At 40.4% G+C, this 939,056-nt stretch overlaps 22 protein-coding genes, 7 long non-coding RNA genes and 1 pseudogene across 46 annotated transcripts; 14 read left to right on the top strand and 16 right to left on the bottom strand.

The window, feature by feature from the left end:
• Nucleotides 1-36,287: 36,287 nt before the first annotated feature.
• LOC306999148 (uncharacterized protein) lies at nt 36,288-37,572 on the top strand. The gene is made up of 4 exons (XM_079613629.1): nt 36,288-36,479; nt 36,564-36,674; nt 36,804-36,929; nt 37,234-37,572. Exons 1-4 carry the CDS (start codon nt 36,431-36,433, stop codon nt 37,299-37,301), a joined length of 354 nt encoding a protein of 117 aa, XP_079469755.1. The 5' UTR covers nt 36,288-36,430; the 3' UTR covers nt 37,302-37,572.
• Nucleotides 37,573-48,434: 10,862 nt separating this feature from the next.
• LOC306999435 (uncharacterized protein) lies at nt 48,435-55,479 on the top strand. Of its 3 annotated transcripts, none has more exons than XM_079614106.1 (6): nt 48,435-48,565; nt 48,768-49,152; nt 51,483-51,536; nt 51,628-51,854; nt 51,981-52,165; nt 55,027-55,479. In XM_079614106.1, exons 1-2 carry the CDS (start codon nt 48,506-48,508, stop codon nt 49,074-49,076), a joined length of 369 nt encoding a protein of 122 aa, XP_079470232.1. In that variant the 5' UTR covers nt 48,435-48,505; the 3' UTR covers nt 49,077-49,152; nt 51,483-51,536; nt 51,628-51,854; nt 51,981-52,165; nt 55,027-55,479. The 3 variants fall into 3 exon arrangements, with proteins under 3 accessions (XP_079470232.1, XP_079470233.1, XP_079470231.1); XM_079614107.1 differs by having other exon boundaries at nt 51,628-51,706; nt 55,027-55,448; XM_079614105.1 differs by having other exon boundaries at nt 51,628-52,165.
• Nucleotides 52,209-795,768, bottom strand: LOC306999438. The gene is made up of 3 exons (XR_013797854.1): nt 794,401-795,768; nt 791,101-793,121; nt 52,209-53,210 (listed from the first exon to the last, which is right to left on the bottom strand). It is a non-coding gene; the product is annotated as an uncharacterized lncRNA (long non-coding RNA).
• On the top strand, nt 71,902-72,669 carry LOC306998559 (uncharacterized protein). The gene is made up of 3 exons (XM_079612750.1): nt 71,902-72,036; nt 72,167-72,411; nt 72,541-72,669. Exons 1-3 carry the CDS (start codon nt 71,912-71,914, stop codon nt 72,573-72,575), a joined length of 405 nt encoding a protein of 134 aa, XP_079468876.1. The 5' UTR covers nt 71,902-71,911; the 3' UTR covers nt 72,576-72,669.
• LOC306999156 lies at nt 84,811-86,146 on the bottom strand. The gene is made up of 2 exons (XR_013797751.1): nt 85,914-86,146; nt 84,811-84,914 (listed from the first exon to the last, which is right to left on the bottom strand). It is a non-coding gene; the product is annotated as an uncharacterized lncRNA (long non-coding RNA).
• LOC306999436 lies at nt 94,538-108,300 on the top strand. 4 transcript variants are annotated; one of them, XR_013797850.1, is made up of 6 exons: nt 94,538-94,725; nt 94,922-94,988; nt 95,100-95,555; nt 95,884-95,928; nt 96,156-96,263; nt 107,961-108,300. It is a non-coding gene; the product is annotated as an uncharacterized lncRNA (long non-coding RNA). The 4 variants fall into 4 exon arrangements; XR_013797851.1 differs by having other exon boundaries at nt 94,922-95,246; nt 95,338-95,555; XR_013797852.1 differs by having other exon boundaries at nt 94,922-95,246; nt 95,332-95,555.
• LOC306999429 (uncharacterized protein) lies at nt 114,638-121,057 on the top strand. Its single transcript, XM_079614092.1, has 17 exons — nt 114,638-115,452; nt 115,546-115,685; nt 115,781-115,985; nt 116,064-116,168; nt 116,295-116,488; nt 116,915-117,056; nt 117,163-117,921; nt 118,020-118,093; nt 118,176-118,295; nt 118,378-118,425; nt 118,527-118,610; nt 118,716-118,781; nt 119,826-119,886; nt 120,002-120,052; nt 120,134-120,178; nt 120,278-120,342; nt 120,425-121,057. Exons 1-13 carry the CDS (start codon nt 114,735-114,737, stop codon nt 119,826-119,828), a joined length of 2,658 nt encoding a protein of 885 aa, XP_079470218.1. The 5' UTR covers nt 114,638-114,734; the 3' UTR covers nt 119,829-119,886; nt 120,002-120,052; nt 120,134-120,178; nt 120,278-120,342; nt 120,425-121,057.
• Nucleotides 202,023-203,112, bottom strand: LOC306999256. Its single transcript, XR_013797796.1, has 3 exons — nt 202,616-203,112; nt 202,253-202,311; nt 202,023-202,182 (listed from the first exon to the last, which is right to left on the bottom strand). It is a non-coding gene; the product is annotated as an uncharacterized lncRNA (long non-coding RNA).
• Nucleotides 207,746-210,098, bottom strand: LOC306999034 (prostate stem cell antigen-like). The gene is made up of 4 exons (XM_079613432.1): nt 209,965-210,098; nt 209,768-209,884; nt 209,520-209,642; nt 207,746-208,491 (listed from the first exon to the last, which is right to left on the bottom strand). Exons 1-4 carry the CDS (start codon nt 210,011-210,013, stop codon nt 208,424-208,426), a joined length of 357 nt encoding a protein of 118 aa, XP_079469558.1. The 5' UTR covers nt 210,014-210,098; the 3' UTR covers nt 207,746-208,423.
• On the bottom strand, nt 286,447-288,187 carry LOC306999283 (lymphocyte antigen 6B-like). Its single transcript, XM_079613817.1, has 4 exons — nt 288,099-288,187; nt 287,907-288,014; nt 287,655-287,777; nt 286,447-286,645 (listed from the first exon to the last, which is right to left on the bottom strand). The coding sequence occupies exons 1-4, from the start codon at nt 288,145-288,147 to the stop codon at nt 286,578-286,580; spliced, it is 348 nt and encodes a 115-aa protein (XP_079469943.1). The 5' UTR covers nt 288,148-288,187; the 3' UTR covers nt 286,447-286,577.
• LOC306999015 (uncharacterized protein) lies at nt 329,885-334,706 on the bottom strand. Its single transcript, XM_079613411.1, has 2 exons — nt 333,495-334,706; nt 329,885-333,392 (listed from the first exon to the last, which is right to left on the bottom strand). The coding sequence occupies exons 1-2, from the start codon at nt 334,217-334,219 to the stop codon at nt 333,305-333,307; spliced, it is 813 nt and encodes a 270-aa protein (XP_079469537.1). The 5' UTR covers nt 334,220-334,706; the 3' UTR covers nt 329,885-333,304.
• LOC306998844 (uncharacterized protein) lies at nt 347,263-349,178 on the top strand. The gene is made up of 2 exons (XM_079613192.1): nt 347,263-348,261; nt 348,359-349,178. Exons 1-2 carry the CDS (start codon nt 347,320-347,322, stop codon nt 349,115-349,117), a joined length of 1,701 nt encoding a protein of 566 aa, XP_079469318.1. The 5' UTR covers nt 347,263-347,319; the 3' UTR covers nt 349,118-349,178.
• LOC306999155 (lymphocyte antigen 6B-like) lies at nt 377,752-379,654 on the bottom strand. Its single transcript, XM_079613634.1, has 4 exons — nt 379,541-379,654; nt 379,349-379,456; nt 379,097-379,219; nt 377,752-378,086 (listed from the first exon to the last, which is right to left on the bottom strand). Exons 1-4 carry the CDS (start codon nt 379,587-379,589, stop codon nt 378,019-378,021), a joined length of 348 nt encoding a protein of 115 aa, XP_079469760.1. The 5' UTR covers nt 379,590-379,654; the 3' UTR covers nt 377,752-378,018.
• LOC306998919 (lymphocyte antigen 6B-like) lies at nt 396,604-398,835 on the bottom strand. The gene is made up of 4 exons (XM_079613317.1): nt 398,755-398,835; nt 398,563-398,670; nt 398,311-398,433; nt 396,604-397,305 (listed from the first exon to the last, which is right to left on the bottom strand). Exons 1-4 carry the CDS (start codon nt 398,801-398,803, stop codon nt 397,238-397,240), a joined length of 348 nt encoding a protein of 115 aa, XP_079469443.1. The 5' UTR covers nt 398,804-398,835; the 3' UTR covers nt 396,604-397,237.
• LOC306999605 lies at nt 417,718-419,366 on the bottom strand. The gene is made up of 3 exons (XR_013797881.1): nt 419,122-419,366; nt 418,429-418,507; nt 417,718-418,238 (listed from the first exon to the last, which is right to left on the bottom strand). It is a non-coding gene; the product is annotated as an uncharacterized lncRNA (long non-coding RNA).
• Nucleotides 523,652-693,499, bottom strand: LOC306999434 (uncharacterized protein). Of its 3 annotated transcripts, none has more exons than XM_079614104.1 (4): nt 693,408-693,499; nt 693,183-693,285; nt 530,240-531,117; nt 523,652-523,803 (listed from the first exon to the last, which is right to left on the bottom strand). In XM_079614104.1, exons 2-3 carry the CDS (start codon nt 693,283-693,285, stop codon nt 530,243-530,245), a joined length of 978 nt encoding a protein of 325 aa, XP_079470230.1. In that variant the 5' UTR covers nt 693,408-693,499; the 3' UTR covers nt 523,652-523,803; nt 530,240-530,242. The 3 variants fall into 3 exon arrangements, with proteins under 3 accessions (XP_079470230.1, XP_079470229.1, XP_079470228.1); XM_079614103.1 differs by lacking the exon at nt 523,652-523,803 and adding an exon at nt 526,899-527,086; XM_079614102.1 differs by lacking the exon at nt 523,652-523,803 and having other exon boundaries at nt 529,438-531,117.
• On the bottom strand, nt 541,469-559,632 carry LOC306998840. Its single transcript, XR_013797679.1, has 5 exons — nt 559,505-559,632; nt 544,554-544,639; nt 544,336-544,390; nt 543,290-543,382; nt 541,469-542,576 (listed from the first exon to the last, which is right to left on the bottom strand). It is a non-coding gene; the product is annotated as an uncharacterized lncRNA (long non-coding RNA).
• LOC306999485 (uncharacterized protein) lies at nt 552,972-555,183 on the bottom strand. The gene is made up of 4 exons (XM_079614188.1): nt 555,062-555,183; nt 554,687-554,780; nt 554,512-554,599; nt 552,972-554,071 (listed from the first exon to the last, which is right to left on the bottom strand). Exons 1-4 carry the CDS (start codon nt 555,084-555,086, stop codon nt 553,895-553,897), a joined length of 384 nt encoding a protein of 127 aa, XP_079470314.1. The 5' UTR covers nt 555,087-555,183; the 3' UTR covers nt 552,972-553,894.
• Nucleotides 564,183-590,813, top strand: LOC306999159 (uncharacterized protein). Of its 4 annotated transcripts, none has more exons than XM_079613637.1 (4): nt 564,183-564,302; nt 566,571-566,811; nt 573,550-575,461; nt 590,320-590,813. In XM_079613637.1, the coding sequence occupies exons 3-4, from the start codon at nt 573,555-573,557 to the stop codon at nt 590,408-590,410; spliced, it is 1,998 nt and encodes a 665-aa protein (XP_079469763.1). In that variant the 5' UTR covers nt 564,183-564,302; nt 566,571-566,811; nt 573,550-573,554; the 3' UTR covers nt 590,411-590,813. The 4 variants fall into 4 exon arrangements, with proteins under 4 accessions (XP_079469763.1, XP_079469762.1, XP_079469764.1 ...); XM_079613636.1 differs by having other exon boundaries at nt 564,250-564,302; nt 566,576-566,811; nt 590,320-590,640; XM_079613638.1 differs by having other exon boundaries at nt 564,300-564,475; nt 590,320-590,640.
• Nucleotides 604,749-664,039, top strand: LOC306999428 (sucrase-isomaltase, intestinal-like). 3 transcript variants are annotated; one of them, XM_079614089.1, is made up of 27 exons: nt 608,690-609,092; nt 609,302-609,398; nt 609,502-609,583; nt 611,608-611,699; nt 611,779-611,899; nt 612,036-612,145; nt 612,231-612,382; nt 620,528-620,699; nt 625,447-625,546; nt 625,801-625,913; nt 627,033-627,158; nt 628,312-628,443; nt 628,603-628,719; nt 629,190-629,303; nt 632,517-632,601; nt 632,695-632,812; nt 642,067-642,238; nt 642,467-642,583; nt 644,386-644,540; nt 646,290-646,374; nt 646,749-646,805; nt 646,954-647,078; nt 647,728-647,816; nt 654,454-654,503; nt 654,654-654,827; nt 662,899-663,050; nt 663,806-664,039. In XM_079614089.1, the coding sequence occupies exons 3-26, from the start codon at nt 609,526-609,528 to the stop codon at nt 663,043-663,045; spliced, it is 2,781 nt and encodes a 926-aa protein (XP_079470215.1). In that variant the 5' UTR covers nt 608,690-609,092; nt 609,302-609,398; nt 609,502-609,525; the 3' UTR covers nt 663,046-663,050; nt 663,806-664,039. The 3 variants fall into 3 exon arrangements, with proteins under 3 accessions (XP_079470216.1, XP_079470215.1, XP_079470217.1); XM_079614090.1 differs by lacking the exons at nt 608,690-609,092; nt 609,302-609,398 and adding an exon at nt 604,749-604,854; XM_079614091.1 differs by lacking the exons at nt 647,728-647,816; nt 662,899-663,050; nt 663,806-664,039 and having other exon boundaries at nt 654,654-654,786.
• LOC306998578 lies at nt 726,856-727,872 on the bottom strand. The gene is made up of 3 exons (XR_013797598.1): nt 727,478-727,872; nt 727,286-727,338; nt 726,856-727,185 (listed from the first exon to the last, which is right to left on the bottom strand). It is a non-coding gene; the product is annotated as an uncharacterized lncRNA (long non-coding RNA).
• Nucleotides 745,399-751,101, top strand: LOC306998263 (uncharacterized protein). 2 transcript variants are annotated; one of them, XM_079612185.1, is made up of 9 exons: nt 745,399-745,445; nt 747,165-747,277; nt 747,844-748,087; nt 748,419-748,793; nt 749,072-749,342; nt 749,494-749,628; nt 749,814-750,023; nt 750,126-750,338; nt 750,510-751,101. In XM_079612185.1, exons 3-6 carry the CDS (start codon nt 747,992-747,994, stop codon nt 749,547-749,549), a joined length of 798 nt encoding a protein of 265 aa, XP_079468311.1. In that variant the 5' UTR covers nt 745,399-745,445; nt 747,165-747,277; nt 747,844-747,991; the 3' UTR covers nt 749,550-749,628; nt 749,814-750,023; nt 750,126-750,338; nt 750,510-751,101. The 2 variants fall into 2 exon arrangements, with proteins under 2 accessions (XP_079468311.1, XP_079468312.1); XM_079612186.1 differs by having other exon boundaries at nt 747,165-747,570.
• LOC306998548 (uncharacterized protein) lies at nt 754,150-756,192 on the top strand. The gene is made up of 5 exons (XM_079612735.1): nt 754,150-754,427; nt 754,579-754,713; nt 754,899-755,108; nt 755,211-755,423; nt 755,595-756,192. Exons 2-5 carry the CDS (start codon nt 754,702-754,704, stop codon nt 755,730-755,732), a joined length of 573 nt encoding a protein of 190 aa, XP_079468861.1. The 5' UTR covers nt 754,150-754,427; nt 754,579-754,701; the 3' UTR covers nt 755,733-756,192.
• LOC306999602 (uncharacterized protein) lies at nt 759,235-761,275 on the top strand. The gene is made up of 5 exons (XM_079614430.1): nt 759,235-759,512; nt 759,664-759,798; nt 759,984-760,193; nt 760,296-760,508; nt 760,680-761,275. Exons 2-5 carry the CDS (start codon nt 759,787-759,789, stop codon nt 760,815-760,817), a joined length of 573 nt encoding a protein of 190 aa, XP_079470556.1. The 5' UTR covers nt 759,235-759,512; nt 759,664-759,786; the 3' UTR covers nt 760,818-761,275.
• On the top strand, nt 768,990-771,242 carry LOC306999036 (putative ATP-dependent DNA helicase RecS). 2 transcript variants are annotated; one of them, XM_079613433.1, is made up of 4 exons: nt 768,990-769,998; nt 770,144-770,223; nt 770,493-770,629; nt 770,842-771,242. In XM_079613433.1, the coding sequence occupies exons 1-4, from the start codon at nt 769,925-769,927 to the stop codon at nt 770,950-770,952; spliced, it is 402 nt and encodes a 133-aa protein (XP_079469559.1). In that variant the 5' UTR covers nt 768,990-769,924; the 3' UTR covers nt 770,953-771,242. The 2 variants fall into 2 exon arrangements, 1 of the variants encoding a protein (XP_079469559.1); XR_013797707.1 differs by lacking the exon at nt 770,144-770,223 and having other exon boundaries at nt 770,493-771,242.
• On the bottom strand, nt 773,697-777,313 carry LOC306998546 (uncharacterized protein). Of its 3 annotated transcripts, none has more exons than XM_079612734.1 (9): nt 776,999-777,313; nt 776,080-776,716; nt 775,509-775,988; nt 775,319-775,395; nt 774,949-775,136; nt 774,702-774,778; nt 774,510-774,581; nt 774,240-774,364; nt 773,697-774,144 (listed from the first exon to the last, which is right to left on the bottom strand). In XM_079612734.1, exons 1-3 carry the CDS (start codon nt 777,185-777,187, stop codon nt 775,762-775,764), a joined length of 1,053 nt encoding a protein of 350 aa, XP_079468860.1. In that variant the 5' UTR covers nt 777,188-777,313; the 3' UTR covers nt 773,697-774,144; nt 774,240-774,364; nt 774,510-774,581; nt 774,702-774,778; nt 774,949-775,136; nt 775,319-775,395; nt 775,509-775,761. The 3 variants fall into 3 exon arrangements, with proteins under 3 accessions (XP_079468860.1, XP_079468859.1, XP_079468858.1); XM_079612733.1 differs by having other exon boundaries at nt 774,949-775,126; XM_079612732.1 differs by lacking the exon at nt 774,949-775,136.
• Nucleotides 795,769-800,967: 5,199 nt separating the features above from the next.
• LOC306998338 (uncharacterized protein) lies at nt 800,968-804,175 on the bottom strand (the record flags this gene model as incomplete). The annotated part of the gene is made up of 12 exons (XM_079612303.1): nt 800,968-801,132; nt 801,239-801,295; nt 801,387-801,630; nt 801,719-801,883; nt 802,027-802,220; nt 802,295-802,399; nt 802,486-802,577; nt 802,870-803,079; nt 803,159-803,182; nt 803,280-803,565; nt 803,677-804,001; nt 804,093-804,175. The coding sequence occupies 11 exons, from the start codon at nt 804,173-804,175 to the stop codon at nt 801,284-801,286; spliced, it is 1,740 nt and encodes a 579-aa protein (XP_079468429.1). The 3' UTR covers nt 800,968-801,132; nt 801,239-801,283.
• A 2,683-nt stretch (nt 804,176-806,858) lies between these two features.
• Nucleotides 806,859-808,776, top strand: LOC306998337 (uncharacterized protein; the record flags this gene model as incomplete). Its single annotated transcript, XM_079612302.1, has 4 exons — nt 806,859-807,063; nt 807,247-807,342; nt 807,987-808,203; nt 808,584-808,776. The coding sequence occupies 4 exons, from the start codon at nt 806,859-806,861 to the stop codon at nt 808,774-808,776; spliced, it is 711 nt and encodes a 236-aa protein (XP_079468428.1).
• Nucleotides 808,777-871,998: 63,222 nt separating this feature from the next.
• LOC306998309 lies at nt 871,999-878,363 on the bottom strand (annotated as a pseudogene). The gene is made up of 4 exons (XR_013800684.1): nt 878,138-878,363; nt 874,952-875,034; nt 873,716-873,842; nt 871,999-872,803 (listed from the first exon to the last, which is right to left on the bottom strand). The product of XR_013800684.1 is annotated as an uncharacterized misc_RNA (transcript).
• Nucleotides 878,364-898,445: 20,082 nt separating this feature from the next.
• Nucleotides 898,446-899,989, top strand: LOC306999603 (uncharacterized protein). The gene is made up of 4 exons (XM_079614431.1): nt 898,446-898,561; nt 898,644-898,754; nt 898,880-898,999; nt 899,322-899,989. The coding sequence occupies exons 1-4, from the start codon at nt 898,513-898,515 to the stop codon at nt 899,387-899,389; spliced, it is 348 nt and encodes a 115-aa protein (XP_079470557.1). The 5' UTR covers nt 898,446-898,512; the 3' UTR covers nt 899,390-899,989.
• Nucleotides 899,990-939,056: the final 39,067 nt, after the last annotated feature.

Raw genomic sequence — 939,056 nt, 5'->3', positions numbered from 1 at the left:
ATTTACCTTTTATGTAGTGTGTAACATAGATCTAAGTGAACAAAAACATCCTGCAAAGTTTGAAATATGAAAGTGCACCGTATATACAGGGCTCTACGCTAACTTTTTTCCCAAGGAGTACATGTGCTCCTAAATGAAAAAATTTAGGAGCACACAAAGAAATTTAGGAGCACAGTACAAAAAAGTTAACCGCCTTTTAGCCACACTCCTAAAAATATCTTCTTTTGTGTTCAGCACAAGAAATACATTAATACAGGTATTTAACAACATTAGAGTGAGAGTAAATAATGACAGAATTTTTATTTTTGGGTAACTGTCCCTTTAAGGACAAGCGGCAGCATGTTTATACTATTAGGGCTACTGTCACTTTAAGATCTGCGCGCAACGAGTCTACACACATTTTACAACCAGATTTTTTTCTTAATTTTTTTCTACTGTTCTTTCACTTAAGACATAACCAACTTTGTTTATGTAAACCTTGTGTGTATTTGACAGTATTAGCGCAATACGACTCGAAAGATAACTTAGTCCAGTATCTCTGTTAACAGGCTTTTAGTGCATGTGCGCGTCGGGTGTATTGCGCTCGTTAGAACAGCGCATCAGCAGCAAATGACATGTTTAACCGGGAAGGCTTTAAAGCACATGCAAATAATTAATTTTTATGAACTACAGTGTCCCGTTCCTCTGCATTTCATGTGAATATACGTCGTGCTGTACAGTATGTTGAGACGGAGGCGCCAGAACTGCAAACTGATAGAATGCACGATCCTACGATGTTTCTTCAAAAGCAGATCGTGGAGACATTTATCATCCACGATCAAGAGATATCGCACAGCCCTACTTCAAGTTCTAATCAGCAACAAACCTTTAACTTAATAAACAGTTGTTTGTGCCATGTAGAGGATGACACATCACCTAATAGTTTTAGTTTTTTTATTTAACATCACCTAACCGCGCGTTTCGCAAAATATGTGACATCACCTCACCTGTATGCGGCGTTCTGATCTCACTGACCGACTACGCCGTTGTTTTTTATTAAAAGGCTAATGGGGAGGAAAATAAATATATTCATGCATACTTTTTGGAGTCAAAATTCTTTGGACAAAGCTTGAACAAAATTTAATACCTCATAAAATCGGGATTAAGACTTTTTAATACCTTTTAAGGGCCTTAATTTTCCTAAAATGGATTTATCAACTTTTAATACTTTTTAAGACCCCGCGGACACCCTGTTCCATATCCCCCTCACCTGATTCCTCTTTCTCCTCATCTCTTTTTCGCTTAAAATAAAAACTTATGTTCTTCATTTTTAACTATTGTACCAATATTTTCTTTCCAGTTTTTACCTCACTTGACTCTCTCACTTAAAATCCAGCAGTTCCCGCACATTCCCACACTATTTCAGTGATCGGCTCATTGGTTGCGAATCGTCGCTCTCATTTGCATAAAGTTAAGCGCCTCATCATGCTATTTTCACACATACTGTCTATGTGTTCACATCGCGCAGCGACGCTATCACGTCCTCTTGCTCTTTTATATACTGTCTATGTTGCTCAGTTCCATGTGAAATCAATGGGATGCTTTGCTTCATCACGCTGTTGTTCAGTGTATTGAGAACAGCCCGTCACTCGCACACTGTGCTCGTAAATTATTTTTCAAGTTCGCACATAACTATTTTTAGGCGCAAATGCGAGTGAAACACTCGCACTGTAGAGCCCTGATATAAAGTTATTGTCTTTCAAAAGTAAGAGTCGACTCTGAGTCATTTTTATGAATCATTAGAAGACCGAAGCTTTTTCTCTGACTAGATGACGTCAACTTGTCAAGTTATTTGAATACGATACGCCCACTTATTGCGCTCCAAGGCCAGGGAAAACATCATGGCGACGAGACGCTGTGTTCTGAAGTGCAACTCAAAAGCCAACTTTTTTCATCTGCCCAACTTGGAAGGAGCATTTGAAGACTAAGTGGCTACAATTCATATAACTATACCACAGAAGTATAGTCCGAGCCTTGTGCTTTGTTCGCGCCATTTTGAAGACGATTGCTTTTAAATGCAATCAAGCTTGGATTTGCGAGCCGGCTGATATTGAAGGAAGGTTCAGTTCCAAGTGTATTTGCATCAGCTTCCTCCTCCATATCACAACCTGTAAGTTTTATGTAGCATGCTTAATAATTATTTTGTTTGTTGTGTAAGCACCGTTTAGCTTCTAGGTCTTCAATGACAATTGTATTGAGATATGTGAAGTGTTTGTCGTTGTTTTCGGAGTTGTCTTAAAGAATAGAGTAATACCTCGTAGTAACGTAACTGCATTTTTTTTTTTTTGTAAAAACGTTATGTTTATGCATCGGGCTAACGCAAACAAAGACTGATTGTGCTTTACAATATGAACTCTGGGCTATGCTCGCTAACATAACATTAAATTCTTTATCTTATTTTTAGTTTTTTACTACAAACTACAAAGCAGTGGACTATAATCATTATTATAACACAATTTAATTGATAAAAGCATCATTGTACTCCGTGTTAAACAATAAGTATTATCTCTGTAAACACTGCTGGGTCATCTGACCAATCAACGCAGATTAGCGTCGCGCAAAGGAGGGGTTTGGAAAAATGAGTCGTTGAACGATTCATTTGGGAGTCGGTGAGCAAATCAGGTAAAAATAAATGCATATTATACGACAACAAAAGTGTTTTTTGTCATTGCATGCATGTAAAACTGTTGTTGGGGACTCCCAAAACAACATTAGGAACATTTTAAATGTCATAATAGGTGCCCTTTAATATGTTTGGAAGAAGGCTGCATTTATTTGATCAAAAATACAGAAACAACAGTAATATTGTGAAATATTATGACAATTTAAAATAATGATTTTCTATTTTAATATACTTTAAAATATAATTTATTTCTTTGATCAAAGCTGAATTTTCAGCATCCTTACTCCAGTCTTCAGTGTCACATGATCCTTCAGAAATCATTCTAATATCATTTGATAATCAGGTATTATCAATGTTGGAAACCGTTGTGCTGCTTAATATTTTTTTATAACCAGTGATACTTTTTTCAGGATTCACTGATTAAAAAGAAAAGCATTTATTCAAAATAGAAATCTTTCCCAACAATATAACTTAACACATCCTTTCAAAAAAAGAAAGAAAGGTAGTGTATACTGTTACAAACAGACTCATGGGCGAATGTGAGTCAACAGAGCTCAGTTGCGGTCCAGTTTCCCGTGCGGGCAGGAATCGCGCAGTCTGTGCAACCATGTCAACATCAGTCTCGGTTTTCCATGACAGGGTGGATTTGGACCTGTTGCTTGTTTGCCGTGGCTCTCTTCGGGACAGGTGCTTGGACATGTTCATTGTCACATCTGTTGATAACACAATCAAAGAAACTGTATTATCATTATCAATCACTAATGGCCATGGGTTAAAAAAAAGACAACAGTTTTTGTAATTTCACACAAGAATAGGTAGGCTCTACTTGTATATTATGTCGATGTAAACACAATTATATTTCATCAGTAAAATATTACGTCTGTGCACTTCCTATCATTCTCGATTGAGAACTGAACGACACCTGCGCGCCCCTCTGCAGTGCTGGACAAGGAGAGCGTGATGCAGACACATTCCTAAAAAAATAAAAACAACTGTTAGCATACATTATCCAAAGATGGGCGATTAATGGGTATGGACGCACAATGCATGTAGTCTATATATGTGTTAATGGGCCATAGGACGGAGAAATATCTATTTATGGGCCATAGATCGCGTCACCGCGAGTGTTGATGGCCATATAGACCGCACGCATTTACAGCATTTCAAACATTTACACCTGTATTCACAATCATCTGTGGCAATATTTTAGCAAGATAAGTGTCATAGGCTAATCAAAACCGAACATTTATATATACAAATATAATGTCTAGTATTTAGACAGTAGCCTATCACATTTTACCGGAGGCTGAAATATATTTGCACAAAATCATATTTACACCTAAGCAGATATTCGCAAATAAGCTACATTACGCAAAAGTCAGTATTTTTAGCATGATAATCAGTGTCATAAGCTAATCAAAACGGAGTGAAATATATATATGTGGCAGAATTAGGTAAGTGACTGACAGTCCTGGTGTCCTATCAGGAAAGAGTACGGTCTATTTAACGCTGGTTGGCTGCGTCATGTCTTGTCCTCCCCCTCCTGCGTCATCCACTATCGCCTCAGGTATGTGCTGGTAGCGGGTGGTTTAAATCGCAACTGATATGTTATCTTTTTAATTGTAGCGTTTCATTTAAGCACTTGTCCGACGGTGCATTTCATCAGCTCAGAATAGGTGTTTGCCCACCCTTCAGGTATGTAAACTGTCCCTGTATTGAGTGGTGGTTATGATGGCGTGTGGTATACTGAGTCGCTATGTCACTGTTAATGCGTTGCTTCCTGTACCCCAGTTAATCAGTGGTTGTGATGATCGCGGTAAACAGTGGCCTGTGGGGATTACATGTGGGGTAATGTCGTCTTTTGGTAAGTGTCATGTAAGATGTTTGGAAGGTTGTAGTGGAAAGAGAGGCACTAACATCCCGCTGCTTCTCTTTAAGGCGTTCGTGAGGCGCAGGTCCTCCCTTTCATCCTCAGGACCATTGTGCTGGTTCTCTGCACAATCTCCCTCTCGTTCTTCCGTGTTCCTATGAACTATGAGTCCACCTGGATAACCACGGTGCTTGCGCTGCCCTCCGTGTCGCGCTGATTGTGCCGGCAGGGAATTCATGAGGGCACAGGATTTATACCGTCTACTTCCTTTCGTTTTTAGTGTGATAGAAAAGTTGATTAATAATAATTGACTGTTATTTGTACGAGAACCAGTGTGTGTGTGTGCACACGCGCGTGTATGTGTGTGTGTGCTGCACCAGCTCTATCTGTTGTGATTCTTTTCTGTTTCTTTAGTTCAGCTGTGTTTATTTTGTTTAGATTTTGTTTCTGTAACTACTGTTGTGTGTTGTTGTGGACCTTGATTATTATATTTTATTTTGGGGTTTTACAAATTCAGCTGTTTATCTTGTTTTCTCCCAGGAACTGAGGTGACCAGGCGGGAGGACCCTCGAGTGCATTTGTGGTGGTGGTAGTGTTGCAGTGGGTGACACCTTTGAAGTGCTTGCGTGTATGATCCAAGTGCACGGTGACGTGTGTGAGTAGAATTACGCTTTTGGAAAAGCCATTAAGTGGTCCTTCCGCCGGTAGGCTCAGCCTGGTTGTTTTGTTTAATTTTTGTTTGACAAACTCCTCCTACCCTCGTGGGTAGAGGATTATGTCGGTGTGTGCCACTCATATTGCCCCCTTGTGAGCACCTGTTTTTTTGTGCCTTGACATTTGTATATTGAGCGTTGAGCGCCTTTGTTTTAAAAGAAGATACTGTTTTTAACTTCAATAAAAGACCTTTTTGTAATTATGTTGTACTCTTGTCTCTAACCTCCCTGACACACACGAACCTGTGTGACCTAATGCTAACTGCTGGGTTATTTAGATATTCCCTGATTTATTCAGGGTGGCGTAGTCGACAATTATCACCATAAGCAAAGTAACTTATTGAAATCCTTTACCGCTCCGTCACATATACAAATATGTTTAGAGAGTAATATCACATTGAAACAACCATATACACGAATGTTAGGGATATCGTAAGGCAATCTTTCCTGTAAGATGTCAAAAGCTAACCAAAACTAAGCAAAATATAGTCTGAAAATTCACATGAGTTCTATATAATCAGAAAAATAATGATATAACACTAAACAACTTACTCAAACTTGTGTCCTCGGCGGGATCAATTCGCTTTTGAAAATGCAGCCGTTCTTCGTCTGAGATGCAACAGTTTCTCTGAGGAAAAGGTGAACTCTTCCTCGCTGTCCAGAAGAATCATCTGAAGAGAGACTTTACCGGAGAAGCGTGCCATCCTCAAAACGCAATGAACTATCCGTAAATATGACGAGAAACTGCGTGTTTTCATGGCATTGATCGGAGGGCGTGTGCGAGACATAGATCACCTAAACTATTAGCATGTGAATAGCGCCGGGGGGCGTGGCGGCCTCAACTCATTAAAAATAATGAATGGAGAACAAAAAAACTGTGCCTCTCCTTGGTTTCAAACGGATTACATAAACTAAGAATATGTGTTTTTTAATATAAATTACTTCATTTAAAAGAAGAGAATTCTAGCTTCATAAAGACAAATCTCTCGTTCCTGAGTGACAAGTATTCGCTGAGTTACAGTTCATTTTCGGACGCGTTTCAGAATGGACTTCACTGACAGAGAGAAGGCAGAACTCGCATCATGTTTATTTTTCTTTATTTGGCGAAAGACACAACACTTTGTTTTTATTGTGAGTATACACAAAAAATATAGAAACTCGACTGGATCGAATGATGTAAAACACTTAAATGTAAGATCAAAACCAACAGAGTATTTTGAATCTCTTTTGCACTGATAAGAAAAAAAGTGAGCAGATCACGCCGGCTGACCCCAGAGGGTTAACCCCTGAGATCCCAGACCTTTGACCCGATTTCCTCCACTGGTAAGGCCTCAGCACTGCCGTGCAAAGGCAAAAGACCTTAACTTCAATTTTGGTCAAAATGAGTTATTGCCTTTTTTGGGACAATGGACATCAGTTTTATCATGTGGAAAAATATCTTAAGTAAATTTTGTTATTTTCTGCTGAAAATAAGATGTTGTTTTTGCCATAACTTCCAAAAGCAGAGCGAAAGCTAAGGTAGAATCCCTTAACCCTCAGGGGTCTGAGGTGTTTTCTGGGTCCTGGAGGTGTTCTGACATGCTCTAACATTTGTGCTTATTTCTGTTACTTGTGACATTTTCATGGCTAAAATCTTATTACACTGCATTCAGCACAAACTCTGCTACAATAATATGTCAGCAGCATGTATGTAAAAGTTAATCGTTTTGAGATAATAACATTTATGCGTGGTTTGTGAAAATGACAAAAAAAAAGTCACTGAAATGAGGTCATGAAACCCAAACTGATTATTTCTGCACAAGACTTTTGAAAATTGTATCACGTAGCCTAGAATATTTGCTCCAAATCTATGTGAAAATCATCCTGAATACTCATTCAGTTAAGACAATATATTGATTTAAAATTTGTAAGACATGTCTTGTGTAAGAAAGCTTTATGCGAGTAGGCGTTAACCACCCATGAATTTTGAGTGTTTCACACCTGAGAGAGACAAAGAGCCTCCCATAATGGCCCTATTAGGAGCTCTCAGGTCCTATGAGCAACTTTGAACAAAGAATGAGGAGATTTTAAAAAGAATGGCTTTTTGATTGTTTGGATTTATTTACAACACAACAATCCAAAGATACACAACAAATGGCAAAAAAACACATTATTTAACACTGAACTAAAGACAGAGACTTAACCAGTCACACACATTTGTGCCATTCCTGAAACATAGTGCATACCTGTCATTTCCCAGGTGTTTGATTTTTCACTTTACCTCCTCATGCTCATGTTGAAGTCAGCAGGACTATACCTAAAAAAAAAGAAAAAAGAAAACCTGTGAACATGCTAATATCAAGAGAAACGATTTTGGAAATACATTTTAGATTTGTTCTGGTTAAAATTGCTTTTAAAAATGTATAAAATACACACACACATATATATATATATATATATATATATATATATATATATATATATACCTATATATATATATACCTATATATAAAATGAACACCAGGTTTGTTGTGCCTTGTAGGCATACATGCAGGGCTGCATAAAATAATAACAATAGTAGGCTATAGCAGGCATCGTTAAAAAGGAACACTTCAGTAACACTACACTAGAGAAAAATATATTTATTATCATATGTTACTTCAAATGTTTACATCGATATGACGCGTTTCGTTGTCACGGCTACATAAACAAATTTCCGAATATTTTACATGTATTTTAATCACAAAAACGAACGTTTGCATCAAGTGAAAGCATCAGGCACATTGGCTACCTACATAATAAGCTGTTTTAAAAGTAAAATGTTCAATGCCGCGCTGATGTGGGCTCGTATATCCATCCTCTATTTCAAACACACATCGCGACTGAGAACATTCACTGAAGCATCGAGCAACAGTTCGACTGCAATGTGAAGTGTAGGCCTATGCAATAACACTAACTAATATAATTCAGAATTATTTCTTACCTTAAAATCTTTCTTGTCTTCAAATCGCGTTCTTCTTCTTATGATGTAAATCCTCACAGCGTGTCTTCCAAACTCGACGATTGCAGGACTGATAAAGTTAGCCGCTTTGTTGTTGAGGTAATGGGCGCGTTTGCGTGCACACATGGACGATTTGCATCTCTATATGTTTTGCGCGTGTGGGTGTGGTCACATTAAAACTAATGAGCAAAGGTTAGAGAACCTGGATATCTTGTTGGTTTTATACAAATTACTTAAACAGAGAATATTTGTTTTCGTTTTGAATCAGATCATTTAAAACTACACACTTAAATTATAATAAAGATATAGAGCTCATAAATGTGTGACAAGTATTCGCTGAGTTTTGTTTATGTTTAGAGACGTGCTCAAGAAAAAAAAAGTTCACGAAGCACACCCTGTTTAATTTCTTTATTTTACTAAAGCACGTTTTGTTTTGATTGTAAGTGGACACATACAAAAGTAGACATCTCCCAGATTATTTTTTCATATTTATTAAGTCTGTATGACCACAAATGACGGAGCATTTTAAATCTATTCAGCTGCAATGTGAAAAAAATCGCGCAAATCACGCCGGCGTGATTGCCGACCCCAGAGGGTTAACATCAGTTACAGTCTTTTGGCTTTGTTCCGCTGCACTCTAGAACGCTGGAATTCAGTTACGCTGAAGTTAAGGCACTCTGCCTTTGTTTTACCAACGTTAAGATTTTTGCTGCACTGAAGTTACGGTCTTATGCACAAATGTATTGAAGCACTTTTGACACACCCATTAACTTAAATAAAGTGAAGTTTTTTTTTTGTTTTTTTTTTTGATAAAATCTACTTCAGATTTTGTGCAATTCAGCTAGGATACTGGTTAGTTAGCTAGCGATGCAAACTTGGGCTAAGATAGGCTACTTGACACAAACTGTTCCTAATCCACAAATAGACTACATGATAATGGTGTGCCAGTTGTAAAACACAATAAATCAAAGCCTGGATACTATCCAGCCAATCTGACAGAAAACAGCGCGAGTGGGTTGGGGACGCCTCACGACACACCTCCCCTGGCGAGGAGAAAACATTACACACAGACCAACCCAGCAGATATAACTTAGATCGCAGCTTACCTTTTTTTATTAAACATGGTCAAAATCCATCATGTGCCGGCAGGCTAGCCTAATCTATCAAAGTGCAAAGTTGTCCGGAGGTTGACATAGACATAGAAGTCAACCACTATGAAATTGTCCCGGCTAAGGGACCGTTCGGTATTTATGGAATGGGCCACCGGAGGAAAATAGGGGAGGGTCATGCCTTTTTATTCTTTGTTGAGGGGAGGGTCATCCAACTTTTTTTAGTCTAGGGGGAGGGTCACCCAACTTTTGTATTCATGAAAACAACAAACTTTCAAAGTGGCTTGTTTTGTGCATATTTTTCCATGTAGCTCTCTCAGTCTCGGTCCCCCCATTGCTAGCAGATGGGTCTGACCCAACAAAAATCAGACGCGAAAGATGGAAAGATCAAGTCCAGTTTGGCGCTGTTTGACAGTGCGCACGCGCTCAGAAAAAGTGCATCATGTCAGAACAGAACGCCAATGAAATGTTTACCACGAGCAAATAATAAACTTTTGTGATTGCGAATCACAAGCAGTGTCCTGTGAGTGTAACTCTACCGCTGCATGTGATATGTAGCCTACGTCGAGTTTGGGACTGAGGCGCCAGAACTGCAGTTGATAGAATGTGCGCTGTAGCACGATAGGCTACCATATTTCTTCAAAAGCAGATCGTGGAGATATTACATCATCCACGATTAAAAATTGTGATATCGCATAAGCACAAGTATAAAACGACCGTTAGGCTATCATGTCTGAAAACAAACACAAATGACGCGTGCTACATTGGGGCTGTTTACACCTGGCCACTTCATGCGTTTTCTCAGATCGGATAGCTATCTGATTTATCAAAACGATTCCATTTACACCTGGTGTGGTCGCATAAATGCGTTTTTGCAAAACGGATTTTAAATCCTATCTTCAATTCTTCAAATAGTTTGCACGTTGGCTCTGCAGTGATGCGTGTTGCAGTAGCGTCGTCATGTCTGGCTATAACATGACATATAGCCTATAACACGCTCTCAGGTTTATTTTATTTTATTGCATTTTTTGGGAGGAGTACAATTTACATATGTGGTTTCCACAACTAGATGCATTTACACATGTCCAGTTTTGTCGGGAATGTGGCCCAGACCTCCCCTGAAGTGGTTTGAGCGATCGGATTCAAATCCGTCTCGAATGCGTTTCGGAGGGCATTTATACCTGGTCTGTTCACGATCGGATAGCTATCCCATCACAGAACACGCATGAAGTGGCCAGGTGTAAACAGCCCCTTATTCATCGCAAGACAGAGGCGAACCAACACTGAGTGGGGGCCCCAGGCAAAATTAACCAATGAGGACCTTTTTTTTATTTTATACAGCCTAGGCTATGTTTTATATATAATATATAAGATTTTTTTGTTAATATATCTTCATTAGATATATTAAATACACAATTCAAAAAGTAGTAAACACAGAACATCTAACAGAACATTTTAACAACCTTATGTGCTCATTTTTTTAATTAACGAAATGTCAATCTTTATAACAGAAGATACAACACAATACAACAATCTTCAAGATACAGTAAATCTTCAAATGTGAAGATGTGAAAACAGATTGTCACCTTAAAAACAGTCATTTGCGTGGTGGAACAAGTCATGCTAAATAGAATTATAGTTAGCATCTTAACTTGTTCTATTATTTTATTAGTTCATTAACTAGCCTAATTGTTAACTCAAAAAATGTAATGTAAAGAGCTGGATACTTACTAATTAAATAATGTCAAATATAGTAAATGTATTGTTGCCATATACTAAATATTTGACTAGTCCGCACGTTAATTTCTGCTTAAATACTGCATGGGATATAGCATCTGCGCTCAAGCACATGTATAATCTTGACGCAAAAGCAGGCTAATGATAATAAATATATATTTAAAAATAACGATGCATTTTAATTGTTTATTAATAAACTCTTTTTTTCTAAATCAGTGTCCGCTGCAAACATGTCTCCATACATCTCCGCTGTAAAGTGCGCCTTTAAGAGAAATGCATCTTACATAATCAAATGATATTTGCTTTCGATTAGATTTTTTTCGTTTAAAAGTGGACATATCAAGCTTTATATAGATATTTTTTCATATATTTGAGGCTAGTATGCTATATAGGCTACGATATGTTTCTGCTTTTTTATTTTATTTTACGCGCTCCAGTTCACGGAGACCATGAAAGCGCGCCCTGATTGTTTTATTTTATTTTACGAAAGCAAAACGTTTTCTTGTTATTATGAGTTTACACAAATAAAAGTATTGCGACTGATGCATTGTTCTTTTCTGTATGGCCAGAAATAGAGTATTTTAAGTTGTTTCCACTGTTGATAGGAAAATGCAAATCGCATCGGCGCCTCCATGTCATGCAGTGCGCGCTACACACTCCGCACACACACTTGGTTATGCCCCTAAGAACAGCGAACAATTATCTAGATTAACGTTAGAGTGAGCGGCGATGCCAGTCGGATAATCCTCATGTTTAACAAATCAAATCATGCAGTTTCTACCTATCACGAGTCAGCGCTGCGCCAGTTTGAAAAAGGCGGGTGTGCAGGAGTCTTTTAATGAACGTTTGGTGTAGGTCTAGGCATAGAGATATCTGAACATCTTTGCCAAGCGCAAACCAGTACAGAAGTAATCAATAAATGATCGGGGAGGGTCATGCCTTTTTTCACAATCATTTTGGAGGGTCATAGAAAAATGTATTGCTGGCGAAGGGAGGGTCAAGTCTTTTTTGACTATAGATCTCAAAACTCCTCCGGTGGCCCCTTAAATAAATAACGAACAGTCCCTAAACAGTTAAAATGCTGACAGCTAAACTGTGTAAAAGTGTGACTGTATTGTAGAGGATTCCAACAGCGGGACGCACAACTGCCGCTAAAGCTACTGTATGGGCTAAAAGACACAAACTAGCTAGCACTTGGTCACTCACTGCTGTTGTCGATAAAACAACACAGACGTGGCACGTGAATAAAGGTTGCGTTTACTTAAAACTGGTTAAACTCGTGGTGCATTTATAGTTGTTGTAAAATACCCCTTTTACATATTTATTTCATCGTATTTAACATATGTTAAACGACAAAATATTTTTTTTAATAAAATACATAAATATTAAAATAATAAAAATTTAATTAATTAAAATAATTAATATGATATGATATATCATAGCTTTTAAAAAAATAGTGAGAATTATTCCATATAAATTATTTTGAATAATTAATGTTTTATAAGTCAAACTAACATTGCTCCAGTATTAAATGTTACTAAAAATAAGACAATGAACAGAGGGTAGGCCTACAAATTGTTTCGGTAACACTTTACAATAAGGTTCAGTGGCTAAGAAGACGGAGATCCTAAACAATCTTGTTCCCTTCATGCCTCCTACCAGGAGGTTTTTCTGGAGCTCCTTGTTGGTCAGAAACCTCAATGAGGTTGAAGAATAGGGATAAATTAAGCTCCTCTGTGGACTGATTTCCAGAATCTTGTGATTCTCTATCTCTCTCTCACGCACACACGCACACACGCACACACACACACACACAACCAAAATACATCAACATTTTTCATTTTATTCACCTCTTAACATTCTTTCGTTTCATTTTCTTGTTAATTTAATCAATTTCTTGAAATCAGTTTGTTGTTGTAACTTCTTTGTAAACTGTCATAAACTGACTATATCAAGACAATCAATCCCAATCACATCAAATGTGTGAGCAAGAACTGTAGTCTGTACATGCATGTGGTACTAAATACATTTTCCATTCTGTCCAGGAAAATGTATTAATACAGAGTTTTTCATTAATTCTGGAAAACATACACACAATGTCATCAGATAGCACATTCCTATACATTTTGTCAGAAAAGGGTAAATGGTATTGAGAAAGGGCATATATTACTGGCATAGCATAGCCAAATCAAACCTTTCAAATGTAAGAAATATTTGTGGAAGGTTACTTTATTAACCTCTTAATTAGGTTATTTTACTTAAATTACTTTACATACAATTGGCTGGACAACAAAAAAACTTTAAAGTCATTTAGTTTCACACTCTGGTGAGTTAAGGTCTTTTGCCTTTGTAGGGCAGAGCACTCCCCTTTTCTTTCTTTTCTTTTCTTTATTTAGTGTGGATGATGCTCTATATTTCATGTTTATTTTAATGATATAAATAAAATTGTGTTTTTACTGGAACTACGTCTCTGGCTTCATGCATGAATCGAACTTGTGTGCTTTTTTTGTGTAAATTTGGAGGTTTAAATCTTGAATTAGCCTAATTCTATTTCCCAGGGTGAAAGTCCCTGGGTGGCGTAGTCGGTGTTTTATTAAAGTTTAAGACAGTTGTGTCATGGGCGAACAAAACAGGAAACAATAGCAGGTGCTCGAAGTGTTTATTAAGATAAATAGTCAAGAATCCAACAGAAGGTAAGGGCGGCGACTCAGGCTCGTGCAGGGACTAGATGGTCAGAAGTGCGCTGGTGCAGTGAGAGTGACGAATCCCATCCGGAGCTGGAGTGTGGTGAACCCAGTGACGAAGACACGAACGGCAGGAAGACAAGGCAAGGCGAACATAGACACGGCAACTCCACGGGAACAGACACGGCAACAGACTGGACCTCAACAAACAATCCGACACTGGAACAGAGAATGGAGTGAGCATATATAGGGCACGGAAATGAACAGCAGCTGTGAACGGTGAGCATGATGATGATAATGATTATCAGCTGGAGCGCTGACGGACACGTGAGCAGGACAACGCCCACTCACACATAAACAAACATAGACACGAGACAAGAAGGAAACAATGTCTCCAACAACCGTGACAAGTTGGACAGGTTAAACGGTGTACCACGCCCCCAAGGGTGAGTGAGAAGAAGAGAGAAAGTCCCACTCGCCACACTACCATTTTAGTTTCGAGTCATTTCAAGTCCTCTTACCACAGAAATAAAATGTATACAAATCATGTAAGTCTATAAGATTTGTATTTATTTAAACCTCTTTTTATACAATGACATTAATCAAATACAGTAAAAAACAGTAAAAGAGTTACTGTTACAAATTACTAAAACAGTTACAAATACAGTAAAAAAAGAATTAAATTTTTACTAAAAAGCTTTATTTCAACAGCATATTGCACTAGAACAATGTACAGCAGCTTCAGTCCTGTATTGTATTGACCTAAATAAAATCCTCACTCCTCAAAATGATCACTTCTGAAAAACTGGACCAACCTGATAATATATGAGAGAGAGAGAGACTTTTTTGACTTTTAACCCCCCTTTATTACAAATATTCAGGGTTTAACTAAACCTTACATAGATTTAATAAATAATTTAAAACACAAACATACAATAATAAATAGCACAAGAACAAGAAGACAATAGCACAATTTAATATAAATTTGCAAAGCACCATCAAAATCAGATTCACATATGCACTGGTTTACTCCCCAAATGTGATTGAAAGTTTCCAGGTCTTTAACCAAATTATAGTAAATAAAATTAACATTGCATCAGTTGACCCAACAAGAATTTCATTTAACAGTCTTTGTGTTCGACGAATCTTATTCCAATCTTGGAGGCTAGCATTTCAGGATGTTCACTGGAAAATCCTAAATAAACTGCATTCACCAGGATCTTGGTCCCGTTCTGGTTTTTGTCACCCCGTGACACACCCCCCTGCCAAACCATTCTAGTCCCTAGAACGGGATCCGGACACCCAGTCTCCATACCTGGCTGGGGGTTGCCCCCGGTTCTCCCGTTGGGATCGCCTTGGCGGGGAGTTAGGTTCCTCTGGCCTTGGTGGGGAGTTAGGTTCCTCTGGCCTTGGCCCTATATCCAACCTCCGGGGGGCCACAGCCCATCCCACCACGGGAGGCATCCACGCTGGTTCAGTCGGTGGTCTCTCTACAGCTGGTTTGGGGTAATTTGAACAAGGGCGTATCAGGTTTCGGTGGAGCACCTGCTCTGGACCTTCTCTCCCTTCGGGACGGATGGCATACACCGGCTGATCGAGATGCGGCTGTCGTTGGACCACATACGGCTGGGGCTCCCACCGATCACTGAGTTTTCCCTTTCCTTGTCGCCGGTTATCTCGCACCAGAACTCTTTCGCCAGGCAGTAGCGGTGCACTTCGAGCCGTACGGTCATACAACCTTTTGTTCTTGACTGCGGCTTGCTTAATTTGGTCCGAGACCCGTTCGTATGCGTTGATGGTGTCTGGCCACCCACTCCGTTACACCGCCTCCCTCTTCAGCGGCCGCAGTCCCCAGCAGTAGGTCAACTGGTAGTCTCACATGTCTTCCGAACATCAGGTAGGTCGGTGCATACCCGGTCGTGCTGTGTATGCTGTTGTTATACGCCTGGACCATCGCCGGGAGGTTGTCAGCCCAATGCCCCTGTTGGTCGTTTTCCAAGGTCCCCAAGAGACCGAGCAGCGTCTGGTTAAACCTCTCGCACCCTCCGTTCCCCTGAGAATGATAGGGCGTCGTATGGGTCTTCTTACATCCGTACAGTTGGCACAACTCATGTACTACCCTGGATTCAAAATTTGGCCCTTGATCAGAATGGAACACTTCGGGACACCCGAAGGGCTGGATGACGTGCCTCCACAGGGCATTAGCGGTGGTAATGGCGGTTTGGTCCAGAGTTGGGATGGCCCAGGCATATTTAATGAACAGGTCAGTGATCACTAGGAGGTTTTGAATGCGATCGACCGGCCGACCCAGCGTCAGATAGTCCATAGCGAGGATATGCATCGGTGCTTTGGCTCGAATTGGGACCAATGGAGCTCGTGTCTCTTTCCTGGCTTTGAACAAGGTGCAGCGCGGGCAGCCCTGCAGGTAAGTCCTCGTGGTCCCCTCCATCCCAGGCCAGTAAAAGTGGCGTCGCAAGAGTGCCGTCGTCCTCTCCCGCCCTTGATGACCAAGCTTGGTGTGATAAGCCTCCAGCAGAGCGTGACATCTTCCCTCGGGGACCACCACTTGACAGACCGGGTCACCCGAGCGTGAGTCCTGGAGGGACCGACAAATCACCCCGTCCTTCAGGTGGAGCCTCTCCTTCTGGCCCAGCAGGCCCCTCACGATTCGGGTTTGAGCCCGGCGTCCCGCACCCTCCGGCCACTTGTCCTGTTCTAGCCAGACCCGGACCAGTGACAGGTCCTCATCCTCGCCCTGCAACATCCTCCAGCGCTGTGGGTCCCATCCCCAACTTGCGGGCGGTTCCTCCGAAGGTGGTCCCGGTGCCTCCACAATGCCCACCATCATTCCCTCGTTGCGGTCCACCTCAAGCATGGGTCCCGGACCCTCCAGCCCTCCTTCGGGCCACCTAGACAGTGCGTCAGCGTTGGTATGTTCCCTTCCTGGCCGGTACTGAAGCTGGTACTCAAAGTTGGCCAATTGTGCCACCCACCTCTGTTCCACCGCCCCCAGCTTGGCGGTTTGCAGGTGTACCAGTGGATTGTTATCAGTCACCACGGTCACCTTTGCTCCCCATAGGTAGTCTTTGAACTTCTCACTGAGCGCCCACTTCATGGCCAGTAACTCAAGCTTGAAGGAGCTATAGTTGGCATCGTTCTTCTCCGCGGGGTGTAGACTCCGGCTCGCATAGGCAATAACTCTTTCTTCCTCCTGTTGTTTCTGAGCTAAGACAGCCTTCAAGCCCAAGTGGCTGGCGTCAGTGTAGAGGATAAAGGGCTGGGTGAAGTCGGCGTATGCCAGAATGGGTGCTTGTAACAACTCCTGCTTGAGCCTCTGGAAGGCGGTCTCGCATGCCGGATCCCACTGAATCGCTAGGGACCCTCGGCCCTTGGTGTGTCCCGTTCCACCCAGCAGCTGGTTCATGGGTTTAGCGATCTTAGAGAAATCTTTAATGACTCGCCTGTAGTACCCTACAAAGCCGAGGAAGGATCGAACCTGGCGCACGGTCTTCGGGGCAGTCCACCCCTGTACAGCCGACACCTTCTCTGGGTCCACAGCGATTCCTGCAGCGCTCACGATATGGCCCAGGAACTTTACCTCCTTCCGGAAAAGCTGACATTTATCCGGTTGGAGCTTCAGCCCGTACTTCTCGAGGGAGCAGAACACCTGCTCAAGGTGCTGAAGGTGAGACTCAAAGTCAGGGGAATAGATAATCACGTCGTCCAGGTACACAAGAGTGGTATCCATTAGCTGGCCCCCTAGACAGCGCTGCATTAGCCGTTGGAACGTGGCGGGGGCGTTGCAGAAGCCGAACGGCATCCGGTCCCACTCATATAGCCCAAAGGGAGTCGTGAAGGCCGTCTTCTCCCGGTCCCGCTCGTCCACCTGTATCTGCCAGTATCCACTCACCAAGTCTAGTGTGGAATACCAGGCCGCCCGTGTGAGACATGTGAGGGAATCCTCGACTCGAGGCAAAGGAAAAGCATCCCGCTTCGTCACTCGGTTCAACCTCCGATAATCCACACAGAATCTCCATGCGCCTGTTTTCTTCCTCACCAGAACAATGGGGCCGCCCAAGGGCTACTGCTCTCGCGGATGATCCCTCTATCCAGCATCCCCCGCAGAAGAGCCCGAACCTCAGAATATAATGTTGGGGGTACCGGTCGGTAGCGCTCTCTACTAGGCGTGGCTTCTCCAGCGGGAATTTGATGCTGAACGATGTTAGTACACCCGTAGTCCTCGTCATGGGTGGAGAACAACTGTGGCCATTTTGATAGAAAAGCCTTGAGCCGTCTTGTTTGATCCTCCTCCAGCCCTTCTCCCCGTAGGGACTCACCTCCGAGGTGGGCCGGCAGTCCTTCTCCAGCCTCTCTTCTGTGCGTCCCCGTCTGCGCCAACGCAACCTCCACTACGGTCGGGCCCACTTGACTGAACTTGACTCCTCCTGGATCTTGCACCTGCTGGGGTAACACTGAGGTAACTCGGGCTAGACACTGATGACGATGCAGTTGGATCGGGAAAGGGTTCGTGTTCCGGACTCTCACCCGGACTCGGCTGCCTTGGGCGGATGCCAGTCCTCTGGCCACTTCCACCTTAGGACCATCGTTGTGCGGTTCCACCAGCACCCACTCTTCCGGGTGGTAAAGTCTAGGTCTAGGGGGTCTAGGGGGCACCCGGACCCAAACCATCGCCTCGCTTCGAGCCGGGATGGACAACGCATAGCGGCAAGCCACTCTTCCAGTGCTCTTCCGATCCCCCTGCTGTTCGGCCAGGCAAACTCGGCGACAGTCAGCTCTAATGCGATCCCATTCTCTGCCCTCAGGCGTCGCAGTTGCTCGGGCCGGCCCGCTCTGGAATAGCCCCTCCCAGCATTCGGAAATGACATTCAAGCCCAACAGGGCGCGATGAGACCCCAGGCAGGCGTCGCGAACCACCACCACTCCCTTCTGGGGTACGACCATGCCATGAATTTCTAGGTCTGTCACTACGTATCCCACGTACGGGATGTCGAGACCATTGGCCCCTCGCAGAGTTAACCAGGGGGCTTCAGTCGTCGGCCGGCCCTGGGTACCGAATAGTTCCTGGACTAGGCTCTCCACGAACAGAGTGACTTGCGACCCCGTGTCCAACAGACACTGCACCTTCTGGCCATTGACTTGAACCATGATGACCGGACAACGGCCCACCAGGCGTTTCATAGACAGTTTGGAAGACGAGGGGTCTTAAAAGGGGGTCCCGACCACTTGACCCACAGTGGCCGGAGACTCTAAAAACCCCCCTGCGAAGCGCGTCTGGAGGGGCACTGACGAACGTAATGTCCGGCTTCCCCACAACCGTTGCAGATAGGACGCCCCTGTTCGTCCCACTGGAATCGGGGACCCGTGGATCGAGTGAAGTGACGTTCTGGAGGGCGACTCCCGTCGGAGTAGGCTCGCTCCCGCGGTGAGGGTAATGAATGGAGGCGTTCTCGGCGGAGTTCTTCGACTACAGACTTAGACAGTTCAGACATTTGCTCACGGATATCCCTTTTTAATTCTTCCCGGAGGGCATGCTTCCAATCGGAAGTATCAGGGGCCGAAGGCCCACTGACAGCGTTCGCAGCCAGACAGCTGGGGGGATCCATACCTTCGGTGTGGTCACGTTCGAGGGCTAGAGTTCCGCCTCAGTTGCACCCGCAGACTCTGACGCACGGGGCCCTCCCATAATCCCAACAGAAACTGATCTCGCAATAGGGTTTCCTCGTCCCCCAGGCCGTGATCCTGTCTTCTCCTTAGCCTGGTAAACTGTTCCCTCAGTTGCAACGCGAATGGCCGAACAGTTTGTCAAGGCCCTTGCCTACAATTAAAGAATTGTGTTCTCAGGACAGCTACCGGGGTGGTGTCTCCGTATTGCCCCGTGAGAAAATCAAAGATGGCTTGGACTGTGATGCGGGTTGCTTCCGGCGCTGCCTGTACTTCTCTTCTTGCTTCTCCCTCCAACGAATTTAACACAAACTGTACCTTCTGAGGGGCGCTTAGCCCTTGGAGCCCTGCCAGGTATTCAACCTGGGTCTTCCATGCTGACAGGCTCAATTCTGACCCCGGACCTCCGTACTTCTGGGCCCACGGGGCCCCCATAAAGAAAGGCATAACTGGCTGTCGGGCCACTGGCTCTTCATCTTCTGCCATCTAGGTCCTTGATCGCTCCACTCGAGGTGGTAACCCTGCCGACTTACGCCAAGTTCTGTCACAGGTCGGGGCGGGCCAAGCCAGACTGCACCAACCCCTGAAAACCGGGAACCACCTCAAGGAACGTGTCAAGGACCAGACAGACAAGGGAATAAAATAATAACAGTTTATTTATTATGTTAAAAAATGGTAAATTGGATAAGTCCTAATTAAAATCTTCTTCTTGCCGCCAGGGCAGTTCAATAGTCTCTGGACCTCCTGGGACAGGAGGGGAGGAACGATCGTGGCGGGCCGGAGGCTCGTTGAAGGGGAATCAGGGGGAATCCTCGCGCCGTCCAGGTGGGTCACTGGGTAAGTACTCCTCTACGGGACTCAAGAGGGGAGGTCGTGGTCATACGAACCCCATTCAGACTGAAACCAGGTAGGTATGCAGATGCGGGGGCGAAGCGAGTCACTGGTGTTACTCCGGAGGTAGGTACTCAGATGTGGGGGCAAGCGAGTCACTGGAACGATACAGCTAGGTTTAACTGTTCAACAGTATATGGCACATTCAACTGATATATACCTCTCTCTTCTTCTGAACAGGACAAAGGCTTCAAGGAGGCGTATGGAGACCACCAGGCGGGGAGGACACTTTGGGCGAAACGCTCCACTTCGGCTGAGCACTGGAACAGTACAGCAAGGTCTTAACGATTCAACAGTACATGAAACTTTCAACTGATATACCTCTCTCTTCTTCTGAACAGGACAAAGGCTTCAAGGAGGTGTATGGAAACCACCAGATGGGGAGGACACTTTGGGCGAAACGCTCCACTTCGGCTAAGCACTGGAACAGTACAGCAAGGTCTTAACAGTTCAACGATATATGAAGCACTCAGCATTAACGGAGCCGGGTCTTCTCAAAGCAGGAAGTTGGGCGCTTGCTTTATCAAAACCCTTCTTTAGAGACAGCGGGTGGAAGACTGTAGGAGGAGAGTGCACGGCAGACTTCTATTACTTCTCCACACAACAATTTCACTTCACAGCACAAACCGTGTGAATCGTCACTTCAGGCACTGTAATTCCACTCACACACCGTGCATTCGGGCCAGCACTCACCCACCGGTCTTTCTCCCACCAGATCGGATCTTGTCCTTGATCAGGGCTTGACTTCGCTCCCGGAAAAGCAAAAGAACGGTGCAGCGATTATCACATTCGGCAAGGAGAGGACAGAAGTTGGAGACAGATCAACAATTCATTCGGTGTAATAGTTCACTCGTGCCACACACTTTCCAAACTCTCAACACCACTTCAGTGTTAGGGTATATAAACAACGGATCCAATACTCATCACTTCCGTCCTTCCCACTGCTGACGATATTCCTTAGGTCTTCGCTGACAAATCCTTCACTCCTTTCTTTCTACTTCTCAGCTTTAATCTTTACCCACTCCACAGCCCAGCCTCAGTAAAAAGAACAACCCCTGACAAACACAGCATCACACGGGAGGAGAACCACACCTCAGTCTCCTTTCTCTCTGTTTTTAAAGCCCCATCTGAATATGTGTCCCTCTCACAGCGTTCCCTGTAATTGCCCCACACCTGCTGTCACTCAGGCAATTGGCCTCGCTGCCATGACAACAGATTCGCAGTGCATAGAAACGGATGTTCACTGGAAAATCCTAAATAAACTGCATTCACCAGGATCTTGGTCCCGTTCTGGTTTTTGTCACCCCGTGACATTACCATTATTGATGTTGATGATACTGTGCAAGACTGAATTTTTTTATTATTGTTAAAGTCAGATTAATATGACATTAGATCCTAGATCAGATTAAGATCAAATTATTTAACGTTGCATTTAAGTTGCATTGCAAGTCAATAATATTTACCTTTAACTCGTTGTGCCACCTCTGCCTTGATGTCACGGTTGACCAGCATATGGGGCTCAATCCACAGCAGACAAAAGGCTGGATCCAAGGCAGCTGCTTTCAGGTAGACTGTGTCTGAAAAGGGGGTAGTGATCCCTTCTTGAGACTGAACCATTTTCACATTAATGAAGATCCCAAGAAATCTTTTTTTCAGGGATGCCAGCAGACCTCTGACCAGGCCGCTCAGGAAACGAACTTGAGGCTTCAGCTTCTCAAGATGGTTATTGAGGGACAAGACGGATGGAACAACTGCACTAATTGTAATGACTTTCTCCCCGTGTCAAATCAGTTGCTTCTCCGAACGGTTTCAAAATGTCCACCAACTCCTTCAGCAGATTCCACTCTCGTGGTGTGAATGACAGTTCTTTATGCCCGGCCTTCTCAAGAACTGCGCAGAGCTTTTGCTGATCACAATGAAGGACTGCTTTCACCTGCCGCAGTGTGGAATTCCACCTTGTGCTCACTGCAGCAGGGATGCCTCTGTGCTCCCCAAATTCACCATCGAAGATGTCTTTAAACGTTGTGCTTGTGTAGAGCAGGGAGCTAAGTTTAGATAACTTGGAGAGAGAAGGACATGCCGCTTTTGTTTCTTTCAAACCGTCTCCCACAACCAGCTGCAATGTGTGTGCAAAACACTGCAGGCGCTGTTTCTTTGCCATTGCAGCATCGACGGTTTGCTGGTCTTCTAGGGTTAAGTCATGCCATAGCTCAGGATCATCAAGATTATCTCCAGCATCATCACCTTCCTCTTGTTTGTTGGGGAAGCAGACCGTAAATGCCTTGCGCATGTTAGCAGCATTGTCACTAATGATATAGTCCAATTTAGCTTTGATGTTGTATTCATCACATATTGCCTCAAATTGGTCACAGATGTGCTCCGCTGTGTGAGAGCCTTTAAAGCGGTTGCAGGCCAAGAGATTAGTCTTTAGCTGTACCCTCTCTGCATCGCTCTCCATCCAGTGCACAGTGACACCAAGGAATCCCCTCATCTTTCGATCAGACCAAATGTCCACAGTGACTGAAACATGGTCAGTGTTGCTCAATTGAGTTTTTAACTTTGAACGTCTCTCCTCAGCAAGGCTCTCTGTTTTTGTGGTCAGCGTTCGGTGACAGACTGGGGTATACTTGCTGTCCAGCAGAGCCAGAAAGTGACGAAAGCTCTTATTTTCCACAATAGACAGAGGAAAATTGCAATCAATAATCAAGTCAGACAGTATCGCATTGGAGATGGCTTTCTGCTGTGGGTGGCTCATGCTGTAATGCCCTACACGAGTGTCCAGGAATTGTGAGATTGAAGGCTGTTGTGATTCATCTACGATGCTTTTGTTCATCTGGTATTCTTGATATCTGTAACAGAGAAGAATATGAAACAGATGTCAGAAAATCCCTTATAGCCACGTTGTATTTGAAACTACTCTTTACTCATATCAATGTTGTTGTGTTAATATTCATTGTCTATTGTACACTAATACGGTATACGATAATACATTTCAGTTTAACTAGAGATGAAATGGCACGAACATTTCATGATTATAGTTACAAAAATGATCACGTTTATCACAGAATCCTGTTCAAAAAGTACTACACAATGAAATCAATTCACAAAGTTTTATGTCGAAAACCAGCAAATAACAAATAAAATTTGCATCAATATGCACCTTTTGTTTACATAAACATTAAAATAATAACATTAAAAATTATGGCCAGATTTAAAAAGAGTGTCTTGCTGTCACGGATTCAATCATCAATAGCTGCGTTTACATGGCTCAATCCGAATGAAATCAATCCGATTAAAGAATCCGAACAAGGTGTTTACATGGACGACAAATAAAGTAATCGGGTTGATGTGCGCGTTTACATGTCACAAGCTTTACATCTGATTTGATCGTTTTATACATGCGCAGTTACGCACAATCAGTGCACTAGACAATTCCCGCCGCCGTTCCACGATGCGCATAACAGCCACCCCCTTTCCAGTGGTTTTTTATTTGCTCGACTGACCTGTTAATTCCAGCTTCTTTAAGTTTTTCAAAAACCTGCTTGAACAAGTCATTATTGCGTGACTTGCGACCGTCTAATCTTTCAACAATTTTTTCATCCTTCAAAATATTCAGCAACAACGTGGTCTCTGCTACAGACCAATTTTGCTTACCGCACGCCATCTTCCCTTCAAAAACAACAGTGCGTCATACGTCATTACGTCATTTCTACGTCATTGCACATGCGCATTCATTTGAGATTTGGTATTCAGTCCGATTAAGTGTTTACATGTTCTCTTGATCGGATTACAAAAGGAATAAACCACCCCTTTCAATTCGATCGAAAATTTCAATCGGATCGAGCTCAATCGGATCAATTAAGGTGTTTACATGAAGGTTTTTCAATCCGATTGAGCCTTCAATCCGATTATAAGGGTCCATGTAAACGCAGCTAGTGACACCACTCCATCAATCTCAACTCAGCGCACCTGGTCCCGCTCGTCATCCCCGGAATTCTAATCTCTCCCACCTGCTCTTCATCACCACTCACCTTGATGCACGCTGTTCATAAGCCTCAGTCAACCTTCGATACGTCGATACGTCTCGTCTTTCGATACCTGTGACTCACTGGTTCCTTGAGCTCGTTGTCTGGTTCCAGATATTGCCTTTCTTTAAGTGGTTTACACATTTACCTAACGTCCTGTTTATATCTCCTCTGCAGCGTCCGTGAAGTGGGTTTCCAGAGATTCACGATCACCTTCCTGTGTTTCTCCTGCACTGATCTCAGACACTTCAAGTATCCTACAGTAAGATCCAGCTGATCCATTCAAGCTCTTCCTGTATCACTCCTGTTCACGGATTCCCTGGGACCTTGGATTTCCCTGTGACATCACGAGCCTTCAAGTATTGTGAAGTTGCTTATGCCTGTTAAATAAACATTGTCACTCTACCTTTGTGTCTTCGTCCCTCAGTACAAACGTGACACTTGCAACATGTTATCGTTACTAACATGTATACATGTTCAAATAAAGTTTTGACAAATAATAGGTTTTATAAAACGATAAACCTCACATATTTCAGCCTTTGAATCGTTTTTTAATAAAAATAATGATTCAAAAAAGATAAACTACTGACAGTTACAATGCACATTTATATATTTTTTTTATAGTAAAATTCGGTCTGATTTTCCCGCAGTTTTTTTAAACTGGAAGGCCTGTTTTTGTCTCATGTGTGTTGGAGAGACTGAGATATACATTTGTGTTTATCCGTCTAGCAGCAAGGTAGAAATAGTACTTTAAAACGGACGTTGACATGATGTTGGTGAGGTTTTCCATCTGAGTGTGCTACACTCATATAATCCGGATTCAAAAATCCCTATTTTTGTTAGCATGAACCAGCAAGGGAGACGTGCGTTTACTGTCTCGTTGATACAGTAAATATGCAGCAGCTATAACTTTCTATAACTAGTAGTAGGTTACGTTACATCCGATAAGGTGCTTAAAGAAAACTTACCTTTCTTTGTGCAACTTGAGGTGTCGAACAAAGTTGGACGTTGTGGCAGCTCCGTCTGTGATCTTCGACCCGCATATTTTGCAAATTGCAACTTTTTTTGTTGAGTACCTCGTAATTTTTATATCCAAACAAACTTATCTTCGGCGTCATTTTGTCAACTGGCGCGTTGTTGCGCTTCATTGGTTGTCTAGTTGCAATGTACCTGCTTAGATGCTGTCGAATCAAAACGTGGGACTATAGTGATTGGATGTCATGCAGGCAGCGCGCGTGCTCTCTGCATGCATACGTGGTGCACAATTTTTCTTTCACAAATGCAGATAAACTGAGAGCGGCGCGGCCGTGTGACCATTCCAACAGCAAAACCTTTTTGATTCAATGTGACAAGAACACCATAATGGAAGTTACAAATGTGAATTTTCCACATAAATCTCCAATTGAATCCCAGCTGATGTATATTGAACAGATCAAATTGTTGGGTCCAAAGCAGCATGTAAGTTTTCACTTAGTTTAATCCGTTCAAATAAGTGTGTGTTTTAAAACATGGTTTTACAGGCAAGATTTAAGCCTAGGACTATAACAAAATACATGTTTGAGCTGCCTTTACTAGTAAAGAGTAATTTGCACTCCAAAACATGTCAGTTCCATTTTCTCACAAGATGCTTGTCTATGAAACTAATTATACATCTCTTTTATTTCAGGTAAACATACTTCAGGCAACTGTAGTGAAGGTAAACCCACAAACAACTGTAAATGCCTGGGACTCAACATTTGAAATTAAAGAAGTTTTCCTGAGAGACAAAACAGGTCAGATTATGCTTATCTTATGGACAAATTTGTGACTTTGGTGGAACTAAATGAGACATATGAGTTTGAAAACCTACAAACTAGATCCTTCAGGAGCATCTCAACATTAACCACTTCAAGGAACACCATGATCAAAACAATTGCTCAAAGTAAAGTGTTTCCAGCTGGTCAAGAACCAAAAGTCACAGAATAATAATAATAATAATAATAATTCGTTACATTTATATAGCGCTTTATCTGAGACCTCAAAGCGCTTTACATAGAAGGGGGGGAATCTCCTCAACCACCACCAATGTGCAGCATCCACTTGGATGATGCGACGGCAGCCATATTGCGCCAGAACGCCCACCACACACCAGCTTACTGGTGGAGAGGAGACAGAGTGATGAAGCCAATCAGTATATGAGGATGATTAGGAGGCCATGATAGACAGCGGCCAAGGGGCAAATTTGGCCAGGATGCCGGGGTTACACCCCTACTCTTTTTCGAAGGACATCCTGGGATTTTTAATGACCACAGAGAGTCAGGACCTCGGTTTAACGTCTCATCCGAAGGACGGCGCTCTTTTGGCAGTATAGTGTCCCCGTCACTACACTGGGGCGTTAGGACCCACACAGACCACAGGGTGAGCGCCCCCTGCTGGCCTCACTAACACCTCTACCAGCAGCAACCTGTTTTTTCCCAGGAGGTCTCCCATCCAGGTACTAACCAGGCTCAGCCCCGCTTAGCTTCAGTGGGCAACCAGTCTTGGGCTACAGGGTGATATGGCTGCTGGGCGAAGACCTTGACCAGAAGACCTTGACATCCACACTACAAAACTAATTTCAAAAACACAGGGGGCGAAAATCCAAATCAACAAACTTTATCCAAAATGTCATCAGTCACAGCAAAACTTCAATCCAAAACAGCAATTGCGTAGATGTCCCACATGTAAAGTTCTCAGACAGAGAAACAATTACCTAACAAAGTGCTCTGGAATCATTGAAATCATGAAAAATGATCAGATCCTTTCTCTTACGATATCAAATTCAGTTTTGTCCAAATTCATTCGAGCTGAAATGGACTTGTCAACAACTGATGCACAAGACATTGAGGAAATGCTTTTGTCAAGTGACAACCTTTTCTTTACATATGTGGCGTGTAACACGAGGGCAGTGTACGGGGGTTTCTTAAAGAATTATAATTAATAAGATTGTATCATTCACACTCCGACTACGCCACTCTGGGAATTTCACCCAAAGAATTAGAATAAGCCCAACAAAAGGCACACACAGGTTCGTATCACCTAATGAGGTCAGAGACATGGGTCATGGTACAAAACAACTTTTATTGACAATTCTAATAAGGGAACAATAAAAAAGGATATCAGGCACTTCGTTCAAATTCAATGAACCCCTAAAGGTTTAGAACCTGGTCGAGGCAGGGACAAGAGGCACCGAGGCAGAGAGTCGTAGCATGCCACCCGCAGACGCAGGACCACTGCACTTCACTGTGCGCGCACACACACACACGTGTTAATATCAAGCACTGCACACGGTGAGAAAGATACCATAGTCGATGTAGAATGTATTCCCATATAGTAAGATTGAATATAACTGATAAAAGGGTTTTTTATTTTTCATCCATTAGATGGATGCATGACATTAGATGTCAGAAGATTTTTTTTTGTAACAAGAGTTGAAGTAGCAAGCAGCAATAAGGCTGTCTTTGTGAAGGATTGAGATATGAGTAAAATTATATTTTGGTTTCTGTAAAAACAGTAAGTAGGATAAGTGGGACAAAGACAGTAATGATAATACTTGTTGAATCTGCAGACTAACCATTTTGAGAAGAAAACAACTGTAGAAAATGTATGTTATGAAAATAACATTTCTGATCAAATTTATGGAACTATTTATGAACGCCTGTTAAGTCAGATTAAGAAATGGTATGTAAAGTGAGGTTCAGATTTAAAATAATAATAATAAGGTATTAAGTATGATTAACAGGGATTAACATGATATAAACATAATGAATGTTTCATTAAGCAAAATGGGGAACAATTCTATATTTTAGTGGTAAAATAATGAGTGAAATTATGTTTATTTTTAGTTTGATAACCATTATCTTTTGAACCTAAAGACTCCAGCTATGCTGGGAGTACAGCAACAGCGCGTGCTTATTCAGCCCGGCTTCCGGAGTGTAGGCCTATAGTACGCTGTGTTATCCTGATTAAATTTATGACTTCACGTCTGTGAGCGTTACGCACAGCTGCGTGTGGCCGCTCCAATTTAACTTCAATGAAATCTGTCAAAACGCGTCAAAAGAGCCAATGCATTTACGCAGAGCAGGGTCATAAACTGAACTGACTCGTGACGTCCGTAACATTGTTTTGTCCTCATAAATGCGAACAGGAAAAATAAGATGCAATTATGTATTATGACTCCATCCCGATTGGCATTCCCTCTCAGTGGAAGCCCCTGGCGCCCCAAGAATCTTACTGTTTTTTAACGCTGCAAATCTCTGGGTTGCATCTAAATGAGTTTTAGATTTCTCGTGGTCTCTGATCTTCTCTGTTACTTTTTTCCAATTTGAAAATCCCTTATCTTTTAAAAACAAACTATCGGTGGTAGTTGGGCACAGCAGTTTACTTTTGACAGCCGATCTGCACACCCCACACACGATGCCATCACTGTCCGAAATATATTCCAGCCACTTCCACTCTTGGAACCAGGATGCCCTACAGCTGCGTGCGAAGCTCTCCCCACTTTTTTTTTTTACTGGAAAATTATAATCAGCCGGAGGCCTGAAGGACTGTGACATATTTTTGACTATCCGGGTGTGGCGACGGGGATGGATGAGGGTGACTCGTGAGGGTGGTGGGTTCAGGTTCACTCACTTGGGTCAGCTGCCGCTGCTCATCCCGGACCCGGCGGCTTTCTTCCGCTGGTGCTACACTTAACAATGAATCCAGTGATGCTGCCCCGCCTTCTCTTATTCGCTTTGCTGTGGTGGGAGCTTTTGAAAAGAAATTTGATATCCGTTTTTGTGTCATTGTGTTGCTTTCTTCAGATGCTAACCAGATTAAAACAACCGTTATTATTTTACCGTTATTTAGAATGAGTTTCTTTTTGGTTTCCATGGTGACGCGTCATTGCATGGTCATGTGACACCGCAGCAGCAACAGCAACAGCGCTGAATGAATGATGATCTGCTTTTATTCTTGTATTTTTTTATTCATAGCTGATAAGAGAAAAACGCCCCGTGGATTGAGCACGCAGCGGGACAGACGCGCGAACTGGCCGAGCGCATCCTTGCACGCGCGTTCTCTCTCGTCAGATAACGTTAATAATAATAAGCTACATGCCTCGTTTTATTTTCTTTGCCATTGACATCCGACTGAAACAACAAACTTTCCACTGATGTCTGTTTAAAGGCATGTGGCTTTATCAGCTCGTGCGTCTGTGCCGCTGCGCGCTCAATCCACTGCGCGTTTTTCTCTCATCAGCTCGCGCACCACAGCTATGTGTCATGGGCCTTTCACACAGGATGCGGAATGCGCGCCGCTGTGCTATAAAACCCATTAATTTCAATTGTTTGCGCCGCGTAAGGACGTTTTGTTGCTGCGTCGAAAAGCGCAAGTGAAAGCCAAAGTTCAAAATAGTTCAACTTTTGCCGCTGCGAATTGTGACGATTGCCAACGCGGCCAATAGAATTGGGGAATCCAAACAAGGGGACATCGTCAGGAAAGCTGTGTCATGAAGACATCTCAATTCAAGTTGGCATGTCATGTGTGTTTTAAATCAGGTAAGTTAGCCTGTTGTAGATAGATGGTAACCGGGAGGGGACGTTTGGTTTACTTAGTTTTGTCGTGGCCACGAGACACTTCGTGGGAACGTGATAAATCGTGGCGACGAGATAATTTTGACCACGCGGTGTTAAGTAACCAAGTCACAGCAGTTGAAGATAGAGATGACTGATAAAACAAATTTTTTTTAACTTTAAATTACAAATGTCAAATAAAGATATATTGCGGTCTCTGCCATTAAAGGAGAACTCCGGCGCAAAATGAACCTTTGGTCTAATTACACATTGTTACCTAGTCAACCGTTATCTGAGATTTGTTTTCATGATTATCGAATGTAAATAGTTTTATCTCTAAAAACAGTTTAGCCTATAACGCTAGTATAACGCTAGTATATTGGGCATAGAGTAATGACAAATAAAAATCGCTTGTTAATACCACTAACTAGGCTCAAAATAGCCCCACACTAACACGGTAGCATAATGAGGGTCCCTACCTTCAAACCGAAGCATTGAGAACTTTGTCAGTGTCCAGACAGTTTAATAAGAAGATATTTTATACATACAGTCAACTTTGCGTATATAAGCAGAATCCATCTTTGAAAAGCAGTCACTACTAGTCGATCTACGAACGCCGATCCAAGTGCGCTGAACTGTGTAGAATCTCATATGATCCGTTGTTTCCGGAAGGATATGTACACGTAGCCTACTGTTTGCGCTCACCTTATCACAACTTATAGCTCGTTCACATCTCACCAGCGCACTTGGATCGGCGTTCGTAGATCGACTGGTAGAGACTGTTTTTCAAAGATGGCTTCTGCCTCTATACGCGAAGTTGACTGTATGTATAAAATATCTTCTTATTAAACTGTCTGGACACTTACACAGTTCTCAATTCTTCGGTTTGAAGGTAGGGACCCTCATTATGCTACCGTGTTATTGTGGGGCTATTTTGAGCCTTGTTAGTGGTATTAACATTTTTATTTGTCATTACTCTATGCCCAATATACTAGCGTTATAGGCTAAACTGTTTTTAGAGATAAAACTATTTACATTCGATAATCATGAAAACAAATCTCAGATAACGGTTGACTAGGTAACAATGTGTAATTAGACCAAAGGTTCATTTTGCGCCGGAGTTCTCCTTTAAGACATGGGTACGTTATAAGTGAAAGACACCTGAAGCGCGTTTCGTCTCAAATTTGCTGGTTTGAATGAGCCGAAAGCCAGCACGCAAAGGGAGCGCGTGCAGCGTGTTAAAAGCTGTATCGCCCCAGTTTCTACACATCAAACGTTAGCTCCTTTTATCAGGAACAACGGGGTCTCTCTTTTCAAAGAACAACAATGGTGAGTACAGAATCCAGCAGTTAATAACTGAGTCTTCTCTTACCACAGGACAGCAACAGCGGAATACAGATCTTCACAACGACACAGAGCAAAGCTCAAGTTGAATTTAAAGGTGCATTTAAAATATTTGTGTTCCTTTTGAACGCGTCCAGAAATGTAGAAAAAGATAGAAAACTTCTATGTTTCTACTTTTTTCTCTAAAGAAAAAAAATTCTTCTAAATAATGTTTTATTAAAGTTCGGGAGGAGCACGTTCAGATAATTAACATGGGTGGAGAGGTGTATAGATTCAGCAGTCTCACCTCAATCCATTGCCAGTTTAGCAGCATCCCTCTGCCACCCCTTCTCCACACTTATAGTCCTAACTACTTACATACGGAGGGAGTACTCTGTGTTTGGGCCGAACTCTGAGCTTGGAGCCCTCCCCCCGGACAGCACGCCATATACCCATTAATCTTTACCCCCTCTAATTGTAAGTGTGAACTCGTGAAACATGAAACATGTACTTGGATCACACCCTCATGGACCTGTGTCACCTTTAAACACATTAGCCACGTTTCCACTGTCGGGTCAGGGTCGAGCCAGGCTAGTGCGTGCCAGGGCCAGTCGCGTTTCCACTGTCACTTCCGAGGCTATTAGCCCGGCACGACCCGTTTAAAGCCCTGGCCCGACAGTGGAAACGCGGCTAATGTCAAACCAGTGAGATTGTCGCTCACAGACAGAATCTTACCACTGCTTCAATAGAATATTTGCAATAATCATGGACAATCAATAAACCTAATGGCACCATTCATATTAAATAAGAAAACTCACCACTCTCTGTCGAGCTGGGCCATTTGATGGTTCTTTTAAAAAGATTTCGAATGCCTCCACTGCCTCCAATTGTTCCAGGGGAAACTGGATATTTTCAGGCATCTCGACATCTGGCCCCGGGGTGCTGTTCAGCCTGCTGGTGAGGTAGTTCACCTTTGCCACAAGCTGGTCCTGTTGTTGTTTGATTGTTTCCAGCAGGCTAAGGATGTGGACCTCAGCCGCTGTTGACAAACATGAAATATAGCTAAAATGTAGTATATTAAAATATATCATGTTTCAGTGTTTATCCTCATTACTCATAATACTGATATTAGTTAATGACAAAAGTTATTGTCAAAGTTTGAATAAAATATGTGATGGCTGTGGGAGTTTTTTCCAAAATCTTTGGCACAGAATGACCCTCTATAATTTGTCAGTTATTGCTCACCAGAACAGGGAATGGTATCAGCCATTCTTCCCCCTCGCCATGTTGGTCTATATGTCAGGCTTGGACAGGCTTCCTCTGTTGGCCGCATGTTGAGGGCTGGTGCGGGGGGTGGATGGAGTTGTGGAGGGACTGCCGTTCTTGATCCATATTGAGGTGAGCGGTGTGTGAGAGGGGGACATTTTTTATTAAATGGTAGTAATCTGTTAAAGGATAATTCCGGTATTTAACACCTTGAGTCTATATTGTAGTTTGTTTTGGATGAACAAGAGTGGTGGACAACATTTTTTTTGACAATGGTTCCTCTCTCGAGTTTTTGACTATAATAGAATTGGCCATGGACCCATTTAACATTGGAGTCAATGGGCATGTCCGAAAATGTCATTAAAACAGCCAATAATGTTCGTTTACAAAACTGTTAAACTCACCGAGTGGTTAGTGGTGTTCGTTGATGATTATAAACAATATATCGTCGCTATATATGATTCCAATCCGTTTATTTAGCTATAGTGGAACTATTTTTTCAACAATGGGATTTTACAAAATGACGAATAAAACACGACAGAAACTGTATTTCGCAACACTTTTTGGTTCTGGAACATCAACTAACATCACTAATCACTCGGTGAGTTTAACAGTTTTGTAAACGAACATTATTGGCTGTTTTAATGACATATACATACGTATATACCGGCAACAGGTTGAGTTGCAGGCACACATGCAGTTTAAAGGTGTCCTGCCACGGACATTTTTTTGCCAACTGAGTTGATGCTGGTCGTCTTCTCCTGTAACAAGTAAGCATCAGTAGCCACGAGTCGCATTGGTGTGACGTCAACTCCCCTCTTCGATTGATTGGCTAGAGGAGTAGCTGTCAATCTACTATTAGTACTTTTGTCTAACCCAATCCAGGGGCCTGTTTCAATAAGGAGGTTCAACCAACTCTGAGTTCAAACTTGAACTCTGAGTTGACTTACCCTGAGATGGGAAACTCTGAGTTTTCGGTTACAGATCAGCTGAAATGAGTTAGTTCAATCAACTCTAAGTTGACTGACTCTGAGTTGAGCGCGTGCACCACAACTATAGAAAGCCATTATCAATGGAGCACAGATACTATGAGTAACCATGGCAACAGCGCCAGACAAAAAGAGGAATTACTGTTAAACAGTGTTGGGTGTAATTAATTACCAAGTAATCTAAATATTGTAATTTAATCAAAGGGATTACTCTTAATTCTACTGTCATTTAAAATAAAATCTGATGTAATTACATTAAATAGGCTACTGCATACAAGGGAACTGAACAATTCTGTGTAAAACAAAAATAGTGGATTTAACATACATTTTTAAAAGGTATATTTTTAATGTAGCCTTCTCCCTCTACACACTTTGGTCAATTCAAGAATAATTCATGCAATTGAATTGTGTTCATTTGAAAGCATTACAAGTGCAATTTCTTGTCTCTCCTTGTGTTTTTCAAGTGGTTGAGGTTGATATGGGATTTAGTAATTAATAATAGTAGATCAATACTTTCTAAAGATAGTAATTATTACATTAATCGAATTACACTGTTGAAGATGTAATTTGCAGCTAGTAATTAATAACTATTAAGTAACTGTTATAATATCAGAGGTGAAACTGGAAGAACAGTTATTCAACCTAATTTTAATTTTCATGAAGGCTAGGTGAAATCCTGCAGGCATTAAAATAATGTGGCAGCAGCTGAAAATAAAAAATATAAAAACATAATTCAATCAGGTAAGGCTTGAGCATATCATGGGTGTAGGCTACCTGACTTTACAAACATTTGACATAACATAACTAAATAGCATCCAGTGTGTAGCAGTGCAGCAGCATTTTTGGCTGAGGGAATTCCTTCATCAGAGCCAGTCACTCCCGGAGATCCAAGGGCCTTCATAAAATGTAAGAGGTCTACATGTGTTATTTTTTTTATATAGGGCATTTTAAATATTTCCATTTATTTGACTTTGGGTTGGGTTTTTCGGTGGTCCCAAAAGATTCCCAAAAGATGGTAATATCTGTCTTTTGGAGCCTCCTGTCCCAACAGAACCACAGGCAGTTGTAAGTAGCCTACTCAATACACCAGAAATTATGACAAATAGTAGGCCTATTATAAAGTGTACTCGACCAAATGCTCATCTTCACCGGACGATGGGGATGAAACAGTTTCTGCTGCCATAGAGAGGTCTACAGAGGTAATGTTAATATTATGTGTCTACAGATCAGACAATCTACTCATTCACATTTGTATGTGGAGTATAGAATCTAAGTTTATATCTATAGTATAAACAGACATTCTTATATTTCCCCCCAGTGTGTGGAAGAACAGCAGGAGGACGGTCCATCAACTTCTGGTGCACAGATGAACACACTTCAGTGATTTTCAGTAAATGCCACAGTTTAATTCTGTAGAATTTGTTTAGAACTACATGATGTGACTAATCTACTGTATTTTCAGTTGCCAGTTAAGGAGTTATGTAGACTTCATCTTATTAATAAAAAATATAAAAAAAACAGCGGTAAAAACAGCAATAAATAAATGTACAGAAAGAATGAATGAGGTGTTTAAACACCGCTTCCTCTTTAAAAAAGGGGAGGAGGCCGCAAGAAACTCTGGGTTTACCGAAGAAAACCTGCTCCAGACCAGGTTAGGTTCACAGAGTAAGTTGCCATGGTAACTGACTCTGAGTATAAGTTACCTCTCTTTCAGAAACGGGCTTGACTTACTCTGCTTTCTCGGGTTTGATTTACCTCCCATTCTGAAACGGAAAACCCAGAGTTTCCCTCATTTCAGGGTTAACATACTCAGAGTTTTCACTTAACCTCCTTTCTGAAACAGGCCCCTGAAGTTTATGCAAGCTAGCTTTGCTGAAACTAGACCACAAGTGGGCATTGTAGAGAGGAGTGCAGTAAGTGTCATGATACACGAGCGGAAGCAAAGATGCAAGTAAAACTCTTTATTAGTAGTAATGAAAAATACAAAATAAAGTTCAGTATCACGGGTGGGCTAGTGGGACCAGATGATCAGCGTGATGGTGAAGGGTGGTGATGGTGAATCCAGTGCAGGTGAACATCCAGACGAGACAAATCCACAAAGACACCGAACAGGAACTCGAACCGAAACTAGGACCAGGACTGCACACAGGAACACGATGAACACACACAGAGGACACCACTCAAAGAGAGAAGAGTGCGATGAGTCTTATATACGAGTGAATTGACAGCAGCTGGTGCGGGGAATGAAATCAGCTGGCGCGCTGACGATCCGAATGAGCGGTAACGCCCACTCACACACACCCATACACACAGAACAACAAATACACGAGACACGAAGGAAACAGTGAATTCATGAACCGTGACAGTAAGCTCTGAATTTCTCTGTATTATTTAATTAGTTGGTCAAATGGTGTTTTCATGACAGTGTATGAATAAAAAAATTATAATGCAAAAAATTGTAAATCCACACAAAATTACGCAAGGCAAAACGTTTCTGCTGCACTGCTCTCTTGGGGTGAAATTATTGGAGAGTTGTTAATAATGATAATTTATATTTTAACATATCCATTGAAGAGCTGTTATGATCAAGATATCATTAAATGCTAATAATTTTTCAACGTTGATTTAGAAGTGTTTTTGTTAACCTTTTTCAACCATTTAGCATTAAACGTTATATCAACATTGAAACAACAACTGACATTATTTCAACGTTGAAGGTCGGTCATGTGCTGGCTAGGAATGATTGCGTTATCATCGAAATGCTTCTGGAGAAGTACTGGGAGGGAGACAAAGCGCTTTTCCAAATGAGCCCCAACCTGTTTAAGTTTTCCTTCTACACAAAGAGTCCTAAACCCAACCCTTTCTGAACAGACATAAAAGAAACTGAAGCATTACTTCTGTATAGTCCTTCAGCTCCTGACACAAGATGAATCTGCAGCTCTCCGTCGTTCTTCTTTTCATTTCTCTCACTGGAGGTACAGAAAACAGCAAGTATTGAAATGAATTATTTGCTAATCATACTGTACAGCACTAACTCAATGTCTCTCTCTGTCTGTAAGGTTATGCTCTCAAGTGTTACTCCTGCACATCTCTGACGGGTTCCTGTGCAGGAACAGAGGAGATATGTACAGCTGGAATTACTAAATGTTTTAAGATTGAAACATCCACCGGTAAGTCCAGTATAATGTGGAAATCTGCTGTAGAAGTGATACCGCTGGAGATAAAGTATACTTGTTAACTGCTAATCTTGGAATTGTTTTATTATCTTATTATATTATACATTTATGTATTTTTTACAGATTCCTCTAAGGCTCCCACCACATCTAAAGGGTGCGCAGCTGAATGTAAATCAGGGACACTACATCTACCAACCGGAGCGACAGAGACTACGAGCTGCTGTGACACTGATCTTTGCAGTGCAGCAGGTATTGGCCTTTATTGGATCATGCGCTAGCAGTTTGATTTCATCCACAGTAACTTAAAATGAGGAAATTATACAAACAATAATTCAATATGAACAAGTGATTGTTAATAAGCATCACAATATCAAATGTAGTCACAAATAGTGTAATGCTGTAGCAGCGTGAAAAGAAGAAGCTTATGAATTAGTCTAGTACTTTTTAGAGTTTTTATTATTGAACATGCTATTATTATAAACTATTATTATTATCAATATTATTATTAGCAGTGGAGTGTTAATAATCCTAATGTCCTTCCTGTGTTGGTTAGATGGAGTGTATAAGGGAAGCTTCCTCTTGCTCGTGTCTCCTCTGCTCTTCTACTTCCTGTTTCAGTGAGTCCAGCTGAACTTCAGATTCTACAGCAAACACCATCAAACAAACGCAATATGATACACAATATGAATAAAGCTTGTTTGTTGCTCTGCTGTTCTTTGGTTTAAGGAACTGAAAATGTACTTTTTTAACATAAAAAATTACTGCATTTAAACTACCATATTTATTCAAATCAAAATTATCAATCAAAATTATTATAGAATGTAATAAATAATTGAAGAAAAACTTTGCCTTTAATTGTGATGAATGACTAATAAAATATTTACTTATGTGTAATAAACATCTCAGTGAGTGACTGGAAATTTGTTTAACTTTTAAGTGTCACGGGTGGTAGTATAAGTAGAGCACGAAGACAAAGACTGCAAGAACACAAGCCCTGTGGTCGAAATTGCCCCATATACCCTTAACCCTCTGGGGTCGGCAATCACGCCGGTGTGATCTGCTCGCTTTTTTTCTTATCAGTGCAAAACAGACTCAAAATACTCTGTTGATTTTGATCTTACATATAAGTGTTACACATCATTCAAAACTGTTAAATGTCTTCTTTTATTTGTGTACACTCATAATAAGAACGAAATGTTGTCAGGGTTCTTGCAGGTTTCAGTAAGTCAAATTTAAGACATTTTTAAGACATTTTAAGACCATAAAGGGCATAGCAACTAAATCACCTATGTTGAAGGTAAGGTTTAGGTTAACATTACATTAGCCAAACAAGCTATCCAGCTACCTCTGCCTTGCTGATTGAAATACATGTTTATCCAATTTAATTTTTGTAAACACATGTAAGACATTTCATGTGAGCATGCAATGCACTTCATATTGTAAGCCGCGCTATAATGGTCCAATGAGGGTTTCCAATAGCACGGGAAGGTTTCTTGCGCGTTCCGTCTTTCCAGCATCTCAAAGTAATTTGGGTTAAATGCAATACATTTCTCATATGTATTTACTCATTATTTCATCTGACTCCATAAATGAAAGGTTTTAATAATATCTATGCATCACTAAAAGTGAGCGAATGTTTGATTATTACTTTTAGACTTATTAAATGAACAAGGTCAAAATCAGTTTGAATAATCAAATGTAACAATTTATTAAATCAGGTATCAGGTCAATTGTATAATCAATTCAAAGATAATCAATATAAAGCATGAATAAAAAGAACCCAACCTGAATAAATTACATTAGGCTGGAAGTCTCGGTCACTTCCAGCATCACGGGCCAGTCTAGATACAGAAAGCGCCTCGATTCATTTCATTTCATTTCATTTCATTTATTAGTTTATTTTACAGGGACAGTGCTCATTGATTAACAGTAAAATAACTGTAAATGAGCCAGAGTTAGCTCAACAGGCTAATTTTCATCTGTTGTCCCTGGCCAGTTATTAAAAGGCAACCTAAAATCAGAATATAAAAAACATCAAATGACTTTTTACAGTCCACAAGTAATAACATCATAGAAAAATAATAATAAAGCAAATACAACACACCACAATAAGTAACAAGCAACGTCAGCACACAATATAGCCTAAAACTTAATGAGAGATTTCAAAGTCTGACACAAGACAATCTGCTAACAAGCAACAATTCTCAGTAGACAGTCAGTAGTCTAATGTGCACATATCTGATTATCAATTAGCCAGTTCTTAAGCTGACCAGTGAAAGACCGATAAGTGTCTTTTTCTCTTATCATCCTTGGCAATAGATTCCACTGTTTAGTTGCGGTGACTATAGTTGTTTTTGGCGGCCTGTTTTAATTTTAGTTTTAGTCTAGTCTTTGTGTCAAGCTGTCATTTTAGTTTTTATTAGTTTTAGTCACATTCATACTCTTTTTAGTCTAGTCTAGTTTTAGTCGACGAAAAGTCTGAGCATTTTAGTCTAGTTTTAGTCGACGAAAACTAATGACATTTAGTCTAATTTTAGTCAATGAAAATAGTATTTTAGTCTCTTTTTAGTAATGCAATGCAGTTCTATTTAACCCAGTCAATATAGTATAAGTAGACTAGCCTTCGTAGTAATGTAGACGAAACAAATTTTGTTTTAGCCAAACTCATTTCAAACAATGTTATCTTATTATATTGTTACCTTATAGACTAGACACGGAAAACGCTCTGATTTGAATTTACAACATAGGCCCTATTTATTTTACAAAGAATATAGCCTATAGACACATAAATGTCCCTTTCTCTAACTCACCGCAGCGGCATCTTCTAAATCAGGGGTCGGGAACCTTTTTTTTGACCAAAGAGCCATTTTTTTTATTTTTTTTTGGTTAATGCACTTTCCAAAAGAGCCACAGTAAAAAAGAGAATAATATTATTATTAAAGACGTGCTTTTTTCTCATTAAAATTAAACAGTAGGCTAATAATTAGGTCCATAGACAACTAAAAACAAACAAATATTCAGCAAACAATAAATAAGTTGCAAAATAGAATTAATTGGGCATGGCTTTCACTGTGAGGTTGAGTTACCAACTGATGACTTTTGAGCATAAATCCTCTTCGAGAGAGAGAGAGAGAGAGAGAGAGAGAGAGAGAGAGAGAGAGAGAGAGAGAGAATGCACATGCAGTAGCTACTTACATCTACTGTGTTTACGTGAATACTCGACTTGGCATTTTTTAAAATATATTTCTGTGTTTATTTGGCCGTTTAGGCGCGCAACCGAAGACAGGCTATGCGTGTGCGTGTTGCGCTTGAAGCGCGCGCAGCTTCCTATCCTATCAGTAGAATTCAGTTCTCTTTCGCGACTTATCGGGCTTTTAATATATATTTTCAATATAAAAAGCACATCCTGCTATTTTCTTTCTCATTCATTCATGTTTTGTTATTAGTAACATTCAACAGTATGTATCGTAAACTGAGCTGCGACACGTTATAGGACATAATTGTCTCTGCGGCAAAAGTGAAAGTAGCCTATTACCAGCGGTTGAAATGTTTCGAAGTGTCTCTTTGCACAGCAAAGCACCCGTTTCAATAAAAGGATATATTAAAGTTTATATAGCCTACTTTTACAGTTTCGCCGCTGTTCTAAAAGTTTTTTTTTTGCCATTACCTTAAGCAAGCTGCAGCTGCTCGAATCCCAGTGCAAGGAGACTAACATTTGTCTTGTTTTGGTCAATGAAAATGAGGAGACATTTTAGCATAGTTTTTATTTAGTAAACCACTTTTAGTCTCGTTTTTATTCGTCAACAATATTGCATTATACATTTAGTTATAGTCATCGTCACATGACCAGCATTTACGTCTCGTCTCGTCTCGTTTTCGTCACGTGATAAAGGTTCGTTGACGACGATATTTAGTCATAATTTTCGTTAACGAAAGCAACACTAGCGGTGACAGAGAACGCTGACTGACTAAAGGCAGCTAAAGTGGATTCCTCCACTGCATTCCATTAAATAGCCAAAACCTCTTTCATATGTTAACAATGGGAATTTACATTCAGAGTTGACACCTTTTAGGGGTAGGAGACCATTTGCCTAGAGACAACCTTCCTTTGTGTGCCAGTTTCTCTAAACTTCTCAAAACCTGATTGCTTTTTGTTTAAACTAGTTGGAAATGAGACATTTGTACCACTCACTCTGAGACATTAAAAATGATACTAAACATAATAATCATTCACATTAAACCACATATATATTCTTGTGTGAGTCTTTAGGTGTGAGAGGGAGTGAGACTGTATGGGGGAGGTCAGATGTAATTTCCAGCAAGGTCCTTTGTTTTAGACCAGTCTATCTCTCCAACCAGTTTCTCCAGCCTTACAATATATATATATATATATATATATATATATATATATATATATATATATATTAAACACAGTTCCAATGCAGCAATTTACATAAGATTTTCACATAAAATTTTGATCAGACATCAATTTTAACATCATAAGACATCATAATTTCACAATCCATAAAAAAAGTTATGTGTTGACATTCTGGAATCCACTGCTGTTTCAAAATATATATCTAATGAGTGATTATTATCAAGGTATTAATCAATATTTTTCCTTCAAGAGCTGTACGATTCTGGATAAATTGAGAATCACAACATTTTTGTTTAAAATAAAAATCATGATTCTGAATAGATAAACAAAATAACATGTTAATTTACTAGAGTTTTTAACAATTAATACAGTAGCTGCAGTTTATATATTTTTTTATTTTTTATTTTTATCAGTTTGAAATAATGATTCATTAGTGTTTATATCCAAAGTTGTATCCCTGAAAATCTGTGATCATTTGAATTATTGTAAAACAGAAATATGTGTTTGAAAAGACTACCTGACAACTGCTCTCTCTGGGTTAGATTTGAATGTTTGCAGCCGACACAGATTTAAATATTCGCTGTTATTGTACTTTTTTACTCAAATGTCAATGTGAAGTGAAGGGAAAGGAGCAGGAACTCAATTGCAGGAACGAAGGGCTTTTATTAATAATACAAAAATAAAACAAAATACAAACATAAAACGGTAACACTTTATTTTGATGGTCCCTTTTGAACATTCTGTTAACTATAAGTAACTGTGCAACTACATGTCAACTAACTCTCATTAGAGTATTAGTAGACTGTCTGCTTAATATCTGCAAACTCTTTATTGTGATGCTCCTCCAACAGACACTCTACTGACTATAAGTAACTTTGCAACTACATGCCAACAAGACGCACGGACTTCTTTAACTAATCCTACAATGAATCATACAATGACTAACCAGAACAGGATCGCAAACACAAGGAAAATAATTAGGACAGCGAACAAGGCAGGTAACGAGGGAGGACAGGTGGGGCAAATGAGTCAATAAAAAGGTAATAAGATGGGTGAGTTACACTGTACAAAATGAAGTTGCCAATAAAGTCGTGTACAAATGTTGTTCATTTCTGTAAAATGTACTACAGTATAGTTGTGTACAGTAAAATTGTAGTTTTTTAAAAGGCGTTTTAAGCCATATTCTGAGTAGAACATAATACAAATACAAAATGAAGGTAAATCAACAGAATTTGTGGCATTTTGGTACCAAACAAAAAATTATGTTGACACCTGTCTTTCTTTTTTTTAAAGAAAATGATTAAAATTAAATGCTAGCAAATTATGCCACAAATTCAGTGGTTTGAGCTTATCTTCTATTAAACTAAGAATATTCCATCTAAAGACAAGTTAATATACACTTAAAGTCCATTAACATTATTCTGAGATGAGCACACGTGAGGAGCACACGCACACTGACGTGAGCACACGCACACTCTCTTATCCACTTGTTTTGCCTCTATGCTTGATGTATCAGTTTTGGCTCCAGTGAGTGTTGTGATTCCAACAAAACATCTGTACAAAAAATACAAACAGAAGCTTTAGAATAATGCTCAGAATTTAATGAAACTAGCTCAATAAAATAAAAGTTAAAATGCCACTTAGAAAATACAATCAGCATTTGTTGCACTTCAAATGTATGGGTTAGTTCACCAAATTCAGTCATTAAAAAGTCACCCTCATGTCGTTCCAAACCCGTAGACTTTCGTTCAACTTTGGAACACAAATGGAGATATTTTTTATGAAATCTGAGAGCTTTCTGTCCCTCCATTGACAGTCTACGCAACTACCACTTACAAGCCCCAAAGGTTAAAGGTTGTAAAGACATTATTAGTAATCCATGTGACTCCAGTGGTTTAACCTAGATTTTATGAAGTGATGTGAGTGCTTTGTTTGCACAAAAAATATATAATATACCACATTATTTTAAAAATATTTATCTCTAACACGCATACATAAAACCAAACTAGACTGAGGTGCCGGGATCCGAACACCACGCACAGCACACAAGACAACTCACATGGACTGAAGAGCGCACGGCTCGAGCAAAAAGACAAGACAATAAGGGAAAGTCAGGGCTCTGTCATAAAACCAAGAATAAACTAGACCGAAGTGACAGAACCCTGACAGTCAAAGGTTTACAGTGGTTCTCAACCTGGGGTACGCGAAGTGAGGGGGTACGTGAAGAAAATACTGAAATGTACCGTTCATTTAATTATATCATACTCTTAAAGGAGTCATGAACTGAGAAATCTAAATTGTACTGTAAAAACAGCCTGTAAGTTTCAGAATCAAAACTTCTTGTTTTTCTAAAAACAGCTTATATTGAAGCCAATCTGCCAAAACCCTGTAAAAAATATGGACGTAGTGTCCATGCCGTCACATGTAGGTTTCTAAAGAGCATTTTTTAAGCTAAAAGTGGGCGGAGCCGGCCGTTGCCATCTTGGCAGCGTGTCACTCCCGGATAGGGTTGGATACCGAAACGCGGTGCCAATAGGGAACTGGTTCCGACGTAAACGGTAGTAACGAGACCGAATAAGAATGAAAATTTCGGTGCCTGACTTTTTTTACTGCCCCCTGTAAAACATCTAGAATGTTCCAATACATATAAATAAAACATCTCCAGTTAACCAGCAGAGCATTTATTTAGTTTGTTTGTTAAATAAGAGACGATCTAGCGCTGAAATGTGTTTTTTAAATCAAGTGATCAAAGTGCTCGTTGCCGCTGCGATCAGTGGCGCGGATACAGTGTTTTCTCTTGTGGCTCGCGCACACCGCACTGTCTTCACTCGGACGTGCGCTTCAATCCGTTGCGGGGACTATATTCGTTCCGGTGAAATCACAAAATATAATGCACACAAACGTGTCCCTGCTTGATATATAACCACTGATGAGCATAATCGGTTTGGATGAGAAAACTGTACGAATGCGGATTAGGACCCAGAACCTCTGACACGCTTGACAAAAGTTAAAGTTCAGCAGGCTGCCAGTGTGGTGGTGGACATCACAGATGATGATAACAGCAGCCTTTCCTCTTCGGGTAAGTCTAGTAGGCCTATTTTAATGCCAACTGCAAATCTTGTATATCAAGCAGGCTAGTAAACACCGTTGCCATTCAACAGCGAGTGTGACAATGTGTGCAAAATGTTTTAACAAAGTTCCAAAACTTCTTTATACGAGGCTATACTGTGTGTGTTAAATATTTCTGCTCACTGAGTGTCACACAGATGCCGGTCATTAAACATCCACTTCTATGGCAAGATGTCTTAAAATGGATATATTTTTCTAACGTTTAAACTTAGGCCACATTATTAGATTACCATTTGACTTTATGAATACACATATATGACAGCTTAATGATTTTTTATATATTTTGTGTATTTGTTTAAAGACCACATATACACCATTTTTTTTGTCACTGGTGTTACCTTACTTATTTGGCAATATTAACGTTTTTTTATTTTTTAGTGACTTTAAAAAGTGAATCAAGTTTTAAAAAATTATATTTAATTTATAATTGCTTTTTGAACTTTCTTATTCACAAAATATAAAGCAGAACGACTGTTTGGCTAATATTAAAATAGACCACAGCCATTTTATTACATTTATGCATTTGGCAGACGAAAAGTGTGCTTGAATGAGGTTAATTTTTAGTTTAGTTTAGTTTATTTAAAAGTTTGACAAGGCAGGATATTGAAGGACAAAACCCTGAAATGTATCAAACAGAACACATACTCAGAACAACCTTATGTACCTAATTCAAAATGTAAAAATTAAAATAGAAGTAACAATCAGGAGGAGCAAAACAGGTGCATAGAAAAAACAGAAATTCATCAGGCTTCATACAAAGAGAACCTGTAAGTTATTTATAAAACAGTTTAAGAGCATGTGGAATAAAAGAAAGTTCATGTATTTTTGATTTGCTTCTGGGCACAACAAATTCCCTACGCTGCCGTAGTAGGTAAGTAGGTGTTGGAGCCACAGACAGGAAACAATGCAGTGGTGATGAACTGTCCTTTAGTAGTTTTGTAAAGGTACGTATAGTGGCCTCATCGCGCCTCTCACTCAGTGATGGGAGAGAAGAAGTTGGAACACCTATTATCCGACAGCAACGTTTTTGGACCCTCTCTAACTCATCAGAGAGACCTTTGGGTAGCCCACCCCATACTGGACTAGCGTACTCAAGAACTGGCCGTATAAATGTCAAATATATTTTCATTAAAACATCACATGGGAGACCTGCATTTTTAGCAACACAGAGATAGTGGATTCTAGGACGCACCTTCGAAATCATGTACTTAATGTGTGCGCCCCACGACAGATCAGAAGAAATTTGAACTCCAAGCAGTTTAAAGGTGGAAACTCTGCTAATTACATGTCCTGATATTACAGGAGAGGAAGGGCAGGGAATGTTTTCGTCTTTCCTGGCGCTAATGACCATGTCCACTGTCTTACCTCCATTCATTGCCAATGAAAATTCGTGTCCCCATTCCGCCACTGAATCCAAGGCCTTCTGTGTTAACCCTGGTAAGGATCCCATTAAAAGTTCAGTGATTGTTAGGTCATCTGCATATTTCACCGGAATTACTGAAGGAGGCAGGCGGGAATCCAAGCTGTTTATGGTGATGACAAAAAGCAGAGGGGATAGAAGTCCCCCCTGCGGAACACCAGCTGAAATTGGATAGGAGTTAGACACACAGGAGCCCCACTTCACCTTTTGCTCTCTGTTACTCAGATAGCTCCTTACACTGAGCCAAAGTGGACGTCTGACATTCATGTCAGCTAATGCATAAAGCAGTTGACAATGATCAACTGTGTCAAAAGCTCGAGTAAAATCAACAAAAACAGCATGAATGTCCAATTTAGGATTGCTGTTGAGTGCTTCATGCCAGTGTTGCAGAATTTGAATCAGTGCAGTGTCAGTTGATCTATTCGCCATGAAGCCATGTTGTGATGGTTGAATTTTAGCAACTGTATCCTCCAGAATGGCATCTCTGAGGATTCCTTCATACACTTTTCCAACACAGCTAAGTAATGAAATTCTGTGAACATTATCTTCTACACATTAACTGAAGCGCAAAAACTTAGGAGGGTAGTTCATTTGCGCAACCATGTATTTGCTATAGGCTAACGATGAACATATTTGAACACCAGTTAAAATCAAGTAATGATGCAATCCTTTAAATCTTAACTTTTGAGTGTAGCAGAATTAAATGGATGTAAAATTTAAAATAATTTTACAATATGTAATTTTACAAATAACATATTGTTTTGTTTTAAAATGTAAAGAAATTGTAACCCTAAGGTGTCTTTTAAGTGTAATATTTCTGTAAAGGCTAGGGGCAGAAAAATGGATATATGGATGACCCAGTAGTAGATTGCCCTGGAGTGGTCGCTTTCCATTTAATATTATATTATAATAATTATAATGTAAATGCATGGGTAAGATGTCACCTAATAGATGTAGCCTACATGCAGAGGTCGCCTAATTTGTTTTCTATATCAGTTTACTCTTTATTTTTTTGTGCAGCTGTGGTGCTTTTGAGGTGAGAATTCTTCATTTGTCCTTTAACCCTCATTGTGTTGCCTTTCAATTAAAATATTTTGTTATCGGTGTGCAGTACGTGCTTGTTGTTAATTTGTCTCAAAAGTATCATAAGATTTGTTTGTCAGCGGCGCATTTAGCTGTTAGTGTTGTTGATATCAGTCAACATTTTGAATCATCGTCAAATCAGGAATACAATAAGACATCAAAAGATGTTTAAAATTATTTATAAAAAAAATAAAATATAAAAATAAATAAAAATAAAGCCCAATTCCAAAACGATATATTAGAGCTTGCTCCACACTTTAGTTGAGGTGGGAAGAATAATTGATAGAACGATTAGAGTAAATAGGGGTTAAGTGGCGCAAACAGCGGCCGGTGAAGAACACAAGTTAACTAACAACAACAGAGAATTGCAGAAAAAAAGAGAAGCGAGAAGAATGGCGGAAAACAATAAAAAACTAATCAAAGACCCACCCGCTAGTTTCCACTCTAAAGTGTGGAGACACTTCGGGTTTTACGAGACAGTCGACGGAAAGGCACTGGATAAAGACTATGCAATCTGCAAGAACTGCTTTGCAAAGATAAAATATAACAGCAACACTACGAATCTGCAAATGCACCTTGTTCGCTATCACGGTGAACTACTCTCAGGTGATAATGAGGGCAAACCAAGTCAGCCGACAATCACTACTGAGTTCAAAGCAAAGCTCCCCTTTGGGTCGCCGAGGGCACAGAGTATCACTAAGTCCATCGGCAAATTTATTTGCAAGGACCTTACAGCGTGGTCGAGAATGATGGATTTTGCAGAATGTTGACAACACTGGAACCGAGATACGAGATACCGAGTTGTCGGCACTTTACAGACAAAGTCATCCCTGCATTGTATGCAGATACCAGAGCCAAAGTGGAGGGTGCGCTCCGGTCTGCTAAACGAGTTGCACTAACCTGTGATGGTTGGACGTCAAGGGCCTTCGTAACTATTACTGCCCCCACTTCATAGACGACAACTGGGATGCCCAAAGCTACGTCCTTCAGACTCGGGCTATGAATGACAGTCATACTGGCGCTCACATGGCAGAGGTGCTTAAGAAGGCTGTAGACGAGTGGAAGCTCACCGAGAAAGAGCCAGCAGTGGTGACTGACAACGCAGCGAATATGTCCGTAGCTGTTGAGATTGCTGGATATCCGCACGTTCGCTGTTTCGCTCATGTTTTGAATCTCGTGGTGCAGCGTTAGCCTGGTAATACCAGACTTTGCTACTTCACTTTGCTTCGTAGACAGAGTCTGGAATGGCATAATAGAGAAGTGTTTTCTCTCTCGCTAGGGGGCGATTGTCTGAAGTTTAAAACCATTGGTTACCCGTAAGCCAATCAGATAAGTTTAGTTAGGATGTATGTTATGCGCCTGTACAGCCGCATCGAACCACAGACATCATGCATCGAACTCAAATCTATGATCGAACTTACACTGTAAACACATGATGAGCGAAATACCGGAGTGAACATGGCTGTAAACGACTTTTGCAGATTATGCGTCGTTAATCTACGCATCCACGGTACAATCACGGCCTCTAAACTTATTTTTGACAGAGTGAAACAAGAAAATATTTGTAGCCAACTCTCAAATTTAGGATTAGATATTTTAAACACAGCCAGTGCCGCTGCTAGCCATTTCGGTGCCCTAAGCATAATTCCTTTATGATGCCCTCTACCCCGTGAAGCTTCATGAGGCACACACGCCTCTCTTGCTCTCTCTCCCTCTCTGCCGTGCACGCGCTACGCGGTTTGGAGCACAGTCTCTGTCTCGCGGGTGCGATAACTGATAACTGATGTTGTTGTCCGCTGGAACAGTGCCTATGAGATGATCAGCCGGTTTCTTGAGCAACAGCCAGCTGTTACTGCTGCCCTCTTATCTCCAGAGGTAAGGCGTTTATTGTTTTTTTACTGAATTGCATATGATAACTGTAATGTGTTATATATCATGTTAACAATAATATTTTATATTTTGTTCCTTAGTGTAAAGTGCTTTTTCCTGACTTCTTGGTCTGGATTAATAAGGAATATGTGCATTATAAAGTTTAAACTTTTGACTTCATTCTGTTCTTTTCCTTCCTTCTTTAAAGGTCAGAAAGAATACCACTGACATCTCTACCCTGACTGATGGAGACATCAAGAATACAGAAGAGGTTGTGAAAGCCCTCCATCCAATGCTGGTAGCAACAAAGAACATGTGTGAGGAGAAAAGTCCAACTGTTTCCATCATTGCTCCTCTTCACGCCCAACTTCTGAGCGACACACTCAGCACAATTGAGGATGCCCCTCTCGTCAAGGGCATAAAGTGTGCCATCCATGGAGACCTATTAAAGCGCTACATGTCTGCAGAGGAGAAAAACTTCCTCTACGTTGCCTCCGCCTTAGACCCTGTCGATTAAGTCGATGCTCTTCTTGTCGCCTTCAGAAGTGCAGGAGACGTATGCCATGGTTGTGTCCAAGGCTGCTGCCCTGATGGTAATTACAACTTGTAAAAACTGAACAGCAGTTACTTAGGTCATTGAAATTCTCATTGTATTTGTACCTTTTAAACTTTCAACTCTTGCACTGCTGGTAGAAAAATGTCATCCACACATCTAAAAAAAAATGACATACATGCTGCTGACATATTATTGTAGCGGAGTTTGTGCTGAATACAGTGTAATAACACTTAAGCCATGAAAATGTCACAAGTAACAGAAATAAGCACAAATGTTAGAGCATGTCAGAACACCTCCAGGACCCAGAAAACACCTCAGACCCCAGAGGGTTAAGGGAATTTTGTTATATTTGGTTCTTTAAAGGACCTTTTCAACGTAATTGCGCATTACGTGGCTTCACGAACGCACATCACAGAACAGCGCAAGGCGAGCATTTGTGCTTATAAAACTTAAACTTTTTTATTTATTTTTGAAATGACCGAATGTTTCGCTAGATAAGACCCTTATTCATCGTCTGGTATCGTTTAAAGCCCTTTGAAGCTGCACTGAAACTGTCATTTGGACCTTGAACTGTCATTTGGCCCATTGATGTCCATTACATGGAGAAATGTTTTCATCAAAAACCTTAATTTCTTTTTCCCTCAGAGGTCCCTCTGACAGCGCTTCAGTAGTGAGGGTGAGTGAACCGCATGCTACGGTTGACACCGATATACTGACAGCAATGCATCTGAAGCCAAAACAACATCTCACCATTACCAGCAATTCGCAGAAAGACCATCAAAGAGGCGTACAATTTATGAGAAAAATATATTTATTTGCTTTACATACAGTGCTATGCATAAGTGTAGACACCCATGCTAAAGTTGCCTAAAAACAGGAATTAAAAAATCATCTTTTGGAAATTGATCTTAATGCCTTAATTTAAAAAATGAGGAAATATCCAACCTTTAAGGACACCAATTTTCATTGTGAATGAATAATGTATTGTAAATAAATAAATGTTCTTCCTTAAAATACTGGGTGCATAAGTCAGGACACCCCTATGTTAAATTCCCATAGAGGCAGGCAGATTTATTTTTTTAAAGGCCAGTTATTTCATGGATCCAGGATACTATGATCCTGATAAAAGTTCCATTGGCCTCTGGAATTAAAATAGCTGCACATCATCACACACCCTTCACCATACCTAGGTATTTCCTTACCCATCTTTTCCAGAAGAGATCTGATGATTATTGTACATGTCTCCATTGTTTCTTGATGTACAAATCTTCTTCATCGAAAACTCCAGGAATCCTTAGTGGTTTCGATTTTAGAAGGAGAATATATGATTAGGCGTAAGTGCCTCAAGTTCGTTCACATCGTCAGAGGCTTTTGTAATAGGACGGGCGTTAAGGATTGCTTCTATCTCACACAAAAGAGTTTGAAAGCTTTCATCATCCATAGATTGTTGTCTAAGGGTTGAGTTCAACACTTTTTCACAAGCCAAATAAGCCTCTCCCAAATTCCACCGATGTGAGACCCGGCAGGAGGGTTGAATATCCACTTAAGTCCCCTTGATGACAATGCATGCTGGATCTTGTTACGGTCTAACCCAGCTACTGCTTCCCTCAGCTCCCGCTCAGCATTGACAAAATTTGTACCATTATCTGATCTCAACTGGGCAACTTGACCACGACAACACAGAAACCGGCGAATGGCATTATTACAGGAGTCTGTATTTAAGGTATAGGCCATCCCAAGATCAAGACAGAGCTGCTTGCCATGCAGGTGAAAATTACCCCATAACGTTTAAAGTATCCTTTAATTAAAACGTTAAAATTATAAATCATTTCATATTTAAATATTGAATAGCTTTATTTATGCAATTGTAAATGAAGTGTAAATATAGTAGGCTAGTGCACTGCAAGGCATTTAATTTAATGATTTAATTTGACATTGATACTGTGTTATTCTAATATAATTTAATTTGAATGTTAGAATTTGACATAAAAGCATCACCTCTAAATACGTTTAGAAACAATGTCCATATATAGGTGAAAATGCCCCTGGAAATCAATTTAAGGTGGCAAATATTGCCCTTTAATACAAATTTTAATTTCGGTCACTACTGTGAACTGACCACTGCATAGAATATAAGAAATATGAATATCGTGAGTCTGCTGTCAACAACAGGCCTAAACCAGCCAGGGTACCAGTACTAAAACACAATCAGTAAAATATCATTAATTATTATCAACAAAATGTGACGAATGGGAACCTTAAGAAGTGGAACGAGTTCCCTCTCGTCTTCTCGACGAGAGGGGGGGGTCTTCTCTTCTCTTCTCACAGGACAGCATCAGATCACTGAGTGTCACCTCTCTTTCACAGGACGACGGGGATGGACCAAAGAACCAGGACTTCTTCGGCAGAGAGCAGCAAATAGTAGGTGGCAGTTAGCAGTTTCTCTTTGTTCACAGAACAGCGATGGTGAGTTTAGAATCCAGCAATTAACAACTGAGTCTTCTTCCCACAGGACAGCAATGGCAGCATACAGTGGCGGATAGCAGTTTTATTTTTTAAAGAGGACTGGACTGGAAAGAAGGATATAAACAGTATGTGACGTGATAATGGACAGCAGATGGCAGTAATGTAACTTTTTGGATACCAACTGCCATAAAAACCCAAGGAAGAAGAAGTCCTGTGCTGGATCATTTGTCCATGTTACTTGTTCCCTTCCTGCTTGCTCACAGTGCTTTTTGAGTTTGTACCTTATCTACCTGTCATTAATAAATTTACTCTGCATTTGAATCCTCGTCTCAGTTCTGACTATCCCGTGACACAAGGGTGAATTGTTATAATGAACTTTTACTTTTCCTTATTTCCCAGTTTCCTAGAAGAGGAAACGAAAGACAAAATTGAAGAGCTGTTGTTTGCAGCAGAGGAGCTGCCAGCAATTTCACAAGCCTTGCGGGACCTGGGACAATATGCCAGGGGCAGAGTATCAACTGTGGCCTTGACAGAGGCACAAATCACCTCTGCATATGACGCACTGGAATGTGTCCCTGACAGAAGTAAGCTACATGATAACTCTCTCACTGTTTGCAAATACACTTTTTCATATGTTTTAAGGCTGGTAACAGACTGAACAAACAACTCCCTGGTTCTGCACATAAAGGACAAAAGCCACAGCATGCGTGTCTTCTCCAACATCCATGCCATGGCGTTGGAAGTGACAGTGAGTAGCTGGAGAAAGAGCTGTGCAATTTATCTAATTTTAATGACGATTTCTACACTGTGTGCAAAATTATTAGGCGAGTTGTATTTTTGAGGATTACTTTTATTATTGAACAACCACAGTTCTCTTAGTCAATCCAAATTGTTAATAAACCTCAAACCTGAATATTTTAGGAAATAAAAATTATGTTTTGGCTTTTTATGACAATATCTATGTGTGCACAATTATTAGGCAACTTTTGGTGTGCAGAACTATTATGCAGCAAAATGAAAAATTAACATTTTCCCATCTCACTTGTTTATTTTCATCTGTTAAAGTGAGAATAAAAAACAAACAACTAAATTTACAAATAAACATTTCTGACATTTAAAAAAAAAATTCAGTGACCAATATAGCCACCCTTCTTTTCAATAACAGTTATAAGCCTTCCATTCATGGAGTCTGTCAGTTTCTTGATCTGTTGATGATCAACATTTTGTGCAGAAGCCACCACAGCCTCCCATACACTGTTCAGAGAGGTGTACTGTTTTCTTTCACTGTAAATCTCCCGTTTAAGAAGGGCCCACAAGTTCTCAATAGGGTTTAGATCAGGTGAGGAAGGGGGCCATGTCATTATTCTTTCATCTTTAAGGCCTTTACTGGCTAGCCAGGCACTGGAGTACTGCGATGCATGCGATGGAGCATTGTCCTGCATAAAAATCATGGTCTTCTTGAAAGATGCAGACTTTTTCCTGTACCACTGCTTGAAGAAAGTATCTTCTAAAAACTGGCAGTAGGTTTGGGAGTTCATTTTGAGTCCATCTTCAACCCGAAAAGGTCCAACTAGCTCGTCTTTAATAATACCAGCCCATACCATTACCCCACCTCCACCTTGCTGTCGTCTGAGTCGAAGTGGAGCTCTGTGCCCATTACTTATCCAGCCACGGGCCCATCCATCTGGTCCGTCAAGAGTCACTCTCGTCTCATCAGTCCATAAAACCTTTGAAAAATCTGTCTTTAGATATTTCCTGGCCCAGTCTTAACATTTCAACTTATGTTTCTTGTTCAGTGGTGGTCGGATTTCAGCCTTCCTTACCTTGGCCATGTCTCTGAGCACTGAACACCTTGTACTTCTGGGCACTCCAGGTAGGTTACAGTTCTGGAATATGACAGCACTTGAGGATAATGGGTTCCTGGTAGCTTCACGTTTGATTCTTCTCAAACTTTTGGCAGTTGATTTTCATTTTTTTTTTTTCTCAACACGTTTCTTGCGACTCTGTTGAGTATTTGCTACAAAATGTTTGATGGTTCTGTGATCACGCCCCAATATCTTAGCAATTTCAAGAGTGCTGCATCCCTCTGAAAGACTTTTTACAATTTTTGACTTTTCAGAGTCAGTTAAATCTCTTTTTCGTCCCATTTTGCCTGAGGAAAAGAAGCTGCCTAATAATTATGCACACCTTGATATAGGGTATTGATCTCCTTAGGCCACACCCTCCCTCATTACACAAAAACACATCACCTGAAATGCTAAAATCCAATTGGCATTCAAGTTTTTACAGCTTGGAGTTAGAACAAATGCATAAAAATGATGATATGGTCAAAATACTCACTTGCCTAATAATTGTGCACACAGTGTATTTTGTCTTCCAACGATTATAAAAACAAGTTAAACGAGATGAAACAATTAGTGTGGCGCATGCTATTTCGCAGTAACACTCATTTTGTATTGTGTTGTAAATCCAGCGCACCATTTCCTTTAGAGTGGCATTCCCCACTCTTGCCTAAAAGCCCAAACTAGGGCTGTAACGATTAATCGCGATTAATCGAAATCCAAAATAAAAGTTTGTGTTTACATAATAAATGTGTGTGTGTATTGTGTATAATTATTTTGTATATAAATATATATATAAATACACACACATGCATGTATATATTTAATAAAAATGTGTTATTTATATATAAAATAGTTCTATTTATATATAATATAAATCATATAAAAATATATATGCAGTATATAAATGCAAATATATACATGCATGTGTGTGTGTTTATATATACAAAATAATTATACACAATACACACACATATATTATGTAAACACAAACTTTTATTTTGGATTTCGATTAATTGTTACAGCCCTAGCCCAAACTCCCTCTCATCCAGGCGGAGATGTTTACTTCAGCTGGAGCCAACCCAGCAAACAATATGACGTGACGACGTCACGTGCTGGCGTAATTTTTAGTCACGCTTACGTTAGCATATGACGTCGCCACAACCGTCAAAGTGAAACCCAAAAAGAGGTCGCTACGACCGACATCGTGACAACGTCTTCAGTACGTTAAGTTAAACGTTAGTTAATTTTGATTTGATGAATACAATGACTCAACAAAACATGCAAGTATGTGTTGTATAATAAAAATGCTGATATGCAAAAGATATTGAACACCAATTTAAGGCTACTCATAAGCAAATTATTACTCAATCATCATCCTAAGCTTAGCTTTGTGCATATAATGTGTTATATTGAAATATGATTTTCATATCTCAATGTTCATACCAAATCAGTTTCCACACCTTACTTGCAAGAACAAAATACAATATCTTACTACATTAATTCTGTAGCAAAGCCAGGTTTGATATAACTTTAATTTTGTGTTTTCTGTATGAGGACAGCTCAGTGATCACATTGTTCTTCTATTATTATGAATCTTGCAGATGCCATGAGCAACCCCGTGGCGACCCCATGCTGCCGCAGCATTATTGGATGCCAACGCTGCATTCAACAATGGCTAGTTAATGAGTCCAGCTGCCCGAAATGTAGGGATGGCAGTTTTGCCGAGGTTCATTTTAAAGTGACAGGGATGGGAGATGTCATTAACATTTTAAGGGACACAATTCGGGATTAAGTTTTGAAATTACTTTTTTTAGGTTTTTGTTTTGTTCATACTTATTTAGAAATTGGTAACCTGTTTTAAGTAATGTTCAGCTATTTGTATGTATTTCTACCAGTTTTGGAGTTGGGTGGGGAATGATTTGATTAAAAATGGTTTGTGATAATACATGTTGGGATGAAAGGTACTGGATTGAGTTTATGTTCATGTTTATTTGGTTTGTTGTATACGTGTTCATTGTTAAAATGTGACTTTGATGTTCACATAAAATAACCCCAAAAAGTGTTTGTCTACTTTTGGTCCTTGAGAAAAAAGTTTTGTTTATTACAGATGGCAGCAGGCTTTTAATGGTATACCTCTCTGTATGTTGCAATGGTATATAATATAGCTGCTTAATAACACTGAGACACATAAGGATTAAAAGATGGTTTCAGTTTGATAAGGCTGTTTTTATAGATGATCAGGGACCTGTTCTTCGTACGTCGCCAACTCAGTTAGCTGGATTTGATTGTTGACGTTTTGGCATGATCTTGGATTATTTGGTTCTTCGACGCTTATCCTGGACTTGCTCTCATAGCAACAGGTGCTCAAGCTTAAACCTGCTTGGGAGCAGGCTTGTTTAATGTAAACAGGATTAGACTGCGGCTTCATAAGCGGAGCTGATACAGGTAGTTCAGCGCAGCGCGATAGTGCACTTTCTGAGATAGATATATTTTATCGATTAAACTTTTTATTTTTTAATCGATTGACAGCCCTAGATTATGTGATGGGGCTATAGAGGTACCTTTGAACTGCTTTTGACTACGCCACTCCAATTTTACTTGGGTAGGAGATCCCAAATGACTAGAGGGTTTCCAGCTTGGCTATCCAAATAAATGAATAAACTTAAGGCAAAAAGTATTATACAATCAAAGAATCACTTTTATTAAATACCAAATATTGGAGTCTGGTCTCAGTTGATTTCACTCAACAGCTGGCTCAATTTACAGTGATAGTACGAGCAACTATGGGGGGTAACAACACTTAAGAAAAAGAAAATACACACAAAATAAATAAATACAAAATCCCCCCAAAATAATGAAATAAATTTCTTACACAGCACACTAAATGCACAAACACACACCAAAAACTCTTTCCACACCACACTTGTATGACTCAAAGTGAATATCTTCCCCCCCTAGTTACAATTTTGAGAGCTGTAGGTAATGATCCAGCTTTAGTTCACAAAATAACCCATAAGAAAAAGAAATCACAACTGATAAGTTTCTGGGCCTACAAACAAACAAAACAAATTAATGATGAATCTCAAACCCATAAATGATGAATCTCAAACCCATAGACTATTTAAGAGACAAAACTAAAGGCAGGGAAAACAGTGGTCAGTTGCGCAGGACCACTCGAACTCTACAAAGAAAAGACAATAGTAAATAAAGCAAAAATACACATAATCAACCCGTACAAAAACCACAGTTTCATTAAGACGACTGTAATTATTATTAATACATCTAAACTAACATCACATTGTAACAGTCATTTAAACCAGAAACCACTGTCCATATACTTATAATCTACAATGTTAAAATATGATAGCTATTCCTGTATTAAGTGCCAATAGATACCTTAGTTGCCTTTTGGCTGATTTCTGAAGCCACATGAAGTACAACAGCTGTTAGCATCTATCCACCACTCTTCCAGCTTGACATAGCCAAGGTGAGGGCCTTTAAAGCAACTTCTCTACAAAAGAGGCATTGTCTCAATACATAAATACAAATCTTTATTCATACGATAAAACATCTTGACAGTGTAAACACTCACGTGCAGTATGCTGTAATGGTAATTCAATGTCCACCACTCAGCCAAACCTTGTCAGCATTTAGGACATTTAGACCACACGTCTGGAAAAACATTAGAGACAGGTTTGTCAAAGCCAAGAAAAAAGTCCATGGAAGAAGCGGTGACCCAGGTTAGAGCCCGACCGATATATCGGCCGATATTAGGCATTTTCCAAACTATCGGTATCGGCATTTATAATGGCCGATAAATTAATATAAAAAAAAAAAAAAAAAAAATTCAGGGATATTACAGGCACACACGCGCCGGTCTCTTGCTCTCTCTCCCTCTCTGCTCTGCCGTGCACGCGCTACACGGTTTGGAAGCACAGTCTCGCGGGCGCGCTCGCTCTAGATTCCGGAGATTTTAACTAATTCGCGGGCATCAGTGAGCCACTATCAATATGCGGGAGAGTCCCGGAACTTCCGGGAGGCTATTTTTTTGGTGCTCCCTCAGCTCTTGATGCCTTACGGACAGCGCGTGATGCGCGTGGTGGGAGCTGCGGCACTGGTTAAGTGAGTTCATGGTGAGTTGGTCACGAAACATATACATTCATTGCTTGAATAACAATTAAAATAACATCCCCATCAGTTGTCTTAACTCAAATAAGCATTACAAAATTTGTGACTATCATGTCCAGTTTTGCTGCTGTTAAATAAGCCGAGAGTGAAGCGGAATTAGCTAGTAACGTTACGTTGTTACAGTGTAGTTGACTGACTGTCCTTTAAACTTTTGACAATGTGACTGAAGAATTTCTTTAATAGCGTGACAGTTATAGCAATGAGACGTATCATCTCTCCTTGGTCTGTTATATTGAAAATGTATGTTTTACAATTTGCAGTATGACGTTATCCATTGCTAAATTATGGCACATCATAGACTAGCTAATGCCACTATCAGTGGAAGACCGCTAACGTTACGAGCTTGGAAACCACAACGAACTTATTCTGCCTAAATAAAGTAATGATTACTGTATTTATAACTAGCATATCTCTAGTTAGAGGCCCTGCATTGTAAAATGTAAGTTAGACTTGTGAGGAGTGAACATTTAGACATAGAGAAAAAGTATCAAACGTAGCTTGTGCATAAAAGTTAGCTTTTCTTTTACACGTGTGTGAAATCCAATGACGCCAAGTGTGCGTTGCAGACTGTCATTCAGCCGCAGCATTAACGAGTCACATAATGGATTTAGATCGCTAAATAGTAGGTTTTAGAAGGCAGGCAGCAACTGATGATTGAAAATAGTTTGATGTAGCTTGATGGAAAGAATTTAAAAAGTGCAGGTAAAGGGATAAGCAAGCTGACATTGTAGTATACCGGAATATAAGACAAGGTTTTTTTGTCCTAAAAATAGGTTGAAAAATGTTTGTTTTTTAGGTTGATAAAAACCTTTATCTTGTTTAATGATAATATAAAAGTCATGATGATAGTAATAATGTCATTTTTATTTATTTTTTTGTAATTATTACTTTCAATAGTAATAATAATAATAATGCTGGTAGTAATAGTTGTGGCTGTAGCAGCAATCATTTTATTTGTATGTTTATTACTACAAATAACTAATGTGTCACGGGACGGGGGAATCAAAGACGGCAGGCAGAGTTGAAGGATCCAAATGCAGGGAGATTTAATAAAGATAAAACAAGAAACAAACAAACCAACAAAGGAAATCAGAACTTAATCCAACACGGAACAGGGCAGGACAGGCATAGACACACGTAACATGTACAACGAACCAGCACAGGACAGCAAACACAGGAAGACTAAAAAGGGAGGCAAACAAGGAGGGTAACGAGCAGGACAGGTGGGACAACTAAACCAATAATCAGATAACAAGGGGGAGGGACCAGACAATGACAAGAGCACATGGCCCCAAAATAACAAAACACCCATGTGCATCACAAGACAGGACAGACATGTGACATTACCCCCTCCCTACGGAGCGGCTACCAGACGCTCCATAAGACCAGGGCGGGGCGGGAGGGACAGACCAGGGCGGGACGGGAGGGACAGGCGAAGCGGACAGTTCATCAGGCGGCCAGGGCGGGACGGGAGGGACAGACCAGGGCGGGACGGGAGGGACAGGCGAAGCGGACAGTTCATCAGGTGGCCAGGGCGAAGCGGACAGTTCATCAGGCGGCCAGGGCGGTGAAGACCCCTCGGGCGGCCAGGGCGGTGAAGACCCCTCGGGCGGCCAGGGCGGTGAAGACCCCTCGGGCGGCCAGGGCGGTGAAGACCCCTCGGGCGGCCAGGGCGGTGAAGACCCCTCGGGCGGCCAGGGCGGTGAAGACCCCTCGGGCGGCCAGGGCGGTGAAGACCCCTCGGGCGGCCAGGGCGGTGAAGACCCCTCGGGCGGCCAGGGCGGTGAAGACCCCTCGGGCGGCCAGGGCGGTGAAGACCAAGGCGGAACAGTCACAGACACCACCGGCTCAGGAACTGCAACAGCAACAGACACCACCGGCTCAGGAACTGCAACAGCAACAGACACCACCGGCTCAGGAACAGCAACAGCAACCGGCTCCACCGGCTCAGGAACTGGAACGGGCACCACCGGCTCAGGCACTGGAACGGGCACCACCGGCTCTGGATCAGCTGTGCAGGCGACCGGCTCTGGATCAGCTGTGCAGGCGACCGGCTCTGGATCAGCTGTGCAGGCGACCGGCTCTGGATCAGCTGTGCAGGCGACCGGCTCTGGATCAGCTGTGCAGGCGACCGGCTCTGGATCAGCTGTGCAGGCGACCGGCTCTGGATCAGCTGTGCAGGCGACCGGCTCTGGATCAGCTGTGCAGGCGACCGGCTCTGGATCAGCTGTGCAGGCGACCGGCTCTGGATCAGCTGTGCAGGCGACCGGCTCTGGATCAGCTGTGCAGGCGACCGGCTCTGGATCAGCTGTGCAGGCGACCGGCTCAGGCACTGGAACGGGCACCACCGGCTCTGGATCAGCTGTGCAGGCGACCGGCTCTGGATCAGCTGTGCAGGCGACCAGCTCAGGCACTGGAACGGGCACTACCGGCTCTGGATCAGCTGTGCAGGCGACCGGCTTTGGATCAGCTGTGCAGGCGACCGGCTCTGGATCAGCTGTGCAGGCGACCGGCTCTGGATCAGCTGTGCAGGCGACCGGCTCTGGATCAGCTGTGCAGGCGACCGGCTCTGGATCAGCTGTGCAGGCGACCGGCTCTGGATCAGCTGTGCAGGCGACCGGCTCTGGATCAGCTGTGCAGGCGACCGGCTCTGGATCAGCTGTGCAGGCGACCGGCTCTGGATCAGCTGTGCAGGCGACCGGCTCTGGATCGGCTGACGTGACGTGCACGGGCTCTGGATCGGCTGACGTGACGTGCACGGGCTCTGGATCGGCTGACGTGACGTGCACGGGCTCTGGATCGGCAGACGTGACGTGCACGGGCTCTGGATCGGCAGACGTGACGTGCACGGGCTCTGGATCGGCAGACGTGACGTGCACGGGCTCTGGATCGGCAGACGTGACGTGCACGGGCTCTGGATCGGCAGACGTGACGTGCACGGGCTCTGGATCGGCAGACGTGACGTGAACGGTCTCTGGATCGGCAGCCGTGACGAAGTGAACGGTCTCAGACTCTGGAACGCCGGCGGCCACCCTGTCTGAAACCCCCAGACTTGACCCCACCGCAGAGAAGCCAGCTGCTCGCACCGAACAAAGTGCAGTGTCTTCCAGGCTCGACGCCAGTCTCAAATACCCATGGACCACCCTAATGTCCTCACCGTCCATAATCATGGCTACTGGGAACTCTGACTTGGTGGCCATGACAGCTGGAAGTTCTTGCCTGGCTGCCATGACAGGACGAGACTCTGGGGTGAGCTCTGCTGTGGGAATGTCGTGTTCCTCCTCCGTGACTCCCACAGTAAGTGCAGAGCCGCTCAACTGCAGTGCAAGATAGATGTAATACTCCAGTGTCCAGTTAAGATCCCAAAATGGCATGAGTGAGCTGAGCGGTTCAGACAGCCCTCCCCGAAAGAATATCATGAGGCATTCCTTGCTCATGTTGCTCAAATTAGCCAACTCAATAAAATCCAGAGCATAATCCTCAACACAGCGATCTCCTTGACGAAGACGCGTAATTCCCCCTGCTGGATCCATTATGGCTGGTTCGTTCTGTCACGGGGCGGGGGAATCAAAGACGGCAGGCAGAGTTGAAGGATCCAAATGCAGGGAGATTTAATAAAGATAAAACAAGAAACAAACAAACCAACAAAGGAAATCAGAACTTAATCCAACACGGAACAGGGCAGGACAGGCATAGACACACGTAACATGTACAACGAACCAGCACAGGACAGCAAACACAGGAAGACTAAAAAGGGAGGCAAACAAGGAGGGTAACGAGCAGGACAGGTGGGACAACTAAACCAATAATCAGATAACAAGGGGGAGGGACCAGACAATGACAAGAGCACATGGCCCCAAAATAACAAAACACCCATGTGCATCACAAGACAGGACAGACATGTGACATAATGTTAGGGAAATCTGTTAATGTTTTGTTGCGCGTTTCTGAATTATTATTTTTTTTTAAAATATCGGCCGATATATCGGAATATCGGATTTTAAAACCAACAAATATTTGTATCGGTATCGGCCTTCAAAATCCTTTATCGGTCGGGCTCTAACCCAGGTGGATATAAGAACAATCCGCCGATATTAAACGAACTTGGTTGGCTGTTCCAGTTTGTAAAGCACCGTGAAACCAATTCCAATATGGAAGTTGAGGTGAGCAATATTTTTTAATTACTTTTTCTCTTTTAAAAGTAAAGCAAGGTTAACTCGTATTTTTAATGTCATTTAATTTCAGTTTGTTCTGACGTAATTGTATGATAGGCCTACGTTGTATAACATGTTTGAAAGAATTAAAAGATAAGTTGTATGTTTAATTAAAAAAAAGTTATTTGCAAAGTAACACCTTTACTGTGTAGAACATGTACGTATCTGGTAATGTGCCTGAGGAACTTGAGTACATTGTGTTTATACATATGCATTCTATATTTTTGTAGCATTGTATTTTTTCAAAGACTGTTTTTATTTATTTTTTACTTATTGCTTTTTTAAGGAGGAAGATAACACCAGGGAAGATCAGATCTCCATGGCCACACAGTCACCTGGAACATCTTCATAATCTACTTCACCACCAGAGACAACAACCTCGGACGGCTCCTCACCAGCTACGCCATCACCACCTCCCATCTCTCCACTTCCTGTAACATTGCATATTCCACCATCTCCTACTCCATCTTTGCCCTCCCTACAAACACCATCTCCGAGAGGCAATCCACAGCATCCTTTCCAGTCGCCGTGTACTTCATACCGTAAAAGGAAACGGAACACTGAAGATGCCCTGCTAAAAAGATTGGAGAGGCTGGACGAAGAGAGACAAAGTGCCATGCAGCAGGACAATGAGGACTACAGATTTGCATTGATTATGACTGACATGTGAAGGATAACAAATTTATTAAATGTTTAATGTAGGAAACTGCAAAAGTGAAGAGACTAAATGTTTAGATCAGCTGCGAAACTTCCAGCAAGAGAGTCCGGTCAGTCCTGTTTTCTGTATTTGTTAGATTACTGGACACTGGCTCTTGGAGCTCCAGTTTCAGCAAGAGAATCCTGCCAGCCCTGTTCGCGTTTGAATAGTTATGCTAACTGGGTCTAGGGCAGGTTCCAAAACCTGTAATACTTCATTTATCATCATAATGTAAATCCTTGCCCCTAAAAGTATATAAATTGAAAGTACACTGTTACAGTTTAGACTGATTTTGGACGAACTTGCAGCCGCGCTCAAAAAAGAAGAACTTCTGAACGCGATCCTAACTGTCTCACTGGTCTCTGCTTCGATCAAAGAAAACTTTACAACAAATGCTTGCAAAAGTGGACCCAAGGAAGAAGCTTGATTTAAAGTTCAAGCTGAATTAGGTCCTTTTTGAGGCACTGAGAGACAACGATGCATAGACTTTTTTGCCTTTTCTCTTTACAACCTTTTAAGTACTTTGTTTGTAATGTGTGTAAAGTTTTTTATGTTGTTTTTCTATGTATCGTGTATTATTTAAAATTGTATTTCATTTACAAAAGAGATTTGTATTTATAGTTTGCTGTGAAATAAAAACAAAAACTAAAGATTTTATTTTGTGTACCATTCATAAGTGTCTTCACAAATAAACAGAATCGCTGCAGTACACTGACGGTGACAGACAGTGATTAACCTCATTCTTTTGTCTCTATACACATAGAGACATTTGCGATGATGGGCGACCATTAAAGCCTCTCATGTTGTGAATAGGAACACATTTGCAATAAGCACCCAGTTTGCACTTGTCTAAAGTAACTACATTTACAAAATAAGCCTACAATAGCAGAAGTAAGCCCTGCTGGTGAAATTAAGGTTTAAACACTCTTCAATAAGGCTTCAGTTGTTTAACTAGTTTACATGCAGTGAAAGTACAATAAACCTACTGCATTTATTACTCTTTTTTTAAATGAATTTCAGCAATTAATAATACAAACTATGTTACTGTAAACTAATATTAACAAAAAATAGAAACCTATATTTTCATTAATATTGCCAAAGAGTAAAAATGTAATGCATGTTTTGCTGTTAGTTCATGCGTCATTTTACATCAATTCACCTTATTAACGGATCGGTAACAATTTACAATGCACTTTCATTTGTTGACAACAATGTACAGTAGTCAACATTTGAAGTGGATCTTAAAAGTTTATCAAAGTTGTCCTAAGACAACAATGGGATCATTCAAAATGAATGTATAACTCTGATGAAAGGTTTTGATCCACTTCAAATGTTGACTACTGTACATTGTTGTCAACAAATGAAAGTGCATTGTAAATTGTTACCGATCCGTTAATAAGGTGAATTGATGTTAAATTACATTACATTTATGAGATGTTAAATATCAATAGTTTTATGTATATCTTCTCACCACCATATATTTTGTTCTCATTTTAAATCGATCAGTGATTGGTACATGAGCATTTTGATACTTTTTATATAACAAGAATGAAAACAACATGTGCGTTACATATTATTGCTTTATTACAAATGTTGTAATTACATATACATGAAAATAAGTACCGTAAAGGACAAAACAAACACAAGACAACAACACTGTTCAATTACTGTTTTGCTAGGTTGCAACTTTACTGTAGACAACCCCTTCTGACGACAGATTCCTGCCAAGGTACAAGTCCCTGTTGTGTCTGAAAAAATGACTTCAGGTAATTTCTCACTGCGACTGCAGCCCGGGATGCTCGTGCAGTTGACATTCTTCCAGCAGCAAGCAAGTTGTTGTCCCCAGACACAATTCTTCTCCATTCTCCTGGCATCTGTTCCCCGATTGCTGTTGTACCATCTGCAAAATTTGGAGGAATGTACTTGGATGCAGGAGATGTTGCAGCATCAGTGAGGGTTAACATATTGTGAAGAGCCACACAAGCCTTCACAACATCCACAGCTTTGTCAGGATGAAACTCCATTGGCCGTCCAAGAATCCTCCAGCGTGCAGCAAGGATACCAAACGTGTTCTCGATGACTCGCCTGGCCCGCGAGTGTCTATAATTGTTTCACTTTACGGGCATCATCCAAGTTGGCACCTGTAAAACAAACAAGTGAGCAGATTTAAGATAATGTTCTTTCTTACATTCTTCACATCAAATACATGTTATATTAGTTAATGTGGCACAATTAGTTTTTACCTGGATATGGGCGCATCATGTTTACATGGAGTGGAAACGCAGCATCTCCCAGGAACACATGTGGCAGTTTGATGTTGGTGCCTGGCAGGTTTTCAGGCTGTGGGAGTTCAAGAGTGCTATTAAGGAGTCTGGAACCAAAAATACTGTCTTTGAAAATCCCACCATCACTTTCACGTCCATACGAGCCAATGTCCACCATAGTGAAACAATACTTGGCATCACAGACTGCCATTAGAACAATGGAGTGGGTTCCTTTATAGTTAAAGAAGTCACTTCCAGCATTTGGGGGTGCCTTGATTAGGATGTGTTTCCCATCCACACACCCCAAACAGTTGGGAAAGTTCCACACCCTCCAAAATTCATGCTTGATGTCAAGCCACTCCTTTTGGTGGAGAGACAAAATTGCATTTTAAAGCAGTCCATATTGCTTGGCAGACCTCACTCACTATCACTGAGACTGTGGTTGATCCCAATTTGTAGCTGGAGGCAACACATTTTTGGGCACTTCCAGATGCAAGTATGCGCAGCGTGACAGCCAGTCTATCTTGCATACTTACTGGGCTGGTGTGGGTTCTTTTATGCTCCAAATAAGGTGTGATGCGATGTAGCAAGTCGTCGAACCGCTGAGCAGACATTCGAAAGTAGCAAAAGTACATTTGCTCGTCCACTGCACACATTTCTTTGATAAGAACACTGTACTCTCCATCTCGTTGCCGGGTGGTGTTTAATGGGCGGACATACCATCTTCTTCTCCTTCGTCTTTTAGTTAACCCTAACAAACACAACAACTCTTCTTCAGTATTCAGCATGTCCACGCGAGACGCCATGTTTTCGCTACTGTTGTTCCGGCAAACTACTTCTTCACTGCTGATTCCTGGTGGTTTAGAGGAGAATTACTCTGAGTCGCCCCCTGTCGTTTCACAGAATAGCACAACGGCGAGCGCGTCAATTATAAACACCTCGTCCGTTTGGGGAGGTGCGCGCGCAGTCAGCAGAGACTCGTGCGGACGCGTCGAGTATAAACAAGGCTTAATGCACACACTATGTGTGTGCGGGCTGCTGGAGAATAAAACGATTAAATAGAAATATGAATAAAACATATAAAACTAATAAATTGTTATTCACATGTTGCAGAAAAGCAACAAGAACAAAAACAAAATAGAAACGATTTACAGGCCAGAGTTTCTATTTGTAACATGTTTGCAGCGTTGAGCGATGTAGCCAATCACAGACATATATGTTGATTTCTGGACCGCAATGGCCAATCAGAAGCATTTAAGATGGAATCCCCTCACGGCTCAAAACTGACTTTTTGTTCAGTGATGAATTCTGCATGCTGGCAAATCCTCGGATTATAAAAGATATTATGAAAGATTCGTAATGCAGTCACCTTCACTGATAATAACAGAGATGTATGAGATCGAGATGAACTCATGTCAGCTTTTTAAGAATTATTAAGAGAGCGCGCATTTGCGCGCATTCATGTCAAACCATACACGCAGCCTGCTTGCTTTTATGTTAAATTAACAGTGCATTGTGCATGTTAATGCTTTAATAACATAATTTATCAGGAGCATTTATGTGTATGGCGACACGTAGGCTAACACAAAGTTAAGTTACACAAAGTTATCCGCTGATTGTTTAAGGTCTATGCAATGTAAGGCGCTGCTGCCGCGAGGCTAGAAAGCTCCTGGCTGTTCTAGAAAGGAGACTGATCCAATGCAGCAAAGATATTTAACGGCTAAAGTCCGTATATAGCCTATTGGCTCTGTTGTATCCCCAGAATTCTGATCGGCGCACATTGACAAAAATAAATAAATATTTTCAATATCAATAAAGTCTTCTCTACGAAATGCAATGCAAGAGATCGCACGGGCGCCTCCGTGTCCTGATTATGTCTGCTATATTTGCTTCTTATTTATTAATTCCAGGCAATTGGTTGATGAAACATTGATTAAAATTAAGATACAATTTATACAAAATGAAATTCGATTTAAAGAAAGGCTTTTTACAAAACAAATCTTAATAAAGTGGTCAAAATAATCTCTGACCCATCTTATGATCCTACTCATGCTGTTCACTTTTCATATACCGGTAATCAACATAGATTAAATAAAAAAATAATAAAATAACATTATATTATGTAAACATAAATATGAAATATAATTTAATTACTCCCTGATGAAAATTTGACTATTTCAACCGCTATTTAAAGCGGTTTATTTATATACCGGGGGAATTTCTTGCTTTTCAACCACGGTAAGAAAAAATCAATACCAGCCCTAGTAGACCGTAATGTTTTCTCTTGGTTCACTCAGTCAGTATGAATTAATTTTGATATATAAGTCGCACCTGACTATAAGTCGCAGGACCAGCAAAACTATGAAAAAAAGTGCGACTTATAGTCCGGAAAATACGGTATTTGGTTTTTCGTTTTGAAACAAAAAAACGAATTACGGATTATCCACCACGTGACTTCCGTTTTTGGTTTATAAACGAAAAACGAATTGACTGAAGTTCAAAGACTCTCTTCATTCTTTGTTCAAAAAGGAATAACGATAAAATGATCGCCAAAAACGAAAAACGGCCCGTTTTTAATTGGTTTTTCGTTTTTTGATTCGGACACCAAAAAACGGTTATTTGGTTTTTCGTTTTGAAACAAAAAAAAAAAAAACGGTATTTTCGTTTTATAATTACAAACGAATTACGGATTATCCAGAGATCCCCTGACCATATGGACAGACTTCTATTATTAAATGTTCTATTTTGTAAATGTTTTTGTTATGTTAAAGCTACACTGTGTAACTTTTTTAGTTTATTCTTAGCTAAAAACACTTAGTTCTTTCAAAAATATATGTGCTCATTAATGTATATTTACTTCGTTCAAGTAATAAAGTATTCTCGTGAGTGTATAATATGCCATTGAAAATACATACGGGTGAGGGGTTTGAATGTCGGTCGCCATGTTGCCCCTCCATCTTGAAAGTACATTGGCCAAAGAGGGACATACCCGTAATTCAAGCTTCGCCTTTCGCGTTTTAACACCCGAGGGCACCGGCGCGAATGTGAAGAGGGGGATTGCTTGATTGAAAGTCTGTTGCTGATGGAGGATCACTCTTATTCTCGAGGATATGTATCAGAGTCGCCAAGGAAGCGAAAAAGAGAATTAAGACGGCAATGCAACAGGCAAATCAAAAAGACAAAAGTGAATATTGGAGTGGCATTTCCAAGATGGAAAGAGCTCATGACGAGCAACGATTTAAAAAAGGACGCGGACGTTGCCTGCTTTCTTCTCGACAGGTAACGTTAATTAAGCCTATTTGTGTATATTGGAAGTTTTATTGTTGCTTGGCTAATTATATCATGGTGTGCTGTGCATAACGCTAGATGTTTCATGCATCTAGGATAACGTAGTTTTCCTCGCGTCAATGATGAAAAGTATTGTTTACCTTGTAACATAAATCCGTGTTCTATGACGGATAACATGTGATTAATATTATAATGGCGCTGTAATTTGTAGGCTATAAATGTAGGCACTTTATGTACTTTTTATTTATTTTACTTTAATACACAATTCGTCTAATGTGATAATGCAGTTGTAATGCTATAATTAATGTAGTCTCATGTGATAATGCAGTTGTAATGCTGCGTTGAAGACAACCTGTAACCCGTGTTTTTACAATATGTAGCCTAACTGGGAGTAACGTTACATCGATCTAGTAAGAGTTCACGGGTGGGAAAGTCAAGGGTTTGACTGCCGTTCCAGTGCACTTTCACGGGTAAGTCAGCCTATAAGGTTGGAAAAACACGGGTTACAGGCTGCCTGGAACGCAGCATTAGTGAGCTGTTTCTAAGCGAGACTTTCACCTTCACTTTCACATCTGTCCTGTAATCTTATTCATTTAAGACGTATTATTGTACGATGTAAATATTTTTCACACTATGAAACCTTACTATGATTAGCCTAGACTTCAGTATGACTGGGTCACTGGTGGGTCAGTAGACCTAATTATAGAGGAAGGGTAGACCAGTACATTGAGAATGATCATAAGTAATTATCAATTACAATTATAAAATACAGACAGAACTGTTTTCATTGAACTATAGGTAAATTATATACTGCTTAGGAGATGCTTCTACCAAAAATACATATTTTCTTCATTGTCATAAAAAGGAATGCAGTTTATTGTTTGTGGTTTTGTCTGCCATTCTAACATGTACTGCTCTTGTTTGTCCAGCTATGAGAGAGAACTGAGAGCAGTCACATCAACTCCAATGAAGGGAAAACCCTCTCAAGTACTAACTGCTCCAGCAGTGTCCAGCATTTCTAGTGAGACAGACAGGTAACTGATTGAATGAAAAATATTTTGTGTATTCTATGTGATATTATTGTTTGATAAGTTAAAATGTATATATATATAATTTTTTATAAAATGGTGTTTATGCTTTTATCTACATATGTCTATTGTGTTTTGGAACACTCTTGTTATTCATTTCAGGGATGAGTATCTTTGTACAATTGCTGAAGCCCCTGAAATAGCAAGCCTTCAACATAGGTAACTCATCAATACTCATAGTCATAATATATATATAACTTAACCTTACACGTGTTATCTATTGTCTGTTTTTATGATATAAATATTAATATAATTTTTAACACAGTCTACATGATATGAGCATTTGTGAGGAGGATGTGGACGAAAAAGAGTTCAATGACCCAATGACCAGTGTGTAAGTATTATAATAACCCTATAGACATCTTAGTATTTTGTATTGTGTGGAAGTTATTGTTTTCTCAATATTTGATTTCTTACAGAATTGACTGGATAGATGAAAGATCGGCATTACATCAAAGAGATGATGGAGAGAGGGATGACAGCTCGGATGAAGAGTATCTTCCACCAATATCTATACGGTGTGTATCTGTTGTTACTTTGTTTTATTATTTGCTGTGTTTTTGCATAAATTTTTAAATTGTGCCTGTGTGTTCTGGCTCCACAGAATGGGTGGATCATTAAAGACAGCGCAGTCTGTTGACCATCTTCCTGTCATTGGGCTTGATGAAACTGTGCATGACCTTTCTGCCCATGAAGACCCCACTGACGAGCCCTTGCCCAATCTTGAGTTGCCCAATTCCCCAGACCCTTTGAAGGTCCAATGTGTAGATGACATCATCAGTGTCCGAGCAGCAGTGTTGTATGAGACCTGCTTGAGGCAGCTTCTCTCGATAATGAAGCTGCCGGAGGACAGATGTACAGGTGTTCTCAGGACTGGTCTGGTGTGTGACAGTGTTGCCCCCTTTCACATTAACATCACTTCTAAGGGCACAGCAATGAGTGCTGAATGGGTAAGTCTTTGAAGTAACAACATAATACCAATGCAAATTTCTTGTTACAACCAGTGTTGCATATTTCAAATCCATTTATCCATCTTCTATGATTTTTAGATTTGTTCAAACTGACATAGCCTGTGGAAATGGAATTCCCAGCCTGTAATGAAGTTTGGGATGCAAGCTGGGGATTTCCTTCTATCAACCAACATTTTGTTGTCGGCGAATAACTATGGGAAGGTTTCACTCTTATTTAAATTCATGAACATGGGCATGGTGAACCAAAACACATTTTTCACAATCCAGAACACATACTGTGTTGACGCAGTAAAGGAATACTGGGAAGAAAGGAATTCCGAGTCCATCTGTCGCCTTCGTTGTGTTGCTAGGTTTGTATTGTAAAATTGTACATGGCACATGTACAAATTATTTGCAGCAATTACATATTTTATAAAAATAATAACCATGTGTTTTACAGGGGATGGCAGAAATGATTCACCAGGACATTGTGCCCAGTTCTGCAGCTACACCACAATGGAGCTCGACACCAAGGAGATAATTCATGTAGCTACAATAGACAAGCGACAGACATCGTGGAACTCCAACATCATGGAGAAGGAGGCATTTATCCAGACTGTGGACAAGCTTTCCAGAGAGCTAAAGCTGGTGGAGATCTGCACAGATGCTCATATACAGATTGGAGCCCTTATGAGTAAGTTCTACTCTGATAAAATGTTTGAATACTAATAGGGCAACAAGAGATGTTTGGAAATGTAATGATTTCCAACTCCACAGACCCAGACAAAGGCCGATACAAGGACCTTGGGATTCATCACAGTCTGGACATGTGGCACGGTGCCAAGAATCTGGCTAAAAAAATTGCTGCTGTAAGTTTAAGAGGTTAATTTTTCCTGTGTATATATTTTCTGTAAATAGATAATACATTAGGGGTCGTATTAACACTATTTAATTGTTCAATAATAATTGTTATCTTTACTATCATAAATTTGAAACTTCAGTTCCGTAGACTCACGGAAATCAATAGCTGTAGTCTATTATTGAGATAAAATAAGCATTTTTATAACTCTACATGGACAATGTATGAAACGGAATACCTCAGTAATTTGTTTTTATTTTCAAAAGGCAGCAAAGGTGAAGGGACAGTCCATCCTCCTACACTGGTTGAAGGACATCGTCAATCATTTTTGGTGGTGTTGCAAGACGGCTGACACCAAAGACCATTTTCTTGTAAGCATTATTTTGATTTTAGAAAAGATTGTAGCTGCTAGCTTATACTATATCTGTCTTTTAAAAAAAATATGAATATATATGTGTGTATGTGTACTATGTTGACTCTTATTTATTAAATATTTTGTAATTTGTATATATATATATATATAATAATAATTATTATTATAATATATATATATATATATATATATATATAAAAAATATATATATTTTTTTTCCACAGGCACTTTGGATAGGCATTTGTCACCATGTTTGCAACATCCACACATGGGAAATGGGAAGCTGCCAACACAGCGATCTGGGTGAAGGGCTTGGGAAGCAGTGGATCCAGAGAGATTCCAAGTCGCACAAAGCATTAGTGGACATCGTTTTCAACAAACGTTGGCTAAAGGATGTCCACAAATACCTGCGTTTTAGGTAAGACACACACGCATATATAGACAAATATATATTTGTCTATGTGTTAATATATATATTTATTTATTTATACTAATGTGTGTGTGACTTCTTTTATATCCAACCAGATCAACAGCAGACCTGGAGTCATTCCAGAATCATATACTGATGTATGCCAGCAAGCGCTTTGCTTTCACTCCACCAGTCTATGAGGCAAGAGTTCTGCTGGCAGCTCTTGATTACAATTTTCACCGCAACAGACCAACAAGTACTACGTGTGAGGGCAAACAAATGTAAGTTTAATATATGCAGTATTGTAAACACACAGGCACACAGTGGTTTGGGATTGATAAGTGTTATCAAGTTTGTCAGTTGTAGTAATGAGTAATTGACTTTTAATAGTTGACCATTGTTCCATTACAGTTTACGACGACTATACAACAAACATGCAAGAAGATACAGCTTGTACGCCCTGAAATCGGAAAAAACGTACAAATACATATCGGAACTGCAGGCGAAAATTTTAAACCAGAGACTCACCAGTGGAGTTGGGATGCCTCGAAGGAGGAGCCTTCGGCCCAATGACCCAAGAACACGTGGTGTCGTTCCCCCTGTACCTCCACCACCCATATCAGAGCTGATGCAGACACAAGTCAGCAGAGGTCTCGGTATGTGATGCACATGTGCATGCCATAAATTTTAATCTCATTACCTTTGTCTGTAATTTAGTCGAGGTGGAATGATTTTTGAACAATAAAATAGTGTGCATTTAAAATGACACTGCATTTTTTCCACAGGATCAGCTTTCCTGGAGGCTGCCAATTTTGAATGATATTGCTGATCTAGACTGTTACTTCAAAATCAGCATGAAAATGTTTTGGTTTGTGTGTAAATAGCATTAATGATAAATACTGTAAATAATAAAGATATTTCAAATAACATTATTGACCATGGCACTGTCAATTTGAGTTTCATAATCAAAAAATTGCTACAGCACAATTTTTTTTAATACGTTTATGAATTTATGTAATGTATAAGAAAGACAGCATAAACAATTTCTTATCAATTATAAATAACTGTTTATTTTTATTAATTACATTATGAAAGGTGGAATTTTTTTTTTAATTTAAACAATTAAATACAAGAACACCAATAAATAACTATTTACAATAACATATTTTAGGTAGATGATTTAAATTCCAGGGTAGAAACCGGTGTACTGTCCCTGAGGGTCAGGGAATTTATCCCTTATTTTACACACACAGCAACTAGGGATCACTCTTCTATTACCCTGCCCTAGAGACCCATGCTGCCAGAAGATGAAATGCCTGTAGGCAGCATATCGGAATTCACGATTGTCATCGCCTGGCTCTCTTAAATGGCCCAATGCTGTGATGTCCTCCCTGTACTGCCTATGAATCCGGAGAACACCTTCATCAAGGCAGTACTGATTGAATTGTAATAGTAGGCTCACACAGTTGGCTGGGTTTTGTCCACAGCATTTTTTTTCACGATCAGTTGGCATGTCCCGGCAATGTTTACAGGTACACCATGGTATATCTTGCACAGGAGGGGGGAGGCCATGTCTGCGCTGATGCATCATCAATGCATCAAACACCAGACCTGGCTGTCTTTGTAATAGCTGTATGGTGAGGTCCCTGTGCTCTTGCAGACTCATTTCAGCTACAAGTCTCTAAAGAAATAAAACACAAGAAATGTGATAAATATGATAGGCTCGTTTATGGTTACAATGTTTTATTTTTAGCAAAGTAGTAATAGATTAATAGTATAGATTAATACAATAAGTTGTCAAGTGTTTACACAAAATGATGAAGAATATGTGTACAGACAATGAAAATTAGAAATGTGGTTGTGTGACTACAGTCCATCAAATAATCATATGTATCGTGATTTATCTGGCAGACAACTCATGTCATGCAGTTGTAATAGCCTACGTACAGAACAGCGGCGTGTAAAACGATGTAGATACCAAGAGATCATTTTATTTTTATTTTCATTGACATTGTTCATACTGTTCAGATAAATATAATATAAACACAAACCTCCGTTGCTTCTTTGCTTTCTGTTTGAAGGGCTTCCACTCTCTCCTCATCATCTTTGGAAAGTGCTTTTCTTTGCCTTGGTGGATGTCTCCGCAATTCACTGGCACCGGCCCTGTTTTTATTTTTTCCTTTACCTCTACCTCGACCTCTCCCTCTCCCTCGCACCTCCGTCACATCAACTGATCTCTGCTCACGGAGAAAATGATATAGCCTACAATGTAAACTTTGCCTTAAGCTAGTGATGTCGTACAATATACAGATTAACGATAGCACTGACAAAAGTTACTTTACTAAGATTAGCTTGCATTCGTCTGGGAACCTGATAGCTGATGTTAGCAATGAAATGGTAAAAAAATAACGAAAACATAAAACTATTATTCAATTTACATAGATGTCATAACCTGTTAACTGACAAATTATATATGTTAACTGCCAAATTAAATTACTGCAAATTATAATAGTTTTCTAAAGTAACCTCATCACTTGAAGGAACACTCATGGACGAGGTCGAACTGGAAGCCATGTTAATCTTGGACTACATTGGCCACCGTAGGAGTTAAAACGAAATCGGAATTGAGAGGAACAGAAACTAATATTCACTGGATGGTCATATACCTTTTCACCGCTAGATGGGAGTAAAAATCACACAGTGTAGCTTTAATGTTTTTGGAGATTACCGTTGTGGTGAAGTGTAGAGTTTGTGCTTGGGTTGACGACCTAATAACAACAATTGCCTTTTTTATATAATGAAGCAACTACTAAGGTAGTCCTTTAGATCAAACCAGTGTCATTTCTAAACTGCCAACACTGATCATCATATGTGTAAATAGTTACGTTAGTTTGTTGCTATGTAAAGGACAAAACAAAATCCTTAATAATCATATGATTATTATATATATAGAATTAATTTATTAAAAAATATTTTGCTTGCTTTAAAATAAATATCTGGTTTAGGTATGTTTTTATATTGGAGTCTGCAATTGTTTTCCTTGGATTTGCTTCTCAGTTCCCTGCAATTTTAAGCTTTTCTTGGTTCATTCTATGTTTTCTAGGCAACCTCTCTCATGCGAATTCAGATTAGCACAGTTGGTTTAAAAGGGCACCTATTATGACATTTAAAATGTTCCTAATGTTGTTTTGGGAGTCCCCAACAACAGTTTTACATGCATGCAATGACAAAAAACACTTTTGTTGTCGTATAATACGCATTTATTTTTACCTGATTTGCTCACCGACTCCCAAATGATTTGTTCAAGGACTCATTTTTCCAAACCCCTCCTTTGCGCAACGCTAATCTGCGTTGATTGGTCAGATGACCCAGTCATTTGTGATTGGTATAGGCCTACTTATTGTTTAACACGGAGTACAATGATGCTTTTATAAATTAAATTGTGTTATAATAATGATTATAGTCCACTGCTTTGTAGTTTGTAGTAAAAATCTAAAAATAATATAAAGAATTTAATGTTATGTTAGCGAGCATAGCCCAGAGTTCATATTGTAAAAGCACAATCAGTCTTTGTTTGCGTTAGCCCGATGCATAAACAAAACGTTTTTACAAAAAAAAAAAATGCAGTTACGTTACTACGAGGTATTACTCTATTCTTTATCTAATAAACCTATTGGGGAGGTCAAATTGTTACAGCTAGAGGACTCCACTCTACAAAGCAAACAGGACCATAGAAGTAGAAACAATAATCTTTATTTAGTATAATTCATGCAGTTACCAAACATGTCAGACTGGGTCAGGTTCTTGAAGTCCCAAACACAAATGCTAATCTGCCTGGGCGAACAACACCACGATGGAGCATGCTACACAGAAAACACTGCAATAAATAAGCCCTACCAAAACTAACAACCACGCAATAAATATAATAAAAAGCTAGAGCACACACCTCACCCCCAGAGGGCACTGCACCCATTCACAATGCACGTGAACTTCACACTCAAGACGCCCTCAGACTACTACAGAAGAATTCAGTTCATCAGAACCCTCCCACCCCGTCATGAAATGGATATACTGCCAGATTTAGAAGCACACACACACACACACACACAAAGTTAAACACTTAACTCTCCCAGGATGCGAGACCCTCCCCCGGGGTCTAGGCTTTGGCGCTGGTTGGCAATGGGAGAAGGCAGACACCAGTCCAGCGCTCGTGAGGCCTCCGAACTGTAGCGGAAACAGAGCACCCCTTACTGAGAAGCCGCGTCGCCCACGCACTCCTATACCCACGTTAATCTACAGGTTAGCCCGCTACGCTATCTTCGCCGCCGGCAGCCCTAAATAGCATACGATCGGCACCCACCCCCCAACCTTGAGTGCAGCTCGGCGTTATCAACAACACACCGCTTCTCAGCCTCGCTCCCCTTCACTGAGCTCGTCTTTTTATTCTCGCCCTCTCCTCCAAATTCACGCTCATCAGACATCAGGTGCGAACACTCACGTAACTCAACCCACTCTTCCACAAATCCCTCCCCCCCCACACACACGGCAGTCATAACAATACATTTATCCAACGTCACTTCATTACATTTAAGACAACTCCGAAAACAACGACAAACACTTCACACATCTCAATACAATTTTCATTGAAGACCTAGAAGCTAAACAAACAAAATAATTATTAAGCATGCTACATAAAACATAAAAGCAACAATTATTAATAACACTTACAGGTTGTGATACGGAGGAGGAAGCTGATGCAAATACACTTGGAACTGAGCCTTCCTTCAATATCAGCCGGCTCGCGAATCCAAGTTTGATTGCATTTAAAAAGCAATCGTTTTTAAAATGGCGCGAACAAAGGCTCGGACTATACTTCTGTGGTATAGTTATATATATGAATTGTAGCCACTTAGTCTTCAAATGCTCCTCCTTGGGCAGATGAAAAAAGTTGGCTTTTGAGTCGCACTTCAGAACACAGCGTCTCGTCGCCCTGATGTTTGCAAGTTTTCCCTGCTGGCCTTGGAGCGCAATAAGTGGGCGTATCGTATTCAAATAACTTGACAAGTTGACGTCATCTAGTCAGAGAAAAAGCTTCGGTCTTCTAACGATTCATAAAAATGACTCAGAGTCGACTCTTACTTTTGAAAGACAATAACTTTATATACGGTGCACTTTCATATTTCAAACTGTGCAGGATGTTTTTGTTCACTTAGATCTATGTTACACACTACATGAAAGGTAAATTTCAAAATTCCATAATAGGTGCCCTTCAATCTAATTAAAATTAATCTAATTTATTTTAATTCAGGACACCATAGTCCAGGTTTTAGTAATCTGTACTTAATCTGTGTTTCAGAAAGCCATTTTTTAAACCACAATTAACTATTCTGGATTAAGGCCTATCCTGTTTTAATTTAAACCCTTTCTGGGAAACCACTCCCAAGAACCTGATAATGTGCTATAATCTGAACAGAATTCACAACGGAATGCAAACAATACTGTAGTAAAATCGATTTAACACCAAACCTTCTTTTTGATCCAGCTTTCACTTATGTCCTTTTCTAATTTACCTCCGAGTGGTCAGCATCTTCAGATAATTTAACTGTACGCCTTCCCATTCCAGCAAGGAAAAGTGTAAAATCATCTGATGGTTTTGGTGTCTTTTCCACATTCTTATTGACTAAATAAAACTGCATGGAAAGAGTCCTGCTGCTGGTGTTGACCACTTAACATGGAGATCAAAACCTTTTTCGTCCCTTTTGAGATCACTTTAAAAAATACCCTGGGAATGATCTGCAAAATTCAAAACATTGTATATAGTTTACTCATTAAATAATATCATGTGGTTTTACTAGCCTAATAACACAAAAGACTAACAGATATGAATTTATACATGATAAATTGAGTGATTACATATCAGTTGTCAACTGACCATTTAACTAAACAAAACACATTCATACGCTAGCTAAACTAGAGATTAGAAGACAAATTACAATCATTCCTAAACATAAATAACCTGGTCATTTCTCTCTGCACTGATGTCTGCTGCTGCTGAGCAGTTGTTTGAATCTGCCCTGTCTGTAGCTGGCTGCCTGATCTTATCAATGTTATGAGATGACAAGATGCTTCATCGATGATGGCAGACTGGAATAGTAATACAGTATACATTTTATAATTTTAAACCATAACATTTTATCTGGTAGATCAATCTTTCTAGTTAGGTTACAGAAATTAATGTTTCCATTAAGGGTTTTAGCTTTGTAAGGCACTGTATCCGTGTTTTTTCTTTTTTGTTCAATACAAATAACCTGGTACTTAAATCAATCTCAATATATGTTACCAATCAACATTAACAAAAGCCACCTTAACACTACAAAATGTGTAACCTACATCATTTATGATATTTATTGATGATTAATCATTTATAAAATAAAGAAAGAAACTTTAGTTTACTACATTCAGAATTCATTTAGTAAACAACTAAAGCGTTCTCCATGGTGTCACGGTGTAGTGCGGGTTGAAGAAGGACTCCAAGTCAAAAGGCTCCAATACAAACAATTTACTAATATGTGACCCGATCTGGCGAAAATGAGTCGGAAGTCGCAACGTTCCATTTTAAGATACGGGCCGATAATGTGAAAAAACAATAATAATTTTTTTGTTGTTGTTTGTTGCTAATTTCAAAGAAAAGACATTCAAAAATAATCTTCCAAAGTTTCGTGGTCCAGATAATTGAGCAAATGTATTTAAATGACTATTAAACTTGACAAAGTTTTACTAAATTCGTTGGAAATGAATATTGCTTTTCTCAAATCCTCTCGTCACTTCTGAGCATTTCCCGGGTATCCCCTGAAACGTCACTATCTCTGCTCTCCAAATGGTGTTACACGTATTGAGCCAATCAAAAAGTTTAGAAATGTACACAAACGCTGATCATTTGTCAATGGGAAGCCCCGCGGCACGCGATTGACAGGAGGATGGCTGGACCAGACTCGCAGCGCTCTGTGTAAACCCAATATTTAACTGTTGGTATCTCCGTTATTAATTTGTTACACTGTTATTGTCAACTAGCCTACACACACACACACACGCACAAACACACACACACACACACACTCTTTCTCTCTCTAGCTAAAATGTAGCACTTCTGTTCAATCTTTCTGATTTGTGTAAATCTTTGTAAAAGTGCCTTTTAAAATATTTATTCAAATAAATACTTTACAATAATTTGATCTTCAGCCTGGTTTACTGTAGTAGCATTTATATATATTAATATCTTTGGTCAAATTACGCTGTAAAAAAAATAGTTTATCCCTTTAAATGCAATGGATTTTGAAAGATATCTACAAAAATACGGGCAAAAAACTTTAAAAGCTATTTTCTCAGGTTTCCAGTTGGAAAAAGAGGGCAGACGACCATAATTCAAATGTGTATATCTTTAAAACCATTCAAGGTATGACTTTGACTAGGATATCATTTGAAAGCTTATGATCTCCTCTTTCCATTGATATCAAAATCTCAATTTTGAAATTTGGGTCACTGTGACTCATTTTGCTGGATCAGGTCACATATTATCACAGGTAGGTTCAGGCAGGCAGATAACGCACACTAAACACGACTATACAAGACTAAATACAACAGCCCACCAGGGGCCTGTACCATGAAGGTAGCTGAACAAACTCGGGGTTACAGGATTAGTTTTGAGTTGACAAAACCAAACCGATGCAATCAGGCTTTGTTGGTACCATGACACAGCTCATCAACTTTCTCTGTCAACTCAGGCTTTGATCTTAAGTTATGATTAATCCACGAGCGCGTGCACATACCAAAGTGACGTTGGCACCGAACAACCAATCGCGTTCGATATAGAGAGAGCGAGAGAGATATTTTTTCCGCGGAGGAGCAAGAGATAATCATTCAGAATTACGATTAATTTAAATATGTATTACAAGCTCGAAACAATACGGTCTCTGCTGCCAAAGCAAGAGAAGACAGTTGGAGAAAGATTGCTGATTGCGTTAATGTGTAAGCTAAACAAATAGGCTACGTTCTATATTAATGTAAAATTATGTAGGCTATATATGTAGGCTATGAATGTATGTGTGTGTGAAATATGGCCTATATTTTTATAATATATAAAAATGTGCATGTATATAGCTACTAATAAAGATCAATATTCATTGATTTTTAGATGCAACTCCAAACGTTCTTGGCAGCAGATAAAGACAAAATATAAAAATATAATTCAAAGTAGTAAGTATTTACACATAACCTTTTATTATTTTTTGTAAACATTTGATCACAAACACTTCTAGTTCTAGAAAAAAGAGTGAAATTCAGAAAACCAGTGGAGGGCCACTCCTCCAGAATACACTGAGTTGCTCTGATAGGAATAAGGGACGGCCGATTATGGATGGGATTACAGGTGCTGTACAATCTGACCCTGTGCTGGCTCCTCAGCAAGTAACACTGGGTACGTGTGCGATACATTACTATTTTAAGTTTTAGATATGGCTGACTGTATGTTCTGCAGTCGAGGGAAATGCAGTGTCCCTGTTGAATCCAGCACACACACACACACACACACAGTCTCCCACACAGAGGTCAGTGTGCAGCAGACAGAACACCAGAAACATAACCTGCTTTATAACAGTTATGTGTTATATTAGCCTACTTTTATTTATTAGGGTGGAGGAAATGATGAGACAGTTGCTGAGGTGAATGCACTGGGCTTTTTATTAAGGCAAACATTTGAATGTGTGGCATAAAACAGGGACTGGCCCTTACACATCTCTTTTATTGTAGTATTTTTCACAACCTGTCCCAGAAACTGAAGCCTCTACCTCAATAGGTTTCAGAAGAAATGTGAACAAGTTAAGGATTTAAAACCATTGACATAAATTACAGGTGTTTGTCAAGGAACTTTTTGTGAGTTGATTAGCCTCCAGAAAACTTGTAATGATCGTGGTGTAAACTTGTTTGTGGTGGAATTATGTTTCAGGTGGAAACAGACTCAGTCAGGGCCCTTTACAAAAGGAGCCTAGAGCTAGACTGCACACTAAATGAGCCTATAGAGACTGCACACTAAAGGAGCCTGACTGTGAGCTGAGGAGGCTCCACGTTTAAATAATAAATAAATTGGAGATCAAACAGCTGGATTAAACTGATCTCAGTATGTGAACTTATTAACCAAGTAACACTTTAGCATGAATATTTATTAATGCAACTTCATCTTGTCTCTTTCTCCTCCCCATCCCACAATACCAATAAAAAGTTTGAGACCTATCTGCAGTTTCAATGTGCTTTTATTAAGTGTAATATTGCATGGTGATTGCATCTACATCTGCACTGGGTGGTCAAGTGGCCCTGTCGGTCATCATGATGGTTATTTTGTAGGTTGCAAATTAACAGTGTTTTGTACTGTACCAAATTTAACTTGCTTTCCTCAAAGTGCTGACACAACACAGACTCACAGAAAGTAGATCCTTGTTATATCTGTTAATGTTACTATTAATTTAAAGATTCATCTCACAGAAAATAATAATTTCACATGTTCACATCATCTCTACCTGAACATTAAGGCTGTGAAAGGACTTTCTATTAACATAATCTGCCTAATGTTCTCTTAGAGAAGTGGAGATTGCAACATGTGTGCAGGCTATTGCTCCAATGACTCTAGGGAATCCATAAGATTAACCGAATAATAATACAAAATATTTAAAATAATTATTATGTACTGTAGTAGCCTACATTTGTGAAATTAGCTTTAAAAAAAAAAAAAAAAAATTGTTCATGTGATGTCACCTTATCAATATATCTTACCCGCAATTTTATAAAAGCCCTTTTTATGGACATGGTCGATATGTCCGGGGAACATTATTAATGAAACTATCACTCCTGCAGAGCGAGGACCACCTTGCGAATAGTTCGACAAACCCCTAGATTCTGTGCATCACCGATCGTGCAAGTACCACTTGCAAAAAAACGCAACACAATACCATTTGCGGTACAGTAATGAATTCGACGTGTTAAATTCTTTGTGCGGCGCAAGAAGTTCGCAAAGATGATATTCCTTCCGCAGAAAATCTGTATCTTTCATACAAACTATCAGGAAAGGCAAGGGGATTTTGTCTGGCTAAAAACTCTTTCTCTACGATGTGCTCGTCTAACAATTTGCGCTGAGATGTCGAAAGGATTTGGAAGAAAATGTAAAGCCATTGCAACAGACACTGGGAATTAGTTACGTCACCTATATGTTTCTTTGCTCACAGCTGATTGGTCAAACTTCAGTCTGAGATCTCGAATCCAGAACTTAACCTGCCCCGGAGCAGGCTAGCCGTGCAGCGTAAGATACCATGGCAACGAACACCGATTAAAGCCGAGCTACTTTCATAGTACCTAAAACCCAGGGTTGGCGGAAACTAAGCTGAAACATAGCTGGCTAGCCACCTAAACCGGCTTCATGGTACAGGCCCCAGGACAGACTGAACAGAGCAAACTAAATACAGACACAAATCACAGAGAATGAGGTGAGCACAGGTGACACCGATGAACAAGACGATAAACAGGTGGGTAATGAGGAAGTGAGTTCAGGTGTGAAGACACAAGGGATTATGGGAAGTGTAGTGCAGACTTAGACAGACAGGTGCAGACGAAGACTGTGACACATGGTGAGTAACCCCTGCTGAAAAATCCAGCTAAAACCAGCCTAAGATGGTCAGGCTGGTTTTGGCTGGTCTCCCAGCCTGGTCATAGCTGGTTTATCAGGCTGGTTTTAGAGGGGTTTTGAACATTTTTTTAGCTGGTCAGGCTGGTCTTAGCTGGTCAGCCTGGCTGGTCTTAGCTGGCCAGGCTGGTCTTAGCTGGTCATTGTTGGTCTTAGCTGGTCAAGCTGGTCTTGGTCAGGCTGGGTTTAGCTGGTCATTGTTGGTTTTAGCTGGTCATTGTTGGTCTTAGCTGGTCATTGTTGGTTTTAGCTGGTCAGGCTGGTCTGAGCTGGACAGGCTGGTCTGAGCTGGTTATTGCTGGTCTGAGCTGGTTATTGCTGGTCTGAGCTGGTTATTGTTGGTCTTAGCTGGTTTTAGCTGGACAGGCTGGTCTTAGCTGGTTATTGTTGGTCTTAGCTGGTCTGGCTGGCTGACTCTATGTCTTCCATATTTTTCCTGCCAATGGGTGTTGTGACAAATAATGTAAACAATTCCAAGTACACTTGAAATAATCTTCAGGAGCACAGGCAACCATTCAAACTAATTCATTTTATTTAATATTACAGTCCCTTCAAACAACCCATATATATGCTAAAATTGTACAAAATTATTAATTGAAATGATTAAAAAAAACTATATACAGAATAGTAGATAATAGACAATAATAGAATTACAGAGATACATTTTTATTTTTATTTTTTTATGATATCCTGTATTTTTTGGGATATGTAATACCCCACTTGCTTCTCCCTCTTCTCTCTCTCTCTCTCTCCTTTTTCAGGTTCTCTTTCTTTGAGCCAGTCACTGAAGCAAACTTGAAAGAGAAATCATTGAGATTATTAATTTGTCACTTTTCAACTAGTAAAATTTAGAAAGGCAAACTATAGTGTCACAAATTTGCCTACAGTTGTCTCTGATTTGTTCCTTGTATTTATTGCTAATATAAAGAGAGAGTGTATGTAAAGTCAAATGTATACGCCAATGAAATTAAATATACATATGAAGGTGTTTTTATTATGTTCTAGATATTTTATTGACCAATAGGTGAGTATAAATAGATTACTATAAATTAGGATATCTAAACATTGACAGTTTTACAAACATTAAAAATATCGTTAAACCATTTTTACTAAATTAGCTAAGTACATGAATGAATGAATGAATGAATGAATGAATGAAATAATAGATTACCTCTCAAAACTTGCAGTTTGGAGGGTGTCAGGGGAGGCTTTGCAGAAAGTTTATTTGTGGGACACTCCTTTCCTGACACACTTCTGCTCTTTAAACTGTGTGTCCCCCACAGTGCCACAGCCATCTCTTTAACAGAGCGAATCTTTTGTAGAGGAATTAATTTTTTTCCACGCCTCTTCTCTGATCCAAACATTTTTCCCTATGTGGATCTTCAAGACAAAACATAAATGAGCTTCAATTGTATGAAAAAAAAAACACTCTTCAAAATATCTTCTTTTATGTTCTACAGAAAAAAAATAATTTATACAGAATATATTCCAGTTGGTAGCTATAAATGTTGGGCCGTTACTTTAAGTACGTTGGCTACCATATAAGAGCTGCATTAAAAATAAGAAGCTGTAATTTTTTCCTACAAAGATATCTAGTAATTTCAGTGAGATCTCAATTTGTGTGGAACCTTTCAGCATGTGTCAAGCAACGTTAGTCTGCCTAGATGCCATATTTAATTCCAAGTGAATCAAAAATGAGGCTGTGTGGGATATGCATACAGTCAGTTCAAATGGTTGTACCATCTAAACGTGCTGGATCTTTTTACTTCATCACCACCCATGTTTTCTAAAATAGATTTTTTTTAAATATATATTTCATCAATATAAAAGTACATATTTTACAGACAGTGTTAGCTGTAGCTTTGATTTCGAATTAAAGGCACACTGATTTTAAGATTTTTAGATTAAAATATCCAAAAACCACTAAATCAGTGTTATTCAACTGACATTTATTTGTATAGCGCTTTTCACAATACACATTGTTTCAAAGCTGCTTTACAGAAAATGCATGAATCCAGATTTCAATTTAGAATGATATTTTATCAGAGGAGACTGTGTCCAAGTTATGTATTTCAGAAATGTACATAAATCACACAGTTAGCTAATAATGAAATAATTTAAAGCTAAAATAATGAGGTCATTGAAGTAATGAATACATGTATGTTAACAAATTATGTTGGTGACTTGTGTACTTGCGTACATTATCCCAAATGTTTCCAACCATTTTTAAATCCAGAGAAATCAGCACTTTTAGTGCAACCAAAGTTGTGTAAAAAGGATTGACACAAATGTACCTTTCCATCCTTTATTTCATAAAGGCTCAGATGTGATTCAGAGGTGGGTTGTTGCCCTCTGAACTATTGGGCAGCTCAACTGGTCTTCTGTCAGGTGTGCTCTCAACAGGTGTGGACGTTTCATTAAGAAAAGATGGACCTGCAACCAAACAAACAATGATAGGGGCAAATGTATTAAGGCCTTCAAATAAAAGGTGAAGTCCTATTCTAGTTAAATATAATACACTCTAAAAATAATTAATCCTTTCAACCTAAAAATTGAGGCAGCAATTTTTGTTCAGCAGGTTTTTTGTTAAATCTTATTTATATTAAGTTTTTGTAACTCTACATTTGATAGATAGATATTAGATAGATTTTAGATAGATAGATAGATATAGATAGATAGATAGATATAGATTTTAGATATAGATTTTTAGATAGATAGATGGATATAGATTTTAGATAGATAGATATAGATTTTTAGATAGATATAGATTTTAGATAGATAGATAGATATAGATTTTTAGATAGATAGATATAGATTTTAGATAGATAGATAGATATAGATTTTAGATAGATAGATAGATATAGATTTTAGATAGATATAGATTTTAGATAGATAGATATAGATTTTAGATAGATAGATAGATAGATATAGATTTTAGATAGATAGATAGATATAGATTTTAGATAGATGGATAGATATAGATTTTAGATAGATATAGATTTTTAGAGAGATAGATATAGATTTTTAGATAGATACAGTAGATAGATTTTAAAGCATTTTAGCATAAATAGCAACGAAAATGTGAACAAATTAATCTCTGAATACATATCTAAATATTCTGAATGTGCTTTAGATGATTTGGAACAATACTTGTTTCCGAGAAGGCTCTTTGTAGCACGTTGTTTATGTTGTGCTGCAGTGTGATGTTGAGGCTTCTGTATGTAGCCAGCTCTGCAACAAGATCCTCCTTCTCCTTTCCTAATTCAGCACATCTTTAATGTTAGAACAAGAAACAGAGATGAAATAAAAAAAATCTCACCAGATTCTCATATTCTAAGATTCTGAAATTGATCACTAAACTTTCATTATTAAGAATCTCTTATTATAGGCTATGTTTGTAAATAAGAAAGCATTTATTATTCAAACTCTTACTTATGTTTGCATTCTTCAAGCTCTTCTTCCACATCATGTTTTTGTTTCTTTATGTAACGGTATCGTCTTTGCAAATGCTCATATATTTTTTGCGGTACAACTCTTCCATCTTCGCTGTCAGAAGAACACTCCTCTCTCTTTTTCTTTGGGTCTGTCTCAAAAAGTGGGGCCTCTCTCTTCTTTGCCTTTCTTTCTTCAAGAACTTTCAACAGGTTTTTTCTTTTTTCAGAAGCCTCAACTGTCTTCAGCGTTTTCTGTAAAGCATTATTATTATATATTATCAAAACAAATTAACAATGATGTTGAATCTACAAAATTGATAATAAATCACCAGCTTTCTGCAGTCAAACATTTAAAGGTTCAGCCAAAATACTGCTATATTATATTTGGATGTAACGGACTGATGGACTTGGTCACCATTTGCTTTTTTTTTATGATGTCGACTGAGGCTAAAAGAAATAGTCATACAGGTTTGGAACAATGAGAGTGAGTAAATTATTACAGAAGTTTGAGCTATAGACCTATCCCTTTAATACCTTTTTTCGAGAACTTAAAACGATATCAAGGTTATTTATAATGTCTTATAATACACAGTGGATTATATTCTCATGAAATACTTTTACTATAATGCTTTATATTGCCACATACTACGCATGGTAAAGTAGCCACTAGTCAAAAACATAAGACATCAAATTGGGTGAAGTTATTGGATAATGGGTTTTAATACTTTAATAAGTTATAACTGTAAATAGCAAATACAAGTAAGATTTAGAATGCATAAGTGTTTACAATTATAATATTAATAATAATGAGGAATGTATTACAATTATTTCAAATAACAGGGGCTGAGCCTGGTTAGTACTTGGATGGGAGACCTCCTGAGAAAACCAGGTTGCTGCTGGTAGAGGTGTTAGTGTGGCCAGCAGGGGGCGCTCACCCTGTGGTCTGTGTGGGTCCTAACGCCCCAGTGTAGTGACGGGGACACTATACTGACAAAGAGCGCCGTCCTTCGGATGAGACGCTAAACCGAGGTCCTGACTCTCTGTGGTCATTAAAAGTCCCAGGATGTCTTTCGAAAGAGTAGGGGTGTAACCCCGGCATCCTGGCCAAATTTGCCCAGTGGCCTCTGTCCATCATGGCCTCCTAATCATCCTCCTATATATACTAATTGGCTTCATCACTGTCTCCTCTCCACCAGTAAGCTGGTGTGTGGTGGGCGTTCTGGCGCAATATGGCTGCCGTCGCATCATCAGGTGGATGCTGCACACTGGTGGTGGTTGAGGAGATTCCCCCCTTCTATGTAAAGCGCTTTGAGTGTCCAGAAAAGCGCTATATGAATGTAATGAATTATTATTATTTAAATATTACGAATAATTAATACAATTAGCATTAATAATATATTCATTGGGTCTCATTCATGAAACACGAGCAGAACGAATTCTTGTGTAAATCGTGTGTAAAGTGGTTCTGGCGTAAATTTTCGGATTCATTAAAATGTTCGTATTTTCCAAATGTTAGTTGGTACGAAAGAAATCTACACCTGCTCCCAGCCACGCGTAAATAGTGCGTTTAACATCCGAACGTTTGCTCATTAATAAGGCTGCAATTCACCTTAATCGGGTATTTACAAAGCATTTTGAAAATTATGATATATAGTAATTACATTCGGTTTTTCTTTTTACTTTTATTATGAGAGCCAGTATCTGCAAACGGAACACTTTAATCAAATAATTAATTGCTTTTAATAGGGCTGGGCTATATTTTTCCGAAGTGAACCAATTCGTTTTTTGCAGTCGAGCTTCATGTCGAACCATTTTCTTTTCACTTCTGGAACTGTTCGATTAACAGATGAAACGTGATATGCTGCCAAGCTTCCTTTTTTTAGGACCTGTACGCTTGAAAATAAAATGTGACGTTTTGAATGAACTTCTGATAATAAAATATTATCTGATAATGAGAATTTTTTCTTTTCATTCGCTTTTGTGAAGACATGTTAAAATCCTTCGTTTGGTGTAATATGATGCCCATATATGGTTGTCAGTCGGATTTAATGGGCGGGATTTATGGTAATTGAGAATGAGCGTGCACTGAATTCATTAACACACACACACACACACACATTTCACTATCACATCTGACGTTTACAAAGTATTTGTGAATCAGGAGAAGAGTTTTCGGGAAGGTCTCTTTACGCGCAAATCACTCACATATTTACTCGTATATTTACGAATGTTTCATGAATGAGACCCATTAAAAACAAACTGATGTATGATCCCGATTGAGTTCGAAAGAACCGATTTGCGACATGATTCTTCATGAATCATTTCGAGTTCAATCATTTGAAAGAGATTTTTTTTTCCGAACCGGAAGTTACTAAACAGTGAACGCGAAGACAAGTCAAGTTCATCCATCCATCAGGTAAGTCATGTTCTCAGGTTTAGAGATCAAAGAAAGCTTTTAAAAACATACGGTTCTCTTCTTCAGTTCTCCTTTTTCTTTTGTAGTTGCCGTCTCGTCCTCTTCGTCATCCTGGTTTATGATTTTTGCGGTTCTGATCCGTTTGGATGGTTTGGCCAATGCGTCCTCCATCTCTTTACGGGTATCTGGAGGTGGTAAATTGAACCACAATTAATGTAAGTAACGTTAGCAGTTACATTTTTAGCTTAGTTATCATTAGCTCAAACAGACATTTCAATTAAGCTAATTTTACTTTTATCTAAACGTTAACCTTACCTTTTACGAGAAGTACCTGAGCTTGATAATATGTATTCTCCCAGCGAACAAGATATAAAAAATCCTGTTTATAATTTTTAGGGTCAAATTTTTTTATGTCCTCTATGGGAACAATATGTTTGTGTCCGTCCGAGTATCGCACATAGGCAAACATGTCTGAGGTAAAATGTCGTTGTTTTGAAAAAAAAAAAAAACGTTGACGTGAGAGCGCATCTTATATGCCCAAGTTAGCTCTCGCACGGTTAAAAATCAGCCAATCCCGTTTCAGAATCTTAATATATATATCACAAACACACTCTTTGTTGTTCTCTTTGTGGGGACTCTCCATAAACGTAGCTAAGTTAATGGTTTTTATACTGTCCAAACGGTATCTGTCCCAACACACACACACACACACCAAACACACACACTAACACGACCCCTGAACTTAACCATCACACACACTAACCTGACTCCTAAACCTACCCATCACACACACACACAGACACTCACTCACACATATATACACACACACACAGACATACTCACTCACTTACACACAGATTACACACACTAACCCGACCCCTGAACTCAACCATCACACACAACTTTCTGCATTTTTACATTATCAAAAAAAACTCAATAAAAATGTTTGGTATGACAATTCTGTATGATTTATAAGCTTGTGTGCATTCAGGTTTAAGTCCCCACCAGGATAGAAAAACATGTGCCTACACACACACAAAAACATTTTTTGAAAAGTATTTGTATTACATACAAAGTATTTAGTAAATATATTAAAAAAATAAGTATTAAAATCTATTTTATTTTGCATACAAGGTTACTTATTTGAATTTCTCTGTATAGATGGCGAAACGAAAATATAAAACATACCTGGAGCCTGGCAGTGTGTCCATGATACCAGTCACAACCAGTCAGAGGCTTGAGAAGAAGGCTGCTTTAGAGGTAGCTATATTTTGCTATTATTTATCACCTTAAATCACCTACCACCAGTGATGCCGGTAACGCGTTACTTAGTAACGCGTTACTCTAATCTGACCACTTTTTTCAGTAACGAGTAATCTAACGTGTTACTATTTCCAATCCAGTAATCAGATTAAAGTTACTTATCCAAGTCACTGTGCGTTACTATTTTTGCCATTTTCCTCAGTAAAAATTAGGGCTGTAATGCGATATGAAACCGAAATCGCGACACTCAGATCCACGAACCTGTGTCGCGGTGAAGGCAGAATCGCGACACACCCCTTCCAACTCCCAGAGCTATCCTTACCGTCCAGATCCAATGCTACCACATCTTTAAATTACTATTAGTATTATTTGAAGTCAACATTATAAAATAAGTAGACCTACACCACAAAACTAGTTAATATAATATAATGAAATATAAATTATCAGAAAATGCATTTAATACCAATATATTGAAACGTCTGTATATATATCCATACTCCCTTAATAAAGGAGTCCATTTACATTAGAAAAATATCAGTCTACACACATGTGTTTTATATTTAATATGAGAGAAATACACACTGCGCAAACCAAAAGTAATACTACCCACCTGATGAAAAAGGGTTGGCTCTCCAGAGAACATAAAATATCCATTTTATTTTATTCTTCGTGTTCGCATTTATGAGGAAAAAACAATGTTACGGACGCGACAGTTCTCCGTTGGACGTGACCGCTCTGAAATCGGCACTAAAATAGGCTACTGCTTTTTCACAGAGACCTCAAACAGAAGGCACAAAGCATTTCTTTAAAGTGAATTTCGTTTTGTATTAATTGTATCTTAATTTTAGTCAATGTTTCATCGACCAATTGCCTGGATGGATTTAATAAATAAGAAGTAGGCTATAGCAGACAATATAATCATGACACGGAGGCTATTTTTATATTCAAATGTCTACTTTTAAACAGAACAATTCGAAACGAAAACAGACTGCTCTCTGCTTATGTAATCCGTATGAAATGCGCATTTCTCTCTGGTGCGTTCACTAGGCCTACTTAGCTACTGCGAAGATGGCGAGTCAGCATCGTCAACTTCATCTTTGCAGCCGACAATGACAAAACACTTATTTATTAATAAACAATTAAAATGTCTTCTTGCTATATTTGACATATTCATAATCATTACTTTTGCCGGTTCTTTGTGAGCTTGTAAGTGCTTTATTGGCTACGCCACCCTTAGGCCGGTGACACACTGGATGCGTGGCGTGAGCGTGGCGTTTCTGTTGCGTGTCAGCTGCGTGGCGGATGCGTCGCGTTTTCTGTGTCTTTACACACCAGAACCGTGCTTGACGCGGCGCTGGCGCGCTGCTGTTGCTATAGGTGACAGAGGGAGGCCGCCGACAGACCAGGCACTTGTCTTCACAACAACAGTTTCAACTTTTTTCACACACCTAACGTTACACCTTCCAAAATCAGATTTTCAAAAATAGACTGTTTGACAGGTGCAATATTTGAAAATCGATAAAAAAAATAAAAAAAAATTAAATTACATTTATATCTGAATTTATGTCAACCTATAGACTTTCAAACATTAAAATGTCATTAATTAATATGTAATTGTGTACAAAATGACATATAAACATATTTTCCTATTCTATTTTGCCTGGAAACGCTTGCGTGTCGCGTGAAAAATAGGCGTTGGTTCTATTTCTAGCATGCACGCGTTTTCCGCGCGTCTCACGCAGGCTGTCTGCAAGCTCTAACCTGTTAACATGGGAGCCGAATTTAAAACGGACACGCCACGCATCCAGTGTGTCACCGGCCTTACATGTTACATGAATGCGTCACCACCGCATCGCCGTCACCATTTTCAGTTTGTGTCAGCTAAAGATGACAATATTAAGGTTCGTTGTACAATCTGGTGGCGACAAAGTGCTATCTAGCTACAAAAAAACACTATAACAAATTTGAAGAAACATTTGGAGTCGGGTCAAGAAAGACTGTCATTACATAATTAAAAAAACAAACATGTATTTTTTCCAGGAAATACTTTTTAAGTTCAACTTAAAATGTCAGGAGATACATGTTGACATTACTGTTAAAAATGCACTTCCAATAAAGTGAGCGTTGGCAAAACCGGTTGTCATTTTTATGTTGAGTCGTCGGGGGTGTCGTCGGCAGCTGCTGAATGTAACTAATAAAGTAACTTGTAATCTAACTTAGTTACTTTTAAAATCAAGTAATCTGTAAAGTAACTAAGTTACTTTTTAAAGGAGTAATCAGTAATCAGATTACTTTTTCAAAGTAACTGTGGCAACACTGATGATTGTGGTGTCCATGAAGATGTGAAAAAATAGGCATAAATCTAGCTTACACATTTATCTGACATAGTGGTACCCTTCTGAAGCTTCTTTGCTCCCAGGTGAGTTGACTTTAAATTCAGAGATAGCTTCTTTGGGGGGTGGGGGGCTGGTCCTGTTACTGTACGTTCACACCGCGAGCTCCGGCGAGGGCGGCGCGTCTTGGACGGCAAGAGCGGCGAGAAGAGTTGAAATTTGTCAACTTTATGGTAATAAGCTATGACGCGGTTCGGCGGCAACCAATCGGAATGTAGAAGTGCTCCGCCTGAGAGGATACCAGAGAACACAATCCTGTAAACTTTGGTTCCGACCACATTAGTTCCTAAGCAAAATGGAGGAAAAGTTCATTATTTCTGTTGCGGGTTTCCCGTTACTGTACGACGTGTCCCTGTTTACATACATGGACATTAATAAAAAGAACGACGAATGGAAAAAGGTGTCTGAAATTGTTGGTGTTTTGTTACTTTCACATTTAAAAGATTTTAATAGGTTAACTTATACCCTACGTGTGGCCAGTATGCACAAAATAGGAGACTGATCTATGTTCAGTTCTTATTTGCTTTGCGGCTCCTTTAAATAAAGTTTTTAAAAAATCATGCATTCTAAAATCTACGTCAGAGCGCCAGAGCGTCCCCGAATCTCACGGCGTCGATGGCGGGGGCGGCGAGAGCGAATTTTGCCGCTCTCGCCGGCGGCGGTGTGAACGTACAGTTACAGTCAGCCATATACAATTAGCCAAATGATCAGCCATCAAACCATTTTAAGAAGCATTGTGAACATTATGAATGTAGATTTTGCATATTGTCCATGATTTTTATTTTTTTTAGGTAGAAGGCATTACAGGCAGAAACAATGCCGTTTTGCTTGTGTAACCGGCAGAGTAACTGCCGTATCAAGTTTGTCCTCGTTTTCCCACCGTAGCCCTCTTCCCCTCAGCCACGCCCTCTAGTTAGCTTGTAAGTGGCTAGTCATGCATTAGCGTCAATGGTATTTTGTATAAAACCGGCACATCGGGTGGAAGACTAAGTAATCCCTCGGCTCGTACATCTTCTTTACACTGTGTTCGCTGTGCTGTCGCCTATGAAAGGTATGTGTCAACACTCCATTTTTATTAGTGATGGGCAGATCGAGGCTTCGTGAAGCAATGAAACAGTTGAACCAAATGGTTCATATTGTTTCGAGGCTTCGAATCAATCCGACACCCGTCTCCACGGTGACACCTAGTGGTCACTTGCAGGTGTTGATCCTGAAACAACCTTGACGAGCCATTAAAAAAAATGTGTTGTTTTTTTATTATTGTATTTTTCTAATATGTGAAGCTTGTAACCTAGGCTCCTCACTGTGCATAATGTTATTTTGGTCCTGCAAAATGAATATTAATAAAATAAATCAAGCCACAATGTCTCACTTTTTTAGATATTTTTATTCAAAAATATTAATTTCTCTGCTGTGGAAGGACTTAGCCTACTTCTTTTTTTACAGATAATTTCTCCAGCCTTTGAAAAAATCCTCACAAGAGACACTTGTTGCTGGTATGCAAAGATATTTTTTAGCCATGACATACAAATGAGGAAAGATTACTGCTCTCTCTTTCCAGTAAGTTAGTGGATCATGAGTTCTGGGCAAATACGCATCGTTGATGTATTTTTTCACTTCCACTGTGGCATCAGCTCCTCAAATGGCGCATCATGGATGATGTATTGTTGCAGTAGGCAAGCTGCCGATCACAATACACACATCTCACTTTATTTGGGGTTTCTAAATGGAAATGCTCCCACACCACAGATGTACGGCATCTCTTCTGGGGAGCCTCCATTTTATCTATCTATCCAAATCTATCTAGATATGTATCTCTAATCTATCTATGTAATTAGATATATGTATCTACAATCTATCTATGTATTTAGATATATAATATGTATCTACAATCTATCTATGTATTTAGATATATAATATGTATCTATAATCTATGTATTTATATATGTAGCCTATCTTTAATCTATCTATAGATAGGGTTTTAAATATTTTAGGGTTAAAATAACCCACAGTTGGGAAGGTGCTATACTAACCCACAGTTGGGTTATTCGTTGGGTTATTTTTAACCCAACATTAAGTGAGTATATATGTATCTATCTATCTATTAATCTAGCTGTCTATATTTATATCTATGTATCTATTAATGTGTCACTATATGTATACTCTGTGCCTCTAGCCTATCAGTCAATGTGTTGTGTAAATTTAAATGTAAGCCTAAATATAACTAAACAAATCGCACTATAAATGTCACTATATCACCAAAAATCCGCTATCTCAAAATCAAACTCCTCTCACAAAAACCCACGAGGTCAATATGCGTTGATTTCACTTTTATACAGATGTGCGCTTGTGTGGTCTGTTCCCGACCCTGTCAATCAAACGCTGATTCGGCGGATCACACCTGATGAAACACTTGTGAAACACTTCGAGGCTTCGTTTGGCCGTAGTCACGTGACATGGGTGTTTTGAATCACGCTTCGGATCAGTGTTTCGAATCATCTGCGCTTCGGGATCTCGCAAAGCTTCGGAACGACTGTTTCGCGTCAGCCATCCCTAATTTTTATTGCAAACGTGTTATTCTAGCTAGCTGTGTGTGAAGTGGAACTGTTTGACAACAATAACAATGTTTGACTGTGTACCAGAAGCTTCCGGGTAGCATATTGTTGGTCTACCGAAGGTCTTGGGTGGAAGACGCTGTGCGCGCGTGGTCTGTCATGTCTATTGGAAGACGTGTGGAGGTAACATTGGCCGTATGGCTCACAGCAATAGAGCAATGCTCGCCATGTAACGTGTTTATATATGTATGTTTACAGAAGTTGATCTACGATAAATATGACTTTCACTGTAAATCCTTGGGAATGTGACCAATCAACAGCCTTAATGTATGATGAGCTATTTTGTATGTGAACTATGCTTGTGTGTGTTTTCATGTAGGTTCGCATACGGGGGAGGTAACCAGGGAGCCCCATTTCCGTTTGTGTTCAGTGTTGTATTCCTAGAGGTAAAAAGAAATCCTGGTTATTGTAACTGTATCATTTATCATTGACTGATACGGGTTTAGGTTGTATTTTCTGTACACAATGGATTTTAATTGTGTTTGTTCTCCCTTCAGAAAGATTGTCACTGCTGCTTTGCCTCCTGTAAATTTAATGTGATTGTAGCTTTTGCTTTATTTTGGTTCTTTTTATTTTATTTGTTTTTGTGCGTGTCTGTAATAGGTGTGGTATTGGCTGCCCCAGTAGCTTGCTGTGGTATGGTGGTAAGGCTAACAGTTAGCTTTGCTTATTCCGGATCTAGCCAGTTAGTTTGATAGTAACACCAATCTTTCCTTCTCTTCTCCGGAGAACCAGTGTTGGAGCTGTTCGTGGGGCAGGTCGCTGGATTTGAGTCCTCCTCTCCTCGCATTGCACACAGTATTTGTAGTGGTAACGTGCACCTCACTATTTGCAGTGATCACTCTTTGTAGTTCCTGTGCCTATGAGTGTGTGTGTGTGTGCGTGTCTGTGTGAATAGGCAACAGAACCAGCAGCACGGGTGGTGTGTCGGTTTCACTTCTCTTCCAGGACAGGTAACCTCTCCTGAACAGCTGCTCCATTTTAAACCATTATTTGTTTGTATTTTGATATTCCTGGTGGCAGCCACTACCCTCCTCTGGTTGGCCTATGGGGCCTAAGCTGTATCGCCTCGCACTATTTTGAGAAATAAACTCCAGACTGTTTTTTACTGAATTATTTAATAATAAATATTTTCATACTTTTATACTGAAATACCACGTCTCTGTCATTACTTTAGTATCTGTGTGTGAGAGCCCTCTTGTCTAAATCAAGGTGCTGGAGGTCTAGTTAAAAAGACATCTTGGCGTGAAAGGCAATACCTTTGTCATTTGATCTCCGTAGGTCACACTTGCAGACCAGACCTGTTCAGACGAGTCCTCATTGGAGGTAAGTAAATTATCTTCTGGTTCAGTGGTAGCTATGCTATATAGAGGAACAACCGCAATAATTATGTACGCCAACAAAAATGTAATAAACAGCATATTTTTTTAGGTTTTGCGTATTGCAAATATTTATATATAGTGTAACTTAAGTGTTAAACTACTTTTCAGACATACATAAAGAAAATCACATTGTAACAAGTTAAAATGTGTGTTTACATATTTTTTTTTAAGGTGGAAAGTGTTAAGGAGACAAACAAGGCCCTTTTGCTTACAGACCAGACCTGTTCAGATACAGATGAGTCCTTTTTGGACATAAATGAGTTCTCTTCAGATTCAGAGGTAGTTCAAATATATCCCACTGTTCTTTTATGATTGGATTTCTCATAGAATTATAAATTGCCAGCCAGTGGTGAAACCACAAAAGTGATTGAGTGACCATATTGAAATTTCGCTGCATCTGTTGTTCCTAGGATAATGTTTATGATCAAGTGAAATATAGGTAAGGAATAATTGACGACAGGCCGTTTAATTATTAGAAAAATAATGCACACCCGAGGTGGTAATGCAGTCATGACGCAAAGCGGAGTTACACCTCGGGTGTGCATTATTTTTCTAATTCAACGGCCTGGAGTCAATTATTCCGCTTATACTACAGTTACCACACCTCGAAATATTGTTCAGATGATGTTTAAGACGTTTGTAAAGTTTTTGTCATTAAAACACGCTTGTATGTAGGACTAATTCCTTGCGCATCTATACCAATGCTCCGTTGCTGATTCCAAAACGTCATTGTAGAGTTAGCGGAGGTTTGAGCCGCTGATAGCAGAGTAATGCTGGACACACTTAACGACTGACACATTCTCTGACTGTGAATGCAGCAGATTTTAATTTTTAATTAGTGAGAGCATGGGTGGGTGTAGGGGATGTTAGTGAGAGCATGGGTGGGTGTAGGGGATGTTAGTGAGAGCATGGGTGGGAGTAGGGGATGTTAGTGAGAGCATGGGTGGGTGTAGGGGATGTTAGTGAGAGCATGGGTGGGAGTAGGGGATGTTAGTGAGAGCATGGGTGGGTGTAGGGGATGTTAGTGAGAGCATGGGTGGGAGTAGGGGATGTTAGTGAGAGCATGGGTGGGAGTAGGGGATGTTAGTGAGAGCATGGGTGGGTGTAGGGGATGTTAGTGAGAGCATGGGTGGGTGTAGGGGATGTTAGTGAGAGCATGGGTGGGTGTAGGGGATGTTAGTGAGAGCATGGGTGGGAGTAGGGGATGTTAGTGAGAGCATGGGTGGGTGTAGGGGATGTTAGTGAGAGCATGGGTGGGTGTAGGGGATGTTAGTGAGAGCATGGGTGGGTGTAGGGGATGTTAGTGAGAGCATGGGTGGGTGTAGGGGATGTTAGTGAGAGCATGGGTGGGAGTAGGGGATGTTAGTGAGAGCATGGGTGGGTGTAGGGGATGTTAGTGAGAGCATGGGTGGGTGTAGGGGATGTTAGTGAGAGCATGGGTGGGAGTAGGGGATGTTAGTGAGAGCATGGGTGGGAGTAGGGGATGTTAGTGAGAGCATGGGTGGGTGTAGGGGATGTTAGTGAGAGCATGGGTGGGAGTAGGGGATGTTAGTGAGAGCATGGGTGGGTGTAGGGGATGTTAGTGAGAGCATGGGTGGGTGTAGGGGATGTTAGTGAGAGCATGGGTGGGTGTAGGGGATGTTAGTGAGAGCATGGGTGGGTGTAGGGGATGTTAGTGAGAGCATGGGTGGGTGTAGGGGATGTTAGTGAGAGCATGGGTGGGTGTAGGGGATGTTAGCGAGTCTCCCAGACTCACTACACCCACCAATGCACTCACTAACATCCCATACACCCACCCATAACATTGTTAGTGGGTGAAGGGAGAGAGTGTGGGGTACAGATGGGTATACCAGTGTGGAAAGAATGGGTTTGGTTGAGGGGTAATTGATGGGAGGGGTGTGTAGGGGTGTGGATGGTTGTGGGGGGTATGGAGGCTGTATGGGTGTGAGTTGGGTGAGGAAAGTGTGGTGGCATGAATGGGTTTGTGGGCTGGTGGGTGTATGGTTGTAGAAGGTTTGGGGAAGGGGGTGTCGATGAGGAAGAGGGAGAATGTAAATGTAGGTGTGCCACAGTGCAGATGTTTTGGTGTAGTGCTGCTGTGTTTGTCTAACTGTCAGTTGTTCTCCCCTCACTGTCCCACACACAACCCACACTTTCAGATCCTTACTACTATCGTTAAACATGTCCTTTCCTATTGAGGGTGAAATGTATTTTGTGTAATATATATATATATATATATATATAGTGCAATCTCTATGTCTCCATCCCCTCTATAACTGAACAATGGAAGTAGCTGACTTATAATTATTTTAGATCAGAAACTTGCCAGGATTCAACGACGCATACGGTATTGTCTTAACTGTAAAATTGCCAGAGCAGAGAACAGATGTTGATGAAACATAAATGTGATTTTTTTTTTACTTTATTGCAAGTGTTTAAAGGAACACTTCACCCATTTGCATTAGACTTTGTATCTTTAGAAACCCAGTCACATTTTCGAGTGGTCATGGTTTATTCCCTTATTTTCCCCTTAGATGGGAGAAATAAGGATTTAAGTGTTCCACTTCCTGCTTTTTATGACGCAAAAATCGTCAATTTGCGTCATAAAAAGCAGGAAGTCAAATTTCTTTGAATAAGGGTAAGACTACAAACACTAGCTCATCATTTATCCAGTAGAAGGCGCTGTTCCGCATGTTTTCAACCCGCCCATAGAGAGATCTCACTCACAGAATGTACATATAGTGTCAGCCATTCTTTATTTGGAAGCTAAGCTAACAGTTTCTTATTCTGTGGAGAAAGCTGAGTAGTAGCGGTGACCATCCTCTTTTTCCCGGACATGTCCGGCCGTCGAGATGGTCCAAATTGTCCGGGATTCGGCTTTTGCTTTCTGCAGTCGCATTCATAGTTTACATGCACACCTTTCGTTTCAATCTAACTGAATTAATCCCGATTGGTGAATCTGAATGTAGTGTTTACATGAACGCTAAACAAGTGATCGTTTGATGTGCGTTTTAACATTGCTAGGAAAATTCCCGCTCCTCCGTGAGAGATACGAGACCGGTGCGTCTCACAGGCGCCGGCGCCACTCATCAGTAATCACGCCACTGGGCTCGCATCGTTCTCCGCGGCCGTCAGTCTCGTTCCTGCTCGTCACAGTAAACATGAGGAATGGCGACTGAAGAACGCAAAAGCCGAATCCTGGACATTTTGGGGCGACATCAAAATACTGGGCAGACTCACGGAGACTCACTAGTAGCATAGCCTTGTTGTTTACTGCGATCTCTTACCGGTAGGCGTGGCCTCCTAGGGCAGCGAAGCAAGTGCATTCTGGGAGTTGTTGTCTTTCATCCCCATAAGCCAAAAATACATTTTCTGGCTTTTCTCAGTCTAGAAGGCTCCAAATTAAAAAATAATTTCACATTTCTTCTACATAAATGACCCATTTTAAATACACATTCATCTTTCCAGAGGTGAAGTGTTCCTTTAATAGATATACAAACTTCAACTACACATAATTGATTTTGAAGCTTTCATGCTTGTTTAGTTTTGAGGGAATGTGTCCTTGGAAATAGCTAGAGTATATGTAACTTAATAGAACAAAGTGTAAAACAAAAATAATAAAACAAAGAAGTCAAACAAAATGTTATACTGTACATACTAAATCAGTTTTATGTTTGTGTCATTTCTGAATGGGACTTAAAAGTAAAATCAACCTGTATCAGATTATGTGTTTTGTGTCTTAAGATATTGTACAGTTTATCTAGTTTTGCGATTACATATGACATTAAATTGGTAATTGTATAGAGACATTGTTTCACTTGTAATTTCTAAAGTCTATTCACAACTGAAACACTTAATAAAATTAAAAAAAGCTTACTATATTTGATCAGACAACCATGGTGAATGTGTTTGTTCAAACGATATTTGAAATTGAGTCTGTGCATGCTACAGATTAATGCTGTAATCTATTAGTGTAACTACTTAAAAAAATGTTTTAATACTGTTCAGATATATTATTTTATTAACAACTATAATAATTTAGCCTGTACTATCTAGCCAGCCTAACGATGATGCGAAAGTACCCTGCTATTTAACCTTAGCAGGTAATCTGGTTATTTGTAATTGGGTAAGATGTTCATAAGCTTGGCCAGGCTGGGAGACCGGCTGGAAGACCAGCTAAGCCAGGGTGGGAGACCAGCTGAACACCAGCTAAAACCAGCTAAGTCAGGCTGGGAGACTAGCTTGACCAGCTAAGTCAGGTTGGAAGACCAGCTAAGTCAGGCTGGGAGACCAACTAAAACCAGCTACCTCCAGCTTAAACAAAATCAAAAATGCTTCTGATTGGCCAAACTGCATTAATTAAGCTCAAAAGAAAAAGTGCGTGATTGATTGTAACACTCAACGCTGCAATCCATGATAAAGAAAATCTATTGCAGATGACACTTTTCATTAATTTCACATCACTTCATTTGTGACAGCCATAATAGATATAGCATAATTTTACTGGGGCATTTTGCCCCCTTATCTTAGATTCTCCCCAAATATTTGTTCAGATTTGAATTTTGCAGTTGATCTCGCTACGTACTTAATGGTTAATAACTGGTGTGATTGCACGAGACAATGTGTTAATTATCAGACATAAAATATTATTTTTGCCTTTTGGAATCGGCTTTCAAATCTATTTGGCTCAAAAATCTCACTTTCAATGGGCATGGCACCTGTAGTGTGAACAATGTGGTTGACAGTCTAGGTCATTTATATGTAAAATAATCCAATCGCCCTCTTCCCAGACATTTCTAAGATACATTTGACATATTTAACATCAAAACAAATAAAACTGGTTACCTGAGATCGTCGATTCGGCGGATCCATCTCGGCTCGTCTTGATTGAACTTAAGTGAACTTATTCCATGTGCGGTTCAATATCAACCAATAAGATTCCATGTACGATGTCGCGTTTTCATTGGTCAGTCGTTGAAGCCTATTTCTGATTGGTTGTTGCCGTTTTGACAGCGTTTATGCCAAGAGCAAAGAGAGAAAGAAATGGAAGAGAAGAGTAGGCTACTTAGGAATGCGCGAACGCACAGGTCACAGTCTAAGCACATACACGCTTACTTTAAGCGAAGAGGAGAGATTCGTGATGGCACTGAACACGTTTTAAGTGCAGGCATATTTTCTGAGCGAGCCCAGAGAAAATTCTTACTAGAGCAGCGTGTATCTGAGATCGCGAGCAGAGAGATTCGCGCTCGCTCATAATATTAATGTACTTTCGCGCTACAATAATACGCTCTCGACATTTGACAGGAAAATAACGGCATAATTACTAGGATAATGAGCCAGAAGACTGAAAGCAAAGGTTGAAATAATAAGATAGAATGTTTTCTCTGTATGCAGGTTTGCCTATAGAAATAGGCATAATAACTAGGGGTTTAACAATACATCGATATTAATCGATGTATCGATCAAACTTCTAACGATACGATGCATCGATGCCACACATAAAATATCGATATACGGTACCTTTATTTTGACACTCTCCACATCCTCACGTAACTTTTCTCAGCTGAAATAGACGTCTGACCAGATTGACTGAACCCTTTGTCACAAAAGCCGGTATTTTCCACTGTCAAGGCATCACAAGTTCATGTTTAACAGCAGAAACGACAAGCACCCTAGCGGTTTGTGAACACAACCCAAAAAGTCTGTTTTAGCAAATCAGTGCGCAGTATGCAGGTCAGGTGACAAGGCTGCTAGTCACTTTGAAAAGAGTGACTAGCGTAGCGTGACTAGAGTGAGTATCTGAGAGGAGTTTCGTCAAAGCTGACTAAAAGTGATCGAGGATGGAGTTCAACCAAGGGGGTAATCCATCCGTCGGAAACTGAAGCCTCCCCGGGAGCCGCCATTGTAGCAGAACATCACCTGCTGTTAGCATTCAATTGACTCCCATTCATTTTGGCGTCACTTTGACAGCGAATAACTTTAAACCGATAACTTATAACCGATTATTTAACCGATATTTTTTTAAATGGATACTGGATTTAAAACAAACATAACACTCAGTGCTGTAAACTCAGTAAAACAGTTCTGAACTGAAATGTGCTAAATTAAATAAATATATAAATATTAATATAACAAAATGAGAAGCTCTACAGAACGAACTCTACAGAAAATAATTTAAACATTAAAATATTACAGGTCAAATGTGTTTCTTTAACCTAGAAACATGAACATTTCGTAGGTAACACTTTGCAAGTCTTATTTGTTAATAGAGAACTCCGGGCAATTTTTAAGTTAATCTTGATCGTTATACCTTTGTGAGTTCTGTCTATAGAAAAAACGAACCGGATTGGTGCTTGAACACGGAGCTGCTACCGCTAATCCCCAGAGCTCCACTCAACTAAAACGGCAGTTATGGGGGCATATTAATAAAGAGTGTTTTTGTGCCTCTTAACAGGCACAAAATGCAATTAAAATGTCTGTCCAACATGAACAGGGTCCTTACATGACAACAAGATGCGTTTAGCAACTTAGCCATTGTTTAAATTCACCTAAATAGTGTTTTAGCCGGCTAGCTGTAGTCTCGAGCTGAAGTCACGTGGGAACTCGCGTTGTAGCCGGAAAAGGTAAATAGAAGTGTGCAGGTGGGAGGAGCGTCGTTTTTTATCCTTTATTCAAACCCGAGTATACAGACAAAGAACAAGAGTCATGCTTAAAGCTTAAAGATGGCCATATATAAATATCTGCAAAGGCCAGAACATTAAACCTACATAAATGTAGACCTAGGCTATATTACATGTATAATCTCTCCCTTTATTTGCTTCTATTTTAGAACACTTGATGAGTATCTAATCAAAATAACAATATGAATTGTAGAGATTAAAAAAAGAACTGAAATCGAATGCGTTTCTGATTTGTTTATTTTTCTGTCGGCTGCATGAACATATCAATGTTGAGAAATCACGTCACTAGCTTTAAATATGCAACTTTGCCGGGTTATGAATGGATAAAAGTGTCCAACTGGATATAAACTAATGGAAATAGATGGTAACAATTGCGACATAAAACATTTGGGTCAGGTTTGCGTGTGTTTTTGTCACATTGCTTTAATCGCTTGAGGTAGCCGCTACTAATGTTATTCCTCTCAGACTCGACGCCGGCAAACATACTTCTGTTCTTTCTCTGCTAATGCAGCATCTAGTGAACAAATTAATTACTTTATTATGATATGGCAACATGTACTTTAGTGTTCTGTGTTCATACCGTTTCGCTGTTCGCTGTTTTAAATGCTCGTCTTAAGTGTCAGCGCACTCCGTGAAGCGGGTTCTCTCTGTGCCGCGCGCAGCCTCACGTGTTAACGTAAACAACTCAGCAAGTGATAGTTTGTTATTTGTCCTCTAGAGGCCGCTCTCGCTCTGTATAATGCCAGCAGTCTCTTCTCAGCGCTCTCGTGCTGTGTAATGACAGCGCTTCTCAGCCACTCCAGAAACGGACACAACCCTGAAAAACTATCGGTGGGGATTTTTATCCGATAACGATAGTTCCACCAATCAACTATTGGCACTGATATATCGACAAAACCGATGAATCGGTCAACCTCTAGTCCAAAGACTACATTTGTCTATTATTTATTTCTAAAGAAACACGACAGTGTATAAAAGGCTCCATTACTTTGTATCTTACGTTATGGCCCCGTAGAAGCCGTTTTTTGAATACATCTCATATTCCCTAACACAATCTAATTTAACATGTTTAGCACCGATGTTATCACACAATTTGATCATCATTGTCCAATCACAAGTGTTAGGATATTGTTTATTAAACACGCATAACTGTTAGTTTCCCCATAGCGAATAGCTACACAATACTCATTCTCTTATCTCAGGGAACCGAGTCGTTTATATGACGTTTTCAGACAAAATCCTATTCAAATCACATATCAGGACCATCAGCTTCAGTCTGAAGCTCTGATCGGATTTCGCATGTTATGTGACTCTCACGCCACGTAAAATGTAAACGTCAGACGTTCTTAAGGAAACATGCTGAAAGTCGCTGCCAAAACAATGCTGTGTTGTTGTGAAGTGCCGGACGAGCAGAACATTTTTATTTTTGAAACCGGCGTAGACAAGAGCGCGGAAAAAAGCTGTGAATTTTCACTTTTTCTCTGAATTTGCATTTTACTAAATATTTACTAGGCCTACTACTTCAAAAATTAAACATTGAATAACTTGTAACATTTACAACTGAAATAAACAAGATTGTTTACTTTTTCTTCCCCGTCTTCCCTGAATATTACACATTCTGTGGACGGACTGATACTTGCAGTTCTTTTTCCACACTTCCTTCAACAGACTCTTCTTTGCTCATACAATCAATTATGTTGCCTTTTCCAGTCTCATCAACCTTCTCAGTCTTCTTTTCATTTACACTATCCAAGGAATGCAAATCTTCACCACTTTAACTCCAAAAAAGTTCCTCCAACATGACACTATCTTCCAAAGACTCCTGAGAGATGTTGCAACTTGCAGGCGGGACTGAATCTTGTGCCTGATCCATCTCCTTCATGGCCTTAGTAAGTGGAGGCCGAAATGCAGCTGTGCTAATACGATTACCTCTGCCCTTCAACTGGATTCTGTCCTCCATGAGCAGCTTTGGCACCAGAAGATCAGTTTCAAAGAACCTCTCACGTCCTATATTAAGCAGTTGGCGGAGCAAATAATCATCAATGGCAAATTCAGTCATTTTTCCAGTAGAATCTTTAAATCACTGTTCCGAGTTCACACATACACATCATGGTTTAAGAGGACCATGTTTGTAAAGGTTATAAAAAAGGTAGGAAGTGTCATAACAGTGAAATAGAAACATTAATTAACAAAAGTAGTAATGTAGAAATCATACAAGCATTAATATTTTTTTAAAGTATTAGTCAGTAATTATTACAATTAAAATTTTCCGAATTACGAGACCACTAATAGTGGTCTCATAAACCAACTGGTCTTGTAATGCTGGTATTTAAACCTGAAAATTGGTCTCATAAACCACATATGCCAACACACACACACACACACACATATATACATGCATACATACATGCAGTGATATCAAAAGCACATAGAGCAGACACATAGGGACCCAAGACAAAAGCGCACACCAGGTACAATGATTGGTAAATTATGTTGTTAATCTAAATTAGATAAAAGAAATTGAATGCAAACAAAATAAAAAGAAAACCACAGCACACAGACAGAGCACAAAACATGCAGCATGCAGAACCCCTTGTAAAACCACATGGAGCACACAGAGTAGGCACAATAGCGGCAAGGTCCCACCACCAGCTACAATTAATGGTTCTTACAAAGACAAAAAAGGAATGATCTTGTGCTTGAGGCTGATGGCCTCCTCCTTAGGAATTTGTTCGAATGATTTGGCGATGGGGCGGGTGCACAGGCTGACAGATTGGCGCTAACCTCTTGAAGAGCCTTTGGTGATTGTGTGTAGCTCTGCTGAAGGGCCTCGATTAATGATGTTGCATAACCTGCAGACATAATAATGATAAAATACTGTATAAAGATTGCTGTCACTGATCAGATGTCTCATTCGCCATGTCAAAATATGATACAACTGCATGGCACTACTTACAATATGAGGCCTTCTCTTTGATGGGACGCACTACATAGGCACCTTTTCTAAACCGTGGGTATCGCACGCAAAACTTCTCCGCTCCATCGCTTCTTCGTGCTGTCTCTCTGTTTGCATTGAAGTTATAATGTAGTGCCGCTAAGAGAAGCCTACAGAATAACAAATTTGAAAACACCTTTGTAACAAAAATCTTGTTTATGTATGATAAAATACTGCATTATGTATTCCATTGCACAGCACTGACCTGCTATACATGCCCAGGTATGAAAATCCAGTGTGCTTGGGAGCGAAGTGTAGGATGAGGGAGTGGAAAGCTTCAAGGGAGAAAGTCTGGTGCTGTGGAGACAGCTGTCTCACATCCTTCAGTAAGGACGTCTTTGTGACAATGCTTTCCAGTTTTATTGCTCCCATTGAGCCTGCAAAGACCAAGATATGTAGGCAGACAGACACACAGACATATTTTTGTTTTCAATGGAAACACACATGAGATTATCCTGCATAGGAATTATAGAGCATGCATAATACTACATACTGTGTACTGTACCTGGTTCCAGCCACTCTTTATCACGTTGATCCCCCTCCAGAGGGGGATGAGCGCAACTGGAAAAGGCAGGGGTGTCATGGTCATGGCAGGGGTAAAGGCAGGGGTGTCATGGTCATGGATTCATTCATTGCTATAGGAGAGGAAGAATTTTGCAAACTCGTCAAATCATCTAAATCGACAACGTGCATGTTAGACCCTATACCAACTAAGCTACTGAAAGAGATGCTTCCAGATGTCATAGATCCTCTTCTTAATATCATTAATTTATCTTTGTCTCTAGGATACGTATCAAAAACCTTTAAGCTAGCTATGATTAAACCGCTTGTTAAAAAACAGCAACTTGATCCTACAAAACTAGTCAATTAAAGGCCGATCTCTAATCTGCCATTTCTGTCAAAGATATTAGAAAAAGCAGTATCCTCACAACTGTGTTCCTTTCTTGAAATAAATGATATCTGCGAGGATTTTCAGTCTGGATTTAGACCGTACCATAGTACCGAGACAGCTCTCATCATCCAATCGTGGTTGTATCTCTCTATTAGTATTACTTGATCTTAGTGCTGCATTTGACACCATTGACCACAACATCCTTTTAAATAGACTCGAACATTATGTTGGCATTAGTGGAATTGCACTAGCATGGTTTAAATCCATACTTATCTGACCGTTATTAGTTTGTAGCAGTAAATGAAGAGATGTCTTATCAATCACAAGTTAAGTATGGCGTACCACAAGGCTCAGTACTAGGACCGCTGCTGTTCACTCTGTATATGCTACCATTAGGAGATATCATTAGGAAACATGGAATTAGCTTTCACTGTTATGCCGACAATACTCAGCTGTATATTTCTTCGAAACCTACCAATTCACAAAATTAACGGAATGCATAGCTGATATAAATTTTTTTTAAAAAAATTGGATGACTAGTAATTTCCTACTACTAAATTCAGAAAAAACAGAGATTCTAATTATTGGACAAAAAACTTCCACACGTAATAACCTAGAGTACTGTCTAACACTTGATGGCTGCTCTGTTAAGTCTTCGTCGTCGGTTAGGAACCTGGGTGTGCTCTTTGATACCAATCTTTCATTTGAAAGTCATGTGTCTAGTATCTGTAAAACCGCTTTCTTCCATCTTAAAAATATATCTAAATTACGTCATATGCTCTCAATGAATAATGCAGAACAATTAGTTCATGCGTTTATGACCTCAAGGCTAGATTATTGTAATGCTCTACTGGGTGGCTGCCCTGCACGCTTAATAAACAAACTACAGCTGGTCCAAAACGCAGCAGCTCGAGTTCTTACCAGAACCAGGAAGTATGACCATATTAGCCCCGTTCTGTCAACACTGCATTGGCTGCCTATTAAACATCGTATACATTTTAAAATATTGCTGATCACTTACAAAGCACTAAATGGTTTAGCTCCGCAGTACTTGAGCGAGCTCTTAACGCATTATAGTCCTTCACGTCTATTGCGATCTCAAAATACCTAGAATATCAAAATCGACTGCTGGCGGTAGATCCTTTTCCTATTTAGCACCAAAACTTTGGAACAGTCTTCCTAACATTGTCCGGGAAGCAGACACACTCTGTCAGTTCAAAACTAGACTAAAAACACATCTCTTCGGCCTAGCATACACATAACACATTATAGACTTCTATAATTCAATGTTAGGCTGCATAGTTTAGAACAGCCGGGACCGGGAACACTTCCCGTAAATCCTGATGTACTTGGTGCATCATAAGAAGGATGGCGTCTACGCTAATATTAGTCTCTCTGTCTATCCCGAGGTTTACCGCTGTCCACCGGAACCAGGCCGTATCCAGATCTGATGAAGGACCAGCGCCAGGACATGACGACGCCGCTGACCTGAAGTGTCAACCAGTCTCTCCTCCTCTCCACTCCGACTTCAACCAACCGGAACTGGACAAATACTCTGATTCATTCTGAACTTCATACACTGTTCACTCATTGGCCAGAGGAGAACTGGCCCCTGACTGAGCCTGGGTTCTCCCAAGGTTTTTTTCTCCATTCTGTCACCTGATGGAGTTTTGGTTCCTTGCCGCTGTTGCCTTACCTTCTGGCTTGCTTAGTTGGGGACATTTAATATTCAACAATATTATAGATCTGCCTTAAAGGTGGACGATGATGAAATTGTTTTTTGTATTATTTTCATGTTATCACTGTGAAGCTGCTTTGATACAATCTGTGTTGTAAAAAGCGCTATATAAATAAAGGTGACTTGAATTGACTTGATGTCCTGGATATGATCGACCAAGCTTCTCCATTTGGCCAGCATCACAGCTGGGTTGCCATCTGGGGTTAAGGCTGCAGTCCAGTAAAGATGGTTTACTATAGCTGGCCTCCACAACTGCAGCTGGTCACACTGTCTTTTGAGGCTGTATATATCCAAGGCCTTCCCCAGACCTGGTTTAGACAAATGGTATTAATTGAAATGCAATAACAAAAACTGCTTCAAGGTTCCAACAATGGATACATATGTCACAGGTCGGAGCAGACCGCGTGAGTACCGCTCCTCCTCAGAGGTCGGAGCGGACCGCGTGAGTACCGCTCCTCCCTTAGTTTCCACCTCGGGGAGGTTCCCAGGGATACCCCAGACGACCAGGCACAACGAGGACACTGGAATGGAATTTTAAAATACAACTCTTTATTCATTTACTTAAAATAGGGGAGGGGGAAGTGAAGGGGCTAAAATCCAGGGGGACTGGAGGGTGAGGACGCCGCCTCGGAGCCCGCTGTCTCCGTCACAGGAGAACCTCAGATAAGTCGTCTCGTTCTTTGACTTAATGTCTGGCTCTGATGTCCTTCTGTGTGCTTACTCGCCTCTCTTTCCTAGGTCGAACCTTCTGGGCGTCCACGCCACGGCTCACTCCTTCTCCCGGGCACAGGGGAACCTCAGATGAGTTGTCTCGTTCTTGGACTCAATGTTTGGCCTCAATGTCCTTCTATTTGCTTACTCGTTTCTCCTTCTCTTGCCCAGGTCGCACTCCTTGCCTCAGGCGTGGTTCGGCGGCTCCCTTGAGGGATGGGTCAGCGGTCCGGCGGTATAAAGGTAAGCGCCTCCAGGACATTCACGCCACGGCGCGCTCCTTCTCCTGGGCACAGAGATATAGCAAAGAAGTACTGGGGTCAGGGGTGACAGGATTACCTCTTGTCATCGGGCGTGGTTCGGCGGCTTCCTTGAGGGATGGGTCAGCGGTCCGGCGGTATAAAGGTAAACACCTCCAGGGCATCCGCTGGATCTGGGTCAACACTGGGACTTTCGTTTGGTATACAGGTAAGTATAACTTCGCTCAATGGATATCACTCACAGACTTCGTAGGCACGGTACGTCCGTTTCTCTCCTCGTCTCGGGCTCTGTGATAGCGATGGCTCAGGGGCTCGAACACGGCGGTGATGCTGGATCGAGCGCTTCTCCAGGCGACTCCACACAGGTAAGTGCAGGTAAGTATATCCGCCCGGGACGCGTTTGCTCAGAGCGTGCGGGAGCGTTTCCCTCCTCTCCACTCAGGCACTGCACACACACAACTTCCTCCAACACAGCCACGTATCAATACAGGTACTCAAGGGGTTCTTACTTGGCTCCGATCGTCCAATCGTCGTAGAGACAGAGGGTAGGGTGATGTTCACAGCATAAATCTATGGGCTAGTGGCTCCGCCAGCTTCGGGATCTTATCCTCCCCAGAGGGTGGGTCGGCCTGGAAAGTGGTCTTTGTGACAACACGCACACAACACAGCACAACACGGCAAATTCCAAGTGTACACTCTCACAGTCAAGACACTGACTCACCCACGGCACTCCACACACAGTCCAGGTGCACTTAAGGTCCAGAGACCACTTTGTTCATCACGCTGTTCATTGGTGCACCTGCCGCCGATTAACCCTGATTTTGGAGCCGGGAAGGGAACCGGAAGTGGTGGTGTTTGATCCGGGCGGAACCAATCTCCGCCACTATGGTTCCGCCCCAGGACAAAGTCACCCCGTGACACATACTTTTCCCAACGTGCCACACATCAAAATAATGCCGTGTTCCCTCAGGGCACAGCTCTTCTATCACCCATTCGGCAAACTAAAGAGTAGAAAGCAAACTTTGTGGTTGCTTGCACTGTCTGGCCATCAGTGCATCAGCAAAAGTACAAACATCCAACCTCAGTGCAATTCATAAATCTACATTCTACATCTATATTGTATTTACCTGGCGATGTCTGTCTGTGATAAGGGTTGACAAATGCAGACAAATGCTGCCTCCTCAGCAAGCTGATGCTGCGCTTGAGCCCCTCAAGCTCACACCAAGAGCTGTTGGGGACCTCTGAGCTCTGCAACATGACATAACAGTGTAAGTGTAGAATGTTTGTGGTGGTGAAGGAGGCGTGAAGGAACCAGATGGTTGCTGGTCCAAACATTATAATACACTATACAGGATTCAAAGTTAGGAAAGATACATGATAAAGCCCTATGCATGGTTGTACTAGTGGAAAAGTGCTATATAAGTTGCAGTCCACAGACTTAATTTATTTGTCGTATAACATCAGGCTTACCTGAACAAGTTGCACATCCACCACCTTGTTCACTCTCTCCTCTATCAACGAGTATGAGCCGTACTTTGCAGAGTGCCCTGGAGAATCTGACCTGGGGATAATTACAAATTTGAATTATGTTTCAAGTTTTTATTAACCAGTGTCTGTAAAGACAATCCACCATGCCAAGTTCAATATAGAATCCAGGTTGTATGTAAAATTAAGTAATGCCATAGAATAAACAATTCTGCTTTACCAGCAGTCACCAGCAACAACTAGGCCTCCATCCATTGCCCTGAGGTCACTCAGATTCTTGGCCTGATCGTTCTGCCAGGCCTGAATGATGACAGGGATTGTGTAATGGCGCTGATGACGAAAGTAGGTGCTCACGCTGATGCACTGAAGTCCAAACAGGGTCATCATTCGCAATGTCTGGGAGGCCAAACATCCAGTAAAATTAATGGCCCCACTTAAAAGGAGCTTGCAGGCTGGCATATTCCTGTGTAGGATCGGCTGGTTTTGCCAGAAACGCTGGTAACCACATGATGCACAGACCTAGATATGTAAAAAATCAACAGTACATCAGGATTCAATATAGAGTAAGTACTGTGTACACTACTGGTTAAACGTTTCTTGTTTTCAATGGAAACACACATGAGATTACCCTGCATAGGAAATATAGGAAGCAGAACATGATGACATTGTCAGAGTAAGAAATAATGATTTTAATCTAAATTTGTGAAAACAAAACCCTACCTGCTCTATTTTAATGAATGTTCCTCCCTGCTGCACGATTCTACTATCACACTTCTCACATCAGGCCGGGCAGATAAAACTCATTCAAACTACCAGATACACAAAAAAAGGAAAATTCAAAGTTGGTTTATGTTGGTTTTAAATTTTGGTGGGAGTGACAAGTTTGAGATGGCTCCTCCTCACACAATTCCTCCTCATCCTCGTCAGACATCTGGTCTTCTGGCACCCATGATGAATCACTGATGATGACAGAGGGATCCTCTTCTTCATCAGTTTGTTCAGGACTAGTAAGGGGGGTGGACGTTTGCATCCTGAAAGTCGTTTGAGTCCCCACACTGACCATCTTGGGCTTTAGGTTCACCTGCACAGCTGTGGCAGAGGCAGTAAACATAACCACACATATGACAATCATGGCAAATCCAAGAGGTTATGTTTTGGTGTAGGCTATGTTTTAATTTCATCAATGTGTATGGAAATGTCCTGCATGCATAGAATTTGGCAACGTATGTTTTAGACAGCATATCAACCACTCAAATATTGAATCATCCCAGAAATACCCAAGATTTAACATGAGACATTCCAGGGGGCTTCAAATTACATTGTGTCCCTGTGTCACAAGTGGAGGAGGAGGGCAAGGGGTCATCTATCGTAGCACCGACACTGTCCGCGGTCTCCTGCGTCGAGGCATCTGTCAACATCTTGCGCAAAGAAATCCAAAATGGTCAGCAACACGATCACGGTTAAATACATATGAAAGAAAACCGTAATAGTCAATTTCCATCCACTTTAAATCAAGCAGCTAAATCAAACACACACACACACACACACACACACACTGTTGTGAAAGTCGCTTGATTATCACCAGTGATCCAAACACTAACCAAGGTAGTTTAGCCAAGGTGCTATCTAGCTAAATATCTAGGCGCTAACTAGCTAAATATGACAAGCTTCTGGACATTGCACTTTTATTTTGGTTCATATTCATGAATCACGAAATGTGCTTTTCTGATCTCCGACTGATCATGACTGTAGTGGAGGGGCCACTCCACAACAGCCTTTCCAAAAGAAAACATTACCATCTACTAGGGCTGGGAAAGTATGGATTTTTTCTTACCGTGGTTGAAAAGCAAGAAATTCCCCCGGTTATAGAAATAAACTGCTTTAAATCCCCCCAACAACAGAATTTCACTCAAACACCAGCGAACACACCAGAGGCTAAGGCAATTAAACATAATAAGGAACATGTTTATTGAGGAGGGTCCGATTGCGGCATGGGCGTTCCAGACTAGCCACAGAAACTCCCCAATAAGCATTCCTGTATCGTTTTATCAACCAATCAGAAATAGTTTCCCACTGCCTTCTGGGAAAGGCGTAATTTCCGCTTTTTGGGAATATGGTAAAAGTCTTTACGAATCTTTCTATGGTGGAAGCTAAGTTACTTCAAAGAGTTAGCGTATTTGGTTCATGAGAAGTTATGTCCGTAAGTATAATTTATTTGTACAGTTTGAGCAATTCCAGCGTCATTTTAGAATGTGGTCGGACTTTCTTCAGTGACAACGAAAGCAAGCAAACAAGCAAGTTAGTTAACGATGTAATGGCATGGCATGGGTAACGTTATAATTGAGGCTCGACGTAAGCCGTAGTTCTATGTTCAGCTAGCCAGAACGGAGTTAAGATTGTTTGATTTTATATACAATATGATTGCTTAGGTAAGTTAAATACTGATAATAAATCTAGTAATCGTGTTTTTGTGGCAACGTTAAAAACGTGTCAGCAACGCACATTGTTTCTTTCCATCTAAACGTCATTCAAAGTAAAGATGTAAAAAAAACATTATGCATCCGTGTTGCTTGTTTGTTGAACACGTTAGACAACGCAGCAAGTTCAAGCAGCAGCAAGATGATATGATAATACAATTTGAGTTTGGTTAATGTTCTCCATATGTCTTCCTTTCACTGTAGTTACACTCTTCAGTACTGTACAGCGGTCAGAAGCCGCAATACCAAAGATGCCCAGACCCAGGCTGCACACTGCTCCACTGCCCTTTCTGTCCTCAGTACAAGGGGGACTATGCCAGGGTGGAAACCCACATGCAGAGCCATCTAAAGACGGTGGTGCATCATAGAGGTATGTTTTAGATAGATAGTTAAGCCTTTGTTATCTCCAGAGTGGAGAAATTCATCTTTGGGAAGTGAGAGTCTGGCACGGGTACACAAAATCATGTTTACACAATATAAACAAAACACACACCCACACATAGACATGCACACGGAGAGATTCCCCTCCCTATTACAAGTACATATCATATAAAATAGCCCTATGATAAGTATTCAAGGAACGCACAGTCCACAATCTGCATCACAATCTTCTATTGCACACTGCCTTATTACCTCATGTATTGCACACAGCCTACAACATGTATTGCATCCTACTCTATATCATGGCCTTCTTTAAATATTGTCCCATCAGTATAGTAAATAAACAAATTAATGCAGACACTCATACACACACACACACAGACCACATACCCCTCCACCAATTACGCATCATAAGATTCTCCCCATCTATGTTATGCACAATCCACAAATCTGCATCACTTAATGAGAAGATCATAAAGTTATAAAAAGTGTTTGTCCTATATTGCACACTGACTCATGTATTGTACACAGCCTGTCGCATATATTGCACTATGCCCTGTATCATGGCCTTCTATGAAATCTTCTATTAATTGGTTATAAAATTACAAAAATAATGTTATTAGTGATGAAGTTACTGATGGTCAGCTGTCTTTGCCATATTTGCCAAGCCATTGTTTCACGTTACGTGGGCCAACTATTTGATTTTTTTTTTTTTTTCAGAATTTTTGATGTACATATGCAATTTGGGCTGCAGAAAGGGCAGTCACTACCACTGCTGTGGTTGTGGCCTCACATTTCCGAGGAGGAATAATTTATTGAGACACCTCAGCACCTGCCAATCACAGAATTCACAGGGGGCAAACCAGAGGCCAGAGCACCAGCCCCAGGCTCACCCTGTGCTGGATGAAGTGACACCAACATCAACAACGACAACAGTTGACAACAGATCTTCTCAAGTGAGACGGGTGCAGTGCACAATTTGTGCACTTGTGTTGAATAAAAAAAATCTTAAACAACACATGAGGAGACGACACACGATTGTCAAAGAAGATATAAGAGTGGATCGCCATTTAGCGTGCGAATGTCTGGACACTGATATTGGGAATATATGCTGTTTTAAAGTCAGAGGTAATGCACAGGAGTGGTTTCGTTACATATGACTGTGCCCATATTCAGTCATTGAAGTACTGTCCACCACCCCTCACCTCTAAGATCCAGCTTGAGGAAGATGTCCTCAGAGAAATTGTGAGCAGCAAGTGGTTCAGTGAAGAGAAAAAAAAGATATGTCTCCAGAAACAAGCAGCAGCAAGTGAGGAAGGTATCCCTTTCAGTATTGAGGTTCAAGTTGGAAGCTCTTCCACAAGGAAATTTTTGTCTGTTTATGAGCCACACCTCTCCTACTGCAACCAGTTTGGCAGAATGATGGTAATGTTTGACTTAGTCAAAAACACATGGCACTGTCATTGTGCTACAGGAAAACAGGCTTGTATTCACAAGTGCATTGCCAAGTGGCACCTATTCCAATCAATGAAGGAGCATTTTGAAAATGCAAATGATGAGGCTGAAGAAGAAGAAGAAGAAGAGCCTGAAACGAAACCCTGCTTTCTTGAATACAGGTACCCTCCTCAAAAAGAAAACTTAAAAAGAATAGTGAAATACATACACAGGGAAAAAAAGCTTCCTGCGGACTTGCCCTCAGAGTTTTGTGGCTTGGCGAGTGAGGCTGAACTTCCAATGCATCTGATCCCAAAGGAACAACTTTGTCCAGAATGTCCCAATGTTCCTCTCAGTAAACCCTTCATAATAACCAAATCAGCAAAAATAATCTCACTGAAGGGAGTCGTTGAGGGTAAGTGTCATGTAAAATTTACATTGAGTTGTATTTATTTATTATTCCAAGTTTTAGGTGATACTACTGTAATGATTTCTTAATGTAATACAGGTGTGACAACTTATTCCAAAAAATGCAGTTCATGTGGTATGATGATTCGCTATCAAGAATGGGAGGATGGTGTACACAATTTCAATGACAGAGTCATTCTTACTCTCCATTTTTGTATTTACCTTCGAAACTGCCTTCAGGTAATTGTACATTTTTCAAGATGAAAATGGATGAAATTGGATATTGCATACCTGTGCATTTCATATAATTTATTATTGAAGATCTCTTATTTCAGACACACACAGCTCTAGGTCGAGCTATTGAAACATGTGAGCTGACCTCAGGACAAAAATATCCCAATAAAAACACTCTGATACATGGGTACCTTCATTTTGAAGCGTTAACAGATCATAATTATGATTTTGCCTGTGTTCGCTGTGGACATCACCCACCTATTGCCGTCATGGATCTCCACAAGAACTGTGTTTTTAGCATGGCAGGTACAGTCCGGGTTTTATTCTAGAAAATGCCACCCCCCATTTATTGTCAACTATATTAATATTTCTTATTACTTATAGTCAGTGAACTAGAGAATCCACCTGATGGTTTTGATGGAAAGGTGGACATTGAGGACTTCTGGGACTCTGTATGCCTAGAGAGAATCGCAAGGGCTTTTGTTCCAAGTAAGTGACTGTAATCTTAAATAATTGCCATGTAATGTTACCCACTGAAATACAATTCTCCACTACACTCTGTCCCTGTCTATCTACTGCCCTTACAAACCCTAAGTGCAGACTGTTTTCTTTCAGGTGACAGGCAAAATCCTTTCCAAGTTCAACCCACATACAACCACTGGGCCCCTTGGATTGGCTCTCATACTCGTAAGTCGAACATGGTGCTCAATACAGAGCATGAGAAGGTCCACATGTCCATGCAGCCGAATGAAAGCAGGGAGATGGACATAACAGAGGATCGGTTACTGGACGAAATATCCAATTTGAAGGTGAGCTTATCTACATTTCCTGAACATGATCTGAACCTTAAACTCATACTATACTGACTTTGCACACATTCACTCTTCATCACTTATGAACACATACAAACACATTGCACACACGCACACACACACACACCTGACTTTCAGCACTTTTTTCTCCCTCTATTTCATGGACCAGTCTTACATCTCTCCACGCATAATATTCCTCTCTACCCTAAATACCCTATATCCCCTGCCATTATAAGTAAGACCTCTCACACCCTCCCTCCTCACACACACCAGCACACTGCTTCACCTCCCCAGTCACCAGTAACCTACATACACACAGCACACTATGCATGTGACATAAACGTTGTGTCTCTTTTTTTATTATTCTGTTCAAACAATACAGCAGTTGGCAATTACACTTTTTTTTTATTTAATACATTACAGGTCCATGCCATTCGCAAACTCTGTAAGGAGTGTGGCATTGATTCCAGGGGCTCAAAAATGGAATTAATTTTGCGTCTAAGAGAAGAGATGGCCACTAGAAGCAAGTACGATAAAGTATTTCAGAAGGTTTGGGGTGCATCTGGTAAGTTAAAATAACTGGCTCAACACAAGTGTTTATCACGTTAATCTTTTGGACTGTCTACTGGTAATGTAGTTGGACATCATTGAGTACTTTCTTTCTACCACAGGTGGTTGGGCTGTTGTCATGTGCCCCTGTGGACAAGTTGTTTCTTTAAAATGCAACATCAGGGCAGAAAGTCCGCGAGACTTCACAGACTTGTTGCTCTCGTGGAAACACATGCCAAATATAAGCATTTACGATTTTGCCAGAGGGCTTGCAGTACATGCTAACCTGAGAGAACCTGAGGTGGTCCCTTTCAGCCCTCATGAGGGTCGACTGCTGGACCCCAGCCCTGAAAACCTGCAGTGGGCATCCAAAGGTGGCACAGTCAGTTTACCCTGGCTCAAAACCAAGAAAACTTTCCCGGACCCGAATGGCCATCCTTTGACTGGGTCGAAAGAACACTATTGTCTCTATGACACCTTCCACGAGAGAAATACAAAAGATCCAAGAGATATCCTCCGGAAGTTAGGGCTGGTACCAGAGCTTGCCGGAAGAATAAACAGCCAAGTAGCTGAACAGCTCTTCTCCATCATGAAGAAAAACAATTACTTCATGAACATGCTCTCTCCTTCTGCACATGTCTTCACAATGCGAAATATCATTCATCACTACAATCAACGGAAAAACAAGACAGTCATGGAGGAGTTAAGGAAGCTTGTGAGCCCTGACATTCCACTGACTCTCAATGAGTATGGACAGGCAGAATTCTGTCTCTTGCCCTCTTCTCAGACAAATGAATGTGATCTTCACCCAGACACACATGTTGTCATGGACACTTCACAGACAACAGAATTAGACCCAAATTTCCCACCACAATGTCAGCGTAAGAGACATTTTCACGCTGTTTTCACTAGTGATTGTATACAGTACATACAGCATATATGTTTCCAATAATACATTCTATTTTTTGTTTCTCTTCAGCTGTTCACCCCACTAATCTTGACTCCACAGTTGCAAATTGGAAAGAAACACCACATGCAAGACTCTCTCAATTAGTAAGGTTTAATAGTAGTATTTCTCTATCAGCATCTTCAATCTTGCATGCATGTATATCATTTTATGCATATTTCCCCATAGCTAGACTATGTGTTGGACATTAATGGCAACCCACATGAGCCAATTGTCCTAGCCAACTCCCCGATCCTCAGAAGGTCAGACTTTTGGACACTTGGCCTAGAAAGAGATGTAGAAGCAACGGTAAGTATAAACTTAGTGTCTTTCCTTTGATCTGTATTTACTTGTGGGGTACAGTATGAATAATCTTATTGTTTCCTTTTAGATTGCAAATTATTGTTTCACCATTGTAGCAAACACTGCAAATGCACATGTAAGTCCGTGGTTTATTTATTTTACGAAATGACCTTGCCCTCTGATTTTGTTTTTAACAGTTGAATTTGATTTTTTTTTTTTTATTGTTTTTAATTAAAGGGCATAGCAACCATTGCTGTGGATGCCTATGTGGTAGTGACGTGGCTTCCTCCATTATCAGCTTGCCCTGCTGATTCCATGATTGTGAGTATTGATGTAAAATAATTTGTATCTACCTTGTCTATCTACCTATTTGTATTTACCTCATATCCTTCAAGTTCCTCTTTGAAAAGTTTTTGTTTTCTCCAGTGTGACTTTGCATCCAAGGATGTTGTGCTTCTCCCAGCCTGGGAGCCAGGACACTGGACTTTGTGTGTGAGTAATCTCACCTTGGCATATTGTTCTTTGAAATACTATACTATTTTTATACAAACATTATCCTTACTTTGGATATGATACAGTACATCGCAACATTGTCATCGGCACTGGGGCTGGGAATTGATTCTGAAGAATACAAAATGATTCTATTCCTGGAATTTGTTTCAGGAATGTTTATTCTAATATGAAATTGCCACAAAATACAGAAAATGCTAATATAATATATTTAAAAGCATATTTCTTTCATCAGTTTCCTTGCCTAGGGTAAGTCAAGTGCTCAGTCTACGAGACAAATAAAACATCTATGATATGGGGTCGATAAGCGCAGGAGGTAGATAATGGCTGAGTGAGAAACATCAGCTGTAAAGTGCTTTATGGTTGGAATTGGGTCCTTAACCAATTGGGTCTTGCTGTTCCATGAAATTAAACTTTTAACAGGTTCTCAAACCAAGACAGAGGACTATGCACTTTTTTGACTCCATGGATCCTAATGGCTTTGGAGATGGCTGCTACCTAGATGTCTTCAGGTTTTTCCTAGAAATCTGATTGCTGGTTCTTTGTTCATGGAAAACTCAGAGGGTCTTGAAGCATTGTTCATTACTATGTCTAAACCTTTAAGAGAATAGTTGTGTAGTTTTTTTTTGATTAAAATGAAGACAGTTGGTCATTTATTCACTGGAAACATCAGAGTCTTTACTTGTTAGAAATATTATGTGGGCTTTCAAACCACTGCTTCAAGAACAGAGTGTTTTTTTATGGAAGTATAGTAGTTCTGTTTTAGACTATAACTTCCTTTTTTTTTCAGATAAATTGTTTTCCCTGTTCATACATGTTCATATATGTTCCTAAATCTCTATTAGGAATTGCTATTAGGCCAGTTACTAGTACGGGTATAGTGTAGACTTTATTCAGTACAATTATAAGCTGTGCTCTCAAGGTGGGTATGTGTAGTCAAGGCAGAGTATTGGCAATTCCTTATTAGGGCTCAATGTTCCATTTAAAAGAGCATTGCAACTAAAATGTCTTCAAAATTATTTTCAGTAACCTCGCACATATGGTGTCCAGTGAAGAGTGGAACATCCTTTTCTTGTCAGACTATGAGGTAAAACATAGGCATGTGTGGAAAGAAAGGGGCTTATATGCAATTTGATTTAGAGAGTGAATGCAAATATGTACGGATCATTGTCATTTACCATGCTCTGTTATGATTTCTCTAGGGTGCATCTCTTCAGCATCTCAGCAATAATTGTGGGGTGTTCATGCTGATGGTGAGTTGTAGCCTAATGTTTTCTGTAACGTCTTTTATTGACTTATTCTGAATTAGTAACTTTGTTTAATCTTAATTTCAGTATGCTTTGTATGCTACCCTCCAAAAACCATTTGACTTCAATGAGGTGGGTTTTTTATCTTAAAATCTTAATCAGATAATATTAAATATTATATGTTCAGTCATTTACTTGTCCTATTTGGAAGTTGACCACAATACTTTTCAGGCGGACATGACAATTATCAGAAGGTGGTGGTGTGCGCAAGTGTTGCAGAAATTTACTGTTGAAAGGTATCACATTGTATTCTTAGTTTGTGATTTTACCTACATTTGAAGATGTAGGCCAATATGCTAAACTCTCTCCATCTCTCAGCAACACTGAAGGACCAGTGGTCACACCTGCTGCAACAGAAAGGGACCAGGACCAGTCATACCTCCCTCCAGAGATTTTGCAGAAGATCATTGGAATTACCCTTAGAATGGACATGACCATGCTGGAATCATTTAATAACACATCTAAATTGTTTCGAGATCTTTCGAGGCCTTTTCATCCAATGATCAGCATTAATGATAGCGTGGCTAAGGATCTTGAAATTGAAAGTGATCCGCTGCATATTAGCATAGGCAAAATCTGCAAGGTGGCAGGCTGTGGCAGTGGCCTTGTGCTACGACTAGCACATTTGTTTTCTTCCAAAAAAAATTGGATGAAGGCATGCTTGGTGCTTAGACACACAGGCTATGGAAGGTACTTGGTAGAGGATGTACAGTTTGCAGAGTAGGTCAAAGCATGCAACAAACAACACACCACACAAACAACACAAACACACAACACAGCACACCACAAACACAACAAACAACACACCACACAAACAACACAAACACACAACACAGCACACCACACACACACCACACAAACAACACAACAAACACACCACACAGACATACCACACAACACAAACAACACAACAAACAACACACCACACAAACACACACACAAACACACCACACAAACACAGAACACACCACAAACACACACACACACACACACTGTAAGGGTGTAGCCAAGAACAGGCAGGACAGGCAGTGAATGGATTGATTTATTTCTTCCAAACAATAAATTATATACAGGGGCAAATATAATGAAAGTAATTTCAAAAATAAAGTCCATATAAAAATTTAAAACTGAAGCTGGAAGTTAACTGAAACTAACAAAAATAAATCTCCCCTGTTAACAAAATAACAAACAAAAATACTAAAGGTCAGCAGATCATGATGTTACTGGGTCTGGACTGATCTGACCTCTAATACTTCCACCACTGCTAGATATACCCCTTAGTCTCTACCAAACAAAAATAGAGGTAATCATCAAAAGAAAACGTTCCCCAATTAATAATAATATTTACAACAAAATATACACTGTATCGTACCTAACAAAATACCATCAAGTACTTAAAGCACAATACACAACCTACTCCAAACAAACAAAACAAAATGAAACTAAATGAAATCAAATAAAAGATCCCCCTCCGATTTGGATTACGATGGTACAGTCCAATTTCCTCTGGAGCAATACAAGTTTGGAGGCTGATGCCCCGCCTCTCCCTTTGCTGACACATGGAATGCGGCCGTTCACTCCATGGACCAGAGGAATCTAGGACTCAGGTAGAGTTTAACAGCAAAGAATATTAGAAGTGTGCACCCTTCTATATATTCAAACTTTAATAAACTGTTAACTTGATAAGTTGTCCTGTGTTTATTTCTTATACTAGGGGAATTAATAAAATAAAACAACAAACCATATTAAATTAAACTTCAAAATAACCAATTTAAATCATGGTAGAGTTAAATATGTGAGGTGAGCTACGCACCCGTCACACACACACACACACACACCACAAACAACACAACACAACACAAACAACACACCACACATACACAAACACAGAACACACCACAAACACAACACCAACACACACACAAAAACAACAACAACACACACCACACAAACACACACATACACAAACACACCACATAAACACAGAACACACCACAAACACAACACAAACAACACACACAAAAACAACAACAACACAAACAACACAACACACACACAAAAACAACAACACAACACAACAAACAACACACCACACAAACCCACACATACACAAACACACCACATACACACCACACAAACAGAACACACCACAAACACAACACACACACAAAAACAACAACACAAACACACACCACACAAACCCACACATACACAAACACACCACATACACACCACACAAACACAGAACACACCACAAACACAACACACACACAAAAACAACAACACAAACACACACCACACAAACAACACACACTATAACAAGACATTGTTATACCAAGACAGTTATGTTTTTTTTTGTTTTGTTTTTTTACATTGTATTTTTATACTGCATGGCAATAAAGTTTTCTTAAGTTTGCTACGTAAAATAAATGGTCTTTGTGTGTTTATTGAAAATATCCATATTCAGCCAAGTATTTGTGTGTAAATAAGGGAACCCTTGTGAACTATGCTGTCTGATTGTAAATAAATGCTCCTTGTATCTTAAACAAATTTGCTCAATGTCCAGGTGATATTAAAATCCATACTTCAGTTTGGCCATTTTTGTTGGGATATACACAGGGAATATTATGAATATTATAAAAAATTATATTACTGATGTGGTTTGGTGTATTGTGGAGATTAATATAAGTCCTTCTGAATGCAAAGCAGTATCAGATCCACGGATAGTGTGGTATCCGATTGGGGTTATGAGACAGTTTTGCTTTCCCTGCTGATTTGTTAGACTGAAAAAAGTGTGACAGGAAAACAGTACTGCAGTATTTTCGTGTCCAAAATATTGCATTGTGCAGTAGCCTAAGGCCCAATCCCAATTCTACCCCTTTCCCCTTCGTCTACCCCTAACCCTTCGCCTTCCCCTTCCCCTTGACCCTTGAAACAGAGTGGCAAGGCGTAGGGGTGAAAATATTCCCCTAAGAAATGGGACACCACTACTACACCGTTACACGTCATTATACGTCGTCGCCTACGTCACTGGAGATGCGCCGATGTTTATCACAAACTTCCAAGATGCACAGGACTTGTTTTCTGTGGTGTTGTATTAACACGTTGGAGGTACAGACCTATGTTTGTCCTATTTTGACCTATTTATTTATTTACTGTGTGAAACTGTGTGAAATACGACATTGTGTGGCGTTCATGTGCGTTCAACTCATAAATACGATCTTTACGAGATGACTTGAACGCACCAATAGCTTGTGTGCTTTGTTCGGGGGAGAAGAGATTTTTTTACAAACGTTTCTTTGAAGGGACTGACCGTAAATATGAACACAAGATTGAATGTAACATAAAGCAAATCATTATTTGTCGTTAAAATACTTATTAAAGTCAACAATTCTTACATTTATGGTCAAATTTTTTGCTTGGGCAGCCATTTTGCGTCTGTAGCCGGTGTATGCAGTGACACTTCTCATACCCCTTCGTTTGAAGTGTGGTCCCGAAAAATCTTCGTTTGAAGGGCTATCTGGCCCTTCCCCCTAGCCCTTCCCCTCCAACCAAAAGAGAATTGAGACAGCCCTACCCCTCCACGTGCACGAGCAAAACAGAGGGGAAGGGGTAAGTGAAGGGGTAAGGGGTAGAATTGGGATTGGCCCTAAGTATACAGTGGTAACACTGTAGTAGTATTTGTTATGAATGCAGTTTTTTCGTATCCAAATTATTGCACTTGCTACACAGTACTACAACTGTTGAGGTGCAGTAGCCTATTCTGCAGTAACGTTAATTACTGTAGGAAATACTGGTTTGATACTGCAGTACAATACTTTTTTATGTCATTTTATTTTTTTATAATCGTAAGCTTTTTGACAAGTAGAACAATGCACTGCACAACCAAACATTTTCAACTGCTACTGCGACGTTCGGTAAGTTCTAAACGTAAGTTCCTGCTTTCCTATGTTTGGTTCAATGATAACGTCAATGTACAACCTTTATTTTGACATAATATAGACCGGATGTTGACAGTTCCTCGTAGAAGGAGAAGAAGAAAAGGGGGGTGTTCCCGTTTAGGGAAAAAACGCCCATTTATGTTCCGCAGACCGATGATATTCTGTTTATTAGGGCCCAAGCCCTGAAAGGGCGCAGAGCCCTATTGTTCTTCTAAGGGTTTTTTGTTGTTGTTGTTCTTCTTCTTCTTTATAATAAATTTTTTTTCAAGGTTTTTGCCACTTTTGGGGGCCTTAACGTGCTGAAAAAATCTTGAAACTTTGCACACTGGTCAGAACCCGCGGCCATTAGAGCCGGACTGAAGCTGGTACCCGGGCGTGGCAGGGGGGCTCGACAGCGCCCCCTGGAACGGGGTCCGAAAACTTGGTCCATAAATCAAACACGCTTGCATGAAATAATATGAAACTCGGTACACTTATAGATCTCATCGGTTCATATATCCTTCATGCTCTGACTTTTTACCCCAGCCCAACAGGAAGTCGGCTATTTGGCGTAGTTTAAAAAAACACATGCAATGGAATTTAAAATACTCCTCCTAGACGATTCAACCAATCACCACGAAACTCGGTGTGCATGAACTCAAGACATTGAGGATGAAAAATTGCGAGGGGATTTTTGATATCTCGAACGGTTTGGCCGTGGTGAGGAAACGAATTTATGGCGAATATTGGAAACAGGAAGTGTGTTATAACATCCTCATACATTAATTGATCTTGATGAAACTTCAGCAGTGTGTTTGTTGTAAGAGGCCAATCACATGGATGTGACTATTGTGAGTCAAAGTTATAGCGCCACCAACTGGCAGCAGGAAGTGTGTCACTTTCGAAATGCTTTGAAATCACCCTCTTATTTTTACCCGATTTGCTTCAAACTTCATCTGTATAATGTAAACACACGACAGATGTAGACCTGTGAAAGGATTATTGATATCTTTAATTACATTTATTATTTCACATTTAGAAAAGAAATGGAATGTCTAAATAAAGTGCTTGCAAAACGAAAAATATAGGCTAGCCTATGGTTTACATTTTTTGCTAGACAGACTTAAATGAGTTAAATGTTGTTACCTCAGAAAAAAAACAAGCACACTTTGAAATAGTCAAATTTTCCTCAGGCAGTAATTCAATTATATTCCATATTTATGTTTACATAATATAATGTTATTTTATTATTTTAATTTAATCTATGTTGATTACCGGTATATGACAAGTGAACAGCATGAGTAGGATCATAAAATGGGTCAGAGATTATTTTGACCACTTTATTAAGTTTTGTTTTGTAAAAAGCCTATCTTTAAATTGAATTTCGTTTTGTATAAATTGTATCTTAATTTTAATCAATGTTTCATCAACCAATTGCCTGGAATTAATAAATAAGAAGCAAATATAGCTGTCACAGAACGTCCGACAACACCACCTTCTGGCGTCATTCGATCCCTCTCTCCTGAGTATTAAGACTTCATCTCCCATCTCCCCTTTCTGCACTCATCACCGTCCAGCCCTGTCGAATTCCCTTGTCATCTTCATCATTATCACCTGTGCATCCTTACCCTCCCTTTATATGGACTGCTCTTTCTTTTGTTCTCTGTGAAGTATTGATTTGCCGATGTCACACGTTTCCCTGTTATCTCTGAACCCTCGATCTCGACCCTGGACTCTGATATTTTCATGCACCTTTGCCGCCTGCCCTGACCTTTGCCTGTGTTTCACTTTGATTACTGGACTGTCCTTCTATTAATGCCAGCCGGAGTATTCCTCTGATGTCTGCCTGAGTTTCTGTTTATCATCAGCCTGAGTTTATGTCAGCATTCCTCGTTTTTGTATCCTGTATTAATAAACTTCTGCAAATGGATCTAACTGCCTCCGCTTCTACATCACAATAGCAGACATATAATCATGACGTTGAGGCGCACGTGCGATCTCTTGCATTGCATTTCGTAGAGATGACTTTACTCTGTGAAAATATTTATTTATTTTTGTCCCTGTGCGCCGATCGGAATTGGGGATACAACATAGCCAATAGGCTATACTACGGACTTTAGCCGTTAAATATATTTGCTGCATTGGATCAGTCTTATTTAACAATTAACATTCACAATCCTCTGTTAATTTAACATAAAAGCAAGCAGGCTGTGTGCATGGTTTGTCTGACTGAATGCGCGCTCTCTTAATAATTCTTAAAAAGCTGACATCAGTTCATCGCGATCTCATACATCTTATTATCAATGAAGGTGACTGCATAATTAATTTTTCATAATATATTTTATAATCCGAGGATTTGCCAGCATGCAGAATTCAGCACTGAACAAAAAGTCAGTTTTGAGTGATGAGGGGATTCTATCTTAAATGCTTCTGATTGGCCATTGCGTTCAAGAAATCAACACATATGTCTGTGATTGGCTACATCGCTCAACGCTACAAACATGTTACAAATAGAAACTCTGGCCTGTAAATCGTTTCTATTTTGTTTTAGTTGTTCTTGTTGCTTTTCTGCAACAGATGAATAACAATTTATCAGTTTTTAAATGTTTTATTCTCCCGCTGCCCGCACACAGAGTAAGTGCATTAGGCTACCGCCCGTGCTCGCACTCGGCCATTCAATCTAGTCCCGCGGCACGTCTCTAGATAATTTCATGCGACTTATAGTCCGGAAAATACGGTATTTATAAGCGTCTATACACTCTTTTAATCGGCGATTGCTCGTGTGAAGCACATGGCGTCGATAACATTTTATTCTAACGTTAATCTATTTAAGAATTTTAAATCATCTTAGTATTTTGTTACTTAAAGTTTGTCTCGACAAACTTTTTAGTCTAGATCTTAGTATATTGTTATAGCTAGAAATACTGCTCATATAAAGCCATGTGGCGGATTAATTTACCATAAATAAACACAATTCTGCCAATTTGGTGAATTATTGAACGCATTTAATTATTACAAAAGAGAACAAATTTCCCCACATAAAATTGATAATTAACATATAAAAAAAAACAGAATGAACACAAATAACATTAAATTAACCCATTAAAGGTGCTGTATGGAGTTTTTCTACTAAAATGAATCCATTTTGTATTACCTGTGTGTGAAGGGGTTGTAATCTCACAATAAAATGATCCACTTGGCGGGTTTTGCTATTACCTCTGAAAGCAAGTATTCCTATTTCTATGTGAAGTGTCCGGGTCGGATTTGCTGCGAAATCCAGTGACGTGACTGAGACCTACATGCGCGCTCGTCTCGCCTCTCGCCTCATCTACTGACTTTGCACTCAACAGCGACGACACTGCAACTTTATGACATGGAGTCTGCTAATACTAGGAAACGACTAGCACAACACAGACTCCAACAAAAACTCCACATAATAATAAAAAACAAAAGAAAGCACGCGCACGAGCACTCGCTTGTAAACGTATTGGTTGCCATCTAAAACATCACCGCTAGATGCCGCTGAAAACTCCATACAGCACCTTTAACACATAACTTAAGCGTATTGGTAAACATTTTTACTTTTATATTGACTGAAATGCCTTATCAAAAATACAGAATAATCACAATGTAAACGGATTACATAATCCTATAAAAAGAAGTAAAGTAATCGCCAAAGTGAAAAGGGAAAAACAAGACATAATTTTCTGGCAAGAAACATATCTTTCGAATATTGAACATGAAAAGTTGCGGGAAATGGGTTTCAAAAACTCATATTACTCCTCCTACGAAAGAGAAAGTGCAAGGGGGGTTGGTATACTAATTTCAAATAATGTCAATTTCCAGTTCTCCTCACAAATTATTAAAAAAGAAGGGCGATACATAATGGTCAAAGGCTTTATCGACCACAAAGAAGTTACATTAATGAATGTTTATAGACCACCAGGACATGATAAACAGCTGATCAAGAAAGTTTTTAATATGATCTCTACGGAAACATCAGCTGTATTGATTTGTGGGGGGGACTGGAATATCCAGTTACAGCCATCCCTGGACTCCTCAAATAGAACAAAAAATATAAGACCTGAAGCGCTATATGTAAAAAAAATGCTTAGAGAAACTGGAATGATAGACATATGGAGGGAACTGCACCCAAATGATAAACAATTTACTTTTTTTTCCCACCCTCACTCCGCATACTCAAGAATTTATTATTTTTTTATGCTAAATTTAGATTTTATGCTAAATTTTAGACATAAAATTCTGGACTCAGTTGCTCAAAGACTGGAATGGCATTTCTTTCTTTTACAACGATGCTTTCGAATCATCTGCAGACCTACATTTATTTACCGATGCCGCCCCATCTATTGGATTTGGTGTTTTTTTCCAAGGGCAATGGTTTGCAGAGAAATGGCCACTCGAATTTCCTAAGACAAAATCAGGCTCCGTTTCTTCTGCGCTCTACGAGATTTATCCTCTAGTCTTAGCCAGCGTCATTTGGGGTTCAGCGTGGTCAAGGAAACGGATCTTAATGTTTTGCGATAACGAAGCCACTGTTGCCATAATCAATAAAGGCAGATCATCGTGCCCGACGATCATGCCTTTTTTGAGACGCCTAATCTGGCAATCAGTTACTTTCAATTTCATTATCAAGGCTGCTCATATACCAGGGCACTGCAACGTTATTGCTGACGCGCTCTCCCGCTTTCGTTTACAGAGGTTCAGACGGCTTTGCCCTTCAGCCAATACGGAACCAACATCCCGGCCCTCCCCTATCAGCAACAATGTTAAATTAGATGACTTGCAAAGATCAGCTAGACATTACATGTCTAAAGGAGTAGCTCCTTCCACTTTTAAAGCCTACACTTCTGCTTGGTCTTCTTTTTTAACGTTCTGTTTTTCCTTTCCGATTCCATTATTTCCTATTCTGATTATGACTGTTTGCTCTTTTATTGTTTTTAATTTCGAAAATCGCAATTAAAAAATTTCCTCCATCCGCAGATTGCTCGCCGGCATTCAATTTTATGCAAAATATTTTAATCCGATTTTCCAAGTCTCTTCACAGCTTCTTCTGTTTGATTACTGCTCAAAGGCATAGCTAAATCCTCTACGAATTCCCCAGATAAAAGGTTGCATTTTACTTTGCCTTTATTGCATAGATTAATCCTTTCCCTACGTAATGGCCTTTTTTCCTCATACTCTAATATTCTGCTAGAAGCAGTGTTTCTAACGGCTTTCTATGGATTTATGCGCCCAGGGGAATTTACTTCAGCATCCAAACAATTTGATCCAGTCTGCGGCCTTTCCTTCTCTGACTTACACTTCTCTCCTAATTTCTTTACACTTTTTCTCAAACACTCTAAAAGTGACTCTCTAGGTTCGGGTGTCTCTATTACAGTTTCTAAAATTAGCAATAATTTTTGCCCCTTCTCATCTATGATTAGATTCCTTAAAATCCGCCCCAGATCCTCAGATCATTCACCCCTATTCTCACTTTCTAACGGAGCTCCTCTTTCCAAAAACTGGTTCAGATCTCATCTAGTTTCTGTCCTCAAAAACTGCAGTCTATCCCCTTCCCAGTATACCGGACACTCATTTAGGATTGGAGCTGCTACCACAGCAGCTGAACGTGGCGTTCCTACCGCCGCTATCAAGATTCTGGGCAGATGGTCTTCCTCTGCGTTCGAGTCCTATATAAGACCCGATCTCAAGATCATCCTCGAAGCTCAGCAAGCTCTGCAGTAACATTCAGGTAATTCTTATGCAACTACTGGTGGTGGTACCTCGCTCTATCTATCTGTCGATTGTTCAGCTCGTCTCTGTGGTCTACAAGGCCGTGTGGCTCAGCGTGGCCTCGTCTCTGTGTGGCTCAGCGTGGCCTCGTCTCCGTGTGGCTCAGCGTGGCCTCGTCTCTGTGTGGCTCAGCGTGGCCTCGTCTCTGTGTGGCTCAGCGCGGCCTCGTCTCAGTGCGGCTCAGCCCGGCCTTGTCTCCATGCGGCTCAGCGTGGCCCTGTCTCTATGTGGCTCAGCGTGGCCTCGTCTCCGTGTGGCTCAGCGTGGCCTCGTCTCTGTGTGGCTCAGCGTGGCCTCGTCTCTGTGTGGCTCAGCGTGGCCTCGTCTCTGTGTGGCTCAGCGTGGCCTCGTCTCTGTGTGGCTCAGCGCGGCCTTGTCTCTGTGTGGCTCAGCGTGGCCTTGTCTCTGTGTGGCTCAGCGCGGCCTCGTCTCAGTGCGGCTCAGCGCGGCCTTGTCTCCATGCGGCTCAGCGTGGCCCTGTCTCTATGTGGCTCAGCGTGGCCTCGTCTCAGTGCGGCTCAGCGCGGCCTCGTCTCAGTGCGGCTCAGCGCGGCCTCATCTCAATGCGCCTCAGCGCGGCCTCGTCTCAGTGCGGCTCAGCGCAGCCTCGTCTCCGTGCGGCTCAGCGCGGCCTCGTCTCTGTGTGGCTCAGCGCGGCCTTGTCTCTGTGTGGCTCAGCGTGGCCTTGTCTCCTTGTGGCTCAGCGTGGCCTCGTCTCTGTGTGGCTCAGCGTGGCCTCGTCTCTGTGTGGCTCAGCGGGGCCTTGTCTCTGTGTGGCTCAGCGCGGCCTCGTCTCCTTGTGGCTCAGCGGGGCCTTGTCTCCGTGTGGCTCAGCGTGGCCTCGTCTCTGTGTGGCTCAGCGGGGCCTCGTCTCCGTGTGTCTCAGCGTGGCCTTGTCTCCGTGTGGCTCAGCATGGCCTCGTCTCTGTGTGGCTCAGCGCGGCCTCGTCTCTGTGTGGCTCAGTGGGGCCTCGTCTCTATGTGGCTCAGAGTGGCCTCGTTCATGCGCGGCATACATATATACTTATAAACATATAAATGCATACTTCACACTCTTTTATAGATCTACTGTCCCCGAAGATAAAGGGAATTATATTATAAGCATCGACTATGAGGATTGATATGTTCCATATTTGTTGTCAGCTTACTAAACTTCATTTTCTATCTATTTTAGGATCTACATGACACACGGCTGGTGGGTATACTTTCCTTACCGTTCTTTGGGGGTGGGCCCCGTCCAGTGGAATTGTTCTTCCACCCATTTTTGGGAGTCAGCTGCGCCCCCGCCATCTTCAGGCCGGAAATGCTGAATCCGTACCCTCGGATTGCGAGTTACGGACGGGGCCTACGCCAAAGAACTTATTGCATGTGGCTTGCTGGGCTGTTAATAAATGAATACTTAAAGTATCTATTCTCCGAGTCTTTCTGGTAGAACTCAGGAGATAACAGACGATGACATAAACAAGGCAATATCAAGATTAAAAACAAATAAAATGCCAGGTGCAGATGGGTACCCATCAGAATGGTATAAAACCATCAGGGAAACAATAACACCAATGCTAAAGGATTGTTTTAACTATGTTCTTGGAGGTGGTGAGACCCCATTGTCCTAGAGACAAGCAGTAAACTCAGTGATTCCTAAAATGGGTAAAGATAAATCAGACTGCAGCTCCTATAGACCTATATCAGTTTTAAACAGATTATATGCGTCAATAATTGCAAAACGACTGGAAAACATAATCCCGGATTTAATAGAGACAGACCAGACTGGCTTTGTAAAAAATAGGCAAACCCAGGACAATGTGAGACAGGCTCTCCACCTCATTGACCATATGAGAAACAGTGATATGGAAACTGTAGTTATAAGTCTTAATGCCGAAAAGGCGTTTGACTCTGTCTGATGGGAATATTTGTATTTGGTCCTAAGCCGCTTTGGTTTTAATGACCAGGTAGTTAGATGTTTGAATTCCCTATACTCCTCTCCTATGGCTAGAATTAAAATAAATGGGGACCTATCCAAAACAATATTTCTTGAAAGGGGATGTCGACAGGGATGCCCCCATCAGTCCCACTCTTTTCACCCTCTTCATAGAGCCTCTGGCACAGGCAATTAGAGAAGACAATGATATAACGGGGGTAGTAATAGGAGACACACAACATAAGATATGTGCATATGCGGATGACATACTTGTGACACTCACCAGTCCTAATGCAAGTTTGCCTAAATTATTATCTCTTCTTAAAGAATTTGGTTCATATTCCGGCTATAAACATATTCCTGCATAAAACTCAAACGCTTACTTTCAACTACGAATCTGTCAATTTAAATGGAAAGGTAATACAATTAAATATTTAGGGGTACAAATACCTAAAGAGGTCTCGGCCATTTATGACCACAATTACATTCCTATAACAGCTGATAATAAAGCAGACTTAAACCGTTGGTCATTATTAGGGGCCAAGCACTGAAAGTGCGGAGGCACCTATTGTTTTTGTTGGCGTTCTTATTATTATTAGGGGCCAAGCACTGAAGGTGCGGGCACCTATTGTATCTGTTCTGGTTCTTATTCTTCTTTTTCTTTTTCTTCCGACTGGGCGTCTATGGCAGCCCATAGAAGCGTATGCGAGAAAGTTGTTTTGGTTTGACATTCTGATAGAGGACATTCCCAACATCAAATACACCAATTTTGGTGTTTCTAACTCATTCCCTCTAGCGCCACCACCTGTCCAAAGTTTCAGAAATTGTATGCTAATAACTTTTGAACCGTAAGGCCTATCAACAAAATTCTTTTTTCCTCTGATTCCTGAGCTCACGACGATTCGACTGAACCCTATGACGTCATTTTCCGTCATAATAGTTTTCCCGCCATTTTGAATTTTCCGAAAAACCTACTTTTGCGAACTCCTCCTAGACGGTTTGTCCGATTCTCACCAAAATTGCACCAGATCATCTTCAGGCAGTGCCAACAAAAAGTTATGGAATTCAAGTTGATTCGCTTAACCGTTTTTGATAAACGTACAAACAAATTTTACATAGCACTTGCGAAAACAGACGTAAGGCTGTATCTCCGCAACGCTTTATTGTATTCAGACCAAACTTGGTACATGTCATCATAAGCATGACCTGAGGCTACATGCTGCGTTTCGGCCTAGCGCCACCTACTGGTCCGGAGATATGAAGAATTTATATTTTTGCTTATAACTTCTGAACGGTTTGTCCAAAAATCACAAAAGTGGTCTCGTTAGATTCAGGGCGTCATATTGAGTTGATTGATATCCAATTTTCCCATATCAGCCATTTTGGCTGTCGGCCATTTTGAATTATGTGCTAAAATGCTGTATTTTATGAACGCATGAACGTATCGTTACGAAACTCAGTATGGGTCATCAGTACAAGGCCCTAAAGGTACTCAAAAGATTATGAGACAGCGCCACCTTTTGGTCAAAAGTTATAATGAAATTTCCAAAAACGCTAATAACTTTTGAATAAATTTGCCTATAGTAATGACACTGATCTCAATATATTCCTTGGGTTATGCTGAAAACATAGATACCAATTTCGCCATAGTCAGTCAAACTTCCTGTCCGCCATCTTTATTTTCTTTTAAAACCTACTTTTTCAAACTCCTCCTAGACCGAATGTCCGATTTTCACCAAAATCGGATCGTGTCATCTCCAGACCGTGCCGAGTAAAAGTTAAGGATTTGGTGTCGATAGACGAAACCGTTTTCGTATACCGCAGTGTCAAAGTTGAGGCATGATGGGAAAGTTATGAAATTTGGCACACATATAGAGGACAGTCTGAACTATCACCATAGCAAATTTGGAGTCTCCAAATCAATCCCTCTAGCGCCACCAACTGTCCAAAGTTGCACTCATGTTTATGCTAATAACTTTTGAACCATAAGGGTTCATTTTCCGTCATAATAGTTTTCCCGCCATTTAGAATTTTCCGAAAAACCTACTTTTTCGAACTCCTCATAGGCCGTTGGTCCAAATTTCACGAAAATTGAACCAGATCATCTCGAGACTATGCCGACAAAAAGTTATGGAAATCAAGTTGATTCGAATAACCGTTCTTGAATACCGCGCAAATAAATTGTATGTAGCACTTGCAAAAACAGGCTCAATGCTGTATCTCCACAACGCTTTATCAGATTCAGACCAAATTTTGTACATGTCATCACAAGCATACCCTGAGGCTACATGCTGCGTTTCGGCGCAGCGCCACCTACTGATCCGGAGATATGAATAATTTATGTTTTTGCTTATAACTTCTGAACGGTTTGTCCAAAAATCACAAAAGTGGTCTCGTTAGATTCAGGGCGTCATGTTGAGTCGACTGATATCCAATTTTCCCATATCGGCCATTTTGGCTATCGGCCATTTTGAATTATGTGCTAAAATGCTGTATTTTATGAACGCATGAACGTATCGATACCAAACTCAGTATGGGTCATCAGTACAAGGCCCTAAAGGTACTCAAAATATTATGAGACAGCGCCACCTTTTGGTCAAAAGTTGTAACAAAATTTCCCAAAATGCTAATAACTTTTGCATACATTTGCCTATAGTAATGACACTGGTCTTAATAGATTCCTTGGGTTATGCTGAAAACATAGATACCAATTTATTCATAGTCAGCCAAACTTCCTGTCCGCCATCTTTATTTTCTTTTAAAATGTACTTTTTCAAACTCCTCCTAGACCGACTGTCCGATTTTCACCAAAATCGGATCTTGTCATCTCCAGACCGTGCCAAGTAAAAGTTATGGATTTCGTGTCAATAGAAAAAACCATGGTCGTATACCGCAGATACAAAGTTGAGGCATAATGCCAAAATGACTATTCAGGCTTTATATCTGCAATGCCTTGACATATTGACACCAAACTTTGTATGTGTCGTCGTCACTTCACTCTGACCACATCACAACAGTTTTGTAACTGCGCCACCTATTGGTCGAAAGTGATAATCTATTAGATCATATTTTTAAGTTAATGCATGTGATTTTTCAACCATTTTGCCAAAATTCATCTTTAAATGTCTTCAATTGCTCCTTGCTGCAGTTGATCTCTCACTCCCAGCCACTTTGGCACGTCTTGTCGTCTTGCTTGCGCTTGGCCCCGGTGATTGCTGCTTGCAGCTATATTTAGGGGCCAAGCACTGAAGGTGCGGGCACCTATTGTATCTGTTCCCGTTCTTATTCTTCTTTTTCTTTTTCTTTTTCTTTTTTTTCTTTTTCTTCCGACTGGGCGTCTATGGCAGCCTATAGAACCGTTTGCGGGAAACTTATACAAATTGGCACAGTGATAGAGGACAGCCTGAACTATCACCATAGCAAATTTGGAGTCTCCAACTCATTCCCTCTAGCGCCACCAGCTGTCCAAAGTTTCACTCATGTTTATGCTAATAACTTTTGAACCACAAGGGCTAGAAACAACATTCTTTTTTCCTCTGATTCCTGAGCTCACGACGATTCGACTGCACCCTATGACGTCATTTTCCGTCATAATAGTTTTCCCGCCATTTTGAATTTTCCGAAAAACCTACTTTTTCGAACTCCTCCTAGGCCGTTGCTCCGAATTTCACGAAAAATGAACCAGATCATCTCCAGACTATGACGACCAAAAGTTATGGAATTCAAGTTGATTCGAATTACCGTTCTCGAATACCGCGCAAATAAATTTTACGTAGCGCTTGCAAAAACAGACGTAAGGCCGTATCTCCACAACGCTTTATCGGATTCAGACCAAATTTGGTACATGTCGTCACAAGCATTACCTGAGGTTACTTGCTGCGTTTCGGCGCAGCGCCACCTACTGGTCCGGAGATATGAATAATTTATGTTTTTGCTTATAACTTCTGAACGGTTTGTCCAAAAATCACAAAAGTGGTCTCGTTAGATTCAGGGCGTCGTGCTGAGTTGACTGATATTCAATTTTCCCATATCGGCCATTTTGGCTGTCGGCCATTTTGAATTATGTGCTAAAATGCTGTATTTTATGAACGCATGAACGTATCGTTACGAAACTCAGTATGGGTCATCAGTACAACGCCCTAAAAGTACTCAAAAATTTATGAGACAGCGCCACCTTTTGGTCAAAAGTTATAATGAAATTTCCAAAAATGCTAATAACTTTTGAATAAATTTGCCTATAGTAATGACACTGATCTCAATAGATTCCTTGGGTTATGCTGAAAACATAGATACCAATTTTGCCATAGTCAATCAAAGTTCCTGTCCGCCATCTTTATTTTCTTTTAAAACCTACTTTTTCGAACTCCTCCTAGACCGAACGTCCGATTTTCACCAAAATCGGATCGTGTCATCTCCAGACTGTGCCAAGTAAAAGTTATGGATTTCGTGTCGATAGACAAAACCGTTTTCGTATACCGCAGTGGCAAAGTTGAGGCATGATGCCAAAATGACTATTCAGGCTTTATATCTGCAATGCCTTGACATATTGACACCAAACTTTGTATGTGTCATTGTCACTTCACTCTGACCACATCACATCAGTTTCGTAACTGCGCCACCTATTGGTCGAAAGTGATAATCATATTTTTAGTTATTGTATGTGATTTTTCAACCATTTTGCCAAAATTCATCTTCAAATGTCTTTAATTGCTCCTTGCTGCAGTGGGTCTCACACTCCCAGCCACTTTGGCATGTCTTGTCGTCTTGCTTGCGCTTGGCCCCGGTGATTGCTGCTTGCAGCTATATTTATTCTTCCGTTTCTTCCGCCATTGAAGTCTATGGCAGCCCTATGAACCGCTTGCGGGAAAGTTGATTTTATTTGACATTCTGATAGAGGACAGTCCCAACATTAAATACACCAATTTTGGTGTCTCCAACTCATTCCCTCTAGCGCCACCAACAGTCCAAAGTTTCACTCATGTCTATGCTGATAACTTTTGAACCGTAAGGGCTAGAATCAAAATTCTTTTTTCCTCTGATTCCTGAGCTCACGACAATTCGATTGCACCCTATGACGTCATTTTCCGTCATAATAGTTTTCCCGCCATTTTGAATTTTCCAAAAAAACTACTTTTTCGAACTCCTCCTAGGCCGTTGCTCCGAATTTCACGAAAATTGAACCAGATCAACTCCAGACCATGACGACAAAAAGTTATGGAATTCAAGTTGATTCGAATTACCGTTCTCGAATACCGCGCAAATAAATTTTACGTAGCGCTTGCAAAAACAGACGTAAGGCCGTATCTCCACAACGCTTTATCGGATTCAGACCAAATTTGGTACATGTCATCACAAGCATGACCTGAGGCTACATGCTGCGTTTCGGCGCAGCGCCACCTACTGGTCCGGAGATATGAAGAATTTATATTTTTGCTTATAACTTCTGAACGGTTTGTCCAAAAATCACAAAAGTGGTCTCGTTAGATTCAGGGCATCGTGCTGAGTCGATTGATATCCAATTTTCCCATATCGGCCATTTTGGCTGTCGGCCATTTTGAATTATGTGCTAAAATGCTGTATTTTATGAACGCATGAACGTATCGTTACGAAACTCAGTATGGGTCATCAGTACAACGCCCTAAAAGTACTCAAAAATTTATGAGACAGCGCCACCTTTTGGTCAAAAGTTATAATGAAATTTCCAAAAATGCTAATAACTTTTGAATAAATTTGCCTATAGTAATGACACTGATCTCAATAGATTCCTTGGGTTATGCTGAAAACATAGATACCAATTTTGCCATAGTCAATCAAAGTTCCTGTCCGCCATCTTTATTTTCTTTTAAAACCTACTTTTTCGAACTCCTCCTAGACCGAACGTCCGATTTTCACCAAAATCGGATCGTGTCATCTCCAGACTGTGCCGAGTAAAAGTTATGGATTTCGTGTCGATAGACAAAACCGTTTTCGTATACCGCAGTGGCAAAGTTGAGGCATGATGCCAAAATGACTATTCAGGCTTTATATCTGCAATGCCTTGACATATTGACACCAAACTTTGTATGTGTCATTGTCACTTCACTCTGACCACATCACATCAGTTTCGTAACTGCGCCACCTATTGGTCGAAAGTGATAATCATATTTTTAGTTATTGTATGTGATTTTTCAACCATTTTGCCAAAATTCATCTTCAAATGTCTTTAATTGCTCCTTGCTGCAGTGGGTCTCACACTCCCAGCCACTTTGGCATGTCTTGTCGTCTTGCTTGCGCTTGGCCCCGGTGATTGCTGCTTGCAGCTATATTTACCAATGAATTTATACAAGAAAATCGATGCTATAAAGATGAATATACTACCCAGGCTGCTTTTTCTTTTTCAATCATTGCCTGTTGAAGTGCCTCCCAAGCCATTCAGTGATTGGAATATAACTATCTCATCTTTTATTTGGGGAAAACAAAAACCAAGGATTAGATTTCAAACATTACAACTCCCCAAGGACAAAGGTGGTATGGCTCTACCGTGCTTGGAAGATTATTATAGAGCAGCACAGTTACGTTCCCTGGTCTGTTGCTATGACCCCGTGTGTGATGCAAAATGGAAGGAACTAGAGCAAAGTCAAATAAGCATACCTCTCCAATCTATACTGGGTGAAAAAACTCTCCTGAAAAAGCATCTGGGAAAATTAAGTCAATGGATGACAGTCCCTCTTAACTACTTAAAAATAAGGAATTTGAAAGAAATGTACGAATATTACGTTGGGTAAAATATGATACAGAATTCGCAACAGCTAGACTGGACGGTAGATTCAAACACTGGACTAATTCAGGTATCACTTCATACTGTATTATATCCTCCACTGGCGGTTTGGATACTTTCAAAAAACTCATAGAGACATACTATTTAGGGAAGGAAGATTTTTCCAGATGAGACACCACTTTGATACACATTAAAACTACTGGAGAAAAGGGAAAGGACCTGATTAGAGTATTCATTGATGCATATAAGTATATATATCCTAATACTAACAGGAAACTGATTTCCAGGTTATATTCATGTTTACAGTTGGACAGGAGACTTTCAACAATGTATGTAAAAAAGAGGTGGGAAAAAGAAGCGAAAAATAAAGATAAGCGAAAATGAATGGTCGAATATATGCAGGACACAATCTACCACTTCTAGCTCAGGCCAGTGGAGGGAATTCACCTGGAAAAACACTTTTAAGATTCTTTATAACCCCCAATACAAAAAAGTCACAGAGTAATAATCCTGATCATGGTCAGTGTTGGAGAATGTGTGGTAATATGTCTGCTGGTCACTTTCATATCTTTTGGGAAAGCCCTATTATTTCTTTGTATTGGATAGAGGTGGTGAAGGCAATTAGGTCAATAGTCGCCTCAGAGCTCGAGTTTAATTTCAGTGTTATATATTTAGGAAATCTACCAACAGGGCTGAGAAAGACAGATAGATATTTGTTACAAATACTTTTAGCAGGTAGCAAGAAAGCAATAACTAGGAAATGGCTAAGTAAAGATTCCCCAACAATTGCTAAATGTGTCATGATCCGGTTCTCTTCTTCTTCTTCTTTTTTGTTTTTAACGGCGGTTGGCAACCAGCTTTCGGTGCATTACCGCCACCTTCTGCTCCGGAGTGTGAATCAGACGATAGGTTTACAATCTAGGTCCCAAAAAAAAAAAAAAAAATTCTAATCACACACAGTCAATCATTACCCAACTCACTTTTCCATATCTATCTCTATTCTTATAACCTATCAAATAAACCCGTTTCCCTTAAAAAAGTTATCAATATTCTAACCTGTGCTCTGTCATCTGTATTCAACAACCCTTTTAATGTTAATTCCTGTACCCCTACTTCCCTCAACTGATTCTTCATTATCTCTCTCTGTACCTCATACTTTCTACATCTTATAATTATGTGCTCCACTGACTCCTCCTCCTGACACCACTCACACAGACCAGTCTCGTGTTTACCTATCATTTTCAGTGATTTGTTAAGAGCACAGTGCCCCAGCCTTAACCTAGTTATTACAGTTTCCTCTCTCCTGTACCCACCACCTAACCTAGTTACTTTTACACTCTTTTGAATTTGATATAAATGCCTTCCTTTCTCCTCTCTATCCCACCCTTCCTGCCACATTTTGTTAGTTTTTTCCCAAATAATACTTTTGACCTCTGCTTTACTTATTTTAATTTGAATTTCTATATTACCTTTTTTTAATGCCCTCTTTGCCAGTTCATCCACCACCTCATTCCCTTTCACCCCTACATGTGCTGGAACCCACATAAATTCAACCTGTCCTCCTTGATTCGTTATCCTTGTTACTGACTGAAGGATTTCATACAACACATCCTGACGGCTTTTTGAGTGAAATTACCTTAAACTCATAAGGACTGAGGATGAATCGTTGTTTTTTCCACCCACCTTAATGCAACTAACACTGCCACCATTTCCACTGTATACACTCCTAAAAAATCTGATGTTCTTCTATTAATTCCTGTTCCTTTAACAGGTATTGCCACCCCGTATCCTGTCACTCCTGTCTCAGGATTCTTAGAACCATCTGTATATACATGCACAAAATCCTTATACTTTGTATTTAAGTGGTAATTGAATGCATTAACCAAACCTGTTTGATTATTTCCTTTCCTTTTTAACTCTAACAAATACCAGTCAATTTCAGGCCAAACAAGTACCCAAGGAGCTGATCCGGTTCTCTCTCTCTCTGTTTTCCTATCTGTAGTTCACTCACCCACACACACACACACACACCCAGCTGTTTCTCATCTAATCAGCGATCGCGCTGCGTCCACACTCTCTTACTCCCATTCATGTTTCTCTCTCTGTCACACTACCCGCAGCTGTTCCTCATTTTAATCAGCACTTACGCTGATCCCTTCTCACCTGTTCCTTCTTTCCTCTAATTCTCTCCACTACTTCTAGTCTCTGTTTTCTCTGCTTCCTTGTCAGATTATTGTTGAATGTACGAGCTAGTGCGTTGACTCTTCGTTGACTGTTGCCTGTGCTTCCTTTCCGTGAAGATTGTTTTGTCCTGTCCCGTCTAGTCGTGAGTTATTGTTTTGGACCTTTAACATTGACTACGTTTACAAGCTGTTAAAATTCGGGTTATGGTCGGGTTAAGGTCACTATTCGGGTTTCTGAAACATTCGGGATAACCCGTTTACATGCGTGAGCAGAGAGAGTTACTCCTGTATACATGGAATGTGTAATCAGTCGCCAATATCCCGATGTAAACGGCGACGCACGGTTAGCGTCTGGACGTACGGACAACCTTAAGACGCAATATGCGTCATTTCCGATTCTTCTTCCTGTATCCAAAAAGTTTGGGGCAGATAGCGATAGTCTTTGTTTGCGTTTTGGCGCTGGTACTGATCCACCAGCAGCACTTGACACTACTGTGCCTCATGGTCTTTATTAATAGAAGGAGAGAAATTGAGCAAGAGATGGGAAATGTAGCTGGAGCTGTGCCACACATGTAAAGAAATTGGTCTCCTTCTCGCTCCAAAAGTGTGGTTCTGTCTGTGCTGCGTCTCGCCATGTTAACCTCGACTTGTTTACTTCCGCTATACTGCACGCGGGTTATTTTTATGCGCCGTCTCTACTCAAAAGACCAAGATTCCTTGCGAATAGAACATGCGCTGAACACACATTTTGATGGGGATATGCCGAATATCTAAGACCAAATATTCGGGTTAGAAAAGGGGTACCCCAGGTATAATATCCAGGTTTTTAAAAACTGGGATATGAGCATATTCGGGTTTTTGCTGGTGTTTACATGGCCGTGCGCGACCGGGTTATTGCTAATATCCCGGTTTTGAACGGGTTATTGGCTGCATGTAAACGTAGTCACTGTTCTCTGCCCAGCTATCCTGCTGTTCATCCTCGTTGCTCGAGGACAGACCTTTTTTGGCGCTCGCCTATTTTCCTCTGTGCTGGATTCTCTGCATCGGCAGTTCTCCTGTCAAGCCACATTGTTTTGTGTTCACTACAGATCTGTGTCTTCCATTGAAGACAGTCTCCTGTGTTACAGTTTTCTGAGAATAAACTCTATTATTGCATTCACCTCTGCATTTGGGTCCTCTGTATATCGCACCTGACAGAATAATCTGACCAAGATGGACCCAGCAGAGGAAGCACCTTTTCGCGTTGCGCTTGAAGTGCAGGGAGTTATGCTGGGAAAACACGATGAGGAGATTTCGGAGGCTCGATGTGCCGTGGAGAGTTTGGCCGCCCAGGTGACTGATTTATCTTCTCGCCTTCTTCATTACCATCAATGCTTCCGAGCCCAGGATCAACAATCCTCCGTGTTACGCCGGTGAGCCTACAGAATGCCGATCTTTTCCTACGAAATGCAAGGTTGTGTTTTCCCTGCAGCCTACCACTTATGCTCGGGACCGAGCACGCATTGCCTACGTGATATCCTTGCTGACCGGAAGGGCACGCGAGTGGGGAACCGCCGTCTGGGAGATGGAATCAGACCTTACTGACCGTTATGATATGTTCAAAGAGGAGATGGTCAAGGTTTTCGATCGCTCCGTTCATGGTCAAGAGGCTTCCCGTTTACTCGCTGTGCTTCGCCAGGGGAGGCGCACTGTGACTGACTACGCAATCGAATTCCGCACCCTGGCTACCACATGTGGGTGGAATGAGCCAGCCCTGGTTGCACGCTTCATGGAGGGACTTAACTCTGATCTTAAGGATGAGGTCTATGCTCGCGAGATTCCTACCCAGTTTGATCGGTTGGTGGAGCTGGCGATTCGTCTCGATAAGCGCTTTGAGTTGTGCCGTCATGCTCGGGGTATGAAGACCGAGCAACAAGTCACTCCGCCCACTTTCCCTGGCTCTTTCCCGGGCAACCTAGAGGCTGAGCCCATGCAGCTAAGAGGTCTCCGCATCTCGACTGCTGAACGCCAACGACGCATACTGAATCGTCTATGCCTCTATTGTGGCTCTGCCAGTCATTTTGTTTCGGCTTGTCCAGTAAAAGCCAGAGCTCGCCAGTAGACAGGGGAATACTGGCGAGCGCAACTACTCTCTCCCCATCGCCTAAATCCAGGCCTCGCACCACCTTTCCTGTCACCCTCCGCTGGTCTGCCTCCTCAGTCTCTTGTATGGCTGTTATTGACTCTGGGGCCGAGGGCAGCTTTATTGACGAGAGGTGGGTGCTCGAACATGGTCTCCCGCTCACAAACTTAGAGGATTCCACCCCTGTGTTCGCCCTGGATGGCAGCGTCATCTCTAAAGTTCATCGTACCTCCCTTCCGGTGAGTCCCATCATATCGGGAAACCATCGAGAGACCATTTCTTTTTTAAATTTTCAATCCCCTTTTACCCCCGTTGTTTTAGGCCAGAGATCTCCTCAATCCCGCCGTCACGTCTTCCATGGAGGAAGCAGAGGCTGAGGTCTCAGAGGTGGACTCGTCCATCACCCAAGCTGAAGTCACCGGGGTAGTCAAAAAACTCCTCGGTGGCAAGGCCCCGGGGGTGGATGAGATCCGCCCTGAGTACCTCAAGTCTCTGGATGTTGCGGGGCTGTCTTGGCTGACACGCCTCTGCAGCATCGCGTGGCAGTCGGGGACAGTGCCTCTGGGATGGCAGACCGGGGTGGTGGTCCCTCTTTTTAAGAAGGGGGACCGGAGGGTGTCTTCCAACTACAGGGGGATCACACTTCTCAGCCTCCCTGGGAAAGTCTATGCCAGGGTACTGGAGAGGAAAATACGGCCGATAGTAGAACCTCGGATTCAGCAGGAACAGTGCGGTTTTCGTCCGGGCCGTGGAACACTGGACCAGCTCTATACCCTCTACAGGGTGCTGGAGGATTCATGGGAGTTTGCCCAACCAATCCACATGTGCTTTGTGGATTTGGAGAAGGTATTCAACTGTGTCCCTCGTGGCGGCCTGTGGAGGGTGCTCCGGGAGTATGGGGTCCGGGGTCCTTTGCTAAGGGCTGTCTGGTCCCTGTACGATCGAAGCAGGAGCTTGGTTCGCATTGCCGGCAGTAAGTCAGACTTCTTCCCGGTGCATGTTGGACTCCGGCAGGGCTGCCCTTTGTCGCCGGTTCTGTTCATAATTTTTATGGACAGAATTTCTAGGCGCAGCCAGGGGCCGGAGGGTGTCTGGTTTGGGAACAACACGATTTCGTCTCTGCTCTTTGCGAAGAGTGAAGCGGCTGGGATGAGAATCAGCACCTCCAAATCCGAGGCCATGGTTCTCAGTCGGAAAATCGCAATCGCTTCGTGGAAAACCATGTGAGAAAGTTAAGCAAAAATATCACAATGAGTACATAAAATTTGGATTTTCCTGGACTGGGGATCTTGAGGATCCTAGACCTAACTGTGTTTTGTGTTATGAAATATTGGCTAATGAAGCAATTAAACCATCTAAACTCAAGCGTCACTTTGAGTCTAAGCACAAAGATTGTACAGATAAACCAGTGTCATTTTTTGAGAGAAAACGTGATGAGCTTGAGCGACACATGAGTAAAAACACCTCACAGTTTTTTATGCCCGGTGAAAATGCAAAGGCTACTGAGGCATCATACAAAGTGTCTCTACTCATTGCAAAAACGGGAAAACGCCATTCAATTGGAGAGACTCTAGTTAAGCCTGCTGCAGAAGTTATGGCAAACGTAATGCTAGGGAAGAAAGCTAGTGATGACATGCACAAAGTACCTCTGTCCAATGACACTGTCCAGCGACGCATAACTTCAATGTCCGAAAATGTCCAAGAGCAGCTGATCACACGATTACACCAGAGTTCCTTCTTTTCTCTTCAGCTGGACGAGTCCATGGACATTGGTAACGAGGCAAATCTTCTGTGTTTTGTGAGATACATAAATGCGCGCTCAGTCCACAAGAATTTTCTCTTCTGTAAATCCCTTCCAACGAACACCACAGGAGAAGCGATCTTTGATGCACTAAATGCCTTCATTGTGCATAATAACATTGACTGGAAATGTTGTGTTGGAGTTTGCACTGATGGTGCAACTGCGATGACAGCTAAACACAAGAGCCTGGTAACGCGTCTGCGTAATGTTGCTCCATCCGCTGTGTCAACTCATTGCTGCATTCACAGAGAACAGCTCGGTGAAAAAGATGCCAAATTGCCTCAAAACTGTTTTGGATGAGGCAGTTAAAATAGTCAACTCAATCAAAGGCCCTCAACTCGCGTATTTTTAAAGTCCTGTGTGAAGAAATGGGGAGTGAGCACACAAAACTTCTGTTCCACACTGAAGTGTGCTGGTTATCCCGTGTAGAGTGCGGATCGGGCCGACTTTTTCAGTCCGAGCCCGGCCCGCGTCCGACAGAGCAGTAACCGAACCCGACCCGAGCCCGACAGGCATAAAGATATTTATGTTCGAGCCCGACCCGAGCCCGACAGTTAAAATCCCATTTTTTTTCTCATACTAATGACATTTTTTTTTTTTATCATGTTTTTTTATTTTTATTATTAGAACACAATTTTTTGCAAAACCCAAATATTAATGACACATGTACGTTTGTTTTTGTAGAAAGCCCGCTTTTATTAATAATCTGGAAGGCATTCAGAAAATACAGATGTGCAATCTGCACATTAGCGCGCCGCACATGGCCAACAAAGCGCACGTTAACACGCACAAACAAAATAGTCATTTGAAATAAAATGAACAAAGCCTAACAAAAATGGTCCAAGTTAACAGGACAAAACATTAACGAAACACAAATGCAGCTTATTGAAAAGAAAATCACTCTTACCATTTTTTTCTCCAAAACTTTATGGCTAATAATACTGGAACATAATCCATCCTTCAATGAATGTTTAGGCTAATCCAGGTTCTTATGCAGAAAAAGAATTGCATCAACGGTGGATGGCTTCAAGGCTGTCCTCCTCTGCTCAATGGTTCTGCCAGCAGCGCTGAAGTTGCGCTCACTGCTACTGCTGCTGGCTGGAATAGCAAGGATGCCGCGGGCAAGGACACTTAGCTTTGGGTAGTTGAGTTGATGATCGCTCCACCAGCCCAAAACATCTCTGTCGTCTTGCATTGTATGATTTTGAGTCGAGTACATCTCGACTTCGTCCATGACGTCTGCCACAGGTACATTTTCCCACTCCTTAAAGTCAACTGCAGCTTTCTTGGGTGCGGGTCCTTCAGTGGCGGTCTCCTCAGTGCGGTCACATTGACAGGTCACTGAGCTGTCTCCGAATCTCCTGGTGAAGGTCGTCTCTCTCTGAGGAGGACAACATTCGGAGCTGGCTATATTTAGGCCAAAGGAAGGTTGCAATTTTTTGGAGTTCTTGGATCTCCACTTTACGCAAAATCCAACAGAGATGCCGCTCGCGGATGATGGCTTGATAGGGGCTGTCAGTTGTTTTTCTGTGGCAGTGACGCTTCAGTCGCTCAAACCACAGAAACACCAGGTTTATGGTTGGGTACTGGTCCCCTTCAAGTTCACGCTGGGCATCATAAAATGGTTGCAGGAACTCGATAAGAAAGTCAAGGACATCTGGAGATATGGCATCAATCCGCCTGGCCTCTGCGCGTTCATTTAGTTTTTCGCGTAGTTCTTGATAAACCGAGCGGACAGAATTTAAGGTCAGATAGACCGCGCTAAACCTCGTGTCTGCCATTTGGATGACTGTTTTTGACAGCAAAGCTGCCATGCCTGATTTTTTACATATTTGACCAGTGCCTTGGTAGCTTGCAGAGTGTCTGCAACAGTTGGAGCATCTAGGGCCAGCTGTGTGGGGTCCAGGGCGTGTCGCATCACTGTATTATAAACGTGATCTTGGCAGTCAAGTCTGCGATATGGTCTGAGGGCACTGATGATGTTTGAGCCTTGGTCTGTCACCCACACCACTTTATTCAGCAAACTCATATCCAGGCCATACTCCGTTAGAAGTCGGATGATTTCTCTCCTTATATTCTCCCCTGTCTTAGCCTCTTCCAGCGGGAATGCGACTGTTGTTAATACGGTGCTTATCATTTTAAATGATCGTGTCACGAAATGGCATGTGATGGTCAAGTAGCTTAATTTGTGGTAGTCCTCCGTCCAGATATCAGTTGTCATTCCGATCGAATTCACCTCAGTCAGAGTGTAATTTAGCTGCTCGATCAGCTTTGTACGTTTCTCTATTGCCAGCTCACGGCACCGTTTTGACACAGTGGTGGGGTCAGGCAGTATATCCTGCGCTGTCACTGAACCATATGTAGCACCGATTTGAATAAGCTGCTGGGCCAGCTCAATGAAACCTGCCCCTTCAATGGAACGAAATGGCCTTATGTCTTTACAGCAATACTCAACGCATTTCTCAGTTAGTTTTTGTTTGGCGTGCTGAGGAATTTTTCTTGAGGTACTTGCAAAGGCATTAATGCTCGGCTGCTGTAGCCCAGGTGACTTACAAGCTCTATCCACATGACGTTGCAGGGCGGAATTCCCGGTCCTCTTGCTGTCATATTTCATGAGTAATCCGCAACTTACATTTAACATAACCAACAGGTTCATCACTATCGGCCTTGACAACTATGTAGAAATGGTTCCACACAGTAGACTTTCCTTCGTTTTCACTGGTTTTAAAATCTCCCGAGGCCAGCTTCTTTTTAACGTCTTCCATCGTTGCACTAAGCCACATGTAGCCTAATATGCAATATGCGCAATTGCGCATGCCACATGCACGTGTTGCGCGAATGCGCGTTGTCACAGCAATATAAATAATTTCCACACACATGATGAATGTTAGGGTAATATTTATTATAATCACAATACAAATATATATGCATCCAGTACTAGTTAAACATATTATAATAAGCTGTTTTAAATGGCAAATATTTAACGTTATCGCACCGCCGACGTGACCGAACCCGACCCGAACCCGAACATAATTTCTAAATATGTGTCCGAAACCGACCCGACCCGTCGGGTACCGTCGGGTACCGCCGGGTCCCGTCGGGCTCGGTTCGGGTATCCATCCTCTAATCCCGTGGCAAGGTCCTGTCTCGTTTCTTTAAACTGCGCGATGAAGTAAAATTCTTTCTGCACCAAGCTGATGAACTGTATGATTGTAACGTAAATGACTCGGACTCTGGGTCCATGCGAATTAGCTCAATAGGGAATTTTGGGAAATATTAATAATCATAACTCATGGTCATAATTCATAAATCGCATATACATTTACTTTATCAATTTTCGGTATTTACCTCTTAACTGGCCGGTTCTCGTTTATCAAATCAGTCACTTGTCCACCAAGTGTACATAAGATAGCTTATCACAGATCAGCAAAAGGGTATTACCGTGTTTACAAACTCCACGAAAGTTTATCTTCTGGCCACGAACATAAAACTTTCTGAGTTTATGAATTAAAACTACTCAAAGTAGTCTAATATCGAGCGTGTAGCTTAATTAGATCTTTGGCATTTCAGTGACTTCATAAAATGGGTTTTTCAAACACAGAGAGTCAAAGTATGAATGTCAAAACTAGAGATTACATGAGCTAGGCTACAACTATAACCGTACGTAAAAATGCAAACAAGAAAACAAACAAAAATTTAAACAAAACAAGAACATAAGAAATAGCGTGATGAAATGAAAGGGGGAAAATAAGAAGAGAGAAAGAGAATAGCTGGTAATAATTACAGACAGAAACCTAATTTCAAAGACACCTGGACTCAGCTTCAGAGCGGTCAATACTTGCGAGTTTTGTTCTCTGTTCGGTGTATGCTGAGAGGCAGGGAGCGCGGACGGTGTCCTGTTTCTGCTGCGTCTTCCGGTGTCGCGGGAAACTTAAAAGGCTCACTGAATGTAACGTTTACCGGAAAATAAGATTCATCTCCCGTGAAGGAACAGGCAAATAACTTAGTTGCATAGAACGGCAGCTACGACTCGAACATGTGGTGTCCGAGGGAGATGGCCGGAGGTGAGCAGCGCGCGTAAGAGCGCGGAAGAGGTATTTCTTCAAGAGCTGGAGAGTTGGAAAAGTTGGATAGCCAAAAGTCAAAAGTAGAAAGGGAGAAAATAGCTTTTAAAGACATGTTTACGCCTTCTTTTTGGGACAACAGCAAATAGGATCTTCTGATCTGGAGCAGGAAAGATGTTTCTTTGTTTTATGAAGAAACGCCTACTTTGACTATGTCATGTGAGATATCAAGTTTTAACATTCATATCTAGAAATATGGTATTTCCTAGAATAAATGCATATTATTGTATTTTGGAGTCAAGATTCGACTCCGACATGTTTTTCCCATTACAATGACACCTCGAATTACGTTTTTTTACATGAAAGAAATACAGGGTTACATAATTTCCTCATACTCACTAGCGTAGTGATTTTGATTAACCTAATACCGTTGCATAGATACTTCAGACATTATCTTGACCAATTATACACAAAAATATATATATCAAAAACATTGCTATTGGATCATACGTGGACATTTCAGTTTTCAGAGTCCATGAGTGTGTGTGTGTGTGTAATATAGTCAATGTCTTCAAGGCATCACGTGATCTTGGTGTTGAGTCATTCAAAGTTCGGACCCCGTGACGATAATCATATCAGTAGACAATGTCAGTTTGTGTCCTGAATAGCGCTTTTGTGGGTCACTTTTGACGTAAAACAGGGTACTCTTTGAAACTTAAAGAACAGGGCTGTGTTCTGAGTGTTATTCATTAACTTAATCAAGTGCTTAAGGTAATTTCTTAGTCTCTTTGGGGAGCCTTTCAGTCAATGAAGGGAGTGTTTTGCGAGAATCAGGATTCACCAAAGGAAAAGCAGCTGACCGGATGTCATCTACATGACCGGATGTCGCTACATGATCGACTTCATGACTTTATGTGGCTTTCAAAACTAGCCTATCTTGTTTTCAGCATGCTCAATATGCTCAACTTAACACTGCAAGGAAAAGCGGTCACAGTCTTCACTGTACAGGACAAAATTAAAGGGGCCCGCACCAAATTAAAGCTCTGGTGCGCACGTATCGATCGCTGTGAATTTGATTGTTTCCCCACTCTAGCGGACTTTTTTCTCGAAACTGAAGAGACCCTGGGTGACGACACCGTCACAGCCATAAAGGAACATCTACAAGGCCTTCACATGCAGCTGGGAAAATACTTTCCAGAGCTAGATGTAGACTTTGAGTGGATCAGAAATTCGTTTGGCGACATCATTGAGCAATGATCTCAAAATTCCGGCCAGTTAATAATACCTAGAATATCAAAATCGACTGCTGGCGGTAGATCATTTTCCTATTTAGCACCTAAACTTTGGAACAGTCTTCCTACTGTGGCAGAATTAGGTAAGTGAGTGACAGTCCTGGAGTCCTATCAGGAAAGAGTACGGTCTATTTAACGCTGGTTGGCTGTACTCTGAGATGTGTCATGTCTTGTCCTCCCCCTCCTGCGTCATCCACTATCGCCTCAGGTATGTGCTGGTAGCGGGTGGTTTAAATCGTGTGTTTAGAACGCCACTGATATGTGTTATCTTTTAATTGTAGCGTTTCATTTAAGCACTTGTTCGACGGTGCATTTTCATCAGCTCAGAATAGGTGTTTGCCCACCCTTCAGGTATGTAAACTGTCCCTGTATTGAGTGGTGGTTATGATGGCGTGTGGTATACTGAGTCGCTATGTCACTGTTAATGCATTGCTTCCTGTACCCCAGTTAATCAGTGGTTGTGATGATCGCGGTAAACAGTGGCCTGTGGGGATTACATGTGGGGTAATGTCGTCTTTTGGTAAGTGTCATGTAAGATGTTTGGAAGGTTGTAGTGGAAAGAGAGGCACTAACATCCCGCTGCTTCTCTTTAACCCTCTGGAGTCTAAGGTGTTTTTGGGGTCCTTGAGATGTTTTGACATGACCTGATATTTGTATTTTTTTCAGTTGCTTATAAACATATTATTGGCAAAGGTGTAATTACACTCTATTTAGCACGAACATGGCTATCATAATATGTGAGCAATATGTATGTACATGTTTGCTTTTTTGAGAGAATATTATTTATGCGTGGTTATTCAAAAAACTCAATCTTAAATTGTCTGATATAAGACCACAAACGGCCAACTTCACATATTCCCACAATACTTTTGACTAATGGATGTTGTCGGCTAAAGTGTTTACTTTAATGATCTGAAAATCATCCGGGCTAATCGTTCACATTAAACAATAGATTGATTTAAATTTTGTAAGACACTTTTTGTTTGGAAAGGCAATATGCAGGTAGGCGTGAATGATCCAACAAGGTCATGAATAATGTCCTCATTCACACCTGAGGAGACAAAGACCCACTAATGCTGCATACTAATGAGCCTTTCACTGAGTGTGTCACTGAGCCACAAGATAGAATGCAAAGACAACACACACACACACATACACACACACACACACACACATATATATATACATACACACACACACATATATATATATATACACACACACACATACATGCATACATACATATATATAAATAACTACAGAATTGGTTCAGAGTTGGAAACATCTTGACAAAAAGTGAATTTTTCCACAAACTGTATGCTTGCAAATTGTATAATATCCAAGGTAAACATTTCTAGTAATTGTGCAGTTAATTCTCATTTGTATTTTCAGAAAGTTTTGGATGTAGGCTATCCTCTCCCCAAATTTGTCACTAATAAAAAACAAAAATAATTTAAAGAGAAGGCTTATATTGATCTTTTAAGATTTTGTTTGCACCTTGTAAATTAGGTTTTGATGTGGCAGTAAAAACTTTATAATCTATCCAAAACTAAATGTTGTCTTTCATATTTCGTCTGTAACATATTGTCTTTTATAGGCTAATATATTAGGGCATAAATGTTAATTTGAAGTTTAATATGTTGCTTATACAAAGACATTTTATTTCAACGTATTCAGTCGATTTTTACTCATCTCAGTAGGCAATATAGATAGTTTCATTCACACACAGACACGCGCGAGCTGTAGTAGCTAAACAACAACATGCGTCTGTGCCGTTCATTCATTCAAACACAGAAACGCTGGAGTAAACAACAGCATGTGCCGTTCATTCAAACACAGAAACGCGCGAGCTGGAGTAAACAGCATGTGCCGTTCACTCATTCAAACACAGAAACGCGCGAGCTGGAGTTACAACAGCATGTGCCGTTCATTCATTCAAACACAGAAACGCGATTCAAATTTAAACAGTCTTTTGCGGTTTACAGACACCATTTCATATCGCGATTAGAACAAAGCACTTACTGATGATTTGCAGCTGGATCCGTTGTTAGGCTACTCCAGCACGTTTGAGGTAAAATTTCCAGGATTATCACGATATTATTATTCCTCACAGCGAGTGTGTTGTCCAGCTGTTGTGGGCGTTGACTGGTTTGCATGTGTTGCTTCAGATAATCTGCGTTTGAATAGCAGCGCGCTCTCGATGGGCGTGTCACATTAGCGGAGTAATGAGCTGCCAGAACGATAATGAGAACGGATGATCTCTCGCTCTTTATATATGGATTACATAAACAGAGAATATTTGTTTTAGTTTTGAATTAGATAATTTAGAACTACACACTTAAATGATTACAGAGATATATAGCTTATGTCTGAGTGAATAGTATTCGCTGAGTTTTGTTTGAGTTTAGAGATGTGCTTCAGAAAAAAAGTTCAAGGAGACGGAGAGGCAGAAAGCACTCCCTGTTTACTTTCTTTATTTTACAAAAGCACAATGTTTTATTTCGATTGTAAGTGGACACATAAAAAAGTAGACATTTAACAGCTTATTTTTTCATATTTCTTAAGGCTGTATGACCAAAACTGACGGAGTATTTTAGGTCTATTTGGCTGCTATGTAAAAAAAAACGAGCAAAACGCGCCCGCGCGTTTGCCGACCTCAGGGGGTTAAGGCGTTTGTGAGGCGCAGGTCCTCCCTTTCGTCCTCAGGACCATTGTGCTGGTTCTCTGCACAATCTCCCTCTCGTTCTTCCGTGTTCCTATGAACTTGAGTCCACCTGGATAACTACGGTGCTTGCACTGCCCTCCGTGCCGCGCTGATCGTGCCGGCGGGAATTCATAAGGGCACAGGATTTTTACCATCTACTTCCTTTCGTTTTTAGTGTGATAGAAAAGTTATGATTAATAATAATTGACTGTTATTTGTACGAGAACGTGTGTGTGTGTGTGTGTGCGCTGCACCAGCTCTATCTGCTGTGATTCTTTTCTGTTTCTTTAGTTCAGCTGTGTTTATTTTGTTTAGATTTTGTTTCTGTAACTACTGTTGTGTGTTGTTGTGGACCTTGATTATTATAATTTATTTTGGGGTTTTACAAATTCAGCTGTTTATCTTGTTTTCTCCTAGGAACTGAGGTGACCAGGCGGGAGGACCTTCTAGTGCATTTGTGGTGGTAGTGTTGCAGTGGGTGACACCTTTAGAGTGCTTGCGTGTATGATCCAAGTGCACGGTGACGTGTGTGTGTGAGTAGAATGACGCTTTTGGAAAAGCCATTAAGTGGTCCTTCCGCCGGTAGGCTCAGCCTGGTTGTTTTGTTTTATTTTTTTGATTGACAAACTCCTCCTACCCTCGTGGGTAGAGGACTATGTTGGTGTGTGCCACTCATATTGCCCCCCTTGTGAGCACCTGTTTTTGTGCCTTGACATTTGTATATTGAGCGCTGAGCGCCTTTGTTTTAAAAGAAGATACTGTTTTTAACTATTTTTGTATGTCAATAAAATACCTTTTTGTAATTGTTGTTACAATTCTTGTCTCTAACCTCCCTGACACACACGAACCTGTGTGACCTAATGCTAACTGCTGGGTTATTTAGATATTCCCTGATTTATTCAGGGTGGCGTAGTCGACAATTATCACCATAAGCAAAGTAACTTATTGAAATCCTTTACCGCTCTGTCACATCCATTGTCCGGGAAGCAGACACACTCTGTCAGTTCAAATCTAGACTAAAAACACATCTCTTCGGCCTAGCATACACATTATAGACTTCTATAATTCAATGTTAGGCTGCATAGTTTAGAACAGCCGGGACCGGGAACACTTCCCGTAAATCCTGATGTACTTGGTACATCATAAGAAGGATGGCGTCTACGCTAATATTAGTCTCTCTGTCTATCCCGAGGTTTACCGCTGTCCACCGGAACCAGGCCGTATCCAGATCTGATGAAGGACCAGCGCCAGGACATGACGACGACGCTGACCTGAAGTGTCAACCAGTCTCTCCTCCTCTCCACTCCGACTTCAACCAACCGGAACTGGACAAATACTCTGATTCATTCTGAACTTCTGACCTGTAATGCTCCTGAATCATAATCATACACTGTTCACTCATTGGCCAGAGGAGAACCCAAGTTTTTTTTTCTCCATTCTGTCACCTGATGGAGTTTTGGTTCCTTGCCGCTGTTGCCTTGCCTTCTGGCTTGCTTAGTTGGGGACATTTAATATTCAACAATATTATAGATCTGCCTTAAAGGTGGACGACGATGAAATAGTTTTTTGTATTATTTTCATGTTATCACTGTGAAGCTGCTTTGATACAATCTGTATTGTAAAAAGCGCTATATAAATAAAGGTGACTTGACTTGACTTGACAATGTACCAAGCTCTCAATACAAGAAGGCAATAGTCTTGTGGACATTGCATCAGATGGAGGTCTCAAAATGTCATTCAAACAACTTAACAGACTTCTGGGCTCAGCTCCTTCCTGAACATCCAAAGCTTGCAGAATCTGCCCTCAAAGTGCTCATGCCCTTCCCAACTTACATACAACTGTGAAGTTGGGTTTTCCACACTGGTTGGTTTGAAAACAAAACAGCGCAACAGACTAAACATGGAGCCTAGTATGAGACTGAAACTCTCCTCTTCGGAGCCAGACATTCAGAAACTGATGTGTGATAAGCAGCACCACTCGCCTCATTAATATTCACGTTAAGTTTTAGATGGAAATCTCAAAATCTAAAATCCACAGATCTATTCGTTTTGTAACGTACTAGTTTTTGTTTCATGTGTAAAATCCCAGTAATTTCAGTGATATTGGAAATTAAGGGGAAAATTTTTTTCAGCATTTTATTGTTACCATAGTTACAACCATAGACTTCCTATACCCACCACCTCATTTTTAAACTAATGGCTCTTTGGAATGACATTAAGTGGGACCTAGGCTATTACAGTATGTTTAATTGCAGTTTTTTTTCACATGTGCAGTTTGTTGTTCATATTAACCCTGTGGGGTCGGCAAACGCGCGGGCGCGTTTTGCTCGTTTTTTTTTTACATAGCAGCAAAATAGACCTAAAATACTCCGTCAGTTTTGGTCATACAGACTTAAGAAATATGAAAAAATAAGCTGTTAAATGTCTACTTTTTTATTTGCCCACTTACAATCGGAAGAAAACTTTGTGCTTTTGTAAAATAAAGAAAATATACAGGGTGTGCTTTCTGCCTCTCCGTCTCCGTGAACTTTTTTTTCTGAAGCACGTCTCTAAACTTAAACAAAACTCAGTGAATACTATTCACTCAGACATGAGATATATATCTCTATAATCATGTAAGTGTGTAGTTTTAAATTATCTAATTCAAAACTAAAATAAATATTCTCTGTTTATGTAATCTATATAAAAAGAGAGAGAGAGATCAGCCGTTCTCATTATCGTTCTGGCACCTCATTACTCTGCTAATTTGACACGCCCACGGAGAGCGCGCTGCTATTCAAACGCAGATGATCTGAGCAACACATGCAAACCAGTCAGCGCCCACAACAGCTGGATAACACACTGTAGTGAGGAATAATAATATTGTGATAATCCTGGAAATTTTACCTCAAACGTGCTGGAGTAGCCTAACAACGCATCCAGCTGCAGACCAGTAAGTGCTTTGTTCTAATCGCGATATGAAATGTTGTCTGTAAACCGCAAGACTGTTTCAATTTGAATCGCGTTTCTGTGTTTGAATGAATGAACGGCACATATGCATGCTGTTGTTGTTTACTACAGCTCACGCCTGTGTGTGTGTGTGTGTGTGAATTAAGCTTTTAGCAAACTATCTATATTGCCTACTGAGATGAGTAAAAATCGACTGAATACGTTGAAATAAAAGGTCTTTGTATAAGCAACATATTAAACTACAAATTAACATTTATGCCCTAATATATATTATAAAAGACGATATGTTACAGACGAAATATGAAAGACAACATTTAGTTTTGGATAGATTATAAAGTTTTTACTGCCACATCAAAACCTAATTTACAAGGTGCAAACAAAATCTTAAAAGGTCAATATAAGCCTTCTCTTTAAATAATTTTTGTGTTTTATTAGTGACAAATTTGGGTAGAGGATAGCCTACATATTCCAAAACTTTCTGAAAATACGAATAAGAATTACCTGCACAATTACTAGAAATGTTTACCTTGGATATTATACAATTTGCAAGCATACACAGTTTGTGGAAAAATAAACTTTTTTTCAAGATGTTTCCAACTCTGAACCAATTCTGTAGTAATATATATATATATGTGTGTGTGTGTGTGTGTGTATATATATATATATATATATATATATATATATATATGTGTGTGTGTGTTGTCTTTGCATTCTTTCTTGTGGCTCAGTGACACCTGAATGAAATGCTCATTAGTATGCAGCATTAGCAGGTCTTTGTCTCCTCAGGTGTGAATTAGGACATTATTCATGACCTTGTTGGATCATTCACGCCCATCTGCATATTGCCTTTCCAAACAAAAAGTGTCTTACAAAATTTAAATAAATCTATTGTTTAATGTGAACGATTAGCCTGGATGATTTTCAGATCATTTTGAAGTTAAAACTCTAGCCGACAACATCCATTAGTCAAAAGTATCGCCCCACCAGGATGCAGCGCATCCACCGCCCCACCAGGACGCAGAGCATCCACCGCCATCTGCGCATCTAGAGCATCGTTTCATGCCTGGGCCCTTCCCATGCTGATGCCGTACTTTCTGCTGGCGGCTGCTCTCTCTGCGAGGGAATGCCTGTTTCGGTGCTGCGGACACGGCATGCTCTCTCGGAAAATGGCGATACCGCACCTCCCGCTCTTCTGTTTCCCGTGCTGCTTCCTCCGAGGAAGAAGAAGCGTCTCAGCCAGCGGCAGCCCGAGGGTATGGAAGTGAGCAAGCCCACGCCGGCCACTACCCCGCGAACCTCGCTTTCTCCTGCTCGAACACGTGGCGGGCCAGGTTTCATTCGGTGCGTCAGACTACGAACACGACGAAAGGCTCGGGTTGGGCTCTGTCGACCCCAACTTTGTCTCTCAGTCGGGGACCAGCATCTCAGCCACCAGGACTAACTCTGACGCGGAGATGCTGAGAACCCTTGCCGCGGCTGTCGCAGAACCATCTCGAAGTCGGCTAGACGGCTGTCTTTTGCCGGGGCGCCAGCAGGCCCCTCGTCACAAGCCGGCACCGTTCTTCCCCGAAGTTCACCAAGAACTCACAAAGACATGGCGCGCTCCCTACTCTGCACGCACAAGCTCTTCCATGTCCGCAATGCTATCCTCCGTGGATGGCACGGCGAAAAGGGGTACAAGTCGCTGCCACCCCTCGAAGAGGCCGTGGCCGCTCACCTTTACCCGAACACTGCTGCTAGCTGGAAAGCTACCCACCCGAGTAAGCCGTGTTGGAACACCTCACCGCTCGCAGGAAGTGCTTTTGCTGCCTCTGGTCAAGCTGCTTCAGCCCTGCACATGATGGCCGTGCTGCAGGTTAACCAGGACCGGTGGACCCATAGCCCCCCTCCAACATGTTCTTGGGCTGCTCTATGGGTTTAAGGGCAGGAGAAGACTCAGGAACAGGTTTAGGAACAGACTCATGTTCAAACTCAGGAACAGGTTTAGGAAAAGGCTCAGCCTCAGGAACAGCAGACGTGGTGGCGACCATCTGGTCCAAGGGCTCAAGCGACATGGCGGCGGCCATCTTGTCCAGAGACACTGGCTCTGCGGCTGCCATCTTGTCCGGAGACACTGGCTCGGCGCACGTGGTGTGAACAGTCTCTGGATCGGCAGACGTGACGTGAACAATCTCTGGATCGGCTGAACTGACGTGAAGCTCTGGATCGGCAGGACTGACGTGAAGCTCTGGCTCGGCAGGACTGACGTGAAGAAGCTCAGGCTGAGGGGATAATGTGAGCTTGAGGGGCTCCTAATTCGTAAAGCCCACAGTAAATGATGAACCGCTCCAAAAAAGGCCAAAGTCAATAAATCCTGCTAGCGAGCCTGGAAGACCTTCACGAACAAGTTTTGAGTGGTAATATTTATTGAGCCCCTAACAATAAAAATCAATGAGTGCATAATCTGGAAAGTCGATGAGGTGTGAAAGGTCTAGGAAATCTTGGGTGTGGTCCTCGAGTCGTTGGTTACCTTGACGGAGTTGAAGGATGCGTACTGCTGAATCCATAATTTGGTGGGTTCTTCTTAGTGATGTTACAAATGACACTGAAGCTTTGATGTGCGTATCGCGTATACGACACAATTTCTAGTGAAGCCCCGTATCGGAGTGTGTTTTGTTTTCCCAGAGTCACGTGATCGATGACAAATGAAGCCTCACTTTCTGTCCAATCACGTGCGCGTTTCGCTTTGGGTGTCAGAAGGCTCGAACCCCAGATCTCATTTAACGAGTCATTGTTGGCTCAGTCTGGTTGATGGGTTTGTGAGGAGAGTGCTGTACTTTGGAACTTAATCAATATATTACATTTAAATAACCTACATTTATTTTTCACTACTTAGTCTATTCCTTTTTGTTGTGTCTTTTTGTTTTTGTAAAATATTTGCACTTTTGGTGATTTGAGGTTAATTTGGTGTTGGTATTTGGGTTTAGGGTGGGATTAGGGGAGAGGGGATAGGGTGTTTGGTGTTTGGTGAAGGGTTTGTATTTAGAGCAATGGCAACAGCCAAAAAAAGGAAGACTTCCCATATCTGGGAATATTTTGAGTTTATAGCTTACAATGTAGGTATGCATTTCTATATGTATATATATATTTAACATTTTACTTATTTTAATGTTCCCAGCCATCAGCAGCAGACAATTCTGGATCCTCCATCATCTGTCCAAAATGCTTATGCAGGCCATTTTGCAGGCCTCTGATGAGTGGTGTGCAGGTCTTGCTTGATGTCTCTAGCTTGTTGATTTTGGATAGAAGCTGGTGGATTACTGGCAGCAGCCATCCCATGTAAACACTGGTCTCTGACTGGAGGATGTTTGAAGCTTTCATCAGTGGCTTCATGGTGATGCTATACTCCCGGAGGAATGCAACTTCTGCAGGACTCAACCTGGAAGATAAAACATGTTTATGACAAACAACTAAGCCACATCATGACTATAGGAAAAGACTGCATACATGGTAACTAATATTACTCACATTTTCACCTTGAGTTCGTCACATACACCCCTAATGGAATCTTCACCTTTCTCATCAATGATGCGTATAATTCTTTCAGTGGCAAGACAGGTGGAATTCCACCGTGTTGCATTGGGGCGAATGATCTGTAGCCCTCACTTGTCCTCTACCACTTCACTAGCCAAATGAGATCGCCCAGTTTTGTTCCAAATGGCCTGGCATTTTGCAAATGTTGAACGGAAAAGCCTCTTGTAGGTGTCATTCATGGCCTCTGCAAGGGAAGCATCAGTTGTTGCCACAAGATTTAGCAAATGACATGCACATCGTTGATGAGGGCGTATTTGATATTCAAATCATATTACATTTAAATAACCTAAATTTATTTTTCACTACTTAGTCTATTCCTTTTTGTTGTGTCTTTTTGTTTTTGTAAAATATTTGCACTTTTGGTGATTTGAGGTTAATTTGGTGTTGGTATTTGGGTTTAGGGTGGGATTAGGGGAGAGGGCATAGGGTGTTTGGTGAAGGGTTTGTATTTAGAGCAATGGCAACAGCCAAAAAAAGGAAGACTTCCCATATCTGGGAATATTTTGAGTTTATAGCTTACAATGTAGGTATGCATTTATATATATATATATTTAACATTTTACTTATTTTAATGTTGTATGTAGTTTCTTACTTTCATATAACTTTTTTTTTAGAAGGTGAGATGCTTGGTGTGTGACAAAGAGCTTGTCTAAACAAGAACAACACATCATCCTTGCTAAGGCATTTCAGAGCTTTACATGAGACTGCACAGCCCCAGAACAATTCAAGCACACAAAGGACTGTTGCTTCATGATTTGTATTCATAATTGTGAGTGCATTATCATGATTTCAATTAATATATGTATAATATTACTTATTTCATTATAGCATCTCGCAAGCAAATGGTTGATGAGGCATTGGTCAACATGGTCATAAAAGACTCGCAGCCATTTACAGTGGTTGAGGATGAGGGTTTCAAGCAGAGGTGGAAAGAGTACTGAAAATGTTTTGTTTCAAACCTTTTGTTCAGTTTCAGCAGAAGCTGATTTTCAAAGTTCACAGAGTCTATCCGGCTTCGTTTGGATGTGAAAAGTAGACCAGCACAGCTAAACAGCCGTTCACATGCAGCAGAGGCAGGCAGAGCTGTGTTTAACCCTCTGGAGTCTAAGGTGTTTTTGGGGTCCTTGAGATGTTTTGACATGACCTGATATTTGTATTTTTTTCAGTTGCTTATAAACATATTAATGGCAAAGGTGTAATTACACTCTATTTAGCACGAACATGTCTATCATAATATGTGAGCAACATGCATGTACATGTTTGCATTTTTGAGAGAATATTATTTATGCGTGGTTATTCAAAAAACTAAAACTTAAATTGTCTGATATAAGACCACAAACGACAAACTTCACATATTCCCACAATACTTTTGACTAATGGGTGCTGTCGGCTAAAGTGTTTACTTTAAAATGATCTGAAAATCATCCGGGCTAATCGTTCACATTAAACAATAGATTGATTTAAATTTTGTAAGACACTTTTTGTTTGGAAAGGCAATATGCAGGTGGGCGTGAATGATCCAACAAGGTCATGAATAATGTCCTCATTCCCACCTGGAGAAGACAAAGAGCTGCTAATGCTGCATACTAATGAGCAATTCATAGGTGTCACTGAGCCACAAGATGCAAAGACAACACACACACACATATACACACATATATATATATATATATATATATATATAGCCTATATATATATATATATACATACATACACACACACACACACACATATATATATATATATATATACACACACACACACATACACATACATATATATATATATATATATATATATATATATATATATATATATATATATAACTACAGAATTGGTTCAGAGTTGGAAACATCTTGAAAAAAGTGTATTTTTCCACAAACTGTGTATGCTTGCAAATTGTATAATATCCAAGGTAAACATTTCTAGTAATTGTGCAGTTAATTCTCATTCGTATTTTCAGAAAGTTTTGGATGTAGGCTATCCTCTCCCCAAATTTGTCACTAATAAAACACAAAAATAATTTAAAGACAAGGCTTATATTGATATTTTAAGATTTTGTTTGCACCTTGTAAATTAGGTCTTGATGTGGCAGTAAAAACTTTATAATATATCCAAAACGAAATGTTGTCTTTCATATTCTGTAACATATTGTCTTTTATAGGCTAATATATATTAGGGCATAAATGTTAATTTGCAGTTTAATATGTTGCTTATCCAAAGACATTTTATTTCAACGTATTCAGTCGATTTTTACTCATCTCAGTAGGCAATATAGATAGTTTCATTCACACACAGACACGCGCGATCTGTAGCAGCTAAACAACAACATGCACATGTGCCGTTCATTCATTCAAACACAGAAACGCGATTCAAATTTAAACAGCCTTTTGCGGTTTACAGACACCATTTCATATCGCGATTAGAACAAAGCACTTACTGATGATCTGCAGCTGGACCCGTTGTTCGGCTACTCCAGCACGTTTGAGGTAAAATTTCCAGGATTATCACGATATTATTATTCCTCACAGCGAGTGTGTTATCCAGCTGTTGTGGGCGTTGACTGGTTTGCATGTGTTGCTTCAGATAATCTGCGTTTGAATAGCAGCGCGCTCTCGATGGGCGTGTCACATTAGCAGAGTAATGAGCTGCCAGAACGATAATGAGACCGGCTGATCTCTCGCTCTTTATATATAGATTACATAAACAGATAATGTTTGTTTTAGTTTTGAATTAGATAATTTAAAACTACACACTTAAATGATTACAGAGATATATAGCTCATGTCTGAGTGAATAGTATTCGCTGAGTTTTGTTTTGAGTTTAGAGAAGTGCTTCAGAAAAAAAGTTCACGGAGACGGAGAGGCAGAAAGCACTCCCTGTTTACTTTCTTTATTTTACAAAAGCACAATGTTTTATTTTGATTGTAAGTGGACACATAAAAAAGTAGACATTTAACAGCTTATTTTTTCATATTTCTTAAGGCTGTATGACCAAAACTGACGGAGTATTTTAGGTCTATTTTGCTGCTATGTAAAAAAAACCGAGCAAAACGCGCCCACGCGTTTGCCGACCTCAGGGGGTTAACTTCAGAGACAGCTTCTTGATGGCTGGGAATGAGTGAAGCAGCTCCATGTTGTCTGAGGCACAGGCAAGGTAACCATCAAGCTCAAATGGACTTTGCAACATTTTGGAGAGTGGTCTGGAGAAGAAATCGTCGTCATCAGATGACTCCCTTTGAAGTTCACCCTCATTCTCTGTAGTTTCAAGATGTTGTTTCAAGTATGTCAAGGCTGTAATTTGACAACAATTACTTCAATTTATGGGAGCATTTATTTGTAAACCCACACTTATATTATTTAAATCACAACAAATGATACTTTAATAACAACCTTTTAGGCCTGCCATGACAGAGATGTTATAAAAGTATACATGCTTATACAGGCGTGCAGTTATAGACACAAATTAGATCATATAAATTTGAAATTACCAGCTTCTATAACATCTGCTCTGTCAGTCCAGGAGGTCTTGAACTTGGGTAAGAGGACTGCAGCAGCAGCCAATTCTGGATCCTCCATCATCTGTCCAAAATGCTTATGCAGGCCATTTTGCAGGCCTCTGATGAGTGGTGTGCAGGTCTTGCTTGATGTCTCTAGCTTGTTGAGTTTGGATAGAAGCTGGTGGATTACTGGCAGCAGCCATCCCATGTAAACACTGGACTCTGACTGGAGGATGTTTGAAGCTTTCATCAGTGGCTTCATGGTGATGCTATACTCCCGGAGGAATGCAACTTCTGCAGGACTCAACCTGGAAGATAAAACATGTTTATGACAAACAACTAAGCCACATCATGACTATAGGAAAAGACTGCATACATGGTAACTAATATTACTCACATTTTCACCTTGAGTTCGTCACATACACCCCTAATGGAATCTTCACCTTTCTCATCAATGATGCGTATAATTCTTTCAGTGGCAAGACAGGTGGAATTCCACCGTGTTGCATTGGGGCGAATGATCTGTAGCCCTCACTTGTCCTCTACCACTTCACTACCCAAATGAGATCGCCCAGTTTTGTACCAAATGGCCTGGCATTTTGCAAATGTTGAACGGAAAAGCCTCTTGTAGGTGTCATTCATGGCCTCTGCTAGGGAAGCATCAGTTGTTGCCACAAGATTTAGCAAATGACATGCACATCGTTGATGAGGGGGTATTTGATATTCCATACCAGAGTCTTCATCAAGGATTGTACTTGCATCATGATACTCAATATGGTCACTTACGTCAAGAGCATCCATGTCTTCTTCATCGTCATCTACCTCTGCATCTTTCTGCATTCCAAACACATGGAAAGCTTTGAGGAAGTTGGATCCACTATCGGTTGTGGTCCTTACAACTTTGTCTCTAATCTTGTATTGACAATGGACATCATCAAGAGCACCAGCAATCACGTCAAATGTGTGAGACCCCCTTAATCTTTTGCATGCTAGTGCTGCAGATCTTCTTTCTAAGGTCTCCTCATCAATCCAGTGACAAGTTACACTAAGGTAACTTTTCTGATGAGCTGAACAACAATCTGTGGTGGTTGCAACAAATTTGGCTTTACCCAATTCTGCAGTCAAAGTCTTCTTCATGTCATCAGCAGCATCACAGATTCTGGTACGGACGGTGGATCTGGAGATGACTTTGGCTTGAGGTTGCAGTGTGGTAATTAATTATTTGAAAGCTGGCTGTTCACTGTAAATGGCTGTACACTTTCACATATACAATTGATGACGTTGACTACGTGCTGCTGCTGTCACAATGTCATGGTACTGATAAATTTTTGATGGATGTTTCCACTGCAAAGATAACAGGAAGTATACAAATGAAATTATATATTATTTCTTCATATAATTTTTAATATGGGAATCAAGTTATTAGCTTGTCAACAGTTGTTTGAGGGACACGTTTGCTTGTAGCTGCCAACATCAAATCTGGTAACTTGGCTTGCTTACTTGATGAGAGCTTGTTTGGTGTGGCTGTGGTCTTATAAAAATGGTCTATTATTATTATTATTAATGAATTATAATGCAACATAAATAAGCTTGTTGGGTTATTTTATTTATAAACATAAAAAAAATGTACATAAAAAAAAATCTGACTGGACAAGAAAGCTTTCCAAAAGTACCCTAATATTTCAAAAGTTAGGCCTATCAGCATTTAGCACTGACACATGCGCAATCTAGACAGGCTGTCAATCAGTGCAGTTACACTGTTACGCCAGTGGGTCGCGGCAAGAGACTGTTTTTATGAAATAGTCATTATTAGACCGTTTATTATGAGCTTAAAACACGAATTAAATATGAATAAAACAATTTGTTGACAATGACATACAATTTTACTTTGAGCACCACTTTACAATGCTAAAACTTTTTTCACGGTCTATGTGCTTGTCACCTGGGTAACGCTGAAGCTCATCTTTCAAGTGATGTTTTTAGTCAAATTATCGTGAGGTATACCCAACATTAAAACCGAAAACAACTATCACATAAATATAAGTCTTCTTACCAGAATGTGTTTTTTGAGATTAGAGGCTGAAGTCTTGTAAGCCGAAATCACTGCAGATGGCAAACAAAGTTTGCATTGCATTTGTACGCTGTCTCCTTTCCTTCCTCTGTATGTGAACAAGGTGCGGCCATGGGCACTCGTCATTCGGTATTTCTTCGGGATTTTCAATGAATTCAGCATCTCGAATCTCCATGTCCATAACGCCAAAGATATAAGTTCTTTGATAACACTAAAATACACCTTCAAAATGAAGGACGCACGAGGACGAATAGCTCTCCAGAAACCGGGTTTTTTTCCCGGTTTGGGCACCCCTGTAAATTGTCATGATTTTCTTTTATAAATCATTGGTTGTCTGGGTAAGAAATTTCTATTAAATATATCATATAGGAGACAAACACATTGATATTTGAGAAGTGAAATAAAGTTTATATGATTTATGGAAAGTGTGCAAGAATTATTTAAACTAAATTAGGCATGTGCATAAATTTAGGCACCACCAAATAATAAGTAACTCAATATTTTGTGCATCCTCCTTTTGCATAAATAACAGCCTCTAAACGCTTTCTATAGCTTCCAATTAGAGTCTGGATTCTGGCGGAAGGTATTTTGGACCATTCTTCTTTACAAAACATCTCCAGTTCAGTCAGGTTTGATGGTTTACGAGCATGGACAGCCCGCTTTAAATCATAGCACACATTTTCAATAATATTCAGGTCTGGGGACTGAGATGGCCATTCCAGAACGTTGTACTTGTTCCTCTGCATGAATGCCTTAGTAGAAGAATGCTAGCCCATGTGTAAACTGTAAAGATACAGTGAAGAATACAGACTACAGTAAAGATATGTAATAAAACTGTGCTGCACAAATGCAAGCAACATTGCCAGTCTTTTTTTGTTGTTGTTGGTCTTCTTTTAAAGTTACGCAGTGTAGTCAGTCAGGGCTGGGTTTATGTATTAACTTTATATTACCTGAAAATCTAAATGTCATTCTTAAATTTCTTAATACTTTTGATGTCACTGTTCTCATGCAAATCGTTTTCTGTAGTTTAGGTACTTAAATTTGTTATAAAATGTAGGCCTTTTTATTAATTGAACATCTGTGTTGAATATAAACAATGCAAACTGACAATGTTTACTGACTGCCATCTCTTTTATAGTAAATGCATGGTACAATGAGAGAACACCACGAGAGCGAGGCCCTTCCTTCTGGGAAACAGAGGTGCTCCAGAATTTTCAAGATAATGATTGGTACCTCAACTTCAGAATGCCCAAAGAGGCCTTCAATCTCCTTTGTGACCAGCTGCACCCATATATCAACCCCCAAACTACCAACATGTTGGATCCAGTACCTCTAAAGAAGAGGGTAGCAGTTACCATCTACAAGCTTGCCAGTAATGTTGAGTTCCACGATGTTGCCAACCTGTTTGGTATTGGAACCAGCACCGCCTGTAACATATTCTGGGAGGTGTGTGAGGCACTGAGCAAACTTCGGAGGGTTTTTGTGAAGAGGCCAAAAACTGTCCCTGAAGTCCAAGCCATCATCTCAGGATTTGAGAGGAAGACAGGATTCCCCATGTGTGCTGGGGCTTTGGATGGCACACACATCCCAATCATTGCCCCAGCGAGCTATCCCACTGACTATTACAACAGAAAAGGATGGTACAGTGTTCTTCTTTAAGGACTTGTAGACCACACTTACAGCTTCCTTGATTTTGATGTTGGCTGGCCTGGGAAGTGCCACGATGCGTACGTTTTTGAATATTCCCGTCTGTGCCACAAGCTAGAGGATGGTACATTTTTCCCTCCAGTCAGCAGGAACATCCAGTACCTGTCCTGATTGTGGCCGATTCTACCTACAGCTTGACTAGCAACATAATGAAGCCATTCCCGGAAGGTACAGCGAGGGGACCCAAGGCGGCCCACAACGCCTCCTTGAGCCGTGATACGAGCACGACCACGTTGAACACGCATTTGGTCGCCTTAAGGGCCGTTGGAGATGCATTATGAAAAGAAATGACAGTCAAACCCAAAATGTGAAGTATGTTGTGTCTGCTTGCGTAGTTGCACAACTTCTGTGAAATTCAGAAAGTTGCTTACCAGGACCCCCAGGAAGATGTTGGATCAGCCAGAGGCAGGACCAGAGCAGCATGATGTATCTGCTCTCTCCCCAGCAGAGCACATCCGGGTGGCTTTAGTAGCTCATATTAATACAAGTCAATAAAGTGCAGAGAAGCTTTGGAATCTCATATCCAAGCTCTCATATCTCATATCCCTCCGCATTGGAAGCGGTGATGTGAATTCTGCGCGTGTCTGTGAGGAAATATCTGGAACACCCTTTCAACCTCGACGACCATCGCTCTTCAGATAGAGATCCCAGGGTGAGTGCTGGCCTTATTTGCACCTTGGAAAGTGGATTTGCCGTGCCTAAATTGACGTTTCCCCTCACGTTGCATGTTTTGGAGTTGGATTGCCGTGTGTTGTGTGGAAGATTTATCTTTTATTCGCCGTGCACTCCCCATGTGTCATGCTGGCCTACTGTCTGTAACTAGAGCTTAATAATGTTGATCGGCTCTATCTGAGGAATATCAGAAGGGACAACTTCCGTGAGTTAAACTGTTTACCTCTGCTTGAAGTGTTGATTCGTCTGGCTTAAAAGTAGCTCTGTTCAACCTGGTGACCTCGAGTTTGCTGCAGCTCTGAAGCCCACCTGCATGGCGTGAAGTGTCTGTCCCCTGCAACATATATGAGAGCTGTTTACTTCTGTTTGAAGCTTTGATTCTGTCTGCCCCAGCGAAAGTCCCGTTCAGCTTGTAACCTTGAGTCTGCGGTAGCTCTGAAGCCCACCTGCATAGCGTGAAGTGTCTGTCCCGGCAACACCGGTGAGAACTGTTTACTGCTGCGTAAGCTTTGATTCTGTCTGCCCCAGCGGAAGTCCCGTTCAGCTTGTAACCTTGAGTCTGCGGTAGTTCTGAACTACAGAACCAACTTTACACTGAACTACAGTTAATATATTTTAATAACTTTTTTATTTCATTTAGCACACTGAAAAACAAGATTCTAGCCAAGGATCAGAAACATCTTCTGAAAATAATGGTCCAGCTGATTAGCCTGGGTTTCCCCATACTGCCTTTGCGCAGCGCGATTTTATTCTCGCTGAAAGGCAGTCTGGAAACCATGGACCTGATTTTCGCCTCGTTTAGGGAACCAATCACAGAACGGGGAGGGAGCAGCAAGACGATGACGACATCTATGCGACACAACTAAGCAGTTTGTTTATGGATTCAACATGGCAGCAGACGCGAAGCTACCTTTTGATGCAGCCTTAGATATTGTTCTAAGTAGTTTAGAACGCAAGTTTATTTCGAAAAAAGAGCAGTTTTTGGCGTCAGCTTTTGGCGTCTCTACATACGTCATCTGGTATAATGGAAACGATTGGTTATGAGCTACGTACAGGCGCATTTGATAGACATTCTTAGCACCCAATAAACGGCGCCGGGCATTCGTAAACCACGCCTCAAATACGAGAAAATGCGCATGTGGTTCCCAGACCCAAGTCTCAACGAGAATTGGGTCTGGCGTTAGCCAGGCTACCAGCTGATAGCCTCTATCTCGCATAACTACCGACAGGCCCATGTTTTTTATTAATGGACACTAAGGAGTGGAGCGACCTGAGGAAACGACAGGTTGGACACAAGTTCAAGATCTGCATTGGACAAATATAATCTCAAAGGGAGAACAATGTCCATTCCATTCTGCAGCATTGCTTTTAAAAATCACACCGTGAAACATAAATTGTCCAAAAGAAAAGGGCCTTTAATTAATTGCCTGGGATACCGCAAATGTTCAGATTGCCCAGTTTGTGTAGAGGTCACTGTGAAGGATGAGAGTACCCTCAAGGCCTGGTTGACTTTTCAGGGAGAGAAGGTCTGTCACAGTATGGAAGAATTAAAAAGAAGATATGGATGGGCTGATAACAGAGACATTCTTTGAAAACAACTTGAATCAGTGCTTCCAAGGGCCTTAAATTTGCGGTGTCTGGACAAAATCCAACCTAAAGTCTTTGAATCAGGATGCAGAGACCAGGCACCTACAGCTGCAGTCCTCAAAAACATAGCCTACATGATACGAAAGAAATGCAGAAGGCATGACAACGAAATATCAATTCTTCTCAAAATGGTGAAGGACAAAACGGATGAAGACAATGAAGTTCTTCCAAATGAGTCATGTCTTGGTCGAAAAATGCAATCAGACTGTTCCATCAACGATGCAGAGATGATATTGTGTATATTGACGACACAGAAAGCATTGTGTGAATGTGTGTGTTATTACACACACCAATTACACTCAAGATAAATATTCAAATCTGCATGTGTCTCAATCCTGCTCTATGGCTGCGAGAGCTGGATCCTTAGCAGCAAACTTAGAGACCAACTCAACAGCTTTGCTACAAACTGTTACAGAATCATGCTTGGCATAAAACGTCTGGACAAGAAAAGCAATAAAGAGGTTTATGAAAGAGTCGGCCGCAACCAACTTGTCCTTCAAGTACAACAGAGGCAGCTAAGATTCGTCGGGCACTCCCTAAGAAGACATGAGAGTGACCTGATCAACAAGTACGTCTTGTACGCGCCACAACAGCGGCATGGCAAAAGAAGTCAAGGCAGAGCTCGAAAGCTATACCACCAATACATCGGCGAACTAATAAACAAGGTCGTACCAGCAACAATGAGCAAACTACGAAAAGTTGCCAAAAATCGTATGGAATGGACAAAATTAGTGACCGACTGTCAACCTACCCTGTTTACAGCCGATTGATGATGATGAAAGCATTGTGTAAAAAGCGCAAGGGAAATCAGAACTGTCAACTGAAGAATTAAAAAGAAGATATGGACGGGCTGATAACAGAGACATTTTTTGAAAACAACTTGAATCAGTGCTTCCAAGGGCCTTAAATTTGCGGTGTCTGGACAAAATCCAACCTAAAGTCTTTGAATCAGGATGCTGAGACCAGTCACCTACAGCTGCAGTCCTCAAAAACATAGCCTACATGACACGAAAGAAATGCAGAAGGCATGACAACGAAAAATTAAGTCTTCTCAAAATGGTGGAGGACAAAACGGATGAAGACAATGAAGTTCTTCCAAAAGGAGTCATGTCTTGGTCCAAAAACGCAATCAGACTGTTCCATCAACGATGCAAGGATGATATTGTGTATATATTGATGCCACAGAAAGCATTGTGTAAAAAGCGCAAGGGAAATCAGAACTGTCAACACACCTCTGCATCAGTGTTATTTTTTATGGAGTCATTTCAAACTGATTACTACAAGTTGTTTGGAAGAATCTGTGAGGAGACTTGTGATGATTATGTGTGATGGGTCCCTTGTTCTGATGCAAGTTGTTGCTTACACTTTTTGTAAACTTCATTTGGAAAGCTTGCTCAGTGTGTACTATGACATTGTCACTGGACAGTTGAAAGAGGTCATGAACATGCCAATTCTTCATTGCTGGCTAAGCCACATCATGAAGAATGCAAAAGTGTTCTGCATGAAACAGTAAGTTTATTATATATGTATGTGTGTATATATATATATATATATATTTAATTTTGTGTTGTCACATGGGTTTGTTTGGGGGGGGGGGGGGGGGTCTTATCAGGGTTCCTACGGGGTTTGGAAAAGTATGGAATTTGATTTAAGTAATTTCCAGGTCTGGAAAAGTATGGAAAAAAGAAAGCAGAGTATGGAAAAATATTTGCATTTCCAGACTATTGCCCCTGTTTAGTTTTCAATTATAGAAAATCTAATGAATTTAAAATAATAATAATTAATAAATGCTGTGCATTCACGAGTTAACACATACATGAAATCAGATATAGTAATTTATCCCCCCTTTGACTGGGATAGAAAACCAGCTAAGAGTGAGCTGATGGGGTGGTGGAGGGATGCTGTGAAACTGTCATGATGGGACAGGTGATACCGGCTTAAATCCACTTTTTGGGGTGAAAATACTGACATGCCTAAGACTTTTGCACAGTAGTGTATGTAATAAACTTTTTTGCGCCATCGAGAAACTATTCACATGTGCACGTGAATTGTTTTGCATGCTTGCACATTACAATTTATAGTTTTATATATAACCTATGTCTACTGACACTACAGCAGAATATATACATAACTGGCTACAATTTTTGCGGGGTGAAAATCCTAATTTTGCTTTGGAGGTTTCCCTACAAAAAACGCTTTCATTTTCTCATAATATACATTGCACGCAGGTTCGATGATTCAGTCTCTTTAAATCCCTCCTTGTCACGAGCCTACTCTGCTGTGATTGGTCTACCACTTACAGTGCTCATCGGAAGCCCACACCACTACTAAACCGACCCATGGGTATCCTATGCACCTAAAAACGAATTCTCGCATATAAATTGCACAGTAAAAACACAATAGGTGCTAGGGACGCATTTAGTGTGACCGGCTTGGTTACCCAGTGACGTGTAGCCGTCACGGAAGTGGGATTCAAATTCCTGATGACTCTTTTTAAGTGGTTCAAAGTCGATTCTTTCTTTTTAGAAACAATAACTTAATTTATTGCGTGCTCTTTCATTTTCATACCTTTGCAGAGAGCTACATTACACATTGCATGCAAGGGAATATTTGAAAAAGCAGAATAGGGGCACTTTTAATATGGTCTGAAAATCTATAGAGAAGATTTGAAATTTGAGTCTGGAAAAGTATGGAATTTTGAAATGGAAAATGTGTAGGAACCCTGTCTTATATTCGGGTATATACGGTAGTAGCCTTAACTAGACCATGCGCGTTAGCTTCAGGATCGGTTGCAAATATCTACACAGATTCCAGGTATGCTTTTGGGGTAATTCATGATTTTGGTGTCATTTGGCGAAACAGACAGTCTAACTTCTGCTGGATCCCAGATTAAGGCTTTTGATCCCGGATGTTGCCTTTGGCTTGCTCAGTTGGGGATATTCTATTAATTAATCAATGAATAATACTATTGATTAGCATTACCAAACATGGACGTTTTATTATTATTTTAATTTAATACTGTGAAGCTGCTTTGATACAATCTGTATTGTGAAAAGCGCTATACAAATATTTTTGACTTGACTAAGGCGAGACACGGCAGGCAAAAACATCGGTTTTTTTCACTGGTCAATTTTGAGATTTTGGGCTATATGTCTTCAATAACATGTCTTCTTTCAGACTTGTGGTGAAAAAAAGTCCGAAATACACATTTAGGTCTTTATTTGACTAACTCTGTCTGTTTGCATCTGTAGATTTCGTCTAAATTCATCAAAAGTTGGCGTTCTAAATAATCCCACTGCTCCGCGATGGCTCTCTGCTCCCTATCATCACAAACACCACTGTAAAGCTCTCTCTTTCCTTTGCAATGCTGTCGGATCCAAATTTGGTCATTTCCTGTTGATCAGCAACCAATCATGAAAGTAAAACGGGTGATTTAACTCGAAATGTGCAATCTCATTGGCTGATGCCAATTTCTGACAACGTGATTCGTTCAGAATCGTCACGTGACTCGCTCTGACATTTCCGTGCCGGTAGTTAAAAATGTCGAAAGATATGCGTGTAAAATTATCTCAGAAAAAAATAAAACAGTTGTCATTAGCAAGAAGACACAAGGGATTACCAACGAAAATGCCATCACAGTGCGTCGATGCGTAAACTGTCGTTTGGAAAATAGGAGTGTTCAGACAGCGGAGGTAATCAAAGCGCCACACAGCAGTGGCTGATCGTTCATGTAGCGCGTTTGAATGAACTGATCGGTGGTTTAATTTGCCCTAATTGCGCAGGGACAGGGCTGAAAGTTAACATCGATCCGAAGAATCATGGTGCAGTCTCTGCAAGGAAGATAGGTACAGGCAAAGTGTCTATACATCTATGTGTCTACAAGACGCATCCAGGAACGATGTGGCGTTTGATGTGAATGTGCGAATGGTGCTGTTAGCTCATGAGTTAGGCTTGGGATATGCAGCTCTAAAAAAAAATCAGCAAAGTGTTGGGGATTCCTGGTCTTCATGTTAAAACGTATCAGAGACACCAAAAGACAGTAACAGGTATAGAAAAATCTCTCTCTCTCTCTCTCTGTGTCAAAGCAGTTAACAGAAATTCATAGCTACACGTCATATATTAACTATATAGGTGTCACATATAGCATCGCTGTCCGATGAAAACCGCGTATGTCCATTTGGCAGATTTTTATACGGATAGAATGTCCAGGTTCATTTCCGTTTACAGTATGCTTCACATATCTAAATGACCAATGAAAAGTTGTGAAATCATGTCATCTGATTTTCACGTATATCCATTTGGTGTCATCACGCCGCGTATCTCCCACCCTGTGGCATCTCGCCGCGCCGGTCTCGTGAAGTTTCATCTTAAACCGGTAATTTATAGGTGAGTTATAGGCTAATGATAATAAATGTGTCTGAAAAAATAGGAGGCATTTTAATTGTTTATTAATAAACTGTTGTTTTCTAAATCAGTGTCGGCTAAAAGCATATCTCCGCTGTTAAGGATGCGCCTTTAGAGAGAAATCCACCTTTCATACGGATTACATAATCAGAAGGTATTAGCTTTTGATTCGAATTTGTTCGTTTTAAAGTGGACATTTCAAGCTTTAGCCTATATAGGCTATATTTTGTTTCAGTTCTTGCGCTACAGTTCACGGAGATCATGAAAGCGCACCTTTTTTTTATTTAACCTTTATTTATCCAGGTAAACTGTTTGAGAACATCTTATCATTTACAAACATGACCTGGCCAAGAGGCTACAGGAATAAATAGAAACATACTGTACATAATCATTCACATAACACATAGAACAGGCAATAAAAAATAAAAAGTAGACAGCAGAGAGAGAGAGAGAGAGAGAGAGAGAGAGAGAGAGAGAGAGAGAGAGAGAGAGAGAGAGAGAGAGAGAGAGAGAGAGAGAGAGAAAGAAAGAAAGAAAATAAAAAAGAATATAGTGCTTAAGTATGTGTGTATAAATATGGTTCAGTATTATCAGCAGGAACAAGAGTCAACTATGTTGTTTTGGAGGTTCTGCTTAAAGGTGGAGATTGGGATCAGAGACGTAAGTTTCAGAGTATTTTGTAGTATGTTCCAGTCATATACTTCTGCAAAGCGGAAAGCATTACGTCCAAAGGTAGTAGAAATAGGAGGGGTACTAAATTTAATAAGATTGCACCTGATTTGTTTTTTTATTTTACAAAAGCACAACGTTTTCTTGTTATTGTGAGTTTACACAAATACAAGTAGTTGCAAATAATGTATTATTATTTTCTGTATGACCAGAAATGATAAAGTATTTTAAGTTGTTTCCACTGTTGATATAGCCTGGCTAACGCCAGACCCAATTCTCGTTGAGACTTGGGTCTGGGAACCACATGCGCATTTTCTCGTATTTGAGGCGTGGTTTACGAATGCCCGGCGCCGTTTATTGGGTGCTAAGAATGTCTATCAAATGCGCCTGTACGTAGCTCATAACCAATCGTTTCCATTATACCAGATGACGTATGTAGAGACGCCAAAAGCTGACGCCAAAAACTGCTCTTTTTTCGAAATAAACTTGCGTTCTAAACTACTTAGAACAATATCTAAGGCTGCATCAAAAGGTAGCTTCGCGTCTGCTGCCATGTTGAATCCATAAACAAACTGCTTAGTTGTGTCGCATAGATGTCGTCATCGTCTTGCTGCTCCCTCCCTGTTCTGTGATTGGTTCCCTAAACGAGGCGAAAATCAGGTCCATGGTTTCCAGACTGCCTTTCAGCGAGAATAAAATCACGCTGCGCAAAGGCAGTATGGGGAAACCCAGGCTACTGTTGATAGGAAAATGCAAGTGTTCGCGTCCGCGCCTCCGTGCCATGCAGTGCGCGTCAAAATCTTGTTTATTTGTGATAATCTTAGCCCTGTATTATTATTGTCTAAACTGTATTATGAATGACATTTATTCTGTTCTGACCAATTGCGTAGCTTGAGCAAAGGCTTAACAGATAGCGTACAACTTGAAAAAGGAACTCCAGAAAGCAGTCTTCGTAACTTTAGTGACTTTACTGGTGATTAGCTTCTCAATATTTCTTTTGTAAAACTACAAACAAGAAGAAAAAATATGTATGAACATCATGTTCACATTTACATACACATATCCAGCTTAACATTACGGTTTGATTTGTACATAGTTCCTTTTACATCATTTTAAGTAATATACACAGATAAATTATATTCAAATGAGATTATTTACAAACAGAAGAGAAATTAGCATGTCAGTATGCTAAACCATAGCACGTTACCAATAACACGAATCAAGTGTGCTTATAACAAAAATATAGCAATAAACTCAATCTAAATAGTTCTTAAACACTTTAAATCACTATTTAGTGTAAAATATTGCACTTACAGACATATATTTCCAAGGTTCAAACGAAGGAATCAATAGCCGATTGAAAACTGTGTGCACGTCGTTCTTAACCGCGTTCTCTGAGAGAAACCGAAAGTAAATTATATAAACATAGTGCAGTACCTTAAATGTCCAGTAGGAGGCGGAAAAGAAACATAGCTAGACATAAGCAACAGAACAACATTTGACAAATTGCTTTGTTAATTTTTTGGATAAAAGCGTCTTCTAAATATGTAGCCTAATAAATGTTAAAATAATGATGATAATTATTATTATTTGCGTACACGGACCCCAAAAGTCAGGTGACTGTAAATGTGCAAAAATTGCAGTTTTGCGAAATATTCACTTTCTGGCAGGTGAAATACTGCATTATAATGGTTGTATTGGCATTCTAAAGGTATTTTAAGAGGTAAAAAGTAGACATTTAATAAACTGAGCGTATTTAATAAACTGAGACGTAGGCTATTTAATAAACTGAGCGTAGCCTATTCATCTGTCAAAATGAAACGCGACTTGGCCATTCTAATTAATGATCGGAAGAACACGTATCGACCACCGTTACTGTAAAATATGCACGTATGCCCATTTAAACTCAATTTTGTTCAAATGTGGATTATATCATTACAATGGCAAGAATATGGTTACATTTAAAGATACCGTACCACGTATGACAACGCTACGTTCAACTACTTTTGAAATTACGGTGTTTTTTTCACTTCCTGAAAAGTAACCGTTTTGGACATACGTGAGTTTTATCGGGCAGCGACGATATACTATACACACTATATATACAAAACAATTACATTAGACAACACTTTTCAGGTTTTGTATAATATAATTACTATCTGTACAAATATGTAATTGTGGGATCCTAAAGTGGTTGTGAGTCCCTCAGGCAGACACATATTTAGCTCTCAGTGGAGCTGCTGTCCCCTCTCCTAGGAGAACTTACACTTATTCTTTTGGAAGTTTTATTCTTTTGGCTATTTTTCCAAGGTGTAAATATCTTAGTGAAGATACTTTTTCCCAGAATGGAAAAACTTATTTTTGCAGTAATGGGAAACGTTCCATCTCTCGTCTTACATCTAGCCTCTCTCGAATCGAAACGCATAACAGCCAAACTACTTGAAAAATGGAAGTCAGCACTTACGTCAGAAGAAGTTAAACTGCTGGAAGATTATACTGAAGGGTTAATTACTCCAGATTGTAATGACCCTTTTCCTGATTTGTATCTGTTGATTGATTTTGAAGAATGTGAAGGTGTTTTTTTTACAACCCAACTTGTTGATGAATGGGTCCTAATCCAGTGTCTGGAAAGATTTTGTACAAAAACTGTCAAAACTCTGAATAAGAAGTCTTATTGCCTTGAGAGTTGATATGCCTTGGCGTTCTGCCCTCCATCTAGGGGAGGATGTCAAGCCAGAATGGCGAGCATTATACAAGTCACCTTTGCCAAAAAAAGTGGGTGATTTACAAAGGAGGATCCTTCATGGATCGATTGCTGTGAATGCCCTTGTTTCAGTCATAAACCATGATACTAGCGATGAATGCCCTTTTTGCTTTCAGAAAGAGAACATATTTCATGCTTTTGTGTATTGTAACAGGCTTTTACCATTGTTTCAGGTTTTAATGAGTTTATTTGGTCGTTTTGATGAGATTTTTGTGTTTGTGTTTGAAGCTCCGTCGACTTGATTCATAAATCGTTGATTTTGTTCTTTACACTAATTTAGAAACGAGCATTTTCTATTTTTCCAGCGTGTGAACATATCTCCGATACTACTCTCTATAAAAAACAATCGGATTGCTTTGATATCGCTAGTTATATCCAACTTTCCGAACTTCCGTTACTATCTCTAACGATAGCCCGCTAGCATTGCTCGCGTGGCCTCGCCTATCGACCGTCTTATTTACACTCGAATCACTGAAATCGCTCTGTTTGTGTTGGAGTTTGTGTTTGTGCTTGTGCTTCGAATCGCTTGTTGTGTTTGAAGTTTGTGTTTGTGCTTGTGCTTCTAATCGCTTGTTGTGTTTGAAGTTTGTGTTTGTGCTTGTGCTTCGAATCGCTTGTTGTGTTTGAAGTTTGTGTTTGTGGTCGAACCGCTTTGGTTGTGTTTGGAGTTTGTGTTGTGCTTGTGCTTCGAATCGCTTGTTTGTGTTTGAAGTTTGTGTCTGTGGTCGAACCGCTTTGGTTGTGTTTGGAGTTTGTGTTCGAATCGCTTAACTGTTAACGTTAGTTTGTGAGCGTGTGAACATATCTCCGATACTACTCTCTATAAAAAAAAAACAATCGGATTGCTTTGATATCGCTAGTTATATCCAACTTTCCGAACTTCCGTTACTATCTCTAACGATAGCCCGCTAGCATTGCACGCGTGGCCTCGCCTATCGACCGTATTATTTACACTCGAATCACTGAAATCGCTCTGTTTGTGTTTGAAGTTTGTGTCTGTGTTCGAACCGCTTTGGTTGTGTTTGGAGTTTGTGTTTCGAATCGCTTAACTGTTAGTTTGTGAGCATGTGAACATATCTCCGATACTAACGTTACTCTCTATAAAAAACAATCGGATTGCTTTGATATCGCTGGTTATATCCAACTTTCCGAACTTCCGTTACTATCTCTAACGTTAAGTTAGCCCGCTAGCATTTGCACGCGTGGTCTCGCCTATCGACCGTCTTATTTACACTCGAATCACTGGAAGGATACGGGTTCTATCCATGATTTCAGTCCTAAATTAGTAGTGATATTGGTAGCATCACTGCTAATTTATTGTTCATCTGTCATAATGGCGAATACATCGGATGTGTGTCTACCTCTGAGTGCAGGTGAGGACACGTTTGAGCTGCATTCGGTGCGGTTGGAGCTGGAGTCCGTGGAGAAGCAGATCCGTGATCTGCTGGGGAGGCAGGCCGAGCTGCGAGACCGACGATCAGCGCTTGAAGCATCACGCGCCGATGCTCACAAGTCAGTGGTTAGTAACTTTTCGACTCCGGCCTCCTCTACTCCGTGTATTTCTCTGCACAGGACCCGAGCACCCCTGGTTTCGTTTACCCCGACACCGACACAGCACCATGGACCCTGGATGATGCCACAGCGGAAGACACGAGCCAGGACCAGAGCAAGGACCTCTCCGCCCCTCCCGGTCTTCGAGATCTCCACCCGGAACCGCTTCTCCCCTCTTCGCGAGACGGAACGCGACGACGCTGTGATCATCGGCAGTTCCATGGTCCGGCATGTCCGCGCTACCTCAGGTAAAGGTATGGTGCGCACTCACTGCTTTCCTGGTGCTCGTGTTCTCGATGTCGCTGCGCAGGTCCCCGAGATCCTGAACGGTGACGAGCGCGTCGGAGCTGTCGTGCTGCACGCGGGGGTGAACGACATCAGGCTGCGGCAGACGGAGGTTCTGAAGAGGGACTACAGGAGCCTGATCGAGACGGTACGCAGAACATCGCCTGAAGCAAAGATCGTCGTGTCTGGACCGCTTCCCACGTACCGACAAGGACAAGAAAGGTTCAGTAGATTGTTTGCACTAAATGAATGGTTGATGTCATGGTGTAATGAACAGAGACTGCTCTTTGTAAATAATTGGAATCTGTTTTGGGAGCGACCTAGGCTCTACCGTGCTGATGGCCTGCACCCCAGCAGAATCGGAGCGGCTGTTCTGTCGGACAACATCTCCAAGACGTTACACACCATATGACTAGTAAGTCAAAGTCCAAATCACATTCTTTGCTGTCCCAAATTAATTGATATAAGTACCAGTGTAGAACACTATATAGAAACTGTGTCTATTCCTCGTTTAGTGAGGCCAAACAATAAATCTACTGCAGGATCTAAGAAAAATCTAATTGTGATTAAACCAGAAAATCTCAATATTAGTGAACAAAAACAATTTCTAAAGCTAGGTCTTCTAAACATTAGGTCGCTTACACCTAAGGCGGTTATTGTAAATGAATTGGTCACAGATAATAACTTCGATGTACTTTGTCTTACTGAAACCTGGCTTAAACCAAATGATTATTTCGGTCTTAATGAGTCCACTCCACCAGGATACGGTTATAAGCATGAGCCCCGTCTGATTGGTCGTGGCGGCGGTGTTGCAACAATCTATAGAGATATTCTTAATGTTACTCAGAAAACAGGCCACAGGTTTAATTCGTTTGAAGTACTTGTTCTAAATGTAACGCTCCTAGATGTAAGAAAGAAATCCCTATTATCTCTAGCCTTGGCTACCGTATATAGACCGCCAGGGCCTTACGCTGATTTCCTAAAAGAGTTTGCAGATTTTCTCTCAGATCTATTGGTCAATGCCGATAAGGCAATAATTGTTGGAGATTTCAACATACACGTTGATAACACAAATGATGCGTTAGGAGCTGCGTTTACAGATTTATTAAACTCCTTTGGGGTCAAGCAAAACGTTAGTGGTCCCACTCATCGTCTTAATCATACTCTAGATTTAATTATATCATATGGAACCGATCCAACCGATATAGATATTATACCGCAAAGTGATGATGTCACTGATCATTACATGGTAACTTGCATACTACGTACGGCTGAAATGTGTCATGTTGCGCCACGTTATCGACCAGGCAGAACAATCCTTCCAACCACTATAGATAGATTCTTGAATAGCTTACCTGATCTATCTCCGCTCCTCAGTGAACCCAAACAAACAGAGGAACTAGAGGAAATGACTAGCAGTATGAGCACCATTTTCTCTAGTACATTAGAAACTGTTGCACCAATTAGATTAAAAAAGGTTAGAGAGAAAACTAAAGCACCATGGTACAACAGTGCTACGCATGTTATCAAGAGAGAAACTCGTAACTTAGAGCGCAAATGGAAACAAACTAATTTAGAGGTCTTTAGAATCGCGTGGAAAGACAGTATGTCACGTTATAAAAAGGCTCTAAAAGCAGCCAGGTCTGAGCATCTACGCAAACTAATAGAAAATAACCAAAACAATCCAAGGTTTTTATTTAACACCGTGGCTAGATTAACAAATAAACAGACATCACCTGAACAAAATATTCCGTTACATTTTAATAGTAATGATTTCATGAATTTCTTCACTGAGAAAATAGAAAGCATCAGAAACACAATTGTAAATGTACAATCTTTGACAGCGTCTTATGATTCAGCCTCAATTATCGCCCCTCAAGAACAACTACAGCGCTTTACAACTATAGGACAGGAAGAGCTAAATAAACTTATCACTGCATCTAAACCAACAACATGTTTATTAGATCCAATACCCACTAAACTACTGAAAGAAGTGTTACCTGTAGTAGAAGAGCCTCTTCTCAATATTATTAACTCGTCTCTATCTTTAGGACATGTTCCAAAAACATTCAAGCTGGCAGTTATAAAACCTCTTATTAAGAAACCACAATTAGATCCAAATAACCTAGCAAATTACAGACCCATTTCAAATCTTCCATTTATGTCTAAAATACTAGAAAAAGTTGTGTCCGCTCAATTGTGCTCTTTCTTGCAAGAAAACGATATCTATGAAAAGTTTCAGTCAGGATTCAGGCCACATCATAGCACAGAAACTGCGCTGGTTAAAATTACAAATGATTTACTTTTAGCTTCTGACCAAGGCTGTATCTCAATACTAGTTTTACTCGATCTTAGTGCTGCGTTTGACACTATAGATCATAAAATACTCTTAGATCGACTTCAAAATTACACTGGTGTTCAGGGACAGGCATTAAGCTGGTTTAGATCGTACCTATCAGACCGTTACCATTTTGTCCATTTAAATGGGGAAAAATCAAAGATAACGTCAGTAAATTATGGAGTGCCGCAGGGATCTGTATTAGGCCCCCTGCTATTCTCAATTTATATGCTGCCACTTGGTAATATTATAAGAAAACATGGAATAAGTTTCCACTCTTATGCTGATGACACTCAATTATATATTTCATCTAGACCAGATGATAACACTAAATTATCTAAAATGACAGAGTGTGTTAAAGATATAAAATATTGGATGACGTGTAATTTTCTTCTATTAAATTCAGATAAAACGGAGGTATTACTGATTGGTCCAAAAAACTGCCCACAAAACCTCTTACAATACAACCTTAATCTAGATGGACGTCCTGTTACTTTATCCTCTACAGTAAAAGACCTGGGTGTTATACTAGACCGCAACTTGTCTTTTGAAAATCATATTTCAAATGTCACAAGAACAGCCTTTTTCCACCTTAGAAACATTGCTAAGCTACGTAATATGCTTACAGTTTCTGATGCAGAAAAGTTAGTTCATGCATTCATGACCTCGAGACTAGATTACTGTAATGCTCTATTAGCTGGTTGTCCTGCATCCTCAGTAAACAAGCTACAGTTAGTCCAAAATGCAGCCGCTAGAGTTCTTACTAGGTCAAGAAAATATGATCATATAACACCAATTTTATCATCTCTACACTGGTTACCTATTAAGTTCCGTATCAATTACAAAGTATTGTTACTGACCTATAAAGCCCTAAATGGTTTAGCTCCTGGGTATTTAAGAGATCTTCTATCGCCATATATTCCATCGCGCTCTTTAAGATCGCTAAATTCGAGGCTTCTGGTCGTACCTAGGATATCTAAGTCCACTAAAGGAGGGAGGGCGTTTTCACATCTAGCTCCTAAACTCTGGAATAGCCTTCCTGATACTGTCCGAGGCTCAGACTCTCTCTCCCAGTTTAAAACTAGATTAAAGACGCATCTCTTTAGCCAAGCATTCACATGATGCATCTCATACCTTTTATACTACAGTTAAATCAGATCAAATGCATTCATATTAAGAACAGCAGCTACGCTAATTATTTCCCATCTGCCTTTTTTGTTGTTATCTCGGGACGCCTGTCCCGAGATAACTCAAATAGAGTTTGTCAGCTCCAGTTAGTATCCAGCCTCTCATGGAGACTTCAGATGCCCCAACGCCTGTGATGAGACGACTCGACGCCTGTGAAGAGACGACCCAACGCCGGCGATATGTTATGCCCTAAATTTCATGATTAACTAACTGTATTTTTGTATGTATATTTTTGAAATGCATTTTCTGTAAAGCTGCTTTGAAACAATGTGTATTGTGAAAAGCGCTATACAAATAAACTTGAATTGAATTGAATTGAATTGAATTTTTTCTTTGGAAATGTTTATATGTGTATTTAAATACATCTGGAGACGTCGATAATTAGCAAATTGTGTTTCTTAACCTAGTAAAATCCAGAATTTTTATTGACTTTCGGTATTACAAGGCTATGGGGGATCTTATGTCTTTTGAATTGATTTGGTGTAATAAGGGGGCTCTGTGTGAAATAATTAATGAGAGTTTACAGTTTGCACATGGAAACATTTTTATGGTTATTTATTTGTATATTTGATATATTGAATGTGTTTTTTTTTTTGTACTCTTAGGTAGGAACTGCATGTATTAGTTTAGGTTATTTGTAATAAAGGTGTGTTAAAATTAAATTAAATTCTCTCTCTCTCTCTGTAACATTTGTGGCATTATAGATTATGACCTCCATCTATTTGTGTTTTATAATATGGATGAACAGTTAGTAATAAGCTATAAATTTAATTTCAGTCGCTGAAATTGAGAGAGGCTTGGAGTCACTGCAGAGAAATGAAAGCTTTAGCGTAAGTTCTGCCAGGAAGACTCAATCAGCGCGCCACGTAATACTTCACTTCTAACCAATCATGTGCTAATACTCGCAGTATAAAAGATCGGTAATTACATTCGTCTGAGTTCGCAGATGCTGACGGTGCCAATTACCTCCATCCTCCCCAACCACCACCAAGATGGTACCTTCCCCAACCACCACCAAGATGGTACCTTCCCCTTCATCCTCCCCACCACCACCAGGATGGTCCCTTCCTTAACCTCCAGGGGGTCGGCTGCGCCCCTGCCTTCGTCTTCAGGCAGGATATGCAGATTCCGCTACCCTCGCATTGCTCTCTAAGGACGGGGCCTACGCCAAAGAACTTTATAAATTCATGCTTGCTGGGCTGTTAATAAATATACGCTGTTATATCAATTTATCTCCCGAGTCTTTCTGGTAGAACCAGGGATCAGATCAGGCAGGCATATGCAGATATTGACCCTGATGTGGCTGAGATAGTAAGGGAGGATGAGGATGCCATGATAAATATCAGTGTGTCTTTTGGGCCCCGTTTACACATACATGGTTATTTTGGAAAAACATTTCCCTTCGGTTGTGCCCCTCGTTTACACGCAAACGGAGAATTCTCCTCTGAAACCGATTCTTTCTAAAAACTTGAGCATCTCGTTACACTGCCACCTATAGATTTGGCATGCTCTTGACGGCATATACACGGGTTCGTGTAAACGAACACTTTTCTGAAAACGGAGAGGGGTGAAATGTCCGTTTATGAAAATAACCGGCCACGTGTAAACGTAGCCTTGATGGCACCTGGCAGAAGAGAGGCTTCACGTCCCACGACGGCATTGGTGTGTGCATCGACATCCTCACTGGGCTGGTAGTGGACTTTGAGGTGCTATCCTCCTACTGCCAAGCTTGTACCCTGAGAGAGTGTGCTAGGCGAGGTGGTAAGATTACGCAGGAGGAATTTGAAAGCTGGAAGGAGAGTCATGTAGACTGTGCAAAACATTTCTCAGGGTCAAGTAAGGCCATGGAGCAGGAGGCGGCCAAGAGGATGTGGGCCAGGTCTGTGTCTCTGCATCAGCTGCGCTACATAGAGATGCTGTCAGATGGGGACAGTGATGTGATTAGCAATTCAAGGAGGTGGTTGCGCTCAACCCATACCCTGGACATGAAATTGTTAAGCTTGAGTGCATAAATCACGCTCACAAGCGTATGGGCACAGCACTTAGGAAACTGAGTGCTGAGTGTAAGTTAGGGGGCAAAGGTCAGGGTAAGCTCACTGCCAAGAAATGTAAAGCCTTGCAGAATTATTACAGGGGGGCTATTCACTGGATCAAATGAAGGCAGAAATATGGGTGGGTCTCCTCTACTCCATGTCTAGTGATAAAAGTCCTACACACACTAGGTGTAATCAATCCTGGTGTTGGTACAGGATAGCAGAGGAGAATGGAAAAAAGCCAGAGAGCCATAGTCTTCACACAGGAAACTTTTTATCACGGGAGGTGGGTCAGAAGCTCCAGTGACAGCCTGCTCAAGCGCATGCAGCATGGAGGCACTCAGAATGCCAACGAATGCCTCAACTCGGTCATTTGGGCTCGATGTCCAAAAACAGTCTTTGTGGGGAAAAGCAGAGTTGAGGCTGCAGCCAGTATAGCTATTTCTATATTTAATGAGGGTGCCTCTGCCATGCTGGCTGTGATGGAAAAACTGTGGCTTCAGAGCACAGTCGTAACTTGTCAATGCAATGAAGGATGACGACATGGTTAGGATTTCAAAAGCCAAAAGTGTCCATTCCGCTAGTGCAAAACGGAGCCGTAAAAGTGTAAGCACAGCCAAAAAAGTGAAAAGACACCAGCAGGAGATGGAGGAGGGCCCTACATATGATGCTGGCATGGATATGCAGACTGTAAATGAACTAGGTGTAAAGGTTGTGTTCTGTCAGTTTGAAGTTTGTGATGTAATGGTCTTCAGTTGAAGGCCATGTTGATGTGTTAATACAAACAAGTTAATTTAGCCTACTATTTGTATTTATAATAAAAAAAAGGTTTAAAGTTTGTTGTCATACCTTGACAGTTTCGACTGCTGACTCTGCAGTCATCTTCAGAAGCATCACGTGATGTTGCTGTGGGTGTGATATATTTTGTTTTTGTCACACCTGTGTGATGGACTGTTGATGTGTTGTTTTGTATGTTATGATCAGTGATGGATGAAGCAAGAATGAGTTTTGGATGTTATACAGTGTGATACATGGATTTTACTTGGAACTAAAGCATATTTTGTCTGTAATTAATGGCTTTCAATAGAAATTAGTAGAATTTTGCCATAAAAATCTTTAAAGGCTGTTTTCTCAAAATTAGTTTTTTAATATATCACCAAAATGCTAAAATAATTTTGAACCTTGTTTTTTTTCAAATGGTCAGATTCGTCACTTCAAAATATATGCAAATGGAATATTTAATTAGATATAGCCTGATTATCATATTTAAACATAAAATTACAGAGAACTTGCAATACATCTTTTTTTCCTATTCATGCGAGTAATCAACTGGTAAAGTTTCATGGTGATATTTTTAAGTTAAAATGTTTACCCTATTCACCTGTAGTGTCTCGCCTTAAGCATGCTGGATTAGTGAAAGATATAATATTTGCAATGAAACTTCCAAAGAAATTAGCAGTGATTAAAGTGAAAGCACATCTCACAGCTAATACTACGGAAGCTAAAGGTAATGCTCTTGCTGATGTAGCGGCTAAACAGGCTTGTTCCTATGAGACTGTGCAAGTGTGTTCAGCTACTGCAGCAAAGAAGACAATTCTGCCTCCTGAATCAATCATTGATCTGTACGAAGACGTTCCTCTATATGAAGCATGGACATGGTTAGACAAAGGAGCCACCGTGGATTCGTCCGGCTGCTGGACCAAAGGGGGAAAGTATGTTGCTCTCCGAATACACAATTTGGGTCACAGTGGTCCAGCAACGATGAATCACAGGTTCTCGAATCAATAGTGGAAAACAAAATTCAGAAAGGTAGCCACCGAAACAGTCAAAAGATACGTTACATGTCAGAAAATAATGTGCCAGCAGCAACACATACCCCAGCTCCACCAGGACCATTTCGTCACCTGCAAGTTGATTACATATCGTTGCCTCGTTGTAAGGGAAAAACAGATGTTTTGGTAGTAATAGACAAGTTCTCAAGATGGATAGAAGCTTATCCAACAGGGCGTGCTACAGCTGCACATACTGCTAAATGTCTTGTCAGATTGCATTACCAGATTGCAAGGTACACACTTCACAGGACAGGTAGTCAAGGAAGTGACTAGAATGTTGAAGATTAAGTGGAATCTTCCCTGCCCATACAGGCCACAAGCATCAGGACAGGTTGAACGATCGAACAGAACAATCAAAACCAGGCTAAGAAAATGCATCAGGAAGGAGTATCATGGGTTGAAGCGCTGCCATCTGTACTGTGTAGTATGAGAGCGTCACCTAAAAGAGCAGTAGGACTGAGCCCTCATGAGATTATTACTGTACGCCCAATGCAGATGCCAGGTGTGATTGATCCTAGAAATGCTGATGTACACTAGGGCTGCAACGATTAGTCGACATAGTCGACAACGTCGACAATAAAAAATTGTCGACAAATATCTTTGTTGTCGAGTAGTCGTTTGATCTCACGTGACCAATGTATGGGCCTGCAATATCGCATTTTGACCGCTACGACGCTGTAGCGCTAGAGTGTAATGCAGCCGTTAAATGCTTTTGCGGTAGAAGAAAAAACAGCGCGAATTACATAGACAGTAAATAAACGGTGAATTATGGCGGAGTGTAAACGAGTTCGGACCAGTAAGGTGTGGGAAAGTTTCACAAAACTGCCAACTAAAAATGCTGTCATGTGCAATACATGCAAGGCTGAGCTTGCGTTTCACGGGAGCACAACATATGTTGGAGCACTTAAGGCGAGACACGGCAGGCAAAAACATCGTTTTTTTTTCACTGGTCAATTTTGAGATTTTGGCCTATTTGTCTTCAATACCATGTTTTCTTTCAGACTTGTGCTGAAAAAAAGTCCAAAATACACATTTAGGTCTTTATTTTACTACACTTTGTCTATTTGCGTCAGTAGATTTCTCTGAAATTCAACAAAAGTTGCCGTTCTAAATCAACGCGCTGCTCCGCGATCTCTGTGTTCTTCCTTTAATCACGCACATGTCTGGAAAGCTCTCTCTCTTCTGTACAATGCTGTCGGGTCCAAATATGGTCATTTCCTTTTAATCAGTAACCAATCGTGAAAGTAAAATGGGCATTTAACCCTAAAAGCGAAATCTCATTGGCTGATGTCAATTTCTGACAACCTGATTGGTTCAGAAGCATCACGTGACGCGCTCTGAAACTCAGATGTGTGTTTTTGACTGTTTTTCTGCTCAGTTAAAGGCCATAAATGCGGTGTTTATAAGTTTTGATGTGATTTAGGTCGTTTGTATTGTTGTTGCTAATTATTTGATAAGATATTGTGTCAGTAAATAGTTGTTTCCACTAAAAAAGTATGATTTTTTACATTACAAATCTTTAAATGCCTTTTTCTCAAAATGACTTTTCTCTCATACTCCAAGTCCGAAATCTCCTCTTCAGTAGCACCTATACACACCAAACTTTCCAGTCTTGTACCTAGTTATATTATGAAGACAATTACAGAGGGATTTGTAAATATATTATTCCTAGCCTGATTTATATAACATTTTATTCCAAAAAACATGGCGAAAATACATTTTTTAAGGCTATTGACAGTATATTCTGTTTTACAGGATAACAAAAGTAGATATCCATAAATCCCTCTGTAATTTTTTCCCCATCTAATATGTGAACACAATGAAAAAAGAATTTTGAACCTGGCTTTATCCAATTCTGAGATTTCGTTTTTTTAAATATAGACAAATTAGCGCATATTTAATTAGATAATGCCTAATTTGTATATTTAAACAATAAATTACAGAAAACTTGTAATACATTTTTTTCTCATCTTAATGTAGGTAATCAACTGGGAAAGTTTCATGGTGATATCTGCTAGTTACAAATATTTCCCTATTCACCTGTAGTGTCTCGCCTTAAGAGAAAGCATCCCGGATCAAAAGGAGCCGGTGAGAGGTGAGTGTTCAATCTCCAGGTGAAGCTAACTAAATAGTTGTAAATCTCTTTATTAGAGAATGCAATACTACCATTAATAAAAGTGATAATATTAAAAATTATAATATAAATACAGTAATGTGATTATTTATTTTGCATAGAATAAAGCTTGATCGAGCTTAGGAGTCAGGGCTGTTTTTATTATTGTAACACTAGGTAAATAGCTATTACATTAATATAAACACAATTAACTAACATGAACAAAAATGTTAACAAAAATTAATAATGTTACAAATGTGCTGCTCATATTAGTTAGTTCATGTTAGTAAATACATTAATGTTTACAAATTAAACTGTTACCTTAGTGTGAATTGCTTCTAGATTTCAAACTAAACACCCAGTAAAGATGATGACTAAACAACAGTTTAATCACTAAGAGAGTTAAAATAAAATGTTTTTTCTTTGCAAAAAAGATCTTTTCTTTGCATTCCTGCAACATCCACTCCAGCAGAACGGATCTTCTCAGCTGCAGGAAACATTTGCTCACAAAAAAGAGCAAGCTTGTCACATGAACATGTTGATATGCTGACCTTCCTTCATTTTAATTCAGCACTTATTTGAAAATCCAAAAAAGCCAGTGCAGAAAGGACACAAGTTACTTACTGCTTTTCATTAAACTGAACACTTGGTTTTAGAAATAAAGCTCTTAATACTGCTGCCAAGAGATATTTACATTCAAACATATTTTTGTCTGCAATGCAGCTGATTTATTTTTGTTGACCTGTTTAGTTGGAGGTTCATTAAAGTTAATTAAAACACCATTTCAAAAGCTGAAGTGATTTTTTTTTTTTTTAAGATTATAATATGTATAACTCAATGTTTTAACTTATTGAAAAGGCTGAATAATCATTCCAAACTTACTGATTAGTCGTCAATATAATCGACGATTAGTCGATTAATCGGTCCAATAATCGTTAGATTAATCGATTATCAAAATAATCGTTTGTTGCAGCCCTAACACATTGCCTCAGATGCCCTGATTGCTTACTGTGAACACCTTACAAAGGCAGTACAGAGTGCCAAAGAGAGATTTGAGTCGTGTTGGCCGACTCCACCAGAAGGTGGACACACAATCATACCAGGTCAATGGGTCATGATAAAGTCATTCAGAAACAAGCCATTAGAGCCTAAGTGGTACGGACCACATCAAGTGATGTTGATTACAGCAGCTGCAGTGTTGTGTCAGGGAAGGAAAACCTGGATTCACGTGTCACACTGTAAAGTTGTTCCCCCACCTACAGGGATAGGATAAGGCAGACACATGGACCAGTGAGGAGCCCAGGGAAGAACCAAATGCAACAGGCTTCGGGGGCCAACCCTGCGGTGAAGACTCCATCATAGGCCTTTCCCATCCACTAGTCCATCAACAATAGCAGACCCTGAAAAGGATACAACCCTAGTGTTTGAACAAATATTGCTCAACTGTCTTTTGTTTTCTTTCTTACTCTGTGCAGATACCACTTGATTGCCATCCAGAGACCCATATGCACCGACCTCCTCACCTGCGTATGAAGCCACAACCTTCCAGAAAACAACTAGACCCACTGCCGAGCCACCTATCACAAAAAAACAAAACACACACAACGCAGAGACTCAAAAACAGAAACTTCAGGCATCCATCAACATGATCAAGATTGCCGTACCAGTAACCATCATGGACATCGCTGTTACGACCCTTGGGATAGGGAAGCAACAAAAACAAGGGACACACGAAACCAAATTATAGGCTCAAAAGTAATATTTATTTAATTACAAAATAAGGCAACACTAAATAATAAAAGGAAAACAATTAAAGAAGATAACAATGTTTCTGAAGTCATCAGCAAGATCAGTGTGTAGAGCATGATGCATGGTTGAAATGTAATGGAATGTTGAAGTACAAATGTAAATGCAAATGAAAAATTAGGATGTTATCTTTCAAATGAGACCATTTCCCAGTTTCTGTGAGCTTTTATTGGTAATAAAAACCTTTTCGAATGAACTGAGATCATAGCATCATATCTCCAGGAGGCACGCCGGTGATGCACAACACTGGTGACAAAAATGATGCACATATAATGAATGATATAAATCTGGAGGATATGGATCCTGTTCTGGATTGTAATATACCACACAGATTTTATAATTTGTAAAATTATAAGTCTTGTATCTTCTGAAATAATAAAACTGATCATCAATAAAATCATAAACCGCGTTTTATTTTTTATTTTATTATAGCACAGACAACATATATTATAATATTTATCAGATTGAGCAGTGTTTTATGTAATTCAAAAGGGTTTTCTGTAAAATGAAACTTTGGAATATTGCATGTATCCTCTGTATATGGGTCTGGGGAGAGATTTAGATTTGGGTAGGTTGGAAGTTACATAAAAAAAGGTCAAATTCCTCCCTTCAGATCAATTTGAACATCTTTTTCATTTTTTATTATACAGAAAAAAATATTTTTTCCAGTGTTTGCTGGCATCTAGAGGAAACCGCCATAACTGTGTGCATGGTCCTAGAGCCCACAGGGTCTGAGTTATACACTTTTAAAAATTATTTAAAATAAAAAAGCGCCTCTTTTTTTTGTTTATTAGAACTCAGACAACATATACTTAAATGTTTATCACTCTTAACACAGTTTCATTAAACTTCAAATGACACCAAAATTGTCCATTTTGACAAAACTATGTTGAAATGGTAAGCTTTTCAATTTGGGTATGCAAATCCAGGCGGAAATCCCCCAAAATGGTCTCGGATCTTAAGGAGCATTTCCAAAAGCCTGGACCAAATATTACAAAGCCTTACAAAATTTGCTAAACCTGGGGCCAATATAAGGGACTACAGTGTTTACAATGAAGCTGATTTATGGGGAGATGTCTGCAAAGACTTGGAAGTGCCGAATACATCAGCGAATTGGCTAACATTTCGTAAAGCCACTGCACATCTTTGGAAGGTATTTTCTCTTCTGTAAAATGAAAATATTTAAATCCATTAAAATGCCATTTAGTTTTTATCATGGGTTTTCTTTTTGTTGCAAAATATTATATATTTTTACAAAACAGCTCGGTTTCTGCTTCAGTATTAATGACAAAGTTAAGAGTTTCTAAACTCTTTAATGTACTTTAAAGTTTTTATGCATATACCTTCTAAAATGTAAAATAACAATATTTTAGTCATGATAATATTGAAAAGTTGCCATGAAGTTATTTTTAACTTTCTCTTTTATCAGGAAACTTCAGGAGCGGCTCAAAAGTGAGATATGATGATGATGTTGAGGAGATAGCTTGTGGAGAGCACAATTCCTCCGCTGATCGATAAAATAACTCTATGGGCAGTATGTAAGTCCCATAATATTCATCCGTCCAGGCCGAGTTTTTTCACCCTGGCTGTGTGGAACACTATTTTATTGTTTGCTCCTTATAGGATGCTACTTATTACGGGAATGATGCTGTTTGAGCCCCTCTTCCCGGACTCTCTGCGAGTCCCTGGTGATCATGCACTATATGAGCCCCAGGCACCTGCCCTTGGGACTTTGGTGTTGGATCTCAGCACGCACAGCATTTCACACTGTGTTCTCCCAGCGTAAGATACTACGCAGTACGAGAGTACTCTCATAAGAGAACGTACTCGGTTACTAACGTAACCTCGGTTCTCTCTAGAGAGGGAACAAGTACTGCGTATCTTGCCTTGCCTGCAACGCGCTCTGGTTCACTTCGGCGATGAAAATCAGAGTATATCAGCCTGTCGAGCTATATTTGTAGGCCCAAGCCACGCCTGTTTCGGCGGGACGTTACGTAGTTGGCGCGAAGCATCCCCATTGGATCTGACATCACGAGAGGCCTCTCTCGATAGGCTGCTGCTGTTGCCGCAGGACAGCCAATAGGCGCACGAGCCGTCTTGCCTCTGTCTGCATGCTGCCGCAACGCGTTTTGCATTATTTCAAAATTAAGGATAATTTTTGGCTTCAATATCTCGTGGAAAAGAGTTTTTCCCCTAGCGTAAGATATTACGCAGTACTTGTTCCCTCTCTTGAGAGAACCGAGGTTATGTTAGTAACCGAGTACGTTTTACTTTCAGATCCAATTGAAATGCGTAAGAGAGCAGTTCGTTTTTATGAAAAGTTGTATAAAAATTAGTCTAAAGAAGATCAGTGTATAGAACAATGTCCAAATTTTAATCTTAACCGTTCTATTTCATCAGAAACGATCTGAAAACAGGGCTTTAAGTGTAAAATACCGAACTTGTCTTTAATAAACCCATGACATTAGAGGAGTTGTATAAGAATCTTCAAAACATAGAATGTGGTTGAGTTCCTGGAATGGATGGAATTCCAATTGAGTTTTATAAGTCTTGGAATATAATTGGAGAGGATTTATTGGAAGTTTTGAATAATAGTTTAATCGAAGGATGTCTACTTTTAATCACCAAAAAAAGGTGATTTAACTCAAATAACAAGTTGGCGACCTGTTTCTTTGTTATGTTGTTATTTTAAAATACTTTCAAAAGTGTTAGCAACAAGACTTAGAAAGGTTTTAGAAGAGGTTATACATCCAGATCAGTCTTATTGCATCCCTGGCAGGTCAATATTTGATAATGTTTGAGGGATTTTGAAGCATACGTAATTGGCTTTTCCTTCTGGAGAAGCACAGCGCCTGGGCCGCCTTTTGACACATCGACCTGCAGGTGGAGCTCTTTACTACACTGAAAAAAAAGTTTTTTCACAGAGATATACTGTATTATTTTACAGATAGTTTCGATTTTTTTAACATTACGTGTAAATGCCATTAAAATACAGAAATTTTTTTTTATTAAAAACAGTAACCATAAAATAAAAGTAATAATCTGTAAATTCATATAATGAGAAATTATATATATTTTTTACAGGATTAATCTTTTTTTTTAATTGGCTTGAATGTTAAATTACATTAAATTCTATGTAAAAAAAAAAAAAATGAAGGTAAATACATGTAAAAAAACAATCGTAAAAAAACGGTAAAAAGTCTGGCAGCAAAGTTGCCAAACACTTACCGTGAAATTAAAGTAAAAAAAAACTTAAGTTATTCTACGGAATAATTCTGTTTCTTAAATACAGATATTTACTGTAAACATTTTCTGTATTTTTACAGTTCCACTGCTGAAGAATGAAAAGAAAATCTCATTAAAAAATGTCTGTAGAATGTTAAAACAAATGAATAATTATGCATATAAACTGGAAATTATTGCATAAATACCTTAAAATTAAACAATTAAATGAAGTATTCTGTTTTTACACAGTATTCTTTGGTAAATTCATAACATTATCAATTACATCCACAATAACTCCCCGTCAAAGTACAGATTTTTAGATGTAAAACACACAAAAAATTACATAACATTACTTAAAATACCGTATTTTAAAAGCTTTAGTCTTTTATTTTATGGAATTTTCAAATCTATTAATATAAAATTCCTGAAAATAAGATCACATTATAATAAGCCATATTTTTTTATAGTCATTACTTCATATAAACAATATTTGACAGAACTTTACAAGCATTTATCTAATATATCTACGTAATTTCCCCATTAATGTATGGGGTTTATTTTGAATAAACATACTTTTATAGTAATTAAAACCAACTATCCAATATATCTACAGACTTTCCCTATTAATGTATGGGGTTTACTTTGAATGAACATACTTTTATAGTAATTACAAGCAATGATCAAATATATTTACGTACTTTTCCCATTAATGTATAGGTTTACTTTGAATAAACTTACTTTTATAGTAATTAAACGCAACTATCCAATATATCTACATACTTTTCCTATTAATTCAAGGAGTTCACTTTATATAAACATTGTTTTATAGTAAATAAAAGCAACTATCCAATATATCTACATTACTTTACCATTAATGTATAGGGTTTATTTTATATAAACATTGTTTTATAATACTTAAAAGCAACTATCCAATATATCTAAATACTGTTTCAATTAATTCAGGGAGTTCACTTTATATAACAAATGTTTATAGTAATTAAAAGCAATTATCCAATACATTTACAAACCTTTCCCATTAATTCATGGAGTTCACTTATATAAACTTTGTTTTAATTTAAAGCAGCTATCCGATATATCTACATTCTTTTCCTATTAATGTATGGAGTTTACATTGTTTTATAGTAAATAAAAGAAACCTTTCCAATATATCTACAGACCATTAATGTATGAGGTATACTTTCCAAAAGCATTTTTGACAGTAATTAAAATTAACGATCCAAGATATACATGTCAGACACTCTTCAGAGTAATATTTGTTCTTGCAGTGTATACATAGGTTCATTTCAGCTTATTCAATTTGGTCTCATATGTGCTGTGTGTTGGTGCTGTAATTGCTGTCAAACTATCTCCGAATGCAAATTCTAGAACCAAGTCTTGTATTTAGCTTGTAATTTGCAGTTATTTGAAGAGGGCTTAACAAAAGGCACCGAGACAGGTAAAACCAGTTTATACTTATTGAAGCACTGTATGAGGCTAAACCAGAGTTTTCCTGTTCAGTTGGCCCAATATTATTCTAATAGAACTGCAATATGTAAGTTTATTGTAACAACAATAATATTCCCATTGTGTGAAAAAGATTCTGAATTTTTACAGAATTTATTTTAATAGGCACAGCAAACATTTTCTCATAAAAGTAAGTGCCTTTTTCACATGAAGAATAATAACAAATACCCTGCTCTTCTGAACTACAACAACTGTGGACTCATTTCGTTTTAAAATATTTTTCCCAAAACAGAGGTTCTGTGAGAGTCCTGGATAATTTTAACCCAAACCTCAAATTAGCCTACTTCTTAATACCGAAGTTCCAATCATTATTAAGGCTTTTAAAAAACAATAGTAAAGAATTATCAAACCGTTAAAACTTGTTAGCACCAGTGTTGGGCAAGTTACTTTTAAAAAGTAATTAGTTACAGTTACTAGTTACTTCTTCCAAAAAGTAACTAAATTAGTTACTCAGTTACACATTTTAAAAGTAACTAGTTACTTAAAGTAACTATTGCATTACTTTCAAGTAAAATTTAATTTTAAATGCTCAAATGTGACCCCACCTCTACCCCTCTTTAACGAAACTTAAATACATGTGCATGTTCAATTATTTATGATAAATCTGAATATTATAATGAAATTGACACTTAATACAATACATTATTAACAGAAACATGAAACATTGTACACACATCTAAAAAAAAAAAAAAGTGAGACTAGCCTCCAATCAAATGCCATGTGTATGTATATTATGTTTATATAGTGGATCGATGCAAATAACACAATAGATGTTTTTACATTAGTTCCTTTAATTTCTTGAAGGAAAAAGTAATGTCTATACTTCCATTTAGAGATAAGGCTACTTTTGGATAATTTGGGCTCGTCGCCATACCCGTCTCTTGTTGACTGACAGGCTTGTGTTGTTCCTTGTGTGTCCTGTCCTGTCCGGCTATGCGTTATGATGGGTCGTTCGCAATTCATGAGCATTAGTGATGATGGGTCGTTCGCGAATGAGCGTTAGTGATGATGGATCGACTCGTTCGCGAATGAGCTTTTGATGGGTTGTTCGCGATTCGCGAATGAGCCGGCTCTTTTAGGTGAACGTCGGGAGCTGGCTCGCATATCTGAAGAGCCGACAAATTTAGCCTATAGAAATTAAATAATTATGTAATAAAAATTGAAATATTATAGTCAAAGTCATTTAAAGAGCCGTTTGTGAGCCAAAAGAGCCGGCTCTTTTCAGTGAGCTGAGTCAAAAGAGCCGAATGCCCGTCACTACTATGCGTGCTTTCGAACACCCGCCCAACTCTACCTCTGATTGGCTTACAGTGAAATTTTACTCTACCTCAGCCAATCGTCAGCATGTATGCGCTTATCTCGTGCTCTGCCCACTAACCAAGGAAGAACAGTAAAAAAAAGTATTTGCCTCTCGCTCAGAGATCTAATTGGTCTGATGAAAAAAAACCCAGCTTCATCAGTTATAGTAACGCGCCGCATTTTTTGGCAGTAACGGTAACGGCGTTATTAAGAGGAGAAGAGTAATCAATTAGATTACTCGTTACTGGAAAAAGTAATTCCGTTAGTAACGCCGTTATTTATAACGCCGTTATTCCCATCACTGGTTAGCACACAGCTTAAAAACCTCAAAAGCGAACCGAATGTGTGCAATTATTAACATTTTACATATTAACAAATTATTTACATTGGTAATCATGAAACTGACATATTGACCACACTTTCTTCCTGTTTTCACAAATCCTCCAGTCCTGCTGTACCTGGATTCTCTATAATTTACAAAAACAGAAAGATAAGGCACACAGTACCTTAGCAAAAAATATAAATAAAAGACAAATTGAGCAATGGCTTGTTACCTTGACAACTAAAGTCATCATTATAAACAGAGCTACTGTAAAGAGTAAGTGCAATTAGGTGTGTAAAACGTAAAGCTTAGCTAGTGTTATGAAAAAAAAGCATAACAGCATTTGCTAATCTAATGAAGTTCACAAAATGCTCACACAGATAAATAGATATCACAGAAAATTTGAATATCGTGGTCACACACACACACACACACACACACATATACATACATATATATATATATATATATATATATAGGGCTGGGCGATAAAACGATAACGATAATTATCGCAATATAATTTTTCTCGATAAAATGATATCAAGAGTTCGATAAATGTTCGATAATGTTTTTGCGCCAAAAGCGGAACGAATCTCATTTGAACCGCGCGCCACACGGACCGTTTATCCGCTCGACTCAAAGTCCGAACGGCAGCGCAGCGCAAGTTCACTAGAGCAGACGCATTTCTGATCGGTCTCGGTCAGGAGATCCAGTGAGAAGCGCTTGAATTCAGCGAGGAACACAAATGTCTCAGTGATTTAAACCAGTTTAAAGGCAGATGAGACTGCGCTGACGAACAGGAGAAACACTGTGTGCGCAACGATACAGTCAGAAGGCTTTTCCTTCGACACATTCCCATCATTTACCACGGATTTAAAGTTACTGTAACGTTAGCCTAGTAATATTAACTGCACCATGAAATGTGGGATATATATATTGAATTGTATAATATTATTAATGTAGACAATGTATTAAAGGACTAATGGAATATAATTACAGTTTTTAATAGACTAATGGAATATAATTACAGTTTTTAATAATGTATTTAGGCTACTGGTTTTCATAAATACCATAGAAACCATAAAGTTACATTTTATCTGTGGTTATCATGATCTAAATGCACGATGCTGGATGACCAATGGTTAATTTTAATAAAACTAAAGAATATTACATTTTACCAAATAAAAATAATGTTGTTACTTTTTTTTAACAGATGTTACTGTTTTTGTTAATGAACATAAATTGTATATAGTTAAATCTGCATCCTAACTCAAGCTAATACTACTGAAATAAAGATATTTATTTTGTTAAGGAAAAATGACAAATGTTTGAATGTTCTACCTCGGATTTGTGAATGTTCACCTCAATCACCTGTGAACACATGTGTTTGTCATGATATGTTCTGACAATAAAGAGTAGTTTAAAAACACAACGCTCTGGTTTCTACAGCTTTCACTTAGGAGTAAAAATCTGTCTTTAAACTTGAAATAAATAAAGATTTGACATTTATCGATAATTATCGATATCGACTGATATAAAAAAAAATATCGTGATATTTTTTTTTGCCCATATCGCCCAGCCCTATATATATATATATAAATAGCATTCCTAGAAAATATTCCCAAAAACAATGACATTTACTTTTACTTACCACACACCACTATGCATGGGGTTGTGGGGAGATTTTGAGTGTTCACTTCTGTCGAAATACAAGTATCCTCGACACTGAAGGACATCTTGTCCTGATCTTCCTTGAAGTGGGCTAACAGCATTAACACAGCCCCACAGTAATCTTGAGCTGTAGCCTCTATTAGAGGAAGTAGTTTGGCAGCAAGACTTCCTCTTTCTGGGCGCAGACTCTTGAAGTATCCCAGGACCTTTCTGAACTTTTTATTCATGGCCTCTTAAAATTTTTCATCTATGTGGACCAGTGTTGGGAACGTTACTTTAAAAAAGTAATTAGTTACTCACTACTTGTTCCAAAAAGTAACTGAGTTAGTAACTGAATTACTCTATAATAAAAGTAACTCGTTACCAGGGAAAGTAGCTATTTGCGATACTGTTAAAAAAAAAAAGTTGCTATAATCCAAAGAATTTGGATTTTTGTGAGCAGTTTTCACAAGTCAGATTAAATGAGTAGAACAGACGGTGTTTGTACATAACTTTCGATATTTATTGCACGTCGACAGACAGCAAGAGGTTTATCCTGCACTTCAAGTATTATCTTTGTAAGAAAAGTAAACAGTTACACCATATAAAGTGCATTTAACTCTAGCAAATTAAATGAAACTCTCTCAACCTGAGACAATGGTCAAGAAAACAACCTGGCGAACTAGCATCTGTGGTGGAGGTATCCGTGTTTTTTGCCACTAGCTTTGTAGATGCGTGTGTCAATGTGAGATGCTTCATTAAATTAGAGTTGCTTACAACGGATGTCGACAAAGTCTTCGCTCCTGGACATAATGTACATGCACGTTCTTGCCTTTGACCACAATGAATTTGAAGTAGTGCTTATATCTCCACCTTGAAAATGCCAACTTTTCATCGGATTGCTCCTGACTCGCCATCTCTGCTGCTCCGTCGAATCTGTTTAGCGGTTGTGTGTGTGTGTGTGTGGCGCCTGAGGTGTATTCCAGAAAGCAGGTTATGTGACATACCCGGGTATGTTTAAGAGTAATAAGTAAGCGGATAATCTCAAACTTTCGGTTCCAAAAACGGAGGTAACTTTCAGGGTATGTTAGTAGTCATAGCAACTCAGTCTCTGAACTTAAAGGGGTGGTTCAGGATTTTGGACATCGGATCTCATTTTCAAGTTAGCCTAGTTGTTATTCATCAGTGGGGACAGTTTTCAAAAATTTTCATCCAGTCCCTCCAGTTACATAGTTCGCCGATGCTAGGCTAGCGCTAGTCAACAGTATCTGCTAGCCTGCCATTAAAAACTGTTTTACCCACTCCACAGTACACCACAAGCAAATAAATTATAACGGCAGACTGTCGATGTAAATGTCTGTTGAGAGAATAATGTTAGAAATCAAACTACCCTTTCATTGCATTGCAATAGTTACACTTTGTTCCCTGTATTTATTAGCACAGTCTACAGCAGCGGCGGACTGATATTAAGTTACCTAGGCAACCGACAGAGTCTCCACATGACGCAAGTGTATTTACCTGCCGCTGACACTCATCACTACAGAAGCAGAGTATATTTCACTAAGAAATCAACATAGGACTATGGCCACGTTTGAAAGCCATGCCAATGTTTCAGACTTTGGAGACGAGGAATGTGTTTTAATCAACGAACCGTACATGTGTGAGCCGGAATACACAGACGAAGACTAGCTTCATAGATAGCTATAGTAGCCTAACAAAAGTTATTATCTGTTCATCTGCTGTTGGTGCATATGGAAAGACGGCTGGAACTGCATTCCTTGTCAGTGACTTATGAACGTTTCGATTATGGGGTTTTTCAAAGTCGTCTGGTCTAAAATTATCACTACAAATTCGCAACTTTAGTAGACTCTCTGCCGGTGTCTCGTTGTCCAAGCCAGCAGAAAGAAGCCACAGTTGGTTCCTTTCTGGATCTCTCAATGGAAATTTGTGGAAACTTTTTGCATGACCATCTATTTGGTTTATTTTTACAATTTCGAAATGCACAACGAATCACCATGTTGCCAATTCCTTAGTTTACAATCGAATGTGTTTCAATATCGTTGTTCAAGGCTACTACTAGCTAGCTAGACGTCCCGTCTGTAGTGCGCGCGCTTCTTTTCTGTGTTTACTTTTCGGCGCAGTACTACTAACCGGAGCAAAGTAAAATTCCGCCGCTGCTGAGAAACTAGTTCCTGTAAATGTAATGCGATCATTGAGATGTAAGAGTACCGGTACTTTGATTTCTAACATTATTCTCTCAATAGACATTTACATCGACAGTCTGGCGTTGTAATTTATTTGCTTTTGGTGTACTGTGGAGTGGGTAAAACTGCTTTTAATGGCAGGCTAGCACAGATACCATTGACTCGCGCTAGCCTAGCATCGGCGAACTATGCAACTGGAAGGACTGGATGAATTTTTTTTAAAACTGTCTCCACTGATGAATAACAACCAGGCTAACTTGAAAATGAGGTCCGATGTCCAAAATCCTGAACCACCCCTTTAACCTGCTCCGGAGCAGGTTATGTTCCAGGGTTAGTTTGTTTCAGAGAGGTGACGGAGCATGGCGTGCCCTTTTGAAGACGATCCAGTGGATGTGGAAGCACAGATAATACGAAATCTTTTCCGCCGTGAGAGGGTGATATGACCACGTATCGATGTGTTTTCGTATCCAAATAAATATTTTCGGGAGCGTTACCGTTTTTCAAAAGAATCTTTATTTTATTTAACAAAGATTTCGAAACCACACATAGCAAACGTGACACATCGCGGATTAGCGCTGAACACGGAGCACATTTTGTGCATTGCCCTTCACTTTTTTGCGACGGGGAGTTTTTTGTATACAGTAGGCGTTGCAGAGCATGTGGGAAAGTCAACTGTGTGTAGGGCTGTTCGTACAGTATGCATTGCACTCAAACGGTTCCTTCACACTTTTGTGCAGTTCCCTGGCCATAAACCACTGAGGGTCATTAAAGAGGAATTCCACAGAGTGGCGGCTTTGTCCGTTCTATGATATTCTATGACAGACCATTTACTTAATCTATTCATACTGTGTAGTCATTTTAAATGTTTCTAATTATATAACTTTCAATTTCAGGGTTCCCAAATGTGATTGGGTGCATTGATGGAACCCACATTCCCATTAAAGCTCCTTCAGTCAATGAAGGAGACTATGTTAATAGGAAGTCAATCCATAGCATCAATGTGCAGGTGACAATAGTTTTTTTGGGTGCTAAATGTTTGGGTGTTTAAACCATTAAATCACCCTCATTACTGGTCCCCACTAACTAGATAATATGTGATGCAACCCACCTCATCACTAATGTTGAAGCCAAATGGCCAGGGTCTGTACATGATGCCAGAATGTTTAGGGATCCATCATTGTGCCACAAATTTCAACAGGGTATGTTTTGCCTTTTTATGCAATTATACACTTTAACTACCTTTATAGGACACTTCAATGGTTACTTGCTGGGGGACAGAGGGTACCCTTGTCTGCCCTATATGATGACATCCTACCCTGAACCTGAGCCTGGACCACAGGCACAATTCAACCTGGCCCACAGCAGAACACGGGTCAAGGTGGAAATGACCATAGGCATCCTGAAGGCAAGGTTTCAGTGCCTGCGTGGGCTCAGGGTCAGCCCAGAAAGGTCATGTGACATCACAGCGCTTGTGTTGTTCTTCACAACATTGCCACACTGAGAGGTGAGAGGGCCCCCCCTTCTCTTGATGAAGATGGCCAAGAGGAACCCCCAGTGAACCCAGTAGACCAAAGAGATGGCAGGGTGGTACGAGACATGATTTGCCAAAATCACTTTAATTAAAAACCAGTTAACAGTCAAGTGTTGTTCATTGTTTCTTTATTTCCTGTAACAAAAGACATTTGTATTTATTGCTTTAGATTTCATTCAACAACAAATGACAGATTGATGTTCACACACTGTTTCCCACCTTAAGCTGGTGCTCCAGCAATTCAATTTCAAGTCTGGCCTTTTTCAGGTTAAGCCTTTTCTCCTCCATTTGAAGCTGTAGAAGGTCCATCTCCATGTCACTTTTTCTGATTTGCTTTTGAAGGTGGACCTTATATAGCTCTTTGGCAGGCAACTAGAAAGACAGAATAATTAAACGACTGAAAAGTCTGTAATACAAACACAGACCAAATATTTAAATGAGGAAGGAGAACTGCAGAACATTTCTTACACTGCTAAGATTCTGTGTGGAGGTAGATGGACCCTCAACTGTATTAAAATCTCCTGCCATATTCTGTAAAATGAAAATTACAATTTATTTATTCTCTTATGTAAAAAAGGGGGGAATGCATTCTATGCATCATACCTCTATGGGCCTCCCGACATTTTCTGTTTCTGTCACAGCAGAAGTGGTCTCTTCATCGTCATCCTGCAGTGAAAATAAGGAAGGATGCTTGGTCTAGCTAGCAAACAGAAACCTAAAGACAATAATCACTTACAACTGTGACAGAGTGTGGTGTTGCAGGAGGATCCAATAATACAATGTGGCCATCAGCAACTGCAAGATAATTAAACCAATAAGATAATCATGCATATTCAATACTCAATGTATATCTTAAACAAATACAACTAATAAAGAAGGACATTAGGAACATCTAAGAGTACTAGTAATAAGATTACAGTATACAGCTGCAGTTAAAGCAGCATGCATACTGCACAAGTGAATCAATGACTGTAAAATGCATTCAAAATGCCTTTTTAAAATGGTGACAGTGTTGATGATTTTCTTTATTAAAATACTGACCAAAAAAAAAACCAGTGAAAACATCAATAAATCATAAGTATTAATATGGTACACCTACATTTTACTAAGCCACTTGTCTTGGTAGCTGAGTCTGACGAACTGCCCCCTGGAATCCCATCGACCACATGTCGCCCTTTATTAAGGGACAGTGCCAGCTCCTCAGCTGGGGTGAGTGGAGGTGGAGGTGGACCCCCACCTGTTTTACGGGCCTCAGCCTTCTTTCTATTGGCTACATAGAAAACTAAATTACATTAAATACTAAATTACATGGCGTCAGTAACAAGTTTAGTAAGTTTAGAAAATATTACCGGAGAATGTTTTTGTGTTTCATTTTGACTTGGCTCACACTTCTTCTGGCTCCAGAAGGATTACACCTGATAAAACAAGCCAACATATAACTAGCCAATTATGTGCATTACTAGTGTAATATTAAGAAATGTATGGAGGCCAACAAGTAATTACTTGAATATTTTTACATGCCCCAAATAATTTTTGCCTAATGAAAGGGGAACATAGCCCATTTATAATTTTCTAAACTCACGCATTTACTCTGTCCGTTATTTTTTGCCAAGCCAACTCTCTTTCTTTTGCTGATGCAGCAGTATTGCTTTTTTTAGTTATAATGGGATTATAATCTTCATACGCAAGCATTAAAACCTCCAACTCAGCTTCACCGAAGTATGCAGCTCGCTTTTTTTCTCCCTTGGTTTCCATGGTGACTCCTGAAATCGGCCATCCATTGAAAATGTCTTTATGTACTCGGCGTGCACGCGCATTAACTCTAGGTTACCAATAGGAGGTTGATTAAACTAACTCCTCACAGGTGTTTTGGAACCGACATACCCAGAGTAAGCAAGTTTGGGGTTAATCAACCAAGAGTTCAAGGTTTATCTGACGGTAGGTTAACCTTGCTTTCTGAAATACACCCCTGGCGCGGGTGCTGGTATGTGTGTAAAAACACTGGCTCTGATTGGCTACCATGAAACATGACTCTGCCTTAGCCAATCATAATCGCTTACCTCGTTATTAACCCACCTCCTCACTAGCTGTGAGCCAGGGGTGCGTTCGGAATCGGATTACAGTTTATTCAATCAATGCATATAACGCACCGCATTTAAAGTCCAGTAACGTTAACGGCGTTGTAACGACGGGAAAAGTAATTAGTTAGATTACCCCGTTACTGAAAAAATAACGTTGTTACCTAACCAAACACTGATGTGGACACCGGTTAGTTGCCAGAAATGAAAAGACAGGGCCATTCTTCTTTCAAGGTATGTGTCTCTTTTTCATTTAGAACATCTCTTCTCTGGGAGGCAAATGTGTTGATCATCAATGTCTCTATTTTCTTCTCGTCTTTCTCATTTTCATCAAAAATGTTGTGTAGTTCCTCTTTAATCTTCCTTTGCTCTTCAAGATTCCCAGGCAGTTGTGGATCTGCGTTAACACATCCATATGCATCCTTCCTTTGTCTCTTCTTTCTGTTGTCATCACTGGTGGGCTGAGTCATCTTGGGTGGCTCCAACCTTTTGTAATTGTCCACTCTGCTTTGTAACTGTTTTGTGATAGAATCGTAGCCGATCTGGACATATAATTGACCATAACTACAACGTTTCCTGTTCTGACTTATTCTTTGGAGGGCTCATGTCTCTTATTGTGCTGACTTTTTCTTTCGTTTGATGCCTTCTTGCGTTAGCTTGTGCCAGAAATAACTAACCTCAGGGATGCTTATCACACTTTTGTCTGGGTTGTGGCGTACTCCTTTTTCACGGATCCTCGTTAGCACAGTGCGCAAGTTTGCATCATGTTCCTCTTTTGTTTTCCCAAAGACGAGTATGTCGTCTACAATGGCTGCAACACCATCAATCCCTTCGTAAGTCTCCTCTATATTTCTCTGAAACTCGTCTTGAGCAGTGATCAGTCCAAAAGGTAGATGGAAAAATCTGTACCTTCCCACTACAGTATTGAATGTTGTCAATTTTGACAATGACTCTGACAGCTTGATTGACCAATATCCAGATTTTGCATCAAGCACACTAAAGAATTGTGCTCCAGCGAGTTTCGGGGTGATATCGCCCAGAGTCGGCAGGTATCAGCCCCAGGTCCAGACATGCTCTCAAACCAAGTACGGGAGGTGCATGTGTACTCACAATGTAAAATTCCATTCTTTGTATCTACAGTTAAGCTGACATGTCCCTTTTACATCCAGTGGCTCTTCGCCATAGCCTGTAAGACGGCACATTGTGGACTTCAGTTCTGTTTTTAAAAATTTTAAACTTAGATTTTTAAATCTACCGGCTGGAATAATGTTTACCTGGGCCCAATATCCAATTTGAATCTAACTTTGCTTGCTTGATATCCTAATTCAAGTTCCACAAAAGCCTAGCTGTTTGTCGTTGAGACGCTGCAGGGAAACCAATACGAGTGGGTAGTTACAAAACCCGAATGGGATAGAAGCCTGTTTGTGCCTGGACAATTTTTGAACAGATTTTAGGTTTTGTTTTTCTTCTTCCCTGTCTAACCAAAAAAAGCCAATTTTGAAACACTTGAAATTGTGCATCTTGTGAATATACATATTTGAATGCAATTATATGTCATGTCATATTGAATGGTTTGCGTTCTATTTAAGAGTTTAATTATTATGGGTATTATTATTACATATATTATGTATTGATTACTGGTGGAAATCCTTATCTCATTAAGTGACAGGTTTTGTGAAAGAAATCAGACCACACAAGATCTTTGTACGTTTTCTTTAACTGAAACTTAAATTAAAGTCCCTGTAAAGTCCCAAAAATGATTAATACAGACCAAACGGGTTTTATCAAGAACAGACAAGGTGCAGATCATGTAAGGCGACTATTTCATATTATAGAGCACACAAAAAAAACATGACCACCCTGCCGTGATCATCTCTATGGACGCTGAGAAGGCGTTCGACAGAATAGAACCAAGCTTTCTTCTTGAGACCATGAGGGCCATGAATTTTAGTGAAAATTTTCTGTGTTTCATTAGGACCCTATTTGACGCCCCAAGATCGCAGATCCTAACAAATGGGGTTCTGTCGGACGCCTTCTCCTCATCACGTGGTTGTCGTCAGGGCTGCCCTTCCTCTCCCGCGCTCTTCTCAATTGCAATAGAACCATTGGCTCTTGCCCTGCGATCAGACATATCCATCACCGGCATAAAAATCGGAGCGGAAGAGCATAAACTTGCACTCTATGCAGACGACTTATTAGTATTTGTATCTCAACCTATCACTTCATTTCCCTCGTTATTGACTAATCTTAAAAAAATACAGTGCTGTATCGGGATACAAAATCAATTACTCTAAAAGTGAAGCATTTCCAATGAACATGACAAACTATTACATAAGTTTGCTACCAGTTCAATTTAAAATTGAAATGGTGTACGGAGGGCTTCAAATACCTGGGAATCACTATCTGTAGCACTTATGACAAAATATATGAAGAAAATTACACCTCTTTGCTTACTAAAACTAAAAAAGAGTTAACGAAATGGATGGACCTCCCCTTATCACTGATTGGCAGGATTAATACAATAAAAATGAATATATTACCCAAATGTATTTATTTATTTCAGTGTATACCACTGAAGGTTCCTATATTATTTTTCAAGGAATTAGATAAATCACTTACTTCCTTCCTGTGGCATAACAAAACACAGAGTCAAACTCCTTACATTACAGGCACCTTATTCCAAAGCTGGCTTGAATCTCCCAAATTTTAAATTGTATTATTTGGCTGCACAACTTCGAGCTCTGTGGATGTGGTTTCACTGCAGAGCAGATGAAGTCAAATGGATGTCAATCGAACGACATGAACTACAGGATAATCTATTAACAATCGTACCATTTTTGGAATCTAAAAAGAAACTAAAGAAAATCACTCAAAACCCAATAATTTATGCTACAGTTAACGCCTGGCAGCAATTACACGTATCAGTTGGACAAAACACAGAGCAGCCTTCTAACACCTAACGCATTTTTTGCAGTGAGGGGCGCCTTTTTTCTATAGTTTTCCTATGGCCGTGAGCGTTCTGCGCGCTGTTTATGCGCCTGCTGCGCCTCGCGTTTTTGAAGTTGAAAAAAAATCAACTCTGAGCGGAAAAAGCACCCGACGTCATCGCATTTTTCCACTCACCAATCGAATTAATGGAGAGGCGGCCTTCCGTTGTGGTCGTGGCGGAAGTTTACAGTTGCTTCAACGTCCACAGACTATGATGGAGGAGAAACTTGTGGTGGCTGTTTCGGGTTACCCGGAGCTCTACGATTTTACAATGTGACAGTTTACTTGACAACAAACCAAAGTTTTTTGCACGCACGCGCGCTATTAGACTGATAGCTGACTCGGTGGTTGCTTAGCCAGTACTGTCAGTACTTTCATAGAATATTTTATACCTACAGACTTGCGTGCTTAAGTGTGTGTGTGTGTGTGTGTGTGTGTGTGTGTGTGTATGGTACTCCTGGATTTATAAACACAGGTTGGGCAACCAGTTAAAGAAGTCCAACTTAGTTTGTATTGCCTCCTATTTCTCTTCATCAAAATGCGCTCCAGGTGGCAGTCATTTCTTGATTTTACAAATGTTTTTTGTTTAAATTGATTTATCAAGTTACAATTGATGTGTGATCAATTGTATGTGAATTGCTGCATTGGAACTGTGTTTAATGCAATTCATGCAATGCACTCACACCTTACATGCGTTTACAAAAATGAAATTGGATAAACATGTATTTCAATCAGCAAGGCATAGGGAGCTGGCTAGCTTGTTTGGCTAATGTAACGTTAATGTTAACCTAAACCTTACCTTTAACATAGGTGATTTAGACCTTTATCAAGTTGCTGTGCCTTTTCAGCTCAAGAGTTTCGACATCGTTCCATGGCCCACATCTAAGGGGGCTTTTACACTGGGCTCGTTTGCTGCGGCCCGAGCGTGATTGTTCCCAGTGTGGTTTCACACTCAACTTGATTCTATCGAACCCTGGTGCAATATATAAGCACAATATATTGTGTTTTTTATTAATTTGGTGCTATTATGCGCAGCTGAGTGAACAAAGGTTTACTGTGTGTGGTCACTCTGGTGGTCTTCTGCTGCTTGCATCTGTTTAATGAATATGTTAGTGTAGATATTTCACTCTTGATGGCAGCAGTGGAATCACTTAAAACGGAATATGATTAAATTGTTTTTAATGATGAATGCATCATTGTGTGTTCAATGAGTAAGGTTAAATGTAAATATTGCAAGACATCTAGTGTCATTCACTAATGTTTGTGACAGTTGCTGGTGTCAAATTTATGAACAATTTTACATTGCCCTTTACATCTTTCTTCTAATCTACAGCATGTTTGATTTAGTTTACCACGAAATGTTAATTGATACATTAATTAACAAGCATGTACTAACGTGTAGTTAAGATGGTATATTCATGCAGGAATTCATATGACTCATGTCGTAGTTAAGGTTAGTTCCTCATTAGTACATGTCTTAACTCATCATTAGTTCATAGTAAAGTAATTTTTAATTCAGGTATTAGTACATGATTATTCATGTACTGTTATTGTAAAGTGTTACCAAAATTTTATTACAGATGTTCACCACACTTTTTTAAAAAGGCAAAGTTTTTCTTCAATTCTTTATTACATTCTATAATAACTTTTCCTTTATGCAAATAAAATTCATGTGGTAGGTTTAATGCAGTAATTTTCTAATGTTAAAATGGTACAAAGGGTACATATTTTCAGTTCCTTAACCAAAGAACAGCAGAGCAACAAACAAGCTTTATTCATATTGTGTATCATATTGCGTTTGTTTGATGGTGTTTGCTGTAGAATCTGAAGTTCAGCTGGACTCACTGAAACAGGAAGTAGAAGAGCAGAGGAGACACGAGCAAGAGGAAGCTTCCCTTATACACTCCATCTAATCAACACAGGAAGGACATTAGTATTATTAACACTCCACTACTAATACTTATAACAATATTGATAATAGTAATGAAAACTGCAAGTTCATTGTTGATCAATTTCTCACTTTTTTTTTTTAAAAACTATGCAAACTCTGAAAGTACTTGACTGATTCATAAGCTTCTCCTTATAGCTACATTTATAGCTTTACACTTTTTTTTACTACTTCTGATATTGTGCTGCTTATTAACAATCACTTAACAATTTATCTGAAGTTATAACGGTATGAATGTAATCTGACACCAAACCCCTGCGATCAGGACAGGTATCTGACGTTATTACGGTATGAATGTAATTATTACAGTATTAATGTAATCTGACACCAAACCCCTGCGATCAGGACAGGTATCTGACGTTATTACGGTATGAATGTAATTATTACAGTATTAATGTAATCTGACACCAAACCCCTGCGATCTTGTTACACTGTATTGAAATCCATGGAAATAAGTGCTAGCCCCTTCAAGAGAGAGTGAGAAATAAATCTATCATGTAGCTTATCACATCATACGAAGTTTAAAACATTTAAATAGACATATCAAGTAGTAATTAATGTATATGAAGCTTAGTTGATTATAGTCTATTAGAGCTGGTTTGGTTGCTGAGAGCGTGCCGTGCTGTGCCATTCGTTCGAGTATCATATTGTACACGGCTTAAATCATTTAAATATAGCCTATACATACAATAATATACGATATCATATCGTAGAACATGTATATGATGTAGTAGCCTATGAGTTGATTTCTGAGAGATGCACACATGGACGGATTTGCGCTCGTTTCATTTTTACTCTCACTCATCACTTCACTCATTATTGCATAGAGATTTTAGATGAGGGATTTGGCTTCGGGAACACCCCTAATCTACTCCAGTAAAAAAAATCTGATGCCCATTATATTGAATTATTATTTGTACCATTTCCTAATTTTAAGTTACTGTGGATGAAATCAAACTGCTAGCGCATGATCAAACAAAGGCCAATACCTGCTGCATTGCAAAGATCAGTGTCACAGCAGCGGCTAGTCGTTGTCACTCCATTTACCGTTACAGCCCCTGATTTACATTCAGCTGCGCACCCTTTATTTGTGATGGACGACTTAGGGGGACCTGAAAAATATATATAAATGTCCATATAATAAGATAAAACAATTTCAAGATTAGCAATTAACAAGTATACTTTCTCTCCAGCGGCATCACTTATACAGCAGATTTCCACATTTAACTGGACTTACCGGTGTTGTCCACTATAATGCTTGAACATTTAGTAAGTAGAAGTCCACATGTCTCCTCTTTTCCTGCGCAGGAACCTGACGAATCAGGTGTGCAGGAGTAACACTTGAGAGCATAACCTTACAGACAGAGAGAGACATTGAGTTAGCGCTCTACAGTATGATTAGCAAATAATACATTTTAATACTGTTTTCTGTACCTCCAGTGAGAGAAATGAAAAGAAGAACGACGGAGACCTGCAGATTCATCTTGTGTCAGGAGCTGAATGAATATACAGAAGTAATGCTTCAGTTTCTTTTATGTCTGTTCAGAAAGGGGCGGGTTTAGGACTCTTTGTGACGTCCCCAATGCACTATCTATGACAGTAGCGAAGAAAAGGGAATCTGAAACTGCAGAGGCGTAGACACGGTGTGCCGGTGCCACCCACAGTGGGACACCTGAAAATAGATGCAAAGAGGCGCAAAAACATCTGTATGCAGTGCACAGCGACGCTGGATGGGAGGGGGGTGCCATTGTGTCAAAATAATTATTTAAAAATCTCCTTTAATAAAACTTTATAAATAATCCAAAATTGTTTGTTTAAAAATTATGAAAGGAAACTTTTTTATTTAACTTTTGTTTTGTTAAGCATTTTAATGGATTATTTTATTATTTCAATATCAACCGACTTCTTTAAAGGAATACTCCACCGTTTTTTCATATTAAACTATGTTATTCCCTTAACTAAGACAAGTTGATACATACCTCTCTAGTCTCAGTGCGTGACACTTTGATAGCACTTAGCTTAGCCCAGTTCATTCATAGGGACCAAACAGAGATGAAGTTAGAAGCAACCAAACACCTCCACGTTTTCCCTATTTAAATACAGTTACACGAGTAGTTACACAACCAAGTATGGTGACACAAAATAAAACGTGGCGCTTTTCTAGGCGGGTAAAATGGATAACTATAATGTATGGCGGAATAGCACTTGGGAGCAGCAGGATGTGGCTTTCTGATTCCCCTTGAGTCAGAATAAATTCTCGAATTATGTTGTACTTTAAAATCTTGAATTAATGATATCTGCATACATTCATGTTGGTTCTGTTCTGTTTACCCCAAGGGTGTATTTTTTTTCCCTCATACACGTATTATCATGACCAGCAGACGGGAATTCAAATCAACCTTTAATGTTCACGCCTTTTAACAATACAAACAACTGAAACAATAAACTTTAAATATATAAATAGGCTATATAAATATGCAGTCTAAATAAAAATCTTCACACAATAATAAATAAAAAAACATGTACCCAGCCAGCGGGCGGGCTGTACATAACCTGTAGAATTTCCATCAGAATCCAGGACCACTCCAAACACTTTCCAGACCTCTGATTTTCCCACTCCTGTAGTAGCAACGGTGAATTCACCTGCGGCAAGTTTACTTTTCACCAACTCCATCTTCTTCTCCAGGCTAAAGTCAGGTCTGCCCCCTCCCCTCTCCATGATGCACGCCACGTTACACGCAGCAGCCAGACTTTCTTTACGGTGAACAGCAGCGATGATTAATACAAATACTATTATTTTTTTCACTGAGCGGAAAAGATTAAGCCCGAGGTCCGACGGTTTGTCGGGCTGACCCGACCCATTGAGAACTCTAATGTGCAGGGAGTTCTCGCCCAGAACAGAATACCGCCAATCCAAACTGTATGCTAATTGTCAATCGTATTCGATGATAGTGGTCCTGCCAGAACAGCTTGTTTTGTGAACTATTAGGGTGTACGAAATCTGAATCCAGTCCCCTAACATGCAGAATACAAGGGACATAAACTACACTTGGACAAAAATGAGAAGCTGGTGATGTTTGGACTGATGCAGGCAATAGATGCTTCAGCAGCCAAATAGTGGCTTATAACACCATGCCTGTTCAAAACAACTTAACAGTCTATCAGAAAGTTTACAGGTATATAGAAGTCCCATTAACATTTATTATTTTTGTGTCAATTCCTGACCTGACTGATCACAACACTGCACTTTTCAAATGTCATAGACTGTAACAATTTTTGACTCACTGACAGTATATTGCTTTGGGCCCCCAACCCATTTGAAATACAGTATTACATTACTTTGGCCCTTATGAACAATTTGAAATAGGTGTTAATTCAGCATGTTTTGAACATTTAAACTGCACTGTCACAGTTTTGAAGCCAGGATTTTCTCTCAGAGAAGCAGTGATAAAAACGGCATGTGGGATCAAATCCGGGTTGACCACGGAATAGTTATTTATGTGCCTGTATATGCAAGAGCTGCTGTCCAGACACAGATACAATATAAACAGGCAACCGCATGTCCAAACACAATCATCAAAGGTAAGTTTTTACTACCACATTAAAAACTTTACCTGAAGTCCATAATTTCTTTGCACAATACAATATTATAATACTGTATCCACAGAAGCTCAAAGTTGAGCGAATATGGCCAGAAATAAATAACAGTACACTATCCCCTGAAAGAACTTCAAGACCAAGAGATCATCAACATGGAGGACAATACAACTACATGTTGTGTATCCAATCTCACTTGTCAGGTTTCCTCAGTTGGGTTTGAAGGAACTGTGCTATCATGGAATGCACATTGGATTGCAGGTATTTCTAAACATGCATGAATGCAGGCTATTTTCTTTTTTTGGTTGTAACAATGTAAACGTACAAAATTTACACATCGTTATTTTTTATATAATTGCACCATTGTGTCAATTACGTGTAACGTGTAGATTTGGTAGGTCCTTTCTATGATATACCTCACAGCCGTTTCATGCTTGAGTTGGCTTTTCTTTGAAAATGTAGACATTGCCTCTTGTTTATATATTGTGGTATTGCTGCTGTAGGAAAAGGGAAACCAAACATCTTGGCTGAAGGCGGGTGTCCAGCAAACATTTCTGAGGAACTCCTTCCAGAGGCATCTGTGGTTGCAGACATGTACCAGCAAGACGCAGGGTCCTGTCTGACAAGAACATCAACATTTGGCACGGATCCCTTTTCTTGTGAGGAAGACAGAACACCCGAGCAGAGGAAGATTTTGCAGATCATTACCCAGACATTAGACTGTGCTTTGGTCAGGCTGTACATTATGACTTCACACCATTTAAAGAAGCCATATTACACCTCATAAATGTGACAAGACTTTATTCATGAAGATTTCTTTAAAAATAACAGGAACAAACCATTATAAAACTTAACATTTATTACAAATGTCTGTGAACAATAATTTTATTTTGGAGTTTTATTTTATAACCATGTAAACTAATTAAAACGGTGCAGATTATACCGATAGGCTACAGAGATCATCCTAATGCTGAAATGTATATTTAATTTATAAACAAACTATATTATGCTCGAAAACACTCGATCTCACTCGCGCACTGTCGCTTCTGTCCAGTCTGGCGCCTCATAAACACACACACACCAGAGAAAAAAACGGAGTATGCCCGATCCGATGAAAACCACTTCATTGAGCTCAATTATAGTAACGGCGCATTTCATTGTCAGTAACTGTAACGGCGTTGTAATGGAGGAAACAGTAATTAGTTAAAGAAAAATGGATTTTGGCGTGACATTTCTTGCGTGTGCGTGAGAGCGTGAGATTGATGCTGAGTGTCAACCCAGATGTGGTGTTTTCTGGGTGTTTTCCCTGGAGTCCTCTGCTTTGCATTTCACACAGGTGTTTGCATTTCGCTGACACAGTCTCATTGCATGCAAACTGTGAATGGACCAATGACAGCAAACTGCAAAAACAGGATTTTAGTACAGTTTAATTCACGAAATACTACTCTGGATGTTAACAAACCGTTGCAAATTATGTAAGCAAATGACTTTTTGATTGCTGCACGTTCTTCATCTGTGAAATTAATAAACCGTCTGCATGCCAAAGTCAGCTCCAATAATCCTCTGTTGGCCTGTGCAACCTCTTGGGCAGTTCTTGGGATGCCAACACCACCTCTTCAATTCTGTCCAAGACCTCAGGTAGCTGGCTGTCATCATCCCGTTGATCCCGAAATTACAATGATACACAACATGTTTTTCATATTATGTTTAAGTCTGTTACTTGTCAGTAACCATAACATGCTCAAAATATCAGCTATTTTACCTTACTCTTCTCCTTTTGGATCTCATTTCCAAGAACTGCTGTTCAGGCACTGTAAAAACCTTCCTAGAATTTTGTTTCCAGTAAGTTGACCCTGGGGAAATCTAATGTGCTTTTTGCCCTCTATCAAGGCTACATCATAATCCAAACCTGATGACCCTCTTTTTTTAATGGTCAGAAAAAGTCAAGTAGTTTTTGAGAGAATTAAAGTTTCACAAAACATGTTTATATTGTTTAGGTGTATAGAATTCAGAGATGCTCAAAGTCTCTGAGCTAGAGTCCAAGTCAAGTCTCAAGTCTCTTGTGGTTAAATAAGTGTTGCATCACGTACAGCGACCCATCCAGGCTGCTTAGAACACTGCATAGCTATATATAGAATCAAAGTAATATGCAGTGTTGGGAGTAACGCGTTACAAAAGTAATGCATTACAGTAACATTACTTTTTGCTGTAACGCAGTAGTGTAAGCCGTCATTACTAATCAATTTTCAGTAATATTTTACTCGGTACATGTTCAGTAACACCTGCGTTACAACACACTTTAAGTTTTACTTGTTAAAAAAAAAAAAAAAAAACGAGACATTAACGAATGAAGAATGCAAGTAGGCAAAGTTACCTGTTCGGTAAGTTACCTGTAGATCCACCCCTTGTTTCTGGAAAACCATAGAAGAAATTGGTCATGTGACCACATAATTTTAAAAAGCCATCCATTTTACTCATCCTCTAAAGAAGAGAGACACATGGCATGAGAGGAAAGCACATTTTATCTAAAAAAACTGTTTTGTTTTTTCCTTTCAAAGTAACATTTCTATGATTAAAGTTTTTTTTATTGTAGTGTCTGAACAATTAATCAATCAAGTTTGAAAACATGTCACACATGCTTTCAGGGCTCTCAGGGCGGGGGCGGGGGCAGGGGGGGGTCTGGGTGGTTCACGGGAATGGGGGTGTTTTATTATTAATATTATTATTAGTGTTTTTGTTATTATTAATAATTGCTCAGACTTGCAGAAGGAAATCTTTGACACATGGCACTGACAATTCAACCAAATACAAAGTATGCTTTTTACCTGACATATTTGAAAGACAGATGCAATGATTAATGCATCCATGGCCAGGATATAATTATAAAATATGACATGATTTCAAAAGTGACTTATAACAACGACTATGCAATACACTTTAATTTATTTAGAGCTAATACAATTATTAAGCCTATTTGGAGAGAGAGATGTTTATAACAATATGTCAGTCATCGTGTGATAATGAAAATATGACTAGGCCTAGACTACTTGTTCTGAGCAGGTGTTGTCAGTGAACAGGCTGTAAAACTGTTGGCTAAGTTACAGTAACTCATGAAAATTAATTATCTAATTATCTGGGAAACATTCTCTAACAGCAGTCAAGTTGTCATTGTTTGTGTCAAACAAGTTGTGAATTTGTTGTAACATTAAAACAGGAGATCATGAGGAGATCCAGTGTTTTCCTCTGTGGGTGAACAAAACTTTCGGAAGATCACGTGAACAATTCCAGGATATAATAATAATAATAACTTTATTTTGTATAGCGCTTTTAAAAGTCAATTCTCAGAGCGCTTTACAATAGATAAAATAAGCATGAAATACAAACTATTACAGTGCATGCATGCAAACAATATTATAAATCTAAAAACAATTTAAAATCAATAAACAAAACATAAGTTATAACAAAACCATAAAATAGATTACATGGAGAACCACAACAATTACGTTATACCCAAAAGCTTCTTTAAAATAATACGTTTTAAGGGATGACTTAAACAATTTCAGAGATGGAGCACTTCTAATTTGTGAGGGCAGTGATATGCTTTTTCCCCCATTGGTTGTTACGTTAAATCTTACCCAGATACAATAGTGCTATTTTATGATTGGCTAATGTGTAGCCCCTTTCTTTTTTTTTGATTGGCTGTTAAGTGGCAGGCAGGCTCAACTAAGAACTCCAGGGGAGACGCGGCGACACGCTTGTTTCCTGCCGGTTCCATAGTGACAGCGGCGCGGCCAGATACATTTTGGGCACTGCGGCATATTAAATATATTATAAATAGTTTTTCCGCGTGAGAAATACAATGTGTGGCGGGAGTGCGTGACAAAAGGCCGAAATGAGTGACTGTCACGCTCAATGCGTGACACTTGAGAGCCCTGTGCTTTAGTGCTTTAGAAGGCTACACAATGAGTTAGTATGATGTTAGCTCTTAACTACTGGATCATGCTAGTTTTTCAAACTTGTGGGTCTGGGGTGATTTGTGCCAAAGGGCCTGGGTTAAGTTGTGCCATCCCCATGATTATGATTATTTTCACATTTAAAGAAAATGATGGAGTCATCCCTAGAGGATATGTGCTCAAGAAACTACACTGCAAAAAATGCTTTTCTTACTTAGTATTTTTGTTTTGTTTCCAGTCCAAATATCTAAAAAATATTAAATCAAGAAGCATTTACTAGAGAAGTAAAATGACATAAGAAATTCTATTTTGTTTTAAGATAAAAAGAAAGTAATTTAAGTAATTTTTGCTTAAAACAAGCAAAATTATCTGCCAATGGGGTAAGAAAAAAAATCTGAATTAGAATGGAAAACAAGAAAAAAAATCTTAATTCAAATGGAAACCAAGAATTTTTTTCTTACCCCATTGGCAGATAATTTTGCTTGTTTTAAGCAAAAATTACTTAAATTACTTTCTTTTTATCTTAAAACAAAATAGAATTTCTTATGTCATTTTACTTCTCTAGTAAACGCTTCTTGGTTTAAGAATTTTTAGATATTTGGACTGGAAACAAAAAAAAAATACTAACTAAGAAAGTATTTTTTGCAGTGTACCCACATCCCAAAAACTTGGTGGTACAGCCAGAAGGGAGCTGAAGTTTATATTCCCCTGCAGCATTGGCAAGTGATATTAAGTAGTAGGCCAGATCCAGACCACCTAGACCTACAGTACATACTTACAGGAGATAATCTGGAGAAGTGAGGAGAAACACTTCATCAGTGTTTGACTTAGGCCTACCTGCCCATTGTTTAATTTAGCTAACACTGATTTCAGTTTTGAGTTTGCACTGTCATTAAAGATAAGGTTTTTTTTAAGTCACAATAAGATGTTTAGAAATTAGCCTAGTCACTTTATTCTTATATGTTACAAAATTATGTTAAAATATCTAAATAAACCTTAAGGCGAGACACTACAGGTGAATAGGGTACAATTGTAAAATAATAGATATCACCATGAAACTTCCTCAGTTGATTACTTACACAAGTTCATAAAAAAAATGTATTACAAGTTTTTGAAATTTGTATGTTTAATTATGCAAATTAGGCATTTTCTCATTAAATATGCGCAATTTTGCATATATTTTCGGTAGATAGATCTGAACATATGATAAAGCCAGGTGCAAAATTATTTTTTCATTTTGATTACACACAAGATGAAAGAAGATGTTCAGAAGGATTTCAGGATATATGCTTTAATTACCTAGGAAATCAAAATATACTGTCCATAGCCTTAAAAATTGATTTTCGCCATATTTTTTTGATTAAAAGGTCACATAAATCAGGCCAGGAATGATTTATTAACAAATCCCTCTGAACATATCTTCAGAATACTGCTAAGTGTATAACTGGAAAGTTTGGTGTACATCGGTGCTACATAGGCTGAGATGTTTCTACTGGAGAATGACAAAAAACTCATTTTGAGAAAAAGGCATTTAAAGATTTGTAATGTAAAAAATCATACTTTTTTAGTGGAAACAACTATTTACTGACACAATATCTTATCAAATAATTAGCAACAACAATACAAACCACCTAAATCACATCAAAACTTATAAACACAGCATTTATGGCCTTTAACTGAGCAGAAAAACAGCCAAAAACACACATCTAAATGTCAGAGCGCGTCACGTGATGCATCTGAACGAATCACGCTGTCAGAAATTGATATCAGCCAATGAGATTTCGCTTTTAGGGTTAAATGCCCATTGTACTTTCACGATTGGTTGCTGATTAAAAGGAAATTACCATATTTGGATCCGACAGCATTGTACAGGAGAGAGAGCTTTCCAACGATGTGTGAGATTAAAGGAAGCAGAGAGAGATCGCGGAGCAGCGCGTTGATTAAGAACGCCAACTTTTGTTGAATTTCGGAGAAATCTACTGACGCAAATAGACAAAGTGTAGTAAAATAAAGACCTAAATGTGTATTTTGGACTTTTTTTCACCACAAGTCTGAAAGAAGACATGTTATTGAAGACAAATATCCCAAAATCTTAAAATTGACCAGTGAAAAAAAAAACTATGTTTTTGCCTGCCGTGTCTCGCCTTAAATGAGTAATTTTGTATTGAATTTGTCTTGGTTTCATATAGCATTAGGCTACAGTTCATAACATTAAAATGTTCTGTTTTACTTCAGAAATCACTGGCACAATTTACCCCAACGTATTCCCCCAAAGGCACAACTTACCCCGCACCAGGGCTAAGTCAGAGTAAAAAAAAGTGAGTAGAACGAAATTATAAAATTTATGAAAATACAGAGTTACCAGTCTGAGGCATTCTGGACTTTTTCTCAGTTTTTCTTTCATTCAAAGTCAGTTAGATGTCATTGACTTGGCCCTACGGGTAGATGCCCGCATCAGTCGTCTGGAGCAGCACACTCGCCCCAATCGCACCCCCGGAGGCGTTGGGGTTCAAGGCAGCATTAATGTGAACACGGATGGTCCCGTCGTCGATCACAAGCCCATGCAGGTGGGTAGAGCTCGGCTTTACCGGGAGGAGAGAGAAAGGCGGAGGTCCCAAGGACTCTGCCTTTACTGTGGTGGTGCTGGGCACTTTCTGCACTCTTGCCTGGTAAAAGAGTAAGCCCGGAAGTAAGAATGAGGCTACTATCCGGTGGGATCTCTGCCGAGAAGTCCTCACCGTCTACTCTCCTTCTGGTAAGACTGAGATGGGCCAACAACAACACGTACACCTGTCAGGCACTTCTGGACTCCGGAGCTGAGGGTAACTTCATGGACCTACATTTTGCGCAGAAGTTACACCTCCCCATCACGTCTCTCTCCCACCAGATCTCTGTCAGTGTGCTTAATCGTCAAGAACTCCCCAACATCTCCCCTACCACTGGTCCTATAACCCTCATCACCTCCGGCAACCACACAGAAACCATCCCTTTCCTCCTCATGGACTCCCCCTAGTTGCACCTATTGTTTTGGGCCACCTATGGCTAGTTAACCCTCTGGGGTCTGAGGTGTTTTCTGGGTTCTGAGGTGTTCTGACATGCTCTAACATTTGTGCTTATTTCTGTTACTTGTGAAATTTTCATGGCTAAAGTCTTATTACACTGCATTCAGCACAAACTCTGCTACAATAATATGTCAGCAGCATGTATGTAAAATGTTGTAGTTTTGAGATAATAACATTTATGCGTGGTTTGTGAAAATGACAAGAAAAGTGTCACTGAAATAAGGTCATGAAACCCAAACTGATTATTTCTTCACTAGACTTGAAAATTGTATCACTTAGCCTAGAATATTTGCTCCAAAACTATGTGAAAATTACCCTGACTACTCATTCAGATAAAACAATACTGATTTAAAATTTGTAAGACAGGTCTTGTGTAAGAAAGCTTTATGCGAGTATGCGTAAACCACCCATGAATATTGAGTGTTTCACACCTGAGAAAGACAAAGAGCCTCCCATAATGGCCCTATTAGGAGCTCTCAGGCACTATCATTACATTACCTTACACAAAGAATGAGGAGATTTAAAAATAATGGGTTTTTTATTATTTGGATTTATTTACAACACAACAATCCAAAGATACACAACAAATGGCAAAAAAGCACATTATTTAACACACTGAATGTAATGGCATTTTTAATCTTTCCTAATGATTTAACAGATTAATGCTGTATGTTCTCTGTCTGTATTCTGAGTTTCCTGATGTAACGTTGGTTCAGCTGGAGGGGGGTGTGAGCCCGAGAATGATCTGTGTCTTAAGTTCCCATGCTGGGGGAAGCTGTTCCTGCTTGTGTAAACGGTGGGGGTGATGGATTCCCCTTGCATTATAAAGTAGCAGGCCAATCTCTCTGGGCAGAAGGAGGACAGGAGTGGCAGTCTGTCTCTGACTCTGGCCTGCAGCCTGGCTGCAAGGCTGGAGTCAGGAAACCATTTTCTTGCATGAATAAATTACTTTTCTTTTTAAATACAATTTGGATCTTGACGTCTCTTTGCCTGGGAATGCTGAGTTTAGTAATTGTTTTTTGCCACAACAATTTGGTGTCAGAAGTGGGATTCCGTGAGGCAAATTCTTCTCCTGGTCCTGAGACGGATTTGACGGAGTGAATCGCCCCGGTACCAGGTTACTGGTCTTATACCTCGACGGTTTGAGAGAGAGAGCTCAACAGGTTACGAGAGAGAGAGCAAACTCCTGATTTCAGGGCCAGAGAAGAATCCTCACCGGGATCAGAAAGAATCCATGGCAGTGCGTCTCAGGTAAAAAAGACAGCCAAATTATTATTTTTCTTCTCTTTTGTTGGGTGTAGATTGATATAGGCTAACTGTGAGTGAACCATATTGGCTGAGACTGTTTCTTTGGTGTGCGAGTAGAGTTTTTAAGCGGGAAATTGACCTGAGGAAGTTAAGTCAATTTTCTGAAAACTAGCTCGTAGGTGGACGGAAGAGCCACAGCTGATAAAGTAAGTGAACGGAAGAGTCACAGCTGAATACAGAGCATATTTGCTAAAACCCGTCTGATTTTGGGTTAAAAGTCAGATCTGTCGAAGACGTTCAACAGATTAATAAGACGCGCGTCGAAAATAAAAATCCAAGAGAGGAGATTCAGCAAAAAATGGGATCATCTGACAGTGAGCTAGATCATTTTTACACACCAGTTTTTGTTAAAAAGAAGAAATTATGGCCAGAAATCCATGCAAGAGATTGGGAGAACAGATATTTGTTTAACAAAATGCTTTTTATATGTGTTCAGCATCTGTGTAAAACTATGAATAGACAGATCATTGTTGAAATGTAGGGATAGAAAATAGAATGTTTGTTTTTTCTGATGGAAATTACAAAAGAGTGAGTTATTGAACTGAATTGTTGGATTGCAGATAAAGAGAACAGATGTAGAAAGAAACTGAAATGTACGGATAGAAAATAAAATGTTGTTGAGAGTTGTTGAACTGAATTGTTGGATTGCAGATAAAGAGAACAGATGTAAGAAGGAAACTGAAATGTAGGGAAAGATTGAAGATAGAAGGAACATGGAATGTAGGGATTGATAAAATTCATGGGACTATTTATGAACGCCTGTTAAGTCAAATTAAGTTGAAATGGTATGAAAAGTGAGTTTTTTAAGATAAAAATAAGGCATTGAGTATGATTAACAGGGATTAACATGAGGAATGTTTCATTAAGCAGAATGGGCAAAATTCTATATGTCAGTGTTAATTATGATGTGAATGTGCTTTATTGTATTAATGTTAGGAAAACAAGGGCATTGAAGAATAGATTTCCATATGTTTATAACAGAGTTTATAAAAGATTTGAAGGTGCAAGCGGCTATGGTAGCTGTCTGTAATTTAGGGACTGAGGAATAATGATGCTATTAAGTTGAGCAGTCTGCAGATTAACCATTTGATAAAAGAAAAAAGCTTCCAAACAGTGTTAATGAAATTGATGACATGCTAAATGTCTGTATACTGTATGAACAGTTCTGATAAATAATAGTGAGACAAAAGAGAGCAAATGCTATAAGCAGCTGAAGCTCTAACTGATGTGCAAATGATGGTTTTGTAAAAGTTTGATTCTAATTGTAAAGAAACAATCACAGACATGCCAAAATGATACAAATTTGAAGAAAGCTTCTGTGTTAACATGGATTAGAAAAATAGATTAATGTTACTATGATTTGGCATTTGGCTATTATAATTCAATTTGCAACAGATTGCATTAGTAGCTCTGTTTGCATTAGTGAATGGGGGATGCTTTTGAAAGCAGATAGTAAACAGAACAGTGTGACAGACAAAGTGAAACAAATAGTTAAAAAGAGCCTTTGAACTTTTAGTGTAGGTAATTATCTTCAGGAAAGATAGAGATTATTTAGCCACAAACAAAGAATTTTCAACCTCAGGGAAGTGAGGACAGTAAAAGCCCGAGGGGGAATTTAGAAGACTCAGGGGAATTTAGAATTTTATTCTATTTTACTCCAGTTAGATCTAGTTTACGGGAACTGAGATTGTAAAAGAATACAGAGAATACTATTTTGATTGAAGTTGCAACTGAGAGATTGTATTGCTGTTTGCTTTCCTGAATGGGATAGAACTGCAAGTGGGGGTGAATTCGGAGGCTGGTCGTGATCAAACGACAAAGTGTTTTATTGTGGTCAGCAGTAGGTTACATCTAAATGATGTGAGAGTGACGTGTATTAATGTAGTGTTAATGAAACAAAAAACTTGTCTTAACTTCTTCAGACATTGTGTGGTGTTAAGCATGTTTATCTTCTGGAATGTATGTCTGTTTTCTCAAGGCTCGCTCATAGCAAAAACACATGCTACTGGGGAACTTCTAACACCTTAAGCCACGGGAAACTTTTCAGTCAGGAAGGCACGGAAGGTCATTTAACCATAAATGAAGACCCCTAGGTGTGAAAGACAATTTGGCCTAGGAGGGGAGGGTTAGAGATGGTCGTATTAGAATAAACAGAAAATTACAGAGGGAAGATCTGAAGAAGGCTATAAAATGATTGTCTTTTAATGAAACGCTTAAAAAAGGTTCTAGATGATCATAATTGCAGATTGACAAACTCATAGAAGAGAAAATATGGAAGTAAGATATTAAAACTATGGTAATTTGAGAACATGACAACTAAAATTTAGATGAAATTTGAAACGTTATTGAGACTGAATAATAATTATTTGATTTCTAAAGATCAAATAAGCTAAGTAGAAGCAGTGTTGAGGGAGTAACAGCTGCTAAATGTAAAATGTGTAAAAGGCATTTGAGCTGGTTCGTGTTGACCATGAAAGAAAAGATGATGTGTTAATTTTAAAAGATAAGCTTATGATTTGGTTGAAAACAATTTGATTATCCGAATTTGATGTGCTGAAACAGTTTCAGTGCAACAGACACTCAGTCTGAGTAGAAATTTATAATGTCTTAATTCCCTATATGGGCAAAAGAAACCTATAAAAATCATGCTTGAATTGAAAATGCATTTAATTTATGGAAAAGATAACGCAAGCTATAGGCTAGAGTTAACAAATGATAGATGAAGTCTTAAGTTAGTTTATGAAAGTGAAAATATTAGTCAGGAATGGCTCAAAAGTCTCTTCTCATTCAAAATGTCAGCTAAAAGCTGTTATCTGAGCATGTGTTGTAAATGTTAATGAGCTATTTATGGTAAAGCACAGTGTTTCAGTTGAAAAAACCATAGACAGAGATGTTAAAAGAAATAATGTTACAGGATCTTATACAATTAGGGCAAATTGTAAATGTTTCAGAAATAAAACTGAATGACTTTAAAAGAAGTCTTTAAAATAATACTGTTTTTGATTTGTTGATTTTGAACTAATGTGTCTATAAGATAGTTTTAACTCCTGAAGGTCGTTAGTACATGGTGAAACAAATTAATGATAACAAATTAAAACCACACAGCTGGCTTTTATAAAATAAATTTTTATAAAGACATGTTTTGAAAATGGTTAAGAGACCATGTAAAAATTAGGTAAAAGCTACAGCAAAATGTAAGTTTAAAATTTTGATTTAAAATGTAAATCTTTTTGGAGAAAAGATAAGAAATACGAACGGTTAATAGTCAGGTGTGTGTGTAACGGTGACTGCAGTTTATGTCTTGATAAGTGTGAGTTTAGGGATTAGGTAGTGGAAGCTATTCATAGTCTGAATAGTGTGCATAGATGTGTCATTAAATTTGAGAGAAGTTGATAATTCTGAATCGATTTGGTCATTTATGATAAAACAATAGATGACTTGTTTATAGATTGAAATGTTTATAAATGACTGAGAATTGAAACTGAGTTGAGAGTGAGGGCCATTTGCGTTTCGGGTACTTTGATGGGAGGACGAGATTGTGGCTTGGAGTGAAGAATGCAACGTTTTGTTTGGGAGGCAGAGAAAGATGTCTGGAGGACAGTGTTTGGTTTAGTGAATCAAAACACAATTATGTTAATTTGATGCACAAGTAAGATGGTGCATCAAAAATGGGGAATGGTTTGTGATGGTTTGGGATTTCCCAAAGCCATCTGTGTTCCCAAAGCCATCGCACAGGTGGAGCAATGGATGTTGAGATTGAGTAAATCTCAGAATGGTTTAATTGAGTAAAGCCCTGCAAGAAGTCATTCTTCTCCCTAACAAAAAGTCTGTAAAGTGTGCTAATAACAAGAAATGTTTCAACAGGAAACGCCTAGGGCGGATACAGCAGCACAGCGGACACACAGAACACATGTGACAATAACCTTAACATTTGTTTTTTCTTTACAGAGAATGCAGACTTTTGGGCACATGGCATGAGCAAAGAAACACACACACACACACACACACACACACACACACACACACACGAACAAATGATCAGATAAGAGCCTTTCAAAACCCAGGGGGGCCAGAAGGACCATTTGTTTTAAAACCAGCTTGATCTTGTCATACAGGAGTGAACGAACAGGGCAGACTGTGCCCAATGAAATAATGGCTATGGATGAATTTGGCTAGCTATCCTGGCTTATTATTGTGACAGAAAGGTGCGACACCTGCGCAGCGCATAACTTAAAAATTTTCTTTTGCAGAATGTCAGGATGGATTGGATCAAACAGAATTGATTCTGTTCCAAATGTATAAATGTTATTTTGTTAACATGAGCAAAGTGGGTTGAGTGTGTTTCAGGGGAAAAGGACTCTGAGAATGACAAGAAATTATCTGGTGATAATATGTTTCAGGTTGCTGATTTCACAGGTCACATCAAGAGGGACGACCGACTAGACAAGCAGTCACTAACAAAATCACTTAAGGTCTTCGTTCGCAGGTGACAGCAGAAAGTAAATGTTTTATTCCAGTGGGGGTACGGTCATGATCTAAGGGAAAATCTTGTTAGAATCAGAAAATGATTGGAGAGTGTGAGACCTGAGTCCAAACTTCTCACCTTAGACTAAACGAACAAACACATGCCAACGCGAAGAATAAAGTGAGGGATAAAAGGCTTGTGTTAGTAACAGCCTCCATTACGTACGAGGGAGAAAGACGATTTGACCAACTAATGGTTTAGCAGAAGAATCTGTTTTGTGATGATGTTGATGATTTTATTTGATTGATTCAAACTAGGTATTGATTTGATTGGTGAAAATGTAGAAAATCTATTAATTGATGTGTAATAAGCAAAAAAGACGGTCCATAATGGAAATATTAGAGTCAATTTTGAAAAACTACATTGGTTAGAAGGATGAACAAAATTATGCAGACGATTCGAGTAGCGGAAGTTACAGTGAAATGTATTAATTGAGTTAAGATATGTTTTTGTTTTGTTTTGTTTTTCTTTGTTTTTCTTTGATTTTCTTATGTTTTTCTTTCTGAAGACGATGAAAAAAGGGTTAAAAGCAGCAATCATGCGTGTTACTAGATGACGTACAAGGACAGGATTTGAAATGAGGGGTTTTGTTATAATTTTTATTATTTTGTATGTTTATTCAAATCAACCAGGGGTGTTGAATTGATATGGTTTTCATACTATGACAATCTATACAATTTCTTGTTTATACTGGAGTGAATGCGGGTCCGAATTCGGGAATGCGGTGACAGAGCTTACCCATTTAGCCCTGCTTCAGTTAATATTTAATTGCTTGATACTTCAACAAGGTTCAAGTGATCAGTTATACGGACAATTGTTTGTTTTGTTTTTCTTTGGATTTACTTTATCAATTAAGTAATGATTTGTCTGACCAAGTTATTTTAAAATGTATGTCAGTATTTCTCATTTTAACCGAAGTATAACTATTTGTATTCTCATTGATGATTTTGAAACTTTTCTGAAACTTATTTGATTTTTGTTTATTTGTATTTTGTCCATTTGACTTGCAACAATATTTTTGGACATCAATTGAATTGAATCTCTGTGTTTGGTTACACTGAATATTTTGCTGATACTCTTCATGAAATGATGTTTTAAACTAGCAGTTGTTGTTCTGTTGTAATGAAATTTATTTGAGTGTTTCCTGAAACAGTGTAAGAACTTGTAAGATCTTTTGTCATTCCTTGACCATATTTTTTAAGTACATCAATTTAAGGGCTTTTTGCCGGAAGACTAATTTCAATCTGACCATATCAATCCTCTGACCAATGACAAATGAGATATGTCTGCTTTTGTGTCGTTGTGCTAGATGTTCTTTTAGAATCACAGGATCCCTGCAACCCAAGTTCACATTCTGTGTCCTCCTCGGAACCGGCGTTTGTTCCAAGATTCAGTGACTGTTCTTGTGAAGTGTGTGATGGATGAATTGCACATCTATGAACGGTGAAAGACCATTTGATGGAGTCTCCTCATGCAGGGCTGGATGGTGAATAAAGACTGAACAACTGACAAACTGTTATTGCTACAAAGCTTGGACGAAAAGTCTGAAGATGCAACTGTACAAAACAGAAAGATGAACTGTGTCACCTTTGGACTCCATGTGTGTGGCCAACGGGACCAATGGGAAATTGTAGGATTGAAAATAATCCAAGATATTTGAAATGAACAAAGACATCTGCTTTACTGTTTTTGACAACCTATTTCCATAATGACAATTTGGAGTCTGTAAAGGCACCGAGGTGCTGATAGTTATCAAGGCCTGTAGGCCTAAGATGTATGTATTTTGGGGGTATGAAATTGTCCCACCTTTGGTACAATGGGGAAGTTGTAATTATCTGATTGGTCAGTTTTGAATGTCTCACATTTGGGTTTTAGTCACATGGTCACGGAAGGGATAAAAGGAAGATTGAAATGAAAGGTATAAATATGATGAAATGACTTAAAATTGTTGCGTTTATTTGGTTATCAGATAATGATAAAAAGGGAGAATTTGTAATGGCATTTTTAATCTTTCCTAATGATTTAACAGATTAATGCTGTATGTTCTTTGTCTGTATTCTGAGTTTCCTGATGTAACGTTGGTTCAGCTGGAGGGGGGTGTGAGCCCGAGAATGATCTGTGTCTTAAGTTCCCATGCTGGGGGAAGCTGTTCCTGCTTGTGTAAACGGTGGGGGTGATGGATTCCCCTTGCATTATAAAGTAGCAGGGCAGGAGGACAGGAGGGAGAGTGTCTGTCGGTCTCTGACTCTGGCCTGCAGCCTGGCTGCAAGGCTGGAGTCAGGAAACCATTTTCTTGCATGAATAAATTACTTTTCTTTTTAAATACAATTTGGATCTTGACGTCTCTTTGCCTGGGAATGCTGAGTTTAGTAATTATTTTTTGCCACAACACTGAACTAAAGACTTAACCAGTCCCACACCTTTGTGCCATTCCTGAAACATAGTGCATACCTGTCATTTCCAAGGTGTTTGATTTTTCACCTTACCTCCTCATGTTCATGTTGAAGTCAGCAGGACTGGTACCTAAAAAAAAAAGAAAAGCTGTGAACATGCTGATATCAAGAGAAACTAGAGCTGCATGATTTTGGGAATAGCCTACATTTTAATTTTTTTCTGGTTAAAATTGCTTTTTAAAATTGACAAAATACACACACACACATATATATATATATATATGGGCCATTCTACAGAATTGGCGCAAACTGCTGTCCCTCATCCAAAAAACACTTTTTGAAAATCATTTAATTATTAAAATCTTAGATGTTTACTAAGATCCTTCAATTATCTATTGAAACCCACAATAATATTTAAGATATCATTAAAGGGATACTTCACCTCTGGAAAGATGAATGTGTATTTAAAATGGGTCATTTATGTAGAAGAAATGTGAAATTATTTTTGAATTTGGAGCCTTCTAGACTGAGAAAAGCCAGAACATTTATTTTTGGCTTATGGGGATGAAAGACAACAACTCCCAGAATGCACTTGCTTCGCTGCCCTAGGAGGCTACGCCTACCGGTAAGAGATCGCAGTAAACAACAAGGCTATGCTACAAGTGAGTCTCCGTGAGTCTGCCCGTTATTTTGATGTCGCCCAAAATGTCCAGGATTCGGCTTTTGCATTCTACAGTCGCCATTCATTATGTTTACTGTGACGAGCAGGAACGAGACTGACGGCGCGGGAGAACGATGCGAGCCCGGTGGCGTGATTACTGATGAGTGGCGCCGGCGCCTGTGAGATGCACCGGTCTCGTATCTCTCACGGAGGAGCGGGAATTTTCTTAGCAATGTTAAAACGCACATCAACCGATCACTTGTTTAGCGTTCATGTAAACACTACATTCAGATTCACCGATCGGGATGAACAAAAGGTGTGCATGTAAACAATGAATGCGACTGCAGAAAGCAAAAGCCGAATCCCGGACATTTTGGACGATCTCGACGGCCGGACATGTCCGGGAAAAAGAGGATGGTAACCCCTACTACTCAGCTTTCTCCTAAGCCCACTTCAAAGCTAAACATTGAGCTGATACAGAAACATGAATACGTGGCAAGTTTCCGTGCGCGTATGGAGGGCCTTTACTTCAGAGTTGACGCCACTCCTGAAAACACCTGGGTCGAGCTAAGAGGTTCCATGACGGAGGCTGCATCTGAGATCTTTGGCCTTTGTAGAAGGAAACAAGGAAACCGGATTGGTTCCTTGCAAGCTCTGCAATTCTGCTCCCGGCCCTAGCTGACAAGCGTGCTGCCCGTCTCAGTGCTCTCCAAGACAGAAATTACTCCACCATCGCCCACTATCATAAGGCCAGGAATGACGTCAAGCTTACTTGCCAGGCATACTAGCAGTACTGGCAGGACCTCAGTGAGAAGGTAGAACGGTGTGCAAGTACTGGGGATATACGCGGCATGTACAGCGGCATCAATGATGCACTGGGTCCTACAGTGAAAAAAACTGCATCTTTGCGAGCCACCGATGGCTCCGTCGTTAACGACCTCCCAGGCCAGCTTGGTAGATGGGTGGAGCATTACAGCATGCTGCGGAGATCTCCACAATGGAAATTGAGCGTGCGATTGCAGCTCTGAAGAATAACAAGTCACCTGGCAGCGATGGAATTCCAGCGGAGCTACTGAAGTGTGGCGGGGCAGTACTGGTCAGGCGGCTTCACTGTTTGTTTCGATGCTGTTGGCAAAACAAATGCATCCCTAGCGAACTCAAGAATGCGAACATCGTCCCTCTTTATAAAAATAAGGGTGACAGGCAGGACTGTAACAACTACCGAGGCATCTCGCTCCTTAGCCTTCCGGGAAAATGACTCGCCCGTGTAATCCTCCCAAGACTGCAGCGCGTTGCTGACCAGGTGCTGCCGGAGAGTCAGTGCGGCTTCCGTGCTGGTCGTTCGACCTTGGACATGATTTTCTCGGTAAGCCAGCTTCAGGAAAAGTGTGCGGAACAGCAACGCCCATTGTACATGGTGTTTGTCGATCTGACTAAGGCTTTTGATTATGATGTGAGTCGCTCTGGTCTCTTCCACGTTCTGCAGCGACTCGGTTGTCTGGCAACTCTTTTGGCAATACTCCAAGGCTTTCATGATGGGATGCGGGCAACCGTACAGTTCAACGATGCCCTTTCAGGGAACTACACTGCGACCAAAATGGTCGCATATGCGACCTTTTGAAATGCCATTGCGACCCTAATTTTTAATGGGTCGCAAATGTATCACTGATTATTTTTGTACCTACCTTATGTTTTAGGCAATATGCTATGATTTACTATGAGCATTTATTAAAACAGAAATGTGTATTTTAAGAACACATTTTATAACGTGCTCTGAGCATTCAACACAAAGTTGGCTTCAGCCCCGCGACTTATAAAGTAATCGGGTTGATGAGCGCGTTTATGTCACACGTTTCCCGCTGTTCGCGCATAACTATTCTCTATTGGTTCTTTATTTGTTTTAAACAGCAGACGTAATATTAATCCGTCTCTGGTCATGATTTGGAGACAATGAGCATTGAACCGTTTTGCCGTGCTGCTTATATTTATCACGCAGTAAAAATGCCCCTCCCCGCGGCCAAAACCAGTCGTCTGTGGATGAGAATCCAAAACAATTAGTGGGACGTTGTCCTGCTTCACTTCACAGGCGCTGAGTGAAATGAGAATTTTAGAATGACGGGACACTCATTTATATGACACTTTATTCAACAGGAAGAACAGCTCGTTCCGCACGTCATTGTACATGCGCAGTCCTTTCAGTTTCGGTTTTCAATCCGATCAAGTGTTGACATGTTCTCTCGATCACATTACAAATGGAATAAACAAACCCTTTCAATCCGATCGAAATTGCATTCGGATCGAGCTCAATCCGATCGATTAAGGTGTTTACATGATCTTTTTAGTCCGATTATAAGTGTCCATGTAAATTGAAGCTTCACAATGACAGTATGAACCACGCGAAATGTATAGACAGGTACATATCCCGTGACGCAGCAGCACTCCCCACTGCATTTCGGCGTCAAGCAAACAGAGCAAGTGAGGAATCTGAATTGATAATTAAGTTCAATGTAGCTTATAATATAGCCTTATTTGTGGCTTATTATATTTCACTTAATTGTGAAGTGGACATGCATTGTTTGTTTTTTTTTGTATCTCTAATACCGAATAGTCAATACTGAAAATCTATTATTATATTATTTTATGGATTATATTTATTTTATTTTAAGAGTTCAGGAGTCTGTGCCAACCATAGCATGTTGAAATCCAAAAGAAATTCATTTTGTACATTATTGTGTACTGTATTTTCTATTGCAGTAAATCTATCCCAACCAATGTTAAAGAAAACAAGGCGGCATGTGGTTTAAAAGATGGAAAGTAAAATAAAAAGCACATCTGTATGCAATACAGTTCCATTATTGTTCATTATTACCCAGAGCGGCTTACTATAAATAATTTGTGCGACCAAATCATGTTTTGCGCCAGTAACTGAAAAAGTTAGTAGCGCAAGTGCCACCAGTGGAAAAGGTTAGTGTAGTTCCCTGCCTTTCAAATGAGTTTGATGTCTGCTGCGGAGTAAAGCAGGGGTGTGTCCTCGCTCCCACCTTGTTTGGCATCTATTTCTCGGCTGTGCTGCAACGGGCGTTTCCTGATCCGGTTGGGGTTTTGCTGCACACCAGGTATGATGGCAACTTCTTGAGCTTGGCTCGTCTGAGGGCTAGAACCAGGGTGAAACGCGTCCTTGTGCGCAAGTTGCTCTACGCAGACGACGCTGCCTTCGTGGCTCACACTGAAAAAGAAATTCAGGAGATGTACAATTCTTTTGCCACTGCCTGCACAGAGTTCAGACTAACCATAAGCCTCAAGAAGACAGTGGTGATGGTTCAGAACGTTCCTGCTTCCCCTCACGTCACCATCAATGGCACAGTACTGTCGGTTGTTGAGAAATTCATTTATCTCGGCTCAACCTTGACAGCAAACAACAGCCTTGATGCTGAACTAAATACCAGGATCGGTTGTGCCTCAACAACCTTTGGGCGGCTTCAGTCTCGCATCTGGAACAACAGCCACCTTTCTCTCAAAGTAAAGGTGCGCGTATATGAGTCCTGTGTTCTTTCCGTTCTGCTATATGGAAGCGAAATGTGGCCTACATACCGGCGGCAGGTGGTAATGCTTTTAATGCTTCTCACTTCCGCTGCCTACGACAGATCCTTGGCCTGTCATGGCAGGTTCGGGTCCCGAACACCACCGTGCTGAAGCTCACTAACAGCAGTGACATGTACGGCCATGTACGTCGTATGCCACGTCGTATGCCAGATGAACGTCTCCCAAAGTCCATCTTCCATGGGGAGTTAGCTGTGGGACACCGCCCTCGTGGCCGACCCAAGCTCCGCTTTAAGGATGTCGTCAAGCGGGACATGAATGTCTTTAACATCAACCCTGAGCGATGGCATCACGTTGCGGAAGACTGGGCAGCTTGGCGGACTGCGCTGACAGAGGGCACGACTCTGTCCTGCTATGCTTACACCAGCTTTTGCACTGAAAGACGGCATGTTAGACACCGTTCAGATCAGCGCTTGCGCTGTAAAAGGCCTTGATGATAATATACCATTATGAATAATACCATTATTAAAAAATATATTTATAATATATAATATACCCCCCAGGGTCCATCAACTTCTGGTGCACAGATGAACACACTTCAGTGACTTTCAGTAAATGCCACAGTTTAATTCTGTAGAATTTGTTTAGAACTACATGATGTAACTCTAATCTATTGTATTTTCAGTTGCTAGTTAAGGAGTTATATAGACTTCTTATAAAAAAAAAAAAATATCTATCAGCATATAAAAAAAATGTCAGAACGTCATCTCTCAGTTGCTGAATGTCGTGTAACAACGTTGCTACAGCCCTGACACGTCTTACAATTCTACGTTGTTACAATGTTGCGAGAACGTAGACCGCAACATTGCCATAGCAGAAATGCAACGTGCCAGAGACGTTGCCACAATGTAAATGTGTTTGCTGGGTTTATATTGTCTCTTTATTTTGTTGTCTATCGTATGCTTTTTTTTCTTTGGTCTGCTTTTCCTTTTCCTCACTATCACTTCATTAGGTGTACTGTTGGAGTGACGGTGTGGAACTGACTACTGTAGTTCCAGGGACTGAATACTTTTATTGTTTAATGTTATTTTTTAGTATTATTTTTCTTTATTAATTTTCATAATAATTTGTATAATGTATTTTGTGAAGTCAGAGTGTGTTGCTGAGGAGAGATATGGGATGAGCTATATTTTGCATTGAATTATGTATGCAAAGCAAAATATGTCACTGATGCAAAGGTTTTCCAATGAGGATGTGTTCATCAACAATTGGCTATTCTTTATAATGAAAGGAATGTTTCCAGTGATGCAAATGTATTGAAGGACAGTTTTCTTAATATGTAAAGTGGATTGTGCCATGTGTAAGCATGAGGTATACGTTCCATTTTAAACATAAGCAACATGTTTTGCTACCTTACAAGGAAGTTGTAAGTCCCGCAGTGGTGAATATAAACTCAATCCTTATAGTGTAGCACCCTAGAGAAACACATACAGCGGGCATGAGGGGGTGAGAGGAGGGCGAGAGGAGAGAAGACAGAGAAATGGGAACAGAGAAATCTGGAATGAAGACCACCTCGTCTGTAACCTTCCTCTTCCTCGTATGTCTGACACATACGATCTCTTGGCAAAATAACTGGTGTAGCTTCTGTGATTCAACCATAATGGGGAAAAGCTTAAAGGGACACTTCACCCATTTGCTTTAAGCTTTGTATTGTTAGAAAACCAGTCATATATTATAATGGTCGTGGTTTTCCTTTATTTTTCCCTGAGATGGGAGAAATAAGGATTTAAGTGTTTCACTTCCTGCTAATAATGACGTAAAAATGGTCATTTTGCGTCATTATAAGCAGGAGGTCACATTTCATTAACCCTCTGGGGTCTGAGGTTTTTTTGGGGCCCTTGAGATGTTTTGACATGCCCTGACATTTGTGCTTATCTCAGCTACTTACAACATACCTGTGGCCAACTCCTAATTCTGCTGTATTCAGCACAAACTCTGCTACAATAATATGTGAGCAAAATAAAAGTTACATGTTTGCATTTTATAGAAAAAAAATATTATGCATGGTTAGTAAGTTTTGGGGGGAAAATTCCACTGCAATGAGCTCATATAACTCATACTGAATAGTTTGGCACAAGACTTTTGAGTTACCATTATTGTACGATAGAATGTTTACTACAAAATGATGTGAAAATCATTCTGATCACTCTTTCACAAAACAACAATATAATGATTTAAACTTTGTAAGTCAGTTTTTGTGCCAGCACTGCTATATGCGTAGGGGTGTTGATGTCCATGAATATGAATGAGGGGAGACAATAGACACTCCCCCATCCATGGCTAATGCCCCATCACGGTGCTGTGAGGCAGAGAGGAGAATCTGAGAATGAGAGGAGATTCAAAGGTTTTGTTTTTCAATCTGTTTTATTGTAATTTCTCTATGTGGAGGAACTAGATGTTGTGCCTCACAAGACCACAGTGCTACCGTACATATATAAACATATAGTACCAGTCAAACGTTTGGACACATTACCACTTTTAATATTTTTGGAAGAAGGCTGCATTTATTTGATGGCAAAAATCACGCAGTCTGTGCAACCATGTCAACATCAGTCTCGGTTTTCCATGACAGGGTGGACTTGGACCTGTTGCTTGTTTGCCTTGGCTCTCTTCGGGACAGGTGATTGGACATGTTCATTGTCACATCTGTTGATAACACAATCAAATAAACTGTATTATTATCATTATCAATCACTTATGGCCATGGATTTAAAAAAAAGACAGCCGTTTTTGTAATTTCACACAAGAATAGGTAGGCCCTACTTGTATTTTATGACGATGTAAACACAATTACATTTCATCAGTAAAATATTACGTCTGTGCACTTACTATCATTCTCAATTGAGAACTGAACGACACCTGCGTGCCCCTCTGCGGTGCTGGAGAAGGAGAGCGTGATGCAGACACGTTCCTAAAATAATAAAAACAACTGTTAACATACATTATCCAAAGATGGGCAATTAATGGGTATGGACGCACAATGCATGTAGCCTATATATCTGTTAATGGGCCATAGGACGGAGAAATATCTATTTATGGGCCATAGATCGTGTCACCGCCAGCTGTTGATGGGCCATATAGACCGCACGCATTTAGAGCATTTCAAACATTTATACCTATATTCACAATCATCTGTGGCAATATTTTAGCAAGATAAGTGTCATAGGCTAACCAAAACCGAACATTTATATATACAAATATAATGTCTACTGTCTAGTATTTAGACAGTATCACATTTTACTGGAGGCTGAAATATATTTGCACTAAATCATATTTAACGTTACACCTAAGCAGATATTCGCAAATAAGCTACATTACGCATAAGGCAGTATTTTTAGCATGATAATCTGTCATAAGCTAATAAAAACGGAGTGAAATATAATACAAATATGTTTAGAGAGTAATATCACATTGAAACAGTTTACACGACCATATTAGAGTTCTCAACGGGCCTGAAAATTACAACTCGACCCGACCCGGCCCGTGGCTTTTAAAGCCCGGACCCGAACTAACCCGACACATCAACATGAATTATCTGCCCGAACCCGGCCCGCGGCCCGACGGCCGTGTATTTTTTTTCTCATACACGTATTGACCAGCAGACGGGAATTCAAATCAACCTTTAATGTTTACGCCTTTTAACAATACAAACAACTGAAACAATAAACTTTAAATATATAAATAGGCTATATAAATATGCCTTAGTCTAAATAAAAATCTTCACACAATAATAAATAAAAAGAACTCAAACATGTACCCAGCCAGTGGGCGGGCTGTACATAACCTGTAGAATTTCCATCAGAATCCAGCACCAGTCCAAACACTTTCCAGACCTCTGATTTCCCACTCCTGTAGTAGCGATGGTGAATTCACCTGCGGCAAGTTTACTTTTCACCAACTCCATCTTCTTCTCCCGGCTAAAGGAGACGCAGCGCGCACGCAGGCGTCAGGTCTGCCCGCACCCCTCTCCATGATGCACGCCACGTTACACGCACACGCAGCAGCCAGACTTTTTACGGTGAACAGCAGCGATGATTAATAAATGTTTTTTTTTTTTCACTGAGCGGAAAAGATTAAGCCCGAGGTCCGACCGGACCAGAGTCATTTGCTTATATTTTCGACCCGAACCCGGCCCAACCCCGCGGGTTCCGTCGGGTTTGTCGGGCCGACCCGACCCGTTGAGAACTCTAGACCATATACACGAATGTTAGGGATATTGTAAGGCAATCTTTCCTGTAAGATGTGTTACACCCCGTCTAGGGGGAAAGGGGCAACATGACAGAGACAGATATTTGCAAGGATTTAAAACAAAAAGTTATTTATTTTCTTAATTTGGGACTTATGATTCAGGAGCTGACCAAGCCGAAATAACAAACAAAATAAACTTGTCTTTAAACCTCTTTCCTAAACCCTAACCCAAAAGAAAAGAAAATGGAGATACAATTTGTAAACCTAACTCCCTTACCAAAAACAGAGTTTAAACATTTTACAATAAAAAAAAGGAATGGCGTCAAACTCCCTACTTTCCCAAAATCAATATTTACAATATATTTATAATCAGGCAAACAAACTGAAAAGGGCAGTCCAAATCAGTGTCAGTAACCAAGCAAAGGGTCAAATATACCAATGGGGTAGTTGGATACAAACAGTTCACAAATCAAACAAACAAACGGTACTCACAGTCTCAATTCTCATAACACTCATATACTCTTAACAGTCTCAAATCACTGAACACTCAAATACTCTTAACAGTCTCAAATCACAAGCTCTCTGTCTGTTCAAACACAAAACCCAATCTGTCTGTAGAGGAAATGATGACGTGTCTTTTAAAACACTCTGCACCAACCAGGATAGAGCATCAATCACGGTGCAGGAACCAATCAGATGACGTTCCTAGACGTTCCTAGGGACTCACCAAAACAACAGAGAAATAACAAAATACAAACCATAGGGACGTAACACCCCCACATATATGAGTAAACATGGTTACAAGTTTACAAATAACATCTGGACAAAGAGTCTGCAATAACATTGTCAACACCTTTCTTGTACTTAATGTGCAAATTAAAACTCTGACAAATGAGTGCCCAACGCATAAGTCTCTGGTTTTTGTTACACATACGCTGCAAAAAGACTAGTGGATTATGATCCGTGTATACATCAACGGGTTGCGAACTGGAACCAACATAAACTTCGAAATGTTGCAGAGCTAACAAAAGAGGTAATGCTTCTTTTTCTATGGTACTGTAATTGAGTTGATGGCGATTACATTTCTTTGAATAGAAACATATCGGATGGTCAATTCTTTGGTCATCTTCCTGCAGAAGAACAGCATCGGCACCCGTACCACTAGCATCTACTTCCAGTTTAAAAGGTTTAGAGAAGTCTGGGGCAGCCAAAATAGGAGCATTGCACAACAAATTTTTCAAAGACTCAAAGGCTAGTTTACATTTAGAATTCCAGTCAAAAGACACAGCTTTAAGAAGGTTGTCTGAGCGGTTTTACAACGTCAGAAAAGTTTTTACAGAAATTTCTGTAGTAGCCAGCCATTCCGAGGAACCGTCTGAGATCTCTCTTAGATTTGGGCACAGGAAACTCAACAATGGACTGAACTTTAGCCTCTAAAGGGGCGGACAGAACCATGACCAACCTTTTTTCCTAGGTATGTGACAGTGGCATGACAGAACTCACATTTTGCCAAATTAAGTGTAAGATTAGCAGCTTGCAACCTTAAGAACACTTCTTCTAAGGTTTGTAAATGACTACTCCATGTATCGGAGTAACACACTACATCATCGAGGTAAGCCTCACAATTGTTCACATTGGCTAAAACTTTATGCATTAAACGTTGGAAGGTAGCTGGAGCGTTTTTGAGGCCGAAAGCTAAAACGTTATATTGCAGAAAGGCGTCTGGGGTGGCAAAGGCTGAGATCTCAGAAGCACGCTCGGTAAGCGGCACCTGCCAATACCCTTTAAGCAAGTCCAACTTAGTTACAAACTTAGCGCGTCCAATGCGATCAATACAATCCTCTATTCTGGGAAGAGGGTAAGAATCTGACTTCGTTAACGGATTAATTTTCCGGTAATCAGTACAAAAACGTGATGTCCCATCAGGTTTTGGAACTAATAAACAAGGAGAACACCATGGACTGGAGCTTGGCGCAGCTAGACCATTTTCAATGAGATAGTGGGTTTCTTGTTTCATTATTTCACGCTTTACAGGATTGACACGATAAGCGTTTTGCTTAACTGGATGATGATCACCAACATCGATGTAATGTTTCAACACAGTCACAGTAGGCACATCTGAGAAAAGTGTAGAGTATCTATCAATTAACTGTATCAGTTCACTTTGGGAAGATCTGGATAAATGTGAAAGTTTAGAACTGAGACTTACAAGAGATTCCGAATTCTGTAAACGAGCACCAGAAAGGCAAGCACTTCCTAAGTGAAGATCATCCATAGAAGGAGAATATTCAGAAGGAACCACATCCACAGAAGTTACAACAGCAGGAGTAGACAATGGAGAATCGGCAGAATCTTTAGAGTTAGGTCGAGAGACATACAGTTTAAGCATGTTTATGTGGCACACGCGAGTCTTTCGCTTTCTTTTGGGAGTTCGTAATACATAGTCAGTGTAAAAGCCGGCTATTCGTCCCAACTTCCAGTCTCCAAATAGCCGGTAAAGGACGCGCGTGTTCAAGTCTTTCCGACGTCTCAAAGGAATTTTGGTTAAATAAGACACATGTTCTCATATGCAATTATCTCGTTTTAATCTGACTCCATGAATTAAAAAAGGTTCAATGTTTCAATAAGGTTATATTTACACTTAAAAGAGTTACAACATGATGCAATGATAGTTTAAACCATTTGTACCCAGCATAAATGTAAAATATTACCAGAGAGAGAGAGAGAGAGAGAGAGAGAGAGACTCTCTCAACACCAGCTCAGCATCCAGAGAAAAGAGACAGAAGAACATTTGCAGTCTGTTTTGTCGTTTCTCCCCCGACTATGTCACTAGCACCCAGGTGTGAGACATTCAAACTGAGTAAATGGGAATAGGAGCGGGCTTCACTCAATAACAATCAGTTAAACATTTTTGAATTTTAATAGCAGGTCTGCCTCTGCTTTAGAATTTGCATTATCAATTTGTGACTGTAGCCATTCATGTGTACGTTATAGTGTTTTTCCATGAGTTGGTAGTGTGTACTGTCATCATGGGATCAGCTTTGCCACCCTATGTGTGTGAAGCTGTCTGGATCTGTTAGTGTGATGATGTACAATAGATCATTAGTGAAGTGTCACTTTTGGTCTCTATGCCATCTTTATCTTCTTATGTGTAGTGTTCAGCGGTAATGGAGGTGTGTGTTCAGTGTTCATGTCTAGGAGATGGGTGTAATCTAATCTATAACAATTGTGTTGCAAATTTAGTTCCAGTTCTAAACTGGGAGGCCATATTTATACAGTGATGTAATATTGTGAGTGTGAATGGCCTCTTGAAGTGTCTTTTCACCCATCTCCCGAGGTTATGTTCTAACAATTCCGCTTTCCTGGCCTTGAACCAGGTGGGGTCCGGCCCATCCTGGCGTCCGTCCTTCGAGGAATTTGCAGAAGTAAACCTGAGACATAAAACAGAGGAGAGCGAACCACAGACAGATAATTCCAATATTTCAAAAACATTAAATTCAGACGTGTGGAATTCTTTTACTTGTTCCATTATCATGTCAATTGCAATTTTAATTCCAGATGTCGCATGAAACCGAGTTTCATTGACCACGTCTGAATTGTTGCTGTTGTCTCAGTGTGTTGTGACCCAAGCTGCTTTTCCAGTTCAGCCTTCAGTCCGCTGCATGTGCAATTATTGCGTTCACACATTTTAGTTAGTGCAGATATTTTTTGACCTGCAAGAAACTGTGGTACCCATCTGCTGTTTAGCATTTCACACCCTCCTCGTAAATTTACTTCTCTAATCAGATTCGGTTTTATTTGGCTGTTAAATTGTGCCACACTTATTTGCAAAAATAAAAGCACATCCTCCGTCCTTTTGGCACTGGTTAACAGGCCAATAGAATCTAATTAACACAATGTATATTAGAATTCGAGTTATAATATAATTATGTTATATTTAAAAGAATGTAAGGTAAATAATATTATTTCTGGTCTCTGAAGAGTCTCTGGAACAACTTTGTTGTCAAAGTATTCGTTTTTTCAAAAGGCGATTCTTTTTATCCAGCCCTTTCTCTGTTCGTTCTCGTGTCAATACATTTGATTATGAAAAGATCTTTGGTTCAGGCAGGCTGACAAAATATATATGTTCACCGTTTCTCTTTTTATATTTCAAATGCCTATTCTTTCATTTTTAGTCTCTTTGAGGACTATGTGAAGGCAAAATTACTATTTTAATATTTAATTATTCTCTTTTGACTCTTTAATAATATTTTACCCGCTCAGACTAGGAAACTATGTCGCTTTGAGGTCCTTACCCAGTAGGTCTCCGACACAAGTGATCAGTCCTGAAGATCAGGAGCAGAGGCAATGGCTACATATCTAGGATTTTGCCGTAACCCCCACACGCAACAATCAAGATATATTCAGTAGCCCTCAAGGTTGCCCTTCAGGAACTTAATTCAACCGTTTTACTTTAGTAGGTTTTGGCCACCATTAAAGACGTCAGTAGATTAACTTTACTTCTCTTTAATGACTTTGTATTGGCCAAGCCCGTGATGGTTCACGTGCACTTACTTACAGTAACATTAAATTAGAACAGAAGTCATCGGAAGCGTCCGAGCTAGATTAATCGACCAGCCTCTAACTGGTCCTAGACGGACTCACTCATCCTCCCACCCAAGCAGCCTGCAAACTGTCCTGATATCAGTTTTTAGCCGTCGCTAAACTCTGAAGCAGCCTTGTGGTAACATACGAATCCGTCAATCTTATTTGGGAAAAACAATCTCGGAGTCATTTAGAATGAATTCAAACGTAAAAATGCATACATTTTGTTAAAGATTCAGAGTTACTGAACCCTAATGCGCGACGTTCTCTGGAACTTTGAATATGAGTGTTTTGTTGTTTCAGGATTAATAAGATGCGCGTTCGCTGTTTCTGATTTTTCAAATTCATTGTGAATCACATTATGGCCATTCTATGCTCCTTCGCGTGGAGTTTTTCTTTCTTTCCACCGAGGATCCAAACAAATTCACGTCTTACGCAAAATTTCAAATTTGAAAATTGACAGAATTATTGCATGCTTTTTAATCTCATCCGTGTTAAAGTTCGAACTTTCAAATGTAATAGAGTTTTTCAAAATTAGTTTAGGTTTAGAATAGGATATTAATGCTTTCAATGTAGTTTTGGGCCTACCGTTTTGAGCCTAGATCTGATTTCTAGCCTGTGTAAATCATATCATCCTGTTTTTCCAAACTGTCTTTGCTTTTCATAAACAATTCATCGACCTGCCTTTTTATTTATAAAATCACGCGTTTTTCGATCGTTTACAAACTTAGATTGTTATTTTTGTTGTTTGCTCATTCTCTTTGTGTTGCTGGTTTGTTTACAAGCCAATACAACAAATGGTAAAAACATGCGGCTGATTTTTTTTTTTTTAACTTTCAGGCTTTATTTTTTCAGTTCTTCGTCGAGTTATTCATTATTTGGAAGATGTTATTCCAATTGTAGGTTTCGTTTCTTGTTGCTTAGGCAAATAAGGATATCTTTAAAATCTAGAAACAGAGGTTTGAACATCTTCTCTTTCTTCCGCCGCTGTGGTAAGTCAACTTTTTCTGCCCTTTTTAGAAGTGTTGAGAAAATGTTTGCATTATTCGGGTCGGAAGGCTCTTTGTCTAGAAACACGCGTGGGGACGTGATTAGATTAGCAGCAGCAGCGCATCAGATGTAGAATGAAAACACTTGAATATTCAAGTCATTCAACACATCATTTTCTGATGCACAAGGTACATCAGTGACCTCGGGGAGACAAGAAACTTTACTTCCGGCTAAATCATTCCCAAGAATAAGAGATTCATTTCACTGGTAACGGAGTACGTACGGCCACTTTAACTGGACCAGTCACAATTTTAGAACTTAAATACACAGAATGCAAGGGAACTCTGACCACACCAAGTTCAATTCCCTGAACTAAAACATCTGAGTTACAGCTGGAGTATGAAGAAAACGGGAGCACATTTGCCAGGATAAATGACTGTGCGGCACCCGTATCTCGCCAAATACGTACTGGCTTGGGTTCTGAGTCCAATTCAGAAAATGACACTGTTCCTCCACACACAAAAGGTTCAAACGAGGGATCAATAGATAGCAAAGAATCGGAAGAGTGAGCACACACAAAAGCTACGCCTTTTCTCTGGTTTTTCCGCTGCAGCACAGGACAAGCAGCAATCAAATGACCCTTCTCATGACAATAAAAACATTCCCGCAACATCATTGAAGAATCAGAAGTCTGATCTTTTTGAGCAGCCACTGCATTTTTAGAACTGTGATGGCGATCTACAGTAGTGTGATGTGAAGAAAGTGGGGGCGGAAAATAAACTTTGTGCGTGAGCACAAACTCATCAGCAAAGACTGCAGCCTCTGATAGTGACACAACTTTCTGTTCATTCAAATAAACGACTATCTTTTCCGAAATGCAGTTTTTGAATTCTTCCATTAAAATTAGCTCTTTCAATTGCTCAAAAGTTATAATTTTACAGGCAGCACACCATTTTTCAAAAAGTGTGGTTTTCTCACGTGCAAATTCAACAAATGTTTGACTGTGGGTTTTCACATTTTTTCTAAACTTCTGTCGATAAGCCTCCGGAACTAGTTCATACGCTCTTAACACGGCCGATTTAACTGCGCCATAATCCAAGCTTTGCTCAAGCATCAATGCAGAACACACTTCTTGTGCTTTACCAACAAGTTTGCATTGTAACAATAAAGGCCAAATATTACTAGGACACTTTAATGTGGCTGCGATGCGCTCAAAAACAGTGAAATATGTATCAACTTCACTTTCTCTAAATATAGGAACTAGTGAAATTTGCCTACTAACATCGAATTCAGGACTTACCGGCGACGCCGTAGGGAGAGGAGAGGAGATGCCTGCTGGACTCTGCACAGGAGTATTTCCCCGAAACTCAGAAGGTGGATGCCGAGCCAGCTCGAACTTTAGTTCAAGCTCCAGCTCTTTCAGCCGGATGTCTCGTTTTGTCTCGAGCTCAACAGCTCGGACATGTAACAACTGACTTTGATATTGCTGTTTGCTTAATTCCACTTCCAGTTCTTTCAACCGGATTGCCAACAATCGATCCTTCGGTGCAGGAGGATTAATGGGATCCATGCGAGCGCTATCGTCAAATTTGAACTCCGCCTCGACAGTATCCAAATCCTCAGACAGTGCGGGAGCCGCAACACCCGTAACCTCACTTTCAACACCAGGCAAGATCTTTTGCTTTACAAGCTCCATGTGCAGTGCGTCCTTAATCTTTCTCTTAAGCGCATTTCGCGGTACAACTATATCAAAGAAATCCGCAATCAACAACAAATCTTTACGACATTTTTCAAACTCCTCATCCGTAGGAGCGATCGTGAAATTATCAAGTTCGAATTTTGATGCCATGCCAATCTCTATATTTCCTCCCACACAAAAAGAAAACCTCCAGGCAAACACTAGCAAAACAAATTCGGCTAATATAACATTTCTAGCCAAGGGACGAGCCCCCAATTTCATGTTACACCCCATCTAGGGGGAAAGGGGCAACATGAAAGAGACAGAGATTTGCAAGGATTTAAAACAAAAAGTTATTTATTTTCTTAATTTGGGACTTATGATTCAGGAGCTGACCAAGCCAAAATAACAAACAAAACAACCTTGTCTTTAAACCTCTTTCCTAAACCCTAACCCAAAAGAAAAGAAAATGAAGATACAATTTGTAAACCTAACTCCCTTACCAAAAACAGAGTTTAAACATTTTACAATAAAAAAAAGAATGGCGTCAAACTCCCTACTTTCCCAAAATCAATATTTACAATATATTTATAATCAGGCAAACAAACTGAAAAGGGCAGTCCAAATCAGTGTCAGTAACCAAGCAAAGGGTCAAATATACCAATGTGGTAGTTAGATACAAACAGTTCACAAATCAAACAAACAAACGGTACTCATAGTCTCAATTCTCTTAACACTCATATACTCTTAACAGTCTCAAATCACTTAACACTCAAATACTCTTAACAGTCTCAAATCACAAGCTCTCTGTCTGTTCAAACACAAAACCCAGTCTGTCTGTAGAGGAAATGATGACGTGTCTTTTAAAACACTCTGCACCAACCAGGATAGAGCATCAATCACGGTGCAGGAACCAATCAGATGACGTTCCAAGACAGACATACAGAGAGACTCACAAAACAACAGAGAAATAACAAAATACAAACCATAGGGGGCCTATACCATGAAGCCGGTTTAGGTGGCTAGCCAGCTATGTTTCGGCTTAGTTTCCGCCAACCCTGGGTTTTAGGTACTATGAAAGCAGCTCGGCTTTAATCGGTGTTCGTTGCCATGGTATCTTACGCTGCACGGCTAGCCTGCTCCGGGGCAGGTTAAGTTCTGGATTCGAGATCTCAGACTGAAGTTTGACCAATCAGCTGTGAGCAAAGAAACATATAGGTGACGTACCGTAATTCCCAGTGTTTGTTGCAATGGCTTTACATTTTCTTCCAAATCCTGTGGACATCTCAGCGCAAATTGTTAGACGAGCACATCGTAGAGAAAGAGTTTTTAGCCAGACAAAATCCCCTTGCGTTTCCTGATAGTTTGTATGAAAGATACAGATTTTCTGCGGAAGGAATATCTTATCTTTGCGAACTTCTTGAGCCGCACATAAAGAATTTAACACGTCGAATTCATTACTGTACCGCAAATGGTATTGTGTTGCGTTTTAGAACCGCCACCAAACCAGCTTCTCCCCGATGAAATTGACCCGATCACACTCGACCACCCAGCTGGTGCAGATGTAGATGCAATCACCATACAATATATTGAAACTGCAGATAGGTCTCAAACTGTTTTATTGGTTTTGTGGGATGGGGGGGAGAAAGAGAGCAAGATAAAGTTGCATTAATAAATATTCATGCTAAAGTGTTACTTGGTTAAATAAGTTCACATACTGAGATCAGTTTAATCCAGCTGTTTGATCTCCAATTAATTTCTATTTTAATTTGGAGCCTCCTCAGCTCACAGTCAGGCTCCTTTAGTGTGCAGTCTCTATGTCTATAGGCTCCTTTAGTGTGCAGTCTAGCTCTATAGGCTCCTTTAGTGTGCAGTCTAGTACAGGCTCCTTTAGTGTGCAGTAGCTCTATAGGCTCCTTTTGTAAAGGGTCCTGAAACATAATTCCACCACAAACATGATCATTACAAGTTTTCTGGAGGCTAATCAAATCACAAAAAGTTCCTTGACAAACACCTGTAATTTATGTCAAGGGTTTTAAATCCTTACCTTGTTCACATTTCTTCTGAATCCTGTTGAGGTAGAGGCTTCAGTTTCTGGGACAGGTTGTGAAAAATCCTACAATAAAAGAGATGTGTAAGGGCCAGTCCCTGTTTTATGCCACACATTCAAATGTTTGCCTTAATAAAAAGCCCAGTGCATTCACCTCTGTCTCAGAACACAGAGTGTCTTCATCATTTCCTCCACCCTAATAAATAAAAGTATAGGCCAATATAAAGCATAACTGTTATAAAGCAGGTTATGTGGTGTTCTGTCTGCTGCATGACCTCTGTGTGGGAGACTGTGTGTGCTGGCTTCAACAGGGACACTGCATTTCCCTCGACTGTAGAACATACAGTCAGCCATATTTCAAACTTAAAATAGTAATGTATCGCACACGTACCCAGTGTTACTTGCTTAGAGGAGCCAGCACAGGGTCAGATTGTACAGCACCTGTAATCCCATCCATAATCAGCCGTCCCTTATTCCTATCAGAGCCAACTCAGTAGCTGCGTTTACATGGACCCTTATAATCGGATTGAAGGCTCAATCGGATTGAAAAACCTTCATGTAAACACCTTAATTGATCCGATTGAGCTCGATCCGATTGAAATTTCGATCCGATTGAAAGGGGTGGTTTATTCCTTTTGTAATCCGATCAAGAGAACATGTAAACACTTAATCGGACTGAAAACCAAATCTGAAAGGAATGCGCATGTGCAATGACAGCTACCGAGTTTATACAGTACGATTGCGACTCGCATTGTCAATGGTATTGGTGCTCTCACCCATGGGCGTCAGTTTGGTTTGAAATGTGCTGGGGACAGAGACGCATTAATTTTTTTCTTTAAACACTTGCATTTTCCTATCTACAGTGGAAACAACTTTAAATACTCAATATTTTCTGGTCATACAGAAAGGAATAATGCATCAGTCGCAAGTACTTTTATTTGGGTAAACTAACAATAACAAGAAAACGTTGTGCTTTTGTAAAATAAAATAAAACAAACAGGGCGCGCTATAATTATCTCCATTCCGTGAACTGGAGCGTGTTTCAATAATGAACTGAAGTACAGTGTATAGCCTCAAAAATATGATGAATATTTCTATATAAAGCTCGAAATGTCCACTTTTAAACAAAAAAATGTGAATCGAAAGCAAATACCGGCTGATTAGGCTGTAATCCATATGAAAGGTGCATTTCTCTCTAAAGGCGCATCCACTTTACAGCGGAGATGTATATAGATATGTTTGGAGCCGACACTGATTTAGAAATATATATTTTATTAATAAACAATAAAAATGCCTCATTATTTTTTCAGACATATTATCATTAGTCTGCTTTTGCCGGTGCTTTGCGGCAAGATTTGTGCTTGAGCGCGGAATAGCCTAGGCAATATTCCTCCATGCACTCAGTATTTAAGCAGAAATTAATATAAACGTGAGAAAAAATAAAACGAGCTCCACAGAACATAAAATATTCATTTTATTTTATTTTTCGTGTTCGCACACTGCAAAAAATACTTTCTTAGTTAGTATTTTTGTTTTGTTTCCAGTCCAAATATCTAAAAATTCTTAAACCAAGAAGCGTTTACTAGAGAAGTAAAATGACATAAGAAATTCTATTTTGTTTTAAGATAAAAAGAAAGTAATTTAAGTAATTTTTGCTTAAAACGAGCAAAATTATCTGCCAATGGGGTAAGCAAAAAATTCTTGGTTTCCATTCGAATTAAGATTTTTTTTTTCTTGTTTTCCATTCGAATTAAGATTTTTTTGCTTACCCCATTGGCAGATAATTTTGCTTGTTTTAAAGGTGCCATGTGTAAAAATTGAGGTAAAAATATCCAAAAAATTAGCTACACGCATCAAAAGAATGAGAAGAAATAAGGGCAATGATGTCATTAAAAAAATGTCAAGTTATAGTGCTGCAGAGATATCAACCTTAATTAGCATTAGCATAACTAGCCACGGCCCGACAGGTGTCGTAATACCAGTTTCGGCCATGGGAGGCGGTATGCGGGGCACATAATCACCAGCCAACCTGCAATACACGAATAACTCGCACGGCTTGTGGGCGTACTTGAACCTGATGTCAATCGTGTGGAAAGTACAGCCCACTACTTCATTTCAATTCAGGGAAGAGAGCGGAAGGATGGCTGAAGCCTTTGGCAAGAGAAGCACAAATCAAATCGGATAAGAAAAGGACCGCTCGTCACGGTCCGGGCTCGAAAGCGCGGGGGACGGCGAGCGAACTGCAGCGCATAGCCCTGTTTTACAACGTTCAGCACCCATTCTGACACGCCCGGGATCGCTCCCCATGCTTTCGCACGCATAGCTAGGGGCAGAATGGTCTCCGTGTTCTGACCGCCGCACTGCGCGGGTTCGAGAAACTGAAACGGAGGTATCAACACGGCGCGCGCGCCCTCGTTGTCTGAAGAGTGCTGCTCTCTGATGACAGCAGCCGCTGTTTCACATTCAATGACTCGGTCGCTAAGGACGGAGAACAATTTGTGGCGCGAACAGGTCATTTGTAGCCTACTGTATCTTTCAACAGTGTTCGTGTTTTTTTTTACTATAGTAGAGATGATCGGTTCACGTGCGCTGTCTGATGTTTACTGCATCACTCGAAATGGAGAGGTTGGGTAAAGTAATAATTACAAGAGCTTCACGGTTATCAGATACGAGCATTCAACGGCCCTGTAGTATATATATATATATATATAAATATAGGTTATTTGTGTTTGCGCACGTGATATCAGGAAAGCAATGTAATAACGTTACCTGTAATGCACACATGATGGCGATGCGCAAATCGAGTGTGTGTGTCACAAATCATTATTGTTTCTTCAACTTATTAAAATATCTTACTTTACGGCAACTATCTGTTTCTGCTTCTTTATCATATTTATAGTGTGTGATTTATAAAATACCATATCCTACATCACATATTTTGATATGTGAGGTATACTGCCCCCATCTGGTATGGAATGTGGAGTATGACTTGATTTTTTTTGCCAGACAATTACACATGGCACCTTTAAGCAAAAATTACTTAAATTACTTTCTTTTTATCTTAAAACAAAATAGAATTTCTTATGTCATTTTACTTCTCTAGTAAATGCTTCTTGAATTAATAATTTTTAGATATTTGGACTGGAAACAAAACAAAAATACTAAGTAAGAAAAGCATTTTTTGCAGTGCATTTATGAGGAAAAAACAATGTAACGGACGTGACAGTTCTCGGTTACGGACGCGACCGCTCTGAAATCGGCACTAAAAGATGCTTTAAAACATTCACAGACCTCAATCAGAAAGCACAAAGCCTTTCTTTAAAGTGAATTTCGTTTTGTATTAATTGTATCTTAATTTTAATCAATGTTTCATCAACCAATTGCCTGGATTTAATAAATAATAAGTAAAGCAAATATATCTATATCGCGCTCGTCGTCTCCTAATTAGCAGCTGGAGTGCGTAAATGTTAAATCTGATAAAAAAAATAAAATAAAAAAAAAGCAATGGTAAGAGGGTGGCTGTTATGCGCATCATGGAACGGCGGCGGGAATCGTCTTGTGCACTGATTGTGCGTAACTGCGCATGTCTAAAACGATCAAATCAGATGTAAAGCTTGTGACATGTAAACGCGCACATCAACCCGATTACTTTATTTGTCGTCCATGTAAACACTTTGTTCGGATTATTTAATCGGATTGATTTCATTCGGATTGAGGCCACATTTACACATAGCCGGGTATTTAGAGAAACGAATATTTCTCCCCCTCCGTTTTCAATAATAACATCGTGCACACAACCCGCATAAATACGCCGTCGAGCGCCTTTATAACTATGCTAAACCTATGGGCGGCAGTGTAGGGAGAAGGATAAAGCCATGCAAGCCAATCAGAATCCTCAGAATTGACAAGAGAGAACCTAAAACCCCGTTTCTCCCAGTTGACACGACAACATATAACCGGCGTTTTCAGAAATCTCCACTTTGGCCGGAGTTTTTAGAAATGATCGTTTTCTGGGATAAAAACGGCGTTTTCGTGTAAATGACAGGCCAAAACGCAGAGAAATATCTGCGTTTTCCCATCGTGTAAACGGGGCCTGAGCCATGTAAACGCAGTCACTGTATTCTTGAGGAGTGGCCCTCCACTGGTTTTCTGAATTTCACTCTTTTTTCTAGAACTAGAAGTGTTTGTTATCAAATGTTTACAAAAATAATAATAGGTTGTGTGTAATACTACTTTGAATTATATTTTTATATTTTGTCTTTATCTGCTGCCAAGAACGTTTGGAGTTGCATCTAAAAATCAATGAATATTAATCTTTATTAGTAGCTATATACATGCAAATTTTTATATATTATAAAAATATAGGCTATATTACACACACACACACACACACACACACACACACACACACACACACACACACACACACACACACACACACACACACATACAGCCTACATAATTTTACATTAATATAGAACGTATTTGTTTAGCGTACACATTAACGCAATCAGCAATATTTCTCCAACAGTCTTCTCTTGCTTTGGCAGCAGAGACCGTATTGTTTCGAGCTTATAATACATATTTAAATTCATCGTAATTCTGAATGATTATCTCTTGCTCCTCCGCGGGGAAAAATTTTTTTTGCTCCCGCTCTATCCATATCGAACGCGATTGGTTGTTCGGTGCCAACGTCACTTTGGTATGTGCACACGCTCGTGGAATTATCATAGCTTAAGATCAAAGCCTGAGTTGACAGAGAAAGTTGATGAGCTGCGTCATGGTACCAATAAAGCCTGATTGCATCGGTTCGGTTTTGTCAACTCAAAACTTATCCTGTAACCCCGAGTTTGTTCAGCTACCTTTATGGTACAGGCCCAGGGTCGTAACAGATGTCAAAAGCTAACCAAAACTAAGCAAAATATACTCTGAAAATTCATATGAGTTCTATATAATCAAAAAAGAATTATATAACACTAAACAAGGGCGTGGCGGCCTCAGCTCATTAAAAATAATGAAGGGAGAACGAAAAACTGTGCCTCTCCTTGGTTTCAAACGGATTACATAAACTAAGAATATGTGTTTTTTTATATAAATTACTTAATTTAAAAGAAGAGAATTCTAGCTTCATAAAGACAAATCTCTCGTTCCTGAGTGACAAGTATTCGCTGAGTTACAGTTCATTTTCGGACGCGTTTCAGAATGGACTTCCCTGACAGAGAGAAGGCAGAACTCGCATCATGTTTATTTTTCTTTATTTGGCGAAAGACACAACACTTTGTTTTTATTGTGAGTATACACAAAAAAATAGAAACTTAACTGGATCGAATGATGTAAAACACTTAAATGTAAGATCAAAACCAACAGAGTATTTTGAATCTCTTTTGCACTGATAAGAAAAAAAGCGAGCAGATCACGCTGGCGTGATTGCCGACCCCAGAGGGTTAAACTGGATCATCAAAAGCACTTATTGTTAATTATAAGATTACAGCCCATAACCTAGATGTCCTGTGTTTAACAGAAACCTGGCAAAAACTAAACAATTACATTACTTTAAATGAGTCAACCCCCCAAGATTACGGTTATAAACATGAACCTAGTCTGAAAGGCAAAGGGGGAGGGGTTGCTGTAATTTTTAGTAACATTTTCAGAATTACTAAGAAGTCTAGTTTAAAATATAATTATTTTGAAGTGTTGGACTATTTTAATGATGTTTTTACCAACTTTACTAACTAACTTTCAATTACACATAAGCCTATGGAGGAGTGAGACAGCTCTCAGATTTACTTAATATAACAATATCTAGTGTAAATGATAAATCATGTTTGAGATTTGTACTGGCTACTGTATACAGGCCACCAGGGTACCATACAGACTTCGTCAAAGAATTTGCAGATTTTCTTTCAGAATTAGTTTTGGCTGCAGATAAAGTACTAATTGTTGGTGATTTTAATATACACATAGATAATGAAAAAGATGCATTGGGATTGGCATTTAAAGACATTGTAAACTCAATTGGAGTTAGACAACACGTGTCAGGACCTACTCATTGCCGTAATCATACTCTAGATCTAATACTATCACATGGAATAGATGTTGATGCCGTTGAAATACTGCAGCAGAGCGATGACATCTCAGATCATTATCTAGTCTCGTGTAAATTACATTTAGCCAAGGCTGCAAAGCCGACTCCGTGTTACAAATATGTTAGACCGATCACTTCTGCCACTAAAGATTGCTTTATCAATAATCTTCCTAATCAGTTTAATCATCTCAACATCCCAGATAGCTTAGAATAACTTGATATTGCAATAGAAACTTTTAACTCTCTCTTTTCCAGCACTTTAGACACAGTTGCTCCGTTGCGCTTAAAGAAGATTAAAGAAAATAGTCCAACGCCGTGGTACAACTCAGATCCTTAAGAGAGCAGCCAGAAAAATGGAGCGCAACTGGAAGAAAACAAAACTAGAGGTATTTCACGTTGCATGGAAAGAGAGCGTGATTGCTTACAGAGAGGCTTTAAAAGCTGCTAGATCTGCTTATTTTTCAACCCTATTAGAAGAAAATAAACATAATCCTAGGTATTTATTTGAAACAGTGGCTAAACTAACGAAAAAGAAAGCTTCAAGCCCAGAAGTTTCCAAGCAACACAGCAGTATTGACTTATAAACTTCTTCACTTATAAGATTGATAATATCAGGGACAAAATTATAACTATGCAACCGTCTACTACAGTAGTATCGCATCAGGGAGTGCATTGTAGTCTCCCTGAGGAAATTTTTTATTAATTTATTGCTATAGGAGAGGAAGAATTTTCTAAACTCGTTAATTCATCTAAATCGACAACTTTTCACGGTTGATGAATTAATTCACTCTTCCTTGCGCTGTGTGTATGTCTGGGTTTGCAGGGATGTGTGTGGGCGTGGTCACTGATTGTCCGCCGGGAGAATCAGCGCTAGGTGTTTCACATTTCCTGTGCCTATTTATACTCACCTCATGCGTCTTGTGTTTGTCAGATCATTGTTTGTGGATGTTTCCCTGTCAGTTCCTGTTCCTCCTCGGCTCCCCGTGTTTCCCCCACTCCTCCCGCACCCAACCGCCAACACGAGCCACGTTTACCGACGCCAGAAAGTTATTTGGTTGAGCCAGACTATTGTAGAGCGTTCTTGACCAAATGCTCTGTTTTTCGCTCTCCAGCCCCAGACGTTTCACGCTGCTGTCTGGGCGTGCGGCTCTGTGGGGGACGCCGGTGTGGGAGAACCAACGAACATGCTGTTCCTCGTTCGCGGCACTCTCAGAGGAGATGAGAAGGGTGTTCGACCGGACGATCGCGGGTAAGGAAGCACCTCGCCAGCTCGCGGACATCCGGCAGGGAGAGAGACCCGTCGCCGACTATTCTATCGAGTTCCGCACCCTCGCCGCTGGAACGAGGAGGCGCAGTGGGACGTCTTCCTGCATGGGCTGGCTGACCGCATCCAATGCGAGATCTACACCCTGGATCTACCTCCGAATCTCAACGGTCTCATTGAACTGGCCCTGCGAGTGGACGCTTGACTACATCGCCTGGAGCAGCGCACCCGTATGGCTCCGGTTCATAGAGAGTTTGGAAGACCCCAGACCGGCAGACGTGATGCGGTCAGCCCCGTCGACGATCACGAGCCCATGCAGGTGGGTCGAGCCCGGCTCTCCCGGGAGGAGAGGGAGAGAAGGAGGTCCCGGGGATTGTGTCTGTACTGTGGGGGCACGGGTCACTTTCTCAATAACTGTCCCGTAAAAGAGCGAGCCCGGCAGTAGAGAGGAGGATTCTGTCGGGCGGGGTTTCCATCCAAAAACCCTCTTCCACCTTCCTTCCGGTGAGATTGCAGTGGGCAACTCGTTGTCATCACTGTCAAGCTCTTCTCGATTCTGGAGCGGAAGGTAATTTTATGGACTGGACTCTAGCACGTAAGCTCCAGATACCCACCATACCACTCACCAACAAGATTTCTGTCAACGCACTCAATGGTCAAGAGCTACCCACTATTTCTTATTCCACCATTCAGTTAACTATCATCACTTCTGGCAATCATTCTGAAGAACTGTCTTTTCTCCTTCTGGACTTCCCTCACATCCCCATTGTCCTCAGTCATCCCTGGCTCACGCAGCATAACCCCAGGGTTGACTGGGGACATAACTCCATTTCTGCCTGGAGCACTGAATGTTATGCGTCTTGTTTAATGTCTGCTGGTTCATCTCTGTCCAGTTCTGTCTTGCAGGAGGAGTCGATGAATTTGTCAAACGTGCCGGCAGAGTACCTCGACCTGAAGGAAGTGTTCAGTAAGTCCAGAGCTGCTTCTCTTCCTCCGCATCGTCCCTATGACCGTGCTATAGATCTTCGGCCAGGTACGTCTCCGCCCAAGGGCAAGTTATACTCTCTCTCCACTCCCGAGAGGGAGGCTATGGAGAAATACATTTCTGATTCTCTGGCATCCAAATTCATCCGGCCTTCCTCTTCTCCAGCGGGGGCGGGGTTCTTTTTTGTGGGGAAGAAGGATGGTTCCCTGCGACCGGGCATTGATTACCGAGGGCTGAACAACATCATGGTAAAGAATACCTATCCTTTGCCGTTGATGTCTCCAGCCTTCGAGCGGTTGCAGGGAGCCTCCGTCTTCACAAAGTTGGACTTACGTAATGCTTATCAATTGGTTCGCATCAGGAAGGAGGATGAATGGAAAACCACATTTAACACTGTACAAAGTTCTGTTGAAACGTTCGCACTGGCCATTTCCAGCTGGGTGGTATGGGGTAGTGCGCGACTTTTCAACTCCATATAAGCAACAAAGCTGTTGAATGAGAGCTGACTCAAAATTACGGCCTTGGTCTGAATGGATCCGACCAGGCACCCCAAATTTGCAAAACCCTTCGACTACAGTCTCAGCTTGTTGGTCCCTAGTGGGTACAGCCAAGGTGTACTTGGTGAAAATATCAAGCCTGTTAACTAAACCTCTCACTGTCGGCCGCAGATATCCACCGTGTTTTGCAGTTTTTTAACACTTTTTAGTTGTGTAGTTTGTAGTTCCTCCTCCCAAGCGCAATGGGTTGTGGGCAATATTAGCCTTAGATTATTAGCCAATATTAGGACGGATACACACTTTCAAAATTCACCGGAAATACTAGACCATCCGGGGACTTCTGGCATACTCATTTCAACATACTATGCTTTGGGACACACTTATTTTAATCTCACATACTGTTTAGGATGAATAGTATGGACATTGAGACGCAGGGCCATTGTCTAATTACTGAATTAAGGTGTTTTTGAACAAATCTTTTAAATCAATGATCCAGTGGCAAGTACATTTTTAAGAATCCCTCGTCGCCACCTGGTGGCTAACGATATAATTAACTAACACAATCTTCTGTTGAAGTGTCAAGTTACTTTCAAAAGGTGATTCGTTCTATTTTAGTTGCTTCCATAGACATTAGAGTTTATATCCAAAGTTTAAACTTTTATCCTAGTCCTTCTGTGATATAAATTTTAATTACAGAAATGACGATACTGTGTGTTTGAAAAGACTGTTTATGAAGCTGTTTCACACACGTACAGGACAACTGGTTTGACTGGGTCAGTGGCAGCATGAACACATATCTGAATGTTCCTGTCACAGTGTCTGGTTTGTGTATTCCTGGTGTCCACTAGAGGTCCTCTCCCCCACGGTGTCATCCACATTATGAACTGCATTCCCCACAATCCTTGTCTGTACCAATCACTGTTCATTGCACTCAGCTGTTTCCCGTCATCATTGTTCCCAGCTGTTCCCTCTTTCATGGTTAGTTCTGTGTGTATATATCCCTGGTTGTTTCAGTGTTTGTCACGGAGTCCTTGTCTATTATCACGCCACTTCTGTTCCCTGTGTTTTCTGTTTGTGTTCTTGTTTTTGGATGGATTTATGATAACGACTTATTGTCTGGACTGGATTTATGCTTTTGGAATTCCCCAATAAATATATTACTGCACTTGGGTCTTCCCTTTTCCTGTTCCTTCGTGTGTGGATCGTGACAGTTCCAGTGTGACTTTGTCAAAGGTTTAATAGACAGCTGTATCATGGTCATTTAGGAATGCGATCGTGTGAGTTTTAATCGATATGGTTATTTTTAACGATTAAGCGTGCAGCTCTTTATATATAGATATATATATCATATTATATTAACAAATTATTATTAGTAATTGTAGTTCAATAAAATAAATGCTGATGTAAAAGCCGGCTATTCGGCCCAACTTCCGGTCTCCAAATAGCCGGTATAGGACGCGCGTGTTCAAGTCTTTCCAGCGTCTCAAAGGAATTTTGGTTAAATAAGACACATGTTCTCATATGCAATTATCTCGTTTTAATCTGACTCCATGAATTAAAAAAGGTTCAATGTGCAATAAGGTTATGTTTACACTTAAAATAGTTACAACATGATGCAATGATAATTTAAACCATTTGTACCCAGCATAAATGTAAAATATTACCAGAGAGAGAGAGAGAGAAAGGCAGAGAGCCTTTCTCTCAACACCAGCCCAGCATCCAGAGAAAAGAGACCGAAGAACATTTGCAGGCCTGTTTTGTCATTTCCTCCCCCGACCATGTGCCCAACACCCAGGTTAAACATTCAAACTGACCAATCAGATGATCACAAATGTATTTGTTGCTTTGATTATTTCCAACCTTACACTCATAATTTTCTTTTTTTTTCCACGTGTTCATCATTGCAATTAGCGCTCGCGCTGCTTCTCTGTTACACCTGTTCTCACTTTAGTCTCAAGGTGCGTTCAAGTCCTCCTAGGAAGTTCGTACGCACGATGTGGGAAGTCGTGTTTACGATGGCCGGTGCGTTCAAGTCACTTTCGTCGGAGTAAGATGGCGGTGTACTTTCTCTTAATTAATTACACAAAAATACAGTAAGGTTCTTAAACTCTCGTACTAGAAATTGAAGAACAAAGATTTGCATAAGGTGTGCTTTGATTTTTTTAATGCTTTTAGTTAATTTATGAAGCAACTTCAAACTTCATCGTTACATATTACATTGTTATTTTATAATGCTATCATATTCTGTGCAGGCGATTAGCTTACTGCGCTGTAAATAGAAAAACCTGACAATATTACTGATAAATACCTTTAAGTATTGTGGTGTTTCTCAGTGACATGCCCACAACTCGTAAAGATCGGGGCTTAGAGAAAATCCCGAGCTCCCCACTCGTATTTACGACATTGTGGTGGCGTTCATGTGCGTTCAACTCGTAAATATTATCTATTCGAGTTGACTTGAACGTACCATCATTACTTTCTCTCTACTTCTAGCATTTGTTTCCCCTTATTCTTTGTCTGATTATTTTGTGTGTACGTGAGTCATGCCTGTGTGATATGTAATCTACATGAATCCAAAGACCTTGTCTTGTCAAATCTAGAGTTGTGCTCGTCTTGTGTGCTCTCTCTGCTCTGTCATCCTGCTGCTTGTGACCACTTACAAGGACTGTGTTTCTGCCCTACGTGAAGCTCCAGCTCTGCAGTCTATCCTCAAGACAGGAGTCTTCCTTTACTGAAAAGTATATCTACTTTGTGTTTGTTCCAGTTCTGTGTCTTTGCACTACAGACTGCCTGTGTTTCTATCTTCATTAAAGACTATTACAAGAACTTGCCTTCGCACCTGGATCCTGTGTTTCACCTGACAATAGCTTGTTATTGTGAAAATATAGGCAATAGAAGGAACTAATTTTGTTAATGTTGTTAATGCATTATTGTACAGTTGACAAGTTAATTGAGAGCATATTAATTGGTATTTGGTTACTGCCTACTTATGAGACAAACAATTTAGGTATCAGTGTATTTTTGTGAATGTAAACACATTTGTTAATACCACTCATAATAAGGGTCACACACTTGATCTGGTGTGTTCTTTAGAGGTGGACATTGACCAGCTAGACAGCAGTGACTTGTGTATCAGCGATCATAAGGTTCTCACTTTTAACTTAAATTTTCCATCTTAAAGAAATGCTCAAAAGAGGGTCATTAGTTTTAGAAATGTCAAGAATATACATTGTGACAGTCTTTCTTGTATGATATCAGAGCACTCAACAGTTGAAACTGTTGATCACTATAACTCTCATCTGGTTTGGACATGGTAGCTCCTAGGAGAGAACGTGTTGTTTCATTTGTTAAATCATCTCCTTGGTATACACCTGAGCTCAGGGCTCTTAAGGTGAAAAGCAGACAGCTTGAACGCCAATATAAAAAATCTGGTTTAACTGTCCATAAGTTAATGTACGATTATTTTTTATGTCAATATGCTGAAGCACTTAAAACAGCAAGAACAGAGTACTACCCGTCTGTCATTAGGGATGGTGCTGCAAATCCAAACAAGATTTTTAAGACGGTCAACAAAATGCTTGCACCAATTAAGCCATCAATCTGTTCTTCTGTGCAGGGGTGTAACAAATTTCTCATGTTTTTGTTTTTTAACAAATCAAGCATCTACAAGTCTATCAGTCTGCTACCTTGCTCTGCAATTCCTGAGACCTATCCAGTTAATTTTCCTAAATCTGCATTCTCCAATTTTAACATAGTCACTACTGATTATATTTCAAAATTGGTTGTGATAAGTCAGACCTATCAAACTACAGGCCTATCTCAAATCTTAGAAAGGAACACAGTACAGAGACGGCCTTGGTTCGTGTTATGAATGACCTGCTTGTCTCAGCTGACTCTGGAGCCTCTACCATCTTGGTCTTGTTAGATCTGAGTGCAGCTTTTGACACAGTGTGCCATTCTATCCTGCTAAATAGGCTGGAGAGCTGGCTTGGTATTACTGGTACTGTACTAAACTGGTTCAAATCTTACTTCACTGATTGTTCCCAGTTTGTTGTCTTGGGAAACAACAAATCCGATACTGGACAAGTCCATTCTGGCGTTCCTCAGGGATCTGTCTTGGGGCCCATTTTGTTTAGTGTTTATATGCTTCCTTTGGGGCAAATAATTAGGAAATATGGTCTGGGGTATCATTTTTATGCTGATGATACTCAAATTTACATCAGCTCTAAATATGATCCTACTGTCACCTCCAAAATTATCTCAGAATGTGTGCAGGAAATAAAAACGTGGATGCATCATAATTTTTTAAAATTGAACTCCTCTAAGACAGAGATTCTACTCATTGGCACACCTGCAGCTACTCACAAAGGGAGACATTTTAAATTTGTTCATGGATGATAGTGTTTTACCTTGGTGTGATTTTTGATGCCCACCTAACACTAGACTCTCATATTAAGAGTATTACAAAATCTGCATTCCATTATCTAAGAAACATTGCAAGAATTAGGCCCTGTCTTACTCTACCTGATGCTGAAAGGCTTATTCATGCATTTGTTACTTCCAGGATTGAATATTGTAATGCACTTTTTGTTGGTTTACCTGCTAAATCTATAAAACGCCTGCAGTACATTCAGAATTCAGCAGCACGTGTGCTCACATACACTTCACCCCGTCAGCACGTTACAGGTGTGCTTTATAGCTTGCATTGGCTTCCTGTCCAGTCACGTATTGCTTTTAAAACTCTCACACTAACATACACTATGCATGAAATAGCTCCTTCTTATATCTGTGACTTAGTCAGCCTGTATGCGCCCTCTCATTCCCTTCGGTCTACGGATTCTCTTACTCTTCAGCAGCCTCCCTGTAGATTAAAATCTATGGGGGAGAGAGCTTTCTCTGTTGCGGCACCCAGGTTATGGAATGCACTTCCTCTTACTGTTAGAGATGCTCCTACATTAGCCAGTTTCAAGAAGTTGTTAAAAAAAAACAATTGCTTACATAGACTGTCATGATTAGTATTTTTACTGGGTTGCACTGTAATGATTATTCTGTATTACTCTTTTACTTCTGTATTTTACTTGTTTTATTGACTGTAGCGCTTTGGGTGTTAGAAAAGCGCATTATAAATAAAATGTGTTATTTGTAATATGTTCAGGAGAACATTTTTGGTTAAAAAAATACAAAAATAAAAATGTACAAACGGTTAAGAGCACAAATAATTTATTTGATAAAGTTTTTGCTCATATGAAGTTATGAATGTTATATAAAACATTACAGGCTATTGAGTAAAATTAAATGTAGTAAGCAAACACTGTACTAAACTGGTTTGTCTCGCTGTGTTTTTATGTAATAGATGGCATGCGGAAAGGGTTTCCATCGGTACCAGGCGGCCAAGAGGAGGAATGCTGAGCATCATTCGCTCAGTTCCTTCATGGAGTTGGTTGAGGTTGAGCCTACTCTTTAACCCTTTCACACGTAAGTTTAAAATATTCTAACTGACCCCCCAGCGTGAGTTTTTTAAGGCGACCGTTATTTAGAACCTGTCACTTTATCGTTTCCATGGTGATGCGTCATTGCTTGTCACGTGACACAGCGCAAACACAACACAGCACTGAATGAATGATGATCTGCTTTTATGTAATTTTCTCTTTTTGAATCAAAATATTCAAAAATATGTTAGATATAGCATGAAACACAGATATTCCGATTGTCAAATATGTGCATGTGGATGTGTTTGGTTGTTTAAACACTTTTATAACGATCGCGTTAGTTGAGCTGCATGCGCGATGGGCGGCGCCATGTTAGTTTGTGCTGGATTTACAACACGTCAATTCCTCCACTTCTCACGAAATACATGAAAGTAAGTGGCAGGTTAACTGGGAGAAGAATAGGGTAAAATGTAAACCTACTTACACATTGTGTATCTGATATGAATAAAACATGTCGTCTTATTATAATGGAAATGATTATTATTGGTGCTTCCATAGACATCTGTGTGTATTTTACAAACTCAAATTCATTGGTTTGCTAGTACTTATGTGATTTTAAATGCCTGAAACCTAAAATAAACATTATGTGGTTGAAAACACTGAAACGCTCCAGGGAGTAGCCAAGACTGATCACACCGGTGTGATCGGTTGTCCAGGGAGCAGCCAAGACTGATCACACCGGTGTGATCGTACGTGTGAAAGGGTTAAAAAGAGGCAGCTCCCGAAACTTGTCAAACTGGTCGCAAGGCGGTTGAAACTTTTCAAACTGGCCGCAAGGCTTCTGAAACTTGTCAAACTGACCACAAGGCTGCTCAAACTTGTCAAACTGGCCGCAAAGCTTCTGAATCTTGTCAAACTGGATTTGCTAGATCTTTGCATGTCAATAACTCTGATTATTTTCCACAGAAAGTCATACAAGGTTCATTCCATTAGGGTGATTCCTGATCTTAAACAGCGTCACAGCAGTCATTATGAGTGTGCTGACCTGGACAACAGAGGACCTGAATGCTGTTCTTTTGCATGGAGATGAGCTGATGCATGTTTGTTAAACATTCATGGCTACATTTGTGCAGTTATAAAGGTGGGGTCAACATTTGCTGTTGTCGATTTCCCATGCACGTGATGGTAAAGGTATGGCTGGATGTAGTACAGGCACAAGTGTAGTACACTGTAAAAAATGACCGTAGAATTAACACCAAAAAGTTGTAAAATTGCAACATAAAAAACCTGTAAATGAAAATGCAATGCAAAGTTGTTTATTTGAAAAGATGTTTGTGTTGACAGATCAAATATAGCTGTAGATTTTACAGGAAGAGTATGTTAACAAAACTAGATTTGTATGTATTTCTATTTTTTTGAGAAAATAAAACTGTAAATTGAAAAACAATGTGGTGCTGTTTAAATTGCAAGACTACAGTATAATGTTGAAATAACAGCCTAGTCTCATACCATTTTTTTTTTTACTAGGCTAAAATTGCCTAGGTGATTAAAGATGCTATCCTTCATCTCATAGACAGTCTAATGTCGCCTAAGAGGACTAAGTGTAGTGGCTATTGCCATATTGTCAGGGAAGCTTTAGGCCTAGTTAACACGGGTATTAGTGATTAGTGATGAGATTGAGAATGGAAAACACAGCTCTGGAACCAGTCAAATGAATCTGGAAGAGGACTTTTACTTTGAACCCATTGGAATTTCTCATGGATTTCTCATACAACACTACAATAATCTTATTGGTAATTAAACACTGTTTTTAGCCTTGCTATGCAGGCAAATTTACTTTACAAATACTTTGCAAGCAAATATGTCAAATTATTTTGGTTCAAACACAGCTCCGCCCATTCACCGTCTGTAGTTCAGTGGTGTGCTTCAACGTCACCCACATCTAGTCCCCACACCAGAAAGTTTGAGCGCGATATCCTGTTGGTTGCTGATGCTGAACACCGTCGTCAAAGAGAAAAGGTAATTTAGTCAAAAGAAACTGTGTCTTTTTGTAATTTCACGTAAAAGGTATAGTTGAAGAGCGGGTGTTTATAAACCCTATGTTTCTGCATTTCATGTTGATTTTTTCATTATCTGTCTCCCCCGCCATTTTAGGTTAAAAAGTTAGCTAAGCTAATTAAGTGCACTAGCAGCTAAATAAATATCACTGAAGCATAGGCCTATTCAACTGTCAGGTTAAGTCGAAAAGATACGTTTTAGTTAAAAGAAACAACACGTGTTTTTACTTATTTCACTAATTGATAGGCGGACAACCGTTCAGTTTATGTTGCTGCATTTACTGCTGGATGATAGTAGCTAATGTTTTTTTTTTGTTTTTTTACATCTGTTTTAAGCTCCCCATGTGGACTTGCCCCAACATGCTTGCATAGTCTACAGATGTGGTAGCATCAGTTAAACATTGTGGTCTTAGATGATAAGAAGGTCGTTTTGAACATGAATGATTGTCGTTTTTGCGGCAGAACATTGCAAACGTTGAGGGGTTATGTGTTGCACTGTAGGATTCATAGAAACGAACCACGCTGTGTTTTTAAGTGTGAGAGCACTGATTGCAGGCAGACATTTTGCACATATACAGCATTTAAGGGTCACTTCTGCCAGCGCCGTCTGTTAGTGCTAACACTGACACAACCATTGTATCAAATTTTATTTGCGCCATGTCGCTGTGTTCAGACCGTGCAGGAACTTCTTGTACACTTAAAAAGACATTTAGTAGAGGGAAGATCTGTGACATGTCCAGTGGCCGGATGTCAAAGCACATTTACTTTGAAGTCATCATTTACTGCTCACTTTTCTAGGAAACATCCGTAAATGTTATTTACAGAAAAATCACACCCCAGTGCTCTGCCACTGTGAAGAGGATTCCCAGACTTTAGATGGTGCAACAGAAGGTGGTACTGAATTGCCACCGAATTTCAATGAAACATTTCTTAGGAATGTTTGCTTGTTCTATCTAAAACGTTAGGGCAGCTCCTACTTCCAGCTTCAACAATACAGATAATTGTTGAAGAGATTCAAAATGTACATGAATTAGGCATTGATTAAACTTTGAGCAAATTACACTCACTCTTGAAAGATGAGTTCAATCTAACTGATGATGTGATGGGAAAAGTCTGTGATTGTATTAAGGATTCTGATCTGTTCTCTTAATCTCAAAAAGGCCCAATGAGAACAACCTATGCAAAAGCTCAGACATTCAAACGCATGTTTTAATATGTAGAGCCCAAAGTAGTTAGATTAGGATATGATGAAAATATGACACAAAGGATTGCTTATTACATATCTGTGAAGCAAACATTGATTAGCTTACTAAAATCAGAATTTTGGAAGAATTCAGTGTTGCAACAGTCAAATGAAACAGATGCATGCGTTCTTAGTGACATTTGTGACAGACAAGCATTCAAGTCCAACCAGTTCTTCATTGCAAACCCAGGAGGCCTGCAACTTATTTTATACCAAGACGCATTTGAAGTAGTCAATCCTCTCGGCTCAGCAAAAAAGACACACAAAGTTCTCGCTGTTTATCTATCTGTGGCAAATTTGCCCGTTCATGTGCGGTCTAACACGGTTCATATGTCCCTAGTCTTGCTGTGTGGAGAGAATGACCTAAAACAATTTGGATGTGCTAAAGTTTTTGCTGACATGTTATTGGATCTGAAAGATTTTGAAGAAAATGCAGGAGGGGAAACAGTCCAAGGGGCTTTGTACTGTATTGCAGGGGATAATTTAGGGTCACACGGCATTGTTGGGTTTACTGAAAACTTTAGTCATTCTCGATATTTTTGCAGTGAGGTCACCAGAGACGAATTTCAGAAAGAACCCAATCTTTGCGGACAGCAACGAACCACTGATACCTACAACGCTGCTGTCGCCTCTCTGTCTGAGGAGAGCAGAGAAGTCAAAGGAATTAAACTGAGGTCAGTTTTCAATGATTTGGCAAACTTTCATGTATGCCAACCTGGTCTCCCACCTTGTTTAGACCATGACATTTTTTAGAGTGTCTTGTCCTATGATCTTGCTCTGTACTTGAAGTATTTCATCAAAGAAAGGAAATGGTTCACATGTACCCAATTGAACAGACGAATCAAACAATTCAAGTACAAAGGTTCTGATGCTTTCACCAAGCCATGCTCTGTCAAATCTGGTGCACTCAAACTCTCTGGTCAAGCTGTCCAGAACTGGAATTTTTTGAGGTTGCTACCCGTTCTGATTGGCGACAAGGTGCAAAATGCAGATTATGACGTGTGGCAGTTGACTCTTCTGCTCAAAGATATTGTTGATATGGTTTGTGCACAAAAGATTTCGTTGTCACAGGTAGCTTATCTTGACATCATAATCCAAGAGTATCTGGATTCAAGAAAGTGTTTGTTTCCTGAGAGTACTCTAAAACCAAAACTCCATTACATGAGACATTATCCCTCACTAATTCTGAAATTTGGCCCCCTTCTCAGATTATGGTCGATGCGTTTCGAAAGTAAACACAGCTATTTCAAGAGATGTGCCAGGCATTTGAAAAACTTTAAGAACATTTGCCGAACTTTTTCTGAAAGGCATCAGATGTTTCAGTCATATGTCTCGGCAGGACCAGGATGCAAGTGTGCTTCTGCAAATTAAAAATGGTTGTGCTTTTAATCCCAACCTTTACAGTGACCAGTGATGGGAATAACGGCGTTATAAATAAACGGCGTTACTAACGGCGTTATTTTTTTCAGTAACGAGTAATCTAACTAATTACTGTTTCCTCCGTAATAACGCAGGTACCGTTACTGACAATAAAATGCGCCGTTACTATAATTGAGTTCACTGAAGCGGTTTTCATCCGATCGGGCTCTTTTCTCCGCCATAGGAACTGCAAACTCTTTTCTCTGCTGTGTGTGTGTGTTTCGAGGCGCCGGACTGGACAAAAGCGAAGCGAACGTCGTCAGCGCGCGAGAGAGACCGAGTGTGATCCGTCCGAGAGCGCGCTCGACAGTTCGCGAGAGAGACCGAGTGTGTCCGTCCGAGAGCGCGCTGGACAGTTCGCGAGAGAGACCGAGTAGGCCTATGTCCGAGCATAATATAGTTTATCATATGCAACGTTTTAATTAGTTTACATGGTTATAAAATAAAACTCCAAAATAATCTGCAGGGAACGTTCAAAGAAAGCATCTTTGTTTGACCGGTTGTGAACACGTGCGGCAAACACGACTAGAATTTGGCTTAAATAACCTCTGATGATGACGTTCTCTGTAGGTTATACAAATAAACCCCCAAAACATTAGATTTTATTATTATTATTATTTATGTTGGTACATTGTTCAATATTATATTGAGAACACTTTTAGTTAGCCTAAACTGTTTACATTTGTGAGGAAGAAAATACTTCAAGTAGGCTAGTATGTCTACCAGTTGTAAGTTTTATCATTTTAATTTGCACTACAAAGAGTGTATGTGTATGTATATTTTTTATTACTTATTTTTGGTACATTTCTTAAGAAGCATAGGCCTACCGGTAATTTATTTTTGGATTTGTTGGTCAGTTGGTCTGACTCTGTGCAATAAATATTAAAAGTTCTAAACCATCAATGTTTTATTATAATAATTTGTTCTAGTGTCCATTTCATTCATTTAACATATTTAATATTGGGGGTATCCAAGATATTTCACATATTTAAATTTTTCTTTCTTTTTTTAATTTTTTTTTCAATAGTTACTTTGCCTGGTAATTAGTTATACCAGAAAGACTCGGGAGAGTAAATATAGTGATAATTATCCATTTATTAACAACCCAGCAAGCAATAAAGTTCTTTGGCGTAGGCCCCGTCCGTAGCTCGCAATCTGAGGGTCCGGACTCTGCATATCCTGCCTGAAGATCAAGGCAGGGGCGCAGCCGACCCCCTGTGAGGTATGGAAGGGACCATCCTGGTGGTGGTGGGGAGGATGGAGGGAAGGATTCCACTTGGAGGTGGAGGGGAGGATGGTGGTGAATTGGCGCGTCAGCATCTGCGAACTCAGACAAGAGTAAGTGACCAATCTTTTATACCACGAGTATTGGAATGTGATTGGATAGATAGATAAAGGTAAAGTGACGTAACAATTAAGTCTTCCCGGCAGAACTTTATGCTAAGCATCCATTTCTACCAGAAAGACTCGGGAGAGTAAATATAGTGACAATTATCCATTTATTAACAACCCAGCAAGCAATAAAGTTCTTTGGCGTAGGCCCCGTCCGTAGCTCGCAATCTGAGGGTCCGGACTCTGCATATCCTGCCTGAAGATCAAGGCAGGGGCGCAGCCGACCCCCAGAAATTTAGGTGGAATAATGCTTCCACCAGGACGGAGCCTACCCCCCAAAACGATAAATAAAATTGACCCACCATTCTTGTGTCCTGGAGTTCCTAGAAAGTAGAAGAACAAGAGTTAGCATGGTAAGTGTGGACATAGAACGCCATAAGCTGGAAGCGACATTATAGAAGGCCATTTCGTAATTAAACGGAACCTGAGGATAACATGTAGAGTGTAGTAGACAAGGCCGCAGGGCCACACGGCCTTTAAGACAACGGGACGAACACGGTCTGATAGACCACAGAGACATACACGGTCTGTTAGACCACAGAGACAAGGCCGCCGGGCCACACGGCCTTTTAGACCACAGAGACAAGGCCGCCGGGCCACACGGTCTGTTAGACCACAAAGACAAACATGGTCTGCTAGACCACAGAGACAAGGCCGCCGGGCCACACGGCCTTTTAGACCACAGAGACAAGGCCGCCGGGCCACACGGTCTGTTAGACCACAAAGACAAACATGGTCTGCTAGACCATAGAGACAAGGCCGCCGGGCCACACGGCCTTAAAGACCACAGAGACAAGGCCGCCGGGCCACACGGCCTTTTAGACCACAGAGACGGTCTGTTAGACCACAAAGACAAACATGGTCTGCTAGACCATAGAGACAAGGCCGCCGGGCCACACGGCCTTAAAGACCACAGAGACAAGGCCGCCGGGCCACACGGCCTTTTAGACCACAGAGATGGTCTGTTAGACCACAAAGACAAACATGGTCTGCTAGACCATAGAGACAAGGCCGCCGGGCCACACGGCCTTAAAGACCACAGAGACGAGGCCGCCGGGCCACACGGCCTTTTAGACCACAGAGACGGTCTGTTAGACCACAAAGACAAACATGGTCTGCTAGACCATAGAGACAAGGCCGCCGGGCCACACGGCCTTAAAGACCACAGAGACAAGGCCGCCGGGCCACACGGCCTTAAAGACCACAGAGACAAGGCCGCCGGGCCACACAGTCTGTTAGACTACGGAACAAACACTTTTTTTTTTTTTTTTTTTTTTTTTTTAATAACCACCACCACCAGTATTTGCATAGGGATTTACCTGGACCATTTACTGGAGAGCTTGCTGAGCTTCGAGGATGATTCTTGAATCAGGTCTTATATATGACTCGAATGAGGAGGAAGACCATCTGCCTAGGATCTTGATGGCTGCAGTAGAGATGCCGCGTTCGGCTGCTGTAGTGGCTGCCCCGATCCTGAAGGAATGTCCGGTATACTGGGAGGGAGATAGGCTGCAGCTTTTGAGGACAGCAACTAAATGAGCCCTGAACCAGGCTTTAGATAGAGGTGCTTCGTTAGGTTGGAAAATAGGGGGGGGGAAAGATCTGAGAATCTTGGGCAGATTTTTAGGAATTTAATCAGAGGAGAAGGAACAGAATTTATTGCTAATTTTTGAAATTGTTAATGTGATAACATAACTTGAATCATTCTAGAGTACATTCTGCAAAGTTACAATACTCAAGGTCAACCATGGAAGATTTTCATTTAACAAGATTGCTTTAAGGACTACGACAAACGCTGAGAGGGACTGAGCGGCATTCCTCTCGGGTTAGTGGCATCACAAACCCTAAAATGCATGAGTCCAGCCCCCGGAATATGATTTACAGAATGAGCTGATCAATGAAGATAACTACGAATAAGCTGCATAATCATGAAATAACCATCCTGAAGTGAGGTCTACATGTTTACACTTCTTGGGTCTCTCCGTCTTTGACTGACTCTGATTTGAACAAGCTAAAAGTTTTGAAATTTGTCTGTGAGGGGTAAGCGAAGCTGTAGTACGAGCGGTTGAAACTCCGCCCCTGTGCCGGGAGCAGTAGCCTGACTGCATCCGAGGGATAGACAAAAACTATGCACTTCACTCACCCTCAAATGACAATTACGGCATCCTATACGAAAATAACTGTGGGGCTTTCCGAGCCAAACCCCTCGCACACGCCCTGGGGACACCGGAGAACTACCACCACATAGATTTCGTAATTGTAGACGAGGAAGGAACAACCAGCCGTGATCAGGATGGGAAATAAGAGGAATCTGAAAAGAGAAACGAAACATTATAACAAATACGGAGTTAAAGTATTGAGCTTTTACGGTGTTGGGAGTCACGCCTTCAGTGAAATATGGTCTAGCTGGATTGACTTAATTTACATGATCTCTGTTAGAGGAGGGCAGGGTGATGGATCCGGGTTGCTGAAGGCGAAGCCGTCTGAAGCCTGAAGACTAAAGCTTGAAAGCACGTATATGGCATTGGAGTGGCCATGAATGAGCGCGACCTTAATCATGAAATTAGAGACTACTGATTGCCAGATAAACGTTCAGAGATAGAATGACCGCCTGACAAGAAGATCTGCCTTAGTGACGCAACAGAGCTTTTAGCACATACAAGTTTTACCGCCACTTCGACCCAAAGGATGTTAGCAGCCGCTATAGGATAATTATGTGAAGCGTGGATGAACGAAGCCTGAGTAGGCTTGGTAATATGTCTGACCTTTGCTGTTCCAAATGCCCAAATCTGAGATTGGACATGCGCCCTTCGTCTAGCTGAACGGGTCGCTTAATTAGCCACTGAGTGGGCCAGCGTTAACAGACAAGTTAGATGCCCGGCTTAGAATGGAGATACTCAGTGAATTTTCGATGACCGAGCAGTATACAATACAAATTTTTTTTTTATATCACTAAATCTTAATCTTGTTCATCTTAGTACGATACTTACCTGAAGTAAGGTAGCGGTATACAGATTAGATACTACCTCAATACACTTGATATTATGTTGTTGACTTGAGCGTAGAATCAGTTTCTCAGCTGCGCAGCATATACCTGACATTACTCTTGAGTTGCTCTTGTAGGAATTAAGTTTTATACGCGGCCGGGAGATGCTGGCCATGACAACCAAGTGAGTCCCTTGGATAGGAAAGAAATACATTAACATTTAAATCATGCAGAAGAGTAAAACATAATGTCACTTGAGTCTCTTGACTGTGATTTGTTCTGGTGATTGGTTTGATAAAATAGTCTAACATATAGCTGTTAGTTATACGGTGTTAAGCATGTTGACCTTGACCTGAGCATCCTAAGAATGGCTTCTCTGTAAATTCGTATCAATTACATAAATATTTCTATGACACATGCTATCAGTGGATTAGTCACCAGAAAAACTTGTTACAACGATTGTACCATATTTCTGTTATTGTAGAACTTAATTTTTGGTATTAAAAGATTTTAATTTAAAAAAAATAGTATACACTTTTTTTTTTTTTTTTTTTTGCACTTGTAAATGTATAATATACTGTCTTTGTATAATATACTCCTACTATGTACACATACCTAAATAGCCATATTACTACTGCATATGCATAAATATAAGACCAACTGTTCTCTTAAGCTCAGCTTAATATATATGGTCATATATATTGTCATATATTAACATGTAAAAATAAAAATAGCCGGACATCTCTGTAAATGAGACCCGCCGGTGCACACAATCCAACAAAGAACTGAGCCTACTTCCTAAACAAGACATTACAAGCATGTTCAAACTTACTGTACGAAACGATTCAGACTAGAGGTCACTCCAGACATGGAAAGACAAAGCTTTTTCATATGCACGAATGATGAATTAAGAGAATACATGCGAGTTGAATTAAGTAGGCTACTGCTCCTTTAAGTGGAACGCACTCTCTGGTGAGTGGGCAGACGGTATGAGAGCGCGAGCTGTGAATATAGCATAATGTAACCCAGTTAATATTTTTGTTACTCTTATGCTGGTTTATTTCTATTCAGTAACGCAGTTGTCGTGAAGTATTTGCTAACTGTGTGCATGGGATCGACGATGATGCTGAAAATACATTAACACTGCGCTGCCTGTGGGATATCAGTTACGTGAATCTTGCTTACGCATGCTACAACCATTCAGCGAGCTATCCAGCCCTACTGAAAAGCGTTACAGTATGTTGCGTTGAAGACTGCAATCTATATCTGCAGTTAAAAAACTGCCACGTCACCACAGTCACGAATGAACTCCAGGAACTGAAGGAAGCAGCAGAAAAGCCAAATTAATATACTTACCTGAATGAAGTTTGAATGTTTGATCATAAGAGAGTACATGTTAACGTGGCTGCTGGAAGCGAAAACGTGAGAACTGTCTTGAAAGCATTGAAAGTGAAATTTGAACTTGAACTGAAAACCATGTTAGAAGATCATCTGTCATGAGATTATTTAAAAGGTTTCCTACACGCGCTGGTTTCCTACGCGCGTGTCTCGCGCGCCGTCAGAGTTGGTAAAATCAACAATAAGATTTTGTGTTGTAATGATTGGAATCGAGACGCAGGTGGTGAATTGGCGCGTCAGCATCTGCGAACTCAGACAAGAGTAAGTGACCAATCTTTTATACCACGAGTATTGGAATGTGATTGGATAGATAGATAAAGGTAAAGTGACGTAACAATTAAGTCTTCCCGGCAGAACTTTATGCTAAGCATCCATTTACTTTTGTAATGATATAACTCAGTTACTAACTGAGTTACTTTTTGTGAGAAGTAACTAGTAACCAAGGGCGAAATTGTCAATCACACATTGGGGGGGACAGCTGTGGGACTTTTTGTGTTGGCGCATGCACACATTTTTTTAATCAAAATAAAATAAACGTCATAGTCCGAATGTTTGTAATTGTATAACACAACAAGGAATTTTATTACATCGGATCGTCAAACCAACGTATACTCACCCTATAATGATTACAGCATCGGCATCAATTACAAGCCTGAATTGACAGCAAAGCGGCCATGATCTCTCTCTTATATTCTTCTATAAACATATAGTGGCTATAAACATTTTTATTAAATTACTGTTACAGGATAACAATTTTCTAATATCAAGTCTTGAGCAATGATAGTAAAACAGTTATGTACTAATCAGGGTATCTGCACATTTTTTTAAGTCAAATTTAAGGCTTTTTAAGACCTGAAGAAATCAAAATTAATACTGTACATTAGGGATGTGCAATATTAACAAAAATATATCTCTATATTTTCAAAGTTTTGTTGATAATACCATTAGATGATATTTTACTGATTTTGTACTGGTACCCTGGCTGGTTTAGGCCTGTTGTTTACATTTACATTTGCATTGTTGACAGCAGACTCACGAAGATATTCATATTTAACATATTCTATACAGTGGTCAGTTTACAGTAGTGACTGAAATTAACATTTTTATATTTGCCACCTTAAATTGATTTCCAGGGACATTTTCACCTAAATATGGATATTATTTCTAAACGTATTTAGAGGTATGCATCACCTTTTAAGTCAAATTCTAACATTCAAATTAAATTATATTAGAATAACACAGCACCACTGTTAAATTAAATAATTAAATTAAAATCCATCCTTGCAGTGCAGAGGTGACACAGAAGCGGCATCCGAACTGGCATTACTATATATTTACACTTAATGTGCAATTGCATAAATAAAGCTATTCATTAAATATGAAACTAAACCCGCCAGTAGGTGGCAGTAAGTCACTGTCTTAATAAGCGAGTTATTGGAGTCATTTATTCAACCGATTTGCCGATTCATTCATTGAATCAAATGATTCCTTCAAAACGCGGATTTCAGTTTAAAAAAAAAAATCGCTGTCTGTTGGACTTAAGTTTCATTATGAAATTCTCGTCGGCGAAATAAAGGGGGAAACAAACAATATTGTGTCTAAAAAGTAACACACAAATGTTAACTTTATTGTTAATTTTACCGTTGTATAAAATAAATACAGTTTGTAGGCCAATGTAGGCTCATACAGTAGGTCCTATTTTCAAAATGCTGTATTTAAAAAAAAAAAAATAGGAAGAATATTTTTGCATCACAATTAAATTCTTGACACATCTTGCTTGACAGGGTAGAGAAAGAGAGAGAGAGAGAGAGCCCCGGCCGCGCGCGCGCACTCACCCGAGCGCTGTCTGCTCTCTCTCTCCCTCGGGCATATTAATCAAAATCAATTGATACGATGGTATCGAGAGAGAAAAAACGTGCAGTTACGTTAGCTAGCTGTCGGCTATAGCTTGTCAATAGTCCCTCCCATTCATACGCTGTATGTGTGTATAGTATTACAGTCGAAATTCACAAATTCTACAATTCGAATATCTAGTGAAATTCATCGTTATCTAAGGGATTATGTCAGCCAAATACAGGATATTTACCATTCAGATATATGTGCCAAATGTCTTTCAGATTTCGCGCTCCTAGCTCTTCTTCTGTTTGGTTTCTCCTAACTCACTGACGGTGCACGAGCTACTGGTATAGGGAAAACATGACATGGATTTCAGGAGAAATAGGTTTTTGTTCATGTAGCCTACTATACATTAACAAAAAAACTGAAATCCATGTCATGTTTTCCCTATACCTTTAGTAGCTCGTGCACCGTCAGTGAGTTAGGAGAAACCAAACAGAAGAAGAGTTAGCAGCGCGAAATCTGTAAGTAAGGCCAGTCGAATGGATTTGGGAAATAGACCGGCCGGGATTTTATATTTTCGGACATCGATATTGCCCGCATAATCAATCATACAGTATGATCAAATATTGGGGGGGACAAATTGTCCTTCTTTGAATATTGGGGGGGACGTGTCCCCCTGTCCCCCCATACAATTACGCCTATGCTAGTAACTATAACTAATTACTTTTTTTAAGTAACTTGACCAACACTGACAGTAGCCGCGTTTCCATTACAGATTTGCTTTTATCTAAATATCGATACAAAACTATTGCGAAATGACGGCGTTTCCATTAACCGATGTTATGCGACTAAAACGTCCTTTTTTCTCTCGCGATAAAGTCATTCTAAAAATCACGGCAGCGGACGTTGGTTTATATAATCTCACAGCCACCGCATTAGACATTATTATTATTATTAATGGAAGGAGACGTACGTGTTATCCAAGCATTAATGGCAGGGAAAGACCCTTATATTCCAAACGAAATATAAGGAGTTTCTGGGTGTTTCGCCCTCATTTCTGCGCTGAGGTTTTGATTGTGGCATTTCTTTGAAGTTTAGAATCCAGTATTCCTAGGCTAATTATTGTTTCTTTTATGAATTTAATAAATAACTCTGTCTCCTATTCCAAACGATCCATGTAGGCTGCTTTTGTGTCCATTCGTTTTTTCCTTTTTAAACCCGTAATTGAAAAACGAAAAATAAACGGTTGTCTTTTTAAAACGCAAAGTTGAACACCACAATTTTAATTTAAACTGGCTACACCAACTGCTGCGCAAAAAAGTAAATATCGACGAATTTTCAGATGTTTGTTTAATGACTTTTTTCCCCTTTATTAAACATGTAAAATATTCACAAATTAATAGCTATGGAAAACTTGTCGATTTTACTGGTTTTCTAAGGCCAAATTAGAACCTGGAATTGATATTTTCCCGCAGTGCTGAATGAGAAGAGCCAATATTAAACTATTGTTTTCTAAGTCGGCTAAAAACATCTCCATCTCCGCTGTCAAGCAGATGCGCTTTTAGAGAGAAATGCACCTTTCATACGGATTAGGCCTACTTAATCAGAACAAAATGTATTAGCTTTCGATTCGAATTTGTTCGTTTTAAAGTGGACATTTCAAGCTTTAGCCTATAGGCTATATTTTGTTTCAGTTCTCGCGCTCCAGTTCACGGAGATCATGAAAACGCGCCTGATTGTTTTATTTTATTTTACAAAAGCACAACGTTTTCTTGTTATTGTTTACACAAATAAAAGTAGTTACACGTAATGTATTATTTTTTTCTGTATGACCAGAAATTATAGAGTATATTAAGTTGTTTCACTGTTAATAGGAAAATGCAAGTGTTCGCGCGCGCGCCTCCGTGCCATCCAGTGCGCGTTTCACACTCCGCTCCACAAACCCTTGGATATGCGTCAAAATCTTGTGTTTATTTGTGATAATCTCAGCCCTCAGCCCTGTATTATTATTTTCTAACCCGTATTATGAATGACATTTGACGAATTGCTTTGTTCCTTTTTTTTAATAAAAGCGTCTTCTAAATATGTAGCCTAGTAAATGTTATAATAATGATGATAATTATTATTATTTGCGTACACAGACCCCAAACACACCGCATCTTCTAAGTCAGGTGACTGTAAATGCGCAAAAACTGTTTCCATTGCAGTTTTGCGAAATATTCCTTTTTCGAATTGCCTGAAAAACCTCCTCATGCGAGCGTAAAAACTTTTTTGCGATAAACGAGAGTTTTTGCGAAATTGACGTGTTTCCATTGTGCGTATTTTCAATTCGCAATTTCAATTTGCGCAATTTGAAGGGTAATGGAAACGCGGCTTGTGACACACTCAATCATGCTGTTAGTGAATTTGGATTTTCAGAAAATGATACCATTGTCTCCACAGAAATTCAGTACAAAGGTACATCATACAGGAAGGGCGATTTCGTAGTCTTGAATAATGATGAGGCCATGAAATTTGGGGAGCTTGTCATCATTTTATTTAAGAATAATGCCACTGTGTATTTTCTTATGGACTCACACAAATCTGACCATCTTCCCAAATACCACCTGTACTCTGTGACACAACAAAGTACAGGAATGCAGTGTGTTAACATTAATAACTTGGTAGATTTTTATCCATTAATATCATACATCATTGATGAACACAGTCATTCTACTGAAACACAGCGTTTTGTCAAAGTGATATTGGCCATGTTTGAATAGTTAAAAATATTAAAAGTTGTAGTTGGCCAGAAATGGTGAATGGAATGATCATTTTAGCCTTAAGTGGTTCTCTATTTTTTATCTCACTGACTGTAGTTTTGAACCTATGTCATATTGGAATTAGAGTTGTCCAATATAGATACAATATGGACAGTGTTCCTGAGTAAATCTATCAGCTACTTGTAATATTTCCTTTTATGTCTTAAATGCAATTTGTAGAGATGACCAAACCATTTCTACGTTTCGCCATCACAGAGGTCTTGCCTGACCTTCCAGAAGTATCGAAGGACATCTTGGTAGAAACTCTTCAATCCCTGGGGATAGAGACCCATGATGACTTTAAGTTTATTAACCCTCACTGTCTCTGGTAACCATAACGAGACTATTTATTTGTTTATTTTTCAGTCACCTTTTACTCCCTTAGTTTTAGGCCATCCCTGGCTAGTTCGTCATAATCTATATGATAATCTACATAACCTATCATAATCCGGACTATACAAAGAACTGCTTACAACAGCTTTGAATTACAGCTGCTTACGCTGGACTCTAATTCTCCTATTGCTGTTGCTGTGGTCTATAGGCCTCCAAAGCCATAAAGACTTTTTGAGTGATTTTGCTGACTTTTTAGGAGGTATTATGTCAAATTTTAGATCCATCACTTCTTTTGGGATGTTTAAGCATACCTTGTCTTCTTACTTTGTGATTGAGTGCTCTTGTAATGTATGATGCTGACTCAATGTGAATTTTTATTTTATTTTTATTTAAATTAATTGTATTATTTTGTGATCCAAATACATATATATATACTTTATACACTCAATCTCAAATGTATTTCTGCGTATTTGATCGAGTGGTTGTAAAGTTCGGTATAGTTCGGTTAATATTTAGGGCCCAAGCCTTGAAAAGGCGAAGGCCCTATTGTTTTCCCAAGGATTATTATTATTAGGGCCCAAGCCTTGAAAAGGCGAAGGCCCTATTGTTTTCCTTCGGATTATTAGGGCCCAAGCCTTGAAAAGGCGAAGGCCCTATTGTTTTCCTTCGGATTATTATTATTATTATTATTATTATTTTTCTTACGACTATTCGGGCACTTTTGGGTCTCTTAACGTGCTCAAAAACTCTTGAAACTTTGCACAAATGTCAGAACCCGCGGCCATTAGAGCCGGACTGAAGCTGGTACCCGGGCGTGGCAGGGGGGCTCGACAGCGCCCCCTGGAACGCGGTCCGAAAACTTGGTCCATAAATCAAACACGCTTGCGTGTAATAATATGAAACTCGGTACACTTATAGATCTCATCGGTTCATATATCCTTCGTGCTCTGACTTTTTACCCCAGCCCAACAGGAAGTCGGCTATTTGGCGTAGTTTAAAAAACACATGCAATGGAATTTAAAATACTCCTCCTAGAAAATTCAGCCAATCAACACGAAACTCGGTGTGCATGAAGTCAAGACATGGAGGATGAAAAATTGCCAGGGGATTTTTGATATCTCGAACGGTTTGGCCGTGGCGAGGAAACGAATTTATGGCGAATATTGGAAACAGGAAGTGTGTTATAACATCCTCATACATTAACTGATCTTGATGAAACTTCAGCAGTGTGTTCGCTGTAAGAGGCCGATCACATGGATGTGACTATTTTGAGTCAAAGTTATAGCGCCACCAACTGGCAGCAGGAAGTGTGTCACTTTCAAAATGCTTTAAAATCACCCTCTTATTTTTACCCGATTTGCTTCAAACTTTATGTGTATAATGTAAACACACGGCAGATGTAGACCTGTGAAAGGATTATTGATATCTTAAATACTGTTGCCATGGCAACGCAGCAAACTTTAATATTCTTTTTTAAAGTTTTTGAGACTCTTAGCATGCTTGAAATTGCATGAAACTCGACAGACACTTTACATTTATTGCCTAGTACACTTGTGCAAAGTTTCAGAAACGGGCGTGGTAAGGGGCTCAGTAGCGCCACCTTTAGTCAAAAATGGGGTATTAGTTTTACCTACAGTAACAAAAGTCGGTATTTATATTTATCTCCCCGAGCCGGACAACTTTCTAATTTACAGTCATTAGCTCCGACCAACAGGAAGTCAGATATTTTGGTTTGAATGTGATTTGATGGGAATTTTGCCAGTCTCTCTCAGTGTCTGTGTGTGTGAGAGAGGAGGGGGGGCTTTATTTTAACCCTTTCTCTGCTGTGTGCGACTTCTCGGGCACTTTTGGGGCCCTTAACGTGCTCGAAAACTCTTGAAACTTTGCACACAGGTCAGAACCTGCGGCCATCAGGGCCGGCCTGAAGCTGGTACCCGGGCGTGGCAGGGGGGCTCAACAGCGCCCCCTTTAACGGGGTCCGAAAACTTGGTTCATATATCAAACTGAATATTGCATGAATTAGTATGAAACTCGGTACACATATAGATCTCATCGGGCCGAACAACTTTCGTGCTCTAAGTTTTACGCCAGCCCAACAGAAAGTCGGCTATTATGGGTTGTATGAAAACGCACGCCCCGGGAATTTTATATACTCCTCCAAGAAATTTAATTTGATCTTCACCAAACTCGGTCAGCATGAAGTCAAGACATTGAGGACGCTAAATTGCGGACGGATTTTTGATATCTCGAATGGTTTGGCCGTGGCGAGGAAACGAAGTTATGGCGAGAAAAGAAAAACACAATGTGTTATAACGTCTTCATACATTTATTGATCTTGATGAAACTTCAGCAGTGTGTTTGTTGTAAGAGGGCTATCACATGGATGTGACTATTGTGAGTCAAAGTTATAGCGCCACCAACTGGCAGCAGGAAGTGTGTTACTTTCAAGATACTTTTGACTAAAATGGGGGGGTTATTATTTTTACCTACACACAGCTTGCAGCTATATTTAGGGGCCAAGCACTGAAGGTGCGGGCACCTATTGTATCTGTTCCCGTTCTTATTATGGGCCAAGCACTGAAGGTGCGGGCACCTATTGTATCTGTTCCCGTTCTTATTCTTATTAGGGGCCAAGCACTGAAGGTGCGGGCACCTATTGTCTCTGTTCTGGTTCTTATTCTTCTTTTTCTTTTTCTTCCGACTGGGCGTCTATGGCAGCCTATAGAACCGTTTGCGGGAAACTTATGAAAATTGGCACAGTGATAGAGGACAGCCTGAACTATCACCATAGCAAATTTGGAGTCTCCAACTCATTCCCTCTAGCGCCACCAGCTGTCCAAAGTTGCACTCATGTTTATGCTAATAACTTTTGAACCACAAAGGCTAGAAACAAAATTATTTTTTCCTCTGATTCCTGAGCTCATGACGATTCGACTGCACCCTATGACGTCATTTTCCGTCATAATAGTTTTCCCGCCATTTTGAATTTTCCGAAAAACCTACTTTTTCGAACTCCTCCTAGGCCGTTGCTCTGAATTTCACGAAAATTGAACCAGATCATCTCCAGACCGTGACGACAAAAAGTTATGGAAATCAAGTTGATTCGAATAACCGTTCTCGAATACCGCGAAAATAAATTTTACGTAGAGCTTGCGAAAACAGATTCAAGGCTGTATCTCCACAACGCTTTGTCGGATTCAGACCAAATTTGGTACATGTCGTCACAAGCATGACCTGAGGCGACATGCTGCGTTTCGGCACAGTGCCACCTACTGGTCCGGAGATATGAAAATTTGCTTATTTTACTTATAACTTCTGAACGGTTTGTCCAAAAATCATAAAAGTGGTCTCGATAGATTCAGGGCGTCATACTGAGTTGACTGATATACAATTTTCCCATATCGGCCATTTTGGCTGTCGGCCATTTTGAATTATGTGCTAAAATGCTGTATTTTATGAACGCATGAACGTATCGTTACGAAACTCAGTATGGGTCATCAGTACAAGGCCCTAAAGGTACTCAAAAGATTATGAGACAGCGCCACCTTTTGGTCAAAAGTTATAATGAAATTTCCAAAAATGCTAATAACTTTTGAATAAATTTGCCTATAGTAATGACACTGGTCTCAATAGATTCCTTGGGTTATGCTGAAAACATAGATACCAATTTTGCCATAGTCAGCCAAACTTCCTGTCCGCCATCTTTATTTTCTTTTAAAACCTACTTTTTCGAACTCCTCCTAGACCGAACGTCCGATTTTCACCAAAATCGGATCGTGTCATCTCCAGACCGTGCCGAGTAAAAGTTATGGATTTCGTGTCGATAGACGAAACCATTTTCGTATACCGCAGGAGCAAATTTGAGGCATGATGCCAAAATGACTATTCAGGCTTTATATCTGCAATGCCTTGACATATTGACACCAAACTTTGTATGTGTCATTGTCACTTCACTCTGACCACATCACATCAGTTTCGTAACTGCGCCACCTATTGGTCGAAAGTGATAATCATATTTTTAGTTATTGTATGTGATTTTTCAACCATTTTGCCAAAATTCATCTTCAAATGTCTTTAATTGCTCCTTGCTGCAGTTTGTCTCACACTTTCAGCCATGTAGGCATATCTCGTCGTCTGCTTTTGCGCTTGGCCCCGTAATGGCTGCTTGCAGCTATATTTCTTCTTCTTTTTCTTTTTTTTCTTCCGACTGGGCGTCTATGGCAGCCTATAGAACCGTTTGCGGGAAACTTATACAAATTGGCACAGTGATAGAAGACAGCCTGAACTATCACCATAGCAAATTTGGAGTCTCCAACTCATTCCCTCTAGCGCCACCAGCTGTCCAAAGTTTCACTCATGTTTATGCTAATAACTTTTGAACCACAAGGGCTAGAAACAAAATTCTTTTTTCCTCTGATTCCTGAGCTCACGACGATTCGACTGCACCCTATGACGTCATTTTCCGTAATAATAGTTTTCCCGCCATTTTGAATTTTCCGAAAAACCTACTTTTTCGAACTCCTCCTAGGCCGTTGCTCCGAATTTCACGAAAATTGAACCAGATCATCTCCAGACCGTGACGACAAAAAGTTATAGAAATCAAGTTGATTCGAATAACCGTTCTCGAATACCGCGAAAATAAATTTTACGTAGCGCTTGCGAAAACAGATTCAAGGCTGTATCTCCACAACACTTTGTCGGATTCAGACCAAATTTGGTACATGTCGTCACAAGCATGACCTGAGGCTACATGCTGCGTTTCGGCACGGCGCCACCTACTGGTCCGGAGATATGAAAATTTGCTTCATAAAAGTGGTCTCGATAGATTCAGGGCGTCATACTGAGTTGACTGATATCCAATTTTCCCATATCTGCCATTTTGGCTGTCGGCCATTTTGAATGATGTGCTAAAATGCTGTATTTTATGAACGCATGAACGTATCGTTACGAAACTCAGTATGACATGTTTATGCTAATAACTTTTGAACCATAAGGGCTAGAAACAAAATTCTTTTTTCCTCTGATTCATGAGCTCATGATGATTCGACTGCACCATATGACGTCATTTTCCGTCATAATAGTTTTCCCGCCATTTTGAAATATCCGAAAAACCTACTTTTTCTAACTCCTCCTAGGCCGTTGGTCCGAATTTCACGAAAATTTAACCAGATCATCTCGAGAATATGCCGACAAAAAGTTATGGAAATCAAGTTTATTCGAATTACCGTTCTCGAATACCGCGCAAAAAATTTTTACGTAGCACTTGCGAAAACAGGCTCAATGCTGTATCTCCACAACGCTTTATCAGATTCAGACCAAATTTGGTACATGTCATCACAAGCATGACCTGAGGCGACATGCTGCGTTTCGGGTCAGCGCCACCTACTGGTCCGGAGATATGAAGAATTTATGTTTTTGCTTAAAACTTCTGAACGGTTTGTCCAAAAATCACAAAAGTGGTCTCGTTAGATTCAGGGTGTCATGCTGAGTCGACTGATATCCAAATTTCCCATATCGGCCATTTTGGCTGTCGGCCATTTTGAATTATGTGCTAAAATGCTGTATTTTATGAACGCATGAACGTATCGTTACCAAACTCAGTATGGGTCATCAGTACAAGGCCCTAAAGGTACTCAAAAGATTATGAGACAGCGCCACCTTTTGGTCAAAAGTTGTAACAAAATTTCCCAAAATGCTAATAACTTTTGCATACATTTGCCTATAGTAATGACACTGGTCTTAATAGATTCCTTGGGTTATGCTGAAAACATAGATACCAATTTCTTCATAGTCAGCCAAACTTCCTGTCCGCCATCTTTATTTCCTTTTAAAATGTACTTTTTCGAACTCCTCCTAGACCGACTGTCCGATTTTCACCAAAATCGGATCTTGTCATCTCCAGACCGTCCCAAGTAAAAGTTATGGATTTCGTGTCGATAGACAAAACCATGGTCAGATACCGCAGATGCAAAGTTGAGGCATAATGCCAAAATGACTATTCAGGCTTTATATCTGCAATGCCTTGACATATTGACACCAAACTTTGTATGTGTCGTCGTCACTTCACTCTGACCACATCACAACAGTTTTGTAACTGCACCACCTATTGGTCGAAAGTGATAATCTATTAAATCATATTTTTAAGTTAATGCATGTGATTTTTCAACCATTTTGCCAAAATTCATCTTTAAATGTCTTCAATTGCTCCTTGCTGCAGTTGATCTCTCACTCCCAGCCACTTTGGCACGTCTTGTCGTCTTGCTTGCGCTTGGCCCCGGTGATTGCTGCTTGCAGCTATATTTATAATTGTACTTACATTATTCAGTAATTCTAAAGTTTAGATAGACCTACAAATTATTTTCCCTTCTTTATTAATCTCACCTTAGTTGATGTGGAGGTAAGGTAGTCTCTGCTGGTTATGTCTGTATTCTGCCAACATTTCCTGCATGAAGAGGGTTAGGTAAAATTCTGTGCCATGGTCCACTCTGACCTGGTCCCACATCCCATGGGAAAGGACAGCTTTTCTAGGAAGAAATAAAAAATAATTTAACATTTAAGGTACACAAAAACTATGAACATATGGTAATATAATATTTCATCTTACTTGTACACCTCTTCATAAATGGTTAAATTGTTCTTTATTGGCATAGTGGAATGGCCAACAATTTTCTTGCTGAACCCACAATCGCAATAACATGTGTGACACCAAACATGCAAAGCTTTTCATTTTGGTCCATATGGAGTTTGTGACCCACATACTCTGCATTGTATGGGACCGGATTCAAATTCCGTGCTCCCTGAAATCAAATTGAATTAGGTTACATACAGTTCTTTTAGAAAGTATGAAAGTAGTAAGACTTTTTAACATTCTGCACTAGTTAGTTTTTAGTAATAGTTCTATTACTATTAATAGTAATTAATAGTTACTATACTTGAAACAAGCATTCCTAGCTCTGATAAATGATATGATATATCTGTGTCTGTGTGTCCATTTTCATACATAGTCATTATAAGGTCTTCATGTGTCGATAAACTCATGGCAACAGCTGAGTGGAAGATACTACATGCATTCAAACTCGCGCGGGTTTCTTCTTCTGGTGTTTTATGATGGTTTGGCAAGCCAACGTATAAAGGTACATTAGCGCTACCTACTAATCTGAGTGGGAGTGCATATGGAACAAGAGACAGTAAGAAAGATGAGGAAGAATTCAAATAAATAACACTAGATTATATCCATAACTACTGTTTTTTTTTTAGAAATTTAAATAATATTTTAAGTCTTTATTGTCTTGACCCGTTTCCTAATAATACTTTTAGTAAAACTTGATAAATTCCCAGCCATCTTAATTCATTAATTAACTGTCGAGAGAATTGACGTCTCTCCCTTATGCAACATACTCAAAACAATATACTGTACTGTTTGTGGATGTCCACATTTATAACAATTTCCCATTGCAATCTGTTTACGTTCGTACGTTTAAAACTTTTCATTTGAAAATTTTAAACGATTGCCCCTCCTCTTACGTCTCGAGCCTCTTGCTTTCTATGTGTATTGATAGTGATGTGCTGGGAAAACAGGCAGGAACGTTTTGCTTTGCGATTTATCCATCGTGTGTTGGTAAACGGCGTGTGCTATGATCTGCTTTGCCGATTGCGAAACGTGATTGGCAAACGGTTTGCCAGAATATACCCTGACCCAGGTCTCGGTGCTTTCTCCGTCCATGCAATAAATGCACATCCTTGAATGAGCGCGGATTTCTAGCGCATTTACTTGAACTTCATAGGTAATATATCTATGGTATGACCCATTTGAGACGCGGCCAAAATCAGAATTTAAAATCGACTGAATAATAAAGCTTTCTACGAACTTGACGAGCGATGCCGAGCTGACGGACCATAGACTGTAAAAAAGAGTGACTTAAATGTATGCACACAAATCACGGTCACACACACTCTCAGAGTGATATTGTAAGTTACTGGCGCCAATATGTAGGCAACTCTTTAAATATCCTTTCGGTCCCGGTGATTTGAAATTGTGCAAACGACAGCCTTTTCAAGGCATATGAGCAGGAAGGAGTGGTAACATGCAAGCTCCTAAATTCGCTCGTCTGAGAAATTGAGTTTTGGATAATGTTCAGCTTCGGCAGCTTTTAAAGGTACCGTTTAAAACACCTATATGCTAAAATATACAATGACTGAGGAAGCCTATTGACGAGTCTATAGCAACCAGTTATTGTGTGGAGTTTGTTATACCCACTGTGCTTTGTTGAATGGTCTCAATGTTTTGAGGAAGCCTAGTGACGAGTCCATAGCAACCAGTTATTGTGTGGAGTTTGTTATACCCACTGTGCTTTGTTGAATGGTCTCAATGTTTTATTGTTATATTTCATGTGAGTACTAGTTAATGTTAGATGAGTAGTATGCAGGAAGTGTTGCTTATTGTGTTTCCACAACAATGTTAGAGAGTAAATCTACTGAAATTGCCACCATAACAGTGGAGTGTGATGTGTAACGTATGCAGAGGTTTGTCGTTTGTCATAGTTGTAAAAAATCAATGGCTTCTGAACATCTTTGCCAAGCGCAAACCAGTTCAGAAATCAATAAATTATCGGGGAGGGTCATGGATTTTTTCACAATCATTTGGAGGGTCATAGAAAAATGTATTGCTGGCGAAGGGAGGGTCAAGTCTTTTTTGACAACAGATCTCAAAACTCCTCCGGTGGCCCCTTAAATAAAAAACGTCCACAGACGTAATATATACAGATGAAATGTAATTGTGTTTACATCGTCATAATATACAAGTACATATTCTTGTAAAATTACAAAAACTGTTGTCTTTTTTTTTTATCCATGGATTGATAATGATAATAATACAGTTTCTTTGATTGTGTTATCAGCATGCTCATGTTTTTTAAAATGTTTTTTTATTAACAGATGTGACAATGAATATGTCCAAGCACCTGTCCCGAAGAGAGCCAAGGCAAACAAGCAGGCAAGCAACAGGTCCAAGTCCACCCTGTCATGGAAAACCGAGACTGATGTTGACATGGTTCCACAGACAGCGCGATTCCTGCCCGCACGGGAAACTGGACCGCAACTGAGCTCTGGTGACTCCTATTCGCCCATGAGTCTTTTCAAACTATTTTTTTTCAGAAAGTGCTGTGTCAACTCTCTGCCACAACACCAATGCTCAAGACAACTGCAAAGGGCTGCAAATATAAATGGACAGATGTCAGCATCAGTGAGATGTACCGCTACAATGACATGTTGCTTTTGTAGCAGGATGCAGCTGTCTGGCCAAGTGGTATTTAATTTACTGTGCTGTGAGTGGCTCTAGGCAGTTAACTGTGAGCCAACCGCGATGGCCAAGCCCCTTTATAAACCGGGACTTTTCTTTTGACAAGCGACGTCATGGACATGCGACTGTTGTCCTGTCTACCTGCCGGCCTATCTGTCTGATGTCTGTCTTGGTCATCTATTCTGTGGTAGCGTCGCAGAAGCCCCGTTGCGGCAGTAGCCCTGTTATCAGCTGAGGGTGCGCCCGGTTATTGGCGATCAGAGCCTGGGGCCGTGACCCAATGCTATTTATCAAAGGAAGAGGCTTTCTAGCCGGGGGGTAGCTGCCAGTGGGCGACATCAGCGCCGAACATCTGCTTCTTTGCTTACGTTTTTAATGTCACGATTTGTTCACGGATATAACACGCTAACGTCAACAACTGCGGCTGCTTTTTCACCCGGGACCTAGAATTAGTGGAACCGTGGTTTGCTCAAGTTAATCGGCAGCTTCCTGGTGATCTCTTTCCTCCTGTTATACCGTGAATTAGTTTTATTGAACATCATATAGCCAGTTTCATGGTTTAAGTGTTGAGTGTTTGATGGACTGACACCACTGACTGTAATTGTTTTGGTCTATATTTTATAGGCTCATTGTTGTTTTGTTTGTTTATTTAAGCTCTTGTATGGAGGACTTTTTCTGCTGCTGATATACAAGAGCGTTATTTCTGATTTATTTGGGTTGATTATTTATTTGTTTTTATTTGTCTACCCCGACCAAAGATCGCTAACTGGGGGTTAATCCAGACGGCATTTTTGCCCCATTGTGCTGGATGGTCTATGATATTTTGTTTGTTTAATTTGTAGTTTGATGTGCGTGATTTAATTGCTACTCATATTTTTAACCCTAGTACCATCTTGGGTTTACCAGTGTATTGCAATTGTTGTGTGTAATTTTGGTTGATTTTCACGTGTTTGTCTTTTGTCCAGGTGCTGAAGACCGCCAGTGGGAGCAGTGCCCCTTGCGGTGGTGGGTCCCGTGCTGTGTGCAGTGGTTGTGTGTTCACCAAGTGTGATCATTTCCCTTGTGGTGCGTGGGTGTGAAACTTAGCACGTGTGAGTGGGGTGTTGTGTTATGGATGCTCATTGCTCGGGCCACTAGCCTCCCACTGGTAAGTTTCAGCCCTATCTTCACCTCTTGGTTGTGTGTGTGTGTGTGTGTGTGTGTGTGTGTGTGTGTGTGTGTGTGTGTGTGTGTGTGTGTGTGTGTGTGTGTGTGTGTGTCTGTGTGTGTGTGTGTGTGTGTGTGTGTGTGCGCGCGTTGTGACTAGACTATATTGTGTGTTTGTTATTTGTTTCGGTGTCAAGTACATTCTATTTGCTGTGAAATTTGTATTATATGTTGGTTGTGAAATCTTGAATCTTTGGAGTGACTCTGGTGTGTACGGCTCCGTTGGTTTTACATTTTTATAAAAAGAAAATTAATAATAATAAAAATATATTTTTGTATTCGACCACTGTCTCTGGCTGATCCCTTCACGAACCTGAGTGCCTGGTTAGCGAAAAGTCACTAAGTCTTTGGGTGTAAGTCCCATTGTGGCGTAGTCTGCTATTTGTCTGGGTCTAAGCCCAGTTATATCTATTCCACCTGCCACACTTTCATACGGATTACTTAAATAGAGAATATTTGTTTTTTATATAATTTACATCATTAAAGAAATAGAGACTCCAAGCATTGTAAAGACATATGTTTCAAGTCTGTGTGGGAAACATTCACTGAGTTACAGGTCATTTTCTGTCGTGTTTCAGAATGAACTTCACATTGAGAGTCGGCAGAACGCGCATAATGCTCGTTTCTTTATTTTTACGAAAACAACACAACATTTCGTTCTTATTATGAGTGTACACAAATAAAAGAAGACATTTAACAGTTTTGAATGATGTGTAAAACTTGTATGTAAGATCAAAATCAACAGAGTATTTTGAGTCTGTTTTGCACTGATAAGAAAAAAAGCGAGCAGATCACACCGGCGTGATTGCCGACCCCAGAGGGTTAAGGGTATATGGGGCGATTTCGACCACAGGGCTTGTGTTCTTGCAGTCTTTGTCTTCGTGCTCTACTCATACTACCACCCGTGACACTTAAAAGTTAAACAAATTTCCAGTCACTCACTGAGATGTTTATTACACATACGTAAATATTTTATTAGTCATTCATCACAATTAAAGGCAAAGTTTTTCTTCAATTATTTATTACATTCTATAATAATTTTGATTGATAATTTTGATTTGAATAAATATGGTAGTTTAAATGCAGTAATTTTTTATGTTAAAAAAGTACATTTTCAGTTCCTTAAACCAAAGAACAGCAGAGCAACAAACAAGCTTTATTCATATTGTGTATCATATTGCGTTTGTTTGATGGTGTTTGCTGTAGAATCTGAAGTTCAGCTGGACTCACTGAAACAGGAAGTAGAAGAGCAGAGGAGACACGAGCAAGAGGAAGCTTCCCTTATACACTCCATCTAATCAACACAGGAAGGAAATTAGGATTAATAACACTCCACTACTAATACTTATAATAATAATAATATTGATAATATTATTTAATATTGTGCTGCTTATTAACAATCACTAGTTCATATTGAATTATTGTTTGTATAATTTCCAGGGATCTCAAGTTTTATCAAAAGTTTGGAGTTCGATTTGATTCTTTGGGGTCTTCATGTAAAGTTTGTAACATACTTTGGTTAAAATTCCTCAATGGTTGTGTAAAACACCCTTTTACCTCCTCAAAAACAGCTCTGTTCACAGCGACCTGTTTCGGTGCATGTCTCTTTAAATGATAATCAGCAACAACTTTTTGGCTTTTTGAGGATCAAAAAAAAAGTTAATGGATTTTTTCATTGTATGGTGGTTGTGTCCACACACTGCAAAGACACATTATAAAAGTACATTTTGCATCCGATGACCCCTTTAAAAGCAGTTGGAGAGTTTTTGACTGCATCAAAAATTATTTTGCACGAATTTGGCTATAGGCTACTTCTCAACATCATCAACTCTTTGATCACAGGCAGGAGATTTCGTCCAGGAATCGTAAAATCAAAATGCTAAAAAAAAAAAAAAAACATGAAGAGGTTCCTACCGCAAACCGAATTCATCCGATCTTGCTCTTCCAACTTCCACTCTGTGTGCGCTTGTTGCCTAGTAACGAACGCGCTTGCAGCGGGAACACGTAATTTACCCAGAAACAACTATTTCTGATTGGCTGGTAGCTGGCATTTAACTCTGAATAACTCAAGACAGATGCTATGAACTCGGCAGAGAACTTCGCTCCGTTTGCCTGCGCCTCGTCCATTAATTGTATAGCGGGACAAGTTAACCCTAACTCCTCAGCGTGAGAAATACAAGGTGTGGCGTGTGAGCATGTGAACGGGTTGAAATGCGTGAGACTTGAGAGCCCTGAATTTCCTCATTTTAAGTTACTGTGGATGAAATCAAACTGCTAGCGCATGATCAAACAAAGGCCAATACCTGCTGCATTGCAAAGATCAGTGTTACAGCAGCTCGTAGTCACTGTCACTCCAAGGGCCTCTGCAGTCCCTTGTTTACATACAGGTATGCACCCTTTAGATGAGGCGGACACCTTAGAGGAACCTGTAAAAAATACAAAAATTTATAATATAATAAGATAATAAAACAATTTCAAGATGAGCAGTTAACAAGTATACTTTCTCTCCAGCGGTATCACTTATACAGCAGATTTCCACATTATACTGGACTTACTGGATGTTTCGATCTTAAAGCATGCAGAATCTGCAGCTGTACATATCTGCTCTGTTCCTGCACAAGAACCCGTCAGAGATGTGCAGGAGTAACACTTGAGAGCATAACCTTACAGACAGAGAGAGACATTGAGTTAGCGCTCTACAGTATGAATAGAAAATAATGCATTTCAATACTTGCTGTTTTCTGTACCTCCAGTGAGAGAAATGAAAAGAAGAACGACGGAGACCTGCAGATTCATCTTGTGTCAGGAGCTGAATGACTATACAGAAGTAATGCTTCAGTTTCTTTTATGTCTGTTCAGAAAGGGGTGGGTTTAGGACTCTTTGTGACGTCCCCAAGGAACTATAGTTACTAAGAAAAGGAAACCGGAAACTTAAACAGGTTGGGTCTCATTGAATTCTGATAAAATGTCTTTGTCTCCCTCCCAGTACTTCTCCAGAAGCATTTCGATTATTATGCAATCATCGCTGGGCTAATTTTAGCTCATTATGGGTTATTTCATGTCAAGCAAATGTAATTTATATATTTTGTTTAGGCTATATAAATTATTTAAATATATATTGGTAATTTAGGAAGTAAATGGACATTAAACAGTCTAAATCAAATAATTGTATTTAACGGCACAAGCACATTAACAGCATCATAAAATATTAAAGTGACAGCAAAAGGAGTAAAGTCGGTGTGCTTCTGGCATCTGTGGGAAGAAAAGAACCGTCTATTCAACAGACGACACCATTCACGTTTGCTTTGATAGAAGATAACAGCTTTCTGTCTCCTCTCACTCGAAAATTTGCTTGGTTATTTTTTCTCCCTGGGTTCTGGCTGTTGGGTCATTTTGTTGGGTTCATTTCAAGTTTTGTGTAACCCACTGCAGGGTTGCATTTCAGTAGAAATGATGCCCTCATAGACTACAAAGCTGAGTTGAGTTTATTTGACATAACAAGTAGCAATACAGGAGCAGTACATTTTCTAAACTACTTTGTCAATAATACGATAAAGTTGCATTAATTTATTTCCATTGTGGTCCTTGATTTTTTCTCCATATCTATTAAGCCGTCCTATCTAAAAACAATCTCTTCACTCTTAGACTAAAACAAACATTATCCGTTAAAACCTTGTAGGATTGAAAATAATCCAAGATATTTGAAAATGAACAAAGACATTTGCTTTTACTGTTTCAACCTCTCTTTCTTACCCCAATGAATCATGATCATTGAGCTTCGGAGCATCTTCCACCCAAAAAAGACAGTGAACATGAGGAGAACCACGCTGTTGAAATTCAAACACGATAAAAGTAGTCTTTTATCTTGCCAATAGGCTTTGCTGGTGACGTTATGAAATTTTTTAGAAAACAATGCCATCTGTGACCAAACATTCTTGCTGCAGTGACAGGGTTTCGTCTTATGAGTCCACATTTCTCAGACCAATCAAGCTCATCAACATTTATTTGTTTCCCCTCTTGCTTAAGAATAGTGTTCATCATTTCAGGCCATCTCAGATCAGCAGAACTAAAAGATGCAAAGCATGTTGGTATGCCTAGTTGTCTTATCAGGGCAAACAGATCTTTTTGCGTAGACATCCAATAGGGAGGAGTCCCTCTTACTGGTCTTAAGAACTTATATCCTTCATCATAATTTAGTATTCTTTGCAAGGAATCAGAGTTTGTTAGCATATATTGTGTTACCTTTAAGCAATTTTTGTTCAGAACCTTTCCTCAGTGCAATTGATACATTAGACACAATTTGATCAACTTCTGATGGGACCCAGGAATAGACTTTTGTCCACTGTAGTGGACATTATATTTTCTCTGACACCATACATGTCACAGTCACATGCCACAGTTGGGTGTCCTGTAAAGAGCACATTCAGGGCTTTTCAGAGATACCAAATGTTTGGAGGTTTCACCATGAAATCAACGTCTCCTTGGTCTTTAAAAATTGCTCAAAGAACACATTAATGTGCAAATTAGATACAGTGTATAGATACATTACATTGAATGGGAATATAAATTTATGGCCATTTTACCCACATATTGCATAAAGTAAAATGGTGTATCAATGCATTCCGTTATATCTTTCATAACATAGTTGAGAATCAACTTTATACAAATTTTGGTTAAAAAAAACCCTGAAACCCTGAAATGTAATTGGTGATTGAAAAAAAAAATCCCATTATTTTTGCCTTTACATATAATTTCATGTTTTTATTTTTTAAGCAACTGAGTCCTGTTGTCCACTACAGAGGACATAGCATAACATATGAATTAAATTGAATTTTTTTTTTTTTTTACACCATTTGTTTCTTATGCTCTAAACCACATGTGTCAATTACAAGGCCCGCGGGCCAAACACGGCCCGCCACGACTTTTAATCAGGCCCGCAAACAAATTCTGGTGATCAATTTAATGTGGCCCGTGCGCTGTTTAAATACGCGTCTGTGACAATTACAACACTGAGACGCAGGTGGTGCTGTCGCGCTTCACTCAACTCTTTAATTTTATCAGAGAATACGGCAATAAGTAAGGAATAATTGATGACAGGCCGTTGAATTATTAGCAGATTAATGCTGTTATTAGTAATATATAATGGGCGCTAGGTACTAGTCCCAATCAATATTTTAAAATGACAAAATTGTCCCCACCAATATTTACTCCTTTTTCCTGCATAGAGAATTACGAGGCGCCCGCCTCTGTCAAATTTGGTGCCGCCTCCGGCTCTCGACAAAACTCGGATAGACAGTCACATGCTCAGATACACTTTTTCCACCGTGACGGTTCTGTTGGGTTCCTGTGTCGCTTCATGAGGCACACGCGCGCGGTCTCTTGCTCTCTATTCATCTCTGCCATACACGCGCTACGCGGTTTGGAGCACAGTCTCTGTCTCGCGGGCGCGCTCGCTATAGATTCCGGGAGATTTATACATTATGTAACCATTGTATCCAAATATTCATTCAAAATCAGTTAAGTGTGTTAATGCTGCATATTTATATGATGCTTTGACGCGTTTCCACAGCGCATGGGAACGTCTGCCAATTCCTCCAACTGCGTTAAACGTAGCCTACTTTGAATTATTGAAAATTATACTTTTAACATTTAAAATTTGCTTGTAGAAGGTTCCTATTGGCAATACTGACTTAGGCTACAGCTTTCCTGGTAGCCTTCAGAAAATTAACTTGTCTAAGAAAATTATACATAAAACATATAAATATCAGTTGAGCCTATTTTTACTTTATTCACTGACACAGACAAAAATGAAAAGACTATCAGTCAAAGTTCAGCTTTAGGAGGGGAAGAAATAGGGCAAGATAATGAGACTGAGAGAAAAAAAAACGATGGAGATGAGGAGAGAGCAGGTATTGACAAATAATCTAATGCCCACTGACATAGTTTTAAAGCTATTTCTTATCCATTTTTTTGGGCCTTCAGAAGTCTTAAATTGCACATATGTAGGTCAGAGAAATCCAAAATTTCTCGGGGGAGCATGCCCCCCAACCCCCCTAACTACCTCACATGTTTTGTTTGACTGACAGTTGCCATCATGCCCAGTGCATGTTTCCTTTCAAGATAAAGTTGTCTAATCAAAAAGTAAGAGCTACCAAAATAAGCCAAATTATACAATATCAGATACCATTTGTTGTCTTTTACCTACCATGTGGTATTTATATCTATCATTTGTTGACTATTTTGCTTCATCAACCAGTTTTTATGAAATTCAAAGTTTTTAAAAAATACTGTTTTAAAGTACTATTTATGCAGTTATGCTGGTCAGAGACCCTACATCTGTGAGATCATACATCTCACTCACATTTCTTGTTTTGATAAAGATAAAGAAAAGCCTCATGTGACACAAATACAGTCATGGCCAAAATTGTTGGCACCCCTGGTAAATATGATCAAAACTGGCTGTAAAAAATAAATCTGCATTGTTTATCCTTTTGATCTTTCATTCAAAAAATTGCCAAAATTCTAACCTTTCATTGAAGCAAGAGAATTGAAAGTGGGGCTAAATCACATTATGAAATAAATGTTTTTCTCCAAAACACGTTGGCCACAATTATTGGCACCCTTTTATTAAATACTTTTTGCAACCTCCTTTTGCCAAGATAACAGCTCTGAGTTTTCTCCTATAATGCCTGATGAGTTTGGAGAACACCTGACAAGAGATCAGAGACCATTCCTCCATACAGAATCTCTCCAGATCCTGCAGATTCCCAGATCCATGTTGGTGCTTCTTCTCTTCAGTTCAGCCCACTCATTTTCTATAGGGTTCAGGCCAGGGACTGGGATGGCCATTGCAGATCTTGGTTTTGTGCTCAGTGACCCATTTTTGTTTTGATTTTGATATTTGTTTTTGGATCACTGTCCTGTTGGAAGATCCAAACATGGCCCGTTATAAGATTTCTAGCCCCGGCTGTTAGGTTTCGATTTTTTTATCTGTTGGTATTTGATCCAATCCATGATGCCATGTATCTGAACAAGATGTCCAGGACCTCTGGCAGAAAATTAGGCCCACAGCAGTAAAGATGCAGCAGAGTATTTCATTTTACACATGGGGTACTTTTTTATCCCTGTGTGCACCAAACCCATCTTAAGTGTTTGCTGCCAAAAAAGCTATTTTTGTTGGTTCCTCTGTCCATAGAACGTTTGAAAAGTACCTGACACTACTGGCACTTCAAACGGGACGGTTTCTATGGTCAGATGAAACAAAAAAATAGCTTTTTTGGCAGGAGCGTTTCGTAACCCAAAACTCATTACCTTATAGGAGAACAACCCCTGTGAAGTGATAAAAGTGGACACCTCTCTTGCACGGTGTAACTGCATTCAAAATGGCTATAAAGTCATTTAACTATGTGGGGAATTAGTTATATTTTAATCAGGAATATGATTAAGATATCTTGCACATTACAGTTACGTTAAATTATCGAAACTGATAATGGATCAATTGTATATATTAATGATCAGTGCACTATGGTTCTTCATTAATATACAAATAGTCCAATTACAGATCGATTATAAGATAATTCTGATTGGAATTAAGTTAGTTACGTTCGTCCAGCGAACGGGCGTTTGTATTAATTCTCAATAGGATCATCGATTTTATAAACACAGAAGAGATCATCCTCTGGCCAGAAGAATGACGACTCCTATCCTTATAAAATTTATAAAGCATTGTAGCTTAAGATCAGACATTTCAGGGACGATGTAATGTGAGCTTGAGACAGTTTAATCAAATCATATTTGTATTTTAATGAAACGAAGCTAATGAATACATATTTCTACATCTAAACACGTGATACAGGTATTTACACAGGGTAACGTTACGTAAACACATAAGACAAACAGATAACGACATGGAGTTGCGCAGGGGAAAATGGAAGTGAATTAAAGCTAAAGAAGATACAGTTAACCTTTGAGAACACCAAGGAAATCATTAATTTAAAACAGGGATAAGCAGTCTTTAAGCAATTAAATCTGGAAAGAAATACTTGCTTCAGTTCTCTCTGTATGCGTGTGTGTGTGTAAATGTCATTCCTTGAATTTGATGCGTCTCCCGGAGCACGTGCGCTGTGCGCGGTCCTTTCAAAAGGTGTCTGAAGTTGAGTGTTGCTGGAGGTTGAAGAATGAATGGTTGCCCATTCAATAATGGAGCCGTTGCAGTTTTCATCTGCCGTTGGGTGGCAGGGAATGGAGAGGCCTTGCAGGCTTGTAGGCCCGCGGCCTCATCTTCAGATAGGGACGTTCAGCACGTCAAGATGTTGGAACCAGAGCATGGGCAAGAGAGCGAGGAGTAGGGTTCTTTACTATTTGAGTGTGAAGCTGTCCTGCCCTCTGGGGGGTGTGAGCCAATAAAAGCGCTCCTTTGGAGGAAGATTTTATGGCTCTTTGTGTTCAGGACAGAGAATTTGAATAAGTAATTTGAAGGGTTTTTCAGAGAGGACCCTTCAAGATTCTGATAACATACAATACTAATTCTTATAACACAACATTAGTTAAATGTAATGTAAATTAACCAGTGGGCGACGACAATTGGATTTTACAAAGACTAAACATGCAACACATGAGTGTGTCAAGTGAACATCAAGTCTTAAGCATTAATGAACACATAAAAAGGAATCCCACATCAATACGTTTTACAATCATGAGATGGGAAAATTAGGTACATGTTTAACACATCTTTCAAGTGGTTATATTTATAGAATATAGGACAACAGGGGTTCATTTGTCTTTCAGCCGGCATTGGGTGAGGGTCGACTCTCTCTGTGCATTCCTAAGCGTCGTAAATGGGCTGTCGGTGCGACAGGACACGTCACGAGATTTAAAGGACAAGTTCGGTATTTTACACTTAAAGCCCTATTTACAGATCGTATCTGATGAAATAGAACGGTTAAGTTTAAAATTTGGACACATGTTCCAGTCCCGAGAATTTTGGGTTTATTTCGCTTCCCCCCCACCCCCACACAATGGTTGTCTATGGCCACTGGAAGATTCCTTCCTAAAACACATTAAACTTTCGTTTACAAAGACGTGAAACTCACCGAGTGGTCAGGGGTGTTAACTGATACGGGCCCAAAAAAAATCGCTGAAAAAGATGTATTCCAACAGGTTTTATCGTAGTATTTGTCCAACTCCATTGAGTTGTATTGGATTCGCTGTGTGAGATAACGTTACGGTATTACTCCGCCGCGGGAAACGGAAATGGGGTTGTTTGTATGCTTTTTGTAGTCTTATGCAGTCGCGGACGCGGTATCGTAGGCTAAGCTATCTAAACACTTTTACAAGATCGAAGCTATCTGTGTTAGAAATGGATTCCGAGACATTTCTATGGGACGAGGATGACGGTTTTGAGATTGATTTTGATGGACAGGGTTACAGGTTTGAACCTGAATATTGAGAAGAGGAATTTCTGCAAAGAAAGGCAGACTTTGAACGGCAGTTGACAACGGAGTCCAGTGTTATGCCTGTTGCCGAAGCTGCTGCTGTCTCAAGGCTTACAGGCACTTGGTGGTGTTCCTGTCGAAAGTGTAGACAGATGTCTACAGAAGAGGAGAGTTTGTGCTGCACTGAATGGGACCTACTGGTTACAGAGGGGATGGAGAATCTAAACGTCTCCGTTGACGAAACCGCGGTCTCGCCGACTTGTGTCACAGAACGTGATGTTCGGGATTTGCTCAGGAGACCTGTTATCGAGACATTCTTCTACGTCCCAAAACATAATTGGAAAAAGCGTCCTAGACCAGAGGGGTTGAATGGCCAGTTGTCAGATCGGTAAGTAATCTTAGAGTAATTGGCTAGCCTACTTCATGATCGGTAAATCTGTTATCGAGAGTAACTTAGCCTAGCCCACTTTTGATGGTAACCTCGTCATACACATTTTATAATGGACTTTTTATTGCTATTTTATTTTCTCATTACGATTTGCTGATGAATTACGTAATTTCCACATATCTTTTAGACAGTTACGACTGGTGTCATACAGAGTGGTTCTTGAGTGGGCCCTCAAAGGTCAACAACTCGGACGTGGAAATCGAGTCGTTCTGCCCAGCTGTGTTGTGTGGGCCATCAGAGATGTGTTCCCATCCTCCACTGGACAGTACACAGGATTCAAAGAAGGGGAGATAGAGGCTGTGTTCTGAACAACTCCACAAGGTATTTGAGTGCACTAGCCTACTCCAAGTTCACCGTGTCAAAATAGTTAGCCTATCTAATTACTTACAGCATTTTATTCTCTTCAGCAGTTGTACTATTCAGGTCCTTGCCCCCTGTTCTGCATCAGCTTCATGAACATCGCAAGAGTGTATTCAAGGCAAAGGTCAAAGAAAGGAAGATAGTGTGTCCTGAACACCTCAGTAAGGTATGTGAGAGCATGTCCAACCCTTCTAATAATGTTTTATGAAATTGTTTATTTATTTACTAAACACACATTTCTTGTATTCAACAGATTTATCATCCAGTTTCCACCTACCCTCCTGTTCTGCATCTAGTGTATAAACCACAAAACACAGTATGCTGAAGTAAAAGTTCTTGTTTAATATAAAAAAAAGTTTTGCATTTCTTATGCCACACAGAATGTTAAAATAAAAGTTTTTTTTTCCTATACAGCACTTGTGCAGTATTTTTTTTTAAAAACATAAACACTTCACAATTAGCCAACTCTCAAACTATTTACATCATTTTTATGACAATTGCAAGTGCCCTGCACAATTTGCACACAGTGTACATTTTGCTGATTTTAACTGTCAGATTGTTCATGAAATCTACTTTGGTGCTTCTGGATGGCATCCTCTTTAAGGGGTCTTGGTTTAGAAGCAATATTTGGAGGCTGCTGAAAATGTGGTCGGTCATCAGATGTTTCGTTCTGCCTTCTCTCCAACACACGTTCCACAAGGCCAGTGGTGAAGGTCTGACAAGTTGGCTCATAGATTTTTCTCACTATCCAGTCCTTGCTTTGTTTTTTAAATGAAAGACTGTATCTTGGAGTTCCTGTAGTGTCAAACATTACACCTAGTTATTTCAGAAACGCGTTCACCAAAATGTTCAAATAAGCTGTGCATTATCCGACTATACCTTGTGCAGTCACTGCTTGCTCTCTGCCAACGTTGAAGTTGTTGTCCATGATGGCCAGTTTTGTTCGAGCAACCATCGTCCCATAAGCAAAATGCAGTCTTTTGGGCAAGTACTTCAGCATGGCGTTGTGAAACACCTCCAGAGCCCCTGTAAAGAAATGCCATCATGGTAATCTTATAGACCTCTGTATTACCCAGGACAGACCTATCAAAAAATCCATAATGACATACGTGTGCATTTATACTTAGATATGTCATAAGGCAACATACCAGTATGTTTAAAATGCGTCAAATGCTGTAGATCTTTCAAAAGTCTTTTGTCCTTGACGATTGCATGTAGACCCTTGAAGACCTGGGACTTTGGTTGGAGCCAGCGTTTCCTCAGTTGGTCATCTAGGCTTAGAGGGGCGTGGAAACATCTCTTCTTTTCACCATCTTCTTCCCATTCATGCTCTCCACAGACGTGATGGAGAAGTGAAGTCCACCGTTGTGTCAGTTGCTACAAAACAAATGACATTTTAACACAGGTCATGCAATGCTAGTCTGTCATAACAGCATGTTCGCACTTGTTCATTCATTACATGTCTGCCTTGTAATCAAGCAGTTTGGTGGATTACCTCTGCACTCCCGCCGCACAAGGCGCATGAAAAACAAAAATGGTTTATTATCGAGCGTATCCAGCCCTGTAGATCACGGTTGTCCTTTTTGTTTGAAAGCGGCACAAGTTTTTTCTTTATGCCTGTGTGTGTGCAATTAGAAGAAAGAATAGATTGTAGATGCATATTCATTCACAGTATAACGTGGTGGCAGTGGCAAAGTCTCAGCAGCTGTATGTGAATATAAACACTGAAAATAACTGTTATTAGTCTCGTACTGAATATGCTACTTGTGTCAGCCTCAATAGACAATGTTTTGTGAGAAGAACTACCTTTAGCTACATGCCAAGGATCAAACTCACGGTGGATTTGCTGAAATTCCTCTCGCATAATTTTTCTTACTGATGGGGACCGGTCTGTGGCGATGAGGTCAATGTCCAGTCCCTCCTTGTACAGCAGCTCATTGAGACCCCTCCTAAAACCTTCTGACTCCATGGCAACCGAACTGCTGGCTTCAGTCACCTGCACAGTGACAGAAGAGAGATACAGATGAATAAATTAATAAGTCATTATTAGATTCACGCAACACTTTGTGTACATGAAAATGCTCCGTCAATGCCATATGGGTAAAATATGTATAAGCCAATCTTTTTTTTTTCCCAAATAAATTCTTGATTAGATTGTGAAACCTACCTGTAGTAATTCAAAATGAATAATCTCATTAGTGGAGAGAAGCTGGAACGAGTATGTGGAGTATTTGCAATTGTGGCCTGTAAAATTCAACAATATTCTGTGTAAGCCAACCAGCAGTAACAGTAGCATAAAAGTTATACGTGCTTTTGTGCCATTACATTCAATTTCAAATATCAACGTAATATGTTACCTGGTGAGTCCGATCTTGCATCTCCACACAGTTCGACTGGTTTGCCTTCCGCCTGCACTTGCATGATCCGCTGTATTAGCTTCTCTTGATGTTCCTTGTAAGCCTGATGTATCACTGGAAATAAGTAATTTGACTGGACAGAGTAGTACTGGGTCTTCTTTGGAAGCTGTAAGTTCAACAGTCTGGCCCACTCATGGATTTCAGTGAATGTTGTTCCGGTAAACAGAATAGCTGCTGGTATAAGCAGGTTATTCTGTCCCATTCCACGAACATCTGGAGATGATGCCCACTTGTCATGGTGGTCATTCAGACAGGTCCACTCCACTTTTATTTGGCTTCCCAATTTTGTCACTTTATTCTCATTGATGGCTACACCACACTTGTGACAATTACTGAATAGCCTCATGAGATGTGACTCATTGACTATCCATTTTCTATCATCCCATTCAGATTGCATTTCTGAAGGACTTGATATTGAACTAGATGCAGTACTGGAGGTGGATTGTTTGCTGGATAGACTAAAAGTCATGTCTTTCTCGTCGTCGCTGTAGACTGAAGTCATGCTTGTGTCCAATATTGCCATCTCAGTCTGAAATTCTTCTGACTGATGAGAAGTGTAATAATGGAGCTTTAGATTTTCAAGCAGATATTGACAAATTGTTGTAAATTTGTTTATTTGTATAAATTGTATAAATTTGTATTTGTATTCAAGTAAATAATGGTATATAGCATAGTTAGGCAAAAGACAGAAATAGCTTACAGCCAGAGTTGATCTGTCACCGAAAGCAGTGTAGGCAAGATACGTGCCAGATAGGGACTTCCTTGTCTTTTGAGAACCTTGTGGGCTGGTAAGAAGCAAAGGCATCCCAACACTGCGGAAGGATAAAGGCCTGCCAGTGCTTGGTTCCTTCACGGGAGTTGACTGTGGCACTTTGAAAATGTGAGGTTCAGCTTCAACACCACCAACAGCCTGCAATACAGTACAAATCACAAATAATCAATGCAACACCATTATTCATTGTCTTCAGATTTATGACAAACACTAACAAAACCACTTACAAAAAGAGGAGCAACATTCCAGCAACTACTCAATTAAAAGCTTACTATCAGGAGACTGGCAGAAGGTATTTGCATAGGTGGCAGCATAAGTGCAGCAGAGAGAGTGCAGTGACAAGGGGGAATGGGTGCATCCAAGAAGTGTTCTCAGAAGATCTAAAAAACAGGTTTGAGTGCAGTAAAGAAGGGGGGGGTGCGTTGTTGTGCATTCCTGAAATGTATAGGCCCTCTCATAAGAGCTAAGAAGTAATAAATATGCTGGGTACGTTCATTGAATCTAATGTTTATAGAACAAATCTACTACATACTGGTTAGGACTGTTGTTGAATGCGGCTAACAACTAGCCAACGCGTTGATTTTTGGAAGTCACAAAGGGGTATTTGATATAGAAAACAAAAAGTACATTAGCGCCACAATGTATATGAAGTATATACAAAGTATATGCTATTCTGGGCCAACACATCGGATCTGACTTCATATGACATTATAGAGTATGGCAAATCCTTATTGTCACTTCCATGGCTAATGCTAAAATGTCTTTAAACTTGCACGATGTTAATGATAGCCTACGGTAATCATTCCGTTTTCATCATTGAAGTTCCACAGCCAAAAAAATAGTAAAATCATGTAGGATAGGGTTAGTGTTGTTAGGCTTATGATGTTATGAACATGACAGGTTATGGACATACCAAATAAGTTAATTTTCCGCCTGTTACAAACATTACGTTACAAAGTGTCAAGCTTACCCCAAGTTCTTCCAACTCTGTCGTCCCAGGACGTAATGTTGGAACCGCTGTATAATTTAGGCGAAAGAGCTTTTTGGTCGATTTCTTTAGACCTCCAGCGAAGTCCTCATTGGTAAAATGTAGACCGCAGACACGGTGATCAGCTTTCTGCAGAACCTCAACAGGTGTGCTCACATCCAACTCCAGAAATTGTAGCCACAACTTTAGCCTTTCTGGATTGTTGAAAGGAAGTCTGTGACGACTTGTTTTGCCACGAATCTTCCCGCAATTCGGAACTGCACAAATTCGCACCATTTTTAGCTGACTGTTTCTAATGCTTTCAATGACGACAGCGATCTTCTGCTTCTTCTGTGTATATGCCCGTGGTTTGCTTGGTGCATTATCGCCACCAACTGGGCTGGAGTGTGTATTATTCAAGCTCTCAACGGAAGAATCACGGGTGTGACGCGTTTGGCAAAATAGGTCCACAAAAGCGAAATAAACCTAAAATTCTCGGGAAAGGAACATGTGTCCAAATTTTAATCTTAACCGTTCTATTTCATCAGATACGATCTGTAAATAGGGCTTTAAGTGTAAAATACCGAACTTGTCCTTTAAAATGATATTAAACACTTATGAAAAATACCTACTACATAGGATTTGCATATTAGAAGCTTTCACACTTAGGTTAATGTATATTAACATTGTGGCCATTTTATATGATGAATTTAGAGAACTTGTGTGTGTGTGTGTGTTTGCCACATGTGTGTGAGTTTGTCACATGGCTTTCTCTCTTGCAGAGAGGAAGTGAAAAAGGGGGGTTGGAATGTCTTTGAGGCTGGTCACATGGCAATGCGTGTTGTTTTAATCCGTGTTCAAACTAAATTCGTAAATGTACCACCCATTGTCGCTACAACGGTGTAGTGGCAGTTTTAATCTTTTATTTCTTATTTTGTTTTCTCAATGATAAAATTGAATGACATGTGTTCTGTATTTGGAGTTCTCCTGTTGTAACGTTGATACAGCTGTGGGTGTGACACTAAGACAGAGGTGCAAAGATCCCCCGGGCTAGGGAGGGATTGAGGCAACCATGGGGGTCCTTAGTTCCTGCCCTTTGGGGTGGGTGGTAAAGAATGCTTTGATAAGAACATTATAAAAACTACCAGCCAAGCCTTATCTGTGTCTCACTCTGCCTGCAAACTGGTCTGTTAGGGTTGGGACACCCTCACCCTGCAGCTGGCCTGTGTGGCTAGACTGGGAACTATTCTTGCAAGAATAAATGTATATTTTCTTTTAAATACAATTTGGATCTTGACGTCTCTTTTGCCTGGGAATGCTGTGTTTGTTAAATATTGTTTTGCCACAACAACGGTCAGTCAAAGGCACTTGCCAATAGCCCTTGAGGGGATCGAATTTGCTAACAAATGTCGCGGCACCCACCTGGTCTACACAATCCTCTATACGAAGTAGCGGAAAAACTATCTGGTTTTGTAACCGCATTAAGTTTCCGATAGTCGGTGCAAAACCTAAATGTACCATCTGGCTTGTTAAACAGACCTGTTTGACCATTGTCGAGAAGGTACTCTACCTCTGTGTCGATGTGCTTCTGCTTCTCTTGAGAAACACAATAAAACCGCTGCCTGATTGGGGAAACATCACCAACATCTATATCATGTTCCAAGAGATGAGTCGGAGTGTCTGAGAAAAGAGTTGGAAAGTCATTAATTAAATTAATTAACTCAGCACACTTGTCCACAGACAAGTGTTGAAACAACTGTGGAAGTTGCTTCAATGCCTCAGAATTGTGTAAACGCGCACGCAAAACCCCATCATCAGGATCTCCTCTTGCTCCTGCGCCGGAGAAACAACAGAAAAACCAGGAGACAGACTAGCGTCACTTAGAGCTACAGGCTGTGCAGCAGTTTTACACTTGAATGCATCTGAACGTTCGTGATATGGTGATAAGCAGGTTAAGGTGACACAACTGGGTACTTTTCCTCCTGTCTGGAGTGGCAATTGCATAATTAACATCTGAAACCTTCCTGACAACAGTGTGTGGGCCAGAAAACTTTGCCTGGAAAGGAGATGACAAAACTGGCAGAAGAGCTAGCACTTTATCACCCACTGCCAAAACACGACGCTGAGTTCGCTTATCATACCGCTCGCCTCATAAAGACGTCTCCTAAAACCATTTACATGATCACACAAGGCTTTTGGTGGCTCCTTAAGGTCCAAACCATCCTTTAGGACAGCCAAAGGTCCACGCACAGAGTGACCAAAGACCAAATCATTAGGACTGAACCCTGTACTTTTCTGAACCCACCTCCCTAGAGGCAAGCAACAGCCATGGCAAACCTTCCTCCCAGTCACTTCCCAACTCCATACAGTAAGCACGGAGAAGGGACTTCAGTGTCTGGTGGAAACGTTCAAGAACACCCTGGCTCTGAGGGTGGAAAGCAGAGGCTTTGTTGTGTTTAATGTGAAGCTGGCATAAAACCTGAGCAAATACACGAGACATTAAATTGGAGCCTTGGTCAGTCTGGACCACCTTTGGTATGCCAAATATAGAAAAAAACTGAGATAGAGCCCTTACAATTGACCTAGTAGTAATAGAGCGTAGTGGTTAGGCAGCAGGATAACGGGTTACCTGACACATTACGGTCAGCAAATACTTAGACCCACCTTTAGCACCAACTAATGGCCCTACACAGTCCAACTGTAAATGTTCAAAAGGACCAGCCACAACAGGTATTGGACGCAAAGGTGCAGGCTTTATAACCTGATTGGGCTTTCCAGTCATCTGGCAGATATGGCAGGTTTTAACATAGGCCGCAACATCTTTCTTTAATTTAGGCCAATAGAAATGACGCATAATGCGATCATATGTCTTTCTCACCCCCAAATGCCCCAACATGTCGTGAGCAGTCTTCAGTACCAGCTGTCGAATGGTGGTAGGCACAACAACCTGAATTATTAACCTGAACGCAAACGTTCGCCAAAATGAGCTTTATGCGTTAGTTCGTATTCATCTACTAACACTGCAGCATCGGCCTCGTTCTCAGCCTGTTTTTCAGCAATATATATCGCAACACGCTCTGGTAATGTGTTCTTAAATTGCTCTAAAACTATCAAGTCTGTCATGTTGTCAACTGTTTGAACATTAGAGGCGACGCACCAGCGTTGGTATTGCAACCGCAAATCTCTCGCAAACTCAACATTGGTTTGATCTGAACGTCTTCGCATACCTCTAAAGCGCTGGCGATAGACTTCTGGAATTAACTCGAATGATCTTAAAACTGACGCCTTTATAACTTCATAGTCTTTCGCATCATCAACACTGAGAGTGGAAAACGCTCTCTGTGCTTTCCCCGTAAGAGTGCACTGCAGCATAAGAGCGCGATGTATATCAGGCCAACCCTGCGGGTCTGCCAGCCTTTCAAATAACACGAAAAAAGTGTCCACATTCTTTTCATTAAATGAGGGAAGAAGCCCGTAAACTAGTGGAGATATCGAGCTTTGAATCCCCTGAACCAGGTATTCTCCCTGGTTTAATAAGATCCAAACGTTCAGCTTCGAGTTCAAGCTTTTGTTGTTTTAGTTGACGTTTAGCACGTTCATTTTTTTCGTTTAGATGCAACCTGACCATTTGCATTTGATGTTCTAACTTACGATTTTCTAACTGTAAGAGTAACAATTATTTTTGTTCAGCAAAGGTTACATTTTCAGCATGACTTTGAGTCGGAGGAATTTTTTCATCCTAGGATACATCGCCAGACGCTACCAGTAGACCCTTGACGCCCAAGGCTGCACTCACTATAATTTTTATCTCTTTTTTATATTGCGTACTTGTAAGCTCTATTTTATAATGACTAGCAAGTTCTACTAATTGTTCTTTTGTCAATGCGTTTAACAAAACCTTCGAGGGTTCCTCCACAAACATTTCGACCGGTGACGCCAGTCTGTACGGTCTAAATAAACTAAACATGAGCCGGGAAGGACAGCAACATTACCGAAAGCCAAATAACCATTCCCCTTAGGCATACAAAAATATCCCATACAATTTACCTAAACGCGGACCTGTTCTTACCTTCAAACAGGTCTGCGGTGGGATGGATTAAACACAAAGCCCGCAGGAATGGTTAAACAACCAGTAATCTGGCGATTTCCCCAATACCTCGGTAGTGCCCCCGAGACTATTGCTCTAGCCACAGACTTGTTCAAAAACAAAAAACCACACGTCCCATAAAACACAAAGAAGCCCAAAAAGCCCAAAAAGAAAGGTTATGGCTAATTGATTAAATACATATTGCTGAACTTACCCTCCATGTCCGACATTCCCGTATAGTCTCCAATTACAATAGAAAGCATATGGTCGTGGCTCCAACAAGACAACAAACATTCATAGTCCTTTGTTCAAATTACCTTGTAATCGCTAACAAAACGGTGGATTCAATAACGGAGACACGCCTGGTTAAGATGTCTAAACGCGAGCGTCCCGTCGGCCTACTTCAAAACAATAGACACCATTTAAAGTGTACCCCACTTTGTTACTACTGGCTCTCAAATAGTAACAAAAGAGCAGGAGAGAGTTTGACAAACAAAATGTCTAACAATTTATTATTGATCACAAAAAGTTACACAACCGATATTCAACTTAAAGCAACAAAGTAAAGCCGCTTTCTCCCGCACGTCGCTTTCCTCGCACACCGCTCAAGCCCTCTTTATGCCGTCAGGCTGGGACACGTTTCGCGCGCCGGCACATGGCTCAATTAAGCACAGGACCTGACGTAGAATAGCAACAAGACACGGAAATACAGAACAGGAGAAATACATACATTGCTGGATGTAACAGAAATCATACTTGAGAGAAGCCAGTCAGTTAAGTTTGTGGTAAAACCTTTACAGTGCTTCTATATTGTTGTATTTCAATGTATTTTATAATTCATACTCATGAAGTAGAACTGAAATGACATTCATTATAAGATGATTTAGTTAAAACATTTCAAAATCCACCTGCAGACTATTTTGTTATTGAGGATTTCTATCAAATATTGTGCAAAAATCTCGTCTCGTCTCGTTCTTGTGAACCCAATCTCGTGTCTCGTCTTGTCTCGTGAGATAAGGGTCTCGTCACACCCCTAGCATTTAGTATTCTTGCATTTAGGTATCGTGACACTGTGATTTTTTTTTCTTTTTGTCTTTCATCATGAAATGTTGGACAACCGTAGGAAAGAGAACAGGGAAACACTTTGCCTCATTGTCTTTTTCGGTTAGCAGCCAAACAGGACTGTAGCCTTCACCTGGAGTTAACACGTTTAGTACATCATGAAAATGCTTTTCTGGAATCCCTTATTGGTCCCACTTTATATTAAGTGGCTTTAATAAGTACTATGTACTTATATCGAAAAATAAGTACAATGTACTTTTTTGTGTTCATGTTGTATTGTAAAACACTATTTTCTGCTATTGAGGTGTGATACAGGTAAGGTTAGGGACAGGTGTGGTGGTATGGCTAGGTTTAAGGATGGGTTAAGATGTAAGGAAAGGGTAAACCGTGTAATTACAGATGTAATTACATAAATTAATTACAGCTGTAATTACATGCAGGTATTTTCAAAATATAAGTACAAATGTAAAACCATGTACACAAGTCCATTTTATCAAATTATTAATTTCAATGTTCAATGTACATAGTACTTAAAGCCACTTAATATAAATAGCATTTTTGACAGCTATACATTAATATTGTTCTTATATTTATTTCAAATAAGTTCAAGTTTTTTTTCTCCGTATAATCGCTGTCTTCACAGTGTTTCGTTTTAAAGTTGTTCATCTTTTTCTGCCTGAAATCGGTGTTGCTGTGGTATCGCTCATGTTCTCTTTTGCATTTAGAGTTCTCAGTTGTGTCATTCAGTTTCTTTTTTCGCAAACAGCGATTTATGCTCCGATCGCATCCACTTCAATGTTACATGCTTCTGCACAAATATTTTCTTGATTTCTATGTTTAACACATGTAACAACTTCATAGTGATTTCCATTGCAGTGCTTCAAATATATGATATTATCTGTAAATGACTGTTCGGTAGGGGCGTGTGCATTCCATCTATCATCATTAAACGTCATTACATTTGTTTTAAAAAAATCAGCTAGACCAAATAATTCCACATGACTTCCCCACGTTCATGAAAAATACATTTTAGACTGTCAAATACTTTCACTGATGTGTCCTCTTCACTTAAATATCTCACAAATGTATAGCGGTTAGCTTCAAGATGTTTCACAACTGCACGTCTGATTTTCAGGCGTTTCTCTTGATTGCCGCAAACTGCATGTCCTATTGATCTAAACAAGCAATTACCGTCTCCTTTAATGCTTTTTGTTTTGCACGGTACTCCTAAAGAACACACATTTGTGCCTTGAACAACATCACTTTCATTAGTCAGTTGTAAGCGTGCACACAAAGCATCCTGATCTGCAGATGTTAAAGGTTTAAAACTGAACTCAGTATTTACTGTAGGGCCAATAATGACACCATCATCACCATTAATAAATGATCATGTAACTTGCTAACATGTGGAAGTTTTGACTTTGTCTGCACACGTCTATTTCTCTTACTTGAATCCAGACATGTCTCAACTGATTTGCACCTAGTTTCTGGTTTGTCTACACGTGTTTGTTTACCATGGTCTCTGACACACTTACTCTGCTCTGCTGCTCTCGTAGGTGAAACTTGTGTGACGCTGCCTTGTGACCAGACGTACATGAACTTGTCTCAGCAGTTGTGGCCTTATCGATTACTGTTGCTGTCACACACGTCACTTCAAATGATTTTCACTGACCATTCAGTGACATGGCAAGGTTAACAACATGATTAAACAACATGTAAATGTCGTCACGATAAACTAACACTGTGAAAAAAAACTGTTGTTTTTACCGGAAAAAAATTGCAGCTGTGGTTACCAGAACAATACTGTAAATAACACATCAAACCGTAAACATACTTACGGAGTTGAATGAATGAATGAATGAATGAATGAATGAATTTCTTTTCTTTTTCCTCTTCAGAACATGATCATTAGTAACAGAACATATTTTAACAAAAAAATAATAAGAACAAAATCTCAGCATGTTCAAAAGAAAAGAAAAAATACAGAAAAAAAAGGAGAAGGAAGAAGCTAACTTATATTTGCCTTCCCCTTTTACACATCTAGCTTTGAAACGGCTACCGTTTACTCTTTACAAAATATCATAATTTATCCTTATTGAAAAAAAAAAACGTAATCATTTGAAGTACATTTGAGAGCGAGAAACACAAATAATAAAAAAACAAAAAATATAACAATAACAATAATTTAAATATATATGAAAATATATATGAAATGGCAAGAAACAGACTGTATGTTAATTCAAATCAACCTCTTGAAGAGGAAATGAGACATTTGTCCCAAGTCTACATTAATTCGTATACTTTTCTAATATAGACATTTTAAACCTTCTTTTACATTTACATTTATTCATTTAGCTGACGCTTTTATCCAAAGCGACTTACAATTGCTATATATGTCAGAGGTCGCACGCCTCTGGAGCAACTAGGGGTTAAGTGTCTTGCTCAGGGACACATTGGTGTCTCACAGTGGATTCAAACCCGGGTCTCTCACACCAAAGGCATGTGTCTTATCCATTGCGCCATCACCACCCCAATTGCACAATATGTTTACTTTCCTTAATTGTTACAGGTAAATTATTCCACAGCCTCACCCCATTGACAGATATGCACATGCTTTTGAGTGTAGTGCGTGCCATTGATTGAGAGAGATTTCCTCTCCTTCTTAAATTGTATCTACTATCTCTTTCCTTAAACCATTTTTGAATATTACTAGGGAGTACTTTGTTTTTAGCTTTATACCTAATTTGTGTGGTTTTAAGATCCACTATGTCTTTAAATTTGAATGTTTGCAATGTTAAAAATAAATCATTTGTATGTACATAATAGCCAACATTGCAGACTATTCTAATTGCCTTTTTCTGCATAGTGCATATCGTCTTAAGGGTGGTTTTATAGGTATTGCCCCACACTTCTGTACAGTAGTACAAATAAGGAAGAAAAAGCATGCAGTATAAAATATACATTGTATCTCGGTTCAATATGTGTCTCACTTTACAAAATATACCATTAATCTTTGCCAATTTAGAACTAATATAGTTGACTTGTGGTTTCCAGCTTAGCTTATGATCAATTATTACTCCTAAAAAGGAGTTTTCATAGACTCTTTCTAATCTGGTGTTATCACACAGTACTTCAATAGTTAAAACTTCAGGAATTCTACGTTTCCCAAAGATCATAAATTTAGTTTTCTTTATATTACAGTTTTTTTCAGTCGCTAACAAGCGTTTGTCCAGCCAGTTGTCACATTTTCAAAACTCTAAACACAATTAGCACAGCATCGGTCTTTTGTGGCCATACCATTCACACATTTCATGTCGTTTTCAAACAATATGCAGTCAGTGAACACATTTCCATAATGCTTACATTTTCTTAACAGACAAGCTATACCTCCCAACAAAACTATGGATTGTTTTTGTAGTATTTACGAATGTTAACACACAACATCCCACAATAGCAAAAACAATATTCCAAACCTTAGATACAGTATAAAAACCTCTGCTTCTGCAATGATCAGTTCAAAAACAATATATCTCAGCTGATAACAAACAAACAATTGAATAATTGACACAGAGCTTATTTATGTTGGGTAAATTGGGCCAACCACAGCTGATTCCAGTCTGCCTTAGACTGGCTTAGAGTGGCAGGGGTTATTTTTTTCTATTACATTGACACTTATACAGTAAAAGAAGGACTGTGAGGAGTGATGTTTTTGGAAACAGAAAGAGAAAAAGACAAACACTGTAATGTCTGGAAGAGGAAGAGTAAGAGCAAGGGGCCCAGTGAGAAGAGCAGGCCCAGTGAGAGATGCAGTGAGAGATGTAGTGAGAGGTGCAGTGAGCCAGTGGACCCTATAATACCGAGCGCATCCTTGCCTTTCTCAATGATCTCCACCAGCGCCTGGGTCCAGAGCAGGATGAGGAGGGTGAAAACATGAGGACCTTTGTAATTACCTGGGACAATGTGGCTTTCCATCATTCGCAAGCAATAACAACATGGTTTGAAGTCCACCCAAGACTGGTAAGTCTCTTCCTTCCACCCTATTCACCTTTCCTCAACCCCAGAGAGGAGTTATTTTCTGCATGGAGGTGGACGGTTTATGACCATCAACCACATGACCAGATGTCCCTCCTTGAAGCCATGGATGCTGGTGCAGGGACATCACAGTTCATGATTGCCAAGGGTGGATCCAACATACCAAGTGGTTTTATCCCAGGTGCATCGCCTTGGATAATATCAGATGTGATGTTGATGAAAACATGTGGCCTAACCCTGAAGATCGCAGAGATTAGATACAGTAATTTTGTGCTTTTTGCTGTTGTTTTTTTTGTTTGTTCAGAATGCTCTTATGTGTTTCATGGATATTTTGTTCACTGTAAGCAATACTGTAAAACTTTTTCTGTTCTATCATACCGTGTTTCTACTGTACCTCCTGTAGTAAAGAGTAAAAGGAAAAAAACTGATTTGCTTTTTACTGGAATGCTTTTGAATGAGAACATTACTGTACATGTGGACATGTGGACATACAGTTCCCAACCAAGACATTTAGTGTAAAAACGGTGGATTGCATGGTTTGCATGCAAATACCTGTAAAACTGAAACATAAAAGTCTATGCAGTTTTTGTAATGTCAAGAATAGCCAGTATTCTGAAACCTGGTGTACTTTGATTGACTGCATGTACCTTGTGAAAAGAAATCAAGTGTTATTCTTTGACAGAATAATTTCATTTTGAGTCATATTTCCAGTGTTTTGGTAAAGTTAGTGTGTGCAGAGAAAGATGTGTTCTATTTTGAAATGAAGAGTTAGTATATATTTAACAAAATGTGTTTTTGAGAAGAAAATTAACCATTTGGCCAATTGTGTTTTGTAGGTGTGAGTCTGTGTTAAGAGTTTAGAAAAAATATCTGAAGTATGGGTAAGCGCTTGTTAGCGATTGAAAAAAACTGTAAGAGATAATTTGTTTAAATCAAACCACAATTTAAGCTTAGCCAACTCTTCAGAGACAATCTTCAACAGATGTTGGAGATTCTCTCCTTCACAAAATATATTTGTATCATCTGCAAAGATTACAAATTTCAACAAATCAGAAGTTTTGACAATATCATTTATGTATAATATAAATCATTTTGGTCCTAGAATTGAACCTTGTGGTACACCATATATTGTATTTTGGAGCTTCGACTTTTCCTCCCCTATCTGCACATATTGTTGTCTATGTTCTAAATAGCTTTTTATCCAATTTAGCCCTATTCCCCTAATTCCATACATTTCCAATTTTTGAAGCAAAATATGATGATCTATTGTATCAAAGGCCTTTTTAAGATCTATAAATGTCACCGGTGCAGGCCGGGGCGGACTCGGAGGACCAGCCGCCCCTGACTCCAGACACCACCGTGAGGAGCCGACACCACAGGCACGCAACAGATGGACAGATGAGGAGGCAAGTATTTGAGTTCAAAGTAAACAATTTTTATTAAACAACAATCAACTTGAGAGAAGGATAAGAAGCTCTTCTTTTATAGGGCTATGGGACCGGAACAGCCGCTGGATAAATCCTGCAATGTCTTTGGGAGACTCTTCTCAGCGTAACACACACTCGTGTTCACTACAAATCCACAGCATTAATTCGGCGTGTATCAGGTAAGGCAAACAAACTGCAAATCACTCACACATTAGGGCCGATCCGATGCCTCGATCTATCCATGCATTCCAGTGGGAAGATACAACTCTCAGTTCTCCTCCAATATACTCTGAACAGAGCCCTTCGTCAATGGTCAATGGTACATTCACTGTCTTTTCTTCAAGCTTTGCAACTGTTTCAATGATGTAACTAATTCACTTATCTCTCTCTCTCTCATTTCCTCTTCACAGCGCAGATCCAAGCAGCAGTTCCATCCAGTAGATTTTCCACACAAACTCTGAACAGCAGACTCCAATGACAGCGCGGTATCCACACGGATTTTCCCAGTTTACAACTTCCAATGTAAGCACCCTGTTGTGGCAAAAATTCATCAAACAAACATCACTGCGTAAGGGAGACTCAGAGTCAAATTATAAAATTTAAAGTATTTATTCTTGCAAGAAGGAGCAGTCTAATACACAGCTGTTACCCTGTGCAGAAGAGTGACACACCCCCAGACAGACTGAACCAGCTTTTATCTAAGATTCAAGGTCTTCTTCTTCAGAGCCCTCCTCCCACAGTAGTTTTCCATCCAGTGGTTTTCCATAGACAAGGAAGCCATAACACTAGTTTAGATTCGTCACTAAGCCCCCCCTGCATCAAATGGCCTTCTGACATCTAGGTCAGAGGTCCTCGTTCGTCTGTTCTCTGGAGTGTCTCTCCCTTCTGCCTTCCCAGGTACATAAACAGAATCTTCTCTCACTACAAGTGAGAGTCACACATGTGACATTCTTTGAATCATCTATATTTTACTAAAGATCAATGAATATCATAAAACCGCCACTACAACTCCTCACTTTTTATCATTATTAATCAAACATAATAATAATAATAACAACAATAATAATAAATGCAAGTTCAAGTCATTACATCACACATCATAAAAGATCACTCTCCTTGAACCTGTGAAGAAAAGGTCTAGAATGAAGAATCATAAGGCTGTTTTTGTGGGGGAAAGCCCCATTAATTATTTAGCAAGCGAGTAAACATGTTTACTAATGCCGGGCTCAACCTCAGTCACACTAGTAAGGAAAAAGATTATAGCACAGTAGGAAAACAAACATAAAATTCAAATCATAAAATTGTAATAATAAAAAAAAAATCCCTCAGTTTCAAAACATATCCATCGTTCTCAGAAAGAAAAGAAAACATCAACACATTTAACTGTAATCTCTACTTGAATCATCTGCATAATTTTGTTCATCCCCATCATCATTCAGATGGATTGTCATTTTCAATTGAACAGACATTCCAGTTTTCTCATATTCACCCATGAATAACAAAATTACCAGCATAACACATACAATCATAACTCCTACACATTCAACATTTTCCCCATATTTTGTTATTTTACTTTTAATTCAATCAGGCAGTGGTTCTACTTGATAAGCTTCAATAATAATCCCTATAATTTAAATTAATTAATGGATCTTCTCTTCCTGGAAACATTTGCCTTAAATATTTTCTAATGAATCAGTAACCAATCAAATCATTTGTCATATACCAATATCAATACTAAGCCCTATTTTAATATAATCAGATAAAATCCTCAAAATCATCACAAAACCACATTCTAAAACCATTAGATTGGCCAACATCCTCTCCAGGCGTGTTGATCATCTCGTTTGCCCCATGGACTAATGGGATCACCACCACACCCCCAATGGAATGAACCATTTCGTGCTTACTGTCACCTGTGAATGGAGACTTTAAGTATTTTGTTAGTGACCGCTTGTCTTTCCCTCTCATCCCTTTTGGTGTGACCTGTGGAATTTTCACCATCTGTTTACAAACTGAAACATATTATCATTAGACATTTCTTGCTTAATAAAGTCAGAGTCCTTTTCCCCTGAAAAACACATATCCACGTTAACAAGTCAATATTCATACATTTGGAAAACAGAATCAGTTCAGCTTGATGCAATCCATCCTGACATTCTGAAAAAGGAAAATTTTAGGTTATGCTCTGTACAAGGTGTAGCACCTTTCTGCCACAATAATAACAATCAGGCCAGGACAGTTAGCAAAATTCATCCATAGCCATTATTCAACACATTTTGCCCTGTCTCCCAATTCTGCATGCTCTCTGTAAAGCAAAACAAATTTCGAGGTTATCATCAGATAGTAAAGTACGTATTTTCTTTTGTCTACTATTCTGCCACGGCCTTCGATGCCCTTGGAAACGTCCTGTTGAAACAATCCAGACAGCAATTTTGTTAGGCAGAAAAATGGCTTCTTTCAGGGCTTTTACCCAATTACCCCTAGTGTTCTCCCAACATTTATTCCTAATAAAACATAAAGCATCCCCCTTTTGATGGTCGACACAACTCGATCATCAATTTAACATAACATTTAACATAGTGTCTTCGATAAAGTCTGCCATCAACACTAACCCAAACGTTGTCCCTCAGACAAACTTCCTCCAGGCATCTTTCTCTGCCTCTGAAACAAAATATTACATTCTTCACTTAAAAGTCACAATCTCATTTTCTTATCGAAGTATTTGAAGGGCAACGGCCCTCAGTCTCGCCACGTATCCTGCTTTTTCAGGTCCGTTGTTTGGTCTTGCTACCATTTTTAAAAGTCAGGTCGTGCTGTACAGACTTGGTCAATGTCAGTCAAAAAAAACATTCTCCTCTTGTTTACGATAATCATAAATGGCTCTCTCTGGATAATTTTATATTGACTTAGCCAATGTGTCCCTTTGTTGTTGCCGTCAAATCTATAACTGTACAACTCCACAATTCCAATTTACATAAATACCTAAACTGATGCAGAAAGTAATTCAAATCCACATCATAAATGACAAAAGTCATTACTTACAGACGGAGCGTGATGACCAATCAACTTAAAGCTCGTCCCATGTTCTCTATCATCTTCTCATCAGATTCACTCAGCATTTGCACTATTCAGGCCGAATAGCTGCCCTAACTAACACCTACAAGACATAAAGTGCTGTCACTATCACACACACTCATGCTAGACACACATACAGCATGTTAACTGCTCATTTACAATGTTCGCTTTTTTTATTAACTCTAAAAGTATAATATTTAAGGTTTAAATAAGATTTAAACTTCACATTCTCCTGTAGCTTTTATATAATTTTACATCTTTGAAATTTGGCATCTAAAACCGTTTCAAATGTTCTATCTGTTCATTATTCATTTTGTCTTTAGAAAAGTCAGCTGCTTTGTTATGGTTCATTATCATTATTTTGTTTAAGCTTGCCTTACCATGCCTGATAACAGAAAGACAAACACCAAGTCCCTTCCTCCACTCAGCAGTCTCTTACACAAATAATTTTTTCAAACAGCCTCCTAAGACTGAAACTTAGTTAGTCTAGAACCCTTAATAGTTCATAAATGTTAATATACAAATGTTTAACTCAAATTAGAACCATTACAATAATCTAAAATACATTATGCTATGAGTATTTATAAGGTTATCTTTAGTTTGAATACTTGTATAAATTCTCAATTCACCTAACCTTTGTTATCCAAACTCTACAAAAACGGTCTTAATCTATAGCTATCACCATGTCTAACCTTCAGGAGTTAAAACCATCTTATAGACATATTAGTTCAAAATCAACATCTATAATTTTCCTTGCCCATAAGGCAACATGTTCCTGATATAAATTAATAAGTTATGTTACTGTCTCCCCAACAAATAATGACAATCAGATGGTCTCAGCTGGCTCTTGAAAGCACATCTCCCATCAGCTCTTTATCTATAATTTCCATCAGACTTGTCACAATTGAAAACAAGCCATACAGTGAATTGCGGGGTTTTCTCTGGTGAGTGGTATAGAGGAACTTACATTCTCTCGGGTCAGACCGTCGCGATTCCTCACACAGCATCTGACCTCCCAATGCTATGCTGACCCCAGTGGCCTCTGGTAATCAGCGCTCAACTCTCATACCTTCTCACATATAACACCTCCATCCGGAGATGCAGTGTCCGGGACCCCCTGCGTTAGGCTGTTTCCTGGCCAGGAAAATCATCCCGTCTTTGAGTAGTCACGTACCCACTGGTGACCCGCTCGCATCACACAATCAGTTTCTTCAACAGAACTCAGCTGTTTTTTTTTCTCTGGAGCTTAGGAAAGACACATTCAAGAGTCACCTCACCTCCATCTGGACTGCCTAATATTGTTAAGGGAGACAGGTTAACAACAACAGTATTTAATCACTCAAATCTGTTAGACATGTCCGAATCAACAAAATCTCAGTGAACAAAATTCACATCGTCTATTCAGTGTACATCTATAGTCATGGTCATAGGTCCTGTCTCATGGTGAAGGCTAAGATCAGACAAATACGTTACTGGTCCTAAAATAACAAGTACAAAAATGTCACTTCTCAATTCAGGTCTACATTATTATTTCAAAGACTTCTTTAAAGTCATTCCGTTTTACAATCTACAATATTTAAGTACTAATTGCCCTCTGTATGGCAATGATTTCCTTTAACATGATTTCTTTTAACATCTGTCATTTTCAACTGAAACACTTTACTATAAATAGCTTATTGTCATGACAGGCTAGATAACAGCCTTCTGACATTGAATTAGAGAGAGACTCAGGCCTTCAGGAGTTGGTACAATGTTTCTCATCCCTAAACATTCTCTACTTTATCCTTTTAACTAGCCCAGCTTAAGGCACCTTTGCCAGAAATTACATACGCTTTCAATTTTAGAATAATTTTTTAGTTGTCTTTTGCCCATACTCAATAACGTTTCATTAAAACATCTACATTTTAGTTGTCAGGTTTTCAATTACAACTTTATCTGACAATATTTTCCATATTTTCTCTTCTAGGGGTTTACCAATCTACAATTAGGATCTTCCAAAACCTTTTTTTTAAGCGTTTCATTATAAGACAATCATATTTTTAGTTACCTTTACTTTTACAAATATTTTGCTTATCTGCAATTTACATCTACTGGTACTTTAGTTCTATCCTTTTAAAAGGATTTCCTTACAACTTAAATCTTTCAACTTTCTTTTCTCTTTCAATCTACTTACGACTTCCATCTATCAACTTTCTTTTCTCTTTCAATCTACTTACGACTTCCATCAATCAACTTTCCTTTCTCTTCTCATTTACTTGCACATTCTTTTCACTTCCCTTAGCCCTGCATTCACATTCCTGGTTCTTTCTCAGACGAAAACTTTAATATCGTCATTCAATACTGTTCTACTTTCAAACCCACATTAATACACGTCACTTTCACACTCCATCAACTTTCTTTTACACCTTTCTGAGTGGTCATTTTCAGTTACTGCTAAACGCAGCTGACCACAATTAAAACACTCTCTGTCCCCTTGCCTATAGTTCGATCACCTTGAGCTTTCTAGCAGCTCCAACTTACTGACACCCTTGAAGTGTCCCAATGAGGAATGTAAACAGAGCTGATAAGCCATTCTCTGTATTCTTCTAACAGTCCACCAGTGGCGGACTCAATCAATAGCCAAATCATAATCTTCATCATTATTATTGGCACAACATCCATTTTCATAAACTGCACAAATGTATAAATTGTTTCTAAGTTGTTTTCACAAGTTTCTGTTTAAACTTTAACCCTTGTCCAGGGAAATTATCCCCGACCCATAATTTCCTTTATAAAACAGACAATGTCTTTTTTCCCTCAATGACTTAATATCAAACAAAATATCCGACATTTTACATTATTGAATTCCAAAATATGTCTTTACATCTCTCTAATTCGTTATTATCATCAACAACACTGATTACAATAGCAAGTACACATTTAACATCCGGAAGCCGGGCTGAATAAGCACGCGCTGTTGCTGTACTCCCAGCATAGCTGGAGTCTTTAGGTTCAAAAGACAATGTTTGTCAAACCAAAAATAAACATAATTTCACTCTTTATTTTACCACTAAAATATAGAATTATTCAGCATTTTGCTTAAAGAAACATTCATTATCTTTATATCATGTTAATCCCTGTTAATCATACTCAATACCTTATTATTATTAATCTGAACCTCACTTTTCATACCATTTCTTAATCTGACTTAACAGCTGTTCATATATAGTTCCACACATTTTATCAGAAATGTCATTTTCATAACATACATTTTCTACAGTTGTTTTCTTCTCAAAATGGTTAGTCTGCAGATTCAACAAGTATTATTATTACTGTCTCTGTCCCACTTATCTCTACTGTTTTTTTACAGAAACCAAAATATCATATTCCTCAAATCTCAATCCTTCACAAAGACAGCCTTATTGCTGCTTGCTACTTCAACTTTTGTTACAAACAAAATCTTCTGACATCTAATGTCATGCATCCATCTAATGGATGAAAAATAAAAACCCTTTTATCAGTTATATTCAATCTTACTATATGGCAATACATTCTAGCCAACTCCTGTTCTCTTTTATCTGCTTCAAGCCAAACAACTCATTGTCTTTTCACTCTTTTACACACGTTGAACGCAGACACAACAACCTTTCTGTTTCTCACTGCCCTGTTCAACTGATTCCCGCACCATCTTGTGGCGCTCAATATCATACATTTCTGCCCTTAATTTTTATCTCATTTGACAAAACACCGGTGTACCAAATTTCGCAAGCTTGCTTTTCAGACTTCCCCATATTGGCCGCTTATCTGTTCTCTGTGGATTTCTCTTTTACGCGCGTTCTCTTTATTTGTCAGGCGTCCCCGACAAACCCGACCTTTCTTTTAACCCAGCCGGACGGGTCACACTATTAGTGTCCTCCTAATTACGGTTTCCCAAAAAATCTGTTACGATTTTCTTGGCTCCCCCTAATTAGCCTCAGCACCCAAAAATAACTTGCTCCGTGGTGGAACAATTAATTTCCAGGTACCTATCTGTATGAAATGTCTTGGTCTGTCACAGTTCTCAATTAATTCCAGATTATTTATCTGCTTGAAATATCTTGTTCTGTCACAGACCTCAATTAATTTCAGATTATTTTCCTCGTATCTGTTTGAAATATCTTGATCTGTACGTAGATCTCAATTAATTTCAGATTACGTACCACAGAAAACAGTTCCCAGCCAATATGGTTCAATTTCACTCTTCCCCCAATTAAACTTAATTGACTTATACCTTACCCAGAGATATGTTGTTCGGAGCCACCTGAGTTCTTTGATTCCAGTGGTCGATCCCCCCGGGGCTCTGACATCGGCCGGCCTCTCTCTCTCAAGTTTACGAGGTAGAGCTGGAACTTACTCAGTCCAGGTGGCCAAACGCCGTCCGATCTCAGGTCCAGGAGGCATCGTCCAAGGAATCCCACTATTCTGACACCAAATTGTTGTGGCAAAAATTCATCAAACAAACATCACTGCGTAAGGGAGACTCAGAGTCAAATTATAAAAATTAGAAGTATTTATTCTTGCAAGAATAGGAGCAGTCTAACACACAGTTGTTACCCTGTGCAGAAGAGTGACACACCCCCAGACAGACTGAACCAGCTTTTATCTAAGATTCAAGGTCTTCTTCTTCAGAGCCCTCCTCCCACAGTAGTTTTCCATCCAGTGGTTTTCCATAGACAAGGAAGCCATAACACTAGTTTAGATTCGTCACTAAGCCCCCCCTGCATCAAATGGCCTTCTGACATCTAGGTCAGAGGTCCTCGTTCGTCTGTTCTCTGGAGTGTCTCTCCCTTCTGCCTTCCCAGGTACATAAACAGAATCTTCTCACACTAACAAGTGAGAGTCACACATGTGACATTATTTGAATCATCTATATTTTACTAAAGATCAATGAATATCATAAAACCGCCACTACAACCCCAACAAGAGATTTTCTACCTCAAGACCAAGACTGGACAAGACCGACAAGACTGACCATTTCTTCTCTTCTGAACGGCTCTTTTATCCTCCTCTTGTGAAGCAGGAAGCCCGTGCAAACGCCGCTCCTCTCTCTCACACACCTGCAGTGCATCAGCGGTAATTAGGCCGGGCAATGTCTCCGCTACACCCGGAACCGGAGTGAGGTGTTACACTCAACTAATTCCCCTCGGGAAACATGGAAGAAAACAAAGGTTCCGCTTTCCCCGCATTTTGTCACCCGTGACATCCCCCCCTGCCAATCGGTTTTGGTCCCTAGAACCGGTCTTCTCTAATGCCATTCGCCATACCTCTCAGGTGGCTGACCTCGGTTGTCCCGCTGGGACCGTCGGGGTGGCGTGAGTGGAGCCGCTCGGGCCTCCACTTCAGGGTTCCTTGGAACTATTGCCCACCCTACCATGGGCACATTGGGGGCAGGCGGCACACTCTTGTTTTTCAGCCACTGGCTGCGGATAGTTTGGACATGGACGGAGCAAATTCCGATGGAGTACTCGTATGGGTCCCGGTTTTCCCTCAGGCCGTACAGAGTAGACTGGAGCATCAGGCCCCTGACGATGTTCCACCACGTATGGTGTTGATTCCCAACGATCGCTGAGCTTTCCTTTCCCTGGACGTCGGATGTCCCTTACCAGCACTCGCTCTCCAGGCAGTAAAGGGGCTTCTCGGGCGGTCCGGTCATACAGTCGCTTGTTCTTGGCTGCTGCTACACTCAGGTGGCTCGACACTCGCTGGTAGGCATTGAGCAATCGTTGGTGATGTCGATTTACCCAGTCCGTGGTGCTGTACTCTACTTCGGTGGCGTCAGTGCCCAGGAGCAAGTCTACAGGTAGACGTAGATGACGCCCAAACGTAAGGTAAGAAGGGGCATACCCGGTGACGCTGTGCACACTATTGTTGTAGGCTTGTAGTAATGTGGGAAGGCTCTCGGCCCATCGACACTGCTGCTCACTCTCCAATGTTCCCAATAGCCCCAACAGGGTCTGATTGAACCTTTCGCACCCCCCGTTGCCCTGGGGGTGATACGAAGTCGTGCGGGTCTTTCGACAGCCATAGAGCTGGCTCAACTCCTGTATGACTCGGGACTCAAAGTTTGGACCTTGGTCTGAATGGAGGGTCTCTGGACAGTCAAACGGCTGTATTACTGCTCTCCAAAGGGCATTGGCTGTGGTCGCTGCTGTCTGGTCTACAGTGGGGACGGCCCAGGCGTACTTGGTAAACAGATCAGTCATTACCAGGATATTTTGATATTGATCTGCAGGTCGCCCTAGGGTCAGGAAGTCCATCCCTATAATGTGCAGAGGCGCCTTCAGCCGAAAGGGAACCAGTGGGGCTCGGGGTTCCTTCCTGCGTTTGAACAGTGTACACCGTGGACAATTCTGAACAAACTCTTCCACTCTTTTCTCCATCCTTGACCAGTAGAAATACCTCCTCAGCAGTGACAAAGTCTTTTCTTGGCCCTGATGGCCAGCATGGGTGTGATATGCAATTAACAGCTCTGGGACTTGGTCCTCCGGTACTACCACCTGGTACCTGGTTTCCTTAGTTCTTGGATCCTGAAGTGAACGACAGATTACCCCTTCTCTGCTTCGCAATCTCTTCCACTGTTTCAGGAGCTGCTGTACTCCCACCGCCTGGGCCTGCCTTTCCTCGGCTCTCAGCCTGAATCCTCGCCTAAGATACGAGGCGACCTGACACAGGTCTTCATCTCCCTGCTGCAATCTTCTCCACCGTCCGGGGTCCCATCCCCAACTGGACGGAACATCCCCCTGGGTCCCGGGAGCTTCCACAACCGCTACCAACAATTCATGCTCTTGACCAGGGGTATCGAGGTGTGTTTGACCATCTCTCTGAAAGGCTGGGAGTCTGGACAATGTATCAGCATTCGCGTTTTCTCTGCCGGGTCGATATTTAAGCTGATAGTCATAATTAGCAAGCTGAGCCACCCAATGCTGTTCCACTGCCCCCAACTTGGCAGTCTGCAGATGGACTAGAGGGTTGTTGTCCGTGATCACAGTCACCTTCGCTCTCCACAGGTAGTCCTTGAATTTCTAGGCCATGGCCCATTTCATGGCCAGCAACTCGATCTTAAAGGAACTGTAGTTTGCTGCGTTCCGCTCTGCCGGATGTAAGCTTCGACTGGCATAAGCGATTACCTTCTCCACTCCTTGTTGCTCTTGGGCTAGTACCGCCCCCAATCCTGCATTGCTAGCGTCGGTATACAGGAGAAACGGCTGAGTGAAGTCTGCATGAGCCAGGATAGGGGCCCTCGAAAGTTCCTGCTTCAGATTTTGAAAAGCTGCTTCACATGCTGAGTCCCTTTGCCACGGGCACGTCCAGTACCAGCAAGGAGCTGGTTCAATGGCTTAACAAGCCCAGAGAACCCTTTAATAAATCGTTGGTAATATCCTACGAAGCCTGGGAAGGACCGCACTTGTCTCACTGTTTGTGGGGGTTCCCAGCCTTGGACCGCTGCGACTTTCTCTGGGTCAGGGGATATGCCGGCAGCGCTGACTCGATGTCCCAGGAACTGTACCTCTTTGCGAAACAACTGGGATTTATCTGGTCTCAACTTTAGCCCATAACTCTCCATGGCCCGGAAGACATTCTCCAAGTGATGCAGGTGAGTTTGAAACTCAGGGGAGAAAACGATTACATCGTCCAAATAGACTAACGTGGACTCCACTAGTTGCCCTCCCAGGCATCGCTGCATAAGTCGCTGGAAGGTCGCGGGAGCGTTGCACAGGCCGAACGGCATCCGGTCCCACTCGAATAGCCCGAACGGTGTGGTGAAGGCAGTCTTCTCTCTGTCGCGGTCATCCATCTGCACTTGCCAGTATCCACTGGCCAGATCCAAGGTCGAATACCATACTGCTTGAGTCAAACTTGTGAGTGAATCTTCAATCTGCGGCAACGGGAATGCACCCTTTTTAGTCACACTATTGAGCTTGCGATAGTCGACACAGAACCTCCAGGCTCCCGTTTTCTTCTGTACTAGAACGATCGGGGCTGCCCATGGACTACAGCTCTCCCGAACGTTCCCTCCATCTAGCATCCCTTTTAGCAGAGCACGGACTTCAGTATAGAGGGTGGGGGGCACCGGACGGTATCGCTCCCGACTTGGTGTCGCTTCTCCGGTAGGTATTTGGTGCTTAATCACTCCTGTGCAGCCATAGTCTTCCTCATGGGTCGAAAACACGTGTTTCCACTTATTCAGGAGCTCCTGGAGCTGTAACACTTATCCTTCCTCCAGGTCCTCACCCTTCAAAGACTCCCCCATCAAATGGGTCGGCATCCCTCCTCTCACAGGGCCTGAGCTTGCCTCCACTGGACGAACGGCAACTTCCACCACCGCAGGGCTCACCTGCCTGAAACAGACATCCTGTTGTTCTTGGACTTGGACCGGACGGACAGACGAAACTCGAACCAGACGTTGGTGTCGACGAAGGAGCACTGGGTAAGGGTGGGCGTTCCGCACCTTCACTGCAACTCGCCCTCGTCGTATGACCGCTAGCCCGTGGGCTACTTCGATAGGTTGACAATCTTCGTGGGGCTCTACCAGAACACAGTTGACTCACGGGATCCCGCAGGCACTCGGACCCAGAGAACAGCCTCGCTCCGGGCTGGAACAGACAGAGCGTACCGGCAGGTGACTCGGCCGATATCTTCCCGCTCTTGTACCTGACTTGCTGCGTGGACTCTTCGGCAATCTGCCAGGATCCGGTCCCAGTCCTGCCTTTCCGCTAACGGGGACGTTTGGGCCGGTCGGCCTTTAAACAGCTCTTCCCAGCAATCCAGAATGACATTCATCCCTAATAGTGCTCGATGGAGACCCAAGCAGTGGTCTCGGACAATGACGACACCCTTCTGTTGGACGGGAATCCCTCGAACCAGAAAGTCTACCACGATGTACCCAGTATAAGGTATATCCAATCCATTCGCTCCACGTAATGTGAGCCTTGAAGCTTCCGTCCTGTGGAGCCGATGATCCGCGAATAACTCCAGAGCCAGACTCTCTGAAAACAACGTAACTTGAGAACCTGTGTCGACCAGACAATTAAACTTCACCCCATTAACTTGAACTTCCACGGTGGGACAACATCCAACCCAGTCATCTCTCATCACAGGAATAGAACAAGGGTCTCTTGAAGGGGTCCCGGCCACTTGACCCACAGTGACCGGTGGGACTAAAAACCCCCTTGAGAACTTCGACGACGGTCGCACTGGCGACTGATGTGTCCTGGACTTCCACAATTTATACAGATGGGCCGACCCTGATTATCCCACTTGAAACCGGAGGCCCGTCAGACGTGGGGGGCGGCGTACAGGTCCTCGCCCCTCCTCTGAATATGATCTTCCTCGCACAATCGGTCCATCTTCGACTCGACCTCGATGAAGCTCACCCAAAAGACTCCGAGACAATTCTGCCATCTGTCCCTTAACCTCCTCCAGTAGTTCTGTCTTCAATATCTGCTTCCACTCATTTGACTCAACAAGCGTGGGTACACTGGCGCTGCTGGCCGCCACACGAACTGGTGCCTGGGTCGTCTCTCACTGATCTGACTCCAACGCCAAGGCCTCTTGTCGAAGAGCCTCAAAAGACATAGTGGGGTCTCGTCGAAGCTGAAGCCATATGCCCTGGCGCACCGGTCCTTCACGCAGCCCCAAAACAAACTGGTCTCTCAATAAGCCATCTCCTTCTCCCAGTCCATGATCTCGTCGTCCTTTCAGCCGGCCAAACTGCTCCCACAGTCTCAGAGAGTATGCTCGAAGAGTCTGCTGCGGCCCCTGCTGACAGTTAAAGAACTGGGCACGAAGAGTGGCTACCGGGGTAGAATCTCCATATAATCCAGACAAGAAATCAAAGATATCCTTCGCAGTGGCCCGCGTGGCTTCCGATGCAGCCAGAACTTCTCTTTTGGCTTCTCCTTCTAACGATCCTAGTACAAACTGTACCTTTTGCGATGCACTCAGTCCCTGCAATCCAGACAGATATTTCGTCTGCGCTTTCCAGTCCTGAAAACTCAGCTCCGATCCTGGTCCTCCATAACGTTGTGCCCAAGGGGCTCCCATCATGATGGGCATTACTTGTGAGCGAATTGGTGGCATCTCTTCGTCCACCATCGCGTACCTGTGGCCGCTACAACTCACGATGGCAACCCTGCCGACTTACGCCAAATTGTGTCACCGGTGCAGGCCGGGGCGGACTCGGAGGACCAGCCGCCCCTGACTCCAGACACCACCGTGAGGAGCCGACACCACAGGCACGCAACAGATGGACAGATGAGGAGGCAAGTATTTGAGTTCAAAGTAAACAATTTTTATTAAACAACAATCAACTTGAGGGAAGGATAAGAAGCTCTTCTTTTATAGGGCTATGGGACCGGAACAGCCGCTGGATAAATCCTGCAATGTCTTCGGGACACAGACGGTGAGTAACAGGTAATGAATTCTTCTCAGTATCAGATACGTCGTCGGGGCACAATGGTGAGACAGTGACTCTAAAAGCTTACTTTCACAGCGTTGCTGCACATCTGCAGGACTCAGACGGTAAGTAACAGGTAATGTATTCTTAACCTCAGATTCTTTTATCTGGACATAGAAGTAAAATGGTGACTTTAAAAGCTCACTTCGCAGCAGTGCTGCAGACTTCGGGACTCAGGCAGTGAGTGACGGGTAATGTATCTTCTCTCAACATCAGATCCTCTTATCAGGACATAGAAGTAAAACGGTGACTTTAAAAGCTCACTTCGCAGTAGTGCTGCAGACTTTGGGATTCTTCACTCAGCATCAAACACTTTCAGCAGACATTAGCGGGAGACTTAATAGGCAGTTGTACCCATGATGTTGTACATCTTCAAATCTCAGCCAGTAAGTACAACAATTCAAACTTTTCCACAGCGGGACGGTTCTTCCCCAAACTTATAACTTCAGCGAGAGAGAGAGAGTTAACAGGAGACTTCAATGAGGCATTACGTTATTCCAATACTCAGCGGAAAAGAGGATAACACAAAGCATTACTTCACCAGTTCAGTTGCATCATTACGGGGTTCAGATGGAGACAAGGAAATCATTTCCAAAGATGAAAGCATGTATTGGGAGACTCTTCTCAGCGTAACACACACTCGTGTTCACTACAAATCCACAGCATTAATTCAGCGTGTATCAGGTAAGGCAAACAAACTGCAAATCACTCACACATTAGGGCCGATCCGAAGCCTCGATCTATCCATGCATTCCAGTGGGAAGATACAACTCTCAGTTCTCCTCCAATATACTCTGAACAGAGCCCTTCCTCAATGGTCAATGGTACATTCACTGTCTTTTCTTCAAGCTTTGCAACTGTTTCAATTATGTAACTAATTCACTTATCTCTCTCATTTCCTCTTCACAGCGCAGATCCAAGCAGCAGTTCCATCCAGTAGATTTCCCACACGAACTCTGAACAGCAGACTCCAATGACAGCGCGGTATCCACACGGATTTTCCCAGTTTACAACTTCCAATGTAAGCACCCCAACAAGAGATCTTCTACCCCAAGACCAAGACTGGACAAGAACGACCCAGACTGAAGACGACCGACAAGACTGACCATTTCTTCTCTTCTGAACGGCTCTTTTATCCTCCTCTTGTGAAGCAGGAAGCCCGTGCAAACGCCGCTCCTCTCTCTCACACACCTGCAGTGCATCAGCGGTAATTAGGCCGGGCAATGTCTCCGCTACACCCAGAACCGGAGTGAGGTGTTACACTCAACTAATTCCCCTCGGGAAACATGGAAGAAAACAAAGGTTCCGCTTTCCCCGCATTTTGTCACCCGTGACAATTACACCTATAGCAAACTTCTTGTCATCAATACTAGTTGTTAATTCTTCCACCAGGTCAATTAAAGCCAGAGATGTAGAACGATTTGATCTAAAACCATATTGACTATCAGTTAAGATCCCATATTTATCAATAAAACTATCCAATCTGATGGAGAATATCTTCTCCAGAATTTTAGAGAATTGGGGAAGGAGTGAGATTGGCCTATAGTTAGTGTAAAGATTCTGTTCACCAGCTTTAAAGATAGGGACAACTTTAGCTATTTTCATATTTGTGGGAAAAGAACCCAATTTCAGAGAGAGATTGGAAATATATACTGTGGGATCTACTGTTACTACAATTAATTGTTTAATTAAAAACATATCAATATCATTACAGTCTCTTGATGTTTTATTCTTAAAGTTATTAACAATATCAAGTACTTCAGTTTTATCAGTATCTCTCAGAAAAATAGTTGCTGGATTTCTTTCTTCAAAAAATTGTGGGACATCTTGTGGAGGTATTATCTCATCAGCCAAATTAGGGCCTAAGTTCACAAAAAATCCATTGAAGCCAGCCACGACTTCATCCATGTTTTTAATTATTTTACCATTATCAATAAATTCGTTTGGAAATCCAGTACTTGTTTTTTTCCTTCTAATAATTGAATTTAAAGTGTTCCATGTAGCCTTTATATTGTTTTTATTCTTTTCCAGCAATCTACTATAATAGTCTTTTTTACATTTTCTTAAAGGAGAACTCCGGTCAATTTTAACATTGAGCTCAATTTTTAGTAAATTTGGAGTGCTGTCAATACAGAGAACAACGCCAAAAATCGGTGTTGCCTACACCGTGTTATCCTCTTTTTAAAATTTGCACCCTATTTACTTGAATGGGGTCTAATTTTAAACCTGCTTTTATTTCTCTTATCATCCTTGATGTGTCATACAAGTGCCCAGCCATGTTGAGTGATTCCTTCAGAGTGAACACGAGTGAATCTGACTGCAGTAGATGTGAAAGATATTAATAAAAATGATGTTTTATTAAACCTTTATTTATTTTTTTACAGGCAAGTCATTAAGAACAAGTTCTTATTTACAATGGCGGCCTGACTGTTATATCAGCCAGTGCACATAACTGTATTTAGTTCCTGTTTTTGGTCGAAGTCCAAAGTATTCGATTGTCGAGTTCACGCGCGTGATCATAAGTAACTAAACCTATGGACAATTGACTACTAAAATTTACTAAAAATTGAGCTCAATGTTAAAATTGTCCGGAGTTCTCCTTTAAGATAGCTGTTAATTTATTTTTATATGTCTTATATTTAGTTTCTTTCTCTTCAGTTCTATGCTTAACAAAGTCTTTATATAGAGTATTCTTTTTTTTGCAAGCGTTCATCAGACCCCTTGTAAACCAGGGTTTATATGGACGTTTAGATGTTATCTCTGATTGCTGGATTGGACAATTTTTATAATACAAAGTCAAAAAGGTATTTAGAAATGAGTTATACATCTAAGTCTACATCTATGACTAAGTCAACATCCCCTTCTTCATACACACTCTTCCAGTCTTGAAGTAACAAGTCATTTTTTAATTTATTCAGGGTGTGATCTGTTCTTAACCCCCTGGGGTCTGAGGGGTTTTTGGGGCCCTTGAGAGGTTTTGACATGCCCTGACATTTGTGCTTATTTCAGCTACTTACAACATACCTTTGGCCAACACATAATTATGCTGTATTGCAGCACAAACTCTGCTACAATAATATGTGAGCAAAATGGAAGTTACATGTTTGCATTTTATAGAAAAAAAATATTATGCGTGGTTAGTAAGTTTTGGGAAAAAATCTGTCACTGCAATGAGCTCATATAACTCATACTGAATAGTTTGGCACAAGACTTTTGAGTTACCATTCTTGTAGGCTAGAATGTTTACTACAAAATGATGTGAAAATCATTCTGATCACTCTTTCACAAAACAACAATATAATGATTTAAACTTTGCAAGTCAGTTTTTGTGCCAGCACTGCTTTATGCGTAGGGGTGTTGATGGCCATGAATATGAATGAGGGGAGACAATAGACACTCCCCCATCCATGGCTAATGCCCCATCACGGTGCTGTGAGGCAGAGAGGAGAATCTGAGAATGAGAGGACATTCAAAGGTTTTGTTTTTTAATCTGTTTTTATTGTAATTCCTCTATGTGGAGGAACTAAATGTTGTGCCTCACAAGACCACAGTGCTACCGTACATATATAAACATATAGTACCAGTCAAACGTTTGGACACATTACCATTTTTAATATTTTTGGAAGATGGCTGCATTTATTTGATAAAAAATACAGAAACAACAGTAATATTGTGAAATATTATTACAATTTAAAATAATGATTTTCTATTTTAATATACTTTCAAATATAATTTATTTCTTTGATCAAAGCTGAATTTTCAGCATCCTTACTCCAGTCTTCAGTGTCACATGATCCTTCAGAAATCATTCTAATATCATGATTTGATAATCAGGTATTATCAATGTTGGAAAAACAGTTATTATTATTATTATTATTATTAAAAAGAAAAGCATTTATTCAAAATAGAAATCTTTCCTAACAATATAACTTAACACATCCTTTAACAGGGTTCTTGCAGGTTTCAGTAAGTCAAATTTAAGACCTTTTTAAGACATTTTAAGACCATAAAGATTTAAATTTAAGACCTACATGACGCATTAACCAGCAAATAACAAATACAATTAGCATTAATATGCACTTTTTGTTTACATAAACATTAAAATAATAACATAAAAAAATTATGGCTGGATTTTAAAAGAGTGTCTTGCAACATGTTATCTACTAACATGTACAAGTTCAAATAAAGTTTTGACAAAAAAGGTTTTATAAAAAGATAAACCTCACGTATTTCAGCCTTTAAATATTTTTTTATAGAATGAATGTCAAAAAAAAATAATTACTGACATTTACAATGCAGATTAGCTTATCTTTTATTATTAATAGTAAGATTTGGTCCGATTTTCCCGTTGCGTCTGTCGTTGCTATGCAACCATGCACTCTGCTCTCCACAACGACAGTAGCTAGCTAATGATTTCCACCACTGATAAACGCTTGCTGTAGCCATTATTTATTTACGGAGAAGAGAAAAACACCTGTAGTGTTTGGGTGCACAGTGCACCCCCATCCTTCATGTTGACTGAGCTGTCAATGTTGTTACGGAAAGGGTGAAGCGGATTGGTTGGTTCTTGTCACATGACCCGCTTGCAGAATTCTGAAAAGTTTCGCTTTTTTTTTTTATCTCGCTCCGCCTGGAAAAAACGGCCGCATTGCTTCTAATATGAGTGTGCTTGCCGCGCGCCTAAATTTGAAATGACGAACTTGAGCGCGCAAAAGACGCAATATGTGAACGGCCTCTTGGCGAGCTACCGCTAATCAGGGCACGAGCTGCTGGAGCTCGCGAGCGACGTGTCTGAGACCCTGCTACAGCTCCGCTTTGAAAGCTACGACTCAATACTTTTTTGCTACTTTGTAATAACTTTCTGTGGCCAGCATTTCAGGAAATGAACGAAGGTAAAACCTTTTTAAGACCTGACTAAATTAAATTTAAGACCTCGGATGAAAATCGGGCCGTTTTTAAGACGTTTTAAGGCCTTAAATTTAAAGTTCAGAATTTTAGACTTTTTAAGACTTTTTAAGACCCCGCGGGAACCCTGTTTAAAAAAAAGAAAGAAAGGTAGTGTATACTGTTACAAACAGACTCATGGGCGAATGTGAGTAAACAGAGGTCACTTGCGGTCCAGTTTCCCGGGCAGGAATCACGCAGTCTGTGCAACCATGTCAACATCAGTCTCGGTTTTCCATGACAGGGTGGACTTGGACCTGTTGCTTGTTTGCCATGGCTCTCTTCGGGACCGGTGCTTGGACATGTTCATTGTCACATCTGTTGATAACACAATCAAAGAAACTGTATTATTATCGCTATCAATCACTATGGCCATGGATTAAGAAAAAGACAACCGATTTTGTAATTTCACACAAGAATAGGTAGGCCCTACTTGTATATTATGACGAGTATATTATGTATATTGTAAACACAATTACATTTCATCAGTAAAATATTACGTCTGTGCACTTACCATCATTCTCGATTGAGAACTGAACGACACCTGCGTCCTCTGCGGTGCTGGAGAAGGAGAGTGTGATGCAAACACATTTCCTAAAAAAATAAAAACAACTGTGTTAGCATACATTATCCAAAGATGGGCGATTAATGGGTATGGACGCACAATGCATGTAGTCTATATATCTGTTGATGGGCCATAGGACGGAGAAATATCTATTTATGAGCCATAGATCGCGCTGTTGATGGCCATTATCTGCGCACGCATTTAGAGCATTTCAAACATTTACACCTGTATTCACAATCATCTGTGGCAATATTTTAGCGTGTGTCATAGGCTAACCAAAACCGAACATTTATATATAAAAATATAATGTCTAGTATTTAGACAGTATCACATTTTACCGGAGGCTGAAATATATTTGCACGAAATCATATTTACACCTAAGCAGATATTCGCAAAAGTCAGTATTTTTAGCATGATAATCCGTGTCATAAGCTAATCAAAACGGATTGAAACATAATTCAATTCAATTCAATTCAAGTTTATTTGTATAGCGCTTTTCACAATACACATTGTTTCAAAGCAGCTTTACAGAAAATGCATTTCAAAAATATACATACAAAAATACAGTTAGTTAATCATGAAATTTAGGGCATAACATATCGCCGGCGTTGGGTCGTCTCTTCACAGGCGTCGAGTCGTCTCATCACAGGCGTTGGGGCATCTGAAGTCTCCATGAGAGGCTGGATACTAACTGGAGCTGACAAACTCTATTTGAGTTATCTCGGGACAGGCGTCCCGAGATAACAAAAAAAGGCAGATGGGAAATAATTAGCGTAGCTGCTGTTCTTAATATGAATGCATTTGATCTGATTTAACTGTAGTATAAAAGGTATGAGATGCATCATGTGAATGCTTGGCTAAAGAGATGCGTCTTTAATCTAGTTTTAAACTGGGAGAGCGAGTCTGAGCCTCGGACAGTATCAGGAAGGCTATTCCAGAGTTTAGGAGCTAGATGTGAAAACGCCCTCCCTCCTTTAGTGGACTTAGATATCCTAGGTACGACCAGAAGCCTCGAATTTAGCGATCTTAAAGAGCGCGATGGATTATATGGCGATAGAAGATCTCTTAAATACACAGGAGCTAAACCATTTAGGGCTTTATAGGTCAGTAACAATACTTTGTAATTGATACGGAACTTAATAGGTAACCAGTGTAGAGATGATAAAATTGGTGTTATATGATCATATTTTCTTGACCTAGTAAGAACTCTAGCAGCTGCATTTTGGACTAACTGTAGCTTGTTTACTGAGGATGCAGGACAACCAGCTAATAGAACATTACAGTAATCTAGTCTCGAGGTCATGAATGCATGAACTAACTTTTCTGCATCAGAAACTGATAGCATATTACGTAGCTTAGCAATGTTTCTAAGGTGGAAAAAGGCTGTTCTTGTGACATTTGAAATATGATTTTCAAAAGACAAGTTGCGGTCTAGTATAACACCCAGGTCTTTTACTGTAGAGGATAAAGTAACAGGACGTCCATCTAGATTAAGGTTGTATTGTAAGAGGTTTTGTGGGCAGTTTTTTGGACCAATCAGTAATACCTCCGTTTTATCTGAATTTAATAGAAGAAAATTACACGTCATCCAATATTTTATATCTTTAACACACTCTGTCATTTTAGATAATTTAGTGTTATCATCTGGTCTAGATGAAATATATAATTGAGTGTCATCAGCATAACAGTGGAAACTTATTCCATGTTTTCTTATAATATTACCAAGTGGCAGCATATAAATTGAGAATAGCAGGGGGCCTAATACAGATCCCTGTGGCACTCCATAATTTACTGACGTTATCTTTGATTTTTCCCCATTTAAATGGACAAAATGGTAACGGTCTGATAGGTACGATCTAAACCAGCTTAATGCCTGTCCCTGAACACCAGTGTAATTTTGAAGTCGATCTAAGAGTATTTTATGATCTATAGTGTCAAACGCAGCACTAAGATCGAGTAAAACTAGTATTGAGATACAGCCTTGGTCAGAAGCTAAAAGTAAATCATTTGTAATTTTAACCAGCGCAGTTTCTGTGCTATGATGTGGCCTGAATCCTGACTGAAACTTTTCATAGATATCGTTTTCTTGCAAGAAAGAGCACAATTGAGCGGACACAACTTTTTCTAGTATTTTAGACATAAATGGAAGATTTGAAATGGGTCTGTAATTTGCTAGGTTATTTGGATCTAATTGTGGTTTCTTAATAAGAGGTTTTATAACTGCCAGCTTGAATGTTTTTGGAACATGTCCTAAAGATAGAGACGAGTTAATAATATTGAGAAGAGGCTCTTCCACTACAGGTAACACTTCTTTCAGTAGTTTAGCGGGTATTGGATCTAATAAACATGTTGTTGGTTTAGATGCAGTGATAAGTTTATTTAGCTCTTCCTGTCCTATAGTTGTAAAGCGCTGTAGTTGTTCTTGAGGGGCGATAATTGAGGCTGAATCATAAGACGCTGTCAAAGATTGTACATTTACAATTGTGTTTCTGATGCTTTCTATTTTCTCAGTGAAGAAATTCATGAAATCATTACTATTAAAATGTAACGGAATATTTTGTTCAGGTGATGTCTGTTTATTTGTTAATCTAGCCACGGTGTTAAATAAAAACCTTGGATTGTTTTGGTTATTTTCTATTAGTTTGCGTAGATGCTCAGACCTGGCTGATTTTAGAGCCTTTTTATAACGTGACATACTGTCTTTCCACGCGATTCTAAAGACCTCTAAATTAGTTTGTTTCCATTTGCGCTCTAAGTTACGAGTTTCTCTCTTGATAACATGCGTAGCACTGTTGTACCATGGTGCTTTAGTTTTCTCTCTAACCTTTTTTAATCTAATTGGTGCAACAGTTTCTAATGTACTAGAGAAAATGGTGCTCATACTGCTAGTCATTTCCTCTAGTTCCTCTGTTTGTTTGGGTTCACTGAGGAGCGGAGATAGATCAGGTAAGCTATTCAAGAATCTATCTACAGTGGTTGGAAGGATTGTTCTGCCTGGTCGATAACGTGGCGCAACATGACACATTTCAGCCGTACGTAGTATGCAAGTTACCATGTAATGATCAGTGATATCATCACTTTGCGGTATAATATCTATATCGGTTGGATCGGTTCCATATGATATAATTAAATCTAGAGTATGATTAAGACGATGAGTGGGACCACTAACGTTTTGCTTGACCCCAAAGGAGTTTAATAAATCTGTAAACGCAGCTCCTAACGCATCATTTGTGTTATCAACGTGTATGTTGAAATCTCCAACAATTATTGCCTTATCGGCATTGACCAATAGATCTGAGAGAAAATCTGCAAACTCTTTTAGGAAATCAGCGTAAGGCCCAGGCGGTCTATATACGGTAGCCAAGGCTAGAGATAATAGGGATTTCTTTCTTACATCTAGGAGCGTAACATTTAGAACAAGTACTTCAAACGAATTAAACCTGTGGCCTGTTTTCTGAGTAACATTAAGAATATCTCTATAGATTGTTGCAACACCGCCGCCACGACCAATCAGACGGGGCTCATGCTTATAACCGTATCCTGGTGGAGTGGACTCATTAAGACCGAAATAATCATTTGGTTTAAGCCAGGTTTCAGTAAGGCAGAGTACATCAAAGCTATTATCAGTGACCATTTCATTTACAATAACCGCCTTAGGTGTAAGCGATCTAATGTTTAGAAGACCTAGCTTTAGAAATTGTTTTTGTTCACTAATATTGAGATTTTCTGGTTTAATCACAATTAGATTTTTCTTAGATCCTGCAGTAGATTTATTGTTTGGCCTCACTAAACGAGGAATAGACACAGTTTCTATATAGTGTTCTACACTGGTACTTATATCAATTAATTTGGGACAGCAAAGAATGTGATTTGGACTTTGACTTACTAGTCATATGGTGTGTAACGTCTTGGAGATGTTGTCCGACAGAACAGCCGCTCCGATTCTGCTGGGGTGCAGGCCATCAGCACGGTAGAGCCTAGGTCGCTCCCAAAACAGATTCCAATTATTTACAAAGAGCAGTCTCTGTTCATTACACCATGACATCAACCATTCATTTAGTGCAAACAATCTACTGAACCTTTCTTGTCCTTGTCGGTACGTGGGAAGCGGTCCAGACACGACGATCTTTGCTTCAGGCGATGTTCTGCGTACCGTCTCGATCAGGCTCCTGTAGTCCCTCTTCAGAACCTCCGTCTGCCGCAGCCTGATGTCGTTCACCCCCGCGTGCAGCACGACAGCTCCGACGCGCTCGTCACCGTTCAGGATCTCGGGGACCTGCGCAGCGACATCGAGAACACGAGCACCAGGAAAGCAGTGAGTGCGCACCATACCTTTACCTGAGGTAGCGCGGACATGCCGGACCATGGAACTGCCGATGATCACAGCGTCGTCGCGTTCCGTCTCGCGAAGAGGGGAGAAGCGGTTCCGGGTGGAGATCTCGAAGACCGGGAGGGGCGGAGAGGTCCTTGCTCTGGTCCTGGCTCGTGTCTTCCGCTGTGGCATCATCCAGGGTCCATGGTGCTGTGTCGGTGTCGGGGTAAACGAAACCAGGGGTGCTCGGGTCCTGTGCAGAGAAATACACGGAGTAGAGGAGGCCGGAGTCGAAAAGTTACTAACCACTGACTTGTGAGCATCGGCGCGTGATGCTTCAAGCGCTGATCGTCGGTCTCGCAGCTCGGCCTGCCTCCCCAGCAGATCACGGATCTGCTTCTCCACGGACTCCAGCTCCAACCGCACCGAATGCAGCTCAAACGTGTCCTCACCTGCACTCAGAGGTAGACACACATCCGATATATTCGCCATTATGACAGATGAACAATAAATTAGCAGTGATGCTACCAATATCACTACTAATTTAGGACTGAAATCATGGATAGAACCCGTATCCTTCCAGTGATTCCAGTGTAAATAAGACGGTTGATAGGCGAGACCACGCGTGCAAATGCTAGCGGGCTAACTTAACGTTAGAGATAGTAACGGAAGTTCGGAAAGTTGGATATAACCAGCGATATCAAAGCAATCCGATTGTTTTTTATAGAGAGTAACGTTAGTATCGGAGATATGTTCACATGCTCACAAACTAACAGTTAAGCAATTCGAAACACAAACTCCAAACACAACCAAAGCGGTTCGAAGCACAAGCACAAACTTCAAACACAAACAAGCGATTCGAAGCACAAGCACAAACTTCAAACACAAACAGAGCGATTTCAGTGATTCGAGTGTAAATAATACGGTCGATAGGCGAGGCCACGCGTGCAATGCTAGCGGGCTATCGTTAGAGATAGTAACCGAAGTTCGGAAAGTTGGATATAACTAGCGATATCAAAGCAATCCGATTGTTTTTTATTGAGAGTAGTATCGGAGATATGTTCACACGCTCACAAACTAACGTTAACAGTTAAGCGATTCGAACACAAACTCCAAACACAACCAAAGCGGTTCGACCACAGACACAAACTTCAAACACAACAAGCGATTCGAAGCACAAGCACAAACACAAACTTCAAACACAACAAGCGATTCGAAGCACAAGCACAAACACAAACTTCAAACACAACAAGCGATTCGGAGCACAAGCACAAACACAAACTTCAAACACAACAAGCGATTCGAAGCACAAACACAAACTTCAAACACAACAAGCGATTCGAAGCACAAGCACAAACACAAACTCCAACACAAACAGAGCGATTTCAGTGATTCGAGTGTAAATAAGACGGTCGATAGGCGAGGCCACGCGAGCAATGCTAGCGGGCTATCGTTAGAGATAGCTAGTAACGGAAGTTCGGAAAGTTGGATATAACTAGCGATATCAAAGCAATCCGATTGTTTTTTATAGAGAGTAGTATCGGAGATATGTTCACACGCTGGAAAAATAGAAAATGCTCGTTTCTAAATTAGTGTAAAGAACAAAATCAACGATTTATGAATCAAGTCGACGGAGCTTCAAACACAAACACAGCGCTCACTCGCGACGCAAATATGTTTAGAGAGTAATATCACATTGAAACACGACCATATACGAATGTTAGGGATATTGTAAGGCAATCTTTCCTGTAGGCTAATATGTCAAAAGCTAACCAAAACTAAGCAAAATATAGTCTGAAAATTCACATGAGTTCTATATAATCAGAAAATAATTATATAAACACTAAACAACTTACTCGAACTTGTATCCTCTGTGGGATCAATTCGCTCTTGAAAATGCAGCCGTTCTCCGTCTGAGATGCAACCGTTTCTCTGAGGAAAAGGTGAATTCTTCCTCGCTGTCCATAATCATCTGGAGGACGACTTTACCGGAGAAGCGTGCCATCCTCAAAACGCGATGAACTATCCGTGAATCTGACGAGAAACTGCGTCTTCATGGCATTGATCGGGGGCGTGTGCGATGCGTATAGATCACCTCAACTATTAGCATGTGAATAGCGCCGGGGGGCGTGGCGGCATCAGCCCATTAAAAATAATGAAGGGAGAACTAAAAACTGCGCCTCTCCTTGGTTTCAAACGGATTACATAAACTGAGAATATTTGTTTTTTTATATAAATTACTTAAAAGAAGAGAATTCTAGCTTCATAAAGACAAATCTCTCGTTCCTGAGTGACAAGTATTCGCTGAGTTACAGGTCATTTTCTGACGCGTTTCAGAATGGACTTCCCTGACAGAGAGAAGGCAGAACCCGCATCATGTTTATTTTTCTTTATTTGGCGAAAGACACAACACTTTGTTTTTATTGCGAGTATACAGAAAAAAAATAGAAACTTAACTGGATCAAATGATGTAAAACAATTAAATGTAAGATCAAAACCAACAGAGTATTTTGAATCTCTTTTGCACTGATAAGAAAAAAAGCGAGCAGATCACGCCGGCGTGATTGCCGACCCCAGAGGGTTAACCCCCTGGGGTCTGAGGGGTTTTTGGGGCCCTTGAGAGGTTTTGACATGCCCTGACATTTGTGCTTATTTCAGCTACTTACAACATACCTTTGGCCAACACATAATTATGCTGTATTCAGCACAAAGTCTGCTACAATAATATGTGAGCAAAATGGAAGTTACATGTTTGCATTTTATAGAAAAAAAATATTATGCGTGGTTAGTAAGTTTTGGGAAAAAATGTGTCACTGCAATGAGCTCATATAACTCATACTGAATAGTTTGGCACAAGACTTTTGAGTTACCATTCTTGTAGGCTAGAATGCTTACTACAAAATGATGTGAAAATCATTCTGATCACTCTTTCACAAAACAACAATATAATGATTTAAACTTTGCAAGTCAGTTTTTGTGCCAGCACTGCTTTATGCGTAGGGGTGTTGATGGCCATGAATATGAATGAGGGGAGACAATAGACACTCCCCCATCCATGGCTAATGCCCCCATCAAGGTGCTGTGAGGCAGAGAGGAGAATCTGAGAATGAGAGAACATTCAAAGGTTTTGTTTTTTAATCTGTTTTTATTGTAATTCCTCTATGTGGAGGAACTAAATGTTGTGCCTCACAAGACCACAGTGCTACCGTACATATATAAACATATAGTACCAGTCAAACGTTTGGACACGTTACCATTTTTAATATTTTTAATATTTTTGGAAGATGGCTACATTTATTTGATAAAAAATACAGAAACAACAGTAATATTGTGAAATATTATTACAATTTAAAATAATGATTTTCTATTTTAATATACTTTTAAATATAATTTATTTCTTTGATCAAAGCTGAATTTTCAGTATCCTTACTCCAGTCTTCAGTGTCACATGATCCTTCAGAAATCATTCTAATATCATGATTTGATAATCAGGTATTATCAATGTTGGAAAAACAGTTATTATTATTATTAAAAAGAAAAGCATTTATTCAAAATAGAAATCTTTCCTAACAATATAACTTAACACATCCTTTAAAAAAAAGAAAGAAAGGTAGTGTATACTGTTACAAACAGACTCATGGGCGAATGTGAGTAAACAGAGGTCACTTGCGGTCCAGTTTCCCGGGCAGGAATCACGCAGTCTGTGCAACCATGTCAACATCAGTCTCGGTTTTCCATGACAGGGTGGACTTGGACCTGTTGCTTGTTTGCCATGGCTCTCTTCGGGACAGGTGATTGGACATGTTCATTGTCACATCTGTTGATAACACAATCAAAGAAACTGTATTATTATCGCTATCAATCACTATGGCCATGGATTAAGAAAAAGACAACCGATTTTGTAATTTCACACAAGAATAGGTAGGCCCTACTTGTATATTATGTATATTGTAAACACATTTACATTTCATCAGTAAAATATTGTGCACTTACCATCATTCTCGATTGAGAACTGAACGACACCTGCGTCCTCTGCTGTGCTGGAGAAGGAGAGTGTGATGCAGACACATTCCTAAAAAAATAAAAACAACTGTGTTAGCATACATTATCCAAAGATGGGCGATTAATGGGTATGGACGCACAATGCATGTAGTCTATATATCTGTTGATGGGCCATAGGACGGAGAAATATCTATTTATGGGCCATAGATCGCGAGCTGTTGATGGCCATTATCTGCGCACGCATTTAGAGCATTTCAAACATTTACACCTGCATTCACAATCATCTGTGGCAATATTTTAGCGTGTGTCATAGGTAGGGTTGCCAACTGTCCCGAATTAGGCGGGACGTCCCGTATTTTGAGCCTAATTGATTTGTCCCGTACGGGACCTCACTTGTCCCGTTTTTTACAACTACGCTGATCTAACCACTGATACAACAGCAGCGAGCAGGGCTGATCACGACACTTGAGAATGATCACCGTCGCTGACAGACACACACACCCAACACGTCACACCTAACCTATCATGATCATCCAATCACAGCCCCCTCCTCTCACGCGCATCAGTATACGTTGTAAATGCGCCAATTCCTCCACACACACACAAAAAAAGTCGATAATCGATTTGGCATGTGGATAAAATATGGATAAACCTGCAAAAAAAGAAAAGACTGTGCAGCTACAATAAAAATTGGGAGGTAAAAAATATATGGATTAAGCCAGTCAGCGGTGACTCAACAAAAGCCTTCTGTACTTTATGTCGCAGGGAATTTTCAGTTGCCCATGGAGGTGAGAATGACTTGACTAAACATGCTTCCACAGAAATGCACAAGAAGGCTTAACAGTTAGTCTTTTAATTGAACCATTACCTATTACCTTTACTATTTGTCTGTGTTAACACTGCTGTAAATGAACAAACTAAGATTAAACCTACTGTACTTGCCATGGCACGAGAGTTATGTATTAATATTAATTTTATTAAGTTAGCTATCATTATGACAATAATAATTTTATGGCTAAAAATCATACACTGTATTTTCGCACAAAACCAGCCCACCTTTTGTCCCTCATTTCATAGTGACAAAGTTGGCAACCCTAGTCATAGGCTAACCAAAACCGAACATTTATATATAAAAATATAATGTCTAGTATTTAGACAGCATCACATTTTACCGGAGGCTGAAATATATTTGCACAAAATCATATTTACACCTAAGCAGATATTCGCAAAAGTCAGTATTTTTAGCATGATAATCAGTGTCATAAGCTAATCAAAACGGATTGAAATATAATACAAATATGTTTAGAGAGTAATATCACATTGAAACACGACCATATACGAATGTTAGGGATATTGTAAGGCAATCTTTCCTGTAAGATGTCAAAAGCTAACCAAAACTAAGCAAAATATAGTCTGAAAATTCACATGAGTTCTATATAATCAGAAAAGAATTATATAAACACTAAACAACTTACTCGAACTTGTATCCTCTGTGGGATCAATTCGCTCTTGAAAATGCAGCCGTTCTCCGTCTGAGATGCAACCGTTTCTCTGAGGAAAAGGTGAATTCTTCCTCGCTGTCCATAATCATCTGGAGGAGGACTTTACCGGAGAAGCGTGCCATCCTCAAAACGCGATGAACTATCCGTGATTCTGACGAGAAACTGCGTGTTTTCATGAGTATGGGGAGGCTGCAGACCTGGAGCCGGTAGATATAGGACCCAAACAGTTTTACGCCCCTGACAGTTTTACGCCCCTGTTGTTCCTGATGCGTCCAGTAGGGGGAGGTTGTACAGCGAAACGAATTGAGGTATGTTTTAATCTTTTTTTAAATTAATTAATTAATTAATTTTGTATTGCAAATGAAAGGATACAGACATTAACAGTGAGAAGAGGAAAAAAAACAAAAAAAAACAAACAAAAAAAACAAGGGGGGTACAAAAGAGATTGAATTAGGCTACACAAATCAATACAATATTACATTGTCAATAAAAAATTAAAGGTTCTTTACAACAGACTCGAGGATATTATTTGTTTTAGAAACCTTTGAGTTTAAAGGTTTTGCCATTGGATGGTTCTGTCTTTATGCAGATGAAACTTGCCCAGAATTTACCAAAAAGTTCAGGACGATCTGGCTTAAATTTATCTTACCACGTATGTAGGACACTGTTTTGTAGCTGTGTGACGATCAATAGAGAATAGTACAGCAGATATTAAATCGAGGATCCATATGATTACACGGTACTGTATGTCTAATGGTCTAAATATGGTTAATATCTAAATGTAACTTTATATAAATTCACAACAACATATTTCACTTAGTCTCCATATAAAAACATACGGTGAGTAGGCCTATAACTGCAGTAGGTCATATCATTACTTGTCATAACACGTAGTTGATCCAACTATGTGTATTTTTAATTTTTCAATTCACAAAAACAAAAGTCTTCTGTAGGCTGAGTGAAGAGAGTGAACACCGACTGAATGTCTGCATCTATTTTTCTATTTTAATCCGTGCAGATCTACACTGTAGCGTTTATATTTAAATGAACAAAAACCACAAAATTTTCAAGTCTATGGACGGGTTATTAATGTGTTAGCGTCGATTTAATGATAGTTATTTCGCAGTATATCCCCCTACTGGACGCATCAGGAACAACAGGGGCGTAAAACTGCCAGGGGCGTAAAACTGTTTGGGTCCTATATCTACCGGCTCCAGGTCTGCAGCCTCCCCATATAGGTTTTCATCATGGCATTGATCGGAGGGCGTGTGCGATGCGTACAGATCACCTCAACTATTAGCATGTGAATAGCGCCAGGGGGCGTGGTTGCCTCAGCTCATTAAAAATAATGAAGAGAGAACGAAAAACTGCGCCTCTCCTTGGTTTCAAACGGATTACATAAACTAAGAATATGTGTTTTTTAATATAAATTACTTCATTTAAAAGAAGAGAATTCTAGCTTCATAAAGACAAATGTCTCGTTCCTGAGTGACAAGTATTTGCTGAGTTACAGTTTATTTTCGGACGCGTTTCAGAATGGACTTCCCTGACAGAGAGAAGGCAGAACTCGCTTCATGTTTATTTTTCTTTATTTGGCGAAAGAAACAACACTTTGTTTTTATTGTGAGTATACACAAAAAAAATAGAAACTTAACTGGATCGAATTATGCAAAACACTTAAAGGAACACTCCGACTTTTTGGGACTTTAGCCTATTCACCTTATCCCCCAGAGTTAGATAAGTCCACACATACCTTTTTCATCTCCGTGCGTGCTATAAGTCTGTTTGACGCACCCACCGCTAGCCTAGCTTAGCACAAAGACTGGATGTGAATGGTTGCAGCTAGCATACTAATCCAAATAAGTGACAAAATAAAACAAACATTTTCCTATTTACATGTTGTGATTTGTATAATCACAGAGTGTACAAAAAACAAAGTCACATGAGACACAGACATATTTTAACCGTATAAATACTGGGAACTATATTCTCTGAAGGCGAAGCACTGCTGCTTGGGCGGACTCGGCGGAGTGATAACCGCAGCACCTGAGACGCGCCGTGGTGAGGAGCAGAGAGTTCGTTCAGAGTTTGGGTAACAGAGTCAGCAATTTATAAATAGTAAAAGCGTAGTTTACAATCATGGATTTTCGCTGTATTGTAAAGAGCTGTGACAATAAACAGGGGAGACCAGGTAATACCATGATGTTTCATAGAATTCCAACTAAAAACGCTGACCGGATGAAGAAATGGCTACTTGCTCTGGATATTGATCAAAACACACCTAATGAGATTATCAAGGGACATTATGTTTGCTCGGTACATTTCACTGAGGACGACTATTTTAAAAAAATGGAATTTGCCACAAGGACCATGAAACGTGTGCTGAAGGATACGGCCATACCATCGATATCACATACAGGACAAAGTGGAGCGGCTGCGGTAAGTGTTCCGTTATATTTTTTAAATGTTTAGCCTAACGTTACTGTAACAGTGCCATTAGCTAACTTAGATCTAATGTAACGTTAGTGACACTATTATATGAATAGGGTGGTAACTACTATTGCAGTTGTTTACGGGCTCCATGTATCCCCTGTAATGTTAGTATTGTTGCCTCGAACGCGCTCTGTCGTCTCAGTAACACTTGAGCGGAGCTAGAGTCACTCACGTATAGTCACGTTGGTTTTGTTGACAGAAGAAACAACGGCGCGTCTCAGGTGCTGCGGTTATCACTCCGCCCAAGTAGCAGTGCTTCGCCTTCAGAGAATATAGTTCCCAGTATTTATACGGTTAAAATATGTCTGTGTCTCATGTGACTTTGTTTTTTGTACACTCTGTGACTATACAAATCACAACATGTAAATAGGAAAATGTTTGTTTTATTTTGTCACTTATTTGGATTAGTATGCTAGCTGCAACCATTCACATCCAGTCTTTGTGCTAAGCTAGGCTAGCGGTGGGTGCGTCAAACAGACTTATAGCACGCACGGAGGTGAAAAAGGTATGTATGGACTTATCTAACTCTGGGGGATACGGTGAATAGGCTAAAGTCCCAAAAAGTCGGAGTGTTCCTTTAAATGTAAGATCAAAACCAACAAAGTATTTTGAATCTCTTTTGCACTGATAAGAAAAAAAGCGAGCAGATCACGCCGGCGTGATTGCCGACCCCAGGGGGTTAAAGGCAGCGTCTCACGCTGAATCCTGGGGAGAGAACTACCATCCAAAGCGAACAGGGCCGTGGGATCTTCTAATTCCTTAAGAGGAATACCATGTTCTCGAGCCCAGGTCTCATCCATGAAACAGCCCTCCGCCCCAGAGTCTAACTCGGTACACATATAGATGTAATCGGGCCGAACAACTTTCGCGCTCTAAGTTTTACGCCAGTCCAACAGGAAGTCGGCTATTACGGGTTGATTGGAGAACGCTTGCTCTCGCATTTGAAACACTTCTCCTAGAGAATTCATCCGATGACCACAAAACTCAGTCAGCATGAAGTCAAGACATGGAGGATGATAAATTGCCAGGGGATTTTTGATATCTCTAACGGTTTGGCCGTGGCGAGGAAACAAATTTATGATTAAAAAAGGATGCATAAAGTGTGTTATAACTTAGTTATAGTTTTACCTACAGTTACACAACTCAGCGTGTATATTGATATTATCAAGCCGAACAACTTTCTAATTTACAGTCATTAGCTCCGACCAACAGAAAGTCAGATATTGTGGTTTGAATGTGGATTGTGTCTCTCTCTGTCTCTCTGCCATTCTGTGTGTGTGTGTGTCTGTCTGTGTGGGGTGGGGAGGGGAGGGGAGGGAGGGATCTGTGTGTGTGTGTGTGTGTGTGTGTGTGTGTGTGTGTGTGTGTGTGTGTGTGTGTGTGTGTGAGTGTGTGTCTCTGTGTGTGTGGGGGGGGGGGGCAGAAAGACTCTATTAAAAATAGGTATATTGTGCCATCTAGTGTTTTATACTATGTATACGTGTGTTTTTTCTTTTAAACACTTTTAAAGTACAGTAATTTCAATGAATATATATACCACACTTCATAGGAATTTTAGGTGTTGTGATTTCATGTGTCCGTTAAGTCCATGAGACTGTAGGGTGTCTAATTTTTCATTTTAGGTTTCACAGAAGGGTGCTCACGCATACTTTGTGGTTGATATGTGCCCTCGATGCGCACTTTTGCAGAACCCACACTGATGCAAGCTCTAAAGCAGACTTCTTCTGGACAGTCAAAGCGGAGTTATGTTATTGCCCGTCGTGCACAGGAACCCTAAAGGCACCGGGGTGGCGGTTTATATGTATGTATGTATATATATATATATATATATATATATATATATATATATATATATATATATATATATAAATAAATAAATATAGCTGCAAGCAGCGATGGAGGGCCCCGACCAACAGGAAGTCAGATATTTTGGTTTGAATGGGAGAAAATCTGAGAATTTTGCCAGTCTCTCTCAGTGTCTGTGTGTGTGAGAGAGGAGGGGGGCTTTATGTTAACCCTTTCTCTGCTGTGTGCGACTTCTCGGGCACTTATGGGGCCCTTGACGTGCTCAAAAACTCTTGAAACTTTGCACACAGGTCAGAACCCACGGCCATCAGGGCCGGGTTGAAGCTGGTACCTGGGCGTGGCATGGGGACTCGACAGCGCCCCCTGGAATGGGATTCGAACACTTGTCCATATATCAAACACGCTTGCATGAATAAGTATGAAACTCGGTACACATTTAAATATCATCGGGCCGAACAACTTTCGTGCTCTAAGTTTTACGCCAGTCCAACAGGAAGTCGGCTATTATGGGTTGTATGAAAACGCATGCCCCTGGAATTTGATATACTCCTCCAAGAAAAATTATTCTATCGTCACCAAACTCGGTCAGCATGAAGTAAAGACATTGAGGACGCTAAATTGCGGACGGATTTTTGATATCTTGAACAGTTTGGCCGTGGCGAGGAAACGAAGTCATGGCGAGAAAAGAAAAACACAATGTGTTATAACGTCTTCATACATTTATTGATCTTGATGAAACTTCAGCAGTGTGTTTGTTGTAGGGCGATCACATGGATGTGACTATTGTGAGTCAAAGTTATAGCGCCACCAACTGGCAGCAGATACTTTCAAGATACTTTTGACTAAAGTGGGGGGGTTATTTTTACCTACAGTCACAAAACTTGGTCTGTATATTGTGCTTATCGATCCGGACAACTTTCTCATTTACAGTCATTAGCTCCGACCAACAGGAAGTCAGATATTTTGTTTTGAATGTGGTTTTGTCTCTCTCTGACAGAGTTCCCCCTGCCATTCTCTCTGTGTGTGTGTGTGTGTGTGTGTGTGTGTGTGTGTGTGTGTGTGTGTGTGTGTGTGTGTGTGTGTGTGTGTGTGTGTGTGGAGGGAGGGAGGGAGGGCAGACACACAGACAGCCCCCCCTTTTCTGTGTGTGTTTGGAGGGGAGCAGAAAGACTCACACTGATACAAGCTCTAAAGCAGACTTCTTCTCGACAGTCAAAGCGGGGATATATATATATAAAAAGCCGCCACCCCGTTGCCTTTCGGGTTCCTGTGCACGACGGGCAATAACGTAACCCCGCTTTGACTGTCGATTATTGTTATTGTTATTATTGTTTTTTTTTGTGTGTGTTTGTGGTTTTGTATGTATTTGTTTGTCTAGTATGTACAATTGTACTTTGTTCTTTTGTGATGGTTGTGATGTACTTTAGGACCCCCTTGAAAACGAGATGATGCATCTCAAGGGGTTTATCCTAATAAATAAATTTACACAAATTTTGAGAGATTTTTAATTATGGGGGATTTTAACCCTCTGGGGACCAAAAACGCGCCGGCGCGTTTTGCGCGGTTTTTTTTACATAGCAGCAAAATAGACATAAAATACTCCGTCATTTTTGTTCATACAGACTTAAGTAATATATAAAAATAAGCTGTTAAATGTCTACTTTTTTATGTGTATACTTACAATCGAAATAAAACATTGTGCTTTTGTAAAATAAAGAAAGTATACAGGGTGTGCTTTCTGCCTCTCCGTCTCCGTGAACTTTTTTTCTAATGCACGTCTGTAAACTTAAACAAAACTCAGCGAATACTATTCACTCAGGCATGAGCAATAAATCTTTATAATCATTTAAGTGTGTAGTTTTAAATGATCTAATTCAAAACTAAAACAAATATTCTCTGTTTATGTAATCTATATAAAAAGAGTGAGTTCTCATTTCAGCTCATTATACCTGCTTATCTTTTAATGTGACCACGCCCACGCAGAGCTCGCGCTATTCAAACACAAATTATCTGAGGCAATACATGCAAACCGGCCACATCAGCTCGATAAAACACACCAAGTTTAATCAGATGAATGTACTGTGTCATCTTGCGAGGATGTGAGGAGAAACAATCCTGGGAAACTTACCTCAGAGTGCTGGTTTCACTTCGAGGAGCAATGGATTCAGTTGAGGATTAGTAGTAAGTGTTTTATTCTTATATGCTGCTTTTTGTTGTAATCGCGATATGGAATAGTGTCTGTAAACCGCAAAAAGACTGTTTAAATATGAATCGCGTTTGTGTGTGTGATGAATGAACGGCATATATGCGCGCTGTTGCTAACGTTACTAGTTGTGGATAGACTATAAAGTTTTTACTGTAAAATAGACATCAAATAAGCTTTTGTTAGCCAGTTTCTGCTCATATGTTAAGTATATAGTATGTTTTGTCAAAAATAAACTCATCAACTTAGATGTTATAGTGTTTGTTCCAATGTAAAGTTAGGCTATATCAAACTAATGAATCCTTAACTTTGAAATATGTATGATACTTTAAAAAAAGAAAGATTACACTTGAAATATTGGGTTGATTTACATGTGAGCACTTTTTAATAAAATAGCAAAAATATATTTACAAGGTAACGTAGACTAACCATGTTCCGTACAGCAACGATGTTCCGTACAGATGACCTTTTCCCGCCGATTGCTGAATAAATACTTCCAGGTTATATATGAACTATATATGTGTGTGTACCTCATTTATCCCTCTTTCATCCCTGACCAAGAAAGAGAATCACCCGCCGTTTGTTCCAGAGAGATTTCCGTAAGTTTGCTAGGTGCGCCCAATGCGCCTGCTAATGGAGGGTAGGCAAACTGCAGCCCAGATATTAGCTTTAGGTGGGGAGACAATTACAGCGGTAAAAAATTATATTTCTAATGGATTAATGTTTCTCACAGTAATATAATCCTCATGAATTGTTTATTAAGCTATCATGAAATATATTACCTTTGGTTGAATAACTGCTTTGAAATGGGAATTTTTAAACGTAAATTCCGGACAATGGCCACTTGGCGCAACTCTCGCACTGAGACACAGACTGCGGGCAATTATGATTATTATATTTATAATATTTTAACATTTAAAATAGTCATTCTTTAATAAATCAACAATTATATATATATAGATATATATATATATATATATATATATATATATATATATATATATATATATATATATGTTGATTTATTAAAGTGACTATTTGAAATGTTAAAATATTATAAATATAACGTTAATATTTTAACATTTCAAATGGTCATTCTTTAATAAATTAACAATATTTAATATAAGGTTATACATGTTACTGTTAACTGTTGTATTACTAACGTTATAATGTTAACTGAATTGATTGTGATGTTATTTCATAGCCAACTTTCCATAAAATCGAATGTTTATGATACTGTTAAAACAATGATAGGATCTTCACACGTTAATGTTATTTAATAAAATGTCATACATCAAATGATTGTTTAGAAATTATTTTTATTCATAGTTTTAACAAACATTTTATTTCAAAGGAAAATAAGAAAATCAGAATGTCAGGCAGAAAAAAGCAGTATACTTTAGTAGTGCTCGAAAAGGCAGTTCAGGAAGTGTTAGCAGGAGCTAGTTTGAGGCAGACCTCTAAAAAGTATGCCATCCCACACACCACCCTGCAGGACTACAAAAAAAACAAACAGTCTGAACCCTCATCCTAATTCGGCCCTGACACCTGCAGAAGAAGATGCTCTCATCTCGTATATTTTCTGGATGGCAGACCACGGCTTCCCAGTCACAAGATCTGTGGTGAAAGTGCTGGCTATTGGCATAATTAAAGAGAGTGGCAGAGGGGACAGTACCACTGTCAATCTGGAGAAGGGGCCAAGTGACGTCTGGTGGTCCAGATTTAAGGCCCGCCATCCAGAACTCACCTCCCGCACAGCCGACTCCCTGGACAGGGCAAGAGTCCATGGAGCTACTCCAGAGGCCATTGATGGGTTCTTCAAATTATATGAGGCCTTATACGTTCGCCACAGTTTAGAGGACAAACCCCATCTTGTCTTCAACTGTGACGAAACTGGCTTTGGGGACAAGCCAAGGTCCAGGGAGAAGGTGCTGTGTCAGACTGGGAGGAAGCATGTGTACCAGCAGCAGCAGACCACCAGGGAGCACATCACAGTGCACTGCTGCGTGAGTGCAGCCGGTGACAGCATCCCTCCCTTCATCATCTACCCCGGCTGCCTCCCAAGCAACGCATACAGGCTGGATGGGCCCCCCAACGCTCTCTATGGCATCCAAGAGAAAGGGTACATGGACTCTGAGCTGTTTCTCAAATGGCTCAGGCATTTTGTTCAGTATGCTCCGGAGGAAAGGCCAATCATTCTTATTTTGGATCAACACGAGACGCATGTCTCAAGAGACGTAATCCTGTACTGTAGGGAAAATAAGATTGAGATCCTCTGCCTCCCTGCCCACACCACACACATCCTACAGCCCCTAGACATTGCTGTGTTTAACCCCCTTAAGGCTGGTTTTTCCACCATGGCGTCCCGAATGGGTCTAGTGCGAGGGGATCTGGTGGTGGGGAAAAGGCAGTTTTCTTCCCTGCTAAAAGCAGTCTACCCCACTGCTGTCACTGCAGTGAACATTAAGGCTGGGTTCCGGAAGGCAGGCATCTTCCCTCTGTCCAGGGGGGCTGTGGACACAACCCAGGTAATTTTAACATTAATACAATGATAATTTATCCTCTAAGGTACTTGCATTTTTTTGTGGTGTGCTAAAGAGTATTAAATATGCTGTATTGCCTTAGGTGGTGAGAGTGCTCCCATCTGTTGATGCCAGGCCATCCAGCACTTCCGTCACTACCTCAGCCACGCCATCCATCACTCCATCAGCCACGCCACCCATCACTCTCGTCACTCCATCCATCGCTCCATCAGCCACGCCACCCATCACTCTCGTCACTCCATCCATCGCTCCCGTCACTCCCTCAGACACACCTGCCACTCTCACACACACATACGATCCCACTACTGACACACATACATCAAACACTCCCTCCACCACTCCAACACCTTGCCCCACCTGCAAAAGGGGGGTTGAAAAAAATGACCTGGTAGCAGCGGGGGTGATTCCAGAAAGTCTTGCAAATGTCCTGATGACCCCAGCCGTGGACAGGAGGGACAAGGTGAGGCGTCGCCTTCCGCTGCCAGCCCGCTTCATCACGAGTGACGAGTATGTTCGGCTGCTGGAGCAGAAAGATGCTGAGGAGAAAGAGAAGGAAGAAAAGAAGAGAAAGCGCAAAGATGATATGGCAAAGAAGAGGGAGGAAAAGGCCAAAGCGCAGGAGGCCAAAAGGCATAAAAAACAAACACCACCTCCCATTGAGGAAGATGGGGAACACTGCGCTGTATGCAGTAGGGTGGTCCCACCTGGGTCAGGAGATGGGGCCATTGATGAATGGGTGCAGTGTGACCTTTGTCATCTCTGGTTCCACATCGAGTGCGCTGAGGTGGAGGAAGTGCCAGATGCTGAGTGGCTGTGCCATAAATGTTGTTTGTCCACATAACCTAACACACACACACACACATAATGTAAATAGTTTTAAGTAGTGCACACACACACACACACACACAATTAACACATCCTACTGCTGATTTACTGACAATTTCTAATTTTACAATCAGTTTTAGTGTTTAATTTAAATGGTGAACACACACATACACACGTTAATTTACAACACTCACACACGCACACAATGTCCTTATTTTATCAGTTCACGGTTGCCCATTAATTGGTTACTTTCAGTTATTAAACGTTTTAAACAAATGCAAATTGTTTACCCTCCTTGTTCTTCAGAAATATATGATCAACTTGTTTTTTATAACGTTTCACATGGTTCAGGCTTAATTCACGTGCCATAAAATCATGACTAACCATCGCGTGGTGGTCTAGCTTATTAGGCAGTAGGCAAATTAACTTAAGTTTTAACAAAAAGAAAAATGTACTCACCTTTCTTATAGATTTCAAGAATATCCTCTTCTTTTAAAATAAATAAACAGCTCACAAATGATAATTTTAACGTCAAATTTTGCAGTTGAAATCTGAAATGCGCTCTGTACGGAACACCGTTGGCCGCCTGTACGGAACACTGTTAGCGTCTGTGAACATCCAAACCCAGGCAGAGGAGGGACTTAACGCCACTTTTCTCAAATACTATTGGTCCAAAAGACATCAATCAAAGAATAGATCCTCCAATAGGAATTTCCCCTGAGAATGAGCACTCACACAAGCTTGTATGTCTCTCAGCAACAGAGGAGTGGCCGTTGGCGTGCGGTGAAAGGTGATAAGTGTATGGAACACGGTTAGTCTACATTAGATGTAAAATAAATAATCTTTATAGGTCAATATAAGCCTTCTCATTAAATTATTTATTGTTTTTTATTAGTGACACATTTGGGCAAAGGATGTATTCGAAAACTTTCTGAAAATACAGTTACTAGAAATGTTTACCTTGGATATTATACAATTTGCATGTATAAAAAAATTGTGAAAAAAAAAAAAAGTTTCCAAATCTAACTTTGACCTTAGATTGGCTCATATAGTCTATTTGAACAGGATTGGCTTCCAGGTATGACTATGTACTAAAAATGTGCTTTTGACTTTAATTTATATTTGGATTTTATATATATATATATATTTGTCCTCACATTCCTTCTTGTGTGACACACCTGAATGGCTCATTATGCAAGCTCATTATGCGGGGTCATTATGCGGGGGGCATTGTCTTCTCAGGTGTGAATTACTTACTATTCATGCTGGTGTTGGATCGTCGACGCCCCTGCGCATATTGCCTTCCCAAACAAAAAGTGTTTTACAAAATGTAAATCAATGTATTGTTTTATGTGGATGATTTTCACATCATTTTGTAGCCAGAACTCGAAGGGACAACATCCATTAGTCAAAAGTCTTCGGAACACATATTTAGTATGCGTTTTGTGGTCTCATTTCAGCAACTTTCATTTTTATTTTTTTCAATAACCACGCATAAACATTATTCTCTTAAAAATACAAACATGTACATACATGTTGCTCACATATTATGGTAGCCCTGTTTGTGCTATATAGAGTGAATTTACACCTTTGCCATTAACATGTTTATAAATAACTGAAAAAAGCACAAATGTCAGGGCATTTCTAAACATCCCAAGGGCCCCAAAAACACCTTGGTCCCCAGAGGGTTAATATTCATATATGTTGCCCCCAAAATGTATTTTTCAAACATTTTATAAATTTAATAGAAGATTTTGATTTAGTGCAGCTGGTTACAAGACCTACACATATAAAGGGGCACACCCTTGATCTTATTCTGTCTCATGGGATATTGCTGAGTGAAATTGAGATATGCGAGCTTAGTTTCTCTGATCATAACCCCATCACATTCAGTATGCCTCTAGCACTTAACACTATAACTCTTTGTAAAACTATCGCGAAGACACGGAGAATCACTGATGCCACCTCTACTACCTTTGCTGAAGCTTTTGAGGAGCTCTTTAATTATCCTGAATTTGCTTCACCAGAACTGAACTCGGATGAACTACTTGATAAATTTGATTCTATCTGCAGTACTATTTTAGATGATATAGCGCCTCTGAGAATAAAACACCACTGAGAATAAAACACCAAAAATCCACCTCTGAGCCCTGGGTTAATAATACTACTCGAACCCTGAGACAGATATGCAGAAGAGCCGAGAGGAAATGGAAAAAAGACAAACTACAGATCTCTTATGAGATGCTTAAAGACTCTTAAATATCAAAAAGAGTTGTAAGTGGCCAAAGCAAATTACTTCTATACCCTTATAGATAAGAACCATAATAACCCAAGAGTTCTTTTTAATATTATAAATACTGTTACAAATCCAGTTGTGTCCATCTACCCGAATGAGTCAGTAGCAATGTGTGAACGGCTCTGTAAGTTTTTCACAGACAAGATAGCTGGAATTAGAAATAATACACAATTGACCACTGGTAACCCTGCAGGTCAGTTAAATTACACCGGCAGACTCAGGCCACATTTACACATAGCCGGGTATTTAGAGAAACGAATATTTCTCCTCCTCCGTTTTCAATAATAACATCGTGCACACAACCCGCATAAATACGCCGTCGAGCGCCTTTATAACTATGCTAAACCTATGGGCGGCAGTGTAGGGAGAAGGATAAAGCCATGCAAGCCAATCAGAATCCTCAGAATCGACGAGAGAGAACCTAAAACCCCGTTTCTCCCAGTTGACACGACAACATATAACCGGCGTTTTCAGAAATCTCCACTTTGGCCGGAGTTTTTAGAAATAATCGTTTTCTGGGATAAAAACGGCGTTTTCGTGTAAATGACAGGCCAAAACGCAGAGAAATATCTGCGTTTCCCCATCGTGTAAACGGGGCCTCAGTAAATTTACACCAATCACTATGACTTTTTTAAATGACACGGTGAAGCAGCTAAAACCTACAGGATCACCACTAGACACTATCCCAGCACGACTATTGAAAAAAGTGTTCAATGTAGTGAGTACGCCACTCCTACACTTTGTAAATAAATGCCTTGAGCTGGGAGTTGTCCCTAAGCGTTTAAAACATGCGTCAGTGCAACCCATACTAAAGAGGCCAAATTTAGACTCATCTAATCTATCGAATTTCATATCTCCCATTTTTAAAAAATTTTTTAGATAAAGTAGTTCTATGTCAGCTTGAAACTTTTTTGAACGAAAACAAAATTTTTGATATATTTCAATCTGGTTTAAAAAAATTCCACTCGACAGATACAGCGCTTGTTAAAGTGCTCAATGACATTTTTCTGGCTACTGATTCTGGAGATTCGGTAGTATTGATACTCTTGGATTTAACTGCTGCATTTGATACGGTTGACCACAATGTCCTACTATCTCGCTTAGAACACATAGTGGGCATTAGAGGCCCAGTCTTACATTGGTTCCAGTCTTATCTTACAAAAAGGAGTTTTTCAGTTAACATTAATTATCTACCGATCTACATCAGTAAAATTAACATGTGGAATTCCTCAAGGCTCCACATTGGCTCCGATGTTTTCTTTATACATGCTTCCTTTGAGTACTATTTTAAAAAAATATGACCTGAGTTATCATTGCTATGCAGACGACACACAAATATATTTTCCTCTTAATCATGGAAAGAATCTAGAAGAGATGGCTGATTGCCTTGAGGATGTGAAAGCATGGATGTCGCAAAAAAATTTAAGTTTAAATGAGGAAAAGACTGAGGTTATAGTGTTTACACCTTCCAGTCTATATGATACAACAAATATGAATCTTGGTACCTTGACACCATATGTGAAGCCATATGTTAAAAACCTGGGAGTGGTACTGGACAGTGCCCTGAAGCTGGATAGACAGATCAATCAAGTGGTAAAATCAAGCTTCTACCAGCTACGAACCCTGGTAAAACTTAAGTCTATACTCTCAGTCTCTAACCTCGAAAAAGTTATACATGCTTTTATCTCTACAAGGCTGGACTATTGTAATTCGCTCAATGTAGGGATCAGTAAATCATCCATTAACCGCCTTCAAATAGTCCAGAATGCCGCTGCAAGAGTACTGACAGGAACTCGAAAACGAGACCATATAACTCCTGTCCTTAAGGCACTACACTGGCTGCCAGTGCGCCATAGAATCACTTTTAAAGTATTATTATTAGTTTTTAACCTGTTAGCCTTCAGCGCCATTTTTGAAAAATCCCCAGAAATTGCATTCTGAACCTAAAACAGATTCAGTTAATTGACCCTTTGTCCTAAAAGCACAAGCATGATCTCATTTGAAAGCTGACACCTGGCACTTTATTGGAAATGTAGAATGAATTATTGTCATAATGAAAAAAAAATTATGAATAGCTTCAAAGTTGTGTAAGTTATTAGAAATGTATTTTTATGAAACATCTTCATGAAAATTAAATTGAAGTTGGCCCGTCAGCACTCTAGAAATGCACTCCAGCTAAAGCCACATGTCTGACCATGTTATATTTAAAATTTGAAGGTGATAAGTCTAAAACTCTGTATTTTGTTAAATGTTTTTCAAGATCATCTCAAATGGCTTTATTTTGAATTGACTCTAAAATGCAAACTTGTGTTTATTGTCATCTATTAGCATCTATTCAGTCTATTGTCTCTATTTTTTTGTGGTGCAAACGAGCCCCATTCAGTGTCAGTCTCTCCTGCACTCATTCACACCTCTCCAGCCTGGTTATGGCCATAAATATGCTTTTCCCTTGTCTCCATTATAATGGCTAACGATCTGGCTATTCACGCCGTTTCACCCCCTAATTTCTTTCATAGTTCTCACCTTTTCACATTTAAAACTGTATCAAATGCATTTCTTAAATAAATAAATATTTCAGTAAGCATTCCGATTTAGAAAAAAATCATAAAAAATAACAGCTAGATGGCAGGTGCAACTAGAGAGCTAGCTAGCATGTTAGCTTAGCACACCATCAATACACGACAATTTATGAGATTAAAACCGTGTTTGTGCTCCAAACTTACTTTATAGTGCAAGTCGAGTGTTTTAAATAATCTTCTATGAGCTTATTTGGCTTCAGAAAAGAAAATCAGACAGAAAATAAATGAGTTTATGTTATTCTGCACTATTGTAAAGTCTATATAGATTAGCATTACATTATACATATAATCTATTATTATAAAAATACCTGACATGGCTCGAAGAACACAGGTAAATCAAATATCATTGCAATCATGTTTATTGTCTTCAAAACATCTTTATCTGCATGTTACAACGATCTCTGATAGCTAGCTGTGTTTATGTAAGTGACGTCCTGGAAGGTCACATGGTAGGGCTCTTCTTCATGTGCAGTGCATCCGTATATGGATTATTCTGTGTATCTCTGGCGCCCTCAGTCTTCTGTATGGTTTGAAAACACAGTACATCAGAGTATCCAGCGCGCATATGATTACATGGACGCATTTTGATATAAATTCAATAAATATTATTCCTGTCTATAGAAATCTGATGTAAACCTATGAGAATATATCAATATTTCTCCAAATCTGCACATTTTTGAGCCAAAAGCCCTGAGGAACGTTGTTTTGTCACGCGTTCTCATGACAACACCACCGGAGTTTTTTTATGAATGGACGCGCTGATGCTCATAATTCATATTAAAGGTATCGACTCATTTTTTCATTACATAAATCCTGACACAAATTAAGACATAACTGTCACTATAAGTTTCTCAGAATACAATAGTGGTCAAATACTGAAACGTGAGACTTATATATTTTTAATGATGTATAGTTTGTCAAGGTAATAACATTAAATCTAATAGTAACTTTGAACTATTTAAAAAAAAAAACGCTTCAGAGCGTCCTCGCTCTGGTGAAGGCTAACAGGTTAAGTCACTAAATGGGATGGCTCCATCATACCTCACGGACCTATTGACTGTTCACCAACCATCAAGAGCTCTTAGGTCTGCGAACCTAGGCCTTCTGATGGTTCCGAGAACAAAACTTAAGACCAGAGGAGACAGGGCTTTTTCTAGTGCCGCTCCTAGACTCTGGAATAGCCTCCCTTCAGAAATCAGAGCTGCACCAACCCTGTGCATCTTTAAAGTGAGGTTAAAGACATTTTTATTTGATCTGTCGTATGTAAACTGAAATGTTGAAACAATTGTCCTGTTGTTGTTTTACTTTTTACTCTTTTATTCCCTGTACAGCACTTTGGTCAACGGAAGTTGTGTTTATTTGTGCTTTATAAATAAATTGAAATTGAAATTGAAAATTTAAATAATCCCTTTATAGATTGGTCTAAGAATACTATCCTCTCTTGAAATGTCTCTTGTCATGTGGAGTGTTTAATGTCTGCTGTCACTCCTGTTTCCTCTGTCTCTATTTTTCAGGAGGAGCCTGGTGATTTGACGGGGGTGCCGGAGGAGTATCACGATCTGCGGTGTCAGCAAGTCCCGGGCCACTTCTCTCCCTCCACACCGTTCGTATGATTGTAGTATAGATCTTCTCCCGGGAACCACCCCTCCCCGGGGAAGACTTTTTTTTTTGTTCAAAAGAAGGACGGGTCGTTGCGTCCCTGCATTGACTATCGAGGGCTGAATGACATTACGGGTAAGAATCGTTACCCACTAACCCTCATGTCATCAGCTTTCGAGATCTGGCAGGGAGCCAAATTATTCTCCACATTAGACTTTCGTAACGCTTACCATCTCGTGCGCATCAGGGAGGGGGACGAGTGGAAGACGGCGTTTAACACTCCGTTAGGTCACTTTGAATATCGGGTTCTTCCGTTCGGCCTTGTAAATGCTCCAGCTGTCTTTCAGGCACTGATAAATGACGTCCTGAGAGACATGCTGAACATTTTTGTTTTCGTTTACCTTGACGACATCCTTATTTTTTCGCTGTCACTCCAGATTCATGTCCAGCACGTCCGACGCGTCCTCCAACGCCTTTTAGAGAACCGTCTTTACGTAAAGGCTGAGAAATGCACTTTTCATGCCTCCTCCGTTACTTTTCTCGGCTCTGTTATATCTGCAGAAGGTATTAGGATGGATCCCGCTAAGGTCCAAGCTGTCATAGATTGGCCCGTCCCAGAGTCACGCGTCGAGCTCCAACGCTTTCTCGGCTTCGTTATATTCTATCGACGCTTCATCCGCAATTTTAGTCAGGTGGCTGCCCCTCTGACAGCTCTCACATCTATCAAGTGGTCTGAGTCCGCTCAGGGGGCGTTTGATCTTCTCAAGAATCGCTTTACGTCCGCGCCCATCCTTGTTACACCTGACATCTCTAGACAGTTCGTGGTCGAGGTTGACGCGTCAAAAGTGGGCGTGGGAGCCATTCTTTCTCAGCGCTCTCTCTCTGACAACAAGGTCCACCCTTGCACGTATTTCTCTCATCGCCTGTCGCCGTCTGAACGTAATTATGATGTGGGTAACCGCGAACTACTCGCCATCTGCTTAGCCCTAGGCGAATGGCGACAGTGGTTGGAGGGAGCAACCGTTCCTTTTGTCGTTTGGACAGACCATAGGAATTTAGAATACATTCGTTCAGCTAAACGTCTAAACGCGCGTCAGGCTCGCTGGGCCCTGTTTTTCGCTCGTTTTGAGTTTATAATTTCCTATCGTCCGGGCTCTAAGAACACCAAGCCTGATGCTTTGTCTCATCTCTTTAATGCCTCAGAAGCCTCTTCAGCCCCCGAGGGGATTGTCTCTGAGGGGTGTGTCGTTGGGTTGACTGTCTGGGGAATTGAGAGACAGGTTAAACGAGCGCTCACACACACTCCTTCGCCACGCGCTTGTCCCAAGAACCTTCTTTTTGTTCCTGTTCCTACTCGTCTGGCCGTTCTCCAGTGGGCTCACTCTTCCAAATTCCAAGTTCGTCAGCGTTTTTGGTGGCCCACTCGAGAACGTGACACACATCGTTTCGTGGCTGCTTGCTCCGTCTGCGCACAGACTAAATCTGGGAACTCACCTCCTGCCGGACTCCTCAGACCACTTCCTATTCCTTCTCGGCCGTGGTCGCACATCGCCATGGATTTTATTACCGGGCTTCCTCCGTCGGCGGGCAAGACAGTTATTGATCGGTTCTCGAAGGCGGCTCACTTTATTCCTCTCGCTAAGCTCCCCTCCGCTAAAGAGACGGCACAAATAGTTATCGAGAATATTTTCAGAATACATGGCCTGTAGTCTCTTGTCCGGCTTCCACCCTCAATCTAATGGTCAAGCCGAACAGGCCAATCAGACTGTTGGTCGCATTTTACGCAGCCTTTCCTTCCGTAACCCTGCCTCCTGGTCAGAGCAGCTCCCTTGGGCAGAATACGCCCATAACTCGCTTCCTTCGTCTGCGACCGGTCTGTCCCCTTTTCAGAGTAGCCTCGGGTACCAGCCCCCACTCTTCTCGTCTCAGCTCGCTGATTCCAACGTTCCCTCCGCTCAAGCTTTTGTCCGACGTTGTGAGCACACCTGGAAGGGAGTCAGGTCTGCCCTTTGCCGCTATAGGGGTCAGACTAAGAGAGCTCCTAACAAGCGTAGAACTAAGAGCCCTAGATATTGTTGCGGACAGAGAGTTTGGCTCTCTACTCAATCTTCCCCTTAAAGGGCACCTATTATGGAATTTTGAAATGTACCTTTCATGTAGTGTGTAACATAGATCTAAGTGAACAAAAACATCCTGCAAAGTTTGAAATACGATACGCCCACTTATTGCGCTCCAAGGCCAGGGAAAATATCATGGCGACGAGACGCTGTGTTCTGAAGTGCGGCTCAAAAGCAAACTTTTTTCATCTGCCCAAGGAGGAGCATTTGAAGACTAAGTGGCTACAATTCACTATACCACAGAAGTATAGTCCGAGCCTTGTGCTTTGCTCGCGCCATTTTGAAGACGATTGCTTTTTAAATGCAATCAAACTCGGATTCGCGAGCCGGCTGATATTGAAGGAAGGTTCAGTTCCAAGTGTATTTGCATCAGCTTCCTCCTCCGTATCACAACCTGTAAGTGTTATTAATAATTGTTGCTTTTATGTTTTATGTAGCATGCTTAATAATGATTTTGTTTGTTGTGTAAGCACCGTTTAGCTTCTAGGTCTTCAATGACAATTGTATTGAGATATGTGAAGTGTTTGTCGTTGTTTTCGGAGTTGTCTAAAGAATAGAGTAATACCTCGTAGTAACGTAACTGCATTTTTTTTTTGTAAAAACGTTATGTTTATGCATCGGGCTAATGCAAACAAAGACTGATTGTGCTTTTACAATATGAACTCTGGGCTATGCTCGCTAACATAACATTAAATTCTTTATCTTATTTTTCGTTTTTTACTACAAACTATAAAGCAGTGGACTATAATCATTATTATGATACAATTTAATTGATAAAAGCATCATTGTACTCCGTGTTAAAAATAAGTATTATCTCTATAAACACTGCTGGGTCATCTGACCAATCAACGCAGATTAGCGTCGCGCAAAGGAGGGGTTTTGAAAAACGAGTCGTTGAACGAATCATTTGGGAGTCGGTGAGCAAATCAGGTAAAAATAAATGCATATTATACGAAAACAAAAGTGTTTTTTGTCATTGCATGCACGTAAAACTGTTGTTGGGGACTCCCACAACAACATTAGGAACATTTTAAATGTCATAATAGGTGCCCTTTAAGTCCGCTTCTCGTAAACTGACCCCGCGCATCATTGGTCCATTCCGTATTTCTCAGGTTATTAGTCCAGTCGCGGTGCGCCTTTTTCTCCCTCGCTATCTTCGCCACGTCCACCCGGTCTTCCACGTCTCTTGTGTTAAACCCGTTTCTCGTGCTCCCACTCGTCCCTCTTCCTCCCCTGTTCTTGTCGAGGGTGCTCCTATCTATACGGTTCGCAAGATTGTAATAGTCACCTATTCTGCCTTCATGTACAGATTTTTGAGGTGATGATAAACATGCTTTGTGGTATTGTTTTTCCTTCACATGTAAAGAAACAATAATCAACTGTTGTGTCAAATGCCTATGATGTAAGCACGGATGGTTATAAGGACCTTTTCTTTGGTTTTTATTATTTTCTGCCACCGGATAACTTTCAAAAGGGAGAATAGGAAGTGACGTTGAAGAGAGTACTCTGGAGTGCAATCGGGGAAGCGGTCGGAGTTTAGCGGGCTCTGTGTATGTGGCCTGAGGAATTCAACTGACTTTTTGTGGATTATACGCGGGCTTTTATGGACTACTACATCATCCCGGCGGCTAAACAGACTGTGGTGAGTTTGCGTGAGTTCATGGAGGAAATGAGTTGACTGCGGCGGCTCGCCACGCTTCACCCGGTATCTTTTTGTTTTTGTTTTGTTTTTCCCTTCTCTTCGCGGAGGACATCTAGTTCAGTCCGGACAATTTATGTCTGATTGAATGAGTATTTTGATCTGCTGGGACATTGGGTTTCTGGGGTTTAAATGTGTGTGGAATTGAGTTGTTTGTTTGATGTATATCGGAGCGCGGCCGCGTCTCCAGCGCTGAATATCTCTGTGTTGCCCGACGTGTATAAACTTTATATATCTGTCAATACACGTTGTTGAACCTGATTATTGTGGACTTTTCGTTAATGTACAATTATTTTAAGTTTATACACGTATGATTGATCATTTATTTTGTTGATTTAAGGGGTTTCATAACCAAAAGTAAGCTAGTTACTGTCTGTAATCACCCCAGTAGGTATCAGATCCGCCCGTTACCTTATGTTTTGCGTGATGTACTTTTCCCTTACTCTTTTAGTGTAAGGTAAATTGTTACAAGATTCTGGACATGCGCCCCCAGGGTCGTGGCCATCAGTTTCTGGTGGATTGGGAGGGGTACGGACCCGAGGAGAGAAGCTGGGTTCCCTCCCGGGACGTGCTGGACCGTTCATTGATCGATGATTTCCTCCGCAGCCGCCAGTTTTCCTCCTCGGGAGCGCCAGGGGGCGCTCATTGAAGGGGGAGTACTGTCATGTCTTGTCATTTTATGTTTTGTCCTGTTCTTTCTCTTTACTTTGTCTCCCTCTGCTGGTCGTTATTATTTACTTTCCTTTTCCTTTCTCTCTTCCTCCAGCTGTTCCTCATCATCCCTGACTACCTCGTTAGTTCTCACCCCACCTGTTCCCTCTCTCCTCTGATTAGGCCCCTATTTCTTCCTCTGTCCCTGCTTTCCTCTTTGTCAGATTCTCACTAGAGTTTCTCATGCAAGAAGCAAACTTTCGTCCTGTTTGTCTCTGTGTCAGTCCTAGTCCTGTTGGTGTCCATCTGTCGAGCGCTATCTGCTAATCATCTATGTTTGTATTCTACCCAGTTCATCTGATGCTGAGAGTGATCTGGTAACTGCTGTATACTCTTGATCCTGGTTATCTCTGAGAGACCTGCAGCCTGTCGCCACTAACAGAGCTTTCCTCGACTGCTGCCTAAAGACCTGTGGTGGCGGTTTTATGATATTCATTGATCTTTAGTAAAATATAGATGATTCAAAGAATGTCACATGTGTGTCTCTCACTTGTAGTGAGAGAAGATGATGTTTATGTACCTGGGGAGGCAGAAGGGAGAGACACTCCAGAGAACAGACGAACAAGGACCTCTGACCTAGATGTCAGAAGGCCATTTGGTGAAGGAGGGCTTAGGAGTTGGCTCTAGTGACGAATCTAAACTAGTGTTATGGCTTCCTTGTCTATGGAAAATTACTGAATGGAAGACTACTGGGAGGAAGGCTCTGGGAAGAAGGCCTTGGAACGGAGATAAAAGCTGGTTCAGTCTGTCTGGGGGTGTGTCACTCTTCTGCACAGGGTAACAACTGTGTATTAGACTGCTCCTATTCTTGCAAGAATAAATACTTATAATTTTTATAATTTGACTCTGAGTCTCCCTTACGCAGTGATGTTTGTTTGATGAATTTTTGCCACAACAGACCCTTTTGAAGTTATCTGAAGAAGTTTTTTGTTTCATTTTTTAATCGCCCTCTCTGCGGGTTGTTTAGTTCATCATTATCTCTCAAGAAGAGGATTTGTTTTTCATCATTGCTCTGATATCATTAAAGACTCTATTTTTTGTTAAATCGCTTTTGGGGTCCTCTCTTACCTGTCACAGTGTCTGGTGGTTCCCTGGGTTTAACACAAGAGGTCTCAGTTTTCACGGTGTCTAGGCATTTTCACTACATTTCCCATAATCCTGTCTGTCACTGATTGTTCATTTCCTTCAGCTGTTTCTCGTCACCTTGTTTGCACTTGTGTATATATACCCTGTCTGTTTCAGTGTTTGTCACGGAGTCCTTGTATATTGTCCCCACACTTCCGTTCCTGTTGTTCGTGTTTATCTTGTGTTCTTTGGATTACCTGTTGATTTCGACCCTTGCCTGGACTGTTTGTGAGTACGGATTACCCTTATAATAAATACTGCAATTGGATCTTCTCGTCTTGTGTGTGTTCGTGACAGAAGGACTCCGTCACAAATAGATCCAGCAGTACGGATACGATCCGGTCGGTATGTGGATACCGCGTGGCGAGATTTTTCCTCCGGGAAAGGATGAAGGATCCTCGATTTCTTTGTTGGCCTATTTTTCAATGTGTGCTAGAAGGAATGAGGAGACCATAGCCACCAGGTTCGTAGAGGAGACGGTAAATTCCCCAGAGATGGTGAGTTTGATGCCACCGAGACGCCATCATGGACGGAGGAGGAGGAGGAGACACAGCCCGTCTGCCCAGTCAGAGTTGGTTCACGTCCCGTCTGCCCAGTCAGAGACTGTTCACGTCCCGTCTGCCCAGTCAGAGACTGTTCACGTCCCGTCTGCCCAGTCAGAGACTGTTCACGTCCCGTCTGCCCAGCCAGAGACTGTTCACGTCCCGTCTGCCCAGTTTGAGACGGGTCTAGAGATGCCCATTTGTGGGGCCGCCAAGGCAATGATGGACTATTTGGAGCGTCTAGCTCGGATCCTGGACATGCCAGTGTCTGCTGTTCCAGAGCCGGAGCCAGTGTCTGCTGTTCTAGAGCCGGAGCCAGTGTCTACTGTTCCAGAGCCGGACCCAGTGTCTGTTGTTCCAGAGCCGGAGCCAGTGTCTGCTGTTCCAGAGCTGGAGCCAGGGTCTGCTGTTCCAGAGCCAGTGTCTGCTGTTCCAGAGCCGGAGCCAGTGTCTGCTGTTCCAGAGCCGGAGCCAGTGTCTGCTGTTCCAGAGCCGGAGCCAGTGTCTGCTGTTCCAGAGCCGGAGCCAGTGTCTGCTGTTCCAGAGCCGGAGCCAGTGTCTGCTGTTCCAGAGCCGGAGCCAGTGTCTGCTGTTCCAGAGCCGGAGCCAGTGTCTGCGGTTCCAGAGCCGGAGCCAGTGTCTGCGGTTCCAGAGCCGGAGCCAGTGTCTGCGGTTCCAGAGCCGGAGCCAGTGTCTGCTGTTCCAGAGCCGGAGCCAGTGTCTGTTCCTGAGTCAGGTCTGGTGGTTCCGATTCCGGTGGTCCGGAGATGGAAGAGGAGAAGGAGAAGGACCTCTTCAACGGACCGTCCGGTGGTTCCTAACCCAGAGACCATCCCAGGGGTGACTGCCATCCCTGACGCGCTGGTTAGGCATGCTGCTCTGCCGGCCCCGCCCGAGCTGCTCGCCCTGCCTGCCCCGATCCAGCATCACGTCACGCCCGCCGAGCCTGAGCTTCACGTCACGCCTGCCGAGCCTGTTCCTGAGCCGGTGCCCGTGTCTGTTCCTGAGCCGGTGCCCGTGTCTGTTCCTGAGCCGGTGCCCGTGGTGGTGGTGTCTGTTGCAGTTCCTGAGCCGGTGGTGTCTGTTGCTGTTGTAGTTCCTGAGCCGGTGGTGTCTGTTGCAGTTCTTGAGCCGGTGGTGTCTGTTCCAGTTCCTGAGCCGGTGGTGTCTGTTGCAGTTCTTGAGCCGGTGGTGTCTTCCAGTTCCTGAGCCGGTGGTGTCTGTTCCAGTTCCTGAGCCGGTGGTGTCTGTGACTGTTCCTGAGCCAGGGTCTGTCTCTGTTCCGCCTTGGTCTTCACCGCCATGGCCGCCCGAGTGGTCGGCTTCACCCTGGTCGCCTCCGCCATGGCCGCCCGAGTGGTCGTCTTCACCCTGGTCTTCACTGCCGTGGCCGCCTGAGGGGTCTTCACCGCCGTGGTTGCCCGAGGGGTCTTCACCGCCGTGGCCGCCCGAGGAGTCTTCACCGCCGTGGCCGCCCGAGGGGTCTTCACCGCCCTGGCCGCCCGATGGACTGTCTGCTTCGCCCTGGCCGCCAGATGGATTGTCTGTTTCGCCCTGGCCGTCGCTTAAGCCGTTCCCCCTTGTTCCTGTTCCCCTCCATGGACCTGGCCCCCCATCCCACCCCCTGATCCTCCACCTTTCCTCCTCCCGCCTGGACTCTTGTTTTGTTTGTTTCTTGTAGTCTTGGAGCGTCTGGTAGCCGCTCCGTAGAGGGGAGGTTATGTCACAGTGTCTGGTGGTTCCCTGGGTTTAACACTAGAGGTCTCAGTTTTCACGGTGTCTAGGCATTTTCACTACATTTCCCATAATCCTGTCTGTCACTGATTGTTCATTTCCTTCAGCTGTTTCTCGTCACCTTGTTTGCACTTGTGTATATATACCCTGTCTGTTTCAGTGTTTGTCACGGAGTCCTTGTATATTGTCCCCACACTTCCGGTCCTGTTGTTCGTGTTTATCTTGTGTTCTTTGGATTACCTGTTGACTTCGACCCTTGCCTGGACTGTTTGTGAGTACGGATTATTACCCTTATAATAAATACTGCAATTGGATCTTCTCGTCTTGTGTGTGTTCGTGACATTACCTGCATAACAGTAGCATGAGGAAGAACACATTCTGACCAGGGGCGGTTCTAGACCCTTTTTAGATATTTTTTTTTGTTTGTTCAATTTGCACACTGAACATGGATTGAAGCTCTTATTTTCGAACTCTCAAAGTGCATCAAATTAATTAATTTACTTAAAAAATGTTTACAGTTTTCTCCTAAATTCAGTTTTCTACATAGCTTTTTCAGTGATGCAAATTATCATTCCTTGTTGATGTGCAAAAGTCCAAAGATATCTTTATTGCTAAATCCTATGTTAATTTTTGTATGTAAATTTTACTTTGTTCTCAAATTATTCTGGGTTTAATCTAGTTGATTAATCCCCCCAATCACTAAACTAAAGTGTGCTTCCTAACTGTAACATTCTATAAAATAAATGTTACTTTACAATCTGATATGCTGTTGATTATAAAATTACAACATACAGGATATAAAATAGAACAAATAAATATTGAGATAAAAATAAAACCAACAAGTGTGGCTGCTGGTTCTAAACGGATGTGACGTAGACTCAGCAGATTGTGCAGATGCCCAAATTGGCGCCGTTTAATGTTCCTGCAAAGTCTAGCACAATGTCTACCACTGGCACATACACGTTAAAAAGAGGCTCTCTGGCCGCAGTTCTCAGGGAGGACGATGTTACAGTGGACAACTTGGCCAGGATTTTCAAGGTTTGCTCTCGTAAAAATGATTTAATCCTAGAATGTAAAAATAAACTTTTTTTAGATTAAATTCAGTATAAAAACTCTTCAGATTCTTCCGATTAAGCTTCATTTTACAATTGGTAATGTTTTCTAAGTGTTAAATTTACATTTAGCCTGAATGTTAAGTTACATATCGAGCCTAAATATAAAGTTACATTAACAACGCAAAAGCACAACCTGCCTCATGGCCCATGTCAGAAACCAAACCTGCAGTCATATAAACCTGAAAAATTAAGGCTGGGCGATTTTTTTATTAATTAGAATTTATTGTTTTGGCAGGTTTTTATAATTAATCAAGAAAATCGAGCGTTTTTCAGTAAAACATTAGCAACCGTTAAGAGATGAATGATGCCGACCGCGCGATGGCGCAGCTGATCAACGCCTCTGGTGTCACGCATTCCTGGAGTGAATAGAACAAATAAAAGAGAATTTAACTAAAACTAACTTTTAGTTTTTAAGTTGACTAGTTAAACATAAAAAAATAAAAATACTAATTGTTGGTCAGTCGTTCTAAAAAAAAAAAAAAAAAAATCAAGATTACTGTACACACACGGTGTGTGTTCACAGTGTGTGTGCATGTGTGTGTTCACTTCTCTCACTGCTGTGTGTGTGCACTTGGATGGGTTAAATGCAGAACGCCAATTTCGAGTAAGGGTCACAATACTTGACAATACGTAACGACTTTTCACTTGCATATTAAGATGCCTTCTTCAAGACACCAGAGTTTCCAGTCCTGGAAAGCTAATGACAATTTGTTGGTCCAAAGTATAGCGTAATATTCTTACTAATTTGTATTCTGATCTTGTGCTGTTCTCTTGTCTCCTTTGTCTAGATTACACAGTCAAGTGTTTACTTGATCAATGACATGGGGATTTCAGTTTTCCCAGGTTCATCTGGATTCTTCAGTTGTTTGGACCTCATGAATGTTGGGAGTACCTTCCAGGTGATGGGTGATGATGCATGTGGGCCACTCCCTAGCCCAGTCCCATTTCACCCAAACCCTGGACAGTCGACCTCGTTTCAGCTTTTCCCGATCTGCCACTGCAACAGCTACACGTGCAGTTAGTCCTGCAGTTAGCCCCAAAATGTATCAAAGGTAAGTGTAAAAACTTACTTTTTAGCAGATAGAAATTGGTCAGCATTGACAAAATGCCAGTGCAGTGAAATGCAATTTCAAAGTTATGCAGATATAAGTGTTTAAAGTAACCACTTCTGATAGGTACAGTGTGTTTGTGTGTGTTCCCACAGAACCATTTTCCTTGGACAACTTGAGGGTGACAAACTAGTGCAGGACAAGGCATTAGTTGTTCCTTTCGAGGAGAGTGAGGCCTGTTTGTCAACAATGAAAACACAAGTAAAAGAAGCCCTTGCTTTGGGTCCTGAAACAAGCATAGTCTTGACTGATAGTCAAGGAAATTTGCTTATCGATACCCCTGGAATTAAAGGTCTGTGTTGTGGGCTGGAGTATTGGAACAAATTCATTCTGAAGTTTGCCCCAGCTCATCAATGACGGTATCATTCTGAATTTCACACCATTTTTTATTTTATTTTTATCCCCACTGCCTGGGTCTGCGTATTGGAAACAGAGCTCCAGACATATTTTTGCAATAGCAGAGGATGTATTTGCAGAGATGGGGAGGAGGAAACGTAGGAAACTAGGGTAGGTTCATGAGTGCTCTCATCAGAATAGCTTCTTATCTTTGAACTTTTTATTTAAATTCATGCAGGTGTATTGTCCAATGAAGTTTGCAAAACCTTGGCTGTGAAATTATGTATTGCTTTCCAGAAATATTTAAGTTTTCTACATTCCTAAAAGATATGCATCACTGATCCTATGTAGGTTTTACATCTGTGACATTTGGATGATACATTTTGCTCAAAGGGGGGTAAGGTAAATCATATGCATACATTGATAGTTCTGTTCAGCTATTTTGTTACAAGAAAATGAGGGGAAAATATTCTGACATACAGCCCCCACTGTTCTTCATTGAAATTACACCCCAGATCTCTTTGCCACACATTTTAAGTGTTGTCAAGGAAGATTATGATAGTCTAACAATGCAGAGTATATTCATCAAAATCTCCTCTATCCTGGACTACTTCCTAGATGGTCATCCTGCCTTATCGAGAATGGTTATCAAATGACAGATTTGAAAATACTTACATAAAACCATACTACATATGTCACGGTAGACGTTTTCTCTGTTCCTTCTAGTCTCATGTTTATGTTGTTGTGTGAGCGTGTGGTGTGTGAGCGCGTGGTTTTGTGGGCGTGAATGTTGACATTACCTGATCCGCTCCAGCTGTCCATCATCATCACTTCACCAGCTGCGGGCAATCTCACCACTCTACATATACTCACTGCTTATCTCCTCTCATTGTCAGATCGTTGTTTGATGTTTGTCTTGTGGTGTCCGGTCTCCTGTTCCTGCCTTGTTCCTGCATTGTTCCTGTCTTCGAGTTTCGTGTGGGAGTACCTGTCGTCACCATCACTTCACCATCGCACATCTCACGGATCCTGACCATCTAGTCCCTGCGTCACTATTCCACCTGTTTGTACTGCCACCCTGTCATTCATTAAATCGCCTGCTACTGTTTCCAGTTTCAGTCTTCAGTGATTATGACAGAACGATCTGACCAAGGAATGGAAGCAGCGGGCGCGCATCTTCGGAATCTTTGGAAGATTTCATCCATCATACCGTCCAGAGAATGGAGATCGGTGATACGGGTCGCGCAGTACAAGCATTGGTGGCGCAGGTGTCCGAGCTCACCCAGCAGATCCAACGCCTACAGAGTCCCGCTGCGCCGCCCACACCGGTCGTTCCTCCGACAGCTCCAGCGCGCCTCTCCCAGTCAGAGCCCCGCCTACCTGTCCCAGAATCATACGCCGGTGAGCCAGCTTTTTGCAGATCATTTCTCCAACGCTGTTCGATGCACTTCGCTCTTCAACCTCAGACTTTCAGTACCGAACAAGCCCGGGTGGCTTTTGTGTTGACCCTGCTGACTGGGAAGGCGGCGCTGTGGGGAACGGCGGTGTGGGAGAACCAGAACCCATGCTGCGCCTCGTTCCAGACCCTCGCCGCCGAGATGAGGAAGGTGTTTGACCGTGCCGTCTCAGGAAGAGAGGCTGCCAGGACCCTGGCAGAGCTTCGCCAAGGGGAGAGATCTGTTTCCGATTTCTCGATCGAATTTCGGACCCTGGCGGCGGAGTGCGGATGGAACGAGGAGGCGCAGTGGGACATGTTCCTGCATGGGTTGGCTGACCACGTCCAGAAGGAGATCTACGCCCTGGACCTTCCCACCACTCTGAACGGGCTCGTGGATCTGGCACTGCGGGTGGACGTGCGGCTGTCCATGGTCGAGCGCCGGACCCCGTCTACCCGACCCATCGGAGGAGCTGAGGGCGGGAGGCCCAACAGGAGGGACGTGGTCAGCCCCACATTCGATCCGGAACCCATGCAGGTGGGTCGAGCTCGGCTTTCCCGGGAGGAGAGGGAGAGGCGGAGGTCCCAGGGCCTTTGCCTGTATTGTGGAGGTACGGGACACTATGCTTACAACTGCCCGGTAAAAGGTCAAGCCCGATAGTAAACTTGAGGCTACTATCGGGTGTGATCTCCGCCAGGAAGACCTCATCTACGACCACATCTACCTCCACGCTCCTCCCGGTAAGACTTAGATGGTCAGTCCACCAGCACGACTGTCGAGCACTTCTGGACTCTGGGGATGAAGGTAATTTTATGGATCACTCTTTTGCACGGGAACTCCAGATTCCACTCAGACCTCTCACTCACAGGATTACAGTTAATGCACTCAATGGACAAGAGCTTCCCACCATTTCCCTGTCCACCGAGGATCTTACTATCATCACTTCCGGCAATCATTCAGAGACCATTTCATTTCTCATCATGGATTCACCTCTTGCACCCGTCGTCCTTGGACATCCCTGGCTCATTAAACATAACCCCCGTATAGACTGGCATCACAAGACTGTGCTGGAGTGGAGCAAGGAGTGTCATAAGTCCTGTCTTGTTTCTGCTTGTTCATCTGTCCCTGTTTCTGTTTTTCAGGAGGAAGCAGGGGATTTGTCTAACGTGCCCGCAGAGTATCTGGACCTGAATGAAGTGTTCAGTAAGTCTCGTGCTGCTTCTCTCCCTCCGCATCGTTCCTATGACTGTGCTATAGATTTAATGCCAGGTAAGTCTCCGCCTAAGGGCAAGTTATATTCACTTTCTAGACCAGAAAGGGAGGCTATGGAGAAATATATTTCTGATTCTCTAGCAACCAAGTTCATCCGCGCTTCCTCTTCTCCAGCGGGGGCGGGATTCTTTTTTGTGGGGAAGAAAGACGGATCTCTGCGACCTTGTATTGATTACCGAGGGTTGAATAACATCACGGTAAAGAATACCTATCCTTTGCCGCTGATGTCTTCAGCCTTCGAGAGGTTGCAGGGAGCGTCTGTCTTCACAAAATTGGATTTGCGTAACGCTTATCATTTGGTTCGCATTACGGAGGGGGATGAGTGGAAAACTGCCTTTAACACCCCCAGGGGGCACTTTGAATATTTGATTATGCCGTTCGGGCTGTCCAACTCCCCGGCAGTTTTCCAGGCACTGGTCAATGACGTGTTGCGAGATATGATCGATCAGTTCATATATGTCTACCTGGATGACATATTGATTTTTTCTTCTTCTCTCCAGGAACATGTGCAACACGTCAGACGAGTGCTTCAGAGGTTGCTAGAGAATGGGCTTTTTGTCAAGGCGGAGAAATGCGATTTTCATGCACAGTCTGTTCCTTTCCTAGGATACATCGTCTCGTCTGAAGGGATGCGGATGGACCCTGAGAAGATTAAGGCTGTGGTAGATTGGCCAAGCCCGGACTCTCGCAAGGCCCTGCAGAGATTCCGGGGGTTCGCCAATTTCTATCGGCGTTTTATTCGCAATTTCAGCCAACTAGTCGCACCTCTGACTGCCTTGACCTCCCTCAGAACTACGTTCAGGTGGTCAGACACGGCCGAGGCCGTGTTTGCTAAACTGAAAGGCCGCTTCGTTTCAGCCCCCATTCTTGTCGCCCCTGATTCCTCACGTCAGTTCGTGGTGGAGGTCGACGCGTCAGAGGTGGGAGTAGGTGCAGTGTTGTCCCAACGCCAGTGGCGCCTCCAGGATTTTTTTCATGGGGTGGCCGAAAGGGGCCAGCAAAAATGTTAGGGTGGCACAATACTGTTGCATGCCTAAATCTAATGACAGACAAAAAGTTTGGCGTTTTCATTACTTTTGAAGCATATAACATTATAGGCTTCAAAACTTCAGTAGCCTACTACTATTCATAGAGCAAAAAAAAAAAAAAATGTTGCTGTGCAATTTACCTGGAGGTAGCCTGTTTATTTCGAGTACTCATTCATTTCAACAGAGAATAAAAGTAAACAAGAAAGCGTAGATTGTTAACTCATCACTTTATTAAAACAATTGTTACACTGCTGCAAATGTAATGCAATGTAAAAAGTTGAAAGAATCGCTAACCGTAGACATTTTACAGTTAACAAAGAAACTTTAAGAAAGTTATATTGCATATTATTCTTAGTCACATATTTATACTACAATTACTAATTACAAAATAATATTTTAGAATATTATTTAAGAATATAAAAGCAGAGTAAGAAGATATACTAATTCATATTGAGTTGTGTGCATAGGGTGTAAGAAGGCATAGGTTATGTCAATGCATTTTATATATGCAACAACCTAATAAAATAATAAAGCCCTAACAGCCCTAACCATAACAGCACATTGACTACAGACAAAGGAAATGATTAATAGACAAAGTAGCTACAGTTGTCTTTGCCTGTAGTCGCTCAAAATCAAAACAGCTTTATTCTCCTGTTTCCATGTCTTCTTGCAAATAGATCAACAAAATCTTCCAGGTTAATGGCCCGAGCTCTTTCTGATTCTACACTCAGAATTCCTAAATTACTCAGTCTTTCATCACTCATGGTGCTTCTTAGGTAGGTCTTAGTTCGCTTAAGTACAGAAAAACTACGCTCACAAGCTGCTGTGCTGACAGGCAATGCAAGTGCAATTTTACAGAGTTTGAAAAACTCATTAAACACCTCTTTAAAAGGCTCAATAAACACTGTCATTTCCTGTAGATTTTCTGGTGTTTTTAATCCATTTTTCTTCTTTCTCATAATTAGTCTTTTTATCTGAGGAACTTCATATTTCAGGTCATCAACGCTGCAGTTGTATTTCGAAGCAAACACAGAAATAGCATCTTGATCACAGAATGTTGGGCTGGAAGGGTTTACAGCCTCTATTCCAATCAGCGTGTCACAGTTGTCTTTAGAAAATCTTCTCTTTAATTCACAGAGCAGAACATCAAGGACAGGTATAAATGTGGATGTATGAAAGGTGTCTTTGTCCATTTCCATTTGTCTTTTTACTATTGGAGAGGTAACCCAATGTCCATCTAGTCTGGAGCTGACTTTTACTTCACGCTTTGGAGTTAAAGGTGAAATGTTGCACTGTTGGGCAAGATTCATACTATTGTCCCAGATCTGCTCAAAGTGTGATCTCTCTCTGTAGTCAGTAAAAGTCTCCATAAGAGAACCAACAAGGGCAATGGCAGTGCTAAGGTTAAGTTGTGGGGACTGTAAAACATCAGACAAGTGTTTTGCATCTCCAAAAACTTGAGTGAAGATTACGAGCAGTCCAACAAATTTCAAATCAATTTGAGCTAATATACCACGTGCCTCAACAGCCCTCTCTCCATTGGATTCCTGTGAAATTTCTTCAAGGACTTTGATGATAGCCGGTAGTCTGTCTTTCACAGTTTTACAGGCTAAATATCTACAAGCCCATCGAGTGTCTGATAGTCGTTGCATTTCACGAGGTGGCCCCTCATACATTTGCTTCTGAACATCTAACCACTTTTGGTGGACGTAAGACCCTGATATAAAGACATACAGCTTTTGAAGCAGTGAAAAGAAACAATGCGCATCAGGGACTGTTTTAACAGTGTCCACAAGTACAAGATTTAGGCAGTGCGCATTGCAGTGCACATAGAATGCCAAAGGAGCTTCCTTTTTAATCCGTGCTTGTACCCCAGAGTTTTTCCCACTCATTACTGAGGCACCGTCGTATGCTTGGCCTACTAAATTATGTTTGTAATCAAGGCCATAAAGCTGAAGCTTTTGAATGATTTTGTCTGTTAGAGCCGCAGCATCCAAGTGTTGCGCAGCCTCAAAATGTAGTAAGCTTTCATGTACTGTGCCGCTGTAGTAATATCTTAAGACCATCGACATTTGCTCTTTCTTACTCACGTCTTTTGTCTCATCAACCATTACACTAAAGCATTCACTCTCTTTAACCTCCCTTATTATAGATGAACGGACCATTTCAGCAAGACAATCCAAAATTTCATTTTGTGTCCCGTGACCTGTGTAAGTTGCATTGTGTTGTTTTGACATCTTTCTTTTAACCGTTTCATCATGTTTAGCGATCATTTCCATTATAGCAAGGAAATTACCCTTATTACCATCCGTATCTCTGTGGCCTCGCTGAGCTATATTCTGTGTTGCTGTAAGTAGCAATACCTCAGCAACTGTCTTTATATATTCACGATTTGCCTTGACCAGTTTATCGTATTCATTACTTAAAGAGTTCAGCAGAGAAGAGCTGGTTGTAGCTGATCTTTTATACTCTGTCCATGCTAGCATTGCATTGACATGAGATTCAGATTTTGTGTGCGCTGCAAACCCTCCGTCTTTGTAAGTGGCCTTTTTCCAGTTTCGAAAACCCTCAACAGATGTGAAGACTGAATCACCAGATTTTGGAAGACAGAAGTGTCTGCAGGCGTAGCAGTAAGCAGAGTCCTTACTTTGAGAGTATTCAAGCCATGTGTGAGTCTTAAACCATTCTGCTTTAAAACAGCGTCTTCTATCCCCCTGGGCAGTTCTTGGAAAGAGCTTTAGATGGGGCTGTTTAGGATCCTCATCTCTTGATTTTGATATATCTATAATGAAGCAAAAAGCAGCATTAATATTGCAATTCGTTAAGTATATGATCATTCATTATATGATTTATTTAATGCTTATGTTAGACAGATACATCTCCCCAGTTTACTTAAAGGCCATGTTGCAGGTTTTTTTAAATATTATTATTAATATATAACCTTGTATGAAAATACCATATGAAAAGTTAATGCAGGATTTTAAATTGTTTTTCAAAACATACAGGCACAAATTTAGTAGAAATCTTGACCGTGTTGAAAAAGCACCATCGCGTCATATTACGTCACGTGAGGGAGTCGTTTTCTATATATTGGCTCACTGGGTACTCTAACTGGGTACTCTAACCTGCAACATGGCCTTTACAATATTTACAAATGATATGAACAATTTTAAAGTCTAAATAAAGTAGTGCTTACCAATCTTTTTAAATTCAAGGCCCAATTACAATTTCTACTCAAAATGTCATAAAAAGCCAAATGCTAACAAATATCCTTATTTTTACTTGTTTTAATTCATTTGAAAAAAATATATGAAAAAAATGTTTAAGACCCCCTTGGACATTTGTTAAGGTCCCCTGAGAAAGCCTAAACACCTTCAGGAATATTTGCTAAGTGTGCTGTTAGTGAGTGCAGCACAGCAGTCCATACCTGATGGGTCACAGTCCGTCTCTTCCTGCTGCTGTCTGTCCGTCTCTTGTCTGTCCGTCTCTTCCAGCTGCTGTCTGTCCGTCTCTTCCTGCTGCTGTCTGTCCGTCTCTTCCTGCTGCTGTCTGTCCATCTCTTGTCTGTCCGTCTCTTCCAGCTGCTGTCTGTCCGTCTCTTGTCTGTCCATCTCTTCCAGCTGCTGTCTGTTGCATTCTGTACTCTCTTGGACTTGGTCCTCCATCCTAACTGCCTCATTACCTTTCTCAGAATGCACAGACGTTTTGCTGAAGAAGGTGGATATGTTGACTGCCTTCCTCTTCATTTTTATTAATCTTCATAAACCCTATATTTGTGTGAAAATATCCAGTCAGAGTTTAAATTGCATATTTTCTGTTTCTGTTGTTTAGACATACATTAATAAAATAGTACTTGTCACAATAGTCTAATAAATTAATGGGAAACACTGACTAACTGTTCTACATTTGTAACTTTAGAGCAAATGACAGTGCATTACATGTTACCCAAATCTGCAATAATTTATAGACAAATTGATGCAGTAATATTAAGGGTTAATTAACCCAAAAATGAAAAATCAGTCAATAAATATTCATCCTCATGTTGTTCCAAACCCTTAAGACTTTCGTTTATCATTGGAACACAAATTACGATATTTTTTATGAAATCCGAGGGCCATAGACAGCAATTGATCATTAAAACTGACATCTTGTTTGGTTTAGCTACTTACATCTGACCATTAACTGAAGCGTCGCGCTGGAATTCGCGCTCGACTCGCACCTTCTGTGAACAGTTTTTCCGTAAGCGGGAATGGAAAACCCGGAGTGGATTCCGGCGGCGTGATAACAGAACGCAGTGAGTGCAGAGAGGAACGTGCTTTCGCTCCACTCCAGGTTTTGATCACATTCCCCTCAGAAGGGTGAATACACCTCGTCCTTCCTTAATTTAAGACCCATTCAAACTAAAATGAAGACATTTATTACACTATTTGATAAATGTGAGCAAATTTACGGCCTTAAAATTATGAAAAGTGGATTTAAGACACAAGGACAGGGGGGAACTCTGATATTGACGGAAATCCGTCATGGACTCTCTGCAATTAACGAGTCGGTCACCACACATGCAAGTCACGCAGACAGAGATGAAAATGTGGAATAAAGCTGTCATTTTTGTTTTATTTGAGCAAGTACTCGTAGCTTCGTAAAATTACAGTTTAACCACTGATGACACACTACTTTTTCGATCATCGGATCTAGGAACTTACTGGGCCTTGAACGTCATACTCCGCTGTATTAATTTGCATTCTGAAGATGAACGGAGGTCTTACACGTTTAGAAATGACACGAGTGTGAGCAATTAATGACATAATTTTTATATGACATACGAAAACCAAGTTTTACTTACATTATAAGTTTCCTCTCCTGCGTTGCTTGATCCTCCTGAACTTGAACGAACCAAACGCTGCTGCTGCATGCTTCGAGTTCGCGGTATTGCGGCTGCACGTGTTTGCGCGAAGTTGCCGCAATGCGCGTAAAGAGGGGGAGGGGTTGAGAGCGTATTATACAGTTCATACAAGTTTATTATTTTATTTTTTAAATATAGTGTTTCATTAATGTCTATGTTAATTTATAAAATAAAATCACTATACTAAAAACTCCACTCTTTCTGGTTGGGGGGGCCAATGGGGTGGCCAGTGTCATTTTGGGGGTGGCCGTGGCCCCCCCTGGCCCCCCCCTGGAGGCGCCACTGCCCAACGCTCCCCTGTAGACGACAAGATGCATCCGTGCGCGTTTTTTTCTCATCGATTGTCCCCAGCCGAACGTAATTACGACATTGGTAACAGAGAGTTGTTGGCAGTTAAGTTAGCGTTGGAGGAATGGCGCCACTGGTTAGAAGGTGCGGGGGTACCTTTTATCGTCTGGACTGATCACAAGAACCTAGAGTACATCAGAACTGCTAAAAGATTGAACTCCAGGCAGGCTCGGTGGGCACTTTTTTTCGGTCGTTTTGATTTTTCTCTTTCTTACCGTCCAGGTTCCAAGAACATCAAACCCGATGCGTTATCTCGTATATTTTATTTTTCCGAACGCCCGGTTACTCCCGAGTGCATTTTGCCGGAGACTCTATTCATTTCCACACTCTCATGGGAGGTCGAGTCGAGGGTCAAGAGCGCCCTAGAAGGGGTAACGCCTCCGCCCGGGTGCCCACCGAATCGTTTGTTTGTGCCGGAGGGATTACGGTCTGACATTATCCAGTGGGGTCATGGCTCCAACGTGGCTTGCCATCCAGGAGTTAATCGTACTAGTTTTTTAGTCAGGCAACGATTCTGGTGGCCTCGTATGGCTCGCGACATTCACGATTTTGTTTTGCCCTTTATAAACCGGGACTTTTCTTTTGACAAGCGACGTCATGGACATGCGACTGTTGTCCTGTCTACCTGCCGGCCTATCTGTCTGATGTCTGTCTTGGTCATCTATTCTGTGGTAGCGTCGCAGAAGCCCCGTTGCGGCAGTAGCCCTGTTATCAGCTGAGGGTGCGCCCGGTTATTGGCGATCAGAGCCTGGGGCCGTGACCCAATGCTATTTATCAAAGGAAGAGGCTTTCTAGCCGGGGGGTAGCTGCCAGTGGGCGACATCAGCGCCGAACATCTGCTTCTTTGCTTACGTTTTTAATGTCACGATTTGTTCACGGATATAACACGCTAACGTCAACAACTGCGGCTGCTTTTTCACCCGGGACCTAGAATTAGTGGAACCGTGGTTTGCTCAAGTTAATCGGCAGCTTCCTGGTGATCTCTTTCCTCCTGTTATACCGTGAATTAGTTTTATTGAACATCATATAGCCAGTTTCATGGTTTAAGTGTTGAGTGTTTGATGGACTGACACCACTGACTGTAATTGTTTTGGTCTATATTTTATAGGCTCATTGTTGTTTTGTTTGTTTATTTAAGCTCTTGTATGGAGGACTTTTTCTGCTGCTGATATACAAGAGCGTTATTTCTGATTTATTTGGGTTGATTATTTATTTGTTTTCATTTGTCTACCCCGACCAAAGATCGCTAACTGGGGGTTAATCCAGACGGCATTTTTGCCCCATTGTGCTGGATGGTCTATGATATTTTGTTTGTTTAATTTGTAGTTTGATGTGCGTGATTTAATTGCTACTCATATTTTTAACCCTAGTACCATCTTGGATTTACCAGTGTATTGCAATTGTTGTGTGTAATTTTGGTTGATTTTCACGTGTTTGTCTTTTGTCCAGGTGCTGAAGACCGCCAGTGGGAGCAGTGCCCCTTGCGGTGGTGGGTCCCGTGCTGTGTGCAGTGGTTGTGTGTTCACCAAGTGTGATCATTTCCCTTGTGGTGCGTGGGTGTGAAACTTAGCACGTGTGAGTGGGGTGTTGTGTTATGGATGCTCATTGCTCGGGCCACTAGCCTCCCACTGGTAAGTTTCAGCCCTATCTTCACCTCTTGGTTGTGTGTGTGTGTGTGTGTGTGTGTGTGTGTGTGTGTGTGTGTGTGTGTGTGTGTGTGTGTGTGTGTGTGTGTGTGTGTGTGTGTGTGTGTCTGTGTGTGTGTGTGTGTGTGTGTGTGTGTGCGCGCGTTGTGACTAGACTATATTGTGTGTTTGTTATTTGTTTCGGTGTCAAGTACATTCTATTTGCTGTGAAATTTGTATTATATGTTGGTTGTGAAATCTTGAATCTTTGGAGTGACTCTGGTGTGTACGGCTCCGTTGGTTTTACATTTTTATAAAAAGAAAATTAATAATAATAAAAATATATTTTTGTATTCGACCACTGTCTCTGGCTGATCCCTTCACGAACCTGAGTGCCTGGTTAGCGAAAAGTCACTAAGTCTTTGGGTGTAAGTCCCATTGTGGCGTAGTCTGCTATTTGTCTGGGTCTAAGCCCAGTTATATCTATTCCACCTGCCACACTTTCATACGGATTACTTAAATAGAGAATATTTGTTTTTTATATAATTTCATTAAACTCCATTTAATTTCATTAAATTTCATCATTAAAGAAATAGAGACTCCAAGCATTGTAAAGACATACGTTTCAAGTCTGTGTGGGAAACATTCACTGAGTTACAGGTCATTTTCTGTCGTGTTTCAGAATGAACTTCACATTGAGAGTCGGCAGAACGCGCATAATGCTTGTTTCTTTATTTTTACGAAAACAACACAACATTTCGTTTTTATTATGAGTGTACACAAATAAAAGAAGACATTTAACAGTTTTGAATGATGTGTAACACTTATATGTAAGATCAAAATCAACAGAGTATTTTGAGTCTGTTTTGCACTGATAAGAAAAAAAGCGAGCAGATCACACCGGCGTGATTGCCGACCCCAGAGGGTTAAGGGTATATGGGGCGATTTCGACCACAGGGCTTGTGTTCTTGCAGTCTTTGTCTTCGTGCTCTACTTATACTACCACCCGTGACACTTACTAATTGAACCAAAAGTTAAACAAATTTCCAGTCACTCACTGAGATGTTTATTACACATAAGTAAATATTTTATTAGTCATTCATCACAATTAAAGGCAAAGTTTTTCTTCAATTATTTATTACATTCTAGAATAATTTTGATTGATAATTTTGATTTGAATAAATATGGTAGTTTTAATGCAGTAATTTTTTTATGTTAAAAAAGTACATTTTCAGTTCCTTAAACCAAAGAACAGCAGAGCAACAAACAAGCTTTATTCATATTGTGTATCATATTGCGTTTGTTTGATGGTGTTTGCTGTAGAATCTGAAGTTCAGCTGGACTCACTGAAACAGGAAGTAGAAGAGCAGAGGAGACACGAGCAAGAGGAAGCTTCCCTTATACACTCCATCTAATCAACACAGGAAGGAAATTAGGATTAATAACACTCCACTACTAATAATAATATTGATAATAATATTGATAATATTATTTAATATTGTGCTGCTTATTAACAATCACTAGTTCATATTGAATTATTGTTTGTATAATTTCCAGGGATCTCAAGTTTTATCAAAAGTTTGGAGTTCGATTTGATTCTTTGGGGTCTTCATGTAAAGTTTGTAACATACTTTGGTTAAAATTCCTCAATGGTTGTGTAAAACACCCTTTTACCTCCTCAAAAACAGCTCTGTTCACAGCGACCTGTTTCGGTGCATGTCTCTTTAAATGATAATCAGCAACAACTTTTTGGCTTTTTGAAGATAAATAAAAAAGTTAATGGATTTTTTCATTGTATGGTGGTTGTGTCCACACACTGCAAAGACACATTATAAAAGTACATTTTGCATCCGATGACCCCTTTAAAAGCAGTTGGAGAGTTTTTGACTGCATCAAAAATTATTTTGCACGAATTTGGCTATAGGCTACTTCTCAACATCATCAACTCTTTGATCACAGGCAGGAGATTTCGTCCAGGAATCGTAAAATCAAAATGCTAAAAAAATTAAAAAACATGAAGAGGTTCCTACCGCAAACCGAATTCATCCGATCTTACTCTTCCAACTTCCACTCTGTGTGTGCGCTTGTTGCCTAGTAACGAACGTGCTTGCAGCGGGAACACGTAATTTACCCAGAAACAACTATTTCTGATTGGCTGGTAGCTGGCATTTAACTCTGAATAACTCAAGACAGATGCTATGAACTCGGCAGAGAACTTCGCTCCGTTTGCCTGCGCCTCGTCCATTAATTGTATAGCGGGACAAGTTAACCCTTACTCCTCAGCGTGAGAAATACAAGGTGTGGCGTGTGAGCATGTGAACGGGTTGAAATGCGTGAGACTTGAGAGCCCTGAATTTCCTCATTTTAAGTTACTGTGGATGAAATCAAACTGCTAGCGCATGATCAAACAAAGGCCAATACCTGCTGCATTGCAAAGATCAGTGTTACAGCAGCTCGTAGTCACTGTCACTCCAAGGGCCTCTACAGCCCCTTGTTTACATACAGGTATGCACCCTTTAGATGAGGCGGACACCTTAGAGGAACCTGTAAAAAATACATAAATTAATAATATAATAAGATAATAAAACAATTTCAAGATTAGCAGTCAACAAGTATACTTTCTCTCCAGCGGTATCACTTATACAGCAGATTTCCACATTATACTGGACTTACTGGATGTTTCGATCTTAAAGCATGCAGAATCTGCAGCTGTACATATCTGCTCTGTTCCTGCACAAGAACCCGTCACAGATGTGCAGGAGTAACACTTGAGAGCATAACCTTACAGACAGAGAGAGACATTGAGTTAGCGCTCTACAGTATGAATAGAAAATAATGCATTTCAATACTTGCTGTTTTCTGTACCTCCAGTGAGAGAAATGAAAAGAAGAACGACGGAGACCTGCAGATTCATCTTGTGTCAGGAGCTGAATGACTATACAGAAGTAATGCTTCAGTTTCTTTTATGTCTGTTCAGAAAGGGGTGGGTTTAGGACTCTTTGTGACGTCCCCAAGGAACTACAGTTACTGAGAAAAATAAACCGGAAACTTAAACAGGTTGGGTCTCATTGAATTCTGATAAAATATTTTTGTCTCCCTCCCAGTACTTCTCCAAAAGCATTTCGATTATTATGCAATCATCGCTGGGCTAATTTTAGCTCATTATGGGTTATTTCATGTCAAGCAAATGTAATTTATATATTTTATTTAGGCTATATAAATTATTTAATTATATATTGGTAATTTAGGAAGTGAATGGACATTAAACAGTCTAAATCAAATAATTGTATTTAACGGCACAAGCACATTAACAGCATCATAAAATATTAAAGTGACAGCAAAAGGAGTAAAGTCGGTGTGCTTCTGGCATCTGTGGGAAGAAAAGAACTGTCTATTCAACAGACGACACCATTCACGTTTGCTTTGATAGAAGATAACAGCTTTCTGTCTCCTCTCACTCGAAAATTTGCTCTGTTTTTTTCCCCCCTGGGTTCTGGCTGTTGGGTCATTTTGTTGGGTTAATTTCAAGTTTTGTGTAACCCACTGCAGGGTTGAATTTCAGTAGAAATTATGCCCTCTTAAACTACACAGCTAAGTTGAGTTTATTTGACATAACAAGTAGCAATACAGTAGCAGTACATTTTCTAAACTTCTTTGTCAAGGATAATACGATAAAGTTGCATTAATTTATTTCCATTGAGGTCCTTGATTTTTACTCCATATCTATTAAGCCATCCTATCTAAAAACAATCTCTTCACTCTTATACTAAAACCAACATTATCCGTTAAAACCTTGTAGGATTGAAAATAATCCAAGATATTTGAAAATCAACAAAGACATTTGCTTTTACTGTTTCAACCCCCCTCTTTTTTACCCCAATGAATCATGATCATTGAGCTTCGGAGCATCTTCCACCCAAAAAAGACAGTGAACATGAGGAGAACCACGCTGTTGAAATTCAAACACGATAAAAGTACTCTTTTATCTCGCCAATAGGCTTTGCTGGTGACGTTATGACATTTAGTAGAAAACAATGCCATCTGTGACCAAACATTCTTGCTACAGTGACAAGGTTTTGTCTTATAAGTCCACATTTCCAGTGAAGACCAGTCAGGCTCATCAACATTTATTTGTTTCCCCTCTTGCTTAAGAATAGTGTTCATCATTTCAGGCCATCTCAGATTAGCCTGGTAATACCAGACTCTGCTACTTCACTTTGATTCGTAGACAGAGTCTGGAATGGCATAATAGAGAAGTGTTTTCTCTCTCGCTAGGGGGCGATTGTCTGAAGTTTAAAATCATTGGTTACCTGTAAGCCAATCAGATAACTTTAGTTAGGACGTATGTTATGCGCCTGTACAGCCGCATCGAACCACAGACATCATGCATCGAACTTTCACTGTAAACACATGATGATGCGAGCGAAATACCGGAGTGAACATGGCTGTAAACGACTTTTGCAGATTATGCGTCGTTAATCTACGCATCCACAGTACAATCACGGTCTCGAAACTTATTTTTGACTGAGTGAAACAAGAAAATATGTGTAGCCAACTCTCAAATTTAGGATTAGATGTTTTAAACACAGCCAGTGCCGCTGCTAGCCATTTTGGTGCCCTAAGCATAATTCCTTTATGATGCCCTCTACCCCGAGAAGCTTCAGGCACACGCGTGGTCTCTTGCTCTCTCTCCCTCTCTGCCGTGCACGCGCTATGCGGTTTGGAGCACAGTCTCTGTCTCGCGGGCGCGATCGCTCTGGATTCCGGAGATTTTAACTAATTCGCGGGCATCAGTGAGCCGCTATCAATATGCGAGAGTCTCCCGGAACGCTATTTTTTTGGTGCCCCCTCAGCTCTTGGTTCCCTACGCACAGCGCGTGGTGGGAGCGGCGGCACTGGTTCTCCATAACAGAGCGAATTGCATCCATGATTGCATCCCGTGTCTCGTTTTGGTTTTCGATTTCTCTGACCTACAATGTAAAACTCGGCGCTTAGCGTCTATGTCACGGCTCTCAGCCCGCCCTCTGTTCGTTGATTGGCCCGGCCGTCCGAAGGCCGGTGGAAAACTGAAAGATAGGCTGCTATCTCAGACTAACTACAGGAGCGAAATGAAATTAGCGGAAGTAGGAAGTCTGACGTAGTCAGGCTAATCTCAGATCAGCAGAACTAAAAGATGCAAAGCATGTTGGTATGCCTAGTTGTCTTATCAGGGCAAACAGATCTTTTTGCATAGACATCCAATAAGGGAGGAGTCCCTCTTATTGGTCTTAAGAACTTATATCCTTCATCATAATTTAGTATTATTTGCAAGGAATCAGAGTTTGTTAGCATATATTGTGTTACCTTTAAGCAAATTTTGTTCAGAACCTTTCCTCAGTGCAATTGATACATTAGACACAATTTGATCAACTTTTGATGGGACCCAGGAATAGACTTTTGTCCACTGTAGTGGACATTATATTTTCTCTGACACCATACATGTCACAGTCACATGTCACAGTTGGGTGTCCTGTAAAGAGCACATTCAGGGCTTTTCAGAGATACCAAATGTTTGGAGGTTTCACCATGAAATCAGTTTTCAAGGAGGTACTTTACATCTTTCCCTTTGTTGACCTCTTGGCATTGGGTATAGAAAAAAGACTTCATCAGCAATTTCAAAGGAACTGGACTTTGATCACTTTGTCTAAACAGACTTTTAAGCTTCTCTTTTTTTCTGCTGCTGGCTTTTCGGCTGTTTCTCCAGTGGGTCGTTTTTCAGGGGGTATTTCGTCAGTGTCAGAGTCGTGGCAATTCGTTATTTTTGGTGTTGAAGGCCGTTTCACATTTTCAACTCGGTTTTGAATTTGTTTCAAATTCAGTGGCTATTATGTCACCCTCTATGACATCTTTAAGTGATTTTGGATATTTTGCCACCATTTTTTTGGCAACATCAGTAGCGTTCATTTTACTTATGGACGGTGTTACTTTCATCATTTCACGGACCACAATTCTAACCATCTCCTTCCTCAAACTTGGACCTGGACGTCTAACTCTATCCAAAGCCTGCGTCAAAGCCTCGGGAACTCTCCCCATGGAATCTGGAATGAGTCTGGAAAAGAGCGACCTGGGCTCTGACAGCAGCTGGACGACAACGTTGAAATTGGCAACAGAGTCGGCACAGACGTGAAAGGTCCTGGTGAGGTAGCAAGGCTTGAAGAACCACTTTCCTGGCCCTGGCCTTTAAAAATACACATACACAAAACAGAGACATAATATGGATGTTTTTATATTTTGACTGGACTTATATAGCCATGTTGATAACTGGTCACATCATGAACAGCAATGCTGAACTTACATTTCAGACTCCATGCAGCAACCAGCTTCCGGGCTTGTATGGGGCTCAAGGCTGACAACAAATCCTCTTCTTTAATAAACTGAAAGTCACCATGGGTCTCTATCCCCAGGGATTGAAGAGTTTCTACCAAGATGTCCTCGATACGTCTGGAAGGTCAGGCAAGACCTCCGTGATGGCGGAACGTAGATATGGTTGGGTCATCTCTACAAATAGCATTTAAGACATAAAAGGAAATATTACAAAAGTAGCTGATAGATTTACTCAGGAACACTGTACATATTGTATCTATATTGGACACAACTCTAATTCCAAAATGAAATAGGTTCAAAACTAGTCTGACTTCGTCATACTCATATTCTAGGCAGAATGTGAGTCTGATACTGCTCCATAGGGCTTTGATTATGAGGCATGTCTTAACCGAACCAGGAAAAAAAAAACCTCTGCGCTCAATTGGAAAGACCTACAACCAATCAGAGCAACGTAGTAAGTGACGTAGTTGTCAACAGAGCTCAACTGCACGCACGCTGGAAGAAGTAGTAAATTAATGAGTGTAAACGATCTTTGCCATTGTTGTAAAAATAATTTAAGAATTCGCGGAGTACTTACAAGCACGAATAGCATTTTTGAGAGAAATACAAAAGGTGTATGTATATACGAACAAGTTCTCCGTTTAGGATAGATCTCGACAATAAAGCAAATAAATCTTCTCGCATTTGTCGGCCCTGTCTCAACTTTCAACCAGCCTCTCAACCAGGCTGAAGAAGCGTGTTCATCTGAGGCTTCAGAGAAAAGAGATCGTGAGCCCATCCCTTCCATTGGTTTTCATTGCGTCCCATCTTCTTAGCGACCATCGGAGCCAGCTGATAAATTAAACTTTTGCCTAATCCCGTAGGAAGGACGGCAAACACATCTTTCCGATCAACAAATGCCTTGATTGCGGTTCTCTGTTCGTCTTTTAAAATTAATGCGCTGTCGATTTATTTTATAACAGTTTATAAAAGATAGCGGAATCTAAACATCTCAGTTCTGCAGCTGCAGTCATCTTTGTTGAAAACCAATTCAACCCAACCGCTCTTTGATGACGTGGTGATTACGTAACCGCAGGTCATCTGTCCATCATCGATTAAAGCCAGCCCTGGCAATTTGATTGGCTCGGCCTTCTGGGAGCCGAGCATAATTACTCCTCAACGGATCAAGTCCAGACCGAACTTCCCGACCAAAAAATGTTGTGGGCGGGGTTCGGGCTGGCACCCAGGCTAGTTCAAAACTACAGTCAGTGGAGATAAAAAATAGAGAACCACTTAAGGCTAAAATTATCATTCCATTCACCATTTCTGGCCAACTATAACTTTTAGTATTTTTAACTATTCAAACATGGCCAAGATCACTTTGACAAAACGCTGTGTTTCAGTGGAATGACACTGTGTTCATCAATGATGTATGATGTTAATGGATAAAGTTATTAATGTTAACACACTGCATTCCTGTACTTTGTTGTGTCACATTATTCAAGACTAGGAAATCGCCTTTCTTGTATGATGTACCTTTGTACTGAATTCTTAAAGTTTTTCAAATGCCTGGCACATCTCTTGAAATAGCTGTGTTTACTTTCGAAACGCCTGGTCCATAATCTGATAAGGGGTTTAATCTAATAGTTCTAAGTTTTGGTTTTAGAGTACTCTCAGGAAACAAACACTTTCTTGAATCCAGATACTCTTGGATTATGATGTCAAGATAAGCTACCTGTGACAACGAAATCTTTTGCGCACAAACCATGTCGACAATATCTTTGAGCAGGAGAGTCAACTGCCACACGTCATCATCTGCATTTTGCACCTTGTCGCCAATCAGAACAGGAAGCAACCTCAAAAAATGAGGAGTTTGACCAGAGAGTTTGAGTGCACTAGATTTGACAGAGCATGGCTTGGTGAAAGCATCAGAACCTTTGTACTTAAAGTATTTAATCAAAGAAAGAATAGACGAATCAAACAATTCAAGTACAGAGCAAGATCATGGGACAAGACACCCTCAAAAATGTCATGGCCTAAACAAGGTGGGAGACCAGGTTGGCATACATACAAGTTTGGCAAATCATTGAAAACTGACCTCTCTCCTCAGACAGAGAGGCAACAACAGCGTTGTAGGTATCAGTGGTTCGTTGCTGTCCGCAAAGATTGGGTTCTTTCTGAAATTCGTCTCTGGTGACCTCACTGCAAAAATAACGAGAATGACTAAAGTTTTCAGTAAACCCAACAATGCTGTGTGACCCTAAATTATCCCCTGCAATACAGTACAAAGCCCCTTGGACTGTTTCCCCTCCTGCAGTGACTCCATTTTCTTCAAAATCTTTCAGATCCAATAACATGTCAGCAAAAACTTTAGCACATCCAAATTGTTCTAGCTCACTCTCTCCACACAGTAAGACTAGGGACATATGATCTGTCTTGCATTTTTAGATAGAACAAGCAAACATTCCTAAGAAATGTTTCATTGAAATTTGGTGGCAACTCAGTACCTTCTTCTGTTGCACCATCTAAAGTCTGGGAAGCCTCTTCACAAATAAAATTTGATACAATGGCTGTATCAAATGGCCTCCGAACCTACTCCGGGCAATAGAGTCCATGTACTCAGGAACAAGGGCCAGGGTGGTGACTCCAGATGGCAACAGCGAGGAGTTTGACATCCTGACTTATGCAAGGGGATACATTAGCCCCCTTCCTCTTCATCATAGTCCTTGATTATGCGCTCAAGAAGGCAATCAGTGGGCGAGAGCAGGAACTTGGCTTCATGTTGACACCAAGGAAGTCAAGTCGGCACCCGGCAGTAGTCTTAACAGACCTTGACTATGCGGATGACATCAGTTTGCTCTCCAATAACATGGAACAAGCTCAGGAACTACTACACAGGGTGGAGCTAGAGTGCACCAAGGTTGGCCTTAGGTTAAATGCAAAGAAAACTGAGGTCATGACCTACAACGTTCCACCAGAACATCAACCTCTGATAACAGAAGGAGACACTGTGCTGAAAGAAGTTGAGGACTTTAAGTACCTGGGCGCATGGGTCAACTCAACTGAGCAAGATCTAAAAGTGAGGAAGGCACTTGCATGGAGGGCCCTGAACGGTATGAACAGTGTATGGAACTCCAACCTCTCCCGCCAAATCAAGCTCAGCTTCTTCTACGCGACAGTAGAGTCTGTTCTCCTCTACGGCAGTGAATGCTGGACCCTGAATCCAACCCTAGAGAAGTCCCTGGACGGGTGCTACACCAGGATGCTGCGTGCAGTGCTTAATATCAGTAAGAGTGTGCATGTAACCAACAAAATCCTGTATGAGGGAGTATCAAGAGTGAGCAACAAGATTGCTGCGAGGAGAATGAGACTTGCAGGACATTACCGAAGGCATCGAGAGCTGCCAGCCAGCAAGCTGGTGCTATGGGAACCAACACATGGCCATCGGTCAAGAGGACGCCCCACGCTAACATACGTGGACATACTCAAGAGGGAGGCAGGAGCCCAGAGCACCAACGAACTGGCCAGATGCATGGAGAATCGGGATGCCTGGAGGCAACGATGGAAGGCTCGTCTGAGGACGACCTAGAGATGGCTGTGCCAGTGTTAGCACTAACAGACGGCGCTGGCACATTGTGCTTTCGATAGAAGTGACTCTTAAATGCTGTATATGTGCAAAATGTCTGCCTGCAATCAGTGCTCTCACACTTAAAAACACAGCGTGGTTCGTTTCTATGAATCCTACAGTGCAACACATAACCCCTCAACGTTTGCAATGTTCTGCCGCAAAAACGACAATCATTCATGTTCAAAACGACCTTCTTATCATCTAAGACCACAATGTTTAACTGATGCTACCACATCTGTAGACTATGCAAGCATGTTGGGGCAAGTCCACGTGGGGAGCTTAAAACAGACGTAAAAAAAAAAAAGAGCCATTAGCTACTAACAGCAAGCAGTAAATGCAGCAACATAAATTGAACGGTTGTCCGCCTATCAATTAGTGAAATAAGTAAAAACACGTTGTTTCTTTTAACTAAAACTTATCTTTTCGACTTAACCTGACAGTTGAAAAGGCCTATGCTTCAGTGATATTTATTTAGCTGCTAGTACACTTAATTAGCTTAGCTAACTTTTTAACCTAAAATGGCGGGGTATTGAGCATTTGATGAGCATTTGGTGAGCATTTGGTGAGCATTTGGTGAGCATTTGGTGAGCATTTGGTGAGCATTTGGTGAAGATGAGCATTTGGTCGAGTACACTTTATAATATATTATAAAGTGTACTCGACCAAATGCTCATCTTCACTGGACGATGGGGATGAAACAGTTTCTGCTGCCATAGAGAGACCTACAGAGGTAATGTTAATATTATGTGTCTACAGATCAGACGATCTACACATTCACATTTGTATGTGGAGTAGCCTATAGAATCTAAGTTTATATCTAAGTATAAACAGACATTCTTATATTTCCCCCCAGTGTGTGGAAGAACAGCAGGAGGACGGTCCATCAACTTCTGGTGCACAGATGAACACACTTCAGTGATTTTCAGTAAATGCCACTGTTTAATTCTGTAGAATTTGTTTAGAACTACATGATGTGACTAATCTACTGTATTTTCAGTTGCCAGTTAAGGAGTTATATAGACTTCATCTTATTAATAAATAAAAAAAACAGCAATATATAAATGTACAGAAAGAATGAATTAAGTGTTTAAACACCGCTTCCTCTTTAAAAAAGGGGAGGGGGCTGCAAGAAACTCTGGGTTTACCGAAGAAAACCTGCTCCCGACCAGGTTAGGTTCACAGAGTAAGTTACCATGGTAACTGACTCTTGAGTATAAGTTACCTCTCTTTCAAAAACGGGTTCCCGCTGGAAATGTGTACCGCCCGGAACGGTGTTGCTGTAACACCGGCCCACTTCCGGGTTGCGCGGTATGTCACAATAACAACACTAATGGCCGATTGACATCTGGTGTGGAGGGTTTGGTGTGGCGATCTGCGAGAGGATTGTGGAGGCGGGGCAACCCTATAAAAAGGGAAGTACAGAGGCCATGGGGGTGTTGTCGATTCTTCCTGTGTGTTCTTCCCTCGGAGTGTGGTGGATTCCTCCTGTGCGTTCTTCCCTCGGATGTGGTTTCTTCTTCGGGTGCTGTTCTACCCCTCGGATGTTTGTCTTCTTCGGATGTGCTTTCCTTTGGACGTGTACCTCGAGAGAAGTGGATTTTCCCTTGCTACTGGGCTGATGTGTGAAGGTAACTGAGGATTATTGTGGGGTTGGCTGTTCGGCTGTGGAATGGATCTAGTCACGATTAAGTAGCGCTGAATGGAGATGTGGGAGAAGGAATGAGATTTTGTTGCGAGAGAGTCAGTGAAGATCAAGCCGCGCTTTATCCTTGGAGGACCGATAAGTACTAAGATCTGAATATTGTTTGCATACATGCACCCGCACCGAGATTGAACATTAATTGTAAAGCGAACTAAGCACGAGTGTCGCGCCGCTTGGGAGAGCGTGTATTGCGTGATTCATTGAACTCCTGTCTTTCTCTTCTGAGTGTGGGTGAGGAAGTGCGATTCCCCGTGCTAGTGACAGAGTACCCTGACCGCCTCGCTACTGGGTGTGACCTGATCCAGCTCGACATTGGAGCTGGCGATCGTGGGGTGAGTGTTGGCCTTAATTCACCGAGTGTGGTTATGCAGTGCCTGAAGTGGAGAGTTTACACGACGATTGCTTGAAGTGGGGTGATAGAGTGGATTGAAAGTTTCATTACCTTAATTCGCCGTACACTCACCATTCCGAAAGCCTACCACTGTCTTTAAATTAACAACCCGGAGCCCAGTGAGAAGATTTATTGTTATAACTTGGAGAGCTGTGCATGTTGTGTTGAATCACCCTGTTGTACAGAGGACGGATCCCTCTGCTGAGACTTCCTGTGACGCCTGTGGAGGAAAAAGGGGACGTTAGCAGCATTCTGTCATCGGTTCCACCGGAGCCTCCCTCTCAGCCGTAAGCCCCCACCAACGAACAAAGAGTACGCACCTGTCTTGATCATTCTCTTTGTCCTATAGACAATCGATCCCTCTGCTGAGACTTCCTGTGACGCCTGTGGAGGAAAAAGGGGACGTTAGCAGCATTCTGTCATCGGTTCCACCGGAGCCTCCCTCTCAGCCGTAAGCCCCCACCAACGAACAAAGAGTACGCACCTGTCTTGATCATTCCCTTTGTCCTATAGACAACGGATCCTTCTGCTGAGACTCCCTGTGACGCCTGCGGAGGAAAAAGGGGACGTTAGCAGCATCTTTCATCGGGTCCACCGAAATCTCCCTCTCAGCCGTAAGCCCTCACCAACGAACAAAGAGTACGTACCTGTCCTGATCATTCTCTTTGTCCTATAGACAACTGATCCCTCTGCTGAGACTTCCTGGGACGCCTACGGAGGAAAAAGGGGACGTTAGCAGCATCTTTCCATCGGGTCCACTGAAGCCTCCCTCTCAGTCGTAAGCCCCTCCTACCTGCTTGGAGTATACCTACCTTCCTGGTAGAAGGTCCCGCCCGGGCCAACAGCCCGTCCGCACAGTGCTACGTCCCTCCGGCCCCTCGACAGAATCCAGTTCTACTGGAACCTCGGGAAAGCATTACTTACCGGAATCCCATTACTTACGCACCCACCTAGGAGGACCGTTGATCGGCTCCTCATCTTACGACACGGCCCGTGCGGCCCGAAGAGTACTCCACGCCTTCCTGGGTGACCAGGGCCCGGTCCCGTCCTGGTGGGGGGAACACAGAAGAAACTCTTGAGACTTTCCTTTTAGACTGATTTTACTTAATAAAACTTGTTCAACTTTTATCCCTTTGTCGGTCTGGTTCCTTCTGGTACGCTCCTCGGGGTGGTCCTGGGTTTCAGGGGAGGGTGCAGCCTGGTTTGGCCCCCCCGACCTGTGACACAAGCTCCCAAATTGACGCTCGTCTGAGAAATGGAGTTTTGGATAATGTTCAGCTTCGGCAGCTTTTAAAGGTAACACCTATATGCTAAAATATACAATGACTGAGGAAGCCTATTGACGAGTCCATAGCAACCAGTTATTGTGTGGAGTTTGTTATACCCACTGTGCTTTGTTGAATGGTCTCAATGTTTTGAGGAAGCCTAGTGACGAGTCCATAGCAACCAGTTATTGTGTGGAGTTTGTTATACCCACTGTGCTTTGTTGAATGGTCTCAATGTTTTATTGTTATATTTCATGTGAGTACTAGTTAACGTTAGATGAGTAGTATGCAGGAAGTGTTGCTTATTGTGTTTCCACAACAATGTTAGAGAGTAAATCTACTGAAATTGCCACCATAACAGTGGAGTGTGATGTGTAACGTATGCAGAGGTTTGTCGTTTGTCATAGTTGTAAAAAATCAATGGCTTCTGAACATCTTTGCCAAGCGCAAACCAGTTCAGAAATCAATAAATTATCGGGGAGGGTCATGGATTTTTTCACAATCATTTGGAGGGTCATAGAAAAATGTATTGCTGGCGAAGGGAGGGTCAAATCTTTTTTGACAACAGATCTCAAAACTCCTCCGGTGGCCCCTTAAATAAAAAACGAACAGTCCCTAAGTCCACAGACGTAATATATACAGATGAAATGTAATTGTGTTTACATCGTCATAATATACAAGTACATATTCTTGTAAAATTACAAAAACTGTTGTCTTTTTTTTTTTTATCCATGGATTGATAATGATAATAATACAGTTTCTTTGATTGTGTTATCAGCATGCTCATGTTTTGTAAAATGTTTTTTTATTAACAGATGTGACAATGAATATGTCCAAGCACCTGTCCCGAAGAGAGCCAAGGCAAACAAGCAGGCAAGCAACAGGTCCAAGTCCACCCTGTCATGGAAAACCGAGACTGATGTTGACATGGTTCCACAGACAGCGCGATTCCTGCCCGCACGGGAAACTGGACCGCAACTGAGCTCTGGTGACTCCTATTCGCCCATGAGTCTTTTCAAACTATTTTTTTTCAGAAAGTGCTGTGTCAACTCTCTGCCACAACACCAATGCTCAAGACAACTGCAAAGGGCTGCAAATATAAATGGACAGATGTCAGCATCAGTGAGATGTACCGCTACAATGACATGTTGCTTTTGTAGCAGGATGCAGCTGTCTGGCCAAGTGGTATTTAATTTACTGTGCTGTGAGTGGCTCTAGGCCAGTGTTTCTCAAACTTTTTCAGCCCAAGGACCACTTTATCTTCAAAATTTTTTCTGAGGACCACCTACCAGAATCCCACTCTAAAACTAAATAAGAAGGATAAGCTAAATTTAAGTTTAATATGCAACTGTTTCAAGTCAAAAACTAATTATTCAAACACAAATGCAATGATATGATCAGAAATTATTATATGAATTTTATTTCATTTGAAAAAGTAATTGTGAAATGAGTTGCAGCTTAATATGAACAACAAACTGCACAATATGTGGAAAAAAAAACTGCAATTAAACGTACTGTAACAGCCTAGGTCCCACTTAATTTCATTCCAAAGAGCCATTAGTTTAAAACTGAGGTTGTGGGTATATGAAGTCTATTGTTGTAACTATGGTAACAATAAAATGCTGAATTTTTTTTACCCTAAATGTCCAATATCACTGAAATCACTGGGATTTTACACATGAAACAAAAACTAGTACATTACAAAACTAATAGATCTGTGGATTTTATATTTTGAGATTTCCATCTAAAACTTAACTTGAATATTAATGAGACGAGTGGTGCTGCTTATCACACATCAGTTTCTGAATGTCTGGCTCCAAAGAGCCATTAGTTTAAAACTGAGGTTGTGGGTATATGAAGTCTATTGTTGTAACTATGGTAACAATAAAATGCTGAATTTTTTTTACCCTAAATGTCCAATATCACTGAAATCACTGGGATTTTACACATGAAACAAAAACTAGTACATTACAAAACTAATAGATCTGTGGATTTTATATTTTGAGATTTCCATCTAAAACTTAACTTGAATATTAATGAGACGAGTGGTGCTGCTTATCACACATCAGTTTCTGAATGTCTGGCTCCAAAGAGGAGAGTTTCAGTCTCATACTAGGCTCCACGTTTAGTCTGTTGCGCTGTTTTGTTTTCAAACCAACCAGTGTGGAAAACCCAACTTCACAGTTGTATGTAGTTGGGAAGGGCATGAGCACTTTGAGGGCAGATTCTGCAAGCTTTGGATGTTCAGGAAGGAGCTGAGCCCAGAAGTCTGTTAAGGGCTGTTGTTTGAATGACATTTTGAGACCTCCATCTGATGCAATGTCCACAAGACTATTGCCTTCTTGTATTGAGAGCTTGGTACATTGCTCGATGATGTCGCCAAACGGATTTCTGATCCACTCAAAGTCCACATCTAGCTCTGGAAAGTATTTTCCCAGCTGCATGTGAAGGCCTTGTAGATGTTCCTTTATGGCTGTGACGGTGTCGTCACCCAGGGTCTCTTCAGTTTCGAGAAGAAAGTCCGCTAGAGTGGGGAAACAGTCAAATTCACGGCGATCAATACGTGCGCACCAGAGCTTTAATTTGGTGCGGGCCCCTTTAATTTTGTCCTGTACAGTGAAGACTGTGACCGCTTTTCCTTGCAGTGCTAAGTTGATTGTATTGAGCGTGCTGAAAATATCTGCAAGATAGGCTAGTTTTGAAAGCCACATAAAGTCATGAAGTCGATCATACAGTTCATCAGCTTGGTGCAGAAATAATTTTACTTCATCGCGCAGTTCAAAGAGACGAGACAGGACCTTGCCACGGGATAACCAGCGCACTTCAGTGTGGAACAGAAGTTTTGTGTGCTCACTCCCCATTTCTTCACACAGGACTTTAAAAAGACGCGAGTTGAGGGCCTTGCCTTTGATTGAGTTGACTATTTTAACTGCCTCGTCCAAAACAGTTTTAAGGCAACTTGGCATCTTTTTCACCACGAGCTGTTCTCTGTGAATGCAGCAATGAGTTGACACAGCGGATGGAGCAACAGTACGCACACGCGTTACCAGGCCCTTGTATTTGGCTGTCATCGCAGTTGCACCATCAGTGCAAACTCCAACACAACATTTCCAGTCAATGTTATTATGCACAATGAAGGCATTTAGTGCATCAAAGATCGCTTCTCCTGTGGTGTTCGTTGGAAGGGATTTACAGAAGAGAAAATCCTCGTGGACTGAGCGTGCATGGATGTATCTCACAAAACACAGAAGATTGGCCTCGTTACCAATGTCTGTGGACTCGTCCAGCTGAAGAGAAAAGAAGGGACTCTGGTGTAATCGTGTGATCAGCTGTTCTTGGACATTTTCGGACATTGAAGTTATGCGTCGCTGGACAGTGTCATTGGACAGAGGTACTTTGTGCATGTCATCACTAGCTTTCTTCCCTAGCATTACGTTTGCCATAACTTCTGCAGCAGGCTTAATTAGAGTCTCTCCAATTGAATGGGGTTTTCCTGTTTTTGCAATGAGTAGAGACACTTTGTATGATGCTTCAGTAGCCTTTGCATTTTCACCGGGCATAAAAAACAGTGAGGTGTTTTTACTCATGTGTCGCTCAAGCTCATCACGTTTTCTCGCAAAAAATGACACTGGTTTATCTGTACAATCTTTGTGCTTAGACTCAAAGTGACGCTTGAGTTTAGATGGTTTCATTGCTTCATTAGCCAATATTTCATAACACAAAACACAGTGAGGTCTAGGATCCTCAAGATCCCCAGTCCAGGAAAATCCAAAATGTATGTACTCATTGTGATATTTTCGCTTAACTTTCTCACATGGTTTTCCACGGTGCGCTAGCTCCGTGGTCTGCGGGAATGTGGTGGCCAGTGGCCGTGACTCGGTATCTTCGGTACCGGCTTCAGTGGGCCTTTGTGGTGCTGTAGTTTTGCTGCTTTCAGTGGACGCTTGATCTTTTCTTTTGACTCCTCTTTGGTTTAGCCACCGATCCATTTTTACGTTATTAAAACCCTTTCACACGTAAGTTTAAAATATTTTACAAATGTTTTTCAAGGCGACCGTTATTTACAATCTGTCACTTTATTGTTTCCATGGTGACGCGTCATTGTTTGTCACAGCGCAAGCACAACACAGCGCTGAATGAATGATGATCTGCTTTTATGTCATTTTTCCTTTTTTATTCAAAATATTCACACATTTATTAGCTGTAGTATGAAACACCGATATTCCGATTGTCAAATATGTGCATGTGGATGTGTTTTGTTGTATAAACACCTTTATAACGATCGCGTTAGTTGAGCTGTATGCGCGATGGGCGGCGCCATGTTAGTTTGTGCCACAGTTCAGAGATTTACAACACGTCAATTCCTCCACTTCTCCCGAAATACATGAACGTAAGTGGCTGGTGAACTGGGAGAAGAATAGGGTAAAATGTAAAGCTACTTACACAATGTGTATCTGATATGAATAAAACGTGTCGTTTTTTATAATATAAAGGATTATTATTGCCGCTTCCATAGACATCAGTGTGTATTTTATCATTGTTTTTTAGAACTGACGTGATTTTTAACAGTCTGAAACCTAAAATAACCATCATGTGGTTGAAAACATTGAATAGTTGTGATAACGTTTTATGACAAGCACTAAGCGCGGCCGTCTCTGGCTCAGTGCCAGCCAACGCGCCAAAGCACATTTGAATGCAGTTGATCACGTGATGCACTGACCATTCTAATCACACCGGTGCGTGCAAAAGGGTTACAGAATGGCAAAAACTGTTATCACAGTTTCGCAAGTGCATTAAAAATCTACTTAAATAAGTGACGATTTTATAAACACTTGCCTAGTTTAGGGCATCTTTTCGCGGACCACTAGGGGGCGATGGCGGACCACTATTTAAGAATTACTGCTCTAGGCAGTTAACTGTGAGCCAACCGCGATGGCCAAGCCCCTTTATAAACCGGGACTTTTCTTTTGACAAGCGACGTCATGGACATGCGACTGTTGTCCTGTCTACCTGCCGGCCTATCTGTCTGATGTCTGTCTTGGTCTCCCTTGGTCATCTATTCTGTGGTAGCGTCGCAGAAGCCCCGTTGCGGCAGTAGCCCTGTTATCAGCTGAGGGTGCGCCCGGTTATTGGCGATCAGAGCCTGGGGCCGTGACCCAATGCTATTTATCAAAGGAAGAGGCTTTCTAGCCGGGGGGTAGCTGCCAGTGGGCGACATCAGCGCCGAACATCTGCTTCTTTGCTTACGTTTTTAATGTCACGATTTGTTCACGGATATAACACGCTAACGTCAACAACTGCGGCTGCTTTTTCACCCGGGACCTAGAATTAGTGGAACCGTGGTTTGCTCAAGTTAATCGGCAGCTTCCTGGTGATCTCTTTCCTCCTGTTATACCGTGAATTAGTTTTATTGAACATCATATAGCCAGTTTCATGGTTTAAGTGTTGAGTGTTTGATGGACTGACACCACTGACTGTAATTGTTTTGGTCTATATTTTATAGGCTCATTGTTGTTTTGTTTGTTTATTTAAGCTCTTGTATGGAGGACTTTTTCTGCTGCTGATATACAAGAGCGTTATTTCTGATTTATTTGGGTTGATTATTTATTTGTTTTCATTTGTCTACCCCGACCAAAGATCGCTAACTGGGGGTTAATCCAGACGGCATTTTTGCCCCATTGTGCTGGATGGTCTATGATATTTTGTTTGTTTAATTTGTAGTTTGATGTGCGTGATTTAATTGCTACTCATATTTTTAACTCTAGTACCATCTTGGGTTTACCAGTGTATTGCAATTGTTGTGTGTAATTTTGGTTGATTTTTTATGTGTTTGTCTTTTGTCCAGGTGCTGAAGACCGCCAGTGGGAGCAGTGCCCCTTGCGGAGGTGGGTCCCGTGCTGTGTGCAGTGGTTGTGTGTTCACCAAGTGTGATCATTTCCCTTGTGGTGCGTGGGTGTGAAACTTAGCACGTGTGAGTGGGGTGTTGTGTTATGGATGCTCATTGCTCGGGCCACTAGCCTCCCACTGGTAAGTTTCAGCCCTATCTTCACCTCTTGGTTGTGTGTGTGTGTGTGTGTGTGTGCGCGTTGTGACTAGAGTATATTGTGTGTTTGTTATTTGATTCGGTGTCAAGTACATTCTATTTGCTGTGAAATTTGTATTATATGTTGCTTGTGAAATCTTGAATCTTTGGAGTGACTCTGGTGTGTACGGCTCCGTTGGTTTTACATTTTTATAAAAAGAAAATTAATAATAATACAAATATATTTTTGTATTCGACCACTGTCTCTGGCTGATCCCTTCACGAACCTGAGTGCCTGGTTAGCGAAAAGTCACTAAGTCTTTGGGTGTAAGTCCCATTGTGGCGTAGTCTGCTATTTGTCTGGGTCTAAGCCCAGTTATATCTATTCCACCTGCCACACTTTCATACGGATTACTTAAATAGAGAATATTTGTTTTTTATATAATTTACATCATTAAAGAAATAGAGACTCCAAGCATTGTAAAGACATACGATTCAAGTCTGTGTGGGAAACATTCACTGAGTTACAGGTCATTTTCTGTCGTGTTTCAGAATGAACTTCACATTGAGAGTCGGCAGAACGCGCATAATGCTCGTTTCTTTATTTTTACGAAAACAACACAACATTTCGTTTTTATTATGAGTGTACACAAATAAAAGAAGACATTTAACAGTTTTGAATGATGTGTAACACTTGTATGTAAGATCAAAATCAACAGAGTATTTTGAGTCTGTTTTGCACTGATAAGAAAAAAAGCGAGCAGATCACACCGGCGTGATTGCCGACCCCAGAGGGTTAAGGGTATATGGGGCGATTTCGACCACAGGGCTTGTGTTCTTGCAGTCTTTGTCTTCGTGCTCTACTCATACTACCACCCGTGACACTTACTAATTGAACCAAAAGTTAAACAAATTTCCAGTCACTCACTGAGATGTTTATTACACATAAGTAAATATTTTATTAGTCATTCATCACAATTAAAGGCAAAGTTTTTCTTCAATTATTTATGACATTCTAGAATAATTTTGATTGATAATTTTGATTTGAATAAATATGGTAGTTTTAATGCAGTAATTTTTTATGTTAAAAAAGTACATTTTCAGTTCCTTAAACCAAAGAACAGCAGAGCAACAAACAAGCTTTATTCATATTGTGTATCATATTGCGTTTGTTTGATGGTGTTTGCTGTAGAATCTGAAGTTCAGCTGGACTCACTGAAACAGGAAGTAGAAGAGCAGAGGAGACACGAGCAAGAGGAAGCTTCCCTTATACACTCCATCTAATCAACACAGGAAGGAAATTAGGATTAATAACACTCCACTACTAATACTTATAATAATAATAATATTGATAATATTATTTAATATTGTGCTGCTTATTAACAATCACTAGTTCATATTGAATTATTGTTTGTATAATTTCCAGGGATCTCAAGTTTTATCAAAAGTTTGGAGTTCGATTTGATTCTTTGGGGTCTTCATGTAAAGTTTGTAACATACTTTGGTTAAAATTCCTCAATGGTTGTGTAAAACACCCTTTTACCTCCTCAAAAACAGCTCTGTTCACAGCGACCTGTTTCGGTGCATGTCTCTTTAAATGATAATCAGCAACAACTTTTTGGCTTTTTGAGGATAAAAAAAAAAGTTAATGGATTTTTTCATTGTATGGTGGTTGTGTCCACACACTGCAAAGACACATTATAAAAGTACATTTTGCATCAGATGACCCCTTTAAAAGCAGTTGGAGAGTTTTTGACTGCATCAAAAATTATTTTGCACGAATTTGGCTATAGGCTACTTCTCAACATCAACTCTTTGATCACAGGCAGGAGATTTCTTCCAGGAATCGTAAAATCAAAATGCTAAAAAAATTAAAAAACATGAAGAGGTTCCTACCGCAAACCGAATTCATCCGATCTTGCTCTTCCAACTTCCACTCTGTGTGCGCTTGTTGCCTAGTAACGAACGTGCTTGCAGCGGGAACACGTAATTTACCCAGAAACAACTATTTCTGATTGGCTGGTAGGTGGCATTTAACTCTGAATAACTCAAGACAGATGCTATGAACTCGGCAGAGAACTTCGCTCCGTTTGCCTGCGCCTCGTCCATTAATTGTATAGCGGGACAAGTTAACCCTAACTCCTCAGCGTGAGAAATACAAGGTGTGGCGTGTGAGCATGTGAACGGGTTGAAATGCGTGAGACTTGAGAGCCCTGAATTTCCTCATTTTAAGTTACTGTGGATGAAATCAAACTGCTAGCGCATGATCAAACAAAGGCCAATACCTGCTGCATTGCAAAGATCAGTGTTACAGCAGCTCGTAGTCACTGTCACTCCAAGGGCCTCTGCAGTCCCTTGTTTACATACAGGTATGCACCCTTTAGATGAGGCGGACACCTTAGAGGAACCTGTAAAAAATACATAAATTAATAATATAATAAGATAATAAAACAATTTCAAGATGAGCAGTTAACAAGTATACTTTCTCTCCAGCGGTATCACTTATACAGCAGATTTCCACATTATACTGGACTTACTGGATGTTTCGATCTTAAAGCATGCAGAATCTGCAGCTGTACATATCTGCTCTGTTCCTGCACAAGAACCCGTCAGAGATGTGCAGGAGTAACACTTGAGAGCATAACCTTACAGACAGAGAGAGACATTGAGTTAGCGCTCTACAGTATGAATAGAAAATAATACATTTCAATACTTGCTGTTTTCTGTACCTCCAGTGAGAGAAATGAAAAGAAGAACGACGGCGACCTGCAGATTCATCTTGTGTCAGGAGCTGAATGACTATACAGAAGTAATGCTTCAGTTTCTTTTATGTCTGTTCAGAAAGGGGTGGTTTTAGGACTCTTTGTGACGTCCCCAAGGAACTATAGTTACTGAGAAAAATAAACCGGAAACTTAAACAGGTTGGGTCTCATTGAATTCTGATAAAATGTCTTTGTCTCCCTCCCAGTACTTCTCCAGAAGCATTTCGATTATTATGCAATCATCGCTGGGCTAATTTTAGCTCATTATGGGTTATTTCATGTCAAGTAAATGTAATTTATATATTTTGTTTAGGCTATATAAATTATTTAATTATATATTGGTAATTTAGGAAGTAAATGGACATTAAACAGTCTAAATCAAATAATTGTATTTAACGGCACAAGGACATTAACAGCATCATAAAATATTAAAGTGACAGCAAAAGGAGTAAAGTCGGTGTGCTTCTGGCATCTGTGGGAAGAAAAGAACTGTCTATTCAACAGACGACACCATTCACGTTTGCTTTGATAGAAGATAACAGCTTTCTGTCTCCTCTCACTCGAAAATTTGCTCTGTTTTTTTCCCCCCTGGGTTCTGGCTGTTGGGTCATTTTGTTGGGTTAATTTCAAGTTTTGTGTAACCCACTGCAGGGTTGAATTTCAGTAGAAATTATGCCCTCTTAAACTACACAGCTAAGTTGAGTTTATTTGACATAACAAGTAGCAATACAGGAGCAGTACATTTTCTAAACTTCTTTGTCAAGGATAATACGATAAGGTTGCATTAATTTATTTCCATTGAGGTCCTTGATTTTTACTCCATATCTATTAAGCCGTCCTATCTAAAAAACAATCTCTTCACTCTTATACTAAAACCAACATTAAAACCTTGTAGGATTGAAAATAATCCAAGATATTTGAAAATTAACAAAGACATTTGCTTTTACTGTTTCAACCCCCCTCTTTCTTACCCCAATGAATCATGATCATTGAGCTTCGGAGCATCTTCCACCCAAAAAAGACAGTGAACATGAGGAGAACCACGCTGTTGAAATTCAAACACGATAAAAGTAGTCTTTTATCTCGCCAATAGGCTTTGCTGGTGACATTAAGATTTTTTTTAGAAAACAATGCCATCTGTGACCAAACATTCTTGCTGCAGTGACAGGGTTTCGTCTTATGAGTCCACATTTCTCAGACCAATCAAGCTCATCAACATTTATTTGTTTCCCCTCTTGCTTAAGAATAGTGTTCATCATTTCAGGCCATCTCAGATCAGCAGAACTAAAAGATGCAAAGCATGTTGGTATGCCTAGTTGTCTTATCAGGGCAAACAGATCTTTTTGCGTAGACATCCAATAGGGAGGAGTCCCTCTTACTGGTCTTAAGAACTTATATCCTTCATCATAATTTAGTATTCTTTGCAAGGAATCAGAGTTTGTTAGCATATATTGTGTTACCTATAACAGGTAGGTAACATATAACAGGTTAAGCAATTTTTGTTCAGAACCTTTCCTCAGTGCAATTGATACATAAGACACAATTTGATCAACTTCTGATGGGACCCAGGAATAGACTTTTGACTTTTGGCATTATATTTTCTCTGACACCATACATGTCACAGTCACATGCCACAGTTGGGTGTCCTGTAAAGAGCACATTCAGGGCTTTTCAGAGATACCAAATGTTTGGAGGTTTCACCATGAAATCAACGTCTCCTTGGTCTTTAAAAATGTCTGACATTAATTTAGTGATCAAATGTAGCACTCTTATGGAAATATGATAATATATTGTAATTATAATTTAACCTGTTAGCCTTCACCAGAGCGAGGACGCTCTGAAGCGTTTTTTTTTTTAAATAGTTCAAAGTTACTATCAGATTTAATGTTATTACCTTGACAAACTATACATCATTAAAAATATATAAGTCTCACGTTTCAGTATTTGACCACTATTGTATTCTGAGAAACTTATAGTGACAGTTATGTCTTAATTTGTGTCAGGATTTATGTAATGAAAAAATGAGTCGATACCTTTAATATGAATTATGAGCGTCAGCTGCTCCATTCAGAAAAAAACTCCGGTGCTGTTGTCTTGAGAACGCGTGACAAAACAACGTTCCTCAGGGCTTTTGGCTCAAAAATGTGCAGATTTGGAGAAATATTGTTATATTATCATAGGTTTACATCATATTTCTATAGACAGGAATAATATTTATTGAATTTATATCCAAATGCGTCGATGTATACATAAAGAGCGCTGGATACTCTGATGTACTGTGTTTTCAATCCATACAGCAGAATGAGGGCGCTCTATGCACAGTTTTTTCCAAATATGGGAGCTCACGAAGAAGAACAATAACCTGTGACCTTCCAGGACGTCACTGACATAAACACAGCTAACGTTAGCTTTCAGAGATCTCTATAACATGCAGATAAAGATGTTTTGAAGACAATAAACATGATTGCAATGATATTTGATTTACCTGTGTTCTTCGAGCCATGTCAGGTATTTTTATAATAATAGATTATATGTATAATGCAATGCTAATCGATATAGACTTTACAAACATGCAGAATACCATAAACTCATTTATTTTCTGTCTGATTTTCTTTTCTGAAGCCAAATAAGCTCATAGAAGATTATTTAAAACACTCGACTTGCGCTATAAAGTAAGTTTGGAGCATAAAACAGGGTTTTAATCTCATAAATTGTCGTGTATTGATGGTGTGCTAAGCTAACATGCTAGCTAGCTCTCTAGTTGCACCTGCCATCTAGCTGTTATTTTTTATGATTTTTTTTCTAAATCGGAATGCTTACTGAAATATTTCTTTATTTGAGAAAGGCATTTGATACAGTTTCAAATGTGAAGTGAAGATTATGAAAGAAATTAGGGGGTGAAACACCGTGATTAGCCAGTCGTTAGCGATTATAATGGAGACAAAGGAAAATAATATTTATGGCCACAAGCCGGCTGGAAAGGTGTAAATGTGAGCAGGAGAGAGTGACACTGAATGGGGCTCGTTTGCACCACAAAACAATAGAGACAATAGACTGAATAGATGCTAATAGATGACAATAAACACAAGTTTGCATTTTAGAGTCAATTCAAAATAAAGTCATTTGAGATGATCTTGAAAAACATTTAACAAAATACAGAGTTTTAGACTTATCACCTTCAAATTTTAAATATAACATGGTCAGACATGTGTCTTTAGCTGGAGTGCATTTCTAGAGTGCTGACGGGCCAACTTCAATTTAATTTTCATGAAGATGTTTCATAAAAATAAATTTCTAATAACTTACACAACTTTGAAGCTATTCATAATTTTTTTTTCATTATGACAATAATTCATTCTACATTTCCAATAAAGTGCCAGGTGTCAGCTTTCAAATGAGACCATACTTGAGCTTTTAGGACGAAGGGTCAATGAATTGAATCTTTTTTAGGTTGGGTATGCAATTTCTGGGGATTTTTCAAAAGTGGCGCTGAAGGCTAACAGGTTAAATCGGACTACTTTTCAAATTGTATGTAATAAACCAACATCTCAGGAAAACGTTATGGGGTTTCAAATCAAAAAATGACTTTCTGTTAGAGACAGAAACAGGGCATTGATTTCATACATGTCCACTGTGGAGGACATCAGGACTTTAATCATGTTTATGGGGCATTTTGGGAGACACAACAAGTGAATATGGAAATAATTTATACATCAATATTCCTATGAAATATTAGATATTATTATTACTCCAATTATTACACTTCTTTTCATTAAATGTTGCTCAAAGAACACATTAATGTGCAAATTAGATACAGTGTATAGATACATTACATTGAATGGGGATATACATTTATGGCCATTTTATCCACATATTGCATAAAGTAAAATGGTGTATCAATGCATTCCGTTATATCTTTCATAACATAGTTGAGAATCAACTTTATACAAATTTTGGTTAAAATCCCGAAATGTAATTGGTGATTGAAAAAAAAAATCCCATTATTTTTGCCTTTACATATAATTTCATGTTTTTATTTTTTAAGCAACTGAGTCCTGTTGTCCACTACAGAGGACATAGCATAACATATGAATTAAATATAATTTTTCAAAAATGTATTTTTTATTTTTTTATTTTTTTACACCATTTGTTTCTTATGCTCTAAACCACATGTGTCAATTACAAGGCCCGCGGGCCAAACACGGCCCGCCACAACTTTAAATCAGGCCCGCAAACAAATTCTGGTGATCAATTTAATGTGGCCCGTGCACTGTTTAAATACGCGTCTGTGACAATTACAACACTGAGACGCAGGTGGTGCTGTCGCGCTTCACTCAACTCTTTAATTTTATCAGAGAATACGGCAATAAGTAAGGAATAATTGATGACAGGCCGTTGAATTATTAGCAGATTAATGCTGTTATTAGTAATATATAATGGGCGCTAGGTACTAGTCCCAATCAATATTTTAAAATGACAAAATTGTCCCCACCAATATTTACTCCTTTTTCCTGCATAGAGAATTACGAGGCGCCCGCCTCCGTCAAATTTGGTGCCGCCTCCGGCTCTCGACAAAACTCGGATAGACAGTCACATGCTCAGATACACTTTTTCCACCGTGACGGTTCTGTTGGGTTCCTGTGTCGCTTCATGAGGCACACGCGCGCGGTCTCTTGCTCTCTATTCATCTCTGCCATACACGCGCTACGCGGTTTGGAGCACAGTCTCTGTCTCGCGGGCGCGCTCGCTATAGATTCCGGGAGATTTATACATTATGTAACCATTGTATCCAAATATTAATTCAAAATCACTTAAGTGTGTTAATGCTGCATATTTATATAATGCTTTGACGCGTTTCCACAGCGCATGGGAACGTCTGCCAATTCCTCCAACTGCGTTAAACGTAGCCTACTTTGAATTATTGAAAATTATACTTTTAACATTTAAAAACAGACGTTTTCAAATTCCAAAGCTTGTAGAAGGTTCCTATTGGCAATTGTAAGAGCCAGGTATAGTTGTATTTTTATGAACACTCTTTTTGGTCACATACGGTAATTAAGGCACCTGGTGGTGGCGGAGGAAGTAGAGCATATCATCTGTTCACCTGTGTGGTTCGGGAGTGGAAGAGAGGGGGTGACGGGGGGAAGTCCTATTTTTGTTGACCGCTGTAGAACGCACTTCCAACGCTGTTTAAATGCTGTTTGTACACCATATCGTATTGTGAAGCAATTATGGAACGTAGCCTACTGGATACACAGCCTTGTTTGTTTCTGCAAATAAATCTACAAAACGAAGTCTCTGGATTCGTCAACATCATTGAGCAAGCGCGTCTGGCAATTTAAGTTTCCCCTGCTCAGCCTCTCGGCCGACAAATTCGTTTGGCTTTCAGATTGTCGCCCACATTTGTCAACAAAAATTCATGATAAACGTAGAAAAGAAGCCACGCTCATTGAAGGCCGTAATCACTCACGGATATACGGGGATCATCGGTAGCCTATTGAGACCACACACACACACGGATCCGGCTGAATTCACTGGAGAACGGCGCGCGAGAGCATTGCACACAAACTGTGGTATGTTTTACTGTGTTATGGCTTGTTTGGAAGTTAGTTTGAACGGGTTACTGCCACTTGTTGAAGTTTGGTGTTGCTGTTGTTTGGAGCGGTCGATTGCCGCTGATCGGTTTTGTGTTTGGAGCGGACAGCTGACTTATGTGTGTGTGGTGTGGCTTCAGCGCGTTGTTTGTTATATCGTGCCTCGGTGCCTGCATGCAATTGCTGTGGCTATTGATGTTGCTGGCTTAACGTTGGATTCATACTGCGATGTTTTGTTGCATCTGTTTGTATGCACAAAATGAATGGATCAAGGGCTGGTTCAACTTCTTCTAATATGGAGAAAAGAAAAATCAATCTGACTGAAAAGGCTCTGGCAAGCAGGATTGAGTCAATTCAGAAGCAGCGCAAAAAGGAAGTAAGCAACATAAAGAGCCAGATATTGTCTCTCAAAGAGCTCATGAGAGATGATCAAAATGCTTCACAAGTTAAAGCAGAGTTTGATGTTTTGCTGCAATTGTATGAAAATGCCACTGCATTGCACAAATCTTTGATGCCTTTAATCCCTCCTGATGAACAGGAGAGACAAAATGCATGGTTCACACGCATCACTGAATACAGCCAAGGGTTTATTAAGGATGCCAAAGTGTGGATTTCAGAAACCAACAGGCCTCGTTCAGAGCTAACGCATAACATTGAGTGTGACCAGGAAGTTCTGTTGGGGAATGAAATTGGCATTCATGAGGATGTAAAAACAGGACAAAGCCATCCATCTTCTCAACATGATGACCAGGATGACATATTGCCATGTGACAGTATATCAAACCTAAGCAGTGGAAAACAAGGTTCAAAATCAAATGTTTCCACTACTTCGTCTGCACGTCTAAGAGCAGAGGCTGAAATGGCTGCTCTGCTTGCCCGTCAAAGTTTGCTGAAGGAAAAACATTCTCTTGAGGAGCAGGAAGAGAAACTAAGACAACAAAAGGAACAATTGCAGCTTAAAGCCGATATAGCTGCATCAGTGGCTAAAGTGAATGTTTTAAGGACCTCTGGATCTGGTGTGCGGAGTGCTGTTTCTCATCGATCTAATGGCATGGAGTCATATTTTAAGAAAAGTGGAAAAACGGTTAAAGCTCTTAATATTGATGCTGAGACTTTTGTTCCACAACTTGGAAAGGATGATTTACAGCTTGGAAGGCCAAGACAGAAAAGGGTAGACAATACCATCCGTCTCCAGCAGGGGCCCTCAGAGCTTATGAGACAGAGCACCTTTCCAATTACTACAGCGCCTCCAGTGTCTCATCCTGGAAATGTCCATACATCGTTTTCCACAAACATTAACAGTGACCAGAACCACATGTTGTCTATAATGAAAAAACAGAATGAGATAACATCAATGCTGGTGCATCAGCAATGTCTTTTATCGCTGCCTAAAAGAAATATCCAAATATTTGATGGCGACCCTCTACAGTACCATGCTTTTATGCGGTCTTTTGAACAAGTGATTGAGGAAAAGACTGATAATGCTGAAGATGGTTTGCATTTTCTGGAACAGTACACCAGGGGGCAACCACAACATCTTGTCAGGAGCTGTCAACATTTGACTGATGGCTCAAGCTATGCAAAGGCAAAGACTTTACTGCATGAACACTTTGGAAACGAGCATATGATAGCATCTGCCTATTTGGATAAGGTCTCTTCATGGCCAGTGATTAAGCCAGAAGATGGAAAGGCTTTACATGCATACAGTCTGTTCTTGCGTGGATGTTGCAATGCCATGGATGAGGTTCATAGTCTGTGTGAATTGAATACACCTGCCATTATGATCACCGTGAATAAAAGATTACCCTACAAACTGAGAGATAAGTGGCGAACCGTGTCATGTAGCATCCAGGAAACGCATCGCCGAAGACCTATGTTTGCTGATATTGTGAGTTTTATGGAACGTCAAGTGAAGATCCTGACAGACCCTGTGTTTGGAAATCTACAGGACGTACCAGTGTTGGTGGCAAATAAAGAAGGCAGCAGGACAAGATCACTTCACTCAGGGGCTAAGAGAAGTAGCTTTGCCACTGCTGCTACTACAGTTGAAAGGACACTAACAGAACATAGGGTTAAAGATGGACATTTACTTGAAAGGACTTGCCTGTACTGTAAAGGTAGACATTTGCTGGAGTGTTGTACTCTGCTGGAGAAGAGAGCTCAAAGTGAGAAGATTGATTTCCTGAAAAAGCTGGGAGTTTGTTTTGGCTGTTTGTGTACTGGTCACATCAGTAAGGAGTGCAGGAAACGTCTTTCTTGCAAAATATGTGGCTTGAGGCACCCTAGTATGCTTCACATCCACAATAAGGACAAAAGAGCAGATGAAGAGAAAAGTAAGAGCAACTCCGAGAGTGCAGTGGCCAGTTCTTTGGTTGCAGTCCAAACCAGTGGTCTTACTGGGGCCGGCGAACAAGATTTTAAGCTTGCCATCGTACCAGTAAAGGTCAAGTCAAAGAGTGGTCAAAGTATAGTGGAGACCTACGCCTTTTTGGACCAGGGCAGTTCAGCATCCTTCTGCACAATGGGTTTGATGGATAGATTGAATCTCTCTGGGAGAAAAACAAAGATTCTTTTGCGCACCATGGGCCAAGAGAGAATTGTGGACAGTTGCATTGTGTCGGACTTGGAAGTGGCTGGATTGGACAGTGGCTGGTACTGTGAAATGCCAGATATCTTCACACAACCTAGGATGCCTGTGAATAGGAGTAACATCCCACGACAGGAAGATTTGCATAAATGGCCTCATTTGAAACATGTGTACTTGCCTGAGATAGATACAGATGTGGAGCTTCTGATAGGCATGAATGTACCCAGAGCTTTGGAACCACTTGAAATCATCCGGAGTGTGGATGAAGGGCCGTATGCCATCAAGACAATGCTTGGTTGGACGGTAAATGGACCCCTTGGTGGAGAATGTTGTGATGTGTATCAATCTGCATTTACCATCAACAGAATTTCTGCTGTAACACTTGATGAACTCTGGAAACAACAGTTTAAGACAGACTTTCCAGAGTGCAGTCAGGAGGAACAGCTAGGACTTTCAAGGGATGACTGCAGGTTCTTAGAAATGGCTAACAATACTGTGAAATTAGTTGATGGCCATTACAGTATTGCTTTACCACTGAAGGATAGAAAGATAAGCATGCCTAACAACCGTAACATTGCAGAACAACGCACCCTCAACCTGAAGAGAAGGTTTATCAGAGATGCATTATTCCATAAGGACTACACTGCTTTCATGAATAACCTTATATCCAGTGGCTATGCAGAGAGAGTGCCAACCTCAGATCTGGAACGTAGTGACGGAAAGGTTGGTATATCCCACACCACGGGGTATACCATCCGAAGAAAGGAAAGATCAGAGTCGTCTTTGATTGTGCAGCATCATTCCAAGGCGCATCACTCAACGCACAACTCCTGAATGGTCCTGATTTGACTAGTACATTGATTGGAGTCCTGACCAGGTTTAGGAAAGAGCCTGTTGTTCTGATGTCTGACGTTGAGGCAATGTTTCATCAGGTTCAAGTTCCAGAGGAAGATGCAGACCTGTTGAGATTTATTTGGTGGTCCAGTGGAGCCTTCAGTCAGTGTTTGGAGGAGTATAGGATGGTTGTCCATTTGTTTGGGGCAACGTCTTCTCCAAGCTGCGCTAACTTTGCTCTATGAAGGTGCGCAGAAGACAACAAAGACTCTTTCAGCCAGCAAGTGATTGAGACCATCATGTACAGTTTCTACGTGGATGACTGCCTTGCTTCTGTAGCATCAGAACAGGAAGCTATATCCCTCTATAAAGACCTTAAATCTATTTGTGCCAAGGGTGGCTTTCATCTAACAAAATGGATAAGCAACAGTCGCAGTGTGTTGGCCTCAATACCTGAGGAGGAGAGAGCAAAGGAAGTTAAAGATCTGGATCTGGACCATGACTTGCTACCTGTTGAGAGAGCATTGGGAGTGCGTTGGTGTGTCCAGTCCGACACCTTTAAGTTCAGCATAACTATTCAGGAGAGACCATTGACCCGCAGAGGGATCCTTTCAACTGTCAGCTCTTTCTATGACCCTCTGGGGATCCTAGCTCCCGTGGTTTTTACAGCTAAAAGAATTCTTCAGGATCTGTGTCGGAGCCGGCTAGGATGGGATGACTTCATACCAGTAGCAGTTGCCCAGGAATGGATAGACTGGATGAAGGAGCTTCATCAGTTGGAAGGCTTTAGCATCAGACGATGTTTAAAACCTCTGAACTTTGGAGAAGTAGCCACTGCTCAGTTGCATCATTTTGCCGACGCAAGTGAGGAAGGACATGGTACTGTCACCTACCTGCTGCTGCGTAATGAACACTCTCAGATACACAGCGCCTTCATAATGGGAAAATCCAGGGTGGCACCTTTAAAGCCTGTTACTATCCCACGTATGGAGTTGATAGCTGCTGTTGTAGCAGCTCGTATGGACAAACTGTGGAGAAAGGAGATGAGACTACAGCTTCAAGACTCTGTTTTTTGGACAGATAGTACCTCTGTATTAAAATACATTAAAAATGAAACTTCAAGATTTCGAATCTTTGTGGCCAACAGGGTCTCAGAGATTCTCAAGGTTTTTGATGCATCTCAATGGAGATTTGTGAACACTGCACACAATCCAGCAGATCTTGCCTCTAGAGGTGCGAGGGTGGAACCATTCCTAAATAACGAAATTTGGATTTCTGGTCCCTCCTTTCTCTTGCAATCAGAAGAAGACTGGCCTGTTAACCCGGATGAATCGCAAGAGCTTCCACCTGGAGACCCTGAAGTCAAGGTATCAGCTGCGATTGGAGCTTCTGTAATAAGGGATGAAAATGATGCCGTGACTTATTTGATCAATCGCACCTCATCTTGGACACGTCTAACAAGAGTGATGGGCTGGGTCCTAAGATTCAAGGCTTTGTTTTTGAACCTCTGGAAAATGAAGATCACTGCATGTCCTACTCAGTCTGTGTCAGATGCAACTCAACAGGAAGATGCTCTCACCAAGGACATGTGTGATTTCAAGAATAAGCTCTGTGGTGGTTATCTCTCACTGGGAGAGATCCGAGAAGCTGAAATTGAAATAATTATGTTTTGTCAGAGAAGAAGGTTCTCAGAAGAGTTCTCCTGCCTCCAAAAGGGAGAAGGTGTAAAAAGAAACAGCCATGTGTACAAGCTCAATCCAATATTGAAAGATGGTGTGTTAAGAGTTGGAGGACGGCTGAGTAAGGCTGCCATGCCAGAAGAGTCGAAACATCCTGCCATATTAGCTAAAGACCTTCATATCTCTGACCTCATTCTACAACATATTCATCGAGAGGTTGGCCACGGAGGTAGAAACCATATGCTGTCAAGACTACGCCAGAGATACTGGATCCCTGGTGTTAGTGGTTCCATAAGGAAGGTCTTGGCAAGATGTGTGATGTGTCGGCGGCTACATGGAGCTGCAGGTCAGCAGCAGATGGCAGACTTGCCTGAAGACAGAGTTTCTTCGGAAGAACCTCCCTTCAGTCATGTTGGAGTTGACTACTTTGGTCCATTCGAGGTAGGAGTCTTGTAAAAAGATACGGAGTTATCTTCACGTGTTTGGCGATAAGAGCAGTACACATTGAAGTTGCCTCATCACTGGACACAGATTCTTGCATTAATGCACTGCGACGCTTCATCGCAAGAAGAGGACAGGTCAAAGAGTTGCGGTCAGACAATGGTACCAACTTTGTCGGCGCAGAGCGTGAGTTGAGACGAGCCATTGAAGGATGGAACTTGCAAAAGATCAATGACGCACTCTCGTTAAAGGGAATTAAGTGGACTTTCAACCCTCCCACTGGATCACATCATGGAGGAGCATGGGAGAGGTTGATTCGTTCTGTCAGAAAGGTCCTTAACTCTACTTTGAGGACACAAAGTCTGGATGAGGAAGCACTTCACACAGTGCTCTGTGAAGTGGAATCAATTCTCAATAGTAGACCCATCACCAAGGAATCCACAGATCCAAACGACTTGGAGGCACTAACTCCGAACCACCTTCTGCTTCTCAAAACTAAACCATGTTTACCTCTTGGGCTATTTCAGAAAGAGGACATGTATGCACGGCGAAGATGGAAGCAAGTCCAATACATGGCTGACTTGTTTTGGAAAAGGTGGACTAAGGAGTATTTACCACAACTGCAGGAACGACACAAATGGACAAGGATCAAGTGGAATTTCATTCCTGGAGACATCATTCTTGTAGTGGATGATTCTGCGCCCCGCAACTCCTGGATCGTTGGAAGGATAACTGAAGTGGTTCCAGACAGAAGAGGACTCGTGAGACAAGTCTGGGTCAAGACCCAAACCAGCCGTATATGCAGGCCCGTAACCAAGATCTGCCTTCTTCAGGAGTCAGCTGAATCCTGATTGCTGTACTTGACTTTTGACTGAATTGACTGGACTATTTTTTTTTACTTTTTTCTTCTGAGAGAAGACAGAAGATTGGCTCACTTTTTATGATGGACTATAAATAATTTTTACTTATTTTCTTTCCCCTGCATGTGTAATGTATATGTAATTATTACTGGGTAATAATTAGGGGCCGGAATGTAAGAGCCAGGTATAGTTGTATTTTTATAAACACTCTTTTTGGTCACATACGGTAATTAAGGCACCTGGTGGTGGCGGAGGAAGTAGAGCATATCATCTGTTCACCTGTGTGGTTCGGGAGTGGAAGAGAGGGGGTGACGGGGGGAAGTCCTATTTTTGTTGACCGCTGTAGAACGCACTTCCAACGCTGTTTAAATGCTGTTTGTACACCATATCGTATTGTGAAGCAATTATGGAACGTAGCCTACTGGATACACAGCCTTGTTTGTTTCTGCAAATAAATCTACAAAACGAAGTCTCTGGATTCGTCATCATCATTGAGCAAGCGCGTCTGGCAATTTAAGTTTCCCCTGCTCAGCCTCTCGGCCGACAAATTCGTTTGGCTTTCAGATTGTCGCCCACAGCAATACTGACTTAGGCTACAGCTTTCCTGGTAGCCTTCAGAAAATTAACTTGTCTAAGAAAATTATACATAAAACATATAAATATCAGTTGAGCCTATTTTTACTTTATTCACTGACACAGACAAAAATGAAAAGACTATCAGTCAAAGTTCAGCTTTAGGAGGGGAAGAAATAGGGCAAGATAATGAGACTGAGAGAAAAAAAACGATGGAGATGAGGAGAGAGCAGGTATTGACAAATAATCTAATGCCCACTGACATAGTTTTAAAGCTAATTTCTTATCCATTTTTTTTTCTATTATTTGTTGACTATTTTGCTTCATCAACCAGTTTTTATGAAATTAAAAGTTTTAAAAAAATACAGTTTTAAAGTACTATTTATGCAGTTATGCTGGTCAGAGACCCTACATCTGTGAGATCATACATCTCACTCACATTTCTTGTTTTGATAAAGATAAAGAAAAGCCTCATGTGACACAAATATGTTTTGTGAAATATGTAAAAATGTGTTTACAACTAAAAATTAAAAAATAAAATCTTGTTTTGATAATGTGGTTTAATAAATTGAGAGTTTTTTTATACAGTTACTAATACACTTATATTTCAATATATGAAAAATCCTCTAAATATATGTCCGGCCCCTGATTTTATTCACAACCCTCAGCATGGCCCTTACTGAGTTTGAATTTGACACCCCTGCTCTAAACAATGTGATGACAAGAGAAAAAAAAACTTTTTTTCTGGGTCTCAGGAGGATATATTGTGCATAAAAAATGAAGTCTCTGCTGTGTGGAAAACATCCATCTGCATTTAGTAGGGGTGTGACGAGATCTCGTGCCACGAGATCTCGCGAGACTAAAATGTGACAAGATTTCTCGACGAGTGAAGCTGTCTCGCGATATCGCCATGATTAGCATAGAATATGCCACCGCTACATTCACATTACATTACGGTGTACACCGCGGCACCGGCCGCCTCCACTGTCGTTTTACTATTGTAAACATCTACTCTGCTCATCCAGCACGAGTTTTAGTCGCACACAGACTGTGACAGTGCAGCAGGAATTAGTTCACTGATCGCGTTACGATGGCGGAGAATTTGTTGCGCAACAGAGAGTCGATCTGAGATGTCTTAGGGCGGTTCACACAGAACGTGTTTTTCCATTCCAGTGCAGTACTTTTCCATTGTTTTTCTATGTAACTGCGCTAGACGGATGTGTAACCTTGCGCTCGTGTCTTGCATCTTTTGCAGCGTCTCGCGCATGACACAGCATTCTAAAAACGTGGCGCTCAAGTTAAAATCAGTTCCCCCATTCTACTGCCAGTGTATCGCATTTTACAAAGCAAAAACGCATTCCGTGTGAATGGCCCCTTATCTTGTAGAACTATCTTGTAGAATCTCGCTGGAACGTGGCAGGAGCGTTTCGTAACCCAAAACTCATTACCTTATAGGAGAACAACCCCTGTGAAGTGATAAAAGTGGACACCTCTCTTGCACGGTGTAGTGGCAGTTTTAATCTTTTATTTCTTATTTTGTTTTCTCAATGATAAAATTGAATGACATGTGTTCTGTATTTGGAGTTCTCCTGTTGTAACGTTGATACAGCTGTGGGTGTGACACTAAGACAGAGGTGCAAAGATCCCCTGTGCTAGGGAGGGATTGAGGCAACCATGGGGGTCCTTAGTTCCTGCCCTTTGGGGTGGGTGGTAAAGAATGCTTTGATAAGAACATTATAAAAACTACCAGCCAAGCCTTATCTGTGTCTCACTCTGCCTGCAAACTGGTCTGTTAGGGTTGGGACACCCTCACCCTGCAGCTGGCCTGTGTGGCTAGACTGGGAACTATTCTTGCAAGAATAAATGTATATTTTCTTTTAAATACAATTAGGATCTTGACGTCTCTTTTGCCTGGGAATGCTGTGTTTGTTAAATATTGTTTTGCCACAACAACGGTCAGTCAAAGGCACTTGCCAATAGCCCTTGAGGGGATCGAATTTGCTAACAAATGTCGCAGCACCCACCTGGTCTACACAATCCTCTATACGAAGTAGCGGAAAAACTATCTGGTTTTGTAACCGCATTAAGTTTCCGATAGTCGGTGCAAAACCTAAATGTACCATCTGGCTTGTTAAACAGACCTGTTTGACCATTGTCGAGAAGGTACTCTACCTCTGTGTCGATGTGCTTCTGCTTCTCTTGAGAAACACAATAAAACCGCTGCCTGATTGGGGAAACATCACCAACATCTATATCATGTTCCAAGAGATGCGTCTGAGTCGGAGTGTCTGAGAAAAGAGTTGGAAAGTCATTAATTAAATTAATTAACTCAGCACACTTGTCCACAGACTGTGGAACTGCTTCAATGCCTCAGAATTGTGTAAACGCACACGCAAAACCCCATCATCAGGAGCTCTGATCTCCTCTTGCTCCTGCGCCGGAGAAACAAAATAAAAACCAGGAGACAGACTAGCGTCACTTAGAGCTACAGGCTGTGCAACAGTTTTACACTTGAATGCATCTGAACGTTCGTGATATGGTTTAAGCAGGTTAAGGTGACACAACTGGGTACTTTTCCTCCTGTCTGGAGTGGCAATTACATAATTAACATCTGAAACCTTCCTGACAACAGTGTATGGGCCAGAAAACTTTGCCTGTAAAGTAGATGACAAAACTGGCAGAAGAGCCAGCACTTTTTCACCCACTGCCAAAACACGACGCTGAGTTCGCTTATCATACCGCTCCTTCATTTTAGACTGAGTGCTTGTTAACTTCTAACGGGCCATCCTTCCCGCCTCATAAAGAAGTCTCCTAAAACCATTTACATAATCACACAAGGCTTTTGGTGGCTCCTTAAGGTCCAAACCATCCTTTAGGACAGCCAAAGGTCCACGCACAGAGTGACCAAAGACCAAATCATTAGGACTGAACCCTGTACATTCCTGAACCACCTCCCTAGAGGCAAGCAACAGCCATGGCAAACCTTCCTCCCAGTCACTTCCCAACTCCATACAGTAAGCACGGAGAAGGGACTTCAGTGTTTGGTGGAAACGTTCAAGAACACCCTGGCTCTGAGGGTGGTAAGCAGAGGCTTTGTTGTGTTTAATGTGAAGCTGGCATAAAACCTGAGCAAAGACACGAGACACAAAATTGGAGCCTTGGTCAGTCTGGACCACCTTTGGTATGCCAAATATAGAAAAAAACTGAGATAGAGCCCTTACAATTGACCTAGTAGTAATAGAGAGTAGTGGGTAGGCAGCAGGATAACGGGTTACCTGACACATTACGGTCAGCAAATACTTAGATCCACCTTTAGCACCAACTAATGGCCCTACACAGTCCAACTGTAAATGTTCAAAAGGACCAGCCACAACAGGTATTGGACGCAAAGGTGCAGGCTTTATAACCTGATTGGGCTTTCCAGTCATCTGGCATATATGGCAGGTTTTAACATAGGCCGCAACATCTTTCTTTAACTTAGGCCAATAGAAATTACGCATAATACGATCACGTGTCTTTCTCACCCCCAAATGCCCCAACATGTCGTGAGCAGTCTTCAGTACCAGCTGTCGAATGGTGGTAGGCACAACAACCTGCAACCATGGTTCCCCCAGTGAAATGTTAGTTGAGGGTGTCCATTTTCTCACCAGCAAACCACTTAGAACAGAATAACCATGAGCAACACTCTCAAAACACTCAGCAGGAACAGCTCACTCAAACAACGAAGACAAAGATTGATCTGCATGCTGTTCCTTAACCAACTCCTCTTGAGAAAGAGTCAAGGGAAAATCTGGTAAAGCAAACCTATTTTTTTCTGCAGTATCCTTAACTTCCAGGGCCTCCACCTCAGCACGACTAGCAGCGCGAGTCACAGCACAAGCAGCAAACACCTGAGGTAACTCTTTAAAACAATCATCAGATTCATTCCTCAGGTGAGGAGAATCAGTCACAACAGGAATAGGATTACTCTGCCAAACACGCCCGCCAGCCAGATTATTCCCTTATATAACAGACGCCCCATCAACAGGGAGGGCAGGGCGTACTCCCAACTCAACCTCCCCCTCTACCAACTCAGAGTAGAGCACAGCCTTGTGCAAAGGAACTTCTAAAGTACTAAGATCAATACCTCTCACCAAAAGAGATCTCCCAGACCTTGAGGAAGAAGAAAACGGAAAATAGACTCTAAAATAAAGGACTCTGGAAAGTAATTAGGCTTCAGTTTGTTAAGTACAACATCTGAATTAACAGGCGAAACAGCCAAAGCAGCAGGTTTCACAAACGAAAAACGAGCTTTGGCATTTGACTTCAGCACTGGACAGTTCCCTTTCCAATGACCTTTCCCCTGGCAATAACGGCAAACTTGCTCTGCATCAGATGTAGCACCTGACCGGTCTTGACAAACTGGTAGAGGATTAACGTTTGGATTTTTATTACGAAACGAAAACACGTCTCTCTCTGTCCATTTGCTGAACGCAAACGTTCGCCAAAATGAGCTTTATGCGTTAGTTCGTATTCATCTACTAACACTGCAGCATCGACCTCGTTCGCAGCCTGTTTTTCAGCAATATATACCACAACACGCTCTGGTAATGTGTTCTTAAATTGCTCTAAAACTATCAAGTCTGTCATGTTGTCAACTGTTTGAACATTAGAGGCGACGTACCAGCGTTGGTATTGCAACCGCAAATCTCTCGCAAACTCAACATTGGTTTGATCTAAACGTCTTCGCATACCTCTAAAGCGCTGGCGATAGGCTTCTGGAATTAACTCGAATGATCTTAAAACTGACGTCTTTATAACTTCATAGTCTTTCGCATCATCAACACTGAGAGTGGAAAATACTCTCTGTGCTTTCCCCGTAAGAGTGCACTGCAGCATAAGAGCGCGATGTATATCAGGCCAACCCTGCGCGTCTGCCAGCCTTTCAAATAACATGAAAAAAGTGTCCACTTCCTTTTCATTAAAGGAGGGAAGAAGCCGTAAACTAGTGGAGATATCGAGCTTTGAATCCCCTGAACCAGGCATTCTCCCTTGTTTAATCCTCTGGGGACCAAAAACGCTCCGGCGCGTTTTCCTCGTTTTTTTTCACATAGCAGCAAAATAGACTTAACATACTCCCGTCATTTTTTGTCATACAGGCTTAAGAAATATGAAAAAATAAACTGTTAAATGTCTTCTTATTTATGGGTTCACTTAAAGCCACACTGTGGACTTTGTGACCTAAAGAGTTGACACATATGAGTTATTTTAAATGATTCCTCAGGCCAATATACAGCGTTTGACACTATTAATGCTCAGAGCGGGGCTGCCCTCTTGAAATACCGCCTATGTAAGTTTGGAAAAGACGGACCGTCGTTGGCCAGGTCATGTGACCTGGAGAACGTATCGCTTTACGGCCGTCCATTTATTAAGTGGATGTCTTCTAGACTTTTGCGACAGTGCTGCGGCGCTTGTGGCCTCTAGGGGCGCTAGACGTGAAAGTTCCGCAAAAGTTCCGCGGTGTGGCTTTAAAATCGAAATAAAACATTGTGCTTTTGTAAAATAAAGAAAGTAAACAGGGAGTGCTTTCTGCCTTTCCGTCTCCGTGACCTTTTTTTCTAGTGCACGTCTCTAAACTTAAAGGACAAGTTCGGTATTTTACACTTAACCCCCTGGGGTCTGAGGGGTTTTTGGGGCCCTTGAGATGTTTTGACATGCCCTGACATTTGTGCTTATTTCAGCTACTTACAACATACCTTTGGCCAACACATAATTATGCTGTATTGCAGCACAAACTCTACAATAATATGTGAGCAAAATGGAAGTTACATGTTTGCATTTTATAGAAAAAAAATATTATGAGTGGTTAGTAAGTTTTGGGGAAAAATGTGTCACTGCAATGAGCTCATATAACTCATACTGAATAGTTTGGCACAAGACTTTTGAGTTACCATTCTTGTAGGCTAGAATGTTTACTACAAAATGATGTGAAAATCATTCTGATCACTCTTTCACAAAACAACAATATAATGATTTAAACTTTGCAAGTCAGTTTTTGTGCCAGCACTGCTTTATGCGTAGGGGTGTTGATGGCCATGAATATGAATGAGGGGAGACAATAGACACTCCCCCATCCATGGCTAATGCCCCCATCAAGGTGCTGTGAGGCAGAGAGGAGAATCTGAGAATGAGAGGACATTCAAAGGTTTTGTTTTTTAATCTGTTTTTATTGTAATTCCTCTATGTGGAGGAACTAAATGTTGTGCCTCACAAGACCACAGTGCTACCGTACATATATAAACATATAGTACCAGTCAAACGTTTGGACACATTACCATTTTTAATATTTTTAATATTTTTGGAAGATGGCTACATTTATTTGATAAAAAATACAGAAACAACAGTAATATTGTGAAATATTATTACAATTTAAAATAATGATTTTCTATTTTAATATACTTTAAAATATAATTTATTTCTTTGATCAAAGCTGAATTTTCAGCATCCTTACTCCAGTCTTCAGTGTCACATGATCCTTCAGAAATCATTCTAATATCATGATTTGATAATCAGGTATTATCAATGTTGGAAAAACAGTTATTATTATTATTATTATTAAAAAGAAAAGCATTTATTCAAAATAGAAATCTTTCCTAACAATATAACTTAACACATCCTTTAAAAAAAAGAAAGCAAGGTAGTGTATACTGTTACAAACAGACTCATGGGCGAATGTGAGTAAACAGAGGTCACTTGCGGTCCAGTTTCCCGGGCAGGAATCACGCAGTCTGTGCAACCATGTCAACATCAGTCTCGGTTTTCCATGACAGGGTGGACTTGGACCTGTTGCTTGTTTGCCATGGCTCTCTTCGGGACCGGTGCTTGGACATGTTCATTGTCACATCTGTTGATAACACAATCAAAGAAACTGTATTATTATCGTTATCAATCACTATGGCCATGGATTAAGAAAAAGACAACCGATTTTGTAATTTCACACAAGAATAGGTAGGCCCTACTTGTATATTATGACGAGTATATTATGTATATTGTAAACACATTTACATTTCATCAGTAAAATATTGTGCACTTACCATCATTCTCGATTGAGAACTGAACGACACCTGCGTCCTCTGCTGTGCTGGAGAAGGAGAGTGTGATGCAAACACATTCCTAAAAAAATAAAAACAACTGTGTTAGCATACATTATCCAAAGATGGGCGATTAATGGGTATGGACGCACAATGCATGTAGTCTATATATCTGTTGATGGGCCATAGGACGGAGAAATATCTATTTATGGGCCATAGATCGCGAGCTGTTGATGGCCATTATCTGCGCACGCATTTAGAGCATTTCAAACATTTACACCTGCATTCACAATCATCTGTGGCAATATTTTAGCGTGTGTCATAGGCTAACCAAAACCGAACATTTATATATAAAAATATAATGTCTAGTATTTAGACAGTATCACATTTTACCGGAGGCTGAAATATATTTGCACAAAATCATATTTACACCTAAGCAGATATTCGCAAAAGTCAGTATTTTTAGCATGATAATCAGTGTCATAAGCTAATCAAAACGGATTGAAATATAATACAAATATGTTTAGAGAGTAATATCACATTGAAACACGACCATATACGAATGTTAGGGATATTGTAAGGCAATCTTTCCTGTAAGATGTCAAAAGCTAACCAAAACTAAGCAAAATATAGTCTGAAAATTCACATGAGTTCTATAAAATCAGAAAAGAATTATATAAACACTAAACAACTTACTCGAACTTGTATCCTCTGTGGGATCAATTCGCTCTTGAAAATGCAGCCGTTCTCCGTCTGAGATGCAACCGTTTCTCTGAGGAAAAGGTGAATTCTTCCTCGCTGTCCATAATCATCTGGAGGACGACTTTACCGGAGAAGCGTGCCATCCTCAAAACGCGATGAACTATCCGTGATTCTGACGAGAAACTGCGTGTTTTCATCATGGCATTGATCGGAGGGCGTGTGCGATGCGTATAGATCACCTCAACTATTACCATGTGAATGGCGCCAGGGGGCGTGGCGGCATCAGCTCATTAAAAATAATGAAGAGAGAACGAAAAACAATAGGTTACTGTCGTAACCCCGGTTCTCTGAAACATCGAGTGGAGAGATCCACCTATGGGAAGGGCATCCGTACCTGACCTCTGCAGAAGCATCCAATTGCACCAAGTCTGGCTAGACAGACAGAAGCGCGCAGCCAATGCCAGGTAAGGCCCCGCCCCCTTACCTAGTGGCATATAACGCCTGAAAGCGCTGCTATTCTCCAGTAAGTATATTCGCTTCTCGTGCGGCAAGCGGGGCAAAGCTGGTGGATCTCTCCACTCGATGTTTCAGAGAACCGGGGTTACGACAGTAACCTATTGTTCTCTTTCATCATCTCGTGTTCGAGATCCACCTATGGGAGAGACATGGACAGCTCCCCGATTGCCCAATACACTCACAGTGAGGTTCTGAAAGCCAGAGAAGGACGGTCGCCCCAGGGGGGCGGTGCCAGACACGTCCCATAATCATGAACCTGCAATCCTGACGCACACACATAACTGCTGTGCACATGCAGGACATGAAACATGTATGTGGTAATAACCCCAGCAACACCAATGTGCATATACACCCAGGAAGGATTGGAAATACGTGCTTGGTGAGAGGAATGTGCATGGCCAGCCGGCCCATTCACTCCTTATTCGTTACTTCCAACGTGGTTACAGGGAAGGGCTAAGAAGACCCCACCCCTAAAACCGAATGTGCTACCGAAATTCTGGTGACATCCAGCCGGTAGTAACGCACAAAGGTGTGAGGAGAAGCCCAACTGGCAGCGGAGCAGATGTCCTGCAGTGACACTCCCCTAAACAAAGCCCAAGAGGCGGCTAAGCCCCTTGTGGAATGAGCTCTGATGCCCCCTGGGGGCTGCACTCCTTTTGATTCATAAGCCACAGCTATAGCATTCACAAGCCAATGTGAGAGGCGTTGCTTAGATATGGGACTCCCTTTGTGAGGGGGCGCCCATGAAATAAAGAGCTGGTCGCTCTTCCGGAACGCACTGGTCCTGGTCATATATGTCTGTAAAGCACGGACAGGACACAGAGCATTTAGCCTCTGATCCTCCGGGGAGGAAAACGGTGGAGGGTGAAAAGCGGAGAGCTCCAACACCTCCGAAGTGAACGCAGGGAAGCACTTCGGCATGAAGGCCGGATTAGGCTTAAGGGAAACCTTATCTCCACTAAGAGAGAATTTAGTGCACGAGGGATGAACCGAGAGTGCATGTAGCTCACTGACACGTTTAGCTGATGCCAAGGCCAAGAGCAAAGCTGTCTTGAAGGACAGCAGCTTAAGGGAAATACTTCCCAGAGGCTCAAAAGGATGTTGAGACAGAGCCTCCAGCACCATGGAGAGGCCCCACTCAGGAACAGTTCTCCTGACGACTGGCAAGGAGCGACGGGCACCCTTCATAAATCTGCGGATTAGAGGATGCTGCCCGACTGTTGAGCCCTCAAAGCCCACATGACAGGCCGAAATCGCAGCCAGGTAGACCTTAATGGTGGAAAAAGACCTCCCTTTTTCCATGAGGTCTTGAAGGAAACACAAATATCAGGAACTGAGCACTGATAAGATGTGAGACCACGCCCATCGCACCACCCTTCGAACACTTGCCACTTACAGCCATATAAGGACCGTGTAGAAACGGCTCTGGCATTCTGTATAGTGGCAATCACACGCGGCGAAAGCCCAAGTGCGCTTAGGTTCGTCCTCTCACGGGCCAGGCCCAGAGAGCCACCCTGTCCGGGTGTGGGTGGTAAATCTCCCCATTCGCTTGGGACAATAGGTCCGTGCGTGGGGGGAGGCGCCACGGCTCGGCATATAACAGAGGGATTATCTCCGCCAGCCACGGTGACTTGGGCCACCTGGGTGCTATCAGAATGAGAGACAGGCTCTGCTCTCTCACCCTGGCCAGTGTTGGAATTATCAAGCACAGGGGAGGAAAAGCATACAGCAGCACTCTGGGCCATGGGTGGGCCAGTGCATCTACCCCGAGGGGTGCGTCCACGTCCTTTAGCGAGAAGAACATAGGACAATGGTAGTTTTCGCGCGAGGCGAATAGATCTACGGTTGCCTGTCCGAATCTCATCCATAACATATCCACTATCTGGGGGTGAAGGCGCCAATCTCCGTAGATTGGATTTCCCCTTGATAGAAGATCCGCACCTCTGTTCAGAATGCCCGGAACATGAGTCGCGCGTAACGACAGGAAAACCCGTCTGCTCCACACCAAAAGCTTGTAAGCTAGAGCGTGAAGTTTCGACGAGCGCACGCCGCCCTGACGGTTGATATAAGCCACAGCCGTGGTATTGTCGCAGCGTACGAGAACATGATGTCCCTGCAGGCGAGGCAGAAAATGATTCAGAGCTTTCCAAATGGTCAACAGCTCTAAATAATTTATGTGCGCTGAACGTAGTCTGCTCGGCCACAGACCGTTCACCGTTCTGCCCTCCTGGGTGGCACCCCAGCCTGTTAAGGACGCATCTGTCGTCACAACTTTCCGCATCATAACCGTCCCCAGAGGGGTTCCCTGTGCGTAAAAGTCTGCGCTCTTCCAGTGTCGCACGGCTGCCGAGCAGGCGCGCGTCACTATTACAGAGCGGCAAAGATCGCGAATCGGGCTGAAATGTAGTGACAAAACCCATTTCATGAACGCTCTCATTCTCAGGAGTCCCAGTGGCACAACATGGATGGATGAAGCCATAAGACCCTGCAGCCTGAGGCATGTGCGATATTGCACTCTCGCCCCCTCTCTGAACTGCGATAGACAGTTCATTAGAGAGAGAACGCGCTCTTGAGAGAGACGCGCTCGCATGGAGACTGAGTTCAACTCCAAGCCCAGGAAAATGACATTCTGACTGGGTGTAAAATTGCTCTTGCTCACATTCACTCTGAACCCGAGAGATGTGATGTGCGCGAGCACACGGCAGGTGTCCTGCAACGCTTTCTCCTTCGATTCGGCTATTATGAGCCAATCGTCTATGTATGTCAGAATCCTCAGACCAGACATTCTCATGGGTGCTAAACCCGCCTCCGCACACAGACAGAAACTGCGAGGACTTAGACTGAGTCCAAACAGCAGAACTGTGAATTCGTAACATATGCCTTGGTAGGCGAAACGAAGAAACTTCCTGTGTGGTGGATAAATGCTTATATGGAAGAAAGCATCTTTCAGGTCTACCGATGTGAACCAGTCGTTCTGTTTTATGGCGCGGGCGAGCGAGCCATGAGTTAGCATTCTGAAATTGTATTTCCTCAAATGTTTGTTCAACACACGAAGGTCCAAGATAGGGCGGAGAGAGCCGTCCTTCTTTGGGACCAGGAAATAACGAGAATAAAATCCCTGATTCATCAGACTGGGGGGCACCACCTGAATAGCTTCCTTGTTTAGGAGGGAGGATATTTCCTCTTTCAGAATGTGTGAAGCGTTCTCTTCCGTGTGTGAAGAGAGAACGCCGTTGAAATGAGGGGGTTTCATTGCAAACTGCAATCTGTAGCCCTGCATTATAGTGCGCATCACCCACTCGGGAGCCGAAACCGCCCCGAGCCGCAGCGGAGCTGTGTAAGCCCAGCTGACTCATTTGTGATGCAATGGCGCCATCTAGTGGATGAACTAGGGGCGACATGCTGGGGTTTAGAAAGATGTTCTCTCTCTGCAGGGAGATGAATTCTCTCTGCGGAGAGAGATCCTCTCTCCGTAACGAATTCATTTGATTCGTTTGTTTTAATGTGTTTTTTGTTTTTGTGTGTGTTTTGTGTTGGGGGAACACTGGGGCCGAAGCCTTTAATAATTTGGTGAGGGGAAGTGAGTGTGTGCGGTGTGGTGACACTGCTTTGTGACTTTTCCTCACAACAGACCCCTCGAACGTGAGGGGGGAACACACGTTCAACAAACACATGGGCTGGGCAGCCTCGCGAGAGACCCTGCGTCTTTTGGACAGGGGTTCTTGGACATGAAGAGAGTCCAAAGGGCTCGTGGCCCGTGAAAGTGGACTCGATGCCCCCACCGGCCGAACATCAGGCAGGCCGCTTGCGTTTCGAGTCGGTGGGGGTAGGGTTAGATGGTCTTCCAGCCGCGGCCGCGGCGGGAGTAGATTTTCCCCAGTGCTTAGCAGGCGGTGGGTTATTCTGCCGTGGGGCGGGGGGTCTGTTGCGGGGCCTTTCCTTGCCCTGGTGGAAATGTCGTCCCATGGCAGGTGGGTTAGGCAAACGCGCAGGGGGTGCCTGGCGTGGCGCCGCCTTCCTAGGAAGGCATAACTTGAAGGCCTCATCCTCCTTCTTTTTGTCGTCACACCGTTGTTGCATCAATGCGACGGCGGGGCCGAAGAGAGCCCGGCCGGGCTCGACCGACGCGCCCGCGATGCGCCGCTTCTCACTGTCAGGAAGGCCCGACAGGTTAAGCCAGAGCGCGCGCTCTCCCACCACAGAAAGCGCCATAGAGCGCCCGCAGGCTTGGACGGCCTGCCGAGCGTTACGGAGGACGAGGTCGTTCACCGTGAGGATCTCCTTCCACAAGGTTAGAGAAGGAGTTCCCTTTTCCAGCTGTTGCCCTAATTCGTCCAAAATCTCCGCCTGGTAAGCGGAGAGGAGTGAAGAGACGTTCAGGGCCCTGACAGCCAAGGCAGAGGATTTGTATGCGGCCTGGTGAACTGAGGCAGAAAAACGGTCCATCTTGTTGGGCAAGACCGGCTTCGGGGGAGCGAGCAGCCCTCCCTGAGCGGGGTTAAGGTGCCTGGCGATGGAAGGCTCGATAGCGGGGGGGTCACCCATACCATGAGCTGCCATGTCCTTCACCTCAAGACCCGTGAGACCGTGTTTGAAGTCGAGGGGGTCGCTCCAATTGTGCCTCATGTGCTTCGCGCACGCTGGAAGGACGGGGAAGAGTTGTTTTCTCGGACCGGGAGGGGGTCCCAGCACTTTCCCGTCGTAAATATCCCTCTCCTGGTCGGTGGCGCTCTGTGGAGCCGGCCATTCCATGTTGAGGCGAGCGGCCGCTCGCTCACAAACTTCCAGGAGGATGGACTGAGGCAAGGCCGTGTGGGCGCTAGCCTGGGGAAAGCCAGAGGGCGGGATGGCCTCCTCGTCCTCTGAGACCCCAAGAAGGGCCGCGTCATCCTCATCGCCGGAACCGGCCGGTTCGTCGACGAGCGTGAGGTTGCCCGCGAAGATGTCCTCTTCGGGGAATGCGGGATTGGGCTGGTCAGCCCAAATGAGAGAGGCGGCGCCCCGGGAGTCCCCCGGTAGCGCGTCGTCGTCACCGTGTCCCCCATCCGAGTCAGAGAGGCCGAGCTCGGAGCACTGGGTCGCTGCAACTTTCAGACGACGTCGTAAAAGCTTCTTGGGCAGCAAAAGGCAGTGACTGCAATTTTCCGGGTTCTCCAAGGCTTCTTGAGCGTGTTTAAGGCCCAAGCAGACCATGCAGAACGGGTGAAGGTCCTTAGCGGCGATGAGCGCACCACACGCGGCCGGGCAGGCCCGTGATAGGCTGTTACCCGGAGAAGCGGAAGGTTTAGACAGCGACATTCCGGAGAAGAACTCGGAAAAATCCGTGGCGGGCAGCCGTGGAAGGAGGAGCAGGTGAAAAACGGCGAGAGCGCGGGCGGCTCCGAATGCAGAACACAGCAGAAAGGCTGAAAAAACGACTTCCCTGACAGAGAGAAGGCAGAACTTGCTTCATGTTTATTTTTCTTTATTTGGCGAAAGACACAACACTTTGTTTTTGTTGTGAGTATACACAAAAAAAATAGAAACTTAACTGGATCGAATGATGTAAAACACTTAAATGTAAGATCAAAACCAACAAAGTATTTTGAATCTCTTTTGCACTGATAAGAAAAAAAGCGAGCAGATCACGCCGGCGTGATTGCCGACCCCAGGGGGTTAAAGCCCTGTTTACAGACCGTATCTGATGAAATTGAACGGTTAAGATTCAAATTTGGACACATGCTCCTGTCCCGAGAATTTAAACCTAGCTAAATAAACCTAAAATTCTCGGGACAGGAGCATGTGTCCAAAGTTTAATCTTAACCGTTCTATTTCATCAGATACGATCTGTAAACAGGGCTTTAAGTGTAAAATACCGAACTTGTCCTTTAAACAAAACTCAGCGAATACTATTCACTCAGACATGAGCTATATATCTCTATAATCATATAAGTGTGTAGTTTTAAATTATCTAATTCAAAACTAAAACAAATATTCTCTGTTTATGCAATCTATATAAAAAGAGCGAGAGATCAGCCATTCTCATTATCGTTCTGGCAGCTCATTACTCTGCTAATGTGACACGCCCATCGAGAGCGCGCGCTATTCAAACGCAGATCTGAAGCAACACATGCAAAGCAGTCAACGACCACAACAGCTGGATAACACACTGTAGTGAGGAATAATAATATCGTGATAATCCTGGAAATTTTACCTCAAACGTGCTGGAGTAGCCGAACAACGGATCCAGCTGCAGATCATCAGTAAGTGCTTTGTTCTAATCGCGATATGAAATGGTGTCTGTAAACCGCAAAAGACTGTTTAAATTTGAATCGCGTTTCTGTGTTTGAATGAATGGCACATATGCATGCGTTTGTTTACTACAGCTCGCGCTTGTCTGTGTGAATGAATTTAGCTTTTAGCAAACTATCTATATTGCCTACTGAGATGAGTAAAAATCGACTGAATACGTTGAAATAAAATGTATTTGTATAAGCAACATATTAAACTGCAAATGAACATTTATGCCCTAACATATATTATAAAACATGATATGTTACAGACGAAATATGAAAGACAACATTTCGTTTTGTATAGATTATAAAGTTTTTACTGCCACATCAAAACCTAATTTACAAGGTGCAAACAAAATCTTAAAAGGTCAATATAAGCCTTCTCTTTAAATTATTTTTTGTGTTTTATTAGTGACAAATTTGGGGAGAGGATATCCTACATCCAAAACTTTCTGAAAATACGAATGAGAATTAACCGCACAATTACTAGAAATGTTTACCTTGGATATTATACAATTTGCAAGCATACACAGTTTGTGGAAAAATACACTTTTTTTCAAGATGTTTCCAACTCTGAACCAATTCTGTAGTAATATATATATATATATATACATATATATATATAATATATGTATGTATGTATGTATGTATGTATGTATACATGTGTGTGTGTTGTCTTTGCATTCTTTCTTGTCGCTCAGTGTCACCTGAATGAAAGGCTCATTAGTATGCAGCATTAGCAGGTCTTTGTCTTCTCTCAGGTGTGAATTAGGACATTATTCATGACCTTGTTGGATCATTCACGCCCACCTGAGTATTGCCTTTCCAAACAAAAAGTGTCTTACACAATTTAAATCAATCTATTGTTTAATGTGAACGATTAGCCCGGATGATTTTCAGATCATTTTGAAGTAAATACTCTAGCCGACAACTTCAATTAGTCAAAAGTATTGTGGTAATATGTGAAGTTGGTCGTTTGTGGTCTTATATCAGAAAATTTAAGTTTGAGTTTTTTGAATAACCATGCATAAATAATATTCTCTCAAAAATGCAAACATGTACATACATGTTGCTCACATATTATGATAGCCATGTTCGTGCTAAATATAGTGTAATTACACCTTTGCTATTAATATGTTTATAAGCAACTGAAAAAAATACAAATATCAGGTCATGTCAAAAAATCTCAAAGACCCCAAAAACACCTTGGTCCCCAGAGGGTTAATAAGATCCAAACGTTCAGCTTCGAGTTCAAGCTTTTGTTGTTTTACAGTGCTATGCATAAGTTTAGACACCCATGCTAAAGTTGACTAAAAAGAGGAATAAAAAATCATCTTTTGGAAATTGAACTTATTGTCTTAATTTAAAAAAATAGGAAAAATCCAACCTTTAAGGACACCAATTTTCTTTGTGAATGAATAATGTATCGTAAATAAATAAATGTTCTTCCTTAAATCACAGGGTGCATAAGTTTGGACACCCCTATGTTAAATTCCCATAGAGGCAGGCATATTTTTATTTTTAAAGGCCAGTTACTATATGGATCCAGGATATTCTGCATCCTGATAAAGTTCCCTTGGCCTCTGGAATTAAAATATCCCCACATCATCACACACTCTTCACCATACCTGGAGATTGGCATGGTTTTATTTCAGTTAGCCTAACAGCTGGTTTGATTTGCATTGAGAGATGATCTTATGGAAAGTACTCCATGCCAATCTCCAGGTATGGTGAAGGGTGTGTGATGATGTGGGGATATTTTAATTCCAGAGGCCAAGGGAACTTTATCAGGATGCAGAATATCCTGGATCCATATAGTAACTGGCCTTTAAAAATAAAAATCTGCCTGCCTCTATGGGAATTTAACATAGGGGTGTCCAAACTTATGCACCCTGTATTTTAAGGAAGAACATTTATTTATTTACGATACATTATTCATTCACAAAGAAAATTGGTGTCCTTAAAGGTTGGATTTTTCAATTTCCAAAAGATGATTTTTTATTCCTCTTTTTAGTCAACTTTAGTAAACTTATGCATAGCACTGTAGTTGGCGTTTAGCACGTTCATTTTTTTTGTTTAGATGCAACCTGTCCATTTGCATTTGATGTTCTAACTTACGATTTTCTAACTGTAAGAGTAACTATTCTTTTTGTTCAGCAAAGGTAAAATTTTCAGCATGACTTGGAGTCGGATACATCGGAATTTTTTTCATCCTCGGATACATCGCCAGACGCTAACAGTAGACTCTTGACGCACAAGGCTGCAGTCACTATACTTTTTATCTCTTTTTTATATTGTGTACTTGTAAGCTCTATTTTATAATGACTAGCAAGTTCTACTAATTGTTCTTTTGTCAATGCGTTTAACAAAACCTTCAAGGGTTCCTCCACAAACATTTCGACTGGTGACGCCATTCTTCAAACAATTAAGATTGCTATTATCATGAACTCAAATGAACATACCATATTACAGTCTGTACGGTCTAAATAAACTAAACATGAGCGGGGAAGGACAGCGACATTACCGAAAGTCAAATAACCATTCCCCTTAGGCATACAAAAATATCCCATACAATTTACCTAAACGTGGATCTTCAAACAGGTCTGCGGTGGGATGGATTAAACACAAAGCCTGCAGGAATGGTTAAACAACCAGTAACCTGGCGATTTCCCCAATACCTCGGTAGTGCCCCAGAGACTAATGCTCTAACCACAGACTTGTTCAAAAACAAAAAAACACACGTCCCATAAAACACGTCACCTATAGTGCAAGCCCAAAAAGAAAGGTTATGGCTAATTGATTAAATACATATCGCTGAACTTACCCTCCGTGTCCAACATTCCCATATAGTCTCCAACTACAATAGAAAGCTTATTGTTGTGGCTCCAACAAGACAACAAACATTCATAGTCTTTTGTTCAAATTACCTTGTAATCGCCAACAAAACGGTGGATTCAATAACGGAGACACGCTTGGTTAAGATGTCTAAACGCGAGCGTCCCGTCGGCCTACTTCAAAACAATAGACACCATTTAAAGTGTAGGCAAAATTTTGACGAGCCCCCACTTTGTTACTACTGGCTCTCAAATAGTAACAAAAGAGCAGGAGAGAGTTTGACAAACAAAATGTCTAACGATTTATTATTGATCACAAAAAGTTACACAACCGATATTCAACTTAAAGCAACAAAGTAAAGCCGCTTTCTCCCGCACGTCGCTTTCCTCGCACACCGCTCAAGCCCTCTTTATGCCGTCAGGCTGGGACACGCCTCGTGCGCCGGCACATCCCATCAATTAAGCACAGGACCTGACGTAGAATAGCAAAAAGACACGGAAATACAGAACAGGAGAAATACATACATTGCTGGATGTAACAGAAATCATACTTGAGAGAAGCCAGTCAGTTAAGTTTTTGGTAAAACCTTTACAGTGCTTCTATATTGTTGTATTTCAATGTATTTGATAATTCATACTCATAAAGTAGAACTGAAATGACATTTATTACAAGATGATTTAGTTAAAACATTTCAAAATCCACCTGCAGACTATTTTGTCATTGAGGATTTCTATCAAATATTGTGCAAAAAATCTCGTCTCGTTCTTGTGAACCCAATCTCGTGTCTCGTCTTGTCTCGTGAGATAAGGGTTAATTACAGCTGTAATTACATGTAGGTATTTTCAAAATATACGTACAAATGTAAGACCATGTACACAATAAGTCCATTGTATCAAATTATTAATTTCAATGTAAGTAAATAGTACTTTAAGCCACTTAATATAAATAGCATTTTTGACAGCTCTACATTAATATTGTTCTTATATTTATTTCAAATAATTTCACGTTTTTCTCTGTATAATCGCTGTCTTCACAGTATTTCGTTTTAAAGTTGTTCATCTTTTTCTGCCTGAAATCGGTGTTGCTGTGGTATCGCTCATGTTCTCTTTTGCATTTAGAGTTCTCAGTTGTGTCATTCAGTTTCTTTTTTCGCAAACAGCGATTTATGCTCCGATCGCATCCACTTCAATGTTACATGCTTCTGCACAAATATTTTCTTGATTTCTATGTTTAACACATGTAACAACTTCATAGTGATTTTCATTGCAGTGCTTCAAATATATGACATTATCTGTAAATGACTGTTCGGTAGGGGCGTGTGCATTCCATCTATCATCATTAAACGTCATTACATTTGTTTTAAAAATATCAGCTAGACCAAATAATTCCACATGACTTCCCCACGTTCCTGAAAAATTAATTTTAGACTGTCAAATAATCTTTCACTGATGTGTCCTCTTCACTTAAATATCTCACAAAAGTATAGCTGTTAGCTTCAAGATGTTTCACAACTGCACGTCTGATTTTCAGGCGTTTCTCTTGATTGCCGCAAACTGCATGTCCTATTGATCTAAACAAGCAATTACCGTCTCCTTTAATGCTTTTTGTTTTGCACGGTACTCCTAAAGAACACACATTTGTGCCTTGAACAACATCACTTTCATTAGTCAGTTGTAAGCGTGCACACAAAGCATCCTGATCTGCAGATGTCAAAGGTTTGAAACTGAACTCAGTATTTACTGTAGGGCCAATAATGACACCATCATCACCATTAATAAATTATCATGTAACTTTCTCACATGTGGAAGTTTTGACTTTGTCTGCACACGTCTATTTCTCTTACTTGAATCCAGACATGTCTCAACTGATTTGCACCTAGTTTCTGGTTTGTCTACATGTGTTTGTTTACCATGGTCTCTGACACACTTACTCTGCTCTGCTGCTCTCGTAGGTGAAACTTGTGTGACGCTGCCTTGTGACCAGACGTACATGAACTTGTCTCAGCAGTTGTGGCCTTACCGATTACTGTTGCTGTCAAACACGTCACTTCAAATGATTTTCACTGACCATTCAGTGACATGGCAAGGTTAACAACATGATTAAACAACATGTAAATGTCGTCACGATAAACTAACACAGTAAAAAAAACCTGTTTTTACCGGGAAAAAATGGCAGCTGTGGTTACCAGAACAATACTGTAAAAAACACATCAAACCGTAAACATACTTACGGAGTTACATGTAAATTTAACATTTTAAACATGTATATTTAACATTGGATTTCAGGATATTAACATCATTGTTACACTGAAGTGAACAAGTTTGTTGAGTAAATTCAACATGTGAATTCAACATTGGGATTCAGTGATATTTACATGAACTGCTATGCTAAACTGTTTGCTCAGTGAAATTTACATCCAGCTGTTTATTTAACATTACATCAGGGCTTATTTAACTGGAAAATAAAGTTTATTTCATAGCAAAACCTTGATTCTGACTAAATATGTATGTTCATTCCACACTAAAAAGACGAAAACATATCCTTTACTCCTATCCTATTTCTCCCCACATATCTGCAGGAAGAAATAGCAGCCGTTTCAAATTACTTCTAAATGCAATGTTAGGCTGTAACAAACCACTCCTTAGTCAATGTACAATTCACAAGAATGCAACATTTATTGTTGAACAATTTATTGAATGAGGAAGAGAGAGAGAGAGAGAGAGAGAGCAGGGTGTCCGCGGGGTTTTAAAAAGTATTAAAAAGTGATAAATCAAAATTGTCAAATTTAAGGCCATTAAAAGTGTTAAATGTGGTCTCAGAGGTATTATTTTTTCCAAATTAGGTATTATTTTTTCAGACTATCAGGTGTCCTATTATTCTGATTGAAATTCCATCTGCGTTCGCGTTAGTTCGTTTAAATATGTGCTTTATCATATCTGGGCACATAATCAAAGATCTTTCGTCTCCGTCTCAACTTATGTTTGATGCTGACGTCATATTCAGTGGTCGTTCGGCATCATCTCAGAACACTGCGCTCTCAACAGAAGTGGCTAGCTTACGTTTTATTTTAGACTTGCTTCAAGGCATATCTTCAACGACTGGACAACGTCGTCTTCATGGGCAAATGCAAGTTTTCTGATAGCTGGGTGAACGAACCAGCGTTTAAGGACTGGCTCAGGCCTGTAGTAGGGAATAACAGGCAGGCTTATTGTTCGGTGTGTAAAAAAAACATCAATGTCAACTGGATGGGAGCTAACGCACTTCGGTCGCATATGCAATCCACTAAACATAAAAATGGAATGCGTGCTCGGAGAGAGCAGTTAATTCTACCAATCTCAGCTGTCTGTGCGGCTGCACCTCCACCACCACCGCCGCAAATTAGTGCCACTGTAGGCCTACTGGCCAACGCTACGGCTCCAGCTACGTCTGATCTCCGGGTCGCCATGGGCGCCACACCAACACTGCGCGCGGAGGCTCTGTGGTGTCTGAACACTGCAGTTAAACACCACTCATTGAACTCCAATGAAGGAATTTCGGAGCTGTTTAAAGAAATGTTTCCCGACTCTGAGATCGCGAAGTCATTCACGTGTGGTAAAGACAAAACCGGGTACATCATCAGATTTGGATTAGCATCGTTCTTCAAAAAACAGCTTGTTGATAGCATCAACAAGGCTGGGCCATTCGTGTTGATGTTTGATGAGAGCCTCAATCAGGCGTCAAAGAAAAAACAGCTTGACATCCATGTTCGATACTGGGAGGATGACCGTGTCCAATCCAGATACTTTGGATCTCAGTTTTTGGGACATGGAAGGGCCGAAGATTTGTTGCATCACATAAAGGTAAGTTCTTTTTTATATAGCCCTACTTATGCGGTATCCTGTGATCACTCATAAGAGTTATTTATTCACAAAGATTTTGTATATTATAGGATGATGTTGGCTAACGTTAATTTACTGTTGGTTACACAAAATAATAAAATTGGCCAAAGTCCTGCAGTTACTTGAATGAAACCTGTAGGCCCACCTGCATTTATTGACCTGTGGGGTAACTTTATAGCTCCAAGGAAGTTAAAAATCTAATTGACACCTTGTTTTATTCCATCTATCTTTTAATGAATCAGCGTTTTTGAACGTGTTCGTTGAATGAACGGTTTAGGCTACGTTCACACTTAGCGTCTTTTTTGACAAAAAAAAGTTAACAACGGCGTTTTTTTAGCAAAAAAAAAAAAAAAAAAAACGCTGCACGTTCGGTTACAAATAGCAGCCGAGCGCGTCTTTTGATGCTATAGCCTAACAACAGCTGCAACAGTAGTGTGCCCACTGCCCACACAGCCTCTTTGTGATGTATGTTATGATAGAGTTGTGTACTCATATCAAACAGCTCCTTGTGCTCCGAAACAAGGACGATTAGTTTTTCTACCGGCACCGTGTCCATTTTTCTTGTTGTTATGGAAACGACAGGTCTCGCTACCATAGACAGTATATAAACTCGCTACTCGCTTGTCATTGGTCAGCTGTCAAAAAGGCGCTTGACGTAGGGCGTTCTTTTCAGAAAAGTTAAACTTTTTTCAACTTTAAAAGACGCTCTGAGCTGCAGAAAAAGACGCCGGCGGTGGCGTTTAAAAAAGCGCTCAGGACTTTTTTGAAAAAACGGTTTACTCCATAGGGTTCTAATGTAGAACAGACGCTGGCAGTTTTCAAAGACAGTCCGTTGCCATGGCAATGTAACTGCGCGCTGAGTGACAGCCTTTCAATGCGCAGCGCAGATACACTGTTTAGTTTCGGTTACATTGGTTATGGAAAATGTCCTCGTTTTTGTGCATGCTGACCACATCATAACACTTATTTATATAGCAACAAATTAATATAAATAAATAAATGGTGGTAATACCGCATATCGCGCTATTGAGCCACTCAAAATTACCGCAAGGGAAATTCCCTCACCGCAACAGCCCTATCCAAGGTAACGTTACAAGAAAATTATGTTTTTAGTATTTTGTTAAATTCAACAACTTATCACAGTTATAGAAATGTAATATTTGGCTCAGGTTTTGTTGTTAGAAAAAAACACTAAATTTAATTGCTGAATTACCATTTATTAATTGAAATCAAATGTGTATGCAGTAATGCTTCTCCTTAACCAGCATTTGTTAATGTTGAGATCTATTTTACTGTGTCTGAATGATAACTTAACAGATTTACTTCTGGTGTCGATTCACAGGAATGTGTCACACAATTGAATATGAGGCAACTGCTATCAGTTGGAATGGATGGCCCCAATGTGAATTTCAAGTTGATGGATCTACTCCAGAAAGAACATGCAGAGCTCTATGGAGGTGCCCAGGTTGTCAATGTTGGAAGCTGTGGACTTCACACCGTCCATAATGCTTTAAAGGCAGGCTTTACTATGTGGCAGTTGGAAAAACTTCTGCGAGCCATGCACTTCCTCTTTCATAATGTTCCTGCCAGGAGAGAAGATTTCACTAGCCTGACGGGGTCCTCCTGCTTTCCCATACCATTTTGTGGCCATCGATGGGTGGAAAACGTTCCTGTGGCGGAAAGGGCAGTTGAAGTTTGGCCAGTGCTGAAGACGTATGTGGATGCTGCAGAGAAAAAGAAGGTTCCAGTCCCCTGCACAGCTTCATCTGACACCATAGTAGCTGCACAAAAGGATCCTTTCATTATTGCAAAACTCCAGTTTTTTCTGGCAATTGCAAGAACTTTCAACCCCTTCTTGACAAAGTTCCAAACTGATGAGCCAGTGTTGCCCTTCTTGGCCAAAGATTTGACTGAGCTGCTGATGGTAATGATCATTACATATTTATAAAATTGATTGCATTTGGTGAATCTGTGTAAATTGTTGGATTACTAACTGCTTGTTTTGTCATTTTAAGAGTTTACTGAGGCGGTTCGTTCAACGAGAGCTCACCCAGGACCTCACACCCCTGCAGCTGATCAAAATAGATCTAACAGATGAAAAAAACTTGGTCTCCCCAAAGAGTGTAGACATAGGTCTGGGAGCAGAATCTGCTATCAAGGTATTTTCTTTTTTTTTCCCTAGAGATGCACATGTGTTTTTGGGTTGCCTGCAAAAAGAACCAGGATGTATGTTGTAAAATTAACTTCTGTCATTTAGTAGTACTACTACTACTATGTTTAGACTGCTACTACAACTACTACTACTCAAATTAATAGTAATAATAAGAAGATGAAAAAGAAATAGGGATAAAGAACTAAAACAAATTATTTTCCAAAGCATTTGCAGTGAACATTCACTAATGTTCCTCATTTGTTAGGAACTTCAGAGCAAACCAGGATTCAAGGTTGGTGAGCTTTCTGTGCTCACCTTCAGGCGAGAATGTTTGCAGGGCCTGGTTAAGGTTGTTGTGAAGCTACAGGAGAAAAGCCCCCTGAAATTTCAAGTGGTCAGGCAGATTGCATGCTTGGACCCTTCAAGAATGCACAGAGATCCCGATAGGTGCATCAGACAGATGAAGGGAATAGTGCAAGCATTCCTCCAAGGCAAACATTTGGCAGGTGGCATCCCAGCTGGTAAGAATATATTGTATAGGGACAGTCAAAGTGCATAGGTTATTCAGATTGATAAAAGCCTTCTGTGAGAAGTGTGTGTTAGCAAGATGGTTTTCTGCATTCTCCTCTCAACAGTCAGGAAATGTCAATGCTTTATCAAAGTAATACGTTCAGAAGAAGCCTTAAACATTCCTTGATGTTGTGATGTATGTTTTGCCAAATGGTCTGATAGGCCAACTGGGACTACTACATTTAAATGACCTATTAATTAACTTAATTTCTTTGTCTATGTTGTAGGTGATGTAATCATTCAGCAGTTTACATCATTGCTGTCTCTTGAGGGCAGAGGTGAACAATTCCGCTCTTTCCAGCCTTTCAAGCAACGTGTGGATGTGTTTCTACACTTGACCCTCAGCCCATCCTACATGGACCTTTTGAGATTCTGCCAGAGCGTTTTACTTCTTTCACATGGACAAGCTACTGTGGAGAGGGGCTTCTCCATTAACAAGGAGGTGGAAACCTGTAACCTTCTAGGTGAATCCTTGGAGGCACTGAGGTTAATCTGTGACAATGTCAGTAGCTGTGGTGGTGTCCTCAAGGTGCCTTTAACCAAGGACCTGCTGGCTTCTGTGGCCTCAGCAAGGTCCCAGTACAGGCTCTACCTGGAGCAAGAGCGTAAAAAGAGGGAGAGTGATGCTAAAACACAGAAAAGGAAGGCTGCAGAGGACGAACTACAGGAGCTCAAGCAGCAACGCAGAGTCCTGTACGAAGTCTGTGCCATCCTTGAAAATGATGCCAACAAATTGGCAGAGGAGGCAGAGGGGAAAGCTGGGTCAAAAATGGCCCACTTAATCACCAAATCAAACACACTTAGAAGGAGACAAAAGGAGAAAAAAGAGGAACTGGTCAAAATGGACAAAATGATTGAGGAAAAGGCCATGGAATTAAGGCACTTGCCATAGGATTTTATGCCCACAAGTTCATATTAGGCCTATAGCACAAGTGCAAACAAAAGTTCAACAGTTCATAGAAGATGCCAGTTTGTGAATTGGCAACAGTTCATAGAAGATGCCAGTTTGTAATGCATCAACAACAGTTCATAGAAGATGCCAGTTTGTAATGCATCAACAACAGTGCATAGAAGATGCCAGTTTGTAATGCATCAACAACAGTGCATAGAAGATGCCAGTTTGTGAATTGGCAACAGTTCATAGAAGATGCCAGTTTGTAATGCATCAACAACAGTTCATAGAAGATGCCAGTTTGTAATGCATCAACAACAGTGCATAGAAGATGCCAGTTTGTAATGCATCAACAACAGTGCATAGAAGATGCCAGTTTGTAATGCATCAACAACAGTGCATAGAAGATGCCAGTTTGTAATGCATCAACAACAGTGCATAGAAGATGCCAGTTTGTGAATTGGCAACAGTTCATAGAAGATGCCAGTTTGTAATGCATCAACAACAGTGCATAGAAGATGCCAGTTTGTGAATTGGCAACAGTTCATAGAAGATGCCAGTTTGTAATGCATCAACTTGCAGTGAATGCCAGCCAGTGTGCTGGAACTATCCATTCTCTCCATTGCACATTTTATGTAGTTTTTTTATTTTTATTTACTAAGTGAAATAAATATGTGCAATATGTTGTCAACATCAGTCTCTAAATCTATGCTTTTTTGTATGTTATATATGTCAAAATCTGTGTAAATAATAGAAAGGTTGCTGATTAACACTTGCAATTCAGTGTCGTGATGGTTTTACAAAAAATTCTGAAGGTAGTAAAAAAGGTATTAAAAAGTATTAAATTTAACTTAAGGATTGCTGTATATACCCTGAGAGAGAGAGAGAGAGAGAGAGAGAGAGAGAGAATGTGTGAAAAAATGTGACCCTGTATGGCCTCTATCATTAATATTGGCCCACAAACAAAGGAGATATGGGGGTTCGCGGCAGCCACTCAATTGAAGAAACACCTAGGGGAAAAGAGAAGAGAGAAAGAGCAACACAATAGCTGTGTCCCAATGTGAAGGCTGCATGCTCCGAAGGCCGTATTTGAAGGCCGAATGGCGAAAAAATGACGGCCGAGAGTTCGGTGGTGGACGGCAAATTCATATTATGTTTTCATTTACTAAAATAGCTAGTGAGTTAAAAGCCACAAGTTTTTCTTTCTTATAAACTTCATCTTAACTCCTTCATCACCATTGCGTGGCTTCATTTGTATGGTGGTGCAAAACTTGTGCTAATATTTATTTTAATAATTGTTTCAGGGAGCAAGGAGCAGACAGCTAAATTTATTAAATTGCAATTAAATCAATTAAATTAAATTTTATTGTAATATTTGCACTAGTCTTTCTCACTGTATTTTAAATATCACTCACCCTATAAAGCCCACAACAATAAGAAAAGCAGTAGATAAGGCAATGGGGTTTTACCTTTATGTTTTTTTGTAGTGCTGTCATGCAAGCTACGTCTACAAAGGTTTTAACTATAAGGTTAAAACCTTTAACTATAATTTAAGGTTTTAATTTTTCATGTACCCTTTTCTGCTTTTTTATAGCAATTCTGGAGAAAATGGGTCTGCTGGGGAAGGTAACTCCCATACAGGCCAAAACATTTAATAATTGTAATAATAAATAATAATAATACAAAGTAAGAAAGTTAATACACACTTCTTTGCTGAAATTGATTGTGCTGTTGTTGTTAACAAGCCATGGTTAATTTGCTCTGCCTTAGGATTGCAAGTGTCCTGGGACAGGTGAGGGTGTGAGTGGGAAACCCACTGCTGAATCTTGGCCCTGGTTTGTCCTCATGGATGAGGTGTTGGGACAGAGACACTCCACCAACCCCCCTGTCCTCATTGCCTCAATCCCTGAGGACAAACCAGGGTCAAGTTTAGCAGTGGGTGCCCACGGTGAGGAGGAGCCAGAGGCACCAGCACGAGCACCAGCATCAGCACCGGCAGCACCACGAAGAAGAGACAGAGAGGACGAGTTTTAGGACTTGATTAGAGAAGACATGGGACTGCAGAGGCGAGGAGAGCACAGGAGAGTAGGGAGAGGATGGACAGGCAAGAGAAAGAGTTTTCTCTTCTTGAAAGAATGATTGAGAATTATTTTATATATATATATATTGTTTAACTTTTTTAAACGTATATTTTTTAAAAGGAAAAAAAAATTATGTACATTTATTTATTTATTTTAATGCAACTTTAAATGTGTAAATAAAAGAAAATTAATTGCTCTGGACACTGTTTATTTTTGTAATGACAGTCATAATTTTTACATGAAACAAATGATTCTATACCTTTTTTCCCCCAACTATTTACAACATACGTTAAAAATCTCAAAATCAACATACACATTTAAATTTACAGTACATAAAATAAGAAAAAATGATGTAGACTTTTCTTCAGCTGAGTGGGAGACCCTGGTGTGCTGCTGGACCGGGATGGGCTCCACAATAGAGCCCCTGGTAAGGCCTCCTGCTGGTGGGACTTCGTCTGATGGTCTCTGAGTGTTTGAGTGAATATTTCCACTATCCACTAAGTTGTCTACCAACCGGTTTGCAGGGCTGACTCATGAAATAAATATTGAGATACTTTATTACGCTTTATTAAAAACCACTAATACCGCATTGGGGGAAAACTACTAGTCATATATTTCAAACCTTAGTAAAGCAAAATTATCTTGCATACTCTAATGTAGGCCTACTTAAGGTATTAAGAGTAAAAGTAAAAGTATGTATTCTGCAGGGAAAAAACCTCCTTGTCATTAACGAAGTTTGTAGTTCCTTACATTCCACCACTGGTTATTTTGAAAATGAAAGTAACAACATGTAGGCCTATCGTCACAATATTAACAAATTGTTGCGAACTACAGCTCCGTCCCATTTCAAAGGGCGCATCTGAAGTGCTCGGACCGGTGTAGCTCACGAACGATTGTTTGTGTCGCCTAGCAACAGTGACAGCTGCCGATGACGAGCGGGAGAAACATTCGCACTGGACTTTTTTATATGCAACTGGGTTTTATATTCAAATAGCGTTGAAAACCTGTGTAAATGTATGTACCATGGTCCATTTATGTGCATAATAAAAATAATACACTAGCCTATAAAATCGCATCAAAGTAAGATATAAATGAACATTTGAACCTTCGGCTAAGCCGAAAGTACAAGACCTGAAACATCCTCACCATGTTCTTCAGTGAAATATAAAACATAAAAATGGCAATAGCCAATTCTGGGTCCATAGCTGTTTACTCAATTATATCAAATTAATTATCAGGATGGCTGTAACGTACTCTCACACCATTGCTTGGCGCCTGTAGCGGTAATCGGGAACACCTGGTTGCGCAATTAGAAAATTCCACGAAAGCTATACTCAAAGGACGCATAGGCTGCATAATTTGAAGTCTGCGGCCTTCGAGTGATGGAGCCTTCACATTGGGACACAGCTAATAATATCCATTAGTTTCATAAGTCAAGTCAGTCAATAATTAAGGACAACTAGCACTAGCACACATACCTTTTTAAACGGCTCGCCATTCATGGTCGGAGAGGTCTTGAATCAAGGTAAAGACTCTTTGATTAACATGCAACCGTGTTGCTTTTGTTCGTTCCACTTTCGCCCCCCTCTCCGGATTAAAAAGAAGAAAACAGAAGGAAAAAAGAAGGAAACAGAAGAGAGAAGAAACACAGACTACTTTATTTATACACAAAACACAACCATCTCCATAAGTCAAATCAGTCCAAAGTAAAAGACAAAGAAGTTAGAATACGGGTTACAGTTTTCCTTTAATTAAAGTGTAACTGGCATTATTCAGCCCATAGCCCTGGTGTTCGGGGTTACCACGAGCCATGATAGGTAAAGGAACAACATAATTTGGTACAACAAACAATGAATAGTGGCCCGGAAGCTAATGCTTACCTAGTCTCAGCCTCAGACGTCACGCCCACGGAACTTTGGCTAAACGTCTGATGCATACGGTACACTTAACTGGAAACACTTCAGGAATGTCGAAGTCGTCATCTGATTGGTTGAATTTTATCGGATTTCCGGGGGGCGCGAGTGTCGTGTTTATTTTCGGTCCGCCGGGAAACAAAGCGCAGACGTGTGATTGCGGAAGAAAAACTGTTGTGTTTACATGAGTGACAATGAGCATTTATCAAGATCAGCTAAACGTAGAAAGTATGCGAGGTTCACGGCATAGACTCTTTAAGAGATGTCCAGGAGTTTGAGGCACTTAGTGGAGACTTGTTGCACGCCGGTCTGTTGTTGTGGGGACATTTCCACGCACCGAAACGTGACGCTGAACGAAACGAAACTGTGTGAAAGTCTCACCAATGACACTGATTTAAGAGCGCGTTCTCCCCGATCGCGGGGACTCTTATTTTGGCGGAATGCAGCGCATTCGGTGGAGTGCTTCACAGTGTTATGTGTGCGCGGGCGCGATCCAGTCTGTCATCAGCCGTCAGCAACAACGAGCCGTGCAATCCCCTCACTGAATGCAATTATATGATCATCCTTATGTTCCTATGAGTGTTTAAAGTTGTGCGTCCAGAGAGGAAGTGAGTACTGTAAATTTCACTGTTACTCGAGCTGAGTTGATTGTTGTTTACTGAGTAGAGACGGGTAAAGAGTGATGACACAAGATGGATGCTAACGTGGGGTATAGCAGTATTTGAGTTCACATCCAGTACAGTAATCATGTAGGCTGTGTATTGTTTCGTGTTCTATTGTGTTAAAAGACAACATTGTGCTGATGTTTGAGGGAAGCCAGTAGTTTTAATGCCATTTATGTTGTTATGAGTGTGATTGTGATAAGAAAGAAGCATTATTTGTTATAGTATATTTTATTTGTTTGTTACAGACCACACACACACTCATATGCTGAAACTTCTAAGGACATAAAGCAAAGACTGAACCATTCAGCGCCAGTATTCATGCTCATCTCCGATATGCACACAGAGAGCACTGTTTAATTCAATCCGCTATGATCTGGCTCCCCCTCTGCATATGCTTGTACAAAATAAATCTGTTGAACTAAATTCCTTCTCCGACTTTGGTGTTCTAACCGGCACACCTGGATCAGCTCCCTCCAACACATTAGCGACAGCTAGCACCTTACAGTCCTTAGCCCCTCAGCTACATTTGGTCCTTCGAGCCGGAGGCAAGCTGTTCCAGGAACATGCAACAAAGCGGTGAAGTATCCTGGGTCCCATCGACTCGACCTAAGAGGCAGCGGAGGCTGCCACAGTATCTTGAGGACTATGAGGTTGGTCCAGTGAGACAACAGACACATGTTTCACCTCGTACAAGTTTGTTACAGCATATGCATGGGCTAGAGGGGTGGAGCTCTCACCATGAGGGAGCAGCTATGATGACGCCCGCTGAAAGTACACATGTCACAAGGTCCCCTCGTCAGGTTCAGTGGGACTCAGATATTAGTGAGCATTATGAAGAGTACTCTCCCAGCTATGATACACGTTCAACTGGCCGACGTGCAGTGTGGACAGACACTCCAACACCCTATGCAGATGATGGAAATGAGCTGTATGAGATGCGTAGAGAGAACACATCATTATGCCAATCCGAAGAGAACAGGCAGAGCAGTGATTTACAGCTTTGGGGTATTCAGAGGGAAATGCATTCTCCGGTAGCCTCAGTTAAAACACTTCAGATGGCAAGACAGGAACCGTGGCCAGTACCACCCCCTCCTATAAAGGATCACTTTCTGACCCAAAGTGAAGAAGAGGAGTATGACGACTGGCTACCGCCTCCACCATGGCCCTCTGCTGAACCACCGTCAATGCCTTCAGATGGTGAGGAGACACAGATGGTCACTATGATAGATAGAATGATGAAGGAACTCCAGCTAATCAGAGATAGTGCTGCATCTAACTCAGCAACTAGAAGTCACATGTCTTCTACCCCTAGGAGACCACCAGCTAGGAAGCTTCATGATACCCAGCCTCTGACTCACTGGTCGCAGTATTATTCACCTGGCACCAGCTCCCTTCCTGTCATGGGCTTCGCTAAATCTGGGCCTTCACCTAAACGCCTATCAGGGCCTCATACGAGTCATCGTACCCCCTCTCAAGACGTACCCTACCAGCCTGCATCAGCTATGGTGAAGGAAAAGGAATACCATGGGCCAACGCCGAAAATCCCCCTCTTCATCCATAGGGACCCCATGGAATTCTCCCGTCTGAAGCTCGCCCTAACGAATCTGTTGCCAAGGGATGCCACTGAGCTCTTCAAATATCAGGTTCTAGTGGACCATCTGAGGTTGGAGGAGGCTTGCTTTATAGCAGACTCATACATCAATTCGCCTATGCCGTACTCAGACACTATGGCCGCATTGAATGAGAAGTTCGGACAGCCACATCAAGTCGCCTTAAAGAGAATCGCTACTGTCATGGGATCACCAGAGATAAGGCAGGGAGATACAGCAGCCTTTGAGAAGTTTGCTTTGCATGTTCAGTCGCTAGTGGGCATGTTAAAGACCCTGGGCTCTGATGGAGACGTGGAGCTGAGATGCGGCTCTCACGTTGCACGGCTGCTTACGAAACTTCCACCTGAGTTGAGGGCAAATTTCCGATGTCAGATGTTCCATCGACCTGGCTCTACTCATACCCTGCTTGACTTAGCAGAGTGGCTCCAGTATGAGTCGTGGTGTCAAAGTTATGACACCCCATCCGACACCCGAGCCCAAGGGTCATTGAGCCACAAAGCTGAGAAGCGACACAGTAGATCAGCGGCTATCGTGCTACATGGGGCTGAGAGTTCTGGAGATAGTAAGGCCACAAAGCGAGATGGTCAGAGTTCCTCGGATTTCAAACGTAGAGGCAGGATTAAGCAGTACTGCCCATATTGTGAGAGTTCAGAACATTTTCTGAATAAGTGCCCAGCCATTCAAAAGTTCACAAGGGAGGAAATCATAGAGTGGATCAAGGTGAATAAAAGATGCTGGAGATGTGGGAGGTCCCACCAAGCTGCACAGTGCGACCTCAAAAGACTCTGTGACCTGTGCCAAGGAAAACACTTGAGAATTCTCCATAGTGTGAACACCCGTCCTACTGCAGAGCCACCCAAAGTAGAGAGTTGCCTAGTGAACAACGGCACTGAGGTCCTTTACCTGGACCGGCCATCAACTTCCACTCGTGTCCTATTAAAGGTTGTGAGAGCGCTCCTTCGGAACAAGGATCGTACTCTTGACACTTACGCGGTATTGGATGATGGATCGGAACGCACCATGCTCCTTCCAGAAGCGGTTGACCGACTTGGATTGCAAGGTAGACAAGAGGATCTTGTCCTTCGCACAATACGACAGGATGTCCAAACGTTGAAGGGATCATCCGTCTCCTTCTGCATATCACCCCTTGCACATCCCAGAAGAAGCTTTAAGGTTGCAGAGGCGTTCACTTCACACCGTCTCAGACTTGCGGATCATTCATATCCCATCTCCATGTTGAAGACAAAATATAAGCATCTAGCAGACCTCCCTATCGAACCATTTGAGCACGTCAAGCCACTTGTATTGATCGGAGCGGATTACCCCCATCTGCTTACTCCAGTCGAGCCAGTGAGGTTAGGCCCTCCAGGAGGGCCGGCGGCTATCCGTACAAGACTGGGTTGGACGCTTCAGGGGCCGACTCACCTCATCCAGTGGAGAGTGTGCTCACAACAGTGCCTGCTGACCAGTGTTTCACCGCAGACAACGGAGTTGATGAGGAATGTCGAGAAACTCTGGCAGATGGATGTGCTGCCTTTTCAAAGTGACAAGATGGCAGTGAGATCGAAGCAAGACAAGGAGGCAATAGAGCACCTGGAGGCAAAGACAAGGAGGGTAGAGGTTGCTGGCATCCTCCGGTATGCTACTCCGTTGCTACGGAAACAGGACATGCCCCTGTTCCAGGCATCCAAAGAGGCCGTTCTACCGAGCTTGAGGAGTACAGAGAGACGATTGGCTAAGGACCCTCAACGTGCCAGAGCCTACTGTGAGGCAATCAACCAGCTCGTACAATAAGGAGCTGTTAAGAAGTTGGGCCCAGATGAGATCTCAAAGACTGGTGAATCATGGTACATACCTCATCACCTAGTTAGCCATAATGGGAAGAATCGGCTTGTTTTCAACTGTTCCTACCAATTTCGTGGACTGAATTTGAATGATGCCCTTCTTCCAGGACCGACCTTGGGCTCATCTCTCCTTGGTGTCCTGCTGCGCTTCAGGCAACAAGCAGTAGCAATTAGTGGAGATATCAGGGGTATGTTTCACCAGGTCCAGTTTCTGCCAGAAGACCGGCCACTTCTCAGGTTTGTGTGGAGAGATATGAAGCGAGAGGATCCCCCTGATACCTTCGAGTGGCAAGTTCTGCCCTTTGGCACCACCTGCTCACCTTGTTGTGCCACATTTGCTCTTCAACGACATGCCAGAGATCACAGTGTTCCAGAGGACGGTGTCAGAGACTCTGTAGAACGCTGTTTCTACGTTGATAATTGCCTTCAGAGCGTACCAACTGCAGCAGAAGCCAGGAGGTTGGTGGACAAACTCAGGGAGATTCTGGCATCGGGTGGGTTTGAGATCCGTCAGTGGGCATGTAACATCTGCCAAAGGAAGCAAGATCAGTTAGTATGGAGCGCTGGCTCTCGCATGATGACACGGGTCTGTCTGAATCCACTCTCGGACTTAGTTGGCATTGGGAATCGGACATCTTGGGGTATAAGAACCGCCCGCTGGACTATGGCATACTGACTATGCGCAACGTGTAAAGTTTTAGCTCGGCAGTATGACCCTCTGGGGTTCATATTACCCTACACAACCCGCGCCAAGTTGCTTGTCCAGAGCATGTGGGATAAGCACCGTCACTGGGACGACCCCCTCCTCCCTCAGGAGCTACAGCAAGCTTGGAAAGAGTGGGAATCTGAACTCCATCTGCTGCCTCGCATAACTTTGCCTCGCTCTTATGTTTCAGCTCATGTGGGTCGAACAGTTGTCTCTAGACAGATCCACATATTCAGCGATGCGTCAGAGAAAGCCTACGGCTCGGTTTCTTATTTGCGGACTGAGGATGTCCAAGGCCAAGTCTACCTGTCATTCCTGGCAGCGAGATCAAGAGTCGCTCCCCGGCGACGACACTCCATACCACGTTTAGAGCTCTGCGGTGCCCTAACAGCAGCCCAACTGGCAAAGATGTTGGAAGGTGAGCTGACCTTTAAGATTGATCAGACTATATTTTGGAGTGATTCAACCACGGTGCTTACCTGGCTGCAGTCGGAGTCGTGCCGTTTTAAAGTATTTGTGGGCACCCGTGTAGCTGAAATTCAGGAGCTCACAGAACCCAGCGCCTGGCGTTATGTATGCTCCTCACTGAATCCTGCTGATGATGTCACGCGGGGTAAGACTCTTGAGGAGCTCGCCATGCCTAATCGCTGGAGCCAAGGGCCCTCTTTCCTCCTTGGTAGACCCGACGAATGGCCATCCCAATCACCTAGGCTGCCTGATGCAGATCCGTCAGAGTACAGGAAGTCAGTCTCCTGCGGTATTGTGACTAACAATGACTGGCTATGTTCTCTACAAGGTGGCCAACATACCTGGAAGGATCTGGTTGAGGCTACGGTGCGTGAGCTTCACGGGGCGGCTGGACAGGGTAGCGCTGTTACTGCTTCAGATTATCATCAAGCAGAAATGATAATCTACAAGAGAATCCAGCAGGAAAGTTTCCCAGAAGAACGGCACCACCTGAAGAAGGGCAAGTCAGTACCAAACAGTAGTCGCCTACTTACCTTGTCCCCAGAGTTAGACCCTAAGGAGGAGATCATACGTGTTGGTGGTAGATTGCGGCGGGCTGAAGCTCTCGATTCTGCTTTTAAACACCCGATCGTCCTGGATCCTAGTCATCCAGCCACCAAGCTACTTATACAGGATTACGACACTCGTCTTTGCCACCCTGGACCTGAACAGGTATATGCTGAAATACGTCGCGTCTTCTGGATCCTGCGCGGGAGAGAGGCAATCCGTCATATACAACATCTCTGTAAGGAGTGTAGGAGATGGAAGGCTAAGCCATCAGTGCCCAAGATGTCAGACTTACCCGTGGCCCGTTTGCGTCTATATAAGCCGGCCTTCTATTCCACGGGTGTAGACTGTTTCGGGCCTTTCCAGGTGAAGTTGGGACGCCGCTCTGAGAAGAGATGGGGGATTATTTACAAATGTCTCACCACACGAGCAGTGCACCTGGACCTCTTACACAGCTTGGATTCAGACTCGTTTCTAATGAGCCTCAGGAGATTCATTGCCCGTAGAGGTACGCCGGCTGAACTTTATTCGGATCAGGGCACAAATTTCAAGGCAGGAGAGAGAGAGCTTCGTGAGACATTTGACGGTCTATCTTCAGAACTTCAGCAACTTCTAGCGAAGCAGAAGATTGCCTTCCACTTCAACCCACCGGCAGCACCCCATTTCGGTGGAGCATGGGAGCGAGAGATAAGATCGGTCAAATCTGCTTTGTATACAGTTATAGGAGCTCAGCCGGTCTCCGAAGAAGTGCTCCGTACCGTCTTGTTGGAAGTTGAGGCGATATTGAACACAAAGCCACTGGGATATACCTCAGCTAACATAGCAGACCTGGATGCAGTCACTCCGAACATCCTCTTGATGGGGCGGCTAGATGGTGCTTTGCCCCAGGTGGTATACAACAAGAGTGAAGGTTTGAGCAGGAGAAGATGGAGGCACTGTCAGGTCTTGGCAGACCACTTCTGGTCCAGGTTTATAAGGTACTACTTGCCCACCTTGCAGCCTCGACAGAAGTGGCATACCACCACAGTGGATCTTGCGGTTAACTCTGTTGTTCTGATGATGGACCCGCAGCTTCCCAGGGCTCTTTGGCCAGTCGGCAGAGTGACTGAGGTACATCATAGTGCTGATGGTCGTGTAAGGTCAGCAGATGTCCGGATTAGAGACAAAGTCTACACCAGACCAGTTGCCCGTCTCATTGCCCTCCCAGCCATCCCAGATTCATAGGCGGAAACGGATTCCGTCGTAGTGCCTACGGATGTGAGCAGTGAGCCTTTCTCAGGAGCAAATTGCATGCAATTTGGGGGCGGCTGTGTGAAAGTCTCACCAATGACACTGATTTAAGAGCGCGTTCTCCCCGATCGCGGGGACTCTTATTTTGGCGGAATGCAGCGCATTCGGTGGAGTGCTTCACAGTGTTATGTGTGCGCGGGCGCGATCCAGTCTGTCATCAGCCGTCAGCAACAACGAGCCGTGCAATCCCCTCACTGAATGCAATTATATGATCATCCTTATGTTCCTATGAGTGTTTAAAGTTGTGCGTCCAGAGAGGAAGTGAGTACTGTAAATTTCACTGTTACTCGAGCTGAGTTGATTGTTGTTTACTGAGTAGAGACGGGTAAAGAGTGATGACACAAGATGGATGCTAACGTGGGGTATAGCAGTATTTGAGTTCACATCCAGTACAGTAATCATGTAGGCTGTGTATTGTTTCGTGTTCTATTGTGTTAAAAGACAACATTGTGCTGATGTTTGAGGGAAGCCAGTAGTTTTAATGCCATTTATGTTGTTATGAGTGTGATTGTGATAAGAAAGAAGCATTATTTGTTATAGTATATTTTATTTGTTTGTTACAGACCACACACACACTCATATGCTGAAACTTCTAAGGACATAAAGCAAAGACTGAACCATTCAGCGCCAGTATTCATGCTCATCTCCGATATGCACACAGAGAGCACTGTTTAATTCAATCCGCTATGATCTGGCTCCCCCTCTGCATATGCTTGTACAAAATAAATCTGTTGAACTAAATTCCTTCTCCGACTTTGGTGTTCTAACCGGCACACCTGGATCAGCTCCCTCCAACACATTAGCGACAGCTAGCACCTTACAGTCCTTAGCCCCTCAGCTACAGAAACAAACTGTAATTGGTTGTTTGACATGTCGGTCAAACGGCCTTATGGGCGGGCCTTGGCCAAAGAAAGCTGCTATGAATTCCAGACCTTCAGCCGTCAGTCTGAAGGTCTGGCTACGCGAGACTAATGCTTACCTAACCTAACAGCAGTTTTGGGAAAGTTCACTTTCTACATGAACTAGTTCATAGTTCACAGTTTCAAAAATTAACTAGTTCATAGTTCTTTTTTTTTCATGTTGCTGCAAGCTATTATTTTTCAAAATGATTGCCACAGCCCATATATAACCACAGCAATTATTTTATCAGTTTTAACACTGAAGCTATGCGTCAGATGTTTCCCGTCCTCACCGACCTTGTCATAAAACTCATTTAAATGATCATGCGACGCCTACATGCTGCTTTTTGTTTTGCATTCATCCATTGAATGCAAAACAAAAAGCAATCCATTCATTGTGTCTATCACGTGAGAAATGAATGAAAGACTCAGAAGGTAAAGTAATTATTTATGTTCCCTGTAAACGATTTTTGACTGCATTATAATGATTTAATAGTTCAGAATATGATCAAGATTGCGTAAGTGGATGTGTTCGGGGAATTTGCTAGTTAATAGTATAACATTTAAAGCCCCTTAAATGAACGAAATGACTCGGAAAAAAGATTTGTTCATTTTGATGAACGAGATCGAACAAGAGAGTCGGTAGACACTGGTGGCTGGTGTTGCCAGATTGGGTGTTTTTTCCGCTACATATTACGGCCCGTTTACGGCGGGTTTTAGCCATTTTTTGCCTGGAAGGCTCTATAGAAATCTGGCACCCTATTGAACAAAGTTCACTGACACCAGAATGAACGAGTTCACAGTAACGTTCATCAGGCAGTAATACAGTACGTTCAGTTCACGTTCGTCCAAAATATGAACGAGTTCATGAACTATCGTTCAATGAACGCGTTCAGCCACAACACTGCCTAACAGAGTACCTTACTAAAACCAAAACTTCCATAAAGGTGCCCTGTTTGGTTAGCGTCAGCATTAGCTGCTGGGCTGCTATTCGCGTTATGTTGTACCAAATTTTCTCGCTCCTTTGTGTAGTGTTGGCTCGTGCCTGGCTAACACAACAGGTGTCCGGAGTTACACTTTAAATTACCTAATTTCAGTAAGCCATAAGCTATTATTATTGCACTAAATCCCAACACCACTGATATGCCCTTAAGCAAGGCACTTAACCACAAGATGCTCTAGGGGAGATTGGCCCTGAAGGTATTTGTATGTGCAAGTCGCTTTGGATAAAAGCCTCAGCCAAATGATCAAATAAATAAGTAGAATAAAAAAAATTAAAAACTTACCTCCAAAATTCCAGGGTCGATGCAAGCGTAGATGGATAATGGATGTTAAAGCAATAGTAGCTGGCAAACATCATGCACAAGGACGTGATGAAGGAAGAGATGTTCTCGTTCACGATGACTTGATCTACACTCAGCATCATCCTTCTGGAGGAATAGCAGGACTGTCCTACAAAAAAACAACCAGAATCCAACAGAGAGAGAGAGAGAGGGAGAGGGAGAGGAGTGTGTGAGTGAGTGGGGGCGTTTGAGATGAATGGCTGAGACAGACAGCTGCAGATGCTGCATGAACATGATGAATTCTGGGGTAGAAATGAAGAAATCTGGGACAGATTTACATTATTATTTCTATCCAAGAATTCATCATGTTCATACACTCCTCTGCTGTTTATCTTAAACGCAGGTGAGTGAGTGCAGGTTAACTTACCGCACACAACAATCGTGGGAGTCAAGGGAACTCGGTCCATGTCCACTTTCCCAGCCTGTCAGGGTTCTGTCACTTCGGTCTGGGTTATATCTGGTTGGTGACAGAGCTCTGACATTCCCAGTTTGCCCTGTGTTCATGTTTTGTCTGGTTTATTGTGAGCACATGGCTTGTCTTGTATTTCTTGAGCCATGTGCTCTCCTGTCTATTGTGTAGCCCCTCCAATCTCGTTACCTGGTAATTGATTAATATTCCCCACTCGCTATGTTCGTTACCCTCTTTTGTTTGCTCCCTATTTAGTCTCCCTGTGTTTGCAGTCTTGTGCTGGTTCGTTGTCAATGTTTCCCTTGTGCTGTGTTCCTGTTTATTGCCTGTCTCGTCCCCTAGTCTGGAAAAGAGCGACCTGGGCTCTGATAGCAGCTGGACGACGACATTGAAATTGGCGACAGAGACGGCACGGACGTGAAAGGTCCTGGTGAGGTTGCAAGGCTTGAAGAACCACTTTCCTGGCCCTGGCCTTTAAAAATACACATACACAAAACAGAGACATAATATGGATGTTTTTATATTTTGACTGAACTTATATAGCCATGTTGATAACTGGTCCCATCATGAACCGCAATACTGAACTTACATTTCAGACTCCATGCAGCAACCAGCTTCCGGGCTTGTTTGGGCCTCAAGACTGAAAACAAATCCTCTTCTTTAATAAACTTAAAGTCATCATGGGTCTCTATCCCCAGGAATTGAAGAGTTTCTACCAAGATGTCCTTCGATACTTCTGGAAGGTCAGGCAAGATCTCTGTGATGGCGAAACGTAGAAATGGTTTGGTCATCCCTACAAATTGCATTTAAGACATAAAAGGAAATATTACAAGTAGCTGATAGATTTACTCAGGAACACTGTCCATATTTTATCTATATTAGACAATAATTCCAATATGACATAGGTTTAAAACTACAGTCAGTGAGATAAAAAATAGAGAACCACTTAAAGGGTTAGATCAGGATTTTAGACATGAATCTCTATAGCTTCCCCATAAGCAGTGTGGTGCATTGACCATGACTTACCCCCGACAGCGTCCTGTGAGCCGAGCTCCGGTCCAGTTTTGGTCAAGATGAAATTAGTCCGGCAAGTTTGCTGGGGTCACGGCAATAAAGCTTTTTTCTTCTCAAATCAATATGTGTTCAAAAGAGTGATATATTTAAAGCACAAAACCGCTGTCTATGGAGAGGTCAGACCTCGTAATGGCTTAGCACTATTTTCTTCCCCGTCATGTCACTGCGCGCTGCCGCTACCTACAGCCAGCTGCGAGCTGCGCAGGCGCACACCACTTTTTCAGTTGTTCGGCAGTGTTTAAATTACAGCAGTGTTTACGTGCTCAGAACAGCTACACGAACGAGCTAACATAGCTACTCACCAAGAGCGATCAGTTTGTACAAGCTTTGTACAAAATGGTGCGGACTTGTGACTATCCGGACTGTACAAACAAAGATGTGGCGCTTTCTCCTCACACATATCACTAACTCCATATTCTAACTCCATCTGGCGTAACTTGTCATCTGTGTATTCAGGTTCGTAAAGATAACCTTTTGGCTGTGTGTCGAAGTCAATGTTGTCATCGTCGCTGCTGTAGTCTGACATTTTATCTTTCTCGTTACGAGTTGTAAACAAAGTTACACGTGCGCGGCTCGCAGCTGGCTGTAGGTAGCGGCAGCGCGCAGTGACATGACGGGGAAGAAAATAGTGCTAAGCCATTACGAGGTCTGACCTCTCCATAGACAGCGGTTTTGTGCTTTAAATATATCACTCTTTTGAACACATATTGATTTGAGAAGAAAAAAGCTTTATTGCCGTGACCCCAGCAAACTTGCCGGACTAATTTCATCTTGACCAAAACTGGACCGGAGCTCGGCTCACAGGACGCTGTCGGGGGTAAGTCATGGTCAATGCACCACACTGCTTATGGGGAAGCTATAGAGATTCATGTCTAAAATCCTGATCTAACCCTTTAAGGCCAAAATGATCATTCCATTCACCATTTCTGGCCAACTATATCTTTTAATATTTTTTACTATTCAAACATGGCTAAGATCACTTTGACAAAACGCTGTGTTTCAGTAGAATGACTGTGTTCATCTATGATGTTAATGGATAAAAATCTACCAAGTTATTAATGTTAACACACTGCATTCCTGTACTTTGTGTCACAGAGTACAGGTGGTATTTGGGAAGATGGTCAGATTTGTGTGAGTCCATACCTTTAACGTGAAATTACAAAAAGACACTTAGTTTCTTTTGACTAAATTACCTTTTCTCTTTGACGACGGTGTTCAGCATCAGAAACCAACAGGATATCGCGCTCGAACTTTCTGGTGTGGGGACTAGATGTGGGTGACGTTGAAGCACACTACTGAACTACAGATGGTGAATGGGCGGAGTGGTGTTTGAACCAAAACAATTTGACATATTTGCTTGCAAAGTCTTTGTAAAGTAAATTTGCCTGCATAGCAAGGCTAAAAACAGTGTTTAATTACCGATAAGATTATCGTTGTGTTGTATGAGAAATTCCAATGGGTTCAAAGTAAAAGTCCTCTTCCAGATCCATTTGACTGGTTCCAGAGCTGTGTTTTCCATTCTCAATCTCATCACTAATCACTAATACCCGTGTTAACTAGGCCTGACAATATGGCAATAGCCACTACACTTAGTCCTCTCTTAGGTGACATTAGACTGTCTATGAGATGAATTATAACATCTTCAATCACTCATAAGAAAATACACAGTGGCATTATTCTTAAATAAAATGATGACAAGCTCCCCAAATTTCATGGCCTCATCATTATTCAAGACTAGGAAATTGCCTTCTTGTATGATGTACCTTTGTACTGAATTTCTGTGGAGACAATGGTATCATTTTCTGAAAATCCAAATTCACTAACAGCATGATTGAGTGCGTCACTGTAAAGGTTGGGAATAAAAGCACAACTATTTTTAATTTGCAGAAGCACACTGGATCCTGGTCCTGCCAAGACATGCTTGAAACATCTGATGCCTTTCAGAAAAAGTTCGGCAAATGTTCTTAAAGTTTTTCAAATGCCTGGCACATCTCTTGAAATAGCTGTGTTTACTTTCGAAATGCATCGTCCATAATCTGATAAGGGGGCCAAATTTCAGAATTAGTGAGGGATAATGTCTCATGAAATGGAGTTTTGGTTTTAGAGTACTCTCAGGAAACAAACACTTTCTTGAATCCAGATACTCTTGGATTATGATGTCAAGATAGGCTACCTGTGACAACGAAATCTTTTGCGCACAAACCATATCAACAATATCTTTGAGCAGGAGAGTCAACTGCCACACGTCATCATCTGCATTTTGGACCTTGTCGCCAATCAGAACGGGTAGCAACCTCAAAAAATTCCAGTTCTGGACAGCTTGACCAGAGAGTTTGAGTGCACCAGATTTGACAGAGCATGGCTTGGTGAAAGCATCAGAACCTTTGTACTTGAATTGTTTGATTCGTCTGTTCAATTGGGTACAAGTGAACCATTTCCTTTCTTTGATGAAATACATCAAGTACAGAGCAAGATCATAGGACAAGACACCCTCAAAAATGTCATGGTCTAAACAAGGTGGGAGACCAGATTGGCATACATGAAAGTTTGCCAAATCATTGAAAACTGACCTCAGTTTAATTCCTTTGACTTCTCTGCTCTCCTCAGACAGAGAGGCGACAGCAGCGTTGTAGGTATCAGTGGTTCGTTGCTGTCCGCAAAAATTGGGTTCTTTCTGAAATTCGTCTCTGGTGACCTCACAGTACCTGCAAAAATAACGAGAATGACTAAAGTTTTCAGTAAACCCAACAATGCCGTGTGACCCTAAATTATCCTCTGCAATACAGTACAAAGCCCCTTGGACTGTTTCCCCTCCTGCATTTTCTTCAAAATCTTTCAGATCCAATAACATGTCAGCAAAAACTTTAGCACATCCAAATTGTTTTAGGTCATTCTCTCCACACAGCAAGACTAGGGACATATGAACCGTGTTAGACCGCACATGAACGGGCAAATTTGCCACAGATAGATAAACAGCGAGAACTTTGTGTCTTTTTTGCTGAGCCGAGAGGATTGACTACTTCAAATGCGTCTTGGTATTAAATAAGTTGCAGGCCTCCTGGGTTTGCAATGAAGAACTGGTTGGACTTGAAGGCTTGTCCGTCACAAATGTCACTAAGAACACATGCATCTGTTTCATTTGACTTTTGCAACACTGAATTCTTCCAAAATTCTGATTTTAGTAAGCTAATCAATGTTTCCTTCACAGGCATGTAATAAGCAATCCTTTGTCTCATATTTTCATCATATCCTAATCTAACTACTTTGGGCTCTACATATTTAAACATGCGTTTGAATGTCTGAGATCTTGCATAGGTTGTTCTCATTGGGCCTTTGTGAGATGAAGAAAACAGATCAGAATCCTTAATAAAATCACAGACTTTTCCCATCACATCATCAGTTAGATTGAACTCCTCTTTCAAGAGTGAGTGTAATTTGCTCAAAGTTTAATCAATGCCTAATTCATGTACATTTTCCATCTCTTCAACAATTATCTGTATTGTTGAAGCTGGAAGTAGGAGCTGCCCTAACGTTTTAGATAGAACAAGCAAACATTACTAAGAAATGTTTCATTGAAATTCGGTGGCAATTCAGTACCTTCTTCTGTTGCACCATCTAAAGTCTGGGAATCCTCTTCACAGTGGCAGAGCACTGGGGTGCGATTTCTCTGTAAATAACATTTATGTTATTCACTGAACATTGCGGATGTTTCCTAGACAAGTGAGCAGTAAATGATGACTTCAAAGTAAATGTGCTTTGACATCCGGCCACTGGACATGTCACAGATTATCCCTCCACTAAATGTCTTTTTAAGTGCACAAGAAGTTCCTGCACGGTCTGAACACAGCGACATGGCGCAAATAAAATTTGATACAACGGTTGTGTCAGTGTTAGCACTAACAGACGGCGCTGGCACATTGTGCTTTCGATAGAAGTGACCCTTAAATGCTGCATATGTGCAAAATGTCTGCCTGCAATCACTGCTCTCACACTTAAAAACACAGCATGGTTCGTTTCTATGAATCCTACAGTGCAACACATAACCCCTCAACGTTTGCAATGTTCTGCCGTAAAAACGACAATCATTCATGTTCAAAACTACCTTCTTATCATCTAAGACCACAATGTTTAACTGATGCTACCACATCTGTAGACTATGCAAGTGTCACGGGGTGACCAAGGGCCGGAACCTTTGCACGGGAATTGTTGCTATGGAGGAACACTTCCGTTGCAACACCAGGACGGTTCCGGTCTCACGAACGGGGCGGAAGTGCAGCGACAACTGATTGCGCGAAATCACCGGCACATGTGAGGAAAAATTCCCTACGGGGATCAGGGCGCGAGAAGCATAAAAGACGCGGACATTGGAGAGAGAAGGAAGCAGCGAGGGAAGGAGGAAGAAACAGCGGGTTCACGTGAGGCAAGAGAAGGACAGAGGACGGAGGGAACAGGATACTATCAGTTAAGTGGCTAACTTTCTTTGGCACAAACATTGTATGAGGAACGAGTATATCTCTATAATACTGCCAGCGTACGAAGAGTCTCACTATTAAGATGTCCATTTGAGCCCGAACACTGCCTTATTCATTACAAAGGTTGGAGTGTTTTGCAGTGTTAAGCTGATATTTTAACGTGTGGAGTTGAGTGTTTTGCAGTGTACACACGAGTGTGGGACCCCCGCAGATCGTTCGGGCGGCCGAGTGGATAAACATTGCTGTAGCTGCGCTGGCTTGTGAAATCCAGTTTTGTGAATACGGAATATAGAGATACTGCTGCCGTCCTCGTCTGCCTCCATCTGTGCTGGAGCACATCAGAGCTGCTGAATTGAGTTCATCTCTTGCTGCTCTTTAATCCTGTGAGTACGAAAGACAGAGTTAATGTTGACATTCTCATCTGTGTTGTAACACATCAGAGCTGCTGAATTGAGTTCATCTCTGCCGTTGACATCCTCGTCTGCCTCCATCTGTGCTGGAGCACATCAGAGCTGCTGAATTGAGTTCATCTCTTGCAACCCTTTGCTGCCATCCTGTGAGTACGAAATACAGAGTTAATGCTGACATCCTCTTCTGTGCTGAAGCTCATCAGAGCCGCTGAATTGAGTTCATCTCTGCCGTTGACATCCTCGTCTGCCTTCATCGGCGCTGGAGCACATCGGAGCTGCTGAATTGAGTTCATCTCTTGCTGCCCTTTAATCCTGTGAGTGCGAAGTACAGAGTTAATGCTGACATCCTCGTCTGTGTTGAAACACATCAGAGCTGCTGAATTGAGTTCATCTCTGCCGTTGACATCCTCGTCTGCCTCCATCTGTGCTGAAGCACATCAGAGCCGCTGAATTGAGTTCATCTCTAACGTTGACATCCTCGTCTGCCCCCGTCTGTGCTGGAGCACATCAGAGCTGCTGAATTGAGTTCATCTCTAACGTTGACATCCTCGTCTGCCCCCGTCTGTGCTGGAGCACATCAGAGCTGCGGAATTGAGTTCATCTCTAACGTTGACATCCTCGTCTGCCCCCGTCTGTGCTGGAGCACATCAGAGCTGCGGAATTGAGTTAACCCTTTGCTGCCATCCTGTGAGTACGAAATACAGAGTTAATGCTGACATCCTCTTCTGTGCTGAAGCTCATCAGAGCCGCTGAATTGAGTTCATCTCTAACGTGGACATCCTCGTCTGCCTCCGTCTGTGCTGGAGCACATCAGAGCTGCTGAATTGAGTTAATCCTTTGCTGCCATCCTGTGAGTAGGAAATACAGAGTTAATGCTGACATCCTCTTCTGTGCTGAGGCTCATCAGAGCCGCGGAATTGAGCTCATCTCTTGTTGCCATCTAGTCCTGTGGATAAGGAAAACGGAACAAATGTGTGTTGGAGAGACACAGGAAGAGACTATCGTATTTTAAGAGACATCCTTTTAATAAATAAAAGTTAAAATTGTAATTCTTGTTGTCTGGCCTCTTCTGTCCCGCGGGGTAGCTCCTCAGTGGTGGTGTGGTAGTTTGGGGGTCTGGGCTGTCCGCCACTGCACCAGTCCCCCCCCCCCAGCCTGTGACACAAGCATGTTGGGGCAATTCCACGTGGGGAGCTTAAAACAGACGTAAAAAAAAACTAAAAAAATATTACCTACTATCAGCCAGCAGTAAATGCAGCAACATAAATTGAACGGTTGTCCGTCTATCAATTAGTGAAATAAGTAAAAACACATTGTTTATTTTAACTAAAACGTATCTTTTCGACTTAACCTGACAGTTGAATAGGCCTATGCTTCAGTGATATTTATTTAGCTGCTAGTGCACTTAATTAGCTTAGCTAACTTTTAACCTAAAATGGTGGGGGAGACAGATAATGAAAAAATCAACATGAAATGCAGAAACATAGGGTTTATAAACACCCGCTCTTCAACGTGAAATTACAAAAAGACACAGTTTCTTTTGACTAAATTACCTTTTCTCTTTGACGACGGTGTTCAGCATCAGAAACCAACAGGATATCGCGCTCGAACTTTCTGGTGTGGGGACTAGATGTGGGTGACGTTGAAGCACACAACTGAACTACAGACGGAGAATGTCCTCTTCCAGATCCATTTGACTGGTTCCAGAGCTGCGTTTTCCATTCTCAATCTCATCACTAATCACTAATGGCTTGTTTCCACTGAGCGGTACGGTACGGAACGGTACGCATTTATTTGCGTTTCCACTATCAAAAGTTTTGAATGGTACCAAAATGCCGAACCGTACCGTACCACTTTTTAGGTACCCTTCCATTGGGGTACCTAGCACAGTGGAACAGTACTAAAAGGTGGAGCTAGATCACTGCAGGACGTTGATTGGTTGACAGAGAATCATCACTTGCGCGTGCTACAAGAGGAACGACAACATAAGAAGCGCCATTTTTTAATATAGTTTAATATAATACTACTGTTACTGTATCACGAAATGAAATTTTAAGAGTTTTTCAGGCGAGAATGTAGTTGTTTAAAGCTCAAATCTGTGGTTTATTTATAAAGATGATTATTTTTTTCCCCGGTTGTGAGATCCATGCGTTGAGCGGGCGCTCGGCGCTCATGTTTCCCGGCTGGATGAGCCTTTCCTCGGCTAGTTCGTCGCTGACTCCGACGGTAGTGGTTAAACATAAGATATAATTAGTTTTGTGTAGACCTAACGGGCGATCTTTGGTCTCGTAAATATATAATGGGTTCCCTAGTCAATCGTTTTGGCTGAGGGCTAAGTTTAGTTTCATATTAACGTTATATTTGTGTTTACTTGTAATGTTAGACTAGAGCGCTGCATTTGGATATTTGACTGAATTGTTTGCTTTATTTCTTATTGTATAACTTCTTGTACTTTACTTAAACTTTTATATAGGCTATTATTGATAAAACTGAAATTTTACAAAAATAAATATGTTTATTGTCATTTTTTTATTACAAGATTATCACTGATGTTTATTGCAACATTTGTACAAATGCATATATTGCCTGGAATATGTTTATTTATTTTTTTATTTTTAACGAAAAGAGGTAACGTTAGGGTTGTGTTTTAAATTTCGTTTTGTTATAAATAGAATAACGTATAACGTGCAGTGAATAATAATCAATATTCATTGCACATGAACCACATTTGTGTCCCTATATGTTTAATTTATTTAAATGAAAACGAAAAGAGGCAAAGTGGTGTTTATAACATATTTCGTTTTATTGTTGCTTAAAATGTACATACCGAGTGACAGAGATAACCGGAGTAGCAGCGCGAGCTGAGTGACGCTTTTAAGAACTTTCAAGAATGTTTTGTACATGGCAAGTACAAACTTTGCGTACTTGATATTGAGAATAGCCTAATGTCGGCGCTTGTCTTCTTGTGACAAACATCATACATGTCGAGGAGCAAGAACTAGATCTGCTGTATGTCATCCATTGTAGTTTACTATGTTCTTCTTCGCGCGAAAATGACGTAGATCGAAACACCACGCCTATCAAGTAAGGGTACTGTTGGCAGTGGAAACGCTAGCCAGATCATGGTAAACAGACCCGTACCGTACTGTCCCGTACCGTACCGTACTGCTCAGTGGAAACAAGCCATAATACCCATGTTAACTAGGCCTAAAGCTTCCCTGACAGTATGGCAATAGCCACTACACTTAGTCCTCTTAGGCGACATTAGACTGAAGATGCTATCATTCATCTCATAGACAATCACCTAGGCAATTTTAGCCTAGTAAAAAAAAAATGGTATGAGACTAGGCTGTTATTTCAACATTATACTGTAGTCTTGCAATTTAAACAGCACCACATTGTTTTTCAATTTACAGTTTTATTTTCTCAAAACAATAGAAATACATAATTTCTACATACAAATCTGGTTTTGTTAACATACTCTTCCTGTAAAATCTACAGCTATATTTGATCTGTCAACACAAACATCTTTTCAAATAAATAACTTTGCATTGCATTTTCATTTACAGGTTTTTTATGTTGCAATTGTACAACTTTTTGGTGTTAATTCTACGGTCATTTTTTACAGTGTACTACACTTGTGCCTGTACTACATCCAGCCATAACTTTACCATCACGTGCATGGGAATCGACGACAGCAAATGTTGACCCCACCTTTATAACTGCACAAATGCCATGAATGTTTAACAAACATGCATCAGCTCATCTCCATGCAACAGAACAGCATTCAGGTCCTCTGTTTTCCAGGTCAGCACACTCATCATGATGGCTGAGAAGCTGTTTAACTGCACACTGGCTGCCACTGTTAAAACCAAATCTGGAATCACCCTAATGGAATGAACCTTGTATGACTTTCTGTGGAAAACAATCAGAGTTATTGACATGCAAAGATCTAGCAATTCCAGTTTGACAAGATTCAGAAGCCTTGCGGGCCAGTTTGACAAGTTTCAACCGCCTTGCGACCAGTTTGACAAGTTTGAGCAGCCTTGTGGCCAGTTTGATAAGTTTCGGGAGCTGCCTCTTTTTAAAGAGTAGGCTCAACCTCAACCAACTCCATGAAGGAACTGAGCGAATGATGCTCAGCATTCCTCCTCTTGGCCACCAGGGGCCTCATTTATAACCGTTGCGTACGCACAAAACAGGCCCAGAAAGAGGCGTACGCCACTTTCGACGCATAAGTTGTGATTTATAAAAACAAACTTGACGGAAAAATGTGCGCACCTGCACGCAAACTCTGACCCATGCGTACGAACGTTTTGGAGACGGAGCAGTTTGGCGACACCGATGGTGAGCTGGAGTTAAATGTCTTTTTGGTCACTTTTAGACAGAAAATCGAAATAAAATTATACATATACAGAAAGATAATACAAATATAATTTCACTCACCAAGCCTATCACTTGAAGCAAATATCCACACCTTAAATGTCCGCGCCAGCGAGCGCGTTGGGCCGTTTAGTGAAACTGACGCATATCTAACGGCAGATGAAGTAAAACTGTAAATCTTCATTATGAGTCCCAATCATAAATAGGCTACAGTGCATGTTCTCAATAACAGTTTAAATAAAATAATGATTTAAATTATGTTTTACTTCTGATATAAACATTTAGATTAAATATGCCATTCTCATTAATGGAGTTAAACTACATGACATTTACTGAAAAGTTAAAATACATATATATTCAATAAATAGCCTATAAATATTTGTTGTAGATGCAATGCTTTTGAACACTTTTCCTTTGGCATGCTGTGTTTTAATGTTTTAACTACAGAGATAATTGCTTATCATGATAATAGCAGATTGTGCAAATATAATACACAACAAGGTCGATCTGTTTCCATTACAACTAAATCAATTAAAAATACTATTTGGACAGTGAAATGTAATGTAATGTGACGGCACATCCGTATTTCATATTTTCCTAATGTCTTGTAGCCTATATTAAACATGTTATCACGTGAATGAATAATCATATGCAAATGATATGCAGATGAGGATATGCATAGTAAAACTAGGCGTTGTAAGCTCCATATATGGTTATTTCGGGGAGGAGACGCATGTGCGCACAATCTTCCGCTGAGTGGGATTTATAAAGTGAATCATGCGCAGGTTCTGGCGTACGGACGTTTTTATAAATCTGAATATTTTTTTGCGTACGCCATTTTTGGCTTTCGGGCGCACGTACACTTTTAGTAAGGATCCTACGCACAGTTTTATAAATGAGGCCCCTGGTACCGACGGAAACCCTTTCCACATGCCATCTATTACATAAAAACACAGCGAGACAAACCAGTTTAGTACAGTCCACCTCCACCACCACCCACCTCCTCTTTAACTGCTGATGATTTTGCTAACTTCTACACCAGGGGTCGGCAACTGGCAGCTCGCCAGCAATATTTTCTGGCCCGCCGGATTATTTTGGAAGTCCGTTTTTTTTTTTTTTTTTTTTTTTACTATAACGGTTTACAAATAGGCCCCCGTGAATCAGTGATGCGCGGGATGATCCAAAATGAGCGACGAGTGCCTGCGGTCACCCGCGGTTACGAGTCATCCAAAAATATTTTTAATGATATTCGGGTCGCGGTCGGTCGGGTCGTTTGAAATAAAGATGCCAATTAAACCATTGTAATTTATATAGTACTAGACATAATGTTCTATGAAATACATAGGTCTACACTTTATTGGCTGAATGAGCGAGGATGACGCACGGGCTCAGTCTGCAGAGATGACAGTGGGAAATCCTTATTTACCTGAATGTTGAGCGCGTTATTAACTTTTGAATAAGAGCTGAAGCGGGACAAAATGCCCGATTTCCCAAAACGTTGAACTGAGCAATGCCATTGTGCCATTTTAATAGGCTACTTTTAAACGCATATAGCTCAGTAATGCGAGTTTTATGTATTTTCTGAGAGGGGGCGGGGGGGATTTTTGTTGGGAAATTCAGAGGAGAGACGCACACTTCGATTAGACTGGATAAACACATGCAGCATCTTAATTGTTAAGAAAATGAAACGAAATAAATGAATAAATCAAGCCTTTATTACAAAACACAGCATTCAGAAAAATGCGCACCCCTAGTTCCTACGTCTATGGCCCAATATGCGGGCCAGGAAGCGGGTCGGGTACAATATTTTCTTTCTTTTGTTTGCGGTCCGAGTTGCGGGCGGGTTGAAAACGTCGGTCGGGTGCGGGTTGTTTATACATTGACCCGCGCATCACTGCCGTGTATCATTCGTTCAATCGTTTTTTTTCCCCCAAATTAAAACCAAAAATTAAAAAATTAAAAACGACTTGTTTTTGAGATTTGAGATTCTGAAAACGAGATCTAAATTTTTAAAGCAGGTGAACACTTTTAAGCTTTTACTTTTAATTATTTTAAGCGGTTGCTGAATTGAACCTTGTGGGAGCGGGACGGAAAAAAACAGTCCCGCGCAGACCTCTTGTGTCCCGAATAAATAATAATAAAAAAAAAGGAATAAAGTTCAAAAGTTGTACAGTCCATTGGTAATACAATGCTAAATCAGATATATGTACAATAACATGTCCAACAATCGATTTAAATAGTACATGGGGTTTAATTTATTGTTAATAAGATGTATCCGCGGCATTTTCTCGTTTGCTTAAATGGTCCAGTGGTAGAACATTCGTCAAGTGTGTAAAAGGTTCTGGGTTCTAATCTGCATTTGTATAGTTTTTTTTTTTTTTTCGTTTTTTTTTCTTCATCAAAACCGATTATGCTCATCAGTGGTTGTATAAAAGTAGTAGGGACACGTTTGTGTGCATTATATTTTGTGATTTCACCGTAACGAATAGGCCTATTCTATGTAGCTGGCCCGCCATCTACTGGATAAAAAAAATATTGGCCCGCGGCCAAAGTTACTTGCCGACCCCTGTTCTACACCAACAAAACAACAACGATCAGCAGTTAGTTCTCAGCTCCACAGACACATGAACCCAGTCCAACCCCTCCCACTCCCAAAAACCTTCTCTCCTCCTTCTCTCCACTAACCGAGGAAAAAGTATCTAAACTTCTCCTCTCCAGTCATCCCACCACCTGCCCTCTAGATCCCATCCCCTCACACCTTCTACAAGTCATCTCTCCCACACTTCTACCAGCACTCACACACATCATCAACTCATCCCTCCACACTGGCACTTTTCCTACAGCATTCAAGCAGGCTCGGGTAACTCCACTGCTTAAGAAACCGACATTAAACACTTCACTCTTAGAAAATTATAGACTTGTCTCTCTCCTACCATTCATTCCGAAAACACTTGAATGAGTTGCCTTCAACCAAGTATCATCTTTCCTCTCTCTGACCAACCAACTAGATGTAAACCAATCTGGCTTCAAGAAAGGGCATTCAACCGAAACTGCATTGCTGTCAGTCACAGAAGCCCTACGGATCGCAAAAGCTGCCTCCAAATCATCAGTTCTCATTCTCCTGGATCTGTCTGCTGCCTTCGACACCGTGAATCATCAGATTCTTCTGTCCACCCTCTCATCACCTGGCATCACAGGAACTCCTCTCCACTGGTTTGAGTCCTATCTCACAGGTAGGTCCTTCAGGGTCGCATGGAGAGGTGAGGTATCCAAAGCACATCAACTGACTACAGGGGTTCCTCAGGGTTCAGTTCTTGGACCGCTCCTCTTCTCCATTTACACCACATCACTGTGTCACGGCCGGCTCACAAGCCGCGACAAAGAAGGAGATGACACGTTAATTCGTATGCAAAAGGAATAACATTTATTAAAGTAAAAGTAAAAGACTAGACAGAAACGGGAATAAAACAATAACTAAGACGATGACGATGACGACGACAACATGGCACGAGAGGAGAGCGCCCCGTCACGACTGAAGGGAGCTGCTTTATCTGCCGGCATCAGCTCTAGCACAGGTGTAAACCCTCAGTCATCATGACGTCACTCACTCCAACTCCAACCTACAACACAAGAGACAAACAGACAACCAAACCCACACAATATGACCCATACTTGGGTCGTAACACCCCCCCCCATAGAAAAAGGGTGGACATTTATGAAACCCGTCACCGGATAACTCCCCATACTGGAAAGACCCACCGCTCTGTAATACTCTCCAATATCCTCAGCAACCACGGGCCCTGTGGAAGCAATTTAAGAAAGACAAGTAGAGCAAAACAAAAGTTAGTCAATCAGTTAAAAGGAATAAGGAGCTCTAGACAATGCGTCAGCAACCACATTGTCTGTCCCCTTGATATGCCGGATGTCAAGTGCGTATGATTGCAAGAAAAGACACCAACGAGTCAATCGTTGGTTTGGGCACCGCAAAGAGTGTAAATAGATGAGCGGGTTGTGGTCCGTATACACAACCAATGGGTCTGACACAGATCCCACATACACTTCAAAGTGATGCAAAGCCCAAATCAAAGCTAATGCCTCCTTTTCAACCACAGCATAATTCAACTGATACGAATTAAACTTCTTTGAGAAGTAGCTAACTGGACGGTAAACTCCTTCCTCATCAGCCTGTAACAACACTGCTCCAGCACCCACATTGCTAGCATCTACGCACAACTGAAAAGCACGATCAAAACGAGGCGCTGCCAACACAGGAGTGGAAGTAAGCAGTGATTTAGCTGCCTCAAAAGCATTCTGCCCAAACACCAAATCATTGGGACTAAACCCAGTACTTTCCTGACATACCTCACGTGCTGATAACATCAACCACGGCAATCCTTGTTCCCAATCACCTCCCATCTCAGTACAATAAGAACGCAGTAAAGACTTCAGCGTCTGATGGAAACGCTCCAAAGCCCCCTGGCTTTGAGCATGATAAGCACTAGCTTTATTGTGCTTAATGTGCAGCAGTTTCAAGACCTGAGAAAATAAATGAGAAGTGAAATTAGAACCTTGATCACTTTGCACAATCTTCGGAATGCCAAAAATGGAAATGAACTGAGTCAAGGCTTTCACCACTGATCTGGCAGTGATCGTACGGAGAGGATATGCTGCAGGGTACCGAGTAGAGGAACACATCACAGTGAGTAAATAAATGCTACCTGACTTTGACCTAGGCAGCGGGCCTACACAATCAACAATCAGGTGCTCAAATGGCGGACTGACAGCAGGAATAGGAAACAATGGGGCAGGTTTGATCTTCTGATTTGGTTTGCCTGTTAGTTGACAAGTATGACAGGTCTTGATATACTGTGACACATCCTTCTTCAATTTTGGCCAAAAAAATTTACGAAGGATTCTGTGATAGGTCTTTTTTACCCCTAAATGACCTGCAAGTTTATCATGGGAAATCTGCAATACCAGTGAGCGATACTTCTCTGGAACGACCACCTGCATGATAGGATCCCCAGCAAAATCACTACCATGAGGAATCCATTTCCTCACCAACATTCCATCCTGCAAAAAATAACCATGAGCAACATTTCTAATTTCATCAGAAGACATCACACTCTCAAATAATTGATGGAGAGAAGAATCAAGTTGCTGCTCCTGGAGCAACTCAGAAGGAGAAACAGAAAAGTCATCAGGCAAAGAGAAAGGTTTGACTACAGCAGAATCAGAGGTCACCCTGGGCTGAGCAGAGGTCATGGAACGAGTTACCGCACATGCCGTAAACACTTCCGGGTAGTTCTCGTGACTCTCGTCAGGACCTGAAAGGGGAACAGATAAAACCACAGGAGGTGAAAAGGTATCAGGCCACACCCTACCCCCTGCCAAATTATTCCCCATGATTATATCCACCCCATCCACGGGCAATGATGGACGCACTCCAATCACCACTTCACCACTCACAAGCTCAGATGACAACGTTACTCTGTGTAAAGGAACAGACACCACATCCAACCCAATTCCTCTAACAAGAACACTAGTACCAGTATCACTAAAAAATGAAAATGGCAACACATCCTCCAATATAAAAGATTCCGAAGCTCCCGTATCTCTTAATATTGTTACTGGAATTTTTCTCTCCGTACCAGTCATCGACACATGTCCATAGGTGATAAAAGGCGCATAATCACCATTTTCTAAAAGGTTACCTGCCTTAGGAAATCCTTCACACAATGAATTAACAGGAGTTAACACGGGTGCCACAAGAGCCGCTGGTTTGATGCGAAGAGCCTTTCCGCCTTTACTCTTGGCTTTAAGCACTGGGCACTCACTTTTCCAGTGCCCTCTACCATGGCAGTAATTACAGATAAGAGACGAATTTCTGGACATACGATCCCCTTTATCTTCGAAAAATTCATCCCTTTTCCGAAACTCAAAACTCTTGTGTGTTAACACATAATCATCAGCTAACTCGGCAGCTTTAGCAGCTGTGTCCGCTTTCTGCTCATTTATATACGTTGCAATACGAGCAGGTACAGAATTCTTAAACTGTTCAAGCACGATTAAGTCCGTCAACTCCTCAAATGTGGTTACGTCAGATGCCATACACCAGCGATTAAATGCAGTACTGAGCTCTCTAGCAAACTCAACATGAGCAACATTAACACCTCTGGACAATGTTCTAAATTTTTGTCTGTACGCTTCTGGTACTAACTCGTACGATTTCAAAACGGCTGCTTTTACGATGTCATAATCGTTACAATCTGAGAGGGGAAGAGAAGAATAAACTTCCTGAGCCCTGCCAGTAAGCACGCACTGTAAAAGTAGTGTACGTTCCTTGTTGGGCCAACCTCTCGCTTCCGCAATCCGTTCAAACAAGGTAAAAAATGTATCCGGATCTCGTTCATTAAATTTAGGCATTAAACGCAAGTTTCCCGCCGTGTCAAACATTTTAGAAGTACCCTGAAAAGCATAATCTGAAGTTGAACCATCATCTATTTTGCCTTCTCTTAACATCTCCAAGCGGTATTTCTGCAGCTCTATATCTGACTGTTTAGTTCTATTTTTCTCACGCTCCGTTTCAAGCTGTAACAACAATAACCTTTCTTGTTGTTCAAAAGTTAAAGTGCCAACAGTTGGTTTAATGTGAGCAGTAGCTGTATCAGACATTTCAGTCAATATAGCTTGTTCTATCAATTTTGCTTTAAGTGTTTCTCTAATTGTACTCTCTTTTAATCTCTTATCCTCAAATTCGATTCCATAATGATCCGCAATCATAAATAACTGATCTTTTGTAAACGACTCAAGTAATGCTCCAGAGGGAGAAATAATAAACTTTTCTACAAGTTTAGACATACTTCCTCTAAAATATGTTACAATTAATATAAAGTGACTTACAAACCTCACGTGGTAGGAATAAAAGGTTCCCTTTCCCTATCTATAGGAAAAAACGACTAACTAACTCACCCCTAATCTTCGTGTGGTTACTGGCGAGGGGTATTTAAGCACCAACTCCCGCTGGTACAAGAAAAGCAACCAGCACGCTGGCGACTACCTCATACCACGGCCATGCTCCCGAGACAACTGCTCTACTCACGGTCACCACACAAAAATAAAAAAAAATTACATTACCTACTTGTTCCAAAAGGGACCAAGCAGCTACACCTAACAAGGGAACATCCACAAAATTCTCCCCACGATAAGATTTGCAAAGTCACTTACCTCTTAGAAACAGCATAGAATAGCTAACTGATGATACAGCAACATGTCCTCAAAACAAATAATTTCAACGCGCATTTCCTTCCAAACGACGAATTAGACATCAAAACAATAGCGTTACCCAAACAACATTCTTCCGGTTTTACGTTCAGTTAATGAACGTGCCAAGTTCATTACAAAGTAACCGAACGCAACAAAAACGCTTTCAAATCATGCCGACAAATAACAGGAATTTGCACAAGTTAGCAAACGAGCGGACGAGCCCCCATTTTGTCACGGCCGGCTCACAAGCCGCGACAAAGAAGGAGATGACACGTTAATTCGTATGCAAAAGGAATAACATTTATTAAAGTAAAAGTAAAAGACTAGACAGAAACGGGAATAAAACAATAACTAAGACGATGACGATGACGACGACAACATGGCACGAGAGGAGAGCGCCCCGTCACGACTGAAGGGAGCTGCTTTATCTGCCGGCATCAGCTCTAGCACAGGTGTAAACCCTCAGTCATCATGACGTCACTCACTCCAACTCCAACCTACAACACAAGAGACAAACAGACAACCAAACCCACACAATATGACCCATACTGGGGTCGTAACAACTGGGACCCATCATACAGGCACATGGCTTCTCTTACCACTGCTATGCTGATGACACCCAGCTCTACCTCTCATTTCAACCTGATGATCCCACAGTTGCTGCACGTATCTCAAGCTGCCTGGCGGACATCTCGGCATGGATGAAGGAACATCACCTGCAGCTCAACCTGGCAAAGACTGAGCTTCTCGTCCTCCCTGCCAATTCGTCTCTACAGCACGACTTCACTATCCAGCTAGATTCAACTTGAATCAGCCCATCAAGGTCGGTCAGAAACCTTGGAGTAACATTTGATGAGCATCTGACCTTCACAGACCACATCACAAAGACAGCTCGATCATGCAGGTTTGCACTGCACAACATCAGGAAGATCAGGCCTTTCCTAACTGAGCATGCAACACAACTTCTCGCCCAGGCCTTGGTTATCTCTAGGCTTGATTATTGCAATGCTCTTCTGGCTGGTCTTCCATCATGGTCAACTAAACCTCTACAAATGATCCAGAATGCTGCCGCCCGTCTTGTCTTCAACGAGCCCAAAAGGGCCCACGTCACTTCTCTGTTCATCTCTCTGCACTGGCTACCACTCGCTGCTCGCATCAAGTTCAAGGCATAACCGCTTGCTTACAGATCGACCACAGGCTCAGCTCCCTCCTACTTTCTCTTGCTCCTACGAGTCTACATCCCTACCAGAAGCCTGCGATCGGTCAATGAGCGACGGCTCGTGGTACCATCACAGAGAGCTACAAAATCACTCTCCAGAACATTCTCATTCACGGTTCCATGCTGGTGGAATGATCTCCCTACCCTCGTCCGGAATGCAGATTCCCTAACAACATTCAAAAGACAACTGAAAACTCATCTCTTCCGTGAGCACTTGACATAAAAAAAATAAAAAACCTCTTCCTTTAATCCTCCCTTGTTTGGCTCATGCTACTCTGAGCAATGCCTGAACTTTGTATTTTGAGCACTTCTTGCGTTATTTTTGCCTCTTCACGATGACTCGCTTGCTGTAGTCCTCAGTTGTAAGTCGCTTTGGATAAAAGCGTCTGCTAAATGACTAAATGTAAATGTACAGTGCTTGCTTACTACATTTCATTTTACTCAATAGCCTGTCATGTTTTATATAACATTCATAACTTCATATGAGCAAAAACTTTATCAAATAAATTATTTGTGCTCTTAACCGTTTGTACATTTTTTTTTTTTTTACCAAAAATGTTCTCCTGAACATATTACAAATAATACATTTTATTTATAATGCGCTTTTCTAATACCCAAAGCGCTACAGTCAATAAAACAAGTAAAATACAGAAGTAAAAGAGTTATACAGAATAATCATTACACTGCAACCCAGTAAAAATATTAATCATGACAGTCTATGTAAGCAATTTTAAAAATATGTGTTTTTAACAACTTCTTGAAACTGGCTAATGTAGGAGCATCTCTAACAGTAAGAGGAAGTGCATTCCATAACCTGGGTGCCGCAACAGAGAAAGCACAGATTTTAATCTACAGGGAGGCTGCTGAAGAGTAAGAGAATCCGTAGACCGAAGGGAATGAGAGGGCGCATACAGGCTGACTAAGTCACAGATATAAGAAAGAGCTATTTCATGCATAGTGTATGTTAGTGTGAGAGTTTTAAAAGCAATACGTGACTGGACAGGAAGCCAATGCAAGCTATAAAGCACACCTGCAACGTGCTGACGGGGTGAAGTGTATGTGAGCACACGTGCTGCTGAATTCTGAATGTACTGCAGGCGTTTTATAGATTTAGCAGGGAAACCAACAAAAAGTGCATTACAATAATCAATCCTGGAAGTAACAAATGCATGAATAAGCCTTTCACCATCAGGTAGAGTAAGACAGGGCCTAATTCTTGCAATGTTTCTTAGATAATGGAATGCAGATTTTGTAATACTCTTAATATGAGAGTCTAGTGTTAGGTGGGCATCAAAAATCACACCAAGGTAAACACTATCATCCATGATCAAATTTAAAATGTCTCCCTTTGTGAGTAGCTGTAGGTGTGCCAATGAGTAGAATCTCTGTCTTAGAGGAGTTCAATTTTAAAAAATGATGATGCATTCACGTTTTTATTTCCTGCACACATTCTGAGACCATTTTGGAGGTGACAGTAGGATCAGATTTAGAGCTGATGTAAATTTGAGTATCATCAGCATAAAAATGATACCCCAGACCATATTTCCTAATTATTTGACCCAAAGAAAGCATATAAACACTAAACAAAATGTGCCCCAAGACAGATCCCTGAGGAACGCCAGAATGGACTTGTCCAGTATCGGATTTGTTGTTTCCCAAGACAACAAACTGGGAATGATCAGTGAAGTAAGATTTGAACCAGTTTAGTACAGTACCAGTAATACCAAGCCAGCTCTCCAGCCTATTTAGCAGGATAGAATGGCACACTGTGTCAAAAGCTGCACTCAGATCTAACAAGACCAAGATGGTAGAGGCTCCAGAGTCAGCTGAGACAAGCAGGTCATTCATAACACGAACCAAGGCCGTCTCTGTACTGTCACTTTCAAAGATTTGAGATAGGCCTGTAGTTTGATAGGTCTGACTTATCACAACCAATTTTGAATGTTAAACCAATGTTAAAATTGGAGAATGCAGATTTAGAAAAATTAACTGGATATGTCTCAGGAATTGCAGAGCAAGGTAGCAGACTGATAGACTTGTAGATGCTTGATTTTTCAAAAAAAAAAAAAAAAAAACATGAGAAATTTGCTTTTTCAAGCTGTCTGCTTTTCACCTTAAGAGCCCTGAGCTCAGGTGTATACCAAGGAGATGATTTAACAAATGAAACAACACGTTCTCTCCTAGGGGCTACCATGTCCAAAGCAGATGAGAGTTATAGTGATCAACAGTTTCAACTGTTGAGTGCTCTGATATCATACAAGAAAGACTGTCAAAATGTATATTCTTGACATTTCTAAAACTAATGACCCTCTTTTGAGCATTTCTTAAAGATGGAAAATTTAAGTTAAAAGTGAGAACCTTATGATCGCTGATACACAAGTCACTGCTGTCTAGCTGGTCAATGTCCACCTCTAGATCAAGTGTGTGACCCTTATTATGAGTGGTATTAACAAATGTGTTTACATTCACAAAAATACACTGATACCTAAATTGTTTATCTCATAAGTAGTCAATTACCAAATACCAATTAATATGCTCTCAATTAACTTGTCAACTGTATGTGGTGAAGTGAGTGACTCGTTGCCACGTCACCCTCATTACATATATGGCCAATAGGGTTCTGTCCCTTGGTGTATATAGATTCTGTGGATGCTCCCTGGGATACGTCATTGAAAGCCCGCCCCCTTGTCATTCATTCCAAGAGATCGCAGAGTGCGACACTCGGCCATCAAGGCTGTGCACGTTCTCATGGTGACACCTCCATCGTGTGTGGCACGCCTTTGGGCTTCCGTTGGTGTGACGTCTCCTCACTTTCTGCGTCGGAGTATCAGCTGTTTATTGACTCACTAACAGCATATGAATTCTATGTGCCTGTGATTGTGTGTGCGCGCCGAAGTTGAATCAGGGAGCTGGGTTTCCCTGGAGGCAGGCTGGTGGGTTTTAGCTGCAGGCCTTCACCCTAGGTATAGGGGTTATAAGTGTGGTGTGATTTTTAATCACTATTTTGTAGTGGAGTGATTCTTCAAGGTGTGTTTCTTTGCTATATGCAGCTATAGCTAGCCTGCTTCTCTGTGGTCTCAGCCCCTGCAGTGATCATATTTTTGTTTTGGTTGCCGTAATATTTTTATTACTTAATGAGACAATTGATTGTGTTATTTGTTTAATTGCTTTCTTTAATAAAAATCCCTGTTTCTATTTGAACTCACGTCTCTTGCCTCTCATGAGCAAACGGACTTGTGTCCTATCTATTAGATTATTTCCCCGGTAATTCGGGGTGGCGTAGTCACTACTAGACGGCCACGTATTGCTACATGTACAATAATGCATTAACAACATTAACAAAATTAGTTCCTTCTATTGCCTATATTTTCACAATAACAAGCTATTGTCAGGTGAAACACAGGATCCAGGTGCGAAGGCAAGTTCTTGTAATAGTCTTTAATGAAGATAGAAACACAGGCAGTCTGTAGTGCAAAGACACAGAACTGGAACAAACACAAAGTAGATATACTTTTCAGTAAAGGAAGACTCCTGTCTTGAGGAGAGGATAGACTGCAGAGCTGGAGCTTCACGTAGGGCAGAAACACAGTCCTTGTAAGTGGTCACAAACAGCAGGATGACAGAGCAGAGAGAGTACACAAGACGAGCACAACTCTAGATTTGACAAGACAAGGTAAATGTTCATGTAGATTACATATCAACATGGCGGAATACCACAATACTTAAAGGTATTTATCAGTGATATTGTCAGGTTTTTCTATTACAGCGCAGTAAGCTAATCGCCTGCACAGAATATGATAGCATTATAAAATATCAATGTAATATGTAACGGTGAAGTTTGAAGTTGCTTCATAAATTAACTAAAAGCATAAAAAAATCAAAGCACACCTTATGCAAATCTTTGTTCTTCCTTTTCTAGTACGAGAGTTTCAGAACCTTACTGTATTTTTGTGTAATTAATTAAGAGAAAGTACACCGCCATCTTACTCCGACGAAAGTGACTTGAACGCACCTGCCGTCGTAAACACGACTTCCCACATCGTGCGTACGAACTTCCTAGGAGGACTTGAACGCACCTTGAGACTAAAGTGAGAACAGGTGTAACAGAGAAGCAGTGCGAGCGCTAATTGCAATGATGAACACGTGGGGAAAATAGACAGGCAGAGGCAGGGCGAGATAATAAAAAAAAGAGAGAATTATTATCAGCATTTATTTTATTGAACTACAATTATAATTTGTTATAATAATTTGTTAATATCATATGATATATATATATCTATATATAAAGAGCTGCACGCTTAATCGTTAAAAATCGCCATATCGATTAAAACTCACACGATCGCATTCCTAAATGACCATGATACAGCTGTCTATTAAACCTTTGACAAAGTCACACTGGAACTGTCACGATCCACACACGAAGGAACAGGAAAAGGGAAGACCCAAGTGCAGTAATATATTTATTGGGGAATTCCATAAGCATAAATCCAGTCCAGGCAATAAGTCGTCATCATAAATCCATACAAAAACAAGAACACAAACAGAAAACAAAGGGAACAGAAGTGGCGTGATAATAGACAAGGACTCCGTGACAAACACTGAAACAACCAGGGATATATACACACAGAACTAACCATGAAAGAGGGGACCGCTGGGAACAATGATGACGGGAAACAGCTGAGTGCAATGAACAGTGATTGGTACAGACAAGGTTGTGGGGAATGCAGTTCATAATGTGGATGACACTGTGGGGGAAAGGACCTCTAGTGGACACCAGGAATACACAAACCAGACACTGTGACAGGAACATTCAGATCTGTGTTCATGCTGCCACTGACCCAGTCAAACCAGTTGTCCTGTACGTGTGTGAAACAGCTTCATAAACAGTCTTTTCAAACACACAGTATCGTCATTTCTGTTATTAAAATGTATATCTCAGAAGGACTAGGATAAAAGTTTAAACTTTGGATATAAACTCTAATGTCTATGGAAGCAACTAAAATAGAACGAATCACCTTTTGAAAGTAACTTGACACTTCAACAGAGTGTTAATTATATCGTTAGGACACCAGGTGGCGACGAGGGATTCTTAAAAATGTACTTGCCACTGGATCATTGATTTAAAAGATTTGTTCAAAAACACCTTAATTCAGTAATTAGACAATGGCCCTGCGTCTCAATGTCCATACTATTTATCCTAAACAGTATGTGAGATTAAAATAAGTGTGTCCCAAAGCATAGTATGTTGAAATGAGTATGCCAGAAGCCCCCAGATGGTCTAGTATTTCTGGTGAATTTTGAAAGTGTGTATTCGTGCTAATATTGGCTAATAATCTAAGGCTAATATTGCCCACAACCCATTGCGCTTGGGAGGAGGAACTACAAACTACACAACTAAAAAGTGTTAAAAAACTACAAAACATGGCGGATATCTGCGGCCGACAGTGAGAGGTTTAGTTAAAAGGCTTGATATTTTCACCAAGTACACCTTGGCTGTACCCACTAGGGACCAACGAGCTGAGACTGTAGTCGAATGGTTTTGCAAATTTGGGGTGCCTGGTCGGATCCATTCAGACCAAGGCCGTAATTTTGAGTCAGCTCTCATTCAACAGTTTGTTGCTTATATGGAGTTGAAAAGTCACGCACTACCCCATACCACCCGGCTGGAAATGGCCAGTGCGAACGTTTCAACAGAACTTTGTACAATGTTAAATGTGGTTTTCCATTCATCCCCCTTCCTGATGCAAACCAATTGATAAGCATTACGTAAGTCCAACTTTGTGAAGACAGAGGCTCCCTGCAACTGCTCGAAGGCTGAAGACATCAACGGCAAAGGATAGGTATTCTTTTTGTTATCAAATTTGTATTGTTTTAACCCCCCTTCCATAAGGCGTGGCCTCGCGCCGTTTCAGAACACGACCTGGGCGGGAGGGGTGGGCGTCATGGAGTCCCAGACAGGGTAGTCGGGGACCATAGACTCCATGACGGTACCGGTGAGTGGCGGAGCAGGACGTGCCGGTGGCCACGGTGGAGCAGGATGTGCCGGTGGCCAGGACGGAGCAGACTCAGACGGGGACCTGGGCAGGACCAGTGACCTGGAAAGCTCAGGCGAAGGTGGTCGTGCAAAGGTCCATGTACCTACGCCCCCCCCCCCCTCAAAAAAAAAAAATACTTGGGGAAATCTAAAGCTAAAACCTCCGGGCTGGAAACCGCCACTGGAAAAGGCTCCCGAAGCTTGAGAGGTGCAGGTAAGGCGAGGCGCAGAGGCGCAGAGGCGGGGCCGGCAGGGCGAGGCGCAGAGGCGGGGCCGGCAGGGCGAGGCGCAGAGGCGGGGCCGGCAGGGCGAGGAGTCTAAGAAAGCCCTCCGGAGCCTGGCGAGCCAAACAAGTCCTCCTTCTCTTCCTTCTGCGACGGCGCTTCACTGGGCTTGATTCATTCGCTTGACTCACTAACTTGGCTAGATTCACTACTGGACGTACTTGACTCACTTGACACGGCACTTGACACGGCACTTGACTCACTTGACAGGGCACTTGACTCACTTGACTCACTTGACACGGCACTTGACTCGGCACTTGACTCGGCACTTGACTCACTTGACTCGGCTGGTACCCACTCAGACTCAGTAGAAACCTCTTGAGGCAGGAATACAACGGAGCTCAAGTGAAGTGTCAGAACGTCGGGATTCACATGTTGCGTGGATACGGCGGACCCTTTACGAAGCGCAGGTTCAACTGGGCTTTCATGTAGCGCAAACTTGGCGAAGCACGTGTGAAGTGCTGGTTCACCGGGAGACAACTGATGCGTGGATTCAGTGGGTACCTTGTACAATGGCGAATTGCCGAGTTTTCTGTGAAGCAAAAGTTCCAAAAAATCCACAGTAAAAAGCGAACCGCTTGAACCCGGAAACGGTATAGCAGAGTCGAGCGGTTCAGACAGTCCTCCCCAAAAGAACATCATTAAACAGAAATCATCTAAGTAGGACTGACGAGAGAGCTTCAAAAAATCTGTCACAAAAACCTTGAGAGGACGTTCTCCTTGACGGAGGCTTATGATCTGCGCTGTGGGATCCATCACGAGGTCCGTCTCTCTCTCAGCCGCTGGATCAGTCGTGGCTTAGTATTATGTCATGAATTTGCGTGGAAGCAAAGGCGGTAGTCGGATCTAAATGCAAGCAGTAGACTTTAATCACTCAGAATAGGATAAACTCAGAACAAGGAACACGGAACGTACATACATTCAATAACTGACAACGAACAAAAGAGCACACAGGATTTAAATACACAGAGGGAATCAGGGAACGAGACACCGCTGGAACAAATGAGAACAACGAGCGGAACCATACAAACTAACAGGACAACACACCTGAAACAAGGGACATAATAATTAACATGACTAGGGATACAATTAACAAGGCAGAGAAACAAGATACAAACTGAATGCAAAAACAAAAGACAGTGAAACCACAAACCAGAAACATAACACAATAAACAACACCGTTACAATAGGGCACTTTATCAGTGGGATAACAAAGATACAGAAAAATTATATATAATGAATAAATAATAAACAAACATACAGAATATACTTCAAAATATACACAAATATATATAAGTACTACAGATTATTAGAATTGTTAGAGAATATCCATAAAAAAAAAATATATATATAAAAAAATAAAATAAAAACCCCAGTAGAATAGAGCTGATAGTTGGAATATATGATTAATAACAAGGAAAAAATAAAATTAACCAGATGAACAAGAACAACAAAAATAAAAATAAAAAAATATATATATATATATATATATATATATAAATAAATATAGCTGCAAGCAGCGATTACGGGCCCAAGCCGGTGGCACCGCCACCCTGGTGCCTTTAGTTACACTAAAGGCACCGGGCTGGCGCTGCCACCGGCTTGGGCCCTCCATCGCTGCTTGCAGCTATATTTATTTATATATATATATATATATATATATATATATATATATATATATATAAAAAGCCGCCACCCCCGTTGCCTTTCGGGTTCCTGTGCACGACGGGCAATAACGTAACCCCGCTTTGACTGTCGAGAAGAAGTCTGCTTTAGAGCTTGCATCAGTGTGAGTCTTTCTGCTCCCCTCCAAACACACACAGAAAAGGGGGGGGCTGTCTGTGTGTGTGCCCTCCCTCCCTCCCCCCCCCCCCCCCCCCCACACACACACACACACACACAGAGAATGGCAGGGGGAACTCTGTCAGAGAGAGACAAAACCACATTCAAACCAAAATATCTGACTTCCTGTTGGTCGGAGCTAATGACTGTAAATTAGAAAGTTGTCCGGATCGATAAGCACAATATACAGACCGAGTTTTGTGACTGTAGGTAAAAATAACCCACCCACTTTAGTCAAAAGTATCTTGAAAGTAACACACTTCCTGCTGCCAGTTGGTGGCGCTATAACTTTGACTCACAATAGTCACATCCATGTGATCGCCCTCTTACAACAAACACACTGCTGAAGTTTCATCAAGATCAATAAATGTATGAAGACGTTATAACACATTGTGTTTTTCTTTTCTCGCCATAACTTCGTTTCCTCGCCACGGCCAAACCGTTCGAGATATCAAAAATCCGTCCGCAATTTAGCGTCCTCAATGTCTTGACTTCATGCTGACCGAGTTTGGTGGCGATAGGATAATTTTTCTTGGACGAGTATATCAAATTCCAGGGGCATGCATTTTCATACAGCCCATAATAGCCGACTTCCTGTTGGACTGGCGTAAAACTTAGAGCACGAAAGTTGTTCGGCCCGATTAAATCTATATGTGTACCGAGTTTCATATTATTACATGCAAACGTGTTTGATATATGGACCAAGTTTTTCGGACCACGTTCAAGGGGGCGCTGTTGAGCTCCCCTGCCACGCCCGGGTACCAGCTTCAGCCCAGCCCTGATGGCCGCAGGTTCTGACCTGTGTGCATTGTTTCAAGAGTTTTCGAGCACGTTAAGGGCCCCAAAAGTGCCCGAGAAGTCCCACACAGCAGAGAAAGGGTTAAAATAAAGCCCCCCTCCTCTCTCACACACACAGACACTGAGAGAGACTGGCAAAATTCCCATCAAATCACATTCAAACCAAAATATCTGACTTCCTGTTGGTCGGAGCTAATGACTGTAAATTAGAAAGTTGTCCGGCTCGGGGAGATAAATATAAATACCGATTTTTGTTACTGTAGGTAAAACTAATACCCCATTTTTGACTAAAGGTGGCGCTACTGAGCCCCTCCACTGCGCCCGTTTCTGAAACTTCACACATGCCTAGTACCTAATAAATCTGATATGCATTGTTGAGTTTCATGCAATTTGAAGCATGTTAAGAGCCTCAAATGCACCCAAAAAGAATATAAAAGTTTAAAGCGTTGCCATGGCAACAGTATTTAAGATATCAATAATTCTTTCACATGTCTACATCTGCCGTGTGTTTACATTATACACATAAAGTTTGAAGCAAATCGGGTAAAAATAAGAGGGTGAATTCAAAGCATTTTGAAAGTGACACACTTCCTGCTGCCAGTTGGTGGCGCTATAACTTTGACTCACAATAGTCACATCCATGTGATCGGCCTCTTACAACGAACACACTGCTGAAGTTTCATCAAGATCAATTAATGTATGAGGATGTTATAACACACTTCCTGTTTCCAATATTCGCCATAAATTTGTTTCCTCGCCACGGCCAAAGCGTTCGAGATATCAAAAATCCCCTGGCAATTTTTCATCCTCCATGTCTTGACTTCATGCACACCGAGTTTCGTGGTGATTGGTTGAATCGTCTAGGAGGAGTATTTTAAATTCCATTGCATGTGTTTTTTAAACTACGCCAAATAGCCGACTTCCTGTTGGGCTGGGGTAAAAAGTCAGAGCATGAAGGATATATGAACCGGTGAGATCTATAAGTGTACCGAGTTTCATATTATTCCACGCAAGCGTGTTTGATTTATGGACCAAGTTTTCGGACCGCGTTCCAGGGGGCGCTGTCGAGCCCTCCTGCCACGCCCGGGTACCAGCTTCAGTCCGGCTCTAATGGCCGTGGGTTCTGACATTTGTGCAAAGTTTCAAGAGTTTTTGAGCACGTTAAGGCCCCCAAAAGTGCCCAAAAGGTAGTAATATAATAATAATAATAAATAATAATAATAAAGAAGAATAATCCGAAGGAAAACAATAGGGCCTTCGCCTTTTCAAGGCTTGGGCCCTAATAAAATGACCATAAAACCAGAGAGAGAGGAGAGAGGAGAGAGGGGAGGGGGGGAAAGTATTAATTCAACTCAGTAAACCCTTGAGTTTTTCCAATGTTTGGGCCCAGAGTCTAATGGTGTCCTCTCTTGTGCCATGAATGCGTGCAGTGGACAATTCAAGATACACCACATCTAAAAATGTGAGAACCCAATACTGCTTATTAAGAGAATGTGGAGGTTTCCATCTCGTTGCTACTATTTTCTTAGCGGCCATCAAACCAGCTAAAAACACTCGTATCTGAGTTTTGTTAAGTTGGATATCAAAAAGATAATCTAAAATAAAAACAGATGGGGACAAAGGGGCCGAAACATTCAATAAAGTGGACAAACTTTATTTGTGGAACCATATTCCAAAAGTAAGCAACCCCAGGGCATTCCCAAATCATGTGAAAAAAAGTACTAATTTCCCCTGTATGGCACAGCGTGCAATAAGGATCAGGTTTAAGCTTCATACTATAGTGTTTACGTGGAGTCATATAAGTCCTATGAATAAAATTAAAACTGGGGGAAAGGTCCGGAATATCTGCCCGCCATGAAAAGTCTATTGTCAGAGGAGGATGCATTTTTTCCAGAAAAAAATTATATACTTTAGAAACCAAACCTCTTGTTCCCCGAGTCTCACATAACACTTTAAGTAAAGGGTGATCTTTAAGAGGAGCCAACCAAGGAACCCCATAAGCCTTCATGGCTGCCCTCAACTGTAAGTTAAAAAAAAGGTAGAGCTCTGAAGGTTAAATTGAATTGAAAGTTCTTCAAAGGAGTGAAGGCCTTTATCACCCATTAAATCACCCAAGGCGTAGCCTGGGAAAACCCAGACCACTCACAGTTGTAACTGAGTTAGGGTCTGGCAAAGCTCCATAGACAATTCATTTCCACAGGGGCGTCACCAACGGACGTCGGATAGATCTAAAACCAATCAGAGCGATGAATGACATGACGTATGCAGAGCGACGGAGAAACATCTCGAGACTCTCAGCAATTCTCTGTTTGTGTTAATGAAAATTACAATTTTAAATCGCTTGAAACAGACGCGATAGCTGATTCGAACGAGTGATGTTGTGATGTTCCACGGCGGCATCCATCTTTGTAATGTACAAAATCTGCGTCACCGTCTCTGCTCTGTCGTCATCGTGTAAAGCCCGCCCCAACATTTCTGATTGGTGCCGCGATTTCGACGGATTGGAAATGGGTTTCAATGGGCTCTTTGCCAGACCCACTTGCAGAGCAAATCTAAATTTGCCGGAAGTGGTCTGGGTTTTCCCAGGCTACCAAGGAGTGAATTCCTTTGTCAAACCACTGTCGACACTGGCCAATCTTTATTGGGCGCTTACCAATTAGCAAACCATCATTATTAAAGATAGGAGAGTAGGGATTCCAATTAGAACGGATATTACAAGCTTTTTCTGCTGCTCTCCAGACCGACAGAGCGTGTGACACTAAAGGACCGAAACGGAGCGTACACTTTTTTAGAGGAATATTGGCAAATAAAACTTCATCTAACTTCAGAGGAAGAACTAGATTTCCCTCCAAGGAACGCCACGAAACATCCATTTTGTCATTACGAGCTAAGCAGGGGACGTAGTGTAAAAGCCCAGTGATATAGCTTAAAATTCGGAAGTGCAAGTCCGCCCGCGAATCTATCTCGTTGTATCGTGGAAAGTTTAAGACGTGGACGTTTGCCATTCCATACAAATTTGGTAATTATGCTCTGTAGCCTATCCCAAAAACGAGAAGGGGGAGGCAAGGGCAGCATAGAACTCACAAAGTTAATTCGAGGGAGTACATTAATTTTGATAATCGAGATGCGTGATCTAAGAGAATTTGGAAGTGATGACCAATTATCCAAGTTACAAGAAATTTTAGACAGAATGCCCTCATAGTAGGTCTTAATTATATACTGCAATGAAGCAGATGCGTTTATACCAGGGGCTGCCAGGGGCGTGACAGAAACGGAATCTCCTGAAGTAGGGGTACTCTGTGACGTAGGGGCCTGGCAGACCCTGGTATAAATGCATCTGGTTCCGTCAAAACCACTGTAGCGAGTCAGGAGTTGGAAATAGGATAGCGTATTTTAGCATCTAGCATAGCATTTATATAGTTATTTAGATTATTTCGTGTAGCCTAGGTAGTTAATTAGCATAGTTGTTAGTGTTGTTAGAAGCATAGTTAGTTAGTAGCATAGTATTGCATCAGTTAGGATAGTGTAGATTTTTAGCATTAGCTTTATCTGTGTTTAGTACAGTGGTTAGGCTGGTATAGGTGTAGTGTTGCCGGTTGCAACAGCGCTGCTGGACTGCATAACTTTCCACTAGACTTGGAAATTAGGCGCCAGTGTTTATAAGTGCATGTAAACAGTGACGTCATAGAGTACCCCTACTTCAGGAGATTCCGTTTAACCTGAAGAGGGCAGCACTCAGACGTTTTTACACCATACATTTGAAAATTAAAACACTTAATACTCAAATGTTAAAAAATGTATTCGAATCAATGAACAGCATTTACAAAGCTCCATTCTTACAGATCATTAACTAAAAAAAGTTGTTTTAGTGTTTAGTTACCCTTTAAGCTCAACTAAAGTAATGGGGGTATTTCATTCTAGAGAGTCTTCCTCAGACAGTTTAGGAAGCTGTGTTTTGTTTAGAAAATTGTCACAAATATCCTGATTATGTGATATCTCAGAGCTATATAAATCAGCGTAAAAGCTAAGGAAAGTAGCATTAACTTGTGAGGGTAAGAATATCGCCATTTTTGGACTTAATTGTGCCGATATCTGCAAAATGTTCATTGGACCGCAATCTAAGGGCTAATAAACGGCTGGGTCTAGCCCCATTAAAATAGTACAACTGTCGTGTCCTGTGAATAAAAAATTCGGCCCGCTGTTTCATAACAGCATTTATCTCTTTTTCACAAGGTCAAATTGAAGCTTAACCTCCTCGTCATAGCTTTGTTGTAATAGGCTATCTAATGCTGATAATTTAGACTCTAAATTGTGTAATCTGGATGAACGAGCTTTCCTTATGTTGGAGGCATAACATACAGTAAAATTCCTAATAAAACCTTTAACGGCATCCCAGACTGTCCTTGGATCATCCACCAAGCCTTTATTTATATTTACAAAATCCGATAGTTGACTTGAAAACTTGGTCTTAAATGCTTCATCTCGGAGTAGCGAGGTGTTAAAACGCCATCTAGGGGCCCGAGCTGGATTTGAATTTAACAACACAGAAGCAATCACTGCATTATGGTCAGAAAAAGCTACTGGTAATAAATTAACAGTAACAATATTATAATACAAATCTCTAGAAGAAAAAATAAAGTCAATTCGAGAGGAAAATTTATGTCTTGATGAAAAATGGGTGAAGCCTTTAACCCTCTGGGGACCAAGGTGTTTTTGGGGCCCTTGGGATTTTTTGAAATGCCCTGACATTTGTGCTTTTTTCAGTTATTTATAAACATGTTAATGGCAAAGGTGTAAATTCACTCTATATAGCACAAACGGGGCTACCTTAATATGTGAGCAACATGTATGTACATGTTTGCATTTTTAAGAGAATAATGTTTATGCGTGGTTATTGAAAAAAATAAAAATGAAAGTTGCTGAAATAGACCACAAAACGCATACTAAATATGTGTTCCGAAGACTTTTGACTAATGGATGTTGTCGCTTCGAGTTCTGGCTTCAAAATGATGTGAAAAACATCCTGCCTAATCGTTCACATAAAACAATACATTGATTTAATCTTTGTAAGACTGTTTTTTTTGTCAGAAGAGGTTCTGCATGGAGTGGTAATGGCCCATCAATATTAATGAGATTCAGACCCGGGGTGTGACAGACACTCCCCCAATGGCCCATCATGAGGCAAGCCTAAACAAAGAGATTCAAGGGTTTTGTTTTTCAATCTGTTTTATTGTAATTCCTCTATGTGGAGGAACTAAATGTTCAACTGAAGACACAAGTGAACATTACATGCCTGGCATTTCCAAGGTGTGTCCTGCCTTTTACCAAGCTGTCCTTTGCAAAGCACACAAATCTTGCGACCAACTGTGCAAAAAGGAATATTTCGCAAAACTGCAATGGAAACAGTTTTTGCGCATTTACAGTCACCTGACTTAGAAGACGCAGTGTGTTTGGGATCCGTGTACGCAAATAATAATAATAATTATCATCATCATCATTATTAAAACATTTATTAGGCTACATATATAGAGATGCTTTTATCCCAAAAAGGAACAAAGCCATTTGTCAAATGTCATTCATAATACGGGTTAGACAATAATAATACAGGGCTAAGATTATCACAAATAAACACAAGATTTTGACGCATATCCAAGGGTTTGTGTGGAGTGTGGAGTGTGCGCACTACATGGCACGGAGCCGCGGACGCGAACACTTGCATTTTCCTATCAACAGTGAAACAACTTAAAATAGCCTACTACTCTTATAATTTCTGGTCATACAGAAAATAATAATACATTATTCGCAACTACTTTTATTTGTGTAAACTCACAATAACAAGAAAGCGTTGTACTTTTGTAAAATAAAATAAAACAATCAGGCGCGCTTTCATGATCTCCGTGAACTGGAGCGCGAGAACTGAAACAAAATAGCCTATGTAGGCTAAAGCTTGAAATGTCCACTTTAAAACGAACAAATTTGAATAGAAAGCTAATACATTCTGATTATGTAATGCGTATGAAAGGAGCTCTCTAAAAGCGCATCTGCTTAACAGCGGAGATAGAGATGTTTTTAGCCGACTTAGAAAACAATAGTTTATTAATAATATTAATGGATCTTCTCATTCAGCACTGCGGGAAAAATATAAATTCCAGGTTCTAATTTGGCCTTAGAAATCGACATGTTTTCCATATTAATTTGTGAAAATATCTGTAAAATATCTGTAATAATAGTGGGTAAATATGTAGCCTACTTACTCTTTCTGATTTCTGAATGTGTTGCTAAGCGCACTCCGAGTTGCAGGCGTAGGTAGTGATGAAGCTCCATTCCTTTTAAAAAAGTTGAAGAATATTACTGTATCGTAACATCTTCCCAACGCGCAGGTGACTGAATGATGAAACTTAAAGCATTTGCTTGGGGGCGTTTACCTGTTTTGCATAGATGGCTTAACAGATTATCTTGTGAATAGCGCGCTCCGTCAGTAGGCATGAACGAATTAAAATCAATGAGCTCGTAATGAGCTCGACTGGAATCGCTCTCTTTTCATACAGATTACAGAAGCTGAGAATATTTGTTTTTTATATAAATTACTTCATTTGAAAGATGCGATCTCAAGTTTTATGCCCGTGGGTATGTTTGCCTGTTTGACTGCAGTTTCGCGGAGTTACAGATCATTTTCTAACGCGTTTCAAATTGGAGTTCATCGACAGAGAGAGTGCAGAACTCGCATCATGTTAATTTTTCTTTATTTGGCAAAAAGCAAAACACTTTATTTTTATTGTGAGTATACAGAAAAAAATAGAAACTGAACAGGAGGATCGATTGATGTATAACACGAAAATGAAAGATCAAAATTAACAGAGCATTTTGAGTTTATTTTGCATTGTTAAAAAAAACACACAAGCAAAACGCGCCGGCGCGTTTTTGGTCCCCAGAGGGTTAACACCAGGATTTAATACACGCCAGAGATCCACCACCCCAGTATCATTAATCCAGGAACATAAAGCCTCAGAAGCATATTTTTAATCTAAATTTTCAGAGTGTCCCGATCTATCTACTGAATAGTCAACAACAGCATTAAAATCAGCACCTATTACGAGTTTAAAGTCAGAGAGCTCCAGCAGTACCTTAGTGAGCTGTTCATAAAATTATTTTTCAAACGTAAAGGCAACATTTCTATTTGCACTTTCGCAACTGTTATTATGCCTTTGCGATCTGCCCATGTATCCAACAACTTAAAGCGCAAATTACGCTGACATATGATTGCCACCCCTTTCGATTTGTTTAAAGCTGACGAGCAAGCAACTACCCGGAAAAAGCGATTAGACATGCGATTTGTATCCCTTTTTAACAAATGAGTCTCTTGTAGGAAGGCTATATTAATTATTTCTTTCCGCAAAAAGTCCAAAACAGCAACTCGTTTGACTGGGTTATTCAGGCCCCTTGCATTGAGGCTAGGAATATTCAACTTGGCACCATCAAACATTTAAAAAGTAATAGCAAGGTAAACTATGCAGTAAACAAAAAAAAAAAACTTTCCATAGGGGAAAAAGATGGGGAGGAAATAGGAATTTCTCTGGTTCAGGCTTTGAAAACCTAACATTAGAACAAAACAAAAACAAAAACAGAACAAGGAGAAGATAGGTCGCACCCATGTCTATAACTCCTATTCAATATCCCAGCTTAAATCAAAAACTTCACGATAATAACGGTTTACACATGTGAAAACTCTCCCATTCCTTTTGGCAAACACCCATCATAGCATAAACATGACCGTTGCATGAATCATATTACCGTTAAAACGAAAAGCCAAAAGAGTTCACAAATTACCATCCATAAAGGCTTTGGCGTCTTTCGGGTCTCTGAAAGTTTTCTGCATGCCGTTTGCTTTAAAGACCAACATGGCTGGAAAGCGAATGCCTTTCTTAACCCTCTGGGGTCGGCAATCACGCCGGCGTGATCTGCTCGCTTTTTTTCTTATCAGTGCAAAAGAGATTCAAAATACTCTGTTGGTTTTGATCTTACATTTAAGTGTTTTACATCATTCGATCCAGTTAAGTTTCTATTTTTTTTATGTATACTCACAATAAAAACTAAGTGTTGTGTCTTTCGCCAAATAAAGAAAAATAAACATGATGTGAGTTCTGCCTTCTCTCTGTCAGGGAAGTCCATTCTGAAACGCGTCCGAAAATGAACTGTAACTAAGCGAATACTTGTCACTCAGGAACGAGAGATGTGTCTTTATGAAGCTAGAATTCTCTTCTTTTAAATGAAGTAATTTATATTAAAAAACACATATTCTTAGTTTATGTAATCCAAGGAGAGGCACAGTTTCTCGTTCTCCCTTCATTATTTTTAATGAGTTGAGGCCGCCACGCCCCCCGGCGCTATTCACATGCTAATAGTTTAGATGATCTATGTCTCGCACACGCCCTCCGATCAATGCCATGAAAACACGCAGTTTCTCGTCAGATTCACGGATAGTTCATCGCGTTTTGAGGATGGCACGCTTCTCCGGTAAAGTCGTCCTCCAGATGATTATGGACAGCGAGGAAGAATTCACCTTTTCCTCAGAGAAACGGTTGCATCTCAGACGGAGAACGGCTGCATTTTCAAAAGCGAATTGATCCCGCCGAGGACACAAGTTCGAGTAAGTTGTTTAGTGTTATATAATTATTTTTCTGATTATATAGAACTCATGTGACTATATTTTGCTTAGTTTTGGTTAGCTTTTGACATCTTACTGGAAAGATTGCCTTACAATATCCCTAACATTCGTGTATGGTCGTGTAAACTGTTTCAAGGTGATATTACTCTCTAAACATATTTGTATTATATTTTACTCCGTTTTGATTAGCTTATGACACTGATTATCATGCTAAAAATACTGACTTTTGCGTAATGTAGCTTATTTGCGAATATCTGCTTAGGTGTAAATATGATTTCGTGCAAATATATTTCAGCCTCCGGTAAAATGTGATACTGTCTAAATACTAGACATTATATTTTTTATATATAAATGTTTGGTTTTGATTAGCCTATGACACTTATCTTGCTAAAATATTGCCACAGATGATTGTGAATACAGGTGTAAATGTTTGAAATGATCTAAATGCGTGCGGTCTATATGGCCATCAACAGCTCGCGGTGACGCGATCTATGGCCCATAAATAGATATTTCTCCGTCCTATGGCCCATTAACAGATATATAGACTACATGCATTGTGCGTCCATACCCATTAATCGCCCATCTTTGGATAATGTATGCTAACAGTTGTTTTTATTTTTTTAGGAATGTGTCTGCATCACGCTCTCCTTCTCCAGCACCGCCGAGGGACACGCAGGTGTCGTTCAGTTCTCAATCGAGAATGATAGTAAGTGCACAGACGTAATATTTTACTGATGAAATGTAATTGTGTTTACAATATACATAATATACTCGTCATAATATACAAGTAGAGCCTACCTATTCTTGTGTGAAATTACAAAAACTGTTTTAGTGATTGATAATAATACAGTTTCTTTGATTGTGTTATCAACAGATGTGACAATGAACATGTCCAAGCACCGGTCCCGAAGAGAGCTACGGCAAACAAGCAACAGGTCCAAGTCCACCCTGTCATGGAAAACCGAGACTGATGTTGGCATGGTTGCACAGACTGCGCGATTCCTGCCCGCACGGGAAACTGGACCGCAACTGAGCTCTGTTGACTCACATTCGCCCATGAGTCTGTTTGTAACAGTATACACTACCTTTCTTTCTTTTTTTTTGAAAGGATGTGTTAAGTTATATTGTTAGGAAAGATTCTATTTTGAATAAATGCTTTTCTTTTTAATAATAATAATAATAATAACTGTTTTTCCAACATTGATAATACCTCATTATCAAATGATATTAGAATGATTTCTGAAGGATCATGTGACACTGAAGACTGGAGTAAGGATGCTGAAAATTCAGCTTTGATCAAAGAAATAAATTATATTTTAAAGTATATTAAAATAGAAAATCATTATTTTAAATTGTAATAATATTTCACAATATTACTGTTGTTTCTGTATTTTTGATCAAATAAATGCAGCCATCTTCCAAAAATATAAAAAATGGTAATGAGTCCAAACGTTCGACTGGTACTATATGTTTATATATGTACGGTAGCACTGTGGTCTTTTGAGGCACAACATTTAGTTCCTCCACATAGAGGAATTACAATAAAAACAGATTGAAAAACAAAACCTTTGAATCTCCTCTCATTCTCAGATTCTCCTCTCTGCCTCACAGCACCGTGATGGGGCATTAGCCATTGATGGGGGAGTGTCTATTTTCTCCCCTCATTCATATTCATGGCCATCAACACCCCTACGCATATAGCAGTGCTGGCACAAAAACTGACTTACAAAGTTTAAATCATTATATTGTTGTTTTGTGAAAGGGTGATCAGAATGATTTTCACATCATTTTGTAGTAAACATTCTAGCCTACAAGAATGGTAACTCAAAAGTCTTGTGCCAAACTATTCATTATGAGTTATATGGGCTCATTGCAGTGACAATTTTTTTTCCAAAACTTACTAACCACGCATAATATTTTTTTTCTATAAAATGCAAACATGTAACTTCCATTTTGCTCACATATTATTGTAGCAGAGTTTGTGCTGAATACAGCATAATTATGAGTTGGCCAAAGGTATGTTGTAAGTAGCGGAAATAAGCACAAATGTCAGGGCATGTCAAAACATCTCAAGGGCCCCAAAAAACCCTCAGACCCCAGAGGGTTAACAAACAAACTACAGCTAGTTCAAAACGCAGCAGCTCGAGTTCTTACCAGAACCAGAAAGTATGACCATATTAGCCCCGTTCTGTCAACAGTGCATTGGCTGCCTATTAAACATCTGTCACAGTGTCTGGTGGTTCCCTGGGTTTAACATTAGAGGTCTCAGTTTTCACGGTGTCTAGGCATTTTCACTACATTTCCCATAATCCTGTCTATCACTGATTGTTCATTTCCTTCAGCTGTTTCTCGTCACCTTGTTTGCACTTGTGTATATATACCCTGACTGTTTCAGTGTTTGTCACGGAGTCCTTGTATATTGTCCCCACACTTCCGTTATGCTTCTGAGCCTGTTGTCCTGTTGTTTGTTTGTTGTTCCTCGGATTGCCTTTGTATGGATTTTGACCTTTGCCTGTACTGATTGTGAGTACGGATTACCCTTATAATAAATACTGCAATTGGATCTTCTCGTCTTGTGTGTGTTCGTGACAACATCGTATAAATCTTTAAATATTGCTGATTACTTACAAAGCACTAAATGGTTTAGCTCCGCAGTACTTGAGCGAGCTCTTAACGCATTATAGTCCTTCACGTCTATTGCAATCTCAAAATTCCGTCCAGTTAATAATACCTAGAATATCAAAATCGACTGCTGGCGGTAGATCCTTTTCCTATTTAGCACCAAAACTTTGGAACAGTCTTCCTACCATTGTCCGGGAAGCAGACACACTCTGTCAGTTCAAAGCTAGGTTAAAGACACGTCTCTTTGACCTAGCATTCACATAATGCATTAAAGACTTCTATAACTCAATGTTAGGCTGCATAGATTAGGTCAGCCGGAACTGGGAACACTTCCCTTAAATCCTGATGTACTCGTTACATCATAAGAAGAATGGCATCTACGCTAATTTTAGTGTCTTTGTTTATCCCGAGGTTTTCCCGCAGCCTGCCGGATCCAGGCCAACTAGCCTCAACTAGCCTCTCTCCATTGTGGAAATTTCGCGTATCTCCCCCGTAGTGATAAAAAAAAAAAAAATTCTGTCTCAAATTTATAGGCAGGACAAGAAGTTCAAGGCTTGGTTTGTAGAGAATTACAAACATGCACACATATATTAAAACGCACATAAGCAAGCAAGGACTTCTGTGCCTCTCCTCTCTTCCTCCAGACTCTGGGACCTTGATTTCCAAATGAGATGCAAATTTTCCTCTCATCAGAAAAGAGGACTTTGGTCCACTGTGCTTTATTAAATCCAGAGTCACCGCAGCCGTCTACCAGGACATTTTCAGAGCACTTCACGCTTCTTTCATTTTCCAGCAGGATTTGCACCTGCCCACACTGCCAAAAGAGCCAAAACCAGGTTCAATGACCATGGTATTACTGTGTAATAACTGTGTGATTTCATGTAATATTCAAATTTTCTGGGATTTTGATTTCGTGGGTTTCATAAGCTGTAAGCCATAATCATCAAAATTATAACAAATAAAGGCTTGAAATATCTCACTTTGCATGTAATGAGTCTATAAAAGTTTCACCTGATAAGTTGATCAACTTTTTGATGATATTCTAATTATATGACCAGCACCTGTATTAGTAATTTAAGAAGTGAATGGACATTAAACAGTCTAAATCAAATAATTGTATTTAACAGCAAGTACATTAACAGCATCATAAAACATTAAAGTGACAGCAAAAGGAGTAAAGTCGGTGTGCTTCTGGCATCTGTGGGAAGAAAAGAACCGTCTATTCAACAAACGACACCATTCACGTTTGCTTTGTTAGAAGATAACAGCTTTCGGTCTCCTCTCAATCGAAAATTAGCTTGGTTATTTTTTTACCCTGGGTTCTGCCTGTTGGGTCATTTTGTTGGGTTAATTTCAAGTTTTGTGTAACCCACTGCAGGGTTGCATTTCAGTAGAAATGATGCCCTCTTAAACTACACAGCTGAGTTGAGTTTATTTGACATAACAAGTAGCAGTACATTTTCTAAACTACTTTGTCAATAATACGATCAAGTTGCATTAATTTATTTCCATTGTGGTCCTTGATTTTTACTCCATATCTATTAAGCCATCCTATCTAAAAACAATCTCTTCACTCTTATACTAAAACCAACATTATCTGTTAAAACTTTGTAGGATTGAAAATAATCCAAGATATTTGAAAATGAACAAAGACATTTGCTTTTACTGTTTCAACCCCCCTCTTTCTTACCCCAATTATTAATCATGATCATTGAGCTTCGGAGCATCTTCCACCCAAAAAAGACAGTGAACATGAGGAGAACCACGCTGTTGAAATTCAAACACGATAAAAGTAGTCTTTAATCTCGCCAATAGGCTTTGCTGGTGACGTTATGAATTTTTTTAGAAAACAATGCCATCTGTGACCAAACATTCTTGCTGCAGTGACAGGGTTTCGTCTTATGAGTCCACATTTCTCAGACCAATCAAGCTCATCAACATGAAACACTGCCTGACTATTCTAGTGAAGTGTCACTACACACACTGAAAGTCAGAGTGACGTCATGTCCGATTGCAGAGAGTGAGCGCGTGGAACACTAAGGACGCTGAACTCCTAAAATAATTAAAGATTCCAAAGTTTTCTCCAGATTAGGAACTATTGAGGTAAAGAAAAATTAGTCCAGTAAAGACGAGGAAAAGGATCACTGGATGCCGCGGAAAAAAGCACCACAGGTTATCTCCAACCCAATTGTTACCTCACCTGTTCCAGCTGGGAGAGGTTCAGCTGAGAGTGAAATGGAAAGCGATGCTGCGCAGGTGAATAAAGCTGAATTAGCTGCCTTGATCCGTGCAATAATAAAAGAAGAAATAAACGAGGCAATGAATACATTACAACCTCAGTTTGATGTATTAAAACTCGGACTGAAGGATTGTAAAGACAAACTCGTTGATGTGGAGGCTGGGTTGTCCGGCATGCACGATAGAATGGATGAAGTGGAGGGCGTGTGTAAAGCTCTCCAGAAAGAAAACAAAGAACTGAGAGATAAAAATGAAAAGTTGGAGAGTCACAGCCGAAGATTTAACCTCCGAGTATTTGGCATCGACAAGGATATGGAAAAGGGAAAACCCACCGAATTCATGGAGTCCCTCTTCAATGAGGTATTTAAAGATAAACTGCTTTATAAACCTGAAGTGGAAATTGCGCACAGAGTGGGGCCTGTTACAAAACATGGTTCGAGACCGATGATCATCAGGATGCAGAGATATGCGGCGAAAGAGGCTATATTACAAATAGCAAAGCAAGAAAAAGTTCTACAATTCAAAGGGATGAATGTCAAAATATTTCCGGATTTAACAGCAGAAGTGTCTAAGAGAAGAGCGCAGTTTAAAGATCTGAGAATGAAATTATATCAGGCAGGAATAAAACACGGTCTGATTTATCCAGCGACACTGATTATAACATTTAATGGAGATACAAAATATTTTCAAGATCAGAAAACAGGAGACATCTACTACAATCAAGTGATTGGACCGACGCTGTCTGGCAAGTAAGAAGTCTAATGATTGGACTTTGCACCAGAAACAAGTGCATCAGATGCAGGTATGATGAATTGAACTGAATTGAGAATTGCCTGACATATGTTGGGAATATAATTGATATATGGACATAAATTGAGGATATAATTACCGATTCCATAGCATTACATATTATATTAATTTATCTATTATTGAATCTATTCAGGAATTCGAAGAAAATAATTTATTTAAATATAAAGACTGTGTGAATTAAAAACAGCTGTGTCCTTTTATTAAGGACTGTTAATGTTTTGCCTAATTTGTTAGCATTAAGTGTCAAATAAAATATTCTACAACTTATAGTAAGAAATTACACATTTGTATGTATTAATTAGGCTGAGAATTATGTTATGGAAATGGAAGTCAAGAGGAGTTCAGCTCACTTATTGCAACCTTGACAACTAGAGTGGCAATACAAAATTGGTTGTCTGAAATGTGTATATGTGTGGTTTAATTTAGTCGTTTTGTGTACATTGTTTTGCTCCGATATAGAATCTAACAGTATGAATCTAAAGAAATATGATTTTGAATATGTTACATAAACTACCAAAGAAAGGTCTAAAAATTGCCCATATTAATATATGCAGTCTTAGAAATAAATTGAGTGATTTAACGGATATACTGCAATCAAATAATTTTCACATATTGGCAGTGTCTGAAACTCATGTAGACTCTACATTCGATGATGCAACTTTAATGATTGATGGATACAGCATTTTAAGGAATGATAGGAATGTATATGGAGGAGGAGTTGCTATCTATATTCAACATCATATACCTGTCCAAGTAATGCCAGATTTAATGTATTCTGGTGTCGAAGCAATTTGGTTAAAAGTTAGTCTGAAACATCTAAAGCCAATACTTATAGGGTGCTGTTATAGAGCTCCAAATGCTAATAGTGAATATTTGGACAAAATATGTGCTATGTTAGATCATGCTAGCAGTATGAATTTAGAAACTTATTTAATGGGTGATTTCAACATAGATTGGATTTCTTCTGACTGTCCTAGAAAAATCAAATTAATGAGCACAGCAACATCATGTGGATTATCACAGATAATTAATAAACCGACGAGAATAAGTAAAAGAAAGGATGGTACTCAATCAGCTTCCTGTATTGACCACATGTTTGTAAATAGACTAATTGTTTATCAGTGCCTGTTGGTTTTAGTGACCACAATCTTATTGCAATTGTAAGGAAAACTAAAGTTCCTAAATCGAGTCCAAAAGTAATAATGAAAAGGTCATTTAGAAGATTCAATCATTTACAATATGAAGAAGATGTCAGAAATACAAACTGGTCAGAGGTAATTCTACAAAAGGATCCAGAGAAGGCATTTCAGCTTTTTGATCAAACTTTAATGACAATTATAGAAAACCATGCACCAGTAAAAAAGTTCACTGTTTGAAATGTCAACACCCCGTGGTTGGATCAAGAATTAAAAGATCTAATGAAAGAGAGAGATCTAGCTAAACAAGCTGCAATCATATCTAAATTCAAATCGGACTGGCAAATATATTGTAAATTTAGAAATTGTGTAACTAAGGTAAATAAGAAGAAAAAGAAATTGTACTATACTAAGAAATTCATAGAAATAAAACATGATAGTAAACAATTATGGAATACACTGAATAATATATTAAGAGGAAATAATAAATCAACACCAGCTTATTTAGAACATGAAGGTGAGTCTTTTACTAAACCAAGTGATATAGCGAATCATCTTAATGATTATTTCATAAATAAAATTAATAAACTTAAAAATAATAAACAGCCATATAAGACAGATTTATCAAATACACTGATAAATAAGATAATGGAAGGTAAAACATGTAGCTTTAAATTCACGAGTGTCAGTGGTCCGAAAGTGGAATTACTTATGATGAACTGTAAAGACAAACCACCTGGTGTTGACTACCTTGAACACAAGTTGCTGAAGCCAATAGTGGCAATCATTGCTCCTATTATTGCTCACATAATTAATTTGTGTTTTATGGATAATATATGTTTGAAAGCATGGAAAATATGTAAAGTTGTGCCAATACCAAAAAATAAGAAAATGCCCTTCTCTGGGTTAAACAGTAGACCAATAAGTTTATTACCAATTCTCGGTAAAATAATGGAAAGAATTGTTTACGAACAGATTCAGTCTTATTTTATAAAGAATGAATTAATTACAAATTTTCAGCATGCATATAGAGGAAAGCACTCAACCGCCACTGCTCTGACTCAGATGGTTGATGACTGGTTCAAGGATATGGAGGAGAGGAAAATAATAGGTGTTGTAATGCTCGATTTCACTGCAGCATTTGATATAATTGACCACGACCTATTATTAAAAAAACTAGAATATTATGGTTTTTCACTAACCACATTATTATGGATGGAAAGTTATTTATCAGATAGAAGACAATTAGTTTACTTTAATGGAAGCTTTTCAAAGGTAAGGGTTGTGGAGTATGGCGTGCCTCAAGGAAGTTGTCTTGGGCCGCTCCTCTACACAATCTTTACAAATGATCTTCCATCTGTTCTAGATAAGGCACGCATTTCAATGTTTGCTGATGATTCCACTATATATTTAGCAGGAAATGATATTGGAGATTTAAATATAAAACTACAAAGAGAGCTACAGTTAGTGGTGGACTGGATAAAGAGTAACAAACTGATTCTTAATGTATCTAAAACTACTTGTGTAGTGGTTGGAACTCCTTTTTATTTACTTTCCAAACCGAAACTTGAACTCAGTATAGAGCAAAATTCTGTTGAGCAAAGAGAAGAGGCTAAACTTTTGGGAGTGATCATTAATAATAGACTGTGTTGGGATAGACATATTCAAAAAGTGTTAACTAAAATGGGTAACACTTTGTCTGTTATTAAAAGGTGTGCAAAATATTTTACACCACAGATCGTTAAACAAGTACTTCATGCTTTGTTTTTTTCACACCTTGATTATTGCTCTGTGGTTTGGTCAAATACATCATCAACTAATGTAAAAAAACTACAAGTGATTCAGAATAAAGCTGCACGTGTGGCTCTCTCATGTGGGTTTAGATCAAATGTTGACAAAATGCATGAAAGTCTTTCATGGTTTAAAGTTAAAAATAGATTGGTGTATTCACTAATGGTATTTTTATATAATGTTACAACAAACAAAACACCCTTCACTCTATATACAAAACTATCCTTTAGTATTGATACACATCATTATCCAACGAGGCATGCAGTAGGAGGTAGTTTTATTTTACCTGTAGTGAAAACCAAAACAATGCAACGTTCAGTTAGATACAGAGCGATGTGTGAATGGAACTCTCTCCCAAATACTATCAAACAACAAAATACTTTGTATGGGTTTAAAACATCACTTAAGAAATATTACCTTCAAAGAAATTAAATAGTTATATAATTTAATTTAAGGAGATACTGTTAGAGGGTTCTTAGTTATCTTATTTTGATATAGATCTATTAGGAGGAGCGACTTTTTATTTTATTTTTTATTATTATTATTTTATTTTTTATGGTTGATCTATTATTTTGTGATCTGTGTTGTTAACTGTACAATATGTATTCTAAATGTTGTGTAATATTTTGTGTGCATGGTGTGTAATGTGATGTCATAAATTCTATTGTCACATGATAGATTGTAGGACCCCAGGAAGAATAGCTTTTTGCTTTGCTGAAGCTAATGGGGATCCAAATAAACCAAACCAAACCAAACATTTATTTGTTTCCCCTCTTGCTTAAGAATAGTGTTAATCATTTCAGGCCATCTCAGATAAGCAGAACTAAAATATGCAAAGAATGTTGGTATGCCTAGTTGTCTTATCAGGGCAAACAGATCTTTTTGCGTAGACATCCAATAAGAACTTATATCCTTCATCATAATTTAGTATTCTTTGCAAGGAATCAGAGTTTGTTAGCATATATTGTGTTACCTTTAAGCTATTTTTGTTCAGATCCTTTCCTCAGTGCAATTGATACATTAGATACAATTTGATCAACTTTTGATGGGACCCAGGAATAGACTTTTTGTAATGTATTGACTGACTATTGCAATAGTGAGGTTCCTTTAAGAGTCTAAGAGCCTGGGGAGGGTGTGGCTGTTCTGGGGAAATATGTGTTTTTTGGCCAGAGTGTTCTACTGTTGTTGCCGAACTAGATGTATATTCTATGTTGCCTTGTTCAGTAAAGGTTCACAAGGTTACGAACGTTTTCTTATGTTATTCAAGTATATTATTAGATATGATTTTCTGATAATTTTGAAGGAAAAACTCTAGGCGATAACATCCATTACTCAAAAGTAGTGTGAACACATATTTACTATGTGTTTTGTGGCGTTATTTCAGACACTTAAATTTTTTGTTTTTTGAATAACCATGCATAAACATTATTCTCGCAAAAATACAAACATGTACATGCATGTTGCTCACATATTATGGTAGCCCTGTTTATGATAAATAGTGTAATTACACCTTTGCCATTAATATGTTTATAAGCAACTGAAAAAAAGCACAAATGTCAGGGCATGTCAGAACATCTCAAGGACCCCAAAAACACCTTCGACCCCTGAGGGTTAATAGTGAAATCAATGTCTTTATTTCCATCCCTCTGTTTTGTAGACATTTCTGATCTTTTATGTATTTTACTCATACGAAAGTTTTCACCATCGTGGTATTTCCTTTTAGAGCAGGGATGTTCAACTTCAGTCCTGGAGGGCCACTGTCCTGCAGAGTTTAGCTCCAACCCTAATTAAACACACCTGAACAAGCTAATCAATGTTTTCAGGATTACTAGAAAAGAGCTTTTGTCAGGGTTGAAGCTAAACTCTGTAGGACAGTGGCCCTCCAGGACCGAAGTTGAACATCCCTGTTTTAGAGTATTCACAAACACTTGCTTTATATGCGAGGTTTCTGCGATATTTACTCTTTGAATATTCAGATACACTTGCTCTAAAAGCTTTATTGCTTTTCTACTTGGTCTGAGAATAGAGCCGAACAAGTTTTTTAAAACGATCTGATTGGTATCTATTAATATCTAATTGGTCCCACTTTATATTGGTCCCACTTTATATTAAGTGGCTTTAAATACAATATACAAAATACAATTATATCGAAAAATGTATCGAAAAAATAAAACACTATTTGCTGCTATTGATGTGTGATACAGGTAAGGTTAGGGTCAGGTGTGGTGGTATGGGTAGGTTTAAGGATGGGTTAAGATGTAAGGGAAGGATAAACCGTGTAATTACAAATGTAATTACATATATTTTGAAAATACCTGCATGTAATTAATTTAAGTACAAATGTAAAAACATGTATGTACACAATAAGTCCATTGTATCAAATTATTAATTTCAATGTAAGCCACTTGATATAAAGTGATCATTGATCATTGCATTTTTGACAGCTGTCAAAACGTTGTTTTTAAAAAGTCAGCTAGACCAAATAATTCCACATGACTTCCCCACGTTCCTTAAAAATACATTTTAGACTGTCAAATAATCTTTCACTGATGTGTCCTCTTCACTTAAATATCTCACAAATGTAGAGCTGTTAGCCTCAAGATGTTTCACAACTGCACGTCTGATTTTCAGGCGTTTCTCTTGATTGCCGCAAACTGCATGTCCTATTGATCTAAACAAGCAATTACCGTCTCCTTTAATGCTTTTTGTTTTGCACGGTACTCCTAAAGAACACACATTTGTGCCTTGAACAACAACGCTTTCATTAGTCAGTTGTAAGCGTGCACACAAAGCATCCTGATCTGCAGATGTCAAAGGTTTGAAACTGAACTCAGTATTTACTGTAGGGCCAATAATGACACCATCATCCATTAATAAATTATCATGTAACTTGCTAACATGTGGAAGTTTTGACTTTGTCTGCACACGTCTATTTCTCTTACTTGTAATCCAGACATGTCTTAACTGATTTGCACCTAGTTTCTGGTTTGTCTACATGTGTTTGTTTACCATGGTCTTTGACACACTTACTCTGCTCTGCTGCTCTCGTAGGTGAAACTTGTGTGACGCTGCCTTGTGACCAGACGTACATGAACTTGTCTCAGCAGTTGTGGCCTTACCGATTACAGTTGCTGTCACACACGTCACTTCAAATGATTTTCACTGACCATTCAGTGACATGGCAAGGTTAACAACATGATTAAACAACATGTAAATGTCGTCACGGATAAACTACACTGTAAAAAAATCCCGTTGTTTTTACAGAAAAAAAACTGGCAGCTGTGGTTACCAGAACAATACTGTAAAAAACACATCAAACCGTAAACATACTTACGGAGTTACATGTATATTTAACATTGGATTTCAGGAATATTAACATCATTGTTACACTGAAGTGAACAAGTTTGTTGAGTAAATTCAACATGTGAATTCAACATTGGGATTCAGTGATATTTACATGAACTGCTATGCTAAACTGTTTGCTCAGTGAAATTTACATCCAGCTGTTTATTTAACATTACATCAGGGCTTATTTAACTGGAAAATAAAGTTTATTTCATAGCAAAAGCTTGATTCTGACTAAATATGTATGTTCATTCCACACTAAACAGACGAAAACATATCCTTTACTCCTATCCTATTTCTCCCCACATATCTGCAGGAAGAAATAGCAGCCGTTTCAAATTACTTCTAAATGCAATGTTAGGCTGTAACAAACCACTCCTTCGTCAATGTACAATTCACAAGAATGCAAATTTTGTGAATGAGGAAGAGAGAGAGAGAGAGAGAGAGAGAGAGAGAGAGAGAGAGAGAATGTGTGAACAAATGTGACCCTGTATGGCCTCTATCATTAATATTGGCCCACAAACAAAGGAGATATGGGGGTTCGCAGCAGCCACTCAATTGAAGAAACTCCTAGGGGAAAAGAGAAGAGAGAAAGAGCAACACAATAATATCCATTAGTTTCATTAGTCAAGTCAGTCAATAATTACGGACAACTAGCACTAGCACACATACCTTTTTAAACGGCTCGCCATTCATGGTCGGAGAGGTCTTGAATCAAGGTAGGGACTCTTGGATTAACATGCAACCGTGTTGCTTTTGTTCGTTCCACTTTCGTCCCCCTCTCCGGATTAATAGAAAAGAAACATCTAGGGAAACAGAAGAGAGAAGAAACACAGACTACTTTATTTATACACAAAACACAACCATCTCCATAAGTCAAATCAGTCCAAAGTAAAAGACAAACAAGTTAGAATACGGGTTACAGTTTTCCTTTAATTAAAGTGTAACTGCCATTATTCAGCCCATAGCCCTGTTGTTCGGGGTTACCACGAGCCATGATAGGTAAAGGAACAACATAATTTGGTACAACAAACAATGAATAGTGGCCCGGAAGCTAATGCTTACCTAACCTAACAGAGTACCTTACTAAAACCAAAACTTCCATAAAGGTGCCCTGTTGGGTAAGCATTAGCTGCTATTTGCATTATGTTGTGGGTCATTCTACGGAAATGTCCATTTTTCAGTCCCTAGCCTTTACAGAAATATTACACTTGAAAAACACTTTAGGTTTACATTTTTTTTATATTTTAAAATTAAACAATATGTTATTTGAACAATTACACCTTCTTGAGCCATCAATGTGGCAATATTTGATTTTTATTAATTATATAGAATTCCAAGCACCACAGAAGTGCTCGTCCCCACAGTCATGCACAGAGGGAAAATGCTTTATTTTGAGGTAAAAAACATTGTTTTCTTCCATTTAAAATACAACAATGTGTCCATAACTATCAAATATATATGATGTAAATTACATTAAAAAACATAATAAATAACACTAAATAAATATTATAAAATATATAATGAAAGTAGTGGTCCCCTGGAGTTGTGTCACTGGTGTTACCGTTTAACAAAAAAGCTCTTATTTTGAAATAATAATCACACTGATGACATCACTTGACTTCCTTCTTCCAATTTCCTGGAGATCTATGAAGAGAAGCCCATGGTAAGTCCACTGTCTCTTTTCAATTATCAGAAATATTCTCATTTATCTCATGATTTCATATGAAGCTTTTAGTTGAAGTCACTGGTATGACCTCTTTTGTTGTTTGGGAATTGTAAAAAACTAGAATATAATAGTGGTGGGCAGATCGAGGCTTCGTGAAGCAATGAAACAGTTGAACCAAATGGTCCATATTGTTTCGAGGCTTCGAATCAATCCGACACCTGTCTCAACGGCGACACCTAGTGGTCACTAGCAGGTGTTGATCTGAAACAACCTTGACGAGCCATTACATTTTTTTTTATTATTATTGTATTTTTCTAATATGTGAAGCTTGTAACCTATAGGCTCCTCGCTGTGCATAATGTTATTTTGGTCCTGCAAAATGAATATTAACAAAATAAATCAAGCCACAATGTCTCACTTTTTTAGATATTTTTATTCATAAATATTAATTTCTCTGCTGTGGAAGGACTTAGCCTACTTCTTTTTTTACAGATAATTTCTCCAGCCTTTGAAACAATCCTCTCACAAGGGACACTTGTTGCTGGCATGCAAATATATTTTTTAGCTATGACATACAAAAGAGGAAAGATTAATGCTCTCTCTTTCCAGTAAGTTGGATCATGAGTTCTGGGTTCTGGTGTTGACATTTCTGGCTCTGAATAAAAATGAAAACAGCAATTAGTAACAAATGCTAAACTGAAGTTATATATTAAGTATATATTACATGAATCAGATTACATAACATAACACTGACTGAAACTGCTCACCAGGATTTGTGTTTGAACTTTTTCATGTTTTGATATATGTAGCCTATCTATCTATCTATCTATCTATCTATCTATCTATCTATCTATCTATCTATCTATCTATCTATCTATCTATCTATCTATCTAGCTGTCTATATTTATATCTATGTATCTATTCATGTGTCACTATATGTATACTCTGTGTCTCTAGCCTATCAGTCAATGTGTTGTGTAAATTTAAATGTAAGCCTAAATATAACTAAACAAATCGCACTATAAGTCCGCTATCTCAAAATCAAACTCCTCTCACAAAAACCCACGAGGTCAATATGCGTTGATTTCACTTGAAACTGAAACACAAATACAAAAGTTTTAGAGACACAAAGTCAAAACAAAGTCTTGCACAGCTGGTATCAGAGAAGGTGATCAAAAAATATAAATGCAAGACATATTGCAAGAAGCTCATCGGTTGTGATTCTCGAATCATCAGAAAAACAAAGCAAGTTCAAGAAACTGGCATACGGAAGGAGACTGTAAAATCTGTCAGACAATTTTTTCTCAGGGATGACGTCAGCAGACTGACTACAGGGAGGAAGAACACACTTACTCTCAAGAAGATTAAGAGACAGAGGAGGCTACTGTCTGATTCCTTGCTCAACCTCCACAAGAAATATGTATCTGAGCACCAACAAATTTCTTATGCTTTCTTCTGCCGTCAGAGACCATTTTGGGTGGTTCCACCAAATGAGAGAGACAGAGAGACATGCCAATGTAAGACACATGAAAACTTGCAGTTCATGGCTGACAAATTATACAAGCTTGGCATTTCAGACTCCAGAAACTTAGAGGAAATGTCCGACAGCACTGTCTGCAGCAGCTCCAAGACATGTGCGTATGGTGATTGTTTGGACTGCAAATTGTCAGCCTATCCCTTAAACAGGTCTTCAAGTAGGGTGGTGACTCTGAGCCAATGGTGCCAGCAGAAGGTAAACATCTCACTGCAAAGTGGAGAGACAAGAGTGAGTACAATCACTGTCAAAAAAGATACCCCAATACAGGAGGATGAGCTTGTGGCACAATTCCAGGACCGACTCTTTAAATTCAGGAGACACATTTTTAATATTCGCTGGCAGTACAGCCAGTACAGGAATCTCAGAGAGAGCCTTACTGCCAAAGACTGCCTCATCCACATCGATTTCAGCGAGAACTATTCTTGTAAATACTCCAATGAAATCCAGTCAGTCCACTTTGGGGGGGTCACATCAGCAGGCGACCCTCCACACTGGAGTGCTTTATCTGGCAAACCAGGCCCCCTTGCCCTTCTGCACCATCTCCCCCAGTAGAAGGCATGACCCACCAGCTATATGGGCTCATTTGGATCCTATTCTTAATTTCCTGAAAAAGGACCACACTGATGTCCAAAACCTTCATTTTTTTAGTGATGGCCCTGCCACCCAATACAAAAACCGCTTAAACTTTTACATCATATCCACGGAGCCACACCAGAGGGGTTTCTCGACTGTGACATGGAACTTCTTTGAGGCAAGTCACGGGAAGGGTTCACCAGATGGAGTGGGGGCTGCACTGAAGAGAACAGCTGACACTTTAGTTCGTCAAGGTAAAGATATTCCTGATGGACAGAGCTTTTTCCAGCTGCTGAAGGACACAAGCAAGGTGAAACTCTACTATGTGAGTGAGAAAGAAGTTAAGAAGAAGGATGAAGGTTTAAAGCAAGTGCCCCTATTCACCATTAAAGGCACCATGAAAATGCATGAGGTCCTTAGCGTTTCTCCTGGCATTCTCAAATACAGGGACATAAGCTGTTTCTGTGGGGCTGCTGAGGGGGTGTTTGAGTGTCCATGCCACAGCCTAGAGGAGGTTACTCTTGTAGCTATGGATGCAATCAATCAAACAGGCAAAGATTTTAGACCCAATGTCATAGAACAGCATCACACTGGGCAGTGGTGTGTTGTGGGATATGATGATGATCCCTACCCTGGCATCATCCTGCAGGTGGAGGAAAACAATGTGCAAGTCAAATGCATGCACCGCAACGGAGTGAACAAGTTTTTCTGGCCAAGCCCCAGAGATGATGTTAACTGGTACGGTGATGACCAGATCATATGCCTGATTCCAGAGCCCGTGGCACTAAATAAGCGTTCAGTTCAGATTGATCAGCGGTTCTGGGAGTTCGTTATGGGGCAGCTGGGCAAGTAAAAAAAAGCAAAAAGGCACCATGAAATGGAAAATGGGGACAGTTCAAAGTTTTCCCCTCTTAGTCATTGTCTAAACTGCCTTTGTCCAATTGTGACTGTTTTATGTCATGGTATTGTACTTACTAGGTAATGTACTTTGTTGTACATTTTAGTTGTTTTCTAATTAAGTTAAAATGTTGTCTATGATATTTTTCTAACTGATTTCAGTTCTTATGAAATGAGTCATTTGTATATGTTATGTATGTCACTGGTGATGTGTTGTGTCACTGGTGTTACTGTGTTTTTTTTTCTTTCACATTAAATAAAATCTGTCATATGTGACATAATGATCATTTTAAATTCATTGATTTCTGCTACAGTTAAGAGTTAAGCTTTAAAGGATTGTATCATTTCTTGTTTAAAACCTTTTTTTCAAATATTTTCATTGTTATAGCAAATACATGGTTGCGCAATTGAACTAACATCATTCAGTCACACTTTTAACAAACCTGATTAAAATAAATAAAACAATCTCCGTATTAGTTAGATTATCATTAATGTTCTGTACCTCTGATTGCATGTACTGAAAAAAAAGTAAAAAAAATATTTCATAAACACCTTTAACCCCCTGGGGTCTGAGGGGTTTTTGGGGCCCTTGAGAGGTTTTGACATGCCCTGACATTTGTGCTTATTTCAGCTACTTACAACATACCTTTGGCCAACTCATAATTATGCTGTATTGCAGCACAAACTCTGCTACAATAATATGTGAGCAAAATGGAAGTTACATGTTTGCATTTTATAGAAAAAAAATATTATGCGTGGTTAGTAAGTTTTGGGAAAAAATGTGTCACTGCAATGAGCTCATATAACTCATACTGAATAGTTTGGCACAATACTTTTGAGTTACTATTCTTGTAGGCTAGAATGTTTACTACAAAATGATGTGAAAATCATTCTGATCACTCTTTCACAAAACAACAATATAATGATTTAAACTTTGCAAGTCAGTTTTTGTGCCAGTACTGCTTTATGCGTAGGGGTGTTGATGGCCATGAATATGAATGAGGGGAGACAATAGACACTCCCCCATCCATGGCCTCACAGCACCTTGATGGCACAGCACCATCAAGGTGCTGTGAGGCAGAGAGGAGAATCTGAGAATGAGAGGACATTCAAAGGTTTTGTTTTTTAATCTGTTTTTATTGTAATTCCTCTATGTGGAGGAACTAAATGTTGTGCCTCACAAGACCACAGTGCTACCGTACATATATAAACATATAGTACCAGTCAAACGTTTGGACACATTACCATTTTTAATATTTTTGGAAGATGGCTGCATTTATTTGATAAAAAATACAGAAACAACAGTAATATTGTGAAATATTATTATTATTATGATTTTCTATTTTAATATACTTTAAAATATAATTTATTTCTTTGATCAAAGCTGAATTTTCAGCATCCTTACTCCAGTCTTCAGTGTCACATGATCCTTCAGAAATCATTCTAATATCATGATTTGATAATCAGGTATTATCAATGTTGGAAACCGTTGTGCTGCTTAATATTTTTTTATAACCTGTGATATTTTTTCAGGATTCACTGATTAAAAAGAAAAGCATTTATTCAAAATAGAAATATTTCCTAACAATATAACTTAACACATCCTTTAAAAAAAGAAAGAAAGGTAGTGTATACTGTTACAAACAGACTCATGGGCGAATGTGAGTAAACAGAGGTCACTTGCGGTCCAGTTTCCCGGGCAGGAATCACGCAGTCTGTGCAACCATGTCAACATCAGTCTCGGTTTTCCATGACAGGGTGGACTTGGACCTGTTGCTTGTTTGCCATGGCTCTCTTCGGGACCGGTGCTTGGACATGTTCATTGTCACATCTGTTGATAACACAATCAAAGAAACTGTATTATTATCGCTATCAATCACTATGGCCATGGATTAAGAAAAAGACAACCGATTTAGTAATTTCACACAAGAATAGGTAGGCCCTACTTGTATATTATGACGAGTATATTATGTATATTGTAAACACAATTACATTTCATCAGTAAAATATTACGTCTGTGCACTTACCATCATTCTCGATTGAGAACTGAACGACACCTGCGTGCGCCTCTGCTGGAGAAGGAGATCGTGATGCAAACACATTCCTAAAAAAATAAAAACAACTGTGTTAGCATACATTATCCAAAGATGGGCGATTAATGGGTATGGACGCACAATGCATGTAGTCTATATATCTGTTGATGGGCCATAGGACGGAGAAATATCTATTTATGGGCCATAGATGCGTCACCGCGAGCTGTTGATGGCCATTATCTGCGCACGCATTTACAGCATTTCAAACATTTACACCTGCATTCACAATCATCTGTGGCAATATTTTAGCGTGTGTCATATAGGCTAACCAAAACCGAACATTTATATATAAAAATATAATGTCTAGTATTTAGACAGTATCACATTTTACCGGAGGCTGAAATATATTTGCACGAAATCATATTTACACCTAAGCAGATATTCGCAAAAGTCAGTATTTTTAGCATGATAATCAGTGTCATAAGCTAATCAAAACGGATTGAAACACAATATGTTTAGAGAGTAATATCACATTGAAACACGACCATATACGAATGTTAGGGATATTGTAAGGCAATCTTTCCTGTAATATGTCAAAAGCTAACCAAAACTAAGCAAAATATTGTCTGAAAATTCACATGAGTTCTATATAATCAGAAAATAATTATATAAACACTAAACAACTTACTCGAACTTGTATCCTCTGTGGGATCAATTCGCTTTTGAAAATGCAGCCGTTCTCCGTCTGAGATGCAACCGTTTCTCTGAGGAAAAGGTGAATTCTTCCTCGCTGTCCATAATCATCTGGAGGACGACTTTACCGGAGAAGCGTGCCATCCTCAAAACGCGATGAACTTGTGAATCTGACAAAAGAAACTGCGTGTTTCATGGCATTGATCGGAGGGCGTGTGCGATGCGTATAGATCACCTCAACTATTAGCATGTGAATACCGCCAGGGGGCGTGGCGGCATCAGCTCATTAAAAATAATGAAGAGAGAACGAAAAACTGCGCCTCTCCATGGTTTCAAACGGATTACATAAACTAAGAATATGTGTTTTTTAATATAAATTACTTAATTTAAAAGAAGAGAATTCTAGCTTCATAAAGACAAATGTCTCGTTCCTGAGTGACAAGTATTCGCTGAGTTACTGTTCATTTTCGGACGCGTTTCAGAATGGACTTCCCTGACAGAGAGAAGGCAGAACTCGCATCATGTTTATTTTTCTTTATTTGGCGAAAGACACAACACTTTGTTTTTATTGTGAGTATACACAAAAAAAATAGAAACTTAACTGGATCGAATGATGTAAAACACTTAAATGTAAGATCAAAACCAACAAAGTATTTTGAATCTCTTTTGCACTGATAAGAAAAAAAGCGACTAGATCACGCCGGCGTGATTGCCGACCCCAGGGGGTTAATATCGCTAAAGAAGTAAGGTAACACCAGTGACAAAAAAATGGTGTATGCGGTCTTTTAATACATGCACACAAAAAATAAAAAATCATTAAGCTGTCATTTATGTGTACTCATAAAGTCAAAGGGTAATCTAATAATGTGGTCTAAGTTTAAATGTTAGAAAAATAAATCAATTTTAAGAGATCTTGCCATACCAAATGTGGACGTTTCTGTAGAATGACCCTTGTACCAAATTTTCTCGCTCCTTTGTGTAGTGGTGGCTCGTGCCTGGCTCACACAACAGGTCTCAGGAGTTACACTTTAAATTACCTAATTTCAGTAAGCCATAAGCTATTATTATTGCACTAAATTTGTCAGGGGTTCGAATCCCACTACCACTGATATGCCCTTAAGCAAGGCACTTAACCCCAAGCTGCTCTAGGGGAGATTGGCCCTGAAGGTATTTGTATGTGCAAGTCGCTTTGGATAAAAGCCTCAGCCAAATGATGTGAGTGTGTGAGTGGGGGCGTTTGAGATGAATGGCTGAGACAGACAGCTGCAGATGCTGAATGAACATGATAAATTCTGGGGTAGAAATTAAGAAATCTGGGACAGATTTACATTATTATTTCTATCCTATAATTCATCATGTTCATACACCCGTCTATGTCTCTGCCGTTAAACTTAACACACAACAATCGTGGGAGTCAAGGGAACTCGGTCCATGTCCACTTCCACTTCCCCAGCCAGACAAGTGTTCTCCACATAATGGAACATCACATCTTCTTTCTCATCAAAATAAGCCAGCAGAAGCAGCGCCATCTCTGTGACATCTTCAGAGGAACCTGTGTGTTCTCCCCTCAGCAGTTGTAGCTTCGTCGCAGCTTGATAGAAGCTTCTGGTTTTGTTCACAGCAACAGTTTTCATGAAGTGCAAGAGTCTTTTTCCCTTCTGTTCCACATTCTTCAGGAAGGTCTCCTTCAGATCTACTCCTGTGAGCTCGTTGAAGTGTACAATCTCATTAAACCAATATGGCCAGTTTTCAAGGAGGTACTTTACATCTTTCCCTTTGTTGACCTCTTGGCATTGGGTATAGAACATAGACTTCATCAGCAATTTCAAAGGAACTGGACTTTGATCACTTTGTCTAAGCATACTTTTAAGCTTCTCTTTTTTCTGCAGCTGGCTTTTCGGCTGTTTCTCCAGTGGGTCGTTTTTCAGGGGGTATTTCGTCAGTGTCAGAGTCGTGGCAATTCTTTCTTGTTGTTATTTTTGGTGTTGAAGGCCGTTTCACATTTTCAACTCTGTTTTGAATTTGTTTCACTAGGGAGTGGTACCCAGTGCCTATTATGTCACCCTCTATGATATCTTGAAGTGATTTGGGATATTTTGCCACCATTTTTTTGGCCACATCAGTAGCGTTCATTTACTTATGGACGGTGTTACTTTCATCATTTCACGGACCACAATTCTAACCATCTCCTTCCTCAAACTTGGACCTGAACGTCTACCTTTATCAAAAGCCTCGGGGAACTCTCTCCATGGAATCTGGAATGAGTCTGGAAAAGAGCGACCTGGGCTCTGACAGCAGCTGGACGACGACAACGACGACGTTGAAATTGGCGACAGAGACGGCACGGACGCGAAAGGTCCTGGTGAGGTAGCAAGGCTTGAAGAACCATTTTTCTGGCCCTGGCCTTTAAAAATACACATACACAAAACAGAGACATAATATGGATGTTTTTATATTTTGACTGAACTTATATAGCCATGTTGATAACTGGTCACATCATGAACAGCAATGCTGAATTTACTTTTCAGACTCCATGCAGCAACCAGCTTCCGGGCTTGTATGGGCCTCAAGACTGAAAACAAATCCTCTTCTTTAATAAACTTAAAGTCATCATGGGTCTCTATCCCCAGGGATTGAAAAGTTTCTACCAAGATGTCCTTCGATACTTCTGGAAGGTCAGGCAAGACCTCCGTGATGGCGGAACGTAAATGGTTCGGTCATCTCTACAAATTACATTTAAGACATAAAAGGAAATATTACAAAAGTAGCTGATAGATTTACTCAGGAACACTGTACATGTTGTATCTATATTAGACACAACTCTAATTCCAATATGAAATAGGTTCAAAACGAGTCAGTGGAGATAAAAAAATAGAGAACCACTTAAGGCTAAAATGATCATTCCATTCACCATTTTTGGCCAACTATAACTTTTAATATTTGTAACTATTCAAACATGGCCAAGATCACTTTGACAAAACGCTGTGTTTCAGTAGAATGACTGTGTTCATCAATGATGTATGATGTTAATGGATAAAAATCTACCAAGTTATTATTGTTAACACACTGCATTCCTGTACTTTGTTGTCTCACAGAGTACAGGTGGTATTTGGGAAGATGGTCAGATTTGTGTGTGTCCATAAGAAAATACACTGTGGCATTATCCTAAACTAAAATGATGACAAGCTCCCCACATTTCATGGACTCATCATTATTCAAGACTAGGAAATCGCCCTTCTTGTATGATGTACCTTTGTGCTGAATTTCTGTGGAGACAATGGTATCATTTTCTGAAAATCCAAATTCACTAACAGCATGATTGAGTGTGTCACTGTAAAGGTTGGGAATAAAAGCACAACCATTTTTAATTTGCAGAAGCACACTGGATCCTGGTCCTGCCAAGACATATGACTGAAACATCTGATGCCTTTCAGAAAAAGTTTGGCAAATGTTCTTAAAGTTTTTCAAATGCCTGGCACATCTCTTGAAATAGCTGTGTTTACTTTCGAACAAACCCAAAAATAAATGTATTTCCAAAATCGCGCAGCCCTAGTTTCTCTTGATATCAGCATGCTCACAGGTTTTTTTTTTTTTTTTTTAGGAACCAGTCCTGCTGACTTCAACATGAGCATGAGGAGGTAAAGTGAAAAATCAAACATCTTGGAAATGACAGGTATGCACTGTTTCAGGAATGGCACAAAGGTGTGTGACTGGTTAAGTATCTGTCTTTAGTTTAGTGTGTTAAATAATGTGCCTTTTTGCCATTTGTTGTGTATCTTTGGATTATGTTGTGTTGTAAATAAATCCAGACAATCAAAAAGCCATTCTTTTTTAAATATCCTCATTCTTTGTGCAAGGTTCCTCATAATGATAGGCCCCGAGAGCTCCTAATAGGGCCATTATGGGAGGGTCTTTGTCTTTCTCAGGTGTGAAACACTCAATATTCATGCGGTGGTTTAAGCCTACTCGCATAAAGGTTTCTTACACAAGACATGTCTTGATGTCAACATCAATATATTGTCTTATCCGAATGAGTATTCAGGATGATTTTCACATAGTTTTGGAGACCCCAGACCCCAGAGGGTTAAACAGCACCACATTGTTTTTCAATTTAGTTTTATTTTCTCAAAACAATAGAAATACATAATTTCTACATACAAATCTGTTTTTGTTAACATACTCTTCCTGTAAAATCTACAGCTATATTTGATCTGTCAACACAAACATCTTTTCAAATAAACAACTTTGCATTGCATTTTCATTTACAGGTTTTTTATGTTGCGATTTTACAACTTTTTGGTGCTAATTCTATGGCCATTTTACTGTACTACATCATGCCATACCTTTACCATCACGTGCATGGGAATCGACAACAGCAAATGTTGACCCCACCTTTATAACTGCACAAATGCCATGAATGTTTAACAAACATGCATCAGTTCATCTCCATGCAACAGAACAGCATTCAGGTCCTCTGTTGTCCAGGTCAGCACACTCATCATGATGGCTGTGACGCTGTTTAATGCACACTGGCTGCCACTGTTAAAACCAAATCGGGAATCACCCTAATGGAATTAACCTTGTATGACTTTCTGTGGAAAATAATCAGAGTTATTGACATGCAAAGATCTAGCAATTCCAGTTTGACAAGATTCAGAAGCCTTGCGGCCAGTTTGACAAGTTTGAGCAGCCTTGCGGCCAGTTTGACAAGTTTCGGGAGCTGCCTATTTTTAGAGAGTAGGCTCAACCTCAACCAACTCCATGAAGACCTGAGCGAATGATGCTCAGCATTCCTCCTCTTGGCCGCCTGGTACCGACGGAAAACCCTTTCCCCATGGCATCTATTACATAAAAGTGCAGAGAGACAAACCAGTTTAGTACAGTGCTTGTTTACTACATTTAATTTTACTCAATAGCCTATAATGTTTTATATAACATTCATAACTTCATATGAGCAAAAACTTTATTATTATATTTATTATTATTTGTGCTCTTAACCGTTTGTAAAAAAAATTTTACCAAAAATGTTCTCCTGAACATATTACAAATGTGTTTACAGTCACAAAAATACACTGATACCTAAATTGTTTATCTCATAAGTAGTCAATAACCAAATACCAATTCATATGCTCTCAATTAACTTGTCAACTGTACAATAATGCATTAACAACATTAACAAAATAACAAGCTATTGTCAGGTGAAACACAGGATCCAGGTGCGAAGGCAAGTTCTTGTAATAGTCTTTAATGAAGAATAAACACAGGCAGTCTGTAGTGCAAAGACACAGAACTGGAACAAACACAAAGTAGATATACTATTCAGTAAAGGAAGACTCCTGTCTTGAGGAGAGGATAGACTGCAGAGCTGGAGCTTCACGTAGGGCAGAAACACAATCCTTGTAAGTGCAGCAGGATGACAGAGCAGAGAGAGTACACAAGACAAGCACAACTCTAGATTTGACAAGACAAGGTAAATGTTCATGTAGATTACATATCACACAGGCATGACTCACGTGTACACAAAATAATCCGACAAAGAATAAGGGGAAACAAACGCTAGAAGTAGAACTCATATAGATCATATTTACGAGTTGAACGCACATGAATATTGTATGTAAATACGAGTGGGGAGCTCGGGATTTTCTTGAAGCCCCGATCTTTATGAGTTGTGGGCATGTCACTGAGAAACATGGCGGAATACCACAATACTTAAAGGTATTTATCAGTGATATTGTCAGGTTTTTCTATTTACAGCGCATTAAGTTAATCGCCTGCACAGAATATGATAGCATTATAAAATAACAATGTAATATGTAACGATGAAGTGTGCAGTGGCTTCATAAATTAACTAAAAGCATAAAAAACCAAAGCACAACTTATGCAAATCTTTGTTCTTCATTTTCTAGAATTTGAGTTTAAGAACTTTACTGTATTTTTGTGTAATTAATTGTAACCGTTCGAGCGGTATCACTTCACTAATAAGACTAGAAATTTTCAAGCCCCCTCCATAACAGGCTTTCAAATAAATGAAAAGGACAAGCAGAGACAATACCACAGTCTACAATTTTATTTATCAATTAATCACTAAAACAGCCAAGCTCAACATTAATAAAAGACACTTTAATAAGTCAGCCCAAAGGGGGGCCCCGTTCTGATCAATTTGTAGGGGGGGAAGGGGCATACACTAGTCAAGCACTCAAAACAAGAAAACACATTGGATAAGGTTGTTTCTTTCCTTGCTAAAACATTTTGTTGCTCAAATCAACCAAAATAAAAATCACAAGCACTTCAAACCAACCAAACCAAAAAAATCAAATAATTAGTTAACCCCACTCAGCACCAATCAAATAAACCAAGTCAATCAGCTCTGTATTAGAGCAGCATTAATGTAGAGCAAGACAAAGAAATAATGCAACCAACCAAAAGAAACCAAATTTAACAGATCTGCATTCAAGCAGTATCAAATGTAGAACAAAAGAAAACTGATACATACAACCAAAATAAACAAATTAAATATGTGGGGTAAGAACCAAAACCTAATAACAAAAATCATAACAATAATACAAAAAAGAAATGAAGCACACCAAAAGAAACAACAATTTCAAGGAAACATTGCACACATTTACACAGAATACACAGACAATACATTAATACAACTCACTGTGCCAGAAACAAGGCCACGGAGTTACAGCGTGTTACAACGTGAGCGTTGTGCAGACGAGGATCTTCAATGGGAATAATGGCTAAAGACGTTCAATAAAACCACGTGGACGTGGTAAAGGCAATAATGAACTGACGATGCTCAATCATGTGTTCAATGCAACCGCGTGAGCGTGGTATTAGGCAATAGCAACTGACGATGCTCGATCCCGTGTTCAATGCAACAGCGTGAGCGCTGCACAGGCACAAGCAACGGAAGACATTCCGTGCAATCACCTGCACACATACAAATCACGCGTCCCAAACTGGACACGCTATTTAAGCAGCAACAAAGCAGCAGCTGGAAACTTCTGCAAGACAAATAGACATTTTTGTTTGGGCTTTTCTCTCTCCCCACTCCTCACATTTAAATCACACAAATAGGGTAAGGGAAAAATAAAATTACCTTTCCTGTTTATGACACTCACATGCTCACTAGCCATGCCTGGACACACCCGACTAATCTACAATTATACCGAACAAGCAAATTAATCAAAGTGAACTAAATGAAATCCCCACAAACACCCATATTCTAATTTCATAATTCCCTCCCATCTTTGATCCTTCAAGTTAACAAAACATACCTTTCCTGAGGAGTGAAGGAGATACAAGACCTACACCAGCAGGCCACATCAGCATATGGTCATGAAGGACCCAGATTTCACCTGTGTTTATATAGCCAACTGATTACCTAACCTAATCTGGGCACTATTTTTAAAGGGGCCACGCAATTATCCTTAAAGGGGCAATCCCACTACATAATTAAAGGGGCTATATGGAACTTTTTCCCCAAAATAAACGAAACAATAGCCTTTTTATTTTACCATTTATGACTCAAACATCTCCCGATGAGCATACTGACACCTTGTCTGCTCACAGTGGGTGCACCTATAAGCCTGTATCCTATTTTTCCTATTTTCTGTCGGGTCGGATTTTCCCGCGCTGTCTGCGGATGTGACGTCAAGCGCGTTCATGTTAAACGTTTCAGATCACTCAAAACACTTATCTCAGACAATATATGTATTTTACTTTTCTTACCTCTGTAAACATAATGTTGACCTGACCTCCTTGCAGCAGATGACTTGTGAAGTGTGCACGTACGAGCGAGCAGAAAGGAAGAGCAGTTCTGTTTTTTGGCCACAGGTGTCAGTCGCGAGTTTAAATTTCAGAAAAACGCATATAGCCTCTTTAAGAGAAAGTACACAGAGAGAGAGAGAGAGAGAGAGAGAGAGAGAGAGAGAGAGAGAGAGAGAGAGAGAGAGAAAGAACAAACCCAGCTCATGACAGCTATGGTTTAACATGACTTGCCTTAAAAGAGTTATGAAAGTCTTCTGAAAAGATAAAGTTTAGTTCAAAGAACATTGATGGGCAGTTACACTCAGTAATAATACTTATTAATATATAAATTACTTATATTACAATATTGTAAAAAGTAATTACAGTTTTTTTCAATCGCTAACAAGCGCTTACCCATACTTTAGATAATTTTTCTAAACTCTTAACAGACTCACACCTACAAAACACAATTGGCCAAATGGATAATTTTCTTCTCAAAAACACATTTTGTTAATTATATACTAACTCTTCATTTCAAAATAGAACACATCTTTATCTGCGCACACTAACTTTACCAAAACACTGGAAATCTGACTCAAAATGAAATTATTATGTTAAAGAATAACACTTGTTTTCACTTCACAAGATACATGCAGTCAATCAAAGTACACCAGGTTTCAGAATACTGGCTATTCTTGACATTACAAAAACTGCATAGACTTTTATGTTTCTTGGTTGGGAACTGTATGTCCACATGTAGTAATGTTCACATTCAAAAGCATTCCAGTAAAAAGCAAATCCTTTACTGTTTACTACAGGAGGTACAGTAGAAACACGGTATGATAGAACAGAAAAAGTGTTACAGTATTGCTTACAGTGAACAAAATATCCATGAAACACACATGAGCATTCTGAAAAAAAAAAAAAAAAAAACTTTTTTTAGTACTTTTGTTTTAGTACTAAAAAAGCACAAAATTACTGTATCTAGTCTCTGCGATCTTCAGGGTTATGCCACATGTTTTCATCAACATCACATCTGATATTATCCAAGACGATGCAATCAAGAACTGTGATGTCCCTGCACCAGCATCCACGGCTTCAAGGAGGGACATCTGGTCATGTGGCTGATGGTCATAAACCGTCCACCTCCATGCAGAAACGAACTCCTCTATGGGGTTGAGGAAAGGTGAATAGGGTGGATGGAAGAGACTTACCAGTCTTGGGTGGACTTCAAACCATGTTGTTATTGCTTGAGAATGATGGAAAGCCACATTGTCCCAGGTAATTACAAAGGTTCTCATGTTTTCATGAGAACCAGGCGCTGCTCTAGAACCAGGCGCTGGTGGAGATCATTGAGAAAGGCAAGGATGCGCTCGACATTATAGGGTCCACTGGCTCACTGCATCTCTCACTGGGCCTGCTCTTCTCCCTTCTCCTCCTTTTACTGAATAAGTGTCAATGTAATAGAAAAAAATATCCCCTGCCTCTCTAAGCCAGTCTAAGCCAGACTTGAATCAGCTGTGGTTGGCACAATTTACCCAACATAAATCAGCTCTGTGTCAATTATTCAATTGTTTGTTTATTATCAGCTGAGATATATCGTTTTTGAACTGATCATTGCAGAAGCAGAGGTTTTTATACTGTATCTAAGGTTTGGAATATTGTTTTTGCTATTGTGGGATGTTGTGTGTTAACATTCGTAAATACTACAAAAACAATCCATAGTTTTGTTGGGAGGTATAGCTTGTCTGTTAAGAAAATGTAAGCATTGTGGAAATGTGTTCACTGACTGCCATGGCCGCATTAACAACAGGGCTAGGCGGGGCTAAAGCCCCGGGGCCCGAGCAAGGAGGGGGCCCGTGATTGGCCGTGGAGCAGATTGACTATCCATCGGTAACGCTGATTGCCAAAGCCTCACCACGCCCCCCACAAATTAGCCCTGTTATTTAGTGATGCTTTACCATAAATTGCATGCATTATCATGGAATCATCACTATCAATCATTATTATTAAAGTAATTGACCATTCGCAAAGACCAGCCTCCTGTGTGTGATAAGCCAGGCTCTCGCTCTCACGAGTCACGCCACACATGTTCTCACGCAGTGAAAAATACATCGCGGGGCACAGACTAGTAGGCTACGCGCTGACAGACGAGAGAGCAGCTTACTTTTGACATGAAACAAAGTCTCAACTTTCAAATATTGTCATTTAAGTAATTTAAACAATACCGTTTTTCAAGTTCAAGTCCAAAGACGTTAACTTTCTACTGACTGCTTTGCTGCCGGATTAAATTTCGGATTCGGCGTTATGATTGGTCAGATCGCCTGTCCATCAAACCCCCGTGGGCGGCAGGGTGAATTGAAACGTCACGTTTGAATTTGGTATATCAAAAGGATTTATTCTAAAAGTGTATGATGGAAATTTGTGTTTTTTATGTGCTTTTTTATACTAAGAAGAATAACCATTTGGAATGTAACAATTCCAAATGACAATTCCAAGTGACAATTTGGAATGTAAAGAACAACATATTAGGCTATAGTTATCTGTTATATTGGGAAAATACCATATAGGCTACATAAAAAGAAGTGGGCTCAAAGTAAACCAAATTTTCCACATTTTATAAATGACTTTACATTATATGTAGCCTACATCTTTCGGAACAAACTAAAAACAAGAAAGAAATGAAAACATGTAATGCTTTGAAAGCACTGGATTTTATGCAAAATGTATTCTTTCTTTTTTTTCCACTAGAAGCTAATGTTAATGTGACATTGTGAATTTGTAATACCGCTTGTTACAACATTCCTTCTTATGTTCATTCAAGCCCTTGTCTATTCTAGAAAGGATGCAGCAAAGATATTTAATGCTAATGTATGAGACATAGGCCTACGCTGCGTTTCATTCATTTATGAGGTGCGCTCTCTAGTTAACAATGAAAGTGAACGCGGCGCGCCGAATCCTCCATCTCACGGTTATTATATTGTCTGCTATATATTTGCCTTGTATTTGTTAAATACATGCAAATGGTTGATGAAACATTTATTAAAATAAGATACAATTGAATTTATACAAAACGAAATTCACTTTAAAGAAAGGCTTTTAACAATGCAATGCAAGTGAACGCGGCGCGCTAGCGCCTCAATGTCACGGTTATTATATTGTCTGCTATATTTGCTTTTTATTTATTAAATACATGCAATTGGTTGATTAAATATTTATTAAAATTAAGATACAATTTATACAAAACGAAATTCACTTTAAAGAAATGCTTTCTACAAAGCAAAACTTAATGAAATGGTAAAAACATGTCTGACGATTTACAAAAACAAAACTAATCTGCACTTTAAATGTTAAAAGACGTAAATGTTAATTTGGTATTAAGTCATGAGAGACTTTAATTTTAATTATTTTATTGCTGTATTTTATTTACATCTAATCGAATAGAGGATTTTACAAAAAAATATGTGCATTTTATATGCTGGAATATGCAGAAATATAAGTTAACAGAAAAAGGACTTTGTTTATTTCGTTAAAATATGGTGGAATGTGCAGAAATTGGTTAAATGTTCAAATTTTTCAACAAGTCTGAGACTGTTGCATTTAATTTAATTTTTGGTTGATGCAATGTGCATAAAGTTAAAATATTGAAACTAATAAACAAGTTTTAAAAAAGCGAATGTTTAATTTGATTAAATTTTAGGGGGCCTCCAATAGCTCATAGCCCCGGGGCCCAGTGAGCTCTTAATGCGGCCCTGCTGACTGCATATTGTGTGAAAACGACATGAAATGTGTGAATGGTATGGCCACAAAATACTGATGCTGTGCTAATTGTGTTTAGAGTTTTGAAAATGTGACAACTGGCTGGACAAACGCTTGTTAGCGACTGAAAAAAACTGTAATAAAATTAAATTATTATCAGCATTTATTTTATTTAACTACAATTAATAATAATAATTTGTTAATATCATATGATATATCTATATATAAAGAGCTGCACGCTTAATCGGTTAAAAATCGCCATATCGATTAAAACTCACATGATCGCATTCCTAAATGAGCATGATTCGGCTGTCTATTAAACCTTTGACAAAGTCACACTGGAACATTCAGATCTGTGTTCATGCTGCCACTGACCCAGTCAAACCAGTTGTCCTGTACGTGTGTGAAACAGCTTCATAAACAGTCTTTTCAAACACACAGTATCGTCATTTCTGTTATTAAAATTCATATCACAGAAGGACTAGGATAAAAGTTTAAACTTTGGATATAAACTCTAATGTCTATGGAAGCAACTAAAATAGAACGGATCACCTTTTGAAAGTAACTTGACACTTCAACAGAAGATTGTGTTAATTATATCGTTAGGACACCAGGTGGCGACGAGGGATTCTTAAAAATTTACTTGCCACTGGATCATTGATTTAAAAGATTTGTTCAAAAACACCTTAATTCAGTAATTAGACAATGGCCCTGCGTCTCAATGTCCATACTATTCATCCTAAACAGTATGTGAGATTAAAATAAGTGTGTCCCAAAGCATAGTATGTTGAAATGAGTATGCCAGAAGCCCCCGGATGGTCTAGTATTTCCGGTGGATTTTGAAAGCGTGTATCCGTGCTAATATTGGCTAATAATCTAAGGCTAATATTGCCCACAACCCATTGCGCTTTGGAGGAGGAACTACAAACACAACTAAAAAGTGTTAAAAAACTACAAAACATGGCGGATATCTGCGGCCGACAGTGAGAGGTTTAGTTAAAAGGCTTGATATTTTCACCAAGTACACCTTGGCTGTACCCACTAGGGACCTACGAGCTGAGACTGTAGTCGAATGGTTTTGCAAATTTGGGGTGCCTGGTCGGATCCATTCAGACCAAGGCCGTAATTTTGAGTCAGCTCTCATTCAACAGCTTTGTTGCTTATATGGAGTTGAAAAGTCGCGCACTACCCCATACCACCCGGCTGGAAATGGCCAGTGCGAACATTCCAACAGAACTTTGTACAATGTTTTGCGCACATTGCCGTTTTCAAAGAAGGGGGATTGGCCACTCTGTATTCCTCAGGCACTCTTTGCCTATAATACTACTCCTCATCAAGCTACGGGGGAGTCCCCTTATTTATTGATGTTTGGGCAGGAGCCTAGACTTCCAGTTTACTTCCTGCTTGGTAGGGTTGAAAAACCACTTGCAGGTAGTGTGCATAGGTGGGTCCTGGAGCATCAGGATCGGTTGCAGGTTGCTTTTGAGGGTGCTCGTGAGCGGTTGGGGGCCGCGGCAGATCGTCGGAAGGCCAGGCATGATCTGCTGGTACGAGAAGCACCACTGAAGGAGGGTCAGTTGGTATACCTCCACGAACATAGCGTGAGAAGTAGACACAAAATCCACGAGCTGTGGAGTTCAGTGGTGTACCAAATCTTGAAGGCACCTACGGAAGGGAGGTGTGGTGTATACCATTGCACCCACCACAGATTTAGGTAAAGCAAAGCATGTGCACCGATCAAGTCAAGTCATCTTCATTTATATAGCGATTTTAATGTGGTCAAATGCAAAGTATTGCTGTGGTCCTTGTTCGACCACAGCCCCCCCCCCCCCCGGGTAGCAATTGCGATGGAGAATATAAGGCGAGAGGTGCGGTAAACGGGTGTTGCGTCATATTCCGCTGATCGTACTTCCGGCGTCTCGTTGCGCTGCACGAGGGGTATGTATGAGTGTTTTCGCCGTGGGTTTCCATGTGGTCGACGCTAAAAGTCCTTTTTTTCTTTAATGTTTGTCTGCTAACAGTAATTTGTCGCGCTGGCGTTTGGTTGAGTGTTTGTTGCACCCACGGATGATCCACAACCGTTGCTTTGCCGATGCGCTCCGCTGTACTGGCGAACTGCATGTGATGCCTTTGTGGGTGATTTCGGCTGTCGGCATGTGATCAAATAGAGTGGTGGCTGCCGGATAGATGATGCGTTTCGCACGATTCGGTACGTACAACTCACTTCTGCCTCCCTTTGGCCTTCATAAAGGTAATTTGGTTTTAATTATTTTGTGTGTTTTAGGAGTGTAATACATTCTGTGAGTGGGCCTGGCCTGTTTTGCTTTAACATTTTGTTTTGCTTTAACATTTTGTTTTGCTTTAACTTTTGGATTTGCTTTAACATTTTGTTTTGCTTTAACTTTTGCTTTAACATTTTGTTTTGCTTTAACTTTTGCTTTAACATTTTGTTTTGCTTTAACTTTTTGTTTTGCTTTAACATTTTGTTTTGCTTTAACATTTTGTTTTGCTTTAACTTTTGGTTTTGCTTTAACATTTTGTTTTGCTTTAACTTTTGCTTTAACATTTTGTTTTGCTTTAACTTTTGCTTTAACATTTTGTTTTGCTTTAACTTTTTGTTTTGCTTTAACATTTTGTTTTGCTTTAACATTTTGTTTTGCTTTAACTTTTGGATTTGCTTTAACATTTTGTTTTGCTTTAACTTTTGATTTTTGCTTTAACATTTTGTTTTGCTTTAACTTTTTGTTTTGCTTTAACATTTTGTTTTGCTTTAACTTTTGGTTTTGCTTTAACTTTTTGTTTTGCTTTAAATTTTGTATTGTTTAATAATTTGAATTGCATTTATTACTGTGTCTTGTCTTTATTCGTTTTGTTTTCTATTATTTTGCTTTCTCTCTCTATTATTTTTGGTCTTTAGTAAACATTTGCTTTGTTTTCTTTAAATTCGGGTTTGGCGATCGCTTTGCGTTCGGTAACGCTTGTTTTCCGTCTTATTTAGTTTTCTTATATTAGTTTGTTTTGCAGTTATTGTTTGTTTTTGTTTTGGCTTCATTTATTTTGCTTTATATTTGGTAGAATTGGTTTTGCATTTATTAATGAGTCCTGTTATTTTGTTTTGCTTATTCTTTTATTGCAATCCGTACTTTTTGTTTGTATAGTTTTGTTTCTGTCTTCATTAATTGGTTGCAAACAGTAGAGCTTGTTTGCAATAGTTCAGTGTGTTTTCCTGGATTTTGTTTTGTTTAATTTATTATTTTTGGTAATTATAATCCGCTGGTTTTTGTATTTGACTGTTCGTTGACATTTCTTTTTGTATGTTGTAATCTTTCTTTTTTTCCGTACTGGAGCTGGGGCCTGGAGAGGGCAGGCTGACCCTTCCCGTGTGGCTATCTCACTGTTCACCAGATTGGCGTGGAGTTGCCGTGAATCCTTTGGAGGGTGTGAGTGTGGTTGGGGCACGTGTGGTTATTCTCATTGTTACTGCGGGCATTTTTGAAGCCCGGTCTAGCCTGCCGCCCTAGTGGTAAGCCCCAGCTCGTTTGTTGTGTGTTTTTCTTTTGTTTGTTTGATAATTGTATTGCAGCAGGTGGTGTTGCGTGCGGTGTGGAACCTCCTTGCTGTTATGTGTGCTTCCTTGACCGAGACAAATGTTTTTAACTATTTAATTGTTTAATAAAGATGTATACATTTTCTACAAGGTACCCATGCCTTTTGGTCATTTCCTGAGAAATCTAACCTGTGCCCCTTGGGCTTTTTCCCAGAGTTAGTTCTGGGTGGCGTAGTCGTTATCTTTTTTTTGAATCAGTAATATCATTTAGAAATTTAAGTTTCTATTGCTGCTGTTCGCCCTTGTAATATCTCTGATTGCCACATTAACAATGTAGATTGTTTCAAAGCGACTTTACAGTGATAAACGATAATTTAAGGTAACAGATTGTTTTGGCTTTATAACGGTTCTTGAATAAATATATTTTCCAGCTAAAGTTAGTTTTGATTGATTCACTTCCGTCCCAACGATCATTAGTTATTAAATTAGAGACTGCTAAGACGACACCGTTCTCTCTACACAGACTTTAAACGCGAACCTGTGAGAAATGCTGATGACGCTCACGTGCGCATTAAGAATTAATTCTATAGTTGTGCGCATTTGAATATATGTGTGCAGGTTTGTAATTCCCTACAAACCAAGCTATCACGAACTACTTGTCTGGCCTTGAACATTTTAGACAGAATTTTATCACTTCGTTTTGCCATTTCTCTGGTGGATTATCACATAAGTGGCCTGATGTGGCGTTTTCTCCAAATGTCACTGCTGAGGTGGACACATCATTCCTCCTATCAGTTTTCAGTAGAGAGGGAAATCCACAGTGTGTTGTGATTGACAACGAGCCTCATTCCTCTCCAGTGTGTTTACAGCATTCTTAACCCGCTGGGGTCTGAGGTGTTTTTTGGGTCCTGGAGGTGTTCGGACATGCTCTAACATTTGCGCTTATTTCTGTTACTTGTGACATTTTCATGGCTAAAGTCTTATTACACTGTATTCAGCACAAACTCTGCTACAATAATATGTCAGCAGCATGTATGTAAAAGTTTGTAGTTTTGAGATAATGACATTTATGCGTGGTTTCTGAAAATAACAAAAAAATATTATTCTATATAAATTATTTCTTCACAAGACTTTTGAAAATAGTATCACGTAGCCTAGAATATTTGCTCCAAACTATGTGAGATCAACTTGACTACTCTTTCAGATAAGACAATAAATTGATTAAAAAATTGTAAGACATGTCTTGTGTAAGAAAGCTTTATGCGAGTATGCGTAAACCATCCATGAATATTGAGTATTTCACAGCTGAGAAAGACAAAGACCCTCCCATAATGGCCCTATTAGGAGCTCTCAGGCACTATCATTATGAGGAACTTTGATCAAAGAATGAGGAAATTTAAAAAAGAATGGCTTTTTGATTGTTTATATTTTTTGGAAACACAACATAATCCAAAGATATACAACAAATGACAAAAAAACACATTATTTAACACACTGAACTAAAGACAGAGACTTAACCAGTCACACACCTTTGTGCCATTCCTGAAACATAGTACATACCTGTCACAGGGCTCTCAAGTTTTGAAGACAAGCAAGAGTGACACCCCATACCCCCAGGGTTGTTTTTATTATTAATAATTGCTCAGACTTGCAGAAGAAAATATTTGAAAGACAGATGCAATGATTAATGCATCCATGGCCAGGATATAATTATAAAACATGACATGATTTTAAAAGTGACTTATAACATCGACTATGCAATACACTTTAATTTATTTAGTGCTAATAAAATTATTAAGTCTATTTGGAGAGAGAGATGTTTATAATGTAACAATATGTCAGTCATCGTGTGATAATGAAAATATGACTAGGCCTAGACTACTTGTTCTGAGCAGGTGTTGTCAGTGAACAGGCTGTAAAACTGTTGGCTAAGTTACAGTAACTCAAAAAAACTGATGCTAATTATCTGGGAAACATTCTCTAACAGCAGTCAAGTTGTCATTGTTTGTGTCAATCAAGTTGTGAATTTGTTGTAACATTAAAAAAGGAGATCATGAGGAGATCCAGTGTTTTGCTCTGTGGGTGAACGAAACTTTCAGAAGATCACGTGAACAATTCCAGGATATGCTTTATTCCCCCATTGGTTATTACGTTAAATCTTCCCCAGATACAATAGTGCTATTTGCTATTCTGATTGGCTATTGTGTAGTCCCTTTCTTTTTTTATTGGCTTTTAAGTGGCAGGCTCAACTAAGAACTCCAGGGGAGACGCAGCGACACGCTTGTTTCCTGCCGGTTCCATAGTGACAGCGGCGCGGCCACCGGCCAGATACATTTTGGGCGCTGCGGCATATTAAAAATATTATAAATAGTTTTTCCGCGTGAGAAATACAATGTGTGGTGGGAGTGCGTGACAAAAGACTGAAATGAGTGACTGTCACCACTCAATGCGTGACACTTGAGAGCCCTGCTGTCATTTCCAAGGTGTTTGATTTTTCACTTTACCATGCTCATGCTGAAGTCAGCAGGACTCATCAGTGGGGCATCTGGTCCCTAAAAAAAAAAGAAGATGCTGTGAACATGCTGATGCACGATTTTGGGAATACATTTTAGATTTGTTCTGGTTAAAATTGCCAAAATACACACACATATATATAATGAACACCAGGTTTGCCTTGTAGGTATATTTAATTCAATTCAATTCAAGTTTATTTGTATAGCGCTTTTCACAATACATATTGTTTCAAAGCAGCTTTACAGAAAATGCATTTCAAAAATGTACAAACAAAAATACAGTTAATTAATCATAAATTTAGGGCATAACATATCGCCGGCGTTGGGTCGTCTCGTCACAGGCGTCGAGTCGTCTCATCACAGGCGTTGGGGCATCTGAAGTCTCCATGAGAGGCTGGATACATAACTGGAGCTGACGAACTCTATTTGAGTTATCTCGGGACAGGCGTCCCGAGATAACAACAAAAAAGGCAGATGGGAAATTATTAGCGTAGCTGCTGTTCATAATATGAATGCATTTGATCTGATTTAACTGTAGTATAAAAGGTACGATGCATTATGTGAATGCTTGGCTAAAGAGATGCGTCTTTAATCTAGTTTTAAACTGGGAGAGCGAGTCTGAACCTCGGACAATATCAGGAAGGCTATTCCAGAGTTTAGGAGCTAGATGTGAAAACGCCCTCCCTCCTTTAGTGGACTTAGTTATCCTAGGTACGACCAGAAGCCTCGAATTTAGCGATCTTAAAGAGCGCGATGGATTATATGGCGATAGAAGATCCCTTAAATACACAGGAGCTAAACCATTTAGGGCTTTATAAGTCAGTAACAATACTTTGTAATTGATACGGAACTTAATAGGTAACCAGTGTAGAGATGATAAAATTGGCGTTATATGATCATATTTTCTTGACCTAGTAAGAACTCTAGCAGCTGCGTTTTGGACTAACGCAGCTGTATATACGTGTAGGGCTGCATAAAATAATAGCCTAATAACAATAGTATAGCAGCATCGTTAAAAAGGAACTTCAGTAACACTACACTAGAGAAAAACATATTGATTATCATATGTTACTTAAAATGTTTACAATCGCTATGACGTTATGAAATGAGATTGGAGTAAAAAAAATGAAGCCTATGTTTGGTGCGTTTTGCTTTTCAAACTCACAGCGCGTGCAGAGAACATTTACTGAAGCATCGAGCAATAGTTAAGATAAGCCTTTATTGTCTCCCATTGGAGAAATTCATCTTGGGCATTCAAGAGAACAAAGAGTCACATTAAATGTTACACACACCGACACCTACACAGAACATGCTCATAAATAAGCCCATCCAGTACTTCACTTCTCTTCCAACAACCACATCACAATAGCTTCTGTATTGCACAATACCCAATTGCATACTATCAACCATATAACATATTGCAGTTCAACTGCAATGTGAAGTTTATGCAACAATAACACCAACTAATATAATTCGGAATTATTTCTTACCTTAAAATCTTTCTTGTCTTCAAATCGCGTTCTTCTTCTTCTGATGTAAATCCAAACTCTAGACTAGCGTGTCTTCCAAACTCGACGAACAGCAGAGGACTAATGAAGTTTGGTGCTTTGTTTTTGAGGTAATGAGCGTGTTCATGTGACGCTTGGACGATTTGCATGTCAATATATTTTATGCGTGTGGTCATTAAAACTAACGAGCAAGCGTTTGAGAAACTGGATATCTTGTTGGTTTTATACAAATTACTTAAGCAGAGAATATTTGTTTTCGTTTTGAATTAGATCATTTAAAACTACACACTTAAATGTTTCTAAAGATATATAGCTCATAAATGTGTGACAAGTATTCGCTGAGTTTTGTTTATGTTTAGAGACGTGCTCAAGAGACGGAGAGGCAGAAAGCACACCCTGTTTAATTTCTTTATTTTACAAAAGCACAACGTTTTGTTTTGATTGTAAGTGGACACATACAAAAGTAGACATCTCACAGATTCTTTTTTCTTATTTATTAAGTCTGTATGACCAATGACCAAAATACTCCAAAATGACGAAGTATTTTAAGTCTATTTAGCTGCTATGTGAAAAAAAATTGCGCCGGCGCGATTGCCGATCCCAGAGGGTTAAAGGAGAGAGGAATCAGTCACATTCGTAGTAGTTTGTATTACCCACAATGCAATGGAGCGGTGGAATAGAGTCCTGAAAGAATGCATCCTTTCTGCGGAACAGATGGGGAAACCATGGAAACATGCAGTGACTGAGTTCTTGCAAAGCTACAGAGCTACCCCACACAATACTATGGCCGTTTCACCTTCTGAATGTTACCACTCAGAATGAGACCATGCAGCCACAAGTGACATTTAATCCTAGGAGAAGTAGTAGAGTGCGTAGAACGCCAGCGTGGTTGAAGGAATATGATTTACAGTGAAGTTAAATGGTGAAATTGTACATGCATGAAAAAAAAGATGCATCTTGTCTTGGTTAAGCTGTGAGCTATGTGAACAGTTATAATTTTAAAACTGTGCAATAGAAGTAAGGCAATGTCAGTTACATTTGTTGTAAGGTTAGTAACAGTACACAGTAATTTATTAAGTAATTGTTGTTACCTTAAAAGAGTAAAATTGTTCAGAACAGTAATCTGTAATATGAAGAATCTTTCAAGTAAGAGGGGAAATGTGGTGTTCATAGTTAACCCCAAGGTGGCAGTGTAACGCCGCCTTCACACTGGCAGTTGAAATCAGCTCCGATACGGCTTCGAAACAACCAAAAGTCATTCATGTTCTATGGAGATACGCAGACCGCATGCATGGGTCCGAACCGGGTCCGAACGAGTGCGGTGCAAAAAAAATTGTGTCAGTTGGTCATCCGGATGCGTTCAAAAAATTTAACTCTTGCGAAAGGCTACGGATGGTTCCTATCTGACAATTCCAGCGGAAGTTAGCGTTGCTATGGTACTGATAAACAAACCTGAATTCTTAACTTTTAATAAAATAAATAATGATTTTATAACGATAAGTTGTCATGTAATTTTTTTATTTTCATGATTTTATAACATTATTAGGGCAGTTAATACAATTAAAATGTATAATTAAATATTGTGGCCGTTTTCCCTCACCCCGCTCATTCAGCCAGAGAATTCCATGATGGCAAATTGTCAGCTGGTCAATGCTCTTGCTGTTGCTCTCCTATACTGGAGACGCAAACAGAAAAAGAAGAGATCCGTATGGGTGAAATACTACCTGGTGGAGAGGAATCCCTTCCGACGCTTTTCAATAGTGTAGTACGACGTCCGCTGGGGGCGTATTGCGTATTACGGAGCTGATTTCAACTGCCAGTGTGAAGGCGGCGTAATGCTTAAGTGTTTAGGTGGTGCTGAGGAATCAGAAGAAGAGAAGGGACAAGAGTTTAAGGGGTCATGAAACCCCATAGATATAAAATGGACATAGTGACCCCATAGGTTTCAACGGAGAAAAGTGAAGTCAATTAGAATTCAATTCAATTCAATTCAAGTTTATTTGTATAGCGCTTTTCACAATACACATTGTTTCAAAGCAGCTTTACAGAAAATGCATTTCAAAAATATACATACAAAAATACAGTTAGTTAATCATGAAATTTAGGGCATAACATATCGCCGGCGTTGGGTCGTCTCTTCACAGGCGTCGAGTCGTCTCATCACAGGCGTTGGGGCATCTGAAGTCTCCATGAGAGGCTGGATACTAACTGGAGCTGACAAACTCTATTTGAGTTATAGGGACAGGCGTCCCGAGATGATAACAAAAAAGGCAGATGGGAAATAATTAGCGTAGCTGCTGTTCTTAATATGAATGAATTTGATCTGATTTAACTGTAGTATAAAAGGTATGAGATGCATTATGTGAATGCTTGGCTAAAGAGATGCGTCTTTAATCTAGTTTTAAACTGGGAGAGCGAGTCTGAGCCTCGGACAGTATCAGGAAGGCTATTCCAGAGTTTAGGAGCTAGATGTGAAAACGCCCTCCCTCCTTTAGTGGACTTAGATATCCTAGGTACGACCAGAAGCCTCGAATTTAGCGATCTTAAAGAGCGCGATGGAATATATGGCGATAGAAGATCTCTTAAATACACAGGAGCTAAACCATTTAGGGCTTTATAGGTCAGTAACAATACTTTGTAATTGATACGGAACTTAATAGGTAACCAGTGTAGAGATGATAAAATTGGTGTTATATGATCATATTTTCTTGACCTAGTAAGAACTCTAGCAGCTGCATTTTGGACTAACTGTAGATTGTTTACTGAGGATGCAGGACAACCAGCTAATAGAGCATTACAGTAATCTAGTCTCGAGGTCATGAATGCATGAACTAACTTTTCTGCATCAGAAACTGATAGCATATTACGTAGCTTAGCAATGTTTCTAAGGTGGAAAAAGGCTGTTCTTGTGACATTTGAAATATGATTTTCAAAAGACAAGTTGCGGTCTAGTATAACACCCAGGTCTTTTACTGTAGAGGATAAAGCAACAGGACGTCCATCTAGATTAAGGTTGTATTGTAAGAGGTTTTGTGGGCAGTTTTTTGGACCAATCAGTAATACCTCCGTTTTATCTGAATTTAATAGAAGAAAATTACACGTCATCCAATATTTTATATCTTTAACACACTCTGTCATTTTAGATAATTTAGTGTTATCATCTGGTCTAGATGAAATATATAATTGAGTGTCATCAGCATAACAGTGGAAACTTATTCCATGTTTTCTTATAATATTACCAAGTGGCAGCATATAAATTGAGAATAGCAGGGGGCCTAATACAGATCCCTGCGGCACTCCATAATTTACTGACGTTATCTTTGATTTTTCCCCATTTAAATGGACAAAATGGTAACGGTCTGATAGGTACGATCTAAACCAGCTTAATGCCTGTCCCTGAACACCAGTGTAATTTTGAAGTCGATCTAAGAGTATTTTATGATCTATAGTGTCAAACACAGCACTAAGATCGAGTAAAACTAGTATTGAGATACAGCCTTGGTCAGAAGCTAAAAGTAAATCATTTGTAATTTTAACCAGCGCAGTTTCTGTGCTATGATGTGGCCTGAATCCTGACTGAAACTTTTCATAGATATCGTTTTCTTGCAAGAAAGAGCACAGTCGAGCGGACACAACTTTCTCTAGTATTTTAGACATAAATGGAAGATTTGAAATGGGTCTGTAATTTGCTAGGTTATTTGGATCTAATTGTGGTTTCTTAATAAGAGGTTTTATAACTGCCAGCTTGAATGTTTTTGGAACATGTCCTAAAGATAGAGACGAGTTAATAATATTGAGAAGAGGCTCTTCCACTACAGGTAACACTTCTTTCAGTAGTTTAGCGGGTATTGGATCTAATAAACATGTTGTTGGTTTAGATGCAGTGATAAGTTTATTTAGCTCTTCCTGTCCTATAGTTGTAAAGCGCTGTAGTTGTTCTTGAGGGGTGATAATTGAGGCTGAATCATAAGACGCTGTCAAAGATTGTACATTTACAATTGTGTTTCTGATGCTTTCTATTTTCTCAGTGAAGAAATTCATGAAATCATTACTATTAAAATGTAACGGAATATTTTGTTCAGGTGATGTCTGTTTATTTGTTAATCTAGCCACGGTGTTAAATAAAAACCTTGGATTGTTTTGGTTATTTTCTATTAGTTTGCGTAGATGCTCAGACCTGGCTGATTTTAGAGCCTTTTTATAACGTGACATACTGTCTTTCCACGCGATTCTAAAGACCTCTAAATTAGTTTGTTTCCATTTGCGCTCTAAGTTACGAGTTTCTCTCTTGATAACATGCGTAGCACTGTTGTACCATGGTGCTTTAGTTTTCTCTCTAACCTTTTTTAATCTAATTGGTGCAACAGTTTCTAATGTACTAGAGAAAATGGTGCTCATACTGCTAGTCATTTCCTCTAGTTCCTCTGTTTGTTTGGGTTCACTGAGGAGCGGAGATAGATCAGGTAAGCTATTCAAGAATCTATCTATAGTGGTTGGAAGGATTGTTCTGCCTGGTCGATAACGTGGCGCAACATGACACATTTTGCGGTATAATATCTATATCGGTTGGATCGGTTCCATATGATATAATTAAATCTAGAGTATGATTAAGACGATGAGTGGGACCACTAACGTTTTGCTTGACCCCAAAGGAGTTTAATAAATCTGTAAACGCAGCTCCTAACGCATCATTTGTGTTATCAACGTGTATGTTGAAATCTCCAACAATTATTGCCTTATCGGCATTGACCAATAGATCTGAGAGAAAATCTGCAAACTCTTTTAGGAAATCAGCGTAAGGCCCTGGCGGTCTATATACGGTAGCCAAGGCTAGAGATAATAGGGATTTCTTTCTTACATCTAGGAGCGTAACATTTAGAACAAGTACTTCAAACGAATTAAACCTGTGGCCTGTTTTCTGAGTAACATTAAGAATATCTCTATAGATTGTTGCAACACCGCCGCCACGACCAATCAGACGGGGCTCATGCTTATAACCGTATCCTGGTGGAGTGGACTCATTAAGACCGAAATAATCATTTGGTTTAAGCCAGGTTTCAGTAAGGCAGAGTACATCAAAGCTATTATCAGTGACCATTTCATTTACAATAACCGCCTTAGGTGTAAGCGATCTAATGTTTAGAAGACCTAGCTTTAGAAATTGTTTTTGTTCACTAATATTGAGATTTTCTGGTTTAATCACAATTAGATTTTTCTTAGATCCTACAGTAGATTTATTGTTTGGCCTCACTAAACGAGGAATAGACACAGTTTCTATAAAGTGTTCTACACTGGTACTTATATCAATTAATTTGGGACAGCAAAGAATGTGATTTGGACTTTGACTTACTAGTCATATGGTGTGTAACGTCTTGGAGATGTTGTCCGACAGAACAGCCGCTCCGATTCTGCTGGGGTGCAGGCCATCAGCACGGTAGAGCCTAGGTCGCTCCCAAAACAGATTCCAATTATTTACAAAGAGCAGTCTCTGTTCATTACACCATGACATTAACCATTCATTTAGTGCAAACAATCTACTGAACCTTTCTTGTCCTTGTCGGTACGTGGGAAGCGGTCCAGACACGACGATCTTTGCTTCAGGCGATGTTCTGCGTACCGTCTCGATCAGGCTCCTGTAGTCCCTCTTCAGAACCTCCGTCTGCCGCAGCCTGATGTCGTTCACCCCCTCGTGCAGCACGACAGCTCCGACGCGCTCGTCACCGTTCAGGATCTCGGGGACCTGCGCAGCGACATCGAGAACACGAGCACCAGGAAAGCAGTGAGTGCGCACCATACCTTTACCTGAGGCAGCGCGGACATGCCGGACCATGGAACTGCCGATGATCACAGCGTCGTCGCGTTCCGTCTCGCGAAGAGGGGAGAAGCGGTTCCGGGTGGAGATCTCTAAGACCGGGAGGGGCGGAGAGGTCCTTGCTCTGGTCCTGGCTCGTGTCTTCCGCTGTGGCATCATCCAGGGTCCATGGTGCTGTGTCGGTGTCGGGGTAAACGAAACCAGGGGTGCTCGGGTCCTGTGCAGAGAAATACACGGAGTAGAGGAGGCCGGAGTCGAAAAGTTACTAACCACTGACTTGTGAGCATCGGTGCGTGATGCTTCAAGCGCTGATCGTCGGTCTCGCAGCTCGGCCTGCCTCCCCAGCAGATCACGGATCTGCTTCTCCACGGACTCCAGCTCCAACCGCACCGAATGCAGCTCAAACGTGTCCTCACCTGCACTCAGAGGTAGACACACATCCGATATATTCGCCATTATGACAGATGAACAATAAATTAGCAGTGATGCTACCAATATCACTACTAATTTAGGACTGAAATCATGGATAGAACCCGTATCCTTCCAGTGATTCGAGTGTAAATAAGACGGTTGATAGGCGAGACCACGCGTGCAAATGCTAGCGGGCTAACTTAACGTTAGAGATAGTAACGGAAGTTCGGAAAGTTGGATATAACCAGCGATATCAAAGCAATCCGATTGTTTTTTATAGAGAGTAACGTTAGTATCGGAGATATGTTCACATGCTCACAAACTAACAGTTAAGCAATTCGAAACACAAACTCCAAACACAACCAAAGCGGTTCGAACACAGACACAAACTTCAAACACAAACAAAGCGATTCAAAGCACAAACACAAACTCCAACACAAACAAAGCGATTTCAGTGATTCGAGTGTAAATAAGACGGTCGATAGGCGAGGCCACGCGTGCAATGCTAGCGGGCTATCGTTAGAGATAGTAACGGAAGTTCGGAAAGTTGGATATAACTAGCGATATCAAAGCAATCCGATTGTTTTTTATAGAGAGTAGTATCGGAGATATGTTCACACGCTCACAAACTAACGTTAACAGTTAAGCGATTCGAACACAAACTCCAAACACAACCAAAGCGGTTCGACCACAGACACAAACTTCAAACACAACAAGCGATTCGAAGCACAAGCACAAACACAAACTTCAAACGCAACAAGCGATTCGAAGCACAAGCACAAACACAAACTTCAAACACAACAAGCGATTCGAAGCACAAGCACAAACACAAACTCCAACAGTTAGAAGCACTCACTTCCTGATGGCTGAGCGTACTACGCAGGCTCAAACTGAGCTTGACGACATAGATGTGACGCGAGCAACCTGTCTGACAGTTGTAGGTCTTCTAGTAGCTGTGCAGAGAGAAATCTGAATAATTCTCTTCCGAATCTCACAGAGACGGAGAGTGTGAGTATTAGCTGTCCATGAGCTAGCAGCAGGATCAACTTTATGACTTGACATGGGCTTCTCCCTTGACTTTATGCCTCCACGTCCCCCCGATTGCTTGTGAGCTTCTCCGCCTGTCTATACAGTAATTTCTCGACTGTGCGACTGAGTCGAGTTGTTATGACGCAATCGTTAGCCTATTTTTTACAAAAACTGCTTCTACTGGGACATAACGTAAGATACAAGGTAATGGAGCCTTTAATACATTGTCGTGTTTCTTTAGAAATAAATAATGGACCAATGGAGTCTTTAAGTGACGCCAAAATGAATGGGAGTCAATTGAATGCTAACAGCAGGTGATGGTCTGCTAATCAATGGCAGCCCCCAAGGGAAGCTTCAGTTTCCGGCTGATGGATTACCCCTTTGTGAAACCCTCCTCATGAAACCCCCCTCTTTCAGCTCAAGTCTAGCTCACAATATTTTTGAAAAATGCAACTTAAATGGGCGTGGATGGCTGTGAGAAGAAGGGAGGGTAGAGGGGATAACTATTATCTGTCAGTGGCCCATGCATATCGACTGTCACTACAAATCAGTAGTAAAACGGGAGGAAATGCTAGATTTTTTATAGCTGGCAAAGTTAAAGTCTAATGCAATCCACTGACACCTTATTTTTGTCCTTTCAAAAGTAACTGAATGCCCTGCTAGATATATTAGCCTAAATTTAAAACATATTAATGTACATGTTGTCACGGGGTGAAGAATCACTAGACAAGGCAGGCTTCGTGAAAAGGCCCCGGAGGGTGGATTTATTTACAATCAAATAAAACTGGTGAAAGAAGGTAAGCCGGTGCGTGGTGGCTGGTGCTTTAAGTGCTCTTCGGTGTTCAATCCAAACGAAAGTGGGTGTCCAAAACGTGGTCCAAAACGATGGGCTATCGGTCACTCGCTGCTTTCTGGGGAGAACAGAGAGAAAGGTTAGACCAGCGCTTCCATTCGACTCGAGACTAGAGTCTGTATGTTTGCTAAGCATGTGCTGCTTATGTGGCTGTGGGCTGATTGGGAGCAGCTGTGACTGATCAGCCGGCGATGAGGACGTGCAGGTGTTTTGTGTTGGTTGCCAGGGCGACGCTGATTCCTCCGAGGACGCTCGTCACAATGTATAATTATAATGTCACTATAAAATTTGGTTATATACACACTATAAATGTATTTGAAAATAATTTATTATCCGCTTAAAAAAAGAAAAAGACGTTCCGTACATAGCCTAGATCTACGCGCCCCCTGAACCCCCATAATAAATAATACAATAAATTTGCAGTGGCAGCAGTACGCAGGGGTCTGTGGAGGACTTCTCTCCTCCTGAATCCCCAGGACTAAATAGAGTCATAATAGATAGCGGTGCGGGTTCTCTGCCCTATCTACTTGAACCATTAGCCCCTGCCGTGACTGTGGAGGAAAACATGGACGAACCGGAGGCAGCGCGGATGGGAGATGTGTCAGAATGGTAGCTAACTAATCAGAGAAGACCAAAAACCCGTCTGCAGGCACAAGTCCGACCTGAAATTAGCATAACGTTTTCATTCATAAACGTATCATTTTGCAACAAGTGTACGTGGTCACTGTGCCAGGCTGTCTCCAAGAGAAAACTTGTGCTGTAGGGAGGTGGCAGAGGTATACATATACATGGGTTTCTGTGCAACGTCATCACGTAGATGCGCGCGCATCTAAGAGGCAGAAAGCAACAGTCTTTACGGCTATATCTAGCAGAAGCAGAGATGACGCGGAGCTGTTGTGCTGTAAACTAACCTAAATGCATAGGGTCAGGTTTTTATGATTCGCAAACTTAGTTGGACAATTTCATACTAGTCAACTAACTAACTTTTTACATAATGTTATATTAATATGCAAATGAAACACAAGCAAACAGATTCAACTCTGAAATTGCAGTTTATTATTGAGTCAACAAGAATTTACAAACAATGCGAAATCTACGTTAATTACAATGTTCTTTTACAGAACTCGGCATAACATATAGCGGTCTTGCCTCTTGGATGCGCGCGCATCCGGTATTGTTTGTATACAAGAAACCTGTGTATATACATATCTTATACACTTTTTATTTTGTTATTAATTTTACTTCCTGACATGTAGGTGATACACAGATGTGAGTAGGTTGGTGGGGCAGCATGCATAACTGCTCATCCAGGTTTTGAACCTGTCACCCTAAACACATTTGTTTTGCAAGCTATTTATGGCACATATCGCCAGCTCTTCGGTGACATGGAGGACAGAGTCTTCAATAGGTTAGTAACAATATTACCTGGTGTTAACTAAACATATAATTTCACAGAGGTCCATCAGCGAGTATGTTCCATACTTGGCACTGTGTCCTAAACAATGTCACATTAGCATGTACATTTTTAGTGCTTGAAATAAACTCTGTAGTAGTAATTTATAACAGCACATTTCTATAGCCAACTGAAATGGCATATTATCAACATAGCTGCACATACCAGGGGAATCAGCACGCATGTCCCCACCCAGAACTACATTCCTTCCTTTGAGTGCTTCTGCAGTAACAGCATTTTGATGCTGTTTCCACTGCCAATTGATTGCTGGGAATAGGAAGGCCCTTTGGTGTTTCAGGTACATAGTGTGGCAAATCCCCTGAATGTTGAATGCCTGCATAAACTGACCCAAAAGAAAAACAGTTAAATATACAAGTTAAAACTGATTAGTATGTCACAGAAGCAAATGAAAATAGTCAGAGAAGAAGAATCTCAAGTGCAAGCGGTAAAGGTGAAAACTAAATGCCAAACTGCAAACAAGAAAACATATCAGAAAAATCAGTCAAAATATGTGCAAAGAGAAATGGATCCAAACTGATTAAAAAAACTGTTCAAGTTGCGGCAAAGACCCACAACCAGGGTGGGAAATTAGCAATTATACTTTTTCAAAGTGGCGGGTCACTTTGCCGTGTATACCAGCCACAGTGGCGGGTGGATTATAATAATGCTGCGTTCGCACCAAAAGCGAATACAGTTCACAAAAATTTGCATCCACCGAGGGACCAGGACAGGACCACCAGACGCGCATAAACGCGTCTTTACATTGACTTAACATTGAATGTATTAAGTAAGTAACCAATAAACACATGCTGCGAGTGATTTCATTTGTACGGATTGGACAGCCTTTGTCAAAGAATGCGGTTGCTAAGTAACAATAATACACTTTTGTCGAGTAACTCTTTTGATTGGTTTTTAGCGCTGCGTGTCACGGCGCTGAAGAGACCGTTATACTGTATAACTTATACACATAGCTAAGCTGAGAATAAAAATCAAATAAAAAGTGTATATATATAGCTGAGCTGAGCTGGTGCAGAAGAAAGGGAAATTATTTTTAACCATGCGCGCGCGCTCTCTATACTGCTGAAGCGCGGATGATCTGAAAACACAGACAAGCTGGATTTCAGCGATCTTTATTTGAGATTTTCTACTTAAATTAAAGTGTCATTCAGTCGGTCTGTGTTCTGTCACGAGCCGCTTGCGCTGTTTGTGCGACTAAATCTGCGATCAAAATGCAGGCTGATATCCAGCAGTGTTTTAATGTTGATTATAGGCTATATGAGCAAGAATGCAATGTTTCCCGAATATCCACACGATTTCAAATGTGACATTGATTTTATACAACAGTAAAAAAAAGGGTAACATTTAAGTGATGTACTGCATTTAAAACACTATAGTCAGGCTTATTGCTCTATTTTGCAACGAAATCTGTGGCTTTGAACGAATCGTGAGATTCAATGAATGAATGACTCGATGACTGCCACCTACTGGCTATTTTAATATAATATTTTTATTAATATTAAAAACGTTTTTTAACATTGCATATTTATTGAACATTGTTTTATTTAAAGCATTATTTTTTTTTAAAAGGTATTATAAAGGTTAAAAATTAAATGAAAAAATGTATTAAAGGGGGGCGAATATTTAGCCTGACTACTTCAGACTTCCTACTTCCGCTAATTTCATTTCGCTCCTGTATTCAGTCTGAGATAGCGGCCTATCTTTCAGTTTTCCACCGGCCTTCGGACGGCCGGGCCAATCAACGAACAGAGGGCGGGCTGAGAGCCGTGACGTAGACACTAAGCGCCGAGTTTACATTGTAGGTTAGAGAAATCGAAAACCGAAACGAGACACGGGATGCAATTCGCTCTGTTATGGAGAACCAGTGCCGCCGCTCCCACCACGCGCTGTGCGTAGGGAACCAAGAGCTGAGGAGGGACCAAAAAAATAGCGTTCCGGGAGACTCTCGCATATTGATAGCGGCTCACTGATGCCCGCAAATTAGTTAAAATCTCCGGAATCTAGAGCGAGCGCGCCCGCGAGACAGAGACTGTGCTCCAAACCGCATAGCGCGTGCACGGCAGAGAGAGAGAGAGAGAGAGAGAGAGAGAGAGAGAGAGAGAGAGAGAGAGAGAGAGAGAGAGAGAGAGAGAGAGAGAGAGAGAGAGAGAGAGAGAGAGAGAGAGAGAGAGAGAGAGAGAGAGAGAGAGACCGCGCGCGCTTGTGCCTGAAGCTTCTCGGGGTAGAGGGCATCATAAAGGAATTATGCTTAGGGCACCGAAATGGCTTGCAGCGGCACTGGCTGTGTTTAAAATATCTAATCCTAAATTTGAGAGTTGGCTACAAATATTTTCTTGTTTCACTCTGTCAAAAATAAGTTTAGAGGCCGTGATTGTACCGTGGATGCGTAGATTAACGACGCATAATCTGCAAAAGTCGTTTACAGCCATGTTCACTCCGGTATTTCGCTCGCATCATCATGTGTTTACAGTGTAAATTCGATCATAGGTTTGAGTTCGATGCATGATGTCTGTGGTTCGATGCGGCTGTACAGGCGCATAACATACGTCCTAACTAAACTTATCTGATTGGCTTACGGGTAACCAATGATTTTAAACTTCAGACAATCGCCCCCTAGCGAGAGAGAAAACACTTCTCTATTATGCCATTCCAGACTCTGTCTACGAAGCAAAGTGAAGTAGCAGAGTCTGGTATTACCAGGCTAGCGAATATTGTCCCTTAATGGAAAAGGTGTGACTGCAGTCTAAGTGGAAGAGAGGAACTTAGGAAAAGGGATATGTAGAATTGCACAAGTGCTACTGCTAAAGAGTGCAATGTAAATAATTTCTCATAAGCTTAATTGAATGGCCTAGAGAGAATAATTATGACATTTTCTGTCTAAAGACTACATATAAAATAGCTACCTAAAGTAACTGCAGTTTACTAAAAGTAATGACTAAAAGTTTGCATTCATAAGCATTTTCGTCTGAAGATGAAGACTAAGACTGAATCAAAAATGGTTGCCAAAATGAACACTGGCCTACACACACCAAGCGGACTACAACGCTGTTGCGTATGTATTAAATATGACTGATCATTTAAATAAAATGTTTTATTTAATTCAAGTAGCCTACATAATTATTTTCCAGGGTTTAAAATTTATACAGATTTGATATTTTCCCCTCATACTTATGTTGGAATAGGTACGAAGTTGGCATTGAATATTTGAAATGGTATTAAAAAGGTCTTAAAAAGCCTTGATTTTAAGCTGGAGGATCCTGGGGGTACCCTGAAATAAATAAAAAACGTATTGAAGCAATTTCTTTCTTGCAATTTGAATTCCGGAAAAAGTGGCTGGTAAAAAATATAAGTGGCTGGTAAAATTGGGCATCCACCAGCCACTGTGGACAAAAAAGTTAATTTCCCACCCTGCCCACAACATAAGTGGAATTAAGGAAAATGTCCAGCAAAAGGCTCTGTCTGCTCATACTGTCACAAACCAAACCACTGGGTGGCAGTATGTCACAAAAGATCAGTGAACACAGACAGTGTGCAGCTGCAATCAGAAATAGAAGATGAGGAGATGCTGAGCATAAATGTCACACAAACAGAAGAGCAGAGTGATAAGTGGACAGCAGATATTGAAATTCTGTCTCATAAAGTACCATTCAGAATTGATACTAGTGCAAAATGTAACACTCTTCTGCACGATGGTGAGCTTAAATGCTCTAATCGAGTGTTAAAGTCCTACTCTAATCACAAGCTAAGGCCAATAGCTGCCGTTGATCTTCTGGTTAATTACAAGAATACTGAGATATCAGCAGAATTCGAGATTGTGGACATTTCTCAAGAAAATGTGCTCAGTGCAAAATGCAACAGCTAGAGTTCTTACCAGAACCAGGATGTATGACCATATTAGCTTGGTTTTGTCAACACTGCATTGGCTCCCTATTAAATATCGTATATATTTGAAAATATTGCTGGTTACTTACAAAGCACTAAATGGTTTAGCTCCCCAGTACTTGAGCGAGCTCTTAACACATTATAGTCTTTCACATCCCTCTCGGTGGGCGCGTCCTCGCACCGTAGAGAGACCAACTGCGGAGGGAGGGAAGGGACTCAGGAGGAGGACGAAGAGCAGGTGAAGGGCAGACAGAAGGCAGGAGGGACCAGGGCGGAGCAGATGATGCAGGCGGCCAGACGACAGAGGAAGGAGCTATGGTGGAGGCAGGGCTGACGAGGGGGCCAACTGATGGGGACGGAGCAGGTGGGAGAGGAGACCAGTGTGGAGCCGGAGCGACAGAGGACCAAGGTGGAGCTGGAGGGAGTGAGGAGCCTAACAGAGCCGGGGGGGAAGAAGGGACGATGCGAAGCCAGAGGAGTGTAGTCCTGAGGCGAGGGCAGGCCGACGAACGACCAAGGTGGAGCGGTGGACTGGGCCACAGTGGAGATGAGGGAGGTAGGAGCCAAGGTTGAGCTGATGGATCGACGGGCAGAGGTGGAGTCCTGGTCACGGAGGTTGGAGGTGGAGACAGGGGATCCACCGACCAGGCAGGCTGGAGCTGCAGGCTGGCAGACCCACAGTGACTCCACCTCCCCGAAGGTGGTTTGAGGAGCTGAGGGGAGAGGGAGGCTGGGTGGGTGTTCAGGAACCGGATGAGTCTCAGGTTCTGGAACAGATTCCGGCTTGGGGACAGATTCAGGCTCAGGCTCGAGAACAGATTCAGGAACAGATTCAGACTCAGTCTCGGGGACTGAAGACTCACTTGTCATGTGATCCTGCCATGTGTCTTGTCATTGGTTAATCGTCTGTTAATTGTTCACAGGTGTCCCTTGTCTTGTCATTAGTCTGTGTATTTAAGCCCTCATGTTTTCCATGTGTCTTGGTCAAGTATTGTTTGTTTGTGTTTCTGTTCGTGTTTTCATGCCAGGGTGTTCCATAAAAGATGCTAAGAAAAGCGGGGATTAAACTCCAAAACCCGACTTGAATAAACCTAACAAATAAGTTGGGGTTAAAGCGGTTTCATAAAAGGTAATTCAAGTTCACGCAATCCCACTAATTTGATCCAGGTTTATCTAGTCTAGATAACTGCGTGTGCACGCGTTTCTTAAGCAGCCCTGGAGGTCGATCATAGATCAAATCGATCCACCATCAAACTGCATATATTTTGTGCTGTTTTATGCGTTTGAGACATGGGGTTTGCAAAAATTTCACAGGAATATTCTCCATCTGGAAATCTTAGAAAGTCGTGCAAATAGTTCAATTTTGCTGTAAACTTTACATTGAACGAGCGCTGCTGCGCGCCAAATAGGAGCGCAATAATTCTGACTAATATACATTTTGCTTGGAAAAATTAATAGGCTATGCGATATTTTATAACACCAGAAATATCTTCTGATTATACTAATTTATCTTTAGGATGTTGGATCAGTTGCAGTGAACAGACTCATTTTATACTTATAATAAAACAATTGAACAGAAGTAGGCCTAATCATTTTTTTTTAAGAAACCAAATATAATAAAGATACAAAATATAGTTTTGGGTTTAGGACATAAGCTACTTAAAAAGATGACTTATACTTATTTAAGAATGCTAGGAATTACAGCTTTTAAAGCAATCTTTTTTTCTTTTCTTTTTTGAGAACGCTTTTAGTTTATACAGTGCATTATGGAGAGGATAACATGAAATTAAGAGCAAAAGTATACATTTTGAAAAGATATGTGCAACTCTAAAATCAAAGAATATTCCATAAAATAAAGGAATACATATTAGCCTATAACTAAATAACCTTCCCTCCCTTCATTCTAGTTATTTGTTATTTTATTTATTTACTTATTTAATATTTTATATTTAAATAATATTACTTTAATAACTTATTATGAATTATGTGTCATTATAAGAGTTTGATATAAATATGTGAATGTTTGATTTTTTCAATTTTTTTCATATGTAAAAGTGTCTAACTATGTACTTAATGGTTGTTGTTTTAATTTTTTTTATGTGTTGGTGGGTATTATCACAAAAGAAAAAAGTAGAAGGAAAAATAAGATTTATTGGGGGGAAATATTATGTCTTTAAAGGAACTGTCCATTTGTATAATTGTGTATTTGAATTGAAAGACATAATAAAGTACATAAAATATAAATGCTAAAATATTGGTTGTTGGACATTAGATGTGCCTTATTTAGAATTTTAAACCTACAATTTAGTGTATTGTTATGATATAAATAACTGTAAAGGGACTATTGTAATGGGGTAAATCAAGTGTAGGTTAATATAGCAATTCTAAGCTCAGATTCATCTTACCAGTTTAAATGTATACTGTGCTTTTGTAATTATTTATTTTAAATGTTCTGTTTCATACATTTTTAAAACTATCTAATTAAATCACAAAACATTCAGCCAGTAAGAAAAGAAAACCTGTAGGATATATATGCATATAGATATATATAAACCCCGACATATATATGTTTGTAGGTCTATATTGTCTAATTTATCATTGTAGCCTTATTTAAGTTGATTTTCTTTACTGTATATTTATTTTTGGACTTATGGTTAATAAAGTCAAATAATGGTATGAGAGATTGTCAGTAATTGTGTTCCTATTGGTCAGTGTTAGAGGATCTGTGCAACAACTGAGGCTTAGCCTGACAGTTAGCCTGCCATGGACCAGGCTAGTTTCCCAGCATAAGTTGCCAAGGTAACTGAGTTTGAACTATTTTAAGTTTGCTTTATGAAACAGAATCAACCGACAATAAGTCTGACTAACCAAAATAAGTCTGGCTTGTATTCTAATCTTGTTTTATGGAACAGCCCCCTGGTCATGCTTTTGTTTTATGTTTTGATCTTATGTTTATAAATAAACTGCACTTTGGTTCTCTTCAAACTTGCTTTCAGTGGATCCCTTTACAATGACCCTTTAAAAAGCATGTTGATGAATTAGATAAGAAACCTGAGGTTATTTGAACGTGGTTAAAACCACATATTGATTTTGTATTAAATGGATATGCAAGTGTACACTGTAAGCCCGGATAAGTTGAATTCACTTAAAAAATTTGAGGAAACCGGTTGCCTTAAAAACTTTAAGTAATGGTTTATGAAAACTTGAGTGCATTTAACTTAAACGCATGAAAGGGTGAACTTATTATTTTAAGTTCAAAACACTGAATGCCAAGTTGATTTCACTTACAATCTCTTGTAATATAAATTGTCTTGTCACATGAACTCCACTTACTATTTTAAGTTAAAGTAAATAAACATTTTTATTCATTGAATATGCTAAACTAGAACATTTAAATTAAGACAAATACGCAATACAAAAGTCATTTTTTTACTGTTTTATTTGAAAACAGCATTAACTTAAAGGTTGTTGTCCCCTGCTTTAACAACCTTGAATCATAAGCCTGAAACAGTGGCAAAATGTGTCATTCATGCCCTGAACATTGCATAAAACTTAGGCAATGCCATCATGCCAACAAAAACACTTTTGTTGTGCTCAAGCATGTGTACATCATTATCACAACAAATCACATTAAAACTGTTATAACTTACACTCCTGTTAGGGAAACATTAATGGGAACATTCCCATTTATATGACTAAACATATTATACTATATTATACAAATATTAAAATATCTTGAAAATCCAAAATGCACCAAGACATCTGCCTTTTAGTTGGTAATGTAACTAAAATACCCAACTAATTTGAAATTAAATTATGAAAGCCTGTGTCATGGAATCTTGTGCAAAAACATTTTCATTGAAGTCCAACGTTACAAACTGTGGCAAACAAATCTGGAACAGTAGGAGAGCACTTCGAACCCCGTTTTATGCTTCCAGCTGATTTTTCAAAGTTTGAATTTTGGGTACCAGCTCACTTCTACCCAGTTTGAGCATTACTTGCTGAATAAAGTTGAACGTGTTTTTCATGCACTTGGGGTAGTCCAGGTGCAGGGCATAGATCAGTCCGAAAAGGACACACAAGGCTTGAGGCAGGTTGGCCAGTTCATCCATTACCACAGACCCTTCCAAGATGATCCCTACTCTGGATGGGTTGAGCTGGGTATTTTCTTGACCAAAGCAGAGAATTCCCACTGGAGTTTCAATGTACGAGTCCTTGTCAGTTACATCCTAACAGTGAAAGAAACGTTTTGACAAGGAGAGAACATAAACATGCCAGTTAGACAATGGTGTTTTGTCCACCAAAAATAACCTGTGACTGTTTATAATGAAAAGCATTGTACAATATAAACCACACTGAAAGTAATTTATATTAAAAGGACGATACCAGTCTTGAATTTTTATCAAATGCCATATTCGGATCTGTACAGTTTGCAACACTTTGACTGAAAGTGGGTATAATTAACTCCATAATTTGGGCACAGTCGTGCTAAAACATTTTATTTATTGCTTTTTTTTTTCTTTTTTTTTACTTTACCAGTTGAAAGTAGCATACACAATAATATATTTGATGACTGGAGCAACCAGAATCTAACAAGTGCAACCAGAACTCCCCATTTGAGTTTTAGACCCAAAAACAATTTCATAAGTTCCAACCAGTGACAGTTAAGTCAAAAACTAATTGGGCAATTGTAAAAGGATTCATAAAACCTTAGCTATTGGGAGAAATGTTCTACTTTTTCAATAGGACTGGGACTGAAAGTGGATAAACTATCTTTGTTCGGCCATAAAATAGAGACTTAATGGTCTCTATTTTATGATGCTGATCAAACACTGATGCTGATCAAATAATTCTGAAGATAAATGGAAGTGTTCATTAACAGCTAAAAATTTGACAAAAGGAGCATGCACCTTTCAACATTTACAAAAACAAAATAACTTACAGAGCATGTCTTGAAGAAGGCAGAAGAATCATCCGCCAAGATGACAGGCAGTCCCCGAAGACATAGGCACCTGATGTCTGTTGGCTCAGTGGTCTGCAAGATAGTGGACACAAGAGTTAAAACATATCTTACTAAGGATACTCACATTAGGGTTTCCCATACGTTCATTAATTTGCGGTGGCCTGCCACAATATCAATATCCGTGTGTGTGTGTAAGTCTGTGTGTGTTTGAGTCTGTGTGTGTGTCCACCTCCAGGTCCAGGTTGGTGTGTGTGTGTGTAAAATTTGCAACAAGAAGTCTGTGGAGCAGTCATAGAAAGTGTAGCAATGGCATAGCAATGTCTTTAAAGGGATAGTTCGGCCAAAAATGATATTAAACCCATGATTTACTCACCCTCTAGCCGTTCGAGATGCAAAAGTCAATCATTTTTCAGACAAACACATCTTCAGTTATTTTAGAAAATGTATTGGATCTTTCAGTGGTTATAATGTCAATGTATGGGGTCCACCTCCTTCAAGACCCCAAAATGTCCATGCATCCTTCACAAAAGTAATCCATCCGGCCCCTTTTCGTCTGAAAAATGATTGACATTTGCATCTCGAACGGCTTGAGGGTGAGTAAATCATGCGTTTAATATAATTTTTGGCCGAACTATCCCTTTAAGTTATCTGACACTAAGTGTTGGCAATGGCAATGTGTACTTGTCAATAAAAATATGATATATTTAACCCTTTTGTTGTGCCTTAAATCACCCCCAAACACCACACCACCGCAAATAGAATCTAATTCTGTGGGAAACACTGCACATGTATTTGTCAAATAAATTCCAGAAATTTACCACAATGTTTATGTACAAGAAGACAAAAGGAGAGGAAAATGGAGAGGATAAAAAAGAAAATTAGGTAAAGAAGAGAGAAAAGGAGACGATTAGGGAAGGGAAATGAAATGGGAAGAAAGAAAGAAAAAGATAGAGCAGAGAAGAAAGAAAAGACAAGAGATGAACAGAGAAAGGAAAGATGTAGTAGACTAATGTAGTCAAACCCACCTTTGTGTGACGTAAAAGCTCAGTCAAAAGCTGGCCGGTCAGGCCTTTCTTCTTCCTAAAGAGTAAATGTACTTTTAGTGCATTGAGTGATTTAAATGTACATGGACATTCCTGATGTAAACAAGGAAAAGGCTCTGTTCTTGCATAACTTCCATGTTTTATCCTATAATGCTTAAATAGCTGTGCTCTCTTTTCACAGCTAAGAAGGCAATACTTACACTTCCAAAGCATATTTTTCAGAGATTGATATTCAGTTTGTTGCTAATCTCAGGATATTGGGTTCAAAATAATCTCTTCTCATGACCTGCAACACAATAAAACAAAGAAAATAAGAGACAAGAGAACTTATATAAGCTACAGTATTCTATTGCAACAATATACCTATATTTTGAAATAAGCTAACATTAAAGCTAATAATGTCATTATTAGGGGTGTGAATTGCTAATATAGGCTACTCAGTTTGTATAATATGGTTGCAATTCAATTTCTCTTAAGTGCTTGAAGGTAAAATAATCACTAAAGCTATGTCATGCATAAGACAATAATAAAATGATTGGTCAAAGTTTGTCATTCACATTTAATACTAGGAAAAAAACAATCAAATGTGGTCGCTAACACTCCTCTTCCCACCATGTGCGTGTCCCTCGTCAGTGGCGGACTGGGACAATAATTCAGGCCGGGAATTTGACTCCACTGCCAGGCCACCTCTGCTGCTGCAGTCACCACCACCCTATTCATGTAATCTACTGGACTGATAAACTTGTAGGCTAACCCTATTAATGTAACAGATAGACTACCAGATGCAATAATATATAAAAAAATAACCCTTACAAACTCACTAGGAATACACCATTTATACTACCAAACCAATGACAAATAGAAAATTGCCTTAAATTGGCAAAATAAATAAATAAACAAACAAACATTGTAGGCTACATATTGTAGACTAGAAATGAAAAATCTAAATAACTAACACTGTATTCTTTTCCATACCATCTACTTGATTTATTTATTATTTAAACAATTTGACCCACTAACACTATTCTGTCTACTTTTTATACATTTTTATTTATTATATAAAAAATATGCTACATGTAGACGAAACAAGACTTGACACAGCACCACTTACATATTGTTGCTCGTTTGTTGGTTTAATTGTATCTATTGTGATTATCTAAGTGATTTGTATGTAGTGTTAATTTTGTCACCTATTTTTTATTTAGTCTTAGTCTTGTGCCAAATGTCTTAGTTAGTCTTAGTTTTAGTCAACTAAAAGTCTCGTCATTTTAGTCTAGTTTTAGTCAAAAGAAACTCAAGGTATCTTAGTCAAGTTTTAGTCGACTAAAAGTCTCGTTATTTTAGTCAAATTTTAATTAGTCGTCTAATTTTAGTCAAAATAAACTCAATATTTCTAAGTTTTAGTTAAAACATTTTAGTCTTTTTTTTAAATAACAAATTATTTCTGAGATTATTTCTGATAACCATTTCAGTCAAATAGTGTTTCACACATCTCAAATATTGGTTAAATGTCATAATTACCTGAAAAAAATGTAATAGATTTTTTTAATGCAACTAGTTTTTAACATTAATCTGTTCATAACAGATGAATATTCTATCTCCTGATGATGGCAAGTAGAGACGATTGGAGACGAAAATGAAGAGAGATTTTATCTTAGTTTTTATTTTATGCAAAACATTCTCGTCTTTTTTCGTCAACAATAATGCATGTTAATTTAGTCTTAGTCAGCGTTTTTGGACATTGGTGCAGTCTCGTCATCGTCTCGTCTTAGTCATGGAAAAAAAGGTCGTTGACGAACATTTTTAGTCTCGTCTTATGGAAGTAAATTAATGACAAATGTTTTTGAAACAAAAAGCCTGTTGAATTGCACTAATTGAAAAAAATATGCATTGCATTAACCATGCTTGCATTTTAATGCATTGTATTTTAGGACTTGCATTTTTTTATTGCCTCAAATTCAACATGGTTGAATATTTAAGCTGTGAATATTTCAATTCAAAACATTTCAAACACATTTTCATTATTAAAAATTCAATAATCCATATTCACCTTTCATATTTCAATTCCAAAATATTCAAACGGTTTAAAAATACAACCTTTAATATTCAACAGGGAATTTTCAGTCCATTTTATTTCGCTTTAAAAATTCGCTTCCTCAAATTCAGTGGTTAAAATTCGACAGTAAATTCAACATTGACATCCAGGAACTGCAGGAAAAGCAGTAGATTACCGAGCATAATCTCCACCTGCTGTTATTCGTCCTCACCAGCAGGGAGCGCAAGCGCGTGTTGTTGACGAAGACGAGAGCAACAGTTCATTCATAAAAACCCGTTTATAGAAATGTAAGTGTATTTGTGATTATTACGAGAGCTGTTTTTACAGCTGAGATTATAATGTTATTCCCCCGATGCTGATGTACAGATCAAATGTTACATTTGAAGTAGACATATATTTCTCTTGGTTGTTTAGTTGCCTTAACATTATATCACTGCGATGTGCTGCAGTAGCCTAGTGTTTCCCTCAATACTTCAGGATTGCTGGACATATAAAACGCTTAACGTATAGCTTAATGGACTAATAATGATATAAAAGAGCAAACTCGCACTTTATTGAGAAGGCTGTATAGGTACTATATGGCTACGGGCAGCAGACTAAAGATGAACTTAACGCGCAAGGTTTCACGCCAAGTTTCCCTGTGATATATGGCATAAAGTTGGCTTGACATTAGACATTCGCACATTTAGGGACCGTCTCTAAAGTTACACACGACATTGGTACACACGTTTCTAACTTCAATAGCATTGGGAGAGAATGACTTACAGAAAACTGGTAGGTCAGGCATGATACACATGCACACCTTTTATATTTTTGATAAGTTTAAGTTTGCTATTGAAGTTAGAAACGTGTGTAATGTGGAATGTAATTTTAGAGACGGTCCCTAAATGTGCGAAAGTCCAATGTCAAGCCAACTTTATGCCAGTATCCATAGCTATGCATATTGCGGGTGGGATATGTCCCACCACTTTCTGCCAGGGTAGATATTGTCCCCACCTCGCAGCACGGATGTACAAACAGCCGAAATAAAACAACTCCAGTTAACCAGCAGAGCATTCATTTAGTTAGTTTGTTAAATAAGAGGCGATCTAGCGCTGAAATGTGTATGAAATCAAGTGCTCATTGCCACTGCGATCAGTGGTGCGGATAGAGTATGTGGCTCGCGAACACTCTTCACTCAGGCGCACTTCAATCAGTTGCGGAGACTCTCGTTCCGGTGAAATCACAAAACAAACTGCACACAAAGTGTCCCAGCTTGATATACAACCACTGATAAACATAATCGGTTTTGATGAGGAAAAAAACGATACGAGTGCGGATTCGAACCCAGAACTTCTGACCCTCATGGCTAAAGTTCTACCACTCGACCATTAAAGTACATTTGTAGATTAGTTGGATCTATTCATGTGAAAATTCCATAGGAAAATTCTCGGCACTGACAACATATTAGATCTCATTAAATGACAAATGAAACCCAATGTAGACCTAGGCCACTATATTTTTGATAGCTGGACATCGTAATGTTATTGTACACATCTGATTTATGATTTAATATTGTATTAGCAAAACACACACACAAACAAACTGCGTGAAACTTTGCGCATTAAATTCATATGATTCTGAGTCCGTCTGCTGCCCGTAACCACATAGAAGGCCTACCTACAGCCTAAAGTGCGAGTTTGGTCTTTTATATCTACTAGTCCACGCTACGTTGAGCGTTTTATATGTCCAGCAATCCTGAAGTATTGAGGGAAACACTAGGCTACTGCAACGCATCGCAGTGATATAATGTTAAGGCAACTAAACAACCAAGATAAATATATGTCTACTTCAAATGTAACATTTGATCTGTACATCAGCATCGGGGGAATAACATTATAATCTCAGCTGTAAAAACAGCTCTCGTAATAATCACAAATACACTTACATTTCTATAAACGGGTTTTTATGAATGAACTGTTGCTCTCGTCTTCGTCAACAACACGCGCGTGCGCCCCCTGCTGGTGAGGCCGAATAACAGCAGGTGGAGATTATGCTCGGTAATCTACTGCTTTTCCTGCAGTTCCTGGATGTCAATGTTGAATTTACTGTCGAATTTTAACCACTGAATTTGAGGAAGCGAATTTTTAAAGCGAAATAAAATGGACTGAAAATTCCCTGTTGAATATTAAAGGTTGTATTTTTAAACCGTTTGAATATTTTGGAATTGAAATATGAAAGGTGAATATGGATTATTGAATTTTTAATAATGAAAATGTGTTTGAAATGTTTTGATTGAAATATTCACAGCTTAAATATTTAACCATGTTGAATTTGAGGCAATAAAAAAATGCAAGTCCTAAAATACAATGCATTAAAATGCAAGCATGGTTAATGCAATGCATATTTTTTTCAAGTAGTGCAATTCAACAGGCATTTTGTTTCAAAAACATTTGTCATTAATTTACTTCCATACGTCTCGTCTGACGAAATTAACACTATTTGGATGAAAGCGTTTGTCTGCCAAATTATTACAAATATAATGTAAATGTAATCTTGACCGACCTGTTCCCTTACTGGCGAACATGGCTGAGATTTTGCAGAAGCTTGTCGAGTCTGTGGCCAGGGCTTTTTTCCTTTTTAAACGCTCCCTCTCTGCTCCTCCTTTGCGTTTACGCTCCATTTTTTTGAACTATTTAGTCAGATATTAGGCAGTGCTTCGTGACGGATTGTCATTTTCACTCCGCCATTATGATTCGTCGATTGAGAGATCCGTCAATTAATTCGTAGTTGCACACCAGCCTATCCAACGTATTCTCATCCTAGGGCGTCATATACTGACACTTTTGACAAATATCTGCGTCTCATATTGACGCTAAAGGGTGCCATGTGCGTTGGATGTAAACGATTTGTCAAAGCGTCAGTATATGACGCCTTGGGATGAGATCGGGCTGATCGTCTGCACAGCGGCAGCCGGCAGGCCTTTTTTTTTTTTTTTTTTGGCAGCCGGCAGGCCAGAATGACCGTCAGGCCACCGGGAAATGTCCCGGTGCTCCCGATGTCCAGTCCGCCCCTGTCCCTCGTTCAGCGTGGATCAGGCGGTGTAACCAAGACGCTAAAGTTACAGGTTAAAAACGTCTAGTTGAACTAATTACAACAACGGTTTTACACTGCTCAAAAAAGCCCCTCCAATAAGAAAAAAAAAGCTAGCGCTCCCTTCCCCGCCATGAATGCACGTGGTTTTCGTCCGCTGCGTGGAATCTGCCGAGAGGCGGTCCAAAGCGGGGCGGCGTCCGCCAAGACGCTAACTTTGTAGGTGAAAAATGTCCCGTTGAACTGGTTAAAACGACAGTTTTCCAAGTTCACAAACAGCGTGTCAATCGAGAAATGCAATTTGGCTAGCTAAGCGATCAAACCGGTGGCTACAGGTGATGTCCGTTGACCTTGACGTTGAAAACGTCTGTCCGGTCAAGGACCGTCACAAAAAGACCCTCCAGTGAAAAAGTAACTTACTTAACTTTTAACTTGCTAGCAAATAGTACCTTAACGGGTGACAATCATACTTGCCAACCTTGAGACCTCAGAATTAGGGAGATATTCGGCGGGGGGGTGGGGGTGGGGGGGGGGGGTATGGGGGGAGGGGGGTTGGGGTTGGGCAATGTTAGTTGGGGGGGGGGGTTGGGTAAGCAATGCTAGTTGCTTACATTAACTAAATGAGCCTACAATAGCAGACATAATCCCTTGAAATAAAAAAAATGGCCATGTTTTATAAAAAGGTTGACAAAACTAAATAAAAACATAGAAATTATGTAAGATAACGTTAATTTAGTTGTAGATTACATTCTCATATCCTTGTTTTTTTTTTTATGTCACAAGGAATAATCTGTTTTACTGCTTTGCACGATTCTTTTGTAGTGTGGTTTTGGTGTAGCCTACTAAAGTGTACTAAAATAAACATTCACGAGTGTACCTGACTTCTTCTCACCGCTAATTCCTGATGCTTTAGAGGACAATTACACCGAGTCGCACCCTGTCTTTTCAAAGAATAGTACACCGGCGAGCGCGAAGTATAAATGCCTCGTGGGGAGGCGCGCGCGCAGTCAGCAGAGGCGCACGCAGCGGAGGCTCGCAAACCCACAGACGGCTCTGACAGCGCATAGGCCTTGTCCACACGAACACGGGTATTTTTATAACCGTGACTTTTTTTACGCGGTTCGCCCGTTCGTCCACACGGAAACGCAGTATCAGGTCACTGAAACCGAACATTTTTGAAAACCCCTGCCAGGGTGAGGATTTTCAGAAACGCCGGTTGCAGTGTTGTCGTGTAGACAGTAAAACCGGAGTTTTTGCCTTGCGACGTCAAAGTGTGCGCCGTTATCCGCTGTGTTTGACGTCAGATTGTGCGCCGCTGACGGCTTCTGATTGGCCAACGTGGCTTTACGGTTAGGGTTATATCGCCGCCTGCTGGTGTGGATTGGTCCTGACGGCGCTTGATAGCGTGTTTTTGCGTTTTCATGTAGACGGAGATTTTTTCAAAAACGCAGGAGGAAAAACTCCGGTTATAAAAATACCTGTGTCCGTGTGGACATGGCCATAGACTGCTTCTTTTTCCGTTCTGATGTCTTATATACTAGGTGTTTCTCAATGTCAAGGATACTTCCTTGGCAGGACGCGTCCTTCCAAGTCATTTCCTTCAGAGGCTAGGCAAGGATCCTCTTTAGGATTCGAGAAAACACGTAAATGGAACATTCTAGCAAGTGCGCGTCATTGCGTCCGTCAGTGAAAAGGTAAGTTTCGGCGCGCAAAAATGGAAATGCTACTGGCTTGTTTGTTGTTCAGCATTTTTGTGGAGATGGAGATGGAGATTGGGAGGCAGTATCGGCGTCAGGATCGAAGGAGGAGAATGCGAATTTGTCACCACCTCTGGCGTCAAAGACGTGGGATGGTAAGTAAATCATTAATTTATAAATAAATTATAGCGAATAACTTACAACCCCGCGAACTCTAACGCGAAGCGGATGGGTCTTGAATAAACCTAAAAGGGTTGTATTCGCTGTAAAAACTGGCTCGCTATACATTATCCCGCTTATTACATGGCTGCCTACCTAACAAAATAAATCAATAATAATAAATCAATAATTTGAGACAAAATATTGATTTAAAAAGGAGTTTATTGATTTAAAAATGATTGTATTGCCTGAGTGAACATAACTGCGTCCATAGCAGCATTCTAGCTGTTAAAACACATGCAATGGTAAAATATGTGATCAACAAAAAAAAAGGCTATATGAAGTAAAAATTACAAGGTGAATAATCAGTAAAAAGGGAACAGCTTTGCTATCGTGATCAATGGGAGACAACATAAAGTAGCCGCTGCTGATGAAAATATTAAAAACTTTACTAGAATTGCATGGATGATAACCATGGTAATTATGCATTACTGTCTGAAAAGAGTCCATGACATAATATATTGCCAAAAAAGCAATACTACCTAATGTCATTTTTATCGGTAAAGGATACATCCAGCTCACTTTGTCAAGAGAGGAAAACGTCCGTTAATCTTTTCTCAGGAAAATTGTAATAGGCCTTTATCAAAAATATCAGTACTTACCACACGACTGAAATACTTGTCTAACACCATATTCTGTGGGAAAGAGGGCCAAGGACTATAAATAACAGACTTTAAAAAGCTTTAAATCCCCCCCTGCAAATCAGTTGAGCCGATATGTTTAATAGTTTAACAAACATTAAATAAATGGCAAAACTGAAATTATACCTAAACCTTCCTCTCTTCTTCATGTTGTACAGGCTCGGCGCTACTGTGCCATCAATGCCACAGTGCCAGTACTGCAGCGGTACTATGGGGGGGGAGGACACTCGGCCAGACTTCAGGCTGGGCAGAGAGGCCATGCAGCAGCTGATGGTGGCCCTGAAGACAGACAGGCAGCACGGATGGGGCCCGACCCTGGAGACACTCGTGTTCCTGTTCTGGCTGGCCACCGGTCTCCAGGGTCTTTAGCATGCCACTTCCTACAGTGCACAGGGTTGTCCACAGGATGGTGGATGAGGTGGTGGCTGTGCTCCCCCAATTTGTTCACTTCCCCCGCACACAGGAGGAGCTCCAAGTGGTTGGGGATGGTTTCGCTCGTTTAGCAAATCACCAAGCATTTGACAAGGCAGCAGGGGCAGTAGACGGCTGCCACATTCAAATTAAATGTCCCGGCGGCCCTGATGGTCATGATTATAATAACAGAAAGCTCTTCCCTTCAGTGGTGCTCCAGGCAGTCTGTGACCATCAGGGTCGCTTTATTGACATCTTTGTGGGTTACCCAGGAAGTGTGCATGATGCACGCATCCTTAAGAACAGCCCCATCTACACTAGGAGGACAATAGGAGGACCTAGCTGATGGTGGCTACCCAAGTCTACAGGAACCCCTGGGCCTTATCGCACCATATAAGAGGCCAGTGAGAGGCGTGGCAGAGCAAAGGTTTAACTACCATCATTCCAGAGGTCGCACAATCATTGAGCGTGCATTTGGAATGATGAAAACCCGCTTCAGGTGCATCTTTTTAGAAGTGTTTGTCCCTAAGGTAATAAATCATTGCAATATTTCTGTTGTGAATTTCTTAATCAAAGCATAGTATACTCAACATAACAGTATCCTTTTGCTCTGCCTTGTGCACAGGTGGTGACGGCTTGTGTTATTTTGCACAACATTTGTGTTGGTGTCGGGGATGTGCTGGAAGAGGTTGTGGAGGAGGAGGAGGAGAACCAGCCTCCTGTGGAGCTTGATGGTGGGGAGAGCCGGAGTGGAGCTGCTTGGCGGGCTGCGCTGACCATGAGGTGTCTGCACTCCACGAGGCACCTCTGGACCATGAGTATTTTTTCCAATAAAAAAACTTGTTTAAGTTGTTGTATATAGTTGTAAATGTTTAAGTTGTTGTATATAGTTGAAGATATGAGAATGTTGTTAAATTAATTTGCTGCTTCATGTATATAGTTGTCAATATAGAAATGTTTAAATAAAAAAAAATTATGTAACAAAGATGAAATTAATGCTTTTTGTAGAGCTTGGAATACCTAATCACAAAACGTTGTAAATAAGGGTGAGGATATTGTCAATACATTGTTTTAGGTTCACATGCTAGTTATTTGTTACCAAGTTTTTCTTTCTATTGCAGTCTAAAGAACAAGGTTTTTAAAAAATGGATATACAGTTTATATTAAATAATTAAGGGGCAAAGACAAAACCAGTTCAATTTAATTGATTTTATTTAAAAAAAAATTTTTTTATTTTTCCGCCAACCTCTCCAACAGCAAAAAAAAGCGGTTTGACCTCTCTCTGGCCTCTGCTTCCCTCCTCTCATCTGCCTCCCTCTGGTATTTCATATCATCTCTTAGGAGCTGTAAGATTGGATCCTCTCGCTTCCTTTTTTTCTCTCCTCTGTGCCCTGCTCTGTTGCTGCTGTCACTCACTCTCTCCTCCTCCTCGTCTCTCCCTTCAACTACCTCTTGTGCAGTGCTTGACCTGGTTTTTCCTCTTGGATCGAGGCAATAAGGCAAGGGGGTGAAACTGCTGCAGACTGCCCTAATGCCTCGTCCATGAGGGAAAACCAGGTCCAATTTGCTGTTGTTGCCTTGCCATCCTCTGTCCCTTGACCTGTGGCAGGACACTTACATTCCTAAACAGTGAAGATCAGAAAGTTGTGATGATGTACACTAACGTTCAAAAGTTTGGGGTCAGTACGATTTTAAATGCTTTTAAAAAGAATTCTCTTCTGCTAACCATGATATAAATACAACACAATTCAGTTATAGTATTAAATATTATTTCAGTGTAAATCAGCTGTTTTCTATATGAATATATAGTAAAGTGTAATTTATTCCTGTGATCAAAGCTGAATTTTCAGCATCATTACTCCAGCATCATTACTCCAGTCTTCAGTGTCACACGATCCTTCACAAATCAGTATAATAGGACGATTTGATGCTCAAGAAACATTTATTATTATTATAAATGTTGAAAGCAGTTGTTGGTCTGTCAGTTTTTTTTTTTTCTCCAAAAAATAAAATTACAAGTTACATTAAAATGTGCAAAAACAATTATTTCCATATCTCCCACCTTGTACTTGGTTTTTAAATTGTCCCACTTTTTTTTTGCCTGGGCGTGGGAAACCCTCCCTTCCAGCCCCATCTTCTCCAAAATAAGCCTATGTGAATGACGGGGGGGGGGGAATAAAAAGAAGATTACACAGCTATCACTTCTGTTTCTGAACATTAAATAATTTGCTTCTCACCGATATCCGTTCGCCGCGGTGTCTCTCCCCCCGGTAAACAGCTGCTTGTGTTCTACACGGAGACGTATAAACGCCTCCGTTTGTTCATTGGTCCCTGTTAAAAAAGACGAGAAAGCTACGAATAACGCTGTGAATGGTAGGCGGCAGACCTGTAATATTAACGTTACATTACTGTGTAAGTTACAACTTAAGTCGGTATTTATAAAAGAAATGCCGGTGACGGCAAACAAGTTAAAAATTGTTAAAATGACAGGTTAGCCATAACGTAATTTGTATAATTTGTAATATCAATACGGTAGTAATTTGTACTGGCATTTAAACGTTAAACTTTACTTATATGACGGTTATAACAAATGTATGGTAACGTAAATATACATTTAAACGCATATTGCCCCGTCATTGCTCAGACTCCGCTAACATCCGACATTTTGTATTTTTTTTTAAACAAGATAGCAAAGCTGCGCGCATAGGATTGTGGGCGATTTGATAGCGCGAAGTCTACACATATGCACCCTTTTCTGTATATGGGATATTTTCCGAACGAAGGACTCCGCCCTTGGTTGAAATTCTGAGGATCCTCGACCATAGTTGCCAAGTCCGCTTATAATCCGCGACTTTGGGCTTTTTTTATTAGTAAGTCGCGTTGAAACAGCACGGGTTGCGGGTTGCGTTTTTTTGGGCTTATTAAAAAAATATTGTTGCTTGTTAGGAAAATCTGACAAGCAACTTCGTTTTCTTTACATCTATGGTCACGGTTGCCGTTTTCACAATCTCCAATACATTGATTGACACTCTCTGCTCACAGCTATAGCCAATCAGTGCAATAGCAAGTGCTGTGGCATAATTCGTCAAAACATTCCTCCGAATCCGCCCCCTTACCCCCCTCATTGGAGGAAAAATCATGTTGCAGGCGCGCGCGACGCTGTAAGCTATGATAGACGTAAATAAATACACACATTTCAATTTCTACAAACAAATTCCTCCAACGAAGTGGTCCAAGTATGGCAAAAAGTACAACAAAGACTAGGAAAACGATAAACAACGTAAAGACTGGATAGCGATGTGCAGGTACTGTAAAACGGAGATTCGTGCTCAACATGGAGACCTCCTACAACATGTAAGCACAGAAAAACATAAGCCGCTTTGTTGCAGTTCGCTGATTTTTTTAATCCTTTTTTCCCCCTAATCTGTTTATCCTTTTGTAATAAAGTAGTTGTTTCAGTTTAATATGTTGCAGGCTCATTTATTGGTAATAAATAATAAATGATAATGCTGAAAATAATCTAATAATATTGGGCGTGTTTTGGGCTTGTTTTTGAAGCTCCAGTTGCTTATTTGTCTCGCGAGAGTTGGCAACTGTGTCCTCGACATTGGAACAGTCCTTCGACGGATGTCGATGACGTAGCATCCTCGAAATTCCGGCTTCCGAGGATCCTTCCTTGACATTGAGAAACGGCTACTGTCTATGGTTCTGATTGCCGCGCTTGACTTCTAGGTGTGTAACCTTTATTATTGTTCGGTCTGAAACGGCGCCCAGTGACGGGTGGTGTAGCAATATTGTTGTCCAAGTGGAAATCGGGAGAAAGGTCGGTCCGGGAGATTTTCGGGAGGGGCTTTGAAATTCGGGAGTCTCCCGGAAAAATCAGGAGGGTTGGCATGTATGGTGACAATGTTAATGTCCATCGACGTTAAACTGCTTCACTTGGACTTCTCACAAACAGCGCACCAAGTGAAAAAAAAAACGTTCAAACTGTAAGGTTAGCTAGCAGGTGAAAATGGCTGTCGACCTAACGTTAGTTAAAGTTATAGCGTCCTACTCACGTCCCCTTATCCCTTGTGCATTGTTCAAATTCCCATCCTTTCGTTATGTTCGTGGCTGAAAACAGCCACTACTTTAAACTGCTGTAAAAATTGATCAGATAAATATTTTTTTGCCATTTTTTTTGCATAAATCTATTAATCAACCTCAGTCCTGTTCAAAACTACTAAATGTTTTTTTAAAAATCAAGATTTTAACTCTTTAATTGCCAAATTCATAAATTATGTCACTGATTTGGGAGGGAAAAAAACACAAAATGACTTATTTTCAATATAAAATGTGATTGTGGACTGGATTTTTTTTAACCTTTTATCACAGTCTTGGACATGTCAAAGATTAGAAACAACATTGGTTTTGATGCATTGATAGTTTTTGTGCAGCATCAGATTTTAACTTTTTCTCCCTCATTTACTGTTCGTGGCTGTTTTTGCCCCATTGACTTCCATTATAACCACATTTTTTGATTGCAAAGCCATGACACCATAAAATCATGCATTTTTGATTGTTGGTGGTTTTCCCTGTTGGGAAGAGGTAAAATTTGTAATTTTTACTGTTGATAACCAGGTGGCACAATTAACCCTTTATATAGGCCTGTGCAAAAAAAAGCTTAGTTTCTGGCTTTTACATGGAGTTATATGGAGTATAATAGCATAATAAAGTGTGTGTGTGTGTGTGTGTGTGTGTGTGTGTGTGTGTGTGTGTGTGTGTGTGTGTGTGTGTGTGAGAGAACTTGATGCATCTGAGAAAATCAAAATATGCACCTCAGCTCTAGAACTACATGGAGTAAACAAAAACAAAGTAAGTGTATTTATGCATCTGCTGCCTTTTGATGGTGAGAAATGCAGACTAAACAAAAACTAAGCAAGTGGATTTGAACACTTGCATGCAAGCCTGCTGGTCATTTGATGGTGAGAAGAGCAGAAAGCAACATGAGAAAGGGCTTGACTTGTAGTGAAGTTTTAGAGATGATCATGCAGCCTGACCCCTCCAGCGAGCTGCAGGATGTATTGTCTTCTCCCTCTGACACCACAGACTCAGGAGAGTCAGACCATTATTTGGATGTGGCACCCTCATCATCCTCTCTAGCTTCCACTGAAGGCGAGGAGGATTCGGAAGATCCTGGGTCTGGGTGGATTGTGAGAAACGATGAAGTTTGGTTTTCCACCAACGCGGAGACAACTCCCTTTCTTCAGCCTGCCAGAGGCGTGACTCCAGGGCCGACGCGCTATGCCATTGCAAGGGTCCAGAACATTGATTCTGTGTTCAATCTGTTTTTTACGGGCGCCGCACAATGAGAAACTGGACCGGGGTGGACTCCACAGATCTCCGTGCCTACATGGGGCTACTGATTTTGGCCGGCGTCTACAGGTCCAGAGGGGAGTCCACACGTTGCCTGTGGGATGATCGCAGTGGTCGTGCGATTTTTAGAGCCACCATGTCCCTCTCAAGATTCAAGAAATCACCAGAGCTCTGCGTTTTGGAGGTTGGTCATGCTGACAATGAGGTCAATCATCTCGTCGGCCCTGGAGTCGACTCTGGCAGGCTGAAGAAAGGGAGTTGTCTCCGCGTTGGTGGAAAACCACACTTCGCCGTTTCTCCCAATCCACCCAGACCCAGGATCTTCCGAATCCCCCTCGCCTTCAGTGGAAGCTAGAGAGGATGATGAGGGTGCCACATCCAAATAATGGTCTGACTCTCCTGAGTCTGTGGTGTCAGAGGGAGAAGACAATACATCCTGCAGCTTGCTGGAGGGGTCAGGCTGCATGATCATCTCTAAAACTTCACTACAAGTCAAGCCCTTTCTCATGTTGCTTGCTGCTCCTCTCACCATCAAATGACCAGCAGGCTTGCATGCAAGTGTTCAAATCCACTTGCTTAGTTTTTGTTTAGTCTGCATTTCTCACCATCAAAAGGCAGATGCATAAATACACTTACTTTGTTTTTGTTTACTCCATGTAGTTCTGAGAGCTGAGGTGCATATTTTGATTTTCTCAGACGCATCAAGGTGAGTTCTCTCTCACTCACTCACACACACACACACACACACACACACACACACACACACACACACACACACACACACACACACACTTTATTATGCTATTATACTCCATATAACTCCATGTAAAAGCCAGAAAATAAGCTTTTTTTTGCACAGGCCTATATAAAGGGTTAATGGTGCCACCTGGTTATCAACAGTAAAAATTTAAATTTTTACCTCTTCCCAACAGGGAAAACCACCAACAATCAAAAATGCATGATTTTATGGTGTCATGGCTTTGCAATCAAAAAATGTGGTTATAATGGAAGTCAATGGGGCAAAAACAGCCACGAACAGTAAATGAGGGAGAAAAAGTTAAAATCTGATGCTGCACAAAAACTAACAATGCATCAAAACCAATGTTGTTTCTAATCTTTGACATGTCCAAGACTGTGATAAAAGGTAAAAAAAAATCCAGTCCACAATCACATTTTATATTGAAAATAAGTAATTTTGTGTTTTTTCCCCTCCCAAATCAGTTACATAATTTATGAATTTGGCAATTAAAGAGTTAAAATCTTGATTTTTTTAAAAACATTTAGTAGTTTTGAACAGGACTGAGGTTGATTAATAGATTTATGCAAAAAAAATGGCAAAAAAATATTTATCTGATCAATTTTTACAGCAGTTTAAAGTAGTGGCTGTTTTCAGCCACGAACATAACGAAAGGGTAGTGAATTTGCCCAGAGTGTACTGTTGAGTTTTTGAAAATTTTCAAAGCATTTTCCTAAAATATGTGTAAAAATAAGCTTTGTCACCAAAAATCATTCCATTTGCTGAAACACGGAAAAAGTTATGGCCAAAATAAGACTCAAAAATACCCCATAGTGGCTGAAAACAGCCACAACAGCACATAAGGGTTATATATCCACACACAAACACATTAAGTTGACTGAATCCTCAGCAGGAACGTTAGCTAAACAATGGACATCGGGAGGGCGAGACCAAAGCTACTTACCGTCTCTGGCGAGTTTTAGCAGCAACTGAACTGTCCGGTGCGCGGCAGGAAAATGACGTCGTCTTCTCAGCAAAAGGCACGGCGACAAAGTGACGGCTTTCACGTTCCCATCGGGCATTGCATGACTAAAACTTGGGAATTTTAAGCTATTTCACTTAAAGTTATTCACAGAATTAACTAGGTCTACAAATTTGTTTAACATACTTACATTTGCTAGTAATGTAATCAAAACTTAATCGATTTGAGTCATGCAAGTACAATATACTTTAAATGTTTGATTAGATATGAAATCCGGGTTTACAGTGTACGAAAGGATAGGGAAATGGAGGAGGAGTGGTTACTTTTATAAAACAAGGTTTGAATTTTAACAAGAAAGAGGCTGAGGCAGTATTTGTTGATATATGGCCAGATGATAAGAGTATCACAGTTATCAATTTTTATAATCCTTATGATATAATTACTAAAGAGATGGTGTGGTGATTTTAACGCGCATAATACTTTATGGGGAAGTAAATGTACAGATTTTAATGGAATTATAGTTGAGGAAATGTTAGATGAACAAGGATTGATCTTTCTTAATGACGGAAATGGTTCAAGGTTGGATCTAGTACTTGGCCAAGAATCAGTGTTGGATCTCACTTTAGTTTCTGAAGATATGAAGATAGCTTTGCAAGATGACAGTACATTCATGTAATACATGTAAATCAACAACAATTACAATTTTAACAATATTTCAAGTGTAATCTTTCTTTTTTTATTAAAGTATCATACATATTTCAAAGTTAAGGATTCATTAGTTTGATATAGCCTAACGTTACATTGGAACAAACACTATAACATCTTAGTTGTTGTCGGGGCGACAGTGGCTCAGTGGTTCATGTAGGTGTCGAGGTGTCGAGGTGTCCTTGAGCAAGACACCTAACCCCAGCTGCTCCCGACGAGCTGGATCGCCTTGCATGGCTGACACCGCCGTCGGTGTTTGAATGAGTGGGTGAATGTGAGGCAATATTGTAAAGCGCTTTGGTGGCCATTGGGTCTGTGAAAGTACTATGTAAATGCAGTCCATTTACCATTTTAGTTGATGAGTTTAGTTTTGACAAAACATACTATATATTTAACATATGAGCAGAAACTGGCTAACAAAAGCTTATTTGATGTCCATTTTACAGTAAAAACGTTATAGTCTATCCAAAAATAGTCACAACTAGTCAGTTGTGACTAACAGCGCGCATATATGCCGTTCATTCATCGCACACAGAAACGCGATTCATAAACAGTCTTTTTGCGATTTACAGACACTATTCCATATCGCGATTAGAACAAAGCATATAAGAATAAAAAACGTACTACTAATCTGGATCCATTGTTCCTCGAAGTGAAACCAACACTTCTGAGGTAAATTTCCCAGGATTATTCCTCACCGCCTCGCAAGATAACACAGTACATTCATCTGATTAAACTTGATGTGTTTTATTGAGCTGATGTGGCCGGTTTGCATGTTTGCATGTATTGCCTCAGATTGATTTGCGTTTGAATAGCGCGAGCTCTGCGTGGGCGTGGTCACATTAAAAGATAAGCAGGTATAATGAGCTGAAATGAGAACTCGCTCTTTTTATATAGATTACATAAACAGAGAATATTTGTTTTAGTTTTGAATTAGATAATTTAAAAGTACACACTTAAAGGTGCTGTATGGAGTTTTCAGCGGCATCTAGCGGTGATGTTTCAGATTGCAACCAATACCTTTACAAGCGAGTGCTCGTGTGCGTGCTTTCTTTTGTTTTTTATTATTATGTGGAGTTTGTGTCGGAGTCTGTGTTGTGCTAGTCGTTTCCTAGTATTAGCAGACTCCATGTCATAAAGTTGCAGTGTCGTCGCTGTTGAGTGCAAAGTCAGTAGACGAGGCGAGAGGCGAGACGCTCGGGAGCGCGCATGCAGGTCTCAGTCACGTCACTGGATTTCGCGGCAAATCCGACCCGGAGACTTCACATAGAAATAGGAATACTTGCTTTCAGAGGTAATAGCAAAACCCGCCAAGTGGATCATTTTATTGTGAGATTACAACCCCTTCACACACAGGTAATAAAAAATGTATTCATTTTAGTAGAAAAACTCCATACAGCACCTTTAAATGATTATAAATATATATTGCTCATGCCTGGGTGAATAGTATTCGCTGAGTTTTGTTTAAGTTTAGAGACGTGCACTAGAAAAAAGTTCACGGAGACGGAGAGGCAGAAAGCACACCCTGTATATTTTCTTTATTTTACAAAAGCACAATGTTTTATTTCGATTGTAAGTGGACACATAAAAAAGTAGACATTTAACAGCTTATTTTTTCATATTTCTTAAGTATGTATGACCAAAAATGACGGAGTATTTTATGTCTATTTTGCTGCTATGTAAAATTAACTAGATGTTGAAGTATAAGACTATAACTCCATAATTTGTAGTGCTATACATAATACAGCAATGGAGATATTTGGGAAGGTAAAGAAATAAAAGAAAAGGAAAGCAGTTCCATGGTGGAATAAAACATTTGCTTTCGGTGATCTTGTTTGTTATAGAAAAGCCCAAGCAAAAGTGCGAAGAATTATAAGAGTAGCAAAGAGAACATATTGGAAGGATTTTTGCAACTCTATAGGATGGTAAACACATATCAGACATCTGGGGTATGATAAGGAAAATGTCAGGAATTAGGAAATGTAAAGTTATGGAAAAAATGGTAACTAAAAGATTAATGTATTTTGGTCAAAAGACAAGGTTGAAATACTATGGATTCAGTGATTTGCCTGGAGTCAGATATAAGAAAGGCTCAAACATGCAAGGAATATGTTGTAGCAGTATTCTTAGAGAAAGGCTACGACATGTTATGGACGGAGGGGCTACTGATTGAATTAAAATCATTGGGTGTAGAGGGTAAGATGTATAATTGGGTGATGGATTTTTTATATTATCGGACAGTACAGGTTAGAGTAGGTACATCAGTCTCTAACAGATATAAATTTGAAAACGGAACACCTCTAGGAAGTGTATGTATTCCACTTTTATTCAATATTATGATAAATTCTGTCTTTAAGAATGATGAGCCAGGTATTGGTAAATCTCTGTACGCTGATGATGGGGCAGTGTGGAAGAGAGGACAAAGTATTAGGTACACTGCAAAAAGAAATGGGGATTTTGTTTATCCACAGCTAAAACACAAATAATGTATTTTTCTAAAAAGAAAAATACAGATGTAAGAATCAGACTATATGGTCATATTCTTGAGCAGGTAGATGTGGTGAAAATTTTGGGAGTATGGCTTGATAAAAAGTTGACTTAATATATTGAGAAACTGATGATGTTCAGTGTTACTACAATGTTATGAGATGTTTGGTATATTGCGGGTCAAGCTGCAGTTCACTCAAGAACATATTGCTCAATTATAAGATCAGCGATTGCTTATGGCTGTATGGTTTATGGAACAGCAAGTGATACACCAACTAAAGAAAATACATGTGATGCAGATGCATGCTCTGAGAATGTGTTGTGGGGCTTTTAGTACTTCTGTGAATGCTGTACACGTTGAAATGGGTGAAATTCCACTAGAAGTGAGAAGGCAACAAATAACTATTAATTATTGGTTATCATTAAAAGGACAAATGGATATACACCCAACTAAGTCTGTGTTTCTTGAAAGTTGGGAACATACACAAGGTAACATTAAAAGCATAGGATGGACAGGAAATAGAATGGCCCAAATAATGGGTATAGATCAGCTGAAATACACTCAAAGTGTGCCATTACCTGAAGCTGGATCAAAAGATCCTGAATCTGGGAAAGTAGGAACCGCAGTATAGGCTACGTTCCAAAGTACCAGGTAAAAAGAGAAATTCAGATAATTTAATGGTGTTTACAGCTAAGCTTGTAGCAATATATCTGTCTCTACAGTGGGTTGAAGAAACATTGAAGAATCAAGGCTAGACAAGGTAGTCATATGCTCTGTTTCTTCAGCAGCCTACAATATGGTCATTCTTACTGTAGACAGGATTTGATACATTGGAACTGTGTACGTATTGTATAATCAAGGAATACATATTAACTTTCTTTGGATTCCTGCCCATGTAGTTATAAAAGGAAATGAGACAGTGGATAAACTATCAAAAAACTCATTAAAATGTAATAATGTTGATATCACAATTCTCATGAGCAAATCTGAAACTAAGGCAATTATTGGAAAAGCTACAAATATTATATGGCAAAAAATGTTGGATAGAGGAAAAAAGGGAAGAGATTTTTACAGTAGCCTATTCTAGTAAATGTTAGTAGCCTATGAAGAGGATTCACAACAACACTAAGAAGAATAGAATAATCGAAATTAAAAAGATTATGTGGACTTAATGGGAATCTATAAAAAAATCAAAAGCATAATAATGGTTTGTGCAGTCATTGTAATGTAGAAGAGACGGTTGAACATGTAATATTATATTGTAGGCCTACATTGTATGAAAATGAAAGATGAATGTTGCTTATAAAATTAGAAAGGCAAAAGGAATCTTAATGTCATTAAGAATCTGTTGGCAAGAAAACAAGGTATGAAAGATGGTGTTGCAATATAGACTATAAAAGCAACAAGATTGTATTTGAGAAGATAATTAAGTAACTTACTAAGGAATTTTTTATTATTTTTTGCAAGTGTCTTTCCGCATTGCTGTTCCACACTCCAGTTCAGTTGATGGCGGTAATGCGCCTAAAAGCTGGTTTGCCAACCGCCAATAAACAAGAAGAAGTAGTAGTCAGCGTCGAGTCTTCTGAGGTAAGGCGAGCAGTTTATGTTATTTCTCGTAATAACACGTCCATCAAACACACTTTATGCAGTTTGTTTAAGCTTATTTCTGTATTGGTTTCATCGGGCACAGCGCTAACGTTACTTGTGCGTCTTTTCTGGCGTCTTCCAACTGAAATATTTAGTGCAGCAGCCGCGAACATGTGAGGAATATATGTTGAGTTCATTGAGACTGAGCGATTTTGTGTGATTGTTTCGATGTTTCATAGTGAGAAGTTGAACTGTTACTGAATGTCATGTCAAAAGTCAGAGTTTGAGATCTGTGAGGGCAATTGATGGGAAGAGACACGTGAGACACTTTAATAACACATAAATAATATAGAAAATTATTTGATACAGTTAAAAGTTGTTTGTGGTAACGTTACTTTTTATTTTATAAAGGTTTTATTATCATTGTTAGTTACAAAACGGTAACTAGTGGTTGTTGAAAAGGAGTGTCTTTGTTTTTGTGTTATTGATGTTTTACACAATGTTGTAATATTGTGAGAAATAACAGTATTTTCTTTCAGTAGAGCACTTTTATAGATTTTTATATATCCTCACTCAAATAACTTCGTTGGGGTTAGTAGGATAATGTATGTAATATTATAGTATAATAAATTGAGATGATCTGCTCGTCAATATTAAAAGAGCTGCTGAAAAAACTCTTATTTCACATCAATATTTCCTGTTTTCATCTTATTATGCTGATGTCTCCTGTAAATTTACAGCTCATTTAATTTGTCAACAGACAAATTTATTTCTGTTTAGGCTTTCAACTGTTTTTCTTACTATTATTTATATTTATAAGAATTGACATTACATTTACTTGTATTCAATTCTATATTTCTTGATTTCTGACTGTATTTATACTGAATAATATTAGGATTAGCAATAAAAAGAATTTATGAATTAGCATAATTTACTTTACGATAAATAGATAGACAGATATTAACACTTAGAAGTAGGAATGGACAATAACTCAATATCAATATATATATCGCTATATATTTTTTCAATAACAGTGATAGTTATTTTAAACACATCCCGGTATACATTACAGGCATGGGCTTCGTTTCCGTTTTCATTTTTACTGCGTGATAAATATAAGCAGCACGGTACAGCGGTTCATATTTTCATTGTCTCCAAATTGACCGTTCACAAAGACCCGCCCCCTTTAGTTACTGTTGCTATGTCCGACAAGCTACGCCACTCTCACACCACACCATGTTCTCATGCAGTGAACAACACATCGTGGAGCAGAGAGGACACGGACAACACACTGACAGACAGGACAGACCAGGTTACTTTTGATATGAAACAAAGTCTCAACTTTCAAATTTGGCAATTTTGTCAAAAAATGTAAAGAAATACCATTTTGTGGCTATTTAATGTGTCTGACAGAATGCTGTGTCGCCATTTATAGCATCAAATAAACATGAATGAACATCAGAAGGAATGTTGTTAACCGCGGAAAGACGTCAGTACACCATTTTTCAAGTTCAAATCCTCCAACGTTAATCCACTAAGTTAACTCTCTTGACTGCTTTTTCTGACAAAAATGGCGGATTTGGCAAATGGGGTTATTATGTGCAAACAGCTGGAAACTATATTTGTGCAGTGTGCACAAAGCTAGTGACATAAACACGCACATCAACCCTATCACTTGTTTAGCGTTCATGTAAACACTACATTCATATTAATCAATCAAAATGAATTCAGGGTGTCATCAACACTCAATGTCCCTCAGCAACATGTGCTTTTGTTGTTGCTCACTTTTTTTTTGGTTTGTTTTCTGCAGCAACTTTGAGCACTTTTCATATTCTTTATCCTGGATGAAATCTATATAATATAATCAACCTATGTTAGCCTATGGCTTAAAGTTAAAGATATTAATAAGTTGAGTTATGTTTATTTGACAGTGATTTCACATTTCTTGTATGAAGGCTAAATACAAATAAAATATTAACAATAATTTATTTGTACCATTTTTATCTCTAAAATATTATATAGTTTTATAGGAGGTGGTTTCAGAGACTTGGCAAATTAATTTTTCAGAAGTTTGTACAGACATTAATTTTGGGCATTCTCTGCAGTTGAGGCTTTTATATTGTTCATATCGATCTCGGAATTATCACATCGACCGAAATTAAGAAATATGTTGTGATATCAATTTTGCCCATATCGTCCAGCCCTATTTAGAAGCATAATTTATTCTAAAATCAAACGCAGTAACTGATATATTTTTGATTTTGGCAGATCAGCTCCTCCCACACTAGGATTCATCATCAGTGAAGCTCCTCCCACATCAATCACATCATCAGTGAAGCTCCTCCCATATCAATCACATCATCAGTGAAGCTCCTCCCACAGTAATTCCCCAATATTTCCTGGAATATTGCCATCAGCCTACAAGTGAAGACGAGCATCATACCATCAGGAAAAGCTGAAATCTGCGTTTATTAAAGAAGTAGAACTGAAGATACCGAAGAACAAAGAGGTTGGTGTTTATTCTTAATTCAATCATGTTGCTGAAAAACATTCATGTTATAAAGCTTCAAAAACTTCATCACATTTAGGTAAATAGGCTAGTTAAACTATCAAATGGTACAAATTGTTCAACGAATGGTCTGTAAAGAGAGGTTTATATTTAATTGTTAACATCACGTCAAACTAAACATTATTTTATTTAAATGACATTTAACGAAAAATGTTATTTAAGTTACCTTTAAAAAAAAAAAAGTCACCATTTCTGAACAAGCTTACGATTAGGGGAATATACACAACAAGCTTACAATTAGGGCTGGGCGATATATCGCATGACATTGTTAGGCGCATCCAGGGCCGGCTCTAGCCCTTTGGTTGCCCTAGGCGAGATTGAGTTTTGCGCCCCCGTAATGTAACGGCAACCCTAGAGGGAGCCCGAGCCCTAGAGATGCGCGGATGGGCTATTATTTCATCCGCAACGCAACCGCATCACAAAACTCATCATCCGTCCGCCATCCATCCGCACCAACATTTTTGACCAATGTTCAAAACCGCACCGCCCGCCATCCGCTGATTGGGCGATGCAAGGCGCTGCTGATGACAGCCGCGAGACTAGAAAGCTCTTACCTCAGAATATCAGTAGTGAACTCCGTCTCCGATCGGCGCACAGGGACAAAAATAAGCAAATAGCCTAAATTAAACGCACTTCGGCAAACCTGACCTTATCTGATAGGCTACTGTACAATATTTTCATTGTAGCCTAATCGAAAACGCATTTTGGCACATCATTTCAACATGCTGCTATTTAGCCTACTACTAATAAATGCCTATTTCACTTTATTTTTTAGCAAATAGACAGAAAGCTCGAATAAAATAACATGTCATTTACATTAGGCAAACTGTCACATCACGCGCTGTGCATAGGGCACCAAAAAATAGCGTAATGAAAAATCATTAATTATAATGCCGATATTATTTCAGTATAGAAATGCAGACATCCCAAGTCTCCCGGAAGTCTCCTGGGAGTCACCCGCATATTGACAGCGGCTCATTGATGCCCACGAATTAGTTAAAATCTCTCGGAATCTAGAGCGAGCGCGCCCGCGAGACAGAGACTGTGCTCCAAACCACGTAGCGTGTGCACGGCAGAGAGGGGGAGAGAGCAAGAGACCGCGCGCGCGCGTGCCTCATGAAGGGCATGTAATATCATTCCCCTATTTTCTTTTTTTCGATGTAGGTTTGGTCAGATAACAATATTTAACAATGTATACATATATTTTTAATTTGATTGGTTCAACCGCCCGCCACCCGCCCGAATTTAATTAAAATATCATTTTTTCGTCACGTCATCCGCCCGATCATCGGCGCGCCCCCAACACATTCAAACTATAGTTTGCCTATAGCAATCGCCGGCCCTGGGCGCATCTCGTCAGTAAAGCCGGTTCCTTGATTAGTAGTAAATCACCATCACCTGCTTTCAGATGCAGCGGCATTTACTACACAGAGCCGTAGTTAACTGACAAGCTGAGGCATATCGCATTAATTATCGCAGGCGATACGTCCGCGATATGGCTCAGCTTGCCAGTGACTTACGGCTCTGTGTAGTAAATGCCGCTGCATCTGAAAGCAGGTGATGGTGATTTACTACTAATCAAGGAACCGGCTTTACTGACGAGATGCGCCTAACAATGTCATGCGATATATCGCCCAGCCCTACTTACAATATATGTTAAAGTTTTCTTTTATTTGAAAACATTAAACAGTTGGCCTGTGTGTTTACAAAAAATATAAAGAACAAAAGCATTTAAGCTTAGCAGCGCGAATGGAAAAAAAAAAGCCTAATAAAGCAGACATCGCAAGATATCGTAGAGAACATACTCTCGAGTCCGCATGATTGTGTTTATATTGTTTCACGTTTATGTTGAGAAGAACAATATCTACATTAAGTTTCTAACAGCACTTTCCGTTTTCTGTTCTTAAACCTCTCCCTCAACGAAACTTAAAGGAAGAACATGTCTCAAAATCATTTTGCTATTAGATAAGTTATCATCTCGCGCTACAGCTGCGCTGACCTGCAGTCGTGATGCAGTGATGTGGACAGCTGTCTTTCCTCAGTCACTGCTGTTTGTATTTCATGTGATTTCTCATTGTGTTGATATTATAACTCATATTAATTAGTTCATTTGATAAAAAGTAATTCCATTTCGAGGCAGACGACGACATTATGTGATCAAATACAAACAACTTGTTAAACACGCGACACCCAGTGGATTTAGTTCCAACTGCGAGTGCTTGGGATTTATCATGGATTCACTGCATTTATGGCCAGCAAAGCAACGTCGTAAAATTCGAATAGTATTTTTTTTTTTTCTAATAATAATTACAGATTGAATATTCGTACACAACCCTATTCAAAAGCGTGAAATTTTGCACCCTTTGTTTGAACATTTTATTTTACGGGCCTTTCTGAAAAAACATTCCAATGCCCTATCATATGGGAAGGCCTCAGGACAGGGTCCATTGATGGAGATCCTCAAGCAGGCAGCCAGGTGTTCTCCTTGAAGCTGGTTTCGGCAAAAAAAATTTTTTTACCACAAAATTCACTAAAATAAATAAAATGTATAATTATTTGTTGTGCTTATAGGGGTGGGCGATATGGCAAAAATATCATATCACGATTTTTTTTTCAGGAAAATCACGATTTTATCACAATTCTCTTTCATGTTGGTTTTACTATTTTGCCAGTGACTGAGCATTACAGACAAACTAATGAGGCCAGCTATTCGCTACTTCTCCTGCTGTACTGGCTGAGTAAAACCTCCGGTGGCTCATTACTGCCACACTTTGGTCACCGCATATTTAAAATATGCACAAAATGAGCCGCTTACGGCAAATAAAAGTTATATAGCAACTAATCGAAGACTAAATTAGTTGACAACTATTTTAATAATCGATTAAATCGATTAGTTGTTTCAACTCTACTACACAACATGATATACAAATGAAATAAACAGTGTTTTATTTTTTCAGCTACAGTAGGTGTATTTAACAGTAGCATCCAAGAAAGAAATTAAATGAACAAATATAAAAATTACACTACATAGACATCACTGTATAAATTATGCATTGATTCTTATTAAAGCTACTTTTAAAGTTCTCACTCAAGAGCAGTGAGTGATTTTCTCTTTGAGTTTTGTTGTGCATACCTGTCATTTCCAAGGTGTTTGATTTTTCACTTTACCTCCTCATGCTCATGTTGAAGTCAGCAGGACTATACCTAAAAAAAAAGAAAAAAAAAAGAAGCTGTGAACATGCTGATATCAAGAGAAACTAGGGCTGCACGATTTTGGGAATACATTTTAGATTTGTTCTGGTTAAAATTGCTTTTTAGAATTTATAAAATACACACACACACACACATATATATATAAAATGAACACCAGGTTTGTTGTGCCTTGTAGACATACGTGCAGGGCTGCATAAAATAATAACATAGTAGGCTATAGCAGGCATCGTTAACAAGGAACACTTCAGTAACACTACACTAGAGAAAAATATATTTAATATCATGTTACTTCAAATGTTTACATCGATATGACGTTACATCGATATGACGTTATGAAATGAGATTGGAGTAAAAACATGAAGCCTATGTTTGGTGCGTTTTGCAGATCGACACTAATTTTTAAATCGCGTCCGATATGCATAAATATATTTTTTCTCATACTAATTACACATGTACGTTTGTTTGTGTAGAAAGCATTCGGAAACGTCAACAGATGAGCGCAGCAGCGCACAGAGCAACAAGGCTCTTAACACAGGCGCGCATGCACGTGTTTCGTTGTCACGGCTACAAATTTCCGCACACAGGAAGACAGATGTTATGGTAATATTTTACATGTATTTTAATCACAAAAACGAACGTTTGCATCAAGTGAAAGCATCAGGCACATTGGCTACCTACATAATAAGCTGTTTTAAATGTAAAATGTTCAATGCCGCGCTGATGTGGGCTCGGGTCGGGTATCTATCCTCTATTTCAAACACACAGCGCGACTGAGAACATTCACTGAAGCATCGAGCAACAGTTCGACTGCAATGTGAAGTTTATGCAACAATACTAACTAATATAATTCAGAATTATTTCTTACCTTAAAATCTTTCTTGTCTTCAAATCGCGTTCTTCTTCTTCTGATGTAAATCCAATAATCTCACAGCGTGTCTTCCAAACTCGACGAACAGCAGAGGATTGATGAAGTTCGGTGCATTGTTTTTGAGGTAATGGGCGCGTCCGCGCGACGCATGGGCGATTTGCATCTCTATATGTTTTGCGCGTGTGGGTGTGGTCACATTAAAACTAATGAGCAAGGGTTTGAGAAACTGGATATCTTGTTGGTTTTATACAAATTACTTAAACAGAGAATATTTGTTTTCGTTTTGAATCAGATAATTTTAAACTACACACTTAAATGTTTATAAAGATATAGAGCTCATAAATGTGTGAATAGTATTCGCTGAGTTTTGTTTATGTTTAGAGACGTCCTCAAGAAAAAAAAAGTTCACGAGACGGAGAGGCAGAAAGCACACCCTGTTTAATTTCTTTATTTTACAAAAGCACGTTTTGTTTTGATTGTAAGTGGACACATACAAAAGTAGACATCTCACAGATTCTTTTTTCTTATTTATTAAGTCTGTATGACCATACATGGCGGAGTATTTTAAGTCTATGTTGCTGCTATGTAAAAAAAAAAAAAAAAACAGCAAAACGCGCCCGCACGCTTGCCGACCCCAGAGGGTTAAGTGGCTTTAAGTACCATGTACTTGCATAGAAAAATAAGTAAAATGTACTTATTGTGTTCATGTTGTATTGTAAAACACTTTTGCTGCTATTGCGGTGTGATACGGGTAAGGTTAGGGACAGGTGTGCTGGTATGGGTAATTGTAAGGGTGGGTTAAGGTGTAAGGGAAGGGTCAACAGTGTAATTACAAATGTAATTACATACATTCAGGCCTGATAGCGCTCCGGCAGACGTGTCTGTGAAAAAAGAAAAGAAAAAAAAAAATCAGTGTCCCGTGATAATTCCCAAGATCTGAGAGGCGCTTTCACTAAACCACACCAGTAAGCCTACTTCAGCCGGGCTGATTTTGGCCAATCAGATTTTCAGCAGTCACTCCACGTGCAAATTTGTTTTGTGTTTCCCACACTAGCAGCGCGAAACGTAGCCAAAGTCATGGATGTATTTTTTTAGTCTATGGTTCGTACAAGGTGCTTAAAGCACTTGAATTTGACTTTTTAAAATTTAAATCCCGTGAAACCCTTGAAAACAGCCATATATTTTAAGAGGTACTTGAAAAGTGCTTGAATTATTAAAAACAGGGATGCATCGATACCCAGCAACAACCGATAGGCCTATATTGATAATGCATAAGTTCTATCATTAAATAGGCTAATGCTTGATTATCATAATATAATCCTTGATTGACTGATTTTAATAGTGTACATATATTTTAAAAGCTGTGCCATTTTAAATTAAGCTGATTTGGTGAATTTTTTTATAAATCATTTAAAAGTTATGTGCTGGGAGCTCACCATTCATGTGAGAGGTCTCCTATTCAGAGAATAATTACGTCCTGTCCTGTAATAAGGTCCTGTGTCCTGAAAGTTCAAGGGCAACGTTTTTGCACTTCTGTTAATGTGTAGAAGATAATGTTCACAGAATTAAATGTGACATTTGAAGTGAGTTAAGCAGTCTTATTTTCCTCATTTTTTGTAATGCCTTTGAATAATATGGGTGGCATGAATCGCAATGCTGTATCGCAATATGTTAAGAATCGCAATAATTTTGAATCGTGGCCCAAATATAGCAATACTATAGCAATACATTTTTGCCAATTCCCACCCCTACTAACAAGCCTATGTATAGTTTTATTTATTAAAACCCATATAAAAATTCATCAAGTTGGTTTTTACAAATGTTTTACATTTATTCCAAAATAATAACTAAAGGCAAATAATATGTATTTAACCGATACATCTTATTTGTGAACTAATGTACAGCTATTTTTTTTAATAGTCAACTTATTTTCATCAGTCCTCAAGGTTGTTCACACTATCTATAGTTAATTTCCCCAAGCAAAAAAACAGTCATCATGTTTTCAGGCCATTTCAAGTATGATTTTGACATGAGTTGTTTACTTACTTTTTAATTAGTCTTTCCATTAACGCCATGTCTTCAGTCAGACCGATGAGAACGTGCACGAATACAAGAGGTGGGATTTATCACAAAAACCAAGAATAACTGATCATATACAATCACAGCGCGATGGAGGTCTTGCATGACATTCCCCCAATTTCTTTAATTCTCAATTACCTCCCATCAACCCCAGCCCACGCTTTATAGGGTCTGTTAACTCAATGGGCTCAGGGGAGGCTACAGAGATGCGTCCTGCTGTAACTCCACCTGCTGATGTCGCAGTTACTTATTAAAAACAAGTGAATTTTACACTTTTTAATGTCCATTTTTTTTATATTTGTGTGTTTATTTTTTGTAATATCTGTTATTTTCTCATCTAGTTTTTTTGAGGAGACACTGCCTCACTTGCCTCCTCAGAGGAAACGCCCCGATCATAAAATTTTATAGCAGTTGTCTACTTTGTTACTTCAAGGCTCACTTTTATGTCCTTTCACTTCATGATCCTCTTTTTGAATTGTTTTGATGTACTGAAAAGGAAATTTTCTCTTTAATTTCAGACCTGATGGAAGAGAACGAGGAGAGTGAAGTGGAGCAGGAACATCAGGCCAAACCTGAAGAAAAACAGTTGAGTCGATCAAAGACTAAAAAGACATTTTTAAAGAAAACGAGCGCCAAGAAATCTATTACCTGCAGTCAGTGTGGGAAGAGTTTTTCAAGGAAATATAATCTAGAGATTCACATGAGGATCCACAGAGGAGAGAAACCGTTCTTTTGTGATCAGTGTGGGAATAGTTTCTCAAGGAAATGTGCTCTAAAGCTTCACATGAGGATCCACACAGGAGAGAAGCCGTTCACATGTGATCAGTGCGGGAAGAGATTCTCATACAAAGAATGTCTTGAAATTCACAAAAGAGTTCATACCAGAGAGAAGCCGTTCATGTGTGATAAGTGTGAAAAGAGATTCGCCACCAAACAATATCTTCATACTCACATGAAAATTCATACTGGTGAGAAGCCATACACATGTGATCAATGTGGCAAAAGTTTCGCAGAAAAAACAGGTCTTACGGGGCACATGAGGATCCACACTGGAGTGAAGCCGCATGTATGCGAACAATGTGGAAACTGTTTCACAAAGAAACAATATCTTAATGCTCACATTAAAGTTCATACTGGAGAGAAGCCGTTTAAGTGTGATCAATGTGGGAAGAGTTTCACCCGATCAAGTTCCCTTAAAGAACACATGAGGATCCACAGAGGAGAGAAGCCGTTCACTTGTGATCAGTGTGGGAATAGTTTCTCAAGGAAATGTGCTCTAAAGCTTCACATGAGGATCCACACAGGAGAGAAGCCGTTCACATGTGATCAGTGTGGGAAGAGATTCCCAAAAAAACAAGGTCTTGAAATTCACACAAGAGTTCATACCAGAGAGAAGCCGTTCAAGTGTGATCAGTGTGAAAAGAGATTCCCTTACAAACAATATCTTCATGTTCACATGAGAATTCATACTGGAGAGAAGCCGTACACATGTGATCAATGTGGGAAGAGTTTCACACAAAAAACAGGTCTTACAGGGCACATGAGTATCCACACTGGAGTGAAGCCGCATGTATGTGAACAATGTGGAAAATATTTTCCACACAAGCGAAATCTTGATGCTCACATACAAATTCATACTGGAGAGAAGCCGTTTAAGTGTGAGCAATGTGGGAAGAGTTTCATCCGATCAAGGGTCCTTAAAGAACACATGATGATCCACAGAGGAGAGAAACCGTTCACTTGTGATCAATGTGGGATGAGTTTCAGACGCGAAAATAGTCGAGAGATTCACATGAGAGTTCACACTGGAGAAAAGCCGTATGTATGCGATTTGTGTGGGAAGGGTTTCATCCGACCAGGAAACCTTAAGAGTCACATGAAAATGCACACCGGAGAGAAGCCGTTCACGTGTGATAAGTGTAAAAAGAGATTCACACTCAAAAACAATCTTGATGTTCACATGAGGATCCACACCGGAGAGAAGCCGTTCACATGTGATCAGTGCGGCAAAAAATTTCTTAGGGCGTCAGTCCTGAAGGCACACCTGACAGTTCATACGAAGGAGAAGCCACATTCATGTTCTGTGTGTGGAAAGAGTTTCTCACTGCGGCAATCTTTACAAAAACATGAGAAAATACACTCTGGTGTGAGAGCTTATATGTGCTTTGAGTGTGAGAAGACTTTTGTTTCAGCAAGCAGTTTAAAACAGCACCAGAGAATTCACACTGGAGAAAAACCTTACAAGTGTTCACACTGTGACAAGAGATTCAGTCAGTCAGCAAATCTGAAAACACATGAGAAGATCCACAGCAGAGAGAAGCTGCACAAGTGTGATCAGTGCGGAAAGAGTTTCACTATTAAAAGTCACCTAAAGCTACACATGAGGATCCATGAGGTGGAGAAACCACATCAGCGCAGTCTGAGATCACGGTTAGTAGTTCATCTTTATGTGCTGAGCAAACAAATTCTCTTACGTGTAAGTTAGGGACAGACAAATCACCCTGTAGCCCAAGACTGGTCGCCCACTGAAGCTAAGCAGTGTCGAGTCTGGTCAGAACCTGGATGAAAGACTCCTGTTAACCCTCTGGGGTCTAAGGGGTCTTTGGGGTCCCTTGAGATGTTCTGACATGCCCTTACATTTGTGCGTTTTTCAGTTACTTATAAACATATTAATGGCAAAGGTGTCGTTACACTCTATTTAGCACAAACAGGGCTACCATAATATGTGAGCAACATGTATATACATGTTTGTATTTTTGAAAGAATAATGTTTATGCAAGGTTATTCAAAAAATTTAAGTGTGAAATAAGGCCACAAAACACACTAAATATGTGTTCACAATACTTTTGACTAATGGATGTTGTCGTCTAGAGTTTTTCCTTCAAAATGATCTGAAAATCACCCTGCCTAATCATTCACATAAAACAATAGCCTACATTGTGACACAAGAAAGAATGTGAAAAAAAAAAATATATATTTCAAAGTTAAGGATTCATTAGTTTGATATAGCCTAACGTTACATTGGAACAAACACTATAACATCTTAGTTGATGAGTTTATTTTTGACAAAACATGTTATATATTTAACATATGAGCAGAAACTGGCTAACAAAAGCTTATTTGATGTCTATTTTAGAGTAAAAACGTTATAATCTATCCAAAACTAGTCAACGAAATGTTGTCTTTCATATTTTGTCTGTAACAGCAGCGCGCCTCTGTGCCGTTTATTCATTCACACATAGAAACACGATTCAAATCCTCAGCTGTATCCATTGCTCCTCGAAGTGAAACCAGCACTTCTGAGGTAAATATCCCAGGATTATTCCTCACAGCCTCGCAAGACGACATAGTACATTCATCTGATTAAACTTGATGTGTTTTATCGAGTTGGTGAGGGTGTTGACACGTTTTGCATGTAATGCCTCAGACCACTTCCGTTTAAATAGCGCGCGCTCTCCATGGGTGTGGTCACATTAGCAGAATGAGCTGCGATAATGACTGACATCTCTCTTTTTATATAGATTACATGAACAGAGAATGTTTGTTTTAGTTTTGAATTAGATAATTTAAAAGTACACTTAAATTATTATAAAGATATATTGCTCATGCCTGGGTGAATGGTATTTGCTGAGTTTTGTTTAAGTTTAGAGACGTGCACCAGAAAAAAAAGTTCACGAGACGGAGCGGCAGAAAGACCACCCTGTCTATTTTCTTTATTTTACAAAAGCACAACGTTTTGTTTTGATTGTAAGTGGACACATACAAAAGTAAACATCTCACAGATGATTGTTTCATATTTCTTAAGTCTGTATGACCATAAATGACGGAGTATTTTAAAGGACAAGTTCGGTATTTTACGCTTAAAGCCCTGTTTACAGATCGTATCTGATGAAATAGAACGGTTAAGATTAAACTTTGGACACATGCTCCTGTCCCGAGAATTTTAGGTTTATATCGCTTTCCCCCCTCACCCCCACAATGGTTGTCTATGTGCACTGGCAGATTCCTTCCTAAAACACATTAAACTTTCGTTTACAAAGACGTGAAACTCACCGAGTGGTCAGGGGTGTTCACTGATATGATCCCAAAAAAAATCGCTGAAAAAGATGCTTTCCAACAGGTTATATCGTAGTTTTTGTCCAACTCCATGACTTGTATTGAATGTGCTGTGTGAGGTACGATATTCCTCCGCCGCTTCTTCTTCTGCTTCTTCTGTGTATTCAATGAAATGCCAGCGGTTTGCTTGCAATTGGCAAAGGTGCATTATCGCCACCAACTGGTGTCTATTATTCAAGCTCTCAACGGAAGAATCTGGGTGTGACGCGTTCGGCAAAATAGGTCCACAAAAGCTAAATAAACCTAAAATTCTCGGGACAGGAGCATGTGTCCAAATTTTAATCTTAACCGTTCTATTTCATCAGATACGGTCTGTAAACAGGGCTTTAAGTGTAAAATACCGAACTTGTCCTTTAAGTCTACTTTGCTGCTATGTGGAAAAAAATAGAGCAAATCGCGCCGGCGTGATTGCTGACCCCAGAGGGTTAAAATTGGGCTGCTGTTGGAAGAGGTTTTAGTGAGGTCAGCAGGGGGCGCTGCTCACCCTGTGGTCTGTGTGGGTCCTAACGGCTCAGTATATTGACCGGGACATCATACTGAAACTGTGTTTATTTGTGCTATATCTTGTAGTTAGATTATTTATTTTTTCCCCCTTTTTTTTATTTGACAGTAGTCTTTTTATTTTCTTCCTGAACATAGTACATACTTTACCGTACCGAAATGTGAACCTAAAACCGTGATACAAACCGAACGGTGAGCAATGTGAACCGTTACACCCGTAGTGCCGACGGATAGTGTCATGCGCCGCTAAAACTTGTGCCATGTGCTGACGGATAGTGTCATGCGCCGCTAAAACTTGTGCCATGTGCTGACGGATAGTGTCATGCGCCGCTATAACTTGTGCCATGTGCCGACAGATTGATTCAAGTACCACTAAAACTTGTGCTATGTGCCGACGGATAGTGTCATGTGCCACTAAAACTTGTGCTATGTTCCAACGGATTGATTCATGTGCCACTAAAGCATGTGCCGACGGATTGTGTCGTGTGCCAATAAGCTTGTGCCATGTGCCGATGGATTGTCATACGCCACTAAGCTTGTGCCATGTGCCATCGGATTGATTCATGTGCTACTAAAGCTTGTGCCATGTGCCGTCGGATTGTCATGTGCCACTAAAGCTTGTGCCATGTGCCGAAGGATTGTCATGTGCCACCAAGCTTGTGCCATGTGCCGACGGATTGTCATGTGCCACTAAAGCTTGTGCCATGTGCCAACGGATTGTGACGTGTGCCAATAAGCTTGTGCCATGTGCCGATGGATTGTCATGTGCCACTAAGCTTGTGCCATGTGCCGTCGGATTGATTCATGTGCCACTAAAGCTTGTGCCATGTGCCGTTGGATTGATTCATGTGCCACTAAAGCTTGTGCCATGTGCAGACGGATTTATTCATGTGCCACTAAGCTTGTGCCTAAAGTTTGTTGAGCGGCAGTGGCTCAGTGGTTCATGTAGGTTATATACAAACCGGTAGGTTGGTGGTTCAAGCCCCAGTTCCACCTGACCAAGTGTCCCGACAAGCTGGATGGCGCCTTGCATGGCTGACACCGCCGTCGATGTATGAGTGGGTGAATGTGAGGCAACATGTAAAGCGCTTTGGTGGCCAAAGCGCTATATAAATGCAGTCCATTTACCATTTGTGCCATGTGCCGACAGATTGATTCATGTGCCGACGGATTGATTCATGTGCCACTAAAACTTGTGCCATGTGCCGACAGATTGTGCCATGTGCCGAAGGATTGTCATGTGCCACCAAGCTTGTGCCATGTGCCGACGGATTGTCATGTGCCACTAAAGCTTGTGCCATGTGCCAACGGATTGTGACGTGTGCCAATAAGCTTGTGCCATGTGCCGATGGATTGTCATGTGCCACTAAGCTTGTGCCATGTGCCGTCGGATTGATTCATGTGCCACTAAAGCTTGTGCCATGTGCCGTTGGATTGATTCATGTGCCACTAAAGCTTGTGCCATGTGCAGACGGATTTATTCATGTGCCACTAAGCTTGTGCCTAAAGTTTGTTGAGCGGCAGTGGCTCAGTGGTTCATGTAGGTTATATACAAACCGGTAGGTTGGTGGTTCAAGCCCCAGTTCCACCTGACCAAATGTCCCGACAAGCTGGATGGCGCCTTGCATGGCTGACACCGCCGTCGATGTATGAGTGGGTGAATGTGAGGCAACATGTAAAGCGCTTTGGTGGCCAAAGCGCTATATAAATGCAGTCCATTTACCATTTGTGCCATGTGCCGACAGATTGATTCATGTGCCGACGGATTGATTCATGTGCCACTAAAACTTGTGCCATGTGCCGACAGATTGTGCCATGTGCTGATGGATTGTGTCATGTGCCTCTAAAGCTTGTGCCATGTGCCGACAGATTGTCATGTGCCTCTAAAACTCGTGCCATGTGTTGATGGATTGATTCATGTGCCACTAAAGCTTGTGCTATGTGCCGACGGATTGATTTATGTTCCACTAAAACTTGTGCCATGTGCCGACAGATTGTCATGTGCCACTAAATCTCGTGCCATGTGCTGACGGATTGATTCATGTTCCACTAAAACTTGTGCCATGTGCCGACAGATTGTCATGTGCCAATAAATCTTGTGCCGTGCTGACGGATTGATTCATGTTCCACTAAAACTTGTGCCATGTGCCGACAGATTGTCATGTGCCTCTAAAACTCGTGCCATGTGCTGATGGATTGATTCATGTGCCACTAAAGCTTGTGCTATGTGCCGACGGATTGATTCATGTTCCACTAAAACTTGTGCCATGTGCCGACAGATTGTCATGTGCTGATGGATTGATTCATGTGCCACTAAAACTCGTGCCATGTGCTGATGGATTGATTCATGTTCCACTAAAAATCGTGCCATGTGCCGACGGATTGTCATGTGCCACTAAAACTTGTTCCATGTGCCGACAGATTGTCATGTGCCACTAAAATTCGTGCTGATGGATTGATTCATGTTCCACTAAATCTCGTGCCATGTGCTTATGGATTGATTCATGTTCCACTAAATCTCGTGCCATGTGCTTATGGATTGATTCATGTGCCACTAAAGCTTGTGCTATGTGCCGACAGATTGTCATGTGCCACTAAAACTCGTGCCATGTGCTGATGGATTGATTCATGTGCCACTAAATCTCGTGCCATGTGCCACTAAAACTCGGGGAGGATTCAATCTCCTAGCAAAGAAACTAACAACCAGATCGTTCCTACTAAGTGATCGGCCAAGCGTTGGATTGACGAACGCTGCTATAGCCGCCACGTAAACTTTGAGCGTGAATGGGGTCCTACCCTTATCCAGCAGCTCCTGTAGGAAGGAGAGAATCTCCATTTCCCTCACTGCAGGGGTGATACACCCCGGGCTGAGCCACCAGCCAGAGAACACAGACCATTTAGAGGAATAGAGCCGTCTAGTGGACGGGGCTCTAGCCTGCTCGATCGTGTCTAATACTCCTTTTGGGAGGTTAGCGGGTACCCGTTGATGGCCCACACATGTAGGGACCAAAACTCCGGGCGAGCATGCAAAATTGAGCCCCTGGCCTGAGAGAGGAGGTCCCTCCTCACTGGTATCGGCCATGGAGCAGTGCTCGTCAGCTGCATCAGTACTGGAAACCATGCTTGGTTTGTCCAGAACGGAGCCACGAGTAGCACTGAGCATCCACTTTTCCTGATTCGCTCCAATACCTGAGTGTGAGAAAGTGAACTTCACTTCTCACTGTTGCGCACCCCCGCAGTGACTGTGAATGGCGTTACCCGCGAGAGCGGGAGAGACTCTGGACTGTTGTACACATGCACATACACCTATACATCCTTGATAAAAGAAATTATACATTGTGCAGGCTAACTGTGTTTAAGGGAAGGCTGGCGCGGGGCTAGGCGCCATTAACGCATTCGCGTTCATTTGTATGTAGCACGGTTAGTCCGTAATATGATTCACAACAGGAAAAACTCATTTGTCACTGCTTATGACTTCATACTTTACCACCTCCATGATATAGTGCGGTACCCACTAGTTCATGTTCCAATTTACTCCCTATTTCTGTCTAAAATTCCTGTTTACTTCATACATATTGCCACTCACGCATTTCCTGCTTCCCGGTCCGGTTCGACTGCTCGTATACGGATGCGCGCGCCGCTATAGGGGCAGTATTTCTCCGCGTCCCACGGCAGAGGGTGCAGAGCATGGTTCACAGGGGAGTTTGTTTGTAGTAATGTCTTGTATGTTTACGTATGGTGTGAGTAGGTGGTGGAAATGTTATATATGTAGTTTGTGATATGTTGATTTCATAAGAACCTGATATTATGTTTATTTTCTTCTTAGTTTATAGCTTATTTATGGCCTTAGGCTAAAGATAATACCCTGATGGTTGGTATGGTCCAATTAGCCCAGGATGCTTTGGCCTACTTAAGAGGGCCTCATTGTGCATTACAGGAGAGTGAGGGTAGGTACTAGCTTGCTGTGAGGCTATGTACTAAGTGTTTGCTGTATTTTTGGGAGAAAGCTAGAAACGTTGTACTTCTTTAATTTATTTCTTTATTTTGTTTTCTTGACTTTTGAGTTAAATATATAAATAAACTTTATTCTATTTTTTTGGAACAATTGAGCTCTGGTAAGCGTCCTTTTCCACCTCCACCATCTAACGCCAGTGAGCCTACACATCCCAGTACTTGGGGTGACACTCGGTACCTCACACTGAGGTAGAAGCGAGACAGGAGGAAAAGGATAGAGCGGGCAGCGGGGCCACACGTGGGCCAGCGCGTTCTTGCTCTTTGAGAAAAATTTCAGACAATGAGCGTTTTCCTGAGATGCAAACAGGTCTATTTTTGCTCTGCTGAATGTCCTCCACAGCAGTTGTACTGTCTGTGGGTGTAGACCATTCTCCCGTAGGAACATTGTTCCGTGAGAGTCTGTCTGGGCCGATATTCAGGTGCCCAGGCACGTGTAATGCTCTCAGCGAGTGCAGGTTTTTGCTGGGCCCAAACCAAGAGGTGTTCCGTTAACCTGTAAAGGTTTCGGGATTTGACACCGCCCTGGTGATTTATGTAGGCCACTACTGACATGTTGTCCGAACAGACCAGGACATGATGTCCTTTTATCCGGGGACAAAAGCGCCTCAGCGCAAAGTTCACTGCCAACATTTCCAGGCAGTTTATGTGTGGTAGCCTGTCCAGTTCTGACCACTGGCCAAAGAACGGTCTGCCTTCGAGCAACGCTCCCCAGCCTGAGGTGGATGCATCCGTAGACACCACCTTCACGCTCGAGGAAGTCCCCAGGCTTACACCTGACTGGTACCAGTCTGTCGCACTCCATGGTATCAGAGCTGACACGCATTCCTGATCGACCTTGAGGCGACAAAGACCGTAACCCAATGCTCGGCGCGGCACTCGTGCTTTCAGCCAGAACTGCAGCGGGCGCATGCTCAGCAGACCCAGCTGTAGTACTGATGATGCTGAGGCCATGAGACCCAGCATCCTCTGAAACTTCCTGAGCGGAACTATGGAGCCACTGCGGAAGGATGCTATCATGTGCAGAATACTCAGTCTGCGCTGTGATGACAGCTGTGCTGTAATAGACAGCGAGTCCAGTTCTGTGCCCAGAAAAGATATTTTCTGACTGGGAGAAAGATATTTTCTGAACTTTTTGCCCAGTTGACTCTGAGACCTAAAAACTCGAGGCGATCGAGTAATATGGTCCTGTGCTGTACAAGCTCTGATCGCGATTGGGCTAGAATCAGTCAATCGTCCAAGTAATTCAGAATTCGTACGCCTCAGAGTCTCAGGGGTGCCAGCGCCGCGTCCATGCACACTGTAATCGTACGAGGTGCTAGAGATAGGACGAACGGGAGGACTGTATACTGATACACCTGGCCCTCGAATGCGAATCTCAAGAATCGCCTGTGACGTGACACAATTTGTATTTGGAAATACGCGTCTTTCAGATCTATTGCCATAAACCAGTCCCCTCGGCGAATCTGCGCAAGGATTTTTCTGGTCGTGAGCATTCTGAACTTGCGCTTCACAAGCACTTTGTTCAGCTGCCTCAGATCTAAAATGGACCCCTTCGCTCTGAGCTTGAGATAAAGGCTTTATGGCCCCTTTGCTCAATAGCTTCGCTGTTTCGGCTCGAAGTAGATGTGCTACTTCTGTTTTTACCGTAGTTTCGACCCTCGCCGTGTAACGGTGGGGGCGTCGCGAGAACTGTAGCGAATAGCCTCTTTTTATAATGTTCAGCACCCACTCTGAAACCCCGGGAAGTTTTTCCCACGCATTCGCATGAGTAACTAGGGGTTGAATTAAATCTGGGCCCTGGTCGCAAAATGGCGGCAACACGAGAGCAACCGTATGCTGTAACATGGACGCCGTGTTTGCATCGTTTGAGGCGGGGGGCGCGCTTAATCGAGCGGGAGTTGAGAGAGAGTGCGCGGGGCGAGCCCCGTAGGGCTCATCATGTCTGGGAATAAATGTGGGTGCTTGATAGCGGGCACATTTATAGCACTGGGAGTACTGTCTATTAGAACTGACTGACCGTGCGTTGGTTTAGTTTTTACAGAAACCGTGGGACATGCAGTGTGTAGTGATTGTGGGCACTGAATAGCGGGCACGCTCACTACATGTGATGCACAATCGACATGAGTCGATTTTATGTGTGCAAACCCTGTATTGTGTAGGGCTGTGCTTGTGTGTACGAATGGGCACTGAGTTGTGGGCATTACAGTTACACATATTACACCATCGGCCGTGGCCGGGACACCAGAAATGACACTCTTTTTCAGATTTATCTGGGTCGCCGTGAAAACGGCGTTTGTGTGCAGGCAAACGGGCCGTGATGCCGGTTTGTTGACTGCTGAATACACTGGCACGGTCGCGTGTGTTAGAACTGTGCGAGCGAAAATCTTTGTTGGAAATCCAGCCGCAGTGGGACTTGAACACCGTCTTTTTCCTAGGCGGGCTAGGAAGGCGCGGAGGCCTCGGGCTTGAGTACAATCTTTTGCCGAGGCCCACGCAGCGGGGGGCGGCGTCCAGCTGAGCGAGAGCGCTGTCTCGGGTCTTTCCTTCACGCCATTTTCGTTCATTCCTTCACGCCATTTCCTTCATCAAGTTGCTCCTTAGGTCCTTTCATCTTGTTCCATAAATCAAAATGCAATAGTGTAGGTGGCCCCTGTATCTACAAGCGCTTTCCCAGTGCAGTTCCTCACAATTAAGGGGACAACTAACTGTTTAAGAGCTACAGGGCCCATTCTCTTGTCCTGTCAGTTACTAGTTGGATTTTTCTTTTCAAGTCGTTGAGCATCATAAGCAGATAATGCACCTCGTTGATGACTACGACCCTGTGGTTCTTTACCATCCCGGGCTGCTGTGGCGCGGTGGCGGGCTGCTGAGTGCGAGCAGGCTGCTGTTTAGGGCGACCTGTCGCAGAGCTGGAGCACTTGGGCAGAAAGTGTCTCATGGCTTGCGACGTTTTCTGTACCTCGGCGAATCGGCCCGCGAAATCCTTGACAGACGATCCAAAGAGGCCAGCAGTCAAAACGGCAGCGCCGAGGAACGCAGCGCGCTCTGACTCCGCCATTTCAGAGAGCGTCAGCCAAAGATGTCTCTCTGCCACGGTAACGGAGGCCCTATGGCATGTGCAGCGGATTTTGTGGCGCGAAGAGCGAGGTCTGTGTTGCTCCGTAAATCCGGCACGCGGATCGCTTCCGGGCCTTCCTCGTTGAGCTTCTGGTGAAGGTTGGCCTGGTGAATTTGCAACACCGCCATCGTGTGCAACGCCGCGGGCAGCGGGCGGAGGTGCAGCTTCAGCGAATGAAGCCAGGCGAGTCCGCAGAGTCACCATAGGCAACACGTCACAGTGATGGCAGCCACCATCGGCGAGAGCTAAAGCTGCGTGGTCCTCACCCAGGCAGGAAACACAAAGCACGTGGTGGTCCCCGTCGCTGAGTGGGGCTCTACACGAGCCACAGGAAGTGCAAGGCATCTTTAGAAAGACGCTCGCCTCTTTTAGTGCGGAAAAAATGTGTGACGCAGCGGCGAAAACACAAACAAAACACACACATTTGAAAGGATATAATTCCACACCGGATAGCGATGCAGGGAACGGCATCTGAAGGCGGCGAGATGTCGACCAGCGACTTTAGTAGAGAAGGCACGTCCTGCAGTGATGCTTCTCGACGGCTGTGGTGGCTTCCTATCAGGATCCAGCGATGCGGGAGCTTCGCTGAAATGAATAAAATCAGATTATTAACAGCCGTGCTCGGATATTTATAGGCCTAGGCCACGCCTGTTCTGGCGGGACGTGACGCAGAGGGCGCGAAGCGTCACATAGGGCCTGCTTTTGCCGCCGAGCAGCCAATAGACGCGCAAGCTGTTCCGCCTAAGGCTGTATGCTGCTGCAAAGCGTTTTACATTATTACAAAATTAGGATTCATTTTTTAGGCTTCAATATCTTGAGAAAGAACCATTCCCGTAGCGTCTTTGACGCAGTATGAGAGAACTCTCGTAAGAGAACTCGTGCCATGTGCGACAGATTTTCATGTGCCACTAAAACTCGTGCCATGAGCTGATGGATTGATTCATGTGCCACTAAAGCTTGTGCTATGTGCCGACAGATTGTCATGTGCCACTAAAACTCGTGCCATGAGCTGATGGATTGATTCATGTGCCACTAAAACTTGTGTGCAAAAAAGATTTGTTGGTTGATTGGTATCTATTAACCCGTGTTCAAGCAACATGAATATGATTTTCACATGTGATGTGGTCTGTTGTGTGTTTTGACTCCCGCTTGTTAGGGTGTAGAGCCCAACAGGTGGTTGGAATTTAAAAGGCTGGTTTTCCCGCTTCAGGGCAGTGAGGAGTGACGAGTACATTATGTAGTCCAGTGGTTGTCCAGACACCCTTGGCACAACTTTAAAGGTAAACTCCGGGCAATTTTTAAGTTAATCTTGATCGTTATACCTTTTGTGAGTACTGTCTATAGAAAAAAAACTAACCGGATTGGTGCTTGCAACACGTAGCTGCTACCGCTAATGCCCAGAGCTCCACTCAGCTCAAACGGCAGTTATGGGGCATATTCATAAAGAGTGTTTTTGTGCCTCTTAACAGACACAAAATGCAATTAAAATGTCTGTCCAACATGAACAGGGTCCTTACATGACAACAAGATGCGTTTAGCAACTAAGCCATTGTTTAAATTCACCTAAATATGTGTGTTTTAAACAGCTAGCTGTAGTCTCGCGCTGAAGTCCTGTGGGAACTCAGTTGTAGCCGGAAAAATGTAAAAAGAAGAGTGCAGGTGGAGGAGCGTCATGTGTGTGAAGAGTGATGATCGGAGTTGCTCACAAATGAAGAATAAATGGTTTGTAACATAACTATGGAGGATATAGAAGATTTTGAACGCATGGCAGAGGCTTTTGAGTTTGATGGTCGTCCTTATTTATTTGAACCCGAGTATACAGACGAAGAACTAGCCTCACACTCTTCAGTCAACAATACCTTTTCCCGGCTACAATGGGAGTTCCCACGGGACTTCAGCGCGAGACTACAGCTAGCCTTCTAAAACACGATTTTGTAGGGGTGGGAATCACCAGAGGCACCACGATACGATATTATCCCGATACTTAGGTCACGATACGATATTATTGCGATTTTAAACATATTGCGATATATTGCAATTTATTACCTTTTTCCAACTTCAAATTATGTCCGCAAAGGAAAACTGTCAACATCTGTTTGTTCATGTCACATAAATTTTATTGCCGCAAAATGTGATTGTCAAGCGGACTAACTAACAAACACTTACATGAACCTGTGGTAAATGTTTCATACACCTGGCAAACTGAACTGTTTGCATTTAAGGTGGACTAGACTGTAATACAAACAGGTATGCACTGCTGTGTTACTACAGGTATTGATGAGATGCAACAACGCCCGCAATTGTTATATGTAACGCCTGTTATTTGCAACAACGCCCGCAAGTTTAAGATAAGGAAAAAACGTCTGTGACCACTGCGTCACAGACGGAGCTTTGCAAAAGGATATGAACGGGCCGGATAGCACAGCTGGAACGGCGTCTGAAGGCGGCGTGGGGAGAGACTCCTAGCCGGCTTCTCCAGTCCTGCAGTCCCGCTGAGTGCTTGTTCGATGGGGGGGAATTTTTGTGAGATGAAAATGAGATGAGCCCTCATGTTGGTGGTATTCCCAGAGTATTTTATTTTCATTCGACACTCCTTGCAAATCCCGTGTTTCATATCCATCCCAGTTGCCCCTCCTTGTTAAAAAATCAACAGTCAACCCGACAGTCAACCCGACAGTCACCCCGCTGACCTCACCAGAAAACAAACAGCACCATCTAGTGAACTGAATGAGCAATTGCAAATGATTTTTAGCATTCTACTACCAAAGTTAAATTCTCATGTGTAATTTAAATAATAAAAGATCGATGCTTGGCGCCGTGTATCGATACAGTATTGCGATAAATATTGTGATACTATGCTGTATCGATTTTTTTTTTCCCCACCCCTACTATTTAGGTGAATTTAACCCTCTGGGAACCGCAAACGCGCCGGCGCGTTTTGTTCGTTTTTTTTTTACATAGCAGCAAAATAGACATAAAATACTCATACAGACTTAAGAAATATGAAAAAATAAGCTGTTAAATGTTTACTTTTTTACGTGTCCACTTACAATCGAAATCCAACATTCTGCTTTTGTAAAATAAAGAAAATAAACAGGGTGTGCTTTCTGCCTCTCCGTCTCCGTGAACTTTTTTCTAGTGCAGGTCTGTAAACTTAAACAAAACTCAGCGAATACTATTCACCCAGGCATGAGCAATATATATAATAATTTAAGTGTGTACTTTTAAATGATCTAATTCAAAACTAAAACAAATATTCTCTGTTTATGTAATCTATATAAAAAGAGCGAGTTCTCATTTCAGCTCATTATAGCTCTTTGTCTTTTAATGTGACCACGCCCACGGAGAGCGTGCGCTATTCAAACGCAAATGATCTTAGGCAATACATGCAAACCGGCCACATCAGCTCGATAAAACACACCAAGTTTAATCAGATGAATGTACTGTCATCTTGCGAGGCTATGAGGAGGAATAATCCTAAGAAGTGCTGGTTTCACTTCGAGGAGCAATGGATCCAGTTGAGGATTAGAAGTAAGTTGTTTATTCTTATATGCTTTGTTGTAATCGCGATATGAAATAGTGTCTGTAAAGCACAAAAAGACTGTTTAAATATGAATAGCGTTTCTGTGTGTGATGAATGAACGGCATATATGCGCACTGTTACTAGTTGTGACTAATTTTGGATAGACTATAAGGTTTTTACTGTAAAATAGACATCAAATAAGCTTTTTTAGCTAGTTTCTGCTCATATGTTATGATAATAAACTCATAAACTATAGATATTATAGTGTTTGTTCCAATGTAACGTTAGGCTATATCAAACTAATGAATCCTTAACTTTGAAATATGTATGATACTTTAAAAAAAGAAAGTACACTTGAAATATTGTTAAAATTGTAATTGTTGTTGATTTACATGTGAACACTTTTTAATAAAATAGCAAAAAATATATTTACAAGGTAGATGTAAAATAATCTTTATAGGTCAATATAAGCCTTCTCATTAAATTATTTATTATTGTTTTTTATTAGTGACACATCTGGGCAAAGGATGTATTCCAAAACTTTCTGAAAATACAGTATGAGAATTAACTGCAGAATTACTAGAAATGTTTACCTTGAATATTATACAATTTGCATGTATAAAAAATTTGTTGAAAAAAAAAAGAAAAGTTTCCAAATCAAACTTTGAACCAATTCTGTAGAATGGCCCATATAGCCTATTTGAACAAGATTTCTTTTCAGGTATGACTGACTTTAATTTATATTTGGATTATATATAGATAGGCTATATATTTATTTATTTTGTCCTCACATTCTTTTTTGTGTGACACACCTGAATGAAAGGCTCATTATGCGGGGTCATTAAGCGGGCCATTGTCTTCTCAGGTGTGAACCACTCACTATACATGATGTTGTTGGATCGTCGACGCCCCTGCGCATATTGCCTTCCCAAACAAAATGTTTTACAAAATGTAAATCAATGTATTGTTTTATGTGAGTGATTAGGCAGGATGATTTTCAGATCATTTTGAAGGAAAACTCTAGGCGACAACTTCCATTACTCAAAAGTATTGTGAACACATGTAGTATTTTGTGGCGTTATTTCAGACACTTTAATTTTTTGTTTTTTGAATAACCATGCATAAACATTATTCTCTCAAAAATACAAAAAAATATATTTGCATACATGTTGCTCACATATTGTGGTAGCCCTGTTGGTGATAAATAGTGTAATTACATATTTGCCATTAATAGGTTTATAAGCAACTGAAAAAAGCACAAATGTCAGGGCATGTCAGAACATCTCAAGGACCCCAAAAACACCTTGGTCCCCAGAGGGTTAAACAATGGCTAAGTTGCTAAACTCATCTTGTTGTCATGTAAGGACCCTGTTCATGTTGGACAGACATTTTAATTGCATTTTGTGTCTGTTAAGAGGCACAAAAACACTCTTAATGAATATGCCCCATAACTGCCGTTTGAGCTGAGTGGAGCTCTGGGCATTAGCGGTAGCAGCTCCGTGTTCAAGCACCAGTCCGTTTTTTTTTTCTATAGACAGTACTCACAAAGGTATAACAATCAAGATTAACTTAAAAATTGCCCGGAGTTCTCCTTTTAAGCAATGGCCCTGAACGGTGGGTTAATGTCAACATTGTGACAATGCTGTAACAACCTTCACCACACAACGTAGTTAAAGCAACCTTTTGGCCATGTTGTTAAAACGCTGTTAGAAGGTCAGGTAGTTGTGGCAACGTTCTGTGTTTGTTGGGTTGTGCCGAGTAGGAAACGATGCAATTGCTTAGAGATTACATGTCAAGCCTGCGCCATCTAGAGTTTCATGACCAATCTAGTGATTTATAACACAAATCATCTTCATGACATTAAAATAGATCATAATCGTGCACAGCAGTTGTCGACCAGATTTGATGGGATTAAAAATCCTATTAATCTCATCAGTGATCTTGACTTTAAGCTTCACTTTTTACTTCACATTTGTCTCCCATTTGAAATCTCACATTATTTAATGTTTCTTTTAGACCTGATGGACGTGAACAAGGAAGGAAAAACAGAAGCCAAAAATCCCATGAGATTCACACTGGGAAGAAGCGGCTCGGGCTTTCGCGCTGAAATCACATCCATCTCATTCTGCAGACAGTTTATTCAAATCTGTGATTCATCCTGGACTAGTTTTGTCAGGATAGATGATGATCAAACCTGTTCCTTGTCTGAGAAGTAATGTTAGACCTTCAGCAAAATGTTTTTCAGTTTATACTAATGCCTTTTGGGCCTGCTCATTGTTCAATTAAAATGAATTAATTGCAAAACTATTGCATTAAACTATTTTTTTCTGTGCTTTTTCCCTTACTAAGAATTATTTACTGTGCATTGGATATTAATAATAATATCATTTCATTTTTAGTCATGTAATTCACATTCATGTCCCATAATATATACAGCAGTGATCCTGTGCCCTTTCTCTTGGTTTGGCAGCCGTCTCCTTACTCAACTCAACTCAACTCAACTTTTATTTGTAAAGCACTTTCAAAACCATTAAAATGGACCAAAGTGCTGTCCATGAGCATTAATAAGTTACACAAAAATTACAATAGCTCTAAAAGACACACTAAAAGACACACTAAAATACACACTAAAAGACATGACACCATTAAATCAAACATAAAATCACTCGCAGTTCTCAGACCCATTCAAACGTCATAAGCTTGATGGAATAAGTAAGTCTTCAAGTCCTTTTTAAAAGTATCTATGCTTGGCAAGGATTTCAAAGATAGCGGCATAGATATCCTTAAGATATCTATGCATCGCCATTGCTCTGCAAACATATTATTGAACTTGTTATCTGTGTCAAAGAACAAGCAGAAAATATGCTAAATATTTACAGCAAAACAAATTGTCAAATAGGAGTTTCTGCAAATTCACAGGGTTGGGAGGGCTACTTTGTAACTGGAACGGAATAAATGTTTAAATTACTTAAATGTTAAAAAAAGTATTCAGTAACGTAATCCAAGTACCACAATATGAAAGTAATGTAATCTGATTACTTTTGGATTACTTCAAGGTCACATATATAAATAAAGTCAAGCAAGAAGAAATATATATATATTTTTTAAACTTTTATTTATTAAGAACTTGGTCCGGTGTAAAATATTAGCAAAATATAAACTATTTAAGAAACTGTCATATAGCTGTAAGTAACTATGTTGTAGCTTAAAACCTATTAAAACTAAACAATCATGTCTCATTTCCACATCTTGGGAACACACATTCCTGAATATATATTTATGTAAAGGGATATACAGACATCTAGTGGCTACGGTATGGTATTACTGAATATTTTTGTTTTATTTTTAACTTGCATGTAGAAGGAAAAATAAAAACACAACATTTAAAATTTCTACACAATCTTTTTTATTTTATTTTTTACTTTATTGTGAATGCACACAAAAGAAGAAAAGAACATGAACATTGTCCTGAGACTAGGCTTCATACATTATTTACAATCAGAAACATAAACAATTTAAGGCATAGGCTTATGCCCTATTTCAGAAAGTCAATAGCAGGACCCCATCTTCTTTCAAAAACTGGGGTATTTAATTGCAGTTGTGCTGTCAACCATTCCATTAAATAAACTTGTCTTATCTTTTGTGTCCATTGCGTAACGGCAGGTGGCTCAGGTTTTAACCAACAGATTGTTATCATTTTCCTTGCCGTCATTAAGAGAAGATGGAGAAGAAATGCTTGGTCTTGAGAAAGATTGTCCGAAAAGATATCCAGTAAAAATGTTTGCGAGTCAAAAGAGATGTTCACTTTTAGTAGAATTTCCAAAATGCCATTAATGTCCTTCCAAAAGTTATGTATGGTGGGACAGTCCCAAAAGATGTGAGTTTGATCACCGACCAATCCACAGTTTCTCCAACATTTGTCACTCATACTACTCTTGGTGAGGAAAGATTTTAACGGAGTCCTGAAAAATCAGATTTTCGTCTTCCAATCAAACTCCCTCCAGACCTGACTGCCCACACCCTTATGACAGCCAGAGCAAATGTTAACCCAAACATCCTCATCCAAGGTAACATTCAGCTCCATTTCCCATTGTTGTTTTATGTGTTGTGTTTTATCTGACATGTCAATCAACAACTCTTAATTGGGCAAAGGTTTTTAATTGCATTTCCATCAAACAATTGATTCACTGTGAGGAGACCCCTCTCAGCCCATCCCCGAAAGTCGCTGCTGTCTGAAAAAGGTGGAAGGAACTCAATATTTCCATTAATAGTCATAGCTCGAGATAAAGCAGTATTTCCCTTCAACTGCTTTTGGACCTTATTTCAAATCTTTAATGTATGTTTGACCCATAAATTAGCAATTTTTTTAGAATATTCGTTGACAGCCCTAGTATCAACTAATTTAGAAATCTCTACTGTGTAAAACCCCACCCTTTTTAAGATCATTTATTGTTAGAGCAACCGCCTCTATGAACCTTTGATCAAGCAGGTACATTACTCTGATTGTTACTAAAGCCCGTACTTCCTTTGGCCGCCTTTCCATTCAGTTCTCCGCTGCTAATGATTGGATTACACTTCAAAGATCTTTGAGGCTTGAGTCCATTGTTCCGTTAACCACTTTTAAATTATTATTGGCAAATCATTTCTCTGATCATTGTACGTGCTAATCGGATCCACTCTTTGCCATTAATTGCATTGACACCTTTAATTTTAATGTTTGATCTGCTGACCTGTATACTGCATTCTTATTTATTGAGTACTACCTTGTCTTGTAAATACATGTGTAACTTTGTTGTTTGTACCTCAACGCTTTTATCTTGGCCAGGTCGCCTTTGCAAATGAGAATGTGTGTTCTTAATGTGCTTACCTGGTTAAATAAAGGTTAAATAAAATAAAAAAATGAACTCGGCGAAGGTATAAATTAGTTATCAGTGTTGAAAAAGGCTTTGATTTCGGCGTTGGCGAGTGTGGCTGGACCTCCGTTGGCTCTCCTTCCTGCTGTATTCCACCCGTCTCGGCACAGCTCCGTCTCTAGTCGCTCCCTCTCGTCAACTCGGGCGTGCACCCCCAACTCCCCAAGTACCGGCACAGCGTCTGTCAATGTCGGGTAGGTCTTCACGCTATCTTCCATAAAAACTCTCAGCTGTGCAGGGAAAACACACTTTGTCCTAATGTTCTTCATCTTTAGCTGCTTTACTGGATCACGCACCAGCGCTCTTTTCTTCTGCAGCTCGGGAGAGAAGTCGTGATCAAAGTAGATCTGTTTTCCTTCGTACATAACTTTTTTCTGCTCCCAGGCCTGTCTTAGTATGATTTCTTTTACTGAGAAGTCCAAAAACCTAACGACAAGCGAACGAGGGGCTGCTTCAGGGTTTTTGGGCTTGGCAGTGAGCGCTCTGTGTGCCCTTTCAATGACGATGTTAAGTTCAGGGGGAAGTCGAAGAACAGATTTAAGCAAATCATGTACAAAAAGCTTAACATCTCTTCCCGCGCTCCCTTCAGCCACTTTATAAATTCTCAGATTGTTTCGTCTTAGATGATTTTGCATATCTTCACATCGTGCATTCAAATCCATTTCTCGGTGCAGTAAGTAATGAAGGGCTCGCTCATGGCGCCTAGCCTTGTCTTCATTAGCACTAATACGTTCCTCCGCCTCTGTGGTTCTCTTTTGCAGTTCAATAAGTTCTCCTTTCAGTTCACCAAAGGACGTTTCCAGCCGTATTAAAGATCGCTTGAGTCTTAAGTGTGCCCATCTTGGTTGTCTTTCCTCAGTTTCTCGAACTCCGCAAGTATTTTTGTTTAGATTGTCCTCTGCCTCTAGATGTCGACATGTCGAATTTGTTAAGAGTTGTCGAGTTTTATGCTGGTTTTGTTAGGAAATTATTACAATTTTATACGGAGCGTGTCCCTCAAGCTGCTGCCAACATGGCGTCACCGGAAGCCTTCATTAGACGTCAATCTTAATATTAGTTTATTTTAAAATGTTATAAAATGTTAGTTCATTTTAAAAGGCCTACATGTTGACTAAAGCCATGATCTTTCTTAATTTGCCTGACTGAACTTGGGATGTTGGCAGTGGGTGTTCCCCTACGTTATATACAGCGAACATCCCATTAAGTGAGAAGAGATTAAGAAAGGACATTTTGGTACAACCACGTTGTTTGCATTTTCTTGCAACAAAATAGCAGCGGAATTTCCATGAATTGAAAGCGTTTTTACCCGGGGGTAGCAACTACTAGTGGCAGTGATTCATTCTGTGCGTCTGAGGAGATTGTAGACAGCTGTTATTTGCGCATGCACCAGCGGGTGGCACACGTGCGTTATTACTGGCAACTGAACCAGGAACTACTGTATAATCAAGCAGCGCTTAATATAGTGTTATTATGTCAAAATACAGATTTATTAAGTTTTAAATTAAACCATTGTAATCCTGAAAGTATTCCCCCTTTTTTCAAAATGTAACTATAATGTGATTACTACGTTTTTGACGTAACTGTAATAAATTACAGTTACTGTATTTTTGTATCCTGATTACATAACGCCATTACATGTATTCCGTTACTCCCCTACCCTGCAAATTCACCATGGGAATGGTGGGAATGTCCAATGTCCACATAAGAAATGAAGGGAGCTTTTACGGTTTACTTAAAGGGTTTATTCACCCAGATTTTTTCCTACAAAACTTTATTTTGGTCTCATCTGATCATCAAACCCAGTATTACTGAAAGCTCCAGTAATGCCTGGCAAACATGAGTTTGCTGATTGATGTCCCCAAAGGCTTTTTATTGCAACCTTACCAAACACATTGTGGTTATATAGGTGAGGTCTGATCATAGTTTTTGAGACTTTCTGATCTCAAGACCCAACTAACCAATCATTTTAGCACACATATTTTGGAGAAAAACCTTTTTGTATGATCTATTCCACATTTATTTGTGTAGTTTAACTGCAGTTAAATTTAAGTTGTGTTTTTTTATATATATGTATATATTTACCAAGGGCCATTATTGCCATTATTTCACACGGTCAATGTATGTATGCAATATGTAATGCACAAAAAGTGTATAGCACAAAAAGTCTTCGCCAAATATCAAGAGTCTGGGTCCATGAGGGCAGTTTTTTCTGAGAGTAAATGTCTCTACAGAAATCTGATGAGCTTCAGTCTTCAGTTGAAGACTTTACCAGAAGATTTCATCTCTAAACATACCAAGGACACAGAAGATTTCATCTCTTTTTTTTTTTTTTTTTTTTTTTTTTTTATTGGAAAAAGCAAAACAATACAGTACTTCCATTCGCAGATACAATTTATCCTTTTTTTTTTTTTTTTTACCTCCCTCTTTAAACATACATGAATATATAAATGGAAACATATACCCGCATATAAAACATACCTATGAAATATATTATATATATATATATATATATATATATATATATATATATATATATATATATATAAATGCACATACATGCGCGTGCATACACATGAGTAATCAAAAACAAAAACACCAATAAAGATGTGGGAGAAAATAAATACAATGGATCACAGAGTACCACGTAATAAACAATGAACAACCCCCCACCCACTCGGCACACCACGACCAACACACATATTACTGGTTAAGCAATACAAACAGTACAACAAAACAAAAACAGACACACATTCAGTTGGGTAGTACCCTTAAATCAGTGAAATAGGAAATAAAAGGTTGCCATTTATGGAAAAATTTGACTGTACTTCCTCTCAACGTGTATTTAATTTTCTCAAGTTTTAAAAAATACATGACGTCTCTGAGCCATCGGGAGATTGAAGGGTATTTAGCAGACTTCCAGTGTAACAATAAAGAGCGTCTTGCTAGTAAGGATGTAAAAGCTATGATGTCCTTTTGTGTAGGGTTAAGTGCAAGTGAGGGGTCAGGAATTCCAAATATAGCAATCAGAGGACAAGGTTGGAGATTTATCCCAAGCACCGAGGACATAATATGAAAATAACCCAACCAAAAATCTTTCAAATCAGGACAAAAAAAAAACATGTGGCTAAGATGACAAGGTGAGCCATGACATTTATCGCATTTGTCTTCAACATCCGGATATATTTCAGAAAGTCTAAGCTTAGAGAAATGTACCCTATGTAAGACCTTAAATTGAATAGGTCCAAGACGAGCACAAGTCGTGGTAGAACGTATCCTCTCTATAGCCTGTTCCCAAGACTCCTCCTGTATTTGTATTCCCAGTTCCCTTTCCCATGTACACTTAAGTTTGTCATTTGAATCGTCGCTAAAAGCTAAGATGATGTCATAAAGCTTAGAAATGATTCCTCTGTTATGAGGGACAAATGAAAGCATGGTTTCCCAGTATTGCTCTGGAGGTAAAGAGGGGAAATTAGGGAAACACTTAGCCACAAAATTGCGAGTTTGAAAATAGCGAAACAGATGACTAACAGGGAGTTCATAGCGAGAAGACAAATTGGTAAAACTGTCAAAGACACCATCTACATATAAATCCCTAAATTGTGTAATACCCTTGTCATGCCACAGTGAAAATGTCGAATCCGAAAGTGATGGAAGAAATAAGTGGTTGTAATTAACAGGACCCAAGGAAGAACCATCTACAAATTTAAAGTGTCGTCTAAATTGATACCAGATTTTGAGCGTGTTAAGAACCACTTGATTATCGGTATATAGAGAAGGTTTTGTGGGTAAAGAGGTATAAAGTAAAGCAGGTACAGAAGATCCCCTACAAGATGATAGTTCCAATTTACACCAAGAGGATCCAGGGGATTTTAACCAGTAGCAGAGTTTATGAATGTGAGCCGCCCAATAGTAATTCAAAAAATTAGGTAATGCTAGTCCTCCACTAATTCTGCATCTCTGCAGTAGAGTTTTACGAATCCTAGGTGGTTTTCCACCCCAGATAAAAGAACAAATTATCTTATCAAGTGAGTCAAAAAAATGTTTTGGCAGAAAAAGAGGAATTGACTGAAATAAAAATAGAAATTTTGGTAAAATATTCATTTTAACAACATTAATCTTGCCGATTAATGAAAGGGGGAGGTTAGCCCATCTTCGAATATTGGTTGTAGTCATAGAGATAAGGGGAGTGAAATTCGCAGAAGCAAGGCTAGACAAAGAACGAGTCACGTTGACACCGAGGTATTTGAACCCTGATGGACTAAATCGAAAAGGCAAATTCATATGACATGCTGCATATGACATGCTGCAGTATTAATGGGAAAACACTCACTTTTCTCCAAATTTAATTTATAACCTGAAAAAGAGCTGAAGTTCTCCAGAATACTTAAAACAGCAGGGATAGAAAGTGAAGGATCAGATATATACAATAACAAATCATCCGCATATAATGATAGTTTATATTCAATACTATTACGGGTGATTCCTTTGAATAAAGGGGAAGATCTTAATGTAATTGACAGAGGCTCAATAGCAATAGCAAAAAGCAAAGGTGACAAAGGACACCCTTGGCGAGTTCCACGTTCAAGGGTAAAATAATCAGAATAAACATCATTAGTATGAACACTGGCCTTAGGAGATGAATAGAGGAGGCGAATCCAAGAAATAAAATTTTCACCAAATCCACATTTTTTTAAAACTGCAAACAAGTACTCCCACTCTACCCTATCGAATGCCTTTTCGGCGTCCAAAGAAATCACAAGCTCAGGAAGTACAGTTGAGTGTTTTGAGTAAATTATATTGAAAAGTGTACGGGTATTAAAAAACAATTGACGTCCCTTTATAAAACCATTCTGCTCTTCGGATATAATATGAGGAAGCACATTCTCTAAGCGGGATGCGATTACTTTAGCCAATACTTTAACGTCAGCATTAAGCAAAGACAATGGTCTGTAAGACCCACAGGAGGTTGAATCTTTGTCCTTTTTGAGAAGGAGAGCAATAGTGGCTTGTGTCATGGTTGGTGGTAAAGAACCCCTTTCCAGGGATTCAGTGAATACGGATAAAAGTAATGGAGCCAATTTGCCAATAAATTTTTTAAAGAATTCAATCGGAAACCCGTCAGGACCTGGGGCTTTATTAGATTGCATGACATTAATTGCATTTAATACTTCTTCAAGAGAGAATGGAGAGTCCATTTGCGTGGCAGTAATAGAATCAATGACGGGGTTCGACATATTCTGAAGAAATGTATTCATTTTAGTATTATCTGTAGGAAATTCTGATTTATATAATAAAGAGTAAAATGATTTAAAAGTAGCATTAATCTCTAAGGGGTCTGCAGTAATAGTGTCACAAGTGTTTTTAATAGTAGGTATCAAGCGGGAAGTGGCCTGTCGACGTAACTGATGTGCCAGTAAACGACTTGCCTTATCACCATGTTCATAGTAAGAGCCACGGCTGCATAGTAGCAAGCGTTCTGCCTCTTTAGTTGAGATAAGATCAAATTCTGCTTGCAAATCGAGACGCTGCTTAAGTAGTTCTGGAGAAGGATTCAGTGCATATCTCTGATCAAGGTTACCAATCACAAATGTAAGTGCATTAAGCTTAGCATTAATCTTTTTTTTAGAAAGAGCAGAGTAAGAAATAATTTGACCTCTCAGGTAACATTTAAGTGTCTCCCACAGCAATGAATACGAAGAGGAGTCATTATGATTGAAAGACAAGAACTCATCAATAGAGTTTGAAATTAGTTCACAAAATTCTTTGTCTGCCAAAAGGAGAGAGTTAAATCTCCAAAGTGGTGGGCTAGGTTTATAATTAGAAAGTTGAATATCTAATAATAAAGGTGAATGGTCAGATATTACAATACCTAAATAGTCAGAAGAATTAACACATGAATTAAGTGTACTATCAATAAAAAAATAATCAATCCTAGAATAAGAATGGTGCACCTGGGAAAAGAAAGAGAATTTTTTAATAGAGGGGTTACGGGATCTCCATGGATCAATAAGACTATTCTGTTCCATAAAATCAGAGAATGCTTTAGACATAGCAGATAGAGTCAGATTTCGAGGATTAGACCGATCCAGGATTGGGTCAAAAACACAATTAAAATCCCCACCAAGGATCAGCAAGTGTGTATTCAAGAAGGGGATGTTACTCAGAAATCTATTAGCGAATTCAACATCATCGAAGTTCGGGGCGTATACATTTACCAACAAAACCTTTTTTTGCAACAGGGTCCCAGCAACCATGAGATATCTGCCATTCCTGTCAGCAATAACATCAGTGGATGAGAACTGAACTTTTTTGTTAATTAAAATGGCGACACCCCTAGCTTTCGAATTAAAATTTGAGTGGAAGACTTGGCCTACCCAAGGGCAATGTAACCTACACTGATCTTTAACACGAAGGTGAGTCTCCTGCAAAAATACTAAATCAGAGTTTAAACGTTTCAGGTGCGCAAAAACCTTGGATCTCTTAACAGGATTACCCATACCTCTTATATTCCAACTGATGAATCTAAGAGGTGTGCCTGACCCAGCAATGCTGGGATATATATTGTCATTAACCATCTGAATAAAATTTTAAAATGGTCATACAGAGCCGAGACGAAACGCCCTCCCCCCCTCCCAACAATCCCCTAAACACAAATACACCCAAAGTCCCCATATAACTAAAGAACAAAGGAGACAGCAGTGTTTCCCACAATAAGCAAAAGTTGTCCACAATAATGTTGAACAACCCGGAGACCATGCCGAACAAACAAAAGCGAGAGAGAAAGAAAAAAAAAAAACTCCCGCCGACCTCAGCATTATTTAAACAAATATGCGCATGAATACACTAAAGCACTTGAAAATACAAATTAACAAATAATAGTAGGTAATCAGTCTTGCGCAAATGGGTGCAGAAGGCATAAAATGAGAAAATACAAAATATGGTATAATCTTAATAACAAAAATCCAGTAAGATTGAGAAAAATAAATATAAATAAAATAAAAATTACCTTCTACAAACAAACAATAATGACACTAATTTAGTAAGTGTAGCAAGCCAGAAAAACATACTGAATAAACAGAGAAATAGGACTGGAGTAGAACTCTGAAAAGCTATTGGAGCTCACCCAGGAACCAAAGTTTTGACAAAGTCGCTGGCTTCCTCCGCAGAAACGAAATCCTTCTCGACACCGTTGTATGTGATGCGAAGTCGCGCTGGATGAAACAGACCATAACGCGCACCGTCAATGCCACGAAGTTGGCGTCTGACCTCGTTGAATGCAGCCCGAGCCCGAGCTATCTTGGCGGTGTGGTCAGGGAAGACTGAGACGGTCTCTAACTTTTATCTGTCGGAGCTCTCTCGCGCGGCGCAAAATGTCCATACAGTCACTGTGATAATGAAACCTACACACAATGGCTCGTGGACGATCACCAGGCTTGGGTTTAGGTTGGAGGGTCCGGTGGGACCGGTCCAAAAGCGGCTCCTTTTCCAGGTTGAACGCTTCCTTCAGCAAGGCGGCTACAGCTGCAGTGGAACTGGTGTCAGGACCCTCCGCTACTCCCACTATCCTAACGTTGTTGCGCCGTGATCTGGACTCCAAGTCTTCACACTTATTTTCCAGCATGGCTACGTTAGTTGTGAGGCGCTCAATAGTAGTTTTCATCTCGGCGATGTCATCGGAGCACTCAGTGAGTGCGTGCTCCATTTCTCCAACCGTACCTTTTAACTTGGACATGGTAGCCTCGGTAGCAGCTTTATCAATCGCCAGCTGTGACTTTACCGCTTGCAGGTCAAGCTTAATAGTAGGCAGAGCATCCCCGAGTGTATCCTGGAGTTCCTTTTTAAAAATATCAGCAATATCTTTCCTCACCGAGGCCAACAACTCGAGCTTGAGTGCAGCGATGTCAAGGTTAGCATGCGTCGAGGCGCACGCGCTCGCGCCCGTGCCCTCTGAAGCAACAGATGAGCCACTCGAGGGCGTGGACGCACTTTGAGGACTAGGCCGCAGTTGCGTCTGAATAGTTTTGCGAGTTTTAGAGTTCTTTCCAGCCATCTTACACAGTCCAGAGTTAGTCTTCCTACCAAAAAAATTCAGCGGAGTAAGACTGTCCTAAATATGTGTCGAAAAAGCGCAGAAGAATTACAATGTTAATTAAAATCGGCAGGAGCTTCCAAACTCACGTCCTACTCCATTAGAGCTCAGCAGCGCCCCCAGAAGATTTCATCTCTAAACATACCAAGGACACAGAAGATTTCATCTCTAAACATACCAAGGACACAGAGAGACTCCAGGTAGTACATCATTTTAAAACAATATGAACAGGGAATGTTAGTGTTAATGTGCTGTTTAGAGCTCAAGCAGACATCACTCGATTGCAAAGGAACTGAAGGAAAGAATATCCTTTTTAGTTTCTTAATATTGGATTTTTTTTAAACAATTAATTAAATAGCCATCCAAAATGTAAAACATTGAAAGAATTAATGAAATGACAAAGTATTTGTATGGTAAATCAAGTTTTTTTTTCATGAAACCAGAAGATGAAACTCAAAACTTCCTTGCTAGTCCAAAAAAACTAGACTTTTTGTTGTTGTTGTTGCTTTTATTGAGACCAAGCTTCCCAAAACAACTAGTTTCTGATTTAGACTCAGTATGACATCATATCTGCATAAGATCAAAACCCACTTTTACATCATTGCCTCTTTAGCCCCGCCCACCGATTCGCTGGTGTAGTTGGTTTTTATGTAGAAACAGTTACAAAAGCAACAAAATGATAGACACCTCTGAGGATTACAAGATGTTGTGCATTCTTTGTTATTTTTAACAAAGTTCCAGATCGCATCAGTAAGAGAAGCTGCATCCCAATTTGGAGGCTGCATCCTTCGAAGGCAGCGGAAAGTAAACACTAAAGTAAAGAAAACTCCAACCTAGGCCTGTCACGATAACAAAGTTTGCTGGACGATAAATTGTCCAAGAAATTATCACGATAAACGATAATATTGTCGATCTGAGACCATTTTCATCTAGAATAATGATAATGGCATAATAATGGACATACACCTTTCAAAATTCAATAAACGTTTATTTCCAAAGACTATTTAACACTGAAAATTCTAAACATTTTAAATATCCACAATAAAAATGAACAAAACAACCAAAAACCATAAAAGCAATGGACTCTCAGTCTCTGTTAACAAAAAAATTCACTTAAATAAATACCAAAAACAATAAATAAAATGGATGTAAACAAAATTGCACTTCAAAAAATTTAAACAATAGGCTCAACATGCATTCCATAACAGGCAAAACTGCCTGTTAGGACCTTTCTAAACAAACAAACAAAAAAGCCTCAAGCCATATGCAAAAAACTTTTGAAAAATAATTTATCCAGCAAAAAAAGTGAATTGCAGTCTATGTACAGTACACCAATGATGAGAGAGACAGAGAGAGAGAGAGATTTTATGGCAGATTCCGTGCAAGAAATACCAACATGTTGACTTTGTGTGGCTTAAGGCAGGATCTCTCAGGAGTAGCAATGTTGCCAGCTGTGCTAAACATTCTCTCAGAGCTGGTGCTTGTAGCACAAATGCACATGTATTTTTGGGCCAACTTGGCCATCAAAGGATATCTTCTTTGATTGTCATGCCACCACACCAATGGATCACAAGATGCATCAATTGCATCCTCTTGGAGGAACTTAGTCAGTTGAGTGAGTGCGGGAGCAGTAGGTTCATCCCTCCAGTGGCTTTGCTGCAGCTCTCACCACTTGTACCTTCTCCACTTTCTTCTGGTCCTAAGTCCAGTAGCTCTTGCACAAGCTGATGTTTGACATCATCCAATGCACCTGCCTCCTCCATGCTGCCACGATACCTTGGATCCAAGATGGTGGCCTTTCTAAGTAGGACATTGATTGCAGGTGAGCTGTATTTTTCAGTCAGTACCCTGCACATGTTTTGTTTAATACTGGCTGTCAGTGCAGTGTCATCAGGGCCTGGAGAGAGAAGGTCGTCTTTAATCAGTTCCAACACAGGCTTAACCGAGGACACCGTGACGTATTTTTCCCCTGAGAGGATGTCTGTGAAGTCAGCCAGTGGTTTCATTGCTGCGTTGATAGACTCCAACACAGCAACATCCTGCCAGGTTGGGTTGAGGTGGCTATGTTTTTTGTCTTCAACCAGGACACGTCTTATGGCTGGGAGTTGCTCCAGCACCCTCTCTACCATCTTCTGCTTAGTGCCCCATCGTGTGACAACATCCTGTGTGAAAGATAATATTGTTCTTGTTCATTAGTTTGTCTATCAACATTCTTAAATAAAAAAACTTCTTTTTACATGTCCATTATTTTTATTAATGCTCATATTGACCATTTAACCGTTAAACGAAAGTAAACATTTTGACCGATTATAATACTATGTTAAAGTTTGTTTGTTTTTTGCTGCATGGTAATATATATATATATATATAAGTTTTTTTTTAATAAAAACTAGACAAGCTGTGGATTAAGGTAGGCCTGCTATTTTTATTTGATGAAAAAAATTCCGTTTTTTTTCAAAGCTTCAAATTGATTCAGTGTTTTCTTTTTGTCATCATAATTTGTTAATTATTTAAGTTAATAAAATATATTTATTGTAGGCCTATATATATTTATTGTAGGCCTATAAATATTTTTATTTTTATTATAATTTTATTTTTTTTCTGTTGTCACTGTCAGAAATGCTGCAGGTGCGTGAATTTTATGTGAATCCAGGTTCTGTTGTTGTCGATCTGTTCTGCATGTTTGCACGTTATAATAAACCCGTGATTTTTATTTTTAACGGATCACAGACACGTGTCAATTTTATTTTTAACTTCATGCCAATTCAATATTATAATCTTATAATATTAACGGATAAAAATCAGATAACGAGCGGCGGTTGTCGGTCGGGAAAATTAACCGAAATGAGTATATTATATAAATATTTTATCTATGAATTAAACACCACTCACCAGTATTAGACTGTGTTGAGGGAGATTAGCCTCACTCTGTGCCTTCCTCAGGTCTCTCCTCTTAAGCCAGCTCAGGTTGAATGTGTTGACCAAACCTTTACAGAGTCCTATGGCACGCGCTGTCCGATCTTTGTTGCTGTTCAGACCATGGGACACAGCGAGATGGAGGTTGTGACCAAAGCAATTGAGCCATGGCCAGCCAAGATCCCTTATTGCAGCAACAATGTTAGCACCATTATCCGTAGTGATGCAAACTAGTTTGTGCTCATCCAGTCCCCAATCTGCTACAGCAGACTTCAGGTTTTCTCCAAGGGTGACAGCAGTATGGTTATCTGGGACATACCTGGTCTCTAAACACTTGGAGTGCAGGCTCCAGTCAGCACTTATATAGTGTATAGTCAAGCTCATATAGGGGGTCATGTTTGAACTTGACCACATATCTGTAGTGGCAGAGAAAAATTGGATGTCTTTGATCTCGTTTAGTGTGTCATCTTTAATGCTGTTGTACAGTTGTGGAATTGCCGTTTGTGACACGTATGTTCTCCCAGGCAATTCATACTGGCTGTCAAATGTTTGCAGCATTCGTCGAATACTGTCGGCTTTTCGACGATACTAAAGGGCAGCATCTCTTTGGCAATCAAGCGAACTACACTGTCGGTGAGTGCACACCATTTTGCACTGTCCTGTTTGTATTTTGTTTGTCGACTAAATGCCCCAGTTATGGTGCACTGTCGGGAAAACGAAGACGGCCCGTCTGTTGTAGCTTTTTTCTTTCCCAACTGTGAAAACTGCAACGGATGGTTGTGTTTTAGGTGCATGTGCAGGTTTGTTGTGTTACCGGTTTTAGTCGATACTGTTTTACAACAAATGCGACATACCGGCTCGCTCAGGTTAAGTGGTTCACCACGGTCATTCGGTTTGCTCCCACACTGCAGCTGTCGCGTTTGGCTTTGAAACCAATTCCATGACACAACTTGCGTGTTGCGTCTCGTCTTTTTGCTCTTCTCGGCAGTCGCCTCAAGCACTCCCGCCTTCCCACACACAAAGTCCATGTGACTGACAAGCGCCGCCTCCCCACACAAAAGACAATGCAACTGACAAGAGGGTTCACTTCTCCTACGCTAAGGAAACGCGAGAGTTGTCATTCAGTCGCGGATAAAAAAAAAGTATGCAAATGAAATTATCGCGGCTAGAAAAATTATCGAGGTCATTTTTTTTATCGTGCGATTTATCGACTATCGCGACAGGCCTACTCCAACCCAGCAACAGTGTAAAAGTAGCCCAATTCCAGGCTTGGCAACACCGAACCAAGTGTCTGTAATTGGCCTAGCAGCTTTGTGACAGCTGACAGCAGAGGTTAGTGACGAGATTTTAAAAAGAGAAATGAAGCAGGAAAGTTTATGTAACAAGGTTATTTGTTCAGGAAAGAAAGAGGTGGGAACTGGTGAACGTTTCAACACTTAAAATGAAAGTAAAAGCAGCAACCCCTCAAGGACGACTGCCACACACACATAAACAAAACATAAAGTAAATGTCCTTGCCTGGTCCTCTCTTGTCCTTCACTGTCGTCGCTCCTCCTTTTATGCTTTCAAAGCTCCTCTGTGAGAAACTCAAGACCGGTGTGGTAGGCAGATGTTCAGCTCAAGTGTCTTGAGTGTTAGCCAGCAAATAATCTAAAAAAGGGTGCCACAGTTTGTCAAAAGTCCTTAAAGAACCCGTGAGTTACAGTCTGATTTTCTACAATTTAATGCAAGTGTACTAAACAATAGTTGCAAAATGGCAGAAGCTGCGTTTGTTTGAAACACGAGAGAGCGAATCCATGATACTGGATGGTATAATTAAATAACTACACAAAATATTGTGTACAGTTTTTGTCTTGCCTCCACCCAGGTCCACCGCAGGCGGCCCATCCAGGCTGCCATCCAGGGGGTAAATGTAAGAACAAGCAGCCCTGAAATGGGCTACCCAGAGATGGAGTCGCTAGCTCATCTGTACCATCAGACTTGGCAATAAAATCGGTTCGTCTGACGTCCCCTACCCGCTTGGACCTGTGAGTTTTGAATCGCAGCTGGGATTGCTCCATATGAGGCCGCATCAGCACTGTATTCACGGCCCAATCCCAAAATGGGCGAGGGAGACCGGTACACGCCCGGTTTCCAGAAGCATCTGAGGGCTCTTCATTGAATTCACATCCCAGACGTGCCCAATCTTGCAAGCTCTCACTACAGACTGCACTTCCAAGAGAATGGAGACTCCATCCCCGCTCGGTCCAACTGATTTGGAGACGCTTCTGTGTTGCACAGGTAAACCTGATTGCCTCTCCGGACATTTCGCATTGCCAGTTGTTTTACTCCCTAACCGAGGGGCCCCCTTTACATATTTGGTCACAAATATGCGTTTCCCCCAGTAAGCCAACTCGCACAGACACTATGCAAGGTTTGGGAGGACGAGGAGCATGTCTTGCTAGCTTTTGGCCCAACCGGACTTGGTTCCCAGAACTCATGTTCCTTATGACAGCCCCTCCCTAGTGCATTCCTCTGAGGAAGGACCTGCTTTCTCAGAGACGGGACACCCTATGGCACCCACGTCTAGACCTCTGGAAACTCCACGTCTGGTCTCTGGATGGGATGCGGAGGACTTTGGTGGTCCACCCCAAGCGGTGGTAGACACCATCACTTCGCTAGAGCCCCCTCTACGAGGCACCTCTATGCGTTGAAGTGGAAATGTTCGTTGAGTGGTGCTCTACCCACCGTGCTTCCTGCAGCACTGGTTGGAGCGAAGGCTATCTCCCTCCACCCTAAAAGTGTATGTTGCCCCTATTGTTGCACATCACGATGCAGTTGAAGGTGAGTCTATAGGACAGCATGGCCTGATTGTCAGGTTCCTGAGGGGTGCGAGAAGGTTAAATCCTCCTCACCCTCACTTTATACCCTCTTGGGACTTGTCTCTAGTGCTTACGGCATTGCAGAGATCCTGCGTTGAACCTCTGCAGTCAGTTGAGTTAAAAATCCTGTCTGTGAAGACAGACACCATACAAACAACGGCTTGGTTGCATTGGCTTACATCAAGAGGGTAGGGGAACTGGAAGCATTTTCTGTAGAAAAATCGTGCCTGTAATTTGGGCCAGCCAACTAACATATTATCCTAAAACTCTGGCACAGATATGTGCCCAAGGTTCCCACCACTTCCTTCAGGGACCAGGTGGTGAACCTGCAACTGCTGCCCCCGGATGAGGCAGACCCAGCTCTAGCTTTACTCTGTCCCGTCCACGCTTTGCACCTGTATGTGGACCAAACGCAGAGCTTCAGGACCTCAGACCAACTCTCCGTCTGTTGCAGAGGCCAGCAGAAGGCAGAGGCTGTCACCAAGCAGAGGCTAGCCCACTGGATAGTGGATGCTATCGCCCTGGCGTATCAAACCCAAGGCATGCCTTGCCTGCTTGGGTTGAGAGCTCACCCTTCTAAAAGTGTTGCTTCCTCCTGGGTGTTGGCACATGACGCCTCGCTGGCAGATATATGTAGAACTACGGGCTGGGCGACACCCAACAGGTTTGCTAGATTTTATAGCCTTCATGTTGAGCCGGTATCCTCCCATGTACTCGCCCCAAGTGACCAGTAGCGCAGGGAAGCCGCTCAATGTCGGCTTACTGCGCCATTCCACTCCTATGGACCGGATACGTGCACTTATTTTCTCCAGTTCCTCCGTCACCCTCGGCAGTCAGACGTGGCAGAGCGTCTGACGCCAGGCCGGTTTGCTATGACCACATTTATAACCACTTGGATTGAAATAATCAAATTAAACAATAACGCATATAAATGTAATTTTTTACAAGAAATTATATATTATACTCTTTTACGTCTGACCAACAATGCCGTTGGTGAACGAGTAAAATGTGACTCAACAATATTCAATCGGCTTCTTCAGGTACTGGATGGTATGAAATAAATTAATTTGAACACTTTTGTACACTTGTCAAAGTTTTTTTTAAACTACATTTCTTTCATTTAACGTTCAGCTTACATCTCTTCTCCTCTGTCATGCTGAACTCTCTTCTATCTATCTATCTATCTATCTATTTATTACGCACTCTACGGACACGCAGGGCGCATGATGACGAAGAGTTTTCAGCCTTCATTGCGCCGCTGTGACGCAAACAGCCTTCGCTAGATGCAGCCTTTGAATTGGGATGTCTTTAAGTTATTCCGCTTGTTAACAGCAGGTGTTCATCAGTGTCTGAAATTACTCTTTATTCACTGTCAAGTGGACTATATTATTAAACTAATGTAGGGAATAGTGAATGAGGGTATAGGGTGTGATTTGGGACAGTTTCTGAGTGTCAATTTTGAGCACTGTTAATTCACGATATATTCCTGCAGGCTATTTTCTCAAAAACTGTTAATATTACCCAGAATGCATTTTTTTCTAAATGGTATGTTACTGTCAGAATTTGGCAGGGTTTTTTTTACAGCAAGTTTTTACTATGCATATTTGCTGATGACAGCAACAATCCTCCATTCATTCAAGGTGACTCTGACATATTCAAGGTAATTTTGATTCCAGCAACTGCTCATGTTCTCTTTCTCACATGCTGTTTACACAATGCTGTTTACACAATGCTATCACATTTGTGAAAATGCTTAAATAAAAGGTTCATAGTTTCACAGAAAGTACATAGTTTCAGCTTTAGAATTAGAAAATTTTCATTGGAATTATGTTATCCACATAATACTGACTGAAACAAAAAATAAAAAAATTAACATGAATCTCAGAATTCATATGTGTTTTCTCACTTTTCTTCCAATGACAGCAGCACTCAAGTCCACATGTTTGTGTAAAACCTGATGAGCATGTTCTCCAGCATGATTTCAGATGATCCAAAGAGCATCTTATGAAGGGTGTGAGAAATGTATAAACCATGCACATAAAACATGTACTGATGCAATTACAAAATTACACTACTGAATAGATGAATAATATCTATTCATCTATTCAGTATACATACCAAGAACACACATAAAACAGCATTAATCCACATCATAATAATGGTACAAGTATTATAAGAGATAGAGTGGGTACAAACTATACAAAAATATTGTTTGTACAGGAAGTGAGAACATGAGCAGGTGCTGGATGGTACTGATAAACAAACTCCCCTCCAATATATAAAAGGATAAACCAGGGCCCCACAACGAGTCGTCCAGGTATTGACATACTGAACTGGTTTGTGTCACAAAAATACATAATTGAACCATGTAAACTTTGTAATAATTTTTTATGTATAATTCTGTTTTAAATTCAATACAGAGTTCCAGTTTTCTTTGAGAAACAATGGCAGTCCTGACTGTCTACCTGTCTCTCTGTCTTCTCGTAGCTTTGACTGCTTCAGGTAAGACCATTATTCCATTTTTCACATCATAACTGTTATTTTACCATGAATTGTAGCACACCTGGGACACTGTAATGACTAATCAAAAGCCAGGAATGGAATGATCTAATACACTATATGCATGCACTAAAGTAAACCTGAATTTGCCTCTTAATTATTATGATAATATTAAGATTATCACACAATATTATTTCAATATAACAATAAAACAACAAAAATTATATCATTATATCAGCTAAAGTTATTTAGTTATTATACATTTATTTATATTATTATTTTTGACAATAAAATACATCAACAAATATGCCTAATCTGTAGTATATTATTATTAGCAGCAGCAGCAGCAGTAGTAGTAGTAGTGCAGCTATTGTTCCTTTTATTCTATTAAAAAGTTTGTATGAACATTTGATGTTGATGTTAGTTCTTCATTTCAGAATTTGTTGTGTACCATTTTACATTCCCTATGTTAATGTGATTTATGCAAAGCTGTCCAATATGGCTATATCTAGCCTATAATAATAAGTTATTTATATCATTATGCACATTAATGGCCATATTTATTTGATGCAAATGAAAACAACAATGTGTGTGATAGACATACAGTCTGTTCCATAGAAGAGATACACAACCAATGTCATCTAGAGCACATCTGAGATGAGCGTGCCCATCAACCCGATACCACCGTACCTCAACTACCGCTTTCTGGGCAAGGAGAACTGTGGCGCGCCGTGCAAACCCAAACAAATTCTCACTTGGTTCCTTGCGGCCGGGATGAAATCGGGTCACGAGGCCATTGACGCAAATTCGCAATATTTCCATCTCGCAGTGTGGGCAGTGGCAGCCATCAAGACCATCAGCATCCTGGCAGCGGATCAAGTGGATGTAGATTATCTCAATGGCGTTTGCTTTGTGGGGATTCAACAGCGTGGAAGCGCTCGTTCATCCTGCCGCCGCTGTTCATTGGAACCTCGTTCCTCCTGGCGGGCTTTGTGTCTCTGTTCCGCATCAGGACCATCATGAAGCACGACGACACCAAGATGGAGAAGCTGGAGAAGCTGATGGTGATCAGTGTCCTCTACAGGATTCTGGCCACCATCGTTAGCATGTGTTATTACTTCTACGAACAGGTCTTTCGGGATCAGTGGGAACAGACACGGAACATGGTGCCGTGTACCGGATACAACCCGCAGATGAACCCGGACTTCACGGTGTTCATGATCAAATACCTAATGACCCTGATCATGGTTCTGTACAACAGAACAATCTTTGTTCAGTGATGGTTCATTTTTGTTGTAAAAATGTTTATTCATTTAGTTCATTTAAATATATATAAACAGACAGACGCTCTGGAGAAAACCGTGATGTCATCGCCCAGCTCAGTTCAGTTCTCATATAATGGTGTCAATGCAGGCAGATCAATAATAATGTTGAATATTAAGTGTCCCCAACTAAGCAACCCAAAAGTTAAAGGCGACAGTGGCAAGGAACCAAAACACCATCAGGTGACAGAATGGGGGACCAGTTCTCCTCTGACCAACGAACGAACAGTGTATGATTATGATTCAGCCAGCATTACAGGTCAGATTGGATTGGAACATTCAGAATATTTATCCAGTTCCATCTGGTTGAAGATCGGAGTCATCACGCTGGTATAGGGACGGGTTTGTTGAGGATCAGTGCCACTAATGTTGTATGGCAGTAAGCCAGTGTTTGATTACTAGAAATTGTACAACAGTTAAGGGTTTAAGGAATGTTTTAAGATTAAGTTCAGGAATGTGATTAAAGACATAAAGTTTAAATAAATCAGATATTGGACTTTTACATTTGCCATGCAACATGTAGTATTAATATAATTGAATTACTGTGTGATCACAAGTGCATTTTATTTGTTTTTAGCAAAGAAACTGCCATAAATTATTATCTCGCTCTCTCTCTCTCTCGCTCTCTCTCTCTCGCTCTCTCTCTCTTTTTTATCTTTTAAATTATATCACAGTGGTCATTTGTCCCTTCGTCCCCAACTTCAGATCCAGGATCAGATGGGGACATTGTTCCAGAATGTCCCAACATTCCACATGGCGAGAGAGTGGACTGTTTCCCAGATCCCGACGCTTCCCAGGTAAACTGCAGTGGATATGGCCTGCATTCCACACAAACCCCCAGCATGCTTTGCTAAAGCTTACTATGCGTTCTTACAGCAAAAGTGTTTGGAAAGAGCTTGCTGTTGGAGTCCCGTGAGTGAGGCTAACGTCCCCTGGTGCTTCTTTTCCAAACACCACGGCTACAGCGTGGTCAGCGAAAGCAAGCCTAACAGCACACGTGAGTTCAGCCTCAACCCAGATGTTGTACAAATGATCTACTTTCCATTGTTCTTTGAAAAGTTTGTATTCGACCATGTAGCAAGTAGATCAAACAATTCGCCAAGACCTCATGGAAAATGTTTGTTTTGCTGTAGATATTGAGGCCAAGCTGACAAGAATGGATGCTCCATCTCTATTTGGAGCTGATATTAAAGAGTTGACCTTCCATGCTGAAATGCAGACAGAAAACCGTCTTCGATTTAAGGTCTGTTTAAAAACTGACGCAAATAGGAGAGTCATCGTGTCAATGTAAAGACAAATTTAATGGCATGCAATGTTCTCTTTGTCAGATCACTGATACAAAGCAAGCCAGGTTTGAGGTTCCTCATGAGCATGTGCAAGCACCTTCCATCCCTCCCACCGGACCCCTAAATTATAGACTGGAGCTGATCCAGAAGCCCTTTGGACTCAAAGTTTGGAGAACATCTCCTGAAAAACTCTTGTGAGTGGGGAACTCTTCCTTTTCACACACAGAGCATACACTATTTTGCCAAAAGTATTGGGACACCCCTCATTGATTGCAGGTGTACCAATCACTTATATGGCCACAGTTGTGTAAAATCAAGCACCTAGGCATGCAGACTGCTTCTCCAAACATTTGTGAAAGAATGGGTCGCTCTCAGGAGCTCAGTGAAGTCAAGTGTGGTACCGTGATAGATTGCCACAATGCCACCTGTGCAATAAGGCCACATAAAATCACAGAGCGGGGTCAGCGCACACTGAGGCATACAGTGCGCAGAAGTCGCCAACTTTCTGTAGAGTCTATAGCTCCAGACCTCCAAACTTTGTGTGGTCTTCAGATTAGCTCAGGAACAGCGAGTTTGGTGTGGAGGAACTTGACTGGTCTGACATCAACCCGATCGACCTTTGGGATGAATTATAAGATAAGATATACTTTATTGTCCCCGAATTGTTTTGGACTCCGTTCCGCAGCTTTACAGAGACAACACAAAATATAAAATTACAAAGAATAAACATCTCTCAACACATCCTCTCACAAAACATCCTCTCATATACATTAGAAAGGTACGTATAGTAGACACATTAACGCCTTCCTTTGGCACTTTTAAAAATTACAACCTTTATTAGTTACAATTTAGTTAATAATTACAACCGTTATTAGTTACAGCTCACATATTGCAAATTATTAACAGTATACATAATGCACACCCCGATAGCCTACAAATTGCACAGATGACACATTCCACATAACCTAACATATAGAACAATTAGCGCGGAGACAGCGAACCAAGCCTTCTCGTCCAACATCAGTGCCTGACCTCACAAATGCGCTTCTAGAAGAATGGTCAACAATTCCCATAAACACACTCCTAAATCTTGTGGAAAGCCTTCCCAGAAGAGTTGAAGCTGTAATAGCTGTAAAGGGTGGACCAACTCCATAATAACCCCCACGGATAAGGAATGGGATGTCATTAAAGTTCATGTGCATGTAAAGGCAGACGTCCCAAAACTTTTGGCAATATAGTGTATGTTGACTCTTTGTGAGTTTAGTGCATTGCAGCACAGAATCATTTTAGAGTGTTTCTTTGACTAAACGAGGGACAATCACAGCACTAAAAAGACAGAAATTAGAGGCATGAATAGAAGCAATGCAAACAAGATTTTTGTAAAGCAGTCAGTCTTCGTCTCGCTGTCTACATGATATTGATGGAAATTGCTTTGTTTCCTTTTGCCATTGTCTGCCGTCATGTTTGTTTTTGTGCACTGCTGAAAAATGACAGGCAGGTAAAGAGTAAGTCCTGATTCCTAGTTCTTACGTGTTCAAATCTAATTTCTATCAGGCCTGCTTCGTGCATGTTGCAATTGTCACATAAGCAATGCGTATTCATTTCGTGGCTTTTTAAAAGAGATATTAAAGAAAGCAGTGGACCGCTGCTTATTGGAAGCATATGCAACAGTTTGCATCAATCTTTTTGCTGATGAAATTATGTTCAACCAACTAACTAGATTGAGTTAGAGGAATTTAATAATTTGTAGCATAAACAGTTGATTACTCCTTAAAAAACTTAAGTTGGCCCTGGAATCAATTAATCTGATCTATTTCAGTTAACATCAACAGTTAGCATTGCACATGCTAATGTAACTTGTTTAGCATGTGAACTCTTTTAAATGTCAAACATATCAGCATTAAATAAAAATGTTCTTGGCAGGTTTTCATGACATTCACCCACAAACTGAACTGAGTAAACTTCCTCTCTACAACACCTCTTCCTCTCTTGCTTGGTCAGGTTTTTTTTTTTTTTTCCAACTTTTTTTATTGAGTAGATTTTATTTTAAAGGTGACAATTGTATAATTAACAATAAACATAACAAAATGGGACCGAGATGACACCTGTACTGTACCCGATCCCCTCCCCACCCAACCCATGAACTAACCCACCACAGGCCCATAAACGAAGACAGACATACAGACCCATGCATACCAACAGACATTCACCAATACAGGCACGTACAAAAAAAAATAAATAAAAAAATAATAATAATAAATTATATATATATATATGTACATACATACACATACTAAAATAATAAACAAGAATAAGTAGAAAAAGAGAGAGAAAATATATATATATATACACACACATAATAATAAAAAATAAATTAAAAAAATAATGAAAATATAAATGAAATAAAATAAATAATAATAATATTAATAATAATACTTAGAGCATTAAGTCATTAAGAAGTTAAAAAATAAAATGTAGGGATTCAGACCTCCAAATCAGGGGACAGGTTGAGGGAGTTAACATGCCTCAGGAACGGGTTCCACGTGCTCATAAATGCTGAGGTAGAGCCTTTCAAAGAGGATCTGAGCTTTTCCAATTTCAGATTGTCAAGCACTTCTTTAATCCAACGATCATGTGTGGGGGGGTAGGGAAGCTTCCAGTTGAGCAAAATCAGCCTTCGGGCTAGCAATGATGTAAATGCCAGGACCCGCTCCAGCGCAACAGGGAGGTCAATGTCGTGGGAAATGCCAAAAATGACTAACAAAGGGCTGGGAGGGATAGTGTGTTCGTAAGCTTTACTCAAGGTGTCAAAAAAATTAATCCAAAAAGTTGTCAGTTTAGGGCAGGACCAGAACATATGCGTATGATTGGCAGGGGACTGGTTACACCTGTTACAGGCGTCTCGGACATTAGGGTATATTTTGGACAATTTTGCATTTGTGTAATGAACTCTATGAAGGATCTTACACTGAATTAGACCATGACGGGCGCAAATGGAAGAAGAATGAACCATAACCTGAGCATGGTCCCATTGTTCGTCCGTAATAGCCATGTTCAATTCGCCCTCCCACGCAGCTTTTGAAAGGGCACCAGGGTATGCAGAGGTCGATCCTAGTGACTCGTACAATACAGAAATGCATTTTCTACGATTGGGGTCTGTTGCTAAGAGGGAGTCAGTCAGGGTTTCGGGGGGGCAGTTTGGAAATTGGGGAAATGTCTTCTTAACAAAGTCTCTAATCTGAAAAAAGCGGAAGAGGTGTGATTTTGGCAAGTTGTAAAGAGAGGAGAGCTCTGTGAATGATGCAAATATGCCATTCTTGTATAGGTCCTTAACGCTAATGATACCATTACTATGCCAGGCCCTGAATGCCAAGTCTGATTTTGAGGGGGTAAAGACATGATTTTGGAGCAGCGGTGTCAGGATGGAGGGGCCCTGTAAACCTAGGCACTTCCTAATCTGACTCCGGATCTTCAGCGAGAGGGATACAATCGGGCACAAGCCTGCAGGTCCTGAAGGCAAAGGAAGTTGGGAGCATAGGACCGACCGCAACGGAAAGCGTGCGCTTGATCGCTCCAAGTGTACCCAAGCAGGAGGTGAGGCATCCCCACCCATCCAGTATAAAAGTTTTTGTATGTTAGCTGCCCAATAGTATCGTCTAAAGTTGGGGAGGGCCAGGCCCCCCTCGGACTTAGGGGACTGTAAGATCGTTTTGCGGATCCTGGCAGGTTTGCCGCCCCACAGAAATTTGGATATTGCTGTATCCAGCTTGTCGAAAAAAGATTTGGGAATAAGTACCGGGATGTGCTGGAACAGATAGAGGAATTTGGGGAGGATAACCATCTTAATCAAATTTGCCCGGCCTACGAGGGAGAGTGGTAGGACCGCCCATCGGTCGAAATCACTTACAGTTTTTGCGACCAGAGGCACAAAATTTTTGCGGAACAAGTCAGACACGGCCGTTGTAATATGAACCCCCAAGTAGTTAAATCCGTCGTTACTCCACCTAAATGCCGATAGTGAGTGTGGGAGCTGCTTAGCCAATGAATTTATCGCCAAAAGCTCACTTTTCTGGTAGTTGAGCTTATATCCGGAGTACGTACCGAACCGTTCCAAAACATTCAAAATGACAGGGAGTGAGGTGACAGGATTAGAGATATACAGGAGCAGGTCATCCGCGTATAGTGAAACTTTATGAGTTACGCCAAAACGTGTGATGCCCTTGAAGCCTTCCTCCGCACGGAGCCAAATGGCCAGAGGTTCTATTGCTATGGCGAATAGGAGTGGAGACAGGGGACAACCCTGTCTGGTGCCTCTCCGAAGTGAGAAAGGAGGTGATAACACATCATTAGTTTGAACCGAAGCTGTCGGAGATGAGTATAACAATCTGACCCATAGAATAAAATTCCCACCTAGACCGAACCTATCCATTGCCTCGTACAGATATCCCCACTCGACCCTGTCGAATGCCTTTTCGGCATCGAGGGACACCACAATTTCCGGGATACCATTATTTGATGAGTGAATGATGTCGAGTAGCCGTCTAGTGTTATGGAAAGACTGTCGGCCCTGCATAAACCCTGTCTGATCTAACGAAATAAGAGAGGGCATTAACCGTTGAAGACGGAGTGCAAGAACCTTTGCCAGAATTTTGAGGTCTACATTGAGGAGTGAGATTGGCCTGTAACTGCCACAGAGCAAGGGGTCTTTCCCTTTCTTAGGAATTAGGGATATGGTGGCTTTAGATAGGGTATCTGGAAGGCGACGCTGATGAAAAGCCTCGTTGTACATATCTTTTAAGACTGGTGCAAGAAAATTGGAAAAGGTTTTGTAGTACTCAACAGTGAAGCCATCCTGCCCCGGGGATTTGCCGCTCTGTAAGGAATTAATGGCTCCCTGAACCTCAGCAGTGGTTATAAGGGCACCTAGGTCGTTCACTGATTCTGCGTCTATTTGGGGGAAAATCAAATCGCTAGGCGTCTCGTCCGCAATGGGGGGGCAGCCAGAGGTATACAGATCAGCATAAAATTCAGCAAATAATTTATTAATGGTGACAGGATCAGTGTGTAACTCACCTGAGCTAGCTCTAATGGCAGGAATAAGCCGTGAGGTTGCCTCAGCTCTGGCCTGATGAGCCAAAAGCTTCCCCGCTTTATCCCCCGACTCAAAAAAACGCTGTCTAGATTTGAGCAAACGGAGCCTGGCTTTGTTATTAGATAGGAGATCAAAGTCTGTCTGGAGTCTAAGACGCTCTCTGTAAAGGATAGGGTCCGGGTTAGTAGCATATTCATCATCAATGCTCTTAATTTTCTGTAACAGGTCTAACGTTTGTGACGTTTCAACTCGTTTTGAGTTAGACACAAAAGAGATAAGTTGTCCTCGAATGTAAGCCTTCGAAGCCTCCCAAAGTACACCTCTGTTTGTGTCTGGCAAGTCATTCAGCTCAAAAAAAAGAGTGATCTGGGAGTGTATAAATTGCTTGTAGGAGTCTTCCGCTAATAAAGAAGAGTTAAACCTCCACTGCCTGAAGGGGCTGAAGTGAGCACGAAAGTGTAAGTCAAGGGAGGTAGGTGCATGGTCTGATATTGCGATACTGTGGTAATCACTGGACTTAATCATGGAGAGCAGTCTATCGTCTAGAAGGAAGAAATCTATGCGTGTGTAGGTGTGGTGTACATGGGAAAAGAAAGAGAATGTCTTGGTCATGGGGGAAGTGTGCCTCCATGGGTCAGAGAGGCCCAGTCGTTTGGCGAAGTCATGTAAAGTTTTGGCTGACTTGCTTACAGAGTGCGGTTTGTTTGACGATCTATCTAGTATGGGGTCTTGAACCAGATTAAAATCCCCGCCTATAATTATATGATGATTATCAATGTTTGGTAGCGACGTGAATAGTTTGGATATGAATGAGCAGTCATCCCAGTTAGGACCGTAGATGCTGGCCAAGATGACGGGTGTATTCTGTAATTTGCCAGCGACGATAACAAAGCGACCATTGAGGTCTGATATCACTTTACCTGGTTCAAACATGACGTTTTTACGAATCATAATGGCGGTGCCTCTGGCCCTTTCGTTAAATCTGGAGTGAAAAACATGGTCAACCCATCCCCTCTTTAGTCGTGTCACCTCCCTGTTGCGCAGGTGGGTCTCCTGGATAAAAAACACATCACCTTTGAGCTGTTGCAAGTGGGTCATTATCTTATCAGTCTTAGTGGGGCCACCCATCCCCCGCACATTCCATGAGATAAATCTAATTATATTGTTCATGCTTGACATACCTTATTGATGTTCCTTGAGAAGGCAAAGCAAGTATTGGGGGTGAAGGAGAGGGAGAGAGAGAAAAAAAAAAGAAAAAAAAAAAAAAAAAAAAAAAAAGAAAAAAAAACGGATGACAACCACACACACACACACACACACACACACACAAACACATACACAAACTTCTGGCCTGGAAAACCCCAAAACAAACAATATTTTCAGTGTCCATTGCACAGCGATGTGTCTCATACACTTTCGCGTGAATTCCTAGTGACCCCAACTCCCATGAACAGCAAAATAGTCCAGTGTCAGAACATTACCAAAACAAACCGAAACAACTCGTCATTCAGACAGCATCTTTAGGAATGTTAACATCAACCATAAGATCGAACTCAAACATTGACCGTGAAAGAAAAATAAATCAGGTAAATAAAGCAGGTAAATAAAAGTAAAAGGTAAAAGCAGGTGAATAAAAGTAAATAAAGAAAGGAGCTCTAGATTAGATTATACATGTATACAAGCATACACACATACACATACATACACACATATACATATATATATATATATATATACACATACACGCGCACATACATGCACACACACACAATAATAGGCTGAAAAAGGGTGTGGCGCGTGCATACTAACATCACCATACACGGTCGCGCGCGCGCACATCTAGTGTTACATTACATATCACCGCAGCCTAACAAAAATGTTAACACCAACCCTAAAATGGAACACGAACATTGCCAGTGAAAGAAAATGAATAAATAGGTAAATAAAAGTAAATAAAGAAACACTATGCACTGGTCCACAGCGGGCTGGCCCCGGCTAAATATCTACCGACCGGACCATTAGAATCATTAAAGTGTGGAACACAGTGCACCGATGATCAGAAGAGAAGCTAAACTTAGAGGTATCATTGGCACAGAAAGTATGTGGTAGCATTAGCCATTTATGGCTAAAAGACCTGTAACGTTAGCGGTCTTACCAGCTCAGAAAACAATAAAGCAAGGGGATTGTCGTGTCTTAGCCATCCAGTAGTTAACAGTGGATCACATCCGAGGGACCTCAGTTTACAGTAGCCCCGATCTCCGTGGATCCCGAGCTGCTTTGACGTTGAGAGGCGATGAAGTCCTGAGCAGCTTTCAGGGAGGGGAGGTGGCGTCGTGGCCCGGTTTCGGGCCTGATGAACAACCTGGCAGGGAAAAGGAGAGTCGGTTTGAGGCCCAGATCGTATAGCTGCTTCATCACGGCCCGGTATTCAGAGCGTTGTTCTGCCACTTCAGGCGAGTAATCCTCGAAGATGTGGATCTGAGAGCCCCTGTAGTTTAGTTTGCCCCGTAAACGTCGAGCTTCACGCACAACCAGTTCTCGCTCTTGAAACTTAAGGAAGCGAATGATAACGGGCCGGGCTTTGCCGTTAGGCCCCGGCTTTGGAGCTAGGGTGCGGTGGGCTCGGTCGAGTTCAGGGGTAGAGCTCAATATTTGGTCACCGATAACCTCCACCAGAACTTGAGAGAAAAAAGCCGTGGGATGAGCACCTTCAATGTTCTCCGGAAGGCCCACTATCCTTATGTTGTTTCTTCTAGAGCGGCCTTCCAGGTCAACAAGCTTAGTCTGTAGCTTGGCGTTCGCTTCGGATATTGCGGCCAGCTCTGCTTCCATGGTCTTCATGTCCTGGCTCGTGGAATCTGCAAACGTCTCCAAAGACGAGAGACGGTGCTGGTGGTCGAGTAAGGTATTCTGGAATTTATCAACCCGCTCCTCGAGTTTGGAGAACGCAGTGTTGAATTCCGACTGAAACTTAGTCATAAGAGAAACCTCGTGTTTAGCTAGCATATCTGCTATCGCGGGTAGCACGGTGTTCGGAGGATCGTTCTCTCCTTTCTGGTCCCCTTTTTTCGATCTACTGGTCATTCTCTCAAAGCAGCGATGCACTGTATAGGCTACGTAAATGTTGGGGATCGTTTTTAACACGTTAGTTGGACTGTAAGAAAAGTTATAAACGTAGAGGTTGGGAGCACGGCAGAAACACGACTCACTCCGTCATTTCCTCCTCACGCACCCCTTGCTTGGTCAGGTTTGACACAACCATTGGGCCGCTGGTTTTTGCTGATCAGTATCTTCAGCTCTCGACTAAACTTCCCTCTCACAACATCTACGGACTTGGAGAGCACGTCCATCAGACCTTCCGCCATGACACCAACTGGAGGACCTGGCCTATATTCACAAGAGCTGCTTTTCCCAATGGCGTGAGTCATAACATTTAGATAATTTGCACATACATTTTAACTATTCCAAACCAGTATGACTTAGGGAAATGTGTCAGTGAAATTTTAAAGTTTTAGGTACATTTTTGAATAATATCCTGGCCACTCTGAAGGACTGCGGATGTCAAGCCTCAAATAGGATACAAAAGCATCTTAAAAGAAGCTCATTCATACAGTATATATAGTAGTAACCTTTATTGTCACTTAGTCACAAGTACCAGTGAAATTAGTCATCAACCTGTCCATACATACAAACATACATACAATATGACAATGGGGTAGACAAGACAGGAAGACAGAGGATTGAGGAAAATAATACAGCATGACATGAGGATAGGTGAGGGGAAAAAAAGGCAACTCCCAGACTATGCTCCTGTGAGGAGTACAGTCTGGGAACAGGAAAAAAACACCTCAGCAACATTAGCACATAATCAGTACTACGACATGAATCCACAAGACTTGCAACAGGGGAGGGGAGTGGGGGATGGAGGTAACCCAGCGCAGGCAAGCAGCCATCCGGTCCTGCAGCCATTTTCGGCGCTGGTCACAGACCCGCCCGCCAGGCTGGGTGGTACAAAGCGGAGGCGAGGGATGGGGGGTGGGGGGGTGATTGTGTAACAGTTCGAGGGTATCACTTCACTAATAAGACTAGAAATTTTCAAGCCCCCTCTATAACAGGCTTTCAAATAAATGAAAAGGACAAGCAGAGACAATACCACAGTCTACAATTTTATTTATCAATTAATCACTAAAACAGCTGAGCTCAACATTAATAATAAAAGACACTTTAATAAGTCAGCCCAAAGGGGGGCCCTGTTCTGATCAATTTGTAGGGGGGGGGGGGGGAAGGGGCATACACTAGTCAAGCACTCAAAACAAGAAAACACATTGGATAAGGTTGTTTCTTTCCTTGCTAAAACATTTTGTTGCTCAAATCAACCAAAATAAATCACAAGCACTTCAAACCAACCAAACCAAAAATCTAATAATTAGTTAACCCCACTCAGCACCAATCAAATAAACCAAGTCAATCAGCTCTGTATTAGAGCAGCATTAATGTAGAGCAAGACAAAGAAATAATACAACCAACCAAAAGAAACCAAAATTAACAGATCTGCATTCAAGCAGTATCAATGTAGAACAAAAGAAAACTGATACATACAACCAAAATAAACAAATTAAATATGTGGGGTAATAACCAAAACCTAATAACAAAAATCATAACAATAATACAATAAATAAATGAAGCACACCAAAAGGAACAACAATTTCAACGAAACATTGCACACATTTACACAGAATACACAGACAATACATTAATACAACTCACTGTACTTTCACCAGCGGAAACCAGGTGGCGCCAGAAACAAGGCCACGGAGTTACAGCGTGTTACAACGTGAGCGTTGTGCAGACGAGGATCTTCAATGCGATCGCGAGAGTTTTAATGGGAATAATGGCTAAAGACGTTCAATAAAACCACGTGGACGTGGTAAAGGCAATAATGAACTGACGATGCTCAATCATGTGTTCAATGCAACCGCGTGAGCGTGGTATTAGACAATAGCAACTGACGATGCTTCGATCCTGTGTTCAATGCAACAGCGTGAGCGCTGCACAGGCACAAGCAACTGAAGACATTCCGTGCAATCACCTGCACACATACAAATCACGCGTCCCAAACTGGACACGTTATTTAAGCAGCAGCAAAGCAGCAGCTGGAAACTTCTGCAAGACAAATAGACATTTTTGTTTGGGCTTTTCTCTCTCCCCACTCCTCACATTTAAATCACACAAATAGGGTAAGGGAAAAATAAAATTACCTTTCCTGTGTATGACACTCACATGCTCACTAGCCATGCCTGGACACACCCGACTAATCTACAATTATACCGAACAAGCAAATTAATCAAAGTGAACTAAATTAAATCCCCACAAACACCCATATTCTAATTTCATAATTCCCTCCCATCTTTGATCCTTCAAGTTAACAAAACATACCTTTCCTGAGGAGTGAAGGAGATACAAGACCTACACCAGCAGGCCACATCAGCATATGGTCATGAAGGACCCAGATCTCACCTGTGTTTATATAGCCACCTGATTACCTAACCTAATCTGGGCACTATTTTTAAAGGGGCCACGCAATTATCCTTAAAGGGGCAATCCCACTACAATCGCATATCTGTATATATATGTAAGAGTTTGTGTATGTGTAGGCCTGGAGATTCGCTCCGCCTGGCATCCAAATCTCGGTGCCTCAGTCCGAAGGATGTCATAGCGTTAACACAGCAAGTTGCCATGGAGACAACCTTGATTAGGTCGCAAACAGAGTCAACAATCAGCAGGTGTCTGTGAGAAATGGGGGAAGGAACACAAGAGCGGCTCACTGCAGTGCTCTTCCGGGGGAGTTGTTGTTCCAACAGCGGCCTTGGCCGAGGCCAGTGCTGGTTGAGGGGGGCCGAAAGCAGATAAGATTGGGATTATTTGGTTTTGGGGCGAGTAGCCGCATTCCTTTGCACGACCTACTCTCTTAGTCCATTCTGGTCCATCAGCTTTTGCAAAGCCGTGAGCTTCTCCATGATGTTATCCATATTTCGGGTCACCTCCCTGTTGTTATCCATAATGCGGTTAATAATAGTCCCAGCCTGAGTGCTGACCGCTCTGCCCACTGCTTCAATCATGCCGGGCAGCATTGTGGGGCTTTGGACAGCTGTCACCGTCTTCTTAATTTCTTGATAAACCAGGGCAATGCCTAATCCAGTCAGCAAAAGACCTGTTATCATGGTTCCGAATAGACAGATATCTTCAATGTCCTCCACGGAAAAAGAGCCGCCAGACACACGACCCGCCACCTCTCCCACGCGTCCATCGTGTAGCCAACTGCGAACGTTCCGGCAGGGCCGTCAGGTTCCCCCGAACCCAAGCTTCTCGTCAAGAAGATGGTGTCAATTGCGTTGAGAGACCAGTTGATCAAATCCATGATTTTTAGTTTGGAGAGCAGTGCGGAGAGAGTCTCTCAAAGTTAAGACATAAGACTAGACGAGAGGAGCGAAGCAGGGAAGGTTAGGGGGAGGAGAGGGAGAGAAAATGCGACCGCCTTCGTTGAGAGCCAGAAGAGATATATATAGTGCTGGTTATAATTATTTGCCCCCTTGGTAAATATGATCAAAGATGGCTGTAAAAAAGAAATCTGCATTGTTTATCCTTTTGATCTTTTATAAAAAAATAAAAATAAAAAATAAAAATCTAACCTTTTATTGAAGTAAAAGAATTGAAAGTGGGGGGTAAATCACATTATGAAATAAATGGTTTTCTCCAAAACACATTGGGAACAATTATTTGCCCCCTTTTATTAAATACTTTTTGCAACCTTCTTTTCCCAAGATAACAGCTCTGAGTTTCTCCTATAATGCAAGATGAGTTTGGAGAACCCCTGACCAGAGATCAGAGACCATTCCTCCATACAGAATCTCTCCAGATCCTGCAGATTCCCAGATCCATGTTGGCGCTTCTTCTCTTCAGTTCAGCCCACTCATTTTCTATAGGGTTCAGGCCAGGGACTGGGATGGCCACTGCAGATGCTTGGCTTTGTGCTCAGTGACACATTTTTGTTTGTTTTTGGATCACTGTCCTGTTGGAAGATCTAGATATGGCCCATTATAAGATTTATAGCACAGGTTTTCAGGTTTTGATTTTTTATATGTTGGTATTTGATCGAATTCATGATGCCATGTATCTGAACAAGATGTCCAGGACCTCTGGCAAAAAATTAGGCACAGCATTAAAGATACAGCAGAGTATTTCATTTTACACATGGGGTACTTTTTTATCCTTGTGTGCACCAAACCCATCTTAAGTGTTTGCTGCCAAAACAGCTTTTTTTTCTTCATCTGACATCTTGTTCAGATACTGTACATGGCATCATGGATTCGATCAAATACCAACATATAAAAAATCAAAACCAGAAAACCTGTGCTATAAATCTTATAATGGGCCAAAATGAGAAAAGAACATGAGTGGCTGAACTGAAGAGACGAAGCGCCAACATGGATCTGGGAATCTGCAGGATCTGGAGAGATTCTGTATGGAGGAATGGTCTCTGATCTCTGGTCAGGTGTTCTCCAAACTCATCCGGCATTATAGGAGAAACTCAGAGCTGTTATCTTGGGAAAAGGAGGTTGCAAAAAGTATTTAATAAAAGGGGGGAAATAATTGTTCCCAATGTGTTTTGGAGAAAAACATTTATTTCATAATGTGATTTACCCCTGTCTTTCAATTATTTTCAGTGAAAGGTTATATTTTTGCTAATTGTTTTAATAAAATATCAAAAGGATTAACAATGCAGATTTATAGATAATTAATACTGTTCCAGGGAAAAATTAGGACGAATGATGACAGAATTGTCATTTTTGGTGAACTTTTCTTTTAATTCTAACCAATCTGATTCTTTTTTTGGTATAACCAAATGTAATCTGGTTGATTTTGTCATATTAACTAGATATTGATATGAATGAACCAATTCATTTAAACATTTCACATGAAGAACATTTTCAGGTTACCTAATAAACACTTTTTACAGTGCAGTGCCTGTGCGGTTTCTTCCTGTGCAGGATTATCCTGCAATTTGTGTTTCAAGATCATGAGACATAAATGTCTCAAACTGCTAAATGAATTGATTAAAGGGTTGAAATTTGCCATTACAAATCTCTATGTCTTCTCCTACCCCAGGGCCCAGACAACCTGTACGGCCACTACCCCTATTTCACATGTCTGGAAGATGCCAGCGGCCAATCCTTTGGTGTTTTTCTCATGAACAGCAATGCTATGGGTAAACAGACCCTCTCTTGAGTAGTTTTATTGTGTCATTGTGATTCTTTTTCTTTTTTGCATTGCTGGTCACAAACACAAGCTTTGCCGTGGACTAAATTCATAATCTTTGATAACATGGTTTGTGATGTCTGTGCACAGCATGTATAGTACGTTGTGATGTGTTTGTGTGATTGGAATGGCTGTTTTTGTTAAAAGTTAGCAAATGTGAGCAGTTTAGGTTGTTTATGTCTGTCTGTTCTTGTCTGTGTGCAGAGGTGACTATCCAGCCGGCTCCGGCCGTAACCTTCCGGACTATTGGAGGGGTTTTGGACTTCTACATCTTGCTTGGGGAGACACCAGAGGCAGTGGTGGACGAGTTCACACAGGTGAGCGTAAATGAAAACACCAGTGACTTATGGGTGAAATTGTAAAGACTTGGAAATGCTTTTTCATGTTAGACACACAGCATGGTGGACAGTACACATGCTAGGACATGTGGCAAGAACGAATAGGGTCATTTCCTGATCTTCCTCGTCATTTCTCCGCTTTCCAATCGGATTAAAAGCTTCTTTTTTTTTTGACAAAATACTATAATTTATTGTAAACAAATACTTGATTCTTATTGATATTGTCAGTCATAGTATTCATAATATTTTTTTATATTGACCGCAAAAAATATATTCTACTATAAATTATAAACATTTATAATGTTTATTTTCCATTAAAATTACATTGAAAATCTCAAATGCTTTATTGTGATTCTGGTCATTATAATGCATTCTGTGGTCAAATGTTTTTGTGAACTAACCACTACATTTTATTTTATTAATTACAAATATTATAAATTACTATTATGAATTAAAATCATATACAATATTCTAATTTATTACACAACTATAAGTGACTATTGTCCTGGTAAACATATTTTTATTTCTTATAAAAATTTCAAATATCACATCAATATTTCATGTCCATTTCAGGGTTATTTTTATTTACTCAAAATTAAAACTAAAACCATTAAAAAAAGATTAAAAAAATTCAGCTATAATTGACAAGATATAATTTCTCTTTCTTTCTAGTATTAAAATAAATCAAAATAAAATTTAAATAAATATGTATAAGAGCTATGTAGACATTAAACAAAACTACTAAAAATGACAAACCATAAAAATTCATAAAACTTTTACTAAAATTAAAAAGAAAACATGATAAAAATATTAATAAAAACTAATATAATATATAATGATACTAAAATAACACTGGTCCATTTATGTTTTTATTTTATTATTTATTGACAAATAGCAGTAATACGCAGTCAGACAGTCGTTATTGCAAAATAGACCCTGATCGGAATCACGCCATGAACTTCTTACCAAAATGTCATCAATGCTGCCATCGTGATGAGAGTTGAAGTGAAAAACTATAGGCCCAGATGAAGCTTCCAGATGAGCCTGAGGAAGTCCTCTGATGTTCAGTGTCTTTAACGTTGCTTTATGTCTCTGCAGCTGATCGGCAGGCCTTTCATCCCTCCGTACTGGTCTCTGGGCTTCCAGCTCTCTCGCTGGGACTACGGCAGCCTGGACGAGGTCAAGAGAGTCGTGGAGAGAAATCGACAGGCCGGTCTTCCGTATGTAAGTGCCAGGAACAGAAGGAGGCTCCTCGCTTTCTTCTGCAAAACTTGATTCCACCCAGTCCTTCAAAGCCACAATCGAGAGCAGGGAATATCGCTTACAGATTCATGAATAATATCTGCACATATACACACATTTAGAAGCGTTTAGCACCTTATGGTGGGACTCTAACTGCCGAAAAAGATGCACTGAAGCTCAATGTTTGATGAAATTCGAACAAAGAAGCCATTAGCATGTCAGGATTTTGCTTTTCCGCCTGATTAGCATTCGAAAATGACTGGCATCTGCTGATGGCTGATGAAAGTAAAGCCTTCCAGAAAAATCAAAACAGACAACAGTGAATCTTCAATGTTAGCATGCAAAACCGGCATTTGCCATCATAAAGGCTGAAGGATTAGACTTCAGTGTTATAGTGCAGGTCGAGAGAAACATGAACATTAAAGCTACACTGTGTAGGATTTTCACCCATCTAGCGGTGAAATTGTATATGACTACCAACTGAATATTACTTTCTAGCACCTCCCATTCCGAGAGCGTTTTACCTCCTACGGTGGCCTATTATTTCAAATCTGCCGGCAGTCGCGAGTAATCTCCCCCTCACATTCGTCACGGTGCCACTGAGTGGAAAAGTGCGAAAGGCAAAGCTTGAATTTTGAAGCTTGAATTTCCAGGTGTGTCCCTCTTTGGCTAATGTATTTTCAAGGTGGATGCGCAACATGGCTTCCGCCATCTCGTATGTATTATAAATGGCAGATTCTACGCTTAAAAGAATACTTGATTAGTTGGTAGAAGTAATTACACATTAATGAGCACATATAATTTTGAAAGAACAAAGTGTTTTTTGCTAAGAATCAACTTAAAAAATGACACAGTGTAGCTTTAACAACATAAAAATAAAGCTTCCAAAAGCTTCCCCAAAATTTTTTTCAGTCAATAGAATCTTAATGTAAAGCACATCTTAATTATCTAAAGAACCTTTTCCACTGCGATGGAAAGATTCCATGGATTCTTCACAGAACCATTTGATGCCAATAAAGAACCTTTATGTAACTTCCATAATTATACGTCGAAGTAAAACGGGATATTCAGTGAGAGAAGGAAACTGATTTGATGTAGATTTTACAGAGACTCACATCATTATTTTTTGTTCCAGGACGTCCAGTACACTGATATTGACTACATGGAGGACAAAAAGGTCTTCACCTATGACACGTTGAAATTTGCAGAGCTACCTGAGTTTGCTGACTACATGCATGATAAAGGGCAGAAATACATCATCATATTGGTGAGCCATTGATATTGTGGTTTCATTTATGCTGAGCTGCAGAGTTGTATAGGTTGGCACATTTCTGGGTTTTGGACTGTAGTTTAGTCACACATTTCAACGCCTTGCTGAACTTGATTTTGTCCAGTTGAAAACCTCAGAACATTTTCTTCTTGGTAGGATCCTGCCGTGTCCACCAGTCGAAGGATAAACGGACCTTATGAAGCTCTTGACAGGGGTCATGCAGCTAAAGCTTGGGTCACTGAAGCAGACGGGGAAACACCTCTACTGGGAGAGGTACCGTCCTCCAAACATACTCCTGATTGGGTAATCGTTAGTAGGGTTTGAGACTGAGAACTGGTTCTTCTTTATAAAAATATGTTGTTGGACATCTGCATTTTTACTCTGATGTGGACTGATAACATATCATTGTATTGCATTGTTGAAATACACAGTGGATTGCTGGTTGAAATACACAGTGTGAACAGGGTCTGATCTACTGTAGGAAAAAATGACAAACTTATTTTTGGTGAATTGGTCAAAAAAGAGTATGTATATCTCATTTTAAAATTGATTAAAATAGACAACGGAACATTGTAGTAATTTTTCACAATATTGCTGTTTTTACAATATTTTTGACCAAATAAATGCAGCCTTGGTGAGCAGTAGAGTCTTCTTTTCACTCTCTCTCTCTCATTCATTCATTAATTTATTCATTCATTATTTCGAATGAGAAGTCAACCCCAACCCCTCTCTCTCTGTCACAGGTCTGGCCAGGGGAAACAGTGTTTCCTGACTACACTAACCAGTCTTGCATTGATTGGTGGATTGATGAAATTTCGCGCTTCCACAAAGAAGTCAAGCATGATGCTCTCTGGATTGTAAGTAACCCGCAGAGATCACTACCCGTCACCAAATATCGAACCTGATCATTTTACGACCTGGTGGAAAAGTCACGAAAGGTCATGAATTTTTTTTCTGATTCCGATCTCCAACTTTCTACAGTCTCCAAATCAATACTATACATATGTCACTGCATCAATATGTATTAATCATGATATTCAAACACTGCAAAGCTCATTAAAAATCTCATCTAGAGTACAATATAAACCACAAAAGCATTAAAGTCAACAATATCATAATTGACCCTACTTAGAGTAGTAATTCATCAAACTCCTGTTCAATTAAATTCACATTAATTTGTATAGCACTTTCACTGTACATATTTCAAAGCAGCTTTACAGAAAATGCATGTTTCAAATATCACAATCAAGAATCTAGTGGCGACTGTTGAAGAAATGCATTTTACACCATCCAATCAATTCTTGATTGATAAAATCAAGTTCTGCCCTACAATTTGTCTCACTAAATATTCTGATTCAGAAATGAAACTAAAATTGTTACAAATGCCATTTCATTTTGTAAAAACACTGTAAAAAAGAAAGTTGAGCTGGCTTAAAAAATAAGGCAACCTATCACACTTAACGTTTTAAGTTAAAGCAACTAATTTGCTCCAATTAAAGTCAACTTAAATACTTTTGTTCATATAATGAGTTAAAGGTAGTCTTTTGAACTTAAAAATTCAAAGAATGTTTAGCATTTAGCAATGCAAGCAGCTACAAGCCTTGTTCCCTTTCGAGAACGGTCTCTCGCATTGCGTAGCTATACGCTATGGGAAAACTCATTTTCTTGAGAATATTGAAGCCTTTATTTTAAAACGCAGTGCAGCTGGACAGCTACGAGCACAGTGCAGGCTGTACGAGCACACAGATTGGTGGCTCATTTCGCCATAAGAATCAGATTTAATCTCCTTCAGTGACAGACACATCTCTTTGCTGACCCTCCAGATAGAAAGCCTTCTTCTCCTCGCCGCCGACAAAGCCTTGCAGCGGAACGAGCGACCTGCAGCTCAGCGGACTGTGCTTCCTGTTCATCTGACTCGAAGCCGGCAACGCTGTTTCGCCGTTTCCGTGCGGCCATCCGGCGAAAGAATATCCTTTTATAAAGCTTTTCTCTAAACGAGCAAATTCGAGGCATTGTTTCAAATGCTTTCCCCAGTCTGTGCTTCGTGCCGACTTTCCCTCGTGGACACGGATGGGTTCCTGCCTCGGCCCGGACCACGTGGAAGCTGCACTCACTCACGGCGGCTGTTCTCACTGCGAGAACATGCCACTCTCCGCTCTGCGCTCGCGGCTAGCTCTCTCTACTTTGGAGAGCGACCCCGCCCCTCGCGCTCTCCCGTTTCCTTCTCTCCTCAAGCATAGGAGGAAGAAACGGTAGAGTCAGAGGATGAACAAGCACTCGGAGGCGAGCGAGATCACGCCGGGTCCGTCCCCGCGTGCCTCACTCACCCCAGAGAGTGAGTCACCAGTACTGTTCGCCAAAACGGACCAGCGCCCCTCTCTCGAAGCGGCCGGCCTCGTCTCTGCGGATTGGTGGACGAAATGGATGACAGTGTGTCAATGGCACATCTGAGGGCGAGGATTGGTCGGGCTCAACTTTTGACCCCGCCTCCCGTCTCAGCCAGAGCAAGGCAACACCAGGACGAGCGTCCACGCCGAGCTTATCCGCATCATCTCCTGGAAAAGGGTTATGAGACTGACTTAAAACCTCTTTCGCTTAAAGGGATAGTTCACTTTGAAATAAAATTTTGGTATGTTTTAGCTTACCTCAAGGGCATCCAAGATGTAGGTGTCTTTTTTTCCGCAGTAGTTTCAATTTTGATATTTTTAGGTCAAACCGTTCTTGTCTGACAGTCATATCATGCAGGTCTATGGTCACTGTCTCAAAGAGCATGCACAGAGTCCAAATTAAAACAATTCCCCATCGTCCAAATTAAACAATTCCCCATCGTAAGTACACATTGATGGCCTAAGACACGAAACGAGCGGTTTGTGTGAGAAAACGAACAGTATTTATATCGTTTTTACCTCTTGTAACACAGCCACGTCCAAGTGATCTGAGGGCACGGGTGCTTCCTTCTGTGTGACGTGTACGCAGACTGGTGCATAGATATATATACACTAGACGTCGCATTAAAGACTTCGTTCCAATGAACTGCCGTAGCCAAGGCGACATCTGGTGTGTACCTCTATGCACCAGTCTGCGCACACGTCACACACCAGGATGCGCTCGCGCCCTCAGATCACTTGGACGTGGCTGTGTTACAAGAGGTAAAAACGATATAAATACCGTTCGTTTTCTCACACAAACCGCTCGTTTCGTGTCTTAGGCCATCAATGTGTACTTACGATGGGAAATTGTTTTAATTTGGACTCTGTGTATGCTCTTTGAGACAGTGACCATAGACCTGCATGATATGACTGTCAGACAAGAACGGTTTGACCTAAAAATATCAAAATTGAAACTACTGCGGAAAAAAAGACACCTACATCTTGGATGCCCTTGAGGTAAGCTAAAACATACCAAAATTGTATTTCAAAGTGAACTATCCCTTTAAGACCGCACTCCTGCTAGCCCTAGCATTAGTCAAGCGAATGGGCGATTTACAAGCACTCTCCACGAACGCTTCCTGTCTCGGTGGCCGCACCAAAGGGTCTCCGGTCACGAAGCAGAGATTGTAAAGATGGATATTAGATGCTATCTCTTTAGCCTATGCTTCTATGGGCCTTCAATGCCCCATAGACATTATGGCTCATTCCACAAGGGACATGGCTTCTTCATGGGCCTGGTCCAGTGGTGTACCAATTGAAGACATTTGTGCGGCGGCCGGCTGGCCACAGTCATTTTATAACTTGGAAGTGCCGGCATTGCAGGCAAGAATCCTTTCTATTTAAGTGGTCTTGGCCCCTGTTGGGCCCAAAACTCTACTATTCCTTTGACGACCCCGACGTTCTGGTCCCCGTTTGATTGTAACTTTATTTCTGGTATGTGTCTTCAGCTTGTCAGCTCTAGGCGGTAGTCAGAGTGAAATTATTTGGCTAATAACACGCCGTTTTAAAATGGCTTCCCATTGTGTATAGCTACGCAATACGAGAGACCATTCTCAAAAGGGAACGTACTTGCTTACTAACGTAACCTCGGTTCACTTAGAGATAAGGGAAGTGCTGAACTAATTGCTGTTTTTTTCTAAGGACATGAATGAGGTGGCCAGTTTCGTAAAGGGAAGCATCAAAGGCTGCGCTGATAACAAACTCAACTATCCTCCATTCACCCCACGTGAGTCTGAAATGCATTACAGCTAGATTTAACATCAGCATCTCTTCACTATCTGTAAACATCCATCCTCTTGTTTTCCATTCGACTCTAAAGGTATTCTTGATAACCTGATGTTCAGTAAGACCTTATGTATGGATGCTAAACACAACTGGGGGAACCACTATGATGTCCACAGTCTCTATGGCTACTCTATGGTCCTGGCCACTGAGAAGTAAGTGATGGTTTTCCCACACTCTCTATGCAAATAATCTCTTTTATGATTGAATGATGCTGCGTTCCAATCTTGTCAGAATGTTTAATATGGATTAACATCACAACAATGTTATATTTACTAGTGGATAGTCCTATATTAATGTGATTATGGTTGTGACTTCACAACTAGGGGGAGCTCGGCTCCCTTTAATAAGAGATGGGCTCCCCTGAAAACATGATTTGTGAAATTTTGGGGGGTCGGTCTCAAATAATATTGACTATTATTTTGACAATGTGATAAAATAAAATATTTTGTAAAATAGCAAAAATATCATTAATTCTTGCATGACGGCGATTTAAACCTAATTCACTTTAATAAAGATAACTATACATGCTATTCTTGTCATGAGCATCAAGGTTTGGTGGCGCTGCAGTGCAAATTCCAATCATGTTTAGTACATGTTAACTCAAAGATTTGTAGAAAAAATATAAATGTTGGAGGCCATTGATCTGCACGTGAAGTCCTTGAAATCCATTCTGTGTTAAGGTAAGGCATGTTATTCCCAATTATTATGTGTTGTGGCTGGGTTGTTATAGGTCTGCGTGACTCTCAATGTCTTAAGCCTAATTGAACGGAGGAATTATGGTATGAGGAATTATGCTTGCACCAAACAACAATGCAAACACGATGTAAAGTCAAGTCAAGTCACCTTTATTTATATAGCGCTTTTTACAATACAGATTGTATCAAAGCAGCTTCACAGTGATAACATGAAAATAATACAAAAAACAATTTCATCATCGTCCACCTTTAAGGCAGATCTATAATATTGTTGAATATCAAATGTCCCCAACTAAGCAACCCAGAAGGTAAGGCAACAGCGGCAAGGAACCAAAACTCCATCAGGTGACAGAATGGAGAAAAAAACCTTGGGAGAACCCAGGCTCAGTCGGGGGCCAGTTCTCCTCTGGCCAATGAGTGAACAGTGTATGACTATGATTCAGGAGCATTACAGGTCAGAAGTCAAAATTAATCAGAGTATTTGTCCAGTTCCGGTTGGTTGAAGTCGGAGTGGAGAGGAGGAGAGACTGGTTGACACTTCAGGTCAGCGGCGTCGTCGTCGTGTCCTGGCGCTGGTCCTTCATCAGATCTGGATACGGCCTGGTTCCGGTGGACAGCGGTAAACCTCGGGATAGACAGAGAGACTAATATTAGCGTAGACGCCATCCTTCTTATGATGTACCAAGTACATCAGGATTTACGGGAAGTGTTCCCGGTCCTGGCTGTTCTAAACTATGCAGCCTAACATTGAATTATAGAAGTCTATAATGTGTTATGTGTATGCTAGGCCGAAGAGATGTGTTTTTAGTCTAGATTTGAACTGACAGAGTGTGTCTGCTTCCCGGACAATGGTAGGAAGACTGTTCTAAAGTTTTTATGCTAAATAGGAAAAGGATCTACCGCCAGCAGTCGATTTTGATATTCTAGGTATTATTAACTGGCCGGAATTTTGAGATCGCAGTAGACGTGAAGGACTATAATGCGTTAAGAGCTCGCTCAAGTACTGCAGAGCTAAACCATTTAGTGCTTTGTAAGTGATCAGCAATATTTTAAAATTTATACGATGTTTAATAGGCAGCCAATGCAGTGTTGACAGAATCTATGACATCTGGAAGCATCTCTTTCAGCAGCTTAGTCGGTATAGGGTCTAACATACACGTTGTCGATTTAGATGATTTGACGAGTTTGCAAAACTCTTCCTCTCCTATAGCAATGAATGAATCAAATTTTCCCTCAGGGAGACTACAATGCACTTCCTGATGCGATACTGTATTAGACGGTTGCATAGTTATAATTTTGTCCCTGATATTATCGATCTTATAAGTGAAGAAGTTCATAAAGTCATTACTGCTGTGTTGCTTGGAAACTTCGGGGCTTGAAGCTTTCTTTTTTGTTAGTTTAGCCACTGTTTCAAATAAATACCTAGGATTATGTTTATTTTCTTCTAATAGGGTTGAAAAATAAGCAGATCTAGCAGCTTTTAAAGCCTCTCTGTAAGCAATCGAGCTCTCCTTCCATGAAATCCGAAACACCTCTAGTTTTGTTTTCTTCCAGTTGCGCTATGCAGTAAGAGCTTCGCGGTGCAGTGTAACAGCGTCATTTATATGACCAAGTTTTGGCAAGTGTCCAGATAAACTCGCGCTGTGTGATTGACAGCTTGGGTGATTGGAAAGGGAGCGTTCTTTTATTGCTTTCTGTATATAATTTAATCACAGTTTAAATAAGATTATTTTAATCCTACTAAGAGAAAAGATGTGAAGTTGATCATTAAGTCACTAGCTTGATTTGCTGATGCATAAACCGTATTGAAAAATGTTGAAAGATTATCTGTCTGAACTTGAATAATTATACTGTATATCAGAAATCACTGATCAGGCATTAGAATAAACATGATTACTTACATGTTTGTGGCGTTGCTGGCAGATCCATATCGTAAAAGTATGTTTGCAAAGCCTGCATCGAAATTTACCAAATAATCCACAGTGAAATGCACCGAATACAAACAAATAATGCACTGCTCAGACATTCACATTGTTGTAGAATTTTTAAACTTACAGGGTATTTTTATAGTATAACAAACTCTTAACTGTCAAAAGATCAAGGAAAATTTGAATTCTCAGTTCATGACCCCTTTAACCCCCTGGGGTCTGAGGTGTTTTCTGGGTCCTGGAGGTGTTCTGACATGCTCTGATAATTGTGCTTATTTCTGTTACTTGTAAAATTTTCATGGCTAAAGTCTTATTACACTGCATTCATCAAAAACTCTGCTACAATAATATGTCAGCAGCATGTATGTAAAAGTTTGTAGTTTTGAGATAATAACATTTATGCGTGGTTTGTGAAAATGACACAAAAAAAGTCACTGAAATGAGGTTATGAAACCCAAACTGATTATTTATTCACAAGACTTTTGAAAATTGTATCACGTAGCCTAGAATATTTGCTCCAAAACTATGTGAAAATCACCTTGACTACTCATTCAGATAAGACAATATATTGATTTAAAATTTGTATGACATGACTTGTGTAAGAAAGCTTTATGCGAGGAGGCGTTAACCACCATGAATATTGAGTGTTTCACACCTGAGAGAGACAAAGAGCGTCCCATAATGGCCCTATTAGGAGCTCTCAGGGCCTATCATTATGAGGAACTGTGAACAAAGAATGAGGAGATTTTAAAAAGAACGACTTTTTGATTGTTTGGATTTATTTACAACACAACATAATCCAAAGATACACAACAAATGGCAAAAAAGCACATTATTTAACACACTGAACTAAAGACAGAGACTTAACCAGTCACACACCTTTGTGCCATTCCTGAAACATAGTACATACCTGTAATTTCCCAGATGTTTGATTTTTTACTTTACCATGTTCTGCTCGTGTTGAAGTCAGCAGGACTATACCTAAAAAAAAATAAAAAAAAACCTGTGAACATGCTGATATCAAGAGAAACTAGGGCTGAACGATTTTGGGAATACATTTTAGATTTGTTCTGGTTAAAATTGCTTTTTAAAATGTATAAAATACACACACACATATATACACACACACACACACACACATATATATACATATACATATATATATACATATACATATATATATATATATATATATATATATATATATATATATATATATATATATATATTTGAACACCAGGGGTCCGTTCTTCGTACGTTGCTTAAAACATCCGAGATCAAACGAGACATCCAAGATGATATAATCGGCCTAATCATGATCTGGCTAATTGGGTTCTTCGAACACACCAGCCGGTTATGATTAGTATAGCTGGATTGAGTTATCTGAGATAATTGCGCGTGCATGCGCTGGTTTAAAAGGGGATATGTATCGATAGTAGAAACATTGATCAGCAACGCTGCTATTGGCTCACCGTGGCCAAAGAGCACGCACAGTTTTTCTCCGCAGCAGAGCAAAAGCTAGTAGTCGAAGTTTATGCGGAATTTTAATGTTTAATGAAAACGCCAGGGAACACATCAAAGTCTGTAAAAGCCAGGAGATGGGGCTGGCAAATAGTAGCAAACAAATTAAATTCAATAGTGGGGACCATGTTAAATTCCATCACTTGTTACAGTATATACATTTTTGTATTTTAATTTAATTTCATAATTACTTTGTTCATTGTAATGTCAGAGCCACCACCCACTAGAACATTGGAACAAGTAAAAGTGAAAATGGTAATCTTTACTAAGCTACTTATACTGTTCTTGGTCTCTTTTAAAAATACACCGTTAAATGATGTGCATGTGTTGTTCATGTGCAGCAACCAAGAAAAAGGCTATAAAAATTAATAAAAAACAGGTGGTGGTCACTTACTCCCCGACAGAAGGGCTGGCCCTTGGGTTGAATGTGAATTGACCCTATTGTGGGGGGCATCTCTGGGGGCAGCTCTTCCTTAGACCCACGGCAGGGACCAGTAGCAGCAACAGCTTCATTACTGGTAAATTAGCTTTTAATTATCACACTGTAAAATAATTTGTTGCTACATTAAATTAAGTAGGCCTATTATCCAAATGGCTGGTCTAAAGCCTGAATTGCTTTACTTTATGAAAGTGAACACTGCATGTAGGCTAATGTAAAAATATCTCTCTAAAAGAACACACAGAGTACTATTGCTGACCTTGCATAATATCTCTTATTGCAGGCAAAAGATGGCTTGATCACTGACTTTTCTTTACAAAGAATAATTGAAATAAAAAAGGAACTAAGCATATGTGTCTTGTCTTTTATTAAACATTTAGTGAATTTTAAAAATGGTGTCCCACAATTCTGTCCCGTGCCGCTTTGCTACTAGGTCCGTCCAAGTGCACTGGTGGAGGTCATCATCAGGCTGGAGGTCATCATCAGGCTGGAGGTCATCATCAGGCTGGAGGTCATCATCAGGCTGCACCTCCACCACAGGGATCCTCTCCTTTCTGATGTGTAATGATGTGTAATACGGCACATGTAACAATAATGTCACAGTCCCTGTCAGGTGCAACCCTCAGCCTTTTCAGACACTGAAATTTTCCCTTTAGTTGCCCATGCTCAATTTAAAACTGTGTCCTTGTCCTGGCTAGAGCTCCATTGTCCGGGTTGTGGGTCAGGGAATGGGGTCATAAAATACTGCCTGCAGGTATAGCCCCTGTGTCTCCAAGCATTTTGTAATCACCTACATAATGAAAAAAATATAGTTATGTTAGGCTCAGAATACGTGTAGCCTATATACAGTGTGCTTGATATTTATATTTTCCGTTTCCATGTTCAAATAATGTGCTACATGTGACTATGTGACTGATATGGTATAGTGTCACACACCGCCAAGACATTTTAGTCAGTCAACTGCATACTTTTTTCTTCTTTTTTTTTTTTCATATAATAATATTACTAATATGATATATTTAGAATTGTAATAGTAACTTACCTGCACATTTACACTGTTCACACAATCCTCTTCATTGAGGCCTTGATGGGAACGTGTGTACAGTCTCGTTAGTGGACACAAAGGCTACTGTAAATCATACTTATTGGCTAAGTCATGATTGCATGATCTTCATAAAAAAATATAATGTACCTGCATTGGCGCAAAAAAAAAAAAAAATCTGCTTTACAACCTTGGGTCTGGAAAAACCATAAAAACCCCTAAAAAAAAAGCTTGAGCGCGAGGTAAACTTTGTGAATGGCACGACGGGCAGCCATCGTAAAGTTCACCATATCACTCGCAAAGAATCTCAGGGAAATGCACACAGTTTGTGCTGTTGTTAAAGCCCGACTCCGACATTAAATGTGTTGTTCAACAAATTAATGATACAAATGACACTCACGAATCACAAGAAAAACTATCTCTCTAAAAGTACGCTATCGCGCTGCGCTAAAGGACTTCCCGGATCACCTCCGCTTATAAAGCCGGGATCTAATCCTGTTAACATGAAATAAGCCTGCTCGCGAGCAGGTTTAAGATTGCGCACCTGTTACTATGACAGCAAGTCCAGGATGAGCGTCGAAGAACCAAACAATCCAAGATCATGCCAAATCGCCAACAATCAAATCCAGCTAAGTGAGTTAGCGACGTACGAAGAACGGACCCCAGGCATACGTGCAGGACTGCATAAAATAATAACAATAGTAGGCTATAGCAGGCATCGTTAAAAAGGAACACTTCAGTAACACTACACTAGAGAAAAATATATTTATTATCATATGTTACTTCAAATGTTTACATCGATATGACGTTATGAAATGAGATTGGAGTAAAAACATGAAGCCTATGTTTGGGGCGTTTTGCGGATTTTTCTGTCCGAGCCCGGCCCGCGTCCGATAGGCATAAATATATATTTTTCTCATACTAATTACACATGTACGTTTGTTTGTGTGGAAATTATTCGGAAATGTCAACAGATGGGCGCAGCAGCGCACAGAGCAACAAGGCTCTTAACACAGGCGCGCATGCACGTGTCTCGTTGTCACGGCTACATAAACAAATTTCCGCACACAGGAAGACAGATGTTATGGTAATATTTTACATGTATTTTAATCACAAAAACGAACGTTGCATCAAGTGAAAGCATCAGGCACATTGGCTACCTACATAATAAGATAAAATGTTCAATGCCGCGCTGATGTGGGCTCGGGTCGAACTATTTCAAACACACAGCGCGACTGAGAACATTCACTGAAGCATCGAGCAACAGTTCGACTGCAATGTGAAGTTTATGCAACAATACTAACTAATATAATTCAAAATTATTTCTTACCTTAAAATCTTTCTTGTCTTCAAATCGCGTTCTTCTTCTTCGGTAAATCCAATAATCTCACAGCATGTCTTCCAAACTCGACGACTGCAGGACTGATGAATTTTGGCGGCGCTTTGTTGTTGATGTAATGGGCGCGGTCGCGCGACGCGTGGACGATTTGCATCTCTATATGTTTTGCGCGTGTGGGTGTGGTCACATTAAAACTAATGAGGAAGGATTAGAGAACTTGGATATCTTGTTGGTTTTATACAAATTACTTAAACAGAGAATATTTGTTTTCGTTTTGAATCAGATCATTTAAAACTACACACTTAAATGTTTATAAATATATAGAGCTCACAAATGTGTGACAAGTATTCGCTGAGTTTTGTTTATGTTTAGAGATGTGCTCAAGAAAAAAAAAGTTCACGAGACGGAGAGACAGAAAGCACACCCTGTTTAATTTCTTTATTTTACAAAAGCACAACGTTTTGTTTTGATTGTAAGTGGACACATACAAAAGTAGACATCTCACAGATTATTTTTTCATATTTATTAAGTCTGTATGACCATATATGATGGAGTATTTTAAGTTTATTTAGCTGCTGTGTAAAAAAAAATCGCGCAAATCACGCCGGCGTGATTGCCGACCCCAGGGGGTTAATGACTAGGGTTGAGCGAGTATTTCAGTTTCGTTTTTAATTTAGGCTTCCAACGACTATGAAAACACGATGATGAATTCTGCCTGACTGTCGTAATATACATTCTCCTGATTGACGTGTTCGATACTTTAAAAAAGAGTTAAAACCGTATTGTGCTGCAAAAGAGACTCTGTTCCCCAAGTGGCTTTCTGTGCGCGCGATTTGAGATGGCGTGAAACACGAACAAGTATAGGCTATTTTGGTCTTTAGGTGTGCGCCTAAACAGACAAATACACACAAAAATATGTGTATTTGTCAAAATGTCCGTCTTGGCAAGTTTTACTTAAACACAGTCGGTTAAGGTGCTGTATGTAAGTTTTTGACTGTACTAAAGCATAAAAATAATAAACAGATATTGTTTGTAGATATTTAGGAAACATACTGAGTTCACATTCTCTGAAAAACGCTTCTACAGGCAGTTATTTTACTTAAATGTGCGTTCCGTGTTGGAATGTCTGTTTTTGTTTTGATCTGTGTGATATGGCAAGTTGCTAATTTACCCAATAGTATTTTGCCACCTCAGGATGCCGGATGGTAGCCTGGCTTCGCCCTCCTACGTAGTTTTATTTTCCTTCAGTTCTACGTCTGGGTTTGTGGTATATTCTTTGGTTTTCTCCGGTCAATTTTTTACCGGTCCAATCAGCGAACAGAAGGAGTGGTTGAGAACGATGACATTGAGGTTGTGCGCTAGTTTGAGTCGCCATACGTCAAGACCAAACGTTAGCGATTGGTTATGGCAGATCCAAAGTGGCTCTGGGCAGATCCAATAGTTTTAAACTTCAACAGAGAACCCGCATTTAAGGACGTTACCGCTTGTCAATGGAGAGAGGCCAGACTCTCTGTACAAGTGAAATGTACGAGAGTCTGGTAGAACCAGGCTAGCCGGTTGGTGGAAAACACAGCGTATTGCAGCCAGCAAACAACCTGGGTCAGAGATTGCAGATTCTATCCAACATAAAAAGCCTCTGCACCCATATAAAAATCTCTATGAACAGGAGCATATTAAAACTCGATATCAACTCATCATAAATCAACTCCTCAACTTAGTGTGCAAGTCTCCTCGCTTTCCATTGTCAATTGCGCTCGTTCCTTTTGTGTGTCCTCAACTGGCAACCCGCGTGAGTGTCGAGTCTGAGGAGGCGGGGAAACAACGATCTCCTATATTTTGAATTTGGACTGCAGTACCTATTTCAACCGCTAGCTGTCAATCTCACATACTGCACCTTTAAGTGAACATAAACAGTTGTGAAAGTAACCAAATGCTTGTCAGTGTACTAGATCCGTGCATTTGGTCTTTAAGTGACAGCAGCTGAAAAAACCCGCTGCTCTCTCAGTCATTTAATGTTAATCAAACAAAAGAAAACAATAGACTCATTCACTGCTCTTCACTGAATAACTTTAGTAACTTTAATAAGAATCAACGTAGGCCTATATTTAATTCAATCGGTGAAGATTATGCAGTGTTTTATCTTTTACATTTGATTGCTTTATTCAATTTATGTATAGTATTCTATTATTAGTAATAGCCATAGGCTAAATTCTTTTTTTTCTATTGCATTTGTCCTTTTGTTTTTAAATGTTATTATTTTTTATTGTATATTTCAGCTCACTGTTGTTGGCTGAGAGTGATACTGTTCTGAAATAACAGATTAAGGGGTTGGGGTTCACTTTGGGGGTTTTTATGAACGCACTGACAGCGGCAGTCTTACAAAGTTTTGCCCCCAGAAGTCTAGGACCGGCACTGCTTCTAATATTGTGTTTCTGCTTCCAGGGCATCGAGAGCAGTGTTTGGGACGAACCGTTCAATGGTTTTCACCCGCTCCTCCTTCCCCGGGGTGGGCAAGTACGCTGGGCACTGGTTGGGTGACAATGCCGCCACCTGGAATGACATTAAGTGGGCGATAACTGGCATGCTGGAGTTTAACCTCTTCGGAATCCCTTATGTAAGTGGTTTGACTCCAAATGAAACGTCTTTTCCAACATGGGTAATTGATAGTAGACACAGTCTTTCTTCATAACACAATTATGTTATGAGAGATATGGAAAGCACTATGAGAACATTTTGGTATTGATTGAGAAATTGAATGTGAATGCATTTGGACTCGTTGAAATAGAGTGATTTTTCCCTCCTCTGGAGAGTCTAAACTGAATCTAATGATGTTATTCTGCAGGTCGGTGCAGATATCTGTGGGTTCTTCTTCAACTCGTCCGAGGAGCTTTGCAGACGCTGGATGCAAGTCGGTGCATTTTACCCCTTCAGCCGTAACCACAACGCACAAGGTTTCAAAGTATGTGCTGCTCTTTAAACACCCATAAACATTCAATCTTGAAGTATCTTGCACTTTATAAAACATCTTTCACTCGCGGGTCAAAATGACCTGAAGCCCTAAAATTATATTTAAATTTTTTTTGTCCAGATTTAATGCAATTTTCTTTTATATATATATATATATATATATATATAAAATGTTATTTACTACTAGGTTTGATTAATAAATAATAAATAAATAAATAGTAATTTAAGCACATTCCTCACATTCTTTCAACTTAAATTCAAAATAACTCATCATGCATTACCCTTTTAATTCAGCTCAAAATATCTTACATTGGGTGTCTTTGCCGACCTCTTGTGGAAAAAATGATAATATAAGATGATATTTCATGACTCTAGATGGCCTTATAGCTCTATATGGAGAAAATTAGCTGTTCCTCTGGGTCCTAAAGTCAATTTCTCTTCAGTGTGCATTCAGATACACATGTAGACATTATAAAATATTTTTTTGAAAAGTTTTAGCATTTTTTGTTATTTTTCTATGTGTACTGAAGCATTCCTCACATTCCATTCATTCCTATAGAGCTCCGGACCCCACGTGACTACCGGTGTTCGGGCCACCATTTTGGCAGTAAAAAAAGCCGGGAGCGAATATAAATGAATGACGGAAGCATGAGTTTCAAGGCAACAGAGGTTACTGCGCACTTTAATTCAAAAGACATAGACCAGTACATAGCACAACTTAATAGATTAAACATAACAGATCCCTATAATGCCCCCGGCGTGCTTTTCATGTGTATTGATAAAGGAACGGATAGCTTTCCTGACCTGCAGTATCCTGATATCTACGAACTACCTCATCAACTTTCCCTCGTCCTACTCCGGAGACTTTTTAAAAGCTTACAAAAGCATGGAGGGGTAAATGGACGCAATCAAATTGTGTGATGAACATTGAACTTAGGAGTCTGCCGGCTAAAACCTGCTCTGTCGTCATTGGAAGGGTAACACGTCTGTGAAAGAGTAGACCTAACTAACTGTGTACAAATAGAATCGAAATGCTGAAACAATTTTAAATATTATTTATAAAAGATGCTGATACTAAAAAGTTATTTAAAATAAAAATGTGTGAATAAATGTTGTTTGTGGTAACTTACAGCCGTGGATCAAACGCAGCATGTGAAAGCACACTAGTGCCCGCTGCTCATGCACCGCAAACACACTGCAAACGGAGTATATGTGAAACAGACGTAATCATAATTAGGCGATTAGCTAACGTAATAGACCCTAGCTGTCCTTGTTTGTAGATAACGTTAGCTATATGCTATATCACTGTGAGTACAGTAAACACAATAAATGTCATGAAATCTTAACCCTTTAATCACAAATGTTTCTGTTATGGCATCCAGGCGCACAGCAGCTGTCCACTATGTTGAAATATTTAGGTTTAAACAGTCTGGCTTTGAATAATCATTCGACCGCTATCGATACCACTGCTACAGCCGCTCTGGCGCTCTCTTGTTTGACTGCCAAAATGGCGGAGTTTAGATTGCGTGACGTCAGCCTCCGGAGCTCTATGGGGGTCAAATTGACCCGCGAAGGAAGGACCCGAGGAAAGGATGGGTTTAAACATCTCTGCGACGTGTTTCTGGCCCGACGCCAGGGCACTGAATTACAAACGTGTCCTCTCTCTTTAAATGCTATTATTTCCCTAATCATTATTGTGAGATTGGCGTGAGAGAAGCAATGATGAATATATTATCAGGATCCACGTGTCCACTTCTCTCTTTGCTCTTCCTGACTAGTTTCTCTTTCTAACAGGACCAGGACCCTGCATCATACGGCGCTGACTCTCTCCTGGTGAACAGCTCCAGACATTACCTGACGATCCGCTACAGCCTCCTGCCGTACCTCTACACGCTGTTCTACAAGGCCCACGTCAGCGGAGAGACTGTCGTGCGGCCCATGATGCACGAGTGAGTTCGTAAGCATGTGCAAACAGCAGTGGGACAGTTCCAGTGTTGCTTTTGAGAAACTTCATGTATTTCTATATGAGATTTGTCATGTAAAAACAAACAAAAAATGAGATAATTATTCATGTCAATGACAATTTATTTGTATAGCACTATTAAAAACAACAGCTGTTGACCAATGTGCTTTCCACATAGACTCACATATCATATATAATAAGAAACTTTATATATATAAAAAAAAAAAAAAACAACAACATGTAAGCACATACAAAAAGACAGTCTTTAATCAAAAGCTTTTGAAAATAAAAATATGAGTTTTAAGGAAACACTCCGACTTTTTGGGACTTTAGCCTATTCACCTTATCCCCCAGAGTTAGATAAGTCCATACATACCTTTTTCATCTCCGTGCGTGCTATAAGTCTGTCTGACGCACCCACTGCTAGCCTAGCTTAGCACAAAGACTGGATGTAAATGGTTGCAGCTAGCATACTAATCCAAATAAGTGACAAAATAACGCAAACATTTTCCTATTTACATGTTGTGATTTGTATAGTCACAGAGTGTACAAAAAACAAAGTCACATGAGACACAGACATATTTTAACCAGTGCAATGATCTTAGAATCGGGGTGATATGCTCTCTCTTTTTTTTTTTCGCACAGAAAACGGGCCGTAGTATTTTGGACAAATTGTAAACGAGATAGTGTGTTGCTACAATAGTCCAATCTCGATGAAATAAAAATGTGAATTAATTTCTCAAGATCTTTAAATGAGAGAAACGGTTTTGCTTTAACGAGCAGACGTAGCTGATAAAAACACGATTTTACCACAGAGTTTATTTGGCGATCAAATTTTAGATTATCGTCCAAAACAAAACCCAAATCTTTCACCCAGGGTCTCAGGTACACGGACATCTCACCCAGATTTAAGTTTACAGATTTTGATAGCTCAGATGGGCTAAACATAATGGTTTCGGTTTTCCTTTCATTAAAAATTTAAAGAAAGCCACGCCTTGGGCATGCTGTAAGAGACGTTAGGCTTAAAAAATCTTGTTTCACGGGCAAATATACCTGTGTGTCGTCTGCTTAGCAATGAAATTACCATGTTTTTTTTAAATGGACCCTAGAGGAAGCATATATATAGAGAAAATAATAATGGAGCTAAAATAGAGCCCTGCGGAACTCCTTAGTGCAGGTGTGCTGTACTCGAATAATGTTCGCCCATCTTAACATTAAAATGAATGAAAATTATTTCTCGAATTAAAGTCAAAACCTATTTTTTCTAAGTAAATACAATACCGTTCAAAGTTAAGGTAAGACATTAAATAATAATAAATAAATAAAAAGATGCATTAAATTGATCAAAAGTGACAGTAAAGACATTTACATAGTAACAAAAGATTTGTATTTAAAATAAATTTTAATATTTTAACTTTATATTCATCAAAGAATCCTTAAAAATGTTTCACGGTTTCCACAAAACTGAAGCAGCACAACTGTTTTCAACACTGATAATAATGATAGTAATGATGCTGAAAATTCAGCTTTGTTTGATCAGAGGAATTTATTCAAATAGAACATTTTTAATTACTGTACTGTTTTGATCAAATAAATGCAGCAATATATATATATTTTCACTTTTTTCCCTAAATAGTTTAACCTAATCTTTTTTAATAGTGCGCAGTGTATATATACATATCAGCATCCTGAAACGTCAGTATCTGCTTTATAAGAATTGTTTCCCGCTCTGCAGGTTTTATTCCGACAGTAAAACCTGGGCAGTGCACAAGCAGTTCATGTGGGGAGCACATCTTCTCATCACACCTGTGCTGGATCCTGTGAGTGAACGCATGCGCGCACACACACACACACACACCTCATCAGCTCTGACTGCTTTCAGCTTGATATGAATTAGATCACATTATTTGAGTGCCACCATCTGAAGGTTCTCTCATATTTTCTTTTTGTTCATTTGCTGCTTCTCTTTCTGTCAGCTTCTTACTCTCCAATATCTCGCTCATATTCTCCTTTTCTGAAGTTATGACAGGAGGACCATATCTCTCTGAAAAATGACCACCTATGATAGTCTGACCAGTAGTTTACTGAACAATGCTCACTATTAAACCATCAAAATAATGTTAGTCATTATGTTTAGCTGATTTCCTGTCTGTCTGTTTGTTTGTTTGTTTGTTTGTTTGTTTGTTTGTTTAAGGGTTTTGAAACTGTGGAGGCCTATATCCCAGATGCCATCTGGTATGACTTTGAGAAGGTAAGACCATCCTCTCACACCACAAACCTATATATAAACTTATATATACATATATATATATATATATATATATATATATATATATATATATATACAATATATATATATAATATATATTGATAATGACATTTTTGGGATTGTTTTATAGGAGATAAGGATTACAGATCGCAAAGCAAAAGTTTCCTTGAACCTGCCCGCTGATAAACTTGGTTTACATCTGAGAGGCGGAGGCATTCTGCCTGTACAAAGACCAGACGTCACCACTACATACAGGTACTGATGGGAAAGCCAAAACACATACCTGTAGATGTCCTCTAGAAATATCACCAGCTCATATTAAAGCATGCACTGTCACTATCCGCTCTCAGGGAGTCCGCCACTTACATGAACACATCTAATGCCCATTTCAAAAAGTGTCTACTATTTTTTGGAGATTTTTATGTATTATAGTCTTCTTTGAATTACTATAGCATTTGAATGAATTCACAGCATCACTATAACATGGTTAATATTGCAAAGTGAGTTTAATTTGAGACTGAGAATGTACACATTTAGATGTTTGTGATTTTGTGTATTTTGGAACGTTTTTATTCATCTCATTCCTGTTCATCTGCATGAGGCCTGAGTTTCTATTTAACATTAGGAAAATAGTTAGAATTTCTCTGTCTTCAATAGCTATTTATTTTGTAGTGTGTTTATTTCCCTCTGAATATATTACACCGTCAGCAGTAGAAATGGAAATGTACCATATCTCTCAAAGTATCTGTTGGGCTGCACTAGCATTAGATACACTAATTCCTCCACCCGGCTTTGCTGCACGGTGTCTGTGACATGTTATTCACAAACAAGAATCCCCTCTAATTCAAAGGATCCATTTTCTGTCTGCTCTTGAGTTTCTGGTAAAAGTAGTTTGTTCCCTCAGCCGACTTCATCCCATGGGACTGATCGCCGCACTCGATGACAATGAGGCTGCGTCAGGCGAGCTATTTTGGGATGACGGAGACTCTCGAGGTATTTTGAAGGGACTTGCTATTGATTAAAAGTTGTCCAGCTCACTGTCTGAAACAAAAATCAACCTAATACATGGCTCAATAACAAGAATGACAATAACAGCTGTAATTACATGCAGGTATTTTTAAAAATATAAGTACATTGCAAAAACATGTGTGTACACAATAAGTGCATTGTATCAAATTATTAATTTAAATGTTAGTACATTGTAGTTAAAGTCACCTAAGATAAAGTGGAACCAAATGTAACAATTTACAATCAGTTTATCAAGTTACAATCATTAGTTAACATTAGTTATTGACTAAAATTAACAAAAAATATGAATACATACTGTAACAAATGTATTGCTCATTGTTAATGTTAATAAAATTAAAATAAATGTATTGTTTGGTTCCTGTTAGCTCAGATTCATTAAATAATAATAACCGATACAACTTTTGATTTTATTTATATATTAGTTCATGTTGAAATTAACATCAACTAAGATTATTAAATGTATTAGAAGTATAACTGGAGCTCAGGTGTGCAGAGGTCTTGGCAGAACAACTCTAAAGCGAGAGGAGACCAAACCCAACCTCAAGGACAGTTTATTAAGGCGTCCTCACAGAAGGCCGAACACTTGATGTCTAGCTGGAGCTCAGGTGACCTGAGGCCTATCAAAACAACTCTCTATTGCGTGCGGAGGTGTGCTTATCAAGGTTTATCATAGAGGGCCGACCCACTTGATGTTACTGAGTTGCTGAAGCTCAAATTAGTGGAGGCCTCAGTAGAACAACTCTTTATAGCAAGAGGAGGCCAACATATTTAACCTAAAAAACAGTTACCAAGCTGGCCTTAGAGAGAACCCTTGATCTCACTGACCAGCTGGAGCTCAGGTGCGCGAAAGACCTCAGCAAAACTACTCTCTATAATAAGAGGAGGCCAACCATACTCAGCCTCAAAAACAGTTACTAAGGTGGCCTTAGAGAGGGCCGAACCCTTGATGTCACTAACTAGCTGCACTAACTAGCTGGAGCTCAGGTGAGCGAAGGCCTGGAATGAGAGGAGGCCAAACTACACTCAACCTTAAAGACAGCTTATCACAGCGGGCCGCAGGGGCCTGATACACTTGCTGTCACTTGCCGCGTTTCCATTACCATTCAAATGCGCTCAATGGAAACAAGTCAATTTCGCAAAAACTCCCATTTATCGCAAAAAAACGTTTTTGACGCCCGCATGAGGTGGTTTTTCTTTTTTTTATTTTTTTTTTTTTTTTTTTTTTTTTTTTTTTTTTTTATTACGAACAAAATGTAACGATACAGTAGCCACAAGAATACTACACAAAAATATAAATAAAACACGTACACTAGACAAAAGACATATCTCGACATTACATATTTTGATATGACAAAACATTTAACAACAGATAAAAGGGTGAGACTAGTTGCATACAGGTTAACTGAAATTACAGGAGTTAAAGTGGCGGGGGGGGGGGGGGTGGGGGGGTTAATGAGTGTGTGGAGATAGTTGTGTGTTAGTTTGTGTGTGTGTATATGTGTGTGTGTGTGTGGGTGTATATAAGGAAAAAAAAAAAGGTTTGTAGTTTGGCCGGTAATGTAGAAGCTGGATCACCTCGGAGGGTTGCAGAGAAGAGAGAGAGAGAGAGAAAGAGAGCGAAAGAGAGAGAGAGAGAAAGAGAAGAAGAGTATAATAAACAAATAATAATTTTTATTATTATAAAATATTTTTTTATGATTGAATAAACAAACTGCCTGGGCACTCATAGCCGCGTTGCCGCCCGGTCCCCGAACAAGGTATACCATAGTGAGATGGCAGAGGGAGGACCCACATGTGATCCGATCCCCCGGCCCCCAGCACACATCCCGCCCCCACGGACACCCACATCCCGACCCCGGAACCATCACCTAACCCGCCACTCTTGTCCTATGGACGAGTGTGAATGGCTAAATTGTCGATTTCCACTAATGTAATGCATTAAAAGAAAGTGGTCAAGCAGGATGAACATCTGCCCAGATTTCCCCCTGCATGACGCACTCGCCCTGAGTATTACTGGGTATATGCCTCCTCTGGAATGTATGTATTAAAAGAGATGAGGTTTGCAGTAAAATACCTGCTAAGGCATCTGCATGCTCCCCTCATTTACCCTAGTCTGTTTTGGTTGTTCTTGTTATTATTGGAAATATTCTGTATGCAACCAAATGTATAGAGCATTTAAAAGAGAGTACGGCATGTTGTGTGCTACCAGGACCGGGTGTGTGTATGTCCGTATTAAGGGGGCGCCCCATGGGGGCCCAGAGCCCATAGATACCCCACGGGGCCGACCAGCACCAGACATTTGGCTCAGGCAGAATAGGGATGAATAGAGGGAAGTCAAAAAAATAAAATAAAAAAAATAATAATAATAATTATAGATTTATAGGAAGAGGGAGGGAAGGGAAAAGGAGATTTTAATTATAAGTGTAACTAATGATTATAAAAATAATAAAAAGAGTAAACATACTAATAGTAATTGTTCCCGCTACCATCCTCCGCCCTGGTGTTTGTGGCTATTTACAAGTGGGAAGTGAATTGGATGGATCTAAACTTGTAACTTGGATCTCAGGTGCAGAGGGTCATGACTGTAAGTAGGTGATAAAGGATGACCAAGGGGAGGGTGAGTTTGAAGTTGATAAATTGTCTATTGATATATAATCTGATAACAGGTTTTTCCAATGAACGATATGTATTTTTTTCCTTGATTTCCAGTTCATGAGGATTGTTTTCTTGGCGATAGTTAGTGCTACTAGCAGTGTTTTATTGCATAAAGTGCTTACATTGATTGTAGTAGTATCACCAAGAATGCATAAAGAAGGGGTTGCTGGGATGTGACAACCAAAGATGAAAGAGAGTGATTCCGTGACATTTATCCAAAATCGGTTTACTGGAGTGCATTGCCATACAGCATGAACGTATGTGTCTGGGTTGTTTTGCGTGCAGTGAGAGCATATGTCAGAACCGAACCCCATTATAGATAATTTCTGAATAGTAAAGTGAGATCTGTGAAGTACCTTATATTGTATTAATTGTAGATTACTATTTTTTGTCATGAGGTATATGTTTTTACATGTATGAGTCCAAAAGTCGGCACCGGGAGTAATGGACAAGTCTGATTCCCATTTTTGGAATGGCAGACTTAATGTTTTATCTAAATGGGATAAAATTTTGTATATTTTGGAGAGAATTTTTTTAGTGGAGGGAATATGAGGTGGTTTTTCAGGCAACTCGAAAAATAAATATTTCGCAAAACTGCAATGGAAACAGTTTTTGCGCATTTACAGTCACCTGACGTAAAAGGCCTGGTGTGTTCGGACAGAATACGAGATAGAGTTGTTTATTAAATTTATAAAAGACAAAATAATTACTGGAATACTAGATTCTAAACCTCAAAGAAATGCCACAATCAAGAGCTTGAAGCAGAAATGAGGGAGAAACTCCTCATATGTGCCGCTCACAGTATAAGGGTCTTTCCTTGCCATTAATGCTTGGATAACACGCCTACGTCTCTTTCCGTTAATAATTATAATGAAGTGCGGTGGCTGTGATATTATAAACCAACATCTGTTGCCAGGATTTTTTAAATGACATATCGCGAGAGGAAAAAATTATGTTTTAGTCACATAACATCGGTTAATGGAAACGGCGTCATTTTGCAATAGTTTTGTATCGATATTTAGAAAAATTAGCAAAAGTTTGGTGCAAATATGTAATGGAAACGCGGCTACAGTTTAGAGTTTAGGACTCAGTTTAGAGTGCAGTTTAGGCCTCAACCGAATGATTCTCAGATCGAGAGGAGGCCAACTGCGCTCAACCTTATCAAAGCTTGTCAAGGAGGCTAACAGAAAGCCAGTCAGCTTGGCTCTATGCTAGGGCTGAACGATACATCGAATTTTCATCGTCATCGCGATATGAACTCCCGCGATGAACACATCGCAACAGACAGCCTGACACGATGAATAATGCCTGGTTCAGATTAGCACTAATTTACACGTTTTTGACTCCTAAAATCTTGTCGTGGACCAGAAACATGTCAGACTACACGTTGCTTTCCGACCAGTCATCGCGTGCCGTCACACACACACATTCACTCGCACGCACAGACACACAAACACACACACTCACTGTCCCTCGCTCACTCACGCACACACACGCTCACTGGCGCACACACACACTCACTGTTGCACTCACTCACGTCTCGCCTCGCTCACATATTCAACCCGTCGTGGAGGACCGTTAAAGAATTAAACATGCTATAGTCTTTCTGTCGTGAAGCATCGCAGACGCGACGTAGGTTGTCGCTCACTATGACACACTATACGAGATGAAACGATCGAATCTTGCGTCCCGACGCCCGTTGTCGTTATTACGAATCTCCACGACACCCATACGTCAAACGGATCGTGTCAAAATCGCGCTAAAATCGTGTATTCTGAACCAGGCAGGTAATAAACGTTTGACCTATCACGCAAAGAACCTATTAAAGCACTAAGACATGGGAACAGTATAGTTAACAATCACATTTATCGCAAGTCATATCGTCATCGCAATATTAAACAATGTTATCGCACATCGCAGCTTTTCCTCATATCGTGCAGCCCTACTCTATGCTAAACAGCTCCTAGGGAGCACCCAGCATGATGACCCTCATAACAAGGGGAGTACGCTCAATCAGAACATCTCTAATCAAGCTTACTTATGTACAGTGTTAAAATACCTCAAGTAGAAGAGGCAAAAAAATGTTGGACAAACTCCACTATGGCAATAAGCACACTCAACGCCCACGAACCACTAGGGAGGGACATAAATTTCTCCTAGAAGCTGCTGACGGAGACTCAAAGCTCTGAGATCAAAGCAACAAGCATCAAGGAAAATGTATTTTCCTCCTGATACAAATGCCTCCCCTTGTCAACTATAGCAACCATTAACCCAATTTCATTGGCTTTGTGGCACAAATAGCTAGATCTGCCTCAGGAGAAAGTACAAGCTTCACCTGTGTGTGGACAGCAGAGGAAGCAGATTTATCAATAACATCTGCCTCATCCCATTCTGCATCCAATTCCTCAGAATTAGGCATTCCATCGTAATCAATTCCGTATCGGAAAACACATGAAATATCAGAGCTAGCATGAAAGGGAAAGGACTTCCCGTCTGACTCCTCCCATGGTTTTTGACCTTATTTCTGCATCTGATTCCTCAGAATTAGATTCAGATAAATTAATAGCAGTACCAGAGCAGAGCTAGATAAAATATTCCTGTTCAACTCCTCCCGCGCTCCACCTACGACCCCCAACACTCCATCCCGCCTCACCGCAATGGTCGGCCGCGGGACCCGAACCGCAGAGAGTAGTTGCTTAACTCTCATCTCTCAAGTGAGAGTCAAGCCTAGGTGGTAAAAATCACAGCGACCGCATCACACAACGTGTGTTTAAGCGTGCAAGGTTCAAACGCCAGTTTCTGTCACTCTGAAAGAAACATACGAGAACATCCATGAACGCATGGCTATGAGTTTCTTCAACTCCCCCGAGAGCCGAACACACTTGTGCAAACTCTAACTACTATTCCTTAACAGAGAACAGAAAAGACAAGCTTCTTACCTCTCTCTGTAAATAGTTTTGCTAATGCATCCTACCCGGCACATCCAGCTTCTTCGAAGAATTGAAGGCATTCCAACCAAATGCATGTTCCACATCCATAGAGAATAGGGATGAGGCAAGCTCTGCTTTCAATGAGAAATCCTCACAATGCACGCATTCAGCTCCCTCAAGAACTGAACGTGCGTACTCCTCACTCGTGCACAAACACACCTGACGCACACTTCCTGAAGACGCTTGGCAGAGCGATTCATCATGATATTCATGTCACACGTACTTAAACTAACGGATCCTGAAGACAAAAAAGCTGATGACGTGTACTCTAAGTGCCCACTCACGGTCGCTCTAGAGCAGGGATAGGCAACTCCGGTCCTGGAGGGCTACTGTCCTGCAGAGTTTAGCTCCAACCCTAATTAAACACACCTGAACAAGGCAATCAATGTTTTCAGGATTACTAGATAGATACAGGCAGGTGAGTTGTTATCAGGGCTGAAGCTAAACTCTGCAGGACAGTAGCCCCCCAGGACCGGAGTTGCCTATCCCTGCTCTAGTCTAGTGACATCACGGGCTGTCGCAGGCCAATGACATTATCGCATTTGAATCACGTGCTTCAGACACTGGTCACGCTGAGGCGTTCCCCAAAGTGTCTTCAGACGCAGTGCGAGTTCCCATTTGAAAGGTAACTTTACATTGGTGAGATTACCTTTAAAATTAGCAGAATTTGCAACACCAAAATGTTCAATGAATTAACAGTGCAAAGAAAAACAAATGTTTTCATTTGCAAGACAAAGACACATGAACATGTGCAACGAACATGAGATGTAGTGAAAAAACAACACTGGCCTGAAACTATTTCAAATTGGTCACAGGGTTATCCTTATTATTGAGCCCTATTATAGAGACTAAATGATTAGATTTACCAAAATATTTCTTTAAAAAAAAAAGATAACACTTGTGTGACTAGTATATAAAGTTGATTTGTCTCTCATTACTTCTTTCTTTTTTTTTAGATACCGTTTCATCCGGCTCCTACATTCGTTACCAGTTTTCCGTGGTTAATGTATGTCATCCTAATGTCCCGTTTCTGTTTATTTGTTTGTTTGTTTGTTTTTAAATGGAATTACATTGTGTCCACATTATTATTATTATTTTTTAAATAGCATCTATTACAAAAATCTGTAGTGATTTCTGATATTTTCTGCTGGATCAGGATGTCTTGACAATGCATGTTGCTCACAATGGCTACACGGATCCAAACAGTTTGAAGTTTGAGAACATCACAGTGATGGGAGTGAGCTCGGCTCCCGCCTCTGTGCTCGTGTCGGACGGCATCACTACAAACTCTCTGTCGGAGTCCCAGGTTAACTACGATTCAACAAAGAAGGTAATCATAGTTTTAATATAAAAGAGTTTTCTATTCACCACCAAAGTCAATATGAAACTGTGTTTGTGACGAGTTTTACTGATTTTGATTGAAATAGGATATTCAACACCCTACAGAAATGGGTATAATACACATTGAGACCAGTAATATAAAGTAAATTCAATTCAATTCAATTCAAGTTTATTTGTATAGCGCTTTTCACAATACATATTGTTTCAAAGCAGCTTTACAGAAAATGCATTTCAAAAATATACATACAAAAATACAGTTAGTTAATCATAAAATTTAGGGCATAACATATCGCCGGCGTTGGGTCGTCTCTTCACAGGCGTCGAGTCGTCTCATCACAGGCGTTGGGGCATCTGAAGTCTCCATGAGAGGCTGGATACATAACTGGAGCTGAATGGATAACTGGATAACAACAAAAAAGGCAGATGGGAAATAATTAGCGTAGCTGCTGTTCATAATATGAATGCATTTGATCTGATTTAACTGTAGTATAAAAGGTATGAGATGCATCATGTGAATGCTTGGCTAAAGAGATGCGTCTTTAATCTAGTTTTAAACTGGGAGAGCGAGTCTGAACCTCGGACAATATCAGGAAGGCTATTCCAGAGTTTAGGAGCTAGATGTGAAAACGCCCTCCCTCCTTTAGTGGACTTAGTTATCCTAGGTACGACCAGAAGCCTCAAATTTAGTGATCTTAAAGAGCGCGATGGATTATATGGCGATAGAAGATCTCTTAAATACACAGGAGCTAAACCATTTAGGGCTTTATAGGTCAGTAACAATACTTTGTAATTGATACGGAACTTAATAGGTAACAAGTGTAGAGATGATAAAATTGGTGTTATATGATCATATTTTCTTGACCTAGTAAGAACTCTAGCAGCTGCATTTTGGACTAACTGTAGCTTGTTTACGGAGGATGCAGGACAACCAGCTAATAAAGCATTACAGTAATCTAGTCTCGAGGTCATGAATGCATGAACTAACTTTTCTGCATCAGAAACTGATAGCATATTACGTAGCTTAGCCATGTTTCTAAGGTGGAAAAATGCTGTTCTTGTGACATTTGAAATATGATTTTCAAAAGACAAGTTGCGGTCTAGTATAACACCCAGGTCTTTTACTGTAGAGGATAAAGTAACAGGACGTCCATCTAGATTTACTGTGCGTTCACACCGCACGCGGCGAGAGCGTCAAAGTGGCCGGAAGCCATTCATTTTCAATGAGAGCCGGCGGCGAGCTCCGGCGAGAGCGGCGCGGCGCGTCCTGGACGGCGAGAGCGGCGAGAAGAGTTGAAATCAAGTCAACTTTATGGTAATAAGCTATGACGCGGTTCGGCGGCAACCAATCGGAATGTAGAAGTCCTCCGCCTGAGAGGATAACAGAGAACACAATCCTGTAAACTTAGGTTCCGACCACATTAGTTCCTAAGCCAAATGGAGGAAAAGTTAATCATTTCTGTTGCGGGTTTCCCGTTATTGTACGACGTGTCCCTGTTTACATACAGGGACATTAATAAAAAGAACGACGAATGTAAAAGGTGTCTGAAATTGTTGGTGTTTTGTTACTTTCACATTTAAAATATTTTAATAGGTTAATTTATACCCTACGTGTGGCCAGAATGCACAAAATAGGATACTGATTTATGTTCAGTTCTTATTTGCTTTGCGGCTCCTTTAAATAAAGTTTAAAAAAAATCACGCATTCTAAAATATACGTCAGAGCGTCAGAGAGTCCCCGAATCTCACGGCGTCGATGGCAGGGCGGCGAGAGCGACTTTTGCCGCTCTCGCCGGCGGCGGTGTGAACGTACAGTAAGGTTGTATTGTAAGAGGTTTTGTGGGCAGTTTTTTGGACCAATCAGTAATACCTCCGTTTTATCTGAATTTAATAGAAGAAAATTACACGTCATCCAATATTTTATATCTTTAACACACTCTGTCATTTTAGATAATTTAGTGTTATCATCTGGTCTTGATGAAATATATAATTGAGTGTCATCAGCATAACAGTGGAAACTTATTCCATGTTTTCTTATAATATTACCAAGTGGTAGCATATAAATTGAGAATAGCAGGGGGCCTAATACAGATCCCTGCGGCACTCCATAGTTTACTGACGTTATCTTTGATTTTTCCCCATTTAAATGGACAAAATGGTAACGGTCTGATAGGTACGATCTAAACCAGCTTAATGCCTGTCCCTGAACACCAGTGTAATTTTGAAGTCGATCTAAGAGTATTTTATGATCTATAGTGTCAAACGCAGCACTAAGATCAAGTAAAACTAGTATTGAGATACAGCCTTGGTCTGAAGCTAAAAGTAAATCATTTGTAATTTTAACCGGCGCAGTTTCTGTGCTATGATGTGGCCTGAATCCTGACTGAAACTTTTCATAGATATCGTTTTCTTGCAAGAAAGAGCACAGTTGAGCGGACACAACTTTTTCTAGTATTTTAGACATAAATGGAAGATTTGAAATGGGTCTGTAATTTGCTAGGTTATTTGGATCTAATTGTGGTTTCTTAATAAGAGGTTTTATAACTGCCAGCTTGAATGTTTTTGGAACATGACCTAAAGATAGAGACGAGTTAATAATATTGAGAAGAGGCTCTTCCACTACAGGTAACACTTCTTTCAGTAGTTTAGTGGGTATTGGATCTAATAAACATGTTGTTGTTTTAGATGCAGTGATACTTTATTTAGCTCTTCCTGTCCTATAGTTGTAAAGCACTGTAGTTGTTCTTGAGGGGCAATAATTGAGGCTGAATCATAAGACGCTGTCAAAGATTGTACATTTACAATTGTGTTTCTGATGCTTTCTATTTTCTCAGTGAAGAAATTCATGAAATCATTACTATTAAAATGTAACTGAATATTTTGTTCAGGTGATGTCTGTTTATTTGTTAATCTAGCCACGGTGTTAAATAAAAACCTTGGATTGTTTTGGTTATTTTCTATTAGTTTGCGGAGATGCTCAGCCCTGGCTGCTTTTAGAGCCTTTTTATAACGTGACATACTGTCTTTCCACGCAATTCTAAAGACCTCTAAATTTGTTTGTTTCCATTTGCGCTCTAAGTTACGAGTTTCTCTCTTGATAACATGCGTAGCACTGTTGTACCATGGTGCTTTAGTTTTCTCTCTAACCTTTTTTAATCTAATTGGTGCAACAATTTCTAATGTACTAGAGAAAATGGTGCTCATACTGCTAGTCATTTCCTCTAGCTCATCTGTTTGTTTGGGTTCACTGAGAAGCTGAGATAGATCAGGTAAGCTATTCAAGAATCTATCTATAGTAGTTGGAAGGATTGTTCTGCCTGGTCGATAACGCGGCGCAACATGACACATTTCAGCCGTACGTAGTATGCAAGTTACCATGTAATGATCAGTGACATCATCACTTTGCGGTATAATATCTATATCGGTTGGATCGGTTCCATATGATATAATTAAATCTAGAGTATGATTAAGACGATGAGTGGGACCACTAACGTTTTGCTTGACCCCAAAGGAGTTTAATAAATCTGTAAACGCAGCCCCTAACGCATCATTTGTGTTATCAACGTGTATGTTGAAATCTCCAACAATTATTGCCTTATCGACATTTGACTAATAGATCTGAGAGAAAATCTGCAAACTCTTTTAGGAAATCAGCGTAAGGCCCTGGTGGTCTATATACAGTAGCCAAGGCTAGAGATAATAGGGATTTCTTTCTTACATCTAGGAGCGTAACATTTAGCACAAGTACTTCAAACGAATTAAACCTGTGACCTGTTTTCTGAGTAACATTAAGAATATCTCTATAGATTGTTGCAACACCGCCGCCACGACCAATCAGACGGGGCTCATGCTTATAACCGTATCCTGGTGGAGTGGACTCATTAAGACCGAAATAATCATTCGATTTAAGCCAGGTTTCAGTAAGGCAGAGTACATCGAAGCTATTATCTGTGACCATTTCATTTACAATAACCGCCTTAGGTGTAAGCGATCTAATGTTTAGAAGACCTAGCTTTAGAAATTATTTTTGTTCACTAATATTGAGATTTTCTGGTTTAATCACAATTAGATTTGTCTTAGATCCTACAGTAGATTTATTGTTTGGCCTCACTAAACGAGGAATAGACACAGTTTCTATAAAGTGTTCTACACTGGTACTTATATCAATTAATTTGGGACAGCAAAGAATGTGATTTGGACTTTGACTTACTAGTCATATGGTGTGTAACGTCTTGGAGATGTTGTCCGACAGAACAGCCGCTCCGATTCTGCTGGGGTGCAGGCCATCAGCACGGTAGAGCCTAGGTCGCTCCCAAAACAGATTCCAATTATTTACAAAGAGCAGTCTCTGTTCATTACACCATGACATTAACCATTCATTTAGTGCAAACAATCTACTGAACCTTTCTTGTCCTTGTCGGTACGTGGGAAGCGGTCCAGACACGACGATCTTTGCTTCAGGCGATGTTCTGCGTACCGTCTCGATCAGGCTCCTGTAGTCCCTCTTCAAAACCTCCGTCTGCCGCAGCCTGATGTATGGGGTCCATTTTTATTTAAATCACTTTGGAGGATGTTATTGCCCCTTCATATATTATTGCGTGATATAAAATGTTGCTAGAATAACAGAATGAGCAGATACTGTATGAATCATATCATGTTTGCTTTGGACTTTTGGACTTGCTTTGGTCAAGTCAAGTCATCTTCATTTAAATAGCGCTTGTAACAATGTAGATTGTTTCAAAGCACCTTTACAGTGATAAACGGATCATTTAAATTAACTGATTGTTTTGGCTTTATAGCGGTTCTTGAATAAAGATATTTTCCAGCTAAAGTTAGTTTTGATTGATTCACTTCCGTCGCAACGTTTGTTAGTTATTAAATTAGAGGCCGCTAAGACGACACCGTTCTCTCTACACAAACTTTAAACGTGAACCTGTGAGAAACGCTGATGGCGCTCACGTGCGCTACAAGAATTGCGCTTCAATTCTATAGTTATGCGCATTTAAATATATGTGCGCAGGTTTGTAATTCCCTACAAACCAAGCCTTAAATTACTTGTCTGGCCTTAAAATTTTTATGCAGAATTGTATCACTTTGGGGTAGATACGCGAAACCGAAATTATCCCGACAACGCTTTATCTGTAGAGTGGTAAAGGGATCCTCCATAGGGAGAGGCTAGTTGGCACTTCAGCACTGCGTTGTCATCGGGTCCAGCCGAAGGTCCTTCGTCAGATCTGGATACGGCCTGGATCTGGCAGGCTGCGGGAAAACCTCGGGATAAACAAAGACACTAAAATTAGCATAGATGCCATTATTCTTATGATGTAACGAGTACATCAGGATTTAAGGGAAGTGTTCCCAGTTCCGGCTGACCTAATCTATGCAGCCTAACATTGAGTTATAGAAGTCTATAATGCATTATGTGAATGCTAGGTCAAAGAGATGTGTCTTTAATCTAGCTTTGAACTGACAGAGTGTGTCTGCTTCCCGGACAATGGTAGGAAGACCGTTCCAAAGTTTTGGTGCTAAATAGGAAAAGGATCTACCGCCAGCAGTCGATTTTGATATTCTATTCTAGGTATTATTAACTGGCCGGAATTTTGAGATCGCAATAGACGTGAAGGACTATAATGCGTTAAGAGCTCGCTCAAGTACTGTGGAGATAAACCTATATAAAAATTTATTGCTTTGTAAGTAATCAGCAATATTAAAAAATCTATATGATGTTTAATAGGCAGCCAATGCAGTGTTGACAGAACGGGGCTAATATGGTCATACTTCCTGGTTCTGGTAAGAACTCGAGCTGCTGCGTTTTGAACTAACTGTAGTTTGTTTATTAAGCGTGCAGGGCAACCACCCAGTAGAGCATTACAATAATCTAGCCTTGAGGTCATAAACACATGAACTAATTGTTCCACATTTGTCAATGAGAGCATATGATGTAATTTAGATATAATTTTAAGATGGAAAAATGCGGTTTTACAGATACTAGACACGTGACTTTCAAATAAAAAAGATTGGTATCAAAGAGCACACCCAGGTTCCTAACCGACGACGAAGACTTAACAGAGCAGCCATCAAGTGTTAGACAGTATTTTAGGTTATTACGTGTGGAAGTTTTTTGTTCAATAATTAGAATCTCTGTTTTTTCAGAATTTAGTAGTAGGAAATTACTAGTCATCACTTTTTTTATATCAGCTATGCATTCCGTTAATTTTGTGAATTGGTTGGTTTTGAAGAAATATACAGCTGAGTATCGTCGGCATAACAGTGAAAGCTAATTCCATGTTTCCTAATGATATCTCCTAATGGTAGCATGTACAGAGTGAACAGCAGCGGTCCTAGTACTGAGCCTTGTGGTATGCCATACTGAACTTGTGATTGATAAGACATCTCTGCATTTACTGCTACAAACTGATAACGGTCAGATAAGTATGATTTAATCCATGCTAGTGCAATTCCACTATTGCCAACATAATGTTCGAGTCTATTTAAAAGGATGTTGTGGTCAATGGTGTCAAATGCAGCACTAAGATCAAGTAATACTAATAGAGAGATACAACCACGATCGGATGATATGAGCAAATCATGTGTGACTCTAACGAGAGCTGTCTCGGTACTATGGTATGGTCTAAATCCGGACTGAAAATCCTCGCATATATCATTTCTTTCTAGAAAGGAACACAGTTGTGAGGATACTGCTTTTTCTAGTATCTTTGACAGAAAAGGCAGATTCGAGATCGGCCTGTAATTGACTTATTTTGTATGATCAAGTTGCGTTTTTTTAACAAGCGGTTTAATCATAGCCAGCTTAAAGGTTTTTTGTACGTATTCTAGAGATAAAGATAAATGAATGATATTAAGAAGATGACTATGACATCTGTCAATGACATCTGGAAGCATCTCTTTCAGTATCTTAGTCGGTATAGGTTCTAACATACATTTTGTCGTAGATTTAGATGATTTAACGAGTTTAGAAAATTCTTCCTCTCCTATAGCAATAAATGATTAAAAATTTTCCTCAGGGGAGACTACAATGTACTCCCTAATGCGATACTGTAGTAGACTCGTCAAAGTCCTCTAGTCTAAGTCAAACGCAACAGGCATATAAATTGACAGAAACTTAAATCTAATGCTTCCTTTAAACGCCAAGGTTTTCTGAAAATAGCCGCCCTTAATTGGGCTTTACAGAATTCTCCAAAATGTATTAGCTAATTTGACATTTGGAGAACATATCTAATCAAAGTAAAAAAAAAAAAAATCACAGCCGACGTAACGTAATTACAAAATGGAGCCTGACTTGTGTTCAATACTGAGCAGGATTCCCTTGGGTACCAGGAGAGGCCCTTTCATTCCAAGAGAGATGCTCACAGACCAGGGCTTTCAAAAGCACACCCATATTAGGCTAGGATGAAGAGCATTGCTTTCTCCCAGAGCTCAAGATCTTGGAATGACAACACAAGGTCGCACTGACTTTGGTCTTAGGCCCCGTTTACACGATGGGAAAACGCAGATATTTCTCTGTGTTTTGGCCTGTCATTTACACGAAAACGCCGTTTTTATCCCAAAAAACTATTATTTCTTAAAAACTCCGGCCAAAGTGGAGATTTCTGAAAACGCCAGTTATATGTTGTCGTGTCAACTGGGAGAAACGGGGTTTTAGGTTCTCTCTGGTCGATTCTGAGGATTCTGATTGGCTTGCATGGCTTTATCCTTCTCCCTACACTGCCGCCCATAGGTTTGACATAGTTATGATGGCGCTCAACGGCGTATTTATGCGGGTTGTGTGCACGATGTTATTATTGAAAACGGAGGGGGGGAAATATTCGTTTCTCTAAATAACCGGCTATGTGTAAATGTGGCCTTAATCTATGCATGACATGTCAGCTGCTGTAATTTATGGCACATCCACCAACTAATGCAAAAAGACTTTGTGAAACTTAACAGTATTTGTCATTTTTGTTATTTACATACTTTAACTAGAGGATACGATTCTGACATGAATACACCTGCTGTCTTTTGCATGATATACTGTATAACATTGGGTGTTTGTGGTCTGCTAGGTAATGTATCTGAGAAATCTGGAGCTGGAACTGGGGAAGGACTACACAGTCAACTGGGAGGCTAAATACCCAAACTCAAACTGTAACCCTGAAGCAGGTGCCGATCAGAACAAATGTGAAGCCTACGGCTGCATCTGGAAGGTCTGAGAAAGGTCAGGGGAAATTTTTTTTTTTTTTGTCATTTAAAAAACCTGTAAAAATATGTTTATAAATGTAAAATATATTTTTAATATAACAATTATATTTAATAGTTATTTAATAAATGTAATTTTTATATGGAATTAACAATATATATTTATGTATTTGCCAAATTATAAAGTCATTGATTAAGTTTTCATTTTTAAATATACATTTATAATTGGGTGAATCTTATGAAAATGTCCTTATCATATTTCACCCCAAAATCAATACAAAGAAATATGAAAATATATACAATTACGTCATAACTTATAAATGCAATTACAAATTATTTTATTTAAATTGAAAAGTATGTATGTTATGGAAGTATTTGTTTATCCTGGTCATACTTCACCCCAAAATCAATTCAAAGAAATACAAAATTATATTTTACTTAAGTATTTGCAATTTTTAAAAGAGATTTTAATATTTTCATGACAATTAAGCATTTTATTAATAAATATAGTTTTTAAATTGAAAATTATTATTATATAAATTATTATTATCAGCTGTTTGGACTCTCACTGCACAAGATCCATTTCTGAGCAAGTGAATTAATGCTACATTTCCACAAAAACAAACACCTCTACATCTGTGAGGGTGAGCTCATTTCCAGCACAATTTTCATTCCGTTAAAGAGGATTTGTATAGTAACTGCTGACCAGTGTGTAGTTTAGCTTTGGTTTTGTCTGAAAACCTGCATCAAACTCTGTCTCTTCCTCTCCCTCAGGTTCAGGAGTTGCAGTTTGATGCAACATCACACTGTTGAAAAGCCTTTCACAATCACATGGAACACAGCTTAGACTCTCACACCAGTCTATGGAAAGAGCAATCGCAGGATTATTTACTAATGTTCAGTCAACTAGTCATTAATTTAGCATTTTCACAGGGAGCTTTTTATGGTAGATACAGCGAGTGAAATAAGCATTGAATATGTTACCATTTTTCTCAGTAAATATATTTCCAAATGTGCTATTGACATGAAATGTTCACCAGATTTTGGTAACAACCCAAGTAATCCATACATACAAAGAAACCAAAACAAATAAGTTTGGAAATTAAGTTGTGTGTAATAATGTGAAATGACACTGGGAAAAAGCAATCCAGCCCCCTGTCAGTGCAAATTAATATCAGCTGGTTCAGTCCCAACTGATGGCCTACAAAAAGGTCTCATTGCCAAGGTGTCACACAAGACACGTCATGATGGGTAAAAGCAAAGAGCTGTCTCAAGACCTCCGCAACCTAATTGTTGCAAAACAATGATGGCATTGGTTAAAGGCACATTTCTAAGCTTCTGAATGTTCCAGTGAGCACTGTTGTGGACATAATACAGAAGTCGAAAGACAATCATTTCACCATAAATTTGCCTCGACGAGGTGCTCCTCGCAAGATTTCTGACAGAGGAGTGAAAAGAATAATCAGAAGAGTTGTCCAAGAGCCAACACCAAGTTGTGATGTGCAGTGCCATTTCTCCTCCAAACATGGTGTGTATTATGACATCCAAACAGTTCAAATTTGCTCTCATCGGACCACACTATATTCTCCCAGTATTTCACTGGCTTTTCCAAATGTTGTGCAGCAAACTTTGAAAGAGCTTCAACATCAATGGAGCTTTTTCCAGCAATGGAGTCATGCGTGGTGAGCGTGCATACAAGCCATGGCGGTGGGGTGCATTACTTACTGTTTTCTTTGAGACAACAGTACCTGCTAATTGCAGGTCTTTTTGAAGCTCTCCACAAGTGGTTCTTGGCTCTTGGACAACTCTTTTGATTATTCTTTTCACTTCTCTGTCAGAAATCTTGCGAGGAGCACCTGGTCGAGGCAAATTCATGGTGAAATGATTGTCTTTCCTCTTCTGTATTCTGTCCACAACAGTGCTCACTGGAACATTCAGAAACTTAGAAATGCACCTATAACCAATGCCATCATTATGTTTTGCAACAATGAGGTTGCGAAGGTTTTGAGACAGCTCTTTGCTTTTTACCCATCATGAGATGTGCCTTGTGTGACACCTTGGCAATGAGACCTTTTTGTAGGCCATCAGTTGGGACTGAACCAGCTGATATTAATCTGCACTGACAGGTGGCTGGATTGCTTTTTAATTACTGATAGTTTTCAGCTGTTATCTTGGCTTCCCATGCCTTTTTGCACCTCCCTTTCTTCATGTTCAATACTTTTTTCATGTGTCATTTCACATTATTACACAACTTAATTTCTAAACTTATTTGTTTTGGTTTCTTTGTATGGATTGCTTGGGTTGTTACCAACATCTGGTGAAAATTTCATGACAATAGCACATTTGGAAATATATTTACTGAGAAAAATGGTGACGTTTTTAACACTTATTTCATTCGCTGTATCTGGATTTGAAATTATTTCTTCTAAAATAATTTTTTTGGTTTGGATCTCATATTTGAAATAATAGTGGTTGTGTGTCTTTAGGTGAAATTTGGGAGGCTGAATCTCTACTGGAGCATTTGGGGCATTTGATGGCATATCGACAATCACAGCTTTTTACAGTTTACAGTTTGATGTGATGATACAATAATCAATAATTCATTCTAGAGTAAACATGCTAATATGGAGACTGTAAATTGATTTCTGCTGTAATTGGCTATCATTGAGAGTTGGAGACATTTACAATATTTAGATGCTATGCTAGCCAAAAACAATGAGAATTGAGAAGCTTTTTTTTATCCGAGTGTGAAGCAGGATGGAGCCTTTCTGACTGAGACGTCTTTATTTGGGTTTTCTGGGTTTATCCAGAGCTTGTGTGTTTAATTGGATACTGGATACTGTGTCTAGAGCCACTCTCAAGACTTTCAATCATCACTGCACATGTGACAATAAAAGTCATTTGATTTGAAAACACCCATCCAAGTTTTTGGAGGAGTGATTTTTTTAAATTTATTCTGTCTTAATGTTTTATTAAAATTATATCATGCTATTAAACTATCATTTACATTTTGTGAATAGCTCAGCATTTGTTAATGATCCTGATTTCTGAATGTTAATCATTAATCTATTTGTGTGTTGTGTTTGATAGTCTTCACGCTGTACATTGTTGTCGCTTTCTAACAACAAATACCAAGCTTGATTCTAAAGTAACAATCTACATCAACAAAAACACAAGAATTATATCATTTTATTGTTTCTGAAATTACTACAGAATTAAACTGAACTTGAAATGTTTGTATGATACAGCAAAACAACATGTTTAAATATAATTGATGAGAGAATGATGTTATATATATATATATATAGTTTATTTAGAATATAGTTAACAATATAATTCAAATATAAATGAAAGTTAAAAGCACATTTTGAGTACACAGTCATACCTGGAAACAAATCCTGTTCAAATAGGCTATATGGGCCGTTTTTCCACAAATGTTGGATGCATGCAAATTGTATAATATCCAAGATACACAATTCTAATAATCGTGCAGTTAATTATCATACTGTATTTTTTGAATATTTATCCTCTCCCCAAATGTGTCACTAATAAAACACAATAATAAATATTTTTTTATTAAATTACAATTTTAACAAAATTTCAAGTGTAATCTTTCTTTGTAAAATGCATACATGTTACCATACTATTTCAAAGTTAAGGATTCATTAGTTTGAATTGGAACTAACACTATAATAACATATTAGTTGATAATTCAATATATCTACTTTATTTTTGACAAAACATCCTATACTATATATTTAACATATGAGAAGAAATTGGAGAACAAAATATTTTTTGATGTGGAAGTAGTCTATTTTACAGTAAAACTTTATAATTTATCCAAAACTAGTCGACGAAATCTTGTCTAAACGTTAATATTTCGTCTGTAACACCGTTTTTATGATATTAATATAGGGCTTATGTTAATTTGCAGTTTAATACTGTAATGGTCATCAGCTGGAGTGCCCTTGAGAGTCACCAGAGGGCAATCCACTTTAGACTATCGTGATTCCCTCACAACTACATTTCCCATAACTCACTACCAGGACTTATGATCCCTGATTGCATCCACCTGTGTCTCATTGCCTTGTTAGTCTCAGCCTATTTATACCATGTACACTCATTGGTTATCTGCGAAGTCTTGTATTTTTTTTTATCTGCATTTCTGAGCGGTTTACATTGTTTTGGAGCAAATTGTAACAGAAGACTTCGTCAGACATGGACCCAGCAGTTTATCTCTTCCGCCAGAGTAATCATCTGATTGAGGATTACGTTAAAGAGTTTTGCTTTTGTTCAATGATGAGGTCTTGAAAGACATATTTCGCTATGGGCTTAAGGACAGTCTTGATTAACTCATGACGTTCAACACCCCTCAATGGACGCTAATTCAATATATTGACCTGGCCCTATTGTTGAGCGGTTCGTCCTTTACTCTGTGCTTTACGAAGGAGGAGCTCCACAAGCCCACAGTATCCCCTCAGCCTGAGCTTCACATCAGTCCTGCCGAGCCTGAGCTTCACGTCGCTTCCTGCCCAGCCAGAGACCGTTCGCGTCGCGTCCTGCCCAGCCTGAGACCGTTCGCTTCGCGTCCTGCCCAGCCAGAGACCGTTCGCGTCGCGTCCTGCCAAGCCAGAGAATTTCGTCCCATTGCATTCGCCCAGCCAGAGAATTTCGTCCCGTCGCGGCCGGCCCCCGCCTGTGTCTTCGGACATCATGGCCGTCTGGCCCCTGAATCGCCGTATCTGCCCTGGTCGCCTGCACAGCCTGCTCTGCCTCAGTCTCCAGGTCCTCTCCCATTCCATGGACCTGGTCCTACATCCCGCCCACGGGTCCACCTCTGCTCCACCTCCCTCCTGGAGAATTTTAGGAACGCCTGGAAGCTGTTCCTTTGAGGGGGGCTATGTACCGGTCAACAGCTGGAGTGCCCTTGAAAAGCACCAGAGAGCACTCCACATCAGACTATCGTGATTCCCTCACAACTGCATTTCCCATAACTCACTACCTGGACTCATCATCCCTGATTGCATCCACCTGTGTCTCATTACCTTGTTAGTCTCAGCCTATTTTACCTTCGATCTCAGCAGTTTGTAACAAATACGTTGCTTATATAGACATTTTATTTCAACATATTTCAGAAGAATTTTACTCATATCAATATAGCAATACAGTTTGGGAAAAGCTAAACTAGTAGATGTGTTCATGTAAAAATAGCATGTTGTAAGTGCCTGTAGTAAACAACAGCGCACGTCTGCGCCGTTTATTCACACATACATAGACACGCGATTCATATTTAAACAGTCTTTTTGCGGTTTACAGACACTATTGCGATTAGAACAAAGCACTTAAGAATAAAGAACTTACTATTCACAATCCTCAGCTGGATCCATTGCTCCTCGAAGTGAAACTGAACCAGCACTTCGGAGGTAAATTTTTCCAGGATTATATTAGTATTATGCTATTATTATTCCTCACAGCATCGCAAAGTGATGTAAAGGACATGAATCTGATTAAACTTGATGTGTTTTTTTGAGCTGATGTGAGCGTTGACAGGTTTACATGGGTTGCCTCCGATCATTTGCGTTTCAATAGCTTGCAGTCTCCGTGGGCGTGCTCACATTAGCAGATAATGAGTTTCCATGCGAACGACTGACATCTCTCTCTTTTCATACAGATTACATAAACAGAGAATATTTGTTTTCATTTTGAATTAGATCATTTCAAATTAGACACCTAAATTATTACAGATATATTGCTCTTGCCTGTGTGACTATTATTCACTAAGTTTTGTTTAAGTTTAGAGACAGCCGATCGCACCAGAAAATCACAATGGCCTGAAGATGATGAAGCTCGTCTTTAGTCTGCTAAATTATTGTTTTGTGAATATGAGAACAGAGAGAGCCCTTTTGCCAAGAGTGATACAAAGAATTCACGCTAGTGGATGTAAAATTTCACAGACAAAAGATCACTTGACACGTGCAGAGGAGAGAGAGCTGGGTGAGAGAAAATGGATCGGTTTCAGGTACTGACACCACAAAAGTTCGACTTTTCAAAACCAGAAGAGATGCCAAAGTGGAATTAAAGGTTTGAAAGATTTAGAGTTGCATCTGGACTTGAGTTACAAGCAGAAGAGAAGCAAGTGAATGCACTTTTGTATACAATGGGCGATGAGGCAGAGGACATCCTCGCATTACAGCGTCTCACTCCAGACCAGCTCAGTGAGTTCACGCTGTCATAGAGCGACTGAATGAACAATTTGTAGTACGAAGAAATGTAATATTTGAACGTGCAAAGTTTAATATGAGACAGCAAGAAACAGGAGAGTCTGAAGATAATTTCATCACAGCCTTACCTCGGCGAATCCTCCTGACGTTTGCCGCTGGTAAACGAGAAATGTTTTAATTCACAATTTATAGCTTCGGTTCTATGAAACATATAAGTTAAAATACATTAATGACTCGTTATAACGTAGGTCAAACGACTTCTTTAATTATGTGAGTTTTTCTTCATCTCATTCAGAAATGTACCTATGAAGTGTTCAGTGTCACATTCATAGTTAACATATCGCTGAACAATGTCATTCCTTCTTTCACGCAGACATTTAGTCATATTACAAAATAATTTATTGAGGCCAAACATAAAAAATAAGTTATTGAGGCCAAACATGCAAAATGACATTATAAACTGAAAAGCGGGCCTGCCCTGTTTATCACGTCACTTCACCACGTGACAGCAGCAAGCAGGCTCCTGGTTGGTTAACACGATGCGAATTGACGCCAAAGTTAAAATTTTTCAACTCGAATTCGCGTCAAATGTGTAAATGCACAAAGCACCACTCGCGCCAGACACTCAATTCGCCTCATTCGCGCGTCATTCAAATTAAACAATAAAGCTTTTTCACGTTAGGACTATAAAGCCCATGAGAACCATGGGGAGTCAACCCACAGCCGCTCCGTTGCCCTGCTGAAAATGTGAAGCAGAAACGCTTAATGTCAAATAATGTCCATAATAATTTGACTTTTGGTTTGATTTCTTGACCGTTTTCAGTGGTTATGAGGAGCAATGAGAGAGAAATTTGGTAATCATTGTTTAGGCTACATTAAACCACGTCATGTCATATTGTCAATATGGTACATATGAAGCAGAATAGTGGGTCATATGTCTAATGCTTTTTGAAAACTTAAGGCTTTCTTCTTCCTAAAACAAGTCGGACATCATCACGTTTTTTTCTTTAAATTAGTAAGCTACAGGACATCGTCTTTCAAAACATGACCTGCGCGAAAGAGAAAAGTGAATGAATGCGTCATTGTACCCAAATGCACTTCCGAATGCGCCTCTGTCCCCAGTACATTTCAAACCAAACTGACACCCATGGATGCGGGTTTAGGAGAGTTTTAATTGCACGGGAGGGAGGGAGAGGGAGTAGCGAGCTAGCTCTCTGTTTTGTTTGAACATCAACAGAAGTGACGTTACCCCGCCATCGCTGATACAACCTTTAACATCAGGCACAAGTAGCATCGTCCACTAATAAGAATCAGTGCAGAAGGGCCAAGTTTGGAGGATTTTGATTCTAAGCAAGATAGTAAATAAAAACTACAAAAAGCCTCAAACAACAATTTTTTTAACCATATATCATGTTTTCATGTTTTCAGTCAGTTTCAGTATTTTGTAGCGGAGTCCTTGTTTAATGTCCCCACACTTCCGTTCCTGTTGCTTGTTCATGTCTTGTGTCTTTGGATTGCCCTATTGGATTTTGACCCTTGCCTGGACTGGTTTTGTGAGTACGGATTACCCTATTAATAGACTGCTCTTGGATCTCTAATTCCCTGTGTGTGCGTGTCGTGACACAATATTAAATGGATGGATTTATAGCGGTTTGGGGGGGGGGGGGGGGAATGGATGGATTTATAGCGTTTTGAAAAGAAAAAAAAATTACCTTAAATTTATCATCAACAATATTGTTGTTTGATTGAATAATCATTGTTCAACATGTTCAGACTAAGCCAAAAAAAAAAAACATTTTAACAGGATAAATTGAATATTCACAAAATGTGTGGGTCTAGGTAAAAAAATAAATTTTCCTGAAAACTATTGAAATGGATTAATCGCGTTTTGGAAAAGAGCTCCTCAATTATAAATGATTATTAATAAATTATAATACAATAAAACAAGTTATACTACGTATATATAGATTGTGGCACAGTGATGAATTTGGGAACTTAAAATGGCACTTTATAACGAAAAGCTTGCCGACCCCTGGCCTATAGACAAAGTATAGACCCACCTTGCTCTGTTGCTGGCATGGGCTCGGTGACAGGGTTGCTTCCTTCTCCATCATGACATAGACGGACGCCTTCCTCTGGTAGAAGAACTTGCTTAATCACCTCTCATCTGTCCTCTTCTACCAGCATTTTCAGAGACTTAAATTTCAGGTGGAGAAAAGTGGCGATTTTAATGGGTAGCATTAGTAGCATTGGTTGTATCTCTCTATTAGTATTACTTGATCTTAGTGCTGCATTTGACACCATTGACCACAACATCCTTTTAAATAGACTCGAACATTATGTTGGCATTAGTGGAATTGCACTAGCATGGTTTAAATCATACTTATCTGACCGTTATCAGTTTGTAGCAGTAAATGAAGAGATGTCTTATCAATCACAAGTTCAGTATGGCATACCACAAGGCTCAGTACTAGGACCGCTGCTGTTCACTCTGTATATGCTACCATTAGGAGATATCATTAGGAAACATGGAATTAGCTTTCACTCTTATGCCGACGATACTCCGCTGTATATTTCTTCAAAACCTAACGAAACCTACCAATTCACAAAATTAACGGAATGCATAGCTGATATAAAAAATTGGATGACTAGTAATTTCCTACTACTAAATTCAGAAAAAACAGAGATTCTAATTATTGGACAAAAAACTTCCACACGTAATAACCTAGAGTACTGTCTAACACTTGATGGCTGCTCTGTTAAGTCTTCGTTGTCGGTTAGGAACCTGGGTGTGCTCTTTGATACCAATCTTTCATTTGAAAATCATGTGTCTAGTATCTGTAAAACCGCTTTCTTCCATCTTAAAAATATATCTAAGGGTGTATTCACACCTGCCTTGTTTGGTTCGATTGAATCGAACTCTAGTTCGTTTCCCCCCTTGGTGCGGACCTTTTGGGCAAGTGTGAATACAGCAATCGAACTCGGGTGCGGACCAAACAATCGAACCGAGACCCAGCTGAAGAGGTGGTCTCGGTGCGGTTCCAAACGAACTCTGGTACGGTTCGTTTACGATGTGAACATGAACCGACCCAATATCGGCCCAATATCAATATCGACCCAATATTGTTCATTCAAGTGCGAAAGAGAATTCCATTCCGGCGCGCTGTCTGGCCACACGACACTGTTGCGCGTCATTCTGCGCGTCGTGTGTGCATCATTGGCAGTGTTGTGCATGAACGTGTTCACTGAACGTGTTCATATTTTCGCCGAACGCTGAACGAATCACTTTTAATACAATGAACGTGAACGAGAGATTTTTCGAGAGAACTCATCTGATTTTTTTGTACATAGCATAGCCGATTTGTTAGGATTTTAGTATCATAATGATTAGGCTAATAAATGCACGCACAATTATCCGTGAACTTGATTTGAACAAATGCCTTTCAACTTGTGTGTGCAAAATTCAGAATTAAATTAATGTGCAGAAATTTGTAGGCTACAAATAGAGAGTAGGATATGTAGGCCTACTATACTGTTGTAGCCATTTAAAAAAGCGCGTTTCATATTTGTTAAAATATTATGTTATTTTTTTTTCCATTTATGTTGATTTATGAAAAGTGAACAGCACGACCGAGATAGGATGCGCAATATGAGACATGGAGCGGGTCAGGCATGATTTTGACCGTTGAAGTTGAAGTTGTTATAGAAAGCCTTTCTTTAAAGTGAATTTCGTTTTGTATAAATTGTATCTTAATTTTAATACATTTTTCATCAACCAATTGCCTTTATTTAATGAATAGGCCGACGAAACAAATATAACGGAGGCGCCCGCGCGCTCAATTGCATTGCACGTGAACTGAGCACATCCTAACTTAACGAATCTCAGTGTAGCTATGCCTCACACAGACATGACAAATACATCAAATACACAAAGCTTGAAATGTCTTTAAATTAAATAATTCAAAACGAAAAAAGAAAAAGGCTACTCTCTGATTATGTAATCCATTATTAGGTTTAGCCTATTTATGTGCATTTCTCTCTAATGGTGCGTTCACACCGGACGCGAATAGCGCGTCAGGCGCGAGTGATTTCAATGTTAAGTCAATGCAAAGACGCGTTACGCGCGTGTAAATCGTTGAAATCACTCGCGCCTGACGCGCTATTCGCGTCCGGTGTGTAGCAGCAGTAAACGCGTTCTCACGGAGATGGCGATCGACAACTTCATCTTTGCAGCCGAGTCGACACTTTTAGAGAAAACACTTGTTTATTAATAAAAATCAATACACGCGTCACCGGATTTACAGATGCACGCACACATATTATTTCGAAATAACGAGACAGTAAAAGAACAAATATTGCAGTAGCCTACGAAATATCTCCAAATTTATTTTTAATTTATTTTTATATTTTTTATATCTCCGAGCCTTTTTTTTGTTGCACTTCCTGATTTCCCTACTTGAGAATCCTTGTCCAATGAATGGACGACCTTAGCACACGTGTGGTTTTGTTTACACATTTTGGTTCACTTGCAAAAAGAGCAGTGTGAAAGCGAACCGTACCAAACAAAAAAACAAAAAAAATTATTTGGTCCGGACCAAAGCAAGTGAACTATCGGACTTTCCTGGTGTGAATACACCCTTAATTACGTCATATGCTCTCAATGAATAATGCAGAACAATTAGTTCATGCGTTTATGACCTCAAGGCTAGATTATTGTAATGCTCTACTGGGTGGTTGCCCTGCACGCTTAATAAACAAACTACAGCTAGTTCAAAACGCAGCAGCTCGAGTTCTTACTAGAACCAGGAAGTATGACCATATTAGCCCCGTTCTGTCAACACTGCATTGGCTGCCTATTAAACATCGTACACATTTTAAAATATTGCTGATCACTTACAAAGCACTAAATGGTTTAGCTCCGCAGTACTTGAGCGAGATCTTAACGCATTCTAGTCCTTCACGTCTACTGCGATCTCAAAATTCCGGCCAGTTAATAATACCTAGAATATCAAAATCGACTGCTGGCGGTAGATCCTTTTCCTACTTAGCACCAAAACTTTGGAACAGTCTTCCTACCATTGTCCGGGAAGCAGACACACTCTGTCAGTTCAAATCTAGACTAAAAACACATCTCTTCGGCCTAGCATACACATAACACATTATAGACTTCTATAATTCAATGTTAGGCTGCATAGTTTAGAACAGCCGAGACCGGGAACACTTCCCGTAAATCCTGATGTACTTGGTACATCATAAGAAGGATGGCGTCTACGCTAATATGAAGACCGAAGAGTGTGAAGACCGAAGAGTGTAAAGACCAACGACTCTACCTGTGCGACTCCACCGAGCAAGGACACCGACAAGGCACTTGAGTATTACTTTCTCGCTGTTTGTTTTATCATCTTGTTATTTCCTCTCTCTTCTACTCAACTTTCAACTGATCTTTCTGTTTGTGAGCTCTTACACCATGTGTTTTACAATCCCTACTATTACTAACATTCGTAAATCCAATGTCACACGACGGAGGCGGCACAATCCTAACAACCTGCGTACCCTTCCCATGTCTTCTAGTACTATCTTCTCTTTTCCTATTGGTCTCTGGAATTGCCAGTCCGCAGTTAACAAAGCTGATTTCATTACATCTATTTCTAGTCATTCAGGTCTCAGCCTTCTGGCCCTGACTGAGACCTGGATCAGACCTGAGGACACTGCCACACCAGCTGCCCTCTCCACTAACTTCACTTTCTCACACACCCCTCGTCTGAGTGGAAGGGGTGGAGGTACCGGTCTGCTCATCTCAAACGATTGGAAATTTAATACTTTACCACCTCTGTGTAACAACAACTCATTTGAATCCCATTCTATTACCAACACTAGTCCTATTAAAATTCATTGTGCAGTCATATATCGTCCCCCAGGTCAGCTTGGCAGTTTCTTAGAGGACCTTGATGTGCTACTTTCATCCTTCCCAGAGGATGGCACTCCTCTCATAGTTCTTGGAGACTTCAACATCCACCTTGAAAAACCTCAAGCTGCTGATTTCCACACTCTGCTTGCCTCATTCGATCTCAAACGAGTATCGACTGCTGCTACTCACAAATCAGGTAACAAACTGGACCTTATTTACACACGCTACTGCTCCACTGACCATGCTCTTGTCACTCCACTGCACACCTCAGATCACTTCCTCCTCACTCTCAACCTCAACCTGCCCCAGAACACAACATGCACTCCTCCACAGGTCACCTTTCGGCGTAACCTACGCTCACTCTCACCCTCTCGTCTATCCTCTTTGGTCTTGTCCACACTTCCTTCTCCGGACCAGCTCTCAGCACTAGATACTAACAGTGCAACTGATACTCTTTTCTCCACTCTAACATCCTGCTTGGACAATTTCTGCCCCCTTTCCTCCAGGCCAGCACGCGCCTCTCCCTCTGCCCCCTGGCTATCTGATGTTCTCCGTAAAACATCATGCTAAACTCAGGGGTGCAGAGAGGAAGTGGCGCAAATCCAAAGATCATACTGACCTTGGTCTTTATCAATCCCTCCTCTCTTCCTTCTCTGCTAACATATCTACTGCTAAAATGACTTACTATCACAACAAAATTAACAATTCTTCTGACTCTCGCATGCTTTTCAAAACCTTCTCCTCCCTTCTTAACCCTCCTCCTCCTCCTCCTTCATCAACCCAAACAGCTGATGATTTTGCCACATTCTTCATTAACAAAACTACCACCATCAGCGGCCAATTTACTAATCCACAAATTACCACACACAGTTTACCAGCTAACACACACATCCTACCCTCTTTCTCCTTGCTTTCAGAGACCGAAGTCTCCAAACTCCTCCTTTCCAATCGCCCTACTACCTGTCCGCTTGATCCTATTCCCACTAACCTACTTCAAGCTATTTCTACTTCTGTTATACCCACACTCACACACATCATAAACACATCTCTTCACACTGGCACATTTCCCACAGCTTTCAAGCAGGCTCGGGTAACCCCACTGCTTAAGAAACCCACTCTAAATCCAGCACATCTAGAGAATTACAGACCGGTATCCCTTCTTCCATTCGTCGCTAAAACACTTGAACGAGTTGTTTTCAACCAGATCTCCTCCTTTCTTACACAGAACAACCTCTTGGACAACAATCAGTCTGGCTTCAAAAGCGGACACTCGACTGAGACTGCTCTGCTCTCAGTAATTGAAGCTCTGAGATTGGCAAGGGCAGCTTCCAAGTCCTCAGTTCTCATCCTGCTGGATCTGTCTGCTGCCTTTGACACAGTTAACCACCAGATCCTCCTGTCAATCCTAAAGATGAAGGGCATCTCGGGAACTGCACTCCAGTGGTTCAAGTCTTATCTCTCGGGTAGGTCCTTTAGGGTGTCGTGGAGGGGTGAGGTGTCTAAGACCCAACATCTAGCCACTGGTGTGCCTCAGGGCTCAGTGCTTGGGCCACTTCTCTTCTCAATCTACATGACATCACTAGGATCTGTGATTCAAAAACATGTCTTTTCCTACCACTGCTACGCTGATGACACACAACTCTACCTCTCATTCCAGCCTGATGATCCGACGGTAGCCGCTCGCATCTCAGCCTGCCTGACAGACATTTCTGGCTGGATGAAGGACCACCACCTTCAACTAAACCTTGCGAAGACAGAGCTACTTGTAATCCCGGCTAACCCAGCACTTAATTATAACTTCACCATTCAGCTAGGCTCGTCATCCATAACTCTATCAAGATCAGCCAGGAACCTTGGAGTTGTAATTGATGACCAATTGAATTTCACAGACCACATCGCTAGCACTGCCCGGTCATGCAGATTTGCCTTGTACAACATCCAAAGGATCAGGCCCTTCCTATCAGAGCATGCTACACAACTCCTTGTTCAGGCGCTTGTTCTTTCCAGATTGGACTATTGTAATGCTCTCCTGGCTGGTCTCCCAGCTTGCACTGTCAAACCTCTGCAACTGATCCAGAATGCTGCAGCTAGAGTGGTCTTCAACGAGCCGAAGAGAGCACACGTCACTCCTCTCCTCACAAAATTGCATTGGTTGCCGGTTGCCGCTCGCATCAAATTCAAGTCACTGACGTTTGCCTACAGAACAACCACTGGCACTGCTCCCCTGTACCTGAACTCATTAATTCAGACTTATGTGCCGTCCAGAAACTTACGCTCTGCAAGTGAGCGGCGTCTGGTGGTGCCATCTCAAAGAGGCACAAAATCTCTCTCTCGGACCTTCACCATGACTGTTCCCTGCTGGTGGAATGATCTGCCTAACTCAGCCAGAGCTGCTGAGTCTGTAGCCATCTTTAAGAAACTGCTGAAGACGTATCTTTTTCGGCAGCACTTGAGCACTTGATCCAGTACTACTAACACTAACACTTTCTTATCTATTCTACAAAAAAAAAAAAAAAAAAAAAAAAAAAACTTTTGATTTGTACTGTGAAGGGTTATAGCACTTACATACTGTTGTCCTACGGCTAGTTTAATTGCTTCTATTGTTTCTCATTTGTAAGTCGCTTTGGATAAAAGCGTCTGCTAAATGAATAAATGTAAATGTAAATATTAGTCTCTCTGTCTATCCCGAGGTTTACCGCTGTCCACCGGAACCAGGCCGTATCCAGATCTGATGAAGGACCAGCGCCAGTACACGACGACGCCGCTGACCTGAAGTGTCAACCAGTCTCTCCTCCTCTCCACTCCGACTTCAACCAACCGGAACTGGACAAATACTCTGATTCATTCTGAACTTCATACACTGTTCACTCATTGGCCAGAGGAGAACTGGCCCCCGACTGAGCCTGGGTTCTCCCAAGGTTTTTTTCTCCATTCTGTCAACTGATGGAGTTTTGGTTCCTTGCCGCTATTGCCTTACCTTCTGGCTTGCTTAGTTGGGGACATTTAATATTCAACAATATTATAGATCTGCCTTAAAGGTGGACGATGATGAAATTGTTTTTTGTATTATTTTCATGTAATCACTGTGAAGCTGCTTTGATACAATCTGTATTGTAAAAAGCGCTATATAAATAAAGGTGACTTGACTTCTCTTCTCATCAAGAAGGGCAGATGCGCGAGAGTGGAGATTTTTAATGTAAGGTGGGTCTCCAAACTTGGGCTCACTGTGTTTTTTAACCTGTTAACCTTCACCAGAGCGAGGACGCTCTGAAGCGTTTTTTTTTTTAAATAGTTCAAAGTTACTATCAGATTTAATGTTATTACCTTGACAAACTATACATCATTAAAAATATATAAGTCTCACGTTTCAGTATTTGACCACTATTGTATTCTGAGAAACTTATAGTGACAGTTATGTCTTAATTTGTGTCAGGATTTATGTAATGAAAAAATGAGTCGATACCTTTAATATGAATTATGAGCGTCAGCTGCTCTATTCAGAAAAAAACTCCGGTGCTGTTGTCTTGAGAACGCGTGACAAAACAACGTTCCTCAGGGCTTTTGGCTCAAAAATGTGCAGATTTGGAGAAATATTGATATATTATCATAGGTTTACATCATATTTCTATAGACAGGAATAATATTTATTGAATTTATATCCAAATGCGTCGATGTATACATAAAGAGCGCTGGATACTCTGATGTACTGTGTTTTCAATCCATACAGCAGGCTGAGGGCGCCATTTGCACAGTTTTTTCCAAATATGAAAGCTCACGAAGAAGAAATAACCTGTGACCTTCCAGGACGTCACTGACATAAACACAGCTAACGTTAGCTTTCAGAGATCGCTATAACATGCAGATAAAGATGTTTTGAAGACAATAAACATGATTGCAATGATATTTGATTTACCTGTGTTCTTCGAGCCATGTCAGGTATTTTTATAATAATAGATTATATGTATAATGTAATGCTAATCGGTATAGACTTTACAATAGTGCAGAATAATATCAAATCATATATTTTCTGTCTGATTTTCTTTTCTGAAGCCAAATAAGCTCATAGAAGATTATTTAAAACACTCGACTTGCACTATAAAGTAAGTTTGGAGCTCAAACAGGGTTTTAATCTCATAAATTGTCGTGTATTGATGGTGTGCTAAGCTAACATGCTAGCTAGCTCTCTAGTTGCACCTGCCATCTAGCTGTTATTTTTTATGATTTTTTTTCTAAATCGGAATGCTTACTGAAATATTTCTTTATTTAAGTTAAAAAAACAGCAATACCATGGAAATGGTTGGTTAATGTTCCCCTTCAAGCTCGCTGATTGCTAACTTGAAAAGGGTGAGAAAGTCGATCAAGTGTGTGAGTTGGTCCTGGTGGATGCCACCAAGGCGATGTTCTTGGTCTCTGTTCTTTAGCAGCTCTCTTATGTCTTGGTATTGTTTCTGTATCGATTCCAACATAGTGATTTTGCTGTTCCATCGCACATCACAATCTTGATTCACGGTGTGCTTTAGGCTGGCGATAGCACCGGTTCTCTTTAGGTATTCACAGCATTTACCTATATGTGACACCCTCACACCAAACCACTGCATCCACTAAAAGTAAACACCACACGTGCTCCCACTGCCCCTCGAGTGCAACCGCCTGGGAAAACCTAAAACAACAAACAAACACATTTAAACAAACAACTCAGCAATCCTTCATTCTCATGAACACCATGCTATGTCATTACTTGTCAACAAATGTCGTCAAAAAGGGACTCACTCGACATTTGCTTGTCACACTTAAAACACTGTTTCCAGCGAGTTCAGAAACTCATTAAAACACGTACAAACAGTAAAAACACAAAACTCTAAATTAACAGATAACAATCGGTGCCAGTCCTACAATAAAAATGCACACGTTAGTACATTTCTAAAACAAATTAAAAACAACTATCGATTCGGCTAATACCTGATTTTAGTAGGTGTGCTATCCACTTGATTTATTAGTCATCAGCCCCGCTCATGAAGAATCAAAATGCTGCAAACAAACAAGGAACATAACATTACGCTTAGAAAACAATAACCCAAACCATAAAAGCAGTTACTACCTTGTTTTAGCAGTTTGCTTTATGCACTGCAATAATCAGCTCGCCCCTAAACAATCAAAGAGCCCAGCTTCCTGTTCACCTTCTCCTCTTCTGATCGTTTGTCTCCCTTAAATTAGTTCTTTCACCTGGTCTAATTTGTGTGCCACTCATTAATTCTAGCACCCTTACTGATCATGCCTCACACCATTCTTCCCCAGGTCTTAGTGTCCCCCTCCCTACCACATATGCAACGAGCTCTTTGCTGTAATCGATCATGTCGACTATATCTTCAATGCCATCGGACTCGGAGGCACCCTTTGTACTAAACGTATGTCTCAGCACCGTGTTAAGGATGTGTGCGGATTACGGAATCCAGTGGTATGACCGTAGTGCGGCCTTTATGTTCGCGCCCTGGTCACTGACAAAAACAATTTTGTCTGTCTGTATTCCGTAGGACGTTTAACACACTGGTTATCTGCTGGTTTTTCGCTGGTTTTTTTCAGGGTAGGGTCAAATTCCACCGTAGCCAAAATACGATTTTCCAGCTTCCACTGACTGATGTAGTGTATGCCCTCTTTTTAAATTCATCTGTCCACATATCTGTGGTTACGGCAATACCACCGTTGCTGATTAAAGCTTTCTGTATGGTTTCTGCTTATCAATGGAAGCCTGCTTCTTTGAATGATCGCACACTGTTTGCCGATGGGGTAAGATGGCACCAGCGTCAACAGCACCGAACTTAGCTCCTATGTCAATCAACGTCTGGGCCACTTGGTGGAATCCTTTACCAGAAACAATATCGAACGGGCGCATATCAAGAGAGCACAGGTTTACACATGCATCCGTCAGCTTTGATTTTACATCCTGTGGTACTCTATTGGGATCTCGACGGACGAAACTTGTCAAGTTGTTCGTGGAGGTTTGAGGTTTAGCAGCACACTTGTGATGCACCATGTTAGACGTACCCGTCTTGTGGCTGTCATGAACATAAACTGCTTCGCAGGTTTTGCAAATGACATAGCCTGCACTGGTGTCATCCTGATTTACAAGTTTGTAAAACTTATTCCAGGCAACACTTTTCTGACCTTCTAGTTCCTTTGTTTTTAATTCTCCTTTTTTTAGTTTGTCACGTACCTCCTTCCCGGCGAATCCTTTACGGATTGTAATTAAAATAGAATTTTTCGTCACGTCATCCGCCCGATCCGTGGCTTATCCGCGGAGTCTGCGGCTGTAACCGCCAACCGCGCATCTCTATCAGTTACAGTGGATATTTGGTCAGACAGGAGAATACGTGGCTTTTTGGGAGTCACTGGCCATGTTTTGGCAACATCTGAGGGAGTTCCGCTGAAATCATACTTGCTTGCCTGCAACAGATTCAAAGGAACTCACACTGGAAAACGGATATCAGAAGCCTTTGATTCCATATGTGTTGAATATGACATCAGACAAAAACTTGACTTGGTTATTTGTGACAATGCCGCCAATATGAAGCGAGCATTTACAGTGTGTTTTCCAAAAGAGCAAGATGGTGAAGTAACTGGTGACGACAATCTGGATGATGCAGAGTTGTGGAAAGACCTCCTCAGAGGTGAATGGGAGACTGTGGACCACATGATCAACAGAGGAAGTCCTAAACGTCAGCAATGCTTTGCCCATACGCTGCAGTTAACTGTTGGTGATGGTCTCAATGGTCACGGATCATGAACAGTACCTTTGCAAAATACTCCAAACTGAGCTCTCTCCTGCATACATCCAGCACCTTTAAAGATGCATTTGAAGATAAGTTTGGGCAGCGAGGGATACCCGCTGCTGTGAATACACGGTGGAATTCAACTCTCCGCCAAGTCTAGGCAGTGCTCTCATTCAGTCATCAGGAACTGTGCAGTGTTGTTCAGGACACAGGACACAGTGAGCTGGTCTTCTCAATTAGGGAGTGGAATCTGATGAAGGAGCTTTGTGATGTGCTACAGCCATTTGCCGAGGCCACCGATCTTACTCAGGGAAAGAAGATTGTGATGGTCAGCTCTGTCCTCCCCTGTGTGTTGTCACTAAACCACCATTTGGAAAAACTCAAACAGCAAGTAAGCTTCCTGGGAAGCATGATCCATAGCCTGCAATGCTCTCTCAAGAAAAGATTCCGGGGAATCTTTGTTAATATGAAAATGTTATCAGCAGCATCAGGAGAAGCATGGTGTGCTTTGTCACTGATGACATAAAGAATGACATTATTGACATGGTGAAAGGTCAGTGATTTATTTTTTATTTTTTACATGATATACAGTTAGGCATGTCACCATTATCAAATTATGGAAATTAAATTCACAACAGTTGTATAAATATAATACATTTTTAGAGCTGATTTTTCAAGCATATCAAACTGAGCTGTGAAATAATGAATGAGGAAGTTCACTTTCTAACAATCATGGGCTTTCACACTTGCCCTTTAAATTAAATTAACTTTTTTGTCTTTGTTTTCTGAAAACCAGGAGGAAGAGAGCACTGGCTTATTCTCAGAGTACAGAAAACGCCGCAAGCAGGACACAACCACCAACCCAGAGACACAACTAAATAACTATTTTGGTCTTTGTTGTTGGCAGGCTTGTCTGTCCTTCTGGGATGCAAACAGGGGTATCCTCCCTGCACTTTTTCCTGTTGCAATGAGAGCTTTTTCAGTGCCGGCTTCAAGTGCCCCAGTTGAAAGGGTCTTCAGTCATGGTGGGATCATCATGAGCCCACATTGTGCTCGGCTTGCAGACAAGATCCTCTTAAATATTATATTTTGCAAGTGCAATACCTTGTAAAAGAGGTAATGACTTATGGATATACTCTGTCTGTGTGTGTGTGTGTGTTTGTCTTTATCACATGGTGGGGTCCTCAACCTGTAAGCCCAGTCACAGCGTGGGGACCAACATTTTTAACCTAATTTTCAGTGAAAAGAAGGTCAATGACTGTGCTGGAACTTCTGCTGTCCTCTGTTGCGCTGGGATTGCTGCTGTCCTCCGCTGTGCTGTCCGAGCCCCGCCTTGTCAGTTCTGGTCCTGTGGTTCGAGGAGCGCTGTTCAACGAGACTGGGAGTTAGATTCGTCTGCTCCCAGTTTATGGAGGAGTGACGTTCTATCCCAAATTATGCCGTCTTGCCTCGTCCGAAGTTAAGATCCACGCCACGGTCTCATCTAAATTAGAGAGCGTCAGTCTGTCCACTGGAGTCATACCATTATAACTTATATTCACGGATTGTAGTGCTTTAATTGATTACTGTACGATTGATAGCTTTCTAGTGTGGTGCTGTGCTTATGCTGTGTTTGTTATCTATTGTGGAGATACTGGCGGCTTTCTTCCTGTTGTGTGAGTGTTGTGCGTTTTAACGTTTCCCAAATTAGGCAGTAGGACACCCCTGGGGTCCGGTTATGCTCTAAAAACTCATGTATTTCTTTAGAAATAAATTTGACAAACTCAGTATCTGAGAGTAGTAATGTATTAAATCGATACCCACTGCTTGTAGTAGGCCAGTTTAAAGTAATTAACAGTGGTGCGTGGTCTGATATCACTATTGCCTGGTATTCACATTTACTGACTAATGAAAGTAAACTATTATCAACAAAAAAATAATCGATTCGAGAATATGTTTTTTGAACCGGTGAATAGGAGTAGCATCTGCGCCCAGGATTCTGAAAACGCCAAACATCAGTCATTCCGTAAGTTTTAAGAAGCTGATTAAGTACTCCTGTTGAACGAGTTAGTTGCATGGTCTTGGGTGAACTACGATCCAGTGAGGGCGACAGTACACAATTAATATCTCCTCCTAATATGACATGATGGGCCCTATTTTGCACCCGCGCACAGCGGACTTTTCCCTCCACAGACGCACGTCTGTAAATTAGGGAATGAACTTGCGCTCGCGGGGGCGGTTCAGCGCAAAGAGGAGGCGTGTTCCGGCGCAAAACTTCCCTGGTGCTATTTTCCAGTTGTAGAAAGCAATTGCGCCACTGACCAGGAAAAAAAAAAGTCTAAAGACAGTGGCGCGTTGCGCGTTAGTGATATGGTATTTTAAGGGCGCGTGCTTGGCCATAATGTAGCATCTGAACGCGCATCCACTTTGATTCTCTAATATAAACAGACGCAGCAGTTTTCATTTTTGCAAATCATACATTATTACAAGGAAAAATATTAACACATGAGGGAAATCATTGTTGTGACCGTGAAGATGTGAAAAAGATCTATCTAGATTTGAAAAAAATCTAGATTTGGCTACACATTTACCCAAATTATACGCCTGTTTAACCGAAGCTAATTTGGGCCAGCAAATTAATTAAGCCCAATGTCACTTCTCTGTGTTTTACGGCCCTGACGAGAACGTCGGTCTCCTCGGCTGTGAACTGCTCCTGGTGTGCGCCTGGCAAACCCGCCGTTATAATAGCAATCCGCCGTGGAACAAGCGCGCTTGCTCTTAAAGGGAATGTGAGAGGACGCTCTGATTGGTTTATTTCACGTTACGCCCAAACCACACCTATGAATAATGAAGCTACTTCAGACCAACCCATTTTAGATTTGCGCCAGGCGCAAGAGTCGTTTATCCCGCCGGGAAAATAGCAACAGCGCCGGGATCCGCCCACAAAGTTACTTGCGCTTTGACACTTGCGTTTCAGATCGTTAAAATAGGGCCCGATGTGTGTCTAGATCGACTGGTAGAGACTGTTTTTCAAAGATGGCTTCTGCCTGTATACGTGAAGTTGACTGTATGTATAAAATATCTTCTTATTAAACTGTCTGGACACTGTCAAAGTTGTCAATGCTTCGGTTTGCATGTAGGGACCCTCATTATGCTACCGTGTTAGTGTGGGGCTATTTTGAGCCTTGTTAGTGGTATTAACAAGCGATTTTTATTTGTCATTACTCAATGCCCTATATACTGGCGTTATACTAGCGATATGGGCTAAAATGTTTTTAGAGATAAAACTATTTACATTCGATAATCATGAAAACAAATCTCAGATAACGGTTGACTAGGTAACAATGTGTAATTAGACCAAAGGTTCATTTTGCGCCGGAGTTCTCCTTTAACATACGCCATGACCTCCGCTGCGTCTTGAAACTGCTTATCCATCCCGTTATACGTGATCCGAAATCGGGCTGGATGTAGGAGACCATAGCGGACCCCCTCACGTCCTCTAAGTAATTTACGGACCTTGTTAAACGTCGACCTGGCGCGGGCTACACTCGGTGGATAATCAGGAAAGATGAGTATGGTTGAGCCGTTATGTTGTAGCGGGCCAGATTCCCGTGCGAGGCGGAGGATTTCGACACAATCTTGATAATAGTGTAATTTTTCTATAATCGCTCTTGGTTTGCCATCCATCCGTTTCGCCTGCAAAGTGCGGTGGGATCTGTCAATCAGCACGTCTTTATCCATTTTAAGGACATTTTTAATCAGCCTTGAAACAGAAGCAGGGGTGCTGGAGCCATCCTCCTCATCTACATTCATAATGCTGATATTTGACCTCCTCATTCCACCTTCCATGTCCAAACATTTCTCCTGTAGATTTTGAACATTATCCTCCAGCTTGCGCACAGAGTTTTGTAGCTCCGTGACATCATCCGAGCATCCTGAGAGTCCTCTTTCCATGTCCGACACAGTTATTCTAATCACTTCCAGGTCTGACCGAAAAGCTGATGTGTTGTTAGCTATCTCCTGCCTAACTGCTTGTAGCTCTGGGGTCCGTTCTTCGTACGTCGCTAACTCACTTAGCTGGATTTGATTGTTGGCAATTTGGCATGATCTTGGATTGTTTGGTTCTTCGACGCTCATCCTGGACTTGCTGTCATAGCAACAGGTGCGCAATCTTAAACCTGCTCGCGAGCAGGCTTATTTCATGTTAACAGGATTAGATCCCGGCTTTATAAGCGGAGGTGATCCGGGAAGTCCTTTAGCGCAGCGCGATAGCGTACTTTTAGAGAGATATAGTTTTTCTCGTGACTCGTGAGTGTCATTTGTATCATTAATTTGTTGGAACAACACATTTAATGTCGGAGTCGGGCTTTAACAACAGCACAAACTGTGTGCATTTCCCTGCTTTGCGAGTGATACGGTGAACTTGGAGAAAAGTGCTGCCTGTGACTCGTGCCATTCACAAAGTTTACCTCGCGCTCAAGCTTTTTTTTAAGTTTTTTTATGGTTTTTCCAGACCCAAGGTTGTAAAGCAGATACTTTTTTTTTTTTTTTTTTTGCCAATGCAGGTACATTATATTTTTTAATGAAGATCATGCAATCATGACTCAGCCAATAAGTATGATTTACAGTAGCCTTTGTGTCAGGCTTCACTAACGTGATTGGTGCCAGAGACTGTACACACGTTCCCATCAAGGCCTCAATGAAGAGGATTTTGTGAACAGTAAATGTGCAGGTAAGTTACTATTACAATTCTAAATATATCATATTAGTAATATTATTAGGAATGGAATCAAAAAGTATGCAGTTGACTGACTAAAATGTCTTGGTGGTGTGTGACACTACCATATCAGTCACATAGTCAAATGTAGCACATTATTTGAACATGGAAACGGAAAATATAAATATCAAGCACACTGTATAGACTACACGTATTCTGAGCCTAACATAACTATATTTTATTCATTATGTAGGTGATTACAACATTACAGCTTGGAGACTCAGGGGCTATACCTGCAGGCAGTATTTTATGACCCATTCCCTGACCCACAGCAAGGACAATGGAGCTCTAGCCAGGACAAGGGCACAGTTTTAAATTGACCATGGGCAACTAAAGGGAAAACTTCAGTGTCTGAAAAGTCTGAGGGTTGCACCTGACAGGGACTGTGACATTATTGTTACATGTGCCGTATTACACATCATTACACATCAGAAAGGAGAGGATCCCTGTGGTGGAGGTGCAGCCTGATGATGACCTCCAGCCTAATGACCTCCAGCCTGATGATGACCTCCACCAGTGCACTTGGACGGAGCGGCACGGGACAGAATTTTGGGACACCATTTTTAAAATTCACTAAATGTTTAATAAAAGACAAGACAAATATGCTTAGTTCCTTTTTTATTTCAATTATTCTTAGTAAAGAAAAGCCAGTGATCAAGCCATCTTTTGCCTGCAATAAGAGATATTATGCAAGGTCAGCAATAGTACTCTGTGTGTTCTTTTAGAGAGAGATTTTTACATTAGCCTACATGCATTGTTCACTTTCATAAAGTAAAGCAATTCAGGCTTTAGACCAGCCATTTGGATAATAGGCCTACTTAATTTAATGCAGCAACAAATTATTTTACAGTGTACTAAGATAATTAAAAGCTCATTTACCAGTAATGAAGCTGTTGCTACTGGTCCCTGCCGTGGGTCTAAGGAAGAGATGCCCCCCACAATAGGGTCAATTCACATTCAACCCAAGGGCGAGCCCTTCTGTCAGAGAGTAAGTGGGGGTGCAGGACCACCACCTGTTTTTTATTTAAAAAATGTATAGCCTTTTTCTTGGTTGCTGCACATGAACAACACATGCATATCATTTAACAGTGTATTTTTAAAAGAGACCAAGAACAGTATAAGTAGCTTAGTAAAGATTACCATTTTCACTTTTACTTGTTCCAATGTTCTAGTGGGTGGTGGCTCTGACATTACAATGAACAAAGTAATTATGAAATTAAATTAAAATACAAAAATGTATATAGGCTACTGTAACAAGTGATAGAAACATTTAACATGGTCCCCACTATTGAATTTAATTTGTTTGCTACTATTTGCCAGCCCCATCTCCTGGCTTTTACAGACTTTGATGTCTTCCCTGGCGTTTTCATTAAACATTAAAATTCCGCATAAACTTCGACTACTAGCTTTTGCTCTGCTGCGGAGAAAAACTGTGCGTGCTCTTTGGCCACGGTGAGCAGCCAATAGCAGCGTTGCTGATCAATGTTTCTACTATCGATACATATCCCCTTTTAAACCAGCGCATGCACGCGCAATTATCTCAGATAACTTAATCCAGCTATACTAATCATAACCGGCTGGTGTGTTCGAAGAACCCAATTAGCCAGATCATGGTTAGGCCGATTATATCATCTTGGATGTCTCGTTTGATCTCGGATGTTTTAAGCAACGTACGAAGAACGGACCCCTGATCTAACTCCATCAAACTCTTTAGCCATGATTGACTTTAACTCGGTTTGGAAGAGCGTGGTCATCTCCGTTTTTATAGAGGACAATAACTCTTCCTTCATCACCGTCGTCATATCAATCTATTCTCCAGTTTGTCGAGCTTGTTCAGCCATCTCGGGTGTCGTGTTAGCTCCGTTTCCAACACTAGGTGTGTCGGTGCTCGTCTTGTTAGCAGAGGCCTTGCCGTATATTTGTATTTACGCAGGTTGCTCGCCATTTACATTTATCAGGGAACAAATCGTCTTCGAAGATGCAGGACAGTCTTGGATAGTCTTTTTGTATCACACAGTCGACCAAAGCACCATTTAAAAGGGTAAAAAAGTATAATTTTGTGCAGAGCTCTCCAAACTTGCGGCCTACTCCATTGCCTGCTCGCTAGCGCCCCCCTACATTAACTCTTTTAAAGGTATGTGCCTTTGTTATTAATTGTTTTGAATAAATTGCTGTTCTAGCAGAACCCCTTGCCTATAGACTTAGCGCCAGATTACAATTAGTTATTTTATTAAACAAACTAAATGGCCCTTAATCTGCAAATAATCGTGATTTAACTATGGACAATAAATATTTTTATTAATTGACAGTCCTAATAATAAGTACCTTCGGGATCAATGTTGATGTCATCCAGTGTCTTGCCCTTGAATTCTGCCAGGCGTCCCTGATCCAGAGCCATGAGGACTTTGCTAATTTTTGCAAGTTGGAGGGTGCCATCAGGAAGTCTATAGAACTGCAAGTGCACTCTAACGTCAGGGCCAAGAAAATCCGCTAACTGATCCAGCTCTGTATTACTGAGGTTGAGAACTTGAGACAGTGTTCCTGTTTGTTTGCGTAGTTTTGTAGAAGTGAGACTTTCAGAACTTTTTGCACCACAGACCTTGGCAAATTGTCAAAGGCAATCAGACCCACGGTAACAGGTCAAAGCGGATGGTCTTGCAAATAGGTATACGTTCTCCCGAGGAAACTCACATTCCTGCCGTGTGCCGACAAGCAGATCCAGTCCTTGCTTCATCACTGGGGTCAAAAGCACAGGAACTTTTCTTCCCCTTTTTCCTCTTATCTCAATCCTGAAATAATGACAGAGTTTCTTCTCTAGATCTGAGAGGGCTTCATTCACATCTTCATGTGGGTCTGATGGATTTTGACATACATATGCAGAAAGGGTCATTTTTGACACCTCCCCAGCTCTTCGTCGATTGAACAAAATGACTTGTGCCAAAATTACCTTTGCCAGTTTTGCCCACGTCTGGGGGGATGCCTCTGTAGACAGTTTACTGTGAAGATCTTGTTGTTGCACATCCAAATACAATGAAGAGTCTGGACATCTTTTGTAATTGGAAGCAACAGGGGAGTATTCCACTTAGACACCTGAAATGTTCTCAGTGATGCGGCTGATATCAGTTCATTTCATCTGGTTTCATACACTCTATGGTTTCATACACTCTGCGGAATGTACGAACATCTTTTGCAGCACTTTAGTCGTTCTGTACATTTGCACGGCTTTCAAGAAGCATTGAAATCTTTGTCAAGTTGTGTCCAATTTTGAGAGCTAGACTTGGGCACCTTGGGTATGCATGGGTTTTACTGTCATAGCCTGCTAGGTGTTTTACTGATTCCACAACTTGCATAAATTTGGCAGGTTTGATGTGATCTTTAATGGAAGTGGGTTTTTCTTGAGCATATCAGAAGCCTTCCTAGCTCTCTCAGTTTCTGACGGATGTATTCATGTTTGCCAACATCATATCCAAGCCTGTTATACAAATGCTCACCATACTCCATGATACAGAGATCCGATTTCAGTACAGAATAAACTTCATCTTGAACCATGTTGTTTAGCAGCTTCCAAAATTCCACCTTGACACCAGGTGGTGGAGGTGCAGCAAATGCGCAGAGGGCCTGGACACGAGTTTTGCCAGGTTTTTGTGGAACACTCGGCTTGAACTTGCAGGTCATCATGTGCTGCCAAAGAACGTTCTTTGTGAAGAAACCATGACAATGTATACAATGCAGGAAATTCTGTGCTTGACAATCCTTCCTTGGTTGCTTGCGAGGAACAAGATTTCCAACACCAGCATTTAATACATCCACATTGTGTGCAAAGTTGCCCCTGTTTCTCAAATATTCCATATGCATTCATCTTTCTTCGGAGCCTTTAGGAAAGGACAGAGCCTGTGCAACATCTGGTTTATCTTTATGAGCACGCTCCAAATGCCTTGCCATTTTTACGAATCCCTCCCTAACAGTATTGCTTTTTGTTGTACATTCTTGACCCATTCTCCATTTTACAGACAGCAGGTATGGAAAGTGAACCATCAGCTGCTACTTCTGTATGGAGGGAAGAGGCACTGTCAGGAAGATCTTTCTCCAGATCAGGTGTTGTATTCTACATTTACATTTTACATATACATTTATTCATTTAGCAGACACTTTTATCCAAAGCGACTTACAAATGAGAAACAATAGAAGCAATTAAACTAGCAGTAGGACAACAGTATGTAAGTGCTATAACCCTTCACAGTACAATCCAACGCATTTTTTATTTTTTTATAGAATAGATAAGAAAGTGTTAGTGTTAGTAGTACTGGATCAAGTGCTCAAGTGCTGCCGAAAAAGATACGTCTTCAGCAGTTTCTTAAAGATGGCTACAGATTCAGCAGCTCTGGCTGAGTTAGGCAGATCATTCCACCAGCAGGGAACAGTCATGGTAAAGGTCCGAGAGAGAGATTTCGTGCCTCTTTGAGATGGCACCACCAGACGCCGCTCACTTGCAGAGCGCAAGTTTCTGGATGGCACATAAGTCTGAATTAATGAGTTCAGGTACAGGGGAGCAGTGCCAGTGGTTGTTCTGTAGGCAAACGTCAGTGACTTGAATTTGATGCGAGCGGCAACCGGCAACCAGTGCAATTTCGTGAGGAGAAGAGTGACGTGTGCTCTCTTCGGCTCGTTGAAGACCACTCTGGCTGCAGCATTCTGGATCAGTTGCAGAGGTTTGACAGTGCAAGCTGGGAGACCAGCCAGGAGAGCATTACAATAGTCCAGTCTGGAAAGAACAAGCGCCTGAACAAGGAGTTGTGTAGCATGCTCTGATAGGAAGGGCCTGATCCTTCTGATGTTGTACAAGGCAAATCTGCATGACCGGGCAGTGCTAGCGATGTGGTCTGTGAAATTTAATTGGTCATCAATTACAACTCCAAGGTTCCTGGCTGATCTTGATGGAGTTATGGATGACGAGCCTAGCTGGATGGTGAAGTTGTGATTAAAGTCCCACTCCGATCATATTTTGAGCTATTTTTAAACATTCCCAGTGGTCTTTAAATTATGATTATGCCATTTTTAGCCAAAATCTCAAAACCTGTGCCGTTTTCTGGGACTTCGCTTCAGCAGAGCGGCAGTAGCTCATTAGCAATTCGCCTCTGCGTTGTGGGCGGAGCCGTTGGCACGGAGAAGCATTACAGTATTATATATACACGTTAATTATTATTATCCGAAGTTAATCAAAGTTATCACCGATCACCGATCATTATTTCACTCCGAGACGTCGCGGTAAAAAACAGCTCGACTTCGTCTCAATATTTCATCCCTCCCACAGTGATCAATCAGGACATATTTAGTATCAGTGGATTGCTCGGAATTTCGGGATTATTATGATGCTAATGTCACCGCTATATCTGAAAAACTGACCGACTCTCTCAAGAGTGATGGGCTTGACACACGAGAGGACAAACGACTGCGACAGGCGAAACTCGTCGCCACCCGGCGTGTGCAAGTCTACTTGGACGAGCGCGGAATTTCACATGCACGAATGTCGCCTGTTGCTTGGCTGGAGGAGGCTGGCTGCCCTCTCTCTTTATGTAATGATGTAATTACTGACGGTATCAGTCTGTGCTCTCCAAACTTTAGTTTTGACGATTGATAGATGGTGAAAAGTGACTTATTTGTTACAGTATGTGTTCCAATTTGAGTATGAGCTCGTGGCCCCGCCCAGTGGAGTTACTACGTCATAACTCCAGTCTATTTTAAACGGCATTTTAGCGTCTGCTACTGATTCACAGACATTTGAATGTAGAAATACTCAGAAATACAACTTTGAGCTTATTTTTCTCAAGATATGTCCTCTAACATCAGAAAAATGCCACAAGAACATGTTAACACCTAGAAAAACATGATTTTCATCGGAGTGGGTCTTTAAGTGCTGGGTTAGCCGGGATTACAAGTAGCTCTGTCTTCGCAAGGTTTAGTTGAAGGTGGTGGTCCTTCATCCAGCCAGAAATGTCTGTCAGGCAGGCTGAGATGCGAGCGGCTACCGTCGGATCATCTGGTTGGAATGAGAGGTAGAGTTGTGTGTCATCAGCGTAGCAGTGGTAGGAAAAGCCATATTTCTGAATCACAGATTCTAGTGATGTCATGTAGATTGAGAAGAGAAGTGGTCCAAGCACTGAGCCCTGAGGCACACCAGTGGCTAGATGTTGGGTCTTAGACACCTCACCCCTCCACTATAATACAGATTCAGGGTCTCCCCCTCCACTCCGTTTTGTTGAGTGACCACTACTTGTTTGTGCTGTAGGGTAGGATGCACGTCTTGAACTGCTTGAACATCGCCTTTTACGTCTCATACAAGAGTTGCCCCCTCTTCTTGAAGGTGAGCATCCTCTATTAAGGATTTGCTTTGAAGACACATCGTTCAGTTCTCGGATGTCAGCATACTTCCCTAGGATTGGTAATCTAAGCATGCTCTCTTTCTGATTGACTGGTTGAATGACTTCGCTTGTGTCTGTACCTTCAGATGAATCCTCACTACTCTGAGGAATATATTCCTCTCCACTGCTGCCTGAGGTGAGGTCAAAAAGCTCATCTGAAGCAAACTCAATCTTTCTGTTCATCTTCAGAAAAGAAAAAGTGAAGTCAAAGTCAGCACACTGATTAAACATTACTTTTCTGTTACATACAAGATGCTAAGTATGTTAAGTATATACATCCATCTTCTACATTGTGAGTTGCCTACCTGTATGCTTTTGGTCCTCCTCAGCCTTGGAATATAATCTCTGTCCTAGTGGGTGAGGCTTAGTTCGAACTCAGAAGTCGGACACCATGTCTAGAGTGTTGAAAAGATATGTAATTAACATTTAAACCCAAGGACAAGGGAAAAATAGGTACTGAAAGCAGAACCAATAATGTCTGAGCTTATTGATACTATATTTTGGTACCCATTCCTGTACAAATACATGCAAATGCTAAAAAAAAACAATACCTGGCAGCTTGAATTAAACTGGTTATGATTTGTGCTTGGATTCATCAGAATCTGTGTAGTCCACCAGGGAAGGATTCATTCCAACTTTGTTCATTGAAGGTAAGAGTTCTGGATCGTGTGAGCACTATAGAACATCAAAGAAAGACATAAGACATGAATGACAACACACATACATAAATGTATACCTATGTACATCAAATGGTATTTCAAAAACATTGGAAACCCACACTTAATCTTCATATTTTTCAATAAAACAGACATGTGGCATAAAAATGGTTTAAATATATAGCAAGGACAATACTGCACTTTTAGAAGTGGAAATTACTAGGGCTGAACCTGAATATTCCATTGTTGGGTAAACATTCGATTTTCAAATTGAGATTCAAAGTTTTTTTCACGCGCCTGACCTCCGCTCACAGCAGTGAACGTAACGCTCCAGTTCCTGAAGCCTTCTCTTTCTACTGTGTAAATGGGCATATCTTTGGCCAAATAGAATGTAATAATAAGTGATTTCATTATGTCCCTTTGAGCTTGCGTCATACAACTAGGAAAATAACTTGCTAGTGATGTTTATTTGGCTAGCTCTGGGATATTAACAGCAACAGCTTTGAAGAGTTTTTGTTGGAATGGTATTACTAAAGTCTGAACCAGTGAAAGACCATAAAAGAGAGAAACTAGTACTGTGTCTTGAAGCTGGACGACCTCTGAGGAGTCTGCTCGGTTGTTCTGAAGACGTCAGCCTCAAAAGACTCAGTGGCATCCGATTGTTTGTCCTCCTGAAGAATGAGTTAAACATTATTATTGGGTAGATGGTCAGCAATAGCATTACTTCAGTGCAAACACAACATAAAGGCATTTTAATGAAAAGGCAATATGTATTATTTCTTCCTTTATTTTACAGTCAAATTATTATTTTTGTACACAGGGATTTTTTATTATTATTAAATGTCACAGAAGCACTTTGTTCCTACATGAACTGCCTACCTCTTTGCACTTCAATAAAAAAAAGACTTTGTGGTATTTGGCATATTTGTTTTTGCAGTAGTTTTTGGGGGGTTATTTTTCCTATATATAGGAGATATATATCATATATCGAGATATATTTTTTGCTCCATATCGCCCAGCCCTATATATATATATATATATATATATATATTAAACAAAAGATAAACTATTAAACAAAGATTAATATATATATATATATATATATATATATATATATATATATATATATATATATATATATAAAACAAAAATAATGGATAAGAATACCATTAAAGGGGTCATGACATGGTTTATTTTATTTTATTATTATGTTCCCTTAGGTGCAATTATAGTATTACTATAGTTTTTTTTACAAAAAACTTTTAAAATGTAGTGATTTCTGACCTTGTCCCACCCTGTTTCTCATCCTCTGATTCAAACAGTCTGTTTTGGGGGTGTTTCCCCTTTAAGAGTTCAGTGTTAACGCCCACTGTTATGATTGGCTAACGTCTGTGCCTATGCATCAATTATTAACGCCCCCAGCCAGAACATTTGCGGATTCAGCGTATTTAAAAAGTAGTTTAAAGTTTTTAATACATTACTTACAGTTTGCGTCGTCGTTGTTGAGCCCAGAATAGTCGGCATGGACTTATCTTTGAGCAACAGTTTTCTGGCAAAGCCAGCATCATTTTGGGATTTGTTCTCAAAACAGTCATCCTTCAAATGGGACGTCCGCAAAAAAATAAAGTGCATCCATTTTCCCCTGACGACTGGATCTTTCGCAGCGTATTCAAAGATGTTGTTTGTCCACAGCCAGGAACAGCACATCTGCGTGGCATTGTAATTTCCCTGTACACAGACCCACTCACTGTCCGTCGACTGAACACTTGTGAGGCGCGACAATGATACGAAATGAGCGTAGTTGTCTTGCGCTTTAAGCGTAACTGTCTTCTGCTGGAGGCGGTCATTATGCAAACGCTGGTATGTCACTTCGTACCGTGACGTCACTTCTTACCATGGATCCAGAACGAGCTGTATTTAGAGCTTGATTAAATAAATGATTCGTTTATAATGGGGAGGACGTCTTAAGCTATGAAACTTGCAGGACGTTTTAATGGTACAAAGACCTCTTATATACCAAAAGATCAAGGCAAATTTGGTTTCTCATGTCATGACCCCTTTAAAGGACCGGACCGATAAGGAGTATCAGTAAGAGTAGTAATACCGTTAAAACCTTAACGATACCCATCCCTACTTAACCCTCTGGGGACCAAGGTGTTTTTGGGGCCCTTGGGATGTTTTGAAATGCCCTGACATTTGTGCTTTTTTCAGTTATTTATAAACATGTTAAAGGATAATTCCGATATTTAACACCTTGAGTCTATATTGTAGTTTGTTTTGGATGAACAAGAGTGGTGGACAACATTTTTTTGACAATGGTTCCTCTCTCGAGTTTTTGACTATAAAATAATTGGCCATGGACCCATTTAACATTGGAGTCAATGGGCATGTCCGAAAATGTCATTAAAACAACCTTTAACATTATTTTTCAAAACTGTGCAACTCACCGAGTGATTAGTGATGTTAGTTGATGTTCCAGAAACAAAAAGTGTTGCGAAATACAGTTTCTGTCGTGTTTTATTCATCATTTTGTAAAATCCCATTGTTGAAAAAATAGTTCCACTATAGCAAAATAAACGGATTGGAATCATATATTGCGACGATATATTGTTTATAATCATCAACTAACATCACTAATCACTCGGTGAGTTGCACAGTTTTGAATACTAATGTTAAAGGTTGTTTTAATGACATTTTCGGACATGCCCATTGACTCCAATGTTAAATGGGTCCATGGCCAATTCTTTTATAGTCAAAAACTCGAGAGAGAGGAACCATTGTCAAAAAAATGTTGTCCACCACTCTTGTTCATCCAAAACAAACTACAATATAGACTCAAGGTGTTAAATACCGGAATTATCCTTTAATGGCAAAGGTGTAAATTCACTCTATATATCACAAACGGGGCTACCATAATATGTGAGCAACATGTATGTACATGTTTGTATTTTTAAGAGAATAATGTTTATGCATGGTTATTGAAAAAAATAAAAATGAAAGTTGCTGAAAAAGACCACAAAACGCATACTAAATATGTGTTCCGGAGACTTTTGACTAATGGATGCTGTCGCTTCGAGTTCTGGCTTCAAAATGATGTGAAAAACATCCTGCCTAATCGTTCACATAAAACAATACATTGATTTAAACTTTGTAAGACCGTTTTTTTGTAAGACCGAGGATTATGCATGGGTGTGGTGATGGCCCATCAATATTAATGAGATTCAGACCCAGGGTGTGACAGACACACCCCCAATGGCCCATCATGAGGCAAGCCTAAACAAAGAGCTTTGAATCTTTTTTGTTTTTCAATCTGTTTTATTGTAATTCCTCTATGTGGAGGAACTAAATAGATTCATCAAGAGAGCTAGTAAATTCAATTTAAGAGGAACTGAAGTCTTTCAGAAACCCGAGTTTAGAACAAAATTAAAGGAAAGATGTGTCTCAATACAAGGTGTCAGTCTGTGGAACAATCTAAATAGTGAAATTAAAACTTCAACATCGTTTTTTGTTTTTAAGAAGAGTGTAAAAGCATTACTAATAGAAAAATATAATGCATCAATTTAGCAGGAAATGTGATATTTGATTTATGTCTTTGTATATGTGTTGCAAAGTAGATGTGTGTTGTAAGCGCACCTCTTTGGAATTGTAATTTAACTTATGTTGATAAGGGGCAGATATTATAAGTTTATCTTCTTTCTGCTCCTTTTCATTTCTTTTTCAAAAGAATGAAATAAAAATATAAATGAAAATGAAAAATGAAAAAAAACTAAATGTTCAACTAAAGACACAAGTGAACATTACATGCCTGGCATTTGGTGTGTCCTTCTTTTTACCAAGCTGTCCTTTGCAAAGCACACAAATCTTGCGACCAACTGTGCAAAAAGGAATATTTCGCAAAACTGCAATGGAAACAGTTTTTGCGCATTTACAGTCACCTGACTTAGAAGATGCGGTGTGTTTGGGATCCGTGTACGCAAATAATAATAATAATTATTATTTTATTATAAAATTTATTAGGCTACATATTTAGAGACGCTTTTATCCAAAAAAGGAACAAAGCAATTCGTCAAATGTCATTCATAATACGGGTTAGACTGCATGGCACGGAGCCGCGGACGAGAACACTTGCATTTTCCTATCAACAGTGAAACAACTTAAAATAGCCTACTCTTATAATTTCTGGTCATACAGAAAATAATAATACATTATTCGCAACTACTTGTATTTGTGTAAACTCACAATAACAAGAAAGCGTTGTGCTTTTGTAAAAAAAAAAAAAACAATCAGGCGCGCTTTCATGATCTCCGTGAACTGGAGCGCGAGAACAGAAACAAAATATAGCCTATGTAGGCTAAAGCTTGAAATGTCCACTTTAAAACGAACAAATTCGAATCGAAAGCTAATACATTCTGATTATGAAATGCGAATGAAAGGAGCATTTCTCTCAAAAAGCGCATCTGCTTAACAGCGGAGATGGAGATGTTTTTAGCCACTTAGAAAACAATAGTTTAATAATATTAATGGCTCTTCTCATTCAGCACTGCGGGAAAAATATCAATTCCAGGTTCTAATTTGGCCTTAGAAAACCAGTAAAATCGACATGTTTTCCATATTAATTTGTGAAAATATCTGTAAAATATCTGTAATAATAGTGGGTAAAATATGTAGCCTACTTACTCTTTCTGATTTCTGAATCTGTTGCTAAGCGCACTCCGAGTTGCAGGCGTAGGTAGTGATGAAGCTCCATTCCTTTTAAAAAAGTTGAAGAATATTGTGTCGTGCCATCTTCCCAACGCGCAGGTGACTGAATGATGAAACTTAAAGCATTTGCTTGGGGGTGTTTACCTGTTTTGCATAGACGGCTTAACACATTATCTTGTGAATAGCGCTCCGTCAGTAGGCGTGAACGAATTAAAGTCAATGAGCTCGTATTGAGCTCGACTGGAATCGCTGTCTTTTCATACAGATTACAGAAGCTGAGAATATTTGTTTTTTATATAAATTACTTCATGTGAAAGATGCGATCTCAAGCTTTATGCCCGTGGGTATGTTTGCCTGTTTGACTGAATTTTCGCGGAGTTACAGATCATTTTCGAACGCGTTTCAAATTGGAGTTCATTGACAGAGAGAGTGCAGAACTCGCATCATGTTAATTTTTCTTTATTTGGCAAAAAGCAAAACACTTTATTTTTATTGTGAGTATACAGAAAAAAAATAGAAACTGAACAGGATCGATTGATGTATAACACGAAAATGAAAGATCAAAATTAACAGAGCATTTTGAGTTTATTTTGCATTGCTAAAAAAAAACACGAGCAAAACGCGTGGGTGCGTTCTTGGTCCCCAGAGGGTTAAATCAGATGCGAAAGGCGAGCCAGATGACAAAACACAAGCAATCTGCAAACTTTGCATGAAAGTTGTGTCCGTGAGAGAGTCTCAAACGACTAACCTGTTTGCACATTTGTGAACTCACCACCCCGCTGAGGCTGCTAAACTTGCACCTAAACAATCTGCAGTAACGGCTGGCAAAGCTTCAACGAGTCAGCCATCCATCGTCGAATCTTTTTCAAAAAGCACCAAGTACAAACGAAACAGTGAAAGATGGGTCCAGTACATGGCAGCTGTTTCTAATTATATCGCGAAGGAGATTGTTTCCTATCATACAGTTGAAAAGAAAAGTTTTAAACAACTACTTAAGACGTTCGACAAACAGTACGAGCTGCCGGGGCGCAAGTATTTCACTAAAACTGCTATCCCTGCTCTGTACAACAAAACAAGGGAGAGCATCACTAAGGATTTAAAAGCAGTTGACTTTGTTGCTTTGACCACAGACATGTGGTCAAGCATAAATATGACCCCCTATATGTCCGTTACAGTCCATTATATTTCCGAGGATTGGAAACTGAACGTGAAATGTCTTGACACAACGTTCATCCCGGAGAACCACACGGCAGATGTTCTGGCTGAGGCACTGACAGAGGTTGTGCATGATTGGGACATAAAAGTGAGTAAAATTTCTTGCATCACTAATGATAACGGGGCCAATATTGTTGCGGCCATACGAGGGCTCAAATGGCCATGGCTTAACTGTTTTGGCCATAACTTGAACGTGGCAGTGAATTATTCACTACAAAAGGAAAAGGCAAGAACCGATCGTGCTTTTGGAACCTGTCGTTCAATTAATGGAGCGTTCTCTCACAGCTGGCAAAGACGACGTGAGCTCCGCAAGGCACAGGAACAGCTCAGTCTACCTCAAACTATGCTGGTAACAGTAAGTCAACGAACATCTTATTTTTTTTGGTTTAAAGAAAAATGTATTAAGCAAAGCTTAATCCTAATAGACCATGGAAAATAAGGAAAACTTTTAATAGCTAAAACTAAAGGCAATGAGAATTAATAACAATAATGCAAAGAATTTGAAATCTTTTTCGCATTATTATTATTATTATTAAAGGAGAACTCCGGTGCAAAATGAACCTTTGGTCTAATTACACATTGTTACCTAGTCAACCGTTATCTGAGATTTGTTTTCATGATTGTCGAATGTAAATAGTTTTATCTCTAAAAACAGTTTAGCGTATAACGCTAGTATATGGGGCATTGAGTAATGACAAATAAAAATCGCTTGTTAATACCACTAACAAGGCTCAAAATAGCCCCACACTAACACGGTAGCATAATGAGGGTCCCTACATGCAAACCGAAGCATTGAGAACTGTGTAAGTGTCCAGACAGTTTAATAAGAAGATATTTTATACATACAGTCAACTTCGCATATACAGGCAGAAGCCATCTTTGAAAAGACTCTATCAATCGATCTACGAACCGCCGATCCAAATGCGCTGAACTGTGTAGAATCTCATATGGTCCAGCGCATTTGGATCGGCGGTTTGTAGATCGATTGATAGAGTCTGTTTTTCAAAGATGGATTCTGCTTGTATACGTGAAGTTGACTGTATGTATAAAATATCTTCTTATTAAACTGTCTGGACACTTACACAGTTCTCAATGCTTCAGTTTGAAGGTAGGGACCCTCATTATGCTACCGTGTTAGTGTGGGGATATTTTGAGCCTTGTTGGTGGTATTAACAAGCGATTTTTATTTGTCATTACTCAATGCCCCATATACTAGCGTTATAGGCTAAACTGTTTTTTAGAGATAAAACTATTTACATTCGATAATCATGAAAACAAATCTCAGATAACGGTTGACTAGGTAACAATGTGTAATCAGACCAAAGGTTCATTTTGCACCGGAGTTCTCCTTTAAGCTACTATTATTAATTAATTATAATATTATTATTATCATTGTAGGATTGTCCAACTCGTTGGGGATCAACGTATGCAATGACGGAAAAAATCCTGGAACAACTTCCTGCAATCAATCACACTCCCAAATGTAACTTGGCAGGACACTGCTGTACTTGAGGCTATCAAAGATGGTTTGAAGCCTGTCGCAGAATTTACTGATATTTTATCCGCTGAGAATTACGTCACAGTCTCATCTCTGCTGCCCATGCTGCATCTCATGAAGGATATCTTGAAGGAAAAGGAGACGGATGTAAAGATGACAGCAGATATTAAAAAGGGAATCTTAGATAAACTTGAATCGAAATATGACAACACACTTCAGTTGATGCGCAAAGCCTCCCTCCTTGACCCACGCTATAAGGGAGATCATATCGATGCCGAACACCTTGATGAAATCAAAAATCAGCTTGAGGTTGAGATGGTGGCATTTTCGAAAGACAAAATCAAGACACCTGTACGCATCAGAGTGGAGGGGGAGGAAGAGGGGGAGGAGGAAGAAAAAGAAGTAGCGGGAGCAGCAGCTGAAGTGCAGCCGGCCAAACGGGCCAAAACACTAGGACGTCTTCTGGGCAGAGTGAAGCAGCCCACCACCATCTCCACAGATCAGCGAGCAAAATCAGAACTCGCATCATATTTACAAGAGGAAGTTATTGATGGTGATGACTAGCCTGGGAAAACCCAGACCACTCTCAGTTGTAACTGAGTTAGGGTCTGGCAAAGCTCCATAGACAATTCATTTCCACAGGGGCGTCACCAACGGACGTCGGATAGATCTAAAACCAATCAGAGCGATAAATGACATGACGTATGCAGAGCGACGGAGAAACATCTTGAGACTCTCAGCAATTCTCTGTTTGTGTTAACGAAAATGACTAATTTAAATCGCTTGAAACAGCTGATTCGAACGAGTGATGTTGTGATGTTCCACGGCGGCATCCATCTTTGTAATGTACAAAATCTGCGTCACCGTCTCTGCTCTGTCGTCATCGTGTAAAGCCCGCCCCAACGTTTCTGATTGGTGCCGCGATTTCGATGGATTGGAAATGGGTTTCAATGGGCTCTTTGCCAGACCCACTTGCAGAGCAAATCTAAATATGCCGGAAGTGGTCTGGGTTTTCCCAGTCTAGGTGATGACAAGCCCCTGGAATGGTGGAGAATAAACGAAAGCCGCTTTTCTTTAATGGCCAACATGGCAAAAAAATAACTATGCATTACCGCAACCAGCACTCCTTCAGAGCGCGTTTTCAGCGCAGCGGGTAATATAGTAACTCCCCACCGTAACCTAATCAAACCAGTGAGAGTTAACCAGCTGGTTTTCTTGGCTAAAAATCTGTAAATAGCCTACATGAATAGCATAAAAAAATCGTTCGTAGCTTAATTGTTATGGCCTTATGTTATAATTGTTTCTGGCATTGTGTTTGTTGAATAGTCTAAGTTTATTTAAAAACATGTAATTTGAGATAGCCAATTTTTGATAGCGAATTAAATTTTTTGCTTAATTTTTTAGTTTATTAAATAATATTTTGCTATATGCAATAAAGATTTTTTTTATAGGCTACATTGTCTGCTGAAATTTAAGTAGGCTATTTTTCTGCACTTTAATTAATTTAATTATTTTAATCTCATTTTTAGTTTCTTATAGACTATTTTGCTATTTGCAATACCCGTTTTTTATAAGCTACTTTGTCTGCTGACATTTAAGTAGGCTTTTTTACTGCACTTTATTTAATCAAGGTGTATTTTTCTTAAGAAGTTTGTTAAGTTGTTTGTTATAAAGATCTAAATTTTAATTGTTGACTGATTGTTTTGTGTTCGGATCTAGCCTGTTATTAGCTATAGCCTATCATTTTAATTTTAGGCTAAATAATATTAACATCAATGTGTTATTATTAGCCTATTTAGTAGTATAAATAAAGTTGTATGTTTATGTGTTAAACAAAGAAAACGCAATGCAATAGCCCAATACGATCCCGGAGAACGAGGAGATTGTTAAACGATATAATCTCCGTGGCTCATGGCATGACTCATGTGAAATTGTGAATATAGGCTATGTCTATTACTGCGATTAAATTCTGAAATTGCATGTTGCAATTTTCTTATTTTTAAACATTTCTATTGAAAAATAGCCTAGACTTAATTCTCATTTTTAAAACTCCAATGTGTGTGATGTTGCAAGTGTCGGTTAGGGTTAGCTAACGTATCGCTGATGTGAACAATATGGCTATTGGCAAATGAATTGTAGTAGCCTAATTAATGTATTAATAATAATATTTTCATTTAATAATAAAAATAAAATATTTCATGTATTTTTGAGAAACGAAAATATCGTCTTGAAATCGTCAAAGGCATTTGCCATCGTCAATATCTCTGACTATCGTCGATACACGATAGTATCGTCTATCGGCACAACACTAGTACCGGTTAAACAACTAGGCTAGGCTACTAGTTGACTCTAAATTTAAAAGATGCCGTTTTATCGTGAGTCTCCGTGACAAGTCTGCCCGGGATTGGCCCGAATTGGCCCAAAATGTCCGGGATTCGGCTTTTGCGTTCTACAGTCGCCATTCATCATGTTTACTGTGGCGAGCAGGACAATGCTGAGGGCCGGGGGAGAACGACACGAGGTCGGTGGCGTGATTACTGATGAGCGGCACCCAGAGCCACCTTAACCTAATGTTAGGGCCCGGGGCTGAGAGGTTTTGTAGGCCCCCCATCCTCTCGATTTATAGTGTCTAATTTTAAAAAAAGTGTAATATCTAGGTGAGAAATTTCAACTTTATGCAAATAAGAAGCCATTTTCGCGAGCGACAACCAATAGGAAAGAAGCCTTTCAGAGGTGCTCAGCTCCCGTCACTGTCTCGAGTGCAGTGCAGGCAAGACAGAAGAGTTTGAGGGCGATTTCACTGTTTTATATGATTTGACTGTAACTAACCACAAACATGGCTATAATAAAATGATGCATGGAAAAGAAACTTTTGACAGTCTCAGTGAGTTTAATTCATGCATTTATAGTTCGAGTGTTGTAGTTTCATGATGCAAGTTTAGCACTGCTGCAGTTCATTTTACAGTTTCCCCTGCATTATGTAGACTATTAGGGACGAGAAAATGTATTATTTGTCAAATTCGGATGATGTTTTAGTAATTTATGACAGTAAAAGTGAGTTTAATTTGTAGATTGATCGATCGTTAATCTAGTAAATTATTTAATCCACTGAACACTGCTGTGTGGTAATATAAAAACACTCTCCCAACAGCATACTGTTTCTTTTGAGCCTAATTCCTATTCAAATTAAAATAATATAGTTGTAACACTTGTGATGGTGTTTTGTATAGATGTGGCCAGACGAGCAGTCTACCAATAACATTAGAGCGACAGCACTACCAACGCCCACAAGCGACTTCACAGTATAGAGACTAGCGGTAAAATCGCTGGCTTTGTGAACGGGGCTTATAGGGCCACGTGTGTCACTCAATCAGCAGACATGTAACGTGCGATTAGAGTGATTGACAGAAAACCTGACAAGTTACAAAACAATATGACCTTTTCAGCTCATCATGAACCTGAACATGGAAGTCCCCTGAACTTGGGAGGCCCCTGGGCTTCAGCCCAGGTAAGCCCGTGCATTAATGCGGCCTTGGCGGCACCTCCTGTGAGACGCACCAGTCTCGTAGGCTATCTCTCAGGGAGGAGCGGGAATTTTCTCAGCAATGCTAAAACGCACATCAACCGATCACTTGTTTAGCGTTCATGTAAACACTACATTCAGATTAACCAATCGGAATGAATTCAGTTAGATTGAAACAAAAGGTGGGCATGTAAACAATGAATGGCGACGGCAGAAGGACGATCTCGATGTATGGTAACCGCTACTACTGAGCTTTCTCCACAGAATAAGAACCCGTTAGCTTAGCTTCCAAAAAAAGATGGCTGACACCATTTGTACATTCTGTGAGTGAGATCCCACCCTCTATGGGCGGGTTGAAAACATGTGGGACTACTAATGGCTGTAGTCTCTAGCCTCTGGCCAAAAAAATCCTCAGATGACGCAAAATGACGATTTTTGCGTCATCAGAGGATTTTTTCCAGACAAAAAATACATAAATCTCTCACGAGGGAAGCATGGTAATTCGAAAAATACTACAGGTTTTCTACTGATACAAAGCTTAATGCTAAATGCTGAAGTATCCCTTTAAGTGAACTATTCCTTTAACCCTCTGGGGTCGGCAATCACGCCGGCGTGATTTGCGCGATTTTTTTCACATAGCAGCTGAATATACTTAAAATACTCTGTCATTTATGGTCATACAGACTTAAGAAATATGAAAAAAGAATCTGTGAGATGTCTACTTTTGTATGTGTCCACTTACAATCAAAACAAAACGTTGTGCTTTTGTAAAATAAAGAAATTATACAGGGTGTGCTTTCTGCCTCTCCGTCTCGTGAACTTTTTTTTCTTGAGCACGTCTCTAAACATAAACAAAATTCAGAAAATACTTGTCACACATTTATGAGCTATATATATTTATAAACATTTAAGTGTGTAGTTTTAAATTATCTGATTCAAAATGAAAACAAATATTCTCTGTTTAAGTAATTTGTATAAAATCAACAAGATATCCAGTTTCTCTATCCAGTTTCTCTAACCCTTGCTCATTAGTTCTCTTTCATAGGTTCACTCAACGCTGCGGATAGCGCAGTGGGATATTCTCTGAATGTGCCGATTGTCTGAAGCCTTATGGAATCACGCCAATTCATTGGCTGATGGCGTCCGCGCGACATGGCTCCGCCCCGACGCACTCACGTCGCGTCATCACATTCGCGCGCGCGCCATCTGCTCCTCAGATTTCTCTACCTTCAGAACGAAGCGGTCACGTTTGCCCTTCGCTCGTGGTTTTTCTGAAAGCTAACAACTATTACTAGGATTATTCTCGGCGCTTCTGCGACTGTTTAAGCGGAACTCTGTTTCTCCTTACGGTGAAGCTGCCATGGATTACAGACGCTGTACTCCGCCATGTGCTCGTTACATCGCTAACGACGACCCACACAGTAAGTGCGTTAAATGTTTGGGTTTTTCACATGCGCGTGAGGCTATTATAGGATCTTCTAAATGCAAATTCTGTGAAAATTTGTTGCTCAAAACCCTCAAATCGCGGCTCGCGGTCTTTGAGAGAGAATCATTCGTCTCCCCCTGCCGCGCTCCCGAGGCCTCTCGAGGATCCGCGGCTTGGGGTTCGGATGTAGAGCTTGAGGACGTGGAGTTCGAGCAGACGAGCCCCGCTCTTTCTCTCCCTCCCTCCCCTCGGCACGCACGTGGCATGCCAGTCGAATTTTCACATGATTATTTGCGCCCCAGCCCGGGAGCACGCGACGCGGTTTCTTTTGGGCTGGAGGATATACTTTTTACCGAGGCATCCGACTCAGAGGATTTCGGGCCTACTCTCGCCGACGAGGTTATCCCGCCGAGCGGCCAGGAAGCGCGGCCTACTGCGGCCTACGCGGAGCTCGTGGACGTGCTTTCGCGCGCTACGGAGAAGCTCACTATTGATTGGCCCGACGAGCCACGTGAGTCTCAATCTTCTAAACTCGACGAGAGGCTTCTCAGCGGCCCTAATTCTAGGCCGCAACGGAGGAAGCTACCATTTTTCAGTGATCTGCATCATGAGATCTCCAGATCCTGGAAGCAGCCTTTCTCTTCGCGCCTCACTAATGCGGCAGCTGCTGATTTCACCAACCTAGTCGGTTCTGTGGAACAGGGCTATTCCGCCATTCCGGCGATTGAGGAGACTCTAGCCGACCATCTTGCTCCGTCGTCTGCGCCGTCCTGGAAGTCGCGCCCCCTCCTCCCCTCTAAAGCATGTAGGACTACTTCCTCTCTTATTGGAAAATCCTATATGGCGGCTGGGCAGGCAGGCATGACTCTGCACACTATGGCCATTCTCCAGGCCTACCAGGCGGACGTCCTGAAAGAAATGGACGAGGGTGACGGCGTGACCCCTGAAGCGGTCAAGGAGCTTCGTAAGGCTACTGATCTAGCCTTAAGGGCCACCAAGCATACCGCACGAGCTTTAGGTCGCTCTATGGCCGGCTCCGTGGCGGTGGAGCGCCACTTGTGGCTTAATCTCACGGAAATACGGGACAAAGAGAAGGTTTTCCTCTTGGACGCCCCCATCTCTCAGACGGGGTTGTTTGGTGAGGCGGTCAACACAGTGGTTGAGAAATTCCGCTCCTCCAAATCCCAGTCGGCCGCGTTCAGGCAGTTCATGCCCAGGAGGGCTAGGGAACCTTCTGCTCCACCCCCGGTGCGACCCAGAGAACGTCCCTCTCCTAGACCGGAGTTCTCTTCCAGGAGGAGCGAACAGGGACATCCCCCACCTACCACGGTTTGGGGAGCCCGCGGTCGCCCATTTCCCCGTCAACGGCCTCACAAACGCCTCCAATTAAAGCGGTCCGACAAACCGACCGCTTCGGTGGCCCAGAGCCGTTCCTGACCTTCCGGTCGGAAAAAGGAGAGCTCCGCTGCCTTCTCAGGGTTGGGTCAGACCGCACAAGCGTTTCTGCCCACCCCCCAGCTCTCCTTTCCTTGCCCTGTCACCTTCGCCACTCAGAGTGTCTCGAAGTGCAGGCCATATTTCACCATATCGACTCAGTCCAGTGCGGGAGGAAGGAGACGTTTTCTGCTTTCTCCCCTCACCCCGCACACTCTCTATAACTGCCAGCCGCACCCTCGGAGGCACTTTCCTTTTTCCTCCGGAGCAGGCGGACCGGGTCACCATGACCCCAGCATCGATGCCTCCCGTCACGTGCCAGGACGCCAACGGCCTTCCTGCACAGTCAACCTCTTCACCCCAGGAACGTCAACACGGCACCCTCACTCAGGTATGTCGTCTGCACTACAACATTCCTCTTCCTCTATCTCATTTCCTTCCAGAATGGGAGCGCTTACCAGGGGTATCGTCTTGGGTTCTTCGCACAATTCGGTTCGGCTACACTCTTCAGTTTTGCCGCAATCCCCCCTGTTTCAACGGGGTCTTTCCGACTGTATTAGACAGCGCCACTCAGGCTTCTGTACTGCAACAGGAAATCTCTTCCCTCCTTCTCAAAGGGGCAATAGAGGAGATCCCTCCAGGGGAATCCGAGAGGGGCTTCTACAGCCGTTATTTCCTGGTCCCGAAGAAGGGCGGCGGGTTGCGTCCCATACTGGACCTCCGCCGACTGAACTTCGCCCTTTACAAAGGGAAATTCAAGATGTTGACGCTGAAAGCTATCATATCTCAGATTCGGCCAGGGGATTGGTTCGTGACGATAGACCTAAAGGATGCCTATTTTCACATCCAGGTTGTTCGGCGACACAGGCAGTTCCTCAGGTTCGCCGTTGGAGAAAGGGCGTTCCAGTACAGGGTCCTTCCCTTCGGCCTCTCTTTGGCCCCGAGGACGTTCACAAAGTGCATAGATGCAGCTCTGGCCCCATTGCGGCTCCAGGGCATCCGTGTTCTAAATTACCTGGACGATTGGCTTATTTTAGCCCAGTCCAGGGAGCTAGTGGCCCACCACAGAGACATTGTTCTGAGTCACATCCAGTCTCTCGGTTTGAGGTTGAACTCGGAGAAGAGTGTTCTTGCTCCGGCTCAAAGCACCGTTTTCTTGGGGGTGAACATGGATTCCGTTCTCATGCAGGCCCGCTTGGCCCCTGCACGGATTTCCAGCCTGACGACATGCTTGGCTCGTTTTTCACTAGGCCATCATGTGTCTGTGGGCACCTGCCGCAGGATGCTGGGTCTTATGGCTGCGGCCTCCTCTGTACTACCGCTGGGCCTACTCCACATGAGACCCTTCATGTGGTGGGTGAAGCTCTCAGGGGTTCGACCCTCCGGGTCAACCCTTCGCCTACTGAAGGTATCGCACAGTTGCTTTCGAGCCCTGTCAGTATGGCGGGACCCTCTTTTTCTTCGGAAAGGGGTCAGCATGGGTGCGGTATTTCGTCGCCAGATGGTTACGACGGATGCCTCTCTCACCGGCTGGGGAGCAGTTTTCGAGGGCAGACCAGCGTGTGGGGTCTGGACTGGAGAGGCTCTCTCTTGGCACATAAACTGCCTGGAGTTAAGAGCCGTTTTTCTGGCTCTGCAGCAATTCCTCCCTCTCCTGGAGGGGCACCATGTCATTGTCAGAACAGACAACATGGCAGTGGTGTCACATGTGAACCGGCAGGGAGGGTCTCGGTCGCGCACCCTAGACCGGCATGCGCGTCACCTTCTCCTGTGGTCTCAGAGCAAGTTCCTTTCTCTAAGAGCGGTTCATGTCCCAGGGGTTCTGAACCTCGCAGCAGATTTTCTGTCGAGACAGAAACTCAGATCGGGGGAATGGATGTTGAACCGCCAGACGGTGGCCCTGATCTGGGAGGTTTTCGGGGAGGCGGAGGTGGACCTCTTTGCATCTCAAGAGTCGTCCCAATGCCCGCTTTGGTTCTCCCTGAGTCCCCCGGCCCCATTGGGGATAGATGCGTTCGCTCACCCTTGGCCAACGCAGAAACTCTATGCCTTCCCGCCCATCAAACTGATCCAGGCGGTCTTGGCCAGAGTGAGAGAGAGCGGAGTCCGCCTCCTCTTAGTGGCTCCGTTCTGGCCATCTCAGCCATGGTTTTCGGAGCTAATTCCTCTACTGGAATCTTCCCCCTGGAGGATCCCAGTCAGGGAAGATCTGCTGTCACAGCTGCAGGGCAAGATATGGCATCCTCGCCCAGACATATGGAAGCTATATGTTTGGCCGATCAAAGGCCGTTAACATTAAGCTCTGGTCTCCCAACTGACGTTCAGGAGACCATTGCGAGTGCCAGAGCCCCTTCTACAAGGCGACTGTATTCTTCCAAATGGAAGGTTTTTAAGAATTGGTGCTTAGCGCATGATAGGAACCCAGTTAACTGCCCTGTTGGTTCAGTACTGGAATTCCTGCAGGAGAAGTTTGCTGCCGGGGCGGCTGCTACCACTCTCAGAGTTTATGTCGCAGCTATTGCAGCACATAGGGAATCAGATGAGATTCCCCTGGGTAAATTAAGATTAGTTTCTGCTTTTATGCGTGGGGTGAAGCGCCTGAAACCGGCTCGCTCCCCTAGAGTTCCCTCATGGGACCTTTCTGTTGTCCTAGAGGGTTTGACGATGGCCCCCTTTGAGCCCTTAGAGTCAGCTCCGGAAAGGATCCTGACTCTCAAGGTTTCTCTTTTGCTAGCGTTGTCCTCATTAAAGCGGATGGGAGACTTGCAAGCCCTGTCTGTTAGCGAGTCTTGCCTGGACTTTGCCCCTGGCCTGGTCAAAGTTTCCTTGAGGCCGAGACCAGGGTATGTCCCCAAGGTTCTCTCCTCAACTTTTCGCTCGCAGGTAGTTAACCTTAACGCTTTCCACCCTCCTCCATTTTCTTCTGAGGAAGATAGGAAGCTTAACTTGCTCTGCCCAGTTCGTTCTCTTAAGATTTATGTAGACCGCTCAGGCGGTTGGAGGAAATCTAACCAGCTTTTGGTTTGCTTTGGTGCTAGCCGCCGTGGGCTTGCTGCATCGAAGCAGAGGATTTCCCACTGGGTTACAGAGGCTATCTCGTTGGCTTACGGGGTGCGTGGCTTACCTTCACCCCTCAGCATTAGAGCTCATTCCACCAGAAGTGTGGCATCTTCTCAAGCGCTTTTTAGAGGAGCACTTTTGGAGGACATTTGTGTTGCGGCAGGTTGGTCCTCTCCGCACACTTTTGTACGATTCTATAGTTTGGATCTTGACATGACCCCGGGTTCCCAGGTTCTTTCTGTTTGAACTCTTCTTGGTCGTTGTCTCTTGTTTACCAGTCATAAAGCGTTCTAGCTTGGCGAGTTTGGTAGTCCGTTCCCACTGCGCTATCCGCAGCGTTGAGTGAACCTATGAAAGAGAACGTCTCTGGTTACTTACGTAACCTATGTTCTCTGAATAGGGAACGAGACGCTGCGTTAGCGGCCAAGCTCCTCACGCTGCTGACAGTTTTCTTTTCGGCAGAGAAATCTGAGGAGCAGATGGCGCGCGCGCGAATGTGATGACGCGACGTGAGTGCGTCGGGGCGGAGCCATGTCGCGCGGACGCCATCAGCCAATGAATTGGCGTGATTCCATAAGGCTTCAGACAATCGGCACATTCAGAGAATATCCCACTGCGCTATCCGCAGCGTCTCGTTCCCTATTCAGAGAACATAGGTTACGTAAGTAACCAGAGACGTTTTAATGTGACCACACCCACACGCGCAAAAGATATAGACATGCAAATCGTCCATGCGTCACCGCGCTCATTACCTTAAAAACAAAGCGCCGCCACGCTGTGAGATTATTGGATTTACATCAGAAGAAGAAGAACGCGATTTGAAGACAAGAAAGATTTTAAGGTAAGAAATAATTCTGAATTATATTAGTTGTTATTGTTGCATAAACTTCACATTACCATTGAACTGTTGCTCAATGCTTCAGTAAATGTTCCCTGCACGCGCTGAGCGTTTGAAAAGCAAAACGCACCAAACATTATCATGGTTTTTACTCCAATCTCATTTCATAACGTCATATCGATTGTAAACATTTGAAGTAACATATGATAATCAATATATTTTTCTCTAGTGTAGTGTTACTGAAGTGTTTTAACGATGCCTGCTATACTATTGTTATTATTATTTTATTCAGCCCTGCACGTATATGTGTCTCGGTGTGACGAAACAGAGAGCGGAACTAAGTTTCGCTGGGATTTGTGTTCCCTCCGGAACAATAACAAGGAGACACCGCCCCCTTTGTGCCAATGTGTACCGGTTGCCTTGCCGACCGTGATGAGGGATCGACATCAGGTGTGGAGGATTAATCCAGATCCGTGATGAGGTCACACGGGCATTGAGAAGGATATAAAAGCGAGGAGAAAGAGACTGTTGGGGTGGTTCTCCCCTGTTGGGAAGTCGTTGTGTTGAGTGTTGCCGCTGAAGGATCGTTGTATGCAGGAAGAAGTGTTGCTTAAGGGAATTCGATGACGGTGGAGGAAGAGTGAAAGACACCGTCTGAGCTGGAAGAGAGTGAGAGAAGTATCGACAACTTGAGTCTCTTAAATGCATTTTTTTTGACACTGGACTGGATGCGCTTGGAGTGTTTGGCTTACGTTTCTACGAGTATCACTGAGTGGAGTGCACTGATTCATTATCGAGCGCTGACCTCCTCCTTCTGCAGTGACAGCGGTGATGTGAATCCTGCCCGTGTCTGTGAGGAAATATCTGGAACATCCTTCTCAACGCTGACGACCATCGCTCTTCAGATCTGTGGGTGAGTGCTGGCCTTATTTGCACCTTGGAAGTGGATTTGCCGTGCCTAAATTGAAGTTTCCTCTCACGTTGCATGTTTGGAGTTGGATTGCCGTGTGTTGTGTGGAAGATTCATCTTTTGTCGCCGTGCACTCCCCATATGTCATGCTGGTCTACTGTCTGTAACTAGAGCTTGCAACTTTGAGTCTTCTGCAGCTTTGAAGCCCACCTGTATATTGAGAAGTGTCTGTCCCTGCAACACCTGTGAGATTTGTTTACCTCTGCTTGGAGTTTGATTCTGTCTGTCCCAGTGGAAGCCCCGTTCAGCTTGCAACTTTGAGTCTTCTGCAGCTTTGAAGCCCACCTGCATATTGTAAAGTGTCTGTCCCAGCGGAAGCCCCGCTCAGCGTGTAACTTTGAGTCTGCTGCAGCGCTGAAGCTCACCTGCATAGCGTGAAGTGTCTGTCCCCCACAACCCCTGTGAGAACTGTTTACTTCTGCTTGAAGCTTGATTCTGTCTGCTCCAGCGAGAGCTCCGTTCAGCTTATAACTTGGAGTCTGCTGCAGCGCTGAAGCTCACCCGCATAGCGTGAAGTGTCTGTCCCCCGCAACCCCTGTGAGAACTGTTTACTTCTGCTTGAAGCTTGATTCTGTCTGCTCCTGTGAAAGCCTCGCTCAGCGTGTGACTTAGAGCCTGCTGCAGCCCGGAAGCCCACCTGTATGGGGCGAAGTGTCTGCCCCCTATCACACACGTGAGAACTGTACACCGTTGCTTAGAGTCTGGAGGTTGTTTGTCCCAGGGAAAGCTCCGTTCAGCCTGTGACCTGAGTCTGTGATACCCACCAGCGCCCGAAGGAAGTGAGCCCCGATCACCTACTCGCCTGTGATACTTACCTGTCTATTACTTACCACTGTGAGCTTGGCACCAGCGCCAGAAGGAAGCGAGCCCCGACCCCCTACTCACCTGTTACACTCGCCTGTGTGATACCCACCTGTCCATTACTGGTCACGGTGTCGCCTGGATTCCTGGGAAGAAGGGAGAGAAGATTTTAGTTTAGGATTTTCAAATTACTTTTAACTTAAAATAAACTTGATATTGCTTTTATCTCTGTCTCTGACTCGTCTCTGACACGCTCCTCAAGGTGGTCCTGGTTCAGGGGTGGGTGCAGTCTGGCTTGGCCCATCCCGACCTGTGACATATGCATACAAGGCACAACAAACCTGGTGTTCATTGTTTATATATATGTATATGTGTGTATTTTGTAAATTTTAAAAAGGAATTTTAACCAGAACACATCTAAAATGTATTCCCAAAATCATGCAGCCCTAGTTTCTCTTGATATCAGCATGTTCACAGGTTTATTTTATTTTATTAGGTACCAGTCCTGGGGGCTGTTCCATAAACCAAGATTAGAGTATAAACCAGGCTTATTTCGGTTAGTCAGGCTTATTTTTGGTAGATTCGGTTTCATAAATCAAACTTAAAAAAAGTTCAAACTCAGTTACCCCAGCAACTTATGCTGGCAAATTAACCTGGTCCGGGGCAGGCTAACTGTCAGGCTAAGTCTGAGTTCAGGCTAACGAGCATACCATTTATACTCACCTGCTGGTATTTCGATGTCATTTTATTTTACTTAACCACTATTAATATATATTTTTTTTTTAATAAATAAGGAAATGTACTTTACTAATAAATGTAAGAAATTATTAGGTGTAAATACACTAAGAAATGTTCAAAACTTGTGTTTAATTGGTGAGTTTGGTTAATGAGTTTGGTAATTAATTAAAAGTATATAAATAGGGAGCTGAACTTGTTTCCAAACTTAACCATGGCGTGTCCTTTCATAGATGAGGTGGTGGATGAGGGAGCTATAGTCTTGCGGAGGGCATTTCAAAGAGAGAGAACTTTCAGAGACAGGTCAGACCCATTGGCTTTTAATGACAGCTACCTGTATGAGCGATATAGGTTCTCAAGAGATGGGATTGCATATATTTGTAGATTACTTAGCCCACACATTGCAAATAATACACGCCGCAACAGAGCGCTCACAGTCCCACAGACGGTGTGCATTGCACTTCGCTTTTTTGCCAGTGGAACATTTTTGTACACAGTTGGAGATGCAGAGAATATCAGCAAAGCATCAGTTTGCCGCTCTGTACGAACTGTGTACCTTTCTTTAAAAAGACTACTCAATGTGTTCATTACATTCCCTGGCCACAAAGCTATTCGTACCATTAAACATGCCTTTTATGGAATAGCCGGTAAGTTCAAATAACTATAAAACATGGAAATATTTCTTGACTGTTGATTTTACATGGGACATATTTAAAACAAACAAATAATTTTCATAGGTTTCCCAAATGTTATCGGTGCATTGGACTGCACCCACGTGCGTATTAAGTGTCAGTCTGGTCCACATGAAGCGGACTTTGTGAATAGGAAATCAGTACACAGCATCAATGTACAGGTACGGTCCCACTGAGATGATATTAAAGGCTATGCTCAAGCACTGAGTGTTCTGTACTAAGCTGGGCACCAGTGTTTAGTTCATTGCAATTAAAATGTAGTGACCTACAGGTCTATAATTTAATTTATAATTTATTTTAGATGATTAGTGATGCAGATTGCATTATCACAAATGTAGAGGCCAAATGGCCAGGCTCTGTGCATGACTCCAGAATCTTTAGAGCCTCATCTCTCTACCAGCAACTAGCAAGAGGTATGCTAGTAATCACTTAAATCGCAAAAAGTCTTTAAAAAAAAAAAACTACATTATATATCTATATATATTCATTCTGTCTATGCAAGAGAATTCTCAGGAGTTTTGCTGGGAGACAAGGGATACCCATGCCTGCCTTACCTCTTGACTCCCTCAGGAGCCCCAGACAGAGGCACAGCACCGCTACAACATTGCCCATGCAGGCACAAGAGGTCGTATAGTGATGGCATTTGGGCTGATAAAGTCAAGGTTTCAGTGCCCGAAGCACCTAAGAGTGACTCCACCTAGGGCAGGGGTCGGCAACCCAAAATGTTGAAAGAGCCATATTGGACCAAAAAAAAAATATATATAATTGTCTGGAGCCGCAAAAAATTAAAAGCCTTATATAAGCCTTATAATGAAGGCAACACATGCTGTAAGTGTCTATATTAGCTTTATTAGCCCCCTAGTATCAAAATGATAAGTAGGCTACAAATACATAATGAGCAAAGCGACCGTTGTTACGCGTCATTGCTTGTCACGTGACACAGCGCAACCACAACACAGAGCTGAATGAATGATGATCTGCTTTTATGTAATTTTTCCTTTTTTATTAAAAATATTCACACATTTATTATCTATAGTATGAAACACTTATATTCTGATTGTCAAATATGTGCATGTGGATGTGTTTTGTTGTATAAACACCTTTATAACGATCGCGTTAGTTGAGCTGTATGTGCGATGGGCGGCGCCATGTTAGTTTGTGCCACAGTTCAGAGAATCGGATCTGTCGGATTTACAACACGTCAATTCCTCCACTTCTCCCGAAATACATGAAAGTAAGTGGCTGGTGAACTGGGAGAAGAATATGGTAAAATGTAAAGCTACTTACACACTGTGTATCTGATATGAATAAAACGTGTCGTCTTTTTTTATTATAAAGGATTATTATTGCCGCTTCCATAGACATCAGTGTATATTTTACAACATCAAATTCATTTTTTAGTACTTATGTAATTCTTAAAATGTCTTAAACCTAAAATATAACGAACTATATACAGAACAAGTTTTGGAACAATGAATACAACACATGCAGTTGCAATTATGAGGTAAAAATGTAATGAACAAGAGTTTTTTCATCTCAACATAACATTCTTTTTTTAACTTTAAATTTTTTTTATGATCAGTGTGAATTTTTTTATTTTCTTATTTTTTTGGTTCTTTTTTTATTTATTTTTATTTCCACACCGTGTGTGTGTGTGTGTGAGAGAGAGAGAGAGTGTGTGTGGGAGTGTGTGTGTGTGAGAGAGAGAAAGAGAGAGAGGGGGGCGGGGGGACTGTGTTCTACGGATCAAATAGTCCGACACTGTTTTTCAGATCTGCATTGACTTTAATGAATACCAGTTGTTCCACATGGCTAGGGTCTAAGTTTGCACGCTGTGGACTGACCACATTTCCAGCTGTGCTAAAAACACGCTCAGACTGGACACTTGTAGGTGGACAACTGAGATGCTGCAGTGCAAAGCGTGTAAGATTGGGCCAGCACTGAAGCTTGCCTGACCAGTATTTCACTGGGTCATCGGTAAGGCTGATGTCCCCATCTGCCAGGTAGGCCTCCACATCACCTGATGGTAAATGTGTCCTCATTGGAATAGCTGATTTCTTTTTCTGCAGGAAAGAAAAGACTGAAGTGCTGCTGGTGGCAGGTGTCTCTTCTGTGTTTCTTGCAGGTGCAGCCACAGGGTCACAGAGCTCCATCCTGAGGAGTAATGTCCTCTTTAGTGACTCCAAATCAACATTGTTTGGAAAACAGCTGGCCTTATATCTGGGGTCAAGGAGAGTGGCAAGCAGAAATGTGGAGTTTGCAAAAATTGGTTCGAAACGCCATTTTAGTTCTTTGCTCAGATTGGCTGCCAGTTTCTTTGCTGCTGTGCCTAACCTTTCTCTGGACTCAGCCGCAACATCTTGGCCCAGCCCAACTGTGGCATCCTGATCATCATCACCAGCCATGAGCTGATCAGATTCATCCTCAGATTCCTCACCAGCATGCAGTGACCTGATGATGGAGCACAGCCCATGCAGGAGGGGGATGACCTCAGAGATGGAGGCGCTGTGTTTTGAGAGCGCCCGTGTGACCTCCTCAAAAGGACTAAGGACAGTGAGCATGTCTGATGCTAACCCCCACTCATTTGGATAGATGATTGTTGGAGCTTTACCCATGTTAGACTCCTGTGTCATAATCTGCACAGCCCTGCGCTGCTCCACCAGCCGCTAAAGCATGTAGAACGTATAGTTCCATCTTGTTTTTACATCTGTTATGAGCGTGTGCTGGGGGAGGTTCAACTGTGTTTGCAGCACATGTAGTCTGTTGCTGGCTTTGCTTGAGCGATGAACATGGCCAGATATGCTCCTGGCTTTGATCACCACCAAGTGAAGCGTATGGGACATGCAACGGATGTGCCCATATTCAGTCAAAGCTTTCACCATGTTTGCAGCATTATCTGAAACAACAAACCGTATTGTGACAGACTGACCAACAGACTCTTCCCACTCTCTCATCTTTTCCTTAAGGCAGCACAGAATGTTCTTTGATGTGTGCTCAATGTCCAGCACACCAACATTTAGCAGCCCTGCTTTCCTCTGTACTGAAGCTTCCCCTACACGTTCACACCAGTGCCCAGTAAGACAGAGCTATGCATGTGCGTTGTGATTGCTGGTCCAGAGATCTGTAGTGAGGTTGATGACACCTCCTTCAGCTGCCTTAAGTGACTGGACCAACTCTCCTCTCATTGCCTCATACAGCTCAGGCACTACAGTTCGACTGAAATAGTGCCTCGATGGGATTTTATACTTGGGCTCTAAAAAGCCAACAAGTGTCTTGAAGCCTCTCCTCTCCATCACAGAGAAAGGTTCAAGATCAGTGCAGATCATTTTACCAATCATCTCTGTAATTTTTTTTGACCGGGGATGGTTTGCTGAGAATGGCTGATTTGCTGCAAATGCAGTGAATATTGGTGAAGAGGAAGATGAATATGAGCCCTTAGCAGCACCCAGCTGAACACCAGTGACCCGAGAAGGAAGAGGAGAGGAGGAGGAGGTGGCTGATACAGTGGGCTTTCTCATGTGATGAACATATAGCAGATGGTTATGTAGAGATGTTGTGTTGTAATGTTTTGCATCTCTACCTCTGCTTAGCTTGGACTTGCAAAGCTTGCAAATGGCTTTGGAGGGATCATTTTCAGAAACAGTGAAAGAGTTCCATACTGCAGAAGTCCTCTTGGTCTTTGGTGGAGGAGGACCTCCATCCCCAGATGCAATATTGGTCTCAGTGGGGGAAAGGTGGGTGCTACTGCCACTGTTTTCATTGTCACTGATTTGACCCTCACTGTCCTGCAAGGTTAAGCAAACTCTGACTGGTGGTGCAGTGTCAGCTGTACTCTCTGTATCACTCATTATTCTGTATCACTGATCATGAGAGAGAGGGAGAGAGAGAGGGGCGGGGGCAGGGGGAGTGTGTGTGTGTGTGGCTTAATTTGTAATATTATTTATATTTATACCACAACTACTTTTATTTATTTTTTATAAAATACAGCAAGACCGTGTCAGAAGTGCATGAAGTAAAAAAAAAAACTGGTTAGAGCTAGCAGACGGTTAAAAAAATAAAATAAAATAATTTTTAGATGACCGGCAGAGAGAGAGATTAAGAGAGGTCTTAATTTTTAATATTATTTATTTATACCACAACTACTTTTATTTATTTTTATAAAATACAGCAAAGCAAGAAAATGTCAGAAGTGCATGAAGTCAAAAAACTGGTTAGAGCCAGCAGACGGTAAAAAAAAAAAAAAAAAAAAAACTCAGATTACGGCAGAGAGAGGGGGAGAGAGAGAGAGTGTGTGTAGTGTGTGTGTGTGTCTGGGTGTGTGTATAGCTAGCTAATTAATTTGTAATATAGTTTTTTACCACTACTTCCTTTATTTTTTTTATGAAATACAGCGAGAAAGTGTCAGACACTCAGTGCGTGAAGTAAAAAAACTGAGCCAGCTGACGGTTTAAAAAAGAAAAAAAAAATCTCCGACAGGCAGAGACGCAATGCGACTCGCGAAGCACCACGTCTGAACAAACCCCACGTTTACCAGAACTCTACTGGTTAATAAGTAAGTACTAAACTGAAGTAAAAAACAAACCTGAAGCTGAAGAAACCCTAAACGTTAACGGAAAAGACCCGCGAACCTGACTAAGGGAGAGACAGAGAGAGAGCTGTTCTCTTCTCAGTGTTTTGTGTGTGAGTGAGCAGAGCGGGACACACAGCAACACAATAAATCTGTATGTGTAGGGGAGGGGCGCTGTGACTAGCCTATCACAGAACGCAGACACAGTCAGCTACCCAACGAGGATTTTTATTCAATCCGAGCACAGATATGGACTCGTTTTACTCGTATAATACTCGTACTCGGCAAAAGTGCTTTATCTGTACCGGATACTCGTTTCAGCCGAGTATCCAGTAAGCATGGGCGATACCACTTATTTTGTCTTCGATACGATTCCGATACTTTCAACGCCAGTATCGCCGATACCGATACGATACCTCTAAACTGAACTTTTTTTTTTTTTTGTAAAATTTGATTACACTTACATTCAAATAAAATCCACATGACACATACTGGCCATTAATAAGTTTATTACAAAAGCAAACTTCACAAAAAATAAATAAACATGTTTAAAATAAAAATAATAAAAAAAGTAAAATACATTCAATATTTATAAAATAATATACCAACAACATAATTGTGCATATTTACACTTTAATACAGTATTTAAAAAAATATTGAATAAATAAAATAATACATTATTACATAAATATTAATAAAATAAAATACCAACAACATAAATTGTGCATATTTGCACTTTATTAAACATTCCTTGTTTTTAAACAGGCCATTTTTTCTTTATTTTCAACTTTCTACATATTTTTCCTATTTAGCAATTTTAGACATTTCAATTTCTTTTTATTTTTAATTGTTGATACAGGTTTTCTAATCTTTAAGCTTCAGATTGGTGTTAAGGAAAAGCAACATGTTAACATTTTTTGGTTTTAGCCGATTTCGCCTCTGACTAATTGTTTCTCCTGCCTTAGAAAACAACCTCTCAGCTGGAACAGAGGTTGCGACAATTCCAAGGTATTTTTTAGCCAGGTTGCTAAGCAGTGGAAATGTGCTCTCATTTTTTTTCCACCAGAGCAAAGGATCCTCACTTCTTGGGATCACCTTTTCTTCCATATATCTGCGCATCTGAATGTATGCATCTGTATTTGATGTGCGATTCCCCTGAAATGCCAATATGCGTGTGTCAAACTCCTGCCATAATCCTCCCTTGGATGTTGAACAGTCAGCATCCCTTTCAGTGTTTGCAGCAGATGACTCTTGTGACACTGTCGAGGCTGTTTCTGTAGAGGTGTTTGATACAGAGGGCTACATGCCTGTCTGGCCAGAGCTTGCATCTCACTGATGAGCCGCGATTTGATTGTTTCCACATTTCCAGTCTCAGAAAAAGGAATGTTTTTGAACCTAATGTCCAAAAAGGTGCTGGCTTCAAGAGGATAGTTGTGCTCAATGTTTTCAAAGCGTCTTTTGCATTGTGTTGCAAGCTGTGAAGCCAAAGTGTTACCATTCTGCCCAGCAGACATGGTTGCCTTTTGGAGAAGAGAGACCAGAGGTATGACTTTTGAAATGGTTACATACTGCTCTGCTGAGACTTCCTTAGTGGCCTCTTCAAAGGGCCTGAGTGCTTCAATGGCTTGGCTGAGGTAGGACCATTCTTCATCATTCAAGCACATGCTGTTTCTCCCAAGAAGGCAAAGTGCTGTTATAACCGCTTGTCTTTGCTTAGACAGTCTCTCCAGCATGTAGAATACTGAATTCCACCTGGTCTCTACTGCTTGGATTAGTTTGTGCTCTGGCATTTGCAAATGCATTTGCACTTCTTTTAGCTTGTCAGATGCTTTAGTGCTATGGTGGAAGAACCGAACAATAGCACCACACTTCTCCAGAATGGACTCCAAACTTGAATCAGTCTTAATGGAGTCTTTAACGACCAAGTTAAGGGTCTGTGAAAAACACGGAATGTGTTTCCAGGGAGTTTTCCGCACAGCCGAGACCATATTTGCTCCATTGTCAGTAATCATAGCAAATACCGTACTGGTAATGCCCCAGTCATCAGATATTTTTGTGAGGAGCTCGGATATATTTTGTCCTGTGTGCTGTACAGCTACCTGGATTGTATCAAGAGTGCAAGCCTGCATCTCCCAATTTTGGTCAATAAAATGTCCTGATACAGTCAAATATGCTTCCGTTGTTCTTGATGTCCACATGTCACTTGTTAAAACCACACTGCTAGCAGAGTCTATGGAGTGTTTCAGTGTTGTTTTGACTTGCTCATATAGCTTTGGAATTTCACTTGACATAAAGAATTTCCTACCCGGGATATGGTATCGTGGATCAACCACCTTCATGAAATGACAGAAACCTGCATCCTCAACCATTGAAACTGGTTGCAAGTCAGAAACAATCATCTTGGCTATGCACCTTGTGATGTCTTTAGCTCTTTGGGAATCATCTGAAAGGGATAAAGGTATCCAATAACTAAAGGGAAGCATATGATTTCTGAAGCATCATGTGACTGAAGACTGGAGTATTGACTGCTGAGAATTCAGATTTGTATCACAGGAATAAATTAAATCTAAAAATGTTTAAAATAAAAATCTGTAATATTGAATTGCAGGAATATTTCACAATATTAGTGTTGACTGTATTTTTGGTCAGAGAGATGCAACAATTGTGAACATAAAAAAATGCAATATTACAGATCCCATTAGTATCTGTATATATTATTAACATGGGTTGCCCTAAGGCTAATGTCTATATATTTATATAATGTGTGTGTGTGTGTGTGTGTGTTAGAGAATTATATGGATAGCCTATAATTAGGCTATATATGTTATTACCCTAATGTAGCTTAATGAAACAGAGAATAACTAATGACTTTGCACTATGTAATACCTGGATAGGGTCTGCCTCCCTGAAAACTCTCCTGCAACGTCTTTTGTCGGACAGGGGGTGGAGCGGGAGACTGGGCACTGGCAGCTTGTTTTTGTTCAACCTCTTTAAACGTTTCAGGGTGTGTGGTTTTTAAATGTTTAAAGAGGTTGCTCGTATTGCTGCAGTGGGAAATCTTCTTATCACAAATATTGCATCTAGCAAAATTTTTGTCAATCGTTGAGAAGTAGCACCACACAACGCTTCGTTTTCTCTCAGCCATTGTACCTGGCAGCTCTGCTCTGTTTATCCGGAAGTGTGTGTGTGTGTGTGTGTGTGTGTGCGGTGCGCGCAATCTGTGCGATGACGTGTGGAGGGAGGGAACACACGTCGCTCGCTTCTCTCACAGGCAAGCTAAATATGTCAGGGAGGGGTGTTTTCTATTTAACACAAACATTTGAAAGAAGTACCGAAACACTTAGTGATCCATAAGTTATTAATATAAATTTAATATCGATATTTTTGTAGAGGTATCGATACCAAGTGAGTAGCTTGTGAGTATCGATATATCGATACTGCAGCATCGATCTGCACATCCCTAGTATCCAGCTCAACTCTAGTTAATATGGTCTAAACCATGTGTAGCCTTTAAAATGTTCCACTGGCCCCTCAACTTTCTCCTTAGTTGAACCAACACATAGAAGTCAAAGTATTTAATGTGATTTGTCTTTATTCAGAGTGAATCTGCCTGTTAGGGGTGAAAACACAAATAAATGTTGTGGAAAGTGATCAAAAAGGTAATTTTTTTTTTTTTTTTTTTTAATGGTAGTTCTACTTGCATTTTTCTGTAGCAGTTGAATTTCCAGCTCCAACTTCCTCATCTTCAGTTTTTTATACTGCATGTTGATATCAATCGCTTCCATTTGTTTAAGGAGGTAGCGTTTATACACTCCTTTTATGTTTTCTGGGTTCTGTAGCAACATAGATTTAAGTTATTTCATTGAATACTCTTGTCACATTGTTTTCATTTCTTATTACTCACTTTGTCACATGTGGTCCCAGACTGAGAGGGCTCTAGAACAGTGTCAGCATCCTGAAAACACATTATGATCATTTTATCACACAAGTACACTTTTTAATATTCAATACAGTATCGCATGGAACCTGTGAGTACCTCAGGCCTCCTTGAACATACAGACACAGTCTCCTCATCCTCCTCAACTGATGGGCCTTCTCCCTGTGACCACTGATTAAACTCAGTTAAACTCATTAGCTTACATGACTGATTTAAAATGTCTCATACTCACAGGCAACATGATGTCTGGTGGATCCATAAAGCATACAGAATCTTGATAGAATTTTTTTTTTTTTTTTTTTACCAAAATGCACCATTACAGTAGCACAAGTACCTCTACGTGAGATTACTGCTATGATGTACTTAGGCTTACAATGCCTAAGGAAGGAGGAAATCAGTTAGTCAGGAAGGAATAATGATAATAAAACACACACACACCTTTTATATACTCACTCCTTATACTACGTGATATAATTTTAGATGATGTCCCCCCCTCTATTCCCTCAAGGACAGGCTTTTAATGGGTTTTGTGCAATTTATAATGTATATGTTTTATAGATTTATGTCTTCCCTGTGTGTCTTTTAAACTTGACTTGACTCTCTGAGCAATAACCGCACAAGAGTTCCTATGTGTGCAAACACAAATGGCAAATAAAGTTCTTGAATCTTGAATCTCCCTTTATTAATTTCCAAAGCCAGCTCCTCTGCAGGAGTGACACTGGCTGGTGGTGGCCCTCCCCCAGTGCCAGCAACCTCAGTCTTCTTTTTGGTCGCTGCAATTAAAAAAAATAATTTAAAAAACCCCTGAATAGTTGTAACTTCAAGCTGGCATTGATTACATATGTACATACCATTAGATTTACTTACCATTCTGAACTATATTTTTATATTTTAATTTCACCTGCTGCCAGGTTCTTTTTCCTTCACTTAAGTTGCTGCAGCGTGAAAAGCAATTAACGTTACTGTATTCACACACAAACTTTGCAATGTATTGTGTGACACACATTCAATGTTGATAAAGTATTTTAAAAAGTTTACACCGGTACTTACGGATTGAGACGATCAGTAATTTCCTGCCAACCTTTCTCTCTTGCTTTATTTATTGCCGCTGTATTGCCTTTTTTGGTGATTACATCTTTAAATTCTTCATATGTTTCCAATAGCAAACGCTGTTCCGTTGCCGTGAACATCGCTGCTCTATCTTTTCCTTTTGTTGCCATGGTAGCCCACAGTAAATCGATTGATCCATGCTCGACTTTTCAGGACTTTTAAACAATGGCGTGCACGCGCAATTATCTAGACTATTTAAACCTGACTCAAATTAGTAAGATCACATGATCCTCAACTTACTGTTATGGAACCAATTTAAGCGCGGATGTTTAGCTCGGCTCATTCAAGTCAGGTTTTGGACTTTAATCCCCGCTTTTCTAATCGGCTTTTATGGAACAGCCCCCTGCTGACTTCAACATGAGTGGGCTATGGTAAAGTGAAAAATCAAACACCTTGGAAATGACAGGTATGTACTATGTTTCAGAAATGGCACAAAGGTGTAGGGCTGCAACAAACGATTATTTTGATAATCGATTAATCTAACGCTTATTGGACCGATTAATCGACTAATCGTCGATTATATTGACGACTAATCAGTAAGTTTGGAATGATTATTCAGCCTTTTCAATAAGTTAAAACATTGAGTTATACATATTATAATCTTAAATTTAAAAAAAGAAAATAACTTCAGCTTTTGAAATGGTGTTTTAATTCACTTTAATGAACCTCCAACTAAACAGGTCAACAAAAATAAATCAGCTGCATTGCAGACAAAAATATGTTTGAATGTAAATATCTCTTGGCAGCAGTATTAAGAGCTTTATTTCTAAAACCAAGTGTTCAGTTTAATGAAAAGCAGTAAGTAACAAGTGTCCTTTCTGCACTGGCTTTTTTGGATTTTCAAATAAGTGCTGAATTAAAATGAAGGAAGGTCAGCATATCAACATGTTCACGTGACAAGCTTGCTCTTTTTTGTGAGCAAATGTTTCCTGCAGCTGAGAAGATCCGTTCTGCTGGAGTGGATGTTGCAGGAATGCAAAGAAAATATCTTTTTTGCAAAGAAAAAAACATTTTATTTTAACTCTCTTAGTGGTTAAACTGTTGTTTAGTCATCATCTTTACTGGGTGTTTAGTTTGAAATCTAGAAGCAATTCACACTAAGGTAACAGTTTAATTTGTAAACATTAATGTATCTAACTTACTAACATGAACTAACTAATATGAGCAGCACATTTGTAAAATTATTCATTTTTGTTAACATTTTTGTTCATGTTAGTTCATTGTGTTTATATTAATGTAATAGCTAACGTATTTACCTAATAGTGTTACAATAATAAAAACAGCCCTGACTCCTAAGCTCGATCAAGCTTTATTCTATGCAAAATAAATAATCACATTACTGTATTTATATTATAATTTTTAATATTATCACTTGTGGCAGACAAGAGGATCTGTCCCGGGAAAAACATTTGTTTACTTTCACTTTCAGTTTAGTGTAATTAGGGGTGGAGTGTCAAATTAACGACGGAAGGAAGGTCTATGTAAAGGGAGTGTTTTCTTACCTTCAATCAGAAGCGTCATCCGGTTGGTTGCATCCGAGGTTACCCGTTGTGAGAGGGATTTACGGTGGAAAACGGCTGTGTCAAGCAGTTGCTGCATGTATGTCTGGTGCGAGCATGAAGGTCGGCTGAAGTTTCGCAATCCAGACCAACTAGTGTCAGGTAGCTGAAGACAAGGCAACTGCCCATCCACTTATCCTGGTTCCTGGTGTCTGGTGACCCATAAACTTATTGGTGCCTTGTGATTCTCTGAAAACCGCGGGACGCGGTTGGTTTCCGGCACGGATCCCGACCAGTTAGATGATCTCAACAGATCAGCTGAGACCGCTAGTGTGCCCTTTATTTTCTTTTTATTTTTTGCTTTCTTTTTTTGATGTGAATTATGACCATGAATATGTGTCGAAAAATAAATATCTGTGAAAGGAAAATTCTTTTTTCTTGATTATTATTATTTGTTGTGTAACAGGTGGATATATTTTTTGCTATCCGGGGTTAATTTAATTTGTGACAAGTTTAATCTTGTCTGGCGCCCGAATATTTTCTTTAGAATTGTTTATTAGAGTTAGGGCAGCCGCCACCGTTACAGAGTGGCGCCCGAACAGGGACGGACTTGAAACCCATTTGAACTCATGAAATTTGAGCATTTAATTTTCTGAAAAGTGCATATGGACTATTGAACACTTGGAAAAAAAAAAAAAAAAAAAGCGAAATGTTGTGAATAGTAGATTTTTTTTTTTTGGAAAGTTAGTTAAAATTGTCTGAATTAACTTTGTAAAGTTTCTTTTTTGGAAAGCAAGTTTTCTTTTGTGCATTTTGAACACTAACTGAATGAGTATTATCGCTTATGTGTCACAGAAATGTATTATTATTGGAAAAAAATTTTTTGAAATAAGTGAAGGTGACTTACTTTGAATATTGTTTTTGATTTACGTAGTGTTTTGAGATAATACTGATCGACTATTTGTGTAAAGTTGTATTTTGTTGTTTTGTAAAAATCTTTGGTGGACAAACTAACTGACACACATCTCATTTACTGATATATTTATTTATTTTTCCCACCCATATTCTTACACAAACAATCATAGTAAACATGGCGCATACCCCCCCTCCCCAATCTACTTTCGTGGAAATTGAGCCTCCACCAGACATTTCAACTCCAGTATGGCCGCCTGCACTGCGACCTCGGATGCCTCTGGTACCACCTCCATGTGCTCCTGTCTTCTACCATACCCCCACTCCACTCAGCCCTGTTCATCCTGGAACCCATGTGCACATGTCTTCTCCTGCTCTGGCTGTCAGCACTCCAGTGCAAACTCTCACCTGGGCACCACAAGTGGATAACATGCAACTTTGCACCTCATCTGAAGGTGGAACTCCTTCTTCAGTGGCACAACATGACCTGCCCCACATTCTACCAACTCCTGGAAGGGAAATACAAGAAGTCACTGCCCGCGTACAAGGGAATTGGGATACCTTGTTTGACTTAATGGCAAGACAAGAAATAAGAGTGAATGAACTTACCAAGGAAGTGAAAGATACCTCTTCTCATCACCAGAGCCAGATTGCTGATCTTGCTGCAAAAGTGGAGGATAACAAAAATCAAGTGTTAACCCTGTTTACTACCACTAAGCAACAAGAAGAGTCTGAAGCAGACAATCTGACAAAAGCAATGAAGTTGATGATCACAGGAGAACTCCAAAAGGTGGAATCTACCTTGGTGTCTGAACTACGTTTCATGATTGATCAGCTCCAGTCAGAGGTTCAGCAGGACATCAAAGCTGTTCAAAACGCATTCCAAATAAGCCAGGATAAGATAACTTCACAACTCCAACAATGTGTTACCCAAACTGACAAATGTCTCACCAGTTTCAAAGAGTTGAAAAGTGAAGTGGAGAAAGGATTTCAAAGTGTCAAAGAAAGTGCGGATCAACAAAAGTTGCGTGTATTGACACCACCAGATCCCAGCACCACCATTACTTCATCCCTGCCATCTGTTTCTGCTCAAGTGACACCATCTTCTTCAACCCCTCTTTCAACATCTGTGGTTAAGAGTGACCATATAAGATTAACTTTCCCCACATTTGGAAGGCCTTCAGACGATGCAGACCCCTTACTGTACTTAACCAAATGTCAGGATTTTTTGGCTCTACATCCCCTGACAGATGCAGACATCCTGGCTACCTTCCGTACTGTCTTATACGGAACAGCACGTGACTGGTGGGAAGTCAGACGGTCCAACATAACCACCTGGAATGAGTTTGAGGCTGCATTCTTATCTGCTTTCCTTTCTGAGGATTATGAGGACGAACTGGCAGAACGTGTCCGAACTAGAATTCAGAGAGAGACAGAATCTATTAGAGATTTTGCATTTTCTTATAGAGCTCTCTGTAAAAGATGGAAGGCAGATTTTACAGAGGGTGAAATTGTGAAGATGATACTCAAGAATATCAAGCCGTACCTTGCCAGCCAATTGCGTAGCCGGGTGAATACTGTGGAAGAGCTGGTAAAATTAGGACATCAACTGGAAAAAGATTATGAGCAACAGCTTCGTTATGATTGTGGTCGTATGGGCCCTAAGCATCAAGCCACATCGCAAAGACCCTCCTCAAACCAACCTACTGAGAAAATCCCAGTTCAGTGTTGGAGATGTAGAGGACAGCATCCACCTGGAAAATGTCCACACTATACCTCTCCCCAGTCATCTCAGGCACCTGGGCCACAGTATTCTATCAGCGGCAAACAACCTTATCACTCCAAGTCAGGTGGTCACCCGTCCAACAACTCTGTTGCTGCAACAAGAATTCATAAGTCACAATCAGCAACCAAGAAAACCTCCTCCTCATCTACAAGCTCTAATGAACGTGTAGCGGTACCTCAACAACTAGTTGTTCCACTTTGTATCGATGCCTGGTCAGGTAAGGCCATTGTGGACACTGGTGCAAGCTACACACTCATCAGTGAGAATCTCATGAGGCAGCTTACATCCCCAGACCAGCTGCAACTGTGGTGCCGTGGTCCTCTTTATCTGGCAAATGGAAAAGCAGAAATTCCATTAGGATGGCTGAATACCACAATTAATTTACATGACCAAGCATTTACCTTACCTACTGCTGTACTTTCATCCCAAGCTCTAGCCTATGCTGTAGTCTTGGGGTTGGACTTTATTTTCTTCAGTGGGCTGCAACTAAATGTCATTGATCAAAAATACTCCTTCAAGCTTGATCCTTCAAAAGAGTACCCTTTTCAACCAGGAAATCCAAGTGGGCCAAATGTAAATCCCCAAAAAGAGAGGTGTCAGTTTAAGGGAGAAATTCAAAACCTTTCCTTATTAACATCTGTACCCCCTCCACCACTATTGCAAATTCAAAACCTTGACAGTATTGATGAAAAGACATTGATCAAAAATGCTGTGGATGCTGCTCATTTACCCATTGATGGTAAACTACAGTTACTACAAATCCTGACCGAAAACCCTCAGGTATGTACTCACCGTACTGGACGTACTGAGGTTCTTGAACACCATATCTACTCCACCAGCCAAGTCCCCATCAAACAACGACCATACCGGTTGTCTCCCATCAAGCAACTGGCACTAGATGAGCAACTTGAGGAAATGCTGAGGCAAGGAATAGTTGAACCATCTCACTCTGGTTGGGCATCACCGGTAGTTTTAGTACCTAAAAAAGACGGCACATTTAGATTCTGTGTAGATTATAGGAAAGTTAATTCTGTAACAGAAAGTGACGCTTACCCTCTTCCCATTATCACAGAAATTCTGGAATCACTCTCCGGGGCTGCCATCTTCTCCACTATTGATTTGAACAGTGGGTATTGGCAGGTGACCATGGACGCCACCAGCAAAACCAAGACAGCATTCATCACTCCTGCAGGTCTCTTTCAATTTAATGTCATGCCTTTTGGGTTAAAGAATGCTCCCGCAACTTTCCAGAGGCTAATGGAGACAGTTCTGGGAGAACTACGGAGAAAAATATGCTTAGTGTACATTGATGACATCATTGTGTACTCTCCTTCAGTCACCCAGCATTTCCGTGACCTCCAGACTGTCCTCCAGAGACTAGAAACTGCTGGTCTCACCATAAACTTGAAGAAAAGCAAATTCTGTCTTCAAGAACTCACCTTCCTAGGACATGTTGTAAGTGTCAAAGGCATTTCAGCAGATCCATGTAAGACCGAAGCCATTCACGCCTACCCTGTGCCTACTAACTTGAAGGAAGTTCAGCGGTTCCTCGGGTTAGCAGGGTGGTATCACCGGTTCGTTCCTAATTTTTCCAAGATTACGGAACCCCTTAACACACTGAAAAAGAAGGGACACAGTTTTGAATGGACAATTCAGTGTCAACAAGCTTTTGACCAGTTAAAGTTTTGTCTCACCTCACCACCTATTCTGGGTCATCCCGATCTTCAGCGGCCATTCATGGTATACACCGATGCCAGTGACATCGGCCTGGGTGCCATATTAGCACAACGGAGGGATGCTGGCAGAGAGGAGGTTATCGCCTATGCAAGCCGAACCTTAACTGGGGCCGAACTAAATTACACTGCAACAGAGAAAGAATGTCTTGCAGTCATCTGGGCCCTGGAAAAGTGGCAACATTACTTGGAGCACAAGCTTTTCACTGTCGTCACTGACCATGCTGCGCTGCAATGGGTCATGAACTCCACCAAAACCACCAGCCGCCTCATTCGTTGGGTTCTGCGACTGCAAAAATTTGATTTTGTTATTGAGTACAGAAAAGGGAAGCTAAATGTAGCTCCAGATGCTCTATCCAGGTCTTCTGTTACCCCAGGATGTAACTTGTACACCAGCGGGAAAGATCCAGCACTGCCTGTATCAGACGTTATCCTGTGGGAAGAACAGCACAAAGACCCTGAAGTTACAAAATTACTACAAGCAGTTGCAGATAAGTGTGCCAGTCTGATGGATCAGTACGAAATAATTGAGGACAAATTGTACTACAAAACATACCTGTCAAATAACCAGTTTCATTATAGAATCTACGTTCCCAGCAGTCTCAGATCCACTCTTCTCCAGTACTATCACTCCGCTCCCATCTGTGGCCATGGAGGAATCTACAAGACCTACAAACGACTTCAGGAAGTAGCGTTTTGGCCAGGTATGTGGACAGAAGTAAAAAAGCATGTGAGAACCTGTGTTAAATGTCAAACTCTGAAGAGTGATAACAGAAAGCCTGCTGGGAAACTACAGCAAATCACAACAAGCCGCCCAAACCAAATGCTGGGAGTCGACCTCATGGGTCCGTTGCCACGTAGCACAAATCAAAATGAATACCTGCTTGTCTTTGTTGATTATTATTCTCGATGGGTGGAGTTGTTCCCCATTCGGAGTGCCACAGCGAAGAATGTTGCCTCAATCTTCAGAAAAGACATCCTGACACGGTGGGGTGTACCAGACTTCGTTCTTTCCGACAGAGGCGCTCAGTTTGTTTCATCTATGTTCAGAGAGTTATGTGAGAACTGGAGTGTTACTCCCAAATTAACTACAGCCTATCACCCACAAACCAACATGACAGAAAGAGTTAATCGAAATCTCAAGAGCATGATGGCAGCTTATGTGGATGACAACCATCAGAGGTGGGACCAGTTCTTACCAGAATTCAGATTCGCCCTTAATTCAGCTGTTCAAGAGACCACCGGATTAACACCAGCAGAACTCCAGCTGGGTAGGAAACTCCAAAGTCCAATGGACAAAATACTCTCTGGGCCTAATCTAACCCCAGACGCTGCCTCGTATGATGTAGTTCATCATCTTCATCATCTGCAAACTCAAGCCAAAGAAAACAGCAAGAGAGCCAAAATGAGACAACTGAGGAACTATAATAAAAATAGGAGAGATGTAACATTCAAAAGCAAGGATCGAGTATGGTTGCGTAACTTTCCACAGTCTGATGCACAGCGTAAATTTAGCGCAAAACTAGCCCAAAAATGGAAAGGTCCTTACCGCATTATCAAGCAGCTGGGTCCATTGAACTATCAAATAGCCCTTGAAGACACTGGAGAGGATGTACGGACAGCTCACGTGTGCAACTTGAAAATGTGTTACCCAACGGCTGCAGAATTGGAGGTACAGGAAAAGGGAAAACTCCTTGAGATATTTCAAGAGTCCTCTGATGATGAGGATTTTCTAGGTTTTTAATCTCTTATCTCTCTTTTAAACATCCATAGGCATGTTTTCTTCAAGGGGGGGAGAGTGTGGCAGACAAGAGGATCTGTCCCGGGAAAAACATTTGTTTACTTTCACTTTCAGTTTAGTGTAATTAGGGGTGGAGTGTCAAATTAACGACGGAAGGAAGGTCTATGTAAAGGGAGTGTTTTCTTACCTTCAATCAGAAGCGTCATCCGGTTGGTTGCATCCGAGGTTACCCGTTGTGAGAGGGATTTACGGTGGAAAACGGCTGTGTAAAGCAGCTGCTGCATGTATGTCTGGTGCGAGCATGAAGGTCGGCTGAAGTTTCGCAATCCAGACCAACTAGTGTCAGGTAGCTGAAGACAAGGCAACTGCCCATCCACTTATCCTGGTTCCTGGTGTCTGGTGACCCATAAACTTATTGGTGCCTTGTGATTCTCTGAAAACCGCGTGACGCGGTTGGTTTCCGGCACGGATCCCGACCAGTTAGATGATCTCAACAGATCAGCTGAGACCGCTAGTGTGCCCTTTATTTTCTTTTTATTTTTTGCTTTATTTTTTTGATGTGAATTATGACCATGAATATGTGTCGAAAAATAAATATCTGTGAAAGGAAAATTCTTTTTTCTTGATTATTATAATTTGTTGTGTAACAGGTGGATATATTTTTTGCTATCCGGGGTTAATTTAATTTGTGACAAGTTTAATCTTGTCTGGCGCCCGAATATTTTCTTTAGAATTGTTTATTAGAGTCAGGGCAGCCGCCACCGTTACACACTTTTATTAATGGTAGTATTGCATTCTCTAATAAAGAGATTTACAACTAGTTAGTTAGCTTCACCTGGAGATTGAACACTCACCTCTCACCGGCTCCTTTTGATCCGGGATGCTTTCTCTTAAGTGCTCCAACATATGTTGTGCTCCCGTGAAACGCAAGCTCAGCCTTGCATGTATTGCACATGACAGCATTTTTAGTTGGCAGTTTTATGAAACTTTCCCACACCTTACTGGTCCGAACTCGTTTACACTCCGCCATAATTCGCCGTTTATTTACTGTCTATGTAATTCGCGCTGTTTTTTCTTCTACCGCAAAAGCATTTGTAACGGCTGCATTACACTCTAGCGCTACAGCGTCGTAGCGGTCAAGACGCGATATTGCAGGCCCATACATTGGTCACGTGAGATCAAACGACTACTCGACAACAAAGATATTTGTCGACAATTTTTTATTGTCGACTAATCGTTTCAGCCCTACAAAGGTGTGTGACTGGTTAAGTCTTTGTCTTTAGTTCAGTGTGTTAAATAATGTGCTTTTTTTGCCATTTGTTGTGTATCTTTGGATTATGTTGTGTTGCCTGAGAGCTCCTAATAGGGCCATTATGGGAGGGTCTTTGTCTTTCTCAGGTGTGAAACACTCAATATTAATGGTGGTTTACGCCTACTCGCATAAAGCTTTCTTACACAAGACATGTCATACAAATTTTAAATCAATATATTGTCTTATCTGAATGAGTATTCAGGGTGATTTTCTCATAGTTTTGGAGCAAATATTCTAGGCTACGTGATACAATTTTTGTGAAGAAATAATCAGTTTGGGTTTCATGACCTTATTTCAGTGACATTTTTTTTTGTAATTTTCACAAACCACGCATAAATGTTATTATCTCAAAACGACAAACTTTTACATACATGCTGCTGACATATTATTGTAGCAGAGTTTGTGCTGAATGCAGTGTAATAATACTTTAGTCATGAAAATGTCACAAGTAACAGAAATAAGCGCAAATGTTAGAGCATGTCAGAACACCTCCAGGACCCAGAAAACACCTCAGACCCCAGAGGGTTAATGTACAAAGTGTAAAATAATAATAATTAACTTTAGAATGCTAAATAAATTAAATAAATAATATGTAAATAAAACCAACAGCAATATGCAAAAATGAACGGGAGTGAAGAGTGAACGTCGAATAACAATAAAAAATTTTACAATCACATTCTAAACACTGAACATAAAAGCAATAACAAGTTACAAAAAACGCATGTAAACACATCTAAAAAACGCATGTAAAATGCATGGTAAAACAATAATCAGACCACGCACATCTGGCACAAGAACACTGTGTGAGCAGCACAAATGGCTCTTTTGCAGTTTGCGCACTGCTTCTCAGTTTTTGAATCCTTGGCCCGTGGACAAACCTGACACCTTTTTCGCTTTGATGGTGAAGGGCCCTGGATCGTTGAACGAATCCTGTTGTCTCTTCAGGATTGCTGCAGAGGCTGGTGTACGAGGCACATGTTATCGGCGCTCCATGTGAGGGGACACCAGAGCTTTCCCTTGCTCTTCTAGAAAGAGCCTCCTTTTGTAATTCTTCCCTCTCTCCCATGATGGATTGACTTCTCTCCACACCACAAAGACTTTTATGGCCGAAACATCAAGGATTGTAGAAAAGACAACCATTGGCCAACGATTTGTCTTGCGCTTGCAGCTGTAGCTTGCAAACATCTGCAATATTTCAAACATACACACACACAAATAAAACAAATTGGTATATCTGATGGAAAAAGAAATACCAATCACTAACTCGCCAACTTTGAAAATTAGCCAAATAATGCATCAAATCATAAAATTTGTAAGCAGCAATTGTAGTCCAAGATGACTTCTGGCTTCTTGTCCTCCCAGTCACTGATTTTGGCATCCTTGTGACGTGCTCATGAGCATCCCATTTGTATGCCTTTTGGGGCAATATGACACAAGACTGTGTGTCTCAGTAAAAGCAAAAAGAGACGATAACACAGCTCTGTCTCTCGTTGTCAGAAGAGCAGGTGGGAGTTCCGGTTTGTTTTTGCGAACTGTACCAACCATGGTCAACTTCCTTTTCAGGAGCTCCTGGCCAAGGGCATACGAGGTGAAGAAATTATCACACGTAACTGTGTGTCCCTGGAGACCAGTTGTCAAATCAAGGACCACACGCATACCCTGATTTCTCTCTGGCTGTCCATCTCGAGGCTTGCCGGTGTACACTTGCATGTTCCATGCATAGCTCGTCCTGGCGTCACATGCTGCCCAGATTTTCACTCCATATTTCGCCGGCTTACTAGGCACTGCTTGAATGAGCATCGACCTCGAAATGGCACCAGGCACTCATCCACTGTAATGTCTGGACCAGGGTTGAACATTAGTGGGAGACGCTCAACCCATATATTCCACAGATCCCAAATTGGTGCCAGCTTGTCATTATCACGACGAGCAGGTCTTGTGGCCCTGTCATCAAATCGTATGACTCTTGACAAACTTTTTAATCTTTTCAGTGGCATGACAGCAAAAAATTGCACGCCCAGTTTCAGCCTCCCACAAACTGGGCAGGTGTCACGTGACACAGGGCCTCATTGTTGGAGCGATAAACTCCCGCAAGAATGAGCAGACCAATAAATGCCTCCATATCTGTCCAGTCCACATCCCTCCAGTCAGCGCCATACACACGCTTTCCTTCCAAATTTGTCATCTCCACTAAGATGTTTTGGATGCTTGATGAAAAAAATTATAAAAAGATGACTTTATGTCCTCTACACGAGAACATGCGTACCTGGTTGGTCCAGGTGTCAGCTTTGTAACTCGTGCAGCTGAAGCTCTGCCTTGTCCCTGTGGAGGTGGAGTAGTAGACCAGGGCTGCGTTTCCCAAAAGCATCGTAAGCCTAAGTTGATCGTAAAAACGATCGTACGACTGATCTTAATATTATGGTCTGTTTCCCAAAAGCATCGTAGCTTAAGTAGCACTTGAAAATCTTCGTAGAACTACGAGTGCTCTGGAGTAATCGTACATCCCCAAGTGCATCGTAAGAAGACAGATTTATGAGGACACCTGCAGGACAACTGGCAGATTACACTTTTATCTAGATTTAACACACTGCAACGTAAGTAATATAATGTTTTGATTGTACTTTATTGTACACTTTATTTTACTCGTTTTTTGTTTACATGAATTTATAAATGAAATAATTAAAAAGGGAAGAAAACGATAGAAATACACCTAAATTAAATGAATGAACTAAAAAATATATAAAAGAAGTAATGTGGAAAATATGCTTCAAAGACTGGATGAATTCAAAAAACATCTGTCAATGACGTGCAGGAAAACCAGCCATGTATTGGCGATTTCTTGGTTGGCCATCATGTGGTCCCATGCCATCTTAGTCGTCGTCCTCCTCTTCCACCTCCTCCACCTCTTCATCTTCCTCCCTGTTAAGTAAGGGCACTCTTTAATGTAATCTTTTTGAAAGGTATCTCTTTTTTTCAGCCATTTTGTCAGTGCCTCCGCCTGTAGGTGCTTTATATAGACTTGTCTTGATTGCTAATCCACACCAGATGACGATTATTAGGTTAAATGTTCAGAATAGGAATCCATATAAGGTAATATTTCAGCACTTCGCAAATGGACAGCGACTCGTAAGTAGCACGTAAAACTTGCACGTAGAGAGCGCTCTTAAGAGCTAAGATACATCGTTATCGGGAAACCCGGCCCAGGTTATTCCAGGTTATATTTTTTTTAGAACTAAAGGTTTGGCCTTCATCTGCCTCCTCACAGTCCTCCTCCGATGCATGGAACTCCTCTTCCAACCCTGTGGTGTCTTCACGGGGATTGCAGTCCTCTGGCTCAGAGTCCTCTGCTTCAGATTCTTCCAGCCATGATTCAGTTTCTCTGGAATCCAGCACGTAGTCCAGAGTCTCGAGGAGAGTGTACCTCTTTGCCATACTGCCAGCACAGAATGAACTGTGTGCAGGACACCAAAGACCCTATTGTATAGCTTTTGCGTGGGAACAATTTCTTTGTTTTCAAAACACAGATCCAGCTCTTACATCTCAATGTAAACTTTCTAAAGTGAATCTCTGTTTCATTTATCTTGCTCACTCTGCATGTGAGTGTGCATGTGCATGCATTAGGTCTCACTCACACGTGTTCTGCATGTGTGGCTGATTTCATTAGCCAAATTTGATACAAATTATCTCTGTGGCAGTCATACCTGTGTGTGTGTGTGTGTGTGTGTGTGTGTGTGTGTGTGTCAAGTCATCTTCATTTATATAGCGCTTTTAACAATGTAGATTGTTTCAAAGCTGCTTTACAGAGATAAACATATAATTTAAGGTAACAGTGTTTTGTCTTTATAGCGGTTCTTGAATAATGTTATTTTCCAGCTAAAGTTAGTTTTGATTGATTCACTTCCGTCGCAAGGATAATTTGTTATTAAATTAGGTTATTAAGTTATTAAAGACGACACTGTTCTCTCTAAACAGACTTTAAACGCGAACCTGTGATAAACACTGGACCACACGCTCTATAAAAAAAATTACCTTTAGTTGTCAATAAGTCCAACCACAAAGATTGCCAATTCTTAAAAAAAAACAATCTTAACAATTTTGAAACTTCTAATACATCACGAATTAATTAAATGTAATCAAACATAGATTTACCACAAACACAATAGGTCTGGTCCGGATGGATGACCTGGTCTAACATTTCAGCCAGTCTGTTAGCTAAAGACTTGGAGAGCAGTTTGTAATCGCTGCACAGAAGTGAGACGGGGTGCCAGCTCTTTATTTCAGTGAGATCTCCTTTTTTTGGTATGAGGGTGATTATCGCCATGCGACAACTCAACGGCATCATACCTTCCGACAAGCTGTCATTCAATACCTGTAATATATCCACTCCCAGCTCCTTTCAGAATGATTTATAAAAATCAACTGGGAGACCATCAACTCCTGGAGCCCTCCCAGACTCCATGCCTTGAAGGGCCTTATACAGCTCTCCCAAGTTTAACGCACCTGAAAGGGCTGCATTACCCTCTTCAGACATCTGGGGTAAGGAATTGAAAAAGGCATTTCCTTCATTACGCCCCGACTCAAACTCACTCTGTATAGCTTCTGATAAAAACCAACTGCTCTCCTTCGGATATCAACAGGGTCTATTAACAACCCCCCATTCTCAGAGTGCAAGGCTTGAATTAAACGTCTTTGCCCATTTTTTTTCTCAAGGCTGAAAAAGTATTTGGACGGCGCATCCATTTCAAGGTTCAAAGGTTTTTATTTGTCACATACTCATACAAGATGCGCAGTGAAATGTTTTTGTGACATGCACTATACTTATGTGCTCAATTGAAGTAAAAATACAATAGAATACAATAGATATAATAAAATACAATAAAGGTTTTAGCAGAAGTTCCCTTTCGTCCAGGGAACTCCGACGTACGTCGGGTTACCCTGACGAAATTGGGATCACGCTAGGGAGCCTATCACCTTCGAGAAACTAACAAAAAGCCAATGAACATTGGCATGCAACATTTGCATTCCGCGGACCCGCCCGTCAGCGCGGGTATAAAAGCCGGAAGTAAACATTGCATCATCGCCTTTCGCTTCGGAGCCTCAGTTACTGTGGATTTCCTAAGCCTTCTGGAGAACAACAAACCTTACCTGGAGAGCAGAATCGCTGGTGTGACGGCGCGGTGCAGTGATCTTCGCCTTCAAGCAGCAAAGGGTTGCAGTTTCCCCCGCCTGTCTGCTGCGGTGGTCCCTCGGCGCTTCGGCGTTTTCTCTCTCTCTCTCTCTCTCTCTCTCTCTTGTTTTTCTCTCTCTCTTTTCTTTCTAAAAGAGCTGGCGGGTGTTTCGCGTCCTTTTCAGGATGTCGACTCACCCGTGCGTTTCTGGATGCGGTAGACTTCTCCTTCCGGATGATGGCCATCAACACTGTCTCGCATGTTTGGGCTTAAAGCATGCTGAGGCAGCGTTGTTGGATGAGTCATGCTCTCTCTGTGGGAGCATGGCCATCGCGACGCTCCGCTCGAGACTGAGATCCCTGAAATATGGGGGAGTCCCTTCGGAGGATGCTCGATCTAGTTCGTCTGTCGGTTCAGTTCGACAGGCGGCTACTTCGGTCATTCCCGTTGGTGAGCGTATGAGGGTTACAGTGCGGAATGTCTCGTGTGGTGAAATATCTTCGCGAGCTTCCCACTCCTCTAGTAGCTCGCTGCCAGCGGCGCTTCCGGGGTAACTTCCGGGGCCGTCCCGCACGGTTCCGGTTGTTTCCTTTGGAGCGCCCCGGAGGACCAGATGTCTATCGCGGCATCGGAAGAGGAGCAATCATCTTCGGGTGAGGAGTCAGCGGGTCTACCCCCTTCGGGTGTGGTGGCTGCAGCTGACGCTGATCCCGAGGTGGTTGCTATGCTCGAAAGGGCGGCCGCGAATGTGGGACTCGAGTGGAACCCTCCGCCCGGGCCCTCGCATTCGCGGCTTGATGATTGGCCTGCTGCGGTACGTGCGGATGCCCCGCGTACCGCTCCAGTGCCTTTCTTCCCCGAAGTGCATGAGGAGTTGAGGAAGTCCTGGTCGGCGCCTCTGGCGTACCGGCGGGGGCCTCCTCGCCCCTCCCTCTTCACCACCCTTGACGGCGGGGCGGCGCACGGGTACGAGGGAATCCCCACAGTGGAGCGGTCTATCGCGATGCAGCTGTGTCCGAAGACCGCTTCCACCTGGCGGGGTGCCCCTTCACTCCCCTCCCGCGCCTGTAGGTTCTCCTCGGGTCTAACCGGGGAGGCCTATAAGGCGTGTGGAGACGCCGCCTCCGCCCTGCATGCCATGGCTCTGCTTCAGGTCCACCAGGCCAAAGCACTCCATGACCTGCAGGGCGAGGCGGTGGATTACTTAGCCCAAGAGTTTTCCGCCGCCCAGAAGCAGTCGGAAGCTATGCGGCATGTCCTGCACAGGAGGAAAGCCGCTGCTGGCCCAACTCCTGTTGCTGTACAGCCTCCGGCCGCTCGTCGCCGAGGTCGTCCTCCTGCGGCCGCTCCCCCTCCAGGCCAGCAGCCTCAGCCTGGGGGACAGAGGTCGGGCCGTAAGAGGGCGACCCAGCCCGCTCCGACGCCACCTGCACCTTCCAGGAAGAAGAGAGGTGGACGTCGTTCCTGATGCGGGCGACCTGGAACTGGATGCTGCTGCTCTTCGGGAGGCGGTCCCTATTCGCCTCCTTCCCCCGGGGGAGGGCCGGGTGGAGAATCCTTTGTTTGTTTGTGTTCCGCCACTGACACAGTCAGTGGTACCCACTTCCTCAATAAAAGAGCAGTTTCTGTATCCTTTTCCAGGTCATCCACGGCCGAGACTGTCGGGCATGCAGTCTCCCCCGTGCGAGAGGGTCGCAGCGGCGGCGCGTGTCGTCTCAGTGCGACACGGCCCCCGCTCCCCTCTCCCCAGCCTGCGGGTAGCGGCCTCGCGGAACCCTCCGCGTCGCCCCGGCCTACGGCTGGCCACGGAGGCGCAGAGACGGGGTTGCGAGGAGTCAGGGCCTCGTTCCTCGTCTCTCCCCCTCCCCTCGCCACGGGGCGGCCCGCAGCAGAGGGTACACGAAGAACCCTCTCTGCCGTCTGCCCCCCGGAGTGGACAGGTAGGTGTCAGTACCTGCGCCCAGACCTCGCTCGCATTCGCCACGTCGTCGCTGGTGCCGGGTCCCTGTCCCCCGCCCTGCTGCCCCTCCGCGGGTACGCCGGTGGTTCGGGTGGGTCTACTCGCTCGGTTCCTGGAGGCCTGGCTAGCGCTTCCAGCTCCGTCCCGGTGGATCCTCCGCACCATTCGGCTCGGCTACGCAATTCAGTTTGCCCGCCGGCCTCCCAGGTACAGGGGCATTCTCTTCACCCGTGTGCGGTCAGAGGATGCCCCTGTCCTGCGGAAAGAGATCGATGTCCTGCTGGCGAAGGACGCGATCGAGCCGGTCCCTCTTGCCGAGATGAGGTCCGGGTTTTACAGCCCCTACTTCATTGTACCCAAGAAAAGCGGTGGGTTACGACCGATCCTGGACCTGCGTTCCTTGAATCGGGCCCTGCACAAACTCCCCTTCAAGATGCTCACGCAGAAGCGCATTTTCGAATGCATCCGTCCCCGGGATTGGTTTGCAGCAATCGACCTGAAGGACGCTTACTTTCACGTCTCGATACTTCCTCGACACAGACCGTTCCTGCGGTTTGCGTTCGAGGGTCGAGCGTATCAGTACAGAGTCCTGCCCTTCGGGCTGGCCCTGTCCCCCCGTGTCTTCACGAAAGTCGCGGAGGCGGCCATTGCTCCCATGAGAGAGCAAGGCGTTCGCATCCTCAATTACCTCGACGACTGGCTCATTATAGCTCACTCTCGGGATGTTCTGTGCGAACACAGGGACATGGTGCTCCGGCATCTCAGTCAGTTGGGTCTTCAGGTCAACTGGGACAAGAGCAAACTCTGCCCCACGCAGAGGATCTCTTATCTCGGTATGGAGCTGGACTCGGTCGCCCAGACTGCGCGCCTCACAGAGGAGCGCGTCCAGTCAGTGCTCACCTGCCTCAGGTCTTTTCGAGGCAGGACAGCGGTTCCACTGAAACAATTTCAGAGGCTCCTGGGGCATATGGCGGCCGCAGTGGCGATTACACCGCTCGGCCTGTTACATATGAGACCGCTACAGCGCTGGCTTCACGATCGAGTCCCGAGGTGGGCGTGGCAGAGTGGCACGTTCCGGGTCCAAGTGACCCCGCACTGCCGCCAAACCTTCTCCCCGTGGTCGGACCCTGCGTTCCTTCGGGCTGGAGTGCCCCTGATCCAGGTTTCCAGGCATGCTGTGGTTTTCACAGATGCCTCTGCCATGGGGTGGGGGGCCACGTACAAAGGGCATGCAGTCTCGGGTCTGTGGACGGGGCCCCAGCTGCATTGGCACATCAACTGCCTGGAGTTGCAAGCAGTACGTCTAGCTCTGTGTCGCCTCGTAGGGGTTCTCAGACACAAGCACGTACTGGTCCGTACGGACAGCACTGCGACCGTTGCGTACATCAACCGTCAAGGTGGTCTACGCTCCCGTCGTATGTCGCGACTCGCCTCCCACCTCCTCCTATGGAGTCAGAAGCATCTGAGGTCGCTTCATGCCGCTTACGTGCCGGGGGCTCTCAACCGTGTGGCCGACGAGCTTTCACGGTTCACCCCCCTGCCCGGAGAATGGCGACTCCATCCCCAGGCGGTTCAGCTGATTTGGAGTGTCTTCGGAGCGGCACAGGTCGACCTGTTCGCCTCTCCGGACACGACCCATTGCCAGTGGTTTTACTCCCTGACCGAGGGGACCCTCGGCACGGACGCCCTGGCTCACAGCTGGCCCCGGGGCCTACGCAAATATGCGTTCCCCCCAGTGAGCCTTCTTGTGCAGACTCTGTGCAAGGTCAGGGAGGAAGAGCAGCAGGTCTTGCTGGTGGCGCCGTACTGGCCCACCAGGACTTGGTTCCCAGAACTCATGCTCCTCTCGACAGCCCCTCCTTGGCCGATTCCTCTGAGGAAGGATCTACTTTCTCAGAGACGGGGCACTCTACGGCACCCGCGTCCAGACCTCTGGAAACTCCATGTCTGGTCCCTGGACGGGACGCGGAGGTTCTGAGTGGTCTGCCACAGGCAGTGGTAGACACTATTGCTTCCGCTAGAGCCCCCTCTACGAGGCGCCTCTATGCGTTAAAGTGGAACCTGTTCGTCGCTTGGAGCTCCTCCCGTCAGGAGGACCCCCGAACTTGCCCGATCGGTGTTGTGCTTTCTTTCCTGCAAGATGGGTTGGAGCGTAGGCTGTCCCCTTCAACCCTCAAAGTGTATGTCGCTGCCATTGCGGCGCATCACGATGCAGTTGACGATAAGTCGGTGGGAAAGCACGACCTGGTCATCAGATTCCTGAAGGGTGCTAGGAGGTTAAACCCTCCTCGCCCTGTACACTCTGTACCCCCTTGGGACTTGACTCTGGTACTGAGAGCTCTCCGGAGTCCTCCCTTTGAGCCTTTGCTGACAGTAGAGCTTGATATCCTGTCTATTAAGACAGCGCTCCTGTTAGCATTGGCTTCTTTTAAAAGGGTCGGGGATCTGCAAGCATTTTCGGTCGACGAATCGTGCCTAGAGTTCGGGCCGGGCCTGTCCCACGTAACACTGAGACCCCGCCCCGGATATGTGCCCAAGGTTCCTACCACTCCGTTTAGAGATCAGGTAGTGAACCTGCAAGCGCTGCCCCAGGAGGAGGCAGACCCAGCCCTAGCTTTTCTCTGTCCCGTCCGCTCCTTGCGGTGTTACGTTGACAGAACGCAAAGCTTCAGGACCTCAGACCAGCTCCTTGTCTGTTACGGAGGCCGGCAGAAGGGGAAGGCCGTCTCCAAGCAGAGGTTAGCCCACTGGATAGTGGATGCCATCACCCGAGCCTATGAGGCTCAGGGTGAGCCTTGTCCCCCCAGGTTGCGCGCTCACTCAACTAGAGGGGTTGCCGCTTCCTGGGCGTTGGCTCAAGGCGCCTCGCTGACAGACATTTGTAGAGCTGGGGGCTGGGCGACACCTAACACGTTTGCTAGGTTCTATAACCTCCGTGTGGAACCGGTTTCCTCCCGGGTTCTGGCTTCGTCCAGTGGGTCGAGGGAATAGGTTGTGTCGGCTTGCTGCGCCACTCTGTAATCAGATAAGTGCGTCTCTTCCGCTCCGCTGGCACCCTAAGTGGTAGCCTCGTTGAGTTCCTCCATCACCCCCTCGGTGCCCGGCGTGGCGGACCGCCCGGCGCCAGGTTTGCTCCTCTAGCAAGAGTTGTCTAGCAGACTGGGTGTTCAGTGGTCTTGAGTACCGCTTTTGCCACGTGCAGTCCAGCCGTGTCTTCCCCCGACGGACTCGCTCCGTCGTCCTTGTTGAATGTGCTCTCAATTCCAATGGTTGGGACCATCTCAGGGACTCCATATGTTCACTATGTGAATTCATATGAGTATTCCAGGCCAGTTCAGGCATTCTGGTTTTCCGCAGTGTGCCTCCCCCCCCCGGGGGTTGAGGTACGCTTCCCAGTGTTATCCAATGTCCTCTGTGTGGGTCTTGCGGAACAGCAGTGGATTCCTAGCAGCCCCCGAAAATTATTCGAAACTGCTGTAGGGCGGCTTAGCTGGGCACTGGAAGGGGCCAGCACCATGGCGTTTTATTAAGGATCCCAATTTCGTCAGGGTAACCCGACGTACCTCGGAGTTCCCTGGACGAAAGGGAACGTCTCGGTTACGTATGTAACCCTCGTTCCCTGAGTACAGGGAACGGAGACGTACGTCCCTTTGCCATGTGGCTGTACCTTCGCGGGGGTCCGTTACTTCGGCTCCTCAGCGAAAAGCGATGATGCAATGTTTACTTCCGTTTTTTATACCCGCGCTGACGGGCGGGTCCGCGGAATGCAAATGTTGCATGCCAATGTTCATTGGCTTTTTGTTAGTTTCTCGAAGGTGATAGGCTCCCTAGCGTGATCCCAATTTCGTCAGGGTAACCCGACGTACGTCTCCATTCCCTGTACTCAGGGAACGAGGGTTACATACGTAACCGAGACGTTATACTTAACCCTCTGGGGACCAAAAACGCGCTGGCGCGTTTTCCTCGTTTTTTTCCACATAGCAGCAAAATAGACTTAAAATACTCCCGTCATTTTTTGTCATACAGGCTTAAGAAATATGAAAAAATAAACTGTTAAATGTCTTCTTATTTTTGGGTTCACTTATAATCGAAATAAAAAATTGTGCTTTTGTAAAATAAAGAAAGTAAACAGGGTGTGCTTTCTGCCTCTCCGTCTCCGTGAACTTTTTTTCTAGTGCACGTCTCTAAACTTAAACAAAACTTAGCGAATACTATTCACTCAGACATGAGATATATATCTCTATAATCATATAAGTGTGTAGTTTTAAATTATCTAATTCAAAACTAAAACATATATTCTCTGTTTATGCAATCTATATAAAAAGAGCGAAAGATCAGCCGTTCTCATTATCGTTCTGCCACCTCATTACTCTGCTAATGTGACACGCCCATGAAGAGCGCGCCGCTATTCAAACGCAGATGATCTGAGGCAACACATGCAAACCAGTCAACGCCCACAACAGCTGGATAACACTCGCTGTGAGGAATAATAATATCGTGATAATCCTGGAAATTTTACCTCAAACGTGCTGTAGTAGCCTAACAACGGATCCAGCTGCAGATCATCAGTAAGTGCTTTGTTCTAATCGCGATATGAAATGGTGTCTGTAAACCACAAAAGACTGTTTAAATTTGAATCGCGTTTCTGTGTTTGAATGAATGCACGGAGCATATGAATGTTGTTGTTTACTACAGCTCGCGCGTGTCTGTGTGAGAATGAAACATTCTATATTGCATACCTGCAAACTTGTCGCTTTTCGGCGACAATCGCCGTTTTCATTGTCAATTGGGTCATTCACGTGAATCGTGTGGAACCGGAGAGTTTTTCTTTTTTTTTTTTGGGGGGGGGGGGGGGGATCTCAATCTCAACTGAGCTCGCGCCTATCAAGAGAGGGAGGTGGGGGTGGGCTTGCGTGCCATGTAGGCCATTGGACAATTCTTATAAATTACTTTTTTTTGCTGGACCAATCGGAATCTCAGCGCCTGCTTCAGGATTTTGAAACACACTGCCATCTGTGTTCGCGCCTGTCAAGAGACACCTGACCTATTATGTGGAAATTGAATTCAAGGTAAGTCAGTCTTTTTGGAGCTAAACAACAGATATTTGTTTGCTTACGTCAAATAACTTCAGCTAGCGGGTTTTTTTTTTACATACAGTTAGCCTATGCTTCGAGCAAAATGCTTAATAGCAAGCAATACAAGCGGATCCAATGCTGGAATTTCCGTTAGCAAGATAGCAGATTTTCTAGCCATCTAACATTATTAGCTAACTTAGTTGTAATGTTAAATTCCTGCATTGTCTGACCGTCTTGCTAACTAAAGTTATCCATTTAGCTTGCTACGTAAGTATTTAGTATTTCAGATAGCCAACTTAGGTTGTAACCTTATCATTAGTTCTCTGCCCTGAGTTCTGGCTACTACTCCAATTCTGAGCTACCCTGATTAACGACACGTTATGGAGGCTGTCGTGTGCGCAGCAGTCATTCAAGTCAGCTGGAAGTGTAGCCCTACTTTTAAAGCGTTTTTGATGTGTTGATGTGGGTAGATGTGACTGTTTAGACAACAGCTGATGCGAGAGTAATACAGTGCGTAATAGGGATGGCACGGTACATAAAAACACATCCAAACCGTATGTGACCGCAGAGTGTCCGGCCTGACCGCCAAGGGGCCGTTCACATATCACCCTTTTGCGCGCTCCGGTCGTTATTTCAAATGTAACGTTAGGCACGCGCGGCAACCGCGCTCATAATTGAAGTGACGCGCTCATTTTTTCCAGGCGCAGTGAGGTGAAAAAAAAAATCACCCAAACACTACGGGTGTTTTTCTCTTCTCCGTTAAAAAATCTTGTAGATCAGCAAGCGTTATTCGGTGGTGGAAATCCATTAGCTACTAAAACTTCTTTGCCGTTGTGGAGAGCTCAGTGCATGCATGGTTGCATAGCGACGACAGACGCCACGGGAAAATCAGATAGACTAACGTGCATTGTAAATATCAGTAATTTATGTGGGTTTTTTTTTATGTTTTTCTTTTTTCTTTTTATAAAAATTAGTTAGAGGCTGAAATATGTGAGGTTTATCTTTTTTATAAAACCTTTTGTCAACTTTATTTGAACTTGTGCATGTTAACATGTTGCAAGACACTCCTTTACAATCTGGCCATCATTTTTAATATTATTATTTTAATGTTTATGTAAATAAAAAGTGCATATTGATGCTAATTTTATTTGTTATTTGCTGGTTTTCGACATAAAACTTAATTCAGGATTCTGTGATATATACTGTGATAATACTGTATCCTGGATAATTCAGCTATATATCATATGCTGAAATAAATTTCTGGAGAGTTAAAGATTAAAAGAAAAAATAATAACAAGAACCATTAAGAACCGAAAACCGTGACCCTAAAACCGTGATACGAACCGAACCGTGTTTTTTGTGAACCGTGCCACCCCTAGTGCGTAACATAAAGCAGTTTGACGTCTTGTTGTATTGGATGTGCCGCATTACTTGTAAACAATGTCTATTTATAATCTGGCGAACGTGCAAGGCTAATGCACCAAACTCGCCGACAGCAAATTTCTGTATACCGGTAATAAAGGGCTACATTTTGCATCCAAAGCTGTCATTTGAAATCTTTGCATTGTATTGTGTGCTACAGCATTATATGTAATGAATATTCATGTTAAATCCCACCCAGGGCAGCTCAGAATTAGAGTAGCCTTATATCTTGAAAACATCCTTGGTTCGATGAGATTGGCTAACTTATCCTGTGTTCATTTTCCATTTTAGAATGAGGGAGCTGAATGAGGAGGACTCATTGTATGTTGCACAACTAGACTCATCAGGGAGGTGCAAGTGGAGCTGGGCATGGCTCAAGGTGGAAGTGAGGCAGGAAGTGCAGGGTGTTGAGCATACATTGCCTCTGTCATTGTATTTCAAAAAAATAGATAAGGCAGGACATGCCAGATGTACCTTATGTACAAAAGAAATAAACTATGCCAAGAAGGGGGTGCATGCCCTAACATCCCACTGTGCCACATCCAAACACAGAGAAAAAGTGTTGACAATTTTGACAACCAGGAGCATTTTTAGTCCCTCTGATAATGCTGTTGAGACCCAGGGACCAGAAGCAATGAGAGAGAGGGATAGAGGGAAATTACCTGTGTCCACGTTTCAGCGTGTTGCGAATGCAGAGGTTTAGTACCAAGTATTTATACAGAAAATGTAATGAATTGTTGGATTGAATGAATTATATTTTGAACACTAGCACTTTGAGATTGGTTTATTCAGTGTAAAGAGCACTGCAAATAAAATGCATTAATAATTATTGAACAGAAGTGTATTTTGATGTATACTGTATATTGTATATCAGCCATACAATACAGGCAGACAATTTCATCATAGTAGATCTATGTAGGGATACTTTGCAAGGTTGCATTTTAATGATTTTAATTTGTTTTACTATCAGGCAATGGTTCTGGGCACTTTGGCAGAGCACTCACTGCCATTCACAATGGCCCCCGTCATTGTCAACCTTGCGCAGACGCTGGCACAGGACAAAGTGGCTCTGAGCCGCATGAAGTTGTCGCGAACAGCAGCGAAATATAAAATGGTTCATGGGGAAGACATTCTCCGACCGCATCATCAGCAACATCAAAAAGTTACCATTCTCCATCAATCTTGATGAGGCTACCTCAAGTAGTGACAAAAAGGTAATGCAGTAATGGTATTAATAGAATAGTAATTCCTAGGATTTATACAATGCTATACAATATAATTACACCTAAAGCAATTACAGGAGAACACCGGCCATGCATATGCCATCAAGCTTACACAGTGCTTTCATTTGGAGAAATAACATGAACATTTGGCACAATATTTACTTTATATAAAGCATGTCTGCCCACATAGGTTCGCTTTATCTGCTGTCCTGATATTCGGTTAATATTGTTATTTTTCCTAATGACAGCACTCAGTAACCTCGATCAAGGGGATGTGAGTTAAAAACAGTCAATATTCTCAATGGTCTTCTCATTTATACAGGTGCTCTCCATTTTGGTGAGCTATTATAATCCAGAGAGGAAGGCTGTTGATGTGGAGCACCTTGGGTCGTTTGAAGTACTTAAGGTAACTGCAACAACCCTGGAGAATGCCCTGGACAAATTCTTCACAGACAATGATATCCCGTGGTCCAACATGGTGAGCATGATGATGGATTCCTGCGCAGTGATGCGAGGCAGCAAGTCTGGCCTGGAAACTAGAGTTCGACACAACCACTGCTCAGAGCTTCTAGATATCGACGGGGACTCATGCCATCACATGCATAATGCGTCAAAGAGATTTTACATTGCTTTCAACGGTCATCTAGAACAGCTCTTCAGTGACCTTCATACTGATCACAAGTGGGCTTCTGACCAGGTAAATTCATACAGGAGTGTAGAGCACTTGTGTATAGCTCTTTTCCACCTTGACAGCACTGAATGGCCTCTTATTCACCCATTTCGCCAATGGCAGCAGCTGCCATGCGGGTATCCTGCTCATTAGAAGCAATTTGGGTTTCATTCTCTTTCCCAAGGACATTTTTGACAAAACAATAATAAGGCCATCAAATGGCATTCAAATTCTATGTATGTATATATATATATATATATATATATATATATATATATTATATGTGTGTTCTTTCTATTTGTCAGCGGGCTTATCTCCAAGAGATCTGTGATTACATGAGCATTCCCGGTTCAACTCCAAAGAGATTCATCCCACACCGTTGGCTGTCGTCTTATGATGTTGGACTCAGCACTCAAACCATGCTTCCTGCTTATAAGGTCCTATTCTTGGGGTTCATGAATGCAGAAGACAAGGCTCTGTACAAAGAACCTTTGGAAAAACTCTATGATGCTCATCATAAGAATGAAAAGGCCCAGAGACACATTCAGACTTTTCATAAGGACCTCAGTGGGAAAGGTAAATCAACACATGGCTGTTGTAGATTGGCTGGGTAATGTGGCCAAATTATGGGAATATCTATGGTGTGTCAACATTGGCCTGCATGGTCACTATCTGACATTTGCTTGGGTAAATCAACAAATTAGAGCTTTGATATATTCTCTTCCAGGAATGACACAGCAGGGCAGAGACAGAAAGCAGCAGTTGGTTAAGAAACTGGCATGAAGACACCAAAACAGAGCTCCATCTCAGTGTCTACATAGGCGTCCTGGCTCTTCTGAAAGAATATGTTATGGTGTTCCAGGTATATTGAAATAGTGTTTCACAACTATGTTCTATCATACATTTTGGATAGTTTTAAATGCTACCCCAGAGGTATTTTAACATATTGTATTTTATGTTACCAGTGTAACTGGTTGTGTCTTACTGAGCTTGTATGGTGGAAATTCATATTCATCTCTCACTTGTACAATATAACTACTTCCTCAGGGTCGTGACACCCTTGTGCACAAGTTGCATGACAAGCAGCTGCAGGTTTTCACCAACTTTCTTGCATGCTTTGTGAAGCCAGAACACCTGCCACCAATCCCCAGGACCCTGGCAGGTCTCGAACTCAAGGGAGACAAACTGCTGACTGCAAGAGATCTGTATGTGGGTCGTGTGGCAGATAGATTCAGACGGGAGCATCCAAAACACCATGTGAGTGGATTAAAATTAGTTACCCAACTTTTGGACAAAAAACATTTGCCAATGGTAAAGGAGCACTACTATACCAGTGTGTTATTGTTGATATTTATACAGATGCTGAAGCCCTTCCTGGACCAAGTACTCCAGGGATACATTGCTTGTGGGGAATACCTGCAGAGAAAGCTGCCACTGGAGAGCATGACCCTACAGTGCCTGTCTGCTGTTGACCCTATTGCGAGGGGGCACTCCAAGACTGGACATCTGCTGAGAGAACTGATGGAGATGCTAAGCAAGTTTCTCCCTGCTGATGTGGATGTTCAGCAAGAGGTTAGCTGAATAATGCACGTCCCTATTATTAGTATGTAATGTGTTTGTGAGTCTTGTGTATGGATGCTTTTGATGTTTACTGTTGTTGTTTAATTTTTAACTTCATATCTTGCTTCTGTGGAGGTTAAATGTGCCTGGTGGGATAATTAAATAGTTCTTATCTTGCCTTAGATTCTCCAGTATGGTGTGGACCAGAGCCTGCCAACATTCACTGATGGAGAAGATGCTGTCAGCTGGTGGGCAGATGTTTCTGATACAGGAAGGTACCCAGCACACAGCATTGTCTGTGTTCCATGGGCCACTGATTGAGTCATCTTTCAGTTACATGTCAGAAATCATTAACTCAAAAAGTGGCAGCATGAGCATCAGCACTCTGAGTGCCATCCAAACTGTTAAACGCACCATGCTGACCCAAAAGAAGACTGCAGTAGAAATGTTCAATAGAGAAGACATAAAGTATGGACCAGTGGATCAGAAGATATGTCAAAACATCCTGTCGGCTGGAAGTAAGGACAAAAGCTTTAAGAAAGCAAGCAGCCTTGAAGGAGATGGAGAGACGGAGGGTGTTCGACTGCCAGCCATCCTCAAGCGCTGTCGCAGCCAGAAAAAACCAAGGCAGAAGAGGAGGCTTTGGCCAGAAGGAGGCATGCGGCCAAACAACGAAAGTGAGCTTGTGAAACCCTTGTCCAGGCTAAGAAGAAAAAAAATGAATGTTTTTCAGTAAAACATAACATTTTTCAGTATTTTTTTCATTAAAGAAAATTAATGTTTTTCAGTTTCCCTCCATGGCGTTTGCGTGCATGTGTGTTTGTGAAACCCTTGTCCAGGCTAAGAAGGAAAAAATAAATGTTTTTCAGTATAATATAATTTGTGTTTTGGTTCTTTTGTTGTTTTCTTATTTTAGTGTCATGCCCTAACACTTACTTGAGTTCACAGTGTCAGCGTCGCCGTTTTTTTCAAGATGTTTCCAACTCTGAACCAATTCTGTAGTAATATATATAGCCTATAGCCTGTATGTATGTATGTATCTATGTATATATATGTGTGTGTGTTGTCTTTGCATTCTTTCTTGTTGCTCAGTGACACCTGAACGGCTCATTAGTATGCAGCATTAGCAGGTCTTTGTCTTCTCTCAGGTGTGAATTAGGACATTATTCATGACCTTGTTGGATCATTCACGCCCACCTGCATATTGCCTTTCCAAACAAAAAGTGTCTTACAAAATTTAAATCAATCTATTGTTTAATGTGAACGATTAGCCCGGATGATTTTCAGATCATTTTGAAGTAAAAACTCTAGCCGACAACTTCCATTAGTCAAAAGTATAGTGGGAATATGTGAAGTTGGTAGTTTGTGGTCTTATATCAGAACATTTAAGTTTGAGTTTTTTGAATAACCACGCATAAATAATATTCTCTCAAAAATGCAAACATGTACATACATGTTGCTCACATATTATGATAGCCATGTTCGTGCTAAATAGAGTGTAATTACACCTTTGCCATTAATATGTTTATAAGCAACTGAAAAAAATACTAATATCAGGTCATGTCAAAACATCTCAAGGACCCCAAAAACACCTTGGTCCCCAGAGGGTTAAGTTAATATTAAGTTATACATAAGTTATGGTCATGGCTAGTTTACATATGCAATAGTAATAAAATCAATGTGCAATAGTTATGAATGAAGAATATTATTATAGATATAAGTTACAACTAAATCGACAAGCAGATGTACAAATATTAAAGTTCAGTATGGCTGGGTTAAAAGTGTTGAAGTGTGTTTAAAAGTTAAAGTGTTTAGAGTGCAGCGTTCAGGGCTCTGATTGCCGCAGGGAAAAAACTGTTCCTCATCCTCTCTGTGCGTGTTTTATGACAGCGCAGACATCTGCCAAACAGTTTGTTGCAAGGGTGATTGGGATCCTTGATAATTCCTCTGGCCCTGTTGTTGCAGCGTGTGATGTATAAGTCATGCAGAGAGGGGAGTGTGGTACTCATTGTCCGCTCAGCGGTCTTCACCCCCCTCTGCAGGGCTCGCTGGTCCCCACAGGAGCTGTTACCGTTCCAGACAGATATTGCTCCAGTTAGTATACTCTGTACAGCAGCAGTGTAAAAGGAAATCAGGATCCGTTGGGAGACCTTGAATCTCCTGAGCTGTCTGAGGTGATAAAGGCGCTGTCTTACCTTTCTCACCACAATGTCCGTGTGTACAGTCCATGATAAATCCTCGGAAATGTGCACTCCGAGGTATTTAAAACTACTCACCCTCTCCACTGGTGTCCCGTCTATCAGGAGAGGGGTGTAGGTCCTGTGACATTTTGGACAGAAATTCACCACCACCTCCTTGGTCTTCTCTTCATCAAGCAGTAGACTGTTTTCCTTGCACCACGTTGTCAGATCTGACACCTCCTGTAGGTAGGCCCGTTCCTCATTGTTAGTGATCATGCCCACCACAACCGTGTCGTCCACAAACTTCAAGATAGTGTTGAAGTTGTGTCTGGCGGCACAGTCGTGGGTGTACAGGGAGTACAGCAAAGGACTCAGTACACAACCCTGAGGGACACCAGTGTTGAGGACGAGGGGTGTGATGTGTGCCCTCCCGCTCTGACAACCTGAGGCCTGGCAGTCCGGAGTATAGCTCCATTTGAGCTATACTTTGAAATCTTGACCGGACCACTGCCCCTTGTATTCTATACCCCAGTAGATCATCTAACCGAGCCTTTTTCCTTAATCCAATTTCTAAATAGTACTTATCTCCAGTAGATTCAGCTAACTGTTGACATTTATTTCAGTTTCTAAATTCTCCAAAGATCTTCTTATCTCTCTAGTTACGTTGTGAGTGTACTGCTGACAGAACTGTTTAATTTGAACCTTGCCAAAGTCCCACCACTGTTGTACTGATTGAAATTCGTGCTTTGTATTCCTGTAATTCTCCCAAAAAAACTTAAGAGTCCCTAAAAAACTTGTCACTCAGCAGAGAAATATTAAGATGCCAGTAAGCACCTCTAGGTTTGAGAGAGTTTAAAATAAAACTACATTGCACCATTCCATGATCTGAAAATAATCGGAATAATTGAACATTTATTAAAAATATTAAGATGATGCTTAAACCCGTAAAATCTATCCCATCTAGCAAATGACATTACATTATCTCTTTCATGAACCCATGTGTATTGTCTCTCAGTTCCATTTAATTGCCTCCATTTAATTTGTGTGTGTGTGTGTGTGTGTGTGTGTGTGTGTGTGTGATTTCCTACTTATTTGGGGTTAAAAAAAAACATTCTACAATTTAGAGTTTTTAAATGTTATTTTTTATTTTACAGCATGTCCACTGTAGTGGACCACAGGACCAATTTAGTTCTAAAAGACAGCCGAACTCAGAAAACAAAACAAAAATGAACAGAATGTGGCTGTTTAATCCAAGAATAAATTCAACATAAAAAAAATCTAAAGTAATTATTATTTTCGATTGTTTCACTTGCTTAGTAGTGATACTCCTGGAAGCATTTTCTCTTTTTGGTAATGCAGAGAAACATCTTGCTTTTGCAGCCCTTATTTCTGCATGGTTAATGTCATGGTGTCTGGTTCATGTTCCTTGGTGTCCACTAGAGGTCCTCGTCCCCCACGGTCTCTGTCACATTGTGAACTGCATTCCCCACAATCCTTGTCTGTTGTAATCACTGTTCATTGCACTCAGCTGTTCCCCTTCATCATTGTTCCCAGCTGTTCCCTGTTTCATTGTTAGTTCTGTGTGTGTATATATACCCTGGTTGTTTCAATATTTGTAACCGAGTCATTGTCTATTATTCTATTTGTCAGCGGGCTTATCTCCAAGAGATCTGTGATTACATGAGCATTCCCGGTTCAACTCCAAAGAGATTCATCCCACACCGTTGGCTGTCGTCTTATGATGTTGGACTCAGCACTCAAACCATGCTTCCTGCTTATAAGGTCCTATTCTTGGGGTTCATGAATGCAGAAGACAAGGCTCTGTACAAAGAACCTTTGGAAAAACTCTATGATGCTCATCATAAGAATGAAAAGGCCCAGAGACACATTCAGACTTTTCATAAGGACCTCAGTGGGAAAGGTAAATCAACACATGGCTGTTGTAGATTGGCTGGGTAATGTGGCCAAATTATGGGAATATCTATGGTGTGTCAACATTGGCCTGCATGGTCACTATCTGACATTTGCTTGGGTAAATCAACAAATTAGAGCTTTGATATATTCTCTTCCAGGAATGACACAGCAGGGCAGAGACAGAAAGCAGCAGTTGGTTAAGAAACTGGCATGAAGACACCAAAACAGAGCTCCATCTCAGTGTCTACATAGGCGTCCTGGCTCTTCTGAAAGAATATGTTATGGTGTTCCAGGTATATTGAAATAGTGTTTCACAACTATGTTCTATCATACATTTTGGATAGTTTTAAATGCTACCCCAGAGGTATTTTAACATATTGTATTTTATGTTACCAGTGTAACTGGTTGTGTCTTACTGAGCTTGTATGGTGGAAATTCATATTCATCTCTCACTTGTACAATATAACTACTTCCTCAGGGTCGTGACACCCTTGTGCACAAGTTGCATGACAAGCAGCTGCAGGTTTTCACCAACTTTCTTGCATGCTTTGTGAAGCCAGAACACCTGCCACCAATCCCCAGGACCCTGGCAGGTCTCGAACTCAAGGGAGACAAACTGCTGACTGCAAGAGATCTGTATGTGGGTCGTGTGGCAGATAGATTCAGACGGGAGCATCCAAAACACCATGTGAGTGGATTAAAATTAGTTACCCAACTTTTGGACAAAAAACATTTGCCAATGGTAAAGGAGCACTACTATACCAGTGTGTTATTGTTGATATTTATACAGATGCTGAAGCCCTTCCTGGACCAAGTACTCCAGGGATACATTGCTTGTGGGGAATACCTGCAGAGAAAGCTGCCACTGGAGAGCATGACCCTACAGTGCCTGTCTGCTGTTGACCCTATTGCGAGGGGGCACTCCAAGACTGGACATCTGCTGAGAGAACTGATGGAGATGCTAAGCAAGTTTCTCCCTGCTGATGTGGATGTTCAGCAAGAGGTTAGCTGAATAATGCACGTCCCTATTATTAGTATGTAATGTGTTTGTGAGTCTTGTGTATGGATGCTTTTGATGTTTACTGTTGTTGTTTAATTTTTAACTTCATATCTTGCTTCTGTGGAGGTTAAATGTGCCTGGTGGGATAATTAAATAGTTCTTATCTTGCCTTAGATTCTCCAGTATGGTGTGGACCAGAGCCTGCCAACATTCACTGATGGAGAAGATGCTGTCAGCTGGTGGGCAGATGTTTCTGATACAGGAAGGTACCCAGCACACAGCATTGTCTGTGTTCCATGGGCCACTGATTGAGTCATCTTTCAGTTACATGTCAGAAATCATTAACTCAAAAAGTGGCAGCATGAGCATCAGCACTCTGAGTGCCATCCAAACTGTTAAACGCACCATGCTGACCCAAAAGAAGACTGCAGTAGAAATGTTCAATAGAGAAGACATAAAGTATGGACCAGTGGATCAGAAGATATGTCAAAACATCCTGTCGGCTGGAAGTAAGGACAAAAGCTTTAAGAAAGCAAGCAGCCTTGAAGGAGATGGAGAGACGGAGGGTGTTCGACTGCCAGCCATCCTCAAGCGCTGTCGCAGCCAGAAAAAACCAAGGCAGAAGAGGAGGCTTTGGCCAGAAGGAGGCATGCGGCCAAACAACGAAAGTGAGCTTGTGAAACCCTTGTCCAGGCTAAGAAGAAAAAAAATGAATGTTTTTCAGTAAAACATAACATTTTTCAGTATTTTTTTCATTAAAGAAAATTAATGTTTTTCAGTTTCCCTCCATGGCGTTTGCGTGCATGTGTGTTTGTGAAACCCTTGTCCAGGCTAAGAAGGAAAAAATAAATGTTTTTCAGTATAATATAATTTGTGTTTTGGTTCTTTTGTTGTTTTCTTATTTTAGTGTCATGCCCTAACACTTACTTGAGTTCACAGTGTCAGCGTCGCCGTTTTTTTCAAGATGTTTCCAACTCTGAACCAATTCTGTAGTAATATATATAGCCTATAGCCTGTATGTATGTATGTATCTATGTATATATATGTGTGTGTGTTGTCTTTGCATTCTTTCTTGTTGCTCAGTGACACCTGAACGGCTCATTAGTATGCAGCATTAGCAGGTCTTTGTCTTCTCTCAGGTGTGAATTAGGACATTATTCATGACCTTGTTGGATCATTCACGCCCACCTGCATATTGCCTTTCCAAACAAAAAGTGTCTTACAAAATTTAAATCAATCTATTGTTTAATGTGAACGATTAGCCCGGATGATTTTCAGATCATTTTGAAGTAAAAACTCTAGCCGACAACTTCCATTAGTCAAAAGTATAGTGGGAATATGTGAAGTTGGTAGTTTGTGGTCTTATATCAGAACATTTAAGTTTGAGTTTTTTGAATAACCACGCATAAATAATATTCTCTCAAAAATGCAAACATGTACATACATGTTGCTCACATATTATGATAGCCATGTTCGTGCTAAATAGAGTGTAATTACACCTTTGCCATTAATATGTTTATAAGCAACTGAAAAAAATACTAATATCAGGTCATGTCAAAACATCTCAAGGACCCCAAAAACACCTTGGTCCCCAGAGGGTTAAGTTAATATTAAGTTATACATAAGTTATGGTCATGGCTAGTTTACATATGCAATAGTAATAAAATCAATGTGCAATAGTTATGAATGAAGAATATTATTATAGATATAAGTTACAACTAAATCGACAAGCAGATGTACAAATATTAAAGTTCAGTATGGCTGGGTTAAAAGTGTTGAAGTGTGTTTAAAAGTTAAAGTGTTTAGAGTGCAGCGTTCAGGGCTCTGATTGCCGCAGGGAAAAAACTGTTCCTCATCCTCTCTGTGCGTGTTTTATGACAGCGCAGACATCTGCCAAACAGTTTGTTGCAAGGGTGATTGGGATCCTTGATAATTCCTCTGGCCCTGTTGTTGCAGCGTGTGATGTATAAGTCATGCAGAGAGGGGAGTGTGGTACTCATTGTCCGCTCAGCGGTCTTCACCCCCCTCTGCAGGGCTCGCTGGTCCCCACAGGAGCTGTTACCGTTCCAGACAGATATTGCTCCAGTTAGTATACTCTGTACAGCAGCAGTGTAAAAGGAAATCAGGATCCGTTGGGAGACCTTGAATCTCCTGAGCTGTCTGAGGTGATAAAGGCGCTGTCTTACCTTTCTCACCACAATGTCCGTGTGTACAGTCCATGATAAATCCTCGGAAATGTGCACTCCGAGGTATTTAAAACTACTCACCCTCTCCACTGGTGTCCCGTCTATCAGGAGAGGGGTGTAGGTCCTGTGACATTTTGGACAGAAATTCACCACCACCTCCTTGGTCTTCTCTTCATCAAGCAGTAGACTGTTTTCCTTGCACCACGTTGTCAGATCTGACACCTCCTGTAGGTAGGCCCGTTCCTCATTGTTAGTGATCATGCCCACCACAACCGTGTCGTCCACAAACTTCAAGATAGTGTTGAAGTTGTGTCTGGCGGCACAGTCGTGGGTGTACAGGGAGTACAGCAAAGGACTCAGTACACAACCCTGAGGGACACCAGTGTTGAGGACGAGGGGTGTGATGTGTGCCCTCCCGCTCTGACAACCTGAGGCCTGGCAGTCCGGAGTATAGCTCCATTTGAGCTATACTTTGAAATCTTGACCGGACCACTGCCCCTTGTATTCTATACCCCAGTAGATCATCTAACCGAGCCTTTTTCCTTAATCCAATTTCTAAATAGTACTTATCTCCAGTAGATTCAGCTAACTGTTGACATTTATTTCAGTTTCTAAATTCTCCAAAGATCTTCTTATCTCTCTAGTTACGTTGTGAGTGTACTGCTGACAGAACTGTTTAATTTGAACCTTGCCAAAGTCCCACCACTGTTGTACTGATTGAAATTCGTGCTTTGTATTCCTGTAATTCTCCCAAAAAAACTTAAGAGTCCCTAAAAAACTTGTCACTCAGCAGAGAAATATTAAGATGCCAGTAAGCACCTCTAGGTTTGAGAGAGTTTAAAATAAAACTACATTGCACCATTCCATGATCTGAAAATAATCGGAATAATTGAACATTTATTAAAAATATTAAGATGATGCTTAAACCCGTAAAATCTATCCCATCTAGCAAATGACATTACATTATCTCTTTCATGAACCCATGTGTATTGTCTCTCAGTTCCATTTAATTGCCTCCATTTAATTTGTGTGTGTGTGTGTGTGTGTGTGTGTGTGTGTGTGTGATTTCCTACTTATTTGGGGTTAAAAAAAAACATTCTACAATTTAGAGTTTTTAAATGTTATTTTTTATTTTACAGCATGTCCACTGTAGTGGACCACAGGACCAATTTAGTTCTAAAAGACAGCCGAACTCAGAAAACAAAACAAAAATGAACAGAATGTGGCTGTTTAATCCAAGAATAAATTCAACATAAAAAAAATCTAAAGTAATTATTATTTTCGATTGTTTCACTTGCTTAGTAGTGATACTCCTGGAAGCATTTTCTCTTTTTGGTAATGCAGAGAAACATCTTGCTTTTGCAGCCCTTATTTCTGCATGGTTAATGTCATGGTGTCTGGTTCATGTTCCTTGGTGTCCACTAGAGGTCCTCGTCCCCCACGGTCTCTGTCACATTGTGAACTGCATTCCCCACAATCCTTGTCTGTTGTAATCACTGTTCATTGCACTCAGCTGTTCCCCTTCATCATTGTTCCCAGCTGTTCCCTGTTTCATTGTTAGTTCTGTGTGTGTATATATACCCTGGTTGTTTCAATATTTGTAACCGAGTCATTGTCTATTATTCTATTTGTCAGCGGGCTTATCTCCAAGAGATCTGTGATTACATGAGCATTCCCGGTTCAACTCCAAAGAGATTCATCCCACACCGTTGGCTGTCGTCTTATGATGTTGGACTCAGCACTCAAACCATGCTTCCTGCTTATAAGGTCCTATTCTTGGGGTTCATGAATGCAGAAGACAAGGCTCTGTACAAAGAACCTTTGGAAAAACTCTATGATGCTCATCATAAGAATGAAAAGGCCCAGAGACACATTCAGACTTTTCATAAGGACCTCAGTGGGAAAGGTAAATCAACACATGGCTGTTGTAGATTGGCTGGGTAATGTGGCCAAATTATGGGAATATCTATGGTGTGTCAACATTGGCCTGCATGGTCACTATCTGACATTTGCTTGGGTAAATCAACAAATTAGAGCTTTGATATATTCTCTTCCAGGAATGACACAGCAGGGCAGAGACAGAAAGCAGCAGTTGGTTAAGAAACTGGCATGAAGACACCAAAACAGAGCTCCATCTCAGTGTCTACATAGGCGTCCTGGCTCTTCTGAAAGAATATGTTATGGTGTTCCAGGTATATTGAAATAGTGTTTCACAACTATGTTCTATCATACATTTTGGATAGTTTTAAATGCTACCCCAGAGGTATTTTAACATATTGTATTTTATGTTACCAGTGTAACTGGTTGTGTCTTACTGAGCTTGTATGGTGGAAATTCATATTCATCTCTCACTTGTACAATATAACTACTTCCTCAGGGTCGTGACACCCTTGTGCACAAGTTGCATGACAAGCAGCTGCAGGTTTTCACCAACTTTCTTGCATGCTTTGTGAAGCCAGAACACCTGCCACCAATCCCCAGGACCCTGGCAGGTCTCGAACTCAAGGGAGACAAACTGCTGACTGCAAGAGATCTGTATGTGGGTCGTGTGGCAGATAGATTCAGACGGGAGCATCCAAAACACCATGTGAGTGGATTAAAATTAGTTACCCAACTTTTGGACAAAAAACATTTGCCAATGGTAAAGGAGCACTACTATACCAGTGTGTTATTGTTGATATTTATACAGATGCTGAAGCCCTTCCTGGACCAAGTACTCCAGGGATACATTGCTTGTGGGGAATACCTGCAGAGAAAGCTGCCACTGGAGAGCATGACCCTACAGTGCCTGTCTGCTGTTGACCCTATTGCGAGGGGGCACTCCAAGACTGGACATCTGCTGAGAGAACTGATGGAGATGCTAAGCAAGTTTCTCCCTGCTGATGTGGATGTTCAGCAAGAGGTTAGCTGAATAATGCACGTCCCTATTATTAGTATGTAATGTGTTTGTGAGTCTTGTGTATGGATGCTTTTGATGTTTACTGTTGTTGTTTAATTTTTAACTTCATATCTTGCTTCTGTGGAGGTTAAATGTGCCTGGTGGGATAATTAAATAGTTCTTATCTTGCCTTAGATTCTCCAGTATGGTGTGGACCAGAGCCTGCCAACATTCACTGATGGAGAAGATGCTGTCAGCTGGTGGGCAGATGTTTCTGATACAGGAAGGTACCCAGCACACAGCATTGTCTGTGTTCCATGGGCCACTGATTGAGTCATCTTTCAGTTACATGTCAGAAATCATTAACTCAAAAAGTGGCAGCATGAGCATCAGCACTCTGAGTGCCATCCAAACTGTTAAACGCACCATGCTGACCCAAAAGAAGACTGCAGTAGAAATGTTCAATAGAGAAGACATAAAGTATGGACCAGTGGATCAGAAGATATGTCAAAACATCCTGTCGGCTGGAAGTAAGGACAAAAGCTTTAAGAAAGCAAGCAGCCTTGAAGGAGATGGAGAGACGGAGGGTGTTCGACTGCCAGCCATCCTCAAGCGCTGTCGCAGCCAGAAAAAACCAAGGCAGAAGAGGAGGCTTTGGCCAGAAGGAGGCATGCGGCCAAACAACGAAAGTGAGCTTGTGAAACCCTTGTCCAGGCTAAGAAGAAAAAAAATGAATGTTTTTCAGTAAAACATAACATTTTTCAGTATTTTTTTCATTAAAGAAAATTAATGTTTTTCAGTTTCCCTCCATGGCGTTTGCGTGCATGTGTGTTTGTGAAACCCTTGTCCAGGCTAAGAAGGAAAAAATAAATGTTTTTCAGTATAATATAATTTGTGTTTTGGTTCTTTTGTTGTTTTCTTATTTTAGTGTCATGCCCTAACACTTACTTGAGTTCACAGTGTCAGCGTCGCCGTTTTTTTCAAGATGTTTCCAACTCTGAACCAATTCTGTAGTAATATATATAGCCTATAGCCTGTATGTATGTATGTATCTATGTATATATATGTGTGTGTGTTGTCTTTGCATTCTTTCTTGTTGCTCAGTGACACCTGAACGGCTCATTAGTATGCAGCATTAGCAGGTCTTTGTCTTCTCTCAGGTGTGAATTAGGACATTATTCATGACCTTGTTGGATCATTCACGCCCACCTGCATATTGCCTTTCCAAACAAAAAGTGTCTTACAAAATTTAAATCAATCTATTGTTTAATGTGAACGATTAGCCCGGATGATTTTCAGATCATTTTGAAGTAAAAACTCTAGCCGACAACTTCCATTAGTCAAAAGTATAGTGGGAATATGTGAAGTTGGTAGTTTGTGGTCTTATATCAGAACATTTAAGTTTGAGTTTTTTGAATAACCACGCATAAATAATATTCTCTCAAAAATGCAAACATGTACATACATGTTGCTCACATATTATGATAGCCATGTTCGTGCTAAATAGAGTGTAATTACACCTTTGCCATTAATATGTTTATAAGCAACTGAAAAAAATACTAATATCAGGTCATGTCAAAACATCTCAAGGACCCCAAAAACACCTTGGTCCCCAGAGGGTTAAGTTAATATTAAGTTATACATAAGTTATGGTCATGGCTAGTTTACATATGCAATAGTAATAAAATCAATGTGCAATAGTTATGAATGAAGAATATTATTATAGATATAAGTTACAACTAAATCGACAAGCAGATGTACAAATATTAAAGTTCAGTATGGCTGGGTTAAAAGTGTTGAAGTGTGTTTAAAAGTTAAAGTGTTTAGAGTGCAGCGTTCAGGGCTCTGATTGCCGCAGGGAAAAAACTGTTCCTCATCCTCTCTGTGCGTGTTTTATGACAGCGCAGACATCTGCCAAACAGTTTGTTGCAAGGGTGATTGGGATCCTTGATAATTCCTCTGGCCCTGTTGTTGCAGCGTGTGATGTATAAGTCATGCAGAGAGGGGAGTGTGGTACTCATTGTCCGCTCAGCGGTCTTCACCCCCCTCTGCAGGGCTCGCTGGTCCCCACAGGAGCTGTTACCGTTCCAGACAGATATTGCTCCAGTTAGTATACTCTGTACAGCAGCAGTGTAAAAGGAAATCAGGATCCGTTGGGAGACCTTGAATCTCCTGAGCTGTCTGAGGTGATAAAGGCGCTGTCTTACCTTTCTCACCACAATGTCCGTGTGTACAGTCCATGATAAATCCTCGGAAATGTGCACTCCGAGGTATTTAAAACTACTCACCCTCTCCACTGGTGTCCCGTCTATCAGGAGAGGGGTGTAGGTCCTGTGACATTTTGGACAGAAATTCACCACCACCTCCTTGGTCTTCTCTTCATCAAGCAGTAGACTGTTTTCCTTGCACCACGTTGTCAGATCTGACACCTCCTGTAGGTAGGCCCGTTCCTCATTGTTAGTGATCATGCCCACCACAACCGTGTCGTCCACAAACTTCAAGATAGTGTTGAAGTTGTGTCTGGCGGCACAGTCGTGGGTGTACAGGGAGTACAGCAAAGGACTCAGTACACAACCCTGAGGGACACCAGTGTTGAGGACGAGGGGTGTGATGTGTGCCCTCCCGCTCTGACAACCTGAGGCCTGGCAGTCCGGAGTATAGCTCCATTTGAGCTATACTTTGAAATCTTGACCGGACCACTGCCCCTTGTATTCTATACCCCAGTAGATCATCTAACCGAGCCTTTTTCCTTAATCCAATTTCTAAATAGTACTTATCTCCAGTAGATTCAGCTAACTGTTGACATTTATTTCAGTTTCTAAATTCTCCAAAGATCTTCTTATCTCTCTAGTTACGTTGTGAGTGTACTGCTGACAGAACTGTTTAATTTGAACCTTGCCAAAGTCCCACCACTGTTGTACTGATTGAAATTCGTGCTTTGTATTCCTGTAATTCTCCCAAAAAAACTTAAGAGTCCCTAAAAAACTTGTCACTCAGCAGAGAAATATTAAGATGCCAGTAAGCACCTCTAGGTTTGAGAGAGTTTAAAATAAAACTACATTGCACCATTCCATGATCTGAAAATAATCGGAATAATTGAACATTTATTAAAAATATTAAGATGATGCTTAAACCCGTAAAATCTATCCCATCTAGCAAATGACATTACATTATCTCTTTCATGAACCCATGTGTATTGTCTCTCAGTTCCATTTAATTGCCTCCATTTAATTTGTGTGTGTGTGTGTGTGTGTGTGTGTGTGTGTGATTTCCTACTTATTTGGGGTTAAAAAAAAACATTCTACAATTTGAGTTTTTAAATGTTATTTTTTATTTTACAGCATGTCCACTGTAGTGGACCACAGGACCAATTTAGTTCTAAAAGACAGCCGAACTCAGAAAACAAAACAAAAATGAACAGAATGTGGCTGTTTAATCCAAGAATAAATTCAACATAAAAAAAATCTAAAGTAATTATTATTTTCGATTGTTTCACTTGCTTAGTAGTGATACTCCTGGAAGCATTTTCTCTTTTTGGTAATGCAGAGAAACATCTTGCTTTTGCAGCCCTTATTTCTGCATGGTTAATGTCATGGTGTCTGGTTCATGTTCCTTGGTGTCCACTAGAGGTCCTCGTCCCCCACGGTCTCTGTCACATTGTGAACTGCATTCCCCAAAATCCTTGTCTGTTGTAATCACTGTTCATTGCACTCAGCTGTTCCCCTTCATCATTGTTCCCAGCTGTTCCCTGTTTCATTGTTAGTTCTGTGTGTGTATATATACCCTGGTTGTTTCAATATTTGTAACCGAGTCATTGTCTATTATCACGCCACTTCTGTTCCCTGTGTTTCCTGTTCCTATTTGTGTTCTGTATTGCCCTATTTGGATTTTGACCCTTGCCTGGACTGGATTGTGAGTAACGGATTTCCCTCATTAAATAACTTACTACTATTGGATCTCCCTTGTCTCCTTGAGTGTGGATCGTGACAGAAGGACTCCGTCACCACAAGATCCAGCGGTATGTCTCTCAATGTCTCTTCCCCAGCCACTGAGTGGGAGAGAAGATAATTTTTTGAGGGGACCCGATTGGTCAAATTTTGCGGGACCCGTGGAGGCAACAGTGGAGGAGGTGGTCGAGAGGAATCAAGACACCATTCTCCACTCTGGCCCCTCTTCGACCCTGGGTTGGTGATGTCCAGTCCAGAGCTCCGTCCGCCGCTGATTCCGCCCAGCCCAGAGCTCTGTTCGCCACGGTTTCTGTCCAGCCCAGAGCCTGCACATCGCCATCCGAAACGGCGGAGGAGGAGGAAGACCTCCAGTTTCCCCAAAGAACCGGAGGTCGTCCTCGAGCAGCCCGCTGTCGTCCCAGAGTCCGTCCCCGAGCAGCCCGCTGTCGTCCCGGAGGCCGTCCCCTCCGAGCAGCCTGCTTTCGTCCCGGAGGCCGTCCCCGTGCAACCCGCTGTCGTCCCTGAGGCCGTCCCTGTGCAACCCGCTGTCGTCCCAGGGGTCATCCCAGAACTGCCCATCATCAGTCCTGCCATGGCGAAGAAGGTGGTCTTCCTTTTTTATACATTGACTGTTCTGAGTGCATGGAGGAAACACATGAGTTCCGTCAATCCAGAGACAGTTCGCGCCACGTCTGCTGATGCAGAGACTGATCCTGTGCCGGAGGCTGTTCCCGTCAGTCCTGCCACGGCAAAGAAGGCTGTCTTCCTTTTTTATGCAGTAGCAGTACTGCATGCTTGGAGGAGACACAGCATACCTGCCGAGCCTGAGGTTCACGTCACGCCTGCCGAGCCTGAGCTTCATGTCACGCCTGCCGAGCCTGAGCTTTACGTCACGCCTGCCGACCCAGAGCCAGTGTCTGTTCCTGTGCCTGAGCTGGTGACCTCTCCGCCCTGGCCGCCCGATGGGTCGTCTCCGCCCTGGCCGCCCGATGGGTCGTCTCCGCCCTGGCCGCCCGATGGGTCGTCTCCGCCCTGGCCGCCCGAGGGGTCGTCTCCACCCTGGCCGCCCGAGGGGTCGTCTCCGCCCTGGCCGCCCGAGGGGTCGTCTCTGCCCTGGCCGCCCGAGGAGTCGTCTCCTCTGTTCTGGCCGCCCGATGGTTCGTCTGCTTCGCCCTGGCCGCCCGATGGACTGTCTGTTTCCCCTGTTCCCCTTCATGGACCTGGCCCCCCATCCCTCCCCCTGATCCTCCACCGTTCCACCTCCCTCCTGGACTCTTGTTTTGTTTGTTTTTTGTGGGTCTTGGAGCGTCTGTTAGCCGCTCCGTAGAGGGGGGGTTATGTCACGGTGTCTGGTTCATGTTCCTTGGTGTCCACTAGAGGTCCTCGTCCCCCACGGTGTCTGTCACATAGTGAACTGCATTCCCCACAATGCTTATCTGTTGTAATCACTGTTCATTGCACTCAGCTGTTCCCCTTCATCATTGTTCCCAGCTGTTCCCTGTTTCATTGTTAGTTCTGTGTGTGTATATATACCCTGGTTGTTTCAATGTTTGTAACCGAGTCCTTGTCTATTATCACGCCACTTCTGTTCCCTGTGTTTCCTGTTCCTATTTGTGTTCTTGTTTTTGGATTTTGACCCTTGCCTGGACTGGATTGTGAGTAACGGATTTCCCTCATTAAATAACTTACTGCTGTAACGTAAATGACTCGGACTCTGGGTCCATGCGAATTAGCTCAATAGGGAATTTTGGAAATATTAATAATCATAACTCATGGTCATAATTAATAAATCGCACATACATTTACTTTATCAATTTTCGGTATTTACCTATTAACTGATCTGGTCTCGTTTTTAAAATCAGTCACTTGTCCACCAAGTGTACCTATGTAAGATAGCTTATCACAGATCAGCAAAGGTTATTACCGTGTTTACAAACTCCAAGAAAGTTTATCTTCTGGCCATGAACATAAGACTTTCTGAGTTTATGAATTAAAACTACTCAAAGTAGTCTATAATATCGAGCGTGTAGCTTAATTAGATCTTTGGCATTTCAGTGACTTCATAAAATGGGGTTTTCAAACACAGAGACAGTCAAAGTATGAATGGGTTTTAATAAATGTCAAAACTAGAGATTACATGAGCTACAACTATAGGCTAAACGTACGTAAAAATGCAAACAATAAAACAAACAAACATTTAAACAAACAAGAACATAAGAAATAGCGTGATCAGAGTGGATGAAATGAAAGAGAGAAAATAAGAAGAGAGAAAGAGAATAGCTGGTAATAATTACAGACAGGAACCTAATTTCAAGAGACACCTGGAATCAGCTTTAAAGAGGTCAATACTTGCTAGTTTGTTCTCTGTTCGGGTGATGCTGAGAGGCAGGGAGCGCGGACGGTGTCCTGTTTCTGCTGCGTCTTCCGGTGTCGCGGGAAGCTTAAAAGGCTCACTGAATGTAACGTTACCGGAAAATAAGATTCATCTCCCGTGAAGGAAGAGGCGAATAACTTAGTTGCAAGAACGGCAGCTACGACTCAAACATGTGTTGTCTGAGTGAGCAGGCCGGTGCCCTTCTCAGATGTTCCTTGGAGAAGCGTTGCGTGGGGGAGAAGAGGCAGGAGGTGAGGTCAGAGAGCGAGAAGCTCGCTGGAGAGGCTTGTTTTCTTCAAGAGCCGTAAGAGAGTTGGATAGCGTAAAGTCAGAGAAGAGAGGGGGACTCTACCTTTTAAAACATATGTTTACGCCTTCTTTTTGGGACAACAGCAAATCAGGTCTTCTGATCTGGAGCGGGAAAGATGTTTCTTTGTTTGTGAAGAAACTATGTTTTGACTATGTCATGTGAGAGATCGAATTTAACATTCATATTTAGAAATATGGTATTTCCTAGAATAAATGCATATTATTGTACTTTGCAGTCAAGATTCGACTCCGACATGTTTTTCCCATTACAATGACACCTCGAATGACGTTTTTGGATGAAAGAAATACAGGGTTACATAATTTCCTCATAATCACTAGCATAGTGATTTTTGATTAACATAATAGCGTTGTATATATACCTCAGACATTATCTTGACCAATTATACACATAAAAATATATATCAAAAACATTGCTATTGGATCATATGTGGAAATTTCAGTTTCATAGTCCATGAGTGTGTGTGTGTAATAGTGGAAGGTCTTTAAGGCATCACGCGATCTTGGAATGGGAGTTTGGGGGTGTTGAGTCATTCAAAGTTCGGACCTCGTGACGAACCTTTGGGGAGTCAGTAATCATATCAGTGGACAATGTCGGTTTGTGTCCTGAATAGCGCTTTTGTGGGTCACTTGATGCAAAACAGGGTAATCTTTGAAAACTTAAAGAACAGGGCTGTGTTCTGGGTGTTATTCATTAACTTAATCAAGTGGTCAATATCCTGTGCTTAAAGTCCCAGGGGTCTTCTTAGTCTCTGGCAAGAATGTGTACATTGTTCAGATAAACGAATCATGCATTCAGCTCCCATACGCTACACTGCTATTGGATCTCCCTTGTCTCCTTGAGTGTGGATCGTGACAGTTAATTTCTACCATCTCTGGCATGTGGGTGGCTCTTATCCTGCCACCGGTGGTGCGGGATCCTCATTTTAGTTGGTGCCTCATAATCTTCTTCACTTGTTTCACTGCTGTCTACAAGTTCTGGACATTCCAACAACTCCTCAGCCAGGTGCAATTTGAAGTCCAGGTACTGTTGGGTGTTCTTCGCTGGTCTGTTAAGTGCTTAGCTGTCAGATTTGTATTGGATCCACGAGTTTGTGATGGCAACATCAAAGAAGTGAGTAATTACACGCAATGTCCATTTCTTGGACCTTCTTGACATGCGATAAAAGCTCAGCATGCGGTCACACAGGTCCACGCCACCCATGTTGTCATTATACTCCCTGATCACTGCTGGTCTTCTCACTGGGACATGGACATTTTTTTTTTGGACCATCTGTTGCAGACATCTTCAGGATCTTTCCCATGAACTGTGGAGGTCATTAGCACTGGTTTTTTGTCATACCATTTTGTGATTGCCAGTTCAGGACTCTTTCTGACCATAGACACTGATGCTCCTCTCCCCTCTTTCTTCATCACCTTGTCGGTTGGCAGTTTGCTCTGCTTTGGGACTCGGTTCTTCATTATGGTACCTGTTGCTGGAAAGCCCTTTGCCAGCAATGCATCCATGAGATTGATTGTTGTCAAGTATCGGTCGAAGAATATGTGACTTCCAGTGGGAACAGACTCAACCATGCGTAGGACTGCTGCTTGTCCAACTCCCAGTCTTTGGCCATTGAATGTATTCTTCCCTTGGTACACTTCAAAATCCAGCATCAGACCATTTGGAGAAGCAAGGACAAAGACCTTTAGGCCAGTAGGGTTTGGCTTGCCTTGAACATATTGTCTGACTGGACAGCGGCCTGTGAAAGGGATAATTTGCTCATCAATGCAGACCTTCTCTGCCTTTGGGAGGTTGAGGCAGCCTTGCCTCACGCGGTCAAGTAATGGCCTGACTTTCCAAAGAATGTCTGCCTTCTTTGTTTCCTCTGTTATAGCCAGATCATCCACACTCTTGAGTGAGCTTTTCAGCTTGAAAAACTTATCCCTTGTCATTTTGCTGCTTATAACTTGCACTTTTGTTTTTTTGACCCAAAACATTTTAATTCTGGGATATCCTAGGCAGGCCATGTGGATCGAAATGCCAAAGAAAATCTTCATTTCTTGTGGAGTAGTATTTAGAGACACTCCTCTAGTTTGTAGCTCTCTTTGATTTGTAAATTCAGCCAAATTCTTGAAAATGTTGTTGTCAATGTACTGGGAAAAGTACTGAATTGGACTTCATCTTTACAGTCAGGAAGCCCAGGTAGCACAGGTGTGAATCTATTATGATGGGAACAAAACACAATAAATGAAAGTTAATAATTATAATAATAATCAATCCTCAAACAAATCTATTTGAATCTCAGTGTTATGGATGTGATATGGTCTCCTATTGACCACTCGTAAGTAAAAACTTAATTTGCATAATTTTCAAGCCTCACTGATAAATTATATTTATCACAGATTATTTATCACTGGTTGTAGTGAATAGTGTGTGTGTGTGTGACTAACTACTAGAACTGAATAAATTATCCTGGAACTAATGAATTCATAATTAATACATACGTGTTACTCCTGGTCGACAGAGGGCGACGTCTTTCCTGCTCATCCCTTTCTGTCTCTGTGTCTGATTCTGTCTGCTCATCTGAGTCTCTTGCATTTTCTTCCTCTTCTTCACCATCTTCTTGTACATCAGGTTCAAATTCATCCTAATCTCTCTCCTCATCTGCCAGGTCTAAGTCTGAATCTCCCTCAACTAACTTATAAAGAATCCTCTCTGCTTCAGTTCTGTCTCCTACAACATGGAGTCATTAAGTACATTAAGATGGTCCTGAAGCCCCGAGTCCTGGCTGCTAAACAACAAATGGCGACAAATGCTAGCCTCTGAAATATACCAGATCAACCTTGTTGGCATCGTCGTTGACGAGGTCCACGTTACATACAAATGGTAAGTTAGCACTTAATACTGTTAAATATAATATGTAGGGCTTTTTTGCATACTTGATATCTCAGACAATGTTGTCATTTGTAATTAAAAAATATAAAACAAGATTCTTGTGGAATATTGTACTCTCCGTTTTGTTTTTCCTCAGGGGCGAGGCTTCCAAAGGCGAGTCGGCATTCAGAGAAAGTTTTGCCAAGCTCGGAGAGCTGAGATCTATCACCAAGGAGGGTGAGTAAGATGTACTCCCCTCTGTGTTGCTCCTACCCAAGTTGTTGTGGAATATCTCATTTGTAGGCTATTATAACGTCAATATTCCAGCTATATATATAATCTATTGTTTCAAATATTATTTATTTTCCCTATAATTTTCATTTTGAGGTGAACTATTCCTTTAAGTCCTCCTTGTCATATCGTATAACATAAACAGTTGACAATTTTTGTTTTATTCTTTATTAAATTGGTCAAATGTTTATTTTGTCATTTTTACATTCTCCCAGGTACACCTGTTTTGGCACTGACTGCCTCAGCTGACATCAAGTCCAGAAGCAGAGTCGTCAGATTACTCCATAGGGACAATGCCATTCAAATCATCGCTAGCCCTAACAAGACAAACATCCGTCTTGGATTGTGCAAGGTGCCCAACCATAACATGAATTGCCTAGATTGGATAGTTCAACATGCAAAAAACAATGGATCAAACATGCAACCTGTATTAATTTACTGTCAAACACTTAAATCAGTGGGGAGAGTTTTCTCATACTTAAAGGCAGAACTACAAGGACATGCCTGGGGATACTGTGATCCATCCTGTAGAAGTGACAACCTCCTCATTGGTATGTTCCACAGCAAAACCCTACCCCAAAACAAGGAGAGAGTGTTGGCTTCACTAAGGGGGGAAGGAAAGTGCCGTATAGTTGTTGCGACTACTGCTTTAGGGATGGGGTTGAATTTCCCTAATGTTTCACATGTGGTAATATACGGTGCTCCAAAGGACCTTGAGACAATTATACAACAGGTTGGCAGGGCTGGAAGACATGGTCAGCAATCACATGCCATCCTCTACAACAACGGACGGTACTACAAGGTGGATAAAGTAGTAAAACACCTGCTTGCTCTTGGACAAAACACATGTATTAGGAAATCTCTATATGCACATTTTGAAGAAGAACCCAGCCATGTAGAGCCACGTCATTTATGTTGTACATACTGTCAAACTGTTTGCTCTTGTTCATCTGGCACATGTACAGAAACCATGCCAAATTATGAACTGATTGAAGAACAACCAATCAATCTGAGATGTAGGCATGTGGATGCAAAAAACAGATCTTTGATTGTAGAATTGCTCAATGACTACCGTGTTAGTTTAATCAATTCCTCTAATCGACTGTACACCTCACATGCAGCTTGCACAGGATTCAGTCAGCAACTGGTGGATGCAGTGTTAGACCATTGTCAACACATATTTGACTTGCCATACATTACTTGGCATTGGACCATGCAAAATAAATTTTAATTATCATTGCCGATGTTTTTGGTGATATTGATGTGGATCTGCAAGATGATTCAGGGGGGTATTTAACTGACCCAGATCTCTATTTCAGTAAGTACTTTGATGACGACGACGATGATGCACTCTGGAGTAATGTCAGTAGTTCAGACTCCGAATAGTAAAATCAGAGATTCTTGTGATCTATTGAATAGTTTGATTTCCTTGTGTACTTTTGTAGGAACATGGTTGTTCTGTCAGTTTTACATGTTGTAAATGTTTAAAAATTGTGTTTTAATAAACTATAAATGTCAAATAAAACTGTGCAAACTCCTTTTTATAAATAAGAAATAAGACGTAATAAGAAAAAGTGCCATTTATTATACACCTGCACACAGAGTAAGATTATTGATTGCTAATTATAATCGATAAAGTAACATTATATACAGGGACACTTAGTGTATAGATTTTGTTTAAATATTTACTCTTTGTACATAAATAATTAAACATGTACATCAACATTCAAAGTTACAAAATATGCAAGGAAGTAGTTAAAGTGCTACAGCTCTCCAGTCTTTCAGCCGGGCACGCATCCATTGCCATAAGTCCTTAAAGTTGACCTTGGACAGAATGTTTCTGTTGAAGTTAGGGAATGAAGTGAAATGTCTTCCCGGTTGGTGTTTGAAAACTTCTGTCTTCCTAAGTACCTCAAGAATAGTGAAAATGTTAGTTTGGAGATCAGCTTCATGGTGTATGCCACTAGGCTGGGATAGCTGCAGCTCTCTGTCTGCTGTGTCCAACAGTGTTTTTAATACACCAGCAGATCTGCTGACCCGATCAGCTGTTTGCTCTGTAAGGTTAGTGCCTTTGTTCTTCAAAAACGATTTAAGAAAGTTGTTAAGGTGCTCAAGGTGCAGATCAAGAGGGATGTTTTTCCCTTTCCCACCCCTGTTATTCCAAAATCGATTCCAGGTTACATCGTGTGCAACCCGAGGGGAAAGTGTTGCATTGACTTGTACTGTTAAGAGAAAAGTACTGTATGCATATTGAGTGTGCCCATAAGCAGTGTTGGTCAAGTTACTTAAAAAAAGTAATTAGTTATAGTTACTAGTTACTTCTCACAAAAAGTAACTCAGTTAGTAACTGAGTTATATCATTACAAAAGTAACTAATTACCAGGCAAAGTAACTATTGAAAAAAAACTTTAAAAAAGAAAGAAAAATTTAAATATGTGAAATATCTTGGATACCCCCAATATTAAATATGTTAAATGAATGAAATGGACACTAGAACAAATTATTATTATAAAACATTGATGGTTTAGAACTTTTAATATTTATTGCACAGACCACAACTGGCCAACAAATCCAAAAATAAATTACCGGTATGCTTCTTAAGAAATGTACCAAAAATAAGTAATAAAAAATATACATACACATACACTCTTTGTAGTGCAAATTAAAATGATAAAACTTACAACTGGTAGACATTCTAGCCTACTTGAAGTATTTTATTCCTCACAAATGTAAACAGTTTAACTAAAAGTGTTCTCAATATAATACTGAACAATGTACCAACATAAATAATAATAATAAAATCTAATATTTTGGGGGTTTATTTGTATAACCTACAGAGAACGTCATCATCAGAGGTTATTTAAGCCAAATTCTAGTCGTGTTTGCCGCACGTGTTCACAACCGGTCAAACAAAGATGTTTTCTTTGAACTTTCCCTGCAGGTTATTTTGGAGTTTTATTTTATAACCATGTAAACTAATTAAAACGTTGCAGATGATAAACTATATTATGCTCGGACATAGGCCTACTCGGTCTCTCTCGCGAACTGTCGAGCGCGCTCTCGGATGGACACACTCCGGTCTCTCTCGCGAACTGTCCAGCGCGCTCTCGGACGGATCACACTCGGTCTCTCTCGCGCGCTGACGACGTTCGCTTCGCTTTTGTCCAGTCCGGCGCCTCGAAACACACACACACACCAGAGAAAAGAGTTTGCAGTTCCTATATGGCGGAGAAAAGAGCCCGATCGGATGAAAACCGCTTCAGTGAACTCAATTATAGTAACGGCACATTTTATTGTCAGTAACTGTAACTGCGTTATTACGGAGGAAACAGTAATTAGTTAGATTACTCGTTACTGAAAAAAATAACGCCGTTAGTAACGCCGTTTATTTATAACGCCGTTATTCCCATCACTGCCCATAAGCCTTGTAAATCAGTGTTGCCACCTTGTACAGCCTTATCATGCGTTCCCCATCTCCCTCTTTCACCGCATCCAACATGTCAAACAGTAGAAATCCAAAGCTAAGTCTAGCCTCAGTATGGTCTTTTTTGAAGTCTCTCAAATCACAGGAAGCAGGCTCAACTACTGGCATAGATGCCACCACGAGACTGTGTACTTTCTTCTCGTGGGTCTCTCTGGCTTTTTTATAGATGAAAAATGTGTTGCAACCTGGCTCACGACAAGGGAGCATATCCTTCTCTGTGTGTTGTGCCCTTGATGCTTCAGTAATGCCAGCTGACAGTCCCGAAATGTCTGTAGACAACAAAAACTGATCAACAACCTCTGCCACAGAGTCATGGAGCCAGGTCCTCTTCTGTTCTGCCGAGCCTTGCAGGATGTGTTCTGGTATTACCCCATCAGGAGTGTCTGTGACAAAACAAAAACATGATATATGAAGTAAAGAAAAAAATGTGTTTGATTCATTGATGTAATCTTTTAAAAACAAAGTAACGTATACAAACCTGTGACGTCAGTCAAATTGAAGTGTTCCATTGCTGCTGCAAGGAAAAGTGCTGTGGTGTCAATCTTCACAAACTGTTTGTAAGCGTTGTATGCGGTATGTGGTCCTTTTTTCGCATTGCTGCATCTGTAAATCATATAGCAGTTTTTAAAATGTATAAAATGTATTCTCTATAAATTCAATTCATAATTCATAAATTCATGATGACGTGTTTTTGATGAAAAAAAACAAAAAACGGAAAGCAGCCGAATTCATGGTGGCTGTCCTTTACCGTAAAATTGCACACAGTTCATATATCCACGCCAAATTCATGGTTGGCAAACATCATCTTTAGGCGAGTTCTCTTTGGGAAAAACATGTAGAGACAAATAAATGCATTTTATAATAGCATACATACACAATAATGAATGACAATTTGAGCTTAATATAAAGATAACATTTTGTTTGTTTAGTGAAATAGTACCTCAAGAGATTCATGTTGGCAAGGATTGTGCCATGGTCTTTGGCAGATGCTTCGTTAAAAAATATTTGATGATATATCTATAATGCATATAAAAAATAAATAAATATATATATATTTGAACCAGTCATTACAAAACCTAAAACATGGTTAATTCTATAAGCTTTGAAAAGTGGTATTTAAAGTGTGCTTTTAGTAAATGGCAAAAGTGTATCAGGGTGCATGTAGTTATTTATTAAACTATACTGACCTCAAAGAGATTTCTAATTGCGTGCCAGTCTTCAAATTTGAAAACGAGGCCTTCCAGGCGGTCCTCCTCTGTCTCTCCATCAGCAAATGCCAGCTGGATATTCTGGCAATTGCCCTCCGTGAGTCTGTCACCACCGATCAAAATCTTCTCAAGGCCATCAGAACATCTTGGCACATACCTAGATAGAACTTATATTTATATTATCACATTTAAACGCAATAGATAATTTACTTTGACATGATTTTAGACTATTCTCAGACTAAAAGCTTACTTTTAAATAGTGCTTTAAGCCAATGGATTAAGTTTAATCCATGTATGTGAAACTGTTCCAGAGTAAACAAAGCAATTATTGATCAAGCATGATATTTACTCTTTTTGAAGGTGTTGGAGCACATCAACCAAGTCTGCAGTTTTCGTTTCATCCTTGAATAGAAGTCCAAGTGGGTACTACAAAAGTGTGTTAAAAGTTAAAGCATGATAATAAATGCATTTTATTTGCAATTTGAACTGAAATTACAACAAAATTAATTAATTTTATATTTTAAAGACAATAAACTTACATGAGTGGATGGCTGTGACATTTCTTCAGAGAACTGGTGGGGGATATGGTGAACAACCACACTGGAGAGGGTCTTGAATGATTCCAAATAAGTTGTCAGGATTCGGCTACCCAAAACAATGAATTCCCGACACATATTGGCTTGTGTGTTCGGTCCAGGAAGTGAATTGCCAATATCATATTTGATCAAAGAATTGACTGGTTTCAGTTTGTTAAGGTGTAGTGAGTTGACTCTGTTGATCACACACATGTGGTTAATCCAGTGTTAATGACTTATTGGTTTGGCTGCTGGATTGATGATGCGTCTGAATGAAAAAGTCCAGGTTGTCGATTATGATTGAATATGTTTTAGGTGATGTTTGAAGGGTTGAGGCAGACAATGGAGCAACACCCAAATCGGCCATATCATGGTCTGACAGTGTACTGAATGTGAAGTCATCAACAGCATACACCACCTCCTTGCTTGGTTCGACATTGGTCTCTATGGTAGTGAATAAATAAATCAAGTTAGTAATAATAGAAAAACATATTTTTTTTAAATTTTATTTAAAGGTTATATTGGACAAACTCACCAGATAAGGACAGGTCTTCAAGGCTTCTTTGAATAATCCTCTCTTGTTCATTTGAGTTTTTTTGATTTATAAATGACTCAACTTCCCCTTTTAAGGACATCAATGGAAGCATACAGAAGTGGGCCATTTCTTTCTGTTTGCAAACTGCATTGTAGTGTGTTGTAGAGATGCCCAGTTTGGACAGTCGCTGGAAAACAGCCTTTTTTGCCCCACCATACAATAACACTGAATCTATGTAATATGAAAGGGCTGATAAATTGGGTTGTCTTCCTCTCAAAGCCACTGAGGCTCCAGCACAAATGTGAGGGAGAGAGTTTTTTGTGATTTTGGAAAAAATGCTGAACAGGAAAGGGGACAGCCGCTTCAGGTCAGCATATAACTCAATAAATGAAAATGATTGCAGGTCTTGCGAACTTGATCTCCAAAGCATAAATTGATTATGTTGGTTACACAGGGTCACACAGTCAGCCTCCACTATATCCAAAACACTGGCTTGTAAATGGTCCATTACCTCCCTATTTTTTTTAATGAGATTGGCAGCTCTAGTGAAATTCCTTTTTGCCAAATTCTCAACAATGCCAGCTATGTCAGATTGGCATGTCAGTGTTCTTTTCTCAAAGTCGTACTTGATCACAACCTGAAATAACAACAAAAAGGGAATCTTGCATAAATATTCAATTAGAAAATCTTGCATTCACATGATAAATCTACATTTAGATTGGAGTAAGTATATTGTATGCTGAATGGATGGAGGTTATACAACAGTTAGCTTTACAGAATCTGATAGTGGGGGTTGGAGACTCCTAGTTAGGCTACGTTTTAAAACAAACTAATAGATTACATGGATGCTTATCTTAGACAATATAACTAAAGACAAAACAGCATGACAGATAAACAACATCTTGTTTAGTTTCCCTACCTCGATCACACTGTTTCTCAATGGCATTTCACTGGATTTCCTAGACTTTTTTACGGCCCTTGGCGTTTTAGAGGGTGTGGGTTCTCGGTCTCTCTTGTCAGTGAAACTGGCATCTTCCCCTTGGCATGTCTCCTCGTTCTTCCACCTTTGAAAAGTTTCCGTATCACGCAGTAGTCTGTTAATCATCATGCAGCATTTACGGCAGATCCGAAATGACCGCAGCGGCGTGTTTTTAACGACTAGACCTAGCTTCGACAGTTGACTTAATACATCCGTGGATTTAGTGTCAAATATACATTTTGAATTTGTAATTGTTCCCTGAACTCTTAAATTCGAAGAACAAAACCTGCAGCTCTCGTTGACAGACATCGCATTCTAAACATAATCCTCTGATCATTCGTTCTTGTTTCCGGCCAGTTCCGTCTGTGTGCTCACAGTTCAACAAAACAGCCTTGGTTGCTTCACTCGTACCGGGAACGGCATTAACCTGTTAGCCTTCAGCGCCATTTTTGAAAAATCCCCAGAAATTGCATTCTGAACCTAAAACAGATTCAATTCATTGACCCTTTGTCCTAAAAGCACAAGCATGATCTCATTTGAAAGCTGACACCTGGCACTTTATTGGAAATGTAGAATGAATTATTGTCATAATGAAAAAAAAATTATGAATAGCTTCAAAGTTGTGTAAGTTATTAGAAATTTATTTTTATGAAACATCTTCATGAAAATTAAATTGAAGTTGGCCCGTCAGCACTCTAGAAATGCACTCCAGCTAAAGCCACATGTCTGACCATGTTATATTTAAAATTTGAAGGTGATAAGTCTAAAACTCTGTATTTTGTTAAATGTTTTTCAAGATCATCTCAAATGACTTTATTTTGAATTGACTCTAAAATGCAAACTTGTGTTTATTGTCATCTATTAGCATCTATTCAGTCTATTGTCTCTATTTTTTTGTGGTGCAAACGAGCCCCATTCAGTGTCAGTCTCTCCTGCACTCATTCACACCTCTCCAGCCGGCTTATGGCCATAAATATTCTTTTCCTTTGTCTCCATTATAATGGCTAACGATCTGGCTATTCACGCCGTTTCACCCCCTAATTTCTTTCATAGTTCTCACCTTTCACATTTATAACTGTATCAAATGCCTTTCTTAAATAAATAAATATTTCAGTAAGCATTCCGATTTAGAAAAAAATCATAAAAAATAACAGCTAGATGGCAGGTGCAACTAGAGAGCTAGCTAGCATGTTAGCTTAGCACACCATCAATACACGACAATTTATGAGATTAAAACCGTGTTTGTGCTCCAAACTTACTTTAAAGCGCAAGTCGAGTGTTTTAAATAATCTTCTATGAGCTTATTTGGCTTCAGAAAAGAAAATCAGACAGAAAATAAATGAGTTTATGTTATTCTGCACTATTGTAAAGTCTATATAGATTAGCATTACATTATACATATAATCTATTATTATAAAAATACCTGACATGGCTCGAAGAACACAGGTAAATCAAATATCATTGCAATCATGTTTATTGTCTTCAAAACATCTTTATCTGCATGTTACAACGATCTCTGAAAGCTAGCTGTGTTTATGTAAGTGACGTCCTGGAAGGTCACATGGTAGGGCTCTTCTTCATGTGCAGTGCATCCGTATATGGATTATTCTGTGTATCTCTGGCGCCCTCAGTCTTCTGTATGGTTTGAAAACACAGTACATCAGAGTATCCAGCGCGCATATGATTACATGGACGCATTTTGATATAAATTCAATAAATATTATTCCTGTCTATAGAAATCTGATGTAAACCTATGAGAATATATCAATATTTATCCAAATCTGCACATTTTTGAGCCAAAAGCCCTGAGGAACGTTGTTTTGTCACGCGTTCTCATGACAACACCACCGGAGTTTTTTTTATGAATGGACGCGCTGATGCTCATAATTCACATTAAAGGTATCGACTCATTTTTTCATTACATAAATCCTGACACAAATTAAGACATAACTGTCACTATAAGTTTCTCAGAATACAATAGTGGTCAAATACTGAAACGTGAGACTTATATATTTTTAATGATGTATAGTTTGTCAAGGTAATAACATTAAATCTGATAGTAACTTTGAACTATTTAAAAAAAAAAACGCTTCAGAGGGTCCTCGCTCTGGTGAAGGCTAACAGGTTAACATTGTTTACTTTATTAACTTAATTTTCCTTTAATTTATCTGGACAATTTCGAATTAAATGTCCTGATTTGCCACAGCCGAAACACTTTGATTTCGCGGTTGTAACAAATATCACATACAGTAGGTAGTCAACCAGAATGCCAATTACCGCCGTGCAAGCCACCGCGGCAAAAATAATCCAGTCGCATTTCAAAATCATTCGCAAAATGACCGCCAGGTGGCGCAAAGGGACATTGTGCAAAACAGCAGCAATTGCCGTATTTTGAAATGTAAGTGGGGTTAATGTCAATTAACAGTAAGGATGAAATACTATAGAAAAAAATTTTAGGACAGAAAAATAGAATCATAATTTAAAAATAGAGACCAATATAGCCTTTATTTCATATTGTACGCCTAGACGTCGGTGGGCGACATAAGCTGATTGCCTGTTGGGAGCAGCATGATAAAAATAAAATACTAATAATAATAACAGAAATGAATAAATTAGGTGCAATGAAGCAGAATATTTTGTCGCTTCTCTGGAGAACACAGACTGGAGAAACCGGGCATTTCTCAGTGAGTAAATTCATGGCCGAGTGGTAGAACTTAGGTATCGATCATTTGGATGACACGGGTTCAAATCCCGAACAAATATGGACTATTATACATTTTATATTAGCCTATTAATGCATGTCATAGCCTATTATTAATGCAGACAAACAAACAAACAATTTTTTTTTTATATATAGGATAGTCTTTTTTTTTGGGGGGGGGGGGGGGGGGGAGTTCTCTATAACCTATATAAAGAGTTTGTAAAAATATGGTTTTAAACAAGGTGCGATTTGCCAGGGGGGACGGGGATTTCCTTCTGGTCTAAACATCCCTGCTTCTGCTGAATTATTTTAATCCCCCCTCCCTCCACAGTAATCAATGCTATAAATTACTTCACCAATAGACCATTTAAAATGTATAAAATAAAGATATGCAACAGGCACGTTTAAACGACAAACAATAAAATCAGAACCAGTTTTCAGTTACGTTCATGGTTCCAGTGGCCTTAATGCATGCACAGCTTTCAAAATGTCACAAAGCATTTTGAGATTATTTTGAATGAAATATTGAAGTTTATAATTAAGTATTTTGGCACACCACGCCGAGTGGCGCTATCCATTGTTCTAAAGTCGGGTTTTATTCTGGCATGTTGAATTAGTGTTCGGCAGATGTGGCGGCGTGTTCATTTGGATTTATTTTTCTCATAACAGCTAAAATAACTTAGGCCCTAATAGGCTACTCCGTATTTGTTTAGGCATAAAGATAAGAGTAGAGTAGCCTACATCGTTCAAAACTGTAAACTTTTATTCATATTAGGCTAACGACAAAAGTTTATCTGTCGTCTAACTCTGTCTCCGGGAACTGCGCGTCACAAAAATGAACCGAAAGCCACTTTCCTCCACTCAGTCACGATAAGAAATCGGCTATGTCTAAAGCCTTTAAATGTCTAAATATTTAATAAATGTTATCTGATTAGGTAATCCGTATAAAACCGAGAGGTGCAGAGGATCTACTCAGACATGTTTAGCTATCATGTGAGTGCTTCCCAATGAGGAACGGACAAGGGTGAAAATCTCGCTATAATTAAATGTAGTCTAGGCTAAATCGCCCTGAATTAAATTGTAAAAACAGTTCAGATCATTTATTTGTCGAAATGTTGCGATATTGTTTCATTTAAGTTCATCATTATTCTATAAATGTTATTTAGTTTAGCAGCAGCACCACGAAGCACTGTGGTTCGAGATTTATATAAACAAAATAATAATAATAATAATTCACAAATCGCATGCACACTGGTTGTAGGATCCAAAGATCCCCGTGGAATTTAATATTGAGTTGAACATTTTGTTCATGACAACAAATGAACATGCGTTTAAAGATTGTATTTAGTTTTGCTTGGAAAAAGCTGGCCCAAACCCAGGTAGCGTTTTATTTCTTCAATTGTTGAAATAATTAAATGTTTAGTAATAAACTTTTATGACAGTGTGGTGGCAATTTTATGATATTCATTGATCTTTAGTAAAATATAGATGATTCAAAGAATGTCACATGTGTGTCTCTCACTTGTAGTGAGAGAAGATTCTGTTTATGTACCTGGGGAGGCAGAAGGGGGAGACACTCCAGAAAACAGATGAGCAAGGACCTCTGACCTAGATGTCAGAAGGCCATTTGGTGCAATGGGGGCTTAGTGGGCCAACTAGTGACGTAAACTAGTGTTATGGCTTCTTTGTCTATGGAAAACTACTGGGAGGAAGGCTCTGGGGGAAGAAGGCCTTGAAACTAAGATAAAAGCTAGTTGAGTCTGTCCGAGGGTGTGTCACTCTTCTGCACAGGTTAACAACTGTGTATAAGACTGCTCCTATTCTTGCAAGAATAAATACTTCTCTTTTTATAATTTGACTCTGAGTGTCTCTTACGCAGTGATGTTTGTTTGATGAATTTTTGCCACAACAATTTGGTGTCAGAAGTGGGATTCCTTGGACGTGCCTCTTGGACCTGAGAGCGGACGGTGTTTGGCCACCTGGACTGAGTAAATTCCAGCTCTACCTCGTAAACTTGAGAGAGAGGGGCCGACCGCTATCAGGGCCGGGAGAATCGGCCACTGGAATCAAAAGAACCCAGGCAGGTGGCACAAAACGACACGTCGCTGGTAAGAGACAGTTACATTTCTTTTGTTTAATTGGGGGAAGAGTGAAATTGTACCATATTGGCTGAAAACTGTTTCTGTGGTACGTAATCTGGGATTAGTTGAGATCTACGACAGATCAAGATATATCAAGCAGATACGAGGGAAAATAATCTGGGATTAATTGAGATCTATGACAGATCAATAAATTTCAAGCAGATAAGTAACCTGAGATTAATTGAGATCTGAGGCCAGATCAAGAAATTTCAAGCAGGTACTGAGGCTAATTATGGTGAACTAAAAATCAAGAGTTTTGGTAAACCATAATTAGGACAGCACTAATAGTGCAACCCGACCGATTTGGGTTAAAAGAAAAAATCAGGTCTGTGTGGGACGCCTAACAGATCAGGAAAACGCGCGTTTAAGAGAAATCCACAGAGAACAGAGAAGCAGCCAGTATGGGGATGTCTCAAAGCAAGCTTGCAAAATTTGGTACACCGGTTTTACTGTCAAAATGAGAAAGAATTAAGGGTTATAATGCATGCAGGACAGAGAGAAGTTAATCAAACATTATGATTTTCCCAGGGAAGGAACATTGAGCGCTACGAGGTTAAAAGGTGGTGCGGGAATCAGTTGAACAGGGCAGTGAGAAACAGAAAGGTTGTTGTGGCTGCGTTCAACATGTGTGTAAGCAATGTGAACAAACAATGGATTGTTGGCTTGAAGAGGCAGATAAAAAGAACTGGCGGGAGAAATAAAGTTTTACTTATTCATCCAGTAAATGGATGCATAACATTAGATGTCTAAAGAACTTACATTTATATGATAAGGATTAAAGTAGCAAGCAGCAATAAGGCTGTTTTTATGAAGGATTGAGATTTGAGTAATATGATATTTTGGTTTCTGTAAAAACAGTAGAGATAAGTGGGACTGAGACAGTAATGATAATACTTGTTGAATCTGCAGACTAACCATTTTTGAGAAGAAAGCAACTGAAAATGTATTATGAGAATAACATTTCTGATCAAATTTATGTAACTATTTATGAACGCCTGTTAAATCAGATTAAGAAATGGTATGAAAAGTGAGGTTCAGATTAAAAATAATAATAATAATAATAATAAGGTATTGAGTATGATGAGTATGAATCCCTAAACATGATATAACATGATATAAAGATAAGGAATGTTTCATTAAGCAAAATTGGGAACAATTCTATATTTTAGTGGTAAAATAATGATTGAAATTATGTTTATTTTTGGTTTGACAACCATTGTCTTTTGAACCTAAAGACTCTTTCAAGAGCCAGCTAAGACCATGAGGTGATTGTCATTATTTGTTGGAGAGACAGTAACAAAACTTATTAATTTATATCAGGAACATGATGGTTGCCTTATGGGCAAGGAAAATTATAGAAGTGATGATTTTGAACTAATATGTCTATAAGATGGTTTTAACTCCTGAAGGTCATTAGACATGGTGATGGCTAAAGATTAAGACAGTTTTTGTAAGAGTCTGGATAACAAAGGTTAGGTGAATTGAGAATTTATACAAGTATTCAAACTAAAGATAACCTTAGAAATGCTCATAGCATAATGTATTTTATATTGTTGTAATGGTTCTAATTTGAGTTAAACATTTGTATATTAACATTTGTGTACTAGTAAGGGTTCTAGACTATGATTAACTAACTTTCAGTCTTAGGAGGCTGTTGAAAAGATTATTTGTGTATAGTGAGAGAGACTGCTTGAGGGGAGGAAGGGATAGTTGTCTGTCTTTCTGTTATCAGGCCTGGTAAGGCAAGCTTAAACAAAAGAATGATAATGAACCAAAACAAACCAGCTGACTTTCCTAAAGACGAATGAGTAATGAACAGACAGAATTTGAAACGGTTTAAGAGGCCATGTAAAATTATATAAAAGCTACAGGAAAATGTGAAGGTTAAATCTTATTTAAAACTTAAATATTTTTTAGAGTTAATATAAAAAAAGCGAACATTGGAAATGAGCAATTAACATATGTGTGTCTAGCATGAGTGTGTGTGATGGTGACAGCACTTTATGTCTTGTATGTGTTAGTTTGGGGTACTAATATTCCGCCTGAATAGTGTTTATATTGTGTCATTAACCTCTGGAATGAGTGTTTTATCATTACAGATGGGTTAAGGCAAATTACAAGTTTTAAAGAAGGCAAATGCTGAGTGAATCTGATGAAAAGATGATACAGAACATGGGACGAGCTTTAAGTTGATTGGTCATCAAGCTCTGTCTGGTAGTAATTACTTTTGTCATTTATGATGTGGATTTGAATTACTTTCTGGATCAGTTTAAGTATTTATGTAAATTGGAATTGTGGAGTTGTAGATCGCCGTCCATCGTTGGTTATAGATTTGACGGCAACAACAAAGTGACACATTGGCTAAGTCAATATCAAATTATCCAGAGAGCCCTTTATGATTATTGTAAACAGGAGGAGGATGTTTTTTGACTGACATTGACCAAGTCTGTACAGCACGACCTGACCTGATAGAAACAATTGCTGATTTTAAAATGATTGTAGAGGACTGAGTTGTGAGACAAAACAACAGGCCTGAAAAAGCAGGATACGCGGTGAGACTGAGGGACGTTGCCTTTCAAATACTTCGATAAGAAAATGAGATTGTGGCTTTGCCTTTCAAATACTTCGATAAGAAAATGAGATTGTGGCTTTAAGTGAAGAATGTAATATTTTTGTTTCAGAGGCAGAGAAAGATGTCCGGAGGAAATTGGTATGAAGGACAATGTTTGGGTTAGTATTAATGGCAAACTTTATCCAAGACACTATGTTAAATGTTATGTTAAATTGATGCTCGAGTTGTGTCGTGCATCAAAAGGGGGATGCTTTATATTTTATTAGGAATAAATGTTGGGAGAACACTAAGGGTAATTGGGTAAAAGCCCTGAAAGAAGCCATTCTTCTGCCTAACAAAATTGCTGTCTGGATTGTTTCAACAGGAAACACCAGGGCATCGAAGGCCACGGGAGAACAGTAGACAAAAGAAACTACGTACTTTACTATCTGACAATAACCTCGAAATTAGTTTTTTTTTTCTTTACAGAGAGCATGCAGGATTGGGAGACAGGGCAAAATCTGCCCAATGAAATAATGGCTATGGATGAATTTGGCTAACTGTCCTGGCCTGGGTTATTATTGTGGCAGAAAGATGCTACATCTTTTGCAGCGCATAACTTAAAATTTTCCTTTAACAGAATGTCAGGATGGATTGCATCAAGCTGAACTGATTCTGTTTCCAAATGTATGAATACTGACTTGTTAACGTAAGCAAAGTGGATATGTGTTTTTCAGGGGAAAAGGACTCTGACTCTATTAAGCAAGAAATGTCTAATGATAATATGTTTCAGTTTGTAAACAGATGGTTAAAATTCCACAGGTCACACCAAAAGGGATGAGGGAAAGACATGCAGTCACTAACAAAATACTTAAGGTCTCCATTCACAGGTGACAGCAAGCAGGAAATGGTCCATTCCAGTGGGGGTGCGGTGGTGATCTCAGGAGATCAGTGTGACACCTGGGTCCAAGCCTCTCACCTACACCAACAGTCCGCAACTGGTGTGTCACTTTTCTGCACAGGGTAACAACTGTGTATTAGACTGCTCCTATTCTTGCAAGAATAGATACTTCTCTTTTTATAATTTGACTCTGAGTGTCTCTTAAGCAGTGATGTTTGTTTGATGAATTTTTGCCACAACAACAGAAATATATGTAGCCTAAATAATTAAATTATTTCATTATCAACACTTTAATAGCCTAAAATGTCTAGAATTAAGTGTGAATTGCGACTTCTCTTTGTTTTAAGTCGGTCTCAAACTCAGATAGCCTGTGGGGGGTTGGGGACAATAGGTGTTAAATGTTCCTCTTTCATATGCAAAGGCTGAGCCTGATGACCAGGCAAAGGCAAAATACTTTTAAAGATAAATCTCTCGATGTGTCCAAATGTAGGCCATATATCCTATTAAATTATAAATATTGTAGTTTTATGTATTGTATTTAAAGATTTTTCACACACACTTTCAGTTGAAGTGTTCAATCCATTTGTTTCAACTGGTTTTGTAGAGTTTTAAAATGTTTGAGCAGTGAGTTTGTCAACAATCTGGCATTATCTAAACATGAACTATTGACGAAATGCCTTCTTGCCACTAAACGAATGCAAGTAAGCAGCAGATACAGAGCTTTTTTATTCGCGATCCACCTCGTTTTATTGTACGGTGAATTCAACCAGGCATTCTGTCTTTGAAGCAACAAAGGCTAAATCATTTGTTAAATTTTTTTTTCGTGATTTGTATGGATGACACACAGCGACATACAGTATTATCATCTGTATGATGTGTTTTAACCCTGATTTATTTTCAGGGAATTTAATTTCGACAATACAATACAAATTTTGGCAATACAAATTTAAAATGTCGCAAGAATAAGATTCTGTGTTTCTTACTTAGAAAATAAACTCTAACTCGATGCAACCCTGTTTTAAATAAATAAACTGCCCCCGACACTTTATTTAAACCTTGAAGGATCTGTTTTTAAAAATTTCTTCCTTTGCTATGGCGGGTATCAATGTCAGTCATCTCAATTTCGCAGTGGTGTAGGTTTGATTTTGAAATTGGTGGGGACGGGGACATCAAATATATAAATATATTTTACGTTTTGATCGAAATTATTGCTAGGGACATATCAGTGTCACTGGATATTGGTAGGGACACGTCCCTAGCGTCCCTACTAAATTCTACGCCCCTGCAATTTCGTGTATGATTCACAAAACAGTAATTTAGCAGATTAAAGACAATCTTCGTCATTTTAATTTTCTGACGCGATCGGCTGACAATCTTCCTTCATCAGTTTTGTCGTCTGTGCAGCGGCTCGACTGGAATGTAGCAAATTTATGTTGTAATGTGCCATTGATAATTAGACAAAACGCTTGACTTTAATAAACAGTTACCTATCTAAGCATCAAGAATGGTAAAACATGAAAACTATCGGCCAACAGCATAGCATGTAGGCTACAATGAGATTCGATCTCACATCGCTTGAAGCTCTGTGAACCTCATGCTGTTGCGTTGACCACAGCGCTATCGTCGGACCGCTGTCAAGATTACATCTTATGCTCTTGGAAAGCCTCATTGATGTAGCCTAATATTTTTCTATTGCAATGTTTTGTGTTGAAATGTTTTCATTATTTATTAAATGTATTACATTTAATTTCAGTATTGTGATTATGAATTCGTTTAACTACATGTTTCACTTGAATTGATCTGCTACCACATTTCAATCACTCTCAATGAGCCACGGCGCGGCGGCAGATTACGCAATAGAGAGAATAAACTGACACTTTTCAAAGTCTGCGATTGTAGCGCCTGTTAGCGGTCAAAGGCAACAAATACACACCCGCAATTTTACTGCCATGGGAACGGCGGTGGTAAAAGTATTATTCTGGTTGAGTACCAACTGTCACATATGCAAAACGCCTAAAAGAAACAACGTGTTTCAAGAGAGGGGATTCACTACTGATCGCAATCTTTTTGATTGGGGATACCAGTTTTCCATAATGAGACAACGCCTGAGTTAATATTTCATCACTAAGGAAAGATGGAACATTGGATAAAGTAACTCTCTTTGATGGTAGTAAGAGGGGAAGCACAGTGACAAACTCATCGCTGATCACAATTCCATGCTCAACTTCCATTCATTTGCCTTTTCGATACTGTTGAGGAAAATCACCATGGCATTATTCATTCTAGAGGCAGATACAATACACTCGTGCCCCACAACTACAACAGCCATGCAACATTCCTCAACGCCTGCCGCGGACGCCACTTTAACCGCATGCCGCCGTGTGAGTGAACCCAAAATCTGCACACTTTGGGCCGTCATGTTTCCCTGATAAAACAGGTAGCACGAGGCCCCAAAGATCAAAACAAGAACAATACCCAAGAAAACGAAACCACAACAAAAATCACAAGAAAAAAAGAGAAAAAACACTATTCACTCAGGTAAATCCACCCACACTCACAGAGAGACAGAGAGAGAGAGAGACTCATTCACTTTCACCTAATGTTTGTATTTGCTTCAAGTAATGATTGATTAAACTTATTTTATCGACAATTTATTCTTTTTTATCCTTGCATCAGGAATAATTTCAGTTCTGAAACATGAAATATTATGTTTGCTTTTTAATCTTTCCATGTGGATTTCAGGCATATAATCCTTGACTGAGCAAATATCTTAAAGCAAACTTTAAATTGCTGAAATTATTTTAGGGCAATATCTGTACATCTATGGTAAATCATTATTAACATAACATTATTGCCCCGTTTCAGAGACATGGATTAAGCCTAGTCCCAGACTAAAATCTATGTTTGAACTGTTTTAACTGAAAGCAATTTTCATTGACATATCTTAAAATGTGTCACTGCCATTGTTTCGTCTCAAGATGCACACCAGTAATGTTTTTTTGTGTGTTTTTTTTTAAGGCACATGAATAAAAGTTACTTAAATGTCCTAATTTACCTAAAGCCTAATCCTGGCTTAATCTGTCTGTCTGTGAAACTGAGTCTATGACTTTCTGTAAATCTGCAATGAAACAATATGCATTGTGAAAAAGCACTATACACATTAATTTGATAAAATATGACTATTTTTTAAAGACTAGTTTACTTTTCATAGACTAAATTATTCATTTTCTGCATCATCTTAACACAGAGGAAGAAGTCGATGAAGATAGCTTTATGCAACTTTATGACGCAAACATTGCTGCGCTAATTCCGAGAATTGGTCTCAGGGTTAAATTCAAGAAATTTCATTCTGAATTTTTGGGAGTAAGTTTACTCTAGCTAAACAACGACTGAGTGTTTGTTGACATTTTTTAAGTGCAATAAGGCAATTTCAGGGAAAACAAAATATCTTTTTGCACATCTAAGTTTGACTCATGACATTAACAGTGCTAGCTCCTACTTCAGATGTAGTGAAAATGGCTGTAACAGAACATGTACTTATGGTCATATAAGAGACACATATTAAAAGAACACAATTGTCAAACAGTATCATCTACAACAGATACAGATTTGCACAACCAACATATTCCAACACTCTCACCATCAGAAAACATGACTATATCAACAACACTTCGGAAACCGAGGACTGGGATGATTTAGCAGAGGAAGATATAACCTCCAGAGTGGCATGCTTCCTTGCAAAGCTTAAAGCCCAATCAAATCAAACCTATACTGCAATTAATTACATGGTGAAGCAAACATCTTCTTTGATCACTGATATTGTAGGACTTGCAGACTCTCAGACTCAAAAGACAATGGCTCTTTTGCATCGACTTGGTCACTCAGATCACCCTGGTGTCAGTACCTTAAATAATCACTTTGAGAAAGTCCAGGTACTGTACCATGGAAAAAAATCCTTTCTCAGAAGCAAAATAAAGATGGTCCCCTCATTGATTACATGGTGAGCAGTACAAAACCAGCCACCTGTTTTCAAAAGATCTCTCCATCCCGCTGTCCATGTATAATGATGATTGTGAAATTGTAAATCCCATCGGTTTCAAGACTTCAATTCACAAACTGGGGCTACTTTACTTCCAAATGAGATGTCTACCACCTGAGCTGCTGTCTTCATTGTCAGCATTCTTTCTGTTGGCGCTGTAAAAATCAGATGACGTCAAGACATATGGCATAGATGCAGTCTTTGAATGCATAGTTAAAGATTTGAGGGATTTAGAACAAAATGGCATTCAAATTGAGACTGAACAATTCAGTGGTACCATAAAGGTTGGTGTTGCACAGGTGTGTGGGGACAATCTTGCCCTGAATTCTCTTCTTGGTTTTTCAGAGTTTTGTAGCAAATAGTTTCTGCCGTTTGTGCAAAATTCACAAACCAGTCCTCCACAGCCACTGCGCAATGCATTGAATTATAGTCAGGATTTACAGACTAACAATCCTACAGACACTGTCTTAAAACAGAGATGTATCATAGACGAGCTTGCATTCTTCAGTGTTGTTGACAATGTTACACCCGGGGCCTATACCATGTTGCCAGTTTAAGTGGCTAGCCAGCTATGTTTCAGTTTAGTTTCCGCCAATCCTTTAGGTACTATGAAAGTAGCTCGGCTTTAATCTGTGTTCGTCGCCATGGTATCTTATGCTTCACGGCTAACTTGCTCCGGGGCAGGTTATGTTCTGAATTCGAGATCTCAGACTGAAGTTTGACCAATCAGCTGTGAGCAAAGAAACATATAGGTGACTTAACTAATTCCCAGTGTCTGTTGCAATGGCTTCACCTTTTCTTCCAAATCCTGTGGACACCTCCGTGCAAATTGTTAGATGAGCACATCGTAGAGAAAGAGTTTTTAGCCAGACAAAATCCCCTTGCCTTTCCTGATACTTACTTGAATTAAAGATACAGATTTTCCGCGGAAGGAATGTCTTATCTTTGCAAACTTTTTGAGCAGCACATAACAATTGTGACACGTCGAAGCCATGCCCTTACTATACCGCAAATCGTATGTATTGCATTTTTTTGCAAGTGGTACTTGTATGTGGTCGGTAATGCAGAGAATCTAGGGAAAAACACGGTTTGTCGAACCATTCGCAAGGTGGTCCTCGCACCGCAGGGGTACATAAATAGCTTCATTGTGTTCCCTGGACATTTATCCACCATGTCCATAAAAGAGGGCTTTTATAAAATTGCCGGTAAGATATATTGATAGGGTGACATGAACAAATTTAACCTTTCACATTCAGTCTTCAAAAAGCAGATTTCACTTAGAGCACTTAAATGTATTATACAATAATCTACAGTAGTTACATGTTAAGAATGGTTTTAAATGTATATTTATTCCTATGATAGGATTCTCTAGAATCATAGTAGCAATAGACTGCACACGTGTTGCAAACTCCACAGCTCTAGGAGAACATGAGGTGGATTATGTGAACAGAAAGTCCTTTCACAGCCTTGATGTTCAGGTAGGGCTCTCCTATACATTTGCAGCCTGATCTCACGTACAAAACGTACATAGTAATACATAAATAAAAACAGTCAAATACGTATGTTCTATTACGTATTTGCAGTGCCTTTTACGTATCATCTGGACGTAATTGCAGGATCGATATGTATCTAAATGTACGTAAAAACAACCTAAAATACGTACAGTTAGAACGTGTTTTGAGTCCGTAGCCTACTCCGTAACCAGTAACAAGTCAAGTCAAGTCACCTTTATTTATATAGCGCTTTTTACAATACAGATTGTATCAAAGCAGCTTCACAGTGATAACATGAAAATAATACAAAAAACAATTTCATCATCGTCCACCTTTAAGGCAGATCTATAATATTGTTGAATATTAAATGTCCCCAACTAAGCAAGCCAGAAGGCAAGGCAACAGCGGCAAGGAACCAAAACTCCATCAGGTTACAGAATGGAGAAAAAAACCTTGGGAGAACCCAGGCTCAGTCGGGGGCCAGTTCTCCTCTGGCCAATGAGTGAACAGTGTATGAAGTTCAGAATGAATCAGAGTATTTGTCCAGTTCCGGTTGGTTGAAGTCGGAGTGGAGAGGAGGAGAGACTGGTTGACACTTCAGGTCAGCGGCGTCGTCGTGTCCTGGCGCTGGTCCTTCATCAGATCTGGATACGGCCTGGTTCCGGTGGACAGCGGTAAACCTCGGGATAGACAGAGAGACTAATATTAGCGTAGACGCCATCCTTCTTATGATGTACCAAGTACATCAGGATTTACGGGAAGTGTTCCCGGTCCCGGCTGTTCTAAACTATGCAGCCTAACATTGAATTATATAAGTCTATAATGTGTTATGTGTATGCTAGGCCGAAGAGATGTGTTTTTAGTCTAGATTTGAACTGACAGAGTGTGTCTGCTTCCCGGACAATGGTAGGAAGACTGTTCCAAAGTTTTGGTGCTAAGTAGGAAAAGGATCTACCGCCAGCAGTCGATTTTGATATTCTAGGTATTATCAACTGGCCGGAATTTTGAGATCGCAGTCGACATGAAGGACTATAATGCGTTAAGAGCTCGCTCAAGTACTGCGGAGCTAAACCATTTAGTGCTTTGTAAGTGATCAGCAATATTTTAAAATGTATACGATGTTTAATAGGCAGCCAATGCAGTGTTGACAGAACGGGGCTAATATGGTCATACTTCCTGGTTCTAGTAAGAACTCGAGCTGCTGCGTTTTGAACTAGCTGTAGTTTGTTTATTAAGCGTGCAGGGCAACCACCCAGTAGAGCATTACAATAATCTAGCCTTGAGGTCATAAACGCATGAACTAATTGTTCTGCATTATTCATTGAGAGCATATGACGTAATTTAGATATATTTTTAAGATGGAAGAAAGCGTTTTTACAGATACTAGACACATGACTTTCAAATGAAAGATTGGTATCAAAGAGCACACCCAGGTTCCTAACCGACGACGAAGACTTAACAGAGCAGCCATCAAGTGTTAGACAGTACTCTAGGTTATTACGTGTGGAAGTTTTTTGTCCAATAATTAGAATCTCTGTTTTTTTCTGAATTTAGTAGTAGGAAATTACTAGTCATCCAATTTTTTATATCAGCTATGCATTCCGTTAATTTTGTGAATTGGTAGGTTTCGTTAGGTTTTGAAGAAATATACAGCTGAGTATCGTCGGCATAACAGTGAAAGCTAATTCCATGTTTCCTAATGATATCTCCTAATGGTAGCATATACAGAGTGAACAGCAGCGGTCCTAGTACTGAGCCTTGTGGTACGCCATACTGAACTTGTGATTGATAAGACATCTCTGCATTTACTGCTACAAACTGATAACGGTCAGATAAGTATGATTTAAACCATGCTAGTGCAATTCCACTAATGCCAACATAATGTTCGAGTCTATTTAAAAGGATGTTGTGGTCAATGGTGTCAAATGCAGCACTAAGATCAAGTAATACTAATAGAGAGATACAACCACGATCGGATGATAAGAGCAGATCATTTGTGACTCTAACGAGAGCTGTCTCGGTACTATGGTACGGTCTAAATCCGGACTGAAAATCCTCGCAGATATAATTTCTTTCAAGAAAGGAACACAGTTATGAGGATACTGCTTTTTCTAATATCTTTGACAGAAATGGCAGATTAGAGATCGGCCTGTAATTGACTAGTTTTGTAGGATCAAGTTGCTGTTTTTTAACAAGCGGTTTAATCATAGCTAGCTTAAAGGTTTTTGGTACGTATCCTAGAGACTAGGGCTGTTTTCGACTAAGGATTTTCATAGTCGAATCTGATTCGTTAGATTTTGCCGTAGTCGACTGATAGTCGAACTTTTTTTTTTCTTTTTTTTTTTTGATAGCAGCTAGATTTTTTCCATTTCAAACAAAAGAGCTAAAAAAAACTAAAAGAAAAACATGGTGTGTAACAAATACCTTTTATTAATTTAAAGCCAGATGAATAAAACATATCACACATATAGCCTATCAAACATCAGAAAAGTTCACATAAAATAGGAACATTGGCTTCAAAAACAACAACGTGCCAAAACATGCCTTTATCTCTCAATTAGGAAGCTATTTCTTGGCTTTTAATTCACAGTTCACACTCGGGAATCGGGATAAAATAAATAAATAAAATTAAACTTAGCGCAACAGCCTGGCACTAGTCCAAAATGTCAAACATTTTTCAAAATACAATAAGCCTGCCTGAATAAATAAAAACAATTACACAACAACGAAAATAAATAAACATAGGCCTAATATAAGTTATAATCGAATGGGCTTCAGAAAGTGCACATGCAGCAAAAAAAGAAAGAAAAGTAAAAGGAAAGGATGTCTTCGTTGCTGAGACGCTTCGCGCGCAGCCTTCAGCTTGCACTTAACTTTATTTGGGTCATCTTTAACCTTCTCCCACACTTTTGATGATTTTTTAGAAGCCATTGTGAGCCAATAAATCCGTAAATGCTAACAAATGCGTTAGGCATGTAAGTGTGCTGCTGCTCATTGGTTACATAACACTCAGCGCCACCGCTCCCACCACGCGCATCACGCGCTGTGCGCACCAGGAGCTGAGGTGAGGGGGCCCCAAAAAAATAGCCTAATGAAAAATCAATAATTATAATGCCGATATTATTTCAGTATAGAAATACAGACATCCCAAAGGAAGTTCTGGGAGTCTCCCGCATATTGATAGCGGCTCACTGATGCCCGCGAATTAGTTAAAATCTCCGGAATCTAGAGCGAGCGCGCCCGCAAGACAGAGACTGTGCTCCAAACTGCGTAGCGCGTTCACGGCAGAGAGGGAGAGAGAGAGCAAGAGACCGCGTGCATGTTCCTCATGAAGACGAAGTTTCTCGGGGTAGTAGGGGGCATCATAAATAAATTATGCAATTATGCTTAGGGCACCAAAATGGCTAGCAGCGGCTCTGTTAACACTTCCCTCCTATTCGACCATGAGGTTCATAGTCGAATCAGACCTCTCCGAATCGAATCGTCGAATCCTCGACTATTAGAAGTCAGCCCTACTAGAGACAAAGATGAATTAATGATATTAAGAAGAGGATCTATGACATCTGGAAGCATCTCTTTCAGTAGTTTAGTCGGTATAGGGTCTAACATACACGTTGTCGATTTAGATGATTTGACGAGTTTGCAAAATTCTTCCTCTCCTATAGCAATGAATGAATCAAATTTTCCCTCAGGGAGACTACAATGCACTTCCTGATGCGATACTGTATTAGACGGTAGCATAGTTATAATTTTGTGCCTGATATTATCGATCTTATAAGTGAAGAAGTTCATAAAGTCATTACTGCTGTGTTGCTTGGAAACTTCTGGGCTTGAAGCTTTCTTTTTCGTTAGTTTAGCCACTGTTTCAAATAAATACCTAGGATTATGTTTATTTTCTTCTAATAGGGTTGAAAAATTAGCAGATCTAGCAGCTTTTAAAGCCTCTCTGTAAGCAATCGAGCTCTCCTTCCATGAAATCCGAAACACCTCTAGTTTTGTTTTCTTCCAGTTGCGCTCCATTTTTCTGGCTGCTCTCTTAAGGGCCTGAGTGTGCTTGTTGTGCCACGGCGTTGGACTATGTTCTTTAATCTTCTTTAAGCACAGCGGAGCAACTGTGTCTAAAGTGCTCGAAAAGAGAGAGTTAAAAGTTTCTGTTACAATATCAAGTTCTTCTAAGCTATCCGGGATGCTGAGATGGTGAAACTGATTAGGAAGATTATTGATAAAGCAATCTTTAGTGGCAGAAGTGATCGGTCTAACATATTTATAAAACACGGAGTCGGCTTTGCAGCCTTGGCTAAATGTAATTTACACGAGACTAGATAGTGATCTGAGATGTCATCACTCTGCTGCAGTATTTCAACGGCATCAACATCTATTCCATGTGATAGTATTAGATCTAGAGTATGATTACGACAATGAGTAGTCCTGACACGTGTTGTCTAACTCCAATTGAGTTTATAATGTCTTTAAATGCCAATCCCAATGCATCTTTTTCATTATCTATGTGTATATTAAAGTCACCAACAATTAGTACTTTATCTGCAGCCAATACTAATTCTGATAGAAAGTCTGCAAATTCTTTGATAAAGTCTGTATGGTGCCCTGGTGGCCTGTATACAGTAGCCAGCAGAATTTTCAAACGTGATTTATCGTTTACACTAGATATTTTTACATTAAGCACCAACACTTCAAAAGAATTATATTTACAACTAGATTTCTTAGTGGTTTTGAAAATATTACTATAAAGTACAGCAACACCTCCTCCTTTGCGTTTCAGACGAGGTTCATGTTTATAACCGTAATCTTGTGGGGTTGACTCATTTAAAGCAATGTAATCGTTTGGTTTTAGCCAGGTTTCTGTTAAACACAGCACATCTAGGTTAAAATCTGTAATCATATCATTAACTATTAGCGCTTTTGAAGTAAGAGATCGAATATTCAGCAACCCGAGCTTTATCATTTGCTCATCCGTATTATATCTGTTTTTTATTTGTTGAACATCAATTACATTTTTAACCTTAGATGGGTTTTAACGTTTTTTGGATTTCCAAGTTCAGGGAACAGACACAGTCTCTATATGATGATATCACTGCAAAAAATGCTTTTCTTACTTAGTATTTTTGTTTTGTTTCCAGTCCAAATATCTAAAAATTATTAATTCAAGAAGCATTTACTAGAGAAGTAAAATGACATAAGAAATTCTATTTTGTTTTAAGATAAAAAGAAAGTAATTTAAGTAATTTTTGCTTAAAACAAGCAAAATGATCTGCCAATGGGGTAAGCAAAAAAATCTTAATTCGAATGGAAAACAAGAAAAAAAATCTTAATTCGAATGGAAACCAAGAATTTTTTGCTTACCCCATTGGCAGATAATTTTGCTCGTTTTAAGCAAAAATTACTTAAATTACTTTCTTTTTATCTTAAAACAAAATAGAATTTCTTATGTCATTTTACTTCTCTAGTAAAAGCTTCTTGGTTTAAGAATTTTTAGATATTTGGACTGGAAACAAAACAAAAATACTAACTAAGAAAGTATTTTTTGCAGTGATCTAGGTGAAAGAGTCTCTATGTGATGGGATTTATCTGACCTTGGTGACGTGAGGCCGCTAGCAGACGGTCGGTTAAGCCAGTCTGTCTGCTTCCTGACCTGAGGCCCAGATTGTCATGTTTTATCTCTAAGACTATGAGCCAAATTACTAGAGAGAAGAGCAGCACCATCCCAGGAGGGATGAATACCATCTCTTTTCAACAGGTCAGGTTTGCCCCAAAAACTTTTCCAATTGTCTATGAATTCTATATTATTCTGCGGACACCACCCAGACAGCCAGCCATTGAGTGAACACAATCTACTAACTATCTCATCACTCCTGCGAACAGGAAGGGGGCCAGAGCAAATTACAGTTCTTGACATCGTACTTGCAAGTTCACACATCTCTTTAATATTAATTTTGGTGATCTCTGACTGGCGGAGTCGAACATCATTAGTGCCGACGTGAATAATAATCTTAGAGAATTTACGTTTAGCATTAGCCAGCACTTTTAAATTTGCTTTGATGTCAGGCGCTCTGGCTCCCGGCAAACATGTGACTATGGTGGCTAGTGTCTCTATTTTCACGTTCCGTGTAATAGAATCGCCAATAACTAGGGCACAATCAGAATAATTCTCAGTGGGTGTTTCACTGAGCGGGGCAAATCGATTTGTTATCGGAACGGAAAAGTGTTTTTTTGATCCGCGACTAGAGCGATCTCTCACTGTCACCCATCTGCCCTGCTGCACGGGCTCTACTTCAGCCGGAACCGACTCATGTAAAGAATTTACTAGGCTAGGCGCATCCAAAATAGTATCTAAAGCTCTAGCACTCTTCTTACTATTCTCGATTAAAGTTTGGATGCGTGTCTCTAGTTCTGAAATCTTCTCCGTCAGCCTGACTGTCTCCTTGCATTTATCACATATAAATCCTATATTGCCGACAGAGAAGGCAAACATGGTAAACATGTGACATGAAGTGCTGGTGACAATAACAGGAGAAGACATTACTCACCGTGTTTGTTGACTGATTCTTACTCACCTGGGCTTTTATGAACTCAAAGGCGCGGGCGCGCGAGAGAAAAATAAATAACTGAGCGCACGGGTGGTGCGTTAAAAGGCTAGCGAGTTAGCGAGAATCTGCAAGCTTGACGTCTTGTTTTTTCAGGTGAGGACATTTATTTATTTACGTTATATGTGAATATATTTATATAATTGTGATCTGTTTTATGAAATATATTCTTAAGTAGTCAGTTGTTGCTTTTTGTCAAATAACAACATATTTCTGGCTTGCAATAGAAAAAGTGCATCGACTGAAGTGATGCTAGGTTAAACCATTGGAGAGTCATAACAGTTTAACACTATCTATCTAATATAAAATCATGTTTTTTTTCATGCATTTCTAGTGTCTTTATTTTATTTTATTTTTTTACATTCTCAGATCACACTTCTCAGGTGATACTCAGGTGAATTTTAAGGCAATCAGTATACAATTTGACTGAAAATGTTTATTATGAAAGATGGATGGAACAATGGAATTAATTTAATTTATATTGTGCTATTAATTTTACTACGATTATGACAGCCCTATTAATCGTTATATGTAAAAAAAAGTGTCAAGTTTCTGTAATAGAAGATGTAGAGTCTTAATGATGCACAGATATTGTTTAATGTTTGATATTCACAGACAAAGAAAAAAAGGACCCAGTCCAGATTTTATTTCAGAAGGAAAACTAAAGAGAGTTCACTGCAAAGAGGAAACCTACGTCACATGGTAAGGTTTTGTCATCCTAAAGGAAAATAATTTAATGTATTGTAAAGCTTTTTTTAGCTTGGGGGTGGGGGTGACAGAGTCTATTCTACACGAGTAACAAGACCTGCTGTCAGCTGCTACTTCCAACCTTTATTCTGAGAGCACACAACCTTCAGCATTGCATTGGGGTAATAGGACAGTAGCTGCATCAGAAAGATGGAGGGAGGCTAGACCCTCTTTAAAGGGGTGGTTGATTGCGATTTCACTTTTTCATTTTAAATAGTGTGTAATGTTGCTGTTGGTGCATGAACAGTATCTGCAAAGTTGCTGCGCTGAAAGTTCAACGTAAGCAGAGATATAGTCTTTTAAAAATCAGGAAGTTTAATGCCTACAAAAACGACTCGAATGGGACTACAACGAGATACTTCCCGGGTTTTATACGTAGCTAACCCATACATTTACATCAACCCTCCCTCCGGAATAAGCAAAAAAAATGGGGCGTGGCCATATTTATGCGGCATTGTGGAAGAGGAAGAATTATAGTGGAGAGCTGAAGCCATGCCGTCTAAAGTGTGTTATTTTCACCCAGCTGTCATGTCTTCGGTGTTCAGGCTTCCTATGGACGCTGTAGTTCGTCAACAATGGCTACAATTTCTGTTTTATTATGCTCCTGAAAATTACAATTGTAGCTCTCTGTGCTACGCATTTTACTGAAGACAGCTTCCAGAATCTCCACGAATTCAATGCCGGATTAAACAAGAAACTGTTACTAAAACATGAAGCAGTTCCAACTTTAAAAACTGAGGCAGCCGTTCTTGGGCCACAACCTGTAAGTAAGACTTAAAGCTGCAGTCCGGCGTTTTTCCTCTTTGTCGCCATCTCTGTTCGAAATCTGCAATTGCAGTTATTCGCGGAATTATTAACTGTGCGTGGGTAGTAAATCGGCATGAAACAGCGCGGATGAACACAATGTATTGAGGAGAACCTGTCGCTGCCGCGTCGCTGTGGAGAGCTACTGTTCTGTCATCATCAGCAATCTCAAAGTATACTTTTTGAAAGTGTATAACAAACATCAGAATTTTAATCGGTAAATGTCATCTGAACAAGTAAGTAACATTCACTTTTGTTCTGACCAAATTCGGGGGGTGGGGGGAAGCATTGCAGTAGGCAATATCATGCTGATTAAATAACGATTGCTTATTTCACGTCAAATCGTGAAAAATATATTTTGTTCTCAAATTATTAATGTTAACTACATCATTATTGCGTGACTACATTTAATGTGTATTAGGGCTACCTGTAGTTCAGTTTTCATTTCTGTGCTGTATTCTAATTGTCATACCAACAAATTAATGTTCCTTATAACTGTTTCTCTTTGAAATAAAAAACACACACGTATGTGTAATCTAATGGTTATTGAAAACTGTAATATAATAAAATTTTATTCACATACATGTGTCATTACCAACATGCACCGTTCAAGAATATTATTTTGCAGGACACAAGCTTTGACCCAGAAATATCTGATGATGATGACGATGTGGGCAGTGTAAGAGGCAGAGGGAGAGGCAGAGGGAGAGGGAGAGGAAGAGGGAGAGGAAGAGGCAGAGGGAGAGGAAGAGGGAGAGGCAGAGGGAGAGGAAGAGGGAGAGGCATGGTTTCAGAAGATGATGCAAATAGAGCTGCAGACCTATCACAGCAGAGGTTAACAGAGACACAGGTTTGTTTTTGTTTTTTATTGTACACTTTAAAATATTATTTTCTCCATATTTCTTACATCATATGGTTGTTGTTTTTTAGTCTGCAGTGAATGACCTAGACTTCAGTCAACGGGGAGAGATCCTTCAAGAGGTTTTAGTACAGCATCCTGCAATATTGTTTGACGTTTTAGCCCATGCTGCCCAAGCAACAACCCTTCCTTCATCATCATCACTACACTGGTGTACCTGCAACAACTGCAGAGAGATGCCCACAGACCTGGAAAGAAAATGTTGTTGCCAGCGACCAGAGAGGTGTATAAGCAGGACAGCTACATTTGAACTTCTGTGTCTCAATCCATCAGTTTTGAGGTTGGTCAGGGACACACGTAATGGTATTCTGGCCTTGGAAGACTCTGCTGAACCAGGCACAGACAATCGAGAGTCTCGATATGCTGCATACAGGCAGTATGTAGTTTGGCAGTATGGTGCGTTAGGTGGGGGCCATAGAGTGGTCATACCAAGTTGTTGTGTTTGGTGTATTAGAGAGAAATATCCTGATCCTCAAGGCCAATACACAGGATTTATACCAAATAGGCTGTAGCACAGTACTTTTTTTTTTTTTTTTGTTACATTTCTTATGTAATAAATATTAATACATAATAATAATACACTATAAGGATATTAGAATATGCATTTATACTTTAAAAATTCAATGCACTACCTCATTTAAATTAATAATGCAAGATATACATTTTAAATTGTGTTACTGTATTATTGTATAATGTTTTGGTGAAATATAATTTGTTATAAGCGTTATTTTTTGCAGTTTAATTATTTCAACTCCATTCAATTCATTGGGTGTAAACAAGTTATTAGAATACTAAAACTATTGTGGTTTTTTTTTGTATTTAGTATTCTCTTTTTTGTTACAGGATTGCAACTATAGTTGATAATGTGTATTTTTGTTTACATATTTCAAGAGGCTACAATAAAGAAATAAAGAAATCTTGAGTTTCTATCAAATCTTTTTATTACACTGACCAAATCAGACCGATACAAACTGCCCTTAAAAATAGCCAGATTTTTTTATACTGTTCGTATTAGTAACATCTTTAATAAACACTGTTCAAACTACATAGATACGTTACAGTAGTGGTGAGATCCACATGTCCTACAGTGTGTAAATAAATTAATAACAAAAAAAACAACACTGGCATCTTGACAAATAGATGTTTATCCAGTAGTGGAGTATAACCGCAAACCACCTATGATATAAGATAGAAAGACAAAGAAAGGAAAAAAATAGTTGTATAACCAAAAAAACAATGATATTAAATAATATAAATGAATGTCATCATTAGTCATGTTTACCTTGAAAAAATTGTTTTTTACAATATGATTACAGCTGTGAGTAGATCATGCAAGATTCTGAAAGAAAGACAACATTAACAAAGTGTATATTGGTCCTATACAGCATACAAATCAAGCAATTTATGTAGGCTAATTCTGTCATACTTACATCTCCTCTGTGAAGTTGAGCTTGAACTAACTCTGCAGTTGGTGGAGGAGGAATGTCTGGTAAGTTGCCCAGGGCTCTGGGGTCATCAGCCTTCATTGGCCTCCTTTTTGACAAACCTGTAGCAGAATCTATTCTTTTCCTAACAATAGACCTCTGCAGTTCTGGGATGTACATGTAGTCTTTGGTTATTTTTAATGCATAAACACACCACCTTTTGGATTTTTTGTTGTACAGCCTCCTGTACCTAAGACATGAAGTTCAAAAGTTCATATTTGCATGGTATAGATCACAATACATTTATTATAGACAACTTAACATTTAAGTTTACTCACATTTTGTTGCCCTCTGCATTCACCAAAATTGGACGATGATTGTGATGATTGTAGTCCAGCGCAGCAAGTAAGGTTCGTGCCTCATAAACGGGTGGTGAAAATGAAAATCTCTTGCTGGCGTACATCAAAATGTGATTTTGAAATGACTCGAGGTCAGCAGTTGTCCTGGAGTTACATATAAAACACAAACATACAATATCTATTGAACTTTTAACAATAATTGTAAATAAACGCCTGTGAACACAAGATAGATTTCATAGTACACAAACTTATTGCAAAATGACACATATTAGTACATAGGTAATTACCTGAATCTAAGATACTTGTCAATTGCTTTGAGCCATCTTGCATCAAGAACAATCTTGGACAAGGCCTCATGTGCAACGGAGCCAGGTTTCATCCATTCCCTATTGTGGTCAGCCTCAACACTGCCATGTTGACATTGTCCAAAGGCCCATGTATGTTGGTTAATCACATGATGAAGCACACCAGTCCAAAGATCCTAAAAAAAAAACATATACTGTCAGTAATACAAAAATATTATGAATAAAGAAAAATAAATCACATAAGTCTTACCATGAACTGTTCTCTGTGATCAGCTGCTTTACAACAAAACCAGAAATGGTTTACAATGTCTTTTAACCAGATTAAAATGATGTGCTGGCCAGCTATCATTCCAGCCTAAAAAAGAAGAAGTCTTTAGTAACCTGTTTTGTGAACATAGATTTGACTAAATAGTATACAGTATACAGCACTCCAACACTAACAGCATGCAGTCTTTTTGCAAGGTTCTTTGCTCCATGCCACATGTCCAGAGAATGTACAATCCCCTTATCCTTGTATCTGCCTTTCACTGGATCTGCACATCACATAATAAAAATATGTAATAATATCAGTATTTGCCTTCAAAAGAGGTGTCCAAACTCGGTCTTGGAGGGCAACTTTCTTGTAGTGTTTAGCTCCAAACAGCTCCAAAACACCTACCAGGAAGTTTCTAATGTGCCTAGTTAAGCTGGTTCAGAATTGTAGTTAATTGAGGTTGCAGATAAACTCTACAGGACAGTAGAGAGGCCCTTAAGGACTGAGTTTGCACACCCCTGGTTTAAACAATTTAATAGCATAATGTATTACAAATGGTAGACATTGCTTACCCATCAAAGCAGATATCTGCCTGTGTGCATCTGTAACTACCTCCTTCAGCTTCAGTTCTTCAGAAAGCTGGTCAACAGTCTGAATAAAAGCCTTTTTTTCCATGATAACGGAGTTTCTCTGAGTCTCTCTTTTATCTATTGTTACCACATGAACTATGTCCTTTGAATCATTTTCCATAGTTGTATAAGTGCAGTACTGTGCACAGTGTCCTGGAAGCAGAAATATAGACATGCAACATTCATCCAGACACTTTTTCTGTAAGAAGTATGTAAAAATAAAAAAGATTACCTGGAGAGTCCATTCTTCCATCAGCTGTAATTTGTACAAACATGATTAAGTGAATACAAATATAAATTCTGATTGAAATGGATCAACAATGGCAAAAATGGCAGCACAGGTTAAGACTTACCAAGGACCACAACCTCATCTTTGGACTGATGGCGCTGAATCACCTCAGCTCTCTTAATTGTCCAGAATTCCTTTACAGCATTTGTGCAGTATGCATCTTGAATACTGTAAAATGTGTTTTTGGCAACAACGCCCATGTTCATGAACTGGAAAAGAAGTTTTATCTTTGCGTAGTTGTTGCCAGATAGTAAGATGTTGCTTGCCAGCATGAAATCCCCTCCTTGCATTCCATACTTGAATTTTGGTTGTGAATTCCATGTCCAAACATTGTGACCTCTGGAACAGAACTAAAAAAAAGAAATGAGAAATGTGTTTTATCTTAATGTCAAACATCTATCATAAATTCTTTAAAATACTATTTGGATTAATAGTTCAAAGAAAACAACCAGCAGTATTACCCATTGTAAAACTGTAGCAGTTCCTCTTGATGTTAGTTTCATCGTGAATGGTGGAGAAGCATCACATTTTATATTTACGGTGTGGTCTTGGAAAGTGCACGCGTTCAATGGAAACTGAAGAACATTTGCAAGCAGTTTCAAATTGTCATCATAGACAATAGATGCATGCTTTCCCACAAGGTCATCTCCACAAAGAATTTGTTCCTGCTCAGTGAGGGGCTCATCAATAGACTCAGTACAATCCACTTCGTCATGTACAGTTTCATCAAGCCCAATCACAGGGAACTCGTCAATATTGAAAGGAATACTTTGTGAACCAGTCATTCTGAAAACAAAAAAGCATACTTTTTTAAGAGTGAAATAAATGTGACATTTTTGTTTGATTTTTTTTATCATAAACAATAAAAAGAACATACCGCAAACATAAAGGTGGTACATATTCCTCATCTGAACTGTCATTGACATCATTCTCATCCCCGTATTTTGACAGCGTAACCATTTCATTATCCCAATCTATACTTTGTAAAAAATGAATAGACAGGATTGACTGTGAGTATGGGTAAACCTAAATAAGCAACTGCTCAATATATAGTATCATAAATAATTTTATTTACTTACACAGTGTTCATCAGGTCATTAGCTTGATTGTCATCAATTTGCAATGACTTCTCGCTAATTATCATTGATGTAAAGCTGTAATGAAACAATAACATGACTCATGTTAGATTTCTCGAATTTAGCTGAACAATCATGAAGTGGATCATCAAGTGTTTAAAAAAAATCATTCTTGCTTCTAATACAAAAAAAGAATGTGCTGGAACAAAGATCAAAGGAAGACCGCTTATTGAAGATAGTCATGTAGCGTAGCCTTCAGTATAGTTGTTTATCCAAACTACGGTATGTGAAAAAACACCTTACATTTGTTAATAATAATATTATATAATCAAATAAAAGACAGGACCTCACATTTGAGACCATACGATGTAAAGATTAGATGGACCATCCTGTGTATTACTGAATGTTTGGAACATTCAGTTTACATACACAAATATATTACATCAGTGACACAGGCTGCATTACATCAGAATACACTGAAGACAAACACACTTGTATTATATACTGTGGATAATCAGAAAAAAATAAAATATGTAACTACTAGTGATAATGTACAAACCTTGCTTGCAATGCCTCTTCTTCATCATGTACTTTTTCCAAAAAAACAACTCCAGGTACAGAAAAATCAGTTTCTCTGTACGAGTAACAAAGTGTCAATTAGACAGTCAAATAATGGCCATGTAATGGAAACAGCATTACGCGTTAGATAAGTTGACATGTACAAACAAATAACAATAAGAGTGCTATTAAATAACGGTGTATGAACTGAATCACTGTTATACATTTTTAACGTGTTTTATGAACTCTTCCGCTAATATCTTACGACAGGAACAATGTCACTTTACCGATCTGATTCAGCTCCAATACTTGACAACGGAGGAAGCGGGTTTGGTTTTCTTGGAGTAGAAGTGAATTGCTCCCTCTCATAGCTAGGACAAAATAATGCATATTTACCATAGGCGTAATAGCAATACGAGAAAGACAACAAAGGAAATTCCGTAACTCTGTGAATTAAGCGAACAAGTGACTAACGTCACTGTTACGTAAATGAATTCATTCAAATAAAATGAAATGAAATCACCTGTCTTACCTGTCCAGCAGAAAAAAAGCAGTCTCTGCGTCCGTTTTGAACCCCTTCAAAACACGGAGTTCACGCCACCTTTCAAAAGCCCTGCCGATGTTTATCCTTGTTTTAGAATTGGCTCGGTTGCAGTCTCTTTTTTTCTGAAGTCCGAAGTCTTTTGTGTTTTACAGCTGGTGAATCTCCAGTTGTCCCTGGTGATTGTCGCTTTAAACTTTCGGGATCCGCCATACCAAGTGCTAAGCTAAATCTCCACCATCATCCACACATGCTATTTAGCCGGGACTCATTCTCTATGTGTACAGAAGTGACGTAATGACGCAAAGACATGCTCGAAATTCCCGCGGAAATCCACCAGTACCACTGGAATTAAAATCATTATTACAAGCTTACCGTTTTGAATCGAGGTAAGGCAAGCAGATCGTTTTGAACACTGGCTGGTTACGTTTTTTTACAAAAATGTCTTTTTTTATATTTTTAAACACAAAAAAGTGCCGGACTGCAGCTTTAATCATTTTAAATGTTTGCATGTATAATTTCAGACGTAAGTTTATCAAGGACGTAAACAAATGCCAGCGCTCGCGTTAGCCACTTAGTTATGCTCGTGTGTCTATGACAAACGCGTACAAACATTTTGAACCTGCAATTTGTAATTATGTACTAATTTTGTAAATGTATTTTCCATGTATACTTTATGAAGTAATTTTTCGATTTGATCAAGAACGTAAACCAATGCCAAAGCTGTTTGTTTATAGTAGCCAGTTAGTTCGATGCTATTTTGTGTGTATAAGTCTAGACAAACGTGTATAAAGTTATAAAAAATATATGTAATCGCAACAGCAAACTTCAGCTGCGGTATTACTCAGTAATTTATTCTGGTATATTAAATGTTTAATCAGGAGAAAACCGTATCTCAAAAGCTAACAAGTGTCAGCAGTGGCATTTTCAAGTAACAGCGTATCGAAATTATTATATAATAATATAATAATAATTTAATTAAAAAAATACCATTCAGAAACGTTTTGTAAGAGCCGTGTTTGGGGAGGTTCTGCTTGACTCTCTTCATTGCCGCTTTCTGGGTCTGATCTGGCTCAAACTGTACGGCAGTATTGACAACATTATTTACATTTGACCGGAGCACATGCAACACTCGCCCGTAAAGGTGATGGGCGTGAAGTTTCCGGAGAACGTGCACTGCGCAGTTTAGCCAATTACAACACACCGGCCCAGCTAACCAATCTGAGCCCATGCCTGTGTCTGAGGGAGTGGTTTCACAGAATCAGGAAGTCAACCGGTCGTTCAAATGACAGAGGAGAAAGCGGCTTACAATAAAGGTCAAATTTATGAAAAATAAGGCTTAAAAAAAAAAAAAAAAGACGAAGACATGTTATATTGCACCCCATAAACACAATCATGCAAAGAAAAAAAGCAGTAAACCACCCCTTTAAACAGCAACAGGCTTGCAACAGAACATATCAACGTGCAGATGTGTTCAGCGTACAAGGCAAAGGTGGCGGTGGTAAAGTGTAAAGACTGTCTGCCTAAGCAGTATACCCGCATTGATTGTGCTGTACACCGCAGACAAGTACTTCTTAACAGAAGCACAATGATTTCAGGTTTCCACAAGGCTGTACCACCCACCACAGTGGTGAAGCAGGACTCTAACAGGCAATACTTTCACCATCATGAAGGTACGATCTTATTTTAGTTTTTAAAATAAAATAAATTAATTAAATGCATTTAAATTGCATTCATATATTAGTCATTGTAAATGTATTTTTTTAGGATAGGCACATAACTACAAGTTGTCTTTGTTTTTATTGAACTTGTAAAGTTATGAATTGAAACATGTTTTGTTTTGTTTTTTATTGTAGATCGACTCTTACCAATGGTACTACCTATGTGCAATTGTGGAGAGGAAATGTACTGTGTTGGTGTAGGGAGGGCCATTACTTTGGTCAACATGAAGGGTGAGTGAATGAGTGAGCAGATACTAAAATCTGCCTTTTAGCATGCATGTTTAATGTGTGTATTCTACTTTTTAAAAATGTCCTTGGTACTATTTACCAATTATTATTTTTGCTTCATTAAGCTCCACCACATGTACCGCAGAAGCCAATGTGTGTATTTATGTTGGTTGATATTAAACCAACATGTTGGTTTGCTTTACAAACACATATTTGAGGATATAGTATAGTATCTATAATATCAGCACCTGATTTGCATAATTTGTTTGGAACATCCTTGTCTAGAGAAGACAAACAAGTCATTGGCAAAATCAGAATCAGTGCTGAGATTTGTTTCATTTAAATGTGTCTGTAAACTGCTGAATTAATCCTGCTGCATTCAAACCCATAGAAAAAAATTCTGCCTGTTCTGACCCTGCCCAGCCAAAACAAATGTCACACTAATAACTTTGTATTATGTAATAATTATAATGCCATACAACACAAAACATCCAGGTCTGACTGGATTTTGTGGTAATGTCCTCCCCTTACAATAGTATACAAATATTATTTTGCCATTTTTAAAAGTGTGAGTTTGGATTTGTATCATTTGCGTTCTGTCATCATACTTTATTATTAAATGTAAATTACTGACAATTATTTTACAGGTCGCTACGACCTGTCATTGCCCAAACTGCACTGTGAGAAATGCAGAGAAACATGGATGCCAGGTGTGTTCGAATTGCAGAAGAGTGGCTACTGTCCTGCAACCCTGAACTTTTCCCCCATTTATGATGAGGAAGTCTTCGTGTCCTTCGAAGACTTGAAAATGGCTGCTCCAGGATTGTCTCGTTTAGCATTCATAAGACGGTGCACTATGGCAGAGTGAGTACCTTTCTCATACATTTACTCAATCTCATACTATTATTGTTGACTTCCAACCTCATGCGAGCAAAGCATTTCTGTCTTCAGAACTGGAGTCAGAAATCCCAGGAGATGAGCAGTGTATGGCCCTGTTTACACCTGGTTTTAAGAAGCGGTTTGGTTGACTGAATCACAAGTAGATGAGGGAGACACATTTACACCTGTTTTTTAAATCCGCCTCTTAATCATACACAGTATGATTTCATGATTTGTTTGTGTTAAGTTTTATACACTGATTTCACATATAAAATGTGTACACAATTCACGAATCAAGCCTATCAGCTTGTTTTTTCTGTCTATCCCAAATGCCTGTTTTTCCTTTTATCTTGTATGTCGTGTAGATGGGAGGAGGTGGGAGGCAAAGGTGTTTGTGGATCTGCAGAGTTTGCAGCTGCCAAAGAGTTTTCCAGAAAGACCAGCAGTAAACTGGATGATGAGGGCATTGAAGTCGCTGTCTGTCGGCATGGTGTTCTTTTGATTATCTGTGTTAAATGTGAAGCATCAATCTCTGCTAAAGTGCCAGAAAGTACTTGAATTAGTTGATTTTCTGGCATTTCTCACAAAATATCAATGATGCATAGCATAGAAATCATGTTAATGAAAAGACATATTGACTAAATATTTGAATGTGAATACCTGTGTTATGTAGATGATGTCAACCTCTTAACAAAGAAGGTCTTTGACAAGGATATGCTAATTCAACGACTAGAGGAAGAAAAGATGATCCTTGTTCAAGAGGCTTTATCTAAGAAGTCAGGAACAGAAACTGAACAGTTTGCTTGATAGCATCATTTCTGGTGGTAAGAACCTAAAATTGTTTTTGTCAATTTAAAAATATATTTCATAATCACACACTGACCCCACATGAAATGTTAACTTAATTTTTGTAGGTAAACCCTGGAATCTTCCAGACGATGGGATTCAAGGACTTCGGTGTGTGCTGCAGAGCATCACGCAACACATTGCTGTTGAAGAATGTGAATACGGAAGCTGGCCAGAACTAGCCTGTGTTTCCCTATGCTGCCTTGCGCGATTTTATTCACGCTGCTAGGCAGCCTGGATACCATGGATCAGATTTTCGCTTCAGCGAGGGGACCAATCACAGAATGGGAGGGAGCAGCAAGAGGATGACGACGTCTATCGACACACCGAAGCAGTTTGTTTATATCAACATGTGCACTGCAGATTTACCTTCTACCCTCATGTTTATCTTGCACAACCGGCAATAGTCGCTGAACGCCATCATGTACACAAATATATGACCCATTGCCTTCTTCCTACACACGTCATCTGGTATAATTGAAACGATTGGCTATGAGCTACGTACAGGCGCATTTGATAGACATTCGTAGCGCCCAATAAACGGCTCTGGGCATAGTGTCAGGGTAGTGGGTAGAGATGAGACAGAATGGGTAATGAGCTTTATTGAAAGAAAGAAATAATTTCTCCCCAATAAGGAAAAACACATCTCTCTCAAACACTACCAGATTATAACAGATATTGACACTTCAGGCTAGCAAAAACATCATGGGTCAGGACTCCTGCAGGGGAACCACACAGGAGGACAAAATACATAAGTAGAAATTGTGAGAACAAAGGGAGAAACGTGTGAAAAGAAATGAGGAGGGTAACATAGAACAGCAAGTGGGAAAAATTAACTAATAATGAGTTAAAGTTAAGACAACATGCGAGAGCACATGGCACACAGACAAATTAATACAGCTCAATGTTTTGAAATGAAGTGAGGTCTATGTATAGAATATAAATAAACAATATAAAATCTATATAAAAATATATAATACAATATAACATCTTTTATGGTTATTTACTGCAGTGAGCTTTTGAAAATATATACATTTTTAAATCACACACATCACTTATATTTATTCATTTATGATTCAGTCTGCACTTTGCTCCACTGAAAAACAAAATAAATTAAATGTATTCAAAATAACAAGATACAAGTAAAACTGCATTTCAGTAGCATACTTTTAGAAGATAAGGGAAATAAAGATTACACAAAGTTGTGTAAAACTGTAACAACATTTATGTCAGATTTACAGCTTAACTTGAAAACTTTGCATGCAAAGTTTAGACTAAAAAATATAGTAATAATAATAATATTATGGTCCCTGTGAAATCAATGTAAAAAGTACATACCAGCCTGAGCAAGGCTGCCAGCGCACCTTTGTCTCTTTCTTCCCCTGAAATTTAAAACAAATAACATTAACTTTTATTATATAATGATATTATTTAGTATTTTTTCACACTTATGGAAATTAAATAAATCTACTTAACTAAGCCGAATAAAATTAACAAAATAAATAAGTACATATAACTTGGCCTGTTAAATTATATTAAGTAATTTTTACTTACAAATCTGATGTTAATTAATATAATTAAGTAAAACCTTTTGCTATTTTAAATACATTTTACTTGTTTTATGCAGTGCTGGTAATTATTTTAAATTAAATTAAATGTTACTCTTATAAAATAATACTGTGACAATATGCAGTTAAGAGTAATTTATTAATTTCTACAGAAACCTATAATCCTTAAGATCACTTTGGATGTTTATCGTTGCTAAAGCTGCTTAAACCTTTACTTTCAATTATACATTAAATGCATATTAGAAAACTAAAATTAGCAGTTCTATGCATCGTAGAACAGGTTTTCTTCTCAAGGGTACAGTTCAGCAGTCACAAAATGAGCGAGTCAACAAAGCAGATAAATCCCTATGATCATCCACAGTATAAAAACATGTAAATTAAGTCAAGTTAATTCTAAATTTCAGTATCAAAACATGACATTAACAAACTGCTGTTACAAATAAAAACCTGCTAACCAAGCCCCCGCCCCTACCCTTAAAAAGGAAGCTCAGAAAGTCCTAGCCCAAGTTTTTGGAAAACCTCAAAGTGTACTTCAGCTTTGAGGGATACTGAAGATTTAAGGCATACCATATTTTCCAGACTATAAGTCGCATCAGTCAAAAATGCGCCACGAAGAGGAAAAAAACATATATAAGTCGCACTGGACTATAAATTGCATTTATTTTGAAATTTATTTCACAAAATCCAAGACCAAGAACAGACATTTAATCTATGTTATTCAACTACACAAAGCACACAGAACAACAAGCTGAAGGTGTCCGGTATGTTAGCGTAACACATTAACATTTATTCAGCTACACAATAGCATAAAGAACATATACCTGGGAGGCTGAATAGGCTAAATTAACATAAGCCAGCGAGTCCAACAAGTTAATGGTAAGCAAGTTCACCAAGCTCCCGATCTCATTCCTCAACACTGAATCCATTGAGTTCTTCCTCGGTGTCGCTTCTGAACAACTCCGCCAACTAGAGCGCCCTCTCGCGGCTGTAGACGGTAATGTTTTCTCTTGGTTCATCTCAGTCAGTATGAATTAATTTTGATATATATAAGTCGCACGTGACTATAAGTCTCAAGACCAACCAAACTATGAAAAAAAGTGCGTTCGCAATATTTCCACATTTAGTTAGGACCTAGCTTCCTTCAACCACAACACTGTAAGGTTGGAAATAATCCAAGATTATTTCAAAGGAACAGACATTTTCTTTTCACTCAGACATTTTCAGCACAGCCGTGCTGATAGTGATTTAGCCCTGTAGGCCAGAGGTTTGGGACAATAGGGAAGTTGTGATCATCTGATTGGTCAGTTTTGAATATCACACACCTTGGTGTTAGTGACATGGTCGGGGGAAAATTCAGATTCATTTTATTTAAACAGGGACAATGCACAAATTAACATTAACCTTGTATCAAAACAAGGAGAGATGCATTGTGCCAGGTTATAGCACAAGTGCTATTTTCCGCCCGTAGTTCCTCCTTGGCAGATCAATAAGACAAAATTTCATAAAAGTAAAATACAAAACATTAAAATATACAATTTAACAACTACAATCACACTTAATTTTCAATTAAAACTATCATATGCTCAATTGTCCCCCCTTCCTTAAACCAACACACACACACACACACACACTTCATAAATGTGTACAATTTTGTTGTGACAGTAACCATGCCTTTGTCAAACTCAAAAAGGTTAGAGGATTTGTACATGTGATAAGGTGTGTAGGGAGAGTATTCCACTGAGTTATAGCCACAAATGAAAAAGTAGATTTGCCAAAAGAAGTTTTGCGATTGGGAATATTGCACTCTCCTCTAGTGGCTGACCGAGTAGCTCTTTTTTTTCCTGAGTTGAGCGTAATAATTTTTTTTAGAGGAGGAGCAATAGCATTATTAATGATTTTAAAAAGTAAGCAAACTTTTGAATACATTATCAAATTTCCAAAATTTTAAATGTTGTACTTAGTAATTATTTTACAGTGGTGATATTGACATGTTTATTTATCATGGATCTTAAATGCTGTTTTATATGATTCATGACAAAATGACAAATGACAAAAGAGGATTGTAACGGGGGTTCTGGCTTTTTCTTTGGGATGCGCTGGGTCCCTTGTTAGGGACACTCTGCCTATAGCTCTCTCTCTCTCTCTCTCTCAGGTAACATTTATGCTGGGTACAATTAATGGTTTAAATTATAATTTCACTACATCCATGTTGTAACTATTTTAAGTGTAAACATAACCTTATTTCACATTGAACCTTTTTAATTCATGGACTCAGATTAAAACGAGATAATTGCATATGAACGTGTCTTATTTAACCAAATTACTTTGAGACACTGAAAAGACTTGACCACGCGTGTCCTTCACCGGCTGATCGGAAACCGGAAGTTGGGCCGAATAGCCAAGGCGTAGGTTTGGTCTCAGCTTTGGTGGGGACATCCCACCCCCACACCACCCCCTTATTTTTTTCAGCCAATCAAATGACGGCGTTCCTTGTACTGTCGTACTGGCCATGAGAATCGATGCAAATAGCTGCAGCAGGTTTTTTTTTCCTGGCTCAAAACTAGGCGGAGTTGGTAAAATTCTGATGATGTATTTTTTTTAAAAGATCATTTAACTTGTATTTTTCATATACCAACATATAGCTTAACTACTTTTAACTACCATGGTAAACCGATAATAAGATTAACATAGTTAACATTTAATATTTCAAATCATTCACAAAAATAGTAACTTCATGCACATAAAGAATGCGCATGCTCAGGCTTGAATCGTCTAGGCCAATAAGATTGCTGTATAATAAGCCAATTAAATTGGGGGTGGGCGGAGCAACCCGTGTCACCCCGCCCCATAGTCCAGACTGCACTCTGGGCTACGCCGTGCGCGCGCTACGTAGTTTGTAGCACAGTCTGATTCAGGGAGATTGTAACTAATTTGCGGGTGTTACGTCCCTTTGTACGTTGTCTAGGGAATAAAGGAACAACACTTTATAAAAATTGTATGTGTATCTCAATCTGCAGGACAGAGCAAGAAAAAGAAAACTAACTCTCAACACTCAGCTCGAAAGGATTTATTAATCCACAGACTAGGGCAAAAATGAATGAGTGAAGAAAACAATATTTACAATATGTACAAACAATGAATAATAATGAAACAAAATAAAGACGTTAAACATTACGAAAACCCAAGGTGGGAAGGCGAGCACGAGAGATGCCAAATCAAACAAATCAATAAAACAAAACAAAACAAACTAGCTAGAGGTTAAATCAACTAAACTAACTACCAAACATAAAATGCAGAAAGGAAAAGTCTTCGGCGTCAAAACGTACAAGATGGGCACTCTCCTAAACTAGTTCCAACATACAGATGGTACTCAACCAGAATGCCTATTACCGCCGCGACAGGCACCGCGGCAAAACTACCGCGGTAAAAATAATCCAGTCGCATTTCAAAGTCATTCGCGAAATGACCGCCAGGTGGCGCAGAGGGACATTGTGCAAAACAGCAGCTATTGCCGTATTTTGAAATGTAAGCGGGGTTAATGTCAATTAACAGGTGAAATAGGCTACTATAGAACATTGTTTAGGACAGAAAAATAGAATCATAATTTAAAAATAGAGACGAGAACAATATAGCCTTTATTTCATATTGTAGCCTAGACGTCGGTGGGCGACATCAGCCTATTGCCCGTTGGAAGCAGCGTGATAAAATAATAATAATAACAAAAATAGCGAACAAAAATAAATTAGGTGCAAAGAAGCTGATTATTTGTTTACTATTCTATTGAGGAATGAGACGAATGATGAGCGCTTCTGTGGAACAGATTGGATAAACCGGGCTTTTCTAAATGAGTAAATTCATGGCCGAGTGGTAGAACTTACGTATCGATTATTTGGATGACACGGGTTCGAATCCCGTACAAACAGAGATTATTGTACATTTTATATTAGCCTATTAATGCATGTCATAGCCTATTATTAATGCAGACAATCAAACAAACAAAACATTTTTTTTATACAGGATAGCCTTTTTTTGTGGTTCATATAGAGTTTGTAAAACATGGTTTTAACTAAGCAAGGTGCAATTTTCCAGGGGGACGGGGATTTCCTTCTGGTCTAAACATCCCTGCTTCTGCTGAATTATTTTAATCCCCCCTCCCTCCACAGTAACCAATGCTATAAATTACTTCACCAATAGACCATTTAAAATATATAAAATAAAGATATGCAACAGGCACGTTTAAACGACTAACAATAAAATCAGAACCAGTTTCAGTTCATGGTTCCAGTGGCCTTAAAGGAGAACTCCGGCGCAAAATGAACCTTTGGTCTAATTACACATTGTTACCTAGTCAACCGTTATCTGAGATTTGTTTTCATGATTATCGAATGTAAATAGTTTTATCTCTAAAAACAGTTTAGCCTATAACGCTAGTATAACGCTAGTATATGGGGCATGGAGTAATGACAAATAAAAGTCGCTTGTTAATACCACTAACAAGGCTCAAAATAGCCCCACACTAACACGGTAGCATAATGAGGGTCCCTACATGCAAACCGAAGCATTGAGAACTTTGACAGTGTCCAGACAGTTTAATAAGAAGATATTTTATACATAGTCAACTTCACGTATATAAGCAGAATCCATCTTTGAAAAACAGACTCTATCAGTCAATCAACGAAACGCCGATCCAAATGCCCTGAACTGTGTAGAATCTCATATGGTCCAGCGCATTTGGATCGGTGGTTCGTAGATCGATTGATAGAGTCTGTTTTTCAAAGATGGATTCTGCTTGTATACGTGAAGTTGACTGTATGTATAAAATATCTTCTTATTAAACTGTCTGGACACTGTCAAAGTTCTCAATGCTTCGGTTTGCATGTAGGGACCCTCATTATGCTGCCGTGTTAGTGTGGGGCTATTTTGAGCCTTGTTAGTGGTATTAACAAGCGACTTTTATTTGTCATTACTCCATGCCCCATATACTAGCGTTATACTAGCGTTATAGGCTAAACTGTTTTTAGAGATAAAACTATTTACATTCGATAATCATGAAAACAAATCTCAGATAACGGTTGACTAGGTAACAATGTGTAATTAGACCAAAGGTTCATTTTGCACCGGAGTTCTCCTTTAATGCATGCACGGCTTTCAAAATGTCACAAAGCGTTTTGAGATTATTTTGAATGAAATATTGAAGTTTATAATTAAAGGGGTCATGACATGTTTTTTTTTATTTTATTATTATGTTCCCTTAGGTGCAATTATAGTATTACTATAGTTTTTTTTACAAAAAACTTTTAAAATGTAGTGATTTATGACCTTTTCCCACCCTGTTTCTCATCCTCTGGTTCAAACAGTCTGTTTTGGGGGTGTTTCCCCTTTAAGAGTTCAGTGTTAACGCCCACTGTTATGATTGGCTAACGTCAGTGCCTATGCATCAATTATTAACGCCCCCAGCCAGAACGTTTGCGGATTCGGCGCAACTGTTTAATAGTGGGTGATGCATGCGAAGCGATGGCTCTTGCAATGATAAAACCTTATTATGTTTGAGCCAGAATCAGAGGAAAATGAACCATCACCACAACAACGAAGACTGGATCAGCCCGTGTCCACATGGAAAGTGAAACTATTTTGAATTAATAAAAAAAAATTAACCCGAGACACTTGAAAACGGATTATTGTTGCATAACAGTTTAACATTATTTAACTAATTCCAATGAAATGATAGGGTGTACCACGGACAAAAATGCATGCACAGACAGGCCATCTTTGAAGATGCAGCATTGATAAAGCAACATTTTTAATTTTCTATCACATGTAGGCCTACTAGAAAGGCGACATATTTTCAAGATTCTCTTATACAAATGTGTTTATATTAGCCATGGTAAAAAGTAAGTTTGCGTCGTCGTTATTGAGCCCATAGTCGGCACGGACTTATCTTTGAGCAACAGTTTTCTGGCAAAGCCAAGCATCATATTGGGATTTTTTCCTCAAAACAGTCATCCTTAAATGTATAGAACACTGCCGTGACTGGGACGTCCGCAAAAAATAAAGTGCATCCATTTTTCCCTGACGACTGGATCTTTCAGCGTATTTAAAAAGTAGTTTAAAGTTTTAAATACATTACTTACAGTTTGCGTCGTCGTTGTTGAGCCCAGAATAGACGGCACGGACTTATCTTTGAGCAACAGTTTTCTGGCAAAGCTCAAAACAGTCATCCTTAATGTATAGAACAAACGCTTAAACTAACACTGCCGTGACTGGGACGTCCGCAAAAAATAAAGTGCATCCATTTTTCCCTGCCGACTGGATCCTTCGCAGCGTATTCAAAGATGTTGTTTGTCCACAGCCAGGAACAGCACATCTGCGGCGTCGTAATCTCCCTGTACACAGACCGCTGTCTGTCGACTGAACACTTGTGAGGCGCGCAGCGCGCGGGCGCGACAACGATACGAAATGAGCGTAGTTGTCTTGCGCTTAAAGCGTAACTGTCTTGTTCCGGAGGCGGTCATATGCAAACGCTGGTACGTCACTTCGTACCGTGACGTCACTTCTTACCATGAATCCAGAACGAGCTGTATTTAGAGCTTGATTAAATAAATGATTCGTTTATAATGGGGAGGACGTCTTAAGCTATGAAACTTGCAGGACGTTTTAATGGTACAAAGACCTCTTATATACCAAAAGATCAAGGCAAATTTGGTTTCTCATGTCATGACCCCTTTAAGTATTTTGGCACACCACGCCGAGTGGCGCTATCCATTGTTCTAAAGTCGGGTTTTATTCTGGCATGTTGAATTAGTGTCAACATGCCAGACACTAATCTGCGCGTTCATTTGGATTTATTTTTCTCATAACAGACATCTAAAATAACTTAGGCCCTAATAGGCTACTCCGTAGTTTTTTAGTCATACAGATCAGAGTAGAGTAGCCTACATCGTTCAAAACTGTAAACTTTTATTCATATTCAAACTTTTATTCAAAAGTTTATCTATCATCTCTGTCTCCGGGAACTGCGCGTCACAAAAATGAACCGAAAGCCACTTTCCTCCGCTCAGTCACGATAAGAAATCGGCTATAGCCGTCTAAAGCCTTTAAATGTCTAAATATTTAATAAATGTTATCTGATTAGGTAATCCGTATGAAACCGAGAGGTGCAGATCTAGCCTACTCAAAAGCTGTGAGCGCTTCCCAATGATGAACGGACAAGGGTGGAAATCTCGCTATAATTAAATGTCTAGGCTAAATCACCCTGCATTAAATTGTAAAAATAGATCAGATCATTTATTTGTCGAAATGTTGCGATATTGTTTCACTTAAGTTCATAAATATTATATAAATGTTATTTAGTTTAGCAGCAGCACAAAGCACTGTGGTTCGAGATTTATAAATAAAAAAATAATAGCTAATTCACAAATCGCGCACCCTGGTTGTAAGGATACAAAGATCCCCTTGGAATTTAACATTGAGTTGAACATTGTATTCATGACAACAAATGAACATGCGTTTGTATTTAGGTTTGCTTGGAAAAAGCTGGCCCAAACCGAGGTAGCGTTTTATTTCTTCAATTATTGAAATAATTAAATGTTTAATAATAAACTTTTATGACATAAATATTAGCCTATTAGCCTACATGTAGCCTAATTAAATTCTTTCATTATCAACACTTTACTAGCCTAATACTATGTCTAGAATTAAGTGTGAATTGCGACTTCTCTTTGTTTTAAGTCGGTCTCAGACTCAGATAGCCTGTGGGGGGTTGGGGGTTCAGGAGGTGTTAATGTTCCGTCTTTCATATGCAGAGTGAGTCTGATGACCAGGCAAAGGCAAAATACCTTTTATAGATAAATCTCTCGATGTGTCCAAATGTAGGCCCTTAAATTATAAATATTGTAGTTTTATGTATTGTATTTAAAGAGGTTTCACACACACTTTCAGTTGAAGTGTTCAATCCGTTTGTTTCAACTGGTTTTGTAGAATTTTAACACGTTTGAGTAGTGTGTTTGTCAACAATCTGGCATTATCTAAATTCTAAACATGAACTATCGACGAAACGCGTTCTTGCCAACTAAACGAATGCGATGAGCAGCAGATACAGAGCGCTTATTTGCGATCCACCTCGTTTTATTGTACGGTGAATTCAACCAGGCATTCTGTTTGAAATCATGTTACAGTTTTTTTTCCGTGATTTGTATGGATGACACACAGCGACATCAGTATTATCAGCTGTATAATGGGGTTTTACCCTGAAATCTTGTTTAATGTCGAGAGAGACCCGGCGCGCGCAGTGCAGAGAGACTAAATAAACTAAAATAAAAGAGATCCAGCGCGAGAGAGAAGCATAGAAAATCTTAATTTATGTTGCTTTGAACTATTTTCGTTTTGTAGACTAGCTTACTGTTTTAATTGTTTATTTAGCTGCAATTTCTTTGGCAATACAAATGTAAAATGTCTCAAGAATAAGATTCTGTTTCTTACTTATTAAACTCTAACTCGATGCAACCCTGTTTTAAATAAATAAACTGCCCCCGACACTTTATTTAAACCTTGAAATGTCCAGGATCTGTTTGTAAAAATTTCTTCCTTTGCTATGGCGGGTATCAATTGTCAGTCATCTCAATTTTGTGGATGATTCACAAAACAATAATTTAGCAGATTAAAGATAGCTTCGTCATTTTCATTTTCTGACGCGATCGGCTGATAATCTTCCTTCATCAGGTTTGTCGTCTGTGCAGCGGCTCTACTGGAAAGTAGCAAATTTATGTTGTAATGTGCCATTGATAATTAAACAAAACGCTTGACTTCATTAAACAGTTACCTATCTAAGCATCAAGAATGGGTAAAACATTTAACGCTGTCAGCCTAAGCTAGTGAGATTCGATCTCATCGCTTGAAGCTCGTGCTGTTGTGTTGTCCACTGCGCTACCGTCGGTCCGCTGATGAAACATTGCTCTTGCAAAGCCTCATTGATGTAGCCTAATATTTTTCTATTGCAATGTTTTGTGTTGAAATGTTTTCATTATTTATTAAATGTATTAGGCCTACATTTAATTTCAGTCTTGTGATTATATGAATTCATTTAACTACATGTTTAACTTGAATTGATCTGTTTTACCACATTTCAATCACTCTCAATGAGCCGCGGCGCGGCGGCAGATTACGCAATAGAGAGAATAAACTGACACTTTTCAAAGTCTGCGATTGTAGCGCCTCTTAGCAGTCAAAGGCAGCAAATACACCCCCGCAATTTTAAAGTCTCATTCTGGTTGAGTACCATCTGTAGTCCAAAATCCTAAATGGTGCAAAGTGTATGTCGCGCGACCTACTAACCTGCTCGCTCCCCAGCCTTACACGCTCCGTGTTAACAATGGCCAGGACGAACAGTATTACAAAACACTATACCATTATAAATAGAAATCGAATGTTTAGACACACAGAAACATTGACAGCAAGTCAAACAAGCGCAAATGTCAAAAGTGAGCAAACAGCTGCTGCCGTCATTGACGTGATCACGGTATTTGAAGGAGGTGGTGAAATGTGATTGGATGAAGTGACCCGAAACGTCATCGTCCTTCATGAAGATTGACAGGTGGTAAATTGGTCCAACGAACACCTGAAACACACACACCACAACAACAACAACAACAACAAACCACCCACATTTCCATATTGCAACACATAATACGTACGAGTACGTAACACTTCCCCCCTTAAAGATTTAAATTAATTTTAAATATAAAACATTAAACCATATACACAACAACAAAAATAAAAAAAATAATTAGGCCTATATATTTTACCTATTATGCTCTTGACGAGGGAACCCTTCTTATGCTTAATGTTAAGGTTGTAATTTTGCATAAATAACGACCAACGCATGAGTCGTTGGTTGTGATTATACATCTTCGACAAAAATACTAAAGGGTTATGATCAGTGTATACCGTAATAGGTAAAGCAGAAGAACCAACATAAACCTCAAAGAACTCTAATGCTAGAAGAAGTCCAAGGGCTTCCTTCTCTATTGCAGAGTAATTTATCTGATGCTTGTTAAATTTCTGCGAAAAATAACAAATTGGATGATCTAGACAAATGTCATCTTCTTGAAGAAGTACGGCGCCAGCACCCAACGCACTCGCATCCACTTCAAGTTTAAATGGACGCGAGAAATCCGGAGCGGCTAGGACAGGTGCACTACTTAACAGGGTCTTTACGCTATTAAAAGCATGTTGGCATGATTCTGACCATACGAAATCAGTTGCAGGACTTAATAGATTGGTAAGGGAATGCACAACAGTTGAGAAATTTCGGCAAAAATTCCTATAATACCCAGCCATGCCTAGGAAACGGCGTAACTCTCGTCGTGTGGTGGGCACAGGAAAATCAACAATAGCGGAAACTTTTGCACCCACCGGCCGGACTTGACCTTGGCCGACTATCTTACCTAGGTATGTAATTGTGGCTTTCCCAAACTCACACTTTGCCAGATTTATTGTTAAGGACGCACTCGCTAAGCGTTTGAATACGGTTCTCAAGAGGGACAAATGCTCCTGCCAGTCGGAGGAATATATCACCAGGTCATCAAGGTAAGCATTACAATTTGGTACTCCTGATACATGTACATACTCTACTTCTCAGGTTTCAAAGGAGATTATGACATACAATTCACAAGAAACACCACTGTGAATGTGATGACTGAACTCGACTTCAGCTACAGACCACCTCTCAGCTAACCATAGCTGACATAAGCAAAATGCAAGATCACCAATTGGTAAGTATACATTTTGTAAATTTGTTAAAATAAAAATTTAAGGGGTCATGAACTGAATTTTATTATTTTAAAATGTTTCCTACAGGTGCTCTTATAAATGTTATGATTTTTACATAAATTATCAATATTGAGAAGAGAAAAAAAGCATTTTCCCAAGCCTGATTTTAGCCTCTGATTTGAACGCTCGGTTTTAAGGCGCGTGTCTGCTGTGAGACCAGTGTAAACGCCCACTGCTGTGATTGGCTTACATGTTTGCATATTGAATAGCTAGTATTACATGTGAAACTCTCGAAACCTTCTACGTTTTTACTTAGAGCTATTAAGATTAACGAATCGTCAAAAGTATTGATCTTATATTTAAATATATTTCATCACATGAAAGCTTGCAGTGATGAGCATTGAGCAGATGTCAGTTGATAGCGTGAATTGGGTTGATTATTGCAACGCAATCTATGCACAAATAGTGCTTCGTTGTGCAGTTTAACAGCGTCATTTATTTAAGAGTTTTAACAAGTGTTCAGGTAAAGTCGTGAAAAATTGAGCACTTACTTTCTGTATAAAATTTAAACCGTTTAAATAAGATTGTTTATCCTACTAAGAGAAGTCACTGGCTTGATTTACTGATACATAAAACGATCCAACGATTTTGAGAAAATTATCTGCCAGACCTTGAATAATTATACATCAAAAATAACTGCCGACAGATCAAGCATTACAATAAACATGATTACTTACATGTCTGTGGCGTTGCTGGCAAATCCAAATCGTAAAAGTCTCTTTGCAAAGCCTGAGCCGAAATTGACCAAATAATCCATCGTGAATTGCACTGAATACAAATTGTACATTATTGAATGATCCATTTAACTAAAATATGATAAAACATTATACATTTATTGATGTATATACAATAAATGTATCAGTTAGATTTATTTTATTATGTAATGTTTATAAAATAAAACCTTCAAACCCAGTTACACAGACAGGGCTTAGATTAAGCCAAGATTATGCCTTAGTTTTTACGCCAAATAGGACATTTACATAGTTTTTATAACGCCATATAAATGTGGTATTATACCTCTCTATCAACTCTAACTACTGTTTGTGTAACAGAGTTTGAATGCCAAATTTTAGAACTATACGGTGACAGTTACCTTACAGTTCTAAAAAAAACCCCCACTAGTTTAAGGATCTTTGTTTCAATAAATAAATTAACCATTTACTCTACTTTACAGGTTTTGAAACTCAACGCGACAGTTTCCAGCATCAAGAGAACAAGCTCCATGGTGTCCGCCCATGACACACAGAGCGAGGTCAAGACCTGCAAAATAGGAGACCTGACAGGGACCATTCTACTGTCCCTGTGGGACAGTCAGATAGATGATGTAACATGTGGTAGAACTTACGAGTTCACAAATCTCACAACTCGGTCATATAATGGCGTAACAAATTTAACAACCACACGAAACACAAAGATCAAACTAAGCACAACAATAACATTGCCCACCACATCAAGCATAGATGACGATTTTGCTACACAAACAAACACAGTTACACAAACAATAGAGGGCTGCACAATTTCTATAAAGAAACTATGTCCAAAGGGTCACAGTACACAAGCTAATTTTAGCAGTAAACAACAGTTCCACAGGTGCACCACCTGCAAAATTTTAAGAAAGCAGGAGAGCTATATTACTAAATGTAATGGATCAATCATTTTCCAAATTGACGGAGATGAAATCTCAATGGCCATCCCAAATTCGGTGTTGACCAAATTCATAAAAAAGGAAAAGGAAATTACATTCCTAGATGCACAGGACATTGAAGAATATCTTCTAACCTGTGGGCCTGTGACAGTCACGTACACAGATGACAACCATGTCATAGAAATAGACAAATCAATCTCCATTATTGAAGAGACCTCTAATGAAACAGAAGAGATTGATGAGGAACTTTGCAACGTAACAGATGCAGTGTCCTTAAACAAAAATGCTGAACCAACACAACACGCTCAACCAAAACAAACACAACCCACCAAAGACTGATAGTAGACATGCTATCCCTTTAAGGGAAATTAACACATAAAAGACACACGAACCCTAACAAAACACAACTGATGATCATGGTTTCTTTAGTTAGTAGTTATCACAATTGTCATCCTTAAAACTAAATAAATTGTTACAGTAGAATGCATTAAATATGTATACACCTATTTGAATTGTTATTTTTTCCATATACTAGTACATTTATTGTTCTATTACATGTGTTCTATAATTTCTTGTTTTATATTCATGTTAATGTACACACTTTTGTTCAGTCACTGTTATTCTTACTTTCATTTACAGTTTTATAACTTGTGTTCACTTCATATTTAAAGACCCTTTTTCACTTCCAATTTTACCCTGGTAATGAATCATTTTTTTATATATATATATATATATATATATACAGTTTCTGAACCTAACACTGCTTTTACATTTATAATAACTTCATAATGTGTTCTTTAAATTTTCAAAAATTATATTGTTCTGAAGAAAAATAAAAGTTCAACAACAATATTCAATGTCACTGGTTTCTTTAAACTCCCACAGAAACATCGTCCAGACACAATAGTTTCTTTAAACTGTTTACTACTTCTTTTAAATAAATAAAAATATCACAATTTTAAAATAAAGCAAATATTTCACATTAAACTTAAAATCTGTATGTCAATGTTACTTTTAAAATAAAAACTAGAGCCGGGACTTTAACGCGTTAATTAAGATTAATTAATTAAACAAAATAACTCGTTTAATTTTATTAACGCATTTTAATCGCACTTATTTTTGCACCGCGGAACGTTTCTCACTGGATGAGTTTAGGCGGACCGATCATACTGGAGCACCAATAGCGAACGGATTATGCGAACTCGTAAATGTAAGTACACATTGATGGCCTAAGACACGAAACGAGTGGTTTGTGTGAGAAAACGAACGGTATTTATATCATTTTTACCTCTTGTAACAGCCACACAAGTGATCTGCGGGCGCTTCCTTCTGTGTGACGTGTACGCAGACTGGTGCATAGATGACATTCTAGTGTATACATCTATGCACCAGTCAGCGCACACGTCACACAGAAGGAAGCGCCCGCGCCCTCAGATCACTTTGGACGTGGCTGTGTTACAAGAGGTAAAAACGATATTAATACCGTTCGTTTTCTCACACAAACCACTCGTTTCGTGTCTTAGGCCATCAATGTGTACTTACATTTACGAGTCATTAAATCATGTTTAATTTGGACTTCTCTGTGCATGCTCTTTGAGGTGGACCCCATAGACCTGCATGATATGACTGTCAGACAACAACGGTTTGACCTAAAAATATCAAAATTGAAAATAATGTGGAAACAAAGACACCTACATCTTGGATGCCCTTGAGGTAAGCTAAAACATATAAAAAATTAATTTCAAAGTGAACTATCCCTTTAATGCCAAAAATAGCACTAGTCTGCTAGCCTGGCTAATGCCAGACCCAATTCTCATTGAGACTTGGGTCTGGGAACCACATGCGCATTTTCTCGTATTTGAGGCGTGGTTTACGAATGCCCGGCGCCGTTTATTGGGTGCTAAGAATGTCTATCAAATGCGCCTGTACGTAGCTCATAACCAATCGTTTCCATTATACCAGATGACGTATGTAGAGACGCCAAAAGCTGACGCCAAAAACTGCTCTTTTTTCGAAATAAACTTGCGTTCTAAACTACTTAGAACAATATCTAAGGCTGCATCAAAAGGTAGCTTCGCGTCTGCTGCCATGTTGAATCCATAAACAAACTGCTTAGTTGTGTCGCATAGATGTCGTCATCGTCTTGCTGCTCCCTCCCCGTTCTGTGATTGGTTCCCTAAACGAGGCGAAAATCAGGTCCATGGTTTCCAGACTGCCTTTCAGCGAGAATAAAATGGGAAACCCAGGCTACTAGTCTGCTGGACTTGGTTGAACAAAAATAAACAATATTTTGTTGCTTATGTATTCAGTCATTATTCAATGGTATACAAAAAAATCCATGTGAAAAAAATTACTTCTCACTGTTCTCAGTTCAAATATTTATATGCGATTAAAATGCGATTAATTTCGATTAATTAATTACAAAGCCTCTAATTAATTAGATTATTTTTTTTAATCGAGTCCCGGCCCTAATAAAAACCGATAAGCATCCGTACAAGCAGGGGGCAAAGTGCAACATACCAACTTAAAAGACCACCACCTGATTCAGAAAAAATTAGCCTAAGAACTGCCACGACCAATAACATGACGAACGACAATAAATTCACGTCTTTTAGGACGCAAGATATACCACACTCAAGACAACACAGATACAGGTATTTATTTTAAACAAGTGAAGAGTCGTTTACGAACGTTCATTGCGTCTGCACGTGACAAGAACGAAAAACTCGGAAGTTAAAGCAATTTATGTTCCCTTTATCTTTGGCACCATTATGATTTTTTAAATTCGGAATATGATCAAGATTGCGTATATAGATGTGTTGTGGGAAATTGGGTGTTACAAGTACAATATCTAGACACTTGAATTTACTCGAATAAAAATTCTTTAGTCAGTAAAATGATCCGAACTTCCAATCACTACAACATAGTGATGTTACGTATGACACTGAAGCTTCGATGTGCGTATCGCGTATGCGACGCAATTTCTAGTGAAGCCCCGTATCGGGGTGTGTAGTGGTTTCCCAGAGTCACGTGATCGATGACAAATGAAGCCTCACTTTCTGTCCAATCACGTGCGCGTTTCGCTTTGGGTTTCAGAAGGCTCGAACCCGTTGTTGGCTCAGTCTGGTTCATTGGTTTGTGAGGAGAGTGCTGCACTTTGAAAGTTAATCAATACATTACATTTAAATAACCAAAACTATTTATTATTTTTTGTAGTTGTTGTGTCTTTTTGTTTTTGTAAAATCTTTGCACTTTTGGTGTTTTCTTTTAGGTAATTTGGTGATGGTATTTGGGGTTAGGGTGGGCTTAGGGGAGGGTGTTGGTGTTTGGTGAAGGGTTTGTATTTAGAGCAATGGCAACAGCCAAAAAAAGGAAGACTTCCCCTATCTGGGAATATTTTGAGTTTATAGCTTCTAATGTATTTATGCATTTCTAAAAAGGAATAATAACAAATAAATATATATTTATTTATTTATTATTATTTTATTTTTTATTATTGTATTTTATAATTGTTGACCGTTGATGTGTCTTATATTCAGTCAATGTACATGTACAGTCACTCCCAATCAAATTTTTTTTCTCCTCACACTTCTGAGGTGGACACCTTTGGCTTCTGTTGGACAGTGTGTAGACCAGCACAAACAAAGCTCAAATGCCACTTTTGATGCGATCGTAGAAGTGGATAAATACCTTACAGAGACAAACATACAAAGAGCTGAAGATCCACTTGAATACTGGAGAATGCAGAAACATGTCTACCACCATCTATATACATTGGCATTACAGAATAATTAAAAACTTTATCACCTTTCTGTCATACAGTTACATAAGCACTATCACTGCCAAGTGTCATAGGTACATTTAATAACAGATGATCCTATCACACAATGTCCATTCAGTGTGTGTGGGTGTGTGTGTGTGTGTGTGTGAGTGTGTGTGGAGAGAGAGAGAGAGAGAGAAAGAGAGAGAGAGAGAGAGAGAGAGAGAGTAGGCTATGGCCTACATTAGATCTTATTGAATCAATCATAAGCTCATTTTATATTTTATTGTCACACTTTAGTTGGTAAAATAATTTATTTAATGGACAAATCAAACACAAACGTGTAAGGCTTTTATTTGTACACATAACATTGAAATCATGGAGCGTGTTGTGTAGGGTTGCCACCTTCAGTGTGGCAAAATAAGGGACACCCATTGGCCCCCCCCCCCCCTCCTAAAACAGCATTTTCCAAAAGATGGGCAAAAATCTTACACTAAACCATGTCAAATTATCTATATCCATGAACGTTAGAAATGTGGGTCTTTTATAAAGTGAATTTAACTTTTTTTTTTTTACTGTTTTTGTTTAAAAAATATTTATTTATATAGCCTAAAGTAAAAAAATATATAATAAATCCTCCTAAAACTATAAATCCTAAAAAAAAAAAACTATTATGTTTCAAAATGACATTTTGTTGAAACAACACAAGTGTGACTTTTCCCCCCCCCACACTAACATAAAAAACAGATATTATTCAAATTTATTTAATTTTTTTTGTAGATGTAGAAAGTGTTGTCAACCGTGCAAAGTCTCACATCATTTGGACAAATATAATGTTTTATTTATTTCAGCAAACGTCATTTGGGGTCAAAGACCCGAACAGCGCGCTACAAGGGGTTAAAAACGTGCAGGTTTACAGCGCATGTTCACGAGGCTCAAGCCCCGTTTACACGATGGGAAAACGCAGGTATTTCTCTGCGTTTTGGCCTGTCATTTACACGAAACATTTACCGTTTTTATCCCAGAAAACGATTATTTCTAAAAACTCCGGCCAAAGTGGAGATTTCTGAAAACGCCGGTTATATGTTGTCGTGTAAACTGGGAGAAACGGGGTTTTAGGTTCTCTCTTGTCGATTCTGAGGATTCTGATTGGCTTGCATGGCTTTATCCTTCTCCCTACACTGCCGCCCATAGGTTTAGCATAGTTATAAAGGCGCTCGACGGCGTATTTATGCGGGTTGTGTGCACGATGTTATTATTGAAAACGGAGGGGGAGAAATATTCGTTTCTCTAAATACCCGGCTATGTGTAAATGTGGTCTCAGTCGCTATAGAAACAAAGACGCTAAAATGCAATCACGCAATGAGCTTCTCTACTAAGAAATTGATTTCTTTATATTTGCTATTAGTATTATCCATACTGCAAAATCCTTATGTTTTTATTCAACTATATGTGGGCCTAATGTAAAATACGGGACAAATCGCGTCCCTTATTGATTTGATACGGGACGCATCATCTTACTTGTAAATACGGGACGATTCCGTATTTTAAGGGACGGGTGGCAACCCTAGTGTTGTGGTTGCTTCATCTGACAGAGCTTCTTACAAAGGCTTCTGGCTGCTTTATTTTAAATAAACACCAGATGGCGCTGTTCTCGACACTCTCGGAGCTTTGAATCTTTTCCCGGAACAGTCAGGGGAAAGCCTCATTGCTTCATGAGGCTTCATTTACCCATCCCTACTACAACACACATAACTAATACTTAATGCGATGGTCACCAAGTACACAACAAATTACTTACAAGGTTATGCACTGCAGTAGAACGCACGAAAGACCTCGTCTGTGCAAAATCCGCAGAAGCATACCACTGGAAGCCAAACAGTTCGTGAGGGTCAGGTTATAATGCAACGATGATTACAAACAGGTGATCTTAATGACTGTTTGGAGTAGCCTACCCTTGATTAGATGAATATGTGCTGCACGCTAGCGGGACATTACTCCAAACTACATTGAACGCTTGTGTTTGAAACGAACTTTACAAAGCAATAACCAAGAAGGTGTTTTTCCAACCATTCTTTAAACTTTTGTTGTATCACAGAAGGATTTTAAGAGTTTTTAGACCAGAAATTAGTTATTAGACCTCAAATATGTGACTCATATCGTAAACATAGTGCCTTTTTTTTGTTTTGTTTTACAATTTGTAGAAGTTTTCACTGTGCAATTAAACCATCCAACATGAGGAATACTTTATAGCTGTGTAGCAATGTGAATTAATGAATTACAATTGATGAATCAGAACGTAGTGTTTACATGAACAATAGATTTATTTATTTTTATTTACCTTATTTTACCAGGAAATAATCCCATTGAGATTCAGAATCTCTTTTTCAAGGGAGACCTGGCCAAGACAGCAGAATAATAGTTCCATATTAAAAATACATATACAAACATTTAACAGAAAAATAAATTTTGGCAATTTAACATAATCTCAACATAATCACCAGTAGCACTTAGTAGTTACAGTACATGTGCATTTAGTACTCAAATAGTCCTTTATCCTCATTTTAAATAAAGTGATCTGATTGATATTTCGTATGCATTTATATGTCACAAGCTTGCATGTGTCTCGAAAGCGAGCGTCTTGCAATCCCTCCAACATACCTGCATTTTTTTTACTTTTTGTTTTCATTCATTAAATATTCACAATTATGTTAAAAACCTACTTTAGCAAAATAGTTCTAGGTTTTTCGCCCGATCGGAACCAAACCAATCTACTACAATTCTCTGGACTCTCTAGATCAATAATTATCAGTAAAAGTGGAACTTCTGCATTTGGATGGCTATAATAGTGTCACTTCAATATGTAGCCTTGACCAAGTTTCCCGAAAGCCTATATCTCTTCAATTAATGCTCAGATCTTCCTAAAAACATGTCAGAACATGTGACACATGACTCTAAACAAGCACGCTCAATTTCAGGCAAATCAGACAAAATTTGCCTCTATAACAGTTAACAAGGTCAAAATTATATGAATATAATAGCATATTAAGCAAATAAGTGGTATGTTACTGCCCCCTGCTGTTTTAAAATAGTAATTTCATCATACTACTCACTATTATTGTTCTATAATTCATATTTATACAATTTATTTAGAAAATCACTATTGAATACATCTATTGAAGTATTACTATTGACAATTGTGACAAAATGAGAAATGTGAATCCTGAACACTTGAAGTAAACATATTGTTTCCATCAAATAGTTCAAAAGTCTGTATCTACAACAGAATATGTGTTGCTGTGTCTGAAACGCTCCCTATCCACTATATAGTGCACTATATAGGGTATCAGCCATTTTATAGTGGTGTTTATAGTAAATTCTGAATAATCTCATTAATAGTTTACAAAGACATATGTGAAATGTTACAGACCATATTTTCTGAATGACATATTACAATAGCATGGGAAAAACAACAACAACAGTATGTGTGTGTGTGTGTGTGTGTGTGTGTGTGTGTGTTTGTGTGTGCGTGTGTGTGTGTGTGTGTGTGTGTGTGTGTGTGTGTGTGTGTGTGTGTGTGTGTGTGTGTGTAATGGAGTTAACATGGAAAAACTGGTTTGCTTTAGTGCAGAATACTGGTAAAAATCAAGACTTGTAAAATGAAAGTGAGCAAATAAGTGGTCTTCTACTGCCCTCTGCTGGACATTCGACTTATTAATAGTCTTTTCACATGTGCTTTTGCATTCATATATTTAGACACTAATAAATCCCTTATATAACAATTACTATTATAACACAATCATATTTTGTCAGAGTTTATCACAGAGTGTGTCTGCTTCCCAGACAATGGTAGGAAAACTGTTCCAGAGTTTTGGTGCTAAATGGGAAAATGATCTACCGCCAGCAGTCGATTTTGATATTCTAGGTATTATTAACTGGCCGGAATTTTGAGATCGCAGTAGACGTGAAGGACTATAATGCGTGAAGAGCTCGCTATTAAATATTAAATCATTAAATCAGATAATAAATCATACTAGAATGTGTTCAATTGTTGTAAACCATACTAGAACTTGGTATATCAAGGTAAAGTATATGGTAAATCATGCTAGATTCATGATAAATCATACTAGAAAATGGTGAATCATGGTAAATTGACATTTTTTGATCTATTATGTCAGTGGTTAAAAGCTTGCTAAATAAAAGTTAATGTCTTAAATGCTGTTAGAAATATTAGTTCTCCTTTCCTGCATGCTCCCAGACCTACATATGCAGCATAAGCATTCCTTTATGTTAATGTAATGGTCACATCTGTTATACATTAAGAAGGCCCCTTTTGCTCAAATGGAGGAGCTGGTTCGAGGGTCTCCATTCTTTACCATTGGAGGGTCCCGTTCGGATACACATGCCTGTGTGGAGCTTTGACAGGAAACTGACCATATTTAGAATGTGTTATATAACTATGCTATATGATGTAATGTATGGTTTTATTGGTGGAGGGGTTTTACTCCCCCTTATACTTCTATATATTTTGGTACGCTATTGTCTGAGATTAGAGAATCTTCTCTCCTCCAGCGCTGGACGAATTGTTTATTCATGCCTGAATAAAGACAGAGACTGGGGCACTTTTGTTGGAGTCAATTCATTTCTAACAATTTGGGGGTTCGTCCAAGATTTCTCCAGACGGTAAGAATTTTAATTTTTTTTAAAGAGAAGGTTGATTCTTACTGTCTGCTGAGAAAATATTTTTTGATAATTATAGTGCCATGATTTTTTGCCATATTTGGTAAATTCAGTTATCCTCGTGTTTTAACTAAACACGGGAAGAACGCAAAAGAGATCTGATCTCCTCTTTTGGTTACCTCGTAATCAGTACGGCATGGTTATCCTCGCATTTTGAATAAATGTGGGAAGAGCGTGTAGGGAAATTGATCACTTTCCTCCGTTTGGTGAAATCCTTACGATTGGGCTACGTAAGAAGGAAATAGATTTGGAGCTGAGATTTTTCTCTCTCTCGCAAAGCCTATTTCAATGTGAAGTCTCTGTCTTTTGGGCTATGAATGAATAATACTTTGAATTTTTTTCTCTCTTTCTCTGTCTCTTCATCTCTCTCTCTTTTTTTTGTCAAATGTACTAACACAATTAATCTGTAAAATCCAGATTTGTTTCTTTGTTTTCTATTTGGCTATTTTGAAAGTTGTTTTAGTTTAATTGATCTAGAAGAGAAATCTTTGTGTGTTAACAATGGGGAATAAAATTAGTCCACCATTATTCGATGAATCGCCAAAAGATTTTATGATTAGAAATAATCAAGCGTTCTTCACAGAACCATATTTGTCAAATTTAGTGGGTTGGACGGCTGGCAAGTCACAATTGTCTCCGTTCCCCATTGACAGTTCGTTTAAAGATGAGGATTTGCGCGCAGCAAAAGATATGGTCTGTGGAAATTGGGGAGATCCAAATTGGGATTACGAATATATGAAACATTCTTATAAAATCTGGAATGACATGAAATCATATTGGAATCGTGGTCCAGCCAAAAATACTGAAAAAAACCTTTCTGCTTCTCCGGCTGCACGGTCTGAGACAGAGCAGAGTGTCTCTTCTTCCGTGCACCCGAAAGAGGAAAAAAAGGCAGAAGAGTCAGTCTCTGTAATCGCGCCCCTCCCTCCCAAATACGAGAGCATTCAGACTGCTGCAGTTTCTAAACCCGTAAAGAATAAATTGTATCCAGATTTAAAGACTGCGACTGCATTTCCCTTTGTGGAAACATCCGATGGATTTAAAGTCCACGCTCTTAATATCACCGAAGTGATGGCAATTTGTAAAGAATTACCAGACCCCGCTCGATCTCCGCATCACTATGTGTCGGTATTAAAACGTTTAACAGCGTACAGTCAATTGACTGGTCGAGATTACCGCTTTATTCTGACTAAAACTTTGCCTGCCGAAATTACAGAAGAGGAGCTAATTGAAGGAGTGGAATTGTTAAACCCATTAAATGACGCACCGCCTGCTCGCAACATTGTGATAAAAGATTCAGAACCTATTGATTTGTCTAGACCGTATCGCGAATTGAGACTAGTGGATGATGACGATGATGAATTTCTCAATGAATGGGCGTGGGCCAGTCCGGGTAAGCTCAAACTTTTTTTTCAAACAATTAACTGCATTTTTGCTGAAGTTGTCGTCTGCTAAACAAGACATTTCACATGCAGCTAATACTAAACAAAGAGCTGGCGAGAGTCCAGTTGCTTTCTTTAATCGATTGGAGCGTTCCTGGATCGAAGAGTCTGCCATTCCTGTTGATGATGATAATTGTCTGTTATTTGTGAACACGTTTCTAAATAACATGCACAATGAAACTGCACAATTGATTCGAATTACAACAACGAACATTTCTTCTATGAATATAGAGGATCTGGGTAGGAGACTCTGGGAACTTTCCTCTGCCGGAGCCTTTGATTCCTCCAGAGGAAAAATTCCAGCAATGCTTCAAGTTAACGCCGTTCAAAACCGTCCGTTAGCCAATAATAAAAACCCTATAAAGTGCTATTGTTGTGGCCGTTCTGGGCACATAGCCAGGTTCTGCAGGAGCAAAGCTGAGATGCAGCAGCCTAATAGGAACCAGATGTTCCGGCGCTCGGATGGCTACGGGCCAAAAGCCCCCTCCTTGCGCTCTTCAGGCCAGCAGTTTGCAACTGAATGGAGAAAGCAATGACGCTACCCACAGAGAACTGAGCCTGAGTTTTCGTTAATTTCGATGAGTTATCCCAACAGATCAAATGTTTTGCCATTTATTGAATTAAACGTTGATCATAAACCATATGTCTTTTTGATCGATTCAGGTGCTTCTATATCTTCAATCTCATCTGTTAGATACTCGGGCTCCATCACGGGGAAGAAAATCAACTCTGTGGGAATCGATAACGTCCCCGTGAAATGTGAAATGACACCAACTTTGCCGGTTACTTCTAACGACGTACCGTCATTGTTCAAAATGCATGATTTTGCAATAATACCAAATTCTCCTTTCTGCCTGCTAGGTAGAGATCTGATGCATAAATTGGGTATTACACTTGAATTTGATGCTGATTCTCTGACTCTTATGTTTCCTGCAGCCTTTTCCATTTTGACTGACACAGGAAGTGCTCTCCTCAACGATCTGCCTGCAACTGTGCTGACACAGGAAATACCTGATGTTAATCCCAAATTGTGGGCGGAACACAAGGATGACGTAGGCCTCATCGATGTACCACCCTACAAGGCCAATTTGACAACGAATAGGCCTGTGTTTCAAAAGCAATATCCGCTTTCAAAGGAAAAAGAGGAGGGAATTAAACCCCTCATTGATCAATTACTGGCTCAAGGCATTCTGGTCCGCACTCATTCACCTTATAACACACCAATTAATCCAATCAGGAAGGCAAATGGTTCTTGGCGTTTAACGCAAGACCTGAGAAAAATTAATGATTTGATAAAACCACTTGCTCCTATTGTGCCAGATGTGCAAACTATTATTAATTCTATCCCTTCGGAACATACATTCTTTTCTGTCATTGATTTAAGCTCCGCCTTTTTCAGTGTTCCTGTTGATCATGAGACTCAGCCACTGTTTGCATTTTGTTTTCAGAATTGTCAATACATGTGGACGAGACTTCCACAGGGGTTAAAGGACTCGCCGGCTGTTTTCTCTGGTGTTGTGCACGCAACTCTGAAAGATGTCAAGCTACCTCCTGACACCTGCCTCCTTCAGTACGCTGACGATATATTAGTCACTGGTGCCTCGGAGGACATGTGTGCTGCTGCCTCCACAATTGTCTGCAACATTCTAGCTGAGGCTGGTTTCAAGGCATCAAAAGAGAAACTCCAGTGGGTGAAAAGAAAAGTCACCTACTTGGGCCATGAACTGTCACAAGGCAAAGTCTGTCTGTCTGCGGACAGGGTCAAAGCCATTGCTGCCTTCAAGCATCCATCGACACGGAAGCAAATGCAAAGCTTTCTGGGACTGGTCAATTACTGTCGAGTATGGGTGCCTAATTGCTCCATGTATGACAAAATCCTGCGAGAAGCTACGCTGGGTGATAAAGAGGACATTACATGGACAACTGAGATGGATCAAGCATTCAGACATTTGAAATCCTCCCTCTTGAGGCCTCCTGCCCTTGGCCTCCCATGCTACACACAAGACTTCCATCTGTACATGCACGAGGGTGGGGGAACAGCCGCCGCAATCCTGGCCCAAGACCATGGGGGTACATTTCGTCCTATAGCTTATCTATCTAAAACCCTTGATTCTGTGGCTAAGGGACTCCCTGCCTGTTTGCGTGCAGTGGCTGCGACAGCGATCATGGTACAGGACGCTGAAAGGGTTGTTTTATCACATCCACTCACAGTACACACTTCTCATCAGGTGGGAGCCATTATGCATAACATTTCAACTCAACACATGACTGCCAAACGCCGCTCAGGCTATGAGGCTATATTGTTAGCTACTGCTAATTTAACGTTGAAAGTAACTTCTGTTATTCATGGCCCTACTGTACATTTGCACAGGTTGCTGACACAGGGTGAATTTCAGAGTGACGACCACGACTGCCTGTCCAGAATCCAAACCTCGACTGCCTGCAGGCCAGATGTGTCTACATCTGTCCTGGAGGAGGGGAGACATTGGTATATCGATGGATCCTGCTTCAAGCCAAATGACAATTTATACTTGTGTGGTTACGCTATTGTTGAATTACCTGATCGTGTAATTGAGGCGTATTCTTTGCCATATAAATCAGCACAAGTAGCAGAGTTGATAGCTTTAACGAGAGCTTGTCAATTGGCAAAAGTTTAGTGCATCAGTATATACACTGACTCCAAATACGCGTACGGCGTAGTCCATGATTTTGCTAAATTATGGGAGGAAAGAAACTTCAAAACCTCCGATGGAAAACCAATTTCACACCATAATATTGTTTCCGAGCTCATTAGTGCAGCACAGCAACCATCGAAACTTGCTGTCATTAAAGTAGCTGGTCACACAACCGGTGAATCGAATGAGGCTAGAAGAAACAGATTTGCAGATGAAGTAGCGAAATGGGCCGCAAAAGATGTAATACTTAGTCCGCATGTAAAAGAAGAAAGCACCGAAGTGCCGATGATGAATTCATCACTGATTAATGATTTGGACATTAAAGTACTACAAGCTAATCCTACACAAGCTGATTTGACTCATTGGGCTGCCAATGAAGTAAAACCAGATCAATCTGGTATTTTACGAGATAAACAAGGTAGAATCGCACTACCAGCATCCGCCGTTGTAATGCTGTGCAGACATTATCAATCATACTGCATAGCAAATGTTCGAAGGAATACTTTGTTGATATTGGATGCTTGTCTGGTGTGCGCACAAACAAACAGGCACAAGGCAACCAGACATGACGCTCTTCCGCATCCTGAACTTCCTTTCCAATACTTGCAGATCGATTTTACACACATGCCACCATGTGGGAATCACAAATACTTGCTCGTGATTATTGATCGATTTACTAAGTGGCCTGAAGCTTTTCCGTGTGGTAAAGAAAACGCACAGACGGTAGTAAAGGTTCTTGCAAAAGAAATTATACCGCGATTCGGCATTCCATCCGTTATAGCAAGTGATAATGGAACTCCGTTTGCGTCAAAAGTCACACAATTACTAGCTAAAGAGCTTAATATTAATTGGCACTTCCATATTCCCTACGCTCCGCAGTCATCAGGCAACATAGAGAGAACCCATAAAACGATAAAAGAACGTCTCAATAAGGCGTGTCTGGATACGGGTCGAAATTGGGTTGATTTGTTGCCGGCCGTATTGACAGAAATAAGGATGTCCCCATCAGCAACCACAAAAATGTCTCCATTTGAAATTCTTATGGGTAGACCTTTCCCGACCCCTTGGGTCAGAGGTCGCGCTGGCAATCTTTCCACAGGTGACACGGAGGTGATCATCGCGGATTACGTGGATTCCCTAGTTAGAACTTTGAATGGCATAAATGGTGATGTTTCTCTCTCTCTCCCTCTTCCATCAGAAAAGCCAACTCATCCTTTCGTTCCAGGACAACCAGTGTTGATCAGGTGTCTGAAACCCACGAAACTCGGGGAACCAAATTATCTGGGGCCTGCCACGGTGATTGCTGTGACGAGGACCGGTGTGCTGACTGATTACCAGCCGCAGTGGATCCATGCTAGCAGAGTGAAGGCAGCTCCATCCCTGGGGAACGCATAAGCCTATGCAAAGTAGACATCCAGCACTGAGCGGAAGGACAAAGAAACGTGGAAGAAGACGAGGAAAAGAAATTGCTAATTAAGAATCAGCAATAATTATCATTGAATCCCGTCAGCCATGTCTGCAAAATTGATCTTGTACCTGTTCATGCTGACAAATGTACTTATGCACACACAAGCCCTTATTAGCAGTGGTAATGAAACTTGGCTGAAGTACGAAGAAGAGCCACATGCGTTTGCAACTAATATGTGGTGGAGATTAGCTAACTTTACTGCTAAGGCCGGAGGAAAAACAGGTGACTGTTATGTGTGCACAAAAATGCCACAAAGTGCTTCTGGACCGCACGTAAGTGTTAGATCACCAACAACGAATGAAGAATTGGAATGTCCTTTATTCGTTAGTATAACTGGATTGATTGCACCCAGAAACTCATCTGCAGTATGGAGTTGTGGTGGTAACAGGACAATGACTGTTGCAGTACAAGTACATGTTAAAGTGGCAACTGTAGGTTCAATTCCTGACTCATTGATATGTCTTGAAAAAAAAGAGTAGGAACTGTGAAAATGGGTTTAATTCCTGAGAGTAAATGCAATCGAACATATTATCATTGCGAAATACGAAACAAACCCTGTTGTATGAGTTGTATCTCGGGAGAAGGACAAGTTAACTCGGAAGAATGTATGAAACAATCTCCTGTCCCTCTATTCACTATGAATGCTTATGGATGGGCAACTCCCGAAGTTCAAGAACTGTGCGCCGAGTATTGTGAACTTTACTCGGGTAAAAATTGTCATAGGTATGTTCCAACTTTAAAAGGAACAAGAGCTGTAAAAGATTGGTTTTGGTTGTATGGTCTATACTACCTTACCTTTTAATTGGAGTGGACGATGTGCTTTAGTAACTTTGGAAGAATATTCTATGATTATTAGATCACCAAAAACCACTGATATGAAGAAGCAAAGAAACACACACTCCCTCTCTGATCGCAGTTCAGTTAGTAGTCTGGGTAGAGATAATCCAGTACCAAAAGAACATCGACTCTGGACTGGTACGGAAAAATTCTTTGAAGGTATTTTTCCAACAATTGGAATATCCAGTCTTCAAATAGAAGTAGAAGTTACAAGATATGAGTTGATTTCATTTATTAAAACTACTAGGGACACACTATCTGCTGTCCAAGAGGAACTTCGAGGACTCCGCCTAACTGCTCTACAGAATAGGTTGGTCCTAGATCAGCTGACTGCGGCAGGAGGAGGGGTGTGTGTTATTGTTGGAGCTTCCTGTTGCACTTTCATCCCCCAAAATGACATGGACGGTCATTTAATATCTCAGGGGATAAACAACATGACAAGAATTGCTCAAGACTTAGAAAGAAGAGAAGTGAGTGACAGAGGTGGGTTCGGTGATTGGATCACAAGTTGGAAACAAATGCTTGTATCTGCTTTGATCCCGATAGGGGTTATACTGTTAATCCTTACATTTATTATTTGTTGTATTATTCCATTTATCAGAATTTTGATTCATCGTGCTATGAATACTTTTGTATCTTCTCAATATGCTTTGATGAACAGAACTGTAAAGTGTTAATGGTTTTGAAGGAAATGTTTGATTGAAGGATGTTTATTGTACAAGAATAGACATGCAGAAAATGATATGATAGGATAATTATATTATATGATAATTCTCTATCAAAGGGGCCATTGTTAGAAATATTAGTTCTCCTTTCCTGCATGCTCCCAGACCTACATATGCAGCATAAGCATTCCTTTATAAAGAGACTGGGGCATTTTTGTTGGAGTCAATTCATTTCTAACAAATGCTTAAAGGCCTTAAAAGCTTGAACACCGACAAATGCTGCTTGCAGCTTTAATTATATATGTATTTCTTCATGATTTGAATAAAAATATTGATTGAATATTATTATTGATATTACATGAATTATTGATGCATATACTCTGCATATTTGTATTTTGACCATTTGACCTACAACAATGGTTTTAGACATTGATTAAATTGAATCTCATGCGTTTGGGTTACACTAAATATTTTACAGATACTCTACATGAAATGAGGTTATAAACCAGCATTTGTTGTGAAAAAATGTATTTAAGTGTTTCCAAAAAAAAGTGTAAGAACTTGTAAGATCTTCTTTTGTCCTCCCTTTACCATGTTTCTAAATACATCAATTTAAGAGCTTTTTGCCAGAGACAAATTGTAATCTGACCAATGACAAATGTTGTGTTGGATGCTCTTGTAAATCACAGGATCACTGCTACTGAAGTTAACGTCCTATGTCCTGGTTCAGGAAGAGACAGCTGCCAGATTGCTGTCCCACTCATTTGCTCCCAGATTCAGTGCCTGTTCTTGTGGAGGTGTGACGTGTGTGATGGAAGAATTGCACATCTATGAATGGTGAAATACCATTTGATGGAGTCTCCTCATGCAGGGCTGGATGGTGAACAAAGACTGAACACTGACAAACTGTTATTGCTACAAAGCCTGGACGAAACGTCTGAAGATGCAACTGCACACAACAGAAAGCATGTCTCTATGGATTGTGCCACCTTTGGATTCCATGTGTATTGCCAATGGTGCCAAACGGCGGACTGTAAGGTTGGAAATAATCCAAGATTATTTCAAAGGAACAAAGACGTTTGCTTTTCACTCAGACATTTCCAGCACAGCAGTGATCTGGGCCTGTAGGCCAGATGTTTGGGACAATAGGTAAGTTGTGATCATCTGATTGGTCAGTTTGGAATATCTCACACCTGGGTGTTAGTGACATGGTCGGGGGGAAATGACAAAAGACGATTGTAACGGTTGTTCGCTCTTTTTCTTTGGGATGCGCTGGTTGATCAGAAACCGGAAGTTGGGCCGAATAGCAGGCTTTTACAGCCTTCACAGTGGCATTCAGAGCCTCAGCAGGAAATGAAAGGCAGTACCTTTCAAACACATCTCCCTGTACTAAGGTAGCACTCACAAGGTGGCCAGTGAAAGAGAACCTCGCTTTGGTGTGAGCCAGGATGGTGTCACAGACCTCTTCAGACAGCCTCTGCTTCGCCTCCTCTGTCAAAGGCGTCATTGGTCTGTCGGTTCCTGATGGCTCTTGCAGCTGGTCTCTGAATGCAAACAAACCAATAATGTGTTTGTTAGGCTGTGTACAGTACTGTAGTCTACGTGATGCAGATGTTCACATTTTATCCAGTACAAAGATGTCAGTATACCCACTGATGGTCTTCGGGGTCAAATGACTTTGGCTTAATTTTTTTTTTTCCTCTCTCTTTTTCCAAATGGTATGAAACTTCCTACGGCTCTCAAGACTTTCTAGATCTACAACAAAATAAAAATGGAATGTTATCTGTTTTTATGTAGGCGTGACAAAAATAGTGACACTCGTGGTCTTTGGGGTCTATTGGACCCCAGACAATAGTTGTTGTTTTTTTACAAATATAATTTTACTTTGTTAATTAATGTTTTTACTTAACATTTATACAGTTTTTGGAGGATTAGTGATATTTCTATAAATAAATATTTATTTATCATTGGACTCAAAATAGACAAAATTCATCATCAAAATCATAAACAACGCAGAACACAAAGACAGAAATAAAGTGGCACACTGTTGTTGTTTTTCAGTACAATTTTTTTTACAAAAAGTATTTTATTTTTGTCATAATTGTGATTTTATAATATTTAGATATGAATCCAACTTTTGAAACTATCTTTCAGTAATTCAAATAGCATATAGGCCTAGTGGAGCTCTATAGCCATCTAGTGGTTAAAGTGATTTATTAAAAAAATTTAACTGTGTTTTCCATAAAATGGGCAAAAATCTTACATTAAACCTTGTAAAATTATCCATGGTATCCCCAGGAATGAAAGTTAGAAATATGGGTCTTTTATAAAGTGTATTTAACATAAAATACCGTTGTTGTACCGTTTTTTTTTGTTTTTGTTTTTTTTGTAAAAAGCCTATTTAAATATGTATTTATTTATAGAAATTTTAAAAATATCATAAATCCTCCAAAAACTGCACAAATGTTGAGTAAAAACATTAATAAACAGAGTAAAATTATATTTGTAAAAAAAATATATATATTGTTCGGTTACAAAATTAAATGTTATTGTCTGCTTTGACAATAACATTTTATCCAAAGCGAATAAGTCGCTTCGGATAAAAGCGTCTGCTAAATGACTAAATGTAAATGTCTGGGGTCCAATAGACCCCAAAGACCAGGAGGGTCACTTTTTTTGAAGACCATCAGAGGGGTTAAAATGGGCATGGATGCATAATGTTATTGTTAAACACTGTTTTTAAGCTATCCATTGTGCCTCACCTAACCAGGATGTCCAGCACAGAGTAAAGCAAGCTAGATTACACCACTGGCAATATATTATAAAAAAAGAACATGTATTATAAAAAAAGAACACAAATACAGTCTCCTTTCATGCATCTGTTCTCATAACAAATCTCTGATTTGAGAAGGATTGAATAATATAAATGTTATCTTACCTAATGGTCTGCACACTGCTTGTGAAGCTCTCGAGGGCCCTTTTGATGAAGACTTCTTCTGGAGCTTCTGGTGCAGAATGTCGACGTGGGGCATGATTTTGTGGAAAAAACACAGAAAAGAAAATCTTCGTCCTGTAGCATCCTCACGTAGCCAGATGCCTCTCTCACGCTGAGATGGTCAAATGGACCATGTGAACACGTCTTGATGGCTTCAAAACATTCAAGGTCATCTCGGTTCTCTTACAGTGTTGGCGATCCTGCGGTTAAAATTCCACCTTGTAGATGAAGCTCTGGGCATTCTTCGGGAAACAATCTTGTCCAGAACGCTGCACCGTTTCGGTGACCGGGAAAAAGAAGACGCAATACCGCTCAGATCGGAAAAGAAAACGTTAACTTTTTTGATGTGGGTGGTAGCTTGCTGCATGATCAAATTAAGCTGATGTGCATAGCAGTGCACATAAATGGGCATTCTTTAAATGTTCACGCACCTTTTGCTGCACACCGGCCTTCTCTCCCCTCATCACATCGTAAGCTTGTGCAGCGAGTTACATTTTGTCGTTGTCGTCGGCCAAAAGCTGGTTGAGTCTCTCCAAAAGTAGTGTCTGCGTGGAGACGTCCGTAGTTTCATCAGATTGGATGGCCAGATAGCTAGCTGACTTGACCTCCTCTTCAATCCTTTCCCGCGCGACCGCTAGCATACATTCTAAAAGCTTGTTCTGCACCGTCTTGGATGTGCCCTTAAACACCGTGGCGGTTTTCAGGTGCTCATCAAAAACTTAATCTAACTCTGCCACTAAGTCCACCAATCCAAGAAAAATTGTGGAGCCCTCCGTCTCATCCTTGCCTCGCAAAGCCAACTCGAACACTCCGCAAAACTTCACACATTGGATGAGCCGGTTGAGGATGTGTCGGTTCTTGCTCACCTCATCGTTGTGGCGACGAACAGCTAGCCTGTATCCCTCATTCAGTTGAGTGGCAATGTTCACCCTCCCAATAGTCGCAAATCTCAAGCAGCTATCCATGTGGATCTTTTACATCTCATGCTTCTTGATTTTCTCAGACAGATGGTGCATATCTGTCACACCAGTCGAAAGTCAAGCAGTGCTGTCTGTCGTCTGGGTGGAAGAGTAGGCAGGGGTAGCAGAAGACTGCGTTAGCTTCTTCACAACCTGCTAGCCAGCTTTTTTTCACATACCAATTTGTTGAAAATCCTCGGGTGTAGGACTTTCCAGCCTTTATAGAAATTTGTTTAATAATTAGGGGCCAAGCACTGAAGGTGCGGGCACCTATTGTATCTGTTCCGGTTCTTATTCTTCTTTTTCTTTTTCTTCCGACTGGGCGTCTATGGCAGCCTATAGAACCGTTTGCGGGAAACTTATGAAAATTGGCACAGTGATAGAGGACAGCCTGACCTATCACCATAGAAAATTTGGAGTCTCCAACTCATTCCCTCTAGCGCCACCAGCTGTCCAAAGTTCTGTCAAAATTTCACTCATTTTCCGAAAAACCTACTTTTTCGAACTCCTCCTAGGCCGTTGGTCCGAATTTCACGAAAATTGAACCAGATCATCTCCCGACTATGACGACAAAAAGTTATGGAAATCAAGTTGATTCGAATAACCGTTCTCGAATACCGCGCAAATACATTTTACATAGCGCTTGCAAAAACAGGCTCAATGCTGTATCTCCACAATGCTTTATCGGATTCAGACCAAATTTGGTACATGTCATCACAAGCATGACCTGAGGCTACATGCTGCGTTTCGGCGCAGCGCCACCTACTGGTCCGGATATATGAATAGTTTGTTTTTGATTATAACTGCTGAACGGTTTGTCCAAAAATCACAAAAGTGGTCTCGTTAGATTCAGGGCGTCATGCTGAGTCGACTGATATCCAATTTTCCCATATCGGCCTTTTGGCTGTCGGCCATTTTGAATTATGTGCTAAAATGCTGTATTTTATGAACGCATGAACGTATTGTTACCAAACTCAGTATGGGTCATCAGTACAAGGCCCTAAAGGTATTCAAAAGATTATGAGACAGCGCCACCTTTTGGTCAAAAGTTGTAACAAAATTTCCCATAATGCTAATAACTTTTGCATACATTTGCCTATTGTAATGACACGGGTCTTACTAGATTCCTTGGGTTATGTTGAAAACATAGATACCAACTTCGCCATAGTCAGCCAAACTTCCTGTCCGCCATCTTTATTTCCTTTTAAAACGTACTTTTTCGAACTCCTCCTAGACCGAACGTCCGATTTTCACCAAAATCGGATCTTGTCATCTCCAGACCGTGCCGAGTAAAAGTTATGGATTTCGTGTTGATAGACAAAACCATGGTCGTATACCGCAGATGCAAATTTGAGGCATGATGCCAAAATGACTATTCAGGTTTTATATCTGCAATGCCTTGACATATTGACACCAAACTTTGTATGTGTTGTCGTCACTTCACTCTGACCACATCACAACAGTTTTGTAACTGCGCCACCTATTGGTCGAAAGTGATAACCTATTGGTCGAAAGTGATAATCTATTAAATCATATTTTTAAGTTAATGCATGTGATTTTTCAACCATTTTGCCAAAATTCATCTTTAAATGTCTCCAATTGCTCCTTGCTGCAGTTGGTCTCACACTTGCAGCCACTTTGGCATGTCTTGTCGTCTTGCTTGCACTTGGCCCCGGTGATTGCTGCTTGCAGCTATATTTAATTTTGGTCTTGGAGGTCCTAATTGTTTTCAATGCCAATTTGTCTGAATTGGATCGTCGACTAAAAGGAACTTCTTTCAGAGACGCAACGGAATTGCACACATTAGCAGCCATCTTGACTTGATCGAAGATATCCCCCTTGCTCTCTTTGCTCAGTTACGTATGACGCAAGCGCGTAAGTGTGAGTCCCAAATCCTCATTGAAAATGCATTGAAGGCTCATTTTCTGAGAAAAAAAAAAGTTTTAACATGAGAGTCAATGGGAGAATGCTTGGGCGATTTTCCACGTGAATTTCAATAAATTCACCCAGAGAGGCGGGAGTCGCGGGCGCAACCATTTGAACCGTGACTTGAATCTGACGAATCTGGTTGGACAATGACAGATAAAATGTCTAGAACACTGCAAACTACTTTTGCTGTGATAGAATTTGTAAAAAAAAAAAAAAAAACATTCTCCCAGTTGGTAGTGCGTCGCCCAAATCGCTCCTATACACCATCCGCCCCTGGTGAACATGACAGTTATTTTTTCATCAAATTTTAGATCCAACAGCCAACTTGTTTGTTGGCATCTGTCTGTGCGGTGTGAATTGGCCTTTATTTATTAGGAAATGTTAATAACTTGTGAGCATATTGATAATGGCTGTAAGGACAAAGAACTACACTATCCAAATATATTTAGTTCAATATATCAAAGCTAAAAGAGAATATCTTACTTACTTTATGCCTGTACTCTTAAGATATCCAGAGACCATTGCATATCCTGAATTTGGACACCGTTGAATGAAGTCGCTAAGAACTTTTCCCAAGTCTTCAGCAGAAATCTAGCTGTATGTTTGCTTCACAGAAAGCCCATATTCCTTCGATCTTCTCTTCACAGTGCTTAAACTTACATGCAACAGACGGGATATCTCAGGAACAGTAAAGTCTAGCTCAAGGAGGTATTCAAGCGGATCCATGGTGATGTTAAAGGCAGGCCGTCCCTTCTCACCAGTTTGTTTAAGAACTGGAGCTTTGTAACCATGACATGTTGTATCCCTTGTTGATGCAAGTAGCTCGTAAGCCTACTGTAACTTTCCAAGTTGCCAAATGATGAACGTTCAGCACATTTTCCAAGTAGACTGATCACATTCTCTATTTGGTACAGTACCCTATCAACATCATCTTCTGAAACAGGGCTTGAAATGTTCTGCCCTAAAGACATGAGGAATTCTGCAATGTGGGCCTTGAGACCGTACAGTCCTACAGTAAAGTTAACAGCAAATGTAAATTAAAAAAATAAAATTTGGACAAATACGTGTGAATAACAGATGCCTACTAGCTATAAATTGAGAAGCAAAACTAGAGAGGATTTCAATTTTAACATTTGTTCAATAAATATTTGTACTTGTATGCTAAAATTTACACTCACCGCTCCAATGTGAAAACCTGTGAAATAAAAATCTGAAGTTGATTGTTGACATTTGCATTTGGAGACAATCACAAACCTGTATTCTGAATTTGAAGCTGCAGACAACACTACTTTCTTTTTAGAGCAGCTTTACATCCAAATTGAACATCAAAATTGTTTGCATCATTGATAATTTTCCTGTTTAAAGCACGTTTTATGGATAATCGCTTTAGTGCCTGGTTACAAATCAGACATCACTTTATTATATAAGTTGTTTGAACTACGTTATAACGTCAATTAATGTCTTTTAACTTAAATGTTTCATATACTAGTATATAACCGAAGCTATAGATTGTGAAATTAAACAGAACTCGTTGTTATTTTGTTGTTGTTGTTAGCTTAGATAGTAGCATAGCATACAGCTATCCGAAATGATTAGAGATAACATTTTATTCACCATCTACGATAATTCTTTGATACAAACTTAGATAACAAATATGATACTAAGCATAATTTTGACTATTGGCTTCTATACTCTTTGATTAAGGTAAGTCCCGTCCCTAGTCTGGTCACCCCAAAACAATAATTATGCAGATAAAAAATGTGCTAAATGTTATTATCTCCATCTATAACTTACATTTGTTTATGAGTAAATATTGTATAATTTTGTTGGTCGCTGGCGCTATTCAAAATTAGGGAAGCAAGAAAAGTAAAAGCTCCAAATTGCAGTAAAATAGGCTATTCAATACCTGAACAGCTCTCTTACCGTTCAGACATGATGCAGGAAATTGTTTCTTAAGGAGTCACGCAAAATACAAGATGGGACAGCCTTGAACTGTTCTCACCACAAAATACACTACGAGCGCAGGTTCTCAAAATAGAAGCATAATGATATGATAATTTCCTTTTATATACTGTCTATGGTCATTTCCAGCGTCAGTTAGGCCGTCACGGTGTGTTGCAAAAAAGGAAGTCGTCATAGATTGGTATAGAAGTTCACCGGTGGTGTCAGAATCACCTACATTAATTATTTTTGTTCTCAAATTTGCTCAAATATCAAAATCAAAACTCCACTATAATATTTTTCATAACATTCAAAAAGAGGACAAAAAAGTGAGAGATTGATAACGGCGGTCAAAACATCTCAACTTTACCACCACTCCCATAGCCGGTGTATTACAAACCCCCTTCCCTTTATTTGCAGGGAACAATTGATGTAAGCAGGTGAGTTGAATAGAATGACCAATGCTGACGGTTAATGACAGTTCTTATCTGTTGTTGTCACAGTGTCTGGTTTGTGTTTCCCCGGTTGTCCACTAGAGGTCTCTTCCCAATACTGTCACCATTACTTCTGGAACTGCATTTCCCACAACCCCTGTCTGGAATCATCACTGTTCATTGCACTCAGCTGTTCCCTATCACATTGTTAGTTGCTGTGTATATATACCCTGTCTGGTTAGTGTTTGTCATGGAGTCGTTGTTATTCATCACACCTGGTCTTGTTTTGTTTGGATTGATTATATGGATTGTGACTGCTGCCTGGATGATTTTGGATTACCCTGAATAATAAATTACTGCTTTTGGATCTATCCCGGTTTCCCGTGTGTTGTCTCGTGACTAGTGATGGCAAAATGAGGCTTCCTGAACCACTGAGACCTCGCAGCCCATTGCTTCACCCAAAGGTTCATTATTCGAAGCTTCATTCATTATTGCTCACTAGTGACACCTAGCTACTGTGCAATGATATAGCAGACAAATTAAGTAATTCTGAACCAATGACCTGAGCAGACTTATGATGTCTGAATCCCGATCCCCCATTTCATTTATTTATGTATTTTCTTCTCACTGTAATATCTGTAACCTTTCATTTGCAATAATAAAATTACATGAGCAGACATTTGTCCATTGCCTGGGTATAAAATACAATATGTATCTTTCTTTGACTGAATTTACTTGTGCAAAAACAACTGTCACACACACAATTCATTAATTATTCATAAATTGTTTGGATAGTGCCAGTATGAACAACAAAAGTGAAACGAGTGCAGTGCTTATGTTGGAGGGAGTGTAATAAAGTAAACTGCAATAGTGTGGGGTGGGAAAAGTTAAGAATTGTTTCTGGGAGGTTTTGTGTCATGAATGGTTAAAGTTTTAGTGCAGTGTTGTGCTTATGGGACTGTGGATATAGAGGAGTTTGCAGTTTGGGGTGGGTGAAGGTAGGATTACCATTGATTTTTATTGAGAAACAGATTTTTTTCAAGTGTGTTGGGGTTTAGACAATTCCTCTTCTTGGACAAAACCTCTCCAGCCTTGGAAAATATCCTTTCACAAGGAACAGAGGATTCAGGGGAACATAAAAATGCCAGTGCCAGCGGGAATAAATGAGGATACCGATGCTTCTGTTGAGCCCAGACAGGGGAGGATTTCCTCTTCCTTGCTGGCTACATTACCAGGAAAAGTAACAACAAGCAAACACATAAAAAAGGGCAATCCGAATCAAAAAGCAGTCCAGTCCAGATCCAAAAATCCAATCCAAATAATCTTATCTAATTAATATATTAATAATATAGCTACTCCCTATAATATAGCTACTATAATTAATAATAACAATTTACTATAACTATTCTAACCTGATATAATTCAATAATATACAGCCCTAGCACATATATGACACAATAATGACAATGAGAGCTAACGCTCTTACTCTGACACTACTACACATGCTTCTACTACTCCTGCCAACACCCACAAGGTGGCGCGAGTTTCGAACCCCCTTTATCTGGAAGTGACACTCAGAACGAACCGATGACGTATCCACACAAACCGAGGCCTCGTTTGTCATGAGTCACGTGATTTTCTCGTAACAACACAAGCCTCGAATCGCGGTTTCATCTGGCACGCCCATTTTTTCTCGACACAAGCTCCGACGCCTCGGTTCAAATGTCACATCACTACTCGTGACAGTTGTAGGTGGAGATGCCTGCTGACTGTATGACAGAAGAAGACGGAAGAGTTCAAAAAGAGGACCAAACAGGTAAGAGTTTTAAAGGTAGTGCGGTGATGAGTGAAGGGTGCTGCTGATCAGAACTTTGGAGATTGTGAACAAGTGGATGAGTGTATGGATCTGGTGCTGAGGGTGTGGCTGACTCTGACGACACCAAAGAGCAAGTAATTGTAACAACCAAGACTTTGAGGATGAGACAGAGAAATTTGGCAGTGTATTACATTTTTTTTTATTTTTACACAGGTTCATATTTTCCAAAGGCTCTCAAGAAGATTAATCAACATTTAATGAGAAATTTCATAAATGTTCAATTTGTCTCATTGTAAGAACTAAGACTTCGAAAATGAACAGATAAATTTGGCAATGTATTACATATAGAATATCACACAGGTGTGACGTGAAGAGTCTCTGGATCTGCAGGCGTGACGTGAAGAGTCTCTGGATCTGCAGGCGTGATGTGAAGAGTCTCTGGGTCTGCAAGCGTGATGTTAAGAACGTGGAGCGTAGGCTCGGCAGGGCTGACGTGGAGCGTAGGCTCGGCAGGGCTGACGTGGAGCGTAGGCTCGGCAGGGCTGACGTGGAGCGTAGGCTCGGCAGGGCTGACGTGGAGCGTAGGCTCGGCAGGGCTGACGTGGAGCGTAGGCTCGGCAGGGCTGACGTGGAGCGTAGGCTCGGCAGGGCTGACGTGGAGCGTAGGCTCGGCAGGGCTGACGTGGAGCGTAGGCTCGGCAGGGCTGACGTGGACCGTAGGCTCGGCAGGGCTGACGTGGACCGTAGGCTCGGCAGGGCTGACGTGGAGCGTAGGTTCGGCAGGGCTGACGTGGAGCGTAGGTTCGGCAGGGCTGGTGGCAGCCATCCTGGGAATAAGAATTAGGCGTGGCCGCCTACTTGGCCAGAGATGACCTTTTCCTTTTAATGCCGCTGGATTCATCGTTTGGTCGGTCGTTCTGTTACGCTGAGGCAAGGACAAAGCGGAGAGAGAATCCATATGCAAGCACTTCTTTAATTAAACAAACTGGTAATCCAGGACTAACTCAGAACAGGGAACATCAACAAGCAACAACTAAAGCACAGAGGTATAAATACACAGATAAACACGCTAAACAAGATAACAAGGGGGTGTGGTTAATAAGAAACACCTGGGAAGACTAATAAACAAGAAAAACTACAAAGGACTACAAAACATGGCACAGAACAGGAAATAACAGAAGTCCACACAAGACAAGAATCATGACACTTTGCATGCCGAGGAGTGCAAACTAAATTCCAATGTGAGTTGTGTACACATTTGCACCAATTGTGAGTTTTGTATAGCCATATTGGCACAGCAGCAAAATACAGTTTTTACCTACGTTACACACACAATTAAAGCTAGGGTAGGTAATGTTGGAGAGCTAGCCAGATTTGAAAGTGGCACCTCTTCTAAGCTCCGCCCCTCGTGTCAGTGCTCCGTCCAAAGCTACGCCTCCCCCCACAAACATGAACGCGCATCCACATTTGGAGTCAGCTGCATGTACCTACGACCTGTAACGCAACTGGCTTACACCGACAGAGAAGCTACTGTTAGCATTGGGATTTTTTTGAGAGAGGGGGGGTGGGGGTGGGGGTGGGGGGGGGGGGGGGGTGGGGGGTTGTTGGGAAAGTCAGGGGAAAGACGCACACTTCGATTAGACTGGATAAACACATGCAGCATCTTAATTGTTAAGAAAATGAAACGAAATAAATGAATAAATCAAGCCTTTATTACAAAACACTAGGCTATATCATACAGCATTCTGAAAAATGCGCACCCCTAGTTCCTCCGACTATGGCCCATGACACGATGAGCATTTACTATAGCTACTTTAAAAAAACGCGGGTCAGGAAGCGGGTCGGGTACAATATTCTCTTTCTTTTTTTTTTGCGGTCCGAGTTGCGGGCGGGTTAGTTGAAAACGTCGTTCGGGTGCGGGTTGTTTATACATTGACCCGTGCATCACTGCTGTGCACGCAGTGGTGCTCGGGCACGAGACATGAAGGCATCTGATTGGTTCTTTACATTCGCACCGAATGGCAGTGATTGGTCAGAGTTTTTACTGTCCTACAGCTGCTACAGAGGTCAGATTTTTTTCATTCCTTTTTCTGAACACATAATGTATTGACTACTATCAGAATGGAAGGACCATTTCACCCAGTATAATAAATAAAAAAATTCTGAACAGGATTACCTACCCTAGCTTTAAGTTTTTATTTAAATAAATGTCTTTGATCCACAATGACTGTATGTGTACATGTCATAAAACATGTTCACACCAATGACAATAACTTTAACTAAAGTAACTGAGGCAGGTTAATATAATTTTTAAATTACAGGAGAATATTGATCTAGTCATTGTGGAGGATACAGAATTAGAGGATCAGGTCACAAAAATTGATGCAGGTGCTGAAGTTTCTGAAGACAGGCTTGCGGTAATGCTTATTTCTCATTTTATTGCATTTAAAACAAGACTTACTTTCCTGCTAACTTTTACTTTTTGTATACATTTTCTTGTCATTACAGGTGTGCCCTATATGCCAAAAGGAGTTTCCATTTTCTGTATTACCTTATCATGGCAGTTTATGTGCTGAGAGGTATACGTTTTTTTATTTTTTTTTATTAACTTTGATATATATGCTTGGCACTAAAATCTTATTATAAGGATTTATGCAGTCAAGTCTTGTGGTTTCACACACAATGCTTAAGATGGTCCCAGACTTAAACACAGCTGTTTTAACTGAAAGCATATCTAAAATATGTAATGTTTTTTTTTCTAAGGCATTTTTATAAAAGCTACTTAAATGTCCTAATTGAGGACATTTAAGGCATAATCCTGGCTTAATCTAAGCTCTGTCTGTGAAACCAGGTCAATATGTATACTATGTGGCTATACTTGACATTACAAACAATAAAAGAAGGCATGAATTCAGTTGTTATGAAGGCTGCTATGACCCATAGTACTAAATGCTTGTGAGATGGACTAGGGATTGTGCATAGCACAACAACATAAACATGACATTTTTTATAACTGCATCAGTGTTATTTGTAAGGTAAATGTCTTATATTTTATATTGGTCTAAGATGATTCAGTACAAGGGGGTTTGAAGATGACATGGAGCAGCCAGGGCCATCATCTGGAGCTCATTCATCCCGTATTTCAGGACCAGCAACAGAAGGTGAATTATACAATTGTAAATGTCAACAGTTACGGTTATACATTTGTGAAGTAATTAATAATTACATTTTATTGGAAAATAAGTGAAAAAATGTTTAAACTGAATAATGAATTACCTCCATGTATTATTAAGGACAAAGCCGTCATTTCTGAAAAATCTGCAATTTTAGAGTGCTTTAATAAGCACTTTGTGGAAGCAGGTTCCTTGTTTGAACGTCAGCTTCTTGCTCGCAAATCAGCTGTGACAAACTGTTTAAATTCTTCAGTTCCGTCCCAGAATTCGGTGGCGAGTAAAGAGCCTTTTAGTCTAAAGTCTTTCTCTGTCGTAGATGTGCAAACAGCTCTTATTGCCCTGGACCCTAGTAAATCTCCTGGCCCTGATACTTTAGAGCCTTATTTTTTGCGAATAGCTGCTGATTTTATTGCTAAACCAATTACAAATATTTTTAATCAAACCTTAGTCAACAATGAGATACCAAGAATTTGGAAATCGGCATATGTAGTCCCTCTTTTAAAAGGAGGAGATTCCTCGTGTTTGGATAATTATAGACCAATTTCCAAATTACCGATTTTTGCTAAAGTTTTAGAAACATTGGTTGGTGATCAGTTAAAAGAATATTTGGTTGCCAATCATATTTTGTCTGATGTACAGTCTGAGTTTCGAAAGCAGCATAGTACTACTACTGCTGCAATGAAGGTCATTAATGACATTACTGAGGCAATGGATTGCAAGAACACTTGTGTAGCCCTTTTCATAGATTTAGCCAAAGCTTTTGATACAGTGGACCATTGCATTTTACTGGAAAAGCTACGAAATATTGGTTTTTCTGATTATACTGTTGATTGGTTTACTAATTATTTGGCAGATAGAACTCAGTGTGTTTATTTTGACAATTCCAAATCAGCAACTCTGAGTGTATCTTGTGGGGTACCGCAAGGATCAGTCTTGGGTCCAATTTTATTTACTATTTATATTAATAACTTGGGTGATGACATCTCTCAGGCTCATTTCCATTTTTATGCTGACGATACCGTTATTTATAGTAAGGCTGCGACTTTACACCAAGCTTTTTCTTATTTACAATCTGCTTTTAATCATGTTCAGATCCAACTTTATCAGCTTAAACTAGTTTTGAATGTTGAGAAAACTAAGATTATGATTTACTCAAAATCTAAGAAGTACTTGGACAGTCTTCCAAGTATTTTTACTATACATGGTGAGCGGATCGAACAAGTCAAATTGTACAAATATTTGGGTTTATTAATCGACGATCAGCTTTCTTTTAAGTTGCACATTGATAAACTGGTACAAAAGCTCAAATTAAAAATAGGATTTTATTTTAGAAATAAAGCCTGTTTTTCTTGGAAAACCAGGAGGAGATTGGTTGCTACCACCTTTCTCACTGCACTCGATTATGGTGATCTGCTTTATAGAAATGCGCCTGATCGATGTTTGTCTCTGTTGGATACTGTCTACCATAATGCATTAAGATTTGTGACTGGATGTAAGGCATCAGTACATCATTGTACCTTGTACAAAATGACAAACTGGCCCTCATTGTCAGTAAGGAGACATATACATTGGCTTATTTTTATTTATAAGTCTATATTGGATATGCTTCCGTCTTATCTTTGCTCCTATATGTCACGTAATATCAGTTCTTATAATTTGCGCTCTGGTAATTTGTACTTGTTAACTGTACCTAAGGTTCGTACAGAGCTTGGTAAGAAGGCTTTTAGTTATGCAGCCCCAGACTCCTGGAACACATTACAGACTGATCTGCAATTGCGAACTCTGATCTCATTTGGTGAATTTAAACATCGTATGAAAGTGTTAGAAATAGATGCCATAAATTGTCACTGTTTTTAAAATACCTAAATCACTTTATACCTATGGTAGGCGTGGATTGTATTTTTGGGTAGTCTGATGTTGATGTAGTTTGTGTATGTATCTTGAGGATCTTGTTTAAATGTTGTTGTATATGCTTGGTGATCATATTTATAACTATGCGTTGTTAGTATGCTGCCATTTTGGCCAGGTCTCTCTTGCAAAAGAGGTTTTAAATCTCAATGAGATCATCTGGTTAAATAAAGGTAAAATAAAATAAATAAATAAATAAAATCAAAAGTTCTGAGACTTTTACAGCTTGAGATGCATCTCAATGCAACTGCGCACATACTAATCGAATCAAATGAAACTGGGTCTTACATAAAACTTTAACATTCTTTTTATGTACAAACTGTAAAAATTGTATGACTCTTGTTCTTTGTAGGGGCACATACTCAGACATAGGATTATGATATGCAATATTTCATGGGCTCCAACTTTATGATTGCCAAGTCCTTGTCTATTTAATTTGATTTAAAAAATGAAATAGTTCTAATTTTCTGTCTTTTTTTTTTTTTTAGAATGGAAAACAGTGGAAACCCCTCAGGAGGCTGTACAGCTCTTCTTTGAGCATTTGCGTGAAGGAGGTAAAAGGCAGCCAACCCTTTTTCTGTCACTGGATTCCAGGGATACTGATGAGGAACGGGACAGGTCCCTCATTTCATTTTACAAACAACAATGTGAAAAGAACCAGTGGGCTGCTCCATTTAACTGTCACATTCAAGGTATCAAGTTAAAAACAGAAGATGTTTCTAAAACATGTGATCCTAATAAACAATTTCCATCTCTAACGCATATATTACAGATGGATATATATAATATAAAGAGGGTGAGGAGCTCGGTCACTCGGGAGGAGCTCAGAGTAGAGCCGCTGCTCCTCCACATCGAGAGGGGTCAGCTGAGGTGGCTCGGGCATCTGTTCCGGATGCCTCCTGGACGCCTTCCCAGGAAGCTGTTCCGGGCGCTTCCCACCGGGAGGAGACCCCGGGGAAGACCTAGGACACGCTGGAGAGCCTGTCTCCCAGCTGGCCTGGGAACGCCTCGGTGTCCCCCCGGAAGAGCTGGAGGAAGTGTCTAGGGAGAGGGAAGTCTGGGTGTCTCTGCTTAGACTGCTGCCCCGCGACCCGGCCCCGGATAAGCGGAAGAAGATGGATGAATGGATATATATAATATATATAACTTTATAACAATCTATAATAATAATATTGATACATGGTGCTGAACCTCCCAATACTGAAGTCTGCATAAACAAGTATAACTTAATCTCTGCATTTTTTTGAATGGAACATTTTTATTTTTATTTTTTTTATTATTTGAATACTTTGTGTTTTGTAGGAGATGCTGCAATTGGCATTGGAGTGACTAGACATATCCTGTCAACAGCCATTGCTAAATTAAAGCATGGATTTAAACTGAACTATGGTATGAAATATTGCTAATGCAGTTTTCACTTAAATTAGCAAATGTACAGGACTATGCATCTAGTTAAGTGAAGAAGTATATTTATTTAACAGCCATTTTAGTGTCCTCATAGAGAGTAATGTTTTTTGGCAGTTTTTTGTTGTTGATGGCCTACAGAAACAGAAAATCTAATTTACCTTATGAAGCGAGATGTATCTAGCATTACTATATTAATCAGACACAACATTATCTAGTAATCTATCTGTTTGTCAATTTACTGTCCAGCTTTAAAACTGGTAACACCTTACAATAAGGTTTCTTTAGTTAAGATTAATTAAGTTAATTTCAACATTTACTAATACATAATTAAAATCAAAAGTTGTACTAACTAACATTAAAAAAGATTAATAAATATTGTAACACATTTATAGCTCATGGGTATTTCATTTTAGTTAATACAATAACTAATGTTAATAAATTAAACCTTATTGTAAAGTTTTGCTGTAAAATATTTCAAAATTCAAGTTTTGAAAAAAATAAAATTTAAAAGCTTGTTGTTATGTACTGTAATTTTCTAATTGCAATGTATTCTTATCAGGAAATGCAGCAGAATCCACTCTGTTTGAGGGGGAAATAGACCACCTTTTGCCTACTGCATCAGCTGTACTTGTTGAGAGTGAACTTTTTGTGATGGCTGGAAGAATGATTGGCCACTCGTTAATCAATCAAGGTCCTGCTTTGTCAGGCCTAAGCCTGGCAATAGTACATTCTTTGACAGGGAGCAAAAAGGACACAGCCACCACAAATCTCGGTTTAGAGGACTGCCCAGACGATTCCTCTGTTGAAAGACCTGGCTAATTTGATCTACTCACTAGTGTTTTATGGTTTCTGATGAAATGCAGACATGTAAAAAATAGCTGCTAATTCTGTGCACTTAAAGGGCACCTATTATGGAATTTTTAAATTTACCTTTCGTGTAGTGTGTAACATAGATCTAAGTGAACAAAAACATCCTGCAAAGTTTGAAATATGAAAGTGCACCGTATATAAAGTTATTGTCTTTCAAAAGTAAGAGTCGACTCTGAGTCATTTTTATGAATCGTTAGAAGACCGAAGCTTTTTCTCTGACTAGATGACGTCAACTTGTCAAGTTATTTGAATACGATACGCCCACTTATTGCGCTCCAAGGCCAGGGAAAATATCATGGCGACGAGACGCTGTGTTCTGAAGTGCGACTCAAAAGCCAACTTTTTTCATCTGCCCAAGGAGGAGCATTTGAAGACTAAGTGGCTACAATTCAACTATACCACAGAAGTATAGTCCGAGCCTTGTGCTTTGTTCGCGCCATTTTGAAGACGATTGCTTTTTAAATGCAATCAAACTTGGATTCGCGAGCCGGCTGATATTGAAGGAAGGTTCAGTTCCAAGTGTATTTGCATCAGCTTCCTCCTCCGTATCACAACCTGTAAGTGTTATTAATAATTGTTGCTTTTATGTTTTATGTAGCATGCTTAATAATTATTTTGTTTGTTGTGTAAGCACCGTTTAGCTTCTAGGTCTTCAATGACAATTGTATTGAGATGTGAAGTGTTTGTCGTTGTTTTCGGAGTTGTCTTAAAGAATAGACTAATACCTCGTAGTAACGTAACTGCATTTTTTTTTTGTAAAAACGTTATGTTTATGCATCGGGCTAATGCAAACAAAGACTGATTGTGCTTTTACAATATGAACTCTGGGCTATGCTCGCTAACATAACATTAAATTCTTTATCTTATTTTTAGTTTTTTACTACAAACTACAAAGCAGTGGACTATAATCATTATTATAACACAACTTAATTGATAAAAGCATCATTGTACTCCGTGTTAAACAATAAGTATTATCTCTGTAAACACTGCTGGGTCATCTGACCAATCAACGCAGATTAGCGTCGCGCAAAGGAGGGGTTTGGAAAAATGAGTCGTTGAACGAATCATTTGGGAGTCGGTGAGCAAATCAGGTAAAAAATAAATGCATATTATACGAAAACAAAAGTGTTTTTTGACATTGCATGCATGTAAAACTGTTGTTGGGGACTCCCTAAACAACATTAGGAACATTTTAAATGTCATTATAGGTGCCCTTTAATAATGCTTGTATTTTATAGCTTATAGCTAAACTCTTAATCACACCTGAGGTAAATTGTCAAAATGTGTAAGAATTACAGATGACGGGGTTTTTATTACAGATGATCCTGCAAGCCATCCAGTGGCCCCAAACACAGCATACAGAAGACAGCGACGACAGTGATGCTGACGACATACAGCCTGAGAAACTTAATCTTGTTACAGGGCTTTTGAGAACCTTTGTTGAACATGGTAATATTTTTGTATTACTAGATGGTACCACCTAAAGATTTTTTTCTATTATATGTGAACATTAAACATATTTCTTTCTCTTTTTTTGTCTAAGCATCACTCAGCAACCTGAGGAAACTTCTCAAATTCTGGGTTGGATGGGAAGTAGTGCCGCGCACCCTCAAGCTGGAAGTTGTTCAGTCCAGTGGACCAAACCAATTGCCAAAGGCATACACTTGTCAAGAGCGCATTCGCCTGCCAGATCACTATACCTCCCTCTCAGCTCTCACAGCTGACATGATGGTATGTCTGCAGTCTGTGGAGAGTGGTTTTGGCCTTGTGTAGATGTTTATGAATTTCTTAAACCGTTTTAGATTGAAACATTTGTTTGTTACTGTTGCTTGTCTATTACCGTAAATATGGCAATGTTATAATAATATAATAATGTGTAATTTGGGCCGTTCCATTTTGTAGTTTAATGATATAGACTTAATGTTTAATGTGATATGGTCAATACAAATCTTATCCAAAAACTCCATGTTGTTTATTTTAATTTATTAAATGACATCTTCTGATAAAAAAGTACAATGGTTAGAAAAATCAACTAAAAAGCATAAAAAAATAACATGCACCACTATCTAATTTTCAGCTAGTATGTTTTCAACATATTGAACTGTACTCAAAAAAATGTCCATGCCATTGGACTCAGAGGGTTGTAGAGGATTAATATGTTCTCTCAGCTGCTCCACTTGTTCAGGAGTTAGAGAGCTGTCAAACCGTGGAACATTCACCACAGTGTGTGGATCCAAAATATACCCACTGTCCTCCCAGTCAATGTAAGGAATGTTCATCTCCTGAAATAAAACGGGGAAAGATCCACTGCTTCATTACTAAAGACTAATAATGGTTGATTCGATTACAGTTACAATCATCTTGAAAATCAACTTGGTCTGTAATATTTTGATTAAAGGGATAGTTCACCTAAAAATGTAAATTGTCATTTACTCAACCTACAGGATGTTCCAAACCTGTATTAGTTTCTTTCTTTACTTTCTTTCTTTTCTTTTAAACCAAAAATAAGATTTTTTAAAGAATGTTTGTAACCACACAGTTGATGGCACCCATTGACTTCCATAATAGGAAGGAAATACTATAGAAGTTCTTAAGTTACCAGGGGCCGTATTCACAAAGAATTTTATCTTACCACTAGGAGTACTCCTAAATCGCACTAAAAGATTTTAGCTAGGAGTGTTCTCTTAAAAGTTATTCACAACGCCTTTCAGACCTACTCTTAGTAAGGAAAAATGACAACTCCTAAACTAAGAGTGAGTCTTCGTTGCTATGGATGACGTCAATTCTCATGCACGAGCTTCCTCGCAATGATCACGGTGATTGGTTGTTAGATGACAGGGCCATCATGCGAAACATAACACAAGCCGCGTTTCCATTACCCTTCAAATTGCGCAAATTGAAATTGCGAATTGAAAATACGCTCAATGGAAACACGTCAATTTCGCAAAAACTCTCGTTTATCGCAAAAAAGTTTTTACGCTGGCATGGGGAGGTTTTTCAGCCAATTCGAAAAAGGAGTATTTCGCAAAACTGCAATGGAAACAGTTTTTGCGCATTTACAGTCACCTGACTGAGAAGACGCGGTGTGTTTGGGGTCCGTGTACGCAAATAATAATAATTATCATCATTATAACATTTACTAGGCTACATATTTAGATGAGGCTTTTATCCAAAAAAGGAACAAAGCAATTCGTCAAATGTCATTCATAATACGGGTTAGACAATAATAATACAGAGCTGAGATTATCACAAATAAACACAATATTTTGACGAATATCTAAGGGTATGTGTGGAGTGTGGAGCGCGCACTACATGGCACGGAGGCGCGGGCGTGAACACTTGCATTTTCCTATTAACAGTGAAACAACTTAATATAGCCTACTCTATAATTTCTGGTCATACAGAAAATAATAATACATTATTTGTAACTAGTTTTATTTGTGTAAACAATAACAAGAAAATGTTGTGCTTTTGTAAAATAAAATAAAACAATCAGGCGCGTTTTCATGATCTCCCTGAACTGGAGCGCGAGAACTGAAACATATAGCATGTAGCTAAAGCTTGAAATGACCACTTTAAAACGAACAAATTCGAATCGAAAGCTATACATTTTGTTCTGATTAAGTAATCCGTATGAAAGGTGCATTTCTCTCTAAAAGCGCATCTGCTTACAGCGGAGATGTTTTTAGCCGAGTTAGAAAACAATAGTTTAATAATATTAATGGCTCTTCTTATTCAGCACTGCGGGAAAATGTCAATTCCAGGTTCTAATTTGGCCTTAGAAAACCAGTAAAATCAACATGTTTTCCATATTAATTTGTGAATATTTTACATGTTTAATAAAGGGGAAAAAAGTCATTAAACAAACATCTGAAAATTCGTCGATATTTACTTTTTTGCGCAGCAGTTGGTGTAGCCAGTTCAAATTAAAATTGTGGTGTTCAACTTTGCGTTTTAAAAAGACAACCGTTTATTTTTCGTTTTTCAATTACGGGTTTAAAAAGGAAAAAACGAATGGACACAAAAGCAGCCTACATGGATCGTTTGGAATAGGAGACAGAGTTCTTTATTAAATTCATAAAATAAAGAATAATTAACCTATAGGAATACTGGATTCTAAACTTCAAAGAAATGCCACAATCAAAACCTCATAGCAGAAATGAGGGTGAAACACCCAGAAACTCCTTATATTTCGTTTGGAATATAAGGGTCTTTCCCATTAATGCTTGGATAACACGTACGTCTCCTTCCATTAATAATAATAATGTCTAATGCGGTGGCTGTGAAATTATATAAACCAACGTCCGCTGCCGTGATTTTTGGAATGACTTATCGCGAGAGAAAAAAGGACGTTTTAGTCGCATAACATCGGTTAATGGAAACGCCGTCATTTCGCAATAGTTTTTTATCGATATTTAGATAATAGCGCAAAACATTTGTGCAAATCTGTAATGGAAACGCGGCTACAGACGCACCAAATCATGGAATTACGACATCTAAATATGTCTGTGTCCTACACAAAATAATAATAATAATAATGTCATCGAAATGCATATATAATGACATGTTTGTGCAGGCCCCAGAGAAGTGTAATTCTAAAAAGGCAGAGAGAGAGAGAAAAGTTGTGAATTAAATTAAATTAAATCAAGGTAGCCTAATACCCTAATGAAAACCGCTACCTAATAATGAAAAACGACACTTGCATTAACACTTGCTTGGTTAATTGACATCCTATTAGCCTAAATGGTTAAAGCAAGGAAATGTTGCTCCTTTTTAAGTAATGTAATAGTTGAATGACGGTGGATTATGAACTCGCCAAAACGGAAAAGAAAGCCCAACTGGACGCAGTTACTGCTGCTGGCCCAGTTGGTGCTGAAAAAAAAAACATAATAAAAGGGAAATTTGGCACTGGGATACAACATCGAGAATTGTGAAGTTTGCATCGAACACAATCTGGGTATTGATGGAGTGGGTTTTCTTTCTATTCACAAACACTTCCTCATCCTGGTGCAATTATTTTAATGTGTGTCCCGTCTATAGCACCGACCACTCATTAAGTGGCGACATCCATAAAGCTGGTTTTGTTTCTTTGGAGTTGGCGAATGTCCAAAATAAATCTTATGAACTGTCGAATAATATGGGGTCTACAGAGTGTATTGATGGTTTGGTGGATGGATCTGCTTACCGATGGCTGGGATATCGCTAGATCGTTGGCATTACACAATTGCATTTTCCCCGTTGCCAGGTAGAAGTGTTATCAAACATTTCAATTCGGCACTGATTGGGTTGTTGCGATTAGTAGGCGCTGTTATTGCATCCCTCACAAGATCCACAACAAGCAGTATTCCCTCACGGTTAAGGCGGTATCTTTGTAATAACTCCGTGTCATTGAGTGTCTCCAACACACTGTGTTGCACGGCGATTTTAAGATCCTTTGTGAATAGGTCTTAGTGAGTTAGGAGTCCTCTCGACTTCTTTTAAGCTGTCCCAGACTTAGGTGCTACTTTTAGGGCTAAAATGCTTCGTGAATTACTCTTAGTGAAAAAAAAATAGGAGTCCTAAAGTTAGGATTTGCTCCTAAATTCGCCTGTTAGGAGCTACTTTTAGCCTTAAAATTCTTTGTGAATACGGCCCCTGATCAGTTTATGGTTTGTGTCTATATGTACTAAGTACTTTGGGCATGGCACTGATTATGTTCTTCTGATTACACATCCCAACTGAGGCCCCGTTTACACGATAGGAAAACGCAGATATTTCTCTGCGTTTTGGCCTGTCATTTACACGAAAACGCCGTTTTTATCCCAGAAAACGATTATTTCTAAAAACTCCGGCCAAAGTGGAGATTTCTGAAAACGCCGGTTATATGTTGTCGTGTCAACTGGGAGACACGGGGTTTTAGGTTCTCTCTTGTCGATTCTGAGGATTCTGATTGGCTTGCATGGCTTTATCCTTCTCCCTACACTGCCGCCCATAGGTTTAGCATAGTTATAAAGGCGCTCGACGGCGTATTTATGCGGGTTGTGTGCACGATGTTATTATTGAAAACGGAGGGGGAGAAATATTCGTTTCTCTAAATACCCGGCTATGTGTAAATGTGGCCTGAGTCATTCTTGAGAGAATCCCAAGACTATCCACCCGGTGCATTGATGCTTTTACTCTGTTCCACTGCAGACGATGACCTTAGCACAAAGACTGGATGTAAATGGTTGCAGCTAGCATACTAATCCAAATAAGTGACAAAATAACGCAAACATTTTCCTATTTACATGTTGTGATTTGTATAGTAACAGAGTGTACAAAAAACAAAGTCACATGACACAGACATATTTTAACCGTATAAATACTGGGAACTATATTCTCTGAAGGCGAAGCATTGCTACTTGGGCAGATTGAAAACCGCAACACCTGAGACGCGCCGTGGTGAGGAGCAGAGAGTTCGTTCAGAGTTTGGGTAACAAACGATATGGTTCTGGATCTTGGTTTGATACCAAGTAAAAATCATCTGAAATTTCCTCAAAATCAGCCATGATCACCATTCACGTCCGCTAAAAGATAGTTAGTCACGTTGGTTTTGTTGACAGAAGAAACAACTGCGCGTCTACGGTGCTGCGGTTATCACTCCGCCCAAGTAGCAGTGCTTCGGATTTCGGATATTGCCATCTTTGTCTCTCACACACACACACACACACACACACACACACACACTCTCTCTCTCCTCTCTCTCTCTCTCACTCTCTCTCACACACACACACACACTCTCTCTCTCTCCTCTCTCTCTCTCTCTCTCACACACACACACACTCTCTCTCTCTCTCTCTCTCTCTCTCTCTTACACACACACACACACACTCAGTCTCCCTCTCACTCACACACACTCTCTCTCTCTCTCTCTCTCTCACACACACAGTCTCCCTCTCACACACACACACTCTCTCTCTCTCTCACACTTGCACACTCTCTCTCCTCTCTCACACACACACACTAACGATTATGTTTGCCACTTATCCCGCTATTGTCATGCAGTAGGCAATATTGTAAAAACGGCTGTCCCCAAATCAATATTTGATGCGATTTGCCCCGTATTCTTGAGCACAAAACTGTTGATTCAGTTCTACCTTGCTTACCGCATCTACAGTAGGTTTCCTTCGGAGGAGTTTTGCCGCTTCGCACAACCAAATGTAAGTTAACTAGCACTACAGCGCGCCGCGCGGACAGCCTCTCACAAGTTAGAAAGAAAACACAAAGCCAATCAGTTTAGCGATGTGTGTTCAGGAGGCGGGACTCAGATCTATTGTATAATTGGCCTTTTTTTAATGACGACAAGCCGGAATGAAAACAAGCAGAAATGAAATAGGAGTAACGACGAGGCTATTTTTAAAATGTAAGGAGTAGAAAGTACAGATAATTGCGTGAAAATGTAAGGAGTAGAAGTAAAAAGTTGGCTGAAAAATAATTACTCCAGTAAAGTATAGATACCCAAAATTTCTACTTAAGTAATGTAACGAAGTATTTGTAGCATCTCACATTGACACATTGACACAATAATCATTTAATACTACTGATGCTGCTGGATTATCACCACTTCCTAACAACCTAACTCTATGTTAATGCCAGCTTAATGAATCTTAATGCAAGTGGGGCTTCCTTTGTCTCTACCAGTATAGCACTTGTTGGAGTCGTTTTAATCCGGACCAAGACTGAAAGAAAGAAATGAAATAAGATAAGAAGATCATTAATCCGACACGGCTGCGACAAATGAACTCATAATGACAATAACCATAGAAACAAAGAAGTGGCAGAACAAAGGAAAGTAGGCAAAGGAAAAGAACAAAGGAAAACAGGAACCAATCAAAATACAAACATGAACTGAAACAAACACCACCCTCTTCGCATACACAATTAGGACATACTGGAATTATACAGGAAGTACAGGCAGAAGTGAAGCCAGGCAGACCCAATAGACAACGAAAGAAGTTATTGGTTTAGTCATACAACACAAGAGAGTATCCTTTGAATTAAACATTATTATAATTGTGATTGTTATTCACTTTTAGATAAGCTATAGCAGTGTCTGTTCTTCTAGCCCGGCCTGAAACATCAGATCATGAAGGATAACCTTGCATTAATAAAGGGCAAACAAAAAACAGCATTGGCAAATGTGCAAAGTCTGGTAAATCATAAATGATTTTTCCATTGACCATGAGTGCATCACATGGAATACCATACATGGATTTGTTTTGTTTCTTCTGTGTAATTGTTAGATCTATATATATATCAAGGATGGGGTTCATTCACACCTTTTTTCACTTTCACCTTCGCACATACATAGTTTATAAGCTAAAGGCTTTCAATAAAGATTTGACTTTGAGTGAACACTTCTGTGTCTGCGTCATTCTTGGTCCCTGATATCAGTGTCACTCTCTGTGTCTTTAATTCGATAAGGAAGATCCATAATAATTTTAACACATATATACATACATACATACTGTACATACATAAATTATGTACATATGTACATAGACAGACAGATAGATAGATAATTGTCATAAAAAGAAATGTTCCGATGTTAGTTCAATGTAAAGTTCAAATAATTGTTCAGTTGTTATATTGACTGCCGTCATTAAAAGAAACACATGAACACCATGATTCCTTTAAGTGTTTGTGTCAGTGTCCGTCTGCACCTATGTAACCGTTTCCCAAGGCCAAGGGTCAACAACCACACTCCGGAGGAGCCGACATCAAAGAACCCAATCAGGCAGGACAACAAGTGATATAAAAACCTCTTCTTTTTATTAATTAGTTAAAAGCACATCGGGTTAACTCCAGGTTCTGCTCCACTCCAGGGCGTCCCCCGTGGGCCTCAGACGAAGGGACTCCAGCCAGCGAGGGACCAAGGGGACCCGAGACAGACAGCAATGAGAGGTAAGTTATCGGTGGCTAGCAAACTCTCTTCTTTGATCCAGGGTTTCTCAGTTCCTCGAACCACAGCAAGTCGGACACAGCTGTCAGCAGACTTCTCCTCCGAATACTGGGTCACAGGATCTCTCAGTTCACAGACCAGTAGCGGATCGAGCACAGCAGTCAGCAGACTTCTTCCCAGACTAATGGTGCACAGGATCTCTCAGTTCCCAGACCAGCAGCGGGTCGAACACGACAGTCAGCTGACTCCTCTTCAGAATAGTGATGCACAGGATCTCTCAGTTCACAGACCAGTAGCGGGTCGAGCACAGCAGTCAGCAGACTTCTTCCCAGACTAATGGTGCACAGGATCTCTCAGTTCCCAGACCAGCAGCGGGTCGAACACGACAGTCAGCAGACTCCTCTTCAGAAAAGTTATTCACAGGGGCTCTCAGTTCACAGACCAGTAGCGGGTCGAGCACAGCAGTCAGCAGACTTCTTCCCAGACTAATGGTGCACAGGATCTCTCAGTTCACAGACCAGCAGCGGGTCGAACACAACAGTCAGCAGTCTCCTCTTCAGAATAGTGATTCACAGAGGCTCTCAGTTCATAGAACAGTGGTTGATTCGGGGTATTCTTCTTGCAGGGCAGAAGTAGACCCGACCTTCGACGAGGGACTCGCCACAGCACCCAGCAACCCCCTGTGCACACAGAACCCGATCGTGAGTACGAATTCCAACCGTTACTAACCGGCTTTCTCCTTTCACAGGGCAGGCAATGAGGATACGCCAGTCTCCAGGAAGAGAATCATCGGACGGGGTGGAATGACTGGGCTTTTTCTGTTCTTAGAACAATAATCAGGAAGTGATATCCCATGAATTCGAGTACGGTTCTGCCCACCAGCACACAAGGCCGAGCTTCTCCTTTCCCCCAGTGCAGCAACAGACGGCTAGGAACCTGGACACAGCTTTACAATCGGCAGATCAAATTAAGTCCTTAATGCCCCACTGGGTAGACTTTCCCGAACAAAGATTACAGAGAGATGGTAATACAATACAATACAATACAATGTTTATTTATAAAGCACAATTTAAAAACAACCAAGGTTGACCAAAGTGCTGTACACACAAGAGAAGAAAATGATAAAAAAAGATATAATATATTATATAATAATGATATAATGTAAAAGTAAACAATTTTACAATTTACAGACAAACACCAGTTGTAAAACGGGTATAACCCGAAAGTAAAATCATAAAATAAAGAGTCAAGGCAACTTAAACGCCAAAGAAAAGAGATAAGTCTTAAGAGTAGACTTAAAGGTCGATAGGGTTGGGGCAGTTCTGATATGGACCGGGAGACTAGTCCATAATTTAGGACCAATGGCAGAGAAGGCACGATCTCCTCTATTTTTTTAATCTAGTCCTCGGAACTTGCAACAGACCAGAATTAGCTGATCTGAGTGACCTTGACTGAGCGTAAGGGTGTAACAGGTCTGACAAATACTGTGGTGCCTCATTATGAACGGATTTAAAAACAAACAATAGAATTTTAAAATCAATTCTATATTTGACCAGCAGCCAATGTAGAGAGATCAAGGTCAGTGTGATAGGTTCATATTTATGCTTCCCAAAAAGAAGCCGAGCCACTGCATTCTGAACTAACTGTAAACGTGCAACACAGGCCTGTGAAGCACCAATGTACAGTGAGTTACAATAGTCGAGTCGTGATGTAACAAAAGCATGCATGACCGTTTCGTATTTCTTGAGGGAAAGAAAAGGCTTCACCTTTGACAGAAGACGAAGATGATAAAAACACGACTTAACCCTCTGGGGTCGGCAATCACGCCGGCGTGATCTGCTCGCTTTTTTTCTTATCAGTGCAAAAGAGATTCAAATTACTCTGTTGGTTTTGATCTTACATTTAAGTGTTTTACATAATTCGATCCAGTTAAGTTTCTATATTTTTTATGTATACTCACAATAAAAACAAAGTGTTGTGTCTTTCGCCAAATAAAGAAAAATAAACATGATGTGAGTTCTGCCTTCTCTCTGTCAGTGAAGTCCATTCTGAAACGCGTCCGAAAATGAACTGTAACTCAGTGAATACTTGTCACTCAGGAACGAGATATTTGTCTTTATGAAGCTAGAATTCTCTTCTTAAATGAAGTAATTTATATAAAAAAACACATATTCTTAGTTTATGTAATACGTTTGAAAACAAGGAGAGGCGCAGTTTTTCGTTCTCTCTTCATTATTTGTAATGAGCTGAGGCCGCCACGCCCCCCGGCGCTATTCACATGCTAATAGTTGAGGTGATCTATATGCATCGCACACGCCCCCGATCAATGCCATGAAAAGTTTCTTCGTCAGACTTACTGATAGTTCATCGCGTTTTGAGGATGGCACGCTTCTCCGGTAAAGTCGTCCTTCAGATGATTATGGACAGCGAGGAAGAATTCACCTTTTCCTCAGAGAAAGATCGCATCTCAGGCGACGAACGGCTCCATTTTCAAGAGCGAATTGATCCAGCCGAAGATACAAGTTCGAGTAAATTGTTTAGTGTTATATAATTCTTTTTCTGATTATATAGAACTCATATGAATTTTCAGACTATATTTTGCTTAGTTTTGGTTAGCTTTTGACATCTTACAGGAAAGATTGCCTTACAATATCCCTAACATTTATGTATATGGTCGTGTAAACTGTTTCAATGTGATATTACTCTCTAAACATATTTGTATTATATTTCACTCCGTTTTAAGTAGGTTATGACACTGATTATCATGCTAAAAATACTGACTTTTACGTAATGTAGCTTATTTACGAATATCTGCTTAGTGTAAATATGATTTCGTGCAAATATCAGCCTCCGGTAAAATGTGATACTGTCTAAATTCTAGACATTATATTTTTATATAAATGTTCGGTTTTGGTTAGCCTATGACACTTGTCTTGCTAAAATATTGCCACAGATGATGGCAGGTGTAAATGTTGCTATATGCCATCAACAGCTCGCGGTGACGCGATCTATGGCCCATAAATAGATATTTCTCCGTCCTATGGCCCATTAACAGATATATTTAGGCCATTAATCGCCCATCTTTGGATAATGTATGCTAACAGTTGTTTTTATTATTTTAGGAATGTGTCTGCATCACGCTCTCCTTCTCCAGCACCGCAGAGGGACACGGAGGTGTCGTTCAGTTCTCAATCAAGAATCATAGTAAGTGCACAGACGTAATATTTTACTGATGAAATGTAATTGTATTTACATCGTCATAATATACAAGTAGGGCCTACCTATTCTTGTGTGAAATTACAAAAGCGGTTGTCTTTTTTTTAATCCATGGCCATTAGTGATTGATAATAATAAAAATACAGTTTCTTTTATTGTGTTATCAACAGATGTGACAATGAACATGTCCAAGCACCTGTCCCGAAGAGAGCCAAGGCAAACAAGCAACAGGTCCAAGTCCACCCTGTCATGGAAAACCGAGACTAATGTTGACATGGTTGCACAGACTGCGCGATTCCTGCCCGCACGGCAAACCGCAACTGAGCTCTGTTTACTCACATTTGCCCATGAGTCTGTTTGTAACAGTATACACTACCTTTCTTTCTTTTTTTGAAAGGATGTGTTAAGTTATATTGTTAGGAAAGATTTCTATTTTGAATAAATGCTTTTCTTTTTAATCAGTGAATCCAGAAAAAAGTATCACAGGTTATAAAAAAATATTAAGCAGCACAACGGTTTCCAAAATTGATAATACCTGATTATCAAATCATGATATTAGAATGATTTCTGAAGGATCATGTGACACTGAAGACTGGAGTAAGGATGCTGAAAATTCAGCTTTGATCAAAGAAATAAATTATATTTTAAAGTAGGCCTATATTAAAATAGAAAATCATTATTTTAAATTGTAATAATATTTCACAATATTACTGTTGTTTCTGTATGTTTGATCAAATAAATGCAGCCTTCTATCAAAAATGGTAATGTGTCCAAACGTTTGACTGGTACTATATGTTTATATATGTACGGTAGCACTGTGGTCTTGTGTGGCGCAACATTTAGTTCCTCCACATAGAGGAATTACAATAAAAACAGATTGCAAAACAAAACCTTTGAATCTCCTCTCATTCTCAGATTCTCCTCTCTGCCTCACAGCACCTTGATGGGGGCATTAGCCATTGATGGAGTTCTGAGTTACATCTACATGTGTGTGTAGTTTAATGAATACACAACACAAGAAGGAACACTACAATGGGGGAGTGTCTATTGTCTCCCCTCATTCATATTCATGGCCATCAACACCCCTACGCATATAGCAGTACTGGCACAAAAACTGACTTACAAAGTTTAAATCGTTATATTGTTGTTTTGTGAAAGAGTGATCAGAATGATTTTCACATCATTTTTTAGTAAACATTCTAGCCTACAAGAATGGTAACTCAAAAGTCTTGTGCCAAACTATTCAGTATGAGTTATATGGGCTTATTGCAGTGACATTTTTTTCCCAAAACTTACTAACCACGCATAATATTTTTTTTCTATAAAATGCAAACATGTAACTTCCATTTTGCTCATATATTATTGTAGCAGAGATTGTGCTGAATACAGCAGAATTATGAGTTGGCCAAAGGTATGTTGTAAGTAGCTGAAATAAGCACAAATGTCAGGTCATGTCAAAACATCTCAAGGGCCCCAAAAACCCCTCAGACCCCAGTGGGTTAACTGTCCCTTTAAGGACAACTCATAAGTCAGTTAAACAAGAAAGCTGATGTTACCATGATGGACACGGGAGCCAATGGACCAGGACTTTTTCACAGCCCTTGGGAAGAGGGTAAAAGACAAACCAAAATCATACTTTTATTTCATAATTAAATATTTCAATTAATTTTTCCTCCCAGCCTCTAAAAATCAATTGCCATATAATTACGAAAAAAAAGTTTTGGTTTAATATTTAGAACGCTCTAACAGCAAATTATTTAACATGTTACAGTTTTTCTCAAATGCTAAAACACATTTCACAAACGTTTCCTCCATGTTCCCCAATGTCTAAACACAACACCCTTTTCTAAAGCTACATAAACACAACCACACCTTCTCACTTCAAAACTCAAACTTTCACACCAAAAGAGCAGCTCGAAGCTTTCAAAAATGTAAACACTATACACATCATTACACAATACAGCAAAACAATTGAAAACACAATGCTCAATTTGTGAGAAGGTTTTTTGTTTCTTTGTTTCAACTGCCAATGCATATTATTAGAAACTTTACAGTAATGGATCTTCTTAGATCTCTGCAGAGGATTAGGCATTTAGATTTGTGAGTTTCATATGAAGAGTATACATCTATAGTAAATTCTGCATGTACACTACTGTAACACATCTCAATGCAAAAACAGAATCTATTGCACACAACAGTACTCTTGAAAACATGATCAGGGTGTGAATTTTTTTTTATTTACTTTATTCACACCACACACACACCACAATCACTGTGCGGCATCATGTCGCTGAGCTGCATCGGGCCACATCACCTCATCCACATCGCAGGCTATATTGTCTCTTCCCAGGCACCGCGGGAAAAATGCCCTGGAATGGCGAATCCATCCTTGGAAGGCCTCCACTGGGATGTCAACACAGGCCAGCTCCATTGCCCTTAGGAGGTTCTCTCTAGTGTATGGTTGTCTGTCATAAACCTTCCATCTCCACGATGAGAAGAACTCCTCTATAGGGTTCATGAAAGGGTAGTAGGGTGGCAGACTGACGTTTAAAAAGTGGTTACTGTTGGTGGTGAACCCTTTTTCTCTTTTTTGGTTTGTTCTGTGGAAGCGTACATTGTACCCCACCCCAATCTTCAGCAAACTGTGCACTCTGAACTTGCTTTTATACATGTGGTCACAGCATTAGCAACAAGTGTCTTCAATTTTGAGTCGTTGTGTGTAATGAATGATGCCAGGTGTGTTCATTGTGTTCAAATATTGCTGACTGTGGCAAGCATTTTGCATCACATGAGCTTTCATATGAGAATATGAGCAGAGTTCTTTTGCAACTTGTGTTTTAGCAAGGAAAAATGTGTTAAGATTTATGAGAACGGAGGATTGTGTTTTATGAATTGTGTCTTCATGTGAAATGTGTTTATGATATTGGAAAATGATGGCTAGATTTAGTAAAAGTGTTTAGACAACTGGTCATTTGATTTAGAGGATTGGCTTTTGTGTTTTAGCATTTGAGAAAAACTGTAACTACTTTTTATTTAGACTTTTCTGACAAAAGGCAACAATTTCAGCACTATTCTCCTGGTGTAGTATAGTATCAATGTATGCACCTACAGTCGTACAGAATGTTCTCCATATAGCTGCTCACCTTTTATTCACGTGTCTTGGACACATATTGCACTGGGAAAATGTCCAATGTGCTGTGATACTGGCAAGCTGTAAAGAAAAATGAACAAATTGTGTAAGTACAAACCATTGCAATGTAACTGTATAAACCCACAGAAAGGGTATTGTATGCATTTCTCTTTGAAATATAAGACCAGAAGTAAATGCACATCATCATTTCCCTGGATTATTCCGAAGCCCCAAAAACACCAATGTAAAATTAGTAAATTAGGCAAGTAAAAGATATTTTCAACTAATATTACGTTAATAGTTTTGTTATCAGGCCTTTAATGTACTAAACTAGCAATAAGAATATATTATATTGTGGGCCAAAAAGCAATAAGATTAGGATTGATTAAGACTTCACCATTGGGCATTGCCACATTGCATTATGGCACACCGGATGCCAAACTGCTGCTATACAAATAACTCCACGTTATAAGAAAAAGTAGAAAAAGAGCAACTTACTTTCTGAGTCTAGTGTGGTGTGCTACTTCTTTTTGTACATGGACACATTCTTTACCATTCTGTATCTCATATTCTACATAGTCAAGATTGCCCTTCATGCTCTGCCTCTTCTATTCTGTATTGACTCTTACCTGTTTGCTGCTACTACTTTCTTCTTCGCCTCAAACTCTTTTTTTCCCAATTTCCTCTGCCTGTTCTCTCTGCTTGTCTGCCTCCATCAGTCCCAGCTCTTCGAAGTCTTCCTGTCCCTCCACTTGGTCTTCCTGTACCTCTATCTCTCCTCTCTCACTCTCTACCTGTACCTCTATCTCTCCTCTCTCACTCTCTTCTCTGTCTTCCTGTGCCTCTATCTCCATCTCCTGCATGTCCCTCCTCTCAGTCTCTCCTATTTCACATTGCCCCCCATGTCCTCTCTGGTCTTCATCATCTATTTCTCTTTCTGCCTCATCTTCTTCTCCTGTCCTCTCTTGCTGGCCCACCTCCTCTCTTTCAAGATCACATGCTGTGATAAAAAAAACAAAAAAACAAGACATTTAAGATGCAGTACGTGGTTCAAAATTGGACCAAAGAAATATAAAAAGTTTAAGACAAAAGGTAAGTAGAACAAAATTACCCACCACCAGCAATCTAGATTGTGTGAAAAAATTATCTGTACTGACATTTAAAACCGATGCAACTGGATAGGTACACAATACAGGATCAATCTTAATAGAGAGTCATGAATGTACTGATGTTGTGATGTGACCTACCTTCTAACAGACCTTCAAATAGGCACAATATCTTCTCCAGGACCGCATGCGCCATCACTGGCAGCTCAAAGGGGCACTGGAGCTGGGCCATCCACTTTTTTGCTTTGTGGTCTGTACTTTCCCCACAGCAGGAGGGGAAAGTACCCAAGAGCCTTCAGTTTCTCCACCTTAACATAGAAAAACAATAAGCAAACACAGAGATTTCTAAGACAGGGTTACAAAGGCAAGAAATACATTATTATTATTATACACACACAAGCTGTCTTTAAAAAAGTTAGTATGGGTTTTTATAAGGGTGAATGTCCTTTCTGGAGTAACTGAGGCATATGCAAATGTATCTTTTCCGGTATTAAGAAATCAAACTTTCTCTCTAAAATATTATGTACTGACCCTGCATCAGCAAGTGACTCAACCTACTCTACTGCATGACCACACTGTAAAAGAAAATAACTGATTTGTTCTGTAGTTGCTGATGGAATGATAGTTATATCAGCTCATTCGTGTGTGTTGTTGCTAGCTAATTGTTAGCGGCAAGAGATTTACATTTTATAGAGAATGTTTCACAATAATCATCTTGGAACTACCTGTAAAATAATTGTTTTTTTTGTAAAACACTTATGAATTAGGATATTTTACCTTAATTTTACAGTTTTTGTTTGGCAAACGCTTCTGCCAGTCATTGACCATTTCTTTTTTAACGATCTTTAACCAATATTTGCATTAATGGTAAACGTTTGGCACCCTGTGCTGTCATGCATTTCACAGTTTTTTATTTACAGAGCAGCGAACCAAAAGAAAAACCTCTTAGTGTAAAGTGGCCTTGGATACTGGGGCTGAATGAATACAAGTTGTAGGCAGGGCTAAATTCTGTGTATTGTTTTAGTATTTATATATGGACTAGCTAATTATTATCTGATATATTGCAAATGCAGTTGGGTTGATGACATCATGACACATAACTGCATGACATTACCATAGATGCTGCTTCCCTGCACACTGTAAATACAATTCTATATTTCTGTAATGTTGACAGGAACCTGAAATGCCTGACCAAAAGAGAAAGACAAAATGTTTATTACCAGCAGGGCACTGTTGTCAAAAATCTTTGCCTGATTGCGGGACTTTTTGTGCCCATTCCTTGGCTCTGGTCCGGAACCCTTTCATACGGGCCGTCTGCCTGGACTTCATGTCCAGCAGCTTCCCACACTGAGTAAGGGAGAGAGACAAGAGAGAGCGGTATGACTCACGGGAAGAAAAAAAAGAAGAAACAATTGTGGTTCAGTTGATCAAGCATTGCTGATGTTCTAGCCCTCTATTTACAAGGGCCTAAATAATAACTTGGATACCAAGTTTATGCAATTCGTTGAACAGACAGACAAAATATGCAGCTGAGTCAATGCACCGGCACGTTTTAATAATATTAAAGGCATAATGCTAGAAACCTAGTTAGTTATGTATCCATATTTTAATGGAAAATACGAATGTCCATTATCTGGCCACAGCCATTATACCTTAAAGGGATTGTTCACCCAAAAAGGACAATTTTGTCATTGTTTACTCTGCTTCAAGTTGTTCCAAACCTGTACGAGTTTCTTTCTTCTGCTGAACACAAATGAAGATTATTTAAAGAATGCTGGTAATCAACCAGTTGAAGCACCCATTGACTTCCATTGTATTTGTTTTCCTACAATGGCCGTCAATGGGTGCTTCAACTGTCTGGATACCAGCATTCTTTAAATAATCTTCATTTGTGTTCAGCAGAAGAAAGAAACTCATACAGATTTGGAACAACTTTGAAGGTGAGTAAATTATGACAAATTTTATTTTTGGGTGAACTATCCCTTTACGTTGTCATTATTGTATGCGCTAGTGGAGATATTGCCATTTTCTTAACATATGGATAATCTAAAAGAACTGAGTTATCACAGTTGAGATTCACCGCAAAAAAAGTACTGTCTGTAATAGACATATTCAATGTCAAATATGTAGCCTTGTAAGAGGATGTTATTTTAAGGAACCAACAGTCAAAAATTAAAAAACAACAGGCACCTTTCCATCAGGTGGGAAATGTAACATTTTGAAAAATACCTACTGTGATGCAAATGTGTAGTGTAACAAAACTCTTTTGTATGATGAACTTAATGTCTCCACTGCAAACTCCTGTTTTATTGTCACTGTATTGCATAGGCAACAAATACTGAAATATTGAATGCCAATAAAGTTTATTTTAATTTGGACTTAATGACTCTGGCTTTAATGCATGAAAATGGGGGTTAGCAGTTAGACAGTTCAATAGCCTATTGTACATTATTTACCTTGGTGCATCTTCTATTGGCACAATTTATCTTTTCCAGGCAATGGGTGCACTGTCGAAGACTTGATCCACCTGGCATTTTCACTACAAACAAAACAAAAATAAATGATAATTATCGACATGCCACGTAACAAAATATTTAATTATGTGGGAGGACCTGATGTGAGCATATACTATGCCTTTCCAGTGTCACTATAAAGACAAAAAACTACACAAATTTGTCTTTATTGTCCACCATGGATACATTTTGTTGCACCTAGGGATGAGTGACATAGAACACATCAGACAAACTGCATATTAAAGGGGTCATGACATGTTTTTTTTTTGTTTTATTATTATGTTCCCTTAGGTGCAATTATAGTATTACTATAGTTTTTTTTACAAAAAACTTTTAAAATGTAGTGATTTATGACCTTTTCCCACCCTGTTTCTCATCCTCTGATTCAAACAGTCTGTTTTGGGGGTGTTTCCCCTTTAAGATTTCAGTGTTAACGCCCACTGTTATGATTGGCTAACGTCAGTGCCTATGCATCAATTATTAACGCCCCCAGCCAGAACGTTTGCGGATTCGGCGTAACTGTTTAATAGCGGGTGATGCATGCGAAACGATGGCTCTTGCAATGATAAAACCTTATATGTTTGAGCCAGAATCAAGATGAGGAATCAGAGGAAAATGAACCATCACCACAACAACGAAGACTGGATCAGCCCGTGTCCACATGGAAAGTGGAACTATTTTGAATTAATAAAAAAAAATTAACCTGAGACACTTGAAAACGGATTATTGTTGCATAATTATCCTATAGCTTCATTTGCTAACAGTTTAATATTATTTAACTAATTCCAATGAAATGATAGGGTGTACCACGGACAAAAATGCATGCACAGACAGGCCATCTTTGAAGATGCAGCATTGATAAAGGCAACATTTTTAATTTTCTATCACATGTAGGCATACTAGAAAGGCGACATATTTTCAAGATTCTCTTATACAAATGTGTTTATATTAGCCATGGTAAAAAGTAAGTTTGCGTCGTCGTTATTGAGCCCAGAGAATAGTCGGCAAGGACTTATCTTTGAGCAACAGTTTTCTGGCAAAGCCAAGCATCATATTGGGATTTTTTCCTCAAAACAGTCATCCTTAAAATGTATAGAACACTGCCGTGACTGGGACGTCCGCAAAAAATAAAGTGCATCCATTTTTCCCTGACGACTGGATCTTTCAGCGTATTTAAAAAGTAGTTTAAAGTTTTAAATACATTACTTACAGTTTGCGTCGTCGATGCTGAGCCCAGAATAGTCGGCACGGACTTATCTTTGAGCAACAGTTTTCTGGCCAAGTTTAAAACAGTCATCCTTCAAATGTATAGAACAAACGCTTAAACTAACACTGCCGTGACTGAGACGTCCGCAAAAAATAAAGTGCATCCATTTTTCCCTGACGTCTGGATCTTTCGCAGCGTATTCAAAGATGTTGTTTGTCCACAGCCAGGAACAGCACATCTGCGGCATCGTACTTTCCCTGTACACAGACCCACTCGCTGTCCGTCGACTGAACACTTGTGAGGCGCGCAGCGCGCGGGCGCGACAACGATACGAAGTGAGCGTAGTTGCCTTGCGCTTTAAGCGTAGTTGCCTTGTGCCTGGAGGCGGTCTTATGCAAACGCTGGTACGTCACTTCGTACCGTGACGTCACTTCTTACCATGGATCCAGAACGAGCTGTATTTAGAGCTTGATTAAATAAATGATTCGTTTATAATGGGGAGGACGTCTTAAGCTATGAAACTTGCAGGACGTTTTAATGGTACAAAGACCTCTTATATACCAAAAGATCCAGGCAAATTTGGTTTCTCATGTCATGACCCCTTTAACTAAAGTAATCCAATTGATGTTAATGATATTGAACTGCAAGGTAAAGTAAGTGTGTGATATCAAAGTAGGTATGGGTAGCACTTTACACAACACACATTATAGGGTACTATCACAAAGTAACTTATTTTATGGTACTGACAAGTAACTTTTGTAATATTAATGTGTACATTTTTGGTAAAAATGTGTAATTATTAGCATTATAACAGTACTACATAAATGTAGGAATTGTGCACTCATTGAATAATGACTATGTAATACTTTGGAAGCATTGGCTTACTACTAGTCCTATCCTTCTCTAATTAATGGTACATCCATATTCTTGAGAACAGATGAGGTTGTGTGTGACAGTACTGTTACCCAGTAACTATTGTGAAAAAATGGGAATGAATGGGAACGGCAGAATAAAGTCAGGCTTGATACCTTAATATTGTTTTGTTTTTCTGCTGGAGACAAAGACTCTAATTAGATTAATTAATTTCTAATTAATCTAAATCGTGCTCCATTTTCCTTTAGGTAAAATGCACTATATGATGCCATTAGAAATAAAATATCCCAGGAATTGAAGCCTAATCCAACCCTACTGTATCATGCCTCTGCAAGCAACTAGTAATGCCTGCCTGAATTATACCAACGTGCCTGTTATTCTAGCAGATATCAGATCGGCTGGTATAGTGAATGTAGGCCGTATGATCCGAAATACTGATCTGGTGTCAGCCCCCACATGTAATATGTAACGTTAGAGCCAATAACAGGGACACCACACCAAACTTACATATAACGTTAACATTTATAGATGCAGCATGGATTATATACATGCCATTTCTACTGGCACGATTTATAGCCAATAAACGGGTTGTCCTGTTGCCCACAATTTGGGAATAAATCCGGTTTAGGAGTCCATGCGCACATTAAAACTTCACATTATTGACCCCTGGGGGGTCCCGTAGGCTAACCATGCCACTTTAGCTAAAAACGTTAGCAAACACTAATTCAGTCTGTTGATTTGTAGTGCTTGTCATCAGCCATGTCTAAAAGCTGAAGACCCATGTCACAACATGATTGAAAACTGTTTTATTATTTATTTCAAACTGCAACAGGCATACAATAGAAGTTAGCTTAGGCTAATGTCAATGGATACCAGCTGTGCTAACGGAGCAGCCCACGGTTCCACTAACTCATTTTAACCACGCATTAACGTTACGCTGCCATTTTGACACATGGACCCACACATGTAACAGAAACACTGAAATAATTAAAATAATACAGTTAACACCGTGATCTCATTAAAAAAAAAAGATTTCTGCCCTTACTTACCTGTTTGAAGGTGTAACGTGTAACGGTACGCGCATCAGGTGCAGGTGAACTGGGCGAACTGAGCCTCGCTGGTGACGTCATTGTCATTGCCCGTAGAAGGTGATGCGTGTTATTTAGACGCATCTGCTCTCCACCGAAGTTAATGGGAAAGATTGGCGTATCATATGCACGCAAAATTGGACTTTGGCGTAATGCATTACACGCAATTTGAAAGTGTAAAGTCGTGTTATTTATACGCAGATTGATGAGAACGGGTTGATCAGCAGGTATGTTTAGTAGACTGTAAAAAGGCTTACACCTCTCTAGCCTTGGAAGCAAAAGCATTTTTTACTCTTTGTGGCTACATCTTGTAAAGATGGTTATTCATTGAGAATTGTTTCTTGAAAGAAGAACCCAATGTTAGTATCCATTTTATTTTTTTATTTAGATGGGACAGTGCATATTAATGAGCGTACAATCGAAATTGACGTAAATACGCCGGATTTAGCACAATGCTAGTTTCCATAGTCCCAGACATACAAAAAACAAAACAAAAGAAAACACAAACAACATACATAACAACTAATAAACATAAAGCTACAAAACATTAAGAGTACATATCGTAAATACCTGTGCATAGACATCCCATGCTTATTACTGTATAAAAAAATATAATCTACTTGTTGCTGTATAAAAAAAAATCGAAATCGAAATCTACCTTTTTACCTAATGTTCACATTTTTGATTATTATTCAGCCATCTTTTTAGCTGTTTCTTAAATGATACAAAGGTGGGGTTACCTCTAATTTCCGTGGGCATACTGTTCCAATTTGTGCAGCCTTTAAAAGAGAGGACATTTTGTGAAAACGTACACTTTCTAAAAAGTACTTCACAGTCCCCCCGAGTAATTGACCTCGTACTAGTTTTACTATTTCTCTTTTTAATAAAGTCCCCCAGGGGTGGTGGGGCCATTCCATTCAATGACCTATAGATAAGACAGCTACTTTTAAAAACATTAAGATTTTCAAAACTTAGGAATTGATACTTCTCTAGAATTGAACAAAGGTGAAACGACTGTGGTTTTCTATCAAAAACCTTAACTGCTTTTTTATAAAGTTGATCAATGGGTTTTAATGCAGTGACACTAGCAAATGACCAGACTGTGAAGCAATATTCAATGTGAGAAAAAATCATACAATGGAGATAGGATTTGGCAGCCTCTGTTGTAATGAAAGACCTAATTTGTTTGTCATTTTGTAAATTAAATTTTAAAACTTTGGTTACCTTTTTTATGTGCTTTTTAAAATTGAGGTTTGAATCTAGTATAATCCCAAGGTACTTGAACTGGTCTACCAACTTTAATTCCTCACCTCCCAAAAACACAGAAGATCTACTTCTTGTTGGTAGTTTTTCAGTGGGCGTCTTACAATCAAATTCTATCTTTTTTTGCTTCACAGGTTTTTTTATTTTTGTGAACATCATCACAACAGTCTTTTTGGTATTAAGAATGAGACAAATTTGATTTAGCCAGTTTTGAACTTTGGTTAGTGCATTTGTAAGATTTGTAGCTATTATCTTTGCATCTTTACCATGTATGAAGATCACAGCGTCATCCGCATACATCTGTACATTAAGGTCCAGACAGGCAGCTGGAAAATCATTCATGTATATTGAGAATAATAGAGGCCCGAGAATTGAGCCCTGCGGAACTCCAACATGATTGCTAAGGGAAGGGGATTTGACACCATCTATATTTACACATTGTGTTCTATTTGATAAATAAGATTGAAACCATAATATAGCATCTGTAGAAAAGTTAAAGTGTGTGAGCTTAGTCAGCAGTACTTGATGGTTGACTGTGTCAAACGCCTTCTTAAGGTCTAAAAATACGGCTCCTACACAAGGACTCTTATCCAATAAATACTTGATCTTTTCAATTAAAAAGCAATTTGCTGTCTCAGTGGAGTGGTTGGGCCGGAAACCGAACTGCATACGATGCAGAGGGGTACAACCTTTATCCAGATGTTCGACCAGTTGTTGTGCTATCCACTTTTCAGCAACTTTAGAAACTATTGGCAGGATGCTGATTGGACGGTAGTTGGCGACCTGTGTTTTTAACCCAGATTTAAAGATGGGGGTAATAATGGCCTCTTTCCAATATGACGGAACTACCCTTTGACTAATTGATTGATTAACCATAAGAGTAATAGGTTGTACCAATGCATCAGAATGGGTTTTTAAAAATTAAGTGTCAAAACCATGGACTTTCTTATTAGGCTAGGCCTTACATTACCTAATAATATTTTCATTTTGTCTGTAATGTATTGTCTGTGGATTTTATTGTTTCATTAGTAGGGATGCACCGATTACAATTTTCTAGGCCGATTCTGATTTCCAGTTTTTCATTGAGTTTGACCTTACGATACCGATTTCAGCCGATTACAATTAATTTTTTTCTAACCATTTAACAGCTGTAACGGTCACCAGCTGGAGTGCCCTTGAGAGCCACCTGAGGGCACTCCACATCAAGACTATTATCATTCACTCACAGACTACATCTCCCATCATTCTCTGCCCAGACTCATCATCACTTGTCACTGATCACATTCACCTGTACCTCATTCACTGATTGCATTTCACCTGTGTCTCATCCTGTTAGTCTGTCTATTTATACCTTGTTCATTCATTCACTCACGGCAAAGTCTTGTTTTAGTGTCACACTGCATTTCTGAGCATTCTCCTGGTTTTCTTGTCTTTTGGTTTTTGGATGTCTTGCCCTGTTCCCTGGTTTACTCTCTTGCCTCTGGTCCCTGGATTACTCTCTTGCCTCTCGTCCCTGCCTGTTTTGTTTGTTTGTTTGTACGGACTGCCTTCCTGTGTTTGACCCTGCCTGTTCTTTGGATTTCCCCTTAAATAAAGCTGCGTTTGGATTCTCCACCTTCGTGTCTCGGAGCAGTTCATGACAACAGCACACACAAATATTTATTTTCTATCTTTTCCTTAATAGAGCATTTTGCATAGAACATATCATTTTTTTTTAACAGATAATCGCTATAATGCATACTTTTATCCAAACTGAATGATTAAAAATAAGCTTAAATGTGTAAATCTTCTATAAATATTTATTTTATTATTATATTATATTTATAATTTTATTATAAATATTTAATTTTCTGACATACTCAAGTTTTTGTTAAAACACACAACACATGTTTATTCTGTGCATTTTGAGCACTTTTTGTGTGAAATAATTTCTATTTTGTCAAGTCAAGTCAAGTCAAGAATATTTGTATAGCGCTTTTCACAATACAGATTGTATCAAAGCAGCTTCACAGTATTAAATTAAAATAATAATAAAACGTCCATGTTTGGTAATGCTAATCAATAGTAATATTGATTGATTAATTAAATTGAATATCCCCAACTGAGCAAGCCAAAGGCAACAGTGGCAAGGAAACGAAAAACTCCATCAGGTGACCTAATGGTGACCTAAAACTCCATCAGGTGACCTAATGGAGAAAAAAAAAACCTTGGGAGAACCCAGGCTCAGTCGGGGGCCAGTTCTCCTCTGGCGGTTATGAACTAGAGGCCGGATTTAACTGTAAGATTAAAACATTTATATGAATGCCTGGTTAAAGAGATGCGTCTTTAATCTAGTTTTGAACTGGGAGAGCGACTCTGAGCAACGAACAGTATCAGGAAGGCTATTCCAGAGTTTTGGAGCTAAATGTGAGAATGCTCTCCCTCCTTTGGTGGACTTAGATATCCTAGGTATAACCAAAAGCCTCGAATTTAGCGATCTTAAAGAGCGCGATGGATTATAGGGCGATAGAAGATCCGTTAAATAGACTGGAGCTAAGTCGTTTAGGGCTTTATAAGTCAGTAACAATACCTTATAATTAATACGGAACTTTATAGGTAACCAGTGTAGAGATGATAAGATCGGTGTTATATGATCATATTTTCTTGATCTGGTAAGAACTCTAGCAGCTGCATTTTGGACTAACTGTAGCTTGTTTATTGAGGATGCAGGACAACCAGCTAATAAAGCATTACAGTAATCTAGTCTCGAGGTCATGAATGCATGAACTAACTTTTCTGCATCAGAAACTGACAGCATATTACGTAGCTTAGCAATGTTTCTAAGGTGGAAAAATGCCGTTTTTGTAACATATGAAATATGATTTTTAAAAGACAGGTCGCAGTCTAGTATGACACCCAGGTCTTTTACTGTAGAGGATAAAGTAGCAGGACATCCTACTATGTTAAAGTTGTATTGTGAGAGGTTTTGTGGGCGGTTTTTTGAACCGATGAGTAGTACCTCCGTCTTGTCTGGATTTAATAGAAGAAAATTACGCGTCATCCAATCTTTTATATCTTTAACACACTCTGTCAATTTTGATAATTTAGCGTTTTCATCCGGCCGTGATGAAATATATAATTGAGTGTCATCAGCATAACAATGGAAACTAATTCCATGTTTCCTTATAATATTTCCAAGTGGCAGCATATATATTGAGAATAATAGAGGGCCTAGCACAGATCCCTGCGGCACTCCATAGTTTACTGAAGTTATGATCGATTTTTTTCCATTTAAATAGACAAAATGGTAGCGGTCTGATAAGTATGATCTAAACCAGCTTAATGCTTGTCCTTGAACGCCAGTATAATTTTGTAGTCGATCTAAGAGTATTGTGTGATCTATAGTATCGAACGCAGCACTAAGATCAAGTAAAACTAGTATTGAGATACAGCCTTGGTCTGAAGCTAAAAGTAAATCATTAGTGATTTTAACGAGCGCAGTTTCAGTGCTATGGTGCGGCCTGAATCCAGACTGAAACTTTTCATAGATGTCATTTTCTTGCAAAAAAGAGCTCAGTTGAGCGGACACAACTTTTTCTAATATTTTAGACATAAATGGAAGATTTGAAATGGGTCTATAATTTGCTAGATTATGTGGGTCTAATTGTGGCTTCTTAATGAGTGGTTTTATAACTGCCAGTTTAAATGTTTTTGGAACGTGACCTAAAGATAGAGACGAGTTAATAATATTGAGTAGAGGCTCTTCCACTACAGGTAACACTTCTTTCAGTAGTTTAGTTGGTATAGGATCTAATAAGCACGTTGTTGTTTTAGATGCAGTAATAAGTTTATTTAGCTCTTCCTGTCCTATAGTTGTAAAGCGCTGTAATTGTTCTTGCGGGGTGATAATTGAGGCTGATTTATAAGGCGCGATTGAAGATTGAGTGTTTACAATTGTGGTTCTGATGCTTTCTATTTTCTCAGTGAAGAAGTTCATGAAATCATTACTGCTAAACTGTAACGGGATATTTTGGTCAGGTGACGTTTGTTTATTTATTAGTCTAGCCACGGTGGTAAATAAAAATCTTGGATTATTTTGGTTGTTTTCTATTAGTTTGCGGAGATGCTCAGCCCTTGCCGCTTTTAGGGCCTTTTTATAACGTGACATACTGTCTTTCCACGCGATTCTAAAGACCTCTAAATTAGTTTGTTTCCATTTACGCTCTAATTTACGGGTTTCTCTCTTTAGAACATGCGTAGTATTGTTGTACCATGGTGCTTTACTTTTCTCTCTGACCTTTTTTAATCTAATGGGTGCAACAATATCCAATGTTCTAGAGAGAATGGTGCTCATAATGCTAGTTACTTCCTCTAATTCGTCTGTTTGTTTGGGTTCAGGCAGTAACTGAGACAAATCAGATAAGCAATTTGATAAATTATCTATGGTGGATGGAAGGATTGTTCTGCCTGGTCGGTAACGCGGCGCAGTATGACATAGTACTGTAGTCCGTAATATACAAGTTACCAGGAAGTGGTCACTGACACCATCACTTTGTGGAATGATATCTATATCGGTTGGATCGGTTCCATATGATATAATTAAATCGAGTGTATGATTAAGACGATGAGTTGGTCCGGTGACGTTTTGCTTGACCCCAAAGGAGTTTAATAAATCTGTGAACGCAGCCCCTAACGCATCATTTGAATTATCTACGTGTATGTTGAAATCTCCAACAATTAATGCTTTATCGACGTTGACCAATAGATCTGAGAGAAAATCTGCAAACTCTTTTAGGAAATCAGCGTAGGGCCCTGGCGGTCTATATACGGTAACCAAGGCTAGAGATAATAGGGATTTTTTCCTTACATCTAAGAGCGTAACATTTAATACAAGTACTTCAAACGAATTAAATTTGTCACCTGTTTTCTGAGTAACATTAAGAATATCTCTATAGATTGTTGCAACACCGCCGCCACGACCAATCAGACGGGGCTCATGCTTATAACAGTATCCTGGTGGAGTGGACTCATTTAGACCGAAATAGTCATTTGGTTTAAGCCAGGTTTCAGTAAGGCAAAGTACATCGATGCTATTATCTGTGACTATTTCATTTACAATAGCTGCTTTAGGTGTGAGTGATCTAATGTTCAGAAGACCTAGCTTTAGAAATTGTTTTTGTTCACTAATAGCGAGATTTTCTGTTTTAATAACAATTAGATTTTTCCTAGATCCTACAATAGATTTATTATTTGATCTCACTAAACGAGGAATAGACACAGTTTCTATTAAATGTTCTACACTAGTATTTATATCAATTAATTTGGTGCAGCAGAGACTGTGATTTGGATTTTTGGTAACTAGTCAAACGGTCTTTAACGTCTTGGAGATGTTATCCGACAGAAGATCCGCTCCATTTCTACTTGGGTGTAGGCCATCAGCGCGGAAGAGCCTAGGACGCTCCCAAAACAGATTCCAATTATTTATAAAGAGCAGTTTCTGCTCATTGCACCATGACATTAACCATTCATTTAGCGCGAATAATCTACTGAACTTCTCATGCCCTTGTCGATACGTGGGAAGCGGCCCAGACACGATGATCGTTATTTCAGGCGATGCGGTGCGTACCGTCTCGATTAGGTTCCTATAATCCTTTTTCAAAACCTCCGTCTGCCGCAGCCTGACGTCGTTCGCTCCTGCGTGCAAGACGACAGCTCCGACGCGCTCGTCACCGTTCAAGATCTCGGGTACTCGCGCAGTGATATCAGAAACACGGTCATCAGGAAAACAGTGGCTACGCACCTTACTTTTACCTGACGTAGCGTGGACGTGCCGAACAATTGAATCGCCGATGATCACAGCATCGCGTTCCGTTTCGCGAAGAGGGGAGAAGCGGTTCTGAGTGGAAATCTCGAAAACCGGGAGGGGCGGAGAGATTCTTCGCGTCTTCCGCTGCGAAACAACCCAAGCTTCGTGACGGCGCCTCGGAGCCGGGGTGTATGAAACTTGTGAGAACCGCCTTGGCGCACGGGACCAATGCTGAGAGACGCACGGTGTTGACGCAATCGGAGTCTGCGGATTATTAACTGATTTGTGTGCATCGACGCGAGATGTTTCAAGAGCTAAACGCCGGTCTCTTAGCTCGGCTTGTCTCTCTAAAAGGTCGCTGATCTGCTTCTCTACAGCTTCCAGCTCAGACTGCACCGCCTGCAGCTCGAATGTGTCCTCACCTGCACCAAAAGGTAGACAACATAACGTTACATTTGATATATTCGCCATTTAAACAGATGGACAGTAAGTTAGCAACGACGCTACCAGTGATGCTATCAATATTAACGCTAATTTATAACTGAAATCTTGGATATAATCTGTCTTTTTAATGGTACGGGTGTGATACCCACGTAGGAGGGGACGTTCTCGCGACCTTGTGCAACGTTCCCTAAAAGTTCTCTAAAAGTAACGAAAGTTCCGAACCTTTACAGAACATTAGGGACGTTCATAGAACGTCCTCTTTTGGTAATGAAAGTGCTGCAGTTCAAGGTTCCTTATATGACTTTAGGGGGACGTTCTATTTGGGGTATGTTATGGTCACATAGCAAACGTTACAAAGTGGACATTCGGGACGTTAACAGAACGTTCTCGCATGGTCCTCTGTTGGTCATATAATAACGTTCCCGTTATTACTTTAGGGGGACGTTCGATGTTGGTTATTCTATGGTCACACAACAACGTTACAAAGAGGACATTCGGGACGTTAACAGAACGTTCTCGCATGGTCCTCTGTTGGTCATATAATAACGTTCCCAATGTGACTTTAGGGGGACGTTCCATACTGGTTATTAAATGGTCACACAACAACGTTACAAAGAAGACATTCAGGACGTTAACAGAACGTTCTCGCATGGTCCTCTGTTGGTCATATAATAACGTTCCCAATGTGACTTTAGGGGGACGTTCCATACTGGTTATTAAATGGTCACACAACAACGTTACAAAGAGGACATTCGGGACGTTAACAGAACGTTCTCGCATGGTCCTCTGTTGGTCATATAATAACGTTCCCAATGTGACTTTAGGGGGACGTTCCATACTGGTTATTAAATGGTCACACAACAACGTTACAAAGAGGACATTCGGGACGTTAACAGAACGTTCTCGCATGGTCCTCTGTAGTCATATCGCTACCAATGTGACTTTAGATGAACGTTCTAGGTCACACAACAACGTTACAAATATGACAGATTAATGAAAGCAATGTATTAAATGTAGCCTACATAGGGCTGCCTCACGCATTGAGCGTGAGACTCACGCAATTGGCCCTTTTCACACGCTCTCACGCCACACATCCATTTTCTCACGCAGAAAATAATCACGGAGCAAAGAGGACACTGACAACGACAGACAAGAGCAGGTTACTTTTGATAAATTATCAGCTCTCAGATTCTGTCAATTTTATTACGCAATTCAACCAATAGGCTAAATACCGTTTTGGCACTTGTAAATGTGAAGTGACAGATCTCTGCGCCTCAGTTCAAGCGGCACGAACAGATCAACTCTAACTCTTCTTTACTATTAGTAAATAAACCCGAACTTACCGAAATGTATAGGCCTATGTCTCGGATCAATCAGTGTGTTTCAACCGCGGTAAGAAGTCAATAAAACAGGTCGGCTAGAACAATGTCACACATAAGTTTCATTTAGCCTACATCAGGAAAGCAATTTAATGTCCATTTGGCTGGAAAAATTAGCTATAGAGTTTTGTTAAATATGTCCAATATTAGGCTACATATTATATTTTTACTTAGCCTATATCATTAAAATATTATAAAGTTGTTATTATAATAAAGAACGCATTATATTTCATTTAAGTTGTTATTTTTAACCTTTAATAAAAAATAGCCTAGGGCTCTCTATGTTTACAGCATTAGTGATGTATTTTTTAGCATGTTTCTACTTTAACTAATAATTATCAAAATGAATCGATATTGAATCAAGATGTAAAGCAATAATAAATACAGTAACCTGCGAGTAATTAAAATAACATTTTAACATGTTAGTAAACCTAATCAAAATAAGTTACCAAATGTTTTGAAAATCACAACTTATTGTGATGCAAGTTTTTCTCTCTCACAGAGATCACATTGAGATCACGTTTAATGGAGCACAAAAATATAAATAGAGTAGGCTAATTTGTTTGCATCTACATCTGTCTGCATTGACTTGCTTACTCCTATTATCAACGCGGCCACGACATTGGAAAGCCATTACAAGTATGAAAACAATACAATGTCATAGATCAAGGCAACGTGAAAATAAGCGATGCATAATGCAGTTCAATTTTTCACCACAGATTTACATTGGAAAATTGTGGAGTTTTGTGGAGCTCTGACACTGTCTCCTAGCCTACTGCTGAAACCGCATGCTACATTTGATATCAAGCGCACTTTACGACTTAGTCTAAAAATACTTACCAACATTGGTGCAGAATGGTGAACACATTTACCATTTATTATTTTCTATATGTCTATATACATTTCTATATAAATATTCAAAATGAATATTTTGGCGAGGCACTGCCACACCCGCGGCTGACTCAGAAGGAAGAGCTGCAGCCCCATTCAACTGTGAGCCACTGCTGCTGGTGCTGTCTATTCCATTATCTGTCCTTTATGTGTGGAGTGGGGAGCGCGCTTACTGCAGGGCATGGAAGCGCCCGCGCAATCACTTGCATTTTTTCCTGTCAACAGTGTAAACAACTTAAATACTCCATAATTTCTGGTCATACAGATAAGAATCACATTATTCAAGGCTTTTATTTGTGTAAACTGACAATATCAAGAAAACGTTGTGCTTTTGCAAAATAAACCACCACAAAGGACTGTTTTAAAGCTGACAAGCTGATATGAATATGAAGATTGTTGTATTGCATGTATTTTCTAAAAGATGAATATGACATTTCGTTAATTAAAAAATAAGCACTTCAATGTTGTATACAACAAGTTTTGTTCTGTTAGATGTGTTTTGACTGTTTCTTGTATTTTGTATAATTATATGAAGATATATTAACCAAAAAAAAATATATAGGCTATATAAATATAAACAAAAAACAAAACCCCAAAAATTATATATATATATATATATATATATATATATATATATATATAGGCTATATATATATATTTTTTTAAGAAGAAATCCCGCTTGATATTCATAATTTCAGGAAAGCAGCTGCTAGATAAAGTGGACAAAGTTAATGGCGATTTCAAATTGTCAAGTCAATAGCTATGTGATGACCACAAAGATCACAACACTGAACTTCCCCCAGAATGGAAGACATTTTTTTTACAAGCGAAGAAAAAATCAATTGGATGAGTCACATCTGAGAAGAAGAAACAGGTAAGACGTTTATACATTAGGCTACAACAATTATACATTACAATAATGAACGATTTTTCATGAGAAATGTTAGGTAGCGTATAATAGCCTATAACGAATAAAATACGAAAATTTTACAACCGTGAATTATGACTTATTGGGTCTATTTGCACTTCAACATTTTTAAATACATTTTAAAAAATATTACTAAATTTTAATTATTATAATATACATTCTTTATTAGTAAATAACACTAAATTATGCTCACAACAATTATTTATTTGAACACAATACTTTCAATATAACGCAAAGTAGCTATGGTGATATAAGGTCCATGTTTTAGGCTAATTAAAATAATAATATTATAGGCTATAGGTCAAGCCTACACACACACACGAAGATATACCCAAGTTGCATTAATTAATTAGTTAGCCTAATTATTGGGTGCGGAACCCAGTTTTTTTTGTTTTCATTTATATTATATTATAATATAACGTAATTATTAGCCTAGTATTATAACGCAATATAGACGCACGATAGGCGAGAAAATGTTCGTTTGTAAGTGAGTGTAAAGAAGACGCGCTCAGCCGTCCGACCCACAGGTGTAGCGGACCGGTATTGGGTCAATCGGTTTGAGACGCGTCTACTCAACAGTCCGCGTTGTAACTATGAGATTTTGAGCAGCAGTGCTTCTCAGTGAGTAAAAGTAGAAAATGTTCGTTTGTAAGTGAGTGTAAAGAAGACGCGCTCAGCCGTCCGACCCACAGGTGTAACGGACCGGTATTGGGTCAATCGGTTTGAGACGCGTCTACTCAACAGTCCGCGTTGTAACTACGATATTTTGAGCGTCAGTGTTTCTCAGTGAGAAAAAGTAGAAAATATTAGTTGTAAGTGAGTTTAAAGAGAGAAATCCCGGATTTTGAATCAAATCGACGGAGCTCAAACACAAACAACGCGTTCAGGAAGTGACGTAACAGAGAAGTCTCAACCATTTTGTCAATCAAAAGGGTGCTTTCACTTTATTTGAGCGTGAGCAGCGCAGCAAAATCTAGACTCAGCGCCGAAACACCCGCTTCACAGCACGCAGCACTCCTGCTTGACACTCATGCGCAGCACCTGCTGCCGGTGTGAATGCACTCATTGGTTAACATGCACGGCGAAAACAATATGTGCCGCTCACGTTTGCGATGTGAAGCTGCCGTGATGCTGATGTTGTGCGATGGTAATCATGAGTGCATTTGACCGGCATATGGACTGACCGGCCGGTCGCCTGTCATGGCTGATCATGGGAAAATGGGCCAATTCCGGTCAATTTGAGCATCTATATTCGTTATATTTCTTTATTTTCACCTATTACAGATACAGTAGTATTTTAACAACATTTGGTATTATGTATATGTGTATATTTATCATTATAGTACAGAGAAAGTGACACAGAAAGCCATAAAGGCTACATTCAGACTGCAGGCCTCAAATGCTTAATTTCAATTTATTGCCAGATCTGTTCTCATTATTTTAAAAATGTGGCCCGCATGGGCAAAAGAGTAATATGACGTAAATCGTGCGGAAGTAAACATGGAGGCCACAGAGGTTAGTTTACCTATTATACTATTATTACTATTATATAGGCCCTACCTATTATTTTTATTTTTATCTACGGTTTTGTTTTTAGGTTGATTTCAGGAGGAAGAAAGGATTTGTGAGCAAATAATAATGAGGAGGAGGAGAAAGAGAGTTAAATTCACTCTTACCCGCTGTTCTCGTTCCCATTAGCGTAGAATTGTGACGATGATCAATCTAGAGTGGCGTCAGAGTCGCATGAATTCCGATGAATTATTATTTTTTTAAATCCAACCTGTAACGGAATTGGACCACATATGAAAGTGGCCCAAATCCGACCTGGTAAAGAGCGGATTCCATGTGACTAGTGCTGTTGGGATTTGGGTCACTTTGACCTGCAGTCTGAACGTAGCCAAAATGCTGTACAATACTGGACTCTAGGGGCACACTGTTTTTTAGACCCCTATTGTGAGTTTATAGTTGGCCTATTATTCTGCTAAAACGGTCTCTGTGCTCAGTTTTAATTGTTTTCTTCCTTTTCAGGTATTGATAGATATTTAGTCAGTACACTAGAGGAGATTAAGGACAGGCTGACTATGCTGGAGAGAACAGTGGCAAATATCTCTCGATCAAGCACAAAAGAGGTCACGTTGCCTGATGACGTCATATTACCCCTCCAAAGCTACCAGGACATGGATATCTTGGAGCAAAAAATGGAAGATCATCAATGCCGGAAAGATTTGGTATGTCAACAGTAGCTCTTCTCAAGACAGAAATTACTTTGAACTAGCATTGACCGAGCCTCTGGCTCTAACGTAGACTATATGGACAAAGGTATGCTATTACACCCTCAAAAACTTCAATTGCATGCCATTAAAATCCATATGTACTTGGTCTTGGTACTCCCTTTGCAGTTGCAACAACTTTCACTCTTCTGAGAAGGATTTTCACAAGATTGTGGGGTGTCAGTGGAATTTTATGCTCATACATCCACAAGAGTATTTGTGAAAGTTGTTGCAACTGCAAAGGGGGAACCAAGTCAATGGGTCCACATACTTTGTCCATATAGTGTACAGTCCCTTGCCTGGGAATCCATTGTCCTGATCAGCTAGTGGCACTGTTCTAACAACTGTAGCTTCTTAACAAAGTGTCGCAGAGAAACTTCAAAGAAATTGCTTTTAAGAAATAGTCACCAGGGGGGTCTAAAGTAAGATAACCTACTGTCCCCAAACTGGCAACAGTGCTGACCTGGCAACTGAACCTGACTTTCTGCCATAACTAGAACTCTACTTTTCACTGACTGAAAGCTTTAAAAAAAAAAATAACCTAATTTTTTACCAATGCAAATCACTTTTTAATTTGTGCATTTTCCTTCCTGTTAGACTGCCTATCTAGGAACTATTGGTGGGTGTAATGTCCAAGTTGCAACAAGGAGAATACTGACAACATTGATTGGCCGTTCTTTAGCCACTCAGTTGAACTGGAATGGCGCACACCAAAAAAAGACCTTTTCAGAACCTGAGGATAAGGAGGATTGTAACAGGTAAGCTACCCTGTGGGCTAACACTTTACTTGAAGGGGTGTGCATAAGACTGACATGACACCTTCATAATAATGACATGACGCATGTCATGAATATGAACAAGGTTTTATGCATGTTTATGACAACTGTCATTAAGTGTCATTCGCTCAATTATGTAATTTTTAATGCAACGATGACATTTTTGTGATGTCTTTGTTATGGCAATAAATGACATAAACCAATACATCATAACCTGTCAGTGTCTTTTTCATGACAACTTGTGAATCTGCGTTCAGGACTCCGCAGTGACGCTGCTGACGTAAGACGCTGATGACGTGTTATCGGGTGCGCCCGAGCTTCGTTTACAGTCTGAGGGAGACGCACGCTATATTCAAGCTATTCTACATTGTTTGCGTGGATATCATTTTTTTAATGGTGCGTAAATGTGCATGTCGCGGATGAGACACTTTTACAGCGTGCGTTTCCCTCAGTCTATAAATGAAGCTCGGGCGCACCAGATAACACGCCATCAGCGTCTTACGCCATCAGAGTAACTGTGAAGGATTGACAACAGACCCGGGAGAGAATACAATGCTAAATAAAGTCTTATTTTGTGTTATTTTTGGACCAAAAAGTATTTTCGATGCTTCAAAAACTTCTAACTAACCCACTGATGTCACATGGACTATTTTGATGATGTTTTTATAACCTTTATGGACATGGACAGTATACTGTATATACAGTTTCAATGGAGGGACAGAATGCTCTCGGACTAAATCTAAAATATCTTAAACTGTGTTCCGAAGATGAACGGAGGTCTTACGGGCTTAGAACGACATGAGGGTGAGTCATTAATGACATTATTTTCATTTTTGGGTGAACTAACCCTTTAACATTACAATTGTCATGTGCTTGGTTTTGATATTGGCTGTCATGAATATTTTTCTGACCAATTTTTTTTCAGTGGTACAAATTGAATTTGTCATTAAGTGTTAATACTGTCAAATAATTGTATAACCGTGGCAGGAATATTTTTCTTGACCTCAACTACAGTGGTACAAATTGAACTTATAAAAATGTCATTAAATGTTAATACTCTGTCAAATAATTTTATAACAGTGTCATGAATATTTTTAATTTCATAATTCTTTTTACATCATGGATAAGTCTACCTAAGACTCCATCATAATGGCGTACACCTAACCAGTGGTGCCACTCTATCAGTTTGAGATGAGTTTTCAATGACTCAATTTCCTCTATGATGCCATATCAGCCGCGATGGTGATGACAGCCAATGTCAAAACTAACCACATGACAATTGTAATGTTAACCCATAAAGCTAAGAAGTTTCTTAACCCTTTAGAACCGAATGTGTCGTCGCCGAATATGAATGGACGCATTTGTATGTGTGCGTGTATGAAAAAAAGTGTCCTAAATGAAAACTGTGCAACCCAATGTCACAAAAAATACTTGTATAGTTGTATTATACTTCATTTTTCAACTTTAAAGTGTTTGTTTCTTTTGTTAGTGATTTTTCTGTGTTTTTCTAAATAAAAATCGGAAAATTTATTCTTTTTTTTTTTTTTTTTTTGTCTATTTAGATTCTATTTACAAACTCACCACACACAATAATGCTCAATAACTGTAATTTGTTGAAAGCTAATATTTTTCTGACAAAGATGACACCTTGCACATGAAGATAGCACATTGTTTTAGAATTGTACAGTCAAAAAATCTAAATATGTGAAAAACACCCATTTTAGCTTCAGGTTCTAAAGGGTTAAGTGTGATCAATAATCTGCTGTGGCACATTTATGACAGGTTGTGTTGTCTTGGTAATGTCAAGTTGTCATGACAAAGACACTGACAGGTTATGATGTATTGGTTTATGTCAAGTTGTCATAACAAAGACATCACAAACAATGTCATCGTTGCATTAAAAATTACATAATTGAGCGAATGACACTTAAAGGAACACTTCACCCATTTGCATTAGACTTTGTATCTTTAGAAACCTAGTCACATTTTCGAATGGTCATGGTTTATTCCCTTATTTTCCCATGAGATGGGAGAAATAAGGATTTAAGTGTTCCACTTCCTGCTTTTTATGACGCAAAAATCGTCATTTTGCGTCATAAAAAGCAGGAAGTGCAATTTCTTTGAATACGGGTAAGACTACAAACACTAGCTCATCATTTATCCAGTAGGAGGCGCTGTTCCGCATGTTTTCAACCCGCCCATAGAGGGATCTCACTCACAGAATGTACAAATAGTGTCAGCCATCTTTTATTAGAAAGCTAAGCTAACAGTTTCTTATTCTGTGGAGAAAGCTGAGTAGTAGCGGTGACCATCCTCTTTTTCACGGACATGTCCGGCCGTCGAGATCGTCCAAAATGTCCGGGATTCGGCTTTTGCTTTCTGCAGTCGCCATTCATTGTTTACATGCACACCTTTAATTTCAATCTAACTGAATTCATTCCGATTGGTGAATCTGAATGTAGTGTTTACATGAACGCTAAACAAGTGATCGGTTGATGTGCGTTTTAACATTGCTAAGAAAATTCCCGCTCCTCCGTGAGAGATACGAGACGAGACCGGTGCGTGCGTCTCACAGGCGCCGGCGCCGCTCGTCAGTAATCACGCCACCGGCCTCGCGTCGTTCTCCCGCTGCCGTCAGTCTCGTTCCTGCTCGTCACAGTAAACATGATGAAAGGCGAATGTAGAACGCTAAAGCCGAATCCTGGACATTTTGGGCGACATCAAAATACCGGGGAGACTCACTAGTAGCATAGCCTTGTTTACTGCGATCTCTTACCGGTAGGCGTGGCCCCCTAGGGCAGCGAAGCAAGTGCATTCTGGGAGTTGTTGTCTTTCATCCCCATAAGCCAAAAATACATTTTCTGGCTTTTCTCAGTCTAGAAGGCTCCAAATTCAAAAATAATTTCACATTTCTTTTACATAAATGACCCATTTTAAATACACATTCATCTTTCCAGAGGTGAAGTATCCCTTTAATGACAGTTGTCATAAACATGCATAAAGCCCTAAGTGGGCCCGTAAAGGGCCAGAGTGGGCTTGTTTGCAGGGTCACATTGCAGTCGAACTGTTGCTCGATGCTTCAGTGAATGTTCGCTGTGTGTTTGGAATAGAGGATGGATATACCCGAGCCCACATCAGCGCCGCATTGAACATTTTACATTTAAAACAGCTTATTATGTAGGTAGCCAACGTGCCTGATGCTTTCACTTGATGCAAACGTTCGTTTTTGTGATTAAAATACATGTAAAATATTACCATAACATCTGTCTTGTGTGCGGAAATTTGTTTATGTAGCCGTGACAACGAAACACGTCATATCCATCCATCCATCCATCTTCTTCCGCTTATCCGGGGCCGGGTCGCGGGGGCAGCAGTCTAAGCAGAGACACCCAGACTTCCCTCTCCCTAGACACTTCCTCCAGCTCTTCCAGGGGGACACCGAGGCGTTCCCAGGCCAGCCGGGAGACATAGTCTCTCCAGCGTGTCCTAGGTCTTCCCAGGAAGGCGTCCAGGAGGCATCCGGAACAGATGCCCGAGCCACCTCAGCTGACCCCTCTCGATGTGGAGGAGCAGCGGCTCTACTCTGAGCTCCTCCCGAGTGACCGAGCTCCTCACCCGATCTCTAAGGGATCGCCCAGCCACTCTGCGGAGAAAGCTCATTTCGGCCGCCTGTATCCGGGATCTTGTTCTTTCGGTCATGACCCAAAGCTCATGACCATAGGTGAGAGTAGGAACGTAGATTGACCGGTAAATCGAGAGCTTCGCCTTGCGGCTCAGCTCTTTCTTCACCACGACAGACCGGTACAACGACCGCATTACTGCAGCAGCTGCACCGATCCGTCTGTCAATCTCCCGTTCCCTCCTTCCCTCACTCGTGAACAAAACCCCAAGATACTTGAACTCCTCCACTTGAGGCAGGAACTCTCCACCAACCTGAAGTGAGCAAGCCACCCTTTTCCGACTGAGGACCATGGCCTCGGATTTGGAGGTGCTGATTCACGTCATATCGATGTAAACATTTGAAGTAACATATGATAATAAATATATTTTTCTCTAGTGTAGTGTTACTGAAGTGTTCCTTTTTAACGATGCCTGCTATAGCCTACTATTGTTATTATTTTATGCAGTCCTGCATGTATGCCTACAAGGCACAACAAACCTGGTGATCATATATATATATATATGTGTGTGTGTGTGTGTGTGTGTGTGTGTGTGTGTGTGTATTTTATACATTTTAAAAAGCAATTTTAACCAGAACAAATCTAAAATGTATTCCCAAAATCATGCAGCCCTAGTTTCTCTTGATATCAGCATGTTCAGCGTGTTTTTTTTTTTTTAGGTATAGTCCTGCTGACTTCAACACGAGCAGAACATGGTAAAGTGAAAAATCAAACACCTGGGAAATGACAGGTATGCACTATGTTTCAGGAATGGCACAAATGTGTGTGACTGGTTAAGTCTCTGTCTTTGGTTCAGTGTGTTAAATAATGTGCTTTTTTGCCATTTGTTGTGTATCTTTGGATTGTTATGTTGTAAATAAATCCAAACAATCAAAAAGCCATTCTTTTTAAAATTTCCTCATTCTTTGTTCAAAGTTGCTCATAGGCCCTGAGAGCTCCTAATGGCCATTATGGGAGGCTCTTTGTTTCTCTCAGGTGTTAAACACTCAATATTCATGGGGTTGTTCACGCCTACTCGCATAAAGCTTTCTTACACAAGACATGTCTTACAAATTTTAAATCAATATATTGTCTTATCTGAATGAGTATCCAGGATGATTTTCACATAGTTTTGGAGCAAATATTCTAGGCTACGTGATACAATTTTCAAAAGCCTTGCGACGAAATAATTAGTTTGGGTTTCATAACCTTATTTCAGTGACTTTTTTTGTTGTCATTTTCACAAACCACGCATACATGTTATTATCTCAAAACGACAAACTTTTACATACATGCTGCTGACATATTATTGTAGCAGAGTTTGTGCTGAATGCAGTGTAATAAGATTTTAGCCATGAAAATATCACAAGTAACAGAAATAAGCACAAATGTTAGAGCATGTCAGAACACCTCCAGGACCCAGAAAACACCTCAGACCCCAGAGGTTTAACTTTCACGTGTCCACCCTCTGTCCAGGTGCTGAGAACTGCCTGTGTGTGTGTGTGTGTGTGTGTGTGTGTGTGTGTGTGTGTGTTGGTTGCTGTGAAATCCCAATCATTTGTGTGGAGTGAATATTGTGTGTGGATTCATTGAGTCTGAAAGTGAAAAATAAAAATTCTATTTTAGTACTGGACCACTGTCTCTGGCTGATCCTTCAACGAACTTGAGGGCCTTGTTAGAACAAAATAACTAATTCTTTGGGTGTAAATCCCATCGTGGCGTAGTCTGCTAACTGCCTGGGCCTAAGCCCTGTTAAGTGTATTCCACCTGCCACACCTACATAAACTAAATACCTTTCTCTCCCTTTTAATTCTAGTTATTTGTTGTTATATTTATTTACTTATTTAATATTGAATATTTGATATTTAAATAATATTACTTGAATATCTCATTAGGAATTATGTGTCATAAGTGTTTGATATGAAAAAAGGGAAAAATTAAACATTCACATGTAAAAGTGTTTAATTGTTTCACTTTTTTCATATGTAAAAGTGTCTAACTATGTACTTATTGGTTATTGTTCTAATTATGTGTTTTTTAGGCTATGTGTATTATCACAAAATAAAAAAAGTAGGCTAGAAGGAAAAATAAGATTTATTGGGGGGAAATATGTCTTTAAAGGAACTGTCCATTTGTATAATTGTGTTAAATGTGTTTGAATTGAAAGACATAATAAAGTACATTATATATAAATATATGCTAAAATATTTGTTGTTGGACATTAGATGTGCCTTATTTAGAATTTTAAACCTACAATTAAGTGTATTTTTATGATAGGAATAACTGTAAAGGGACTATTGTAATGGGGTAAATCAAGTGTAGGTTAATATAGCAAATTACTGAGCTCAGATTCATCTTACCAGTTTAAATGTAGCCTGTGCTTTTGAAAATTATTTCTTTTAAATTTAGTGATTTTAATTTCTTTTTTATTTATTTTAGATTGTAATGTTTTTTTAATAACCATAAAAATGTACTACAGCTGCCAGATAAAACCAGAGAGAAATGTATTCATAAATCTTTAAAACTATCTAATTAAATTGTGTGTGTGTGTGTGTGTGTGTGTGTGTGTGTGTGTGTGTGTGTGTGTGTGTGTGTGTGTGTGCACATATAGGCTACAATGATTAATGAGACACTATAGACCTACAAACGTGTTACATCATTGTATACTATCAATTGCCAAATGGGTTGTTTTTAACCCAGCCATATTTGGAGTGTAGGACCTGTAGAATTGGTTTGCCAAAATTATTTCTTGTTACAGTATTGATTTATCTCAAACGATAACCTGAATGAAAGAAATTTGCATGAGCATATTCAGATTCCCTTTTCTTAGTAACTGTAGTTCCTTGGGGACGTCACAGAGTCCTAAACCCGCCCCTTTCTGAACAGACATAAAAGAAACTGAAGCATTACTTCTGTATAGTCCTTCAGCTCCTGACACAAGATGAATCTGCAGGTCTCTGTTGTTCTTCTTTTCATTTCTCTCACTGGAGGTACAGAAAACAGCAAGTATTGAAATGTATTATTTGCTAATCATACTGTAGAGCGCTAACTCAATGTCTCTCTGTCTGTAAGGTTATGCTCTCAAGTGTTACTCCTGCGCACCTGTGACGGGTTCCTGTGCAGGAACAGAGCAGATATGTACAGCTGCAGATTCTGCATGCTTTAAGATTGAAACATCCACCGGTAAGTCCAGTATAATGTGGAAATCTGCTGTATAAGTGATACTGCCGGAGAGAAAGAATTGTTAACTGCTAATCTTGAAATGGTTTTATTATCTTATTATATGGACATTTATGTATTTTTTACAGGTTCCAAGGTTTCCGGCTCATCTAAAGGGTGCATACCTGTATGTACACCAGGGACTGCAGAGGCCCTTGGAGTGACAGTGACTACGAGCTGCTGTAACACTGATCTTTGCAATGCAGCAGGTATTGGCCTTTATTTGATCATGAGCTAGCAGTTTGATTTCATCCACAGTAGCTTAAAATGATAAAATTATACAAACAATAATTAAATATGAACAAGTGATTGTTAGTAAGCAGCACAATATCAAAAGTAGTGTAAAGCTATAGCAGCGTGAAAAGAAGAAGCTTATGAATTAGTCTAGTACTTTCAGTTTTTTATTGTTTTTAAAAAATTGTGAGACATTGATCAACAATGAACATGCAGTTTTCATAACTATCATTATTATTATTATAAGTATTAGTAGTGGAGTGTTAATAATACTAATGTCCTTCCTGTGTTGATTAGATGGAGTGTATAAGGGAAGCTTCCTCTTGCTCGTGTCTCCTCTGCTCTTCTACTTCCTGTTTCAGTGAGTCCAGCTGAACTTCAGATTCTACAGCAAACACCATCAAACAAACGCAATATGATGTATTTGCTCTGATTGTAATGTTTGTTGCTCTGCTGTTCTTTGGTTTAAGGTTGAACTGAAAATATGTACTTTTTAACATTTTATCATAAATTACTGCATCAAAACTACCACATGAATTTTATTTGTGTAGCAAGTGGCTCAATTTCAAAGACTATGCCACCCCAGGTTAACAGGGAAAAACAACCAAAATAAAGCACACAAATACGTTCCACCTAGAAAGGCAAGAGGCATGGGCTTCCGTACAAAATTGTCTTTTATTTAAGTTAAAAGTTGATCAACAATGATTTAAAATCAATAATTCACTGGGTCATGATTGAAGTGAACAAAGCAAAGAAATAATAAACAAAAGAAATAGACAAGGTTTTACAATGAACCTTCACAAGATTCACAATAAACCTTCACAGATTCACAATAAACCTTCACAAATTCACAATAAACCTTCACAAATTCACAATAAACCTTCACAAATTCACAATAAACCTTCACAGATTCACAATAAACCTTTCACAGATTCACAATAATTAATGAACTAGACACTTTAAGTAAACAAAAGAAACAACAAAATAAACATTCAAAAATTAATTTACTGACTCTAAGGTGACGAAAACAATTTACAATGCACCCCAAGACAAACAAAATATAAATACACTAAACACTCACATTCACGTTCAAACAAAAACAATAAACAAATATAGCTGCAAGCAGCAACACGGGGCCATGCCCTGCAGGCCACAGCAAGCAGACCAAGCATGGCGCACATATAGCACAGCCAGCACATCATGTACAGCAGCACAGCAAGTACTGCAAGCACAGCAGCACAGTAACAATTTAATCACCTCGAGCAGTGCGGAGCCATAAGAGCAAAACATCTTAAATGTTATGAACATGTTAATGTACATAGAGCACAGCAAGTACTGTAAGCACAGCAGTGCAGCAAACATTAAAACACAAACATATGAACATGTTAATGTACATAGAGCACAGCAAGTACTGTAAGCACAGCAGTGCAGCACGCATTTTAGCACCAAGAGCAGTGCGGAGCCGTAAGAGCAAAAAAATCTGAAATTTAATGTACATGTCAATGTACATCAAGCACAGCAGTGCAGCAAGCATTTAAGCACAAAGAGCAGTGCTGAGCCATAAGAGCAAAAGATTAGAACAACACAGGAATCACATAATATACAATTTGACAAAGTCACCCAAAAGAGGGATTTGTACCCACGACCAGAATGGTTCGGGATTCATAGCACATGGTTTAGCAGCTTGCGCCACTCGGAGGATGCTGGTTTAGGAAGCTGCAGAGAGGTTTCAGTGTAAGAATGAGCACACGAAAGCAGGTTAACAAGATTAGCATGCTAAGCTAGCTTAATGCTAATGTAGCTAATTACTTATGATGTGGTACATGGTACTGTGCGGCTTTGTCCAAAGATCATGTGAGCAAATTTTGGACAATTTTGAACCAATTTTGAAAGAGAAGTAGCAAAATAACTGTTTTACATTGGTTCCAATATGGCGGCCAGTCACATTGTTGGAAAATGACAAATGAGACATCGTTGGAATTGGCATAAGCCAAGAAATATAATGGCATAAAGAAATCAAATTTCAAGCAATGTTTGCAAAAGTTATAAGCGTTTTTGCAAAAAAAAACATTATATCTCTGGAACAGTAGGTGGCGCTGTGATAAAACTTATCAGGTACCTTCAGGTCGTGCTAATGATGATCCATACCAAATTTGGTGAACAAATTTCAAATAGTTTAAAAGATATTGCAAATTATGACAAAATTCAAAATGGCGGACACATGGTACCGCCCACCATGGCAAAATCTATATCGACAGATTTGGCATGATCCAAGGAATCGATTGACATCAAGTTTATAATTTTCTGACAATCTGTTCACGAGTTATTGGCCAAAATAGTAATTTTCCGTATCTCATGACCAGTAGATGGCACTGTTTCCAACTTTGGCATGGACCCTCAGATCAAGCTTCCGATGAAGCATACCAATTTTCATTTCAATGCATTAAAGTTTGGCCGAGATACAGCCTCTGAACCAATTTTGGGTTGACCTCATTAACTTTGTGACGTCATAACTTTTGAACAATGACGAATAAAAAAAATCGGGCACAGTACTTTAATGCAACTCAGTCCAAAGATCATTTGAGCAAAATGTGGACCAATTTGGATCAATTTTGAATGAGTAGTAGCGATCAGACTTATTACTGTACTTTTCAAAATGGCTGCTACTGTAATGGGCGTGGTCTTAATGTATTATATTGGTTCAGATCAGTATGATGAGAGCAATAAGGTGTACTATGTCTCATTTTTGTGGATCAAATGGTTCAAAAGTTACAGCCATTTCAATGTTGAATTTTTGAACTGGTGGTGGCGCTATAGAGTGGGTCCAACTGACTCCAAATTTGGTCCAATTACTATTCATGGTCATATCTATAACTGTGCCAAATTTCATAATTTTCCTATGTATGGTTCATAGGGCTGCCATAGACTTACAGAGGAGGAAGAATAATAATAATAAGAATATAGCTGCAAGCAGCAATCACCGGGGCCAAGCGCAAGCAAGACGACAAGACATGCCAAAGTGGCTGGGAGTGTGAGACCCACTGCAGCAAGGAGCAATTAAAGACATTTGAAGATGAATTTTGGCAAAATGGTTGAAAAATCACATACAATAACTAAAAATATGATTATCACTTTCGACCAATAGGTGGCGCAGTTACGAAACTGATGTGATGTGGTCAGAGTGAAGTGACAATGACACATACAAAGTTTGGTGTCAATATGTCAAGGCATTGCAGATATAAAGCCTGAATAGTCATTTTGGCATCATGCCTCAACTTTGCCACTGCGGTATACGAAAACGGTTTTGTCTATCGACACGAAATCCATAACTTTTACTCGGCACAGTCTGGAGATGACACGATCCGATTTTGGTGAAAATCGGACGTTCGGTCTAGGAGGAGTTCGAAAAAGTAGGTTTTAAAAGAAAATAAAGATGGCGGACAGGAACTTTGATTGACTATGGCAAAATTGGTATCTATGTTTTCAGCATAACCCAAGGAATCTATTGAGATCAGTGTCATTACTATAGGCAAATTTATTCAAAAGTTATTAGCATTTTTGGAAATTTCATTATAACTTTTGACCAAAAGGTGGCGCTGTCTCATAAATTTTTGAGTACTTTTAGGGCGTTGTACTGATGACCCATACTGAGTTTCGTAACGATACGTTCATGCGTTCATAAAATACAGCATTTTAGCACATAATTCAAAATGGCCGACAGCCAAAATGGCCGATATGGGAAAATTGGATATCAGTCGACTCAGCACGATGCCCTGAATCTAACGAGACCACTTTTGTGATTTTTGGACAAACCGTTCAGAAGTTATAAGCAAAAATATAAATTCTTCATATCTCCGGACCAGTAGGTGGCGCTGCGCCGAAACGCAGCATGTAGCCTCAGGTCATGCTTGTGATGACATGTACCAAATTTGGTCTGAATCCGATAAAGCGTTGTGGAGATACGGCCTTACGTCTGTTTTTGCAAGCGCTACGTAAAATTTATTTGCGCGGTATTCGAGAACGGTAATTCGAATCAACTTGAATTCCATAACTTTTTGTCGTCATGGTCTGGAGTTGATCTGGTTCAATTTTCGTGAAATTCGGAGCAACGGCCTAGGAGGAGTTCGAAAAAGTAGGTTTTTTGGAAAATTCAAAATGGCGGGAAAACTATTATGACGGAAAATGACGGCATAGGGTGCAATCGAATCGTCGTGAGCTCAGGAATCAGAGGAAAAAAGAATTTTGATTCTAGCCCTTACGGTTCAAAAGTTATCAGCATAGACATGAGTGAAACTTTGGACTGTTGGTGGCGCTAGAGGGAATGAGTTGGAGACACCAAAATTGGTGTATTTAATGTTGGGACTGTCCTCTATCAGAATGTCAAATAAAATCAACTTTCCCGCAAGCGGTTCATAGGGCTGCCATAGACTTCAATGGCGGAAGAAGAAGAATAATAAATATAGCTGCAAGCAGCAATCATCGGGGCCAAGCGCAAGCAAGACGACAAGACGTGCCAAAGTGGCTGGGAGTGAGAGATCAACTGCAGCAAGGAGCAATTGAAGACATTTAAAGATGAATTTTGGCAAAATGGTTGAAAAATCACATGCATTAACTTAAAAATATGATTTAATAGATTTTCACTTTCGACCAATAGGTGGCGCAATTACGAAACTGATGTGATGTGGTTAGAGTGAAGTGACAATGACACTTACAAAGTTTGGTGTCAATATGTCAAGGCATTGCAGATATAAAGCCTGAATAGTCATTTTGGCATCATGCCTCAACTTTGCCACTGCGGTATACGAAAACGGTTTTGTCTATCGACACGAAATCCATAACTTTTACTCGGCAAGGTCTGGAGATGACACGATCCGATTTTGGTGAAAATCGGACGTTCGGTCTAGGAGGAGTTCGAAAAAGTAGGTTTTAAAAGAAAATAAAGATGGCGGACAGGAAGTTTGGCTGACTATGGCAAAATTGGTATCTATGTTTTCAGCATAACCCAAGGAATCTATTGAGACCAGTGTCATTACTATAGGCAAATTTATTCAAAAGTTATTAGCATTTTTGGAAATTTCATTATAACTTTTGACCAAAAGGTGGCGCTGTCTCATAAATTTTTGAGTACTTTTAGGGCGTTGTACTGATGACCCATACTGAGTTTCGTAACGATACGTTCATGCGTTCATAAAATACAGCATTTTAGCACATAATTCAAAATGGCCGACAGCCAAAATGGCCGATATGGGAAAATTGGATATCAGTCGACTCAGCACGATGCCCTGAATCTAACGAGACCACTTTTGTGATTTTTGGACAAACCGTTCAGAAGTTATAAGCAAAAATATAAATTCTTCATATCTCCGGACCAGTAGGTGGCGCTGCGCCGAAACGCAGCATGTAGCCTCAGGTCATGCTTGTGATGACATGTACCAAATTTGGTCTGAATCCGATAAAGCGTTGTGGAGATACGGCCTTACGTCTGTTTTTGCAAGCGCTACGTAAAATTTATTTGCGCGGTATTCGAGAACGGTAATTCGAATCAACTTGAATTCCATAACTTTTTGTCGGCATGGTCTGTAGATGATCTGATTCAATTTTCATGGAAATTGGAGCAACGGCCTAGGAGGAGTTCGAAAAAGTAGCTTTTTCTGAAAATTCAAAATGGCGGAAAACTTTTCATGGCGCAAAATGACGTCATTGGGTGCAATCGAATCGTCACGAGGTCAGGAATCAGAGGAAAAAAGAATTTTGTTTCTAGCCCTTGTGGTTCAAAAGTTATTAGAATAAACATGAGTGAAACTTTGGACAGTTGGTGGCGCTAGAGGGAATGACTTAGACACACCAAAATTGGTGTATTTAATGTTGGGACTGTCCTCTATCCGAATGTCAAACCATTACAACTTTCCCGCGATCGGTTCTATGGGCTGCCATAGACTCCCAGAGCGGAAGAAGAAGAAGAATTATTTTTGGTACGGGAACAGATACAATAGGTGCCCGCACCTTCAGTGCTTGGCCCCTAATAATAATAATAATAAGAACCGGAACGAAAACAATAGGTGCCTCCGCACTTTCAGTGCTTGGCCCCTAATAATAATAAGAACCGGAACGAAAACAATAGGTGCCTCCGCACTTTCAGTGCTTGGCCCCTAATAAGAACGGGAACAGATACAATAGGTGCCCGCACCTTCAGTGCTTGGCCCCTAAATATAGCTGCAAGCAGCAATCACCGGGGCCAAGCGCAAGCAAGACGACAAGACATGCCAAAGTGGCTGGGAGTGTGAGACCAACTGCAGCTAGGAGCAATTGAAGACATTTAAAGAAGAATTTTGGCAAAATGGTTGAAAAATCACATACATTAACTAAAAATATGATTATCACTTTCGACCAATAGGTGGCGCAGTTACGAAACTGATGTGATGTGGTCAGAGTGAAGTGACAATGACATATACAAAGTTTGGTGTCAATATGGCAAGGCATTGCAGATATAAAGCCTGAATAGTCATTTTGGCATCATGCCTCAAATTTGCCACTGCGGTATACAAAAACGGTTTCGTCTATCGACACGAAATCCATAACTTTTACTCGGCACGGTCTGGAGATGACACGATCCGATTTTGGTGAAAATCGGACGTTCGGTCTAGGAGGAGTTCGAAAAAGTAGGTTTTAAAACAAAATAAAGATGGCGGACAGGAAGTTTGGCTGACTATGGCAAAATTGGTATCTATGTTTTCAGCATAACCCAAGGAATCTATTGAGATCAGTGTCATTACTATAGGCTAATTTATTCAAAAGTTATTAGCATTTTTGGAAATTTCATTATAACTTTTGACCAAAAGGTGGCGCTGTCTCATAAATTTTTGAGTACCTTTAGGGCGTTGTACTGATGACCCATACTGAGTTTCGTAACGATACGTTCATGCGTTCATAAAATACAGCATTTTAGCACATAATTCAAAATGGCCGACAGCCAAAATGGCCGATATGGGAAAATTGGATATCAGTCGACTCAGCACGATGCCCTGAATCTAACGAGACCACTTTTGTGATTTTTGGACAAACCGTTCAGAAGTTATAAGCAAAAATATAAATTCTTCATATCTCCGGACCAGTAGGTGGCGCTGCGCCGAAACGCAGCATGTAGCCTCAGGTCATGCTTGTGATGACATGTACCAAATTTGGTCTGAATCCGATAAAGCGTTGTGGAGATACGGCCTTACGTCTGTTTTTGCAAGCGCTACGTAAAATTTATTTGCGCGGTATTCGAGAACGGTAATTCGAATCAACTTGAATTCCATAACTTTTTGTCGTCATGGTCTGGAGTTGATCTGGTTCAATTTTCGTGAAATTCGGAGCAACGGCCTAGGAGGAGTTCGAAAAAGTAGGTTTTTTGGAAAATTCAAAATGGCGGGAAAACTATTATGACGGAAAATGACGTCATAGGGTGCAATCGAATCGTCGTGAGCTCAGGAATCAGAGGGAAAAAGAATTTTGATTCTAGCCCTTACGGTTCAAAAGTTATCAGCATAGACATGAGTGAAACTTTGGACTGTTGGTGGCGCTAGAGGGAATGAGTTGGAGACACCAAAATTGGTGTATTTAATGTTGGGACTGTCCTCTATCAGAATGTCAAATAAAATCAACTTTCCCGCAAGCGGTTCATAGGGCTGCCATAGACTTCAATGGCGGAAGAAGAAACGGAAGAATAAATATAGCTGCAAGCAGCAATCACCGGGGCCAAGCGCAAGCAAGACGACAAGACATGCCAAAGTGGCTGGGAGTGTGAGACCCACTGCAGCAAGGAGCAATTAAAGACATTTGAAGATGAATTTTGGCAAAATGGTTGAAAAATCACATACAATAACTAAAAATATGATTATCACTTTCGACCAGTAGGTGGCGCAGTTACGAAACTGATGTGATGTGGTCAGAGTGAAGTGACAATGACACATACAAAGTTTGGTGTCAATATGTCAAGGCATTGCAGATATAAAGCCTGAATAGTCATTTTGGCATCATGCCTCAACTTTGCCACTGCGGTATACGAAAACGGTTTTGTCTATCGACACGAAATCCATAACTTTTACTCGGCACAGTCTGGAGATGACACGATCCGATTTTGGTGAAAATCGGACGTTCGGTCTAGGAGGAGTTCGAAAAAGTAGGTTTTAAAAGAAAATAAAGATGGCGGACAGGAACTTTGATTGACTATGGCAAAATTGGTATCTATGTTTTCAGCATAACCCAAGGAATCTATTGAGATCAGTGTCATTACTATAGGCAAATTTATTCAAAAGTTATTAGCATTTTTGGAAATTTCATTATAACTTTTGACCAAAAGGTGGCGCTGTCTCATAAATTTTTGAGTACTTTTAGGGCGTTGTACTGATGACCCATACTGAGTTTCGTAACGATACGTTCATGCGTTCATAAAATACAGCATTTTAGCACATAATTCAAAATGGCCGACAGCCAAAATGGCCGATATGGGAAAATTGAATATCAGTCAACTCAGCACGACGCCCTGAATCTAACGAGACCACTTTTGTGATTTTTGGACAAACCGTTCAGAAGTTATAAGCAAAAACATAAATTATTCATATCTCCGGACCAGTAGGTGGCGCTGCGCCGAAACGCAGCAAGTAACCTCAGGTCATGCTTGTGACGACATGTACCAAATTTGGTCTGAATCCGATAAAGCGTTGTGGAGATACGGCCTTACGTCTGTTTTTGCAAGCGCTACGTAAAATTTATTTGCGCGGTATTCGAGAACGGTAATTCGAATCAACTTGAATTCCATAACTTTTGGTCGTCATAGTCTGGAGATGATCTGGTTCATTTTTCGTGAAATTCGGAGCAACGGCCTAGGAGGAGTTCGAAAAAGTAGTTTTTTCGGAAAATTCAAAATGGCGGGAAAACTATTATGACGGAAAATGACGTCATAGGGTGCAGTCGAATCGTCATGAGCTCAGGAATCAGAGGAAAAAAGAATGTTGTTTCTAGCCCTTGTGGTTCAAAAGTTATTAGCATAAACATGAGTGAAACTTTGGACAGCTGGTGGCGCTAGAGGGAATGAGTTGGAGACTCCAAATTTGCTATGGTGATAGTTCAGGCTGTCCTCTATCACTGTGCCAATTTGTATAAGTTTCCCGCAAACGGTTCTATAGGCTGCCATAGACGCCCAGTCGGAAGAAAAAGAAAAAGAAAAAAAAGAAAAAGAAAAAGAAGAATAAGAACGGGAACAGATACAATAGGTGCCCGCACCTTCAGTGCTTGGCCCCTAATAAGAACGGGAACAGATACAATAGGTGCCCGCACCTTCAGTGCTTGGCCCCTAATAAGAACGGGAACAGATACAATAGGTGCCCGCACCTTCAGTGCTTGGCCCCTTATAATAATAACAACAAGCAGCAATCACCGGGGCCAAGCGCAAGCAAGACGACAAGACATGCCAAAGTGGCTGGGAGTGTGAGACCCACTGCAGCAAGGAGCAATTAAAGACATTTGAAGATGAATTTTGGCAAAATGGTTGAAAAATCACATACAATAACTAAAAATATGATTATCACTTTCGACCAATAGGTGGCGCAGTTACGAAACTGATGTGATGTGGTCAGAGTGAAGTGACAATGACACATACAAAGTTTGGTGTCAATATGTCAAGGCATTGCAGATATAAAGCCTGAATAGTCATTTTGGCATCATGCCTCAACTTTGCCACTGCGGTATACGAAAACGGTTTCGTCTATCGACACGAAATCCATAACTTTTACTCGGCACGGTCTGGAGATGACACGATCCAATTTTGGTGAAAATCGGACGTTCGGTCTAGGAGGAGTTTGAAAAAGTAGGTTTTAAAAGAAAATAAAGATGGCGGAAAGGAAGTTTGACTGACTATGGCAAAATTGGTATCTATGTTTTCAGCATAACCCAAGGAATCTATTGAGATCAGTGTCATTACTATAGGCAAATTTATTCAAAAGTTATTAGCATTTTTGGAAATTTCATTATAACTTTTGACCAAAAGGTGGCGCTGTCTCATAATCTTTTGAGTACCTTTAGGGCCTTGTACTGATGACCCATACTGAGTTTCGTAACGATACGTTCATGCGTTCATAAAATACAGCATTTTAGCACATAATTCAAAATGGCCGACAGCCAAAATGGGCGATATGGAAAAATTGGATATCAGTCAACTCAACATGACGCCCTGAATCTAACGAGACCACTTTTGTGATTTTTGGACAAACCGTTCAGAAGTTATAAGCAAAAATAGCCTTTTTTCATATCTCCAGACCAGTAGGTGGCGCTGCGCCGAAACGCAGCATGTAGCCTCAGGTCATGCTTGTGATGACATGTAGGAAGTTTGGTTTGAATACGATTAAGCGATGCGGAGATACAGCCTTATGTCTGTTTTCGCAAGCGCTACGTAAAATTTGTTTGCGCGTTTATCGAAAACGGTTTGACGAATCAACTTGAATTCCATAACTTTTTGTCCCCACAGCCTGAAGATGATCTGGTGCAATTTTGGTGCAAATCGGACAAACCGTCTAGGACGAGTTCGCAAAAGAAGGTTTTTTGGACAATTCAAAATGGCGGCCATATTTTTATGACGGAAAATGACGTCATAGGGTCCAGTCGAATTGTCGTGAGCTCAGGAATCAGAGGAAAAAAGAATTTTGTTGATAGGCCTTACGGTTTAAAAGTTATTAGCATAATATAAGTGAAACTTTGGACAGGTGGTGGCGCTAGAGGGAATGAGTTAGAGACACCAAAATTGGTGCAATTACTGTTGGGAATGTCCTTTATCAGAATGTCAAACCGGAACAACTTTCCCGCATACGCTTCTATGGGCTGCCATAGACGCCCAGTCGGAAGAAGCAGAATAATAATAATAAATATAGCTGCAAGCAGCAATCACCGGGGCCAAGCGCAAGCAAGACGACAAGACATGCCAAATTGGCTGGGAGTGTGAGACCAACTGCAGCTAGGAGCAATTGAAGACATTTAAAGATGAATTGTGGCAAAATGGTTGAAAAATCACATACATTAACTAAAAATATGATTATCACTTTCGACCAATAGGTGGCGCAGTTACGAAACTGATGTGATGTGGTCAGAGTGAAGTGACAATGACACATACAAAGTTTGGTGTCAATATGTCAAGGTATTGCCGATATAAAGCCTGAATAGTAATTTTGGCATCATGCCTAAACTTTGCCACTGCGATATACAAAAACGGTTTTGTCTATCGACACGAAATCCATAACTTTTACTCGGCACGATCTGGAGATGACACGATCCGATTTTGGTGAAAATCGGACGTTCGTTCTAGGAGGAGTTCGAAAAAGTAGGTTTTAAAAGAAAATAAAGATGGCGGACAGGAAGTTTGACTGACTATGGCAAAATTGGTATCTATGATTTCAGCATAACCCAAGGCATCTATTGAGATCAGTGTCATTACTATAGGCAAATTTATTCAAAAGTTATTAGCATTTTTGGAAATTTCATTATAACTTTTGACCAAAAGGTGGCGCTGTCTCATAATATTATGAGTACCTTTAGGGCTTTGTACTGATGACCCATACTGAGTTTCGTAACGATACGTTCATGCGTTCATAAAATACAGCATTTTAGCACATAATTCAAAATGGCCGACAGCCAAAATGGCCGATATGGAAAAATTGGATATCAGTCAACTCAACATGACGCCCTGAATCTATCGAGACCACTTTTGTGATTTTTGGACAAACCGTTCAGAAGTTATAAGCAAAAATAGCCTTTTTTCATATCTCCAGACCAGTAGGTGGCGCTGCGCCGAAACGCAGCATGTAGCCTCAAGTCATGCTTGTGATGACATGTAGGAAGTTTGGTTTGAATACGATTAAGCGATGCGGAGATACAGCCTTATGTCTGTTTTCGCAAGCGCTACGTAAAATTTGTTTGCGCGTTTATCGAAAACGGTTTGACGAATCAACTTGAATTCCATAACTTTTTGTCCCCACAGCCTGAAGATGATCTGGTGCAATTTTGGTGCAAATCGGACAAACCGTCTAGGACGAGTTCGCAAAAGAAGGTTTTTTGGACAATTCAAAATGGCGGCCATATTTTTATGACGGAAAATGACGTCATAGGGTCCAGTCGAATCGTCGTGAGCTCAGGAATCAGAGGAAAAAAGAATTTTGTTGATAGGCCTTACGGTTTAAAAGTTATTAGCATAATATAAGTGAAACTTTGGACAGGTGGTGGCGCTAGAGGGAATGAGTTAGAGACACCAAAATTGGTGCAATTACTGTTGGGAATGTCCTCTATCAGAATGTCAAACCGGAACAACTTTCCCGCATACGCTTCTATGGGCTGCCATAGACGCCCAGTCGGAAGAAGCAGAATAATAATAATAATAATAAGAACCGGAACGAAAACAATAGGTGCCTCCGCACTTTCAGTGCTTGGCCCCTAATAATAATAAGAACCGGAACGAAAACAATAGGTGCCTCCGCACTTTCAGTGCTTGGCCCCTAAATATAGCTGCAAGCAGCAATCACCGGGGCCAAGCGCAAGCAAGACGACAAGACATGCCAAAGTGGCTGGGAGTGTGAGACCCACTGCAGCAAGGAGCAATTAAAGACATTTGAAGATGAATTTGGGCAAAATGGTTGAAAAATCACATACAATAACTAAAAATATGATTATCACTTTCGACCAATAGGTGGCGCAGTTACGAAACTGATGTGATGTGGTCAGAGTGAAGTGACAATGACACATACAAAGTTTGGTGTCAATATGTCAAGGCATTGCAGATATAAAGCCTGAATAGTCATTTTGGCATCATGCCTCAACTTTGCCACTGCGGTATACGAAAACGGTTTCGTCTATCGACACGAAATCCATAACTTTTACTCGGCACGGTCTGGAGATGACACGATCCGATTTTGGTGAAAATCGGACGTTCGGTCTAGGAGGAGTTCGAAAAAGTAGGTTTTAAAAGAAAATAAAGATGGCGGACAGGAAGTTTGGCTGACTATGGCAAAATTGGTATCTATGTTTTCAGCATAACCCAAGGAATCTATTGAGATCAGTGTCATTACTATAGGCAAATTTATTCAAAAGTTATTAGCATTTTTGGAAATTTCATTATAACTTTTGACCAAAAGGTGGCGCTGTCTCATAATCTTTTGAGTACCTTTAGGGCTTTGTACTGATGACCCATACTGAGTTTCGTAACGATACGTTCATGCGTTCATAAAATACAGCATTTTAGCACATAATTCAAAATGGCCGACAGCCAAAATGGCCGATATGGAAAAATTGGATATCAGTCAACTCAACATGACGCCCTGAATCTATCGAGACCACTTTTGTGATTTTTGGACAAACCGTTCAGAAGTTATAAGCAAAAATAGCCTTTTTTCATATCTCCAGACCAGTAGGTGGCGCTGCGCCGAAACGCAGCATGTAGCCTCAGGTCATGCTTGTGATGACATGTAGGAAGTTTGGTTTGAATACGATTAAGCGATAAGGAGATACAGCCTTATGTCTGTTTTCGCAAGCGCTACGTAAAATTTGTTTGCGCGTTTATCGAAAACGGTTTGACGAATCAACTTGAATTCCATAACTTTTTGTCCCCACAGCCTGAAGATGATCTGGTGCAATTTTGGTGCAAATCGGACAAACCGTCTAGGACGAGTTCGCAAAAGAAGGTTTTTTGGACAATTCAAAATGGCGGCCATATTTTTATGACGGAAAATGACGTCATAGGGTCCAGTCGAATCGTCGTGAGCTCAGGAATCAGAGGAAAAAAGAATTTTGTTGATAGGCCTTACGGTTTAAAAGTTATTAGCATAATATAAGTGAAACTTTGGACAGGTGGTGGCGCTAGAGGGAATGAGTTAGAGACACCAAAATTGGTGCAATTACTGTTGGGAATGTCCTCTATCAGAATGTCAAACCGGAACAACTTTCCCGCATACGCTTCTATGGGCTGCCATAGACGCCCAGTCGGAAGAAGCAGAATAATAATAATAATAAATATAGCTGCAAGCAGCAATCACCGGGGCCAAGCGCAAGCAAGACGACAAGACATGCCAAAGTGGCTGGGAGTGTGAGACCCACTGCAGCAAGGAGCAATTGAAGACATTTAAAGATGAATTTTGGCACAATGGTTGATACATTAACTAAAAATATGATTATCACTTTCGACCAATAGGTGGCGCAGTTATGAAACTGATGTGATAATGTCAGAGTGAAGTGACAATGACACATACAAAGTTTGGTGTCAATCTGTCAAGGCATTGCAGATATAAAGCCTGAATAGTCATTTTGGCATCATGCCTCAACTTTGCCACTGCGGTATACAAAAACGGTTTTGTCTATCGACACGAAATCCATAACTTTTACTCGGCACGGTCTGGAGATGACACGATCCGATTTTGGTGAAAATCGGACGTTCGGTCTAGGAGGAGTTCGAAAAAGTAGGTTTTAAAAGAAAATAAAGATGGCGGACAGGAAGTTTGGCTGACTATGGCAAAATTGGTATCTATGATTTCAGCATAACCCAAGGAATCTATTGAGATCAGTGTCATTACTATAGGCAAATTTATTCAAAAGTTATTAGCATTTTTGGAAATTTCATTATAACTTTTGACCAAAAGGTGGCGCTGTCTCATAATCTTTTGAGTACCTTTAGGGCTTTGTACTGATGACCCATACTGAGTTTCGTAACGATACGTTCATGCGTTCATAAAATACAGCATTTTAGCACATAATTCAAAATGGCCGACAGCCAAAATGGCCGATATGGAAAAATTGGATATCAGTCAACTCAACATGACGCCCTGAATCTAACGAGACCACTTTTGTGATTTTTGGACAAACCGTTCAGAAGTTATAAGCAAAAATAGCCTTTTTTCATATCTCCAGACCAGTAGGTGGCGCTGCGCCGAAACGCAGTATGTAGCCTCAAGTCATGCTTGTGATGACATGTAGGAAGTTTGGTTTGAATACGATTAAGCGATGCGGAGATACAGCCTTATGTCTGTTTTCGCAAGCGCTACGTAAAATTTGTTTGCGCGTTTATCGAAAACGGTTTGACGAATCAACTTGAATTCCATAACTTTTTGTCCCCACAGCCTGAAGATGATCTGGTGCAATTTTGGTGCAAATCGGACAAACCGTCTAGGACGAGTTCGCAAAAGAAGGTTTTTTGGACAATTCAAAATGGCGGCCATATTTTTATGACGGAAAATGACGTCATAGGGTCCAGTCGAATCGTCGTGAGCTCAGGAATCAGAGGAAAAAAGAATTTTGTTGATAGGCCTTACGGTTTAAAAGTTATTAGCATAATATAAGTGAAACTTTGGACAGGTGGTGGCGCTAGAGGGAATGAGTTAGAGACACCAAAATTGGTGCAATTACTGTTGGGAATGTCCTCTATCAGAATGTCAAACCGGAACAACTTTCCCGCATACGCTTCTATGGGCTGCCATAGACGCCCAGTCGGAAGAAGCAGAATAATAATAAATATAGCTGCAAGCAGCAATCACCGGGGCCAAGCGCAAGCAAGACGACAAGACATGCCAAAGTGGCTGGGAGTGTGAGACCCACTGCAGCAAAGAGCAATTAAAGACATTTGAAGATGAATTTTGGCAAAATGGTTGAAAAATCACATACAATAACTAAAAATATGATTATCACTTTCGACCAATAGGTGGCGCAGTTACGAAACTGATGTGATGTGGTCAGAGTGAAGTGACAATGACACATACAAAGTTTGGTGTCAATATGTCAAGGCATTGCAGATATAAAGCCTGAATAGTCATTTTGGCATCATGCCTCAACTTTGCCACTGCGGTATACGAAAACGGTTTTGTCTATCGACACGAAATCCATAACTTTTACTCGGCACGGTCTGGAGATGACACGATCCGATTTTGGTGAAAATCGGACGTTCGGTCTAGGAGGAGTTCGAAAAAGTAGGTTTTAAAAGAAAATAAAGATGGCGGACAGGAAGTTTGGCTGACTATGGCAAAATTGGTATCTATGTTTTCAGCATAACCCAAGGAATCTATTGAGATCAGTGTCATTACTATAGGCAAATTTATTCAAAAGTTATTAGCATTTTTGGAAATTTCATTATAACTTTTGACCAAAAGGTGGCGCTGTCTCATAATCTTTTGAGTACCTTTAGGGCTTTTTACTGATGACCCATACTGAGTTTCGTAACGATACGTTCATGCGTTCATAAAATACAGCATTTTAGCACATAATTCAAAATGGCCGACAGCCAAAATGGCCGATATGGAAAAATTGGATATCAGTCAACTCAACATGACGCCCTGAATCTATCGAGACCACTTTTGTGATTTTTGGACAAACCGTTCAGAAGTTATAAGCAAAAATAGCCTTTTTTCATATCCCCAGACCAGTAGGTGGCGCTGCGCCGAAACGCAGCATGTAGCCTCAGGTCATGCTTGTGATGACATGTAGGAAGTTTGGTTTGAATACGATTAAGCGATGCGGAGATACAGCCTTATGTCTGTTTTCGCAAGCGCTACGTAAAATTTGTTTGCGCGTTTATCGAAAACGGTTTGACGAATCAACTTGAATTCCATAACTTTTTGTCCCCACAGCCTGAAGATGATATGGTGCAATTTTGGTGCAAATCGGACAAACCGTCTAGGACGAGTTTGCAAAAGAAGGTTTTTTGGACAATTCAAAATGGCGGCCATATTTTTATGACGGAAAATGACGTCATAGGGTCCAGTCGAATCGTCGTGAGCTCAGGAATCAGAGGAAAAAAGAATTTTGTTGATAGGCCTTACGGTTTAAAAGTTATTAGCATAATATAAGTGAAACTTTGGACAGGTGGTGGCGCTAGAGGGAATGAGTTAGAGACACCAAAATTGGTGCAATTACTGTTGGGAATGTCCTCTATCAGAATGTCAAACCGGAACAACTTTCCCGCATACGCTTCTATGGGCTGCCATAGACGCCCAGTCGGAAGAAGCAGAATAATAATAAATATAGCTGCAAGCAGCAATCACCGGGGCCAAGCGCAAGCAAGACGACAAGACATGCCAAAGTGGCTGGGAGTGTGAGACCCACTGCAGCAAGGAGCAATTAAAGACATTTGAAGATGAATTTGGGCAAAATGGTTGAAAAATCACATACAATAACTAAAAATATGATTATCACTTTCGACCAATAGGTGGCGCAGTTACGAAACTGATGTGATGTGGTCAGAGTGAAGTGACAATGACACATACAAAGTTTGGTGTCAATATGTCAAGGCATTGCAGATATAAAGCCTGAATAGTCATTTTGGCATCATGCCTCAACTTTGCCACTGCGGTATACGAAAACGGTTTCGTCTATCGACACGAAATCCATAACTTTTACTCGGCACGGTCTGGAGATGACACGATCCGATTTTGGTGAAAATCGGACGTTCGGTCTAGGAGGAGTTTGAAAAAGTAGGTTTTAAAAGAAAATAAAGATGGCGGACAGGAAGTTTGGCTGACTATGGCAAAATTGGTATCTATGTTTTCAGCATAACCCAAGGAATCTATTGAGATCAGTGTCATTACTATAGGCAAATTTATTCAAAAGTTATTAGCATTTTTGGAAATTTCATTATAACTTTTGACCAAAAGGTGGCGCTGTCTCATAATCTTTTGAGTACCTTTAGGGCTTTGTACTGATGACCCATACTGAGTTTCGTAACGATACGTTCATGCGTTCATAAAATACAGCATTTTAGCACATAATTCAAAATGGCCGACAGCCAAAATGGCCGATATGGAAAAATTGGATATCAGTCAACTCAACATGACGCCCTGAATCTATCGAGACCACTTTTGTGATTTTTGGACAAACCGTTCAGAAGTTATAAGCAAAAATAGCCTTTTTTCATATCTCCAGACCAGTAGGTGGCGCTGCGCCGAAACGCAGCATGTAGCCTCAGGTCATGCTTGTGATGACATGTAGGAAGTTTGGTTTGAATACGATTAAGCGATGCGGAGATACAGCCTTATGTCTGTTTTCGCAAGCGCTACGTAAAATTTGTTTGCGCGTTTATCGAAAACGGTTTGACGAATCAACTTGAATTCCATAACTTTTTGTCCCCACAGCCTGAAGATGATCTGGTGCAATTTTGGTGCAAATCGGACAAACCGTCTAGGACGAGTTCGCAAAAGAAGGTTTTTTGGACAATTCAAAATGGCGGCCATATTTTTATGACGGAAAATGACGGCATAGGGTCCAGTCGAATCGTCGTGAGCTCAGGAATCAGAGGAAAAAAGAATTTTGTTGATAGGCCTTACGGTTTAAAAGTTATTAGCATAATATAAGTGAAACTTTGGACAGGTGGTGGCGCTAGAGGGAATGAGTTAGAGACACCAAAATTGGTGCAATTACTGTTGGGAATGTCCTCTATCAGAATGTCAAACCGGAACAACTTTCCCGCATACGCTTCTATGGGCTGCCATAGACGCCCAGTCGGAAGAAGCAGAATAATAATAATAATAATAATAATAATAAGAACCGGAACGAAAACAATAGGTGCCTCCGCACTTTCAGTGCTTGGCCCCTAATAATAATAATAAGAACCGGAACGAAAACAATAGGTGCCTCCGCACTTTCAGTGCTTGGCCCCTAAATATAGCTGCAAGCAGCAATCACCGGGGCCAAGCGCAAGCAAGACGACAAGACATGCCAAAGTGGCTGGAAGTGTGAGACCAACTGCAGCAAGGAGCAATTGAAGACATTTAAAGATGAATTTTAGCAAAATGGTTGAAAAATCACATACATTAACTAAAAAATATGATTATCACTTTCGACCAATAGGTGGCGCAGTTACGAAACTGATGTGATGTGGTCAGAGTGAAGTGACAATGACACATACAAAGTTTGGTGTCAATATGTCAAGGCATTGCAGATATAAAGCCTGAATAGTCATTTTGGCATCATGCCTCAACTTTGCCACTGCGGTATACAAAAACGGTTTCGTCTATCGACACGAAATCCATAACTTTTACTCGGCACGGTCTGGAGATGACACGATCCGATTTTGGTGAAAATCGGACGTTCGGTCTAGGAGGAGTTCGAAAAAGTAGGTTTTAAAAGAAAATAAAGATGGCGGACAGGAAGTTTGGCTGACTATGGCAAAATTGGTATCTATGTTTTCAGCATAACCCAAGGAATCTATTGAGATCAGTGTCATTACTATAGGCAAATTTATTCAAAAGTTATTAGCATTTTTGGAAATTTCATTATAACTTTTGACCAAAAGGTGGCGCTGTCTCTTAAATTTTTGAGTACCTTTAGGGCGTTGTACTGATGACCCATACTGAGTTTCGTAACGATACGTTCATGCGTTCATAAAATACAGCATTTTAGCACATAATTCAAAATGGCCGACAGCCAAAATGGCCGATATGGGAAAATTGGATATCAGTCAACTCAGCATGACGCCCTGAATCTAACGAGATCACTTTTATGATTTTTGGACAAACCGTTCAGAAGTTATAAGCAAAAACATAAATTCTTCATATCTCCGGACCAGTAGGTGGCGCTGCGCCGAAACGCAGCATGTAGCCTCAGGTCATGCTTGTGATGACATGTACCAAATTTGGTCTGAATCCGATAAAGCGTTGTGAAGATACGGCCTAACGTCTGTTTTCGCAAGCGCTACGTAAAATTTATTTGCGCGGTATTCGAGAACGGTAATTCGAATCAACTTGAATTCCATAACTTTTGGTCGTCAAGGTCTGGAGATGATCTGGTTCATTTTTCGTGAAATTCGGAGCAACGGCCTAGGAGGAGTTCGAAAAAGTAGGTTTTTCGGAAAATTCAAAATGGCGGGAAAACTATTATGACGGAAAGTGACGTCATAGGGTGCAGTCGAATCGTCATGAGCTCAGGAATCAGAGGAAAAAAGAATTTTGTTTCTAGCCCTTGTGGTTCAAAAGTTATTAGCATAAACATGAGTGAAACTTTGGACAGCTGGTGGCGCTAGAGGGAATGAGTTGGAGACTCCAAATTTGCTATGGTGATAGTTCAGGCTGTCCTATATCACTGTGCCAATTTTCATAAGTTTCCCGCAAACGGTTCTATAGGCTGCCATAGACGCCCAGTCGGAAGAAAAAGAAAAAGAAGAATAAGAACGGGAACAGATACAATAGGTGCCCGCACCTTCAGTGCTTGGCCCCTAATAAATAGCTGCAAGCAGCCATTACGGGGCCAAGCGCAAAAGCAGACGACGAGATATGCCTACATGGCTGAAAGTGTGAGACAAACTGCAGCAAGGAGCAATTAAAGACATTTGAAGATGAATTTTGGCAAAATGGTTGAAAAATCACATACAATAACTAAAAATATGATTATCACTTTCAACCAATAGGTGGCGCAGTTACGAAACTGATGTGATGTGGTCAGAGTGAAAGTGACAATGACACATACAAAGTTTGGTGTCAATATGTCAAGGCATTGCAGATATAAAGCCTGAATAGTCATTTTGGCATCATGCCTCAACTTTGCTCCTGCGGTATACGAAAACGGTTTTGTCTATCGACACGAAATCCATAACTTTTACTCGGCACGGTCTGGAGATGACACGATCCGATTTTGGTGAAAATCGGACGTTCGGTCTAGGAGGAGTTCGAAAAAGTAGGTTTTAAAAGAAAATAAAGATGGCGGACAGGAAGTTTGGCTGACTATGGCAAAATTGGTATCTATGTTTTCAGCATAACCCAAGGAATCTATTGAGATCAGTGTCATTACTATAGGCCAATTTATTCAAAAGTTATTAGCATTTTTGGAAATTTCATTATAACTTTTGACCAAAAGGTGGCGCTGTCTCATAATCTTTTGAGTACCTTTAGGGCGTTGTACTGATGACCCATACTGAGTTTCGTAACGATACGTTCATGCGTTCATAAAATACAGCATTTTAGCACATAATTCAAAATGGCCGACAGCCAAAATGGCCGATATGGAAAAATTGGATATCAGTCAACTCAACATGACGCCCTGAATCTATCGAGACCACTTTTGTGATTTTTGGACAAACCGTTCAGAAGTTATAAGCAAAAATAGCCTTTTTTCATATCTCCAGACCAGTAGGTGGCGCTGCGCCGAAACGCAGCATGTAGCCTCAGGTCATGCTTGTGATGACATGTAGGAAGTTTGGTTTGAATACGATTAAGCGATGCGGAGATACAGCCTTATGTCTGTTTTTGCAAGCGCTACGTAAAATTTGTTTGCGCGTTTATCGAAAACGGTTTGACGAATCAACTTGAATTCCATAACTTTTTGTCCCCACAGCCTGAAGATGATCTGGTGCAATTTTGGTGCAAATCGGACAAACCGTCTAGGACGAGTTCGCAAAAGAAGGTTTTTTGGACAATTCAAAATGGCGGCCATATTTTTATGACGGAAAATGACGTCATAGGGTCCAGTCGAATCGTCGTGAGCTCAGGAATCAGAGGAAAAAAGAATTTTGTTGATAGGCCTTACGGTTTAAAAGTTATTAGCATAATATAAATGAAACTTTGGACAGGTGGTGGCGCTAGAGGGAATGAGTTAGAGACACCAAAATTGGTGCAATTACTGTTGGGAATGTCCTCTATCAGAATGTCAAACCGGAACAACTTTCCCGCATACGCTTCTATGGGCTGCCATAGACGCCCAGTCGGAAGAAGCAGAATAATAATAATAATAATAATAATAATAAGAACCGGAACGAAAACAATAGGTGCCTCCGCACTTTCAGTGCTTGGCCCCTAATAATAATAATAATAAGAACCGGAACGAAAACAATAGGTGCCTCCGCACTTTCAGTGCTTGGCCCCTAAATATAGCTGCAAGCAGCAATCACCGGGGCCAAGCGCAAGCAAGACGACAAGACATGCCAAAGTGGCTGGGAGTGTGAGACCCACTGCAGCAAGGAGCAATTAAAGACATTTGAAGATGAATTTTGGCAAAATGGTTGAAAAATCACATACAATAACTAAAAATATGATTATCACTTTCGACCAATAGGTGGCGCAGTTACGAAACTGATGTGATGTGGTCAGAGTGAAGTGACAATGACACATACAAAGTTTGGTGTCAATATGTCAAGGCATTGCAGATATAAAGCCTGAATAGTCATTTTGGCATCATGCCTCACATTTGCCACTGCGGTATACGAAAACGGTTTTGTCTATCGACACGAAATCCATAACTTTTACTCGGCACAGTCTGGAGATGACACGATCCGATTTTGGTGAAAATCGGACGTTCGGTCTAGGAGGAGTTCGAAAAAGTAGGTTTTAAAAGAAAATAAAGATGGCGGACAGGAACTTTGATTGACTATGGCAAAATTGGTATCTATGTTTTCAGCATAACCCAAGGAATCTATTGAGATCAGTGTCATTACTATAGGCAAATTTATTCAAAAGTTATTAGCATTTTTGGAAATTTCATTATAACTTTTGACCAAAAGGTGGCGCTGTCTCATAAATTTTTGAGTACTTTTAGGGCGTTGTACTGATGACCCATACTGAGTTTCGTAACGATACGTTCATGCGTTCATAAAATACAGCATTTTAGCACATAATTCAAAATGGCCGACAGCCAAAATGGCCGATATGGGAAAATTGGATATCAGTCGACTCAGCACGATGCCCTGAATCTAACGAGACCACTTTTGTGATTTTTGGACAAACCGTTCAGAAGTTATAAGCAAAAATATAAATTCTTCATATCTCCGGACCAGTAGGTGGCGCTGCGCCGAAACGCAGCATGTAGCCTCAGGTCATGCTTGTGATGACATGTACCAAATTTGGTCTGAATCCGATAAAGCGTTGTGGAGATACGGCCTTACGTCTGTTTTTGCAAGCGCTACGTAAAATTTATTTGCGCGGTATTCGAGAACGGTAATTCGAATCAACTTGAATTCCATAACTTTTTGTCGTCATGGTCTGGAGTTGATCTGGTTCAATTTTCGTGAAATTCGGAGCAACGGCCTAGGAGGAGTTCGAAAAAGTAGGTTTTTTGGAAAATTCAAAATGGCGGGAAAACTATTATGACGGAAAATGACGGCATAGGGTGCAATCGAATCGTCGTGAGCTCAGGAATCAGAGGAAAAAAGAATTTTGATTCTAGCCCTTACGGTTCAAAAGTTATCAGCATAGACATGAGTGAAACTTTGGACTGTTGGTGGCGCTAGAGGGAATGAGTTGGAGACACCAAAATTGGTGTATTTAATGTTGGGACTGTCCTCTATCAGAATGTCAAATAAAATCAACTTTCCCGCAAGCGGTTCATAGGGCTGCCATAGACTTCAATGGCGGAAGAAGAAGAATAATAAATATAGCTGCAAGCAGCAATCATCGGGGCCAAGCGCAAGCAAGACGACAAGACGTGCCAAAGTGGCTGGGAGTGAGAGATCAACTGCAGCAAGGAGCAATTGAAGACATTTAAAGATGAATTTTGGCAAAATGGTTGAAAAATCACATGCATTAACTTAAAAATATGATTTAATAGATTTTCACTTTCGACCAATAGGTGGCGCAATTACGAAACTGATGTGATGTGGTTAGAGTGAAGTGACAATGACACTTACAAAGTTTGGTGTCAATATGTCAAGGCATTGCAGATATAAAGCCTGAATAGTCATTTTGGCATCATGCCTCAACTTTGCCACTGCGGTATACGAAAACGGTTTTGTCTATCGACACGAAATCCATAACTTTTACTCGGCAAGGTCTGGAGATGACACGATCCGATTTTGGTGAAAATCGGACGTTCGGTCTAGGAGGAGTTCGAAAAAGTAGGTTTTAAAAGAAAATAAAGATGGCGGACAGGAAGTTTGGCTGACTATGGCAAAATTGGTATCTATGTTTTCAGCATAACCCAAGGAATCTATTGAGACCAGTGTCATTACTATAGGCAAATTTATTCAAAAGTTATTAGCATTTTTGGAAATTTCATTATAACTTTTGACCAAAAGGTGGCGCTGTCTCATAAATTTTTGAGTACTTTTAGGGCGTTGTACTGATGACCCATACTGAGTTTCGTAACGATACGTTCATGCGTTCATAAAATACAGCATTTTAGCACATAATTCAAAATGGCCGACAGCCAAAATGGCCGATATGGGAAAATTGGATATCAGTCGACTCAGCACGATGCCCTGAATCTAACGAGACCACTTTTGTGATTTTTGGACAAACCGTTCAGAAGTTATAAGCAAAAATATAAATTCTTCATATCTCCGGACCAGTAGGTGGCGCTGCGCCGAAACGCAGCATGTAGCCTCAGGTCATGCTTGTGATGACATGTACCAAATTTGGTCTGAATCCGATAAAGCGTTGTGGAGATACGGCCTTACGTCTGTTTTTGCAAGCGCTACGTAAAATTTATTTGCGCGGTATTCGAGAACGGTAATTCGAATCAACTTGAATTCCATAACTTTTTGTCGGCATGGTCTGTAGATGATCTGATTCAATTTTCATGGAAATTGGAGCAACGGCCTAGGAGGAGTTCGAAAAAGTAGCTTTTTCTGAAAATTCAAAATGGCGGAAAACTTTTCATGGCGCAAAATGACGTCATTGGGTGCAATCGAATCGTCACGAGGTCAGGAATCAGAGGAAAAAAGAATTTTGTTTCTAGCCCTTGTGGTTCAAAAGTTATTAGAATAAACATGAGTGAAACTTTGGACAGTTGGTGGCGCTAGAGGGAATGACTTAGACACACCAAAATTGGTGTATTTAATGTTGGGACTGTCCTCTATCCGAATGTCAAACCATTACAACTTTCCCGCGATCGGTTCTATGGGCTGCCATAGACTCCCAGAGCGGAAGAAGAAGAAGAATTATTTTTGGTACGGGAACAGATACAATAGGTGCCCGCACCTTCAGTGCTTGGCCCCTAATAATAATAATAATAAGAACCGGAACGAAAACAATAGGTGCCTCCGCACTTTCAGTGCTTGGCCCCTAATAATAATAAGAACCGGAACGAAAACAATAGGTGCCTCCGCACTTTCAGTGCTTGGCCCCTAATAAGAACGGGAACAGATACAATAGGTGCCCGCACCTTCAGTGCTTGGCCCCTAAATATAGCTGCAAGCAGCAATCACCGGGGCCAAGCGCAAGCAAGACGACAAGACATGCCAAAGTGGCTGGGAGTGTGAGACCAACTGCAGCTAGGAGCAATTGAAGACATTTAAAGAAGAATTTTGGCAAAATGGTTGAAAAATCACATACATTAACTAAAAATATGATTATCACTTTCGACCAATAGGTGGCGCAGTTACGAAACTGATGTGATGTGGTCAGAGTGAAGTGACAATGACATATACAAAGTTTGGTGTCAATATGGCAAGGCATTGCAGATATAAAGCCTGAATAGTCATTTTGGCATCATGCCTCAAATTTGCCACTGCGGTATACAAAAACGGTTTCGTCTATCGACACGAAATCCATAACTTTTACTCGGCACGGTCTGGAGATGACACGATCCGATTTTGGTGAAAATCGGACGTTCGGTCTAGGAGGAGTTCGAAAAAGTAGGTTTTAAAACAAAATAAAGATGGCGGACAGGAAGTTTGGCTGACTATGGCAAAATTGGTATCTATGTTTTCAGCATAACCCAAGGAATCTATTGAGATCAGTGTCATTACTATAGGCTAATTTATTCAAAAGTTATTAGCATTTTTGGAAATTTCATTATAACTTTTGACCAAAAGGTGGCGCTGTCTCATAAATTTTTGAGTACCTTTAGGGCGTTGTACTGATGACCCATACTGAGTTTCGTAACGATACGTTCATGCGTTCATAAAATACAGCATTTTAGCACATAATTCAAAATGGCCGACAGCCAAAATGGCCGATATGGGAAAATTGGATATCAGTCGACTCAGCACGATGCCCTGAATCTAACGAGACCACTTTTGTGATTTTTGGACAAACCGTTCAGAAGTTATAAGCAAAAATATAAATTCTTCATATCTCCGGACCAGTAGGTGGCGCTGCGCCGAAACGCAGCATGTAGCCTCAGGTCATGCTTGTGATGACATGTACCAAATTTGGTCTGAATCCGATAAAGCGTTGTGGAGATACGGCCTTACGTCTGTTTTTGCAAGCGCTACGTAAAATTTATTTGCGCGGTATTCGAGAACGGTAATTCGAATCAACTTGAATTCCATAACTTTTTGTCGTCATGGTCTGGAGTTGATCTGGTTCAATTTTCGTGAAATTCGGAGCAACGGCCTAGGAGGAGTTCGAAAAAGTAGGTTTTTTGGAAAATTCAAAATGGCGGGAAAACTATTATGACGGAAAATGACGTCATAGGGTGCAATCGAATCGTCGTGAGCTCAGGAATCAGAGGGAAAAAGAATTTTGATTCTAGCCCTTACGGTTCAAAAGTTATCAGCATAGACATGAGTGAAACTTTGGACTGTTGGTGGCGCTAGAGGGAATGAGTTGGAGACACCAAAATTGGTGTATTTAATGTTGGGACTGTCCTCTATCAGAATGTCAAATAAAATCAACTTTCCCGCAAGCGGTTCATAGGGCTGCCATAGACTTCAATGGCGGAAGAAGAAACGGAAGAATAAATATAGCTGCAAGCAGCAATCACCGGGGCCAAGCGCAAGCAAGACGACAAGACATGCCAAAGTGGCTGGGAGTGTGAGACCCACTGCAGCAAGGAGCAATTAAAGACATTTGAAGATGAATTTTGGCAAAATGGTTGAAAAATCACATACAATAACTAAAAATATGATTATCACTTTCGACCAGTAGGTGGCGCAGTTACGAAACTGATGTGATGTGGTCAGAGTGAAGTGACAATGACACATACAAAGTTTGGTGTCAATATGTCAAGGCATTGCAGATATAAAGCCTGAATAGTCATTTTGGCATCATGCCTCAACTTTGCCACTGCGGTATACGAAAACGGTTTTGTCTATCGACACGAAATCCATAACTTTTACTCGGCACAGTCTGGAGATGACACGATCCGATTTTGGTGAAAATCGGACGTTCGGTCTAGGAGGAGTTCGAAAAAGTAGGTTTTAAAAGAAAATAAAGATGGCGGACAGGAACTTTGATTGACTATGGCAAAATTGGTATCTATGTTTTCAGCATAACCCAAGGAATCTATTGAGATCAGTGTCATTACTATAGGCAAATTTATTCAAAAGTTATTAGCATTTTTGGAAATTTCATTATAACTTTTGACCAAAAGGTGGCGCTGTCTCATAAATTTTTGAGTACTTTTAGGGCGTTGTACTGATGACCCATACTGAGTTTCGTAACGATACGTTCATGCGTTCATAAAATACAGCATTTTAGCACATAATTCAAAATGGCCGACAGCCAAAATGGCCGATATGGGAAAATTGAATATCAGTCAACTCAGCACGACGCCCTGAATCTAACGAGACCACTTTTGTGATTTTTGGACAAACCGTTCAGAAGTTATAAGCAAAAACATAAATTATTCATATCTCCGGACCAGTAGGTGGCGCTGCGCCGAAACGCAGCAAGTAACCTCAGGTCATGCTTGTGACGACATGTACCAAATTTGGTCTGAATCCGATAAAGCGTTGTGGAGATACGGCCTTACGTCTGTTTTTGCAAGCGCTACGTAAAATTTATTTGCGCGGTATTCGAGAACGGTAATTCGAATCAACTTGAATTCCATAACTTTTGGTCGTCATAGTCTGGAGATGATCTGGTTCATTTTTCGTGAAATTCGGAGCAACGGCCTAGGAGGAGTTCGAAAAAGTAGTTTTTTCGGAAAATTCAAAATGGCGGGAAAACTATTATGACGGAAAATGACGTCATAGGGTGCAGTCGAATCGTCATGAGCTCAGGAATCAGAGGAAAAAAGAATGTTGTTTCTAGCCCTTGTGGTTCAAAAGTTATTAGCATAAACATGAGTGAAACTTTGGACAGCTGGTGGCGCTAGAGGGAATGAGTTGGAGACTCCAAATTTGCTATGGTGATAGTTCAGGCTGTCCTCTATCACTGTGCCAATTTGTATAAGTTTCCCGCAAACGGTTCTATAGGCTGCCATAGACGCCCAGTCGGAAGAAAAAGAAAAAGAAAAAAAAGAAAAAGAAAAAGAAGAATAAGAACGGGAACAGATACAATAGGTGCCCGCACCTTCAGTGCTTGGCCCCTAATAAGAACGGGAACAGATACAATAGGTGCCCGCACCTTCAGTGCTTGGCCCCTAATAAGAACGGGAACAGATACAATAGGTGCCCGCACCTTCAGTGCTTGGCCCCTTATAATAATAACAACAAGCAGCAATCACCGGGGCCAAGCGCAAGCAAGACGACAAGACATGCCAAAGTGGCTGGGAGTGTGAGACCCACTGCAGCAAGGAGCAATTAACCTGTTAACCTTCACCAGAGCGAGGACGCTCTGAAGCGTTTTTTTTTTTAAATAGTTCAAAGTTACTATCAGATTTAATGTTATTACCTTGACAAACTATACATCATTAAAAATATATAAGTCTCACGTTTCAGTATTTGACCACTATTGTATTCTGATAAACTTATAGTGACAGTTATGTCTTAATTTGTGTCAGGATTTATGTAATGAAAAAATGAGTCGATACCTTTAATATGAATTATGAGCGTCAGCTGCTCCATTCAGAAAAAAACTCCGGTGGTGTTGTCATGAGAACGCGTGACAAAACAACGTTCCTCAGGGCTTTTGGCTCAAAAATGTGCAGATTTGGAGAAATATTGATATATTATCATAGGTTTACATCATATTTCTATAGACAGGAATAATATTTATTGAATTTATATCCAAATGCGTCGATGTATACATAAAGAGCGCTGGATACTCTGATGTACTGTGTTTTCAATCCATACAGCAGGCTGAGGGCGCCATTTGCACAGTTTTTTCCAAATATGAAAGCTCACGAAGAAGAAATAACCTGTGACCTTCCAGGACATAAACACAGCTAACGTTAGCTTTCAGAGATCGCTATAACATGCAGATAAAGATGTTTTGAAGACAATAAACATGATTGCAATGATATTTGATTTACCTGTGTTCTTCGAGCCATGTCAGGTATTTTTATAATAATAGATTATATGTATAATGTAATGCCAATCGGTATAGACTTTACAATAGTGCAGAATAATATCAAATCATATATTTTCTGTCTGATTTTCTTTTCTGAAGCCAAATAAGCTCATAGAAGATTATTTAAAACACTCGACTTGCACTATAAAGTAAGTTTGGAGCACAAACAGGTTTTTAATCTCATAAATTGTCGTGTATTGATGGTGTGCTAAGCTAACATGCTAGCTAGCTCTCTAGTTGCACCTGCCATCTAGCTGTTATTTTTTATGATTTTTTTTCTAAATCGGAATGCTTACTGAAATATTTCTTTATTTAAGAAAGGCATTTGATACAGTTTCAAATGTGAAGTGAAGATTATGAAAGAAATTAGGGGGTGAAACACCGTGATTAGCCAGTCGTTAGCGATTATAATGGAGACAAAGGAAAATAATATTTATGGCCATAAGCCGGCTGGAAAGGTGTAAATGTGTGCAGGAGAGAGTGACACTGAATGGGGCTCGTTTGCACCACAAAACAATAGAGACAATAGACTGAATAGATGCTAATAGATGACAATAAACACAAGTTTGCATTTTAGAGTCAATTCAAAATAAAGTCATTTGAGATGATCTTGAAAAACATTTAACAAAATACAGAGTTTTAGACTTATCACCTTCAAATTTTAAATATAACATGGTCAGACATGTGTCTTTAGCTGGAGTGCATTTCTAGAGTGCTGACGGGCCAACTTCAATTTAATTTTCATGAAGATGTTTCATAAAAATAAATTTCTAATAACTTACACAACTTTGAAGCTATTCATAATTTTTTTTTCATTATGACAATAATTCATTCTACATTTCCAATAAAGTGGCAGGTGTCAGCTTTCAAATGAGACCATACTTGAGCTTTTAGGACAAAGGGTAAATTAATTGAATCTTTTTTAGGTTGGGTATGCTATTTCTGGGGATTTTTCAAAAGTGGCGCTGAAGGCTAACAGGTTAAAGACATTTGAAGATGAATTTTGGCAAAATGGTTGAAAAATCACATACAATAACTAAAAATATGATTATCACTTTCGACCAGTAGGTGGCGCAGTTACGAAACTGATGTGATGTGGTCAGAGTGAAGTGACAATGACACATACAAAGTTTGGTGTCAATATGTCAAGGCATTGCAGATATAAAGCCTGAATAGTCATTTTGGCATCATGCCTCAACTTTGCCACTGCGGTATACGAAAACGGTTTTGTCTATCGACACGAAATCCATAACTTTTACTCGGCACAGTCTGGAGATGACACGATCCGATTTTGGTGAAAATCGGACGTTCGGTCTAGGAGGAGTTCGAAAAAGTAGGTTTTAAAAGAAAATAAAGATGGCGGACAGGAACTTTGATTGACTATGGCAAAATTGGTATCTATGTTTTCAGCATAACCCAAGGAATCTATTGAGATCAGTGTCATTACTATAGGCAAATTTATTCAAAAGTTATTAGCATTTTTGGAAATTTCATTATAACTTTTGACCAAAAGGTGGCGCTGTCTCATAAATTTTTGAGTACTTTTAGGGCGTTGTACTGATGACCCATACTGAGTTTCGTAACGATACGTTCATGCGTTCATAAAATACAGCATTTTAGCACATAATTCAAAATGGCCGACAGCCAAAATGGCCGATATGGGAAAATTGAATATCAGTCAACTCAGCACGACGCCCTGAATCTAACGAGACCACTTTTGTGATTTTTGGACAAACCGTTCAGAAGTTATAAGCAAAAACATAAATTATTCATATCTCCGGACCAGTAGGTGGCGCTGCGCCGAAACGCAGCAAGTAACCTCAGGTCATGCTTGTGACGACATGTACCAAATTTGGTCTGAATCCGATAAAGCGTTGTGGAGATACGGCCTTACGTCTGTTTTTGCAAGCGCTACGTAAAATTTATTTGCGCGGTATTCGAGAACGGTAATTCGAATCAACTTGAATTCCATAACTTTTGGTCGTCATAGTCTGGAGATGATCTGGTTCATTTTTCGTGAAATTCGGAGCAACGGCCTAGGAGGAGTTCGAAAAAGTAGTTTTTTCGGAAAATTCAAAATGGCGGGAAAACTATTATGACGGAAAATGACGTCATAGGGTGCAGTCGAATCGTCATGAGCTCAGGAATCAGAGGAAAAAAGAATGTTGTTTCTAGCCCTTGTGGTTCAAAAGTTATTAGCATAAACATGAGTGAAACTTTGGACAGCTGGTGGCGCTAGAGGGAATGAGTTGGAGACTCCAAATTTGCTATGGTGATAGTTCAGGCTGTCCTCTATCACTGTGCCAATTTGTATAAGTTTCCCGCAAACGGTTCTATAGGCTGCCATAGACGCCCAGTCGGAAGAAAAAGAAAAAGAAAAAAAAGAAAAAGAAAAAGAAGAATAAGAACGGGAACAGATACAATAGGTGCCCGCACCTTCAGTGCTTGGCCCCTAATAAGAACGGGAACAGATACAATAGGTGCCCGCACCTTCAGTGCTTGGCCCCTAATAAGAACGGGAACAGATACAATAGGTGCCCGCACCTTCAGTGCTTGGCCCCTTATAATAATAACAACAAGCAGCAATCACCGGGGCCAAGCGCAAGCAAGACGACAAGACATGCCAAAGTGGCTGGGAGTGTGAGACCCACTGCAGCAAGGAGCAATTAAAGACATTTGAAGATGAATTTTGGCAAAATGGTTGAAAAATCACATACAATAACTAAAAATATGATTATCACTTTCGACCAATAGGTGGCGCAGTTACGAAACTGATGTGATGTGGTCAGAGTGAAGTGACAATGACACATACAAAGTTTGGTGTCAATATGTCAAGGCATTGCAGATATAAAGCCTGAATAGTCATTTTGGCATCATGCCTCAACTTTGCCACTGCGGTATACGAAAACGGTTTCGTCTATCGACACGAAATCCATAACTTTTACTCGGCACGGTCTGGAGATGACACGATCCAATTTTGGTGAAAATCGGACGTTCGGTCTAGGAGGAGTTTGAAAAAGTAGGTTTTAAAAGAAAATAAAGATGGCGGAAAGGAAGTTTGACTGACTATGGCAAAATTGGTATCTATGTTTTCAGCATAACCCAAGGAATCTATTGAGATCAGTGTCATTACTATAGGCAAATTTATTCAAAAGTTATTAGCATTTTTGGAAATTTCATTATAACTTTTGACCAAAAGGTGGCGCTGTCTCATAATCTTTTGAGTACCTTTAGGGCCTTGTACTGATGACCCATACTGAGTTTCGTAACGATACGTTCATGCGTTCATAAAATACAGCATTTTAGCACATAATTCAAAATGGCCGACAGCCAAAATGGGCGATATGGAAAAATTGGATATCAGTCAACTCAACATGACGCCCTGAATCTAACGAGACCACTTTTGTGATTTTTGGACAAACCGTTCAGAAGTTATAAGCAAAAATAGCCTTTTTTCATATCTCCAGACCAGTAGGTGGCGCTGCGCCGAAACGCAGCATGTAGCCTCAGGTCATGCTTGTGATGACATGTAGGAAGTTTGGTTTGAATACGATTAAGCGATGCGGAGATACAGCCTTATGTCTGTTTTCGCAAGCGCTACGTAAAATTTGTTTGCGCGTTTATCGAAAACGGTTTGACGAATCAACTTGAATTCCATAACTTTTTGTCCCCACAGCCTGAAGATGATCTGGTGCAATTTTGGTGCAAATCGGACAAACCGTCTAGGACGAGTTCGCAAAAGAAGGTTTTTTGGACAATTCAAAATGGCGGCCATATTTTTATGACGGAAAATGACGTCATAGGGTCCAGTCGAATTGTCGTGAGCTCAGGAATCAGAGGAAAAAAGAATTTTGTTGATAGGCCTTACGGTTTAAAAGTTATTAGCATAATATAAGTGAAACTTTGGACAGGTGGTGGCGCTAGAGGGAATGAGTTAGAGACACCAAAATTGGTGCAATTACTGTTGGGAATGTCCTTTATCAGAATGTCAAACCGGAACAACTTTCCCGCATACGCTTCTATGGGCTGCCATAGACGCCCAGTCGGAAGAAGCAGAATAATAATAATAAATATAGCTGCAAGCAGCAATCACCGGGGCCAAGCGCAAGCAAGACGACAAGACATGCCAAATTGGCTGGGAGTGTGAGACCAACTGCAGCTAGGAGCAATTGAAGACATTTAAAGATGAATTGTGGCAAAATGGTTGAAAAATCACATACATTAACTAAAAATATGATTATCACTTTCGACCAATAGGTGGCGCAGTTACGAAACTGATGTGATGTGGTCAGAGTGAAGTGACAATGACACATACAAAGTTTGGTGTCAATATGTCAAGGTATTGCCGATATAAAGCCTGAATAGTAATTTTGGCATCATGCCTAAACTTTGCCACTGCGATATACAAAAACGGTTTTGTCTATCGACACGAAATCCATAACTTTTACTCGGCACGATCTGGAGATGACACGATCCGATTTTGGTGAAAATCGGACGTTCGTTCTAGGAGGAGTTCGAAAAAGTAGGTTTTAAAAGAAAATAAAGATGGCGGACAGGAAGTTTGACTGACTATGGCAAAATTGGTATCTATGATTTCAGCATAACCCAAGGCATCTATTGAGATCAGTGTCATTACTATAGGCAAATTTATTCAAAAGTTATTAGCATTTTTGGAAATTTCATTATAACTTTTGACCAAAAGGTGGCGCTGTCTCATAATATTATGAGTACCTTTAGGGCTTTGTACTGATGACCCATACTGAGTTTCGTAACGATACGTTCATGCGTTCATAAAATACAGCATTTTAGCACATAATTCAAAATGGCCGACAGCCAAAATGGCCGATATGGAAAAATTGGATATCAGTCAACTCAACATGACGCCCTGAATCTATCGAGACCACTTTTGTGATTTTTGGACAAACCGTTCAGAAGTTATAAGCAAAAATAGCCTTTTTTCATATCTCCAGACCAGTAGGTGGCGCTGCGCCGAAACGCAGCATGTAGCCTCAAGTCATGCTTGTGATGACATGTAGGAAGTTTGGTTTGAATACGATTAAGCGATGCGGAGATACAGCCTTATGTCTGTTTTCGCAAGCGCTACGTAAAATTTGTTTGCGCGTTTATCGAAAACGGTTTGACGAATCAACTTGAATTCCATAACTTTTTGTCCCCACAGCCTGAAGATGATCTGGTGCAATTTTGGTGCAAATCGGACAAACCGTCTAGGACGAGTTCGCAAAAGAAGGTTTTTTGGACAATTCAAAATGGCGGCCATATTTTTATGACGGAAAATGACGTCATAGGGTCCAGTCGAATCGTCGTGAGCTCAGGAATCAGAGGAAAAAAGAATTTTGTTGATAGGCCTTACGGTTTAAAAGTTATTAGCATAATATAAGTGAAACTTTGGACAGGTGGTGGCGCTAGAGGGAATGAGTTAGAGACACCAAAATTGGTGCAATTACTGTTGGGAATGTCCTCTATCAGAATGTCAAACCGGAACAACTTTCCCGCATACGCTTCTATGGGCTGCCATAGACGCCCAGTCGGAAGAAGCAGAATAATAATAATAATAATAAGAACCGGAACGAAAACAATAGGTGCCTCCGCACTTTCAGTGCTTGGCCCCTAATAATAATAAGAACCGGAACGAAAACAATAGGTGCCTCCGCACTTTCAGTGCTTGGCCCCTAAATATAGCTGCAAGCAGCAATCACCGGGGCCAAGCGCAAGCAAGACGACAAGACATGCCAAAGTGGCTGGGAGTGTGAGACCCACTGCAGCAAGGAGCAATTAAAGACATTTGAAGATGAATTTGGGCAAAATGGTTGAAAAATCACATACAATAACTAAAAATATGATTATCACTTTCGACCAATAGGTGGCGCAGTTACGAAACTGATGTGATGTGGTCAGAGTGAAGTGACAATGACACATACAAAGTTTGGTGTCAATATGTCAAGGCATTGCAGATATAAAGCCTGAATAGTCATTTTGGCATCATGCCTCAACTTTGCCACTGCGGTATACGAAAACGGTTTCGTCTATCGACACGAAATCCATAACTTTTACTCGGCACGGTCTGGAGATGACACGATCCGATTTTGGTGAAAATCGGACGTTCGGTCTAGGAGGAGTTCGAAAAAGTAGGTTTTAAAAGAAAATAAAGATGGCGGACAGGAAGTTTGGCTGACTATGGCAAAATTGGTATCTATGTTTTCAGCATAACCCAAGGAATCTATTGAGATCAGTGTCATTACTATAGGCAAATTTATTCAAAAGTTATTAGCATTTTTGGAAATTTCATTATAACTTTTGACCAAAAGGTGGCGCTGTCTCATAATCTTTTGAGTACCTTTAGGGCTTTGTACTGATGACCCATACTGAGTTTCGTAACGATACGTTCATGCGTTCATAAAATACAGCATTTTAGCACATAATTCAAAATGGCCGACAGCCAAAATGGCCGATATGGAAAAATTGGATATCAGTCAACTCAACATGACGCCCTGAATCTATCGAGACCACTTTTGTGATTTTTGGACAAACCGTTCAGAAGTTATAAGCAAAAATAGCCTTTTTTCATATCTCCAGACCAGTAGGTGGCGCTGCGCCGAAACGCAGCATGTAGCCTCAGGTCATGCTTGTGATGACATGTAGGAAGTTTGGTTTGAATACGATTAAGCGATAAGGAGATACAGCCTTATGTCTGTTTTCGCAAGCGCTACGTAAAATTTGTTTGCGCGTTTATCGAAAACGGTTTGACGAATCAACTTGAATTCCATAACTTTTTGTCCCCACAGCCTGAAGATGATCTGGTGCAATTTTGGTGCAAATCGGACAAACCGTCTAGGACGAGTTCGCAAAAGAAGGTTTTTTGGACAATTCAAAATGGCGGCCATATTTTTATGACGGAAAATGACGTCATAGGGTCCAGTCGAATCGTCGTGAGCTCAGGAATCAGAGGAAAAAAGAATTTTGTTGATAGGCCTTACGGTTTAAAAGTTATTAGCATAATATAAGTGAAACTTTGGACAGGTGGTGGCGCTAGAGGGAATGAGTTAGAGACACCAAAATTGGTGCAATTACTGTTGGGAATGTCCTCTATCAGAATGTCAAACCGGAACAACTTTCCCGCATACGCTTCTATGGGCTGCCATAGACGCCCAGTCGGAAGAAGCAGAATAATAATAATAATAAATATAGCTGCAAGCAGCAATCACCGGGGCCAAGCGCAAGCAAGACGACAAGACATGCCAAAGTGGCTGGGAGTGTGAGACCCACTGCAGCAAGGAGCAATTGAAGACATTTAAAGATGAATTTTGGCACAATGGTTGATACATTAACTAAAAATATGATTATCACTTTCGACCAATAGGTGGCGCAGTTATGAAACTGATGTGATAATGTCAGAGTGAAGTGACAATGACACATACAAAGTTTGGTGTCAATCTGTCAAGGCATTGCAGATATAAAGCCTGAATAGTCATTTTGGCATCATGCCTCAACTTTGCCACTGCGGTATACAAAAACGGTTTTGTCTATCGACACGAAATCCATAACTTTTACTCGGCACGGTCTGGAGATGACACGATCCGATTTTGGTGAAAATCGGACGTTCGGTCTAGGAGGAGTTCGAAAAAGTAGGTTTTAAAAGAAAATAAAGATGGCGGACAGGAAGTTTGGCTGACTATGGCAAAATTGGTATCTATGATTTCAGCATAACCCAAGGAATCTATTGAGATCAGTGTCATTACTATAGGCAAATTTATTCAAAAGTTATTAGCATTTTTGGAAATTTCATTATAACTTTTGACCAAAAGGTGGCGCTGTCTCATAATCTTTTGAGTACCTTTAGGGCTTTGTACTGATGACCCATACTGAGTTTCGTAACGATACGTTCATGCGTTCATAAAATACAGCATTTTAGCACATAATTCAAAATGGCCGACAGCCAAAATGGCCGATATGGAAAAATTGGATATCAGTCAACTCAACATGACGCCCTGAATCTAACGAGACCACTTTTGTGATTTTTGGACAAACCGTTCAGAAGTTATAAGCAAAAATAGCCTTTTTTCATATCTCCAGACCAGTAGGTGGCGCTGCGCCGAAACGCAGTATGTAGCCTCAAGTCATGCTTGTGATGACATGTAGGAAGTTTGGTTTGAATACGATTAAGCGATGCGGAGATACAGCCTTATGTCTGTTTTCGCAAGCGCTACGTAAAATTTGTTTGCGCGTTTATCGAAAACGGTTTGACGAATCAACTTGAATTCCATAACTTTTTGTCCCCACAGCCTGAAGATGATCTGGTGCAATTTTGGTGCAAATCGGACAAACCGTCTAGGACGAGTTCGCAAAAGAAGGTTTTTTGGACAATTCAAAATGGCGGCCATATTTTTATGACGGAAAATGACGTCATAGGGTCCAGTCGAATCGTCGTGAGCTCAGGAATCAGAGGAAAAAAGAATTTTGTTGATAGGCCTTACGGTTTAAAAGTTATTAGCATAATATAAGTGAAACTTTGGACAGGTGGTGGCGCTAGAGGGAATGAGTTAGAGACACCAAAATTGGTGCAATTACTGTTGGGAATGTCCTCTATCAGAATGTCAAACCGGAACAACTTTCCCGCATACGCTTCTATGGGCTGCCATAGACGCCCAGTCGGAAGAAGCAGAATAATAATAAATATAGCTGCAAGCAGCAATCACCGGGGCCAAGCGCAAGCAAGACGACAAGACATGCCAAAGTGGCTGGGAGTGTGAGACCCACTGCAGCAAAGAGCAATTAAAGACATTTGAAGATGAATTTTGGCAAAATGGTTGAAAAATCACATACAATAACTAAAAATATGATTATCACTTTCGACCAATAGGTGGCGCAGTTACGAAACTGATGTGATGTGGTCAGAGTGAAGTGACAATGACACATACAAAGTTTGGTGTCAATATGTCAAGGCATTGCAGATATAAAGCCTGAATAGTCATTTTGGCATCATGCCTCAACTTTGCCACTGCGGTATACGAAAACGGTTTTGTCTATCGACACGAAATCCATAACTTTTACTCGGCACGGTCTGGAGATGACACGATCCGATTTTGGTGAAAATCGGACGTTCGGTCTAGGAGGAGTTCGAAAAAGTAGGTTTTAAAAGAAAATAAAGATGGCGGACAGGAAGTTTGGCTGACTATGGCAAAATTGGTATCTATGTTTTCAGCATAACCCAAGGAATCTATTGAGATCAGTGTCATTACTATAGGCAAATTTATTCAAAAGTTATTAGCATTTTTGGAAATTTCATTATAACTTTTGACCAAAAGGTGGCGCTGTCTCATAATCTTTTGAGTACCTTTAGGGCTTTTTACTGATGACCCATACTGAGTTTCGTAACGATACGTTCATGCGTTCATAAAATACAGCATTTTAGCACATAATTCAAAATGGCCGACAGCCAAAATGGCCGATATGGAAAAATTGGATATCAGTCAACTCAACATGACGCCCTGAATCTATCGAGACCACTTTTGTGATTTTTGGACAAACCGTTCAGAAGTTATAAGCAAAAATAGCCTTTTTTCATATCCCCAGACCAGTAGGTGGCGCTGCGCCGAAACGCAGCATGTAGCCTCAGGTCATGCTTGTGATGACATGTAGGAAGTTTGGTTTGAATACGATTAAGCGATGCGGAGATACAGCCTTATGTCTGTTTTCGCAAGCGCTACGTAAAATTTGTTTGCGCGTTTATCGAAAACGGTTTGACGAATCAACTTGAATTCCATAACTTTTTGTCCCCACAGCCTGAAGATGATATGGTGCAATTTTGGTGCAAATCGGACAAACCGTCTAGGACGAGTTTGCAAAAGAAGGTTTTTTGGACAATTCAAAATGGCGGCCATATTTTTATGACGGAAAATGACGTCATAGGGTCCAGTCGAATCGTCGTGAGCTCAGGAATCAGAGGAAAAAAGAATTTTGTTGATAGGCCTTACGGTTTAAAAGTTATTAGCATAATATAAGTGAAACTTTGGACAGGTGGTGGCGCTAGAGGGAATGAGTTAGAGACACCAAAATTGGTGCAATTACTGTTGGGAATGTCCTCTATCAGAATGTCAAACCGGAACAACTTTCCCGCATACGCTTCTATGGGCTGCCATAGACGCCCAGTCGGAAGAAGCAGAATAATAATAAATATAGCTGCAAGCAGCAATCACCGGGGCCAAGCGCAAGCAAGACGACAAGACATGCCAAAGTGGCTGGGAGTGTGAGACCCACTGCAGCAAGGAGCAATTAAAGACATTTGAAGATGAATTTGGGCAAAATGGTTGAAAAATCACATACAATAACTAAAAATATGATTATCACTTTCGACCAATAGGTGGCGCAGTTACGAAACTGATGTGATGTGGTCAGAGTGAAGTGACAATGACACATACAAAGTTTGGTGTCAATATGTCAAGGCATTGCAGATATAAAGCCTGAATAGTCATTTTGGCATCATGCCTCAACTTTGCCACTGCGGTATACGAAAACGGTTTCGTCTATCGACACGAAATCCATAACTTTTACTCGGCACGGTCTGGAGATGACACGATCCGATTTTGGTGAAAATCGGACGTTCGGTCTAGGAGGAGTTTGAAAAAGTAGGTTTTAAAAGAAAATAAAGATGGCGGACAGGAAGTTTGGCTGACTATGGCAAAATTGGTATCTATGTTTTCAGCATAACCCAAGGAATCTATTGAGATCAGTGTCATTACTATAGGCAAATTTATTCAAAAGTTATTAGCATTTTTGGAAATTTCATTATAACTTTTGACCAAAAGGTGGCGCTGTCTCATAATCTTTTGAGTACCTTTAGGGCTTTGTACTGATGACCCATACTGAGTTTCGTAACGATACGTTCATGCGTTCATAAAATACAGCATTTTAGCACATA

This window comes from Phoxinus phoxinus, assembly GCF_949152265.1.
Source record: "Phoxinus phoxinus genome assembly, chromosome: 5".
NCBI lineage: Eukaryota > Metazoa > Chordata > Actinopteri > Cypriniformes > Leuciscidae > Phoxinus > Phoxinus phoxinus.
The sequence above is the reverse complement of the archived record's forward strand: the minus strand, read 5'-3'. Positions and strand labels throughout refer to the sequence as shown.

Coding starts and splice junctions, on each gene's coding strand:
- LOC306998844 (XM_079613192.1), top strand. CDS start 347,320: ATGGCAGACCACGGCTTCCCAGTCACAAGATCTGTGGTGAAAGTGCTG. Junction 348,262..348,358: donor GGGCTGTGGACACAACCCAG/GTAATTTTAACA, acceptor GTATTGCCTTAG/GTGGTGAGAGTGCTCCCATC.
- LOC306998263 (XM_079612185.1), top strand. CDS start 747,992: ATGGGGAAGACATTCTCCGACCGCATCATCAGCAACATCAAAAAGTTA. Junction 748,794..749,071: donor ACAAGTGGGCTTCTGACCAG/GTAAATTCATAC, acceptor TCTATTTGTCAG/CGGGCTTATCTCCAAGAGAT. Junction 749,343..749,493: donor TAAGGACCTCAGTGGGAAAG/GTAAATCAACAC, acceptor ATTCTCTTCCAG/GAATGACACAGCAGGGCAGA.
- LOC306999603 (XM_079614431.1), top strand. CDS start 898,513: ATGAATCTGCAGGTCTCTGTTGTTCTTCTTTTCATTTCTCTCACTGGA. Junction 898,562..898,643: donor TTTCATTTCTCTCACTGGAG/GTACAGAAAACA, acceptor TCTGTCTGTAAG/GTTATGCTCTCAAGTGTTAC. Junction 898,755..898,879: donor TAAGATTGAAACATCCACCG/GTAAGTCCAGTA, acceptor TATTTTTTACAG/GTTCCAAGGTTTCCGGCTCA.
- LOC306999428 (XM_079614090.1), top strand. CDS start 609,526: ATGGCAGTCCTGACTGTCTACCTGTCTCTCTGTCTTCTCGTAGCTTTG. Junction 612,146..612,230: donor AAAACCGTCTTCGATTTAAG/GTCTGTTTAAAA, acceptor TCTCTTTGTCAG/ATCACTGATACAAAGCAAGC. Junction 642,584..644,385: donor ACAACGCACAAGGTTTCAAA/GTATGTGCTGCT, acceptor TCTTTCTAACAG/GACCAGGACCCTGCATCATA.
- LOC306998548 (XM_079612735.1), top strand. Junction 755,109..755,210: donor GGGAGCATCCAAAACACCAT/GTGAGTGGATTA, acceptor ATATTTATACAG/ATGCTGAAGCCCTTCCTGGA. Junction 755,424..755,594: donor ATGTGGATGTTCAGCAAGAG/GTTAGCTGAATA, acceptor ATCTTGCCTTAG/ATTCTCCAGTATGGTGTGGA.
- LOC306999155 (XM_079613634.1), bottom strand. CDS start 379,589: ATGAATCTGCAGGTCTCCGTCGTTCTTCTTTTCATTTCTCTCACTGGA. Junction 379,457..379,540: donor TTTCATTTCTCTCACTGGAG/GTACAGAAAACA, acceptor TCTGTCTGTAAG/GTTATGCTCTCAAGTGTTAC. Junction 378,087..379,096: donor TGATCTTTGCAATGCAGCAG/GTATTGGCCTTT, acceptor TGTGTTGATTAG/ATGGAGTGTATAAGGGAAGC.
- LOC306998919 (XM_079613317.1), bottom strand. CDS start 398,803: ATGAATCTGCAGGTCGCCGTCGTTCTTCTTTTCATTTCTCTCACTGGA. Junction 398,671..398,754: donor TTTCATTTCTCTCACTGGAG/GTACAGAAAACA, acceptor TCTGTCTGTAAG/GTTATGCTCTCAAGTGTTAC. Junction 398,434..398,562: donor CTTTAAGATCGAAACATCCA/GTAAGTCCAGTA, acceptor TATTTTTTACAG/GTTCCTCTAAGGTGTCCGCC.
- LOC306999435 (XM_079614106.1), top strand. CDS start 48,506: ATGATCAGCCGGTTTCTTGAGCAACAGCCAGCTGTTACTGCTGCCCTC. Junction 48,566..48,767: donor CTGCCCTCTTATCTCCAGAG/GTAAGGCGTTTA, acceptor CCTTCTTTAAAG/GTCAGAAAGAATACCACTGA.
- LOC306999283 (XM_079613817.1), bottom strand. CDS start 288,147: ATGAATCTGCAGGTCTCCGTCGTTCTTCTTTTCATTTCTCTCACTGGA. Junction 288,015..288,098: donor TTTCATTTCTCTCACTGGAG/GTACAGAAAACA, acceptor TCTGTCTGTAAG/GTTATGCTCTCAAGTGTTAC. Junction 286,646..287,654: donor TGATCTTTGCAATGCAGCAG/GTATTGGCCTTT, acceptor TGTGTTGATTAG/ATGGAGTGTATAAGGGAAGC.
- LOC306999485 (XM_079614188.1), bottom strand. CDS start 555,086: ATGACGGGGCAATATGCGTTTAAAT. Junction 554,600..554,686: donor ACCGCGGCGAACGGATATCG/GTGAGAAGCAAA, acceptor TCATTCACATAG/GCTTATTTTGGAGAAGATGG. Junction 554,072..554,511: donor ATTTAAAAACCAAGTACAAG/GTGGGAGATATG, acceptor TTCACTGTTTAG/GAATGTAAGTGTCCTGCCAC.
- LOC306999036 (XM_079613433.1), top strand. CDS start 769,925: ATGCTAGCCTCTGAAATATACCAGATCAACCTTGTTGGCATCGTCGTT. Junction 769,999..770,143: donor GTCCACGTTACATACAAATG/GTAAGTTAGCAC, acceptor GTTTTTCCTCAG/GGGCGAGGCTTCCAAAGGCG. Junction 770,224..770,492: donor GAGATCTATCACCAAGGAGG/GTGAGTAAGATG, acceptor ACATTCTCCCAG/GTACACCTGTTTTGGCACTG.
- LOC306998546 (XM_079612734.1), bottom strand. CDS start 777,187: ATGATGATTAACAGACTACTGCGTGATACGGAAACTTTTCAAAGGTGG. Junction 776,717..776,998: donor TGAGAAACAGTGTGATCGAG/GTAGGGAAACTA, acceptor TTGTTATTTCAG/GTTGTGATCAAGTACGACTT. Junction 775,989..776,079: donor TGAAGACCTGTCCTTATCTG/GTGAGTTTGTCC, acceptor TCACTACCATAG/AGACCAATGTCGAACCAAGC.
- LOC306999034 (XM_079613432.1), bottom strand. CDS start 210,013: ATGAATCTGCAGGTCTCCGTCGTTCTTCTTTTCATTTCTCTCACTGGA. Junction 209,885..209,964: donor TTTCATTTCTCTCACTGGAG/GTACAGAAAACA, acceptor TCTGTCTGTAAG/GTTATGCTCTCAAGTGTTAC. Junction 208,492..209,519: donor TGATCTTTGCAATGCAGCAG/GTATTGGCCTTT, acceptor TGTGTTGATTAG/ATGGAGTGTATAAGGGAAGC.
- LOC306999148 (XM_079613629.1), top strand. CDS start 36,431: ATGAATCTGCAGCTCTCCGTCGTTCTTCTTTTCATTTCTCTCACTGGA. Junction 36,480..36,563: donor TTTCATTTCTCTCACTGGAG/GTACAGAAAACA, acceptor TCTGTCTGTAAG/GTTATGCTCTCAAGTGTTAC. Junction 36,675..36,803: donor TAAGATTGAAACATCCACCG/GTAAGTCCAGTA, acceptor TATTTTTTACAG/ATTCCTCTAAGGCTCCCACC.
- LOC306999429 (XM_079614092.1), top strand. CDS start 114,735: ATGCACAGGAGTGGTTTCGTTACATATGACTGTGCCCATATTCAGTCA. Junction 115,453..115,545: donor ACTGAAGGGAGTCGTTGAGG/GTAAGTGTCATG, acceptor AATGTAATACAG/GTGTGACAACTTATTCCAAA. Junction 115,986..116,063: donor CTGTGTTTTTAGCATGGCAG/GTACAGTCCGGG, acceptor TATTACTTATAG/TCAGTGAACTAGAGAATCCA.
- LOC306999159 (XM_079613637.1), top strand. CDS start 573,555: ATGGAAGAGAACGAGGAGAGTGAAGTGGAGCAGGAACATCAGGCCAAA. Junction 575,462..590,319: donor CAGCGCAGTCTGAGATCACG/GTTAGTAGTTCA, acceptor TGTTTCTTTTAG/ACCTGATGGACGTGAACAAG.
- LOC306999434 (XM_079614104.1), bottom strand. CDS start 693,285: ATGAACAGAAAGATTGAGTTTGCTTCAGATGAGCTTTTTGACCTCACC. Junction 531,118..693,182: donor TAGTGAGGATTCATCTGAAG/GTACAGACACAA, acceptor CTCTGAGTGCAG/GTGAGGACACGTTTGAGCTG.
- LOC306998559 (XM_079612750.1), top strand. CDS start 71,912: ATGTATGCCAGCAAGCGCTTTGCTTTCACTCCACCAGTCTATGAGGCA. Junction 72,037..72,166: donor ACGTGTGAGGGCAAACAAAT/GTAAGTTTAATA, acceptor GTTCCATTACAG/TTTACGACGACTATACAACA. Junction 72,412..72,540: donor ACAAGTCAGCAGAGGTCTCG/GTATGTGATGCA, acceptor TTTTTTCCACAG/GATCAGCTTTCCTGGAGGCT.
- LOC306999602 (XM_079614430.1), top strand. Junction 760,194..760,295: donor GGGAGCATCCAAAACACCAT/GTGAGTGGATTA, acceptor ATATTTATACAG/ATGCTGAAGCCCTTCCTGGA. Junction 760,509..760,679: donor ATGTGGATGTTCAGCAAGAG/GTTAGCTGAATA, acceptor ATCTTGCCTTAG/ATTCTCCAGTATGGTGTGGA.
- LOC306999015 (XM_079613411.1), bottom strand. CDS start 334,219: ATGGCGAATATATCGGATGTGTGTCTACCTCTGAGTGCAGGTGAGGAC. Junction 333,393..333,494: donor TACCGACAAGGACAAGAAAG/GTTCAGTAGATT, acceptor GGAGCGACCTAG/GCTCTACCGTGCTGATGGCC.